The following is a 1,153,433-nucleotide window of genomic DNA, read 5'->3' as shown; positions in this document are numbered from 1 at the left end:
GTTGCAAATTAAAAATAATTTTTATCTGCATCTAGCTCTGAAAAAATATTTGGCCTTCTAGCAGTGTGTGGGACTTTCTCTATTAGTCCATCTATACTGACCTCCATCAGGTTGCAAATTAAAAATAATTTTTTGTCTGCATCTAGCTCTGAAAAAATATTTGGCCTTCTAGCAGTGTGTGGGACTTTCTCTATTAGTCCATCTATACTGACCTCCATCAGGTTGCAAATTCAAAATAATTTTTTGTCTGCATCTAGCTCTGAAAAAATATTTGGCCTTCTAGCAGTGTGTGGGACTTTCTCTATTAGTCCATCTATACTGACCTCCATCATGCTGCAAATTAAAAATAATTTTTATCTGCATCTACCTCTGAAAAAATATTTGGCCTTCTAGCTGTGTGTGGGACTTGTTCTATTAGTCCAACTATACTGACCTCCATCAGGTTGCAAACTGATTATAATTTTTTTCTGCATCTAGCTCTGAAAAAATATTTGGCCTTCTAGCAGTGTGTGGGACTTTCTCTATTAGTCCATCTATACTGACCTCCATCAGGTTGCAAATTAAAAATAATTTATATCTGCATCTAGCTCTGAAAAAATATTTGGCCTTCTAGCAGTGTGTGGGACTTTCTCTATTAGTCCATCTATACTGACCTCCATCAGGTTGCAAATTAAAAATAATTTTTTGTCTGCATCTAGCTCTGAAAAAATATTTGGCCTTCTAGCAGTGTATGGGACTTTTTCTATTAGTCCATCTATACTGACCTCCATCAGGTTGCAAACTAAATATATTTTTTTTCTGCATCTACCTCTGAAAAAATATTGGGCTTCTAGCTGTGTGTGGGACTTTCTCTATTAGTCCATCTATACTGACCTCCATCAGGCTGCAAATTAAAAATAATTTTTATCTGCATCTACCTCTGAAAAAATATTTGGCCTTCTAGCTGTGTGTGGGACTTGTTCTATTAGTCCATCTATGCTGACCTCCATCAGGTTGCAAACTGAATATAATTTTTTTCTGCATCTAGCTCTGAAAAAATATTTGGCCTTCTAGCAGTGTGTGGGACTTTCTCTATTAGTCCATCTATACTGACCTCCATCAGGTTGCAAATTAAAAATAATTTATATCTGCATCTAGCTCTGAAAAAAATATTTGGCCTTCTAGCAGTGTGTGGGACTTTCTCTATTAGTCCATCTATACTGACCTCCATCAGGTTGCAAATTAAAAATAATTTATATCTGCATCTAGCTCTGAAAAAATATTTGGCCTTCTAGCAGTGTGTGGGACTTTCTCTATTAGTCCATCTATACTGACCTCCATCAGGTTGCAAATTAAAAATAATTTTTTGTCTGCATCTAGCTCTGAAAAAATATTTGGCCTTCTAGCAGTGTATGGCACTTTTTCTATTAGTCCATCTATACTGACCTCCATCAGGTTGCAAACTAAATATATTTTTTTTCTGCATCTACCTCTGAAAAAATATTGGGCTTCTAGCTGTGTGTGGGACTTTCTCTATTAGTCCATCTATACTGACCTCCATCAGGCTGCAAATTAAAAATAATTTTTATCTGCATCTACCTCTGAAAAAATATTTGGCCTTCTAGCTGTGTGTGGGACTTGTTCTATTAGTCCATCTATACTGACCTCCATCAGGTTGCAAACTGAATATAATTTTTTTCTGCATCTAGCTCTGAAAAAATATTTGGCCTTCTAGCAGTGTGTGGGACTTTCTCTATTAGTCCATCTATACTGACCTCCATCAGGTTGCAAATTAAAAATAATTTATATCTGCATCTAGCTCTGAAAAAAATATTTGGCCTTCTAGCAGTGTGTGGGACTTTCTCTATTAGTCCATCTATACTGACCTCCATCAGGTTGCAAATTAAAAATAATTTATATCTGCATCTAGCTCTGAAAAAATATTTGGCCTTCTAGCAGTGTGTGGGACTTTCTCTATTAGTCCATCTATACTGACCTCCATCAGGTTGCAAATTAAAAATAATTTTTTGTCTGCATCTAGCTCTGAAAAAATATTTGGCCTTCTAGCAATGTGTGGGACTTTCTCTATTAGTCCATCTATACTGACCTCCATCAGGTTGCAAACTAAATATATTTTTTTTCTGCATCTACCTCTGAAAAAATATTGGGCTTCTAGCTGTGTGTGGGACTTTCTCTATTAGTCCATCTATACTGACCTCCATCAGGCTGCAAATTAAAAATAATTTTTATCTGCATCTACCTCTGAAAAAATATTTGGCCTTCTAGCTGTGTGTGGGACTTGTTCTATTAGTCCATCTATACTGACCTCCATCAGGTTGCAAACTGAATATAATTTTTTTCTGCATCTAGCTCTGAAAAAATATTTGGCCTTCTAGCAGTGTGTGGGACTTTCTCTATTAGTCCATCTATACTGACCTCCATCAGGTTGCAAATTAAAAATAATTTATATCTGCATCTAGCTCTGAAAAAAATATTTGGCCTTCTAGCAGTGTGTGGGACTTTCTCTATTAGTCCATCTATACTGACCTCCATCAGGTTGCAAATTAAAAATAATTTATATCTGCATCTAGCTCTGAAAAAATATTTGGCCTTCTAGCAGTGTGTGGGACTTTCTCTATTAGTCCATCTATACTGACCTCCATCAGGTTGCAAATTAAAAATAATTTTTTGTCTGCATCTAGCTCTGAAAAAATATTTGGCCTTCTAGCAATGTGTGGGACTTTCTCTATTAGTCCATCTATACTGACCTCCATCAGGTTGCAAACTAAATATATTTTTTTTCTGCATCTACCTCTGAAAAAATATTGGGCTTCTAGCTGTGTGTGGGACTTTCTCTATTAGTCCATCTATACTGACCTCCATCAGGCTGCAAATTAAAAATAATTTTTATCTGCATCTACCTCTGAAAAAATATTTGTGCTTCTAGCTTTGTGTGGGACTTGTTCTATTAGTCCATCTATACTGACCTCCATCAGGTTGCAAACTGAATATAATTTTTTTCTGCATATAGCTCTGAAAAAATATTTGGCCTTCTAGCAGTGTGTGGGACTTTCTCTATTAGTCCATCTATACTGACCTCCATCAGGTTGCAAATTAAAAATAATTTATATCTGCATCTAGCTCTGAAAAAAATATTTGGCCTTCTAGCAGTGTGTGGGACTTTCTCTATTAGTCCATCTATACTGACCTCCATCAGGTTGCAAATTAAAAATAATTTATATCTGCATCTAGCTCTGAAAAAATATTTGGCCTTCTAGCAGTGTGTGGGACTTTCTCTATTAGTCCATCTATACTGACCTCCATCAGGTTGCAAATTAAAAATAATTTTTTGTCTGCATCTAGCTCTGAAAAAATATTTGGCCTTCTAGCAGTGTATGGGACTTTTTCTATTAGTCCATCTATACTGACCTCCATCAGGTTGCAAACTAAATATATTTTTTTTCTGCATCTACCTCTGAAAAAATATTGGGCTTCTAGCTGTGTGTGGGACTTTCTCTATTAGTCCATCTATACTGACCTCCATCAGGCTGCAAATTAAAAATAATTTTTATCTGCATCTACCTCTGAAAAAATATTTGGCCTTCTAGCTGTGTGTGGGACTTGTTCTATTAGTCCATCTATACTGACCTCCATCAGGTTGCAAACTGAATATAATTTTTTTCTGCATCTAGCTCTGAAAAAATATTTGGCCTTCTAGCAGTGTGTGGGACTTTCTCTATTAGTCCATCTATACTGACCTCCATCAGGTTGCAAATTAAAAATAATTTATATCTGCATCTAGCTCTGAAAAAAATATTTGGCCTTCTAGCAGTGTGTGGGACTTTCTCTATTAGTCCATCTATACTGACCTCCATCAGGTTGCAAATTAAAAATAATTTATATCTGCATCTAGCTCTGAAAAAATATTTGGCCTTCTAGCAGTGTGTGGGACTTTCTCTATTAGTCCATCTATACTGACCTCCATCAGGTTGCAAATTAAAAATAATTTTTTGTCTGCATCTAGCTCTGAAAAAATATTTGGCCTTCTAGCAATGTGTGGGACTTTCTCTATTAGTCCATCTATACTGACCTCCATCAGGTTGCAAACTAAATATATTTTTTTTCTGCATCTACCTCTGAAAAAATATTGGGCTTCTAGCTGTGTGTGGGACTTTCTCTATTAGTCCATCTATACTGACCTCCATCAGGCTGCAAATTAAAAATAATTTTTATCTGCATCTACCTCTGAAAAAATATTTGTGCTTCTAGCTTTGTGTGGGACTTGTTCTATTAGTCCATCTATACTGACCTCCATCAGGTTGCAAACTGAATATAATTTTTTTCTGCATATAGCTCTGAAAAAATATTTGGCCTTCTAGCAGTGTGTGGGACTTTCTCTATTAGTCCATCTATACTGACCTCCATCAGGTTGCAAACTGAATATATTTTTTTTCTGCATCTACCTCTGAAAAAATATTGGGCTTCTAGCTGTGTGTGGGACTTGTTCTATTAATCCATCTATACAGACCTCCATCAGGTTGCAAACTGAATATAATTTTTTTCTGCATCTAGCTCTGAAAAAATATTTGGCCTTCTAGCAGTGTGTGGGACTTTCTCTATTAGTCCATCTATACTGACCTCCATCAGGTTGCAAATTAAAAATAATTTTTTGTCTGCATCTAGCTCTGAAATAATATTTGGCCTTCTAGCAGTGTGTGGGACTTTCTCTATTAGTCCATCTATACTGACCTCCATCAAGTTACAAACTGAATATATTTTTTTTCTGCATCTACCTCTGAAAAAATATTTGGGCTTCTAACTGTGTGTAGGACTTGTTCTATTAGTCCATCTATACTGACCTCCATCAGGTTGCAAACTGAATACAATTTTTTTCTGCATCTACCTCTGAAAAAATATTTGGGCTTCTAGCTGTGTGTGGGACTTGTTCTATTAGTCCATCTATACTGACCTCCATCAGGTTGCAAATTGAATATAATTTTTTTCTGCATCTAACCCAGCCAATAGTTTTGGCCTAATACCACAGTTTGGCCACTCAGCTCTGCTCGGTTCCCATCCATTGTTTTTTTGTGCAAACAACTCCAGAGTCGTGAATTAGTTAACCACCAAAATGAGTGGAAAAAGGCCTGCTGCTGGTGGAAAGGGGAATAGGCGTGTTGGGAAGGGGAAAAAAGGTTGTGTCCGTGGGGTAGGTGTTAAAGCAACAGTAACATCTGCAGAAGAAAGACCATCTTCCAGCCAAACTAAAATGTCTACTTCTTTTAGCGGACAATGTGATAAGATTCCTTTCTTACGGCCATGCCAATCGCTACAAATTCCAGATGAGGCACAAAAACAGCAGGTGCTTCAACGGATATCAAGTGCTCCTTTAAGTGGGCTCTCCTCCACATCAACTTCAACATCACAAATACTCCAGTCCTCAAAGGTGTCACCCCAATCGCACTTGCTTCCTCACAGCTCCCAAATCTCCAGCTGCCCGTCTGAGTATGAGGTAGAACAGATGGTTGAGTCTGCAGAGCTGTTTACTCATACTATAGCCTGGGAATCAGAGGTCGACTCCAGCGCTTCTGTGAATCCAGACGGGGAAATGATCTGCACTGATGCCCAGAATCTTTATGAGTCGGATCCAGGACCAGACGCAGAAGGTTCTGACCATAATGTAGACCCTCATTCCCAAACTGTAACTCCTGTTGGTGGAGACAATGAGGAAGACGATGATGAGACTCAAATACCTGATTGGAGCGACAACTTTAGTTTTTTGTCAGGGCAGGAACAGGTTGGCTCTGAGGACGACGGGTGTGATAACGCACAGGGTGATGATGATGAGGTTGGAGATCCCACTTACTGTCAACCCACAGTCAGCCAAGAGATGAGGTCAGCAGAGGAGGTGGAGGAAGATGCTAGTGACGACGAGGTCAGGTTGCGCCTTCCTGGACAGAGACGTAGTACTGGAAGCACGTCAACAACAACATCCTCAAACACAACTCTGCCTCTCACCACAAGTCGTGGTGGCTCTTCAGGTCGCATGGGTGCTAAGCCTTGCATAGCCTGGGCATTTTTTCAGATCGATAAAGATGACCCAACTCGTGTTATCTGTAACATTTGTCAGCAAAAGCTAAGTAGAGGCCAAAAAATACATAGTTTGAGTACTTCATGCATGAACCGGCACATGGACATGAAGCATAAGTTGCAGTGGGAAGCTCAGTGTGCTACAATGCGGCCTAGCCGGCCGGGCCAACCACCGTCTGCCATATCTTGTGCATCCGCGGCCTCTTCATCCTCTGTGACTGGGGGGACAGCAGTCACACCTGTTTTGGGGCGCAGACCTGCCACCTCTTTACCCGCAACAGCCAGCGTGATTGGCAGGTCATCATTTTCTTTGGAGGTGGTAACACCAGCTGGTGTTGAGCGCTGTCCGACATCGATAGCACCACCTTTGGATCAAGGCAACCTAACATGTCCGCCTGCATCTTCCTCACAGACCGGCAGTTTGCCGGGGACACCCTTATCAACCCTGTCTAAGCACAATAGCCAGCCCTCGGTCCCTCAGATGTGGACAAGTAAAAGACCATTTCCTCCTAGCCATGAGAAAGCTAAGAGGTTGAATTTCACCATCTGCAAGCTCTTGGCTACAGAAATGCTGCCTTTCCGCCTGATGGACACAGAGGATTTTCGAGACCTTATGTCCGTCGCAGTGCCCCAGTACCAGGTGCCCAGTCGGCACTACTTCTCAAATAAAGGTGTGCCTGCGCTCCACCAGCATGTCGCACACAACATCACCGCTTCTTTGAGAAACTCTGTGTGTGACAGGATGCATTTCACCACAGACACTTGGACGAGTAGGCATGGACAGGGGCGTTACATGTCGCTGACTGGGCACTGGGTAACTATGGTGACAGCAGGACAAGGGGCTGCTGTCCAAGTCTTGCCGTCCCCACGAGTTGTGCGTCAATCCTCTTTATGTCAAAGTTCCTCCAATGCTTCTGCCTCCTCAACCTCCTCTCGGTCTTCCACCTGCACCCAAAGCCTGTCTGGTCATGCCACAAGCTTTCTAACTGCGCAGAAGGGATCCTGCACACCTCCTTACTATGCTGGCAGTAGGGCTCAACGTCATCAGGCGGTTTTTACTTTGAAATGTCTGGGAAATGTGAGCCACACAGCTGAGGAGTTGTGGTCAGCTCTGGAGAACCAATTTCATGAATGGTTGTCTCCACTGGACCTGAAACCAGGGAAGGCCGTGTGCGACAATGCTGCAAAACTGGGTGCGGCCCTTTGCCGGGGCAATGTCACACACGTGCCTTGTATGGCTCACGTGTTGAACCTGGTTGTCCAGCAATTTTTAGCCCACTATCCCAGACTAGATGGCCTTCTGCAGAGGGCACGGTCGCTGTGTGCTCACTTCCGCCGTTCGCATCCCGCAGCTCAGCGACTTACATCTCTACAGAAGTCGTTGGGCCTGCCACTTCACCGGCTAAAATGCGATGTGCCTACCCGGTGGAATTCAACTCTGCACATGTTGCAGCGACTGTGGCAGCACCGACAAGCCCTGGTGCAATACGTTCTGACGTAAAGCCTGGGCCAACGAGATCCAGAGTTGGGGCAAATCACGCTGGAGGAGTGGTCTCAGATCAGGGACCTATGCACCCTTCTGCACAGTTTTGAAATGGCGACGAAGATGTTTAGTGCTGACGATGCCATTATCAGCATGACTATTCCGGTGATTTACATGCTGGAGCACATGTTAAACAGAATTCGGAGTCAGGTGGTGGCACAAGAGGAGGTGGAGGAAGTAGAGGAGGAGGAGTTGTATGCGGAAGGGCTAACATCTGCAAGGTCCAGACGGTCGGCAGCACCAAGGCGGCAGGCATGTGAGGGTGGGGGAGATGGTTTTACCAGGGCGCATGGTAGCAGCCAAACTAGTGAGGAAGGTGCAGGAGCCCAGGAAGAAGTGGAGGACGAACTGATGGAAGACTCATCAGATGAGGGAGACCTTGATCACATTTCTGTTGTGCGAGGTTGGGGGGAGAGGACAGAGGAAGGAAGCATGATTGTTACCTCGCCACCAACACAACAGGGACTTGGTGCTCCTGGATGCACAACACACATGAGTGCCTTCTTGCTGCACTACCTGCAACATGACCCTCGAATTGTGAGAATTAGAAATAATCCTGACTACTGGGTTGCCACACTGTTAGATCCCCGGTACAAAAGTAAATTTGCAGAAATTATTCCTGCCATAGAAAGGGATGCACGCATGCAGGAGTATCAGCAGAGACTGTTGCAGAATCTTACATGTGCTTTTCCACAAAACACCAGCGGTGCACGTAGTGAATCTCACAGTTCCAACTTGCCAACCGTGGGACCGTCAAGTGTTCAGCACTCAAACCATAACAGAACCACAGTATCTGCTGGTAACATCAATTTTGCGGAATCATTTCACCACTTTTTTAGCCCATCCTTTGCAAGGCCACAGGAGCCAAGTAGTCTGACACATAGTCAACGCCTAGAGACGATGGTACAGGAGTATCTCCAAGTAAACATTGAAGCCATGACTGTGTCACTGGACCCTTGCTCTTTTTGGGCTTCCAATCTGGATAAATGGCCGGAGCTAGCCACTTACGCCTTGAAGATCTTGTCATGCCCCGCAGCCAGCATTCTGTCTGAACGTGTGTTCAGCGCTGCTGGTGGTGTGCTGACAGATAAGCGCACGCGGCTCTCCACTGATAATGTAGACAGACTCACGTTCATAAAGATGAACAAATCATGGATCCGAAACGACTTTTCTACCCCTGTGTCATCCTGGGGAGAGTAAAAGCTTGATGATTGGTTAAAATCACCCTACCAACCGTTTTAAGCTTTCAAATTACTAATCATGTTTATCTGTATCTTGGCTGGAAAAAAATTTGGGCTTTGTAGCAGTGTGCAGCACTGATTCTATTAGGCCATCTATAATAAGCTCGACCAGATTTAAAATTACTAATCATGTTTATCTGTATCTTGACTGGAAAATAATTTGGGCTTTGTAGCAGTGTGCAGCACTGATCCTATTAGGCCATCTATACTAAGCTCCACCAGATTTAAAATTAATAATAATTTTTAGCTGCATCTAGCCCGGAAAATAATTTTGGGGCTCCGAGAAGCGCAAGACACATAAGTGCCTTCTTGCTGCACTACCTGCAACATGAGCCTCATATTGTCAGAATTCGAAGTAATCATGACTACTGGGTTGCCACACTCTTAGATCCCCCAAACTTTTCGATCAACCTTTTCATTTTAATGAAGACCAAAAACATGGTCATTTTTGAAATTATAAGCATTAGCAGGTTATTAGAAACTGAAATCAAACAGTTTTCAACTCAAAACTTTATTCTTGGTGATGTTACATTTTCACATAGGACCCCTTGTTCGAAAGGAGCTTCTGAACTCTCTCGTCCATTGAATTTGTCAGGTTTTGGATGGTTTCTGCTTCAATTGTTTTGCATGAGGACAGAATACCCTCCCAGAGCTGTTGCTTAGATGTGAACTGCCTCCCGCCATCATAGACACTCCTTTTGATGATGCTCCAGAGGTTCTGAATGGGGTAGAGGTCAGGGGAGCATGGGGGTCACACAATAAGTTTGTCCCCTTTTATGCCCATATCAGCCAGAGATGCAGATGTTTTATGTGCAGCATGAGATGGTGCATTATCATGCAAAAAAATGATCTTGCTGTGAAATACACGGTTCTTCTTCTTGAACTATGGCAGGAAGTGCTGTTTGAGAAAATCCACATACATTATGGAGTTCATCTTTAGCGCCTTCAGGGATCCTAAAGGGGCTGACAATCTCTCTCCCCATGATTCCAGCCCAAAACATTACTCCACCTCCTCCTTGTTGGCGCTGTAGCCGTGTTTGCGTGGGGTGTCCATCAACCAGCCATCCTCCACTCCATCCATCTGGACCATCGAGCGCTGCACGGCACTCATCCGTGAACAAAACAGTTTTGAAATCAGTCTTCATGTAATGTTTGGCCCACTGGAGCCGTTTCTGCTTGGGGGAAGTGGATAGAGGAGGTCGACAGGATGGCGTATGCACAGCTGCAAACCTCTGAAGGACCCTGCATCTTGTTGTTCGGGGGACGTTGGAGGCACCAGCAGCTTCAAAAACTTGTCTGCTGCAATGACAAGGCTTTTTTGCCGCTGCTCTTTTAACCTGACGTAATTGCCTGTAGGAAAGAGTCCTCAATTTGCCCTTATCAGCACGCACACGTGTGTACTGTGAATCAGCTACATACTTCTTGATTGCCAAGACACTTCATCCTGATCATCGCACAATGTTGATTGTAGTCATGCCTTGACCTAAACACTCCACAATTTGTTGCTTCTCAGCAGCCGACACATCCTTTTTCTTTCCCATTTTGGCAGAAAATGTAGGCTGCTTAATAATGTGAGACAGCCTTCTTAAGTAGTCTTGCCTTTCATTGGACACACCTGCCAAACTAATTAGCACAGGTGTCTGCAATTGCTTACAGTGATATAACCCTGACACACATCACCATCAATGAGTTTAACTGACAAACAAACAAATTCTTCCCTTATCACTCCTAAACACTTTTTGCATAATAATTTGGAACACAGGGTACATGTGCTTTTCCACAAAACACCAGGGGTTCACGTAGTGAATCTTACAGTTCTAACTTGCCAACCGTGGTCTGTATGGAGTTGTTCAATAAAGGGCCCAAAATTAAGATAACATAGATGGGAGAGGTCTCTATGAATAGGAATTCCGAAGTATTTGATACCCTGTGAGGGCCAGGCAAAGGGAAAGTTGGACTGGATGGAATCCTATATGGATTTGGGGAGGGAGACATCGAGGGCCTCAGACTTCGCTGCATTGATTTTAAAATTTGACCATGTAACAAAGTGATCTATTTCAGCCATAACAGCATGGATGGATATATGGAATTGAGTGATATATACTAGGACATCATCAGCAAATAGAGAGCACTTGTACTCGGTGCCTCCCACCTCAATCCACCTAATATTGGGGTTATGGCGAATTGATGAGAGCAGATGCTCCGTCACTAGGATGTATAAGAGAGGGGACAGAGGACATCCCTGCCTTGTCCCATTGGTGATTGTGAAAGGTGATGAAAATGTTCTGATGCACCCCCTGGGCCTTGGTACACCCGGAGCCGGACCCTTTTTGGTGGATGCTGGTGGTTGTAGTCTTCGTGGCGGCATCCCGGTTCCGTGGCTCAGGGTGGTCAAACCAGTGGCGGAACTATTTATGTGGTTTTGATGTTTAAATGTCCGACTACGCCACCCGTGGATTGCGGTCAGAGTGAAGCGCCGCTGCAGGGCGGACCGCTGAGGCCGGTGTTGTGGGTGCAGCAGAGCGTAGCATAACTCCCCACGGGAGTAGTATAGCCTCAGGGCAGTGTATGCGGAGGATGGGGGTGATGGTGCAGGGTGGCAGCAGTAACAACACGGAGTCAGTGATGCAGTCCAGGGCCTTTACTCACAGTTCTTATTATCCATACCACGTCTGCAGGTAACGGCTGCCCACGTCGTACTGTGCTCACCAGGTGAGGGGCTCAGACAACTCCCAGATAACTTTGGAGCGCTTCACAGAACCCCCTTTGTGTGTCCTTTGTCTGGCCTTTCTTACCAACCCTTCTGTCCGGCTGCCTCGGGCCTCCTCTTGGTAAACTTGGCGCCAGTTTCCCTGACCCTATGTGGTGCCTTCCTAGCGGGTGTAGCGAGGGGCTGCGCCACATAAAATGTCACAGCCTGCGGTTTCTAGCTGAGGGTCGTTTCCTGCCTCCACTAGTTTCGGGGACCGGTCTCCCCCTTTGGCCTGACCCCTCCACGCAGGTGGATTCGGGCGTGCGGTGGCGACTCGCCCGTCCGCACCCCTGGGATCCCTTCATTCCTCGTTCCTGGAGCCTTCTCCGCTCCTCTTCCTTCCTTCTCCCTCTTCCAGGCCGGGGCCTCTGTTACTAGGCCCGCCTCCGGAGCAGAGCTCATGCAGAGCCCCTGCTCCCTGCCACTTCTGCTCAGACTTCTCTGCACTGAACTAAGATGGTGCCCACCTTTTATTCTCCCTTCTCAATGCACCCAGGAACTGCTTCCTCCCTGCTCCTGCACTACAGGGTTCCCCTTCCTCAGTGTTCCCTCCCCCCACTCCAGCCAGGGACAGGGACTGTCGTGCCCATCTCAGAGGCTTATTGGTCGCCCTGCCCCACGGCAATGTGGTGTACTGCATGCAGGTGTCGGGTCCTGATCCACACTCCATCCTTACCTGAGAGTGAGATATCACACCTCTGGGTGAGGTGCAATACCTCTGTAGCAACCGAGCCCTCAGGGTGCTACAGTTCCATTTATCTTCAGCCTAGGTGACGTATTGTGATACAGGGCCGTGATTTTGGCTATAAAATTGTCCCCTAGACCCCTACCCCAAGCTTTTTAAGAGAATCATATATGGCGTGCCAGGAGACTCTATGGAATGCTTTCTCAGCATCCAACGAGAGTATCTAATTATAAATTTTTAACTGCATCTAGCCCAGGAAATACTTTGTGCCTAGTAGCAGTGTCTGCTAGTCAGCGGATTATCCCGGCTGTTAAGCAAGCTACACCACCTGTAGTTTGGACACTTAATTTTTTCAAAGGAAATGCTTCGGGACCACGGGATACTCAGTGAAGAGCATCAGGAGGCACCCCAAGGCATAGGGCCTGGGACTGGCAGTAGGATGCCTTGCGGTGGACAGCCGAGCTCGATCCTTATAAAAGCTTTTTAACTGCAGCAGCTTTAGTGGACGCTACTGGAGCTGGAATTACGCGGCTGCTGGCATGAGACTTGCCCTCCAATAGATCCTTGTAAATGGATTTAAAGTGTATTCATTCAAATTAGAGAGACAATTTAAATTAAAAAGCTTAGAGCTGCCTCCACCACAGGGGGGCTCGCTCGACCCACCAGCGGACAGGCACCAGTATTGAGAGAGGGGGGCTGGCCCTCAGGGTTCACCGTGGCTCTGGCACAAACCCGGCGACACGGAGGTGGCACGGGCAGGAGCGGACTGAACGTGTCGGCTTCTCACTTTTTGGATTTTAGAAGGGCATGACATGCCTATATCTGTGTCTCCCCCTCCTTTTACTCCTCCACCTCTTTTCTTTTCGCATGACTATATGTACTTGTCACTTTTCCATGTGTTAGTTGTGTCTTCTGAGCAGTTTGTCAGCTTTTGGACACCTTTGAAGGTGTTTTCTATGTGTTTCTATGTGTTTTTGTTGGCCTGCCATTGGTTTTAACGGTGTTCGAAGGTGTTCGACGAACAGTTGGACGAACAGTTCGGCGAACACACGGGTGTTCGACGAACCGAACTCGAACACTACGGGGGTGGCTCAACACTAATAGAGACCTCTCCCGTCTATTTTATCTTAATTTTGGGCCCTTTATTGAACAACTCTGTAACGGGTCTGGGAGGCGGAACCTCTGAGCTACTATACAAGGGGGCGGTCCTTGTAAGGGAGCGGGTGGCGACCAGGCAGGCAGTCACAGCAGATGACCGGGACAGTCTCTGGAAGAACGGGCAGGAGGTCACGGCAAGTGACCGGGGCAGTCTCTGGATGAACGGGCAGATGGTCACGGCAAGTGACCGGGGCAGTCTCTGGATGAATGGGCAGATGGTCACGGCAAGTGACCGGGGCAGTCTCTGGGTAAAGGGTTGGTACGACCTGTGGCGGCTGATGGTAGACGTGAGCTCCCAGGTGAGCAGGCGAGAGTCTCTGGATAAACGGGTGGTCACGGCATGTGACGGCGGAGCCTCCAGGAAGACCAACAGACAGGCGGCAGATGAGCGCTCCCAGGTGAGCGGGCAGAAGTCTCTGGACAGGCGGGTGGTCACAGCACGTGACGGCAGAGCCTCCAGGTAGGCTAGGAGACAGGCAGCAGATGAGCGCTCCCAGGTGAGCGGGCAGGAGTCACTGGACAGGCAGGTGGTCACAGCACGTGACGGCGGAGCCTCCAGGTAGGCTAGCAGGCAGGTAGCAGATGTGCGCTCCCAGGTGAGCGGGCAAGCTGGTCCATAGACAGACTGACAGGAGTTGGAAGGCAGACCGTCGGACCTAAGGCAAGCAGGCAGGTAGCTGATGTGCGCTCCCAGGTGAGCGGGCAAGCTGGTCCTTAGACAGACTGACAGAAGTTGTAAGGCAGACCGTCGGACCTCAGGCTAGCAGGCAGGTAGCAGAATATCAGGCAGGAATAAGACAGCAAGCTGACAGGAATCTGGCAGGTATCTGGCAGGTAACTGGCAACGGGACCTGAGGGCTGAAGCAGAGTAGTGAACAGTGCAACAACATTGCTCGGGCACCTCCATTTTGGAGGAGGTGCCTTATATATGGTGAAGTCCTCCGGCCATTGGCCGGGGACTCCTTAGGATGGCGCGCGCGGCCCCTTTAAGAGGGAGGGAGAGCGCGCGCGCGCCCTAAGCACAGTGGCCGGGAAGGAGCGCGCGCTGCCAGCAGAGCGGGAGGAGGACTCCGGGCACGGAGCAGAGAGGTGAGGGGAACAGCGTCCCTGCCTAGCAGAGGGCAGGGACGCCGGCGCTACAGTACCCCCCCCTTTAGGCCCCACCTTTTTTAGGCCAGACAGAAATTTAGCAAGGATAAGAGGGGCATGGATGTTCTCCCGGGGCTCCCACGTTCTCTCCTCAGGACCAAACCCCTTCCAATCTACTAGAAAAAAGGTCTTTCCTCTTACCCTTTTGGTGGCAAGAATGTTCTCTACCTCAAACTCGTCCTCAGCAGAAACCGGAGCAGGAGGCGTACCTGTAGACTTGGAAAAAGAGTTAAGTACCACAGGTTTGAGGAGAGATACATGGAAGGAGTTAGGGATCCGTAAGTTGGCCGGGAGTTTCAATTTATAGGCCACCGGGTTGATCTGACTGATGAACTCCAGAGGACCGATGAACCGAGGCCCTAACTTGTAAGAAGGTATCTTGAGTCGGACATATTTAGATGAGAGCCAGACTTTATCTCCAGGACGAAATTGTGGAGGATCCAGGCGTTTTTTGTCAGCGTGTCTTTTCATCCGTTCGGACGACTGAAGGAGTGCGGATCGGGTACTCTCCCAAATGGAGGAAAATTTGCTAACGAGAGATTCCGCAGCCGGGTTGTCCACAGAGGTGGAGACAGGAAAAGGAATCCGAGGATGCTGACCGAAGACTACAAAAAACGGGGATTTGGAGGAGGATTCGCTCTCGTGATTGTTATAAGAGAACTCGGCCCATGGTAGGAGATCCACCCAGTCTGAATGATGGGCATTAACGAAGTGCCGGAGGTAACTGGTCAGGTTCTGATTGATCCGCTCCACTTGACCATTGGACTGTGGGTGGTAAGCGGAAGAGAAGTCCAGGGTGACGTCTAGCAGTTTACAAGTGGCTCTCCAGAAGCTTTGAGGTGAACTGTACCCCACGATCCGACACGATGTGGAGGGGCAGGCCATGAAGACGAAAGATGTGACGAATAAAGTCTTTAGCTAGCTTTGGTGCAGACGGGAGGCCTGGCAGGGGAACGAAATGAGCCATCTTGGAGAAGCGGTCAGCGACCACCCAAATGACCGTACAACCGGCAGAGACTGGGAGGTCAGTTATAAAGTCCATTGCTATATGCTGCCAGGGGGCAGCAGGTACAGAAAGCGGAAGGAGGCGACCGGCTGGCAGATGTCTCGGAACCTTGTTGCAGGCGCAGGACACACAGGCAGAAACAAAGTCTATTACGTCCTTGTGCAGGGTAGGCCACCAGTAGTGCCGGGTAATAAGCTGGAGGGTCTTTTTCTGACCGGCATGGCCAGCCAGTTTAGACGAGTGACCCCAGTGAAGGATCTTCTCCCGATCAGGTACTGATACGAACGTCTTTCCGGGAGGGAGACGATTTAGACTCACGGGAGCCACCTGCATTACTCTGGCGGGATCGAAGATGTGTTTCGGATCTTCCTCGAGATCAGACACCAGAAAGGATCGAGACAAGGCGTCCGCCTTGACGTTTTTGTCAGCCGGGCGAAAATGAAGAACAAAATCAAAGTGAGCAAAAAACAAGGACCACCGGGCTTGGCGCGGGTTAAGTCTCTGGGCATGCTGGAGGTAAGCCAAGTTCTTGTGGTCAGTGTAAATTATTACCGGGTGAAGAGCCCCCTCGAGCAGGTAACGCCACTCCTCCAATGCCAGTTTGATGGCCAATAACTCTCGGTCTCCTATGGAATAATTGCGCTCTGAGGAGGAGAAGAGTTTAGAGAAGAAGCCGCAAGTTACCATCCTCCCGGAAGATGATTTTTGAGTAAGTACCGCTCCGGCTCCAGAGGAGGAGGCGTCAACTTCCAGGAAGAACTGCTTGTTGCCGTCCGGGCGATGCAGCACCGGGGCGGAAGAGAAGGCCTGTTTTAAGGAGAGAAAGGCCTCCTCTGCTTCGGGCGGCCACTCTTTGGGATTAGTACCCTTACGGGTGAGCGCGGAAATTGGGGCAGTCCGGGAAGAGAAGTGTGGTATGAAAAGGCGGTAGTAGTTGGCGAAGCCCAGGAACCGCTGAATGGCCTTCAACCCCTCCGGTCGAGGCCATTTCTCGATGGCAGACAGTTTCTCTGGATCCATTCGTAGGCCGGTCTGAGAAATAATGTAGCCCAAAAACGGAAGCGAGGTCTGCTCAAAGAGGCACTTCTCGTATTTAGCGAAGAGGTGATTCTGCCTGAGCCTGAGCAGGACCTGACGAACGTCCCTCCGGTGAGTCTGGAGATCCGGAGAGAAGACCAAGATGTCGTCCAGGTACACCACTACGCAGGAGTAGAGAAGGTCCCGGAAGATGTCATTGACCAACTCTTGAAAGACGGCAGGAGCATTACAGAGACCAAAGGGCATTACCAGATGTTCATAGTGGCCGTCCCGGGTGTTGAATGCCGTCTTCCATTCATCCCCCTGACGGATACGGACCAGGTTGTACGCCCCACGGAGGTCCAGTTTGGTGAAGATTCTAGCCCCCCTCAGATGATCAAATAACTCCGGAATGAGCGGAAGGGATACTTATTCTTCACCGTGATCTGGTTAAGGCCTCTATAGTCTATACAGGGACGGAGAGAACCGTCCTTCTTTTTGACGAAAAAGAAGCCTGCTCCCGCCGGGGAGGTAGATTTCCGGATGAATCCCCTGGCCAGATTCTCCTCAATATATTCGGACATCGACCGGGTCTCAGCAGCGGATAATGGATAAATACGCCCACGGGGAGGAGTAGTAGCGGGTAACAGGTCGATAGGGCAGTCGTATGGTCTATGAGGGGGTAGTGTCTCTGCCTCCTTTTTATTAAAGACATCAGCATAAGACCAATAAGGAATCGGAAGTCCAGGTAGATTAGCTGGGGTAGGAGAAGGACGGACGGGATGGACGGGAACCAGACAGGTCTTATGGCAGTCCTGTCCCCAGCGAAGGACCTCTCCGGTCTGCCAGTCAAGCATGGGTGCATGTCTCTGGAGCCAAGGTAGACCTAGCAAGAGGGCGTGAGAGAGTCCAGGCAGAACATGAAAGGAGATACTCTCAGAATGCAGCATTCCCACCTGCAGAGTAATGGATTCGGTGATGAGTTGGATGGGGCGTGGTAAGAGACCCCCATCCACGGCAGCAACAGACAAGGGTACAGCCAGAGGTTTGGTGGGGATGCGGTATTTCTCTACCAGGGACTGTGAAATAAGATTCCCGGCTGCTCCAGAGTCAAGTTGGGCTAGTTCGAAATAACGGTTCTCCCCGCAGACGATTGAGACTGACAGCAGCAGAGATGGAGAGGATTTATTCTTGTCTAGGTCGACCTCTCTGAGCGAACCTAGACACAGGCGTTTCCCGACCTCTCCGGGCAGGCACAGATCCGGTGCTCCTTACTGCCACAGTAGAAGCAGCTCCCCTCGGTACGGCGTAAGTCCTGACGGGTTTTGACCATCTTGGTCTGGTCGACCTGCATAGGCTCAGGAGAGTGTACCTGGGGAGATACGGAGGGAGTGACGGGTTTCTGAAAAGTAGGAGCTAGACGTGGAAACCTCCTCTCACGGGTGACCTCTTTGGCACGCTCCTGGAACCGTAGGTCAATCCGGGTGGCAAGAGTTATTAGGTCATCGAGAGTGGTAGGAATGTCCCGACCGGCAAGTTCATCTTTAATACGGCCTGACAGACCCTCCCAGAAGACGGATACCAGAGCGTCGTTATCCCAGGCCAGCTCCGAGGCAAGGGTACGGAACCGTATGGCATATTGGCCCACGGTGAGACCTCCCTGATGGAGGCGTAGCAGTGATGATGCGGATGAGGTCTTCCGTCCGGGTTCGTCGAAGACTTTCCGGAAAGCCGTGAGAAAGGCAGGCAAGTCGGACACCAGGGGGTCTCCTCTCTCCCATAGAGGATTTAGCCAGGCCAGGGCCTCCCCGGTGAGATGGGACATGATGAAGGCAATTTTGGCCCGGTCGGAGTTAAACTGGTGGGACAATAGTTCAAAGTGCAGGGTGCACTGATTTATGAAGCCCCGAGCCTGGGCGGAGTCGCCTCCGAAGCGAGGAGGTGCAGAAAGCCGGGGTCCGGGGTAGGATACCATGGTATTAGTGGGCAGCGGAGCTGCCGGATTGCGAGTCATGGCACTGGCGGAGGTTGCTGGCGGAGCAGTCAGAGTGTCCAGGCGAGAATTGACATTCCGCAGGTGACCCAGGATGGACTCCTGTTGGGACCTCTGACGGGACAGTTCATGACACAGGTCCGAGAGCGAGGGAGCTTGGGTGCCACCGGGTTCCATGGCCCGAGCAAACTGTAACGGGTCTGGGAGGCGGAACCTCTGAGCTACTATACAAGGGGGCGGTCCTTGTAAGGGAGCGGGTGGCGACCAGGCAGGCAGTCACAGCAGATGACCGGGACAGTCTCTGGAAGAATGGGCAGGAGGTCACGGCAAGTGACAGGGGCAGTCTCTGGATGAACGGGCAGATGGTCACGGCAAGTGACCGGGGCAGTCTCTGGATGAACGGGCAGATGGTCACGGCAAGTGACCGGGGCAGTCTCTGGATGAACGGGCAGATGGTCACGGCAAGTGACCGGGGCAGTCTCTGGGTAAAGGGTTGGTACGACCTGTGGCGGCTGATGGTAGACGTGAGCTCCCAGGTGAGCAGGCGAGAGTCTCTGGATAAACGGGTGGTCACGGCATGTGACGGCGGAGCCTCCAGGAAGACCAACAGACAGGCGGCAGATGAGCGCTCCCAGGTGAGCAGGCAGAAGTCTCTGGACAGGCGGGTGGTCACAGCACGTGACGGCAGAGCCTCCAGGTAGGCTAGGAGACAGGCAGCAGATGAGCGCTCCCAGGTGAGCGGGCAGGAGTCACTGGACAGGCAGGTGGTCACAGCACGTGACGGCGGAGCCTCCAGGTAGGCTAGCAGGCAGGTAGCAGATGTGCGCTCCCAGGTGAGCGGGCAAGCTGGTCCATAGACAGACTGACAGGAGTTGGAAGGCAGACCGTCGGACCTCAGGCAAGCAGGCAGGTAGCTGATGTGCGCTCCCAGGTGAGCGGGCAAGCTGGTCCTTAGACAGACTGACAGGAGTTGTAAGGCAGACCGTCGGACCTCAGGCTAGCAGGCAGGTAGCAGAATATCAGGCAGGAATAAGACAGCAAGCTGACAGGAATCTGGCAGGTATCTGGCAGGTAACTGGCAACGGGACCTGAGGGCTGAAGCAGAGTAGTGAACAGTGCAACAACATTGCTCGGGCACCTCCATTTTGGAGGAGGTGCCTTATATATGGTGAAGTCCTCCGGCCATTGGCCGGGGACTCCTTAGGACGGCGCGCACGTCCCCTTTAAGAGGGAGGGAGAGCGCGCGCGCGCGCCCTAAGCACAGTGGCCGGAAAGGAGCGCGCGCTGCCAGCAGAGCGGGAGGAGGACGCCGGGCACGGAGCAGAGAGGTGAGGGGAACAGCGTCCCTGCCTAGCAGAGGGCAGGGACGCCGGCGCTACAAACTCCATAGGGATCTTACTTCTTGGATGGTGAAGGATTTTTCCTGGTTCGGCAGAATAAATATACTAAAAATGAACGTCCTACCTAAACTCTTATACCTCTTCCAAACCATTCCCGTGGTAATTCCCTCAAATTTTTGGAAAAGACTACGCAGTAGCTTTTGCAGATTTATCTGGGCAAGTGGGCGTTTACGCATTCGGGGGGACGTTCTGATCAGACACAAACAAAAGGGGGGCCTTAGCCTTCTGGATTGTAGAAGGTATTACATGGCAGCAGTACACGCTAGAATCCTGGACTTCTTCCATCATTCAGAGGGGAAATTGTGGGTCAAAATAGCTCAATCCATTTGTCCTAAAGCTCTTACCACTCTCCCATGGTGCGCCCATTTAATTGTCCCCTCTCTTGGCCTCATGTCATATAGTACTTATGCCACTGCTTTGGGTTTGAGATCCCCAAAAAAAGCTTATCCTCAATCGACCCCCAGGGCCCCTTGCTCCCGATTTCAGATAATCCAGATTTCCCACCAGGACTATCTGCAAATAGATTTCTCGGTTCAAATAAATCCCATCCGATATTATTTTCTCATGTCATCTCCAATACTTCGCTGCTCCCCCTCAATGACTTTTTACAGGGAAGATCCACTTCCCCGAAGGCTAATTTTGAATATAGCCAGTTACAACACTTCTATTCAACTGTGAAGAAGCACACACATCTTCATAGAGATCTCACAAACTTTGAAAAATTGAGCCTATCATTGTCATCCCCTACACACTCCATCTCCCTACTGTATAATCTCCTCATTGCCCAGGTAACTGACAATAGGCCAGGATTCTGCGGTGCATGGGAAAGGGAACTGAGGAAGTCCTTCTCTGACTCACAATGGGATAAATGTTTCTTCCTAACACATAAAACCTCAATAGGGTCCAAAGCTCAGGAAACCTCCTTCAAAATTATCTCTAGATTGTACCGGGTACCAGCAGTCCTTCATAGATGGTATCCAGTGGTCTCAGATAAATGTTGGAGATGTGGGGAGGGGGAAGGGACAATGTCACACATATGGTGGGCATGCCCTATAATAAATGCATTTTGGGCAAAGGTGGTTCCCATGATTGAGAAAATAACTGGTTTCACTATCCCTAATACGCCAGAAGCCCTCCTTTTATCAATGTTACCAATAAGTAAACGTAGTTATAAAAGGTCATGAATAGGCTACCTAATACAGGCGGCTAAGAATGTCATTCCACGACACTGGAAAAGCAGAGACCCACCCACTGTGGAGAAATGGTTTGCGGAGATCTCCCTCCTTAATAGGATGGAGCATCTGATTGCCATCTCATCGGCTGATGTTGATAGATACTGTGTGATTGGAGGGATTGGATTGATTTGCAAAACTCTGATGCCTGCCATCTAGCCCCCAAATAAAGTTATCCGTGATGTTGGCACAACAATGATCATAATCGCACTCTATTGATTGGTGGTCTGCCATGGTCCGCTCCCTCTCTCTCTATCTTTCATATGGAAAAATACATGCTTGATCTGGATTTTGATGGAAAACCCTCCCTGTACCCCCCAATGTACTGTCGTTATGCATAGATTTATAGTTATACTACCACTTTTACTATGTATATTGTATTTTCTTGTACTTTTTCAACACAAAAATAAGAAAAAACTTGAATTTGAAAAAAAAATTGTAATTAGATCTACAGGCGGTGGCTACTCCACTGACTAGCAGACACTGAAGCTTTGGAGCAGACCTCTGATTCCCAGGCTATAGTATGAGTACACAGCTCTTCAGACTTAACCATCTGTGTTACTCCAAGCCATAGTGTATGTAGTTTCTTACGGTTAAAAGGGGGGGAGACCCGACCCACCTGGAATTGACGATGGCAACGTCATGTAAAACACAGCAAGGGGACTCCAAAAAGAGTCTCCATTTTTTCCCAAAATAGTGGCACAGACACCACTTAAGTGGCATCAATTGTCCCAGAGTTGCTTAAAATGGTTGGTGAGGTGATTTTCCAAAATCCTCAAGCTTTTAGTCTCCCCAGAATGACACAGGTGGGGCAGACGGTGGTTGTCCCGGCCCGCTAGGCCACATTGTAGCACAGTGAGCTTCGCACTGCAACTTATGCTTCATATCCATGTGACGGTTCATGCATGAAGTACTCAAACTATGAATTTTTTGGCCTCTACTTAGCTTTTGGTGACAAATGTTACAGATAACACGACTTGGGTCATCCTTATCGATCTGAAAAAATGCACAGGCTATGCAAGGTTTAGAGCCCATGCGACTCTGCTACTAGCAATACTATCAAATGATTGGCTGGGTTAGATGCAGAGGGTCTGGGTTTGGTTGGGGGTCCCCACAGTCTGACTAGGCTAGATGCAGTTAAAAATTATTATTAGATACACAGGCGGTGCAGCTTGCTTCGCAGCTGGGTTACTACGCTGACTAGCAGACACTGAAGCTTTGGAGCAGACCTCTGAGTAAACAGCTCTTCAGACTCAACGATCTGTGTTACCCCAAGCCATAGTGTATGTAGTTTCTTATAGTTAAAAGGGGGGGGGGCGACCCAACCCACCTGTAATTGATGATGCCAGCGTCACGTAAAACACAGCAAGGGGACTCCAAAAAGAGTCTCCATTTTTTCCAAAAATTGTGGCACAGACACCACTTAAGTGGCATCAATTGCCCCAGAGTTGCTTAAAACGGTTGGTGAGGTGATTTTACCAAATCCTCAAGCTTTTAGTCTCCCCAGGATAACACAGGTGTAGAAAAGTCACTTACTGTTGCAGCTGCGTGTTAGACGGCACCGCTGCTGCTGTGTGCGCTTTACTTTGAGTGTTAATTTCAAGCCAATTTTCGCACAAATCTACAGATAGCTTGGGAGTAGGGAATAGTTGTGATTGCAGTCCTTTTGAGGACTAGGTTACATCATTTCCTACGACTTTTATCAGGCTGGTCTGTGTTTTTAAATAGATAGGTTGGGAGTAAAGACTAATTGTAATTGCAGTCCTTTTGAGAGCTAGGTTACATCAGTTCCTATCACTTTTTGCCAGGCAGGTCTGTGCCAGAGCTGTGCAAGTTTTTTTCACAGCATATGGCTAAATCTAGCTAAGCAAATCCTTTTTGGCCTCTTGCAGTGTGTATTAGTCAGTGGAGTAGCCTATCTGTGTTGAAAGCCACACCACCTGTGTATAGAATACAATTTTTTTACTGCACCTAGCCAAGTAAAACCTTTTGGGCATAGCATCATTCTATTAGTCCATCTATACTAACCTCCACCAGGTTGCAAATTAAAAATAATTTTTTTCTGCATCTAGCTCTGAAAAAATATTTGGGCTTGTAGCAGTCTGTGGGACTTGTTCTATTAGTCCATCTATACTAACCTCCACCAGGTTGCAAATTAAAAATAATTTTTATCTGCATCTAGCTCTGAAAAAATATGTGGGCTTGTAGCAGTGTGTGGGACTTGTTCTATTAGTCCATCTATACTTACCTCCACCAGGTTGCAAATTAAAAATAATTTTTATCTGCATCTAGCTCTGAAAAAATATTTGGGCTTGTAGCAGTGTGTGGGACATGGTCTATTAGTCCATCTATACTAACCTCCACCAGGTTGCAAATTAAAAATAATTTTTATCTGCATCTAGCTCTGAAAAAATATTTGGGCTATTAGCAGTGTGTGGGACTTGTTTTATTAGTCCATCTATACTAACCTCCACCAGGTTGCAAATTAAAAATAATTTTTATCTGCATTCTAGCTCTGAAAAAATATTTGGGCTTGTAGCAGTGTGTGGGACTTGTTCTATTAGTCCATCTATACTAACCTCCACCAGGTTGCAAATTAAAAATTATTTTTATCTGTATCTAGCTCTGAAAAAATATTTGGGCTTGTAGCAGTGTGTGGGACTTGTTCTATTAGTCCATCTATCCTAACCTCCACCAGGTTGCAAATTAAAAATAATTTTTATCTGCATCTAGCTCTGAAAAAATATTTGGGCTTCTAGCAGTGTGTGGGACTTGTTCTATTAGTCTATCTATACTAACCTCCACCAGGTTGCAAATTAAAAACAATTTTTATCTGCATCTAGCTCTGAAAAAATATTTGGGCTTGTAGCAGTGTGTGGGACATGTTCTATTAGTTCATCTATACTAACCTCCACCAGATTGTAAACTAAAAATAATTTTTATCTGCATCTAGCTCTGAAAAAAAATTTGGGCTTGTAGCAGTGTGTGGGACTTGTTTTATTAGTCCATCTATACTAACCTACGCCAGGTTGCAAATTAAAAATAATTTTTATCTGCATCTAGCTCTGAAATAAAATTTGGGCTTGTAGCAGTGTGTGGGACTTGTTCTATTAGGCCATCTATACTAACCTCCACCAGGTTGCAAATTAAAAATAATTTTTATCTGCATCTAGCTCTGAAAAAATATTTGGGCTTGTAGCAGTGTGTGGGACATGTTCTATTAGTTCATCTATACTAACCTCCACCAGATTGCAAATTAAAAATAATATTTATCTGCATCTAGCTCTGAAATTTTTTTTTGGCTTGTAGCAGTGTGTGGGACTTGTTCTATTAGTCCATCTATACCAAGCTCCACCAGCTTTGAAATTAACAATAATTTTTAGCTGCATCTTTCCCGGAAAATAATTTTTCTTCCCAGTAGTGGTAGCAATAGAAATATGGGGCGCGCGCCTGGCTAACAAAAATATACGCTTCATAACAAAAAACACCAGCCTAGCGCACTGCATTAATAAGATGGCATCATCGTCTCTCCCAGTGCTAGTCCTACTACGCCGGCTAGCATTCCTGGGCCTAAAGCACAGTGTATGGGTCCGCGCTAGCCACGATGCTGAGGGGTCTAGAGCTGCTGCTAATGCTTTATCACAATTCAATTGGCAGATTTTCACAGAGCTCCTCCCCAACGCCCACCCATCGGGCAACAGTTGCCCACCCTCCCTATGGGATCTAGTGGCGAATAGTTGATGCCATTAATCACAGCGTCAGTTGCCCCATCGACGTGGCAAGCATACGGTAAGGCATGGGAAGAGTGGACACGACTAGTAGCAGGCAGACGGGTTGACCAATGTGAACAAGCCAGATCACAAGTCACCATAGAATTTCTCCACCAGCTAATGATGAGGGGCATATCAGGGGCGTCAGCGCAGCGGTGTCTGATCGGAGTAGCATTTCACTTCCAACTACTGAATTGGGGAGATGTGACAAAGAGATTCATCATCAGACAATCCATAAAAGGGTGGAAAAGGGGTCAGCCAAGTCAGGAGTGTAGACGTCCCATCCCGTGTCACTAAAACTGATTTCTCACATCATATCCCTAACACCATTAACATGACACTCACAATTTGAAGCAACACTACTGTCTACTGCATTTGCGATCGCCTTCTTTGGGGCGCTATGCATAAGCGAATTAGTCCCTCCATCCAAAATTACCACCAGTGGAGGCTTATTACACCAGGACGTAGTCATAGCCAATAATGCAATACGTCTACGCATACGCCAATCGAAAACGGTTCCAGCGGGCAGGGGCACTTGGGTACTTCTACAACCCACAAACGGTACACGGAGTCGGGTAACAATAGTAAAAACATATATAACCATCAGATCACAAAGTAATTTCTTCCTATCACACATTGATGGAATGCCATTATCAAGATACCAGTTCCAAGCTATATTTAATAAATGCATAACATCGGCAGGGAACCACCCCAAAGATTATGGGACACACTCATTCCGCATAGGCGCGGCCACGGAAGCAGCAAGAGCAGGACTGTCAGAAACGGAAGTTCAGAGGATATTGAGATGGCGATCCACGTGTTTGGCGAGATACATAAGACCGGACTTGTTATCCTAACGTGGTTTGTTTCTTTTACTGGTGACACTAAGCCAACAGTGTGGGTGATAGGCCACTCGTATATATATTGGGCAGAAAAAAGGGTGAAAGTCCGCCCAGGCGGGAGGAAATTATAGTTTCATAACACATATTTCAACTGGAGAGGTATTAGAGGCCTGCTATGGCCACAGGTACTAATGGAGGTAATCAAGGTAGGGAGCGAGGCAAGAGGTCCAGTCATCTCAGTTATATAGGCCGGCGAAAACGACATAGGTCATCACAAGAGCGCATAACTAATGGCAATAATGAAACTAGACACTGAGTGCTTCAGAGAATTTTTCACAAAACTAGCTATAGTATGGTCAGAGATTGTGCCGATAGCGGTATGGCAAGGTGCGCGAGACATCACGGCCATCGAATGGACAAGGCGGGTATTAAATATTCGGATGGCAAAATTTAGAAGAGACAGAGGCGGTGTAGTGATACAACACCGACAACTGGAAGGAGATAAAATAGGCCTCATACTGCCAGACGGTGTTCACTTAATGGATATTGGACTGGACATATTCCTGTCAGGACTCCAGGATGGAGTGGAACAAGCGTTAAGAGTGATGGATGGGGGTCAGAGTCCTGCATACGAGTACACAGGATCCTCCGTGGCCTGGAAATAGAAAGGAGATGTTGGAGAGTTACACTTGTTGGCCAACTTGCCTGTGTGGAGACCCAGGGCATGCTGCAACAAGCTGAATTATTTTAGAAATAAAATGCCTTTCTAATGGAATGAGTATAAAGAGTTAATAAAGCTGTGACCGATCCCCACCCATCCAGTTGTAAGAGTTACATTATTGTATTGTCAAGGAAAGGGGGACGGTAGGGGGGCTGAGCGTCTGGCTTTGGTTGGAGGTCCCCACAGTCTGCCTAGGCTAGATGCATTTAAAAATTCTTATTAGATACACAGGCGGTGCAGCTTGCTTCGCAGCTGGGCTACTATGCCCAAAGTATTGCCTAGGCTAGATGCAGTTAAAAATTCTTCGCTGACTAGCAGACACTGAAGCTTTGGAGCTGACCTCTGAGTAAACAGCTCTTCAGACTCAACCATCTGTGTTACCCCAAGCCATAGTGTATGTAGTTTCTTACAGTTAAAAGGGGGGGGGGGGCGACCCTACCGACCTGGAATTGACGATGCCAACGTCACGTAAAACACAGCAAGGGGACTCCAAAAAGAGTCTCCATTTTTTCCAAAAATTGTGGCACAGACACCACTTAAGTGGCATCAATTGCCCCAGAGTTGCTTAAAACGGTTGGTGAGGTGATTTTACCAAATCCTCAAGCTTTTAGTCTCCCCAGGATGACACAGGTGTAGAAAAGTCCTTGCGGATCCATGATTTGTTCATCTTTATGAATGTGAGTCTGTCTACATTCTCAGTGGACAGCCACGTGCGCTTATCTGTCACCACACCACCAGCAGCGCTGAACACACATTCAGAGGGAACGCTGGCTGCAGGGCATGACTAGATCTCCAAGGCGTGAGTGGCGAGCTCTGGACATTTTTCCAGATTGGAATCCCAAAATGAGCAAGGGTCCAGTGACACAGTCATGGCTTCGATGTTCACTTGGAGATACTCCTGAACCATCCTCTCTAGGCGTTGACTATGTGTCAGACTTCTTGTCTCCTGTGGCCTTGAAAAGGATGGTCTAAAAAAGTGGTGAAACGATTCCAAAAAATTGCTGTTACCAGCAGATACTGTGTTACTGTTACGGTTTGAGTGATGAAGACTCGACAGTCCCACGGTTTGCAAGTTAGAACTGTGAGATTCACTACGTGCACCACTGGTGTTTTGTGGAAATGCACATGTAAGATTCTGCAACAGCCTCTGCTGATACTCCTGCATGCGAGAATCCCTTTCTATGGCAGGAATTATTTCGGCAAATTTACCTTTCTAACGGGATCTAAGAGTGTGGCAACCCAGTAGTCGGGATTACTTCGAATTCAGACAATCCAAGGGTCATGTTGCAGGTAGTGCAGCAAGAAGGCACTCATGTGTCTTGCGCATCTAGGAGGACCAAGTCGTTGTTGTGTTAGTAGCAAGGTAAGAATCATGCTTCCTTCCTCTGCCCTCTCCCCCCAACCTCACACAACAGAAATGTGATCAAGGTCTCCCTCATCTGAAGAGTCTTACATGCCCATTGCCAGATCGTCCTTCACTTCTTCCTCGGCTCCTGCACCTTCCTCAACAGTTTGGCTGCTACCATGTGCCCTGGTTAATCCCTGTCCCCCACCCTCCCATGCATGCCGCCTTGGTGCTGCCGACCGTCTGGACCTTGGAGATGTTATCCCTTCTGCATACGCCTTCTCCTCTACTTCCTCCACCTCCTCTTGTCCCACCACCTGACTCTGAATTCTGTTTAATGTGTGCTCCAGCATGTAAATCACTGGAATAGTCATGCTGATAATGGCATCGTCAGCACTAAACATCTTCGTCGCCATTTCAAAACTGTGCAGAAGGGTGTGTGGCGCCGATGAGGGTTCATTCGCCACAGAGGTTCTGCATCTCACCCAGAGATGTGGTATCTCACCCTCAGGTAAGGAAGGATTATGGCTCGGGACCCTAACACCTGCATCCAGCACATACCCGCAGTGGGGGTAGGGCGAGATTGCTCCTAAGGGAGAGCACAGGCCCAGGTCCCTAGCTGGCGGGAGTGTCCTATGTAGTGGGTGTGGGTGGAGAAAGAAGCTTAGGGGAGCACATGACAGGGAGAGTATGAATAGGAAGCCATCTTAGAAAGAGCAAGCCAGTCAGAGGAGGAGAAGTGACACTAGCAGAGGCTCTGCATGAGCTCTGCTCTGGAGGCTGGCCTAGCCTGGGAGGCCCAGGACTGAAGGAGAGAAGAGAGGAGTGGGAGCAGGAAGGCTCCAGGAACCGAAGGGACCCTAGGGGTAAGGGCAGTGCAGAAGGCCACCCGTACGCCCGCTGCTACCAGGAGGTAGAGGGGTCAGGCCAGATAAGGGGAACCGGTCCCTCAACTAGCGGAGAAACAGCAAGGCTCAACTAGAAACCGGAGGCTGCAGCATTTCATGTACTGCAGGCCAAAGTCCACACCAGTCTCACTAAGAAGGTAGCCACATAGGACCCAGGGGACGGAACACACGTCGCCCGCCAAGGCCCGAGGATACCGGATAGAAGTGTCACTGGGTGTGAGGTGCAGGGAGAAGGCCAGAGAAAGGACACACAGAAGGGGATCATGCTAAGTACTCCGGAGCTATCTGGGGGTGGACTGAGCCCCTCACTGAGTATGCACAGCACGACGGGGGAGATTGCTCTGGTACCTGTAATCTGGACTGCAACAACTGTGAGTAAAGATCTTGGGACTGCTTCACACGGACTCTGTGTTCATTACTGATTCCCTGCACTACAAACACCATCATCCACCCACACTGCCCTGAAGCTACACTCTTCCTGTGGGGAGTAATAATACCATTGCTGCAAAACCACCAGCTTCAGATGACTGTTCCGCAGCGGCGGCCCCTTTGGCCGCACTCCACAGGAGGCGTAGTTGGACATTATAAAACCCATATAAACAAATTACCCTTGGATTGACCGCCCTGGGTCACGGACCGGGTCACCGCCACAGTGACAACAACCCCCAGTGTCTACCGTCCCGGCTCCGGGTACCCCACGGCCCAGGGGGCACGTCAACTTCATAGGTTACTGATCTGAGACCACTCCTGCAGCGTGATTTGCCCCACCTCTGGATCTCGTTGGCCCAGGCTATACGTCAGAACGTATTGCACCAGGGCTTGTCAGTGCTGCGACAGTCGCTGCAACATGTGCAGAGTTGAATTACACAGTGTCAGCACATCGCATTTCAGCCGGTGAACTGGCAGGCCCAAACACTTCTATAGAGATGTAAGTCGTTGAGCTGCGGGATGCGAACGGCGGAAGTGAGCACACAGCGACCGTGCCCTCTGCAGAAGGCCATCTAGTCCGGGATAGTGGGCTAAAAATTGCTGGACAACCAGGTTCAACATGTGAGCCATACAAGGCACGTGTGTGACATTGCCCCGGCGAAGGGCCGCACCCAGGTTTGCAGCATTGTCGCACACAGCCTTCCCTGGTTTCAGGTCCAGTGGAGACAATCATTCATGAAACTGGTTCTCCAGAGCTGACCATAACTCCTCAGCTGTGTGACTCACATTTCCCAGACATTTCAAAGTAAAAACCGCCTGATGACGTTGAGCCCTGCTGCCAGCATAGTAAGGAGGTGTGACATTACCAAGCAGGCTTTGGGTGCAGGTGGAGGACCGAGAGGAGGTTGAGGAGGCAGAAGCAATGGAGGAACTTCTAGATAAAGAGGATTGATGTACAACTCGTGGGGACGGGAAGACTTGGACAGCAGCCCCTTGTCCTGCTGTCACCATAGTTACCCAGTGCCCAGTCAGCGACATGTAACGCCCCTGTCCATGCCTACTCGCCCAAGTGTCTGTAGTGAAATGCACCCTGTCACACACAGAGTTTCTCAAAGAAGCGGTGATGTTGTGTGCAACTTGCTGGTGGAGCGCAGGCACACCTTTCTTTGAGAAGTAGTGCCGACTGGGCATCTGGTACTGGGGCACTGCGACGGACATAAGGTCTCGAAAATCCTCTGTGTCCACCAGGCGGAAAGGCAGCATTTCTGTAGCCTACAGCTTGCAGATGGTAAAATTCAACCTCTTAGCTTTGCCATGGCTAGTAGAGATGAGCGCTGTTCGACTCGAACTGTTCGCCAATCTCAAATTCGAGCTGTTTTGGGCGGTGTTCGAGCCGTTCAGCGAACACGAACAATTTGAAAAAAATTCGGCTGTTCGAGGTTATGTTCGATAACTGTTCGTGCACCAAAATCATAACTGGATTTTTTCTCAGTAATGCTGAAAAATAATGTTAATACTCAGTTTGAGTGTACAGTGGGGTGGGGGGAGGGGCAGGGTATGGATCTCTGCATAAATAATGAAGATCTCCATTTTTTTTTCTCTTTCCCGCATTTCCAGTGGGGAGGTGCAATCTGTCAGCCTACCAGCAGCGCACACACGGAGCGAACTGCTGTTTTTTCACACAAGCAAGGGCATGTGTCATTGGCAGTGTATGTCACATGTCCTTGCCCTATAAGACCCAGCCATTTTCCACATAGCCACTATTTTCTCACTGCTGCAGCAGTGTGTTAGATGGCACCGCTGTTGCTGTGTGCGCTATACTTTGATTGTTAATTTCAAGCCAATTTTTGCACAAATCTACAGATAGCTTGGGAGTAGGGAATAGTTGTGATTGCAGTCCTCTTGAAGACTAGGTTACATCATTTCCTACGACTTTTATCAGGCAGGTCTGTGCTTTTAAATAGATAGGTTGGGAGTAAAGACTAATGGTAATTGCAGTACTTTTGAGGGATAGGTTACATCAGTTCCTATCACTTTTATCAGGCAGGTCTGTGCTCTTAAATAGATAGGTTGGGAGTAAAGACTAATTGTATTTGCAGTCTTTTTGAGGGCTAGGTTACATCAGTTCCTATCACTTTAATCAAGCAGGTCTGTGCTCTTAAAAAGATAGGTTGGGAGTAAAGACTAATTGTAATTGCAGTCCTTTTGAGGGCTAGGTTACATCAGTTCCTATCACTTTTTGCCAGGCAGATCTGTGCCAGTGCTGTGCAAGTTTTTTTCACAGCATTTGGCTAAATCTAGCTAAGCAAATTCTTTTTGGCCTCTTTCAGTGTGTGTTAGTCAGTGGAGTAGCCTATCTGTGTTGCAAGCTACACCACCTGTGTATAGAATACAAATTTTTTTACTGCACCTAGCCAAGTAAAATCTTTTGGGCATAGCATCATTCTATTAGTCCATCTACACTAATCTCCACCAATTTTCAAATTCAAAATAATTTTTATCTGCATCTAGCTCTGAAAAAATATTTGGGCTTGTAGCAGTGTGTGGGACTTGTTCTATTAGTCCATCTATACTAACCTCCACCGGGTTGCAAATTCAAAATAATTTTTATCTGCATCTAGCTCTGAAAAAATATTTGGGCTTGGGCTTGTAGCAGTGTGTGGGACTTGTTCTATTAGTCCATCTATACTAACCTCCACCAGGTTGCAAATTCAAAATAATTTTTATCTGCATCTAGCTCTGAAAAAATATTTGGGCTTGTAGCACTGTATGGGACTTGTACTATTAGTCCATCTATACTAACCTCCACCACCTGTGTATGTCATAAAATTGTTTTACTGCATCTAACCCAGCCAATACTTTTGGGCTAATACCACAGTTTGGCCACTCAGCTCTGCTCGGTTCCCATCCATTGTTTTTTGTGCAAACAACTCCAGAGTTGTCAATTAGTTAACCACCAAAATGAGTGGAAAAGGGCCTGCTGCTGGTGGAAAGGGGAATAGGCGTGTTGGGAAGGGAAAAAAAGGTTGTGTCCGTGGGGTAGGTGTTAAAGCAACAGCAACATCTGCAGAAGAAAGACCATCTTCCAGCCAAACTAAGATGTCTACTTCTTTTAGCGGACAATGTGATAAGATCCCTTTCTTACGGCCACGCCAATCGCTAAAAATTCCAGATGAGGCACAAAAACAGCAGGTGCTTCAACGGATATCAAGTGCTCCTTTAATTGGGCTCTCCTCCACCTCAACTTCAACATCACAAATACTCCAGTCCTCAGAGGTGGCACCCCATTCGCACTTGCTTCCTCACAGCTCCCAAGTCTCCAGCTGCCCGTCTGAGTATGGGGTAGAACAGATGGTTGAGTCTGCAGAGGTGTTTACTCATACTATAGCCTGGGAATCAGAGGTTGGCTCCAGAGCTTCTGTGAATCTAGACGAGGAAATGATCTGCACTGATGCCCAGAATCTTTATGAGTCGGATCCAGGACCAGACGATGAAGGTTCTGACTATAATGTAGACCCTTGTTCCCAAACTGTAACTCCTGTTGGTGGAGACAGTGAGGAAGACAATGATGAGACTCAAATACCTGATTTGGAGCGACAACTTGAGTTTTTTGTTAGGGCAGGAAGAGGTTGGCTCTGAAGACGACGGGTGTGATAGCACACAGGGTGATGATGACGAGGTTGGAGATCCCACTTACTGTCAACCCAAAGTCAGCCAGTCGATGAGGTCAGCAGAGGAGGTGGAGGAGGATGCTAGTGACGACGAGGTCAGGTTGCTCCTTCCTGGACAGAGACGTAGTACTGGAAGCACGTCAACAACAACATCCTCAAACACAACTCTGCCTCTGACCACAAGTCGTGGTGGGTCTTCAGGTCTCATGGGTGCTAAGCCTTGCATAGCCTGGGCATTTTTTCAGATCGATAAGGATGACCCAACTCGTGTTATCTGTAACATTTGTCAGCAAAAGCTAAGTAGAGGCCAAAAAATACATAGTTTGAGTACTTCATGCATGAACCGGCACATGGATATGAAGCAAAAGTTGCAGTGGGAAGCTCACTGTGCTACAATGCGGCCTAGCCGGCCGGGCCAACCACCGTCTGCCGCATCTTGTGCATCCGCGGTCTCTTAATCCTCTGTGACTGGGGGGACAGCAGTCACATCTGTTTTAGGACGCAGACCTGACACTTCTTTAACCGTAACAGCTAGCGTGATTGGCAGGTCATCATTTTCTTTGGAGGTGGAAACACCAGCAGGTGTTCAGCGCTGTCCGACATCAATAGCACCACCTTTGGATCAAGGCAACCTAACGTGTCCGCCTGCATCTTCCTCACAGACCGGCAATTTTCCGGGTACACCCTTCTCAACCCCGTCTAAGCACAACAGCCAGCCCTCGGTCCCTCAGATGTGGACAAGTAAAAGACCATTTCCTCCTAGCCATGAGAAAGCTAAGAGTTTGAATTTCACCATCTGCAAGCTCTTGGCTAGAGAAATGCTGCCTTTCCGCCTGGTAGACACAGAGGATTTTCGAGACCTTACGTCCGTCGCAGTGCCCCTGTACCAGATGCCCAGTCGGCACTACTTCTCAAAGAAAGGTGTGCCTGCGCTCCACCAGCATGTCGCACACAACATCACCGCTTCTTTGAGAAACTCTGTGTGTGACAGGGTGCATTTCACCACAGACACTTGGACGAGTAGGCATGGACAGGGGCATTACATGTCGCTGACTGGGCACTGGGTAACTATGGTGACAGCAGGACAAGGGGCTGCTGTCCAAGGCTTGCCGTCCCCACGAGTTGTGCGTCAATCCTCTTTATCTCGAAGTTCCTCCACTGCTTCTGCCTCCTCAACCTCCTCTCGGTCCTTCACCTGCACCCAAAGCCAGTCTGGTCAAGCTACAAGCTTTCAAACTGCGCAGAAGGGATCCTGCACACCTCCTTACTATGCTGGCAGCAGGGCTCAACGTCATCAGGCGGTTTTTACTTTGAAATGTCTGGGAAATGTGAGTCACACAGCTGAGGAGTTATGGTCAGCTCTGGAGAACCAGTTTCATGAATGGTTGTCTCCACTGGACCTGAAACCAGGGAAGGCCGTGTGCGACAATGCTGCAAACCTGGGTGCGGCCCTTCGCAGGGGCAATGTCACACACGTGCCTTGTATGGCTCACGTGTTGAACCTGGTTGTCCAGCAATTTTTAGCCCACTATCCCGGACTAGATGGCCTTCTGGAGAGGGCATGGTCGCTGTGTGCTCACTTCCACCGTTCGCATCCCGCAGCTCAGCGACTTTCATCTCTACAGAAGACGTTGGGCCTGCCACTTCACTGGCTAAAATGTGATGTGTCTACCCTGTTGAATTCAACTCTGCACATCATGTTGCAGCGACAGTGGCAGCACCGACAAGCCCTGGTGCAATACATTCTGACATATAGCCTGGGCCAACGAGATCCAGAGGTGGGGCAAATCACGCTGGAGGAGTGGTCTCAGATCAGGGACCTATGCACCCTTCTGCACAGTTTTGAAATGGCGACGAAGATGTTTAGTGCTGACGATGCCATTATCAGCATGACTATTCCGGTGATTTACATGCTGGAGCACATGTTAAACAGAATTCGGAGTCAGGTGGTGGCACAAGAGGAGGTGGAGGAAGTAGAGGAGGAGGAGTTGTATGCGGAAGGGCTAACATCTGCAAGGTCCAGACGGTCGGCAGCACCAAGGCGGCAGGCATGTGAGGGTGGGGGAGATGGTTTTACCAGGGCGCATGGTAGCAGCCAAACTAGTGAGGAAGGTGCAGGAGCCCAGGAAGAAGTGGAGGACGAACTGATGGAAGACTCATCAGACGAGGGAGACCTTCATCACATTTCTGTTGTGCGAGGTTGGGGGGAGAGGGCATAGGAAGGAAGCATGATTGTTACCTCGCCACCAACACAACAGGGACTTGGTGCTCCTGGATGTGCAAGACACATGAGTGTCTTCTTGCTGCACTACCTGCAACATGACCCTATAATTGTGAGAATTAGAAATAATCCTGACTACTGGGTTGCCACACTGTTAGATCCCCGGTACAAAAGTAAATTTGCAGAAATTATTCCTGCCATAGAAAGAGATGCATGCATGCAGGAGTATCAGCAGAGACTGTTGCAGAATCTTACATGTGCTTTTCCACAAACCACTAGTGGTGCACGTAGTGAATCTCACAGTTCCAACTTGCCAACCGTGGGACCGTCGAGTGATCAGCACTCAAAACGTAACAGAAACACAGTATCTGCTGGTAACATCAATTTTGCGGAATCATTTCACCACTTTTTTAGCCCATCCTTTGCAAGGCCACAGGAGACAAGAAGTCTGACACATAGTCAACGCCTAGAAACGATTTTACAGGAGTATCTCCAAGTAAACATTGAAGCCATGACTGTGTCACTGGACCCTTGCTCTTTTTGGGCTTCCAATCTGGATAAATGTCCGGAGCTCGCCACTTACGCCTTGGCGATGTTGTCATGCCCCGCAGCCAGTGTTCTGTCTGAACGTGTGTTCAGCGCTGCTGGTGGTGTGCTGACAGATAAGCGCACGCAGCTCTCCACTGATAATGTAGACAGACTCACGTTCATAAACAAATCATGGATCCGAAACGACTTTTCTACCCCTGTGTCATCCTGGTTAGAGTAAAAGCTTGATGATTTGTTAAAGTCACCTCACCAACCGTTTTAAGCTTTCAAATTACTAATCATGTTTATCTGTATCTTGGCTGGAAAATAATTTGGGCCTTGTAGCAGTGTGCAGTACTGATTCTATTAGGCCATCTATACTAAACTCCACCAGATTTAAAATTACTAATTATGTTTATCTGTATCTTGGCTGGAAAATAATTTGGGCCTTGTAGCAGTTTGCAGTACTGATTGTATTAGGCCATCTATACTAAGCTCCACCAGCTTTCAAATTAATAATAATTTTTAGCTGCATCTAGCCCGGAAAACAATTTTGGGGCTCCTAGATGCACAAGACACATGAGTGCCTTCTTGTTGCACTACCTGCAACATGACCCTCAGATTGTCAGAATTCGAAATAATGCTGACTACTGGGTTGCCACACTCTTAGATCCCCCACACTCTACGATCAACCTTTTCATTTTAATAAAGAACAAAAAAATGGTCATTTTTGAAATTATAAGCATTAGCAGGTTATTAGAAACTGAAATCAAACAGTTTTCAACTCAAAACTTTATTCTAGGTGATGTTACATTTGCACATAGGACCCCTTGTTCGAAAGGAGCTTCTGAACTCTCTCGTCCATTGAATTTGTCAGGTTTTAGATGGTTTCTGCATCAATTGTTTTGCATGAGGACAGAATACCCTCCCAGAGCTTTTGCTTAGATGTGAACTGCCTCCCGCCATCATAGACACTCCTTTTGATGATGCTCCAGAGGTTCGCAATGGGGTTGAGGTCAGGGGAGCATGGGGGTCACACCATAAGTTTGTCCCCTTTTATGCCCATATCAGCCAGAGATGCAGATGTGTTATGTGCAGCGTGAGACGGTGCATTATCATGCATGAAAATGATCTTGCTGCGGAATACACGGTTCTTCTTCTTGAACCATGGCAGGAACTGCTGTTTGAGAAACTCCACATACATTATGGAGTTCATCTTTACCCCTTCAGGGATCCTAAAGGGGCCGACAATCTCTCTCCCCATGATTCCAGCCCAAAACATTACTCCACTTCCTCCTTGTTGGCGCCGTAGCCGTGTTTGCTTGGGGTGTCCATCAACCAGCCATCCTCCACTCCATCCATCTGGACCATCGAGCGTTGCATGGCACTCATCGGTGAACAAAACAATTTTGAAGTCAGTCTTCATGTATTGTTTGGCCCACGGGAGCCGTTTCTGCTTGTGTACAGTGGATAGAGGAGGTCGACAGGATAGCTTACGCACAGCTGCAAACCTCTGAAGGACCCTGCATCTTGTTGTTCGGGGGATATTGGAGGCACCAGCAGCTTCAAAAACTTGTCTGCTGCTATGACAAGGCTTTTTTGCCGCTGCTCTTTTAACCTGACGTAATTGCCTGTAGGAAAGAGTCCTCAATTTTCCCTTATCAGCACGCACACGTGTGTACTGTGAATCAGCTACATACAGTACTTCTTGATTGTGCGATGATCAGGATGAAGTGTCTTGGCAATGTTGATTGTAGTCATGCCTTGACCTAAACACTCCACAATTTGTTGCTTCTCAGCAGCCGACACATCCTTTTTCTTTCCCATTTTGGCAGAAAATGTAGGCTGCTTAATTATGTGGGACAGCCTTCTTAAGTAGTCTTGCCTTTCATTGGACACACCTGCCAAACTAATTAGCACAGGTGTCTGCAATTGCTTACAGTGATATAAAGAGCCCTGACACACATCACCATCATTGAGTTTAACTGACAAACAAAAAAATTCTTACCTTATCACTCCTAAACACTTTTTGCATAATAATTTCGAACATAGTGTACATGTGCTTTTCCACAAAACACCAGTGGTTCACGTAGTCAATCTTACAGTTCTAACTTGCCAACCGTGGTCTGTATGGAGTTGTTCAATAAAGGGCCCAAAATTAAGATAACATAGATGGGGAGGGCTCTATGAATACGAATTCCTAAGTATTTGATACCCTGTGAGGGCCAGGCAAAGGGAAAGTTGGACTGGATGGAATCCTGTATGGATTTGGGGAGGGACACATCGAGGGCATCAGACTTCGCTGCATTGATTTTAAAATTTGACCATGTAACAAAGTGATCTATTTCAGCCATAACAGCATGGATGGATATATGTGATTGAGTGATATATACTAGGACATCATCAGCAAATGCAGAGCACTTGTACTCGGTGCCACCCACCTCAATCCACCTAATATTGGGGTTATGGCGAATTGATGAGAGCAGGTGCTCCGTCACTAGGATGTATAAGAGAGGGGACAAAGGACATCCCTGCCTTGTCCCATTGGTGATTATGAAAGGTGATGAAAATGTTCCATTTATCTTCAGCCTAGGTGACGTATTGCGATAAAGGGCCTTGATTTTGCCTATAAAAGGGTCCCCTAGACCCCTACCCCGAGCTTTTTAAGAGAATAATATATGGCGTGCCAGGAGACTCTATGGAATGCTTTCTCAGCATCCAACGAGAGTATCTAATTACAAATTTTTAACTGCATCTAGCCCAGGAAATACTTTGTGCCTAGTAGCAGTGTCTGCTAGTCAGCGGATTATCCCAGCTGTTAAGCAAGCTACACCACCTGTAGTTTGGACACTTAATTTTTTCAAAGGAAATGGTTCGGGCCCCCGGGACACTCAGTGAAGAGCATCGGGGAGGCACCCCAAGGCACAGGGGCTGGGACTGGCGGTAGGACGCCTTGCGGTGGACCGCCAAGCTCGATCCTTCTAAAAGCTTTTTAACTGCAGCAGCTTTAGTGGACTCTACTGGAGCTGGAATTACCGCGGCTGCTGGCATGAGACTTGCCCTCCAATATATCCTTGTAAAAGGATTTAAAGTGAACTCATTAAAATTAGAGAGACAATTTAAATTAAAAAGATTAGACCTGCCTCCCCCGCAGGAGGGCTCGCTCGACCCACCAGCGGACAGGCACCAGTATTGGGGGAGGGGGGCTGGCCTTCAGGGTCCACCACGGCTCTGGCACAAACCCGGCGACACGGAGGTCGCACGGGCAGGAACGGACTGGCCGTGTCGGCTTCGCACTTTTTTGGTTTTAGAAGGGCATGACATGCCTATATCTGTGTCTCCCCCTCCTTTTACTCCTCCACCTCTTTTCTTTTCGCATGACTATATGTACTTGTCACTTTTCCATGTGTTAGTTGTGTCTTCTGAGCAGTTTGTCAGCTTTTGGACACCTTTGAAGTGTTTTCTATGTGTTTCTATGTGTTTTTGTTTGCCTGCCATTGGTTTTAACGGTGTTCGAAGGTGTTCGACGAACAGTTCGACGAACAGTTCGACGAACATACAGGTGTTCGACGAGCCGAACCGAATTCGAACACTACGGGGGTGGCTCAACACTAATGGCTAGGAGGAAATGGTCTTTTACTTGTCCACATCTGAGGGACCGAGGGCTGGCTGTTGTACTTAGACAGGGTTGAGTAGGGTGTCCCCGGCAAACTTGCCGGTCTGTGAGGAAGATGCAGGCGGACATGTTAGGTTGCCTTGATCCAAAGTTGGTGCTCTCCATGTCGGAGAGCGCTCAACACCAGCTGGTGTTTCCACTTCCAAATGAAATGATGACCTGCCAATCACACTGGCTGTTGCAGGTAAAGACGGTGGCAGGTCTGCGTCCAAAAACATGTGTGACTGCTGTCCCCCCAGTCACAGAGGATGAAGAGGCCACGGATGCACAAGATGGGGCAGACGGTGGTTGGCGTGGCCCGCTAGGCCGCATTGTAGCACAGTGAGCTTCCCACTGTATCTTATGCTTCATATCCATGTGACGGTTCATGCATGAAGTACTCAAACTATGGATTTTTTGGCCTCTACTTAGCCTTTGGCGACATATATTACAGATAACACGAGTTGGGTCATCCTTATCGATCTGAAAAAATGCCCAGGCTATGCAAGGCTTAGAGCCCATGCGACCTGAAGAGCCACTACGACTTGTGGTCAGAGGCAGAGTTGTGGTTGAGGATGCAGTTGTTGACTTGGTTCCAGTACTCCATCTCTGGCCAGGAAGGCGCAACCTAACCTCGTCGTCAATAGCATCTGTGACGCCCAGCTGCGCTTGGTATCACAGATCCTAGAAGAGTGCATTGATGGAATCCTCCACAAGAGGCCCCCATAAACATTCACACATCTCCACCTTCCACATCAGACCAGCAGAGGGAGCCCGTTAGGGATATAAATAGGGAAGGTGGAGCTAGGCAGTTCAGTTCTTCTGAAGAGTTCCTGCAGTAGAGAAGCCTAAGAGAGGTCAGTCTGCAGTGGAGCTCAGTCTAGTCTAGAGAACTCAGTTAATAGTTCAGCAGTGGAGCACGAGGCTCCTGTTAGCTAGATTCAGGGAGCCCAGTTAGAGCTTAAGGTGTGCCGGCGCCATAAGATCGGTGAAGCGCGGCAAGCTGCCATTAGTGTGTTTTGCCTAGTGAGGGCCCGAATAGGCTGAAGGCGAGTGGAGAGTTAGTACATAGGGGGCAGAGGAGCTTAACCAGCTCACCCCGAAGCATTTACCGGACACCGGATCCGAGCTTACCGAGATCTCTATGACCCAGTAAGGCATAACCGGAATCCCTGGAGAACTACAAGTCCCAGGATCACTAAGGTGCTGATACGTAACAGAGCCAGGAGACGCTTAGGCCCCGCATACTGGGAGCGTGAACTCCAAGACAAGGCCCTACCACAAGGTCAGCCAGCGCAGGACAGAGACAAACTTAGGCCTAGCTGCAGGCAGGTCAGAAACTTACTACACAGAGGCAAGAAACAGGAGGCCCTAAACCCGCTCATTGGGGAGGATCCTGATATGCACCCTTCACCCTACAGTGCTCTGGGATGTGCCTGAATTTCCACCAGTAAATGGTACTGAAGTGACTACCGTGTCCATTCCCGTTCTTGCTCTGACCCAGCTGGGTCTCGCCTGTCCTGCATTCCCCCTGCATACGCTTTTCTGAGGCCTAGCTCCACCTGTGGGGAGCTATACCATCGAGCTGCCTTATCACCGGCCTCAGTGGACTGCTGCAGCACTGGTGCTTCTCACCAGATACCACAGTGGCGTCACGAACTCTTATAAAATTAACAATTATTGACCCTTTTAAAAAGTGACCCCAGGGTACGGGCCCAGGAGCCGACCACCGCGACATCCCCATGGCCAGGCAAAGGCCCGGGTACCGAGTCATCCTCATCACCTGGGCTAGTCACATCCTCCTCCACCTCCTCTGCTGACCTCATCGACTGGCTGACTGTGGGTTAATAGTAAGTGGGATCTCCAACCTCGTCATCATCACCCTGTGTGTTCTGACACCCGTCGTCCTCAGAGCCAACCTCTTCCTGCCCTGACTGAAAAGTCAAGTTGTCGCTCCAATCAGGTATTTGAGTCTCATCATCGTCTTCATCATTGTCTCCACCAACAGGAGTTACAGTTTGGGAACGAGGGTCTATATTATGCTCAGAACCTTCTTCATCTGGTCCTGGATCCGACTCATAAAGATTCTGGGCATCAGTGCAGATCATTTCCTCGTCTGGATTAACAGAAGCTCTGGAGCAGACCTCCATTTCCCAGGCTATAGTATGAGTAAACAGCTGTGCAGACTCAACCATCTGTGTTACCCCATACTCAGACAGGCAGCTGGAGACTGGGGAGCTGTGAGGAAGCAAGCGCGATTGGGGTGACACCACTGAGGACTGGAGTATTTTTGATGTTGAAGTTGAGGCGGAGGAGAGCCCACTTGAAGGAGCACTTGATATACGTTGAAGCACCTGATGTTTTTGTGCCTCATCTGGAATTTATAGCGATAGGCGTGTCCATAAGAAAGGGATCGTATCACATTGTCCACGAAAAGAAGTAGACATCTTAGTTTGGCTGGAAGATGGTCTTTCTTCTGCAGATGTTACCCCACCCCCACCGCGGGGGGGCTCGACCCACCAGCGGACAGGCATCAGTATTGGGAGAGGGGGGCTGGCCGTCAGGGTCCACCGCGGCTTTGTCACAAACCTGGCGACACGGAGGTCGCACGGGCTTGAACGGACTGGCCGTGTCGGCTTCGCACTCCATCGTAGTCCCTCTGCCCGCTCTCTCCCGTAACCTCAAAGGGATGTGCAAGCGGCTTTTCTTCCTAGGGCTGTTCCCCGCCCAGCAGGAACGTGGGGGGAGCTCAGGTTGGCCTTCCACTGTACTCCCTTACCTCCCTTGCACTCTTTCCTTCTTCCGTTCTCCATCTAACCCCTCTGCTCTGTGGTGTCCGCTCTCCCTCCAGCTCTCTCCTTCTCACAGGTGGACTACCGCGTGTATTCACACTGTGGCGAATCTTTTGGGCCCAGGCATAAGAAGTTGTCGAGGTAATGGATAATATGTGCCCCCTTAGAAGCGTCCATTACAACCCATTCGAGGAAGCAACTAAACGCCTCAAATAGTGAGCAGGATCTGGAGCACCCCATGGGCAAACAGCGATCTATATAGTATGCTCCTTCCCAGAAGCAGCCCAATAGGTGGGCACTATTCGGAGGCATAGGTAGTAAGTAACCGGAACGCCACATCAATGTCTGTTTTGGCCATTAGGGTGACCCTTCCCAACTTCTTTTTCCGCCTGATTGCCATGTCAAAGGATGTACAGTACATACTACTGTACTTGGTTCCGCGTCGATGTTGTCGTTTACTGACCTGCCCCTTGGATATGACAAATGGTGGATTAGTCCGAATGTATTGGGTTCCGTTTTTGGCACAACTCACAACGGGGATACCACTACGTCTTGTAAGGAAAGTATTCTGAGTGGAACCGCCATTCTACCTAAAGATATTTCTTTTTTTAATTTTCTTGTCACGACGTCTGGGTGTTGGTAGGCTGATTTTAGATTTTTACTCCAGGCTTTCTGGATTTTAGAAGGGCATGACATGCCTATATCTGTGTCTCCCCCTCCTTTTACTCCTTTACCTCTTTTCTTTTCGCATGACTATATGTACTTGTCACTTTTCCATGTGTTAGTTGTGTCTTCTGAGCAGTTTGTCAGCTTTTGGACACCTTTGAAGTGTTTTCTGTGTGTTTTCTATGTGTTTCTATGTGTTTTTGTTTGCCTGCCATTGGTTTTAACGGTGTTCGAAGGTATTCGACGAACAGTTCGACGAACAGTTCGGCGAACATACGGGTGTTCGACGAACCGAACCGAACTCGAACACTATGGGGGTGGCTCAACACTACTTTTTTCACTGTGAGGAAGCAAGTGCGATTGGGGTGACACCTCTGAGGACTGGAGTATTTGTGATGTTGAAGTTGAGGTGGAGGAGAGCCCGCTTAAAGGAGCACTTGATATCCGTTGAAGCACCTGCTGTTTTTGTGCCTCATCTGGAATTTGTAGCAATGGGTGTGGCCGTAAGAAAGGAATCGTATCACATTGTCCACTAAAAGAAGTAGACATGTTAGTTTGGCTGGAAGATGGCCTTTCTTCTGCAGATGTTACTGTTGCTTTAACACCTACCCCACAGACACAACCTTTTTTTCCCTTCCCAACACGCCTATTCCCTTTTCCACCAGCAGCAGGCCTTTTGCCACTCATTTTGGTGGTTAACTAATTGACAACTCTGGAGTTGTTTGCACAAAAAACGATGGATGGAAATCGAGCAGAGCTGAGTGGCCAAATTGTGGTAATAGCCCAAAAGGATTGGCTGGGTTAGAAGCAATAAAACAATTTTATTAGATACACAGGTGGTGGAGCTTGGTATATATGGCCTAATAGAATGAGTACCAAACACTGCTACAGGCCCAAAATTATTTTCCAGGCAAGATGCAGCTAAAAATTATTAGTAATTTAAAAGCTGGTGGAGCTTAGTATAGATGGCCTAATATAATGAGTACCACACACTGCTACAGGCCCCAAATTATTTTCCAGGCAAGATGCAGCTAAAAATTATTAGTAATTTGAAAGCTAGTGGAGCTTAGTATAGATGGCCTAATAGAATGAGTACCACACACTGCTACTATGGCCAAAATTATTTTCCAGGCAGGATGCAGCTAAAAATTATGAGTAATTTGAAAGCTGGTGGAGCTTAGTATAGATGGCCTAATAGAATGAGTACCACATACTGCTACTATGCCCCAAATTATTTTCCAGGCAAGATGCAGCTAAAGATTATTAGTAATTTGAAAGCTGGTGGAGCTTAGTATAGATGGCCTAATAGAATGAGTACCACACACTGCTAATATGCCCAAAAGGTTTTACTTGGCTAGATGCAGTAAAAAAATTGGATTGCATACACAGGTGGTGTAGCTTGCCACACAGATAGGCTACTCCACTGACTAACACACACTTGAAGAGGCCCAAAAGGATTTGCTTAGCTAGATTTAACCAAATGCTGTGAAAAACACTTGCACAGCACTAAAACAGACCTGCCTGGCAAAAAGTGATAGGAACTGATGTAACCTAGCCCTCAAAAGGGCTGGAATTACAACTAGTCACAACTCCCAACCTATCTGTCTATTTAAGAGCACAGACCTGCCTGCTAAAAGTGCTAGGAACTGCTGTAACCTAGCCCTCAAAAGGGCTGCAATTACAAACTAGTCCCTACTCCCTAAACCTTTCTGTCTATTTAAGAGAAAATTTGCTTGCAATTCACAGTTACACAATATAGCGCTAACAGCAGCAGCAGTGCCGTCTAACACTCAGCTGCAGCAGTGAGAAAAAGGTGGCGACGGGGAAAATGGCTGGGTCTTATAGGGCAAGGACATGTGACATACACAGCCAATGACACATGCCCTTGCTTGTGTGAAAAAAAGCACTTCGCTCCATGTGTGCGCTGCTGATAGGCTGACAGACTGCACCTCCCCACTGTAAATGCGGGAAAGAGAAAAAAAAATTGAGATCTTCATTATTTCTGCAGAGATCCATCCCATGCCCATCCCCTCGCCCCGCTGTACACTCAAACTGTGTGTTAACATTGATTATCAGCATTACTGTGAAAAAATCCAGTTACGATTTTGGTGCACGAACAGTTATCGAACATAACCTCGAACAGCCGGATTTTTTTCAAATCGTTCGGGTTCGTCGAACGGCTCGAACACCGCCCAAAACAGCTCGAATTTGATACTGGCGAACAGTTTGATTCGAACACCGCTCATCTCTACTCTTTAGATGTCACAATGTTCGGGCTTCCAAAAATTAGCAAATTATGGTATATTTTAGAGATATTGGTATGAGTAAAACTCAGCACTCAAATCCACACGTGATGATAAACCTGAGATTTTTAATTCCATTTCAAGGCAGTTCATTAATCAACTATGAGTGATGTTTCAGTCCAAGTCGGACTTTCATCAGATAAATGCTGAATGAGAAAGATAATTGTATAAGTGCAATAATAACATGCGGTTAATGAAAATAAATAAAAATTGCAGTTGATGTATAAAGAAGGTTTTCAAACATCTGATGAAAATAATAGAGTGGTGATGTGGTACACCTGTGTTGACACAATATTGTTTTGTAAACTGTAAAGAAGGTAGAGAGTATTGGTCACCATCATATACCAGAACCAACTATTTACGAATAAGAAATAAAAAGGAGAAAGAGCAGGAAAAAGTAAAGAGCCAAAAAAAGAGAAGGAAGTAAAGGTAGAAAATGAAAGAAAAGAATGTGTAAGGCTAAGGAACAATGTGAAGAGATATATAGGAAAAAAGGAAACACAATAGTCAAAATGATGATAAAACTAACACAGTGCCAGTGGAATGAAGGAAAAGTGCAAGAAATATAGAAGAAAAGAAAATGAACAAGAAGCTGGAAGTATGAATGGATAAGATCAGCCTGTGGTTATATAGAGTAGCCTGGTTAGTATCATAGTCTAAAGGTAGCAGCCCACTTAATGTAGATGTCTCAGCACAGGATAGAACCAATGAATAACAGACCAGGATGAGAGAAAAGGGAGCCGTAATGTGGAGCAACAGGAAGAGGCAACTTACATGGCTGTGTCTATAGAAAGGATTATAGTAGTCAAAACGCTAGTGTAGAGTGACTTTGTCACAATCTGGAATGACGCTAAGCTTCCTGGACATGTAGAATGGTTTTATACTGGGAAAAAGACTTTGTTTATGGCAGTGGTCAGTGTGGAAGAGTCAAGGGCTCCACCACTATGTGTACGATAGGCTGTAAGTATATGAGGAGATGTTGTTATGCGCCACGCAGAGAGACCCAGCAAAACTGGCACCAAACCAGCAAATGCACAGCCACAGACACACTTGGTGCAAGCTGCCCAGCTAGGCAAGCCCTTGAGGGCCAGGAATACTCTTCACTAGTGATGGGCGAGCATTAAAATGCTCAGGTGCTCAGTGCTCGGGTCGAGCAAATTGGAATGCTCGAGTGCTCGGTCCGAGTAATGAGCACAATGTAAGTCTATGGGAAACATTTTTCCAGCAGCTCCCCCGGCGGTCTGCAGAAGGCCTAAAAATTGCCCAAATCGATGGGAACAATGCTCAAATGACATGGAAACAGAATAGAGAAGACCCCTGGAAACATTTCTGACTCCTAGGTCACTGCTGTCAACAACATTGTCAAAGGTATTATGCCACTTTTACGGACTCACAATAAAACATGCAAAAACTAAATCAAAATGGATTTTCCAGGGAAATATGTTAAAGAACATCCTTTCCAGAGTAATGACTTGTATATAAGGCAAAATAAATAACCAAAAACAAAAATGCTCCTCCACACCTTGGGCTATGTTCACACGTAGCGTTTTTGATGCGTTTTTGCACTTTTGCATTGCTTTCAACTAAGACAAATGCATTCACCGGGAAATGTCATTTTAACATTTTACAATCTTATCTGGCCATGTGGTGTGTGAAACATGATCACACATCCTGTTTCATTTATGAAGGAGGGATTGTGAAAGTCCCAAACACTATTTTTACAGCCTTACTATTCTTAAAGGGCCAGCAGTTGGCCCTCGCTATTGTTAGAGAGCCATCAGCTGGCTATGCTTTGTTGTTCCCATTATTAAGTAGTGGGTCTTCTATACTGTTATTGCATATGCAGTGACTGCAAGGGCGGCCAAAAATTTGGAGGCACTCCAATGCTCTTGGAAGAGACGTAGAAGTCAGAGAGCCTCCTGAAAACAATGTTCCCATTATTAAGAAGTGGGTCTCCCATAGCATTTGCCTATGCAGTGAAGCAAGGGCTGCCAAAGATTTGGAGGAACTCTAATGCCCCTTGCAAGAGATGTAGATATGTTGATATGGTACATATGGTGGTGATATGTTGGTGGAGGATAAGGATGCAGTGAAGGAGGAGGACAAGCGCAAATAGACAATATCAGGAAGCGTATACCCATGTCTGGGTGTGAAGACAGAGGTGCATGGGAATAGAGTTAGACCTCCCCAAAAAAAGACACTGTATTTGAGTTTATGTTACTCGGCTATCATTCAGTGGTGTTGAGAAGTCTGGCCCAATCCAGCCCTTGTTCATTTTTATAAGAGTCAGCCTGTCAGCATTTTCAGTTGACAGGCAAATGTGCCTATCGGTTATAATTTCACCGACGGCACTAAAAACCCGCTCTGACAAAAAGCTAGCGGCAGGGCAGCCCAGGACCTCCAAGGCGTAGAGAGCCATTTCATGCCACATGTCCAGCTTGGATACCCAATAATTATAAGGCACAGAGGAATCACGGAGGACGTTGGTACGGTCGGCAAAGTACTCCCTCACCAGCTTCCGAAACTTTGAACTCCTTGTGAGATTACCCCCCCGCCTCAGGGCCTGTGCGATGGGAGGGTCTGAGAAAACTGTCCCAGAACTTTGACAGTGTTCCCCTGCCTCTGCTGAATTGCATTTGTGGCTGTCTTGCCTGTACTCCTTGGTTATCCAACAAACTGTGACCTCTGCCGGCAGCGTTTTCAGATGGGAATTTTTTCACTAATTTCGCAACAAGGGCCTTCTCGTACTGCCCCATTTTTTTAGACCTGTCCTGCAAAGGAATAAGAGACATAAAGTTCTCCCTGTAGTGTGGGTCTAGAAGAGTCATCAACCAGTAATTGTAAATTTAGACAAGGCGAGGGTCACGGGAAAGGCAGCGTAGTATAAACTCAGCAATGTGTGCCAGACTGCAAAGTGGCATGACTTCCGTGTCCTCATCAAGAGGATGACTGACCATGCTCTCCTCTTCATCCTCCTCCTCCTCCTCCCTGTCCTCAGGCCATTCAAGCTGGACAGATGGTATGGCAGTTTTGCAGGTAGTACCATCTATAGCGCAGTAAACAAGCTCCTGTTCTTCCTCCTCCTCCTCTTCCTCATTGTCACCCAATCCACATTGGGATGAGATGAGGCTGGGCTGTGTGTAATCACCCTGTATGGTTCCTTGCTCCATCTCATCTTGCTCCGCCTGCAATGCTGCTTCTTTACTTGAGAGCAGAGAGTGTTTCAGAAGACTGAGAAGTGGGATGGTGATGCAAATTATGGCATCATCGCCGCTCACCATCTTGGTGGAGTCCTCAAAATTTTAGGGGATGGTACAGATGTCTGACATCCAAGTCCACTCCTGAGGTTTTATGTGTAGAGTCTGACTTTAATACCGACGGCCTTGTTGATGCCCTCTTCTGCTCACAAATCCTTCCCAACATCTGCAATGTAGATTTCCAACAGGTGGGGACATCACACACAAGTCAGTGAGCTGGAAGCTGCAAACGCTTCTGAAACACAGCAAGAGTGGCAGAAGCTATAGCTGACTTTCTAAAATGGGCACAGAGGCAGCGTACTTTGTCGAGGTTAAGCACATGGGCCAGGCATGATATGTGTGTGAGGAGGTGCAGGAGCTGTAGAATGTGGGGGCAACCCTGATTGACAGAAATCCTTGGCGTCGGGAGGACATGTTCCATCCCAAGGTCTGACTGGGTCCCGGCTTCCACTATGTTAACCCAATGTGCCGTCAGCGAGATGTACCATCCCTGCCTACAAGCACTTGTCCACGTGTCTGTGGTTAGGTGGACTTTCCTAGTAACTGCGTTGTTGAGGGCACGGCTAATGTTGCGGGACCACGTGCTCGTGTAATGCAGGGACGGCACACTTGGAGAAATAGTGGAGGCTGGGGATCGAGTACCGAGAGATGGCCGCCGCCATGAGGTTGCAGAAAGATTCCGTCTCCACGATCCTAAGAGCCAACATTTCGAGTGCAAGCCTTCGCAAAATGTGTGAATTTAGTAGTGTGGCCTGTGGGGCGTTAACAGCGTATTTGCGCTTGCGTTCCAAGGACTGGGGTAGGGACAATTGAGCGCTGCGCTGGGCAAAGAACGTGGACGTGCTAGCTGATGGTGCTAGTTGAGAGTGTTCAATGACAGGTGCAGGGCAGGAGGCATCTTGGTATGCGCCATGGACAGGGGATTGGCGTGCACGAACAACAGAGGAACAAGCAGTGATGTCACCCGCAATCACTATTGCTGGACCCTGTGGTTTGGCCCACTTAGTCGGGTGCTTTGCTTCCATGTGCCTGATCATGCTGCTGGTGGTCAAGCTGCTAGTTTTGCTACCCCTGCTGATGTTGGCCTGGCAGGTGCTACAAATGGCCTTTTTGGGGTTATTGGAAGAGTCTTTAAAAAACAACTAGACACGGGAACACCTAACAGTTATACTGGCAACATCCGTCATACTGATGTTACGGGGAATGGTTGCCCCCTTCTGTCTGCGGCCACCACACTTCATGTTCTTGCCTGTTGTGGTGCTATGCCTCCCTCCCCCTGTGTGCTGCTCTGCATGTCACCTTGCCAAGTTGGGTCAGTGACTTCATCGTCCATCACCTCATCTTGCACTTCTGCACCCTGGTCCTCCTCCTGACTTTCTGGCAATTGTGTCTCATCATTATCCACCTCTTGTGACAGTTTCCCAACGTCGATTCGTGTGACTGTGGCAGCTCAAATATTTGGGCATCACTACATGCGATCTCCTCTTGCCCGGCTTCAAGTGGACCAGGCGAGAGGCCCGAATCTGAAAATGCAAAAGTGAACAGCTCTTCGGAGTGTCCAAGTGTGGGATCAGTTGTCTCCGGGACCTTTGCCTGGTGGGAGGAAAGAGGATCAGGGTGAGGCACATGTGGTCCAGAATCACGGCTACTGAGACTTGCCCATGTGGAAGACAGGGTGATGGTGGCTAAGTGACTGGAAGCATTATCTGCTATCCAACCAATAACCTTTTCACACTGCTCTGTGTTCAATAGTGGTGTTATGTGGTCCCCTATTAATTGGGACAGGAAGGTCGAGCGAGAAGATGTGGATGTTGTGGCACAATTTCAGCTTGCCCACGGCCTTTGCCTCGTCTTCTGCATGCAACATCATCACCCTCGCGTCCACTTCCTCGCCCCTTGCCATGCGCCTTGCCCATTTTAAATGGAGGACAATATTTTCCACGTTCACTACAAATAGCTGGATTTGAACCACAGTGATATGTGATACGTGTGATGAAAAAACACAGTTTTAAATAGCTGGCATGTAAGTAACTATTTTTCACAGCAACCTGGTGTCAATAACTTCACTGACACACTGCAACAAAATTTAAATGAAGGCCAGAAATGGCTGAATTTGGAGCGAACTTATATGTGATCCGTGTGACGGAAAACCACAGTTTAAAATTGCTGGCCTGTAGGTTACTATTTTTTACCGTGACCTGGTGTCAATAACTTCACTGACACATTGCAACAAAATTTCAATGGAGGCCAGAAATGGCAGAATTTTGAGCGCACTTATATGTGATCCGTGTGACGGACGAACCACATTTTAAATTGTTGGCCTGTAGGTAACTATTTTTAACAGCGAACTGGTGTCAATAACTTTGCTAACACATTGCAATAAAATTTAAATGGAGGCCGAAAATGGCAAAGTTTTGAGCGCACTTATATGTGATCCGTGTGACAAACCACAGTTTTAAATAGATGGATTTATAGCGCTGTAATATGGAAAGGATCTGGCTGTATTCTGCAGTGCCAACAAGCAAATGGAGCAGAAAAAGGTGTTCTCTGGGTTGCTTTTTAAGCAAATAATCAGGATTAAGATCCAAAAAAAATTATTCCTGGCCCCTGATACATGGGGCTATTTCTACAAATATCTGTAAAAGCACCAGCAGCAGACAGAATTGGAATGGACCGTCTTGTTATATGCACTGCAGTCTGGCACATACACTGCCTGCCTGCCTATCACTGATATCTATGCAGCTGGATTAGTCCTCAGAAGGACTGTTAGTTGAGATAGATATGTGTATAATATATTGTGGTATACCTACACTAACTAGAAACAATTAAATCTCTCCCTAGCTCAGCAGCACCTCTCCCTACACTGCCTGATTCCAGAGTAGACTGTGATGAGCATGGCGGCGCCAGGTCTGATATAGACCTGATGATGCTGTGCTGCCAGACAGTCACTATAATGCCATAACCAACATGGCTGCGGAATTACAGTGTGTGGCAGACAATCCCTGCATGTTCATTGGCTCTCTAAAAAATTGTGTCAAATTGAGTAATTCGGAGGTGGAGCATTGTCAATGACGCAGAAGGCAAGTCCTATGTGGGCAGTACCAAAGGACTGTGGAAGTAATGGCTAGAGTGTCATGGAATTTTCACCACCGTGTTAGTGGTTGAATACCGCATGTGTCACACAGCCCCTATGATGTAAATAGGGGCTAGGTAGATAATGTATGTATATGCTGATTAAGGAACCTCAGTGAAAGAGTATGATGGCATAGGAAAAGCAATGTTGTGGAGATCTCTGTGTGGCAGTGAACTGGGCATAGTGGAGGGGTGAAAAGAGAAAAGCACAGTGAGAAAAGAAGAGGCGATAATAAAGAATGAAAGAAAATAATTAGCGTACTACCAATGAAAATGTCGTGCTCCAATGTGAGAGTGTGTTCTAAAGGTTCTGTTGAGAGGAAAAAGAATAAATAAATCAGTCAAAATACAATGTTAAGAAATGACATAAAGAATATGTATAAAAATATAATTACAATTGGTTCTAACATGACAAACTTAAAAAGTACACTATATAAAGTATAACGTATGGCACAATAAATGTAATAAAAGGAGCAAACAAATTAAGAAAAACAGGGACCCATTGTGTCCTTATTTTAGAGATATGTTGCCAGTTGCTAGAGCTACAATACCACACTAATTAGTATTTTACCAATTTCTCAAGCCTAATTATAACAACAGGGTAGAATAGATCTATTAAACCATATGGTTTACAAACTACACTGAATATGATTCAGAGAAAATGTTGTTAAAAAAAATGTGTTTTTACAGTCGAATGGTCTCTGTGAGATTTTAAAACACCTTTCTAAATGTGACAAATCACTGAAACCTTATTAGATATTAATTTTTAAGGTACCCTCTAGTGATGTGCGAACATCCTTTGATAAGAGCACGCTTGGGTGCTACCAGAGTAGCTTCGGGTTGCTTGAAAAATACGTTCGATCTGCCGCTGTTGCATGTCTTGTGTCTGTAAGACAGCCACAACATATGCCGGGATTGCCTATCAAATAGGTGATCCCTGCATGTGTTGTGGGTGTTTAACAGCCATGAGACATGCAGCCCCGCGATGACTCGAACATAGTTTTCGAGCACGTCAAAGCTACTCGATTAGCACCCGAGCATGCACAGATAACCCCTTATCCGAGCACGTTCGTGCATCACTTGTAGCCTCTTTACTACACTTAATGGAATCATCTCCATTTTGACCACTGTCAATTTCAATATTTTCTAAATCAGCTAATCTTTCCTTTCAGAACTAATTTGTCCCTATTCTGATTCAATAACTAGTCTGCGAGTGTCAGGCTTTTGAGACACCGATTCAATAGATAACTGTATGGGCCCACTACCATCAAAGTGATTTCACCAGCTAGTTTAACTCAACTACAGGAGGAACATATATAAATTCCAGAAGAGGGTTTATTTTCAAGCTGAATTCTTGTATTTATGCATAATTACAGTTGGTAAAAAGATAATTCTGAACCAGAGCTGTATAGATATGATGCTGGGAATATCGATGAAAAACACTAATTGGGGAAGAAGGAAGAAGCGAGGGGTTATTGACATTAGAGCTGGGGGGGTCAGATAGAGAGAGAGACAGGACAAACCTTCTACAGCCACTTTATATGTTAATGACCGACCCTCATTTTTCAAATCTGACATGCGTCATTTTATGTGGTAATAGCTCTGGAATGCTTCAACATATCCTAATTATTCTGAGATTATTTTTTCGTGACATGTTTTACTTTATGTTACTTGTAAATTTAGGTCTATATGATTTGCATTTATTTATGAAAATATCAAAAATTTTACAAAAAATTGTAAAATTTCACAATTTTCAAACTTTGAAGCTTTATGCCCCTAAATCAGATAGGCATACTATAAAAATCACAAATAAATAACCTTTCCCATATGTCTACTTTACATCTCCAGCCCCTGATGTGCCGAAAAAGTGAAAACCCCCAACAACTTAACCCATTTTGTAAACTGCATCAATCAAGGAATTTATATAGAACAACATGAACCCACAAGTGCTTCAGAGAATTTTATAATGTTCAGCTGTTAAAATGAAAAAATACATTTTTTTCCCAAAAAATATTGCTTTAGCCCCACATTTTTAATTTTCACAAGGGTAACAGGAGAAAATGGACCATCCAATTTCTTGTGCAATTTCTCTTGAGTACACCAATACCCCATATGTGGTGGAAACCTATTGTTTTCAAAGTAAAAATTATGTTTTTCCCAAACATTTAGTTGTCCAAAACATTTTCCTAAACATTGTTGTTTTAGCCCAAAAAGTTTTATTTTCACAAGGGTGTCAGGAGAAAATGAACCACATAATTTTTTTTGTTTCTTCTGAGTACAGGATACCCCATATGTGGTCAGAAACTTTTGTTGTGCACACTGCAGGGCTCTGAAGAGAAAGATCGCTCTTTGATTTTTAGAGTACAAAACAGCAACACTGACATCCATTGACAATATGGAAAGGAGTCTGCTGCTCACTGAGCAGCTTCTCACTGGGGTAGATGTGGGGGAGGGTGGTAGTAGGGAGCTGCAAGACAGTGGGGCTACTAGTTGGGTGACAGTTAGAAGGGGGGGTAGAGGGAAGAGTGCCAGGGAGGCAAGTCCTGATCTGGCACACCCCAATAAGTTTGCAAAGTTGGCAGATGAGGGGAGTGATGGTACAGGGGTAGCACTGCTGCAGCAAGGCATGTTCCCTGAAAGCCGGAGGAGTGTCAGCTCCAGTAAAGAGGGAAATGGGAGAGTAGGGCTGGCCAGGCAGGTGTTGGTAGTGGGGGACTCAATTATTAGGGGAACAGATAGGGCAATCTGTCACAAAGACAGGGATCATCGAACAGTGTGCTGCCTACCTGGCGCTCGAGTCCGGCACATCGCTGATCGGGTTGACAGATTACTGGGAGGGGCTGGTGAGGACCCAGCGGTCATGGTGCACATTGGCACAAATGACAAAGTTTGAGGTAGGTGGAATGTCCTTAAAGATGATTTCAGGGAATTAGGCTGCAAGCTGAAAGCAAGGACCTCCAAGGTGGTATTCTATGAAATACTACCGGTACCACGTGCCACGCCAGAGAGGCAACAGGAGATTAGGGAGATAAATAAGTGGCTCAAGAACTGGTGTAGGAAGGAGGGATTTTGGTTCCTGGAGAACTGGGCCGACTTCTCAGTTGGCTACAGACTCTACGCTAGGGACCGACTGCACATCAATGGGGAGGGTGCAGCTGTGCTGGGGGAGAAAATGGCTAGAAGGTTGGAGGAGTGTTTAAACTAGGGATTGGGGGGAGGGTATTCATTTTATAGGTGGGGAAGATAGTGAAGATAGTGACCTGGGCACAATTAAAGAAATTGGGGGTGGGGTTAGAACAGTCAATAAAGTAAGAAGGAATAGAGGTACAGAGAGATACATAAAATGCATGTACACTAATGCCAGAAGCCTCACCAACAAAATGGAGGAGTTAGAATTAATTTTGTTGGAAAATAATTATGACATGGTAGGGATATCTGAGACGTGGCTGGACGAGAGCCATGACTGGGCAGTTAATTTACAGGGCTATAGTCTGGTCAGAAATGACCGTACAAACAAGCGAGGGGGGGTGTGTGTTTATATGTAAAATCATCCTTAAAACCCGTCTTGCGGGAGGATATATGTGAATATAATGAAAATGTAGAGTCCCTGTGGGTGGAGATAAGGGGAGGAGGAAAAAATAATAAATTACTGATAGGGGTTTGTTATAAGTCTCCAAAAATAATGGAAGTAGCGGAGAATATCCTCGTAAAGCAAATAGATGAAGCGGCGACTCAAGGAGAAGTCATTATTATGGGAGACTTCAACTACCCTGAAATACATTGGGGGACAGAAACCTGTAGTTCAAGCAAAGGTAATAGGTTTTTGACAACTATGAGAGACAATTACCTTTCACAACTGGTTCAGGACCCAACAAGAAGGGGGGCACTGCTAGACCTAATATTAACCAATAGGCCATAAACTTCAGGAAGGCAAATTTCCAACGGTTGAGAGATGATCTTAGTGCAATAAACTGGGACGATATCCTGAGACATAAAGCTACACAAAGCAAATGGGAGACATTTATTAGCATCCTGAATATGACCTGTGCACAATGTACTGTATACCCTTTGGGAATAAACATGCTAGAAATAGGAGGAAACCACAATGGCTAAATAGAGCTGTAAGGGGTGCAATAAGTGACAAAAAGAAAGAATTTAGAGAACTAAAGCAAGTAGGTAGTGATGAGGCATTAAATAAATATAGAAAATTAAATAAATTCTGTAAAAAACAAATCAAGGCACCAAAGATTGAGGCAGAGAGAATCATTGCCAGAGAAAGTAAAAATAACCCCAAAATATTCTTTAACTACATAAATAGTAAAAAACTAAAAAATGATAGTGTTGGCCCCCTTAAAAATAGTCTGGGTGAAATGGTGAATGAGGATGAGGAAAAAGCCAATATGCTAAATGATTTTTTTTCAACCGTATTTACACAAGAAAATCGCATGACAGAAAACATGATCAGTGATAACAAAAATTCTCCATTAAATGTCACTTGCTTAACCCAGCAGGAAGTACGGCGGCGTCTAAAAACCACTAAAGTTGACAAATCCTCGGGCCCGGATGGGATACACCCGCGAGTACTCCAGGAATTAAGTAACGTCATAGATAGACCATTATTTTTAATCTTTAAAGAAGCAATAATAACAGGGTCTGTACCACACGACTGGCGTATAGCAAATGTGGTGCCAATATTCAAAAAGGGGACAAAAACTTAACTTGGCAATTATAGACCAGTAAGCTTAACCTCTACTGTGGGTAAAATCCTGGAGGGTTTCCTAAGAGATGCTATACTAGAGTATCTGAAGAAGAATAACCTCATGACCCAATATCAACATGGGTTTACGAGGGACCGTTCCTGTCAAACTAATCTGATCAGTTTTTATGAGGAGGCAAGTTCTGGACTGGACCAAGGAAATGCAGTGGATGTTGTGTATATGGACTTTTCAAAAGCTTTTGATACGGTTCCACACAAAAGGTTGATACATAAAATGAGAACAATGGGGATAGGGGAAAATATATGTATGTGGGTTAAGAATTGGCTCAGTGATAGGAAGCAAAGGGTGGTTATTAATGGAAAGCACTCAGACTGGGTCTCAGTTAACAGTGGGGTACCACAGGGGTCAGTATTGGGCCCCCTTCTTTTTAACATATTTATTAATGACCTTGTAGGGGGCATACAGAGTAATATTTCAATATTTGCAGATGACACTAAACTCTGTAGGGTAATCAATACAGAGGAGGACAATTTTATATTACAGGAGGATCTACGTAAACTAGAAGTTTGGGCTGATAAATGGCAAATGAGCTTTAATGGGGATAAATGTAAGGTAATGCACTTGGGCAGAGGAAATAAAATGTATAATTATATGCTTAATTGTAAAACACTGGGCAAAACTGTAACTGAAAAAGACCTGGGTGTATTGGTGGACGACAAGCTCACGTTTAGTGGCCAGTGTCAGGCAGCTGCTGCAAAGGCAAATAAAATAATGGGATGCATTAAAAGAGGCATAGATGCTCATGAGGAGAACATAATTTTACCTCTATACAAGTCATTAGTGCGACCACACTTAGAATACTGTGTGCAGTTTTGGTCTCCGGTGTATAAGAAAGACATAGCTGAACTAGAGCGGGTGCAATGAAGAGCGACCAAGGTTATTAGAGGACTGGGGGGCCTGCAATACCAAGACAGGTTATTACACTTCGGGTTATTTACTGTGGAAAAAAGAAGGCTTAGGGGTGATCTTATTACTATGTACAAGTATATGAGGGGACAGTACAAAGACCTGTCTACTGATCTTTTTACTCTGAGGCCAGAGACGGGGACGGGGGCATCTTCTACGTCTGGAGGAAAGAAGGTTTAATCATAATCACAGACGGGATTATTTTCTGTAAGAGCAGTGAGACTATGGAACTCTCTGCCGCATGATGTTGTAATGAGTGATTCACTATTAAAATTTAAAAAGGGCATGGATGCCTTTCTTGAAAAGTATAATATTACAGATTATACAGTACCTACAAGTAGTATTCAACCCCCTGCAGATTTAGCTGGTTGACACATGCGGAATTAACTTGGCATTGTGACATTTGTACTGTAGATCAGCCTGGAAGTGGGAAATGCACTGCCGTAACTATTGTTTTTTTTTAAAAACGTTAAAAGTTAATTCAGAGTGTCATTTATTATTCAACCCCTCAAACCACAAGAATTCTGTTTGGTCCCCCTAAAGTATTAAGAAGTAGTTCAGGCACCAAGAATAATGAGCTTCACATGTGTGGATTAAAGATCTCTTTTTCCAGCCTTTTCTGACTATTTAAGACCCTCCCCAAACTTGTGAACAGCACTCAGACATGGTCAACATGGGAAAGACAAAAGAGCATTCCAAGGCCATCAGAGACAAGATTGTGGAGGGTCACAAGGCTGGCAAGGGGTACAAAACCCTTTCCAAGGAGTTGGGCCTACCTGTCTCCACTGTTGGGAGCATCATCCGTTAGTGGAAGGCTTATGGAACTACTGTTAGCCTTCCACGGCCAGGACAGCCTTTGAAAGTGTCCTCCCGTGCCGAGGCCAGGCTTGTCCGAAGAGTCAAGGCTAACCCAAGGACAACAAGGAAGGTACTCCGGGAAGATCTCATGGCAGTGGGGACATTGGTTTCAGTCAATACCATAAGTAATGTACTCCACCGCAATGGTCTCCGTTCCAGACGAGCCCGTAAGGTACCTTTACTTTCAAAGCGTCATGTCAAGGCTCGTCTACAGTTTGCTCATGATCACTTGGAGGACTCTGAGACAGACTGGTTCAAGGTTCTATGGTCTGATGAGACCAAGATCTAGATCTTTGGTGCCAACCACACACGTGACGTTTGGAGACTGGATGGCACTGCATACGACCCCAAGAATACCATCCCTACAGTCAAGCATGGTGGTGGCAGCATCATGCTGTGGGGCTGTTTCTCTGCCAAGGGGCCTGGCCATCTGGTCCGCATCCATGGGAAGATGGATAGCACGGCCTACCTGGAGATTTTGGCCAAGAAACTCCACTCCTACATCAAGGATCTTAAGATGGGTCGTAATTTCATCTTCCAACAAGACAACGACCCAAAGCACACAGCCAAGAAAACCAAGGCCTGGTTCAAGAGGGAAAAAGTCAAGGTGTTGGAGTGGCCTAGTCAGTCTCCTGACCTTAACCCAATTGAAAACTTGTGGAAGAAGCTCAAGAATAAAGTCCACATGAGACACCCAAAGAACCTAGATAACTTGGAGAAGATCTGCATGGAGGAGTGGGCCAAGATAACTCCACAGACCTGTGCCGACCTGATCAGGTCTTATAAAAGACGATTATTAGCTGTAATTGCAAACAAGGGTTATTCCACAAAATATTAAACATAGGGGTTGAATAATAATTGACCCACACTTTTATGTTTAAAATTTAATAAAATTCAACTGAGCAACATAACTTTTTGGTTTGTAAGATTTATGCTTCCGTTCATAAAACCTACTCTCGTTTGCAGTTTGAAGGCTCTAACTTATTTGCATCTTATCAAACCAGCTAAATCTGCAGGGGGTTGAATACTACTTGTAGGCACTGTATATACTAGATTCCTTGATAGGGCGTTGATAGGGAACTAGTCTGATTGTCGTATGGAGTCGGGAAGGAATTTTTTTCCCCAATGTGGAGCTTAGTGTTTGCCACATGGTTTTTTTTGCCCTCCTCTGGATCAACATGTTAGGCTATGGGTTGAACTAGATGGACTTAGTCTTCCTTCAACCTTAAAAACTATGTTACTATGTAAATTGTCTAGGATAGATTATGGATGCCATGTCGAATTTGGAGAGCCCCTTAGATGCCAAAATATATGAAACTTCCACAAGTGACCCCATTTAGGAATCTACACCTCTCAAAGAATTCTTCTAGGGGTTTAATGAGCCTTTTAAATCCATAGGTATTTCACAGAATTGTATAACATTGGGCTGTGAATATGAAAAATTATATATTTTCCAATAAAATGTTGTTAGCTCAAAGTGAGCATAATGACACCACATGTGTTTCACAAAATTTTATACTATTGGGTGGCGAAGAAAGAATATATTTTTTCTCCTAAAAAGTTGTTTTACGCCAAGATTTTACATTTTCATAAGGTGAAAAAGATAAAAATTATCACATATCTTATTACATCATTTTTCATGAACGTGACAATACCCCATATGTGGCTGTACTTTGCAGTTTGGCCACACGGCGAGACTCGTCAGATAAAGAGCGCTATTTGACTTTTAGAGTACAGATTTTCCTAAAATAGTTTACAGACTGCATTTGAAGAGCTCTAAAATGCCAGAAGAGCAGAAACCTCCCTTAATTAACCCCAATTTGAAAATTACACTACTCTGGGAATTAATTTACGGGTGTAATGATGATTTTGACTCCATAGGTGTTTTCCAGAAATAATCAGCAAATGATGTTGTGAAAATATTGAAATATGCCATTGTAATGGCCAGTATTTAGTAAAATTCGGTATAGTGTAGCGCCCATATATTGTGCCCAGCTTTTGCTTCTGGAGATACGCACCCCATAAATCATGTGGGCTTTGCTCGCTACAATAATGCCAAATATGTGAATACTGCAGTTTAGGCACATTGTGGGGCTCACAAGGGAGGGGGGAAATTGGATTTTGATGCTCAAATTTCACTGGATTTCTTTTGGTGGGAGCCATACCACTTTTCCAGAGCCTTTGTGCTACCAGTAACATGGACACCCTCTATATTTCTGTGACGGACATGAGTGAGGACTTGTTTTTGTGTGTTGAGTAGAAGCTTTTATTGGTGGCATTTTGGGGTACAGAACATTTTGGATTAGTTCACATTTATCCTAGGCCCTTCACTGATCATTTACATTGGGGTTTCCATCTAAATCTATAAAATATGGGATTCAGATGAAACCCTTGAGGGATCCATTCAGTAATAAAACAGCAGAGATACTCTGCACTTGTGTGACTTCCGTTTGGCAATATCTCACTTTTAAGAGGTGTACAAAACTGTGGTTAACTGTGCTTTTATGCATGCTTTAAAAAATGGGCAAGACCACATTATAGGCCAGAGAGAATCCAAAAGTTACTCCATCTGCCTCATTAAAGGGACTCTTCAGTTGCGGGTTCCGCCTGAATCACGTAGTTCAGAGATTTACACAGAAACCCCGATGTAAGTAGAGAGCGTTGAGCACTGGAGAAATGTGAGCCGAGCCTTACTGCGATCTTTGGGAGGCACGATAAACAAATCAACAGCAGGCCAAGAATTGGTTTTATCTATTTTTCACGCAGTTTCTTGTGCGGTATATGTGATTAGACAGCTTTATTTTTTGGGTCAGTGCGATTACAGTGATACCAGATTTATATCCGTTTTTTATGTTTGACTAGTATCATACACTAAAAAACCTTTAAAAAAAAAAAAAAGTATAAAAATCAGTAATTTGAGAGCTTAATTTTTGCGGGATGAGTTGAAGTTTTTATTTGTCCCATTTTTGGATATATTTCATTTTTTTATCGCTTTCTGTATCTATTTTTGGGAGGCAGAATGAACAAAAACAGCAATTTAGAAAAATTTTTTTGGGGGGGCTGTTTTTTTATTGCTGTTCACCATGTGGTAACATTAAGAGCTTTATTATTTAAGTTAGTACAATTACAGCAATACCACATTTTTTTTTTTTTTATATTTTGCACAATAAAAACAATTTTATAGAAAAGATGTTGTTTTTACAATGTTGTATTCTGAGGGCAATAGCTTTTTTATTTTTTCCACTGATGAAGCTATATGGGAGTTTTTTTTTTGCAGGACAAGATGACATTTTCAGCTATATCATTTTTATTTACATTTGTCATTTTGATCACGTTTTTTTTCGGTGGTATGATGAAAAAGCATAGTTTTTGCCTTGTTTTTTTATTTATTTATTTTTACAATGTTCACTGCAGTGGTTAAATAGTAAAAAAAAAAACCTGGGAGTAGAGATGAGCGGTGTTCGACTCGAACTGTTCGCCAATCTCAAATTCGAGCTGTTTTGGGCGGTGTTCGAGCCGTTCGGCGAACACGAACGATTTGAAAAAAATTCGGCTGTTCGAGGTTATGTTCGATAACTGTTCATGCACCAAAATCATAACTGGATTTTTTCTCAGTAATGCTGAAAATTAATGTTAATACGCAGTTTGAGTGTACAGCGGGGCGGGGGGAGGGGCAGGGGATGGATCTCTGCAGGAATAATGAAGATCTCCATTTTTTTTTCTCTTTCCCGCATTTACAGTGGGGAGGTGCAATCTGTCAGCCTATCAGCAGCGCACACACAGAGCGAAGTGCTTTTTTTCACACAAGCAAGGGCATGTGTCATTGTCAGTGTATGTCACATGTCCTTGCCCTATAAGACCCAGCCATTTTCCCCGTCGCCACCATTTTCTCACTGCTGCAGCTGCGTGTTAGACGGCACCGCTGTTGCTGTGTGCGCTATACCTTGTTAATTTCAAGCCTATTTTCGCACAAATCTACAGATAGCTTGGGAGTAGGGAAGAGTTGTGTGTAACATACCTGGCGGAGTCCTTGCATAGTGGTCCATCTCCCACTGTGCAAGAGCGCGCACTTGATCTCCAGTCCAGAATGTCTCTCTGGCTTCCCTCCATGCTGTCTGTTTGCCTCTGTGTCTGCTGCTTAAGGGCGGCGCCCGATCACTTCCTGCTTTTTGTACCTGCTGCAGGCACACCCCTTGTGCGTCCTCAGCCTATTGCTGTCTGTCACCTGGTATTTAAAACAGCTGCTCCAATTAACCCATGCCTGAGCATCTTGCTCTGTCAGTTGGCTTTTGTCTCTGACATGCCAGGTCCTGTCTATGTTACCTGTCTTGCAGTATCTGTTCCCATGTCTGTACTGTGTCCTATCTGTGTACCTTAACCTGCGGTCTGTACTCGTTCCTTGCCTGTTCGTTCCGCCTTCCTGGAGGCTGTATTTCCAGGCCAGTCTGAACACGCTCCTTGCCTGTTCGTCCCGCCTCTCTGGAGGCCGTATTCCCAGACCCGCTCCTGTATCCCGCTGCAGTGTCGGTCTCCTCCGTACACTCAGTTCCAGTCTGAACTCTCTCCTATCTTTTACCTGTTTTTTCTCTATGTCCGTTCTTTCCTTTTTCTGCAGAGTCTGAACTCGTACCTACTCCTGCTCGTTGTCACTGTACTTCTGTTTGTGAGTTTGTGGTCCACTCGCTACTTCTCTGCAAGTACCCTGTGGGTATCTGGTTCTGCCTTTCCCTTCTAGTCTGTTCCGTGTGAACAGAGCCCTGTTCCCTCCGCGTCTGCGGTTTTCGCTTTGCTCAGCTCTGTCCGCCGCGTCTGCGGTTTTAGCTTTGCTCAGCTCTGTCCACCGCGTCTGCGGTTTTCGCTTTGCTCAGCTCTGTCCACCGCGTCTGCGGTTTTCGCTTTGCTCAGCTCTGTCCACCGCATCTGCGGTTTTCGCTTTGCTCAGCTCTGTCCACCACGTCTGCGGTTTTCGCTTTGCTCAGCTCTGTCCACTGCGTCTGCGGTTTTCGCTTTGCTCAGCTCTGTCCACCGCGTCTGCGGTTTTTGCTTTGCTCAGCTCTGTCCACCGCGTCTGTGGTTTTCGCTTTTCTCAGCTCTGTCCACCGCGTCTGCGGTTTTCGCTTTGCTCAGCTCTGTCCACCGCGTCTGCGGTTTTCGCTTTGCTCAGCTCTGTCTACCGCGTCTGCGGTTTCAAATTTGTCTCCCAGTCTGTACTGGACCCTACCCAGCCTGTGCTCTAGTCTGCCTGTTCCTGTATTCCCCGGTGTGGGTCAACAGCCGTGTCCGGAGTCTGACCTGGAGTAGACCCTGGTTCCTCTGCTCGGTTCCTCCCTGGTGCACTGGCGTCGTATGCCGTTGTGCGACCTTGGATCGGGCAGACACTTAGTTACGCCCCTCCAGGCACTCTCCGGTTCATGGCACAGTGGAATCACTACATAAACACGCATACGCCAGTCAGTCCGGGCGTGTGCATTACATTGTGATTGCAGTCCTTTTAAGGGCTAGGCTACAGCATTTCCTACGACTTTTATCAGGCAGGTCTGTGCTCTTAAATAGATAGGTTGGGAGTAAAGACTAATTGTAATTGCAGTCCTTTTCAGGACTAAGTAACATCAGTTCCTATCAGTTTTTGCCAGGCAGGTCTGTGCCAGTGCTGTGCAAGTTTTTTTCACAGCATTTGGCTAAATCTAGCAAAGCAAATCCTTTTTGGACTATTGCAGATTGTGTTAGTCAGTGGAGTAGCCTATCTGTGTTGCAAGCTACACCACCTGTGTATAGAATACCAATTTTTTTACTGCACCTAGTGAAGTAAAACCTTTTGGGCATAGCATCATTCTATTAGTCCATCTATACTAACCTCCACCAGGTTGCATATTAAAAATAATTTCTATCTGCATCTAGCTCTGAAAAAATATTTGGTCTTCTAGCAGTGTTTGGGACTTGGTCTATTAGTCCATCTATACTGACCTCCATCAGGTTGCAAATTGAATATAATTTTTTTCTGCATCTAGCTCTGAAAAAATATTTGGGCTTCTAGCAGTGTGTGGGACTTGGTCTATTAGTCCATCTATACTGACCTCCATCAGGTTGCAAATTCAATATATTTTTTTTCTGCATCTAGCTCTGAAAACATATTTGGGCTTCTAGCAGTGTGTGGGACTTGGTCTATTAGTCCATCTATATTGACTTCCATCAGGTTGCAAATTCAATATAACTTTTTTCTGCATCAAGCTCTGAAAAAATATTTGGTCTTCTAGCAGTGTGTGGGACTTGGTCTATTAGTCCATCTATACTGACCTCCATCAGGTTGCAAATTCAATATAATTTTTTTCTGCATCTAGCTCTGAAAAAATATTTGGGCTTCTAGCAGTGTGTGGGACTTGGTCTATTAGTCCATCTATACTGACCTCCATCAGGTTGCAAATACAATATAATTTTTTTCGGCATCTAGCGCTGAAAAAATATTTGGGCTTATAGCAGTGTGTGGGACTTGGTCTATTACTCCATCTATACTGACCTCCATCAGGTTGCAAATTGAATATAATTTTTTTCTGCATCTAGCTCTGAAAAAATATTTGGGCTTCTAGCAGTGTGTGGGACTTGGTCTATTAGTCCATCTATACTGACCTCCATCAGGTTGCAAATTCAATATAATTTTTTTCTGCATCTAGCTCTGAAAAAATATTTGGGCTTCTAGCAGTGTGTGGGACTTTGTCTATTAGTCCATCTATACGGACCTCCATCAGGTTGCAAATTCAATATAATTTTTTTCTGCATCTAGCTCTGAAAAAATATTTGGGCTTCTAGCAGGGTGTGGGACTAGGTCTATTAGTCCATCTATACTATCCTCCACCAGGTTGCAAATTAAAAATAATTTTTATCTGCATCTAGCTCTGAAAAAATATTTGGGCTTCTAGCAGTGTGTGGGACTTGGTCTATTAGTCCATCTATACTGACCTCCATCAGGTTGCAAATTGAATATAATTTTTTTCTGCATCTAGCTCTGAAAAAATATTTGGGCTTCTAGCAGTGTGTGGGACTTGGTCTATTAGTCCATCTATACTGACCTCCATCAGGTTGCAAATTCAATATAACTTTTTTCTGCATCTAGCTCTCAAAAAATATTTAGGCTTCTAGCAGTGTGTGGGACTTGGTCTATTAGTCCATCTATACTGACCTCCATCAGGTTGCAAATTCAATATAACTTTTTTCTGCATCTAGCTCTCAAAAAATATTTGGGCTTCTAGCAGTGTGTGGGACTTGGTCTATTAGTCCATCTATACTGACCTCCATCAGGTTGCAAATTGAATATAATCTCTTTCTGCATCTAGCTCTGAAAAAATATTTGGGCTTCTAGCAGTATCTGGGACTTGGTCTATTAGTCCATCTATACTGACCTCCATCGGGTTGCAAATTCAATATAATTTTTTTCTACATCTAGCTCTGAAAAAGTATTTGGGCTTCTAGCAGTGTGTGGGACTTGGTCTATTAGTCCATCTATGCTAACCTCCACCAGGTGGCAAATTTAAAATAATTTTTATCTGCATCTAGCTCTGAAAAAATATTTGGGCTTCTAGCAGTGTGTGGGACTTGGTCTATTAGTCCATCTATACTAACCTCCACCAGGTTGCAAATTAAAAATAATTTTTATCTGCATCTAGCTCTGAAAAAATATTTCGGCTTCTAGCAGTGTGTGGGACTTGGTCTATTAGTCCATCTATACTAACCTCCACCAGGTTGCAAATTAAAAATCATTTTTATCTGCATCTAGCTCTGAAAAAATATTTGGGCTTATAGCATTGTGTGGGACTTGTTCTATTAGTCCATCTATGCTGACCTCCATCAGGTTGCAAATTCAATATAATTTTTTTCTGCATTTAGCTCTGAAAAAATATTTGGGCTTCTAGCAGTGTGTGGGACTTGGTCTATTAGTCCATCTCTACTAACCTCCATCAGGTTGCAAATTCAATATAATTTTTTTCTGCATCTAGCTCTGAAAAAATATTTCGGCTTCTAGCCGTCTGTGGGACTTGGTCTATTAGTCCATCTATACTAACCTCCACCAGGTTGCAAATTAAAAATAATTTTTATCTGCATCTAGCTCTGAAAAAATATTTCGGCTTCTAGCAGTGTGTGGGACTTGGTCTATTAGTCCATCTATACTAACCTCCACCAGGTTGCAAATTAAAAATAATTTTTATCTGCATCTAGCTCTGAAAAAATATTTCGGCTTCTAGCAGTGTGTGGGACTTGGTCTATTAGTCCATCTATACTAACCTCCACTAGGTTGCAAATTAAAAATAATTTTTATCTGCATCTAGCTCTGAAAAAATATTTGGGCTTCTAGCAGTGTGTGGGACTTGTTCTATTAGTCCATCTATACTGACCGCCATCAGGTTGCAAATTCAATATCATTTTTATCTGCATCTAACCCAGCCAATACTTTTGGCCTAATACCACAGTTTGGCCACTCAGCTCTGCTTAGTTCCCATCCATTGTTTTTTTGTGCAAACAACTCCAGAGTTGTGAATTAGTTAACCACCAAAATGAGTGGAAAAAGGCCTGCTGCTGGTGGAAAGGGGAATAGGCGTGTTGGGAAGGGTAAAAAAGGTTGTGTCCGTGGGGTAGGTGTTAAAGAAACAGTAACATCTGCAGAAGAAAGACCATCTTCCAGCCAAACTAAAATGTCTACTTCTTTTAGCGGACAATGTGATAAGATCCCTATCTTACGGCCACGCCAATCGCTACAAATTCCAGATGAGGCACAAAAACAGCAGGTGCTTCAACGGATATCAAGTGCTCCTTTAAGTGGGCTCTCCTCCACCGCAACTTCAATATCACAAATACTCCAGTTCTCAGACGTGTCACCCCAATCACACTTGCTTCCTCACAGCTCCCAAATCTCCAGCTGCCCGTCTGAGTATGGGGTAGAACAGATGGTTGAGTCTGCAGAGCTGTTTACTCATACTATAGCCTGGGAATCAGAGGTCGGCTCCAGAGCTCCTGTGAATCCAGACAAGGAAATGATCTGCACTGATGCCCAGAATCTTTATGAGTCGGATCCAGGACCAGACCATAGACACTTGGATGAGCAGGCATGGACAGGGGCGTTACATGTCGCTGACTGGGCACTGGGTAACTATGGTGACAGCAGGACATGGGGCTGCTGTCCAAGTCTTGTCATCCCCACGAGTTGTGCGTCAATCCTATTTATCTCAAAGTTCCTCCACTGCTTCTGCCTCCTCAACCCCCTTTCGGTCCTCCACCTGCACCCAAAGCCTGTCTGGTCATGCCACAAGCTTTCTAACTGTGCAGAAGGGATCCTGCACACCTCCTTACTATGCTGGCAGTAGGGCTCAACGTCATCAGGCGGTTTTTACTTTGAAATGTCTGGGAAATGTGAGTCACACAGCTGAGGAGTTGTGGTCTGCTCTGGAGAACCAATTTCATGAATGGTTGTCTCCACTGGACCTGAAACCAGGGAAGGCCGTGTGCGACAATGCTGCAAAACGGGGTGCGGCCCCTCGCCGGGGCAATGTCACACACGTGCCTTGTATGGCTCACGTGTTGAACCTGGTTGTCCAGCAATTTTTATCCCACTATCCCGGACTAGATGGCCTTCTGCAGAGGGCACGGTCGCTGTGAGCTCACTTCCGCCGTTCGCATCCCGCGGCTCAGCGACTTACATCTCTACAGAAGTCGTTGGGCCTGCCACTTCACCGGCTAAAATGCGATGTACCTACCCGGTGGAATTCAACTCTGCACATGTTGCAGCGATTGTGGCAGCCCGACAATCCCTGGTGCAATACCTTCTGATGTATAGCCTGGGCCAACGAGATCCAGAGGTGGGGCAAATCACGCTGGAGGAGTGGTCTCAGATCAGGGACCTATGCACCCTTCTGCACAGTTTTGAAATGGCGACGAAGATGTTTAGTGCTGATGATGCCATTATCAGCATGACTATTCCGGTGATTTACATGCTGGAGCACATGTTAAACAGAATTCGGAGTCAGGTGGTGGCACAAGAGGAGGTGGAGGAAGTAGAGGAGGAGGAGTTGTATGCGGAAGGGCTAACATCTGCAAGGTCCAGACGGTCGGCAGCACCAAGGCGGCAGGCATGTGAGGGTGGGGGAGATGGTTTTACCAGGGCGCATGGTAGCAGCCAAACTAGTGAGGAAGGTGCAGGAGCCCAGGAAGCAGTGGAGGACGAACTGATGGAAGATTCATCAGATGATGGAGACCTTGATCACATTTCTGTTGTGCGAGGTTGACGGGAGAGGACAGAAGAAGGAAGCATGATTGTTACCTCGCCACCAACACAACAGGGACTTGGTGCTCCTGGATGCGCAACACACATGAGTGCCTTCTTGCTGCACTACCTGCAACATGACCCTCGAATTGTGAGAATTAGAAATAATCCTGACTACTGGGTTGCCACACTGATAGATCCCCGGTACAAAAGTAAATTTGCAGAAATTATTCCTGCCATAGAAAGGGATGCACGCATGCAGGAGTATCAGCAGAGACTGTTGCAGAATCTTACATGTGCTTTTCCACAAAACACCAGTGGTGCACGTAGTGAATCTCACAGTTCCAACTTGCCAAACGTGGGACCGTCGAGTGTTCAGCACTCAAACCGTAACAGAAACACAGTATCTGCTGGTAACATCAATTTTGCGGAATCATTTCACCACTTTTTTAGCCCACAGGAGAGGCCACAGGAGACAAGAAGTCTGACACATAGCCAACGCCTAGAGACGATGGTACAGAAGTATCTACAAGTAAACATTGAAGCCATGACTGTGTCACTGGACCCTTGCTCTTTTTGGGCTTCCAATCTGGATAAATGGCCGGAGCTCGCCACTTACACCTTGGAGATCTTCTCATGCCCCGCAGCCAGCGTTCTGTCTGAACGTGTGTTCAGCGCTGCTGGTGGTGTGCTGACAGATAAGCGCACGCGGCTCTCCTCTGGTAATGTAGACAGACTCACGTTCATAAAGATGAACAAATCATGGATCCGAAACGATTTTCTACCAATGTGTCATCCTGGGGAGAGTAAAAGCTAGATGATTGGTTAAAATCACCTCACTAACCGTTTTAAGCTTTCAAATTACTAATCATGTTTATCTGTATCTTGGCTGGAAAATTATTTGGGCTTTGTAGCAGTGTGCAGTACTGATTCTATTAGACCATCCATACTAAGCTCCACCAGATTTAAAATTACTAATCATGTTTATATTTATCTTGTCTGGAAAATAATTTGGGCTTTGTAGCAGTGTGCAGTACTGATTCTATTAGGCCATCTATACTAAGCTCCACCAGATTTAAAATTACTAATCATGTTTATCTGTATCTTGGCTGGAAAATAATTTGGGCTCTGTAGCAGTGTGCAGTACTGATTCTATTAGGCCATCAATACTAAGCTCCACCAGATTTAAAATTACTAATCATGTTTATCTGTATCTTGGCTGGAAAATTATTTGGGCTTTGTAGCAGTGTGCAGTACTGATTCTATTAGGCCATCTATACTAAGCTCCTTTTAGGTGGATGCTGGTGGTTGTAGTCTCCGTGGCGGCGACCCGGTTCTGTGGCTCAGGGCGGTCAGACCAGTGGCGGAACTATTTATGTGGTTTTGATGTTTAAATGTCCGACTACGCCACCCGTGGCTTGCGGTCAGAGTGAACCGCCGCTGCAGGGCAGACCGCTGAGGCTGGTGTTGTGGGTGCAGCAGAGCGTAGTATAACTCCCCACGGGATGAGTATAGCCTCAGGGCAGTGTATGCGGAGGATGGGGGTGATGGTGCATGGCAGCAGCAGTAACGACACAGAGTCAGTGATGCAGTCCAGGGACTTTACTCACAGTTCTTATTATCCAGACCACTTCTGCAGGTAACGGCTGCCCACGTCGTACTGTGCTCACCAGGTGAGGGGCTCAGACAGCTCCCAGATAACTTTGGAGCGCTTCACAGGACCCCCTTTGTGTGTCCTTTGTCTGGCCTTTCTTACCAACGCTTCTGTCCGGCTGCATCGGGCCTCCTCTTGGTAAACTTGGCGCCAGTTTCCCTGACCCTATGTGGTGCCTTCCTAGCAGGTGTAGCGAGGGGCTGCGCCACATAAAATGTCACAGCCTCCGGTTTCCAGCTGAGGGTCATTTCCCGCCTCCACTAGCTTCGGGGACAGGTCTCCCCCTTTGGCCTGACCCCTCCACGCAGGTGGATTCGGGTGTGCGGTGGCGACTCGCCCGTCCGCACCCCTGGGATCCCTTCACTCCTCGTTCCTGGAGCCTTCTCCGCTTCTCTTCCTTCCTTCTCGCTCTTCCAGGCCTGGGCCTCTGTTACTAGGCCCGCCTCCGGAGTAGTGCTCATGCAGAGCCCCTGCTCCCTGTCACTTCTGCTCAGACTTCTCTGCACTGAACTAAGATGGTGCCCACCTTTTATACTCCCTTCTCAGTGCACCCATGAACTGCTTCCTCCCTGCTCCTGCACTACAGGGTTCCCCTTCCTCAGTGTTCCCTCCCCCCACTCCAGCCTGGGACAGGGACTGTCGTGCCCATCTCAGGGGCATATTGGTTGCCCTGCCCCACGGCAATGTGGTGTAATGCATGCAGGTGTCGGGGTCCTGATCCACACTCCATCCTTACCTGAGAATGAGATATCACACCTCAGGGTGAGGTGCAATACCTCTGTAGCAACCGAGCCCTCGGGGTGCTACAGTTCCATTTATCTTCAGCCTAGGTGACGTATTGCGATACAGGGCCGTGATTTTGGCTATAAAAGGGTCCCCTAGACCCCTACCCCAAGCTTTTTAAGAGAATAATATATGGCGTGCCAGGAAACTCTATGGAATGCTTTCTCAGCATCCAGCGAGAGTATCTAATTACAAATTTTTAACTGCATCTAGCCCAGGAAATACTTTGTGCCTAGTAGCAGTGTCTGCTAGTCAGCGGATTATCCCGGCTGTTAAGCAAGCTACACCACCTGTAGTTTGGACACTTAATTTTTACAAAGGAAATGCTTCGGGAACCCGGGATACTCAGTGTAGAGCATCAGGAGGCACCCCAAGGCATAGGGGCTGGGACTGGCGGTAGGACGCCTTGCGGTGGACCGCCGAGCTCGATCCTTATAAAAACTTTTTAACTGCAGCAGCTTTAGTGGACGCTACTGGAGCTGGAATTACGCGGCTGCTGGCATGAGACTTGCCCTCCAATAGATCCTTGTAAAAGGATTTAAAGTGTATTCATTCAAATTAGAGAGACAATTTAAATTAAAAAGCTTAGAGCTGCCTCCACCACAGGGGGGCTCGCTCGACCCACCAGCGGACAGGCACCAGTATTGGGAGAGGGGGGCTGGCTGGCTCTGGCACAATCCCGGCGACACGGAGGTGGCACGGGCAGGAACGGACTGGCCGTGTCGGCTTCTCACTTTTTGGATTTTTGAAGGGCATGACTTGCCTATATCTGTGTCTCCCCCTCCTTTTACTCCTCCACCTCTTTTCTTTTCGCATGACTATATGTACTTGTCACTTTTCCATGTGTTAGTTATGTCTTCTGAGCAGTTTGTCAGCTTTTGGACACCTTCGAAGGTGTTTTCTATGTGTTTCTATGTGTTTTTGTTTGCCTGCCATTGGTTTTAACGGGAGTCTGAACTGAAACTGTAAATGCATGTTCACATAAGGCCACTAGACAGAGAAAAACCAAAGACAAGCAAAATACCCAAATACCTGGAAGTAAATGGATAAATCACACAGTGCATAAAAATAATGATAAATAATAAAGGGTATTTAGTTAACATAAATTTTGATCAAAATAACGTAAAAGCCATCCCACCACATGACGGCTACCCTTATGGGACAGTACTAACTCTAATATTAAAACCTTACCATTTGTCAAGTGACATACATATGGGTAAGGACAGAGAGACTGAACCCCTAGTAGAAGCATGGACCTGAGAGGCAGAATGAACCTTTCAGCTCAGACAAACGGCAGCCACACCCTTATATGCACTGAAGCGCACTAAACTACAAAGAAAAACCTGGGAGTCTGAACTAAATATATATTTATATTTTATTATATTTTGCACAATAAAAACAATTTTATAGAAAAAATATTGTTTTTACAATGTTGTATTCTGAGGGCTATAGCTTTTTTTTATTTTTCCACTGATGAAGCTATATGGGAGGTTGTTTTTTGCAGGACAACATGGAATTTTCAGCTATATCATTTTTATTTACATTTGTCTTTTTGATCACATTTTTCTCCGTGGTATGATGAAAAAGCATAGTTTTTGCCATGTTTTTTATTTATTTATTTTTACAATGTTCACTGCAGTGGTTAAATAGTGTGACAGTTTTATAGATCGGAGTATTCTGGATGCGGCGATACCAAATATGTGTACTTTGTTAGTTTATTTTTAGTTTTACATAAATATGGGTATTTATTGGTGTAATATTTTTTTGCTATTTACTTTGTGTTTTTTTTAGTTTTTTTTAAATATTTTTTGCAATTTTATCTCATAACTTTTAAAACTTTGTCCCTCTATGGCACTTTAACTTTTATTTGTCTGATCACTGGTGTCATGCAATGCAATACAGATATACTGCAATGCATGAGACCTGCAACCCCTATATGTGGTAGTACTGTGCTAGTACTGTGCTAAAAGCCACTGTGTGTACTATGAAAACCCATCTGAGAGAGTACTGTGCTTAAAGCCGCTGTGTATACTTTGCACCCCCCTGTCTGTTGGAGTACTGTCCTTTAAGCCGCTGTGTGTACTCTCTACTCCCCCTGCCTGTGGGAGTACTGTCCTTTAAGCCGCTTTGTGTACTGTGCACCCCCCCAGCCTGTAGGAGTACCATCTTTTAAGCCACTATGTGTACTGTGCACCGCCCACCTGCAGGAGTACTGTCCTTCAAGCCGCTGTTTGTACTCCACACTACCCCGCCTGTGGGAGTACTGTCCTTCAAGCTGCTGTGTGTACTCTGCACCCCCACGCCTGTGGGAGTATTGTACTTCAAGAAGCTGTGTGTACTCTGCAACCCCACCTGTGGGAGTACTGTCAAGGGAGTACTGTCCTTTAAGCTGCTGTGTGTACTCTTCAATCCCCCTGCCTGTGGGAGTACTGTTCTTTAAGCCGCTGTGTGTACTCTGCACCCCCCCTGCCTATAGGAATACTGTCTTTTAAGCTGCTGTGTGTACTGTGCACCCTCCGCCTGTGGGAGCACTGTCCTTCAAGCTGCTGTGTGTACTCTGCACCCCCATGCCTGTGGGAGTACTGTATTTTAAGCCGCTGTGTGTACTCTTCACTCCCGCTGCCTGTGGGAGTACTGTTCTTTAAGCCGCTGTGTGTACTCTGCACTCCCCCCACCTGTGGGGGTACTGTCCTTAAAGCCGCTGTGTGTACTCTGCACTAGTGTTGAGCCACCCCCGTAGTGTTCGAGTTCGGTTCGGTTCGTCGAACACCCGTGTGTTCGCCGAACTGTTCGTCGAACTGTTCGTCGAACACCTTCGAACACCGTTAAAACCAATGGCAGGCAAACAAAAACACATAGAAACACATAGAAAACACCTTCAAAGGTGTCCAAAAGCTGACAAACTGCTCAGAAGACACAACTAACACATGGAAAAGTGACAAGTACATATAGTCATGCGAAAAGAAAAGAGGTGGAGGAGTAAAAGGAGGGGGAGACACAAATATAGGCATGTCATGCCCTTATAAAATCCAAAAAGTGATAAGCCGACACGTTCAGTCCGCTCCTGCCCGTGCCACCTCTGTGTCGCCGGGTTTGTGCCAGAGCCGCGGTGTAAGCCTGACGGCCAGCCCCCCTCTCCCAATACTGGTGCCTGTCCGCTGGTGGGTCGAGCGAGCCCCCCTGTGGTGGAGGCAGCTCTAAGCTTTTTAATTTAAATTGTCTCTCTAATTTGAATGAATACACTTTAAATCCATTTACAAAGATCTATTGGAGGGCAAGTCTCATGCCAGCAGCCGCGTAATTCCAGCTCCAGTAGTGTCCACTAAAGCTGCTGCAGTTAAAAAGCTTTTATAAGGATCGAGCTCGGCTGTCCACCGCAAGGCATCCTACTGCCAGTCCCAGCCCCTATGCCTTGGGGTGCCTCCTGATGCTCTTCACTGAGTATCCCGTGGTCCCGAAGCATTTCCTTTGAAAAAATTAAGTGTCCAAACTACAGGTGGTGTAGCTTGCTTAACAGCCGGGATAATCCGCTGACTAGCAGACACTGCTACTAGGCACAAAGTATTTCCTGGGCTAGATGCAGTTAAAAATTTGTAATTAGATACTCTCGTTGGATGCTGAGAAAGCATTCCATAGAGTCTCCTGGCACGCCATATATGATTCTCTTAAAAAGCTTGGGGTAGGGGTCTAGGGGACCCTTTTATAGCCAAAATCACGGCCCTGTATCACAATACGTCACCTAGGCTGAAGATAAATGGAACTGTAGCACCCTGAGGGCTCGGTTGCTACAGAGGTATTGCACCTCACCCAGAGGTGTGATATCTCACTCTCAGGTAAAGATGGAGTGTGGATCAGGACTAGAGATGAGCGTTGTTCTACTCGAACTGTTCGCCAATCTCAAATTCGAGCTGTTTTGGGCGGTGTTCGAGCCGTTCGGCGAACACGAACAATTTGAGCAAAATTCGGCTGTTCGAGGTTATGTTCGATAACTGTTCGTGCACCAAAATCATAACTGGATTTTTTCTCAGTAATGATGAAAATTAATGTTAATACGCAGTTTGAGTGTACAGCGGGGTGGGGGGAGGGGCAGGGGATGGATCTTTGCAGGAACAATGAAGATCTCCATTTTTTTTTTCTCTTTCCCGCATTTACAGTGGGGAGGTGCAATCTGTCAGCCTATCAGCAGCGCACACACGGAGCGAAGTGCTTTTTTTCACACAAGCAAGGGCATGTGTCATTGTCAGTGTATGTCACATGTCCTTGCCCTATAAGACCAAGCCATTTTCCCCGTCGCCACCATTTTCTCACTGCTGCAGCTGCGTGTTAGACGGCACCGCTGTTGCTGTGTGCGCTATACCTTGTTAATTTCAAGCCAATTTTCGCACAAATCTACAGATAGCTTGGGAGTAGGGAATAGTTGTGATTGCAGTCCTTTTAAGGACTAGGTTACAGCATTTCCTACGACTTTTATCAGGCAGGTCTGTGCTCTTAAATTGATAGATTGTGGGAGTAAAGACTAATTGTAATTGGAGTCCTTTTCAGGACTAGGTTACATCAGTTCCTATCAGTTTTTGCTAGGCAGGTCTGTGCCAGTGCTGTGCAAGTTTTTTTCACAGCATTTGGCTGAATCTAGCAAAGCTAATCCTTTTTGGCCTATTGCAGAGTGTGTTAGTCAGTGGAGTAGCCTATCTGTGTTGCAAGATATACCACCTGTGTATAGAATACCAATTTTTTTACTGCACCTAGTGAAGTAAAATCTTTTGGGCATAGCATCATTCTATTAGTCCATCTATACTGACCTCCATCAGGTTGCAAATTGAATATAATTTTTTTCTGCATCTAGCTCTGAAAAAATATTGGGCTTCTAGCTGTGTGTGGGACTTGTTGTATTAGTCCATCTATACTGACCTCCATCAGGTTGCAAACTGCATATATTTTTTTCTTCATCTACCTCTGAAAAAATATTGGGCTTCTAGCTATGTGTGGGACTTGTTCTATTAATCCATCTATACAGACCTCCATCAGGTTGCAAACTGAATATATTTTTTTCTGCATCTACCTCTGAAAAAATATTGGGCTTCTAGCTGTGTGTGGGACTTGTTGTATTAGTCCATCTATACTGACCTCCATCAGGTTGCAAACTGAATATATTTTTTTCTGCATCTACCGCTGAAAAAATATTGGGCTTCTAGCTGTGTGTGGGACTTGTTCTATTAATCCATCTATACAGACTTCCATCAGGTTGCAAACTGAATATATTTTTTTCTGCATCTACCTCTGAAAAAATATTGGGCTTCTAGCTGTGTGTGGGACTTGTTGTATTAGTCCATCTATACTGACCTCCATCAGGTTGCAAACTGAATATATTTTTTTCTGCATCTACCTCTGAAAAAATATTGGGCTTCTAGCTGTGTGTGGGACTTGTTCTATTAATCCATCTATACAGACCTCCATCAGGTTGCAAACTGAATATATTTTTTTCTGCATCTACCTCTGAAAAAATATTGGGCTTCTAGCTGTGTGTGGGACTTGTTGTATTAGTCCATCTATACTGACCTCCATCAGGTTGCAAACTGAATATATTTTTTTCTGCATCTACCTCTGAAAAAATATTGGGATTCTAGCTGTGTGTGGGACTTGTTCTATTAATCCAGCTATACAGACCTCCATCAGGTTGCAAACTGAATATATTTTTTTCTGCATCTACCTCTGAAAAAATATTGGGCTTCTAGCTGTGTGTGGGACTTGTTGTATTAGTCCATCTATACTGACCTCCATCAGGTTGCAAACTGAATATATTTTTTTCTGCATCTACCTCTGAAAAAATATTGGGCTTCTAGCTGTGTGTGGGACTTGTTCTATTAATCCATCTATACAGACCTCCATCAGGTTGCAAACTGAATATATTTTTTTCTGCATCTACCTCTGAAAAAATATTGGGCTTCTAGCTGTGTGTGGGACTTGTTGTATTAGTCCATCTATACTGACCTCCATCAGGTTGCAAACTGAATATATTTTTTTCTGCATCTACCTCTGAAAAAATATTGGGCTTCTAGCTGTGTGTGGGACTTGTTCTATTAATCCATCTATACAGACCTCCATCAGATTGCAAACTGAATATATTTTTTTCTGCATCTACCTTTGAAAAAATATTGGGCTTCTAGCTGTGTGTGGGACTTGTTGTATTAGTCCATCTATACTGATCTCCATCAGGTTGCAAACTGAATATATTTTTTTCTGCATCTACCTCTGAAAAAATATTGGGCTTCTAGCTGTGTGTGGGACTTGTTCTATTAATCCATCTATACAGACCTCCATCAGGTTGCAAACTGAATATATTTTTTTCTGCATCTACCTCTGAAAAAATATTGGGCTTCTAGCTGTGTGTGGGACTTGTTGTATTAGTCCATCTATACTGACCTCCATCAGGTTCCAAACTGAATATATTTTTTTCTGCATCTACCGCTGAAAAAATATTGGGCTTCTAGCTGTGTGTGGGACTTGTTCTATTAATCCATCTATACAGACTTCCATCAGGTTGCAAACTGAATATATTTTTTTCTGCATCTACCTCTGAAAAAATATTGGGCTTCTAGCTGTGTGTGGGACTTGTTGTATTAGTCCATCTATACTGACCTCCATCAGGTTGCAAACTGAATATATTTTTTTCTGCATCTACCTCTGAAAAAATATTGGGCTTCTAGCTGTGTGTGGGACTTGTTGTATTAGTCCATCTATACTGACCTCCATCAGGTTGCAAACTGAATATATTTTTTTCTGCATCTACCTCTGAAAAAATATTGGGCTTCTAGCTGTGTGTGGGACTTGTTGTATTAGTCCATCTATACTGACCTCCATCAGGTTGCAAACTGAATATATTTTTTTCTGCATCTACCTCTGAAAAAATATTGGGCTTCTAGCTGTGTGTGGGACTTGTTCTATTAATCCATCTATACAGACCTCCATCAGATTGCAAACTGAATATATTTTTTTCTGCATCTACCTCTGAAAAAATATTGGGCTTCTAGCTGTGTGTGGGACTTGTTGTATTAGTCCATCTATACTGATCTCCATCAGGTTGCAAACTGAATATATTTTTTTCTGCATGTAGCTCTGAAAAAATATTGGGCTTCTAGCTGTGTGTGGGACTTGTTCTATTAATCCATCTATACAGACCTCCATCAGGTTGCAAACTGAATATATTTTTTTCTGCATCTACCTCTGAAAAAATATTGGGCTTCTAGCTGTGTGTGGGACTTGTTGTATTATTCCATCTATACTGACCTCCATCAGGTTGCAAACTGAATATATTTTTTTCTGCATCTACCTCTGAAAAAATATTTGGCCTCCTAGCAGTGTGTGGGACTTTCTCTATTAGTCCATCTATACTGACCTCCATCAGGTTGCAAATTAAAAATAATTTTTATCTGCATCTAGCTCTGAAAAAATATTTGGCCTTCTAGCAGTGTGTGGGACTTTCTCTATTAGTCCATCTATACTGACCTCCATCAGGTTGCAAATTGAATATAATTTTTTTCTGCATCTAAGCCAGCCAATAGTTTTGGCCTAATACCACAGTTTGGCCACTCAGCTCTGCTCGGTTCCCATCCATTGTTTTTTTGTGCAAACAACTCCAGAGTTGTTAATTAGTTAACCACCAAAATGAGTGGAAAAAGGCCTGCTGCTGGTGGAAAGGGGAATAGGCGTGTTGGGAAGGGGAAAAAAGGTTGTGTCCGTGGGGTAGGTGTTAAAGCAACAGTAACATCTGCAGAAGAAAGACCATCTTCCAGCCAAACTAAAATGTCTACTTCTTTTAGCGGACAATGTGATAAGATCCCTTTCTTACGGCCACGCCAATCGCTACAAATTCCAGATGAGGCACAAAAACATCAGGTGCTTCAACGGATATCAAGTGCTCCTTTAAGTGGGCTCTCCTCCACATCAACTTCAACATCACAAATACTCCAGTCCTCAAAGGTGTCACCCCAATCGCACTTGCTTCCTCACAGCTCCCAAATCTCCAGCTGCCCGTCTGAGTATGAGGTAGAACAGATGGTTGAGTCTGCAGAGCTGTTTACTAATACTATAGCCTGGGAATCAGAGGTCGACTCCAGCGCTTCTGTGAATCCAGACGAGGAAATGATCTGCACTGATGCCCAGAATCTTTATGAGTCGGATCCAGGACCAGACGCAGAAGGTTCTGACCATAATGTAGACCCTCATTCCCAAACTGTAACTCCTGTTGGTGGAGACAATGAGGAAGACGATGATAAGACTCAAATACCTGATTGGAGCGACAACTTTAGTTTTTTGTCAGGGCAGGAACAGGTTGGCTCTGAGGACGACGGGTGTGATAACGCACAGGGTGATGATGATGAGGTTGGAGATCCCACTTACTGTCAACCCACAGTCAGCCAAGAGATGAGGTCAGCAGAGGAGGTGGAGGAAGATGCTAGTGACGACGAGGTCAGGTTGCGCCTTCCTGGACAGAGACGTAGTACTGGAAGCACGTCAACAACTGCATCCTCAAACACAACTCTGCCTCTCACCACAAGTCGTGGTGGCTCTTCAGCTCGCATGGGTGCTAAGCCTTGCATAGCCTGGGCATTTTTTCAGATCGATAAAGATGACCCAACTCGTGTTATCTGTAACATTTGTCAGCAAAAGCTAAGTAGAGGCCAAAAAATACATAGTTTGAGTACTTCATGCATGAACCGGCACATGGACATGAAGCATAAGTTGCAGTGGGAAGCTCAGTGTGCTACAATGCGGCCTAGCCGGCCGGGCCAACCACCGTCTGCCATATCTTGTGCATCCGCGGCCTCTTCATCCTCTGTGACTGGGGGGACAGCAGTCACACCTGTTTTGGGGCGCAGACCTGCCACCTCTTTACCCGCAACAGCCAGCGTGATTGGCAGGTCATCATTTTCTTTGGAGGTGGTAACACCAGCTGGTGTTGAGCGCTGTCCGACATCGATAGCACCACCTTTGGATCAAGGCAACCTAACATGTCCGCCTGCATCTTCCTCACAGACCGGCAGTTTGCCGGGGACACCCTTATCAACCCCGTCTAAGCACAATAGCCAGCCCTCGGTCCCTCAGATGTGGACAAGTAAAAGACCATTTCCTCCTAGCCATGAGAAAGCTAAGAGGTTGAATTTCACCATCTGCAAGTTCTTGGCTACAGAAATGCTGCCTTTCCGCCTGGTGGACACAGAGGATTTTCGAGACCTTATGTCCATCGCAGTGCCCCAGTACCAGATGCCCAGTCGGCACTACTTCTCAAAGAAAGGTGTGCCTGCGCTCCACCAGCATGTCGCACACAACATCACCGCTTCTTTGAGAAACTCTGTGTGTGACAGGGTGCATTTCACCACAGACACTTGGACGAGTAGGCATGGACAGGGGCGTTACATGTCGCTGACTGGGCACTGGGTAACTATGGTGACAGCAGGACAAGGGGCTGCTGTCCAAGTCTTGCCGTCCCCACGAGTTGTGCGTCAATCCTCTTTATGTCAAAGTTCCTCCACTGCTTCTGCCTCCTCAACCTCCTCTCGGTCTTCCACCTGCACCCAAAGCCTGTCTGGTCATGCCACAAGCTTTCTAACTGCGCAGAAGGGATCCTGCACACCTCCTTACTATGCTGGCAGTAGGGCTCAACGTCATCAGGCGGTTTTTACATTGAAATGTCTGGGAAATGTGAGTCACACAGCTGAGGAGTTGTGGTCAGCTCTGGAGAACCAATTTCATGAATGGTTGTCTCCACTGGACCTGAAACCAGGGAAGGCCGTGTGCGACAATGCTGCAAACCTGGGTGCGGCCGTTCGCCGGGGCAATGTCACACACGTGCCTTGTATGGCTCTCGTGCTGAACCTGGTTGTCCAGCAATTTTTAGCCCACTATCCCAGACTAGATGGCCTTCTGCAGAGGGCACGGTCGCTGTGTGCTCACTTTCGCCGTTCGCATCCCACAGCTCAGCGACTTACATCTCTACAGAAGTCGTTGGGCCTGCCACTTCACCGGCTAAAATGCGATGTGCCTACCCGGTGGAATTCAACTCTGCACATGTTGCAGCGACTGTGGCAGCACCGACAAGCCCTGGTGCAATACGTTCTGACGTATAGCCTGGGCCAACGAGATCCAGAGGTGGGGCAAATCACGCTGGAGGAGTGGTCTCAGATCAGGGACCTATGTACCCTTCTGCACAGTTTTGAAATGGCGACGAAGATGTTTAGTGCTGACGATGCCATTATCAGCATGACTATTCCGGTGATTTACATGCTGGAGCACATGTTAAACAGAATTCGGAGTCAGGTGGTGGCACAAGAGGAGGTGGAGGAAGTAGAGGAGGAGGAGTTGTATGCGGAAGGGCTAACATCTGCAAGGTCCAGACGGTCGGCAGCACCAAGGCGGCAGGCATGTGAGGGTGGGGGAGATGGTTTTACCAGGGCGCATGGTAGCAGCCAAACTAGTGAGGAAGGTGCAGGAGCCCAGGAAGAAGTGGAGGACGAACTGATGGAAGACTCATCAGATGAGGGAGACCTTGATCACATTTCTGTTGTGCGAGGTTGGGGGGAGAGGACAGAGGAAGGAAGCATGATTGTTACCTCGCCACCAACACAACAGGGACTTGGTGCTCCTGGATGCGCAACACTCATGAGTGCCTTCTTGCTGCACTACCTGCAACATGACCCTCGAATTGTGAGAATTAGAAATAATCCTGACTACTGGGTTGCCACACTGATAGATCCCCGGTACAAAAGTAAATTTGCAGAAATTATTCCTGCCATAGAAAGGGATGCACGCATGCAGGAGTATCAGCAGAGACTGTTGCAGAATCTTACATGTGCTTTTCCACAAAATACCAGTGGTGCACGTAGTGAATCTCACAGTTCCAACTTGCCAACCGTGGGACCGTCAAGTGTTCAGCACTCAAACCGTAACAGAACCACAGTATCTGCTGGTAACATCAATTTTGCAGAATCATTTCACCACTTTTTTAGCCCATCCTTTGCAAGGCCACAGGAGACAAGAAGTCTGACACATAGTCAACGCCTTGAGACGATGGTACAGGAGTATCTCCAAGTAAACATTGAAGCCACGACTGTGTCACTGGACCCTTGCTCTTTTTGGGCTTCCAATCTGGATAAATGGCTGGAGCTAGCCACTTACGCCTTGGAGATCTTGTCCTGTCTGAACGTGTGTTCAGCGCTGCTGGTGGTGTGCTGACAGATAAGCGCACGCGGCTCTCCACTGATAATGTAGACAGACTCACGTTCATAAAGATGAACAAATCATGGATCCGAAACGACTTTTCTACCCCTGTGTCATCCTGGGGAGAGTAAAAGCTTGATGATTGGTTAAAATCACCCTACCAACCGTTTTAAGCTTTCAAATTACTAATCATGTTTATCTGTATCTTGGCTGGAAAATAATTTGGGCTTTGTAGCAGTGTGCAGCACTGATTCTATTAGGCCATCTATAATAAGCTCCACCAGATTTAAAATTACTAATCATGTTTATCTGTATCTTGACTGGAAAATAATTTGGGCTTTGTAGCAGTGTGCAGCACTGATCCTATTAGGCCATCTATACTAAAGCTTCACCAGATTTAAAATTAATAATAATTTTTAGCTGCATCTAGCCCGGAAAATAATTTTGGGGCTCCGAGATGCGCAAGACACATAAGTGCCTTCTTGCTGCACTACCTGCAGCATGACCCTCATATTGTCAGAATTCGAAGTAATCACTACTGGGTTGCCACACTCTTAGATCCCCCAAACTTTTCGATCAACCTTTTCATTTTAATAAAGACCAAAAAAATGGTCATTTTTGAAATTATAAGCATTAGCAGGTTGTTAGAAACTGAAATTAAAGAGTTTTCAACTCAAAACTTTATTCTAGGTGATGCTACATTTTCACATAGGACCCCTTGTTCGAAAGTAGCTTCTGAACTCTCTCGTCCATTGAATTTGTCAGGTTTTGAATGGTTTCTGCTTCAATTGTTTTGCATGAGGACAGAATACCCTCCCAGAGCTGTTGCTTAGATGTGAACTGCCTCCCGCCATCATAGACACTCCTTTTAATGATGCTCCAAAGGTTCTGAATGGGGTAGAGGTCAGGGGAGCATGGGGGTCACACCATAAGTTTGTCCCCTTTTATGCCCATATCAGCCAGAGATGCAGATGTTTTATGTGCAGCATGAGATGGTGCATTATCATGCAGAAAAATTATCTTGCTGTGAAATACACGGTTCTTCTTCTTGAACCATGGCAGGAAGTGCTGTTTGAGAAAATCCACATACATTATGGAGTTCATCTTTAGCGCCTTCAGGGATCCTAAAGGGGCCGACAATCTCTCTCCCCATGATTCCAGCCCAAAACATTACTCCACCTCCTCCTTGTTGGCGCTGTAGCCGTGTTTGCGTGGGGTGTCCATCAACCAGCCATCCTCCACTCCATCCATCTGGACCATCGAGCGCTGCACGGCACTCATCCGTGAACAAAACAGTTTTGAAATCAGTCTTCATGTAATGTTTGGCCCACTGGAGCCGTTTCTGCTTGTGTGAAGTGGATAGAGGAGGTCGACAGGATGGCGTATGCACAGCTGCAAACCTCTGAAGGACCCTGCATCTTGTTGTTCGGGGGACGTTGGAGGCACCAGCAGCTTCAAAAACTTGTCTGCTGCTATGACAAGGCTTTTTTGCCGCTGCTCTTTCAACCTGACGTAATTGCCTGTAGGAAAGAGTCCTCAATTTCCCCTTATCAGCACGCACACGTGTGTACTGTGAATCAGCTACATACTTCTTGATTGCCAAGACACTTCATCCTGATCATCGTACAATGTTGATTGTAGTCATGCCTTGACCTAAACACTCCACAATTTGTTGCTTCTCAGCAGCCGACACATCCTTTTTCTTTCCCATTTTGGCAGAAAATGTAGGCTGCTTAATAATGTGAGACAGCCTTCTTAAGTAGTCTTGCCTTTCATTGGACACACCTGCCAAACTAATTAGCACAGGTGTCTGCAATTGCTTACAGTGATATAAAGAGCCCTGACACACATCACCATCAATGAGTTTAACTGACAAACAAACAAATTCTTCTCTTATCACTCCTAAACACTTTTTGCATAATTATTTGGAACACAGTGTACATGTGCTTTTCCACAAAACACCAGTGGTTCACGTAGTGAATCTTACAGTTCTAACTTGCCAACCGTGGTCTGTATGGAGTTGTTCAATAAAGGGCCCAAAATTAAGATAACATAGATGGGAGAGGTCTCTATGAATAGGAATTCCTAAGTATTTGATACCCTGTGAGGGCCAGGCAAAGGGAAAGTTGGACTGGATGGAATCCTATATGGATTTGGGGAGGGAGACATCGAGGGCCTCAGACTTCGCTGCATTGATTTTAAAATTTGACCATGTAACAAAGTGATCTATTTCAGCCATAACAGCATGGATGGATATATGTGATTGAGTGATATATGCTAGGACATCATCAGCAAATAGAGAGCACTTGTACTCGGTGCCTCCCACCTCAATCCACCTAATATTGGGGTTATGGCGAATTGATGAGAGCAGGTGCTCCGTCACTAGGATGTATAAGAGAGGGGACAGAGAACATCCCTGCCTTGTCCCATTGGTGATTGTGAAAGGTGATGAAAATGTTCTGATGTGCCCCCTGGGCCTTGGGACACCCGGAGCCGGACCCTTTTTGGTGGATGCTGGTGGTTGTAGTCTCCGTGGCGGCAACCCGGTTCCGTGGCTCAGGGCGGTCAAACCAGTGGCGGAACTATTTATGTGGTTTTGATGTTTAAATGTCCGACTACGCCACCCGTGGATTGCGGTCAGAGTGAACCGCCGCTCCAGGGCAGACCGCTGAGGCTGGTGTTGTGGGTGCAGCAGAGCGTACCATAACTCCCCACGGGAGGAGTATAGCCTCAGGTCAGTGTATGCGGAGGATGGGGGTGATGGTGCAGGGCAGCAGCAGTAATGACACGGAGTCAGTGATGCAGTCCAGGGCCTTTACTCACAGTTCTTATTATCCAGACCATGTCTGCACGTAACGGCTGCCCACGTCGTACTGTGCTCACCAGGTGAGGGGCTCAGACAACTCCCAGATAACTTTGGAGTGCTTCACAGGACCCCCTTTGTGTGTCCTTTGTCTGCCCTTTCTTACCAACCCTTTTGTCCGGCTGCCTCGGGCCTCCTCTTGGTAAACTTGGTGCCAGTTTCCCTGACCCTATGTGGTGCCTTCCTAGCGGGTGTAGCGAGGGGCTGCGCCACATAAAATGTCACAGCCTCCTGTTTCTAGCTGAGGGTCGTTTCCTGCCTCCACTAGTTTCGGGGACCGGTCTCCCCCTTTGGCCTGACCCCTCCACGCAGGTGGATTCGGGCGTGCGGTGGCGACTCGCCCGTCCGCACCCCTGAGATCCCTTCGTTCCTCGTTCCTGGAGCCTTCTCCGCTCCTCTTCCTTCCTTCTCCCTCTTCCAGGCCTGGGCCTCTGTTACTAGGCCCGCCTCCGGAGCAGAGCTCATGCAGAGCCCCTGCTCCCTGCCACTTCTGCTCAGACTTCTCTGCACTGAACTAAGATGCTGCCCACCTTTTATACTCCCTTCTCAATGCACCCAGGAACTGCTTCCTCCCTGCTCCTGCACTACAGGGTTCCCCTTCCTCAGTGTTCCCTCCCCCCACTCCAGCCAGGGACAGGGACTGTCGTGCCCATCTCAGGGGCATATTGGTCGCCCTGCCCCACGGCAATGTGGTGTAATGCATGCAGGTGTCGGGTCCTGATCCACACTCCATCCTTACCTGAGAGTGAGATATCACACCTCTGGGTGAGGTGCAATACCTCTGTAGCAACCGAGCCCTCAGGGTGCTACAGTTCCATTTATCTTCAGCCTAGGTGACGTATTGCGATACAGGGCCGTGATTTTGGCTATAAAAGGGTCCCCTAGACCCCTACCCCAAGCTTTTTAAGAGAATCATATATGGCGTGCCAGGAGACTCTATGGAATGCTTTCTCAGCATCCAACGAGAGTATCTAATTACAAATTTTTAACTGCATCTAGCCCAGGAAATACTTTGTGCCTAGTAGCAGGGTCTGCTAGTCAGCGGATTATCCCGGCTGTTAAGCAAGCTACACCACCTGTGGTTTGGACACTTCATTTTTTCAAAGGAAATGCTTCGGGACCACGGGATACTCAGTGAAGAGCATCAGGAGGCACCCCAAGGCATAGGGGCTCGGACTGGCAGTAGGATGCCTTGCGGTGGACAGCCGAGCTCGATCCTTATAAAAGCTTTTTAACTGCAGCAGCTTTAGTGGACGCTACTGGAGCTGGAATTACGCGGCTGCTGGCATGAGACTTGCCCTCCAATAGATCCTTGTAAATGGATTTAAAGTGTATTTATTCAAATTAGAGAGACAATTTAAATTAAAAAGCTTAGAGCTGCCTCCACCACAGGGGGGCTCGCTCGACCCACCAGCGGACAGGCACCAGTATTGGGAGAGGGGGGCTGGCCGTCAGGGTTCACCGCGGCTCTGGCACAAACCCGGCGACACGGAGGTGGCATTGGCAGGAGCGGACTGAACGTGTCGGCTTCTCACTTTTTGGATTTTAGAAGGGCATGACATGCCTATATCTGTGTCTCCCCCTCCTTTTACTCCTCCACCTCTTTTCTTTTCGCATGACTATATGTACTTGTCACTTTTCCATGTGTTAGTTGTGTCTTCTGAGCAGTTTGTCAGCTTTTGGACACCTTTGAAGGTGTTTTCTATGTGTTTCTATGTGTTTTTGTTTGCCTGCCATTGGTTTTAACGGTGTTCGAAGGTGTTCGACGAACAGTTCGGCGAACACACGGGTGTTCGACGAACCGAACCGAACTCGAACACTACGGGGGTGGCTCAACACTAATCAGGACCCGACACCTGCATGCATTACACCACATTGCCGTGGGGCAGGGTGACCAATATGCCTCTGAGATGGGCACGACAGTCCCTGTCCCTGACTGGAGTGGGGGGAGGGAACATTGAGGAAGGGGAACCCTGTAGTGCAGGAGCAGGGAGGAAGCAGTTCCTGGGTGCATTGAGAAGGGAGTATAAAAGGTGGGCACCATCTTAGTTCAGTGCAGTGAAGTCTGAGCAGAAGTGGCAGGGAGCAGGGGCTCTGCAAGAGCTCTGCTCCGGAGGCGGGCCTAGTAACAGAGGCCCAGGCCTGGAAGAGGGAGAAGGAAGGAAGAGGAGCGGAGAAGGCTCCAGGAACGAGGAATGAAGGGATCCCAGGGGTGCGGACGGGCGAGTCACCACCGCACGCCCGAATCCACCTGCGTGGAGGGGTCAGGCCAAAAGGGGAGACCGGTCCCCGAAACTAGTGGAGGCAGGAAACGACCCTCAGCTAGAAACCGGAGGCTCTGACATTTTATGTGGCGCAGCCCCTCGCTACACCCGCTAGGAAGGCACCACATAGGGTCAGGGAAACTGGCGGCAAGTTTACCAAGAGGAGGCCCGAGGCAGCCGGACAGAAGGGTTGGTAAGAAAGGCCAGACAAAGGACACACAAAGGGGGTCCTGTGAAGCGCTCCAAAGTTATCTGGGAGTTGTCTGAGCCCCTCACCTGGTGAGCACAGTACGACGTGGGCAGCTGTTACCTGCAGACGTGGTCTGGATAATAAGAACTGTGAGTAAAGGCCCTGGACTGCATCACTGACTCCTTGTCGTTACTGCTGCTGCCCTGCACCATCACCCCCATCCTCCGCATACACTGCCCTGAGGCTATACTCCTCCCGTGGGAAGTTATGCTATGCTCTGCTGCACCCACAACACCAGCCTCAGCGGTCTGCCCTGCAGCGGCGGTTCACTCTGACCGCAATCCACGGGTGGCGTAGTCGGACATTTAAACATCAAAACCACATAAATAGTTCCGCCACTGGTTTGAACACCCTGAGCCACGGAACAGGGTCGCCGCCACGAAGACTACAACCACCAGCATCCACCAAAAAGGGTCCGGCTCCGGGTGTCCCAAAGCCCAGGGGGTGCATCAGAACATTTTCATCACCTTTCACAATCACCAATGGGACAAGGCAGGGATGTCCTCTGTCCCCTCTCTTATACATCCTAGTGACGGAGCACCTGCTCTCATCAATTCGCCATAACCCCAATATTAGGTGGATTGAGGTGGGAGGCACCGAGTACAAGTGCTCTCTATTTGCTGATGATGTCCTAGTATATATCACTCAATCACATATATCCATCCATGCTGTTATGGCTGAAATAGATCACTTTGTTACATGGTCAAATTTTAAAATCAATGCAGCGAAGTCTGAGGCCCTCGATGTCTCTCTCCCCAAATCCATATAGGATTCCATCCAGTCCAACTTTCCCTTTGCCTGGCCCTCACAGGGTATCAAATACTTAGGAATTCCTATTCATAGAGACCTCTCCCATCTATGTTATCTTAATTTTGGGCCCTTTATTGAACAACTCCATACAGACCACGGTTGGCAAGTTAGAACTGTAAGATTCACTACGTGAACCACTGGTGTTTTGTGGAAAAGCACATGTACACTGTGTTCCAAATTATTATGCAAAAAGTGTTTAGGAGTGATAAGGGAAGAATTTGTTTGTTTGTCAGTTAAACTCATTGATGGTGATGTGTGTCAGGGCTCTTTATATCACTGTAAGCAATTGCAGACACCTGTGCTAATTAGTTTGGCAGGTGTGTCCAATGAAAGGCAAGACTACTTAAGAAGGCTGTCTCACATTATTAAGCAGCCTACATTTTCTGCCAAAATGGGAAAGAAAAAGGATGTGTCGGCTGCTGAGAAGCAACAAATTGTGGAGTGTTTAGGTCAAGGCATGACTACAATCAACATTGTGCGATGATCAGGATGAAGTGTCTTGGCAATCAAGAAGTATGTAGCTGATTCACAGTACACACGTGTGCGTGCTGATAAGGGCAAATTGAGGACTCTTTCCTACAGGCAATTACGTCAGGTTAAAAGAGCAGCGGCAAAAAGCCTTGTCATAGCAGCAGACAAGTTTTTGAAGCTGCTGGTGCCTCCAACGTCCCCCGAACAACAAGATGCAGGGTCCTTCAGAGGTTTGCAGCTTTGCATACGCCATCCTGTCGACCTCCTCTATCCACTTCACACAAGCAGAAACGGCTCCAGTGGGCTAAACATTACATGAAGACTGATTTCAAAACTGTTTTGTTCACGGATGAGTGCCGTGCAGCGCTCGATGGTCCAGATGGATGGAGTGGAGGATGGCTGGTTGATGGACACCCCACGCAAACACGGCTACAGCGCCAACAAGGAGGAGGTGGAGTAATGTTTTGGGCTGGAATCATGGGGAGAGAGATTGTCGGCCCCTTTAGGATCCCTGAAGGCGCTAAAGATGAACTCCATAATGTATGTGGATTTTCTCAAACAGCACTTCCTGCCATGGTTCAAGAAGAAGAACCGTGTATTTCACAGCAAGAACATTTTTTTGCATGATAATGCACCATCTCATGCTGCACATAAAACATCTGCATCTCTGGCTGATATGGGCATAAAAGGGGACAAACTTATGGTGTGACCCCGATGCTCCCCTGACCTCTACCCCATTCAGAACCTCTGGAGCATCATCAAAAGGAGTGTCTATGATGGCGGGAGGCAGTTCACATCTAAGCAACACCTCTGGGAGGGTATTCTGTCCTCATGCAAAACAATTGAAGCAGAAACCATCCAAAACCTGACAAATTCAATGGACGAGAGAGTTCAGAAGCTCCTTTCGAACAAGGGGTCCTATGTGAAAATGTAACATCACCTAGAATAAAGTTTTGAGTTGAAAACTGTTTGATTTCAGTTTCTAATAACCTGCTACTGCTTATAATTTCAAAAATGACCATTTTTTTGGTCTTTACTAAAATGAAAAGGTTGATCGAAAAGTTTGGGGGATCTAAGAGTGTGGCAACCCAGTAGTCATGATTACTTCGAATTCTGACAATATGAGGGTCATGTTGCAGGTAGTGCAGCAAGAAGGCACTTATGTGTCTTGCGCATCTCGGAGCCCCAAAATTATTTTCCGGGCTAGATGCAGCTAAAAATTATTATTAATTTTAAATCTGGTGGAGCTTAGTATAGATGGCCTAATAGGATCAGTGCTGCACACTGCTACAAATCCCAAATTATTTTCCAGCCAAGATACAGATAAACATGATTAGTAATTTTAAATCTGGTGGAGGTTATTATAGATGGCCTAATAGAATCAGTGCTGCACACTGCTACAAAGCCCAAATTATTTTCCAGCCAAGATACAGATAAACATGATTAGTAATTTGAAAGCTTAAAATGGTTGGTAGGGTGATTTTAACCAATCATCAAGCTTTTACTCTCCCCAGGATGACACAGGGGTAGAAAAGTCGTTTCGGATCCATGATTTGTTCATCTTTATGAACGTGAGTCTGTCTACATTATCAGTGGAGAGCCGTGTGCGCTTATGTGTCAGCACACCACCAGCAGCGCTGAACACACGTTCAGACAGAACGCTGGCTGCGGGGCATGACAAGATCTCCAAGGCGTAAGTGGCTAGCTCCGGCCATTTATCCAGATTGGAAGCCCAAAAAGAGCAAGGGTCCAGTGACACAGTCATGGCTTCAATGTTTACTTGGAGATACTCCTGTACCATCGTCTCTAGGCATTGACTATGTGTCAGACTTCTTGTCTCCTGTGGCCTTGCAAAGGATGGGCTAAAAATGTGGTGAAATGATTCCGCAAAATTGATGTTACCAGCAGATACTTTGATTCTGTTACGGTTTGAGTGCTGAACACTTGACGGTCCCACGGTTGGCAAGTTGGAACTGTGAGATTCACTACGTGCACCACTGGTGTTTTGTGGAAAAGCACATGTAAGATTCTGCAACAGTCTCTGCTGATACTCCTGCATGCGTGCATCCCTTTCTATGGCAGGAATAATTTCGGCAAATTTATTTTTGCACCGGGGATCTAACAGTGTGGCAACCCAGTAGTCAGGATTATTTCTAATTCTCACAATTCGAGGGTCATGTTGCAGGTAGTGCAGCAAGAAGGCACTCATGTGTGTTGCGCATCCAGGAGCACCAAGTCCCTGTTGTGTTGGTGGCGAGGTAACAATCATGCTTCCTTCCTCTGTCCTCTCCCCCCAACCTCGCACAACAGAAATGTGATCAAGGTCTCCCTCATCTGATGAGTCTTCCATCAGTTCGTCCTCCACTTCTTCCTGGGCTCCTGCACCTTCCTCACTAGTTTGGCTGCTACCATGCGCCCTGGTAAAACCATCTCCCCCACCCTCACATGCCTGCCGCCTTGGTGCTGCCGACCGTCTGGACCTTGCAGATGTTAGCCCTTCCGCATACAACTCCTCCTCCTCTACTTCCTCCACTTCCTCTTGTGCCACCACCTGACTCCGAATTCTATTTAACATGTGCTCCAGCATGTAAATCACCGGAATAGTCATGCTGATAATGGCATCGTCAGCACTAAACATCTTCGTCGCCATTTCAAAACTGTGCAGAAGGGTGCATAGGTCCCTGATCTGAGACCACTCCTCCAGCGTGATTTGCCCCACCTCTGGATCTCGTTGGCCCAGACTATACGTCAGAACGTATTGCACCAGGGCTTGTCGGTGCTGCCACAGTCGCTGCAACATGTGCAGAGTTGAATTCCACCGGGTAGGCACATCGCATTTTAGCCGGTGAAGTGGCAGGCCCAACGACTTCTGTAGAGATGTAAGTCGCTGAGCTGCGGGATGCAAACGGCGGAAGTGAGCACACAGCGACCGTGCCCTCTGCAGAAGGCCATCTAGTCTGGGATAGTGGGCTAAAAATTGCTGGACAACCAGGTTCAACACGTGAGCCATACAAGGCACGTGTGTGACATTGCCTCGGAGAAGGGCCGCACCCAGGTTTGTAGCATTGTCGCACACGGCCTTCCCTGGTTTCAGGTCCAGTGGAGACAACCATTCATGAAATTGGTTCTCCAGAGCTGACCACAACTCCTCAGCTGTGTGACTCACATTTCCCAGACATTTCAAAGTAAAAACCGCCTGATGACGTTGAGCCCTACTGCCAGCATAGTAAGGAGGTGTGCAGGATCCCTTCTGCGCAGTTAGAAAGCTTGTGGCATGACCAGACAGGCTTTGGGTGCAGGTGGAAGACCGAGAGGAGGTTGAGGAGGCAGAAGCAGTGGAGGAACTTTGACATAAAGAGGATTGACGCACAACTCGTGGGGACGGCAAGACTTGGACAGGAGCCCCTTGTCCTGCTGTCACCATAGTTACCCAGTGCCCAGTCAGCGACATGTAACGCCCCTGTCCATGCCTACTCGTCCAAGTGTCTGTGGTGAAATGCACCCTGTCACACACAGAGTTTCTCAAAGAAGCGGTGATGTTGTGTGCGACATGCTGGTGGAGCGCAGGCACACCTTTCTTTGAGAAGTAGTGCCGACTGTGCATCTGGTACTGGGGCACTGCGACGGACATAAGGTCTCGAAAATCCTCTGTGTCCACCAGGCGGAAAGGCAGCATTTCTGTAGCCAAGAGCTTGCAGATGGTGAAATTCAACCTCTTAGCTTTCTCATGGCTAGGAGGAAATGGTCTTTTACTTGTCCACATCTGAGGGACCGAGGGCTGGCTATTGTGCTTAGACGGGGTTGATAAGGGTGTCCCCGGCAAACTGCCGGTCTGTGAGGAAGATGCAGGCGGACATGTTAGGTTGCCTTGATCCAAAGGTGGTGCTATCGATGTCGGACAGCGCTCAACACCAGCTGGTGTTACCACCTCCAAAGAAAATGATGACCTGCCAATCACGCTGGCTGTTGCGGGTAAAGAGGTGGCAGGTTTGCGCCCCAAAACAGGTGTGACTGCTGTCCCCCCAGTCACAGAGGATGAAGAGGCCGCGGATGCACAAGATATGGCAGACAGTGGTTGGCCCGGCCGGCTAGGCCGCATTGTAGCACACTGAGCTTCCCACTGCAACTTATGCTTCATGTCCATGTGCCGGTTCATGCATGAAGTACTCAAACTATGTATTTTTTGGCCTCTACTTAGCTTTTGCTGACAAATGTTACAGATAACACGAGTTGGGTCATCTTTATCGATCTGAAAAAATGCCCAGGCTCTGAAAGGCTTAGCACCCATGCGACCTGAAGAGCCACCACGACTTGTGGTGAGAGGCAGAGTTGTGTTTGAGGATGCAGTTGTTGACGTGCTTCCAGTACTACGTCTCTGTCCAGGAAGGCGCAACCTGACCTCGTCGTCACTAGCATCTTCCTCCACCTCCTCTGCTGACCTCATCTCTTGGCTGACTGTGGGTTGACAGTAAGTGGGATCTCCAACCTCATCATCATCACCCTGTGCATTATCACACCCGTCGTCCTCAGAGCCAACCTGTTCCTGCCCTGACAAAAAACTAAAGTTGTCGCTCTAATCAGGTATTTGAGTCTCATCATCGTCTTCCTCATTGTCTCCACCAACAGGAGTTACAGTTTGGGAATGAGGGTCTACATTATGGTCAGAACCTTCTGCGTCTGGTCCTGGATCCGACTCATAAAGATTCTGGGCATCAGTGCAGATCATTTCCTCGTCTGGATTCACAGAAGCGCTGGAGTCGGCCTCTGATTCCCAGGCTATAGTATGAGTAAACAGCTCTGCAGACTCAACCATCTGTTCTACCTCATACTCAGACGGGCAGCTGGAGATTTGGGAGCTGTGAGGAAGCAAGTGCGATTGGGGTGACACCTTTGAGGACTGGAGTATTTGTGATGTTGAAGTTGATGTGGAGGAGAGCCCACTTAAAGGATCACTTGATATCCGTTGAAGCACCTGCTGTTTTTGTGCCTCATCTGGAATTTGTAGCGATTGGCGTGGCCGTAAGAAAGGGATCTTATCACATTGTCCGCTAAAAGAAGTAGACATTTTAGTTTGGCTGGAAGATGGTCTTTCTTCTGCAGATGTTACTGTTGCTTTAAAACCTACCCCACGGACACAACCTTTTTTCCCCTTCCCAACACGCCTATTCCCCTTTCCACCAGCAGCAGGCCTTTTTCCACTCATTTTGGTGGTTAACTAATTCACAACTCTGGAGTTGTTTGCACAAAAAAACAATGGATGGGAACCGAGGAGAGCTGAGTGGCCAAACTGTGGTATTAGGCCAAAACTATTGGCTGGGTTAGATGGAGAAAAAAATTATATTCGATTTGCAACCTGATGGAGGTCAGTATAGGTGGACTAATAGAACAAGTCCCACACACTGCTAGAAGGCCAATTATTTTTTCAGAGCTAGATGCAGAAAAAAATTATATTCAATTTGCAACCTGATGGAGGTCAGTATAGATGGACTAATAGAACAAGTCCCACACACAGCTAGAAGCCCAAATATTTTTTCAGAGGTAGATGCAGAAAAAAATTATATTCAGTTTGCAACCTGATGGAGGTCTGTATAGATGGATTAATAGAACAAGTCCCACACACAGCTAGAAGCCCAATATTTTTTCAGAGGTAGATGCAGAAAAAAAATTATTTTTAATTTGCAACCTGATGGAGGTCAGTATAGATGGACTAATAGAGAAAGTCCCACACACTGCTAGAAGGCCAAATATTTTTTCAGAGATAGATGCAGAAAAAAATTATATTCAGTTTGCAACCTGATGGAGGTCAGTATAGATGGACTAATAGAAAAAGTCCCACACACAGCTAGAAGCCCAAATATTTTTTCAGAGGTAGATGCAGATAAAAATTATTTTTAATTTGCAACCTGATGGAGGTCAGTATAGATGGACTAATAGAAAAAGTCCCACACACTGCTAGAAGGCCAAATATTTTTTCAGAGCTAGATGCAGATAAAAATTATTTTTAATTTGCAACCTGATGGAGGTCAGTATAGATGGACTAATAGAGAAAGTCCCACACACTACTAGAAGTCCAAATATTTTTTCAGAGCTAGATGCAGAAAAAATTATATTCAGTTTGCAACCTGATGGAGGTCAGTATAGATGGACTAATAGACCTAGTCCCACACACAGCTAGAAGCCCAAATATTTTTTCAGAGGTAGATGCAGATAAAAATTATTTTCAATTTGCAACCTGATGGAGGTCAGTATAGATGGACTAATAGAGAAAGTCCCACACACTGCTAGAAGGCCAAATATTTTTTCAGAGCTAGATGCAGATAAAAATTATTTTTAATTTGCAACCTGATGGAGGTCAGTATAGATGGACTAATAGAGAAAGTCCCACACACTGCTAGAAGGCCAAATATTTTTTCAGAGCTAGATGCAGAAAAAAATTATATTCAGTTTGCAACCTGATGGAGGTCAGTATAGATGGACTAATAGAACAAGTCCCACACACAGCTAGAAGCCCAAATATTTTTTCAGAGGTAGATGCAGATAAAAATTATTTTCAATTTGCAACCTGATGGAGGTCAGTATAGATGGACTAATAGAGGAAGTCCCACACACTGCTAGAAGGCCAAATATCTTTTCAGAGCTAGATGCAGAAAAAAATTATATTCAGTTTGCAACCTGATGGAGGTCAGTATAGATGGACTAATAGAACAAGTCACACACACTGCTAGAAGCCCAAATATTTTTTCAGAGCTAGATGCAGAAAAAAATTATATTCAATTTGCAACCTGATGGAGGTCAGTATAGATGGACTAATAGAATGATGCTATGCCCAAAAGATTTTACTTCACTAGGTGCAGTAAAAAAATTGGTATTCTATACACAGGTGGTATATCTTGCAACACAGATAGGCTACTCCACTGACTAACACACTCTGCAATAGGCCAAAAAGGATTAGCTTTGCTAAATTCAGCCAAATGCTGTGAAAAAAACTTGCACAGCACTGGCACAGACCTGCCTGGCAAAAACTGATAGGAACTGATGTAACCTAGTCCTGAAAAGGACTCCAATTACAATTAGTCTTTACTCCCACAATCTATCTATTTAAGAGCACAGACCTGCCTGATAAAAGTCGTAGGAAATGCTGTAACCTAGTCCTTAAAAGGACTGCAATCACAACTATTCCCTACTCCCAAGCTATCTGTAGATTTGTGCGAAAATTGGCTTGAAATTAACAAGGTATAGTGCACAGAGCAACAGCGGTGCCGTCTAACACGCAGCTGCAGCAGTGAGAAAATGGTGGCGACGGGGAAAATGGCTTGGTCTTATAGGGCAAGGACATGTGACATACACTGCCAATGACACATGCCCTTGCTTTTGTGAAAAACAGCAGTACGCTCCGTGTGTGCGCTGCTGATAGGCTGACAGACTGCACCTTCCCACTGCAAATGCGGGAAAGAGAAAAAAAAATGGAGATCTTCATTATTCCTGCAGAGATCCATCCCCTGCCCCTCCCCCCACCCCGCTGTACACTCAAACTGCGTATTAACATTAATTTTCATCATTACTGAGAAAAAATCCAGTTATGATTTTGGTGCACGAACAGTTATCGAACATAACCTCGAACAGCCGAATTTTTCTCAAATCGTTCGTGTTCGCCGAACGGCTCGAACACCGCCCAAAACAGCTCGAATTTGAGATTGGCGAACAGTTCGAGTAGAACAACGCTCATCTCTACTCTGCACTCCCCCACCTGTGGGAGTTCTGTCCTTTAAGCCGCTGTTTGTACTCTGCATCCCCCACCTGTGGGAGTACTATCCTTTAAGCTGTTGTGTGTTTTCTAGTAGTCTGATAGATAAATAATTGGAATCAGCTGTCTCATTAGAAGGACAAAGAAAAAAAATTCAGGACCACTGGGTGTTTTCTAGAAATTTTGCAAATGAATATATCGCAACAGCCATCTCGTTGCCATTTCTAGGCCCCAAAAATAATTTTTCTGAACTAGTGTGTGTTTTTTAATAGTCTGGGAAATAAATAATTGGCATCAGTCATCTAGTTGCCATTTCTAAGCTAAGGAAATAAGTTTTCAGGATTGTTGTGTTTTCTAGTACTGTCGCAAATAAATAAATCTACTCTTCCACTATCTCTTTGCGAGAAGTGTTTAGAAAAAACAGTTCCAAAAATGAGAAGAGCATCCAATAGGAAATGTGGAAGTGGTCAAGGTGGTGAAGGTGTAGCTGATGATGGTGGTGGTGGTGTAGCTGATGCAGGGAGAGGACGTGGTCATTCTGTACCTGCTTCGTGCACAAATACAATGCCTTCCTCTGGTGTACCCAGGTGACAGAAAGTTATGCATCCTTTTGCAGGCCAGAATATTGAGGCCACAAGATGCTGAAAAGGTGTTAGATTTGACAACTGAAAGTGGCTCCAGTTTCTTCGCATTTTCTTCAACCTGTTCCAGTCCACTGCAGAAAGTGCACAGATTTCACCTGAGGACCATAGTCATCTGTCTCCCACCTCACCCCTTTGCAAATCAGCCAAGCAGTTTGAGCCCCAAGTCATGTAGCAGTGTCTTCTGCTTTTCGATGCCTCGCTGACTATGGTTCAGTGGCCCATCCACCTAGCCCTGCCCCAGAAGTGGAAGAGACTGAGTGCACTGCTGCCCAAGCACTTATTATGATGGAGGATGAGTACGTGGGAGGGCTAGTGCACACAGTCAGTGGACCACTGCAGGACATGTCAGATGATGATGAAACTCAGTCACCAACTGCAGCGTCTTTCTTCAGTGTGCAGACCGGCAAGGAGGGCAGGGTTGAGGTGTTGGTGGAAGTTGTTGGGGATGGATGAGGTGGTAGACCCCACATGGACCAGAGGCCATCCTAGTTATGTGTGCAGTTCTGAGGAAGCAGAGGTGGCCACACCACCACAGCAGCACAGAAAAAGAGGGAGCAGGGTGAAAAAGCACAGCGGGTGGCCCATGGCCAGTACGTCATCTGCTACTGCCCACCGCATCGATAAAATAAGCACACCAAAGACAGCTCAAAAGAGCTACTACTCTATGCACACCTCTAAGGTGAGCAGATTACCATCCACTTGATTTTTTTTTTTTATCTCTGCCTAATCTAATTTTTCACAGAAAAAGGGAGTTGTGGATACTTTGTGCTTGATGTTTTTTTGTCCTGAAAAAATTTATATACTACGAAACGCGTAAACAAAATAAAAATACGCAAACCTATTTATTTGTGCTTGGATCAACTATTCTACTTACCAGCAGCGTGGAATATCCACAACTCCCCTTTTCTATGCAAAATTTCTGGTCTGGGTTCCCGTGCACCTGCAGCAGCTGGGATTCTATGCCTTAATATCATTGTGTGAACACAACCTTACCTGATTAGCATAACTTTTTTTATATTTTTAATTGTCAACCAGATAAGACTCTATTGCGCTTTACTCTGCTCCCTAGTTTTCTATGATCTTGTTTTGAACAGTTTGCACCGTAAGGCTGTGTGCTCACGATGCATTTTTTAAGCGTTTCCGCAGTCGCAAAAACGCTGCAGAAACGCTTAAAAAACGCATGGTAGAAGGCCTGCCATGTTCCCCAATGATAATCCGCATGTGCTGTGCACATGCTGCGGAAATTTCTGCTGCGGATTATCATTGCGGAAAAAAACGCAGCACTACCAATTATTTTGCAGAACCACTGCGTTTTCGCCGCCATTGACTTGCATTGGAACGCATGGATTACTCATCACTGTATATGTAGATGTGCATTCCATGCTTTTGAATGTGCGGATGGTACCTGGGCGTGGAGGACAGGAGACTCTCCTCCGGACCCGGGTACCAAAGAACCTGTGAAAAAAAGAATAAAAGAAAAAATTAATGTTATATTTACCTTCTGATGGTCCCTGCTGCGCTCGTCCTCCCATGTCGGCAGATCTCGGTGGACTGAAGGACCTGCACTGACACCATAGTCATGTGACGGCAGGTCCATCAGTGTAGTGTACCGCGAGCTGCCGGCATGCCAGGACGGAGCGAAGCAAGACTGCGGGGGCCATCAGAAGGTAAGTATAGATTTATTTTTTTATTTTTAACCATTCTTTGGGGTCACACTATATAAATCCATGCCAATTGCATGGATTTATATAGTGTAACGAAGTTGACAAGCACTTTCCAAGTGATGCTAAAATTTGAAAGCGCTTGTCAACCCACTTGCAGAAATGCATGTGAAGAACACTTCATATCCGCATGTCCCTGGCAGGAAAAATGCATGTACAATCCACATGCGTTTTTTCTGCCAGGGAGATGCAGAAACGCTCAGGAAAAATCCGGAGCATTTCTGCATCGTGGGCACATAGCCTAAGGCAGCCATGTATTTTATCTTTCTGTATGTAGGTAAGCATCACATTTTGGACAGCAGAAATCAAGATTCATCAGATCAGGTGGCATTTATCTAATCTCTCACTGTTCCATTTTGGGACACTGTACATCTTGAATGTTCAGTCTGGTATTTTTAGCTATAAAGCAATGTAACAAAGTATGTTCTTCTAGAGCTGTGGCCATTTTTAATTTGTGTTAAATAGAGATAAGACAAAATTCAATTTGCGGAGAAGTTAATGTCCGCAAATTTAGTGTCCCTTATTATGATCTGAGGTCTCTGTAGACCCCAGAGCATAACAAACATAATATGTATAAAAATAAAAAAAAATGTTATACTCATTTCACTGCTGACCTTTCTGGCCCCTCCACTACTCAATGCCGCCTGTTCAGCCTTCACCGCATCTTCAGACCCTCAATGGTACATGTGCAGAACACTCCCGGGAGCCATTGCACCCAGAAATCCGAGGCCATTAGGGGATGTATGCAGTTTCTATATCAATAGGTGGGGGGTCTAAAGATGTGAAGAGGCTGACAATGAGTAGCGGAGAGGCCAGAGAGATCAACGGTGATGGTGAGAATAATGATTCTTCTTATGTTTTAAACCTTTGTATTGTGCATTATAGTTCAGAAACCAGCGGTCACCATTTTGCTGAATTCTCGAGGAATTGAATTACAAAAAAATCCCTATTTTGGCGAATGTGGATTTTTGTAAAATTCGAGAAAAATTAAATTCCAAGCATTTCTAGTGTAAACTGCTCACGTGCACACTGCGGTTGCTGCAAAGTTTTCTCTACATAAGATTACATTCAGATAGACATACTTTACAGGCAGTTTGACTTCCATATTTGCAACAGACAGCACACAGACAGCTTGCTGACTTATGTTAGGTAATGTGCAATGGTATCAATTGCTGCACTAATCTAGCTCATTTTCCAGAACAGTGCATGTAATACTGTAGCAGACAACTCCTTACACCTGTCCACATGTCCACAATTTGGATGAGCCCAGGAAGCTGAACAGAACCACAGAACTCACATCCTCAATTTGCAGAAATTATGCCAAATGGCCCTCAAAATTTCTATGGCCAACTAAGCTCAGCCTTACTTTGAGCTAATCTTTACACATAAAAGTTGGTTACCTAATTAAAGCTTGACAATCGGCTCCTTAAGAAGTGCTAACTTTTTACAGTAGAAGTTACTCAGTTCCAGCCCGTTAAAAACAGCACGTCCGCGGGCTGGAACTAAGTAAAACAAGAATTTTAAGACAGACAAAATTTTAAAATGCTTTCACAGGTAAAAATGGTAAATAGTTAACTTTTTCTTCCCTTTATGGGAGGCACTTTTTCTTAAACGTTTCATATAACTACCAGTATATAAATCAATATAAGATCACTTTAAATAACATTCTTTCAGATATAAAACATTTTATCACTTTTTCAAGTAAGTTCAGCAGACTGTAGTGAGTTCCTTATCAGGGTGTCCATCTCACTGGTGTAAGTGCAATATGAGGGACTCGTCCTAAAACCCCCAACGTAGGCCCTTGGTGTGGCTGCAGGGCATAGCTGATCCACTCGTTGGACCAGGTGTTTGGCCACGCCAAACGGGTTTTTGTTCAATGGTCTATAAAACCAACAGGCAGCACCTTAAGAAGTGCTAACTTTTTAAAGTAAAAGTTCTGGCTGTTCACTGTCCACAACCTATAATGTCCTGTTCTTATCCGGGTACTATAAAACTTTCTGACACACAAGAATTATGCTAATACCCTTCCGGGTAACTATATACATTTTTTTCTCCGATTTTTAGCTCAGTTCAGTGGTGGTGCTCCCTCCGGGGAAACGTTTGGTCACCACTGGATGGCCCTGCCGGGTCATCAACCTCTGATGGCAGAGGTACGTCCTCCTCCACTCTACGCACATGTAGAGCGTACCACCCATGTTCTCCACGGTGACGGGTGTAGGTGACTCTGTCTCCGGGGTACAGATCCTTTCCCGGGTGTCCCTGCTGTAGGTGGGACTCCACATCACGCCGGTTGATGAATAGGTCCGTGGCTACCTGAGGCTCCCCGATAAAGCCCCAACCTTTGTCTGGTTGAACTTTACTATGGTGCCCAGCATTCTCACTTGTGTTGTATTCACAGAGCTTCAGCAGATGGGATGGATGGATGGGATCACATAGCACAGGGCTGCAGCAGCTGGATGGATGGGATCACACAGCACAGAGCTGCAGCAGCTGGAATGGATGGATGGATGGGATCACACAGCCCTCTGCACGGGGAGGCGACAATCCCCCCCTCCAGTCTGATGCAAAGGGGAAGGCTGGCACCTTTAAGCCTGAGTGACAGACAACTCTGGTACAGTCTATGCAAGTGGGAGGGGCCTCCTTTGGCACCGTTTCCGAGGCTCCTCCCACGATGTGACACCCCATATATCATTAACTCCGCATGTGCTACAGTAATGGCTGCAGTTTATACAGTTGTAAACAGTCTTTGTGGCACACAGGACCTAGTTAACGGGTCAGTAGATCCTGTTCGTGAAGTCAAAGTTGACACGCCCCCTGGGCCCATGGGGTACTCGGGAGATAGGCCAGTCGGTTCTATTTGCGGTAGTCATGGCGGCAGTGATCCGGTCCGTGGCCCAGGTCGGTCAATAAGTGAAAAGTCAATTGGGGAAATAAAGTGTTTGGGGATAAAGTTTGTGACGCCACCCGTGGTATGCGGCTATATGGGGCCGCCGCTGGGGTGCAGATCCACTGGGGCTGATGGTGACGCAGCAGAGATAGTGCAGCTCTACACGGGCAGAGCTAAGCTCCAGGGCAGTATATTGTTAGAACCTACCTGTCTGTTTTTTCCATCTTGTGTTTAGCGGTCACATGACCATCTGCCTTTTTATTCCAGCTTCGCCCTTTTGGCTGTGCTGGACTTCAGTGTTTGACTGTTTCTCTAGCCAGGTGCTTCGGTGCCTTTCTCTGTCAGTTTGCTTGGTCCTTCTGGGACCTCTAGTACCTTTTTGTCAGTTTGTCTTTTTGTGTTCTGCAACAACTTCTCTGTTTAGGAGGTGTCCCATTTTTGTGCCAGTCCTTAGTTCTTTTAGGGACCCCTCCCCTTATGCTATAGGTCTTCTTTCAGACTAGCCGAGGACTAAGGCGGGTCTTTTCGCTAGGAACAGTCAGCCCGCTACATCGTAGGGATTCAGCTTAGTCTTACTGTAGGGACAACTTTCCCCTATCTTTCCTTAGTACTTGTTGCAGATCATAACAGTAAGTCCAGTCCAAAAACTGAAAGGAAAGAAATTCGGGGATCAGTATGGTTTCCATCCAGGATTTCACTCAACGCTTGCAGGGATTGTCTCTAGAGATGGCCGAGCTACAGCAACACGTGAGAAGCTGTTCTGGAGCTCATTTTGGGGAACCCAAGGTAGGACTGCCTGATGTTTTTTATGGTAAACAGCAAGATTTTTTTTCCTTTAAAAATGCTTGTTTGTTATATTTTCGTTTGAGACCAAGGTCCTCTGGGAATGAATCACAGTGCATTGGTTTTATTATGTCACTTATGCGCAATGAACCACAGGGGAGGGCCTTTTCTCTCCAACCTAATGATCGGTGTTTAAGGTCTGTAGAAGAATTTTTTTCTGCTATGGGGCTATTATATGACGATCCTGATAGAATCTCATCTGCTGAGGCAGAACTCAGGCATTTGAATCAGGGGTCAGGTGATGTTGAAAATTATTGCACAAACTTCAGGAGATGGGCTTCAGAAGTCAAATGGAATGATCCTGCGCTGAAATGTTTATTTCTTGCTGGTCTGAGTGAAAGGGTTAAGGATCTGCTAATTGCATTCCCCGTACCTGAGACTCTGGAGGATGCCATGCAGTTAGCTTTTCGTGTGGACAGGAGACTGAGGTCCAGGGTAAATGAGGTAAAGACTCCTGTAATGTCAGGTCCTAGTCCCCAGAAAATCTGCTCTGACGGCGGAGAACCGATGGAGGTTGGGGCGATGTCACTCCGCTCTCAGGAAAGAGACCAGAAGTTCGCCAAGGGATTGTGTCTTTATTGTGGTAAAGCTTACTATTTGATTAAGTATTGTGAGCTTCGTTTAAGTAAAGAAAAAAAGAATTAAGTTACGCCTGTATAGCTTGTTTACGCTCTGCAGGAGTATTTATTTCTGGGAGTACTAATTTGCAGGAAAATTTGATTGAATTTCAGGTATTTGTGGACTGTGGTTTAACACTTAATGTGATTGATAAAGGGTTTTTGGAAAACCTTAAATTGAAATCCAAACCTTTGTCATCACCTATTTCTGTGATTGCAATTGATAACACTCCCTTGAAATGTATTACTCACAAGGTTGCTGCATTTCCCCTCACTAACAATGGAGTTCACCAAGAAATTTTGGACTTGGTTGTATTAGATAATTTATGTTATGATCTGCAACAAGAACTAAGGAAAGATAGGGGAAAGCTGTCCCTACAGTAAGACTAAGCTGAATCCCTACGATGTAGCTGGCTGACTGTTCCTAGCGAACAGACCCGCCTTCGTCCTCGGCTAGTCTGAACGAAGACCTATAGCATAAGGAGAGGGGTCCCGAAAAGAACTAAGGACTGGGACAAAAATGGGACACTCCTAAACAGAGAAGTTGTTGCAGAACACAAAAAGACAAACTGACAAAAAGGTACTAGAGGTCCCAGAAGGACCAAGCGTACTGATAGAGAAAGGCACTGAAGCACCTGGCTAGAGAAACAGTCAAACACTGAAGTCCAGCACAGCCAAAAGGGCGGAGCTGGAATATAAAGGCAGATGGTCACGTGACCACAAAACACAAGATGGAAAAAAGAAACACGAGGGTTCTAACAGTACCCCCTTTTTTGTGAGGATCCTCTGGATCCTCCAGGCTCAGGCCTATCCGGAAACCTCTAGTGGAAAGCTTTAACAAGCCTAGGAGCAGAGATATCATCCGTCCTTACCCAGGAGTTGTCTTCGGGACCGAAACCCTTCCAGGAAACAAGATACTGTAATCTCCCGCTATGCCATCAAGAATTCAAGATACGAGAAATTTCATATTCGCCGTCTTCCACCACAGGAGGAACTGTGACAGTGGCGTCCCTATCTGATACATCAGCCTTTTTCAACAAGGAAACATGAAACACAGGATTAATCTTCAAGAGAATGCCAAGAGTGTGCAAAGCAGTCATCAAAGCAAAAGGTGGCTACTTTGAAGAACCTAGAATATAAGACATATTTTCAGTTGTTTCACACTTTTTTGTTAAGTAAATAATTCCACATGTGTTAATTCATAGTTTTGATACCTTCAGTGTGAATGTACAATTTTCATAGTCATGAAAATACAGAAAAATGTTAAAATGAGAAGGTGTGTCCAAACTTTTGGTCTGTACTGTACATTATGATGCCACTTATCTGTACATGCACAGTATAATGCCCCCATAGCTCCTCCATGCCCAGAATGAAGTCCCCCAGCTTTCTTTACACATTGTGATGTCCCCACAGCCTTCTATTCACCCTAATATGCTCCCAGAGCTCTCTCAAAACAAAATTATGACCTCAACTTCTCCCAATATACAGTATGATGGTCCCAAAAGCCCCTTATACACAGCATGATGGCCTCTATGGCACTCTATTTTCAGTGTGATGGCTTCCACAGCTCCCTATATATAGTATGATGGCCCCTTAGCTACCTATATACAGTATGATGGCCTCTACAGCTCTCTATATAAACCATTATGGCCCCACAGCTCCCTATATATACAATTATTGTCCCATAGCTTCCTATTTACAATATGAACTTCTTATACTCAATACAAAAGCCCCATAGCCCCTTACACACATTATTTTGTTGCCAACACTTACAGTGGGAACAATATGATGGCCCCATCACTTCCTATATACAATATAATGGCTCTCACAGCTCCATGTTTATAGTATTATGGTCAGCACATCTCGTAATATACAGTATGATGCCACCCCACAGCTCCGTATAGTATGAGGCACCCACAGCACCCAATATACAGAATGCCGAACCCACAGCTCAATTTAAACATTACGAAGCTCCCACAGCTCCCTATATACAGAATCTGATGACATTACAGTCCTCACCCCTGACTTCTGGACCGCATCACATAATAAAAAAAAAACAAGACATATATTATTCAATTATTCACCTAATCTTGTTTCCAGTCCTCTGCAGCCTCTGTTTCCTCTTTTGGCTTGTCTCGCAGCGGGCAAAGACGGAGTGATGCAGTGATGTCATGGCGAGAGCCTCCAAGAAGTTGCAGGCTGGAAGTAGCCCGTGGCCTGCTGAAGTAAGTGGCAGAGCTAGAAGCTCTTTGCTCCACCACAACTGTTACGATCTTGCTCCCAGGGAAGGAGAGAAGGGTGCAAAATAGCACCACATGAGAGACACCTCAGACAGAAGCCTGAGGTAAAGTGCCTGGGTATCACTCCAGTGATAGCATAGTAATGAGATTTTGCCTTTTGTGTCAATGTATGCATTATATATAAAATAGGCTTATGATTTGGAAACATATTTAATGATGAACTGGGAAAATGTGTATATTTGAGTGAGGATATAATAATGACTTGGAAACAATAGTGGCCTTGAAACTATAAACATTTTAACATAAATATAATATAAATATATATGATAATGTCATGTTTTTCAAGAAAATGGGACTGAGCTATAATACCATATACAGCCCATGAATAACAGTGGCAATGTTTCTGGAAAAATCTTGGATAACCTATAAGTTGTTTTATCAATTAAATGTAAATTATAGTCCAATATTGTTCATAATATAATATTTTACTAAACTACTATTAAAAGTAATGTCCTCAGACAGTTCTCTTCTCCTCTTTCTCCTGTTCTCCATGCTTAGTGTGGCACACAGACACATAATGCAAAGCTTGAGTAAACTTCTCAGCTTTTTATCTTGTTTCAGGTGTGATTTTCATATTGCCCACAGCTGTTACTTGCCATTGGTGAGTTTTAACAAGAATCTCATGCTTGAAACAAAGTTATTTACCCACAATTTTGGAGAGGTGCCAACAATTTTGCCCTGCCCATTCTTGGAGTTCTGTGTGAAATTATGTCCAATTTGCTTTTTTTTCTCAGTTTTTGTGTTGCTCTAATACACACAAAGGAAATAAGCATGCGTATAACAAAAAAAGGATAATTGCAATAATTTGCTGAGAGAAATTTCAAGGGTGACAACACTTTTGGCCATGACTGTATATAACCCAAAATGGTATAAATATAAATGTTATCTCTGCATGCAAAACCAACCCCTAGCACATCACTATCAACAGAAAGATACAAAATGTTACGGATCTTGGAAAATGATGCCACCATTTTCTTTTTCATACTTTGATTGTTTTCCAACATTAAAGAAAACAAATAAATACAAGTTTAGCATTACCGTAATCATACTGACTTGAAGACTACATGGGAGGATCTGGTCAATGACCTGAAGAGAGATGGGACCCCAGTATCAAACATTACCGTTAGTAACATACTACACTGTCATGGATTAAAATCCTGCAGGGCACGCAAGGTCCCACTGTTCATGCCAGAACATGTCCAGGCCAGTTTGAAGTTTGGAAATGACCATCTGGATGATCCAGAGAAGTAATGGGAGAAGGTCATGTGGTCAGATGAGACAAAATAGAACTTTTTTGTATTTACTCCACTCACCATGTTTGGAGGAAGAAGAAGGATGAGTACAACCCCAAGAACAACGTCACAACCGTGAAGCATGGTGGGGGAAACATCATACTTTGAGGGTGCTTTTCTGCAAAGGGGATAGGACGTCTGCACCGTATTGAACTGAAGATGGGTGGGTTCATGTATCGAAAGATTTTGGCCAACAGCCTCCTTCCCTCAGTAAAAGCTTTGAAGATGGGTCATGGCTGGGTCTTCCAGTATGCCAATAACCCGAAATTCACAGCCAAGGCAACTAAGGAGTGGCTCTGTAAGAAGCATTTGAAGGTCTTGGAGTAACCTAGCCAGTCTCCAGACGTGAAGCCAATAGAAAATCTATGGAGGGAGCTGAAACTCAATGTTGCCCAGCAACAGCCCCGAAACCCGAAAGATCTGGAGAAGATCAGTATGGAGGAGTGGGCCAAAATCCATGCTGCAGTATGTGGCAAGAACTACAGGAAATGTCTGACTAATGTAATTGCAAGCAAAGGTTTCTGCAAAAAATATTAAATTCGCTTTTTCTATTGTATCAAATATATATTTCATGCAACAATATGCAAATTAATTATGTAAAAATCACACTGTGATTTTCTCGATTTTTTTTTTTAGATTCTGTCTCTCACAGTTGAAGTGTACCTACGATAAAAATTACAGACTTCTCCATTCTTTGTAGGTGGGAAAACTTGCAAAATCGGCAGTGTATCAAATACTTATTATCCGCACTGTATATGTATATATATACAATACAGACCAAAAGTTTGGACACACCTTCTCATTTAAATATTTTTCTGTATTTTCATGACTATGAAAATTGTACATTCACACTGAAGGCATCAAAACTATGAATTAACACGTGGAATTATATACTTAGCAAAAAAGTGTGAAACAACTGAAAATATGTCTTATATTCTAGGTTCTTCAAGGTAGCCACCTTTTGCTTTGATGACTGCTTTGCACACTCTTGGCATTCTCTTGATGAGTTTCAAGAGGTAGTCACCGGAAATGGTTTTCACTTCACAGGTGTGCCCTGTCAGGCTTAATAAGTGGGATTTCTTGCCTTATAAATGGGGTTGGGACCATCAGTTGTGTTGTGCAGAAGTCAGGTGGTGTATAGAGGCCCATTTCCAACAACCTCCACTGCAGTGTTTTTATGGTACATTGTGTTTGCTAACTGTGTAAGAAGGCTAATGGATGTTTAGAAAACCCTAGAAAACCCTTTCACAAGTATGTTAGCCCAGCTGAAAATGGTTTGGCTGATTTGAGAAGCTATAAAATTGACCTTCCTTTGAGCTAGTTGAGAATCTGGAGCATTACATTTGTTTGTTCTATGAAACTCTCAAAATGGCCAGAAAAAGAGAACTTTCTTGTGAAACTCGACAGTATTCTTGTTCTTAGAAATGAAGGCTATTCCATGCGAGAAATTGCCAAGAAACGGAAGATTTCCTACAACAATGTGTACTACTCCCTTCAGAGGAGAGCACAAACAGGCTCTAACCAGAGTAGAAAGAGAAGTGGGAGGCCCCGCTGCACAAGTGAGCAACAAGACAACTACATTAGAGTCTCTAGTTTGAGAAATCGACGCCTCACAGCTCCTCAACTGGCAGCTTCATGAAATAGTATACGCAAAACGCCAGTGTCAATGTCTACAGTGAAGAGGCAACCCCGGGATGCTGGCCTTCAGGGCAAAGTAGCAAAGAAAAAGCCATATCTGAGACTGGCTAATAAAAGGAAAAGGTTAATATGGGCAAAAGAACACAGACATTGGACAGAGGAAGATTGGAAAAAGTTTTATGGACAGCCGAATAAAAGTTTGAGGTGTTGGGATCACACAGAAGAACATTTGTGAGACGCAAATGTAAAGATCGGAGGTCCGAGAGAGATCCAGTGAGTCACCTGGGACACTGTCTCTGCTAACTACACACAATCAGCAAAAGCTGAAATCAATGTGCCAATCTCAAGGTTTCAAGGTTTATGTGAATTATACTAAAGATCTGGAACAATTTTACCTAAACACTGTGTCAATCTAGTGTGGGGGTTCTATAGGGACCCCTGAGATGGCACAGTGAGTACAATCCTGCCACTATTAACAATAGCAATGCATGAAACTATACCATTTGCTCTTATACCCCTAGTATAGGGATACCTGGGTATCTTACAGTTACGGTACCGTTAACCTCAGATGTGATCTATCACTGGCCTGTGAATTGCGGTGGCTGCAGCTAGTCCCGGAAAACTTTGGCGCCAAATATGTAACACAGGTACTTTAGATGCAGCGACACAGAAACAGAGCAGCCAATACGGGGTTAATAAACAGGGGAAGTTTATAATAACAGGGTAAATCTCCACGCAGGGAGTATCAAGGGAAAATATGGGGGAAAAACAAGGGAAAAGCAGGTCAAAGTCTATCACTGACAGTTCACAGTTTAACTGGATGTAGCACAGTCAAACCGGTTATAATCAGTAGTTTTTTTCACTTAGCTGACTCTCGCTCCTCACAAGGCAGATGCACGCTGATGCCGGTGTTGATTTTTCAGGCGTCCCCACCCAAACAATGCTCTGTCTTCTGGCGGCAGCGGGCGGTCTCCGGTTTAACCCGCTGAGCCCCTAGTCCATAACACGGCACCTCATCTCTTCTATAGTCGGCCTGACTCCTCCGGTCCACTGCACTCGGATCTTGCTCCTAGTCCTGGAGCCAGGAGCCTGGACCCTCTCACGCTGCTCTGCTCAGCCGGATCCAGCTCCGCTTTCCCGCGCAAAGCGTACTCGTCTCTTCCTCTCTCCAGTCACACCAGGAGTTTCCCTGTCACCTGACCTCCCAGCTCTCTCTCTCGACACACCCCCTGCTTCCCTGTCACATGACTCCTCTGCTTGCAGTCTGTCTTCCCCCTGAAACAAGAGGTACGGCCCCGGAAGTTCCGGATCCCTTGCTCTGAAAGCACTCACACCCCGGTCTTCCCCCTTACACTCCCGCTCTCCTTTAACTCGCCATTCCACGGGCGAGAGTTCCTTCATCAAACGTTCACATTCTTGTACTTCCTGGACGATACAGTACCATATGAATTGATCTTGTTCGTAACGGTGAGGAGGCACTCCTGCTGTTGTCCGTTCTGACAGCCGTAACTCAGTTTGACCGATGGGGGGTGCAGGGTCACTCTGATTTCCAATCTCCGCCTGCCTGGTGGCTTCAACTGATGTTGTTCCCTCTCCGCCTGCACTGGCGACTGCAGGTAATCGAGTGCTGGGGCTCGGAGGTAGAATCAACAACTCTTCTTCGTCCACATCGTGGCTTGGGGCAACTGTGACAGGTCCCTCTCTAGAAGCAGGTGATTATTTTCCACCCTCGTCATCTTTAGACAGACAGGGTCGCAGCATACTATGATGAACCACTCTGGTAGGGGCTCCTTCAGCCCCCTCGGGTTGAACTTCATACACAGGTCCTTCAGCGCCAATCCTTCGCTTCTCTCGGTGCGGGGTCCATTCCCACCGCCTACTCAATTTGCCCCGGGGCCGCCTGTCCCGAACCAACACCCGCTACCCGGGCCTCAGAGCTGTCCCTCGAAGAGGCAATGTCTCATGATGTTTTAGCTCCTGAAACTTTTGTTGTACTAACCATTGGAGGGTCTGCAGTCAATACCGATGTTCTCGGACCCAGGAAGACACCCCCGTCTGTGGGTAGTCCTCCTCGGGGTCCAACTCTAACTTGGTGATCTCTCGCCCCTTTTGTCCGAACAGCAAGGTATAAGGCGTGAACCTCGTCGTACTATTCACTCGGTTGTTGTAGACCCACACCAGCTCGGCCACAAACTCAGGCCATCGTACCTTCCGATTTTCCTCCAACTTGCGGAGCATTTGGATCAGTGTCCGATTAAAGCGTTCAGAGGCCCCATTTCCTTGAGGGTGGTAAGGAGTAGTCCATGACTTCTCAATCTTGTACAACCGGTGCAGCTCTTCCATCACCCGGCCTTGGAAGCAGGCGCCTTGATCGGAATGAATCCTCTTTGGGCAGCCATACACCCGAATGAAGTCTCGGCAGATGGCCTGCGCAGCTGACTTGGCGGTCTGGTCTCTGGTCGGGGTCACTGCCGCAAACTTGGTGAAGTGGTCTGTCATTACCAGGCAATGTTCATACCCAAGATGCGCCGGTCCAGCAGTCAAATAGTCAATCATCAGCACCTCCTAGGGGGCAGAAGTCACAATAGTTTGTATGGGGACCCGCTGCTCCGGGGGCTTTACCAGCTCACAGCTCCGACATCTTCGACAAGTGTCTTCTATTGTTGCTTGCAGTCGGGGATGATACACCAGCCTCTGCAACCACTGAAATGTCTTCTCTGGTCCGAAGAGAGCCCCTCGTTCATGAGCCTCCTTAGCCACTACTCCGACCAATTTCTCTGGGATCACCACTTGCCAGGTGGTCCCGAAATCTCGCAGTAGCTGCACCCGTCGATACAGCAGCCCGTCTCGCAAACACAGTCTCTCTCATTGTCCCAGCATTTTCAGTGCTCCCGAGGACAGGGTACTCCTCTCTTCTCGACTGGGGACTTGCCACAAAGCCACCCATTGACGTAATTGAGCAACTTCTCTGTCAGTCTGTTGAAGTCGGATCCAGTCATCTCTTGGCCGTCCTAGCACATGTTCTTGCGACGTCTCTCCGATCTGTCCCTGCGCCGCAGCCAGCGGTCCCACGAAACTTCGGAAGCTAGGGGTCTCATCCGCCTCCATATCTTCATCGCGGTCACGATCAGGCCGTTCATATGTCACTCTGGAGAGGGCGTCGGCATGAGTATTCTCTGCCTTAGGCCGGTAGACGATCTTATACCGGTACCTGGCCATGCGGGCCACCCACCGCTGCTCCAGGGCCCCAAATTTCGCATTCTCCAGGTGGGCCAGCAGGTTGTTATCTGTTCTCACCAGTACTTCGGACTCGGACAAATACTCCGCAAACTTCTCGGTCATTGCCCAAACCAGAGCCAGCAAATCTAATTTGAAAGAGCTATAGTTATCTGGGTTCCTCTCGGAGTCGTGAAGGGAGCGGTTGACGTACAAAATCATGCGCTCTTTCCCCTCCTGTACTTGGGATAACACGGCTCCCAGACCATGTAGGCTCCCATCAGTGTGGAGTAGGAAGGGTTGGGAGAAATCCGAATAGGCAAGTATTGGGGCCTCGGTCAGGGCCATTTTTAGGGCACGGAAGGCCTCTTCCTGGCTGCTTCCCCATCGAATCGCCAGATTCTTGGAGCCCCCCCCGGCACTCCCTTAAGTAGTTCTAGCAATGGGTTGGCTATGCGGATGAAGTTCTTCACGAATCTTCGGTAGTACCCGGCAAGTCCCAGGAAGGCCCGAAAGTCCTTCACTGTCTTCAGGGTAGGCCACTCCTGTACGGCGGCCACCTTTTCCTGGATGGGTCTGACTCCTTCACCGGACACAGTATGACTGAGATATTCGATCTGTTTGCGGAACAGGTGGCACTTCTGGGGCTTCACCTTTAGGCCATGACTCTGTAGGCGACTCAGTACTTGCTCCAGTCGCTGGAGGTGCTCCTCGAAGGTGGCAGCATAGACAATTATGTCGTCAAGGTAAATCAGTGTCGCCTCTAAGTTCAAATTGCTCAGGCACCTCTCCATCAGACGCTGGAACGTCCCGGGTGCATTAGTCAGGCCGAAGGGCATCCGATTGAACTCGAACAGTCCCATGGGTAATATGAACGCCGTCTTCGCACGGTCGTGTTCGGCCAAGGGCACCTGCCAGTACCCACTGGCCTGATCCAAGGAGGAGAAGTATCTTGCCTTCCCTAAGGCCGACAGGGACTCTTCGATTCGGGGTTGTGGGTAAGAGTCCCATACTGTACAGGCATTCAGTCGTCTATAGTCCACACAGAGCCGCAGGGTCCCATCTTTCTTCCGGACCAGGACAATCGGGGCTGCCCATGGACTCTGACTCCCGTATCGCTCCATTCAGTAACATAGGGGCTAGCATCTCCTTAACCTCTTTATATATCTGGTGAGGTATCTGCAGGTATCTCTCCCGCACTGGGGCAGCGCTCCCAGTAGGAATCTCGTGGGTAATGGCTTCGGTGCAACCAAAATCATCCTCATGGCGAGCAAAGACTTCCTGGTACCGCTCCAGAACATCCTCAACCTGCTGCACCTGTTGAGGTGTAAGTCCCGTCTATTCAGCCCGCATTCATTCTAGGATTCTTCGTCCCCCCTTCGCACTAGCCCGTTGAGGTTCCGGCGTCACGGTGACCACCAGAGTCCAGGGGTCTCCTCGTACAGCGGACAGCTGTAACACATCAGGTCGCACCAACTTCTCTGGCATTCCCAGAATCTGGGCTATTTCTGCCCTGGGAAGGAGTGTGAGATCATCTTTGCCCAGATTAACACACCGCACTATAACATTGCCACCCTGGACGGTAGCCAGTGTCCGAGCCACCAAGAGTCCAGGGGGTACTTTGTCCATCGATGTTGGTTCTATCTGAACATCGACCCCCTCAAGAGGTGTGCAGGCCCGTGCGGGTAATGTGAGTACAGTTTGTCTGGGCGGTAAGGTGAGCGCCATAGCTGCTAGCACTATTATTTTCCCCAGGATCTTCCCTTCACTCGACGTCTCCTGAGACTGGGCAGCTCGGATTAGTTGTTGAAAGACCCTCCTTTGGGGAGTTTGCGGGTCCCACTGGTCTAGAGGAATCTCCTTCGGCTCACTAAGCAGGATTTGCCCGATCTCTTTCAGCTCATTCATTCCGAGGGTCACCGGGGGTCCACTTCCGGTTCCCCCTGCGACCAGGACGACCCTTTTTTTCCCACATCTTTTCCACACACTCGTATCTTCATCCACACCACCCCTGCGACCGGGATGGGTAATTGATTAGCTGCCGTGAGTCTAATTACTGGTCCCCATTCAGGCTGCGCTATCTCTGGGAATCGCTGTTGAAAGTAGGCTTCTGTCATCGTAGTCACCTGGGATCCCTTGTCAACCAGGCAGTGAACAGCCCGACCATTTATTTCGGCCGAGACAGTCGGGCTGCTTGAAACTAGGTCCTTGGGACTTCCTCTTTTTCTTTCCCCTTCCTCAGGCTCCGTTCTGTGTCCCCCGAACACGGAGCCCGCTAGTTTAATGGCTGTCACGACAGGGGCCGCCCTCGGCTAGCACAGCCCCTGGCGTAATGTCCTGCGCCTCCACAATTCCAGCAGGTCGTGTCTCTGTCTGTGTAGGGCTGCCTCCCTCCTCTATGGAACTCTCCTGCAGGGGGGTCCTGAATTCAGTGCTTTCCATAACTGGGGCAATCGATCTGGGTATCTCTGGTGTCGGGGCAGGGGTCTTCTTGAGACTGGACCATTCATCCCGCATCTCCTGTATCTCCTTCCGCATCTCTCGAGCCCATTCCGGTTCAGCTGCAGGCGGGGTCGGTACCTCATTACTCCGGACCATCCCTGCCAGGGCCGTCACCCCCATCTCCTGCTCTCTCTCACGTGCCTCCGACCCCACTTCTAGAAAAGTCATACGTGGGTTGGCGCGCAGGCACTCCCGCAAGGTCTGCTTCAGCTGCACATCCCTGAGGCCTGCCGCAAACTGGTCCCTTAAGATCACGTCAGGGGGGCCCATTCCCAAATTCCCTATGTCGCTTTTCTAATGATTTAGGCATGCACCCTCTGTAAGGCATTAACATATTGCGTCACAGTCTCCCCCTCCTGCTGCACTTGGTGAAACAGTCGTATCCTCAGCTCTACTACATTGGTGGGATCCCCATGCATCTCCTCCAGTATCCGCACCACTTTTTCTACAGTATCCCGGTTATGGGGAGGGTGGTACATTACAGACTGTCGGGCCTCGCCGTCCAGGGCCAGTAAGGCTATTTCGGCTTGCATAGCTGGGGTCATCGGGTGCATACTTAACATACTCCTAACTCTCTCAGTCCAGTCCCACAGCATCATATTGTCCCCGGTGAACTTTGGGAGATTGCTGAGCATGGCCCCCAGCGGCAAGCTAGATCTAGGGGCTGCCAGGATGGACTGCTCTGCAGTGTCTGTGTCTAACGACTGCATCCTGCTGACTACGCCAAATGTAACACAGGTACTTTAGATGCAGCGACACAGAAACACAGAGCAGCCAATACAGGGTTAATAAACAGGGGAAGTTTATAATAACAGGGTAAATCTCCACGCAGGGAGTATCAAGGGAAAATATGGGGGAAAAACAAGGGAAAAGCAGGTTAAAGTCTATCACTGACAGTTCACAGTTTAACTGGATGTAGCAGAGTCAAATCGGTTATAATCAATAGTTTTTTTCACTTAGCTGACTCTCGCTTCTCACAAGGCAGATGCACGCTGATGCCGGTGTTGATTTTTCAGGCGTCCCCACCCAAACAATGCTCTATCTTCTGGCGGCAGGGGGCGGTCTCCGGTTTTACCCGCTGAGCCCCTAGTCCATAACACGGCACCTCACGTGCCCGGCTCCACCGACCCTGCATCTCTTCTATAGTCGGCCTGACTCCTCCGGTCCACTGCACTCGGCTCTTGCTCCCAGTCCTGGAGCCAGGAGCCTGGACCCTCTCACGCTGCTCTGCTGAGCCGGATCCAGCTCCGCTTTCCCGCGCAAAACGTACTCGTCTCTTCCTCTCTCCAGTCACACCAGGAGTTTCCCTGTCACCTGACCTCCCAGCTCTCTCTCTCGACACACCCCCTGCTTCCCTGTCACATGACTCCTCTGCTTGCAGTCTGTCTTCCCCCTGCAACAAGAGGTACGGCCCCGGCAGTTCCGGATCCCTTGCTCTGAAAGCACTCACACCCGGTCTTCCCCCTTACACCAAATAAAAAGCAATGTTTACAAAAATAGCAAAGGTTCCTTGTCTTGTCGGCCGATGCAGAGCCCACACGCCGGAGACTTTAGTCCTGTAGCCTCAGGTTAAGGATATATTGAGAATATATTAAGAGGATCAAATTTTAATTGGAGTTCTTATTTAAAGACTATGGACATAGATTTTAATTCATGTTAGTAAAAAAATTGGAATTTCAGTCTGCAATCTTTGTTCATTCATTAGTTTTCAGACCCCTTGATATGCAGTTTGCAGCCTTATTCAAATTTCAGATTATACATTTGTGAAAGTTATTCTCCCAGTAATATAGGCTGGACGTGAGGTCTGTGTGTATTTGGGGTACTGCTTTTTTCTTTGTCTGTAGCTTGTACACTCTGTCCTCATAGAGACTGTATATGCTTTCTTCCCTGACCATGCTGTGGAGATCTGTGTAGCACCTTCCGGTGCTATTTCTAACAATGAGAGAAAGGAGGCAGGAGAGAGCAAAGAATGTCAAATTTGTAGCACACAGCTAGCTAAAGGACTTACAGACACATTGGCATAGTAAGATTATTTAAAAAGTTGCTTAATGTTGCAATGAAAAAGCAAAGGATTGAAATTAACTTTTAAAATAAATTCTGTGTGAGTGTGTACATAGCCTTTAAAGACAAACAATGGAACAATCATAAAATGTCCCCATCTGGGGTAGTAGGTTATCAGTGTAATGTTGGAGAGGACAGTTCTTCCAGAGCAAACAACTCTCCTTGTAGCTGCTATTTCACTCAGCTGTACACATACCCAAGTGAGTCGACCAGTATGCACCAACTTTGGATATGTGTAAAACAGACCTGGGATCAGATTTTGTCCGAGACATGTTTGACTCTGAACGAGAGCAGAACTACAAAATACTAACAAAATAATAAAAATTTAAATTTAGATTTTTAGGAGCAAAACAGTATCAATGCAGTGACATGACAATAATCTGCATAACTAATTATATGCTAAATAGCTGCAAGTCAAATTTCTGTATGATATAGCCAAGATGATTGTCTATAAAATGATGGTAGTCTCACGTTCGAAAAAGTAGTGGATGGTGAGATATGGAGCCTGAAAGTCAAAGGTTCAAAACATTGTTACCCTTTTGCTCATCACTCTATGTGTGGAGAAAAGGGGTCACAGAATTGTAGGAAAAGAACATCTCGCCAACCATTAAGCATGGGGGTGGATCAATCATGATTTGGGTTTGTTTTGCTGCCAATGGCACGGGAAACACTTAACAGGTAGAGGAAAGAATGGATTCAATGAAATTTAAACAAATTATTGATGCAAGCATAACATCATCTGTAAAAAAGCTGAAGTAGAAAAGAGGATGGCTTCAACAAATGGATAATGATCCTAAACACACATCAAAATCCAAAATAGACTACCTCAAAAGGTGCAAGCTGAAGGATTTACAATGGCCCTCACAGTCCCCTGATCTGAACATCATTGAAAATATGTGGCTAGACCTCAAAATAGCAGTGCATGCAAGATGATCCAGGAATCTCACAGAACTGGAAGAATTTTCCAAGGAAGAATGGATGAAAATCCCTCTAGCCAGGAAGAATGGATTATTCCTCAAACAAGAATTGACAGACTTTTGGCCGGCTACAAAAAGATTTTACAAGCTGTGATACTTGCAAAAAGGGGTGCTAACCATGCAGGGTGCCCAAACATTAGCTTCGACCCATTTTTTTTTGTAATTTTTAAAATTTAAAATATTACAATATATATATTATATACAGGGTGGTCCAAAAGTAGGTGGACAGAAAGTGTAATAAGGTTACGAAGGGGGAGATTTATCAAACATGGTGTAAAGTGTAACTGGCTCAGTTGCCCTTAGCAACCAATCAGATTCCACTTTTCATTCCTCAGAGACTCTTTGGAAAATGAAAGGTGGAATCTGATTGGTTGCTAAGGGCAACTGAGCCAGTTTCACAGATCTAGTTTTAACAGATAGATCTCACCCAAATCTGTTTTCTTCTCAGATAATTCAGATAACACATAATGGCAAATAACTTAAATACAGATCAAAGAAAATGGATTTTAACAGAGTATTGGAAATCTCAAAATGCTGAAACCGTTAGAGCAAATTGGGTTGAAACATTTGGTACTCAAGTCCCAAAGAGACAAACCATTTACTGCATTGGTGACAAATTCAATGCCACTGGCTCCATCCTTAATACTCCAAAAACTGGTCGACCCAAAACAGTCTGTACACAAGATAATAAACAACTTGTTGCTGAAACATTTGTTCAGAGTCCAAAAAAGTCCACCAGATCCTCTTTGGAATTGGGAATTTCACGAGCTTCTATCATGCGAATCCTGAAATCTATTAGGTGGAAATCTTATCGTCCACATCTAATTCATGGTTTATTGGAGGATGATGCAGACAGGCGGCTGCAATTTAGTGTTTGATAAATCTCCCCCTTCATAACATTATTACACTTTCTGTCCACCTACTTTTGGACCACCCTGCATATATACAGTACAGACCAAAAGTTTGGACACACCTAATTTAAAGATTTTTCTGTATTTTCATGACTTTGAAAATTCTACATTCATGCTGAAAGCATCAAAACTATGAATTAACACATGTGGAATTATATACTTAACAAAAAAGTGTGAAATAACTGAAAATATGTCTTATATTCTAGGTTCTTCAAAGTAGCCACCTTTTGCTTTGATGACTGCTTTGCACACTCTTGGCATTCTCTTGATGAGCTTCAAGAGGTAGTCACCGGAAATGGTTTTCACTTCACAGGTATGCCCTGTCAGGTTTAATAAGTGGGATTTCTTGCCTTATAAATGGGGTTGGGACCATCAGTTGTGTTGTGCAGAAGTCAGGTGGATACACAGCTGATAGTTCTACTGAATAGACTGTTAGAATTTGTATTATGGCAAGAAAAAAGCAGCAAAGTAAAGAAAAACGAGTGGCCATCATTACTTTAAGAAATGAAGCTCAGTCAGTCCGAAAAATTGGGCAGATTTTGAAAGTGTCCCCAAGTGCAGTTGCAAAAACCATCAAGTGCTACAAAGAAACTGGCTCACATGAGGACCGCCCCAGGAAAGGAAGACCAAGAGTCATCTCTGCTTCTGAAGATAAGTTTATCCGAGTCACCAGCCTCAGAAATCGCAGGTTAACAGCAGCTCAGATTAGAGACCAGGTCAATGCCACACAGAGTTCTAGCAGCAGACACATCTCTTCAACAACTGTTAAGGGGAGACTTTGTGCAGCAGGCCTTCATGGTAAAATAGCTGCTAGGAAACCACTGCTAAGGACAGGCAACAAGCAGAAGAGACATGTTTGGGCTAAAGAACACAAGGAATGGACATTAGACCAGTGGAAATCTGTGCTTTGGTCTGATGAGTCCAAATTTGAGATCTTTGGTTCCAACCACCGTGTCTTTGTGCGACGCACAAAAAGTGAACGGATGGACTCTACATGCTTGGTTCCCACTGTGAAGCATGGAGGAGGAGGTGTGATAGTGTGGGGGTGCTTTGCTGGTGACACTGTTGGGGATTTATTCAAAATTGAAGGCATAGTGAACCAGCATGGCTACCACAGCATTTTGCAGCGGCATGCTATTCCATCCGGTTTGCGTTTAGTTGGACCATTATTTATTTTTCAACAGGACAATGACCCCAAACACACCTTCAGGCTGTGTAAGAGCTATTTGACCAAGAAGGAGAGTGATGGGGTGCTACGCCAGATGACCTGGCCTCCACAGTCACCAGACCTGAACCCAATTGAGATGGTTTGGGGTGAGCTGGACCGCAGAGTGAAGGCAAAAGGGCCAACAAGTGCTAAGCATCTCTGGGAACTCCTTCCAGATTGTTGGAAGACCATTTCCGGTGACTACCTCTTGAAGCTCATCAAGAGAATGCCAAGAGAGTGCAAAGCAGTCTTCAAAGCAAAAGTTGGCTACTTTGAAGAACCTAGAATATAAGACATATTTTCAGTTGTTTCACACTTTTTTGTTAAGTATATAATTTCACATGTGTTAATTCATAGTTTTGATGCCTTCAGTGTGAATGTACAATCTTCATACTCATGAAAATACAGAAAAATCTTAAATGAGAAGGTGTGTCCAAACTTTAGGTCTGTACTGTATATATATATACATATATATATAAATGCATATCTATATATATCTATCTATATATATATATATATATATATATATATATATTTATACATATGTATATATATAAACACATACTACCGTTCAAAATTTTGGGGTCATTAAGAAATTTCATTATTTTTTAAAGAAAAGCACATTTTTTTTCAATGAAGCTAACATTAAATCAATCAGAAATACACTCTATACATTGTTAATGTGGTAAATGACTATTCTAGCTGCAAACGTCTTGTTTTTATTGTAATATCTACATAGGTGTATAGAGGCCCATTTCCAACAACCACCACTCCAGTGTTTTAATGGTATATTGTGTTTGCTAACTGTGTAAGAAGGCTAATGGATGTTTAGAAAACCCTAGAAAACCCTTGCACAAGTATGTTAGCCCAGCTGAAAATGGTTTGGCTGATTTAACAAGTTATAAAATTGACCTTCCTTTGAGCTAGTTGAGAATCTGTAGCATTACATTTGTTTGTTCTATGAAACTCTCAAAATGGCCAGAAAAAGAGAACTTTCATGTGAAACTCGACAGTCTATTCTTGTTCTTAGAAATGAAGGCTATTCCTGTCGAGAAATTTGCAAGAAACTGAAGATTTCCTACAACGGTGTGTACTACTCCCTTCAGAGGAGAGAACAAAGAGAAGTGGGAGGCCCCGCTGCACAACTGAGCAACAAGACAAGTACATTAGAGTCTTTAGTTTGAGAAATCAATGCCTCACAGCTCCTCAACTGGCAAATTCATTAAATAGTACACGCAAAACGCCAGTGTCAACGTCTACAGTGAAGAGTCGACTCCGGGATGCTGGCCTTCAGGGCAAAGTGGCAAAGAAAAAGCCGTATCTGAGACTGGCTAATAAAAGGAAAAGATTACTATGGGCAAAAGAACACAGACATTGGACAGAGGAAGATTGGAAAAAAGTTTTATGGACAGACGAATCAAAGTTTGAGGTGTTTGGATCACACAGAAGAACATTTGTGACACGCAGAACAACTGAAAAGAAGCTGGAAGAGTGCCTGATGCCATCTGTCAACCATGGTGGAGGTATTGTGATGGCCTGTGGTTGCTTTGGTGCTGGCAAAGTGGGAGATTTGCACAGGGTGAATGGGATTTTGAATAAGAAAGGCTATCACTCCATTTTGCAACGCCATGCCATACCCTGTGCACAGCGCTTGATTGGAGCCAATTTCATCCTACAACAGGACAATGGCCCAAAGCACACCTCCAAATTATGCATGAACTATTTAGGGAAGAAGCAGGCAGCTGGTATTCAATCTGTAATGGAGTGGCCAGCGCAGTCACCAGATCTCAACCCCATTGAGCTGTTGTGGGAGCAGCTTGACCGTATGGTACGCAAAAAGTGCCCATCAAGCCAATCCAACTTGTGGAGGGGCTTCAGGAAGCATGGGGTGAAACTTCTCAAGATTACCTCAGCAAATTAACAGCTAGAATGCCAAAGGTCCGTAATGCTGTCATTGCTGCAAAGGGAGCATTCTTTGACGAAAGCAAAGTTTGAAGGAGAAAATTATTCTTTCAACTAAAAATCATTTTTTCTTCCTTGTCAATGTCTGGACTATATTTTCTAATCATTTTGCAACTCATTTGATAAATAAAAGTATGAGTTTTCATGGAAAACACAAAATTGTCTGGGTGACCCCAAACTTTTGAACGGTAGTGTGCTGTATATATATGTGTGTTAGATTCTACAGTATGCTTATAATGAGCATGTTATTCGCAATATAACTTTTTTGCATGAGCTCTATAAAAAGATGCATGACTAAGAAAGTGAAGGTAAGGGATGATTCTGCATTCTCTTTAAATGTTTTCAGTGTACTTGCAATTCATGCAATCACAACGTCCTCTGAGACACTGTGTCCCAGCGGTTAGCAGATTACTCAGATGGACTGTGATATGAAGGTGCTGCTGAAGCCAGACGCTTTGTCAAGTTTAGCTTCCAGCTTGGCAGCATCTTTGACAGTTTCATCAGCCTTTTGGAGGAGAAATCCTTGGCCAAGTTTATCACACTCATTCTCTCACGTCTACATCCATCAGCTAAGTTGGCTAACAGAAGCCATGTTGACTAACTATAACAATGTGTACATTTTTTTTCTGTATTTTTGTGAGCTTAGTTGCTATCTGTCTTGTTGCTATGCTTTCTGTACAAACCACAAGAATAAGCTACTAAGTTTATTTAAAGTATAGTAAAATGTGAGAGGCAGAACTATAGAAATATAACTAACATTTATGTTCAAATTCTTTTGTATGTTTTTTCATTTTGGGAATGTTTTGAAGAGTTTTTACTTAAATAAACGATAATCCTGTAATTCGAATTGTGGAAAGTTTCTTTTTATCCATATTATCTTTTCTAATATCGATGTTTATGGGACTGAAGTACAGTAAAGTGCTGGAGTAACTTACTGGATAAAATAACCAGGTCCAATTACATTACAGTCAATAAATCAGAGTTACTTAGGTAAATTGACTTTGTCCCAAGCATAATAAGATATTTAGTGCTGGACTGTTCCCAGGAGCTGGAAATTTAACATGAATGCTTGATGGATTGCGCATTTTCGAATGGAGAGTGTTAATTGAAGTCTGGCAAATTTTATTTTTGCCATTGTTTCCAAATATTTTAAATTCATTTGGTGTTAAAAATATTAAGGTTTGGCTTTTGTAAATATTACTTAAATATATAACTAATACAAATAATAATAATTATTATTGACAAAATGCACATACAGTACTGGTACTGTGCAAAGGTTTTAGAAAGGTGTGGAAAAAGTGATGCATGGTAAGAATTTTTTTAAAAATAGAAGTGTTAATAGTTTGTTTTCATTAATTAACAAAATGCAAAGTGAATGAACAAAAATGAATCTTCATTAATTAGAGAGACCACGCTTTCCCTTCAAAACAGCATCAAACCATCAATTCTCCTATGTATGTTTACACACAGTTTTTGAAAGAACTCAGCAGAGAGGTTGTTTCAAACATCTTGGAGAACTAACCACAGATCTTCTATAGACCGAGGCTTGTGCAAATATTTCTCTCTCATCATCTAATTCCAGGCAGACTCAATAATGCTGAGATCAGGGCTCTGTGGGGGCCATATCATAATTTTCAAGATTTCTTTTTTCTTGTTCTTTATACTGAAGACAGTTTTTAAAGACATTGGTTGTACGTTTGGGGTAGTTGCCCTGCTGCAGAAATTTATTTGGAGTCAAATAAATGTTTTTCTGATGGTATTACATGATAAATAAGTATTTTGTTATAAATAAACTATTAACACTGCTGATTTTTAAGCATTCTTACTTTACAGCATTTTCTCCACACCTGTCTAAAACGTTTGTACAGCACTGTAGTTCTACACCTTCATTGTTATTATATTTTGAACAGTCAAGCACAGTGGATTCTGTCATAAATGGAAGGGCAAATCCATAATCCAATCCATTAGTATGCAATTAGTAACATTCTTGATAATTAAAGGTAATCTGTTTTACTGTGTAGTGTGACAGCAGCAAGATGAAGGGGCTGAGATCCTGATTCCAGCAATGTATCACTGTTTTCTCTGCTACAGATCTAGCACTGCTCAGAATACTCTCTCAGATTACATAGCAGAAACCTGCTGACATATTCCCTTTAATTATATGTGCACCACATTGGGGTTTGTTCACTGCTTGTAAAACACATACTGCTACAAGAGGTACATTCTATTGTCCCTCTTGTGTCTTTGCTTCAGCTTGAGGCTGCATGTATGGCTTACCTGCATCCTGTTTACAATCTGAGACAATCTAAATACCAGCACTTTTAAAAACATGATCCGGTCAAACTTTGCTGAGTAACACGTGGGCAAGCAATTATGACATGTAGTTACCAAAGCTACTGTCTGCCTACTGTCACTATCACAATTAAGAAGCTGGATTATTCTCCTTTAATCCCTCACCAACATAAGACATACAGTTATGACATATGCTGGCTCCATGATTTTGATGTGGGTTCACAAGCCAAACCTACATCTTTCCTGGCAGATGATGGCTGTGATATTCTAAATTTTTCCCGACAGATGATGGCTGTGATATTCTACATATTTCCCAGCAGATGATGGCTGTGATATTCTAAATTTTTCCCGACAGATGGCACTCCACCTGTGGCTGTTAGCCTATTAAATGCTACTGTCAAACTCTGCAGCATTACATTGACAAAGGGGAATGTCATTCCATGCTCCCATTGGTATCCCCTTGGCAAGATAGTTGGATGTTGATGAGTTTCCAAGATGGCTGGGGTCTGCTAAACACCCCGATGCCTGTCGTGACGGTACTCGTGTGAATGCTAGCTTCTAACTAGTATTCATAGGTGACAGTGATTTTTGCTGTATATAGCATATTCGATCAAATGATTGCAGACTCAAGTCCATAAAGGCACTAAAAAATGCAATTAAAAGTGAAATAAAAATGTTTTAGGCTAAGTGCCCACGATGCAGGAATGCTGCAGATTTTTTCTGCATCTCCCTGGCAAGAAAAACACATGCGGATTTTACATGTGTTTTTTCTGCCAGGTAGAAGCGTTTGTCAAGCGTTTTTGCATGCATTTCTGCTTGCGGGTTATCGAGCGCTTTTCCAAGCGATTTTAGCATCACTTGGAAAAATGCTTGACAACTTGGTCACACTATATAAATCCATGCAACCGGCATGGATTTATATAGTGTGACCAAGTTAATAGTTAGAAAAAGAATAAAAATGGTAAAAATGTAAAAAAAACATTATGCTCACCTTTTGATGGCCCGCGGTCTTCTCTCTGGTGCGTCTGGTCTCTTGTACAGCTCGCGGCAGTGTAAAAGGACCTTCCATGACGTCATTTAGTCATGTGACAGGTCACGCGACCGCCGACGTCAGCGGTCGAGTGACCTGTCACATGACTAAATGATGTCATGGAAGGTCCTTTTACACCATTGCGAGCCGCCGGGGAGCCAGGATGCACCATACAGGAGACTGGGGGCCATCAAAAGGTGAGTATAATGTATATTTTTTATTTTAAATTCTTTTTTTTAACAGGTACTATGGTACCCAAGTCTGGAGGAGAGTCTCCTCTTCTCCAGACCTGGGTACCATCCGCACATTGAACCATGTGATGTCCGCTTGTGCAGATGCAGTGATGCGGAGGTCACGCGGTCCAATGCAAGTCAATGGCGGCAATTACGCCGCATGTCTGCAAAAATAATGGACATGCTGCGGATTTTCCCGCAATGATAACTTGCAGCGGAAATTTCCGCAGCATGTGCACAGCACATGCGGATTAATATTGGGGACCATGGGGCACATATTACCACGGCAAAAATGCTTGAAAAACGCATAGTGGGCACGCAGCCTTAAAAAACATGAAAAAGTTAAATACAAAAGTTCAAATTACCATCCTTTTTCCTTATTAAAAATTAAGAAATAAAAAAATACATAAATGTGGTATTGTTACATCTATAAAAGTCTGAGCTGTCAAAATGTAAAATTAACTACCCGATGGGTAAATAGCATAATGAGAGAAGAAATCTAAATGCCAGAATTACATTTCTTCTACCACCAGAACAAAAAAAATACAATGAGAGGCAATCAAAACATCATATCTACCGAAAAATGATGTTAATAAAAACTTAGGCTCAGGGCACAAAGAATAAGCCTTCACAAAGACCCATTGACCAAAAATGTAAAACATTATGAGTCTTGGAATATGGTGACTAGTGTTGAGCCACCCCCGTAGTGTTCGAGTTCGGTTCGGTTCGTCGAACACCCGTATGTTCGCCGAACTGTTCGTCGAACTGTTCGTCGAACTGTTCGTCGAACACCTTCGAACACCGTTAAAACCAATGGCAGGCAAACAAAAACTGATAGAAACACATAGAAAACACCTTCAAAGGTGTCCAAAAGCTGACAAACTGCTCAGAAGACACAACTAACACATGGAAAAGTGACAAGTACATATAGTCATGGGAAAAAAAAAGAGGTGAAGGAGTAAAAGGAGCAGGAGACACAGATATAGTCATGTCATGCCCTTCTAAAACCAAAAAAGTGCGAAGCCGACACGGCCAGTCCGTTCCTGCCCGTGCGACCTCCGTGTCGCCGGCTTTGTGCCAGAGCCGCGGTGGACCCTGACGGCCAGCCCCCCTCTCCCAATACTGGTGCCTGTCCGCTGGTGGGTCGAGCGAGCCCCCCTGTGGTGGAGGCAGGTCTAATCTTTTTAATTTAAATTGTCTCTCTAATTTGAATGAGTACACTTTAAATCCTTTTAAAAGGATCTATTCGAGGGCAAGTCTCATGCCAGCAGCCGCGTACTTCCAGCTCCAGTAGCGTCCACTAAAGCTGCTGCAGTTAAAAAGTTTTATAAGGATTGAGCTCGGCGGTCCACCGCAAGGCGTCCTACCGATGCTCTTCACTGAGTGTCCCAGGGGCCCGAACCATTTCCTTTGAAAAAATTAAGTGTCCAAACTACAGGTGGTGTAGCTTGCTTAACAGCTGGGATAATCCGCTGACTAGCAGACACTGCTACTAGGCACAAAGTATTTCCTAGGCTAGATGCAGTTAAAAATTTGTAATTAGATACTCTTGTTGGATGCTGAGAAAGCATTCCATAGAGTCTCCTGGCACGCCATATATTATTCTCTTAAAAAGCTTGGGGTAGGGGTCTAGGGGACCCTTTTATAGCCAAAATCACGGCCCTGTGTCGCAATACGTCACCTAGGCTGGAGATAAATGGAACTGTAGCACCCCGAGGGCTCGGTTGCTACAGAGGTATTGCACCTCACCCAGTGGTGTGATATCTCACTCTCAGGTAAGGATGGAGTGTGGATCAGGACCCCGACACCTGCATGCATTACACCACATTTCCGTGGGGCAGGGCGATCAATATGCCCCTGAGATGGGCACGACAGTCCCTGTCCCTGGCTGGAGTGGGGGGAGGGAACACCGAGGACGGGGAACCCTGTAGTGCAGGAGCAGGGAGGAAGCAGTTCCTGGGTGCATTGAGAAGGGAGTATAAAAGGTGGGCACCATCTTAGTTCAGTGCAGAGAAGTCTAAGCAGAAGTGACAGAGAGCAGGGGCTCTGCATGAGCTCTGCTCCGGAGGCGGGCCTAGTAACAGAGGCCCAGGCCTGGAAGAGGGAGAAGGAAGGAAGAGGAGCGGAGAAGGCTCCAGGAACGAGGAATGAAGGGATCCTAGGGGTGCGGACGGGTGAGTCGCCACCGCACGCCCGAATCCACCTGCGTGGAGGGGTCAGGCCAAAGGGGGAGACCCGGTCCCCGAAACTAGTGGAGGCGGGAAATAGCCCACAGCTAGAAACCGGTGGCTGTGAGATTTTATGTGGCGCAGCCCCTCGCTACACCCGCTAGGAAGGCACCACATAGGGTCAGGGAAACTGGCGCCAAGTTTACCAAGAGGAGGCCCGAGGCAGCCGGACAGAAGCGTTGGTAAGAAAGGCCAGACAAAGGACACACAAAGGGGGTCCTGTGAAGCGCCCCAAGTTATCTGGGAGTTGTCTGAGCCCTTCACCTGGTGAGCACAGTACGACGTGGGCAGTCGTTACCTGCAGAAGTGGTCTGGATAATAAGAACTGTGAGTAAAGGCCCTGGACTGCATCACTGACTCCGTGTCGTTACTGCTGCTGCCCTGCACCATCACCCCCATCCTCCGCATACACTGCCCTGAGGCTATACTCCTCCCGTGGGGAGTTATACTACGCTCTGCTGCACCCACAACACCAGCCTCAGCGGTCTGCCCTGCAGCGGCGGTTCACTCTGACCGCAATCCACGGGTGGATTAGTGGGACATTTAAACATCAAAACCACATAAATAGTTCCGCCACTGGTTTGACCGCCCTGAGCCACGGAACCGGGTCGCCGCCACGGAGACTACAACCACCAGTATCCACCAAAAAGGGTCCGGCTCCGGGTGTCCCAAGGCCCAGGGGGCGCGTCAGAACAATTTCATCACCTTTCATAATCACCAATGGGACAAGGCAGGGATGTCCTCTGTCCCCTCAATTGTGCATCCTAGTGACGGAGCACCTGCTCTTATCAATTCGCCATAACCCCAATATTAGGTGGATTGAGGTGGGAGGCACCGAGTACAAGTGCTCTGCATTTGCTGATGATGTCTTAGTATATATCACTCAATCACTTATATCCATCCATGCTGTTATGGCTGAAATAGATCACTTTGCTACATGGTCAAATTTTAAAATCAATGCAGCGATGTCTGAGGCCCTCAATGTCTCTCTCCCCAACTCCATACAGAATTCCATCCAGATCCAACTTTCCCTTTGCTTGGCCCTCATAGTGTATCAAATACTTAGGAATTCCTATTCATAGAGACCTCTCCCGTCTATGTTATCCTAATTTTGGGCCCTTTATTGAACAACTCTATACAGACCACGGTTGGCAAGTTAAAACTGTAAGATTCACTACGTGAACCACTGGTGTTTTGTGGAAAAGCACATGTACACTGTGTTCCAAATTATTATGCAAAAAGTGTTTAGGAGTGATAAGGGAAGAATTTGTTTGTTTGTCAGTTAAACTCATTGATGGTGATGTGTGTCAGGGCTCTTTATATCACTGTAAGCAATTGCAGACACCTGTGCTAATTAGTTTGGCAGGTGTGTCCAATGAAAGGCAAGACTACTTAAGAAGGCTGTCCCACATTATTAAGCAGCCTACATTTTCTGACAAAATGGGAAAGAAAAAGGATGTGTCGGCTGCTGAGAAGCAACAAATTGTGGAGTGTTTAGGTCAAGGCATGACTACAATCAACATTGCCAAGACACTTCATCCTGATCATCGCACAATCAAGAAGTATGTATCTGATTCACAGTACACACGTGTGCGTGCTGATAAGGTAAAATTGAGGACTTTTTCCTACAGGCAATTACGTCAGGTTAAAAGAGCAGCGGCAAAAAGCCTTGTCATAGCAGCAGACAAGTTTTTGAAGCTGCTGGTGCCTCCAGCGTCCCCCGAACAACAAGATGCAGAGTCCTTCAGAGGTTTGCAGCTGTGAGTAAGCCATCCTGTCGACCTCCTCTATCCACTGCACACAAGCAGAAACGGCTCCAGTGGGCCAAACAATACATGATGACTGACTTCAAAACTGTTTTGTTCACCGATGAGTGCTGTGCAACGCTCGATGGTCCAGATGGATGGAGTGGAGGATGGCTGGTTGATGGACACCACATGCAAACACGGCTACAGCGCCAACAAGGAGGAGGTGGAGTAATGTTTTGGGCTGGAATCATGGGGAGAGAGATTGTGGGCCCCTTTAGGATCCCTGAAGGGGTAAAGATGAACTCCATAATGTATGTGGAGTTTCTCAAACAGCACTTCCTGCCATGGTTCAAGAAGAAGAACCGTGTATTCCACAGCAAGATAATTTTCATGCATGATAATGCACCGTCTCATGCTGCACATAACACATCTGCATCTCTGGCTGATATGGGCATAAAAGGGGACAAACTTATGGTGTGACCCCCATGCTCCCCTGACCTCAACCCAATTCACAACCTCTGGAGCATCATCAAAAGGAGTGTCTATGATGGCGGGAGGCAGTTCACATCTAAGCAACAGCTCTGGGAGGGTATTCTGTCCTCATGCAAAACAATTGAAGCAGAAACCATCCAAAACCTGACAAATTCAATGGACGAGACAGTTCAGAAGCTCCTTTCGAACAAGGGGTCCTATGTGCAAATGTAACATCACCTAGAATAAAGTTTTGAGTTGAAAACTGATTGATTTCAGTTTCTAATAACCTGCTAATGCTTATAATTTCATAAATGACCATTATTTTGTTCTTTATTAAAATTAAAAGGTTGATCAAAGAGTGTGGGGGATCTAAGAGTGTGGCAACCCAGTAGTCAGGATTACTTTGAATTCTGACAATCTGAGGGTCATGTTGCAGTTAGTACAGCAAGAAGGCACTCATGTGTCTTGCGAATCTAGGAGACCCAAAATTATTTTCCAGGCTAGATGCAGCTAAAAATTATTTTTAATTTGAAAGCTGGTGGAGCTTAGTATAGATGGCCTAATAGAATCAGTACTGCACACTCCTACAAAGCCCAAATAATTTTCCAGCCAAGATACAGATAAACATGATTAGTAATTTTAAATCTGGTGACGCTTAGTATAGATGGCCTAATAGAATCAGTACTGCACACTGCTACAAAGCCAAAATTGTTTTCCAGCCAAGATACAGATAAACATGATTAGTGATTTTAAAGCTTAAAACGGTTGGTGAGGTAATTTTAACAAATCAACAAGCTTTTACTCTCCCCAGGATGACACAGGGGTAGAAAAGTCATTTTGGATCCATGATTTGTTCATCTTTATGAACGTTAGTCTGTCTACATTATCAGTGGAGAGCCGCGTGCGCTTATTTGTCAGCACACCACCAGCAGCGCTGAACACACGTTCAGACAGAACGCTGGCTGTGGGGCATGACAAGATCTCCAAGGAGTAAGTGGCGAGCTCCGGCCATTTATCCAGATTGGAAGCCGAAAAAGAGCAAGGGTCTAGTGACACAGTCATGGCTTCAATGTTTACTTTGAGATACTCCTGTACCATCGTCTCTAGGCGTTGACTATGTGTCAGACTTCTTGTCTCCTGTGGCCTTGCAAAGGATGAGCTAAAAAAGTGGTGAAATGATTCCGCAAAATTGATGTTACCAGCAGATACTGTTTTTCTGTTACGGTTTGAGTGCTGAACACTCGACGGTCCCATGGTTGGCAAGTTGGAACTTTGAGATTCACTATGTGCACCACTGGTGTTTTGTGGAAAAGCACATGTAAGATTCTGCAACAGTCTCTGCTGATACTCCTGCATGCGTGCATCCCTTTCTATGGCAGGAATAATTTCTGCAAATTTATTTTTGTACCGGGGATCTAACAGTGTGGCAACCCAGTAGTCAGGATTATTTCTAATTCTCACAATTTGAGGGTCATATTGCAGGTAGTGCAGCAAGAAGGCACTCATGTGTCTTGCGCATCCAGGAGCACCAAGTCCCTGTTGTGTTGGTGGCGAGGTAACAATCATGCTTCCTTCCTCTGTCCTCTCCCCCCCAACCTCACACAACAGAAATGTGATCAAGGTCTCCCTCATCTGATGAGTCTTCCATCAGTTCGTCCTCCACTTCTTCCCGGGCTCCTGCACCTTCCTCACTAGCTTGGCTGCTACCATGCGCCCTGGTAAAACCATCTCCCCCACCCTCACATGCCTGCCGCCTTGGTGCTGCCGACCGTCTGGACCTTGCAGATGTTAGCCCTTCCCCATACAACTCCTCCTCCTCTACTTCCTCCACCTCCTCTTGTGCCACCACCTGACTCCGAATTCTGTTTAACATGTGCTCCAGCATGTAAATCACAGGAATAGTCATGCTGATAATGGCATCGTCAGCACTAAACATCTTTGTCGCCATTTCAAAACTGTGCAGAAAGGTGCATAGGTCCCTGATCTGAGACCACTCCTCCAGCGTGATTTGCCCCACCTCTCAAGCTCATTGGCCCAGGCTATACGTCAGAACGTATTGCACCATGGTTTGTTGGTGCTGCCACAGTCGCTGCAACATGTGCAGAGTTGAATTCCACCGGGTAGGCACATCGCATTTTAGCCGGTGAAGTGGCAGGCCCAACGACTTCTGCAGAGATGTAAGTCGCTGAGCTGCGGGATGCGAACGGTGGAAGTGAGCACACAGCGACCGTACCCTCTGCAGAAGGCCATCTAGTGCGGGATAGTGGGCTAAAAATTGCTGGACAACCAGGTTCAACACGTGAGGCATACAAGGCACGTGTGTGACATTGCCCCGGCGAAGGGCCGCACCCAGGTTTGCAGCATTGTCGCACACGGCCTTCCCTGGTTTCAGATCCAGTGGAGACAACCATTCATGAAACTGGTTCTCCAGAGCTGACCAAAACTCCTCAGCTTTGTGAGTCACATTTCCTAGACATTTCAAAGTAAAAACCGCCTGATGACATTGAGCCCTGCAGCCAGCATAGTAAGGAGGTGTGCTGGATCCCTTCTGCGCAGTTAGAAAGCTTGTGGCATGACCAGACAGGCTTTGGGTGCAGGTGGAGGACAGAGAGGAGGTTGAGGAGGCAGAAGCAGTGGAGGAACTTTGAGATAAAGAGGATTGACGCACAACTCGTGGGGACGGCAAGACTTGGACAGCAGCCCCTTGTCCTGCTGTCACCATAGTTACCCAGTGCCCAGTCAGCGACATGTAACGCCCCTGTCCATGCCTACTCGTCCAAGTGTCTGTGGTGAAATGCACCCTGTCACACACAGAGTTTCTCAAAGAAGCGGTGATGTTGTGTGCGACACGCTGGTGGAGCGCAAGCACACCTTTCTTTGAGAAGTAGTGCCGACTGGGCATCTGGTACTGGGGCACTGCGACGGACATAAGGTCTTGAAAATCCTCTGTGTCCACCAGGCGGAAAGGCAGCATTTCTGTAGCCAAGAGCTTGCAGATGGTGAAATTCAAACTCTTAGCTTTCTCATGGCTAGGAGGAAATGGTCTTTTACTTGTCCACATCTGAGGGACCGAGGGCTGGCTGTTGTGCTTAGACGGGGTTGAGAAGGGTGTCCCTGGCAAATTGCCAGTCTGTGAGGAAGATGCAGGCGAACATGTTTGGTTGCCTTGATCCAAAAGTGGTGCTATCGATGTCGGACAGCGCTGAACACCAGCTGGTGTTTCCACCTCCAAAGAAAATGATGACCTGCCAATCACGCTGGCTGTTGCGGGTAAAGAGGTGGCAGGTCTGCGTCCCAAAACAGGTGTGACTGCGGTCCCCCCAGTCAAAGAGGATGAAGAGGCTGCGGATGCACAAGATGTGGCAGACGGTGGTTGGCCCGGCCGGCTAGGCCGCATTGTAGCACAGTTAGCTTCCCACTGCAACTTATGCTTCATGTCCATGTGCCGGTTCATGCATGAAGTACTCAAACTATGTATTTTTTGGCCTCTACTTAGCTTTTGCCGACAAATGTTACAGATAACACCAGTTGGGTCATCTTTATCGATCTGAAAAAATGCCCAGGCTATGCAAGGCTTAGCACCCATGCGACCTGAAGAGCCACCACAACTTGTGGTCAGAGGCAGAGTTGTGTTTGAGGATGCAGTTGTTGACGTGCTTCCAGTACTACGTCTCTGTCCAGGAAGGCGCAACCTGACCTCGTCGTCACTAGCATCCTCCTCTACCTCCTCTGCTGACCTCATCTCTTGGCTGACTGTGGGTTGACAGTAAGTGGGATCTCCAACCTCATCATCATCACCCTGTGTGTTATCACACCCGTCGTCCTCAGAGCCAACCTGTTCCTGCGCTGACAAAAAACTAAAGTTGTCGCTCCAATCAGGTATTTGAGTCTCATCATCGTCTTCCTCATTGTCTCCACCAACAGGAGTTACAGTTTGGGAACGAGGGTCTACATTATGGTCAGAACCTTCTGCGTCTGGTCCCGGATCCGACTCATAAAGATTCTGGGCATCAGTGCAGATCATTTCCTCATCTGGATTCACAGAAGCTCTGGAGCCGACCTCTGATTCCCAGGCTATAGTATGAGTAAACAGCTCTGCAGACTCAGCCATCTGTTCTACCCTATACTCAGATGGGCAGCTGGAGACTTGGGAGCTGTGAGGAAGCAAGTGTGTTTGGGGTGACACCTCTGAGGACTGGAGTATTTGTGATGTTGAAGTTGAGGTGGAGAGCCCACTTAAAGGAGCACTTGATATCCGTTGAAGCACCTGCTGTTTTTGTGCCTCATCTGGAATTTGTAGTGATTGGCGTGGCCGTAAGAAAGGGATCTTATCACATTGTCCGCTAAAAGAAGTAGACATTTTAGCTCGGCTGGAAGATGGTCTTTCTTCAGCAGATGTTACTGTTGCTTTAACACCTACCCCACGGACACAACATTTTTTCCCCTTCCCAACACGCCTATTCCCCTTTCCACCAGCAGCAGGCCTTTTTCCACTAATTTTGGTGGTTAACTAATTCACAACTCTGGAGTTGTTTGCACAAAAAAACAATGGATGGGAACCGAGCAGAGCTGAGTGGCCAAACTGTGGTATTAGGCCAAAAGTATTGGCTGGGTTAGATGCAGATAAAAATGATACTGAATTTGCAACCTGTTGGAGGTCAGTATAGATGGACTAATAGAACAAGTCCCACACACTGCTAGAAGCCGAAATATTTTTTCAGAGCTAGATGCAGAAAAAAATTATATTGAATTTGCAACCTGATGGAGGTCAGTATAGATGGACTAATAGAACAAGTCCCACACACTGCTACAAGCTGAAATATTTTTTCAGAGCTAGATGCAGAAAAAAATTATATTGAATTTGCAACCTGATAGAGGTTAGTATAGATGGACTAATAGAACAAGTCCCACACACTGCTACAAGCTGAAATATTTTTTCAGAGCTAGATGCAGAAAAAAATTATATTGAATTTGCAACCTGATGGAGGTTAGTATAGATGGACTAATAGAACAAGTCCCACACACTGCTAGAAGCCTAAATATTTTTTCAGAGATCGATGCAGAAAAAAATTATATTGAATTTGCAACCTGGTGGAGGTAATTATAGATTGACTAATAGAATGATGCTATGCCCAAAAGGTTTTACTTCACTAGGTGCAGTAAAAAAAATTTGTATTCTATACACAGGTGGTGTAGCTTGCAACACAGATAGGCTACTCCACTGACTAACACACTCTGCAATAGGCCAAAAAGGATTTGCTTTGCTAGATCTAGCCAAATGCTGTGAAAAAAATCTTGAACAGCACTGGCACAGACCTGCCTGGCAAAAAGTGATAGGAACTGATGTAACCTAGCCCTGAAAAGGACTGCAATTACAATTAGTCTTTACTCCCAACCTATCTATTTAAGAGCACAGACCTGCCTGATAAAAGTCTTATGAAATGATGTAACCTAGTCCTTAAAAGGACTGCAATCACAACTCTTCCCTACTCCCAAGCTATCTGTAGATTTGTGCGAAAATTGGCTTGAAATTAACAAAGTATAGTGCACACAGCAACATCGGTGCCGTCTAACATGCAGCTGCAGCAGTGAGAAAATGGTGGCGATGGCGAAAATGGCTGGATCTTATAGGGCAAGGACATGTGACATACACTGTCAATGACACATGCCCTTGCTTGTGTGAAAAAAAGCAGTTCGCTCCGTGTGTGCGCTGCTGATAGGCTGACAGACTGCACCTCCCCACTGTAAATGCGGGAAAGACAAAAAAAATGGAGATCTTCATTATTCCTGCAGTGATCCATCCCCTGCCCCTCCCCCCGCCCCGCTGTACACTCATACTGCGTATTAACATTAATTTTCAGCATTACTGAGAAAAAATCCAGTTACGATTTTGGTACACGAACAGTTATCGAACATAACCTCGAACAGCCGAATTTTTTTCAAATAGTTCGTGTTCGCCGAACGGCTCGAACACCGGCCAAAACAGCTCAAATTTGAGATTGGCGAACAGTTCGAGTCGAACACCGCTCATCTCTAATGGCGACACAAGCATAATTTTTTCTTTTACATATTTCAAGAAATGTTTATTTTCGCTACATAAATTTAAATAAAAACAAGAATGTTTATTATCTCCATAATTATTATCTCCATAATTGTACTGACCTGGAGAATCATATTGCCAGATCATTTTTACAGTATAGTGTACATGATAAATAAAAAATTAACAAAATAATTGGGAAATTCCTCTTATTCACACTTTTGCCACAGTTGGAATTTTTTTTCCTGCTTTCCAGCACTTGACATTATAACATAAATGGTGTCATTCAAAAGTACAACTTGTATCACAAAAACCAAGCCCTGATATGGCTATGTTGATAGAAAAAGAAAAAAGTTATGGCTCTTGGAAGAAGAAAAGGAATAAACGAAAGTGCAACAAGGCAAAATAGCCATGTTGAGAAGGGGCTGAAAAAGAATTTTAGAATTGCCATGTGCAGAAATAGAAAACTACTGATATAATGAGTGGTCAGTTAGGGAGGGGTGGGAATTTGTTTGATTGTCTGCTAGAGCTTCTCTTTATTCCCCTATTTCAATTTTAGCTTGTTGTTGTAAATTTTCCATTCAAAAATTACGGACACATTCTATAGTGAAACAATGAAATAGTTACCAACATTGCTATTAGTAATTTAAGAATGTTTAAATGCTTTGCTCCGCCATGATGCCCCGAGCACCTGTACTTTGCTTGAACAATCATTCTGTGCTTGCAGACTCACTTTAATATCTCCATTATGACAATCATCTTAATGAACTTAATAACTTCAAATGTGTTTTATTTCAAGATAGTTCAATAATTTTGACCCATCCTTGTCCATCATATTCTAGATGCTCTAATTTGTTTAAGATATTTTATTTACCTATCAATTTTCTTGAAATGTGTACAGACTGTTGAATTTAGCACATATCAAGATGTACTGCCTAGGCCACAGCCAACTTTACTCACAACCCTGTAAATGAAATATGAGACACGAGTAGTTTGAGAAATTGGCGACAAAGTTTGCACATCTTTGTCTGCCAAAGTGTATAATTGGGTCAGATGGCTAATTCTAAAATGTCAGTCAGCCTCCAACATTTGTTTGTCAGAGCTATATACATTCCTGATGACAATACCAGCTAGCTGTTGGGTGCTTCTGAATTATGCAATATTGCACAGCTTTATATTATTCACACATTCCAGGCTTTATTTTGCAGTTCCCTTCCATTGTCAAAGATGTAAATCTACTCTAGGTGAGATAAATGAGGCATGTACATTGTGATTGAATTATTGCATAATTTTTTTTCATTTTTTCTGTATAGTTTAAGCAGTTTTACCTGTACAGACAATTTTTTTTTGCCCATACTGGAAACTGAAAGCCAAGAGTACAATAATACTGTCCACACTGAATTATGTAAGTAACAAAGTAAGTAATCATTTTTTAATTTACAAGTTGTGAAACAAAACATGTGTTAAAAAAATTGGTAACCCCAGTTAAATCAACTCTGTGTGACGCTGAGTCACTTTTCAAGGCCAGGGCGTGAGATGGAATAGTCAAAAAGTCCGAAGGCAAAGCCAGGAGGGTACATCATAAACAGAGGGAAGAGGCAAAGGCGTAGTCAGGTTACTTACCGCTGGTCAGAATTCAAGGAGGACCTCAGATCAGAGCAGAAGGGGTTAAACAGACGGATGGTCAGAACAAGGTCAAATGTCAGGCAGCAGAAGATCAATAAACAGAACAAGGCACAGAGAACAAACCACACACACTATCTGAATGTACTTCTGGCAGAGATCTGGGACAAACAGCTCAGTTAAGTAGCCAGGCATTCACCTGGGATAATGAACACCTGAAGATAGCCAGTGCTTCCCAGGCTCAGATTGGACAGCCGATCTATCAATCACCACACTGAGCTATTGCACGCCCCTGTACCAGATTGGACGGTCGGGCTGTCAATCACAGTACTGACAGCTCCAGCACGCCCCTGTACAAGATTGGACAGCTGAGCTGTCAGCAACTGCGTCCCAGACACAGTGAGGGGTGGAACCGTGACAGTATCCCCTCTTCTAAGGGGGGCCACAGGACCCCCAGGCTTCCCAGGAAACTTTAGATGGAAGGCCCTAACTAACCGATCGGCCTTCACATCTTGAGCAGGGACCCATGATCTCTCCTCTGGTCTGTATCCCCTCCAGTGGATGAGGTACTGGAGGGAATTATGGACCTTATGAGAATCCACCACTCTCTGAACCTCATACTCCAAGTCACCATCGACTGACACTGGAGGAGACGGGGATGATGGAGACAATACCGAAGGGACAAATTCCTTTAATAGGGATTTATGGAAGACGTTAGGGATGTGAAGGGATGGAGGAAGCTTTAATCTGAATGCCACTGGATTGACCACCTCAAGGATCTCATAAGGACCAATAAACTTTGGACCCAACTTTGCAAACGGCACTTTAAATTTAATGTTCCTGGATGACAACCAAACCTTATCCCGAATCTTAAAAACAACTGCGTCCCAGACACAGTGAAGGGTGGAACCGTGACACTCTGTTCAAGTTTTTGAAGTTGATGACTACCAATATTAAATTGTGGGGAACCCTGTTGATCTTAATAGGAAAAAACTGCAATACCTAGCACTATAAAATGTATGACCTTGTGCAATACAGAACGTTGTAAACAATAAAGAGGTCACAGCGCTCAATCAGAAAACAGCTGATTGGCATTGGCGTCAAAAGAATAATGACCATTCATAAGGATTTGTCACCATATTTCATAAAATAATTGTATATATTGTTAAATAGCTCTTAGACCTGATAATTTAGGTGTATTTATTTTGATAAACCATGTCAGTATGGTTATAATCCTGATATTGCTTTGAGCATTTTTGTTAAATCTAAATACACTATAGAATAAGATAAGATAAGATAAGATAAGATATACTTTATTTATCCCGGAGGAAATTGCGGTATCACAGCAGCAGAACACACATCTCGAACATGACACATATAATAACATAACATTTGGAATGCTTTAGACATTGCTTTTCAGACATTTGTTAAACACCCCCATAGCTGTTGGAACAAACGATCTCCTGTATTTTTCCTTTTTACACCTTAGTTGTATTAGGCGATTGCTGAATGTGCTCCTCTGTTTCGCAAACAGTTCATAAAGCGGGTATGTGTTGTTGCCCATTATAGCTCTGCACTTCTTCTTAATCCTATCCTCTACCACCTCTTCAAAAGTCCCAAGCTGTTGGCCCACCGTCGCGCTAGCCTTCTTTATAAGTTTGTTGAGCTTGTTGGCGTCAGCAACACGCACACTGTTACCCCAGCAAATTATTGCCGCAAAGGTGACACTAGCCACAATGGATTGGTAGAACACCTCAAGCATTTTGCCACACACATTAAAAGACCTTAACTTCCTTAGGAAGTACAATCTACTCATCCCCTTCTTGTAGACCTTCTCCATGTGGCACTTCCAGTCTAGCTTGCTATCCAGGTAAACCCCCAAATATTTGAAACTGTCCACCATCTCCACATCCTGACCGTCAATGGTAACAGGTAGGCATACCTTCTTGCACCTTCCATAGCTCATCACCAACTCCCTGGTTTTCTTAACATTTAGTTCTAGATGGTTAGCCTGGCACCATACTACAAAGTCCGCAACCACCCTTCTATATTCCTCTTCATCCTGGTCCTTCCCAATACCGCCAACTATCACAGAGTCATCCGAGTACTTCTGGAGGTGACAATGGTCTGATTTATACTGAAAGTCAGCTGTGTACAATGTAAAGAGGAATGGCGACAGCACTGTTCCCTGCGGGGCTCCGACACTGCTCAGTACACTATCTGATGTAGCCGTCCCCCACCTAACAAACTGTGGCCTATCCGACAGGTAGTCAATTATCCAATTCACAAGTCCCTCATCCACCGCCATTTTAATCAACTTTCCACGCAGTAAGAGTGGCTGTAATGTGTTGAACGCACTAGAGAAATCAAAGAACAAAGCACGCACTGTGGTTCCATCATTGTCCAAAAAGGAATGTACTGTTTGTAGCAGATACGCTACAGCATCGTCCACCCCCAGTCCCTGCCGGTACGCAAACTGAAGAGCATCAGTATGCGCCATCACCCTCGGACACAAGTGAGCAAGTACTATTCTCTCCAAGGACTTCATCGCATGCGATGTTAAGGCCACCGGTCTATAGTCCCCCGGGGAAGCCGGGAAGGTAGTCTTGGGAACCGGCACCAGGCAGGAAGTCTTCCATAGCACTGGTACTCTCTTTGATTGTAAGCTCTGGTTAAAGAGATGCTGGAAGACAGTACACAACTCATTTGCACACACTCTGAGGACACGTGGACTGAGACCGTCAGGCCCTGCTGCTTTGCCAATGGCCAGCTTACTAAACTGGTCCCTCACGTCATTTTTGGAGACCGAGAAATGATCTATTTCACCCCTTGTTAATTTAGCTAGTTGTTCCCCGGCCTCCTCCCCCTTCCCTGCTGCTACCGCACCTTTATTGCTGAATCTATTGAAGAACTCATTCATTTCATTAGCCATTCTAAGTCCACCAACCCCCTGCTCCGACCTTGCCTTAAACCCAGTCACTAGCTTCATTCCAGCCCACACCTCTCTGGAGCTTTTTTGTGCAAATTGATTTTCTAATTTAACTCTGAATGCCTCACGGGCAATCTTAATTTTCCCCTTTAGGTCTCGCTGTATAATTTTCAATGCCTCCTTGTCCTTCCTTTTAAAAGCCAGTTTTTTCATGTTTAGTAAATGTTTCAACTCTTTTGTAATCCATGGCTTATTGTTTGCATAACACCGAATCTCTTGAACAGGTACTACAATGTCCATACAGAAGTTGATGTAATCAGTAACTCTGCCAGTAATCTCATTAACATCGCAATTCTCTTTCATGGTACACAACACCTCCCAGTCTGTACAGTCAAAGCAGTCTTGTAACGCCTCCTCTGCTGCTGGACACCACTTCCTTATCTTTTTAATTGTCACTGGTTGTTTGCGGACGTCTGGTTGGTAAGCAGGAGACAATAGTATGAGGTTGTGGTCAGATTTCCCCAGGGGGGGTAATGCAGCCGATGAATAAGCATTCTTAACATTAGCAAAGAGGAGATCCAGTGTGTTGTTGTCCCGTGTAGGACATTTGACATATTGATAGAACTTTGGTATTGCAGATGAGATCTTTACTCGATTGAAATCCCCAGAAATTACAGTTAGAGAGTTTGGGTGTTTAGTCTGAAGCCGGGCCATCACCCCTGACAACACATCCCCAGCAGCCTCTGGGTTCGCACATGGTGGTATATACATCACAACTACAATAACAAGAGTGAATTCTCTAGGCAGATAGTAAGGCCTGAGGCTCACTGCTAACAGTTCAATATTTGGACAGCAATGTTTCTCCTTAACAGTTACATGCCCCTGATTGCACCATCTGTTGTTAATGTAGAGTATCACTCCTCCACCTTTTTTCTTGCCGCATCTAACTCTCTCTCTATCAGCCCGAACCATTTGAAATCCTGGTACCGAGACACATGAATCTGGGACCTCCTCATGCAGCCAGGTTTCTGTAAAGCACATGAGACTGCATTCCCTAAACTCCTTCTGGGTCTTACTCAGAGCCAGCAGTTCATCCGACTTATTTCCCAGCGATCGTACGTTACCCATGATAATGGATGGGACCACTGGTTTAAACCTTCTCCTCCAGGACTTGATCTTCTTGCCTGCTCTGCAGCCTCTGAAACGTCTCCTTATTTCCCGTGGAACATTCCGTATTGCCACTGCTGGAGAAGACTTTATCCTGCGCAGTTCCAGAAGACGATCCCTAGAATACACTGCTCGTTTAGCAACAGACCTAGGGTCCACCATCCCGTCATTGTTTCCACCCGTCACACCAGTCCTCTCCATGGCAAATCGTATGCAGTGACCTCCACCGCTCACATATGGCTGTATCCCTGTCACAGGCTGTGGGTAGCAGCATGCATCCTTCAGTAGCATTAGCTGAGATGGTCCGTATTGCGTGCCCCAGAGTGTCTGTACCTGCAGGAGACTTGTAAGTGGTGGAAGAAGATCCAGGTGCAGATCTCGTGCTGTGTGCCCAGCAGCAGTTGATAGTGTGGGAAGTGTTGTATCTTCCATCCCCAATAGACGAGTATACAGGAACGTTGCAATCCAAAGAAGGTAATAAAATAATAAAATAAAATAACTGTAACAAAACTGTAACTGAAATAAAGTAGAAGCTTCTGCTGCTGCAATGGGCTGCCAGTAGTCCGGCGCCGTATTGTCTCCACAATCTAGCAGAGAGGCAGACAGGCATGTCCACACCCGAGTGTGGACCCCATGAGTCCATTTGTATTCAATCTCTGCCAACCACGACATGGGATTATTAGTGTTGAGCGAGCATCTCACTACTCGGGATGTTTGACGAGCACCGAGCATTTTTGGGTTACTCGGGCGGGTGCTCTTGTCTCCGCCCTGCATGTTTGGCGCTCTTTACAGAGCCAATGAACATGCAGGGATTGCCAGCCAGTCACTGTAATGCTGCAGCCATGTTGGTTGTGGGCATTACAGTGATTGGCTGGCTGCACAGTGTCACCTCGAGTATTTGAAATAGGGCACCGCCATCTTGGACACAATCGCTCCGGATCAGACAGTGTAGGGTAAGTGCTGCTGAGCTAGGGAGAGATTTATACTGCAAAATAGGTAGTGTAGGGTCTCTAAAGCCTGCAAAATGAAACAAACAGTCCTTCTGAGGACTAATATCCATGCCAGATATCAGGCAGGCAGGCTGCATAGAAGACGCAGTGGTTATACCAACAAACACTGCATTATAGTCCTGTGTGCTGCTTCTCAAATTGCTAGACTTAGTCCCAGGTCTCGGGGGTCAGGAAAAATCCTTTTTTTTTCATCTAAATCCTCTTTTTTTTTTTTCCTCAGTCAGACTGTACAAATACCCGTCTTATTAACTTTTGGTATTCCCCCCCCCCCCAAAAAAAAAAATTGAGTGTGTCTGTGAGTGTTCAGACACAAATATATCTGTTTAAAAGAGTCTGGTTTCGGCCAGATAACTAGAACTGTGGTTTTGCAGTTCCACGGTTCAAATCTCTGTATTATCCACTTTTTTGCCTTTTTTCCATGAAAAAAAACAGTTTGAGTGACTCGCTGACTGTTCAGACACAAATATATCTGTTTAAAAGATTCTGGTGTAGGCCAGAGAAATAGAACTGTGGTTTTCCTCTTCCGCGGTTCAAATCTGGGTGTAATCCACCTTTTTGCCTTTTTTACATAAAAAAAAACAGTTTGAGTGTCTCGCTGACTGTTCAGACACAAATATATCTGTTTAAAAGATTCTGGTGTAGGCCAGAGAACTAGAACTGTGGTTTTCCTCTTCCACAGTTCAAATCTGGGTGTAATCCACCTTTTTGCTTTTTTTACATAAAAAAAAACAGTTTGAGTGTCTCGCTAACTGTTCAGACACAAATATATCTGTGTAAAAGATTCTGGTGTAGGCCAGAGAAATAGAACTGTGGTTTTCCTCTTCCATGGTTCAAATCTGGGTGTAATCCACCTTTTTGCCTTTTTTTACTTAAAAAAAACAGTTTGAGTGTCTCGCTGACTGTTCAGACACAAATATATCTGTGTAAAAGATTCTGGTGTAGGCCAGAGAACTAGAACTGTGGTTTCACTCTTCCATGGTTCAAATCTGGGTGTAATCCACCTTTTTGCCTTTTTTTACATAAAAAAAACAGTTTGAGTGTCTCGCTGACTGTTCAGACACAAATATATCTGTTTAAAAGATTCTGGTGTAGGCCAGAGAACTAGAACTGTGGTTTTCCTCTTCCATGGTTCAAATCTGGGTGTAATCCACCTTTTTGCCTTTTTTACATAAAAAAAAACAGTTTGAGTGTCTCGCTTACTGTTCAGACACAAATATATCTGTTTAAAAGATTCTGGTGTAGGCCAGAGGACTAGAACTGTGGTATCACTCTTCCACGGTTCAAATCTGGGTGTAATCCACCTTTTTGCCTTTTTTTACATAAAAAAAACAGTTTGAGTGTCTTGCTGACTGTTCAGACACAAATATATTTGTTTAAAAGATTTTTGTGTAGGCCAGAGAAATGAAACTGTGGTTTTCTTCTTCCACAGTTCTAATCTCCTTTTTTATTACCCTTTTGCCATTGATAGTGCGAGTGTAAGCTATTTTACTTCATTTACAATGGGCAAGGCGCGTTGCAAGGGACATGGAACTGGACGTTCTGGTGATGGTGAGTGCAGAGGACGGGGCCGTGGCCAAGGTGAAAATGTGCCACAACCAACAGCCACATCTTCTCGCTTCCAGTTCTTGACCGAATTACTAGGGAAGCACACAACAACACCACTATTGCCAACTGATCAGTGTGAACAGGTTATTAATTGGGTAGCAGATAATACTTCCAGTCACCTGGGCACCACCACCTCCGGTCTGTCTTCCACACGGTCAAGTCTTAGTAGCCATGAGTCTCGACCGCATACTCCTCCTCACCCTGATGCTCCTTCCTCCCACCATGCCGAATGTTGTCAGACAGCAACTGATCCCACAGTTGGACACTCTGAAAAGCTCTTCACTGGTCCATTTCCATATTTGGGCCCCTCGCCTGCTCCGCTTGAAGTGGTGGAAGAGGAGATCCCATGTAGCGATGGCCAAATATTTGAACAGCCACCGCCACAGGAAGGCGACGCTGGCAATTTGTCACAAGAGGTGGATGATGATGAGACACAATTGCCACGAAGTGAGGAGGAGGACCGTGGTGCGGAAGTGGAAGAGGAGGAGGTGGTGGATGATCTAGTAACTGACCCAACATGGCAGGAGGACACGCAGAGCGAGGCCAGCAGCACACAGGGGGGGGGAGGCAGAGTACCCCAACAGGCAGGAAGAAGCAGTGTGGTGGCCGCAGACAGAAGGCGGGCAACCATTCCCCGTAACAGCAACACGAGGGACGTTGCCAGTACAACCGGTAGGTCTTCCAGAGTCTGGAATTTTTTTAAAGACTCTGCTGATAACCCCAAAAAGGCCATTTGTATAGAGATGAGCGTTGTTCTACTCGAACTGTTCGCCAATCTCAAATTCGAGCTGTTTTGGGCGGTGTTCGAGCCGTTCGGCGAACACGAACAATTTGAGAAAAATTCGGCTGTTCGAGGTTATGTTCGATAACTGTTCGTGCACCAAAATCATAACTGGATTTTTTCTCAGTAATGATGAAAATTAATGTTAATACGCAGTTTGAGTGTACAGCGGGGTGGGGGGAGGGGCAGGGGATGGATCTCTGCAGGAACAATGAAGATCTCCATTTTTTTTTTCTCTTTCCCGCATTTACAGTGGGGAGGTGCAATCTGTCAGCCTATCAGCAGCGCACACACGGAGCGAAATGCTTTTTTTCACACAAGCAAGGGCATGTGTCATTGGCAGTGTATGTCACATGTCCTTGCCCTATAAGACCAAGCCATTTTCCCCGTCGCCACCATTTTCTCACTGCTGCAGCTGCGTGTTAGACGGCACCGCTGTTGCTGTGTGCGCTATACCTTGTTAATTTCAAGCCAATTTTCGCACAAATCTACAGATAGCTTGGGAGTAGGGAATAGTTGTGATTGCAGTCCTTTTAAGGACTAGGTTACAGCATTTCCTACGACTTTTATCAGGCAGGTCTGTGCTCTTAAATAGATAGATTGTGGGAGTAAAGACTAATTGTAATTGGAGTCCTTTTCAGGACTAGGTTACATCAGTTCCTATCAGTTTTTGCCAGGCAGGTCTGTGCCAGTGCTGTGCAAGTTTTTTTCACAGCATTTGTCTGAATCTAGCAAAGCTAATCCTTTTTGGCCTATTGCAGAGTGTGTTAGTCAGTGGAGTAGCCTATCTGTGTTGCAAGATATACCACCTGTGTATAGAATACCAATTTTTTTACTGCACCTAGTGAAGTAAAATCTTTTGGGCATAGCATCATTCTATTAGTCCATCTATACTGACCTCCATCAGGTAGCAAATTGAATATAATTTTTTTCTGCATCTAGCTCTGAAAAAATATTGGGCTTCTAGCTGTGTGTGGGACTTGTTGTATTAGTCCATCTATACTGACCTCCATCAGGTTGCAAACTGAATATATTTTTTTCTGCATCTACCTCTGAAAAAATATTGGGCTTCTAGCTGTGTGTGGGACTTGTTCTATTAATCAATCTATACAGACCTCCATCAGGTTGCAAACTGAATATATTTTTTTCTGCATATACCTCTGAAAAAATATTGGGCTTCTAGCTGTGTGTGGGACTTGTTGTATTAGTCCATCTATACTGACCTCCATCAGGTTGCAAACTGAATATATTTTTTTCTGCATCTACCTCTGAAAAAATATTGGGCTTGTAGCTGTGTGTGGGACTTGTTCTATTAATCCATCTATACAGACCTCCATCAGGTTGCAAACTGAATATATTTTTTTCTGCATCTACCTCTGAAAAAATATTGGGCTTCTAGCTGTGTGTGGGACTTGTTGTATTAGTCCATCTATACTGACCTCCATCAGGTTGCAAACTGAATATATTTTTTTCTGCATCTACCTCTGAAAAAATATTGGGCTTCTAGCTGTGTGTGGGACTTATTCTATTAATCCATCTATACAGACCTCCATCAGGTTGCAAACTGAATATAATTTTTTTCTGCATCTAGCTCTGAAAAAATATTTGGCCTTCTAGCAGTGTGTGGGACTTGTTCTATTAGTCCACCTATACTGACCTCCATCAGGTTGCAAATTCAAAATAATTTTTTGTCTGCATCTAGCTCTGAAAAAATATTTGGCCTTCTAGCAGTGTGTGGGACTTTCTCTATTAGTCCATCTATACTGACCTCCATCAGGTTGCAAACTGAATATATTTTTTTTCTGCATCTACCTCTGAAAAAATATTGGGCTTGTAGCTGTGTGTGGGACTTGTTCTATTAATCCATCTATACAGACCTCCATCAGGTTGCAAACTGAATATATTTTTTTCTGCATCTACCTCTGAAAAAATATTGGGCTTCTAGCTGTGTGTGGGACTTGTTGTATTAGTCCATCTATACTGACCTCCATCAGGTTGCAAACTGAATATATTTTTTTCTGCATCTACCTCTGAAAAAATATTGGGCTTCTAGCTGTGTGTGGGACTTGTTCTATTAATCCATCTATACAGACCTCCATCAGGTTGCAAACTGAATATATTTTTTTCTGCATCTACCTCTGAAAAAATATTGGGCTTCTAGCTGTGTGTGGGACTTGTTGTATTAGTCCATCTATCCTGACCTCCATCAGGTTGCAAACTGAATATATTTTTTTCTGCATCTACCTCTGAAAAAATATTGGGCTTCTAGCTGTGTGTGGGACTTGTTCTATTAATCCATCTATACAGACCTCCATCAGGTTGCAAACTGAATATAATTTTTTTCTGCATCTAGCTCTGAAAAAATATTTGGCCTTCTAGCAGTGTGTGGGACTTGTTCTATTAGTCCACCTATACTGACCTCCATCAGGTTGCAAATTCAAAATAATTTTTTGTCTGCATCTAGCTCTGAAAAAATATTTGGCCTTCTAGCAGTGTGTGGGACTTTCTCTATTAGTCCATCTATACTGACCTCCATCAGGTTGCAAACTGAATATATTTTTTTTCTGCATCTACCTCTGAAAATATATTGGGCTTGTAGCTGTGTGTGGGACTTGTTCTATTAATCCATCTATACAGACCTCCATCAGGTTGCAAACTGAATAAAAAAATTTTCTGCATCTACCTCTGAAAAAATATTTGGGCTTCTAGCTGTGTGTGGGACTTGTTCTATTAGTCCATCTATACTGACCTCCATCAGGTTGCAAATTGAATATAATTTTTTTCTGCATCTAACCCAGCCAATAGTTTTGGCCTAATACCACAGTTTGGCCACTCAGCTCTGCTCGGTTCCCATCCATTGTTTTTTTGTGCAAACAACTCCAGAGTTGTGAATTAGTTAACCACTAAAATGAGTGGAAAAAGGCCTGCTGCTGGTGGAAAGAGGAATAGGCGTGTTGGGAAGGGGAAAAAAGGTTGTGTCCGTGGGGTAGGTGTTAAAGCAACAGTAACATCTGCAGAAGAAAGACCATCTTCCAGCCAAACTAAAATGTCTACTTCTTTTAGCGGACAATGTGATAAGATCCCTTTCTTACGGCCACGCCAATCGCTACAAATTCCAGATGAGGCACAAAAACAGCAGGTGCTTCAACGGATATCAAGTGCTCCTTTAAGTGGGCTCTCCTCCACATCAACTTCAACATCACAAATACTCCAGTCCTCAAATGTGTCACCCCAATCGCACTTGCTTCCTCACAGCTCCCAAATCTCCAGCTGCCCGTCTGAGTATGAGGTAGAACAGATGGTTGAGTCTGCAGAGCTGTTTACTCATACTATAGCCTGGGAATCAGAGGTCGACTCCAGCGCTTCTGTGAATCCAGACGAGGAAATGATCTGCACTGATGCCCAGAATCTTTATGAGTCGGATCCAGGACCAGACGCAGAAGGTTCTGACCATAATGTAGACCCTCATTCCCAAACTGTAACTCCTGTTGGTGGAGACAATGAGGAAGACGATGATAAGACTCAAATACCTGATTGGAGCGACAACTTTAGTTTTTTGTCAGGGCAGGAACAGGTTGGCTCTGAGGACGACGGGTGTGATAACGCACAGGGTGATGATGATGAGGTTGGAGATCCCACATACTGTCAACCCACAGTCAGCCAAGAGATGAGGTCAGCAGAGGAGGTGGAGGAAAATGCTAGTGACGACGAGGTCAGGTTGTGCCTTCCTGGACAGAGACGTAGTACTGGAAGCACGTCAACAACTGCATCCTCAAACACAACTCTGCCTCTCACCACAAGTCGTGGTGGCTCTTCAGGTCGCATGGGTGCTAAGCCTTGCATAGCCTGGGCATTTTTTCAGATCGATAAAGATGACCCAACTCGTGTTATCTGTAACATTTGTCAGCAAAAGCTAAGTAGAGGCCAAAAAATACATAGTTTGAGTACTTCATGCATGAACCGGCACATGGACATGAAGCATAAGTTGCAGTGGGAAGCTCAGTGTGCTACAATGCGGCCTAGCCGGCCGGGCCAACCACCGTCTGCCATATCTTGTGCATCCGCGGCCTCTTCATCCTCTGTGACTGGGGGGACAGCAGTCACACCGGTTTTGGGGCGCAGACCTGACACCTCTTTACCGGCAACAGCCAGCATGATTGGCAAGTCATCATTTTCTTTGGAGGTGGTAACACCAGCTGGTGTTGAGCGCTGTCCGACATCGATAGCACCACCTTTGGATCAAGGCAACCTAACATGTCCGCCTGCATCTTCCTCACAGACCGGCAGTTTGCCGGGGACACCCTTATCAACCCCGTCTAAGCACAATAGCCAGCCCTCGGTCCCTCAGATGTGGACAAGTAAAAGACCATTTCCTCCTAGCCATGAGAAAGCTAAGAGGTTGAATTTCACCATCTGCAAGTTCTTGGCTACAGAAATGCTGCCTTTCCGCCTGGTGGACACAGAGGATTTTCGAGACCTTATGTCCGTCGCAGTGCCCCAGTACCAGATTCCCAGTCGGCACTACTTCTTAAAGAAAGGTGTGCCTGCGCTCCACCAGCATGTCGCACACAACATCACCGCTTCTTTGAGAAACTCTGTGTGTGACAGGGTGCATTTCACCACAGACACTTGGACGAGTTGGCATGGACAGGGGCGTTACATGTCGCTGACTGGGCACTGGGTAACTATGGTGACAGCAGGACAAGGGGCTGCTGTCCAAGTCTTGCCGTCCCCACGAGTTGTGCGTCAATCCTCTTTATGTCAAAGTTCCTCCACTGCTTCTGCCTCCTCAACCTCCTCTCGGTCTTCCACCTGCACCCAAAGCCTGTCTGGTCATGCCACAAGCTTTCTAACTGCGCAGAAGGGATCCTGCACACCTCCTTACTATGCTGGCAGTAGGGCTCAACGTCATCAGGCGGTTTTTACATTGAAATGTCTGGGAAATGTGAGTCACACAGCTGAGGAGTTGTGGTCAGCTCTGGAGAACCAATTTCATGAATGGTTGTCTCCACTGGACCTGAAACCAGGGAAGGCCGTGTGCGACAATGCTGCAAACCTGGGTGCGGCCCTTCGCCGGGGCAATGTCACACACGTGCCTTGTATGGCTCACGTGTTGAACCTGGTTGTCCAGCAATTTTTAGCCCACTATCCCAGACTAGATGGCCTTCTGCAGAGGGCACGGTCGCTGTGTGCTCACTTCCGCCGTTCGCATCCCGCAGCTCAGCGACTTACATCTCTACAGAAGTCGTTGGGCCTGCCACTTCACCGGCTAAAATCCGATGTGCCTACCCGGTGGAATTCAACTCTGCACATGTTGCAGCGACTGTGGCAGCACCGACAAGCCCTGGTGCAATACGTTCTGACGTATAGACTGGGCCAACGAGATCCAGAGGTGGGGCAAATCACGCTGGAGGAGTGGTCTCAGATCAGGGACCTATGCACCCTTCTGCACAGTTTTGAAATGGCGACGAAGATGTTTAGTGCTGACGATGCCATTATCAGCATGACTATTCCGGTGATTTACATGCTGGAGCACATGTTAAACAGAATTCGGAGTCAGGTGGTGGCACAAGAGGAGGTGGAGGAAGTAGAGGAGGAGGAGTTGTATGCGGAAGGGCTAACATCTGCAAGGTCCAGACGGTCGGCAGCACCAAGGCGGCAGGCATGTGAGGGTGGGGGAGATGGTTTTACCAGGGCGCATGGTAGCAGCCAAACTAGTGAGGAAGGTGCAGGAGCCCAGGAAGAAGTGGAGGACGAACTGATGGAAGACTCATCAGATGAGGGAGACCTTGATCACATTTCTGTTGTGCGAGGTTGGGGGGAGAGGACAGAGGAAGGAAGCATGATTGTTACCTCGCCACCAACACAACAGGGACTTGGTGCTCCTGGATGCGCAACACACATGAGTGCCTTCTTGCTGCACTACCTACAACATGACCCTCGAATTGTGAGAATTAGAAATAATCCTGACTACTGGGTTGCCACACTGTTAGATCCCCGGTACAAAAGTAAATTTGCAGAAATTATTCCTGCCATAGAAAGGGATGTACGCATGCAGGAGTATCAGCAGAGACTGTTGCAGAATCTTACATGTGCTTTTCCACAAAATACCAGTGGTGCACGTAGTGAATCTCACAGTTCCAACTTGCCAACCGTGGGACCGTCAAGTGTTCAGCACTCAAACCGTAACAGAACCACAGTATCTGCTGGTAACATCAATTTTGCGGAATCATTTCACCACTTTTTTAGCCCATCCTTTGCAAGGCCACAGGAGACAAGAAGTCTGACACATAGTCAACGCCTAGAGACGATGGTACAGGAGTATCTCCAAGTAAACATTGAAGCCATGACTGTGTCACTGGACCCTTGCTCTTTTTGGGCTTCCAATCTGGATAAATGGCCGGAGCTAGCCACTTACGCCTTGGAGATCTTGTCATGCCCCGCAGCCAGCGTTCTTTCTGAACGTGTGTTCAGCGCTGCTGGTGGTGTGCTGACAGATAAGCGCACGCGGCTCTCCACTGATAATGTAGACAGACTCACGTTCATAAAGATGAACAAATCATGGATCCGAAACGACTTTTCTACCCCTGTGTCATCCTGGGGAGAGTAAAAGCTTGATGATTGGTTAAAATCACCCAACCAACCGTTTTAAGCTTTCAAATTACTAATCATGTTTATCTGTATCTTGGCTGGAAAATAATTTGGGCTTTGTAGCAGTGTGCAGCACTGATTCTATTAGGCCATCTATAATAAGCTCCACCAGATTTAAAATTACTAATCATGTTTATCTGTATCTTGACTGGAAAATAATTTGGGCTTTGTAGCAGTGTGCAGCACTGATCCTATTAGGCCATCTATACTAAAGCTTCACCAGATTTATAATTAATAATAATTTTTAGCTGCATCTAGCCCGGAAAATAATTTTGGGGCTTCGAGATGCGCAAGACACATAAGTGCCTTCTTGCTGCACTACCTGCAGCATGACCCTCATATTGTCAGAATTCGAAGTAATCATGACTACTGGGTTGCCACACTCTTAGATCCCCCAAACTTTTCGATCAACCTTTTCATTTTAATAAAGACCAAAAAAATGGTCATTTTTGAAATTATAAGCATTAGCAGGTTGTTAGAAACTGAAATCAAACAGTTTTCAACTCAAAACTTTATTCTAGGTGATGTTACATTTTCACATAGGACCCCTTGTTCGAAAGGAGCTTCTGAACTCTCTCGTCCATTGAATTTGTCAGGTTTTGGATGGTTTCTGCTTCAATTGTTTTGCATGAGGACAGAATACCCTCCCAGAGCTGTTGCTTAGATGTGAACTGCCTCCCGCCATCATAGACACTCCTTTTAATAATGCTCCAAAGGTTCTGAATGGGGTAGAGGTCAGGGGAGCATGGGGGTCACACCATAAGTTTGTCCCCTTTTATGCCCATATCAGCCAGAGATGCAGATGTTTTATGTGCAGCATGAGATGGTGCATTATCATGCAAAAAAATGATCTTGCTGTGAAATACACGGTTCTTCTTCTTGAACCAAGGCAGGAAGTGCTGTTTGAGAAAATCCACATACATTATGGAGTTCATCTTTAGCGCCTTCAGGGATCCTAAAGGGGCCGACAATCTCTCTCTCCATGATTCCAGCCCAAAACATTACTCCACCTCCTCCTTGTTGGCGCTGTAGCCGTGTTTGCGTGGGGTGTCCATCAACCAGCCATCCTCCACTCCATCCATCTGGACCATCGAGCGCTGCACGGCACTCATCCGTGAACAAAACAGTTTTGAAATCAGTCTTCATGTAATGTTTGGCCCACTGGAGCCGTTTCTGCTTGTGTGAAGTGGATAGAGGAGGTCGACAGGATAGCGTATGCACAGCTGCAAACCTCTGAAGGACCCTGCATCTTGTTGTTCGGGGGACGTTGGAGGCACCAGCAGCTTCAAAAACTTGTCTGCTGCTATGACAAGGCTTTTTGCCGCTGCTCTTTCAACCTGACGTAATTGCCTGTAGGAAAGAGTCCTCAATTTGCCCTTATCAGCACGCACACGTGTGTACTGTGAATCAGCTACATACTTCTTGATTGCCAAGACACTTCATCCTGATCATCGCACAATGTTGATTGTAGTCATGCCTTGACCTAAACACTCCACAATTTGTTGCTTCTCAGCAGCCGACACATCCTTTTTCTTTCCCATTTTGGCAGAAAATGTAGGCTGCTTAATAATGTGAGACAGCCTTCTTAAGTAGTCTTGCCTTTCATTGGACACACCTGCCAAACTAATTAGCACAGGTGTCTGCAATTGCTTACAGTGATATAAAGAGCCCTGACACACATCACCATCAATGAGTTTAACTGACAAACAAACAAATTCTTCCCTTATCAATCCTAAACACTTTTTGCATAATAATTTGGAACACAGTGTACATGTGCTTTTCCACAAAACACCAGTGGTTCACGTAGTGAATCTTACAGTTCTAACTTGCCAACCGTGGTCTGTATGGAGTTGTTCAATAAAGGGCCCAAAATTAAGATAACATAGGTGGGAGAGGTCTCTATGAATAGGAATTCCTAAGTATTTGATACCCTGTGAGGGCCAGGCAAAGGGAAAGTTGGACTGGATGGAATCCTATATGGATTTGGGGAGGGAGACATCGAGGGCCTCAGACTTCGCTGCATTGATTTTAAAATTTGACCATGTAACAAAGTGATCTATTTCAGCCATAACAGCATGGATGGATATATGTGATTGAGTGATATATACTAGGACATCATCAGCAAATAGAGAGCACTTGTATTCGGTGCCTCCCACCTCAATCCACCTAATATTGGGGTTATGGCGAATTGATGAGAGCAGGTGCTCCGTCACTAGGATGTATAAGAGAGGGGACAGAGAACATCCCTGCCTTGTCCCATTGGTGATTGTGAAAGGTGATGAAAATGTTCTGACGCGCCCCCTGGGCCTTGGGACACGCGGAGCCGGACCCTTTTTGGTGGATGCTGGTGGTTGTAGTCTCCGTGGCGGCGACCCGGTTCCGTGGCTCAGGGCGGTCAAACCAGTGGCGGAACTATTTATGTGGTTTTGATGTTTAAATGTCCGACTACGCCACCCGTGGATTGCGGTCAGAGTGAACCGCCGCTCCAGGGCAGACCGCTGAGGCTGGTGTTGTGGGTGCAGCAGAGCGTAGCATAACTCCCCACGGGAGGAGTATAGCCTCAGGGCAGTGTATGCGGAGGATGGGGGTGATGGTGCAGGGTAGCAGCAGTAACGACACGGAGTCAGTGATGCAGTCCAGGGCCTTTACTCACAGTTCTTATTATCCAGACCACGTCTGCAGGTAACGGCTGCCCACGTCGTACTGTGCTCACCAGGTGAGGGGCTCAGACAACTCCCAGATAACTTTGGAGCGCTTCACAGGACCCCCTTTGTGTGTCCTTTGTCTGGCCTTTCTTACCAACCCTTCTGTCCGGCTGCCTCGGGCCTCCTCTTGGTAAACTTGGCGCCAGTTTCCCTGACCCTATGTGGTGCCTTCCTAGCGGGTGTAGTGAGGGGCTGCGCCACATAAAATGTCACAGCCTCCTGTTTCTAGCTGAGGGTCGTTTCTTGCCTCCACTAGTTTCGGGGACCGGTCTCCCCCTTCGGCCTGACCCCTCCACGCAGGTGGATTCGGGCGTGCGGTGGCGACTCGCCCGTCCGCACCCCTGGGATCCCTTCGTTCCTCGTTCCTGGAGCCTTCTCCGCTCCTCTTCCTTCCTTCTCCCTCTTCCAGGCCTGGGCCTCTGTTACTAGGCCCGCCTCCGGAGCAGAGCTCATGCAGAGCCCCTGCTCCCTGCCACTTCTGCTCAGACTTCTCTGCACTGAACTAAGATGGTGCCCACCTTTTATACTCCCTTCTCAATGCACCCAGGAACTGCTTCCTCCCTGCTCCTGCACTAGAGGGTTCCCCTTCCTCAGTGTTCCCTCCCCCAACTCCAGCCAGGGACAGGGACTGTCGTGCCCATCTCAGGGGCATATTGGTCGCCCTGCCCCACGGCAATGTGGTGTAATGCATGCAGGTGTCGGGTCCTGATCCACACTACATCCTTACCTGAGAGTGAGATATCACACCTCTGGGTGAGGTGCAATACCTCTGTAGCAACCGAGCCCTCAGGGTGCTACAGTTCCATTTATATTCAGCCTAGGTGACGTATTGCGATACAGGGCCGTGATTTTGGCTATAAAAGGGTCCCCTAGACCCCTACCCCAAGCTTTTTAAGAGAATCATATATGGGGTGCCAGGAGACTCTATGGAATGCTTTCTCAGCATCCAACGAGAGTATCTAATTACAAATTTTTAACTGCATCTAGCCCAGGAAATACTTTGTGCCTAGTAGCAGTGTCTGCTAGTCAGCGGATTATCCCAGCTGTTAAGCAAGCTACACCACCTGTAGTTTGGACACTTAATTTTTTCAAAGGAAATGCTTCGGGACCACGGGATACTCAGTGAAGAGCATCAGGAGGCACCCCAAGGCATAGGGGCTGGGACTGGCAGTAGGATGCCTTGCGGTGGACAGCCGAGCTCGATCCTTATAAAAGCTTTTTAACTGCAGCAGCTTTAGTGGACGCTACTGGAGCTGGAATTACGCGGCTGCTGGCATGAGACTTGCCCTCCAATAGATCCTTGTAAATGGATTTAAAGTGTATTCATTCAAATTAGAGAGACAATTTAAATTAAAAAGCTTAGAGCTGCCTCCACCACAGGGGGGCTCGCTCGACCCACCAGTGGACAGGCACCAGTATTGGGAGAGGGGGGCTGGCCGTCAGGGTTCACCGCGGCTCTGGCACAAACCCGGCGACGCGGAGGTGGCACGGGCAGGAGCGGACTGAACGTGTCGGCTTCTCACTTTTTGGATTTTAGAAGGGCATGACATGCCTATATCTGTGTCTCCCCCTCCTTTTACTCCTCCACCTCTTTTCTTTTCGCATGACTATATGTACTTGTCACTTTTCTATGTGTTAGTTGTGTCTTCTGAGCAGTTTGTCAGCTTTTGGACACCTTTGAAGGTGTTTTCTATGTGTTTCTATGTGTTTTTGTTTGCCTGCCATTGGTTTTAACGGTGTTCGAAGATGTACGACGAACAGTTGGACGAACAGTTCGGCGAACACACGGGTGTTCGACGAACCGAACCGAACCGAACTCGAACACTATGGGGGTGGCTCAACACTACATTTGTACCACCTGCCAGGCCAGCATAAGCAGGGGTGCCAAAACTACCAGCCTGACCACCACCAGCATGATCAGGCACATGTCAGCAAAGCACCCGACTTTGTGGGGTGAACCCCAGGGTCCATGACCAGTGTCAGCGGGTGTAACCACTGCTTCTTCCGCTGTTGTGCATATAAGAGAACCCCCTGTTGTGCATGCAAGGCAATCCCCTGTCCATACTGCATGCAAAGATGCCCCCTCCTCTCAGTCTTCACTTGTTATGGCAGTTTCTCAAGAAACAGCATCAACGTCCACGTCCCACCGCAGCGTTCAATTGTCCATATCCCAGACCTTTGAACGAAAGCGCAAATTCGCAGCCAACGCCCCACAGGCCACAGTCCTAAATTCGTACATTTCACGACTGCTTGCATTGGAAATGCTGCCTTTTATGCTGGTGGAGACGGAATCCTTCTGCAAACTTATGGCGGTGCCCGTCCCTTGGTACTCGATCCCCAGCCGACACTATTTTGCCCGGTGTGCCATCCCGGCACTACACAAGCAAGTGTCCCAAAACATCTGCCGTGCCCTCAACAACGCAGTTACTGGGAGAGTCCACCTGACAACGGACACGTGGACAAGTGCTTGTGGCCCGGGACGGTACATCGCCCTGACAGCACACTGGGTAAACATAGTGGAAGCCGGGACCCAGTCGGACCTTGGGACGGAACACATCCTCTCCACACCGAGCATTGCGGGCCTTATGTCAGTCAGAGTTGCCCCCACAGTGTACAGCTCCTGCACTTCATCCTCCTCCTCATGTTCAGCCTCCATCTCAGATATCACCACATCAGTAACAAGCTGGAAGCACTGTAGTACTGCCTCAGCCAAGTGGCAACAGGCTGTGCTGAAACTCATAAGCTTAGGTGATAAACCTCACACTGCTTGTGAGTTGTGGACAGCTGTGAAAGAGCAGGGAGATCTGTGTCTGAGACCGCTGAACCTACATCCAGGCATGGTCATGTGTGACAATGGCCGTAACCTGGTGGCTGCTCTGAGGCCTGGCTCATGTGCTTAACCTCGTGGTTCAGCGGTTTCTTAAATCGTACCCCGAGTTGCCAGATCTGCTCGTCAAAGTACACTGCCTGTCATTTTCGGAAGTCGGCTACAGCTTCCGCCGCCCTTGCTGTGTTGCAGCAGCGTTTGCAGCTTCCGGCACACCGACTGGCGTGTGATGTCCTCACACATTGGAACTCTACCCTCCACATGTTGCAAAGGATTTGTGGGCAGAAGAGATCAGTTGTGGAGTACCAGCTGCAATAAGGCCATCGATATTCAGGTCAGACTCCACACATAAGACCTCAGGAGTGGACCTGGATGTCTGACATATGTACCATCCTGACAAACTTTGAGGAGTCCACCAAGATGGTGAATGGCGATGACGCCATCATTAGCATCAGCATCCCACTTGTCTGTCTTTTGCAACGCTCTCTGCAGAGAATTAAAGAGGAGGCATTGCAGCCAGAGTATGATGACATGGATCAAGAAGCCGTAGCGGGCGATAACACACAGCCAAGCCTCATCTCATCCCAATGTGCATTGGGGGACAATGAGGGAGAGGAGGAGGAGGAGGAGGAGAAGGAGGAAGAACAGGAGCTGGTATCATGCGCTGTAGACGGTAGTACCTGTACAACTGTCATACCGTCGGTTCAGCGTGGGTGGCCTGAGAACAGGGGGGAGGAGGAGGAGGAGGAGAGAATGGTCAGTCGTCATCTTGGTGAGGACACGGAAGTCTTGCCGGTTACCAGTCTGGCACGCATGGCTTACTTTACGTTACGCTGCCTTAACCGTGACCCACGCGTTGTCAAAATGTTGGGTGACAGTCATTACTGGTTGGTGACACTTTTAGACCCCTGCTACAAGGAGAGCTTTCACTCTCTTATTCCTGAGGTGGAGAGGTCTACAAAAATGGGGCAGTACCAGAAGGCCTTTGCTGCAGAACTGTTAAAAAAATTCCCATCTGAACACGCTAGCGGCAGAGGTCACAGTTCATTGCCCAACCAAGGCGTACAGGCGAGAGAGATGCAACTCCAATCCAGCAGAGGCAGGGGAACTCTGTCAACGTTCTTGGACAGTTTTCTGAGACCCGCCCAGCTTACAGGCCCTGAGGCACGGGGTACTCTCACAAGGAGTGGAAAGTTTCAAAAGATGGTTAGGGAGTACCTTGCCGACTGTACCAGCGCCCGCCATGATTCCTCTGTGCCTTTTAATTATTGGGTATCCAAGCTGGACACTTGGAATGAACTGGCTCTGTACGCCTTGGAGGTCCTTGCCTGCCCTGCCGCTAGCGTGTTATCGGAGCGTGTTTTTAGTGCCGCTGGGGGAATTATAACTGATAAGCGCACTCGCCTGTCAACTGACAATGCTGACAAGTAAAATGCTGACAAGCTGACCCTTATCAAAATGAACAAGGGCTGGATTGGGCCAGACTTCTCATCACCACCAAGTGACAGCAGAGTAACATAAAGTCACTGTGTTATTTCAAGAGGTGTATTCCCATGCACCGCTTCACACCCACACATGGATATATGCTTCCCAATTTCGGCTGTTTTTTGCTCTTATCCTTATCCTCAGCCTCCACCACCAATATACCACCAGGGTGACCATCGTCCGTGTTGCCAGTATTGCAAGTTCCTCCGTCCTAATTTTTGGCAGCTCTTGCTTGGAAGGCATAGGCAAAGACTATGGGAGACCCACTCCCCAATAATGGGAATAATGTTTTTAATATGCTGTACTGCATGGCTCTTGTAAGAGGCATTGCAAGTTCCTCCGTCCTAATTTTTGGCAGCTTTTGCTTGGAAGGCATAGGCAAAGACTATGGGAGACCCACTCCCCAATAATTTGAATAATGTTTTTAATATGCTGTACTGCATGGCTCTTGTAAGGGGAATTGCAAGTTCCTCTGTCCTAATTTTTGGCAGCTTTTGCTTGGAAGGCATATGCAAAGACTATGGGAGACCCACTCCCCAATAATGGGAATAATGTTTGTAATATGCTGTATTGCATGGCTCTTGTAAGGGGCATTGCAAGTTCCTCCGTCCTAATTTTTGGCAGCTTTTGCTTGGAAGGCATAGGCAAAGACTATGGGAGACCCACTCCCCAATAATGGGAATAATGTTTTTAATATGCTGTACTGCATGGCTCTTGTAAGGGGCATTAAAATCGTCTTTTTAAGCTGCTGTGACCACCACGTCTCTTCCAAGGGTCATTGATATTGTCTTTTTATTCCACAGGGACTTCCACCACTCTGCCAAGGGGCAGTGATATTGTCATTTTACTCCACTGCGACCTCCACCACTCTTCCAAGGGGCATTGATATTGTCTTTTTATTCCACTGCGACCTCCACCACTCTTCCAAGGGGCATTGATATTGTCTTTTTATTCCACTCTAACCTCCACCACTCTTCCAAGGGGCATTGATATTGTCTTTTTATTCCACTGGGACCTCCACCACTCTTCCAAGGGGCATTGATATTGTCTTTTTATTCCACTGGGACCTCCACGTCTCTTCCAAGAGGCATCAAAACCGTCTTGTTAAACCACTCTGAACTCCACAGCTCTTTCAAGGGGCATTGAAATGTTGTTTTTAATTACCTCTAACCTCCACGACTCTTCCAACGGGCATTGCATTTCCTCCTAATTTTAGTCAGCTTTTGCTTTTCAATGCATAGGTGAACACTAAGGGAGACCCACTCCCCAATAATGGGTAGAAGGTTTTTGGTATGCTGTAATCCCCATCTGTTTCGAGGGGCATTGCAGTTCCTCATAATTTTTGGAAAGCCTTCCATTTACTGCTTAGGTCAACAGTGTACAGGAGACCCAGTTGCTATAAATGGAAAAAACGGTTTAGTTAAGGCCCTATGACTTCCATGTCACTTCCAAGGGGCATTGGAGTGCCTCAAAATTTTTGGTAGGCATTGCACTCACTGTATGCCCTATAACTGTGTAGCGGAACCGCTCCTTTTGGTACAGAAACATATCCAACAAGACATGTGTGGTTGACTGGCCTGTTATTGATGTGAATGGTCCCTGTTCCTCCTGCTCTTTCTCCTTTGCCACCACCTCATCAATCATTTATCACCTGAAGCTTTGTTTTAAAGGGAGTCATAGAACTGGGATAGTAGCAGGAAAACATCCAGCAATCCTCGGAGGATATGCTCCAAAACGCTGACCACCTCAGGCCTAGCCGCTAGCTACTACATACATGCGCTTGCATTCCAAGGACCAGAAAGCTAAGGATATGGATGGCCTCATGATCATGAATAATTTACTCGTTGTGTAGGAGGCCGACCACTGCTGCTGTCTACCTTCTGAACTTTGTGTTGAAGCCTGATTGACCCAGGACCCGCAATCCTCTATGTCTGGAGGACGTGTTGCATCCCAGTGTCCAACTGTGTCCCGGCTTCCACAATATTAACCCAGTGTGAAGGCGTCAGTGAGATGGACCATCCCTGGCCACATTCACTTGTCTACGAGTTTATGGTTAGGCTGTCCATCCCACTAAATGCACTGGGGAGGGCACAGGTAATGTTTTGGTATGCCCGCTTGTGTATAAGGTGCACCGGGACAAATAGGGGCAGCTGGGGACCGAGTATGGACACCTGGCCGCCCCCTGGAGGCTGGGGACCGAGTGTAGACTCCCGTCCCTCGGGCGGCTGGAGACTGAGTATAGATACCAGGCCGCCAACGCAGCCATGACATGGTGGCCAGCGTCTGCCTCCACAAGCCTAAAAGGCCTCATTTCAAGTGCAAGCAAGCTAGCAGTATGGTATTGCAGCCTGGGTGTGGGTGGATGGCAGGCTGCACACTTAAGCTTGCATTGCAAGAAAACAAAGCAGATGCTAACTTCTATCATCATGATCATGCTCCTCACCTTGGCACTCTCAACTCCCCTGATGGAGAAGCCAGGGCCCACTGGAGGAGTCTGGTTGTCTAGTGGGCTCGTCCAATGCTGCCCTAAAGCAGGCCAGGCTAAGAAAAGTGTGGGGAAGGTTACCGGGACAAATAGTGGCAGCTAGGGACTGAGTATGGAGACCTCGCTGCCAAAGCAGCCATGAGGTAGTGGCCAGCTTCGGCCTCCTCCAAAATAAAAGGCCGCATTTCAAGTGCAAGCTAGCAGTATGGTATTGCAGCCTGGGGGTGGGTGGGTGGCAGGCTGCACACTTACGCTTGCATTCCAAGAAAACAAAGCAGATGCTAACTTCTATCATCATCATCATGCTCCTCACCTTAGCACTCTCAACTCCCCTGATGGAGAAGCCAGGGCCCACTGGAGGAGTCTCTGGTTGTCTGGTGGGCTCGTCCAATGCTGCCCTAAAGCATGCCAGGCTAAGAAAAGTGTGGGGAAGGTTCACAGGACAAACAGTGGCAGCTGGGGACTGAGTATGGAGACCTCGCCGCTGACGCAGCCATGAGGTAGTGGCCAGCTTCGGCCTCCCCCAAACTAAAAGGCCCCATTTCAAGTGGAAGCTAGCAGTATAGTATTGCAGCCTGCTGGCTGCATCTTTGCGCTTGCATTGCAAGAAATGGGGGAGGTGCAATTGAACACTGCCCTGGGACAAGGACTTTCACGGGGATAGTTGCAGGGGTCTTCCCCATGCTGTTCCCATGTCTTTTCAGAACTGTATGCATGTGTCACACAGCACATGGCCAGATAAGGTTGTAAAATGTTAAAATGACATTTCCCGGTGAATGCATTTGTCACAGTTGAAAGCAATACAAAAACGCATAAAAAATGCTACTTGTGAATGTGGCGCCCCTGAGGGTTCAGTCGCCACAGAGGTACTGCACCTCACCCAGAGGTGTGGCATCTCCTTCTCTCAGGTAAGGATGGAGTACTGCCAGGACTCTAACACCTGAACTCAACACTACACTACTCCAGGCCGGCTGAAAGGGCATTATGCACGGTATTCTGCTGCCCCATCCCTGGCTGGAGTGGGGGGAACCAAGGTGAGGGGGAACCATGTAGTGGGTGTGAGTGGAGGACGCAGTATAGGGTAGAACTTGAAGATATATATATATATATATATATAGGGAAGCCATCTTTTTAGGGAGTTGAAGAGTGAGTCAGAGGAGGAGAAGTGAAAGGAGCAGGGGCTCGTCAGGAGCTCTGCTCGGGAGGCAGGCTCGGCCTGTCATGCCCAGACTGAGAGAGGAGTGGGAGCAAGGGAGGAAGGCTCCAGTAACAGAAGGGATCCCAGGGGGGTACGGTGAGTGCAGGACCGCACCCGTACGCCCAAATCTGCCAGGCAGTAGAGGGATCAGGCCACAAGAAGGGAATTGGTCCCTGGACTAGCCGAGTTACTTTAAGTCTCAGCTAGAAAACCGGAGGCTTCTGGACTTTCAAGATGCAGTTGCCACATCCGCACCTAAGCCGCCGAGAAGGGCACCAAGCAAGGTCTGGGAACTTCAAGTTGCCCAGAGGGATGTCAAGGTATCCGATCGTGACTTTGTGTGGCGAGGCGCAGGGCAGGAGGGAGAGACCCAGCGCGGGAAGTCGGCTAAGAAAGGACCATACAGAAAGGGGTCCCGTTAAGTACTCTTGAGATACTTGAGGGAGTGCTGAACCCCTGCCTGGTGAACGCAGCGTGACGTGGGAGACTGACAGCTGAATAGCGCTACCTGAGGAACCTGAATAACTGTGAGTAAACTCGGATGACTGAACCCCAATGTTTCTGTCAGTTATTTCTACCACGCTATCGCTCCTGCACTACAACGCCCAGCATCACCATCTGCACCTACACTGCCCTGGAGCTGTGCTCTGCCTGTGGAGAGCCGCACCAACTCAGCTGCCCTAACATCTGCCCCAGAGGTCTGCAGCAGCGCCGGTACCCATTACCGGGAACCACAGGTGGCGTCACGAGACAAAACTGTTATTCATCCCATCAAGTAACAAACCCCTTTTAAAGAGTGACCCCAGGGTACGGGCCCAGGAGCCGACCGCCGTGACATCCCACAGAAGGTCAAGGCCCGGGTACCGAGTTTCCCCCATATCCCCCTGGGCGAGTCATGAACATAGCCCAAGGTGTGGAGGAGTATTTTTGTTTTTGGTTATTTATTTTACCTTATACACAAGTCTTTACCCTGGAAAGGATGTTCCTCAACATATTTCACAGGAAAACAGTTTAAGTTTTGTTTTTGAATGTTTTATTGTGAGCCCGTAAAAGTGGCCTAATACCTCTACCACGTTGTTGACAGCAGTGACCTGGGGGTCAGAAATTCTTCCTGGGGTGATCCCCATGCTGCCTCCATGTCATTTGAGCACTGTCACTATCGTTTTGGGCACTGTTTAGGCTTTCTACAGACTGCCGGGGGTGCCGCCGCAAAAATGCACGGGTCTCCCATAGACTAACATTGGGCTTGTTGCTCGGGTCGAGCATCCGAGTATCACGGTGAGCTCGGCCCGAGCTTCGAGCACCCGAGCATTTTAGTGCTTGATCAACACTAGTGATTATGTCACAGTATATTGTAAATTATGGCCCTATAGTTTTAAAAAGTACAGCAAAAAGGAGTAGTAGGAGAACGGTAGCTTAAAGTGATGGTTCTGATAGGTGAGGTTTCCCCCATTGTACTGTTAAACATGGCTGCAACAGCCACATTAATGCTACATTCACACGACTATATAGATTCCCTATAATGAGGCAGATGGAGGCACTCTGGACGCTGTCTGGCCTATGATCTGTCGGCGTCCGTCTTTTTATAAGGCATTCATAAAAGTGCCGTCGCCAACAGTTTTGTGCACTTCTGAAAAGGACAACAATGAACAGAGGCCAGATGGAATCCAGAGGTACTCTTCTGCCTCGTTATAGTGAATGGATCCCTCGGGGATTCATCTGAATCACGTCACTCGGAGATTTAGATTTGTAAAATGTTCCCCACAAAAGCTTCAATTGAATCCACAAAAAAAGCAAGTCCCCACTCAGGTCCATCATCTGTTATCGGAAAATATAGGGGCTTCCACATTACTGGAAGAACAAAGGCTCTGGAAAAACGCCATGGCTCATCGTCCCCAAAAGAAATTGAGCAAATTCTGCACTCCCAAATCCAAATGCCCCCCTCCCTTCAGAGCTCCAGTGTGTGCCTAAACCACAGTTAGCATCCACATGTTTGGCATTTCTGTAGTGATGAGAACCTGCCAAATGTACAGTTGCGTTTCTCCAGAAGCATGAGCTGGGCACAACGTACTGGGCACTACAACTTACTGGTCACTACAAAGGCAGTTTGCAATTTTCACTCAGCAACAACTGCTGCTGCTTGTTTCTGGAAAAGACCTATGGAGTCAAAATCGTCACTACACCTGTATATAAATTCCCAACGGGGTATAATTTCCAAAATGGGTTCAGTTTAGGGGGGATTCTGCTATTCTAGCACTTAGGGAACTGTATATAAAGTCTGCCTGCTATTCTAGAAAAATCTGCACTCCAGGAGGCAAATAGCGCTCCGTCCCTCCAATGTCTCGCCGTATGGCTAAGCAGTACTGTACAGCCACATATGGAGTATTTCTACATTCAGCAGAAATTGTGGGACCAATTTTTGTGAAATTTTTACCCATTTCCCTGTATGAAAATGTAAAATCTGGGGCTAAAACAAAATTTTGGTGGCAAAAATGTAATTATTTTTTTCCTCACTTCCTAATGGTATAAAATTCTGTGATCCACCTGTGGTGTCAGTATGCACTGCTAGATTAATTCATTGAGAGGTGTAGTTTGTAAAATGGGTTCTCTTATGGGGGACTGCTGTTCTGGTACCTTGGGGGCTCTGTCAATGTGACATGGCACCCTCAAACCAGTCCAGCAAAATCTGAACTCCAATATGGTGCTTCTTCCCTTCTGAGCTTTGCACTGTGCATGAAAAGTAGTTTTCAACCACATATGGGGTATCAATGTACATAATATTGCACAACAAATTTTGGGGACCATTTTCTCCTGCTATCCTTGTGAAAATGAAAAAGATTGGAGATAAAACAGCTAGTGTTGGGCGAACCCAAACAGTAAAGTTTGGTGTCCATACCGAACATCTACTGTTCGGTTCCGAAGTCCATGTTACTGTTAGGGCTCGGGTTTGAGTGTTTCCCACACTATCACTTGTGTGGCAGTGCAGGAAACACAGCCTCTGATCGGCAATAATTGCATTACCGGGGTCAGAGCACTGTGGTATCATGCTGACACTCGTTATTTGGACTGTGGAAAGGTAAGGATGAGATTGGTTTATTATTTTATTTTTTATTACAGGGGACGTTGGCTTCAGCTGGAATGGGCGTGACGGTAAGTATGGTTTAATTTAGAGTATTAAAGCTTTTTACCGCGGGTCACAGTGCTCTGATCGTGGTAATGCAATTGCCGCCGATCAGAGCTTGTGTTTCCTGCGCTGTCACTCAAATTACAGCACGTGAAACCAGGTGAATTCTGGTCCCCCATTCAAATGAATGGGGTCCGTGTTCAGGTTCGGGTACTGTTCTGGAACCCAAACTTTTAAAAAACTGTTCGGTGTTCGGCTATATTAGCCAAGCCCAAACAGTGACGGATTTGCCCATCACTAAATACAACATTTTTGTGGGCAAAATATATTTTTTTCATTCTTACAGATCCATGTTGTAAAATTCTGTGAATCACTTGTGGGTTCCAGGTGCTCACCACAAATCTAAATATATTCCTAGAGGGGCCCAGTTTTCAAAATGGGGTCACTTCTGTGAGTTTTCCACTGTTTACTCACATCAGAGGCTCTCCAAATGCGAATTGACACCGGCAGACCATTTCATCAAAGTCGGCATTACAAAATGTCACTCCTTTCTTTCTGCGCCCTGTGGGTCCCCTAAACAATAGTTTTCCCCCACATATGGGTATCTGCATGCTCAGGAGAAATTACACAACAATTTTGGGGTCCATTTTCTCCTGTTACCCCTTTGAAAATAAAAAAAAAAATTGGGGCTAAAAAACATTTTTGTGGGAGAAATAGGATTTTTTTAGTCAAATGGCGCTCCTCCCATTTTGAGACCTGCTGTGAGCCCAAACAGTGATTTATCCCACATATGGACTATCGGCTTACTCACGAGAAATTGCACAGCAAATGGTATGGTGCAATTTCTACTGTCACCCTTCTGAAAATGCAAAATTGGGGGCTGAAAAAGATTTTTGTGGGAAAAATGTAAAATTTTATTTTTACGGCTCAATGTTATAAACTTCTGTGAAGCACCTGGGGGTTCAAGGTGCTCACCTCACATCTATGTACAGTGGAAACCAGAAGTTTACATAAACTTTATAAAAATACACATATACATATTTTTCTCAATATCTGAAATGAAATCAGATTAAACCTTTCCCATTTTAGGTCAATTAGGATTACCATAATGTTTAATATTTGCCAAATTCCAGAATAATGAGCGAGAGAGAATGTTTTAAGGCATTTTTATTACTTACTGCAAAGTCAAAAGTTTACATACACTAAGATTACTATGCCTTTAAACAATTCTGGACTGCCCATATGATGATGTCATGTGTTTTGAAGCTTCTGAGTTTTTTTGGCAACATCTGAGTTAATTACAGAGAGACACACCTGTGGATGTATTGCACACCTGAAACACACTACTTCTTTGTGTAGCATCATGGGAAAAGAAAAAAATCAGCTAAGATACAAACAAGATGGTTATATAGTGTATGTAAACCTCTGGTTTCAATGGTAAGTTCCTGAGGGGGTTTAGTTTCCAAAATGGTGTCAATTGTGGGGGTTTCCACTGTTTAGGCACATCAGGGGCTCTCCAAATGTGACATGGCGTCCGCTAATTATTCAAACATATTTTACATTCAAAAATTCAAATGGCGCTCATTCCCTTCCGAGCCATGCCATGCGCCCAAAAAGTGTTTTTCCCCCACATATGGGCTATCGGCGTGCTCAGGAGAAATTGCACAACAAATTTTGGGGTCCATTTTTTAACCTTGCGAAAGTTTAAAATTTGGGTCTAAATTGAAATTTTTGTGAAAAAAAGTTAAATGTTCATTGTTTTCTTCCACATTCCAAAAATTCCTGTGAAGCACCTGAAGGGTTAGTAAACTTCTTGAATATGGTTTTGAGCACCTTTAGGGATGCAGTTTTTAGAATGGTGTCACTTTGGGGTATTTTATGTCATAAAGGCCCCTCAAAGTCACTTCAAATGTGATGTGATTCCTAAAAAAATGGTTTTGTAATTTTTGTTGGAAAAATTAGAAGTCGCTGGTCAAATTTTAACCCTTATCACTTCTTAACAAAAAACAAATTTAGTTGGAAAATTGTGCTTATGTAAAGTAGACATGTGGTAAATGTTATTTATTAACTATTTTGTGTGATTTGTCTGCTTCAAGGGCATGAAAATGAAAAATTAGAAAATTGCAAATTTTTCGCCAAATTTCTGAATTTTTACAAATAAATGCCAGTCACATCAAATAAATTTTACCAATATCATGAAGTAAAACATGTCACAAAAAATAGTCTCAGAATCAGTGGGATCTGTTAAAGCGTTCCAGAGTTATTATCTCATAAAGTGACACTAGTCAGAATTGTAAAAATTTGCCTGGTCATTAATATGCAAACAGCCTTCGGGCGTAAAGGGGTTAAAGAAGAACCAAAGAGTGAATTTATTTTCCAAAGGTATCATTGTAATCAGTTGTACAGCAAAATAAATTAAATTGGACACAGCAGCCTTTAGTAAACAAACAAATTAAATAACAAAAACAACCATATTGAGATAAATAGACGGTAGTCCTCGAAGCTCCTGACTTATGATGGGTGTAATATATCCACATTTGCTCTGGTCTTATTTTACCTCTAGCCGTTCTGGCACCAGTTCAGAGGCACCTTCTAGCCAAACTGGAAATGAAACATAATCTCACTACCCACTGGCGCTTCCAGCCCTTAAGTCGGAAGTTCTACTGTCACCTCTTAATTAAGTCCACTTGGGGGGTTTAGAACATTGTGGGCTCTTCCCCACTGATCCACTATTAACCACATCCACCAACTTTGTGGATCTCTTTCCTGCCTTGCTGCTATGACAGAAAGATTAAAATTACCCCACCTGACCAAGAAACAAACAAATTTGACTGTTCTAAAAAACAAACCACCTGCTGAAAAGAACCCAATTAACAAACAAGGGAGAGTAAGTGGTAGACTGCTTCCCTAAGGGCTATTTCTAAAATGTCTGCAGTCTCACCAACAGTCCCCAACTTTTAAACCCCCTCCTCCCTTCAGTGACTTTCCTACTCTGATGTCACTCCTTTTCCTTCCTCTTTCCATTAACCCTTTTTGTCCCTAAACCTTCTTTTTACTCTTTTCCTGCCTCAAACCTTGTCATGTTGGCCTCCTTTTAAAGCAAGGGGCCCAGTACAGCTTCTATTGTCTATAAATTCATATCCCATCTGCAAATTAAAGGAGACCTTTTTATTCATTATCTGGAGCTATGAATCAGTGCCTTTAGATAGTATGTGCTCTTATTAGAGGAATTTTCCCGTGAACAAAAGTTCATTTTAAAAACTGTCTGTGTCTGACCGTGTACACTACAAAGAGAGAAAGAGCGCAAAGCCCAATAGGGTTACACCTGTGGACATAGGGAATAATAGTAAAAAGGTGGTTCTCACCTAGTTAGGTTGTGTGAGGACACAACTACCATAACATATAAAAGGCAGCTGCAGCGGATCTCCAATAGGTGTCCCACAGGACCAGAATAAATCCAAAGGCGGTGAAGGTAGAGATATACGTCCGCGCCGCTGAATAATCCTCAAATCAGGACCATATAATAAAATCCTTGTTTATTGGTAAATGCCTACTCGTTTCTGGGTTTTCCACACCCCTTCATCAGGGCACCAACAGATATATCAATGTATGCACTAAAACACTCCATTTATATACAGACATAAAGTGAAAAAAAAAAAAAAGGGTGTTCAAAAAGGAAGAGCAGAAAAAAAACAAAAAACAACATAACCTTTGCACCTGAGGCCGTGTGCAAAAACCTTCAACAAAACTTTATCAATGAGTGTCACCAATATAAAGAGTATAAAAAACATGTATTAAGACACGTATTACAAATAATGCAGTGTAGAGATGTATAAATAATCAATATACAGAATAGTCAAATGTATCAGTCAAATGGAGTAAATACATGAAAGGAATATTACTTACTAATAAGTAAGCGTTCACATTAGCTAAGAACTATATAAATAAATATATAACATTAAAATCTCTAATGAGAATTCACCCATCAGCTGTCGTTCCATAAAGGGAGATAAAAATAAAAAGTACCCCCATGTAGAAAATAGCCCGTAATAACCTCTATCAACGGAGGAATGGTACAAGGAACAGGTTATCTGACATATATCATGTAGTGACATAGAGACTTAATGTGTAGTAATAGAACTCAAAGAAAACGCTGTGGCACAGATAAAGGAGATACACAAACAGGTAGTGAATCACCTGATGTGCGGTGGCGTAAAAGGAAAGAGGTGTGTGATTGTAGCAACCAGCAGAGCGCTACGATGTGGGTTCGAGTTGTACTGGTCCAAAAAGGAAACCATAAAAGAGGAAATATTTATAATGGCGTGCAGGATTATAGAGGAACACAATATGTGTGTCAGTAAAAACTATGATGAATGTAAAAACACAGATTTATGTGTGTATATATAAAAAACAATATTAACTATAAAAAAACTTCAGAGACATCATTCAGACCAACGGGCTTAAGAGTATTCAGTCTGTAAATCCAATAAATTTCCTTTCTGTTTAGTTCTTGGAGTCTATTAGGATAATTCTCGGGAATTGATCAATGGGGCTGATCTTCAGACTTGAAAAATCTTTATTATGCACCATTGTGCAATGTCTAGAAAGACCTTGTTTAAGAAACCCTTTAAGAACATTGTGCCTATGAGAGTTGAGGCGTAGGTGGAGAGGCTGTATCGTTCTCCCCACATATTGTTTATTACAACTGCATTCTATTAGATAGTTAACAAAAGTAGAATTGCAGGTGAGATATTTATTGATCTCAAAAATCTCCATATTAGTCTTTGATTGAAAGTGAGTAAGACCATGTGTAATACTTTTACAACATAGACAATTTTTGTTGCCACATTTAAAGACCCCTTTACAGGATGTTTTAGGAGTCATACAGTTGTTCTTTGTCGTATTCCTTATCCTACTCGGAGCTATGATATTTCTTAGTGTGGGGGCATGCCTAAAAGTAATACCCGGTTTTTTAGGCAAGATCTTTTTCAGTATGGAATCATCTAGAAGAATTTCCAATTATCTTCTAGTATTTTTCGTATTTGTCCATGAGATTTGTTGTAGGAAGTAATGAAATTCAAGGAATAATTACTCTCCTTGGTATTTTTAGTTTTTTCTTTAACTATCAATAGACTATCCCTATTTTCCATATTTAAAGCCTCCAGATATGCTTTTTTAATAAGATTTCTGAGGTATCCCTGGTTTTTAAACCTGTTAGCAAGAGTGCTAGATTGTACTATAAAGTCATCTTTGTGAGTAAAATTCTTTCTAATCCTATAGAATTGGTTTCTAGGAATATTTTTTAGCCATTTAGAGTAATGGCCGCATTTAAAATTAATGTAGCTATTTGTGTCAACATCTTTAAAGTGTGTTTTTGTGCAGATATTCTCTCCTATTAAAAATAATGTGAGATCCAAAAAAATTGATAGTATCAGGATTAACAAAGGGTGTAAAAGAGAGACCCCAAACGTTTCCATTCAAATGATTTAAAAACTCAGCCGGACCAACGAGTTCAGCATCCCAAATAATAATCAAGTCATCAATGTACCGTTTATAAAATATGATGTTCTCAAAAAAAGGGGAGTTATAGATATATATTTTTTCGAAGAGACCCATAAAAAGATTAGCGTATGTAGGTGCTATTTTTGACCCCATCCCTGTACCTGATACCTGATGATACATTTTATCTCTAAAGGTGAAATAATTATTGTTCAATATAAACGACAACCCTTCAGATAAAAAATCCCTTTGTGTACCCGTAAGCCTATTATCTAAATCTAAGAAGTGCCTAAAAGCCGCCAGACCAATTGTGTGTTCTATATTGGAATATAAAGCTGCTACATCTAAAGTGATGAAAGTATAAGTATTTTTCCATTTGATCTCTTTTATTAAATTAATCAAATGTGCGGAGTCCCTAAGGAAACTATTCAAATGCAATACATGTATTTTCATAATTTTATCAATGTATTCGGACAATTTACTCGTTAGCGAGTCAATACTTGAAATAATGGGTCTACCAGGGGGATTTTTTTGATTTTTATGTAATTTGGGTAGATGGTAAAAAAAAGGGGGTATTGGGACTCCTAATAGTCAGGAATTTTTTCTCTGTTTCATTAATGCTCTTGTTATCAAAGGCCTGGTTGATTCTTGTAGTATATTCCTTAATTAAATCAAAGGAGGGATCAATATAAATATTTTTATAGTATTTAGTATCTGACAAAATATTGTGGGCTTCTTTGACATAATCATCGTAATCCTGTATAACAATACCCCCCCCCCTTTGTCTGCTGAATGAATAATGATGTCCTTATTCTCCCTGAGAGATTTAATAGCCATTTTTTCTTTTTTTGATATGTTTACTTTATCGCTTTTTAGAACAAAAGGTTTATCATTAATCCTTTTGAACTGACTAATCAAAAGATCACTAAAGGTACTTAGATGGTGTGTTTTACTCTCTAGAGGATAAAAATGTGATTTTCCTCTCAAATCTAGATGTAAGCCTTCTTCAATTTCACTTTCCTTTTTTAAAAACATATTTTTATCAGAAGCTATTGCAGTTTTTATCACAAAGTGTCTTTTAAGGGTTAATTTCCTTTTAAAGACTTGAGTGTCTAAAAATAAATCAAAGTCTTTGGGAGTATTAGTGGGACAGAATGAAAGACCTTTACTTAAAATGAGTTTTTCATCATGCGTGAGTGAATATGAGGACAAATTAAAAATGTTTCCAAAGTCCATGGTCTTATCTATCACCTTGGATCTATTTTTTCTTTCTTTTTTCCTTTTTCCTCCTCTACACACTCTACGGATTTTTTTCTTTTTATGGTCTGTTTTGGAAAAAAATGATCTATCCTTCCTTTTATGGGCAGTGCTGAGGGTAAAAAAGGCACTGAGCAAGCTGCCCCTGTGTTAGAATTATCGACAATATGCTCCCTGGTAGAGGGTCCCGTGATCTCGGTCTCAGAAGGGGTATTGCTGAGGTCAATATTGCAGGTGAAAGGGATAGAGAAGTATCAGATGCCGCATACACGGGGAGTGTAAAAGAAGAGGATTTCCTCCTTTCCTCAGTAATTAAGTTAATTTGGGCAATGACCTGTTCTATATTGATATCAGGACCCTTGTTATGGGAAGTGGTTTCATCAGGGACATTAGCCGTTGCCGGCACTATAACAATATTGTTCGGCTCAAAAGACGGACCTTTAATACTGTCAAAAACAATATTAGTAGACATAGGTGTTGTTACCATGGTGTTTAATTTAGAATCAGAGGTTCTATTACCATTGTGCGCCAATGGGATAGTGTCATCCTCTTTATCCCTTTGAGCTCTTTTATCACTCATTTTGTTGGAGGTTAAATTTGAGTGATGTCTGTTGCTATTTGAAAATGTGCGGAACCTATTTGTATTATTTCTAATATTGGAAACCAAGGGTTTATTTGGCACCAATTTTGGAGACAAATTAATGTCCTTTTTGGTGGCAGAACAATTAGATAGCTCATTTGAGTGGTAATCATCACGATCCCTAATTAGTTTCTTTGATTTTTTTAGAATCATGTCATGTTCAAGGATATCTGTGTTAATACTAGAATTAATTTTCATAAACAAAGGGTGATTTTTATATTTTTCCAGTTCTTTGAATGATGTCTCTGAAGTTTTTTTATAGTTAATATTGTTTTTTTATATATACACACATAAATCTGTGTTTTTACATTCATCATAGTTTTTACTGACACACATATTGTGTTCCTTTATAATCCTGCACGCCATTATAAATATTCCCTCTTTTATGGTTTCCTTTTTGGAGCAGTACAACTCGAACCCACATCGTAGCGCTCTGCTGGTTGCAACAATCACACACCTCTTTCCTTCTACGCCACCGCACATCAGGTGATTCACTACCTGTTTCTGTATCTCCTTTATCTGTGCCACAGCCTTTGCACTACATCGCGGTGTTTTCTTTGAGTTCTATTACTACACATTAAGTCTCTATGTCACTACATGATATATGTCAGATAACCTGTTCCTTGTACCATTCCTCCGTTGATAGAGGTTATTACGGGCTATTTTCTACATGGGGGTACTTTTTATTTTTATTTTGTTCCTTCATTTTCCATCTCCCTTTATGGAACGACAGCTGATGGGTGAATTCTCATTAGAGATTTTAATGTTATATATATATTTATATTGTTCTTACCTAATGTGAACGCTTACTTATTAGTAAGTAATATTACTTTTATGTATTTACTCCATTTGACTGATACATTTGACTATTCTGTATATTGATTATTTCTAGATCTCTACACTACATTATTTGTAATACGTGTCTTAATACATGTTTTTATACTCTTTATATTGGTGACACTCATTGATAAAGTTTTGTTGAAGGTTTTTGCACACGGCCTCAGGTGCAAAGGTTATGTTGTTTTTGTTTTTTTTCTGCTCTTCCATTTTGAACACCCTTTTTTTTTTTTTTTTTCACTTTATGTCTGTATATAAATGGAGTGTTTCAATGCATACATTGATATATCTGTTGGTGCCCTGATGAAGGGTGTGGAAAACCCAGAAACGAGTAGGCATTTACCAATAAACCAGGATTTTATTATATGTTCCTAACATGAGGATTATTCAGCGGCGCGGACGTATATCTCTACTAGAGATGAGCGGTGTTCGACTAGAACTGTTCGCCAATCTCAAATTCGAGCTGTTTTGGGCGGTGTTCGAGTTGTTCGACGAACCCGAACGATTTGCAAAAAATTCGGCTGTTCGAGGTTATGTTCGATAACTGTTCGTGCACCAAAAGCTTGTCCTGCATGTCTGGCGCTATTTAGAGCACCAATCATGCAGGGATTGTCTGTCACTCACTGTAATGCCACAGCCATGGTGGTTGTGGCATTACAGTGATTGCCCAAATGGATGGGAACAGTGTCAACAGTGAAACATGAAAAGCCGGCAATTCAGCAGCGGCATACACCGGTACCCGACAATTTAGAACCGAAAGAATAGAGCTTCACACATAGATTAGATAGATATAAACATGTCAGCCACATATATACGAAGTACAGTGAAAGTGCTGCTTACTGTACTTGTCATTTAGCGTAAAGGATTTATTAAAAAAAATAATAGTGTTTTCATGCACCGTCTCTTTAAAAAAGCCGGCCGGCAATTCAGCAGCGGTACCCGACAATTTATAACAGACAGAATAGAGCATCACACATAGATTAGATAGATAGAAACATGTCAGTCACATATATATGAAGTACAGTGATAGTGTTGGTTACTGTACTTGTCATTTAGTATTAAAATAAAGGATTTATTATTAAAAAAAATGGCGTGGGGTTCCCCTTAATTTTAGGCTCTAGCGGAGGTTAAGCAGACGGCTGGGGCAGATGTTTGAAGCCTGGGAAGGGGGTAATACCCACGGAGCTTCCCAGGCTACTAATATCAGCCCCCAGCTGAATACATAGCCTTTACTAGCTATTAAAATGGGGGACCCCCCAAAAAAAATGACGTGGGGTCCCCCCTAATTTAATAGCTAGCAAAGGCTAGGCAGACAGCTGGGGGCTGATATTAATAGCCCAGGAAGGGAGCCATGAATATTGGCCCCCTCCCAGGCTAGAAACACCAGCCGTCAGCCGCCCCAGAAATGGCGCATTCATAGGATGCGCCAATTCTGGCACTTAGCCTCGCTCTTCCACGCTGCCCTGGTGCGGTGGCAGGGGGTAATAGGGTTGGGGTTGATGTCAGCTTATAATGCCAGCTGACATCAAGCCCAGGTTAGTAATGGAGAGGCGTCTATAAGACACCCCCATTACTAACCCCATAGTCAAAGTTAAAAAAAACACAAACACCCAGAATAAAGTCCTTTAATTGAAATAAAGACACAATCCTTTATTGTTCTAAATTAAACCATACTTACCGTCACGCCCATTCCAGCTGAAGCCAACGATCTCCTGCAATAAAAGAAAAATAATAAAGCAACCTCATCCTTACCTTTCCATGGTTCCCACGACAGCTTCAGCTCTGCTACATCGAGATGACAGGCTGGACCGCAGCAGAACGCTGCCATCCAGCCTCTCATCCCGCAGACACTGAGAAGCGCAGGCTTACTTGCGCTGCTCAGCGTCTCTCTGTGACGACATCCAGATGAGCCGAGTTCATGTCCAATGAACTCAGCTCACCTCCTGCACGTCACTGACAGCGTGGGAGAATTCTCCTGCACTCAGTGCTTCAGCGTGAGAATTCTCCCGCTGAAGCATTGAGTGCAGGAGAATTTTCCCACGCTGTCAGTGACGTGCATAAGGTGAGCTCATGTCCAATGAACTCAGCTCACCTCCTGCACGTCACTGACAGCGTGGGAGAATTCTCCTGCACTCAGCGCTTCAGTGTGAGAATTCTCCCACGCTGAAGCGGTGAGTGCAGGAGAATTTTCCCACGCTGTCAGTGACGTGCATGAGGTGAGCCGAGTTCATTGGACATTAACTCGGCTCATCTGGATGCCCTCACAGAGAGACACTGTGGAGCGCAAGCAAGCCTGCGCTTCTCAGTGTCTGCGGGATGACAGACTGGATGGCAGCGTTCTGCTGCGGTCCAGCCTGTCATCTCGATGTAGCAGAGCTGAAGCTGTCATGGGAACCATGGAAAGGTAAGGATGATGTTGCTTTATTATTTTTCTTTTATTTCAGGAGATCGTTGGCTTCAGCTGGAATGGGCGTGATGGTAAGTATGGTTTAATTTAGAACAATAAAGAATTGTGTGTTTATTTCAATTAAAGGACTTTTTTCTGGGTGTTGTGTTTTTTTTAAATACTTTACTAGAAATTCATGGTGGTCATGTCTAATATTGGCGTGACCCCATGAATTTCGGGCTTAGGGCCAGCTGATAATGCCAAGCTGGCCCTAACCCCTTTATTACCCAGTGAGCCACCGCATCAGGGCCCTGGATGAGTTGGGTACAGCGCCAGAAGATGGCGCTTCTATGAACGCGCCATTTTCCGGGGTGGCTGCGGACTGCAATTTGCAGCGGGGGTGGCCCAGAAAGCTTGGGCCTCCCTGCGCTGCGGATTCCAGCCCCCAGCTGCCTAGTTGTACCTGGCTGGACACAAAAACAGGGCGAAGCCCCACGTCAATTTTCTTTAAATTATTTCATGAAATAATTAAGAAAAAAAGGGCTTCCCTATATTGTTGTGTCCGGCCAGGTACAAATAGGCAGCTGGTGGTTGGGGGCAGCCCGTTCCTGCCTGCTGTACCTGACTGGACACAAATATAGTGCGAAGCCCCACGTCAATTTTTTTTAAATTATTTCATGAAATAATTAAGAAAAAAGGGCTTCCCTATATTGTTGTGTCCGGCCAGGTACAAATAGGCAGCTGGTGGATGGGGGCAGCCCGTTCCTGCCTGCTGTACCTGGCTGGACACAAATATAGTGCGAAGCCCCACGTCAATTTTTTTTAAATTATTTCATGAATTTCCTGAAATAATTTAAAAAAATTGAAGTGGGGCTTCGCACTATATTTGTGTCCAGCCAGGTACAGCAGGCAGGAACGGGCTGCCCCCATCCACCAGCTGCCTATTTGTACCTGGCCGGACACAACAATATAGGGAAGCCCTTTTTTTCTTAATTATTTCATGAATTTCATGAAATAATTAAAAAAAATTGAAGTGGGGCTTCGCACTATATTTGTGTCCAGCCAGGTACAGCAGGCAGGAACGGGCTGCCCCCATCCACCAGCTGCCTATTTGCACCTGGCCGGACACAACAATATAGGGAAGCCCTTTTTTTCTTAATTATTTCATGAATTTCATGAAATAATTAAAAAAAATTGAAGTGGGGCTTCGCACTATATTTGTGTCCAGCCAGGTACAGCAGGCAGGAACGGGCTGCCCCCAACCACCAGCTGCCTATTTGTACCTGGCCGGACACAACAATATAGGGAAGGCCTTTTTTTCTTAATTATTTCATGAATTTCATGAAATAATTAAAAAAAAAGTACGTGGGGCTTCGCCCTATTTTTGTGTCCAGCCAGGTACAACTAGGCAGCTGGGGGCTGGAATCTGCAGCGCAGGGAGGCCCAAGCTTTCTGGGCCCCCCCCCCGCTACAAATTGCAGTCCGCAGCCACCCCGGAAAATGGCGCGTTCATAGAAGCGCCATCTTCTGGCGCTGTACCCAACTCATCCAGGGCCCTGGTGCGGTGGCTCACTGGGTAATAAAGGGGTTAGGGCCAGCTTGGTATTATCAGCTGGCCCCAAGCCCAAAATTCATGGGGTCACGCCAGTATTAGACATGACCGCCATGAATTTCTAGTAAAGTATTTAAAAAAAAACACAACACCCAGAATAAAGTCCTTTAATTGAAATAAAGACACAATTCTTTATTGTTCTAAATTAAACCATACTTACCATCACACCCATTCCAGCTGAAGCCAACGATCTCCTGCAATAAAAGAAAAATAATAAACCAACCTCATCCTTACCTTTCCATGGTTCCCACGACAGCTTCAGCTCTGCTACATCGAGATGACTGGCTGGACCGCAGCAGAACGCTGCCATCCAGTCTGTCATCCCGCAGACACTGAGAAGCGCAGGCATGCTTGCGCTCCTCACTGTCTCGCTGTGACGGCATCCAGATGAGCCGAGGTCATGTCCAATGAACTCGGCTCACCTCATGCACGTCACTGACAGCGTGGGAAAATTCTCACGCTGAAGTGCTGAGTGCAGGAGAATACTCCCACGCTGTCAGTGATGTGCATGAGGTGAGCTCATGTCCAATGAACTCAGCTCACCTCCTGCACGTCACTGACAGCGTGGGAAAATTCTCCTGCAATCAGCGCTTCAGCGTGAGAATTTTCCCACGCTGTCAGTGACGTGCATGAGGTGAGCCGAGTTCATTGGACATGAACTCGGCTCATCTGGATGTCGTCACAGAGAGACGCTGAGCAGCGCAAGCAAGCCTGCGCTTCTCAGTGTCTGCGGGATGACAGGCTGGATGGCAGCGTTCTGCTGCGGTCCAGCCTGTCATCTCGATGTAGCAGAGCTGAAGCTGTCGTGGGAACCATGGAAAGGTAAGGATGAGGTTGCTTTATTATTTTTCTTTTATTGCAGGAGATCGTTGGCTTCAGCTGGAATGGGCGTGATGGTAAGTATGGTTTAATTTAGAACAATAAAGGATTGTGTCTTTATTTCAATTAAAGGACTTTATTCTGGGTGTTTGTGTTTTTTTTAACTTTGACTATGGGGTTAGTAATGGGGGTGTCTTATAGACGCCTCTCCATTACTAACCTGGGCTTGATGTCAGCTGGCATTATAAGCTGACATCAACCCCAACCCTATTACCCCCTGCCACCGCACCAGGGCAGCGTGGAAGAGCGAGGCTAAGTGCCAGAATTGGCGCATCCTATGAATGCGCCATTTCTGGGGCGGCTGACGGCTGGTGTTTCTAGCCTGGGAGGGGGCCAATATTCATGGCTCCCTTCCTGGGCTATTAATATCAGCCCCCAGCTGTCTGCCTAGCCTTTGCTAGCTATTAAATTAGGGGGGACCCCACGTCATTTTTTTTGGGGGGTCCCCCATTTTAATAGCTAGTAAAGGCTATGTATTCAGCTGGAGGCTGATATTAGTAGCCTGGGAAGCTCCGTGGGTATTACCCCCTTCCCAGGCTTCAAACATCTGCCCCAGCCGTCTGCTTAACCTCCGCTAGAGCCTAAAATTAAGGGGAACCCCACGCCAATTTTTTTAATAATAAATCCTTTATTTTAATACTAAATGACAAGTACATTAACCAACACTATCACTGTACTTCATATATATGTGACTGACATGTTTCTATCTATCTAATCTATGTGTGATGCTCTATCTTTCTGTTCTAAATTGTCGGGTACCGCTGCTGAATTGCCGGCCGGCTTTTTTAAAGAGACAGTGCATGAAAACACTATTATTTTTTTAAATAAATCCTTTACACTAAATGACAAGTACAGTAAGCAACACTATCACTGTACTTATTATATATGTGACTGACATGTTTCTATCTATCTAATCTATGTGTGAAGCTCTATTCTTTCTGTTCTAAATTGTCGGGTACAGATGCTGAATTGCCGGCCGGCTTTTTTAAAGAGACGGTGCACGAAAACACTAATATTTTTTTTAATAAATCCTTTACACTAAATGACAAGTGCAGTAACCAACACTGTCACTGTGCTTCTTATATGTGTGACTGACATGTTTCTATCTATCTAATCTATGTGTGATGCTCTATTCCTTCTTGTCTAAATTGTCGGGTACCGGTGTATGCCGCTGCTGAATTTGCCGGCCGGCTTTTTTAAAGAGAGTGTCTTCTGAGCAGTTTGTCAGCTTTTGGACACCTTTGCAGGTGTTTTCTATGTGTTTCTATGTGTTTTTGTTTGCCTGCCATTGGTTTTAACGGTGTTCGACGGTGTTCTAAGGTGTTCGACGAACAGTTCGACGAACAGTTCCTCGAACATCCCGGTGTTCGACGAACCGAACCGAACCCGAACACTACGGGGGTGGCTCAACACTAATCTCTACCTTCACCGCCTTTGGATTTTGACCGTGTACACAACATACCACATCTCCTGGGCAGGGAAGCAAGCAAACGACAATACAGACATTACAGCAGGAGATCACAGAGGATTCATTTTGTGAGGTAAAATATTTCACTGCCTGTTTTTAAACAATATTTTACCTCACAAAATGAATCCTCTGTGATCTCCTGCTGTAATGTCTGTATTGTCATTTGCATCCTCCCCTGCCCAGGAGCTGTGGTATGTTGCGTATACGGTCAGACACAGACAATTTTTAAAATGAACTTTTGTGTGTCTGAAAACTCCTTTAAAACCTCAGTTTGACATCCATGGTTTTCCACTTATGAAAAAAATGGACCCAGTGTCTTAGCAGTTTATAATCAAAAGTTCATCAATGTTTGGCCAGTGTGTCAGTTTTTACCATCAGTGTTTCATAAATATTTTTCATGTATAGAAAAATCATAGAATCACAGAATGTTAGCGTTGGAAGGGACCTCCTGGGTCATCTGGTCCAACCCCCTGCTCAATGCAGGATTCACTAAATCATCTCAGACTGATGTCTGTCCACCCTCTGTTTAAAGACTTCCATTGAAGGAGAACTCACCACCTCTCATGGAAGCCTGTTCCACTCATTCATCACACTAGCAAAAAGTTTTTTCTAATATCTAATCTGTGTCTTCTCCCTTTGAGTTTCTTCCATTGCTTCTCTTGTTTCCATGTGCAAATGAGGATAAGTATGATCTCTCTACACTGTGACATCCCTTCAGATATTTGCAGACAGCCATTAAGTCTCCTCTTAGCCTTATTTTTTGCAAGCTAAACATTCTCAGATCCTTTACCCATTCCTCGTAGGACATGCTTTGCAGTTTGCTCACCATCCTGGTAGCTCTTCTCTGAACTTGCTCCAGTTTTTCAATCTCTTTTTTAAAATGTTGTGCCCAGAACTGGACACAGTATTCCAGATGGGGCCTGACTAAGGAGGAGTAGAGGAGGATAATTACTTCACGTGATCTAGACTGTATGCTTCTCTTAATACATCCCAGAATTGTGTTTGCCCTTTTTGCTGCTGCATCACACTGCTGACTCATGTTCAGTCGGTGATTTATTAGTATACCCAAGTCTTTTTCACACATGCTGTTGCTTAGGTCTATTAATTGCAAATAAATAATTGCAAATTTTATACTATTCATATTAATCACAGACAGGCCCAAAAGGTATGTGTTATGTTGATCCGTGAATGACTGATTACAAATGAACATGTCTGCATGATTGGTGGACACACGATCTGCAAAAAACCCTGACATGCAAATGGAATCACAGTGTTTAATGGGCACGTTTTCTGTCCTTGAAAAAAACTTTTAAACCACATTCATGAAAAACGGACGTCTGAATGAGGCCTGAGGTAGTTGCACAAAGAATTTGCCTAATGAAAGGAAATATGTCTGAAGAATTTAACAGGATAAATGTTGAGTATACTATTCTCCAGGAAATAATTCTTTATGATCATATTAATAAATATGCAGGCAACCTAGTTAAATGCCGCAGCACTTCTTATATAGACGGACACTGTATTCATTAAAGTAAATGGATGCAAATATAAGCTAAGCAACATGTAACACAACCATTATAAATATTTTTCCAGTGTGAAATGAACGCTTTGCTTCTGTCCTCATTCCTGAATTTGCTTATTATTCAGTTTTCATTAGCTGTAAATATAATTTTGCGCTAAACATGCAAAAATGCAAAAATGCGCCACAGGAGAAACACTTCACCGTACATTTCATTAAAAAAGAAATGGTGATAGTTGCTCTTAGCAACGCCTATGACTCATTATAAAGAGGTTTAATACACCACAGAAAACAACAATCAGTATATTACTGCAAATATATGGTTGTCTAATAGCCTCTGCAAGGCCAAGGGTCTTTTATAATAGTTATATCACTATCACTTTAATACTGCTTTAATGAGATGTTGATCACAGCAAGCGTTATCCTAACATGTCCACTAAACATATATTATGTGCAACCCCTGTAAATCCTAAGAAGGTGTTTAGAATATGCTGAGATACACAAGAAATGTTTAATCCCAGTATCATTCAATCATTAAAAATTGTTCATTATTTTCTGGATATGAAAGCAAGTCTTTATGAAAAGAAAACTGCATGGCTTTATATATTACTGAATCTCTTCTAGGAGTGTGTATGAGGCAATTTTATACTGACTCCATGAATCTTCATGATCACTTATAGCTTTATATAGCCAGACATGTTTGTGTATGTAATTTTGTAATATACTTTAATGAAATTCATTGTCCTTTGTCATTAGCTATGTTTAGTTCACAAATGCTTAAGGCAATGGTCGTCATGTACGGAGCTAAGGAGAATCTATTCCAAAGACAAATGACTAGGTCGGAATTCCTGAGCCACATGAATTGCTAAAACATAGCAATAATTGAGGAGTTTCAATGAAAAAAAAATGTATTTTATGATCATTTACCTCATTATGATGCAAACACCAAACAACACATTTTAATGACATATTGAGAGAGCTTAGCCTGTGACATATCATGACGATCTGGGGCTATATTGCAAAATTGCGTTCCAGGCCTAAAACCTTCCATCTACCATTTATAATATTGATGTCTTCTCAAAGAGAATCAGTCATCAGGTTTTTGCTATGTAATCTGAGAACATCTATGCTATGTAATCTGAGGTAGGGGCTAAGACACTGATTTCAGTGATGTGTCTCTTACTAGGCTGTGTACTGTATTTTCAATACTATCAATATTTTATCAGCAGGAGATTATCACTGCCGGACTAGCTGTCCATGTGCCTCCTGGTCAAACCACAAAACCAGTGCTGATTAGCAGCCTATTGTCAGCATACAATGTACACAGAAAGCTGCTAATTGGTGTGAGGACTGGGTTACCTTTGTGTGCACTGCTAGACCTACAGCAGAGGAAACTCTGATTGTGTCACAACTACTGCACCCAGTAAACTAAGTGATACATCACAGGAATCAGGATATCTTTCCCTACATTATGCTGTTCTCAGTCTCTGATGATAGATTGCTATTCAGTATCAAATTCCATATTTTTTAGTGGTCATTGAGGCATCTTCACTTGGCTGATCCCACAGTAGAATAGTCAACTTCTCAAAAACTCTAGTGAGAAGAGTAAGGTAAGGACAACTATAGGTAGCAGCTGTATGAAAAAATAGCAGTGATGCCTAACCATTATGTGTACCATACTGTTGTTGTCATAAGCTGGATTTTTCTGGTCTCTACAGAGATTTGTGACAACAGCGATTTCTGCTTCACAGGTCCTATAATAATGAGACAACCAATAAATCATAACCTACGGTATATCAATTTAAAAAAGTATGTGAAATGGGTATTGTCGGCTTTTGGTATTGACGATTAGAGATGAGCAAATACATTTGAGTAGAACTGAATTATACTCAAATTTTACAAAAATCTGCGTTCGTCAAAAGTCAGATTTTTTGCAATTTGTTGGCCACCATTTTTCTGAACCATAAAACCCAATCCAAATATTAACAAGTAAAAAAATCCTCATAGTCACCTTTCTGGCTTCTTCACTCCTCACCACCACTTCGTGGCATCTTCGGATCAGCGTTGGCATTGGTGAAATCCCGTGGCCACCATTACTAGGCATATGATGTGACCGCATGTGCATCATGACCTTTGCAGACACATCTGCAGAACCCTCCCAGGACTAGAAAATCCAAAAGCCTTGGCCTAGAACCTAAGGGCCGGAGATTTCACCCCTGCCAATGCCGATTCGAAGATATGACGAGGACCAGTCAGATGACAGGGAGAATCGGGGGGGGGGGGCGAACAGGGAGCTGAGTAAAAGGATTTTTATTATTTCTTACATATTACGTTTATTATGCTCTGGAGTCTAGAGAAACCCAGGGCATCATAAGAGACATTAAATTCATGGAGAACAAAATTTTCTGGGCAAATAGAATTTACATTGAAAAAATGCCCAAACAGATGATTTTGAATTTTGCCTTATCCGCTTATCTCTACTGACAAAATTTCTTTAGGATCGATGATAAATATCAGATTGTGGGGGTTTTGACATTCAGCATCCCTAATGATCAGCTGTTTTTTGATGCAGCACTGAATGGAACCAGTACAGCACAGCTCTATTAGTGGCCATTGATGAGAACTTTGTTCGATAGGAGCATAGATGTTGATCTTATCATCAGCCACTATACTGTAAATGGAGCTATGTTGTTTTGGTTCCATTCACAGTTCACATCCAGCCGGCCGCTAGTGGAGCTTAACTGAATTGATCGGTGAGTGTATGGGGTGTCGAATACCCATTGACCTGATATTGATGACTTATCTTAAAGAGCTGAGTTGCAGCACACAGCATTGGTCACTACACAATGAACAGAGACGTGCTATTCAGCTCCATGCAGAGTTTACAGCTGGCCATCCATGGTGCTGAAAACAACTGATCAGAGGGGAAGCTGGGTGTAGAGTCCCCATTGATTTGATATTGATTACCTATCCTAAGGATAAGTCATCAACATAATGAACCTGGACAATCCCTTTAATCAAGTAAACATTTAAACTAATAGGGCTCTACTTATACAACGTCTAGCACATACCAAACGGTATGCAATTTTATGCCATTGATTCCTACAAGTTGAAACCAAAAAAACTACACATTGTTTTCAGGATTTCAATATTTTAGTATAGTAAAAGTAAAAGTATGCTGACACATATTGCCAGAATTATTTGTAAAAGGTCGTCAATGGCATTACTAACTATAACATGACAGCAAAATAGGCATCCGCCATAATCTCTGCACTTGATCTATTCTTCATGTTGGTCTTTCATAACATGGTAGGTTTAGCTTGAACTCAGGGTTGCCAACTATCCAGAAATTCCTGGTCAGTCCGTAAAAATAGGGCATTTTTTATCCCTGTCCATAAAAAAAATGTTGATGTGTCTGTGATATTTTTGAAGCTGTAGAGACATGTACAGATTTTTATTACTGTATTTATCACCCTTTTACGGTTCACTGTGAATGCAGCTAATATCTTCATGGAGGATTTATGGGCTGCAGATATGTATCACTTATAATATTAATAACTTATTATGGTCATCTTCTGTGTTCATAAAGGAAAATTGGCTGTCCGTGATATTTTGAAAAGCTGTCCAGAGAAAATAAACTTGGCAGCCCTGGTTGAACTTGATGAACTTATTTGTACCTTCAACCGTAAAAACTGTGAAACTTTGAATATGCAGCACTGCTTGATAATACACAGTCAGCACTTTCCTAGCACAGATAACAAGTTATATCAAAGCACCACTCAAGCGTTTTGGTTTTTTTTCAGCGTTGGAATGGTGCATCTAATGTAAAGCCCCTTTTGTTAATCTTATACTTACTCGCCGCCGTCTTCACCTTTTTTCGGCGCTGCTCTGTTCCCGCGGAAGTAACAGTCAGAAGCTTTCATTGCAAGTCTATAAGAGCCAGAAAAAGGTTCTCAGACTTGTATTGAGTTGTGACCTCCGGCTCAACCAGCAAACACTGGAGCAATCCGGTAGGTCACAAACTGCTGGCGACCGACCAGAGTGGCGCTGATAAAAGGTGAAAATGGCGGCTGGAATGAGAATAGTTTCAGGTATCTTAGAAGCACCACTCCAGTGCTGCAATAAAAAAAAACACAGGAGTGGTGGTTTAATCTAGAAGTAGAGAAAACTAATAATTGAAGTGGTTCTTGTGTGTCCTATTATATCTAAGATACGACAAACTAGCAGAAAGAACTGCAAATGCAAAGACAGAGCAATATAAGTTCTGCTAAAATTCTCCAACTCTTTTTAGTAAAGTTATTTAGCCCCGGTCTATATATTAGATACAGTAATATGAAAAAGTTTGGGCACCCCTATTAATCTTAAGCTTAATGTTTTATAAAAATTGGTGTTTTTGCAACAGCTATTTCAGTTTGATATATGTAATAACTGTTGGACACAGTAATGTTTCTGCCTTGAAATGAGGTTTATTGTACTAACAGAAAATGTGCAATCTGCATTCAAACAAAATTTGACAGGTGCATAAGTATGGGCACCTCACCAGAAAAGTGACATTAATATTTAGTAGATCCTCCTTTTGCAAAAATAACAGCCTCTAGTCGCTTCCTGTAGCTTTTAAAGAGTTCCTGGATCCTGGATGAAGGTATTTTTGACCATTCCTCTTTCCAAATATTTCCAGTTCAGTTAAGTTTGATGGTCGCCGAGCATGGACAGCCCTCTTCAAATGATCCCACAGATGTTCAATGATATTCAGGTCTGGGGACTGGGATGGCCATTCCAGAACATTGAAATTGTTCCTCTGCATGAATGCCTGAGTAGATTTGAAGCGGTGTTTTGGATCATTGTCTTGCTGAAAGATCCATCTCCTGCATAACTTCAACTTTATCACTGATTCTTGAACATTATTGTCAAGAATCTACTGATACTAAGTGGAATCCATGCGTCCCTCAACTTTAACAAGATTCCCGGTGCCGGCATTGGCCACACAGCCCCAAAGCATGATGGAACCTCCACCAAATTTTACTGTGGGTAGCAAGTGTTTTTCTTGGAATGCTGTGTTTTTTTGCCGCCATGCATAACGCCTTTTTGTATGACCAAACAACTCAATCTTGGTTTCATCAGTCCACAGGACCTTCTTCCAAAAAGAAATTGGCTTCTCCAAATGTGCTTTTGCATACCTCAGCCGACTCTGTTTGTGGCGTGCTTGCAGAAATGGCTTCTTTCGCATCACTCTCCCATACAGCTTCTCCTTGTGCAAAGTGCGTTGTATAGTTGACCGATGCACAGTGACACCATCTGCAGCAAGTTGATGCTGCAGCTCTCTGAAGGTGGTCTGAGGATTGTCCTTGACTGATCTCACCATTCTTCTTCTCTGCCTTTCTGATGTTTTTCTTGGCCTGCCACTTCTGGCCTTAACAAGAACTGTCCCTGTGTTCTTCCATTTCCTTACTATGTTCCTCACAGTGGAAATTGACAGATTAAATCTCTGAGACAGCTTTTTGTATCCTTCCCCTGAACAACTATGTTGAATAATCTTTGTTTTCAGATCATTTGACAGTTGTTTTGAGGAGCCCATGATGCCACTCTTCAGAGGAGATTCAAACAGGAGAACAACTTGCAAGTGGCCACTTTAAGTAGCTTTTCTCATGATTGCATACACCTGACTATGAAGTTCAAAGCTCAATGAGGTTACAAAACCAAAAAAAGTGCTTTAGTAAGTCAGTAAAAAGTAGGTAGGAGTATTTAAAACAAGAAAATGATAAGGGTACCCATACTTATGCACCTGTCAAATTTTGTTTGAATGCAGATTGCATATTTTCTGTTAGCACAATAAACCTCATTTCAAGGCAGAAACATTACTGTGTCCAACAGTTATTACATATATCAAGCTGAAATAGCTGTTGCAAAAACACCAATTTTAAGAAAACATTAAGCTTAAGATTAATAAGGGTGCCCAAACTTTTTCATATAACTGTATGATCACACAGAGCACTGTAGGCTGTAGGTATCGCTTTTAGGGTATGTGCCCACGTAGCGTTTTACAAGCGTATTTGATGCGGAATTTCCGCAGCGGAAACGCTTGTAAAACGCTTGGTAATCCGCACCCCATAGTCCCCAATGAGAATCCGCAAGTTCTATGCCCATGCTGCTGATTTTTCCGCAGCGTTTTTGATGCGCACAAAAATCCGCAGCATGTCAATTAATTTTGCGCTTCCGCATGCAGAATTGCCTTTTCAATGCAATAAAAAACGCAAGGCAATTCCGCATGTCGAAAACGCACAAAAAACGCGCGATAAACGCTTGCGAAATTCCGCATGCGTTTTTCCGGGAAAGGACATGCGGAAATGAAGCCCAAATTTTCCGCTTCATTTCCGCAACGTGGGCACATAGCCTTAGAGGCAACAATTGTAGAGCCAATTGCTAATCTGCATGAATTATTATGCCATTAGCAATAGATGTTAAACTATTGATGATCCACTTTGTAACTTTTAAAGGAAGACCCTTGGTAGGTGAAATATTGCACGTTTATATGAATAAATGTACCTGCGCTTGTAATTTGGAACTCTACAATGTAATCGTTTTGTGCTTCATAGGTAGCAGGTATGGTAAGCAAGCTGGTAAGCTTATGGGAACTCAGATCTTTTCCCCAGATTTCTATACAGTACTGTGTAAAGGTTTTAGGCATGTATGAAAAAAATGCTGTAAAGAAAGAGTGTTTTCTTTTTTCTTTTTTTTAATCTTTTTAAAGTGTTAGTTTATTTTTGATCATTTAACAAAATGTAAAGTGAATGAGCTAAAGAGAAATCAATCACAATTGCCAGTGCCATCAACAGATCATGAAGTTAGTGAGAACAATATTGTATTATAGGTAAGGCCTCATGAACACGGGATTTTAATGGAGCGTGTGCAACTACTTTAACAGTATTATATACGATGGGGCTGCAGATACTTAGTTTTCCACAATATGGTACAATACAATTTTCTTACAGTTGTAATGCTCCTAAAACCTCAGTATGGCCACATGCACACATGGAGTATTTGGTACGTTTTTTACATCAGTATTTGTAAGCTAAAACCAGGAGTGGGTGATAATTACAGAAGTGGTGACGTGTTTCTATTATACTTTTCCTCTGATTGTTCCACTCCTGATATTGGCTTATAAATACTGATGTGAAATACTGACCAAATATTGAACGTATGAACATGGCCTAAGACACACATTTTTACAAAACCCTTGAATTTTATTTGTACAGGGGCTCTATCCTGTGAAAAGGCCAATAGGGAAAATACACACCAGTCAAATCTCCCAAAATGCTATTTTTTAAAAAAAAATGATAAAGCCGGTAAATCATGGATATAATGACATATTTTTTAAACTGTGACAAAACAAACAGCGCCAGTAGCACAGCAATGAAATACCTAAAAATGTTATATTTTCTTGCTCACTGTAGTCCAAAGGAGGTCCCATTAAGGAGTTAATGACATTCTTAAAACAATTTGAAAAATCAGCAGTAGAACCATGCACTGCGGCTTGAGAAAATGCAATGGGAAGAAGCATGGGACCCTTAAAGAGCCAGAGAGGCAGGATAATTTTAAAAGTTGCTATTTTTTACCATTCCATCTAAATTTCTTGTGATTGTTTTTTCAATATAATTAAGAGGGAAATAACGTTGATGATGGCATAATTGTCCTTACTAACAAACTTTATAGTTTCTTCAAAGGACTTTAGTACGTGATTATGCTATGCTTATATTATGTATTGCTTATATCCTTCATCACCTGGAAATGAGAGCGTTCCTCTGATGCATGATATAATCAGTCACCTCTCTGCTTTAGGCTGTTTCAGAGGCAGGTCTAGGTTTTCCAGCCCCCAGTGCAAGAATTCAGTTTGGCGCCCTCTCCAATACATAGCTCAAGCAGTTTGAGTAATTGTCATGTGACTGCTTATATGTGCTTATAGTCATGTGTCAACTAGCTTCTCTTCATAACTCTCTTATGAGTTTATTAGAAACCAACAGCCTCTGCATCACTAAGAGAAGCAGGAAGAAAAGCTAATGGTCAAGTGAAAATAAGCATAGAAATTGCATAGGAGAATTCATGTGATGACTGCTAGAACTGCAAACTTGCAAACAGAGACGAATCCTGACAATGGGAATATTACACACTATTAGGATTGAGCATGCTACAGTGCTTAATGTTATAAATAAAAGTGTTGTCCAGTTTGTGATGAAAGTTTGTGACTGCAGACTTTGGATTAATCACAGAGCATGCGCTAGACACTGTGAGGATTTTTCAGTGCCGGTAGCAAAAGCAGGTGGTCATATGACTGCAAGTGTGCGATCTGCATACTTCCAGCCCCATTCCAACTAAACATACTGAACCTCGGATAATACAAGTGAATTAAGTGAGGCAGTACACATCTAGTCGACACGTGACTAGTAGTGATGAGCGAGTATGTTTTGATAACCCTTTCGCCGAGTATGCTCTGCCAAGCACCGAGTAGTTATAGCTGCTCGGTGATATGTTTGCATCACTCCCGTGTGCATGATTTGTGACTTTTTGACAGTTTTAATACATGTGAGGAATGTCTGCTTCTTACACATTCCTCACATGTAATAAAGCTGTCAAACAGTGGCAAATCATGCACACGGGAGTGATTCAAACATATCACCAAGCGCGCTATAAATACTCGGTGCTTGCCCGAGTATACTCGGTGAAAGGGTTAACAAAACATTCTCGCTCATCACTAGTACGTGTATGCAAATCACACAGTTGTGGTTACATGAGTCATGTGACATGACCTCCAACACCAGAGAATGACAGCTTGCAGTATACACACAGTGAGGATTCAGAAGTCAGTAGTTACATAAAGTGACTGCAGGCTTTCATCACAAACCCGGACAAACCATTTAATGCTCCTAACATACTGTAAATGCCAATGTAGTAACCCTTAACGTGTCAGACGCACAACACTTTATTAATGTGGCCATATACCAAGTAATCTTACAAGTTATGAATTGTAACTTGTGTACAGGATCAGAACCAATAACAGCACTGGAATACCAACAATACAGAAATACATCACTAGAACTCTGTTCAGTACAAGAATACATTACCAGAACCTCTAGCAGTACAAAAACACATCACCAGAACCACCATGTTGAATAAAAAAATATATAACTGAAATTCAGCTGCCCAGCAGCAGCATAACCACTCAGATAAATCATTGCTAGATTTCCTCATCACTCATTCCCTATATGTTGAAACTCTGCATTATTCTCCTTTTTTCACACATTAATCTTCTTTATTGTAGTGCTGTTACACACACTATCTCTATATGCTGTTTATGGCTTTCTCCCCTATGCAGGGCCGGTTTTAGACAAAGTGGAGCCCGGGGCAAAAGTTTAAAGTGGGGCCCCAAATTAAAACATATTGCACCATCACACAGAAACATTTTGGTTGTATTTACATGCATTGAGTTCAGGCCGCTAAACGAGCATGATCAACAATATTGAAGGTGCTGGACGCTTGTTTTCTGGCTTCTTTACACCGGCTGAGGAAGAATGATGGGACAGAACAATCACTAATAGATCAATCTGTCCACATACAGTATCAGCATATCTACAGTTTTCACCGGGCAATGTGCTACTGAGAACAATTATTTTTGTTCCGGCATAAACAGTCAAATCACTTGATGAATAGGCAGCATTTTGCTTGTTTAGTATAATAAACCCCATAGTCCTCCATATAGTATAATGCACCCCCATAGTCCTCCATATAGTATAATGTGCACCACAGTCCTCCATATAGTATAATGTGCACCACAGTCCTCCATATAGTATAATGTGCCCAATAGTCCTCCATATAGTATAATATTCCCCACAGTTTTCCATATAGTATAATGTGCCCCATAGTCCTCCATATAGTATAACACACTCCCCATAGTCCACCATAAAGTATAATACACACCCATAGTCCTTTGTGTAGTATAATACACTACCCATAGTCCTCTATATAGTATATTGCACACACCATAGTATTCCATACAGTATAATACACCCTATAGTACATGATAGAGTATAATGCAGCTCCCATATAGTATAAATGCAGCCCTCATATAGTACATATAGAATAATGCACCCCATAGTCCTCAAAAGAGTACAATGCAGCCCACCCATATAGTATAATGCAGCCCCCTATAGAATATAAAACAGCCCCCCATAGAGTAAAATGCAGTCCCTCATGGAGTATAATGCAGCCGACCATAGAGCATAATGCAGCCCCCAGAGTATAATGCAGTCACTCCATAGATTATAATGCAGCCACCCCATAGAGTATAATGCACCCATCCCATAGAAGCAGATACTCAGCAGATACCTCATTATTTATCATGTATATTATTACTCAAATTAAAGGTACAAATGAACTTTACATATAGGGACATAATCACTGAAAAGACTTCAGAAACAACAGAAAAAAATGAACAATCAAAACATCCCAACTAATGTAGAGTGTCTGTTTAATACAAAGATTTTTATTGAAACAATATTAAAAATGTACAGGTAAGTGAAACATGATGGCAGGGAAGAAACATGCACGTGACAAAAGGGAAGTGCGTGCCACGCAGGATAATATCAAAGTATCCTATACACGACACACAATTGTGGACACTATAATATGTTTGCCTGGTACACTAATCATATCATATTGCAACACCACATATGGCCTGTGACTATAAATATTTTACTATAAGGCATAGCCCATTTACTGGTGCCTAAAATGAACTGATGGCAAAATGTAAAGTAAGTAATAGTACCATATAACTGATGGGTTGTGACCACAGGGGCAATAGGTATCCTGGGTGGGCGGACGTGCGCCCTGCCATCACGTTTCACTTACCTGTAAATTTTTAATATCGTTTCAATAAAAATCTTTGTATTAAATAAACACTCTACATTAGTTGGGATGTTTTGATTGTTCTTCTTTTTGCCGTTGTTTCTGAAGCCAACCTATAGATTATAAGGCAGCCTCTACTAGATTATAATGCAGCCCCCCACTGAGTATAACGCAGCCCCCCATAGAGTTTAATCCATCCCCCTAGTAGAGTATAATGCGTATAATGCAGCCACTCCATAGATTATAATGCAGCCACCCCATAGAGTATAATGCAGCCCCGACCAGATTATAATTCAGCCTCCTAGGGTATAATGCAGCCCTCCATAGAGTATAATGCAACCACCCCATAGAGTATAATTCAGTCCCCTCAAGTATAATGCAGCCCCCCCAGAGTATAATGCAGCCACTCCTTAGATTATAATGCAGCCCACCATAGAGTATAATGTAGCCCCCCATAGAGTATAATACTGCTACCCCATAGAGTATAATGCAGTCCCCCTCATCCTCATAGCGTATAATGCAGCCCCCCTCATAGGGTATAATGATACCCCCCATAGAGTGTAATGCATCCCCCTCATAGGGTATAATGCAGCCACCCCATAGAGTATAATACAGCCACCCCATAGATTATAATACAGCCCCCATAGAGTATAATGAACCCCCCATAGAGTATAAAGCAACCCCCTCATAGAGTATAATGCAGCCACCCCATAGAGTATAATTCATCCCCCCAATAAAGTATAATGCAGCCACCCCATAGAGTATAATGCAGCCACCCCACAGAGTATAATGCAGCCTCCATAGAGTATTATGCAACCCGATAAAGTATAAAGCAACCACCCCATAGATTATAATGCAGCCACCCCATACAGTATAATGTAGCCCCGACCAGAGTACAATACAGCCCCCCATAGAGTATAATGTAGTCCCCTATATAGTTTAATGCAGCCCCCAGAGTATAATGCAGCCCCCCAGAGTATAATGCAGCCACCCCATAGAATATAATACAGCCACCCCATAGGGTATAATGCAGCCTCCCATAGAGTATAATGAACCCCCCCAGAGAGTATAAAGCAGTCCCCTCATTGTGTATAATGCAGCCACCCTATAGAGTATAATGCAGCCCTCATAGAGTATAATGCAGTCACCCCATAGATTATTATGCAGCCCCTATAGAGTATAATGCAGCCTCATAGAGTATAATGCAGCCACCCCATAGGGTATAATGCAGCCCCCTCATAGTGTATAATGTAGCCCCATAGTCCTCCAGTATTATGGCCTCCACGTACCCACTGATTTAAAAAAAAAAATACAATACTCACTTCTCCTCGTTTTCCCCGCTGCTCCAGTCTCTGCAGCATGTCTACGGACAGAAAAAAAAACCAAGACAAGGGCAAAATGCACAAACACCTGAAAGTATATGAATAAATTGCACAGTGCATAAAAATAATAATAAATAATAAAGGGTATTTAGTTAACATAAATTTTGATCAAAATAATGTAAAAGCCATCCCGCCATGTCACGGCATTTGTCAAGTAACATCCATATGGATAAGGGCAGAGAGACTGAAACCCTAGTAGAAGCATAGGCCTGAGGCAGAATGAACCTTTCAGCTCAAACAGAGGGCGGCCACACCCTTGTATGCACTAAAACACATTGAACTACAAAGAAAAAACCTGGGAGTCTGAACTGAAACATAAATTTATGTTAACTATATTCCCTTTATTATGCATTTACACTTCGCATGCACATCAATTTACGTTTCAGTTCAGACTCCCAGGTTTTTTCTTAGCATGTCCAGGGAGCAGCTCCACTGCTTGGCACAGTGTAGTGCGCAATTAAGCAACATCATCTTGTCTGCTGCATCAGAGGGGTAATGACGGGAGAGGGAGCATCACCTGACTGTGGAGCCCCCCCTCACTTACAGGCCCCATAGTGGTCACGTCGTGTGCTGCTATTAGTGGCACAGCACTTGGTGGGGGCCCCTTGGGGTACTGGAGGCCCTAGGCAAATGTCTTGTCTGTCTGCCCCTAACACCGTCCCTGCCCCTTTCTCTGTGGCTAAGCTGTGAACTGTGACATCCTTTTACTATCCAGATTCATCACAATATAGCTTCCGCACTATCTGGTTCTGCATTTACACATGCCATAATAGTCATTTTTGATAGGCTGTGCTATACCTTGTGATATATTATCTTCATGGGAAGCCCGCCCAGGCACATCCAAGTTTATGTGAACTCTGACTGATGCAATCTTCTTCAATGTGTGAAGTGGTAGCAATTCCTAAAAATTCAATACAAATTTGAATGGAAATAAGTTGCTCATCTCTAGTGGACACCTCTTCCACATTAACTCTGCCACCTGCCCTGTAAAATGCAGATGTTATTAATGGAGAGAAGAAAATAAGTGGCTACCGGACACTTCTGTAGCACCCTGAGGACTCGGCTGCTACAGGGGTATTGCACTTCAAACCAGAGGTGTGGTATTCCACTCCCGGGTAAGGATGGAGTGTGGAACTGAGCTCAGAAGGCTGCATGCACTACATACATCCCATTTCCGGGGGACAGAACTACGGTACTCCCACCAGTATATGTGCAGGTACGACAGCGTCTGTCCCTGGCTGGAGTGGGAGGGGGGTGGAACATCCCAGTAGTGTAGGGGCAGATAGGGGGAGTAGTCTGGGTAAATGTAGGAGCTCATTGGGTGCTGGTCACCTGAGCTCACACATAGAGGGAGTATATAAGTTGGGCACCATCTTAGGACAGGGTCAGTCAGTCAGTCAGTGAGTCAGCAGTAACTCCAGGAGAGGAGAAGGAAGAGAGACCCAGAGGCGCAGGACGAGAGGGGACCCCAAGATCCCAGAATAAGGACAAAAGGGTGAAGGGTCGGCAAAAGGGTACCGGATCCCAAGCTGGCGGAGGCCAAAGCAAACCTTAGCCAGGAACCGAAGGTCGTGGGCAGGATCTGCCACGACCCTCACCAAATCCACTAGAAAGGCACACCGAGCATAGGGTCAGGGAGCCCAGAGGAGGCTTGACCACCAAGAGACCCGAGGGAGCCGGCCAAAAGTGGATCCCTGGTGGGAACGGCCAGAGGAAGGGAGAGTCAGAAAGGAGCTCAGGACCACGCTCCAGAATTGCCTGGGGGTTGACCGAGTCCCGCACCTGGTGGACGCAGCACGGCTTGGGTGGTCACTGCTGTACAGAGTGACCCGAGCAACACCAGTGAGTAAAAACCCTGAAACTGCATTTCATGCCTCTGAGTCTCCTTGCTGCACCTTCATAACCACCATCCTCCACGTCTGACCCCCTGAGGCTATACCCCTCCCGTTGGGGGTTATACTACCACAGCTGCACACACACCACCAGCCTCAGCGGACCATCCTGCAGCGGCGGCCTTTTGACCGCAAATCAACGGGTGGCGTAGTCGACACTAAGAACATCTGCAAGGACTGCCGCACACAGAGTTTGACACCCTGGGCACGGACCGGGTCACAGCCACTCGGAGACTACAACCCCCATCTGATCCGGCTCCGGGTATCCCTAACAACATGGCCCAGGGGGCGCGTCAACTTTGGCGTAGTCGGCAGGATAACGTGCCCGCAACCACAGGGTACTGCGTGCCTGAAGAAAAGTTCGCATTTACCTCAAAAAGAAGTCTCCTGCCGGTTCCGGAGGGTCCCCGCCATCGGACGCCATCTCGGATCAGTTCCCGCCATTTGCCCGTCATCTGCAGTCTTTTCCCGCCATCTGCAGTGTTTCCCGCCACTGGGAAGCGATTCCCGCCATCTAAGAAGATTTCCCGCCCTGGCAGAGCGGACGCCATTATGGGCGTGCCAGAGGATGGCAAGAGGCCACCTCCCATCGTGGGCCAGGATCGGAAATGGCGCCAAAAGTGGAAACCGCCCCCACCAGCAGAGACTGTGATGATTGATATGTCCATCAGCGTGAGGGAACTGCCCCTGGAACTGGCAATCACAAAGTTGCCCCAGGACGACCCCCAATGTGGGCGGATACAGAACAAAAGGAAGAAGATGGGAGCAGCTTGGAGGAGTCTGGAGAGGAGTCTGGAGAGGAGTCCAGAGAGAACACACCCGGAGATGGAGGGAGAGTCAGGCAGCACCGACCCTGTGGTCAGGAGCCTGTTGCAGGCCGCCACTCCAGAAGGCCTGGTGGAGATCCTGGCACAGCTCCCCCGAGACCGGGAGCGTGCACAGACCGCACTGGAGGGCCTCGCACGAAGGATGGCCCGGGTGCAGCAGGAAACACTGGCGGAGTGGACCCGAGAGATGGCCCTGCAGGCTGGAGCCTGCCAGCGAAGCATGCCACCCGCAGCGAGGAGCAAGTCCACCTCTGAGGACGGCGAAGGAGGGACGACGGCCGGAGACGACGCCGCGGAGGGAGCCGAAGAGATGAAGGCAGGTAATGGGGATGACAATATCCCGTGCCCGGAAGCCGTAAACCTGCCCCAGCTCCCCGTCGCAGAGCCCGAAGCCCCACTCACCGTTCCCGTAGCCGCTGCGTCATCGCTCCAAGCTAGGCCTCAAGCGGCCGGAGCCGCGGCCACGCCCCCTGTGACGTCACGCGCCTCGATCCAGAGCACGGCCAAGCAGGAGACGCCACCGGCCTGGTCGCAAGGCCGAGTGCCCCCGGGCGCCGCAGTGCCAACAGCGCCCTCTACCTCCACTGAGCCACCGGCCTGGTCACTGGGCCAAGTAACCCCGGGCGCCGCCGTCTTCACGGTGCCCTTTACATTCAGGGTGCCCCAGGCCTGGTCGCAAGGCCTGGTGAACCAGGGCGCCGCCACAATAACAGCGCCCTCAACGTCCACAGCGCCACACCTGGGTGAAGACCTATTTGCCCAGCACACATGCCCGGATGGGCAGCCCTTTGTGTGGCCACCGGAGTTCCACCATCCCCGACTCCGGAAGGAAAGACCCCTGGATGAGCCCCTGATCCCGGCTCCGGCGCCCGCCAAGATCACCCCACTCTCGTTGGAGGAAGCGCAGTTTGCGTGGGACCCCACCGGAGAAGACCTCATCGGGTTCACCGAGGAGACCCGGGCAGCCGCAGCCCAGCGTGCGGAGTGCTGCCAGCAACAATTGGAGGTTTTTGCTAGAGAGCGACGAGAGAGGCGGGTCCGCGAGGAGCGGCTCCAAGTGAAGAGCGCCGAGCAGAAGAGCCGAGCCCGCAGAAACCCACGTGCTGCCCACGGTCCCCGTGCCAGCGGGACTGTAATAAAATTCCAGTTGGAGCACGGGTGGGGTTTCATCCGGGACCACAAGACCCCCGGCGACGTCTTTGTCACCCGCAGAGACGTTGAAAGTCATCTGCCGGAGGGACACAGAGGTCGTGACCTATACCTGGGTGATGAGGTCACCTTCACCCGGCATCAGTGCGCCAAGGGCCCGTATGCCCTGCACGTGCATAGACTTACTGAGAAGGAGCTACGGGGTGAGGAGGATCAAGAGGACCCGGACGGGTCTAAAGATTACCCTCAGCCAAGAGCACACCGCCACTGATGAACTGTAAATAGAATATGTAAATAGTTACCCGTGTGGGTACAAAAACTGTTGCTACCAAAGTGTAGTCCCCGTCGGGACCAGCAAGTGAATACCCATGTGTCCCTATCCCTTAACAGGCTGAGGACTGTGAACAGCCATTCCTTTTCCCCACTGGCCGAGGACTGAGAGCGGCCATATTCCCCTTTGTACATAGTTGCGCTTCTTAAAGTGCCCCCTACCGGTTTTATAGGAAACTGTTGTTTTTACTACAAGAGACTGTTGCACTTTACCAGGTCACAAGTTGCATCGTGGCCGGAGGAACAAGAATGTTTATATGAAAAAGTTTTATGCTGATATATATATAGTGTTTTATATGTTATGATGTTTTTGAAAAAATTTGTATGTTTTTGGATGTTTTTATTCTTTTACAGCCCGAGGACGTGCTGTGATTTACCAGGGGGGAATGTAGCACCCTGAGGACTCGGCTGCCACAGGGGTATTGCACCTCAAACCAGAGGTGTGGTATTCCACTCCCGGGTAAGGATGGAGTGTGGAACTGAGCTCAGAAGGCTGCATGCACTACATACATCCCATTTCCGGGGGACAGAACTACGGTACTCCCACCAGTATATGTGCAGGTACGACAGCGTCTGTCCCTGGCTGGAGTGGGAGGGGGGTGGAACATCCCAGTAGTGTAGGGGCAGATAGGGGGAGTAGTCTGGGTAAATGTAGGAGCTCATTGGGTGCTGGTCACCTGAGCTCACACATAGAGGGAGTATATAAGGTGGGCACCATCTTAGGACAGGGTCAGTCAGTCAGTCAGTGAGTCAGCAGTAACTCCAGGAGAGGAGAAGGAAGAGAGACCCAGAGGCGCAGGACGAGAGGGGACCCCAAGATCCCAGAATAAGGACAAAAGGGTGAAGGGTCGGCAAAAGGGTACCGGATCCCAAGCTGGCGGAGGCCAAAGCAAACCTTAGCCAGGAACCGGAGGTCGTGGGCAGGATCTGCCACGACCCTCACCAAATCCACTAGAAAGGCACACCGAGCATAGGGTCAGGGAGCCCAGAGGAGGCTTGACCACCAAGAGACCCGAGGGAGCCGGCCAAAAGTGGATCCCTGGTGGGAACGGCCAGAGGAAGGGAGAGTCAGAAAGGAGCTCAGGACCACGCTCCAGAATTGCCTGGGGGTTGACCGAGTCCCGCACCTGGTGGACGCAGCACGGCTTGGGTGGTCACTGCTGTACAGAGTGACCCGAGCAACACCAGTGAGTAAAAACCCTGAAACTGCATTTCATGCCTCTGAGTCTCCTTGCTGCACCTTCATAACCACCATCCTCCACGTCTGACCCCCTGAGGCTATACCCCTCCCGTTGGGGGTTATACTACCACAGCTGCACACACACCACCAGCCTCAGCGGACCATCCTGCAGCGGCGGCCTTTTGACCGCAAATCAACGGGTGGCGTAGTCGACACTAAGAACATCTGCAAGGACTGCCGCACACAGAGTTTGACACCCTGGGCACGGACCGGGTCACAGCCACTCGGAGACTACAACCCCCATCTGATCCGGCTCCGGGTATCCCTAACAACATGGCCCAGGGGGCGCGTCAACTTTGGCGTAGTCGGCAGGATAACGTGCCCGCAACCACAGGGTACTGCGTGCCTGAAGAAAAGTTCGCATTTACCTCAAAAAGAAGTCTCCTGCCGGTTCCGGAGGGTCCCCGCCATCGGACGCCATCTCGGATCAGTTCCCGCCATTTGCCCGTCATCTGCAGTCTTTTCCCGCCATCTGCAGTGTTTCCCGCCACTGGGAAGCGATTCCCGCCATCTAAGAAGATTTCCCGCCCTGGCAGAGCGGACGCCATTATGGGCGTGCCAGAGGATGGCAAGAGGCCACCTCCCATCGTGGGCCAGGATCGGAAATGGCGCCAAAAGTGGAAACCGCCCCCACCAGCAGAGACTGTGATGATTGATATGTCCATCAGCGTGAGGGAACTGCCCCTGGAACTGGCAATCACAAAGTTGCCCCAGGACGACCCCCAATGTGGGCGGATACAGAACAAAAGGAAGAAGATGGGAGCAGCTTGGAGGAGTCTGGAGAGGAGTCTGGAGAGGAGTCCAGAGAGAACACACCCGGAGATGGAGGGAGAGTCAGGCAGCACCGACCCTGTGGTCAGGAGCCTGTTGCAGGCCGCCACTCCAGAAGGCCTGGTGGAGATCCTGGCACAGCTCCCCCGAGACCGGGAGCGTGCACAGACCGCACTGGAGGGCCTCGCACGAAGGATGGCCCGGGTGCAGCAGGAAACACTGGCGGAGTGGACCCGAGAGATGGCCCTGCAGGCTGGAGCCTGCCAGCGAAGCATGCCACCCGCAGCGAGGAGCAAGTCCACCTCTGAGGACGGCGAAGGAGGGACGACGGCCGGAGACGACGCCGCGGAGGGAGCCGAAGAGATGAAGGCAGGTAATGGGGATGACAATATCCCGTGCCCGGAAGCCGTAAACCTGCCCCAGCTCCCCGTCGCAGAGCCCGAAGCCCCACTCACCGTTCCCGTAGCCGCTGCGTCATCGCTCCAAGCTAGGCCTCAAGCGGCCGGAGCCGCGGCCACGCCCCCTGTGACGTCACGCGCCTCGATCCAGAGCACGGCCAAGCAGGAGACGCCACCGGCCTGGTCGCAAGGCCGAGTGCCCCCGGGCGCCGCAGTGCCAACAGCGCCCTCTACCTCCACTGAGCCACCGGCCTGGTCACTGGGCCAAGTAACCCCGGGCGCCGCCGTCTTCACGGTGCCCTTTACATTCAGGGTGCCCCAGGCCTGGTCGCAAGGCCTGGTGAACCAGGGCGCCGCCACAATAACAGCGCCCTCAACGTCCACAGCGCCACACCTGGGTGAAGACCTATTTGCCCAGCACACATGCCCGGATGGGCAGCCCTTTGTGTGGCCACCGGAGTTCCACCATCCCCGACTCCGGAAGGAAAGACCCCTGGATGAGCCCCTGATCCCGGCTCCGGCGCCCGCCAAGATCACCCCACTCTCGTTGGAGGAAGCGCAGTTTGCGTGGGACCCCACCGGAGAAGACCTCATCGGGTTCACCGAGGAGACCCGGGCAGCCGCAGCCCAGCGTGCGGAGTGCTGCCAGCAACAATTGGAGGTTTTTGCTAGAGAGCGACGAGAGAGGCGGGTCCGCGAGGAGCGGCTCCAAGTGAAGAGCGCCGAGCAGAAGAGCCGAGCCCGCAGAAACCCACGTGCTGCCCACGGTCCCCGTGCCAGCGGGACTGTAATAAAATTCCAGTTGGAGCACGGGTGGGGTTTCATCCGGGACCACAAGACCCCCGGCGACGTCTTTGTCACCCGCAGAGACGTTGAAAGTCATCTGCCGGAGGGACACAGAGGTCGTGACCTATACCTGGGTGATGAGGTCACCTTCACCCGGCATCAGTGCGCCAAGGGCCCGTATGCCCTGCACGTGCATAGACTTACTGAGAAGGAGCTACGGGGTGAGGAGGATCAAGAGGACCCGGACGGGTCTAAAGATTACCCTCAGCCAAGAGCACACCGCCACTGATGAACTGTAAATAGAATATGTAAATAGTTACCCGTGTGGGTACAAAAACTGTTGCTACCAAAGTGTAGTCCCCGTCGGGACCAGCAAGTGAATACCCATGTGTCCCTATCCCTTAACAGGCTGAGGACTGTGAACAGCCATTCCTTTTCCCCACTGGCCGAGGACTGAGAGCGGCCATATTCCCCTTTGTACATAGTTGCGCTTCTTAAAGTGCCCCCTACCGGTTTTATAGGAAACTGTTGTTTTTACTACAAGAGACTGTTGCACTTTACCAGGTCACAAGTTGCATCGTGGCCGGAGGAACAAGAATGTTTATATGAAAAAGTTTTATGCTGATATATATATAGTGTTTTATATGTTATGATGTTTTTGAAAAAATTTGTATGTTTTTGGATGTTTTTATTCTTTTACAGCCCGAGGACGTGCTGTGATTTACCAGGGGGGAATGTAGCACCCTGAGGACTCGGCTGCCACAGGGGTATTGCACCTCAAACCAGAGGTGTGGTATTCCACTCCCGGGTAAGGATGGAGTGTGGAACTGAGCTCAGAAGGCTGCATGCACTACATACATCCCATTTCCGGGGGACAGAACTACGGTACTCCCACCAGTATATGTGCAGGTACGACAGCGTCTGTCCCTGGCTGGAGTGGGAGGGGGGTGGAACATCCCAGTAGTGTAGGGGCAGATAGGGGGAGTAGTCTGGGTAAATGTAGGAGCTCATTGGGTGCTGGTCACCTGAGCTCACACATAGAGGGAGTATATAAGGTGGGCACCATCTTAGGACAGGGTCAGTCAGTCAGTCAGTGAGTCAGCAGTAACTCCAGGAGAGGAGAAGGAAGAGAGACCCAGAGGCGCAGGACGAGAGGGGACCCCAAGATCCCAGAATAAGGACAAAAGGGTGAAGGGTCGGCAAAAGGGTACCGGATCCCAAGCTGGCGGAGGCCAAAGCAAACCTTAGCCAGGAACCGGAGGTCGTGGGCAGGATCTGCCACGACCCTCACCAAATCCACTAGAAAGGCACACCGAGCATAGGGTCAGGGAGCCCAGAGGAGGCTTGACCACCAAGAGACCCGAGGGAGCCGGCCAAAAGTGGATCCCTGGTGGGAACGGCCAGAGGAAGGGAGAGTCAGAAAGGAGCTCAGGACCACGCTCCAGAATTGCCTGGGGGTTGACCGAGTCCCGCACCTGGTGGACGCAGCACGGCTTGGGTGGTCACTGCTGTACAGAGTGACCCGAGCAACACCAGTGAGTAAAAACCCTGAAACTGCATTTCATGCCTCTGAGTCTCCTTGCTGCACCTTCATAACCACCATCCTCCACGTCTGACCCCCTGAGGCTATACCCCTCCCGTTGGGGGTTATACTACCACAGCTGCACACACACCACCAGCCTCAGCGGACCATCCTGCAGCGGCGGCCTTTTGACCGCAAATCAACGGGTGGCGTAGTCGACACTAAGAACATCTGCAAGGACTGCCGCACACAGAGTTTGACACCCTGGGCACGGACCGGGTCACAGCCACTCGGAGACTACAACCCCCATCTGATCCGGCTCCGGGTATCCCTAACAACATGGCCCAGGGGGCGCGTCACTTCTAGCTGCATCTTATCTCCCAAAAGATAAGATGATCAGTCACCCTAAAATCAGTTTGATCAATATTCAGTTAATGTGTAATTGCTTCTATTTTTAGGTTCTATTAACTAAAAGCATTTTCTATTTTTTTTTGTAGAGATAAGACTAACACAAAAGTCTGATCTGTAATATAACTTCAAATGTATCCATAGATTTCACTCTGACAGTGTTATATGGAGAAAATAGTTATGTAAACAGTCATTTTAAATATAGAGATTTTCCCAAATACAGTAGCTGAAGTTGGTCTATATATTGTAGACTGCAATGCTATGGCTCTGTAACTGCTTATATGTACTGACTAGAAAAGCAGTTTTTCCCTCAGGGTCAAATGTAATTATAAGCTAGTGCATATCTAGCATTGCATTAAAATGAGAAGTGATGAGATTACAGCTAAAAGCGGGGATTGAGTCTTAAATAATAGCTCATTGCTCCTCTTGACAATGCACTCAGCCATCTGCCAAAAGATTGTATGTATGTCTTAAGTCTTATTGATTCTGACACCTCTGTCTGATACTAATAGAAAGTTATTTTGAGGATCACCAAACTTCCAGAAATGTTGTATTCCCTTTCAAGGTTTTAAAATTGTAAAAATCTGGGCAGACTTCTTATGAATGTGTTAATAGTCCAGTAGGAGCTATTGGTAACACTGAGCACTAGTGATGGGCGAGCACTAAAATGCTCAGGTACTCATTGCTCGGGTCGAGCAAATTGGAATACTCGGGTGCTCGACCCGAGCAACGAGCCCAATGTAAGTCTATGGGAAACTCGAGCATTTTTCAGGCGGCTCCCCCTGGCGGTCTGCAGAGGGCCTAAAAATAGCCCAAATCGATGAGAACAGTGCTCAAATGACATGGGAACAGCATGGGGAAGACCCCTGGAAGCATTTCTGACTCCCAGGTCACTGCTGTCAACAATGTTGTCAGAGTATTATGCCACTTTTACGGACTCACAATAAAACATACAAAAACAAAACCAAAATGGATTTTCCTGGAAAATATGTTAAGGAACATCGTTTCCAGGGTAATGGCTTGTATATAAGGCAAAATAAATAACCCCCCAAAAAATACTCCTCCACACCATAGGCTATGTTCACACGTAGCGTTTTTGATGCGTTTTTGCACTTTTGTGTTGCTTTCAACCGTGACAAATACATTCACCGGGAAATGTCATTTTAACATTTTACAATCTTAACTGGTCATGTGGTGTGTGAGACATGATCAGACACATCCTGTTTCATTTATGAAGGAGGGACACTGAACGTTAGAAAGCCTATTTTTATAGGGCCATCAGGCGGCCTTTACTGTTCTTAAAGGGCCAGCAGTCGGCCCTTAATATTCTTAGAGAGCCATCAGCCAGATATGCTTTGTTGTTCCCATTTCTAAAGAGTCGGTTTCCTATACTCTTATTGTGTATGCAGTGAGTGGCAGGGCTGCCCAAAATTTGGACGCACCCCAATACCCCTTTGAAAATTTGGATGCACCCCAATACCTCTTTGAAGAGACTTAGAGGATGGCCTCCTGAAAACAATGTTCCCATTATTAGGAAGTGGCTCTCCCATATTGTTTGCCTATGCAGTGAATGAAAAGGCTGCCAAAAATTTGGAGGCACTCCAATGCCCCTTGGAAGAAACGTGGAGGTCAGAGGGCCTCCTAAAAACAATGTTCCCATTTTTAGGAAGTGGGTCTCCCATTGTGTTTGCCTATGCAGTGAATGAAAGGATTCGCAAAAATTTGGAGGCACTCTAATGCCCCTTGAAAGAGACGTGGAGGTCAGAGGGCCTCATGAAAAAATGTTCCCATTATTAGAAAGTGCATCTCCCACAGTGTTGGCCTATGCAGTGAATGCAAGGGCTGGCAAAAATTGTGAGGCACTCCAATGCTCCTTGGAAGAGAAGTAGAGGGGATCACGAAAAAATGTTCCCATTATTAGAAAGTGGGTCTCCCATAGTGTTGGCCTATGCAGTGAATGCAAGGGCTGTCAAAAATTGGGAGGCACTCCAATGCCCTTTGGAAAAGACGTAGAGGGCCTCAAGGAAAAATGTTCCCATTATTAGGAAGTGGGTCTCCCATAGTGTTGGCCTATGCAGTGAATGCAAGGGCTGCCAAAAATTGGGAGGTATTCCAATGCCCCTTGGAAGATACGTAGAGGTCCTCATGAAAAAATGTTCCCATTATAAAGGAGAGGGTCTCCTATACTTGTAATGCCCATGCACTAAGTGTATGGGCTGACAAACATTTACCCCTGGGGGGTATACAACATGAACATACTGAATAAAAAAAATTTTTATGGGCATCATAAACACCCTTTAAAAAAATTATGTGGGTGTTGCATCATGGACCACAGTCACCCTGGTGATATGGTAGTTGAGGATGAGGAGAAGGCGGAGGACAAGAGCAAATAGCCAAAATCAGGAAGCGTATACCCATGTGTGGGTGTGAAGAGGTGCATGGGAATACACCTCCCAAAAAAAGACACTAGATTTGAGTTTATGTTTCACTGCTATCATTCGGTGGTGTTGAGAAGTCTTGCCCAATCTAGCCCTTGTTCATTTTTATAAGAGTCAGCCTGTCAGCATTTTCAATTGACAGGCGGATGCACTTATCAGTTATAATTTCACCAGCGGCACTAAAAATCCGCTCTCATAAAATGCTAGCAGCAGGGCAGCCCAGGATCTCCAAGGCATAGAGAGCCAGTTCATTCCACGTATCTAGCTTGGATACCCAATAATTAAAAGGCACAGAGGAATCACGGAGGACATTGGTAGGGTCGGCAAGGTACTCTCTCAGCATCTTCCCAAACTTTGCACTCCTTGTGAGAATACCCTGCACCTCAGGGCCTGTGCGATAAGAGGATCTGAGAAAACTCTCCCAGAACTTTGAAAGTGTTCCCCTGCCTCTGCTGGATTGCATTTGTGTCTCTCTCGCCTGTACTCCTTGGTGGTCCAATGAACTGTGACCTCTGCCACCAGCGTTTTCTCATGGGAATTTTTTTAATAGTTCCGCAACAAGGACCTTCTGGTACTGCTCCATTTTTGTAGACCTGTCTGCCTCAGGAATAAGAGATATAAAGTTCTCCTTGTAGCGTGGGTCTAGAAGTGTCACCAACCAGTAAAGACTGTCACCCAAAATTTTGAGAATGCGAGGGCCATGGGAAAGGCAGCTTAACATAAACGTAGCCATGTGTGCCAGACTGCTATCAGGCAAGACTTCCGTGTCCTCACCATGAGGATGACTGACCATGCTCTCCTCCTCTTCCTCCTCCTCTCTGTCATCTGGCCATCCACGCTGAACAGACGGTATGACAGTTGTGCAGGTAGTACCTTCTATAGCGCATGAAACTAGATCCTGTTCTTCCTCCTCCTCCTCCTCTTCCTCATTGTCACCCAATCCACATTGGAATGAGATGAGGCTGGGCTGTGTGTAATCACCCTGTATGGTTCCTTGCTCCATCTCATCGTGCTCCGCTTGCAATGCATCCTCTTTGATTGTGAGCAGAGAGATTTTCAGAAGACAGATAAGCGGGATGGTGATGCTAATTATGGCGTCATCGCCGCTCACCATCTTGGTGAAGTCCTCAAAGTTTTGGAGGATGGTACATATGTCTGACTTCCATGTCCACTCCTGAGGTCTTATGTGTGGAGTCTGAACTGAATACCGACTGCCTTGTTGATGTTGATAGTCAACAACTGCCCTCTTCTGCTCACAAATCCTTCCCAACATCTGCAGTGTAGAGTTCCAATGCGTGGGCACATCACACATAAGTCGGTGAGCCAGAAGCTGCAAACGCTGCTGAACCACGGCAAGGGCGATAGAAGCTGTAGGTGACTTTCTAAAATAGGCACTCAGGCGGCGTACTTTGACAAGCAGATCCAGCAGCTCCGGGTAGGTTTTGAGAAACCGCTGAACCACGAGGTTAAGCAAATGGGCCAGGCATGGTACATGTGTGAGCTCGCCTCGCTTCAGAGCCACCACCAGGTTCGGGCCATTGTCACATACGACTATGCCTGGCTGTAGGTTCAGCGGTGTCAGCCACAGATCTGTCTGCTCTTTCAGAGCTGTCCACAACTCTTCAGCATTGTGCGGTTTGTTATCTAAGCATATTAGCTTCCACACAGCCTGTTGCTGCTTGGCTGAGGCATTGCTGCAGTGCTTCCTGCATGTGACTGATGTGGTCATTTTGGAGATGGAGGCTGAAGAGGAGGAGGAGGCTGAGGAGGATGAGGTGCAGGAGCTGTAGACTGTGGGGGCAACCTTGATTGACTTAGTGCCCGCAATCCTTGGTGTCGGGAGAATGTGTTCTGTTCCAAGGTCCAACTGGGTCCCAGCTTCCACTATGTTACCCCAGTGTGCCGTTAGCGAGATGCACAGTCCCTTCCCACAAGCAATTGTCCACGTGTCCATGGTTAGGTGGACTTTCCCAGTAACTGCATTGTTGAGGGCACGGCTAATGTTGTGGGACACGTGCTTGTGTAATGCGGGGACGGCACACCGGTAGAAATAGTGGCGGCTGGGGACAGAGTACCGAGGGACGGCCGCCGCCATCAGGTTGTGGAAAGCTTCAGTCTCCACGAGCCTGAAAGGCAACATTTCGAATGCAAGCAGTCGCGAAGTGTGGGAATTTGGTAGTGTGGCCTGTGGGGCGTTGGCTGCGTATTTGCACTTCTGTTCCAAGGACTGGGGTATGGACAACTAAATGCTGCGCTAGGACAAGGACATGCTTGCTGATGGTGCTAGTTGAGAGTGTGCAACGACAGGTGCAGGGCAGGAGGCATCTTTGCATGCACCATGGACAGGGAATTGGCTTGCACGCACAACAGCGGAAGAAGCTGTGGTGTCACCTGCAGACACTGTTCCTGGACCCTGGGGTTCAGCCCACAAAGTCGGGTGCTTTGCTGCCATGTGCCTGATCATGCTGGTGGTGGTCAGGCTGGTAGTTTTGCTACCCCTACTGATGCTTGCCTGGCAGGTGGTGCAAATGGCCTTTTTGAGGTTATCATCAGAGTCTTTAAAAAACAACCAAACTCAGGAAGACCTAAAAGTTGTACTGGCAACTTCCGTCTTGTTGTTGTTACGGGAAACGGTTGCCCGCCTTCTGTCTTTTGCCACCACACTGCTTCTTCCTGCCTTTTAGGGTGCTCTGCCTCCCTCCCCCTGTGTGCTGCTCTCCTCACTCTGCATGTCCTCCTACCAGGTTGGGTCAGTGACTATATCATCCACCACCTCGTCTTCCACTTCCGCACTCTGGTCCTCCTCCTGACTTTCTGGCAATTGTGTCTCATCATCGTCCACCTCTTGTGACACTTTCCCACTGTTGCCTTCATATGACAGTGGCTACTCAAATATATATTGGGCATCACTACATGCAATCTCCTCTTGCCGCGCTTCAAGAGGACCAGGCGAGAAGCCCGAATCTATAAATGGAAAAGTGAACAGCTCTTCAGAGTGTCCAATTGTGGGATCTGTTGTCTCCGGGCACTCAGCATTGTGGGAGGAAGGAGGATCAGGGTGAGGAGTATGCGGTCCAGACTCACGGCTACTGAGACTTGACCGTGTGGAAGACAGGGTGGTGGTGGTGGTAGTGGCAAAGTGACTGTAAGCATTATCCGCTATCCAACCAACAACCTTTTGACACTGCTATGTGTTTATGTGTTCAATAGTGGTTGTGTTGTGGTCCCCCAGTAATTGGGACAGGAAGGTCGGGCGAGAAGATGTGGATGTTTGGTGTGGCACAATTTCAGCTTGCCCACGGCCTCGGCCTCTGCATGCATCATCACCATCATGTCCAGTTCCCCGTCCCTTGCCATGTGCCTTGCCCATTTTAAATGGAGGACAATATCTTCCACGCTCACTACAAATGGCAGAATTTAGAGCTAACTTATATGTGATCTGTGTGAGGGACAAACCACAGTTTTAAATAGCTGGCCTGTAGGTAACTATTTTTATCAGCGACTTCGTGTCAATAACCTCGCTGACACACTGCAACAAAATTTAAATGGAGGTTAGAAATGGCAGAATTTTAAGTGCAATTATATGTGATTCATGTGACGGACAAACCACAGTTTTAAATAGCTGGCCTGTAGGTAACTATTTTGAATAGCGAACTGGTGTCAATAACTTCACTGACATACTACAACAAAATTCAATGGAGGCCAGAAATGGCAGAATTTTCAGCACAATTATATGTGATCCGTGTGACGGACAAACCACAGTTTTAAATTGCTGGAATTTTAGCGCTGTAATATGGAAGGACCTGGCTGTATTCTGCAGTGCCAACAAGCAAATGGCGTCAAAAAACGGTGTTCTCTGGATTGCTTTTTAAGCAAATAATAAGATTAAGATTAACAAAAAAAAATTATAAAAAAAAATATATTCCTGGCCCCGGATACCTGAGGCTATTTCTACAAATATCTCTAAAAGCACCAGCAGACTGAACTGAAATGGAACCTCTTGCTATATGCACTGCAGTCTGCTATATACTGTAATGCCACAACCAACATTGCTACGGCATTACAGTGACTGTCAGGCAATCCCTGCACGGTAATTGTCTGCCTAATATGTGCCAATCATGCAGGGTGGGGAGCTCTTCTGTGATGCTTGGTAGAGATGAGCGTTGTTCTACTCGAACTGTTCGCCAATCTCAAATTCGAGCTGTTTTGGGCGGTGTTCAAGCCGTTCGGCGAACACGAACAATTTGAGAAAAATTCGGCTGTTCGAGGTTATGTTCGATAACTGTTCGTGCACCAAAATCATAACTGGATTTTTTCTCAGTAATGATGAAAATTAATGTTAATACACAGTTTGAGTGTACAGCGGGGTGGGGGGAGGGGCAGGGGATGGATCTCTGCAGGAACAATGAAGATCTCCATTTTTTTTTTTCTTTCCCGCATTTACAGTGGGGAGGTGCAATCTGTCAGCCTATCAGCAGCGCACACACGGAGCGAAGTGCTTTTTTTCACACAAGCAAGGGCATGTGTCATTGGCAGTGTATGTCACATGTCCTTGCCCTATAAGACCAAGCCATTTTCCCCGTCGCCACCATTTTCTCACTGCTGCAGCTGCGTGTTAGACGGCACCGCTGTTGCTGTGTGCGCTATACCTTGTTAATTTCAAGCCAATTTTCGCACAAATCTACAGATAGCTTGGGAGTAGGGAATAGTTGTGATTGCAGTCCTTTTAAGGACTAGGTTACAGCATTTCCTACGACTTTTATCAGGCAGGTCTGTGCTCTTAAATAGAAAGATTGTGGGAGTAAAGACTAATTGTAATTGGAGTCCTTTTCAGGACTAGGTTACATCAGTTCCTATCAGTTTTTGCCAGGCAGGTCTGTGCCAGTGCTGTGCAAGTTTTTTTCACAGCATTTGGCTGAATCTAGCAAAGCTAATCCTTTTTGGCCTATTGCAGAGTGTGTTAGTCAGTGGAGTAGCCTATCTGTGTTGCAAGATATACCACCTGTGTATAGAATACCAATTTTTTTACTGCACCTAGTAAAGTAAAATCTTTTGGGCATAGCATCATTCTATTAGTCCATCTATACTGACCTCCATCAGGTAGCAAATTGAATATAATTTTTTTCTGCATCTAGCTCTGAAAAAATATTGGGCTTCTAGCTGTGTGTGGGACTTGTTCTATTAATCCATCTATACAGACCTCCATCAGGTTGCAAACTGAATATATTTTTTTCTGCATCTACCTCTGAAAAAATATTGGGCTTCTAGCTTTGTGTGGGACTTGTTGTATTAGTCCATCTATACTGACCTCCATCAGGTTGCAAACTGAATATATTTTTTTCTGCCTCTACCTCTGAAAAAATATTGGGCTTCTAGCTGTGTGTGGGACTTGTTCTATTAATCCATCTATACAGACCTCCATCAGGTTGCAAACTGAATATATTTTTTTCTGCATCTACCTCTGAAAAAATATTGGGCTTCTAGCTGTGTGTGGGACTTGTTCTATTAATCCATCTATACAGACCTCCATCAGGTTGCAAACTGAATATATTTTTTTCTGCATCTACCTCTGAAAAAATATGTGGCCTTCTAGCAGTGTGTGGGACTTTCTCTATTAGTCCATCTATACTGACCTCCATCAGGTTGCAAACTGAATATAATTTTTTTCTGCATCTAGCTCTGAAAAAATATTTGGCCTTCTAGCAGTGTGTGGGACTTTCTCTATTAGTCCATCTATACTGACCTCCATCAGGTTGCAAATTAAAAATAATTTTTATCTGCATCTACAGTACCTCTGAAAAAATATTTGGGCTTCTAGCTGTGTGTGGGACTTGTTCTATTAGTCCATCTATACTGACCTCCATCAGGTTGCAAATTGAATATAATTTTTATCTGCATCTAGCTCTGAAAAAATATTTGGCCTTCTAGCAGTGTGTGGGACTTTCTCTATTAGTCCATCTATACTGACCTCCATCAGGTTGCAAATTAAAAATAATTTTTATCTGCATCTACAGTACCTCTGAAAAAATATTTGGGCTTCTAGCTGTGTGTGGGACTTGTTCTATTAGTCCATCTATACTGACCTCCATCAGGTTGCAAATTGAATATAATTTTTATCTGCATCTAGCTCTGAAAAAATATTTGGCCTTCTAGCAGTGTGTGGGACTTTCTCTATTAGTCCATCTATACTGACCTCCATCAGGTTGCAAATTAAAAATAATTTTTATCTGCATCTAGCTCTGAAAAAATATTTGGCCTTCTAGCAGTGTGTGGGACTTTCTCTATTAGTCCATCTATACTGACCTCCATCAGGTTGCAAATTAAAAATAATTTTTATCTGCATCTACAGTACCTCTGAAAAAATATTTGGGCTTCTAGCTATGTGTGGGACTTGTTCTATTAGTCCATCTATACTGACCTCCATCAGGTTGCAAATTAAAAATAATTTTTATCTGCATCTACCTCTGAAAAAATATTTGGGCTTCTAGCTGTGTGTGGGACTTGTTCTATTAATCCATCTATACAGACCTCCATCAGGTTGCAAACTGAATATAATTTTTTTCTGCATCCAGCTCTGAAAAAATATTTGGCCTTCTAGCAGTGTGTGGGACTTTCTCTATTAGTCCATCTATACTGACCTCCATCAGGTTGCAAATTAAAAATAATTTTTATCTGCATCTACAGTACCTCTGAAAAAATATTTGGGCTTCTAGCTGTGTGTGGGACTTGTTCTATTAGTCCATCTATACTGACCTCCATCAGGTTGCAAATTGAATATAATTTTTGTCTTCATCTAGCTCTGAAAAAATATTTGGCCTTCTAGCAGTGTGTGGGACTTTCTCTATTAGTCCATCTATACTGACCTCCATCAGGTTGCAAACTGAATATATTTTTTTTCTGCATCTACCTCTGAAAAAATATTGGGCTTGTAGCTGTGTGTGGGACTTGTTCTATTAATCCATCTATACAGACCTCCATCAGGTTGCAAACTTAATAAAAAAAATTTCTGCATCTACCTCTGAAAAAATATTTGGGCTTCTAGCTGTGTGTGGGACTTGTTCTATTAGTCCATCTATACTGACCTCCATCAGGTTGCAAATTGAATATTATTTTTTTCTGCATCTAACCCAGCCAATAGTTTTGGCCTAATACCACAGTTTGGCCACTCAGCTCTGCTCGGTTCCCATCCATTGTTTTTTTGTGCAAACAACTCCAGAGTTGTGAATTAGTTAACCACCAAAATGAGTGGCAAAAGGCCTGCTGCTGGTGGAAAAGGGAATAGGCGTGTTGGGAAGGGGAAAAAAGGTTGTGTCCGTGGGGTGGGTGTTAAAGCAACAGTAACATCTGCAGAAGAAAGACCATCTTCCAGCCAAACTAAAATGTCTACTTCTTTTAGCGGACAATGTGATAAGATCCCTTTCTTACGGCCACGCCAATCGCTACAAATTCCAGATGAGGCACAAAAATAGCAGGTGCTTCAACGGATATCAAGTGCTCCTTTAAGTGGGCTCTCCTCCACATCAACTTCAACATCACAAATACTCCAGTCCTCAAAGGTGTCATCCCAATTGCACTTGCTTCCTCACAGCTCCCAAATCTCCAGCTGCCCGTCTGAGTATGAGGTAGAACAGATGGTTGAGTCTGCAGAGCTGTTCACTCATACTATAGCCTGGGAATCAGAGGTCGACTCCAGCGCTTCTGTGAATCCAGACGAGGAAATGATCTGCACTGATGCCCAGAATCTTTATGAGTCGGATCCAGGACCAGACGCAGAAAGTTCTGACCATAATGTAGACCCTCATTCCCAAACTGTAACTCCTGTTGGTGGAGACAATGAGGAAGACGATGATGAGACTCAAATACCTGATTGGAGCGACAACTTTAGTTTTTTGTCAGGGCAGGAACAGGTTGGCTCTGAGGACGACGGGTGTGATAACGCACAGGGTGATGATTATGAGGTTGAAGATCCCACTTACTGTCAACCCACAGTCAGCCAAGAGATGAGGTCAGCAGAGGAGGTGGAGGAAGATGCTAGTGACGACGAGGTCAGGTTGCGCCTTCCTGGACAGAGACGTAGTACTGGAAGCACGTCAACAACTGCATCCTCAAACACAACTCTGCCTCTCACCACAAGTCGTGGTGGCTCTTCAGGTCGCATGGGTGCTAAGCCTTGCATAGCCTGGGCATTTTTTCAGATCGATAAAGATGACCCAACTCGTGTTATCTGTAACATTTGTCAGCAAAAGCTAAGTAGAGGCCAAAAAATACATAGTTTGAGTACTTCATGCATGAACCGGCACATGGACATGAAGCATAAGTTGCAGTGGGAAGCTCAGTGTGCTACAATGCGGCCTAGCCGGCCGGGCCAACCACCGTCTGCCATATCTTTTGCATCCGCGGCCTCTTCATCCTCTGTGACTGGGGGGACAGCAGTCACACCTGTTTTGGGGCGCAGACCTGCCACCTCTTTACCCGCAACAGCCAGCGTGATTGGCAGGTCATCATTTTCTTTGGAGGTGGTAACACCAGCTGGTGTTGAGCGCTGTCCGACATCGATAGCACCACCTTTGGATCAAGGCAACCTAACATGTCCGCCTGCATCTTCCTCACAGACCGGCAGTTTGCCGGGGACACCCTTATCAACCCCGTCTAAGCACAATAGCCAGCCCTCGGTCCCTTAGATGTGGACAAGTAAAAGACCATTTCCTCCTAGCCATGAGAAAGCTAAGAGGTTGAATTTCACCATCTGCAAGCTCTTGGCTACAGAAATGCTGCCTTTCCGCCTGGTGGACACAGAGGATTTTCGAGACCTTATGTCCGTCGCAGTGCCCCAGTACCAGATGCCCAGTCGGCACTACTTCTCAAAGAAAGGTGTGCCTGCGCTCCACCAGCATGTCGCACACAACATCACCGCTTCTTTGAGAAACTCTGTGTGTGACAGGGTGCATTTCACCACAGACACTTGGACGAGTAGGCATGGACAGGGGCGTTACATGTCGCTGACTGGGCACTGGGTAACTATGGTGACAGCAGGACAAGGGGCTGCTGTCCAAGTCTTGCCGTCCCCACGAGTTGTGCGTCAATCCTCTTTATGTCAAAGTTCCTCCACTGCTTCTGCCTCCTCAACCTCCTCTCGGTCTTCCACCTGCACCCAAAGCCTGTCTGATCATGCCACAAGCTTTCTAACTGCGCAGAAGGGATCCTGCACACCTCCTTACTATGCTGGCAGTAGGGCTCAACGTAATCAGGCGGTTTTTACATTGAAATGTCTGGGAAATGTGAGTCACACAGCTGAGGAGTTGTGGTCAGCTCTGGAGAACCAATTTCATGAATGGTTGTCTCCACTGGACCTGAAACCAGGGAAGGCCGTGTGCGAAAATGCTGCAAACCTGGGTGCGGCCCTTCGCCGGGGCAATGTCACACACGTGCCTTGTATGGCTCACGTGTTGAACCTGGTTGTCCAGCAATTTTTAGCCCACTATCCCAGACTAGATGGCCTTCTGCAGAGGGCACGGTCGCTGTGTGCTCACTTCCGCCGTTCGCATCCCGCAGCTCAGCGACTTACATCTCTACAGAAGTTGTATGCGGAAGGGCTAACATCTGCAAGGTCCAGACGGTCGGCAGCACCAAGGCGGCAGGCATGTGAGGGTGGGGGAGATGGTTTTACCAGGGCGCATGGTTGCAGCCAAACTAGTGAGGAAGGTGCAGGAGCCCAGGAAGAAGTGGAGGACGAACTGATGGAAGACTCATCAGATGAGGGAGACCTTGATCACATTTCTGTTGTGCGAGGTTGGGGGGAGAGGACAGAGGAAGGAAGCATGATTGTTACCTCGCCACCAACACAACAGGGACTTGGTGCTCCTGGATGCGCAACACACATGAGTGCCTTCTTGCTGCACTACCTGCAACATGACCCTCGAATTGTGAGAATTAGAAATAATCCTGACTACTGGGTTGCCACACTGTTAGATCCCCGGTACAAAAGTAAATTTGCAGAAATTATTCCTGCCATAGAAAGGGATGCACGCATGCAGGAGTATCAGCAGAGACTGTTGCAGAATCTTACATGTGCTTTTCCACAAAACACCAGTGGTGCACGTAGTGAATCTCACAGTTCCAACTTGCCAACCGTGGGACCGTCAAGTGTTCAGCACTCAAACCGTAACAGAACCACAGTATCTGCTGGTAACATCAATTTTGCGGAATCATTTCACCACTTTTTTAGCCCATCCTTTGCAAGGCCACAGGAGACAAGAAGTCTGACACATAGTCAACGCCTAGAGACGATGGTACAGGAGTATCTCCAAGTAAACATTGAAGCCATGACTGTGTCACTGGACCCTTGCTCTTTTTGGGCTTCCATTCTGGATAAATGGCCGGAGCTAGCCACTTACGCCTTGGAGATCTTGTCATGCCCCGCAGCCAGCGTTCTGTCTGAACGTGTGTTCAGCGCTGCTGGTGGTGTGCTGACAGATAAGCGCACGCGGCTCTCCACTGATAATGTAGACAGACTCACGTTCATAAAGATGAACAAATCATGGATCCGAAACGACTTTTCTACCCCTGTGTCATCCTGGGGAGAGTAAAAGCTTGATCATTGGTTAAAATCACCCTACCAACCGTTTTAAGCTTTCAAATTACTAATCATGTTTATCTGTATCTTGGCTGGAAAATAATTTGGGCTTTGTAGCAGTGTGCAGCACTGATTCTATTAGGCCATCTATAATAAGCTCCACCAGATTTAAAATTACTAATCATGTTTATCTGTATCTTGACTGGAAAATAATTTGGGCTTTGTAGTAGTGTGCAGCACTGATCCTATTAGGCCATCTATACTAAAGCTTCACCAGATTTAAAATTAATAATAATTTTTAGCTGCATCTAGCCCGGAAAATAATTTTGGGGCTCCGAGATGCGCAAGACACATAAGTGCCTTCTTGCTGCACTACCTGCAGCATGACCCTTATATTGTCAGAATTCGAAGTAATCATGACTACTGGGTTGCCACACTCTTAGATCCCCCAAACTTTTCGATCAACCTTTTCATTTTAATAAAGACCAAAAAAATGGTCATTTTTGAAATTATAAGCATTAGCAGGTTGTTAGAAACTGAAATCAAACAGTTTTCAACTCAAAACTTTATTCTAGGTGATGTTACATTTTCACATAGGACCCCTTGTTCGAAAGGAGCTTCTGAACTCTCTCGTCCATTGAATTTGTCAGGTTTTGGATGGTTTCTGCTTCAATTGTTTTGCATGAGGACAGAATACCCTCCCAGAGCTGTTGCTTAGATGTGAACTGCCTCCCGCCATCATAGACACTCCTTTTAATGATGCTCCAAAGGTTCTGAATGGGGTAGAGGTCAGGGGAGCATGGGGGTCACACCATAAGTTTGTCCCCTTTTATGCCCATATCAGCCAGAGATGCAGATGTTTTATGTGCAGCATGAGATGGTGCATTATCATGCAAAAAAATGATCTTGCTGTGAAATACACGGTTCTTCTTCTTGAACCATGGCAGGAAGTGCTGTTTGAGAAAATCCACATACATTATGGAGTTCATCTTTTAGCGCCTTCAGGGATCCTAAAGGGGCCGACAATCTCTCTCCCCATGATTCCAGCCTAAAACATTACTCCACCTCCTCCTTGTTGGCACTGTAGCCGTGTTTGCGTGGGGTGTCCATCAACCAGCCATCCTCCACTCCATCCATCTGGACCATCGAGCGCTGCACGGCACTCATCCGTGAACAAAACAGTTTTGAAATCAGTCTTCATGTAATGTTTGGCCCACTGGAGCTGTTTCTGCTTGTGTGAAGTGGATAGAGGAGGTCGACAGGATGGCGTATGCACAGCTGCAAACCTCTGAAGGACCCTGCATCTTGTTGTTCGGGGGACGTTGGAGGCACCAGCAGCTTCAAAAACTTGTCTGCTGCTATGACAAGGCTTTTTTGCCGCTGCTCTTTTAACCTGACGTAATTGCCTGTAGGAAAGAGTCCTCAATTTGCCCTTATCAGCACGCACACGTGTGTACTGTGAATCAGCTACATACTTCTTGATTGCCAAGACACTTCATCCTGATCATCGCACAATGTTGATTGTAGTCATGCCTTGACCTAAACACTCCACAATTTGTTGCTTCTCAGCAGCCGACACATCCTTTTTCTTTCCCATTTTGGCAGAAAATGTAGGCTGCTTAATAATGTGAGACAGCCTTCTTAAGTAGTCTTGCCTTTCATTGGACACACCTGCCAAACTAATTAGCACAGGTGTCTGCAATTGCTTACAGTGATATAAACAGCCCTGACACACATCACCATCAATGAGTTTAACTGACAAACAAACAAATTCTTCCCTTATCACTCCTAAACACTTTTTGCATAATAATTTGGAACACAGTGTACATGTGCTTTTCCACAAAACACCAGTGGTTCACGTAGTGAATCTTACAGTTCTAACTTGCCAACCGTGGTCTGTATGGAGTTGTTCAATAAAGGGCCCAAAATTAAGATAACATAGATGGGAGAGGTCTCTATGAATAGGAATACCTAAGTATTTGATACCCTGTGAGGGCCAGGCAAAGGGAAAGTTGGACTGGATGGAATCCTATATGGATTTGGGGAGGGAGACATCGAGGGCCTCAGACTTCGCTGCATTGATTTTAAAATTTGACCATGTAACAAAGTGATCTATTTCAGCCATAACAGCATGGATGGATATATGTGATTGAGTGATATATACTAGGACATCATCAGCAAATAGATAGCACTTGTACTCGGTGCCTCCCACCTCAATCCACCTAATATTGGGGTTATGGCGAATTGATGAGAGCAGGTGCTCCGTCACTAGGATGTATAAGAGAGGGGACAGAGAACATCCCTGCCTTGTCCCATTGGTGATTGTGAAAGGTGATGAAAATGTTCTGACGCACCCCTTGGGCCTTGGGACACCCGGAGCCGGACCCTTTTTGGTGGATGCTGGTGGTTGTAGTCTCCGTGGCGGCGACCTGGTTCCGTGGCTCAGGGCGGTCAAACCAGTGGCGGAACTATTTATGTGGTTTTGATGTTTAAATGTCCGACTACGCCACCCGTGGATTGCGGTCAGAGTGAACCGCCGCTCCAGGGCAGACCGCTGAGGCTGGTGTTGTGGGTGCAGCAGAGCGTAGCATAACTCCCCACGGGAGGAGTATAGCCTCAGGGCAGTGTATGCGGAGGATGGGGGTGATGGTGCAGGGCAGCAGCAGTAACGACACGGAGTCAGTGATGCAGTCCAGGGCCTTTACTCACAGTTCTTATTATCCAGACCACGTCTGCAGGTAACGGCTGTCCACGTCGTACTGTGCTCACCAGGTGAGGGGCTCAGACAACTCCCAGATAACTTTGGAGCGCTTCACAGGACCCCCTTTGTGTGTCCTTTATCTGGCCTTTCTTACCAACCCTTCTGTCCGGCTGCCTCGGGCCTCCTCTTGGTAAACTTGGCGCCAGTTTCCCTGAACCTATGTGGTGCCTTCCTAGCGGGTGTAGCGAGGGGCTGCGCCACATAAAATGTCACAGCCTCCTGTTTCTAGCTGAGGGTCGGTTCCTGCCTCCACTAGTTTCGGGGACCTTTCTCCCCCTTTGGCCTGACCCCTCCACGCAGGTGGATTCGGGCGTGCGGTGGCGACTCGCCCGTCCGCACCCCTGGGATCCCTTCGTTCCTCGTTCCTGGAGCCTTCTCCGCTCCTCTTCCTTCCTTCTCCCTCTTCCAGGCCTGGGCCTCTGTTACTAGGCCCGCCTCCGTAGCAGAGCTCATGCAGAGCCCCTGCTCCCTGCCACTTCTGCTCAGACTTCTCTGCACTGAACTAAGATGGTGCCCACCTTTTATACTCCCTTCTCAATGCACCCAGGAACTGCTTCCTTCCTGCTCCTGCACTACAGGGTTCCCCTTCCTCAGTGTTCCCTCCCCCCACTCCAGCCGGGGACAGGGACTGTCGTGCCCATCTCAGGGGCATATTGGTCGCCCTGCCCCACGGCAATGTGGTGTAATGAATGCAGGTGTCGGGTCCTGATCCACACTACATCCTTACCTGAGAGTGAGATATCACACCTCTGGGTGAGGTGCAATACCTCTGTAGCAACCGAGCCCTCAGGGTGCTACAGTTCCATTTATCTTCAGTGACGTATTGCGATACAGGGCCGTGATTTTGGCTATAAAAGGGTCCCCTAGACCCCTACCCCAAGCTTTTTAAGAGAATCATATATGGCGTGCCAGGAGACTCTATGGAATGCTTTCTCAGCATCCAACGAGAGTATCTAATTACAAATTTTTAACTGCATCTAGCCCAGGAAATACTTTGTGCCTAGTAGCAGTGTCTGCTAGTCAGCGGATTATCCCGGCTGTTAAGCAAGCTACACCACCTGTAGTTTGGACACTTAATTTTTTCAAAGGAAATGCTTCGGGACCACGGGATACTCAGTGAAGAGCATCAGGAGGCACCCCAAGGCATAGGGGCTGGGACTGGCAGTAGGATGCCTTGCGGTGGACAGCCGAGCTCGATCCTTATAAAAGCTTTTTAACTGCAGCAGCTTTAGTGGACGCTACTGGAGCTGGAATTACGCGGCTGCTGGCATGAGACTTGCCCTCCAATAGATCCTTGTAAATGGATTTAAAGTGTATTCATTCAAATTAGAGAGACAATTTAAATTAAAAAGCTTAGAGCTGCCTCCACCACAGGGGGGCTCGCTCGACCCACCAGCGGACAGGCACCAGTATTGGGAGAGGGGGGCTGGCCGTCAGGGTTCACCGCGGCTCTGGCACAAACCCGGCGACGCGGAGGTGGCACGGGCAGGAGCGGACTGAACGTGTCGGCTTCTCACTTTTTGGATTTTAGAAGGGCATGACATGCCTATATCTGTGTCTCCCCCTCCTTTTACTCCTCCACCTCTTTTCTTTTCGCATGACTATATGTACTTGTCACTTTTCCATGTGTTAGTTGTGTCTTCTGAGCAGTTTGTCAGCTTTTGGACACATTTGAAGGTGTTTTCTATGTGTTTCTATGTGTTTTTGTTTGCCTGCCATTGGTTTTAACGGTGTTCGAAGGTGTTCAACGAACAGTTCGACGAACAGTTCGGCGAACACACGGGTTCGCCACACAGTTCGCCAATCTCAAATTCGAGCTGTTTTGGGCGGTGTTCAAGCCGTTCGGCGAACACGAACAATTTGAGAAAAATTCGGCTGTTCGAGGTTATGTTCGATAACTGTTCGTGCACCAAAATCATAACTGGATTTTTTCTCAGTAATGATGAAAATTAATGTTAATACACAGTTTGAGTGTACAGCGGGGTGGGGGGAGGGGCAGGGGATGGATCTCTGCAGGAACAATGAAGATCTCCATTTTTTTTTTTCTTTCCCGCATTTACAGTGGGGAGGTGCAATCTGTCAGCCTATCAGCAGCGCACACACGGAGCGAAGTGCTTTTTTTCACACAAGCAAGGGCATGTGTCATTGGCAGTGTATGTCACATGTCCTTGCCCTATAAGACCAAGCCATTTTCCCCGTCGCCACCATTTTCTCACTGCTGCAGCTGCGTGTTAGACGGCACCGCTGTTGCTGTGTGCGCTATACCTTGTTAATTTCAAGCCAATTTTCGCACAAATCTACAGATAGCTTGGGAGTAGGGAATAGTTGTGATTGCAGTCCTTTTAAGGACTAGGTTACAGCATTTCCTACGACTTTTATCAGGCAGGTCTGTGCTCTTAAATAGAAAGATTGTGGGAGTAAAGACTAATTGTAATTGGAGTCCTTTTCAGGACTAGGTTACATCAGTTCCTATCAGTTTTTGCCAGGCAGGTCTGTGCCAGTGCTGTGCAAGTTTTTTTCACAGCATTTGGCTGAATCTAGCAAAGCTAATCCTTTTTGGCCTATTGCAGAGTGTGTTAGTCAGTGGAGTAGCCTATCTGTGTTGCAAGATATACCACCTGTGTATAGAATACCAATTTTTTTACTGCACCTAGTAAAGTAAAATCTTTTGGGCATAGCATCATTCTATTAGTCCATCTATACTGACCTCCATCAGGTAGCAAATTGAATATAATTTTTTTCTGCATCTAGCTCTGAAAAAATATTGGGCTTCTAGCTGTGTGTGGGACTTGTTCTATTAATCCATCTATACAGACCTCCATCAGGTTGCAAACTGAATATATTTTTTTCTGCATCTACCTCTGAAAAAATATTGGGCTTCTAGCTGTGTGTGGGACTTGTTGTATTAGTCCATCTATACTGACCTCCATCAGGTTGCAAACTGAATATATTTTTTTCTGCCTCTACCTCTGAAAAAATATTGGGCTTCTAGCTGTGTGTGGGACTTGTTCTATTAATCCATCTATACAGACCTCCATCAGGTTGCAAACTGAATATATTTTTTTCTGCATCTACCTCTGAAAAAATATTGGGCTTCTAGCTGTGTGTGGGACTTGTTCTATTAATCCATCTATACAGACCTCCATCAGGTTGCAAACTGAATATATTTTTTTCTGCATCTACCTCTGAAAAAATATGTGGCCTTCTAGCAGTGTGTGGGACTTTCTCTATTAGTCCATCTATACTGACCTCCATCAGGTTGCAAACTGAATATAATTTTTTTCTGCATCTAGCTCTGAAAAAATATTTGGCCTTCTAGCAGTGTGTGGGACTTTCTCTATTAGTCCATCTATACTGACCTCCATCAGGTTGCAAATTAAAAATAATTTTTATCTGCATCTACAGTACCTCTGAAAAAATATTTGGGCTTCTAGCTGTGTGTGGGACTTGTTCTATTAGTCCATCTATACTGACCTCCATCAGGTTGCAAATTGAATATAATTTTTATCTGCATCTAGCTCTGAAAAAATATTTGGCCTTCTAGCAGTGTGTGGGACTTTCTCTATTAGTCCATCTATACTGACCTCCATCAGGTTGCAAATTAAAAATAATTTTTATCTGCATCTACAGTACCTCTGAAAAAATATTTGGGCTTCTAGCTGTGTGTGGGACTTGTTCTATAAGTCCATCTATACTGACCTCCATCAGGTTGCAAATTGAATATAATTTTTATCTGCATCTAGCTCTGAAAAAATATTTGGCCTTCTAGCAGTGTGTGGGACTTTCTCTATTAGTCCATCTATACTGACCTCCATCAGGTTGCAAATTAAAAATAATTTTTATCTGCATCTAGCTCTGAAAAAATATTTGGCCTTCTAGCAGTGTGTGGGACTTTCTCTATTAGTCCATCTATACTGACCTCCATCAGGTTGCAAATTAAAAATAATTTTTATCTGCATCTACAGTACCTCTGAAAAAATATTTGGGCTTCTAGCTATGTGTGGGACTTGTTCTATTAGTCCATCTATACTGACCTCCATCAGGTTGCAAATTGAATATAATTTTTATCTGCATCTATCTCTGAAAAAATATTTGGCCTTCTAGCAGTGTGTGGGACTTTCTCTATTAGTCCATCTATACTGACCTCCATCAGGTTGCAAATTAAAAATAATTTTTATCTGCATCTACCTCTGAAAAAATATTTGGGCTTCTAGCTGTGTGTGGGACTTGTTCTATTAATCCATCTATACAGACCTCCATCAGGTTGCAAACTGAATATAATTTTTTTCTGCATCCAGCTCTGAAAAAATATTTGGCCTTCTAGCAGTGTGTGGGACTTTCTCTATTAGTCCATCTATACTGACCTCCATCAGGTTGCAAATTAAAAATAATTTTTATCTGCATCTACAGTACCTCTGAAAAAATATTTGGGCTTCTAGCTGTGTGTGGGACTTGTTCTATTAGTCCATCTATACTGACCTCCATCAGGTTGCAAATTGAATATAATTTTTGTCTTCATCTAGCTCTGAAAAAATATTTGGCCTTCTAGCAGTGTGTGGGACTTTCTCTATTAGTCCATCTATACTGACCTCCATCAGGTTGCAAACTGAATATATTTTTTTTCTGCATCTACCTCTGAAAAAATATTGGGCTTGTAGCTGTGTGTGGGACTTGTTCTATTAATCCATCTATACAGACCTCCATCAGGTTGCAAACTTAATAAAAAAAATTTCTGCATCTACCTCTGAAAAAATATTTGGGCTTCTAGCTGTGTGTGGGACTTGTTCTATTAGTCCATCTATACTGACCTCCATCAGGTTGCAAATTGAATATTATTTTTTTCTGCATCTAACCCAGCCAATAGTTTTGGCCTAATACCACAGTTTGGCCACTCAGCTCTGCTCGGTTCCCATCCATTGTTTTTTTGTGCAAACAACTCCAGAGTTGTGAATTAGTTAACCACCAAAATGAGTGGCAAAAGGCCTGCTGCTGGTGGAAAAGGGAATAGGCGTGTTGGGAAGGGGAAAAAAGGTTGTGTCCGTGGGGTGGGTGTTAAAGCAACAGTAACATCTGCAGAAGAAAGACCATCTTCCAGCCAAACTAAAATGTCTACTTCTTTTAGCGGACAATGTGATAAGATCCCTTTCTTACGGCCACGCCAATCGCTACAAATTCCAGATGAGGCACAAAAATAGCAGGTGCTTCAACGGATATCAAGTGCTCCTTTAAGTGGGCTCTCCTCCACATCAACTTCAACATCACAAATACTCCAGTCCTCAAAGGTGTCATCCCAATTGCACTTGCTTCCTCACAGCTCCCAAATCTCCAGCTGCCCATCTGAGTATGAGGTAGAACAGATGGTTGAGTCTGCAGAGCTGTTCACTCATACTATAGCCTGGGAATCAGAGGTCGACTCCAGCGCTTCTGTGAATCCAGACGAGGAAATGATCTGCACTGATGCCCAGAATCTTTATGAGTCGGATCCAGGACCAGACGCAGAAAGTTCTGACCATAATTTAGACCCTCATTCCCAAACTGTAACTCCTGTTGGTGGAGACAATGAGGAAGACGATGATGAGACTCAAATACCTGATTGGAGCGACAACTTTAGTTTTTTGTCAGGGCAGGAACAGGTTGGCTCTGAGGACGACGGGTGTGATAACGCACAGGGTGATGATTATGAGGTTGAAGATCCCACTTACTGTCAACCCACAGTCAGCCAAGAGATGAGGTCAGCAGAGGAGGTGGAGGAAGATGCTAGTGACGACGAGGTCAGGTTGCGCCTTCCTGGACAGAGACGTAGTACTGGAAGCACGTCAACAACTGCATCCTCAAACACAACTCTGCCTCTCACCACAAGTCGTGGTGGCTCTTCAGGTCGCATGGGTGCTAAGCCTTGCATAGCCTGGGCATTTTTTCAGATCGATAAAGATGACCCAACTCGTGTTATCTGTAACATTTGTCAGCAAAAGCTAAGTAGAGGCCAAAAAATACATAGTTTGAGTACTTCATGCATGAACCGGCACATGGACATGAAGCATAAGTTGCAGTGGGAAGCTCAGTGTGCTACAATGCGGCCTAGCCGGCCGGGCCAACCACCGTCTGCCATATCTTTTGCATCCGCGGCCTCTTCATCCTCTGTGACTGGGGGGACAGCAGTCACACCTGTTTTGGGGCGCAGACCTGCCACCTCTTTACCCGCAACAGTCAGCGTGATTGGCAGGTCATCATTTTCTTTGGAGGTGGTAACACCAGCTGGTGTTGAGCGCTGTCCGACATCGATAGCACCACCTTTGGATCAAGGCAACCTAACATGTCCGCCTGCATCTTCCTCACAGACCGGCAGTTTGCCGGGGACACCCTTATCAACCCCGTCTAAGCACAATAGCCAGCCCTCGGTCCCTCAGATGTGGACAAGTAAAAGACCATTTCCTCCTAGCCATGAGAAAGCTAAGAGGTTGAATTTCACCATCTGCAAGCTCTTGGCTACAGAAATGCTGCCTTTCCGCCTGGTGGACACAGAGGATTTTCGAGACCTTATGTCCGTCGCAGTGCCCCAGTACCAGATGCCCAGTCGGCACTACTTCTCAAAGAAAGGTGTGCCTGCGCTCCACCAGCATGTCGCACACAACATCACCGCTTCTTTGAGAAACTCTGTGTGTGACAGGGTGCATTTCACCACAGACACTTGGACGAGTAGGCATGGACAGGGGCGTTACATGTCGCTGACTGGGCACTGGGTAACTATGGTGACAGCAGGACAAGGGGCTGCTGTCCAAGTCTTGCCGTCCCCACGAGTTGTGCGTCAATCCTCTTTATGTCAAAGTTCCTCCACTGCTTCTGCCTCCTCAACCTCCTCTCGGTCTTCCACCTGCACCCAAAGCCTGTCTGGTCATGCCACAAGCTTTCTAACTGCGCAGAAGGGATCCTGCACACCTCCTTACTATGCTGGCAGTAGGGCTCAACGTAATCAGGCGGTTTTTACATTGAAATGTCTGGGAAATGTGAGTCACACAGCTGAGGAGTTGTGGTCAGCTCTGGAGAACCAATTTCATGAATGGTTGTCTCCACTGGACCTGAAACCAGGGAAGGCCGTGTGCGAAAATGCTGCAAACCTGGGTGCGGCCCTTCGCCGGGGCAATGTCACACACGTGCCTTGTATGGCTCACGTGTTGAACCTGGTTGTCCAGCAATTTTTAGCCCACTATCCCAGACTAGATGGCCTTCTGCAGAGGGCACGGTCGCTGTGTGCTCACTTCCGCCGTTCGCATCCCGCAGCTCAGCGACTTACATCTCTACAGAAGTTGTATGCGGAAGGGCTAACATCTGCAAGGTCCAGACGGTCAGCAGCACCAAGGCGGCAGGCATGTGAGGGTGGGGGAGATGGTTTTACCAGGGCGCATGGTTGCAGCCAAACTAGTGAGGAAGGTGCAGGAGCCCAGGAAGAAGTGGAGGACGAACTGATGGAAGACTCATCAGATGAGGGAGACCTTGATCACATTTCTGTTGTGCGAGGTTGGGGGGAGAGGACAGAGGAAGGAAGCATGATTGTTACCTCGCCACCAACACAACAGGGACTTGGTGCTCCTGGATGCGCAACACACATGAGTGCCTTCTTGCTGCACTACCTGCAACATGACCCTCGAATTGTGAGAATTAGAAATAATCCTGACTACTGGGTTGCCACACTGTTAGATCCCCGGTACAAAAGTAAATTTGCAGAAATTATTCCTGCCATAGAAAGGGATGCACGCATGCAGGAGTATCAGCAGAGACTGTTGCAGAATCTTACATGTGCTTTTCCACAAAACACCAGTGGTGCACGTAGTGAATCTCACAGTTCCAACTTGCCAACCGTGGGACCGTCAAGTGTTCAGCACTCAAACCGTAACAGAACCACAGTATCTGCTGGTAACATCAATTTTGCGGAATCATTTCACCACTTTTTTAGCCCATCCTTTGCAAGGCCACAGGAGACAAGAAGTCTGACACATAGTCAACGCCTAGAGACGATGGTACAGGAGTATCTCCAAGTAAACATTGAAGCCATGACTGTGTCACTGGACCCTTGCTCTTTTTGGGCTTCCATTCTGGATAAATGGCCGGAGCTAGCCACTTACGCCTTGGAGATCTTGTCATGCCCCGCAGCCAGCGTTCTGTCTGAACGTGTGTTCAGCGCTGCTGGTGGTGTGCTGACAGATAAGCGCACGCGGCTCTCCACTGATAATGTAGACAGACTCACGTTCATAAAGATGAACAAATCATGGATCCGAAACGACTTTTCTACCCCTGTGTCATCCTGGGGAGAGTAAAAGCTTGATCATTGGTTAAAATCACCCTACCAACCGTTTTAAGCTTTCAAATTACTAATCATGTTTATCTGTATCTTGGCTGGAAAATAATTTGGGCTTTGTAGCAGTGTGCAGCACTGATTCTATTAGGCCATCTATAATAAGCTCCACCAGATTTAAAATTACTAATCATGTTTATCTGTATCTTGACTGGAAAATAATTTGGGCTTTGTAGCAGTGTGCAGCACTGATCCTATTAGGCCATCTATACTAAAGCTTCACCAGATTTAAAATTAATAATAATTTTTAGCTGCATCTAGCCCGGAAAATAATTTTGGGGCTCCGAGATGCGCAAGACACATAAGTGCCTTCTTGCTGCACTACCTGCAGCATGACCCTTATATTGTCAGAATTCGAAGTAATCATGACTACTGGGTTGCCACACTCTTAGATCCCCCAAACTTTTCGATCAACCTTTTCATTTTAATAAAGACCAAAAAAATGGTCATTTTTGAAATTATAAGCATTAGCAGGTTGTTAGAAACTGAAATCAAACAGTTTTCAACTCAAAACTTTATTCTAGGTGATGTTACATTTTCACATAGGACCCCTTGTTCGAAAGGAGCTTCTGAACTCTCTCGTCCATTGAATTTGTCAGGTTTTGGATGGTTTCTGCTTCAATTGTTTTGCATGAGGACAGAATACCCTCCCAGAGCTGTTGCTTAGATGTGAACTGCCTCCCGCCATCATAGACACTCCTTTTAATGATGCTCCAAAGGTTCTGAATGGGGTAGAGGTCAGGGGAGCATGGGGGTCACACCATAAGTTTGTCCCCTTTTATGCCCATATCAGCCAGAGATGCAGATGTTTTATGTGCAGCATGAGATGGTGCATTATCATGCAAAAAAATGATCTTGCTGTGAAATACACGGTTCTTCTTCTTGAACCATGGCAGGAAGTGCTGTTTGAGAAAATCCACATACATTATGGAGTTCATCTTTTAGCGCCTTCAGGGATCCTAAAGGGGCCGACAATCTCTCTCCCCATGATTCCAGCCTAAAACATTACTCCACCTCCTCCTTGTTGGCGCTGTAGCCGTGTTTGCGTGGGGTGTCCATCAACCAGCCATCCTCCACTCCATCCATCTGGACCATCGAGCGCTGCACGGCACTCATCCGTGAACAAAACAGTTTTGAAATCAGTCTTCATGTAATGTTTGGCCCACTGGAGCCGTTTCTGCTTGTGTGAAGTGGATAGAGGAGGTCGACAGGATGGCGTATGCACAGCTGCAAACCTCTGAAGGACCCTGCATCTTGTTGTTCGGGGGACGTTGGAGGCACCAGCAGCTTCAAAAACTTGTCTGCTGCTATGACAAGGCTTTTTTGCCGCTGCTCTTTTAACCTGACGTAATTGCCTGTAGGAAAGAGTCCTCAATTTGCCCTTATCAGCACGCACACGTGTGTACTGTGAATCAGCTACATACTTCTTGATTGCCAAGACACTTCATCCTGATCATCGCACAATGTTGATTGTAGTCATGCCTTGACCTAAACACTCCACAATTTGTTGCTTCTCAGCAGCCGACACATCCTTTTTCTTTCCCATTTTGGCAGAAAATGTAGGCTGCTTAATAATGTGAGACAGCCTTCTTAAGTAGTCTTGCCTTTCATTGGACACACCTGCCAAACTAATTAGCACAGGTGTCTGCAATTGCTTACAGTGATATAAACAGCCCTGACACACATCACCATCAATGAGTTTAACTGACAAACAAACAAATTCTTCCCTTATCACTCCTAAACACTTTTTGCATAATAATTTGGAACACAGTGTACATGTGCTTTTCCACAAAACACCAGTGGTTCACGTAGTGAATCTTACAGTTCTAACTTGCCAACCGTGGTCTGTATGGAGTTGTTCAATAAAGGGCCCAAAATTAAGATAACATAGATGGGAGAGGTCTCTATGAATAGGAATACCTAAGTATTTGATACCCTGTGAGGGCCAGGCAAAGGGAAAGTTGGACTGGATGGAATCCTATATGGATTTGGGGAGGGAGACATCGAGGGCCTCAGACTTCGCTGCATTGATTTTAAAATTTGACCATGTAACAAAGTGATCTATTTCAGCCATAACAGCATGGATGGATATATGTGATTGAGTGATATATACTAGGACATCATCAGCAAATAGAGAGCACTTGTACTCGGTGCCTCCCACCTCAATCCACCTAATATTGGGGTTATGGCGAATTGATGAGAGCAGGTGCTCCGTCACTAGGATGTATAAGAGAGGGGACAGAGAACATCCCTGCCTTGTCCCATTGGTGATTGTGAAAGGTGATGAAAATGTTCTGACGCACCCCCTGGGCCTTGGGACACCCGGAGCCGGACCCTTTTTGGTGGATGCTGGTGGTTGTAGTCTCCGTGGCGGCGACCTGGTTCCGTGGCTCAGGGCGGTCAAACCAGTGGCGGAACTATTTATGTGGTTTTGATGTTTAAATGTCCGACTACGCCACCCGTGGATTGCGGTCAGAGTGAACCGCCGCTCCAGGGCAGACCGCTGAGGCTGGTGTTGTGGGTGCAGCAGAGCGTAGCATAACTCCCCACGGGAGGAGTATAGCCTCAGGGCAGTGTATGCGGAGGATGGGGGTGATGGTGCAGGGCAGCAGCAGTAACGACACGGAGTCAGTGATGCAGTCCAGGGCCTTTACTCACAGTTCTTATTATCCAGACCACGTCTGCAGGTAACGGCTGTCCACGTCGTACTGTGCTCACCAGGTGAGGGGCTCAGACAACTCCCAGATAACTTTGGAGCGCTTCACAGGACCCCCTTTGTGTGTCCTTTATCTGGCCTTTCTTACCAACCCTTCTGTCCGGCTGCCTCGGGCCTCCTCTTGGTAAACTTGGCGCCAGTTTCCCTGACCCTATGTGGTGCCTTCCTAGCGGGTGTAGCGAGGGGCTGCGCCACATAAAATGTCACAGCCTCCTGTTTCTAGCTGAGGGTCGGTTCCTGCCTCCACTAGTTTCGGGGACCTTTCTCCCCCTTTGGCCTGACCCCTCCACGCAGGTGGATTCGGGCGTGCGGTGGCGACTCGCCCGTCCGCACCCCTGGGATCCCTTCGTTCCTCGTTCCTGGAGCCTTCTCCGCTCCTCTTCCTTCCTTCTCCCTCTTCCAGGCCTGGGCCTCTGTTACTAGGCCCGCCTCCGTAGCAGAGCTCATGCAGAGCCCCTGCTCCCTGCCACTTCTGCTCAGACTTCTCTGCACTGAACTAAGATGGTGCCCACCTTTTATACTCCCTTCTCAATGCACCCAGGAACTGCTTCCTTCCTGCTCCTGCACTACAGGGTTCCCCTTCCTCAGTGTTCCCTCCCCCCACTCCAGCCGGGGACAGGGACTGTCGTGCCCATCTCAGGGGCATATTGGTCGCCCTGCCCCACGGCAATGTGGTGTAATGAATGCAGGTGTCGGGTCCTGATCCACACTACATCCTTACCTGAGAGTGAGATATCACACCTCTGGGTGAGGTGCAATACCTCTGTAGCAACCGAGCCCTCAGGGTGCTACAGTTCCATTTATCTTCAGTGACGTATTGCGATACAGGGCCGTGATTTTGGCTATAAAAGGGTCCCCTAGACCCCTACCCCAAGCTTTTTAAGAGAATCATATATGGCGTGCCAGGAGACTCTATGGAATGCTTTCTCAGCATCCAACGAGAGTATCTAATTACAAATTTTTAACTGCATCTAGCCCAGGAAATACTTTGTGCCTAGTAGCAGTGTCTGCTAGTCAGCGGATTATCCCGGCTGTTAAGCAAGCTACACCACCTGTAGTTTGGACACTTAATTTTTTCAAAGGAAATGCTTCGGGACCACGGGATACTCAGTGAAGAGCATCAGGAGGCACCCCAAGGCATAGGGGCTGGGACTGGCAGTAGGATGCCTTGCGGTGGACAGACGAGCTCGATCCTTATAAAAGCTTTTTAACTGCAGCAGCTTTAGTGGACGCTACTGGAGCTGGAATTACGCGGCTGCTGGCATGAGACTTGCCCTCCAATAGATCCTTGTAAATGGATTTAAAGTGTATTCATTCAAATTAGAGAGACAATTTAAATTAAAAAGCTTAGAGCTGCCTCCACCACAGGGGGGCTCGCTCGACCCACCAGCGGACAGGCACCAGTATTGGGAGAGGGGGGCTGGCCGTCAGGGTTCACCGCGGCTCTGGCACAAACCCGGCGACGCGGAGGTGGCACGGGCAGGAGCGGACTGAACGTGTCGGCTTCTCACTTTTTGGATTTTAGAAGGGCATGACATGCCTATATCTGTGTCTCCCCCTCCTTTTACTCCTCCACCTCTTTTCTTTTCGCATGACTATATGTACTTGTCACTTTTCCATGTGTTAGTTGTGTCTTCTGAGCAGTTTGTCAGCTTTTGGACACATTTGAAGGTGTTTTCTATGTGTTTCTATGTGTTTTTGTTTGCCTGCCATTGGTTTTAACGGTGTTCGAAGGTGTTCAACGAACAGTTCGACGAACAGTTCGGCGAACACACGGGTGTTCGACGAACCGAACCGAACTCGAACACTACGGGGGTGGCTCAACACTAATGCTTGGGCAAGTAACGAATAGTGGCGAGCATGCTCGCTCATCACTAGTAACAACCCATCCCAAAGCTTAAACATAGAAACAGAAAAAACTGTGCTGCTTTGTTTTTTATTTAGGTAGCTGCTCCTAGTAAGCACCTGTTCACACCTATTTCTTGTTTTGGAAATGCCGTCAGTTTTTCCTGTTCCTATGTTTAAGCTTTGACTGAGCACTCCACCTCTATGCCACAGGTGGTTTTAATTGCAATAGGATCTTACTTTCCCACACTTAAGCAGACGGATGTCACTTAGAGAGGTATTCACATTGGTAGGGTCCTAGTATTTTGAGAGACGTCTTAATGTGGCTACCAGGTACACATGGATTGGTCAATTTATGGGCTAAGATTTCTCATTTATTTCTATTTTCTACAGCAGTAATGCTATTCAAATTTCATATATTTCATGTTTGCATACTTAGCGTTACAATATGCTGCTTTGTTTGTTATTTATATACATAAAAATAACTAGAACATCCTGACTGAGAGAGTGAACATCAATAGTTGTAGGTATGAAAGAGGCCAAATGGATACAGATATGACTACCTGTATTGTGTGATGTTACCTGCTCAAAGGGACTCCCAGGCTCACCGACTGCCGAGATTTTGTCCTATGCAAGAGTTGATATTAGCTCCAATGGCAGAGTTTGGTCACCATGACCCTAGAGGTCCCTTCCAACTCTAACATTCTATGAATGTGGATTAATCTGTATAAGAATGCTTGCTGTAGACAGATGCAGCTGGGAACTCAGCTGATGAGCAGAAAGACGTCGAATCTCTGGTGATTTACGAGCAGGAGTGTTGGAAGCCACCATGTCTGAGGTCAAAGACATCAGAGCTACAGTGGGTTATGAGTAAATAAAGTGACCAATGTCGAATTTTAGAGGGATCTTCAATTGGCTGCTTGAATTCTTTCCTTTAGACATCGCATGAGTAAGTTGTTTGAATTGAGGATTAGCTGAGAGCACGCAAAGGTCCTCCTCTTCCGGGGACCAATTCTCTGACACACTACCAGTTACTCTCTTCAACTGAACTGCTCTGACTCTCTGCTCTACCAATAGTTACAGTGAATACGCCTTTCTCCATCCAATCATTGTTTTGTGGTGTTTCTTCAGTTTTTAATACAGTAATGGCGGTAAGATTTTCACTTTCAAGATAGTCTTCACTCAGTACGTCAACAGCTTTAGTTTCATTAAAGTTAAGTTCTTACTTTTTCTTATCTTATTCTATTTCTCTATTTCTTATTCTATTTCTCATTGTCTCATGTCAGTATCATCTGATGGAAAAGAGTGTTCTTTCTGGTCACAAAAATCTCTTCCACAGTTCACAACATTATAGCTTTTTCCAATTAATTCATTGACAAATTATGTCTCTTTGTACAACCTTTTTAAAATTCTAACCAAATTTATTCTGAGGCCATCCTCTATGTGTATTCCAGGGTGTATTGCAGTTCCTCCGTAAAATTTTTGCTAGGCCTTGCACTGTGTGCATTTGTTTTACCAGTGTAAGAGTCCCACTCTTTTTAAAATTCTAAAAAAAATTATTCTGAGGCCTTCCTCTACATGTCTTCCAGGGTGTTTTGAAGTCCTTCCTTAAAATTTTGCTAGACCTTGCTTTAACAGTCTATGCGTCCCACTGCTTAATCATGGGGAAAAAAGGTTTTCTGAGGCCCTCCTCTATGTGTCTTCCAATGAGTATTGGCAGCCCTTGCACTTAGTTCATAGGCTTTATGAGTTTTTTAACAAAATGTGTATGAGGCCCTCCTTTATGTCTAATACATTTGTGTATCGAAGTCCCTTTTCCTTCTAATTTTTTACAGTTCTTGCATTGTCCACATAGGCTTTGAGAGTTGCAGAGTCACTCCTTCATAAATTTAACATAATGTGCCTGATCATGTCACACACAGCACATGCCCTGATAAGGAGGCAAAATATTAAAATTACTTTTACCAGTGAATGTTTTTTTTTTCTCTTTTTAATTTTGCTTTATGTACAAGTCATTATATATGAAAGAATGTTTCCTAACATTTTTCCTGTAAAATCCATTTTATCTTCAGTTTTGGATGTTTTATTGTCACTCCATAAAAGTGGCGTAATACTTAGACAACATTATTCCCAGCAGCAACCTGGGTTTCAGAGATGCGTCCAGTGGTCTTCCCCATGCTGTTCCCATGTCATTTGAGTGCTGTTTCCATCCATTTTCCTGCCCCCCCTCCAGGCCTCGTGGGAGGGTTTGCCGGAGAAATGCCCATTGACTTCCATTATAGTTGTTGCTTGAGTCGAGCCCGTCCAAGCATCTGATCTGCTTGATTCGAATAATGAACACTTGAGCATTTTAGTGCTCGCTCATCCCTAGTAATCATAGGCCACTATACCAAATTTCTACTCATGTGCTCCGTTATAGAAGAAGTATACATTTTAGACCTATATATTTTCTAGCTCCGTTTTTCTGTATAAAATGTGTGTTTGTATAAAAATTATGTCCCAATGAGAATATTGGGCACAAATTACATTGTTTAAAGGGAAGTACTAATCACTAAGTTCTGATAATAGGAATGGAGTTCTTTTACACAGACATTTTACAACATCACAATTAAAAGATTCTTCCTTTCTCTTACAGGAAATGGAGTCAGGAAATGTCTCATCACTCATAGTTGTTGGTGATATATCCTTGTGTACAGCTGTCTTTATCTAACTTCCACACAAAACACCTCTACCTCACTGAGATACAGGAAAACTTCAGTGACATTGATCTGCCCCTGACTCTATGACAATATCAACTAATACTCTTTTTCTTGTACTCATTGTTTTCCCTAGATTAGATTCCATTTTGTGAAACACAGATACAATACAGTAGGTACAAAAACAAGGTTGTACCAATCAGGAATGGATGGCAATCAACATAAATTAGTGTGATAATTAAGAGAATGTCATAATAGAGCCTAGTACTCCCCTCCTACATCAAATGTGTTATTAAGAGCGCTGTCCAGGACTTTAACATTGATGGTCAAGCCTTAGGATAGGTTATTTATGTCTGATTGGTGGGGATGTGACACTCGGGACCACCTCTGATCAGCTGTTCCCAATGTTGACTCAGTTACAGAGCTGCACAACACAGCCCTGTCGATTGAATAATGGCAGTCGGGAACTGCACATCCACCCTCTATTGATGTGAATAGGGAGCAGATGTCCAGTACCCAGCCATGGCTACTATTCAGTCGACGGCGCTGTGCAGCACTGCAACAGAGCAGTTCCGGTCACCGCCCCCACCGAGCAGACATTGATGACCTATCCTATTCGGGTCGATGAAGCTGTGTCAGGATTTGTTTTTTTTGCAGACAGAGACAATGTTTTTATTTATACCATTTTGAGATAGATGGGACATTATGATCACTTTTTAAAGCATTTTTCACTGTATTGCAGAGATTAAAGAAAACTCAATTTTGGCATTTTTTATTTTTTCTATTTGCAGTGTTTACTGACTGGGTTAATTATTTTTATATTTTGACAGATCAGATGTGGATAGCATATACAAGTATATGTATTTTTTATTATTATTAGGGAACGCTCAAACTAGCATACGCTAAAAAAAAATCACCAAATACTCAACATGTTCACTTGACCTTATTTTTGTCAAATCTACCCTACAACAAACTGCCGAGTAAGGCCACATTGAATATTTGGTGAGGTTTTTTTTTACCTCAGTATTTGTAAGCCAAAACCAGGATTCTCTACATCATACTGCTGGAAAATTGGAAAAAATATGGTGAAAGATTACCTTTATTTCTCTAATAATATCCAGCACGTGTACGGTACCCAGGGTGGTAGCCTTGGGCAAGCTGCTGCTTCTCCACACCTTGGCACCCCACTGTGAAGGAAATATAGAATTGTAAGGGAAACTATAAAATAGTTAATGCTGCATCCACATGCTGCCTTTACACACACAGGAGATGGCATCTGCCTGCTCTTATTGTAGCAATATTGGAGAATACTAGAGGTGTCAAACATGGCAGCTTGGCTCCAGGAGTTTTAACTTCAAAGAGGTAGCAGAAGAGTTGTAACTAAGAAAGAATATTTCCTATTGTCTGTATAAGAGAAGGGGGTGGGCAGGTATTTGAAATGCCTTTCACAGACAGCAACTTTTGAATAGGCCAATCTGGGTCATCTTGGAAACATGAGCCTATGCTCAGGACTATAAAAATCTGGGTGATACAAAATAAGTGGTTCACATGTGAGGGCTGCGTATACTGATGGGATCCATAATTTACTTCTCCTTCCCTCAAGGAAACAGAAATTAACTGTAGACAGAAAAGTTTAGGCATTTCTGTTATTTCTCCTTTTTTAGTGTATAGCTTTTTTAGCTTTGCATATTTGTGTGTAATTTTATTTTTATCTTTTTATATTTTTTATTGTAAGCACTGTATATTTTATATCAAAGCTTAAAATCTTTAATAAGTTTGACTCTTGTATGCTCTAAAGAACCTATAGCCTTTAAGAGAGCGTGTGACATTTTGATTGTCAGACAGTAACACATATCAATGACATCACTTCGCGTGATTGATGAGTGGTGGCAGCTTAAGAAATTGTGGTGTGTGGGCTGTGTCGGTGTGTGATTTATGCTCACTTCATAGCCAAATAGAGGTTGAAAGATGGATTAAGAGAGAAGAGATAAATTAACCTCTGCAGGCACTGAGAAGTGCGTACATGACACCCACAAACACACAGTGTCCCAGTCGATCAATATTGTGCTGTGTACAATGCAATGTACCCACTTTAAGGCCAGAGGCCTCTGCTGCATCTACATTCTTTTGTCCAGGATCAGCCGCACACACAGGAGATACCCAATATGTTATTACAAGTAGCCCCATAGCACTACAGTGATCCGTTATGTTTCCCTAATGCGTTTCCCCATCTGGCTTCCTCTGTACTGAAAGGAATAAGGCACACTTCCCAGTGCCTAGTTTTTGCTATAGGTCCTGGACGTTACAGGCATGTCCTCAGGAAATTCCGTATGACCTCATGCTGCCACAACGCTATGTGCTCCATGTGCCTCCAGCCCCTGCCACCTTAACTCAAACCTCTACAATAACACTGTCTGATTAAAACCAGGAAATGATTCCTGCTTTTGCTTGACCTTGTCCTCTCCTATGCTGGGCTGATCACAAACATTAAACTGTATCCTGTTCTGTTCCTATACTGTATACTAATAAAGCCCACCATTGCCTATCTACCCTAATGTTCCTATCTATCACTAGCTAAACACCAAACTATGTTCTATACTGTCCCTACCCCTGAGCTGAGTGTACCAGGTTACCTTAGACATTAACAATACAGTACCCACACAGCAGCATTAGTATTTATAACACTCTAAGCATGTTTACATTTTACATAAAAACACATTGCAACCGCATATCAGTATTTACACTTCAATGGTTGTCTTCAGAGGAGGGTACTGTATATGTCAGTCCCTGTCACACACCTACACATGTATTGTCACTATTAACTGCTTTATCATCATAGATAATAATTAACAATAAAATCATGCCGTAATGATGTGCATAGTGGTATTATTTAGAAACAGTATTGCAGTATTATAGTATTGTGCAAAGGTGTAAGACAGGTGTGGAAAAATGCTGCAAACTATCAATTAACAAAATGTAAAGTGAATGAACAAAAGAAAAAATCTAAATCAAATCAATATTTTGTGTAACCACCCTTTGGCTTCAAAATAGCATAAAAGCATCAATTCTTCTAGATACACTTGCATCCAGTTTTTGAAGGAGCTAAAAATGATCCAAACATTTTGAAGAACTAATCACAAATCTTCTGTCAATGCAGGCTTGTGCAAATCCTTCATGTAATTCCAGATAGACCAATGATGGTCAGATCAGGACTCTGTTGGGGCCATATCATCACTTCCAGGATGTAACGGGTCTGGGAGGCGGAACTTATACAAGGGGGCGGTCCTTGTAAGGAAGCAGGTGGCGACCAGGGAAGACAGGCAGGTAGTCACAGCAGGTGACCGGGACAGTCTCTGGGTAAACGGGCAGGAGGTCACAGCAAGTGACCGGGGCAGTCTCTGGGTGAACGGGCAGGAGGTCACGGCAAGTGACCGGGACAGTCTCTGGGTGAACGGGCAGGAGGTCACGGCAAGTGACCGGGACAGTCTCTGGGTAAAGGGTAGGTACGACCTGTGACGGCTGAGCCTCCAGGTAGGCTAGCAGGCAGATGGCAGATGTGTGCTCCCAGGTGAGCAGGCGAGAGTCTCTGGATAAGCAGGTGGTCACAGCATGTGACGGCGGAGCCTCCAGGTAGGCTAACAGGCAGGTAGCAGATGAGCGCTCCCAGGTGAGCGGGCAAGAGTCTCTGGACTGGCAGGTGGTCACAGCACGTAACGGCGGAGCCTCCAGGTAGGCTAGCAGACAGGTAGCAGATGAGCGCTCCCAGGTGAGCGGGCAAGAGTCTCTGGACTGGCAGGTGGTCACAGCACGTGACGGCGGAGCCTCCAGGTAGGCTAGCAGACAGGTAGCAGGTGAGCGCTCCCCGGTGAGCGGGCAAGAGTCTCTGGACTGGCAGGTGGTCACAGCACGTGACGGCGGAACCTCCAGGTAGGCTAGCAGGCGGGTAGCAGGTGGGCGCTCCCAGGTGAGCGGGCAAGCTGGTCCATAGACAGACTGACAGGTGTCGGAAGGCAGACCGTCGGACCTCAGGCTAGCAAGCAGGTAAGCGGATAACAGGCAGGAATCAGACAGCAATCTGGCAGGAAACTGGCAGGTAACTGGCAGGTAACTGGAAACGGGACCTGAGGGCTGAAGCAGAGTAGTGAACAGTGCAACAACATTGCTCGGGCACCTCCATTTTGGAGGAGGTGCCTTATATATGGTGAAGTCCTCCTTAGGACGGCGCGCGCGGCCCCCTTAAGAGGGGGGGAGCGCGCGCGCGCGCCCTAAGCACCGTGGCCGGGAAGGAGCGTGCGCTGCCAGCAGAGCGGGAGGAGGACGCCGGGCTCGGAGTGGAGAGGTGAGCGGAACAGCGTCCCTGCCTAGCAGAGGGCAGGGACGCCGACGCTACAATACCCCCCCCTTTAGGCCCCCCCTTTTTTAGGCCAGACAGAAATTTAGCAAGGATGAGAGGGGCATGGATGTTCTCCCGGGGCTCCCACGTTCTCTCTTCAGGACCAAACCCCTTCCAATCTACTAGAAAAAAGGTCTTTCCTCTTACCCTTTTTGTGGCCAGAATGTTCTCTACCTCAAACTCATTTTCAGTGGAAACCGGAGCAGGAGGCGTACCTGTAGACTTGGAAAAAGAGTTAAGTACCACGGGTTTGAGGAGAGATACATGGAAGGAGTTAGGGATCCGCAAGTTGGCCGGGAGTTTCAATTTATAGGCCACCGGGTTGATCTGACTGATGACCTCCAGAGGACCGATGAACCGAGGCCCTAACTTATAGGAAGGAATCTTGAGCCGGACATACTTGGACGAGAGCCAGACCTTATCCCCTGGACGGAATTGAGGAGAATCCAGACGTTTTTTGTCAGCATGTCTTTTCATACGCTCGGACGACTGAAGGAGTGCGGACCGGGTACTCTCCCACAAGGAGGAAAATTTGTTAACAAGAGATTCCGCAGCCGGATTATCCACCGAGGTGGAGACGGGAAATGGGATCCGAGGAAGCTGACCGAAGACTACAAAAAACGGGGATTTGGAGGAAGATTCGCTCTCGTGATTGTTGTAAGAGAATTCGGCCCATGGCAGGAGATCCACCCAGTCAGAATGGTGGGCATTAACGAAGTGCCGGAGGTAACTGGTCAGGATCTGATTGATCCGCTCCACTTGACCATTAGACTGTGGGTGGTAAGCGGAGGAGAAGTCCAGGGTGACGTCTAGCAATTTACAAGTGGCTCTCCAGAAACGTGAGGTGAACTGTACCCTACGATCCGACACGATGTGGAGGGGTAGGCCATGAAGACGGAAGATGTGGCGGATAAAGTCTTTAGCCAGCTCGGGTGCAGACGGGAGGCCTGGCAGGGGAATAAAGTGAGCCATCTTGGAAAAGCGGTCAGCGACCACCCAAATGACCGTACAACCGGCAGAGACGGGGAGATCAGTTATGAAGTCCATAGCAATATGCTGCCAGGGGGCAGCAGGCACAGGAAGCGGAAGGAGGCGACCGGCTGGCAGGTGTCTCGGGACTTTGTTGCGGGAGCAGGACACACAGGCAGAAACAAAGTCTATTACGTCCTTGTGCAGGGTAGGCCACCAGTAGTGCCGGGTAATAAGCTGGAGGGTCTTTTTCTGACCGGCGTGGCCAGCTAGTTTAGACGAATGGCCCCAGTGTAGGATCTTCTCCCGATCCGGTACTGAAACGAACGTCTTACCGGGAGGGAGACGATTTAGACTCACGGGAGCAACTTGCATTACTCTGGCGGGATCGATGATATGTTTGGGTTCTTCCTCGAGATCGGACACCAGAAAGGATCGGGACAAGGCGTCTGCTTTGATGTTTTTGTCAGCTGGGCGAAAATGAAGAACAAAATCAAAGCGAGCAAAAAACAAGGACCACCGGGCTTGGCGTGGGTTAAGTCTCTGGGCATGCTGGAGGTAAGCCAAGTTCTTGTGGTCAGTGTAGATTATTACCGGGTGAAGAGCCCCCTCGAGTAGGTAACGCCACTCCTCCAATGCCAGCTTGATGGCCAATAACTCTCGGTCTCCTATGGAATAGTTGCGCTCAGAAGAGGAGAAGAGTTTGGAGAAGAAGCCACAAGTTACCATTCTCTCGGAAGACGATTTTTGGGTAAGTACCGCTCCGGCTCCAGAGGAGGAGGCGTCAACTTCCAGGAAGAACTGCTTTTTGCCGTCCGGGTGATGCAGCACCGGGGCGGAAGAGAAGGCCTGTTTTAAGGAAAGAAAGGCCTCCTCTGCTTCGGGCGGCCACTCTCTGGGATTAGTGCCCTTACGGGTGAGCGCGGAAATTGGGGCAGTGCGGGAAGAGAAGTGCGGTATGAAGAGGCGGTAGTAGTTGGCGAAGCCCAGGAACCGCTGAATAGCCTTCAACCCCTCCGGTCGAGGCCATTTCTCGATGGCAGACAGTTTCTCTGGATCCATTCGGAGGCCGGTCTGAGAAATAATGTAGCCCAAAAATGGAAGCGAGGTCTGCTCAAAGAGGCACTTCTCATATTTAGCGAAGAGGTGATTCTGCCTGAGCCTGAGCAGGACCTGACGAACATCCCTCCGGTGAGTCTGGAGATCCGGAGAGAAGACCAAGATGTCATCCAGGTACACCACTACGCAGGAGTAGAGAAAGTCCCGGAAGATGTCATTGACCAACTCTTGAAAGACGGCAGGAGCATTACAGAGACCAAAGGGCATTACCAGATATTCATAGTGGCCGTCCCGGGTGTTGAATGCAGTCTTCCATTCATCCCCCTGACGGATACGGACCAGCTTGTACGCCCCACGGAGGTCCAGTTTGGTGAAGATTCTAGCCCCCCTCAGACGATCAAATAACTCCGGAATGAGCGGAAGGGGGTACTTATTCTTCACCGTGATCTGGTTAAGGCCTCTATAGTCTATACAGGGACGGAGAGAGCCGTCCTTCTTTTTAACGAAAAAGAAGCCTGCTCCCGCCGGGGAGGTAGATTTCCGGATGAATCCCCGGGCCAGATTCTCCTCAATATATTCGGACATCGACCCGGTCTCAGCAGCGGACAATGGGTAAATACGCCCACGGGGAGGCATAGTACCGGGTAACAGGTCGATAGGACAGTCGTATGGTCTATGAGGGGGTAATGTCTCTGCCTCCTTTTTATTAAAGACATCAGCAAATGACCAATAAGGAATTGGAAGTCCAGGTAGATTAGTTGGGGTAGGAGAAGGACAGACGGGATGAACGGGAACAAAACAAGTCTTATGGCAGTCCTGTCCCCAACGAAGGACTTCTCCGGTCTTCCAGTCAAGCACGGGTGCATGTCTCTGGTGCCAAGGTAGGCCTAGTAAGAGGGCGTGAGAGAGTCCAGGCAGAACATGAAAAGAGATGCTCTCAGAATGCAGCATTCCCACCTGCAGAGTAATGGATTCGGTGATGAGTTGGATGGGACGTGGTAAGAGGCCCCCATCCACGGCAGCGACAGATAAGGGTACAGCCAGAGGTTTGGTGGGAATGCGGTGTTTTTCTACCAGGGACTGTGAAATAAGATTCCCGGCTGCTCCAGAGTCAAGTTGGGCTAGTTCGAAAAAACGGTTCTCCCCGCAGATAATTGAGACTGACAGCAGCAGAGATGGAGAGGATTTATTCTTGTCTAGGTCGACCTCTCTGAGCGAACCTAGACACAGGCGTTTCCCGACCTCTCCGGGCAGGTACGGATCCGGTGCTCCTTGCTGCCACAGTAGAAGCAGCTCCCCTCGGCACGGCGTAAGTCCTGACGGGTTTTGACCATCTTGGTCTGGTCGACCTGCATAGGCTCAGGAGAGTGTACCTGGGGAGAAACGGAGGGAGTGACGGGTTTCTGGAAGGTAGGAGCTAGACGTGGAAACCTCCTCTGACGGGTGACCTCTTTGGCACGCTCCTGGAACCGTAGGTCAATCCGGGTGGCAAGAGTTATTAAGTCATCGAGAGTGGTAGGAATGTCCCGACCGGCGAGTTCATCTTTAATACGGCCGGACAGACCCTCCCAGAAGACAGACACCAGAGCGTCGTTATCCCAGGCCAGCTCCGAGGCAAGGGTACGGAACCGTATGGCATATTGGCCCACGGTGAGACTTCCCTGACGGAGGCGTAGCAGAGACGATGCGGATGAGGTCTTCCGTCCGGGTTCGTCGAAGACTTTCCGGAAAGCCGTGAGAAAGGCAGGCAAGTCGGACACCAGGGGGTCTCCTCTCTCCCATAGAGGATTTAGCCAAGCCAGTGCCTCCCCCGTGAGATGGGACATGATGAAGGCTACTTTGGCCCGGTCGGAGTTAAACTGGTGGGACAGGAGTTCAAAGTGCAGGGTGCACTGGTTTATGAAGCCCCGAGCCAGAGCGGAGTCGCCTCCGAAGCGAGGAGGTGCAGAAAGCCGGGGTCCGGAGCAGGATACCATGGTATTGGTGGGCAGCGGAGCTGCCGGGTTGCGAGTCAAGACACTAGCGGTGGTTGCTGGTGGAGCAGTCAGAGTGTCCAGGCGAGAATTGACATTCCGCAGGTGACTCAGGATTTACTCCTGTTGGGACCTCTGACGGGACAGTTCATGACAAAGGTCCGAGAGCGAGGGAGCTTGGGTGCCACCGGGTTCCCTGGCCCGAGCAAACTGTAACGGGTCTGGGAGGTGGAACCTCTGAGCAACTTATACAAGGGGGCGGTCCTTGTAAGGAAGCGGGTGGCGACCAGGGAAGACAAGCAGGTAGTCACAGCAGGTGACCGGGACAGTCTCTGGGTAAACGGGCAAGAGGTCACAGCAAGTGACCGGGGCAGTCTCTGGGTGAACGGGCAGGAGGTCATGGCAAGTGACCGGGACAGTCTCTGAGTGAACGGGCAGGAGGTCACGGCAAGTGACCGGGACAGTCTCTGGGTAAAGGGTAGGTACGACCTGTGACGGCTGAGCCTCCAGGTAGGCTAGCAGGCAGATGGCAGATGTGTGCTCCCAGGTGAGCAGGCGAGAGTCTCTGGATAAGCAGGTGGTCACAGCATGTGACGGCGGAGCCTCCAGGTAGGCTAACAGGCAGGTAGCAGATGAGCGCTCCCAGGTGAGCGGGCAAGAGTCTCTGGACTGGCAGGTGGTCACAGCACGTGACGGCGGAGCCTCCAGGTAGGCTAGCAGACAGGTAGCAGATGAGCGCTCCCAGGTGAGCGGGCAAGAGTCTCTAGACTGGCAGGTGGTCACAGCACGTGACGGCGGAGCCTCCAGGTAGGCTAGCAGACAGGTAGCAGATGAGCACTCCCCGGTGAGTGGGCAAGAGTCTCTGGACTGGCAGGTGGTCACAGCACGTGACGGCGGAACCTCCAGGTAGGCTAGCAGGTGGGTAGCAGGTGGGCGCTCCCAGGTGAGCGGGCAAGCTGGTCCATAGACAGACTGACAGGTGTCGGAAGGCAGACCGTCGGACCTCAGGCTAGCAAGCAGGTAAGCGGATAACAGGCAGGAATCAGACAGCAATCTGGCAGGAAACTGGCAGGTAACTGGCAGGTAACTGGAAACGGGACCTGAGGGCTGAAGCAGAGTAGTGAACAGTGCAACAACATTGCTCGGGCACCTCCATTTTGGAGGAGGTGCCTTATATATGGTGAAGTCCTCCGGCCATTGGTCGGGGACTCCTTAGGACGGCTCGCACGGCCCCTTTAAGAGGGGGGGAGCGCGCGACCGCGCGCCCTAAGCACCGTGGCCGGGAAGGAGCGCGCGCTGCCAGCAGAGCGGGAGGAGGATGCCGGGCTCGGAGCGGAGAGGTGAGGGGAACAGCGTCCCTGCCTAGCAGAGGTCAGGGACGCCGACGCTACACAGGACTCCTTGTTCTTTATGCTCAACGTGATGAAGCTTTGTTTATGCTCAACGTGATGAAGCTTGCGGAGTGGAAATGGTCTCTGCCTTCTTGTTTTCTCCTTACAATGCACATTGACAGCGTGCTCTCTTGCTAGCTTGTCATTTCTGATCAGACCCAGCGAGAGAGTGCACTGTCATTGTGCAAATTGCACAATAACAAGAATCTACTGCGCATATGTCAGAATTGACAACCAACGCATGCTCAGTAGATCATAGACTAGCCTAGTCCCTGAAATGGACGTAACTGATGACGCATTGTTTCAGGGTGGAGGCAGAGGCTGCGGCAGTGATCCCAGCCTCTTCCCCATGATGAGTATCCCAGCATGCATTGGGATTCTCAAACAAAGTGTCATTAGACAGGCAGTAGTAAAAATAAATTAATAAATAAAGCAGTTAGAGTAGTGAGGAAATGATAGGGACTTTTTAATTAAGGAATATTATAAAATAGATTAGATTGTAACATTAAATAGAAAGACATGTAGAATTAAAACACCTTTTAGTTTCAGACCACTCTTTGAATAATATTGACTGTATGATTGTGTTCATTGTGCTTCTGAGGAATAAATTTGAAGCCAATCCGATGTGTGACATGCAGAAGTAGCGCTGTCGCTTTAAAAGCATCCAGCAACTAGAGGGGTTAACACAGTCACTGGAGATAGGGAGGGTTTTAGCAGAGCCCCAGGGGGATTGTGGAGAAGTTGTTTACAGTCTGGCTGGAGCCGAAGAGAAAGGTGGAGTGTGTGTTCTGTATCTCACAGAAGCGCCACTGCAAATGAAAAGGATTCAAGTCAGGAGTGAAGCAAAGCACAGGTCATGTAGAGTTCCTGAACTAGCAGTGCAGAGTATTGTTGGGCAGAAAGATAAGGACTGGAAGAAATGGTGTCACAGGGATCATCTCCCTCAGAAAACCCTCCCCCCTCCTCCATCTCACTGTGCTGTAAAGAATGCTGTGTTCATTAATGTACATTTGCATTAGAACTGTGCTGTCCTGTACTTCTGGAAAGACTGTGAACTGCTGTGCTGCTAAGGAAACTGTACTGTTTGTCACTGGAGCCTGTTGCGCATAAGACTTAACTTGCACTGGCTGTGCAGCTTCTTATTAAATTCTACTCTTCTACCTTTTATAAGGACTCTTGTCTAGTGTGTTCGGTCAGCAAGTGAAACAACCTACGTGTCTGTGCCTGAGGGTCAATACCCCTGTGTGCCTGAGAGAAGCTGCAGCTCATGGTCTATGGTCACCCTGAGTAACGGTTCCCCTAGGATTCCAAAGAATTCATGAAACCTGTCTTGCTCCTATCTGAACCTAGTGGCGTGCATCATACGGGGAGTCCTGAGCGGGAATTAGCATGTAGAGGGAGAGGAGGAAAAGTGTCTGGAAAAAACACAGCAGCACAGCACCTCAGCTCAACTCTGCTACACCAGTTAAAGGGGACCAGCCCTAAAGAAAACTCACTAGCAGCAATGGATGTGGAAATACAAATGGACAGAATTAGTGAGCTGCTTCTTCAGTTAACCTGTGCAGAATTGAGAACAGTAGCAGAACATATAAAGATGTCAGAAGAACAGATTTCTAAAGCACACAACCGCAGGCAACTGTTAGCTGCCATTAATGCAAAAATGGATGAGCTCGGGGAGAAAGAAGCTTAAGATGTCATGGGAACATTCCTCCAGGAACTAATATAGTTTCTAACCAGGTTGAAGTTGGAGGATGGAGGGGTGGCACCAATTACCAAAAGCGGAAATCAGGCAGACAGTCCTCTTTAACACCACAAATCACCATAAGGAAAGAATTCAAGATGCTGGGACAGATTGGAGAGTGTGAACAGAAAGAGAGACTGTCTTATAGGAACTTGTCGATACAGGCTTACAGAAAGGCTACCAGCCAGATGAGATCGTTGAGGGGGTGGTGAAAGTGGTCAGCCCAGGACTGAACCTCCATAGTGTGCTAGAAATGAAGAGTCAATTGACCTTGCAACAGCTGAAGAAGATTTTAAAAGGGCACTATAAAGAAGAGAGTACTTCAGAATTGTTCCACCGATTCATTAACCTCTCACAGAACAATAATGAATCACCCCAAAGTTTCTTGTTCAGTGCAATTGAACTGAAAGATAGACTGTTGTTTGCATCCAGAGATGTAGAAGCGGAAGAGAAGTTTGATGCTGGACTAGTCCAGAAGAAGTTCTTGAGATCATTGGGAAGGGGATTAATCAGCAAAGATATCAAGTTACAGCTGAAACATCCCCTAGAAGATCCTGGCATTCTGGACAAAGTCCTAATTGAAAAAATGAATGAGGCAACTAGTTTGGAGTCAGAGAGCGAACAGAAGTTAAAGAAAGGCTCTGCTCCTAAAATCACCAAAATGAGTCAGCTGAAGTTGGAGACCCCCAGTGGCCAGTCCAAAGATCATCATAGAGACCCTCCAGTGCCACCTACGAGAGGGAACGTTAAATCACCAAAAAAGAGAAGACCACCAGCTCTGACTGGAAGGAGGTAATAGGAGAACTGCGAGCCGAGTTGATTGAGGTGAAAAAATTGATTCGTTCCAGGCCAGGACCGGTATCCCTCAGACCAAGGAGTGGGTTCCAAAACTGAAGATACCCGGCTTGTGAAGCGTGCCGCTCATCAAATCAGAGTACGGTGTGTGTCCAATGTCTAAGATGTAGTGAGGAAGGACATTATGCCAAGGAATGCCAATGGTCACGGTTGTTTGGGTTAAAAGACAGGAGGTTACCAGTGCTGGTAACTGCGACATGGTGGAGGCCCCAGAAGCAAATCCAAATCTCACCAAACCCCAGAACAGCACATGAGGTAAAATGGCTGCATCAGTACTATCCCCAAGTGTGTTTCCGTCTACACCAGCTGCAAGGGAGACAAGGGCATCAGTTACTTAATGCCCAGTGCAGAGGTCAAACGATGTACTCCTGGGAGGAGGATTCCTCGGTCAGTAAAGATAGCTTCATCAGCCTAATCCATGAAAGGTGCTTTATTCAGTGCCAGCTTGATGGACTCCTAGTAAAAGCACTGTGGGACACAGGAGCCAAAGCGAGCCTTTTAAATGAAGAATGGAGAAGGTGCTACGTGCCACACACTTGCCTTCGGTCACTAAAAGAACTCTTGGGACCAGTGGAAGTCCACGGCAAAGCCATCAACCAGACCGAAGTTCCTTTCATAGGCAGGGTGGAAGTGACTTTCCAACTCGCCATGAAGAACAGCAACATCATCAAGTTTTTGGTACCTTTTCTTATGACCAGTGATCAGAACGTGGCAGAGGATCCTATCCTTGGTTATAATGTAATCAGTGAGGTCATCGCGAAACACAAGTCAGGGGCGCTGGGGGTGGATGCAATCACCACATCGCTCGCCATACCCAACGCCATGGCGGAAAATGGGATTCATAGATTAAAGAAAGCACAGAATACAATGGACCTAAAAGAAGTCAAGCTAGGCTGGTGCCCAACCATCATCCCTGCAAACCAAATGGTGGGGGTGAGGTGTGGAGTCCAGGTAGAACCAGGAACAAAAGTCCAGAAATGTCTGTTCTTGCCAAAAGACTTCTCAGAACTTCCATAAGGCCTAGTTCAAGGTGAGACTGTGCTTACAATTCCTACTGGTGGGTTTGCTCAAGTGACAGTACCGATGATGTATACTACGAGACACGAAATTAGACTGGATCCAAAGACTGAGTTAGGTCACATCGAAACCGTTAAAATGGTATATCCAGCCAGTGTGAGACCCGCCCAGGGGTCTACAGAGAATTCAGTCCCCCCACCAAGGAGCAGGAGTTGCCCAGGGAAGAAATTGCATGACCCACCTCGGTGTCCTGGTATCCTGAAAGTACCCCTGGAACACTTGTGTGCTGAAGATCGAGCGGTAGCAAAACAGATGCTGAGAGAAGAGTGTCATGCATTCTCCAAAGATGACTCTGATATAGGCTGTATCCCATTGTTGCAGTTGAAAATCAATTTGAAAGACACAACCCCAGTAACCAGAAGTTACATGTCTGTGCTGAAACCATTTCACCGTGAAGTGAAAGAGTATTTACAAGACCTAATAAACAGATGTTGGGTCCAAAAGTCGAAGTCGTCTTATTCCTCTCCTATTGTTTGTGTTAAGAAGAAGGACGGTACGTTGAGACTCTGCTGTGATTACTGGGAACTAAACCGAAAGTCATTACCTGATTGGCACCTGATACCGAAGATTCAAGATATGCTGGATAGCCTATCAGGAAGTACCTGGTTCTCTGTCCTTGATCAGGGCAAAGCATACCATCAAGGGTTTGTTGATGAGCCCAGTAGACCTTTGACAGCATTCATCACAGGGTGGGGATTATATCAGTGGATCCGCATACCTTTTGGGCTCAGTTCAGCTCCAGCAGAATTCCAGTGGAGCATGGAGACATGTTTAGGAGGATTGAGGGACGATATCTGCCAGCTGTACTTGGATGACAATGTGGTACACAGCAACACCTTCCGGGAACATGTTGAACACGTGAGGACTGTATTACAAATGTATCAACAACACAGAGTTAAGTTGACCCCAAAGAAGTGTGAACTGTTCAAAAGACAAGTCCGATTTCTAGGGAAAATTGTGTCTGGAGAAGGATATACCATGGACCCAGCAGAAATCGCTCCGGTACTGACCTTAAAAGACAAGTGGCCCTCTACCGTTAGAGAGTTGAGGCAGATATTTGGATTTCTCTCCTACTATCGTACTTACGTTCGGAACTTCTACAGGATTGCCGCCCCACTATACCTCCTCTTGAGGGGGACAGCAGAGTAAACAACACCCACAGAGAAAAAGAAGAACGCCAGTAGGACCGGGCTTAAAAGAAACAAAGCAGTTATGTCCCAACAGCCCATTCTCTGGACAGCAGACCACCAGGAGTTATTGGAAGAACTAGTAGACTACCTGGTAAAACCACCCATCTTGGGATATCCTGATTTCAATTCACCATTTGTTCTTCATTGTGACGCTTCTCGAGTTGGACTGGGAGCTGCCTTGTATCAGCATCAAGATGGAAAATTGAGGGTCATCGGTTATGGTTCTAGAATGTTGACAGACGCCGAGAAGAATTATCATCTATGTTATGCACACGCCCGGGCTAAGCGGCGTGTGCGTGTGATTGGTAGTGATTCCACTGGACCGTGCCGGAGAGTGAATGCCTGGAGGGGCGTGACTAAGTATTCACCCGATCCGACCAGGGTCGCACGACGGCATACGACGCCAGTGCACCAAGGAGGAACCGAGCAGAGGGACCAGGTGCTACTCCAGGACAGACCCCGGACACGGCTGTTGACCCACACAGGGGAATACAGGAACAGGCTGGTAGGCTGGCACACAGACTGGTGGGTATAGGCAGGCACGACTGGTATGCGGGCAGGCGGGTATGCAGGCAGGGGGGTAAAGGCAAGCACAGCTAGAGTGCAGACAGGGAGGCACTAGCAGGTAGGAACACAGGCGGGATAGGACCCAGTACACACCAGGACTCAGGAACAATACAGGCAGAGGGTTACAGGCAAGCACAGCTAGAGTGCAGACAAGGCTGAGCAGGGAGGACAGGGCTCTGTTCACACGGAACAGACAGGAAGGGAAAGACAGAGCCAGATACTCACACAGTACTTGCAGAGACAACAAGCAGGAGTTAGGTACGAGTTCAGACTCTGCAGAAAAAGGAAGGGAACGGACATAGAGGCAAAGCAGGTAAAGGACAGGAGAGAGTCCAGACTGGAACTGAGTGTACGGAGGAGACCGACACTGCAGAGGGATACAGGAGCGGGTCTGGGAATACGGCCCCCAGAGAGGCGGAACGAACAGGCAAGGAGCGTGTTCAGACAGGACAGACCAGACACAGGAGCGGGTCTAGGAAATCGGCCACTAGAAGGAGAGAGGAACAGGCTAGGAGCGAGTTCAGACAGGTCAGACAAGATACAGGAACGGGTCTAGGTAATCGGCCCCTAGAAGGCAGGAGGAACAGGCTAGGAGCGTGTTCAGACAGGACAGACAAGAGAACACAGAAAGGACTCAGTTCAGACACGGGAGCTGATACCGCAAGGCAGGAGACATACAGGACTCAGTTCAGACACGGGAACTGATACAAAAAGCAGGAGACAAGAGACGGGACCTGGCACCTTCAGAGTGCAAGCACACACTGAAGGAAACACTATGCTCAGGCAGGGATAGAAGGGAGCTGCTGAGCTATATACCAAGTGACAGACAGCAATAGGCTGAGGACGCACAAGGGGTGTGACCCACAGCAGGTACAAAAGGCAGGAAGTGATCGGGCGCCGCCCTTAAGCAGCAGAAACAGACACAAACAGACAGCATGGAGGGAAGCCAGAGAGACATTCTGGACAGGAGATCAAGTGCGCCCTCTTGCACAGTGGGAGATGGACCACCATGCAAGGACGCCGCCAGGTATGTTACAGTACCTCCCCCCTTACGCCCCCTCTTCTTCAGGCCTGCCAGAATCTTCCGCAGGGAATTCGAGGACCAGTCGTTCACTGGGTTGGAGGGGGACAGAGACTTAAGGGTAATCTCTGCTTCGAGGTACATCTTGTCAAGCTCACAGGAAGAAATAGACGGGTTATCAGGTACATAATGAGGAAAAGTCACTGTCTCTTTGTTATCTGGTGGTATCCCGGAGGATTCAGGAAACAACTGGAGGTCCTCCGCCGGGTCAGAAGAGTGCAGAGGCTCAGAGAAAACAACTGCTTCAGAGTACACTAGGTCGGACTCACTGGAGGAAGCAGGCGAGGTATCGGGTACCGAGTATAGGAAAGTCTCTGTCCATTCACCACCAGGTGGCACCCCGAAGGGTTCTGGAGACAGCTGGCGGTCCTCCGCCTGGTCAGAGGGGTGTAGAGACTCACGGGTAACCTCTGCTTCAGAGTACACTAGGTCGGACTCACTGGACGAAGCAAGCGAGGTATCAGATCCAGGATATAGGAAAGTCTCTGTCCATTCACCACCAGGTGGCACCCCGAAGGATTCTGAACACAACTGGAGGTCCTCCGCCTGGTCGGAGGGGTGTAGAGACTCAGGAGTAACCTCTGCTTCGGAGTACACTAGGTTGGACTCACTGGACGAAGCGAGCGAGGTATCAGGTACAGAGTATAGGAGGGTCTCTGTCCTTTCGCTACCAGGTAGCACCCCGAAGGGTTCAGGAGACAACTGGAGATCCTCCGCCTGGTCGGAGGGGTGTAGAGACTCGGAGGTAACTACCACTTTGGGGTACCCATTGTCAGGCTCACAGGACGAAGCGGACAAAGTATTGAGTACCGGGTGTAGAGAAGTCTCTCTCCATTTGTCATCGAGTGGTATCCCGGAGGGTTCAGGAGGCAACAGGGGATCCTCCGCCAGGTAGTAGAGGTGCACAGACTCTGAGGTAACCACAGCTTTGGAGCATCCTTGGACATGCACACCGGTTAAAGAGAAAGAAGCATCTGATGCCGGGTGCAGGAAGTTCTCCTGTGTGGAGTCTGGATGGGCAGAAGTCTCTTCGGCCAGGAGAACTGGTGCACTACCCACGCACATTACCCATTGGGGTTTCTCCGGGATACAGGGAGATGAAGCTTCAGTAGGGACTTCAAGGTTGGGGTCAGGAGGTCTCAGGGAGGACAGACCCTGGCGTGACGGCTTGCCTCTAAGTCTAGCACGTCTGGACTGCCTCTTGAGGTTGAGAGAAGTATTCCGGAAAGCGTAGTCACCCTGTGAGGATTCTGGGTGGGCAGTAGTCTCATTGGGCTGGAGGACTATTGCGCTACCCACACACATTACCCGTCGGGGCTGCCCCGGGATATTGGGAAGTGAAGCTTCAGCAGGGGCTTCAGAGTTAGGGTCCTCGAAGACCATATGAAAGGCCACCAGGAAGGCCTGCAGGTCAAGGATGACAGGATCCCATGCTTCCCATAGGGGGGTGACCCATTTCAAGGCATCACCCGCTAGGTAGTCAATCATAAAGGCCACTTTAGCCCAATCGGAAGGAAAATAGAGAGGGTAGGCCTTAAAGTGTAGCATGCATTGCTCCACAAATGCACGACACTGTCTTGGATCCCCATAGTAACGTGGCGGATCCGCAGGAACGAGGGCTGATAGATCCATCTGGACGGGTGCGTAACTCGCCTGGAACTCAGCTAAAGGGGGGAAAAAATTTATTTATTTATTTTAATGCATGTATTCGCTGGAAAAACTTCTCAAAGAGCGAAGGCCGTGGGGCTCAACGGGAACCATGGCCTGAGCATGCTGTTATGCACACGCCCGGGCTAAGCGGCGTGTGCGTGTGATTGGTAGTGATTCCACTGGACCGTGCCGGAGAGTGAATGCCTGGAGGGGCGTGACTAAGTATTCACCCGATCCGACCAGGGTCGCACGACGGCATACGACGCCAGTGCACCAAGGAGGAACCGAGCAGAGGGACCAGGTGCTACTCCAGGACAGACCCCGGACACGGCTGTTGACCCACACAGGGGAATACAGGAACAGGCTGGTAGGCTGGCACACAGACTGGTGGGTATAGGCAGGCACGACTGGTATGCGGGCAGGCGGGTATGCAGGCAGGGGGGTAAAGGCAAGCACAGCTAGAGTGCAGACAGGGAGGCACTAGCAGGTAGGAACACAGGCGGGATAGGACCCAGTACACACCGGGACTCAGGAACAATACAGGCAGAGGGTTACAGGCAAGCACAGCTAGAGTGCAGACAAGGCTGAGCAGGGAGGACAGGGCTCTGTTCACACGGAACAGACAGGAAGGGAAAGACAGAGCCAGATACTCACACAGTACTTGCAGAGACAACAAGCAGGAGTTAGGTACGAGTTCAGACTCTGCAGAAAAAGGAAGGGAACGGACATAGAGGCAAAACAGGTAAAGGACAGGAGAGAGTCCAGACTGGAACTGAGTGTACGGAGGAGACCGACACTGCAGAGGGATACAGGAGCGGGTCTGGGAATACGGCCCCCAGAGAGGCGGAACAAACAGGCAAGGAGCGTGTTCAGACAGGACAGACCAGACACAGGAGCGGGTCTAGGAAATCGGCCACTAGAAGGCGAGAGGAACAGGCTAGGAGCGAGTTCAGACAGGTCAGACAAGATACAGGAACGGGTCTAGGTAATTGGCCCCTAGAAGGCAGGAGGAACAGGCTAGGAGCGTGTTCAGACAGGACAGACAAGAGAACACAGAAAGGACTCAGTTCAGACACGGGAGCTGATACCGCAAGGCAGGAGACATACAGGACTCAGTTCAGACACGGGAACTGATACAAAAAGCAGGAGACAAGAGACGGGACCTGGCACCTTCAGAGTGCAAGCACACACTGAAGGAAACACTATGCTCAGGCAGGGATAGAAGGGAGCTGCTGAGCTATATACCAAGTGACAGACAGCAATAGGCTGAGGACGCACAAGGGGTGTGACCCACAGCAGGTACAAAAGGCAGGAAGTGATCGGGCGCCGCCCTTAAGCAGCAGAAACAGACACAAACAGACAGCATGGAGGGAAGCCAGAGAGACATTCTGGACAGGAGATCAAGTGCGCCCTCTTGCACAGTGGGAGATGGACCACCATGCAAGGACGCCGCCAGGTATGTTACAATCTACATTCCGGAAAATTGGAGTTCTTGGCATTGAAATGGGCTATAAAGTTTGAGGCATACACTGACAACAACCTTTTGACCTATGTCCTTACTACAGCCAAACTGAATGCAACGGGTCAGAGATGGGTCTCTGAACTAGCTGACTTCAATTTCAGCATCAAGTACAGGCCAGGAAAATGCTATGCGGATGCTGATGGATTGTCAAGAATGCCACTAGAGCCTGAGGAGTTCATGCAAGAATGCTCGGAGGAAGTCAGTCTGGAAGCAATTGAGAGAAGTACAAGCTTATGAGGAGGAAGATACACCATTGTGGTGTCGGTTGATGGTGGAAACCACCATAAAAGCGAGAGAACAAGATAACCCCTGGTCTATTCCACAACTACCAAAAGGGAAAATCCGTAGAGCACAACAGGAAGATCAGATAATTGGTAGAATGCTACTTTATGTGGACCAAAATCAGTTTCCAAGTAAACGAGAGAGACAATGAGTCACCAGCAGTATCTGTTTTAATTTAAGAATGGACGAAGCTCTACCTCAGTGAAGACGGTATCCTGTATTGTAAAGGAGGACAAAACCGGCAGTTAGTGCTACCCAGAGTATTCCGTAGGTTGGTCTTCAAAGAACTCCATGAAAACATGGGACACCTGGGAGTGGAAAGGACAACCAACTTGATCCGTGAATGTTTCTTCTGGCCGTACATGCAGAGAGATATTGAGAGGTATGTGACCAGGGAGTGTGGGTGTCTGAAAGATAAACGTCCCAACACATTAACCTGGGCACCTACTGTATGGGCAACATCCAAACTATGTATCCGTTTGAGACGGTCTCAATAGACTTTCTACATCTCAAGACGTGCAAGGGTGGTTACGAATACATCTTGGTGATGGACCATTTCACTCAATTTGCTCAAGCATATGCCACCAACAATAAATCAGGTCGAACAGCGGCAGAGAAGATCTTCCATGATTTTACTTTGAGGTTTGGGTTCCCTACGAGGTTACACCTCGACCAAGGCAGAGAATTCGAGAACCAGCTCTTTGCCAAGCTAGGAAAGTACTGTAGAATTCAGAGACCCCACACAACGCCCTATCACCCAGAGGGTAATGGACAAGTGAAATGTTTTAACCAGACATTATTGTTGATGTTGCGCACTTTAGCAGCTGTTGAGAAGAAAGACTGGAAGAGTTCCCTGTCAAAAGTGGTACATGCCTAAAACTGTACAAAGAGCGATGCAACGGTTACTCACCCTTTTTACTATTGTATGGACAATCGCCAAGACTGCCAATTGACATCATGTTCAATATTCCGGTGTCAAACACTTACAGAACGTATGTGGAGTACGTTCGGAAATTGAAGTAACGGATAGCAGAGGCATACAACATACCCTCCTAAGTGGTTACGCAAGGACAGGTCAAGAGAAAGGAGTACTATGATCGCATATGTTATGGAGCAGAATTGGCACCAGGAAGCTGGGTGCTAGTTGTAACGGGTCTGGGAGGCGGAACCTCTGGGCTACTATACAAGGGAGCGGTCCTTGTAAGGGAGCGGGTGGCGACCAGGCAGGCAGTCACAGCAGGTGACCGGGACAGTCTCTGGGTGTACGGGCAGGAGATCACGGCAAGTGATCAGGGCAGTCTCTGGAAGAACGGGCTGGAGGTCACGGCAAGTGACCGGGGCAGTCTCTGGAAGAACGGGCTGGAGGTCACGGCAAGTGACCGGGGCAGTCTCTAGGTAAAGGGTAGGTACGACCTGTGATGGCTGAACCTCCAGGTAGGCTAGCAAGGCAGATGGAGGATGTGTGCTCCCAGGTGAGCAAGCGAGAGTCTCTGGAATAGCAGGTGGTCACAGCACGTGACGGCGGAGCCTCCAGGTAGGCAAGCAGGCAGGTAGCGGAGAAGTGCTCCCAGGTGAGCGGGCAAGAGTCTCTGGAATAGCTGGTGGTCACAGCATGTGACAGCGGAGCCTCCGGGCAGGCAAGCAGGCAGGTAGCGGAGAAGCGCTCCCAGGTGAGCGGGCAAGAGTCTGGAATAGCTGGTGGTCACAGCACGTGACAGCGGAGCCTCCGGGCAGGCAAGCAGGCAGGTAGCGGAGAAGCGCTCCCAGGTGAGCGGGCAAGCTGGTCCATAGACAGACTGACCGGAGTTGTAAGGCAGACCGTCGGACCTCAGGCAAGCAGGCAGGTAGCTGATGTGCGCTCCCAGGTGAGCGGGCAAGTTGGTCCTTAGACAGACTGACCGGAGTTGTAAGGCAGACCGTCGGACCTCAGGCAGGCAGGCAGGTAACAGGAAATCAGGCAGGATTAGGACAGCAAGCTGGCAGGAATCTGGCAGGTAACTGGCAGGTAACTGGCAACGGGACCTGAGGGCTGAAGCAGAGTAGAACGGTGCAACAACATTGCTCGGGCACCTCCATTTTGGAGGAGGTGCCTTATATATGGTAAAGTCCTCCGGCCATTGGCCGGGGACTCCTTAGGACGGCGCGCGCGGCCCCTTTAAGAGGGAGGGAGGGCGTGCGCGCGCGCCCTAAGCACAGTGGCCGGGAAGGAGCGCGCGCTGCCAGCAGAGCGGGAGAGGGACGCCGGGCACGGAGCAGAGCGGTGAGGGGAACAGCGTCCCTGCCTAGCAGAGGGCAGGGACGCCGGCACTACACTAGTCAAGAACATACGTGAGAAAGGCGGTCCAGGAAAACTTCATTCGTACTGGGAAGACAAGGTGTATGTGGTCATAAGGAGGAAAGCTGATGACAGGCCAGTGTATGAAATCCGATTGGAAACAGGAGACAAGAAAATCAGAATAGTCCATCAGAATTTACTACTACCCTGTGATTATCTCCCACCACAAAAGACTTCCCATAAGTAGACCGACATCATCCGAGATCGACTAAGGGACCACCACTGACTGAAGCTCCGGAAGTGGATAGTGACCTTGATAGTTCCGATGGAGAAGAACACACCGTTGTATTTCTCGGCAAGAAGAGGGATGTACCATCCTCAGGAGAATGAACTAAACCCTGAGGCTCCAGAGTTCGTATCAAGGAGTACAGATGAATTCCACTTCAGACCTGATGATCGAACACCGGCCACTGAAGAGACCGATCGACACTCAGGAGCAGCGGAATTACCAGACCGTGTGGAAACAAGCAACTCAGGAGAAGTACAGGAACTTACAGAGGCAGCTCCAAGAGCATCTGAGGAAGCACAGGAAATGAGTGCAGCGGAAGAAACTTCTGTGACCGAAGAACCCGTGCTCTCTGAGGAACAACCCACGAGGAGGATTTCGACTCGAGAAGTGAGGAGGCCCGTGAAGCTGACGTACGAGACACTTGGTGAACCAAGTCAAGTGCCCAGGACTGGAAACAGGTATCTCTGCTTGCGGACCAGGTATGCCCACTTGAGTGGCATTCACTACCGAGAGGCAGTATGGAAGATGATGCCTGGTGGAAAGACTTGTTTTCATGCTTTGATTTTCCTTAAAAGACTTTGTAGAAACAAAGAACTGTTAAAGCCTAGAGAGAGAGAGCTGGTTAAAGACGTACAAAAGCTCCAGCTTAAGAGATGCTGATTGTTTTAATTGTGTTAATTGTTTATATCTTACAGGCGTCCTACAAGAAAAGGGTCGTAAGAATAGGTTGTTATCAATGTTTATAAATTTTATACCAATTTGACAATGTCCAATTGTATATAAAGTTACTCAACTTTCACCAGTCTCAGAATTGGTCAGATTGACCAATTAAGGCAAATTTCGAGGATGACATTCAAATAGGAGGTGAGAGTGTGACATGCAGAAGTAGTGCTGTTGCTTCAAAAGCATCCAGCAACTAGAGGGGTTAACACAGTCTTAGGAGACAGGGAGGGTTTTAGCAGAGCCCCAAGGGGATTGTGGGGAAGTTGTTCACAGTTGTTTACAGTCTGGCTGGAGCCGAAGAGAAAGGTGGAGTGTGTGTTCTGTATCTCACAGAAGCACCCCTGCAAGTGAAAAGGATTCAAGTCAGGAGTGAAGCTAAGTACAGGTCAGGCAGAGTTCCTGAACTAGCAGTGCAGAGTATTGTCAGGCAGAAAGATAAGGACTGGAAGAAATGGTGTCACAGGGATCATCTCTCTCAGCAAACCCTCCCCCCCACCTCCATCTTACTGTGCTATAAAGAATGCTGTGTTCATTAATGTGCCTTTGCATTAGAACTGTGCTGTCCTTTACTACTGGGAAGACTGTGAACTCCTGTGCTGCTAAGGAAACTGTACTGTTTGTCACTGGAGCCTGTTGCTCATAAGAGTTAACTTGCACTGGCTGTGTGGCTTCTTATTAAATGCTACTCTTCTACCATTTATAAGGACTCTTGTCAAGTGTGTTCGGTCAGCAAGTGAAACAACCTACGTGTCTGTGCCTGAGGGTCTTACCATATCATTTACTGAAAAACAGGAAAAATTCCAAGTGTGGTGAAATTGCAAAAAAAAAGTGCAATTCCACAGTTGTTGTTTTTTTTTTTTACTACATTCACTGAACGTTAAGACTGATCTGCCATTAATATTTTCCAGGCAATTATGAGTAGTTCATAGACAGCAAACATGTATAGGTTCTTTTTTATGTAAGTGGTGAAAAAAATCCAAAATTTGCTAAAAAAAAAAAAAATAATAAAATGGTGCCATTTTACGAGACCCGTAGCGTCTCCATTTTTCGGGATCTGGGGCCGGGTGAGCGCTTATTTTTTGCGCGCCGAACTAGCGGGTTTTTGTATACCATTTTGGGGTAGATCTGATGTTTTGATCGCGCGTTTTGCATTTTATTGCAATGTTGCGGCGACCAAAAGTAAGCAATTCTGGCATTTAGAATTTTTTTCTTGTTTACCGATCGGATTAATTATTTTTTTATATTGATATATCGGGCGATTCTGAACGCGGCAATACTAAATATGTGTATGTGTATTTTTCTTTTTATAGTTTTATTTTGAATGGGGCGAAAGGGGGGTGATTTAAACTTTTATATTTTTTTTATTTTTTTCATATTTTTAAAAACATTTTTTTTTTACTTTCTGCTTGCTTCAATAGTTTCCATGGGAGGCTAGAAGCAGCACTTGCCTGATCGGCTCTGCTACACAGGCGATGATCAGATCGCCTGTATGTAGCAGATTTTCTCACTTGTTATGAGTGCCGACCATTGGGCGGCGCTCACAGCAATCTGGCCTTGACTACCACAGGGGTCTGCTGGAGACCGCGGGCTGTCTTGCCAACCCATTGGTGACCCGCGATCATGTGACGGGGTCACTGATGGGCGGGGTAAGTGACTCAGTGCTGTTAAAAGTCACTGTCAATACTTTTTTGGGGATCTGGGGCCAGGTGAGGGCTTATTTTTTGCGCGGTGAGCTGATGTTTTTATTGATATAATTTTGGGGTAGATCGGATGTTTTGATTGCCCGTTATTGCATTTTATTGCAATGTTGCGGTGACCAAAAAAAACAAAGTTTTGGTGTTTTTATTTTTTTTCTCATTACGCCCTTTATATATCGGATTAATTATTTTTTTATATTGCTAGACTGAGTGATTCTGAATGCGGCGATGCCAAATATGTGTGTTGAATGGGGCGAAAGGGGGGTGATTTTAACTTTTATATATATTTTTTTTATATTTTTAAAAACATTTTTTTTTACACTTTTTGCATGCTTCAATGGTCTCTATGGGAGATGACTAGAAGCAGCACTTGCCTGATCACCTGTACTATACACAGGCGATGATCAGATTGTGTGTAGCAGATTTGCTCACTTGCCATGAGCACCGACCGCTGGGCGGCGCTCATAGCAATCTGGCAGTGACAATAACAGGGGTCTCCTGCAGATCCTGGGTTGTCATGCCAACCCATTGGCGACCCGCAATCATGTGATGGGGTTGCCGATTGTCGGGGTCAATGATGCTGTTTCCGGAAATGCGAGTTAATAGCCGCTGGTGTATCGCAATTCCACCCACGGCTGTAGCAGGCAAATGTCAGCTGTATAGATCAGCTGTCATGTGCCCAGAAAGGTGCGGGCTCAGCGCCGATGCCCGCTCCAAACAGGGGGATCTAACGTGTGTCGCACTATTACGTTCCACTTCAGAAAGGGGTTAATTAGGGGAGCCTTTATTGCTGCACATGCTGTATATTCAGTTTTTTTCTTTGAAATTGCAACATGGAAGTTGGAAAAAATGAAGGATAGATACAGCACTGTATTTATCTTTATGTGGGAGACATGATAATTTATGCCATAGTTTGCAGCACATTAACCCGTTTATGGCCAAGGGCGTACTAATACGTATCTGTGCCCTGGGCCTTATGGGCCTGATACGTATTAGTACCCCTTGACAATTTCGCCTGCACACAGCTGACACCTGGTGCTATGTGCAGGGAGCGGTCATGTGTAGTGTGTGACCAAAGTAACTTCTCCCTGTGCAGCGCTGACAGGCTGCATAGCACAGGAATGGTTCTGCATTCCTGCGCTATACAGCCAATCAGGCTGCAAAAAGTGAAAGTCTCATAGTGGGATAAAGTGTAAAAGTAATAAAAATGTCAGAAAGTGAAAAAAAAAAATTGTAAAAATATAAAAAAAAATGAAAAAAATAAATATATATATATATTGTACCCATAAATAAATAATCCTATGAAAAAAAACAGAACAATAAAAGTACACATATTTGGTATTGCCGCGTCCGGAACGACCTGACTTATAAAAGTGTCCCATTAGTTAACCCCTTTAGTGAACACGGTAAAAAAATAAATAAAAAACGAAACATAAAACGATGTTTTATCATCATACCGCTAAACAAAAAATGGAATAAAACGCGATCAAAAAGACAAATGTAAATAAAAATGGCACCGCTGAAAACGTCATCTTGTCCCACAAAAAACAAGCTGCCGTACAGCTCCAACGGCCAAAAAATAAAAAAGTTATAGCTCTCAGAATAAAGCGATGCAAAAACAATAATTTTTTCTATAAAATAGTTTTTATTGTTTAAACGCGCCAAAACATAAAAAAATATATAAATGTGGTACCGCTGTAAACGTATTGACCCAAAGAATAAAGCTGCCTTATCAATTTTACCACATGCAGAATGACAAAAGAAAAAAAAAAAAAACAATTCCTGAATTGTTGGTGTTTGTTTATTCTGCTTTCCAAAAATCGGAATAGGAAGTGATCAAAAAAATGTCACTTGCCCGAATATGGTACCAATAAAAACGTCAACTTGTCCCGCAAAAAACATCACATGACTCTGTCAGCCGAAATATGGAAAAATTTCCAGCTCTCAAAATATGGCGATGCAAAAACTAGTCTTTGCAAAAAAAATGTGTTTTTTAGTGTGGAACAGCTGTCAATCATAAAAACCCAATATGAATCTGGCATCGCTGTAATTGCACTGACCCGAAGAATAAAGTAATCTAATCACTTATACCGCACGAGAAACGGCGTAAAAAATAAACTTTAGGGTTAGGGTTGTGCTAGGGTTAGGGTTGAGCTAGGGTTAGGGTTGGGCTAGGGTTAGGGTTGGGCTAGGGTTGGTCTAGGGGTAGGGTTGGGCTAGGTGTAGGATTGGGCTATGGGTAGAGTTGGGCTAGGGTTAGGGTTGTGCTGAGGTTAGGTTTATGCTAGGGTTAGGGTTAGGCTAGGGTTAGGTTAAGGTTAGGGTTAGGTTAGGGTTAGGCTAGGGTTAGGGTTGGGCTAAGGTTAGGCTTGGGTTGTATTAGGGTTGGGGTTGGGATTTTTTCAGAAGTAAAGAAAAAAAATGATGACGATATGGCGACTAATGTTGAGCGCAAGTGCTCGCTACTTGAGTTTGCATCGGATGCTCGGGTATGCACCGAGTATAGCGGGTGCTCCAGTGACATGCTCGAGTCTCCGCCCCAAATGTTTTGCAGCTGTTATGGGTGTCTAATAACCGTGAAACATGTGGGGCGGGGACTCGAGCATGTCACTTAAGCACCCACGATACTTGGTGCATACCCGAGTACCCAATGCAAACTCAAATAGCGAGCACTTTACTCAAGACTAATGACAACTTATGCAATATGATGACCCAATGTTTTCAAATTCTATGTCGTACCTCTGGGTTCAAAATGTTCACTATAACCCCTTGATAAAATCTTAGTGGGGTGTAGTTTCCAAAATGGAGTCACTGGGGGGGGGGTTTCCACTATTTAGGCACATCAGTAGGCACATCAGGGACTCCCCAAATTCAGCATGGCGTCCGCTAATTATTCAAGCAAATTTTAGATTCAAAAAGTCAAATGCCGCTCTTCCGAACCCTGCCATGCGCCCAAACAGTGGTTTTCCCCCACATATGGGGTATCTGCTTACTCAGGAGAAATTGCACAACAAACTGCATGGTGCAATTTCTCCTGTTACCCTTATGAAAATGTAAAATTGGGGACTGAAAAACATTTTTGTTGGAAAAATGTGAAAATTTTATTTTTATGGCTCAATGTTATAAACTTCTGTGAAGCACCTGGGGGTTCAGGGTGCTCACTATACATCTAGATAAGTTCCCTGGGGGGGTCTAGTTTCCAAAATGGTGTCACTTGTGGGAGGTTTCCACTGTTTAGGCATATCAGGGGCTCCCCAAACGCAACATGGGGTCCGCTAATTATTCAAGCAAATTTTACATTCAAAAAGTCAAATGGCGCTCCTTCCCTTCTGAACCTTGCCGTGCACCCAACCAGTGGTATTTCCTCACATATGGGGTATCTGCGTGCTATGAGGAAATTTCACAACAAATTTTGGGTCCACTTTTTCCTGTTACCCCTGCGAAAATAAAAAAAATTGGGTCTAAAGTAACATTTTTGTGAAAAAAGTTAAATGTTCATTTTTTTCTTCCACATTCCAAAAATTCCTGTGAAGCACCTGAAGGGTTAATAAACTTCTTGAATGTGGTTTTGAGCACCTTGAGGGGTGCAGTTTTTAGAATGGTGTCACTTTTGAATATTTTCTGTCATAAAGGCCCCTCAAAGTCAAGTCAAATGTGATGTGGTCTCTAAAATAATGATTTTCTAAATTTTGTTGTAAAAATGAGAAATCGCTGGTCAATTTTAACCCTTATAGCCCCCTAATATAAAAAAATTTTGGTTCCAAAATTGTGCTGATGTAAAGTAGACATGTGGGAAATGTTATTTATTAATTATTTTGTGTGACATATCTCTCTGATTTAAGGGCATAAAAATTCTAATTTTTAAAATTGCGAAGTTTTCAAAATTTTTGCCAAATTTCTGATTTTTCCACAAATAAACGCAAGTGATATTAAAGAAATTTTACCACTATCATGAAGTACAATATGTCACAAAAAAACAATCTCAGAATCAGCGGGATCCGTTGAAACATTCCAGAGTAATTACCCCATAAAGTGACAGGTGTCAGAATTGTAAAAATTGGCCCGGTCATTAACATGAAAACCACACTCGGGGGTAAAGGGGTTAAATACAGTATAGCACTCTTTTGTGCTTTCCTGTCTCTTCTTTTTATACTTTTTGTTTCTAACCTCTTGCAACTTCTTGGATATCTGTATTTAGTGTTATCATTTTTATTATTAATTAAATGAATTTTCTGTGAATTTCAAATTTATGTATTAAGTATTTTTTTTCCTACATATCTATTTTTGACATAGAGGAATTTGTTTATGAGGAAAAATTAAAATAAAAGAATTATAAAAGAATTACATTTATTTAGTTTTGAGAAGAGATGTTTAAGGAGGGACATGGTTAACTTGTACATATATGGCTCATACAAAAAATATGGTCAAAAACTGTTTCATGTAAAACTCACTTGAAGGACCTGGAGCACATTTCCACCATCTGGAAAAAGAAAGGTTCAATCTGTAGAGGAGGCAGATCTTCTTTACCATAAGAACTGTTAATTTATTGAATAGTCTACATTAAGAGCTGTTCCGATACTTCTATTCAACTTGATGGACAATTTTCTTTTTTAAATGTAATAACTATGTAACTACCGTATATCACTATGAAACCTTGTCATTCACATTCAGGGCCGTATTTGGTGTTCATGCTGCCCTAAGCAGCCCCCTACTGATAAATCAGACTAAAAGTGCCCATATCCTTTAGATAGTAGTTAAAGTCCCCCATGCACACCAGACTAATATCGACCAAACTCGCCGGTATCACTGGATTCAGTTGACAGTCATAGTCTGCATGCGGACGAGTATATGAGAAATCACCTGAGTTTCATCCAGAAAACTCGGACGATTATTTTCTAATTTTCATCCTTTTAATCCATGTGTCATCCTTGTGTCTGTTTTTTATGTCCGTGTGCGATCTGTTTTTATACAACTACTTTAAAACATCCCCATATGCACCACTACAAATAGCCTGCACCCCAACATATAGTTTATTTATTTATTATGGTTTGCTTATACACCGCCATCATTTTCCTCAGCACTTTACAAACATTATCATCCCTGTCCCCAAAGGGGCTCACAAACTAGAGCCCCTATCAGTATTTCTTTGGAGTGTGGGAGGAAACCAGAGAACCTGGAGGAAACCCACGAAAGACGGGGAGGGACATACAAACTCCTTACAGATGTTGTCCTTAGTGGGATTTGAATCGAATAGTCCCAGCTCTGCAAAGCAACAGCGCTAACCACTGAGCCACGTGCTACCCGTATACCCTGCACCCCTTTATATTTCCTGCACCCCCATATGTACCCCCACATATAGCCTGCATCCTCATATATATCCTGCCCCCTCGTATATACCCCCACATATAGCCTGCACCCCCATATGCACCACCACAAATAGCCTGCACAAATAGCCTCATATGTAGCCCCACATATCTCCAGCACTTCCTATATGTACCCCTACATATAGCTTGCATCACCATATGTACCCTTACATACCTTCAGCACCTCCTATATGCACCCCCACATATAGCCTGCACCCCCATATGCACCCCCACATATTGCCTGCACCACTATATGTACCCCTACACACAGTCTGCGATTGCATGTACCCCTGTTCCCTAATTACCTTTCACCAGTGCCTCTTCTGCTGCTTCCTGCCAGGAAAAACATTTCACTTGTAATCTGTAGCATGGCTCCGCCCATAAGAGTCACATGGGCATGACTTTATCATAGGTTCTTCACCTCTATCATTTATATTTCTCCTTTGGGGCAGGGAGCTCATCAGTGCTCCTCTGCCCATGCACCCCCTCCCCAATGAAAATGGCTGCTTTCATACGCCATTCCAGCAGAAGTAGGAAGAAGGGGGAAATTGAAAAAAAAATTTTTCTTAAATCTTCCTTCATGGTGGTTCTGCCCCCCCCTTACAACTTGCTGCCCTAGGCACCCACCCTCGGGTGTCTAGTGGCAAATACAGCCCAGTTCACATTAGTAGATATTTACTTATGCCTTGGATTTGAGCAATACTCAAATATCTTCAGAGGTAAATGTCTTGTACATCTCCATTCTGGAAAAAATGTATGACTGCAAGGGATTATATACATATTAGAGTTTGTGGTTTATTTAATTCAATATCCATTAAGGCTCATATACAGTACGTAAGAGAAACAACCCGAAGTATCAGCACAAATCTATCATTCTCTATTATTCTTTATCATTTTATAGTTAACAACTACTAGATTCTAAAGCTACAATTTCAAATACTTGAACAAGCTCCAAATAGGTAGGCAATCATATTATAAATCTTAAAAAAAATGAGAATTCTTCTGGATATTGTAATGCAGCGGCTTGCGGCATTACGGTAATGGTCCAAGATGTGTTTTGGCTGACCATGTACCTCCCCCTCAGGTGACTGGTCACATGACTGTGACATAGCACAGGTCCTGTGCACACAGAATGTCTGATCACATGACTGTGACATCTGCACAGGTCCTGTGTGCGTTGGAAGATATATAAACCCTGGTAGTTTTGAGACAGGGTGTGAAAGGCGTGAGGCCTGTTCCCATGTGGGACACCGCTAGAGTGTGAGGCCTAGTGAGGCCTATTGAAGCCTGGTAAAGCCTGAAAGGCGGAGGCTGGATCCTTAGGTGTGAGCGATCCCAGTAGCCTTAGAGGGCCAAGAGTCCTGGAAGGCAAAGGCTGGATGTGAGGTGAGACCACATACCAGTAGCCTTTGAAGGAATGAGGGCTGGAAACCCCATCTGGGAAGTCGTAAAGCCACAGTGGTGGCAGAACATGTCTGAAGCAGCTAAAACCCGGCAAAGGTAAAACACTGCTTGATGTGGACATTTCTACAAGTGACTTTGCTGGGGGCTGTAACTGGAGTCAAGTGGGCCTGTCTGCCACTTGAAAGGCTCCTGGACATTATATGTAATATGTCGGCGAGCCACTGAGGTGGACTCGGTTATAGCAGTTATGATGTTTAATAAACTGCTGGATTGTGAAAACTGGAAAAACGTGGCTGGTGTGCTTTAATTGACCCGGTGCAGCGAGTATCCCCCAGTATGATGACTAGCGCTGCCTTACATGTGGTGGAGAATGCGGGCAACTGCAGCCCGGTTGCTAGGGGCAACTACAGCCCGGTTGCTAGGGGAAACGGCAACCCGGTTGCTAGGGGCAACGGCACAGGCTGACGAGTGTGGATACAAGCATCTTGCTGTGGCTCGGCGGGGTCACGAAGATTAAAGCATCTTGCTGTAACTCGGCGGGGTTACGAAAATTGTCTTCGCACTCAAACCTGGTTTGCTGTGGTTCGGCGGGGTCACGAAAATTAAAGCATCTGGCTGTAACTTGGCGGGGTTACGAAAAATGTCCTCGCACTCAAACCTGGTTTGCTGTGCCTCGGCGGGGCCACGAAAATTTTTCCGGGGAAAGCGGTGAAGTGTCTAGTGTGAATAGTATACCGCGATGGCTGTGAACGGAGCAGCAAAATAAAATAAAGCTATTGAGCGATTAAAGTGCCGGTTAAAACAGCAGCAGGTATTTGAGAAATGACTAGAGGACATGGTGCAGGAACGGATGGAGCTGTGGGCACCGTATAGAATGGCGGTAGTGGACCATTCAGTGAACTCTCCGGGGGCGCCAGTATTGTCCCAGAGTGCCCAGGGAGGTGATAAGAGATGTTGTGAACTGAGTCCTAAAACTATTGTTGAATTTTTTTGTAAAATTCCCCCTAAAGATGTGGGTGTCCAAAAGGGGGTGGAGTCTCAAAAAGGGGCGGATTTTCACAAGAGCGTGGAGTATAGAAAACCAAAATTTGTTACTGGTGGTGGGTTGGTACCGCCTAAAAATGACAATTTGACCGTTGATAATGGGGTAGCTCCAGTAGAAGGGGTTGACGTCAAAGTGGGAGGTGACCAGTTAGTCCACAAAACCATGGGGAGTGAAACAGACCCAGTATCTGACGGTGACACTATGAAAGTAGAAAGAGATGTCAGTCAGGAGAGGCTAGACGAGGGGAGAGAGTCCCCCTCTCGTCGTCGACGGCGCAAGGGCCACAAAAAGGTTGCTCCTGTAGTCTTTGCTGAAAGTGAAATTAAAGAAAATGTAGTACTGTGTGCCTTTGTTTCAAGTGTGGATTCTCCTTTAGAGGCAGAAGAGGAGGTGACGTTGCCAGTAGCAACTTCCGGTACAGTACTGAGACAGAAGGATCAGGATCTGAAAGAGGAGGTGGCCAGTCATGACCAAGAGCTGGAGCCTATCAGGCAGCAGTGTCAGAGTGACTTGCAGCAACTATGGGAAAACCTGGAGAACGTGTCCTCAGACCAGCGGAGCCTGGAGTCTGAACGGCAGAAAATATACCAGGTTGTGAGGAACTTACAGCGAGACCTGGAGGGAAGCAACGAGGAAATTAACCAATGGAAGGAAATGTTCCAGGAAATTAAGGAGGACCGCTGCAAAACCAAGGAGGAGGTTTTGCAGTTGAAGCTTGAGAAGGAGGCGCTGCAGGATGAAGTTTCTGGGCGTGAACAAAACCTAGAACGAATGCGCGAACAGTTCAACCGGGAGCTGTGTGAATCCAAGAAGGAATATGGTGAACGCAGTGGGAAAATGCAACAAATTAAGAGAGACTATGAGGATCTCCTCAGGGTTAAAGAAAAACTAGAAGATGATAAGGCGGATGCAGAGCACATGCGCCAAGTGTTTGAGACCACTCTGCAGGACACCCGTGATGAAAATGGTGATCTCCGCAGAAAGACCCTAGGTCTGGAAGCTCAGGTGAAGGAGCTGCAGACGTTCTGTGATAATCTCCAGAGGGCAGAGATGTGCCTTAAGGAAAGAATCAGCAAGATGGAAGCTGAGTGGAAAAAGATGGAGGAGTCTATCGGAGAAGCCACAGACCAGGGCCAGGAGTTGGCCACTGGAGATGGGAGGTATGAAACAAATACCTACTCGAATAATGCGAGCTCGGATGATTCGGTGGATGTAGGAGCCGAGATCAAGGAGCTCAAGGAGTTCCTACAAGCCCATTTGAAGCAAGAGAAGCTTGAGAGACTGGCTGTTGAGAGCCGAGTGGGCGCATTGGAGACAGAGAGGTCTGAGAGAACTCTACTGTTAAAGGAGCAGTTGAAGCAGGAAGAGCTTCAGAGATGGGCTGCTGAGAGGCGAGTAGCGGAGCTAGAGGAAGAAGTTTTCGGGCTCAAAAGTCGCCTGGCAAAGTATCACTCAGTGAACGAGGCCTCCTTGGAGAAGGAAAAGGAAAAAAAAGTTGCACTTACTCCTTTATACCATGAGAAGGTGGACCTGAGGAGAGCTAAGAGAGTGTTAACAGAAGATAAATATGAAATGGAAGTGGTCAAGATGAAAATTTGTGAATTTGTAGCTGTGAGTCAGCTCAGGGGAAGCATACAAGGTGAAGAAGCTGAAAGTCAGTTGCCCCTGAAACCTGAGCTGGATGATTTTTTGGAGACCACTGGTGAGACAGAAACCTCTCGGTACAAGAGCCTCATAGATGTACCCAAGGATTTAAGAGAAGAATGCACCAGTGAGTCCATGCATGAAGAGTTTAAGAAGGCATTGGGAGCCTGTAAGGTGTACTCGACCTCAGAAGCTAAACAGCTGGCGGTCTTGTCCATGACCGAAGTCACAGTGAAAAGGGTGGCGATCCTAAGTGACATGCACTGGCGATGTATTCGCACGAAGCGGTTTCTCCGGTTGAAGACGGAACAAGTGTAATGCACACGCCCGGGCTGAGTGGCATGTGCGTGTGTATGTAGTGATTCCACTGTGCCATGAACCGGAGAGTGCCTGGAGGGGCGTAACTAAGTATCTGCCCGATCTGACCAAGGTCGCACGACGGCATACGGCACCAGTGCACCAGGGAGGAACCTGGCAGAGGGACCAGGTGCTACTCCAGGTCAGACCCCGGACACGGTTGTTGACCCACACAGGGGAATACTGGAACAGGCAGGTTAGGCTGGCACACAGACTGGTGAGTATAGGCAGACATGGCTGGAATACAGACGGGTGGATGCTGGTAAGCATGACTGCTATGCAGGCAGGGAGGTACTGGCAGGTACGACAGGTTGGAGCACCGAGTGGATAGGACCCAGTACAGACTGGGACTCAGGAACAGAACCGCAGACACGGTGGACAAACAGCAGAGTGAGGCCGCCCAGAGCAGCGAGCAAGAGCAGAACAAGACGAGACCGTCTGGAGCGGTGAGCGAGAGAAGAGCAGGACAAGGCCGCTTGGAGCGGTGAGTGAGAGAGGAGCAGGACGAGACTGCCGAAGCAGCGAGCAAAAGGTCGGAGCAGAGCGAGACTGCCGGAGCAGTGAGCAAAGGGTCAGAGCAGAGCGAGACTGCCGGAGCAGCGAGCAAAGGGTCAGAGCAGAGCGAGACTGCCGGAGCAGCGAGCAAAGGGTCAGAGCAGAGCGAGACTGCCGGAGCAGCGAGCAAAGGGTCAGAGCAGAGTGAGACTGCCGGAGCAGCGAGCAAAGGGTCAGAGCAGAGCGAGACTGCCGGAGCAGCGAGCAAAGGGTCAGAGCGGAGCGAGACTGCCAGAGCAGCGAGCAAAGGGTCAGAGCGGAGCGAGACTGCCGGAGCAGTGAGCAAAGGGTCAGAGCGGAGCAGGACTGCTGGAGCAGTGAGCAAGGCAGAGCAGGCTAGAACCGCCGAAGCGGTGAGCAAGGCAGAGCAGGCAAGAACTGCCGGAGCGGTGAGCAAGGCAGAGAAGGGGGGACAGGGCTCTGTTCACACGGAACAGACAGGAAGGGAAAGGCAGAACCAGATACCCACAGGGTACTTGCAGTGAAGTAGCGAGTGGACCACAAACTCACAAACGTAAGTACAGTGACAACGAGCAGGAGTTAGGTACGAGTTCAGACTCTGCAGAAAAAGGGAAGGTACGGACATAGAGAAAAACAGGAAACAGGCTAGGAGAGTATTCAGACAAGAACAGACACAGCAGCAAGATACAGGAGCGGGTCTAGGTATGCAGCCCCTAGAAGGCGGAACGAACAGGCTAGGAGCGTGTTCAGACAGGAACAGGCAAGATATAGGAACGGGTCTAGGTATGCGGCCCCTAGAAGGCGGAAAGAACAGGCTAGGAGCGTGTTCACACAGGCCTGGAAATGCAGCCTCCAGGATAGGCAGAAGACAACAGGCTAGAAGATAATACAGACAGGACACAGTTCAGACACGGGAACTGATACCGAAGGCAGGAAACATAAACGGGACCTGGCATATCAGTGACCAGAAGCCAACTGACAGAACACAATGCTCAGGCAGGGTTTCCTGGGAGGAGCTGGGTTAAATACCAGGTGACAGACAGCAATAGGCTGAGGACGCACAAGGGGTGTGCCCGCAGCAGGTACAAGAAACAGGAAGTGATCGGGCACCGCCCTTAAGCAGCAGAAACAGAGGCAAGCAAACAGCATGGAGGGAAGCCAGGCTAGCAGACTGGACTGGAGATCAAGTGCGCACTCTTGCACAGTGGGAGATGGACCACTATGCAAGGACGCCGCCAGGTATGTTACAATAAGCCGTTAGACAACTGGAGCTTATGAGAAAAGCTCACAGTCTGCGGGAAGAGGTCATCCGGGTGCCTCATGTTCTGGTGAGAAAGCTCATTGGGAGAAATGGCCGAGCCATGCAGATGATGGTAAAGAAGTCTGGTGTGATGAGAGTAAGCAGTCCACGTGATCGACAGGACTGGATTCCAGATGAAGACGTCATGGTGTCATTCTCCGCTGTAGGAACGGAAGAAAGTCTTGCATATATACGCATGCTGATGGAGTACCGAGTGACCTACCTGCGAGATGTAGAACAGTTGAATCTCGCTAGACTGCGAGTGGAAAGACGGAATCGCCTGAGCAGTAGAAAGTGGCACCCGTCTAGAAATTGTGAGACCAGACAGAGAAAGGGCCCCCTAAATAACAGAACAGCTACAGCTGAAGTTAGGGACCTTTCAAGATGTCCTGAGAGTAGTGGGCGTGGGTTTAGAGGTAGTGAGACCTCCAGAAACTCAGGTTTGAGTGGCCCATACAAACGACCCAACAGAGGACGGGACAGTACGGAGTCGAAACGGACCTTAGATACCAGGGCATGTGAGTCACACTGCTGTATTGACCGCTGGGAGCGGGAGAGGTCTGACAAGATTACGACTGACCGCTGGGAGCGAGAGAGGTCTGACAAGGTTACGACTGACCGCTGGGAGCGGGGGAGGTCTGACAAGGTTACGACCCGGAAATGTGACTTGACGAAGTCAGTGACAATGACAGATGGTAGGTCCCTAAGGAATGGGTTAATGTCGATGACTAATGTTCCAGGGGCTGAGTAGCGCAATTGTCAAGTACATGGCCTCTGTGTGAACTGGGGGTTATAATGTGATTGTGTATATTATGTGTTCAACCCCACAAGTTTGGACATAGGGGGGGGATATGTAATGCAGCGGCTTGCGGCATTACTGTAATGGTCCAGGATGTGTTTTGGCTGACCATGTACCTCCCCCTCAGGTGACTGGTCACATGACTGTGACATAGCACAGGTCCTGTGCACACAGAATGTCTGATCACATGACTGTGACATCTGCACAGGTCCTGTGTGCGTTGGAAGATATATAAACCCTGGTAGTTTTGAGACAGAGTGTGTAAGTCGTGAGGCCTGTTCCGTGTGGGACACCACTAGAGTGTGAGGCCTAGTGAGGCCTATTGAAGCCTGGTGAAGCCTGAAAGGCGGAGGCTGGGTCCTTAGGTGTAAGCGATCCCAGTAGCCTTGGAGGGCCAGAGGCTTGGAAGGCAAGAGTCCTGGAAGGCAAAGGCTGGATGTGAGGTGAGACCACATACCAGTAGCCTTTGAAGAAACAAGGGCTGGAGACCCCCATCTGGGAAGCTGTAAAGCCACAGTGGTGGCAGAACAAGTGTGAAGCAGCGAAAACCCGGCAAAGGTAAAACACTGCTTGATGTGGACATTTCTATAAGTGACTTTGCTGGGGGCTGTAACTGGAGCCAAGTGGGCCTGTCTGCCACTTGAAAGGCTCCTGGACATTATATGTAATATGTCGGCGAGCCACTGAGTTGGACTCAGTTATAGCAGTTATGATGTATAATAAACTGCTGCAGTGTGAAAACTTGAAAAACGTGGCTGGTGTGCTTTAATTGACCCGGTGCAGCGAGTATCCCCCAGTATGATGACTAGCGCTGCCTTACAATATTTAAACTTTAAACACTATCCCCTAGGGGCCTCAATCATGAATTTTCATTTTGAGGAGTATTATCTTAACTAATCGTATATCTTTGTTCAGTTTCATTATAGAAAAGTTGAACACTTATAGGTAGTATTTACACTATCACAAAAATGGTCTCACTATTTCCTGATATCCCCTAGTTTCCCCTAATGTTAATCTTTATGTCCTTTTACATTTTATTTCTAGGTCTTTAGAGTTTAGTATAAAAATGTATTCAACACAATGTTTTTATGCAATGGAGTCCTATGGCTGATGGATGTCATCACAGGTTGCTGTACCATTAAATGCATATGTCCTGGTGAATTTTTTCAATAAAAAGAAAATACGTAGTGTGAAAAGAGACTACTACTTATGTTTATATATACTGGATTCCCATGTAAGGAAAAGCATATGTACATATTTAATCAAATGAAAACATACTTTTTTTGCCATGAAATTACAAGCTGACATACGCCACAGTCCTAACAGTCCCGCAGTGTGCACAACAATTATACCCGAAGAAGCTAGATGAAATGTGCAACAGGGTGTAGGGACACAGTGCCTGGCATATTCCCATCAGTGGTGACTTCATTACCAAGAGGTATCTATACCCATATACTGTAATAATTAATTTATGTGTAAATCGCATTGGGCACTATTTTACTATTCAGAGCAGACTAATTTTGTTTACATTAAGAGTACATTTTCTATACTTTTCACTGGCACTTTTACTAACTTTCCCTCCTACATAGTTACAGGCTATGATATTTGTTCCTGACTACTATTATTTCTTATCCAGGTTCACACCGTGTCCCTATCAATGAGGCACCTTCTGCTTTAATTTATCTTTTTAAAAATAGTTATTCAATATAGTTGGCTCAGTGGTTAGCACTGTAGATTTGCAGTGCTGGAGTCCTTGGTTCAAATCCCACCAAGAACAACATCTGCAAGGAGTTTGTGTAACGATTCCACCCCTCAGTGCTGAGCTGTCTGTGAAGTGATTGACAGCTCAGTGATCCAGTCTGGTACAGGGGTGTGCTGAGCTGTCTAGGTTTTGATTGACAGCTTGCCTGTTAAATCTGAGACTTGGAGTTGCTGAGCTCTTGTCAGGGGCTTTGAGTTTCCATAATTGCTCAGTTATTTAACTGAGCTGGCAGTCACAGGTAGCTGTCAGCCGTATCTTCAGCTAAATATGGTTTGTTACTCTGTGCCTTGTATTTTACTCATTGCTCTATCGCTGCCTGACCTTGAACCTTTTTCTGACCATCCGTTTGTTTAATCCCTTTGATCTGATCTGCTATTGTGGCACCCCTGAGGGTTCGGTCGCCACAGAGGTATTGCATCTCATCCAGAGGTGTGGTATCTCACTCTCAGGTAAGGAAGGAGTATGGCTCAGGACCCTAACACCTGCATTCACTACACCACATTTCCGGGGGACAGGGCGAGATTGCTCCTACGGGAGAGCACAGTCCCTGATCCCTGGCTGGAGTGGGGAGGAACCACTTAGAGAGGGGGAATTATGTAGTGGATGGGGTGGAGGATGTAGATCCTGGGAGCACTGGAGTAGGAGATATAAAAGGAAGGATCCATCTTAGATCAGTGTTCAGTGGAGTTGGTTCAGACAGTCAGAGGAGGAAGGTGACAGGAGCAGGTGCTCTGCTCCACAGGCGGGCCTAGTTAGGAGGCCTGAGCCTGAAGGGAGAGAGAAGGGGAGCAGGAGAGGCTCCAGGACGAGAAGAGAGGGGACCCTAGGTGTACGGGCCGTGCAGCAAGCCACTCGTACGCCCGCCGCTGCCAGGAGGTAGGGGGTCAGGCCAGAAGAAGGGAACCGGTCCCTTAACTAGCCAAGAGCTACAAAGCCTAACTAGAGAACCGGAGGCTGCAGCATTTCAAATACCGCAGACCATAAGTCCATACCAGTGTACTAGGAAAGTGGCCGCATAGGACCCAGGGGACGGAACACACGTCGCTCATAAAGGCCCGAGGACACCGGACAGGAGTGCTACTAGGTGTGAGGTGCAGGGAGCAGGCCAGAGAGGACACACAGAAGGGGGTCCTGATAAATACTCTGGAGATATCTGAGGGTCGTCCGAGCCCCTCACTGCTTGAACACAGGACGCCGTAGGCTCTTACACTGGCCCTGTAACTGGAACTGCTTTAACCGTGAGTAAAGGATCTGGGACTGCATCGGTTGGACTCTGTGATTGTTCTTGCACCACGACACCTTGCACCATCACCACCATCATCCATACACTCTTCCTGTGGGGAGTTACATCACCTTGCTGCACATACCACCAGCTTCAGCGGACTGCTCCGCAGTGGCGGTTCCCAATAACCGCATTCCACAGGTGGCCCAGGGGGCGCGTCAACTTTGGCGTAGTCGGCAGGTTACGTAACCCACCCGTTACCATCGGGTATTGTGTGCCTAAAAGACTGTGTTTTCTACTGAATGTGGCGCCCACCCCTGAAGAACGGGCGCCATTATGTGCCAGCCAAACAACAACCAAAGGTCACCTCCCATCGTGGGCCAGGTCCCAGAACGGCGCCAAAAGCGGGGCCCGCCCCAAACAGCAGTGATGTATGTGGATGTGTCCATCAACGGTGGGGGGCTGCCCTTGGAAGTGACCGACAGCAAACTGCCCTGGAACCGCCCCCGAAAGGGGAGAGGAGGCAGGAAAACTGAGAGACAGGGTGTGGTCTGGACCAGTCCAGGCAGGCCGCACCCGGGAAAGAACATGAACCGCAGCAGCGCCGGAGACCCTGCCAGCGGCATGCTGCAGGCCGAAGAGCCTTATAACCTGGAAGAGCTGGTGGCCAAGCTCCCCCGGGAGGATACCGAATTCCTCCACGCCAGTATGGAAGATCTGGGCCGGAGGATGGCAAGGGCCCAGCGGGAAGCAATCGGAGAATGGAAGAGAGAGATGGAGCAAAGGATGGTGGCACGACAGCCAGCAGCGCTGCCCGGCACCGGCAGCACCCCAGCCTCCGAGGACCAAGAGCAGAGTCGGGAGGTCGCGAGTGACGCAGGAGCAACCGCGGGAGCAGGTATGGGAAGTCTCCCTGTCCCGGGCACTGCAAGCGTCGACCTGTTCCTGGGTCCCCTGGTGGAGCCGCTAGTCCTGGGCATTGCTGAAACCACCCCGCTCCCAATGCCCGAGCCTGGCCCTTTAACGTTGGGTGACACCGCTGAATGCTCGCTGCCCTCTTACCAAAGTGCGCCCGTCCTAAGAGCTCTCCAGGCCCCGGAACCACCTTCGGACGCCAGCGGCGCCGGCCCGCTACTGGACCCTCTCCAAGAGCTGCCCCCTCCGAAACCCGCATGGATGTACGGGCGTCACCAGTGGGACTGGTCCGCGGAGGTAGAGGACCAGCAGCCTTCGCTCCTACCTGCTTCGCAGCCCACCGCCACCGTCTCCCAGTTACCGGAAGACGAGGCCCAATTCGAGTGGGATTGCTCTGGGGAGGACCTGATGGGGTTCTCCCAGGAGACAAGGGCAGCTGCAGCCCGCCGCAAAAAGTTCTGCCACCAGCAGCTTATCCAATTTGAGAGGGAGTGCAGCTTACGGCGTGTGCGGTGGGAGCAGCTCGAGGCCCAGAATATGGAGGAGAAAGCCAGGACCAGCAGAAGTCAGCAGACCACCAGCGGTCCCCGAATCACCGGGACCATAGTAAAATTGAACCTTAACAAAGGATGGGGGTTCATCCAGGACCCGCTGCCAGGCATGGATCTGTTTGTAAACAGAAGGGACGTGGAGTCCCACCTGTCAGAGCGACACCCAGATCGGGATCTGTATCCCGGGGACACGTTTCCTACACCCGTCACCGAGAAGTAAGGGGCTGGAATGCCCTCAATGTCCACCGGGTGGAGCCAACACTCTACCATGCTGAAGACCCAGCTGGGTCAGCCTGCGGTGGACCAGAGCTTCCCCGGAGGGAGCACCCTTACTAAGTATAGTAGGTGGAGCAAAACTTTGGAAACTGTATATAAGTTACCCATCAGGGAATGCAGAGACACTGCGCATTCATGTTTACCCAGTTGCCTAGAAGGGTTCAATCAAAAGTTAAAAAGTTTCCCTTGTGTGCACTTAAGTTACCCGGAACGGGTCTAAAAGACTGACCGGCTGAGGACTGGGAGCAGCCACCTTTTGTAAATAGTTGCACCTCTTGAGGTGCCCCTTATTGGTTTTATAAGAACTACAACGAGTGACCTCAGAACAAAAACCCGTTGGAGGTGGCCGAAGACGAGGTCCAGCTTCAGAATCGTCTAAGCCCTGCAGCCATCCCAGGGCCTCCGTTGAGGGTTTGGGACGGGTCCCTCATATTCCTGTTCGCAAGTTGCACCTTATTAAAGAAAAAAAAATGGACGCCTGGTTGCAGACATTACTGTGACTGGTTGATAAAAGTTTACTTGAAGATTTTATGTGAAAATTGTTTTTGATATGACAAAATGCCAAAGAGTGAAGAATGTTTATATAAGAAAATGTTTTATATGCAGAAGAAATGTTTTTTATATGAGAAAAGAGTTTTATAATGTTTTTGGTAAAAAAAAAAAAAAAAAAAACGTAACCAGCAATGTTAAAAGAAGTATGCCTCCCATAAAGGGAAGAAGTGTTGTTTATGATCTTGTAAGCGGACGTGTCCTAAAATTTTGCATGTCTTTGAATTGAATTGTCTTTTACTCTGTTCTAGCCCGTGGACGTGCTGTGTTTTACCAGGGGGGGTGTGGCGCCCCTGAGTGTTCGGTCACCACAGAGGTATTGCATCTCATCCAGAGGTGTGGTATCTCACTCTCAGGTAAGGAAGGAGTATGGCTCAGGACCCTTACACCTGTATTCACTACACCACATTTCCGGGGGACAGGGCGAGATTGCTCCTACGGGAGAGCACAGTCCCTGATCCCCGGCTGGAGTGGGGAGGAACCACTTAGAGAGGGGGAACTATGTAGTGGATGGGGTGGAGGACGTAGATCCTGGGAGCACTGGAGTAGGAGATATAAAAGGAAGGATCCATCTTAGATCCGTGTTCAGTGGAGTTGGTTCAGACAGTCAGAGGAGGAAGGTGACAGGAGCAGGGGCTCTGCTGAGCTCTGCTCCACAGGCGGGCCTAGTTAGGAGGCCTGAGCCTGAAGGGAGAGAGAAGGGGAGCAGGAGAGGCTCCAGGACGAGAAGAGAGGGGGCCCTAGGGGTACGGGCCGTGCAGCAAGCCACTCATACGCCCGCCGCTGCCAGGAGGTAGGGGGGTCAGGCAAGAAGAAGGGAATCGGTCCCTTAACTAGCCAAGAGCTACAAAGCCTAACTAGAGAACCGGAGGCTGCAGCATTTGAAATACCACAGACCATAAGTCCATACCAGTGTGCTAGGAAAGTGACCGCATAGGACCCAGGGGACGGAACACACATCGCCCCTCAAGGCCCGAGGACACCGGACAGGAGTGCTACTAGGTGTGAGGTGCAGGGAGCAGGCCAAAGAGGACACACAGAAGGGGATCCTGATAAATACTCTGGAGATATCTGAGGGTCGTCCGAGCCCCTCACTGCTTGAACACAGGACACCATGGGCTCTTACACTGGCCCTGTAACTGGAACTGCTTTAACAGTGAGTAAAGGATCTGGGACTGCATCTGTTGCACTCTGTGATTATTCTTGTTATGTTCTGCTACCAGAGCTAAGGAAAGAGAGGAGATCTGTCCCTACGATAGAACTCAGCTTAATCCCTACGATGTAACAGGGGACCTGATCCTGCGATCAGACCTGCTAAAGTCCTAAGCTAGTCTGTACGGAGACCTATAGATGTGGGGAAGGAATCCCTACAAGTACTAAGGACTGGGAGGGAAATGGGACACCTCCTAACAGAAATAGTAGCAGACAGACGAACAAATAAAATATATAGAACATAGAGGTCCGTAGACCAAGCAAACTAACAGAGTTAGATACAGAGCACAGGCTAGCTAGAAAGTAGTTATACAATGAAGTCCAGCAAAGCCAGAAGGGTGGAGCAGGATTAAATAGGCCAACAAGGTCATGTGACCAGCAAAGGAAAAAACCTAAGAGCAAGGTTCTAACAGTACCCCCCCTTCTAAGAGGATCCTCCGGATCCCCTAGGACCAGGCTTATCAGGAAATCTCCTGTGAAATGCTCTGATAAGTCTGGACGCGGAAACATCATCCGACCTCACCCAAGAGTTATCCTCGGGTCCGAAACCTTTCCAGGCCACAAGATACTGCAAACTACCTCTATACCGTCTAGAGTTAAGGATGCGAGAAATTTCATATTCCCCGTCCTCCACCACCGGAGGAACAGAGGCAGAGGCGTCACAATCCGATACAACCGCTTTTTTCAACAGAGAGACATGAAATACCGGATTAATTCTCCAGGAGGTAGGAACCTCCAACCTAACAGCAGATTGGTTGACAACCTGAAGCACCTTAAAGGGCCCTACAAACTTGGGACCCAATTTCTTAGAAGGAATCCTCAACCGCAGATTCCTAGAGGACAACCAAACCATGTCACCAACAGCGAACAAAACCTCCTGTCGTTTCCTATCAAAGTAGTCTTTAGATTTTCTGTTGGCCTCCTGAAGATTACCACGCACATCCGTCCAATCTCTCTCCAAATCACCGGAAAAATTCTCCTCCTCAGGCACGGCAGATCCCAACTTGGAGAACGACCCAAACGACGGATGTCTCCCAGAACAACAAAAAAAAGGCGAACAACCAGCAGAAGAAGATGTATGGTTGTTAAGAGCAAATTCAGCAAGTGGCAGAAACTCAGACCACCCCTCTTGATTGTCTGCCACAAAACAACGCAAGAACTGCTCAACATCCTGGTTTTTCCTTTCTGTCTGGCCATTAGATTCAGGATGATATCCGGACGAGAACGACAAATGAACTCCCAACCTGTCACAAAAGGCACGCCAAAAACGAGCCACGAACTGAGGACCCCTATCAGAAACAATGTCAGTAGGAACGCCATGAAATCTGACAATTTCCTTGACAAAGACCTTAGCGAGAGTTTTAGCGCAGGGCAGTTTGACAAAGGGAACCAAGTGACACATCTTGCTAAAACGGTCCACGACCACCCAGATGACAGTAAAACCCTCAGAGGGGGGAAGGTCAGTTATAAAGTCCATAGCCAAATGTGTCCAAGGAGCACTGGGAACCTCCAAAGGACAAAGCAACCCCGCAGCAGGAGTATGTGAGGACTTAGATCTAGCACATATAGTACATTGACGCACCCACTTAATGACTTCCTTCTGCCATCCAGGCCACCAAAAACTGCGACCCACCAGTCTCTTGGTCTCAGAGATTCCGGGATGACCTGCCAACCGAGATTCGTGACACTCAACAAACAAATCTCTCCTAAAGGTCCCAGGCACAAACAACCTCCCATGAGGAGTGTTAGATGGGGCATTCTCCTGTGCTTTAAGAATCTCATCTTCCAAAACGGAGTCCAAAGCAGCTATCACAACACCTTCTTGTAAAATGTTCTCCTCTTTCTCAGCACCGACTATGGGAGAAAAACTGCGAGACAAGGCATCCGCCTTAACATTCTTAGTACCAGGGATGTAAGTAACGGAGAAATTAAACCGTGAGAAAAACAGTGCCCACCTAGCCTGACGGGCATTCAGGCGCTTGGCAGCATCAAGATATATCAGATTTTTATGATCCGTAAGAACCTGAACGGGAAATTCCGCACCTTCCAAGAAGTGGCGCCAGTGTTCAAATGCGAGTTTAATAGCCAATAATTCCCGATTACCAATATCGTAATTCAGTTCAGTCTCTGAAAATTTTTTTGAAAAAAAGGCACAGGGATGTAATCCATCCCCGTTATCCTGAGGCAATACTGCGCCAACCCCCACAGAGGAAGCATCAACCTCAACCAAAAACGGCTTAGTCACATCAGGCTGCATAAGGATGGGAGCAGAGGTGAACCTCTCCTTGAGATACACAAAAGCTTCAATGGCCTCAGAAGACCACTGAACCACATCAGCACCTTTCCTGGTGAGATCGGTCAGAGGTTTGACAATACTAGAAATTTTTTTTATGAATTTTCTGTAATAATTGGCAAAACCTAAAAACCTCTGTATCGATTTCAAACCAATAGGCCTAGGCCATTCCTGTACAGCTTGAACTTTAACCGGGTCCATCTCAAAACCTTCGCTGGAGATAATGTAACCCAAAAAACTAATTCTCTGTACAGCGAACTCACATTTCTCCAGCTTAGCAAAAAGCGAATTGTCCATTAATAGCTGTAATACCTCACGTACGCTCCGCCAATGAGACTCCATATCCGGCGAATAAATCAAAATGTCATCCAAATACACAACCACATTTTTGCCGATCAAAGGTCTAAGGATGTCATTAATAAGATTCTGAAAAAATGCAGGAGCATTAGTAAGACCAAAAGGCATAACCAGATTCTCAAAATGACCCACAGGAGTGTTAAAAGCAGTCTTCCATTCGTCACCCTCCTTCATGCGCAACAGATTGTATGCCCCCTTAAGGTCAATTTTAGAGAACCACTTGGCCCCCATTAACTGGTTAAACAGATCAGGAATCAATGGCAGTGGGTAAGGATTGCGTACAGTAATTTTGTTAATCTCACGAAAATCCAGACAAGGACGTAAACCGCCGTCCTTTTTTTTTACAAAAAAAAATCCAACCGCCACAGGAGACTTAGAGGGCCTAATGTGACCGGCGGCCAAACTTGTCTGTATGTATTCCTCCAAAGTCTTTCTCTCAGGAATAGTAATATTAAATAAACGACTTTTAGGAAGAGTCACTCCAGAGACAAATTCAATAGAACAATCATAGTCTCTATTGGGAGGCAAAACCTGCGATTCCTTCTCAGAAAAAACTCTCCAAAAATCCTGAATAGGAACAGGTAATTCTCCCCTATCCAAAGCTGCAATACGCCCGTTATAACACTTGTCATAACATTTATGGCTCCAGGATTTAATTTCACTGGTAGACCAATCCAGTACAGGATTGTGAAATTTTAACCAGGGCAATCCCAATATTACTGGAGAAGGCAAGTTATTCAAAACTACCAAATCCAATTTCTCATGGTGAACACCATTAATAGTGAGAGGAAATTCACAGACCTTGAGAGTAATATTCTTCAAAGGGGAACCATCCACAGAAACCACAGCAATGGGGGATGATAAAGGTTCGGGTTTTAAATTGAGTCTTTCCAAGAATCCCCCATCAATTACATTCAGAGTAGACCCACAATCAACAAACACCCGAAATTCCATTAATTTTTCCTGAGCAATCGTGGAAGCAGCTAAAAATACACCCTTGGAATTTAAACAGGCAATACGGGCATGACTGACCATTTTTTTTTCTTTCTTCATACGAAGCTCACAGCCTTTAATCAAATGACCAGATTTTCCGCAATAGAAACACAAGCCTTCAGAAAATCTACGGTCTTTTTCTTGAGAGCGAGGTGCCACCGATCCAATCTCCATCGGTTCACCACTGTTAGTAAACACATTCTCATAACCAGAAACTGACATAGCAGAGGATTTGCTCTCATTAACCCTTGCACGCAGTCTCCTATCCACCCGTATAGCTAATTGCATAGCCTGTTGCAAATCTTCAGGTGTAGGATAAGCAATTAGCAGGTCTTTAACCCTTTCATTGAGCCCAGCAAGAAATAGACTTTTCAGAGCAGAATCGTTCCACCCTGTTTGAGTAGACCAACGACGGAAATGAGTACAATATTTTTCCACATTACCTGATCCCTGTCTCAAACGTCTTAACTCAGTCTCAGCTGATGCGACACGGTCAGGATCATCATATAATAGTCCGAAAGCAGAAAAAAAACTATCCACTGATCTGAAGCATGTATCACTAGGTTGCAAAGAAAAGGCCCACTCCTGAGGCTCTTTGCGCAAAAGTGACATTATGAACCCTATGCGCTGGGATTCATCCCCAGAGGACTTGGGTCTCAAACAAAAATACAATAAGCAAGCATTTTTAAATGAAAAAAATTCTCGGTGTTCACCAAAAAATAAATCCGGCAAACATACCTTAGGCTCCAAGAAATGTGCTCCAGGACAGTTACTCATGTGCTGACGGAGCTCGGCCACCTCCAGAGAGAGTCCCTGCAGGTGTTTAGCCAAATCCTGAACCGACACCATGATGGAACACAAAAATCTTTCCTTAGAGAATTTGCAGGCTGGACTTACTGTTATGTTCTGCTACCAGAGCTAAGGAAAGAGAGGAGATCTGTCCCTACGATAGAACTCAGCTTAATCCCTACGATGTAACAGGGGACCTGATCCTGCGATCAGACCTGCTAAAGTCCTAAGCTAGTCTGTACGGAGACCTATAGATGTGGGGAAGGAATCCCTACAAGTACTAAGGACTGGGAGGAAAATGGGACACCTCCTAACAGAAATAGTAGCAGACAGATGAACAAACAAAATATATAGAACATAGAGGTCCGTAGACCAAGCAAACTAACAGAGTTAGATACAGAGCACAGGTTAGCTAGAAAGTAGTTATACAATGAAGTCCAGCAAAGCCAGAAGGGCGGAGCAGGATTAAATAGGCCAACAAGGTCATGTGACCAGCAAAGGAAAAAACCTAAGTGCAAGGTTCTAACAATTCTTGCACCACGACACCTTGCAACATCACCACCATCATCCATACACGCTGCCCTGAAGCTACACTCTTCCTGTGGGGAGTTACATCACCTTGCTGCACATACCACCAGCTTCAGCGGACTGCTCCCAATAACCGCATTCCACAGGTGGCGTAGTCGGACTATATATAACAGACACACATAGACTACCCTGGTTTGACCGCCCTGGGTCACGGACCGGGTCGCCGCCACGGTGACTACAACCCCCAGCATCTACAAGGCCCGGCTCTGGGTGCCCCACGGCCCAGGGGGCGCGTCACTATCCTCCTGGTATTTTCACCTCAGACCAGGACCTGATTATGCTTTTGTCTCTTCCCTCTGTTTATGATGTACTCTCCTGGCTTTTGACCTCAGACTCCTCGACTATCCCGACTCACGGCATGTCAATGATAAGTGACTGTCACAGGTGTGTCAGGTGTGACAGACAGTCGCTCTGGATCCAGCTGTAGAAAGTCACTGTTCTTGGAATTGAAGACTCCTTCTTGATCCTCTCATCTCTGTAGTATAAGTATATCCTTCTTCCTCTAGGACCCAGCAGTGACCTCCACCTTCTGCTGCTGATGAAACACCCTTGCTTGGTAGTTAAAAACTCTCAGTTTCTCCAGAGAGTCGACGGTGATAGTTCTATGTACCTGTGCGCGGGCTTGGAGTACTGGCGGAAGGTTAGTCTCATCTTTGGTGCCCTTGGAGAACAATTGGCGTTACATCTCAGGTGTCTATTCAAGCTAAGTGTATCCCCTTTGTTTGTTTACCTTGTTGTCTTTAGTTTGTAGTGGGGCCTGACTAGTGCTCACTCCGTCCCCTTCCTATCTAGGGTCTAGCTCTGGGGACATTCAGGGTTTAGGTTCCTGCTCGGCGATAGGTGCAGAACCTATATAGGGGAGATAGGATAGGCAGGGTGATATTAGATCTGCCTAGGGGTCTCCACTCCCCCTTTCCCTAATTGTTGGGCTCCCGTCCCCCTCTTCCCGTCATTGTGCACTTTTTCCTTCCCTCGCCTTGCATGATAGTGACTCAGCGTCAGTTTGATTGTTCTTCCCATGTTTGCGCATATTTGCGTGGGTTTCCTCAGGGTTCTCTAGTTTCCTCCCACATGCCAAAGACATACTGATAGGGAATTCGATTCTGAGTCCTAATGGGGACAGTGATGATGGTGTCTGTAAAATGTGTGGAATATGATGGTGCTTTATAAAAAATGCATAATAAATAAATTTGGATCTGTTTTTCATTACTCCATAGTTTAATTCTTTCTTTGAGATTTCACTTACATCTGATGATGTTTTTTCATGTTATCACATAGGAGAGTGATTTCCCTTTGGACATTATTAATGATTGACCATCACAACAATGGACCTATTTTTCCTAAAAGATGGCAGATATTTGCCCTGATTCCTTGTAATTTCTTCAAAAAACCCTCTATGATCTTGGCAAAATCACAGCAATCTGTTATCAGGACATGTTGAGAGTTGTAGTTTCTTAACTTTTGGTGTGCCGTCGGTTGCTGATCCCTGCCGTATACTGATGCTTTTAGACTTGGTAACTTCTCTGTATGAGAATGAAATATTATAAAAAAGAATGAATAAATAAAATTAGAAACCAGCGTTAAACAATTTTACATTCCAATCTTTCATTTAAACAGCAATATTGATACATGAATAATAAAACATGACACATTTCCATTAGGTCTGTATATGCCCAGCACACAGAGAACAGAGCTTCTACTCCAGTATATTTACCAGTGCGCAGATAAGCTGCTATATACGGTAGATGAGGCAGCCTATCAGACAAGCTCTAGGGGTATATAAGAAAGCTTTTCGTTCAGTCAGTCGGCAGCATATCACACTCAGCTCATCACACTGTCTGCAACTTTGGTAAGGAATGTCCTTTCTTACTGTGTATTCTTCTACTATACAAAGGGTTACGTATGTTATTCATCAACGACATTACTCTGCCTTATCCCTGTTTTCCACCTATTATTCATTTATCTTCTATACTTTTTACCCAGGCTCTGCTAGCATGGATTTAACCATGTGTTTGGAGGAGTATGTACCCTGCACACGCATTGTCTTCATTAATAATATGCATTTAACCCTTGTTGCCTTTTCCGCCGTAACAAGCAATGTTTTTTTAAGACTTGCTTGAGCTTGAGATATTATTCTGCAGCATCATAAATTACATTGCTAACACGTTCTTTAGAATATTCCTCCATATATATATATGGTTTGGACCAGAATGCTCATGTTTCTGTATCATTATTTAAATTAACATATATGTTCTTTCTATTTATTTGACATATTCTATATGTATTGTAACCAAATCTTTTTATTTTCTTCCTAAGGACATTACCAAGGATTGGGACAGGACCGAAGTGTTGGTCGTTGAAAGTGTACATTATTTCTAAAAAGCTGGTGATATAATCAAATAAGTAGCATCACATTTGGAGTGCTGTGATTTCCTTCTATAATCTACAAGTGACTCCAATACAATGAGTGTCACTGCGCCTGTAACATCAGCAGGTGTGGAGTAGGATGGCATCCTAAGTCTGAGGGATATTACTGAAGCCAGTGGCAGCAGGTTATTGGCGGAGTACTCAGGAAAAACCTGGCCACTTCAGGACCAGCAAGTGGAGCTCTATTACATGGATAATGGGAGTGTTGCCTGGATGGAGTCACTGGGATTATAGTTCTTTCTTTTGAGCATGACCTTTTTCCCTGACCACCTAGTTTGAAGCCAGTGGGAGTAAAAGTTTATGGGATCTTTGAAGGTTCCCGATCCAGTCTTTTAAAGGAATATATGCATTCTTCTTGTACAAATGCCATAACCCTTCGTTCCTCACAGTCAGATATTTCATAAACACTATTCCAGAGGCACGGAGTGGCTTAACGTGGTTTTGGGAAGGTGACTTCTTTCTGGTTACCTTGGATGATGTACCTAAACTAGCAAGAACCACTAGTACCACATCTCCTTGTGCATTTACGCAGGGAAAAGACAGTCACACCTTTGTCATGCCCCTGAGGAGCATGTAGGGGAGTGGTGTGATTACACAAAGTGCACTATGCATTGATAAGGTAGGATCTTTCTTGTTTTTATTAAAGAAAAGGCCAGGACTTATGCTGTGCACTAAATGAGAGGCAATGCCATGTGAAGCTGGTGGCTGCTGATGTCTCTTAATGAACAATGAGCAGATAAAATTAGCAAATATAAAAAGAAAGAAGCAGCTAGTTACAACAAGAGAGCTTGCCAGTGGAGCTGGACACTGCTTTTGTGGCTCCCTAGACCAAGGTGCCAGATCTTCACTATGACTGCCAGGAGAAGATGCCCAGGGCTGTTGTGGAGCTTTACACAATACCAGAGCCACTATAACAACTCTTTCATCTACTGCTGCCTTCTGATTCTCATCACTGCCAAGGGTGAGTGACATCTAGCAGTAACAGTATTTACAAGCATATGCATGGCATGGAACTGTAACCAAAGGGTAGGAAAATCAGATGTTTCTAGAAGATAAAATATTGTAGACATCTTCAATGTCAATGCAGAAAGTTCTTCAGTTATTATTGCACATGTTGCCTATGCTTGCCTTGCTGCCCTGGTTATGTACAAGTGTAATGATCATATGGTAAAATGTATTGCATGGTATAATTCAAATAGGAACTGTCTTTTCTGCATCCCTTGGCACTGAGTATCTGCTGTCACACTAATCTGTCTTGTTCCTGGTTTTTGGTCAATGTTTTAGAGAAGCTGATGGTCCTCAATGTTGTGTGCTAAGACATAAGCTGCTAAAACATAAGCAAATAACACATGTTCTCTTAATCTTGTGATTCTGGTAAGGCGGGGGGGCTAACATATTATGGCAAAGGAACTGAAGTTATGAGATGCCACCTACATGACATTCCTCTTGTTGTGCTCGATAAACTCTTCCATGTCTTAAAACTAATAGATTACCTAAAGCATTGCAACATCATGGGGCATCATGTGAAAGATGTAAATGTGCATTACAGATTCAGTAGATGGGTTTCAATGTAGAGATTGGTGCACTATTGAGCTTTGTCTGTTCCCATCCCCACTGCCTGCTAATGTTGTTTAAGGGAGCGGAGCATGTGTAGCAATGCATACTAATGGAATAGTAAAGAGTTAATGTGATTACAAGGTCCATTTGTTGCATGATTGAAATGCAAAATGCCATACAGCTGGAAGGGTAGGTCAAACAGTTGGAGGGATGCAGAAATATAAAATGTATCCATTTTTACAGATAAAGATCCATTTGTACTTAAGTCCCTAAAGGAATTATAACCTTGTTCAGAATTTGGCTAGAGAAAGGCAAGTGGGCACGGCATTGTCTGCAGACAATAACTAGTCCTATTAAAGACTATGGGTAGGTTGATCTAAGTGCCTGGTTCTGAACAAATACAGTATCAATACTGTTTCTGTGCCACATTTCTAGATATTTCTTTACTTCTTCATTATTACATGTGGATGTATGTCATTCTGATGCAATGAGAATGTTTCTAGTGTCTAGACAGATCCAGTACTGATGTATGTATATCATCAAGCTGCTTAGAAAATGTAATTGATTTCTGAAAATGGTAATGGTAGTCCTTGCTCGACACAAAAATCAGAGACTTGCATGTGGAGGTAGAATATTGACTCCCTAGGGAAAGGCGTCTCTACTGTATGGAATAAGAAGCACAGACATGATCACTTGTCATTTTTTCGCTGATAAAACAAAAAGTGCAATGAAAGGCCAACAAGTCTGCAAGATTTGTCCTCTGGGTTTTTAGAATAAGTGTGCTTTTACCATTGCTGGAATGAGCAGCTGCATTCCCACAGTTTGCTTCAATTGTTCATCTGTGTTATGCAGGGATCAGCATCCCAGTGCTGTATTCCCATCAATACTGCATTTCTTTACACACTCTTCATTCCATGTTGAACCATTGGTTGTGCATGGAGAATATATCTGTTTAGTATGCACCATATTACAAGAACATTACCGGCAGATCTATTATTGAAGGTATAAGTAGTGTTGTGTAATGTCACATATCCATGCAAGTGATGCTAGACTTGTCATTTACGGTTGCACAGTGATATGTTGTCTATAAGTGTCATATGTCACACTATAGAATATGACTAATTGTCTGACAATGAAAACGGGAGTTTCAAACTATTTTCTGATTTGTAAAATCAACATAAGTACTAATACTCTAAATTGAGTGACTATAGCTGGAATATTGTATGAAGCAACAACTCATTAATTTCATAAAGACAGCATATCTGGCATGATGACTGTAATACTAGAATGTTGCAAATATCCTTATGTGCTTCCGATAAAAAGGAGCAGGTTCCAGCTCTGTGTTAGGAACCATATTCCTTGCTGAGATAATTAAACCTTGTAGGTCTATCTGTATTGGAGAATCATTGGATATACATGTGGTTAGCTTAAAGACAATTAATGCTAGAATTTGCATTACTACTCTATGAAGATGGAGAAGTCAGACATCTACAGTATCATGCCGTACGTGCTCTTTGTTAGAGCTTGCTGGTGACATTTAGAGAAATATTCTGTTTTCTAGTATTTACTCAATAGATGTGTTTTTATATTTTCAGTATTATGTAATGCCTCTTGCGACAAAAGCCAAGAGTTCTGAACTCGTTCTAACCTATTCACTAAAGGATCAGCTTTTCCTCCTCTGCAATAATATCCTTTGTCAATAGGGAGCATGCAGGAACTGTTTCCTTACTCAGATCCTTTGCTTACATATAAAATATTACATTGTATATGATTCTATTCATATTTTCTTGTATACATTTCTATCCACATTTTTGTTATATGAGATAAAAATAAATAGAGTTGCAACATATCTAATAGTTTCCCTAGTTACAAAGACATGAAAAGTAGAAACACAAGACAGATAAATAGAGTATTAGCACAGTGCTTGGCTATTTCCAGCAGTCCCATAGACAATGAAGGGAGCAGAGGTTGAGCATGCGCACTCACTTGTGCTCCGTTCAAGAAAGAGCGTAAGTTCCATAGATCTGTTGTTAGGATCTTGAGAATCCTTACTGGATCCAATGGACGGGGGCCAACTTAAAATGTTAGAAATAATTATTTAAGTATCTTTGAAAACTCTAACATGGTATATAGTCAATTTTGGAAATATAGGCCGCAACTGAATTCACAAAATACAACCTAGTGATTATGGTGGCCATGTTTCTACAACATCTTGAGAACATGAGAGAGCCATGCTAAAGGAATCTATATTGCCGCACAAGTAGCCCTTATAGTTCCTAGCTACTGCTGAGCAGTAGGTATGTGCCCCCATATGGCACTGCATTATATGAATGTGCCTCTATTAAAATTAGTCATACAGAAGTACATTAAGTCCCCAAAAACTTCTGAGTTCCAAATTACTCAATACAACTATGCAACTTGCCTCTTCAGAGAGGAGGAGAACTATAACTCTATAGTGCCACCTGTTGGAAGCAGCGATCCTACAAGTCGCTGTTTCAACAGGTGGCGCTGTAGAGTTATAGTACTCTTCCTCTCTGAAGAAGTAATTTCCCAGAGACGCATTGCACGGCAAATAACCCTTCTTACACTGGCATGCCAAAGCCGGTAAGCCACTCTGCAAAAGGAGAAACCTTACCCCTTAGACCTCACTACAACTAAATATTTAGACAAAATATTAATACTGCCATGTGTAGGAGATTTAGTTCTTATGCATATATAGCTTTAATTCATGAGCTTTCAGAATAATGGACTATAATGGTTAATAATTGACTCCACTTTACAGTGGTTGTCTGACCAAAGAACATACAGTTGTCATGGAGGCTTGGGAAATAATAAAATCAGATCTACTCACCAGCACCCAGAGATGTCTACCAATAGGAGCCCTTCACATGGTAGTAATTGAGTAGATATTTGTGGTTAAAAAAAAATGGGAAAGGCCCTTTTAGAGGGGTTGTGACTTGTATAACAAGGCATGGCTAACCAACATCGGGCCATCAGAGGCTCTGTGCAGTAGAACAAGGTCAATGGCTGAATGCATTTGTACGTGTCCTGAAGCGCTGAGATGAAAGATTTTTTTTTATATATATGTATATATATATATATATATATATATATATATATATATATATATATATATATATATATATATATATATATATATATATATTTATTTAATTTTTAGCAGACTCCACTGTTGCAGAAGTTGGTGCTACCTGTCCACCATTAATTAACGCAAAGATATTCAACACATTCATACCTCTTGTAAAGTCTGTAACACCTGCATTTTTACTTAAGGTGGTATCTTAAGCAAAGTATTGAGTATTATATTATTAAGCTGCAGAAAACCTCTAAAAGGAGGACTAAATGGTCAAATGGTGGTGGTACCATGGTAAGAAAGTTCTATAGAAGCAATGTTTGACTGTTTCTGCACAATAGGTTTAGAAGCACCTATGTATAATCATTTCCCCCATGTAATCGACAAGTTATGACATCAAAATTCAGTGTTTATACAAATACTTATTATAAACTTGTCATGGACATTTCCATTGATATTAGACTGAAGTCAGTCGTCTTTGTTTCACAACCCGAATACGGATCATAAGGCCCAGCCTGCACGTGAGTTTTCAGACCTGAACTAACAGTGCTATATATATATATTAGGACAGAAAGTGTAATAAGGTTATGAAGGGGGAGATTTATCAAACAAAATCCAGTAATTTTAGATAACATTATGTGGAGTGATGAAGCTTCTTTCAAATTATCCGGCCATATTAACAGACATAATTGTATTTACTGGTATAATGAGAACATGCATTTTTAACATGAGAGCAACAACTAAATGAGCCTGGTGTCAATGTTTGGGGTGGTATTTCAAGTTTTGGTGTTTTAGGACCAATATTTTTTGATGGAACAGTCACAGGAGATAAGTATCTCGAAATTCTAATAAATCAAGTTGTTCCCCAGTTACAGCAACAGCCTATTTCAAATTACCTTTATTTCCAACAAGATGGGGCCCCTCCACATTATTCAAGAGTGGTCCGCGAGTATCTTCATGAAACATTTCCTAATAAATGGACTGGCCGAAGAGGCCCACTTGATTGGCCGGCACGTTCACCAGACTTGACCCCCAATGGATTTTTTCTTTTGGGGAGTACTCAAGGACAAAGTTCATAGTCGAAAACCAAAGTGTCAGTGATTAGAAAAATTACATAAGAGATGCATTTCAAGAAATTAATACCCAAAGAGACGTGTGCAAAAAAGTTTGTCAAAGCTTAAGAGGCGACTTCAAAGCTGTGCAAATTGTAATGGAAAACAGTTTGAGCACCTGCGTTGATAAAATTTAAGGGCTTTTGTATTATTGTTCATTGTCAATGTTACGCTTGTGTTAGTAAATATAATTTTATATATAAATCAAAATAAATGTTGTTATTTTCTGGCCACCTACTTTTGGACCACTATATATATATATATATATATATATATATATATATATATATATATATATATATATATATATATATATATATATATATATATATATATATATATATATATATATAAACGCACCCCTGGGCCTGTGTCGCGCAGCGTTGCGCACGCGGGAGCTTACCCGGAGCCGGATCTGTTGAGGGTAGTAGTCTCGTGGCGGTGACCCGGTCCGTGCCCAGGGAGTCAGACTAAGTGGCGCTGAGTATTAGCAGTAGATGTTGGACGACTACGCCACCCGTTGAATGCAGCTATGGAGCTGCCGCTGCAGGGCAGACCGCTGAGGCTGGTGGTACGATTGTGCAGCGTAGATGGTATAACCCCCAACGGGAGGGGTATGGCCTCAGGGCAGCCGACGTGGATGATGGGGGTAGCAGGAACCACTCAGAGACGATGCGGTGTAGTTCAGGGTCTTTACTGGTGATAAAGATAGACCCTCCCGGAGTACTGGCTAGCGATCGGGGCCTGGTCAGTCTTTGAGCAGATGGGATTTCACCTGGCCAGGCGGAGTTGTAGGCCTCCCCAACTAATTGTACTCTTCTGGCTACCTTGCTAGAGGCGGGTAAAAGTAGCCCACGTCCCTGAGTGTACCGTGTGGTGCTCACCCGTATGGCCGGTGACTCGGGGCCTTCTAGTGGCTTCCGCTCCACGATGGCGGTGCTGGTCCCACGCGTGTGACCGTGCCTTCGGGTTTCTTGGCCAGAGGACTTGAAATCCCCTGCCGGTCGGTTTCTGCTGCTGGGTAAGGATTAGTCCCCACAGCCTCGGACTCCGGGTCCGGTAGTAACTCTTCAATCAGGGCGAGCTCTTCAGCTGCCAGCCCCTGACTCCTTGTAACACTGCTCCCACAGAGCTCCTGTTGTTCTTTTCTCATAGCTGCTTCTCTTCTCTGTCTCTACTTCTGGCATGGCCCAGGAGCTGGGCCCAGCCGGAGCCACAGCTCCCTGTCAGCCCTCCTGGCTGAACTCTCCCTCTGAACTCTCTAACCCTGCCTCAGCCCCAGGTTTATATAGGGGAAGTCCTTCCCCTCCCAGGACTGGGCAGGAGGTGTGGCATGCATAGGATTCCTGACCAAGAGACCTCCCACCTGCTCTCAGACATAACATTGCCGTTACTGTGGAAACCAGACCCCTGGGGTGCCACATTCCCCCCTAGTGAAATTTAGTACTCCGGGACTAAACATATTTTTAGAAAAACATAACAAGGTATAAACAATAATAATACAATAAGAAAAACACATAAAGATGGTCACGGCGTGTCTGCAACCGGGTGCAGTTTTTGAAGAAAAGCAAGGTGTCCATTTCACCAAAACAGGGAGACGTAACCAGGTAGGGGTCTGTCCTGCCCCGAGTCCTTAACAGTCTTTAGTCCATTCCTGGGTTACGCTCCAACCATGTACAAAGGATTCCCGGTAAATCCACCAAAGACTCCCATAAATTACTAGAAACACATAATTATTTACAGGATATGGCCGCTCTCAGTCCTCGGCCAGTGGGGATAAGGAATGGCTGCTCACAGTCCTCAGCCTGGTTTAAGATAGGGGCACATGGGGAACAATTCACTAATCCCAACGGGGACCATATTTTAATTAGCAGCAGTCCTTGTACCCTTACGGGTAACTATTTACAGCTCTTTATTCACGCTACTTCCCTTCAGTAGCTATGTCCTCTTTGTGCTCCCTCCTGAGGGTAGTCCTCAGACCCGTCCGGGTCCTCTTGGCTTTCCTCGTATTGGTAGTACTGCAGCTCCTCCTCCCAGGTGGCCAGGACTTTACCTCCCTTTGGGCTGCCCCGGTTAATTGGGCCACCAGGATGCTCACTTTTTGCTCCTCTGTGAGGGGATACACCTGGAAGAGGCTATCCAGCTTTTCTCTAAAGTCATGCAGGGTATGTGACTCCCCTGAGTACTGGGGTAGCCAGGCTGCCCCCGGGATATAGGGCATGGTGAAAGGCATGACCGCAACGGCGGTGGCGCTGGCGGGGGTTGAAGCGGTGAAGCTCTTCTCCGTATCCGACATCCTTCTCCCCCCTAGTGGACCGTGGCCTACCTTGCGATGATCCTCTTCCGTAGGCCGCGGCTCCACAGTGGATCGTCAGGGTTGAGGACCTTCCGTCGCGCTCCTGTGACGTCGGCGTCTGCTGGGCTCCTTCCAGGACCTTACGCAACGTCCGGACGTGAGGCGGGGCTTCAGTTCTCGCGCGCTTTCGGAGTCCACGCCCTTCTTCTTCCCGCGCGGCGTCCTCAAGATGGCGTCCAATGGCGGGAAAACTCCACGTATGGCGGGAAGAAGGCTGAAGATGGCGCCGGATGGCGGGAAAACTCCACCGATGGCGGGAAGGAAGCGGAAGATGGCGTCGGATGGCGGGAATCTTCACCACAGGTAAGTTTGAACAGTCTTTTTCAGGCACGCAGTACCCGGTGGTTGCGGGCACGAAATCCTGCCGACTACGCCAAAAGTTGACGCACCCCTGGGCCTGTGTCGCGCAGCGTTGCGCACGCGGGAGCTTACCCGGAGCCGGATCTGTTGAGGGTAGTAGTCTCGTGGCGGTGACCCGGTCCGTGCCCAGGGAGTCAGACTAAGTGGCGCTGAGTATTAGCAGTAGATGTTGGACGACTACGCCACCCGTTGAATGCAGCTATGGAGCTGCCGCTGCAGGGCAGACCGCTGAGGCTGGTGGTACGATTGTGCAGCGTAGATGGTATAACCCCCAACGGGAGGGGTATGGCCTCAGGGCAGCCGACGTGGATGATGGGGGTAGCAGGAACCACTCAGAGACGATGCGGTATAGTTCAGGGTCTTTACTGGTGATAAAGATAGACCCTCCCGAAGTACTGGCTAGCGATCGGGGCCTGGTCAGTCTTTGAGCAGATGGGATTTCCCCTGGCCAGGCGGAGTTGTAGGCCTCCCCAACTAATTGTACTCTTCTGGCTACCTTGCTAGAGGCAGGTAAAAGTAGCCCACGTCCCTGAGTGTACCGTGTGGTGCTCACCCGTATGGCCGGTGACTCGGGGCCTTCTAGTGGCTTCCGCTCCACGATGGCGGTGCTGGTCCCACGCGTGTGACCGTGCCTTCGGGTTTCTTGGCCAGAGGACCTGAAATCCCCTGCCGGTCGGTTTCTGCTGCTGGGTAAGGATTAGTCCCCACAGCCTCGGACTCCGGGTCCGGTAGTAACTCTTCAATCAGGGCGAGCTCTTCAGCTGCCAGCCCCTGACTCCTTGTAACACTGCTCCCACAGAGCTCCTGTTGTTCTTTTCCCATAGCTGCTTCTCTTCTCTGTCTCTACTTCTGGCATGGCCCAGGAGCTGGGCCCAGCCGGAGCCACAGCTCCCTGTCAGCCCTCCTGGCTGAACTCTCCCTCTGAACTCTCTAACCCTGCCTCAGCCCCAGGTTTATATAGGGGAAGTCCTTCCCCTCCCAGGACTGGGCAGGAGGTGTGGCATGCATAAGATTCCTGACCAAGAGACCTCCCACCTGCTCTCAGACATAACATTGCCGTTACTGTGGAAACCAGACCCCTGGGGTGCCACATATATATATATAAAAATAGTTCTGGTCGGGAAATTGCAGTCCACATATACAGTACAGACCAAAGTTTGGACACACCTCTTTTAAAGATTTTTTTGTATTTTCATGACTTTGACAATTGTGCATTCACACTGAAGGCATCAAAACTATGAATTAACACAAGTGGAATTATATACTTAACAAAAAAGTGTGAAACAACTGAAAATATGGCTTATATTTTAGGTTCTTCAAAGTAGCCACCTCTTGCTTTGATGACTGTTTTGCACACTCTTGGCATTCTCTTGATGAGCTTCAAGAGGTAGTCACCGGAAATGGTTTTCACTTCACAGGTGTGCCCTGTCAGGTTGAATAAGTGTGATTTCTTGCCTTAAAAAAAGGGTTGGGACCATCAGTTGTGTTGTGCAGAAGTCTGGTGGATACACAGCTGATAGTCCTACTGAATAGACTGTTAGCTGCTTTTTTCTTGCCATAATACAAATTCTAAGTAAAGAAAAACTAGTGGCCATCATTGCTTTAAGAAATGAAGGTCAGTCAGTGCAAAAAATTGGGAAAACTTTGAAAGTGTCCCCAAGTGTAGTTGCAAAAACCATCAAGCGCTTACAAAGAAACTGGCTCACACGAGGACCGCCCCAGGAAAGGAAGACCAAGAGTCACCTCTGCTTCTGAGGATAAGTTTATCCGAGTCACCATCCTAAAAAATCGCAGGTTAACAGCAGCTCAGATTAGAGACCAGGTCAATGCCACACAGAGTTCTAGCAGCAGACACATCCCCACAACAACTGATAAGAGGAGACTTTGTGCAGCAGGCCTTCATGGTAAAATAGCTGCTAGGAAACCACTGCTAAGCACAGGCAACAAGCAGAAGAGACTTGTTTGGACTAAAGAACACAAGGAATGGACATTAGACCAGTGGAAATCTGTGCTTTGGTCTGATGAGTCCAAATTTGAGATCTTTGGTTGCAACCACCGTGTCTTTGTGCAACGCAGAAAAGGAGAACGGATGGACTCAACATGCCTGGTTCCCATCGTGAAGCATGGAGGAGGAGGTGTGATGGTGTGGGGGTGCTTTGCTTGTGACACTGTTGGGGATTTATTCAAAATTGAAGGCATACTGAACCAGCATGGCTACCACAGCATCTTGCAGCTGCATGCTATTCCATCTGGTTTGCGTTTAGTTGGACCATCATTTATTTTTCAACAGGACATTGACCTCAAACACAACTCCAGGCTGCGTAAGGGCTATTTGACCAAGAAGGAGAGTGATGGGGTGCTACGCCAGATGTCCTGGCCTCCACAGTCACCAGGCCTGAACCCAATCGAGATGGTTTGGGGTGAGCTGGACCGCAGAGTGAAGGCAAAAGGGCCAACAAGTGCTAAGCATCTCTGGGAACACCTTCAAGATTGTTGGAAGACCATTTCCGGTGACTACCTCTTGAAACTCATCAAGAGAATGCCAAGAGTGTGCAAAGCAGTCATCAAAGCAAAAGGTGGCTACTTTGAAGATCCTAGAATATAAGACATATTTTCAGTTGTTTCACACTTTTTTGTTAAGTATATAATTCCACGTGTGTTAATTCATAGTTTTGATGCCTTCAGTGTGAATGTACAATTTTCATAGTCATGAAAATACAGAAAAATCTTTAAATGAGAAGGTGTGTCCAAACTTTTGGTCTGTACTGTATATCGTGAAAAATTCAGCCGGTTAACTTTTTTTTTATTTTCCTTTTATTATACTCCCCATGAGTTCTTAATATTATGTAGTCTTTCATCAAAATAAGCCAATATTTACAACACTTGGCATAGCATTGACGTTGCATAACCAGTTGGAGAGCAATATTTTCATCAGTGGTTCATTTCAGTTCCCATTTATTATATTATTTTATTAGAGCGCACACTTATTCATTTGCTTATAAATGCATGCACTGTATTAAGGGGCATCATTCATTCATTGAATTATATTGTATCCCTTACAGTATATAAGTACAGATCTAATGCTCTTTTAAATTATCTGTTCACTGTTGAAATTTGTTAAAGGAATCTCATAATAACAAAGCGTAATTTTATTTAAAAAATTCCACAGGTTTCTAATATACATGTGGGCCACACATGCTAAGGCTGTCTAACAACCTAAACGTAGCCTCGGCAGACTGAAGATGTGCCAGCTCGATCACACACTGTGTAATAGATTTGACTCCTCATCCGAGCAGTTAGACATTTTCAATTTGGTGCAAAATTGTTAAAACCATCTTCATCAGTGTATATTCCATAAAAAAGATTAGGCAAAAGGTCTATAAGTCATGGGTGTTATTACGCGTTTTGAGACTTTAAACTCCCTAGTTCTATTGCTAGTTATAACTAAGAACCAGGTAGCTTAAAGGTTTGAAACATGTAATAATCCCATGTTTTATAAGCCTAATCCTTTTATGGAATATATACTGATGAAGATGTTTTTAACAATTTTTGAATAATCATTGATTTTATCTAATCACGTGTGCTGGATCCCCTACCGCCTTGGAACCTTCTGTGTGGGATCGACTCTCCCAAGTGCTCCATGTTTCATGTGATTGCTGACCAATAGGAAAGTGAGCTGAATAATGTTCTTCTCTTTTTTTGCGTTGATTTTTAATTTGGTGGTATCTTGCCAGGTTTTTTTTTTTTTTTGAGCAAGTACAATCTGCTTAGCCCTGCTCCCATTTCTACAGACTTTTCAGAAGTGTCTAGCGTGGTCTTAAAACTTTAATAAACGTGGAGAATGGCATGTGCTGTAGTATACTGGCTCAACTTTCATGAAGAAGTATGCCACATTGTGTTCTTCTTTATATCCTTATTAGGCTAATCCTGTATTTGACTATGAAATAAAAAAAATTCAGTTGTGTTTAAGATTGGAAACGCACACCTATAACATGCAGGATATAGATTAAAAAATAGTGTAAGATGGGCCACGAAAAAAGAACCTTGTTTTCTTCTGTAGTTTACACAAGATAACAGAAGAATGTCTTACTTACCCGATGGAGGAGATGCTGAATGTCCAAATGGCCATTCAGTAGGAAACTGTGATACGCAACACTCTTCAGTTTATTCCCATTCTTTTAAGTCTTGCGCAACTAACACTAGGCATGGCTTTGGGTAAAGTGTGTTGTAATTGTTCTGTTGTGTTCCTGCTGAGGATCATTTTTTGTTAATTTCCTTGGGCTTTTCGAAATTTATTCCTGGATGCCTACAGCATTGATAGGTGTCTGATCATGAAGTTGTCAATATATAATTTTTTTTTTATAACCTCGACCAAGATATTACTGTTTATTGCTGGAAAGGTCCAGTAATTTTCCTGTTTCTTTGAATGTGTCTGTGTACATACACCTCCACTATCACAATTCTTTAACTCCATGTTGGACACATACAACACTACTGCCCTCTGCTGTGAGTATCACCAGCCTGGCAGGAAAGGATATGATGGACCTCATTTTATTTTTTAAATTGCTAAAATGAAACCTGAGCTCTAGCTGTGGCCAATAAAGACAGTTTTGCTGTTAGACACTTTTGGTAAATGAGTTAAAGTACAAATCGCGCAAAGGAAACTGGGTTCTGATTTTTTTTTTTACCCATCCTGCAGATACAGTATGACTGCAATTATTAGATTTAGTCATTAATCTGCTTTTACACCAATATGCTTGTTTTGACCTGCGCAAACAACTTTTTTTTTTTTTTTCAGACACAGAAGAGTTAACTATTTATTAACAAAAAATCCCCCAACAATAAATATCCCTTAGCACCATGGTGCTGAACATGAGATGGTTACAAGCATAGACGTTACAGTATACCCACCGGTGCTGTTACCCTCCGATATTGTACAAGAATTATTTAGAGTTTGCCAAAGTCTACGGAAAACCAATGTTCTTTTTTTTTGTCTCATTTGTAACCTCGCCTTGCATAGCGTATCTCATTGGAAAATGAGATTATGCTGTGTAAGGCTCTGCCTCGTTTATAAACAATTTTTCAATGTCGAAGCTCAATTTCATGCCCCAAGCCCCTTTTTTTTCCTTTTTTTTTTTTTTTTTTTTTTTTTTTTTTTTTCTTATTTGCTGTCCATAAACAGAAAATGTGTAGTACGGAAGAAATATGTGCTCAAGTTAAAATATTAACTGCTGTTTTCTAGAAAGAAGAAACACAAACCAAAAATAAAGTAATTGATAACTTGTTATCACTATAGGCAGCATAATGCAATTCAATGTGGTTGTTTGTACAATTGTGTGATCCTTTCAGTGTTCACTTCTTCACCTGGCAATAAGCAGGTCACTTGAAATCAAGGTACTGTATAAGAAGGATACATTTTAACAACCTCGTGGCCTTTATCCATCACCCGAGGGTTGTATACACAGAGCTTGCCTTGACACAGTGACTTGAACTTGAACAATATATATATATATATATATATATATATATATATATATATATATATATATATATATATATATATATATATATATATATATATATATATATATAATATATATATACATATATATACGAGGGGCGATCCAAAAGTAATGATAATCAATGCTAAACACAATGAATATAGTAAAAAAAAATTTTTATTTTTCTACATAGTCTCCTAACAAGTCTATACATTTAGTCCACCTCTTTCCTAAACTTAGAATTCCCTTCGAAAAAAATTCTTGATCTTGACCCTCAAAAAAATCCCCAACAGCGGTTATCATGTCGCTATTGTCATCAAATTTCTTGCCCCGGAGGTGTTCCTTGAGCCGAGGAAAGAGAAAGAAGTCATTGGGGGCTAGATCTGGCGAATAGGGGGGGTGTTCCACCAGTTCAAAGCCCGCTTCTTGAATGGTAGCCATGGCAAATGCAGCTTTGTGAGCAGGCGTGTTATCTTGGTGAAACAGCACTCCAGCCCGCAGTTTGCCGCGCCTTTTCTCCTTGATAGCCTCCCGCAATCTTCTTATTTGTTCCGTGTAGTAGGAGCCCGTAATAGTGGCTCACTTCTCCAAATAGTCCACCATAATAATTCCTTCAGCGTCCCAAAAAACGGATGCCATAACCTTCCCTGCTGAGCTTGACATTTCTTCGGCGTCGGTTCGTTGGCTCATTTCTATGTCATTGATTGTTGTTTCGTTTCGGGATCAAAGTGGTGGATCCAGGTCTCGTCCATGGTCAAAAAACGTGACAAAAAATTCTCCTTGTCTGCTTGGAACTTTTTGAGATTTGCTATTGAAATGTCAACTCGTTTCTTCTTTTTTGGTACCCAACGCGCCGAGACCTTTCTCATATGCAATTCTTTTGCAAGGATTCTTTGAATACTGCCATATGAGATCCCTGTGACCTCAGCTACATGCCTGATAGTCACTCTTCGATCGGCCAATACAATTCTTCAACTTTATTCACGTTTTCTTCATTGAGGGACGTGGATGGGCGTCCTTCACGATGTTCATCTTCCGTCGATGTTCTTCCCAGCTTAAATTCCTTGGCCCAGCGTGCAACTGTGGAATATGGAGGTGAAGAGTCCCCCAATGTTTCCACCAAGTCGCTGTGTATGTCTTTGGTAGTCATTTTTTTCAAGCAGAGGTATTTGATGACAGCTCTGAGCTCGTTTTTTTCCATTTTGATTTTCACTCCTCGGCAGTTCCTATTCAAATGAATGTAGCTCCCGGGAATCGTGGCCTATTTAAGTGATTTTTTTTTTTCCTGGACTAGTGGGCACCTAAGAGAGAAGAAAACATTTTATTTTAATTTCTGTGTGCAATAGAAATAACCAATTATCATTACTTTTGGATCGCCCCTCGTGTGTGTGTATATATATATATATATATATATATATATATATATATATATATATATATATATATATATATATATATATAATATATTTATATTGCTTTTTTTTTTTTTTTTTTTCTGCAGATACTCTTAGGCTATGTGCCGACGATGCAGAAATGCTCCGGATTTTTCCTGAGCGTTTCTGCATCTCCCCTGGCAGAAAAAAACGCATGCGGATTGTACATGCATTTTTCCTGCCAGGGACATGCGGATGTGAAGCGTTCTTCACATGCATTTCCGCATGCGGGTTGACAAGCGCTTTCCAAGCGATTTTAGCATCACTTGGAAAGTGCTTATCAACTTGGTCACACTATATAAATCCATGCAACCGGCATGGATTTATATAGTGTGACCATAAAAGAATGTCAAAAAATAAATCCATACTTACCTTCCGATGGCCTCCGGAGTCTTGCTTCGCTCCGTCCTGGCTGCCGGCAGATCGCGGTAAACTGAAGGATCTGCCGACGTCAGCATCGCGTGGCCCATCACATGACTATGACATCAGCGCAGGTCCTTCAGTCCACCATGATCTGCCGGCATGGGAGGACGAGCGCAGCGGGGGCCATCAGAAGGTAAATATAACATTTTATTTATTTTCTTTTTTTTTTCACAGGTTCTATGGTTCCCGGGTGCGGAGGAGAGTCTCCTCTCCTCCAGACCCGGGTACCATCCGCACATTGGAACGCATGGAATGCGCATCTATATATGCAGTGATGCGTAATCCATGCGTTCCAATGCAAGTCAATGGCGGCGAAAACGCAGCACTTCCGCAAAATAATTGGTAGTGCTGCGCATTTTTCCGCAATGATAATCCGCAGTGGAAATTTCCGCAGCATGTGCAAAGCATGCGGATTATCATTGGGGAACATGGCAGGCCTTCTACCAAGTGTTTTTTAAGCGTTTCTGCAGCGTTTTTGCCTCTGCGGAAACGCTTAAAAAATGCATCGTGGGCACACAGCCTAAAAGAGCTTTTGAAGATTGACACTTTGCAGTCTATCCATTTACAATCTCAAGATAACCATTTTACGGGGAGCCTGTCAACACAGAATGGCTGTTCAAATCAAGTACAGGCGCTCAGTGGTGCCAAACAGTTCAGTGCACCCTACCACGCACATGTTTTCCATCTCTCTCCGCTCACTAATCTGACTTGATTTCCAGCTCTGGCTTTACATGAACAAGAGGTTGGAGATAGATGTACTTTAGGTGGGAAGGTGCATTGAATTGTTTGGCCATGCTAACAGTGTACCAAGCAACAGTGGTTTATCTGAACAGTCATTTTGTGCCCGTTAAAGCATTTCCAGCCTTTACAATATTTCTGCGCATGCATGACAACTTTTTTTTTAACATATACTGTAGTTATATCATGGGCTATAACGGAAGATGGATATCACCAATAGTGTAATTTTGAGAAAAGGTGTTTGATGTGTTTCAAAGTCAGATTAATTGAGCAAAATAATAAGTTGCATTTCTGTTCTAATTCAAGATTCTGGTAGCTCCCCTTCAATGTTGGTCTCCCTTCTGTGTCTGGACCTTTTGACCAGTGCTGTATTTGAGAGGTGCTGGCTGAATGGCTTAGCTATTTAAATAAGGCAGTCTCATTCTGTTTTTGAATCATATCATACTGTATATCATCTATGAGGTACAATGTACATGGCAGTCTAACCCAGTTTTGTAGCTGAACCAGCCCCTTCTTTGTCACTGAATCAACTTTTTTACGTGAATTCTATTTTAAAGCCTATTCCCATTGTTGCTCTCCCATCTCTACCACTCAGTATTTAGTTTGTAACCTTAAAGGGAATCTGCCAGTATGATCAACCCTGCTAAGCCTTCTACACGGGCACAATGGTTATAAGAAGCTGAATAAAATGATACCTTGATATCTGTGATCTGATGTCTTATTCCAGAGAAATGTATTTTATTTATTAATTTTACTCACTTATATAGCACCATTAATTCCATAGCGCTTTACAGACATTATTGGCACTGTCCCTATTGGGCTCACAATCTACAGTCCCTATCAGTATGTCTTTGGGTTTCCTCTGGGTTCTCTAGTTTCCTTCCACACTCCAATCAAATGCAGAGAACATACAAACTCCTTGCAGATGTTGTCCTTGGTGGGGTTTAAACCCAGGACCCCAGTGTTTCAAGGCTGCAGTGCTAATCACTGAGCGACCATGCAGCCCAGAACTCCACATTTTTCTTATATGTAAAAGAGCTGTTCAGGACTATGGGCTGGATATAGATCTCCCTGAGAATCTGCCTACAGAAATTATTTAATATGGAAGGAGAAGTTACCAGTGTGATATGTAACAGGCACCGGAGCGTAGGGCTGAGACCCTCCAGTATGCTGGGCATGGGTCGGATCCTCTCTGCTGTCCCCTGGTCGCATGGTCGGTGGTGTGCATGCCTGACGCCTGGTCACATTTAAAAGGGACACACGGCTGTGGGTAAGTGGGGGTTAAACGCCGCTGTACTGCTCCCTCTGGGCTGTGAGATGGTAGTTGACGTTCCCCATGATGTTAGCGGCAGGTTAACGTTGAGCAGTTTAACTTTACTTCACACACAGCCTTGATGGTAACAGCCATAGATGGTACAACATGTGCAGATGGTAAAACAGTTCCATTATCACAGGCAGCATTTGGCAAACAGAGGCAGAGTGATGAAACAAATGATGAGCTTATAAATATGTCCCTCCAGGTGTCTAAAGTCTGGTGTCCGCTACTAGCGCTACAGAGATTCCTTTGCTGAGTCCATCTAGATTAGGCCTCACTGCCCCATCCTCACTAAACATCATATGTTTCATGAAGTGCAAGTACAGCTCGATGATATCCCCACGGTCTGGCCATGAGTAACCACCAAAGGCCAAATGTAGCTCCTGCATCCTGGGCACACCTGCACTTGGCAGTAGACAATTGTGTACCCGTGAGGATCAGGCAATCACTCACCCCATTGGCAGACGTCTTGCTCCCTCATGTTAAGTTCTCAATACCGTCCAGTAGAAACAGGGGAATGAATTCCCTCACATGCTGGCTGGGTGCTGTGGTGCTTCTCTGTGTGATGTCACTTCATCTCTTCCTCAATGTAATCTAACTAAAACTGTACTTAGCATAACTTTCTGTTGCAACTAGCTCCACCCACCAAAGTATTCCCTAGCAACTTGCTCTGGTGAGGAGATTTAACTATTTACTTACTGAACTAGTGCAATAAGTGCTGAATCATAGTGGCATAAAACATAACATCAAAGGCAAATACACAATATTCATCATTTTTATAAAACAGTAGTGTAATCCCCAGCTTTGGGGCATTACAGATATGTAATGGCCGCTCTCCGCTCTCACTGCAGAGCTGTGTGTGATTATACCTGACACATCTGCAGGTTCCTCTCAGCTTCAGCTTCCAGCTCACAGGCAGACAGGGTTGTTATGTTGTTGCTATACTGCAGAGCAGCAGCTGCTAACGTGTTTGTCATGAGACAAATTTCAGTTCTATTGTCCTGTGTTAGTTACATGTCTCACACTGGTAACTTCCTCTTTTATTTAAAATAAACTCTGAAGGGAAATCCCTATGCAGATCACTGTCTGGCCCATTGCCTTGAAAAGCTCATTTTCATATAAGAAATATGTGGATTTCTCTGAAATAAGACATCAGATCACAGATATCAATGTATCATTTTATTTAGCTTCCTATGACCTAAATGCCATATAGAAAGCTTAGGAGGAGTGATCCTACTGACAGATTCCCTTTAAAGGGAGCATGTCACCAGAAATAACTCTCTTAACCTGCACATATGGGGTTATGCTGCCCGGCGCCTTCACGCAGCCGAATGCAGTGGGGAGAAAATAAACATTATTCTGTATGGTGTGCTTACAGTTCTGCAGAATGGAAATTTAAGGAACCTCTTTTGCCACTGTAAAGGAGAGAGAAGATGGCTGACATCCCCTGAAGCTGTTGCTGTTGAAATTTCATCACTGTAATATTCCATACTAATGTATTTCTATATGTGATGCTTGATTCAATTGGTTAATGTAATATTATTCTTTGAAAATGTAATGTCATTGGGGAAAAGTAAAATTAATATTGCAAGTAAAGGGTAAACAAAGAGTTAACAGTTAGCCATTAGTGATGAGCGAGCGTGTTCTGTTAACTCTTTCGGCAAGCATGCTCGGGTGCTCGCCGAGTATTTGCGGCGTGCTCGAATGTTATGTTTGAGTCACTGTGTGTTCATGATTTGCGACTGTTTGACAGCTTTAACACATGTGAGGAATGCCTCACAAACAGGCATTCCTCACATGTATTAAAGCTGTCAAACAGTCGCAAATCATGCACGTAGAGTGACTCAAACATAACACCCGAGCACGCCGAAGATACTCGGAAAACACCCGAGCATGCTCGTAAATCTCGAGTAACAAGCATGCTCGCTCATCACTATTAGCCATTTAGCCATCCCTGCAGTGGAGAGGAGCTTTTGAAAGTAAGAAGAGGGTTACTTCATGGTTAAAGGGAGTCATCAGTTACTGTAAGAACAAAAAGGAAGACAGACCTGTAGCTGCAGTAAGGAGTATGTGCAGGGAAGAAGCAAAACAGAGATAGCAAGATTCTGAAATTGGATTCAGTGGTAGAGTAGTACAGCCGAAGCACCCTGAACTCTGTGGTGAAGTAGATTAGAGACAGAAAGAGAGGTCAGTTACAGTGGATACAGCCAGGAGCCCCAAAGGAGGTGTAGTTGTGGGTTAGTGGGTAAACCTGAGACAGGTGAGATGGGGCTGAAGAAAAGGCAACCTCCAGTCCAGGCAAGAGATCACAGTTGAAGGCTGTGGTCTGTGAAGGACAGATAAAAGTAATGGAGTATTCAAGTCAGGCAAGCCGTGTTACTGAAATGTATTTTACAAAGGAAGTGCCACCACGTGTCACCGATACGTCTGTGTAAGACAGATGAAAATGTGAACACTAAGTTTTGTGCCTGCTGTTATTTTGTACATACATTATACTAGTTTCATCAGCAAAGACTATTTTATTTTTATAGCATGGACTGTTTTCTTCCTTGTAGTTATAATACCGCTCAGGGTTCCTTCACCATCCGAGGGTATGCTGCCTGAATGGAGAACAACTGAATGCAATACTCAAATACTCATAGGAACCTGTTTCACTGGTGACTGGGGTTGCAGTGCTACACCTTGACCCTTGCAACACCATAAACCCTCTACGCACACCTAAACATTTAGAGTGTTGATGGGCCACCCCCAAATGTAAAATAAAAATAATTTACAAATGTAACAATTTTTCTAAACTTTACAGATCACTGATTTCACTCTGTCACATGGCCTTGAAATTCAGATCATTTCCAGCGAGCTGCAACACAGCCTTAGGTGACAAGGCGTCTTCTTCCCAACTTTGTGCGTTGGTGATATGTATCAAGGGCAGGCTGCTTTGCTGATGTTTTTTAGCTAAACTAATCCCCTTCCTGGTCAGGATCTGGGGTGTTAAAAAAAATTGAGTGTGTTATTTAGTTTTATATTTTCACATCACAGAACATGAGTTTTTTTGTGTGGGTCAGTTCCTTTTTAAAGGGGTTGTACAGAATTAAAAAAAGGGCCACTCTTGTCAACATATGGTGTTGTATGGCATCTAATCTCTATTCACCTAAATAAATCCTAGATGCAATAGCACGCAGCGAACGGACAGGTATAAAACTATTTCTAAAAGATAATAGCAATGTATTCCTGATCCTGTGCACCCACAACAACTGGGCCACTTTTTGGAGTCAGTGGACTTTGTTTCTATTCCAAAATATTCTGCCATAAAATGGCAATTTACATCTACAAAATGTTGGAAAAAGAATTATAAGAGGTAAAAATTAAAGGAAAATGTTGAGCCTTTTTTGCTTAATTAAAGCGTACCATGCTAGATTTGTCCAGAGTTTGTAGCCGCTGCTTCTAACGATGAGATGCAAGAAGCTGATTATGCTACATGCTGGGTATAGGAAGTAGTAGAGTTTTTGTCTGATTCTTTTACGTTATTCAGTTAATGCAGTTGCCAGCAGGGAACGACCTGACTGCACGCACAGCAGCGCTGCCTCCAGTCACCAAATGCTTTTCACTTGTGTCATGTTTTCATATCACCTTTGACAGTTTATTGCTTACTTAGTAAATATAAGTAAAATATAGTCAAATGCATCTGTGAGCTGGGTATAATTTTGTTTGCATCTTTTTTTTTTCTTTTATATCTCTCCACTTTGCTTGGTTTAAAGTTGATCTTTTTATTTGATATCGCCCCAGGGTTTAGATGTCACACACAACCATGACACGAGCATATTGGGAATGTTATTTATTAGCATTTTAGAATTTATTTAGCTACAAGGCTGACATTGTTCACAAAGCTGTTTTGAATTTACATAGTAAAGGCAATAAATTGCTGGGATAGATGAATAACTCTAGTCAGGTGGGCATACTAGATGAATAAGAGAGCTTACAGTGGAGGAATAGTTTACAGCCTATGTAAATGGACACACTTGATGCCATTGTGGGCAAATCCATCCCTAGTGATAGAACCGCATCTTATTGTAACTTTAACTATAATAGCAGAAACATTAATTACAGCAGTCAAGTCTTGAACAGCTCGGTTAATAAAATGTCATGCTTTGTTTTTTCATTCTGTTTAGTTTCCATTGGGACTGTTGTTTAAGCATTCAATTCTGCAGTGAAATCCATATAAGGGAAACTAGCATCCAAGAAATGTCTTATGTTACAAATGGCTGCTGCATTCCATGCCTCTGCTTTTATGCAGGCTATGATAACAATGTTTTGGTTGTGCTATACTATGTGATGTGATTTCCGCAAGGCATTGAGGGGACACCTGCCCAACCAAGCAGGAGGGCATATGACCTTTCTCTGGCTTGTGTAAAAATAACAGCGTGCATGTATTTTGGTTAATAGCAAAGTGTTCAAAGTCTCTGCATCCAGTGAATTTCCTAAAACTTGATATGAATTTGATTTGCACTGAATCTATTTGCTTATCTCTAATTGCTATTCCTAACAAATTGCCCATACAACAAACAGCACGGTGGCTCAGTGGATAGCACTGCAGCCTTGCAGTGCTGGGGTCCTGGGTTCAAATCCCACCAAGGACAACATCTGTAAGGAGTTTGTATGTTCTCCCCGTGTTTGTGTGGGTTTCTTCTGGCTTTCCTCCCACACCCCAAAGACATACTGATAGGGAATGTAGATTGTGAGCTCCAATGGGGACAGTGCCAATAATGTCTGTAAATTGTCTGAATTGTAAAACGCTGCAGAATATGTTGGCACTATATAAATCAAAAGATTATTATTATTATTATACAAAGGCACACTAAGTTTGGCCAAGTGTGGGGAGATGGAAGTAAACAGCTAGTTCTGGTGGTGGTTTATCTCTAATGAGAAAAGAGGGCAATGCATGATCACCCTGTACAATTCATTTTTTTCTGACACAGGTCAAATGAATGTAGGCCAAACATGTCATGGCTTTGGATGGTTGGCACCGTCAAACTTGATGTGTTGGCAAAGATTATTGTTATGTGTATGGCCACCTTTACTGATATTGCATCTTTTAGTTTCCTTGACTTCTTTTTGCCTAAGTTTAGCATCTGCTTTTTTTAGTAACTTTGGTGCACCTTACTTAAAGGGTATCTCCAGCCAACACTAAAAACTTGACTGTGTTACTGAAGTGTAGTAACTGAATTTTTTCCGGAAACCGACAATGTTGTTGGTTATTCTGTCAATTGAATTTTGCCTTATGAAGTTAATATTTATCTCTTAATGAGAGGTTTTTGAGTGTAGGTATAATGCCTGGATTTTTTTAAAGGTACAGTACAGACCAAAAGTTTGGACACACCTTCTCATTTAAAGATTTTTCTGTATTTTCATGACTATGAAAATTGTACATTCACACTGAAGGCATCAAAACTATGAATTAACACATGTGGAATTATATACTTAACAAAAAAGTTTGAAACAGCTGAAAATGTCTTTTATTCTAGGTTCTTCAAAGTAGCCACCTTTTGCTTTGATGACTGCTTTGCACACTCTTGGCATTCTCTTGATGAGCTTCAAGATTTAGTCACCGGAAATGGTGTTCACTTCACAGGTGTGCCCTGTCAGGTTTAATAAGTGGGATGTCTTGCCTTATAAATGTGGTTGGGACCATCAGTGGTGTTGTGCAGAAGTCAAGTGGATACGCAGCTGATAGTCCTACTGAATAGACTGTTAGCTGTTTTTTTTCTTGCCATAATACAAATTCTAAGTAAAGAAAAATGAGTGGCCATCATTACTTTAAGAAATGAAGGTCAGTTAGTGCGAAAAATTGGGAAAACTTTGAAAGTGTCCCCAAGTGCAGTTGCAAAAACCATCAAGCGGTACAAAGAAACTGGCTCACATGATGACTGCCCCAGGAAAGGAAGACCAAGAGTCACCTCTGCTTCTGAGGATAAGTTTATCCGAGTCACCAGCCTCAGAAATCGCAGGTTAACAGCAGCTCAGATTAGAGACAAGGTCAATGCCACACAGAGTTCTAGCAGCAGACACATCTCTTCAACAACTGTTAAGAGGAGACTTTGTGCAGCAGGCCTTCATGGTAAAGCAGCTGCTAGGAAACCACTGCTAAGGACAAACAACAAGCAGAAGAGACTTGTTTGGGCTAAAGAACACAAGGAATGGACATTAGACCAGTGGAAATCTGTGCTTTGGTCTGATGAGTCCAAATTTCAGATCTTTGGTTCCAACCACCGTGTCTTTGTGCGATGCAGAAAAGGTGAACGGATGAACTCTACATGCCTGGTTCCCACCGTGAAGCATGGAGGAGGAGGTGTGATGGTGTGGGGGTGCTTTGCTGGTGATACTGTTGGGGATTTATTCAAAATTGAAGGCATACTGAACCAGCATGGCTACCACAGCATCTTGCAGCGGCAAGCTATTCCATCTGGTTTGCGTTTAGTTGGACCATCATTTATTTTTTTTAACAGGACAATGACCCCAAACACACCTCCAGGCTGTGTAAGGGCTATTTGACCAAGAAGGAGAGTGATGGGGTGCTACGCCAGATGACCTGACCTCCACAGTCACCAGACCTGAACCCAATCCAGATGGTTTGGGGTGAGCTGGACCGCAGAGTGAAGGCAAAAGGGCGAACAAGTGCTAAGCATCTCTGGGAACTCCTTCAAGATTGTTGGAAGACCATTTCCGGGGATTACCTCTTGAAGCTCATTAAGAGAATGCCAAGAGTGTGTAAAGCAGTCATCAAAGCAAAAGGTGGCTACTTTGAAGAACCTAGAATATAAGACATATTTTCAGTTGTTTCACACTTTTTTGTTAAGTATATAATTCCACATGTGTTAATGCATTGTTTTGTTGCCTTCAGTGTGAATGTGTACAATTTTCATAGTCATGAAAATACAGAAAAATCTTTAAATGAGAAGGTGTGTCTAAACTTTTGGTCTGTACTGTATATTAGCGTGCAAGTTAATTTTTTTCTGGATCACTTAAAATGTAGTGTCATGGTGCAGTCTGTAAAATCGACTTGTAGACATACTGTGTGATGCTGCATGATAGCTCAACACTTTATTCTCTATAAGTAATTGTTTTTAACTGGAAAACTTCTCAACCAAAAATGTGCATGTATTGTGGTTGTACAGTATGAACATATAGATTTTATGGACAGTGAAAGTATGACATAAATCTCGAGTGCAGTTGTCTGCATAAGGCTACAGTCCTACAGTTTCTCTTGTTAAAAATATAGCTTTACCCTAAAACTATGTTAAATCGTTGCGTTCCCAATGCTTTTTTTGTCACAATTTCACAAAAACACGATAAGAGTGTTTTGTTTTCCCAGAGAAATGATGGAGCTTCTGCCTCACAAATCAAAGCAGTAAACTGATTTACATGTCTAAGCAAGTCTTTGTGATATGCAAATACATCGTCCTCAAAATGTTTTAGTAGAGTAGCAAAAAAGCATATGCTTTTTTTTTTCTAAATGTGTGATTGACAGTGACCGAAAAGTTAGAACAAACCACTTGTATTTCCGTATTGTTTGCTCTTTATTATTTTTTCACATTTGTTTTTTAAAAGAAATTCTTATGTTGTGATGTGAATGTTTTATTTTTCCACGTGAAATAAAATCTGTAAACAGGATTTCACGCCTCAAACTACTTATAAGTGCAGACAATCTATAAGTCCTGCAATATCTTTATATGGCCAGTCCGTTCCTCCATTCCTGAGAAATTGACAATGGAAATAAGCAAATGAGGCTTTAGATCTGAAGCCTCTGTCACTCCAACTCTATTCCCCACCTATGACTGCCTCCTCCTGCTTGACTTATGGCTCCTTTCCCAAAAGTCACACAGCAAAGAGGCTGAGGAGCAGTCAGTCAAGTAGAAGGAGGTGGCGCTGGTTTGGGAATAGAGCTGGAGTGGCATAGATTTCAGTTATAAATCCTCATTTGCATTTTAATTCAAACTCTGATTTATCATTAATGGAGGAACGGACAGGCCATGCAAAGGTATTTCTGGAGTTGTCTTTAAAAGAGCTACATGTAAATATAAATAGTTTGGGGGTGAAATTCTGCTGACAGATTCCCTTTAAATGTATGTTGATGTGTGATTTTACTTTCATAAGCTTCTTTCACCTGTAATGATCCTAGTATTGGAGACCTGCTTATTTTTCACTTCCATCAGATGTATATATTAGCAGTATACCTCCTGAGCAACACTGTATAGTAAAGCCATCTTATGCATCGACTCCTATTTGCAATATATATATATATATAATAGAAGTCGATGCATAAGATGGTTTTACTATACAATGTTGCTCAGAATATATATATATATATATATATATATATATATATATATATATATATATATATATATATATATATATATATATATATATATATATATATATATATATATATATATACAGTTATATGAAAGTTTGGGCACCCCTATTAATCTTAAGCCTAATGTTTTATAAAAATTGGTGTTTTTGCAACAGCTATTTCAGTTTGATATATGTAATAACTGTTGGACACAGTAATGTTTCTGCCTTGAAATGAGGTTTATTGTATTAGCACAAAATGTGCAATCTGCATTCAAACAAAATTTGACAGGTGCATAAGTATGGGCACCTCACCAGAAAAGTGACATTAATATTTAGTAGATCCTCCTTTTGCAAAAATAACAGCCTCTAGTCACTTCCTGTAGCTTTTAATGATTTCCTGGATCCTGGATGAAGGTATTTTTGACCATTCCTCTTTACAAAACAATTCCAGTTCAGTTAAGTTTGATGGTCGCCGAGCATGGACAGCCCTCTTCAAATGATCCCACAGATGTTCAATGATATTCAGGTCTGGGGACTGGGATGGCCATTAATAGGGGTGCCCAAACTTTTTCATATAACTGTATATATATATATATATATATATATATATATATATATATTCTGAACAACACTGTATAGTAAAACCATCTTATGCATCGACTCCTAATATATATATATATATATATATATATATATATATATATATATATATATATATATATTATACAGTACAGACCAAAAGTTTGGACACACCTTCTCATTTAAAGATTTTTCTGTATTTTCATGACTTTGAAAATTGTACATTCACACTGAAGGCATCAAAACTATGAATTAACACATGTGGAATTATATACTTAACAAAAAAGCGTGAAACAACTGAAAATATGTCTTATATTCTAGGTTCTTCAAAGTAGACACCTTTTGCTTTGATGACTGCTTTCCACACTCTTGGCATTCTCTTGATGAGCTTCAAGAGGTAGTCATCGGAAATGGTTTTCACTTCACAGGTGTGCCCTGTCAGGTTTAATAAGTGGGATTTCTTGCCTTATAAATGGGGTTGGGACCATCAGTTGTGTTGTGCAGAAGTCAGGTGGACACACAGCTGATAGTCCTACTGAATAGACTGTTAGAATTTGTATTATGGCAAGAAAAAAGCAGCTAAGTAAAGAAAAACGAGTGGCCATCATTACTTTAAGAAATGAAGGTCAGTCAATGCAAAAAATTAACAAAACTTTGAAAGTGTCCCCAAGTGCAGTTGCAAAAACCATCAAGCGCTACAAAGAAACTGGCTCACATGAGGACCGCCCAAGGAAAGGAAGACCAAGAGTCACCTCTGCTTCTGAGGATAAGTTTATCCGAGTCATCAGCCTCAGAAATCGCAGGTTAACAGCAGTTCAGATTAGAGACCAGGTCAATGCCACACAGAGTTCTAGCAGCAGACACATCTCTACAACAACTGTTAAGAGGAGACATTATGCAGCAGGCCTCCATGGTAAAATAGCTGCTAGGAAACCACTGATAAGTACAGGCAACAAGCAGAAGAGACTTCTTTGGACTAAAGAACACAAGGAATGAACATTAGACTGGTGGAAATCTGTGCTTTTTGGTCTGATGAGTCCAAATTTGAGATCTTTGGTTCCAACCTCCGTGTCTTTGTGGGACGCAGAAAAGGTGAACGGATGGACTCTACATGCCTGTTTCCCACCGTAAAGCATGGAGGAGGAGGTGTGATGGTGTGGGGGTGCTTTGCTGGTGACACTGTTGGATTTATTCAAAATTGAAGGCATACTGAACCAGCATGACTACCACAGCATCTTGCAGCGGCATGCTATTCCATCCGGTTTGCGTTTAGTTGAGCCATCATTCATTTTTCAACAGGACAATGACCCCAAACACAACTCCAGGCTGTGTAAGGGCTATTTGACCAAGAAGGAGAGTGATGGGGTGCTACGCCAGATGACCTGGTCTCCACTGTCACCAGACCTGAACCCAATCGAGATGGTTTGGGGTGAGCTGGACCGCAGAGTGAAGGCAAAAGGACCAACAAGTGCTAAGCATCTCTGGGAACTCCTTCAAGATTGTTGGACGACCATTTCCGGTGACTACCTCTTGAAGCTCATCAAGAGAATGCCAAGAGTGTGCAAAGCAGTCATCCAAGCAAAATGTGGCTACTTTGAAGAACCAAGAATATAAGACATATTTTCAGTTGTTTCACACGTTTTTTTTAAATATATTATTGCACATGTGTTAATTCATAGTTTTGATGCCTTCAGTGTGAGTGCACAATTTTCAAAGTCATGAAAATACAGAAAAATCTTTAAATGAGAAGGTGTGTCCAAACTTTTGGTCTGTACTGTGTATATATATATATATATATATATATATATATATATATATATATATATATATATATATATATATATATATATATATATATATATATATATATATATATATATATATATAATATATTAGGAGTCGATGCATAAGATGGTTTTACTATACAGTGTTGCTCAGAATATATATATATATATATATATATATATATATATATATATATATATATATATATATATATATATATATATATATTATATAATATTATATTACTGTATTTATATGGATAAGAAAGCACAGCAGACTGTGCTTTTCTATGCTGTGCTGATGTATACCACTACAGTGGACATTCATTTGGCATGAGCTGGTTGTATGGGGCTCAATAGATGTTTGGCCTGAAAGAAACTTTTCTCTAGATTTAAAAAAAAAAAATTACTAAAAAATATTTCACAATATTTTTCCTTTGTTTCTGTGTGTTGTAATTAGACATTTCTGTATTATCTTATCCTTCTGCACACCTAACAGATGCTGTTTGACAACAATTAATAACCTCCATTACAGTGCCTGTAGGGGTTATAACCCAGCTATCCACATAGATGAGAAATTTAACCCTTCAAATCAATAGCTACCACTTTGCCTACGGTATGTTCTGGTCTTCTACTAATGAATCGGCAACATCAGGATAATTAATGATCTAAATCCTACTCCATAAAGTAGAGTGTTTGAAACTGTATTGTATGGAATTGTATGAGGGCAAAGAACTCCGAATTGAAATGTTTAAGTGATGTTGGATAAAGTCTTATCTTGACAACCCCCTTTTTTATGGGGGGAAGGGAACTGAACTCTCAGGCTCTGCTTTCCAAAACCCCCAATATCCCCTTCAATGACCGCAAAGAAAATATAGTGTTGAAATGATGTCCATCAATGTAATACAAGGACAGGCTAAGTCCAGCACAGTGGGAGATGATGATAATTAGTGTCTCTCTGCTCTCCCTTACCAAGGGACTGCTAAGCAATGAAACCAATCTATGATGTATAATAATAGATTAAACATACAATAAATTATCAATAAGTCTACCATAAATGTGCCACCTTGGGGTACTTATAACAAAAGTATAAACATATTCTATGATTTAATAGAAATATGCTTTTCTATATTTTTGTTTACTTTTTATTATAGCAAAAATTGAATAACTGTGTTCACATTTCTAATCATGAATGTACTGTACAGTACTTACATAAATATGACCCCCCCCCCCCGCATCCTTCCATAATTTGCATCTCCAAGTAACAATCAAGATAAATGGTTTGAAATGTATGCAGAAATATATCTTATTCAGTGGACTATAATAGTGTCACAGTGAGTCCTACGTTCCTTTCTTCTCCAGTACTTTTCTCTGCCTGATATTCGTACTATTTTTCCTAATAACGCTGACTTTATCTATTCAAGGCTCAGGAAAAAGATATTTGAAATATTCAATTCGGAATACATTATCAGCATGTTAGCTACAGCCAAAACACTCAATTATACATTTCCTGTTATCTCTCATATTTGGATATCTCTAGTAGAGATTTATTTTTAAATTCAGTCTAATTGAATGAATTTCAATGAACTTTCTTAGTTACGGTGCTTGCTAGCATATTTAATAAGTTGTGTCTTATGGAAATATGTGTCTGCAATCTCAAGGAGATATGTGCAAATAGTACTTGCAAATGATTTTATTTACATTAAGAATATATTACTGCATCTCCTTTTGGCTAGACTATTTTACAATACCAGCTCAACGTTCTACTGGCTATTTACTCGGGTGCAGCTTAAAGCTTTTGTAACAATTTCTCTTTCAGCTGTATTAGGGCCCATACAGACGTCCATGCAAATCTGTCTGTGATTGAACCACAATGCATGGACTGGCCGCGGCTCTCGTCACCCGAGCATGACAGCTTTATAGAAATAAATGTAGGTGTCACGCTCATGTCAGGAGAGCCGAAGCCAGTCCATGCATTAATGGCCCATACTCGGACTGATTTTCCAAGGACATCTGAATGAGCCCTTATTTAGAGAGCTGCAGTTTCAAAATATGACTACATGACCTTTTGCAAGAAGAGAAGCAATAGGTGGGTCATCTGCGCTGCTAATGGAGAATCGAAAGAATGGTCCAGGATACAAAGTAGACTTGATGTGGTTTTACTATCAACACATTTCGAAGTCTTCAGCCTTCTTCTTAATGATTTTTACTTCCTGAATTCAAATTCTGACAATGAAAAATAGCTGCCTCTTGTTTCTATGATGTCAACGAGTTTTCCTTTTCCTGCTACATATAATTAATGCATCAACGTTTCAGTACTTTGAAACATTATTATTTTTGCAAATCTAAAGATGCAAAATATGTTGTTATGCCAATTTTCTGATATTTAATCAGAGGAAACTTGGCAACAATTAAAATAACTAAAACATGACTTAACACTAATGCAAATTATAAACAGTTACTGAGATTGTACTACAAAATTTGGTCCTCATTCAGTGACCACCTTTTTTTGCTTGTCTCTTGTACTCCTGCATCAGATCATCTCTTACATTTGTCCAACAGTAATCTGCAAGCAATAATGGATTCCATTTTCCTTAATATCTTTTCGTCATAGCCGCAATACCTTGGTGAAATCGTCATGACGAATAAGGGGCTGTGTCCTCGAAACGCGTCCAGTTGTTCCCCTCCTAGGGACATGTTGTGACTTTTAATTTTGGAATAAAAGGATTTATCGCATGTGTCACCAGATTTTACCTTTCTTATATATCCTTGCAAGTGTATGCTGGACACTAATCCCTGAGCCTGGGATTCCTGTGAGTATCAGGTGATGTGAGCTAATTATCTTTTTTCAGTCAACAAAATGTTATGTGGGTCAACAACTGCTGGATGCAGGAGATTTTTACTCCCTAGCTGAAGTGAATGTCGGAGAGGCCAGTCTCTTTTATTATAGTGATATTCTCTTGCACGACTATCATACTAACACTGAAAGCAGCAGTATTTTGTGTATCCATCCTGGAGACCAAGTAAGATGGCAACCACCTTTAAGTCACCACAGAGGGGCAACAAATGTTGGTCATAGTTCAGGTACCTTAACAGCTGTTTCATGTTATCATAGATTTCTTTCATGTGGGCTTCATAGCCAACTGGAGTTGAATGTATTGCATTGCCATTATGCAGCAAGACTGTTTTCAGGCTTGTTTTTGATGAAAAAGTGAGGAAGAAGAGGGCGCTTGGTGTCATGAAGCATCTTTTTCTCACAACACAGACTTTCTGTCAGCAACCTCAACTGAACCACACCTTATAACACAAAGTGAACTGAGTGATCTTGTTAGAGATTTGGATATGTTCAAAAGTAAGGCCGAGCTCTTAGGTTCCAGGCTACAGCAGTGAAATCTCCTAGTGGGCGATGTTCTGATTTTTTTGTTCTGACTGTGATAATGATCTTGTGCAAAACTTCTTCATGGAGGGTGATCTTGTTGCATCCAACAGCATCAACAATTTAAGTTCTGATATGTCATAATCCAGAGGAATGGAGGCTCTTCATCGATTCGACCAAAACAAGCCTAAAAGCAACAAGCACGGTGAATGATTTCAAAGATATTGTGGCTATGGAGAAAAGATATCAATGAAAATGGAATCCATCATTGCTTGCAGATTACTGTTGGACAATTGTAGGAGATGTTCTGATGCAGGAGTACAAGAGACCAGCAAAAATGAGTTGTCACTGAATGAGGACCACAATTGGTAGTGCAATTTCTGTAACTGTTTATAATTCGCAATAGTGTTGACATGTTTTAGTTATTTAAATTGTTCCCAAGTTTCCTCTAAATATAACAAAATTGGATAAACAAAATATTCTGCATCTTTATATTTACAAAAATAATAATGTTTCAAAGTACTGAAACTTTTATCCATTAATTATATGTAGCAGTAGTAGCAAAAGGAAAACTCTTTGATATTGTAGAAACAAGAGCCAAATAAAAATTTTCATTGTCAGATTTTAAGTCAGGAGGGTAAAATCATTAAGAAATGGCTCATTTCATAACTGAACCTGACAGTGTTTATAGGTACTACTGCAACTTTTTTTTTTTCAAAAAATTGCCATAACGCCATACTTGTCAATCTTTAAAGATCTTCTGGTAGAATAATGTACAAAAAATGTTTTGCACATGGTCATGACCCTTTTCAGAATATACACCTCTACATTCTAGTATACCCCTTCCACATAATAAACCTTGAAGGAGTGCTGTTTCTGAGAAGTTTCAGTAAGATTCAGTTCTCCCCTTTTGGAAGAGCCTCCATATGTTCTGGGAGAGTTGGCAAGTATGTATAACACAACAAAGTGCATAAAGCATTATAGGGAATATGTCAGCAATTTTCTGCTATGTAATTTGACAACAGAATGAGATGAGGACAGAGACCATCATTCCAACTATGTAGTTTATTGGGTGCAGCAGTTATGATAGAATTACAGTTTTCTAGGTTGGAGTTTATAATGTTGAGCTGTGTATAACTCCACTCACCACTAATTAGCAGTAGCTGTCAATGCACATTGTATATTGACAGAAAGCTGTTAATCAGTGGTGTTGGCATGGGTGGATCAGGAGGCACGAGACCAGTTCTCCTCTAGTAATAATCTCCTTCTGATAAAACACTAATTGTATTAAAAAAGCAAAAGACAGCCCAGTAATTGAAATGTCTCTGTAATCAGGGTCTCTGCTTATACACTGTGCTGCTCTCGGAATACATAACAAAATCCTGCTGACAAATTCCCTTTATGGAATATATAGACCTTTTTGAGTGTACAAGATAACTAGAGATGAGCGTTGTTCTACTCGAACTGTTTGCCAATCTCAAATTCGAGCTGTTTTGGGCGGTGTTCGAGCCGTTCGGCGAACACGAACGATTTGAGAAAAATTCGGCTGTTCGAGGTTATGTTCGATAACTGTTCGTGCACCAAAATCATAACTGGATTTTTTCTCAGTAATGATGAAAATTAATGTTAATACGCAGTTTGAGTGTACAGCGGGGTGGGGGGAGGGGCAGGGGATGGATCTCTGCAGGAATAATGAAGATCTCCATTTTTTTTTCTCTTTCCCGCATTTGCAGTGGGGAGGTGCAGTCTATCAGCAGCGCACACACGGAGCGAACTGCTGTTTTTCACACAAGCAAGGGCATGTGTCATTGGCAGTGTATGTCACATGTCCTTGCCCTATAAGACCAAGCCATTTTCCCCGTCGCCACCATTTTCTCACTGCTGCAGCTGCGTGTTAGACGGCACCGCTGTTGCTGTGTGCGCTATACCTTGTTAATTTCAAGCCAATTTTCGCACAAATCTACAGATAGCTTGGGAGTAGGGAATAGTTGTGATTGCAGTCCTTTTAAGGACTAGGTTACAGCATTTCCTACGACTTTTATCAGGCAGGTCTGTGCTCTTAAATAGATAGATTGTGGGAGTAAAGACTAATTGTAATTGGAGTCCTTTTCAGGACTAGGTTACATCAGTTCCTATCAGTTTTTGCCAGGCAGGTCTGTGCCAGTGCTGTGCAAGTTTTTTTCACAGCATTTGGCTGAATCTAGCAAAGCTAATCCTTTTTGGCCTATTGCAGAGTGTGTTAGTCAGTGGAGTAGCCTATCTGTGTTGCAAGATATACCACCTGTGTATAGAATACCAATTTTTTTACTGCACCTAGTGAAGTAAAATCTTTTGGGCATAGCATCATTCTATTAGTCGATCTATACTGACCTCCATCAGGTTGCAAATTGAATATAATTTTTTTCTGCATCTAGCTCTGAAAAAATATTTGGGCTTCTAGCAGTGTGTGGGTCTTGTTCTATTAGTCCATCTATACTGACCTCCATCAGGTTGCAAACTGAATATAATTTTTTTCTGCATCTAGCTCTGAAAAAATATTTGGCCTTCTAGCAGTGTGTGGGACTTTCTCTATTAGTCCATCTATACTGACCTCCATCAGGTTGCAAATTAAAAATAATTTTTATCTGCATCTAGATCTGAAAAAATATTTGGCCTTCTAGCAGTGTGTGGGACTTTCTCTATTAGTCCATCTATACTGACCTCCATCAGGTTGCAAATTAAAAATAATTTTTATCTGCATCTACCTCTGAAAAAATATTTGGGCTTCTAGCTGTGTGTGGGACTTGTTCTATTAGTCCATCTATACTGACCTCCATCAGGTTGCAAACTGAATATAATTTTTTTCTGCATCTAGCTCTGAAAAAATATTTGGCCTTCTAGCAGTGTGTGGGACTTTCTCTATTAGTCCATCTATACTGACCTCCATCAGGTTGCAAACTGAATATATTTTTTTTCTGCATCTACCTCTGAAAAAATATTGGGCTTCTAGCTGTGTGTGGGACTTGTTCTATTAATCCATCTATACAGACCTCCATCAGGTTGCAAACTGAATATATTTTTTTTCTGCATCTACCTCTGAAAAAATATTGGGCTTCTAGCTGTGTGTGGGACTTGTTCTATTAATCCATCTATACAGACCTCCATCAGGTTGCAAACTGAATATAATTTTTTTCTGCATCTAGCTCTGAAAAAATAGTTGGCCTTCTAGCAGTGTGTGGGACTTTCTCTATTAGTCCATCTATACTGACCTCCATCAGGTTGCAAATTAAAAATAATTTTTATCTGCATCTAGCTCTGAAAAAATATTTGGGCTTCTAGCTGTGTGTGGGACTTGTTCTATTAGTCCATCTATACTGACCTCCATCAGGTTGCAAACTGAATATAATTTTTTTCTGCATCTACCTCTGAAAAAATATTTGGGCTTCTAGCTGTGTGTGGGACTTGTTCTATTAGTCCATCTATACTGACCTCCATCAGGTTGCAAACTGAATATAATTTTTTTCTGCATCTAGCTCTGAAAAAATATTTGGCCTTCTAGCAGTGTGTGGGACTTGTTCTATTAGTCCACCTATACTGACCTCCATCAGGTTGCAAATCGAATATAATTTTTTTCTCCATCTAACCCAGCGAATAGTTTTGGCCTAATACCACAGTTTGGCTACTCAGCTCTGCTCGGTTCCCATCCATTGTTTTTTTGTGCAAACAACTCCAGAGTTGTGAATTAGTTAACCACCAAAATGAGTGGAAAAAGGCCTGCTGCTGGTGGAAAGGGGAATAGGCGTGTTGGGAAGGGGAAAAAAGGTTGTGTCCGTGGGGTAGGTGTTAAAGCAACAGTAACATCTGCAGAAGAAAGACCATCTTCCAGCCAAACTAAAATGTCTACTTCTTTTAGCAGACAATGTGATAAGATCCCTTTCTTACGGCCACGCCAATCGCTACAAATTCCAGATGAGGCACAAAAACAGCAGGTGCTTCAACGGATATCAAGTGCTCCTTTAAGTGGGCTCTCCTCCACATCAACTTCAACATCACAAATACTCCAGTCCTCAAAGGTGTCACCCCAATCGCACTTGCTTCCTCACAGCTCCCAAATCTCCAGCTGCCCGTCTGAGTATGAGGTAGAACAGATGGTTGAGTCTGCAGAGCTGTTTACTCATACTATAGCCTGGGAATCAGAGGTCGACTCCAGCGCTTCTGTGAATCCAGACGAGGAAATGATCTGCACTGATGCCCAGAATCTTTGAGTCGGATCCAGGACCAGACGCAGAAGGTTCTGACCATAATGTAGACCCTCATTCCCAAACTGTAACTCCTGTTGGTGGAGACAATGAGGAAGAAGATGATGAGACTCAAATACCTGATTGGAGCGACAACTTTAGTTTTTTGTCAGGGCAGGAACAGGTTGGCTCTGAGGACGACGGGTGTGATAACGCACAGGGTGATGATGATGAGGTTGGAGATCCCACTTACTGTCAACCCACAGTCAGCCAAGAGATGAGGTCAGCAGAGGAGGTGGAGGAAGATGCTAGTGACGACGAGGTCAGGTTGCGCCTTCCTGGACAGAGACGTAGTACTGGAAGCACGTCAACAACTGCATCCTCAAACACAACTCTGCCTCTCACCACAAGTCGTGGTGGCTCTTCAGGTCGCATGGGTGCTAAGCCTTGCATAGCCTGGGCATTTTTTCAGATCGATAAAGATGACCCAACTCGTGTTATCTGTAACATTTGTCAGCAAAAGCTAAGTAGAGGCCAAAAAATACATAGTTTGAGTACTTCATGCATGAATCGGCACATGGACATGAAGCATAAGTTGCAGTGGGAAGCTCAGTGTGCTACAATGCGGCCTAGCCGGCCGGGCCAACCACCGTCTGCCATATCTTGTGCATCCGCGGCCTCTTCATCCTCTGTGACTGGGGGGACAGCAGTCACACCTGTTTTGGGGCGCAGACCTGCCACCTCTTTACCCGCAACAGCCAGCGTGATTGGCAGGTCATCATTTTCTTTGGAGGTGGTAACGCCAGCTGGTGTTGAGCGCTGTCCGACATCGATAGCACCACCTTTGGATCAAGGCAACCTAACATGTCCGCCTGCATCTTCCTCACAGACCGGCAGTTTGCCGGGGACACCCTTATCAACCCCGTCTAAGCACAATAGCCAGCCCTCGGTCCCTCAGATGTGGACAAGTAAAAGACCATTTCCTCCTAGCCATGAGAAAGCTAAGAGGTTGAATTTCACCATCTGCAAGCTCTTGGCTACAGAAATGCTGCCTTTCCGCCTGGTGGACACAGAGGATTTTCGAGACCTTATGTCCGTCGCAGTGCCCCAGTACCAGATGCCCAGTCGGCACTACTTCTCAAAGAAAGGTGTGCCTGCGCTCCACCAGCATGTCGCACACAACATCACCGCTTCTTTGAGAAACTCTGTGTGTGACGGTGTGCATTTCACCACAGACACTTGGACGAGTAGGCATGGACAGGGGCGTTACATGTCGCTGACTGGGCACTGGGTAACTATGGTGACAGCAGGACAAGGGGCTGCTGTCCAAGTCTTGCCGTCACCACGAGTTGTGCGTCAATCCTCTTTATGTCAAAGTTCCTCCACTGCTTCTGCCTCCTCAACCTCCTCTCGGTCTTCCACCTGCACCCAAAGCCTGTCTGGTCATGCCACAAGCTTTCTAACTGCGCAGAAGGGATCCTGCACACCTCCTTACTATGCTGGCAGTAGGGCTCAACGTCATCAGGCGGTTTTTACTTTGAAATGTCTGGGAAATGTGAGTCACACAGCTGAGGAGTTGTGGTCTGCTCTGGAGAACCAATTTCATGAATGGTTGTCTCCACTGGACCTGAAACCAGGGAAGGCCGTGTGCGACAATGCTGCAAACCTGGGTGCGGCCCTTCGCCGGGGCAATGTCAAACACGTGCCTTGTATGGCTCACGTCTTGAACCTGGTTGTCCAGCAATTTTTAGCCCACTATCCCAGACTAGATGGCCTTCTGCAGAGGGCACGGTCGCTGTGTGCTCACTTCCGCCGTTCGCATCCCGCAGCTCAGCGACTTACATCTCTACAGAAGTCGTTGGGCCTGCCACTTCACCGGCTAAAATGCGATGTGCCTACCCGGTGGAATTCAACTCTGCACATGTTGCAGCGACTGTGGCAGCACCGACAAGCCCTGGTGCAATACGTTCTGACGTATAGCCTGGGCCAACGAGATCCAGAGGTGGGACAAATCACGCTGGAGGAGTGGTCTCAGATCAGGGACCTATGCACCCTTCTGCACAGTTTTGAAATGGCGACGAAGATGTTTAGTGCTGACGATGCCATTATCAGCATGACTATTCCGGTGATTTACATGCTGGAGCACATGTTAAACAGAATTCGGAGTCAGGTGGTGGCACAAGAGGAGGTGGAGGAAGTAGAGGAGGAGGAGTTGTATGCGGAAGGGCTAACATCTGCAAGGTCCAGACGGTCGGCAGCACCAAGGCGGCAGGCATGTGAGGGTGGGGGAGATGGTTTTACCAGGGCGCATGGTAGCAGCCAAACTAGTGAGGAAGGTGCAGGAGCCCAGGAAGAAGTGGAGGACGAACTGATGGAAGACTCATCAGATGAGGGAGACCTTGATCACATTTCTGTTGTGCGAGGTTGGGGGGAGAGGACAGAGGAAGGAAGCATGATTGTTACCTCGTCACCAACACAACAGGGACTTGGTGCTCCTGGATGCGCAACACACATGAGTGCCTTCTTGCTGCACTACTTGCAACATGACCCTCGAATTATGAGAATTAGAAATAATCCTGACTACTGGGTTGCCACACTGTTAGATCCCCGGTACAAAAGTAAATTTGCCGAAATTATTCCTGCCATAGAAAGGGATGCACGCATGCAGGAGTATCAGCAGAGACTGTTGCAGAATCTTACATGTGCTTTTCCACAAAACACCAGTGGTGCACGTAGTGAATCTCACAGTTCCAACTTGCCAACCGTGGGACCGTCAAGTGTTCAGCACTCAAACCGTAACAGAACCACAGTATCTGCTGGTAACATCAATTTTGCGGAATCATTTCACCACTTTTTTAGCCCATCCTTTGCAAGGCCACAGGAGACAAGAAGTCTGACACATAGTCAATGCCTAGAGACGATGGTACAGGAGTATCTCCAAGTAAACATTGAAGCCATGACTGTGTCACTGGACCCTTGCTCTTTTTGGGCTTCCAATCTGGATAAATGGCCGGAGCTAGCCACTTACGCCTTGGAGATCTTGTCATGCCCAGCAGCCAGCGTTCTGTCTGAACGTGTGTTCAGCGCTGCTGGTGGTGTGCTGACAGATAAGCGCACGCGGCTCTCCACTGATAATGTAGACAGACTCACGTTCATAAAGATGAACAAATCATGGATCCGAAACGACTTTTCTACCCCTGTGTCATCCTGGGGAGAGTAAAAGCTTGATGATTGGTTAAAATCACCCTATCAACCGTTTTAAGCTTTCAAATTACTAATCATGTTTATCTGTATCTTGGCTGGAAAATAATTTTGGCTTTGTAGCAGTGTGCAGCACTGATCCTATTAGGCCATCTATACTAAGCTCCACCAGATTTAAAATTAATAATAATTTTTAGCTGCATCTAGCCCAGAAAATAATTTTGGGGCTCCGAGATGCGCAAGACACATAAGTGCCTTCTTGCTTCACTACCTGCAGCATGACCCTCATATTGTCAGAATTCGAAGTAATCATGACTACTGGGTTGCCACACTCTTAGATCCCCCAAACTTTTCGATCAACCTTTTCATTTTAATAAAGACCAAAAAAATGGTCATTTCTGAAATTATAAGCATTAGCAGGTTATTAGAAACTGAAATCAAACAGTTTTCAATTCAAAACTTTATTCTAGGTGATGTTACATTTTCACATAGGACCCCTTGTTCGAAAGGAGCTTCTGAACTCTCTCGTCCATTGAATTTGTCAGGTTTTGGATGGTTTCTGCTTCAATTGTTTTGCATGAGGACAGAATACCCTCCCAGAGGTGTTGCTTAGATGTGAATTGCCTCCCGCCATCATAGACACTCCTTTTGATGATGCTCCAGAGGTTCTGAATGGGGTAGAGGTCAGGGGAGCATGGGGGTCACACCATAAGTTTGTCCCCTTTTATGCCCATATCAGCCAGAGATGCAGATGTTTTATGTGCAGCATGAGATGGTGCATTATCATGCAAAAAAATGATCTTGCTGTGAAATACACGGTTCTTCTTCTTGAACCATGGCAGGAAGTGCTGTTTGAGAAAATCCACATACATTATGGAGTTCATCTTTAGCGCCTTCAGGGATCCTAAAGGGGCCGACAATCTCTCTCCCCATGATTCCAGCCCAAAACATTACTCCACCTCCTCCTTGTTGGCGCTGTACCCGTGTTTGAGTGGGGTGTCCATCAACCAGCCATCCTCCACTCCATCGATCTGGACCATCGAGCGCTGCACGGCACTCATCCGTGAACAAAACAGTTTTGAAATCAGTCTTCATGTAATGTTTAGCCCACTGGAGCCGTTTCTGTTTGTGTGAAGTGGATAGAGGAGGTCGACAGGATGGCGTATGCACAGCTGCAAACCTCTGAAGGACCTTGCATCTTGTTGTTCGGGGGACGTTGGAGGCACCAGCAGCTTCAAAAACTTGTCTGCTGCTATGACAAGGCTTTTTTGCCGCTGCTCTTTTAACCTGACGTAATTGCCTGTAGGAAAGAGTCCTCAATTTGCCCTTATCAGCACGCACACGTGTGTACTGTGAATCAGCTACATACTTCTTGATTGCCAAGACACTTCATCCTGATCATCGCACAATGTTGATTGTAGTCATGCCTTGACCTAAACACTCCACAATTTGTTGCTTCTCAGCAGCCGACACATCCTTTTTCTTTCCCATTTTGGCAGAAAATGTAGGCTGCTTAATAATGTGAGACAGCCTTCTTAAGTAGTCTTGCCTTTCATTGGACACACCTGCCAAACTAATTAGCACAGGTGTCTGCAATTGCTTACAGTGATATAAAGAGCCCTGACACACATCACCATCAATGAGTTTAACTGACAAACAAACAAATTCTTCCCTTATCACTCCTAAACACTTTTTGCATAATAATTTGGAACACAGTGTACATGTGCTTTTCCACAAAACACCAGTGGTTCACGTAGTGAATCTTACAGTTCTAACTTGCCAACCGTGGTCTGTATGGAGTTGTTCAATAAGGGGCCCAAAATTAAGATAACATAGATGGGAGAGGTCTCTATGAATAGGAATTCCTAAGTATTTGATACCCTGTGAGGGCCAGGCAAAGGGAAAGTTGGACTGGATGGAATCCTATATGGATTTGGGGAGGGAGACATCGAGGGCCTCAGACTTCGCTGCATTGATTTTAAAATTTGACCATGTAACAAAGTGATCTATTTCAGCCATAACAGCATGGATGGATATATGTGATTGAGTGATATATACTAGGACATCATCAGCAAATAGAGAGCACTTGTACTCGGTGCCTCCCACCTCAATCCACCTAATATTGGGGTTATGGCGAATTGATGAGAGCAGGTGCTCCATCACTAGGATGTATAAGAGAGGGGACAGAGGACATCCCTGCCTTGTCCCATTGGTGATTGTGAAAGGTGATGAAAATGTTCTGATGCACCCCCTGGGCCTTGGGACACCTGGAGCCGGACCCTTTTTGGTGGATGCTGGTGGTTGTAGTCTTCGTGGCGGCGACCCGGTTCCGTGGCTCAGGGTGGTCAAACCAGTGGCGGAACTATTTATGTGGTTTTGATGTTTAAATGTCCGACTACGCCACCCGTGGATTGCGGTCAGAGTGAACCGACGCTGCAGGGCAGACCGCTGAGGCTGGTGTTGTGGGTGCAGCAGAGCGTAGTATAACTCCCCACGGGAGGAGTATAGCCTCAGGGCAGTGTATGCGGAGGATGGGGGTGATGGTGCAGGGCAGCAGCAGTAACGACACGGAGTCAGTGATACAGTCCAGGGCCTTTACTCACAGTTCTTATTATCCAGACCACGTCTGCAGGTAACGGCTGCCCACGTCGTACTGTGCTCACCAGGTGAGGGGCTCAGACAACTCCCAGATAACTTTGGAGCGCTTCACAGGACCCCCTTTGTGTGTCCTTTGTCTGAACTTTCTTACCAACCCTTCTGTCCGGCTGCCTCGGGCCTCCTCTTGGTAAACTTGGCGCCAGTTTCCCTGACCCTATGTGGTGCCTTCCTAGCAGGTGTAGCGAGGGGCTGCGCCACATAAAATGTCAGAGCCTCCGGTTTCTAGCTGAGGGTCGTTTCCTGCCTCCACTAGTTTCGGGGACCGGTCTCCCCCTTTGGCCTGACCCCTCCACGCAGGTGGATTCGGGGGTGCGGTGGCGATTCGCCCATCCGTACCCCTGGGATCCCTTCATTCCTCGTTCCTGGAGCCTTCTCCGCTCCTCTTCCTTCCTTCTCCCTCTTCCAGGCCTGGGCCTCTGTTACTAGGCCCGCCTCCGGAGCAGAGCTCATGCAGAGCCCCTGCTCCCTGCTACTTCTGCTCAGACTTCTCTGCACTGAACTAAGATGGTGCCCACCTTTTATACTCCCTTCTCAATGCACCCAGGAACTGCTTCCTCCCTGCTCCTGCACTACAGGGTTCCCCTTCCTCAGTGTTCCCTCCCCCCACTCCAGCCAGGGACATGGACTGTCGTGCCCATCTCAGAGGCTTATTGGTCGCCCTGCCCCACGGCAATGTGGTGTAATGCATGCAGGTGTCGGGTCCTGATCCACACTCCATCCTTACCTGAGAGTGAGGTATCACACCTCTGGGTGAGGTGCAATACCTCTGTAGCAACCGAGCCCTCAGGGTGCTACAGTTCCATTTATCTTCAGCCTAGGTGACGTATTGTGATACAGGGCCGTGATTTTGGCTATAAAAGGGTCCCCTAGACCCCTACCCCAAGCTTTTTAAGAGAATCATATATGGCGTGCCAGGAGACTCTATGGAATGCTTTCTCAGCATCCAACGAGAGTATCTAATTACAAATTTTTAACTGCATCTAGCCCAGGAAATACTTTGTGCCTAGTAGCAGTGTCTGCTAGTCAGCGGATTATCCCGGCTGTTAAGCAAGCTACACCACCTGTAGTTTGGACACTTAATTTTTTCAAAGGAAATGCTTCGGGACCACGGGATACTCAGTGAAGAGCATCAGGAGGCACCCCAAGGCATAGGGGCTGGGACTGGCAGTAGGATGCCTTGCGGTGGACAGCCGAGCTCGATCCTTATAAAAGCATTTTAACTGCAGCAGCTTTAGTGGACGCTACTGGAGCTGGAATTACGCGGCTGCTGGCATGAGACTTGCCCTCCAATAGATCCTTGTAAATGGATTTAAAGTGTATTCATTCAAATTAGAGAGACAATTTAAATTAAAAAGCTTAGAGCTGCCTCCACCACAGGGGGGCTCGCTCGACCCACCAGCGGACAGGCACCAGTATTGGGAGAGGGGGGCTGGCCGTCAGGGTTCACCGCGGCTCTGGCACAAACCCGGCGACACGGAGGTGGCATGGGCAGGAGCGGACTGAACGTGTCGGCTTCTCACTTTTTGGATTTTAGTAGGGCATGACATGCCTATATTTGTGTCTCCCCCTCCTTTTACTCCTCCACCTCTTTTCTTTTCGCATGACTATATGTACTTGTCACTTTTCCATGTGTTAGTTGTGTCTTCTGAGCAGTTTGTCAGCTTTTGGACACCTTTTGAAGGTGTTTTCTATGTGTTTCTATGTGTTTTTGTTTGCCTGCCATTGGTTTTAACGGTGTTCGAAGGTGTTCGACGAACAGTTCGACGAACAGTTCGGCGAACACACGGGTGTTCGACGAACCGAACTCGAACACTACGGGGGTGGCTCAACACTAAAGATAACTTCTTGAACATAGTCAAGCATATCTCTGGCTAATAGTGTCAGGACTAAAAGAGTTCTCACACCCATTCTCTCAATTTTGTTATTTTAAGGCATCTCATTAGGGGTTGTGTAAAACAGACAAGTCCCAATCACAAAATAAATTAATCTTATAAAACATTTTTTCTTAATTCTTTCTCTTACGAACTAAAGTCCCAAGTGCCAAATGTGATTTTTAGTGTTTTACCCCACTGGTATGCAACTGGTTTGTTGTGAGATATTTCACAAACCACTCTGTTATGCATGACATGAGCTAGTGATCTGAAATGCTCAGCCAAGTGTACTTTTTATAGTCCTTCTGGTGTTGCTAATTAATGGCTAAAGCAATGATAGTGAAGACTAGAGAATGCAGACAAGCAATTAATCTACCTTGAAAATTTCCTCGCAAATTCTGGTCTTTTTTTTTTTAATGCAGAATCTTATTTCCTTAAAACATCAGCCGACTGTTTTATTGACTCTGTGCATTGCTATGGGATAATGCCATATTTTTTTTCTGTTGCTGCCTTTCAATTAGAACCTTGATTTTTACTTTGAAATATTGTTTGACACTTTTATGCTTTTATTCTGCTAGTTACAGTCTATTGAGGGTATTAACCGTATTATTAAAATTTACATATAATATGCTAATGCAATTACTACTTGTTTTTAATGGAGGAGTTGTTTGGGTAAACTGTTTAATGAGGATGCAAAATTACTGATGTGTTTTATTCTCTTTGCTGTTGGCCCCAATATATCCCACGATATGTAGCACAAGATGACTAGCTTAAAAAAATGATATAAAACTCTATATTAATATGTATATGCTCTGTGTGGCCACCCAGTTTCTGTGATGTGAGTTGCAGGCTGTCAACAGTTTTGCTAGCATGTTCCAATATTGTATTGAATTTGCTTTGTGAGAAATTAGAATCCTTAAAAAAAAAAATCCGTCACAGATTTTTGCTGTCCCATTTAAGAGCAGCATAACATAGGGACAGAGATTCTGATGCCAAAATTGGGTCTCTTCATGCTGTAGTTTGGATAGCATCACTGTTTTTGCTGGTTCAGCTTTACTAGTTGTCTTAATAATCAGCTCTGTATGATCCTACCTGCACCACTAGTTGAATGCGTAAGAAGGCTTTTAATGGCTGGAACTCATGGAAATTGACAACTACATAGCAGGGCTATCTTACTGAGAGAACTAGCAGAGCTGCAAGAGATAAAATAGGAATGTTATCAAAACTACAGCATGAAGCCTAGTAAGTGACACACCATAGGAATCAGGATCTATGTTCCATGTTATGCTATTCTCTGATGGGGCAGAAAAAACCTGGTGGCAGATTATCTTTAACCTAATTCAGGAGTGAGGAACCTTTTTTTTTGTGCCAAGGGCTACTTGGATATTTGCACCATCATTCGCAGGCCTACAAAATTATATTTGGTTGAAAATTTAATTCAATTCACTCCTAATGTGATGACTGGAACTGCTTCTCTTTGGTGAGACATGTGATGTTAGGTGTGGTGATTGATTATATTACTGCTCGAATCTGCTTTTCCAGGTTTGTTTTAGACTGGAGCTCACTCGACTCTTTGAGATGATAAGTTTTGAAAAGAATCACTCGCAGCAGTAAGTTGTTCCCAACACAGATGTATATTACACTGCAGGTCTCCTCAAAGTGGGGAATTCACAACTGCTTACATAATGTTTATAGAACTCAAGCAGTGGGAGATCTCCAGTATACATAACATAGGAGATACCAAGACTGCTGCTTATACATAATATAGGATGCACTGAGAGTGCTGTATATTCTTCACATAGGATACACTGAGACTTCTGTGTGCATCCCATAGGAGACAGCAAGCCTGCTGTATATACATCACATAGGAGACAGACTTATATATACAGTGGTGTGAAAAAGTGTTTTTCTTCCTGATTTCTTATTCTTTTGCATGTTTGTCACACTTAAATGTGTCAGATCACAAAAAAAATTTAAATATTAGACCAAGATAACATGAATAAACAAATAATGCAATTTTTAAATGAAGGTCTTTATTATTAAGGGAAAAAGAAATCCAAACCTATAGGGCCCTGTGTGAAATTTGAATTCTGATTTGGCTTTTATCCTAAGTCATACTGCAAGACTCGTTAAAGGGTCAATAGTGACTTATAGGATCGCTGTTTCCAACAGGTGGCGCTATAGAGTTCTAGTATTCTTCCTCTCTGAAGAGGCAATTTGCATATTTAATTTCCTAGAGGAGCATTGCAGGGCAAATAAGCCTCCTTACACTGGCATGCCAGAGCTGCTATGTCACTCTCCACAAGGAGAAATGTTACCCCTCAGGCCTGAGGTTTTGTGCAAAAATTTACTGAATTACATAAAATCTCTATTGAGGAGACTGGATGATATTTGAAAAAAAAATAAAAAATTTGCGAGTTTTTAAAAACTTAAAATTTATGAATCAGTTGAAAGCATCTGGAAACCCCCATTCTCCAATGACAAACATGAAGAAAAATGGGAAAACACATACAATAGTAGGTGTTACAAAGTAGTGGATAATCCCTTAAACCACTTTTTAAGTCAACTGGTCCAGCTGTGATGCCGGATTTTTCCTACTCTACTATGGATTTTCCTTGCTTGTTATTGACATGAAGCCTTGATCCAATCACCGCCCATAATTGGAAGTCCACTTTTTTCCATAATTTTACTGTTTGGGTGAGCTGAAATACTTTTTTTCCTGATCCATTACCAAAGTCTGCACATGCTCAGATTGCTGAGCAGCCTTAGGATAATTGCATTAACTTTGTAAATGTGTAACTTTAAACTTCTGAAAAGTTTGGCTTCATTTACAAGTCTGGTAGATGGGCCTAGGCATAATATAGTGCATATTAGAAGTTGGTTGATTAAATTAGGTTACAAATGGTACTTTCAAGTGTAATGGTGAAGAGGGATGAATAATGAAACGGTTTCTCGAATATGTTAATTTTTCCGTCTCCTCATATATTTACCTCTTGGCCTGAATTGTAAAGTATCTGTTTCATCAGTTTACTGATTTATACTTAATGGTCAGCTTTAAAACACTGACTTCTTAACGCTTTTGCTCTTTCAACTAATGCTAAACGCAATTAGTTCTAATAACATAGTCGAGTGCAATTACTGGAGTCTTGTGTTATTGGTTTTTTGTTGTAGCTTTTCATGTGGAAAGCTATGTAAATTCTTTTTACTTTTATTATTTATGATACTTTATTACCAAATTAAAACTGCAGTTATGATGCCTGCTGCCACACTCCAGATCACAGAAGACAGCGAACCAACACCGGCCTGCGAAGCCAAATAAAAATAGATTGAAGAGGGAATTTCTGAATCATTGGTAAATTAATAATTATGTTTTGTGACCTGCTTTGTGAATTCGTTTATGACTCAGTGATAACTTTATTACAATGCTGCAGGATCTGATGTACAATATGATTCCTTTCTCGATCTTATGATTCAGGCAAAACTACATAGAAAAAGGAATTATTCAAACATTGCATGTATGTATGTACGTATGTATCTGTGTGTGTGTATATGTATGTATATGTATGTATATATATATATATATATATATATATATATATATATATATATATATATATATATATATATATATATATATATATATATAAATATAACTGAAACAATTTTTTACATATAGGTTAATAGCTTATTGTGCACTCTAATAAAAGACTGAGCGTCAAACTGTTAATCACTTTAGGTTAAGAGTTAGAGCAATTCTTTTTAAAGAAAACCTAACTGCAGTGATAAACATATAAAATGACTGCAGAGATAAATAAATCAATTTTCCGGTATTTCTAATGTCTATCAAAACTGAACTGCTGTTTTTTTTTTTTTTTTTTTTTATATTTTATTTTCCTGGAGAAAAGTGAGTTATTCAGAGATAACAGCAGTTACCTTTGCATTCCTATATCATTTGCCTGTCGTAGCTGTATAGACCCCTCCGGAAAGTAGTGTTGTTAGACTCATCGCTATGTTCACATCACATGGTATCAATATATGCAACTCGCAATCATCCTTCTGCACAAACAGGTGACCAACAGACTAGAGGACATACACTCAATGTTGGAGGAGGAACGAGGAGAAATGGCACCATGCAAAACTTAGGTAGGACCTTCAGACGCAGTTGTCCAACACATGTAGCAGGAAGTGTTGACAGGATGACGATGATTTTATATGGATGGAGTCACAGTGGAGTTTAAAAACTTTGGCCCTAAGTTTTATAACTCACTTTTCTATTTTGTCTTGTGGTATGTGTTGCTGTGTTTTCCACCAAATTCTTCAAAATGGCGCATGCGATTCATGAATTTTGGGCAAAGACAAAAATTGTCTTTATTTTTGTGTTTAAAGGGTAACAACAGTTTTTTAATTTTTATTTAATTAATTAATAGTACACTTGAAAATAAGAAATTTTGCAGTTTGTCAAAGAAATCTGCTTTTCTCTCAGTCAGGAATAATCATTTATATTCAGAATTCTCAATTCAGGAGTTTAATCTGTATTAATTCTAGAATATTTTTTACATTACTGAGATAAGTGGTGCAAGTTGCTGCTAATAGGATTCTACGTAGAGGCGAGGGGAGGTTTGAGGAGGCGCTAGAGGCAAAACCCACCCCCTCCCTCTATATAGAATCTCATTGGTAGCAACTGTTTCCTCCTATTTCAGTAATGTATAAATCTGTCTTCCCTCAATACAGATTTTAACCCTGATCTGGGATTTTGAAAAGTGAAAGATCAGCCCTTGTGGAGAAAGAAGCAGATTTCTCTGATAAGATAGATTACAAAGTTGCTTATTTTCATGTGTACTATTGATTTGTGATATAGAAATTATAACAGTTATTGTTTAACCTTTTTTGAGGAAATAGTTGCACATTTCCCAAAAATGGCACAAAACATTTCTGCCGTACATGAACTGACTCTGGTGGGGAAGGGTAGGGCAACTGGAGTACAGCCGTAAATGAGCATGCAGAAACATCTGAAAAGTCTTAGCCCAACCCACAATGGCAAACTTAAAAAAAACATTGGATGAACACATGAAGTGACATTAAAAAAGGCGCAAATGAACAAATGAATATGGTATAAATAAAAACATGGGGAAAACGCACAACTAGACAAGAAATGCACAAAAGCAATGATGGATTGGCCCAAAAGGGCCAATTTCTAGGTAAAATGTAGATAGACCAGTTGTCTTATTAAGTTACGTCTTAAGGAGCATCAGCCAACTGAGTTTTTACATAAAAGGGTAACATATATTAATGCAATTAGAAAAGAAATCGGTAACTATTGCAAAGTTGGTATAAAAGTAATCTAATTATGACAGACATGAAGGTAGCTGAATTGTAGCGTACGAATAAATCATTCAATATATATTTTTTTTAAAGTTTATATCTATCCCTCTGTATTATTATGAATTGTTTTTCAATTACTGCATTTTCAATTAGCCATTTTATCCATCTTTTAAAAAAACATTTATGAAGTAAATGTCTCAAAATTGTATTTTGATAATGCTTGCATTAGTCTCTTGTCTGGCTTGTAAATCATTTTTCAATTATTGCTAAATTAACAAATTATAGCCTTAGCTTTTTCTTATATCCGACATGAATACAGAAACTCTGGAGGGCAGCGGAAGGAAAGAATTTTTAGATATTTTGTAATGTATATTGTAATTTTTCATAGTCCAATTATGACAATTAATAAATTAGTGCTAAATTAGTAAGTTTATAAAAAGTGTTGGGACAAGTCAAATTGAATGTAAGAAACGTTATATGATGTCTATTTTTCCTAATTTTGTGAAATCCCCTTTTATTTTCACAATAAGGGATCATTTAAGGAAATAGTGCATCTTTAAGTTGTTAAAAAGCCAAATGAAGCTAAATATTGTAAGACTTTTAACGGGTAGTCTTTTTCCATCTTAAAAAGTAACACTGACTGATGTGGCTCCAGCCTCCGGAACCATCTGTAGGACAGATCTAATCATCCCAAGTCTCAAAAACTTCAATTGTTTGATTCTTTGAAGTATTACTAGGAGAAAATTCAGTGCTTTACTCTTTATATTTGAGACTTGTCAGTGCCATTTTCAAATGTTGTTGTTTTCTAAAATGCAAAAAAATAAGTTTAATGTTTTTGTGATAACAGAAATGATGTCGGAAAAATTTCTAAAAAATTGTGTATCCATTTCTGAGATGCAATGTGGAAAAAGACCTTTATTAGCAACTTCGATGAGGGTGGAAAAAAAATGAAAGGTATGCTGACTGGCAAAGGTACAATTCTGTTAATGTTCTCTAGAATAGCAGCAGTTATAAAGGTGACATTCGTAAAACTAATGGGCAATAAGTTTGGTCCTTCTGATGTCAGCCTCCATTTGCATGATGTGACGTAAATATATCCCAAAACATGAGGAATAACAAAGACCTATTTTAGTAGGAGCAGAAAAGTGTTCTCATTGTGTAGACCAATATATCTGTGTCTGCTTTGCATAGAAAATTGTATAGAAAAAGAAATGCAGTACAAGAAAAAAACAATATGGTGGTTTCACTTGTGTAATGTCATTTTCAAAAGGAATTATCATAAAAAAATATAACTGAAAATTAAAGCGCAGGAATCTACAGTACAATATTTCATTAAAACTATTTTTTTTTTTACTGAAAATAGCTTGAAAGAGAGAATGTCACTAATTATAAGACTCATGGCCTCTCCAATAAACACAATATTGGCAATTAAACTAATTGCAGTGAATGACCCTACCACTTCTTCATTGAGAAATAGTGCCTTCTGGGTATGGATGTATCAGAATGCATTTATACTGAATAAAATTAATCAGAGAATATTAACAAGGAGAGGAAATAATGAAGTAATAAAGAGTGGTAAGTATTATTCTCATTATACTTGTCACTAGACGGTTGTTTAGTTTTGATGAATTCTTAAGGCATTATACATTACATTTTTCAGTCACTAATGTACTGGAAACAATTGTATTGTGTTTGTACGTTGCAACTTACTGTATCCAATAGAGATGAATAAAGCTTATGAAATTCAAATTTGCAAGTTTCATCAAATTGTTCCCCAAAAATTTCATTTGCAGCGAATCGACTCACCCGTGAATCATAATACTGTGAAGCCTCCAATTGCCCAGCATAGATGTGCAACACTCTGAGGTCACCTAGGACTGTATTGAACCCCATTTAAAGCTTTACAAACACAATCTCTGTAATGTCAAAGTGGCCTCACTTTATAAAAGGGTTGTATACTGATGACAATAATAACACATTGCACTCACAGACTTTTCCTGCTATTTAAAATTAAAAAAGGTGTAAAATTATCCCCTCATAGTCTTGTGATCCTTGAGGAAGCCACATGTGGCATGGTAAAATGCATGAAGGTATACAGACCCACCTAAATTCCCTAGGGTCTCTGATATTAGGTGCCATTTATTTATTTTTTTTGCACTAACGCACTTTTTATTGCTTGATGTTGCGTTTTGTGTTTAATCCTGGTTTAGTTTAATCAGCTGTAATATATACATATACTTTGTCACATTGCATAATTGCACTTTATGCTGTTATATATTTTCTTGCATTAGTCAATGACCTCTGTTTACGGAAGAAAAGAAAACACCATAATTTTGCAAAGGCAGTACAGTCCAAGTGCTGCAGCATTGATTGTGGTAAACTGTTAAGTTTCTACTCAAAGACTGGACATACGTTTCTTGGGCACACATAACTATAGAGAAAAAAGATGAAAACAGATGATGACTATGACAACGTGACTACAACAACCGGGCAGTAATTGAGGTTGTAGTCTGACTACCAAAAATATGATCAAGAGAGAAAGGAGGACAAATTGTGCCTTACAATCATTTTTATTCAGTTTGCTTTTCCTAAAAAATCAAGTGATGCCGCCTAATCTATATATATAATCGTCTTATCCCGTCTGTCTGTCTGTCCAGGAAATCCTGCGTCGCTGACTGGTCCGGCCGCGGCCAATCAGCGACGCGGGATTTGAGAAAAAGATGGCGTCCGTTAGCGGCTCATCTGCAGGACGGAGGTAAGCGGCGATGCAGCAGGGAGATGACCGGTGCGAGGCGCTCATCTCCCGGCCGCTAGCAGCAGAAGGACCCCGACTGGCTGCGCTGCTGACCTCCATGCGGCTAGGGTGTGAACGGAGGACAGGGGAGCGGCGCTGCCGGTCGGGATACTTCTGCTGCGAGCAGCCGCTCATCTCCCGGCTTCTCGTAGCGGAAGTAGCCGCACAGGCAGCGCCGCTCCCCGGTTCTCACCGATACGATTCCGCTCCTCGGTCCTCACCAATACGATTCGCTGATTGGTCGCGGCCTCCTGCCGCGACCAATCAGTGATCTTGGCGCAAAATTTAAACACCGCTGTGCTGATTGGTCGCGGCCGCTGCCCGCGACCAATCAGCGATTTTGGTGCCACATTTAAACACTGCTGTGCTGATTGGTCGCGGCCGCTGCCCGCGACCAATCAGCGATCTTGGTGCCACATTTAAACACTGCTGTGCTGATTGGTTGCGGCCGCTGCCCGCGACCAATCAGCGATTTTACCGACCGGACGCTCTGCTGATTGGTCGTGGCCGCCGGCGCCAAATTTTGGCGCCAAATTTAAACACCGCTCTGCTGATTGGTTGCGGCCGGCGACTGCGACCAATCAGCATTACTGGCGCTAAAATTTAAACCCTGCTCTGCTGATTGGTCGCGACCACCGTCCGGTCGGTAAAATCGCTGATTGGTCGCGGCCGATCAGCGAGATTGGCGCCAAATTTAAACAACACTCTGCTGATTTGTTGCGGCTGCCGGCCGACCGCGACCAATCAGCGAGACTGGCGCCAAATTTAAACAACGCTCTGCTGATTGGCGCCAAGTTTAAACACCGCTCTGCTGATTGCTCGCGGCTGCCGGAAGCGACCAATCAGCGATTTTGGTGCCAAATTTAAACATTGCTCTGCTGATTGGTCGCGTCCGCCGGCCGCGACCAATCACCGATATTGCCACCAAATTTAAACACCGCTTTGCTGATTGGTCGCGGCCGCGACTAATCAGCGATTTTAGGGCAAAATTTAAACAAGCTCTCCGGTCCTCACTAACACAGTTCGCTGATTGGTCGCGGCCGCCACCCGCAACCAATCACCGATATTGCCGTCAAATTTAAACACCTTTTTGCTGATTGATCGCGGCCGGCAACCGCAACCAATCAGCGATTTTGGCGCCAAATTTAAACAACGCTCTGCTGATTGCGCCCGGTCGGCCGCATACATATTCTAGAATTACCGATGCGTTAGAATCGGGCCACGATCTAGTATGCTGATAAAGAGCAAAACTTTCTAGTTGATTTGTGCTAGGACATCCAGAGGCAAAGGCGGTCAATTATGGCCTGTGTTTGGTATTTTATTACTGACCAGAAGATTGTATGTTTTACTGTGTTTAGTGTTGAGCCACCCCCGTAGTGTTCGAGTTCGGTTCGGTTCCTCGAACACCCGTGTGTTCGCCGAACTGTTCGTCGAACTGTTCGTCGAACACCTTCGAACACCGTTAAAACCAATGGCAGGCAAACAAAAACACATAGAAACACATAGAAAACACCTTCAAAGGTGTCCAAAAGCTGACAAACTGCTCAGAAGACACAACTAACACATGGAAAAGTGACAAGTACATATAGTCATGCGAAAAGAAAAGAGGTGGAGGAGTAAAAGGAGGGGGAGACACAGATATAGGCATGTCATGCCCTTCTAAAATCCAAAAAGTGAGAAGCCGACACGTTCAGTCCGCTCCTGCCCGTGCCACCTCCGTGTCGCAGGGTTTGTGCCAGAGCCGCGGTGAACCCTGACGGCCAGCCCCCCTCTCCCAATACTGGTGCCTGTCTGCTGGTGGGTCGAGCGAGCCCCCCTGTGGTGGAGGCAGCTCTAAGCTTTTTAATTTAAATTGTCTCTCTAATTTGAATAAATACACTTTAAATCCATTTACAAGGATCTATTGGAGGGCAAGTCTCATGCCAGCAGCCGCGTAATTCCAGCTCCAGTAGCGTCCACTAAAGCTGCTGCAGTTAAAAAGCTTTTATAAGGATCGAGCTCGGCTGTCCACCGCAAGGCATCCTACTGCCAGTCCGAGCCCCTATGCCTTGGGGTGCCTCCTGATGCTCTTCACTGAGTATCCCGTGGTCCCGAAGCATTTCCTTTGAAAAAATGAAGTGTCCAAACTACAGGTGGTGTAGCTTGCTTAACAGCCGGGATAATCCGCTGACTAGCAGACCCTGCTACTAGGCACAAAGTATTTCCTGGGCTAGATGCAGTTAAAAATTTGTAATTAGATACTCTCGTTGGATGCTGAGAAAGCATTCCATAGAGTCTCCTGGCACGCCATATATGATTCTCTTAAAAAGCTTGGGGTAGGGGTCTAGGGGACCCTTTTATAGCCAAAATCACGGCCCTGTATCGCAATACGTCACCTAGGCTGAAGATAAATGGAACTGTAGCACCCTGAGGGCTCGGTTGCTACAGAGGTATTGCACCTCACCCAGAGGTGTGATATCTCACTCTCAGGTAAGGATGTAGTGTGGATCAGGACCCGACACCTGCATGCATTACACCACATTGCCGTGGGGCAGGGCGACCAATATGCCCCTGAGATGGGCACGACAGTCCCTGTCCCTGGCTGGAGTGGGGGGATGGAACACTGAGGAAGGGGAACCCTGTAGTGCAGGAGCAGGGAGGAAGCAGTTCCTGGGTGCATTGAGAAGGGAGTATAAAAGGTGGGCACCATCTTAGTTCAGTGCAGAGAAGTCTGAGCAGAAGTGGCAGGGAGCAGGGGCTCTGCATGAGCTCTGCTCCGGAGGCGGGCCTAGTAACAGAGGCCCAGGCCTGGAAGAGGGAGAAGGAAGGAAGAGGAGCGGAGAATGCTCCAGGAACGAGGAACGAAGGGATTTCAGGGGTGCGGACGGGCGAGTCGCCACCGCACGCCCGAATCCACCTGCGTGGAGGGGTCAGGCCAAAGGGGGAGAACGGTCCCCGAAACTAGCGGAGGCAAGAAACGACCCTCAGCTAGAAACAGGAGGCTGTGACATTTTATGTGGCGCAGCCCCTCGCTACACCCGCTAGGAAGGCACCACATAGGGTCAGGGAAACTGGCGCCAAGTTTACCAAGAGGAGGCCCGAGGCAGCCGGACAGAAGGGTTGGTAAGAAAGGCCAGACAAAGGACACACAAAGGGGGTCCTGTGAAGCACTCCAAAGTTATCTGGGAGTTGTCTGAGCCCCTCACCTGGTGAGCACAGTACGACGTGGGCAGCCGTTACCTGCAGACATGGTCTAGATAATAAGAACTGTGAGTAAAGGCCCTGGACTGCATCACTGACTCCGTGTCATTACTGCTGCTGCCCTGCACCATCACCCCCATCCTCCGCATACACTGCCCTGAGGCTATACTCCTCCCGTGGGGAGTTATGCTACGCTCTGCTGCACCCACAACACCAGCCTCAGCGGTCTGCCCTGGAGCGGTGGTTCACACTGACCGCAATCCACGGGTGGCGTAGTCGGACATTTAAACATCAAAACCACATAAATAGTTCCGCCACTGGTTTGACCGCCCTGAGCCACGGAACCGGGTCGCCGCCACGGAGACTACAACCACCAGCATCCACCAAAAAGGGTCCGGCTCCGGGTGTCCCAAGGCCCAGGGGGCACGTCAGAAAATTTTCATCACCTTTCACAATCACCAATGGGACAAGGCAGGGATGTTCTCTGTCCCCTCTCTTATACATCCTAGTGACGGAGCACCTGCTCTCATCAATTCGCCATAACCCCAATATTAGGTGGATTGAGGTGGGAGGCACCGAGTACAAGTGCTCTCTATTTGCTGATGATGTCCTAGTATATATCACTCAATCACATATATCCATCCATGCTGTTATGGCTGAAATAGATCACTTTGTTACATGGTCAAATTTTAAAATCAATGCAGCGAAGTCTGAGGCCCTCGATGTCTCCCTCCCCAAATCCATATAGGATTCCATCCAGTCCAACTTTCCCTTTGCCTGGCCCTCACAGGGTATCAAATACTTAGGAATTCCTATTCATAGAGACCTCTCCCATCTATGTTATCTTAATTTTGGGCCCTTTATTGAACAACTCCATACAGACCACGGTTGGCAAGTTAGAACTGTAAGATTCACTACGTGAACCACTGGTGTTTTGTGGAAAAGCACATGTACACTGTGTTCCAAATTATTATGCAAAAAGTGTTTAGGAGTGATAAGGGAAGAATTTGTTTGTTTGTCAGTTAAACTCATTGATGGTGATGTGTGTCAGGGCTCTTTATATCACTGTAAGCAATTGCAGACACCTGTGCTAATTAGTTTGGCAGGTGTGTCCAATGAAAGGCAAGACTACTTAAGAAAGTTGTCTCACATTATTAAGCAGCCTACATTTTCTGCCAAAATGGGAAAGAAAAAGGATGTGTCGGCTGCTGAGAAGCAACAAATTGTGGAGTGTTTAGGTCAAGGCATGACTACAATCAACATTGTGCGATGATCAGGATGAAGTGTCTTGGCAATCAAGAAGTATGTAGCTGATTCACAGTACACACGTGTGCGTGCTGATAAGGGCAAATTGAGGACTCTTTCCTACAGGCAATTACGTCAGGTTGAAAGAGCAGCGGCAAAAAAGCCTTGTCATAGCAGCAGACAAGTTTTTGAAGCTGCTTGTGCCTACAACGTCCCCCGAACAACAAGATGCAGGGTCCTTCAGAGGTTTGCAGCTGTGCATACGCCATCCTGTCGACCTCCTCTATCCACTTCACACAAGCAGAAACGGCTCCAGTGGGCCAAACATTACATGAAGACTGATTTCAAAACTGTTTTGTTCACGGATGAGTGCCGTGCAGCGCTCGATGGTCCAGATGGATGGAGTGGAGGATGGCTGGTTGATGGACACCCCACGCAAACACGGCTACAGCGCCAACAAGGAGGAGGTGGAGTAATGTTTTGGGCTGGAATCATGGGGAGAGAGATTGTCGGCCCCTTTAGGATCCCTGAAGGCGCTAAAGATGAACTCCATAATGTATGTGGATTTTCTCAAACAGCACTTCCTGCCATGGTTCAAGAAGAAGAACCGTGTATTTCACAGCAAGATCATTTTTCTGCATGATAATGCACCATCTCATGCTGCACATAAAACATCTGCATCTCTGGCTGATATGGGCATAAAAGGGGACAAACTTATGGTGTGACCCCCATGCTCCCCTGACCTCTACCCCATTCAGAACCTCTGGAGCATCATCAAAAGGAGTGTCTATGATGGCGGGAGGCAGTTCACATCTAAGCAACAGCTCTGGGAGGGTATTCTGTCCTCATGCAAAACAATTGAAGCAGAAACCATCCAAAACCTGACAAATTCAATGGACGAGAGAGCTCAGAAGCTCCTTTCGAACAAGGGGTCCTATGTGAAAATGTAACATCACCTAGAATAAAGTTTTGAGTTGAAAACTGTTTGATTTCAGTTTCTAACAACCTGCTAATGCTTATAATTTCAAAAATGACAATTTTTTTGGTCTTTATTAAAATGAAAAGGTTGATCGAAAAGTTTGGGGGATCTAAGAGTGTGGCAACCCAGTAGTCATGATTACTTCGAATTCTGACAATATGAGGGTCATGCTGCAGGTAGTGCAGCAAGAAGGCACTTATGTGTCTTGCGCATCTCGGAGCCCCAAAATTATTTTCCGGGCTAGATGCAGCTAAAAATTATTATTAATACTAAATCTGGTGAAGCTTTAGTATAGATGGCCTAATAGGATCAGTGCTGCACACTGCTACAAAGCCCAAATTATTTTCCAGTCAAGATACAGATAAACATGATTAGTAATTTTAAATCTGGTGGAGCTTATTATAGATGGCCTAATAGAATCAGTGCTGCACACTGCTACAAAGCCCAAATTATTTTCCAGCCAAGATACAGATAAACATGATTAGTAATTTGAAAGCTTAAAACGGTTGGTAGGGTGATTTTAACCAATCATCAAGCTTTTACTCTCCCCAGGATGACACAGGGGTAGAAAAGTCGTTTCGGATCCATGATTTGTTCATCTTTATGAACGTGAGTCTGTCTACATTATCAGTGGAGAGCCGCGTGCGCTTATCTGTCAGCACACCACCAGCAGCGCTGAACACACGTTCAGACAGAACGCTGGCTGCTGGGCATGACAAGATCTCCAAGGCGTAAGTGGCTAGCTCCGGCCATTTATCCAGATTGGAAGCCCAAAAAGAGCAAGGGTCCAGTGACACAGTCATGGCTTCAATGTTTACTTGGAGATACTCCTGTACCATCGTCTCTAGGCGTTGACTATGTGTCAGACTTCTTGTCTCCTGTGGCCTTGCAAAGGATGGGCTAAAAAAGTGGTGAAATGATTCCGCAAAATTGATGTTACCAGCAGATACTGTGGTTCTGTTACGGTTTGAGTGCTGAACACTTGACGGTCCCACGGTTGGCAAGTTGGAACTGTGAGATTCACTACGTGCACCACTGGTGTTTTGTGGAAAAGCACATGTAAGATTCTGCAACAGTCTCTGCTGATACTCCTGCATGCGTGCATCCCTTTCTATGGCAGGAATAATTTCTGCAAATTTACTTTTGTACCGGGGATCTAACAGTGTGGCAACCCAGTAGTCAGGATTATTTCTAATTCTCACAATTCGAGGGTCATGTTGCAGGTAGTGCAGCAAGAAGGCACTCATGTGTGTTGCGCATCCAGGAGCACCAAGTCCCTGTTGTGTTGGTGGCGAGGTAACAATCATGCTTCCTTCCTCTGTTCTCTCCCCCCAACCTCGCACAACAGAAATGTGATCAAGGTCTCCCTCATCTGATGATTCTTCCATCAGTTCGTCCTCCACTTCTTCCTGGGCTCCTGCACCTTCCTCACTAGTTTCGCTGCTACCATGCGCCCTGGTAAAACCATCTCCCCCACCCTCACATGCCTGCCGCCTTGGTGCTGCCGACCGTCTGGACCTTGCAGATGTTAGCCCTTCCGCATACAACTCCTCCTCCTCTACTTCCTCCACCTCCTCTTGTGCCACCACCTGACTCCGAATTCTGTTTAACATGTGCTCCAGCATGTAAATCACCGGAATAGTCATGCTGATAATGGCATAGTCAGCACTAAACATCTTCGTCGCCATTTCAAAACTGTGCAGAAGGGTGCATAGGTCCCTGATCTGAGACCACTCCTCCAGCGTGATTTGCCCCACCTCTGGATCTCGTTGGCCCAGGCTATACGTCAGAACGTATTGCACCAGGGCTTGTCGGTGCTGCCACAGTCGCTGCAACATGTGCAGAGTTGAATTCCACCGGGTAGGCACATCGCATTTTAGCCGGTCAAGTGGCAAGCCCAACGACTTATGTAGAGATGTAAGTCGCTGAGCTGCGGGATGCGAACGGCGGAAGTGAGCACATAGCGACCGTGCCCTCTGCAGAAGGCCATCTAGTCTGGGATAGTGGGCTAAAAATTGCTGGACAACCAGGTTCAACACGTGAGCCATACAAGGCACGTGTGTGACATTGCCCCGGCGAAGGGCCGCACCCAGGTTTGCAGCATTGTCGCACACGGCCTTCCCTGGTTTCAGGTCCAGTGGAGACAACCATTCATGAAATTGGTTCTCCAGAGCTGACCACAACTCCTCAGCTGTGTGACTCACATTTCCCAGACATTTCAATGTAAAAACCGCTTGATGACGTTGAGCCCTACTGCCAGCATAGTAAGGAGGTGTGCAGGATCCCTTCTGCGCAGTTAGAAAGCTTGTGGCATGACCAGACAGGCTTTGGGTGCAGGTGGAAGACCGAGAGGAGGTTGAGGAGGCAGAAGCAGTGGAGGAACTTTGACATAAAGAGGATTGACGCACAACTCGTGGGGACGGCAAGACTTGGACAGCAGCCCCTTGTCCTGCTGTCACCATAGTTTCCCAGTGCCCAGTCAGTGACATGTAACGCCCCTGTCCATGCCTACTCGTCCAAGTGTCTGTGGTGAAATGCACCCTGTCACACACAGAGTTTCTCAAAGAAGTGGTGGTGTTGTGTGCGACATGCTGGTGGAGCGCAGGCACACCTTTCTTTGAGAAGTAGTGCCGACTGGGCATCTGGTACTGGGGCACTGCGACGGACATAAGGTCTCGAAAATCCTCTGTGTCCACCAGGCGGAAAGGCAGCATTTCTGTAGCCAAGAACTTGCAGATGGTGAAATTCAACCTCTTAGCTTTCTCATGGCTAGGAGGAAATGGTCTTTTACTTGTCCACATCTGAGGGACCGAGGGCTGGCTATTGTGCTTAGACGGGGTTGATAAGGGTGTCCCCGGCAAACTGCCGGTCTGTGAGGAAGATGCAGGCGGACATGTTAGGTTGCCTTGATCCAAAGGTGGTGCTATCTATGTCGGACAGCGCTCAACACCAGCTGGTGTTACCACCTCCAAAGAAAATGATGACCTGCCAATCACGCTGGCTGTTGCGGGTAAAGAGGTGGCAGGTCTGCGCCCCAAAACAGGTGTGACTGCTGTCCCCCCAGTCACAGAGGATGAAGAGGCCGCGGATGCACAAGATATGGCAGACGGTGGTTGGCCCGGCCGGCTAGGCCGCATTGTAGCACACTGAGCTTCCCACTGCAACTTATGCTTCATGTCCATGTGCCGGTTCATGCATGAAGTACTCAAACTATGTATTTTTTGGCCTCTACTTAGCTTTTGCTGACAAATGTTACAGATAACACGAGTTGGGTCATCTTTATCGATCTGAAAAAATGCCCAGGCTATGCAAGGCTTAGCACCCATGCGACCTGAAGAGCCACCACGACTTGTGGTGAGAGGCAGAGTTGTGTTTGAGGATGCAGTTGTTGACGTGCTTCCAGTACTACGTCTCTGTCCAGGAAGGCGCAACCTGACCTCGTCGTCACTAGCATCTTCCTCCACCTCCTCTGCTGACCTCATCTCTTGGCTGACTGTGGGTTGACAGTAAGTGGGATCTCCAACCTCATCATCATCACCCTGTGCGTTATCACACCCGTCGTCCTCAGAGCCAACCTGTTCCTGCCCTGACAAAAAACTAAAGTTGTCGCTCCAATCAGGTATTTGAGTCTCATCATCGTCTTCCTCATTGTCTCCACCAACAGGAGTTACAGTTTGGGAATGAGGGTCTACATTATGGTCAGAACCTTCTGCGTCTGGTCCTGGATCCGACTCATAAAGATTCTGGGCATCAGTGCAGATCATTTCCTCGTCTGGATTCACAGAAGCGCTGGAGTCGACCTCTGATTCCCAGGCTATAGTATGAGTAAACAGCTCTGCAGACTCAACCATCTGTTCTACCTCATACTCAGACGGGCAGCTGGAGATTTGGGAGCTGTGAGGAAGCAAGTGCGATTGGGGTGACACCTTTGAGGACTGGAGTATTTGTGATGTTGAAGTTGATGTGGAGGAGAGCCCACTTAAAGGAGCACTTGATATCCGTTGAAGCACCTGCTGTTTTTGTGCCTCATCTGGAATTTGTAGCGATTGGCGTGGCCGTAAGAAAGGGATCTTATCACATTGTCCGCTAAAAGAAGTAGACATTTTAGTTTGGCTGGAAGATGGTCTTTCTTCTGCAGATGTTACTGTTGCTTTAACACCTACCCCACGGACACAACCTTTTTTCCCCTTCCCAACACGCCTATTCCCCTTTCCACCAGCAGCAGGCCTTTTTCCACTCATTTTGGTGGTTAACTAATTCACAACTCTGGAGTTGTTTGCACAAAAAAACAATGAATGGGAACCGAGCAGAGCTGAGTGGCCAAACTGTGGTGTTAGGCCAAAACTATTGGCTGGGTTAGATGCAGAAAAAAATTATATTCAATTTGCAACCTGATGGAGGTCAGTATAGATGGACTAATACAACAAGTCCCACACACAGCTGGAAGCCCAATATTTTTTCTGAGGTAGATGCAGAAAAAAATATATTCAGTTTGCAACCTGATGGAGGTCAGTATAGATGGACTAATACAACAAGTCCCACACACAGCTAGAAGCCCAATATTTTTTCAGAGGTAGATGCAGAAAAAAATATATTCAGTTTGCAACCTGATGGAGGTCTGTATAAATGGATTAATAGAACAAGTCCCACACACAGCTAGAAGCCCAATATTTTTTCAGAGGTAGATGAAGAAAAAAATATATTCAGTTTGCAACCTGATGGAGGTCAGTATAGATGGACTAATACAACAAGTCCCACACACAGCTAGAAGCCCAATATTTTTTCAGAGCTAGATGCAGAAAAAAATTATATTCAATTTGCAACCTGATGGAGGTCAGTATAGATGGACTAATAGAATGATGCTATGCCCAAAAGATTTTACTTCACTAGGTGCAGTAAAAAAATTGGTATTCTATACACAGGTGGTATATCTTGCAACACAGATAGGCTACTCCACTGACTAACACACTCTGCAATAGGCCAAAAAGGATTAGCTTTGCTAGATTCAGCCAAATGCTGTGAAAAAAACTTGCACAGAACTGGCACAGACCTGCCTGGCAAAAACTGATAGGAACTGATGTAACCTAGTCCTGAAAAGGACTCCAATTACAATTAGTCTTTACTCCCACAATCTATCTATTTAAGAGCACAGACCTGCCTGATAAAAGTCGTAGGAAATGCTGTAACCTAGTCCTTAAAAGGACTGCAATCACAACAATTCCCTACTCCCAAGCTATCTGTAGATTTGTGCGAAAATTGGCTTGAAATTAACAAGGTATAGCACACACAGCAACAGCGGTGCCGTCTAACACGCAGCTGCAGCAGTGAGAAAATGGTGGCGACGGGGAAAATGGCTTGGTCTTATAGGGCAAGGACATGTGACATACACTGCCAATGACACATGCCCTTGCTTGTGTGAAAAAAAGCACTTCGCTCCGTGTGTGCACTGCTGATAGGCTGACAGATTGCACCTCCCCACTGTAAATGCGGGAAAGAGAAAAAAAAAATGGAGATCTTCATTGTTCCTGCAGAGATCCATCCCCTGCCCCTCCCCCCACCCCGCTGTACACTCAAACTGCGTATTAACATTAATTTTCATCATTACTGAGAAAAAATCCAGTTATGATTTTGGTGCACGAACAGTTATCGAACATAACCTCGAACAGCCGAATTTTTCTCAAATCGTTCGTGTTCGCCGAACGGCTCGAACACCGCCCAAAACAGCTCGAATTTGAGATTGGCGAACAGTTCGAGTAGAACAACGCTCATCTCTAACTGTGTTTTTACCATATACAGGTGCTTCTCACAAAATTACAGTATCATCAAAAAGTTAATTTATTTCAGTTCTTCAAGACAAAAAGTGATAAACTCATATATTATATAGTCACTACAGAGTGATCTATTTCAAGTGTTTATTTCTGTTAATGTTGATGATTATGGCTTACAGCCAATGAAAACACAAAAGGCATTATCTCAGTAAATTAGAATACTTTATAACAGCTTGAAAAATGTTTTAAAATCCAAAATGTTGGCCTACTGAATTGCATGTTCAGTAAATGCGCTCAATACTTGGTTGGGGCTCCTTTTGCATCAATTGCTGCATCAATACAGCGTGGCATGGAGGCGATTAGCCTGTGGCACTGCTGAGGTGTTATGGAAACCCAGGTTTCTTTGATAGCAGCCTTCAGCTCGTCTGCATTGTTGGGTCTAGTGTCTCTCATCTTTCTCTTGACAATACCCCATAGATTCTCTATGGGATTAAGGTCAGGCAAGTTTGCTGGCCAACCAAGCACAGTGATACTGTTGTTTTTAAACCAGGTATTGGTACTTTTAGCAATGTGGACAGGTGCCAAGTCCGGCTGGAGAATGAAATTTCCGTCTCCAAAAAGCTTGTCGGCAGAGGGAAGCATGAAGTGCTCTAAAATTTCCTGGTAGACGGCTGCGCTGACTTTGGTCTTGATAAAACACAAGGAACCTACACCAGCAGATGACATGGCTCCCCAAACCATCACTGATTGTGGAAACTTCACACTAGACCTCAAGCATCTTAGATTGTGTGCCTCTCCACTCTTCCTCCAGACTCTGGGACCTTGATTTCCAAATGAAATGCAAAATTTGCTTTCATCTGAAAACAACACCTTCGACCACTGAGCAACAGTCCAGGTCTTTTTCTCTTTGGCCAAGGTAAGATGCTTCTGGCATTGTCTATTGGTCATGAGTGGCTTGATACAAGGAATGCGACACTTGTAGCCCATGTCCTGGATGCGTCGGTGTGTGGTGGCTCTTGAAGAAATGACTCCAGCTGCAGTCTACTCATTGTGAATCTCCCCCAAATTTTTGAATGGCCTTTTCTAAACAATCCTTTCAATACTGTGGTTATCCCGGTTTTTTGTGTGCCTTTTTCTACCACACTTTTTCCTTCCACTCAACTTTCCATTAATATGCTTGGATACAGCACTCCTTGTGGAGTGTATCAATGACTGCCTTCTGGACATCTGTCAAGTCAGCAGTCTTCCCCATGACTGTGGAGCCTACTGAAACAGACTAAGGGACCTTTTTAAACACGCAGGAAGGCTTTGCAGGTGTTGTTTGGTAGTTATTCTAATTTACTGAGATAATGACTTTTGTGTTTTCATTGGTTGCAAGCCATAATCATCAGCATTAACAGAAATAAACACTTGAAATAGATCACTTTGTTTGTAATGGCTATATAATATGAGTTTCACTTTTTGTATTGAAGAACTGAAATAAATTAACTTTTTGATGATATTCTAATTTTGTGAGAAGCACCTGTATTTTCATATTTTCAACCCCAATTTTTTAACGCTTGCCAAAAAGGACGCAACAAGAATTTCTAGGCAAAATGCAGCAGCCTGTGTATTTGTCAAACTGGACAAGTCAAAAGGGTGTGCAAAAAGAGACATGCGCAGTTAAATGTCTAAGTTGTTTTTTTGTTTTTTTTTCAAAATTCATCACCACCACCCTTCCTAAGAAAAGGACATAGCAAGAAATGCTAGACAGAATCTCCTCCAATGCACCGTAGTAGTGTGTATTGATGTAAAAAAAAGTGTGCAAAAAAATTGTACTAATCAGTCAGTTAAATGTCAAAATTTGGGGATTCTTTTTTGTGCGTTGTTGACAAACAATTATGCCTCTTTACAAAAATGATTGCACAAGAAATATAAAAACTCAACACAGTTTCTTGTGACAAGCAAGCACACCTTTTCTGACAGTGGTATTATATTTTTTTATATACAAAGTATTGTGCTGCCTTGCTGCTGCTTTATGGTACATTAAGAATGAAGTAATAATTCTGTAATCCGTATTCAGCAGGACAAATGCCAGCTACACTATATCACTTATCAATCAAACTGAGTCTACCACTGTTGATGGCATCCCTCCTATCTTCCTCTCCCCCTATCAATTGAATCTCTGTATTTCCAGACTGCTACACCCATACAATTGAGTGCTGCAATTGTACAACCCATTAATGTTTGGAATATTTGACTAATGCTTTAGTACTTTCTGTTCATATCTCTATTGCTAACCTATGAGCTCTGATATCCACTCTACATCTTGAATCACCCTATAATAGCTGCTGCTTTCCCTGCTTTTGCTTTTACACGGGCTCTGTTGTTACCTCCTGATTGCTGAGTTATACCGTGTGATGATATGGCTACAAGGCATGATGGATAAGGCCATGACTGAGATCATGTGAGTCTTCGGTGGTTGATCATCTGTAGTGTGTAAAATGGTGGTGGGCATGTTTTGTTTTTCTGTTACAATTCAGTGAAATCACAAATTGTTCAAATTCACCAGGATCTGTGCATTTCATAAAATTTGACACTAACTTGATTTGCATTCAATAGATTTGCTCATTCTTGTGTCCAATGCCCCCAAAAATGTGAAGGTACAAAATGTAGCAAATGGTTATGTGGTTTTCTGGAAAGACAGCATTGTGGTCATATACAGTAGAGAAATCCTGACATGGAACTATCAAAACAAGCTTTTCCCTCAAAGACTAAAGGGAAACTCAATCATGACATCTGATATTTGTATACCTTTTATATTTTTTGCAGTGTTATGCATTGCCCTATTGAGATGCATGGTGGATGTCCGATCACTATATATCAGTTCCGCAATCAAGAATAGGTAACAAAATTGTAATTCTGTTCCCAATTTAAGCATGTTTACTTGCTGGGACCTAAATATTATGGGTCAGCATTTTTTATTTTATTTATTTTATTTAGATTTAGAAACTTGTTAAAATATGTTCAACATATATCTATCATTATACACAGAAGGGCCTTCATTTTTTATATGATCGTGGCAAAACGCCAACTAAAAGATACATGGCTTATAATTACCACAAGCCTACTCAACATTAGATATAATAACAGGAGAAGCAGAGTACATATAGGCATAAAATCAATATAGCTTTATTAGATACCAAATATAAAAGCAGCCACAAAAAGTGGCGACATAGAATAGATAATAGGTTACAAAGTGCAGCACATAGTAATGTGTATACAGAGTATATATACCAGAAAAAATTCCCTCAAAGAGAAGGAAGAAGGAGAGGCAAGCACAAAGAGTACAAATGGCATACACCATACATATGCACAAGTCCGCACAGGTGTACAGGTGAGTATACAATGTCAATACAAATACAAATATCGCTTACCAATCACAAATATAGATGAAGGTAATAGATAGGCCAAGGGCTAGGAGAACTAAAGGTACCAGGTGGCCCAAATAGAGCCTCGACGCGCGTTTCGCCCCTTAGCTGAGGGCTTTCTCAAGAGGCATGAGTATGTAGGAGACCAGGACCTTTTTAAAGTCTAATACGTGGTCACATGACCGCATCATAGGTCACGTGACCGGAAATAAGGAAGTGATCAGTGCAGAGCGGCGCATGCGCCGGACGCCGAGTACTGTCGGCGCGGGCAGCGTCCGTCACCCGGCAACGCGCATAGCGGAAGCACATGATGTGTGCCCCGGAAGTGCGTGGCTAGGAAAAAGACGGCCGTGCCCGGGCCGAGAACAGCGTACCTCCGGCACATGCGCACCGCAAACCGATCACCAGAACAAAGAATTGCCGCTAACAAAAGGCAAACAACCCACGGGAGATAGACAAGGATCAGAATGAAGGGAACATCGTACATCTCAGATATAATATGGCAAAATACAACATGGAATAATCAGTGATATATAAAAATTGTAAACAAGCAGACAGTACTGTCAAACATATAGCAAATATCAATGTGTCCGGTATATAACACCAGTCCCATAGGATCCAGTTTAGTCATCGCGTGGGTCAAGATGTATTTTCCTTTATATGTTGTATCTTGGCTACACAAGAAGAAAGGACCAAAGAGTAAAAGAAACAAAAAAATTAAGTAAATAAGGTGAAAAAACACAGAGTAGTGTTAAAAGCAACATACAAGGGTTAAAAACAAAAAACAAAAAGAAAAATTTTTAGGGCCACAGAAATAAAACATAATAGCATAGCATCTAAGGCGGAGAACGATCCGTGGAGGAAAGATCATGTCACAGAAAAGGAGCGAAGCTAAGTGTCTCATTAAGGCCTAGGGGAGACATGGTTTTCAAACGTATGATCCATTTTGTTTCTTTTTGGCCAAGGATCTTAGTCCAGTCACCACCACGGGAGCCAAAATGTAAAACATCAATTCCACGCACCTTCAAAGATTTTGGGTCACAATTGTGTTTTCGTTGAAAGTGACGTGGAATGGTTTTTAGCTCCCGTGGATCGGCCACCGCCCTGGCCGCGCCAATGTCGCGCACGTGCTCCCGTATCCTCACCCGTAGCTCTCTCGTGGTAAGTCCAATATAGATTAAATTACAAGCACAAGTTGCGTAATAGATTACATTGGTTGAGGCGCAAGATATAAAGTGGCGGATTTGATAGTCCCGGGAGCCATCGGATGAGGAAAAGGAAACGGAGCGCGCGGCATTGGCGCAGGCCAGACAGTGGCCGCAAGGAAAGAACCCGAGTCTTGGTCCACGGGACCCGAACGGGTTGGTTGGTGGGGGAATGTAGTGACTCCGTGTCAACATGTCACCGAGGTTATTAGCTTTCCTGGGTGTCATGAGTGGATAATCCCCCACAAATTCGCGTAGGGAGGGCTCCGCACCAAGAACGCTCCAATGTTTGGAGAGGATCCGCCGCATCTCCCCCCACTCATGGTTGAAGGTGGAGATGTAGCGGATCCTCCCCATATCTCTCTTCCCACCAAAAGTAGTTGAATATAATAATTGATTACGAGGAGTAGCCCTCGCCCTCCTATAGCCACGGCGGATGCATCTATTACTGTATCCTCGGTCCTGGAATCGTCGAGTAAGGTCAGCTGACTGAATTTCAAATTGAGAGTCAGATGAGCATATGCGCCTCATCCTCAGGAATTGTCCCACCGGGACGGCACCAATGGTAGAAGTGGAGTGAGCAGACGAAGCATTCCTTCTCTTTGAGGGAATTTTTTCTGGTATATATACTCTGTATAGACATTACTATGTGCTGCACTTTGTAACCTATTATCTATTCTATGTCGCCACTTTTTGTGGCTGCTTTTATATTTGGTATCTAATAAAGCTATATTGATTTTATGCCTATATGTACTCTGCTTCTCCTGTTATTATATATATATCTATCATGTACATTTTTTTTAAATAACTACTTTGGCCAACTCACATGAAGTTAATTTTATACTGTACAACATCCAAAAATTCCCAATTGGTGCCAGGCATGTCTGCAGAAATATTAGGTTTTGAACAATGATTATTATTTATCCATACGGTGATTGAATATTATAGTTCTTTTCAGTTATTAAAGTATCTTAGAGCAGTCAGGGAGAACATTGGAGAACAGCGGGGAAGACTTCTTAATCCAAACGCACCAGAATTTTCAAGCAATTTGACACAAAAAAGTCTTTCATGAATTGTACCATATTATGTGTTTTTACTTATTTTCTTCACCTTGATGACAAGGGGACATTTGTCTCACTGATAAGGGGAGGGCCTCATTAAAAAGATGACATGTTCTAACATGAGACACTGTGCAAAAAAAATTATGGCCAAAATTATGGTGCACATTTCTGGCACAAAGAAAACCATCTAGTGGCATCAATTTAGACCAGACAATGTAACAGGACAGATTTAGCAAACAGAATGACCCCTATTATAAATCTGGTGCATTTTAGGGAATATCTAATCTAACTTTGTTCTGTCTAAGTATTAGACAGTTTTGCTAAATCTGCCCAAATGACTTAAGATTGAGAGTCAAGTAAGACAATGAAGTTTAGTTGGAGTCCATATCTCCAATGCTGGCTTCTGTTATGAATACTGCTAAAGCCCCTCATTCACCAGGCAGTGTAAATTGATCTGATACATTATACATTAAACCCGGGATAGAATTTCCCTTACCAGTAAGATACTGCTGCATATATAATAGACTAATGAGGACCCACTATTAGAATATAAAAAAAATAGTTTAACATAGAAAAAAAAATTAACATTTTATCAAATGCACACATGACATTTATGTCACCTTCATCATCTCCACTTTCAGTTTGCTAAATTGATATGAAGATGTCAATGTATTGTGGACAGCTACTATACATTAAAGGGAATCTGTCAGCAGGTTTTTGCAATGTAATCTGAGGACAGCATGAGGTAGGGGTTAAAATGCAGAATTCAAATATGTGGCACATGTCAAGCTGTGTACTGTTTAATTACAGTGAAGGTTTTATCACCTGGTGATTATCATAACTCTCTCTATCTGTCAGGCACTTGCAAGTCCGACTCTGCCCCCTCCTGTGATAAGAATCTCACTCTATATAGCCAATATACACAGAGATCCTGCTATGGGTCAAGTTAGCCCATTTTAGATAAGTCCATCCAAATCTGTGAATTTTGGCAGTATCAGTCTATCTAACGCTAGGTGCAGATGTCCGTGTAATCTGTTCGTTTATTAAATTTGCACTCTGATCAGAGTAAGAGCATAGTGTGATCCGAATCTCTCGGATGAGGAGAAGATGGAGAAAAAATTTCTTCATCTTCTCCATTCTGTCAGTTCTTGGAAACCGGACTGCACTCAGATGGTTTCCACAGACTCATTGACTTGCATAGCCTAGAGCGATCCGAATATTGAATCAAACTTGGGCAGGCAGCAATTTTTTTTCCTTAGATCGCCTCCGTCCGAGAAAAAAAATTGGACATGTCAACGAACCCATAGAATAACTGGATTTTCAATTGTTGACTCTATTGTTATGTGGAGGGGAATAAGCCGCTGCCAGATTATTCTGGTAGCAGCTCTATCATAGAGAATAATAGAACACTTGTCGAGATTTTCTGTGCATTGACGAGAGAGCTGACAGACTAATGAACATTCAGTTTAGAGCTATTTAATATGTGACCAGCTTTAGGATATGTTTTTCAAACTAGTTCTATATTATTGCTTAGAAGATCATTTATTTTGGTTGACTACTGAAATAGTTGAATCTTGTAGCTAGTTCAGTGAAGCGTACAAAACTCAACACACTAATTAACCTCAAGTACAGCACTTTCTGTCTGTCTCATTGCTCATGCTTTGTGACCAGGCTTCTGCTTCTGTTAATTTGATGCATCAAATAGATATTGCAGCTATTTGTTGACCCCTATGAATTAGCCTTAAATTTGATCAGTGTGCCAAGACATTGCAATGGTTTATATGTATTCAGTGTTATGACTACTTAGTGCTAACAGTTTTAAAAAATCCAGATCTAGACATGTGAAATAAGTCAGCCATATAAGAGATAAAGTAACGAAGAAAACAGAAATCAGTTGAATAGAATATACCACTTATTGTTCTATTAAATTGGATGGGATCTTTGAATGTATCTTTTGTTTTTGCCTAGTATTTGGGCACTAAACACTTATTTTTAGTTTTGCTCTTTTTTTTTTTTTTTAAATTGATGAGGGCTCATTGTTGTTGGAACAAACTGTGTTCCCTGCACATGCTGTTGAACAAGACTGGATTGGAAAAGGTTATCACACATTCCTTAAATGGAGAAACAAACTTTAAAAATGGCAGAGCAGGTATTACATGGCTCAGTGCTTTTACTTTATTGTTTCTGTAAATAGAATTGATGCTTTTAAAGGTCGCAGTGTGATTGCACGCTTGTACTTCTCATCACCGCCGCTTTCCCAACTTTCTGTTTCTGCTTGCTGAAAAATTTACAGTGAGTGTGAAATGAATGCTTTTGGATAATTTTTCTTAATAAAAAACAATGACTTTGATCAAAGAATCCTTCCTGACAACTTGTTAACGGGTAATGTAAAAATCATGTGATTGCCTTTACATCATATGGATGGAAAATCTGTAAAACCTGGCTTTTTTTTTGTTGTTCACCTAGGAGACCTATTGCATAATCTATACGGTGACACAGAACTGACCCAAAGTAGAGCCTGCCTTTTAGAAACGGGAGATCATAACCCATATTACAATTATACTGCCTCCTTACGACACTATTCTTCAATTGTACATAGCATCAAAGCATGTCTTAAGTCTTTGTGTTATTTTATTTGTTAAAAATAAATATAACCTTGTTGGTATAGTGTAAATTTCTGTGTTACATCATAGCTAGATCTATAAATATTAGATACTGTTTGTGGAGAGGTATAGTGAGCATGAAAGGGGTTTTAGCCACTACTTGGACAACCCCTACTCAATCACTAGATTTCTCTTGTGTAAGATAATACCAACCTATATTCACCTCTGGTGTGGACTATGTTTTAGCGATGTCTGCACCTGCTCTCCCCAGGCTCACATGACACTGTTTTTTGTCACATAAGTCCTGCAGCCAATAAGCAGTTTCTTCACTTTCACGTCTTTTGGATGAAATTGATACCCTGAAGAATTGAGAGCATGTTACTGCTCTCTGACTTCCTCTGAATGTCAGATATGTTCGAAGAAGGTGAGAGTGAAGGGGCCGCTTATTGGCTTCAGGGTTTGCGTGACATTAAACTGCAAGAGACCAAGTGCCAACACCACTGGAACAAAACCCGCACCGGAAGTGAGTATAGGCTGTTATTATTTTACATGGGGGAAATATAGTGATTGAGAAGGGGTTGTCTGAGTTGTGGATAACACCTTTTTAAAGGCCTTTTTGTATACATTTTGTTCTTGTTAACTAGTACAATCAATGAGTATCTTGTTGTTGTTCTCTGTAGCATGATTGGTAAATGTTAATGCAACTCTGAGCTGCTTTTACATACCCCGCCTCCTACTTACTGGCATATTCAGCTCCTCATTTGATTAACTAGCTTGGCATGATGTCACGTGTCGACTAGCTGCTTTTCTTTCTTCTAGCAATGAACCATAGTTTGCTCCAGATTTTTTTTACTTCTTTCAATGAATATTGAGAGAAAAAAGATGGTGGTTGTTCTTTAATCAGCATTTGAAGTTTTAGTGTAATAAGTTTTAGGTGCACAGAAGCGGTACTGTGGTTAGGGTCTTCAGCTCCTGCCCAGCCCCTCCGTCTGCTTCTGGTGTCTGGTCATTGATTTGTGGGTGAAAGTTTGCTCTAGCGCATGTGAAGATTGAGATTGTCTCAATGAAGTCCTTTAGAGATTTAATTGAACCAAGAACTCAATCTGTGCATGTGGCAAACTACCACCATTTTACTGAAGACAGCCGGAGGTGAATCAGTGCATGCGCTGCCACCAGCACCATTTTCGTAAGACTGGCAGGAGATCAACAGGTGGTACCAGCAGGAGTTTTCAAACAGGAGGCCGGTCACGCACAAAGCAGTGACCTGTCATACAGACACCAGAGACAGGCGTAGGGACCAGTGCAGGAGCCAAAGACCCTACCCACAGTTCTGCCCCTTTGCACTGAAGCCTATTACACCAAAACTTAAAATGCTGATTGAAGAACAACCACCATGAGGATTTCTTCACTAAAGGTACCTATTTAATTTGCATAACAGCACCATTATGGCCATTCCTTTAGATTGAGTGAGAAGGATTGATTGTGTTGTATATTAGGTCAGGGTCCCACAAGCATAGATTTCTCTCATTCTAGATAATTGGATCGATTATGTTAATGACCCTTGGATAATATTCTGATCAGAGTTTGAGCCAAGTATCATGTTGGTGTAATCTGATTCTCTTGGATGAGAGAATTGTAGCACAGGTGAAGAGAAGGAGTGCAGTCTTAAGTTTCCCAGGAGCTCATAGACTTGGATGGGTGAGTGCGATCTGATTTGTGCATTATGCTGTGATTTTTATTTTTTTTTTCTCATGCCGAATCAGCATAATAAAAAAATAAAAAAACTCGATTTGGCCTAAGGAAAAAAAACGACGTTGATCAGCTCCGCCCCATAGTATAACATTGGTCCGAATGCTATCCAATAAAATATCAGGTAGCACTCGTCCGATGTAAACACTCTTGTAAGTGAGCCCTTAGCCCACAATAAGGGCAAAATAAAAGGTCTTATGTAGGTAGCTGACTTCTGTTTTTTTTAGATTTTCAACTAGAACAGCTCACAGTATTTTCGGATGTTTCAGATGCATCGACTCAAATGTTCAATGATCTAAATTTCCTTTCCCAATTTTCATCTACTTTCTCCCTTGCCTGTTTCCAGTAAATTTTGCATTATCTCCGGTATTCACTACTTTCTACATTGTTGTTGTTATTATGATTATTATAGCACAATCAAAACTTTACATGGTGCCTTTTTATAACAGCTTTTATGGAAACAAGACCATATCTTGAGTGACACTTAGAACCTTGCCTGATAGACATCTGAAATCATATACAATATAGTGTAAAATGACAGATGCTACTCTTTTTAAACATTGCGCTAAAGGACTGTTTATTGCTTATACATTGCTTTAAGTTCTCATTTTTGAGTTTCTATAAGGCTTACACTACGAGGGAAGGTCATAATGAATGAGTTCTCAATGATGAGTTGTGCTCTTTTCAAACATTATGCCAACTAAAAAGCTAATACTGTTTTTAGATATTAGTTGCACTTTTGAATTTTAGAAATTGGTTTTGCATTGTTTTATGCTTTAAGGGTTTTTTGAAAGTATACAGTGGAAGAGAAGGTCATATGGAATGTAAAAATACTATTTTGGCTTTATTCATTCCATATTTTTGAAAATAAAGACTTTTTTTGTATAGTAACTATTGAAATTGATTTGTCTTAACATTATTCCGTGGAAAGGAAAGGAAGGTTGTATCATTCACACAAATTGCTACCTAATAGCCGAGTGTTATGCCTGTGCTTTATTGAATGGAATTAATGGTATATATTGAACATACCAATAAAAAGAAGAGTATTGTGTACCTGTGAGACAAGTATTTTTCTCATCATTTTCCCCAGCTGCAACCTTGTATTACATTCTTACTTCCATGCTGTAATTGTGTGATGACCTTGGCTACCCGCACTTTATCTCTATTAGATGGAAGGTTTCAACTTTTCCAAAACACGAGTTTCCTTTATCTCTGTAATTTTAGAATCTTGTTTTCCTTGCCATCTTCTTAGAAATTACACTGCCACTCTTTGTGTTGATTTTTCCCACTGTACTTTAAATGTATATTAAAAGCAGGAATGGACCACAACACAATCTAATAACTATAGCTCTGCTACATAACATTTAAGCTTTCATGTTACTGTTTTTTTCCACCAAGCCGCTCTTCATTCCTTTTAAATACTCAAAAAAAAAAACTGCAGAACGAGGATAAAAGCTTCTTCAGCTAAATGTTCCATTCAATGTCATAGAATAGGAAGAGCCGAGAGCAAGAGCTTTAAGCGAAGATTGTACTACTCTTAGACCTGGCAGGAAAGAACTGGCTGCTCTCCATAAACCATCTATTACCTTTAGCAATACAGGGACATAACACAAAGGTGACTCCACGGGAGACACTCTGCAAGACAGTCCAGGGGGTATGTGTAATCCGTGGAATTGAAATAACATTTCTGAAGTTATATTAAATATGTTACAATTCTTTGTTATTGCATCTTTTTTCTGAATCTCGAAGAAATAACTACACAGATAAGTGGTAGATAATTATGAAATATACATGTGATGATTGTAACACAATTGCCCCACATTCACTCACCAGTTATACACAGTTTTACAATGATGGGATGATTTAAACTATTATATGATGAATCGTTGGGCAGTATAGAAAGAGAGGTGTTACAATCCTATAACTTTATAGAAATTGTGGCTTTTAAGGTAAAAGCATTTGGTGAAAACCATGACTATTGTCATACAGCTGTGATGAGTAGAGAATTAAAGGGGGGAAAAATGTAGTTCCAATAAGCATATCTGGTACATGATGCATGGAGGTAGGAAGTAATACAAAAGGACATAGTCTAAATGAAAGTGTAGTGTAATAGTTCTATACCCATATCAATTATCAGAGCAATTTTCACACAAGGATGATGATTGTTAAGGGAACCTAACAGCAGGATTAAACTCCCAACTGTAAGCTGACTTCTTTTGAGGATGATGGAAGGTTTATAAAGATGCTCTTATAGTTTCAGTATAATGGAGAAAATTTTAATTTGAAAGCTGTATTCAGATTGCAGTAAGAAGTCATGTGGGTGGAGCCTCTCTTCTAACAGTCAAGTTCACTGATCGTCCTCTTGGCGTGATGGATGTCCTCCAATAGCATATGCTACATGCTTAGTGATGACAGGTGCATACTTCATCTGTACACTGTTCATGTCCCAAATGCTACAGGAGTTGGTTTGTGATGACTAGTGTTGAGCCACCCCCGTAGTGTTCGAGTTCGGTTCGTCGAACACCCGTGTGTTCGCCGAACTGTTCGTCGAACACCTTCGAACACCGTTAAAACCAATGGCAGGCAAACAAAAACACATAGAAACACATAGAAAACACCTTCAAAGGTGTCCAAAAGCTGACAAACTGCTCAGAAGACATAACTAACACATGGAAAAGTGACAAGTACATATAGTCATGCGAAAATAAAAGAGGTGGAGGAGTAAAAGGAGGGGGAGACACAGATATAGGCATGTCATGCCCTTCTAAAATCCAAAAAGTGAGAAGCCGACACGGCCAGTCCGCTCCTGCCCGTGCCACCTCCGTGTCGCCGGGTTTGTGCCAGAGCCGCGGTGAACCCTGACGGCCAGCCCCCCTCTCCCAATACTGGTGCCTGTCCGCTGGTGGGTCGAGCGAGCCCCCCTGTGGTGGAGGCAGCTCTAAGCTTTTTAATTTAAATTGTCTCTCTAATTTGAATGAATACACTTTAAATCCATTTACAAGGATCTATTGGAGGGCAAGTCTCATGCCAGCAGCCGCGGTAATTCCAGCTCCAGTAGCGTCCACTAAAGCTGCTGCAGTTAAAAAGCTTTTATAAGGATCGAGCTCGGCTGTCCACCGCAAGGCATCCTACTGCCAGTCCCAGCCCCTATGCCTTGGGGTGCCTCCTGATGCTCTTCACTAAGTATCCCATGGTCCCGAAGCATTTCCTTTGAAAAAATTAAGTGTCTAAACTACAGGTGGTGTAGCTTGCTTAACAGCCGGGATAATCCGCTGACTAGCAGACACTGCTACTAGGCACAAAGTATTTCCTGGGCTAGATGCAGTTAAAAATTTGTAATTAGATACTCTCGTTGGATGCTGAGAAAGCATTCCATAGAGTCTCCTGGCACGCCATATATGATTCTCTTAAAAAGCTTGGGGTAGGGGTCTAGGGGACCCTTTTATAGCCAAAATCACGGCCCTGTATCGCAATACGTCACCTAGGCTGAAGATAAATGGAACTGTAGCACCCTGAGGGCTCGGTTGCTACAGACGTATTGCACCTCACCCAGAGGTGTGATATCTCACTCTCAGGTAAGGATGGAGTGTGGATCAGGACCCGACACCTGCATGCATTACACCACATTGCCGTGGGGCAGGGCGACCAATATGCCCCTGAGATGGGCACGACAGTCCCTGTCCCTGGCTGGAGTGGGGGGATGGAACACTGAGGAAGGGGAACCCTGTAGTGCAGGAGCAGGGAGGAAGCAGTTCCTGGGTGCATTGAGAAGGGAGTATAAAAGGTGGGCACCATCTTAGTTCAGTGCAGAGAAGTCTGAGCAGAAGTGGCAGGGAGCAGGGGCTCTTCATGAGCTCTGCTCCGGAGGCGGGCCTAGTAACAGAGGCCCAGGCCTGGAAGAGGGAGAAGGAAGGAAGAGGAGCGGAGAAGGCTCCAGGAACGAGGAATGAAGGGATCCCAGGGGTGCGGACGGGCGAGTCGCCACCGCACGCCCGAATCCACCTGCGTGGAGGGGTCAGGCCAAAGGGGGAGACCGGTCCCCGAACTAGTGGAGGCAGGAAATGACCCTCAGCTTGAAACCGGAGGCTCTGACATTTTATGTGGCGCAGCCCCTCGCTACACCCGCTAGGAAGGCACCACATAGGGTCAGGGAAACTGGCGCCAAGTTTACCAAGAGGAGGCCCGAGGCAGCCGGACAGAAGTGTTGGTAAGAAAGGCCAGACAAAGGACACACAAAGGGGGTCCTGTGAAGTGCTCCAAAGTTATCTGGGAGTTGTCTGAGCCCCTCACCTGGCTGACAAATGTTACAGATAACACGAATTGGGTCATCTTTATCGATCTGAAAAAATGCCCAGGCTATGCAAGGCTTAGCACCCATGCGACCTGAAGAGCCACCACGACTTGTGGTGAGAGGCAGAGTTGTGTTTGAGGATGCAGTTGTTGACGTGCTTCCAGTACTACGTCTCTGTCCAGGAAGGCGCAACCTGACCTCGTCGTCACTAGCATCTTCCTCCACCTCCTCTGCTGACCTCATCTCTTGGCTGACTGTGGGTTGACAGTAAGTGGGATCTCCAACCTCATCATCATCACCCTGTGTGTTATCACACCCGTCGTCCTCAGAGCCAACCTGTTCCTGCCCTGACAAAAAACTAAAGTTGTCGCTCCAATCAGGTATTTGAGTCTTATCATCGTCTTCCTCATTGTCTCCACCAACAGGAGTTACAGTTTGGGAATGAGGGTCTACATTATGGTCAGAACCTTCTGCGTCTGGTCCTGGATCCGACTCATAAAGATTCTGGGCATCAGTGCAGATCATTTCCTCGTCTGGATTCACAGAAGCGCTGGAGTCGACCTCTGATTCCCAGTCTATAGTATGAGTAAACAGCTCTGCAGACTCAACCATCTGTTCTACCTCATACTCAGACGGGCAGCTGGAGATTTGGGAGCTGTGAGGAAGCAAGTGCGATTTGGGTGACACCTTTGAGGACTGGAGTATTTGTGATGTTGAAGTTGATGTGGAGGAGAGCCCACTTAAAGGAGCACTTGATATCCGTTGAAGCACCTGCTGTTTTTGTGCCTCATCTGGAATTTGTAGCGATTGGCGTGGCCGTAAGAAAGGGATCTTATCACATTGTCCGCTAAAAGAAGTAGACATTTTAGTTTGGCTGGAAGATGGTCTTTCTTCTGCAGATGTTACTGTTGCTTTAACACCTACCCCACGGACACAACCTTTTATCCCCTTCCCAACACGCCTATTACCCTTTCCACCAGCAGCAGGCCTTTTTCCACTCATTTTGGTGGTTAACTAATTCACAATTCTGGAGTTGTTTGCACAAAAAAACAATGGATGGTAACCGAGCAGAGCTGAGTGGCCAAACTGTGGTATTAGGCCAAAACTATTGGCTGGGTTAGATGCAGAAAAAAATTATATTCAATTTGCAACCTGATGGAGGTCAGTATAGATGGACTAATACAACAAGTCCCACACACAGCTAGAAGCCCAATATTTTTTCAGAGGTAGATGCAGAAAAAAATATATTCAGTTTGCAACCTGATGGAGGTCTGTATAGATGGATTAATAGAACAAGTCCCACACACAGCTAGAAGCCCAATATTTTTTCAGAGGTAGATGCAGAAAAAAATATATTCAGTTTGCAACCTGATGGAGGTCTGTATAGATGGATTAATAGAACAAGTCCCACACACAGCTAGAAGCCCAATATTTTTTCAGAGGTAGATGCAGAAAAAAATATATTCAGTTTGCCACCTGATGGAGGTCTGTATAGATGGATTAATAGAACAAGTCCCACACACAGCTAGAAGCCCAATATTTTTTCAGAGGTAGATGCAGAAAAAAATATATTCAGTTTGCAACCTGATGGAGGTCAGTATAGATGGACTAATACAACAAGTCCCACACACAGCTAGAAGCCCAATATTTTTTCAGAGGTAGATGCAGAAAAAAATTATATTCAGTTTGCAACCTGATGGAGGTCTGTATAGATGGATTAATAGAACAAGACCCACACACAGCTAGAAGCCCAATATTTTTTCAGAGGTAGATGCAGAAAAAAATATATTCAGTTTGCAACCTGATGGAGGTCAGTATAGATGGACTAATACAACAAGTCCCACACACAGCTAGAAGCCCAAATATTTTTTCAGAGGTACTATAGATGCAGATAAAAATTATTTTTAATTTGCAACCTGATGGAGGTCAGTATAGATGGACTAATAGAGAAAGTCCGACACACTACTAGAAGGCCAAATATTTTTTCAGAGCTAGATGCAGAAAAAAATTATATTCAGTTTGCAACCTGATGGAGGTCTGTATAGATGGATTAATAGAACAAGACCCACACACAGCTAGAAGCCCAATATTTTTTCAGAGGTAGATGCAGAAAAAAATATATTCAGTTTGCAACCTGTTGGAGGTCAGTATAGATGGACTAACAGAGAAAGTCCCACACACTACTAGAAGGCCAAATATTTTTTCAGAGCTAGATGCAGAAAAAAATTATATTCAGTTTGCAACCTGATGGAGGTCTGTATAGATGGATTAATAGAACAAGACCCACACACAGCTAGAAGCCCAATATTTTTTCAGAGGTAGATGCAGAAAAAAATATATTCAGTTTGCAACCTGATGGAGGTCAGTATAGGTGGACTAATAGAACAAGTCCCACACACTGCTAGAAGGCCAAATATTTTTTCAGAGCTAGATGCAGAAAAAAATTAGATTCAGTTTGCAACCTGATGGAGGTCAGTATAGATGGACTAATAGAATGATGCTATGCCCAAAAGATTTTACTTCACTAGGTGCAGTAAAAAAATTGGTATTCTATACACAGGTGGTATATCTTGCAACACAGATAGGCTACTCCACTGACTAACACACTCTGCAATAGGCCAAAAAGGATTAGCTTTGCTAGATTCAGCCAAATGCTGTGAAAAAAACTTGCACAGCACTGGCACAGACCTGCCTGGCAAAAACTGATAGGAACTGATGTAACCTAGTCCTGAAAAGGACTCCAATTACAATTAGTCTTTACTCCCACAATCTATCTATTTAAGAGCACAGACCTGCCTGATAAAAGTCGTAGGAAATGCTGTAACCTAGTCCTTAAAAGGACTGCAATCACAACTATTCCCTACTCCCAAGCTATCTGTATATTTGTGCGAAAATTGGCTTGAAATTAACAAGGTATAGCGCACACAGCAACAGCGGTGCCGTCTAACACGCAGCTGCAGCAGTGAGAAAATGGTGGCGACGGGGAAAATGGCTTGGTCTTATAGGGCAAGGACATGTGACATACACTGCCAATGACACATGCCCTTGCTTGTGTGAAAAAAAGCACTTCGCTCCGTGTGTGCGCTGCTGATAGGCTGACAGATTGCACCTCCCCACTGTAAATGCGGGAAAGAGAAAAAACAATGGAGATCTTCATTGTTCCTGCAGAGATCCATCCCCTGCCCCTCCCCCCACCCCGCTGTACACTCAAACTGCGTATTAACATTAATTTTCATCATTACTGAGAAAAAATCCAGTTATGATTTTGGTGCACGAACAGTTATCGAACATAACCTCGAACAGCCGAATTTTTCTCAAATTGTTCGTGCTCGCCGAACGGCTCGAACACCGCCCAAAACAGCTCGAATTTGAGATTGGCGAACAGTTCGAGTAGAACAACGCTCATCTCTAGTGATGACTTTCACAGTCTATGGAATATCAATTGAGCAAGGAGAGGAACCCTCAGCTTCAATGTAGTGGCTTCATTCCTATTAATTCTTAATGCAATTTGAATGCAGCGTTCAAAGTTGTTATTCTATGTTCTCCTGAATCTGCCTGAACATAGAAGATCATCTTTGTAAGTTTTGAATTTCACTGTTCTGGATAACTGTTGGCGGGTGGATTTCATGCACACAATATATGCAAACTCTATGGAAGAAACTGAAACAGCCAATTAGCGTAATGGTGCCTCCAACAACCTAACAATTACCATTTTGCCTGAGGATAAGTTGAAATCTGTTTTTAGTGTGAAAACTGTTTTATTGATCCAAATTAAAGAGTATACTTTATAATTTTAAATAGCAATGTTAATTATTATTATTATTGATTATTTAGCCTTTTGAAATTTATGATTCTTTCTAATATACTTCACTACCTTATTTTGCTTACTTGTATGTTTGACACCATGCTAAAAGTGCTGGCTTTACTGTCTCGCTCATTCTGTATTCGTGCCTGATTGTAACTAGAGGTCTAGTAAAGAGATCTGTACTATTGTGTGAACTTCTCCTATCCCCTTTCCCATATCTGAGTGCAAACACTCCCCATCTGAGCAGGGAGAGGGGAACAAAGAAGCTCACATGGGAGTAAAGACCCTTGTTAGACCTTTGCAGTTTAAATCAGCTACTATGATAGCACGGACTAGGCAGATAAGCCAGCACTTTTAGCATGGTGTTATTAAGGTAAAAGGAAGCAAAATAAGTTAATGGACTGTAATATGAAAACTTACAAAACTTTACACTGGCTTATTAATAATTAAAATAACTTTAGTTGCCCTTTAATGACCCTGCCATGTGTGCAATCATAACTACCACATTGCTAAATAGATGCTTAAATGGAAGAGAAATAGTACATTTTAATACAGTACACTTTTAAGGAAGGTATAAAATAGGAAGATTGTTATTTTTTTTTATATAGAAATGGCCAAATTTATTTGAGTGGAATTGAATTCCTCTTGATTGAAAAAAAAAATGTTATTTTTCAGAATACATTATTTCTTTTAATTCTCCCTCCACGCGAATTTAACAAAGTGGTGTCCAGCTGCTGCCATGACTTTAGTGAACCATAGAGGGCCAGACAAACTATCAAAAACAAAATCTCACCTCACTGCTCACCTGTTCCTGCACCACCATCATCCATGTTCTCCATGTGTGAGTTCTTTTCTATTTCGATTCCGTCAGATGAATGCTCTAAATCCTCTTCATTACAAGCCATATCATCTGGCACGATTTGGTCTCTGACATCCATGTGCACAATGACGCTAGAGGCCTAATCAAGCTGGATGTTTTTAGCTTTGAGTAGTGAGGCTGAAGCGTGTCCATGCAGCGAGGAAGGGGGAAAATAAGAGGCGCTGAGGACCAGATTATGAACAGCAGGAGAGGTGAGTGGTTAGGAGAATATTAATTCTATTATTCTATATTTTTTTTGCACCCTACATTTATGATTTGAGGCTTGGAGAAACCCTGAGCATAATAAGAAACATTAAAGTCACTGCAAATCAATTTCCTTGTAAATTCTACATGATTTGCTGAATTCCAATTTCGGCAGATAATACTCAAAATTACTGCAAGATATAGATTCTAGCAATAAGGATATATTGAAATTAAACAATTTTAAAGTGATATTCCTGGAATTGAAACTTTCCCTTTATTTACAGGATAAGGAATAACTTACAGATTATACATGCCTCTTGATGCTGATAACAGGGCTCAGCAGAACTCAAACTCAACCTTGAATGGAGCAGAGTTGCACATTCTCGTTATCTTCATCATTCATTTTTTTATGTAACTGCTAGAGAAATATAAGTCTAAAAGAGCAGAGGTTCAGCATGCTTACCTTTTGCTTTATTACCACTTAAATTAAGATGGGAGGAGCTGTATCCTCGAAATCTTGTTTATCTCTGGGGTCCCATAGGTCAGTCACCAAGTGATCATTAAGGTATCTCTCATCCCATTTATGGAGTACTAGCTTTTACCCGCGGCTTCGCTCGCGTGGAATTTGGTCTGCCACATTAAGTTTCGTGACAGATCATTTTAATAGTAAAAAAAAATAATCTTAATAGTAAAAAAAAATAATCTTAATAGTAAAAAAAAATAATCTTATTTAGTTACTCGTACATCCAAAATTTCAGATGTCTAACTTCAAAACTGACGGATTCCATACAATCTTTGAACCCCTATAATATGAAGAGGGAAACTCTTGAGGGTGGAATTATCAAAATTCCTTTCTTAGTGCTCATTTAAGCTATAATAGAACCTATCTGCAAATTTCAAGATGCTAAGTTCAGTGGTTTCGGCTGTGCATTGACCGCTAGGTGTGTCAGTCAATCAGGTTTACAGTTTTATATAATCTTCGCCTGTATGGTGTGTTTATAAAAAGTAGCCCTATGTCCTTCCCCAGGCTTGAAATTATCCATATCAAATTTCATCACAAACGGATTACTAAACACTGATTAATAAACAGGACGGACTGAAGTTACTTGCGTTTAATATTGTTCGTGTTAGTAAAGAATTAGTATGTAATTGGAATAATGGACATCTGCAGGTAATTTATCTATGCGTTTTTACTGCAATATACTCCTGTAAACTATGTTATTAGATTTCTTTCGTTCAGCGAAAATATGTAGATTTTGCGATTTAGAAACACGTGAGCAAGCTACGTATAGCTGACCGTGGGAAAAACAGGGCGTGCCTAAATGTATCCCCGCTACCTTCAAAGTTTGCCCTTGCGATTTATTGATGGTTATTGAAAATGCAACTTTAAGTGGGAACTGCAAACGTTTGAAATTAAAGGGTAAGTTATTGGGTATTATTGGGATGCGTGGTATAAGAATATTTTCACCCTTAGCTTCTCCAGTTAAAATTGTGGCCTTTACAATGTGCCTGCCTAGTTCAGTGACTTGCAATCTAGTGCCATTACATAATCTCGGGGCGTCCAAGTTGCGCATTAACAAAACGGGTATACCGACCTTTAATTCGAGCTTATGAGATGGGACCCCGGATAGCTCCAAAGAGTTAAGAAACTCCACGGGGTAGCTCGTACAGACTTCAGATGACATGACTGTGTCGATGGAGTTGTAGGTTGTTGCATCGCTGGTTACTTGGTCCAAGATAATTTTATTGATTTTCGCAACTGTTTCATTTCTTGGTGCTAGTATAGTTCTTTCACATAGCCAATTTTCATCATGGATGTTTTGTTGCAAATTTGGAAAAACTTGAGCAATAAGTGCGTCTTCCGAATCCACAACATGACAAAATTGGTTAGTGAATAGAACCATACCTTCTTCGTCAGTTTCGATTCGACCTTCACCGATCTCGAGCAGTTTCTCAGCGTACGCGCCCGACTCTAGATCACTGAATAACTGGACACGCATGTTGGTGGTGAGGTGCAGCTTTTCAACTTTGGTCCATAAATATGAGGATTTCAGACATGCGTTAATTTCGTCTGCTGCAGTGCCTCGCTCGATGACAGGCAAAGTTTGCCTAAAGTCCCCAGCCAATAAAACAACCACACCACCCATTATTGTTTGTTTACTGCGTAAGTCTTGTAGACAATGATCAAGAGCTTTGATGGCGCGTTTGTGTGACATTGTGCACTCGTCCCACACGATTAGTTTGCCGGGCGCTGCTCTTGCTGATATTACACGATGGGGTTTCTTCGTTCACCAGATTAAGAGGTAATTTAAAGACTGAATGTGCCGTCCATCCACCGCTTAGCAATGTTGCAGCAATTCCAGAGGAAGCCACAGCTAATGCAACGTTATGACCGCTACAAATTTTTTCTAAAAGTAAATTAAGCAAGAAAGTTTTTCCTGTACCACCCGGGGCATCAAGGAAAAAAAGTCTGCCTTCACCATTCTCAACTCGTCCTACTATTTTGTGATAAATCTCTTTGATCAGGTAGCAAACGTGGCTCAGTTTCGCAAACGTGAGCGTCTAACTGTTTGGTATCATAGCTTAGCTCTTTTATCAACTCGTTCGACAGCTCTCCTCTACGCCGCGGTGAGGGTAGACCAAAATCGGACAATTTCTTTCCAGAAATTATTAATATTTTGTCCTCGATAAGCCCCAACGCCTCATTGAAACAGAGATCATCGTTAGCGTGATTCATTCTTTCAAATCTGTGCATGATATCCTCTGATAATGCAGTTTTATACTTGTGCCAGAGTTGTAGAGGATTGGATAAACCGCAAGTGCATATCAATATGGCAAACAGCTCTCTTATTTGCGCCAGGGAGCAACATAGCACGGCCTCTTCTAAGGTGGTATCCCAGTGGTTATCATCTTCCAACAACCCCATCTTCTCACACACCTGCCGAAAAGTTGCAAGTTCTTGACCTTCAAATGTTTTTAAATCCGAGAAGTTGGTTGGACCCCTTATTACATTCAGCAGCATACGCAAGCAATAACATTCAAAATTGCTAACGTGCACCATGTAAATGCGACCTAGAGCATCTCCTGCCTTCACACCTGGCCTGCCATCGACAGGTGTTCCTTGTAAACAACGTTTCCATTGCTTCCATGCCACATTCCAAGTATAGTAGCGAGGCACGTTAGTGTAGTTTTAGGTGGTGCTTCTAATCTCTCTCTAAAATTATTTTCCATAAAGTAAACCCTCTCGCCATTGGATAAATGAATCGCGAGATGAGTGACGGTTGGGTGTCTCTCGTGCAGAGGCAGACCTAAGATCCGCCACGCTGCTTCGTTACTACTAACATATCGGCCAGTTCTAAAGGTCTGCACCTCATCTCTTAGGTCAATGTTAACATTCCCTTGCTGGATGTTAAAAATAGCCTGGTCGCTACCCTTATTAATATATTTACTATTATATTTTATCGCCTGTACCGTATTACAGAACTCTACATTTAAATGAGAAATAAAATTTTTTGATAAGAGTGGAGAATATGGGACCACCCAGCTATTGTCCACCAATATTTCCTGTGTTCCTCTACGTGTTTTTATAATCGTCGTGCGTCCGCCATTCTCTGGTGCTCTGCGCCTGTACAAAGGATAACCTTTGTCATTGGTTTGAGTATCTTTTAAAAGCTTCCTCGGATATTTTTTGGTACATTTTCCTTCCTTCATGCATGGCGATGAAGAATTGAATGTACCACATGGCCCGTGAATCATATTCTTTGTCACTGTATCATAGAGCTTTTGATCGGTTTCTGGGTTTAGTATCTCAGCACATATGATTTCGTCAATTTGGTTCGGATGCAATTTTTCCTTTAACCACAGCAGTAAGTGCACATGAGGCAAACCTCGCTTTTGCCACTCGATCGAGTACATGAAGCATTGCATATCACCAAATATGTTACCTTTTGTAAGTAGAGCTACCAACTTCTGTACTTTTATTCTAAATACTCGAGCTGTTAAGTCATGTCTGTCCGTTGAATTTTGACCAGCCATAAGCTCTTTGGTGATTTCTGGCCAAGCGGGGTTGCAAGTCATTGTAATAAATAATTCAGGCCTCCCATAATTACGTACGTATGTGAACGCATCTTGTGTGTATTCGTGTAGGTATCTCGGGCTATTTACAAATGATGACGGGAGAATCACCATCTGACCTAAGTTATTTGGATCCAAATCCGCATCATTTCTTATTGCATCTTTCTAGTGAATATAATTTTCTGCGCGCAGTTTTTTTTGATTTAAAGAAATGAACCTTAAGCGCTCACTTTCCATCTTTACATACATGTCGACCAGAAACTGATGAAGTAGGAGCCTACACTTAAGCATCAAATTAAAATCGCTGCGACGGACCATCAAGTGAAAGGCTGTGTTCACACGATGCGTATTTCATGCGTTTCCGCGGCGTTTTTGCAGTTGCGTAAACGCCGCGGAAACGCATGAAAAACGCATGGTAGAAGGGCAGCAATGTTCCCCAATGGAAATCCGCATGTGCTGTGCCCATGATGCGGATTTTTCCGCAGCGTTAACGCTGCGGTCAAAAATCCGCAGCATGTCAATTAATTTTGCGGAAACGCGGCGATTTCGCCGCCATTGACTTGCATTAGAACGCGCCAATTCCGCAAGACAGCATTTGTACTTGCGTAATTGGTGCGTTCTAATGTGCGGATGGTACCCGGGTGTGGAGGAGAGGAGAGTCTCATCCACACCCAGGTACCATTAAAAAAGCTGTAAAACAAGAATAAAATAAAAAATATATATATACTTACCATCTGTCGGCCCGCGCAGCGCTCCCGCTTGGTTCCCGGCACTTGCAGTGAGTTGTAGGACCTGCGGTGACGTCAGAGTCATGTGACGGGTCACGTGACGCTGACGTCGGCAGGTCTTTCAATTCAAAGTTGCCGGCAGCCGGGAGAACGGAGTGAGCAGGACAGCGCGGGCCATCAGAGGTAAGTATATACACTCTCTCGGGTCACACTGTATAAATCCATGCTGTTTGCATGGATTTATATAGTGTGACCTAGTTATCAAGCACTTTCCAGGTGATGCTAAAATCGCCTGGAAAGCGCTTGTCAATCTGCATGCGGAAACGCATGTGAATCTGCATGTGGATCCGCATGTATTCTGCAGGAAAAACGCATGCACAATCTGCATGCGTTTTTTCTGCCAGGGAGATGCAGAAATGATGCAGAAATTTTCTGCTTCATTTCTGCATCGTGTGCACATACCCAAAGGCATAAAAATCTTTGCAGGACACCTTTTTGCTTGGCATTACTTGTTTGGTAATTGGATTTATCTGAGGAATATCAATGCTGTACCCCTCTTGTCCTTTCCAAAAAATTATTGGGTACTCGAGAGCGTCATAGAATCTATGTGTATCAGGAACCCTAGTGAGCATGCCATCGCGCGGCTGCACAACGATGTCCCGAGTCATAGTTTGTTCGCTACTAACTATTACAGCAGCTATTTCATTTGTAGTAGGGGCATTGAATCATCTCTCATGTTGACCACGTGGTACACGGTCAGGGTGAATCACTACTTTGAAATGATCGTCATTGACCATTCTGTCTCTAGCCGTTTTAAATTCATGCACCAAAATGTTGTGGTCGTGAAGTACTCGTTGTAATTTTTTAACTATGTTTCTATCTACGCTTTGCACGCACTCAGTACGCCTGTTGATTTGTTCTTCTTCGTCACCTCTGAAATAAACTTGTAAAACTTGTGGTTGCGAAATGGACGTAGGAATTAAAGAACCGATACGGTGGTATACTTGTCCTTGTATTGTAAAGGTCGGGCAAAACCCTGGCATTGAGACAATTTGATCTGCTCCAAAAGACGTCATATGAAAGCACATGTTGTATTTTCTTATATTATTTAGAAAAAGGCGAGATTCATCAGTTTCATTAGAGAAAAGCTCTTTTAAAGGTTGAACTGGCTCGTCTATATAAGGAAGAGCTACTTTCCCGCCCAAACACATACCTGCTGCTTCCTCTTTCCACTTAAGAGCTCCGCAATATTTGCAATCTATTGTCATTGCTTCTATTTTTATAAGCTTGTGAGTTTCATAATCAAGAGTCTCGTCATACTCAAATGCAGCTTTATTAAACAATATCCATGTATTTCTTGTAAATGTTTGACGTCGCTGTGCTGTCCTTTCAGCAACAGTGCATCTGCGAGATTCGGCCATTTCATAAGTTTCAGTGGCTCTTTGGGACTCCATGTAAGTCGTTTGCTGCTGATGTCGAGCTTGGGACTGTTCTGGAGTTTCAGCAGCCCGTTGAGACGCCAGATACTCCACATGCTGTTCACGTCAGGCTTGGGACTGTTCTTGAGTTTCAGCAGCCCGTTGAGATGCCAAAAACTCCGCATTCCGTTCACGTCGGGCTTGGGATTGTTCTGTAGTCTCTGCAGCTCTATGTGCCGCACAATGCACCGCCTGCTCAAGCCTTCGTTGCTCGGCTTGTTGAGACGTCTCATCACGTCTAATTATTTTCATAGCTCGGGCTTTATTAGAGCTTTGCGAAATGGTAGACTTACGCTTTCGCGGCATTTTTATAAGTACTAATTCCAAAATAGGTACTTAGTAAAGTTCAAACAAAATACTAAAACAATCTAATTAGTTATATTACGATTGCTGTACAGACGATATCAGTTGTATATGACTGGTCTATGAGGAGCAGCTGTGGCACGGTTACCCATAGCAACCATTCCCAGTGCTCTGTGGGAGCTGAGAGCAGCCTGCTGGTGCTGTGGGTGACATGCTGCGCTGCACACACACAGGGCTGTGCTGCACACAGGAGGGGAGGATGCCATTTGTGTAGCGCTGCTGCCGGTGCTGTCAGGCTGCAGTGTGTGCATCCTCCATGGAGCCGCGCTCAGGTTACTGCCCCTCCCTCTGTGTGTCACTTCCCCTCCTCCCAGGTGAGGCGCTCGGAACTTTCCCGGCTGCAGCAGCTGGCGCAGGTGAGCGCATGTTTTATTATACGGTGTTATGTGGAGGGACAATGGCGGCGGGGACCCCCTGTGTGAGGACAATGATGGCCCGGTGCCCCCGGGCAACCTGCAGGAGGAAGCCTCACACTCCCCCCGGGCTGTGGGCGCGGGCAGGCCGTGCTTGGACGTGTAGTTCCCTAGTAACCTGTTCCTGACATATGGGCTGTTTTCTGTGTTTTTTTTTTTTGTTTTTTTTAAGTCTGAGAAAATGTCATAAATTATCCTTCTCCCTTCAGCTGTTTCCAGAGTGTAATGTATCAGGGTGAGCTCATGACTGACAGCTGCCAAAGTTTCTAGAAAATGTCAGTCCCTGGGGGTCGTGTGTGAACCCCCTGTGCCACACTTGTACCTGGCCACGGTATATGATCACCCCTGTATTCTGACTGTGGACAGGCGGCAACTGTGACCTCACTATACAATGATCCACTATGGGCAAATTATTGTATTATCAGTCTCTTCTGACTGCTGTAAATCAGCCATTTAAATATCACCTGTGTATGTGTGTATATAAGAGAGCTCTCAGAGGCCAGATTTTTTTCCGACTTAATTGACATGTATCGTTATATTACGACCAAAATTACCTAAAATCATTACAAATTGTAGCCTATATGTTATTCCGATGTATAATCTATTACTGTAAAGTTTCATGTAAATCCGTCCAGTAGTTTTTTCGTGAAAGAGTAACAAACATACATACTCACAAACTTTTGCATTTATAATATTAGTAGGATAACCTTAAATTCTAGAAATAACCATTTTAATGTCATTGTAACAAAAAATAATTGGCTCTTGATTCCTAGTCACCCAGACAACAGTCTGATACCTGCTCCAGCAATAGCAGATGTTTTCATGAAGCAAGACAATGTATACTAAGTGTAAGATGAAATGCAATATGAAACCGGTCTGATGTGGTCAGGTCAGTTACAATAAGGTACATATTGTATTGTGCATTACCGGATGTAAATGAGTGTGGCTAGCCATAAAGTAGAACTACCATGAATATGAAACTGACAGTAAATCTTAATTTCTCCCTGATTACAGGACAGGTTTTCTAATTCCAGATATCCTCAGTACTTTGCTTTTAACTCATTTGTTTTGCTTTCTAATATGTGAATGAATAAATTGAAAAATAGGCGATCTACAGAGGGACATAAACCTGAGCTGCCGTGTTAGTATTGAATTAATGTGGACAATGTCAGAGCAGTTCTAGCAGTGTGGTCTCATAAGATCACACTATCTCCACATTTAACTGTGCACATCTTTCCTTCCTCTTGTAAACTTGTCATTGCCCAATACCACTTTCACCCGACCATAGCCAGCCCTATGATGCTCATCCCAAACAATTGATCCTTTCATTTGGCACCACTGAAGACAGTCCTCTGGTTCCAAGGAAAAGGTACCAAGGAAAATAGGTCAATACTGGATAAACTTGGACACTTTTAGGATAAAAAAAATGATCTGGAATAATGGGTCTGGAAGGAATAAGTCAGAAAGGATTTTGGGTATGCTGGTAGTTTTAAGTTGTACTAGGTCCTGAATCAGTTTAGTCAATTGCACATATCATACATCAGTCTGTATATTTTGCATTCTGAGAAAGGATTGGTCACATTGATAACAAATATGTTTTTATTCATAAACTGACAAGTAGGCAATGAGCCATGCATTTAGTATTTTATGTCTGCCGTTCCTTGAAATGTATTTGTAACTATCTGTGAATCTAATCAAAAAAAATTTAAAAGTTATTAATCATCTAAAACGTCGACTTCATTCGGAGCAAATGGAAGTGACCTTTAATTTTAAAAATAAAAGCTTTCAAAAGAAACATTTCTTTTCCTTGCCGTTTCTTCCAGTAAAACAGTGCAGATTGCTGGAGTATATGCAAAGGGTGAGAACAGCATTATTTCATTCAGTGAAGGCTTACAGCGGAGTTCAGAGAGACAGAAGAGCTCAAGAGGAGAAAACATGATGCCGCCCAATTTGTCAAGCAGTAAGGCAGAGAATCATCAATATCCTGAATGTTCTGTGATGAAATTCTTCCTCTGCCTTAGGAACCAATGCTTCCATCATTACTTATTTTTTCAATTACATGGTTTAACCTTTCTCAATCTCTATCATGAATGAACCCCATATTATAATGAAAACACACAAATTCTATATAAATTGGCTACACAGCTATATTCATTTTCCAGATAAGCTGACATGTACAGAATGTGACTTGTTTTAAAGGGTGTGTCCCAAGATGTGACGTTATACATTATCCAGGGAATAAGTTCCTGATCGTTGGATGGTCCATCAGCTGGGTTCTCCAGTGGTCCTGAGAACAGAGATAGACAAGAGCAGCGCTATCCCATGGATAGGAGATACCTTCAGATCTTGTTTAAAGTCCTTTAAGCTTACTAGGTATGGTACATTCAAAATTTCAGACATTCTCACCTTAGATTTTTCTGCTTACAATGTTCCCCTAAAAATGTTCCTGGCATTTTATAGGTGGCAAACATAGCTGCTACATATCAATTTATTGGTTAGGATAAATGAAAGGTGTTGGACCATAAACATTTATCATCTATTCACAAGATAGGACATAAATGTTTGATCACTCAGAACCCCAACAGTAGGACTCCCACTAATCATGAATGAGAATAGAAGACCTTTGTCACCCCGTTGAATGAACACTCATTATCATTCTATTCAAAGTCTATTAGCTAAGCACACACAAAACAAGCTGCAGCACGATATGATCATATGGGATTAGAAGGCAGGTAATTTTTGTGTCTTATACATGTAGAAGAAAATGCAAAATGACCATCCAAAGAATAGAGGATGTGGTTAAGGGTCCTTTATTGGTAAGAAATTCAGGCTACGAATTGATATCTATTGGTATCAATAACAAATTGATATTTTCATCAGGCCAAATACAGTAAAAGTGCACATGCTTGTGGTATAAATAGTAAAAAAGGAGTAATAAGTGGAGTAGAAATCAACAGAAACAGATCAATCATACTTAAAAATGTACATAAATGTATATAATTATCATTTGGTATGTAAATAATGAAAAGCAAAAAGAATAAATGATCTAAAACCATATGGGGTGGAGAGGAGTAGAGTATAGGAGGAAGTGGGCATTGTTTCAATGGGAAGTAGTCATGTCTGGGACTGGAGCATGATGTGACAGTAGAGAAGTGGGACTGCAAAAGGCGGAGAAAAGACACGTCTGTATAAAACATGTACATGGAAAACACTGATGACAGCATTACCAGTTTTTCATCAGTGTGTCAACAGCGTGTGGTCTGTGTGTCCGATTTTGCCATCAGTGTGGTCATCAGTGTTGTTCTGGTATGGATAATGAAAGAAATAAATTACAATACTTCTCCTGTACTGTTCAGTGTTAAACACGGCAGAAAAACATGGACATGTCTCCGTGTGTTTTACATGGATACATGTTCATGTAAAAACATGGACATGTGCACAGCACCATAGGTTATAATGGGTACGTAAGGTATTCGTGAAAAAAACGGATACCACACATACTGGAAACACAGACGTGTGAAGGAGGCCTAATGGGAAGGCAGGCATACATAGAAATGTGGAGTTGTGTGAGAGCCAAATAGGATAGACCTATTTAAAGAAGTGCTATGGAAAGATGGGTGGAGAAAGGAAAAAAGGAGCTACGGAAAGATGGGTATAGAGAGGAAAAAGGATATTGATAGATAGGTGTAGAGTGGGAATAGGGAGTTATTCCCTTAAACCACATTTTATTCCCCTTTCTCTAACTATTTATCCCCAGCTCCTTTTTGCTCTCTATGCCCATCTTTCCCTGGATCCGTTTTTTCCTTTCTCCACCCATCTTTCCTCATCCATATTTCTCTGGCTCCTCTTTCCTCTCTACACCCCTCTTTCCCTAGCTCATTTTTCCCTTACTTAACATATACTGTACCTACTTGCTATTTTTTTTTCCGTTTCTCCACCAATCTTTACATAACTCCCTTTTTCCCTTTCTTCAATGATCTTTCAATAACTCCTATGTCCTCTCAACACTCATGGATTTTTAAGTGATATCAAATAAAATTCCTATTTTTACTAATGATCACAGTCCTGGATTTCTAAGTCTCTGGTTCAAAAATTGCACAGCTAAGAATGAATGAACCGTTAGCAGAAGCAGCACCATCACGGCTGGCACCAGCTGTCCAGGCTGTAGTACTACCAAATGCAGGTGACAGTTGTCCTTCTTTGCCATCATTGGGGAGGAAGCGGTGGGCATTATGGATTATATGGCAAATTATCCTTCTCAGTTACACTTAGATGATTTTACCTCTAACAGCAGCACCATCAGTTAGATTCAGTGTTCTTCACAAAATGGTCTGCCAGATCAGAACTGACTAAGGGATAATTTTTGGACCATTCTTAATAAAAAAAAAAGCATGAAAGTCTTTCAGCGCATTGTGTCAGTAAATGGACTGTTACTACCGTGTTATTCTGTTTCTATAGTGAGTTACTTTCACATTACTAATGCTGTGCTTTTTCTGTGACAGAGCATAAAAGGGATCTGGAAATCTCAGAGTGTGACACATCATTTCAGAGCAATTTGTGTACTTGTGACTTGAAAAATAAATGCTGAATCTACTGAATTCAAAATTTGAAAAATGTGATCCTCTCTAATAAACATAAATTGTACATTTTTGGTACTATATTCGTCGCTGGTAATGTTGAAGCCCTCACCACTCCAGCACCCCCGCTTTGATGCTCCTCACTGATCATGGCTGTAGTCCGATCTACAACAGGACAAACTCTGCTGCCAATCATCTCAGTCATCTTGAGCCATGTGCTGTAACATTAACACTGATTTCAGAGATGTAGGAATGACCACGGCACTCCTTAGTTGATGTGAATAAAGTTCTGGTGGACACAAGCATCGGCCATTTTGAAAGGTAATTTAACCAGAATGTAGACTGACAGATTAATAAATTAAAGTTTTTTTCACTGCACCTTGGCTTGGTCTTTCCTATATAATTGTTGGGATATCCATCCTTCCAGTCGGGATATCCACCCTACCCATAGTGTCAACTAAAACTTTTCTAATGAGCCTAGGGAGTGGCTTCATGTTGTAGATGTCTTATTAGCGCTTCAACCCATTGAATAAAGACTGGTGGAGAGTACCGGTGAGGCATTGTAGAAGTGGCAGAAATTTCAAAAGGTACTACCTAATTTGCTATTTCAGCACATCGTAAGTTACAATTTTGTATGAAAATGGACAACTCATTTAATCAAATTATCAGAATATTTTATTTAATTTGATAAAATTATGAGATTCTTCATAACCATAACTAAACTGCAACGATAAAAATAAATTCATGAAGAAAAAACACTAAATTGTAACCTTTCTAAATTTTCCAGATTATTTTTTCTATACTACACTATAAACAAACTAAAAATTAATTGAAAACTGCAACAGAATGTTTGATAATATAATGCAGACATTTACAATTTTTCATAAGCTGTCAACGTAGCCAATGTAAGACAAATGTCGGGTTCCTCAATAAGATGGATGAAACATTTTTAAGATACACATTATAGTAAATCAGTCTTTGGTAAGCTCACAATTATTTCAAACAGAAGATAAATCAGCCTCATTGTTTTTGTACAAAAACATTTCACCTCTATGGCTAACAGGCAGCGAACCCCCTCAGCTATAACAGTTTATTCAAAGATAGGTTGATAAATTCAATCCCATAACAAAGCAGTGGCTCGTTCTACTGGTGTGAAGTCTTTATTGATGCTCAATATTACAGTATAGATTTTGCGTCAGTAGAAAATTAACTTTTAAATTACAAAGAAATAAGCACATTACCCTTTTCCTTCTTACGCCATTTAGCCTGTTTTCATGGTTTTCATTAATCATTTTTACTTATAACCCAATGAATGAAAATAGTAATATTGAATGTGACCTATTTTTTAATCACTTATCCTATGTACAGTACAGACCAAAAGTTTGGACACACCTTCTCATTTAAAGATTTTTCTGTATTTTCATGAATTTTGAAAATTGTACATTCACACTGAAGGCATCAAAACTATGAATTAACACATGTGGAATTATATACTTAATAAAAAAGTGTGAAACTACTGAAAATATGTCTTATATTCTAGGTTCTTCAAAGTAGCCACCGTTTGCTTTGATGACTGCTATGCACACTCTTGGCATTCTCTTGATGAGCTTCAAGAGGTAGTCACCGGAAATGGTCTTCCAACAATCTTGAAGGAATTCCCAGAGATGCTTAGCAGTTGTTGGCCCTTTTGCCTTCATTCTCCGGTCCAGCTCACCCCAAACCATCTGTGGAGGTCAGGTCATCTGGCGTAGCACCCCATCACTCTCCTTCTTCGTCAAATAGCCCTTACACAGCCTGGAGGTGTGTTTGGGGTCATTGTCCTGTTGAAAAATAAATGATGGTCCAACTAAACGCAAACCGGATGGAATAGCATGCCGCTGCAAGATGCTGTGGTAGCCATGCTGGTTCAGTATGCCTTAAATTTTTAATAAATCCCCAACAGTGTCACCAGCAAAGCTCCCCCACACCATCACACCTCCTCCTCCATGCTTCACGGTGGGAACCAGGCATGTAGAGTCCATCTGTTCACCTTTACTGCGTCGCAGAAAGACACGGTGGTTGGAACCAAAGATCTCAAATTTGGACTCAACAGACCAAAGCACAGATTTCCACTGGTCTAATGTCCATTCCTTGTGTTCTTTAGCCCAAATAAGTCTCTTCTGCTTGTTGCCTGTCCTTAGCAGTGGTTTCCTAGCAGCTATTTTACCATGAAGGCCTGCTGCACAAAGTTTCCTCTTAACAGTTGTTGTAGAGATGTGTCTGCTGCTAGAACTCTGTGTGGCATTGACCTGGTCTCTAATCTGAGCTGCTGTTAACCTGCGATTTCTGAGGCTGGTGACTCAGATAAACTTATCCTCAGAAGCAGGAGTGACTCTTGATCTTCCTTTCCTGGGGCGGTCCTCATGTGAGTCAGTTTCTTTGTAGCGCTTGATCGTTTTTGCAACTACACTTGGGGACACTTTCAAAGTTTGCCCAATTTTTCAAACTGACTGACCTTCATTTCTTAAAGTAATGATGGCCACTCGTTTTTCTTTACTTAGCTGCTTTTTTCGTGCCATAATACAAATTCTAACAATCTATTCAGTAGGACTATCAGCTGTGATATCCACCAGACTTCTGCACAGCACAACTGATGGTCCCAACCCCATTTATAATGCAAGAAATCCCACTTATTAAACCTGACAGGGCACACCTGTGAAGTGAAAACCATTTCCAGTGACTACCTCTTGAAGCTCATCAAGAGAATGCCAAGAGTGTGCAAAGCAGTCATCAAAGCAAAAGGTGGCTACTTTGAAGAACCTAGAATATAAGACATATTTTCAGTTGTTTCAGTTGCTTTTTTGTTAAGTATATAATTCCACATGTGTTAATTCATAGTTTTGATGCCTTCAGTGTGAATGTACAATTTTCAAAGTCATGAAAATACAGAAAAATCTTTAAATGAGAAGGTGTGTCCAAACTTTTGGTCTGTACTGTATGTAAAAATATATTTTTTTAAAAAAAATTTTCTTTGGCGGGATCTAGCAAATTGATTACAGCATTTAACATGGATCCAATATCAAATATCACTATATACTCTATATGCATTATAAAGTAGATCTCTCAGGCTTCATAAGATTAGTGTCCTTACTTTGTAAAGAATGATTTTTATCCTGATGGTAAAAGCAGCATGTATCCGTGACTCTGATATATAATTTGCAGGGATTTTTTGTCACTTTTTTTCCTTTTTGCGAAAATCATGAACCTGTGTGCCACGTACTGCATTTGACGAATTTGACGCAAAATCAAAAATTGTCTTATTTCTTTGTCTTGAACTGTCTTTCAGTGCAAACAATCATGATTCACAAAATGTGACAAGGAATGCACCTAAATACTGGTGTACTGAAAAATACACCAGGATAGAACTAGAGTGACATTGTGTCAAATTTTGCGACTTTGTAAAAAGTTGCAATTGATGGCTCATATAAAATAGACTTTTTAAAAAGGGTGAAAATAGAGTAATGAAACAAACTAAAAAAGTGCAAAATATACACAAAGGCAATAATGAATACGGGCATACAAACTCCTTGCAGATATTGCTCTTGGTGGCATTTGAACCCAACCCAGGTCCCCTGCACTGCAAGGCAACAGTGTTGTTCATTTTAAAAGTATATGAAGTTTGTATTGTGAAATTTGGAGACTAGTTCACTTTAATTTCAGGACAATTCCTTAAAGATCAAATGCCCTTTGTGGAAAAGATGGGCTTAGACAAAGCGTAGCTGTCAATTAGGTAACCATTGTTTCTCTCTAATAACTGCATAATAAAGATGAGTGAATAAATCGGAGTGGAATTGAATTCTATTTGAATTTTACAAATATCCTCAATCGCCAAAATGCAGATTTTTTTTTTTGTAATCCATTTTTGCGCATATTTAGCAAAATGACGGCCACTGGTCAACATTTCTTGAACCATAAAAAGTAATCAAATTGTTAGAAAATAAAAAAATACTCACTTATACTCACTACTCTGGCCCCACCTTTCCAGTTTCCATCGCATTTTTGGATCAGCATCGACAGTGCTGAAATCCCCCAAGGCTTTCGGGTTTGCTGGGCCCATGAGAGTTCTATTCATGCTTCCACAAAGGTTGCAGCTAATGACGTCTCAGTTTGTGCCATAAACTTTGCGGGCACATGCACAGAGCCCTCCTGGGCCTAGCAAACCTGGAAGAATTGTCCTAGAAACCGAGGCCATGGGGATTTCAGAGCCACTGATGCCGATTCGAAGATGATATGAGGACCCTACAAGTGGCGGTGAGGAGCAGAGGGGCTGGAGAGGTGAGCAGTGACGTGAGTATAAAGATTTTTAAATATTATGGTTAATATATTATGGGATCTGGAGAGACCCAGAGCATAATAAGGAGCATTAAACTTGTGAAGAATAACTTTTCAGCGAATTGAATTTCCCAAGAGAAAACGTGCGAACAGGAAAATTAGAATTTTGCCCAATCCTCTCATCTCTACTCTGTAACAAGCTTAGCTCAGCAGAAAATGCCCTCATGTCAGATCAGTGTTTCCCAAACTCCAGTCCTCATGGCCCCTAACAGATCATGATTTCAAAGGTGATGCAATTATTATCAAGGCATTAGAAATTGCCACATGTTCTCTCACCTGTGCAATACTACGGAAATCCTGAAAACATGATCTGTTGGGGGTGAGCACTAGAGTTTGGAAAACACTGTGTCAGATGCTTGCTGCCACTGACAGCAACATTCAGTATCAGCTCTGTAGATATTGCCGTGTCATCACACCCTATTTAAAGGGCAACATTTGGTAGCAAAAAAATAATATATTTGTCTGGTTAGCTAGTGTCCTCTTAATCTGACATTGAGATCTGTTATTTGAAATTACCTTTTTCTTAATGGTGTCTTCATGTTTCTTCGTGTTTATATTGAAACCTACTTAAAATGCAACACTAAACAGATAAACTCTAGATACACAATATGAATAAACATTGATTGTCATATGATACAATGATTAGAGAAATAAATGTAGGAGGAAATAACAGGTCTCTCTGTCAATTGAGAGGTCATGAAATGCTCAGTACAGATGATGATGTGGCTTCGCCAAGCCAGAAATGATTGCATTGTTATTAGCACTTTTATAGAAGGCTCCATTTGTTATACAGACTATCTATTATACCGGCTTCTAGGCGGCATTGAATGCCTGATGTATTAATATGGCTGTTTGCAAATTTCTTCCTTATGTGATGAATCAATGCATTATGCATATGAATGCTTAACAAGGTTGGAGGGGTCAAGGTTACCTTAACAACACATGCTCTGTATGATTAAACACAGAAAATCTAACAGAAATGTATTATTAATAAATACGTTCATAAGATTGAATTCTATTGTGGCATATAAAATGTGTAAAATATATATAAATTCCAAATAGGGAACATGAAAAGAGTAACCAGGGGAAAATTACTGTAGATGTATCAAAGAAATGGCCTTGCAATCATGTATTTTATGTAGACCTAACAAATATCACAGCTAGTTCTACAACCGAAAGGGTGATCTCCAAATAAAAGTCAACTCACATTTTTCATACTCATTCAATGAAATCCATTAAGGTTTAAAGGGGTTGTCCACTACTTGGAATACCCCTTCTTAATCTAAATGTTTGCCCCCGATAGAATAAAAAAGCCTATACTCACCTCCCATGGTGGTGCCATTCCAGCAATGTCAGCACTTGCTACCCTGGGGCTCTTGTGTGGTTGTTGTGACACATGACCCCGACGGACAATCGTCACTGTCCCTTCCATCAGACAAATCGAACATAAAGAGGAAGTCCAGGCTGCAGCTTCTCTCTCATTTCCTCTTTAAGTTCAATTCGACAGGAGGCAGGGACAGTAACGCCAGTGTTGATTGGGTGCTGGTGTCACGTGTCACAACAGCACGGGAGCCCTGGGGAGAGCGAGTGCCAATACCGTGGGAACGGCACCAGTGCTGGATGTGAGTATAAGCTTTTTTATTTTATTGGGGCCAAGTGTGGGATATGACAAGTAGTTGTCCAAGTTTTGGACAATTTCTTTAATGTAAAACAGATTTTACTGATGTTCCTACACTGGCTGAGTATCGTTTGGTGGATGATGGTTGGGAGCTGTCTTTCACTTCCTAAAGGAGGGAATGGTTCAAAACTGGCCAGTTCACCAGTGTTCCTAAAGTTATCCTAAAAGTCCGTCAGAGAGATTGGTTATGGTTATGGCATTGATTACTGGTTAAGGGCTCATTCAGACTTCTGTTTTTATCATGTACAAGAAAAACAGTCCTAGTTTCATCAGTGGTTTTGTTCAGAGTTTCAGTTGAGTGTCATCAGAGTTTGGTCCAAGTTTCATCTGTTTTTTCTTTGAGTTTCTCCTAATAAACAGATCATGAAAAACAGACAGCACACGTATGACATCTGAATCTGAGTGCTGTCTGATTTTTTGCTGACCCATAAACTTGCATTGGCAATTTTGATCTGACACGGTGATCAATATCGGACATGTCTCCATGCTTTTGTGCGGAATATTTGATCTGAGTAAAAAAATTAGACATGTGAGTAACCCCATAGACTAGGTACAAATGCTATCCATGAAAAACAGGGATAGAACTTGTACATGAAAACTGAAGTATGAATGAGCCCTAAATGATGTATTTTGTATATGAAAAGTAAATAAAAAATTATATATATTATCCATTTTACTACTTTACTTTTTTTTGTTTTTCCATAATCCCCAGACTTGCAACACTTTCCACATTTGTGATAAAATTTCAGCTGTTCTCTTATCTGCTAAAATGCTACAACTGTGTGAATGAAGCATTACTGTGACCTCTTTATTACGAATAGTTAATTGAGCTGTGGTCGCACATGCTCAGTAATGCTTCATTCACACAAGGGGACCCCAGATATCATGATCAGTGGGATCAGTGGTAGTCCCAGCAGTTAAACCTTCAGTGATCATACATTTATTACTGATCCTGGGAACAGATTAGTTATGTTGTTTTTGGGACAAGGACTAATGTATGACAGGCTCTATGGGAACTGTATTCAACATCCGGTACAAAAATTTAATTCAGAAATGGCTGTACTTTTTATAATAATGGGCAGCTACCAAAATGACAACGTTGTAGAGGTTTCTTTATTTTAAGGGCAATTTTCTTTAAATAAATGCACAATAGGGCAATTATCACTTATCTGGTAGAGTGTTACATTTTTGTCTTGCTTCTGTAAAATATCAGTGTGCGTACATGCATCATAGGCTGAGATCTTGGCAATATTCGGAAAGAAAATGAATTGTTAAGCCTAACAGATGGAGATATGCTATAAAATAGCTTTTTATATATATTGTACTATTATCAGTCTCGGCAGGTAATCTTTAGCAGCTGAAAGCTTAATGCCAGTCACAGTAGAGATGGGAACACTTACTATGTGCCCGCTGGTTTGATGATCCAGAGTACTCAAGAAATATCATTGAGTCTTGTCCTTTGTAGTTCAAGTCTAGAAATGTATGGCTGTAAAAATCTGATGCATTTCAATTATCATGGGATGGAACAGGGTAATGCTTAATTTTGTTAGCTTTTTAAATACTTTTATTAGAATAAGAGCCAAACACTGTGCAGACATAATTCATATTTTATCATTATTTTCATGTCTATTTCAGTTTTATGCTGATTTTTACTGGAGGAATAAGCAGATATAGCATCTTTCTGTTTCAATAAAGCAACATAAAATTATCCCAACTGCTGATTTGAGAAGTCCTGGTCTTCATATTTCATATTTTGGCTACTCGGCGACAGGTATTGAACAGCATTGACAAAGTGGTGTTGCCTTGAGACGTATGAAACACTGCAACCATGACAGAGAGTTGCAAATGTTTTGAAATGTGTCCAATCTTCTGTCGCTATTCTCAAGTTGCGTGCGACTTACTTTCCAAAGACTTCAATGCAAGTTGCATGTTACTGAAATTTGCATGAGACTTATCTGGCTGTTGAGACTCGAAAATAGTAGCGCAACAAAAAGGTCCCCATGATGTTTTGGTCATGTGACTTGTCTGAGTATTACCGTGTAGCCCCAGCTTAAATGACAAGTTTATTACAATGTAATATAAAAGCATAATATGATGTCATTATGGACTAATATTGTATAACCTCTCATGATGTCCAAAAGGGCTAGTCCCAACTTTATAACTCCTCTGTCTACGATGGGTGAATAAAGATGCACTGTAACTCGCAAGGTAGAGTAAAAAAACGTTCGCTAAAAGTCAGAGCCAATTTGATTTTTTACGACTTCCTTGTCACCATCACAGTACCTTGAGAGTCACAAGGTGACCCCATTCACCTGCATTGCACTGTGTTGCAGCTAAAATTGCCCCAAAAAAACAGCCTATTAGAAAACACCTAAAAGGTGATTTATGGCTCTCAACTGCGCATACAACAACTATAGCTGTCATTATATATTCAAACACTAGATTTTAGGGCATTTGCACATAAAAATGAAAAATGCCAGATCCTAGTCCACAAGAATTCTTGTCTGCGAATAATGATTCAATAATACAGACTACCTCCTTACTGCACATATGTGAAAGCTCCAGTTTCTTTTATCCGATGCAAAAGCATTTCATGATTTAAACTGGTGGTTGCATTTATCTTGTGCATTGATTTTCTTCTAGGCAATAAGGTTGTTAGGCATTCACATACCTGTAGGCATTGCTATCCCAAGCGTCCATATGGTGCTTTGACGAAAATTACCTCATTTTGCCAGAAACAGCTGTCATTGTGTAGTAGAACTTGAGTTGGCTCATGTAATAAGGAAATTGTGGAATGAAAGCACACACTGCTTGTTTTTTCCTTTATCTTGTTGCTGGTGACTTGGACTAGATATGCGGTAGCACGCTGAATTAAACAAAGGGATATGCAATGGCAAAATAGAAATCATGTTTTTCTTTCTGTTGTTTTCGACTGTATTGCGGATATTGGATCATTAGTTACCTGATTGCTTCTTACATAAAATGAATACAATAAATATTAATGCAGTTTATTGGGGCAGAGGGACACACAGCCGACCAGCTACTGTCGCAACCACTGTAAGGTTTCTCTTCTATTGTCATGTTTGATAGCAATCGCGTTTTTCTCTAACCTCCTTCATTGTCTTTATACCTATGCACAGTTATATATTTATTCTACTGAGCCTCAGCTCTTCTAATTAAGGGTTAATTGACCAGTAACCTGCTATGTCTTCATGCTGAGATAGGCACATTGTGTGTCCCAGTGTTGTGCATCTTGTACAAGTCTATAGACTTTGTATATGTTTATCTTATTTCTAACTTAATTCATATATGTAATTCTTTAAAGGCAGTCCTTAACCCCCAAAATGTATTTTAAATGGGCTATACAGTGTTGTAGGGGACTAAGCCCCTATAACAACCATGCTAGCACTATACCTGTTACTGGTACGGTGCCTGAGAAAATAACTTTTCATTTGTATACAAATGAGGAGACTTCAGTGCGCCCTTGGTGTTGCCAAGAGTTTGGTGCCTCCTCATTTACATATTTGTGCCCTTCCCCCACTTCTGATTGACAGTGCTCATATCCCAGAACGAGCAGTATCTGGATGCTGCCGATGCGTGTGTGGCTGTGCGCCACCACCATGCCTGCATGCATTTTCTTCCTTTTCTCCTTTTCTCCTTTCGAAAAATATTTAAAAAACACCTCCAGAGTGTTTTTAAAATATTGATGGGGTCTCAAAACCCAGGCTCCTAGCCATGTACTTGCAATTAACAGAACAACATACGAAAAATAATAGTAAACATTAAGGCCCGATTCATCAAAGCTTTTACGCTAAAAAAGTGGCTTAAAAGCTTTGAAAAGTTGCAAAGTTTTGGTGAAACTCAGAGTTGTGCCAAAAATGTTGCGACTTTTGTCATTTTCTCACAGTTTCTCCTAGCTCCACTAAAATGGGCAGAGATGGGGGAGTACAGAGGCACGGCAGAGGCATGACACCACAGCTTATCTAATTCATGATGAACTGTAGTGTTCCCAACACCGAAATCCCCAAAAAATAGATTCTGGTACAAATCCTTTTATTCTGTAACTTGCTTTTGTTATCATCACAGGTAATGAAAGTGTTGTCCAGTTCTTGTTAGTATTTTCACCTAACTTGTGGGGAAAAAAAAAAAAAAAAGAAACCATACCATACTGTCAAAATTTCCTTTTGACGATCTAAATTTCCTTTCGCTAGCATGCTCCAACATGATAAAAAGTGTCAGAAGATGTGTCCACAGTGAGGTCATGTAACATGACTGCGCTGGCCTATCATTATAAGCCATTGTAAAATTTCTTCCATTTAAGAAATGAGGCCAGGTCACCTAACTGAAAATAGGACTTTGAAATTACAAATTCAGTTTTCCAGAATATTTTAATTAATAATAGTTTAAAAGCATTTAAAGAGAATCCGTCAGGCGATTTCTGTGTAGCATACTAATAGTATCCTGAAATACGGCTTGGGCAGCCCTTTCAGGATATGTAACTTTTTAATTTCTGTACGTGGCCCCATTGTGTTGATATAAGCCCTGAACAAATTTATAGTCAAGTTAAGCATATGTAAATGACAACCCTTCCCCTACCCATAATACCACCCATCCCTCTGCATCGGCATCACTAATTCAGTCAGAATGCCGTATGACTGAGAATCACATCACAATCCTCGGACTGGCCGTCTGCTCTCCTGACCTGAGAGTGACAGATGCATAGAAATACATGCAGTCAAGCTCATGTCAGGAGAGCAGACGATGAGCCCGAGTATTGCGATGCGATACTTTGGTGAATAACACAGCAGTCTGATCACACCCAATCAATTAAGCCAGCAGGGAAGGGTTTGCCGGGATTATCGGAGGGAGTGAACATTCATTTCACATTTACATGTGCACTGGTATTCAAGCGTATATAAATGTGAAATGAATATTCACTCCTTCCCCGCCCATAATCCCACCCACCTCTTTCAGCCTGCATCACTGATTGGGTGTAGTCAGTCTACTTTACTACTCGCCCAAGGATCGCATCACAATTCTCAGACTGACCGTCTGCTCTCCTGACCTGAGCGTTGCAGCATATATTTCTATGCAGCTGTCACACACAGGTCAGGAGAGCAGACACCCAGTCTGAGCATTACGATGTGATCCTCGGGCATACGACATTCTTACAGAATCAGTAACGCCAGTGCAGAGGGTTGGGCAGGATTATGGGTGGGATAAGGGTTGAATATTCATTTACAGTTTACTTATGCTTGACTTACCGGCATGCAACAATAAATTTGTCTGGGGCTTACAGCAACAGAATGGGGCACTTACACAGATAAAAGTTACATATCCTGAAAGGACTGCCCAAGCTCTATTTCAGGATACTATTAGTATACTACATAAAAATCACTTGACAGATTCCCATTAAGACTCAAACATTTCAGATATTCTTACCACATCCACACAATGTGCCTTAGCAGATTATCATTGGATGGCCTGTAGGTACATTCAGGTATTGTTAGCATTGAAATGATCCAAAATGAAATCTATTATAAAGTTATTATGCAGGGTACAAAGAGTGAAGATTGTTCTGGGAATGATTGCAGATGGATGGATGATGAATATCATGATTTTTAAAGCCTTTCAGTATTCATTTCAGAAAGTTGTTTCAGCAGCACGGTGCTCATGGTCTCTTGAGCCGTTCTTCATGTCCCTCTCAGCAGTTTCCCAGCCATATAAAAAAAGTATGATGTCACAATGAATTGAATTTTCCTTTTCATATTCAATCACTCTGAGATTGTGCTTGTCCTCATGTCTTGATGATGAATTGGAACTGTATTGCAGCATGATGTGATTGCCAATCAGAATATGATTATCCTTTTATTTTTGACTCCCCTCTTATCCAGTACTTAAAGCCACATGTGGCACATTCAGAATCCCTTGTTGAGATGGGTAATATTGTTTTTGTTTATACGGTTTGTAATGATTTTCATACTAAAACACAATTTTCTAAATGTAAATAGTGGGTAAATGTTTTCTTGTAAGCTGCTTATGCTACGTCGTAATATTAGAAGGGGTTTCCCAACCAGGCATATTTTCTGCAGTCTGCAAGCTGCAGTCATATTGACTGCAGAAAAAAATATCCAGCCCAGAAAATCACTTAAGTTTTACTGAAATCCATCTAAACCAGCCTGTTAGTCCGCCTAGCAGTCCATAAATGCAAGAAGAAACACTTATGAGTTATTTGCCAGACATCTTCAAGGGATTAAGGAGAAAAATCCTTTTCAATCTCTTAAATGACAAATATAGAATAGTTCTGTATCAAATCTCTAATCAACTGCAGATAACTTGGAATCCTTTTGTCTTTCATGGTACCCTAACACACTTAAAGGGTTCTCTGGGCATTTTGATGAACTTCCCTCAAGATAGGTCATCAATATCAGATCATGGGGGTCCGAAACTCATCATTCACACTGATCACTGCAAGCGGCTCTGCCAGGCAGATGTAAATATTGTACAGAGCTACACTGAACAGCTCCTTTTAATGTGCACCACCCGCTGATGAAAACTGCACATCAATGTTGGTAAAGTGTGCATCAGATTTCGGTGGGTGATCCCTGAACCTAATACAGACAATCATAAATGCAACATAAATTTAGCAAATACTTTTGTGGAATAATGCATAAAGATAATTAATATTATTCAGGAATTTGAGCTTTTATGAACATTTGGGAGCTTTCTCTAATATTCATATGTCCATTTTTTTCTGTGTTCTATTCCTGTTTTCATGGATAGAACACATACCCATTATTGACTAAGGTGCTGTACATGTGTCCATCTTTCTTTAAAAAAAATAGAGACAAGTTGATTCTATCAAAATTGCCCATTCAAGTGAAGAAGTCTGTGTGAAAAGGGCAGTACATGGATACTATCTGGGTATCATCCTTTTGCTGTCCATTATTTTTATGTTTAACTGGTAGGCAAAATTCTAAACTTTTTTTTTCTTTGTATTCGAGAACAACTAATGGCACACTAATGGTAGAGTTGGCACTTTGACCAAACACACATAAAAATGCGGTCCAGTAAACTGATGAAAAATGGTCTATTTTTGTTCATACGCAAAAAATAAATGAACATGTGAATCAGACTTTGCTCTTCCTCCTACTATATAATTTTTGTATTAGCTCATAGTCTTTTAATATGTTAAAAAGGAAAAATGGCTTATATACCAACATGAAATGGGATTTTTTTTTTAGGTTTGGCTAATTTTTCCCCAAAATTTGATGTGCGGCGAATACATTTGCTGCTAATTGCAGGTAATCTAATTGCCCTGAAGAGATGTGTATAATATACTTAAGTCTCCTAGGACTGTATCCAAGCCCTCTCAATCTCTTTAATGCAAAAACAGCCTTAGTAATATCAAAGTAACTCACCATCCCAGTTAGTAACACAGCACACTGACAGGCTTTTCATGTTTTTTTTTTTACTAAAAAAAACGGTCAAAAAATAATCCATCTTAATAATTTGTGATCAGGCAGACCATTCCGTGTAAAATGATAACACAAAAAGATTGCACAAAAAAATGCAAAAACTTTTATAGTTGCATGTGACAAGCAAGCACACCATCTGACATTGATCTCAGATTTTATTTTGTTGTAAAAACTATTGTGGTGTCTTGTTTTTGCTTTTTAGTGCATTAACAATGAAGAAAAAATGTGTAATTGTAATTCAAAATCCACAAGATAGATCTGCATCATACTACTGGTCAATCACAATGGCAAAGATGTTGGCACCTCCCCCCTCTCTCCCCATATTAATCAAATCTCTATATTATTCCCAAACTACTACTCTCATCTTCTTATTGTTGCAGGATTTTCTCTCTTTACCTCTATTGCTGAGCTGTGCACTCTGACATTCTCCCATTAACCTAAAACGACTCTAATCAGGAAGCTGCATTCCCTGCTTTGGCTTTTATACAGGGCATGATACTCTCTCCTGATTAGCTGCGATATACCATGTGATATAGTAGCTTCAATGCATTTCACGGCCATCCCTGAGGTCATGTCAGCCTTTCGCGACTGATGCAATCTTTTGCAATGTGTAAAAATGCAATAGGCATTTTTGTTTTTGATGATTTGTGCAAAATGAGTAATGAATTGTTTAAATTTGCCAGGACCTGCAAATTTTATAAAATTAAACTCAAATTCGATTTGCATTAATTAGATTTGATCATCTCTATATGCAAACAATGAAAAATTCAGTTTAATATTTTATTGCAGCATTTTTCTCTCCTAATTATAAAAACTTAAGTACGTCATATCATAAGAGGGGGTGGTACTATTTGTAATGGTTATATAAATCATATTTACAATCTTCAATACTTCTGAACTTTTATGTATCTGATAGTGCCAACTGAAATAAATGCCCTCATTGCATTCTTCTTTAATTGACTGTTATCCTTACTCTTTTTGACACCGTATATCAGATTTTCAGTGTTGGTGCAAATAAACCAACTGATGCCTAAATATGGCAGTGGGATTTCATCCTTTATCTCAGTGTAGAAAATCTCATCTGTCTAAGAGTTCAGATTACTTTAGATTATTTAAGTCTCTCTGCCACACACTTCTGCAAACCCAATACAATTTAATAGTCATGCATATATCACATTAAATTTTCCATTGCTTTGTGCTGGGCAAAATTCATTTCACCCTGATAAATACACTGTTTGTCTTTACTTAGCACTAAAGCCCTAGTGGGAGGAAGATAGAATAATAAAAAAGGTGAAAATTGCATGGTTCTTTTCTTTACAAGGTAAAGTACTATTTTTGCGGCATCGTGCTCTGCAAGAATCTCCATTAATTTTAGCCCAGTTAGTTTCGTATTCTGCATTGACTTTCATTATTGATTTCTTTTTAATCTTAACTGTATCTTGCAAATGTTTCAGATTGCATAGAAAATATATAACATGAAAACAAATTATGTGAATTCTCACACATCATGCAAATGCAGAATAGTTGGAATTTGTATCACAATATCCTGACTATATCTCGATTTTTGCATGCTGGCACACAAAATGATTTTATTTTGTTGAATTCTGCAGAAATCCATAAAAAATAAAGGGACATGTCAAATTACCAACATATATTTCCCTAGAATGAGTAAATGTGGTGCTTTATGAAGGCACCATACAACACGCTACAAGAATTGCCATGTTTACTAGGCCAAGGGTACAAAACTTAACTTTGAAGACTGGGTCCATGCCTATGTGACATGTTTGTCCTGACAAAATAATAAAAAATTGACGTTACTGATGGCAACATTATCAACAGTTAAACTTTTTCTTCCATTTGTCATGCGAGTAGTTTTGATAAATGTAAAGATTGATAATATCATCTATTGACTTCTGGCTGTCGTCAAGAGTAAGATTAATAATTGGAAGAAACAGTGAATAGCAAGAGACTGTCCGGTAATAAGAGAATATGTAAAAAAAGAATGGTTATTTCAGGTATAGGTGGATAAGAAAAGGTTCACCTTCTTAGTGATGTGCAAAAATAGGCAAAATACTACTGTAAAGCTCATCGGGAGCAACTGGTGTCACAACCATCCAGAATCCAGCGAAAATCATTGATAGATGAAGTGCATAACCTTTATTCAAACAGTCTCAAAATTCAATGTCTTTCAAGGCTCAACAACTCCTTATCAAGTATTAGAGACTAATATGGGATCAAGGGCATCCTGTGCTTTAGTTAGGAAAAGGTTACCAGCAATGTTTTCTTGTTCATTGCAATTTACATCAATTTTTGCACAAAATTGAAGTTTCTTAATGTCTTTAGAAAAAATAAAAATAATGGAAATAAATAGGAAACAAATATAGATTTTAATGACTTAAGATCATTCCAACAAAAAAAAAACTGATACTCTACAAGTTCCATAAGCATATATGATTACTTCTAGAAAATGGTCACGGTCATCAATAAGAATCGTAGTATTAACCCATTCTTTTTGAGATTTGTAGATTTGGTTCTGCCTGCCAGTGGTTCATATTGTAATATCCCTAGGCAGCTAGGTGTTGTATGAGTTTTACCTGTTAGATAAGTATGTCCTAAAAGATTGAATCAAACAGCAAAAAATCAACAAAGATATTGAGGTTAGCTTGTAATAATTTCTGTTTAAAGATTATAATTTGTGTATTCAGAAGCAGTAGTTGTAGGGAATGTAATAAGTGTTCATATGGATTTAGTAGTATATATATTTTCTTCTAATAATAATATTTCAAATATTGCTATATATCCAAGCAGATCCGTGTCTGCAGCTTACAGCACTTTGCTAATAATGACTACAGGTAAAAGCATGATCTCATTCAATGTCATACAAGTCAAGATTACAGCCTCATGCAAAATGACTTTGGCAACTTGACAGCTCCAGTTAAGCAATTTTATCATATTACAGCATTCTCTGTCAATTAGATTTTTTTTCCTTCTGTTTGTTGCTGGGAAGCGGCTGCTAGGTGCCTTGTACCTGTATTAAAACTCAGTATGTCTGTATTGAAGTATTGATCAATGTCGAGATGCGCAACATCAAAATACGCTGCTCATATGCTATGTCTTCTAAATTTATAAAATGAGAAATTAATATATGTAAGATCTCTTAGAGAAATATTTAGGAAACATGCCTGGCACATTATGTTTGGCCTTGTGCAGAACCTTAGTTGGCTTGTACAGTCAACCTAATGTCCGGCATCTACTGTATAATACAACACAATATATCAGTTTTACTTGGTAGTGTTCTTTTACATTAATGTTGAGCATCTGAACAATTTTGGAAAAAACATTTACAAAGCTTTAAAATAATATGTTGCATATTACCTTACTGATTCCCTCCTGCTCCTGTCCCATTGCTCAGGTCCTGCCCACACACCCACCCCAAACTCTTCACTTCCTGCTTGGTCTGGACAGGTATGTAACCTGTGGAGACATTGATTGGCAAGGGTCACGTTTCCATCCAGATGGAACAGAATGTACAGAGACCACCACCCCTGTGCTTCTTGTTTTGCTCAAGACTCGCATATGATCATTACAGCCAATCAGTGTTCACAGTTCACAAAGTCTATGGCTCTGATTTATCAAGGCTTGTATTTTGCACTCCAGTCTTAATGAAAGGTATGCCAAAGTAAAATGTTCTAAATAGTTTTTTGACTGCGAGTTGTGAAAGTATTTTTCCACATTTCAATCCCTTACATGTAAACTGTTTAATGAATCGTGACCTATATGTATTGATTTCACCCACATGTAAAAAAAATTCTAACTACATTCACAAAGTTGTGGCTAGCTAAACTATTTTAACATCAAATTTAAAATGTATCTTCGGGGAAAAAACAATGTAATTGTTTAGCTCACCCTCATTGGATTATCGATTTAATAGCCTAACAAAACTGAAGACTGGATGTCCTGCTATAAGTACCATATGTAGCATTACTACATGGATTCTCTGATATATTGCACTATTTTCTGCAAGGACATACTGTCCTACTGATTTTGCTATGGGCACGGTGTATATTAGTTACACCTCTGATGAATTGACGTTTATTGTTGTTAAAGTCTAGCTGTCATTTCAGGTATCTTTTCAAAATAAAATGTGTGTACATGAGAATTAACAGTTTATGGCCATCGTATGACTTGTACGTTACATTTTTCATCAGTTTTCCCCTCTGCAGGTTCTTTTGGTAATTATCAATTCTCTCTGAGCTAGTGAATTGAGACTAACTGCTATTTTGTCTCCCGTATAAAGTACACATCCACAGAGATATTCCTGCTCTGCATTCTCTATAGCACATGATAGAAGCAGCAGCGGCATGGAATGCATTACATAGCAATACTAGTCTATGTGGCTGTGAATCCAGCAGAATGAGAGAAACCAGTTATCTGCCCATCTCCTCCTTACTTCCCTGTCCATAGAGTAAAATAGGAGGTGTAACTTGATACCTCGCATTGCTGATAGTCCCTCTTGCTATCATCATGAGGTTTTTCACTTGTTTTGATGATGGGTAGATGATTAGTTTAAGGCCACGGCCCCACTATCAGTATTTGGTCAGTATTCGGTCAGTATTTTTTCTCAGGAGTGGAAGCCAAAACCAGGTGAGGAACCGGCAAAAAGGTATAATAGAAACACGTCACCAATTCTGTATTTATCACCCACTCCTGGTTTTGGCTCCCACTGCTGAGAAAAAATACTGACCGAATACTGACCAAATACTGACAGTGGGGCGGTGGCCTAAGAGTTAGTGAAGAAGTGGCTAATAAGTAGAGAAAAATGTATATTTCTGTGATAATATTTATTACAAAGATTCTTACATTTTCCTTTACTATTAATTTATGCAAGGTTTGCTGAAACTACAGCAACCTAATAAATATTTTCTTTAAAAAAATTGACACTACCTAGACCTAACTAATATAAAAACTGTCGGACCGCTACAATTCAACTCTGACAGCCATCAATACTAAAATTCTGAAAAGCCCTTTGATTGTGAATAATACAGTTCACCAAATGAACACATTATAAAATCTCATGAAATTCATATATTTATTTATTTGAAGAAAAATAATGGCACATTTTGGCTGTAATAGTAGACGATCACTATTGCTAAATTCACTGTAAAGTTCGCCCATCAAATCATTGTCTTTACACTATCCTTTTAGCTGTGACTTTGTAGACTACAAAAGAAATGCTTTCCTTGTATGCAGAAATAGAAAGTTGATTGTTTCCCTTTTCAAAATGTATATGGCTTTTTCAATAGTATGTTTTCCTGATCTGAAATTATTTCAATCATACATTCTTTTGTCAAGAAATCACTGTTTGACATGCACTTAGTGATTTGATGTGCTCTTTTTACACCTCTTGTATAGCACTAGGTGTGCTCCATTTATAGCTAATAATGCCAGAATGATACAATGTGAGACACAGATGATATTATTATGTGTCTAGTCCTGCTCTCCAGAATAGTTATCAAAAATAGTAAACTCTGGGAGAATTTATTGTATATTTTGCCGTCCCTTTTATTTAACATCATTCAGAATTTTAAACCCCCCCATACACAATAGGTAGCTGTCAACCAAACAATTGTCCCCTATGCACAGAAATACTTGGCTCAGCCAAGCGTACCCATGTTCTCTATGAGAGAGATGCTACCAGACAGCTCTGGCGGTGACATCCTCTGGAGAACAAATGGATCGGCTGTTGGAAATTAAACAAGCCAGATCCTTCTCTCACCCATGCACATTAAATTTAATCATTTCATGTGCAGGATCTTAGGCAGGTTATGAAAAGCAATGTTCTGGATCTGAATGCCTTGGTGCCAGAGGACATCAGTGAATATCCAAATTGGCAAGACCTACACAGAAGAGACTTTGAGTCTAGGGTTCTTCAACCCTGGTAATAACTTTATTGCCCGAAAAGTCACTTTGAAGGGGTAGGTCAGGTTTTCTTGTTAGTGCAACTTTCCCCACAAACTGCACAGCACTTCTATCCAAATATTGAATGATGATGGATGCTCACATACCCAGACCAGTACATCAGTCTCCCCAATAGTAAAGCAGCTTTCGTATGTGAGGTGTTTAACAACTGGAGGATGCTGAGGGACTGGACTGATCGATCAGGTCACATATTCCTTCACCAACAGCCAATTTATGGACAGAAATGCTGTGGAGTTGATAAGAAAAGCTGCCCTAACTAGAGAAAGTGGCCAATCGCTTTCAGATCTTTTACATAATTTGAAGCAAAATCTATTAAATTTAGTAATTATGCTACATGATGTGTTTATAATGTTTATAAAATAGCAGTTAAAGAGGACCTGTCACAAAGTCAAAAGTGGCCAGTTTTAGCTTTTTTTCCACTGTTCCCCTGAGTATTTTGCTTTTTTTTCTCTTTTAAATCCACGATACGTTTCCAGAGATATGGACGTTTTTGTTTAGTGCAAATTTGTATGGTCTTTACAAGGTGTCATGGCTCAGAGGATTCTCTAAAAGCATTTCTTTTGGCTGCTCTATATAATTCTGTACACACTAGTTTGGATGTACTGGTCAGTTTTTCTGTCTATATAATTAGCCTGTGGGCAATGCCCCCTTGGTAAAACCATACAAATTTGCACTAAATAAAAAGTCCCATAACTCGGGAACCTTATGGCAAATTTAATAGAGACAAAAAAACAGAACACTTAGGGGGTCAGTTGGAATAAAATTAGAGAAATAACTGGCCATTTTTGACTTTTTGACAGTTCCTCTTTAAAAGAGGAAGGGCACATCAGGTCTCCGTTTTGGGTTTCAGCATTGACATTTCAATTGTTCTGTTCTATGAGCAAAACAAGTAAAATAATGACTGTGTTGAATATCTTATATGCTGCCCAAAAGTGGCATCCAATGGACCTAATTGACCATAATAGATGCCAGATTGTTTTCATCATGGTCATTCGGGCATTTTGCTAGCATTTTGTCCTGAATGTTTGACTGCTAGTTATGTTACTATGGAATAAATGATATTAAATTCTCCATTTGTACCTCTGATGATTACTAGAGTGACATTTTGGGCCCTGTTTTTTCTCACATGATTTCTGATCCTTTATTCTTTTAGACGTTTTCCTAGTTCTAGGTTCCTCCATTTAAATCACTGCAGTAGTCATCTCAAGTGAGCTAAGTGAAACTATAAACCATTTAAAGCATTCTTTCTTTAGTAATGTGTTAGAAGGATCAATATGCTGGTACTTCTGTGCACAGAAACCATGATTATATTCTTCTCACACCTGTGTGTTTCATTGCTTCATTGTACTTTACCTCCTCTAGGGTGGTGAGACCTCTAACTGTAAATTTCTGGCCATTTTCCAACCTTGCAGTTACATTTATATAATGATAATAATAAATGTGTCAATAACATGTATAAAATGGCTAGATCATGTGTATTTGTCACCAGAAATAAGGGAATGGTTTATACATAACAGTATTTTGCAGTAAATGCCTTTGCCAATTATTCTGAGCAGAAACACGGGGGGAGATTTGATAATTTTAGCTTAAATTTAGGCCAGTTTCACATGACCCACATTCACAGTCCAAAAGAAATGAGCGGATCATTTCAAATTTGAATTTTCCAGCTTCACCGAATTTTCCTCAAAAATGTGATTTGTGCCGAATAAATTCACAGCTAATTTCAATACTGCAAAGCCTCTGATTTCCTGGAATAGATATGTGTAACACTCTTAGGTTTCATAGGAGTTTGTTGAACTCCATTTAAGCTCTTTAATGCAAACACAGCCTTCCTAATGTCCAAGTAACCTCAACCTATCTGTATGAAAACAAACGCTAATTGGTGGTAACCAATAGTGATTTTCAGGTGGTATATACCGATATTTCATTGGACTATTACAAGTAAATGTGCAAAATAAGTTTTTCTTGCAACAATCACATTGTGTGAGATAGCCAATCTTGTCTATATATACAGGTGCATCTCACTAAATTAGAATATCATCAAAAAGTTAATTTATTTCAGTTCTTCAATACAAAAAGTGAAACTAATATATTATATAGAGTCATTACAGAGTAATCTATTTCAAGTGTATATTTCTGTTAATGCTGATGATTATGGCTTACAGCCAACAAAAACACAAAAGTCATTATCTCAATAAATTAAAATAATTAACAAAAAAACACATGCAAAGGCTTCCTAAGCATTTAAAAAAGGTCCCTTAGTCTGTTTCAGTGGGCTCCACAATCATGGGGAAGACTGCTGACTTGACAGATGTCCAGAAGGCAGTCATTGACATAATCCACAAGGTCCCAGAGTTCCAATTTTCATTTGGAAATCAAGGTCCCAGAGTCTGGAGGAAGAGTGGAGAGGCACACAATCCAAGCTGCTTGAGGTCTAGTGTGACGTTTCCACAATCAGTGATGGTTTAGGGAGCCATGTCATCTGCTGGTGTAGGTTCATTGTGTTTTATCAAGACCAAAGTCAGCGCAGCCGTCTACTAGGAAATTTTAGAACACTTCATGCTTCCCTCTGTCGACAAGCTTTTTGGAGATGGAAATTTCATTCTCCAGCAGGACAGGCACCTGTCCACACTGTCAAAAGTACCAATGCCTGGATTAAAAACAACAGTATCACTGTGCTTAATTGGCCAGCAAACTTGTCTGACCTTAGCCCCATAGAGAATCTATGGAGTATTGTCAAGAGGAAGATGAAAGACACCAGACCCAACAATGCAGACGAGCTGAAGGCTGCTATCAAAGCAACCTGGGCTTCCATAACACCTCAGCAGTGCCACAGGCTGATCGCCTCCATGCAACGCCACGTTGATGCAGTAATTGATGCAAAAGGAGCCCCGACCAAGTATTGAATGCATTTACTGAACATACATTTCAGTAGGCCAACATTTCGGATTTTAAAAATTTTTTCAAGCTGTTGTTATAAAGTATTCTAATTTACTGAGATAATGACTTTTGTGCTTTCATTGGCTGTAAGCCATGATCATCAGCATTAATAGAAATAAACACTTGAAATAGATCACTCTGTTTGTAATGTTCCTTTTTTGCAATGTGTAATTTTATGAGCCCACTCTGTCTGCTGAAATCTTCAAAGGTGTATAAAATGGATTTTTTTTTCTATACTCGCAAATTGTTCAAATTAGTAGGGACCTTTGAATTTTTTAGGTAATTCAACTCAAAGTCGATCTGTTTCAGATCAATTTGCTCATCTCTTTGGTCCAAGTACAGACGAAAATGGCTGTATTTGGATGGTGAATGTTGGACATATGGCCTTAGACAGTGTAAAATTACAGCTGATAGGCAGAAGATGCAACACAATTTTTATTGTTGCATGCTGATTGGAGCATGTTGGCATATGAGACACTTTTCCTTCCACCATCTCTTGGTTTAAACCAATATTTTTGTACTAAAAACTTACATATGCCATGAAAAAAATCTGGTGCTTTTTACAACTGCACTTAGTCAAGCTCACTTTTTTAGGCACTTTACAAATGTCTAGTGAGATGTAAAAAGTGGTACAAGACATGTGGACCATTTTTTAGCACATTTTGAGCCAACATTTTGGTGCAGTTAAATCTAGTTAATTTGTCTTAATCTTTGCCTCACATCTGTATACCCTATGAACAATCCATGCTCAATTGACCTGCTTTCTCAAAAAGTTTTCCTCCACAACCTTTATCACCCATTTTCCTCATTGTAAATTCAAACACAACAATTTACAGTTTTTTTTCCCTCTGTGTTTAGGTAAAAAAAATGCTGAAGCCAGACATTACGTTTGTCTAAAGAAAATTATTGGAAATTCTATCTAACAGATGTAGCAAGTGCCAAAATACATTTTTCTAACATTTATACTTATGGTGTTTTTTGAAAAATCACCAATTTTGTAAATGGCCTTTTTTGTGGCATTTTTTCGTCTGTAGTGCATGGCACTGCATCAAGGTCAAGTAGAAATAGTAAGGAGGGATTGTGTAATTTACCATTTCATATTTGCATATACTGTAGCTTCCTCTTAGCAGAAATGTCAGAACAGCGTCATGGCTGGGAGTAGAGTATAGAAATTTTCACCACACTCTCAGGAGATTCAATGCAAAAGTTTTAATGATATTTAGAAAAATGTGCAAGTGGCGGACAAAATACAGTTCTTTTGCTTAGAGGCGACCTTTACGTTTCGTCCCGCTCCGGGGCCTTGCTCACATAGTCGCTCTAAGGGAATGGGGAACAGAAACAGAATGTTAAAGCACATAGACAATATTTACAACATAATATTTACAATGTGTACAATATATACAATGTATGCCAAAATGACAAAAACTTGAGCAAAAGAGTCCATTATAAATCACGAGATCATAGTTCATATCGCATTGTTGAGGAGAGCCACAGTGTGAATGGTAATACGGTATGTGTCTTAATAAATGGCGTAACTTTACTCATTATGTGTAATTATATACATATATAAACACATGTAAATCGCATACGTTCCCGAGCACAGGTTTTTGTCTAAAGACAGAAATAGTATATCACGAATATAGGCAAAATTTGTGGTGAATAAATAAACAAAATTAATTAACAGACATAGTAAAGGAAGGGGACCCCGGGAGAGGTGTCATGTACCTGGGGAAGACACTGATGTCCAAACCGTATGAGAGAAATCCCTGTGAGGATGCATATAGAGTTGAGTCCTGGGGGGGTAAATGGAGGGAGCATAAAAATCAGGGGAATATATAGTACAGACCAAAAGTTTGGACACACCTTCTCATTTAAAGATTTTTCTGTATTTTCATGACTTTGAAAATTGTACATTCACACTGAAGGCATCAAAACTATGAATTAACACATGTGGAATTATATACTTAACAAAAAAGTGTGAAACAGCTGAAAATATGTCTTATATTCTAGGTTCTTCAAAGTAGCCACCTTTTGCTTTGATGACTGCTTTGCACACTCTTGGCATTCTCTTGATAAGCTTCAAGAGGTAGTCACCGGAAATGGTTTTCACTTCACAGGTGTGCCCTGTCAGGTTTAATAAGTGGGATTTCTTGTCTTATATATGGGGCTGGGACCATCAGTTGTGTTGTGCAGAAGTCTGGTGGATACACAGCTGATAGTCCTACAGAATAGACTGTTAGAATTTGTATTATGGCAAGAAAAAATTAGCTAAGTAAAGAAAAACGAGTGGCCATCATTCTTTAAGAAATGAAGGTCAGTCAGTCAGAAAAATTGGGAAAACTTTGAAAGTGTCCCCAAGTGCAGTTGCAAAAACCATCAAGCGCTACAAAGAAACTGGCTCACATGAGGACCACCCCAGGAAAGTAAGACCTAGAGTCACGTCTGCTTCTGAGAATAAGTTTATCCGAGTCACCAGCCTCAGAAATCGCTGGTTAACAGCAGCTCAGATTAGAGACCAGGTCAATGTGACACAGAGTTCTAGCAGCAGACACATCTCTTCAACAACTGTTAAGAAGAGACTTTGTGCGGCAGGCCTTCATGGTAAAATAGATGCTAGGAAACCACTGCTAAGGACAGGCAACAAGCAGAAGAGACTTGTTTGGGCTAAAGAACACAAGGAATGGACATTAGACCAGTGGAAATCTGTGCTTTGGTCTGATGAGTTCAAATTTGAGATCTTTGGTTCCAACCACCGTGTCTTTGTGCGACGCAGAAAAGGTGAACGGATGGACTCTATATGCCTGGTTCCCACTGTGAAGCATGCAGGAGGAGGTGTGATGGTGTAGGGGTGCTTTGCTGGTGACACTGTTGGGGATTTTTTCAAAATTGAAGGGATACTGAACCAGCATGGCTACCACAGCTTCTTGCAGCGGCATGCTATTCCATCCGGTTTGCGTTTAGTTGGACCATCATTTATTTTTCAACAGGACAATGACCCCAAACACACCTCCTGGCTGTGTAAGGGCTATTTGACCAAGAAGGGGAGTGATGGGGTGCTACGCCAGATGACCTGGCCTCCACAGTCACCAGACCTGAACCCAATCAAGATGGTTTGGGGTGAGCTGGACCACAGAGTGAAGACAAAAGGGCCAACAAGTGCTAAGCATCTCACTGGGATCTCCTTCAAGATTGTTGGAAGACCATTTCCGGTGACTACCTCTTGAAGCTCATCAAGAGAATGCCAAGAGTGTGCAAAGCAGTCATCAAAGCCAAAGGTGGCTACTTTGAAGAACCTAGAATATAAGACATATTTTCAGTTGTTTCACACTTTTTTGTTAAGTATATAATTCCACATGGGTTAATTCATAGTTTTGATGCCTTCAGTGTGAATGTACAATTTTCATAGTCAGGAAAATACAGAAAAATCTTTAAATAAGAAGGTGTGTCCAAACTTTTGGTCTGTACTGTATGTGTGGAGTCAGAATAAGGTCCTGGAAGTCAACATACCTTATGGGTAATGGCAGTAAGGGTGCTCCTTCACCTCCTGTGTGAAGACCTTGTGGCTATAGGGGCAGCACATAGGGATTATTTACCTGGTGGACAGGAAGTGCGGGGTCAGGTGGTGAGCTGGAGCAGGTGGCAGTTGCTTCCCATTCAGTATAATGGAGGGGACAGAGTTACAGAGCACTATTGGGCGCACAGGACCTGGCAAAATGAAGTCATGTGGTGGTGTGTCATGCATCTCCTGACCGGAAGTGGAAGTTCCTGTGTGGGGAGATGCTGTGTGCAGTGCGGTACACATCATGGTGCGTCATGCACCACGTGACCTGTAACCATGAAGATCAAGAACGCAGTGCAGGGCAGTGTGGTGTAAAATATTTGTTACATAGGTTGTGACAGCGGGGCACAGCGGTCATGGAAGTAGCTCATGTATGAAAGTGGTGGTATTAGCAGTTGTAAGTAATCCCAAGATGACAGGAAGGGGATGAGGGAAGAATTGAGGAGAATTAGGAGGAGGGAAAAGGCTGAGCGACACAAGGGTTTGGGAACACATCATATACAGTGAGGTGGGGGAAAGGGGAGATGAGACATATGGATAACACAGGACATGAAGAGGGAGGGGAGAAGGGGGTTGGGGAACTTACCATAGGTTATTCACCAATGGTGGGACAAAGGAAAGGGAAGAGGGTGGGGGTTACTCGTTCCTGTCTGTACAAGCGATTCTGCAAAGGAAAAGTTTAGTAAATGCAATAAAACATAAGTCTGTTGGAAAAATTTCGAAGAGCGTCTGCTGAATAATAGAGCTGTAGTGCGACTACTCCACTAAAAAACATCACACTTTGGATTGTCACAGTTTTATTGCATGCTGTAAAAAATAATTTCTAAATCTAGCCAAATCTTTTTTTTTGCAAAGATGCATCAAAAAATCATATGGCACATTTACTCCAACTAATTTTTCACATTTGCCACCACTTTTTATTTAAATCTCCAGAACATTCAGTGCAAATCACCAAAGATTTTATTCTTGACGTTCATTTTCAAGCCCATGCAATAAAGTATTTTATCCAGCTGTAGTTTCCATTTATGTAATTTGTCTGGCGATTTTTGCTGGGGATAAGAACACTTACCTTGTCTCTGTCACTAGATCAGCTGCATAGTGCATATTGCCGTCATACACTGGCCACTCCCTGCTGCCAGCAAATGAAGTAGATTAATAGAACAATCTCTGCAAGGGCAGTCAGTTCCCGCAGAGATGCTTCGATTACTTTGTTTTGTTGGCAGCACAATACAGATAGGCTACATCTTCAGTACAATGTTAATAAGCAGCACTATTGTTTTCCTGAGTAAGATGGACAAAGTCAACAGGGCATCAATCGCTAGCCAAGTACCAGTCTCCGCAGCTCTAGGCATACTTGAATTGTGCCCAAGCTTTAATTTTTTTATCCTCTGCATTATAGTAGCTCACAGAGACCGGAGGAATTTTGAAAAGGGATAGATGTGGATTGTAAGATTTCATATACGTAGAGGAGGATTTGAAGTGAAGTGTTTTTGATATGTCTTTGAGTTTGGAGGAGATGTGCCAATTTCTGTCCCACTGAGATCTCGCAATCTATGGAACAGTGACTGAGGGTGGAGGCAAAAATGCTGACTGTGAGGCTGTAATGTGTTTGTGCCAGCCGAGTGCGTGGAGGTGAATGAGAAATGACGGTGTCTCTATCTAAGGATCAGACTTGCTGCTCACCCCCTCTAGCTCCAAAACAGAAGACAAACAGCGGTACACTGCTGAGAATCGAGCAACGAGGACCGGGCAATGAGTGTCTCATATCTTGCATCTAGATGGACTGATATGGGAGAATGTGCTGTGACAATGAGATATAATAGGCGCTCTAACAGCAATGTGCTAGGGCAGTGTGTTTGCCAGGCAGATTGATAAGGGAGAGGTGAGACCACTAAATGCATACCTTAACATTACATTGTCAGTGTGGAACAAGAGCTTTCATGCGTTAAAGCTGGTAAAAATCTACCGCTACATCTAAATGCACTTTACTATGTCAGCATGTCATACTGTATTTAAAAAAGCATTTTATAGACACTTCCTGTGAATGAAAACATTTTGCTCTTAATGGTTCATGAGTGTTATCCGCCTACAAAATATCTCCTGCGTAGTTTAAATAAAATATAAAAGCCTCGACCTGTCATGAAAACACAATGATGCTCACCGGTGGGTATTCAGAGGTTTTTAAACCATATTCCAAACCTTTTTCCTTATTACTGACTTTCGTAGCCAACAAACCAAATTTAGCAGCCTACTAAAAGGCTTCAATTTAGGAACAAGTCAATCAATCCAAAGAGTGTCACACACTGTCAACAAAGGTAAAGGTAATGCCCAGTTGTCAATTTATACATAGTTTTCCAGAAGGAGTAACAAATGCAAAATTCTGGGTTTTAGAAAAAGATGCTCCATAATTGATACTGTATGGGAACTATAAGTGTTTTCTGAAACAATATGTCAGGAAAGATCACAGATCCTCTTTGAAATATATACCCTCTTTAAAAGCATTAGCACAAAATGATCTTCAGGATATGAATGTCCTGATGGGGTATAGCTTGAAGAATCAAGACAAAGATGTGCTTCGTTTTAATGGCTAGCTATGGTCCAAGCAGGTTAAATTTTAGGGAGCTGGAACTTTTAGGGAGCAGGAACAGGCTAGCTGTTTTTCAAGTGAAGAAGCAATGGATTGGTTGTCTGAAAGCCTTTAAAAAATTAGCGACTCATATTGTGAGCTTTTTCAAGTTTTTGGACCCTCAAGCAAATACATTTTGCATCAGCAGTACAGCCCATCACTATAAAACAGTGTGCCACCAGGAGATGTGTGGCTGGCATGGCTGTGCATTAGCAGTGACTGGCAGAATACACCTTGCCTGTTCATCTAGTACTCCACTGTGTGATGCTGCATGAAGGTTGAAAGTGTAGGGCCAGTAATGGCAGAACTGGCAAGTTTGGCTCTATATAATACAGTGGGCACGCAGCCAAAAGATGTGATGGGCGTGGCTGTGCAATGACAGTGGCAGAAGCCACATGGTAGGGCATTTAGACAGGGCAGACAAGGACATGTCTGGCAGTGTATGGCTAGCATTGGCCGCCCCAGCAGCAGCAGTAGTACAGTACAGACAATATGATAGACAGGGAGTAAATGCTCTGCATTACTAGGGTCATCCACACTGGTGGCAGCAGAAGCGTGTAGATGATAGACCACAGACAGTAAGGTAGGCAGATGGTATGGCAGCCAATTTAACCATTGACTATCAGCTGTAGATGAATGAAAGTCAGCACCAATCCCTGCCTAATTCATTTGGACAAATGTAAGTGAGACAAAGACACCAGCAGTGCTAAATACCCTCTTTGACATTACTTTGGAGACTGGACATGACAGTATGCCAAAAGTAAACTGGGCCAGTACTTGCCACTGGTCCAATCTGCTGACCCAGAATTCCATGGAATCAAGGCTCAATGTGTTCACAGGACACAGTCTAGGTACTACTGAACCTGACCGTTTAGCCAGTGCGTCTGTGTTTGCTGAAGTGCATCAGGTTTTTGCAATTGCACGTAAATATCTAGTTCATCATATTAAAAATACTGTAGTTATTAATGCTGCTGCCTCAGATGCTTTTTGTAGACCTTATGCTTGGTCTGCAGGGATTGACAGGCATCCACTCAGTTAAATCTTTGCAGAGCAGGAAGCACAGCTTCTCCTAATAATGTCAGTTTAGACTCCCATGAGTGAAGAGAACAGCCTACATTCTACTACACATGAGAGCAGAGAGCAGGTACCCCTTTCTTCTAGAAATAATGGTGGCTAGATATCTTCCCACAAGTCTGAGAGCACGCTATCACACTTTTTTGAAAGCCAGCTGACTCCACAGGCTGGTATGGCAAGTATTGCACCACCAGCAATATCACCAGGTGAGAGGTTGGATATTTGGCGGTGCGATGAGAAGGAAGAGGACACGTAGTTTGAGTACAACAGGCAGTAGTGGTGAATAACAATGATGATTGTGATGATGACACTGACCAGGAATAGCCTGGATGGCACAAAGATGACTGTAATGAGAAGGGAAGGGGGACAACTGGTGACTTGCTCCGATATCTAGCCACTTTGTTTTTCCCAAATGAGCAAGTAATGTTTCTCCATGTGCTGATGGAGAGTAAGGCTATGTGCCCACGATGCAGAAATGCTCCGGATTTTTTCCTGAGCGTTTCTGCATCTCCCTGGAAGAAAAAACGCATGCGGATTGTACATGCGTTTTTCCTGCCATGGACAAGTGGATGTGAAGTGTTCTACACATGCATTTCTGCATGCGAGTTGTCAAGCGCTTTCCAAGCGATTTTAGCATCACTTGGAAAGTGCTTGTCAACTTGGTCACACTATATAAATCCATGCAACCGGCATGGATTTATATAGTGTGTCCAAAAGAATGTTAAAAAATAAATATCATACTTACCTTCTCATGGCCCCCGGAGTCTTTATTCGATGTCTCTCGGCTTGCCGGCAGCTCGCGGTACACTGAAGTACCTGCCGTCACATGACTGAATGACGTCAGCGCAGGTCCTTGAGTCCATCGCGATCTGCCGGCAAGCCAAGACAAGCACACCGGGGCCATCAGAAGGTAAGTATAATATTTATTTTTTATTTTAGTCTTTTTTTTTACAGGTTCTATGGTACCCGAGTCCGGAGGAGAGTCTCCTCTTCTCCAGACCCGGGTACCATCCGCACATTGAAACGCATGGAATGTGCATGTACAGATCTAGTGATGCGGATTCCATGCGTTCCAATGCAAGTCAATGGCGGCGAAAACGCAGCGCTTCCGCAAAATAATTGGTAGTGCTGCGTTTTTTTCCGCAATGATAATCCGCAGCAGAAATTTCTGCAACATGTGCACAGCACATGCGGATTATCAATGGGGAACATGGCAGACCTTCTACCAAACGTTTTTTAAGCATTTCTGCAGCGGAATTGCCGCTGAGGAAACGCTTAAAAAAACACATCGTGTGCACACAGCCTTATAGTTCCTAGTTTATGTGACACAGGATGTGCACAGCTTGCTTTCCTTTTGCAAAGCTTTAAGAATGCCAACAATCGTCTTTTATCAACATGCAAGAGAACTCCCAAACATGAGATGCCCCATGTACGACTTGCAAACCGCTGCCAACAGTCCTTTAGGAATTATTTAGCCTCCTCCACATACAGTACAAACGACATCACTTGCTTCAGACTTGAACGCAGGGCAAGCCCCTTTTGCCCCAGAGGATCTCTCAGCTGTGTGTCACCTGCGCTGTGCTTCACTGTGGCCAAAACCCTGCTCCTCTGATGAGATCAACACCTCAGTACCATTGTCTGGTTCCCATGTCTTGTCCACCACAGAATCATCACCATAATCATCATTCTGTTGACAGTTGACTCTGTGGGGGAAATAGAATGAGTTCCTTGCCCCCCTTCTTTGCCTGATTCTCACCTCGATATTCTGCTTGTCTCAGATTTCAAATACCACTTCCAGTGCCCCAGCCATCATGACTCGCATAACTAGTAACACAGCTTGGCATTAGAATTGAGTCCTCCATCTCCTTCAGCCCCTTTGCTTCCAAATGCAAAGACTGACTGTTCATCTCTTCCAATAAATCATCTGGAAGAAGTTGTTCTTCTGCAATTTCTTCCTCAGCCCTGGGGTGATGTGTGTTAGAGTTCTAAGGGACAGAGCAAAAACTGGTATCATTAATGGAATGGAACTTCCACTCTGTACAACAATAAGTGTTATGGTGGCAGAGGAGATGGACTTTGCAGAACACTGACTAGAGCTGATGGTGTTGCTGCCAAAGGCTACATCATCCTGCTGTGACTGAGGCGAGCAATGTGACATATATTCCATTTCATCCTCTGCTTTCTCTCCACTGATACACTTGCTAGTGGCAAAGCAGACAAATTGTGATCTGCGTTTCATACAACTGCTGAAACAGTTACTGCCAGAAGTGCCAGTTGTGCTGCTGTTGGTGGTTACTAAATTTATTGCCATGATATCTGTTTTCTTCACTCATGGTACCACATCCAGTATTATGTTTTGATTACATACAATTAAGTTGCAAGCCTAACGTTTAAGGCCTTTACCAAAGTTTGTGGAAAACGCAGGCTGGTTGGTACTCAGTATGGTTCTTGTGGTGCACGTGGAGGAAATGCAGATTAAACCAAGTAGGATCCTGGCACTCACGCGTGAAATAATTAGAAGTTTATTGTTGTCTCAACATACAAGTCATCAGACGTTTCAGATTATAGAAAATAGTCCAGGAGGGGGTGAAACGTCTGATGACTCGTATGTTGAGACAACAATAAACGGCTAATTATTTCACATGTGAGTGCTGGGCTCCTACTTGGTTTGATTTACCAAAGTTTGTTACCATACCTAACTAACCCTGGAAGACTATGAAAGCAACCATGAATGCAAGCTAGGTTCAGCCTAAAACGATAAAGCAGCACGAGCCTGCCCATAATATTAGTGTGGCGTATCTGTGTCTCCAATTTGACAATTTAAGCAGATGTGCCAAAACAGACCTGCACTGTTAAATGTCTCTCTTTGTTTTAACAATTTGTATTCAAATTATAGGGCAGCACAGTGGCTCAGTTGTTAGCACTGTAGCCTTGCAGCGCTGGGGTCCTGGGCTCAAATACCCCCAATGACAATATCTGCAAGGAGTTTGTATGTTCTCCCCGTGTTTGTGTGGGTTTCCTCTGGGTTCTCTGGTCTCCTCCCACACTCCAAAGCCATACTGATAAAGAATCTAGATTGTGAGCCCCAATAGGGACAGTGACAATAATGTTTGTAAAGCGCTGTGGAATTAATATCTCTATATAAGTGAGTAAAATAAATAAAAAATAAATAAATAAAGCAGATTAATTCCCCCTGCCCAAAATGGAACACATAACAACAGATGGAAGGAGGTAGGAACACAGCCTCAAAATCCAACAACAACCACAGTATAGTTAAGGAGAGTGTGGTTGCCAAATTAGAATATTCAAACTGGTATGCAAAAAGTAAATTCTGGAACCCATTTTCCTCCAGTGTTGTCATATTCCAGAACTTCAACCTCCCTGAAGTGCCCAGAAGTACAAGGTGTTCACTGCTCAGAGACATGACCAACATAAGCAAGTCTGAAACCTGACCACCACTGAACAAGACAAAGAAACTGAAATGTCAAGACTGGGCCAAGAAATATCTGAACACAGATTAATATTATTAAAGTTGAAGCTAGTTAAACCTTTCCGGATTGAAGATTGACTCAAAATCAACTTCCAAACCTACTGCCAGTTTTTAGAATTCACTTTCTTCAAGCAGTAGTAAAGGAAAAAGTCTGCATCTTTCAAGAAAACCATGATTTTTATACAAGACAAAGCTCCATTGCATGCATCGACATACTCCACTGCTTGGCTAGCCATTAAAGGCCTTAAAGATGAAAGAATAATGACATGGCCTTTTCCTCACTTGACCAAAACCCTGTTGAGAACTTGTGGACCATTCCTAAATGGGAGATTTACGGTGAAGTAAACAGTACACCTCTCTGAAGAGTATCTGGGAGGCTTTGGTTGGAGTTGCCTAAAAAGTTAATTTCTTAATCTGTTGATGATCGACAGACCCCCTGTATGGAAGACTAATGACTGTTATGGGAAAGAAGATTGGCTATACTGGTGACTGATATTTCTTTTTAAATGTCAAAAATTATTTTTTGTACTTTTTGAGTTGTTTGGTTATTCTCACTTTAACAGATCAACATAAACAATTGAGGTGAGAAAATGTATGGTTTTTTTTACTTATTTGCATATTAATTCTTCACCATAATAGTTGCCCAATTATTACCATAATAGTTGCCCAATTATTATGCACACATAGATATTACCATAGGAAAGACAACATCTCACTTTTCTCTTAAATATTCATGTTTCAGGTTTATTAACCTTTTGTATTGATCAACAGCATCGTAGCTGTTAAATCAAATTAATCATTAAAAATACAAATTGTTTAATAATAGTGCTTACATTGTACACTATATAACACAGGAAACTAATGTTAGTACTTTCCCTAATATTTTTCTATTTTCTGTTGTGAATTCGTAGTCATCATCTCCTAATGGCAAACCTGTTCAGTGCAGCATCTACAGTAATTTACCAGTTTATCTTGTTTAATAAAGGCATTTAGGAGCCCAACTGCTTGAACTCAACAAGTATTACTAGTGAGGTGGGTGTGCTTTCCTTAAAGAAAGTGTCATTTGCAGATCATAAAACTTTATAAGCAGACACAATGGGCATACTACTCTGTGTCAGGGTGGTTTTATAGCATGTTCTCTAAACTGAACAGCAAGTACTTCATATTCTGTTTCATTTTTAGAGTTTAGCTCCCCGCACAGATGTTTGCTAATGTGTCTTCTTGAAGGTCCTCATTTCCGTTAAGGAGTCAGCCTCAGCTCTTTCCAGACTTCTTTGCTAATATTTTAGTATTAAGATGCATCTTCCATCCGTTCTCTAATCTTAATATTTTTGGATGAGTCATCCTTTTTTTCCTATAGCTAATCTGCTTATATTTCCAAACAATATCCTTTTTGCTACTATGCATCTTTTAAAATTGTAAAACATTATGCTAATGGGGCATAATATCAGCCACCTGGAATTCATTTTACTCATTTATATTCAGCTTTCGTTTATTGCTCCACCTTAAAATGTAAATGATCTTTTATTTCTTTTTACAATGGCATGATGTATACTTACCTTCCATCAGCTGCGCAATGACCGGGAATAGAGTAGTCTCTGTTAACATGGTCTGCAGGTTTTAAAGTAAAGTGGCCATAAACATGTCAATGAATGTTATAAACCTGGTTTTAGACAAGACGATGATCGTATAGATTTTAACAGTTACGGCCCATCATGCCCGATAATTGTGTAGCCTAAATCGTTAGAACGACCCAACAATATAGCATAAAATCCTCATTCATCCTATGAAAAATTTCTAGCTGGCCAAAAAATAATCGTTGCTTGGTAATAGATAGGTCAATGTAAATAAAAGTCAATCATTCAATTTAGTATATTCAATACTAAAGACATGCATGTGCAAATTCATTTCAACCATGTAGCTTCTGATTGGTTGATTGGGTGTGGTGCCCAAAGCATTCAAATAAAAAGCTAGATTGATGGGCAAGGGATTGATTAAGGGTGTCATGTAGAACCCAGACATTAGCATTTACCTCTTCATACCCACACTATTAATTACCTTCTGTTACTCACAATATCTGTCTGAACGCCACACCTTTATTTGATTATGTGACTATGTATATTAACACATTTTCAAACAATTGTCGTTACATGTAAGTGCTTGTCTGCCATCGTGGCGAGGTCACTTATGATGATCGTATGCTCTATCACGATTATCTATTCTTCTTCACCCTAAGAATAGGAGACATATTTGTTAGGTGTATATTACAACAGTGACTATTTTCAACTTATGGAAATTTGTTTCATGAGTTCAAGTAATTTCTGCTAACATTTTGCCCAATTCTGAAATAAATTATGGTGAATCTGCTGAGCCTTAAAGAGCTACACCTCTTCTGATAATTTCAATTTCACTTTTTATAACAAAACAAAAAAAACAAATGACATTTTGGAGGAGCTACAGATTGTGTAAAATTTTTTGACATTTATACCCCAGAAAAATGGCATAAATTTCCTTCCATGTGTCCCTACGTTAACCAGTGTAATAATTCTTATTATGTTAACGATTGCAATAAAAGACTAAACGTGACAAAATATTTACACTACACTTGTTTTTGCTATAAAAATTAATTAGCACTGCAGCACAGGAATTTTCAGGCAAAATCTGTAACTTCACAGACACATTTAGAAATGAGTTATCTCTATACCATAACAGCATAATACTATTATACCATGAATTTCATGACCTGGCTGAACAATATGCCATTCTCTTACACTGAATAAAAAAAACTTGCTTAAATACCAAAATTATCACCATACAGTAAGTGAATATTACCACCATACTGAAAATGAATTAAGAAATCTTTGTAATAGTGGTCAGAGGCCAAACAGGTGGTCTGCAGTGTATAATCTCAATGCAGAGTTTGGAAAAAAAACTAAAATAAATACTGTTATGATAGGCTACAAGGACTAAGGAAAGACAGGAGATCTGTCCCTACAATAGAACTAAGCTAGATCCCTACGATGTAACCAGGAACCTGATCCTGCGATCAGACCCGCTAAAGTCCTCGGCTAGTCTGTACGAAGACCTATAGATGTGAGGGAGGGATCCCTACAAGAACTAGGGACTGGGAGAAAGATGGACACCTCCTAGCAGAAATTGTAGCAGTAAAAATACAAACACACAACAGAGAACATAAAGGTCAAAAGACCTAGCTAAACTGACTGAGAAAGCTTACAAAGCACCTGGCTAGCTTAAGAGTAGAAATTACAATGAAGTCCAGCATGGTCAGAAGGGCGGAGCAGGATTAAATAGGCAAAAAGGTCAAGTGACCAGCAAAATAGAAAAAAACTAACAGGAGAGTTCTAACAAATACATATTAAATGCAGTTAAAAGTAGAATTATTACTGTCTGTCATTTACAGATGAAGTCTTCTCTAATTGGACCAGATGAAGAAAATGGGAAAATTATTTGACTCCAATCTGCCATGATCCAGAAAAATAGCAAGTGTAGGGCAGCACCTCACCACAAATAAATTGATATGCAGGTAGTGGTTGCAAGTATGCCAAAAAGAGGATGATCCCAATCCTCCATAAGATCAAAAGGAGAAGAGTGTGACAGCAGCAGCCATGGTATCAAAAGGTATCTCCTCCTTTATTAATATATCACATAATACAGGGAGACAACAAGGTTTCAACCTTACAAGATTGGTTGGTCTTTATCAAGCCATGACATAATGTTAAAGGCCCATTTATCTTGTAAGGTTGAAACGTTGCTGTCTCCCTGTATATTACTAAAGAAGGAGATACTTTTTGCTACCATGCATGCTGCTGTCGCTCTCTCTACCTCAGGCTGCCATGATGACTCTTTCTAGGTCCGATTATCTATGCAGAGTTTGCCACGCTGACATCTTTAGCTTCATATTTTTCCAGCACATGCCCACCCTCTTGACAAACCCCCATCCTACAGTCATTTATAATAATGCCATCTTGCTTTAACCCTCTAATAATATGCATACTGAGCAGCTCAGTGCCACCACATATTTTACTAAAGTAAAAGAGGGTGTATGTGCCTATACCACATCATTTAAAAAATGCTGATTTTAATATTTTAATATTAAATAATCTGGTTGGATAGTTGTATAAAAAAATGTTATTTTTTTACTTCCAGTAGGGGCCATTCTACCTCCACCCACTAATGTACTGCCGTAGGCACTTCAAAGTGCTACATATGGCATCGCCCTTAAGGGTATGTGCCCACGTAGCGTTTTACAAGCGTATTTGATGCGGAATTTCCGCAGCGGAAACGCTTGTAAAACGCTTGGTAATCCGCACCCCATGGACCCCAATGAGAATCCGCAAGTTCTATGCCCATGCTGCGGGTTTTTCCGCAGCGTTGTTGATGCGCACAAAAATCCGCAGCATGTCAATTAATTTTGCGTTTCCGCATGCGGAATTGCCTTTTCAATGCAATAAAAAACGTAAGGCAATTCCGCATGTTGAAAATGCGATAAACGCTTGCGAAATTCCGCGTGCGTTTTTCCGGGAAAGGACATGCGGATATGAAGCGCAAATTTTCCGCTTCATTTCCGCAACGTGGGCACATAGCATAACTCAATCAAAAGTTGCAGAATTTCTTCATCCATCTCTTTACCCAGAGCATGCATTACTTTGATTCCACATTGTGTCTGTTCTTTTTTTCACATTAGTGAATTAATAAGATTTACCTACTCAATTTGTAGGGAAAGACCCACTATAGGCAAAAAATAAAACCACTGTGCCAATTTATCAGCCCTGTCCACTTGAATTGCTCAGAAAAATCTTTTCCAATAGCAGAAACCACTGACTGGAACGGGAAATTGCTGATATTTGTTTTCATTATAAAAGAGAAAATTTAAGAAAAGAGGAAAATGTATTTGTGCAGTGATCAGATACTGTACATGGAAAATTTCTGGTTTTCTAAAAAGTTTCATAAAGAAGCACCAAAAATATAACAGAAAAAAGTTGTATAAGGCTATGTGCCCACGATGCAGAAATGCTCAGGATTTTTTCCTGAGCGTTTCTACATCTCCCTGTCAGAAAAAACGCATGTGGATTGTACATGCGGATTGTACATGCGTTTTTCCTGCCAGGGACATGCGGATGTGAAGCGTTCTTCACTTGCATTTCCGCATGCGGGTTGTCAAGCGCTTTCCAAGAGATTATAGCATTGCTTGGAAAGTGCTTGATAACTCGGTCACACTATAAAAATCCATGCAAACAGCATGGATTTACATAGTGTGACCTGAGAGAATGTCAAAAAATAAAAAATAAACCTATACTTGCCTTCAGATGGCCCCCCGCAGTCTTGCTGCACTCCTGTGCTTGCTGCCGGCAGATCGCGGTAAGCTGTACTGAAGGACCTGCCGTCACCGCAGGTCCCTCAGTCCTGCGCGATCTGTAGGCAAGCACAGGGAAGGAGACAGGGGGCCGTCGGAAGGTGAATGTAATATTTATTTTTTATTGTATTCTTTTTTTACAGCTTTTAGGGTACCTGGGTGTGAAGGAGAGTCTCCTGTCCTCCACACCCGGGTACCATCCGCACATTAGAACGCGCCAATTACGCAAGTACAGACGCAGTCTTGCGGAATTGGCGTGTTCTAATGTGAGTCAATGGCGGCGAAAACGCTACGCTTCCGCAAAATAATTGGTAGTGCTGCGTTTTTTTCCGCAATGGTAACCCGCAGCGGAAATTTCCGCAGCATGTGCACAGCACATGCGGATTATCATTGGGGAACATGGCAGGCCTTCTATCATGCGTTTTTTAAGCGTTTCTGCAGTGTTTTTGCCGCTGGAGAAACGCTTAAAAAACGCATTGTGGGCACACAGCCTTACTGTTCTGTTCATCAGAGGGTTAATTGATGAATAAACTTATCTGGAAAGGTCATCTATGAACATTCTTGCTTACTTTCAGTGTATTTGTAAAGGTGAGAGAAGAACAAACCTACACAATGGACACATGCTGAGAAGCAATTTGATAGCAGTGTTGGAAGAAAATCAATGGCTCCAAATGACAGCAACAGTGAAATAATAAACTATGGCAGAAATGACTTATCATCATTGCTGCATCATCAGTTTTATGCACAGCAGGAATTTACAGTTTGTTTAACAGGCTCTGGCAAATTATGCAACTTGTGAGACCAGTTCACAGAAATAGTTTTCTTCCTCTCACAACTTACACGCAGGCTCAAGTCAGTATGACACTGTGCTATAATCAAAAAAAATAGCTGTCTAATCGAGTTGGGCAAAAAGATTCACAGGTCCCTGGTCCGGCTTCCACATAGGTTCCCTGTGCCAGCTGCACCATGGCAGTGTGAAGTTCCTTAGGCACTCAAATGCCAGCTCACTGACAAATGATAATTTGGGTTTCATGGTATTATTAAGCAACCGCTAATTCATGACATCACATGAGGCCTAGTCAGGAGGCCTCAAGCATCGTGATGATGTGCAATGTCATTACATTATGGCCTAGTAATCACAATAGGCACCCAGACAACTGAGGAGCTTCACGCTGCTCTGGTAAAGATGTCATGGAGTACCAACATGGACGCCAAACTAGGGTCCTGAAAACTTATTTGTTAACTCTATTGTCTCACAATATTGCTTGTTATTCTCACTTGTTATAGATTCTGTATTTAGTGAAGCAATCAGGATTTGTTACTGTGAAGGATGGGGTATGTCATGGCAGCTTACAATTCTCCTTCAGTATGTGCAGCTGTAACAAGACACCTGGCCACTTTCAAACAAGATGGAACCATTTTATCTTCATTGCACCACAGCCTGTCCAGGAGTTGGCAGATGCTTTAGTCCAGGTCTAGGAGGAGATCCCACAGGAGACCATCCACAACCTCATCAGGAGCATGCCCAGGCATTGTAGGGAGGTCATACAGGCACGTGGAGGCCACACACAATTCTGAGCCTCATTTCCTTGTCTTGTGGTATTTTTTTGAGTATCATTTCAAATCCAGACCTCCATGGGATATTAATTTTGATTTACATTGATCATTTTTATGTTTTATTGTTCTCAATGCATTTCACTATGTAAAAAATAATGATTTGCAACCGGAATATTTAATTCAGTGATATCTAGGATGTAATATTTTAATGTTCCCTTTAATTTTTTGAGCAGTGTGTATATATATTTATATTTTATATAATATATATATATATATATATATATATATATATATATACACAGTGTATATATATATATATATAATTTATGTGCAGCTATGTGACTGTAGAGTGGTGCTTTCTAGAGATCTCATTGGAATGAAAATTATTTATTTTCACACCAATGAGATCTCTAGAAAACACCACTTTACGGTCACATAGCTAGCATAGCAGCAGGCCATGCAACTGATGTTGGTGCAGGGCTGTACTGTGTATCCCCAAAAATGGCAAATCCAATTTCTCAAACAAAAACTGCAGGAAGGGTGATGTTAAACTTGTTAAAGGGTAAAGGCCCCGTCACACTAAGCGAGATCGCTAGCGAGATCGCTGCTGAGTCACAAGTTTTGTGATGCAACAGCGACCTCAGTAGCGATCTCGCTATGTTTGACACTTAGCAGCGACCAGGCCCCTGCTGTGAGATCGCTGGTCGCGTCGGAATGGTCTGGACATTTCTTTGATCGTTGAGGCCCCGCTGGGTAGCATGCATCGGTGTGTTTGACACCTTACCAACGACCTTGTTGATGACTCAAACACAGAAACACATAGGTGTGCATCGTTATACAGATCGTTACGGGTCGCCGCATCGTTGCTGCGTCGTTGGGAAGATCTGACTGTTTGACATCTCACCAGCGACCACATAGCGACGCAGCAGCGATCCCTGACAGGTCATATCGTTGTCGGGATCGCTGTAGCGTCGCTTAGTGTGACGGGGCCTTAAATAGTGATGGTATGCATTTAAGACCTAAGTTTGCATGTAATAAGTGGAAAAAGGCCACATTTAATGTAGGGCTGTCACTATACAATGTACACCCATGGGAATATCTAAGGCACACATTATAGCTATATAAATGACATATTATAGAAGCTATAGAAAGGAATTTTGACAAAAAAAAAAGAAAATCCTTCAGGAGATTATCCTATAATCTGCATGATAAGCCACGGTGCACATTTCTAGTAAAATTTGTTTCAATGCTGCCTGTAGTCTATTCATCCATTGATTCAGTGAAGAGTAGGTGTCTGCATAGATTCAGTGAGACCCAATCAGTGAAACATGACAGGCTTTCTTAGCGGAGAAGTCTTCTTCCCTAACACATGAGATAGCTGCGGCACTTGTAAATGGCTGTGAGTGCAATCACACATGAAATAACGTGCCAATAATGGAGTGGATGTCTGGGGGTAGCGGCTAGAGAAATAGCCTATCTCTTTAATAAGTGTCTTCAAGTATATAAATTCTGGCTGGGGTATATAAATTCAGACATCTCTCATACAAAGATATAAATAGAGATATATCTTACTAGAACTCAGTGCATCTCATTTTTCTGAAGCCACTGGATTTTTATCCGACCTAAATCACCAACAAGAACATATTTCCATGAAGCGCACAGGCTCCTCCATAATATATGAGGTGACATACTGCAGTATTACGAAGGCTTTGCTGGGATTCATATTGTACTCAGGAGGTTACGTGGTCATAGGACTTCTGGAAAATGTAAATTCAGACAGTCGTCACTTTAAACTGACTGTTTTTCGTGCTAATTGCAACTTACCATTTATTTCTGAATTTCACATATGGGAATGAAGTAGCTATTAAGTAGCTGTATATTGTTTCCTGACGGCATTCCGGCTGCTTGGTAATTTATCAGTGACAGGGGAAAGTGTATACAAATATGAATATAATATTTTTGTCGGAGAAACAATAATCATACATCTGTTATATTTGCTCGTTGTTCCAGTAAAAATGTGCTTCCAGAAATTTCTTTGCATTTCTCTACATTCCCTGGCTTTCGACCAAGTGCTGTATATTTCTTTGTTCTGTAAGGCCTCCTAGCAGAAAGCAAGTGTAGAGCCGGTCTGCTCGAATGATATATGTACAATGGCAAAAGGTGGTTGGAATTCTAATTGCAGCTCCAGGATTTGAGAAGAGTTTTCAAGAAAATGCATTTTAGGACAGCAGCATATGACAATATGTATTGTTAACATTGCTGGTGGAGAAAAATTGCATTAATACCCAGACAACAAATAAGTCATCTTTTTTTATTATCTGTTAAGTAGTAGGCTCTAAACGAAAAAAGGTATTGTTGCTGAAATAAAGTAAATTTTTATAGAAAATGTGGATGGTGCCCTGAGCAGCCTGTGCACCAATGTATATAGTATATTGTTTTTAATTTGCAGCCCGCATATTTTAAAACTGCCAAATGATACCAATATAATATTGCTATATAGTGCCCAAACAATATTTAGTATCAATATAAAACTTTCTTAAAGGGAACCTGTCATGTGAAAAAACGCTATTGACCTGCAGATATGGGGTTAATCTGCAGGTTAATAGCATTGGGAACCCTACTAGCGCCTGCACTTAGAGCTACACTACAGGTAGGAAATTAACTTTATTCCTCCCAGTAGTGTTTGGGTTTCAGTCATGGGGGTGGCATCGGAGCAGCTTCTGTCACTGACAGCTCGCTCATCGTTAGGGTCGTCTGTAAGAGCCAGGATCACGGTTACAGTCGCCACTCTCTAAACACAAAGCGGTGACTGAAGGTGCTACGGCGACACCCATATGACTGAAACCCAAACACTGCCAGGGGAATAAAGTTAATTTCTATGTGCAGGCAGCTTCAGAACACTATTAACCTGCAGATTAGCCCCATATTTGCAGGTTAATATAATTTTTTTCATGTGACAAGTTCTTTTTAATGAGTCCAAATAATAGTGCCATAAAGTTCCGATATACCAATTTAACAAGATGCACCAGACCATAAGATGCAGCAATATTTAAAACGCAAACATTAAAAAAAAAACATTTTTACTGTAGAACTCCATTGGATGATATTCAGTTTGGCACAAACATAGTAATATATTAAGGGCAATAGCTTATTACTTTGCCAGCCAGCCTGCGTGCCCCATTAAATTACCAACCACAATGCCTCCCCTATGCCAATGATTAAACTAGCCACGGTGCCTCATCACATTACCAAACATATTGGCCCTATGTAAGCCACATTGTCCCCTGACTATGCCAGCCACACTGTCCCCTGACTATGCCAGCCACATTCTCCCCTGACTATGCCAGCCACACTGTCTCCTGACTATGCCAGCGACACTGTCCCCTGACTAAGCCAGCCAAGAAGCATTTTTTGATACTTCCTGGTAACCCTGCAAAAAATCAAAATATCATTGTTGCTTTTAGCAAGAACTTGTCAATTCAATCAAAGTAACTAATCTAATAAGTGTGTATGAAAAAAATCAGATTACTGTCACTGACGTATGATGAGGTCCCTTTCCTCTTAGCTTACTAGTTATTGGTTAATATTATCCTGTCCCTTCTCTCATTAAGGTGTTTTTGAACAGTCCTTTCCAACCATAAGATTAGCAATGACTGACTTAAATACAAAATCAATTGTGGTATTAGGGCATTTCAATAGAAAATGTCAGATGACAAACACATTTAACAATTAGTCAATATCATTTAGAATGGCTAGTTTTTATCAATGATAAACATGATGGTAGATTATTTCTTCAATCATAATTATGGGACTTAGTAATTATCCTTACGATAACTTAGATTTGTTGTGTTAAAAAGCCATTATACCACGCAACAATGGGGTCATGTATCAATAGTGTAAGTACACCACACATTACAATAATATTGCACTAAGAATATTAATATAAACCTATACAGAAATGAGTTCAAAAGCATACAGGTAAGAAAATATGTGTTTTATTATATAAACAACATGATTGAAAATACAAAAATCGGGAAACTTAAAAACAGAACCACAATGGGCAAAAGGATGATGTGAGAGGGGTGATTTCACAGGTGTATCAGAGGTGACAGACAGTCGGAAAAGGGGGAAGTGGAGACCTCCTAGACTGGTCTAATGTCACCCTGTCTCAACTACCATCTCTATATTGCCTCTTCAGCAATCACTGTACACATTACTCCTCTGTCTTTCCCTGGAGTATGGCTAAGGCTAGGGATGGGAGGAGATGAGCACTAGTCGATCTCCACTAAACTCTACAACAAGGGTAGACAAAAAGGGGGAGAATGCTTAGCTTAAAATTATTCCAGACAAATGCGAACTTGGCCTCAAGCTCCAGAGAGGACGAAGTACTGCTCTTGCTAAGCCTTCACAAGTAGAAATGAATATAGCCGACACCTCCCTCTCAGACACACCAGGTATATATTCACCCAGGCCAGGGAGCTAATTACCAGAGGGAGGTAGCCGCTAGGTCCTAGAGACTCTCATCTAAGAAGATGTCTGTAATGCCAAACGTAGAGATCTCCTGCAACCACCTGCAGGGCAACTGTCTGTCACCTCCGATACACCCGTGACAAATGATGAATACAGGCTATATAATAAAACAGAATATGTAGTGCCAATGTTTTACAGGAATGGAACATAAATGCATATGATATAAATACATGCATATTTATGATACACCAAATGGTATGGTAGATAAAGAAATATTAATGTCATGTGTATCATACACTACTTAAATAGTACCATGTGGATCAAGGCATAAGAAGCACAGTGCATGGCTCTAATGTCCTGGCAGGTCCGTTAAATATGCCTTTTATGATGTAAAACATATGTGCATAAATATCCCTTTTTTTAACTTAAACTATTAGTAATAGAAGCAGAAATGGAGCAATTTGTGAATAAACTAGATGAAGCCAGCATTTCTGTTAATGACTTAGTTATAGGGCTGCAGAGGTAACATCCATACATGTAGACAGTGGTGTTATGAATGGTGTATGGTAGATGGAATACCCTATTATAGATATTTCATTCAGCTACCCAGGAGCTTAAAGTTGCATGCCTGGTTTGGGAACCTACTTCAGTATGGGGAAATGTAAACGTTTTGTAGTTTGGTACTAAAAATCTGCATCCAGCTTGGGTCTAATGTGTAGTAAAACTTTGAAAGTCACTTATCCAAAGATCTACAAGTCTAACTTAGGCTCTGTTTACATTGTGTTCAAGCTGTCCATCAGGCTTGCATGTTGGGGGTATTTCCTGACTTATACCACTTTAGGCATATGTCACCTAAAGGACCCTGCTGCAAAAATAAAATATACCAAGAAGTATACTTTCTTTACTGTATGCCTCTGCATGAAAAACAACAGTAGATTAGGCTCTTACTAGCAGTGAAAAAAAAAGGCATTCTGAAGTATAAGTAAGGCTATGTTCACACGTTCAGTATTTGGTCAGTATTTACATCAGTATTTCTCAGCCAAAACCAGGAATGGGTGACAAATACAGAAGTGGTGACGTGTTTCTATTATACATTTCCTCTGTTCCACTCCTGGTTTTGGCTTACAAATGCTGATGTTAAAGTTTCAAACATGAGAGAACACACCATAAGATTCATATTTTTTCCTCAATGTCACCCTAATTTTTTACTATTTAACTGACTGCCATTTTTTTAGTTGATTCATGAGCCCCATAAAGTCACAGGCTGTTCAGCTAGCCTTTAACATTTAAATACTTAGAAATTTTGTCTTGAGATTAATTCTTCCAATCCACTTATTAACAAGCATGTTGGCTCAGTTAAATGTGCATATTTATTCCTATGGAGGCCGGCTTGGCAGACATGGTGTGGAAAAAAAATCATTAAGGGAAATCAAAATGATTCATTTTTGAGGGAAGACAACTTAGTGCCATTTAATATGTATGGATTTAAATACTTTTTGCCCTGCTGTTGAATTAATGTGTTATAGTAGCGTTTGCTTTTTGGCTTCTCGTCCAGATTACCTTTATAGAGGATCATATAAGTATACAAACAAAGCTTTCATGTAACGCCACATAGCTGCTTTTCAAATAAGTTCTAATGGAAACCTTATTAGCTATGCCATCTTGAAATATCTGTTAGTAAATACAATGAAATCTATCTAAAGGACCACCTCTTTGAGACAATGACCCTTCCTCCGCCTTAGCCATACCACTTTTCTTGTGATAGCTTTTCTGTGATTTGCAGCTTCACTATATAGTATTACGTCGTTGGCCATCTTCTCTAGAAAGGGCTCAATGAGATTTCACTGTATTTGCATTTCCTATATAACAACAATTCTGAAGCATCTTTTCTTAGAGCTCTGCATTGTGCCATTCCTCATACCTTATGAACATGTATGAAAAAAATTATCTGCATATGCCTACGATCTCTGACTGAATAGAGAGACAACCTATTGTGAGCATTGGTTAACTCTCAGTACTCTATTCATACATTTTCAATAGAAATATATGGGGAATATCACAATATGTGTCTGTTTAAAGTGTTTATGTTGCTTACAACCATATTGAATCAAAACCAACTAGAATGTTCACCATCACCTTCATTGATATGGTACTAAAGCTGCAAGACATTTTTTGTGTCCACAACATATCTTTTCACTCTTCAAAGAGGACCTGTTACTTGTTGAACCATTTTTTTGTTAAAAACCTTGTAAAAATCCCTTAGCTCCCATGATTCTGCCTCTCTTTTCAGTTTAGGGATATTCACATTTGTTTCATCTGAGGCGCACTATGTGAAATCTCTGCATTACAGTCCAACCGGGCATTTCTGTAAAGTCTTCTCTGGTGGTGGAGGGGGGGCAATTTAGTCCCTCCATCCCACTCTCCCAAATGCTGATAATCACAGGTCACTAGCTGATCTAGCAGTCTATCAGTCTCAGACACTGCCAAGCTATGATTGACAGTGTCTGGAAGGAGGAGTAAAAGCATATGCCTCCATAGAAGACTGCAAAGCAGAAATCTCACATACAGCGCTTCAGAAGAAACAAATGTGAATATCTCTACAAAAGAGTGACACAGTAAAAAATGGAAAAGACAGTATAATCAGGGGAGCAAAGGGAATTTTACAAGGTATTTAACTTTTTTAGAGCAAGAGACATGTCTGATTTTTATTGTTTTTCATCTATTAAAGGGGTTGTCTGATCTGAAATGAAAAGTCTGCAGTCACTTTGTGTAACTGCAGACTTGTGAATCCTTCCAGTGCATGCACTGTGGGCTGCAAGGATTCACAAGTCTGCAGTCACATAGACATGGTCAGTATTCGGTCAGTATTTTTTCTCAGGAGTGGGAGCCAAAACCAGGTGAGGAACAATCAGAGAAAATATATAATAAAACCAGGAGTGGGTGATAAATGCAGAATTGGTGACTTGTTTCTGTCTCCCACTCCTGAGAAAAAATACTGACCGAATGCTGAATAAATACTGATAGTGGGGCCCTGGCCTTAGACAGGACAACCCTTTAATCTTATACGTATTTACAGTGCAATTATAAAGTATATCAAAAGTCATTATGCATTATTTTGGTAAAACAAAAAATAGCATCTTCATTTGCATGTAGATACTTTTGGTGGTTTTGTCCCTCATCACTGCATGGTAAGAAGCTTTTGACAAGTGGTCTAAGGGGAGAGCACCAAGCCAGCATAGGAACATTTAGGCTAAGTTCCAATGATGAGCTTTTGGTGAGTTTTTGATGTTGCATATTTTCTACACTATTACATTCTTTCAAAAGATACGCAGTGTAAAAAACTCATTGAAAACTCATCGTTGGAACGTAGCCTTATATTCAATGCAATGTTTCCTTGGAAAGTAAATATGAAAATAGCCTACTCAGGGAAAAATAGAACAGGGTCTCTTGTGTGACTTGAGTTGATGAGAATCAATTTTGAATTGAATTTCATGAAATATGCAGTTACAATATGCTATTTGCTTAGCAATGAATCATCTACCGTTTACACACTGCCAAAGATTACATCAGCCAATAAGGGACCATATAAAATCAGACACGACCACATGGGCTTTCCCCATAATGCCCTGCTACTATCCCATTACATGCTATAGTGCAAACAATCAGGAGGGATTATTAGAGCCACTAGAAAAGCTGAGGCAGAGAAAAAAGCAGATGTTTTATGGTTTTACAGCCCTGGAAACGTTAGCATTAGACATGGGGAGAAAAGGGCTAAAACATTGGATAAGTACTGCAGACAGTTTGTTGTTCTACTGCAGTGCTGAAGATAGAAAATGGAAGACCGTAAATAATACATATATTCAATTGGTAGGGGAAGAGAGAGAAAGGAGACGTGAATTGATTGATCCATGATATAATCAAGAAGAGCATCGTTTCCTGCTGCCTGTAAATTAGAATTTTTTTTCATTTTTCAAGCACTACAAACCAGGAAAACAGTTCAATACCCCTCGTATTTTTCTATTGAAAAAAGAAAAAAAATATCCAGATATAGTGTACCTTCTGGCTTGTGAAACTGACAAGTGATTAGCAACATACTTTTTGCATTTCTTCTCCATTCCTTTTTGTGAAGGGGTCAATTTATTTTTAACAAAGACAAAAGAAAATTCCCAGCATTCCAGGCATTTAAATGCAGACCCTCAAAGTGTGCATGTTAAAAAAATGAAATTATTTTTTGCACATTTGTTTTACTGGTCCACTTTTACACTCATTCTTGCCCTGTTGCAGATGCTGGCTTTAAGAACATCTTCCTTCCTAGAATTTTAAGTTACATAGTTTTTGGGAAAGGTTGGTCGAGTTTTGTAAAAATGTAAATGAAAAATTTCAAAAAAAAATATATATATATATTTAACTTTTTGCATACCAGTTTTACCAGTCCAATTTAACAACAGTGTCATAATAATACTATGGGCAGTTGCAGCATTTTTCTTTTATAATATGTACCTACCTGGACTTTTTTGTTACATCATGTTTGGTAAGGGGGATTTAATTATGTTAACAAAATAGAAAGTTTTTTAAAAAAATCACGACGCAAATCTTTTTTTGCAGACCTGTTTAAGAAGTCACATTTGACACTTGTACACTCTGCATTAATACTATAGACTTTTGGTGCATTAGGCTTTTTGGGTTTCACATGTAAATATCTAACATTTCTTGTTCACTTCTTTACATCAAGGGTTAAATAACTGGATGAAAATTTGGGGAAATGTCAATTATACTTGTGCACAAAATGTAAGGTCAAAGAAAAAGTTTAAATTGCAATGGAATAGTAGTATGAAAGAGGAAAATTGCCATACCATTGCAAAGCACCTGGGAGCCACTACCAGCAGCAGCATCACTGTCACCCCTGGAACCAGCTGACCGGGCAGTAGTACTATAAAATGCAGGTTACTATTGCCCTTCTATGACTTCAGCAAGCATATTTATGGGGGAGAAAGCAAAGGGTGATAATGATATATATGGCACATCACTTGTCTCAGTCACAATGTATGATGTTACCTCTGACAGTGACATTATCAGTTTGATTCTGTTTTTTGCACAGTCCACCTCTTTTGCTGCCATAACGCTTAAAAGGAATCTATCACTAGTTTCAAGCTGTCTAAACCACAAACATTATGAATCATATTCGCTGTGTGATTGAAGCTAGGTATGTCTTTGAAGAGCCAGACAGGGACTATAATGAGAGATGTGACTAGTCCAGCACAACCCCCTACAGGTCTCTTCCTGTATACACATATTGGAGACACCGGTCAGTCATATCGATCAGGGATGGGAAATATCAACCAGGGTGCCATCAGAGGAGAAGGTTGATGGTGTCATCCATAAAGAGCTGAGCCAACGTTTAGCCAAAAGTTCTTTCGTGGGAAGGTCTGCTTCTTCTCCAGTCAGCTTGGGAGCAGTTAATGCTACGACTGCTGTTGTTGTGTTAGTGGTATCTGTGATGTGGGTTCATCTCTGGTGTGGAAAATTGCCACATTTTTAGAGGACCAATGAATTGCGGTGCTTAGACTCTGCAATAGGAAAATAAGCTGTGGACATCCTGGCACAAATCGACGAGAAAGTACAGCTAACCAACAGTACATGAAGTGGAATCACCTGCTGTTGTGGAAAAAGCAAATCTACCAGCAATGTGAGCAAGACTCAAGCTGTCCTTTTTCTCTTGATTGTCCTTCTGGTAGCCAGGCTGCATCCTCAATCAGCGCCTTGTCATAGTCATCATCATCATTACCATCACCATTACCATCACCATCACCATCCTCCTCCTCCTCCTCTACTACTTTTCATCCTGTTCCTCCTCCTCCTCCTCTACTACTTTTCATCCCGTTCCTCCTCCTCCTCCTCTACTACTTTTCATCCTGTTCCTCCTCCTCCTCATCTACTACTTTTCATCCTGTTCCTCCTCCTCCTCCTCCTCATCTACTACTTTTCATCCTGTTCCTCCTCCTCCTCCTCCTCCTCATCTACTACTTTTCATCCTGTTCCTCCTCCTCCTCCTCATCTACTACTTTTAATCCTGCTCCTCCTCCTACTCCTCATCTACTAATTTTCATCCTGTTCCTCCTCATCTACTACTTTTCATCCTGTTCCTCCTATCCCACCATTTCTCCATCAGTTAGCCATATGTGTGCCCAGGAAAAAAATTATGTCCTCTTGTGTGGAAACTCAACTCCCACATTCCAAGTTCACTTAATCAGTGCTGTGTCATTCAGATTGTTCTTCCTTTTGCAAATTACTGGCATGCACTCAGCCTCAATGGATGATATCTGGCCATTATTTCTGGAAGAAAGCAGTCTTGGCTTTTCATTATTTGTTTGTGAAATTCAGTTTTTGGATATCAACTAGGGTGAATTTCCCCCAATATGAACTTGCACAGGATTGGGCTCCTGCTCAAAACTGCTGAAATAAAAAGTTGTGGTTTTGTTTCTTTCCTTACACTCCTTGTACTCATTATAAAACACATATCAGATAACTTAGGAGATGAATCTTGTTTAAATCTGTCAGATTCATTTTCAAGATATGGGGGGTATTAAACAATTTCAAAGATTTTTGGTTCAACAAAATTTACATTACCAAAGGCAAATTATTATGATTCTGGAGGATCTTTGCCAGTTCTTTAGCTATAATATAATTCTCCCATACTGTTTTTTCATCCAGTGGTGACATTTTTTGTTACTAACGCACAAAGTTAGAGAGGGTGATCACACAATAAATCAAGCCCTGAGTCTGTTTCCTGTGGTCTGGACATCTTGTTACTCACAGAAAGCACCATCCAACGTTGGTAGGACACACAGACACCCTGTCATTGTCTAAAGAATAGACAATCATCATCAAATCCAGGACCTTGCATGCATACATCACAAAATGCATGGTTAACCAGGTTTGACATGAACCACAAACCTAAGGTTAATTTTTAGTTGACTTCATGGAGGACATTTCATTCGTTCTTGTGGACTTACAGGTAGTGACTGAATGATGTGCCTGATCAAAAAAAGACTGTAAGAAATAATTTTTGGATTGATTTTTAATTATAAAAAGCATGAAGAATCTGTCTGTGTGACTGTAATTAAACTGGCTGTTGGTTACCACCTGATACTATCCATTTACAGTCATGGCCAAAAGTGTTGACACCCTTGAAATTTTTCCAGAAAATGAAGTATTTCTCCCAGAAAATTATTGCAATAACACGTTTTTTTATACACATGTTTATTTCCTTTGTGTGCATTGGAACAACACAGAAAACAGAGGAAGAAAAGGCAAATTGGACATATTTCGCACAAAACCCCCAAAAATGGGCCAAGCAATATTGTTGGCACCCTCAACTTAATATTTGGTTGCACACCCATTGGAATAAATAACTGCAATGAATTTTTTCCTATAACCATCAAGAGGCTTCTTACACCTCTCACCTGCTCCAGGTCTCTCATATTTGAAGAGTGCCTTCTCCCAACATTAATTTTAAGATCGCAAGTGTTCAATGGGATTTAGATCCGGACTCATTGGTGGCCACTTCAGAACTATCCAGCGCTTTGTTTCCATCCATTTCTGGGTGCTTTTTGAAGTTTATGACAAAATATGTGTTTTTGCAATAATTGTCTGGGAGAAATACTTAATTTTCTGGAACAATTTCAAGGGTGCCAACACTTTCGGCCATGACTGTATATGATGAGGACACTTTTACATTGCATTAAAGAGCTTGAAACAGTTTCAATACAGTCCTAGGTGACCTCAGAATGTTAAAAAAAAATTCTGGGCAATTAAAGGCTTAGCTGTACTTGTGATTCATGGCAAATTGATTCACTGGAAATCAAATTTTTTTTGGAACATTTTGACAAAGCTGGTGAATTTGAATTAATAGCTGCCGGTGTAAAAAAAAAAGAGGATTGCATATGGATTGTACACGAATGACAAGTGAGAAAAAATATCGCCCCACTTTTCTGAATGAAACTCTGAGCAATGTTTGTAATTGGCTTGCATATACCTACACTTAGGGTGTTCACACGAATGTTTAAAAAAACGCATTTCATTTCATGCAGAAAAGTGAAACAATTTTTTTCTCACTTGTCATCCATGTGCATTTTTTTTTTTTTACAGCAGCAATTAATCATTTACAAGTCCATTTACAGTTTCCTATGTTACAGAATTGAAATATATCTGTAGAAAAGTTATCCTATACTGCAGTTCCATAAGGCATCTGATTTTTTTTTTTTATGCACCTATAGTCTTGAATGGGAAAATCTCATCCGATTTAAGGAAGAAACTAATGCATGCTGCAACTTTTTTCTGATTTTATCAGTATAAAAAATAGCTAATCTGCACTGCCCCTATTGAATAGCATTGGTTTGAGTGCTTTCCTTTTACTTCCTTACTATAGTGCTTATTTGAGCCTGAGATACCAATAAATGTAAAACTAAAAAAAAAAATAATAAATCTTTCTCCAATTCCACATTCAGCCAATAATAATTCTATTATAAAAAGTCAAGTCAATGTTCCTCATATCCATTAAGAGCTTACTTTGCCATCAGTTAATGAGAACTATCATCGTATACTTCCATGGGTTAAAGATGTGTTCTGGTCATGTAATGATCCTACACATGCACGGCTTGTTACATTATAGTCATCCGATCTACAGTTGAGGACCTGTGTGTTCATTACACTCATGTAGTGGCTATATACTGTACAATGGATGAGCACAAGCGAAGGTTGGAAATGCAAGATGCAGAAGTATAGAGATTTTCCAGGGCAAAAGTTAGGGTCCCCATTGATTTTTATGGGGTTCAGGTCTAAAAGTTGGACTAAAAGTTCGATCGAACCCAGTGAACCCGAACTTCCATGGGTTCGCTCATCCCTAGTCGCAACAATTAATTAGGTGCAAGTTTGCATCCACTTTGTGGTGATTATTGTATCATTCTCTTCTGGGTTTTTTTTGCCATTAATGGTCTATACATTATTATAGTGTATATCTTGTGCGGCAGATATGTTATTCCTGTAGTTCTTTTTCTACTTGTGTGTAGACAAGTCCACTAGTGATGAGCAAGTATGTTCTGTCAACCCTTTCGGCGAGCATGCTCGGGTGCTTGCTGAGTATCTTCAGCGTGCTCGGGGGTTTCAGTCACTCCGTGCTCATGATTTGCGACTGTTTGACAGCTTTAATACATTTGAAGAATGCCTAAGAAATAGGCATTCCTCACACGTATTTAAGCTGTCAAACAGTCGCAAATCATGAGCATGGAGTGACTGAAACAAAACACCTGAGCACGCTGAAGATACTCAGAAAACACGCGAGCATGCTCGTAAATCTCGAGTAACGAGCATGCTCGCTCATCACTAATGCCCACGCTACTCCTATAACTTGTGTTTCATTGTTTCAGAATACTGCTGCTCACAGGAGGTAGAATGGTTTCTCGTGTCACTTCTAATCATGCTACAATTCGGCTATGATTCTCCCAAAGGTTTTACTCTGACAGAAGATCTGGCCTAATACAAGAGCAATTTATTTTCCGCTAGCAGGGAAATAGACTGCACCAACCTGTCAGCTACCATGACTTTAAGAGATGGCCTAGGTAATGTATGCAGCACAAGAGGAGGGAAGGAAAGAGATATCTAATATATAGACATGTTTTATATGATTAGGAGCCCCAGTTTATCCCCACACGTGTTGGCATGCTCATCTGGCCAACCAAGAAAATCTAGTATCATTTGTCTCAGTTTGTAAAGTGCTTGTCTTGTTCGTTACGAACATGTTGAGTAATGATATCAAGAATTTAAAAATAAGTAGTTTAAGAATCGGACAGTAAAATAGCCACCATTGCTCCAGTAATATTACTAAAGTATTCCCATTGTGGCAGATGTCATATTGTAAATTTGTCTCATTTTATCGCAAACTATCATAGTTTTACACCTATTTACTATGTGTTTTAATTACATATAACTAAGATGAGTACAATCCAATAAAAAAATGACAGATCTGCGTTTTTTTTCTCAGGTGTATTCGGCATGCTGCGATTTCACTAGGAAGTCTGATGGGTGCGAGAAAAAAATCGGATGCCATATGGGCATCCAATTTTTACGGATACTTTGCAATTCTGTAAAATGATAAACTGTAAATGGTTCTGAGAGCACAGAAATGACAAGTGAGAAAAAATGGTCCCACTTTTCTGGATGAAAATTGGATCGATTTTTTACACGCTTGTGTGACCCCAGCCTAAAACAGCACTTGTGCCTCAAAGTAAAAAGGGTATGGCTTTTTGAAGTGGGGTGGCTTAGTTAGAAAGATGCATCAATATGCTACTAAATTTTTGGCACAAAAAATGAGTATAAAAGTAAGCCATTCAAGAAGTGGTGTAAAGTTAAGCTAGACAAAATTGTCTAAAGATGTGAATACTTTTCATCCAGCATGAGCCAATGTGATAAATTCAGTTAATTTTCAGACTATTTTAAGTTTACACTGTCTATACAAGGCTAAGGACACAAGACCGTTTTCTCAACATCCGAGAATAAAGGTCCAATTATTCTGACCAGACATTGATAAGTGTCATCAATTTTTATTGGACGTGGAGAGAAAAAAAAATTAAGTTTCTCTACCTTCCCCATTCTGTCATTCCTTGAAAATCAGACCGCACTTGGATGTCTTCCGAGTGCTGTCCGATTTTTTTCACGGACCCAGAGACTTGCATTAGAAATTTTGATCCGACACTCAGATAAAAATCAGACATGTCTCCGATGACAACTCGGTCCGAGGAAAATATCGGACATGTGCACAGCCCCATAGAATATCACAGGTACAAGTGCTCTCCGTGAAAATCGGATAACACTCGTCCGAGAAAATCAATAAGTAAATCTACCCCAGTGTATGTGTGATGTAGGATTCTATACAATGACCGAGACTATTGGGGCAGTTTTACCTTATAAAATCAAGTAAGTGTTTGCAGAGTTTGACAGTCCTCTACTTTATCTTCCAAGAAAATTCATTGAGAGGAAAAAGAAAAAAAAATCAATACTTCAAATTCTCCTATCTGAAGCACAGTGGCAGCTTGACACTTTAGGTTTTAAGGTGCTTCTGGCATATCAACATGTACTACTAGCCTTTTTGCTACTAATCGCCCACATACAAAGGTTGCAATAGATAGAGGCCATGGTTTGCAAAATGTCACATTGAAAATTGAAATAGAAAGTACAGTTAAAAATATATTGACATATATATATGTATGTGTGTGTGCATATACAGGTGTATGTATATATATATATATATCACTGTGATTCTATCTCATGTCTTAGCTGCTATTAGAGTGTCTACCAACTAATAAGTAGGGGCTAGAGGAGAGGAGAGTCCAGCTAAATGTATTTAGTTATTTTACTCACTTATATAGCTCCATTAATTGCACAGCGCTTTACAGACATTATTGGCACAGTCCTCATAGGGAATCTAGATTGTGAGCCCCTATCAGTATGTCTTTGGAGTGTGGGAAGAAACCAGAGTACCTGGAGGAAATCCACACAAACATGAGGAGAACATACAAACTCCTTGCAAATGTTGTCCTTGGTGGGATTTGAACCCAGGACTCCAGCGCTGCAAGGCTGCAGTGCTAACCACTGCACCACCGTACTGCCCATAATCATACACTGTGTGCAGAATTATTAGGCAAGTTGTATTTTAGAGGATTATTGTTATTATTGATCAACAACTATGTTCTCAATCAACGCAAAAGACTCATAAATATCCAAGCTTAATATTTTTGGAAGTTGGAGTGTTTTTTTTTTAGATTTGGCTATCTTAGGAGGATATCTGTTTGTGCAGGTAACTATTACTGTGCAGAATTATTAGGCAACTTAATTAAAACCAAATATAATCCCTTCTCACTTGTTTATTTTCACCAGGTAAACCAATATCAGTGTACAAAATTTAGAGATAAATATTTCTGACATGCAAAAACAAAAACCAAAAAAATTAGTGATCAATATAGCCACCTTTCTTTATGATGACACTCAACAGCCTTCCATCCATAGATTCTGTCAGTTGCTTGATCTGTTTTCGATCCACATTGCTTGCAGCAGCCACCACAGCCTCCCAGACACTGTTCCGAGAGGTGTACTGTTTTCCCTCCCTGTAGATGTCACTTTTTATGATGGACCACAGGTTCTCTATGGGGTTCAGATCAGGTGAACAAGGGGGCCATGTCATTATTTTTTCTTCTTTTAGACCTTTACTGGCCAGCCACGCTGTGGAGTAGTTGGATGCATGTGATGGAGCATTGTCCTGCATGAAAATCATGTTTTTCTTGAACGATACCGACTTCTTCCTGTAACACTGCTTAAAGAAGTTGTCTTCCAGAAACTGGCAGTAGGTCTGGGAGTTGAGCTTCACTCCATCCTCAACCCGAAAAGGTCCCACAAGTTAATCTTTGATGATACCAGCCCATACCAGTACCCCACCTCCACCTTGCTGGCGTCTGAGTCGGAGTGGAGCTCTCTACCCTTTACTGATCCAGCCTCTGGCCCATCTATCTGGCCCATCAAGAGTCACTCTCATTTCATCAGTCCATAAAACCTTAGAAAAATCAGCCTTAAGATATTTCTTGGCCCATGCTTGACGTTTTATCTTGTGTTTCTTGTTCAAAGGTGGTCATTTTTCAGCTTTCCTTACCTTGGCCATGTCCCTGAGTATCGCACACCTTGTGCTTTTTGATATTCCAGTAATGTTGCAGCTCTGAAATATATGGCAAGACTGGTGGCAAATGGCATCTTGGCAGCTTCAAGCTTGATTTTCCTCAATTCATGGGCAGTTATTTTGCGCCTTTTTTGGCCAACATGCTTCTTGTGACCCTGTTTGCTATTTGCCCTGAAACGCTTGATTGTTCGGTGATCACGCTTCAAAAGTTTGGAAATTTCAAGACTGCTGCATCCCTCTGTAAGACATCTCACAATTTTGGACTTTTCAGAGCCCGTCAAATCTCTCTTCTGACCCATTTTGCCAAAGGAAAGGAAGTTGCCTAATAATTAGGCACACCTTATATAGGGTGTTGATGTCATTAGTCAACACCCCTCCTCATTACAGAGATGCACATCACCAGATTTACTTAATTGGTAGTTGGCTCTCAAGCCTATGCAGCTTGGAGTAGGACAACATGTATGAAAAGTATCATGTCATCAAAATACTCATTTGCCTAATAATTCTGCACACAGTGTAGTTATGCGTCTACCGCATTATCTACACTGCTATTATCCATATGCACAATATTTCTTGCTCTGTTTGATCTAATGGCACAGCTAAATAGTTCAGAATATTTTAGTTCCAAATCTTCTTTAAATTTATATATATAACAGTAAACCAATTTTTCAAAATATCTCAGTCCTACACTGTTATAGGAAAAAAAATATAATTTTCATACAAAAATAGTCCCACATCAATTTAAGCCAGGAATCAACTGTATTCCAAAAGTCCTGTAAGGTTCTTAATATATGTATTTATAACAATTTGCTTTGTTTCTAGAATTAAAAAAAAACATGCTTCCTTGTGTCTTCCTTGGTGCTGCTGCTAATCTGTGTTTTTGAACAGAATCAGTCTCCTCCCCCTTCTTGCAGCTGACAATACAGTCTTTTCTTTCAAGTCCTGAAAGAAAAGACTTCTCCTTCTCTGACAAGCAGGTAAAAAGCTATTTCTATTAACTGCAGCACAGTGAATAGAGGATTACTATGCAAAGAACTGCCTGTAATGCCACGTTCAAACGTTCAATATTTGTTCCACTCCTGGTTTTGGCTTACAAATACTGATGTAAAATACTAACCAAATAATGAATGTGTGAACGTGGCCAGAGCAGAGTGACTGAGCTTAAGTGCCCACTAGCACTCTGCTCATTAGATGGAAGTGCATATTAATGTAGACATTGAACAAGTGACATCACAGTATTCAAGTAAATGCTACAACTGTTCAGAATATTGATGCAAAATACGGACCAAATCTGCAATATGTGAATAAATTCTTATTGATTTCTCAAACAGTTAAGGAGTAGTATTAAATAGCACAATTTTAAATCCTTGAATGTCTGACCACTAACTATACATACCAGGAGTTTATTAAAGACCAATAACTTATCTGTCCATTTTATCCCCTTAGGGATCAGCCTATTTATCTTTTTTGCACTATAGTTTTTCACTTGCCTTTTTCTAAGAGCCATAACTTTTTTATTTTTTCATCAATATAGCCCATATGAGGACTAGATTTTTTTCAGGACGAGCTTTAGTTCTGTATGACAAGCATTAATTTTACTATATCATGTACTGAAAAACAGGAAAAAAAATTCAAGTAGGGTGAAATTGTGAAAAAAAACTGCAATTCCACCATGGTTTTTCAAATTCTGCTTTTACGCCATTTAATTAAACTCTCAACGTAATTGCCAACAAAATTTGTTTATATTTTAGTAGTGAAACAGAATTGAACTGAAATTGGTGAAAACAACGTTGTGTAACCATTTTCTGAGACCCATAACTTATTTAAAAACTAGGAAAATGGAGTGATTTAGGCTTTAATATTTGTTAAACTTTTCTTTATTTTATAGTCCCCTTAGGGGACTTAAACCAGAGGTCCATTGATGACTTATACTACAAACTCATACTATAAACTACAATACCAGAGTATTGCAGTTTATAGTATTAATTGTAGTGTTCTTTAAAACTTAAAGGGGTTGTCCCACAAACAAAGTACATTTTAATTAATAGATCTTGAAATTAAAGCAAGTTCCCCAATTAGATGTGTTAAAAAAAATGTTCCTGTGCCTAGATAATGTTATAAATGTGCCCCTGCTGTGTACTGTGTAATGGCTGTGTCTGGCCGTGCAGAAATAGGGTCTGATCATACCACAACTCCTGGGCAGGGGAGGACACAATAGAGAGAATACAGACAGGACAGCATAGGATCACAGCTGATTCTTTTTGTGAAGCAAAACATTTCACTGCCTGTGTTTAAGCAATGTTTACCTCACAGAAAGCAGCAGCTGTGATCCCCTGCTGTAATGTCTGTATACTTTTCTGGGTCCTCCCCTGCTCAGGAGATGTGGTATGATCAGACCGTGTTCCTGTACAGTCAGACACAACCATTACACAGTACACAGCAGGGGCACATCTATAAGATTATCTCAGCACAGGAACATTTTATTTAATCACATCGAATTGTGGAACGTATTATTATTCAAAGATTAAGCTATAGCTGTTCTTCAGAGGAGTACCAAGATGGAAGCGATGGGTCTTTCAGCAGGCATTCAGATGTCATGATAACTCTTTCCATGATAACCCGTTTAAGTTTATATAGTTAAAAAGCAGTGATCATGGATAGCACCTTAAATATAAGATTTAGGGAACATTGCAGATCAATAGTCACAGGTAAAGGCTCTATTAGGCTCATTGAGCACATGAAAAAAAGCACACAATTCTGATCCCAAAGCCTTGTGCTTTGCAGGATTAGAACAGGTGGAGCTACCAAGTAGAGGTGAAAATTTGAATAATTTGCTACTAAGAAGAGAGACTAGGTGGATTTTCCAATTAAAAGCCAAAGGTGTTAGTGGTCTAAATGATAAGGTAGAAATGACCATGTTTTTATATTTTTTATAATGGCTAATGTTTTTTAATTTTAGTTGTATTGTGGATGTGACATGGGGAATAGAGGTGTGTTTTCTATTCAAGAACCTTCCCCCCATGTGTAGTTTGTATTTGGACCTGTTGAAGTACCAGCTTGGTCGTCCTGAAGGACCCCCGCTTCCCCGGCTCCATGTTTTAAAATTGTGTGTAAAGAATAAAGGATCTTCATATTTAGTCGCTTGCTGGAGTGCCGCCTTCTATCTACTAACAGGATATCAATGGATAGCACCAATTGCTGCTGTTATAGGTGTTAGAACCCCCCTGTTTGTTTTTTCCATCTTGTGTTTTGCGGTCACGTGACCATCTGCCTTTATATTCCAGCTCTGCCCTTTTGGTTGTGCTGGACTTCAGTGTTTGACTGTTTCTCTAGCCAGGTGCTTCGGTGCCTTTCTCTGTCAGTTCGCTTGGTCCTTCTGGGACCTCTAGTACCTTTTTGTCAGTTTGTCTTTTTGTGTTCTGCAACTACTTCTCTGTTTAGGAGGTGTCTCATTTTTTGTCCCAGTCCTTAGTTCTTTTAGGGACCCCTCCCTTAATGGTATAGGTCTTCATTCAGACTAGCCGAGGACTAAGGCGGGTCTGTTCGCTAGGAACAGGCAGCCCGCTACATCATAGGGATTCAGCTTAGTCTTACTGTAAGGACAGCTTTGCCCTATCTTTCCTTAGCTCATGTTGCAGATCATAATAGGCAGATGCCAGCTATGTAATACAGGCTGCTTCTGGCTTATATGGAGCGGGCTCAGCTCCTGAGCCCGCTACATACATGCGCACCCTGATCAAGACATACATGTACAGCAGGGTGCGTAAAAGGGTTAATGAAGCCCCACTGGTATATGCTGTGCCTTGTAATAAATTAGTCAAATCTCTGTGTGCCAGAAAATTATATGGCTTTTGTAGAATTGCCTTATAATTTTCACCAATTTCTGAAGAAAATTATAATAAATTTGCAGACGTAAGGGGGCATATGCCCCTTTTTCAGTAAGCTCAAATGAGTGTATGCAAAACCATCTGTTTTTCATCCAGAAAGAACAAACTATTTGTCATCCTTATTGTCTTGTGTATGCAATCCATATGCTCTTTTTGTACATCTGTATGACATCTGTTTTTTATATCTGTATGACATCTGTTTTTTACATGAACAATTTAATAAAAAATAAAAGGCCAAATACAGTTTCCTATGTTAATTATTGTAATGGATGTATGAAAACAGCATGACAGACAATAGTATCTGTTTTTTGCTCACCTATTGACTTAAAATTTGCAACTTTGATCCAAAACACGAATCAAAGTAGTGATTTCTGCTACTTTTCTTTACATGTTGACCATCGGGACATGTGAACAAGTGTACTATATTGACATGGTCTCTCTACAGCCTGTAAGATATCAGATTTATATATGGACAGCACACAGACATTTTATATTTGTGTCTAATCAAGCCCTAAGTTCTAACCACTTTTATCTTGAAAAATTGTGCAAGTGTAGGAAAAATTATTGTACAAATATGCAGTGCACCAAAATTTGAGACTATGTACCCCAGAAAATTGTCATGGAGGAAATAGTAGTTTTGTTCCAGGATCAATAAGCCATCAGCCATCAGCATTAACATGCTTTGGTGACACAGCGGCTATTAATTCGAAATTGACTGTAGTCACAAAGCAGTTTGGCTGTTGACAGAGAATTACTCTGGCATTTAGACTACATTCACACATCTGTGTGACGTGTTCTAGTAGTGTTGCCCGTTTTTTTTTTCGGACAGCCCAATGACCAATAAATTTCAGTGAGCCATATACACACATTAATTTTAAAATTGGATCTGTGTGTTTGGTCCATAAGAGGCCTTAAGAGATAAGACAGGTTATCATGGAGAGAGTTATCATGGCATCTGAATGCCTGCTGAAGGACCCATCGCTTCCATCTTGGTACTCCTCTGAAGATCAGCTATAGTTTAATCTTCTCTTCCATAAGAGAAGATGTCTTATTCTCATCTGTTTTGCAGATCAAACTTGGCCATTAAAGTCTATAGAAATCTGTGTAGAACAGATGACGCACTAAAAACATACTTCATACTTTTTGCTTCAGTGTTCCATCCAACATTTATCCGTTTCCTAAGCGTCAATGAGTAAGAAAAGTTCAGACAACCTGCTTTAGTGAACAAAAAACAGGTGAGAAAAAATCAGAAGCAACAAGGATGACATTTGAGAAAATATATTGGTCCATTTCTCTTGGATGTTAATATTTACATGGATGTGTGAATGTAGCCTTAAAGTGGTATTCCCATCTCCAATATCCTATCCCAGTATGTAGTAGGTGTAATAATAATAATAGCAAATATCTCAAAAGAAATGTACTATAGTTCTTCTGGTTCGTTATGTCGCTTACCCCATGTCCAGGGCATTGCAGTAGCTTAGGTATCCATGGTTGTGGCAACTCTTATAATGACAGATAGTTAATTAGTAAGTTGTTAGCGGTCGTAACCATGGATACCTCAGCTACTACAATTTACTGCACATAGGGTAAGCAACATAGCTTATCAGGAAAACTATACTACATTTCTAATAAGAGTTATTTGCTAATATTATTAATATTACATCTACTACATATTGGGATAGAATCTTACAGATGGGGATACTCCTTTAATTCTCAAGCAGCTATCAACTGCAATCCTCTGCAAACTGGGCCAATCTGCATGTCCATACCCACTTGTTCTAAGCTTAGTATGCACGGTGTTATACATATTTCTTGTGCAATTTTAATGTATGCCACCACCTTTTGTAAAATTTATTGCAAAAAATGCCTCAAACGTATTAATAAACCCGCCAGAATTTCATTTCTATAAAGATCTTTGTTAGGAACCTAGGTGAAATGTAAACACCTTCCATCCCATGGCCTTGTCACTATATGTATAAATATATATTTTAGTAGCCGCGGTAACTGTTTTTGCAGTTGTTTTTTTTAGTTATTTGTCTGAGCTTGTATCTGAAAAAATACAGTGCTTTGAATGAAATTGCACAGGTATTTCGCTTTGATTTGACCATGATTACAGATTTCTAAGCTCCAAATATCACCTGTCCACACTTTATAAGTAGCAGGGCTATTTCAGGCTTGCATTCATTGTGGTACTTATCTCCTCAGTCTGATAGGCGCTGCTTCTAAGGAGAACATTATCCTTCTCCACTGCAATCCATCATTTAACTTATACAGACAGGTCTAATGCATGGCATTTTAGGCACCAGAGACACTAAATTAAATACAGTGGATATTTTATTTTGCCTTTTTTAGCGCTTTGGATTTATCTTTCACGGTTTGTTAAGAGCCATTTTTCCTCCCTTTTTTTTTCTTGCTTTGAAATTCTTTAAGAAGCCAGCGAAAACATAGTTATTTCATGTTCAAATCTGAGCGTAAAATCTAGCTGTCACCGCCACGAAACACACATTGAAACCGGCCAAGGGAATAAAGAATTACTTTAAAAAGTTAATGGCTGGGCTCATGTTCTACCTCCGCTACAAGCTCAACGCTTGTTCAGCCTGTTATCTGTTCTGTTGATATCGCAAGAAACTCCCCCAGGAAGAACGAGAAGGTTACTAAATAGATGCTTCCATTGGGGGTTAAATAAGTACAAGAGAAAAAAAGAATCTTTAGCGTCCTGAAGGGAGAAACACGAGTGTTCTTTAGAGCTGGTGTTTGAGCTAAAGTAAATAAAAAGATGTTATTTTTGATTGCTGCCTCTGACTGCTCCATCTTATGTTCCTATCTATATGTTTCTTCGTTCAGTATCCGCTCTAAAGCAATTGTTTAAAATGACCGAGGCCTTATTAAATAGAGATGAAAGATTTTCTGTGGTATCTGACAGTTCTGTTATATAATATATAAATAAATCTCAAATTGAGAACTAAAGAACTAACAATCCCCATCCTCCAACCCCCCGAGTCTTTTTTTATTAAAGATCCCTTGACTTCAAGATTCGAGCCACAATCTACTTACTTAGCCCTGTATGATAAGTGATGCAGTATTTCAATAGGTCATGCTCAACAACCAACTTAGTGCACAAGAATGGCTTCTGAAAACCTTGGAGTGGCAAAAGTCATGCAGTGGCAAGTTAGTGGCTGACCAATCACGTAATACAATATGCATGAGTCCGAAGTGATCAGAAGGATACAGCTCTTCCCTTTGACTTACAGAATAAATTCTCGCTTCTACAAAGCGTTGAAGGGACTCTGTCACCATAGAATGACAATTCAAACCAAGTACAGATGTCTCCACCATTTTCTAGCTCTATGAAGTCAGAGCTGCAAATCAAAGAAGAGGGAAAAGGTTGGAGATAGATGAAAAACAAGTAGGTGGGAAGGTGCATTTATATGTTTGGCCACACCAAGGGTGCACCAAGTGCCTGTACTTGGTTTGAACAGTCATTCTGTGCTGATATACTCTTTCTAACACCTTAATACAACATAGTAGGCAGGGGTTCCAATACTGGTACCAATGATTTATATGTAGTGATGAGCGAGCACTAAAATGCTCGGGTACTCGTTGCTCAGGTCGAGCAAATTGGAATACTCGGGTGCTCGACCCAAGCAACGAGCCCAATGTAAGTCTATGGGAAACTCAAGCATTTTTCAGGCGGCTCCCCCCAGCGGTCTGCAGAGGGCCTAAAAATTGCCCAAATCGATGGGAACAGTGCTCAAATGACATGGGAACAGCATGGGGAAGACCCCTGGAAGCATTTCTGACTCCCAGGTCACTGCTGTCAACAACGTTGTCAGAGTATTACGCCACTTTTACGAACTCACAATAAAACATACAAAAACAAAACCAAAATGGATGTTCCTGGGAAATATATTAAGGAACATCCTTTCCAGGGTAATGACATGTATATGAGGCGAAATAAAAAACCAAAACCAAAAATACTCCTCCAGACCTTGGGCTATGTTCACACGTAGCGTTTTTGATGCGTTTTTGCATTTGTGCATTGTTTCAACAAAGACAAATGCATTCACTGGGAAATGTCATTTTAACATTTTACAACCTTATCTGGCCATGTGGTGTGTGACACATCATCAGACACATGCATACAGTGCTTACAGTGCTGAAAAGACATGGGAACAGCATGGGGAAGACCTCTGGAAGCATTTCTGACTCCCAGGTCACTGCCTAAAAGTGTGCCCATCATAAGTGATCCTTGGCGCATGCGAAGATGCCTCACGCCATGCACCTGTCGTTGCAGACTTGCAACAATCACCGTCCACGTCCTTGTCCCAGTGCAGCGTTCAGTTGTCCCTACCCCATTCCTTGAAATGCAAGCGCAAGTGTAGCGCCCCGAGGGTTCGGCCGCTACAGGGGTATTGCACCTCAGACCAGAGGTGTGATATTCCACTCCCAGGTAATGATGGAGTATGGACCAGGGCTCAGTTAGCTGCATACAGCACACACACCCCATTTCCGAGGGACAGCTCAACGGTGCTCCCACTAGACAGAAGTGCAGGCACGACCGACTATGTCCCTGTCTGGAGTGGGGAGGGGGGTAGAACACCCAGTGCTGTAGGGGCAGATAGGGGTTGGTTCCTGAGCATAGGAAGGAGCCCATTGGTTGCTGGTCACCTGGGCTCATGGTCAGAGGGAGGTATAAAAGGTGGGCACCATCTTAGATCTAGGGTCTGTCCAGAGAGGAGAAGACAGGGAGTAGAGGCTCCGTAGGAGCTCTACTCCAGGAGGGCCTAGTGAGAGGCCGAGGAGGAGATGAAGGGGAGCTGTGGTGCCACCTGAGCCCAGCTCCACGAGAAGGGAGGATAAGAAGGAACAGGAAAGACGGAGGAGAGACAGAAAAACAGAAGGGCTCAGGAACAAGAAGGTGGAAGGGACCCTAAGAACCCACGAGAATCCAGGGTGAAGGGTCAGGCAGATTAAGGGTACCGGATCCCAAGTTGGTGGAGGAGAAACTACCCTCAGCCAAAGACCGGACGTCGTGATCATTTATTGGTGCGACACCTCATCAAACCTGCTAGGAAGGCACCATATAGGACAGCGGAGGACGGGGCCCACGTTTAACCGCACAAGTCCGCGGCAGCTGGACAAAAGTGGGTCACTGGTGAGGCAGGCCAGAGAAAGGACAAAAGGGGGTCCTAAGCCATACTCCTGAACTGCCTGGGAGTTGACCGAGCCCCACACCTGGTGGACGCAGCACGGCTCAGGCGGTCACTACGTGTACAGAAGTGACCCGGAGTACCTGAACTGTGAGTAAAAGACATTGGACTGCAGTACGTTGTCTGTGTACTCTTTCGCTCCTCCAGCACTAACGGTACTGGGACTCTCACCACCATCACTCCCACCATTCACCACACTGCCCTGGGGCCGCACTTTTCCTGTGGGGAGTCACACCATCCCAGCTGCTCACATCATCGGCCCCAGCGGTCTGTCCTGCAGCGGCGGTTCCTAATAACCGCAATCCACGGGTGGCGTAGTCGGACATCTCTTAAAACATCTAAAAGACTGCCACTGGTCTGACCACCCTGAGCCACGGGACCGGGTCGCCACTACTACCCCCACCGTCTCCCTGTCGCCCGGTTCCGAGTGCCCCAAGGCCCAGGTGGCGAGTCACAAGTATGCAGGCAGCCAGCCACCCACCCACCCACAGTGAATAAGCTTTTAACTGCCATTTACCATATTCACACATGATTGGCTTCGGCGAACAGAAAAGTTTTCAATGGGCAGAGGGGTGTAAACTAGAACTAAACATCTCTAGTGGCATTGTATTCAACATACCTAATTATACCTTCCATACATGCCTTCGCCCTGACATCAGTTAAGCCCCCGTCTCACATAGCGAGATCGCTAGCGAGATCGCTGCTGTGTCACGGTTTTGGTGACGCAACAGCGACCTCACCAGCGATGTCGCTATGTGTGACACTTTGCAACGATCAGGCCCCTGCTGTGAGGTCGCTGATTGCTGCAAAGTGTCCTGGACCATTTTTTGGTCGTTGCCCTCCCGCTGATCAGCACACATCGCTGTGTGTGACCAGCGGGAGCAGCGATCAGGCTGGTAACCATGATAAACATCGGGTTACTAGGGGCACACGCGCACCTAGTAACCCGTTGTTTATCATGGTTACGAGCCTGCTAAAGTGAGCGGTAACCTCCCGCTCACTGTAGCAGAGTGGTAACCATTATAAACAACGGGTTACTAGGAGCGCGTGTGCCCCTAGTAACCCGATGTTTACCATACTTACCAGCCTGCTCCTGCTTCAGCAGGCTCGTAACCAGGAGCAGGACATCGTGGAAAGATTCTTTCCATGATGTCGCTGCACCCCTGATCGTTGGTGAGCCTGCCTGTTTAACAGCTCACCAGCGACCACATAGCGACGCAGCAACGATCCCTGACAGGTCGGGATCGTTGCAGCGTCGCTAAGTGTGACGGGGCCTTTAGTGTGTTCATCTGACATTAATCTAATAGATATGATGCCTTTGGTTATTGTGTCATTATACAACTACCTGAGTTGCCAGATTACAGTAGCAATAAACAATAGTGTTCATGTTTAGGACAGCATATACAGTATAATGGCTCTGATATACTTAGACGTCATCCTTGATTTGAGAGTTCATGCTTTAGGAGAGATTTATCAAAGAAAAGTCTTTTAGAGTACAAAAACTTTCACCTTCCATTCAGTACATTTGGCTAGCTTTACTGCGTAAATCCTACACATACATTTTATTTAAAAAATCTTGCTGGACTATGTAGCGCAGACTAGACATGCAGGATCATCAGAAGTTGCTGTCATGTAGCCTCTGGCTTCCATTTTTGACCTGGAAGTATTTTATACTTCTGGATGACCAGACCTGAAGGTTGCACAGAGAATACATAATCTTGTCAAGCAGACTAAAATGCCTCAACTATCTCATCATAAAGACAATTTCATTAACTGAGGAAACTGTCTGTAAAATGTTTGACTCGCACTCTGCATTGTTTGGGATCGGTGTTTTCTTAAACAAATACAGAATTTTAATAAGAGATTAATGATCCCAGTGGAAAATTTAATTTACTCTCAGCAAATTTATTTATTTATATGAGAGCATTTTTTTCTTTTCTGTCTGTGAAAGCAAAGGAGAAAAACATCAACACAGCTTGTATCTAAGTGATTGAAGAAAATGCTCCCCGCGTGTGGAATCATTGAAACAGCCACAACTGAAATGTGATTCCCTGGACTGGAAAGACACATTAAGAATGGAGGTATGGAGGATGATAGCATCGAGTGCGCCATTACATTAACCTGTTCTCAGCTGGGTGTGATGAGTTCTCGGTAGATTACATATCTTATCCTACTGAGAGATGAAGAAAGAAACATTGCCTAATCTGATAATAGTTTTGATCGTTTACTAGTGTTTGTTCTATACTTTGCATACTAATGTGTTTTGATTCCCTCAGAAGTGCTAATGATTTTTATGAAATGTATATGCTCTTTTTTGTACATAAGAGAATTTTATTACCAGTTCTTTAAAATATCTAATTACAAATGATCAAAATATATTTAAAATATGTGAAACATATAGTAATATAATTGTTTTATTGTCGTCTCTGATACATATCTTCCTAATTTGCCAAATTTGATCTGAGATATAAGGAATAAGCTATTTGATAAGATATCCAATAGCTTATTCCTTATATCTCAGATCAAATTTGGCAAATTCTGGATAAAGTAAAAGTACTGAAGGACAAAAAGCACCAAATTCAGCAGGAATGGCGATTTTCTTACCAATCTTGATGATAGGGAGTAGTGGAGTCAGGCGCTCCTGATTCATGAAGAGTTGCACTCCTATTCATGAATCGGGAGTGTCTGATGATTAGCATGCGCTTCGGTGTGCCTTGCCACAAATATCACACCAGTCCCAGACTGTAGCAAGATTTCTAGCCCCAGATCTGCACATTGTGGCAAAACTTGGAGAAATTGGTGTGAAAACGCTAAAAGTCGCAAAATTTTGATGTACAACTTCAAGTTGCACCAAAATTTTGCGACTTTTCAAAGCAATTTGCTCCAGTATTCAGGGAAAATGGCTTTGTTAAATCAGGGGGCCCAAACAGATGGTTAGACTACAGGGTAAAGTAGGCTTAAGTTCCCGATATATCAAGAGAAGAAGTCTGGGTGTGCTGCGCTGCTGGTGAAGAATTCACAGTATTCAGATGAATAGAAGTAGATTGCAGTTTCGTGCCAACACGTTTCTAGGTGAAATGGACCTCTTCCTCAGGGAAACCACCATGGGGATAAACTGCAATCTACTTCTATTCATCTGAATCCTATGAATTCTTCACCAGCAGCGCAGCACACCTGCACTTCCTCTCTTTGAAAGATATCAACGTTGGATTCATCCAACCAGTGGAGCAGCAGTAGCTGTGGTATTTTTATTGAAGGCTTTTGAAGTTCTGTAGTCTCACAGCAGCACAAGATGAGGGCATAAAAACGCATTAAAACAGATGCTATTTGTTTAATGCCCTATGAGCACTTTTGTCAATCTCTAGTTTTTTAAAGGCCACTATAAATATTTTTCTAAAGTCAGCGAAAGCCAGTAAAATCAATGGAACTGGCTACCTATTTATTACGTACAGGAGCCTTCTGACATTTCCCTAACAAATTATATTGAACAGATGAAGGATTGGGCATGTTTAAGTTAAATGCCTGATCCTTACATTTTCCATAGTTATGTCACCACCAGAGAAGTTTTGCAGCGGCATATACTCTTTTGCTCTCCATACAGAGCACATGTAATGTGGCTATGCTGAGCATGCATGTGTATGGGAAGGTGGAGGAATTAGATGTCGGTCCAACAAACATTCAAGTTTTATGAAATACATACTAAAATCAATATGCTGTTCATGCAAAACATGGATGAGCCAGGTCCCCCAGCGAGAGTGCACCCCTCTTTCTACATATTTATACTTTATAGCTACGTTCCCATGATGAGTTTTTGGCAAGTTTTTTATGCTACATGTTTTCAAAAAAATACAAGAAACCTATTTTACTTAATGGGTACTGAAATGGTGCACAAAATATGTATTATCAAAAACTCACCCAAAGCTTATTGTGGGAACATAGCCTAATAAAGTTTATGGAAAAGCTTTATCTAAAGAGAGCAGCCCCTTTTTAAAAGATGAAGAATGAACATGAAATTGGAGAATTATATTAAAGGGGTTGTCCGGTACTTTAAAAGAAAAATGCCAGTGTGTTTTAATGATACATACAAGTTTCTTTCTAATTTCCTTGCACTGCTGATACTACCTGTGAGTGGCGCTATCACTGGCCGCTTACAGGCATCACGTGACCCTGGCTGCAGCCGGCGCTGACGTCACAAGTTGTGGCTGCAGCCGGGGGTCTCTCTTCCGCGTTCCACCGGTGTCTGATGGGTTGTGGGTGGGGTTATTCCCCTGCGTCACACCCAACATCCATTGCGCGCTCTCCCTGTCCTCATTTACTGGGAAAGTGCGAAGCCACCGTGGGGACCCCAGCGCTGAGTCACGCCTCACTTGTCGTGACGTCAGTGCGGGGTCACGTGCTGCCTGTGAGCGGCCACCGATAGCGCCGCTCACAGGCAGTATCTGCAATGCAAGGTAATTAGAAAGAAGCTTGTATGTATCATTAAAACACACTGGCATTTTTTTTTAAGTAACAGATATCCCCTTTAATGTATTTTATTCAAACATTGTAAAAGGAGCATAGAAGTAAAGGAATCATGTATTATATGGACACCTTATTGTTTTTTTGATAAAGCATTTAACTTGTGTATACACACAAACCCATAACCCTAATGGTCAACTGCCATTCTCCCCGGATAGATTATTGTTCATTACTCACACTTTATTCCATATATTGTTTCCCTGTTTTCTAATGAACATGAATCATTTTGTAAGTTTATTGTAAGTTTATTACATTGTGAAAAGTTAGGTGGGAGCCCATAGTTTAGCAACCGCAAGTATTTCACTTCTGTATAACTGTCCGACACACCTAAACTGTGTCATGACTTTTTGGAAACATTTTTGGTAATTTATATTGTAGGAGAATATCTGTTAAGACATTGCTAGCTTCCAAAACTTCATGCCATGCAATAATTAAAAGTTACCAAACATGTTGTGTAAGTATATTATTGTGATAATGTTTAGAATATTCTCATTGCATTCAGCAGGCACAAAAATGGAATCAAGCCCCCACAAAATGTTATGCACAGATCACAATTAAGGTATTTATAGTAATAGCCGTGTCTCTATGCTGCTACTAAAGAACATGCTAACCATACGGAACATATATATGTATCTCTATATACTGTATATACATATACAAATATATATATATATATATATGTATGTATAGAGATAGATAGATATAGATATATAAATAGTGTTCTTACTTTAGAGAGGAAAATAGATCTGGATAGGAGATCAGTGAGCAAACATTCATGTCAGTTGACTGATCACCAACCGTCATCATCTGAAATTAAGTTGGTCTTGTTTACATTTTTTCAAGCCAAAAGTGAGATGAAAGATCTTTTATTGAAAGTATATTCCCATCATGATTGTACATTTGTCAGCCAGCATCATTGATGGCTAGGATAAATGAAAGTAAATGCCAATATGGACTAAAGTGTGTAATTGCTTCACGATAACAATCTTTTATTACATAATCATTCATTCAATCATTCAACCATCAAACTACTTTTAACCAGTGCACATGACCATCTTAAGAGGAAGTTTCAGAAAGGACCTATTGTTTAAATCAGGGTTTTGTATTAACTGTACTTTTTAAAAATATATATATACTGTATATATTCCGATATCACAATCTTTATTAAAAAATAAAAAAAATAGAAATCTTGCATTTTCGTGCTTTTTTGGACTCTAATTACCTATTGTTTTATTAAATCTACATTTATATTAGCCACAATGAACAGGCTCTAACCATAACTTTTGTATTGAAGTATCTAATGATCATGTGCAGAGGTCATTGGGAAGAGAGAGAAGGTCAGCTGTGAATTTGTCTATTGTGAATGCTGGATCATCTGCTATCAGCCTTGTTATAGAGGTGTTACCTGTGATTTTTAATATGGCCTCTGCTGATAATGAATATCCTGTAAACTTTTCCTGAATGGACAGAAGGTTAATCTAAAATATCCCTGGCAAGTGTGAAAATTGCAAGATTACTAATTTTAGTTTTTAAACCCTTCATGTCACCCGCCGTACATACACGGCGCTGCGGGAGGTGTGTCACCATTATATGAGAGCTGACACCCTGCGGCAACCCCAACGATTGGTGTTAGCCCCAATTACGGGTGTTTAAACCCTCTGATGCCGCTGTCAACAGAGACAGTGACATTGATCGGGTTACAGAGAGAAGGAGCTCCTTTTCTGCTCCAATCAGCATAATGTGATTGCGAAACACATTGAGCCAATGGTCTCCATGGGGAACCCAGGCTGAAAGATGGCAGCGGGGTCAACCAGGTACGTTGACCTGTAAGCTCATGCTCAGAGCAGGAGCTGACGTGCCTCCTCCATGTCTGTGATGCACTGAGCTAATGCCCTGCAATGCAAAAGCAATGCAAAGTATTAGATCTGCAATCAGGGCAGGGAGAGTTGATGTTCCATGGAGGGACTAGGTAAAAAAGTTGTAAAAAAGTTTTAAAAAATCACAAAATAAAGAACAAAAAAATGAAAAAATATGAATCCAATAAATGCATATCTGTAAAAACAAAAATAAAAAAATAAATTACACATATTTGGTATCACACCTGAAATTACTCAACCTCTAAAAGTATCACACTAGTTAACCCCTTCAGTGAACACTGAAAAAATAAATAAATAAAAACATGTCAAAAAGCTATGCTTTTTCATCATACGGCCAAACAAAAAGCGGAATAAAACACAATTAAAAGTTAAAATGTAAATATAAATTGTACCTTTGAATCAGTCGTCTTGTCCCGCAAAGAAAAAGTCGCCATACAACTCAATCGGCATAAAAATAAGAAAGTTCTAGTTCTCTGAATATAGCGATACAAAAACTATTATAAAATTGTTTTTAATGTGTAAAAGCACAAAAATATATAATGTGTAAAAACATAAAAAATTATATAGATATGCTAATGTTATAATCGTACTGACCCGAAGAATAAAGTTGTCTTATAACTATTGCTGAGCATTCCGATACTGAAATATCGGGTATCGGCCGATATTCGCGGTATCGGAATTCCGATACTTAATTCCGATACTTTTACAATATCGAATACCGGAATCGGAAGTTCCCATAATGCCTGCACTCTGCAGTGTCTCTGAAGGATGACAAGCTGGATGGCAGTGCTCAGCTGCGATCCAGCCTGTCATCAGAATGCCATCCCAGCGTGAGAGAATTCTCCTGATTGTTTAGAAGCCAGCGGGCGGTAAAAAGCCGCCGGCTTTTAAACAATCACACAGCCCCATATTGCTTCCCCGCAGCCTCCCACCCCGATCCTCCGCTCCCCCCATCCTGATCGTAAGTTAGGACTGGGCGGGGAGCGCAGCACCAAGGAGGGGGAGCGAAGGACCCGGGCGGGGAAGCCGGCAGTGAAAAGACTTCACCACCGGCTTTCCCGTTCTGTGCTGCGCTTTCCCACCGGTTATTTCAAATGAACAAATGAGGTATCAGGTGATGCCGATCAGCTGTTCATTTGAAGTAGCCGCGGTGCCCTCAGAGGGTTCATGTGAGTTCATGCTTGACTGCATTGCATGAACTCACATGAACTTTCACACGGCCGCACAGGTCAGCCTCACCTCGCAGACCATGAGCCCGTCATGATTAGTGTGTGCGTGGTGTCTGTGCGATGTCTGCGAGTGTGTGCGGTGTCTGTGCGATGTCTGCGAGTGTGTGCGGGTGTGCGCGGTGTCTGTGCGATGTCTGCGAGTGTGTGCGGTGTCTGCGCGATGTCTGCGGATGTGTGCATGCAGGCAGACATAGGCCGATGTGACACTACTACTCCCATCGGCCTATGTCTGTCCCCCGTCCACTCGTGCCAGCAGGATCAGCTCGATGGGAGCAGTAGTTCCCATCCGCCTGATCCTGCTATTTAAATTGCCCTACTGTGTCCCCAATAAATTTTAAATACATGTCATTGGTGGCCAGTAGTTACCTACAATAAATTAGTTTATACATTACCTGTCCCCGCCGATCGCCACCTAAAATAAAGTAAAAAATAAAAAACCACACCTAGACACCTAATTCCCCGAAGCCATCGATCTCCTGTAATAAAATATAAAATAATAAACCACAACCTTATCCTTACCCCTCCGTAGTAGTCCACGAGTGTCCCACGATGATCTCCAGTTTAGAGCAGCCACATAGAATGTGACCGCTCTGAACCGCTGCCACCGCTAGAATGAAGGGGGCGTAAAGCAACCCCGTCATTGCATAAGCGGGTTCGCCGGAGTTCAGGCAGCGCTGCTCCGGTTAGCTGCTTTACGGCCCCGCTGTATCGTGAGGAATTCCCATGGTACAGCAGTGCGGTAAAGGACGTCTCCGGAGCTGCGCTGACTGAATGCACTCCGGTGACCTCAGTCAGGGGCTTACGCTGCCGGGAGTGGACGTGTTCCCGGCAGCGTGAGCTTACAGCAGCCATGCACAGCTGTCACCATCTCCAGATGTGACAGCTGTGCATGGGAGATCAGCGCAGGAACGTGGTCAGGTAACTATTTTTTTTTAGTAAACTAAGAATTAAATAAAATGGTGTGTTTTATTTCAAATAAATTATTTTTTTCTGGGTGTAGTGTGTGTTTTCTTTGTAACACTTTGTAGGTTAGTAATGGGGGTCTTATAGACGCCCATCATTACTAACCTGGGCTTCATGGCAGCTGGCGCTGACATGAACCCCACCACTATTACCCCCTGCCACCGCACCAGGGCAGCGTGGAAGAGCGAGGCTAAGTGCCAGAATTGGCGCATCCTATGAATGCGCCATTTCTGGGGCGGCTGACGGCTGGTGTTTCTAGCCTGGGAGGGGGCCAATATTCATGGCACCCTTCCTGGGCTATTAATATCAGCCCCCAGCTGTCTGCCTAGCCTTTGCTAGCTATTAAAATAGGGGGGACCCCACGTCATTTTTTTGGGGGGTCCCCCATTTTAATAGCTAGTAAAGGCTAGGTATTCAGCTGGGGGCTGATATTAGTAGTCTGGGAAGCTCCGTGGGTATTACCCCCTTCCCAGGCTTCAAACATCTGCCCCAGCCGTCTGCTTAACCTCCGCTAGAGACTAAAATTATGGGGGATCCCACGCCAATTTTTTTTAAAATAAATCCTTTATTTTAACACTAAATGACATTTGAGGAGTTAATAAAGATGCAGTCCCTAAATTATTATTTATTTTTTAATTAATTTTTCCCAAAAATTTTGACGTGGGCTTTGCCATATTTTTGTATGCCAGCCAGGTACATCATCCAGCTTCTATGAACGCGCCATTTTCCGGGGTGGCTGCGGACTGCAATTTGCAGCGGGGGGGGGGCCTCAGAAAGCTTGGGCCTCCCTGCGCTGCGGATTGCATCCCCCAGCTGCCTAGTTGTACCTGGCTGGACACAAAAATAGGGAGAAGCCCCACGTATTTTTTTTTTAATTATTTCATGAAATTCATGAAATAATAAAGAAAAAGAGGGCTTCCCTATATTGTTGTGTCCAACCAGGTACAAATAGGCAGCTGGTGGTTGGGGGCAGCCCGTTCCTGCCTGCTGTACCTGGCTGGACACAAATATAGTGCGAAGCCCCACGTCAATTTTTTTTCAATTATTTCAGGAAATTCATGAAATAATTAAAAAAAAATTGATGTGGGGCTTCGCCCTACATTTGTGTCCAGCTAGGTACAGCAGGCAGGAACGGGCTGCCCCCAACCACCAGCTGCCTATTTGTACCTGGTTGGAAACAACAATATAGGGAAGCCCATCTTTTTTAAAATTGTTTCATGGAATCCGCAGCGCAGGGAGGCCTAAGCTTTCTGGGCCCCACCCGCTGCAAATTGCAGTCCGCAGCCACCCCGGAAAATGGCGCGTTCATAGAAGCCCCATCTTCTGGCGCTGTACCCAACTCATCCAGGGCCCTGGTGCGGTGGCTCACTGGGTAATAAAGGGGTTAGGGCCAGCTTGGCATTATCAGCTGGCCCTAAGCCCAAAATTCATGGGGTCACGCCAATATTAGACATGACCGCCATGAATTTCTAGTAAAGTATTTAAAAAAAAACACCCAGAATAAAGTCCTTTAATTGAAATAAACACACAATTCTTTATTGTTCAAAATTAAACCATACTTACCGTCACACCCATTCCAGCTGAAGCCAACGATCTCCTGCAATAAATGAAAAATAATAAACCAACCTCATCCTTACCTTCCCATGGTTCCCAGGACAGCTTCAGCTCTGCTACATCGAGATGACAGGCTGGACCGCAGCAGAAAGCTGCCATCCAGCCTGTCATCCCGCGGACACTGAGAAGCGCAGGCATGCTTGCGCTCCTCAGTGTCAGGCTGTGACAGCATCCTGATGAGCCGAGTCTCTCACGCTCACCGCATGCGCAGGAGAATTCTCCCACGCTGTCAGTGACATGCATGAGGTGAGCTGAGTTCATTGTCGGCTCATCTGGATGCCGTCACAGCCAGACAGTGAGGAGTGCAAGCAAGCCTGCGCTTCTCAGTGTGTGCGGCATGGCAAGCTGGATGGCAGCGTTCTGCTGCGATCCAGCCTGTCATCTCAATGTAGGAGAGCTGAAGCTGTCGTGGGAACCATGGGAAGGTAAGAATAAGGTTGCTTTATTATTTTATTTTTATTGCAGGAGATCGTTGGCTTCAGGTGGAATGGGCGTGACGGTAAGTATGGTTTAATTTAGAACAATAAAGAATTGTGTGTTTATTTCAATTAAAGGATTTTATTCTGGGTGTTTGTGTTTTTTTTAACATTGCCTATGGGGTTAGTAATGGGGGTGTCTTATAGACGCCTCTCCATTACTAACCTGGGCTTGATGTCAGCTGGCATTATAAGCTGACATCAACCCCAGCCCTATTACCCCACTGCCACCGCTACAAGGCAGTGGGAAGAGCGAGGCTAAGTGCCAGAATTGGCGCATCCTATGGATGCGCCATTTCTGGGGCGGCTGATGGCTGGTGTTTCTAGCCTGGGAGGGGGCCAATATTCATGGCACCCTTCCTGGGCTATTAATATCAGCCCCCAGCTGTCTGCCTAGCCTTTGCTAGCTATTAAAATAGGGGGGACAGCACGTCATTTTTTGGGGGGTCCCCCATTTTAATAGCTAGTAAAGGCTAGGTATTCAGCTGGGGGCTGATATTAGTAGCCTGGGAAGCTCCGTGGGTATTACCCCTTTCCCAGGCTTCAAACATCTGCCTCAGCCGTCTGCTTATCCTCCGCTAGAGACTAAAATTAGGGGGAACCCCACGCCAATTTTTTTTTTAATAAATCCTTTATTTTAACACTAAATGACAAGTACAGTAATCAACACTGTCACTGTACTTCTTATATATGTGACTGACATGTTTCTATCTATCTAATCTGTGTGATGCTCTATTCTTTCTATTCTAAATTGTCGGGTACAGATGCTGAATTGCCGGCCGGCTTTTTTGAAGAGACGGTGCATGAAAACACTAATATTTTTTTAAATAAATCCTTTACACTAAATGACAAGTACAGTATGCAATACTGTCACTGTACTTCATATATATGTGACTGACATGTTTCTATCTATCTAATCTATGTGTGATTCTCTATTCTTTCTATTCTAAATTGTCGGATACAGACGCTGAATTGCCGGCCGGCTTTTTTAAAGAGACGGTGCATGAAAACATTAATATTTTTTTAAATAAATCCTTTACACTAAATGACAAGTACACTAAGCAACACTGTCACTGTACTTCATATATATGTGACTGACATGTTTCTATCTAATCTATGTGTGAAGCTCTATTCTTTCTGTTAGAAATTGTCGGGTACCGGTGTATGCCGCTGCTGAATTGCCGGCTTTTCATGTTTCACTGTGAGCACTGTTCCCATCGATTTGGGCAACCACCTCCCCCAATACATTCTACATTATTGTTAGTTGTTTTCCTTCATGTAGAATTAACCTACAAGGAAAGAAAGGGTTTATTTTCATTCCGATATTTGTGTCCCATTGACTTACATTGGTTTCCGGTATCGGAATCGGCGATATCCTATACTTTTTGGGTATCGGCCCGATCCAATCCGATCCGATATTTCCTGATATCGGAAGGTATCGCTCAACACTACTTATAACTTTTTCCACAAGTAAACGGCGTACAATTTCCACCAAGAAAACAAGTCTTGAATTCCTGTTTTTTGTTAATTTTGCCTCCCAAAAATCAGCATAGAAAGCAATAAAAAAATATTATGTGACCGAAAATGATACCAATAAAATCTTCAACTCATCCCGCAAAACACAAGCCCTCACATGACTCGGTTGGCAAAAATATAGAAAATTATAGCTCTCAAACAATGGCAATGCAAAAACTTAGTTTTGCAAAAAAATGTGTTTTTTTGTGATATTAGTAAAATCTAAAAAAAGAAATAAACCTGTTATCGCTGTAATCGCACCGATCCAAAGAATAAAATCATCTTATCACTTATATCACATGGTGAACTATGTAAAAAATAAATAAAACCAATTTTTTACTTACTGTTGATTTGTTCATTCTGCCTCACAAAGATCGCAGCTCGGCTCACATTTTTTCTGCGATCTACGTCGAGCGCTTACACCCGAGTTTCCTTGTAAATCTCTGAAATACATAAATCAGACGGAACCCCCTGTGGAAGATTCCCTATAATAAGGAGATTGTAGAAACTTTGGACCAATGTTTTGTGCACTTCTGAAAGGAAAGAGACTGCTGAACAGAGGCCAGACGGAGTCCAGAGTAACGCTGCTGAATCATTATAGTGATTGGATCTGTTGGGAGTTTCATCTTAATCACGTCATTTGAAGATTTAGATAGAAACCCGATCTCAGCGTAGAGCACAGGATAAATGTGATTTAAAATTTTATGTAAAATGTTCCCAATAAAAGTTTCAACTCAATTTACAAAAAAAGCAAGTCCCCAATCAGAACCATCATACGTCAGTGGAAATAAAGAGGACATCCAAGTTACTGATAGCACAAGGGCTCTGGAAAAGCGCCATGGTTCATCGTCTCCCAAAAGAAAACTAGTGAATTCTACACTCCCAAATCCAAATGTCCCCCTCACTTCTGAGCACCACAATCGCCTAAACCACATGTAGCTTCCACTTGATTGGCATCTCTGTTGTGAGGAAAGCCCACTTAATTTAAGGGTTCCATAATGTATGGGAACTGCAATGTATGGGCCCTACAATGTAAGACTACTGCAATGGCAGAATTGCAATTTTCACTCAGCAACAATTAGTGCTTGTTTCTGGCAGACACCCATCGAGTCAAAATTGTCACTACACATAGATAGATAAATTCCCAGAGGGGTGTAATTTCCAAAATGGGGTCGGCTTTTTGGGCACTTAAGGGCTCTGTATATGGAGTTTGCAAACTATTCTATGATACCTTATTCTCCATTAATCAATTAGTGCTCCTTCCATTTTGATTCTGGCCGTGTGGCTCAGCAGTACTGTACAGCCACATATGAGGTATTGCCATGTTCAGCAGAAATTGTTCAGGCACCTCAGGAACTCTGCCAATGTTATATGGCACCCTCAAACTATTCCAGCAAAATTTGCACTACAATATGGTGCTATTTCCCTTTTGAGCTTTGAAATGTGCTTTAAAAGTAGTTTTCAACCACATATGGTTTATTGGCACACTCAGGAGAAATTGCGTAAAAAAATGTACCGTTCATTTTCTCCTATTATCCCTTTTGAAAACTGAAAACTTGGGGCCAAAGCAACATTTTAGTGGAAGAAGTGGTAATCTTCTATTTACTCAGCTCAATGTTTTACAATTCTGTGAATCGCCTTATGGTTAGAAATGCTCAATACACCCCTAGATGAATTCATCAAGAGGTGGAGCATACAAAAAGGGGTCACTTGTGGGGGTTTCTGCTGCTTTGGCATGTTAGGGACTCTTCAAATGTGACATGGCATTGGCAATCTATTCCAGCCAAAATTGGGCTCCAGAGTTCAATTGCCACTCCTTCCTTTCCGAACCCTGCCGTGTGCCCAAACAGTAGTTTTCTACAACATATGAGTAGGGATGAGCGAGTAGTGAAATAATCGGACTCGCTATAATCGTAACGAGTAGGTCCCAATACTCGGGTACTCGTTACGAGTAGCAAGTCCAAGTTAAGACAATAGGAAAAGCGAGTAAGCCGACTAATTGTCTGCTGGAGCCTATAAAGCGGTCTGGAGGCTGAGGAAAAGGCTGAAATGAGTGCATGATTGTTTAAAAGCCGGCGGTAAAAAGCCGCCGACTTTTAAACAATCACTCAGCCCCATACTCGCTTCCCCGCAGCCTCCCATCCCGATCCTCAGCTCCCCCGCCGCCTCCCATCCTGATCCTAAGTTAGGACCGGGCGGGGAGCGCAGCACCAGGGAGCGGGGAGCGAAGGAGCCGTGCGGGGAAGCCGGCAGTGAAAAAACTTCACCGCCGGCTTTCCCGTTCAGTGCTGCGCTCCCCGCTCCCTGATGTATGCTGCCCGCTCTCAGGGAGCGGGGAGCGCAGCACCGAACGGGAAAGCCGGCGGTGAAGTCTTTTCACTGCCGGCTTTCCCACCGTTTATTTCAAATGAACAGCTGAGGTATCAGCTGATGCTGATCAGCTGTTCATTTGAAGTAGCCGCGGTGCCCTCACAGGATTCATGTCAGTTCATGCTTGACTGCATGAACTCACATCAACTTTCCCACGGCCGCACAGCTCAGCTACATCTCTGGTAGAGAATCTCTACCACAGATGTAGCTGAGTAGGGATGAGCGAGCACTAAAATGCTCGGGTGCTCGAAGCTCGGGTCGAGCACATTGGAATACTCGGGTGCTCGACCCGAGCAACGAGCCCAATGTAAGTCTATGGAAAACGCGAGAATTTTTCTGGCAGTCCCCCCTGGTGGTCTGCAGAAGGTCAAAAATTGCCCAAATCAATGGGAACAGTGCTCAATTAAACGTCAGACAGGCAGAATATATAGGCAGACAGGCAGGCAGGGTATATAGGAGGGTGCATGAAAAACATAGCAGGGCACTTTGAACACACTAGTGCCCTCCGATTTTCATGCACCCGTCTCTTTAAAAAAGCCGGCTGGCAATTCATCAGCAGCATACACCGGTACCCGACAATTTAGAAGAGAAAGAATAGAGCATCACACATAGATTAGATAGATAGAAACATGTCAGTCAGATATATAATAAGTACAGTGACAGTGTTGGTTACTGTATTTGTCATTTAGTGTTAAAATAAAGGATTTATTAAAAAAAAAAATTGGCGTGGGATCCCCCATAATTTTAGTGTCTAGTGGAGGTTAAGCAGACGGCTGGGGCAGATGTTTGAAGCCTGGGAAGGGGGTAATACCCACGGAGCTTCCCAGGCTACTAATATCAGCCCCCAGCTGAATACCTAGCCTTTACTAGCTATTAAAATGGGGGACCCAAAAAAACAAAGACTTGGGGTCCCCCTATTTTAATAGCTAGCAAAGGCTAGGCAGACAGCTGGGGGCTGATATTAATAGCCCAGGAAGGGTGCCAAGAATATTGGCCCCCTCCCAGGCTAGAAACTCCAGCCCTCAGCTGCCCCAGAAATGGCGCATCCATAGGGTGTGCCAATTCGGGCACTTAGCCTCTCTCTTCCCACTGCCCTGTAGCGGTGGCAGTGGGGTAATAGGGCTGGGGTTGATGTCAGCTTATAATGCCAGCTGACATCAAACCCAGGTTAGTAATGGAGAGGCGTGTATAAGACACCCCCATTATTAACCCCATAGTGAAAGTTAAAAAAAACACCAACACCCAGAATAAAATCCTTTAATTGAAATAAACACACATTCCTTTAATGTTCTAAATTAAACTCTACTTACCGTATCGCCCATTCCAGCTGAAGCCAATGTCTTCTGCAATAAAAGTAAAATAATAAACCAACCTCATCCTTACCTTTCCATGGTTCCCAGGACGGCTTCAGCTCTGATACATTGACATGACAGAACGCTGCCATCCAGCTTGCCATGCCACAGAAACTGAGAAGCTCCTCAGTGTCTCGCTGTGACGGCATCCAGATGAGCCAAGTTCATGTCCAAAGAACTGAGCTCACCTCATGCACGTCACTGACAGCGTGGGAGAATTCTCCTGCGCATGCGGTGCCGGCAAATGACATCACAGCTTGAGCAGGAGAATTCTCCCACGCTGGGATGGCATTGAGATGGCAGGCTGGATGGTAGCAGAATGCTGCCATCCAGCTTGTTATCTTTCAGAGACACTGCGGAGCACAGGTATTGCAACACTGTCACTGTACTTATTATATATGTGACTGACATGTTTCTATCTATCTAATCTATGTGTGATGCTCTATTCTTTCTGTTCTAAATTGTCGGGTACCGGTGTATGCCGCTGATGAATTGCCGGCCGGCTTTTTTAAAGAGACGGGTGCATGAAAATCGGAGAGTACTAGTGTGTTCCAAGTGCCCTGCTATGTTTTTCATGCACTCTCCTATATACCCTGCCTGCCTGTCTGCCTATATATTCTGCCTGCCTGACGTTTAATTGAGCACTGTTCCCATCGATTTGGGCAATTTTTGACCTTCTGCAGACCACCAGGGGGGACTGCCAGAAAAATGCTCAAGTTTCCCATAGACTTACATTGGGCTCGTTGCTCGGGTCGAGCACCCGAGTATTCCAATGTGCTCAACCTGAGCTTCGAGCACCTGAGCATTTTAGTGCTCGCTCATCACTACTCAGCTATATCTCTGGTAGAGATTCTCTACCAGAGATGTAGCTGAGCTGTGCGGCCCTCTGAGGGCACCGCGGCTACTTCAAATGAACAGCTGATCAGCATCAGCTGATACCTCAGCTGTTCATTTGAAATAACCGACAGGAAAGCCGGCAGTGAAAAGACTCCCCCGCCGCCGCCCATCCCCATCCTAAGTTAGGACCGCGCGGGGAACAAGGGAGCAGGGAGCATACATCAGGGAGCGGGGAACGCAGCACCGAACGGGAAAGCCGGCGGTAAAGTCTATTCACTGCCGGCTTCCCTGTCCGGTTCCTTCGCTCCTGCTCACTGGTGCTGCGCTCCCTGCTCCCTGGTGCTTCACTCCCCGCCCGGTCCTAACTTAGGATCGTGATGGGAGGCGGTGGGGGGAGCGGGGGATCGGGATGGGAGGCGGCGGGGAAGCGAGTATGGGGCTGAGTGACTGTTTAAAAGCTGGCTTCTTTTTACCACCGGCTTTTAAACAATCATGCACCCATTTCAGCCTTTCCCTCAGCCCCCAGACCGCTTTATAGGCTCCAGCAGACACTTACTCAGCTTACTCACATTTCCCATTGACTTACATTGTACTCGTTACTCCTAGCGAGTAATCACAAGGAAACTCGGGGAGTAACGAGTAGCCCGAGTACTGTACTATTCGGCAAGTACCGAATAGTAACGAGTATACTCGCTCATCCCTACATATGGGGTATCAGGGAAATTACACAACAAATTGAGCAGTCCATTTTCTCCTGTTACCCTTGATAAAATGAAAAAATTGGGGCTAGAACAACCTTTTTTGTGAGAAAAATGTATTTTTTAATTTTCATGGCTCAACATTATAAAATTCTGTGATGCACTTGTGGGTTCAAGGTGCTCACCACACCTATGGATAAATTCCTTGAAGGGTGTAGTTTCCAAAATGGGGTAATTTGTGGGGGGGTTCCACTGTTTAGGCACATCAGGGGCTCTGCAAACATGATATTGTGTTTGCTATCTATTCCAGTCAATTTTGAGCTCCCCAAGTCAAATGGTGCTCCTTCCCTTCTGAGCCCTGCTGTGCACCCAAACAGTCATTTTCTCCCACATATGGGGTATCGGTGTACTCAGGAGAAATTGCACAACAAATTTTATGGCTCATTACCTCCTGTTACCATTGTAAAAATGCAAGTTAAAATATTCACTTTTTTTCTTCCACATTGCCTTAATTCCTGTGAAGCACTTAAAGGGTTAATAAATATCTTGAATGTGGTTTTTGGCACTTGGAGGGGTGCAGTTTTTAAAATGGTGTCATTTTGGATGTTTTTTTCACAAAGGTCCCTCAAAGTCACTTCCAATGTGATGTCCCTAAAAAATGGTTTTGTAAATTTTGTTGGAAAAATGAAAAATTGTTGATAAACTTTTAACTCTAACTTCCTAGCAAAAAAAATGTTTCAAAAATGATGGTGATGTAAAGTAGACATATGGGAAATATTTTTATAATTTATTTTGTACATCATATCTAACTAGTTTAAGGATATAAACTTTAAAAGTGTGAAAATTGCGAATTTTTCCACATTTTTGACAAAAATTCCAATATTTTCACAAATAAACATAAAAAAATTTCAGCCTAAATTTACCACTAACATAAAGTACAATGGGTCACAAAAAAATCAGTCTCAGAATCATTGGGATTCATTGAAGCCTTCCAGAAATTTTACCACAAAAAATTCACACTGGTCAGAATTCTAAAATTTGGCCTGGTCAGTAAGGTGAAAACAGGCTTGGGGTGAAGGGGTTAATAAAACTTGTGATATGAAAAAGAAAACATGTCCTTTTTTTAATATATGTAGTACAAAAATTTGTTTAAACAATAAATCATTTCCTGATTATTGTGTCTGAATATGTGGTTTCAATATAACAGCACAGTTTTCATCTTGATTTGTAAAAATAAATGGACAGGCTGCTAAAACAACCATATATGCATATATGTAACTGTTTTTTAGTTGCAGAAGTTTCAGAAACAAATCTGACGCATAAATATATACTGTACTTGAGTTGCATGTTGTAAGTACAGGCATAGTACATAACATACTGTAGCATTATTTCTAATAATTCAGTTAGTGATTTCCCCAGCTGCTCATAACTGCTAAGTGAAATCTGCATATTTCACATTTTCCTAGGGATTTGTTATTTTGATTGCTTCTCTTGACAGCCAATATTATAACACAAAACTGAATATATGCAAATAAATGTATTTGGTGATTTTTTAGACACTAATGCATGTGCAGTAGTAAATCACTTATTGAAACTTATGAGTCATTCTTTATTAAATTTAGGATGTCTTTTACATTCGCAGTCATTTTAAGTAATCTTAGGACTTTTGTCATGCATGTGGTATGTCACAGGAAAATAGGCTTTAAAATTCTTTTAGGGAATTTAAGTGTATTATTTTAGCATTTTTAGGCTAACAGTCTTAGATATAATTTATAATAAAGATGTAAATATAATATTAAGGTGTTTTCCGGGCACGAGACATTTCTGCAGTCACTCTGACTGCAGATTGCTAAATCATCATAGTGTGCAATATATATATATACAATATACAGGATTCCTCTCTATTTTCCGCATAAAGGGGTGGTTATCATAGATACCACAGCATCTTGCAGCGGCATGCTATTCCATCCGGTTTGCGTTTAGTTGGACCATCATTTATTTTTCAACAGGACAATGACCCCAAACACACCTCCAGGCTGTGTAAGGGCTATTTGACCAAGAAGGAGAGTTATGGGGTGCTACGCCAGATGACCTGGCCTCCACAATCACCAGACCTGAACCCAATCGAGATTTTTTGGGGTGAGCTGGACTGCAGAGTGAAGGCAAAAGGGCCAACAAGTGCTAAGCATCTCTGGGAGCTCTTTCAAGATTGTTGGAAGACCATTTCCGGTTACTACCTCTTGAAGCTCATCAAGAGAATGCCAAGAGTGTGCAAAGCAGTCATCAAAGCAAAAGGTGGCTACTTTGAGGAACCCAGAATATAAGACATATTTTCAGTTGTTTCACACTTTTTTGTTAAGTATATAATTCCACATGTGTTAATTCATAGTTTTGATACCTTCAGTGTGAATGTACAATTTTCATAGTCATGAAAACACAGAAAAATCTTTAAATGAGAAGGTGTGTGCAAACTTTTGGTCTGTACTGTGTGTATATATATATATATATATATATATATATATATATATATATATATATATATATATATATATATATATATATATATACACACAGCCTTGGCAAAAATTAAGAGACCACTGCATAGTTTTCTAAAAATCACCATCTCTACATGTCTGACGGCCATTCCATTCCAGTGTCAGTTGAGTTCCAACCAAAGTCCACTTCATTCTACTTAATGTGCTTCTGATTAGGTGATCACCTGAACCAAATCTTATGTAACGAGGGAAAGTATAAAAACCACTGCTGTGGTCTTCACAATCCTCTTGAAATAGGATAAGCTGGATGGCAAAACAAGTGCTAGAAATAGCCCAAAAGTAATTTGAATGAAAAAATAACTTTTAACCATACCATGCCCAAGGAGTTGAAAAGAAAAGTCTTGAGTGAGGAAAAGAAGGGCTCAATTCTGGCTTTACTAGCAAAGGGATACAGTGAGCGTCAAGTTGCCTTCATCCTTAAAATTTCGAAGGCGGCAGTCCATTACAACAAGGTCAAGCAGCAGACATTGAGGACAACAAAGCTACAGACCGGCAGAGGGCGAAAGCATCTCTTCACTGACCGGGATGACCATCATCTTATTGAAATGTCACTCAGCAACCGCAGGATGACATGAAGTGACCTACAAAAGGAATAGCAAATGGCAGCTGGGAAGATGTGCACGGCAAGAACTGTTCGTAACAGACTCCTAGAGGCAGGCCTCAAGTCATATAAGGCTAGAAAAAAGCCTTTCATCAATGAGAAGCAAAGGAGAGCCAGGCTGAAGTTTGCCAAAGACCATAAGGATTGGACCATAGAGGACTGGAGAAAGGGAATCTTCTCTGATGAGTCTAGTTTTCAGCTTTGCCCAACACCTGGTCGTCTAATGGTTAGATGGAGACCTGGAGAGGCATACAAGCCACAGTGTCTTGCACCCACTGTGAAATTTGGTGGAGGATTGGTGATGATCTGGGGATGCTTCAGCAAGGCTGGAACTGGGCAGGTTAATCTTTGTGAAGGATGTATGAATCAAGCTGCATACAAGGATATCCTTGAAAAATGCTTGCTTCCTTCTGCTCAGGCAATGTTCCCCAACTCTGAGGACTGGTTTTTCCAGCAGGACAATGCCCCATGCCACACAGCTAGGTCAATCAATGTGTGGATGAAGGAGCACCACATCAAGACCCTGTCATGGCCAGCCCAATCTCCAGACCTGAACCCCATTGAAAACCTATGGAATGTAATCAAGAGGAAGATGGATAGTCACAAGCCATCAAGCAAAGAAGAACTGCTTAAATTTTTGTGCCAGGAGTGGCATGAGGTCACCCAAAAGAAGTGTGAAAGACTGGTGGAAAGCATGCCAAGATGCATGAAAGCTATGATTAAAAATCATGATTATTCCACCAAATATTGATTTCTGAACTCTTCCTGAGTTAAAACATGAGTATTGTTGTTTCTAAATGAATAAGAATTTTGTTTTCTTTGCATTATTTGAGGTCTGAAAGCACTTTTTCTTTTTTATTATTTTGACGATTTCTCATTTGCTGCAAATAAATACAAAATTTTTAACTTTGAATTTCGGAGACATGTTGTCAGTAGTTTATAGAATAAAACAACAATGTACATTTTACTCAAAAATATACCTATAAAGAGAAAAATCAGAGAAAATCAAAATTTTGCAGTGGTCTCTTAATTTTTTCCAGAGCTGTATATACACTGCTCAAAAAAATAAAGGGAACACTCAAATAACACATCCTGAGTGAATGAAATATTCTGATTGAATACTTTGTTCTGTACAAAGTTGAATGTGCTGACAACAAAATCACACAAAAATCATCAATGGAAATCAAATTTATTAACCAATGGAGGCCTGGATTTGGAGTCACCCCCAAAATTAAAGTGGAAAAACACACTACAGGCTGATCCAACTTTGATGTAATGTTCTTAAAACAAGTCAAAATGAGGCTCAGTATTGTGTGTGGCCTCCACGTGCCTGTATGACCTCCCTATAACGCCTGGGCATGCTCCTGATGAGGTCGCGAATGGTCTCCTGTGGGATCTCCTCCCAGACCTCGACTAAAGCATCCACCAACTCCTGGACAGTATGTGGTGCAACATGACGTTGGTGGATGGAGCGAGGCATGATGTCCCAGATGTGCTCAATCGGATTCAGGTCTGGGGAACGGGCGGGCCAGTCCATAGCTTCAATGCCTTCATCTTGCAGGAACTGCTGACGCACTCCAGCCACATGAGGTCTGGCATTGTCCTGCATTAAGAGGAACCCAGGGCCAACCGCACCAGCATATGGTCTCACAAGGGGTCTGAGAATCTCATCTCGGTACCTAATGGTAGTCAGGCTACCTGTGGCAAGCACATGGAGGGCTGTGCGGCCCTCCAAAGAAATGCCACCCCACACCATTACTGACCCACTGCCAAACCGGTCATGCTGAAGGATGTTGCAGGCAGCAGATCACTCTCCACGGCAACTCCAGACTCTGTCACGTCTGTCACATGTGCTCAGTGTGAACCTGCTTTCATCTGTGAAGAGCACAGGGCACCAGTGGCGACTTTGCCAATCCTGGTGTTCTGTGGAAAATGCTGGGTTGTTGCCCTGCTACGGCCCCCTCCACGTCTCCTGGTATACTGGCCTGTCTCCTGGTAGCGCCTCCAGCCTCTGGACACTACGCTGACAGACACAGCAAACCTTCTTGCCACAGCTCGCATTGATGTGCCATCCTGGATGAGCTGCACTACTTGAGCAACTTCTGTGGGTTGTAGAGTCCGTCTTATGCTACCACAAGTGTGAAAGCACAACCAACATTCAAAAGTGACCAAAACATCAGCCAGAAAGCATTGGTACTGAGATGTGGTCTGAGGTCCCCACCTACAGAACCACTCCTTTATTGAGTGTGTCTTGGTAATTGCCAATAATTTCCATCTATTGTCTATTCCATTTGCACAACAGCATGTGAAATTGATTGTCAATCTGTGTTGCTTCCTAAGTGGACAGTTTGACTTCACAGAAGTTTTATATACTTGGAGTTACATTCTGTTGTTTAAGTGTTCCCTTTATTTTTTTGAGCAGTATGTGTGTGTGTATATATATATATATATATATATATATATATATATATATATATATATATATATATATATATATATATATATATATATATATATATATAATGTGTGTGTGATTTTGTTTCTACTCTTTTATGTACATTTGAAGTAGATGCAATATATATTTTGATCATTATTCTTTTCTGTAAGAATATTTTTTATGAATCAGAATTAAAAAAAGGTAATGTAACAAACAGTTGTGAATATTGGAGATATTTGTTAAAAAGATGAAAAACAAAAGAAGAAGAAAACCTGTACCTTCTATACCTCAGCTAAGTCATCTCATTTGTCACATAAATCACAATTTGACCATTGGAAAGCCAATCTATTGTATGCATATTGATATTGCTGCATCATGCTTGTCTAAACAAAGTGATCTCTTTCATTATTCTAATTGGTTTTAGATCATAAACTTTTAACAAAGAAAATAATTGCACTAAAAATAAAGCTTGTTTAGCATTAAATCATTGATTATTATGTACATAAAATTGACATATTGTATATGTTACATGTGTACATAATACGCTAAATAATTCCAGATGGGCATTCAGGTTATGGGTCCAACAGATTTTAATGTTCAACAATGCATTTGCCACTGCTGAAATTCAGTTGAACATTCGACAGGCAGTATCATTGGAGTAAACGGGGAAATTAGTTGGCAAGAAGGATTAGGAAAGCTTGAAATTATCTGACATAAGCATGGCAAAGACCTAGATGGGGGGCAGAAACAGTAATATATATTACTACAATGAATACAAGCTGTAGACTGTGTGCCCACGATGCGTTTTTCAAGCGTTTACGCTGAGGAATTTCCGCAGCGTAAACGCTTGGGAAACGCTTGGTAAACCTTCCCCCATGGTCTCCAATGCAATTCCGCGCTGTCAATGCCCATGCTGCGTATTTTTCCACAGCGTTTATGCTGCGCTCAAAAATTCGCAGCATGTCCATTAATTTTGCGGACACGCAGCGTAATCGCCGCTATTGACTTGCATTAGAATGCGCCAATTCCGCAGGACTGCATCTGTATTTGCGTAATTGGCGTGTTCTAATGTGCGGATGATACCCAAGTCTGGAGTAGAGGAGACTCTCCTCCAGACCCAGGTACCATAGAATCTGTAACAAAAAAGAATTTAAAATAAAAAATAAAGTTTATACTCACCTTCCGGTGTCTTCCCGGTGTTTTGTCCTCTCCGTCCGGTCTCTTGCAATGCTCGCGCTGTTGTGAAGGACCAGCCATGACGTCACTGAGTCATGTGACCCATCACATGACTCAATGACGTCGCCGCAGGTCCTTCACACCACCGCGAGCATTGCAAGAGACCGTACGCAGCAGAGATGACACCGGGAAGACACCGGAAGGTGAGTATAATCTTTTTTTTTTATTTTTTACCATTCTTATTCTTTTCTTTAACTATTACTTGGTCACACTATATAAATCCATGCCGATTGCATGGATTTATATAGTGTGACCAACTTGTCAAGCACTTTTCCAAGTGATGCTCAAAATCGCTTGGAAAACTGCTTGAAAAAACGCATGCGAAAACGCATGTAAAAAACGCTGAAAAAACGCTACTCTGGCAGAAAAAACGCATGTAAATCTGCATGCGTTTTTTTCTGCCAGAGAGAGGCAAAAATGCTCTGCATCAAATCTGCTACATGGGCACTGCCGTATAGTGAAATCCGTAATTTGATTGGCTAAATAGATGTCAATTAGAGATGAGCTGATCACGTCGCACAACCTTGATCCATAGTCTAGGTCATTAGTCTTCAGCTGTGGTCAGGAGCTTTGAGAATTTCCTGAGTTTCCCAGTACATCATATGGTTCACCAATCTGCTGTGATGTCATTTGTGTATCAAGAGGCACACAGGTGACGTCTCACAAACCCGGCTAATTATAAGCCAAGCCTGGAATCCCAGAGAGTAATGAAATTTGTGGCACTTTTGTTCACATGCAGAAGGCACTGACCTGAACCAAGGACCAGGGTTGCACAAACAAACCACTAATCACTACCATCAACTATACATGCAAAAGTCAGAGATGTGATGAGATTGAGGATATGTTGTTGTTTACTGCATATGAAGTGGTTTCCCAAAGTACTAATGTATGTAGACGTTTCATAAAGCAGTTTCTTGAGGGCAATATTAATAACTTCAATCTATTTTTTCAAACTATTCCTAGTATTTTATTACATTCTAATTTAAGAAAACCCTTTACATATGTGATTCATTTTGGTAAATATAGCCACCTTCTAATGTGGGGCAGTATCTTTTTTTTTATTACCCTATTGGAATAAATAAACTTTACATTTTAGCTAATAGAATGGTTCTCCAACAAAAACACAATTGTTGCATTTAGTTATTGCCCTGTTTACCGAATTATTCTACAGCTCTGTACTGAGATTGTCATGTACACATTTTGGATGAAACTTTAAACCCCAACAGAAACCTGATCTGACTAAAGGAGAGCATGTTGTAGACCACACACAAATGTTGGCCTTGGGAGCCCAGAAGTGCAAGTCAACAGTGGTAACCACTGATCTACCATGCATCCAATCCATTTAACATATTCAAATATCATTGAGAGTTCATGTATCAATTTGTATTTCAAACACTTTGGGTTTGATCTATCTTTATAACCTAAATGTCTAGAATATAAAAATGCAATATACAAATGACATATACTTTAGCTCTTCATATATATCAGACAGTCTTTTTTGCAATTACTTCCTTACAAAACATGTGACATTTGCTTTTGATTCTTTTTGGTATTTTAGGACACTTCAACCAGCTGACTTAAACATCAAAATCTTGATGAAACTTTTGTCATACTGTAGAACTAGTTTTGCACAATATTAAACATTTCTCCATGGGTGTAATATACATTCCTCTACATATTAACAGTGGAACACACACACGATTCTTTGTCTTCCAGCCGCTGCGGACATAAACTATTAATTGTAGCAGCTGTGATAAAATTATTATTTCAGCAATTAGATAATAGATCAAACACACTTTCACTCTTTTACTTTTTCCATGCCTAGGGCTTTGCTAAAAATATGAATCTTGGATTGCTTATCTTTTCTTAAACTAACTCCTGGATCTTTTACAAAGGTGAATATTTGATTTACCCGTACAAATCTTTGATTTAAAAATGTTAGCAGTCTCCATGACAAATGGAAGCAACTAGGTTTTATATTTAGAGCTCTACTGAGAATTACACTGCAATTTTACAAAGAAGCTACAGCAAGCAGAAAGTTAATAAAGGGTGTTGGAGGTATTTTTAGATGTCTGGTTTGCTCTTTGAACTATTTCTACTGAAGGCCATATTGTGAGCATGCATCTATGGGGTTTGGAGACATCGCCAACAGAGTTTGGAAACATATTTTCAAGATTAGTGTACATTTATACATTCAGGTAAATATCCTAGTGCTCCCGAGTTTCAACAAGCAGTAACTTTGGGAAGTATTTTCAAACAAATCACGATCTTTTTCTGTGCAATCTTCTCTGGTCTCTTACATGAATGTCACTGTCTTATTGAGGATAATGATAGAGGGCCTGCTGGATTTATGATTACCAGGGTGGGATGTTGATACCTGTCTCTTCTCCCTTCCTCCCTCAATGCCACTGTAGAACTAATAAACTGTTTAACAGTGTGTGAAAGGTACTCGGGGAAGATGTAATAGTAAAATTTATCCTATTCAACTGGATAGACATCGAATTAGATATGCAATATTTGTTCACAATGGAAAACATTGGTTGATTTTATATGCTTGACTGGCACTCCATACAGATTTATAGTTGTTCCCGCCGCTATTTCTTTCTTTCCCATATTTGTGCACGAGTGATTCCAACCTTACTCTCCTTAAACACTTTAGATAGCTGTTGAGACACCTATACCAGTTAGACTTACATGCTTGGTTTGGCCAAATGTGCAGGTTTTTTAAATAGGGGGAGGGGAGACACCTCTGGCAGTGGCTCATCCACCTTAAGAACAAATGGTAAATGATTGATAATTACATTTTAATCCTTCTTTCCCCTGAAATTAACAATTGGCAAAAAATCAAGAAATCTCCAAAATAATTGGGTTTATCTAACATTCACCTTTTGTGCATGGCCACCTTTTACAATGCCTACAGAAATGGATGGACTTTAGGCAGCTTTAGGTCAGTAGAAATCTTTTTCATTAGAAGAATCCTCAATGATTACCTGAGGTGAAGAAAACTTTAACTCTAGTGAAATCTATTAAAAGTAGCAATCCAAAAAAGTAAATATTGACGCTTTATCGAGCATTGCCACATGACTTAGGATAAAAGCCAAATTAGACACTCTATTTACAGACACATGTTTCGGGATGTTTGTCCCTCATCAATGCAAAGCAAGAGGTTTAATTTGGCTGAATGAGAGATCTCTGATGGGTATTCAAGGGGTAACGTCTCACCCTGTGGAGATTGACATGCCTGGGTTTGGAGTCTTATATGCTATTTTATCTTCTGGGAATTTAAATATGCAAGTTGCCTCTTTGTAAACCCAACTATGCTGGCTATTAGATAAGTGTGCTAAATTATGGCAGTCCTTTTCAGAAAAAAAATAGATTTAATCTAGATTTTGCATCAAGCAAAATTAGCAGATTTATTATATGTATCCTTTGTTTAACACATTAGGTTTAATAGAATAAATGCTTACAACACTATTCTTCATAACAAAAAATAGAAAATACAACAAAAAGAAGCGGGCAGCATGGTGGCTGAGTCTTTAGCTCTGCAGCACAGGGATCTTGGGTTCATATCTTACCAAGAACAACATCTGCAAGGAGTTTGTATGTTCTCCCCGTGTTTGCGGGGGTTTCCTCTGGGTTCTCTGGTTTCCTCCCAGACTCCAAAGACCTACTGATAGGGAATGTAGATTGTGAGACTCAATGGGGACAGTGCCCATAATGTAAAGTGCATTGGAATTAATGGCGCTATATAAGTGAGTAAAATAAATAAGTAAATAAATAAAAACTCAGTGAACGACATTGCAAGTCAGTGGAGTTTGCTTAATGACTTTGGTTCTGTTGATTAAGAACCAGCATTCTGTGCAAATTTCCATTATTAAGACTGGGGAAAAAAAAGTTTACTTTCCTTTTTGTGTCATAAATGCCCTATAAAAAAAATATTAATAGTAAGGAAATAGTAAAGCTATACAAAAGGATTGAAGCTGGTTGATGCCACTAAATGCAATCAAGATGTTTCTAGCATTACATTTAGTGTATACCTTTACCAAAAATGATCTATAATACCACACTTTTACATTCTTTAAATACAGATTATAAAGTTCTGAAATATGTATGACCGCTGTATATAAAACATTTATATATCATGCATATTCAACTTATTGCACAAGGGAGCATTTCCATATCTTGGGTGTTCTTCCATTTTCTTGTTGACTTTTCAGCTATTTCATTACAAATATGTTACATTTCAAAGACCAGTGAGACCTCACAGCCGGTGACACAGTTGCACTTGTACTTACATTTATTAGTAAGATCCCTGTTGAGAACACTAAACTGGTAACAAAAACAGACACATGCACTGAGAATAGAAATCACATTGCTGACACAGTTACTTGGATACCTAAGGTCCTGCAATGCCTGCACATGAGAAAAGAGACATAGCAAATCAGAAGAACTATACTACATTTCTAATTGGAGGTATTTTGTAATATTATTATTATTATTACACCTACTACATATTGGGATCTTGGATCTTGGAGATCCAAGATCCCAATTACCCCTTTAAGGAATTAATGCACATAACTGGATATGGAGGATATGTGACTGGTCACTGCCGTTTCCACAAACTTTGCAAAAGTCAATATCACAAATGAATATAAGAAACTTGGCTAATATTTAATATCAGAGAAATATCCCTGCTGTCTCCTAAACTTAACCCGGGTAAGACGGGGGGTCTTACAAAAAAAAGTCTAAAATCCATTATGGTCAAAAGCAAAACAGACTGCCCTCTTGCTGAGGGATCACTTTTCAGCTGTCGATTGTATTGAAGTTTATAGGGAGGTGAATGGGATGGAAAAAGTAGAACGAAAATAGAGGCACAGACACACACAGCGTGGTGCTGCTGCTTTCTAATAAGTGTTTTATGTCATTCCCATGCTAGATTCACAGCTACATTGCTCAGTCATGGTATATAATGTCTCTTATTTGGTTGCATCTGAATATTTGCTACATAGAAATAGAAGAATAGGAATCTCTTGTGTCTGCGTGTGCTGTGTATGGGAGATATTGTAGAAGTTATTTTCCACCTACTAGCTCAGAGATAACTGAAAATTAGATATAAGAGTCATATAATGGTCAGAAATAGTGTTAGAGAGTGCTAGAGAGAATGATGAGTTTTAAGATTGCTTTAAAATCATTTCACCTGATTTACGAGCATGCTTCTCGTTCATCAGGTGATCAACAACCTGTTTACACCACAAGATTATAATTAAGTGAGCATTCCTAGAAACCCTCTTTCATGATAATTTTTCAATGTAAATGTGCTATTAGTCCTCATGTATATGTATATGACATTTTATTCTGAACAGTAATCTGAAAGTACATGTGCGCTTTAAAGAATTAGATTTTCCATTGCAGATAGTTCACTGCAAAGGCTTTAAATCCGAAAGCATTTTCAGAACAAACATATTTAACAGGTGTATTAACTCTGTTGCTCACTATATAATCTCCTCTTTCAAATAACTAGAATACTGCAGCAGGGCCTGTGGTTTGGCAAGCCGATTTGTTGGCAATACTAATTCCTTTAGACTTTGGATAAATAGAACAGTAGGACAACATTTTTTTTACTTTGTTTTCTATGAATGATGTTTAAAGTAGAAACCTTATAAAAAAGAAACTTTAAGTTAGTCGGCGCTAAAAAAAGATCTTACAAGTGGTTCTTGTGTAGATCTCTTGTTATTATTGTTGTAGCATAATTCTCAGCTACTCTAAACTGTGGGATCACCCATAGCGCTCACTGCTTCTAATATACACCGGACATGTGTTAGGGCAGATGTTTTATTGGATTCTGTTGCAGCATCTACATTATGACAACTGCAATAAAGGATATGTCTGTAAGCCCTTTCCGTTTCCTTCAGCCACCATTTCCTATTGGTATTTCTATAATATAATAATGAATGGGGATGTGTAGCAGTTTCCGGCAAAATAACCTAATCATTTGCAGAATGATGTAATATAAAATTAAAGCTATGGCCTAATATTACCTTCAAAATTGAAACCTGCCTAGTAATTTTCCAAAACTTGGCACCTCTGTTAGAAAAAAGGAAGATGATGGCTTTTTTTGTTCATGGAATAGACATTACCAAATAGAAATAATATTTCTCTAAAACACATTTCATTTGAAACCATATGCAAGAGGAGGAAAAATATAGAGATGTTTGAGAATTGGCATTTTTACATGTATATGTGTATGCACGCAATAGAATATAAAGTAATAAAGGCGCTAAGGATTTATTCATGTATGTTGAACATCACATATGTTGAAGGGCACAAGAATACATGTGATAAGAATACTGTTTCCTTTAGGTAACTTAAAAACAGAGAAAATTGGGATTGAATTATGTGTTCGGACCCATGCACATTGCAATGTTGTACTGATGGGGCAAGTGCTCAACAATCGTCTGTTGTACTACATTTATTAAAATAGCAGTCCAAGTGCTATTTCTTCTCTCTATGCTATTTTCCTATGTAGTGAGTGCTATGCAATGCCTTTTAAGTAGATGTTTGATTAATCTTCTTTATGTGTGTGTGTATATCTACCTATCTATCTATGTACAGCACTCAGCATTAATGAGAACACCCCTTTGAAATGTCAAAATTTAGGTAAGATTTTAATCAATATCTAACGAAACACAAGATCAATTTCCAAAATTTTGACAAGACTGAGTTTCATAGAACATTTTGAACCCATAACATGAAATTAAGATTAATCATTTAACTTTCATTACAAATCTTCAGTTTTTCTTCAAATTAGTTGATGAAAAAATTAATACACCCCATATCAAAAATTACTACATTTAGTATTTTGTATGACCTCCATGATTGTTAATTAAGCACCAAGTCTTCTAGACATGGAATGACCAAGTTGGTGACATATTGCAACATCTATCTTTTTCCATTCTTCAAGACCACCCTCTTTTAGAACCTGGATACTGGATCGAGAGTGATGCTCAACTTGCCTCTTCATAACTCCATAGGTTTTCGGTTGGGTCCAGATGATGAGACATACTTGGCCACTGAATCACTTTCACCCTGTTCTTCTTCAGAAATGCAACATATGTGTGTTTTGGATCATTGTCATGTTGGAAAAGTGCACATCTACCAAGGGCATGGAATGATGGTAGCCTCTTCTCTTTTAATATAGAGCAGTACATCTGTGAAGTCATGATAACTTGAATGAAATGTAGCTCCCCTACACCAGCAGCACTCATGCAGCCCACATAAGGACACTGCCACCACCATGTTTCCCTGTAGGCACCTTACATTTTCTTTGTACTCCTCATCTTTGTGAACCCACTCAGTTTTGAATCCATCAGTTTCAAAACCATTTTGTTAGTCTCATCACTCCTGATTATAGAGTACCAGTAATCTTCATATTTTTAACCATGGGCCCTGATAAATTTTAGGCAGTCTTTTTGTTCATGGGCTTAGGAGTGGATTCCTTTGTGGACAACGCCTCTATATGCCGTTCCTCCTCAGTGTACTCTGTATTGTGCCATGGGAAACACTCACCTTGGTTTGGCTTCACTTTGCATTTTGTTAATTGATAGAAATAAACTATTAAAACTTTTTTTGGAAGCATTCTTACTTTTGCAGCGTTTTTCCACATGTGCCCAAAACGTTTGCACAGTACTAGCTAATTGTGTTAAAAAAAAGTCATTAAAGGTCTGTATTACAGTTTTTTGTGACAACATGTGGTGGCACTCTAAGACACCATATTCTTACTAAAATTGTTGCTTGTTGGGCAGAGTTAAGTCATAATACAGCATGCGATCAACCGTGCCATGATTTTTCAAAGATTCTTACAATGCTGAGCTATGTCTGAAATACCTTTCAAACACTTGAAAATAAACACTCTGAATCCATTGACAGCTATTTACCTTTTTCCAGAATAACAGGATCATTCATGTAATTTTGGATATGAACAGGCATTAGTGATGCTTTTTTAACCATATCAGTCAGTGAGTGACAAATTATATACTAAGTGCTATCTTCTGGAGTAAGAATTATGGTTATTACTCTGGTCAGCTGTACATTTCATGATACTATTCTAATGGATGCATTCTTCATATGGCATAAGACTTCTTGAAGGACATAACTTTTTGTTTCCATGTGACTAAAGTAGTTTTCTGTTTCTGTTATAATGACAGAAAGTTAGGTATACCAAAAAAAAATTACATTTTTGGATTTTGGGGCACTATGGCTGTACATTTTCATGGTTCATAATTTAGAATCAAGGTGTTACTGGAAATCAAAGCAATCTAGGCTTCAAAATATATACCGTATTTTTCAGACGATAAGATGCACCTTTTTTCCCCAAAATTTTTGGGGAAAAGGCGTGCGTCTTATGGTCCGAATGTACCGTTTTTGTGATGTGGGGGGTGGCTGGGGCTGCGGAGGCGGCGGAGGCTGTGGCTGTGGCAGCGGTGGGGGCTGTGGCAGCTGGGGTGGCGATGGAGCAGTGTTACCCAGTGGGCGCTGCCATGAATTCACTATGGCTGCGCTAGACATTAGGAGGTGGGCGGTCTCCCGTCCAGATCGCGCGCTGTAGTGACGTTACTAAAAGGCAGGGCCGGGGCAACACAGAAAAGCACAGCGCACAGTCATCCCGCCGCAACCACAGCCCCCTCCACTGCCACAACCCCCTCCGCTGCCCCAGCCCCCTATACAGCCCCAGCCGCCTCCACTGCCGTAGCCCCCAGCCAGTGTGACTCCGCTCCCTGCCTATCCAGAATGAGGCTAGCATTATGAGGTAGAAGTAAAGTATAAAATGAAAAAGCACATGTCATTAAAGACTGTACCACTCCTGTGGTGAACTATAACTCCCAGCATGACATAAAAGCTGAAGGACATGCTGGAAGTTATTGTTTTCAGAGCAACTACATGACAAATGTGTGGTGAACTATAACTACCAGCATGCCATAGGAGCTTTTTTTCCCCCCTATTTTCCACCTCTAAAACCTGTGTGCGTCTTATGGTCCGGTGCATCTTAGGCTATGTGCCCACGATGCAGAAATGCTGAAGATTTTTTCCGCATCTCCCTGGCAGGAAAAACGCATTCGGATTTTACATGCATTTTCCCTGCCAGGTAGAAGCGTTTGTCAAGCATTTTTGCATGCATTTATGCATGCAGGTTATCAAGAGCTTTTCCAAGTGATTTTAGCATCACTTGGAAAAGTGCTTGACAACTTGGTCAATCCATATAAATCCATGCAACCGGCATGGATTTATATAGTGTGACCAAGTAAATAGTTAAAAAAAAGAATAAAAATGTTAAAAAATAAAAAAATATTATACTCACCTTCTGATGGCCCGCGGTCTTTTCTCCGGTGCGTCCGGTCTCTTGTACAGCTCGTGGTGGTGTAAAAGGACCTTTCATGATGTCATTTAGGCATGTGACAGGTCACGCAACCACCGACTTCAGCTGTCGCGTGACCTGTCACATGACTACATGACGTCATGGAAGGTCCTTTTAAACCATCGCGAGCCGCCAGGACGCATGATACAGTAGACCGGGGGCCATCAGAAGGTGAGTACAATGTTTATTTTTTATTTTTAATTCTTTTTTTTTACAGGTTCTTTGGTACACAGGTGTGGAGGAGAGTCTCCTCTTCTCCAGACCCGGGTACCATCCGCACATTGAATCGCTTAATATCCGCATGTGCACATGTAGTCATGCAGATAGTAAGCGATTCAATGCAAGTCAATGGCGGCAATTATGCTGCATGTCCGCAAAATTAATGGACATGCTGCATATTTTTCCGCAATGATAATCCGCAGAGGAAATTTCCGCAGCATGTGCACTGCACATAAGGATTATCATTGGGGACCATGGGGCACGTATTACCAAACGTTTTTTAAGCGTTTTAGCTGCGGAAATTTGGCGGCAAAAATGCTTGAAAAACGCATAGTGGGCACGCCGCCTTATAGTCCGAAAAATACGGTAGGTTATGTATGATATAAGCAACATAATTGTAGATATGTACATTGTGTAATATTGGACATCGCACCTAAAATAAGACATGAGTGATTTAGTGAGAGTTCAATTGTAAGAAATAAAAAAAAATCACATATTTTATGTAATTAAAATATGTGGCTTGCTAAGCTTTAAAAAAGGATACCTTATAAATGATTCAATTAATATGGATCAATATATGCAAGATCAGTATAAAGATTTGTCAATGGAACTTTCCATACCAAAGACTGTAAAAAAGACAATGGTGTACTTACAGAATAAAGGCAATTTTATTATTACTACAGGAGAGGAATCTATACAGGAGCCAAATGCTTGTGAAGTAAATCTCAAGAGGTAGTAGAGAGATCAATAAAAAGGATTGAACAACAACTATAGTGTTTATTGACATGACCCCCCTGTATGAAGAAGGCTATTTTTCTGTCCCCAGTGTAGGTATAAAGCTATTTATCTAACTCCTTGTAGGCTCTTGATCAATGTAATGTCTAAAAAGAGGATAAGCAATTCAAAATCAAATAATTGACAAGAAATTTAAATAAATTGTGAAGACTTGTAATACATTTACATTAAAGCATTCATATTGCGTTCATAGTGTATGTGTAGTGTATGAACCAGGAAACCCATTGGACCATATTCATCTGATGGAAGCGTGTATATATATTTTTTGTTGCATAGAATATGCAAAGTCAACTTTACTAAGCTTATACATAGCTATCAAATTAAAAAATGTCTAATTTTTTTACATCATGGGAGCTTATAGGCTCTCATGCCTAATATAATGCCCATATAGTGGCATATTTTGGCATTCCTGGTTGTATATAGGAAAATCCTCATAGTATACCTCCATCGTACATTTAAAAGCAGTGTAAATACACCTGCACTCTTGAGTTTGCGACTCCTGGGCCACAGTGCAAAATCTGTATTACTCCTACCATATCTGATATGATGCCTTAGGTCCTGGTTTGGTTGTGACTGTGAAGTGTGTACCACCTTATCCCTGGGGATTGTAGCCCATCTAATGTGAAATTGTAATTGTGAAATTATTGTTCTCACTGATTAAATTGATGACATTTTAAGTTTTCTGCAATTTTGTTTGTACTCAGATGAATAGTGCATATATAAATGAAATGCTTTATGGAGACAGATCCGAAGACTGTTCTGGATCAGCACTAATTACTGGAAATTTATTTTATCAAGAGATTATCATCGTACATTTCACTACATTAAGCAGAAACAATGTAACTATAGAATTGCTGTATTCTTCAGTATATTAGCAGAGCTCTCAGAAATCCAAAAGCCTTTCATCTATTTTTTTCTCCTTTTTCTCTGTATAGTCATTTACTCGCCACATTTAAAAATTGGCACAATTCTGTGTATGAAATGTGAGAGCATTAAAATCCTGCACCCATTGAGAAACGATGGCTAATTAAACAAAGGAGGCAATTAAGTTATGATTCATATTAGATAAAGCATATCTTTTTTGGGTATTCAGCATTACAGCTATAAAAGGCAAGGTGCAGAGTCACTTGCTGACAGTTTATGGTATTTCTCTGTATCTCGTGTTTAATGACCTCATTCCATATTTCCTAGAAATGATCAAATCTTTTGAAATTCAAATTCGCCAGGTTCAACATTCTTTTTTTCTATCTGATTTGCAGGGAATTGATTCCCCTCAAACTTCAATGCTGCAAAGCATCCAATTGCCCTGCAAAGACATACGTAACGCTCAGAAGACTCCTGGGACTCTATCTAACCACTTTCACCTCTACACACAGCCTTTGTAATATCAAAGTGACTTCACATAGAAACGTATAGTAACCAGTAGCAACCAACAGACCATTTAACAACACAATGCACTGAAAGACTTTTCATGTTTTTTTTAAAATTCAAAACAAAACTGGTCCAAAAATTATCCCTCTTATTAACCAGTAATCAGGCAGATGATTCTGTGCAGAACGCTGATTCAAACTGAGAGTGTCGTTGAGACGAGTGATGTGCCATATATTCTATAATGCCCTCTTCTTCCTACCCACTGATACGATGGAAGCAAAGGAGTCCAATTGTGGCCTGTGTTTGATAGCACTACTGCCTGCACGGCTGGTACCAGTGGTGGTGGTGGTGCTTCTGCTTGCGGCTCCCACATTCTTAGCTGTGGTATTTATTCTCACTACATTTTCAACAACACTATATTATTACCTATTGACAATCTTTTCACCTCAGTTGTTCAATCCCAGAAGGATGTTGCAAGAAATGCTACAAAGGTACATGTACAGATTTTAATTGTGGCAGCAAGCCACATTATAAGTGAGGGATGTTTTTTGTCAAATTGGACCAGAAAAACAGATGTGTAAAAATATACATACACAGTTAATTGTCTAAACTTTTTACTATTTTTGCAACAAGTGTTAAAAACTTTCTCAAAAGTGACATAAAGGAAATACTAGATAGGTATACATTGAAAAAGCCAGCATTAGAAACAAGGCACTGCATTAGTTTGGCATTTACATATGTAAAATTTGACTAGTTAAACAGATGTGGGTAAAAAATTGTTGGCGACACACACTTTATAAGATAGGCAGTCACAGTTAACAGTCTGGATTTTGAGGAATTTGCTTTTATATTTTTAAAAGAAAATTATTCCATCCTTCAAAAAAATTAGTGCACAATAAATGCAAAAACGAGTACAGTCGCATGTTACCAGCAAGAGGCTCTCATCCTATCTCCATTGCTGATTATAAAATGGCTGCTGCATTCCCTGCCTAATCTTTTATACAGGCTATGATAGTCCCTTTCCTTGGCTGCACTATGTAATGTGGTGTGGAATTTTTTTGGATGATTTGTGCAAATAGAATTGCAATTTATTTGAATTTACCGGAACCCGCCAACTTCATGAAATATGACTTGATTCGCTCATATTTAATATTTCCCTGAAATTAACAAGATAACTAATCAATGGAGAGAACATGCTGTATACCTGTCATCATTAATCATTTTATGTTTCCATTCACTTCCTGCAAGCAGAAATTTTGAAAAAGGGTGCAAAATCAATACATCTATAGTGAAAAAATAATTGCAGAACTTTTCATCACACTATACATATCCTTTATTTCAGCAATGAAATACCCATTTAAATAACATATTCGAATTATTCAAGTTTAGTATTGCTTGGTCAGGAAGTTGCCTAGTCAATAAAAAAGTTTTTGGAAGGGTTAGAATGGTCATACTTACTTTATTTATCCCCCATGAGTACTGTTCCCCACGTTTCCCAGTCTGCCGCCAGTCTCTTTACTTCTTGCTGTACATCTTGCTCTAGTAATGATGTTACAAGTACAACAAGGACTTGTAAATGTTACAGCCAATCGTGGGATCAGGAAGTGTTGGAATGGGAGTGGCAGGGGGTCGATTATGTGAGCATGCCTTCTAAATTTATTTTCTATCTTCTTTTAACTGTTCTCATCTATTTTCCCACCTGAGTAATCCCATTAAGACTTTGAAGCACATACCCTAATTTTCGTAACGTTCTTGTAGAACTCTATAATGAGGACTTTCGAATGTGCATATAGAAGATACTAAACACATTGGTACCATATGTATGTGTATATAGATAGATAGATATATAGATATATCTGAATTTGACTACTGATACATGTAAGCAGTGGCAATACAGCACTTCTGCAATATATGAAAAAATATGATGCATTTGTCAATATATATCCAATAGCAAGACTTCAGTTCATCCTGAAAATAGGCTTCGAGAAGGACTAAAATTATCCACATAGACATAGGCATACACGTTTATATGTGTGTGTGCATATATATGTGTAGCACCCTGAGGATTCGGCTGCTACAGGGGTATTACACCTCAAGCCAGAGGTGTGGTATTCCACTCCCGGGTAAGGATGGAGTGTGGAACTGAGCTAGTAGGCTGCATGCACTACATACATCCCATTTCCGGGGGACAGAACAACGGTACTCCCACCAGTATATGTGCAGGTACGACAGCGTCTGTCCCTGGCTGGAGTGGGAGGGGGGTGGAACATCCCAGTAGTGTAGGGGCAGATAGGGGGAGCAGTTTGGGTAAGGCTAGGAGCTCATTGGGTGCTGGTCACCTGGGCTCACACATAGAGGGAGTATATAAGGTGGGCACCATCTTAGATCAGGGTCAGTCTTCTGTAGAGGGTCAGTCAGTCCTGAGAGAGGTCCAGGAGCGCCTGCAGAGAGAAGAGAGAGAAGAGAAGAGAAGGACCCAGAGGGGGAGAAGAAGGAACCCCAAGAACCCAGTATACAACCAGAAGGGTGAAGGGTTGGCACGCAAGGGAACCGGATCCCAAATTAGTGGAGGAGAGAAACAACCCTCACTAAGAACCGGAGGCTGCGACATTACATGTGGAGCAGCCCCTCACCAAGTCCACTAAGAAGGCACACCGAGCATAGGGTCAGGGAAGCCAAAGAAGGTTCACCCAATAGGAGACCCGAGGGAGCCGGACATAAGTGGACCCCTGGTGGGAACGGCCAGTAGAGAGGACAGTCAGAAAGGGAGCTCAGGACCACGCTCCAGAATTGCTTGGGGGTTGGCCGAGTCCAGGACATGGTGGACGCAGCACGGCTCGGGCGGTCACTCAAGGCCAGAGTGACCAACAGAACAGCAGTAAGTAAAAACCCTGAACTGCACAGCCCGACTCTGAGTCTTCTTACCATCCACACTGCACCACCACTACCACCATCCTCTACACCTGACCCCCTGAGGCTATACCCCTCCCGTTGGGGGTTATACTACCACAGCTGCACGTATACCACCAGCCTCAGCGGACCCTGCTGCAGCGGCGGCCTTTTGACCGCAAATCAACGGGTGGCGTAGTCGACACTAAGAACAATCAAGTTAACATCTACTGCCTTAGACTGCCACTTAGTTTGACACCCTGGGCACGGACCGGGTCGCCGCCACTCGGAGACTACAACCCCCATCAGATCCGGCTCCGGGTAATCCCCAAACAGCACTGGCCCAGGGGGCGCATCAACTTTGGCGTAGTCGGCAGGATCACGTGCCCGCAACCACCGGGTACTGCGTGCCTGAAGAAAAGTTCGCATTTACCTCAAAAAGAAGTCTCCCGCCAATTCCGGAGGGTCCCCGCCATCGGACGCCATCTCAGATCGTTTCCCGCCGTTTGCCCGCCATCTGCAGTTTTTTCCCGCCATCCACAGAGTTTCCCGCCATTGGGAAGCGGTTCCCGCCATCTGAGAAGATTTCCCGCCTTGGCAGAGCGGACGCCATTATGGGCGTGCCAGAGGGTGGCAAGAGGCCACCTCCCATCGTGGGCCAGGTCAAGGAATGGCGCCAAAAGCGGAGACCGCCCCACCAGTAGAAACTGTGATGCTTGAGATGTCCATCAGCGTGGGGGGTCTGCCCCTGGAACTGACAATCACTAAGTTGCCCCGGGACCGCCCTCAAGGGGGGCGGAGTGAGAACAAAAGAGAGAAGATGGGAGCAGCTTGGGGGAGTCCGGAGAAGCCGTACCCGGAGATGGAGGGAGAGTCAGGCAGCACCGACCCTGTGGTCAGGAGCCTGTTGCAAGCTACCACTCCACAAGACCTGGTGGAGATCCTGGCACAGCTCCCCCGAGACCGGGAGCGTGCACAGACCGCGCTGGAGGGCCTCGCACGGAGGATGGCCCAGGTGCAGCGAGAAACGCTGACGGAGTGGAGCAGGGAGATGGCCCTGCAGGCTGGAACCCGCCAACGGAGCACGCCACCCGAGACGAGGAGTCAGACCGCCTCTGAGGATGGTGCAGGAGGAATCAAGGCCGGAGACGACGCCGAGGAAGGAGCTAAAGAAACGGAGGCAGGTAAAGGGGACGTCACTACCCCGAGCCGAGAAACCGCGTGCCTGCCCCAGCTCCCCGTCGCAGAGCCCGAAATTCCCCCTGCCGTGCCCGTCGCTGCATCGTCACCGCTCCAGACAAGGCCTCAAGCAGAAGCCGCGGCCGCGACCCCTGTGACGTCACGCGCCTCAACCCTGAGCGCGGCAAAGCAGGAAACACCACCGGCCTGGTCGCAAGGTCTAGTACCCCCGGGCGCCGCAGTACCAACAGCGCCCTCTACCTCCACTGAGCCACCGGCCTGGTCGCTGGGCCAAGTAACCCCGGGCGCCGCCGTCTTCACAGTGCCCTTTACGTTCAGGGTACCCCAGGCCTGGTCGCAAGGCCTGGCGAATCCGGGCGCCGCTTCCACCACCGCGCCCTCAACATCTAGAGTGCCGCACCTGGGTGAAGACTTGTTTGCCCAGCACACTTGCCCGGATGGGCAGCCCTTTATATGGCCACCGGAGTATTACCAACTTGAGCTCCAAAAGGAAAGGCCCCTGTGCGAGCCCCTGATTCCGGCTCCGAAGCCCGTTAAGAGGACCCCGCTCCCGCTGGAAGAAGCGCAGTTCGAGTGGGACCCCACCGGAGGAGACCTCATGGGGTTCACTCAGGAAACTCGGGCAGCCGCAGCGGAGCGTGTGGAGTGCTGCCGCCAGCAGTTGGCAGTCTTCGAGCAAGAACGGAGACAGAGGCGGGTCCGTGAGCAGCGGCTGCAGGAACAGAGCGCAGGGCAGAAGAGCAGGACCAGGAGGAACCCCTGTGCAGCCCACGGTCCCCGTGCCACCGGGACTGTAATTAAATTCCAACTGCAGCACGGTTGGGGTTTCATCAGGGATCATCACACCCCCGGCGACGTCTTTGTCACCCGCAGAGACGTAGAAAGCCATCTGCCGGAGGGACACAGAGGTCGTGACCTGTATGTAGGGGACGAGGTCACATTCACCCGGCACAAGTGTGCCAAAGGACCCTACGCCCTCCATGTACACCGGCTGACGGAGGAGGAGCTACGGTGTGAAGAGGAGCAAGAGGACCCGGACGGGTCTGAGGGAGGAGCAGGAGTACGCCGTCATTAAAGTACGGTAAAGAGACTGTACATAGTTACCCGTCAGGGTATAAGAACTGTTACTGCTGCTAGTTAAAATATAGTCCCCGTTGGGACCAGCAAATTGAACTGAAACCCGTGTGTCCCTATTCCCACTGACCGAGGATTGAGAGCGGTCATTCCTTTCCTAATACCTGGCCAAGGACTGAGAGCGGCCATATTTCCCCTTGTATATAGTTGCGCTTTTTAAGGCGCCCCCTACTGGTTTTATAGGAAAGCTGTGTTATTCTACAAGAGACTGTCGCACTTTACCCGGTCACAAGTTGCACCGTGGCCGGAGGAACAAGAATGTTTACTATGAAAAGTTTTATGCAGAAATATATATATAATGTTTTATATGTTTATGTTGTTATGAAAAAAATTGTATGTTTAGGACGTTTTATTCTCTTACAGCCCGAGGACGTGCTGTGATTTACCAGGGGGGAATGTAGCACCCTGAGGATTCGGCTGCTACAGGGGTATTACACCTCAAGCCAGAGGTGTGGTATTCCACTCCCGGGTAAGGATGGAGTGTGGAACTGAGCTAGTAGGCTGCATGCACTACATACATCCCATTTCGAGGGGGACAGAACAACGGTAATCCCACCAGTATATGTGCAGGTACGACAGCGTCTGTCCCTGGCTGGAGTGGGAGGGGGGTGGAACATCCCAGTAGTGTAGGGGCAGATAGGGGGAGCAGTTTGGGTAAGGCTAGGAGCTCATTGGGTGCTGGTCACCTGGGCTCACACATAGAGGGAGTATATAAGGTGGGCACCATCTTAGATCAGGGTCAGTCTTCTGTAGAGGGTCAGTCAGTCCTGAGAGAGGTCCAGGAGCGCCTGCAGAGAGAAGAGAGAGAGGAGAAGAGAAGGACCCAGAGGGGGAGAAGAAGGAACCCCAAGAACCCAGTATACAACCAGAAGGGTGAAGGGTTGGCACGCAAGGGAACCGGATCCCAAATTAGTGGAGGAGAGAAACAACCCTCACTAAGAACCGGAGGCTGCGACATTACATGTGGAGCAGCCCCTCACCAAGTCCACTAAGAAGGCACACCGAGCATAGGGTCAGGGAAGCCAAAGAAGGTTCACCCAATAGGAGACCCGAGGGAGCCGGACATAAGTGGACCCCTGGTGGGAACGGCCAGTAGAGAGGACAGTCAGAAAGGGAGCTCAGGACCACGCTCCAGAATTGCTTGGGGGTTGGCCGAGTCCAGGACATGGTGGACGCAGCACGGCTCGGGCGGTCACTCAAGGCCAGAGTGACCAACAGAACAGCAGTAAGTAAAAACCCTGAACTGCACAGCCCGACTCTGAGTCTTCTTACCATCCACACTGCACCACCACTACCACCATCCTCTACACCTGACCCCCTGAGGCTATACCCCTCCCGTTGGGGGTTATACTACCACAGCTGCACGTATACCACCAGCCTCAGCGGACCCTGCTGCAGCGGCGGCCTTTTGACCGCAAATCAACGGGTGGCGTAGTCGACACTAAGAACAATCAAGTTAACATCTACTGCCTTAGAATGCCACTTAGTTTGACACCCTGGGCACGGACCGGGTCGCCGCCACTCGGAGACTACAACCCCCATCAGATCCGGCTCCGGGTAATCCCCAAACAGCACTGGCCCAGGGGGCGCGTCATATGCAAATTGCCTCTTCAGAAAAAAAGAGGACTTGTACTCTATAGCGCCACTTATTGGAAGCAGCAATCCTACAAGTCACAATCAACCCTTTAACGAGTCGTGCAATATGACTTAGGATAAAAGCCAAATCAGAATCTCAATTTGCAGACACAGTGTTTCGGGCTGTTGGTCCTCGTCAGTGCAAAGTATGAGAACTGATTTGGCTAGGTGAGAGGCTCTGGACTGAGGTCTAAGGGGTAGCGTTTCTCCTTATGGAGAGTGATACATCAGCTCCGGCACGTCAAGGTAAGGAGGCTTATTCGCCGTGCAATGCTCCTCTGGGAAATTTAATATGCAAATTGCCTCTTCAGAGAAAAAGAGGACTTGTACTCTATATACACACATGGTCAAAATTGTTGGTACCTCTCGTTTAATGAAAGAAAAACCCACAATGGTCATAGAAATAAAAAAATTCTGTGGAAGCAGGGTTGAAAAGCAATGACTGACCTTCACTTGTTCATTTCCATAGATTTTTAATTTATTATTACTTTTGTCAGATTCAAGTTATTTCTGTGACCATTGTGCCTTTTTCTTTCATTAAACGAGGGGTACCAACAATTTTGACTGTGTGTGTGTATATATATATGTATATATATATATATATATATATATATATATATATATATATATATATATATATATATATATATATATATATATATATATAGTGTGTTTATTTATATATATATATACATATATACATATATTTACTGTGTATATATATATAAATATATATACACATATATATATATACACACATACAGTACATACACACACATGTATATACACATACATACATGCATATGCACACGCATACACACACCGCCACTGATAACATGTATCATTAGTCAAGTTCTGAGTGTATTAGTTTCACCTTTAATGAATATGAATGTAAAAATCTGAATAAATTTATCATGTTCAGGAGGTATAATTTGCAAGGTCCATGAGCCCTGGATGTCAACTCAGCAGGAACTCTCACCATCATTGCTGAAAGGCAAATTAAAGTCCTAACAATCAATTCATCTCAGCTGAATATCAAAAATATGCTATGTTTTTCAACCAGATTTTGAGAAGGATTTTCCCGTTGATTCGTTATGTCCATATGCCCACTAACATTTCACATGGTTGCATTTGCAATGCAAATTTAGCATTCATCAAGCATCAGCAACCTACGCATATATTTATAAATCTGTGATTATTCTTTAAAGTGGTATCTAGAGAAAATGCTTATAATCATGTGAAATACCAGACATGTTTTCTCTTCTCACTAGTGAGAAAAGCATTGGAGGAAGAGAAATAATGCCTGCAAGCAAATCTCAAATGGAGTTATTCATATTCAAATGACTAGCAAGGATATTGTACCTACATTGTATGCCGATTAATTTCACAATACTGTATACATTTATAACAGCCTAAACTCCATTTTTCTATTAGAAAGTTTTATTATGTAGTCACTAATTGGTATAAGGCTATGTGCCCACGATGCAGAAATGCTCCGGATTTTTCCTGAGCGTTCTTCACATGCATTTCCGCATGCGCTTTTTAGCCTCACTTGGAAAGTGCTTGTCAACTTGGTCACACTATATAAATCCATGCAAACAGCATGAATTTATATAGTGTGACCTGAGAGAATGTAAAAAATAAAAAAATAAATCTATACTTACCTTCCGATGGCCCCCGCAGTCTTGCTTCACCGTCCCGGCTGCCGGCAGTAGTAGAGTGAAAGACCTGCCGTTGTCAGCGTCGCGTGACCCATCACATGACTATGACGTCAGCGCAGGTCCTTCAGTCCATCGCGAACTGCCGGCTTGTGAGGAGGAGCTCATCGGGGGTCGCCAGAAGGTAAGTATATATTTATTTTTTATTTTATTTATTTTTTTTTTACAGTTTTCAATGGTACCCAGGTCCGGAGGAGAGTCTCCTCTTCTCTAGACCTGGGTACCATCCGCACATTAGAACGCATGGAATGCGCATCTACATATACAGTGATGCGTAATCCATGCGATCTAATGCAAGTCAATGGCGACGAAAACTCAGCACTTACGCAAAATAATTGGTAGTGCTGCGTTTTTTTCCACAATGATAATCCGCAGTGGAAATTTCCGCAGCATGTGCAAAGCACATGCGGATTATCATTGGGGAACATGGCAGGCCCTCTACCAAGCGTTTTTTAAGCATTTCTGCAGCGTTTTTGCCACTGCGGAAATGCTTAAAAAACGAATTGTGGGCACACAGCCTAAATGATACAATGCTGATTGCCTGTATCCATAACTAGAGGGAGCTAAATAGTTTCAGGTATTATGTTGCGCCAAAATGTTGAAACTTTTCAAAGCTTTTATGTCACTTTTTGGGTGTAAAAGCTTTGAATAATCGGGATCTATGTTGTCATAACAACTGGACTACTGATCTCAGATGAATATTCAGTTGAAACCTAGACTAATACCGTGTTGGCTACATTGATGGCTAGATTGGTAGTATCATCTCAAACTGTGGCATTAATCAGATAACAAGCTCATGTGTTTGAGGTTTCCTATTGGTGAGTTAAGGGGATTAATACTTTAAAGGACGTTTCCAGGACTTAAAAAATTTGCCAAATACATCACTTATATGATTGTTGCAGCTAATGTTTGGCAGTACATGCAATGATGTATGTGATGTCATTGCTGCAGGACCTTGCAGGGATCACCATACCTGAGGAGCTGGAGAGACAGGGAGATAAGGAAGCAATTAGGCCTAGTTTTTATATTCTCAAGGGTATGTGCACACCTTCAGTATTTGCAGCAGAAAAATCTGCTGCAAATAATGGAGTGTTGGCAGGAAAAACATTGCGTAAAATACACACATTTTTGCCGCATCAATTAAATGGGTGAAAAATGCTAGAAAAACCTAGAAAAACTCCGACATAATTGACAAGCTACAGATTTGAAACTACTTTGCAGCATGTAAACATACCCTTAGACAAGTTTTTAAAAACTGAAAGACCTTTAATGTCACTAATTAATTTTGTGACCACTTAGTTCAATGAATAGAAGAAAGGCGCGTGCACACGTTCAGTATTTGGTCAGTATTTCACATCAGTATTTGTAAGGAAAAACCATGAATGGGTGAAAAAGACAGAAGTGGTGCTTGTTTCTATTAGGCCATGTTCACACCTTCAGTATTTGGTTAGTATTTTACCTCAGTATTTATAAGTAAAAATCAGGAATGGAACAATCAGTGGAAAAGTATAATAGAAACACGTCACCACTTCTGTATTTATCACCCACTCCTGGTTTTGGCTTACAAATACTGAGGTAGAAAACTCACCAAATACTGAACATGTGAACATGGCCTTAACGTAACTAATAAACTTTAACTTATGAGCTTATTTGGTTCTAAAACTCTCTCCTTGTATCTGCAATAGTTTCTCTACAGCCTCCCTCACTCTATTCAGTATGGAACATAGGATTTAGACAAATTAAAAAAGCACAATGATTTTTCTGCAGTTGATTTTGAGATAATAATGAAGGTGTCATTAACCTGTTCTGCTCAGTAATATAATTTCTGGATATAGCTTCTTTTTGTGTTACCTCTGCCGCTCGCTGTCATGGTAGAAGCAAATGATATGAACATGCCGCAGGCACTTTGCTGATGATGTCACAGGGGAGAGGGATAATGATCTGGGCTGCTTTTAGATTTTTTAGTAATTAATTTGGTTTAATGAAAAGATTTACAGTTATCAAACTGCTGTTGGTAGGAACAAAAGATCACACAAAGAGTATTTCTGGGGCAAACTGATAAAACCAAAACTCTAGTCACACTTCATTATCAAAGTTAACTTTACTAAAAATATTATTTAATGATGATCAGCTCAGGAATAAATATTTCTCATACATATCAAAACTTTCCGCAGCTCTGCTTTGATGTCAGTTATGCTACGTAGAGGGGGTGCCATGTAGACTGATATATGGTGACTTCATCTACATCCCTTCATGTTTTACCTCTGGTTTTTGGTGGTGTTATTGAATATGGTGGACAATGGGCTGATTTTGAAAGCGTATAAAAATCATCCAATTTTGATCCAGAATTTTTTTTACAATTTTTTATTTGCATTGCTATCTGTATGCAGTCCATATGGCATAATTTTTTTTTAAAATAAATCAGCTGTTATTAAAATTTACAAGACCAAATACAGTTTCCTGTCAATAGTGACAATGTAATCGTAAAAATTGGATGCTATACAGTTGATGTGTATAGGATCCGATTATTTTTGCGCACCCATAGACTTGAATAGGTGAGTAAATGGGTGAAGAAAATAATGCATGCTGTGATTTTTTTCATGGGTAGAGTCAATTCATGAAGAAAAACTACATCTGAATAATACTAACACTATTAAATAAGATTGCTCTGAGTGCCATTAGTTTTTTTCCACTGACAGCTCTTGTGAATGTAGCCAAAGAGTAATTATCACTTGTATGGTAGGATAAGCATGGAACCACAATTTGGTAACGTAGCTCCAAAATCAGGTATTATTCTTAGGGCGGAGACAGACTGCCGTATAAATCGTGCGATGATTGCATCGCACTGAATGGACTGGCCAGCACCTCTCCTGACCTGAGCATGACAGCGTTACGTATTTCTATGCAGATGTCAAGCTCTGGTTAGGAGAGCCAACAGCCGGTACGTGGTTTACGATGCAATCCTCGCAGGAGATATACAGCAGTCTGTCTCTGCCCTTATTAAGGGTGTCATCTAGTTTCTTCTTTCTTTATCTTCTAGATAATCCTAAAAGCAAAGTTCAGTGAACATTAACAGTTAATTAAAAATTGATATTGTGAAAAAGAAACACTTTGATATCCCGATATTCTTAGCACTAGGACATTACCAAGTACTCCTTCAGTGTCATTCCCATCTCTCTTTGTTTGTGTGATGCTACATAACTTGACACAGACACCATATCCTTTTCATAAAAATAACAAAAACTGACCAACAGAATGAAGCAAATGTGAACAGGTCCAAGCTGCTAATACAGCAGTAAATAAAAATCAAAAAGTGCAGGAGCACACTGTGTGCACCAAGATATAGGCAAACACTGAATATATGAATTCGGAAAACCATTACGGTCATATAACGTTCAGGTAAGTGCAGGCGCCGGGCGTGTTAATGCAGATTAACCCCATATCTGCAGGTTTATAGTTTTTTCTGGTGACAGGTTCTTTTTAAAGCAGCTAAGTACCTCAATTTTATAAGTATATTCACTATGGCAGTAATCACTAATCCAGATCATATATTCAGTGTTTGCATATAGTTTATCTGTGCGTACACAGAGGGCTGCTGCACTTTATGATCTACATTTACTGCAATCATAGCAGTTTACACCTGTTCACACCTCCTTTATTCTATTAGGAGGTGTTGGTCAGTTTTTGTTTCTTTGTAGCACACAATGGCCCTCACTGTCTTGGAGTAGATTCCTCAGATTTTTTAGTAAGTCATAAAGTCCATTGTTTACAGCAGACCCTCAGATATAATTATATCTGCTCCAACCCAACAGAGGGGGGTGAACACTTTACACAAAACAGACATTTTTAAACCAAGGCTACCACTTCACCTCCATTGGTGAACAGATCAATTGAACCACAAGGATACCTGAGGAATCTGCTCCAGAGACAGTGAGGGCATCAGGTCTGGGACAATAAAACTTTCACACCACTTCTCTAAGCTAATGAAGGTTCCATTCTTTGAGCTCAGTTTTTTTTTTTAAATATCAATTTATTATGTCATGTCACTGCTCTTTTTGTGTATATAATTATGTTTCTTCAGACACTTTGTTATACCATGCCTGATGAAGAGACCTAAGCTGTCTTGAAAGCTTGCTTTGTAACATCCCGTATTTTTGCTAGCCATTAAAAGGTATCATAACTACAAGATTATTATTTTGTTTCTCCCACTGAAAACAATCAATCTTTTTTCAACTTTCTAACACTGCACCAAAACCTTTTTTTTAAATAGAAATATCGAGCAATATCCAACATGTCACCCATGTTCTCCATTTACTTTACTCTCAATATGGCTTATACACTCTATACCATGACTTTATTGAAGAGGCTTTTCATGCTCTAGTGTTGGATTTAGGCAATATGACCTGTGATAATCTGTTAGAAAATGAAATAATGTTTCAGCCCAACCAGTGGCTCATAGACTACATTGTTCCTTTGATCTCCATTCTTCTTTATGCTGTATTTAAAAGTCCAATTTACTTACTTAGTTATTGATGGTCACTTTTTATGTCCTCTCGTTACAGATAACGTGGCCATTTTGGCTAAATGTAATGTATTTTCTAATGTTCTGACTCTGGTAAGAGTCATAAAATGTGACAAGAAAGGTATATTATACCAACTGTCATTCACTTATGATCCTTATCTAGTGTATTCCTGTGGTCGTTATGTTTGCTCATACGTGTCCTTTTTGCTGTCATTTTGGATCACTTTGTGTAATGTGCAGCTAAAGTCACACAATGGTAATTATTTTGTTCCATAGTTCATTTTTAACCAGCTTGTAGTGGGTGTGTTTATACATTTGGCAAGCCATATAGCTACCGGTGAATTGACTAATTATTGTAAATACAGTATGCGCTTATAAAGAAATAACGGACAGCTTAGACGTCTATTTAAAACATGTATAATATTTTAATAATCTCTCTTTAACTGCAGGATATTGAACCAAACATTCTGCTTGTTGGCAAAAAATCTAAATGGTGTTCTATTTGGGTAGAATAGATTTATAGAAGTCTGAAAATGACAGTTGAAAGTTGAAAGTTGTTACGAACAAACAACTGGACAACCAATTGTAGGGTCCGGTATCAAAAAGGTTCTTTCTAATATCTATTTTTACAGCGTAATCAGTTTGTAATTAATTATTTTCTAATGACATGCACTACACTTCTCCCTATCTAGCTAATCTCTAAATGTTTTTTTTTACTTGATTTACTGTGATGTTTTGTTTGAAAAGAGTCTTAAACAGAACATCATAGGAGGCTGGGGCTGCATTCATATCGCTACAACATCTATCCTCGAACAGGATGTCACCAGGGGGTAGCGTTGTAGTTACTTACTAGTTTCTTGCATCACCACCCTCTGAAAATGTCCTGGATCCATAGTGATATAAGGTGTGATAGCGGTGAGTGCAGCGCCAGCAATCTGCTTCTATTTCCACTGCTGCATCTTCTAACTGTAAAGCAAGAAGTCATCAGAGAGTGGAGATAGAAGCAGTGAGAGATACCAACACCGCTCCACAGCATCTAGCAAAGCCCTTAAGTGAATTGTCAAGGGGCGGTGACAGAAGCTGTGTGAGTGACACAAGCACTGCCTCTGATGAGGATTAATTTGATAGCGGTGCTAGAACTGTGAGGAGGCGCTGGTGGTCAATCACAATTAGCAGCTGCAGCATGGACAGAAGCAAAGTGCCTGCATTGTACTCACCTCTCTCACAGCATTTATCACCATGGAGCCAGAATATCTTCAGAGAGTGGTGATGCAGGAAAATAGTGTGAAACAGAAGCGTCACCCCCTGGTGATGGCCTCTTCCAGGCAGGAGGGGTGATAGATACTGCAGATAAATGAGTGCAGCCCCAGCCTCCTGTGATGTCTTGTTTGAGACTTCTCATAAATGAAATGTTACAGGAAGCAAAATAATAATAAAAAAAACATGGAGGGATTAGCTGGGTAGGGGGAAATGTAGAGTATTTTACAATAAAGTTAATTACAAAAGTGAATAGGGTATAAAAATAGATATTTACAAAAGACATTTTAGGTACTGAACCACCCCTTTAAAGAAATGCTAATAAACTGTGCTATATCTGTTTAAGGCTATGTTTTGTTGCACTTTTTATGTTTCAGAATTTTTTCAGCATTTCTGCACCTATTAGCTAAATTAGGCTAATTGCATCTTGTTCATTGCATTTTTGTTGTGTTTTTGCATGCATTTTTAAGGCTTTTTTTACTCCTTTTTGTATGTTCTGTGTTAAATTAAGTTGCTTTGTTTTTGATACTTCCTGGTATTTGGCTTTGAGCAAAATTTATTGATACAGTCATGTGCGGATTACATGTATTTTTTTACCTGTGTACTTTCCGCAATGCAATTCCATGAGGAAAATCTGCACATAAAACTCAGCATGTGTGTAAGAGAAATTGACTTGTGGATTTCAAAAACACACTGTAGGTCAGTTTACACTGCAGAAGAAAAAGAACGGTGGGCAAGAGATACCTATAAATCCCGACTTCTTTGCTGGAGCTGAAGGGTGTTTCGTTTTTGAGCATCTAAAAAACGCAGCATCAAAAACTCCTTGTGAGAACTTGACGTTAGAGTCTGAGAGTTGAGATAGGGATTAGGGTACATTGCACAAAGATTCTTTAAAGCAACCCCATGATCCTTGCTGTAGACATAACTCTTGACTTTACATTCACTGCTTCTTTATACTCTTAGTACAGATTATACATATTTCTGTAAAATCACAATGTAATGCATTTTCATAAAAGCTTTTTAAAACTTCTTGACCGAAGATTACATTTTGAACGTATTCTTGTATTTGTATTAATGTGAAATATTACTATTGTGGAAATATTTTGATTAAGTTTTGCTCACTGTGAAAAAAAACATCAATGTCAATGCAAAAGATGTATTCTGTCAATTTGTATTAGTGTGAAAAGTCCATTTCAGCAAGAATTACTCAGAGAAATGATGTCTCCATAGACAGATGTAAACCATTACATGCAGTGGAGCTATTATGGATCTTGCTTGTGTAGTATTTTATGGCAGAAAAAAAATGAGTGCCAATGAGTACCATTTGCTTCTGTTATACACATGAACTGATTATAATAGGGATTTTCTGTAATAATTAAGAAAATGACATGAGTCATGTAAGGGCAGTTTTGGTGCAATGTGAAATTGTTTTTTCCAGACTAGAGCGAACAATTCCTATATACTTTTGTTTGACACTTATTTCCATTTTTTTTTCTAGAAAAAAATGTACACAGAACCACTATCACTGTGTGAATTAGGCCTTAAAGAGAAATTATGCATCTATTAATTTATTCTCATCAATCAGACGTACTTACAAAAGTAATACATTTTGTAATATATCTTCAAATCTGTCTTCAGTTCTGTACTAACTGAGGTATCAAATCACATCTGCGACCTATATAAGTCAACGGAGAAGGGAAAAAAAAGGTGCTGAGGGAGACACAACCACAGGCGTAAAGAGATGTTGCTGTAGCTTCTAGTTACTAGAGCATGCACAAGGAAAAACTGCAAGAAATGAGGGGATACAAGTATTATGTAAATGTACAGGCTTAAAAATCATCTGAAAGAGTAGTTACTCTTCATGAAGTTTTCTGCATTATCTTAAAAACACCTATTTAACACTGCGCATTATTTCATTTAATTTGTGGTATAGTGTGCCCAAGTTTGATAGATTGCAGGCGGTAAGGTATATAGCTATCTAAGGTGCCTGTTATATACCCTTTTTAAAGGGGTTGTTCAGGATTACAATATTGATGACTTATAGGTCATCAATATCAGTTTAGAGGGAGTGTGGCACCTGCAGTCCTATCACTTTTACTGGGTCCCATGGGAGCCATAACATCACAGCTCTGTATATTGTGTCCATTGTTGGGTACTGCAGTTCAGCTCTTTTTGAAGGAAATGGGAGTATCTAAGAATGGGTCCTGCACAGGGTATGGCGCTGTTACATTTTGGCTCCCATACACTCTGCACTTCCTATTGATAGGTCATCAATATTGTAGTCCTGGTCAACCCCATTAAAACCTTATGCACACATGCCTTTTGGAACCAGTGTGTGTGTTCCTGATTGTCCTGCCTACAATATCCTAGGGTCTTCTTCTGAATCTCTGATTCTGTATACTCCAAAATGTTCTAAAATGTTGTAAAAGCATTGAATTAAGTGAAGAATACTGAGTCTTATGTGAAACCACAGGGAGGCGCAGTCTAGACTATGAGCTCATACTACAGACCCATACTGCTGTTTATATGCCTCCATGCATTGTGTGAACACATACTATTTTCCCTACTGAATTCTTGAATAATATAGGGTCCTCAATCATATGTATTATTTCCAGTTTATACTAATACGTCCTCACAATAATTGCCATATTACATTAGAATAAATGAGTTCTTTTTGTTATCCAGTGAAAAGTGTCTCCTAATATTAGGTATACAAATTTCATGAACGGCAGCAAAGAAGTAATTTGGATCTAATTGCTCATTTGCGTGCTTATTGGCTGCACCAATTTAAGTTACCACTGGCATCCAGCTAAAGGTAAAAAAAAAGCATCTGCTTTATCACTGGCAAAAGATCAATAATGAAATCAGCATTAAGCACTGATAACTTCATTTTTTTAATTTAGAGAATCAATAAAGCTTCCTCTGTTCGGAGCTCACAGCAGCAGTAATATTGTTAATATAAACCGCAGTGAGTATTGTGCTTTTTCTGCTTTAATCTTCTATTATAAATTAATTTGTGATTTACAATTATTTTGCTGTATGCTGCCAAACACCAGAACAAACACTAAAAGTAGAAACTGTGTTTTTGAATAAAATTAAGAGAATCCAAATTACTATTCCAAAAGGAGTTATTTAATTTAATGCCAGACGTATTTTCAGGCATTTCCCTCTTCCAAATGCTATCTACTTAGGGGCTAAACTTGGGAGCTGCCAAGCCAGAAAATACTGTTTTCCTTTGATTAGAGCTCATAAGTGCTAAAAAGCATGTATGAAACTGCCTGGATTGGTTCAAGAATGATTAGGATTCATGTATGCATTTTAATCCTTAGGAGCTTATGCATGGACATCGATTCAGCAATGTAAGGGACTATACACATAACTCCACATTTTGAAACAACATTATCACAAATTGTAGCTTTTATATCTTTAAGAAGATAACCAGTCCAAACCTATTGTTCACACCCTGGCATTCATCAGACAAGTTGAGGTATATTGCATATTTAGAAAAAAAGAGATGATCACTAACACAAAAAAGAACAGATCTTTCAACTTCAACCAAAGCTACACAAATTCTACTTGTTTCTTCCTATAACTATAGTTCATCCTACCACATGGCAGAGCAGTCATAGATACATCACTTGATTAAAGATCACAGCCGCCATTAGGGTCCAACGTCTATAGATTTAATGCTGTTATTCAAGATGGTTGGAAGGCAAACTTAGATGGATGAAATTTAGGCTCCTACCGTATGCTTACAACTGTGAAAAATCACCAATGCACAATGTAAAGTCCCCTTTATGCAGACCAATAATTGGCTAAATGAGTGTTCATAAAAATACCTGTTCTTATCATTGGACCCCGTTAACATACCTCTGATCAGCTGAAGAACGAGCAAAAGGCTCTTTTAGAAAAACAAATGTAATTGTTTGGGTCATCGCTGTTGAAAGAAAATCTCATTGAGTTAGGGTGTTTTCACTTTGTGTTCTTGCCCATGTTCAGTCAGGACTTGCGTCTGAATCCCCAGCAAAATGGGATTCAGTGCATGCGCCGATGGGGCCAAGGACTATAATGGTCAACGTGTGCTCCGTCGTGCATCATTTTCGGGTGCATATGCCTACTAGAGGCAGACACCCAGACGTAGACAGAAAAAATAAGTGTGTCCTTATAATATGTAGACTATATGGGAACTGAACAATTGTATTAACAGTTTACATTGGCCTGTAGAGAAGAGTTTTAAAGAATTCTGACTATGTATACACAGCTTATGAGAAAATAGGTTACCCAAAAGGCAGACATGTTTGTATGTACAATGGTCCAGCCAAGCCAGTACAAATAAATCTCCCATAGTCTAACAGCAATTATCTTTGTACAGCATGAATGGATATGAAGTGCATTAGAGTGCAAAAAGTATGGAGGATAGTATTAAGTTAAAGATCATTTACACTTGTCGAACTTTGGCCGAAAAATACTGCCAGTTGGCTACATGTATGCTGATACTGTGTATGATCATTTAATAGCCTGTTTAGATAGTCAGGCTGTACTTATGATGTGAAAAGAACAATCATTAATACATTGTTCTCTATGTTTAGGCTGTGATTGTTCAGGGCAGCATATGTCCTGTTTACTCAAGAATGATGTTTATTAACCCATTAAAGGGGTAGTCCTAAGTTGTCTCTTGAACAGCTCAGCTACACAGTCTACATACAGTTTTCTTACTTCTTTGTTTCCTTCTTAAGTGATTGTTCTGGTGAATAATAGACCTGTGGTGTTAGTTAAATTATAAAGCTCAGCACAAGTTCTACTGTAACACATTATGCTATCATTGGAGTGTTATGAATTTTACATTGTTATTGCAATATTTACATATAAAGATAAGGGCATTTGAACAAGCACAAAGTTTAGGAAAGTGAGAGCCGGGGCAGTACAGCAGAGCTGAAAGTGCTATTAAATTAGGAGAGCTGATACAATGGTTTGTAATATGACACAGTCAAACTCAGCTGTACTGCCACACACTGACACATTCAGGAGGTAAGACCCGGAGATCAGAGTTGTAGCATTACATCTCACACGCTGAGAATTCTGCTTCCAGCTATGGTGGGAGCATGTTCTCCTTTCCTTTGAGTGATGCAGCCTGCTTAAGATTGAGCAACGTTATACAGGAAGAAGAATTACATGTCCCCAGTGAAAACTATCTGATAACACCCACTTGCACTTACCGAAAATGAACTCATTAGATACCAAATACTTTTATTGCTAATAGCCCCACAAAATTGATTGAAAAAAAAATAAAAACTAAATATAAAAATAAACAAGCACACAAAAAAAATGTATTCCACTCTGCAGCCAGTATTATATCCTGTGTCCAGTTCAACATGAAACATTTGTTAAAAGGTCCTATTTAAAGGTGGATGGCAGGTATGTAACATAGATGGCTTCTGTCCATCCAACTTACAAAACATTTCACCAGATGAACAAGCATTTTGCTCATTTGTCAGGTGATTGGCAGCCGGTTTACATTCTTCCTAAGAATGCCTTGCCAGATAATCATGTAGTATAAATGTACCTTTACAGTAAGGGATCAGGCTCTGAGGAATCCTGTAGAAAAGGGGAGGAGGGAGAAGAATTACATTAAGGTATGTGAAAAGCCCATCTAAAAAAAATAGTTTATAGGTGACACCTAAAATTGGATGTGACGCGCCCCTAGGCCTGCTGTGTCGTGCGGCATCGCGCGCACGGGGGCTTACCCGGAGCCGGATCAGATGGGGGTAGTAGTCTCGTGGCGGTGACCCGGTCCGTGCCCAGGGAGTCAAACTGAGCGGCAGAGTTTAGCAGTAGATGTTAGAATGTTCGACTACGCCACCCGTTGAATGCGGTCATGAGACCGCCGCTGCAGGGCAGACCGCTGAGGCCGGTGATACGGTTGTGCAGTGGGGATGGTATAACCCCCAACGGGAGGGGTATGGCCTCAGGGCAGCAGATGTGGATGATAGTGGTAGTGATGGTGCAGCAAGGAAGCTCAGAGACGTGTGGTGCAGTTTCAAGGCTTTTACTCACAGGTGTTGCTCCGGTCACTTTGGCCAGCAGTGACCACCCGAGCCGTGCTGCGTCCACCAGGTGCGGGACTCGGCCAACCCCTAGGCAGTTCCAGAGCGTGGTCCCGAGCTCCCCTCTATTCCTTCCTACGGGCCGTCCTCACCAGGGACCCACCTTTGTCCGGCTCCCTCGGGTCTTTTGGTGGCGAAACCTTTCCCGGCTTCCCTGACCCTATGCGTGGTTTGCCTTCCTGGTGGATATGGTGAGGGGTTGCGCCAAAACTTGTCCACGACCTCCGGTTCCTGGCTAAGGATGTTTTGCCTCTACCAGTTTGGGATCCGGTACCCTCTTCTGCCAACCCTTCACCCGTCTTAGTTCACTTGTGGGATCTCAGGGTTCCCTCTGCTTGTGTCTCTGGGCCTTTCACTGGGTTTTTCCTCTTCTTCCTCTTTCTCTGCGCTTCAGGCCTGGCCCTGGAGCTGGGCCCAGCCGGAGCCACAGCTCCCTGTCAGCCCTCTCTGGCTGAACTCTCCCTCAGAACAGACCCTGTCTTAAGATGGTGCCCACCTCTTATACTCCCTCTGACACCCGAGCCCAGGTGACTAGCACCCAATGGGCTCCTTCCTATGCCCAGAGTCCCTCCCCTGTCTGCTCCTACACTACTGGGATGTTCCTCCCCCCCTCCCACTCCAGCCAGGGACAGACGCTGTCGTACCTGCACATCTACCTAGTGGGAGTACCGTTGTTCTGTCCCCCGGAAATGGGATGAGTGTAGTGCATGCAGCTACTGAGCTCGGTCCCACATTCCATCCTTACCCGGGAGTGGAATACCACACCTCTGGTTTGAGGTGCAATACCCCTGTAGCAGCCGAGTCCTCGGGGTGCTACATTCCCCCCTGGTAAACCACAGCACGTCCTCGGGCTGGAAAAGAGTAAAGACATTTAGACATACAAAATTTTTAAAGTACACACTAACATATAAAACATTATAAAAAACATTATCAGAAAATATAACGTTACGGGTAACTTCTTATATTATATAAAACTCTTTTATATAAAATGTTCTTGTTCTTCCGGCCACGGTGCAACTTGTGACCGGGTAAAGTGCAACTGTCACTAATAGAAAAAACAGTTCCTTATAAAACCAGAAGGGGGCGCTTTAGGAAGCGCAACTATTTACAGGGTATGGCCGCTCTCAGTCCTCGGCCAGTGGGGAATAGGGGAATGGCTGTTCACAGTCCTCAGCCTGGTAAGGGATTAGGGGCACACAGGAAACAGTCTCTTCAAACAGTTCCACACTAGTCCCAACGGGGACCACACTCTGATTAGCAGCATGTCAAGTACCCTTACGGGTAACTATTTACAGTACTTTATTTGGGCTACTTCCCTTCAGTAGCGGTGTCTTCTCCTTGGCTCCTCCTGAGGATAGTCTTCAGACCCGTCCGGGTCCTCTTGATCTTCCCCATACTGCAACTCCTCCTCTGTCAACCGGTGCACGTGAAGGGCGTATGGTCCTTTGGCACACTGGTGCCGGGTGAAGGTGACCTCATCACCCGGGTAAAGGTCACGTCCTCGGTGTCCCTCCGGCAGGTGGCTCTCAACATCCCTGCGGGTAACAAAGACATCGCCGGGGGTTCTGTGATCCCGGATAAAGCCCCAGCCGTGCTCCATTTGAAACTTTATTACAGTCCCGGTGGCGCGGGGACCGTGGGCCGCACGGCGGTTTCGTCGGGTCCGGCTTTTCTGCTCCGCGCTTTGGACCTGCAGCCGCTCCTCGCGGACCCGCCTCTCTCGCCGTTCCCTCTGAAAGACTTCCAGTTGTTGTCGGCAACACTCCTCACGTTGGGCTGCGGCCGCCCGGGTCTCTTGAGTGAACCCCATGAGGTCTTCGCCGGTGGGGTCCCATGCATATTGGGCCTCTTCCAATGGGAGCGGGACAATGTTGGCGGGCGCCGGAGCCGGGATCAGAGTCTCACACTGGGGCCACTCCTTCCGGAGTCGGGGGTTGACGTACTCCGGTGGCCACATGAAGGACTGCCCATCTGGGCAAGTGTGCTGCGTGAATAGGTCTTCACCCAGGGGCAGCACTGTGGAGGTTGAGGGCGCGGTGGGGGCAGCGGCGCCCGGATTCACCAGGCCTTGCGACCAGGACGGTGGCGCTGTGGAGGTAGAGGGCGCTGTGGAGACTGCGGCGCCCGGGGGTACTCGGCCCTGCGACCAGGACGGTGGCGCTGTGGAGGTAGAGGGCACTGTGGAGACTGCGGCGCCCGGGGGTACTCGGCCCTGCGACCAGGCCGGGGGCACTTCCTCTTTTGCCGCGCTCAGGGTCAAGGGGCGTGGCGTAATGGAGGGCACGACCATGGCTCCTGCCGCTTGAGGCCTAGTTGGAAGCAGTGGCGGTGCGGCAACGGGTGCGGTAAGTGGAACTTTGGGCTCTGCAACGGGGAGCTGGGGCAGGCTTGCGGCTACTGGGCACGGGGTGATGACGTCCCCATTACCTGCTTCCATCTCTGCGGCTCCCTCTGCGGCGTCGTCTCCTGCCTCCGTTCCTCCTGCACCATCCTCAGGGGCAGACATGCTCCACGTTGCGGGTGGCGTCTTCTGCTGGCGGGTTCCAGCCTGCTGGACCATCTCTCTCCTCCACTCGGCCAGCGCTTCTTGCTGTACCCGGGCCATCTTCCGGGCCAAGGCCTCCAGCGCGGTCTGTGCACGCTCCCGATTTCTGGGGAGCTGTGCCAGGATCTCCACCAGGCCTTCCGGGGTGGCAGCCTGCAACATGTTCCGGACCACAGGGTCGGTGCTGATCGACTCTCCCTCCATCTCCGGGTGCGATCTGTCCAGACTCCTCCAGGCCGCACCCATCTTCTTGGTTTTGTTCTGTATCCGCCCCCATTGAGGGTGGTCCCGGGGCAACTTAGTGATTGTCAGTTCCAGGGGCAGCCCTCTCACACTGATGGACATTTCTATCATTGCAGTCTCTGCTGGTGGGGGCGGTTTCCGCTTTTGGCGCCATTCCTGGACCTGGCCCACGATGGGAGGTGGCCTCTTGCCACCCTCTGGCACGCCCACAATGGCGTCCGCTCTGCCAGGGCGGGAAATCGTCTCAGATGGCGGGAATCGTCTCTTTATGGCGGGAAACTCCGTGGATGGCGGGAAAAGGCTGCAGATGGCGGGCAACCGGCGGGAAACGATCCGAGATGGCGTCCGATGGTGGGGACCCTCCGGAATTGGCGGGAGACTCCTTTTTACGGTAAATGTGAACTTTTCTTCAGGCACGCAGTACCCGTCGGTTGCGGGCACGTGATCCTGCCGACTACGCCAAAGTTGACGCGCCCCTGGGCCTGCTGTGTCGTGCGGCATCGCGCGCACGGGGGCTTACCCGGAGCCGGATCAGATGGGGGTAGTAGTCTCGTGGCGGTGACCCGGTCCGTGCCCAGGGAGTCAAACTGAGCGGCAGAGTTTAGCAGTAGATGTTAGAATGTTCGACTATGCCACCCGTTGAATGCGGTCATGAGACCGCCGCTGCAGGGCAGACCGCTGAGGCCGGTGATACGGTTGTGCAGCGGGGATGGTATAACCCCCAACGGGAGGGGTATGGCCTCAGGGCAGCAGATGTGGATGATAGTGGTAGTGATGGTGCAGCAAGGAAGCTCAGAGACGTGTGGTGCAGTTTCAAGGCTTTTACTCACAGGTGTTGCTCCGGTCACTTTGGCCAGCAGTGACCACCCGAGCCGTGCTGCGTCCACCAGGTGCGGGACTCGGCCAACCCCCAGGCAGTTCCAGAGCATGGTCCCGAGCTCCCCTCTATTCCTTCCTACGGGCCGTCCTCACCAGGGACCCACCTTTGTCCGGCTCCCTCGGGTCTTTTGGTGGCGAAACCTTTCCCGGCTTCCCTGACCCTATGCGTGGTTTGCCTTCCTGGTGGATATGGTGAGGGGTCGCGCCAAAACTTGTCCACGACCTCCGGTTCCTGGCTAAGGATGTTTTGCCTCTACCAGTTTGGGATCCGGTACCCTCTTCTGCCAACCCTTCACCCGTCTTAGTTCACTTGTGGGATCTCAGGGTTCCCTCTGCTTGTGTCTCTGGGCCTTTCACTGGGTTTTTCCTCTTCTTCCTCTTTCTCTGCGCTTCAGGCCTGGCCCTGGAGCTGGGCCCAGCCGGAGCCACAGCTCCCTGTCAGCCCTCTCTGGCTGAACTCTCCCTCAGAACAGACCCTGTCTTAAGATGGTGCCCACCTCTTATACTCCCTCTGACACCCGAGCCCAGGTGACTAGCACCCAATGGGCTCCTTCCTATACCCAGAGTCCCTCCCCTGTCTGCTCCTACACTACTGGGATGTTCCTCCCCCCCTCCCACTCCAGCCAGGGACAGACGCTGTCGTACCTGCACATCTACCTAGTGGGAGTACCGTTGTTCTGTCCCCCGGAAATGGGATGAGTGTAGTGCATGCAGCTACTGAGCTCGGTCCCACATTCCATCCTTACCTGGGAGTGAAATACCACACCTCTGGTTTGAGGTGCAATACCCCTGTAGCAGCCGAGTCCTCGGGGTGCTACAGATGTTTAGAATGAATCTGTGATATTAGTCTTACATCTTAATCTTCATATAGATTAATAATAAAATATATATTTATCAGGTAATCCACTCCTCTACATCACTGCTCCAATGATATCCCAAGAAAACATACATGGTACAAGCTATTAGTGATTTGGGATATTCTGTTACATTGACATGTACACCTGTCCACTATCCCTAAAAAGGATGGTAGGTCCATCAGTTATTGCAGAGGGGTCCAGATTTAATAAAAGATGGATGTGTGGTCAAACAGCATAATGAGTTCCAGCACTGAGAGTGCCCTGGTCCATAATGTCTCTCAAAAACCAATGTTTGTGCTGCCTAAGTGATGTCAGAGAGGTCAGGAAAGAGCAAAAAATGTCCTACGTGTTTCCAAAACAATCGTTTTCCTTCTTTAGGGATATCACAGGTTTCTAGAGTGTCTCCTTTGATATTAGTATTAAGCAAGAGTTTCTATATGTGATCTGATACATTGTGTAGAACTTGTGTAGAACTTGGGTAACAAATTGAGTCAGAGTAAACTTTTTTTGACATTGATAATACTTTTTGAATGATCTGATGCTCTATTTTTGGCCGCTACTATCTGGGAGCAAGTGGATTCATATCATATACTCATATTCCGCATTTCTTTTGCTACTGGAAGAGCTGGTGTTTTTTATTTAATGAAGATATATTTAATAGTATAACATCATAAATAATAATATTAGACTTAAAGTGGTTGTCCCACGAAAGTTGATTTTAATCAATAGATCTTGGAATAATAATAACTTCCACAATTGGATGTGTTTAAGTAAAATGTTCCTGTGCTGAGATAATCTTATAAATGTGCCCCTGCTGTGTGCTGTGTAATGGCTGTGTCTGACCGTACAGGGACATGGTCTGATCATACCACATCTCCTGGGCAGGGGATGAAGCAATAGAGTATACAGCCATTATGGCATGGGATCACAACTGATTCTTTCTGTGAGGTAAAACATTTCCTTGATGGTTTTTAAACAATGTTTTACTTCAAAGAAAGAATCAGCTGTGATCCCCTGCTGTAATGTCTATACATTCTCTTTTGCTTCCTCCCCTGCCCAGGAGATGTGGTATGATCAGACCATGTCCCTGCACGGTCAGACACAGCCATTACACAGTACACAGCAGGGGCATATTTATAAGATTATCTCAGCACAGGAACATTTCATTTAATCACATCCAATTGTGGAAATTATTATTATTCCAAGATCTATTGATTAAAATCAATTTTTGTTCATGGGAAAACCCCTTTAATCTTAAATATTACAGCTTATAGAATATAGAGCACACAAAGTGTGGTAGACAGATATTAGGGGCAAAATATATGCCAATGCTGCACTGTGGAAAGCTTTGTGGATGAGTGATAATTTACTTGTACCCTCAGTGATGTTTATATATAATTTATGGAAGTAATATTGAAATGGAGCAATTCCAGCAACTATTGTGGATAGTGAGCCATCTACCTTTCTTTGACCCAAGCCCTTCAAAAACCTTATAAAAATGGCATCAAGGGTATCTGATCTGTTTCTTTATATAAAACACTAACATCAGAGATGACCTGCATAATACATTATATACTGAGTGTTTGAATTCTTTCTTACATATCTGATACTTTTCTTACATTCTTCAAAATGTATTCCTGAACAAACAGTGCAGGCACCTAGAGACTTCCACAGAATTCTTGTCACTTGTGTCAGAGTAACACAGTTATATTGTAACTAAAAATGAACAGAAAATATCAATTTATCAAGCTCATCACTTAAATGAAAAATCATATTGTACTCATTTATTTTTAGTTTTGTGCCCTATCATGAATATAAATCAGGTAAAGTAATCAGTATATCTTCTTATTAGAATTTATTACCATGAGCTTACATACAATTCATATTCTACCCTAATCAGCCTGTGTAGATAGAGAACTATTATCAAAAAGAGAGCAGTAAACATAAAACTGCAAACTGTTATTAAAGGAAGAAGAAATTTGTGAAATTCTCAGTATCATATTAGCTTTATAGAATAAATCATCTGATTTCTAAGGGTACTTCTTGAAGCATTTGCAAGTCATCAGGTTCAGTGCTTTCATCTACGCTAGGTGAGATACTTTGTCCATTCATTTCTTTGTGGGTAGATGGAGGAGGAGGAATGTAGGCCTTATTTTGTGGTTATCACTTTTACAGCCCTCGAGCCATTACTTGTGGTGCTGTTAAAGGGTTATCCAGTGCTTTAACATTGATTGTTTAGTCTGTGGACAGACCTTCAATGTTTGGCCACTGGCCCCCAACCTCTGAGTTGATAATCATAAAAAAGGGTCTTTACTGTTTCCATAGCCAGTTTCTTGTCCCTACCATGCCTTCTTCCACAGCTATTTCACTTGAGTAGGAATTAATGTGATGGAGTAGTAGTATTACACATCTGCCTTTAAGGGCAAACCTGTGTGCCTGTGTGAACATTATGCTGACCACTAATGGTCTTTGAGGTCAGATTCCCACCAAACATGGATGGCCTATCCTAAAAATGGACCATGAGTGTTTAAGTCCTAGAGGACTCATTTAAGAAAATACAAAAATATTATTAAAGCTGATCGGATCCATCCATGGAGGATCAAGTTTAAATCAAATTTCCTGAAACTTGTGGTTCCACACAAATGAGAACATTCTGAGATCCGATTCACAAGGGCTAATCTTGTTTTGAATGGCCACTCTGGCTTCCTCGTAATGCCCTGCAGCTGTGATACGCCTGTACATTGGTGTACCTTGTACCATACTATCGCACCTTGTACATTGATTTCCAGTATCTGGGTCATCAGAGATCAGCAGTTCCCAGTGGAACACAGTTCGGCACAGGACTGGCAGTTTTAAGGTAGATTTGATCTCCATCTCCTTTTCACTGGGCAAGTGGAACATACATATCATATTAAAATCTTTCTCACCGCAAATTGAATTTTTGGGGAAAATTCATTTAAATAAAATTTCAAAAGATGTGCTTATCTCTAATTATTTTTTTACTATTCATATATAGTTTCAACAGTACAGAGTATGTTTATATTTCTAGTGCTCTTACAGGGGTTTGCTTATATACTTAAAAATGTAAATGGGTATTCCAGTTTCCACTAATAGGTGCTAATTGTTAAATCAGTGTGGGAAAAAATTTGGCGCCAATTCAGAAGCAATTCAAATGAGCAGAATCCATTGACAGACCTGCTGCAATCAATTACTGTCGGTAGAGTGGCTTATTTGTATCCAGATACTGACACTGATTGACCCTCTAGTGGTGTAAACAGATGGCCATCATTTTTACAGTGGAATATGAGAACACGCAGAGGTATCATTTATGCTGCTGATTTTCCATTGATACTAAGAAGTATATTTTTACATGTATATTTCAGTTATGTTATGTCGATGCCCCTCAGCAAGAATATTTTTGGAAATTTTTCTCCATTTTATCGGGCTTTAATTACCTTTCACCAGTTTGCAACACCTCCGTGATTTTACAAATGCTCTATAAGCTATGCCACATACTTTTGTGATTCCAAATCACAGCAGAGATCTCCCATCTGTAATTCAGAAAATAGCTACTGGATTGTATGCATTGTAATTGCATCCACAGTAAAATATTTAGTGAACATGCAGTCATGTCATCGATGTATCCTGTCTATTGTGATCTTGTTTTGTCTGATGCTCATTTTCGTCCCTCTCCTTTCCGCTTATGGTTTCATCTCGCAATCCTCTCTCGCACTTTCATCAGTTTGTCTCTCCAATGTTTTATTGATGTGCTTCTAAGATGCCATAAGCTCCAAAAGCAACTGTATAATAATAAAAAAAGCCTTTCCTACCGAAAGATCAAAATAGCTGTTTATAATAAGACAGAAAGAAGCATACAGCTACTCTATCTTTTGCCAAGAGTCTGGGAGCAAGCTCATTTGTCCGGAATGAAAAAAAAAAAAAAATCAACAGAATCCCATTTCAAACACAGGGGAGCGCAAACAATAAGCGGTAGGAAATTGGCAGTTTGGCAGCCATGAAAACAAGTAGAGAAAGCAGATATTAATTGCCGGCCCTCTGAGAAGTATCACTACGAGACTCTGCTGCATTTGCCGTTTACTGTTTTCAAACTGGAGCATCAGAAAACATGATTCACTTGTGCGCAGCGGATGAGGAATATATGGAGTTAAATATTCTTAGACCCTTTCACAATCTACTTTCCCAATTTCATAAAAAAAAATCCTTATTTCTATACATGATGAAAAGTACATGAAGGCAAAAGCCCAAGCGCCCCGATATAACAGTAGGCACTTCAGTTAGGCATTTTTATATATAAAAATAAGCCATTATCAGGGCCAGAAGGATCCAGTGACTGATTTAATGAGCCACTCGCAGTTTCATTGTACCGTCAGTGTGTACTTACACGTGAATGGCTTAATCTTTGAGACATGTATATGCTACTGGCAAAATCAACCCGGTAGAGACCCATTGATCAGGTAAGAAAATATATTAAAAAAGAATGAACACATTTTAATACGCTTTCATTGTATATAATTTTGTACTGATTGTTGCAGCCCACAAATGGTAACTTAATTGGAAGCCATTTTGAAGCACAGACATTTTAGTTTATTCATGAATTTCTGCTTCTACTATAAAATTTATTCATACTCATAATATAGTTTAAGGTCTTAAATGCTGCAAAAGTTTTTCTTCCATATACTCTAACTTTACTTTAATATTTATCACTAGAACTACTGATGGAGTCATTTTGACTCCTTTCGTTTTTTATTTCTCTTCTGTGACTACATTTTTCAGAATTCCGGCTTGAAACTCGGTGACTTTTCCTCAAATATGATGTGAAAAAAGATTTTGTGAGAATAAATAATTTTGGTGAAAAATTTGCGCGTTTTTTTCAAAATTTACCAAGAACTACTGAAGGGAGTCATTTTGACTCCCTACTATATTTTGAGGTCCTTTTGTCACTAAATGTTGCTATAAAGTTTTGTGCATAATTTTTTCACTCTGTCTTATTTACCCTGATGTTCATATAGATGTAGTTCAATTTACATGTCAACTTTTCACATTTTCATTGTGTTTTACCTGCTTGTATTACTGTGTAATGCTGAACAAAATAGCTTGTTTACTCTAGGCTCTTATCTTATGCTAATGAAGGGTGGTGTTTTTCTAAGGTCCTAGCAGGAGACAGTATTCTGGATAGTAACTTTACTTTCAGTTCAGCTGAAGAGACAAAGAGAACAGACGCAGACATACGAGCTCTGAAGACTCATACAGGTATGAATTGTTATGAAATAGTTTAGCTGTCTGTCAACTGATTCAGCCCACCTACTTTTGAAGGTGGCAGAACAGTTATTATTTCTTTTAGTTTTCATTTCATTTCTATTTTTCAGCAGGGAACTATATAGAATTATGGAATTTGTGAGGAATATGGAGAGAAGACGTTTGATAAAGCCGAAGGATATTCTGGCTACTTTGCAATCCATACCGGAGGATGAATCGGAATCCAAATTGCAGGAACATGTATTTGATTCTGACAGTGATGAAGATTTCATTCCTCAGAACATATCAAGTGAATCTGAAGACTCAGAAGGAACAAATCCAGAAGGTAAGTAGTTATGTGTATTTATTTGTTCTTCCACACACTGAGTTAGGGCCTGTGCACACTAGCAGAATTCTGGCTGAATAGCCATCTGGATATTCTTGCCGCAATACAGGCCGTACCTGCCCGCTCATGCCTGAAGCTCCGCTCCGAACCCCGGGCTGGAGCCGCTGTCAGGGACAGAGCAGCGCTTGCTTACGCGCGAGCACGGCTCCGTCCCAGACAGCGGCTCCAGCCCGGGGTTCGGAGTGGAGCTTCAGGTATGAAACTCCGCTCTGTACCTGAGCGGGCAGGTACGGGCCGGATTGTGGTGAGAATATCCGGTCGGATATTCCACCGCTAATCCAGCCAGTGTGCACGGACCCTTACAAAACAAAAATTCTAAATATTCATCAACTTTTTTACAGATATTCCAAGCACATCAACTGGGGATCGGGCTCATGCAGTTATGTTGCCTCGTGACCATCCTCCTGGTCGTGGACAGAAAAAATCAGCAAAACGTCCCAGAAATGAAAGAACAACAGATAACGATGGCGGCGAAGGTAATGCAACAATAAACACCAGAGAAGGCGAATCTGAAGGAATACTAGTTTCAGCGGATGGTATTCAATGGAAACCTGTTGAAATTGGAGAACACTTGCCTGGTAGGCGTGACAGCCAAAATATTCTTCGAGAAGCACCTGGCCCTACAGGATACGCCAGAAGAAATATCATTATCGATAGTCCTTTGAGCGCATGGCGTTTATTTTTTGATTCATATATATTGACACATATAAAGAACTGTACGCTTGCAGAAGCATGCAGGAACAATAATTTACAGTTTACTCTATCTGATGAGGAGCTAGATGCATTCATTGCGATATTCTATGCTCGTGGAATATCTGGCACGAACCGTCGCTCGATTAGCAGTATTTGGTGTAATGACTGGGGAATACCGTTTTGCAAAGCGACAATGTCTAGGGACCGCTTTGTTGAAATTATGAGGTTTCTCAGATTTGATGAGAAATCTACTCGATCGGAGAGACTGCAAACGGACAAGTTTGCTCTATTTTCTACTGTGTGGGACAGGTTTATTGAAAATTGTATTGCGTGTTACAAACCTGGCACATACATAACGGTGGATGAGCAACTTTTCCCAAGCAAAACTAGGTGTCCATTCACGCAGTACATGCCTTCCAAACCAGATAAATATGGCCACAAATATTGGCTAGCTGTTGATAAGAGGAGCAAATATCTGGCAAATGGCTTCCCTTATCTAGGCAAAGATGACACACGCCGTGCTGAGGACCGTTTAGCTGACCATGTGGTAATGAAGTTATTGGACCCGTTTTTGAAAAAAGGTCGCAATGTTACAACCGCTAATTATTTTACTTCAGTAAAATTAGCTAAACAGCTAAAAAGCAAAGGAACAACCATCGTGGGAACACTGAACAAGATAAGGCGAGAAGTGCCTAAAGAAATAAAATCCATGAAAGAGGAATTGTACAACACTAAAGTGTTTAGAAATGAAGACAATTTTACACTTACAGTATATCAAGGAAAGCCCAACAAAAATGTTGTCATTTTGAGTTCCGTCCATCCAGATGTTGTTGTTGCGTCTGATTCCGCTAAAAAAACTCCAGAAAAGGTAAAGTTTTACAATGAAACAAAATATGGAGTAGATGTAGTGGATCAGATGGCACGAAAATATACCACACGAACATGCACAAGGAGATGGCCTGTTCATGCATTTGAAAATGCCTTAGACTTTGCGGGTATAAATGCATGGATAATATTCAAGGAGATTACCCACCAAAAAGTGTCACGCAAGGCATTTTTGCAAACGCTTGTGAGAGAGTTGAGTGGTCCTTATGTCACAGATAGGGAAAAGGGTTCCACGTCCCAAGTTTCTACATGCTCAGAAGTAATGGTTCAAACAAAATTTTGCCAGATCAAAGAAAAGTGCAAGAAAAATAGATCTGTCGGAAATTGTAAGACTTGTGGTAAGTCTTTGTGTGGGCAATGTACTGCCATAAATCAAAGGCAATGCCTAAAATGCGAAACACCAAATGTTTAGAAGGTGAATTCTGCGCCATATTTTCATTTTTATGCTCCTCCACCTACATTTTCTCTGCTTTTTGTTCTTCAGTTGTTGTTTATATGTGTGCACTTGAATAAAAAAAAATGTTTGAAAAACGTCTATTATAATTATTGTTATTTTCTGTAGAAAAATAAGAAAAGCAGAAAAAAAACAATCAAAAGCATTACTGTTGGATCTCACAATAATAATACATTACAAAAAATATAATTATTAATAAATAACCACAAATGAAACTCTAAAAATAAACGAAAACAAGCAAGGAGTCAAAATGACTCCTTTCAGTAGTTCTAGGCGGGGTCACGAGTCCAGTAGTCCTAGTGTTAAATTCATCAAGTTTTGGCAGTGCCGCCTATGTAGATGGTGTCAGGAATAGAGATGAGCGTTGTTCTACTCGAACTGTTCGCCAATCTCAAATTCGAGCTGTTTTGGGCGGTGTTCGAGCCGGTCGGCGAACACGAACAATTTGAGAAAAATTCGGCTGTTCGAGGTTATGTTCGATAACTGTTCGTGCACCAAAATCATAACTGGATTTTTTCTCAGTAATGATGAAAATTAATGTTAATACGCAGTTTGAGTGTACAGCGGGGCGGGGGGAGGGGCAGGGGATGGATCTCTGCAGGAACAATGAAGATCTCCATTTTTTTTTCTCTTTCCCGCATTTGCAGTGGGGAGGTGCAATCTGTCAGCCTATCAGCAGCGCACACACGGAGCGAAGTGCTTTTTTTCACACAAGCAAGGGCATGTGTGATTGGCAGTGTATGTCACATGTCCTTGCCCTATAAGACCAAGCCATTTTCCCCGTCGCCACCATTTTCTCACTGCTGCAGCTGCGTGTTAGACGGCACCGCTGTTGCTGTGTGCGCTATACCTTGTTAATTTCAAGCCAATTTTCGCACAAATATACAGATAGCTTGGGAGTAGGGAATAGTTGTGATTGCAGTCCTTTTAAGGACTAGGTTACAGCATTTCCTACGACTTTTATCAGGCAGGTCTGTGCTCTTAAATAGATTGTGGGAGTAAAGACTAATTGTAATTGGAGTCCTTTTCAGGACTAGGTTACATCAGTTCCTATCAGTTTTTGCCAGGCAGGTCTGTGCCAGTGCTGTGCAAGTTTTTTTCACAGCATTTGGCTGAATCTAGCAAAGCTAATCCTTTTTGGCCTATTGCAGAGTGTGTTAGTCAGTGGAGTAGCCTATCTGTGTTGCAAGATATACCACCTGTGTATAGAATACCAATTTTTTTACTGCACCTAGTGAAGTAAAATCTTTTGGGCATAGCATCATTTTATTAGTCCATCTATACTGACCTCCATCAGGTTGCAAACTGAATATAATTTTTTTCTGCATCTAGCTCTGAAAAAATATTTGGCCTTCTAGCATTGTGTGGGACTTTCTCTATTAGTCCATCTATACTGACCTCCATCAGGTTGCAAATTAAAAATAATTTTTTTCTTCATTTAGCTCTGAAAAAATATTTGGGCTTCTAGCAGTGTGTGGGACTTGTTCTATTAGTCCTTCTATACTGACCTCCAGCAGGTTGCAAATTGAATATAATTTTTTTCTGCATCTAGCTCTGAAAAAATATTTGGGCTTCTAGCGGTGTGTGGGACTTGGTCTATTAGTCCATCTATACTGACCTCCATCAGGTTGCAAATTAAAAATAATTTTTTTCTGCATCTAGCTCTGAAAAAATATTTGGGCTTCTAGCAGTGTGTGGGACTTGGTCTATTAGTCCATCTATACTGACCTCCATCAGGTTGCAAATTAAAAATAATTTTTTTCTTCATTTATCTCTGAAAAAATATTTGGGCTTCTAGCAGCGTGTGGGACTTGTTCTATTAGTCCACCTATACTGACCTCCATCAGGTTGCAAATTAAAAATAATTTTTTTCTGCATCTAGCTCTGAAAAAATATTTGGGCTTCTAGCAGTGTGTGGGACTTGGTCTATTAGTCCATCTATACTGACCTCCATCAGGTTGCAAATTAAAAATAATTTTTTTCTGCATCTAGCTCTGAAAAAATATTTGGACTTCTAGCAGTGTGTGGGACTTGGTCTATTAGTCCATCTATACTGACCTCCATCAGGTTGCAAATTGAATAAAAACATTTTCTGCATCTAGCTCTGAAAAAATATTTAGGCTTCTAGCGGTGTGTGGGACTTGGTCTATTAGTCCATCTATACTGACCTCCATCAGGTTGCAAATTAAAAATAATTTTTTTCTGCATCTAGCTCTGAAAAAATATTTGGGCTTCTAGCAGTGTGTGGGACTTGGTCTATTAGTCCATCTATACTGACCTCCATCAGGTTGCAAATTAAAAATATTTTTTTTCTTCATTTAGCTCTGAAAAAATATTTGGGCTTCTAGCAGTGTGTGGGACTTGGTCTATTAGTCCATCTATACTGACCTCCATCAGGTTGCAAATTAAAAATAATTTTTTTCTGCATCTAGCTCTGAAAAAATATTTGGGCTTCTAGCAGTGTGTGGGACTTGGTCTATTAGTCCATCTATACTGACCTCCATCAGGTTGCAAATTAAAAATAATTTTTTTCTGCATCTAGCTCTGAAAAAATATTTGGGCTTCTAGCGGTGTGTGGGACTTGGTCTATTAGTCCATCTATACTGACCTCCATCAGGTTGCAAATTAAAAATATTTTTTTTCTGCATCTAGCTCTGAAAAAATATTTGGGCTTCTAGCAGTGTGTGGGACTTGGTCTATTAGTCCATCTATACTGACCTCCATCAGGTTGCAAATTAAAAATAATTTTTTTCTTCATTTATCTCTGAAAAAATATTTGGGCTTCTAGCAGCGTGTGGGACTTGTTCTATTAGTCCATCTATACTGACCTCCATCAGGTTGCAAATTAAAAATAATTTTTTTCTGCATCTAGCTCTGAAAAAATATTTGGGCTTCTAGCAGTGTGTGGGACTTGGTCTGTTAGTCCATCTATACTGACCTCCATCAGGTTGCAAATTAAAAATAATTTTTTTCTGCATCTAGCTCTGAAAAAATATTTGGGCTTCTAGCAGTGTGTGGGACTTGGTCTATTAGTCCATCTATACTGACCTCCATCAGGTTGCAAATTGAATAAAAAAAATTTCTGCATCTAGCTCTGAAAAAATATTTGGGCTTCTAGCGGTGTGTGGGACTTGGTCTATTAGTCCATCTATACTGACCTCCATCAGGTTGCAAATTAAAAATAATTTTTTTCTGCATCTAGCTCTGAAAAAATATTTGGGCTTCTAGCAGTGTGTGGGACTTGGTCTATTAGTCCACCTATACTGACCTCCATCAGGTTGCAAATTAAAAATATTTTTTTTCTTCATTTAGCTCTGAAAAAATATTTGGGCTTCTAGCAGTGTGTGGGACTTGGTCTATTAGTCCATCTATACTGACCTCCATCAGGTTGCAAATTAAAAATAATTTTTTTCTGCATCTAGCTCTGAAAAAATATTTGGGCTTCTAGCAGTGTGTGGGACTTGGTCTATTAGTCCATCTATACTGACCTCCATCAGGTTGCAAATTAAAAATAATTTTTTTCTTCATTTAGCTCTGAAAAAATATTTGGGCTTCTAGCAGTGTGTGGGACTTGTTCTATTAGTCTTTCTATACTGACGTCCAGCAGGTTGCAAATTGAATATAATTTTTTTCTGCATCTAGCTCTGAAAAAATATTTGGGCTTCTAGCGGTGTGTGGGACTTGGTCTATTAGTCCATCTATACTGACCTCCATCAGGTTGCAAATTAAAAATAATTTTTTTCTGCATCTAACCCAGCCAATAGTTTTGGCCTAATACCACAGTTTGGCCACTCAGCTCTGCTCGGTTACCATCCATTGTTTTTTTGTGCAAACAACTCCAGAGTTGTGAATTAGTTAACCACCAAAATGAGTGGAAAAAGGCCTGCTGCTGGTGGAAAGGGGAATAGGCGTGTTGGGAAGGGGAAAAAAGGTTGTGTCCGTGGGGTAGGTGCAGAAGAAAGACCATCTTCCAGCCAAACTAAAATGTCTACTTCTTTTAGCGGACAATGTGATAAGATCCCTTTCTTACGGCCACGCCAATTGCTACAAATTCCAGATGAGGCACAAAAACAGCAGGTGCTTCAACGGATATCAAGTGCTCCTTTAAGTGGGCTCTCCTCCACATCAACTTCAACATCACAAATACTCCAGTCCTCAAAGGTGTCACCCAAATCGCACTTGCTTCCTCACAGCTCCCAAATCTCCAGCTGCCCGTCTGAGTATGAGGTAGAACAGATGGTTGAGTCTGCAGAGCTGTTTACTCATACTATAGCCTGGGAATCAGAGGTCGACTCCAGCGCTTCTGTGAATCCAGACGAGGAAATGATCTGCACTGATGACCAGAATCTTTATGAGTCGGATCCAGGACCAGACGCAGAAGGTTCTGACCATACTGTAGACCCTCATTCCCAAACTGTAACTCCTGTTGGTGGAGACAATGAGGAAGACGATGATAAGACTCAAATACCTGATTGGAGCGACAACTTTAGTTTTTTGTCAGGGCAGGAACAGGTTGGCTCTGAGGACGACGGGTGTGATAACGCACAGGGTGATGATGATGAGGTCGGAGATCCCACTTACTGTCAACCCACAGTCAGCCAAGAGATGAGGTCAGCAGAGGAGGTGGAGGAAGATGCTAGTGACGACGAGGTCAGGTTGCGCCTTCCTGGACAGAGACGTAGTACTGGAAGCACGTCAACAACTGCATCCTCAAACACAACTCTGCCTCTCACCACAAGTCGTGGTGGCTCTTCAGGTCGCATGGGTGCTAAGCCTTGCATAGCCTGGGCATTTTTTCAGATCAATAAAGATGACCCAACTCGTGTTATCTGTAACATATGTCAGCAAAAGCTAAGTAGAGGCCAAAAAATACATAGTTTGAGTACTTCATGCATGAACCGGCACATGGACATGAAGCATAAGTTGCAGTGGGAAGCTCAGTGTGCTACAATGCGGCCTAGCCGGCCGGGCCAACCACCGTCTGCCATATCTTGTGCATCCGCGGCCTCTTCATCCTCTGTGACTGGGGGGACAGCAGTCACACCTGTTTTGGGGCGCAGACCTGCCACCTCTTTACCCGCAACAGCCAGCGTGATTGGCAGGTCATCATTTTCTTTGGAGTTGGTAACACCAGCTGGTCTTGAGCGCTGTCCGACATCGATAGCACCACCTTTGGATCAAGGCAACCTAACATGTCCGCCTGCATCTTCCTCACAGACCGGCAGTTTGCCGGGGACACCCTTATCAACCCCGTCTAAGCACAATAGCCAGCCCTCGGTCCCTCAGATGTGGACAAGTAAAAGACCATTTCCTCCTAGCCATGAGAAAGCTAAGAGGTTGAATTTCACCATCTGCAAGCTCTTGGCTACAGAAATGCTGCCTTTCCGCCTGGTGGACACAGAGGATTTTCGAGACCTTATGTCCGTCGCAGTGCCCCAGTACCAGATGCCCAGTCGGCACTACTTCTCAAAGAAAGGTGTGCCTGCGCTCCACCAGCATGTCGCACACAACATCACCGCTTCTTTGAGAAACTCTGTGTGTGACAGGGTGCATTTCACCACAGACACTTGGACGAGTAGGCATGGACAGGGGCGTTACATGTCGCTGACTGGGCACTGGGTAACTATGGTGACAGCAGGACAAGGGGCTGCTGTCCAAGTCTTGCCGTCCCCACGAGTTGTGCGTCAATCCTCTTTATGTCATTTTTCCTCCACTGCTTCTGCCTCCTCAACCTCCTCTCGGTCTTCCACCTGCACCCAAAGCCTGTCTGGTCATGCCACAAGCTTTCTAACTGCGCAGAAGGGATCCTGCACACCTCCTTACTATGCTGGCAGTAGGGCTCAACGTCATCAGGCGGTTTTTACATTGAAATGTCTGGGAAATGTGAGTCACACAGCTGAGGAGTTGTGGTCAGCTCTGGAGAACCAATTTCATGAATGGTTGTCTCCACTGGACCTGAAACCAGGGAAGGCCGTGTGCGACAATGCTGCAAACCTGGGTGCGGCCCTTCGCCGGGGCAATGTCACACACGTGCCTTGTATGGCTCACGTGTTGAACCTGGTTGTCCAGCAATTTTTAGCCCACTATCCCAGACTAGATGGCCTTCTGCAGAGGGCACGGTCGCTGTGTGCTTACTTCCGCCGTTCGCATCCCGCAGCTCAGCGACTTACATCTCTACAGAAGTCGTTGGGCCTGCCACTTCACCGGCTAAAATGCGATGTGCCTACCCGGTGGAATTCAACTCTGCACATGTTGCAGCGACTGTGGCAGCACCGACAAGCCCTGGTGCAATACGTTCTGACGTATAGCCTGGGCCAATGAGATTCAGAGGTGGGGCAAATCACGCTGGAGGAGTGGTCTCAGATCAGGGACCTATGCACCCTTCTGCACAGTTTTGAAATGGCGACGAAGATGTTTAGTGCTGACGATGCCATTATCAGCATGACTATTCCGGTGATTTACATGCTGGAGCACATGTTAAACAGAATTCGGAGTCAGGTGGTGGCACAAGAGGAGGTGGAGGAAGTAGAGGAGGAGGAGTTGTATGCGGAAGGGCTAACATCTGCAAGGTCCAGACGGTCGGCAGCACCAGTGCGGCAGGCATGTGAGGGTGGGGGAGATGATTTTACCAGGGCGCATGGTAGCAGCCAAACTAGTGAGGAAGGTGCAGGAGCCCAGGAAGAAGTGGAGGACGAACTGATGGAAGACTCATCAGATGAGGGAGACCTTGATCACATTTCTGTTGTGCGAGGTTGGGGGGAGAGGACAGAGGAAGGAAGCATGATTGTTACCTCGCCACCAACACAACAGGGACTTGGTGCTCCTGGATGCGCAACACATTTGAGTGCCTTCTTGCTGCACTACCTGCAACATGACCCTCGAATTGTGAGAATTAGAAATAATCCTGACTACTGGGTTGCCACACTGTTAGATCCCCGGTACAAAAGTAAATTTGCAGAAATTATTCCTGCCATAGAAAGGGATGCACGCATGCAGGAGTATCAGCAGAGACTGTTGCAGAATCTTACATGTGCTTTTCCACAAAACACCAGTGGTTCACGTAGTGAATCTTACAGTTCTAACTTGCCAACCGTGGTCTGTATGGAATTGTTCAATAAAGGGCCCAAAATTAAGATAACATAGATGGGAGAGGTCTCTATGAATAGGAATTCCTAAGTATTTGATACCCTGTGAGGGCCAGGCAAAGGGAAAGTTGGACTGGATGGAGTCCTATATGGATTTAGGGAGGGAGACATCGAGGGCCTCAGACTTCGCTGCATTGATTTTAAAATTTTACCATGTAACAAAGTGATCTATTTCAGCCATAACAGCAGGGATGGATATATGTGATTGAGTGATATATACTAGGACATCATCAGCAAATAGAGAGCACTTGTACTCGGTGCCTCCCACCTCAATCCACCTAATATTGGGGTTATGGCGAATTGATGAGAGCAGGTGCTCCGTCACTAGGATGTATAAGAGAGGGGACAGAGGACATCCCTGCCTTGTCCCATTGGTGATTGTGAAAGGTGATGAAAATGTTCTGATGCACCCCCTGGGCCTTGGGACACCCGGAGCCGGACCCTTTTTGGTGGATGCTGGTGGTTGTAGTCTTCGTGGCGGCGATCCGGTTCCATGGCTCAGGGCGGTCAAACCAGTGGCGGAACTATTTATGTGGTTTTGATGTTTAAATGTCCGACTACGCCACCCGTGGATTGCGGTCAGAGTGAACCGCCGCTACAGGGCAGACCGCTAAGGCTGGTGTTGTGGGTGCAGCAGAGCGTAGCATAACTCCCCACGGGAGGAGTATAGCCTCAGGGCAGTGTATGCGGAGGATGGGGGTGATGGTGCAGGGCAGCAGCAGTAACGACACGGAGTCAGTGATGCAGTTCAGGGCCTTTACTCACAGTTCTTATTATCCAGACCACGTCTGCAGGTAACGGCTGCCCACGTCGTACTGTGCTCACCAGGTGAGGGGCTCAGACAACTCCCAGATAACTTTGGAGCGCTTCACAGGACCCCCTTTGTGTGTCCTTTGTCTGGCCTTTCTTACCAACACTTCTGTCCGGCTGCCTCGGGCCTCCTCTTGGTAAACTTGGCGCCAGTTTCCCTGACCCTATGTGGTGCCTTCCTAGCGGGTGGAGCAAGGGACTGCGCCACATAAAATGTCAGAGCCTCCGGTTTCTAGCTGAGGGTCGTTTCCTGCCTCCACTAGTTCGGGGACCGGTCTCCCCCTTTGGCCTGACCCCTCCACGCAGGTGGATTAGGGCGTGCGGTGGCGACTCGCCCGTCCGCACCCCTGGGATCCCTTCATTCCTCGTTCCTGGAGCCTTCTCCGCTCCTCTTCCTTCCTTCTCCCTCTTGCAGGCCTGGGCCTCTGTTACTAGGCCCGCCTCCGGAGCAGAGCTCATGCAGAGCCCCTGCTCCCTGCCACTTCTGCTCAGACTTCTCTGCACTGAACTAAGATGGTGCCCACCTTTTATACTCCCTTCTCAATGCACCCAGGAACTGCTTCCTCCCTGCTCCTGCACTGCAGGGTTCCCCTTCCTCAGTGTTCCCTCCCCCCACTCCAGCCAGGGACAGGGACTGTCGTGCCCATCTCAGGGGCATATTGGTCGCCCTGCCCCACGGCAATGTGGTGTAATGCATGCAGGTGTCGGGTCCTGATCCACACTCCATCCTTATCTGAGAGTGAGATATCACACCTCTGGGTGAGGTGCAATACGTCTGTAGCAACCGAGCCCTCGGTGCTACAGTTCCATTTATCTTCAGCCTAGGTGACGTATTGTGATACAGGGCCGTGATTTTGGCTATAAAAGGGTCCCCTAGACCCCTACCCCAAGCTTTTTAAGAGAATCATATATGGCGTGCCAGGAGACTCTATGGAATGCTTTCTCAGCATCCAACGAGAGTATCTACTTACAAATTTTTAACTGCATCTAGCCCAGGAAATACTTTGTGCCTAGTAGCAGTGTCTGCTAGTCAGCGGATTATCCCGGCTGTTAAGCAAGCTACACCACCTGTAGTTTGGACACTTAATTTTTTCAAAGGAAATGCTTCGGGACCACGGGATACTTAGTGAAGAGCATCAGGAGGCACCCCAAGGCATAGGGGCTGGGACTGGCACTAGGATGCCTTGCGGTGGACAGCCGAGCTCGATCCTTATAAAAGCTTTTTAACTGCAGCAGCTTTAGTGGACGCTACTGGAGCTGGAATTACGCGGCTGCTGGCATGAGACTTGCCCTCCAATAGATCCTTGTAAATGGATTTAAAGTGTATTCATTCAAATTAGAGGGACAATTTAAATTAAAAAGCTTAGAGCTGCCTCCACCACAGGGGGGCTCTATCGACCCACCAGCGGACAGGCACCAGTATTGGGAGAGGGGGGCTGGCCGTCAGGGTTCACCGCGGCTCTGGCACAAACCCGGCGACACGGAGGTGGCACGGGCAGGAGCGGACTGGCCGTCTCGGCTTCTCACTTTTTGGATTTTAGAAGGGCATGACATGCCTATATCTGTGTCTCCCCCTCCTTTTACTCCTCCACCTCTTTTCTTTTCGCATGACTATATGTACTTGTCACTTTTCCATGTGTTAGTTGTGTCTTCTGAGCAGTTTGTCAGCTTTTTGAAGGTGTTTTCTATGTGTTTCTATGTGTTTTTGTTTGCCTGCCATTGGTTTTAACGGTGTTCGAAGGTGTTCGACGAACAGTTCGACGAACAGTTCGGCGAACACACGGGTGTTCGACGAACCGAACCGAACTCGAACACTACGGGGGTGGCTCAACACTAGTCAGGAAGCAATTCTATGTACCTGCTTAAAGTTTAAAAGGTTGACTTTGACCATTTCGGCCAATGAACATTTGGAAACTATAGGACATCATCAAACAATATTTTACAGAATTCTGGTATGAAACTGTTTGCACAACTATGAGCTGCACAAAAATTTTGTGACATTTCAAACATTTTCCAACACTTCACATTTTTATACCAGTCTCGGCCAGCTGCACCAACTATTTCAAAATAGGGTGTGGTTGAGTGTGGCCAACTAATTCATCATAATTAATTTAACAAAAGTGGCTTCAATTATGACAGAAATATACATTTCTGGAGTACAGTTTTACACTGGAGCTTGGCAGCTGAAGGGGGCACAAAATTCATTTAGAGGCACACTCTTCGTCAAGGCTGCAGTCTTGATGAATCACGGCCTCAGTGCAAACAATTATTCACAATGGCTGAAAGCAAACTACATTCAGCCAAAATTGTGATCTTTTAGGGTACATTTTTCTTGACCATTGTTTTCTGAAACTACAAGTGTATGGAGATCGGCAGCTGAAGAGTTCACAAAATTCATTTAGAAGCGCACTTTCCATCAAGGCTGCTGTACAAAATAACAGTCTTGATGAATTGCAGCTTCTCTGCAAACAATTATTCACAATGGGTGAAAGCAGATTACAGTCTGCCAAAAAATGTGATCTTTTAGGTTATATTTTTCTTGAGTATTGTCTTCTGAAACTACAAGTGTATGATCAGCTGAATGCAAATGACGATTTTACACTTAAAAAAAAAAAAGTCAATTCGGTTGGCTCAACTACCCCCCTAATCTACAAGTTTAGTCTGATATCTTGATTGTCAAATCATTTGTACAAACTATCCAGGATATGAAAGATCATCCGTGTTCCAGCTGATACTCTATTTATTTATTTATATATATCCATATATCTATATCTATATATATATATATATATATATATATATATATATATATATATATATATATGGCCAGCATTAATCCACACAAAGTACAATATGCTATCTGTAGCACTATCTCTATCTATAGCAGTAGCTGACCTAATTTGCTGTTGTAGAAATGACTATCTTGAACCCCATGAACTCAATAACTTTCATCACACAATGAGAGGTCCTTTAATCCAACACAAATTCCAAAGCTCAATTTGACAAGCATGAGCAATAGTCATGGCACATCCTGCAGCGTTAACCACTTGAGGGCTCATCTAAAGCTTAGTTCTCACTGCCCAGGAATCTATAATTTGAAGGGCAAACCTGCAAAAACAGATGGTAAAGTGCCAGGTTGATACTTCAGTGTTATTTGGTTGCCATGAAGGGTGTGAAATGTAATTAGAATTGTACTTTGGGAACAATGTTATTGAAAGGGTGATTTAAACACGTGCATTTTCTTTCACCCTTTTGCATTATTTTAATTCATGATTATTTAATATAAACGTGGCAAACATTAACCTAAAAGCACATTTAGAGTATGTGGAGGCGAAACTGCTTCAAGAAAATGGCAGCGGTCACTTTTCTGTGGTGACTTCACTGGCAGTTTTGCCAATGTTCTTGTTGTGGCTCCGAAGACAGAGGCTTTAACTCTATGCTCTAGAGTATAGAGAGCGGTCGGGTTCCGCTAGAAGGCTATGTACACATGACGTTTTTTTCAGGTGGTTTCCACCACAATTCTATAAAAAAAATTAACATGAGGAATTCAATGTAAAATTGACTTGCTGTGCACTTGATCAAGCTTTTGAACGTCTTTTAACTACTTCAGGTTTACAAAAACTCCAAGCTGTTAAGAGAAGTTACATATCCATTCTTCTTGCGTTTTCCTCTTCGGAAACGAACGAAAAAATGCACAAAAGACCCAGCATCTTACAGTTCCAGCAAAGTGGATAGGATTTACAGAAACTTCATGCCCACTGTCCTTTTTAATGCAACGTAAACTGACCTGCGGTGCGTGTTTCAAATCCACAACATGTCAATTTCTTGCCGGTATGATTAGTTTTCTGTGCAGAATCTCCCGGTAGACATGCATTAGATGCGGAAAATCTGCGGCTAAAAAACGCACGTGTTTTAAGTGCGTCTCCAAGGCAGAAACGCATCAAAAATGCATGTAATCCGCACCTAAGTATGTCAATAAAGTTTTGTCAAAGCCAAACACCAGGAGGTGTCAAAAACAAAGCAGCTTTATTTAAAGCATGACACACTATTAAGGCTATGTGCACAGGTTCAGTATTGGGTCAGTATTTTACCTCAGTATTTGTAAGCCAAAACCAGGAGTGGGTGATAAATACAGAAGTGGTGATGTGTTTCTATTATACTTTTCCTCTAATTGTTCCACTCCTGTTTTGGCATACACATACTGAGGTAAAAAACTCTAACAAATACCCAACGTGAGAACGAAGCCCAAGAGATAAAAAATGCACGATCAAAAACGTGATAAAAAACACACACAAAAACACAATGAAAAAAATTAATTTAAATAATAGGTGCAGAAATGATGCAGAAATTTTGCAACATCAAAAATCTAACAAAAGCTAATTGTGGAAATGTAGCCTTAAGGTAAAAAACTGCTAGAGTTTTCCGAAGTGTTTTCTGCTTGAATATCTAGTCAGTTCACCTGTTGTATACACATAGCCAGTTCTGTTAACCGCTCCAGGGTTTACGAACCCTGAAGCAGTTGAAATATGTGGAATAAGCTGTAGCATGAACAAAACAATGTCGTTTTGAAATTGCTTTTTTAATTATATCCATTTTTGTGGCAGTTTTGCGGTGCTTTTTCAGGCTATGTGCACACAAGGTGTTTTAAACCCTGGAGTATTTTTTCCTGAAGCGTTTTGTATCGCTTTTTCGATCAATTCCAGAGTATTTTTTGGACAGTTTTAGCTAACAGCAGTTTTTTGGAGGGTTTTCCCATAGTATTTGTGAATTTTTTTTACTATCATTTTCCAGTTGTTTTATCCCTCAATGAATAATGAAGAAACTGCTAGCGTGTTTTTCAAAGCAAAAAATATGGCACAACACTCCAAAAAGCATCCAGTAATCTTACGGGCATCTTTTGAGCTTTACCATTCACTAATATTGTAAAGTGCGGAGCGACTTCCCAGCGGAAAATGCCAGACGAATCGACATGTCACGGGCACGCTGAGTTTTATGTGCAGATTTTCCCCATAGACTTGTATTAGATGTGGAAGCGCACTAAAGACGCATGTAATCTTTACATGACTGTATCAATAAAGTTTTGTCAAAGCCAAATACTAGTAAGCATTAAAAACAATGCAGCTTTATTTAAAACATGACATACTGAAAAGAGATTTAAAAAAAAACGTATGTGTGAAGATCTGAGGTTGTGGGTTGTAGATATTCACTGTCTCCCAACTTTTGTTTGGCCCACAACTTTTGCATCTCCCGCCGGTATAGTCTGCAGTCACAGCCCATGCTCCACCAGATGACTGATATCACGACTGCTTCATGTGTTTCCCACTCCAGCAAGCAATAACAGTCCTTATGATAGTTCCTCAAATCCAGACGACAGATCCCATGACAAAGCATGTGTAACCAGCTCCAGCCGGCAACCGATCTCCCATCTCCATAGTCCATCCATACATGGGCACCAGGACCTCAGCAAAAGATCCTCTTCCTTCTATATCACAGCACCAACTCCCCCACTAAACATGTGGCTCATTATTAAACTCCCTCTCCTGGGATCAGGCCCCTGAATGGGCAAAAGTGCTCAAACCTTCCCCCTTAAACAATTGCTGAAGAATGTTCCAGAAGCCTAGTCTCCAGCCTTTCTGCAGGGTTGTGTAAGCCCCCTGCAAAGAGGAACAAAGACACACATGGCCACACCAGATGCAAGACAGAAATGCTAATGTAGGCTTTATGTAAACATGAGATCCAGCAGACAAGTCTTCCTCTGCTTACTGTCACTGAATGGAAACATTGATTTGTGAGGCTGAATGCTTTCCAGGAGAGATTTGTGCACCTTAAACTGCCAAGCAAGCAAATCTCGGGTAAAACACAACAATAAAATTGAAAAAAAGTCTGTATCCCTTAGAGCCGTAGGCTCCGCTATATGTCCATTGGTCCAATAGTCTTTAGTCCGTGGCCAGCTCCTCACAACATGTAAAGAACACATTGAAAAAAACACAAGTAACAAAATTTACATAATATTTGCAGAAATGCCGCTGATAATTTGTATTATCAATAACTCATAAAATATTTATCATGGGAACATAGCCTTAGAGTCATGAAGATTTTTAATTTGATTGAAAACAATGGGTTTTTGAAGTGACTTCTGGAAACTGCTTATTTGGCCACGTTCACATGTTCAGTATTTGGTCAGTATTTTACATCAGTATTTGTAAGTCAAAACCAGGAGTGGATGAATAATGCAGAAGTAGTGACGTGTTTCTATTGTACATTCCCTCTGATTGTTCCACTCCTCGTTTTGGCTTGCAAATACCGATGTAACATACTGACCAAATACTGAACGTGTTAATGTGTTCTTTGGGCTATGTGCACTCCGAGTTTTTGGGGGCGTTTTCAATTTCCTGAAGTGGCTTCAAGAGTTTTTGAAGCATTTTGGAAGAGTTTTTTTTTCTGAAGCGGTTTTTGCAGCCTTTTGATTGGACATTTTTCTTTAGTTTAGAGCAGATTCAATCAGGATCTGCTTCAAAGAACTAACATGCAGTTTATTCTGCTCCATCAGGCATTTTTCAAAACCTGAAGCAGAAAAACAAATCACTCAAGAGAAAATATATGAACAGGAAGATGGTTTTTACAATAGGAACAAATAGGAAGTGTCTATGAAGGGATTTGTTTAGTGATTTTCCAAGCTTTTTTTTAAGACGGGGAGTGAACCTTCTCTAAGACCGTGTTCACACGTTGAGTATTTGGTAAGTTTTTTTTACATTAGTATTTGTAAGTCAAAATCAGGAGTGAGTGATAAATACAGAAGTGGTGACATGTTTCTATTAGGCTAAGTGCCCACGATGCAGAAATGCTGCGGAGCGTTTCTGCATCTCCCTGGCAGAAAAAACGCATGCGGATTTTACATGCGTTTTTTCTGCCAGGTAGAAGTGTTTGTGAAGCGTTTTGAGCTTGCGATTTCGCATGCGGGTTGTCAAGCGCTTTTCCAAGCAATTTTAGCATCACTTGGAAAAGTGCTTGACAACTTGGTCACACTATATAAATCCATGCAACTAGCATGGATTTATGTTGTGTGACCAAGTTACGATGCTGCAAATGCAGCATCAATAGTAAAAAAAAGAATAAAATGTTGATAAATGAAAAAAAAATTATACTCCCCTTCCGATGGCCCCTGGTCTCCTTCTCCGGTGCGTCCGGTGTCTTCGGCAGCTCGCAGTGCTCTAAAAAGGACCTTCCATGACTTCATTTAGTCATGTTCCAGGTCATGCAACCGCCGACGTCAGCGGTTTCGTGACCTGTCACATGACTAAATGATGTCATGGAAGGTCCTTTTACACCACCACGAGCAGCCAAAGAGCCATCAGCGCCGCCAGGAGCAGACAGGGGGCCATCAGAAGGTAAGCATATGTTTTGCTTGTTTTTTAATTTTAATTCTGTTTTAACTAAAGGTACTATGGTACCCGGGTCTGGAGGAGAGTCTCCTCTTCTCCAGACCCAGGTCCAATCTGCGCATTGAATCGCATAATATCCGCATGTGTATGTGTAGTCATGCGGATGTTATGCGGTCCAATGCAAGTCAATGGTGGCAATTTTGCCGCGATTCCGCAAAATTAATGGTTGTGCTGCTGATTTTTCCGCAATGATAATCCGCAGCGGAAATTTCCACAGCATGTGCACAGCACATGCGGATTATCACTGGGACAACTTAACAAGCATTTTTAATGCGTTTTTATGGCGGAAATGGCACCCCGGAAATGCATTAAATCCGCATCGTGGGCACGCAGCCTTATACTTTTCCTCTGATTGTCCCACTGCTGGTTTTGGCTTACAAATATTGACGTAAAAATCTCACCAAATACTCATGTGTACATGGCCTAAAAACCTTCTCAAACAGGCAGAGTTCTACACATACTCAGCAGTGATCGACAATATAGCAAGTTGTTTGTCACTCAATTATTTGCTCATTGCTGATCACTGCCTTGTGTGAATGGGCCAATGATCCGCCTGCTCTCTCTGCTGAACAACTTTGGTTGCCTTTAGTAACACAATATCTCTAATATCTCTATTATACATTGTATTTTTCTAAACTGATAACCCCACAGGAATTTTGACTGAAGGTGGATCATTGTCAAATAACTGAAAAAAGCAAGGTATTTCTGTTAAACTTGCTCATACAGGCTCACTTAAAAACATGGAATGGTTGGTAATGTGAATGTTGATAACCTAACTGTGAGTGACAACCACCATTTGTTCTCTTTTAAAAAATCTTAATACATATATTTCTGTTTTAGGATTAATTGTTGATGTGTGTCAGGAATATGTCAGGATGTCAGTATTGTATTTTTTGACTCCGCATTGTTTAATCACAGGAAGAGATTCATGGGAGTCGATAATTGACAACAATTAGGGCAGTTTTTCCAAGTGGGTAGGTTACGATAATATCGGTTAACATTGTGAAGGCATATGTTTAAATGGATTATATGCAAAAATGTACAAACAGGTGCTCCATTTCCTTGGTTACTTCCCAGCTATAAATAGTCCTGTCACTATGGAATTATTTCGACGTTTTGCCTGTTCAGCTCTAGTTAACTGATTTGAAAAACTAGGTAATTTTGGAATTCCTAAATGTTTCTGTGGACACTAATCTTTTTTCATTACCATGCTTTATTATAGTTGGATTGTTAATTAGGAAGGGTACTGATTACACAATTTGATTTCCTTGTCATAACTCTATTATATTCATACATTATTCAGGGCCAGATTGTCATAGGTAACATGGGGATTCTTAATTATTTAACTCTTTTTTGATGGGCAGCTCATGTTTAGTAAGTGCTATGTTTTGCACCATGGCTATTTTGTTGGTCAAATTTTTGATCTAACCTTCTCAGTGAATGATCAAGATGTAGAAAAAGATACACCAGTGAGGCAAGATTCAGCCTTAGACCACGACCCCACTATCAGTATTTGGCCAGTATTTTTTCTCAGGAGTGGGAGCCAAAACCATGTGAGGAACAATCAGAGAAAAGGTATAATAGAAACAAGTCACCAATTCTGCATTTATCACCCACTCCTGGTTTTGGCTCCCACTCCTGAGAAAAAATACTAACCAAATACTGATAGTGTGGAAAACCCCACAAGTTTTTCATGACATGCACTTGTTTCAAATTTATTTTTACAACAGAGATAAAAGCTAATTGTTTCTATTTAAAAAAAATCTATCAGTAAAAATTGACATACCGTTATTTTTTTTTATTTCAAATCAATGCACAAAATGATTTGTTTCCAGATGCTAATGGTAAATATTAGACATAAAATATATTGCTTCGATGTAACTGATAGGAGATTGCTAAAGCCACTCTGAATCTCACCTTCTGGATGACATGTAAGGTTCATTCAGCAGAATTACTTGTGTTTAGTGCCGTATTGATTTGTGCGCAATTAGCTGTGATCACAGGTGTAATGGCTTTTGATGTGTGAAAGCCAATGCCAGAGCTTGTTCTGTGGTTCTAATACTCTGAACGTCACCAAAACACTTACTGATAATGGCAAAATATTTTCATTCTATACACTGGAACAAAAAGGTCATTATCTGAAGGACACTTAAAGAAAATCAGTTGATAAGATCAACCCATCCAAACTATATATATGGGGACGCAGGTCTTTGAAATGTAAATCTGTGAACATCTTTACATCTTCTATCTGTCCCTGTGTTACTGGATAATGAGCATTTTCATTAATATGTAAATCAAAGCTTTAAGTGCTCTGGAAGAAACAGAGCACTTATGGAGCTTCTGCCTCACAGGTCTGTTTCCCCGCCAAGCACCAGCTTCTTTAGCATGATTGATGGCTCACTATCTAATTTCCTTGCTTGGTGTCTGACTTTAAAGGGAACCTGATAGGTGATACATACTTCCCAAACCATGGGCAGCACTTATCAGCCACTGGCTGTATGATCACAGCCATGTATGTGTATCTCTGAAATATTGCGGTGTTTCAGATAAAAGCATACTTTTAATAGTTGCCGGGGACCGAGTCCCGTGGGTGAGTAGTCGTACAGACGGGTCCCCAACGGCTTCTGCCTGCCCACTGACGGTGACTGGCAAGCTAATGATTGCATGCACATATAGGCAAAGGCTTGCCAGACACTGTCAATATGCGGAGAAAAGCTGCTGTAGACCTGCCTGTAGGACTAGTGCACAGAGCGGATCGGTACCCGGCAGATATCAAAAGTATGGTTTTCTCTGAAACATCACAGCTTTTCAGAGACAAACATACATGGCTATGATCATATAGCCAGTGCTTGATACATTCTGGCCACGGTTTGAGGGGGGGATATCACCTGTCAGGTTCTCTTTAAAAGGATAATGAGCTATTAGTCATGCTTAAAAGGCTGGTGCTGACTAAGGAAACAACTTGGAGAGGCAGTGGCTGCTTAAGTGCTCAGTCTTCCTAGAGCACATAACACCATATTTGCATATGCATAAAATTACTGGGAATGCAGCAACAGATAGAAGATATAAAGAAGTCGATGGATTTACATTTCCAAAACCTGCATGCACATATATGTAGTTTGGAGGTGGTTGACCTTACTAAAAGATTTCCTTTTAAATGTTTCAAGAACAAATAGAATAGCAGCCAGTCACAGAAGTAAAAATGTAATAATGCAATAGTTTGTTGACATTGCTGTCATAGTGCATTTAAGTGCCATTAGAGGGCTTTAATGGAACAGCCGCTAAGGATACTACAGTTAGGGATCAGAGTGTCGGTTTGGACTGTACTCCAGATCAATGTTCACTTGACCCAAAGACAGGGAAGAATCAATGGTGGCCCAAATTTAAAACACTGCCAAGAAGAGTTTGCATGATTGAAAATGAAGATATGGCCAAGCAAAGGAGAGCAGGTCAAACAATCCAATATAAATCTGAGGATTATTGCTCGCACTGTAAAAGAAGAGCAATATTTGCTTAAGACTCAGGTTAAAGATACAGGATCAGATGTCAGCAAATAAAGATTGTTCATACTGGATGTCAATATTGCTTTAGTGTGTGCACACACTATTGGGTTATAGAATTGTTTTCTTATAGCTTGTATGTCCCAAATGAATGTATGAACTGCTGACACTGGTATTGGAGAAGATGTTATTACAGCAAGGGTCAAATTCCTGCTGCTAGATCCAGACAAATAATTCTACATGTACAGATGGAAAATGAGCAGAGAGGATGCCCATACCTGTCCTGGCTTCAGTGATTTGACCAGTTTTAGACATTGTTAACAACATAATAATAATAATAATTTAATACATCTATGACCATTATATGACCGTCAAAATAGTGCTTAAGAAAATAGTACCAAGATTGTCCAAGGGCTGTGATTCTGCTTTACGCACAGGGGGAAAAACTGTGCCCTGTCTGGAGCAGGGTTGTCAACTTGACTTTTTTTTTTTCACAAAATCACGGACAGACAATATTGGAAAACCATAATAAATCATCATGATTACATGAAGTACAGCCCATAATTCTGACATGAAGACATCAGCTCCATTCACTGTAAACTCTAAAATGATAATTACAGTCAAAATAATCTATAGAATTTTCTTCAGCTTCAAAAAAATAATTGATGCCTTAAATTTTTTTACAGACAGGGCAAAAAAGTACCCTATTTTTACTGACGGTCCTGGAATTTCTGGATAGTTGGTAACCCAGGTATGGAGGCACCTTACAGTGGTACACACAGTGCCTTGGGTCTGTAATATGAGTCTGTTAAATGTGTGCTACAGGATAGGCTATGCTCAAAAACCCTCGCAAGAGTGCAGATGGGAAAAGCTTGGCCAAAGTAAAATCGGTTCAAAGAAAGGAAGTGGGGCTTGTTGAAGGATGTCAACAGGCAGGTGTGAATTTTACGATACATAAATGTACATGCAATCATAAAGTAGAATATAAAAGGGGTTGCTGTAAGGGACATAGTCAATCAAGTTTTCAGATGATTAAACACTTAATATCCATATGGTAGTATTTGTTTTTAGTGTAACATGCATGGAAATGCCTATAATTATGGACAGGCCAATTTAACCCATAACTAAACCATTTACCGTTTTCTTGACAGTGGTTGTCTTTTCTTGGTGCTGAACCTTTACATTCCATATCCACCGACCAAGAGTGCCTTTCAGCTGTTTCTATTTCTTTGCACTTACAGTCTTGAAGTCTGAATAAATGGATGCGTGTTACACATTTTCAATTTGGTGGTCCATGAATATCACCAAGGATGGAGGCGTGGAAGGTTAAAAATAGCTTCTCTGCAGCCTATCTTCACCTCCCTGTTAATAACCCAGCGGGAAGAGTTTGTTATCAAGGAGAAATGTTCAAGACATAATGCATTGTTAAGCAAGAGTTGGCGTTGTTCTGCTCCCGGACTACCAGTTACTACTGTATGGAATCTTTAAAGAACTTTTTAAGGTCTTAAGCATCAAAGGGCTTATGTTAAGGCCCTTCATGTTTATGCTGTCAGAGTTGAAGCAGTTAAGTACTTAATGATGTTAGACATGTCCATGGAATCTTTGGACAGATACTACATGCAACTGAAAGCCCTTACTGAAATGCAAATGCTTTTTCAGCACGAGGCAGAAATCAAAAGCACTAGTAGATAAAAGCCATTGCTTGTTAGCTGTGTCCTTGTATTTGTCCTGGAAGTGGGCTCACAACCTTTCTCGTGTCTTGTTGGGAAGCAGTAGGATGTGACTTTCATAATATTTTGCATATTTACCAAGTAGAAATGAGAATCAGATACATAATTTGTGCGAAACCCAAGATAAACAATAGATGTTTAATTACGGCTTGTATTTATCTGCACCGACTATTAGGCACCAAGCTGCCGTCTTTACTGCTTTAGTAAAGGCGGCTTTCAAATAACAATGCTTTCACTTTGCATTACACAAAAAGACAATTTAGCAATGTAAGCAAACATTCATCAACTAAATGAGACCAACAGTATCCAACACTTACAGCCATTTACACAGAAAACTTAAATGCGGCCATAATAAGCTGCAAAGAAATATTATCCACTTAGAAGTAGCTATGGTACAAGTAGTAGCGCAAATGGTAATTTATAAAACATGAAAAGCATTAAAAAGGATCATAACGGCTGTCGTTGTTGGAGTCAATTGCCATTTTGCAGTGCCATCATCTGGGCACTACATGTGGTACTAAATTAGTCAAAACAGGACCCCACACTGTCCTGTTATCGACCACCTACATAGTTACATAGTTACGTAGGTTGAATAAAGACCTAAGTCCATCAAGTTCAACCTTCCTCCCCCAATTGTGCCTATCTTCACTTTTTCCTGTTGTAAAAATTGAGTATGGTAGATGAAGGAAGAAGTCCAAGGGTACTTAACTATTTAAAGTGGTTGTCTCATGTTCATTAATGGTTAAAATTGAAAAGTGCTTGTAAAACAAGCAAATTTGCAATTTACCTATTAAAAATGATTTGCGCTCTCAAAAACAGTGGGATTTTTCATTCTCTAGCTTACTGCTCATTGCATAGGTTACCAGCAACCTCAGAGTTTTGTTTTATAACTTAAAAGGCCACTCTAAAGCTGGTTGGATCACTGGAGCCAGACAGCTTTACGGTCCCAGCACTAATGCCATGCTGCAGTTGCCAAAATGCCAAAGCTAGAAGCATGGGAGAGCTCGCAAACCATGCCGCTGATCTAAACTGTCGATTGCGTGAGAGACGCTGAGGTCACTTCTCCTTCAACACTACTGAAGCATGACATCATTAGGGATGGTGGTGATAGACACTGTGGTAAGTGACAGCAGCATTGCCCCCCACTGATGCTTCAAATCGGGGTGGGAAAGTAAACAGTGGAAGTAACAGCAGCCCCAGCCCTCAGAGGATGATTCATTTGAGAATCCCCAGTGAATGATGAGCGACTCAAACAAATCATCATCGGAAGCAAGAGAAAAAAAACAGCACCCTCTGCAACCATGATCTTTGTATCCCTGCTCTATAACAAATAGTAATCAAAACTTGTCATATGCAGCCTTTGTAGGACCCAACTTACCAACAGGAGTTGGATCCAAACTTCTGAGTTAAGGAATCCCAGCTTGCTCTCTGGCATCTCACAACTCTCCAAAGCAACATTTAGTGTCATCATGCAAGATTTTGTGGGTTTGACCAAAGAAGAACTGCCTGCATCACTAAAACAGCTGTGACTGGTTGGTATTGTTTTTATTTGAATTATTCATATTTAGCAAATTGTTTAATGTAGGGCTAGATTTTGTTTTCATAAATATGAAGGGCAGTCACAGTGCTAGGTATTCTGTAAGGTGCCCAAATACAATAAACAAATCTCAAATCTAAATAATAAAATGTTAGTTGGAGATAGTAGAATGGGGTCGCAAGACTCTGGTCCATCGGCCAGGTCTATAATCTGTGACCGCAGGACGGGAGGCCTGATATTCACCTTACCTCCCGGCATTCCTAGCTCTTCTTTTGATTGGCTGCCCTGGTGTGATATCATCATTGTGGCATGACACACACGACGTTACGTCAGGCCAGATAATCAAAGAAGCAGGGTACCCCAACTCCAGTCCTCAAGGCCCACCAACATGTCATGTTTTCAGGATTTCCTTAGTATTGCCCGGGTGATAATTCCATCATCTGCACAGACAATAAGGCTGCGTGCCCATGATGCGTTTTTCATGCGTTTCCGCTGCGGAATTTCCGCAGTGGAAACGCATCAAAAACGCGTGGTAATCCGCACCCCATGGTTCCCAATGGCATTCCGCAATGTCAATGCACATGCTGCGGATGTTCATTAATTTTGCGGAAACGCAGCGGAAGCGCCGCCATTGACTTGCATTGAGACGCATAGAATCCGTGTCTGTACATTTGTACAAGCGGATTATATGCGTCTCTGTGCGGATGGTACCCATTTCTGGAGGAGAGAAGACTCTCATCCAGACCTGGGTACCATTGTACCTGTGAAAAAAAGAATAAAATAATAAATAAAGTTTATATTCACCTGTCCGGCGGCCCCTGCAGCTCTTACCTTCCAGGACCTGAGATGACGTCGCGGTCATGCGACCGCAGGCTGTCTCGCGAGATGCCGGCAACCCGGAAGAAGCCAGGACGAGCGCGACAGCACACGCGGTGGAGGATCGGGGGTAAGTATAGCTTTATTTTTTTATTTTTACAGTCACACTACATAAATCCATGCCTTTTGCATGGATTTATAGTGTGACCTAGTTGTCAAGCACTTTCCAAGTGATGCTATCGCCTGGAAAGCGCTTGTCAATCTGCTTGCGGAAACGCATGTGAATCCGCATGTATTCCGCATGTATTCTGCAGGAAAAACGCATGCACAATCTGCATGCGTTTTTTCTGCCAGGGAGATGCAGAAATGCTGCAGAAATTTTCTGCTTCATTTCTGCATCGTGGGCACATAGCCTAATTCCATCACCTGTGTAATAGTAAGGAAATCCTGAAAACATCATATGTTGGCGGGCCTTGAGGACTGGAGTTGGAAAACACTGAAAGAAGGAATGTCAGAAAGAAAGGAGATTAGCAGGACTCTCATCCAACGGACTGTAGCCCTGTGAACTTTGTCTCCCATTTTAATATTTTAAAAATGTATTAAGTAGATTGTTCTCCCCTTTAGGCGGCGTTCACATGAAAACCTTTATCTTGCAGGGAAACAGCTGTTTCACCTTTAAAACCGTGGGGTAATTTTATCAGTCACATGGTCTCCCAGGTGAAACACCTACAAGATTAGATTTTTGTGCAAAGGAAAGAGTGGAATAACAGCTGCACATAGATGTTGGGGTTTTCAGATGGACCGATGCGTGTGAACACATCCTTAAAGTCTGCCAAACAAACCAATTTTATCAAAACTGCCCTACTAATTGTAATGCATGGTGGCCTGTGGATGAAAAGGGAAAGATAGATCAGGCTTCCCTTATTTTCTCTTCTGAGATATTATGGTGAAATAGCTGTCAGATGGACAAGTGTTCAGTTAAAGCATGTGGATAGCCAGTAGGAGCGGACACAGACAGAAAATGGCGGCTGTGCAAGAAAAATATATATAGGGCTTTTACAGTCCAATAGCTCATCATAATGCTCTGGAAGTGGAAGTGGTCCCCTTACCCTGTGCAGTTACACAGGTTGCACCAATAGTATGTCCGCCCCTGGATGCATCCGTAACCCTATGGATAAAAGATTATAGGACACAGTCAGTCCCACTTCTCCATCTATATTCTCTTTTTGTCACCAGAACCTGACATAATAAATTATATGGAAAGCTAAGCACTGCAGACTATAATATTCATATCTAAATAATGGATATTAGTAAATTAGCATATGTCCTTACAATTATTCTCATTTGATATTCAGTTCTTTCACAGTGGAGACAATGTGATAACATACACTTTGGAACAACTTCTACAAAAGGGATTTCTACAGATTAATAGACTTGTTCGGAATTTTTTTTACTGTTTATTATCAGCTGTGCTAGGTTGTTCACTGCTTCCTGTAGTGTCCTTGACTAGGACTAACAGCGGGAAGTCTTTCATGCTAAGAAAAGCCACAATCATAATTATAACCCTATTTAAAATATTGTTTGTTTCGTCAATCTCCCACATTTTTGAATTGGCAATTTATTCTTTAGATTAAATGTCTACAATTGGTTATGATTATTTTTTTCCAGATTTTTTTTTTTTTTAAATCCTGCCATATTTGAGAGATTAAAGCTCTTGTAGCAATTTGAAATCTTCTCAGTAAATAATTTGGGTAGTCGGCCCTTAATAATTGGTTCATATTTTTACATGGTTGTAGTTTATTTAATCAGCTGCTCTTGTCCTGACCTGCGTGTGACTGGTTAATACAGAATACGCAACAGCGTGTTCCGTCTGATCCCCGAGGTGATGTAAATCCGCGGTCTGCTGTAGTCAGCCGGGGCAAGGGGGAAGGAGGAGTGAATGAATGTTGTTACCTTCAGCTCGCTGACTTATGTCTTTTGTTCGGTCTGCATGGAGGGGGTTATGTGAAGGAAGCAATCAAAGCAGCAACCTCTGGCCAGCAGAGTGAATGAAATGAGGCTGGATGAGGGCCAGAAATCCAAGTTGCTTTATAATTACCTGGAGTGAGCAGGCAGTCCAACAAAATCTCTCTGGACTTCAATTGGATTCTAGTGCTCAGTAGCCTGGTCACACAATATCGTCAAGCTCAACACTCAGCTTCACAAAGTTATGCGTAGCCTTTCTCAACTTCGGCTACTTTCTTATATTAGTAGACATATAGTAGAAAATAAGTCAAAATGTGTTACATGAAAATGAGTGGTTAAACGATGCATCATTATAAATAATGAGGATGCTAAAGTGTCTCTTTCCATATGCTCTCCAGTCTTCAGACTGCAAAACAAGAATTATTGCAATGCTTGCCAATTGGATAAAAGTCAGCTCCTCACAGCATGTCCTAGGGATTAGCTATGAATTTCCAAACATGCATTTAAAGCACCTATGGGCGCAGGGATACACTTCCAAATGTTTGTTTCAAGGTGGAAATTTACCAGCCTTTCTTTCTTACTTAAAGCTAATCTATCACCAGGTTTTTGCCACCTAATCTGAGAGAATAATAACATAAGGGCAGAGACCCTGATTCCATCACAAAATCAATGTTTTATAAGCAGTAGATTATCACTAGAAAACTAGTAAATGTGCTGTCATGTACTCTTCCATATTCATATCACCCGCCTCCACCACTGATTGATAGCTTTTTGCCTATGCACTGCGTGCACAAAAGTTGCCAATCAGTGATGTGGGCGGGGTTATACAGAGCTCAGGATTCAGAGAGCTGCTAAATCTGCAGCAGATAAAACAGGGATTTTATCATAACTGCAGAAATGAGCCCAGTTAGGGATATATGACTGAAATCAGGGTCTCTGCCTCTAAATCATGTTGCTCTCAGATGGAAGCGACTTCATGTTTCTTTCAGCAAAAACCTTGTGATAGATTCCCTTTATTACCTGCATAGAGCTTGATCTGATGCCATATTATAACTGGAGATCATAAAAAGCTCTGTTCACAACAAGGTCAGTGTCTTCCTTCTGAGATATTGTACATACAGGAGGATATTCCAATGTAGATTGTGCTTGGAAGTCCTGCCATGTATTACAGACACACAGTGAGATAGATCACCATAGGCTCCAATTGGAAAAAAATAAATTTACAGCAAATTACATTTTTTTCTACCATATACCTTTGCTTGGAATAACATAGTCTATTTCACTACTCTATAACTGCAGAAAAGAAGTAAATATTTTAATTATATTATAGCAGGTTTTTTATAATATATTCATATATAAATATATATATATATAGTGTGTGTGTGTGTGTGTGTGTATATATATATATATATATATATATATATATATATATATATATATATATATATACAGTATATATATATCACAATATACATGTGTGTGTATGTGTGTGTATATATATATATATAAAATACATATCTATATATTATATATATATATATACACATGTGTGTGTGTGTGTGTGTATATATACATATATATATATATATATATATATATATATATATATATATACATGTATGACAGGAGAAACAGAGTCTTAAATGGCATAAAACAGATTTCTTTATTCAATGTAGTTAAAATATAGTCCACAAAGGTGGTATCACAGTATAAGTTATTTAACACAGTACATGGTGAAATACAATCTATATAAAAGTGACATAACCCCAGCTGACTAACACAGAGTGTGAGCCCTGATAAATATATGGCACTTGTGGCAAGCCATCACAAAATACTATCCGCATATGTGTGCAGATGAAGTGAAATAGAGTTCACTTCAGGGTTCCGCTTACCGGCCAATTGCACAGGGAAGCCAGGAGGGAAGAACAGGCAGACTAAGGAAAGAGTAAAATCAAATCGCCATCTGGCCAAGAAGAGACCTCGACGCGCGTTTTGCCGCTGTTGATGTAGGCTTTCTCAAGAGGCATGATGTCGGGTGAGTAGAGGACCTTTTTAAATGCCTCCCCTCATGATCACGTGATCGCAATATCGGTCACGTGACCAGAAGTTCCCATGCGACCGATGTTCTATGGCGCATGCGGTATCTTTCTTTATTATGATTCTGATTTCTCTCTTTTTCCCTATTATTCCCTTTATTTAGTTTGGAAGTGGGACTACATCTTATCCTTTGCGGCAACTTACACCATTGAATACATGGAACAGATTACGTGCATTTTATAACTGTTTTATGCATACTTATTATATTATATTTCTGTTACACACTAGTGCTCAATACAAGTATATTATGCTGCAATGTGGAATGCTTCACTTCCTTTCTTTTCCTTCCTTCTCCCTCCTTTATGTGTTTACCTTGTGATTTTTGCTATGCGCATGCGCACCGGGTGCTTGGCCCTTGGTCCGGGCACGGCTGCCTTCACCCTGGCCGCACACTTCTGGTTCACGGTACACGTGTTTCCGGGGATGCGCTGCGAGGTGACGGCCGTTGCCCGCACTGACAGGCCTCAGGACCCGGCGCATGCGCCATAGAACATCGGTCGCATGGGAATTGACTTTTGTGCATTTTTACAATAGACTCTACACGGCAAGTTGGAGTCGTGGAGCGAATGTCTTTGACTGGATTCCATTTCTTGTGGTGGCACACAGCAACCTTGACGCATTGGGGCCAGAGATCTTTGTAGTATACTTTAGCCAAAATATTTGTTTATCTGTGATCGTCTTATCGCAGATGTTTTCTTTCTGCTAGAAACTGCACTGCTATTGTCCATGGGGTGTATATGGTACTACCCTTATCAATCCCATTCAATTGAATAGTGCCAAACTGCAAAACCAGGGCCAGCCCATATTCAGGGGTGGCATTGTTCCTGGTTAAAATATTATTTTCCAGACCCATACAAGCCTTTTAAAACTGCACTTTTATACACATGGAAATGTTCTGGCTTTGGCACATCATTTATCAGTAGTGTTGTAAAAATTTAGAAATGATTGTGTGGCAATTTGATTTTTTTCTCTAAAGACTTGGACCACAAGCAGCCTCAGAAGTGTAGAATGCAGAATGGACATGTTAGTACTCTTTATGAGCCACTCTTTATGCAAATAAAACTAATCCCCGGCCTCGCAGGAACAGACTGGCATGAATTGCCAACTAAAAAGGAAACTCATTGTTACGCCCTTTGCTTGTAGTAAACAAAATTCTCTATGTAAAAATATTGTAATTCCATTTACAGAATTTTTAGTGACAAAAGATAAACAAGCTGTTTATTATTTCTGTATTTAGATAAAAAAAATTCTAATTATGCAAAGGAGAAAGATATACAGTACAAAAAAAGCAGATCCTTTCTTTTCACTGTTATTAAGTGCATTGACCTCTTCATGACAAAAATATGTCATAGTGTACACCATGATGTACATTTCTGTAATTGGTTAAATAAATAAAATTTAGTGTAAAAAGGAGGGAAAGGAAACCTATTGTTGCTGTGTGTATACTTCATTCAATTGGCAAATAACTGTGGGTATTCACACTTCTTGAGACTAAGGCCAAGGTCACACTAGTGACACTAATGGGAGAGAATTGGGTCGATTATTCTAATGACACTTGGATCATACTCTGATCAGACTTTGAGCCGAGTGTCAGCTTAGTGTGATCCGACTTTCTCAAATGAGAGAATCAGAGCACAGGTGCGGAGAAGCTGAAGAACAAGATTTCTTCATCTTCTCCATTGTGTCAGGCGGCAGAAATCGGAATGCACTCAGACGTTATCTGAGTGCAGTCCGATGTTTTCCACACACTCATTTACTTGACTGGGTGAGGGCGATCCAAGTTCTGGAGCTACTCACAACATGCTGCAAATTTTTTTTCATGTCAAATCGGCATGAGAAAAAAAACGCTGATCAGATCTGCTCCATAATATAAAATTGGTCCGAGCTTGTAGTTTACAAAAGAAATATCAAATGGATTGTCCAGTCTAAAATGACAAGTCTGCAGTCACTGTGAGGATTCTCCGGTGTCAGCGCGGGGAATGGCGGTCTCATGACCACAAGTATATGAAATGCATACTCTCAGCCACAATCTGACTAGACCGTTTCCAGCGTGCTCAATGCAAGTGTATTGCGCGAGGCCAGAAACAGTCTATTTGGATTCTGGCCATGAGAATGCATATTATATACTTGCTGTTACATGACCACCGTTCCCGGAGCTGACACCGGAGAATGCTCACACAACGTGCAATATGAGGATTCACAAGTCTGCAGTCATACAGAGTGACCGCAGACTTGTCATGTTAGATTGGAAAACCTTTTCAAATATTTTTGCTTCATTGCCATATTTGAGAAAATCTTCATTCACTGTGTTCACACTACCACTGTAGCATCCCTGTAAAAAATTTTAGTGAATGTACATTACAGAGTTGTGCGTTTTTTATAGGATCTGTCCTTGTGCAAAAAAATATATTGAAGTGGATGGCCCCTTTAATATTTTAGGAGTGGGGAGAAGTGAAGCACATCTGAAGCCAAGTAAACTTTAAGCAGCAATAATAACAATTTCATGTGTGGCATTTATCAATTGGTTCCACATCAGTAAGTGTATGATATCTGCTTTGTTTGCTTAGCTGCAAGACTACAAATAAAGTATTCTCCCTAAGACCCTGAATTATTGACACATACTAGAGAATCAATAAAATCCTGTTGCCTGTGGTCCTTATAGTGGACGCAGCTGATGTCTTCATATCAGAATTATGAGCTGCAGACATGTATCACTTATAATCATAATGATTTATTATGTGTCCGAAAAATATATTGTCTATTTGTGATTTTTTGATAAGCTATCCAGTAAAAATAAAAAATCAAGTTGACAACCCTGCCTTAGATGCGCACTGAACGATCTGTAATAATGTTCAGTGCACATAGACTGCCATTGTTTTCGGCAGCATGAATCCTGTTTTCACAAGATGGTGCATTGCCAAGAACGATGATCTTTTGTGCAAGCCGAAAGATAACTTCAGCCCAAGAATAAACTTTCCGATCGTTCGTTGAGTGATTGGCAGCCCTATGAATGCTCATTCACAATAATCATGGAGTGTTGTTTTATTTTTTCCTTCATTGATGGAGCCAAGTGTTTTTTATGTGGCAAGCTGATATTAACAATATCTTTGGGGGGGGGGGGCAGATATGATGTTTTCATCTTGATTATTGCCATTTTTTAAGTAGATACGGTGCTCAAAAAAATGTTATTTGGCGTTTAGATTTTTTTATCACAAAGCTGTTTACTGTTCGATTAATTCATTTTATATTATGATAGATTGGACTTTTATGCATGTGGCGAAACGAAATATGCTTTTTTATTATTAATTCATTATTAATGGGGGAAAATGAGGTGATTCATTAATAATATATTTATATTTATTTTTTATTTATTTTTATTTTTAACCTACTGTTTATTCCCGTTAGGGTACTTGAACCTGTGTTCGTCTGATCGCTTATGCTTTATACTGCAATACAACTACATTGCTGCCTATAGCTAAAATATTATCCTATGAAGTCCAGCCACAGGCTGGGCTTCACAGCAGAGCAAAAGCGACAGGCATGGAGGTCTTCAGCAGGCCTCTGGCTGCCATGACAACCCAACAGCCTCCCCCGTGTGCATCGGAGATCACCTCTTTTCAATGCTGCTGTCAATGATTGATAATTGCATTTATATGTTAAACTGCAGCATGAGCTCCAGTCACTGCAGTTACCAGCAGATGCTGTCTGTATACCACAAGTAGCAATTAGTGCAGTTTCAGCTCCTGAGTCCCCTTCATACTTCCCCTGTGACCAAACACTGGAAATTTATGTGTTGTGTTCACAAAGTGGTTAATATTTAATAATATGGTGTTTCTCAAATAATTTACTAAACCTTGGCTCTTCCTTTCATTTCTTACTACCTTCCAATATATTTACGCATTTAACTTGGTAGATGCACAAACCATCTCTCTCAGTGATGTGAAGCAATTGATGCAGCATTTCTTACATCTTTATTTTGTATCCTTGGATACAAAGCTGTGAATTGCTATTCATTTAACAAACGTTTGAAGCAAAGAAACAGATTGTGGTGGGCAGAAAGGTGATTGTCTATATTGTATGGCTTAAGGATAAAGAATAACTATTATCATAGGTAGATGTGGGTTTTTTTTTTTCATAATTTTCAGTCAACTCCAAATAAACAGAGATGACAACAAATTCAACACAAGAATCCATTTGCATGATGTTACCTCCACCTTTAACATATCCGTGGGGGCTTATTTATTACAGTGATCTTTAATAGCAAATTATTTATGTCAGGAAATAGGAAAACATTCTTCACATCTTTGAAACTGTAGATTTTATGTATTTCACCAAGACTTATTAAGTTGTCTAAAAGATGTGTCTTCTAGAGATAAGTGGATTAATCTTTGGCGGATCGAGTTCAAGTCAAATTTTCAGAAACTAGCGGTTCCAAGCAAATTCAAAGACTTAGAGATTCAGTTTGCGTTTTGCTACAAATTCCCCCACAAAAACCTTGCATGGCTCCATTTCCTACACTAGTGAAGCATCAGAGAGTGGGCTAATGTCATTTTGCACAGGTTACCTGGCTTCACCATGATGCCCAGCAATCATGTTATCACATCCCAAGTTTATCCAGTTTATCCAGCAGAGACTCATACCTTGACAGTACTGGGTCATTGGGAGATCAGCAGTTCCCAATGGAGCACAGATGGGTGCAGGACTGGTAGTATGTACGACAGAGATGGCACAGAATGATAACATCTCCAGATTCACCAGGTAAGTGAATTAAACAGTTCATATTGAAACAAAATGAATTATTTTTGTGGTCTCTCTCTAAGTCAGCAAAATTGATTTTCAAACAATCCGCTTATCTCCAAGGACTTCCCATTGGTGATGAGCGAGCACTAAAATGCTCGGGTGCTCGAAGCTCGGGTCCAGCACATTGGAATACTCGGGTGCTCGACCCGAGCAACGAGCCCAATGTAAGTCTATGGGAAACTCGAGCATTTTTCTGGCGGTCCCCCCCCCCGGCGGTCTGCAGAAGGTCAAAAATTGCCCAAATCAATGGGAACAGTTAAACATCAATTAAACATCAGGCAGGCAGAATATATAGGCAGGCAGGCAGGGTATATAGGAGGGTGCATGAAAAACATAGCAGGGCACTTGGAACACACTAGTGCCCTCCGATTTTCATGCACCCGTCTCTTTAAAAAAGCCGGCAATTCATCAGCGGCATACATCGGTACCCGACAATTTAGAACAGAAAGAATAGAGCATCACACATAGATTAGATAGATAGAAACATGTCAGTCACATATACTGTATAATAAGTACACTGACAGTGTTGGTTTCTGTACTTGTCATTTAGTGTTAAAATAAAGAATTTGTTAAAAAAAAATTGGCGTGGGGTTCCCCGTAATTTTAGGCTCTAGCGGAGGTTAAGCAGACGGCTGGGGCAGATGTTTGAAGCCTGGGAAGGGGGTAATACCCATGGAGCTTTCCAGGCAACTAATATCAGCCCCCAGCTGAATACCTAGACTTTACTAGCTATTAAAATGGGGGACCCAAAAAAAAAATGACGTGAGGTCCCCCTATTTTAATAGCTAGCAAAGGCTAGGCAAACAGCTGGGGGCTGATATTAATAGCCCAGGAAGGGTGCCATGAATATTGGCCCCCTCCCAGGCTAGAAACACCAGCCCTCAGCCGCCCCTGAAATGGCGCATCCATAGAATGTGCCAATTCTGGCACTTAGCCTTGCTATTCCCACTGCCCTGTAGCGGTGGCAGTGGGGTAATAGGGCTGGGGTTGATGTCAGCTTATAATGCCAGCTGACATCATGCACAGTTTAGTAATGGAGAGGCGTCTATAAGACACCCCCATTACTAACCCCATAGTGAAAGTTAAAAAAAACACCTACACCCAGAATAAAATCCTTTAATTGAAATAAACACAAATTACTTTAATGTTCTAAATTAAACTCTACTTACCATATCGCCCATTCCAGCTGAAGCCAATGTCTTCTGCAATAAAAGTAAAATAATAAACCAACGTCATCCTTACCTTTCTGTGGTTCCCAGGACGGCTTCAGCTCTGCTACATTGAGATGACAGGCTGGATAGCAGCAGAATGCTGACATCCAGCTTGCCATGCCGCAGAGACACTGAGAAGCTCCTCAGTGTCTCGCTGTGACGGCATCCAGTTGAGCCGAGTTCATATCCAATGAACTCAGCTAACCTCATGCATGTCACTGACAGCGTGGGAGAATTCTCCTGCGCATGCGGTGCCGGCAAATGACGCCACCACTTGAGCAGGAGAATTCTCCCACGCTGGGATGTCATTGTGATAACTGGCTGGATGTTAGCAGAACGCTGCCATCCACCTTGTCATCCTTCAGAGACACTGCGGAGTGCAGGCATGCTTGTGCTCTTCAGTGTGATGTGGGGTCCCCCATTTTAATAGCTAGTAAAGGCTAGGTATTCAGCTGGGGGCTGATATTAGTAGCCTGGGAAGCTCCGTGGGTATTACCCTCTTCCCAGGATTCAATCATCTGCCCCAGCCGTCTGCTTAACCTCCGCTAGAGACTAAAATTATGGGGAACCCCACACCCATTTTTTTTTAAATAAATCCTTTATTTTAAAACTAAATGACAAGTACAGTAATGAACACTGTCACTGTACTCATTATATATGTGACTGACATGTTTCTCTCTATCTAATCTATGTGTGATGCTCTATTCTTTCTGTTCTAAATTGTCGGGTACCGCTGTATGATGCTGATGAATTGCCGGCTTTTCATGTTTCACTGTGAGCACTGTTCCCATCGATTTGGGCAATCACTGTAATGCCACAACTACCATGGCTGTGGCATTACAGTGAGTGGCAATCAATCCCTGCATGATTGGTGCTCTAAATAGCGCCAAACATGCAGGACGGCGGGGATCCGGGCATCCGCCCGAGCATCGCGCAAGTACTCGGCGAGCTCCAAGCATCTCGAGTACTGAGATGCTCGGGTGAGTACTGAGCAGTGGCGAGCATGCTCGCTCATCACTACTTCCCATTGGACTTTTTAATTTCATTATATAAAACGTCTGAGTGATAAAATATATCACTATTGTATGTGACTATATTAATATGACAATTTTCTTGGTAATGTTTGAGTATGCTGATTATTGATTTCAAAAGGAAACTGGTAAAATCATTCTTTTCCTACTTGAATGTTCAGTTGTAATCAGGATAACTGGGCGTGGAGAGAGGTTGAATATTCATGCCCTATAACATCGGGCACAGGAGATAGCTGGCAGCAGCAGCAGAGCGGCTACACTGTATACCGCTATTAAGGAGCATGAATATTCAGTGCTCCCCACGCCTCATGGGCGTGGGGAGCAGTGAATATTCATTTTCTTTAGCAGCGGGGACAGTGTAGGCTGCAGCGGGCGGCTGCTGCCTCCTGTGCCCCACTCCTCCACCGATACCGCTCCCCCCACACCCCACATAAATATACACCCCCCCAACATTCGGACTATAAGACGCACCCCCCATTTTCCTCCAAAATTTTGGAGGAAAAAAGTGTGTCTTATGGTCCGAAAAATACGGTAAGTTTAGATTCTAATTTTCACAATAACCAAGGGGGGCATTGACAGATTTATCTCTGGGGGCATTTACTTTTAATACTGCATGACATTGCCCTATCATAACCAGGAGGCATCCTGCAGAGGAAAAAAATAACATGCCCATAGAGATAGACAGAACTAGGTTTCTCTTTGAGATATAGGCAAACACAGCTCTGTTCTACTCACTGATCTGACTTCTGGCATATAGTGCAGGGTTGGGGAGTAGAACAGAGCTACAAACACTTCTGCATCTGCAGCACTGATCCCACGGCAATGTCAGCTCTGTTCTACCCTACTCCACTTAACCCTCTCAGTCATTCATGGAATGAAAGCTGCAAATGCATAGATGTTTGAATTGACACACAGCTATACTCTATTTCCCTCCCATGCTTGTAATAACAGTAGGTGCTAGTTGTGAAATCAGAGAGGAGAGCAGGGATGTGTGTCATTACATGTCTCAGACAGAGAATGCGGTGTCTAGGGGCATGTTATTTTTTTGTACTGCATGACATCACATGGTTGTGATTGGTCAACATCATGCAGGATAAAAAGTTACTAACTAACGCAGTCTACTACATTTGAGTGTCCGCCTCCAGCAGGCATATACGCTCGAAATTGATTCACGACAGAGCACACATTTGCTCTGCTGGCACTATTATAGTCTATGACCCCATCAGTGCATACGTCTGAATCCCTTTTGTGGGGGGGGGGGTTAAAACACAAGCCCGGACAGGATCCATGAATGTGCAGAAAAGCATAATGTGAAAGCACCCTTACACAGACGGCCTCTCCAGCTGCACTTTCGTACGGTGGATTCCATCTTTATCACACAACCCCACTCCAATGGCAAGCATGGTGGAGGAGTAGGTTTTCTCCTGTCAGATAACTGCTCCTTCACCCATATCCCACTACCACCCTCCGTTGCTCTCCCCTCTTTTGAGGTGCATGCTCTGTGCATCTATTTCCCCTTCAACCTCCAACTGGCCATCATTTACAGCCCCCCAGGACCAGCCACCACTTCCTTCGACCACTTCACCACCTGGCTGCTTCTTTCCTTTCCGCTGACATCCCCACTATCATCATGGGTGACTTCAGCATCCCCATTGACACGTCCCACTCATCTGTCTCTAAGCTTCTATTCCTCACTTCCTCCTTCGGCCTTGCTCAATAGTCTTCTGCCCCCATTCACAAAGATGGCCATGCACTGGACCTCATCTTCACCCGCCTCTGTTCCCTATCTAACTTCTCTAACTCTCCTCTCCCCCTGTCTGACCACAACTAGCTTACATTCTCTTCCCTCTCCTCTCCAGGTGCACAATCCCCACTCCACAAACTTGCACACCCTCGCAGAAATCTCAAACACCTTGACCTACACTCACTTTCTGAATCCCTCCTCCCTCTTACAGACATAAGTTCCTTACACGATGCAGATCCTGCTGCCACTTTATATAACGCCACAACAGCTGCAGCTCTCAATTCGTTTGCCCCCCCCTCACACATACCACAGCTCGCACACTCAACAGGCATCCTGGCACACCAACCTGACTAAAGAACTGCAAAGGGCCTTCAGGGTTGCTGAGCGGAGATGGAAAAGGTCCTACTCCAACGAGCACTTCATCGCATTCAAACAGTCCCTCACTTCTTTCAAATCCACACTTACTGCAGCAAAACAAACTTACTTCTCATCTCTCATATCCTCCCTGTCTGACAACTATAAACAGCTATTCAACACTTTCAATTCTCTCCTCCGTCCCCCAGCGCCTCCTCCCTCTCCTCTCATCTCAGTCGAAGACTTTGCCTCATTCTTCAAGCAGTAGATTGACACCATCAGACAGAGCTTTTGCCTAAAGTCCCCACAGCCCCTCCTCATATCTACTCAACTCTCCTCCTCCAAAACCAGCTTCTCCACCATTACGGACAATCAAGTTTCCTATTAACTCTACAAATCACACTTCACCACCTGTGAACTTGACCTAATTCCATTCCACCTCATCCCTAACCTCACCACAGTCTTCATCCTAACCCTAACCCACCTCTTCAACCTGTCACTAGCAACCGGTGCCTTCCCCTCATGCTTCAAATATGCCTCAATCCCACGCATCCTCAAAAAGTCCTCCCTTTACTCAACCTCTCTGACTAGCTATCGCCCCATATCACTTCTCCCCTATGCCTCAAAACTACTGGAACAACACGTCCATTCTGAACAGTCCTCCCACCTCTCCTTCTGCTCCCTCTTTGACTGCTTGCAATCTGGCTTCCCACCGCATCACTCCACTGAAACTGCCCTGACTAAAGTAAACAACGACATACTAACCTCCAAATCTAAGCAACACTACTCTGTCCTCCTCCTCCTGGACCTGTCATCTGCCTTTGAAACAGTGGACCATTCCCTTTTACTACAGACGCTCTCATTTCTCAGCATCACAGACTTGGCCCTATCTTGGATCTCTTCATACCTAACAGACCGGACATTCAGTGTCTCCCACTCACATACCACCTCCTCATCTCGCCCCCTATCTGTCGGTGTTCCCCAAGGTCCAGTCCTAGGCCCCCTACTCTTCTCCATCTACACCTTCAGCCTGAGACAGCTCATAGAGTCCCATGGCTTTCAATATCACTTCTATTCTGATGACACACATATCTACCTCTCTGGACCTGATATCACCTCCTTACTAACCAGAATCCCACAATGTCTGTCTGCTATTTCATCCTTCTTCTCGGACAGATTTCTAAAACTTAACATGGATAAAACTGAATTCATCATCTTTCCACCGTCTCACTCAACCTCTCCATCTGACCTATCCATCATAGTCAATGGCTGCTCACTTTCCTCAGTCCTGCAAGCTCACTGCCTCGGGGTAACCCTAGACTATGATCTCTCCTTCAAACCACATATCCAAGCCCTTTCCACTTCCTGCCGACTCCAACTCAAAAATATCTCCCGGATCTGCACATTCCTCAACCACGAATTTGCAAAAACACTAGTGCACACCCTCATCATCTCCCACCTTGGCTACTGCAACCTCCTGCTCTGTGGTCTCCCTCCCAACACTCTTGCACCCCTCCAATCTATCCTAAACGCTGCTGCCCAACTAATCCAACTGTCCCCCAGCTCTTCCCCAGCCTCTCCTCTCTGTCAATCCCTTCACTGGCTCCCCATTACCAAAAGACTCCAGTTGAAAACCCTAACCAAGGCATACAAAACCAGCCACAACCTGTCTCCTCCACATCTGCAACCCAGTCTTCAAGTACATACCTGCACGCAACCTCCGATCCTCACAAGATCTCCTTCTCTACTCCCCTTTTATCTCCTCTTCCCACAATCGCATACAAGATTTCTCCCATGCATCCTCCCCTACTCTGGGAGTCTCTACCCCAACATATCAGACTCTCGCCTACTGTGTAAACCTTCAAAAGGAACCAGAAGACCCACCTCTTCCGACAAGCCTACAACCTGCAGTAACCACCGCTCCACCATACCGCTGCACGGCCAGCTCTACCCTCACCTACTGTATCCTCACCCTTCCCTTGTAGATTGTGAGCCCTCATGGGCAGGGTCCTCTCTCCTCCTGTACCAGTCGCTGACTTGTATTATTTAAAATTATTGTAATTGGTTGTGCTATGTATACCCCTTTCACATGTAAAGCGCCATGAAATAAATGGCTATATAATAATAATAATACATAATTAACAGTATGTATAGAGAAAATGTTGGTGTTTTCTCAAGTGGCATGGTTAAATCATATCATATGCTAAAGAATACAATTATCCTTTAAATCAAATAGAGTATAGGCACATGAAGACATCCCTGGTATTACTGACTACATAGATGATGCCACTGTAATTAAACAAGTACCAAATATGTAAAAAACAGCAATTCTGCTCTTAATATTATCCTCTATTTTTATCTTATTCTTTTTTCAATATGTAAAGAGTTTTTCTATATCTGTCCCAGGAGAGCATACCTATTCTTCCTACTTTTTTTCACAAACCTAAGGTGAGTCCTATGTCTTGTTGGAAAGCAATTGCCTTCAGCAGGAGCCCTCACCCAGTGTTCTGTATGAAATAGGAGACCAGGCAGGTTAAACTGGTAAAATCCACCCTCTCAGCCATCAGTAAGATAAAAATGGATCTGGATAAAATGTACACCTGATTTCTACAAGGCTGTTTCAGGAGAATGCAAAAATTCTGTAGACTGATATTGTGGACTACTTATTTATTGGTTTACTTTTTTTTAGTTTTCTGTACTTTAAATTAATAGCTGCTTGGTTCTGGAATTTTAATGGATAAAATTAGTACAGCATACTAGTTTTAGTTTTTTTATTTTTCACGTTCAAATGCTAGATGCTTCTGATATTTCGACATTGGGCTCATTAGTGGATAGGAGGTAAAAATTATAAATTACCTTTCTACGGTGAAATGATCACTACCATAATATATATGAAACTGTATAGTTAACATTGATGTTTACTTGGTCTTTAATGGGTTCTCATGGACAATAATATTAACTGATCCTTCAGGTAGGGCATTAATGTGGAAGTCCTAACAACCAGGACTCCACTGGTGAGCAAAATGTGGCTTGTGGATATCAATGGTTGGTCCTGTTAGGGCAGCGTTGTAGCTCCCCATTGTGCTGACCTGCCGGAGTCCTGGAGGTCTGACCTCCACTGATTAAATATAAGGATGGGCTATCAATAAAATATTTCAGGAGATCCACTTTAAATGCAGAAACCGGCTTGATTGTTTGTTTCTCTGAGACATGGAAATGGGATACAGGGAATACAGGAACAAATGTGAGTGACAGCGTTCGGTGTTCAGTATTATGATATATATGTTGGTGCTATCTCACGAACAGCCAATAATGTGAAATAAATAAGTTCGATAAAAAATGTTCTTTCTCTATATATGAGATGCCAAAGAGCTGGTAGACAGTGAGCTGTCCCTCAAGTGCTTGTTAGTGTGTAAATGGGGAGAGCAGATGCACGCTGACAACGAGAGAAATCTGTTGATAATTTTAAGATGTCCTTATTGCAGAGGAGATGAATAATTGCATAAAGATGAGCATTAGGTAACATGTAGAAATGTGTACCATGAATGCAGTGTTAATGGAGTTTGAAGCATAAAGATGCGTATGAATTAAAGACTTTATATATGATTCATCATTATACATTACTGCAAACTCCTTTTTTCACTGTTCAGTTTAGTTACTTCTATCAGCCCTCCAACGCAAACATCTGCAGAGATTACCACAGAGTTGGCAATGACTAAAGTGATGATGACAGGATAACATGCTTTATCATAGTATAGCATTCCTATGATTGGGATATTACTTATTTTGTCCATTTTTCTGTTTATTATTGTTTTCTTGTTTGTTTTTCTATTACTTGTATCTTCCAGGATTCTTGTAGAAGATGCAAATCTTTAGTCTGGGACTACTTTGTGAATTTGGTGACGACACTAGTCACACTATCAAAGTTCACTAGGTGACGCTGCTACATCGCAAGTGAATGTGGTCACATTGAGACCCCAAGGGTACTGCCTAGTGACGAGTGGAAATATTGATATATGAATTGCCGACTTTGGCAAATTTTCCCCAAAAATTCAATTTTAATAAATTGCCATTAATCTGAATACTGGAAAGCTTGTAATTGCTTGTAAAATACACACGGGGGAAAGGAAAGAGACAGAGAACCTTGCTGACCTTAAGAGTTTACACTTTACAGGTGAGAGAGGAACCCGCTGACCATAAGAGCTTACACTCTACAGAACAGAGAGTGAGGATCAGCTGACCATAAGAGCTTACACTCTACAGAAGAGAGAGAGAGGACCTCGCTGACCATAAGAGCTTATATTCTACAGGAGAGACAGGAACCTGCTGAGCTGACCACAAGAGCTTACATTCTACAGAAGAAAGAGAGAGAGGACCCCGCTGACCATAAGAGCTTACACTTTACAGGCAAGAGCGAGAGAGAGGATCCCCCTGACTATAAGGGCTTACACTCTACAGAAGAGAGAGGATCTTGCTGACCATAATAGATTACATTCTCTAGGAGAATGAGAGAACCCCGCTGATCATAACAGCATTCACGTTACAGCCACGAGAGAGAGAGAAAATTATTTTTTACAGCTCATAAGTTCGGATCCTCATTGCTTTGAATGGGGTTCGGGTTCTGTTTCAAGTTTGGGTGCAGTTCTGGTTCCCGAACCGAACTTTGCACTAGAGTTGGGGTCGTGTACCAGAACCCGATTTTTCACAGGTCTACTCATCTCTAGTCATAGCTTCAGGGCATTATGGGGAAGTCCACGTGACAATGAAAAATGATGTTTGCCTCCTCTCTGATGCTTCAGTAGAGTGGGAAATGGTGCTGGGCAAATTTTTTTTGTTTATTTTGGGAACTGAAAATCGAATCTCAAAATGTTCAAATCTGTATGAAACCACTGATTTCAGGAAACTAGATCTACCTTGGATTGACCCACTAATCTCTAGTACTGCTTCAAACAAAAAATCTGATGCTATTGTACTGCTTGCGACAGGCCGGCCCTGTCTATCTGTCTTGCTGTCTCTATGATGAGTTACATACTTGTGTATTGGGGCGTGCCTGAGGGCAGGTCTTATCTTGCTGATCTGGCCTAGAGCACCAAGGAAACACCCTGCCTACAGTCCCGCCCCGGAGCACGAGCATCTCATTAACTCAAAACTGCAAACACTGATTACACAAGAACCATATCATATTAATCAGTGCATCAACCCCAACATGACACTGCCTGTAGTTTACTTAGCAAAATCCTGCTGACTGGTTTGCTTCAAGGGATAAAGAGAGAATTGATGAATTTAGAAAAGTTGATCAGGATTAGAAAAACATATCTGCTTCTTTTAGAAACAATGACACTTCTGTATATGGGTTGTTTCTGATACTTCTGCTCAGTCCATCAAGACTCTGACATTTCTAATCACAGGATAGATTACTGCAGCTTTCTACTCAGTTCTGGCAAGCAAAGTAGGTGTCACCATAGAAAGATGAACAGAAAATACGGTTTTCTCTGAATTTAACATTTAAACTCAATTTTATTTCCGCAAAAATTATTCTAAATGGTAAAAAGGCATCTGCAGCCCTAAACATATTTTGTTTTAATGTGTTTTATACAGTAATTTATAGTTTATAGTGTAATGTAAAGTGTTTGGATATCTTTAAAATGCAGGAATCATGCTCCACTTTGGCCACATTCACACATTCAGTATTTGGTCGGTATTTTACCTCAGTATTTGTAAGCCAAAACCAAGAGATAACCATAGATATATAAGAGATAGATTAGATAGATAGATAGATATGAGATAGATAGCGGAAAAGTATAATAGAAACACGTCATCACTTATGTATTTATCACCTACTCCTGGTTTTGGCTTACATATACTGATGTAAAAAACTGATAAAATACTGAACATGTGAATGTAGCCTTAAAAAGAGAATTGGTACATGCGACTTTAGACAAATGTCAGTTTGTAGTCAGACTCCATCCTCCAGCCTTAACGGAAATGTTCTCTGTTCTCTTCATTCCTTACAAGTTTTGTGTCAATCTATGAGAAGGCAGCAGTGATCCTTCAGCAATGCTCATGCTTATAAACTGTTTGATTTTTAGACAGGCATAAAAATCTTTGATTATCCCTCGTGTAAACAGGAAATATTCTGCTAAAAATATGAAGACTGTATGCACATTCATGATGACTGCAGCATGCAGAACGAGTGCTGATCAACTTGCTATACAGAAGCTTGTTTGAGCAGGTTATCTTCCTTTGCAAAAGGACTTTTAATGACAGACGCTGTCATATGGTAGGTTAACAAGGCTAGCCTTATGCTTTAGATTGGTATGAGTCGTACATTTATTCAGCTATAGCTATTCTTCCTGACTAGTGGTGATTGAGTATGCCTCATTAACCCTTTCGGTGAGCACCAAATATTTGGCGTACTTTGCGTTTCACTCATTGTCGCCGTGCCTGCAAGTGTCACGGCTGTTAGACAGCTATGACACATGCAGAGATAGCCTGTCGAACAGTTGTGACACTTGCAGGCGCTGCGACAATGAATGATACGCCGAGCACGCCAAAATACTCGGCGAGCACCCAAGCGTGCTCGCCGAAAGGGTTAATGCAGCATGCTCGATAATCACTATTCCTGACCCTCAAACACATACATGCTCAGCTCATCCGAGCATACAAGTGTTCAGCTATTTTTCAACTGCATTAAATCGTAATCTATCAAGGAACACAGAAGCAAATGTTTAGTTTTCCTGCAACAGGAGAAATCAACCATCACATTTTGCCTGTTGAAATTAACGAGTAATCTGTGCAAGGCACCATTCAGACATCTGTGTTGCATGTACGTGTCCATTTTCTTCACGGACAGAACACGTACCCATTATAATCTATGGTGCTATTCACATGTCTGTTGTTTTTTAAAGAGATCGTGTGTCCATGCAAAACTTACAGAGACATGACACACTAAGTTGGAATCACACCAGTGTATGACATCGGATGCGATCTGCTAATGACACTCAGCTCCTGCTCTGCTGCGAGCGTGATCCGAGTGTCAGTTCACTGTGCTCAGATCTTCTCGCATGAGAGAATCACAGCACAGGTGTGAAGCAGACGGAAAAAGTAATTTCTCCATCTTCTCCATGGCCTGACTCTGCGTATATCGGATTGCACTGTGATGACATCTGAGTGTAGTCCGATGTTTCACACCCATAGACTTGTTTGGTGCGAGTGAGCCGAGTCTCGTTGCCAATCACAGCATGCTGCGATTGTTCTCTCATACCGAATTGGATCTTTCACCCAGACTTTTCATGTTGAACTGGACACACAATGTGATAATGGCTGCAGAGCTGAATTTAATTTTTTTTTCTTATTTCATCTCTTTCATATTAGCAATCAAAGTATTTGGCACCTAACTGGTTAACTTTAGTTAAGTCCAAGTGAGTGTTTTCAGTGGTGGCTTGCACTTCTTCTCCCTGTACTACCTGCTATCTGATAACACCCACTTGGACTTAACAACAGTTAAATCATTATGTGCCAAATATTAGATTGTCAATATCTCCACAACGGAAAAAAATCATGTTTTATTCCGCACCGCAGATAGTATCATATTCTGTTCACCATGAAATATTTGTGAAAGGTTCTCTTTAACACAGAATATTACATTACAATACATGAATATAGGATTTCTAATCTAGACATTTCTTTTAATGTTTAGGTTTAAGTAAATTCCACAGCCAACAGCTACAGAAAATGTTAGGTCATTTTGCAACCTTGTCCTGATTTTAAGGTTACTTGCTTTGTAGTGCGCTGATGTCCTGATGTCTAAAACTAATCTGTGATGAGTGTTACACAGAGCCAAGCTAAGGTCAAATTGCTGTTTATTTCCAACTCTAAATGGTTCAAAGGCAGTTACAAAGTGTTTCAAGAGGATTTTGATGAATGAAACTCATAGGAAAAACTTTTACTCCAATTGATTGCTTTGTCACAGGCCACTATTTCCATGAGATAGATTAGATATATGAAGCACATTATAAACAGGATACCACAAACTCACCATAACTATATAAAGTATGTGATGGTACTGCTAAAGCCATACACTTGTTAATGTTTTAATTAGGGACACTATTAATAATTGTTCCTGAGTTATCAGTATTTTACAATGAAATGGTATCCTTTTTCCATATTTTAGTTGATTTGCAATACTAAACTACATATGAAGTAGCCTGTTATCTGCATACTAGAGAAAGAAACAATTTAGTTTAAAAAAATGCATTTTTTGCTATTAACATTGTAGTATAGTGATGTTATTTTGTCACTAAATTCTAAAAAACAGCAACTAAGTTTGTACATCAAGTAATTTTCTATAATATCTCAACAGGACTTGTTCAACTGTTTAAAATGTTTTCAGGGTTTTTTTTTTTGTTGATTTTTAATTTTGCCTCTCCATTGTGAAAATATTAGAAATAAAAGTAATCAGCACCATTTCATATCGGTTGAGGGGTAGTAAAACTGAGCCGGCATTACTATGAGAAGAGAGTTGATAGAAGGGTTTATAAAGTGACCATGCAACTAAACTCTGCTGTATTTCCACCCCACCCCCCCACAGACTGCCTGGAGATGAAAGCACAAAGGTGTCAATAATGACACTTAGGTCTGCTGTGCTCACTCCCTCTTCAATGAGATTAGACTGTATATCATTATATGTCTCACACAGAAGAAAGCCTGCTCTAAGCTATGGTGGGGGCGTGTTCTGCTTTTTCCTGAATTATACTGCCTGCCTATGATTGGCCAATCTAATACAGGGTGAAGAAGTACACGCCCCCAGTGCAAACTCTCTGATAATACCTTCTCGGTCTTAATGAAAATTAACTTATCAGGCTCCAAATACTTTGATTTCTCTGCAGCTGTTATTACATAATATGTCCAGTTCAATGTGAAAAATTTGATGAAAGGTCCCTACATACACAGGGTTGTATTCCCCTTACATATATCATGACAATAACTCCAGCATAGCGCTTCACACCTCACACCAGCCTCTTTTAGTAAACAGGTTTGTAATTGGTAAGTCCAAGTTAATACACTTGCATTATTTGTATGAATTATTGACTAATACTCTTCATGTAGCTGTTGTAGTATATATTATTTATGAACTGTAATTATATACACTGCTTTCTTATTAAAATCTTAATAATAAATAAATATAAAGCTTCATTCAGATGTCCAAGTTTGGACCAGCATTATGATCTGGCCATGGGTCTCTTGACCCGATCTTGACAGCCTCATAGGCATATAGGTTTGGATACTCACGGTTAGTACATGGACCCTGATACATTGATGTTTGAATTCGGCTTAAAGGAAAAATAGAAAAGGAACATGTAATGTTCTAAGGAATATAAAAAGGGTCAAGTTAACAAATAGATCTGGAGAGTGGTGCTCTCTATAACTACACTTAAAGGGGTTTTCCCAATAACAAAAGTTCATTTTAATCATACCACAGCTCCTGGACAGGGGAGGAAGCAAAAGAGTATACAGACATTACAGCAGGGGATCTCAGCTGATTCTTTCTTTGAAGTAAAACATTGTTTAAAAACAGGCAGGGAAATGTTTTACCTCACAAGATGAATCAGCTGGATCCCTTGCTGTCCTGTCTGTATACTCTTTGCTCCTTCCCCTGCCCAGGAGCTGTGGTATGATCAGACCATGTTCCTGCACAGTCAGACACAGCCATTGATTAAAATGAACTTTTGTTTGTGGGAAAACCCCTTTAAATGTAAAGCCTCAGCAACAGTGGATGATTCTTGTTTGAATTGGGAAGAAGTTTATCTATTTTTCTATAAATTATCTCCAGTCTGTTTTTTGAGTTACTTTCTTCAGTATCTTTGTTTAGGAGTTTCTTTATAATAATGTTTTTACAGTGGTGAGCTAATAGTTTTTGGTAAGGGATATAAGCGTTCATAGTAGGCAGAAAGACCGTCAGAACTCAATTATAAAGCAGGGCCCAGAAGCAAGGATGAAGCACCTGCCTAAGCCCTTGATGTCATAAAATGAGACAGTAAGCTGATTTGTAACTATACTATGGACCGAGCAAAACTGAAGAGACTGGTCAAATAAAATAAAGCAAAAAAGGCATCAAATGGTTATAAAATGACTGTAGGCAAAACAAGTCACATATAATAATATGATAATGATCTTTATGTCTATTTATCATTCATTTAATTGTACGTGTATATATTTACTATATGTATATACATATATACTATATATTCATACATGTTAATACAAATTAATGATAGATAGTCATAAAGGTCATTATTATAAGGCAGGATCTTTATTTTATATTCTGTTGTAATAGATAAAAGATCTCTATAAAATTTAGCAAGTAAAATTCCATAGAGATCTTACATTGTTATAGTATTATTGTGCTATGAAGAATTGGTAGGAAGTTTTATATGTTACTTAACTTTATTTTCTTATATATTCTGTACTAGAATGTTAGATAGATTTCAGGCATTTATCCATTCCCAGTCTCCTAGTTATGAGCACCTTGAGCTTGTTCACAAGTTGAAGAACATTTTCATTTTTCATACATTTTTATTATTTTAAACAATAAAGACATTACAGTAATGTTTTCCGCCACTATGTCAAGGCTCTTTAACAAGTTCTCTCCTAACCGATTATGCCAAGCTTTATGGACTCGTTAAATTATACTGTTTGTAAACACATAAACATAGAGAGTACTTTCTTGGGATAGGATAATGTTGACATGTGGTTAGAAAATCAGGCAATAGAAACTTCTTATATGAAAGTTATTTGTAAGATCAGAGAATCAGAAATGATAAAATGACATTTCCATGCTCTTTTTACAGGTGATGTTTTAAATCATATCTTGTTGTCTTCCGTGTGACAAGTGTCATGTAACGAATTCCACCCGCGATGTGTCAGAAAACCTTCCTCCACAAAACATACCATATCTCAGTGCAAAGTCAATGTATCTCCTTCCTTCCTTGATGCAGTTACCATGACCAAGATAATTACATAGAGTTATTGAGTGTTATTGAGTGATGTATATTTGTTGATTAAATCTGAAATTAAAGCTTTGCTTTCTTCCAAGGCTGTGCGCACTAAAACTGTCTTTGGCCAGGACAGAAGTGATAAATGAAGGCTGGTTCCTTACTGTTTGGCCAAAACTAGAATTTGTCACATGTTGAAACTAGAGTTACAACCTGGGGCTTATATATTTGTTATGTGCGGCTGTCTGTAAAGACAACTGCTGCTAAGAGGAAGAGTAAAATAGCTTTGTAAGACAAGATCTATGAAACAAATACAACTTTGCTACCATTCAGTAAATAATTTATCACTCTGTAATTATTATTTTTAGAAGGTGTTGGATATTGTTGCTGCCTCCTGAAGGGATGTGAAATAGTGTGAAGGGATAATGTAACTTTTATATACAGTCTATACACCGCTCAAAAAAGCTAAGGGAACGCTTACAGTAAATTACACCTCAGATCTTGATGAACAAAAGATTCAGGTTGAAAATCTTTTCTAACATAAAATGTGTAATTTGTTGAAAATAAAATAATGTATGGAAGTCAATAGAAAACAAAATACTCCACCAATTGAGGGCTTGACTCCAAACCACCCAGGAAATAAATGTAAGATATTGAATCACATACAGATCCAATTTGCAAGAATTTCATCACAACAGCTCATAATGTGACTCAGTAGGGAGTATGGCTCTCACCTGCCTATATGTACTCTTGACAATATCTGGGCTTGCTCCTGATCAAACAATAGATGGATATCCTCACAGACTTGGATCAAAGCATAATTAAGCTCCTGGGCTCCTGGGTCTGTGGTGCTGCTTGGCCCCATCGGATGCACTGATATTTCATTAAATTTTCCCTTTTTTTCCTCATATACTGATATTTAATGTCCGAACTTCTCAATTGGATTCAGGTTTGGATGAGTCTGTGAATGGCATCAATGCATTCGCTAACCAGGATGTGCCTTCAAACTCTGGCCATGAGAATAAGAACGCTGTCCTGCATCAGAAGGAACTAGGGGCTCACTGCACTAACGTAAGACTGACTCTGAGGATTTTATCCCAGTTATTAAAAGCAGTCAATGTAGCATTGTGAAGGTTTTTGTGATCCTTCAATAATAATAATAATCTTTATTTATATAGCGCCAACATATTCTGCAGCGTTTTACAATTCAGAGGTTCATACACAACAGTCATAAGTAACAGTTAAAGACAATACAAAAATTAAAGTGAATATAATGACGACCCAGGTCGTAAGAGCCTACAATCTACAATGATGAGGGGGTGACACAAGGTACAGGTGCTTATTTACAATGATGGTCCAGCCATCTTGAGGGAATGGGGGATAGATAAAGGCTTTATGAGCTCATCAAGAGCCAGTATTTGTAATGCTTTTGGGTGCAGTGGAGTTTGGTGGAGAATTATGTTTGGAGAAATAGTGAATGGGTTATAAATATATAAAAGGACGTTGATTTGGGAACGTGATAGGCCACCCTAAACAAATGTATTTTTAGGGAGCGCCTAAAACTGTGTAAGTTGTGATTAGTCCTAATTTGTTGGGAAAGAGCATTCCAAAGAATAGGTGCAGCTCGGGAGAAGTCTAGGATGCCTCCTCAGACATTACTGACCATCAAACCGGTCAAGCTGTGTGATGTTGCAGTCAGTGTAACATTCACAACAACGTCTCCAGACTCTTTAATGTCTATTACATGTGGTAGGTATGAACTTGTTCTCATCTGTAAAGAGAATGTGATGCCTAGAGTAGATCTGCAAATTCTGGTCTTCTCTGGCAAATGCCAATCAAGCTGCATGGCTCTGGGTTGTTAGCGCGAATCATATTACAGGAAGTCATGCTTTCATGCCACCTTCATCAAGTCTGATTCAGACAGTTTGGTCAGATATATGTACATTAATAGCCCACAGGAGGTCATTTTGTAGGGTCTAGCAGTGCTTCTCCTGTTTCTAGTTGCACAAAGGAGCATATACCGATCCTACAGCTTGGTTGATGCCCTTTATTGCCCTTTCTAGATCTTCTTGTGTAACGGTCCATGTATAGTATCTGCTCTTTGCCCTTGAGGCTTCTGTTAGGCGTCGAGCGTTTGCTGGATCTGAAATGGGTTCAGAATCATCAGTGGATTCTGTGGTCTCCCTTCCAGTAGTCCAGTCGGGGCAGATGCTGCTCGCCGTCGGTCCCAACACCTAGCTGGTGCACGAGATGTACAGGTTGTCTCTCGGGTCTTTGTTCCTAGCAACGTGAAGCATAGGTTGCAGAGGGAAACAGGGCTATTACAGCCTAAGTCCAGGATACCCTGCACTGAGCATGCCCGTGACATGGCGGACCGTGATTAGTGGTTTGTGAGTCAGCTGATCCGGTGACCTAGCACCACCTGATTGGCCTTGAAAGAAGACACATAAGGTCAATGTCATGGCCTGCAAACAGTCCGGATCTCAATCCAATTGAAAATCTTTGGTAGAAGTTGAAGAAAATGGTCCATGACAAGGCTCCAACCTGGAAAACTGATCTGGCAACAGCAATCAGAGAAAGTTGGAGCCAGATTGATGAAGAGTACTGTTTGTCACTCATTAAGTCCACGCCTCAGAGACTGCAAGCGGTTATTAAAGCCAGAGGTGGTGCAACAAAATATTAGTGATGTATTGGAGTGTTCTTTTGTGTTTGTTTTTCACGATTCCATAATTTTTTCCTGGGAATTGAGGGATTCCATAATTTTTTCCCTATGCTTCGTCTGAAAAAAATTACCCTTACTGAGTACCACATTTTTAATCTTGATTTCTTTTAGTGTTTCTTAAAGCCCTAAAGTTGCCATTTGAAATGACTTTAGTTTTGTGCCATGTCTGTGATCTGATTTTTTTCAACAACATTAAACAACTGAATGAACATCCTCCGAGCCCGGTGATTCCATAATTTTTGCCAGGGGTTGTATACATAATGTGATGTCATTTCAAAAAAATAGCTGTTTTTGAGAAATGTTGTTCCATCTTTTCATTTTTACAATCAGAATGTATAAAATATAGCATTTTAGTGAAGGCACTAAATATATAATTACGCAAAGCAATCAAGATTTCTAGAGCCCATAGGATAACCTTCTAAAGACATCTGATTCTGATCACATTTGTGAATATATTTAGATAGAGTATATTTAATTGCCGTAAATTACAAAATATTAATTCAGCTAAATTGAAATTGTCATTTGTGAATATCTGCATTTACATAAGATTCAATAACTGCACCTCTAGTTAAGAATCAGATATCATCTAAAATACAACTGCAACTTGAAAAATAAATTGAAAAGTAGTTTTGATAAACTTAAGTTGATCCTGGGTCAATAAACATAAATTTCACATTTGACCTTGTCACTATTCTATTAAAAAGGGTCAGCACACAGTAGCATTAGATTATTACTATGACCAAGGACTTTGCTGTAGAGCTGCATTCATTTAAATTATTTTGCATGCTTAAATAAATCAACACTATGCTTACTTCAAGTGGCCATAATATGTGTTATTTGTCAATAGTCAGATATACTGGAATATTTTGATAACTTCTCAAAAATAGTTTTTTCTAAGCTTGTGATATACTGTATTTTCTTAATTTTAATGGGAAACCTGCATTTTTTGGTGATGTAGCCACATCGTAAGAAAGGGAGTCTTGTCAATTGTTGCAACAACCTCCTCTACCACCATCCTTTCCTTTTAGTGACATAATGGAGGTATAATATTTATGTCTACTTCTGACAATATTCTTTGCTCTTCCATGTTGTGATGCCTCATTATAAATTTAGGAGGATGTACCATGTGGGTTCATAATAACAATGAGAATAGTCAATGCAACTAATCTATGCTGGGTTTCCCCACTTTGGTCAAAGTAGACATAACAAGCTTCAAATACTATTTATTATCCCTATACTCTCATACCACTTAATGAAAAGTGAGGCTAATTTTCTGCACCAGTCTTACTGGATAATGTGAGCATACACTAAACTTGGACACACATCTTGGTTTACATTTTGATATTCCCCCAATACACATGCACTCTTGGCCAACTTTTCTGGTTCTCTGAATGGCAAGACATGTTCAGTGTTGGTTCAGTTTCTGTAAGAAGTAAAGGATCCACCACAAAGTATGGCACACCCCATATACATAACATTAGCCAGGCCAGCTGATATTGGAGGACTAAGCCAACATAGATTAATTTAATGTATATGGCAAGCTTCAGTTAAGACCTTTCCTATTTCTGTAGACCTTTCCTAGTGAACAGATTACAAATGGTGCACATGAAAGTAAAATGTTCTGCAAACATGATATTTTCCAGATAGGTACAATGTGTGACTATTATTGCCATTATTACATTTCTGCATAAATAATTGAATCACTTATCGTATCCTGAATATATAATGTTACAACAAAAAATGTCTTCATGCCAAATAACTATACTGTCCTCATTGCAGATGATACATAGGAGCATTAAAAGAAGTCATTCCTATAAATTTACTCCAACACTGTTCTAGAATGACTTTGCTTAAATCTTCTTTTGGCAACATTCTTGGGTCCATCCTCATGTAGAATATGAAGATCTAGCTTTATAATATCAGTCAGACAGCAACGAGTCTATATTGTGCTCCTCTGTGTGCTAGAAGCTCTGAGCCAAATTATCCTCTTTTGTAAGCATGCTTCCTGGACGTATGCTGAACAATTTGCCTCTCTGCAAGGCATCCCGCCAGTCTAGTGTCTACTCCCAAGTCTCCTCTGTTGAGCTGTGATAAAGAGCTTGCCGGCTGCAGATTATCTGTAATTATCTCAGTGTGCTTAATGTGTTTATCAAACAAGTGCCTCTGTGAAATCATCCCCCAGTGTCTCGCTATTGTGCGCAGATACAAGAATGACCTGTAACACCTCCAACAAACTTTCAAGTTTTCAACCTTTTCTGATGGCCATTTCTGTTCTAATTTTCCACCTCATTCACACTGGAGGATGAGAGGACTTGGCCCTGTGACATCACTGGTGATGGAGATCTAGCCGATGCTCATTATATAATGACATAAGCTTCACTTACTGCCATCACTGCCAATAAAGGATTTAGCTTTAGTAATCTGTGTTATCATTCTCATTGTCATTTTCATTGCCAAACATTAAAAAATCAAGCACGACTGAAGTTTAAAGAAAACTGTAATGTCAATAAAACATTAGGGGAGGCTAATTAAAATCTGACTATGCCGTTTTATCTATTTTAATTTAAACAATTTTTCTCTCTTTGATCACATTCTATTACAAGCAAGATTCTACTCTTCAGAGTCCAAAGTATGGCCACCTAGAACCTGTCGGTGTGCTACTTTACAGCAAAAGTGGAATGGGTGACAAGGCAGAAAATTGGAACAGGTGTCTTTTTCCAAAGTACTGTCACCTATGATGTGATGTGTTCAATTTTTCATTTGTCATTCAGAGAGCGTAAAGAATGAGTATTATGCACATACAAAGTGCGCTCTGAAAACTGAACGCCACCAGGGTACATTTTTGTTTTGACTAAAGAAAACATTCTCTGTATAACGGAAACGAGGACCTGTAGCTGTGCCTTCTACCTTTGTTCTAAACTAGGTGTCACCAACCTGTGGTTTGGGAGTCACATGTGGCTCATGGCTGTCTCCCAGTTTGGTGCATTAGAACCAGGCCTGGCAAATAGCTATAAAGAGCTGATCATCAGATGGTGACTATTGGGAGCACATAACAGCAGATCTGTATGCGCCTATACTAACAAGGGGGAAAAATATGGCAAGCTGGAGGTATGACGATACCACCAGATAGAGGGGTGATTGAAGCTGGATGTAATAGTGTCAAGAATGTGCTTGATGTCGCTGGGTGTAAGAATGTAGCCTATGTGGGATGGGGATACAATGTCTTGATGTGATTTCTGTGGGTAAGCTTGGTCTGCCATTATACTAGTAATGAAGGGGGTACTGGCTGTGGCTCGCAACCATCAATCAGAGCTGAATGTGGCTCTCAAGGTAAGAAAGGTTGGGGACAACAATGGGATCTTGGCTGTTGATGTACAACCAAACCCTTTGGATTAGTATTGTCCCTTTTGGATATGACACAGCTTGAATCACTTTTGTCCATCAGTGTAAAGGGGCCTTTATACTACAAGATAATCATGAATGAGCATTGTTAAAAACGCTAATTTCACGATCATCTTGCTGTGTAAACAGACTGCCGATAACCTGATGAATGGCCAAATTGCCTGTTTATTGGGTGAAATGATCTATGCAGCATAAAAGATCATCATTCTCAGTGGTGAAACGCCCTGTGTAAACAGGACTCGCACTGCCAAGAACAATAGCCGCCTTTGCGCACTGAGCAATCTAGCATAGTCACTCAATGTGCATCATACTCTGTGTAAATTGGCATTCAAATGACTACCAATGACAACCAATAGTTAAAAGTTTACCTATCGGTGGTTATATTGTGCCACTGGTCGGTCTGTGGAAAGGAACACTTAGTTAACACCACTTCTTGAAGCACGTAAGACCTGGATTTGAATCCAACCTAGACATCTGCATATAGTTTGTATAGTCTCATTGTACTAGCAAAGAGCTGTCTACTCCAATTTCCTCTGCCACTTGAAAAGCATATGACGCGCCCCCTGGGCCAGTGCTGTAGTGCGGCGCGCGTGCGCGCGGGGAATACCCGGAGCCGGATCCGATGGGGGTAGTAGTCTTCGTGTGTCGGTGACCCGGTCCGTGCCCAGGGTGGTCAAACTAAGTGGCAGTTACTGGTATGATGGTATTAGTGTCCGACTATGCCACCCGTTGAATGCGGCTATGAAGCCGCCGCTGCAGGGCAGTCCGCTGAGGCCGGTGGTACGGATGTGCAGCGTGGATGGTATAACCCCCAACGGGAGGGGTATGGCCTCAGGGCAGAGGATGAGGTTGATGTTGGGAGTGATGGTGTGGATGTCCCAGCACTAATGGTGCGACAAGGAAGCACGGAGACGCGAGGGTACAGTTCAGGGTCTTTACTGATGGTACAAGGCAAATTCCCCCGGGAGTACTGGCTAGTAGTTGGGGCCTGGTTAGTCTGCGAGTAAGCCGGAGTTCCCCTGGCCAGGTGGAGTTGTAGGCCTTCCCGTTAGTCTGTACCCTTCCTGGCTACCCTGCTTTCGGCGGTTACAAGTAGCCCACGTCCCTGGGTATACCGTGTGGTGCTCACCCGTATGGCTGGTGACCTGGGGCCTCCTGTTAGCCTCCGCTCCGGGATGACGGTGCTGGTCCCTTCGTTGTGACTGAGCCTCCGGGCTTTTATGGCCAGAGGACCTGGAATCCCCTGCCGGATGGATTCTGCTGCTGGGTATATCTTAGTCCCCACAGCCTCGGACTCCTGTGTCCGGTTTTAGTACCTTCTCCCAGGGCGAGCTCTGCACAGCTCCAGCCCCTGGCGCTTCTCCTTGGCTCCTACAGAGCTCCTGATGTCTATCTGTCCCTGTTTCTGCGTGTCCAGACCAGACTCCGTCTCTGTCTGGAACTCCTCTCTCTAACCCTGCCTCAGCCCCAGTTTATATAGGGGAAGTTCGTCCCCTCCCAGGACTGGGCAGGAGGTGTGGCATGCTTAGGATTCCTGCCCAGGAGACCTCCCACCTGCTCACAGACGTAATACTGCTATTACTGTGGAAACCAGACCCCTGGGGTGCCACATTCCCCCCTATTGAAATTTAGTACTCCCGGACTAAACATATTTTTGAAAACATAACAGGGTATAAACAATAACAATTAAATACATGAGATGGTCACGGCGTGTCCGTAACCGGGAAGCAATAAGGGTGTCCATTTCACCAAAGAACAGGGAGCCGTAACCAGGTAGGGGTCTGTCCTGCCCCGAGTATTTAACAGTCTGTAGTCCATTCCTGGGTTACGCTCCAAACATATTTACAACAGAGTTCCGGTTACTCACTGTCCATAACCTGTCAGTCCATATAAAGAAACCTGTAACTGAAAAACATAATTAGCAACGGCTACAACAAAACAGGTAAACATAAAATAGTTAAAGCAATTAGCCAACTTAGATTCTCCAACGTACGGGCATCTGGCCTCTGGTAACCCTAGTGGACCTACGGAGCTCACTAACTGGTCCTGCACTACAGGGTGTAGGAGGTGTTATGGGCAGGCTGGGCAGCTTTCTGCGCACTCTTTGGCTCACTAGGGGCACGGCAGGCTCACTACTAGCAGAGGGTTGATCTTCCTGTACTGCTGGTGTGGACTCTTCTGCCTCTTGGGCCGGCTGCTCTTCCAGCTCTACTGGTTCTTCTGTAGGCACTTGCGGGACTGGCTGGAGAAAGGTGAGGATGGGTACCACGACAGCACCGTTTACTTGTGTCCAAGACCGGGGGAAGTCTCCGAGTACAGTCCTGATCATTTCTTCCCTTTCCTCTGCGGGTCGAGGGTTTTCTTGATCTTCTTCTTCAGGGTTTTGCAGCTGCTCGGGACACTTCTTCAGGTGGTCTCTGGAGACAACGGCTGTGGTTTCTCCTCCATCCTTACTGATCACGCAAATCTTTGGGTTCTCATGGCTTGATGGCAGTACGGTGTACGGGTCCTTCTCCCACTGGTCGTCCAACTTGTGGAGCCGTCTTTTCCTCTTCAAGACCTGCTCTCCAGGTACCAGGGGAACAGCGGGAGCATACTGATTATAAGCCCTCTCTTGCCTTTCTCTAGCTTGAGACAGACTTCGCTCGACGCTCTCCTGTACTTTCCGATACTGCTGCTGCCGTTCTGTATCCCAGTCTGCCTCTGGCGAGGTGTCCTCGGGCGTCAGGACTCCCATATCCAGGTCGATAGGCAGCTTACCAGGTCTCGCTCTCATTAGGTAAGCCGGGGTACAGTTGGTAGAACCTACAGGGATGTGGTTGTATAGGTCCACCAGATCAGGCAGCTTCTCAGGCCACATACTGCGTTCTTTCAGGGGCAATGCTTTCAGGAGGTCTATCACCACCTGGTTCATCTTCTCGCAGAGTCCATTGGTTTGAGGGTGATAGGGCGTTGTTCTTATCTTCGTGCAGCCATACAGGTTGCAGAACTCCTGGAAGACTTCCGCTTCGAAGGCTGGCCCTTGGTCTGTCAGCACTTGGTCCGGGTACCCGTGTGGACGGCAGAAGTGCTGCTGGAAGGCTCTAGCTGCTGTTTGAGCCGTTAAGTCCTTGACCGGGACCACCACCAGGAACCGGGAGTAATGACCTACGATTGTGAGGGCGTAGACATACCCAGATCTGCTTGGAGCCAGTTTCACATGGTCCAGGGCTACCAGTTCCAGTGGCTGTCGGGTGATGATGGGCTGCAAGGGAGTCTTCTGGCTGGCACGGTCCTTCCTTCTTAGGTGGCACGGTCCACAGTCTCTGCACCACCTCTCGATGGCTCCTCTCATGCCTACCCAGTAGAACCGTTCACGCAACAAGAACTCCAGCTTCTTCCACCCGAAATGTCCTGCTCCGTTGTGGTACGCCTCCAGAATCATAGCCGCGTCTCGTCTGGGGACCACTACCTGCCAGGTCAACTCATGTGTTCGAGAGTTAACCATTCTCTGGCACAACTTCTCCCTGTAGAGGAACAGCCTACTTTTCTCCTTCCACAGTTGCTTAGTCTCCTCTGGGGCGTCTGGGTCCAGACTGGCATCGGCTTGGGTCAGCATTTCCTTCACCAGACGGACTGCGGGATCACTGTCTTGCGTCTCCGCCCAGTTGTAGTGGGGCAAGGGATTGAACGTCGCGGAGCGCCTGCCCTTCACACGGTGGGAATACAGGGTAATCCCATGACGGTGGAACGCAGGGAGCTCAACTTCTTCCAGATCTTCTGGATCTTCCCCTACGTCCGGTAAGTTCGGCATTCTAGACAGGGCATCCGCGTTGGCATTGGAGCGTCCTGCCCGGTATTTGATGGTGAATTCAAAGTTGGACAGGCGAGCCATCCATCTCTGTTCCAGAGCACCGAGCCTTGCAGTGTCCAGGTGTGTCAACGGGTTGTTATCCGTGTACACGATGAATTTGGAGGAGGCAAGGTAATGCTTGAAACGTTCGGTCACTGCCCACACTACTGCCAGGAACTCCAGCTTGAATGAGCTATAATTCTCAGGGTTCCTCTCGGTGGGTCGTAGCTTTCGGCTGGCGTAAGCGATTACCCGTTCTTTTCCTTGCTGGATCTGGGACAGCACGGCTCCTAGCCCGATGTTGCTTGCGTCCATGTGGAGGATAAAGGGCTGGCTGTAGTCTGGATATGCCAGGATTTCATCCCCCGTGAGGGCCATCTTCAGCTGGCAAAAGGACTCCTCTTCCAGCTTTTCCCACCTGAAGGGCGGCTTCTGGTTTTTGGCTTTTCGAGATTGAGGTCCTGCATAGGGGCTGCCATTTTGGTGAAACTGGGAATGAATCTTCGGTAGTAGCCTACCAACCCGAGGAACTGCCGCACTTCCTTTATGCTGGAGGGTCTTGGCCAGTCCTTAATTACGGTGATCTTATCAGGGTCAGGAGCCACTCCGTCAGCACTCACCACGTGTCCCAGGTATTGCACCTTTGGTTTCAGGAGGTGACACTTGGAGGGTTTCACCTTTTAGGCCGTAGTTTGCCAGAGCTTCGAACACTTCTGCCAGGTGTTTCAGGTGGTCCTCGTAGGTCTTGGAATAGACGATGATATCGTCCAGGTATAACAGGACCGTCTCGAAGTTCCGGTGTCCCAGACAGCATTCCATCAACCGTTGGAAGGTTCCTGGTGCGCTGCAGAGCCCGAACGGCATACAGTTAAATTCGCTGAGACCCATCGGGGTGGTGAATGCGGTCTTCTCCCGGTCTGTCTCTGCTACAGGAACCTGCCAGTACCCGCTAGTGAGATCCAAAGTAGAGAAGAAGTTAGCAGATTTTAATGCAGCTAAGGACTCTTCTATCCTTGGTAACGGGTACGCATCTTTGTGTGTGATACGGTTGACCTTCCTGTAGTCTACACACATTCTCATAGTGTTGTCCTTCTTTTTCACTAAGACTAGTGGAGCTGCCCAGGGGCTACAGCTGTCCCTGATTACCCCAGCCTCCTTCATGTCTCTAAGCATCCCCTTGGCGTGTTGGTAGTGTGCAGGGGGTACGGGTCGGTATCTCTCCTTTATGGGAGGATGGTCTCCCGTAGGGATGTGGTGTTCTACCCCCTTTACTCGCCCGAAGTCTAACGGGTGTTTACTAAACACTCTCTCGTACTCTTGAACCACCCGATAGACTCCTTGTTTCTGGTGTGAGGGAGTGGAGTCGGTACCCAGATGTAGTTGCTGACACCAGTCCCCCACTGGTTTCTTAGAGCCGTTACCTTCCTCTGGTTGAGATGGAGGCAAGGGTTCCACGGCCTGTACAGAATTCTGGTTTATGGTGAACAATTTAGCTAGCGTGGCATACCGGGGCAGGTGTACTTCTCTCTCACCGATATTTATGATGCGAACGGGCACCCTCCCATGGCGTACATCGACCACCCCCCGTGCTGTCAAAATGGTGGGCCTACTGTCTGAGTAGACGGGTTCTACCATTGCTTGGTAGTCTCTACCTCTTAGACCAATAGCTGCCCGGCACCAAATCATCATCTCACTTTTTGGGGGCATGGCAATAGGGAACGGGTCACACATTCTCACGCTACCTATCTCACCACCAGATAGTTCCACCTGTTGCCGCTTCATCAGTGCCCGGATCTCTTTTTGGAGCACACGCTGCTGGCCGGAACTGGCGTTCTTGGCAACCTGCTGTAAAATGAGAATCACCTCTGCAAGACAATTTTCAATTACATTGGTTCCCAGGGTGATTCTAGGGTGACTCTCATGACGGTCTATGTCCACTATAATCAGTCCTTGTGCCGCCAGTTCGACTTTACCGATTTTAATGGTCACCTCCTTGAATCCCACCTGCGGCACGGGCTGACCATTGCTGGCGATGATACTCAGGTCGTCGTCTGGGTAGCGGGTTATGTCCGAATCATTCCAGTACTGCTTGAAGAGCACGTACGGGATGGTGGTGACCTGTGACCCAGTGTCTAGTAGGGCACTCATAGGAATGCCATCCAGTACCACAGGCAAGATTGGACGTCCCCCTACGTATTTATCACGCCAGTTTGATGGGCCTGATGGTCTTATGCCTGGGGGTTGGCCCTCTACCCCAGGTTGTGCCCGTTTAAATGACAGTACCTTGCCACATGTCCGGGTTGATTGCAGGGGCGGCAAATAGGTCGTCCGTCCTCGTTGTATCGATCGCTGGGTCTTCCTCTGGCCGGTGGGGTCCTCCTTGGTCGGTGCCACGGGATGTCCTCCGGTCCGGATGCCAGCTCGATCTTCCCTGCAGTAGAAACCTGTAAAGACTGCACAGTTCGGGTTAGCGCGGCAACGCTTTTAGTTAGCTCTTGGACCTGATGGTGCAGGTCTGTAGCCGGGTCACTGTTTAAAGCCTGCGCATCAGCTCCCACAGGCCCTGCAGACAAGGGCGCCGTCTCCTGGTGATAAGTGATAGCAGGGCGCCTGTGGGTCACAGCGCCACCTGGTGCCGGTTCTCGGAGCACCCGGATGGCTCTGTCCTTGAACTGTGCAAAGTCCAGGTCAGGGTCGTGTAAGGCCATTGCCCGCAACTGGGTTCGGTGGGCATTGCACAGTAGACCCTCAATGAATTGTTCAGTCAACAGCTTATCTTCATTTCCCACACTGTCAGGGTCTGCCTGCTTAATGGCTCTCAGGGCCTCTTGTAGGTTTAGAGCATAGTCCCTTATACTCTCATGTGCCCGTTGTTTGCACCCATAAAATCTTAGTTTTATTTCGGCTGAGGTGCGGGTGTCAAATGTGTCTTTCAGCCGGGTTAGTATGTCTCTGACAGTCCTCTTCCTCCCAGGGGGCCAGGACTTTACCTCCCTTTGCGCTGCCCCGATTAATTGGGCCACCAGGATGCTCACTTTTTGCGCCTCCGTGAGGGGATACACCTGGAAGAGGCTATCCAGCCTTTCTCTGAAGTCATTTAGGGTATGTGACTCCCCTGAGTACTGGGGTAGCCAGGCTGCCCCCGGGATATAGGGCATGGTGAAAGGCATGACCGCAGCAGCGGTGGCGCTGGCGGCGGCTGTGGCGGTGAAGCTCTCCTCCATATCCGACATCCTCCTCCCCCCTAGTGGACCGTGGCCTACCTTGCGATGATCCTCTTCCGTAGGCCGCGGCTCCGCAGTGGATCGTCAGGGTTGAGGACCTTCCGTCGCGCTCCTGTGACGTCGGCGTCTGCTGGGCTCCTTCAAGGACCTTACGCAACGTCCGGACGTGAGGCGGGGCTTCAGTTCTCGCGGGCTTTCGGAGTCCACGCCCCTCTTCTTCCCGTGCGGCGTCCCGAAGATGGTGTCCGAAGGCGGGAAGCAGCTGCGGATGGCGGGAAGAAGGCAGAAGACGGCGGGAAACGGTCCAAGATGGCGTCTGATGGCGGGAATCGGCTCCAGATGGCGGGAAACGACTCCGGACGGCGGGAAACTTCACCACAGGTAAGTATAAAAGTCTCTTTTTCAGGCACGCAGTACCCGGTGGTTGCGGGCACGTAATCCTGCCGGCTACGCCAAAGTTGACGCGCCCCCTGGGCCAGTGCTGTAGTGCGGCGCGCGTGCGCGCGGGGAATACCCGGAGCCGGATCCGATGGGGGTAGTAGTCTTCGTGTGGCGGTGACCCGGTCCGTGCCCAGGGTGGTCAAATTAAGTGGCAGTTACTGGTATGATGGTATTAGTGTCCGACTACGCCACCCGTTGAATGCGGCTATGAAGCCGCCGCTGCAGGGCAGTCCGCTGAGGCCGGTGGTACGGATGTGCAGCGTGGATGGTATAACCCCCAACGGGAGGGGTATGACCTCAGGGCAGAGGATGAGGTTGATGTTGGGAGTGATGGTGTGGATGTCCCAGCACTAATGGTGCGACAAGGAAGCACGGAGACGCGAGGGTACAGTTCAGGGTCTTTACTGATGGTACAAGGCAAATTCCCCCAGGAGTACTGGCTAGTAGTTGGGGCCTGGTTAGTCTGCGAGTAAGCCGGAGTTCCCCTGGCCAGGTGGAGTTGTAGGCCTTCCCGTTAGTCTGTACCCTTCCTGGCTACCCTGCTTTCGGCGGTTACAAGTAGCCCACGTCCCTGGGTATACCGTGTGGTGCTCACCCGTATGGCTGGTGACCTGGGGCCTCCTGTTAGCCTCCGCTCCGGGATGGCGGTGCTGGTCCCTTCGTTGTGACTGAGCCTCCGGGCTTTTATGGCCAGAGGACCTGGAATCCCCTGCCGGATGGATTCTGCTGCTGGGTATATCTTAGTCCCCACAGCTTCGGACTCCTGTGTCCGGTTTTAGTACCTTCTCCCAGGGCGAGCTCTGCACAGCTCCAGCCCCTGGCGCTTCTCCTTGGCTCCTACAGAGCTCCTGATGTCTATCTGTCCCTGTTTCTGCGTGTCCAGACCAGACTCCGTCTCTGTCTGGAACTCCTCTCTCTAACCCTGCCTCAGCCCCAGTTTATATAGGGGAAGTTCTTCCCCTCCCAGGACTGGGCAGGAGGTGTGGCATGCTTAGGATTCCTGCCCAGGAGACCTCCCACCTGCTCACAGACGTAATACTGCTATTACTGTGGAAACCAGACCCCTGGGGTGCCACACATACCGATCGGGCAATAGGTATCTTATACCGTTTGCTTTAGTGTGTATCTCAGAAAACAATATTAAACTGTGAGTCCTGCTGCGGATATGAACTGTTGTGAGTGATTGTAATCTGTGTAGCACTTCAAAATGTAATCGTAAAAAGAGTGTCCCACTGCTTAGTCATTATTAGGAGCTTCCACGCTGCTATCTTCTGGCTTTTGTGTAGACAAGTGTGCAGGTAGACTTTATGTGAATGTCCATGGGGTTCATTGTGTGAGTTTTAGACTTTTACATCCCATATTGGGAAATAGAAAAGCTTTTCCTTACCTCCACATGATGGGATCTGATCCTGTTGGGAATATATGGTCATCTAACAAAATGCCATACAGGTGAGATGTGTGCCATCACTGAGGACAAATGGGAATTACATGCTTACAAATGAAAGCCTATTTAATTTTTTTATGTTTTACTTTATCATTATTTTTCCTTTTTCAATAGGCAGATCCAAAACAGCTTTTGATGTCATATACTAATTTACTATAAGACTCTAGTTTTTATGCAACGCAGCATCTTTTTAACTCACTTCAATTGTCGTCATGTTTAGCGTGATTGCTATCATGGTAAATTCATTATCGGTACCAATTATTCACCTAGCTGAATTCCAATTATATGGGAGCAAATCTGAAGGCTGTGTACATGCATGGGAGATGATTCTCACTCGCTTCTGTATTCTGCTTTCCCATTTCTCTCCGTACGAGAATATTGCTCAACTTCACACACATGCTGTGTTACAAAATGCCTCTTATAATGGATCGAACAGGTGCAGAACACAGGACTGCAACATTAACTTCTGCACTCCGCTATCTGTATTTTTGTAATATTATGGCAGTGCAATGATAATGCAAGCTTATACAACCATAACATTTGCCTGATGGGAAAAAATATGTTTTGTGGGGTTTTTTTTTATGTTTTTTGGAACAGTGATTAAAAACATGGAGTTACACATAGGATATTACATAAGAGCATTTTATAAATAAAATGCACTGTGCTCCATAGTCCTCATTATTTCTGTTTGGATTCGGTACATTACATTTCGAGAGCGATTCTAAGCAGTTCAGAGAGAAGGTAATGGAAATGTTCTTGCTCTTACCATTGAACTGGCTGTTTATTAAAGATGTTACTCAAACCAAAGTACAAATTTTAAAGAGGACGTGTGGCTCGGAAATATCCGATGTTACTGTGAAATAACAGTGGAATGAAACATAAAACGAGCTATGTAATTACAGTGTATGGCGGCTGATCCTACAGAACAATTTACAAGGGTTTGGGTAAAAACATCCTCCTTCATGAGAAGTTTTGGATTTTACCCTTACAAACCCATTTAATCCAGGGCTTAAATTATAAGACAGGTTTAATGTATCTTTATTGATATTTTTTATTGGACATTTTTTTTTCATGTTTATCATTTATAGCTTTCATTACGATTTGTCTTATGTAGATACAATATGATATTTTTTTTACATAAAAAGCAAAATAAATGTGTCTGTATTGTATATTTATTTTACATGATTCAGGTTACACATTGATTATGTGTCTGCAATGAAACATAACCACATTCTGTGTATGATACTGGAATATGCTATTATATTCCATCATGGCTTAAATTGGTATTTATATATTACATTTAATCTCTGGTCTCATACTGTTTGTGTGGTTTCTAGATCCTACTAAATGTTTTTTTTCCAACAATAGAGTTCAAAATGTATAACTTCTCAGTATGTTCTGATACTCTATCCATCTCATCATGGTATTGAGTAACAACATAGCAGAAGTGATAAAACTAAATTTCTTATTGCTATAACAGTATTTCATAATATACAAGACATATTCCCTTTCTAATGTATCTAATTATGTGTGGGAGTTATACCAGTAGCTATTATAGCAGCTACACCAGTCTTCATGCTCTCAGTTTGGGAGCTGTTTTCAAGGCAAGAATATGCTAAAGTGTTTACTTAGTGTACATCTGCACATGTTATGGAGGAGTATAGCTCTTGAACAATTGTATTATTAATAGTCCTTACTTAATACTTTGATTTATTCATATTTTTAAAAGTGTTATGTGAATACGTTAAGATTTTGCCATTAATACTAAACCGTTTTGGCCGTATGTGTACTGCTACCTCTTATATTTACTGAGGCTGCAGGTTTATTTCAATAAAGCATATCGCTTAAGGTCCTCATACAAATTAGAAGGCTGTCGGTTGAGCAATGCTTTAGCCGATTTTTCAACTCTGCCATGCATAGGAACACTCATTCGGTCAAGCACTCCTACGTTCTATATGAGAAAGGCGCTGACAGACATGCTGGCGGCTTATCTCCGGAAGAACAGAGCGATTGGAAGTCTGAAATTGGACCTGCCCAATTGACATGTCCCCCAACAATCAGTCCCCCCCCCCCATACACATTAGAGTTTTCTATCGATATCGGTGGGTGCGACTAACTTGAGCATATGGGGTTTAAGTGATGTGAAGTTGTGTAACTCATTAATTGGAAAGTTGTTGTTTTTTTAATAATGTGGTGTCCAGTTTCTATTGAGCCATGACTAATGGAATGCCATGGCATGATCCGTGCTGCTGATCTTAATGAATTCATAATAAAGAAATTAGAGTTTTAATTTGTTGATGATGGATCTCAGAGATACTCCTACCCCCAAAAAACTTGTATTCAGAGTGTCCTGTCACTGTGACTCACATTGATGTGAAAAATGAGGGGGAATTCTACAGTAAATATTCAATTCCCCTGTAGTTCTATCATAGGAGATATGAAGTATTACAAGATGTCTACTGAAGTGAATGAGCTGTTGGTGTATTGTACCTATGTGTCAGGTCCTCCAGATCTCTTTTTGGTCCAAAACCCTTCATGTCTAGCTCTGACGCACAAAACCTCTTTAAGGTACACTTGATCTACCCACCCCCCATTTCCCCAATTAATAGCAGCATCAACTGTTAAAGTGGATCTAAAGCACTTTCTTCCAGGAATACGTTCTATAGGTTATAGTAGTTAACTGTAAATAGACAGAAATAAAGAGGAACAGGAACAGGGCCTTCAGAATGTGACCTCCACCCTCAGTAGTTAAGCATGATAGCTATTGAATAAATATCATTCATTTGATTAAATAAAAAGGGTAACAATTATTAGAAATTAACACATAATGAAACTTTTTTTACATAACCTATTGGATCATAATGAAAAGCATATTTTTTAAAATCTATAAATTGGATTACATTTACTCCTACTCCAATTCTGCCTGCCATTTGTCCCATCCACGAAAACAGAGTTACCGTATCTCAAACTGTCTTCCTTTAATTCTGTGTATATAAAGAACTTTTAATTTTAAATAAAAGTCGAAGGCCATCTATTGAATATTGAATATGCATGTATACATGATTCTTGAACATAAAGTGTATATATATATATATATATATATATATATATATATATATACAGACCAAAAGTTTGGACACACCTTTTCATTTAAAGATTTTTCTGTATTTTCATGACTATGAAAATTGTACATTCACACTGAAGGCATCAAAACTATGAATTAACACATGTGGAATTATATACTTAACAAAAAAGTGTGAAACAACTGAAAATATGTCTTATATTCTAGGTTCTTCAAAGTAGCCACCTTTTGCTTTGATGACTGCTTTGCACACTCTTGGCATTCTCTTGATGAGCTTTAAGAGGTAGTCAATGGAAATGGTCTTCCAACAATCTTGAAGGAGTTCCCAGAGATGCTTAGCACTTGTTGGCCCTTTTGCCTTCACTCTGCGGTCCAGCTCACCCCAAATCATCTCGATTGGGTTCAGGTCTGGTGACTGTGGAGGCCAGGTCATCTGGCGTAGCACCCCATCATTCTCCTTCTTGGTCAAATAGCCCTTACACAGCCTGGAGGTGTGTTTGGGGTCATTGTCCTGTTGAAAAATAAATGATGGTCCAACTAAACGCAAACCGGATGGAATAGCATGCCGCTGCAAGATGCTGTTGTAGCCATGCTGGTTCAGTATGCCTTCAATTTTGAATAAATCCCCAACAGTGTCACTAGCAAAGCAACCCCACACCATCACACCTCCTCCTCCATGCTTCTCGGTGGGAACCAGGCATGTAGAGTCCATCCGTTCACTTTTTCTGCATCGCACAAAGACACGGTGGTTGGAACCAAAGATCTCAAATTTAGACTCATCAGACCAAAGCACAGATATCCACTGGTCTAATGTCCATTCCTTGTGTTCTTTAGCCCAAATAAGTCTCTTCTGCTTGTTGCCTGTCCTTAGTAGTGGTTTCCTAGCAGCTATTTTACCATGAAGGCCTGCTGCACAAAGTCTCCTCTTAACAGTTGTTGAAGAGATGTGTCTGCTGCTAGAACTCTGTGTGGCATTGACCTGGTCTCTAATCTGAGCTGCTGTTAACCTGCGATTTCTGAGGCTGGTGACTCGGATAAACTTATCCTCAGAAGCAGAGGTGACTCTTGGTCTTCCTTTCCTGGGGCAGTCCTCATGTGAGCCAGTTTCTTGCAGCGCTTGATGGTTTTTGCATCTGCACTTGGGGACACTTTCAAAGTTTTACCAATTTTTTGCATTGACTGACCTTCATTTCTTAAAGTAAGAAATGAAGGCCACTCGTTTTTCTTTACTTAGCTGCTTTTTTCTTGCCATAATACAAATTCTAACAGTCTATTTAGTAGGACTATCAGCTGTGTATCCACCAGACTTCTGCACAACACAACTGATGATCCGAACCCCATTTATAAGGCAAGAAATCCCACTTATTAAACCTGACAGGGCACACCTGTGAAGTGAAAAACATTTCCGGTGACTACCTCTAGAAGCTCATCAAGAGAATGCCAAGAGTGTGCAAAGCAGTCATCCAAGCAAAAGGTGGCTACTTTGAAGAACCTAGAATATAAGACATATTTTCAGTTGTTTCACACTTTTTTTGTTAAGTATATAATTCCACATGTGTTAATTGATAGTTTTGATGCCTTCAGTGTGAATGTACAATTTTCATAGTCATGAAAATACAGAAAAATCTTTAAATGAGAAGGTGTGTCCAAACTTTTGGTCTGTACTGTATATATATATATATATATACTTTATTATTCACGGTTACCATATTTTATCAGACTCAGAACTTGAGATGTGGATATTGTATATTGTATTCAGACAGAAATTCTTATCACACTTTGGCTAGTACAAGATGATTGCAGATAGATTGAAGAATAATGATGAAATTGAGGGGAATCTGGAATAAACAGGTAGCAGGTAAGTGGCACCATTAGGACCTGACATTAGTGACAGGGCTACATTTTCAGTAATATTAGATTTTCCTGTCATATACAACTCTCTGCAGTATGTGACAAGGGCCACTTTTAGACAGTCCAAACTTTTTAGATTATTTCAAACATGAAATGTCCTTGTACTAATATGACAAGAGGTCATTCTGATGATATTATAAATCATTGTGGCCTTATTGTAGTACAAATAATACAATAAGTGATTATGCAATCTAAAGCTGGCCATACAAATTACATGGCTGTTGGCCCGACTATGCTTTGTCCAATCTTTTGGCGAACAGACATCTCAGAAAAATAGTGGCCAACAGCGACCACATTGCTGAATTCGCACAGAAGCGAATCACAGAAATCCGCATTTTGACGAATACAGATTTTTGGAAAATTTGAGTAGAATTCAATTTCACTTGAATTTATTTGCTAATTTCTAGTAAACAATGTGTTAATCCAGAACATCACAGCTCTCTACACTTGGTAACAGCAGCTATCGAGCACTGAAGCCTGGCTCCCATTCACTTCAATAGCTGCCACTACACAGTGTATGGAGCTATCATGTTATGGTTCCATACACTATCTACCGTACTTCTGGCCACGTGAAGTTGCCAAACTGCTAAAAGCTGATTGTGGGGGGATCGGGTGAGCAACTTCTTATCAATATCAAAGTCCATAGCAACTACCTTTACTATTATCAGTGAATGAGTTATGAGGCTTAAATGGGTTGTTCTCTTTCATTAAAAGATAATCCTCAGTTTAGTTTTGGGGTATTAAAAACAAAGCTGGTGAGCTCACTGATTGATGTCTGCATTCTCAGTGTGATGTAAGCTCTGCAGCCAAATCCAGGCACGGGGAGTAGCAGCAAGGCTCACCGGTGGACCAGGGATGGTGAGTACAGAGCGGATTGTTACTTTATAAAAGTCTGCAGTCGGGTATTAACTTTTAATAAAAGGGAACAACCCTTTAAGTAAACCAATAGCTTTCCACTGAATGTTTTCTGCATATATGCCCAGAAGATTCCACATCACTCCCACGACCACTACGCAGGACTATATCTAGCCAATGCAGGCTTATTATCTAATCAGCAAAGCTAGAAGTGCAAGTTATAGCTTAGCTCTTTGAAGGTCCAACAAATCGATATGCAGTTATAGGCGCAATGTACAAAAGTGTTCCTTTACTTTGAATAGGGACCTGGCACATTTCTTTGCCTAAGTCCCTTTAGCTAATGGTTAAGGTTAAATTAAAAATCTCTCCTGTTTTTATTTGATCCTTCTCATGGGCCTTGGGCTACAAAGCCTGATATGAGCAGAAGATTCCTCTACAGCAAAGTGTTGTCATTGATATGATGACTACTAGTGTTGAGCGAGCACTAAAATGCTCGGGTGCTCGAAGCTCGAGCCGAGCTCGCCGTGATACTCTGGTGCTCGACCCGAGCAACGAGCCCAATGTTAGTCTATGGGAGACCCGAGCATTTTTGCGGCAGCACCCCCGGCAGTCTTTTAAAAGCCTAACAAGTGCCCAAAACGATAGGGACAGTGCTCAAATGACATGGGGACAGCATGGGGATCGCCCCAGGAAGCATTTCTGACCCCCAGGTCACTGCTGTCAACAACGTGGTCAGAGGTATTAATCCACTTTTAAGGGCTCACAATAAAACGTTCAAAAACGAAACTGAAACTGCTTCCTGTGAAATATGTTAAGGAAGTTCCTTTCCAGGTTAAAGACTTGCATATAAGGTAAAATAAATACCCCCCCCCCAAAAAAATACTCCTCCACACCTTGGGCTATGTTCACAAGTAGCATTTTTTATGCGTTTTTGCACTTTTGTATTGCTTTCAACCGTGACAAATGCATTCACTGGGAAATGTTATTTTAACATTTTACAACCTTATCTGGCCATGTGCTGTGTGACACATGCATACAGTGCTGAAAAGACATGAGAACAGCATGGGGAAGACCCCTGGAAGCATCTCTGATACCCAGGTCACTGCCTAAAAGTGTGCCCATCAGAAGTGTTCCTTGCCGCATCAGAAGATGCAGACTTGCAACTATCCCCGTGCAAGTCCTTGTCCCAGGGCAGTGTTCAATTGTACCTCCCCCTTTCCTTGCAATGCAAGCACAAATATGTAGCCACCCACCCACCTGCAGGCTGCAATACTATACTGCTAGCTTGCACTTGAAATGGGGCCTTTTAGTTTGGAGGAGGCTGAAGCTGGCCACTACCTCATGGCTGCTTCGGCAGCGAGGTATCCATACTCAGTCCCCAGCTGCCCGGCGGCCGGGTGTCCACGCTTGGTCCCCAGCTGCCCCGCGGCCAGGTGTCCACACACGGTCCCCAGCCGCCCCTATTTCTCCTGTCACCTTCCCACACACTTTTCTTAGCCTGGCCTGCTTTAGGGCAACATTGGACGAGCCCACCAGAGAACCAGACTCCTCCGGTGGGCCCTGGCTTTTCCATCAGGGAAGTTGAGAGTGCCAAGGTGAGGAGCATGATGATGATGATAGAAGTTAGCATCTGCTTTGTTTTCTTGGAATGCAAGCGCATGTATGTAGTAGCAGCTAGGCCTAAGGTGGTCAGCGTTTTGGCACATATCCTACCTCCTCCGAGGATTGCTGGATGTTTTCCTGCTACTATTCCAGTTCTATGACTCCCGTGGTGGTGGCAAAGGAGAAAGAGCAGGAGGAACAGGGACCATTCACATCAATTTCAGGCCAGTCAACCACATATGTCTTGTAGGATATGTTTCTGTAACAAAAGGAGCTACACAGTTATAGGGCATACAGTGAGTGCAATGCCTACCAAAAATTTTGAGGCACTCCAATGCCCCTTGGAAATGACATGGAGGTCAGAGGGCCTTAACTAAACCTTTTTTTCAATTTATAGCAACTGGGTCTCCTGTACACTGTTGGCCTAAGCAGTGAATGGAAGGCTTTCCAAAAATTATGAGGAACTGCAATGCCCCTTGAAACAGACGTGGATTACAGCATACTAAAAACCTTCTACCGATTATTGGGGAGTGGGTCTCCCTTAGTTTTCGCCTTGGCATTGAAAAGCAAAAGCTGAGTAAAATTAGGAGGAAATGTAATGCCCGTTGGAAGAGTCGTGGAGGTTAGAGATAATTAAAAACAAAATATCAATGCCCCTTGGAAGAGCTGTGGAGTTCAGAGTGGTTTAAGAAGACGCTTTTAATGCCCCTTTGAAGAGACGTGGAGGTCACAGTAGCTTAACAAGACGGTTTTAATGCCCCTCGGTAGAGACGTGGAGGTCACAGTAGCTTAAAAAGACGGTTTTAATGCCCCTCGGAAGAGACATTGAGGTCCCAGTAAGTTAACAAGACGGTTTTAATGCCCCTCGGAAGAGACGTGGAAGTCACAGTAGCTTAACAAGACGGTTTTAATGCCCCTTGGAAAAGTGGTGGAGGTCACAGTAGCTTAACAAGATGGTTTGAATGCCCCTTGGAAGAGACGTGGAGGTCCCAGTAGCTTAACAAGACGGTTTTAATCCCCATTACAAGAGCCATACAGTACAGCATCTTAAAAACATTATTCCCATTATTGGGGAGTGGGTCTCCCATAGTCTTTGCTTATGCCTTCCAAGCAAAAGCTGCCAAAAATTAGTATGGAGGAACTTGCAATGCCCCTTATAAAAGCCATGCAGTACAGCATATTACAAAAATGATTCCCATTATTGGGGAGTGGGTCTCCCATAGTCTTTGCTTATGCCTTCCAAGCAAAAGGTGCCAAAAATTAGGAGGAAATGCAATGCCCGCTCGAAGAGTCGTGGAGGTTAGAGTTAATTAAAAACAACATTTCAATGCCTCTTGGAAGAGCTGTGGAGTTCAGAGTAGTTTAACAAGACGCTTTTAATGCCCCTCGGAAGAGACGTGGAGGTCCCAGTAGCTTAACAAGATGGTTTTAATGCCCCTCAGAAGAGACGTGGAGGTCACAGTAGCTTAACAAGACGGTTTTAATGCCCCTCGGAAGAGACGTGGAGGTCCCAGTAGCTTAACAAGACGGTTTTAATACCCCTCGGAAGAGACGTGGAGGTCACAGTAGCTTAACAAGACGGTTTTAATGCCCCTCGGAAGAGACGTGGGGGTCCCAGTAGCTAAACAAGACGGTTTTAATGCCCCTCAGAAGAGACGTGGAGGTCACAGTAGCTTAACAAGACGGTTTTAATGCCCCTCGGAAGAGACGTGGAGGTCCCAGTAGCTTAACAAGATGGTTTTAATGCCCCTTACAAGAGCCATACAGTACAACGTCTTAAAAATATTATTCCCATTATTGGGGAGTGGGTCTCCCACAGTCTTTGTGTGTCACCCTACCTGGATGCCACAAGTGTAATAAAGCTGTGTCTGAGAGCAGGGGGGAGGTTCTCTGGTCAGGGGAACATTAGCATGCAATGCCTCCTGTCTCAGGCCAGTAGGGGGAGCAGGCTGCCCCTATAAAAGCTGGTACTGGGGACAGGGTTAGAGAGAACTGGATTGCCTGTCTCAGCTCTGAGACGTGTCCCAGAGTGGAGCAGGGACAGAAAGTTGATTGCACCTAAGAGGAAGTGTGGCAGTAGGAGAGCCACAAGCCAGAGACAAGAGGCGAAGAGAGCCTGTCTTGGCAGAGAAAAGACTTACTTTACCAGACTTTGGTGTCTGAGGCTGGAAGGATTCCACATCCACCAGCAGAGAACCAGTTTGCAAGGGACTGTACTTTCCTTGGCCTAAGAAGCCTGGAGGCCCTGCCACAACCGAAGGGACCAGTAAAGCCGTACAAGGCTGGGAGCAGAAAGGAACCCACGTCGCAGGCCATACAGGCGAGAATACACGGAAAGCTCGGAAACGTGGGCTGTTATCCTATCAGGAGGAGATAGTCAGAAGGAGCGCAGAAAGCACGGTAGGCCTACACCCTCACCCTGACCAGGGCCAATTTCCCTGTTGCTCTCAGACATTCAGGTCCCCTCCTAGCTGGGACTGTTTGTGGGTCAGTTTACCTGTTCAAGTAAAGACCCTGGACTGCAACCTGTTGTCTGTGTGCTCCTTGCTCCTCCAGCACTATCATCACTGGGACTCTCACTACCATCACTCCCACCATCCACTATACTGCCCTGGGGCCGCACTCTTCCCGTGGGGAGTCACACTACCATAGCTGCACACCTCATCAGCCCCAGCGGTCTGCATGCAGCGGCGGTTCCTAATAACTGCAATCCACGGGTGGCGTAGTCGGACATAATCAATATAACGGACTACCACTGGCCTGACCACCCTGAGCCACGGAACCGGGTTGCCACTACTACTCCCATCGTTCCCTATTGCCCGGATCCGAGTGCCCCACGGCCCAGGGGGCGAGTCATTTGCTTATGCCTTCCAAGTAAAATCTGACAAAAATAAGGACGGAGGAACTTTCAATAATGGCAACACGGACCACGATCACCCTGGTGGGATAGTGGTGGTGAAGGCTGAGGATAAGGAGAAGAACATAAAACAGCCGAATAGAGGAAGCATATACCCATGTGTGGGTGTGAAGCGGTGCATGTGAATACACCTCCCGAAATAACACAGTGGATTTGACTTTATGTTACTCTGCTGTCATTTGGTGGTGATGAGAAGTCTGGCCCAATCCAGCCCTTGTTCATTTTGATAAGGGTCAGCTTGTCAGCATTGTTAGTTGACAGGCGAGTGCGCTTATCAGTTATAATTCCCACAGCGGCACTAAAAACACGCTCCGATAACACGCTAGCGGCAGGGCAGGCCAGGACCTCCAAGGCATACAGAGCGAGTTCATTCCAAGTGTCCAGCTTGGATACCCAATAATTAAAAGGCACAGAGGAATCACGGATGACTCCGGTACGGTTGGCAAGGTACTCCCTCACCATCTTTTGAAACTTTCCACTCCTTGTGAAAGTACCCCGCGCAGGGTCTGTCCAAAGGGAGGATCTGAGAAAACTGTCCCAGAACGTTGACAGTGTTCCCCTGCCTCTGCTGGATTGGAGTGGCGTCTCTCTCGCATGAATGCCTTGGTTGGGCAATGAACTGTGACCTCTGCCGCTAGCGTGTTCAGATGGGAATTTTTTTTAACAGTTCTGCAGCAAGGGCCTTCTGGTACTGCCCCATTTTTGTAGACCTCTCCACCTCAGGAATAAGAGAGTGAAAGTTCTCCTTGTACCGTGGGTCTAAAAGTGTCACCAACCAGTAATGACTGACACCCAACATTTTGACAACGCGAGGGTCACGGTTAAGGCAGCGTAACATAAAGTCAGCCATGCGTGCCAGACTGGTAACGGGCAAGACTTCCGTGTCCTCACCAAGATGAAGACTGACCATGCTCTCCTCCTCCTCCTCCTCCTCCTCCCCCCTGTCCTCAGGCCACCCACACTGATCCGACGGTATGACAGTTGTACAGGTACTACCGTCTACAGCGCATGATACAAGCTCCTGTTCTTCCTCCTCCTCCTCCTCTCCCTCATTGTCCCCCAATGCACCTTGGGATGAGATGAGGCTGGACTGTGTGTAATCGACCGCTACGGCTTCTTGATCCATCTCATCATACTCTGGCTGCAATGCCTCCTCTTTAATTCTCTGCAGAGAGCGTTGCAAAAGACAGACAAGTGGAATGCTGACGCCAATGATGGCGTCATCGCCACTCCCCATCTTGGTGGACTCCTCAAAGTTTGTCAAGATGGTACATATGTCAGACATCCAGGTCCACTCCAGAGGTCTTGTGTGGAGTCTGACCTGAATATCGACGACCTTTTTGCAACTTGTACTCCACAACTGCTCTCTTCTGCTCACAAATCCTTTGCAACATGTGGAGGGTAGAGTTCCAATGTGTGAGGACATCACACACCAGTCGGTGTGACTGAAGCTGCAAACGCTGCTGCAACACAGATAGGGCGGCGGAAGCTGTAGCCGACTTGCGAAAATGAGCTGACAGGCGGCGTACTTTGACTAGCAGATCTGACAACTCGGGGTACGATTTAAGAAACCGCTGAACCACGAGGTTAAGCACATGAGCCAGGCATGGTACGTGTGTGATCTCGCCTCGCCTCAGAGCCGCCACCAGGTTACTGCCATTGTCACACACGACCATGCCTGGATGTAGGTTCAGCAGTCTCAGCCACAGATCTGCCTTCTCTTTCACAGCTGTCCACAACTCACAAGCAGTGTGAGGTTTCTCACCTAAGCTTATGAGTTTCAGCACAGCCTGTTGCCGCTTGGCGGAGGCAGTACTGCAGTGCTTCCAGCTTGTAACTGATGTGGTGATATCTGAGATGGAGGCTGAACATGAGGAGGAGGAGGAGGAGGATGATGCAAAGGAGCTGTACACTGTGGGGGCAACTCTGACTGACATAGGGCCCGCAATCCTCGGTGTGGGGAGGATGTGTTCCGTCCCAAGGTCCGACTGGGTCCCAGCTTCCACTATGTTTACCCAGTGTGCCGTCAGGGAGATGTGCCGTCCCTGGCCACAAGCACTTGTCCACTTGTCCGTTGTCAGGTGGACTCTCCCAGTAACTGCGTTGTGGAGGGCACGACAGATGTTTTGGGACACATGCTTGTGTAGTGCGAGATGGCACACCGGGCAAAATAGTGTCGGCTGGGGACCGAGTACCGAGGGACGGCCACCGCCATATGGTTGCGGAAAGATTCCGTCTCCACAAGCCTAAAAGGCAGAATTTCCAAAGCAAGCAGTAGTGAAATGTGCGAACTTTGGACTGTGGCCTGTGGGGCGTTAGCTTAGAATTTCTGCTTTCGTTCAAAGGTCTGGGATATGGACAATTGAACGCTGCGGGTGGACGTGGACGTTGATGCTGTTTCTTGAGAAACTGCCATAACAAGTGAAGACTGAGAGGAGGGGGCATCTTTGCATGCAGTATGGACATGGGATTGCCTTGCACACACAACAGTGGGTTCTATTGCACGCACAACAGCGGAAGAAGCAGTGGTGACACCCGCTGACACTGGTTGTAGACCCTGGGGTTCGCCCCACAAAGTCGGGTGCTTTGCTGTCATGTGCCTGATCATGCTGCTGGTGGTCAGGCTGGAAGTTTTGTCACCACTGCTGATGCTGACATGGCAGGTGGTACAAATGGCCTTTTTGGGGTTATCAGCAGGTTTTAAAAAAATTCCAGACTCTGGAAGACCTACAGGTTGTACTGGCAATGTCCCTCGTGTTGGTGTTACGGGGAACTGTTGCCTGCCTTCTGTGTGCGGCCACCACACTGCTTCTTCCTGCCTGTTGGGATACTCTGCCTCCCTCACCCTGTGTGCTGCTGGCCTCACTCTGCATGTCCTCCTGCCACGTTGGGTCAGTTACTAGATCATCCACCACCTCCTCCTCTTCCACTTGCGCACCACGATCCTCCTCCTCACTTCCTGGCAATTGTATCGTCATCGTCAACCTCTTGTGACAAATTGCCAGCGTCGACTTGCTGTGGCCGTGGCTGTTCAAATATTTGGACATCACTACATGGGATCTCTTCTTCCACCACTTCAAGCAGAGCAGGCGAGGGGCACAAATCTGGAAATGGACCAGTGAACAGCTCTTCAGAGTGTCCAAGTGTGGGATCAGTTGCTGTCTGACGACACTCGGCATGGTGGGAGGAAGGAGCATCAGGGTGAGGAGGAGTATGCGGTCGAAACACGGCTACTAAGATTTGACCGTGTGAAAGACAGACCGGAGGTGGTGGTGCCCAGGTAACTGGAAGTATTATCTGCTATCCAATTAATAACCTGTTCACACTGATCAGTTCGCAATACTGGTGTTGTTCTGTGCTTCCCTAATAATTTGGTCGAGAAGTGGGAGGGAGAAGATGTGGCTGTTGGTTGTGGCACATTTTCACCTCGGCCACGGCCCCGTCCTCTGCACGCACCATCACCAGAACGTCCAGTTCCACGTCCCTTGCCATGCGCCTTGCCCATTCTAAAGGAAGTAAAATAGTTTACACTCGCACTATCAATGGAAAAAGGGTAATAAAAAGTAGATTACAACCGTGGAAGAGGAAAACTACAGTTCTATTTCTCTGGCCTACACCCGACTCTTTTAAACAATCTGAACAATCAGGGAGAAACTATTACTGTTTTCCCTTACGGAAAAATAACAAAAGCTGGATAATAGAGATTTTTTTTATGTGGAACGGCAAAACCACAGTTATAATTTACTGCTGTATACCAGACTTTTTAAATATATATATTTGCGGCTGAACAGTGAGCAACACACTCAAACTGTTTTTTTTAGATACAAATGGCCCAAAAGTGGATAATATAGAGGTTTGAACCGTGGAACTGCAAAACCACACTTCTGTTTCTCTGGCCTACACCAGACTATTTTCAACAGATATATTTGTGTCTGAACTGTCACAGACACACTTTTTTTTTTTTTGGGGGGGTGACACCAAAAGGTTAATAAGACGAGTATTTGTACAGTGTGAAGGAGGAAAAAAAAGAGTATTTAGATGAAAAAAAAGGATTTTTCGGGCCCCCGAGACCTGAAGCTAAGTCCAGCAATTTCAGCAACAGGAGCACACAGGACTGTAATGCAGCGTTTTTTTTTGTTTGATCTGGTAGCCTTTACAGACCCTTCACTAACTATTTCGCAGTATATATCGCTCCCTAAATCAGCAGCGCTGTCCCTAAACTGTCTGATCCCAGCCGTCTGTGTCCAAGATGGCGGCGCCCGGTTTTAAATACTCGAGGTGACGCTGTGCGGCAAGCCAATCAATGTAATGCCCACAACCAACATGGCTGCGGCATTACAGTGACTGGCTGGCAATCCCTGCATGTTCATTGGCTCTTTCAACAGCGCCAAACATGCAGGGCGGAGACCCGAGCTCCCGCCCGAGTAACCCTTAAATGCTTGGTGCTCGCCGAAGATCCCGAGTAGCGTGATGCTCGGGCGAGTGCCGAGCAGTGTCGGGCATGTTCGCTCAACACTAATGACTACCTATAAGTATTGTATGCGAAGTGACCACAAGAAGGACCTCTTTTATCTTCTGGTTGGAAATTACATTTTCTTTTCACACCACAGTCGAATATCTGCAGACATGTAACTGATAGCTTATTTAGCTTTTATTTCTTGCATTCACCTCAGAAGATTATTTTTCATATTTGCAAGGCATTCGTTTTTTAGATTAGAAACCTGTTAGCCTTTGTGTAACCCCTAATTGTAGAAAAGATACAATTTTAGAGGTTAGAAATTACTTCTACAACAAGTCTCACAAGGCTTCTCTGTGACAAGGTAGTGCAATGCGTCTCATCATGGCCTTGGTACTTGACTTTCATAGCTGGGAAGCTGAGTGAGACTTCAAACTGACAGTACTACTTAATGCAGTGCTATGAACATGTGATACTTAAATTACTCTATAACTAGTACTGAGGAGCAAACGTGACAGTTCAGAAAATAAGGATAATTGCGCCTGAAGAAAGGACTGTTTATGTTATTCATTTGAACTGGAGAAAAGCGGTTTTCATTTGGAGCTGAAAAATTTATGATGGACAATAAAACGTTATGCTGTTAGGATATAAAAACCATGTGCATATCCAAGTGACTACCACAGTGTTGAAATCCTACAATATATATAATATATATATATGCATGTGTATATATATGTATATATATATATATATATATATATATATATATATATATATATATGTATGTATGTATGTATGTGTATATATATATATATATATATATATATATATATATATATATATATATACCTAAAAATGGTGTGAGAATGCCAAAAGTTGAATAATTTTAGCCCAGCCTTCAGCTGCATCAAAATTATGCAACTTTTTAAAGCTTTTTAAGCTAAAATACACTGTGTTCCAAATTATTATGCAAATAATATTTTCTCAGATTTTCCCAAATTACCTATATGAATTGCAGTCATTGTAATTTTCCAGTCAAATAACTATTAGAGTACAATTGAAAGGTTTTTGTACAAACTGCCTATGATAACAGTATATTTTAAAAAAAATAAAAAACTCAAACTGCACTCAAAATGCATGTTCCAAATTATTATGCACAGCAGAGTTTTCAACCTTTGCATTTTAATAAAGAACAAAAAAATGGTCATTTTTGAAATTATAAGCATTAGCAGATTATTACAAACTGAAATCAAACAGTTTTCAACTCAAAACTTTATTCTAGGTGATGTTACATTTGCACATAGGACCCCTTGTTCAAAAGGAGCTTCTGAACTCTCTCGTCCATTGAATTTGTCAGGTTTTGGATGATTTCTGCTTTAATTGTTTTGCATGAGGACAGAATACCCTCCCAGAGCTGTTGCTTAGATGTGAACTGCCTACCGCCATCATAGACACTCCTTTTGATGATGCTCCAGAGGTTCTCAATGGGGTTGAGGTCAGGGGAGCATGGGGGCCACACCATAAGTTTGTCCCCTTTTATACACATAGCAGCCAGAGATGCAGATGTGTTATGTGCAGCATGAGACGGGGCATTATCATGCATGAAAATGATCTTGCTGCGGAATGCACGGTTCTTCTTCTTGAACCATGGAAGGAAGTGCTGTTTGAGAAACTCAACATACATTATGGAGTTCATCTTTACCCCTTCAGGGATCCTAAAAGGGCCGACAATCTCTCTCCCCATGATTCCAGCCCAAAACATTACTCCACCTCCTCCTTGTTAGCGCCGTAGCCGTGTTTGCATGGGGTGTCCATCAACCAGCCATCCTCCACTCCATCCATCTGGACCATCGAGATCATTTCATGCATGATAATGCCCCATCTCATGCTGCACATAACACATCTGCATCTCTGGCTGCTATAGGCATAAAAGGGGACAAACTTGTGGTGTGGCACCCATGCTCCCCTGACCTCAACCCCATTGAGAACCTCTGGAGCATCATCAAAAGGAGTGTCTATGATGGCGGGAGGCAGTTCACATCTAAGCAACAGCTCTGGGAGGGTATTCTGTCCTCATGCAAAACAATTAAAGCAGAAACCATCCAAAACCTGACAAATTCAATGGAAGAGAGAGTTCAGAAGCTCCTTTCGAACAAGGGGTCCTATGTGCAAATGTAACATCACCTAGAATAAAGTTTTGAGTTGAAAACTGTTTGACTTCAGTTTGTAATAACCTGCTAATGCTTATAATTTCAAAAATGACCATTTTTTTGTTCTTTATTAAAATGCAAAGGTTGAAAACTCTGCTGTGCATAATAATTTGGAACATGCATTTTGAGTGCAGTTTGAGTTTTTTATTTTTTTAAAAATATACTGTTATCATAGGCAGTTTGTACAAAAACCTTTCAATTGTACTCTAATAGTTATTTGACTGGAAAATTACAATGACTGCAATTCATATAGGTAATTTGGGAAAATCTGAGAAAATATTATTTGCATAATAATTTGGAACACAGTGTATACTTACCATCTGATGGCCCCCGGTGTCTTTATCCGATGCGTCCTGGCTTGCCGGCAGCTCGCGATGGTCTGAAAAGGACCTGCCATGACGTCATTTAGTCATGTGATGGGTCACGTGACCGCTGACGTCGGTAGATCCTTTAGTGTACCGCGAACTGCCGGCAAGCCAGGAGGCATTGGATAAAGACACCGGGGGCCATCAGAAGGTAAGTATATATTTATTTTTTGCCATTCTTTTACGGTCAAACTATATAAATCCATGCCGGTTGCATGGATTTATATAGTGTGACCAAGTTGTCAAGCACTTTTCCAAGTGATGCTAAAATCGCTTGGAAAGCGCTTGACAACCCGCATGCGGAAATGCATGAGAAGAACGCTTCACTTCCGCTTGTCCCTGGCAGGAAAAATGCATGTACAATCCACATGTACAATCCACATGCGTTTTTTCTGGCAGGGAGATGCAGAAACGCTCAGGAAAAAATCCGGAGCATTTCTGCATCTAGGGCACATAGCCTTGACTATACAGTTCATTATGTATTTGATTTAGTTTGCACAGCTATAGCAGACTCCTGCAGTTAGGAGGGTGAATTATCACTATACATAGTAGCTATAGAGGCTCAGTATGTGTACAACACATTGTGCATAATTCTACTTACTTTTTGTAAGACTTTACTGCAGCTTCTCCTTTTATTGCAGAAGAGACAAGTTATGTAGATTTTTTTTAATGTTTTTCCTGCAGTAACTAAGCCTCCTGCTAAGAGCAATCATATCTGCATTGTGAAGCGCAGCGACCCCTGTAACGCTCACATTGCTAGAGTTAAGCAAACTTGATTAAAAGTAAAATGTCTGAGGTGTAATCAGAGTTTCATTCTAGTTAAATCGGAAAATGGTGCTAAGACACCCAAACATTTTAAAAAGATGACAAAATCTGCGTTCCAGAAAGAAAATGAGCATCTACACTTTATTAAATGGTATAATATTGTATGTTTTATCTACATGATAAAAAAAGATAACTGGTTTATACAAAAACATCATTTATTTACAAGCTATCATCAGTACTATGGTCTACAGGTTAGAAAGTTCCAACATGGTAAATGGCCTATAAACCCATATTGACAAATGTCACACAAATCGGCTTTTATATTATCAATTGGGAGGAGCAAAGTGGACAATATCAACGAACTATTTTTTTTTTATATATCACGCACCTCAGGAATTTATTTTTTTGTGTTGCTCCATTCATAGAGCTATTTTTTTCAGTTGCTGTTGATATGTGATTAATTGCATTTTTGTGGGATGAACTGTATTTCTAATGGTTCCATTTGAGGTATGATTATAGTATTGATTCATTTTATTAAGTTTTTACTGGAGAAAATGGAAAACAAATGCAAATGCCACAACTGCATTTTTGTGTTGTTCACCATGCAGTGTAAATACCGTGTTACCTTTTATAGAGGACCTGCCAGAGCTTCTTTCTACAACATGCAAAGAAGCAAGGGATGGTTTTATTTTGCAATGAATATGATATTTAAAGGGGTTCTCCAAGCATACGATATTGATTACCTATCTCTATTAGTGATGAGCAAGTGTGTTCTGTTAACCCTTTCGGCGAGCATACTTGGGTGCTCGCCGAGTATCTTCAGCGTGCTTGGGCGTTATGTTTGAGTCACTCCATGTGCATGATTTGCAACTGTTTGTCAGCTTTAATACATGTGAAGAATGCCTAAGAAACAGGTATTCCTCACATGTATTAAAGCTGTCAAATGGTTGCAAATCATGCACATGGAGTGACTCAAACATAACACCTGAGCATGCTGAAGATACTCGGGAAACACCCGAGCATGCTCGTAAATCTCGAGTAACGAGAATGCTCGTTCATCACTAATCTCTATCAGATCGGTGGAGGTCCGGCACCTATTACCATCCCACCTCTCCCAGATCAGCAGTTATTAGATCTGGCGGTGGCCGGCTGTAAACATTTGTAATGAAGCTGCACTGCACAGCTCTACTCAATTTGTAGCAGCCTCTGCTGGGTACTGCATTACAGTGCCTATTCTTTTGAAGCAATGGGAAGGCTGGTGGTCGGACACTCACTGATTTGATATTGATGACCTATCCTAAAGATAAAGGAGAATTTACAATGCAAGATAATAAAAAATGAGCACTGGTAAAAACACTCATTTTATGATTATCTTGCAGTGTAGACAGGCTTTAGATCACCCAATGAATAAAAAAAAACACTATTTCATTGGGTGAAATTCTCTTTTGTGCAACACAAGTAATCATCATCCTTGGCGGTGCCTCATCCTGTGTAAACAGGACTCACGCAGCAGAGAACCATTGCAGTCTATTCTCACTGAGCGATCTGGTATAGATCAGTGTTCATCATCTACTTGTCTGCCTGTGTAAACAGGACTCACGCGGCAGAGAACCATTGCAGTCTATTCTCACTGAGTGATCTGGTATAGATCAGTGTGCATCATTTACTTGTCTGCCTGTGTAAACAGGCATTTATCGGCGGTTGCATCCTGGGTCTATATAAACGGACCCTAAAGGTATAATATTTTTTATGCCCAGAGAACCCTTTTAATGATATAGGTAAGAGGAAATTACTCATACCCAACAAGCATTTCTATTTGACATTAACTTTTATGTTTTTTTTTAAACAGCTGAAGATATTGAGTATAATAACCTGCAGCCAGATCCATTATCTAAAAGCAAGAAGCGGGAGGCTGAGTGTATTTGTTTTGTAGGTTTACAGTGACCTATTCCATGTAGTCAAGGGCTGCGTATGATGAATTCAATGTTGTGATGTGAATAGGGGAATAGAAGCAAGGAAGGGTCAAATATTAAACACCCACCAGGACTGAATAGCTACATGTACTTACATTGCAAGATGTGAAGTGAATCTGTAAAATTTGGCCTATATGTCATTGTTTGGTACCAGTCCTTACTTCTATCGGAGTATGCCACCATGTAATTGGAATGTATACAAAGAGAAATCTATTTCATTCAATAGTCAAGCTGCTGCTAGAATTGTGTTAATATGGCTTCTTGTACTGCACATTTTCTTTCTTCAGTAAAGACAGAAAAGAAGGTTGAAAGAAATTTGAATATGAAGAAGAAAAATTTGTACTGCTAAAAAAAAAGGTGTAATTTAAACTCCGCTGCCCATGCTTGTGTGAAAACCTGTAGGATATAATCTGAAAGCTATACCAAAATGACTCTATTATTATGCAGATCTGGCTGCAGTTTATCCTATATAATGTTAAGTAACTTTAACCACTCTGCTAATAGCTTCGAGCGTCTTCTCTGCTTCCCAGCACCTTTGAATTTTAATTGAGAAATTATAGAGCTATGGTAGTTTTAACACGTGCTTTATTTCCCATTTGCTATCTGTGGAGCATCTCACTTCTTTCAATATCTCTCCTTTTTTTGCTTTTAATGCCTTTTTTCTGTCTTTTTTTTCCCTTGCATGCGTTTCTTCTCTCATAGTATAACTGCTTTCTTGTATCCATCTGCTTCCCCCTAATCTTATACAGTCCATTTCTTGAATTTAATGAATCCCACTGAAAATCCTCTTTCTGCCTCTTCAAAGAGAGCAATTAAAAATTACAAGCTCATGTTCGAATTGGTTAGAAAACTGCTGGGCGTTCACTTGTTTGTTTGTCAGCGAGAACATTTCGGGAGCTTAAATGTTTAATGGAATATTTTAGAATTTCTTTCTAAAATCATAAATATTTTAATCCGCAACATTGTCCCATTGCTTCCATGTTTGTAGTTTACGATACTCACCTTAAGGTGAATGTATTTCAAAATGAACTGAAAGGGGTATTCCCATCTCTAAGATCATATTACAATATGGAGTAGGTGTAATAATAATATTAGCAAAAACCTCCAATTAGAAATGTAGTATAATTCTTCTGATTTACTATGTCCTTACCCCATGTGCAGGGAATTGCAGTAGCTTAGGTATCCATGATTACAACCACTCCGCTAGTGACAGTTAGATAGTTAGTTGTTAGTGGTCATAACCATGGATACCTAAGCTCCTGCAATGTCCTTCACATGGGGTAAGTGACAAACAAATCAGAAGAGCTATACTACATATCTAATTAAACGCATTTGCTAATATTACTATTATTACACATTACTACATAATGGGATAGGATCTAGGAGATGGGAATACACCTTTAGCTGAAGATGGGAATACCCCTTTTACTGAATTCAAAAGTTCAAGTTGAAATACAGGTAAGGTCAATGTGTAAGCCATTACCTTAAGTGCACATGTACAGAATTATCCACGAACTCATCAGAACTGGAAGTCCTTGGCTACTAAGAAGAGGCCCTGGATTCCAGCACTCACGGACACAGTAAGAAGATGCAACGAGATCTGCAAAGGGGACAGTGGGGAGCGGAGGGACTGGAAAGATGAGCGGTAAAGTGAGTATAAGTAAATGTTTTGTTTTTTATTTCTAACCTTTTGATGGCCCTTTATGGTCCAGCAACATGGTGGCCTGCAGCCGTCATTCACATCCACATGCAAGCAAATTACAAAAAAATCTGTATTTTGGTGAATTTGTGTTAAGTTTGAGTAGAATTAAAATTTTCCACCACCAGGCTTCCTTACTATTTCAAGTTTGCTGTATAGTATTCACACTTACTGAGCATTGGTTTAACCTACCATAGTGGCACTTTAAATATTTTTAGCCATTAGCCAAAATATTTTTTACATACCTGATGCAATTTCCATTGTGCTACAGTATTTCAGCAATGAGGAATATTAAATCTGATACATTATACCATGATCAACATTTTAATGATATTTTTGTGTGTGCACTCTGTTGCTACCATTAGCTGAAATGTTTTTTCCTGAGTACAGTAGGGGTTGTCCAATCATCATCAAGCGCTCTTGTTTATTTTTATGAGCCAGATGCTTTATTACTGGCACTTGTGCAATATTTTCAATGGTTTTCACTATCTATCTGTCTACTGATTAATCATACTAGGAAATGAAATGACTCATGACATTTGGAAAACTGACTATATCTGTTTGCATTTCATCTTGTTTTATTTTATTCCACAGTAAATTTAAATATTGAGAAAAGATGTTTGTTTTTTTTACAGATTTTTTTAGTGTAGTGGTTCTTGAAGAGTAATCGTCGTTTTAATTTCTCTGATAAGTTATATTATAAAGTTTCATATGTTCATGCATTCTATTGATTTATTAAATAAAAATGATATGCACTGTTACTTCTAAAATCCCAATTACTCAACTTGTTCTGCTTTACTCATTCAAACTATTGCTATAGCTGAAATTAAGGAGGTTAGTCTGAATTATAAAACAGAGCTGCCAGGGACATTGTTGTGGGTGCAAATGTTGTAGTTGGCACCCAGGCCCTGAAGGCTAAGAAGTCCAAGAAGGTCCATTTGGACCATATCCGAAAACCAATACAGATAAAGAGCTATGATGTTGGAAGCAGTGTTGTAGAATTGCATTAAAGCCCAAAAGCTTCCAGTTATGCAATTGACGCGCCCCCTGGGCCTGCGTTGTGCAGGGGAACCCGGAACCGGGCCTGTTGTAGAATGCTGGGGGTTGTAGTCTCCGTGTGGTGGTGACCCGGTCCGTGCCCAGGGTGGTCAAACCAGTGGCAGTCTTAATGTATAGCAAATGTCCGACTACGCCACCCGTGGATTGCGGTCAGTGGGGACCGCCGCTGCGCTGCCGACCGCTGAGGCTGATGTTGTTTGCGCAGCCGAGTATGTGATAACTCCCCACGGGAGAAGTATTGCCTCAGGGCAGCTAATGTGAGAGATGATGGGAGTGATGGTGTGAGGGTCCCAGTGCTAATGGTGCTGGTGCGGCAAGGAATCACAGAGACGTGAGGTGCAGTTCAGGGTCTTTACTGATGGTACAAGGCAGACCCTCCCGGGAGTACTGGCTAGTATAAGGGGCCTGGTCAGTCTGCGAGCAAGCAGGAGTTCCCCTGGCCAGGTGGATTTGTAGGCCTCCCCGTTTATCTGCACTCTTCCTGGCTACCTTGCTGTCAGCGGTTACAAGTAGCCCACGTCCCTGAGTATACCGTGTGGTGCTCACCCGTATGGCTGGTGACTTGGGGCCTTCTGTTAGCCTCCGCTCCTGGATGGCGGCGCTGGTCCCTTCTTTGTGACTGAGCCTCCGGGCTTCTATGGCCAGAGGACCTGGAATCCCCTGCCGGCTGGTTTCTGCTGCTGGGTATATATCAGTCCCCACAGCCTCGGACTCCTGTGTCCGGTTTTAGTAACTTCAGCCAGGGCGAGCTATATCTCTGCTCACAGCCCCTGGCCTTCTGCCTCTGCTCCTACAGAGCTCCTGATGTATCTTTTCCTGTGTCTGCAGCTTCACTCTAGGCTCTGACTCCTCTGCTTGTTCTGCAGGCTCTGTCTCTGTCTTAATCCCGCCCCAGACCCAGTTTATAAGGGCAGATTCCTCCCCTCCCAGGTCTGGGTGGGCCGTGTTGCATGCTTAGGGCTCCTGACCAGAGAAACCTCCCACTTGCTCTCAGACATAATATCTCTATTACTGTGGCAACCAGACCCCTGGGGTGTCACATTCCCCCCTAGTAAATTTTAGTACTCCGGGACTAAACACATTTTTAAAACATAACAACAGGGTATAAACAATAATACGATAACATTTTTACAAGAAGCTTTAGTTCTTTAAAGGTCACGGCGTGTCCGCAACCGGGTGTCCATATCACCCAAGGTGAAGTTTTTGAAACAAGAGGGTGTCCATGTCACCCAAAGTGAAACTTTAAGCGAAGTAGGGGACCTGTCCAAAGCAAACCCCTTGCATTGTCCTTGGGCGTGGCTGCAAGGGTAGACTAACTACTTTGGGCCGCAAGGAGGCCACGCCAGACAGGTTTTCTCTTCCGCGGCCGTCTTCGCAAGAGGCACCAAGGTGCAACTATCTACAAAACTGTTCCGGTTATCCAGCGTCCATAACCTGTTAGTCCATAAAAATCTGCAGGGTAACTGAGAAACATAATTAATAACAGGCAACAAACATAAACCATAAACAGTTAACAGATAAATTCACAGTGCATTAGTTTAGATTCTCCAGCGAGCGGGCATCTGACCTCTAGTGACTCTAGTGGACCTACGGAGCTCACTAACTGGTTCTGCACTACAGGGTGTAGGAGGTGTTATGGGTAAGCTGGGCAGCTGTCTGCGCACTCTTAGGCTCACTAGGGGCACGGCAGGCTCACTACTAGCAGAGGGTTGATCCTCCTGTACTGCTGGTGTGGACTCTTCTGCCTCTTGGGCCGGCTGCTCTTCCAGCTCTACCGGTTCCTCTGTAGGCACTAGCGGGGCTGGCTGGAGAAAGGTGAGGACGGGTACCACGACAGCGCCGTTTACTTGTGTTCAAGACCGGGGGAAGTCTCAGAGTACGGTACTGATCATTTCTTCCCTTTCCTCTGCTGGTTGAGGGTTTCCTTGATCTTCTTCAGGGCTTTGCAGCTGCTCGGGACACTTCTTCAAGTGGTCTCTGGAGACAATGGCTGTGGTTTCTCCTCCATCCTTACTGATTACGCAGATTTTTGGGTTCTCATGGCTTGATGGCAGTACGGTGTACGGGTCCTTCTCCCACTGGTCGTCCAACTTGTGGAGCCGCCTCTTCCTCTTCAAGACCTGCTCTCCAGGTACCAGGGGAACAGCGGGAGCATACTGGTTATAAGCCTTCTCTTGCATTTCTCTAGCTTGAGACAGACTTCGCTCGACGCTCTCCTGTACTTTCCGATACTGCTGCTGCCGTTCTGTATCCCAGTCTGCCTCTGGCGAGGTGTCCTCAGGCGTCAGGACTCCCATATCCAGGTCAATAGGCAGCTTACCAGGTCTTGCTCTCATTAGGTAAGCCGGGGTACAGTTGGTGGAACCTACAGGGATGTGGTTATACAGGTCCACCAGATCGGGCAGTTTCTCAGGCCACAGACTGCGTTCTTCCAGGGGCAATGTCTTTAGCAGATCTATCACCACCTGGTTCATCTTCTCGCAGAGTCCATTGGTTTGAGGGTGATGGGGCGTTGTTCTTATCTTCTTGCAGCCATACAGGTTGCAGAACTCCTGGAAGACCTCCGCTTCGAAGGCTGGTCCTTGGTCTGTCAACACTTGGTCCGGGTACCCGTGTGGACGGCAGAAGTGCTGCTGGAAGGCTCTAGCTGCTGTTTGAGCCGTTAAGTCCTTGACCGGGACCACCACCAGGAACCGGGAGTAATGATCTACGATTGTGAGGGCGTAGACATACCCAGATCTGCTTGGAGCCAGTTTCACATGGTCCAGGGCTACCAGTTCCAGTGGCTGTCTGGTGATGATGGCCTGCGGGGGAGTCTTCTGGCTGGCTCGGTCTTTTCTTCTCAGGTGGCACGGGCCACAGTCTCTGCACCACCTCTCGATGGCTCCTCTCATGCCTACCCAGTAGAACCGTTCACGAAACAAGAACTCCAGCTTCTTCCATCCGAAATGCCCTGCTTCGTTGTGGTATGCCTCCAGAACCATAGCCGCGTCTCTTCTTGGGACCACTACCTGCCAGGTCAACTCATGTGTTCGAGAGTTAACCATTCTCCGGCACAGCTTCTCCCTGTAGAGGAACAGCTTACTTTTCTCCTTCCACAGTTGCTTGGTCTCCTCCGGAGCATCTGGGTCAAGACGGGCATCGGCCTGGGTCAGCATTTCCTTCACCAAATGGACTGCAGGATCACTGTCTTGCGTCTCCGCCCAGTTGTAGTGGGGCAAGGGATTGAACGCCACGGAGCGCCTGTCCTTCACACGGTGGGAATACAGGGTAATCCCATGACGGTCGAATGCAGGGAGCTCAACTTCTTCCAGATCTTCTGGATCTTCCCCTACATCCGGTAAGTTCGGCATTCTAGACAGGGCATCCGCGTTGGCATTTGAGCGTCCTGCCTGGTATTTGATGGTGAATTCAAAGTTGGACAGGCGGGCCATCCATCTCTGTTCCAGGGCACCGAGCCTTGCAGTGTCTAGGTGTGTCAACGGGTTGTTATCCGTGTACACGGTGAATTTGGAGGAGGCAAGGTGTTGCTTGAAACATTCGGTCACTGCCCACACTACTGCCAGGAACTCCAGCTTAAATGAGCTAAAATTCTCAGGGTTCCTCTCCGTGGGCCGTAGCTTTCGGCTGGCGTAAGCGATTACCCGTTCTTTCCCTTGCTGGATCTGGGACAGTACGGCTCCTAGCCCGATGTTGCTTGCGTCCGTGTGGAGGATAAAGGGCTGGCTGTAGTCTGGATATGCCAGGATTTCATCCCCCGTGAGGGCCATCTTCAGCTGGCAGAAGGACTCCTCTTCCAGCTTTTCCCACCTAAAGGGCGGCTTCTGGTTTTTGGCTTTCCGAGATTGACCTATCAGGAGGTCCTGCATAGGGGCTGCCATTTTGGTGAAACCGGGAATGAATCTTCGGTAGTAGCCTACCAACCCGAGGAGCTGCCGCACTTCCTTTATGCTGGAGGGTCTTGGCCAGTCCTTAATCACGGTGATCTTATCAGGGTCAGGAGCCACTCCGTCAGCACTCACCACGTGTCCCAGGTATTGCACCTTTGGTTTCAGGAGGTGACATTTGGAGGGTTTCACCTTTAGGCCGTAGTTTGCCAGAGCTTCGAACACTTCTGCCAGGTGTTTCAGGTGGTCCTCGTAGGTCTTGGAATAGACGATGACATCGTCCAGGTATAACAGGACCGTCTCGAAGTTGCGGTGTCCCAGACAGCATTCCATCAACCGATGGAAGGTTCCTGGTGCGTTGCAGAGCCCGAACAGGCATACAGTTAAATTCGCTGAGACCCATCGGGGTGGTGAATGCGGTCTTCTCCCGGTCCGCCTCTGCTACAGGAACCTGCTAGTACCCGCTAGTGAGATCCAAAGTAGAGAAGAAGTTAGCAGATTTTAATGCAGCTAAGGACTCTTCTATCCTTGGTAACGGGTACACATCTTTGTGTGTGATATGGTTGACCTTTCTGTAGTCTACACACATTCTCATGGTGTTGTCTTTCTTTTTCACTAAGACTAGTGGAGCTGCCCAGGGGCTACAGCTGTCCCTGATTACCCCAGCCTCCTTCATGTCTCTAAGCATCCCCTTGGCGTGTTGGTAGTGTACCGGGGGTAAGGGTCGGTATCTCTCCTTTATGGGAGGATGGTCTCCTGTGGGGATGTGGTGTTCTACCCCCTTTACTCGCCCGAAGTCTAGCGGGTGTTTACTAAACACTCTCTCGTACTCTCGAACCACCCGATAGACTCCCTGTTTCTGGTGTGAGGGAGTGGAGTCAGTACCCAAATGCAGTTGCTGACACCAGTCCTCCATTGGTTTCTTAGAGCCGTTACCTTCCTCTGGTTGAGATGGAGGCAAGGGTTCCACGGCCTGTACAGAGTTCTGGTTGATGGTGAACAATTTGGCTAGCGTGGCATACCGAGGCAGGTGTACTTCTCTCTCACCGATATTTATGATGCGAACGGGCACCCTCCCATGGCGTACATCGACCACCCCCCGTGTTGTCAAAATGGTGGGCCTACTGTCTGAGTAGACGGGTTCTACAATTGCTTGGTAGTCTCTACCTCTTAGACCAATAGCTGCCCGGCACCAAATCATCATCTCACTTTTTGGGGGCATGGCAATAGGGAACGGGTCACACATTCTCACGCTACCTATCTCACCACCAGATAGTTCCACCTGTTGCCGCTTCATCAGTGCCCGGATCTCTTTTTGGAGCACACGCTGCTGGCCGGAACTGGCGTTCTTGGCAACCTGCTGTAAAATGAGAATCACCTCCGCAAGACAATTTTCAATCACATTAGTTCCCAAGGTTATTCTAGGGTGACTCTCATGACGGTCTATGTCCACTATAATCAGTCCTTGTGCCGCCAGTTCGACTTTACCGATCTTAATGGTCACCTCTTTGAATCCCACCTGCGGCACGGGCTGACCATTGCTGGCGATGATACTCAGGTCGTCATCTGGGTAGCGGGTTATGTCCGAGTCATTCCAGTACTGTTTAAAGAGCACGTACGGGATGGTGGTCACCTGTGACCCAGTGTCTAGTAGGGCACTCATAGGAATGCCATCCAGTACCACAGGCAAGATTGGACGTCCCCCTACGTATTTATCACGCCAGTTTGATGGGCCTGATGGTCTTATGCCTGAGGGTTGGCCCTCTACCCCAGGTTGTGCCCGTTTAAATGACAGTACCTTGCCACATGTCCGGGTTGATTGCAGCGGCGGCAGATGGGTCATCTGTCCTCGTTGTATCTGTCGCTGGGTCTTCCTCTGGCCGGTGGGGTCCTCCTCAGTCGGCGCCACGGGACGTCCTCCGGTCCGGATGCCAGCTGGATCTTTCCTGGAGAAGAGACCTGTAAAGACTGCACAGTTCTGGTTAGCGCGGCAACGCTCTTAGTCAGCTCTTGGACCTGATGGTGCAGGTCTGTAGCCGGGTCACTGTTTAAAGCCTGCGCATCAGCTCCCACAGGCCCTGCAGACAAGGGCGCCGTCTCCTGGTGATAAGTGATAGCAGGGCGCCTGTGGGTCACAGCGCCACCTGGTGCCGGTTCTCTGAGCACCCGGATGGCTCTGTCCTTGAACTGTGCAAAGTCCAGGTCAGGGTCCTGTAAGGCCATTGCCCGCAACTGGGTTCAGTGGGCATTGCACAGTAGACCCTCAATAAATTGTTCAGTCAACAGCTTATCTTCATTTCCCACACTGTCAGGGTCTGCCTGCTTAATGGCTCTCAGGGCCTCTTGTAGGTTTAGAGCATAGTCTCTTATACTTTCATGTGCCCGCTGTTTACACCCGTAAAATCTGAGCTTTATTTCGGCTGAGGTGCGGGTATCAAATGTGTCTTTCAGCCGGGCTGGTATTTCTCTGACAGTCCTCTTCCTCCCAGGTGGCCAGGACTTTACCTCACTTTGGGCTGCCCCGATTAATTGGGCCACCAGGATGCTCACTTTTTGCTCTTCTGTGAGGGGGTACACCTGGAAGAGGCTATCCAGTCTTTCTCTAAAGTCATTTAGAGTATGTGACTCCCCTGAGTACTGGGGTAGCCAGGTTGCCCCCGGGATATAGGGCATGGTGAATGGCATGACTGCTGCAGCGGTTGCGCTGGAGGTGGCTGTGGCAGTGGAGCTCCCCTCGGTATCCGGCATCCTCCTCGCCCCTAGTGGACCGTGGCCTACCTTGCGATGCTCTTCTTCCGTAGGCCGCGGCTCCGCAGTCAATCGTCGGGGTTGAGGACCTGGCGTCGCGCTCCGATGACGTCAGCGTCGCTCTTCCTCCCTTCCAGGACCTTGCGCAGCGTCAGAGAGTGAGGCAGAGCGTGGGGCGGAGCTTCGGATCTCGCGCGCTTTCGGCGTCCACGCCCCTCTTCTTCCCGTGCGGCGTCCCGAAGATGGCGTCCGAAGGCGGGAAGCAGCTGCGGATGGCGGGAAGAAGGCAGAAGACGGCGGGAAACGGTCCAAGATGGCGTCTGATGGCGGGAATCGGCTCCGGATGGCGGGAAACAACTCCGAACGGTGGGAAACTTCACCACAGGTAAGTATAAAAGTCTCTTTTTCAGGCACGCAGTACCCGGTGGTTGCGGGCACGAAATCCTGCCGACTACGCCAAAGTTGACCCAGGGGAACCCGGAACCGGGCCTGTTGTAGAATGCTGGAGGTTATAGTCTCCGTGTGGCGGTGACCCAGTCCGTGCCCAGGGTGGTCAAACCAGTGGCAGTCTTAATGTATAGCAAATGTCCGACTACGCCACCCGTGGATTGCGGTCAGTGGGGACCGCCGCTGCGCTGCCGACCGCTGAGGCTGATGTTGTTTGCGCAGCCGAGTATGTGATAACTCCCCACGGGAGAAGTATTGCCTCAGGGCAGCTAATGTGAGAGATGATGGGAGTGATGGTGTGAGGGTCCCAGTGCTAATGGTGCTGGTGCGGCAAGGAATCACAGAGACGTGAGGTGCAGTTCAGGGTCTTTACTGATGGTACAAGGCAGACCCTCCCGGGAGTACTGGCTAGTATAAGGGGCCTGGTCAGTCTGCGAGCAAGCAGGAGTTCCCCTGGCCAGGTGGAGTTGTAGGCCTCCCCGTTTATCTGCACTCTTCCTGGCTACCTTGCTGTCAGCGGTTACAAGTAGCCCACGTCCCTGAGTATACCGTGTGGTGCTCACCCGTATGGCTGGTGACTTGGGGCCTTCTGTTAGCCTCCGCTCCTGGATGGCGGCGCTGGTCCCTTCTTTGTGACTGAGCCTCCGGGCTTCTATGGCCAGAGGACCTGGAATCCCCTGCCGGCTGGTTTCTGCTGCTGGGTATATATCAGTCCCCACAGCCTCGGACTCCTGTGTCCGGTTTTAGTAACTTCAGCCAGGGCGAGCTATATCTCTGCTCACAGCCCCTGGCCTTCTGCCTCTGCTCCTACAGAGCTCCTGATGTATCTTTTCCTGTGTCTGCAGCTTCACTCTAGGCTCTGACTCCTCTGCTTGTTCTGCAGGCTCTGTCTCTGTCTTAATCCCGCCCCAGACCCAGTTTATAAGGGCAGATTCCTCCCCTCCCAGGTCTGGGTGGGCCGTGTTGCATGCTTAGGGCTCCTGACCAGAGAAACCTCCCACTTGCTCTCAGACATAATATCTCTATTACTGTGGCAACCAGACCCCTGGGGTGTCACACAATTGATGGCTGCTTTTTTTCTAGAAATCCCACCACATTGATCTGTAGAATATACACTATGTGGACAAATGTATTTGGACATCTACAGTTTACACCTACACTAGTTTTTATGACATCCCATTCTAAAATCACAGATATATATATATATATATTTATTTATTTTTTTAAATTTCAGACCATGCACCGAATCCTTTAAAAGGTATGTAAACACATTGAATGGAGCTGCAAAGTACAGTTTCATTCAATGTGTAGCTGCCACTGCCGAGTACTGCAGAACAGCTCCAAGTTAAAACAGAAGCTGTTCGGTGGTACTTGTCAGCAGCTGCTACTCTTTTTGCTTGTACTTGTCAGCAGCTGCTACTCTTTTCAATGGAGCTGTGCTTTGCAGTTGCACTCAGAGTTTGCATCCTCCTCCAATGTAGCAAATAACACTTGATTAGTAGGAATGATGTGTGGCAGATCCCCACTGATCTGATATTGATGATCTATAGTGTGGAAGGGTTTTTGATGCAGTGAGTGGACAGCTACTTTAACATACTTTATAGTATATGTCTATTATTTTGAGAAAGGGACTGGTGACAGGAATAGTGCCAGGTCTGATTTCCTCAGCAATACTCACATGAGAACAAAACTGCTGTGTCTGAGACTATATGCCCCTGCATGTCTCCCTAAAATTTTTCCTCTCTGCCCAGTCAACATAAGAACAACTGTGAGCAGCAAGAAGCTGCAGAATGATAAGAAGAGGGAAGCGGAAGGACATGTTCATGTCAGGAAGCAGGGCCCATACGTATTGAAAAATGAATATATAATCATGGCATTTGTTAATGTGACCAATTCTGGTGTTCTTAAAGAGGTTGTCCACTACTATACATAATGCCCCATCGATTTAAAGAGTGGAAAGAAGTGTTTTTGTAATTTTTGTGTTGTCATTCTTGCCTGTGAGCGGCGCTATCGCTGACCGCTCACCAGGCATCACGTGACCCTGGCTTCAACCTGCTCAGACATCCACTGATGTCACGTCAAGTTCCTACTGAAGCCAGGCGTGACCCAGTGAAGCGCTCCCCCCAGATTGATGGGCTGTGGGCACAGTTTCATCACACATCACAGCCCAGCATCCACTGCGTGCTTCCCCCCTCTCCTCTGCATTCGTTGGGAAAGCGCGTGGTGGATGCTGCACTGTGATGTGCGGTGAAACCCGGCCCACAGCCCATCAATCAGGGGGGGAGAGCATTACTGGGTCATGCCTGGCTGCAGATGGAACTTGACGTGACATCAGCGGATGTCAGAGCAGGCTGAAGCCGGGGTCACGTGATGCCTGGTGAGCGGTCAGCGAAGAGCGGGGCAAAGAAGGCAGCAGCCGCCTGCTGCGGCCTATACTGTGACAGCTGCTAAAGAAAATTAATATTCACTGCTCCCCACGCCCATTGTGTGGGGAGCAGTAAATATTCATTCTCCTTAATAGCCGGCACACAGTGTAGCCGCAGCGCGGCTCCTACTGCGGCTGGGCGATTGCGTGTGCCCGCTATTAAAGGACATGGATATTCACCTCTCTCCACGCCCATACGGATGACAACCTAGGTGTGTCTTATGGTCTGGTGCATCTTACAGTCTGAAAAATATGGTAATTAATCATTAAAGTAAGGATGTCCACCTTTGTGCCCCCAACCTCTTCACACACAGCATAAATGTTCCAATCTGTACCCCCTATACCATAGTAATGCCTTTGATTAAATTCACCCACAGTACAGGTGAACACACTGTGACGTCCCAATACAGGCATAATGAATAGTTATGTCATAGAGTAGGGATAATAAACACAGTGATGCCACAGCACATGGGTAATGACCACAGTGATATCACAGAAATGAGGGTTTGCATTGTTGCAGTGATCGGTGAAGATCCTCCACCCTGATAACTACTGTAACTGATGAACACAGCCCCTGCATGTTTTGGAAGGTGGGACCCACTGGGGAATTCATCGGTTCCCCATGGGACCAAACGATACAGCTGGCACAATGCAGTCAGGCATGTAATATTTTCCAGGCATTCACTAAAGTCAGACTTATCCATCAGACTGACAGTATAACTCTTCATTCCATAGAACACATTTCCACTGCTCCAGAGTCCAGTAGTGGTGTGATTTCCACCACTCCAGCAGATTCTTCGCATTGTGCTTAGTGATATGAGGCTTCCATGAAATTGCTTAGCCATGAAATCCCATGCCATAAAGCTCCCAGCAATTTTTGTGCTGATGTTAATGCTAGAGGATGTTTAAAACTCTGCAGTTATTGAATCAGCAGGATGTTGGCAGGATTTATAGACTATACACCTGAGTACTTGGCGACCCCATTGCGCATGCGCTGCTTCTGGTGCCATTTTATTGAAGACCAGAGGAGCAGTTGAGAAATCAAATTGTGCACGCGCTGCCCACACCCATGATGGTAGCGGCACAAAATTTCAAACAGGAGACAGGTCACTGAAGAGTCAGTATCAAGAGAATATAGTCGGCACTCCGTACAGCAGGGGTGGTGAACATGGAAAACAATGTTTCTAGGAAAAGCAAATCCCAGCACTCACGTGTTGGTGGTTAATTAATTTATTCCACAACTCAAAAGATGTTTCAGCATGTCCAAGGCTTTTTTCAATTGTCTGAAAAATCAGTGACCTGTCATTGAAACACAGGAAGCAGATGCAGAGACCGGAGCAGGAGAAGACCCTACTCCCAATCCCACCCTTGTGCACGGAAATATCACTAGATGAAAACTTCAAATCCTGATTAAATGAAAACCACAGATTAGATTGAGTCACCAAAAGTATCAATTTAATCATTATAACAGCGCCACTATGACCATGCCTTTACTTTATATTGTTAAATCCTGCTGGCAGGTTCTCCTTAAGGAAAACCTGTCAACAGGATTTATCCCTATAAACTAAAGGCATGGCCATAATGGTGGTGTGATGCTGATTGATCTGATACCTGATGTGAAGGGATCCACTCAGTGGCTGCTTAATTCCTACCTTATAAAGTTTTCAGTAAATGACGTCTTCTGTGCTTCAGTATGCTTTGGGGCGGGACGTGGGGGCAGGGTCTTCTTCTTCTTCTCCCCCCTCCCCCCCAGCCTCCTCTATTTCTTGTGCAGGTCACTGATTATTCGGTGACCTGCCTCCTTTTTTTAAATTCCACGCCACTGCGATCATTGTGTGGGCAGTGCAAACGCAGTGGTAGCCAATGTCCAGTGTGCAGGACTTCAATAAAATGGCGCTGGATGCGGCGCATGCGCAGATCGAGATTTCGACTCTGAAATAAGCCAAAATCTTGATCTGCACATGCGTTGCCTCCGGCACCATTTTATTGGAGTACTGCACACAGGACACCAGCTTCTATTCCACACTCACCGCCCACATAATGATGGTGGCGGCGCATCATTTTAAAAAGGAGACCGGTCACTGAATAATCAGTGACCTGTACAAGTAGCAGAGGAGGCTGGTGAGGGGGGGGGCGGAAAATGAGAAGAAGACCCTGCCCCCACGTCCCGCCCTGAAGCACACTGGAGCACAGAAGACATCATTTTCTGAAAACTTCATAAGGTAAGAATTCAGCAGCCACTGAGCGGATCCCTTCATATCAGGTATCAGATTAATCAACATCACAGCGCCATTATAGCCATGCCATTAGTTTATAGGGATAAACCCTGCTGACAGGTTCACTTTAAATGCAGTTCTATACACAGGTATAGACCACACATGGGAATATCTGCTGCTGTGAGCGAAGGTGCTCAGCCATTTACGATAGTTACCGAAATTCCAAAAAAAGAGAACAAGGATGGAAATGACGGCACTCATAACATAATAAAATCATCTTTGTTGATTCATTACAAGCAAATAACCTCAAGTAGTTAATATTTTCGTCTCCCTATCTGTGCCTACACTTTTGCTCTCTCTTGAGCTAGACTATTTGGTGTGGTACACACGGCGGGGCTATACAGTTACAATGGCAACAATAACACGTCCAGAGAGTATCATGCACTGTTTCTATTAATTAGAATTCGATCCATGTGCAATGCTCTCTGGACATGATACAGTTTCCACTCCGCTTGCACTGCCTAGCATGCAGGAGCATCTTAGATGGGCAGGTATAGTGGCTTGAATTAGACGAGCTGCAATATGAGGCACAGTGTCCTGTACAGATGAGCAGCAGTGTCTGCGGCCCCTACGTAATCGGCAGGGGACCCAGAGATCAGAAACACCCTAATCAAGAATGACGGAGTACAACTTCCTTTCCTTATATACACTAGGAACAGCTCTGATACACAAACTGTAGCCATGAGGTCTAGTTCTCACCATTTTGGGCTGTATGTTAAATATACAGTTTACGTCAGAAAATTCTCACATGCCTGGTAGCCAAAGGATTGGTAAAAGAAGAAAAATCATTATACGGTTCATACATACAATGAACTGTATACTTTATTTAATAGGATTAAACAGCAAATGTTTCCATCTGTACAGAAGAATACAGGAATATAATTAAAAGGAAAAGGATTTACACTCCCTATCCGTTTTAATGCAGATTATAGTAACAATGGAGCCTAATTTTATTTTATACATTGTAACAGTGGTGTTTTATTCTGTCATATCCCAATCTTGTCACATTTGTCCTTTTAGCAAATGGATTTAACTTTTATCATTGAAGGGAAAAAAAATCAATAGCCATGTGTAACCATGATGAGCTCATTTCGAGATCTCTTTTCCACTATGGGCAGTGTCCTATTTGTCGCTGGTTGAGCTTTGTGTAGGAAAGAGTCACTTAGGTCAGTCCCATGGGCTTTCAAATCATATCCCCTCTGACTGCTTAATAGCTTTAAAGATGATGCACTAAAGAATAGGACAGATGCTAAGATGGGGTAAACGGCCATGACAGCTGGTGGGGTGAGTGTCAGATAGCACTTCTGCAGCATAATTCATTTATGTAGGCAGGACGGCTTCTGTGGCCGTATTTCTCCTACTAATGCACTATATTTCTCCACTGTGGTGTACTCACTTTACAAAGCTACGCATTGCAATCTGACTGTAGTGTTTTTCTGTAAGGTGGGGGGCATATTATAGTATTTAATTTTGTGAGGTCGTTTCTGCTTTTATTAGACAAATCAGAGTTGCTGGTAAAATATATTATCTATCTGCCATATCCACCCTTCCATCTATACTACTTTAGATTGTAATGGATTCTGACCTTTCCAAACTTAGTATCACAGCTGCTTAATTTCAGTGCAGCATGGCTATATAATAATTTACTTCCGTCTGATACTGCTTCAAGCATATATCCGAGGAAGACAACAGCTTGCTGCTCTTTAGTCCCCGAGGACAAAGGAAAAATCTGAATATGTTCATCTAATAACAGGTTCTGTTACTAAGTGTTAAGTGTCGGGGTTTCTACAGGTCTCTTGCGCTTGCAGGTCTATATTGTGACGGCTATACAATTATTTATATACTGTAGAATGGCATAAACATATAAAGTAAGACACTGTACAATACCCTAATTCTTCTCTGCGGTTGAATGGATATAGCATAGTCGTAATTAGTGGTCATCCAGCTCACACCGATGGAAAGGCAGGGGACAGTTCAGACTTTCCACAGCACTTCCTATACAGAAGCCATTATGAAAAAGAGGAGATTGGGCTGCCGATCAGACAGATAGGCTGACATAGTTCTCAACAGCCCGACTCCTGATTAAACGATGACTTTTTGCGCTGTGCAAAAGATCATGTCACCCAATGAATGAGTGTTTTGCTCGTTCATCGAGTGATCGGCAACCTGTTTACATGGCAAGATAATCGTTTAATGAGCGTTCTAACTATGCACGTTCACGATTATCATGCAGTATAAATGCAGCTAACTGATGACCATGTAAATATCAACAGTATTAAAGAAGATGTACATTACTTTTTATTATCCCCCCAATGTATTCCCCCAGGACCCATAAGGGTTTTTGTCATTACCTTGTGTTGCAGATACTGCCTGTGAGCGGCGCTATCGCTGGCCGCTCACAGGCATCACGTGACCCGCCACTGATGTCATGTCAAGTGAGGCGTGATATCAGTGATGCGGTACCCACGGTGGATGCTGGGCTGTGGGCAGGGTTACCCCACGCATCACACCCAGCATCCACCGCGCGCTTTCCCAGTGAATAAGGAGAGGGAGAGCGTGCGATGGATGCTGGGTGTGACGCGCGGGGTAACCCCGCCCACAGCCCATCACTCACCGTGGAACGCAGAAGTCAGTAACCCCCGGTTGACGTGACATCAGGGGATGTCAGAGCCGGCTGCAGCCGGGGGTCACGTGATGCCTGTGAGAGGCCAGTGATAGCACCGCTCACAGGCGGTAACTGCAACCCAAGCTATTTACAAAAACCCTTATGGGCCCCGGGGGAATACATTAGGGGGATAATAAAAAGTAGTGGAGAGCCCCTTTAATGCACGTTAAAGAAGCGCTCCCATCAACATTTTTATCTTCTTAATATATTGAAGTCACCATATTATATAGCACTGTGTACTTACTATTGCTCATTTTGCCTTTCTACCCAGAAAATTCTTCTGTTTTCCATTAGATCTATGATATCACGTGATTAAAAACTGACTAGCTGAATCCTTCTAAGCTCTATGTAGTAACAGGAGGTACATTTTTTCTGCATGACTCAAAAGTTACAGCAAAAGTCAATGACAGGGAGAAGAGGAAGCAGCTGGTCAGGAGTTGAAGAGAGGAATGATTTCTGCACGTACAAGAGATTTCCTGTTTCTACATAGAGCAGAGAAAGGAGAAGAATTTGTTGGGTAGAAAGGCAAAATGAGCAATTGTAAGTACACAGTGCTATATAATATGATCACAGCAATATATTAAGAGGATAAAAACTTTGATAGGAGCGCTTCTTTAAATGTCAAAGATGGTTGCAACATTAGGCTTCTTTTTAGATACGAATGTGATAACAATATTGAACAGGATTCAATACCTCTTCATCTTTCCTATCTACCACCTTATCCGCTGTTTAGCTGGTAAAATGTATTAGCAGCGAGCTATATATCATTAGGATTTTTCAGAGACCGCTATACAGACAAGTTCTTGAACGTGTCAGTCTGATGCATAATACATTGAAGACCCGAATGCCAGACATTTCAATAACTGTCAGTCCAAAGTGCCTGACTCGTATAGATAGTCCATATGAAATTACAGGAGAGTAAAGGATGTCTGGCTAGTAATGTGACTGATAGAGTCCAGGAGATTTTAAAAAGAAACCACAAGTCACTCAGGTCTTAATGGACGATTATTATTTTCAGAAACTTCATTTAAATGTTTATAAACCTAATGTGTTTCTAAGCAATATAACAGTAATTGAAAACAAAACATTGGTTGCTGTTTGAATAAAGAAAGAATTAGTAACTTTTTCACAGAAATAGTGCAGATGTTAGAACTTTATGTCCTAAGTAAATGCATTTATAATATAAAAATGTGTAAGTGGTCACGCACACAGGTACAAAGCCACACAGCCATAGTCAGAACCTTTGCATTTACATCGATACAGACATAGTCCCTTCAATGGTTTAAGTTGCCTAATATATTTTCTTTGACAAAGAAATATTAAATGGGAGTCAATGGGAAGGGGTAAATACTTTTAACTTATCGCTATATGAAGACATTACATCCTGCAAATGTAATAATAATTATTTTATCCACTTCCAATCATTCTTTCAGATACTTAAAGGCAATTTGTCGCCAAGTTTTTGACATATAATCTGAGAGCAGCATAATGTAGGAGCAGAGACTTTGATTCCAGTGATGTGTCACTTATTGGGCTGTTTGCTATCATTTCAATATAATCACAGTTTTATCACTAGTGGACTAGGAAACCTCCTGCAATGTCATCCACCATACTTATGAGCTTTGCATATCCACACTACTAATGGGCAGCTTTCTGCCTATGCACTGTGTACACAGGAAGTTGTCAATCAGTGTCATGCATGGGGTTATACAGAGCTTAGCATTCAGGGAAGTCATATATCCCTGGAATCAGGGTCACTGTCCCTACAGCATGCTGCTTTCAGATGGGTAGCAAAAAAACGGTGACAGATTCCTTTTAAAATAAAGATTAAGAATAAAACCGCATTATTACATAATTTTTTTCCTAAATGCTTTTTTCTTTCTTTTTTACTTGATATCATGCAGTCACAAGACTTAGGTTCAAGAACATTTTAAAAGCAAGGTAGGCCCTTACCTAAGTGACTAACATATCCACCTCCATTTTTCCTTTCTTATTGTTTTTCTCACCACATGATCCATTGAGTGCCACTAATTGTTGACATTTTTCTCTTCTTTGAAAATATCCATTTAGCACATTTTGACAGAGTCTGATTCATTCTGCTAGATGCGAAATATAGGAGCATACAAGTGTTATTACAATCAGTAATTGAAGAAAGAACTCGTAAATACATTGTAATCGCTTCATAGCAGTATTATAATGATTGCATAGATAGAAGCATTACACAAAGTATACATTCTGGAAGTATTTTTTTGAATAGTTTGGAAAATTCAAACAAATTTGGATTCTTTTTATTTTTGATGGAGTCAAATTTTCAATACTATTCCTTAGGATATGAATAATTGTATTTATAAAGCACTGGCATAATCGTCGATAGTGGTGTGTTAGAGAATACCTGTTTTCCCTAGGAATTAATTTCACTACCAACACTTCACAAAGGTCATGGTTTCTCAGCATGATGCCATTTAGAAGGGCCAGTAAAGCTAAAGTATGCATTTTATAAATGTAGATCTTATTAAAAGATATGTTAATGTCTTGCACATTTGTAAACAAAATGTTCCTTGAGCTTATAATCAGAGATATTTGTGCTAAAGTAGGTAATAGGAGACATGTATTTTTTATTGAATTGTAAAGGAAAAGTTTCAGAGCTACTCATATGCAAGTAGACTCTTTAGAAAGCAACAGACAGGATCTCTAGGGCTTGCTATTAGAGATGAGCGTTGTTCGACTCGAACTGTTCGCCAATCTCAAATTCGAGCTGTTTTGGGCGGTGTTCGAGCCGGTCGGCGAACACGAACAATTTGAGAAAAATTCGGCTGTTCGAGGTTATGTTCGATAACTGTTCGTGCACCAAAATCATAACTGGATTTTTTCTCAGTAATGATGAAAATTAATGTTAATACGCAGTTTGAGTGTACAGCGGGGCGGGGGGAGGGGCAGGGGATGGAGCTCTGCAGGAACAATGAAGATCTCCATTTTTTTTTCTCTTTCCCGCATTTGCAGTGGGGAGGTGCAATCTGTCAGCTTATCAGCAGCGCACACACGGAGCGAAGTGCTTTTTTTCACACAAGCAAGGGCATGTGTGATTGGCAGTGTATGTCACATGTCCTTGCCCTATAAGACGAAGCCATTTTCCCCGTCGCCACCATTTTCTCACTGCTGCAGCTGCGTGTTAGATGGCACCGCTGTTGCTGTGTGCGCTATACCTTGTTAATTTCAAGCCAATTTTCGCACAAATATACAGATAGCTTGGGAGTAGGGAATAGTTGTGATTGCAGTCCTTTTAAGGACTAGGTTACAGCATTTCCTACGACTTTTATCAGGCAGGTCTGTGCTCTTAAATAGATAGATTGTGGGAGTAAAGACTAATTGTAATTGGAGTCCTTTTCAGGACTAGGTTACATCAGTTCCTATCAGTTTTTGCCAGGCAGGTCTGTGCCAGTGCTGTGCAAGTTTTTTTCACAGCATTTGGCTGAATCTAGCAAAGCTAATCCTTTTTGGCCTATTGCAGAGTGTGTTAGTCAGTGGAGTAGCCTATCTGTGTTGCAAGATATACCACCTGTGTATAGAATACCAATTTTTTTACTGCACCTAGTGAAGTAAAATCTTTTGGGCATAGCATCATTCTATTAGTCCATCTATACTGACCTCCATCAGGTTGCAAACTGAATATATTTTTTTTCTGCATCTAGCTCTGAAAAAATATTTGGGCTTCTAGCAGTGTGTGGGACTTGGTCTATTAGTCCATCTATACTGACCTCCATCAGGTTGCAAATTAAAAATAATTTTTTTCTTCATTTAGCTCTGAAAAAATATTTGGGCTTCTAGCAGTGTGTGGGACTTGTTCTATTAGTCCTTCTATACTGACCTCCAGCAGGTTGCAAATTGAATATAATTTTTTTCTGCATCTAGCTCTGAAAAAATATTTGGGCTTCTAGCGGTGTGTGGGACTTGGTCTATTAGTCCATCTATACTGACCTCCATCAGGTTGCAAATTAAAAATAATTTTTTTCTGCATCTAGCTCTGAAAAAATATTTGGGCTTCTAGCAGTGTGTGGGACTTGGTCTATTAGTCCATCTATACTGACCTCCATCAGGTTGCAAATTAAAAATAATTTTTTTCTTCATTTATCTCTGAAAAAATATTTGGGCTTCTAGCAGCGTGTGGGACTTGTTCTATTAGTCCATCTATACTGACCTCCATCAGGTTGCAAATTAAAAATAATTTTTTTCTGCATCTAGCTCTGAAAAAATATTTGGGCTTCTAGCAGTGTGTGGGACTTGGTCTATTAGTCCATCTATACTGACCTCCATCAGGTTGCAAATTAAAAATAATTTTTTTCTTCATTTAGCTCTGAAAAAATATTTGGGCTTCTAGCAGTGTGTGGGACTTGTTCTATTAGTCCTTCTATACTGAGCTCCAGCAGGTTGCAAATTGAATATAATTTTTTTCTGCATCTAGCTCTGAAAAAATATTTGGGCTTCTAGCGGTGTGTGGGACTTGGTCTATTAGTCCATCTATACTGACCTCCATCAGGTTGCAAATTAAAAATAATTTTTTTCTGCATCTAGCTCTGAAAAAATATTTGGGCTTCTAGCAGTGTGTGGGACTTGGTCTATTAGTCCATCTATACTGACCTCCATCAGGTTGCAAATTAAAAATAATTTTTTTCTTCATTTATCTCTGAAAAAATATTTGGGCTTCTAGCAGCGTGTGGGACTTGTTCTATTAGTCCATCTATACTGACCTCCATCAGGTTGCAAATTAAAAATAATTTTTTTCTGCATCTAGCTCTGAAAAAATATTTGGGCTTCTAGCAGTGTGTGGGACTTGGTCTATTAGTCCATCTATACTGACCTCCATCAGGTTGCAAATTAAAAATAATTTTTTTCTTCATTTAGCTCTGAAAAAATATTTGGGCTTCTAGCAGTGTGTGGGACTTGTTCTATTAGTCCTTCTATACTGACCTCCAGCAGGTTGCAAATTGAATATAATTTTTTTCTGCATCTAGCTCTGAAAAAATATTTGGGCTTCTAGCGGTGTGTGGGACTTGGTCTATTAGTCCATCTATACTGACCTCCATCAGGTTGCAAATTAAAAATAATTTTTTTCTGCATCTAGCTCTGAAAAAATATTTGGGCTTCTAGCAGTGTGTGGGACTTGGTCTATTAGTCCATCTATACTGACCTCCATCAGGTTGCAAATTAAAAATAATTTTTTTCTTCATTTATCTCTGAAAAAATATTTGGGCTTCTAGCAGCGTGTGGGACTTGTTCTATTAGTCCATCTATACTGACCTCCATCAGGTTGCAAATTAAAAATAATTTTTTTCTGCATCTAGCTCTGAAAAAATATTTGGGCTTCTAGCAGTGTGTGGGACTTGGTCTATTAGTCCATCTATACTGACCTCCATCAGGTTGCAAATTGAATAAAAAAATTTTCTGCATCTAGCTCTGAAAAAATATTTGGGCTTCTAGCGGTGTGTGGGACTTGGTCTATTAGTCCATCTATACTGACCTCCATCAGGTTGCAAATTAAAAATAATTTTTTTCTGCATCTAGCTCTGAAATAATATTTGGGCTTCTAGCAGTGTGTGGGACTTGGTCTATTAGTCCATCTATACTGACCTCCATCAGGTTGCAAATTAAAAATAATTTTTTTCTTCATTTAGCTCTGAAAAAATATTTGGGCTTCTAGCAGTGTGTGGGACTTGTTCTATTAGTCCTTCTATACTGATGTCCAGCAGGTTGCAAATTGAATATAATTTTTTTCTGCATCTAGCTCTGAAAAAATATTTGGGCTTCTAGCGGTGTGTGGGACTTGGTCTATTAGTCCATCTATACTGACCTCCATCAGGTTGCAAATTAAAAATAATTTTTTTCTGCATCTAGCTCTGAAAAAATATTTGGGCTTCTAGCAGTGTGTGGGACTTGGTCTATTAGTCCATCTATACTGAGCTCCATCAGGTTGCAAATTAAAAATAATTTTTTTCTGCATCTAGCTCTGAAAAAATATTTGGGCTTCTAGCAGTGTGTGGGACTTGGTCTATTAGTCTATCTATACTGACCTCCATCAGGTTGCAAATTAAAAATAATTTTTTTCTTCATTTAGCTCTGAAAAAATATTTGGGCTTCTAGCAGTGTGTGGGACTTGTTCTATTAGTCCTTCTATACTGACCTCCAGCAGGTTGCAAATTGAATATAATTTTTTTCTGCATCTAGCTCTGAAAAAATATTTGGGCTTCTAGCGGTGTGTGGGACTTGGTCTATTAGTCCATCTATACTGACCTCCATCAGCTTGCAAATTAAAAATAATTTTTTTCTGCATCTAGCTCTGAAAAAATATTTGGGCTTCTAGCGGTGTGTGGGACTTGGTCTATTAGTCCATCTATACTGACCTCCATCAGGTTGCAAATTAAAAATATTTTTTTTCTGCATCTAGCTCTGAAAAAATATTTGGGCTTCTAGCAGTGTGTGGGACTTGGTCTATTAGTCCATCTATACTGACCTCCATCAGGTTGCAAATTGAATAAAAAAATTTTCTGCATCTAGCTCTGAAAAAATAATTGGGCTTCTAGCGGTGTGTGGGACTTGGTCTATTAGTCCAACTATACTGACCTCCATCAGGTTGCAAATTAAAAATAATTTTTTTCTGCATCTAACCCAGCCAATAGTTTTGGCCTAATACCACAGTTTGGCCACTCAGCTCTGCTCGGTTACCATCCATTGTTTTTTTGTGCAAACAACTCCAGAGTTGTGAATTAGTTAACCACCAAAATGAGTGGAAAAAGGCCTGCTGCTGGTGGAAAGGGGAATAGGCGTGTTGGGAAGGGGAAAAAAGGTTGTGTCCGTGGGGTAGGTGCAGAAGAAAGACCATCTTCCAGCCAAACTAAAATGTCTACTTCTTTTAGCGGACAATGTGATAAGATCCCTTTCTTACGGCCACGCCAATCGCTACAAATTCCAGATGAGGCACAAAAACAGCAGGTGCTTCAACGGATATCAAGTGCTCCTTTAAGTGGGCTCTCCTCCACATCAACTTCAACATCACAAATACTCCAGTCCTCAAAGGTGTCACCCAAATCGCACTTGCTTCCTCACAGCTCCCAAATCTCCAGCTGCCCGTCTGAGTATGAGGTAGAACAGATGGTTGAGTCTGCAGAGCTGTTTACTCATACTATAGCCTGGGAATCAGAGGTCGACTCCAGCGCTTCTGTGAATCCAGACGAAGAAATGATCTGCACTGATGCCCAGAATCTTTATGAGTCGGATCCAGGACCAGACGCAGAAGGTTCTGACCATAATGTAGACCCTCATTCCCAAACTGTAACTCCTGTTGGTGGAGACAATGAGGAAGACGATGATAAGACTCAAATACCTGATTGGAGCGACAACTTTAGTTTTTTGTCAGGGCAGGAACAGGTTGGCTCTGAGGACGACGGGTGTGATAACGCACAGGGTGATGATGATGAGGTCGGAGATCCCACTTACTGTCAACCCACAGTCAGCCAAGAGATGAGGTCAGCAGAGGAGGTGGAGGAAGATGCTAGTGACGACGAGGTCAGGTTGCGCCTTCCTGGACAGAGACGTAGTACTGGAAGCACGTCAACAACTGCATCCTCAAACACAACTCTGCCTCTCACCACAAGTCGTGGTGGCTCTTCAGGTCGCATGGGTGCTAAGCCTTGCATAGCCTGGGCATTTTTTCAGATCGATAAAGATGACCCAACTCGTGTTATCTGTAACATTTGTCAGCAAAAGCTAAGTAGAGGCCAAAAAATACATAGTTTGAGTACTTCATGCATGAACCGGCACATGGACATGAAGCATAAGTTGCAGTGGGAAGCTCAGTGTGCTACAATGCGGTCTAGCCGGCCGGGCCAACCACCGTCTGCCATATCTTGTGCATCCGCGGCCTCTTCATCCTCTGTGACTGGGGGGACAGCAGTCACACCTGTTTTGGGGCGCAGACCTGCCACCTCTTTACCCGCAACAGCCAGCGTGATTGGCAGGTCATCATTTTCTTTGGAGGTGGTAACACCAGCTGGTTTTGAGCGCTGTCCGACATCGATAGCACCACCTTTGGATCAAGGCAACCTAACATGTCCGCCTGCATCTTCCTCACAGACCGGCAGTTTGCCGGGGACACCCTTATCAACCCCGTCTAAGCACAATAGCCAGCCCTCGGTCCCTCAGATGTGGACAAGTAAAAGACCATTTCCTCCTAGCCATGAGAAAGCTAAGAGGTTGAATTTCACCATCTGCAAGCTCTTGGCTACAGAAATGCTGCCTTTCCGCCTGGTGGACACAGAGGATTTTCGAGACCTTATGTCCGTCGCAGTGCCCCAGTACCAGATGCCCAGTCGGCACTACTTCTCAAAGAAAGGTGTGCCTGCGCTCCACCAGCATGTCGCACACAACATCACCGCTTCTTTGAGAAACTCTGTGTGTGACAGGGTGCATTTCACCACAGACACTTGGACGAGTAGGCATGGACAGGGGCGTTACATGTCGCTGACTGGGCACTGGGTAACTATGGTGACAGCAGGACAAGGGGCTGCTGTCCAAGTCTTGCCGTCCCCACAAGTTGTGCGTCAATCCTCTTTATGTCATTTTTCCTCCACTGCTTCTGCCTCCTCAACCTCCTCTCGGTCTTCCACCTGCACCCAAAGCCTGTCTGGTCATGCCACAAGCTTTCTAACTGCGCAGAAGGGATCCTGCACACCTCCTTACTATGCTGGCAGTAGGGCTCAACGTCATCAGGCGGTTTTTACATTGAAATGTCTGGGAAATGTGAGTCACACAGCTGAGGAGTTGTGGTCAGCTCTGGAGAACCAATTTCATGAATGGTTGTCTCCACTGGACCTGAAACCAGGGAAGGCCGTGTGCGACAATGCTGCAAACCTGGGTGCGGCCCTTCGCCGGGGCAATGTCACACACGTGCCTTGTATGGCTCACGTGTTGAACCTGGTTGTCCAGCAATTTTTAGCCCACTATCCCAGACTAGATGGCCTTCTGCAGAGGGCACGGTCGCTGTGTGCTCACTTCCGCCGTTCGCATCCCGCAGCTCAGCGACTTACATCTCTACAGAAGTCGTTGGGCCTGCCACTTCACCGGCTAAAATGCGATGTGCCTACCCGGTGGAATTCAACTCTGCACATGTTGCAGCGACTGTGGCAGCACCGACAAGCCCTGGTGCAATACGTTCTGACGTATAGCCTGGGCCAACGAGATTCAGAGGTGGGGCAAATCATGCTGGAGGAGTGGTCTCAGATCAGGGACCTATGCACCCTTCTGCACAGTTTTGAAATGGCGACGAAGATGATTAGTGCTGACGATGCCATTATCAGCATGACTATTCCGGTGATTTACATGCTGGAGCACATGTTAAACAGAATTCGGAGTCAGGTGGTGGCACAAGAGGAGGTGGAGGAAGTAGAGGAGGAGGAGTTGTATGCGGAAGGGCTAACATCTGCAAGGTCCAGACGGTCGGCAGCACCAGGGCGGCAGGCATGTGAGGGTGGGGGAGATGATTTTACCAGGGCGCATGGTAGCAGCCAAACTAGTGAGGAAGGTGCAGGAGCCCAGGAAGAAGTGGAGGACGAACTGATGGAAGACTCATCAGATGAGGGAGACCTTGATCACATTTCTGTTGTGCGAGGTTAGGGGGAGAGGACAGAGGAAGGAAGCATGATTGTTACCTCGCCACCAACACAACAGGGACTTGGTGCTCCTGGATGCGCAACACACATGAGTGCCTTCTTGCTGCACTACCTGCAACATGACCCTCGAATTGTGAGAATTAGAAATAATCCTGACTACTGGGTTGCCACACTGTTAGATCCCCGGTACAAAAGTAAATTTGCAGAAATTATTCCTGCCATAGAAAGGGATGCACGCATGCAGGAGTATCAGCAGAGACTGTTGCAGAATCTTACATGTGCTTTTCCACAAAATACCAGTGGTGCACGTAGTGAATCTCACAGTTCCAACTTGCCAACCGTGGGACCGTCAAGTGTTCAGCACTCAAACCGTAACAGAACCACAGTATCTGCTGGTAACATCAATTTTGCGGAATCATTTCACCACTTTTTTAGCCCATCCTTTGCAAGGCCACAGGAGACAAGAAGTCTGACACATAGTCAACGCCTAGAGACGATGGTACAGGAGTATCTCCAAGTAAACATTGAAGCCACGACTGTGTCACTGGACCCTTGCTCTTTTTGGGCTTCCAATCTGGATAAATGGCCGGAGCTAGCCACTTACGCCTTGGAGATCTTGTCATGCCCCGCAGCCAGCGTTCTGTCTGAACGTGTGTTCAGCGCTGCTGGTGGTGTGCTGACAGATAAGCGCACGCGGCTCTCCACTGATAATGTAGACAGACTCACGTTCATAAAGATGAACAAATCATGGATCCGAAACGACTTTTCTACCCCTGTGTCATCCTGGGGAGAGTAAAATCTTGATGATTGGTTAAAATCCCCCTACCAACCGTTTTAAGCTTTCAAATTACTAATCATGTTTATCTGTATCTTGACTGGAAAATAATTTGGGCTTTGTAGCAGTGTGCAGCACTGATCCTATTAGGCCATCTATAATAAGCTTCACCAGATTTAAAATTAAAAATAATTTTTAGCTGCATCTAGCCCGGAAAATAATTTTGGGGCTCCGAGATGCGCAAGACACATAAGTGCCTTCTTGCTGCACTACCTGCAGCATGACCCTCATATTGTCAGAATTCGAAGTAATCATGACTACTGGGTTGCCACACTCTTAGATCCCCCAAACTTTTCGATCAACCTTTTCATTTTAATAAAGACCAAAAAAATGGTCATTTTTGAAATTATAAGCATTAGCAGGTTGTTAGAAACTGAAATCAAACAGTTTTCAACTCAAAACTTTATTCTAGGTGATGTTACATTTTCACATAGGACCCCTTGTTCGAAAGGAGCTTCTGAACTCTCTCGTCCATTGAATTTGTCAGGTTTTGGATGGTTTCTGCTTCAATTGTTTTGCATGAGGACAGAATACCCTCCCAGAGCTGTTGCTTAGATGTGAACTGCCTCCCGCCATCATAGACACTCCTTTTAATGATGCTCCAAAGGTTCTGAATGGGGTAGAGGTCAGGGGAGCATGGGGGTCACACCATAAGTTTGTCCCCTTTTATGCCCATATCAGCCAGAGATGCAGATGTTTTATGTGCAGCATGAGATGGTGCATTATCATGCAGAAAAATGATCTTGCTGTGAAATACACGGTTCTTCTTCTTGAACCATGGCAGGAAGTGCTGTTTGAGAAAATCCACATACATTATGGAGTTCATCTTTAGCGCCTTCAGGGATCCTAAAGGGCCCGACAATCTCTCTCCCCATGATTCCAGCCCAAAACATTACTCCACCTCCTCCTTGTTGGCGCTGTAGCCGTGTTTGCGTGGGGTGTCCATCAACCAGCCATCCTGCACTCCATTCATCTGGACCATCGAGCGCTGCACGGCACTCATCCGTGAACAAAACAGTTTTGAAATCAGTCTTCATGTAATGTTTGGCCCACTGGAGCCGTTTCTGCTTGTGTGAAGTGGATAGAGGAGGTCGACAGGATGGCGTATGCACAGCTGCAAACCTCTGAAGGACCCTGCATCTTGTTGTTCGGGGGACGTTGGAGGCACAAGCAGCTTCAAAAACTTGTCTGCTGCTATGACAAGGCTTTTTTGCCGCTGCTCTTTCAACCTGACGTAATTGCCTGTAGGAAAGAGTCCTCAATTTGCCCTTATCAGCACGCACACGTGTGTACTGTGAATCAGCTACATACTTCTTGATTGCCAAGACACTTCATCCTGATCATCGCACAATGTTGATTGTAGTCATGCCTTGACCTAAACACTCCACAATTTGTTGCTTCTCAGCAGCCGACACATCCTTTTTCTTTCCCATTTTGGCAGAAAATGTAGGCTGCTTAATAATGTGAGAGAGCCTTCTTAAGTAGTCTTGCCTTTCATTGGACACACCTGCCAAACTAATTAGCACAGGTGTCTGCAATTGCTTACAGTGATATAAAGAGCCCTGACACACATCACCATCAATGAGTTTAACTGACAAACAAACAAATTCTTCCCTTATCACTCCTAAACACTTTTTGCATAATAATTTGGAACGCGGTGTACATGTGCTTTTCCACAAAACACCAGTGGTTCACGTAGTGAATCTTACAGTTCTAACTTGCCAACCGTGGTCTGTATGGAATTGTTCAATAAAGGGCCCAAAATTAAGATAACATAGATGGGAGAGGTCTCTATGAATAGGAATTCCTAAGTATTTGATACCCTGTGAGGGCCAGGCAAAGGGAAAGTTGGACTGGATGGAATCCTATATGGATTTAGGGAGGGAGACATCGAGGGCCTCAGACTTCGCTGCATTGATTTTAAAATTTTACCATGTAACAAAGTGATCTATTTCAGCCATAACAGCAGGGATGGATATATGTGATTGAGTGATATATACTAGGACATCATCAGCAAATAGAGAGCACTTGTACTCGGTGCCTCCCACCTCAATCCACCTAATATTGGGGTTATGGCGAATTGATGAGAGCAGGTGCTCCGTCACTAGGATGTATAAGAGAGGAGACAGAGGACATCCCTGCCTTGTCCCATTGGTGATTGTGAAAGGTGATGAAAATGTTCTGACGCACCCCCTGGGCCTTGGGACACCCGGAGCCGGACCCTTTTTGGTGGATGCTGGTGGTTGTAGTCTTCGTGGCGGCGATCCGGTTCCGTGGCTCAGGGCGGTCAAACCAGTGGCGGAACTATTTATGTGGTTTTGATGTTTAAATGTCCGACTACGCCACCCGTGGATTGCGGTCAGAGTGAACCGCCGCTACAGGGCAGACCGCTAAGGCTGGTGTTGTGGGTGCAGCAGAGCGTAGCATAACTCCCCACGGGAGGAGTATAGCCTCAGGGCAGTGTATGCGGAGGATGGGGGTGATGGTGCAGGGCAGCAGCAGTAACGACACGGAGTCAGTGATGCAGTTCAGGGCCTTTACTCACAGTTCTTATTATCCAGACCACGTCTGCAGGTAACGGCTGCCCACGTCGTACTGTGCTCACCAGGTGAGGGGCTCAGACAACTCCCAGATAACTTTGGAGCGCTTCACAGGACCCCCTTTGTGTGTCCTTTGTCTGGCCTTTCTTACCAACACTTCTGTCCGGCTGCCTCGGGCCTCCTCTTGGTAAACTTGGCGCCAGTTTCCCTGACCCTATGTGGTGCCTTCCTAGCGGGTGGAGCAAGGGGCTGCGCCACATAAAATGTCAGAGCCTCCGGTTTCTAGCTGAGGGTCGTTTCCTGCCTCCACTAGTTCGGGGACCGGTCTCCCCCTTTGGCCTGACCCCTCCACGCAGGTGGATTCGGGCGTGCGGTGGCGACTCGCCCGTCCGCACCCCTGGGATCCCTTCATTCCTCGTTCCTGGAGCCTTCTCCGCTCCTCTTCCTTCCTTCTCCCTCTTGCAGGCCTGGGCCTCTGTTACTAGGCCCGCCTCCGGAGCAGAGCTCATGCAGAGCCCCTGCTCCCTGCCACTTCTGCTCAGACTTCTCTGCACTGAACTAAGATGGTGCCCACCTTTTATACTCCCTTCTCAATGCACCCAGGAACTGCTTCCTCCCTGCTCCTGCACTGCAGGTTCCCCTTCCTCAGTGTTCCCTCCCCCCACTCCAGCCAGGGACAGGGACTGTCATGCCCATCTCAGGGGCATATTGGTCGCCCTGCCCCACGGCAATGTGGTGTAATGCATGCAGGTGTCGGGTCCTGATCCACACTCCATCCTTATCTGAGAGTGAGATATCACACCTCTGGGTGAGGTGCAATACGTCTGTAGCAACCGAGCCCTCGGTGCTACAGTTCCATTTATCTTCAGCCTAGGTGACGTATTGTGATACAGGGCCGTGATTTTGGCTATAAAAGGGTCCCCTAGACCCCTACCCTAAGCTTTTTAAGAGAATCATATATGGCGTGCCAGGAGACTCTATGGAATGCTTTCTCAGCATCCAACGAGAGTATCTACTTACAAATTTTTAACTGCATCTAGCCCAGGAAATACTTTGTGCCTAGTAGCAGTGTCTGCTAGTCAGCGGATTATCCCGGCTGTTAAGCAAGCTACACCACCTGTAGTTTGGACACTTAATTTTTTCAAAGGAAATGCTTCGGGACCACGGGATACTTAGTGAAGAGCATCAGGAGGCACCCCAAGGCATAGGGGCTGGGACTGGCACTAGGATGCCTTGCGGTGGACAGCCGAGCTCGATCCTTATAAAAGCTTTTTAACTGCAGCAGCTTTAGTGGACGCTACTGGAGCTGGAATTACGCGGCTGCTGGCATGAGACTTGCCCTCCAATAGATCCTTGTAAATGGATTTAAAGTGTATTCATTCAAATTAGAGGGACAATTTAAATTAAAAAGCTTAGAGCTGCCTCCACCACAGGGGGGCTCTCTCGACCCACCAGCAGACAGGCACCAGTATTGGGAGAGGGGGGCTGGCCGTCAGGGTTCACCGCGGCTCTGGCACAAACCCGGCGACACAGAGGTGGCACGGGCAGGAGCGGACTGGCCGTCTCGGCTTCTCACTTTTTGGATTTTAGAAGGGCATGACATGCCTATATTTGTGTCTCCCCCTCCTTTTACTCCTCCACCTCTTTTCTTTTCGCATGACTATATATCCTTGTCACTTTTCCATGTGTTAGTTGTGTCTTCTGAGCAGTTTGTCAGCTTTTGGACACCTTTGAAGGTGTTTTCTATGTGTTTCTATGTGTTTTTGTTTGCCTGCCATTGGTTTTAACGGTGTTCGAAGGTGTTCGACGAACAGTTCGACGAACAGTTCGGCGAACACACGGGTGTTCGACGAACCGAACCGAACTCGAACACTACGGGGGTGGCTCAACACTACTTGCTATCTGAGGTAGCGATCATAAAAGTCAATATCAACCCTTTAAAGAGCCTTGTCACATGACTTGGGATAAGAAGCCAAACCAGAAACTCAATTGCAGACACTTGTTGTGGAGTATTTGCCCCTCATCAGTGAAAAGCAGGAGTACCAGTTTGGTTAGGTGAGAGGACTGTGACAGGAAGTCTAAGGGGTAAAGTTCCTCCTTTTGGAAACTGAAAAGTTGTCATAAGGAGACTTATAGGCTATGCAGTGCTCCTCAGGGAATTTACAATATGGAAATGGGCTTATCTAAGAGGAAGAGAACAGTAACCCTATTATGACATATTGGAGGTGGCAATACTAAAAGTCAATATTAACCATTGAAAGGACTTTGCCACATGATATAGGATAAGAAGCCAAACCACAACTCAGACACATGTTTTGGGGTGTTTGCCCCTCATCAGTGCAAAGCAGGAGTTATTTGTATGAATAATTACCAAATTTGATACATCCATTAATTCACTAATGTACGTAGCACCAAAAAATAAAAGCTACATTGTAAATTTAGTATAGGCAATATGAACATTTTCTATTGTTGCTATTTTTTATCACTTAAGAGCCTCTAGAGTTACATATCAAAGCGTTGCTTTTTTGACAATTTTTTATCATGTATAAAATTTGATGTGCCTATTTGATCTTAAGGGTGTCGTATTGTGGTTTTGTACAACACAATCTGTCATAAAAAACTGTGCATGAGCAAAAAGGGCACAGAGCCAGCAGTTCCATGACTCTGGTAAAAAGCTGTTGTACAGACTCTATCAGATGCAATACATATAGAAATATTTTGTGATTCTAGGGGAGAATGTTTCTGCTTACGTGAAGTCTGAATGTTGAATTAACAAAATATCTGAAAATAAATCAGTATATACTTATGTATAATATATGATAATGTACAAACACATATTAGGAACCTATATTCTTATATGGGCTCCATATCATTTCAATGTGCCCAAGCCCAGAGAATGGTATATGGATCGCAACACATACTTACTACGCTTTCTTTGAGGAATAAGAGTAAAGAATTGCTGCTTGCTTTGCTTATCAATCAGTTGTCTTGATATAAACTATTTTTGGTTGATAAAGACAGCTGCACAGTTTGTGGCGCTATAGGCCAATTTGTCATTTCTTTTCTTTTTTTTAAGTCGAACGTGCTCTAGGCAAGGATTTTCTCTATAGGCTTCTCTATACTACTTCAAAAACTCAATTAAAAACACTGAGGGAGATTTAGAAAGCTAAATGCGCCAAAATTATGGCATAATTTGTACCAAAACTGTTTTTGATGGCCTGCTCTACGGTTATGATGTGTTTTAGATGCTTTCAGTGCTTTGTACATATAGGTGGCATGGTCTAACATGCAACATCATGCACCAAAAATGTGCCAAAAATTGTAGCGCACATTTCTCACAAAATGTAAGCCAATTACTAGATTATTTTAAATGGGTTGTCCACTTTCTGGAAAATGGACCCCAAATACTGTAAAATGCCTAAAATAACAAACATAACAGGTCCATCACTGGCTCCCTGCTGATTTCAGTGATTTGACTGTAGCGGTATCATCGCATCGACAGCGCGTATCACCACTATAGCCAATCACTGAGCTCAGCACCTTGTGCTCTCTACCTGAGCCAAGCAGCTGAACTCAGTGATGCGCACTGTCAATTTGACTTCACTGCTAAGATGAGCAGAATTTTTGAAATTCAAAATATACAAACATAACGAAGTTTACCATAAAATTTGATTCACAACGAATACATTTGCATGAATCTCAATACTGGAAAGCTTGTAATTGCTCGGAAAATACACCTAGGGAAGAGGAAAGAGAGGGAGTGAGCCACGCCGACCATAAGAACTTACACTCTACAGGAGAGAGCGTGAACCTCGCTGACTATAAGAGCTTACACTTTACAATAGAGAGGGAGAGTACATGTTGACCATAAGAGCTTACACACTACAAGAAAGAGAGTGAACCCCGGTGATCATAAGAGCTTTTACTTTATAGGAAAGAATGAGAGAGGACCCCACACACTCTACATGAGAGAGAGAGGATCCCGCTTAACATAAGAGCTTACACCTTATAGGAGAGAGAGAGGACCCCTCTGTTAATAAGAGTTTACACTCTATTGGAGAGAGAGAGGATCCCACTTAACATAAGAGCTTACACTCTGTAGGAGAGAGAGGACCCCGCTGTTCTTAAGAGTTTACACTCTGCAAGAGAAAAAGGACCCTCTACAAGAGAGAGAGATTTACTCATTGGCTCTCGAGATCGAAAATGACTGGGAACCACTGATTTCTGATGGCCCAGGTACTGACCACCACTGTACAAAGTATGATAATCCATAAGATGTCATGACTTAAGGGTATTTTGAGAATGCGTGTGCGGCAATACAATACAAGTCAACACTAGCCCACTCTCTGATGCCTTAGCAGTGTGGGAAATGTTGCTGGGCATTTTTCTTTTTTTGTTGGGGAACCACAAATCGAAACTCAGAATGTTCCAATTCATATGAAACCATGAAGTTCAAGAAATTTGACCTGAACTCAATCCTGTGTGGGTGAATACGCTCATCGCTAGTCACCACTGCAGCCAAAATAACAGACCAGAGCAGCAGCAAGGAGGCGGTGAGGGTGAGAACCTGCTGTATTTGGGCCCCAAACTCCGTAAAAAAAAAACACCTAAATTAACTGTTTCCTGAATTTGGACAATCCCTTTAAAATTAGACAGATTTGTTAAACAACTTGAAACACTTTGAAAAAAACTGGCATATTTCAAGACTGTCCAGTCTAAGTTTGCACTTTCTAAAAAATAGGCAGAATTAATAAATAGGCCCAATTGTGCAACATGCATTTTAACTATCAAAGGTGTATCTAATTAATATTTTTTTTAAAAAAATTAAAGTATTTTTATTGTTAATAATAATAATAATAATAGAAGAAGAAGCCAAAAAAAAGAAGACAAAGAAAATTGTGCCTATTTATTAATAAATGATACATACTCTGTGGCTGTATTTGTAGAGGTATGAGAGATTCCACCTAATCTCTGATACTATTGCCTTTATCTGCTCTTTAATCCTCTTAGGCAAATGACAACATGGAGTAGCAGAATGTGCATTGTAAGTAATTTAATCATGAGCCCAGCACAGCTGGCCTTTATTACCAGTCAGGTGGTCACCTTTGGCCTGTGCCTTTTGCCCTGATGGCTAAAAGCATGTACTCTATGTGGTCACCGCACTAATGGATGCAGCAATCAGTGTCTAATTCCCAGTGGGCAGGTGTCCCCTCCACAAGTCTCATCTAGTCACTTTATATCACATGGTTCTTGCCCCTAAAGACCTCGAGCAGCTTATGGGAAATGAGATCAGCGTGCTGTCTCCTCATCTACAATGTACATTATGTCAGTATTTAGTTACACACTATAGTACATAGAAAAGGGCAAGCAGTGCAATCTGAATGCAGTAAGGAAACAATACTGTATAATTACCCTCTACTAAGTCTTCTGAAATCGCATAATTAGTATTTACTTTTTCTACACAATTTAATAGTATTTGTCCTCGCCATATATAGTAAATTCTGGTTCTATTGTTTGCTTATTTAATTGCCCATTAAAAGCTTTTCCTAATACATTATTCTTAAAATCCATTCTTTCTTTCTTTCATTCCTACATTTATACATTCATTTATAATTCATATATGTAATAATTTTACATAGCTGTGATATAAATTAGATTGCAACTTTTTAATATTTATATGGTGCTAACATATAATTACAATGGATGATAGCAACATGCGATGCTTAATCTTAATTTTAATAAAAACCTTCCTTCAATATTCTTAATGATTTACAGTAGAGGAGTTTATTCTTAAAAATGTCAGTTACAGCAGTACTATTTGTAGATGCAGTGTGAGTGTGTATACGTGAGGTATGTGTATAAAAGGGAGCTCTGCCATGGCTCCCAGTAAAGAGCTAATTGCATACCAGCTTGCTGCAGCAAAACACAGGTGGATAGGAGAGGGACAACTAGTCTTAGCAACCTTAAAGGGGTATTCCCATCTCCAAGATCCTATCCCAATATGTAGGAGGTGTAATAATAATAATATTAGCAAATATCTCCAATTAGAAAAGTAGTACAGTTTTTTTGATTCGCTATGTCTCTTTCCTCATGTGCAGGGCATTGCAGGACCTTAGGTATCCATGGTTACGTCCACTGATAAAGTGACAGTTAGTTAGCTAGTTGCTTGTGGTCGTAACCATGGATACCTAAGGTCCTGCAATGCCTGCACATGAGGAAAGAGACATAGTGAATCAAAAAAACTGTACTACATTTCTAATTGGAGATATTTGCTAATATTATTATTATTACACCTCCTACATATTGGGATAGGATCTTGGAGATGGGAATACCCCTTTAAAGCTAAACTGCCACATGATGCCGGTGTCCAGTAGTAACCATGGTATTAGTGCAGGCCCGCCTAGCGACCCAGGCAGGGGTTACAGCAGTATGTTCAGATGCATGGGTTCTATACAGTACATAAGCTTACTGACAGCCGGTCCTAATGCAGAGCCAGTGTCAGTTAGGGCCGGGGGGCAGTTACAGCCACCACTCTATATACTCAGAGCGGTGATTGAATCTGCGCCGGTGCCGTCCCCCATGACTGAAACCGGAACACTGCCGGGGGGACTAAAGTTCATTTTCTCCCCACAGCATCCGGCTAAGTGCGGTCACCAGGCAGGTTAGTAATGCTGTTAACCTGCAGATTAACCCCTTATCTGCATGTTAATAGCGTTTTTTCTGATGACAGGTTCCCTTTAAAGGGGTATAGCCCATCTCCAAGATCCTATCCCAATATGTAGTAGGTGTAATAATAATAATATTACCAAATACCTCAAATTAGAAATGTAGTATAGTTTTTCTAATTCGCTATGTCCTTAAGTTTCCATGGTTACATCCACTAGGAGCTATCTAATTAACTGTCACTATATCAGTGGTCGTAACCATGGATACCTAAGATCCTGCAATGTCCTGCACATGGGGTAAGCGATGTAGCAAATCAGAAAAACTATACTACACTTCTAATTGGAGGTATTTGCTAATAATATTATTATTACATCTACTACATATTGGGATAGGATTTTGGAGATGGGAATACCCCTTTAAGCACTTATGACATATCCTAAGGATATGGGTGAGATTGGCTCCTATCACACATGCACAGAGGAGTTGAGGCACCTTCTAAAGTCCCTCGTGCACATTATATAGCTGTTGGTCGAACAATTGTTCATCATACAGCTATCGCTTCCAATGCCTCAATGTGTTTTTAAATGATGGAACTAAGAAAGCCGCTGCCAGACAGCAACAGCTCTGATAGCAGCTTATCTTCTGCATACAAAAGGGTTGGGCATTAAAATTCAAACTGTCTGAACATTGTCCCTCTCGACATTATGTTGGCTGATCCCCTCTAACGACAGGCGTTACAGGGGCGTTAGAGGCGTTAGATCCCCTTGAGCGTGTTGAGGTCTGCTTGCAAACACGAATAGGGCTCTTTCACACGTCAGTATCTCTGGTACAAGTGGTGACAGTTTCCACATGTACCGGTGTCCTGTCACTCACTGAGCGCAGCTCCGGAGCGATTCATTCTCCCCTGCTTCTCTGCAGCAGCCGTCACATGGATGACAGCGGGGGACACCTAGGAGAGGAGAGTATAAGGATTTTATTATTTTATTCTTAATTTTACAGGTGGAGACAATGAGAGTACACTACTACTACCCTCATCATGGTCACTGCTGGTGCTGATCACAGTGCTGGCAGGGAACCATGATGAGGGCAGCGTTAAGCACCGGTGCCCGGGAACAGTGCTACCTGTAGCGCTGATTCCCAGGCACCTGTCCGTGTGATATAGATGCGGCACACGTGCCGCACACGGAGGCCACACGTAAAACACACAATGACACACGGGGCATGGATATCTCAGATACCGTTTTTTCCGGTACCGGAAATATCCGGACTAGTGTTGAGCCACCCCCGTAGTGTTCGAGTTCGGTTCGGTTCGTCGAACACCCGTGTGTTCGCCGAACTGTTCGTCGAACTGTTCGTCGAACACCTTCGAACACCGTTAAAACCAATGGCAGGCAAACAAAAACACATAGAAACACATAGAAAACACCTTCAAAGGTGTCCAAAAGCTGACAAACTGCTCAGAAGACACAACTAACACATGGAAAAGTGACAAGTACATATAGTCATGCGAAAAGAAAAGAGGTGGAGGAGTAAAAGGAGGGGGAGACACAGATATAGGCATGTCATGCCTTTCTAAAATCCAAAAAGTGAGAAGCCGACACGTTCAGTCCGCTCCTGCCCGTGCCACCTCCGTGTCGCCGGGTTTGTGCCAGAGCCGCGGTGAACCCTGACGGCCAGCCCCCCTCTCCCAATACTGGTGCCTGTCCGCTGGTGGGTCGAGCGAGCCCCCCTGTGGTGGAGGCAGCTCTAAGCTTTTTAATTTAAATTGTCTCTCTAATTTGAATGAATACACTTTAAATCCATTTACAAGGATCTATTGGAGGGCAAGTCTCATGCCAGCAGCCGCGTAATTCCAGCTCCAGTAGCGTCCACTAATGCTGCTGCAGTTAAAAAGCTTTTATAAGGATCGAGCTCGGCTGTCCACCGCAAGGCATCCTACTGCCAGTCCCAGCCCCTATGCCTTGGGGTGCCTCCTGATGCTCTTCACTGAGTATCCCGTGGTCCCGAAGCATTTCCTTTGAAAAAATTAAGTGTCCAAACTACAGGTGGCGTAGCTTGCTTAACAGCCGGGATAATCCGCTGACTAGCAGACACTGCTACTAGGCACAAAGTATTTCCTGGGCTAGATGCAGTTTAAAATTTGTAATTCGATACTCTCGTTGGATGCTGAGAAAGCATTCCATAGAGTCTCCTGGCACGCCATATATGATTCTCTTAAAAAGCTTGGGGTAGGGGTCTAGGGGACCGTTTTATAGCCAAAATCACGGCCCTGTATCACAATACGTCACCTAGGCTGAAGATAAATGGAACTGTAGCACCCTGAGGGCTCGGTTGCTACAGAGGTATTGCACCTCACCCAGAGGTGTGATATCTCACTCTCAGGTAAGGATGGAGTGTGGATCAGGACCCGACACCTGCATGCATTACACCACATTGCCGAGGGGCAGGGCGACCAATATGCCTCTGAGATGGGCACGACAGTCCCTGTCCCTGGCTGGAGTGGGGGGAGGGAACACTGAGGAAGGGGAACCCTGTAGTGCAGGAGCAGGGAGGAAGCAGTTCCTGGGTGCATTGAGAAGGGAGTATAAAAGGTGGGCACCATCTTAGTTCAGTGCAGAGAAGTCTGAGCAGAAGTGGCAGGGAGCAGGGGCTCTGCAAGAGCTCTGCTCCGGAGGCGGGCCTAGTAACAGAGGCCCAGGCCTGGAAGAGGGAGAAGGAAGGAAGAGGAGCGGAGAAGGCTCCAGGAACGAGGAATGAAGGGATCCCAGGGGTGCGGACGGGCGAGTCGCCACCGCACGCCCGAATCCACCTGCGTGGAGGGGTCAGGCCAAAGGGGGAGACCGGTCCCTGAAACTAGTGGAGGCAGGAAACGACCCTCAGCTAGAAACCGGAGGCTCTGACATTTTATGTGGCGCAGCCCCTCGCTACACCCGCTAGGAAGGCACCACATAGGGTCAGGGAAACTGGCGCCAAGTTTACCAAGAGGAGGCCCGAGGCAGCCGGACAGAAGGGTTGGTAAGAAAGGCCAGACAAAGGACACACAAAGGGGGTCCTGTGAAGCGCTCCAAAGTTATCTGGGAGTTGTCTGAGCCCCTCACCTGGTGAGCACAGTACGACGTGGGCAGCTGTTACCTGCAGACGTGGTCTGGAAAATAAGAACTGTGAGTAAAGGCCCTGGACTGCATCACTGACTCCGTGTCGTTACTGCTGCTGCCCAGCACCATCACCCCCATCCACCGCATACACTGCCCTGAGGTTATACTCCTCCCGTGGGAAGTTATGCTACGCTCTGCTGCACCCACAACACCAGCCTCAGTGATCTGCCCTGCAGCGGCGGTTCACTCTGACCGCAATCCACGGGTGGCGTAGTCGGACATTTAAACATCAAAACCACATAAATAGTTCCGCCACTGGTTTGACCACCCTGAGCCACGGAACAGGGTCGCCGCCACGAAGACTACAACCACCAGCATCCACCAAAAAGGGTCCGGCTCCGGGTGTCCCAAGGCCCAGGGAGTGCATCAGAACATTTTCATCACCTTTCACAATCACCAATGGGACAAGGCAGGGATGTCCTCTGTCCCCTCTCTTATACATCCTAGTGACGGAGCACCTGCTCTCATCAATTCGCCATAACCCCAATATTAGGTGGATTGAGGTGGGAGGCACCGAGTACAAGTGCTCTCTATTTGCTGATGATGTCCTAGTATATATCACTCAATCACATATATCCATCCATGCTGTTATGGCTGAAATAGATCACTTTGTTACATGGTCAAATTTTAAAATCAATGCAGCGAAGTCTGAGGCCCTCGATGTCTCCCTCCCCAAATCCATATAGGATTCCATCCAGTCCAACTTTCCATTTGCCTGGCCCTCACAGAGTATCAAATACTTAGGAATTCCTATTCATAGAGACCTCTCCCATCTATGTTATCTTAATTTTGGGCCCTTTATTGAACAACTCCATACAGACCACGGTTGGCAAGTTAGAACTGTAAGATTCACTACGTGAACCACTGGTGTTTTGTGGAAAAGCACATGTACACTGTGTTCCAAATTATTATGCAAAAAGTGTTTAGGAGTGATAAGGGAAGAATTTGTTTGTTTGTCAGTTAAACTCATTGATGGTGATGTGTGTCAGGGCTCTTTATATCACTGTAAGCAATTGCAGACACCTGTGCTAATTAGTTTGGCAGGTGTGTCCAATGAAAGGCAAGACTACTTAAGAAGGCTGTCTCACATTATTAAGCAGCCTACATTTTCTGCCAAAATGGGAAAGAAAAAGGATGTGTCGGCTGGTGAGAAGCAACAAATTGTGGAGTGTTTAGGTCAAGGCATGACTACAATCAACATTGTGCGATGATCAGGATGAAGTGTCTTGGCAATCAAGAAGTATGTAGCTGATTCACAGTACACACGTGTGTGTGCTGATAAGGGCAAATTGAGGACTCTTTCCTACAGGCAATTACGTCAGGTTAAAAGAGCAGCGGCAAAAAAGCCTTGTCATAGCAGCAGACAAGTTTTTGAAGCTGCTTGTGCCTCCAACGTCCCCCGAACAACAAGATGCAGGGTCCTTCAGAGGTTTGCAGCTGTGCATATGCCATCCTGTCGACCTCCTCTATCCACTTCACACAAGCAGAAACGGCTCCAGTGGGCTAAACATTACATGAAGACTGATTTCAAAACTGTTTTGTTCACGGATGAGTGCCGTGCAGCGCTCGATGGTCCAGATGGATGGAGTGGAGGATGGCTGGTTGATGGACACCCCACTCAAACACGGCTACAGCGCCAACAAGAGGAGGTGGAGTAATGTTTTGGGCTGTAATCATGGGGAGAGAGATTGTCGGCCCCTTTAGGATCCCTGAAGGCGCTAAAGATGAACTCCATAATGTATGTGGATTTTCTCAAACAGCACTTCCTGCCATGGTTCAAGAAGAAGAACCGTGTATTTCACAGCAAGATCATTTTTTTGCATGATAATGCACCATCTCATGCTGCACATAAAACATCTGCATCTCTGGCTGATATGGGCATAAAAGGGGACAAACTTATGGTGTGACCCCCATGCTCCCCTGACCTCTACCCCATTGAGAACCTCTGGAGCATCATCAAAAGGAGTGTCTATGATGGCGGGAGGCAGTTCACATCTAAGCAACACCTCTGGGAGGGTATTCTGTCCTCATGCAAAACAATTGAAGCAGAAACCATCCAAAACCTGACAAATTCAATGGACGAGAGAGTTCAGAAGCTCCTTTCGAACAAGGGGTCCTATGTGAAAATGTAACAGCACCTAGAATAAAGTTTTGAGTTGAAAACTGATTTCAGTTTCTAATAACCTGCTAATGCTTATAATTTCAAAAATGACCATTTTTTTGGTCTTTATTATAATGAAAAGGTTGATCGAAAAGTTTGGGGGATCTAAGAGTGTGGCAACCCAGTAGTCATGATTACTTCGAATTCTGACAATATGAGGGTCATGTTGCAGGTAGTGCAGCAAGAAGGCACTTATGTGTCTTGCGCATCTCGGAGCCCCAAAATTATTTTCCGGGCTAGATGCAGCTAAAAATTATTATTAATTTTAAATCTGGTGGAGCTTAGTATAGATGGCCTAATAGGATCAGTGCTGCACACTGCTACAAAGCCCAAATTATTTTCCAGCCAAGATACAGATAAACATGATTAGTAATTTTAAATCTGGTGGAGCTTATTATAGATGGCCTAATAGAATCAGTGTGCACACTGCTACAAAGCCCAAATTATTTTCCAGCCAAGATACAGATAAACATGATTAGTAATTTGAAAGCTTAAAACGGTTGGTAGGGTGATTTTAACCAATCATCAAGCTTTTACTCTCCCCAGGATGACACAGGGGTAGAAAAGTCGTTTCGGATCCATGATTTGTTCATCTTTATGAACGTGAGTCTGTCTACATTATCAGTGGAGAGCCGCGTGCGCTTATCTGTCAGCACACCACCAGCAGCGCTGAACACACGTTCAGACAGAACGCTGGCTGCGGGGCATGACAAGATCTCCAAGGCGTAAGTGGCTAGCTCCGGCCATTTATCCAGATTGGAAGCCCAAAAAGAGCAAGGGTCCAGTGACACAGTCATGGCTTCAATGTTTACTTGGAGATACTCCTGTACCATCGTCTCTAGGCGTTGACTATGTGTCAGACTTCTTGTCTCCTGTGGCCTTGCAAAGGATGGGCTAAAAAAGTGGTGAAATGATTCCGCAAAATTGATGTTACCAGCAGATACTGTGGTTCTGTTACGGTTTGAGTGCTGAACACTTGACGGTCCCACGGTTGGCAAGTTGGAACTGTGAGATTCACTACGTGCACCACTGGTGTTTTGTGGAAAAGCACATGTAAGATTCTGCAACAGTCTCTGCTGATAATCCTGCATGCGTGCATCCCTTTCTATGGCAGGAATAATTTCGGCAAATTTACTTTTGTACCGGGGATCTAACAGTGTGGCAACCCAGTAGTCAGGATTATTTCTAATTCTCACAATTCGAGGGTCATGTTGCAGGTAGTGCAGCAAGAAGGCACTCATGTGTGTTGCGCATCCAGGAGCACCAAGTCCCTGTTGTGTTGGTGGCGAGGTAACAATCATGCTTCCTTCCTCTGTCCTCTCCCCCCAACCTCGCACAACAGAAATGTGATCAAGGTCTCCCTCATCTGATGAGTCTTCCATCAGTTCGTCCTCCACTTCTTCCTGGGCTCCTGCACCTTCCTCACTAGTTTGGCTGCTACCATGCGCCCTGGTAAAACCATCTCCCCCACCCTCACATGCCTGCCGCCTTGGTGCTGCCGACCGTCTGGACCTTGCAGATGTTAGCCCTTCCGCATACAACTCCTCCTCCTCTACTTCCTCCACCTCCTCTTGTGCCACCACCTGACTCCGAATTCTGTTTAACATGTGCTCCAGCATGTAAATCACCGGAATAGTCATGCTGATAATGGCATCGTCAGCACTAAACATCTTCGTCGCCATTTCAAAACTGTGCAGAAGGGTGCATAGGTCCCTGATCTGAGACCACTCCTCCAGCGTGATTTGCCCCACCTCTGGATCTCGTTGGCCCAGGCTATACGTCAGAACGTATTGCACCAGGGCTTGTCGGTGCTGCCACAGTCGCTGCAACATGTGCAGAGTTGAATTCCACCAGGTAGGCACATCGCATTTTAGCCGGTGAAGTGGCAGGCCCAACGACTTCTGTAGAGATGTAAGTCGCTGAGCTGCGGGATGCGAACGGCGGAAGTGAGCACACAGCGACCGTGCCCTCTGCAGAAGGCCATCTAGTCTGGGATAGTGGGCTAAAAATTGCTGGACAACCAGGTTCAACACGTGAGCCATACAAGGCACGTGTGTGACATTGCCCCGGCGAAGGGCCGCACCCAGGTTTGCAGCATTGTCGCACACGGCCTTCCCTGGTTTCAGGTCCAGTGGAGACAACCATTCATGAAATTGGTTCTCCAGAGCTGACCACAACTCCTCAGCTGTGTGACTCACATTTCCCAGACATTTCAAAGTAAAAACCGCCTGATGACGTTGAGCCCTACTGCCAGCATAGTAAGGAGGTGTGCAGGATCCCTTCTGCGCAGTTAGAAAGCTTGTGGCATGACCAGACAGGCTTTGGGTGCAGGTGGAAGACCGAGAGGAGGTTGAGGAGGCAGAAGCAGTGGAGGAACTTTGACATAAAGAGGATTGACGCACAACTCGTGGGGACGGCAAGATTTGGACAGCAGCCCCTTGTCCTGCTGTCACCATAGTTACCCAGTGCCCAGTCAGCGACATGTAACGCCCCTGTCCATGCCTACTCGTCCAAGTGTCTGTGGTGAAATGCACCCTGTCACACACAGAGTTTCTCAAAGAAGCGGTGATGTTGTGTGCGACATGCTGGTGGAGCGCAGGCACACCTTTCTTTGAGAAGTAGTGCCGACTGGGCATCTGGTACTGGGGTACTGCGACGGACATAAGGTCTCGAAAATCCTCTGTGTCCACCAGGCGGAAAGGCAGCATTTCTGTAGCCAAGAGCTTGCAGATGGTGAAATTCAACCTCTTAGCTTTCTCATGGCTAGGAGGAAATGGTCTTTTACTTGTCCACATCTGAGGGACCGAGGGCTGGCTATTGTGCTTAGACGGGGTTGATAAGGGTGTCCCCGGCAAACTGCCGGTCTGTGAGGAAGATGCAGGCGGACATGTTAGGTTGCCTTGATCCAAAGGTGGTGCTATCGATGTCGGACAGCGCTCAACACCAGCTGGTGTTACCACCTCCAAAGAAAATGATGACCTGCCAATCACGCTGGCTGTTGCGGGTAAAGAGGTGGCAGGTCTGCGCCCCAAAACAGGTGTGACTGCTGTCCCCCCAGTCACAGAGGATGAAGAGGCCGCGGATGCACAAGATATGGCAGACGGTGGTTGGCCTGGCCGGCTAGGCCGCATTGTAGCACACTGAGCTTCCCACTGCAACTTATGCTTCATGTCCATGTGCCGGTTCATGCATGAAGTACTCAAACTATGTATTTTTTGGCCTCTACTTAGCTTTTGCTGACAAATGTTACAGATAACACGAGTTGGGTCATCTTTATCGATCTGAAAAAATGCCCAGGCTATGAAAGGCTTAGCACCCATGCGACCTGAAGAGCCACCACGACTTGTGGTGAGAGGCAGAGTTGTGTTTGAGGATGCAGTTGTTGACGTGCTTCCAGTACTACGTCTCTGTCCAGGAAGGCGCAACCTAACCTCGTCGTCACTAGCATCTTCCTCCACCTCCTCTGCTGACCTCATCTCTTGGCTGACTGTGGGTTAACAGTAAGTGGGATCTCCAACCTCATCATCATCACCCTGTGCATTATCACACCCGTCGTCCTCAGAGCCAACCTGTTCCTGCCCTGACAAAAAACTAAAGTTGTCGCTCCAATCAGGTATTTGAGTCTTATCATCGTCTTCCTCATTGTCTCCACCAACAGGAGTTACAGTTTGGGAATGAGGGTCTACATTATGGTCAGAACCTTCTGCGTCTGGTCCTGGATCCGACTCATAAAGATTCTGGGCATCAGTGCAGATCATTTCCTCGTCTGGATTCACAGAAGCGCTGGAGTCGACCTCTGATTCCCAGGCTATAGTATGAGTAAACAGCTCTGCAGACTCAACCATCTGTTCTACCTCATACTCAGACGGGCAGCTGGAGATTTGGGAGCTGTGAGGAAGCATGTGCGATTGGGGTGACACCTTTGAGGACTGGAGTATTTGTGATGTTGAAGTTGATGTTAAGGAGAGCCCACTTAAAGGAGCACTTGATATCCGTTGAAGCACCTGCTGTTTTTGTGCCTCATCTGGAATTTGTAGCGATTGGCGTGGCCGTAAGAAAGGGATCTTATCACATTGTCCGCTAAAAGAAGTAGACATTTTAGTTTGGCTGGAAGATGGTCTTTCTTCTGCAGATGTTACTGTTGCTTTAACACCTACCCCACGGACACAACCTTTTTTCCCCTTCCCAACACGCCTATTCCCCTTTCCACCAGCAGCAGGCCTTTTTCCACTTATTTTGGTGGTTAACTAATTCACAACTCTGGAGTTGTTTGCACAAAAAAACAATGGATGGGAACCGAGCAGAGCTGAGTGGCCAAACTGTGGTATTAGGCCAAAACTATTGGCTGGGTTAGATGGAGAAAAAAATTATATTCGATTTGCAACCTGATGGAGGTCAGTATAGATGGACTAATAGAACAAGTCCGACACACAGCTAGAAGCCCAAATATTTTTTCAGAGGTAGATGCAGAAAAAAAATATATTCAGTTTGCAACCTGATGGAGGTCAGTATAGATGGACTAATAGAGAAAGTCCCACACACTGCTAGAAGGCCAAATATTTTTTCAGAGCTAGATGCAGACAAAAAATTATTTTGAATTTGCAACCTGATGGAGGTCAGTATAGGTGGACTAATAGAACAAGTCCCACACACTGCTAGAAGGCCAAATATTTTTTCAGAGCTAGATGCAGAAAAAAATTATATTCAGTTTGCAACCTGATGGAGGTCAGTATAGATGGACTAATACAACAAGTCCCACACACAGCTAGAAGCCCAAATATTTTTTCAGAGGTAGATGCAGAAAAAAATTATATTCAGTTTGCAACCTGATGGAGGTCTGTATAGATGGATTAATAGAACAAGTCCGACACACAGCTAGAAGCCCAATATTTTTTCAGAGGTAGATGCAGAAAAAAAATTATTTTTAATTTGCAACCTGATGGAGGTCAGTATAGATGGACTAATAGAGAAAGTCCCACACACTGCTAGAAGGCCAAATATTTTTTCAGAGATAGATGCAGAAAAAAATTATATTCAGTTTGCAACCTGATGGAGGTCAGTATAGATGGACTAATAGAAAAAGTCCCACACACAGCTAGAAGCCCAAATATTTTTTCAGAGGTAGATGCAGATAAAAATTATTTTTAATTTGCAACCTGATGGAGGTCAGTATAGATGGACTAATAGAGAAAGTCCCACACACTACTAGAAGGCCAAATATTTTTTCAGAGCTAGATGCAGATAAAAATTATTTTTAATTTTCAACCTGATGGAGGTCAGTATAGATGGACTAATAGAACAAGTCACACACACTGCTAGAAGCCCAAATATTTTTTCAGAGCTAGATGCAGAAAAAAATTATATTCAATTTGCAACCTGATGGAGGTCAGTATAGATGGACTAATAGAATGATGCTATGCCCAAAAGATTTTACTTCACTAGGTGCAGTAAAAAAATTGGTATTCTATACACAGGTGGTATATCTTGCAACACAGATAGGCTACTCCACTGACTAACACACTCTGCAATAGGCCAAAAAGGATTTGCTTTGCTAGATTCAGCCAAATGCTGTGAAAAAAACTTGCACAGCACTGGCACAGACCTGCCTGGCAAAAACTGATAGGAACTGATGTAACCTAGTCCTGAAAAGGACTGCAATTACAATTAGTCTTTACTCCCACAATCTATCTATTTAAGAGCACAGACCTGCCTGATAAAAGTCGTAGGAAATGCTGTAACCTAGTCCTTAAAAGGACTGCAATCACAACTATTCCCTACTCCCAAGTTATCTGTAGATTTGTGCGAAAATTGGCTTGAAATTAACAAGGTATAGTGCACACAGCAACAGCGGTGCCGTCTAACACGCAGCTGCAGCAGTGAGAAAATGGTGGCGACGGGGAAAATGGCTTGGTCTTATAGGGCAAGGACATGTGACATACACTGCCAATGACACATGCCCTTGCTTGTGTGAAAAAAAGCACTTCGCTCCGTGTGTGCGCTGCTGATAGGCTGACAGACTGCACCTCCCCACTGCAAATGCGGGAAAGAGAAAAAAAAATGGAGATCTTCATTATTCCTGCAGAGATCCATCCCATGCCCCTCCCCCCGCCCCGCTGTACACTCAAACTGCGTATTAACATTAATTTTCATCATTACTGAGAAAAAATCCAGTTATGATTTTGGTGCACGAACAGTTATCGAACATAACCTCGAACAGCCGAATTTTTCTCAAATCGTTCGTGTTCGCCGAACGGCTCGAACACCGCCCAAAACAGCTCGAATTTGAGATTGGCGAACAGTTCGAGTAGAACAACGCTCATCTCTAATCCGGACGTGTGAAACAGGCCTTATATGGAGAGTATGATTTCTTACTACATGCACTTTCAGTAGTAAGGCAGCACTGTACATTTATGGTTAGGATGGAGTTTTGAGCAGCACTTAAGAGGAATTTACACTGCAAGATAATCATGAACAGATGTTGTTAAAAGCACTTGTTTAACGATTATCTTGCTCTGTAGACAGGCTGCCGATCACCCAATGAACGAACAAAACGTTTGTTCATTGGGTGAAATGATCTTCTATGTAGCATAAAAGATCATTGTTCCTGGTGGCGCATCGTCCTATGTAAACAGGACTCGCACTGCCGAGAATTATGGCAGCCTGTGCACACTGAGCGATGTAGCATAGATCGGCCCTCAGAGCGCATCATTTACTTTGATCTGCCTGTGTAAGGCATTCAAACAACCACCGATCAGTAACAGTTTACTGATGGGCGTTTGCATCGTGCCTCTGGTGTAAACAGATTAGGATTATGGATTAGGATATGTTAAAAAAGCAATGTTAAAAAAGTAGGTTTTGCTGAATTTTTGTAGCATTTTTTGCGGCGGTTTAGTCGGTTTTCATTTGTCTCTTGTGCATGCTGATAAAGTTTAGTGCAGAAAAAAATAACCTAATTCAACTTCAGCAGGTTTTGGCATCAAAAACGGAGCAAAACCTGATACTTATGTTTTTTGGCTTTTTTTTTGCAACGTTTTTTCATTCCTTTTTTGTTTCTATGGGTGAAAAATGCTAAAAAAAACAAAGAAGTGACTTGCTGCATTTTGCAAAAATGCCGCTCTTTGACAAAACATTCAGAAAAAAAACAAAACAATGTGTGTGCATGAGATTTCCGAAATCTCATAGACTGGTACTGTAAAACGCAGCTTAAAATATGCATAAAAAAAACACTGTAAAAATTCAACGTGTGAACATAGCCTTAGACTGTACTTACATTAATAAGCATGTGCAGTTTAGGATTATATTTATTAATATTAACATGTTATGACTATAGACCTCTGAGTTGCATTGCATTGATGGTCCCTGTATGTATTTATTTCTTTTTGGGAACTTTTTTTTTTAATCTTGGTATTATAAATAAAGCATATATTGATTTGTTGGATCTGTTTGTTTTGCGGAGTAATGTGTGTGAGGTTCTTTACTCTTGGTGATCAGCAGTTATTCCAGGAAGAAGCGGAATTTGCCCATATACTTTATCTGAAAAGCCACTACAGGGAAAAGGTAGCATTACATGACAGTGATTCCCCTCAGAACCCCCCTTTATGTAGCATAAGGACAGAGGTTTTCCTTTGCAAACTAGGTTCATATTCTCTTTGCATAGTAAGTTCCTTTTGCAGACAACCAAGGACAACTCCCCGATACTTCATTCCTGTGTAAGAGTTTTACCAGGCAGGTTTTCTTAAAGGGGTTTTCCCATGAACGAAAGTTCATTTTAAAAATTGGCTCTGTCTGACACGGAACATACCACATCTCCTGGAGAGGGGAGGAAGCAAAAGACTATACAGATATTACAGCAGGGGATCGCAGAGGATTTATTTTGTGAGATAAAATATTTCACTGCCTGTTTTTAAACAATATTCTACCTCACAAAATGTATCCTCTGTGATCCACTGCTGTAATGTCTGTATTGTCTTTTGCTTCCTCCCCTGCCCAGGAGCTGTGGTATGTTCCGTATACAGTCAGACAATTTATAAAATGAACTTTTGTTCGTGGGAAAACCCCTTTAACCCCTTACTGGCCTGGGGCGTATTAGTACGCCCCAGGCCATCATCCCCGGTTCAGTGAGAGCTCCGGCGCTGAGCCCGCACTGAACCGGGCACATGTCAGCTGATTCTTACAGCTGACATGTGCCCGCAGCAGCCGCGGGTGGAATCGCGATCCACCAGCAGCTGTTAATCAGTTAAATGCCGCTGTCAATCTCTGACAGCGGCATTTAACAGCGCCGCGCCGGGAGCACGTCACTTACCCCGCCCATCGATGACCCCGTCACGTGATCGAGGGTCACCGATGCGTGGGCATGACAACCCTGGGTCTGCAGCAGACCTCAGTGGTTGTCATTAGAGATGAGCGGTGTTCGACTAGAACTGTTTGCCAATCTCAAATTCGAGCTGTTTTGGGCGGTGTTCGAGTTGTTCGACGAACCCGAACAATTTGCAAAAAATTCGGCTGTTCGAGGTTATGTTCGATAACTGTTCGTGCACCAAAAGCGTGTCCTGCATGTCTGGCGCTATTTAGAGCACCAATCATGCAGGGATTGTCTGCCACACACTGTAATGCCACAGCCATGGAGGTTGTGGCATTACAGTGATTGCCCAAATCGATGGGAACAGTGCCAACAGTGAAACATGAAAAGCCGGCAATTCAGCAGCGGCATACACCGGTACCCGACAATTTAGAACCGAAAGAATAGAGCTTCACACATAGATTAGATAGATATAAACATGTCAGCCACATATATACGAAGTACAGTGAAAGTGCTGCTTACTGTACTTGTCATTTAGCGTAAAGGATTTATCAAAAAAAATAATAGTGTTTTCATGCACCGTCTCTTTAAAAAAGCCGGCCGGCAATTCAGCAGTGGTACCCGACAATTTAGAATAGAAGGAATAGAGAATCACACATAGATTAGATAGATAGAAACATGTCAGTCACATATATATGAAGTACAGTGACAGTGTTGCTTACTGTACTTGTCATTAAGTGTAAAGGATTTATTAAAAAAAATAATAGTGTTTTCATGCACCGTCTCTTTAAGAAAGCCGGCCGGCAATTCAGCATCTGTACCCGACAATTTATAACAGACAGAATAGAGCTTCACACATAGATTAGATAGATAGAAACATGTCAGTCACATATATATGAAGTACAGTGATAGTGTTGGTTACTGTACTTGTCATTTAGTATTAAAATAAAGGATTTATTATTAAAAAAATTGGCGTGGGGTTCCCCTTAATTTTAGTCTCTAGCGGAGGTTAAGCAGACAGCTGGGGCAGATGTTTGAAGCCTGGGAAGGGGGTAATACCCACGGAGCTTCCCAGGCTACTAATATCAGCCCCCAGCTGAATACTTAGCCTTTACTAGCTATTAAAATGGGGGACCCCCCCAAAAAAATGACGTGGGGTCCCCCCTAATTTAATAGCTAGCAAAGGCTAGGCAGACAGCTGGGGGCTGATATTAATAGCCCAGGAAGGGAGCCATGAATATTGGCCCCCTCCCAGGCTAGAAACACCAGCCGTCAGCCGCCTCAGAAATGGCGCATTCATAGGATGCGCCAATTCTGGCACTTAGCCTCGCTCTTCCACGCTGCCCTGTAGCGGTGGCAGGGGGTAATAGGGCTGGGGTTGATGTCAGCTTATAATGCCAGCTGACATCAAGCCCAGGTTAGTAATGGAGAGGCGTCTATAAGACACCCCCATTACTAACCCCATAGTCAAAGTTAAAAAAAACACAAAACACCCAGAATAAAGTCCTTTAATTGAAATAAGCACACAATTCTTTATTGTTCTAAATTAAACCATACTTACCATCACGCCCATTCCAGCTGAAGCCAACGATCTCCTGAAATGAAAGAAAAATAATAAAGCAACATCATCCTTACCTTTCCATGGTTCCCATGACAGCTTCAGCTCTGCTACATCGAGATGACAGGCTGGACCGCAGCAGAACGCTGCCATCCAGCCTGTCATCCCGCAGACACTGAGAAGCGCAGGCTTGCTTGCGCTCCACAGTGTCTCTCTGTGAGGGCATCCAGATGAGCCGAGTTAATGTCCAATAAACTCGGCTCACCTCATGCACGTCACTGACAGCGTGGGAAAATTCTCCTGCACTCAGCGCTTCAGCGTGGGAGAATTCTCACACTGAAGCGCTGAGTGCAGGAGAATTCTCCCACGCTGTCAGTGACGTGCAGGAGGTGAGCTGAGTTCATTGGACATGAGCTCACCTTATGCACGTCACTGACAGCGTGGGAAAATTCTCCTGCACTCAGCGCTTCAGCGTGGGAGAATTCTCACGCTGAAGCGCTGAGTGCAGGAGAATTCTCCCACGCTGTCAGTGACGTGCAGGAGGTGAGCTGAGTTCATTGGACATGAGCTCACCTTATGCACGTCACTGACAGCGTGGGAGAATTCTCCTGCACTCAGCGCTTCAGCGTGAGAATTTTCCCACGCTGTCAGTGACGTGCATGAGGTGCGCCGAGTTCATTGGACATGAACTCGTCTCATCTTTATGCCGTCACAGCCAGACACTGCAGAGCGCAAGCATGCCTGCACTTCTCAGTGTCTGCGGGATGACAGGCTGGATGGCAGCGTTCTGCTGCGGTCCAGCCTGTCATCTCGATGTAGCAGAGCTGAAGCTGTCGTGGGAACCATGGAAAGGTAAGGATGATGTTGCTTTATTATTTTTCTTTTATTGCAGGAGATCGTTGGCTTCAGCTGGAATGGGCGTGATGGTAAGTATGGTTTAATTTAGAACAATAAAGGATTGTGTCTTTATTTCAATTAAAGGACTTTATTCTGGGTGTTTGTGTTTTCTTTTAACTTTGACTATGGGGTTAGTAATGGGGGTGTCTTATAGACGCCTCTCCATTACTAACCTGGGCTTGATGTCAGCTGGCATTATAAGCTGACATCAACCCCAGCCCTATTACCCCCTGCCACCGCTACAGGGCAGCGTGGAAGAGCGAGGCTAAGTGCCAGAATTGGCGCATCCTATGAATGCGCCATTTCTGGGGCGGCTGACGGCTGGTGTTTCTAGCCTGGGAGGGGGCCAATATTCATGGCTCCCTTCCTGGGCTATTAATATCAGCCCCCAGCTGTCTGCCTAGCCTTTGCTAGCTATTAAATTAGGGGGGACCCCACGTCATTTTTTTGGGGGGGGTCCCCCATTTTAATAGCTAGTAAAGGCTAAGTATTCAGCTGGGGGCTGATATTAGTAGCCTGGGAAGTTCCGTGGGTATTACCCCCTTCCCAGGCTTCAAACATCTGCCCCAGCTGTCTGCTTAACCTCCGCTAGAGACTAAAATTAAGGGGAACCCCACGCCAATTTTTTTTAATAATAAATCCTTTATTTTAATACTAAATGACAAGTACAGTAACCAACACTATCACTGTACTTCATATATATGTGACTGACATGTTTCTTTCTATCTAATCTATGTGTGAAGCTCTATTCTGTCTGTTATAAATTGTCGGGTACAGATGCTGAATTGCCGGCCGGCTTTTTTAAAGAGACAGTGCATGAAAACACTATTATATTTTTTAATAAATCCTTTACACTAAATGACAAGTACAGTAAGCAACACTGTCACTGTACTTCATATATATGTGACTGACATGTTTCTATCTATCTAATCTATGTGTGAGGCTCTATTCCTTCTTGTCTAAATTGTCGGGTACCGGTGTATGCCGCTGCTGAATTGCCGGCCGGCTTTTTTAAAGAAAGCGTCTTCTGAGCAGTTTGTCAGCTTTTGGACACCTTTGAAGGTGTTTTCTATGTGTTTCTATGTGTTTTTGTTTGCCTGCCATTGGTTTTAACGGTGTTCGACGGTGTTCTAAGGTGTTCGACGAACAGTTCGACGAACAGTTCCTCGAACATCCCGGTGTTCGACGAACCGAACCGAACCCGAACACTACGGGGGTGGCTCAACACTAGTTGTCATGTAAAGATCGCTCTGAGCGCCACCTAGTGGTCAGTGCTCATAATGCAGGAGCATTTCTGCTACATAGAGGTGCTCTGCTCATCACCTACTGTATATGTAGCCGAGGCGATCAGACTGTTGCTGCTTCTAGACTCCTATGGAGACTATAGAAGCATGCAAAAAGTGTAAAAAAAATATGTTTTTAAAAATATAAAAAATATTGAAAAAATATAAAAGTTTAAATCACCCCCCTTTTGCCCCATTCAAAATAACATAATAAAAAATAAACCCCACATACACATATTTGGTATCGCCGCGTTCAGAATCGCCCGATCTATCAATATAAAAAAAGAATTAATCCGATCGGTAAACGACGTAACCAGAAAAAAATTACAAACGCCAAAATTACGTTTTTTTGGTCACCGCAACATTGCAATAAAATGCAATAACGGGCGATCAAAACATCCTATCTACCCCAATATGGTATCAATAAAAACGTCAGCCCGGCGCACAAAAAATAAGCCCTCACCTGGCCCCAGATCCAGAAAAATGAAGACGCTATGGGTCTCGGAAAATGGCGCCATTTTTTTTTCCTTTTTAGCAAATTTTGGATTTTTTTTCACCACTTATATAATGAACCCTAATTAAAGAACCATATTCATGTTTGGTGTTTACGAACTCGTAATGACCTGGAGAATAATGATGGCAGGTCAGTTTTAGCATCCAATGAACTTGAAAAGAAAAAAAAATAACAACAACACGGCCATATTGCCCAAAAAATAAAAGCGCTATGGTTCTGGGAACAAGGGGAGCAAAAAACGAAAATGCAAAATCGGAAAATCCCAAGGCCGTAAAGGGGTTAAGGACTGTGCGGACATTGACAGGCTCACATTGTGGGAACTATAAGAGCGACCATATTGGTCACATTCTTCATGTGGATGTGTACTCTTACCATTTTTTTTTAAATAAAATGTTGAAAACTGAAATAACATAAATACGTCCTATCAGTCAGGCACATGAATGCTGTGTCTTTCGCTACTTTTTCCAAATTTTAACATTTTGTTTTTCTTCACCTTTTATTTTCTTTGCTTTTCTCCAGCCAGGTGAAGCGTGTGGAATGTGAAATAAACACATGAGTCATAATCTGCAGTACACATTGCAGCCATTTCACATAAAAACAAAACAAAAAAGGTGACAAAAATGGTTTCTTAATATTATAGACACATGTGATTGACAAAATTTCTATTTAATTTATATACTTTGGATCTCTAATTTTTATAAACTCTTTTACCATTATGAGTACAGATGAGCGAACCCGAACGTAAAAGTTTGTGGTTCTTACCGGACAGTTAGTGTCCAGTGCAAAACACTGAACATGGACTTCTCTTGGAAGTCTGTTGCAATGTTAGGAATTCCCAGGGAAGAGGGAATGTGAGGAACAATCAGAGAAAAGGGAAGAGGGAATGTGAGGAACAATCAGAGAAAAGGTATAATAGAAACAAGTAATCAATTCTGCATTTATCACCCACTCCTGGTTTTGGCGTCCACTCCTGATAAAAATTGCTGACCGAATACGGACCAAATACTGATAATCGGACCAAGGCCAGCGAGAGAGAGAATTTTTCCAGCTCAAAAGTTCGGTCCTTTATGCTTTTGAATGGGGCTTAGTTTCTGGTTCAAGTTCGTGTACAGTTCTGCCACCCGAACCGAACTTTGAAATAAAGTTTGGATTGGATATCAGAACCCGAACTTCCAAGGGGCTGCTCATCTCTAAATAAAAGTCATCATCAAGTCCATAAGTTGGCAGAAAAAATTAGTTGAGCTAAAGTGGGGCTCAAAGCATCAACCTGTAATATGCACTTTTATAACTTGTTTTATTAGCACTTCTGTGTATCTGTATTTATCCAGAGCCTATATATACAGTGGCAGACATACCATTGGTGCAACCTGGGCAGCTTCACTGGGACTTAACAGGTGAGGAGACCACTTCTAACTCCAAAGCAGTTGGAATTGTCCAATATGATGAGCAATTAGACTGCAAAGGGGCAGTATATTGTTCTTGCACAGGGGCCCTCATCTGTCTGTGTCCGCTTCTGTGTACATAGGAACACTGCTTCTTACTTACAGTTTGATACTACCGAGCCACTTGCGTTGGTCAGTACCTGGGCCATCACAGATCAGCGGTTCCCAGGGGAGCAGTTTGTACAGCAGAATCGTTTTCGATCTCCACAGTCACAGGGTCTCCCTCTCCTGTAGAGTGTAAACTCTTATAATGACCGGGCTCCTTTCTTTCTCACTTCTGTATGGTGTATGCTCATATGGTCAATGTTGGTCAGCAGGTCCTCTCTCTCTCCTGTAAAGTGTAAACTGTTATGGCCAATGGGGTCCTCTCTGTCCTGCAGAGGGAAAGCTCTGGATCAGCATGGTCCTCTTTTTCTCTCTCTCTTGGTCAGCTGGGTCAGAATTTGGTCAATGGGATCCTCATTTCTTTGTCTTTTGTAAGTGTAAGCTCTTATGGACAGCGGGGTCCTCTATTTCTCATCTGTAAAGTGTAAACTCTTATAGTCAGTGAGATTCTTTCTCACTCTCCTCTCTCCCATGTTTTTTTAAGAACAGTAACAAACTTTCCAGTGTTGCAATTCACACAATTTTGGGGAGAAAATTTCAACAAAGTTGGTGTATTCGAATTTCAAAAGATTCATTCATCTTCACTCCTCCACTCCATCTCCACTCCTCATGCTTCTGCATGAAAATGGTCTCATTAATGTACATCTCTAAGGCCACCAATTACAGATTGTTTTAGCTCTGAGCTTATAAAAAGCTGTAATAGGACTATGTGCATATGGCAGAAATCCTGAAATTCACCAAAGCTAGAGAGACAATGCTACAGTATGACGCTTCTTCTTTAGGCATGTGTTTTTGGATCATTATAAACTACTTTTCTTGTGTATTTTAGAATTGTTATTAGATTTATTATAACTACAGAATATAAACTTGTCTTGGAAAACGCCTATAATCTTGAACAGAATACACACTTTCTTAATCATGTTTGACAACTGGAAAATGCAGAAATTAGCCGCCTTTCCTTCCTCTTGTGATAGTGAAATGCTTACTGGAAAGTTGTATGCTAAAATACAATGTTCTATATGGGAACGTGCTTCTAAATTGTAGAACGACAACCTAACATTTCTGTCTTTTACTGTTCTTTTTGTATCATTTGTGATTTTCTGCATTACCAGTTACATCCCTGTTATTCTTCATGTTATTAAAACACTTCCATGTCCATATCAATAGTTGCCATGAAAATTATTCAACCCCAATTGCAATTTAGGTTTATTAATAAAATTTACAAACTTTCTGCTATTTGCACTAAACTAATCAGACAACAACAACTTAATTATCTCAACACAACTAAAATAATACCTCAGATTTAGACTTATTCAACCCCTTCATGACAATTGTCCTTAGTACTTAACAAAGCACCCATTGGTTGTTATGACACTGTAAAATTGATGCATAGCCTGACACAAGTTTCTAGCACAGTTCCTGAGGAATCTTAGCCTATTCATCATGAAAGGGCCTTCAGTTCACTAATATTCTTGGATTTGAATGCTGCAACTACCTTTTTCATATCCGAACAAAGACTTTCTGTAAAATTGTAGTCAGTTGACAGTAGGGCTTTGAGATGTGGTTGGAATCATTATCATATTGGAAGGTCCAATGAAACCAAGCTTCAACTTCCTTACAGAAGGCATGATGCTTTGTAGTGGGATTTCCTGATACTTGATTGAGGCTGCCCCAGAGTATCACCAGAATACCACCATGCTTTATTGTAGGCTGGATGTTCATTTTAGCATAGACTTCATTGTTCCTACTCTGGGCATAATGCTGTTCTGTAAGCCAGAAAACTTTTTAAATAGTTTTATTTAATTGTTGCATAGAACAGAGTCCTAAAACTTCTGTGGCTTATTTATGGTTATGTTTTTGAGCATCTAGCAGCTGGCTTCTCTTGTGCTTTTGGGTCAGTGGAGGTGTACATCTTGAAATTCAGTCACATAGAGCTTAAATGATTAGTATGCATCATTTTGTGCAAACTGAAACTTTAGTGCCTGCTACCACCAAATCCTGATGCAGATCTATAGCAGTTATTCAAGGGTTTTTGACCACCTCCCTCTTCCAAAATCTGATGGCATTCGGTCATACCTCTTTCTGCAATATCCAGGTAGTGCAGCCAATGATCTCTTTTCTTAACTCTTTGGACCACTGTCTTGATAACCTATGAAAATTAGAACTGAACACCATTGCCTATGAAGAATGGGCTAAGATTCTGTAGGACCACACTCAAAAGGTGGTATCTACTGTAGCTACGCATCATGAGTGCAGCAGATGATAACAGCGAAAAGATGCTCTACTAAGTACTAAAGATTTTGTCACAAAGGGGTTGAGTAATTATGAGACTGCATTATTCATTACAAGTGGCATTTTGTGTTAAATTTAGAGAAAACACTTGTTAGATTAGCTGTCATAAACTGATTAAATTGTTCTTGTTTAATTAGTTTATTCTGAACAACAGAAAGTTTGTAAATATTGCTAATAAATCTAACTTGCAACGGGGGCTGAATAATTTTGAATAATTTTGATTGCAACTGAACGACTATAAATATGAGAAACTCTGCATATGCATTAGCAAGATCAACTCAGTTATAGTGTATCTGTACTTCAGATTTATTTCTGAATTATCGCCTCCCCCTGGACAGACTAGAGGGATAAAGTGATAACTTTCATAAGTACAATTGAGACCTAATTACAGCTCCAGGGCGAATCATATAAGAAACATTTAGGGGCATATAAATTAATATTAATTACCTTTAATACAGCATTTATACAGTAGTGTAGACTGAATCCTTGTACAAATTATTTTAAAGTCTTATATCTTAATATCTCACCATATGTTGTATACATCGCTTCTGATCTATGTATTTCCATGATTACAGAATGCTAACAAACACCATTGGGCCGATTCATCAAAGGGTTATTCCTATTTCCAAGATCCTATCCCAATATGTAGTAAGTGTAATAATAATAATATTGGCAAATACCTCCAATTAGAAATGTAGTATAGTTCTCCTGATTAGCTATGTCGCTTACCTCATGTGCAGGGCATTGCAGTAGCTTAAGTATACATGGCTACTAGCAACTAAATAACTGGCACTATATGAGTGGTCATAGCCATGGATACCTAAGCAACTGCAATGCCCTGCACATAGGCTAAGCGGCATAGCTAATCAGAAGAATTATACTACATTTCTAATTGGAAATATTTGTTAAAATAATTATTATTACACCTACTACATATTGGGATAGGATCTTGGAGATGGAAATACCCCTTTAAGTCTGGCATTTCATATTCCAGTTTTAATGAAAAGCTTGCTGGATTATGATGCACCAAATTCATTAAGAGGCACGCAACACTTAAAGAATTTGTCGCATCTTCTCAGTGGTGTGCACCTCCGTTGCAACTCAACAGAAATGCTACTCTGGTCAGTGATTGGAGTAGCATTTCTGGCTTAAAAGCTCCACCCTAGCTTCACTCCAGCCCCGCCCATTTTATTAAAGCTTCTTTAAACTGGTATGAAAACATCAAAAGTCTCAACATTTTTGCACAAATTTGCATTGTGCAAACATTTTTGTGACTTTTCAAAACATTGTACAGCAGTTTTCTGGCATAAAAGCATTGATGATCTGGCCTCTAAGTGTTCTCTAATACTGTAGTTCAATGCCCTCCACCCCTTTTGTATTTTTGATAGATTACAATAGTAGGGAATAGATTTAAGGGAGTAATTTGTGACTGAAGAATCAGACTGCATAGAAACAAAGATATGTTTGATTTTTTTAGGATTTATTTAAACAGTAGTATTTGAAAGGTTACTTTGTATTATTTTGAATAAAATGAGTATTTACAAGTATACGTATAATTTACATGGGCTGGCTACTTTCTAAACACATAACTTTATGTCTAAATATTAAAAGTTACATACCTTACCCATAAGCCATATGTCTATATCAATACTTTCTCCCCCTCCCAATCTAACTTGTGCTGTTGGACATGGGGACAGGTAAATAATTGCATTGATGAACTTGATGGTCATGTGATCATATTATTGGTTCATATCCTTTGCCTGTGTAGGCATATACCAATTAATTTATTTTATACGGACTGTGTCTGTTAAAGGGGACCTGTCAGCAGGAATTCACAACTCAAACTGTTTATATTCACATGCAGCTCTTTCAAACACAAGTCCAGTAATACATTTACATGGCCAGTCCATTCCTCCGTTACTGAGAAATCAGCGTTTGAACTGATATGCAAATAAGGCTGCAGATCTGATCTCTGTCACTCCAACTCTATTCCCCACCCAGCACTGTCTCCTCCTACTTGACTGATGGCTCCTTTGCCTGATGTCACACACCATAGAGGTTGTCAGTCAGCAGGAAGAGGTGGAACTGGGTGAGGAATAGAGCTGGAGTGACAGAGGCATCAAATCTACAAAGAGCTCCTTAGCCTCATTTTCACATCAATTCAATGCTGATTTCTCAGGAATAGTGGAATGGATTAGCCATGTAATAGTGTTGCTAGACCTGCCCTTAAAAGAGCTATATGCACATATAAATAGTTTTATTGGGGCGGTTAAATCCTGCTGACAGATTCACATTAATCTTTAGATTCTTAGTCAGGCATTATTTACATCTGAATTGGAGGTTCTGTTTCAAATTTAATCTAATTAAAGGGATATTCCCATCTCCAAGATCCTATCCCAATATATAGTAGGTGTAATAATAATATTAGCAAATCCCTACAATTAGAAATGTAGTATAGTTTTCCTGATTCGCTATGTCTTTTTCCTCATGTGCAGGCATTGCAGGACCTTAGGTATCCATGGTTACGACCACTAGCAACTAGCTAACTGTCACTATATCAGTGGTCATAAATCATGGATACCTAAGGTCCTGCAATGCCTGCACATGAAAGACATAGCAAATCAGAAAAACGATACCACATTTCTAATTGGAGGTATTTGCTAATATTATTATTATTACATCTACTACATATTGGGATAGGATCTTGAAGATGGGAATAACCCTTTAACGGAAAATTTATTTTTTCTAGCAAAACAATGGGTTCTATGAATGAACTTGATAGATCCTATATAAGTCAGTGCGGTTCTTTGGGCACCAGTAATGTTCGTTATGCTCTTTATTAAGTATAGAAATATGCTCTAAATGGATGTTCAAAATGGAAAAATCTCTATTCAAGATAAATGCATTGATAGTTGTTAGAATTTTTAATCTTTTAAGAGCATTTTTAAAACTTTTCTTGTCTACGACTGAGCTCATTATAATATGTGCTGATCTGCATAAAAAAAAGAAACCTAAAAATAGTTAATTTGATGTCTGTGTGTGTGAGATGAGCCATAAATAAAAAATGAATTGAACAATTGTTCAGATTAGATATTTTCTTCTACTTTGTGTAAATTTGTCTTATAGGTTTTCATCTAGATAACATATTGCAATTCCAAGAGAACAGAAGAAAAGATAATTTTGTGTCACTATCTCCTTAGTATTCATTTGTATTTTTTGATCTTGCAATTTCCATTAGATTTAATGACAGACTAAAATTTAGTGCAAAGTGAATTAATATCATGATACTTATCAGAACTGTTACAGACATCTGCCAAATTCAGTTTGGCATGAGCTGTCATTTGGCAGACATGGTATGAGGAATGTATCAGTAAGATCATATATTTGTGCGGTAGTTATATTTAATGTTAAACACAGACTGTGTGGGTAATGGAGCATCTCTGAATCTATAAGTACAATAAAAATAAAGACCTAATAAAAAGCACAGTGCCTGTTTAATAAATATATGTAATATAAACATTATCACTTACCAAAATGTATATGAATTTAGCTATCAAAAGATACTTATGATCTAGTCAGGATATTTAAGATTTATGGACGTAAGACACTACTATGGCCAGGCTAGATCATAAGATCTATGATTATAGTTAGACCAAATAGGCAACTGCTATGACTTAAACAGCCGGTCTGGTTTATGGAACCCATTTTCATATATCTTTTAGGGCTCTAATAGAGTGAATCACTGATTTATGACCTCAGTCCATTAAAATGGAGAGTGTCTACACAGAGCATCTGTCATGCCTCAGGATTCGATCCAGTGGTCCTGTGCTCTTCTGTCAGCATCTCTGTCCACTGAGCCACAGCTGGTTCTGTCGCTGTCCGAGTGCTGATTACCTTTTGCCTTTGTTATTTAGCCTGTCCTATCACACTGCAGGTGCTACTATTTAAACCTCCCCCCTGCTGGTTTTCTCTGCTGGGGATAGTCCTTTGTGGATTTGTAGCACCCTGAGGATTCGGCTGCTACAGGGGTATTGCACCTCAACCCAGAGGTGTGGTATTCCACTCCCGGGTAAGGAAAGAGTGTGGAACTGAGCTCAGATAGACTGCATGCACTACATACATCCCATTTCAGAGGAGCAGGCCGACGGTACTCCCACTTAGAAATGTGCAGGTACAACCGAGCCTGTTCCTGGCTGGAGTGGGAGGGGGGTGGTACATCCCATGTAGTGTAGGGGCAGATAGGGGGAGCAGTCTGGGTAGTGATAGGAGCTCATTGGGTGCTGGTCACCTGAGCTCACACATAGAGGGATATATAAGGTGGGCACCAACTAGAATCAGGGTCAGTCAGCTGCAGAGGACAAGTCCAGACGCAGAAAGTGAGTTGGAGAGGAGAGAGAAGGAAACAGCAGCCCTGGAGAGAGAGAGAGTGGAGCAGAGAAAGACCCAGAGGGGGAAGACTGAAGGGACCCAAGAACCCAAATTAGAGCACCGGGTGAGGAGTCAGCAACAGGGTACCGGAACCCAAGCTGGTGGGGGTAAAGACATTCCCCAGCCAGAGACCGGAGACCGTGGGCAGTGTCTGTCACGGTCACCCACCACATTCACCCCGAAGGCACACCACATGAAGGGTCAGGGAACCCAGGGCCAAGGGTGTCCCAAAAGAAGGCCCGAGGGAGCTGGACCTAGGTGAATCTCTGGTGGGGACGGCTGAAGAAAGGACAGAGGGAGAGCTCAGGGCCACGCTCTGGACTTGTTTGGGGGTTGGCTGGATCCAGGACCTGGTGGACGCAGCACGGCTCGGGTGGTCACTAGCAGCTGGAGTGACCAGTACAACATCTGCAGTAAGTAAACACCCTTAACTGCACAACCCGAGTCTGTCTTCATTGCCGGCTGCACCGCACCACCACAACCCCCATCCTCTGCGCCTGTCCCCTCTGAGGCTATACCCCTCCCGTTGGGGGTTATCCCACCAAGCTGCGCATCCACCATCAGCCTCAGCGGACCCTGCTGCAGCGGCGGCCACAGTGACCGCATCCCAACGGGTGGCGTAGTCGACACAAAAGAACTTTAGTAACATCTGTAAAGCTGCCACATAACACTGAGCTTGACGCCCTGGGCACGGGGCCGGGTCACAGCCGCTCGGAGACTACAACCCCCCATCTGATCCGGTGCCGGGTATTCCCCTCAAAAAGGAATATGTCCCAGGGGGCGCGTCAACTTTGGCGTAGTCGGCAGGATTACGTGCCCGCAACACCCGGGTACTGCGTGCCTGAAGAAAAGTGCAAGTTTACCTCAGAAAGAAGTCTCCCGCCGGTTCCGGAGGGTCCACGCCATCGGACTCCATCACCAGTCGTTTCCCGCCGATTGTCCGCCATTTCCAGCTTGTTCCCGCCATCTGCAGAGTTTCCCGCCACTGGGCGACGCTTCCCGCCAAAACCGCAGATTTCCCGCCTTGGAAGAGCAGCGGACGCCATTATGGGCGTGCCAAAGGAGGGCAGGAGGCCGCCTCCCATCGTGGGCCAGGACAGAAAATGGCGCCAAAAGTGGAAACCGCCCCCACCAACAGAGACTGTGATGCTGGAGGTGTCTGTCAGCGTGAAAGAACTACCCCTGGAGCTGACAGTCACCGAGTTGCCCCGGGACCGCCCTCGAAGTGGGAGGAGACGAAAGAGAAGAGAAAAGATGGGTGTCGCCTGGAGCAGCAGTCTAGAGCGAGCGCACCCGGAGGCAAGAGGTCTAATAAGGAGTAGCGGAGGAGCTTACCCGGAGATGGAGAGAAAGCAGAACAGCACCGGCCCGCTGGCCAGGAGTCTGCTAGAGACCGAGGAAGGAGGGCAGAGCAGCACCGGCCCGCTGGCCAGGAGCCTGCCAGAAGAAGAGCAGAGCAGCACCGACCCGATGGTCAGGAGCCTGCTAGAGTCCACAACCCCGCTAGGTCTAGCGGAGATCTTAGCGCAGCTCCCCCGAGACCGGGAGTGTGCACAAACTGCCCTGGAGGGCCTCGCAAGGAGGATGGCCCGGGTACAGCGTGAGATACTGGCGGAGTGGAGCCGGGAGATGGCCCAGCAAGCAGAGACCAGCCAACGGAGCACGCTACCCTGGAAGAGGAAGCAGACCGCCTCTGAGGATGGCGCGGGAGGACCCAAGGCCGGAGACGGCGCCGAGGAGGGAGCCGAACGCATGGAGGCAGGTAAAGGGGACGCCTATACCCCAAGCCGTGACACCGCTTACCTGCCCCAGCTCCCCGTCGCAGAGCCCGAAAGTCCCCCTGCTGTGCCCGTAGCCGCCAGGTCACCGCCATGGACTAGGCCCCGACCGGAAGCCGCCGCCGCGACCCCTGTGACGTCACACGCACCGACCCGGAGCGTGACCAAGCAGGAATTACCACCAGCCTGGTCGCAAGGCCTAGTACCCCCGGGCGCCGCGCCACCAACAGCGCCCCCTACCTCCGCGGAGCCTCCGGCCTGGCCGCAAGGCCAGGTAGCCCAGGGCGCCGCCGTCCTAACGGTGCCCTTCACCTTCCAGGTGCCCCAGGCCTGGCCGCAAGGCCTGGGCAACCCGGGCGCCACCACCACCGCGCCCGCGCCCGCAATACCAAGGGTGCCACACCTGGGGGAGGACCTCTTCAGCCAGCTCACATGGCCGGACGGGCGACCCTTCATCTGGCCCGAAGGATACCATGAGCTGGAGCGGCAACAAAGACTAGGGCCCTTGTGTGAGCCCCTGATCCCGGCTCCGAAGCCCGTGACTCGGGTCTCGCCTCCTTTGGAAGACGCACAGTTTGAGTGGGACCCCACGGGAGAAGATTTGATGGGGTTCACCGGAGAAACTCGGGCAGTCGCCGCTGAGCGTACTGAGTGTTGTCGTCAGCAGCTAGCAGAGTTTAAGAGAGAACGGGAGGAGAGGCGGGTCAGAGAACAACAGGCCCAAATCCGGAGCGTGGAGCAGAAGAGCCGGACTAGGAGGAACCCCCGTGCAGCGCACTGTCCCCGCACCATCGGGACGGTGATAAAGTTCAACCCGCAGCATGGGTGGGGCTTTATTCGGGACCGTAACAACCGCGGTGACGTTTTTGTGACCCGCAGAGACGTCGAGTCCCACCTGCCGGAAGGTCACAAAGGCCGTGACCTCTACGTCGGAGACGAGGTCACTTTCACCCGGCACAAGTGTGCCAAAGGACCTTACGCCCTCCACGTACACCGCTTGACGGAGGAGGAGTTGCGGTACGGGGAGGAGGAGCCAGAGGACCCGGACGGGTCTGAAGCAACACCGTATCACCAAGAAAGAGCAGGAGGGAGCCGTCGTTGAGGACGGGAGTAGAGACTGTATATAGTTGCCTGTCGGAGCACAGTGAACCGTTGCTGCTAAAATAGTCCCCGTTGGGACCAGTGAACTGTTTACCCGTTAACCCCTTCATCCTAGAGGCTGAGGACTGTGAGCAGCCATTCCCTTCCCTCTACCTGGCCGAGGACTGAGAGCGGCCATATCCCTGTATATAGTTGCGCTTCCTAAAGCGCCCCCTACCGGTTTTATAGGAAAACCAGTTTTTCTAAGAGACTGTCGCACTTTTCCCGGACACACGTTGCACAGTGTCCGGAGGAGGAACCTGAAACAAGAGACGACGAGAATGTTTATATGAAAAGTTCTATATATATAATGTTTTATATGTTTTATTATGTTTATATGAAAATTTGGTATGTTTTTGGTGTTTTATGTCTTACAGCCCGAGGACGTGCTGTGATTTACCAGGGGGGAATGTAGCACCCTGAGGATTCGGCTGCTACAGGGGTATTGCACCTCAACCCAGAGGTGTGGTATTCCACTCCCGGGTAAGGAAAGAGTGTGGAACTGAGCTCAGATAGACTGCATGCACTACATACATCCCATTTCAGAGGAGCAGGCCGACGGTACTCCCACTTAGAAATGTGCAGGTACAACCGAGCCTGTTCCTGGCTGGAGTGGGAGGGGGGTGGTACATCCCATGTAGTGTAGGGGCAGATAGGGGGAGCAGTCTGGGTAGTGATAGGAGCTCATTGGGTGCTGGTCACCTGAGCTCACACATAGAGGGATATATAAGGTGGGCACCAACTAGAATCAGGGTCAGTCAGCTGCAGAGGACAAGTCCAGACGCAGAAAGTGAGTTGGAGAGGAGAGAGAAGGAAACAGCAGCCCTGGAGAGAGAGAGAGTGGAGCAGAGAAAGACCCAGAGGGGGAAGACTGAAGGGACCCAAGAACCCAAATTAGAGCACCGGGTGAGGAGTCAGCAACAGGGTACCGGAACCCAAGCTGGTGGGGGTAAAGACATTCCCCAGCCAGAGACCGGAGACCGTGGGCACTGTCTGTCACGGTCACCCACCACATTCACCCCGAAGGCACACCACATGAAGGGTCAGGGAACCCAGGGCCAAGGGTGTCCCAAAAGAAGGCCCGAGGGAGCTGGACCTAGGTGAATCTCTGGTGGGGACGGCTGAAGAAAGGACAGAGGGAGAGCTCAGGGCCACGCTCTGGACTTGTTTGGGGGTTGGCTGGATCCAGGACCTGGTGGACGCAGCACGGCTCGGGTGGTCACTAGCAGCTGGAGTGACCAGTACAACATCTGCAGTAAGTAAACACCCTTAACTGCACAACCCGAGTCTGTCTTCATTGCCGGCTGCACCGCACCACCACAACCCCCATCCTCTGCGCCTGTCCCCTCTGAGGCTATACCCCTCCCGTTGGGGGTTATCCCACCAAGCTGCGCATCCACCATCAGCCTCAGCGGACCCTGCTGCAGCGGCGGCCACAGTGACCGCATCCCAACGGGTGGCGTAGTCGACACAAAAGAACTTTAGTAACATCTGTAAAGCTGCCACATAACACTGAGCTTGACGCCCTGGGCACGGGGCCGGGTCACAGCCGCTCGGAGACTACAACCCCCCATCTGATCCGGTGCCGGGTATTCCCCTCAAAAAGGAATATGTCCCAGGGGGCGCGTCAGATTCTGCTTGGAGTAGTACTTCTGAGTATCTAGGCCAGTCAGATAAGTTTGCTGCTGGGGGTTTCTTTCTTATGCTGCACTCTCCCTCGATTCCATAGGAGGTACGAGATACACTCGATTGCCTTTTAGGGAGCCAGGTCCCAGTTGTTTTCTCTAATTTTACCTTAAGGGTTTATCCAGGTCATGCTGAAGCTGCTAGGACCTGCGTTACTGGATACTATGGTCTGTACAGAAACCGCGTGGGGTTTGTGCAGTTTTTTCTTAGTTAGATCCTTTATCCCCATGTTTACTACCACGTGTGCAAAACCTCAGCATATCCAACAATTGGCTGGTCAGATTCTTGTTTTTAATGGGAACCATGTCATGCTCCATTTCTCCTGTGGTGGTGCTGTGGGGAGATTGAACACTTGTTACCAGATTCCACCACATATTATAGCTGATCAATAGGCTTTCTAGTAATATAGCAAAATCGAAGAAATGAGCTCGGGCATAAGTTGGTATATATGTGCAATGTGTAGGATCACGATCTAACTGTGGTCATTTCACAGACAAAACCCTAAAAAAAAAAATTGAGCATATACTCTGTAAGTAAATAAATAAAGAGTAATCGGACATGTAGACACTATTTTGATGAAAAAAATTAAACACTATGCCACCAAGACAAGGTGTATCCAAATGGGACAGTCCTATCTCTAGTATCAAAACCTCACTTTGTGTCCCCGTTGCATAACCTTTTGAAGTAAGTAAACCTTGGGTAAACGTTGTCTTGGTGGGATTGTCTTTACATTTTTTGATCAAAATAGTGATAGCTAAGTACCCTATGTTATTTACACGTGCTATTACTATTTATTTACTTAGTACAGGGTATATGCTCATTTTTGTTTTTTTTCCTTTGGTTTCTTTTAGACATATAGCTATTTATTTATGTGGGAGGCTTAAAAAATTGATTAGTTCAAAGTCAACTCACAAAAGAACATAAATTCAAAAAACATCTTAGAAAAAGAAACAGCCTTACCAATATTGGTGAGATTACCAATGTACTACCAGGATGCAGTACACCCCAATGATAAAGGCGAGGGCAAAAGAGGTGCAAAATACTGATGGAGCAATCACTCACAAACCTATCAATTCATGGATGAGGTGGTTGCCTAGTATTAAAACTGCACACAGATGAGGCTTGCATAGGGCACCAGTAACACAGGTAAGTGTGATGCACAGTGTCAGGCTTACCGACTATTGGTGACGCCCATACTATTAGATCAGGAGGGCTGCCAAGCACTATATACTGTAAGTGCACCCCACAAGGACAGACACCACAATTCACCAACCAACACTAAAGGGCCTGGGTGCATCCTGCATAAAAATGGAAAAATGTACAATAAAAATATGAATTATGTTTAAAATACATGAAGTATTGGTCAGTATTTTGGCCAAAATATGCACTCTGTAAGCCAGACACTGTGCAACACCCATACCTGTGTGACTGGCGCTCTATGCAAGCATCATCTGAGTGCATTTTTAATACTGGCACCTACCCCCTCCATGAATTGGTAGGCTTGTGAGTGGTTGCTCCATCAGTATTTTGCACCTGTGCTGCCCCTGGATTTATTATGGGGGTCTTCTGCATCCTGCTAGAGCATTAGTAATCTCACCTGATGTTGGTAAGTCTTTTTCTATGATGTTTTTTTTGTTAGTTCAAAGTCAATGACCCGTTTAACCTTGTTTACATAAATTGTTACGCTAAGAAAACTACAACTAGGTCTAATGGATAGAAAAAATTGCGTTAGTGTTTTTCCTAAGAATCAATAAAACCACATATTTAAATTTGTAGCCTAAAAAAATGAAATCTGGAATCTAAAGGGATAACATAGTTGACAATAATCCTGTTTTGTCCTTGCTAGGTTTTAGGCACAAAGTGTAAGATCATGGACTCTGGTCAATCAGTGTATTCATGGGTTGTAAGACATTGTAGATTAATAATACGACTATGAAATGGAATGCCTAAACTGTAGTTGCAAATCATACGCTTTAATGATGTCAGAACATAACTATGTTAACCCCATTACTCACAATTCAGTGGTTTTCTCATTTGCCTGAATGCCTACTAAAAGTCCCACTTTATAGTTGCTGCAGAGGTGTAGCTAGGTTCAGCACAAAGTGGAGTGGAATGGGGATGGGAGAGCAAAACACATCTAACCTAGGTAACCATGTTTACAACTGCAGAGGTGTAACCATAGTGGCTAAAGGAGAAACTCAGGAGATGACCAGGCTCTTGCTGACAATAAATCATTATACAAAGCCGAAGACCAATATTACCACCATATGGTGGTAGATATTAATATACTGCAAAATACACTGAGATTACAGTACAATTATAGATGGTGACTTACAGCTGATCTTCTTTCTAAATTCTGAGTCTTTCACTTTCCCCGTCTTTTCTATCAGGCCAACATGACAACTTCTCTGAGCCAAAACTCATTTGCAGAGTTTAAAACAAATATACGTTTGAGTTCTCACATTTCCACCACCGTCCCCATCTATTCCCAGCCTGCACAAGCTCCTCATCCTACAGTCCCTCCAATACTGAGCTGCAGTTGCCATATTTTTCCCTATCACTGCAGCTGCCGTGTGGCACAAAAGCAGTGCTCCTCTTAGTGGCCCAAATTATTATGTATATTATCTATTATTGTGACCCTATAGGACTAATACACCCTTTGATCCTCTAATTGATAACATTTCCACATAGAAATTATTAATGCTCTCTGTGCTTGCCTTTGAAAGTAATAATGCCCACATTTTGCCCCCTCAAAAGTTATAATGCCTCCTATGCACAGTTGATGGTTACAATACCCTGAGTGCCCCTATAATGTAATAATGTCACCTGATGCCCCTACACCCATCCTACACAGTATGATGGCCCTCAACATCCCTACTGCACAGTATGATGCCCCCACACACAGTATGATGGCTCCCACAGCCTCTACACACTGTAATATGGCCATCCCCATAACCCCCCTTCAGAGTATGATGATGATGGCCCCACCACACAGTATAATGGCACCAACAGTCTCCACACAAAAGATGATGCCCCCACAGCCCCCCACATAAAGTATGATTCCCCACAGGCTCCCAACATAGCATAATGCACCAAGTGTACATTCCCCCACACACTATGATGCCTTCACGGTCCTCAAAACACAGTATGATTCCTCAACAGCCCCCACACAGTATGAATGTCCAAACTTCATGATGTTCCACAGCCCCTTACATATAGCATAATGCCCCAACACTACAGCCCCCACACAGTGTGATGACTTCACAGTCCCACCAATACAATATGATGTCACCACAGCCCCTCACACAATATGCTTTTCAACACAGTAGCATGCCCCCACAACCCTCCACACTGTGTGATCACCACACAACCTCACACACAGTATAATGCCCCCACATTCCTCCACTAATGGTATAATGTACAGTTCCCCCACACAGTAGTAAACCTTCAGAGCCCCCACACACATGATGCCACAACATCTCCACATACAATATAATCCCCCCACTTCCCCCACAAGTATTGACTGATAAAAACACTATGTGCACACCTAACCTCATATCCTGGAGAGTCTGCCAGCACTGTCAGCATTCTGGCTTGGGTTGAGTGACAAAGTGATGTCAGTCATCTGCGCCAGGACTCTGGCATCCTGTGCATGCTTCTAAGGTTCTGTAGTATACCAGCCTAAAACAACATATCGACTACATAATTTAGTGCACGAGACCCGTAGAAGCGTCAGGTCCACTCCCTCTCCTCTGCTTATACTACCATTTATTTATCTGCATGCCGCATGTTTTCCTAAGATTGTCCACACATGATGGAATAAAGGACTTTTAAACCAAGAAGATCTTGGTTCCAATTATGAAACGTATTTTTATTCCAAGATCTATTGATTAAAGTTTACTTTGTTTGTGGAACAAACCTTGTAAGAGTGGCAGTCACCCCGGTGGATCCCATTGTATAACCACCCCACTGTCCCCGTGGTACTGAATTGCACTATATAATGTCCATGCTATATTGATGTTTAAGTTTTGTATCATTGATGTATCCATCCTGACTTTTTTGCAAATTTTTTTGGAAACTCTAATTTTTCAGTTTACAAATATGATATGTTATATCAACATGCCAGCAACAACTTCAACAGGCTGGAGTTCACTTTCGAACAACTGGGTGGAAACATATGGACACATATAGCACAAGCATCTTCCAACATAGTATTTTCAAAGTTTTTAATGTCGGTCTACTCCTCGTTCTGCTGATTGTTTAGACGGCAGCCATCTTGGCAATCTCTCCCATACACAAGGGCTCAGTCGGCCGAGTGCTCCTGGGACATGCTGGATCCTTAGCTCCTTAGACAATCAATTGTTTGGGACTTCTCCACACATTAGACAGCTGACCAAACTCTGTGTTATTGACGGATTCAGCCAATTTTAGTTTACTATATATGAGGTGGACATATTTTTAATGTGATAGTCAAGGGGGGCTGCCCTCACTGCTTGGTTATGATCAAAGAGAACATTCCAAAACATAATTTGTGCGGTATGGCTCACACATATTTTTAATAAAGTCCTGAGAATCAACATCTATCAATCTTGGTAGATAACAATCACCCCAAAATCCACCACATGGTTGTTTCCTATAAGTTAACTAATATGTCATGTCATTTAGGTAAGTCATTTTACTTCTGCAGCAGACATTAGCCTACCCACCCATTAATGTCACATAAATATCATTTTATTTTCCTAGCACTGCAGCAGTAGCAGCAGTGCCCAGGGATTGCCTGTCCATACAGCGATGGATGGACGACTTGCCCCTCATGCAGAATCCTTAATTAGGTCTAATTATAAAAGCTGCACTTATTAATCTTTGCAGTATGTTCCCCCCTCTGGAAGTTAATTAATGCCGCAGTTCTATTTACATCACCTTGCTCATTTCCATGAGAATAATAAGGCAGTGAGGGACATTTTGACACGTCTGCCTGCTTAAATCTGAATAAGAGCCTAAAATGTATTACCCACACACTGAAAGTCCCCCAAGCAGCAGCAGATTTAATGTTTCTAAATAACAGGCCGGCACATAAGCAGATATCTTAACAGTTAAACACGCGGACACACATAGGGTCCTATTATCAGCAATGGAGGCAGTAATCACAGTTTCCTCCCACGTCCCCATGCCATAGCGGAGCTCTGTGACAGATTCTGGTGAACCAGTAATTTTAAAATAACATTCAGTGCTTGCCAGTCACAATACATTATGCAGCCCAGCCTTTTAATTATTCTAATTGACCTTTACAATGTATTCACCATTAATACTTGAAGGTTTTGTTTTATCCAGACACAGTTTACTGTTGTAAATATTCCGCTTTCTTTCAGTGTTTTGTGTAGTTTTGTGGGCAATTAACACCCTTCTTGCTGAATACAAGAGCTTTTTATCTAGTATCAGTCTATCTATAAATCTAATATCTATCTATCTATCTATCTATCTATCTATCTATCTATCTATCTATCTATCTATCTATTGTCAGTCTACCACTCCAGCGTTTTTTTTTTATTGCACTGCTGGAGTGGTGCTTTAAATCTAAGTCCCTTGTCATATACTCATCTTCCGCCACCTTCATCGGTTTCCCCGCCACTCCGGTCAGTCTTCTGTGAAAAGTGACCTGCCGGCGTGCTCCAGTGTCTGCTGGAGCATGTTGGAGGTCATTTTTCATTAAAAGTCTATGAGAGCCTCGTTCTGGCCTTGTTCTGGCTCTCATAGACTTGTATTGAGAGCTTGTGAGCGGAGCTTCTGACTTCCGGCTGTCAGAAGCTGCACTCACAAGATGACGCCGCAGAACCGGAGCGGTGCTGAAAACCGGGGAAGACGCCGGAAGGTGAGTATATGACCAGGGCTGGGGGCTTACACTTAAAGTGCAACTCCAGCACTGAAAAAAAAAACACTGGAGTGGTGCTTTAAATGTTTTATAAGGATAAAGAGGAAGGAAAGCATTACTTAGAGCAATAACTGTACTGATGCAAAGAAATCTGGAAGTCCCAGTAAAATACTTGACACACAAGTACAATGATTCCACAATAGTAGTGTGCTATGGTTAGTAAATTCTTTTTTTCCCTGTAATCCACCATCTCAGCCTTTCTTGATGAATTTATAGAGGATTTTTATCATTATGTCAGCACCAGCGATAGCTTTAGAGGGATTTTAACAGCTCATTCAGTGCAGCCTCAGCATTTTAACAGAAGGTTGTGAAAGATTCAATAATACAAGTCAAGATGATCTGAGATATGTGTGAAAAAATTGTTATATTTAAGTATAAAGATACATAACAAGATGCCAGGCCCGTGCAGGGCACTTTCTGTGCTTTAACGTTTCTTAATTTGTTACCCCCAGGAGTAACTTTGTAATAGAAATGTTATCACTTGTCTTGTCATGGTGTTACAGAAATGAACAGCATTATTGTTCCAAGCTTCCTATCAGTGCCATGTTGATATCACAGTTGCAAGGCTGATTTCAAGCCAATAGTGTTTGACAGAGCCGAGGCAAAGAGAATAATTATAGTGCCAGTTGCATGGCACCCCTGCCAATGATTACTGATACTCACTGATACCACTGCTTCTTGGACACAGACGGACATTAATCAGTGCCGAGGCTACATATGTAGACTGCATCTCAGTACAAGTTTGAGTATATTATTTCTGATGTGTAATACCCATAATACACTGTATGCAAACTTGATTTAAAGGAAACCTGTCATAAGGATTTTATACCCCAAACTAATGGCATGTATGTAAAGGCCTTTTTAAGGTGATTTAATTCTTAACTTGCTTGTGGAAATATGTTTTGCTGTTTTAGAAAAATCCATCATTGAAACTGTATGCTAATGAGCTGCAAGTGCAGTGGGTTGGACATTGCACTTGCAACTCTCCTGCCCTCTCTTTCTTTATTCCTCGCCCACCACTTGCCTCCTGTCTATGACTGCCAAATCTCGGACAATCAAGACAGGTCAGTAAAACATAAGTGACCTATCAGTAAGAGACAAGGTGGTGAATAGGAAGAGAGACTGTAAAGTTACAAGTTTTAAGTCCAACCCTGCTGCAGTTACAACTCATTAGCATAGAATTTCAATGATGCATTTCTCTAAAATGGCAAAATGAATTTCTGCAAGCAAGGTAACGACTTAATCAGCATTATAGCATCTTTACATAGATGCCATTAGTTTGCGGTATAAAATCCTGATGACAGGTTCCCTTTAAATAGTGATGCAAGCATATTAAAGCAAAGTATTCCCATATTAATGCCATCCTTTCTCATACAGGTAAGGAAGTAAGGGCAAGAAGGACACAGAATTTAGGCTTAAAAAGCTTATATATAATTTTCTTCTTCTTAAACAAGGAAAATTGCCTTATTCTACTTATAAACCACTCAGGTTGTTGCTTCACATCAGTTTTTGTTTTACTTCAAATTCTGCAAATACTGAAAATTCTCAACTATCACTCCATATACCTGCTCCTCCTCACTTTGGTCATGCTGATATAAAGGATCTTAGGCTCAGGAACCTCATAATGGTTATGAGTGGGGGGTCTCAACAGTGGTGGTGCCCTGAGAAATTTAAAATGTATTACCACGTCGTAAATATTTATTAAGTGAAAGCCTCATTAAAGGCGTTGTCCAATATCAGAATAAGTTCATGATTGTTTTCCAAAAGTACATTTTTTTCACAGCGGTATGGCTGGTCTTATTTCAGTTCTTAAATGCCTAATCCTGAAAGTAGAGCTTCTCCTGTAAGGTCTAACATTTCACAGCTTCTTCAAGCCTCCCTATGTATCTTTGATATGCAAACGGGTTTGGATATGAGGTTCAGTTTGCTAGCTCAGCCGTTTTCTGACTCTGCATCACCTGTGATTGAGAGAAGGGGACTGGTTATGCCATGGAACTGGAAGCCACATTCAGTATGTTACCGACACCGTGAAGGGAAGGAGACTGTCAACCTGTGTTGGAATGCTGCAGCGTACTGAAGGTCCACCATGGGTCCATTCAAGCAGTTTAAAGAATTAGACTAAAAATGTTTCTTTATTTTACATTTGGAAAACAATATAGGACCCATTTAATCCAGAAAGTGAAATTTGTTCTAATATTTAGAATATCAACCTCAACCTCTGTATCTCACATTACTCTATGTATCCAATTATTGGTATAAGCTATGCTTAGCTGAAATAAGGTCGCGACGGAGCCATGCTGATTTACGTCCTTCAGTTCTATTTAATATGAGTAGTTAATTATTGCTATGTGGCTCCCACTGCAGTGGTATTTTGCTGAGTGCCATCTTCTTAGTTTAATCAGTAGCCCATGAACTCCCACCTCTTAGCACAACATTAATTAAGCAGAGATGGAGGACTGACCAGGGCTTTGCTCTATGGATTATAATGTTGGTATGTCTCTAGTGAAATGTGCAGAACTCAGCAGAAAGTACAACCACACGACTCACATGGCTAATTCCCCAGGAGCTTGCCCTTTCCCGCCTGTGACTGTCTGAGTCCATTCTAACAGGAAAGCTTTGAAGCGTCTCCTCCTTGCCATCTCATGTGTTCTGCCATGCAATGCAGACTTGCTCAGGAAGCGTGTATAACAAGATTAGTCTAGTCATGCCTCTTGCACTTATATCAGCACTCTTACTTCTGAGTGATTGTTGCAGTTTTGATGGGGAAATGATGTTTGCAATTATACCCCATTCCTCGCAGCCTCTGCTGCACCCTCCTATACACACTCCATTCTTCCTAGTCTTGAATCATTTATGCCCTGCTGCTTCAGTTACATCTGCCACAGCACAGCATGGACGTGACAGCGCAGAAATCCCTATGGCTGTCCCTTGGCACCATAAAGCAGTATCTGTGATATTTATGAAACTGGTCTGAGTGGGAAGAAAAAGGACTCGTGCTACAAATGAAGCTCCTGCGGAGGGATAGTGTCATAGGGTAAAATACCATCGCTCAGTTGGTGAGGTGTGTGCAACATTTGTAAGGCAGTGTTTAGCCTCACACCCACGGGAGGCAGTATTGAAGAAGACGTAAAATGTAATTAGTGGCTACCACAGCCGCCTGTTGAGAGCTGTGTGGCTTTGATTTGTCACACGCAGCAGGCAGATCACTGATTTACAGCTCAATCTTCTGTAGTTTTGTCTAAGCAACCATGGTTTTTCCAACCATTTACCTGATAATAGACATGACAGCTAATTATTTCCCGCTCAATGCTCGGATTAAAAAGAACTTTTTTTTTCATTTAATAAATATACTTTGATCCGTTTACATGCCTAAGTAGCGCCCTGCAGGGTAGACTTGTCACATGGCTCTAAAGACAGAATCCTTCATATCCGTGGCTTCTACATAAGCTTTAGTTTCGGCGTATTGTTTGTGTTGACAACTACAGATTGGCAGAGCACTGTGTGCGAAAAGCTCCAGGTTTGAACATACTATGATACTAAGATGTGTTGTTAGGTGTTTTACTTAGGACTAGTGTTGAGCGATACCTTCCGATATCAGGAAATATCGTATCGGATTGGATCGGGCCGATACCCAAAAAGTATCGGATATCGCCGATTCCGATACCGGAAACCAATGCAAGTCAATGGGACACAAATATCGGAATGAAAATAAACCCTTTCTTTCCTTGTAGGTTAATTCTACATGAAGTAAAACAACTAAGAATAATGTAGAATGTATTACATGAAAAGCCGGCAATTCATAAGCGGCATACACCGGTACCTGACAATTTACAACAGAAAGAATAGAGTATCACACATAGATTAGATAGATAGAACCATGTCAGTCACATATATATGAAGTACAGTGACAGTATTGCTTACTGTACTTGTCATTTAGTGTAAAGGATTTATTTAAAAAAATATTAGTGTTTTCGTGCACCGTCTCTTTAAAAAAGCCGGCTGGCAATTCAGCATCTGTACCCGACAATTTAGAACAGAAAGAATAGAGCTTCACACATAGATTAGATAGATAGAAACATGTCAGTCACATATCTATGAAGTACAGTGACAGTGTTGATTACTGTACTTGTCATTTAGTGTTAAAATAAAGGATTTATTTAAAAAAATATTAGTGTTTTCGTGCACCGTCTCTTTAAGAAAGCCGACCGGTAATTCAGCATCTGTACCCGACAATTTAGAATAGAAGGAATAGAGAATCACACATAGATTAGATAGATAGAAACATGTCAGTCACATATATATGAAGTACAGTGATAGTGTTGATTACTGTACTTGTCATTTAGTGTTAAAATAAAGGATTTATTTAAAAAAAAATTGGCGTGGGGTTCCCCTTAATTTTAGGCTCTAGCGGAGGTTAAGCAGACGGCTGGGGCAGATGTTTGAAGCCTGGGAAGGGGGTAATACCCACGGAGCTTCCCAGGCTACTAATATCAGCCCCCAGCTGAATACCTAGCCTTTACTAGCTATTAAAATGGGGGAACCCCCCCAAAAAAATAACGTGGGGTCCCCCCTAATTTAATAGCTAGCAAAGGCTAGGCAGACAGCTGGGGGCTGATTTTAATAGCCCAGGAAGGGTGCCATGAATATTGGCCCCCTCCCAGGCTAGAAACACCAGCCGTCAGCCGCCCCAGAAATGGCGCATCCATAGGATGCGCCAATTCTGGCACTTAGCCTCGCTCTTCTCACTGCCCTGTAGCGGTGGCAGTGGGGTAATAGGGCTGGGGTTGATGTCAGCTTATAATGCCAGCTGACATTAAGCCCAGATTAGTAATGGAGAGGCGTCTATAAGACACCCCCATTACTAACCCCATAGTCAAAGTTAAAGAAAAACACAAACACCCAGAATAAAGTCCTTTAATTGAAATAAACACACAATTCTTTATTGTTCTAAATTAAACCATACTTACAGTCACGCCCATTCCAGCTGAAGCCAACGATCTCCTGCAATAAAAGAAAAATAATAAAGCAACCTCATCCTTACCTTTCCATGGTTCCCACGACAGCTTCAGCTCTGCTACATCGAGATGACAGGCTGGACCGCAGCAGAACGCTGCCATCCGGCCTGTCATCCCGCAGACACTGAGAAGCGCAGGCATGCTTGCGCTCCTCAGCGTCTCTCTGTGACGGCATCCAGATGAGCCGAGGTCATGTCCAATGAACTCAGCTCACTTCATGTACGTCACTGACAGCGTGGGAGAATTCTCCTGCACTCATCGCTTCAGCGTGAGAATTTTCCCACGCTGTCAGTGACGTGCATGAGGTGAGCTGAGTTCATTGGACATGACCTCGGCTCATCTTTATGCCGTCACAGCCAGACACTGAGGAGTGCAAGCAAGCCTGCGCTTCTCAGTGTCTGCGGGATGACAGGCTGGATGGCAGCGTTCTGCTGCGGTCCAGCCTGTCATCTCGATGTAGCAGAGCTGAAGCTGTCGTGGGAGCCATGGAAAGGTAAGGATGAGGTTGCTTTATTATTTTACTTTTATTGCAGGAGATCGTTGGCTTCAGCTGGACTGGGCGTGACTGTAAGTATGGTTTAATTTAGAACAATAAAGAATTGTGTGTTTATTTCCATTAAACGACTTTATTCTGGGTGTTGTGTTTTTTTAAATACTTTACTAGAAATTCATGGTGGTCATGTCTAATATTGGCGTGACCCCATGAATTTCGGGCTTAGGGCCAGCTGATAATGCCAAGCTGGCCTTAACCCCTTTATTACCCAGTGAGCCACCGCACCAGGGCCCTGGATGAGTTGGGTACAGCGCCAGAAGATGGCGCTTCTATGAACGAGCCATTTTCTGGGGCGGCTGCGGACTGCAATTTGCAGCGGGGGTGGCCCAGAAAGCTTGGGTCTCCCTGCGCTGCGGATTCCAGCCCCCAGTTGCCTAGTTGTACCTGGCTGGGCACAAAAATAGGGCGAAGCCCCACGCATTTTTTTTTTAAATTATTTCATGAAATTCATGGAATAATTAAGAAAAAAAGGGCTTCCCTATATTGTTGTGTCCAACCAGGTACAAATAGGCAGCTGGTGGTTGGGGGCAGCCCGTTCCTGCCTGCTGTACCTGGCTGGACACAAATATAGGGCGAAGCCCCACGTCAATTTTTTTTTAAATAAATCCTTTATTATAACACTAAATGACATTTGAGGAGTTAATAAAGATGCAGTCCCTAAATTATTATTTATTTTTTAATTAATTTTTCCCAAAACTTTTAACTTGGGCTTCGCCATATTTTTGTATGCCAGCCAGGTACAGCATCCAGCTTCTATGAACGCGTCATTTTCCGGGGTGGCTGCGGACTGCAATTTTCAGCGGGGGGGGGGGGGGGGGGGCAGAAAGCTTGGGCCTCCCTGCGCTGCGGATTCCAGCCCCCAGCTGCCTAGTTGTACCTGGCTGGACACAAAAATAGGGAGAAGCTTCACGTATTTTTTTTTTTTAATTATTTCATGAAATTCATGAAATAATTAAGGAAAAAAGGGCTTCCCTATATTGTTGTGTCCAACCAGGTACAAATAGGCAGCTGGTGGTTGGGGGCAGCCCGTTCCTGCCTGCTGTACCTGACTGGACACAAATATAGGGCGAAGCCCCCCTAAATTTTTTTTAATTATTTCATGAATTTCCTGAAATAATTAAAAAAAAATTGACGTGGGGCTTTGCACTATATTTGTGTCCAGCCAGGTACAGCAGGCAGGAACGGGCTGCCCCCAACCACCAGCTGCCTATTTGTACCTGGTTGGACACAACAATATAGGGAAGCCCTTTTTTTCTTAATTATTCCATGAATTTCATGAAATAATTTAAAAAAAAAAAACGTGGAGCTTCTCCCTATTTTTGTGTCCAGCCAGGTACAACTAGGCAGCTGGGGGATGGAATCTGCAGCGCAGGGAGGCCCAAGCTTTCTGCCCCCCCCCCCTCCCCCCGCTGAAAATTGCAGTCCGCAGCCGCCCCGGAAAATGGCGCGTTCATAGAAGCTGGATGCTGTACCTGGCTGGCATACAAAAATATGGCGAAGCCCACGTCAAAAGTTTTGGGAAAAATTAATTAAAAAATAAATAATAATTTAGGGACTGCATCTTTATTAACTCCTCAAATGTCATTTAGTGTTAAAATAAAGGATTTATTTAAAAAAAAAATGGCGTGGGATCCCCCATAATTTTAGTCTCTAGCGGAGGTTAAGCAGACGGCTGGGGCAGATGTTTGAAGCCTGGGAAGGGGGTAAAACCCACGGAGCTTCCCAGGCTACTAATATCAGCCCCCAGCTGAATACCTAGCCTTTACTAGCTATTAAAATGGGGGACCCCCCCCAAAAAAATGACGTGGGGTTCCCCCTATTTTAATAGCTAGCAAAGGCTAGGCAGACAGCTGGGGGCTGATATTAATAGCCCAGGAAGGGTGCCATGAATATTGGCCCCCTCCCAGGCTAGAAACACCAGCCGTCAGCCGCCCCAGAAATGGCGCATCCATATGATGAGCCAATTCTGGCACTTAGCCTCGCTCTTCCACGCTGCCCTGGTGCGGTGGCAGGGGGTAATAGTGGTGGGGTTCATGTCAGCGCCAGCTGCCATGAAGCCCAGGTTAGTAATGATGGGCGTCTATAAGACACCCCCATTACTAACCTACAAAGTGTTAAAAAGAAAACACACACTACACCCAGAAAAAAATAATTTATTTGAAATAAAACAGACCATTTTATTTAATTCTTAGTTTACTAAAAATAATAGTTACCTGTCCACGTTCCTGCGCTGATCTCCCATGCACAGCTGTCACATCTGGAGATGGTGACAGCTGTGCATGGCTGCTGTAAGCTCACGCTGCCGGGAACACGTCCGCTCCCGGCAGCGGGAGCCCCTGACTGAGGTCACCGGAGTGCATTCAGTCAGCGCTGCTCCGGAGACCTCCTTTACGGCAGTGCTGTACCGTGGGAATTTCTCACGATACAGCAGGGCCGTAAAGGAGCTAACCGGAGCAGCGCTGCCTGAACTCTGGTGAACCCTTACGGCCCCGTCATTCTAGCGGCGGCGGTTCAGAGCGGTCACATTCTATGTGGCTGCTCTAAACTGGAGATCTTCGTGGGACACTCGTGGACTACTACGGAGGAGTAAGGATAAGGTTGTGGTTTATTATTTTATATTTTATTACAGGAGATCGATGGCTTCGGGGAATTAGGTGTCTAGGTGAGTATAGGTGTAGTTTTTTATTTTTTACTTTATTTTAGGTGGCGATCGGCGGGGACAGGTAATGAATGAACTAATTTATTGTAGGTAACCACTGGCCACCAATGACATGTATTTAAAATTTATTGGGGACACAGTAGGGCAATTTAAATAGCAGGATCAGGCTGATGGGAACTACTGCTCCCATCGAGCTGATCCTGCTAGCACGAGTGGACCGGGGACAGACATAGGCCGATGGGAGTAGTAGTGTCACATCGGCCTATGTCTGCCTGCACGCACAGACACCGCGCACACCCGCACAAACATCGCACAGACACCCCGCACACACACGCAGACATCGCACACACACCCCGCACACACACGCACAGACACCCGCACACACACTAATCATGACCGGTCTGATGGTCTGGGAGGTGAGGCTGACCTGTGCGGCCGTGGGAAAGTTCATGTGAGTTCATGCAATGCAGTCAAGCATGAACTCACATGAACCCTCTGAGGGCACCGCGGCGACTTCAAATGAACAGCTGATCAGGATCACCTGATACCTCAGCTGTTCATTTGAAATAACCGGCGGGAAAGCGCAGCACAGAACGGGAAAGCCGGCGGTGAAGTCTTTTCACTGCCGGCTTCCCCGCCCGGGTCCTTCGCTCCTTGGTGCTGCGCTCCCCGCCCGGTCCTAATTTACGATTGGGATTGGAGGTGGCGAGGGGAGCGGAGGATCGGGGTGGGAGGCTGCGGGGAAGCAGTATGGGGCTGTGTGATTGTTTAAAAGCCGGCGGCTTTTTACCGCGCGCCAGCTTTTAAACAATCAGGAGAATTCTCCCCCGCTGGGATGGCATTCTGATGACAGGCTGGATCGCGCTGCCATCCAACTTGTCATCCTTCACAGACACTGCAGAGCTCAGGCATTATGGGAACTTCCGATTCCGGTATTCGATATTGTAAAAGTATCGGAATTAAGTATCGGAATTCCGATACCGCGAATATCGGCCGATACCCGATATTTCAGTATCGGAATGCTCAACACTACTTAGGACTGGATCTATACTTACAACATTATCTTAACAAGTGGAGCTATCAAGATATGGCAGCAACAAAGCCCTTAAGAGGTGACCATACAGTAAAAGACATTCTCCATGAATAAAAGAAAAAAAATGTCATAAATAAATTCCTAATGAACTCTAATTAGCAAAACATACTTGTGAAGTTTCTGTGCTGTGACCTAAAGATAACTTGAACCACATACCATCAAGCTATTTTCAGGTCACAGTGTATAATCAGCATACAGAAAAACAAGGTGGCAGCAGAATGAGCAGCCTATTCTTACCTCAGCACTCCTTGTATCTCCAGTATTAGATCAGTAAGAAAGGGTGGACAGCAATGTGAGCAGCCTATTCTTACCTGAGCACTCCTGGTATCTCCAGTATTAGATCAGTAAGAAAGGGTGGACAGCAGTGTGAGCAACCTCTTCTTATCTCAGCACCACTGGTATCTTCAGTATTAGATCAGTAAGAAAGGGTGGACAGCAGTGTAAGCAACCTCTTATCTCAGCACCACTGGTATCTTAAGTATTAGATCAGTAAGAAAGGGTGGACAGCAGTGTGAGCAGCCTCTTCTTACCTCAGCACTCCTCGCTTCTCCCTCCTGTATTAGATCAGAAAGACAGGGTGGACAGCAGTGTCAGCTGCTTCATCTTACCTCAGCACCCCTGGTATTTTCATTATTAGATCAGAAAGGCAAAGTGGACAGCAATGTGAGCAGCCTCTTCTTACGTCACCACCCCTGGTATCTCTAGTATTAGATCAAAAAGACTGGGAAGGCAGTTGTGTGAGCAACCTCTTCTTACCTCAGCTTCCCTGGTATCAATAATATTAGATCAGAAAGACCGGGTGGACAGCAACGTGAGCAGCCTCTCCTTACCTCAGCACCACTGGTATCTCCAGCATTATATCAGAAAGGCAGGGTGGACAGCCTCTTCCTATCTCTGCACTTCTGCATTTCCAATATTAGATCAGAAAGACAGGGACAGTAGTGTGAACAGCTTCTTCTTACCTCAGCACCCCTGTTATCTCCATTATTTTATCAGAAAGACAGGGTGGCCGCAGAGTGAGTAGCCTCTTATCTCAGCACCCATGATATCTCCAATATTAGATCAGAATAAACACTAGGATCACATCTTACTTTGAAGGAAATGGATGGAGCTTCTACTGCACGTGCTCAGAGGCACCTATCCGATAAATATTCAAAGACAGGTTTCTGTCAGTGTAACAAGATGACATCAATTTAAATGTATTAAAATGATTACCTCCCAAGATAAAACAAGTATGTTTTGCTAATTAAAGGTATTTAAACATTTTTAATTATATTTTTTTATTTATTTCTGTTTTATTTCCAGAGAACCCCTTTAAATTATCTGTCAGCTGAATTTCCTTTTTGCTAACAGTTATTCCTTCCAACTCCTGCATATGCAGTACATTAGATAGGACATAGGGATAAGCTACTACCAGACCCCTTCCGTATTTTTTTGCCATCTTCCCTCAATGAACATTATACAGTGGCATGTAAAAGTTTTGGCACTTGTGGTCAAAATTACTGTTATTGTGAACAGCTAAGCAAGTTGAAGATTAAATTATTCTCAAAGGGCTAAAGTTAAAGATTACACATTTCATTTGTATTTTAGGCAAACATATATATATATGCATTGTCTTTTTTCACATTTTAAAAGTTATAAAAAGGAAAATGGTCCGATGCAAAAGTTTGGGCACCCTTGGAGATCTGTGTGCTCGGATAACTTTGAACATGGTTTCAGACCTTAATTAGCCTGTTAGGCTTATGGCTTGTTCACTATTGTTAGGAAAGGCCAGGTGATGCAAATTTTCCAGATTTATAAAAACCCAGCCTCTTCTAACCTTGTGCCAAAAAACAGCAGCCATGGATTCTTCTAAGCAGCTGCCTAGCACTCTGAAAATAAAAATGGTGGAGGCTCACAAAGCAGGAGAAGGCAATAAGAAGATAGCAAAGTGTTTTCAAGTTGCGCTATCCTCGGTTTGAAACGTAATTAAGAAATGGCAGTTAACAGGAACAGTGGAGGTCAAGATAAGGTCTGGAAGACCGAGCAAAATTTCAGCTGCTTGTAGGATTACTAGAGAGGCAAATCAGAACCCTGTTTGACTGCAAAAGGCCTTCAGAAAGATTTAGCAGACTCTGGAGTTGTGGTACATTGTTCTACTGTCCAGAGGCACCTGCACAAATATGGCCTTCATGGAAGAGTCATCAGAACAAAACCTCTCCTGCGTCCTCACCAGAAAACTCAGCATCAGAAGTATTCAAAAGAACATCTAAACAAGCCTTATGCATTTTGAAAACAGGTTCTGTGGATTTATGAGGTTAAAACAGAACTCTTTTGCCACAATGATCAAAGGCATGTGTGGAGAGAAAAGGTCACAAAATGTCAGGAAAATAACATCTTGCCAACCACTTAGCATGGGGGAGGATCAATAATGCTTTGGGGTTGTTTTGCAACCAATGGCATGGGGAACATTTCATGCTTAGAATAAATAATAGATTCAGTGAAATTTCAACAAATTCAAATAAATGCAAACATAACATCATATGTAAATGTTTTTATCAGTTTTTCTTTTTTAATAAATTTGCAAAAATTTCTACCTTTCTTATTTTTTCAGTCAAGATGGGGTGCAGAGTGTACTTTAATGAGAAAAAAATGAACTTTTTAGAATTTACCAAATGGCTGCAATGAAACAAAGAGTGAAAAATTTAAAGGGGTCTGAATACTTTCCGTTTCTGGTTTCAACTGTACAGGGTGGGCCATTTATATGGATGCACGTAAATTAAATAGGAATGGTTGGTGATATCAACTTCCTGTTTGTGGCACATTAGTATATGGGAGGGGGGAAACTTTTCCAGATGGGTGGTGACCATGGTGGCCATTTTGAAGTTGGCCATTTTGGATCCAACTTTATTTTTTTCAATGGGAAGTGGGTCATGTGACACATCAAACTTGTTGAGAATTTCATAAGAAAAACAATGGTGTGCTTGGTTTTAACGTAACTTTATTCTTTCATAGTTTTTTTACAAGTTTATGACCACTTATAAAATGTGTTCAAAGTGTTCACAATAACAGTAATTTTGACCAGGGGTGCCCAATCTTTTACATACCACTGTATATTAAATAGCTGACCAATCATTCCAAGCCATCTTTCTAGGCTAACAAATTTCTAATATCTATGTCCACTTTACTGAGTTCAATAACCAATTTATGCCATCTACATTTTCATGTACACCTTTAGGGAATTCTGAATTCTAGATTATAAGGGAAACCTTCTGCTTAGGATTCTCATTTCTTGAATAGAGTTGAAGTGATTACAAAGAGCGTCTCTCACTAGAGGACATGTCCTGTCCATCCTCACAGAAAAAGTACATGGATTTGAATGGTCAATATGTAAAGCTTAATTTCTCTTGGTGTGGTGGTATTGCAGGGAATTTGTATACTTTGTCAGGTTCCGCTTATGATAACAGCTCAATTGCTTTTATCTGCGTTAGAATGAAGTGGTAGTGCGCATGCTCGGCTGCTGTGCATGCGGTGCATAGAGAGTGACTGGAGTGGCAGTCGGGAATCCAACCTGCTGTGCCATTTTGTAATGGTAATAAAAGTTCCCTGTCAGGGATAAAAAATTCCGCAATCTTCTGATGAATGTGGGTCCCAGCGGTGAGACACCTACTGATCAGCAAGCGATCATCTATCTTATGGTTTTAACTGGAAACTCCTATAGGAGTGTTTGATTTATTTAGCACAAATCTAGTTAAATCTAGTTATCTTATGACAAGCTGGTCCTTCTTTAAGTACTGTAGGAACATGATGGTTTTCTTCATATTATCTCTCACAGTTCTGCATGTAACTGCAGTAACATCTCATCTATCAGCGATACAGTAATACATTGCAGACTTATATGTAATTCTATCTACTTCATGTTTTCTCGAATTCTCATCTTATGTCATGTGCCAGATTCTTGAGAACAATTGCTTGCTCCCATCACGTCTTCTTGATTTTCATGACAGATGACAAAGCCCTTATTTTACTTTTTGGAGTCGTCTCTAATTTCACATATCTAGTGTTGTAACCAAATCAGCAGTTGCAGCAATCCAGTAATGGCCCCATGCTAGTCTTAGCAGACAGGCATATGGCAGGAAGCGGGCTGTAACAAGTTGCTTGCTGGATGCCTCGTTCCTTCCCTGAGCCCTTTAACGTCTCAAATCAGCCAAACACTTGTCATGACAGAAATATCAATGAAGCAATCCACACCGTTCATGTCACCAAAATTACTGTTTATGGTACACTTTTAGTACATTGCAGAACAATAGTAGGAGATCCGACAAAACCGTCAAACAGAAAATTGACATTGTTACCCATAGAAACCAATCACTGTTGTGATGGTTGGAAGGAATATGACTGCATGTAGTGCTATTCATGCAGTCTCATTAATGGAAACCTTTGAGGTCCATCTGTGAATCTGTAAGGTGTTAGTTATGGCCCAGCTTAAGTACAAAGAGAAGCAACCATGCCAATGTGATCATAAGTTCAGCCAAACATGAAAATGGCCAACTGTTTAGGACCCAATTCATCATTTGCAATTTATTGAACTTAATTTTTTTGTTTTGTGGTACTTGCTGATGCTCTTTATTTTTGTCTTTAACCAGTTTTTGCAATTTTTCAGCACCAAAAGTTCCAAATCTTTTAAAAAGTTGCACCTTTGCCTAAAAATGCATCAACTGTGCCAGAAACTTTACTCAAAGCAGGAACTGGAGTGGGCTGCATCCCCCAAAATTGTGTTATTTGGCAAAAGTTGAATTTCATGAATCTTTCTAAAACATCTGAATAACCAAAGCTGTCAAAGAAAAAGAAAATAAGACTTAGAAAAGAAAGACAACTTAAAAATGGGGCAAAATGTGTAGAGCATAACGTGTAAATATTAAAGTCACTAAAAGGAGTAAGCTACTCCAGAAAACTGTGATGAATAGTGGCCTTAATGTGTATGGTAGCATCCCAACTCTTCCCTGACAGATGATGTTTTGTGAAAGAACGAAAAGGCAGATTGAATTCAAAAGCCCGCTCCTTTTGTTCTCCAGGAAGTCAAGCGCTCCCAGAGGAGTTTGCCATCAGTTTTCTTCTCTTTCCCCATTGAAAACACATAAATGACTCATGTATAGATATGAGCGTGTACCCCAACCTTACAACACACAGTGACCCTCAATGCCTGTTCTTAACTAGAAGTCTCTCCCTATATTGAAGAACAGGCCAATGGGGTGGCTGAAAGAAGAGGCCCTGAGGACCAGACTGGGGGCAGTGAGCAGCAGGGTGACCTGAGTGGTGAGGTGAGTATTAGGTTTTTTGTTTTTTACTCCTTATATTTATTACAATCTGGGGTCTGAAGAGTAACCAGAGCATAATAAGGAACATTCAATTTGCGGCGAATAACTTTACTGTGAATCGAATTTTCTAGGAAAATTTTCACGAACTGGTGAATTTGAATTTCAAACAATTCGGTCATTACTATTCATGTATATGGATGTGTTCAGAGATACGGATAGATACCTGTCAGACAAATGTTAAAGGGGTCAGACACAGCCAATTTTTAAAATGAACTTTTGTTCATGGGAAAACTCCATAAAGGGCATCTTAAGCTCGACCTCTTTGTTCTTTAGAAATGTCCCAATGCACCATTTCATGCATCCACAAAGATTTCTAAATGACAGACTAAAAATGTTTTTTAAGACAATCATTAGATCATACTGCATTATAAACCTTAATAATATACAGAATATTCTACCCTACCCGAATAGAAAAACCCAAGGCTGTATATAGCTTTTGCTAGCCAGGATCAGATCACATATCCCTATGAGAAATGTGATTACTGGCTGCAGAAAGTGAAGTTTTCTGCTGTCAAATGGTGAACAGAAGCTATTCTTCTGAAAAAAAAAGTTAGAAAAGTTAGAAGCTGCATGAGGGAAATAAAAATTCAGATAGGAGATAGGTGTTATACCTGGAGAATCATTTTTTAGTGCAAGTCATGTATTTAGTAAAGAGTTCATATAGTACGTAGCTGCTGTGGATGTAGCTTATCTATATGTATGATTTAGAACAGCTGTCTCAAATATGCAGCCAGGGTCCTAAGGCTATCATCTGTGGTTCGTGGGTATCTAGAGTTCCCAAGACATCCTCGGTTGAAGGAGGAGCGCTCGGACACACCTTAACACCATCACGCCAGAGCACAATGTGTCAAAGTGGAGTGGAGATTTCTCTTTCCCTCCCTGGTGGATCACTGGTAGGTAAATATAGAGTGGAGGATTTTTTTAACCACTTTCTGACACCGTATCCACCAGGAGGTGACTTCCTGTAAACCGCTGTGCAGAATGATGGCGCTGGCTCACAAGCAGAGCCGGCACCATTATCAGCAAGTGTCAGCTGTATATCATAGCTGAAACTCTGCTTCAACCATCACGATCGGTATTAGCAGTAGATACAGTTGTCAATAGTGATAGCAGTATTTACATGGTTATTTGTGGGAGGTGGCTCCCTCTTTAACACTATTGGCATCCCGCATTTGTAGGGTGCCGGCAGTTGCCATAACAACTCGAGGCTAAGTAATGCCCTTCGGGCCAGTCACCCAGGGGATCTGTTGTGCCCTGCAATAATGGGGTCTAACAGGCAAAGTTTCAGTGTAAAACTAACAGATCCAATTGTAGCGCCCCGAGGGTTCAGCCGCTACAGGGGTATTGCACCTCAACCAGAGGTGTGATATTCCACTCCTGGGTAAGGATGGAGTATAGACCAGGGCTCAGTTAGCTGCATACACCACACACACCCCATTTCCAGGGGACAGCTCGACGGTGCTCCCATTTATATATATATGTGGGCACAACTGACTATGTCCCTGGCTGGAGTGGGGAGGGGGGAGGAAAACCCAGTGGTGTAGGAGCAGATAGGGGTTGGGTTCTGAGCATAGGTAGGAGCTCATTGGGTGTTGGTCACCTGAGCTCACACACAGAGGAGGAGGTATATAAGGCGGGCACCATCTTAGTTCAGGGTTGAGAACAAGAAGGAGAAGTTGAGAGGAGAGCTGACAGGGAGCTGTGGCTCAGCCTGAGCTCAGCTCCAAGAGGCAGGCCTAGAGAAGAGGCCGGGGCCAGAGTGGAGAAGAGGAGAAGGAACGGAACAGAAAGAGAAAGGAACAGAACAGAAAGAGAAGGAACCAAGGAGTTGAAAGGCTCAGAGACACGAAGGCAGAAGTGACCCTAAGGACCAGCGTGATATTGGGTGACGGGTCAGGCAAGAGAAGGGTACCGGATCCCAAATTGGTGGAGGTAAATCATCCCTCAGCCAAGAACCGAAGGTCGTGATCATCTATTGGTGCAACCCCCCGCTAAACCTACTAGGAAGGCACCACATAGGGTCAGGGAGGCTGGCGCCAAGTTCTCCCAGAGAAGGCCCGAGGCAGCTGGACAGAAGTTTGGTCACTGGTGGGGCACGGCCAGAGAAAGGATAGAAGGGAGTTCTGGGCTATTCTCCTGAATTGTCTGGGGGTTGACCGAGCCCCACACCTGGTGGACGCAGCATGGCTTGGGCAGTCATTGCCGGCAGAAGTGACTCAGATAACAACTGTGAGTAAAAGACACTGGACTGCAACACGTTGACTCTGTGTTTCTTACTGCGCCAGCACTAACGGTACTGGGACGCCCTGCACCACAACCCCCACCATCTACATTCACTGCCCTGAGGCTACACTCCTCCCGTGGGGAGTTATACTATTCTCTGCTGCACCCACAACACCAGCCTCAGTGGTCTGCCCCGCAGCGGCGATTCACCCTGACCGCAATCCACGGGTGGCGTAGTCGGACATTCATAACTATACAAATAGACTGCCACAGCATTTGATCTGACCACCCTGAGCCCCGGGATCGGGTCACCACTACTACTCCCCATCCACATCCAGAGGCCCGGCCCTGAGTACCCCACGGCCCAGGGGGCGAGTCACAATATCCTGCAGTACAGAACTATTGCAGGATATTAGATCAGTGAATTGTAAAACTGTAAAAATGAAAAAAAAAAATAAAGTATGAAAAAATAAAGAAAATAGTTTGCCACTAAAATTGCTGTTTTATACAAAAACAAAAGTAAACAACAAAAAGTACATGCTTAGAATCGCTGCATGCAGAATAACCCAAGATATTGAACTGTATCATAACCCATACGATGAACACCGTAAAGGAAAAAGAAATGAATGTAGCTTTTTCAGTATACTGACACACAAAAAATTGAATAAAAGTGATCAAATGTCGTATAAAAAAAATGGTATCACTGAAAACGTCATCTTGCCGCCTCACAGGGAATGTGGCCAGTCAACTTATAATTTTTTCTATGTTCGACCCATTTACTCAGCTGAGTTTGAGACCCCTGCTATAGAATATATGATGCAACCATCACTACAAATCCAGAACATTGTCTATTTTATGCCATGGATCATTTTGCCATAACCTTTGTAGTCAATTGCATATTACCTGACGAAAAACACCACTGACCAACTTCAGTAGTCTGAGGCCACAGATATATGATCATTACTACTTAATTATACGGTATACGCCATATCTTTTGTATTATGAAGAACCCCATGTTATGGCAGATTGGAGTTCCTGTTCTAATTCTCTCTTGAAATGTGTGTTGTCATCTCATACTAGTCACATAGTCTCATTGAGTTGACAATCCTAACAATGTCTTTCTTTCTTTTCAAGAGATGTCATTCCTCTCTATAAGCAAGATCAATGCTAGTACAAGATGAAGACATTTGAGTTAGGAGCTCATATATAGCTAATTTTCTGTAGGACCGATTCCAATAATGAAGACCTACAAATGCTTTATGAAGCGAGCAGAACTTCGATGGAGATGAAATAAAGCCCTGCATAAGACGTTAAATAGCCTATAGAAAGATTATTGACCAACGCCGGGTAAAAATAGTAAATGCCTTCAATAGCTTTTTTTGTTGTTTTTCTTCTAAAGACAAGAAAGCTAATTAAAAGCTGAATCCTGGCAATGAGAGACTGTGTAGAGCAGAGCTTAGCGAGCCCGAGGCCCTGCAAGGCTGTAACTGACAGGTGGAAGGAAGTCTGCTATCGAACACCTTTAGGACTCGAGAATAGGAACTAATTGTAAAGTATTTTAAGTGAAGTCTTTATTTATTATCTCTGGCTTTGTTGATTCCAGCGTCAGAAAAATATGACACACGGTTTATTGCTATATTTTCAAAATTTCTGTTGAAAAGAAGAATAACAATGGTGCAGGGTGGAAATTAGATGTTTACGGTGGTTGTCAGATAATGTCTTTTCTTTTCCGGAGTAATTTGATCCACTATGTTGACAATCACATCAAGTGAATTTAGTTCCAGTATCACAATTGTAATACAAATGAGATTATAGAATTGTTTCCTATTATGTTGGCAATTGTTTATTGTCTAATTTCTTATCTGCATTAGATCTGATTTCAGCTATTGTATTCCTCTTATGTGATTTTTAGCTGCAGATCATGTTCCTTTCACTGTTACTGTTGTATCCACTGAAGTCTGAAAACCCCCAGCTGTGCAAACCCAAGGGTAGCAGCAGGGAAATCTCTCCTCCATTCAGCGACCTATTCATTTCCCGCTTCATGACTAAGCTAAAGTGTTGAGGGAATCCTTCAACATAGAACAGTGGCAAATCCTTTATTTCTGCAGCACAATGACCTAGAAATAAGGTGACAACTAAGTGGTGATCCTCAGATTCTCCTGTGTTTCTTATGCTACAATGAGCTGTCTGCACATAAATTAATTGCACGGGCAACATGGGTGTCTTTCTTCAACCCAAATAAAAGCCAGAAGAGAATTAATAGGAATTAGACTTGCTTGAAAATTAAACATGCTGCAGCCCTTTCTTCTAGGTGCTGCTTAACACTATAATCCCTTATTGCCTGGAGGCTAGCAATAGTTTGCAGTACATTTATTAATATGGCTTACATTTATTCATTATCCAAAACAGGAAAATTATAAACATTCATATTAGTAGCTTAGAGTTATAGTGAAATGGTCTCTCACTTTCTATCCATTAATGCTGGTGGTAAATGTCACATTTCAAGTCTGTACAGATTTTGGTAAATAAAGGATGAAGGAACTTTTATATTAAGTCAATACGGCAGGTAAGGACTGGCTCACATGAGCGTATAACACAGTCGAGTGCTGTCCGATGTTTTATCAGATAGTACTTGGCCCAATCTAATTCTATGATACTGCTGATTCGGCATCAGAAAAGAATCGTAGCATGCCGTTGGTGTCTCCGAATCAGATCACACACTCCTAAGTCTATGGGTGCGAGTGAAACATCGGACTGCACTCAGATGTACACGCACAGAGACCATTGAGAAGATGGAGAAATTAAGTTCTTCATCTTCTCCACACCCGTGATACGATTTTCTCATGCGACACACTAAGATTACACTCAACTCAAACAGAGTTTGATCCAAGAGACAATAGCATAATCAGTCTGATTCTCTCATATAAGAGAATCGATGGCAATGTGACCCCGGCCTTAATAACATACACCGTTTATCATCTACTACAGCCCAAAGAGGGAGTAGGTGGATCGGATGCAAGTGTTAGGAACTATTGAAAAAATAAGTAGTCTAGAAACTTTATGATACACCCTTGTGAAATGTTATATTCCAGTCAATGGTTAACATTGCAGTTTTCAACTTTCAGCAGAGCAGAATCATCAGCACTCAGACATTTTGGGAGAATTAAAAAATAAAAACCTATGTTACTGCTCATTATGTCAATAATATTTATTTTCTAAAAAAAAAAGGGTAAGCATCCCCTTCATCAGATATAGAGACAAAGTACACTTGTTTTTTTATCCGACCCAAAACTAATTATTGTTAGACAATAAATATTATTATTGACCTTTAGGGCAGTAAGATAGTTTTATTACTTTTGTTTATCCACCTCGACATAGACTTCTGCTGCTGGTCCCTTCATATACTTTATAAAACTTTAGAACCTCCTTATTATATAGCTAACATTGTGGTTACTCTAATACTCCATGTGACGCTCTGCATTTTTTCAGCTGTACGGTACACCCATTGTGGGAAAACTTTATTTGGAACATACAGCTATTATTTTTATCACCCAAAATAGAAAAATACATGAAAAAAAAACAAAGCAAATAAGTCACACAATACCACATTAGTCTGCAGCTGTTGCCATTACTCCAACACTCAAGGGATTGGAGCATGACAAGGGAGTTCTCTTTGGTGCTGTTTGAAAACCTGTGACATGCTCCAGACCCTATGTACTGTCCAAGGTACAGTATAAAACTTGTTAAATATGTAACTTAAAGGGAACCGGTCACATTTATAATGAAGTCCAATCTGCATGAAGCATGGTATAGAGGAGGAGCTCAGCAGATTGATATGTGGTTTTGTGGGTAAAATATTCAGTAAAATCTGTGTTTTGTTCATTTAAATCTATGCTTATTCTAAACTTTTCAATTTAGTAGATGGTACTAATCAGTGATTGACAACAATCCTTGAATAAGTATGCATACAGAGGTACAATGGCATGCAAATGTTTGTGCACCCCTGGTCAAAATTACTGTTATTGTGAACAGTTAAGCAAGTTGAAGATTAAATGATCTCTAAAAGGCCTAAAGTTAAAGATTACACATTTCCTTTGTATTTTAGACAAAAGAAAAAAATAAAATATATATACACTATCGTTCAAAAGTTTGGGGTCACCCAGACAATTTTGTGTTTTCCATGAAAACTCATACTTTTATTTATCAAATGAGTTGAAAAATGAATAGAAAATATAGTCCAGACATTGACAATGTTAGAAATAATGATTTTTATTTGAAAGAATAATTTTCTCCTTCAAACTTTGCTTTCGTCAAAGAATGCTCCCTTTGCAGCAATTACAGCATTGCAGACCTTTGGCATTCTAGCTGTTAATTTGCGGAGGTAATCTTGAGAAGTTTCACCCCATGCTTCCTGAAGCCCCTTGCACAAGTTGGATTGGCTTGATGGACACTTTTTGCGTTCCACACGGTCAAGCTGCTCCCACAACAGCTCAATGGGTTGAGATCTGGTGACTGCGCTGGCCACTCCATTACACATAGAATACCAGCTGCCGGCTTCTTCACTAAATAGTTCATGCATAATTTGGAGGTGTGCTTTGGGCCATTGTCCTGTTGTAGGATGAAATTGGCTCCAATCAAGCGCTGTCCATAGGGTATGTCATGGCGTTGCAAAATGGAGTGATAGCCTTTCTTATTCAAAATCCCATTTACCTTGTACAAATCTCCCACCTTACCAGCACCAAAGCAACCCCAGGCCTTCACATTACCTCCACCATGGTTGACAGATGGCATCAGGCACTCTTCCAGCATCTTTTCTGTTGTTCTGCGTGTCACAAATGTTCTTCTGTGTGATCCAAACACCTCAAACTTTGATTCGTCTGTCCATAAAACTTTTTTCCAATCTTCCTCTGTCCAATGTCTGTGTTCTTTTGCCCATAGCAATATTTTCCTTTTATTAGCCAGTCTCAGATATGGCTTTTTCTTTGCCACTTTGCCCTGAAGGCCAGCATCCCGGAGTCGCCTCTTCACTGTAGACGTTGACATTGGCGTTTTGCGTGTACTATTTAATGAAGCTGCCAGTTGAGGAGCTGTGAGGCGTCGATTTCTCAAACTAGAGACTATAATGTACATGTCTTGTTGCTCAGTTGTGCAGCGGGGCCTCCCACTTCTCTTTCTACTCTGGTTAGAGCCTGTTTGTGCTCTCCTCTGAAGGGATTAGTACACACCATTGTAGGAAATCTTCAGTTTCTTGCAAATTTCTCGCATGGAATAGCCTTCATTTCTAAGAACAAGAATAGACTGTCGAGTTTCACATGAAAGTTCTATTTTTCTGGCCATTTTGAGAGTTTCATAGAACAAGCAAATGTAATGCTCCATATTCTCAACTAGCTCAAAGGAAGGTCAATTTTATAGCTTCTCAAATCAGCCAAACCGTTTTCAGCTGGGCTAACATACTTGTGCAAGGGTTTTCTAGGGTTTTCTAAACATCCATTAGCCTTCTTACACAGTTTGCAAACACAATATACCATTAAAACACTGGAGTGGAGGTTGTTGGAAATGGGCCTATATACACCTATGTAGATATTACAATAAAAACAAGCCGTTTGCAGCTAGAATAGTCATTTACCACATTAACAATGTATAGAGTGTATTTCTGATTCATTTAATGTTAGCTTCATTGGAAAAAATGTGCTTTTCTTTAAAAAATAATGAAATTTCTAAATGACCCCAAAATTTTGAACGGTAGTGTGCGTGTGTGTGTGTATATATATATATATATATATATATATATATATAGTAATATTTTACATTTTAAAAATTACAAAAAAAAAAATGGGTCGATGCTAATGTTTAGGCACCCTGCATGTTCAGCACCCCTTTTTGCAAGTATCACAGCTTGTAAAAGCTTTTTGTAGCCAGCCAAAAGTCTGTCAATTCTTGTTTGAGGAATAATCCATTCTTCCTGGCTAGAGGGATTTTCACCCATTCTAGCTTGGAAAATTCTTACAGTTCTGTGAGATTCCTGGATCATCTTGCATGCACTGCTATTTTGAGGTCTAGCCACATATTTTCAATGATGTTCAGATCAGGGGACTGTGAGGGCCATTGTAAATCCTTCAGCTTGCACCTTTTGAGGTAGTCTATTTTGGATTTTGATGTGTGTTTTGGATCATTATCCATTTGTAGAAGCCATCCTCTTTTCAACTTCAGCTTTTTTACAGATAGTGTTATGTTTGCATCAAGAATTTGTTTAAATTTAATTGAATCCATTCTTTCCTCTACCTGTCAAGTGTTTCCCTTGCCATTGGCAGCAACACAAACCCAAATCATGATTGATCCACCCCCATGCTTAATGGTTGGCGAGATGTTCTTTTCCTACAATTCTGTGACCCTTTTTCTCCACACATAGAGTGATGAGCAAAAGGGTAACAATGTTTTGAACCTTTGACTTTCAGGCTCCATATCTCACCATCCACTACTTTTTCGAACGTGAGACTATCATCATTTTATAGACAATCATCTTGGCTATATCATACAGAAATTTGACTTGCAGCTATTTAGCTTATAATTAGTTATGCAGATTATTGTCATGTCACTGCATTGTTACTGTTTTGCTCCTAAAAATCTAAATTTAAATTTTTATTATTTTGTTAGTATTTTTTAGTTCTGCTCTCGTTCAGAGTCAAACATGTCTTGGACGAAATCTGATCCCAGGTCTGTTTTACACATTCCCAAAGTTGGTGCATACTGGTCGACTCACTTGGGTATGTGTACAGCTGAGCGAAATAGCAGCTACAAGGAGAGTTGTTTGCTCTGGAGGAACTGTCCTCTCCAATATTACGCTGATAACCTACTACCCCAGATGGGGACATTTTATGTTTGTTCCATTGTTTGTCTTTCAAGGCTATGTACACACTCACACAGAATTTATTTAAAAAGTTAATTTAAATCATTTGCTTTTTCAGTGCAACATTAAGCAACTTTTTAAATAATCTTACTACGCCAATGTGTCTGTAAGTCCTTTAGCTAGCTGTGTGCTACAAATTTGACTTTCTTTGCTCTCTCCTGCCTCCTTTCTCTCATTGTTAGAAATAGCACCGGAAGGTTGTTCACAGATCTTCACAGCATGGTCAGGGAAGAAAGCATATACAGTCTCTATGAGGACAGAGTATACAAGCTACAGACAAAGAAAAAAGCAGTACCCGAAATACATATAGACCCCACGTCCAGCCTATATTACTGGGAGAATAATTTTCACAAATGTATAATCTGAAATTTGAATAAGGCTGCAAACTGCATATCAAGGGGTCTGAAAACTAATGAATGAACAAAGATTGCACACAGAAATTCCAATTTTTTTACTAACATGAATTAAAATCTATGTCCATAGTCTTTAAATAAGCACTCCAATTAAAATTTGATCCTCTTAAAATATTGCATTCATCATATCATGAAGCACTGTGTACTTACAATTGCTCATTTTGCCTTTCTACCCAGTTAATTCTTCTCTTTTCCATTAGGTCTATGAAATCACTTGATTAAAAACAGACTAGTAGAAACAGGAAGTCACCCCCCTCTTCAACTTCTGACCCAGCTCCTCTGCTCCTCCTCCTGCCAGGGACATTGCACTGACAGAATTGTTGTTCTAATGCTGACTCATGTAGGGAAAACAGACTTCCTGTTTCTACGTAGAGCTTATAACGATCAAGCTAGTCAGTTTTTAATCACGTGAGGTGGAGGGGGAAGAGGAGATGCTCGGCCTGTAGCTGCTCCCTCCTCCTGTCTACATAGAATTGTATCCGTAGCACCTGCACTCTTTTATCTCAGTAATGGGAAAGTCTTTCTTCACTGAATACAGATTTTAGCTCAGAGTTGAGAATTTTGATAATGAATGATCAATTCTGAAAGAAGCAGATTTCTCTGATAAGATATAGTACAAAGTTGCTTATTTGCATGTGTACTATTGATTTATCAAATAAAAATTAAAATAATGGTTACACTTTAAGCTTTAAATTAAAATTGTACTGTATATTATAAACTTTTGTGCATGGAATATATGAGAAACCTTAATAGGGTAACATTTACTTATTCAAATCTTGATAAATGATTACATCGTTGCTGCGTGATTCGAAGTCTCAATCCATCAGTGAGATAAACACCACAGAGCTAAAAGAAATGTTGGCCTTGTTCTAGAATAGATTGTATCATTGCTTACATGCAAAGAACCTGCCTTTGTATTTATCCTTTGACCAGAAAAGTGTTAATAAAATAGCCAAAGGATATCTGTCAAAAGGACACCAAGCCATGTGCAATTCTAAGACCTCTTATTGCTTCTAAATAAAAAGGTCTTTAGAATATTGATGGATTTCATAATAGATTAGTCACTCTTGCTAGGAAAACTGGAACCTTTAGTTCTTTGCCCTTGACTTTGTACACTTTAATTACTGACTGTAGACAAATGACTCTACTTTCGCGGGACTTATATGAAAACAAAACTAATTATATTGATTTGGCGTTCGGATTTTACACATTAAAAATCATTCTTTAGCTATTCGATAACATTTGTGCTTCTATCAAATTACTGTAGGCACTTGAGTTGTATTCTTAGGCACTGTTCACATTAGCCATATGGTTTCTGTTCTTTATGAGTCCGCAGCAGTTTTCATCCAATTTGGGCATGGTATTCTCTTCTGATGGAGGTAACTTTTTGCAGTGCAAACCTCTGATGGAAAGATACAGTTTATCATAGGATATAGTCAATAGTAGGATACATTGCCCGCAGACGCTTCGTCCCCTCGACATGTTTATTAATATTCGTACTGCACTCAAATAAAGTACAGCCTTCACCTCTCTCCATCTGAATTTGTATTGTGTCTACTGGGGAGTCAACTGATGAATCTGAGCATGTTGAATATCACGAGGAAGAAATTGATAGGTCCCAATCAGCATCATTCTGCAACCAATGCTCAGAGACAGCGTACAGAGAGATGTTCAGCCAATGCATTAGACTGTCAGGAACATAGCACATCCAGAAATTCAGACTGCAGAGATGAGACACATTATGTGGTTCAGGTCACATCATATCCCATAGCACATGCCACTGACTTCCTTGGATAGTTGGGAGAGAGGCTTCTATGGAAGCTCCAATGTCATAACTGTTTCTATACAGACAATGTTACTGGAACTTCAGAATAATACATTTAAAGGACTCCGTCAGCAGGTTTTTGCTATCTCATCTGACTGCAGCATGAGGTAGAGAAAGAGACCCTGAATCAAATGATGTATCACTAAGTTAACTGGGTGCAGTGGTTCTGACACAATCAGAGTTTTTTGATTTAGCAATGCAGCAGAGCTGAGAAAGTTAACCCTGCCCACACTACAGCTAATCCCGCCTACACCATATTCAATATATACATCGTGTATAGACAGTGAGCTGCTTATCACAGGAGGGAGCAGAATTGGACAAGAGGATGTGTACCAGATAGTCACAGCAATGGTAATCAATGATAATTGATAAAACCTTCAGTCTAAGTAAACAAAAGCACACAGCCTAATAAGTGATACATCATTGAATTCAGTGTTTTAACCCCTACCTCATTCTGTCCTCAGATTACATAGCAAAATCTTGCTGACAGATTCCCTTTAACAAAAGCCTGTAATGCCATATTGTCACAAATTTTGGTTAAGATTTGCCATACATTTCACCCTACATTGCAGAGAAATGAAATGCTGCAGATTTGAAAATCCACACCGGTTGTCCCATTACATTTGGATACTATCCTGAACATGTAGATGAGATTTATAAGATCTTATCTACATTGGTGGTACTACATTATTTTGCATATTTGCTACTGGGATATCAACATGGCAAGTTTGTCGCAAATTTGTAATGTTTGTATGGAGCCTCATAGTTTTCCACAAGAACAAAATATAACCTTAATCATATGCCCCATTTCTTTATTTGTATTATGTATAATATTGTCTTTTGCAGTCAGGCGTCATAAAAATATTATTGTGTACTATAAACCATAATGCTGTCTTAATATAACCATGAAAGGAAATTTCGTTTTGTAGCACAAAATAACAATTAATATTTGGGTGGCTTTTTTGATCTATAGAAGATGCACAATAATAATGGATCTTCTAACTTCATGAGCATAGATTTTCCTTTTTAGCTTTCCACTTTTTCTAATTGATCTCTCCTTTAATCAAGCTCTGAATCAAATATTGGCGATAAAATAAAAAAGAAATGAAGTAATATGCAGGATTATTTTCAATGGTCAGTGTTTTATTGCATAGAATGTAGCAAGGGTATATTACACTGTCCTCAGTACAGTATACAGCATAAACAATTCAAGCTTCTGCTGATCTTAAAAAAACATGGTGTATTTTATTGGTCCCATAACTTTCTGCTCCATACAATTCCCATGACTGATTTTCCAATGAAATCCCATGTCTGTTCTACTTGCTCAACTCCTTTGAAGTCTTTGCACATTCTCCCTTGTCATCTCTCTGTACTTTCCTCCTCTATATGCCCCACTCCTATGTGACACTTCATATTTTGATCTTATTATGCCACCTTCTTTTCAAAAATGCTTTTTCATCTTTCATATTGAGTTCTTATTCTACTTCTGTCATCTTCTCCTTTTTATAGCCAGTTAGATAAGTTATCTGAATCTTTGTACACCGACCAGCCTGTAGTTCTGAAGAAGGCCTTTGTTGCACGTGTTGCCTGATGATATTTTAACATTAATTTCTATGAGTGATTATGTAGTTCATTCTGTTAGACAAGACATTTGTGTTAAAATGTAAAAACTAACAACCCCTTTAATATGGTTTGACTAGTTTAATACCCCAAAACTTTGCTCTCCTTAAAGTTAACAAAAGCATCGCTACTTAACCCCTGACACTCTCTGCTGCTCACAGCCATTGATTGCACTATCACAAGCTATGGGTGTGGCATTACCACTGCAGCCATGTCAACAAAGTCCTTCCTACCGCAGAGAGGCAGTGGGGGCTCGAGTGTTCAGAGGGTCAGTAATTATGCTTTTAGTACTTTTTAGAGCAAAAGCCCTTGTAGTACTAAAATTAAAAAATGCACAGCTCTATTAATAATAGATCTATAATATAACGGAAGATGCGTGTCTCTGTCTGAAGCCTCTATAGACTGCGCATGCGCGACGCGCAGTCTGGCTCCAGACAGAAGAATACATTCAGCAGTTACAGGTAAGAGGAGTGTATGGCGCCGGAGATCACGGTATGCGTAGACACTGAATGCATACCGCGATCTCCGCCGCCATACTTACATACTTACCTGACCAGGAGGAGCGTTGCCGCGGCGCCTCTCTTCGCCGGAGACCGGGGCAGGAGTGAGGCGTCGGATCGGCGCATGCGCATAGCGCTATCCCGCGCCATTTTACTGAAGACACATTTTCAGTGTGTCTTCAGCAAAATGGCGCTGGATAGCACGGTATGGGCACATGCGTACTCCGGCACCACACTCCTCCCCCAGCCTCCATCAGAACAGGACGCAGCAGTACTGGAGCACAGGGAAGAAAGGTGATTATAAGTGTTTATTTTTTTGTATGTGTGTACAGCGTGAAAAGGGTGAGGGGGCCACACATACCAGGCTTGGAGGGTGAGGGGGCCACACATACCAGGATTGGGGGGTGAGGGGGCCACACATACCAGGATTGGGGGGTGAGGGGGCCACACATACCAGGATTGTGGGATGAGGGGTACCACACATACCAGGATTGTGGGGTGAGGGGATCATGCATACCAGGATTGGGGGGGAGGGGACAATGCGTACCAGGATTGGGGAGTGAGGGGACCATGCATACCAGGATTGCGGGGTGAGGGGACCATGCATACCAGAATGAGGGGTACCACACATACCATTATTGGGGGATGAGGGTTACCACACATTCCATTATTGGGGGATGAGGGGACCATGCATTTCAGGATTGGGGGGGTGAGGGGACCATGCATACCAGGATTGGGGGGTGAGGGGACCATGCATAACTGGATTGGGGGGTGAGGGGTACCATACATACCAGGATGAGGGATGGGGTGCCATGCATACCAGGATTGGGGATGAGGGGTGCCATGCATACTAGAATGAGGGCTTGGGTACCATGCATACCAGGTTTCTGGGATGAGGAGGCCATATATACCAGAATTGGGATGAGGGGTGCCATGCATACCAGAATGAGGAGTACCATACATACCAGAATAGAGATGAGTGGTGCAATGCATACCAGGATGAGGGGTACCATATATACCAGGATAGGGATGAGGGGTACCATGTATACCAGGATTAAGGATGAGGGGCCCATGCATACCAGGATAGGGATAAGGAGTGCCATGCATACCAGGATTGGGGATGAGGGGTGCCATGCATACCAGGATTGAGGATGAGTGAGCCATGCATACCAGGATTGGGGATGAGGGATGCCATGCATACCAGTATTGGGGATGAGGGGTGGCATGTATACCAGGATTGGGGATGAGGGAGTCATGCATACCAGGATTGGGGATGAGGGGTGCCATGCATACCAGGATTGGGGATGAGGGGTGCCATGCATACCAGGATTGGAGATGAGGGGTACCATGAATACCAGGATTGTGGATGAGGGAGCCATGCATACCAGGATTGGGGATGAGGGGTGCCATGCATATAAGGATTAGGAATAAGAGGTGCCATGCATACCAGGATTGGGGATGAGGGGTGCCATGCATTCCAGTATTGGGGATGAGGGAGCCATGCATACCAGGATTGGGGATGAGGAACCCATGCATTCCAGGATTGGGGATGAGGGAGCCATGCATACCAGTATTGGGGATGAGGAAGCCATTCATACCAGTATTGGGGATGAGGGAGCCATGTATACCAGGATTGGGATGAGGAGAACCACACATACCAGGATTGGGGAGGGGGGTGCCACGCATACCAGGATTGGGGGTGAGGGGTGCCATGCATACCAGGATTGGGGGTGAGGGGTGCCATGCATACCAGGATAGGGATGAGGGGTGCCATGCATACCAGGATAGGGATGAGGGGTGCTATGCATACCAGAAGAGGATGGTGGGGACAGGATGGGGGCAGCACATACCAGCATGGGAGACCATATACCAATAAAAATGCTCGCCACCGGGGCGTAGAACGGGTTCAATAGCTAGTATATGCATGTGTATATATATACATATATACTGTATATATACAGTATATATATATGTATGTGTATGTACAGGTGCATCTCACTAAATTAGAATATCATCAAAAAGTTAATTTATTTCAGTTCTTCAATACAAAAGGTGAAACTCATATATTATATAGAGTCATTACAAACAGAGTGATCTATTTCCAGTGTTTTTTTTCTGTTAATGTTTATGATTATGGCTTACAGCCAATGAAAACACAAAAGTCATTATCTCAGTAAATTAAAATAATTAACAAAAAACGCCTGCAAAGGCTTCCTAGGTGTTTAAAAAGGTTCCTTAGACTGTTTCAGTAGGCTCCACTATCATGGGGAAGACTGCTGACTTGACAGATGTCCAGAAGGCAGTCATTGACACACTCCGCATGGTCCCAGAGTTCCAATTTTCATTTGGAAATCAAGGTCCCAGAGTCTGGAGGAAGAGTAGAGAGGCACACAATCCAAGTTGCTTGAGATCTGGTGTGAAGTTTCCACAATCAGTGATGGTTTGGGACGCCATGTCATCTGCTGGTGTAGGTCCACTCTGTTTTATCAAGAGCAAAGTCAGCGCAGCCACCTACCAGGAACTTTTAGAGCACTTCATGCTTCCCTCTGCCGACAAGCTTTCTGGAGATGAAAATTTCATTCTCCAGTAGGACTTGGCACCTGTCCACACTGCCAAAAGTACCAATACCTGGTTTACAAACAACAGTATCACTGTGCTTGATTGGCCAGAAAACTCGCCTGACCTTAACCCCATAGAGATTCTATGGGGTATTGTCAAGAGGAAGATGAGAAACACCAGACCCAACAATGCAGACGAGCTGAAGGCTGCTATCAAAGCAACCTGGGCTTCCATAACACCTCAGCAGTGCCACAGGCTGATTGCCTCCATGCCACGCCGCATTGATGCAGTAATTGATGCAAAAGGAGCCCCGACCAAGTATTGAGTGCATTTACTGGACATACATTTCAGTAGGCCAACATTTCGGATTTTAAAAACAAATTTCAAACTGTTGTTATAAAGTATTCTAGTTTATTGAGATAATGACTTTTGTGTTTTCATTGGCTGTAAGTCATAATCATCAACATTAACAGAAATAAACATTTGAAATAGATCACTCTGTTTGTAATGACTCTATATAATATGAGTTTAACTTTTTGTATTGAAGAATTGAAATAAATTAACTGTTTGATGAAATTCTAATTTAGTGAGATGCACCTGTATATATGTATTCCTCAGCACTTTACAATTTATATGTGAATACAAAATCATGTGCAGCACATAAGTCAAAGTTATTTATATTTTGACTGCAAGAAAATACCAAATGTCTACTAGAGCGGTACCGCCGGTAGACAGCTCATGAACCGTTAATACTACAAATCCCTCAATTCCAGTTCAGCACGCTCCCTGGTTACTACAAGACTCCCTGCAGTAATGCGCTCCCCAGCTATGAAGGACTTCCTGACCGGAATTTTCCTGAGCCGGATGTTCCCTCCTCCATACATCACGGTTCACTCCCCTTGTGCTCTCTCATACATTTCAACGCACATAGTGCCTACTACCCTATATCTCCTCCACAAGCTGGGCTCAGGTTTGCTATTCAGCCAGTGTGTTCATATCATGATTTATTTGACTTCTCTATTTTGTCGTGTATTCTCCAATTTGTTTTTTTTTTGGACATTGTTATCCTTTCTCTATGTATCAAGATCTTACCTTTTTATTCTCTCCCTACCATCTTGACTCTATGAATATTATTGTGTCAGTGCTGTTTATGGATTTCTGATGTTCTCTACTTTCCTATATTTCCTTCTATTTCAGAGTCATCACACCCTTTGCATTCTCCTGTATAATGCTATCTACCTTCCCCACTACCGTAACTTCACCTTTTTCAACAAAGGTTGGCCAGCGACTTTTTCCAAGTTTTTAATTTTGGAGTACTGTTTATTTGAGTTTGACATTCTTGGTCTACATTATTAATAGGATAGTGGATAAAATACTGACTTCTGAGGGCCCAACTGCTGTGGCTGCCAGTGATCCAGAAAATGGGGCTCTGCAGAGCACCATCTGAATGGAGTGTAGGTTGAACATGTGCACCATGGCTCAATTCATTTTCTAGGAGACTGCCAAATATAGCAAATTACTTCATTTGGCTATCTCCGGCAGTCCCAGAGAGAATGAATGAAGCAGAAGTGCACATTCTCGACCTCTGCTAGTTATCATCCAATATCTATTAATGCCCAGATATGAGTTGCATTATGGTGCAAGGAGTGAGGAAAACTCTGTTTAACAAAGGGATCAGGTTCAGAGGAATGCTGTTGATGAGAGGGAGTAAAAATAACTGAGTTAGATTAAGGAATGTAGGAGGCCTACTTATAAAATGAGGTATCTCATTCCAAAAACCTGGCGCAGCACAGGAAAAGTTTTAGAAATAACAATGAGTTCAGATAATGCAAGAGTTTTCTGTAAACCCTAAAACTGATAGATTATCTACATGCAAATTATTATCAAAAGCACATCATGCTTTTTTTTCAAAAACAACAATGAAGTCCTGATACTGTACATCTCACAATTCCAGTTGTCTTCTTATTTCTCCTTACATTTGCTCTATTTCGTGATTTGTTGCAAATATAGTCTAAAGAAAATATATTAACGTGTAGGAAAACAATTATATTAGACCAATACAAATAAATTTACATGGAACATAACATGAACGATAGAGCTCTTGCAGTGTTTGACTACTGCTTTGAGCCCAATAATAACATTTAAATGGTCAATAGTATGCTTTAGGGAGTTTAGTTATATTAACATATTAACATCAGAGCTGCATTGCAATGGAAATAGTCCCTCCGGTGTAAACGCACTGACATTCAGTGACACTTATTGAAATTACTTCAGAGCATTCTTGGTGATATTTTAAGATATTTTCATGTATGATTTTATAAAACTGAACATCTAATTTACGCCTTTGTATAACTATTTTAGGAGATCCTGTTTTGACAGTTTTTCCCTTCTTCTGCTGCATTTAGTGATTAACTATAATATTGCTGTTTCCTGTATCTTTTCTAGAACATAAATGGGACCAAAATAGTCATGTGGAGTCACATGCAAAAAGTTATTTACTTAGGAAGTAGATGTTATACAAAGTAGAATAACAATAAAATGCATATTTTTTTATTTCTTACATGACTCTGTAAGTTTGGTTACTTTGTATTAATTATCCATTAATGCTTTCATTTATAGAGATCATAGAATGTCTATATATGGTAACATTTAGGCTCTGTTCACATGTCTGTTTATTCTTTCCATTTGCCTATTCTGCTAAGAAAACATAAATAGAATAGAGTACTGGAAATAGCATTCTGTGCAATTCTGTTTAAAATGTAAGCAGAGGGGCCTCATTTATTAATATGGGGTCTGTCTGGTTTCTATTAGTTATTTTTTGAATCAAAGAAAATGTTTTGCATGCAAATGAAAAATATAATAGAACATGTGAACAATGCTTAAAAGGCAACTGGGAAGATTTTTTTTAACTACTTCTGGACTGCCCATAGACTTTAAATATTTGGGCAGTCCACTCTTATCCTTGCACTGACATTCTACAATGTCAATGTAGTCTAAGCATCTTTCACTATATTGTGAAACTCTGGGGCAGATGAGCTGACTATCACACACACAGAGACTTCCCAGAGTGAAGATAATCATGGTTTATTATGTTTACTTGCTGTATCTCTACATACAGTACAGACCAAAAGTTTGGACACACCTTCTCATTTAAAGATTTTTCTGTATTTTCATGACTATGAAAATTGTACATTCACACTGAAGGCATCAAAACTATGAATTAACACATGTGGAATTATATACTTAACTAAATAGTGTGAAACCACTGAAAATATGTCTTATATTCTAGGTTCTTCAAAGTAGCCACCTTTTGCTTTGATGACCGCTTTGCACACTCTTGGCATTCTCTTGATGAGCTTCAAGAGGTAGTCACTGGAAATGGTTTTCACTTCACAGGTGTGCCCTGTCAGGTTTCATAAGTGGGATTTCTTGCCTTATAAATGGGGTTGGGACCATCAGTTGTGTTATGCAGAAGTCAGTTGGATACACAGCTGATAGTCCTACTGAATAGACTGTTAGAATTTGTAATATGGCAAGAAAAAAGCAGCTAAGTAAAGAAAAACGAGTGTCCATCATTACTTTAAGAAATGAAGGTCAGTTAGTCTGAAAAATTGGGAAAACTTTGAAAGTGTCCCCAAGTGCAGTTGCAAAAACCATCAAGCGCTACAAAGAAACTGGCTCACATGAGGACCGCCCCAGGAAAGGAAGACCAAGAGTCACCTCTGCTTCTGAGGATAAGTTTATCCGAGTCACCAGCCTCAGAAATCGCAGGTTAACAGCAGCTCAGATTAGAGACCAGGTCAATGCCACACAGAGTTCTAGCAGCAGACACACCTCTACAACAACTGTTAAGAGGAGACTTTGTGCAGCAGGCCTTCATGGTAAAATAGCTGCAAGGAAACCACTGCTAAGGACAGGCAACAAGCAGAAGAGACTTGTTTGGGCTAAAGAACACAAGGAATGGACATTAGACCAGTGGAAATCTGTGCTTCGGTCTGATGAGTCCAAATTTGAGATCTTTGGTTCCAACCACCGTGTCTTTGTGTGACGCAGAAAAGGTGAACGGATGAACTCTATATGCCTGGTTCCCACCGTGAAGCATGGAGGAGGAGGTGTGATGGTGTGGGGGTGCTTTGCTGGTGACACTGTTGGAGATTTATTCCAAATTGAAGGCATACTGAACCAGCATGGCTACCACAGCATCTTGCAGCAGCATGCTATTCCATCCTGCTTGCGTTTAGTTCGACCATCATTTATTTTTCAATAGGACAATGACCCCAAACACACCTCCAGGCTGTGTAAGGGTTATCTGACCTAGAAGGACAGTGATGGGGTGCTACGCCAGATGACCTGGCCTCCACAGTCACCAGACCTGAACCCAATCGAGATGGTTTGGGGTGAGCTGGACCGCAGAGTGAAGGCAAAAGGGCCAACAAGTGCTAAGCATCTCTGGGAACTCCTTCAAGATTGTTGGAAGACCATTTCCGGTGACTACCTCTTGAAGCTCATCAAGAGAATGCCAAGAGTGTGCAAAGCAGTCATCAAAGCAAAAGGTGGCTACTTTGAAGAACCTAGAATATAAGACATATTTTCAGTTGTTTCACAATTTTGTTACGTATATAATTCCACATGTGTTAATTCATAGTTTTGATGCCTTCAGTGTGAATGTACAATTTTCATAGTCATGAAAATACAGAAAAATCTTTAAATGAGAAGGTGTGTCCAAACTTTTGGTCTGTACTGTATGTACAATAAAACTAGAAAAAGTCAGTGGTCAGGAAATGGGGTAAATGGCCCAGTTATGAATCGATTAAACACAATGTACATCCCATTAAACAGGTATTTGTCAATAAAAATGCTTTATCAGTTTGGTTCGAAGACTACAAATGAGCTAATTTGACCATTGTTGTCAGATTACAGAGGGACCATTTAACCATATCTTGCCAAAGGGCAAGTTATGGGAGTAGCCATTATGCAGCAACAAAGCAGTAAGAAACCTCTCCTACAGCACCACAGCTGCCGAAAAGAAGCATTACATCACATCTATTATTGCCAATTTTGTCCTTATGGCACTAACACATAAACAGTTGTAGTCTCTCCACCTATTTAGGTCTCACAACTGCAATACTTTATATTTACTATGTGGACTGGTATAGTTTGTATGAAGGTCACTTAATACAAGTATTACCTGTAGATTTCTTTTTGCACATATGAGTGTTTGAAGAACCACTCCAGAGGTTTTCTTTATTTCAGACCTGGAGTGGCGCTACTAATCTAAATTTCCTGTCCCTAGTATCATACTTACCAGCCACCACCTTCATCTTTTATCCATCCAGCTCTGGTTGGTCTTATACAGGTTTTGATCTGCCACATCGCTGCAATGTTTGCTGGGCGATCCGGAAGAAACAACTCAATGTACGAGGCTCTCATAGACTTAGCTTGAGAGCTTGTGACCATTACCTTTGATTTACGGTTATTTAGAAACAGCGGGTCACAAGATGGCAGCACAGGACCAGAGCCCCACTGAGAAATGCAGAAGATGGTTTGTAATCCCAGATAAGATCGGATGTCCAACACAGCATTGGGGACATAGAAACCTTTACAAAATATGTGCCAGGACTAAGGTTCAAAGCAATAGTAGGTTTAAAATAATTTTTAAACTTTATTAAGTTAAAAAAAGGTTAAAAAACATAGATAAAAGACTACCTCATGCAAACACATAGATAAATTGGTGCTAATAGATTCCAGTAGTAAATAGTGTATATATTATATAAAAAGTATATATATGTCATATAGATAATTAATGATCAGCCTTAAATACATCAATGACAGTGGTAATACATGAACTAGTAATAAAAATTAGAGGCACAGATGGCATCAATCCCACAGAGGAAACTTAGAAATAGCAGAGTGTAAGTACATAATAAAATAGGTAATAGGGAGCTCACCCATCAATCACCCGATGCGCGTTTCACAAATGCTTCATCAGGCTTTCTTGATAATTATAATACTAGGGTCAGGAAACTTAGATTAGTAGCACTACTCCAGCGCTGAAATAAAAATGAAAAAAAACTGGAGTGGGGTTTCAAACTAAAAGAATGTAAAAAATCATAAAAATGTCCACCCACTTTAAGTTGCAGTAGTTTATGTAGTTGGTTTTTGTCTCTTTGAGCCTTTAAAAAATGCATAGCAGGTATATCATAATTGAAATTTAACAATTAATAATAACACTATCACAAATGCTTCCACAAAACTCCAATGTTGGCAACATGGCTGACATTTCAATGTGTAGATGAGCTATTCTGCCAAATTAGTCTTCTGCTGATGTGTATTTTTTACAACACGGGAGAGGCGCAGAAACCCATTTCAATTTGTAAGACAACAAGGGAGGATTATAACTATCTCATATAATAGCCATTTTCATTCAGATGTGGAATGTGGCATATCACAGTGTGAGTCTGAAGCCAGAAGCTTTGTATTCATTTTCTATTATTCATTTTTAAGAGGAGCAGAGGATGTATAAAAGCTTAAACCGCTGTCTAACAGACACATAAAAATCTTCTCTTTGTTGTACACCAAGAATATAATGCTACTCTGCAGATTGGGTCTTTGTGTTTCTGTCTCACAAGGTCATTTTGGAGCACAATTCTATAATCACATGTCCGTCTCTTTGATAGTTGAGATATACTGTATATGTAAACCAAGGAGCAAAGTCAAAAGATAATCAGCGGTTATGGTCAATTTCCCAGGGCTCCTGGCTTTGACTCTCACCAAGGATCTCATCCGCATGGAGTTTGTATGTTCTCTTTACATTTGTGTAGGTTTTCTCTTTGTCATCTGGTTTCCTCCCACACTCCAAAATAAGTGAACTGTCTTCCTTTGAAAAATGTCCTACTGTGTATGTTTACGATATGGTAAAGACCTATAGAATTCTGTGTGCACCATATTATGGGTCCTAACCATGCATTTCTATAATGCAGTGAATATTGAGCATAAACAATAGCATTTTTTTAAAAAAAACAACAACTATAGAATTTACTTTTATTGGCAATCTGTGTTATATTTTATTGGTAAATCGCTCTACAAATATACTTTTATTATTCTCTTTAGACTTTTATTTGGGGTATAGAAGAAATAAAGAATCTACCGGTATATAGAAGAAATAAAGAATCTACCGATATATAATTATATTTTTTCATGCAATTGGGTATTTGGCTTTGCCGCAGTTCTCAATGGCGATAATTTGCCCACAATATTATTTTATTTGGGATATGTCACACAAACCCAACTATGCAGGGAAAATGTTCACATCATATGTTTGTAATATATATGTTGTTACAGGACACTTCCTGCCATTCTTAGAAAAAAAAGGACCTGTACAGAGAAAAAATGCAAAAGGATTTCATCCTTGGTCCTGACACTATCTGTCATTTTAATGATAAGTAGATATCCTAGCTCTGGAATCCATGAAATGAATAAGTGGCTATTTATAACAATGATTTAAAGCTGTTGCATGGGTTTGTAGGCAATCATGTTTTAAGACTCATATGTATTGACTGACTGCTCTCAGCACAGTTTATTATAATTATGGCACATTTCCTGAGTCACCGTCCTTCTCTAAGTACCGCTCTCAGAGATGTATATAGCTTTTAGTACAACTTGTTCTGTTTTTTTTTATTTATAGTCAGTTTTTGCTATCAATTGTGATGTTCATTTATTCCACCACAAGGCATATTTGCCCCACATTTTTGCAACATTTTGCCTTTTTGCTCTAGCCTGGCAAATAAGGAAATGGTCATGACAATTTACTATAATCAAAACTTACAGCACCCAAGATAAAAACAAAATGAGCAAATACCATATAATACATAAGTTAATAGTAATAGTAAATGTAAATAAAATAGTTAACACTCATTTGATCAAAAAAGGGTAAAAACCATCGCACTGTGACAAGGTGTACCCAATCGGGACAGTACCTAACTCTTGTAGTTCACCTCACTATGTGTCAGCAGACATCCAAATAAATCATCAAAACTGGTCTAAAGTATATTAGAATTCTGCATCTGCTAATAACTGGTGTAGATTTAATTTTCTGGTGCAGGGGCAGGCACCCGACTCTTGATAAATTTAGCAGATATCATTCTAGTCTCCATTTTTTTCAATATGAAAATTGAAACTCAAGCCTCGAGAAATTCTTCCCATTGAGCTTCCCATTTGGTAACGAACGTAATACCAAAGTTTATCACAACTCAGGTAACAGTAAACTCTAACTTGCACCAAAATGTTTTATTAGTCTGGAGCAATAATAACAGATGGGCACAATCTGCATTGGATTAAAGAATGTGTACAAAATTAAAAATAAAAATGTGTGTTTTCCAAAAACAGCACACTGTTGTCCATGGGCTCTCTCTGGTATTTCAACTTGGCCCCATTAATTTAGCTGGGATGAGCTATAATACCAGACACAGCCCATAGACAAAAAATGCAAAGTTATTTTCAATAAAAACGCACAACTATTTTTTATTGTACACAATCCTTTAAAGGAAATCTGTCAGTAGGATTAACCACCCTATGCCATCTACATTAACATGCAAGTCATAGAAAGTTGAATAAAATGATACTGTGATCTGCGATTCGATGTTTTATTCCAGAGTAACCAGCTGTTAGAATCTGTTGTTTTACTATCGGCCATCTTGTTGTGGTTTGCTGGCTTCTAGTCTTTTCCTCTGGTGCTGGGTTTGTTGGTCACGTGATCTCTGCACTCTTTATTACTGGCTCCCATTCTCCGCTGGACATCAGTGTTGTAACGCTCATGGTCTGGCTAAGTAGCCTTGTTTAGTTCTTCTTGCTTTGGACTATTGTTATCCTGGGATGACTTGTTCCACCAGTTTTGTTTCCTTTAATTTTCGTTTCTGCAACTAACTTTTCTGTTAGGAGGTCTCCTGCTTTTTCTCCCAGTCCTTAGATCTTTTAGGGACCCCTTTCCCTTTCCTACAGGTCTTCGTTTGAGTTCAGTGCAGGAGTTTCAGTGGGGCTAATCATAAGGAATAGGGTACAGCTGAGTCTCAGTGCAGGGACAGCTTTTCCCTCCTATTCCTTAGTTTAAGTTGCAGAACATAACACCAGCCTTCAGAGCTGATTTTAAATAAAAGGAAGAGTTACCAAGATGAGACATGTAGATCAGGAGAACCGATTGTCAGTCATTACTTGTCTCCCCTTTCATTTAAAATAGGCTATATAGACCCATACTCAGGGAGATCTATGGATGCCTCAAAGATCTTACAGCTTATTTGCATATAAGAAAAACATGGTTTTTGTCACTTACTGACCTACTGGTAACTCAACTGTTTTTTTGTTATTTTATTATGAATGGGGTCTTCTCTAAAATATCTACAGTATGTTCACCCTTCACATTTAATTTTACATAATTTCTGTATAAGGACAAAAATCAGCAACAATTCACAATAATTGGCAAATATATTTAGGAGGGCAGATACTTTTCCACAGAAGTGCTATGGGTGTTGGATAGTTTCATTATTTGTACCAATAAAATAAAAACTGTATGAATCATGTTCCTGGTATCTCTATATTATATTTTCTGATGAGTGTTACTAAGTTTTTATAATATACTGATCCAAATATAACTTACAGTTTATATATATATATATATATATATATATATATATATATATATATATATATAAAAGAACTAGCTAATCTAAAGTTTACATTATCATTGGTGTTCATATTCAGCCTATACGTGCTGATTTAGGGGATGGCAAATAAGGACTAAGGGATTAGTCATTTGATTTTGTCACATCCATATAGGCTTGTCATGGGCACAGTACATACACTCAGAATAATGTATTGATTCTGTACATTGAGTGCTTTTATGAACATAACAGGAAAAAATAATCAGTTGTTTTCAGTTTCTTTGCCCAAGGTCAATACATTTTAAAGTTTGAGTGCTTCATGAGTTACATGTATATTGATGTTTCGAAGCCCTTTGAAAAAGTTCTAAAAGTTGTAATGGTATGATAATTGATAGAGAGAATTTTTCTGCGTGAGTTCTCTATGTATTGGCAAGTATCAATCATGTTTCTTATTTCTGGAAAATCACTTGTTGTGTTCGCTAAAATAAAACATTGCCCATTTATTTATTTCTGTGTTTCTTTAGATAGAGTTTTAATATTTCTCAAAGTGATGGCATATTTCTAGGATATGCCACCACTTTATGATTGATGAAGGTCCAAACTCCAGTACCCATAGGTTATGTGCACATGATGTCTTTTATGCGTGTGAGAACCTGGCACGCTTTTCAGGATGAAGACTGTTAGAACCTTGCTGTTAGGTTTTTTTTCCTTTGCTGGTCACATGACCTTGTTGGCCTATTTAGTCCTGCTCCGCCCTTCTGGCTTTGCTGGACTTCATTGTATATCTACTTTCTAGCTAGCCTGTGCTCTATATCTAACTCTGTTAGTTTGCTTGGTCTACGGACCTCTATGTTCTATCTATTTTGTTTGTTCGTCTGTCTGCTACTATTTCTGTTAGGAGGTGTCCCATATTCCTCCCAGTCCTTAGTACTTGTAGGGATTCCCTCCCCACATCTATAGGTCTTCGTACAGACTAGATTAGGACTTTAGCAGGTCTGATCGCAGGATCAGGTTCCCTGTTACATCGTAGGGATTCAGCTGAGTCTTATAGTAGGGACAGATCTCCTCTCTTTCCTTAGCTTTGGTAGCAGAACATAACAGTAAGTACAGCCAGCAAATTCTCTAAGGAAAGATTTTTCTGTTCCATCATGGTGTCGGTTCAGGATTTGGCTCATCGCCTGCAGGGACTCTCTCTGGAGGTGGCCGAGCTCCGTCAGCACGTGAGTAACTGTCCTGGAGCACATTTCTTGGAGCCTAAGGTATGTTTGCCGGATTTGTTTTTTGGTGAACACCGAGAATTTTTTTCATTTAAAAATGCTTGCTTATTGTATTTTCGTTTGAGACCTAAGTCCTCTGGGGATGAATCCCAGCGCGTAGGGTTCATAATGTCACTTTTGCGCAAAGAGCCTCAGGAGTGGGCCTTTTCTTTGCAACCTAGTGATTCATGCTTCAGATCAGTGGATAGTTTTTTTTCTGCTTTGGGACTATTATATGATGATCCTGACCGTGTCGCATCAGCTGAGACTGAGTTGAGACGTCTAAAACAAGGATCGGGTAATGTGGAAAAATATTGTACACATTTTCGTCGTTGGTCCACTCAAACAGGGTGGAACGATTCTGCTCTGAAAAGTCTATTTCTTGCTGGGCTCAGTGAAAGGGTTAAAGACCTGCTAATTGCTTATCCTACACCTGAAGATTTGCAACAGGCTATGCAATTAGCTATACGGGTGGATAGAAGACTGCGTGCTAGGGTTAATGAGAGCAAATCCTCTGCTATGTCAGTTTCTGGTTATGATAATGTGTGTACTAACAGTGGTGAACCGATGGAGATTGGATCGGTGGCACCTCGCTCTCAAGAAAAAGACCGTCGTTTTTCGCAGGGCTTGTGTTTCTATTGCGGAAAATCTGGTCATTTGATTAAAGGCTGTGAGCTTCGTATGAAGAAAGAAAAAAAAATGGTCAGTCACGCCCGTATTGCCTGTTTAAATTCCAAGGGTATATTTTTAGCTGCTTCCACGATTGCTCAGGGAAAATTAATGGAATTTCGGGTGTTTGTTGATTGCGGGTCTACACTGAATGTAATTGATGGGGGATTCGTGGAAAAACTCAATTTAAAACCTGAACCTTTGTCATCCCCCATTGCTGTGGTTTCTGTGGATGGCTCCCCTTTGAAGAATATTACTCTCAAGGTCAGTGAATTTCCTCTCACTATTAATGGTGTTCACCATGAGAAATTGGATTTGGTAGTGTTGAATAACTTGCCTTCTCCAGTAATATTGGGTTTGCCCTGGTTAAAATTTCACAATCCTGTACTGGATTGGTCTACCAGTGAAATTAAATCCTGGAGCCATAAATGTTATGACAAGTGTTGTAACGGGCGTATTGCAGCTTTGGATAGGGGAGAATTGCCTGTTCCTATTCAGGATTTTTGGAGAGTTTTTTCTGAGAAGGAATCGCAGGTTTTGCCTCCCCATAGAGACTATAATTGTTCTATTGAATTTGCCTCTGTTCCTCCGGTGGTGGAGGACGGGGAATATGAAATTTCTCGCATCCTTGACTCTAGACGGTATAGAGGTAGTTTGCAGTATCTTGTGGCCTGGAAAGGTTTCGGACCCGAGGATAACTCTTGGGTGAGGTCAGATGATGTTTCCGCGTCCAGACTTATCAGAGCGTTTCACAGGAGATTTCCTGATAAGCCTGGTCCTAGGGGATCCGGAGGATCCTCTTAGAAGGGGGGGTACTGTTAGAACCTTGCTGTTAGGTTTTTTTTCCTTTGCTGGTCACATGACCTTGTTGGCCTATTTAGTCCTGCTCCGCCCTTCTGGCTTTGCTGGACTTCATTGTATATCTACTTTCTAGCTAGCCTGTGCTCTGTATCTAACTCTGTTAGTTTGCTTGGTCTACGGACCTCTATGTTCTATCTATTTTGTTTGTTCGTCTGTCTGCTACTATTTCTGTTAGGAGGTGTCCCATATTCCTCCCAGTCCTTAGTACTTGTAGGGATTCCCTCCCCACATCTATAGGTCTTCGTACAGACTAGATTAGGACATTAGCAGGTCTGATCGCAGGATCAGGTTCCCTGTTACATCGTAGGGATTCAGCTGAGTCTTATAGTAGGGACAGATCTCCTCTCTTTCCTTAGCTTTGGTAGCAGAACATAACAAAGACGCTTCTGGACATGCCAGCAGTTTTTTTTCCTGAACCATCTTTTTGGGCATCTTTTCAGACATTTTCTACAATGTTTTTGGCTCCCTGTTTTTTTTTTAACTTGCATTGTACTAATTAGTGAGTAGCTTCCAATCAGAAACCACCTAAAGAATGGTCAGATCGCTTCTTTTCAACTTGTTGCATCTCTGGAAAGAAGTGAAAATATGAAGAGCAAACCATTTTTATATAGCAGCTCACATGTTTGTTCTTTTTAGCGTTAATTTAGCACTTTTTCAGGTGGGTTTCGGAGCATACTTGCCTAAAAAAAGATGCCATGTGCATGCAACCCTTACTTGTCCTGTGAATGAAGATGATGCAGTGCAGTGCAGATTCAGTGCTGCTATTTGGCTTTTAAACTGACTTTAGCAGGGCTGCGCTGCAGTTTCCTGTACAGAAAATAGGGTGCACCTGTGCAGGGTACTGCAGTGCAGCGCTATTCAAATCATTAAGTACAAGTGAAGTTTCCTGCACAGCATGTGACCAGAAATGCTGCTGTGCAGGCGAAAAGTTTGTAGGAAATGCAGTGTTAAGCCAGAGGTGTGCCACCTTCATTCATAAGGTAGCCTAATATGTTTGATGGTTGAACACCTGCTGAACAAATAATTATCTGAACAAATCCATACACGTTGGAGACCACATTGGTTATTGCAGTCATTCAAATTGGCCATGGATGTCTAATGAAATAGATTGAAGTATAAATTATATTATTAGTAATATTCTTTAAAAAAAATTATTCATGGGCAAAGCTTATTTCTTACAACTATATATATTTTGTCTAATTATTGGTGAAAATTTCAAACAAGGTTCACATAGTTTCAGAAAATGATGGTACGTCTTTGGTCTGCTATAATAATTGTTTGTTTTTAAACTTCATCTGACAAACAAATGGTATCATTGAAATCATCAATTTTCAATAAATTGTTCAGAAGTCTATTTCTCATATACGTGTTATAGCTTTGTTTTTTTCACAAATATAGCAGTTAATAATCAAAATTTCTACGTCACAGATCACATTTTTTTTCTAATGCAACAAATTCACTAATGAAATACAGAGTGTGAAAACTGAAACAATGACCAAATGCTGCTGAAAATATGAATCAAAGTTTGTAAAGTGCAAATTTTTCAAAATTTTTGTAAATTTAGAACCTTTTTCATCAATAAATGCAAATCATAACGGCTTAAATTTACCACTAACATAAAGTACAATGTGTCACGAAAAACAGTCTTAGAATCGGAAGCATTACAGAGTTATTACCTCATAAAATGACAAATGTCAGATTTGAAAAATTTGGCTTGCCTCAGGAAGGTGACAACTGGCTTAAGTGTGAAGGCGTTAAAGGGGTCTTATAATATGATCTTATGATATTGATGACCATCATTATGATAAGTCATCAAAATCAAATTGGTGTGTTCCAACTCCTAATTCCACCACCAATCAACGGTTTTCAGCTCAGGAATTGGCTGAATGTAAATCTTGAACAGAGCGGGAACAGCATTCCTGTGTCGACTGTGTAGCGGCCATTGCCAAAAACTGCAGCTCAGCTCTTAATCAATTGAATAAGACTTTTTTCAGTGCTTTCCGGTTCCACTTGCTGTTAACATCTAGCTACTGTCAGAGATGAAAGCAGCTGATTAATGGGGGTACCAGGTGTCGGACCACACCATTTATGATAGGCCATCAATCTCAAAGTTCGGTCAACCCATAAATAAAACATACATGCTAATAAATCAGGGAAAATCGTGTTTCAAATCTTTCTGTGCTTCCAATTGGGGGCACATAAACTAAGAAAATAAAGATAAACATGAATGAGTTGAGTTTGATTAAATAATATTAATGTATTATTCTTCTTCTTATTATTATTATGTTCACTGCTCCTAAAAGAATAAAACTCTCAACAAAATTGTGCCATTTGTAGCAAGGAAGTAATTGTGAGGTTTTGTGACCTGTATCCTGCAGATTCTGACTTCTGCTGTGCGGCAAAATAGTTCATGTTTTTTTACCCACACTAGTTCATTAACCGACCCATGAGATCGAAAATGAGAGTAATTTGTGTGGATATTACTGTGCTACGATAGACAGTAGGCTTGATTCCCGGGTTTATATTCATGTGGGAGTCTATTCTGAAATGACTTCTCTACAGTGAAGAATTAGTATTTATTTTATATGGCGCATGTAGGAGACCATGTAAGAGCCATTCCTTTCTGCTTTACCAGTTATATTTATATGTTTACTCTTGTTAATGTCAGCCTTAATTTACAGCTCTGTAGGTAATTATAACGTAATTGAGTGAACTGGAGATCCAACAGAAAAATTTGTGAAAACGCACAAAAACTTAAAATGTAAAGTTATTTGAGATGATTAAAAAATTAGCATTTTTTAAATTTAGTATTCTGTGCAAATGTAGCATTGATTCTATGATTTATAAGTTATTACAAAAATCACATTTTATTTGTGCCACCATAACTCACTTTTAAATATGCCCCATTTTCCACATATCAGCCCCAAACGTTGGCTCTCCAGGCTCTATTTGCCTTCAATTGACACCGGAACTGTCTTCCTGTAGTTTCAGTGCTCCTGGTTCATTATGCAGTCTCTCAGCTGGTTTCTGCCAGCATAGCTCTGCTCTGGGTTTTGTCTACAATAGAGCTGCTCCTGTTAGGGATAATGTCATGGGAAGGGGCAGTACTTCCTTCATCACAGTGCAGAAATCAGATGAGAAGCAGCAGTGTGCCTATATGTTGGTAACTGAGAGCAGTGTACTGCGTGATGGGGCTGTACATAAAGGGACTGAGAACATGAGAAGTGTTACATACTGCAGGATGTGGCTGTATGTACAGGAACTAAAAGGAGTGTCATACTGCAGTATGTAACTGTATATAGAGGTCTGAGAGGAGTGATATACTGCAGGATGGGGCTATAATAGATGATCTGAGAAGAGCTGCAGAATTGGTCTGTATATCGGGACTGAAAAGCGTGATATATTGCAGGATGGCGCTGTATATAGAGGGTGGCTAAGAGAAGCATTGTACTGCAAGATGAGACTGAGAGGAGTGATATACTCCAGGATGGGGTGGTAAATAGAGGGCCTGAGAGGAGTTGAGCTATGTTTAATGCCTTCTGCTGAGAGATCAGAAAAACTCCAAATGCTGCTTTGTTGGTGCATATGCCAGAAGATAATCTTCAGCCATAAGCATCAACAGAGCAGCATTTTCAGTTTCACATCACTGATCTCTCAGCAGCAGGCAACAAATTCAGCTCTGCACTACCTAGTTATTTAAGCTCCATTGTAGAGAAGTGCAGGAGAGTTTATCTCTAAGAGAAATCAACTGGAAATTATGTAAAGCCACACAGGCAGTTATATTGATTTAGATGGCAGAAGATGAAATTGGTCAGAAAGAGTACTATACAGGGGTAGAGTACACAGAAGCATAAGGGAAAATTTACACCTAGATCAGCTAGATATTAACTCAGGTTAGGCTTGTCAGAAGCACACAGGAGAGAGAGGGAGGTGTCTACAGCACTGAGGAGAAGAAAGGTACTGCCTGCTCAGAAATGTAGTTTGAGGAGTGTAAGAATAACTATGTGAAGGGGGAAGACAGAGGTGTAGACAGAGGCAGACAGAGATGAATAAAGGTACAAGAACGATATTTTATGTTGGGCTTAGTCTGTATATTAACAATGAGTATGTATTTGCTGTGCTTTGTGAAAAATAATGTGATTGTGGGAATATCCCTTTAATCACAAATATGGCTTTAGTAATGGCATAAACATTTTCATATATAGATAAAATATATATATCCTTAACCAAGGCTGCCCAACTAGTGCCCTGCGAACCTCCTTCTACCTGCTGGCATCCCCAAAGCCTCTTCTTATAAGGAAGTCTGGCGTGATGACATTCCTTTTTTCCAACAATGATGTTGAGCTCGGCTCTTAATACGAAGACTCATCAGGAAAGCCGCAGATGGGAGGGGGTACCCAAGGTTCTGGTTTCGCGGCCACAGACTACTGAAGTGACCTCTGGACTAAGGTCCTGCAAATCTGTTTGCTCAACTGTAATAAAGATACAGATAAATATACAGTATGTGTGTATATATACTGTATGATATACTGTATATCATAATATTAAATCTTGTAACTTACTTACTATTGACCTTTTCTGTCTTTGCAAGGTAGGCATTTGGTATCGGTGTAATTGCCTGTTCCTTTGAAGATGCTTCTGTCTGCACTGATATTTGCTGGGGCATGCTTTCCAATATTTTATATTACATGGTTACTCTGAGAAAATCAAGGGTAATTCTTTGTTTTATGATGCAATATATTGCAATGACACAATGGCCAGTGCCACAAATCAGTTCTACATATTCATGGGTCATTTAAGGTACTCATAAATTAGATTGTGCTCTAGTACTACATCAGTATTTATATTGAATTTGCATTCAGACATTTTCAAATATATTAGACTCATAAAAATGCTCTGGTCATTAATGCTGCTTTCATTTGCTAAAGTTGCATATGTTTTGCATTTATAAGGACTATACAGCAGTTAAAGAACTGTCATAGTAAAATATGAACTGTACATTCTGTTTGCATAATGCAAAGGACAGTTAAATATAACATGCCGTTAGAGGATTTACCCACCAAATGTAAAATTACCCAGATATGAAAATATCTGAATGTTGAACTTTCTGTTACAAAGGCCTAACATTTGAATCCCCTTTTTGTGGGACATCTTAGACCCTATGCATTATTCTCAATGTTGGCCAACTGAACCTACTAAAAATGTCCAATTTCAAACTGTATTGCTTAATTGTACCATTTTAGCTTTTTGGAAAAAATCTTGTGAAAACAGGATTACAATAATAAAATATGTTCATTTAAAGCAAATAAATAGTATTTATCTCTGAGGCTTCAGGTAAGTATACAACCAGCATGGGTATAAATAGTATATATTTGATGTGGACATCAATATACTGTATGTATGCTGGAAACATGACTAAACCAAAAGGTTGTGGACAGGTAAGCTTAACTACCATGAACAGGAACTAGCCTAAGCAATAGTTAATGGTTAAATTATTATAAAATATGTGAGAAGCAGGATATATGATAAAAGTATCCTTATCCTCAGAGTCCTGTAATATTCTCTTAACAGAATGAAATAGCTGGTAATTTAAATAACATTAGATATAAAGTTATTAGATGGTGTCAAGCAGAATAATTCACAGTCAGGTCACTGTTAATTAAAATAAAACCCTAGTCTTTTGGGATTATGCACACCATTGTATTATTTGTCCATTTTGTAAAGAGCCATGATAGCATCTTTATAGTAACTCTACATGCTTCTTTTCAAAATAAAACATACAAAGCGATCCAACTAGAAATAAACAAGGTATGTTCCATCGGGTCTTTATGTAGAATGTATCTTTGTACATGTGTACAGTGGTGTACTGTGGGTTGCCAGTGCCTAGTGTGAGCCAATCATTGTGCACCCTAACCCAGTAATAATGCCCACTGACTTTCCCATTTAGAAAGTATTAGTAGCCTTAAGTAATAATGTCACCTTTGTGCCACCTACCACAAAAAAATGGCAAGGATGCTGATGTCTTATAGGTCATAGGCAGCAATCTACAGAATCGAAAATGGTGGGGCAGGAAGCCTATGGCCCCCTTCTTTACCACTGAATCCAGCTATATCGGCTTCATGTTAAGGTCGATACAGTTCAACAAAGTCTGGGCACCTGGCCAGAAGTACGGGGCATGTTTACTGCCCCAGATCTTTTGTGCTAGCAATGCCACTGCAAACTCCTCTTTTTGTTTCAAATTTTTGGGCTGCTGAGAATTTTTCACTTGGGACAAATGCCCCTGGGAGCCCTTTCATCACATTATGCCAATGCTGTGTGCAGCACTTCATGGAGCATCTTTGTACACATTTGCAGGAGGATAAATAGATAGACAGATAGATAGATAGATAGATAGATAGATAGATAGATAGATAGATAGATAGATAGATAGATAGATTTTTTTTATATATATCTTTAACTATATACAATCATGGCTGAAAGTGTTGGTTCCCTTGAAATTGTTCCCAGAAAATTATTGCAATTACACATGTTTTGTTATAAACATGTTTATTACCTTTATGTATATTGGAACAACACAAAAAACTGTGAAAAAAAGGAAAAGTGGACATAATTTCACACAAAACCCCAAAAGAGGGCTGGACAAAATTGTTGGCACCTTTCCAAAAATGTAGGTAAACAACTTTGCTTAAAGCATGTGTTGCTCATTCAAACTCACCTGTAGCAAGTAACAGTTGCGGGCAAAATGAAAATCATACATAAAAGCAGATAAAAAGGGGAGAAGTTGACACAATCTTTGCATTGTGTCTGTGTGTGCCACATTAAACATGGAGAACAGAAAGAGGATAAGAGAACTGTCTGAGTACTTGAGATCCAAAATTGTTACAAAACATAAACAATCTCATGGTTACAAGTCCATCTTCAGAGATCTTGATGTTCCTTTATCCACGGTGTGCAACATAATCAAGAAGTTTACAACCCATGGCAATGTAGCTAATCTCCCTGGATGTGGACGGCAGAGAAAAGTTGATAAAAGGTTGCAACGCAGGATAGTCCGGATGGTAGATAAGCAGATCCAATCAAATTCCATAGAAATTCAAGCTGTCCTGCAGGCTCATGGTCCATCAGTGTTAGCTCAAACTATCCGTCCATTTGAATGAAATGAAATGCTATGACAGGAAACCCAGGAGGACCCCACTGCTGACACATAGACATTAAAAAGCTAGACTGCAGTTTGCCAAAATGTACGTGAGTAGGTCAAAATCCTTCTGGGAAAGTGTCTTGTGGATAGATGAAACCAAGATAGAGCTTTTTGGTAAAGCACATCATTCTACTGTTTACCAAAATCGAAGGGAGGCCTACAAAGAGAAGAACACAGTACCTAAAGTCAAATATTGTGGAGGTTCAAAGATGTTTGGGGTTGTTTTTCCGCCTCTGGCACTGGGTGCCTTGACTGTGTGCAACAGAAAAACAGAAAAAACTGACCGGCACTTCCAAAACAAGAAATAGGTGTGCAGAGGTGCTTACTAGGAGCAGCTACCTCCATATATAACTAACAAACAAAGTAGCACACTGCAACGCTAAGTATGCGAACATGAAATATATGAAATTTGAATAGCATTACTGCTCTAGAAAATAGAAATAAATGAGAAATCTTAGTGCATAAATTGGCCAATTTTTGTGTACCTGGCAGCCACGTTAAGGAGATTTTCTTCATACGAGAAACCTGCCTGTGTGAACTCCTCTCTAAGAGACATAAGCCTGCTTGTGCATGGGAAAGCAAGATCCTTCTGCAATTAAAACCACCCGTGTGCAAGGCATCATGAAATCTGAAAATTACCAATGGATTTTGGATCGCAATGTAGTGCTCAGTGTCAGAATGCTGGGTTTCTGTCCTATGTTATGGATTTTGCAGCAGGACAGTGACCCCAAACATACTTCAAGAAACACCCAGAAATGGATGAAAACAAAGCGCTGAAGAGTTCTGAAGTGGCCACCAATGAATATATATCTAAATCCCATTGAACACCTGTGGAGAGATCTTAAAATTGCTTTTAGGAGCAGGCACCCTTCAAATATGAGAGACTTGGACCAGTTTTTAAAAGAAGAGTGGTCCAAAATTCTAGTTAAGAGATGTAAGAAGCTTGTTGATGGTTATAGGAAGCGATTGATTGCAGTTATTTATTCCAAGGGGTGTGCAACCAAATATTAAGTTGAAGGTGCCAACAATTTTGTCAGGCCCATTTTTGGGGTTTTGTGTGAAATTATGTCCAATTTGCCTTTTTTTTTCCAGTTTTTGTGTTGTTCCAATACACACATAAAGGAAATAAACATGTGTATAACAAAACGCGTAATTGCAATAATGGAGAAATATTTCATTTTCTGGAACAATTTCAAGGGTGCCAACACCTTAGCCCATGGCTGTATATATATAGTTGGATAGAAGGATAGATAGATAGATAGATAGATAGATAGATAGATAGATAGATAGATAGATAGATAGATAGATAGATAGATAGATAGATAGATAATTTCAATTTTCAGTATGTGTGTAGTGTAGCACTTATATCAACCAGGTTGGTTTGTACTGTTCTTACATTGGTCCTCCAACATTGAACCCTCAATGTATAGAATGTGGTACTCAATTTCTTTTGAAAAGTGGAAACTATGTAAAGAACTTTCCAGGAGATTTATGAAAGCTGGTGAAAAAGAAAATTTACAGCACTTCATCCCTGTTTAACATCTTGATTTTTTAGCAGACCTCTGCTATGTTCTCCTTCTTTTGGTACCGGTTGGACAACCATTGCCAAATGTATTTGTTATTATAATAACTGTTGACATTTTTACTGATTCCACAATCATATAAGGAAGATTTTTCATATACTGGTTTTACACTTTCATTCGACACGCTGAGCTTTTTTAGCCAGGTACAGATAACAAACATTCAGCGACCTAATGAAAAAGAATGAGTCTGGTGCCATGATTAAGGGTAACTGTTATAACTACAGGCAGGTTGTTGCCCTTGGGAGGAACTTGCTTAGGTGCTATGATTTATGTGACCTCATCTTTAAATGATGATCTATCATCTTCACAGCAATTCACACCACAGCCCTGTGCTAAGCCAGCACTGATGTCAACCTATTATTACTCTGAACTGTATTCACAAAACAGTACTTCATTCTCATTATGAGTCCATCTTGGAGAACTTCCACTACAGTTATATTTATTACATACATTTTGAGAACAATTAGAAGAATATTCTGGCAATATAGAAATGCATTAGCTGGTGAACATATAATTCATGTTTATATTATATACCACACAGTACCGTGATACATGTTGATAGAATATGCAAAAGCTGACATCCAAGAGCATAGGGCTTTGCACAACATGATAAACATGTCAACTGGCAGCTAATAATGGGTGACATAGAGACCATGGAGCCTCATGGTTGCTGAATGATACCATGCTGTGAGGTCAAATCTCCATCTGTATAGGTCACCTGCCTGTATGTTATATCTACCTATGTGCTACCTACATTTTATTTTTATTGTTTCCCTGCCTGCCTCAAAATGTTTCCATACCCTCACAGAATAACAAAGATTTGTAGTTTTCAACTGTTCGTTATTCCCACAATAATTAATTAGTGATTTCAGATAATAGATTTACCTGAACTGTTTTTAGAAAGGCATTGATAACACATCAAGATTGGCTAAATCTCATTAAATTAAGACCACCATTTGACATGTTTAGACACCAAACTGTCAAATGGTCAGGATGGCCTCTTACATCTACCATTATACAATTATCTACATTTGTTGGGCACAAGAAGGACAATTTAAAGAGGACCTTTCCTTTGCTCAAAAAAAATTTAGTTAAATGCCTTGTAAAAATCCATAAACTCTCCGGATTCTGCTGCTTTGTATCCATTTTGCACTGTGTTGCTCTATTGCAGACATATCCACATGTGTTGCTTTTCAAGTGCAGCATGTGAAATTTCTGCTTGTAGCTCAACTAAGCATTGCTTCAGAATCTTCTCTAAGAACATGCGCTTTCACCCCTCCCTCTCAAATGCTGCCAATCACAACTTGGCAGCGTCTGAAACTACTAGATCAGATGCCAATCTGTGATAGTCAGCATATTGGAGGGAGGGATGAAAGTGCACATCCCAAAGAGTCTGAAGAAATGCCCAGTTGCACTACAAGGAGAGATTTTAAATATTGAGCTCCAAAAGTAATAAATGTGAGCATCTTTGCAATGGAGCAAGGCAGAACAAATGGAAAATAGCAACAGAATTAAAGGAGATCAAGGATTTTTGCAAGGTATTTCACTCAATTTTTTAGCACGTGACAGGTCTTCTTTAGAAAATGGGAACATTTGTTATGTTGACTGAACTGTACCCAAACTTGAACCTGAACCCAAACCATATATAAATCAATGGTGACCCGAACTTGGTCCTGGAAAATGTTCGCTCATCTCTACTTGTCAGCACTGTTTTGTAATGTAAAGTAAAGACATACAAGTTAATTAGCTTTATATAATGATAAACTGGATTTTTGCAGACAGAGAGAATCCTGTTTTTTATTTCTTTATTTTTAATGGCGGAAAGTGTTTTGAATATTTATATATTTTTTTTTACATATTTTATTTTTTTTTTACTTTTTACTTTATTTTTCCTGCCCCTTAGGGGACTTGCACTGCCATTGTCCAATCACTTATACTATATACTAGAAAACCACAGTATTGCAGTGTATAGTATCAGTCATGTTCTCCTTTGATGCTCAGCCTGTAGCTGACATTCAGAGGCAGGGTCAGACTGGGGTGTCTGGGGCCCACAGGGAGAACTGACTCTAGGAGCCCACCTACTGCCATGTGCAAATATCTGTTATCCGCTATCTCTGTTATAGTGGAGCATTGACTGGCGGCTCCTGCACATCTACTGTGCGACTCTAACTGGGATGTACAGTTACGGTAGTTTGCATTAAATGGGTTCTTTGGTTAAAACAAGTTATCACTAGTGTTGAGCATTCCGATACTGAAATATCGGGTATCGACCGATATTCGCGGTATCGGAGTTCCGATACTGTGTTCCGATACTTTTACAATATCGAATACCGGAATCGGAAGTACCCATAATGCCTGCGCTCTGCAGTGTCTCTGAAGGATGACAAGCTGGATGGCAGCGCTCAGCTGCGATCCAGCCTGTCATCAGAATGCCATCCCAGCATGGGAGAATTCTTCTGCTCAAGCGCTGACATTACATTATCTCCCTTACATTACAATTAAATGGAATAGCAGGAATTAATATTTTTTTAAGACGTTAATGCCACAGATATGGTGGTTGTGGCAGTACAGTGGCTGCCCAAATCGATGGGAACAGTGCTCACAGTGAAACATGAAGAGCAGGCAATTCATCAGCGGCATATACCGGTACCTGACAATTTAGAACAGAAAGAATAGAGCTTCACACATAGATTAGATAGATAGAAACATGTCAGTCACATATATAAGAAGTACAGTGACAGTATTGGTTACTGTACTTGTCATTTAGTGTTAAAGGATTTATTTAAAAAAATAATAGTGTTTTCATGCACCGTCTCTTTAAAAAAGCCGGCCGGCAATTCAGCATCGGTACCCGACAATTTAGAACAGAAATATAGAGCATCACACATAGATTAGATAGATAGAAACATGTCAGTCACATATATAAGAAGTACAGTGACAGTGAGGGTTACTGTACTTGTCATTTAGTGTTAAAATAAAGAATTTATTAAAAAACAAATTGGCGTGGGGTTCCCCGTAATTTTAGTCTCTAGCGGAGGTTAAGCAGACGGCTGGGGCAGATGTTTGAAGCCTGGGAAGGGGGTAATACCCACGAAATTTCCCAGGCTACTAATATCAGCCCCCAGCTGAATACCTAGCCATTACTAGCTATTAAAATGGGGGACCCCCAAAAAAATGACGTGGGGTCCCCCCTATTTTAATAGCTAGCAAAGGCTAGGCAGACAGCTGGGGGCTGATATTAATAGCCCAGGAAGGGTGCCATGAATATTGGCCCCCTCCCAGGCTAGAAACACCAGCCATTAGCCGCCCCACAAAAGGAGCATCCATAGGATGCGCCAATTCTGGCACTTAGCCTCGCTCTTCCCACTGCCCTGTGGCAGTGGGGTAATAGGGCTGGGGTTGATGTCAGCTTATAATGCCAGCAGACATCAAGCCCAGGTTAGTAATGGAGAGACATCTACAAGACACCCACATTACTAACCCCATAGTCAAAGTTAAAAAAACCGCAAACACCCAGAATAAAGTCCTTTAATTGAAATAAACACACAATTCTTTATTGTCCTAAATTAAACCATACTTACCGTCACGCCCATTCCAGTTGAAGCCAATGATCTCCTGCAATAAAAGTAAAATATTAAAGCAACATCATCCTTACCTTTCCATGGTTCCCAGGACGGCTTCAGTTCTGCTACATTCACATGACAGGCTGGATCGCAGCAGAAAGCTGTCATCCAGCCTGTCATGCTGCAGACACTGAGAAGCGCAGGCATGCTTGCGCTCCTCAGTGTCTGGCTGTGACGGCATCCAGATGAGCCACAATGAACTCAGCTCACCTCATGCACGTCACTGACAGAGTAGGAGAATTCTCCTGAGCATGCGGTGAGCGTGAGAGACTCGGCTCATCTGGATGCCGTCACAGCCTGACACTGAGGAGCGCAAGCATGCCTGCGCTTCTCAGTGTCTGCGGGATGACAGGCTGGATGGCAGCTTTCTGCTGCGATCCAGCCTGTCATCTCGATGTAGCAGAGCTGGAGCTGTCCTGGGAACCATCGAAAGGTAAGGATAATGTTGGTTTATTATTTTTCTTTTATTGCAGGAGATTGCTGGCTTCAGCTGGAATGGGCGTGATGGTAGGTATGGTTTAATTTATAACAATAAAGAATTGTGTGTTTATTTCAATTAAAGGACTTTATTCTGGGTGTTGTGTTTTCTTAAATACTTTACTAGAAATTCATGGCGGTCATGTCTAATATTGGCGTGGCCCCATGAATTTCGGGCTTAGGGCCAGCTGATAATGCCAAGCTGGCCCTAACCCCTTTATTATCCAGTGAGCCACCGCACCAGGGCCCTGGATGAGTTGAGTACAGTGCCAGAAGATGGCACTTCTATGAACGCGCCATTTTCCGGGGTGGCTGCGGACTGCAATTTGCAGCGGGGGGGGGCAGAAAGCTTGGGCCTCCCTGCGCTGCGGATTCCAGCCCCCAGCTGCCTAGTTGTACCTGGCTGGACACAAAAATAGGGCGAAGCCCCACATATTTATTTTTTTAATTATTTCATGAAATTCATGAAATAATTAAGAAAAAAAGGGCTTCCCTATATTGTTGTGTCCGGCCAGGTACAAATAGGCATCTGATGGTTGGGGGCAGCCCGTTGCTGCCTGTTGTACCTGGCTGGACGCAAATATAGTGCTAAGCCCCACATCAATTTTTTTTAAATTATTTCAGGAAATTCATGAAATAGTTAAAAAAAAATTGACGTGGGGCTTCGCACTATATTTGTGTCCAGCCAGGAACAGCAGGCAGGAACGGGCTGCCCCCAACCACCAGCTGCCTATTTGTACCTGGCCAGACACAACAATATTGGGAAGCCCCTTTTTTCTTAATTATTTCATTTAGTTCATGAAATAATTAAAAAAACAAAACAAAACGTGGGGCTTCGCCCTATTTTTGTGTCCAGCCAGGTACATCTAGGCAGCTGGAGGCTGGAATCTGCAGCGCAGGGAGGCCCAAGCTTTCTGCCCCCCCCCCCCCCGCTGGAAATTGCAGTCCGCAGCCACCCCAGAAAATGGCGCGTTCATAGAAGCGCCATCTCCTGGCGCTGTACCCAACTCATCCAGGGCCCTGGTGCGGTGGCTCACTGGGTAATAAAGGGGTTAGGGCCAGCTTGGTATTATCAGCTGGCCCTAAGCCCGAAATTCATGGGGTCACGCCACTATTAGACATGACCGCCATGAATTTCTAGTAAAGTATTTAAAAAAACCACAACACCCAGAAAAAAGTCCTTTAATTGAAATAAAGACACAATTCTTTATTGTTCTAAATTAAACCATACCTACCATCACGCCCATTCCAGCTGAAGCCAACAATCTCCTGCAATAAAAGAAAAATAATAAACCAACATCATCCTTACCTTTCGATGGTTCCCAGGACAGCTCCAGCTCTGCTACATCGAGATGACAGGCTGGATTTCAGCAGAAAGCTGCCATCCAGCCTGTCATACCTCAGGCAGCCACTGAGAAGCGCAGGCATGTTTGCGCTCCTCAGTGTCAGGCTGTGACGGCATCCAGATGAGCCGAGTCTCTCACGCTCACCGCATGCGCAGGAGAATTCTCCCACGCTGTCAGTGACGTGCATGAGGTGAGCTGAGTTCATTGTCGGCTCATCTGGATGCCGTCACAGCCAGACACTGAGGAGCGCAAGCATGCCTGCGCTTCTCAGTGTCTGTCTGCGGCATGACAGGCTGGATGGCAGCTTTCTGCTGTGTAGCAGAACTGGAGCCGTCCTGGGAACCATGGGAAGGTAAGGATGATGTTGCTTTATTATTTTACTTTTATTGCAGGAGATCGTTGGCTTCAGCTGGAATGGGCGTGATGGTAAGTATGGTTAAATTTAGAACAATAAAGAATTGTGTCTTTATTTCAATCAAAGGACTTTATTCTGGGTGTTTGTGGGTTTTTTATAACTTTGACTATGGGGTTAGTAATGGGGGTGTCTTATAGACGCCTCTCCATTACTAACCTGGCTTGATGTCAGCTGGCATTATAATCTGACATCAACCCCAGCCCTATTACCCCACTGCCACCGCTACAGGGCAGTGGGAAGAGCGAGGCTAAGTGCCAGAATTGGTGCATCCTATGGATGCGCCATTTCTGGGGCGGCTGACGGCTGGTGTTTCTAGCCTGGGAGGGGGCCAATATTCATGGCACCCTTCCTGGGCTATTAATATCAGCCCCCAGCTGTCTGCCTAGCCTTTGCTAGCTATTAAAATAGGGGGGACCCCACGTCATTTTTTGGGGGGGGGTCCCCCAATTTAATAGCTAGTAAAGGCTAGGTATTCACCCGGGGGCTGATATAAGTAGTCTGGGAAGCTCCGTGGGTATTACCCCCTTCCCAGGCTTCAAACATCTGCCCCAGCCGTCTGCTTAACCTCAGCTAGAGACTAAAATTACGGGGAACCCCACGCCAATTTTTTTTAAGAAATCCTTTATTTTAACACTAAATGACAAATACAGTAATCAACACTATCACTGTACTTCTTATATATGTGACTGACATGTTTCTATCTATCTAATCTATGTGTGAAGCTCTATTCTTTCTGTTCTAAATTGTCGGGTACCGGTGTATGCCGCTGATGAATTGCCGGCTTTTCATGTTTCACTGTGAGCACTGTTCCCATCGATTTGGGCATCCACCTCCCCCAATACATTCTACATTATTCTTAGTTGTTTTCCTTCATGTAGAATTAACCCACAAGGAAAGAAAGGGTTTATTTTCATTCCGATATTTGTGTCCCATTGACTTGCATTGGTTTCCGGTATCGGAATCGGCGATATCCGATACTTTTTGAGTATCGGCCCGATCCAATCCGATCCGATATTTCCTGATATCGGAAGGTATCGCTCAACACTAGTTATCACCAATCCATGGGATCCACAGGATCGGTGATCACTTAATGATCGTTTGGGTCAGAACATTGGAAACTGCACCGATCGGAAAAATGGGGAACGCTTATCCCTGACAGGACACTTATCCCCATTTTAAAATGCAGCGACAGGTGGGACATCTGACTGCAACCTCATTCATTCTCTTGGGGGCTTCCAAAAAAGAGCAGCGCTCACAGTCACTGAGGGAATGAATGGATCAGTGGTCGCATCTCACATGCCGCTCCAGTCTAATGGGGTGAAAAGCTTCACATTCTGCCGATTGTGTCCCAGCAGTCAGACCCCCACCAATCAATATTATCACTGATCCTGTAGAGAGGTGATTACTTCTTTTCACCAGAGAACCCCTGTAAGTGCATCTCTGCCGCTCTGGTCCAAGTATTTAATCTCTAAGGTCACGGCCCCACTATCAGTATTTGGTCAGTATTCGGTCAGTATTTGTTCTCAGGAGTGAGAGCCAAAACCAGGTGAGGAACAATCAGAGAAAAGGTAGAATAGAAACAAGTCACCAATTCTGCATTTATCTCCCAATCCTTGTTTTGGCAGCGACTCCTGAGAAAAAATACTAACCAAATACTAATGGTGGGGCTGTGGCCTAATGGAAAAAAATATTTTCCTAGTTAATATCAGCAAGAACAAAATGACCGCCATACACAACACAGTTCACTATATCAACACCAATAATACCACATACAAAAGGGACAAATATCGCCACACCATGACTAGATCACATGTTACCACCACATAGTGTCCGAATAATACCACATACAAGGAACAAATACGGCCACACCATGACCAGACCACATATTACCACCCCAAAGTGACCAAATACTACAATACTGATCATGAAAACAAACCACAATACTAACAACACTGTTATTACCACCAGCGACATTATACAAAGGAGCTCTGTATATAGTGTACAGTGTACAGGTAATACAGGGATCACCAGTGACATTATACACTGGAGCTCTGCATATAGTGTCAGTGTACAGGTAATACAGGGATCACCAGTGACATTATACACAGGTGCTCTGTATATAGTGTCAGTGTACAGGTAATACAGTGATCACCTGTGACATTATACACTGGAGCTCTGTATATAGTGTACAGGTAATACAGTGGTCACCAGTGACATTATACACAGGAGCTCTGTATACAGTGTATAGTGTACAGGTAATACAGTGATCACCAGTGACATTATACAACGGAAGCTCTGTATATAGTGTACAGGTAATACACTGGTCACCAGTGACATTATACACAGGAGCTCTGTATATAGTGTACAGGTAATACAGTGGTCACCAGTGGCATTATACACAGGAGCTCTGTATATAGTGTATAGTGTACAGGTAATAGTGATCACCAGTGGCATTATACACAGGAGCTCTGTATATAGTGTCAGTGTACAGGTAATACAGCGAACACCAGTGACATTATACACAGGAGCTCTGTATATAGTGTCAGTGTACAGGTAATACAGTGATCACCAGTGACATTATACACTGGAGCTCTGTATATAGTGTACAGGTAATACAGTGGTCACCAGTGACATTATACACAGAAGCTCTGTATATAGTGTATACGTAATACAGTGATCACCAGTGACATACACAGGAGCTCTGTATATACTATATACACATGTGGTCAGAATTGTTGGTACCCCTTGTTTAATGAAAGAAAAAGCCACAATGGTCACAGAAATAACTTGAATCTGACAAAAGTAATAATAAATTAAAAATCTATGTAAATGAACAAATGAAAGTCAGACATTGATTTTCTGCTTCCACTGAATTTTTTAAAAAATAAACTCATGAAATCGGCCTGGACAGAAATGATGGTACCCCTGAAAATAATGTGACAAAAGGGACATGTTAAATCAAGTTGTGTCCACTAATTAGCATCCCAGGTTTCTACAATCTTGTAATCAGTCAGTGGGCTTGTATATAGGGCTACAGATACTCACTGTGTTGTTTGGTGACATGGTGTGTACCACACTCAACATGGACCAGAGGAAGCAAAGGAAAGCGTTGTTTCAGGAGATTAGAAAGAAAATTATAGAAAAGCATGTTAAAGGTAAAGGTTATAAGACCATCTCCAAGCAGCTTGATGTTCCTGTGACTACAGGTGCACATATTATTCAGAAATTTAAGATCCATGGGACTGTAGCCAACCCCCCTGGACATGGCTGCAGGAGGAAAATTGATGACAAATCAAAGAGACGGATAATATGAATGGTAACGAAGGAGTCCAGGAAAACTTCTAAAGAGATTAAAGGTGAACTTCAAGCTCAAGGAACACCAGTGTCAGATCGCACCATCCGTCGTTGTTTGATCGAAAGTGGACTTCATGGGAGACGACCAGGGAGAACACCATTGTTGAAAAAAAAAAATTATAAAAAAGCCAGACAGGAATTTGCCAAACTACATGTTGACAAGCCACAAAGCTTCTGGGAGAATGTACTATGGACAGATGAGACAAAAATGGAAGTTTTTGGCAAGGCACACCAGCTCTATGTTCATAGATGGAAAAATGAAGCATATCAAGAAAAGAACACTGTCCCTACTGTGAAACATGGGGGAGGCTGTTATGTTCTGGGGCTGCTTTGCTGCATCTGGCACAAGGTGTATTGAATCTGTGCAGGGTACAATGAAATCTCAAGACTATCAAGGGATTCTAGAGAGAAATGTGCTGCCCAGTGTCAGAAAGCTTGGTCTCAGTCGCAGGTCATGGTCTTGGACCAGGATAATGACCCAAAACACACAGCTAAAAACACCCAAGAATGGCGAAGAGGAAAACCTTGGACTATTCTGAAGTGGCTTCTATGAGCCCTGACCTAAATCCTATTGAACATCTTTGGAAAGAGCTGAAACATGTTTCTGGAAAAGGCAACCTTCACACACGAGACAACTGGAGCAGTTTGCTCATGAGGAGTGGGCCAAAATTGCTGTCGTGAGGTGCAGAAGTCTCATTGACAGTTCCAGGAATCGTTTGATTGCAGTGATTGCCTCAAAAGGTTCAACAAAATATTAAGTTAAGAAGAACCATCATTTCTGTCCAGGCCGATTTCATGAGTTTAATTTTTTTATTAATTCTGTGGAAGCAGAAAAGCAATGTCTGACTTTCATTTGTTCATTTTCAAAAATGTATCAGATTCAAGTTATTTCTGTGACCATTGTGGGTTTTTCTTTCATTAAACGAGGGGTACCAACAATTTTGACCACGTGTCTAGTGTAAGTGTACATGTAATACACTGACTCACCAGTGACGTCTCTAGGTGAAGTCCTTCATCTTCGCTTTTCTTCTTCATCTGGCACAGACATCCATCACTTCTTCCAGCCAGGAATCATCTCTGCAGAAAATAACACACAGTTATCAATAATTGATCTCTTCTAGAGAATATTCCCATTACCCCTCCCCCCCAACTTCTACACTACACCAGTTGAAGAAAAAAAGCAACATAGTGCCGTCCGGCACAGTAACAGGAGCCCTCTTTTGTCCCATCCCATGGAAAACAATTTCCTAAAAAGTAAATTATATTACAGAAGTAATAATGTAATAATAATAATTGGAATCTAAAGTAATAATGTTCCCCACTGGCCACCATAAACTAATAAAGTATGTTCCTCAATCTGGCCCCCAAACAGTAACTAAGTCCATTGTCTAGCCAGGCACCCCCATATGTCCCTTCTGGCCCCCATTTGTCCAGTGTGACCCCTCCATATATTTATCCTAGCACACGTGTATCGAGCCTGCCCCCTCCCATATACCCATCCTAGCCTCCCCCATGTGGCCAGTCGGCCCCCCCCACATATCCATCCTTGCCTCCATGTTTCCAGCCTGCCCCCCCATATATCCCTCCCTATATCCCCCCATATATCCTCCAAGTGTCCAGCCTGCCCCCTACATATCCATCCTGGCCCCCATGTGTCCAGCCTCCCCCCATATATCCATCCTGCCCTTCCCTCCTGCATATATCCATCCTGACACCCCCCCCATATATCCATCCTGGACTCCATGTGTCCAGCCTGCCCCTCTGCATATCCATCCTGGCCTCCATTTGTCCAGCCTGCCCCACCCATATATCCATCCTGGCCTCCATGTGTCCAGCCTGCTCCCCCTACATATCCATCCTGGCCTCCATGTGTCCAGCCTCCGCCCTCATATATCCATACTGCCCTTACCCCCTGCATGTATCCATCCTGACACCCCCCATATATCCAGCATGCCCCTCCATATATTTATGCTAGCCCACGTGTATCGAGCCCGCCCCCCCACATATCCATCCTAGCCCCCCATGTGTCCAGCCTGTCATCCCCCCATATAAACATTCTGGCCTCCATGTGTTCAGCCTCCCCCCCATTGATCCATCCTGGCCTCCATGTGTCCAGCCTGCCCCCTCCCATAGATCCATCCTGGCCTCCATGAGTCCAGCCTGCCCCCCCATATATCCATCCTGGTCTCCATGAGTCCAGCCTGCCCCCCCATATATCCATCCTGGCCTCCATGTGTCCAGCCTCCCCCATATATCCATCCTGCCCTTCCCTCCTGCATATATCCATCCTGACACTCCCCCATATATCCATCCTGGACTCCATGTGTCCAGCCTGCCCCTCTACATATCCATCCTGGCCTCCATTTGTCCAGCCTGCCCCACCCATATATCCATCCTGGCCTCCATGTGTCCAGCCTGCTCCCCCTACATATCCATCCTGGCCTCCATGTGTCCAGCCTCCGCCCTCATATATCCATACTGCCCTTACCCCCTGCATATATCCAGCGTGCCCCTCCATATATTTATGCTAGCCCACGTGTATCGAGCCCGCCCCCCCACATATCCATCCTAGCCCCCCATGTGTCCAGCCTGTCATCCGCCCATATAAACATCCTGGCCTCCATGTGTTCAGCCTCCCCCCATAGATCCATCCTGGCCTCCATGTGTCCAGCCTGCCCCCTCCCATTGATCCATCCTGGCCTCCATGAGTCCAGCCTGCCCCCCCATATATCCATCCTGGTCTCCATGAGTCCAGCCTGCCCCCCCATATATCCATCCTGGCCTCCATGTGTCCAGCCTGCCCCCCTATATATCCATCCTGGCCTCCATGTGTCCAGCCTGCCCCCCATATATCCATCCTGTCCTCCATGTGTCCACCCAGCCCCCCATATATCCATCCTGGCCTCCAAGTGTCCAGCCTGGCCTCCATGTGTCCAGCCTGCCCCCCCATATACCCATCCCCCTTTGCCTGGGTCCAGCCAGGGTTCCCCCCTTGTGTGTCCATCCAGGGATCCCCCCTTGTGTGTCCATCCAGGGTTCCCCCTTGTGTGTCCAGCCAGGGTTTCCCCCCTTGTGTGTCCAGCCAGGGTTCCCCCCCTGTGTGTCCAGCCAGGATCCCCCCTTGTGTGTCCAGCCAGGCTTCCCCCTTGTGTGTATGTCCAGCTGGGCCCCCCCTTGTGTGTCTGTCCAGCTGGGCCCCCCCTTATGTGTCTGTCCAGCTGCCCCCCCCCTTGTGTGTCCAGCTGGGCCCCCCCTTGTGTCCAGCTGGGCCCCCCCTTGTGTGTTCAGCTGGGCCCCCCATGTGTCCAGCTGTTCCCCCCCTTGTGTGTCCAGCTGGGCCCCCCCTTGTGTGTTCAGCTGGGCCCCCCCTTGTGTGTCCAGACCATTACACACACGCGCGCGCACGCACACACGCGCACACACACACACACACAACTCTTACCTTCCTGCGCTCCCATGCGGTGTCCTCCTACTCCTGAGTTGCACGCCTCCTTCACAGCAGGCGCATGACGATGACGTCATACGCCGGCCGGCGAAGGGAGACACGCAGCTTCAGCTGCTTTACTGGGACGTGCGCCGCGGTGTTTCAGGTAATGAACGCTGCGTGTGCGCGTCCCTGCATACACTGTGCCTGCGCTTTTAAAGGGCCCGTGCCCCTTAAAACCGCAGGATATTTTTTTGTTCTCTTCTCCCCCTCTCCTCTGCAGCAGGGGGCGGGGCCCACCGGGAAAATTCCCGGTATCCCGCCAGCCCAGACCGACCCTGTTCAGAGGACTACCTAGATGGCAACGTTTTCCAAGGTAATACATCAAAATGCAGCTGTTAGTAATTGACATCTGTATGTAGATGGTTAACAGCCATGGTCGGAGCTGAGTCTCTTAGACACAGATACCGGCTATGTAATATATTCAACATTTGCTGTATGTTGCGGAAGCTCAGCTTCTGATTTCCCTCCACACCGGAGCACTCCAGCTCAGAACAAACAGTTGCATCCATAGGCACAATGGGGTTTAAAGGGTTATACCAGAATCATTTTTTTTTCTCAAACTCAATATTATCCGATTATCTCTGTAAAGTAACCAAACTATTCCTTCCGATTCTCACTGGCAAATTTCTTAGGTCTTTTTCTGGCTCCTTCTTTATCCATAATTGTGTCACTCAGCTAAGTGTCATGTACTGTAGATGGCCATTGCTGCCCATGTGACTACATTTCCCATAACCACCTGCTTCTTCTCCAAGCTCCCTGCTCTCTCCCCGCAGAGATCCAATTAGTTACTCCTCCAAATGCTCTGTGATCTGCTAGTGACCAAAGAGGAGGAGACAGGGCATTGTGCATAATTTCTAATATATCAATAAATATAATTTTTGTCTGTCCCAACCACTCCGTAATGGTTTCTAATTCTCCATCCACCAGTTCTGTATGGGTTCTAGATATATTCACCCCTATGTGTTCTCTACTAGATATAAAACCTATCTTCGTTGCCCACAGAAACCATTCAAATAGAAGCTTTTATTTTACCAGAACTATTTAAAAAATGATTGGTTACTGGGGACAATAAAGACAGTTTCTCTTCCAGATAGTATAAATAAAGGCCTTGTTTTATTTATATTGTATTTATAGGTACAACAACAATGGACAGAAATATTCATACTTTTAATGGGAAGAAATATTGTTGGTTTACTTGGCCCCATCGAACACAGTTGCACAGTAGGAGAGGAGAATATCTATTCCTTCATTGACAGGAGCAGGCGCAGAAGGCCCATACTAGCATTGTGTACTGAGAATGGTCCAACTGTACATTTGCCATCTCCCTGCAATGAAAGAAGAGGATAACTATAGAGAATAGTAAAGACTATAGGTATCTACTGAGCATGGGCGACACTGGTGGACATAGAAAAAAAAGGACCTCTGTGCAAGAACAATATATGGGCCCTTTGCAGCTCAAGAGCTCCTAAAATATGCAAAATTAAACCTGTTTTGCAGGTATAAATGGGCCCCCTTACCTTTTGGACCCTGTGCGGGCACACGGGTTGCACCAATGATACGTCTGCCCCTGATGTGCGACCTATCTTTATAGAACTACAGAATATATTCATGGGTGACTAAGTAGGCAAAAGCGTCTGACATTTAGTTTTCAGGGGGTGAGATCTGGACAGGTTGCCAACTGATCAAAAATTCCAAGACAGCCCGTAAAAAAATAGGGCACTTTTTTGTCCTGTCCTTACAAAAAAAATGCCAGGCGTCCTTGATTTTTTTGAAGCGAAGAATACTGATTACGTTGATTGTAATTATCGGCATTTTATAGCTTACAGTGAATGCAGCTCATGTAGTCAAATCAGAATTATGGGCTGTAAACGTGGATCACTTATAATCATAATGATTTATTATGGTTTTTCAATGTGTCTGTAAGAAATATTGTCTGTCCATGAATTTTTGGTGAGTTGTCCAGAAAAAAATTAAAAGGTTAAGTTGGAAACCCTAGGCCTGGAACACTGAGCACTTTTGGAAATTGATGGTATTTGGCAACTTAATTTTATTTTAGGATTTGAGGTCACTGAGCTGTGATTAATACTATGGGAATAATCCTTTATGGTTGCAATATTTCTCTTGGGCATGTGAAATTACTGTGACATGGGTCTTTATATTGCTACCTGTGAAATGGGACACCATGCAGTACATGCTGTGCATTAAAGGACAGTCCTTAGTTTCAATTTCTATTTCTGAACAGAATATCCATTTCCAATGTCCATCAACTTTAGTACAGAATGTCCAGGCCTTAGAGCTCATTCTTTCCTATAGATATCTGTGCCGTGATTATCGGCAACTTCCTTTACCACCTTTAACATTAAGATTATTTCCTGTCGATAATTCTTCATATTTTGGCATTGTCATCATGTTTTGAGCAAAGACTTTTTAAGCTTGCATGCTGCCCTGTATGTGTAAGACTAACATTATCATGAGCATACTAGACCTGCGATTGTGCACTGCATCTATTTTTTCAGGTTTTTCATGGTGTACTTTTAGTTTTCCAAAAAAAGATGTTTTATTAATAAACTCTGGGGCTAATTCCGAATCAGCTTTAGACAAATCGGCAAGTTAGAAATTCTGCTTAGTGACTTGAAGCTTGAGCACCTCTGGCCTGTCCAAAATCTTCTTAGAAGTTTTATGTGAGAAGACATGTTTCCATGACAATAAAGCTTTTCGGCCCTTTTTCTCATATTGTGCTGTCCACAGGGACACAAAAGTTTTGTTGCTCTCTTTTCTGCAGGAGCGTTGCTCTGGAGATGGCCTTCAACTTGAAGAGCTTTCTGTATTTCCAATTCTGTATGAAATAAACCCTTTCACCGCTAGAGACAGTCTTCTGAATCAGACCCTTGTGAAATTCCCTTGGATTCAAGTCCTTAAAGGAGTGATTCTACTAACTTCCAGGTGCAGTGTTATAGTAATAATATTAGAGAGAAAAAAAGACAATTATTATTTTAGATCATAATTGTGCTCAAAAGGATATGTCACGTAACTTGGGACAATCTGGTCAAAATACAAAGTGCATTCTCAAATCCTGTATTTGCGCTAATTTCATGTGATTTGAATCAGTTTTAAATGAATCACAAGGAGTAATACTTTTATTGACTAAACAGTTTACAAATTATTAACCGAGATGACAACATTTAAAAGAAGTTACACAAAAAAACTTGTATATACAGTAGATAATGCACACAGTGATGTCATGGTACAGAGATAACACAGTGATGTCATGGTACAGAGATATTACAGTGATATCATGGTATAGAGAGATTACACACAGTGATGTCACAATGCAATAGAGTGATGTCATAGCACATCACAGATTAAAGGGAACCTCTTGGCTTTGTTGGGTGTCCTACGTGGAGTGACAGACATGCTAATTTCAGGAGTCTGTTACTTATGTGAACTCTTATAGGAAAGCATCCAATGCATTTTTTTTTATAAAAGATCTCCTGTCCTTTAGCCGCTGATTAACAGATTTCATCCATGCACAGTAATATTCAGAAAGCTTCTAACCAGAAGGCAAGAAAGATCCTGCATATGATGAATACATAAGACTCCATGCTGGCAGCACTGGCCACGTACTGCAGAAATTCTATTAACTGGGACTCGGAGATCAGTTGGGAGGTCAAAATTTACCTTAAAAAATAGTTGTGGATTTTACAACAGAAAAGAAAGCAAAATCTGTAACTCAGAAAAAAAGTTTGTTTCTTTTAATTGTAAAGGAGATCTGTCAGTAGGATCAACTTGCCTAAGCCGTCTATATGTGCATGTTGGTCATAGAAAATGAATAGAATAAAATGATCTCTTGATATCTGCGATCCGATGTCTTCTTCCAAAGAATCCATATTTTTCTTAATATGTAAATGAGATGTTAGGATCTATGGACCAGACATAGATCTCCCTGAGAATCTGCCTCCAGAGCTTATTTTAAATAAAAGAGGGAGTTACCAGTGTGAGACATGTAGATCAGGAGAGATGACTGTCAGTCATCACATGTCTCAAACTGATAATGTCTCTTTTCATTTATAAAAAAGCTCTGGAGACAGATTCTCATGCAGATTAGTGTCTGGCCCAATGTTCTGATCAGCTCATTTCCATATTAAGAAAAACAGATTTATCTGGAATAAGACATCAGAACGCAGATATCAAGTTAACACTTTAGTCAGCTTCATATGACCTACATGCCTATATAGACGGCTTAGGAGGGATGATCCTACTCACAGATTCCCTTTAAAATTTAAAAGAACAAAGCAAAACACTTTTTACAGCTGCTCTGACATTCCCAAGACATTGATCCTGTGGTTCCCTAGGGCTCTCTGTCCACCCTGCTTTCTGCACTTGTAACTGCTATAGCCAATTACTGGCTGCATTGGTGACATGGGGCTAAATGTAATTTCAAGAGATTGGTTGCACAGAGGCTGAGATATATCTTTTAGTTTTCTTAAGGTAGAATCAGCAAGCAAATCTGCAGCAAATCTGCACCATAATCTGCAGAATTTTCTTGAGGATTCGTGCAAAATTGCTGTGAACATTTTGTACACGTACCCTAAAAAAGTTTTAAAGCTGCTATACTTAAAAATAACAGACACATAAAAGTAGCATATCTCTAACTAATTTCTTCTGCAGGAAGCAATAGCTGGCAGGTTCCCTTTAATTACTTTACAGTGAGATACTGCACACAGTAGTGGCACAGCTTACCCAGCGATCAAAGCACAGAAAATACACAATGCCAGGGAAAGTTTAATTAAAGATGTCACAGCACACAAATATTAGAAATATATTACTGTCTTTGCCAGAAATAACTTATCTAAGGAAAAGGCTATGAAATTCAGTTTCCCTTCAATGACATTACTAATACCATACTGAATGTGGTTTTCTATGATTGCAATGTTTTATTTGTATTGCGTATGTGACATATTTACAGATACGTGTATTTGTACCCTTTAGGCTGGGGCTACACGCCAATTTAGGGCTCAGGAAGATGTCCATGAATCTCAGATGACAGCTTCATATATTTCTATGAGACTATCACGCTCAGGTCGGGAGACCCGTGGCCAGTCCATCCATGATCAGACCGAGATCCATGGATGTCTTCATGAGCCCTTAGGAAGATTGCTCTATGCCACTGCTGCGTCGCAAAGTAATGCAGGTGAATGCGGTTACATTGGGACCTGCAAAGTATTGCAACAAGAAAGTCCCAAAAGAACCAACTGGTTCTGACTTTTTGCTGCTGCTTGTTCCTTGCGAGTCGTAATGTGACCTCAATAACTTGCATCATGCCGCAAAATATCAGAGGCATAGAACAATTTTTGGCTACAGAACCTTTGTTGTGGCCAAAGCCTCCTTGTAGCCCCATCCATATAGAAGACCACAAGGTGGCCATCCATTTTTAATGAAACACCTCTACTTTGCTATGATTAGCTCAAAGAAGTGCGATCATTTTGGGTTGAGCTCTACAGTTAAGTAGCTGAGCCAGGGGAACATTTATTAGAAGTTAGCTCCTTTGTCTGTCTTCAGTAAATGTTGGTTCTGGTCTTTTTCGCTCATCAGGGCGTCTTTGTAATGAGCGCCTGTGCTGTAATGAATCACATACTGATCTAAATTGAATATGCTGGAATTAATTTAATTGACCACAGTAAGAAGAACATTAATGTATTTTTTACCTTTATTGGAATTATTATATGGACTGATATTTATCTGCCTTTGAGAAGACCCTTGAAGTGATCTATTGAATTTTACAATGACCACAGCGGGGATTTTCTTCCCCCTCAATTCCTGCTTTTGTATTGCATTGCATGTGTATTGGCTTATTCAGGTTTCCCCCCCATTCTCAAATTTCAACTCGGATGTATTTTTCTTCAGTTCTTCAGATAAATGAGCAGCTTCATATTTGCTAGAGGGAATGAGAAGAAATCCTTTCATTAACATTATTTTCTTCTACCCATGTACCCCCATGCTGGCTCTGACTTTTTATTCCTTGTTAGAAAAAGCTAATTAGCGCTGAACAGCTCAGACATGCGCAGCTAGAGGGCGAGAGGTTAGCGAGGCCAAGGAGCTCATTTTGAGAAGTTTGTGCAGGATAAACCTTTCATCCCTTCTGTGATATGCTTAACACATGGGACTGCATTCAGATTTTGTAAGCTTCTAAGAAGTAATATGTAGGACTGCTAGTGTAAAGTGGAAAACTAAGATGAATGAATGTTCCTGCCAGGCAAGACATTCCGGGGAAGAGATATCCTCTTCTCTTTAATAAATTAAAAAGTTTGTCTTCCGAATCTCTACAACCATTTCCTATTCTTGCTAAAGGAATTGCAATGTCAACAATAGTTCTGAATGCTGCAGAATTAAAGTGACATACCACCTTATCTGCGAATTTAAAGATTATGTTAGATAATGCATAAGTATATAATGGCATTATCAAGAAAGCCCATCTTAGCCAGGCGAGTGTTCTGATAATAACCTGAGATTACAATGCTCATATGTCCGGAAGCTACAGAGATGTAATAATATGTTTGGAAATTGCTGCTTATGCTAGTCTCAAGTTTAAAGGGAATCTGTTACCAGTTTTTTGCTATTTATTCTGAGAACAGTATGATGTGGGGCCAGAGATCCTAATTCCAGCAATGTGTCACTTACTAGTCTGCATGCTGTTATTTTCATAAAATCTCCTTTCTTCTGCTGCAGATTTAGCAGTGCTCAGAGTTCTAAACCCTGTATAACTCCACCCATACCACTGATTGGCTGATTTCTGTGTACACTGTGCATAGGCAGAAAGTTGTTAATCAGTTGTGGATGTGGGGTTATTTAGTGCAGTTGAATTAGAGGCAGGAAACACCAAGTCATGTAGTGGTAATCTTCTACTGCTAAAACACTGACTTAATTGAGAGAGCAACACAAAACCTAGTAAGTGACCCCTCCCTGGAATCAGGTTCTCAGCCTCTACATCATACTGCTCTCAGATTACACAATAAAATCCTGCTATATATATATATATATATATATATATATATATATATATATATATATATATATATATATATATATATATATATGTATATATATATATATGTATAGCGCTGGAGTAATACATTAGGATAGACTCCTTTTATCAACTAAATACAACTATTTTTGCTAAAACACCTGCTTGGGCCTCCAGAGCTACAGCTTCTCTCACCTTATCTAATTAAATGGGGCACCCATCCAATAAATTCATAATGCACTAATAGGATAAATTGGAATGAGTTGCCACATTAAGTTAAGTTCATATGACAACTTTTTGAGGTGTAAAAAATCTGTCAATTTTTTCAAGAAGATTTCACTTGAAGACTCCTTTTTTTTGGAGTTTTTTCCCCATACTGTCATTTGTAGACTTTTGACATAACAGTGTCAAGTTTGGAACAGAATCTAAACTTCTTTGGAAAAAAAACATGAAAAACTAGCTGAATGAAGAGCAGATTGAATTTTCCATTTAAATGAATGGGAAGAGTTTTCTAAGATTATTTGAAGTGAATTTTGAGGCGTATTTTGGAGTCCACTTCAAAATCCTTAACAAAAAAATTCTTGTAAACTTAGTCTAAGATAAGCCTAAATTTTCCATTTGTTCTATCACAGTGTTTTTCAACCAGGAATTTGATACTTAGCTGCTAGATCCGTGCCAGAGTTTTCCACCTCACACAGAGTTTTTTGGGGGTAGAAAAACCCAGCTAAGGTGTTCATTTAAAAAAAAAAAACACTTTATTTTGTTTATTTTTGGAGGTGTTTTTTTTCAAACTGTATTTTATAGCCTCAGAGTATTTTTTAACCAGGAATTTGATACTTAGTTACTATGTAGTAGATCTATACCATGCTCAATATCTTAGTTAGGCTATGTGCCCACAATGCAGAAATGCTCCGGATTTTTTCCTGAGCATTTCTGCATCTCCCTGGCAGAAAAAACGCATGCGGATTGTACATGCGGATTGTACATGCATTTTTCCTGCCAGGGACATGCGGATGTGAATTGTTCTTCACATGCATTTCCACATGCGGGTTGTCAAGCGCTTTCCAAGAGATTTTAGCATCACTTGGAAAGTGCTTGACAACTTGGTCACAATATATAAATCCATGCAAACAGCATGGATTTATATAGTGTGACCGAAAGAATGGTAAAAAATAAAAAATATATACTTACCTTCTGATCACCCCCGGTGTCTTTATCCAATGCGTACTGGCTTGCCGCCAGCTCGCGGTAGACTAAAGGACCTGCCGACGTCAGCGGTCGCGTGCCCCTTCACATGACTAAATGACGTCATGGCAGGTCCTTTTCAGACCATCGTGAGCTGCCGGCAAGCCGAGACAAGGAGACCGGGACCATCAGAAGGTGAATATAATGTATATTTTTTATTTTATTCTTTATTTAACAGGTACTATGGTACCCGGGTCCGGAGGAGAGTCTCCTCTCCTCTAGACCTGGGTACCATCCGCACATTGAAACGCATGGAATCCGCATGTACAGATGCAGTGATGCGGATGTCATGCGTTCTAATGCAAGTCAATGGTGGCGAAAACGCAGGCGCTTCCGCAAAATAATTGGTAGCGCTGCGTTTTTTTCCGCAATGATAATCCGCAGCGGAAATTTCCGCAGCATGTGCACAACACATGCGGATTATCATTGGGGAACATGGCAGGCCTTCTACCAAGCGTTTTTTAAGCGTTTCTGAAGCGGAATTGCCGCTGCGGAAATGCTTAAAAAACGCATTGTGGGCACACAGCCTAAAAAATAAATCTGGACTGGACATGTTGTCCAGGGTGTTTATCACGCAGTATCACACGATGGAGACTTTCGTTCCTTGGCAATGTGCGTCTTTTATTTTTTAAGACTTTATCTATGACTGAAGCAGAACCATTTACTTAACGGTTACCCTCTTTAATGCATTCATGCTGCTGATATAGAAAAGCAAGGCAGGGTGCATTCTGCAAGCTGTTGTCAGATTAGGCAATTACGCCTTGTTGTCTTACCTTAGTAAGCAAATACTTTTATCATGTTATCTTGCTTAGTGGTGTGCAGAGGGGAATCTCTAATAGTTCCATTAGAATCATCAGAGGAGGCTTGTGTAATTTGGCAGAGCTCCTATCTCACCGGGGTTCCTTAAAGAATCTTGTGGTAGACATCTGTGTGATTTCCTGGACCCTAGCCATAGCAAACAGTGTTCATAAGTAATCTCAAGCTCATCTACCATTGAGATTGAAGAGGAGTGGCTTGTATGCAGATCGATCTTCCGATAAGGTCTAAAGACACTTCCACTACTTGTGTTGACTATGTCTTGACTGCTTGAAATGCGCATTACATGGACTTTATGGTTTCTCCAATTACCCAACAGCACAGAACAAAAGCCGTAGTAACTTTGTTCTCATCAATCTGCAATAAAAAATAATGTTTCCTGTTTTTTTTCTCACAAACTTTGAAAGTGGAAATTAATTTACTCCAGTGAAACAAGTTGTTAATTTGTTCACTCCAAGTTAAGATCTGCTCCATTAATTTATTGCATTTGCTTTCTTTGCATAATCTTTTATTGCACAATTAAAAATAAAGCACAGAATGCATTTTTTATTGTATATAGTTGACATCAAGAGACAATAAATGATTACTGACAATTACCTGAGTATGTGCCGTGATGGCATCACCTCCAGAGATATTAACGCTCTGTCATAAATTCAAAGTCAGCTTATTTTATTGGATAGAGAATAAAGTTTTATTTGTGGTATAGCACATAGCATATAGGAAACGTATGGCTTCTTGCTGATAGGATCTTCAGAGAATAATTAGTTTCTGAATTGTAATACAACTACTTAAAGCTGAGAACATCAGACGTTTCCAACTTCTACTTACTATGTATGTTCATATATTTACGATGTATTTTTGACCAACAAGTCTTTGACACTTGTCGTATACTAGGGATTCTAAAATGGCAGAGCTAGATCATTGTCTTCCCCCATGGGTGCTTTTATTATTAAATGGAAAGTTTTTGATTTTTTTTGTGTTTTTCTCTGGTGCTATATAACATTTCTTCATGCCATCATTTGAAGCCAAGATTAGGCAACAAATCACCAGTTGGACATATAATTTTTTACAATTTGTCATTATGATTAATGGCATTGTAGGCCAAGACAGCAATCTTCATAGGCCAATTGCTATCAATTAGTTGTTCAGAAAAAATACTGAAATCCCAAATGTGAGGGCTGCTTTAGCTGAGCTCCTAAAGTTTGATCAGCTGCTATCCTAGCAGCCTATGTGACTCACTAACACCCCCTTCAGAGTGCCTAACACTATATAATCTGCCCTCTCTGAAGACTTGGATGCTTTGCTTCTTTTTGAAATACTGATCAGCCATGTACATCCCTGTTCCCAGCCTTGTTGTTTTATCTAGCATTGAGAGGAGGAAGGAGTAGAGTATAAGAAGGATATAGCTGAACTAGAGAGGGTGCAGAGAAGAGCAAGCAAGGTTGTTAAGGGAATGAGTGGACTGCAATACCAAGATAGGTTATTCAGTTTGGAAACAATGTACAAATATATGAGGGGACAGTAAAGAGAGTTTCTAATGATCTTTTTACACTTAAGCCTGGGTAAAGAGGGCATCCGCTATGTTTAGAAGAAAGAAGTTTTAATCATAATCTCTGATGAAAGTCAAGAAGGGTCTGGATTAGTGATGAGCGAGTGTGCTCGTTTAACCCTTTAAATGAGCACGCTCGATACTCCCCAAGTAGTTTCGGGATGCTCGGCATTTCAGTAACAGCCGCTGTGGCTGCATGTGTCAGCTGTGACACAAGCAGGGATTGCCTGTCAAACAGCCTGACATTGTGACATTAACAGAAACGCCGAAGACGCCAAAATACTCGGCGAGCACCCGAGCGTGCTCGCTGAAAGGGTTAATGGAACACTAGTCTGGATGCCTTTCTTGGAAAGTATAATGTTACAGATTGTGGGCACTAGATTCTGTGATGGGACATTAATCCAGTGAACTAGTCTGATTGCCGTATGAGTTGGGAAGGAATTTTTCCCTAATATGAAGCCAGTGTCGGACTGGGGTGCTAAGAGCCCACCAGTAACATTGACTTTGGGGAGGGCCCACTTTTCACCTGCATGCAAAGATTTCACTACCCTCATTCACAAATTAACCTATATAATAATAAACTTGGTAGTTTGGTTAACGAATGATGAGATGCTGTTTTTTCTGTACAGAGTGAATAAAGTGAATTATGCCAAGTACTGTCCATACAGGGAGGCTGGGAGCCAATATCTGCACTGGGGCCCACCAGGGAATTCCCCTGTTCGCCTACGGGCCAGTCCGAGCCTGTATGGAGCTATTAATGTCTGCCCAATGGGGTTTTTGCCTTCCTCTGGATCAACATGTTAGGCTATAGGTTGAATTTGATGGACTTAAGTCTACTTTCAACCTTAAAACTATGAAAATACGTAGTAAAATAACAACATTTACATAAATATACATAAATCTCATAAATTGGCTACCATCTTTTGCTGTTCTCTGGTATATGCCAGTAGAATTGATGTACTATGGTGGCATGTGACAAACTGTTTTTTCTCACTTTTGGACAATCACTTTCTACTAATTTGACAGACTCTTTACATGTATCAGTTGAGGGACTCAATTCCCCCCACCAGTAAAAATGCCTGCTGCAAGAATATACTGCAGACTTATATGGTTTCTCCCCTTCCTGCATGGATAATAAGTAGCAAAAGCATAAGAAAAAGAAAAATCTGTTTGGATCAATTGTGAGATCAGTATCTGGAGGCCCATTCATATAGGTTGTCTAAGTTCAAAGAAACTATTGCATTATATATCAGTAGTATATGCACGGTTATTTTAGGTAATAGAAAAGGGTATCATTTATAAAGCAAGTATTCTATAAATGGAGTATTTAGAGGACTTTTTACAATGTGTTCACTTTTCACATAGAGTTTACAAACTGTCATGAACAGTCTATTGTATTGTTATACTGATGCATTTTTTTTACTACTCAAATTGCTCCCACGACTAGATGTAATTCCAGAAATAAGTTTATAATAGAAAATGGCTTAATATGGGTTTTTATTGTATGATCAAAGTGATTCAATGTTAAACTAAAATTTATCTAAACTCAGCTAATTTACTCAAAATAGGGTGTTTGTAGAAATTTTTTTTAAAAAGAAATGACAGTAATTTTGAACAATAAATCTGCTGAATATAGACACTCAAACATATTTTAGTAATGTTCCTGTCAATTTCCTGTTAATTACTTGTGTATGGAAATTGTAAGGGGCTTATTAGTTCCTGCAATATGGCTGAGCGTGAATGAAAAATCCAAAAAGCAGTATATACTAATATAGATTGCCCCTGTGATTGCCGAAAAGAAGTATCAAAATCACATCGGTGTAGATTTGTGCCTTCTATACACGCCTCAGGGAGAAAGTAGTATTATCTGTCAGTGAAAGCATTTTAAATCTCTTAAATCCATGAATTGTTTCCTACCTAATTTACAAGTCTGGTGTGCGACTAGGAGATATGCCCACAGGCAAATCTGCATTAGTATTGAAAACACTGAGAATCCCGATGCCGCCGTACAACCCTCCACATTAGCTGTGTCACTGCCGAACACCGTGAGCAGAACAGCCAGCGATGGAAAGATCTCCTAGTTTAAGAAGATCTTTTCTTCAGGCAAAATCGTGGTTAGACAAGATAGAGGAAAGATAAAACATTTAGGAATTCGCTGCTCCTAAAATGAGTAGGTGAAACCACCGGCGTTATTTTATTTTACATGCATTATACGAAGGATGAAATGCCTTACATCAATGTGCTTCTGGTTTACAATGACAAATTGCAGGGATTACTATTAGTGATGAGCGAGCGTGCTTGTTTAACCCTTTAAACGAGCACGCTAGGGTACTCGCCGAGTAGTTTCGGCATGCCAGGCAACTAGGTTTCATTCCGCCGCGGCTGCATGTGTCGCGGCTGTTAGACAGCTGTGGCACATGCAGGGATTGCCTGACAAACAGGCAATCCCTGCATGTGTCACAGCTGTCTAACAGCCGCGACACATGCAGCACTAATCACTAATCACTAGTTATTATATAAAAATAAATAACCAGTACAGAGAGATAACGTCAATTTACATAGGTCAATAGATAGTGAAAGATTGTTCCAAAGAGCTCCTGTTCCTAATTATCTGCTCATATTAACATTCCTCTAATCAGTCAATGAACAAGTAAATAAGCCCTGATCGTCTTGTATGAAATCAATTGGAGCTCATTTATGAACTAAAATTGGCCAGTGAAAATGGACCTTCACTCCACACATTTTCAGAGGTGAAGTTAAAGGGGGTGATGTAGCGGTTGTACCCTGAGGTGTCTCAAGAAGCACATGATGGTTGTGAACCCTGGTACAGCTTTTGCAATGACAAACAGGTGTGATAAATTAAAGGGAATCTTTCGCTAGGTGTTTGCTACCCCATCAAAGATCAGCATGATGTAGGGTCAGAGACCCAGATTCCAGCGATATGTCACTTACTGGACGACTTGCTGTAGTTTTTTAAAAAATCATTGTTTTATCAGCAGGAGATAATCACTACTGTCAGTTAGTCCAACCACACCCTCATCTGATTGGAAGCTTTCTTCTTATATACAATCAGATGAGGGTGTGGTTGGACTAACTGGCAGTAGTGATTATCTCCTGCTGATAAAACAATGATTTTTTTTTAAAAACTACAGCAAGTCGCCTAGTAAGTGACATATCGCTGGACTCTGGGTCACTGTCTCTACACTATACTGCTCTCAGATTAGGTAGCAAAAATTTTGTGATGAATTCCCTTTATAGAATATTCCTACTTCAGATATGTATAGCATCTCACCTCTAGGACCGGCACGTATCTCAAGAATGGGGCACTGTCCTGCACCACTTTAAATGGAGAGGTTCCAAAACTAGCCATGCAAGTGTACTCTATTTTCCATAAAAGTGAATCAAGAAGGCAGGACATAAATTGCCAAGTCTCAATTTGCCATAGTGAAAACCGGTGCTATTATCGTGAGATAGTTGTGGGTCTTAGAGGGGCAATATTACATTAATGTAGGTATAGCAGAGCTTAGTTATATATTAATATGAATGGCAAATCAACGTACATAGACCTGGAGCTGTACCTGAAATGTTCCTGTGGGCATCTGGTATTACTTTACCTGATACTTTTAAAAAATTTTGCTATATTTTTGATTGTACAATAAAGCATTTAAATTAGTACTGAATCTACAATGGGGACAACACAGGGTGTTGCAATCTATGTTTGCAGTCCAATTATTACAAATGTCTCATATTGTGATGTCTATATAAGATCTAAAATATTTTATGGACCAGAAAATGACATTGACATCTACAATGGCCTTCAGGTCTAGGCTTGGATCACCCAGTTGAGTAGTGGAAACATCTACAGTACATGGTGCAGTAATGCAGCTTTCCAATGTGACTCTAGCAGAAAAGTCCAGCTATCTACTCCTACCATTGTCACTGCATGGTATATATTTTCTTTGGTTCCATTGCTATTGGCATGTCAGTTGATGAAGAGTCACAGCGAGCAGCGCGTTGAAAGGTTACATGCCTAATAAATTTGACGGAGAGCTGCCTGCACCGCTGGAAGGACAAGTGCAGTGATAAGAGAGCAATGGGATACTGATGGCTAACTGTTTAATTGCTGTTTTAAGCAGGATGGCATGAGTTACCTTTTGCCAGTAACACTTTGCTTTACAGTCACTTCTGATTTAGTTCATTGTTTCAGGAAATTGTTTACAGCCATTCTGACAACTACCAAGTAAAAAAATGGATTAGTGCTGTTTTTATGAGTTTGATCATTTGTTCTTATTGCTTTGGTGTAAATCTGAACATTTATAAGTTACAATAATTGTTTTTATTGGTGGAAAAATATAAATTTATGTTGGGGCTTCTTTAAGCTTTTATGCAGCAAGCTGGAGGAGATTTTAGCAAAAAATTCACAAAGGTACATCAACATAGCAAAAGCCCTTAATTCGCACAGCCGGTCAAATTCCATATGGAAAAAAATTGCAGTATTTAGATGAATTGGATTTTTTTTCAGATTTTATCCACTTTCATGCATTTAGATGTATTGGATTTTTCATGAAGATTTTCAAGAGCTGCTGCTCACACTTTAACACATTTGAAAATATTGAGAGTTGCATTTCGGCCTACATAGAAATGTGTTGCTGTTACTCAAAATGATCAAAACATGTGAGAACCAGCTCACCCTGGATGAGGCTTCCAGTGGTACCCGGCATGGAAACGCCATTCCTTCCCGATGTGGTAAAACGAAGATCAAAGACTGAAGATTTTCCAGCCAGTTTTCAAATTGAAAATATTTGTAAGATTTATTCCAAAGCAGGGGCGGAACTACCGCCCGTGCAGCCGGTTCATTGAATGGGGGCCCCGAGGGAGAGGGGGCCCCTCCAGCAGGGCCGCCATCAGGGCATGACTTGCCCTGACTCCAGTATGGGGCCCAGCCAGTAGGGGCCCCCTTGGGGGCCCCCCTCTTGTGCGTCTCTCTCCTCATGGGGCCCCCGGCCCCATGCTAAGAGCCGGGTCCGGGACATCTCAGCGCTGCGCTGCTGCGGCAGCGCTTTCATGATTCCCCTGACTTCCGGTCATGTGACGGCGCCGTCACATGACCGGAAGTCAGGAGAACCTGGTGTCAGCGATTTGGACGAGCGCCTAGATTCTGCAGGGATCGCATGGGGGTAAGTATAACAAGTTTTTTTTTTTTTTAAATACAATTTACTAGGAGTGGGGGGAATGGGAGATGCACATGTGGTGGAGGGGGATGAGAGAGGTGCACATGTGGGGGAGGGGGATGAGAGAGGTGCACATGTGGGGGAGGGGAATGAGAGAGGTGCACATGTGGGGGAGGGGGATGAGAGAGGTGCACATGTGGGGGAGGGGGATGAGAGAGGTGCACATGTGGGGGAGGGGAATGAGAGAGGTGCACATGTGGGGGATGAGAGAGGTGCACATGTGGGGGAGGGGGATGAGAGATGTGCACATGTGGGGGAGGGGGATGAGAGATGTGGACATGTGGGGGAGGGGGATGAGAGATGTGCACATGGGGGGGATGAGAGAGGGGCACATGTGGGGGAGGGGGATGAGAGATGTGCACATGGAGGGGTGAGAGCTGCACATGGGGGAGATGAGAGCTGCACATGGGGGAATTGGGAGAAAATGAGCTGCACATGGGGGAATTGGGAGTAGGGGGATAATGAGCTGCACATAATGAATGTGGGGTGGGGGACAGTAAATGATAAATGATGATGGGGTGGGGAGAGCACGGACATGATATAATGAATTGGGGCAGGGGGTGCATGTAAATAATGAATGCGGGGAGCAGGAAGTAAAGAGTAGGGGGCGTTGTGGATGCAGGAGTGTAACTGGTAACAAATTGGCGGAAAGAGTAGAGGTTCTAATTAAATTATATATTAAGTGCCTATTTACAGTTAATGGGGGCACCGTGGTGGATTACAATTTATATTTGGAATGGTAGGTTGCATAATAACTAACCATATATTGATGGTGGATGCACGTCTGTATTCAGCTGCGTAATGTAGAAGTTGGGGAATGTGCTCTAGATAACTGTGTTATTTTATGCAGAGACGAGTCCTGGCTGGAAGACGTGATGGCGGTCTGTGCTGGATGAAGGAGAAAAGCGTAGCTGAAGGACTTCACCTAGAGACGTCACCAGTGAGTCAGTGCATTACATGAACACTTACACTATATACTATGTACCGGACTCCTGTGTATAATGTCACTGGTGATCACTGTATTACCTGTACACTGACACTATATACAGAGCTCCTGTGTATAATGTCACTGGTGATCACTAGATTACCTGGACACTTACATTATACATACCATGTATAGAGCTCCCGTGTATAATGACACTTATGGTAATATTAGTAATGTGGTGGTAATATTAGTAATGTGGTGGTAATATGTGGTCTGGTCATGGTGTGGCAGTTTTTCCCCCTTCTGTGTGGTATTATTCGGTCACTATGTTGTGGTAATATGTGGTCTGGTCATGGTGTGGCGGTATTCCCTGTATGTGGTATTATTGGTCATTTAAAAAAAAAATGTATATGACACATTCCCTTAGAGAAAACTAAATAAAAATATATCTAAAAAGAGTATTGGATATTTTAAGAAAATTTTAATAGGTTAGAGTAGGGCCCGGCCAGAAGAGTCTACCTTATCGTGGTGGCGGCTTTAAAAATCTTTTGGCCAAAACAAAAGCTGATGGCTATGCATGTGGCACCGTCACATGGCCGAACGTCAGGGATCGCATGGGGGTAAGTATAACAAGTTTTATTTGTTTTAAATACAATTAATTAACTAGGAGTGGGGTGGATGAGAGATGCACATGGGGGGGTGAGAGATGCACATGGGGGGGTGAGAGATGCACATGGGGGGGATGAGAGATGCACATGGGGGGGATGAGAGATGCACATGGGGGATGAGAGATGCACGGGGGGGATGGGAGATGCACGGGGGGGTGAGCTGCACATGGGGGGGATGAGAGCTGCACATGGGGGGGCGAGAGATGCACATGAGGGGGGTTATGTTTACATAACTTTGTTGCCTTATGAAGCGCAGGGGGGGGCCCCCAAAAATTTCTTGCACAGGGGCCCACTGCAGTCTGTGTCCGCCCCTGTTCCAAAGGTAAAAAAAAATGCTAAATTCGGTGCATCCAAGAATATGAAAATTTTACTTTGTGTTTCAGACTAAAATTAAGTAACTGAATAAGGACTTTGTTTGAGTCTGAAACAAGTAGAAAAATGTATAAATTCTTTGGATGTACTGGGTTTGTCATTTTTATTATCTTTGGAATAAAACTTCCGGTTTTCAATTTAAAAACCGTCTGGAAAATCTTCTATCTTTCATTACTTAAAAATTATTAAATAGTGCTGATGACTGATAACATTCTTAAAGTGACCCTTCAGTCCAGGGCCAATATTTGATATGTGGTCAGATACAGGTGCTTCTCACAAAATTAGAATATCATCAAAAAGTTAATTAATTTCAGTTCTTCAATCAAAAAAAAGTGAAACTCATAAAGGCTATGTGCCCACAATGCAGAAATGCTCCGGATTTTTTCCTGAGCGTTTCTGCATCTCCCTGGCAGAAAAACCGCATGCGGAATGTACATGTGGATTGTACATTCTGATTGTACATTCGGATTGTTCATGCGGATTGTACATTCGGATTGTACATGCGGACTTTACATGTGTTTTTCTGCCAGGGACAAGTGGATGTCTCACGTTTTTCACATGCAATTTCGTATGCAGGTTGTCGAGCGCTTTTCCAAGCGATTTTAGCATCACTTGGAAAGTGCTTGACAACTTGGTCACAATATATAAATCCATGCAACCGGATTTTATTGTCTCAAAATACAATGAAAACACAACTGCTTAAAATAATTTCCCACTAGTATGTAGTAAAGATCAAAGGTTTGGAAGGACTAAGTTTATACCCAAGGCCTGATGAATATAGAACAGCTATATAATAAGGCAAAATTAATTCAATGTCTTTTCATCTCTTCATTGTAGAATGTAGCTGGTTTCACCTATGAGCATGACGTACTCTTCCCCAACACCTTTTCAAGGGCTAATGGCAAATCTACTGTATATTCAGATAAATTGTGTTCACTAATGATGACCTGGAGTCAAGAAATCTCAGCCTGTTTCCACTGCGTTACCTTATTTTGTGTTACAATTATAATAAAGACAAAAAAAAATGCATTTTAGGCATTCACATAATCTGTTTTTATCCATAATTCTAAAATAAACAGGGTGAAATGAAACCGCTAGGGAGACGAGGTTACTCTCTGTTTGCTCCATGTGTAGCTGGTGTTTATTTTGTATTCATATATCTTTGCCATACCTCGAAATGAAGCAACTTGGAAATGTTCCTAGAATCGTTTTATGAAAAACATGCATTGCGATACTAGATGTAAAAGCAGAATATGTTGTTGTTATGTGCAGATTACCGAGGGCGCACTTTCTCCAGTAATTATTTGATGCTCGTATATCTGTGTCTGCATGCATGGAAGCAAGGGCAGCCCTGTTTTTATTAAACATGAAAGCAAATAAAGCCAGAAATTTACAAGATTAAATGGTTGCTTATTATAAATTGTCTTTTATCAGCTGTCTAGTTCTTCTAAGGCTATTCCCAGTATGCTTCACTTTTCCTAACTACAAGGTATATTTATTCGGCCATTTCCCCACACGTTTTACTTTTTATATAATGTCCTTTTTAAACCTAAGAACATTGGGGAGGATATCAAATGATATATTTTTAACTTCTTAAATGAGCCATTCAAGTAAAAGCAAACATTGCCTCATTCTGTGCCATATCCAAACTGATATTTTACATTTCTACAAAATAAAGGTTTACAGTAATGCTAAAGAGACAGCTTTAAAAAAATATAAGAAAAGCATTAGCTTAGAAAAATATATTGTGTAAAACACTATTAACCACTTTAACAAAAAAACAGGGATAATCATATGTGTTGCATTGTACTTTCCTAGTTTTCCTAGTATTTTATAGTACACGGTAATGTATAGTACATATCTTCATAGTATTCATAATAACAAACTGATTGCAGAAGACCTAAGTAACAAGAACCTCAATATTTAGGATATTTTTGGAGATCTAGTTGATGAAAAGCTTTGTGATAAAAAGTAAAAAAGGAGCATTCATCCTTTGTTTACTCGTTGCCAATGACGCTCTGCTATTTTTTATGAAAAAAACATACACAGACATTTTTAGAGCATTGGCGTTTTGGATATACATATATATATATATATATATATATATATATATATATATATATATATATTTATATATATATTATATTTATGACTACACAGTGCTCAGCATAAATGAGTACAACAGATTTATCAGAAAACGTATACTGCAAAATACTCCCACAAATGTAGGTCATTGATAGAAAACGAGATTTGTTATTTTGCTCTCCCAAAAGATTAATTTTCCTAACAAATTCATTCAAGACCATGTTCCAAAATTGAGTACACCCCAATGAGAGTCTTAAGAGCAAAGCTAAAGTTTAGACTGCAAAATTCTAATTAGCAAGAATTCAACCACAGGTAAATCTAATTACTCATTAATCAGGTACCCAGCAGACAGCCGACTATAAAATGACATTATATAACAAAGAAAACCTCTTCCCATTTTATGCTGTCAGCAATGGCACCACATAGAAGAGAAATGTCACAAGACCCAAGGAACAAAATAATTTCTTTACACAAGAAAGGTGAAGGCTACAAGAAAATGAGCAAAGATTTACTGATCAGTCAGAACCCTGCAGCAAAAGTGATTTAATAAAGATGGAACTGCAACCATCTCACAGAGATGTCCAGGCGGAAGTTAACACATAAACAGGTAGAAAAACTGTAGGGGAACAAAAGCACACAAGACAATCAGGCGACACTTTTTGGATGCAAGAAAAGTAAAAGGAAGGCACTCGCCTGAGCAGGTTGTGTGTAGGCACATCTCATATGAACACCTGAAAATGATCTCCTCCAGTATAGTTGACTAATTTGGATGATAACACAATATCAGGCTGCACTGTTGTAATGAAGAATCCTTAGGACCCAGATGAGTTGAATGTTTTTTGTTTCTGCAATGTGTTTCAATGCTGGACTAGCGTCTTTTTCAAGTGAAAAAAATAAAAAACCAAGGTGAGGAGTTCAAAGAAAAATGCAGTGCCTACAGTGAAAAGTGGTGGTGGCGGTGTCCTTATGTGGCCTACATGAGTGCTGCTCGTGTGGGGGAGCTACATTTCATTGATGGTATCTTGAATTCACAGATGTACTGCTCTATATTGAAAAGGAAGATGCTACCATCACTCCATTTCTTTGATAGATGTGCACTTTTCCAACATGACAATGATCCAAAACACACATCTCAGGCTTCTATTGCATTCCTGAAGAACAGCATGAAAGTGATGCAGTAGCCAAGTATATCTCCTGATCTGGACCCAACTATACACATATGGCGAGTTCTGAAGAGAGAAAATGAGCATCACTCTCAAATCAGCATCCTAGCTCTAAAACAGGCTGTTCTCAAAGAATGGAAAAAGAAAAATGTTGCAAGGTGTCGCCAACTTGTTCGTTCCATGCCTAGAAGACTTAGTGTTGTCCTTAAAAATCATGAAAGTCATAAAAAATACTAGTTGTAGTTTTCATATGAGGTCTATTCATTTTTGCATCAACTAATTTGAGAAATACTGAAGATTTTGTAATGAAAAATCACGTCACCAATGAAATGAACACGTCACCAATTTTCTAAGTAAATACATTTCTACAGGTGCTATTGACATGAAATTCTCATCAGATGTCTGTGACAACCCATTCCATCCGCAGACAAAGAATTCAAACCATAGATGTCCATAAATTAAGTTATGTACAATAATGAGAAATGACACAGGGAAAAAGTATTGAACACGCTTACTGAAATGTATTTAATAATTCGTTCAAAAGCCTTTGTTGGTGATAAGAGCTTCAAGATGCTTCCTGTATAGAGAACCTAATTGCACAGGTGTGATTTGGCCTATTTTTCCACACAAACACTCTTCAAATCCTGATGGTTCCGTAGGCTTCTTTTATCAACTCGTCCTTAGTTCCTTCCATACATTCTGTATTGGAATCAGGTCAGGTTATTGGCTGGGCCATTGTAGCAGCTTTATTTTCTTTCTCTAAAACCAACTAAGAGTTTTTTTGGCTGTGTGTTTGGGATCATTGTCTTGCTGAAATGTCCACCCTCGTTTTATCTTCATCATCCTGGTAGAAAACACCAGATTTTTTATCAAGAATATCTCGGTACATTTGTTCATTCATCCTTCCTTCAAGATGAAGTTTGCCAGAGCCGTATGCTGAAAAACAGCCCCGCACCATAATGTACCCACCGCCAAACTTCACTGTTGGTATGGTGTTTGTGCGATGATATGCAGTGCTTTTTGGCCTTCAAACATGGGGTGTTTTATGGCATCCAAAGAGTTACATTTTAGTCTCATCTGATCAGACTGTATTCTCCCAGTATTTCTCAGGCTTGTCTCAATGCTGTTGAGCAAACGTTGAACGCGTGTCAACATGCTTTTTGTTCAGCAATGACTTGTGTGGTGAGCGTGCATACAAGCCATAGATATTGAATGCATTACTTATAGTTTTCTTTGAAACAATGGTACCTGCTGATTCCACGTTTCTGTAGCTCTCCACAGTTGGTCCATGGCTTTTGGACAACTCTTAGGATAATTATTTTCACTTTCCTGTCTGAAATTTTGTAGGCAGTACCTGGTCATGGCTGTTTTTTTGTTAAAAGATGTTCTTTCCACTTACAGATTATGGCCTGAACAGTGCTCACTGGAACCTTCAATAGTTTATAAATTCTTCTGTAATGTAATGTAATGTCATCAATATGTTTTGCAACAATAAAGTTGCAAAGGTCATGAGACAGCTCACTGGTTTTAACCTCATGAGACTTTTTTTGAGTAATGATACACCTTTTTATAGGCCATCAGTTGAACCAGCTGATATTATTTTTCAATATCAATGTCGCCCTGTTTTGCAATTTTGTAACACACTTTACAATCCTGGGAGAATTGACCAACTAAGAAGAATGTTCTTCTTTTCTTTGCTTTTTTTCTTGATGATCTTGGTGATGTAATGTGCGGATGCAAAGGGCACAGCTAAAAATGAATAGGATTGTAGTTTTATTTCCTGGATAAACACCACACTGACACAGACTTCATCACTCCTGCACATGATGTAACAGATCTAAGCTATATTATCATTATTAATAATGAATTAATCATTATTAACAATTATTATTATTATTATTCTATGATATTACTAAATTAAGCTACCTATAGTTCAAAAATTTATAAAAATTACATAGTAATAGCAAAATAGTGTAGGTTAATAAGTTGTAAATGCACCATATTGCGTGCGTGTATATATTTCGGTTATGTATGTTTACTTGGTATGATATTCCTCTGTGTAATGTACTTTTGTCTGTATGAATTAAAAAACTAATGAGTTATTATACTTCATCTTCTATTAGCAGCACCCTGAAGTATATAAGCAAGAACTCCTATTAGCCCTAATATCACCTCATTGCCTGTTTCTAAATTCACGGCCAAAGGTTTGTTACTCTCATTGGCCCTTGTGACTTCACTTCGTTCTAACAGTGAGCGGGATAATAGGGCAGCCCTTGCCAAGATATCTGTATTGATCTTCCTCATATTAGCCTTGTGCAGCAAACAGAGACATGGATAGAGGTTAATTAGGCGGATAAAAGGGAAATGGCCTTGATAAGAAGATACAGGACGCCTGATTTTTGCCAGTACTGTGCTTGGCTCTGCTGCTATATTAGGCTTCAGTGGCATAATGTCTGAGGATTTTAGTCAATCTTAAATCATTTTCGCTGTACTTGTTCAACTCAATTCATCATATGTTGTTGCATTATTAATCAAAAGCATAACAATGTGTATAGATCACTTCAGGAGTCATCTATGCCTGTAATCTTTTCTCTCACTACCGTGAGTTCCTTAGATGATTATTTATAATGGGACTTAGACTACTGACCTACTGGAAAATCACTGATCAGGGGATAATGAAGTAATTTCGTGTGCAAATCAGGCCATACTGTGTAAATGTATAAAACTATAAATACCCATGTGAGTAGCCACTTGTGGACATGATCGCAGATTTATAGGGTATAGGAAAGCAGACCATTATACGCAGTGTTCAGGACCAGGTCAGTCTCTTACTGTGCGCCATTGAAGTAAAGCCACATTCCATATGTTAAACAGATGGAAAAGCTAATCAAACACACCATGGTTTGCAAAATATTACTTCATATTCCCATTTATATTAATGAGGCAGTTACAATTATGGTACCTTGTGATGCTCGCTGATAAATAGCAGTCATGCTTGTGTTATTTAACCCAAATAAACACTTTAAAGGCAATCTATCAGGAGGTATTTGCTATGCAATCTGAAAGCAGCATGGTATAGGGGCTGAGAGCTTGATTCCAGCGATGTGTCACTTGTTAGGCTGTTTGTTGCAGTTTCAATTAAATTTGTTTTTTTTTTCCAGCTGGAAATTAGGACTAGGTGCCTCGTGCCTCCTAGTCAACCACCAATGTTTAGCAGCTTTCTGTCAATGCACAGTGTACACAGAAAGCTTCCAATCAGTGGTGTGGGTGGTGTTATACAGGGCTCAGCATTCTGACCACTGCTAGATCTACAGCAGAAAAAACAGGAAATGTATCAAAATGACAGCATGCAGACCAGCAAGTGACACATCACTGGGATTAAAGCCTCAGTCCCTACATCATGTTCCTCTCAGAATAAATAGCAAAAAAGTGCTGACAGATTTCCTTTAATGCTGTATTCCCGATACAACAATATATTTACCACTGTGATATTTTTCTTCAACAGCCAGATATTATGATGATAAAAGTAACAATCCTTTTTGGCAATGCGGTAAAGAACTGCACAATTTTTGAGACACGTGGTTTGTCCTAATACAACATGCCATATTAAGATAATTTTTTTCTGTTTTTCCTAAAGTAAATTCAATTACAAAAATCTCACAGCAAGGAACACTCATGAAGACAATCTGAATGCTGTGTCTGTCTTGTCTAACCTCAGATGTTCAGCTGTTTGTGCCATTGTCTGCCAGTGTCTTATACACTGCTCAAAAAAATAAAGGGAACACTCAAATAACACATCCTAGATCTGAATGAATGAAATATTCTCATTGAATACTTTGTTCTGTACAAAGGCGAATGTTCTGAGAAAAAAATCACACAAAAATCATCAATGGAAATCAAATTTATTAACCAATGAAGGCCTGGATTTGGAGTCACCCCCAAAATTAAAGTGGAAAAACACACTACAGGCTGGTCCAACTTTGATGTAATGTCCTTAAAACAAGTCAAAATGAGGCTCAGTATTGTGTGTGGCCTCCACGGTCCAGTATGACCTCCCTACAATGCCTGGGCATGCTCTTGATCAGGTTGTGGATGGTCTCCTGTGGGATCTCCTCCCAGACCAGGACTAAAGCATCCACCAACTCCTGGACAGTCTGTGGTGAACGTGACGTTGGTGGATGGGGCGAGACATGATGTCCCAGATGTGCTCAATCGGATTAAGGTCTGGGGAATGGGCGGGCCAGTCCATAGCTTCAATGCCTTCATCTTGCAGGAACTGCTGACACACTCCAGCCACATGAGGTCTGGCATTGTCCTGCATTAGGAGGAACCCAGGGCCAACCGCACCGGCATATGGTCTCACATGGGGTCTGAGGATCTCATCTCAGTACCTAATGGCAGTCAGGCTACCTCTGTCGAGCAAATGGAGGGCTGTGCGGCCCTCCAAAGAAATGCCACCCCACACCATTACTGACCCACTGCCAAACCGGTCATGCTGAAGGATGTTGCAGGCAGCAGATCACTCTCCACGGTGTCTCCAGACTCTGTCACGTCTGTCACATGTGCTCAGTGTGAACCTGCTTTCATGTGTGAAGAGCACACAGCGCCAGTGGCGACTTTGCCAATCCTGGTGTTCTGTGGCAAATGCCAAGAGTCCTGCACGGTGTTTGGCTGTGAGCACAAGTCCCATCTGTGGACGTCGGGCCCTCATACCACCCTCATAGAGTCTGTTTCTAATCGTTTGTGCAGACACATGCACATTTGTGGCCTGCTGGAGGTCATTTTGCAGGGCTCTGGCAGTGCTCCTCCTGTTCCTCCTTGCACAAAGGCGGAGGTAGCGGTCATGCTGCTGGGTTGTTGCCCTCCTACAGCCCCCTCCACATCTCCAGGTGTACTGGCCTGTCTTCTGGTAGTGCCTCCAGCCTCTGGACACTACGCTGACAGACACAGCAAACCTTCTTGCCACAGCTTGCATTGAGGTGCCATCCTGGATGAGCTGTACTACCTGAACAACTTCTGTGGGTTGTAGAGTCCGTCTCATGCTACCACGAGTGTGAAAGCATAACCAACATTCAAAAGTGACCAAAACATCAGCCAGAAAGCATTGGTACTGAGATGTGGTCTGTGTTCCCCACCTGTAGAACCACTCCTTTATTGAGTGTGTCTTGATAATTGCCAATAATTTCCATCTATTGTCTATTCCATTTGCACAACAGCATGTGAAATTGATTGTCAATCAGTGTTGCTTCCTAAGTGGACAGTTTGATTTCACAGAAGTTTGATTTACTTGGAGTTATATTCTGTTGTTTAAGTGTTCCCTTTATTTTTTTGAGCAGTGTATGTAATATATGGATGAACGTGAACCACCAGAGCAGGAGTTGCCCTGACTGTTCTGGGTTCAAATACGATGAAAAACATTATCTGTAAGGAATTTGTAAATTTTGCCATGTTTACACGGCTTTCCTCCAGTACTCGTTTTTCCTCCTGTACTCCAGGAAGGAGTGATAGAAAATATTCATTGCAAGTCCCAAAGGGGACAGTGAGTGATTATAATTTCTCTAAATCACTGCTGCTAAATATGTCAGCACTATACAAGCAAACATAGTAATAATAAAGAAAAATGAATAGTCTAGCCCGTAGACTGGCTACAACATGCCCCCTTTAGGATGCCTATGTGTCATACTTACCAAATGTTTTAATTGCTTTGCGGAAGCCAGTGGAGTGCAGCCACTTTTTTTTTCAGTAAAACTTTTTAGGCTAAGTTACCACAATGAATCTTAATTAATGGGTGCAGAAATTCTGCAGAAAATCTGTAGCATCAAAAACTCATCGTGGTAACGTAGCCTTAAAAGACATTTCCACTTCCACACCCACATTTTCTGATCCCTGTACATACATCTCTCTGATGATGAAGCATCCCAACACCATACACAGAAATCCTTCAGAAAACAAAAACTGCTCATTAGAGGTTCTGGGAGACTTTTTTACAGCTATTCTAGGTTCCTGGAGTTCTCCCTTTTTGGGGAGTTGCCTGGATATTTCTGGAGAGTTGGCAAGTATATCATGTGGCTTTATGACGTAGAAGACGTAAAAATTCTTCTAAAAAAAGTAAAAGTAAAACTTAGCACAGGGATTTTTTTCCTATTTAGATATTAAGGGAGTGAGACGCATTAGAAGCACTAAGGTCTTAGTTTATGAAGATGTTCAAAGATATCCAGCAAGTGAAGCTTGAAGGGTCTGCAGAGGGTTATATGGTTGGTCAAAAAAAATTCTGCTGAGAGATTGTCATCACTTGAGCAAATTCCACCCTGTGTATATTAGTTATACCACAGCTTCTCAAAAGCTGCAAACGAGGGAGGAATGGATGTTGATCGGCTTAAAAAAGGTTGCACAAGTTTAGTCTAATAATGGCTGTTTTTTTTCCCTATGGATGCTGTATTAACCTATGAGAGTACGTTTATCCCTCTAGCTTCCATACTTTCCATAAAGCCCATACTCTATGTTGCAGATCTGGCTGTACATTCTTGTTTGTACTTGCGTATAATTGTTTATACAGATGAATGAGGCACCTTCAGGTATCTTGAAATTGTACCCAAGGATGAGCCACAATTTTCTTCCTGGTATCTTGGCTGATTTCTTTAGACTTTCCCATGATGCTACACAAAGAAGCAGTGTGTTTCAGGTGTGCATTAAAATACATCCACAGCTGTGTCTCTAACACAGATGTTACCAAAAAACTATTAGAAGCTTCCAAACACATGACATCATCATTTGGGCAGTCCAGAATTATTTAAAGGCATAGTAATCTTAGTGTATGTAAACTTTTGACTTTGCAGTAATCAATATAAATGCCTTAAAACTTTCTGTCTCTCATTATTCTGGCATTTGGCAAAAATTAAAAATGATGGGAATCTTAATTGATCTAAAACTTGAAAGGTTCATTCTGATTTCATGTCAGATATTGGGAAAAACATGCATATGTGTCTTTTTATACAGTGTATGTAAACTTTTGGTTTCAACGGTATATCCAATATGGAAATTTGATTGATAATTATCCCCCACTCATACTACAGTTTTATTATAGGGGTTAACCAAGAATTATGATACTTGGGTAGTGATATTTTTACTATGATACTCAGCAGTAGCAATTACTAATATGACGCACATATCAAGATGCATAAAGATATATTGGTAAAGAAAAGAGTAAGGTTATGTGCCCACAATGCGGAAATGCTGCGGATTTTTCCTGAGCGTTTCTGCATCTCTCTGGCAGAAAAAACGCATGCGGATTGTACATGTGATGCGCCCCCTGGGCCGCGCGTGTGTGGGGATACCCGGAACCGGACCCGTTGTGGATGCTGGGGGTTGTAGTCCCTGCGTGGCGGGGACCCGGTCCCGTGGCTCAGGGTGGTCAACCCAAATGGCAGTCTATTTATAGGGTTTTGTGATTAAATGTTCGACTACGCCACCCGTGGATTGCGGTCAGAGTGAACCACCGCGGCAGGGCAGACCGCTGAGGCTGGTGTTGTGGGTGCCGCAGAGGGTAGTATAACTCCCCACGGGAGGAGTATAGCCTCAGGGCAGTAAATAGGGATGTTGGTGGTGATGGTGCGCGGGAGCAGCAGTAACCACATGGAGTCTGTCATGCAATTCAGGGTCTTTACTGTTGGCGGTATTAAGGGACCCGTCCGGAATACAGGTTAACAATGGAGGCCTGGTCAGTCTGAGAGCAACTGGGAAATCCCGCTGGTCAGGGGGAGTTTGTAGGCCTACCGTGCTGACTGTAGTGTGGTGGTAGCCCACGTCCCTGAGTGTACCGTGTTGTTCTCACCCGTATGACTGGCGACTCGGGCCTTCCGTACTTCTCACCCCTCCGGGGCAGTAGTGGTCCCTCTCGTGTGGCTGAGCCTCCGGGCTTCCTTGGGCCAGAGGACCTGAAGTCCCCTGCATGGTGGTTTTCAGCTGCTGGGCTTATAACCCTCACAGCCTCGGACTCCAGTGTCCGGCTTTGTACGTCTCTAGCCAGGACGAGCTCTGCTGGCTCCCCTCCTGGCCTCGTATTCCTCCTCTGCCTACAGGGACTCCTCAGCCTGCTGCTGACCTGTCTGATCTTGTCTCTAACTCGACTCTCACTGGACTCTCTAACCCCGCCCCAGATCCAGTTTATAAAGGGCAGATTTCTCCCCTCCCTGGACTGAGGCAGGAGGTGCTGCATGCTAATTGTCCCCAACCAGGGAACCTCCCACCTGCTCTCAGACATGACATTGCTGCCACTGTGGCGACCAGACCTGGGGTGCCACACATGCGTTTTTTTCAGCCAGGTAGAAGCGTAAGTGAAGCATTTTGAACTTGCGATTTCGCATGCGAGTTGTCAAGCCCTTTTCCAAGCGATTTTAGCATCACTTGGAAAAGTGCTTGACAACTTGGTCACACTATGTAAATCCATGCAACCGGCATGGATTTATATAGTGTGACCAAGTTACGATGCTGCAAATGCATCAATAGTAAAAAAGAATAAAAAGGGTGAAAAATAAAAAAAAACATTATACTCACCTTCAGATGGCCCCCGTTCTCCTCAGCGATGCATCTGGTATCTTCGGCGGCTCCCGGTGCTATAAAAAGGACCTTCCATGACGTAATTTAGTCATGTGATGGTCACGCGACCATTACCTGACCGCTGACGTCAGCGGTCGCGTGACTGTCACATGACTAAATGATATCATGGAAGGTCCTTGCAGACCACCGCCGGAAGCCAAGGAGACAGCAGCGCCACTCAGAGGAGACGGGGGGCACCGGAAAGGTGAGTATAAGTTTCCTCTTCTCCAGACCCAGGTACCATCCGCTCATTGAACAGCATAATATCCGCATGTGCACGTGTAGTCATGTGGATGTTATGTGGTCCAATGCAAGTCAACGGCGGCAAAAACGCCGCGATTCCGTAAAATTAATGGTAGTCCTGCGGATTTTTCCGCAATGATAATCCGCAGTGGAAATTTCCGCAGCATGTGCACAGCACATGCGGATTACCATTGGGGAACATTGCAGACCTTGTACCAAGCGTTTTTTAAGCGTTTCCGTGGCGGAATTGCCGCTGCCGAAACGCTTAAAAAATGCATAGTGGGCGCGCAGCCTAATGGTATGTGCACACATTAAGTATTTGGTGCAGACATTTCTGTATCTCATTGTAAGCAAAATGCAGTGGCAAAAACATGTTTTTACTTGAATTTTTTGATGCAGATTTTTTCCCACTTGTCTATGGGTATGTATGGGTGCATCAAAAAAACTTAAAGAATTGACATGCTGCAGATTTAAATCAGCACCAAATCTGCAAGTAACAATAAAGCAACGTGTGTATCAGACTTCAGGATCCTCATTCACTTAGCTGGCATCAGAAAACCCTTCAGATTCAAATCTGCACTGAAAAAGTGCAGCAAGAACGCAACTAGGGCAGACAACCTATATCCTCCACATCCAGCTTGACATCTATGGCTTGTGCTGTGTTAAGAATTCAGGTAATAGTCGTCATCTTTTTTCTGCATAGAGGTGTAGTTAAAGGGAACATGTCGCCAGAAAAAACAGTATTAACCTGCAGATATGGGGTTAATCTGCTGGTTAATAACGTTATTAACCTGCCTGGTGCCTGCACATAGTCGAATACTGCAGGGAGAAAATGAACTTTATTTTCCCCTGGCAGCATTCGGTTTTAGTCACGGGGGCTGCACCAGCATGGGTTCAGTAATCGCTCTGAGAATACAGAGTGTCTGCTGTAACCGTGCCCCCGGCCCTGACTGCATCGGGGTCGACTGTCAGTCAGGGTCGGTGGTGCAGTTACAGTGGTCGCTCTGTATTCTTATAGTAGTGACTGAACCCATGCCGGAGTCGCCCCATGACTGAAACCAGAATGCTGTCAAGGAGAATTAAGTTCATTTTCTCACCACAGCGTTTGGCTACATGCAGGCGCCAGGCAGGTTAACAACACTTTTAATTTGCAGATTAACCCCATATCTACAGGTTAACAGCATTTTTCTGGTGACAGGTTGCTCTTAACTATATTATTATATTGGTGTGTTAGGTTAAGAAATACTACATCTGTGTAGACAGGTTTTCCTATTATGCTCAGCCAGTGGTTACTAGACAAATAAAGAACATTCCTGTATATGTAATTTCAGTGTGTTATTCAGCTGGATGATTAGCAGAATATATTTGCTTTCTGAAGATATTGAGCACAAATATTTGCAGACTAAAATGTTCTAGGCTATGCTAATTTAACAAAGTGTTCCAGTTTACTGACTCGCATCCAAAGATTTTGTCTCATTTCCCCAGTCAGAAATCCTCTGACTACCTTTAGGTTGAATTTTATTTATGATTTGCTCAGAATGATTGTGTTTGTAGTTCTTCAAGAAGAACATTTTTGTTTCGAGATTTGTAGCTCGCACTACAAGATTTGGTCTCTTAATCATGTTTTCTCCACATCAAATAGTGCTGTTCATTAGTGATGGGCGAGCACTAAAATTCTCGGGTGCTCGATGCTCGGGTTGGGCACATTGGAATACTCGGGTGCTCGACCCAAACAATGAGCCCAAAGTAAGTCTATGGGAAACTCGAGCATTTTTCAGGCGGCTCTCCCCCGGCGGTCTGCAGAGGGCCTAAAAATTGCCCAAATCGATGGGAACAGTTCTCAAATGACATGGGAACAGCATGGGGAAGACCCCTGGAAGCATTTCTGACTCCCAGGTCACTGCTGTCAACAATGTTGTTAGAGGTATTATGCCACTTTTACGCACTCACAATAAAACATTCAAATACGAAACCAAAATGGATTTTCCTGGGAAATATGTTAAGGAACATCTTTTCCAGAGTAATGACGTGTATAGAAAGCAAAATAAATAACCAAAAACAAAAATGATCCTTCACACCTTGGGCTATGTTCACACGTAGCGTTTTTGATGCGTTTTTGCACTTTTGCATTGCTTTCAACCATGACAAATGTATTCACCAGGAAATGTAATTTTAACATTTTACAACCTTATCTGGCCATGTGGTGTGCTCGATGCTCGGGTTGAACACATTGGAATACTCGGGTGCTCGAACCGAGCAATGAGCCCAAAGTAAGTCTATGGGAAACTCGAGCATTTTTCAGGTGGCTCTCCCCCGGCGGTCTGCAGAGGGCCTAAAAATTGCCCAAATCGATGGGAACAGTGCTCAAATGACATGGGAACAGCATGGTGAAGAACCCTGGAAGAATTTCTCACTCCCAGGTCACTGCTGTCAACAATGTTGTCAGAGGTTTTACGCCACTTTTACGCACTCACAATAAAACATACAAATACGAAACCAAAATGTATTTCCCTGGGAAATATGTTAAGGAACATCCTTTCCAGGGTAATGACTTGTATAGAAAGCAAAATAAATAACCAAAAACAAAAATGCTCCTTCACACCTTGGGCTATGTTCACATGTAGTGTTTTTGATGCATTTTTGCACTTTTGCATTGCTTTCAACCATGACAAATGTATTCACCAGGAAATGTAATTTTAACATTTTACAACCTTATCTGGCCATGTGGTGTGTGAGATATCACCGGACACATCGTGTTTCATTTATGAAGGAGGGACTCTGAAAGTCACAAAGCCTATTTTTATAGGGCCATCCGGCGGCCTTTACCATTCTTAAAGGGCCAGCATTCGTCCCTCACTATTCTTAGAGAGCCATCAGCCGGCTATGTTTTATTGTTCCCATTACTAAAGAGAGGGTCTCCTATACTGTTATCGCATATGCAGTGAGTGGCAGGGCTGCCCAAAATTTGGTCGCACCCCAATACCACTTTGACAATTTGGACAACCTCCCAAAAAAAGACACTGGATTTGAGTTTATGTTACGCTGCTATCATTCGGTGGTGTTGAGAAGTCTGGCCCAATCCAGCCCTTGTTCATTTTTATAAGAGTCAGCCTGTCAGCATTTTCAGTTGACAGGCAGATGCACTTATCCGTTTTAATTCCACCAGTGGCACTAAAAACCCGCTCTGATAAAACGCTGGCGGCAGGGCAGGCCAGGACCTCCGAGGCATAGAGAGGCAGTTTATTCCACGTATCCAGCTTGGATACCCAATAATTATAAGGCACAGAGGAATCACGAAGGATGTTGGTACGGTTGGCAAGGTACTCCCTCAGCATCTTCCTAAACTTTGCACTCCATGTGAGAGTACTCCACGCCTCAGGGCTTGTGCGATGGGAGGGGCTGAGAAAATTCTCCCAGAACTTTGACAGTGTTCCCCTGCCTCTGCTGGATTGCATTTGTGTCTCTCTCGCCTGTACTCCTTGTTGTCCAATGAACTATGACCTCTGCCACCAGCGTTTTCAGATGGGAATTTTTTTAATAGTTCTGCAACAAGGGCCTTCTGGTACTGCCCCATTTTTGTAGACCTGTCCTCCTCAGGAATAAGAGATATAAAGTTCTCCTTGTAGTGTGGGTCTAGAAGTGTTACCAACCAGTAATGACTGTCACCCAAAATTTTGAGAATGCGAGGGTCACGGGAAAGGCAGCATAACATAAACTCAGCCATGCATGCCAGACTGCTAACAGGCAAGACTTCCGTGTCCTCACAAAGAGGACGAGTGACCATGCTCTCCTACTCCTCCTCCTCCTCTGTGTCCTCAGGCCATCCATGCTGAACAGACAGTATGACAGTTGTGCAGGTAGTACCATCTATAGTGCATGAAACTAGCTCCTGTTCTTCCTCCTCCTCCTCTTCCTCATTGTCACCCAATCCATGTGGGGATGAGATGAGGCTGGGCTGTGTGTAATCACCCAGTATGGTTCCTTGCTCCATCTCATCGTGCTGCGCCTGCAATTCATCCTCTTTGATCATAAACAGAGAGCATTTCAGTAGACAGAGAAGTGGGATGGTGACGCTAATTATGGCATCATCGCCATTCACCATCTTGGTGGAGACCTCAAAGTTTTGGAGGACAGTACATATGTCTGACATCCATGTCCACTCCTCAGGTCTTATGTGTGGAGTCTGAACTGAATACAGACAGCCTTGTTGATGCTGGTACTCAACCACTGCCCTCTTCTGCTCACAAATACTTCCCAACATCTGCAGTGTAGCATTCCAACACGTGGGGACATCACACACCAGTCTGTGAGCCGGAAGCTGCAAACGCTGCTGAAACACGGCAAGGGCGGCGGAAGCTGTAGCTGACTTTCTAAAATGGGCACATAGGCGGCGTACTTTAACAAGAAAATCCGTCAGCCCCGGGTAGGATTTGAGAAACCGCTGAACCACAGGTTAAGCACATGGGCCAGGCATGTGGCCTCACCACAGAGCCACCACCAGGTTACGGCCATTGTCACACACGACCATGCCTGACTGTAGGTTCAGCGGTGTGAGCCACAGATCTGCCTGCTCTTTCAGAGCTATCCACAACTCTTCAGCATTGTGCGGTTTGTCACCTAAGCATATTAGCTTCAGAACAGCCTGTTCCCGCTTGGCCGAGGCAGTGCTGCAGTGCTTCCAGCTTGTGACTGATGTGGTCATTTCGGAGATGGAGGATGAAGAGGAGGAGGAGGCTGAGGAGGATGAGGTGCAGGAGCTGTAGACTGTGGGGGCAACCCTGATTGACCTAGGGCCCGCAATCCTTGGCTTCGGGAGGATGTGTTTCGTCCCAAGGTCCGATTGGGTCCCAGCCTCCACTATGTTAACCCAGTGTGCGGTCAGCGAGATGTACCGTCCCTGCCCACAAGCACTTGTCCATGTGTCCTTGGTTAGGTGGACTTTTCCAGTAACTGCATTGTTGAGGGCATTGCTAATGTTTTGGGACACGTGCTTGTGTAATGCGGGGACAGGACACCCAGAGAAATAGTGGAGGCTGGGGACCGAGTACCGAGGGACGGCCACCACCATCAGGTTGTGGAATGCTTCCGTCTCCACGAGCCTAAAAGGCAACATTTCGAGTGCAAGCAGTCGTGAAATGTTGGAATTTGGTAGTGTGGCCTGTGGGGCGTTGGCTGCGTATTTATGCTTGCGTACCAAGGACTGGGGTATGTACAACTGAACGCTGCGATGGGACAAGGACGTGGATGTGCTTCCTGATGCTGTTACTTGAGAGTGTGCAACGACAGGTCCAGGGCAGGAGGCATCTTCACATGCACCATGGACAGGGGATTGGCTTGCATGCACAACAGCGGAAGAAGCAGTGGTGCCACCTGCAGACACTGTTCCTGGACCCTGGGGTTCGGCCCACAAAGTCGGGTGCTTTGCTGCCATTTGCCTGATCATGCTGGTGGTGGTCAGGCTGGTCGTTTTGCCACCCCTGCTGATGCTGGCCTGGCACGTGGTACGAATGGCCTTTTTGGGGTTATCGGCAGAGTCTTTAAAAACAACCAGACTCGGGAAGACCTAACAGTTGTACTGGCAACTTCCTTTGTGTTGGTGTTACGGGAAATGGTTGCCTGCCTTCTGTCTGCAGCCACCACACTGCTTCTTCCTGCCTGTTGGGGTGCTCTGCCTCCCTACCCCTGTGTGCTGCTGTCCTCGCTCTGCAGGTCCTCCTGCCAGGTTGGTTCAGTTATTATTTCATCCACCACCTCGTCTTCCACTTCCACACCCTGGTCCTCTTCCTGACTTTCTGGCAAGTGTGTCTCATCATCGTCCACCTTTTGTGACACTTTCTCACCGTCGCTTTTGTGTGACCGTGGCTGCTCAAATATTTGAGCATCGCTACATGCAATCTCCTCTTGCCCCACCTCAAGTGGAGCGTGCGAGAGGCCAGAATCTATAAATCGAAAATAGAACAGCTCTTCGGAGTGTCCAAGAGTGGGATCAGTTGTCTCCAGGCACTCGGCAAGGTGGAAGGAAGGAGGATTAGGGTGAGGAATATGCAGTCCAGACTGACAGATACTGAGACTTGACCGTGTGGAAGACAGGTTGGTGGTGGTGGTGGCAAAGTGGCTGGAAGAATTATCCGCTATCCAACCAACAACCTTTTGACACTGCTCTGGGTTCAATAGTGGTGTGCTGCGGAATTGGGACAGGAGGGTCGGGCGAGAAGATGTGGGTGTTTGATGTGGTACAATTTCAGCTTGTCCCCGTACTCGGCCTCTGCATGCACCATCACCATCACGTCCAGTTCCCCGTCCCTTGCCACGCACCTTGCCCATTTTAAATGGGGGCAATATCTTCCACACTCACTACAAATGACTGAATTTGGAGCGAAGTTATATGTTTTCCGTGTGACGGAGAAACCACAGTTTTAAATACCTGGCCTGTAGGTAACTATTTTGAACAGCAAACCTGTGTCAAAAACTTTGCTGACACACTGAAAAAAAAATATAATGGAGACCAGAAATGGCAGTATTTTCTGAAAACGTATATGTGATCCGTGTGACGGAGAAAACATAGTTTCAGATAGCTGGTCTGTAGGTAACTTATTTTGAACAGCAAACTGGTGTCAATTGCTTCACTGACACACTGAAAGAAATTTTTAATGGAGGCCATAAATTACAGCATTTTCAGCGCAATTATATGTGATTCGTGTGATGGACAAACCACAGTTTTAAATAGCTGGATTTTTACCGCTGTAATATGGAAAGGACCTGGCTCTATTCTGAAGTGCCAACAAGCAAATGGCCCAGAACAACGGTGTTCTCTGGATTGCTTTTTAATCAAATAATGAGGATTAAGATCCCAAAAAAAATTATTCCTGGCTCCTGAGACCTGGGCCTATTTCTAGAAATATCTAACAGCAGCAGCAGACAAAACTGGAATGGAGCCTCTTGTGCTATATGCACTGCAGTCTGCTATATACCCTGCCTGCCTATATACACTGCCTGCCTGATATCTCGGCAGATGGATTAGTCCTCAGAAGGACTGTTTGTTGAGATGGATATGTGTCTCTAATATAGTTTGGTACACCTACACTAACTGAAACAAGCAAATCTCTCGCTAGCTCAGCAGCACCTCTCCCTACACTGTCTGATTCCGGAGTGACTGTGACGAGCATGGCTGCGCCAGGTCTGATATAGACCTGATAACGCTGTGCGGCCAGCCAATCACTGTAATGCCACAACCAACATGGCTACGGCATTACAGTGAGTGGCAGGGAATCCCTGCATGTTCATTGGCTCTGTAAAGAGCACCAAACATGTAGGGAAGAGACCCGAGATCTCGCCGAGCAACCCAGGAAATACTCGGCGAAAGCCGAGCATCTCGAGCAGTGAGATGCTCGGGTGAGCACCGAGCAGTAGCGAGCACGCTCGCTCATCGCTACTGTTAATTAAGATCTAAGTATATGTGCATAAATAAAGACAGAATTACCTATAGGATCACTACTGTAGAAGTTGTTAGAATAACAATGCCTTACCATACAGGACTAAACGAAGTTTACTTCATGGGTGATGCCAAAGGCACCAAAAATTCTTGCTCTCTATCTCTCCTCTCGCTCACTCTATTTCTCTTACTCTCACTTTACATTTACCTCTCCCCCTCCATCTTTCTCCGATGTCCATTCCCTCTCCATCTCTGATGTTTTCTCCCTCTCTCCCTTCATCTCTGATGTCCTCTCCCTCTTCATCTCTGATGTTTTCTCCCTCTCACCGTCTATCTCTGATTTCCTCTCCCTCTCCCCGTCCATCCCTGATGTCCTCTCCCTCTCCCCATCCATCCGTGATGTCCTCTCCCCGTCCATCTCGGATGTCCTCTCCCTCTCACCATCCATCTCTGATGTCCTCACCCTCCATCCCTGATGTCCTTTCGCCATCCATCTCTGATGTCCTTTCGCCATCCATCTCTGATGTCCTCTCCCTTTCCCCGTCCATCTCTGATGTCCTCTCCCTCTTAACCTCCATCTCTGATGTCCTCTCCCTCTTACCATCCATCTCTTATGTCTTCACCCTCCATCCCTGATGTCCTCTCCCCATCCATCTCTGATGTCCTCTCCCTTTCCCCGTTCACCTCTGATGTCCTCTCCCTCTTACCCTCCATCTCTGATGTCCTCTCCCTCTCCCCATCCATCTATGATGTCCTCTCTCTCTCACCCTTCATCTCTCACGTCCTCTCCCTCTCACCCTCCATCTCTGACTTCCTCTCACCCTCCATCTCTGATGTTCTCTCCCTCCCCCCTGTCCATCTCTGATTCCTTTCCCTCTCACCCTCCATCTTGAATTTCCTCTCCCTCTCCCTTTCCATCTCTGACGTCCCTCACTCTCCCACTTCTTCTCCCTCACTCTTTCCCTCTCCCTGTACCCCTCTCTTTCCCTCGCCCTTGATAAATTCCATTTTTTTAGTGGGTGATTGGGACATCTATTTTACATTTTTAATGAAGGAAATATTACAGGCACTTTAACTTGATTTCCTTTTTCATTATGTCATAAAATGCATATTTAGGTTATAATCTTGTTGGAGAATTATTAGCATTGTTCTGTATCTTGATCTTTGCAAAGAGTAATACTCACTTGAGGAATGGTCTTATAATGTGTATTTTAAACATTCCAGTGTTATATGTTTTCTTGGGGGTTTTATCAATAGTATATTCTCTTTATATCATAATTTACAAACAGAAGAACAAGATTCTCTCTCGGTTATCTACTGTATGCCAATAAATCCTATTTTTACTGATATATCAAATCAGGGAGACATATTAGGCAGAATAAGAACTTTATGTTGTTTTAAGATTAATTCATTGCTTAAGAGTAAAAAACGTAAGTAACCCAAAAAATCTTTGAAAAAAGGATTTGAATGAGATCCAAAACATATTACTTTCAGAAACCCTGCAGATGCCGTTTCTATCCTGCAGCTACGTACCATAGTGCTCTTTAAAAGAGTTAGGCAACAGGAAAATGATTATCCCCTATGCTGCCAAGAAGAGCTTTTTCAGCTTTGCTTCATTAATCTTTTAACCCATTGAGATATAAAAAGATCAGACACATGATACAAAGTTGTTCCAGACTCAACTGGCAAAAGAGTATGCAATGTACAGGGTGGTTGGAGGGTGAGGCCAACAAGGATCTTGGCTACTAAGAGCAACTAAGTGCAGTAAAAAAGTTATCAGCTGCTGGCACTACGCCAGTCTTAGAGAAGTCACAGATGCATCAGAACACTTTGGATTGGTGTACGCATCAACACATCATACTTTCTCACACTCTTATTCTCTGCCTAAGTCTTCCATAATTTTGAGTTGGAATCTGTGCACATTTTAATGCACCGTAAGTGACTAATATTTTTCAACTCCTGATAAAAATTCTTTAGAGGGGTTTTCCAATTTAAACCAATAAAGTATGTTTACTGTATATAATATGTGATCATAAATTTGCATGGCCTCTTACAGTTTAGATATCCGTTTAATCTTCTGTGAGATCTCCCAATATTAGCAACGAAGAGAAGAAGGGGAATACTTACTGAGCAGGAAAAGGAAAGTAACAAAATTCCTAACACAAAACATGGCACTTACAAGGTTTTTGGCTGCCAATCTGACTGATCAAGTTAAAGAACTCCTCAATGAGAGCATGTGTAGCCATGAAGAAGGATGTGATCAGCCATTATCAGTAGGAAGCCAGGAGCTAACAATTTTCTTTGCTTTTAGTCCTTTTAATTACTATTACCAGGACATATCAGCAAACAGTAAAGCATTGTGTAATGCTTAAAGGGGTTCAAGAAAAGTAAAGTTGATTGGCACATTCAAAAAATGGATAAAATCTTCACATTTTATTCCATAAGAATCAGACCATTAAAATACATATGCTGTTGATAGAAAAAACACTCTGATGCGTTTCTGGCGCTGTGTGCACCTTTAGTCATAGACCATGACAATTTATTCACTCCTTTTTTTTAAGCATTTTGTTTAAAAAGGTTGTCCACTACTCAAACAACCCCTTCTCAATCCTCATGTTCCTTCTTGTAAAATAATACTTATACTCCCCTACGGTGCCATCGCCATTGCAGCGGTATTGGCACTAGCTCTCTCAGGGCTTGAGTGACATTGTTATGTCATACTATCACTTTGGCCAATCAGCACTGGCTTTACTCTTCCCGCCTTCAGGCAAATCACATACATCCAAATTAGAGAGTAGCAGCTCTGACTTCATCCCGATGTATGTGATTTGTCCGAAGGCAAGGAGAGTGAAGCCAGCGCTGATTGGACACAGGGATCATCTGACATAACAATGTTACACAATACCCAGGAGAACCAGTATTGACACTGCTGGAATGGCGCTGGCCCCGGCAGGTGAGTATAAGTATTGTTATTTTACAAGGGGGAAACATGAGGATTGAGAAGAGGTTGTCTGAGTAGTGGACACTCTTTTTAACATGTTTTTGAGGTGTTATGCACACAGTAGAATTGTGCGAGACATGACTCAGTTCCACCATAGCTTGCTAGAGGCTCCATTAGGAGCAATCATTTTTAAGCGGAGGAATTCAGCATATCACATTTTTCTCCTAATTCATTTAAAATCAGAAGGGAAAACCATATGTACATGTCTCTTTATGTAATCAGAGCCATGACATGCACATCTTGAGTGCTTTATTATACAGTGTTGTGTTATAGAAAGCCTTTAAGAGATATTTCAGTCCCCATAAATTATCACCTATCCACTAGATAGGTGATAACTGTTAGATTTCTGTTGGCCCCACCGGTGTGAGGCCCCCTATCATTCACCAGAACAAGGGATTTAGGTCTACATTCTCCACTACTACTCTCCTGGCTGCTAGACAGCAACCAGGAGCGACTAAATGGGCCGCCTTGTCACATGTGTACCCTGCCATTTAATTCTAAGTTAATTGCATGAAAGATATGAAGACAGCTGAGGCCCCCATTGCACTTAACCTCTTTTTCAGTGCCATACAGAGGATTATAGATGGAGGTCCCAGCAGGGAAACACATCAATCTAAGCTTTATCAAGTATCCACTGAGTAGGTGATAATTTATAGAGATTGGAATACCCCTTCAACGCAAACTTGGGCAAAAAAAAAAAATGGGTTTGCAGCTTCATATCACTGCTTTTGGGCTAGAAACTATTTATTTCTATATTTTGTCTAACATATAGATGTGGATCAAAATATATTAACCTTTTGTTACCTAAGATATGGGAATCTCACCATGATGAGGACATAACATCCAAATTCATAACCCTTAGCAATGGCTTATTCCAGGCACATACAATATCTGCCAGCAGTGTGAGGTCATTACACTGAGTTCTAGAAGAAATCTTCCGAACATACTGCTTCATTCAGTGCTCGTCCAGACAACTATTTTGAGATTTGGAGTTTAAATTGAATCTCTCTCCTTGTACAGGTGAGGTTTTGCATTTTAATGCACTTTTGCAGCTTTATTTCCCGGTCAGATCATGCGTACATACATCCCTCTGCGGATGACTTTTTTTTTTTCTTTGTATTTTATAGCTTTAAAAAACCATAACAAGTGAATGATTACTGGATTTTCCAGATAACGTGGCTAGCCTCACTAAGCACGTATCACTTTATTGCTTTTAATGGGACACTTGATTCAAGAATTGTAGAAAGCAAATAGATTATTGATCTTCAGGGCTCTCACACAGACCTGGTAAGAAAACCTGCTCCCTTTTTATATTCTCAGCTGGGCTACATAAAAGGTGAATATTGCTGCACGGCTCTTTCTAATAAATGACCCAATATTGTTGGCCTAATCTCAGTCATAAAAGATTCAGTATGTTCTATCGAGGGTTATAATTCTACCATTAGACTTTTGTAGTTCAGTATATCTTTAGTTTTCAAGTATATTTAATATTTTCTACTTGGATACTGTGTGTCAGCATAAAGAAATAGTTCTTTACTGACTGAAGGTGGAGACAGAATTTAGGAAAAGGATTTAGAGCTATAACTAAATATAGATGTTATTGGAAAAATTTGGCAAAAATAAGAAAAATTAAAGTTCTGTAATTCACAACTTTCTAATTATACTTTTTGTTTCACTATTTTATCATTTTCAAGATATGCTTGTGACGCGCCCCCTGGGCCATGTTGTTAGGGATACCCGGAGCCGGATCAGATGGGGGTTGTAGTCTCCGAGTGGCTGTGACCCGGTCCGTGCCCAGGGTGTCAAACTCAGTGTGCGGCAGTCCTTGCAGATGTTCTTAGTGTCGACTACGCCACCCGTTGATTTGCGGTCAAAAGGCCGCCGCTGCAGGATGGTCCGCTGAGGCTGGTGGTGTGTGTGCAGCTGTGGTAGTATAACCCCCAACGGGAGGGGTATAGCCTCAGGGGGTCAGACGTGGAGGATGGTGGTTATGAAGGTGCAGCAAGGAGACTCAGAGGCATGAAATGCAGTTTCAGGGTTTTTACTCACTGGTGTTGCTCGGGTCACTCTGTACAGCAGTGACCACCCAAGCCGTGCTGCGTCCACCAGGTGCGGGACTCGGTCAACTCCCGGGCAATTCTGGAGCGTGGTCCTGAGCTCCTTTCTGACTCTCCCCTCCTCTGGCCGTTCCCACCAGGGATCCACTTATGTCCGGCTCCCTCGGGTCTCTTGTTGGTCAAGCCTCCTCTGGGCTCCCTGACCCTATGCTCGGTGTGCCTTTCTAGTGGATTTGGTGAGGGTCGTGGCAGATCCTGCCCACAACCTCCGGTTCCTGGCTAAGGTTTGCTTTGGCCTCTGCCAGCTTGGGATCCGGTACCCTTTTGCCGACCCTTCACCCTTTTGTCCTTATTCTGGGATCTTGGGGTCCCCTCTCGTCCTGCGCCTCTGGGTCCCTCTTCCTTCTCCTCTCCTGGAGTTACTGCTGACTCACAGACTGACTGACTGACTGACTGACCCTGTCCTAAGATGGTGCCCACCTTATATACTCCCTCTATGTGTGAGCTCAGGTGACCAGCACCCAATGAGCTCCTACATTTACCCAGACTACTCCCCCTATCTGCCCCTACACTACTGGGATGTTCCACCCCCCTCCCACTCCAGCCAGGGACAGACGCTGTCGTACCTGCACATATACTGGTGGGAGTACTGTAGTTCTGTCCCCCGGAAATGGGATGTATGTAGTGCATGCAGCCTACTAGCTCAGTTCCACATTCCATCCTTACCCGGGAGTGGAATACCACACCTCTGGCTTGAGGTGTAATACCCCTGTAGCAGCCGAATCCTCAGGGTGCTACACTTGCTTAAGAGGTTAATGAATTTATTTTTCAACATCCAGTTATAGCCATAATATTTCTTACAGCTAATTCAAAATTGCTATTAATAAATACAATCTTCTTTTCTCTTTTTTTTTTTTTTTTTTCATTTTTATATAGCGCTAACATATTCCGCAGCGCTTTACATACATTATCGTTGCTGTCCCCATCGGGGCTCACAATCTAGATTCCCTATCAGTATGTCTTTGGAGTGTGGGAGGAAACCGGAGAACCCGGAGGAAACCCACGCAAACACGGGGAGAACATACAAACTCCATGCAGATGTTGTCCATGGTGGGATTGGACCCCAGCGCTGCAAGACTGCAGTGCTAACCACTGCGCCACCATGCCACCCATTCAACTGAAACTATGAGCTAAATATCTTAATATTGGCATTAAATCTCTCTCTTTGGGGTGCACAGAGGTCTAGAAGAGTGGGTATGTCATGGGTTGCATTTTCTTGTAATGGGTAGTGGTAGACTCGAAGCCAAGCATACTGACTGCAGTTTTGGGCACATGGTTAGGAATGAGTGACACCAGTAATACTGTTACCCCTATGATGTACCCCATGATGACAAATAAAGAGAAGAGAGTAGTAGTAGAAACAGGAACCCATCTTTCTTTACTGATGGTCACAGATTTTGGTACACAAATTAAAGGTTTCGCATCTTATCAGAGAGGCAGATATTTTAAACTTCACTTGACAGCAGCAACAGTCTGGATTAATGAGATTCAGTGCAATGTTCCTTTTCGTAGGAGGCCTTAAAGGGGATTTCAGTGCACAAAAAAGTGATCTGACTGTCCATCTAATGAGTTCCCAAAACTGTCCTTGTTTTGTTATTGTTTATATCCTGAATTTCCTGCCACCTCACCATCTGTGCCTCTAGACTACATTTCCCAAAAAGAAGAGCTGTATCTGTCTCACAGCTCACACACTACCACCTTCAATGCCTGCCTACTCTACTTAAAAGCACCATCTAGAGACTCCCATACAGTCTCAAGTTGGATAAATCACTGCACACTTAGAATCTCCTTCCTTTTATTCCTCCCACTCCATGTAGTATGTTCTATCCTAAAACTCTCCTGCAGTTAATAATATGCTAAAATAGGCTGGCTCAGTGTACAGTAAAATAGCAATGTATTATATAATGTAGTCATTTATTCTAATGTAATCTAACACTCAATCCCATATGACTGAAGTCACAAGCTGATAAGCTTACTTGTTCTGCGTGGAGCCTGCAGTGTGCTATCCCACCCTGTACATATCACCTGTTACTGTAAAATTGCCGAGGATCACAGGCCATGATGCCCCCTGACATCACTGTTCAAACAATACTGCAAAGCTTCAAATCACAGTCAGTAAATCTGTGTGCTCTGAGCTTTGAACAGACTATAACCAGGAAGTGAAGAAACTGAAGGCCACATCTGGGTCGCCGACAGGTGGCCTCTATTAGCAACCAACTGCTTGTTAGTTTTTAGGCCCATAGTCAATCAAATAAAATAGTCCTGGACAACCATTTAGACTCTGTCACTATCTTCCACTTTAGTGGGCCTCATACTCCACTACATGTAATGAAGATTTACCAGGTAACTGGTCTTCTTTTGAATCTTGCACAACTGGGTGCAGCTGATGAATACGGGCAAATTATCCTCTTCCTTGAGGAGTAAGTTGACAATGCTGGCCTAGACGTCCTCAGATCTGCTGTCTCATCCATCTTTTCTGCTCCAAGCTGCTCAACTATTCTGAGCTGACTCACAACTATACAGTTCTTCTCTGCTGTGAGATACTAGAAACTACTCTGAGCTGTATGGAGAGTGACACACCAGCTCTGGCACGTCAAGGTAAGGAGGCTTTTTCACCATGGAATGCTGAGTATAAGTCCTCTTTTTCTCTGAAGAGGCAATTTGCATATTAAATTTCCCAGAGGAGCATTGCATGGCGAATAAGCCTCCTTACCTTGACGTGCCAGAGCTGGTGTGTCACTCTCCATAAGGAATAACTTTACGCCTTAGACCTCAGTCCAGAGCCTCTCACCTAGCCAAATCAGTTCTCATACTTTGCACTGACGAGGGCCAACAGCCCGAAACACCGTGTCTGCAGATTGAGATTCTGATTTGGCTTTTATCCTAAGTCATATAGCACGACTCGTTAAAGGGTTGATTGTGACTTGTAGGATTGCTGCTTCCAATAGGTGGCGCTGTAGAGTATAAGTCCTCTTTTTCTCTGAAGAGGCAATTTGCATACTCTGAGCTGTACACCTTGGCTGGAACTTTAAATAAACTTTACTCCACCCATCCTTTCAGATCTTTCTGCATAGCCAATCTGTAGCGTTAGCCCTCCAATAGTGTAAGACAAGCATAAAATAATATAAAACTGTGTGCAAAACAATTAAATAGCTTAAGTCAAGGGAACTATGTAGCAGCACATATCAAATATTAATGTAATCCCAATTTTGGGGTATTACATCACTGTTCCTGATAGTTTATATTGCTGAGAAATGCTATACAGACTAGGTTATTCTCTTTAGCAAATTATTAGGTATTGTTCCCACAGGGTAGATTTGCTGTTAATTTTCCATGCATATACCAAACCAAAAATGTGTAGTAAACTACAATTTGGTGCAAGTGAATGGGGGGTATGAACACTTTTTCATACTGTGGAAACAAGAGCTTGAATTTTGTGGCAAAATAACGATTTTCAAATCCATTCTTCAGAAATGTCACCCTATGCTTTCTCAAAGGTGAAATCTGTGATCAAATCCAAATCATAACAATAATTGTGATTTGTATGAATGATGTGAAAGTTTTGAAGAACTCCTGTTGCTTTCCTGCAGTGCTGGCCTTAATTTACTGACTGATCTGTAATAAATAAAGCCCTTCCAGTCACTAGTAAACTAAAAACATAACCGAGGTAGATGAAACTAAATAATATGAGCCTGTGTGATGTTATTAGGAGATTGATGGATTGTTATTTCTATATAAAAACGTCATTATTTGGTGGTAGGTAGACTTCAAACAACATGACTCCATCTAAATGTCGTAATCATTATTGGACGTAGGATGCTTAAAGCTTGTTATCATGATAAATGCTGTTCTTTCTATCTCGAAGAAACGGACTATGTGAGGATGAAGAGCAATTTACATAACACTCCTTTCTGTTTCAGCAGAGAAGGAGGTAATTGACATATTCACTACACCGAGATCAAAGAAGCCAATACGTACTATTATAGGTCAACAATTACTATTATCTATACTATCATCTATATCCCAATTGTTTATATGTCACCAACGTATTCTGCAGTGCTGTACGTAGATTGCAATCGATCGATGTTGAAGGATCCACATAAGCAAAGGAAGAACACATACATGCCTTTTTTCTTACTTTTTAGGAGGTGGACATGGCACAGTGTTTTGCTACACTGATACCGCTGGATGTGAGTGTACACTTATACATGTTTGAAATAAGTATTGATAAGTATTATCAATTTTCTAAGTAACTATATTTCTAAAGGTGTTATTGACATGAAAATTCTCACCAGATGTCGGTAACAACCGATCCAATACACACAGGCAAGTCAAACCATAGATGTCCATAAATTATGTGTAATAATGAGAAATGACACAGGGAAAAAGTATTGAACACATGAAGAAAAAGCGGAGCAAAAAGCCAAGGAAAGTCATGACACCAGCTAAAATATATCAGTAATTAGAAAGCAATTCGGCCACTTAGTGAAAAATAATATTAACTGGTTCAACCAATGGACTATTAAAAGGTGTCTCATTACCAAGGTGCCACACAAGAAATATCTCATGATGGGTAAAACCAATGAACTGTCTCAAGACCTCCGCAACCTTATTCATGCAAAACATACGGATGGCATTGGTAGCAGAAACATTTCTAAACTACTAAAGGTTCCAGTACGCATTATTGGGACAATAATCTAAAAGTGAAAACAACATCATTTCACCATAAACTGGCCACAACCAGCCAATCACCTGACCTGAATCCAATAGAACATTTATGGAAGGAACTAAAGCTCAGAGTTCATAGAAGGAGCCCAAAATTTGAAGAGTGTTTGTGTGGAAGAATGGGCCAAAATTATACTTGAGCAATGCATGAGGCTAGTTTCTCAGTATAGGAGGTGTCTTGAAGCTGTCATCACCAATAAAGTCTTTTTTACAAAGTATTAAATTTCAGTAAACATGTTCAATACTTTTCCCCTATGTCTTTTCTCATTATTACACATAACTTAATTTATGGACATCTATGGTTTGATGCTTTGCCTGTGTGGATTGGATAGGTTGTTACCGACATCTGGTTAGAGTTTCATGTCAATATCACCTTTAGGAATATATTTACTTAGAATATTGGTGAGGTGTTCAATACTTTTTTCACCCACTGTATATCTCCCATAGATTGCATCCTATCTATCGAGACACGCCTTATTTATTACTGTATTTTATTATAATCCATCAATTTGTAAACTTGATCCATTCAGATTAAACACTGGTAACTGTTTGCCTGTTAGATAGTTAAAACAGTTCATCCCACAGCATAACTTCTAGACACAATGACATTTCCATTGAACTATTCACACAAAATCATGGCTCCATCTCAGGTGTTCTTAGACAAGTACTTCAAAAGTCCTTGGTAGAAACCTTAGCAATTCTTAGTATCTTCCAACTTCAAAGGTGCTTCAAAACCACTTCAAATGCTTTTGAAGTGATTTTCTTAAAATGGCATAAATGTGTATGGGTCCCCCCACATAGCAACAGATAAGCCTGGAATGGCACTAGCTAGGCTACATTTAGGCAGTGTACTTGTGTGTTATAATGATCAATAGTCCGTTTTCATTGGCACTTTTGCACCTTCAATGAACAGAAACCCAACTACAAGGTCTTGCTCTTAGTCCATGTGTACCCTTTGTCATTAGGTACCAGTTCTGGAGAACTTTGTTTTACATTTTAGAGCTTATGTACCTATAATAGATTAACTATTTTGTGAAGTCATAGTAAAGATCTGTATGCCTCATTTGTCATACAAAAACATATGAAGTTCTCTCAGAGAGAATAATGCTGTAATACAGTGTCTGATAGAGCATGGTATACTTTTTTGCTGTCTGATTTGTACTGAATCCAATGATGCATCTAATATTGTGATCTTATAATGCAATTGCAAAAGATGTAACACTGCTGTGCATTCTCTTATTTGTACCACATGGAAAACTTACTAAAAAACTTGGAATTAAAACATTAATAAAATAAATGGAGGTATGCTGCATCGGACACTGTAATACAGGGTGGGCCATTTATATGGATACACCTAAATTAAATGGGAATAGTTGGTGATATCAACTTCCTGTTTGTGGCACATTAGTATATGGGAGGGGGGAAAACTTTTCCAGATGGGTGGTGACCATGGCGGCCATTTTGAAGTCGGTCATTTTGGATCCAACTTTATTTTTTTCAATGGGAAGAGGGTCATGTGACACATCAAACCTATTGAGAATTTCATAAGAAAAACAATGGTATGCTTGGTTTTAACGTAACTTTATTCTTTCATGAGTTTTTTACAAGTTTATGACCACTTATAAAATGTGTTCAAAGTGCTGCCCATTGTGATGGATTGTCAATGCAACCCTCTTCTCCCACTCTTGACACACTGATAGCAATACCGCAGAAGAAATGCTAGCACAGGCTTCCAGTATCCGTTGTTTCAGATGCTGCACATCTCGTATCTTGATGGTATGATGTGGTATATGGGGTACAAAGATAGTGTGGCCATTCTTCAACAATGGAAACCTCAATGCCACTGGATATCTGAAATTGCTACATGATGATGTGTTGCCCTCTTTATGCACTGAAGATGGCACGTTCCCTGAGTTTTTCCAACAAGATGATGCACCACCACATTGTGGGTGTCAAATCCGAGCATTCCTACATGAACAGTTTCCTGGAAAGTGGATTGGTCATTGTGGGCCAGTTGAATGGCCACCAAGGTCTCCCGATCTGACCCCTTAGACTTTTATCTTTGGGGTCATCTGAAGGCAATTGTCTCTGCTGTGAAGATACGAGATGTGCAGCATCTGAAACAACAATAAGTTTGATGTGTCACATGACCCTCTTCCCATTGAAAAAAATAAAGTTGGATCCAAAATGACCGACTTCAAAATGGCCGCCATGGTCACACCCATCTGGAAAAGTTTTCACCCTCCCGTATACTAATGTGCCACAATCAGGAAGTTGATATCACCAATCATTCCCATTTAAGTTAGGTGTATCCATATAAATGGCCCACCCTGTACTATTCTCCCCTTAAGCATTGCTTATATCTGAGGATATCTCTGCAATTTTGTACATGTAGATGCACCAAACCAGGGGTGTGCAGAAACAGCAAGAGTTGCTTGTGTAAGAATAGTATATGGGCTCCTTGTTTTGATTACACCCCACTCATCTCTATAATCATATTATAAGAGCTGCGCTGGATGGTTTAGTGTGTCCTTTTAAATAGTATGGATATTGTGGTCCTCTTTGAGCAGAGTGGTTTTCCCACTTAGGTAACGGCAAAACTAATACAGATGGACAACGACAGTAATTGAAATGGATTTTACTTATGGGGAGGCAACAAAATTGATGTTTATGACGTGCCCCTGGGCCTGTGTCGCGCTGCGTTGCGCACGCGGGAGCTTACCCGGAGCCGGATCTCTTGAGGGTTGTAGTCTCGTGGCGGTGACCCGGTCCGTGCCCAGGGAGTCAAACTGAGCGGCGATGTATCAGCGGTAGATGTTGTACGACTACGCCACCCGTTGAATGCAGCTATGGAGCTGCCGCTGCAGGACAGTCCGCTGAGGCCGGTGGATGGATGATGCAGCGTAGATGGTATAACCCCCAACGGGAGGGGTATGGCCTCAGGGCAGCAGATATGGATGATGGGGGTGGCAGGAACCACTCGGAGACGGTACGGTGTAGTTCAGGGTCTTTACTGGTGACAACGATAGACCCTTCCGGAGTACTGGCTAGTGATTGGGGCCTGGTCAGTCCTTGAGCAGATGGGATCTCCCCTGGCCAGGCGGAGTTGTAGGCCTCCCAAACTGACTGTACTCTTCTGGCTACCTTGCTAGAAGCGGGTATAAGCAGCCCACGTCCCTGAGTGTACCGTGTGGTGCTCACCCGTATGGCCGGTGACTCGGGGCCTTCTAATGGCTTCCGCTCCACGATGGCGGTGCTGGTCCCACGCGTGTGACCGTGCCTTCGGGCTTCTTGGCCAGAGGACCTGAAATCCCCTGCCTGACGGATTCTGCTGCTGGGTAGGAGTTAGTCCCCACAGCCTCGGACTCCGGGTCCGGTAAGAAATCTTCTCAGTCAGGGCGAGCTCTGCAGCTGCCAGCCCCTGACTCGTAGTAGTATTGCTCCCACTGAGCTTCTGCTGTTTCTTCCTATGCTGCTTCTCTGTCTCTACTCTCCTTGACTGACTAACCCTGCTTCAGCCCCGGGTTTATATAGGGGAAGTCCTTCCCCTCCCAAGACTGGGCAGGAGGTGTGGCATGCACAGGATCCCTGACCAAAGGACCTCCCACCTGCTCTCAGACATAACATTACATTACTGTGGAAACCAGACCCCTGGGGTGCCACATTTACACAGTCACTTAAGAAGTAAAAAGCTTGAACAGCATTATATGATTTGTATACTACAATATGTTAACACTAGCTACACTTTGCGCATACTTGTGACCATCTTCAGACTGATGGCAGACACCTCAGCAACACTTTCTTCATAGTCATACAATGTCTCTGTCTCCTTAATAGAGCAGCACGCCCTTCTCAGAACCTGTCTTGGCAGCAGTGCCCTGCAGTAATGTGAGTACGGCATGCTCACTCTGTTAACTTGTCACAATTCCTCACACACAGTAATTAGTTTCCTGCTTTCTCTGATGGTGGTATTCTCTTTATACCAAGGGCTCATGCCGATCATTAAGACAGTTTTCCAAGCTTAGAGGTGTTGTCCACTACTAGGACAACCCCTTCTTGATCAAAATGTTTGGCCTTGATAAAATAAAAATAACTATACTCACCTCCGTTGCTGGTGCCATTCCTGCAGTGTCAGCACTCACTCTCCCTGGGTTCTCGTGCTGTTGTTGTGACATGTGACGCCGGCGCCCAATCAGCACTGGCATCACTGTCTCCACCTTTGGACAAATCGAGCATGAAGAGGAAGTCCGGGCTGCGGCTGATGTCAGATTTCCTCTTCATGTTCAATTCGACGGGAGGCGGGGAAAGTGACCCCAGCACTGTTTGGGCGCTGACGTCACGTGTCACAACAACAGCATGGGAGCCCCGGGGAGAGTGAGTGCCGACACCACGGGAGTGACCCCAGCACGGGAGGTGAGTATAAGCTTTATTATTTTATGTGGGCCAAGCATGGGGTATGAACAGAGATTGTCCAAGTAGTGGAAAACTTCTTTAAGATATTTGTGACCTTTCCTTGTTTTCAGCTTTGGCAACTGAAAGCCTGTAAGACCCTTTTAATAAATCTGACCCCCTCTTCCCCAAAGGGTCTATGGCAGTATAGTATTGAGCTGCATAGACAATTTGTGTCATTACTGTCCAGTTTTGGAAATAATAGTTTAAGTCTTTCCTAACACCTTTAAAAGTCCCTGTATAAGCCTGATCTTAAAATATAGACTGACACTGTGTAATGGACCCTAAAATAAGATAAAAACAGATAACTTGAAATCTCAAGGCTGTCTAAAAATCCAAGTTTTAAATTTTTAATATTGGTATGTGTTTTGTGCTTTTGAACAATATATATTCATCTGCTTGAAACAGTATAAAGGTTCTGCTTATGGTAAATTCATGGATCAATACATTCAGCATCTGTAGGGTCAGAATCATATCACATCTTAATTACGAACATAAACATGCAATTGTGATATTTCAGAAATAACCTGTTTTATTAAAAGTTAATACAAAGCCGATGGAAAGACAATAAATATGCTTTAAATAATATGTATTTTGCAATACATTAGCCTTTGATGCTTTAGCAGCCACTAAATCAAGTTTCACTTCAATAATAGTTAGGTAATGAATGATATTTTATATCCTCATAATGTTAGGGTAATACCAATGAAATCTCATTGTTGAAACATTTTTTCCTGTGTGGGGAAATGTAAAAATTAGGATTGAGTTTAAGAATTTGACCTTATAACATTAGTATATATATAAATAAATATATAAATATATTTTGGCCAACGGTCTTTTGATATCACATTTGAAGTTATCTCTTTTAAGAAATTTTCCATTTGAATCTATTTTCACCCAAATTGGATTAATATTGCAATGTAACATGGAGAATGGTTTGACTTCTGCCAAGCAATATTTTCCCCTTCTGCACAGTGCCAATCTACTGTACAGTCTGAATTATGTCGGAAAGGCTCTTTTCCTAGGATATGCTGTCAAACAACTATGTTTTTGTATAAAATTGTTAGGCAGCTAAACCTCAATGAGGAATCTTGTGTTGGCCTACACAGGTCCCCAATTCAAGGCTGAACTGGGACTGAGTTTAGGGTAGAAAAGGTGCAATGATAATTGTTAGGTCTATTTATCAAATAAATATTTTTTATTAAGACAATTTGAACTATTACCCTTCCATTTTGACTAAAAAAGGTCTACACTAATAATTTCTATGGCTCATAATTTCTTCTAGAATGACATGGGTTAGGTTTTCATTCACTTTCTTTCAATTGAAGGCAAATGGCCCATATACTTCCTAGGTGTTCTACTGTGTATATAAAGTTTTCGCAGTGGCATTGACAATATTTACTCATTTGGATTCATGGAAATTTGCTACTGACAAAATATATTATAGGAAAACCTATGGTAAAAATTTAGTATGTATCCCTTGTAACAAAGGTTACCGTAATCTCTGATGAGGATTAAATCCTTAAAGTCCTCTTCAGTATATAGTAGCTATCAGTATGCTGCCTCTAATCCCTATATCTAAAGTTCCAGGAACCTTTTATGCAAAATTACCAGTGTATTATGCATGTATGTTGACATAAGGATCAATGTTTCTGATACCATCTTCTTTGCATAGGAGCTCTGATGTGGTCAGTAACATGGAATTAATTAAAAAGACAAGTTTCAAAGTACATGAAGGTTCCCCAGACACCCTTATTTCCATAATGCTATGCATATTTATATAATATACTACGTGCACAAGCGTCTTACTTGTGTAGTTGGAACAAACACAAGGTTCTTGTTTGGTGATTCTTGAAATATTTTACCCAGTGGAACAAGAAACCCATAGAGCATAGAAAAAAGTTTCATTATAGGCTTTTGAGATACTGCATTGATAGGATTAGTCAAACATGTCTGGGTTGGGTGTCATAGCCATGCCTCCTATATCTCTGTTCAGTAAGTTACTAGAAAAAAGAGGATCAGGCAAAATTCAAATTCTGATTTGTTCGCATGTTTTTTTACGGGGAACTTGATTAGCGGAGAAGTTATTCTCATTGAATTTAATGACCCTAATTATGCTCTGTGGTCTCTTCAGACCCCAGATCATAATAACCATAATATGTAAAAAATAATAAAATTCTTTATACTCACCTCATTGCTCACTTCATACGCTCCTCCACTCCTCACTGCCACTTGTGTAGTCCTCAGCACATCTTTGGATTGGCGTCAGTGGTGCTGAAATCTCTGAGGCCTCGGTCACTAGGCCAAGGCTTCTGAGTTTGTTAGGCTTGGGGGATTCTGTGCATGTGACATTGTGGGGAAGCATGCGCAGAACTCTCTTGGGCCTAGCAATCCAAGAAGCCTCAGGGGATTTTTCTATTTTTTAACATTTTGATGGCCTTTTAATGGTACAGAAAATGGTGGCCAGTGGATGTCAGTTATCTGAATCCACACAGAAGCAAATTACATTTTGGTGAATTTTTGTAAAATTCTAGCAGAATTAAATTGCACTCTAATTTATATACTCATCTCTGTATGTTACACAATACTCATCTTGTAACCCTCTGTGCCTTTTATGAAGCTGTAATCAGGACTAAAGGAGATACAGTCATGGCTTCTTGTTTGGAGGCGGAGGTGCAAAAGTCCATTGACAAGCCAAAATTGTTTAGCCCAAACAAGCAGTGGATACAAAAACTTACAGTAGTAGGGGTTACATTTTGGGGTGATGGAAGTCTTTCCGTACCTCCTTATCCATGTTATCATTCGACCTAGTACTATTATATTGTTCCCAGGCCTAGATGTTAGGGCAATTTATTACATTAAACCACGAACTAAAGCCAAAAAGATTACAAATTCTACGTATTGTAGACTGTAATATTGTATATTTGTATCTATTATGTAATGCTGAGTTTGTTAATTACTGCTGAGAATTAAAGTTGGATATAAATCATGTTTCAGTGTCCATTTCACTCTCCAATGTGAGCAACTGCCAACAGCGTCTTTATTGAACGCCATAACCTACTTTATTTTTTTCATTAAAAATTCATGCTTTGTGAGCTCTATTGTATTTATTTCAACAATATAAGATTGCACTAAGTCAGTACTTAATATTCTCACTAGTTTCATTCAAACCCATCTCAAAATAGCAATAAGTTTGAATAGGACTGATAAATGAAGTATGTTCCTTTTGGATTTATATAGCCTTTATTACTATTCACTGAAGTATGAAAGCATTTGGTGTTTACTCATATATTAATGCCCCAGAGGCAGATATTTTTTTCTCTTAATAATTAAATTTTAAATTCTAAGCACATTAGGAATTTGCTAAACTGAGAGAGGATGGATTTATATTAAAGGTTAGGTCTAGTAGTCAAAGTAATGAGAAAAAATAAATTATAATTAGTAATAAAAACAATTGAGCCAATGTACAGACTGTATTGCACGTGCAAACAAATTACACCCATGGAGATCCACAAAATGCTGCCTACAGCCTGCATTGGGTTTACACTGTACCTCTATGTACTGTATGATATCACATGAAATACATGAGAAAAGATCTCGGCAAATTACTGATCCAGATGAGAGGGGATATGCAGTACAGGTTAATTTTGTGATATTTTTGGCTCTATAATGAGGTGTGAGCATTGCAGCTTGTTATAGTCACAGAGTCTGGGTCTACATGTGATGTGCATATGAAAAAAGTATGGTGGCAAGAAACATTTATGGGGGAATTTACTAAAACTGACGTTAAATATAACAGTTCTAAACAACAATATGCTGAGAACAAATACACTAAATTCCATGAGAGGCTCACACCCCTTAATCAATTGGGTTCATCTATGCCTGTCCATGTGTCAATTAATTAAATCTATTTAAAGTTGTAAGTGGCGCTGGTAGGTAGGTCTAATGAGTCCTGCAGCAAGTAAGACAGTAACCACAGTCTGTCGGGAATAGGTATAGTCATGAGAGATAAATCGTAACTTGAGCTGGATTAAGGCCAGAAAAGATTTCTAATTTACCTACGGAGCTGCCTCTTATAGTGGCTATTCAGATAAAATTATTTAAAGTTGTAAGTGGCGCTGGTAGGTAGGATTAATGCATCCTGCAGCAAGTAAAACAGTAACTACAGTCTGTCAGGAGATATAAATCGTAACTTGCTCTGGATTAAGGCCAATAAGTGAAATCTACACCAGCTGTTAGATAGCATAGATTTTCACTATAAATTATAGTAGTAACTGATGTAAATACCCTAATTCACAAATTTCATATAAATTTCATATAAAGCCATGGAAAGACTTTCTGACAGCAATGAACATCATATTTCTAAGAGTCGAAGGCACCAGAGAGAGATCTGGTTAAAAGGCCAAAATAGTAGAAAAAAACAATGTAGCAATGTTTTGGTCACAATTATCAATATAAATCAGAATGGAGAGGTATGTATGCAAGGATATACGATTAATATATATATAAACTTAGCATTTAATAAGACAATATATTAAAACGAGCTATGCCTGATTTAGAGGAATAACCAATGGACTGTGACCAGACAACATTAATGCACAATGGTTGTATATAGATTAAAGTGCTCAAAAGTACCAGTACAGGAATAAAAAAGGCTTGATCTCACCCGTCAATCCTGACCACACACCTGTCCATGCTGATGTATATTGTTTAATTCGGAGAGTATTATAGACCTATATTTTACCAGGGGGTCTCTTTGCTGGTATTCCTTAATTATCAAGCAAGGCAAGAATATAAATCAATAGATTCTTTTCAAAGCTGATAAGGGCCATAAGGCTGAAAGGCTGCGTCATTTTTTTTGCTACTATTTTTGTCTTTTAATTTGATGGAATAAATAAGAAATGAAGTGTTAATTCAGCTCTGGTGCTTTGGACTCTTGGACATTGCTTGTTTCTTCAGCTGGGTAGAAGCCAAGTGTGTACAGAGCTCTCATCATGGTGCATGGGACATTTCTTGATCTACACAGGAAAGAAATCCTAGCGTGCAACACTGGGTTACATATGTATGGAGGTATTTCTTCTAGGGAAATATATATTCATGGATCCTGTACAGTGGTGCACAAAGGTTTCGTACTGAAGAAGTCACACAGGCTCCTGCCGTAAAGGCTTCATGACGATGTGCATGAGTTCTATATGTGGCGCCCCTGCTGCGCATGAGTGCCACAGATCCTAGAGGGGTGCATGAACGGATTCCTCCACAAGAGGCCCTCACAGCATACACACACCTCCACCTTCCACCTCAGACCACCAGAGGGAGCCCGTTAGGGATATAAAAAGGGAAGGTGGAGCTAGGCAGTTAGTTCCTCTGGAGAGTTTAGCAAGTACAGATCTGAATACGGAGTCGAACTCAGTCTAAGTCTGGAGTTCCTCTGAAGACGTCCTGCAGCAGAGAAGCCTGAGAGAGGTCAGCCTGCAGTGGAGCTCAGTCCAGAGAGAGCTCAGGTTAGTGAGCTCAAGGCGTGCCGATGCCATAAGAGCGGTGAAGCGCGGCAAGCTGCCGCTAGTGTGTATAGCCTAGTGAGGGCCTCGAGAGAGGTCGAAGGCTAGAGGAGTGAGTAGCATCGGGGGCAGAGGAGCTGTACAAGCTCACCCCAGAAAACAAATACCGGACACCGGGTCCGCATCTACAGGGCCATATACCCCCCTGCAGAGACAACTGGAGACTAGAGATGAGCGTTGTTCTACTCGAACTGTTCGCCAATCTCAAATTCGAGCTGTTTTGGGCGGTGTTCGAGCCGTTCGGCGAACACGAACAATTTGAGAAAAATTCGGCTGTTCGAGGTTATGTTCGATAACTGTTCGTGCACCAAAATCATAACTGGATTTTTTCTCAGTAATGATGAAAATTAATGTTAATACACAGTTTGAGTGTACAGCGGGGTGGGGGGAGGGGCAGGGGATGGATCTCTGCAGGAACAATGAAGATCTCCATTTTTTTTTCTCTTTCCCGCATTTGCAGTGGGGAGGTGCAATCTGTCAGCCTATCAGCAGCGCACACACGGAGCGAAGTGCTTTTTTTCACACAAGCAAGGGCATGTGTCATTGGCAGTGTATGTCACATGTCCTTGCCCTATAAGACCAAGCCATTTTCCCCGTCGCCACCATTTTCTCACTGCTGCAGCTGCGTGTTAGACGGCACCGCTGTTGCTGTGTGCACTATACCTTGTTAATTTCAAGCCAATTTTCGCACAAATCTACAGATAGCTTGGGAGTAGGGAATAGTTGTGATTGCAGTCCTTTTAAGGACTAGGTTACAGCATTTCCTACGACTTTTATCTGGCAGGTCTGTGCTCTTAAATAGAATGTGGGAGTAAAGACTAATTGTAATTGGAGTCCTTTTCAGGACTAGGTTACATCAGTTCCTATCAGTTTTTGCCAGGCAGGTCTGTGCCAGTGCTGTGCAAGTTTTTTTCACAGCATTTGGCTGAATCTAGCAAATCTAATCCTTTTTGGCCTATTGCAGAGTGTGTTTGTCAGTGGAGTAGCCTATCTGTGTTGCAAGATATACCACCTGTGTATAGAATACCAATTTTTTTACTGCACCTAGTGAAGTAAAATCTTTTGGGCATAGCATCATTCTATTAGTCCATCTATACTGACCTCCATCAGGTTGCAAATTGAATATAATTTTTTTCTGCATCTAGCTCTGAAAAAATATTGGGCTTCTAGCTGTGTGTGGGACTTGTTCTATTAATCCATCTATACAGACCTCCATCAGGTTGCAAACTGAATATATTTTTTTCTGCATCTACCTCTGAAAAAATATTGGGCTTCTAGCTGTGTGTGGGACTTGTTCTATTAATCCATCTATACAGACCTCCATCAGGTTGCAAACTGAATATATTTTTTTCTGCATCTACCTCTGAAAAAATATTGGGCTTCTAGCTGTGTGTGGGACTTGTTCTATTAATCCATCTATACAGACCTCCATCAGGTTGCAAACTGAATATATTTTTTTCTGCATCTACCTCTGAAAAAATATTGGGCTTCTAGCTGTGTGTGGGACTTGTTCTATTAATCCATCTATACAGACCTCCATCAGGTTGCAAACTGAATATATTTTTTTCTGCATCTACCTCTGAAAAAATATTGGGCTTCTAGCTGTGTGTGGGACTTGTTGTATTAGTCCATCTATACTGACCTCCATCAGGTTGCAAACTGAATATATTTTTTTCTGCATCTACCTCTGAAAAAATATTGGGCTTCTAGCTGTGTGTGGGACTTGTTCTATTAATCCATCTATACAGACCTCCATCAGGTTGCAAACTGAATATATTTTTTTCTGCATCTAGCTCTGAAAAAATATTGGGCTTCTAGCTGTGTGTGGGACTTGTTCTATTAATCCATCTATACAGACCTCCATCAGGTTGCAAACTGAATATATTTTTTTCTGCATCTACCTCTGAAAAAATATTGGGCTTCTAGCTGTGTGTGGGACTTGTTCTATTAATCCATCTATACAGACCTCCATCAGGTTGCAAACTGAATATATTTTTTTCTGCATCTAGCTCTGAAAAAATATTGGGCTTCTAGCTGTGTGTGGGACTTGTTGTATTAGTCCATCTATACTGACCTCCATCAGGTTGCAAACTGAATATATTTTTTTCTGCATCTACCTCTGAAAAAATATTGGGCTTCTAGCTGTGTGTGGGACTTGTTCTATTAATCCATCTATACAGACCTCCATCAGGTTGTAAACTGAATAGTTTTGGCCTAATACCACAGTTTGGCCACTCAGCTCTGCTCGGTTCCCATCCATTGTTTTTTTGTGCAAACAACTCCAGAGTTGTGAATTAGTTAACCACCAAAATGAGTGGAAAAAGGCCTGCTGCTGGTGGAAAGGGGAATAGGCGTGTTGGGAAGGGGAAAAAAGGTTGTGTCCGTGGGGTAGGTGTTAAAGCAACAGTAACATCTGCAGAAGAAAGACCATCTTCCAGCCAAACTAAAATGTCTACTTCTTTTAGCGGACAATGTGATAAGATCCCTTTCTTACGGCCACACCAATCGCTACAAATTCCAGATGAGGCACAAAAACAGCAGGTGCTTCAACGGATATCAAGTGCTCCTTTAAGTGGGCTCTCCTCCACATCAACTTCAACATCACAAATACTCCAGTCCTCAAAGGTGTCACCCCAATCGCACTTGCTTCCTCACAGCTCCCAAATCTCCAGCTGCCCATCTGAGTATGAGGTAGAACAGATGGTTGAGTCTGCAGAGCTGTTTACTCATACTATAGCCTGGGAATCAGAGGTCGACTCCAGCGCTTCTGTGAATCCAGACGAGGAAATGATCTGCACTGATGCCCAGAATCTTTATGAGTCGGATCCAGGACCAGACGCAGAAGGTTCTGACCATAATGTAGACCCTCATTCCCAAACTGTAACTCCTGTTGGTGGAGACAATGAGGAAGACGATGATGAGACTCAAATACCTGATTGGAGCGACAACTTTAGTTTTTTGTCAGGGCAGGAACAGGTTGGCTCTGAGGACGACGGGTGTGATAACGCACAGGGTGATGATGATGAGGTTGGAGATCCCACTTACTGTCAACCCACAGTCAGCCAAGAGATGAGGTCAGTAGAGGAGGTGGAGGAAGATGCTAGTGACGACGAGGTCAGGTTGCGCCTTCCTGGACAGAGACGTAGTACTGGAAGCACGTCAACAACTGCATCCTCAAACACAACTCTGCCTCTCACCACAAGTCGTGGTGGCTCTTCAGGTCGCATGGGTGCTAAGCCTTGCATAGCCTGGGCACTTTTTCAGATCGATAAAGATGACCCAACTCGTGTTATCTGTAACATTTGTCAGCAAAAGCTAAGTAGAAGCCAAAAAATACATAGTTTGAGTACTTCATGCATGAACCGACACATGGACATGAAGCATAAGTTGCAGTGGGAAGCTCAGTGTGCTACAATGCGGCCTAGCCGGCCGGGCCAAGCACCGTCTGCCATATCTTATGCATCCGCGGCCTCTTCATCCTCTGGAACTGGGGGGACAGCAGTCACACCTGTTTTGGGGCGCAGACCTGCCACCTCTTTACCCGCAACAGCCAGCGTGATTGGCAGGTCATCATTTTCTTTGGAGGTGGTAACACCAGCTGGTGTTGAGCGCTGTCCGACATCGATAGCACCACCTTTGGATCAAGGCAACCTAACATGTCCGCCTGCATCTTCCTCACAGACCGGCAGTTTGCCGGGGACACCCTTATCAACCCCGTCTAAGCACAATAGCCAGCCCTCGGTCCCTCAGATGTGGACAAGTAAAAGACCATTTCCTCCTAGCCATGAGAAAGCTAAGAGGTTGAATTTCACCATCTGCAAGCTCTTGGCTACAGAAATGCTGCCTTTCCGCCTGGTGGACACAGAGGATTTTCGAGACCTTATGTCCGTCGCAGTGCCCCAGTACCAGATGCCCAGTCGGCACTACTTCTCAAAGAAAGGTGTGCCTGCGCTCCACCAGCATGTCGCACACAACATCACTGCTTCTTTGAGAAACTCTGTGTGTGACAGGGTGCATTTCACCACAGACACTTGGATGAGTAGGCATGGACAGGGGCGTTACATGTCGCTGACTGGGCACTGGGTAACTATGGTGACAGCAGGACAAGGGGCTGCTGTCCAAGTCTTGCCGTCCCCACGAGTTGTGCGTCAATCCTCTTTATGTCAAAGTTCCTCCACTGCTTCTGCCTCCTCAACCTCCTCTCGGTCTTCCACCTGCACCCAAAGCCTGTCTGGTCATGCCACAAGCTTTCTAACTGCGCAGAAGGGATCCTGCACACCTCCTTACTATGCTGGCAGTAGGGCTCAACGTCATCAGGCGGTTTTTACATTGAAATGTCTGGGAAATGTGAGTCACACAGCTGAGGAGTTGTGGTCAGCTCTGGAGAACCAATTTCATGAATGGTTGTCTCCACTGGACCTGAAACCAGGGAAGGCCGTGTGCGACAATGCTGCAAACCTGGGTGCGGCCCTTCGCCGGGGCAATGTCACACACGTGCCTTGTATGGCTCACGTGTTGAACCTGGTTGTCCAGCAATTTTTAGCCCACTATCCCAGACTAGATGGCCTTCTACAGAGGGCACGGTCGCTGTGTGCTCACTTCCGCCGTTTGCATCCCGCAGCTCAGCGACTTACATCTCTACAGAAGTCGTTGGGCCTGCCACTTCACCTGCTAAAATGCGATGTGCCTACCCGGTGGAATTCAACTCTGCAAATGTTGCAGCGACTGTGGCAGCACCGACAAGCCCTGGTGCAATACGTTCTGACGTATAGCCTGGGCCAACGAGATTCAGAGGTGGGGCAAATCATGCTGGAGGAGTGGTCTCAGATCAGGGACCTATGCACCCTTCTGCACAGTTTTGAAATGGCGACGAAGATGTTTAGTGCTGACAATGCCATTATCAGCATGACTATTCCGGTGATTTACATGCTGGAGCACATGCTAAACAGAATTCAGAGTCAGGTGGTGGCACAAGAGGAGGTGGAGGAAGTAGAGGAGGAGGAGTTGTATGCGGAAGGGCTAACATCTGCAAGGTCCAGACGGTCGGCAGCACCAAGGCGGCAGGCATGTGAGGGTGGGGGAGATGGTTTTACCAGGGCGCATGGTAGCAGCCAAACTAGTGAGGAAGGTGCAGGAGCCCAGGAAGAAGTGGAGGACGAACTGATGGAAGACTCATCAGATGAGGGAGACCTTGATCACATTTCTGTTGTGCGAGGTTGGGGGGAGAGGACAGAGGAAGGAAGCATGATTGTTACCTCGCCACCAACACAACAGGGACTTGGTGCTCCTGGATGCGCAACACACATGAGTGCCTTCTTGCTGCACTACCTGCAACATGACCCTCGAATTGTGAGAATTAGAAATAATCCTGACTACTGGGTTGCCACACTGTTAGATCCCCGGTACAAAAGTAAATTTGCAGAAATTATTCCTGCCATAGAAAGGGATGCACGCATGCAGGAGTATCAGCAGAGACTGTTGCAGAATCTTACATGTGCTTTTCCACAAAATACCAGTGGTGCACATAGTGAATCTCACAGTTCCAACTTGCCAACCGTGGGACCGTCAAGTGTTCAGCACTCAAACCGTAACAGAACCACAGTATCTGCTGGTAACATCAATTTTGCGGAATCATTTCACCACTTTTTTAGCCCATCCTTTGCAAGGCCACAGGAGACAAGAAGTCTGACACATAGTCAACGCCTAGAGACGATGGTACAGGAGTATCTCCAAGTAAACATTGAAGCCACGACTGTGTCACTGGACCCTTGCTCTTTTTGGGCTTCCAATCTGGATAAATGGCCGGAGCTAGCCACTTACGCCTTGGAGATCTTGTCATGCCCCGCAGCCAGCGTTCTGTCTGAACGTGTGTTCAGCGCTGCTGGTGGTGTGCTGACAGATAAGCGCACGCGGCTCTCCACTGATAATGTAGACAGACTCACGTTCATAAAGATGAACAAATCATGGATCCGAAACGACTTTTCTACCCCTGTGTCATCCTGGGGAGAGTAAAAGCTTGATGATTGGTTAAAATCACCCTACCAACCGTTTTAAGCTTTCAAATTACTAATCATGTTTATCTGTATCTTGGCTGGAAAATAATTTGGGCTTTGTAGCAGTGTGCAGCACTGATTCTATTAGGCCATCTATAATAAGCTCCACCAGATTTAAAATTACTAATCATGTTTATCTGTATCTTGACTGGAAAATAATTTGGGCTTTGTAGCAGTGTGCAGCACTGATCCTATTAGGCCATCTATACTAAAGCTTCACCAGATTTAAAATTAATAATAATTTTTAGCTGCATCTAGCCCGGAAAATAATTTTGGGGCTCCGAGATGCGCAAGACAAATAAGTGCCTTCTTGCTGCACTACCTGCAGCATGACCCTCATATTGTCAGAATTCGAAGTAATCATGACTACTGGGTTGCCACACTCTTAGATCCCCCAAACTTTTCGATCAACCTTTTCATTTTAATAAAGACCAAAAAAATGGTCATTTTTGAAATTATAAGCATTAGCAGGTTGTTAGTAACTCAAATCAAACAGTTTTCAACTCAAAACTTTATTCTAGGTGATGTTACATTTTCACATAGGACCCCTTGTTCGAAAGGAGCTTCTGAACTCTCTCGTCCATTGAATTTGTCAGGTTTTGGATGGTTTCTGCTTCAATTGTTTTGCATGAGGACAGAATACCCTCCCAGAGCTGTTGCTTAGATGTGAACTGCCTCCCGCCATCATAGACACTCCTTTTAATGATGCTCCAAAGGTTCTGAATGGGGTACAGGTCAGGGGAGCATGGGGTTCACACCATAAGTTTGTCCCCTTTTATGCCCATATCAGCCAGAGATGCAGATGTTTTATGTGCAGCATGAGATGGTGCATTATCATGCAGAAAAATGATCTTGCTGTGAAATACACGGTTCTTCTTCTTGAACCATGGCAGGAAGTGATGTTTGAGAAAATCCACATACATTATGGAGTTCATCTTTAGCGCCTTCAGGGATCCTAAAGGGGCCGACAATCTCTCTCCCCATGATTCCAGCCCAAAACATTACTCCACCTCCTCCTTGTTGGCGCTGTAGCCGTGTTTGTGTGGGGTGTCCATCAACCAGCCATCCTCCACTCCATCCATCTGGACCATCGAGCGCTGCACGGCACTCATCCGTGAACAAAACCGTTTTGAAATCAGTCTTCATGTAATGTTTGGCCCACTGGAGCCGTTTCTGCTTGTGTGAAGTGGATAGAGGAGGTCGACAGGATGGCGTATGTGTAGCACCCTGAGGATTCGGCTGCTGCAGGGGTATTACACCTCAAGACCTCAAGCCAGAGGTGTGGTATTCCACTCCCGGGTAAGGATGGAGTGTGGAACTGAGCTCAGTTAGCTGCATACACTACATACATCCCATTTCCGGGGGACAGATCGACGGTACTCCCACCAGTTTATGTGCAGGTACGATAGTGTCTGTCCCTGGCTGGAGTGGGAGGGGGGTGGAACATCCCAGTAGTGTAGGGGCAGATAGGGGGAGCAGTCTGGGTAAGGCTAGGAGCTCATTGGGTGCTGGTCACCTGAGCTCACACATAGAGGGAGTATATAAGGTGGGCACCATCTTAGGACAGGGTCAGTCTGTCAGAGTTTAGCCTGAGGAGCAGAGCAGAGAAGCTCAGCCAGGAGGGCTGACAGGGAGCTGTGGCTCCGGCTGGGCCCAGCTCCAAGGCCATGTCTGCAGAGAGAGAGGAGAAAGGAAGGCCCAGAGAGGAAAGAAGAAGGAACCCCAAGATCCCAGAATAAGGACAAAAGGGTGAAGGGTTGGCGCACAAGGGTACCGGATCCCAAGCTGGCAGAGGCTAAAGCACACCTTAGCCAGGAACCGGAGGTCGTGGACAGGATCTGCCCCGACCCTCACCAAATCCACTAGAAAGGCACACCAAGCATAGGGTCAGGGGACCCAAAAGGGGTCCAACCAACAAGAGACCCGAGGGAGCCGGACATAAGTGGATCCCTGGTGGGAACGGCCAGAGAAAAGGGAAAGTCAGAAAGGAGCTCAGGGCCACGCTCCAGAATTGCTTGGGGGTTGGCCGAGTCCAGGACCTGGTGGACGCAGCACGGCTCGGGTGGTCACTCAAGGCCAGAGTGACCACAAGAACATCAGTAAGTAAAAACCCCTGAACTGCACAGCCCGACTCTGAGTCTTCTTACTTAACTCTCCTGCACCTTCACAACCACCATCCTCTGCACCTGACCCCCTGAGGCTATACCCCTCCCGTTGGGGGTTATACTACCACAGCTGCACACATACCATCAGCCTCAGCGGACCCTTCTGCAGCGGCGGCCCTTTTGACCGCAAATCAACGGGTGGCGTAGTCGACACTAAGAACATCTAACAACATCTACAAAAGACTGCCGCACACAGAGTTTGACACCCTGGGCACGGACCGGGTCGCCGCCACTCGGAGACTACAACCCCCATCTGATCCGGTTCCGGGTATCCCCAAACAGCACTGGCCCAGGGGGCGCGTCAACTTTTGGCGTAGTCGGCAGGATTTCGTGCCCGCAACCACCGGGTACTGCGTGCCTGAAGAAAAGTTCACATTTACCTCAAAAAGAAGTCTCCCGCCAATTCCAGAGGGTCCCCGCCATCGGACGCCATCACAGATCGTTTCCCGCCGGCTGCCCGCCATCTGCAGCTTTTTCCCGCCATCCACGGAGTTTCCCGCCACTGGGAGACGATTCCCGCCATTTCCAGAAGATTTCCCGCCTTGGAAGAGCAGACGCCATTATGGGCGTGCCGGAGGGTGGCAAGAGGCCACCTCCCATCGTGGGCCAGGTCAAGGAATGGCGCCAAAAGCGGAAACTGCCCCCACCAACAGAGACTGTGATGATAGAAGTGTCCATCAGCGTGAGGGAACTGCCCCTGGAACTGACAATCACTAAGTTGCCCCGGGACCACCCTCAATGTGGGCGGAGACAGAACAAAAGAGAGAAGATGGGTGCAGCCTGGAGGAGTCTGGAGAGAGCGCACCCGGAGATGAGAAGTCTGGAGAGGAGTCCAGAGAAGTTGCACCCGGAGATGGAAGGAGAGTCAGGCAGCACCGACCCTGTGGTCAGGAGCCTGCTGCAAGCGACAACCCCACTAGGCCTGGTGGAGATCCTGGCACAGCTCCCCCGAGACCGGGAGTGTGCACAGACCGCGCTAGAGGGCCTCGCACGGAGGATGGCCCAGGTGCAGCGAGAGACGCTGGCGGAGAGGAGCAGAGAGATGGTCCAGCAGGCTGGAACCCGCCAGCGAAGCACGCCACCCGAGACGAGGAGACAGACCGCCTCTGAGGATGGTGCAGGAGGAGTGAAGGACGGAGACGGCGCCGAGGAGGGAGCTGAACAGACGGAGGCAGGTAAAGGGGACGTCACTACCCCGAGCCGAGAAGCCGTGAGCCTGCCCCAGCTCCCCGTCGCAGAGCCCGAAATTCCCCCTGCCGTGCCCGTCGTTGCACCGTCACCGCTCCAGACTAGGCCTCAAGCAGAAGCCGCGGCCGCGACCCCTGTGACGTCACGCGCCTCAACCCTGAGCGCGGCCAAGCAGGAAGAACCACCGGCCTGGTCGCAAGGTCGAGTGCCCCCGGGCGCCGCAGTGCCAACAGCGCCCTCTACCTCCACTGAGCCACCGGCCTGGTCGCAGGGCCGAGTAACCCCGGGCGCCGCCGTCTTCACGGTGCCCTTTACATTCAGGGTGCCCCAAGCCTGGTCTCAAAGCCTGGTGAACCCGGGCGCCGCCACCACCACCGCACCCTCAACATCTCGAGTGTCGCACCTGGGTGAAGACTTGTTCGCCCAGCACACTTGCCCGGATGGGCAGCCCTTTATATGGCCACCGGAGTATTACCAACTTGAGCTCCAAAAGGAAAGGCCCCTGTGCGAGCCCCTGATTCTGGCTCCGAAGCCCGTCAAGAGGACCCCGCTCTCGCTGGAGGAGGCGCAGTTCGAGTGGGACCCCACCGGAGGAGACCTCATGGGGTTCACCCAAGAAACTCGGGCGGCCGCAGCTGAACGTGCGGAGTGCTGCCGGCAGCAGTTAGAGGTCTTCGACCGGGAGAGAAGAGAGAGGCGGGTCCGAGAGCAGCGGCTGCAGATACAGAGCGCAGAGCAGAAGAGCCGGACCCGGAGGAACCCCCGTGCAGCTCATGGTCCCCGTGCCACCGGGACTGTGATTAAATTCCAACTGCAGCACGGTTGGGGTTTCATCAGGGATCACCACACCCCCGGCGACGTCTTCGTGACCAGGAGAGACGTCGAGTCCCACCTACCGGAGGGACACAGAGGTCGTGACCTATACGTAGGGGATGAGGTCACATTCACCCGGCACAAGTGTGCCAAAGGACCCTACGCCCTCCATGTACACCGGCTGACGGAGGAGGAGCTGCGGTGTGAGGAGGAGCAAGAGGACCCGGAGGGGTCTGAAGCCTACTTACAAGAAGGAGCAGGAGGACGCCGTCATTAAAGTACGGTATCGTGAAACTGTATATAGTTACCCGTCAGGGTACCAGAACTGCTGCTGGTTTAAATATGTTCCCCGTTGGGACAAGTGTAAACTGTTACCCGTATGTCCCTATTCCCACTGACCGAGGACTGAGAGCGGTCATTCCTTCCTAATACCTGGCCGAGGACTGAGAGCGGCCATACTTCCCCTTGTATATAGTTGCGCTTTCTAAGGCGCCCCCTACTGGTTTTATAGGAAAGCTGTGTTTTTCTTTCCAGAAGAGACTGTTGCACTTTACCCGGTCACAAGTTGCACCGTGGCCGGAGGAACAAGAATATTTATTATGCTGCTGATAATGTTTATATGTTTTCTATGTTTATGTTTTATGAAAAAAATTGTATGTTTGTGGATGTTTATTCTTTTACAGCCCGAGGACGTGCTGTGGTTTACCAGGGGGGAATGTAGCACCCTGAGGATTCGGCTGCTGCAGGGGTATTACACCTCAAGCCAGAGGTGTGGTATTCCACTCCCGGGTAAGGATGGAGTGTGGAACTGAGCTCAGTTAGCTGCATACACTACATACATCCCATTTCCGGGGGACAGATCGACGGTACTCCCACCAGTTTATGTGCAGGTACGATAGTGTCTGTCCCTGGCTGGAGTGGGAGGGGGGTGGAACATCCCAGTAGTGTAGGGGCAGATAGGGGGAGCAGTCTGGGTAAGGCTAGGAGCTCATTGGGTGCTGGTCACCTGAGCTCACACATAGAGGGAGTATATAAGGTGGGCACCATCTTAGGACAGGGTCAGTCTGTCAGAGTTTAGCCTGAGGAGCAGAGCAGAGAAGCTCAGCCAGGAGGGCTGACAGGGAGCTGTGGCTCCGGCTGGGCCCAGCTCCAAGGCCATGTCTGCAGAGAGAGAGGAGAAAGGAAGGCCCAGAGAGGAAAGAAGAAGGAACCCCAAGATCCCAGAATAAGGACAAAAGGGTGAAGGGTTGGCGCACAAGGGTACCGGATCCCAAGCTGGCAGAGGCTAAAACACACCTTAGCCAGGAACCGGAGGTCGTGGACAGGATCTGCCCCGACCCTCACCAAATCCACTAGAAAGGCACACCAAGCATAGGGTCAGGGGACCCAGAAGGGGTCCAACCAACAAGAGACCCGAGGGAGCCGGACATAAGTGGATCCCTGGTGGGAACGGCCAGAGAAAAGGGAAAGTCAGAAAGGAGCTCAGGGCCACGCTCCAGAATTGCTTGGGGGTTGGCCGAGTCCAGGACCTGGTGGACGCAGCACGGCTCGGGTGGTCACTCAAGGCCAGAGTGACCACAAGAACATCAGTAAGTAAAAACCCCTGAACTGCACAGCCCGACTCTGAGTCTTCTTACTTAACTCTCCTGCACCTTCACAACCACCATCCTCTGCACCTGACCCCCTGAGGCTATACCCCTCCCGTTGGGGGTTATACTACCACAGCTGCACACATACCACCAGCCTCAGCGGACCCTTCTGCAGCGGCGGCCCTTTTGACCGCAAATCAACGGGTGGCGTAGTCGACACTAAGAACATCTAACAACATCTACAAAAGACTGCCGCACACAGAGTTTGACACCCTGGGCACGGACCGGGTCGCCGCCACTCGGAGACTACAACCCCCATCTGATCCGGTTCCGGGTATCCCCAAACAGCACTGGCCCAGGGGGCGCGTCATATGCACAGCTGCAAACCTCTGAAGGACCCTCCATCTTGTTGTTCGGGGGACGTTGGAGGCACAAGCAGCTTCAAAAACTTGTCTGCTGCTATGACAAGGCTTTTTTACCGCTGCTCTTTCAACCTGACGTAATTGCCTGTAGGAAAGAGTCCTCAATTTGCCCTTATCAGCACGCACACGTGTGTACTGTGAATCAGCTGCATACTTCTTGATTGCCAAGACACTTCATCCTGATCATCGCACAATGTTGATTGTAGTCATGCCTTGACCTAAACACTCCACAATTTGTTGCTTCTCAGCAGCCGACACATCCTTTTTCTTTCCCATTTTGGCAGAAAATGTAGGCTGCTTAATAATGTGAGACAACCTTCTTAAGTAGTCTTGACTTTCATTGGACACACCTGCCAAACTAATTAGCACAGGTGTCTGCAATTGCTTACAGTGATATAAAGAGCCCTGACACACATCACCATCAATGAGTTTAACTGACAAACAAACAAATTCTTCCCTTATCACTCCTAAACACTTTTTGCATAATAATTTGGAACGCAGTGTACATGTGCTTTTCCACAAAACACCAGTGGTTCACGTAGTGAATCTTAAAGTTCTAACTTGCCAACCGTGGTCTGTATGGAGTTGTTCAATAAAGGGCCCAAAATTAAGATAACATAGATGGGAGAGGTCTCTATGAATAGGAATTCCTAAGTATTTGATACCTTGTGAGGGCCAGGCAAAGGGAAAGTTGGACTGGATGGAATCCTATATGGATTTGGGGAGGGAGACATCAAGGGCCTCAGACTTCGCTGCCTTGATTTTAAAATTTGACCATGTAACAAAGTGATCTATTTCAGCCATAACAGCATGGATGGATATATGTGATTGAGTGATATATACTAGGACATCATCAGCAAATAGAGAGCACTTGTACTCGGTGCCTCCCACCTCAATCCACCTAATATTGGGGTTATGGCGAATTGATGAGAGCAGGTGCTCCGTCACTAGGATGTATAAGAGAGGGGACAGAGGACATCCCTGCCTTGTCCCATTGGTGATTGTGAAAGGTGATGAAAATGTTCTGATGCACCCCATGGACCTTGGGACACCCGGAGCCGGACCCTTTTTGGTGGATGCTGGTGGTTGTAGTCTTCGTGGCGGCGACCCGGTTCCGTGGCTCAGGGTGGTCAAACCAGTGGCGGAACTATTTATGTGGTTTTGATGTTTAAATGTCCGACTATGCCACCCGTGGATTGCGCTCAGAGTGAACCGCCGCTGCAGGGCAGACCGCTGAGGCTGGTGTTGTGGGTGCAGCAGAGCGTAGCATAACTCCCCACGGGAGGAGTATAGCCTCAGGGCAGTGTATGCGGAGGATGGGGGTGATGGTGCAGGGCAGCAGCAGTAACGACACGGAGTCAGTGATGCAGTCCAGGGCCTTTACTCACAGTTCTTATTATCCAGACCACGTCTGCAGGTAACGGCTGCCCACGTCATACTGTGCTCACCAGGTGAGGGACTCAGACAACTCCCAGATAACTTTGGAGCGCTTCACAGGACCCCCTTTGTGTGTCCTTTGTCTGGCCTTTCTTACCAACCCTTCTGTCCGGCTGCCTCGGGCCTCCTCTTGGTAAACTTGGCGCCAGTTTCCCTGACCCTATGTGGTGCCTTCCTAGCGGGTGTAGCGAGGGGCTGCGCCACATAAAATGTCACAGCCTCCGGTTTCTAGCTGAGGGTCGTTTCCTGCCTCCACTAGTTTCGGGGACCGGTCTCCCCCTTTGGCCTGACCCCTCCACGCAGGTGGATTCGGGCGTGCGGTGGCGACTCGCCCGTCCGCACCCCTGGGATCCCTTCATTCCTCGTTCCTGGAGCCTTCTCCGCTCCTCTTCCTTCCTTCTCCCTCTTCCAGGCCTGGGCCTCTGTTACTAGGCCCGCCTCCGGAGCAGAGCTCATGCAGAGCCCCTGCTCCCTGCCACTTCTGCTCAGACTTCTCTGCACTGAACTAAGATGGTGCCCACCTTTTATACTCCCTTCTCAATGCACCCAGGAACTGCTTCCTCCCTGTTCCTGCACTACAGGGTTCCCCTTCCTCAGTGTTCCCTCCCCCCACTCCAGCCAGGGACAGGGACTGTCGTGCCCATCTCAGAGGCATATTGGTCGCCCTGCCCCACGGCAATGTGGTGTAATGCATGCAGGTGTCGGGTCCTGATCCACACTCCATCCTTACCTGAGAGTGAGATATCACACCTCTGGGTGAGGTGCAATACCTCTGTAGCAACCGAGCCCTCAGGGTGCTACAGTTCCATTTATCTTCAGCCTAGGTGACGTATTGTGATACAGGGCCGTGATTTTGGCTATAAAAGGGTCCCCTAGACCCCTACCCCAAGCTTTTTAAGAGAATCATATATGGCGTGCCAGGAGACTCTATGGAATGCTTTCTCAGCATCCAACGAGAGTATCTAATTACAAATTTTTAACTGCATCTAGCCCAGGAAATACTTTGTGCCTAGTAGCAGTGTCTGCTAGTCAGCGGATTATCCCGGCTGTTAAGCAAGCTACACCACCTGTAGTTTAGACACTTAATTTTTTCAAAGGAAATGCTTCGGGACCATGGGATACTCAGTGAAGAGCATCAGGAGGCACCCCAAGGCATAGGGGCTGGGACTGGCAGTAGGATGCCTTGCGGTGGACAGCCGAGCTCGATCCTTATAAAAGCTTTTTAACTGCAGCAGCTTTAGTGGACGCTACTGGAGCTGGAATTACGCGGCTGCTGGCATGAGACTTGCCCTCCAATAGATCCTTGTAAATGGATTTAAAGTGTATTTATTCAAATTAGAGAGACAATTTAAATTAAAAAGCTTAGAGCTGCCTCCACCACAGGGGGGCTCGCTCGACCCACCAGCGGACAGGCACCAGTATTGGGAGAGGGGGGCTGGCCATCAGGGTTCACCGCGGCTCTGGCACAAACCCGGCGACACGGAGGTGGCACGGGCAGGAGCGGACTGGCCGTGTCGGCTTCTCACTTTTTGGATTTTAGAAGGGCATGACATGCCTATATCTGTGTCTCCCCCTCCTTTTACTCCTCCACCTCTTTTATTTTCGCATGACTATATGTACTTGTCACTTTTCCATGTGTTAGTTATGTCTTCTGAGCAGTTTGTCAGCTTTTGGACACCTTTGAAGGTGTTTTCTATGTGTTTCTATGTGTTTTTGTTTGCCTGCCATTGGTTTTAACGGTGTTCGAAGGTGTTCGACGAACAGTTCGACGAACAGTTCGGCGAACACATGGGTGTTCGACGAATCGAACCGAACTCGAACACTACGGGGGTGGCTCAACCCTACTGGAGACCCCTGGAAGACTTCAAGTCCCAGTATCACCCAAGAGCTGATACGTAACAGAGCCAGGAGTCACGGAGGCCCCGCGAGCTGGGAGTGTGTACTCCAAGAGAAGGCCCTACCACAAAGTCAGCCGGTGCAGAACAGAGACAAAGTTAAGCCTAGCTCCAGGCAGGTCAGAAACTTACTACACAAAGGCAAGAAACAGGGGGCTGAGGCCAAAGGCTAGAGGAGTGAGTAGCATCGGGGGCAGAGGAGCTGTACAAGCTCACCCCAGAAAACATATACCGGACAACGGGTCCGCGTCTATAGGGCCGTATACCCCCCTGTAGAGACAACTGGAGACCCCTGGAAGACTTCAAGTCCCAGGATCACCCAAGAGCTGATACGTAACAGAGCCAGGAGTCATGGAGGCCCCGCGAGCTGGAAGTGTGTACTCCAAGAGAAGGCCCTACCACAAAGTCAGCCGGTGCAGGACAGAGACAAAGTTAGGCCTAGCTCCAGGCAAGTCAGAAACTTATTACACAAATTCAAGAAACAGGAGGCCCTACACCTGCTCACTGGGGAGGATCCTGATATGCACCCTTCACCCTACAGTGCTCCTGATTGTGCCTTGAATACCATCAGTAAAAGGTACTGAAGTGACTATCGTGTCTGTCCCTGTTCTTGCTCTGACCCAGCTGGGTCCCATCTGTCCTACATCCTTACGTTCCCGCTGCCCTGAGGCCTAGCTCCACCTCTGGGGAGCTATACCATGCAAGCTGCCTTAATACCGGCCTCCGCGGGCTGCCGCAGCGCTGGTGACCCTCACCAGACACCACAGGTGGCGTCACAAAGTTGTATATAATTTTCCACCTTTTTAAAGAGAGGCCCAGGGTACAGCCCCGGGAGCCGGCCACCGCGGCATCCCCCAAAACCAACAACAATGCCCGGCGCCAAGCCGTCCCCATCCCCTGAGCGCGTCATACATGTGTATCCATATTTAAAGCCTGCAGCATCCAAACAGTACTGGATTTTATATGTAAACTATCAATCATTTATCCTGTCAAATCTTAATCATAAGAGCTGAAGAGAAAAGTACCAGCCTTTAAAAATGTATGAATATGAAGGGAAATGAATTGCAAACACATTTCACTTAAGTCAAAATTTCGTCTCATTCATTTAGTTTTCTTTTGTTTTGTTTTTGTGAAAATTGGATCAGAAGCTTTAAGTGAAAAAGAAATCTTCAAGTAGCATCTTCCTGCCATCTGGAAATGTAGCCGGGATAGCAAAGAGCTATTTTTATTGTCTATAAAGTTTTCATGTGACATGACTATTAAGCTCACAAGAGCAGCGAGTTCAAATCAGCATTACTTGAAAACAATAAAAGTAAATGTTAAAAATTAATTGCCATGTCCTTCCACATAAAAGTACTGTAACATTCATTCTTCATGAAATTACTAGGAGTTGCTTTGTATGTTACAATGGATGATAAATTGGTGCAGTCATATTTGCTGGTGTTAGGATTGCCTCAAAAAGGGATCACTGTTTATTTGATCCGTCAACGAGTCAAAAACAGATATGGTCCAACATTTCGACCAGAAACCACGGCCCACAGCTTACACCCTGCTTGCTGCTTTTCCTGATTCCCGGCTCCTGCTCCACAAAGATGTCCTTGACAAAGACTGCTTCTAGTCGAAACGTTAGACCATATCTGTTTTTGACTCCTTGCTGGATCAAAATAAACTATCACTGCAGCAAGTCTGGACCACAAGTCCCTTCCTCAACCATACAATTTTTTAATAGGACAGTGTGCCGGTCTTTCTCCTTCTAATTCACAAGGGATCACACTCAGTTTCACTGCTTTTTAATCTTGTTGTATGGAAGTTTGAATGCAGATACATTTAAAGCACGCCTCCAGCACTTTTTTTTTCACAGCTGGAGTGGTAACACTAATCTATGTTCCCTGCCCCTAGTAATACACTTACCAGCCTCCTTCTTCTGCTGCTCCCAGTGCCGCTCTGGTCTAGCTCCTCTATCTTGTGACCACAGCCCGACCAGAGCGACACTGATAACAGAAAAAGAGAGCGGCTGGTAATTATTAACAGAAGCATACAGTCTAGATCACGTGAAGTCATTATCGGTCTTTACTCCTCTTTGGTCAGACCTCATCTGGAATACTGTGTACAGTTTTGGGCACCACATTTTAAAAAAGACATAGACAAACTGGAGCAAGTTCAGAGAAGAGCGACCAGAATGGTGACTGGTCTGCAAACCATGTCCTATGAGGAACGGTTGCAGGATTTGGGAATGTTTAGCTTGCAAAAAAGAAGACTGAGAGGAGACTTAATAGCTGTCTACAAATATGTCAAGGGCTGTCACATTGTAGAAGGATCATCTTTATTCTCATTTGCACAAGGAAAGACTAGAAGCAATGGGATGAAACTAAATGGGAGGAGACACAGATTAGATATTAGAAAAAACTTTTTGACAGTTAGGGTGATTAATGAGTGGAACAGGCTGCCACGAGAGGTGGTGAGTTCCCCTTCAATGGACGTCTTCAAACAGAGGCTGGACAGACATCTGTCTGAGATGATCTAGTGAATCCTGCTTTGAGCAGGGGGTTGGACCAGATGACCCAGGAGGTCCCTTCCAACTCTACCATTCTATGATTCTATGATTCTATGATTCTATATTACTAGGGTTAAGGAACTTACATTAGTGACACAACTCCAGCGGTAAAATGAAAATTAAAATGGAGTGGCGCTCTAACAAAATATCATGGATTCAAATTTTGGGAACATGACAATTTAGGAACCATGGCTACATTTCCTTTTATGCAAGAATGTTGGCTAGACACATAAATATTTATAAAGTGGACATGTGATGTTTTGGCCAGTAAGCAATAACTTTGGCTTCTATTAAAACATTTACTATATGGCCATCATGTGTCCATAACCAGCAATGGTTCTCTGTTGATTTTCCCAAATATTGATTGTAGTTCCAATTTGTTGAACCTTGCTTGCCTGTACTTTACCCAGTCCCATAAGAGAAAAAGAATGACATAGTTGTGAATTGTAAAGAGTTTTCTCATTATACAAAACAACATACCTTTTAAGATATATAGATGTTATAAGACCGAATTGATACATGCTTGTAACACAATACAAAATATGATGCATGGACTAGCCACAGGTGTCCTGACCCTAACTGGGCATCCCCATTAGCCTGTTAAGTTCAGGGCAGAAGATCTGCTGCCAGTCCATGCATCACGATTTGTAGACGGACTGTGCTACACAGACGTCTGAATGACATTTAAGGTTCATGATGTCTACATTTGGCAGTAAAATACATTTACACTGGGTAGTAAATTGTTGAACAACCATTTGTTTCTGATTATCACACAATGTACACTGTGTTCCAAATTATTATGCAAATAATATTTTCTCAGATTTTCCCAAATTACCTATATGAATTGCAGTCATTGTAATTTTCCAGTCAAATAACTATTAGAGTACAATTGAAAGGTTTTTGTACAAACTGCCTATGATAACAGTATATTTTTAAAAAAATAAAAAACTCAAACTGCACTCAAAATGCATGTTCCAAATTATTATGCACAGCAGAGTTTTCAACCTTTTCTTTTTAATAAAGAACAAAAAATGGTCATTTTTGAAATTATAAGCATTAGCAGGTTATTAGAAACTGAAATCAAACAGTTTTCAACTCAGAACTTTATTCTAGGTGATGTTACATTTGCACATAGGACCCCTTGTTTGAAAGGAGCTTCTGAACTCTCTCGTCCATTGAATTTGTCAGGTTTTGGATGGTTTCTGCTTTAATTGTTTTGCATGAGGACAGAATACCCTCCCAGAGCTGTTGCTTAGATGTGAACTGCCTCCCGCCATCATAGACACTCCTTTTGATGATGCTCCAGAGGTTCTCAATGGGGTTGAGGTCAGGGGAGCATGGCTGCCACACCATAAGTTTGTCCCCTTTTATGCCCATAGCAGCCAGAGATGCAGATGTGCTTTTTCCGCTCCCTTGGCTGAAGATAAATAACGATGATAAGTTTTTTTGCAAGGGATTTAGGCTGTACATGTCATTTTTATTTTCTGATTAAAAAAAACAAGTTAAGCAAAAATTAGAGTCAGCACACAATTAACAGTATGTAGTTGACGCGCCCCCTGGGCCAGTGCTGTAGGGGGATACCCGGAGCCGGATCTCGATGGGGGTAGTAGTCCTTGTGGCGGTGACCCGGTCCGTGCCCAGGGTGTCAAACTAAGTGGCAGTCTATGGCAGTAGATGTTAACTTGATTGTCGACTACGCCACCCGTTGAGTGCGGCTTTGAAGCCGCCGCTGCAGAGCAGTCCGCTGAGGCCGGTGGTGTATGTGCAGCAGTGTTGGTATAACCCCCAACGGGAGGGGTATGGCCTCAGGGCAGCAGGTGTGGATGATGGGAGTTGTTGTGGTGTAGAAAGGAGACTCCGAGACGGGAGGTGCAGTTCAGGGTTTTTACTTACTGATGTTCTTTTGGTCACTCTGGCCTTGAGTGACCACCCGAGCCGTGCTGCGTCCACCAGGTCCTGGACTCGGCCAACCCCCAAGCAATTCTGAAGCGTGGCCCTGAGCTCCTTTCTGACTTTCTCTTTTCTCTGGCCGTTCCCACCAGGGATCCACTTTTGGCCGGCTCCCTCGGGTCTCTTGGTGGGTGAGCCTTCTCTGGCTTCCCTGACCCTATGCTTGGTGTGCTTTTCTAGTGGATTTGGTGAGGGTCGTGGCAGACTCTGACCACGACCTCCGGTTCCTGGCTAAGGTATGTTCTGACCCTTCACCCTTCTGTCCTTATTCTGGAATCTTGGGGTTCCTTCTTCTTTCCTCTCTGGGTCCTTCTGACTCCTCTCTCTCTGCAGACTTGGCCTTGGAGCTGGGCCCAGCCGGAGCCACAGCTCCCTGTCAGCCCTCCTGGCTGAGCTTCTCTGCTCTGCTCCTCTGACTCTACAAAGACCCTGTTCTAAGATGGTGCCCACCTTATATACTCCCTCTATGTGTGAGCTCAGGTGACCAGCACCCAATGAGCTCCTATCTTTACCCAGACTACTCCCCCTATCTGCCCCTACACTACTGGGATGTTCCACCCCCCTCCCACTCCAGCCAGGGACAGACGCTGTCGTACCTGCACATAAACTGGTGGGAGTACCGTCGTTCTGTCCCCCGGAAATGGGATGTATGTAGTGCATGCAGCCTACTAGCTCAGTTCCACACTCCATCCTTACCCGGGAGTGGAATACCACACCTCTGGCTTGAGGTGTAATACCCCTGTAGCAGCCGAGTCCTCAGGGTGCTACATTCCCCCCTGGTAAATCACAGCACGTCCTCGGGCTGTAAAAGAATAAACATCCAAAACATACAATTTTTTTCCAAAACATCATAAAACATATAAAACACTATATATATATCAACAGCGGCATAAAACTTTTCATATAATACTTTTCATAGAAAACATTCTTGTTCCTCCGGCCACGGTGCAACTTGTGACCGGGTAAAGTGCGACAGTCTCTTTTAGAAAAAACACAGTTCCTTATAAAACCAGTAGGGGGCGCTTTAGAAAGCGCAACTATGTACAAGGGGTATGTGGCCGCTCTCAGTCCTCGGCCAGGTATTAGGAAAGGATGACCGCTCTCAGTCCTCGGTCAGTGGGAAGAGGGACACACGGGTTTCAGTTCACACTTGTCCCAACGGGAACATATTTTAACTATTAACAGTTCTCTGTACCGTACTTCTAGTAACGGTGTCCTCTTGCTCCTGCCTGAGGGTAATCTTCAGACCCATCCGGGTCCTCTTGCTCCTCCTCACAGCGCAGCTCCTCCTCTGTCAAACGGTGTACATGAAGGGCGTAGGGTCCTTTGGCACATTGGTGCCGGGTAAAGGTGACCTCATCACCCAGGTACAGGTCACGACCTCTGTGTCCCTCCGGTAGGTGGGACTCGACATCTCTCCTGGTCACGAAGACGTCGCCGGGGGTGTGATGATCCCTGATGAAACCCCAACCGTGCTGCAGTTGGAATTTAATCACAGTCCCGGTGGCACGGGGACCATGAGCTGCACGGGGGTTCCTTCGGGTCCGACTCTTCTGTTCCGCGCTCTGTATCTGCATCTGCTGCTCACGGACCCGCCTCTCTCTCCGCTCTCGCTCAAAGACTTCCAACTGCTGGCGGCAGCACTCCGCACGGTCAGCTGCGGCCGCCCGAGTTTCTTGGGTGAACCCCATGAGGTCTCCTCCAGTGGGGTCCCACTCTAACTGCGCCTCCTCCAACGAGAGCGGGGTCCTCTTGACGGGCTTCGGAGTCGGAATCAGGGGTTCGCACAGGGGCCTTTCCTTTTGGAGTTGAAGTTGGTGATACTCCGGTGGCCATACAAAAGGCTGCCCATCCGGGCAAGTGTGTTGGGTAAATAGGTCTTCACCCAGGTGTGGCGCTGTGGAAGTTGAGGGCGCGGTGGTCGTGGCGGCGCCCGGGTTCACCAGGCCTTGCGACCAGGCCTGGGGCACCCTGAACGTAAAGGGCACCGTAAAGACGGCGGCGCCCGGGGTTACTTGGCCCAGCGACCAGGCCGGTGGCTCAGTGGAGGTAGAGGGTGCTGTTGGTACTGCGGCGCCCGGGGGCACTCGGCCTTGCGACCAGGCCGGTGACGTCTCCTGCTTGGCCACGCTCAGGGTTGAGGCGCGTGACGTCACAGGGGGCGTGGCCGCAGCTTCTGTTTGAGGCCTAGTCGGGAGCGGTGACGGTGCAACGACGGGCACGGCAGGGGAAATTTCGGGCTCTGCGACGGGGAGCTGGGGCAGGCTCACGGCTTCTCGGCTCGGGGTAGTGACGTCCCCTTTACCTGCCTCCGTTTCTTTAGCTCCTTCCTCGGCGTCGTCTCCGGCCTTGATTCCTCCTGCACCATCCTCAGAGGCGGTCTGACTCCTCGTCTCGGGTGGCGTGCTCCGCTGGCGGGTTCCTGCCTGCAGGGCCATCTCTCTGCTCCACTCCGTCAGCGTCTCTCGCTGCACCTGGGCCATCCTCCGTGCGAGGCGCTCCAGCTCGGTCTGCGCACACTCCCGGTCTCGGGGGAGCTGTGCCAGAATCTCCACCAGGCCTAGTGGGGTTGTTGCTTGCAGCAGGCTCCTGACCACAGGGTCGGTGCTGCCTGCCTCTTCCTCCATCTCCGGGTACGGCTTCTCTGGACTCCTCTCCAGACTTCTCATCTCCGGGTGCGCTCTCTCCAGACTCCTCCAGGCTGCACCCATCTTCACTGTTTTGTTCTGTCCACGCCCATACTGAGGGCGGTCCTGGGGTAACTTGGTGATTGTCAGTTCCAGGGGCAGACCCCTCACTCTGATGGACATCTCTAGCATCACAGTCTCCGCTGGTGGGGGCGGTTTCCGCTTTTGGCGCCATTCTTGGTCCTGGCCCACGATGGGAGGTGGCCTCTTGCCACCCTCTGGCACGCCCATAATGGCGTCCACTCTGCCAGGGCGGGAAATCTTCTGAAATGGCGGGAATCGTCTCCCAGTGGCGGGAAACTCCGTGGATGGCGGGAATCTTCACCGATGGCGGGAAGAAGGCTGAAGATGGCGCCGGATGGCGGGAATCTTCACCGATGGCGGGAAAACTTCACGGATGGTAAGTTTTAAAAGTCTCTTTTTCAGGCACGCAGTACCCGGTGGTTGCGGGCACGTTATCCTGCCGACTACGCCAAAGTTGACGCGCCCCCTGGGCCAGTGCTGTAGGGGGATACCCGGAGCCGGATCTCAATGGGGGTAGTAGTCCTTGTGGCGGTGACCCGGTCCGTGCCCAGGGTGTCAAACTAAGTGGCAGTCTATGGCAGTAGATGTTAACTTGATTGTCGACTACGCCACCCGTTGAGTGCGGCTTTGAAGCCGCCGCTGCAGAGCAGTCCGCTGAGGCCGGTGGTGTATGTGCAGCAGTGTTGGTATAACCCCCAACGGGAGGGGTATGACCTCAGAGCAGCAGGTGTGGATGATGGGAGTTGTTGTGGTGTAGAAAGGAGACTCCGAGACGGGAGGTGCAGTTCAGGGTTTTTACTTACTGATGTTCTTTTGGTCACTCTGGCCTTGAGTGACCACCCGAGCCGTGCTGCGTCCACCAGGTCCTGGACTCGGCCAACCCCCAAGCAATTCTGAAGCGTGGCCCTGAGCTCCTTTCTGACTTTCCCTTTTCTCTGGCCGTTCCCACCAGGGATCCACTTTTGGCCGGCTCCCTCGGGTCTCTTGGTGGGTGAGCCTTCTCTGGCTTCCCTGACCCTATGCTTGGTGTGCTTTTCTAGTGGATTTGGTGAGGGTCGTGGCAGACTCTGACCACGACCTCCGGTTCCTGGCTAAGGTATGTTCTGGCCTCTGCCAGCTTGGGATCCGGTACCCTTATGCGCCAACCCTTCACCCTTCTGTCCTTATTCTGGAATCTTGGGGTTCCTTCTTCTTTCCTCTCTGGGTCCTTCTGACTCCTCTCTCTCTGCAGACTTGGCCTTGGAGCTGGGCCCAGCCGGAGCCACAGCTCCCTGTCAGCCCTCCTGGCTGAGCTTCTCTGCTCTGCTCCTCTGACTCTACAAAGACCCTGTTCTAAGATGGTGCCCACCTTATATACTCCCTCTATGTGTGAGCTCAGGTGACCAGCACCCAATGAGCTCCTATCTTTACCCAGACTACTCCCCCTATCTGCCCCTACACTACTGGGATGTTCCACCCCCCTCCCACTCCAGCCAGGGACAGACGCTGTCGTACCTGCACATAAACTGGTGGGAGTACCGTCGTTCTGTCCCCCGGAAATGGGATGTATGTAGTGCATGCAGCCTACTAGCTCAGTTCCACACTCCATCCTTACCCGGGAGTGGAATACCACACCTCTGGCTTGAGGTGTAATACCCCTGTAGCAGCCGAGTCCTCAGGGTGCTACATAGTAACCAATGTAATGTATACTTTCTATGCACGAGTGAAATACCAGTGTATGCAAATGTATCCATCTATTTTCACTGAAATAGTTTAGACTAATAAATAAAGCCATATATAGACAGTATATATATATATACACACTGTATGTATATAAATATATATGTATGTATATATAAGAGAGAGAGAAACAGTGTGTGTGTGTATATGTAAGTATACATATATATATCCTGCAAATGCAGTTGTACAATGTATAAATATATATATAAATATATTAATTTTTGGTGTGTGTAAGGTGCACTGCTAAGTATGAATGCTTTCACAAATCAAAGTGTTAATAGTTTGTTTGTATCAATTTACAAAATGAAAAATGAGTGAACAAAAGGGAAATCAAAGTGAAATTGATATTTGGTGTGATCACCCTTCGCCTTCAAACCATCAACAATTCTTCTAGGTACTCTTGCACACAGTTTTTGAAGGATCTCGGAAAGGAGGTTGATCAAAATATCTTGGAGAACTAACCACAGATCTTTTGTGGATGTAGGCTTGCGCAGATCTATCTCTTCATGTAATCCAAGACAGACTCAATGATGCATACAGCCAATACCATTAAGAACTATCTTCAGCATAAAGAAGACCAATGTAATGAAGTAATCACAGACTTGAAGTAATGTTGATATATCCCATACAACCCAACATAGTAGGTCTGTCTTAGATTACATAATGAGACAAAAGGTTTGGTCACACCAAATATTGAGTTGATTACAATTGTTTATTTTATTCATTCACTTTGCATTTTTATTAATTGATAAAAATAAACTATTAACACTACTATCTTAGTTTGCAGCATTTTCTCCATACCTGTCTAAAGTTAGGTCAGATAGCACTAATTAAAAACAGCCTTAGGTTATGTTCACACGTTTCATTTTTGCTGCATTTTTACTGCAGCCAAAACCTGATCTCTTGACAGTATAAAAGCTGCAGCCAAACCACAGGTTTTGCTGTCTTTTTCTGTCGCTTTTTTTGCAACATTTTTGCTGCGTTATTCAGGATCCCAAAGTTCAGCTTTGCTTCCACCTTGCAAGCATAAACAATACAAGGTGTTGGGCCACCAATGCAAAACGTATGTGAAACCATAAAACATTTTGGGAAAAAGGGCAATTTGATCAAATTATTTCAGGGAAATGTTTCTATTCTAAACAGAAAAGCTAGATTCATGCATGGAGCACAGACGTGAACTAAGGTTATATGAGTTATAGGAGTTCATGAAAAAAACATAATTGCAAATGTAAAAACTGCAGCAGGGAAGTTGAATTAGTTGGCCTCATGTACAAAAGGTGGTGCTTTGGATGGTGGCCTTATTTTATCTCCATTTGCCACAGAGATTTGTTTCTCATAAATTGCAGTATGCTTATTAGTGGCGAATAAAGTACTGAATATAGGCACCACAAAGTTATATAACAGTCTGTATGCCATGCTTAATGGAACCTGTCACCAGTAAAAATGCTATTAACCTGCAGATATGGGGTTAATCTGCAAATTAATAGCATTACTAGCCTGCCCGGTGCCTACACATAGCCGAAGCTGCAGGGAGAAAATTAACTTTATTTCCCCCAGCAGCATCCCGGTTTCAGTAACAGGGGCAGCGCCAGTGCTGGTTCAGGCACCGCTCAGAGTATACAAAGTGCATCTGTAGCAGCGCCCCCGGTCCTGACTGACAGCCGGTCCTAATGCAGAGCCAGTGTCAGTCAGGTGCGGGGGCGGCAGTTACAGCCACCACTCTATATACTCAGAGCGGTGAGTGAACCAGCACCGACGCTGCCCCCGTGACTGTAACAGGGATGCTGCCGGGGAGAATAAAGTTAATTTTCTCCCTGCAGGCACTGGGCAGGTTAATAATGCTATTAACCTGCAGATTAACCCCATATGTGCAGGTTAATAGCGTTTTTTTCTGGTGACAGGTGATCTTTAAATCCATGCATATAGAATATCTACATGCATTGTTTGACTGCACCTAAAACAGGATATTTCAGCTATTTAAGTTAGGGTATGTGCACTTTTAGACCCCGGCATACCTGAAGAATGGTCAGATCACTTCTTCTAGCCACTTCATGACTATCGAAGCCTGAAACCATTAAAAGACGTGAAAAAAGACAGAGCATGTAGACAGTAAATCGTTTTGACATTGCACCTCATATGTTTATTCTTTTCATAATTTTTTTTAGCACTTTCTCAGGTGAGTTCCAGGCATGATCCGTCTATAAAAGACGTTGTGCGCACATACCCTAATGCTGTCCTGTGGATTTTATTCCCCAACTAAGAAGCCAATAACTTTTTTTTGGTCCTTTGCAGAGTACTATTTTGTCTCTATAAGCATTTTGTTTGGTGAATCCATCAACTTCCAATATCTCAGCTTCCTAGACCTCCATGAGTTTGACATGGGGGGTGAGAACACAGCTCTACTGCAGTCGTTGGGATCCAGACCATATAATATAGTCACGTTAGGCAATCTGCGTATTCTGCATTTAACTGTGACGTTACTAGTCATGACAAAAGCAGCTGTCTCTGAAATTTTGTTATGTAAGCTGAATCAGGGTGACTGAGCTTTGTTTTTAATCCCATAGTATAAGAACATCTGCGTAGAAATTTCATTAATGACCAAACATGTAGATATGAGTTTGGTCTGCTTGTTTCCTAAGTGGGTTAAGGAATCAACTCTGTCCTCCATACGTCTGGCAAACACCCATCTCCTTGATGAGCTCCGGCCAAGTTCTGGATGCGTAGTGAGCCTGCATTCAGCAAAGAGTATGGGTGTGAATACTAAGTAGCACAATATTCCTCTCTAACCCCTATTAGGTGCGCAGGCACAGTGCTCCTCCCTTGGCCACTCTGCATGCTGTAGACATCTCCCCTTGCTAGAATTCAGGACCTAACTGTTAAAGAAGCCATCAGTGCACTGAGCACCGAGTGATCGCATCTCTGAACATTTCTAGCTATTTGTAAAGATGCTTCAATGATTTTCTCAGCTTGCCTTATTTTTTTTAGTTTTTCTTCGTCGCTACAATTCAGTGCAATCACAAAATAAACAGCTGCCTTCTGTGCTTAATATTACATATACCAACACAATCTGTCTATCTGTTTGTCGCTCTGTATGTCTCTTTAAGAATTTAAAAGAGTTGTCTGGTTAAAACAAGTAATCATCTATCTGACAGGATAGGTGATAACTTGTTAATTGGTAGGAGTACAGCCGTTGGGACTAGCATCAATTGGCAGAATGGGTAACTTTTATCCTCTTTATATTGGAGAGACAGGGAAAATGCTTGACCACTATTCCATTCTTTCCTAGGGGGCTGCCAAGCACTGCAATCGGCTTTTTCCAACAGCACCATAGAGAATGAATGAAGCAACAATTAGGTGTCCGACCGGTTGCACCATCTTGTAATGGTGATCAGTGCAGGTTCCAGCAGTCGGACCTCCACCTTTCAGCAAGTTATCACCTCTCTTCTGATTAGGTCACAACTTGTTTTAACTGGACAACTCCTTTAAAGTAAAAAAGCTACAACATATGTATATGTCTCTGCATTGAAAACTGTAACCTCAACCTACTCCGGTACATGGCTACATTGTATAGAAGCAAAAATCATATTGCTATCTTGTTTACAGTTATTCTATATTTAGTTCACAATAAATTGAAAATTCAAGTAATGTTATTACTTATGCTGAATTTCCAGAATACAGATCCATGCCATGTAATGACTTTTTTCAAGTATCTTTAGGCCGTTTCCTAATTGTTAATTTTTCTTTTTCAGCATCCTGTAAAGTCCTCCCTACGATCCATCCTACTGCCCTCCCGCCTCCTCCATCTGCCATACTACCAGTGATTTACCGCCTGTCCAATACCCGCCTTGCCTTCTTTTTACGAGAAGAAGGGCCACTTCCCACATGGAATTCAAGTATGCCTCTGTTGCAACGGTCAGAGCCCTTTGTGGTTTTTCAAACAAAGGAATTACCAGTATTGAATGTCACATTAGGACCTTTTGCTTCTGGACAGGTTTTGCCAAAAGAACTGCTTCAACCTTCAAGTATACTAGAAGTTCCTGATCGATTGACTGTAAACTGGAAAATAAGAGCTTACATTATTCGTACAAAGGTTCCTTCTACCCAGCCATTTGTACAGGTGCTCTTTTATGTAGCTGGACGAGACTGGGATGATTTTGGAGTAACAGAACGTCTTCCCTGTGTTCGGCTTCATGTTTTTCAGGAGATGCGAGAGCGCAAGACTTCATGTCGACTTCGGGGAAGCCTTGCCACATGTCTTGCTCAAGCTGAACTGCCTCAGAGTTGGTTTGGATGGACAGCCGCACCTATAGGGAGACGGAAATCATCCCCTGATGGAGCAGACCTCAGTGGAGAAAGCCAAAAAATAGAACTTTTCTACACTTTACATACACCAGACTCTACTGGAAGCTGCCAAAATGATATAAATACACGCAGAGGGGCTGAAGGCCCAACTCAACATCCACTTTTAAGGATTGGTAGTGTAAGCCTATACCAACCCGTACAGGTGGAGCTGACACAAGAGCAGCATTTGGATACAAATATCTTTATCAGACTTCCAGATCGACCACTACGTCCTGGAGAGATCCTTAGTATCATGCTTTATCTACAACCAAATTCAACAGTGGAACACTTCACAGTAAGGTAATATGAGAGCAGATGACAGCAAGTTAAAATTTGATCTTTATGGTAAAATAAGGACCTTTATTTTAATGATTTGGGATAATAAATGATGATTATTTGAATAGGTGCTGATATGCAGTACCTGGCAGCAGCCAAAAAACAATGTGATGAAGGGTTGGTGTTCTCCTCTGTACACCATTTACATTTGGCAGCCATAGGTGATGAAAGTTGATCATTGAGGTTGTAAGATATCAGACTCTCTCTGATCAGATTTTGATGATATAACTTGAGGGAAAAGATCATCAATATCAATGTGGTTTAAATGCCATGTTACTAATACAGATGGCTATAAAAGGCCTTTCACTTTTAATTCTGCTTCTCTAAAGAAAGCTGTCTGACTAGAGATTATTGCAGGAAACCTGAAAATGAGCTTTAACATAGGGGAAATACTGTACCTATCTAAATTTACTGAGCTGTAACTGGTGAAATACTGTACCTATATATAGCTACTGAGCTGTAACTGGGGGAAATGCTGTACCTGTCTATAATTACTGAGCTCTGACAGGGGGAAATGCTGTACCTGTCTATAATTACTGAGCTCTGACTATGGGAAATGCTGTACCTGTCTATAATTACTGAGCTTTGACAGGGGGAAATGCTGTACCTGTCTATAATTACTGAGCTTTGACAGGGGGAAATGCTGTACCTGTCTATATTTACTGAGCTCTGACAGGGGGAAATGCTGTAACTGTCTATAATTACTGAGCTTTGACAGGGGGAAATGCTGTACCTGTCTATAATTACTGAGCTCTGACAGGGGGAAATGCTGTACCTGTCTATAATTACTGAGCTCTGACAGGGGGAAATGCTGTACCTGTCTATAATTACTGAGCTTTGACAAGGGGAAATGCTGTAACTGTCTATAATTACTGAGCTCTGACAGGGGGAAATGCTGTACCTGTCTATAATTACTGAGCTCTGACAGGGGGAAATGCTGTACCTGTCTATAATTACTGAGCTCTGACAGGGGGAAATGCTGTACCTGTCTATAATTACTGAGCTCTGACAGGGTGAAATGCTGTACCTGTCTATAATTACTGAGCTCTGACAGGGTGAAATGCTGTACCTGTCTATAATTACTGAGCTCTGACAGGGGGAAATGCTGTACCTGTCTATAATTACTGAGCTTTGACAGGGGGAAATGCTGTACCTGTCTATAATTACTGAGCTCTGACAGGGGGAAATGCTGTAACTGTCTATAATTACTGAGCTCTGACAGGGGGAAATGCTGTACCTGTCTATAATTACTGAGCTCTGACAGGGGGAAATGCTGTACCTGTCTATAATTACTGAGCTCTGACTATGGGAAATGCTGTACCTGTCAATAATTACTGAGCTCTGACTGGGGGAAATGCTGTACCTGTCTATAATTACTGAGCTCTGACAGGGGGAAATGCTGTAACTGTCTATAATTACTGAGCTCTGACAGGGGGAAATGCTGTACCTGTCTATAATTACTGAGCTCTGACTATGAGAAATGCTGTACCTGTCTATAATTACTGAGCTTTGACAGGGGGAAATGCTGTACCTGTCTATAATTACTGAGCTCTGACAGGGGGAAATGCTGTACCTGTCTATAATTACTGAGCTTTGACAAGGGGAAATGCTGTACCTGTCTATAATTACTGAGCTCTGACTATGAGAAATGCTGTACCTGTCTATAATTACTGAGCTCTGACAGGGGGAAATGCTGTACCTGTCTATAATTACTGAGCTCTGACTATGAGAAATGCTGTACCTGTCTATAATTACTGAGCTCTGACAGGGGGAAATGCTGTACCTGTCTATAATTACTGAGCTCTGACAGGGGGAAATGCTGTACCTGTCTATAATTACTGAGCTTTGACAAGGGGAAATGCTGTACCTGTCAATAATTACTGAGCTTTGACAAGGGGAAATGCTGTACCTGTCTATAATTACTGAGCTCTGACAGGGGGAAATGCTGTACCTGTCTATAATTACTGAGCTCTGACAGGGGGAAATGCTGTAACTGTCTATAATTACTGAGCTCTGACTATGAGAAATGCTGTACCTGTCTATAATTACTGAGCTCTAACAGGGGGAAATGCTGTACCTGTCTATAATTACTGAGCTTTGACAAGGGGAAATGCTGTACCTGTCTATAATTACTGAGCTTTGACAAGGGGAAATGCTGTACCTGTCAATAATTACTGAGCTCTGACAGGGGGAAATGCTGTACCTGTCTATAATTACTGAGCTCTGACTATGAGAAATGCTGTACCTGTCTATAATTACTGAGCTTTGACAAGGGGAAATGTTGTACCTGTCTATAATTACTGAGCTCTGACTATGGGAAATGCTGTACCTGCCTATAATTACTGAGCTTTGACAGGGGGAAATGCTGTACCTGTCTATAATTACTGAGCTTTGACAAGGGGAAATGCTGTACCTGTCTATAATTACTGAGCTCTGACTATGGGAAATGCTGTACCTGTCTATAATTACTGAGCTTTGACAAGGGGAAATGCTGTACCTGCCTATAATTACTGAGCTTTGACTATGGGAAATGCTGTACCTGTCTATAATTACTGAGCTCTGACAGGGGGAAATGCTGTACCTGTCTATAATTACTGAGCTCTGACTATGGGAAATGCTGTACCTGCCTATAATTACTGAGCTCTGACAGGGGGGAATGCTGTACCTGTCTATAATTACTGAGCTCTGACTATGGGAAATGCTGTACCTGTCAATAATTACTGAGCTCTGACAGGGGGAAATGCTGTACCTGTCTATAATTACTGAGCTTTGACAAGGGGAAATGCTGTAACTGTCTATAATTACTGAGCTCTGACAGGGGGAAATGCTGTACCTGTCTATAATTACTGAGCTCTGACAGGGGGAAATGCTGTAACTGTCTATAATTACTGAGCTCTGACAATGAGAAATGCTGTACCTGTCTATAATTACTGAGCTTTGACAGGGGGAAATGCTGTACCTGTCTATAATTACTGAGCTTTGACAGGGTGAAATGCTGTACCTGTCTATAATTACTGAGCTCTGACAGGGGGAAATGCTGTACCTGTCTATAATTACTGAGCTCTGACAGGGTGAAATGCTGTACCTGTCTATAATTACTGAGCTCTGACAGGGTGAAATGCTGTACCTGTCTATAATTACTGAGCTCTGACAGGGGGAAATGCTGTACCTGTCTATAATTACTGAGCTCTGACTATGGGAAATGCTGTACCTGCCTATAATTACTGAGCTCTGACAGGGGGGAATGCTGTACCTGTCTATAATTACTGAGCTCTGACAGGGGGAAATGCTGTACCTGTCTATAATTACTGAGCTCTGACAGGGGGAAATGTTGTACCTGTCTATAATTACTGAGCTTTGACAGGGGGAAATGCTGTACCTGTCTATAATTACTGAGCTCTGACAGGGGGAAATGCTGTACCTGTCTATAATTACTGAGCTTTGACAAGGGGAAATGCTGTACCTGTCTATAATTACTGAGCTCTGACTATGAGAAATGCTGTACCTGTCTATAATTACTGAGATCTGACAGGGGGAAATGCTGTACCTGTCTATAATTACTGAGCTCTGACTATGAGAAATGCTGTACCTGTCTATAATTACTGAGCTCTGACAGGGGGAAATGCTGTACCTGTCTATAATTACTGAGCTCTGACAGGGGGAAATGCTGTACCTGTCTATAATTACTGAGCTTTGACAAGGGGAAATGCTGTACCTGTCAATAATTACTGAGCTTTGACAAGGGGAAATGCTGTACCTGTCTATAATTACTGAGCTCTGACAGGGGGAAATGCTGTACCTGTCTATAATTACTGAGCTCTGACAGGGGGAAATGCTGTAACTGTCTATAATTACTGAGCTCTGACTATGAGAAATGCTGTACCTGTCTATAATTACTGAGCTCTAACAGGGGGAAATGCTGTACCTGTCTATAATTACTGAGCTTTGACAAGGGGAAATGCTGTACCTGTCTATAATTACTGAGCTTTGACAAGGGGAAATGCTGTACCTGTCAATAATTACTGAGCTCTGACAGGGGGAAATGCTGTACCTGTCTATAATTACTGAGCTCTGACTATGAGAAATGCTGTACCTGTCTATAATTACTGAGCTTTGACAAGGGGAAATGTTGTACCTGTCTATAATTACTGAGCTCTGACTATGGGAAATGCTGTACCTGCCTATAATTACTGAGCTTTGACAGGGGGAAATGCTGTACCTGTCTATAATTACTGAGCTTTGACAAGGGGAAATGCTGTACCTGTCTATAATTACTGAGCTCTGACTATGGGAAATGCTGTACCTGTCTATAATTACTGAGCTTTGACAAGGGGAAATGCTGTACCTGCCTATAATTACTGAGCTTTGACTATGGGAAATGCTGTACCTGTCTATAATTACTGAGCTCTGACAGGGGGAAATGCTGTACCTGTCTATAATTACTGAGCTCTGACTATGGGAAATGCTGTACCTGCCTATAATTACTGAGCTCTGAAAGGGGGAATGCTGTACCTGTCTATAATTACTGAGCTCTGACAGGGGGAAATGCTGTACCTGTCTATAATTACTGAGCTCTGACTATGGGAAATGCTGTACCTGCCTATAATTACTGAGCTCTGACAGGGGGGAATGCTGTACCTGTCTATAATTACTGAGCTCTGACTATGGGAAATGCTGTACCTGTCAATAATTACTGAGCTCTGACAGGGGGAAATGCTGTACCTGTCTATAATTACTGAGCTTTGACAAGGGGAAATGCTGTAACTGTCTATAATTACTGAGCTCTGACAGGGGGAAATGCTGTACCTGTCTATAATTACTGAGCTCTGACAGGGGGAAATGCTGTAACTGTCTATAATTACTGAGCTCTGACAATGAGAAATGCTGTACCTGTCTATAATTACTGAGCTTTGACAGGGGGAAATGCTGTACCTGTCTATAATTACTGAGCTTTGACAGGGTGAAATGCTGTACCTGTCTATAATTACTGAGCTCTGACAGGGGGAAATGCTGTACCTGTCTATAATTACTGAGCTCTGACAGGGTGAAATGCTGTACCTGTCTATAATTACTGAGCTCTGACAGGGTGAAATGCTGTACCTGTCTATAATTACTGAGCTCTGACAGGGGGAAATGCTGTACCTGTCTATAATTACTGAGCTTTGACAGGGGGAAATGCTGTACCTGTCTATAATTACTGAGCTCTGACAGGGGGAAATGCTGTACCTATCTATAATTACTGAGCTCTGACTATGGGAAATGCTGTACCTGTCAATAATTACTGAGCTCTGACTGGGGGAAATGCTGTACCTGTCTATAATTACTGAGCTCTGACAGGGGGAAATGCTGTAACTGTCTATAATTACTGAGCTCTGACAGGGGGAAATGCTGTACCTGTCTATAATTACTGAGCTCTGACAGGGGGAAATGCTGTACCTGTCTATAATTACTGAGCTTTGACAGGGGGAAATGCTGTACCTGTCTATAATTACTGAGCTCTGACAGGGGGAAATGCTGTACCTATCTATAATTACTGAGCTCTGACTATGGGAAATGCTGTACCTGTCAATAATTACTGAGCTCTGACTGGGGGAAATGCTGTACCTGTCTATAATTACTGAGCTCTGACAGGGGGAAATGCTGTAACTGTCTATAATTACTGAGCTCTGACAGGGGGAAATGCTGTACCTGTCTATAATTACTGAGCTTTGACAAGGGGAAATGCTGTACCTGTCTATAATTACTGAGCTCTGACTATGAGAAATGCTGTACCTGTCTATAATTACTGAGCTCTGACAGGGGGAAATGCTGTACCTGTCTATAATTACTGAGCTCTGACTATGAGAAATGCTGTACCTGTCTATAATTACTGAGCTCTGACAGGGGGAAATGCTGTACCTGTCTATAATTACTGAGCTCTGACAGGGGGAAATGCTGTACCTGTCTATAATTACTGAGCTTTGACAAGGGGAAATGCTGTACCTGTCAATAATTACTGAGCTTTGACAAGGGGAAATGCTGTACCTGTCTATAATTACTGAGCTCTGACAGGGGGAAATGCTGTACCTGTCTATAATTACTGAGCTCTGACAGGGGGAAATGCTGTATCTGTCTATAATTACTGAGCTCTGACTATGAGAAATGCTGTACCTGTCTATAATTACTGAGCTCTAACAGGGGGAAATGCTGTACCTGTCTATAATTACTGAGCTTTGACAAGGGGAAATGCTGTACCTGTCTATAATTACTGAGCTTTGACAAGGGGAAATGCTGTACCTGTCAATAATTACTGAGCTCTGACAGGGGGAAATGCTGTACCTGTCTATAATTACTGAGCTCTGACTATGAGAAATGCTGTACCTGTCTATAATTACTGAGCTTTGACAAGGGGAAATGTTTTACCTGTCTATAATTACTGAGCTCTGACTATGGGAAATGCTGTACCTGCCTATAATTACTGAGCTTTGACAGGGGGAAATGCTGTACCTGTCTATAATGACTGAGCTTTGACAAGGGGAAATGCTGTACCTGTCTATAATTACTGAGCTCTGACTATGGGAAATGCTGTACCTGTCTATAATTACTGAGCTTTGACAAGGGGAAATGCTGTACCTGCCTATAATTACTGAGCTTTGACTATGGGAAATGCTGTACCTGTCTATAATTACTGAGCTCTGACAGGGGGAAATGCTGTACCTGTCTATAATTACTGAGCTCTGACAGGGGGAAATGCTGTACCTGTCTATAATTACTGAGCTCTGACTATGGGAAATGCTGTACCTGCCTATAATTACTGAGCTCTGACAGGGGGGAATGCTGTACCTGTCTATAATTACTGAGCTCTGACAGGGGGAAATGCTGTACCTGTCTATAATTACTGAGCTCTGACTATGGGAAATGCTGTACCTGCCTATAATTACTGAGCTCTGACAGGGGGGAATGCTGTACCTGTCTATAATTACTGAGCTCTGACTATGGGAAATGCTGTACCTGTCAATAATTACTGAGCTCTGACAGGGGGAAATGCTGTACCTGTCTATAATTACTGAGCTTTGACAAGGGGAAATGCTGTAACTGTCTATAATTACTGAGCTCTGACAGGGGGAAATGCTGTACCTGTCTATAATTACTGAGCTCTGACAGGGGGAAATGCTGTACCTGTCTATAATTACTGAGCTCTGACTATGAGAAATGCTGTACCTGTCTATAATTACTGAGCTTTGACAGGGGGAAATGCTGTACCTGTCTATAATTACTGAGCTCTGACAGGGGGAAATGCTGTACCTGTCTATAATTACTGAGCTTTGACAAGGGGAAATGCTGTACCTGTCTATAATTACTGAGCTCTGACTATGAGAAATGCTGTACCTGTCTATAATTACTGAGCTCTGACAGGGGGAAATGCTGTACCTGTCTATAATTACTGAGCTCTGACAGGGGGAAATGCTGTAACTGTCTATAATTACTGAGCTCTGACTATGAGAAATGCTGTACCTGTCTATAATTACTGAGCTCTAACAGGGGGAAATGCTGTACCTGTCTATAATTACTGAGCTTTGACAAGGGGAAATGCTGTACCTATCAATAATTGCTGAGCTTTGACAAGGGGAAAAGCTGTACCTGTCTATAATTACTGAGCTCTGACAGGGGGAAATGCTGTACCTGTCTATAATTACTGAGCTCTGACAGGGGGAAATGCTGTAACTGTCTATAATTACTGAGCTCTGACTATGAGAAATGCTGTACCTGTCTATAATTACTGAGCTCTAACAGGGGGAAATGCTGTACCTGTCTATAATTACTGAGCTCTGACAGGGGGAAATGCTGTACCTGTCTATAGTTACTGAGCTCTGACTATGAGAAATGCTGTACCTGTCTATAATTACTGAGCTTTGACAAGGGGAAATGTTGTACCTGTCTATAATTACTGAGCTTTGACAAGGGGAAAAGCTGTACCTGTCTATAATTACTGAGCTCTGACAGGGGGAAATGCTGTACCTGTCTATAATTACTGAGCTCTGACAGGGGGAAATGCTGTACCTGTCTATAATTACTGAGCTCTGACTATGGGAAATGCTGTACCTGCCTATAATTACTGAGCTTTGACAGGGGGAAATGCTGTACCTGTCTATAATTACTGAGCTTTGACAAGGGGAAATGCTGTACCTGTCTATAATTACTGAGCTCTGACAGGGGGAAATGCTGTACCTGTCTATAATTACTGAGCTCTGACTATGGGAAATGCTGTACCTGTCTATAATTACTGAGCTCTGACAGGGGGAAATGCTGTACCTGTCTATAATTACTGAGCTCTGACTATGGGAAATGCTGTACCTGCCTATAATTACTGAGCTTTGACAGGGGGAAATGCTGTACCTGTCTATAATTACTGAGCTTTGACAAGGGGAAATGCTATACCTGTCTATAATTACTGAGCTCTGACAGGGGGAAATGCTGTACCTGTCTATAATTACTGAGCTCTGACTATGGGAAATGCTGTACCTGCCTATAATTACTGAGCTCTGACAGGGGGGAATGCTGTACCTGTCTATAATTACTGAGCTCTGACTATGGGAAATGCTGTACCTGTCAATAATTACTGAGCTCTGACAGGGGGAAATGCTGTACCTATCTATAATTACTGAGCTCTGACTGGGGGAAATTCAGTACCTGTCTATAATTACTGAGCTCTGACAGGGGGAAATGCTGTACCTGTCTATAATTACTGAGCTCTGACTATGGGAAATGCTGTACCTGCCTATAATTACTGAGCTTTGACTAGGGGAAATGTTGTACCTGTCTATAATTACTGAGCTCTGACTATGGGAAATGCTGTACCTGTCTATAATTACTGAGCTTTGACAAGGGGAAATGCTGTACGTGTCTATAATTACTGAGCTCTGACAGGGGGAAATGCTGTACCTGTCTATAATTACTGAGCTCTGACTATGGGAAATGCTGTACCTGTCTATAATTACTGAGCTATGACAGGGGGAAATGCTGTACCTGTCTATAATTACTAAGCTCTGACAGGGGGAAATGCTGTACCTGTCTATAATTACTGAGCTCTGACTGGGGGAAATGCTGTACCTGTCTATAATTACTAAGCTCTGACAGGGGGAAATGCTGTACCTGTCCATAATTACTGAGCTCTGACAGGGAGAAATGCTGTACCTGTCTATAATTACTGAGCTCTGACAGGGGGAAATGCTGTACCTGTCTATAATTACTAAGCTCTGACAGGGGGAAATGCTGTACCTGTCTATAATTACTAAGCTCTGACAGGGGGAAATGCTGTACCTGTCTATAATTACTGAGCTCTGACTGGGGGAAATGCTGTACCTGTCTATAATTACTAAGCTCTGACAGGGGGAAATGCTGTACCTGTCCATAATTACTGAGCTCTGACAGGGAGAAATGCTGTACCTGTCTATAATTACTGAGCTCTGACAGGGGGAAATGCTGTACCTGTCTATAATTACTAAGCTCTGACAGGGGGAAATGCTGTACCTGTCTATAATTACTAAGCTCTGACATGGGGAATTGCTGTACCTGTCTATAATTACTGAGCTCTGACTGGCGGAAATGCTGTACCTGCCTATAATTACTGAGCTCTGACTATGGGAAATGCTGTACCTGTCTATAATTACTGAGCTCTGACAGGGGGAAATGCTGTACCTGTCTATAATTACTGAGCTCTGACTGGGGGAAATGCTGTACCTGTCTATAATTACTAAGCTCTGACAGGGGGAAATGCTGTACCTGTCTATAATTACTGAGCTCTGAATGGGGGAAATGCTGTACCTGTCTATAATTACTGAGCTCTGACCGGGGGAAATGCTGTACCTGTCTATAATTACTGAGATCTGACAGGGGGAAATGCTGTACCTGTCTATAATTACTGAGCTCTGACTGGGGGAAATGCTGTACCTGTCTATAATTACTAAGCTCTGACAGGGGGAAATGCTGTACCTGTCTATAATTACTGAGCTCTGACAGGGGGAAATGCTGTACCTGTCTATAATTACTGAGCTCTGACAGGGGGAAATGCTGTACCTGTCTATAATTACTGAGCTCTGACAGGGGGAAATGCTGTACCTGTCTATAATTACTGAGCTCTGACAGGGGGAAATGCTGTACCTGTCTATAATTACTGAGCTCTGACAGGGGGAAATGCTGTACCTGTCTATAATTACTGAGCTCTGACAGGGGGAAATGCTGTACCTGTCTATAATTACTGAGCTCTGACAGGGGGAAATGCTGTACCTGTCTATAATTACTAAGCTCTGACAGGGGGAAATGCTGTACCTGTCTATATTTACTAAGCTCTGACAGGGGGAAATGCTGTACCTGTCTATAATTACTGAGCTTTGACAAGGGGAAATGCTGTACCTGTCTATAATTACTGAGCTTTGACAAGGGGAAATGCTGTACCTGTCTATAATTACTGAGCTTTGACAAGGGGAAATGCTGTACCTGTCTATAATTACTGAGCTCTGACTATGAGAAATGCTGTACCTGTCTATAATTACTGAGCTCTGACAGGGGGAAATGCTGTACCTGTCTATAATTACTCAGCTCTGACAGGGGGAAATGCTGTACCTGTCTATAATTACTGAGCTCTTACTATGGGAAATGCTGTACCTGTCTATAATTACTGAGCTTTGACAGGGGGAAATGCTGTACCTGTCTATAATTACTGAGCTCTGACAGGGGGAAATGCTGTACCTGTCTATAATTACTAAGCTCTGACAGGGGGAAATGCTGTACCTGTCTATAATTACTGAGCTTTGACAGGGGGAAATGCTGTACCTGTCTATAATTACTGAGCTCTGACAGGGGGAAATGCTGTACCTGTCTATAATTACTGAGCTCTGACAGGGGGAAATGCTGTACCTGTCTATAATTACTGAGCTCTGACTATGAGAAATGCTGTACCTGTCTATAATTACTGAGCTCTGACAGGGGGAAATGCTGTACCTGTCTATAATTACTGAGCTCTGACAGGGGGAAATGCTGTACCTGTCTATAATTACTGAGCTCTTACTATGGGAAATGCTGTACCTGTCTATAATTACTGAGCTTTGACAGGGGGAAATGCTGTACCTGTCTATAATTACTGAGCTCTGACAGGGGGAAATGCTGTACCTGTCTATAATTACTAAGCTCTGACAGGGGGAAATGCTGTACCTGTCTATAATTACTGAGCTTTGACAGGGGGAAATGCTGTACCTGTCTATAATTACTGAGCTCTGACAGGGGGAAATGCTGTACCTGTCTATAATTACTGAGCTCTGACAGGGGGAAATGCTGTACCTGTCTATAATTACTGAGCTCTGACTATGGGAAATGTTGTACCTGTCTATAATTACTGAGCTCTGACAGGGGGAAATGCTGTACCTGTCTATAATTACTGAGCTCTGACTGGGGGAAATGCTGTACCTGTCTATAATTACTGAGCTCTAACAGGGGGAAATGCTGTACCTGTCTATAATTACTGAGCTTTGACAAGGGGAAATGCTGTACCTGCCTATAATTACTGAGCTCTGACAGGGGGAAATGCTGTACCTGTCTATAATTACTGAGCTCTAACAGGGGGAAATGCTGTACCTGTCTATAATTACTGAGCTCTGACAGGGGGAAATGCTGTACCTGTCTATAATTACTGAGCTTTGACAAGGGGAAATGCTGTACCTGTCTATAATTACTGAGCTCTGACTGGGGGAAATGCTGTACCTGTCTATAATTACTGAGCTCTGACAGGGGGAAATGCTGTACCTGTCTATAATTACTGAGCTCTGACAGGGGGAAATGCTGTACCTGTCTATAATTACTGAGCTCTGACAGGGGGAAATGCTGTACCTGTCTATAATTACTGAGCTCTGACTATGGGAAATGCTGTACCTGTTTATAATTACTGAGCTCTGACAAGGGGAAATGCTGTACCTGTCTATAATTACTGAGCTCTGACAAGGGGAAATGTTGTACCTGTCTATAATTACTGAGCTCTGACTATGGGAAATGCTGTACCTGTCTATAATTACTGAGCTCTGACAGGGGGAAATGCTGTACCTGTCTATAATTACTGAGCTCTGACAGGGGGAAATGCTGTACCTGTCTATAATTACTGAGCTCTGACTGGGGGAAATGCTGTACCTGTCTATAATTACTGAGCTCTGAATGGGGGAAATGCTGTACCTGTCTATAATTACTGAGCTCTGACAGGGGGAAATGCTGAACCTGTCTATCATTACTAAGCTCTGACAGGGGGAAATGCTGTACCTGTCTATAATTACTGAGCTCTGACAGGGGGAAATGCTGTACCTGTCTATAATTACTAAGCTTTGACAGGGGGAAATGCTGTACCTGTCTATAATTACTGAGCTTTGACAGGGGGAAATGCTGTACCTGTCTATAATTACTGAGCTCTGACAGGGGGGAAATGCTGTACCTGTCTATAATTACTGAGCTCTGACAGGGGGAAATGCTGTACCTGTCTATAATTACTGAGCTCTTACTATGGGAAATGCTGTACCTGTCTATAATTACTGAGCTTTGACAGGGGGAAATGCTGTACCTGTCTATAGTTACTGAGCTCTGACAGGGGGAAATGCTGTACCTGTCTATAATTACTAAGCTCTGACAGGGGGAAATGCTGTACCTGTCTATAATTACTAAGCTCTGACAGGGGGAAATGCTGTACCTGTCTATAATTACTGAGCTCTGACAGGGGGAAATGCTGTACCTGTCTATAATTACTAAGCTCTGACAGGGGGAAATGCTGTACCTGTCTATAATTACTGAGCTTTGACAGGGGGAAATGCTGTACCTGTCTATAATTACTGAGCTCTGACAGGGGGAAATGCTGTACCTGTCTATAGTTTCTGAGCTCTGATGATGGGGAGATGATGTAACAGTCTAAGATTACTGAGCTCTGACTGTGGAAATGCTGTACCTGTCTATAGTTACTGAATTCTGACTTGGTGGGAAATGTTGTACCTCTCTATAGATTTTGAGATCTGATGAAGGAAAAAAGATGCACCTGTCTGTAGTTATAAAACTATTTCTGAAGGAATTCTTGTTACTGTCCAGAGTTATTGAGCTGTAAACCAGGAAAATGCTGGACCTGTGTATTTACTTTCACCATTGATTGAGAGGAAATACTGTACCTGTCTGTAGTTATTGAGTTGTTACTGGGGGAAATGTTGTACCTGTCTGTAGTTACTGAGCTCTGACTGGGGGAAGTCTGTACCTGTCTATAATTACTGAGCTCTGGCTAGGGGAAATCTGTACCTGTCTTTTTTTACTGAGATCTGACTAAAGGGAGATGCTGTACACATCTATAGTTACTGAGCTCTGATGAAGGTGAGATTATGTACCTGTATACAGTTACTGAGCTGCAGGGGCATACATAGAAATCATGGGGCCCCATAGCATAAATTCTGTTTGCCACCCTCCCAAAAAAGCCCTTAATATTCGGTGGAGTCACAGAAGAGCACATCTCACAACTTTTCAGCCCTTACAAAGTAATTTTCCTCCTATATAGTCCTCCATACAGTATTATAGACAGCACGCAGTCCTCCATACCATATTATAGGTACTACATAGTCCTGCATATAGTATTATGGTCACCAGTCCTCCATACAGTATTATGGGCATCAGTCCTCCATACAGTATTATGGGCACCAAATAGTTTTCCGTACAGTATTATGGGCACCACATAGTCCTCCATACAGTATTATAGGCACCACTTAGTCCTCCATACAGTATTATGGGCACCACATAGTTCTCCATATAGTATTGTAAAGTGCTGCGGAATATGTTAGAGCTAATAAATAAAATTATTAGTATTTATTATGATGGGTGCCATATATTGCTCCATACAGTATGATGGGCCCCCTATACTGCCCCATTCAGTATGATGGTCCCCCTATAGTGCCCTATACAGTATGATGGGCGCCCTATATTGCCCCATACAGTATGATGAGCCCCCTATATTGCCACACAACAGTATGATGGGCCCCCTATATTGCCCTGTACAGTATGATGGACCCCTATAATGCCCCATACAGTATAATGGGTCCCTTATATTGCTCCATACAGTATGATGGGCTTCTATATCAATCCACACAGTATGATGGGCCCCTTATATTGTCCCATACAGTATGATGGGCCCCCTAAATTGCCCCATACAGTATGATGAGCCCCCTATATTGCTCCATACAGAAAAAAATAATCAAATACTCACCTCTCCCCATTCCCCTGCTGCTTTGGTCCGCTCAGCATCTTCTGGCCCTCTCCACTGCTCAGCACAAAGGTCTCAATGTAGTGACATCATCATACCTTCTGCATTGAGATGTCACAGAGCTCAAATGCAGAGGGGGGGAATGATAGGAGAGTGTCAGGGGATGCTTCCTCTCCCATCATCGTTTTGAACTGTATCAGCATCCAGGATGCCAAGACAGTTGAAAGTGCTATGCAAGGAGGGGGCTCGGTGCTGGGGCTGGCACTGGGCCACCCAGTGGCCACATCGTCTGCCGCCATTGGCAGTATGCCACTTCTGAGCTGTGACTTAAAGAAATGTACTGATATGTGACGGGGGGAAAGGCTGTACTTAATTACTGAGCTGTGACAATTGAAAATGCTGTACTGGTCTATGCTTATTGAGCTGTAATAGAGGGAAATGTTGTACTTGTCTATGGATATTGAGTTCTGATCAAGGGGAAATGCTGTACCTGCCATAATTATTGTTTTTTTATGGGGTGGGATGCTGTACCTGTCTATAGTTAGTGAGCTGTCACTGAACGAAATGTTAAATCAGTCTATGTTAACTTAGTTGTGACTGGGGGAAATGCTGTATATATCTATAGTTATTGAGCTGTGAGTGGGGAAAACGTAATACCTGTCTATAGATACTGAGCTTTAACTGGGTAAATTTCTGTAACTGTCTATAGTTATTGAGCTCTAATGGAAGGAAATGCTATACTTGTCTATGGTTTTTGAGCTCTGATGAAGGGGAAATGATGTACCTGTCTATAGTTATGGAGCTTTGATGGAGGGGAAATGCTGAACTTGTCTATGGTTATTGAGCTCTGATGAAAGGAAAATTATGTACCTGGCTATACAGTAGTTATTGTTTTGATAGAGGCAAAATGCTGTACCTGTCTGTAGTTACTGAGCTGTGATTGAAATAAATGTTTTACTTCTCTATAGTTATTGAGCTGTGATTTGGGAAAATGCTGTACCTGTCTATATATACTGAGCCTTGATGGGGGTGGGGGGATTATGTACATATGTATAGTTACTGAATGCTCAACCTGTTGTCAAACAGTGTAAGATTTATTATATTTCATAAACTTCCACCATGCTCAAATGATTAGAAACAACAACCTTTTTCCAGCATAAACGAATAACAAAACAGTCTTTTCACTGGGTAGTCAAAATAATTTAAAACAATCTCACCCATTTACTTTTAAATCTGACTCTTAGACTTTGGCAGAGACTGTCCACCATTCACGGTCTTTTCCCTCTCCAAATAACATAGACACTGCTGAGCTTGCTCAGCTGCCTGTTTTAGATGGTCAAACCCCAGGCTGAAGTGTATGGGAGCGACCTTTCCCACCCAGGCTCTTTTAGTCGCTCCTAAAGACCCAAAATCCACTCCACTAAAAACTCTTGTCAGTAACCAGTTGTTACTGGTGTACTTAGATCACCGAAGCCAGCTACCTCGGTGACACATATCTGCCACAAGGACTTTACCTCCTCCTTCCCTACAATGTCTATAGTTGTTGAGCTCCGCTGTTCCTGTCTATATTCACTGAGCTGTGATGGAGGAAATACCATACTTGTCAACTGTTACTGAGCCTTGGGGGGGAAATACTGTAGCTGTCTATAGATACTGAACTCCAAAAAAGGGGAGATGCTGTACCTGTGTATAAATACTGAGCTCCTGTACATCCTGTACCCATCTATAGTTACTGAGATGTGTTTCAAAGGAAGTTTTGTACCTGTTTGTCGTTACTTAGCTCTTACATAGGAGAAATGCTGTACCTTTAACCTGTTTATAACTATAGAACAGATATGTATGTAGGAAAAATCAAACAGTTGTATGAAACTCACTGTCAGATGAGAGATGAAGAATATACCTTGCAGGTTAAATTATGGCATTTTGACTGCCGTTGCAATAGTAACACTTTGGCTGTCATGAGTGAAGGACATTGCCACTGTTATGTCTATTACACAATGCTGTTTCTCCAGCCAGGGAATGGCATTCATTTCTGGTGCAATTTACACCACTTTTGTGGTGAAAATTATGAAGAATTTGATAGGCGGACTTTGCCATGTGCCCCCTCAAGCTTTGCCCACTATTGCAGACCTAATTGAAATTGGCATAAAAATATCAAAAGTTGCAAAATTCTTGCATAACTTCATGTTGCACAAAAAAATGTGACATTTCAAGAGGTTTAATGCCAAAAAACTGGCAAACTCCTTGTTCAATCAGGGCCTTCAACTTTTAACATTGAATCATTTACCAAGAATTATGATGGTTCTGGTAGTCATAGTATTTGAGAGTGATGTTTATGTATGAAAATGTATGAAAGATGTGCTGTATTATGTATAGCCCAACCATTTCTATTTCCTCTTTGATTCCTAAAAGTAGTAAATGTGGTCATATAAAGCAACTGGATACAATAAGTAATATTGACACATAAAATAAACAGCTTAGACTCTGTTCACATTACATTTTTTCCTAGAATAGATTGAGCTATTCTATGCAAAGACATCCACTTTTTATTTGCTACATTGATACTGTGTGCCACACCAATGAAAGAGTTAAAACTACGGTTTATATTGTGGTTGCAAAAGGTTTAATATTTGGTTTAGTGTTAGTTTTGAGGGGTTTTTTTTATATAGAAATGATCATTGAAAATTACAGAATGTGATGGAATAATCAATCTACATTAATACCCCACGTCGTGTTCCTACTGAGCCCACATCTTTGCCCATGCATAATAGCTGATTTAATCAGCCACCATGTGCCTTTAATAGCCGCGGGTGGAGCGGAGCTCTGCCCACAGCGGTTAATCAGTTAAATTCAGCTGTCAATTACTGAAAGCGGGATTTAACACACGCCGGCCAGAAGCATGTCATTCATCCCGCCCATCGGCGTGCCCATCGCATGATCGCGGGGAGCTGATGGGTTGTCATGACAGCTGGGGGTCTGCTGATGACTTATGCGCCTGTCATTACAATCGTTCTGTGAATGCAAGAGGATGTTCGTATAGCACAAGTGATCAGATTATCACAGCTTGAAGTCCACTAAGAGGACTATTCAATACAGTAAAAAGTGAGAAAAAAGCTTTTAAAAATATGAAAAAATAAAAGAGCACAAAACTTCAAATCACCCCCCTTTTTCCCCATTACAAATAAAACAATGAAAAATACACATATTTGGTCATGCTGCATTCATAAAAGTTCAATGTATCAAAGTATAAAATAAATTAATCCGATCGGTAAACAATGTAACGAGAAAAAAATCAGAATGCCAGAATTGCAGAATTGCGCTTTCACCCAAATCCCACTGCCACCCTCCGTTACACTCCCCTCTTTTGAAGTGCACTGTGTGCGCATCTATTCCCCCTCCAACCTCCAACTGGCCATCGTTTACCGACCCCCAGAGCAAGCCACCACCTTCTTAGAACACTTCACCACCTGGCTGCTTCACTTCCTCTCCACTGACATCCCCACTATCATAATGGGTGACTTCAATATCCCCATTAACACTTCCCACTCGTCTGTCTCTTAGTTCCTATCTCTCACTTCCTCCTTCGGACTCACTCAATGGTCTTCCACACCCACCCACAAAGATGGTCACACACTGGACCTCATTTTCACCCGTCTCTGTTCCCTATCTAACCTCTCTAACTCACCACTCCCTCTCTCTGACCATAACCTCTTCATATTCTCTACCCTCTCCTCTCCAGGTGCACAATCCTCACTCCACAAACTTACACACCCTCGCAGAAATCTCAAACACCTTGACCTACACTCACTCTCTGAATCCCTCCTCCCTCTTACAGACATAAATTCCTTACATGATGCAGACGTTGCTGCTGCTTCATATAACACCTCAATAGCTGCAGCTCTAGACTTGATCACCCCTCTCACACACACCACATCTCGACACATTCAACAGGCAACCCAGGCACACTAAACTTACTAAAGAACTGCGCCGGGCCTCCAGGGTTGCGGAGCGGAGATGGAAAAGGTCTCACTCCATCGAGCACTTCATCGCATTCAAGCAATCCTTCACTAATTTCAAGTCCGCACTCACTTCAGCAAAACAAACCTATTTCTCATCTCTCATATCCTCCCTATCTCACAACCCTAAACAGCTGTTTAACACTTTCAACTCTCTCCTTCATCCCCCAGCACCTCCTCCCTCTTCTCTCATCTCAGCCGACGACTTTGCCTCATTCTTCAAACAGAAGATTGACACCATCAGACAAAACTTTTGCCTAAAGTCCACACAACCCCTCCTCATATCTACTCAACCCTCCTCCTCCAAACCCCACTTCTCCACCATTACAGAAGGTCAAGTCTCCTCTTTACTCTCCAAATCACACCTCACCACCTGCGAACTTGACCCAATCCCATCCCACCTCATCACTAACCTTACCACAGTCTTCATCCCAACCCTAACTCACCTCTTCAATCTGTCACTAACAACCGGTGTCTTCCCCTCATGTTTCAAACATGCGCAATCACACCCATCCTCAAAAAGCCCTCCCTTGACCCTTCCTCTCTGACTAGCTACCGCCCCATATCACTCCTCCCCTTTGCCTCAAAACTACTAGAACAACATGTCCACCTTGAACAGTCCTCCCACCTCTCCTCCTGCTCCCTCTTCGACCGCCTGCAATCTGGCTTCTGACCGCATCACTCGACTGAAACTGCCCTGACCAAAGTCACCAACGACCTACTAAATGCCAAATCCAAGCGACACTACTCCATCCTCCTCCTTCTGGACCTGTCATCTGCCTTTGACACAGTGGACCATTCCCTCTTACTCCAGATTCTCTCATCTCTTGGCATCACGGACTTGGCTCTATCTTGGATCTCCTCATACTTAACAGACAGGACATTCAGCGTCTCCCACTCACGCACCACCTCCTCATCTCGCCCCCTATCTGTCGGTGTCCCCCAAGGCTCAGTTCTAGGACCTCTGCTTTTCTCCATCTACACCTTTGGCCTGGGACAGCTCATAGAGTCTCACGGTTTTCAGTATCACCTCTATGCTGACGACACACAGATTTACCTCTCTGGACCCGATATCTCCTCCCTACTAACCAAAATCCCACAATGTCTGACCGCCATCTCATCCTTCTTCTCTGACAGATTCCTAAAACTTAACATGGATAAAACAGAGTTCATCATCTTTCCACCCTCTCATTCACATCCCCCATCTGACCTAGCCATCAACATCAATGGCTGTTCACTCTCCCCAGTCCCACAAGCTCGCTGCCTTGGAGTAACCCTGGACTCTGATCTCTCCTTCAAGCCACATATCCAAGCCCTTTCCACTTCCTGCCGACTCCAACTCAAAAACATCTCCCGGATCCGTGCATTCCTCAGCAAAGACTCTGCAAAAACACTACTGCATGCCGTCATCATATCCCGCCTCGACTACTGCAACCTCCTGCTCCGTGGCCTCCCTTCCAACACTCTTGCGCCTCTCCAATCTATCCTAAACTCTGCTGCTCGACTAATCCACCTGTCCCCCTGCTATTCCCCGGCCTCTCCTCTCTGTCAATCTCTTCACTGGCTCCCAATTGCCCAGAGAATTCAGTTCAAAACTCTAACCATGGCATACAAAGCCATCCACAACCTGTCTCCCCCATACATCTGTGACCTAGTCTCCAGGTACTTACCTGCACGCAACCTCCGATCCTCACAAGATCTCCTTCTCTACTCCCCTCTTTTCTCCTCCTCACACGTATACAAGATTTCTCCCGTGCATCCCCCCTACTCTGGAACTCTCTACCCCAACACATCAGACTCTCGCCGACCGTGGAAACCTTCAAAAGAAACCTGAAGACCTACCTCTTCCGACAAGCCTACAACCTGCAGTAACCACCGCTACACGACCAGCTCTACCCTCACCTAATGTATTCTCACCCATCCCTTCTAGAATGTGAGCCCTCGCGGGCAGGGTCCTCGCTCCTCCTGTACCAGCCGCTGACTCGTTTTGTTAAGATTATGTAAATGCTTTTGTTATGTATATCCCTATCACATGTAAAGCGCCATGGAATAAATGGCGCCATAATAATAAATAATAATAATAATAATAATAATTGCGTTTTTTTGGTCGCTGCAATATTGCAAAAAAATGCAATAAGAGGCAATCAAAACATCGTATCTACCCCAAAATGATATCAATGAAAATGTCAGCTCAGGGTGCAAAAAGTAAGTCCACATACAGCCTCATATCCAGAAAAATGAAAACGTTACCCATCTCGAAAAATGGCGACATAAACAAAATATATTTTTCTTGCAAATATCCACATTTTTTTTCACCGTTTAAATAAAAAAAACTATACATGTTTGGTTTCTGCGTACTCGTACTGACCTGGAGTATCATATTGCCAGTTCAATTTTAATATAATGAACAAAGTAAATAAAAAATCCAAAAAACAATTGTGGCATTGCACTTTTTCTGCAATTTCACTGCACTTGAAATTTTTTTCCCGTTTTCCAGTTCATTATATGGTAAAATCAATGGTGTCATTCAAAAATACAACTCGTCCTACAAAACACAAGCCCTCCTACTGCTATAGGGACAGAAATATAAAAATGTTATGGCTTTTGGAATAAGGAGAGGAAAAATGAAATCGTAAAAACTGAAAATTGCAAGGTTATGAAGAGGCTAAATATTAAGACTGTTTGAATTTTGATTAACTGGATTTGATTAAATTTTGATTAATTTCCCGGGCATGCGCAAAGCGCCGCTCTCATAGAGCACACATAGCGCGCTCTTTGCTTCATCCCGGCTCCGTCTCTTCATGCACTGTGCCGCAGAGTTCTATTGCGCAGGCGCCGGGGAGTCACTGTCACTTCCCGGCGCTTGCACAATAGAATCCTGCGGCGCAGTGCACGGAGAGACGGGCTGAGAGGAAGCAAAGCGCGCTCTATGTGAGCTCTATGTGAGCGGCGCTTTGCACATACCCGGGAAGTGAGGGAGACCAGTGCATGTCACAGGGCCCTGTGACGTGCAGGGGAGGGGGAGAAATATGGTAACTAAGCACATAGGTGGTGATTTCGAGCAATTATAAACAGATAGGCGGGGATTTCTTGGCGCCAAACCTGTGGAAAATGGAGCTTACAGTTATATGAAAAAGTTTGGGCACCCCTATTAATCTTAAGCTTAATGTTTTATAAAAATTGGTGTTTTTGCAACAGCTATTTCAGTTTGATATATGTAATAACTGTTGGACACAGTAATGTTTCTGCCTTGAAATGAGGTTTATTGTACTAACAGAAAATGTGCAATCTGCATTCAAACAAAATTTGACAGGTGCATAAGTATGGGCACCTCACCAGAAAAGTGACTTTAATATTTAGTAGATCCTCCTTTTGCAAAAATAACAGCCTCTAGTCGCTTCCTGTAGCTTTTAATGATTTCCTGGATCCTGGATGAAGGTATTTTTGACCATTCCTCTTTACAAAACAATTCCAGTTCAGTTAAGTTTGATGGTCGCCGAGCATGGACAGCCCTCTTCAAATGATCCCACAGATGTTCAATGATATTCAGGTCTGGAGACTGGGATGGCCATTCCAGAACATTGTAATTGTTCCTCTGCATGAATGCCTGAGTAGATTTGGAGCGGTGTTTTGGATCATTGTCTTGCTGAAAGATCCATCCCCTGCGCAACTTCAACTTTGTCACTGATTCTTGAACATTATTGTCAAGAATCTGCTGATACTGAGTGGAATCCATGCGTCCCTCAACTTTAACAAGATTCCCGGTGCCGGCATTGGCCACACAGCCCCAAAGCATGATGGAACCTCCACCAAATTTTACTGTGGGTAGCAAGTGTTTTTCTTGGAATGCTGTGTTTTTTTGCCGCCATGCATAATGCCTTTTTGTGTGACCAAACAACTCAATCTTGGTTTCATCAGTCCACAGGACTTTCTTCCAAAAAGAAATTGGCTTCTCCAAATGTGCTTTTGCATACTTCAGCCGACTCTGTTTGTGGCGTGCTTGCAGAAACGGCTTCTTCCGCATCACTCTCCCATACAGCTTCTCCTTGTGCAAAGTGCGTTGTATAGTTGACCGATGCACAGTGACACCATCTGCAGCAAGTTGATGCTGCAGCTCTCTGGAGGTGGCCTGAGGATTGTCCTTGACTGATCTCACCATTCTTCTTCTCTGCCTTTCTGATGTTTTTCTTGGCCTGCCACTTCTGGCCTTAACAAGAACTGTCCCTGTGTTCTTCCATTTCCTTACTATGTTCCTCACAGTGGAAACTGACAGGTTAAATCTCGGAGACAGCTTTTTGTATCCTTCCCCTGAACAACTATGTTGAATAATCTTTGTTTTCAGATCATTTGACAGTTGTTTTGAGGAGCCCATGATGCCACTCTTCAGAGGAGTTCAAACAGGAGAACAACTTGCAAGTGGCCACTTTAAGTAGCTTTTCTCATGATTGCATACACCTGGCTATGAAGTTCAAAGCTCAATGAGGTTACAAAACCAAAGAAAGTGCTTTATTAAGTCAGTAAAAAGTAGGTAGGAGTATTTAAAATAAGAAAATGATAAGGTTGCCCATACTTATGCACCTGTCAAATTTTGTTTGAATGCAGATTGCACATTTTCTGTTAGTACAATAAACCTCATTTCAAGACAGAAACATACTGTGTCCAACAGTTATTGCATATATCAAACTGAAATAGCTGTTGCAAAAACACCAATTTTTATAAAACATTAAGCTTAAGATTAATAGGGGTGCCCAAACTTTTTCATATAACTGTATATAAACACATTTCTATGCAATCAGACCTCTGTTATGGGCCATACAGGTATGTATACATTTACTTTTCTATACGCTGTATGCCCATAGTAGAGATCTGATATCTCCCAGGGGGTGATAGATTCCCTTTAAGTCCTTTTTATCTTTTTTTTTCTGGTGCACATTTTGTATCCTTTTGGTTTGTCATGTTTTAAATAAAGCTGCTAGATTTTGGGTTCTTTCTGTTACTTAGAGTTGATAAAATCTTATTGCTAAAGTCATGTACTATATGTATTACAAGTGTTATCAGAGAATTTCCGCTGCAGAAATGCATTAAAAACAGATGTGCATTTTTAACTGGGGATCTTTTTCATTTCATTCAAGTCTATGCGGAAAATCTGCAAATGAAATGTATATTACAGATTTAAAAAACACAGTGTAGGTCAGGTAGTGCTTCACATGAAAAAGCACAGTGGGCATGAAATCTATGAATCGCATTCACTTTGCTGGAACTGTGGTCCACAAGCTCTCCCTATGGGGAGAACCATAATAGCAATCTAGAACCTTGTAATTATTTCCAATATTTAGCAGAATAGAAGCAGCAGGAAATATGTTATAGGGTCAGGGGTTCTATGATTGAAGAAACATTGTTTGAGTGAAGTTATAGGTCAGTACACGTATGTATGTCTTTTTTACCGGCAATAGGAGAGAAATAGATAATTTATCACCAAAGATTTTATTGTTTCTGAATATAACCACCTTTATCTTAGGCAGCTGGGTAATAATGCATGTTCCAGCAGTGTTAATAACTTTTCCTTTTAATATATGGCAGATATAGAAGCTATTATTTTATATTTTACATTTCAATGGAAATAACAGCGTCATTCTCTAAAAAAAATACTTGCTTCACAAAAGTCATTCTTGTAATTCCAGGAAATGGATAGGTGATGGAGTCAGAACTAACGTTCCTTTTAACATTACCAGCAAAACAATTATAGTGAAAGACATGGGGAAGTGATGACCAATTAAGCCCATCGTTCTCATGTCTATTCTGGGAGTCACTTAAGCAATAAGCTAAGATATGTGTGTCATTAAGCTGTCTGTCCTGCAGCTCAGACTTTACAGGAAAGAGAATCATACAAGCTAACAAGGACACCAGCAGAGACTCTGCCTCTGAGGAGCCCTCCTTTAACATCACATGCTGAGACTTTAAGCCCTATAAGTTCCATTATATCTCTAATAGTGTCCTGAAAACTCCTTGGATGAAGTGAGTGCATTCACAGATACTGTAACATTAATATATTTTTTGATAGCCGATGATGCCTCCAAATTTCCTGCAAGCAACCTACAAATACACAATTGTGCACAATTGAACTACCTTATTTGTATATATTATTTTCTGCCAAAGTTTCTTCTTTTCAGTGATTGATATACTGTATGTGGCACAAACAATGGAAACAGGGGTGGACATTTCGCTGGTGCAGCTGCACCGGGGCCCGGAGGTTGAGGGGGGCCTGCTGCCACCAAAGACTACTTTAGCTGAATATCTGTCTGAGGACGCACATTTAGCTGAAATGTATTTTGGCACAGGGTACCCACTAGTTCTCTGCTCTGAAATACATGTCATCGGCCAATTAAGGGTCAGCAGCTGCTGACGTCATGCCCGTGACTGGGGGCACATGGCAGTGACATCATGCACCGTGAAAGGGACACTGAAGTCAGCTGCCGGCTGTAGAAGAGGATCCTGCGTGGCGTGGGAGCGTGGAGGGAAGGTGAGTATTATCATTTGTTTTCAATGTATTACAAAACAGGGAACATTGTAGCAGGATGTGGGACATATAGTCGAGAATGGGGCACATTATACTAGGATGGGGGGCACATAGACGAGAATGGGCACATTATACAAGGATGGGGCACAATAAAGCAGGATGGGGCACATTATAGCAGGATGTGGCGCATGTATACCTGGATAGTCACAATAAAACAGGATGGAGAACATAAATACCAGCATGGTGCATATATATACCAGTATGGGGCACATATATACCAGTATGGGGCACATATATACCTGTAGAGGACACATATATACCAGGATAGGGAACATTATACGAGGATGGGCACATGTATACGAGGATGCGAGACTGGTATACCAGAATGGGGGACATATATACCTGGATGGGAGGCATTATACCAGATTGTAGCACATTATACCAGGATGTGTCACATTATACCTGTAAGGGGACCAGGATGGGGGACATTATACCAGGAAGAGAGCTAAGATGGGGGACATTGTAACAAGAAGCAGACAAGGTTGTGAGACATTATCTCAACAAGGGGCTCAGTATGGAGGATGTGAAGATGTGTGGTTGTGGGTTGTAATAATCACCTAAGCAGGTTAACGTTGCAATTAGTGTTTTTCCTTCCTCCACAGTAATACAGCAATTCCAGGTAAATGGCCAAAATACAATTCTCTGAGTACTCAAGTTCCCAATCCAGGAACGGTAGTTCTACTGCCCACTTACCATGTGATACCCACTGTCTCCCAACTTTTGGTTGGCCCACAGCTTTTGGTGTCTCCCGCCAGTATAGTCGGCAGTCACAGCCAATGTGCCTTCAGTCAACGGATATCACGACCGCAGCACGTGAATTCCACTCCAGACAACCCCCCCATTTCCTCGTCAGTGTCCTAAACACCGCAAACTGCCCCCCGGAATAGAGTTCAACCTTCTGGAAGCACCCCCCCACAACTAACTGCATTGGTGGGGGTATCCCACTCTGGCCGAGTCCCATCACCTGGGACTGCATGTGAGACACCCTGTGGTGATGGCTCTGGTGGGTCTACTATCCCCATCCACACAATGGGACTAGTGGCTGGCAGAACAATGGCTTAAGGCCCCTGATACATTCTCAAGAGTAATGGAATGATTGTGTTTCATTTACCTTTAGCAATCTCTTGTCTGGCGTTATGTATACACAAGAGCCAACCAGCATGTTTTCCTCTGCTTACTGTTACTGAATGGAAGCATTGATTCCTGAGGCTGAACTGATGAGCAAACAAATCTCTAATAAAACACAATAATAAGATCAACAGAACCGGTGCTCCGTGCTGGAAAAAATCTGCATCTCTTAGAGCAGCAGACTCCGCTCTACGTGCATTGGTCCAATAGTCTTTAGTAAGTGGCCAGTTCCTCACAAGAAACATTATTATTGGAAGGGGTGTCCCCTATCATCCCCTTTAGCTATGTATGGGGAGGTCCCTTATTATGTAGCTTCCTCTGTTGTTATCTACAGTGCTGTCCCATTATTACATAGTATCATGCCTGGTTATATATAGCACCGTCCCAAACATAGCATTATTTTTGGTATTCACATCGCCCTCTCTTTATTACATAGAGTCTTCTCTTATTAGATATAAAATAAAACTACTGCTGATAGAGCAGCATCTGACCAGAACCAATCAATCAGCCTCCTCCATCAGAAAAGAAGCTTTATCATGCTCCATAAGCAGTCATGTCAGTTTATATCTAACAAGAGAGGATGGTATGGTATGTGATAAAGAACAGGTCACTATAAATAACAAAAATAAGGAGAATCCGATATGTAAGGGACAGTGCTGTACATAACAAGAGAGGGCACTATGTAATAAGGGATGGCAATATACATAATGAGAGGAGATTATGTAATAGATATTTATAGCTAGGTAGCCATAAAAGGTGGGAGGCCCAAGCACATTTCTTGCACAGGGGCCCCAAGCTGTCAGTGTCCACACCCGAATGGAATAATGCTCATTCTGCCAATTATAAGAAATATAAGTTTTTATAAAAATAGTCTCTCTGTGAAAATGGGAGGTCAGGAAATAGCATATTCGAAGTGTGCAACAGAAGGACGACTGATTGGTTACCAATGATGCCAAAAATTCTACAGGGAATCAGAGTAGAAAATTAAATTAGCTCTTTTTGAAAATTACCATTTCAATACCGCATAATATAGAGCTAGCATCTGGAGAAGGTGTTATCCCCATCTTCATCCTATATCTGATAATATGTATGCTGGGCCCCCAATAACCATTATTTCAAGTCTATGGCCATTTATAATATATATACTGTGTGTACACAGCTGATGAAGCTGGTACTCCAGAACATTTTTGTTGAAGAGCACATTTATATACTATACTTATCAATTTCTAAATAAGTAACAAGAAAAACATATAAATGAGGGTATGTGAAATAAAGAACTTTCACAGGCATGGTGCATGTGAAAATTCCTGTGCCACATTTTGAGACTGATCAAGAGCTAAATGACAATTCTTAGTCTTATGTCAATACCAATGTCATATGGTTCTGACAAAGATGGCAAATTTTTATAGATGCCAAGACTTGTTCCAATTATACAATAACTACTGCTTTGGTGCCAAGTACAAAGTTAGCTGCTGGATGGCCACCGTCTGACACATAGGCTATGATAGGCACTTGGTGTTGGTGGTGCTGTAGCATGTGACATAATATCAGCCAAGCATTATGGGGAAGCCTGAATAGTCTGTGATTCAATCAACCTTCTGCAATGTGTAAAATGTTGACGTCCTTTTTTTGGTCATTTGCACAAATGGAATTCCTCATTGTTCAAATTTGCCGGGACCTGTGGATTTCAGGAAATTCGACTATAATTCAATTTGCACCATATTATTCAATCATCTCCACTGCCTATTACCAATAGAAAATGATGCTAATAATGAGAATATAAGGCTGATTTGGAGCATACATTGTATGCACAATTATTAGACAAGTAACTATTTGGACCATATCATCATTTTTATCCAGATTTACTAATGCTAAGTTGTACAAAATTGAATTCTTATTGGATGAAGTAAATCAGGTAATGTGTATTTGTGTAATGAGGGAGGATGTGGTCTAAGGATATCATCACCCTTTATCAAGGTGTGCAGAATTACTTGGCAGCTTGTTTTCCTCAGGCAAAATAGGCCAAAAATGAGATTTAACGAACTCTGAAAAGCCAAAAATTTAAAAAAGTCTTACAAAAGGATGCAGCACTGTTGAAATTGCTAAGATATTGAGGCATAATCACAGAAACATTAAAAGTTTTGTAGCAGATACTCAACAGGGTAAAAAAAAGTGTTGAGAAAAAAATAAACATATTAACTGCCAAAGATTTGAGAAGAATCAAACATGAAATTACCAGTTAACTATCTTTCAGTGCTGTCATATTTCAAAACTGCAACCTCCCTGGATTTCCGAGAAGTACAAGGTGCTCAGTGCTCAGAGACATGGCCAAGGTAAGAAAGGCTAAAATCCGACCACCACTGAGCCAAGAAATATCTTAAGACAGATTTTATGAACTGAAGGTTCTATGAACTGATGAGATGAGAGTGAGTCTTGCTTGACCAGATGGATGGGCCCATGGCCGTATCAGCAGCAAGCACAGACCTCCACTTGGACTTACATGCTAACAAGGTGGAGGTGGGGTACGTCTGTGGGCTGGAATTATTAAAGATGAGTTAGTTGGACCTTTTCAGGTTGAAAAGGGACTTACCATCAACTCCCAAACCTACTGCCTGTTTTTAGAAGACATTTTATTCAAGCAGTGGTACAGGAAAAAGTTTGCACCTTTCAAGAAAATCATCATTTTTATACAGGACAATGATCCATAGCATGCATTGAACTAGTCCACTGCTTGACTAGCCAGTAAAGGCCTTAAAGATGAAAGAATAATGACTTTTCCCTCTTCCTCAGCTGTCGTAAACTCAGTTGAAAAATTGTGGGATTAAATGTGAGACTTATGTTGAGAGAAATCAGTACACCTCTCTGAACATGTCTGGGAGGCTGTGTAGTTGGTGCTGCCCAAAAAGTTGATCATCAACAGATTATGAAACTGACAGACTCCTTGGACCCTTCATCTCCGGACTGATGGTCCTATGTTCAGCAATTGCAAACTAAGCAAGATTTGAAGTTGTTTACATCTGAAGTTAGACGTTTGTTGTACAGAGAATGAAGCCATTCGGCTAGATATTATCTCTATTACACAAAGGATAAAGCTGGACATGCACATTAGATGGTAGTTGGCCAAGCGATGCTTTGTTCTATCGTTTGGCTGACAGCCATATGGGCCACTTATTCTACACAGGAGCGCTCACTTGGCCAAGTGCTCCTATGTTCTCTACTAGAAAGGCGTCAGCAGACATCTTTGCCAGTGACTTATCTCTGGGAGAACAATTGACTGGCAGTCCAAAATAGATCTACATCTTCCCCAATGATCAATTTGCTTACCCCCATGCACATTAGAGTGACGGCTGAACCCATCTAAATCAGACAGTTTAGCCAACTGTAGTTTAATGTGTATGGGGGCCTTAAACCAGCTTGAAGATGATCCTAACACAAGATCCCTGGTATGCCAACTGGAAACTTAAGCTCACTACAAACAACTACTATCAAAGATTTTCAAAGCCACATTGAAGAATAAAGCCTTACGCTCGAAAACCATGGGTAGTAATTCATGAAATATTATTTGCCATTACACAAACTTCCTCTTGAAAGAAGTAATTACGACCAAAGCCCTATTACCCTGATGATTTAAATTCAAAGGCTCACGAATTTAACAATGTCAAAGCTTATCACGGTTCACTCTCCAGCATTGCTTCATCTTCTTGATCTACTGTGTGGAAAGGATATAACTTACAGATGGGGATTTGACTTTATCCTGACAGATACTGTAGGAAAACTGCTAAGACCACAAGGCTGAAATACCCAAAAGACCTGGAGAGCTTTTGTGGAGTTTTCAGTATTGCCCCTCCTAAACTACTGGATTGGGATGTATCTTTGCAGCCTTCTCTATTATCACCTACATGGCAATAAGCTAAATCATGTTCATGAGGAACTAGAGAAGGCAGTTCTCCTACGACATGAGAAAATAAGTTAAAGGACTTACTATTTTATTCAACTATAAATAAATGTAAAGTGACCATTTCCCTTATAAATTTGGAATGGGATTTTTCCCCTTTTGGCTGTTAAGTGTTGGCTGTCATGTCTACCCCCTGAGCACCTGCTGCGTGCTACTCACACTTAGGTTGTTAGTGCAGTTCTTTATTTTTGTTAGCTCAACACTCTTAAATGTGACTCCTCAATAAGGCCTACCCTGTGTTTGCCCTCTATCTTCTCTCAGATGCATATTGAGATTTATCTGATTGTAAATGTTTGTTGTTTATGTGTTCTCTTTTACTTAATTTCTGTATCTCACAGTTTTTCACAATTGAAAGAACATTGGAATGTCAAAGAGAGTTACATTCTGGCACTTTCTAGAAGTTGATACCTGGGACACAAAATAAATCTGGCATTGCCTAGTAGTAAATGGTTCACCCAGTCATAAGCATTCTATACAAATGTTACACAAAGATTAAATTATTACTTCTTAATGTGAAAGGTCTGAACAGATGTCAAGAGTTGTCTAGACCCCCAAGAGATGCAGCAATAGTTTTTCTGAAAGAAATGCATTTTTCAGATTCTAGTTCCTTTAATTTTGCAAAGAGCTGGTTCACTCAGTCTTGCTTAGCTAATGCTCCATCCAAAAAAACAGGAGTTGCCATTTTGGCATCTTGATAATGCATAATGCAGATCTTCAAGGGGAATGTGGATCCCCTGTAAAGGTTGTTTATTCTCAATGGTACTTTTAGGGGAGCAACGGTTCTGTTCTGTAATTTTAATGTCCCTAATTTACAGGAGTTAAAATTTGTAGTATGGGTGTTTTTTTTGCCTTTCTCCTTCATGTGATGCTGCGCATATTATTGATGGTGACTTTAATATGTCACATATCAGAGATCAGCATACCTTATTACCTGCCTCTACCGGGCAGACTGTTTCTCATTTATCAACAAAGTTTTGTAAACTTATTTGTTCCCATATGCTATATAATCAAATGGAGAGTAGATTGAACTATATTTCCCTAGAGTATACATTTTATCCCTATTTTCATTAAACTTACAGTTGCATGTATTACTTTTTTGGAAATATCCCTGCATTGTGATCATTATGAAATGCACAGATAGGTTCTATATAGTGCACTGACCATGCTCCAATTATTTTAGAGCTGAAGATTAGAGATGAGCGGTGTTCTACTCGAACTGTTCGCCAATCTCAAATTCGAGCTGTTTTGGGCGGTGTTCGAGCCGTTCGGCGAACACGAACAATTTGAGAAAAATTCGGCTGTTCGAGGTTATGTTCGATAACTGTTCGTGCACCAAAATCATAACTGGATTTTTTCTCAGTAATGATGAAAATTAATGTTAATACGCAGTTTGAGTGTACAGCGGGGCGGGGGGAGGGGCAGGGGATGGATCTCTGCAGGAACAATGAAGATCTCCATTTTTTTTTCTCTTTCCCGCATTTGCAGTGGGGAGGTGCAATCTGTCAGCCTATCAGCAGCGCACACACGGAGCGAAGTGCTTTTTTTCACACAAGCAAGGGCATGTGTCATTGGCAGTGTATGTCACATGTCCTTGCCCTATAAGACCAAGCCATTTTCCCTGTCGCCACCATTTTCTCACTGCTGCAGCTGCGTGTTAGACGGCACCGCTGTTGCTGTGTGCGCTATACCTTGTTAATTTCAAGCCAATTTTCGCACAAATCTACAGATAGCTTGGGAGTAGGGAATAGTTGTGATTGCAGTCCTTTTAAGGACTAGGTTACAGCATTTCCTACGACTTTTATCAGGCAGGTCTGTGCTCTTAAATAGATAGATTGTGGGAGAAAAGACTAATTGTAATTGGAGTCCTTTTCAGGACTAGGTTACATCAGTTCCTATCAGTTTTTGCCAGGCAGGTCTGTGCCAGTGCTGTGCAAGTTTTTTTCACAGCATTTGGCTGAATCTAGCAAAGCTAATCCTTTTTGGCCTATTGCAGAGTGTGTTAGTCAGTGGAGTAGCCTATCTGTGTTGCAAGATATACCACCTGTGTATAGAATACCAATTTTTTTACTGCACCTAGTGAAGTAAAATCTTTTGGGCATAGCATCATTCTATTAGTCCATCTATACTGACCTCCATCAGGTTGCAAATTGAATATAATTTTTTTCTGCATCTAGCTCTGAAAAAATATTGGGCTTCTAGCTGTGTGTGGGACTTGTTCTATTAATCCATCTATACAGACCTCCATCAGGTTGCAAACTGAATATATTTTTTTCTGCATCTACCTCTGAAAAAATATTGGGCTTCTAGCTGTGTGTGGGACTTGTTGTATTAGTCCATCTATACTGACCTCCATCAGGTTGCAAACTGAATATATTTTTTTCTGCATCTACCTCTGAAAAAATATTGGGCTTCTAGCTGTGTGTGGGACTTGTTCTATTAATCCATCTATACAGACCTCCATCAGGTTGCAAACTGAATATATTTTTTTCTGCATCTACCTCTGAAAAAATATTGGGCTTCTAGCTGTGTGTGGGACTTGTTGTATTAGTCCATCTATACTGACCTCCATCAGGTTGCAAACTGAATATATTTTTTTCTGCATCTACCTCTGAAAAAATATTGGGCTTCTAGCTGTGTGTGGGACTTGTTCTATTAATCCATCTATACAGACCTCCATCAGGTTGCAAACTGAATATATTTTTTTCTGCATCTACCTCTGAAAAAATATTGGGCTTGTAGCTGTGTGTGGGACTTGTTCTATTAATCCATCTATACAGACCTCCATCAGGTTGCAAACTGAATATATTTTTTTCTGCATCTACCTCTGAAAAAATATTGGGTTTCTAGCTGTGTGTGGGACTTGTTCTATTAATTCATCTATACAGACCTCCATCAGGTTGCAAACTGAATATATTTTTTTCTGCATCTACCTCTGAAAAAATATTGGGCTTCTAGCTGTGTGTGGGACTTGTTCTATTAATCCATCTATACAGACCTCCATCAGGTTGCAAACTGAATATATTTTTTTCTGCATCTACCTCTGAAAAAATATTGGGCTTCTAGCTGTGTGTGGGACTTGTTCTATTAATCCATCTATACAGACCTCCATCAGGTTGCAAACTGAATATATTTTTTTCTGCATCTACCTCTGAAAAAATATTGGGCTTCTAGCTGTGTGTGGGACTTGTTCTATGAATCCATCTATACAGACCTCCATCAGGTTGCAAACTGAATATATTTTTTTCTGCATCTACCTCTGAAAAAATATTGGGCTTCTAGCTGTGTGTGGGACTTGTTCTATTAATCCATCTATACAGACCTCCATCAGGTTGCAAACTGAATATATTTTTTTCTGCATCTACCTCTGAAAAAATATTGGGCTTCTAGCTGTGTGTGGGACTTGTTCTATTAATCCATCTATACAGACCTCCATCAGGTTGCAAACTGAATATATTTTTTTCTGCATCTAGCTCTGAAAAAATATTGGGCTTCTAGCTGTGTGTGGGACTTGTTCTATTAATCCATCTATACAGACCTCCATCAGGTTGCAAACTGAATATATTTTTTTTCTGCATCTACCTCTGAAAAAATATTGGGCTTCTAGCTGTGTGTGGGACTTGTTGTATTAGTCCATCTATACTGACCTCCATCAGGTTGCAAACTGAATATATTTTTTTCTGCATCTACCTCTGAAAAAATATTGGGCTTCTAGCTGTGTGTGGGACTTGTTCTATTAATCCATCTATACAGACCTCCATCAGGTTGCAAATTGAATATAATTTTTTTCTGCATCTAACCCAGCCAATAGTTTTGGCCTAATACCACAGTTTGGCCACTCAGCTCTGCTCGGTTCCCATCCATTGTTTTTTTGTGCAAACAACTCCAGAGTTGTGAATTAGTTAACCACCAAAATGAGTGGAAAAAGGCCTGCTGCTGGTGGAAAGGGGAATAGGCGTGTTGGGAAGGGGAAAAAAGGTTGTGTCCGTGGGGTAGGTGTTAAAGCAACAGTAACATCTGCAGAAGAAAGACCATCTTCCAGCCAAACTAAAATGTCTACTTCTTTTAGCGGACAATGTGATAAGATCCCTTTCTTACGGCCACGCCAATCGCTACAAATTCCAGATGAGGCACAAAAACAGCAGGTGCTTCAACGGATATCAAGTGCTCCTTTAAGTGGGCTCTCCTCCACATCAACTTCAACATCACAAATACTCCAGTCCTCAAAGATGTCACCCCAATCGCACTTGCTTCCTCACAGCTCCCAAATCTCCAGCTGCCCGTCTGAGTATGAGGTAGAACAGATGGTTGAGTCTGCAGAGCTGTTTACTCATACTATAGCCTGGGAATCAGAGGTCGACTCCAGCGCTTCTGTGAATCCAGACGAGGAAATGATCTGCACTGATGCCCAGAATCTTTATGAGTCGGATCCAGGACCAGACGCAGAAGGTTCTGACCATAATGTAGACCCTCATTCCCAAACTGTAACTCCTGTTGGTGGAGACAATGAGGAAGACGATGATAAGACTCAAATACCTGATTGGAGCGACAACTTTAGTTTTTTGTTAGGGCAGGAACAGGTTGGCTCTGAGGACGACGGGTGTGATAACGCACAGGGTGATGATGATGAGGTTGGAGATCCCACTTACTGTCAACCCACAGTCAGCCAAGAGATGAGGTCAGCAGAGGAGGTGGAGGAAGATGCTAGTGACGATGAGGTCAGGTTGCGCCTTCCTGGACAGAGACGTAGTACTGGAAGCACGTCAACAACTGCATCCTCAAACACAACTCTGCCTCTCACCACAAGTCGTGGTGGCTCTTCAGGTCGCATGGGTGCTAAGCCTTGCATAGCCTGGGCATTTTTTCAGATCGATAAAGATGACCCAACTCGTGTTATCTGTAACATTTGTCAGCAAAAGCTAAGTAGAGGCCAAAAAATACATAGTTTGAGTACTTCATGCATGAACCGGCACATGGACATGAAGCATAAGTTGCAGTGGGAAGCTCAGTGTGCTACAATGCGGCCTAGCCGGCCGGGCCAACCACCGTCTGCCATATCTTGTGCATCCGCGGCCTCTTCATCCTCTGTGACTGGGGGGACAGCAGTCACACCTGTTTTGGGGCGCAGACCTGCCACCTCTTTACCCGCAACAGCCAGCGTGATTGGCAGGTCATCATTTTCTTTGGAGGTGGTAACACCAGCTGGTGTTGAGCGCTGTCCGACATCGATAGCACCACCTTTGGATCAAGGCAACCTAACATGTCCGCCTGCATCTTCCTCACAGACCGGCAGTTTGCCGGGGACACCCTTATCAACCCCGTCTAAGCACAATAGCCAGCCCTCGGTCCCTCAGATGTGGACAAGTAAAAGACCATTTCCTCCTAGCCATGAGAAAGCTAAGAGGTTGAATTTCACCATCTGCAAGCTCTTGGCTACAGAAATGCTGCCTTTCCGCCTGGTGGACACAGAGGATTTTCGAGACCTTATGTCCGTCGCAGTGCCCCAGTACCAGATGCCCAGTCGGCACTACTTCTCAAAGAAAGGTGTGCCTGCGCTCCACCAGCATGTCGCACACAACATCACCGCTTCTTTGACAAACTCTGTGTGACAGGGTGCATTTCACCACAGACACTTGGACGAGTAGGCATGGACAGGGGCGTTACATGTCGCTGACTGGGCACTGGGTAACTATGGTGACAGCAGGACAAGGGGCTGCTGTCCAAGTCTTGCCGTCCCCACGAGTTGTGCGTCAATCCTCTTTATGTCAAAGTTCCTCCACTGCTTCTGCCTCCTCAACCTCCTCTCGGTCTTCCACCTGCACCCAAAGCCTGTCTGGTCATGCCACAAGCTTTCTAACTGCGTAGAAGGGATCCTGCACACCTCCTTACTATGCTGGCAGTAGGGCTCAACGTCATCTGGCGGTTTTTACATTGAAATGTCTGGGAAATGTGAGTCACACAGCTGAGGAGTTGTGGTCAGCTCTGGAGAACCAATTTCATGAATGGTTGTCTCCACTGGACCTGAAACCAGGGAAGGCCGTGTGCGACAATGCTGCAAACATGGGTGCGGCCCTTCGCCGGGGCAATGTCACACACGTGCCTTGTATGGCTCACGTGTTGAACCTGGTTGTCCAGCAATTTTTAGCCCACTATCCCAGACTAGATGGCCTTCTGCAGAGGGCACGGTCGCTGTGTGCTCACTTCCGCCGTTCGCATCCCGCAGCTCAGCGACTTACATCTCTACAGAAGTCGTTGGGCCTGCCACTTCACCGGCTAAAATGCGATGTGCCTACCCGGTGGAATTCAACTCTGCACATGTTGCAGCGACTGTGGCAGCACCGACAAGCCCTGGTGCAATACGTTCTGACGTATAGCCTGGGCCAACGAGATTCAGAGGTGGGGCAAATCACGCTGGAGGAGTGGTCTCAGATCAGGGACCTATGCACCCTTCTGCACAGTTTTGAAATGGCGACGAAGATGTTTAGTGCTGACGATGCCATTATCAGCATGACTATTCCGGTGATTTACATGCTGGAGCACATGTTAAACAGAATTCGGAGTCAGGTGGTGGCACAAGAGGAGGTGGAGGAAGTAGAGGAGGAGGAGTTGTATGCGGAAGGGCTAACATCTGCAAGGTCCAGACGGTCGGCAGCACCAAGGCGGCAGGCATGTGAGGGTGGGGGAGATGGTTTTACCAGGGCGCATGGTAGCAGCCAAACTAGTGAGGAAGGTGCAGGAGCCCAGGAAGAAGTGGAGGACGAACTGATGGAAGACTCATCAGATGAGGGAGACCTTGATCACATTTCTGTTGTGCGAGGTTAGGGGGAGAGGACAGAGGAAGGAAGCATGATTGTTACCTCGCCACCAACACAACAGGGACTTGGTGCTCCTGGATGCGCAACACACATGAGTGCCTTCTTGCTGCACTACCTGCAACATGACCCTCGAATTGTGAGAATTAGAAATAATCCTGACTACTGGGTTGCCACACTGTTAGATCCCCGGTACAAAAGTAAATTTGCAGAAATTATTCCTGCCATAGAAAGGGATGCACACATGCAGGAGTATCAGCAGAGACTGTTGCAGAATCTTACATGTGCTTTTCCACAAAATACCAGTGGTGCACGTAGTGAATCTCACAGTTCCAACTTGCCAACCGTGGGACCGTCAAGTGTTCAGCACTCAAACCGTAACAGAACCACAGTATCTGCTGGTAACATCAATTTTGCGGAATCATTTTACCACTTTTTAGCCCATCCTTTGCAAGGCCACAGGAGACAAGAAGTCTGACACATAGTCAACGCCTAGAGACGATGGTACAGGAGTATCTCCAAGTAAACATTGAAGCCACGACTGTGTCACTGGACCCTTGCTCTTTTTGGGCTTCCAATCTGGATAAATGGCCGGAGCTAGCCACTTACGCCTTGGAGATCTTGTCATGCCCCGCAGCCAGCATTCTGTCTGAACGTGTGTTCAGCGCTGCTGGTGGTGTGCTGATAGATAAGCGCACGCGGCTCTCCACTGATAATGTAGACAGACTCACGTTCATAAAGATGAACAAATCATGGATCCGAAACGACTTTTCTACCCCTGTGTCATCCTGGGGAGAGTAAAAGCTTGATGATTGGTTAAAATCACCCTACCAACCGTTTTAAGCTTTCAAATTACTAATCATGTTTATCTGTATCTTGGCTGGAAAATAATTTGGGCTTTGTAGCAGTGTGCAGCACTGATTATATTAGGCCATCTATAATAAGCTCCACCAGATTTAAAATTACTAATCATGTTTATCTGTATCTTGACTGGAAAATAATTTGGGCTTTGTAGCAGTGTGCAGCACTGATCCTATTAGGCCATCTATACTAAAGCTTCACCAGATTTAAAATTAATAATAATTTTTAGCTGCATCTAGCCCGGAAAATAATTTTGGGGCTCCGAGATGCGCAAGACACATGAGTGCCTTCTTGCTGCACTACCTGCAGCATGACCCTCATATTGTCAGAATTCGAAGTAATCATGACTACTGGGTTGCCACACTCTTAGATCCCCCAAACTTTTCGATCAACCTTTTCATTTTAATAAAGACCAAAAAAATTGTCATTTTTGAAATTATAAGCATTAGCAGGTTATTAGAAACTGAAATCAAACAGTTTTCAACTCAAAACTTTATTCTAGGTGATGTTACATTTTCACATAGGACCCCTTGTTCGAAAGGAGCTTCTGAACTCTCTCGTCCATTGAATTTGTCAGGTTTTGGATGGTTTCTGCTTCAATTGTTTTGCATGAGGACAGAATACCCTCCCAGAGCTGTTGCTTAGATGTGAACTGCCTCCCGCCATCATAGACACTCCTTTTGATGATGCTCCAGAGGTTCTGAATGGGGTAGAGGTCAGGGGAGCATGGGGGTCACACCATAAGTTTGTCCCCTTTTATGCCCATATCAGCCAGAGATGCAGATGTTTTATGTGCAGCATGAGATGGTGCATTATCATGCAGAAAAATGATCTTGCTGTGAAATACACGATTCTTCTTCTTGAACCATGGCAGGAAGTGCTGTTTGAGAAAATCCACATACATTATGGAGTTCATCTTTAGCGCCTTCAGGGATCCTAAAGGGGCCGACAATCTCTCTCCCCATGATTCCAGCCCAAAACATTACTCCACCTCCTCCTTGTTGGCGCTGTAGCCGTGTTTGCGTGGGGTGTCCATCAACCAGCCATCCTCCACTCCATCCATCTGGACCATCGAGCGCTGCACGGCACTCATCCGTGAACAAAACAGTTTTGAAATCAGTCTTCATGTAATGTTTGGCCCACTGGAGCCGTTTCTGCTTGTGTGAAGTGGATAGAGGAGGTCGACAGGATGGCGTATGCACAGCTGCAAACCTCTGAAGGACCCTGCATCTTGTTGTTCGGGGGACGTTGGAGGCACAAGCAGCTTCAAAAACTTGTCTGCTGCTATGACAAGGCTTTTTTGCCGCTGCTCTTTCAACCTGAAGTAATTGCCTGTAGGAAAGAGTCCTCAATTTGCCCTTATCAGCACGCACACGTGTGTACTGTGAATCAGCTACATACTTCTTGATTGCCAAGACACTTCATCCTGATCATCGCACAATGTTGATTGTAGTCATGCCTTGACCTAAACACTCCACAATTTGTTGCTTCTCAGCAGCCGACACATCCTTTTTCTTTCCCATTTTGGCAGAAAATGTAGGCTGCTTAATAATGTGAGACAACCTTCTTAAGTAGTCTTGCCTTTCATTGGACACACCTGCCAAACTAATTAGCACAGGTGTCTGCAATTGCTTACAGTGATATAAAGAGCCCTGACACACATCACCATCAATGAGTTTAACTGACAAACAAACAAATTCTTCCCTTATCACTCCTAAACACTTTTTGCATAATAATTTGGAACGCAGTGTACATGTGCTTTTCCACAAAACACCAGTGGTTCACGTAGTGAATCTTACAGTTCTAACTTGCCAACCGTGGTCTGTATGTAGTTGTTCAATAAAGGGCCCAAAATTAAGATAACATAGATGGGAGAGGTCTCTATGAATAGGAATTCCTAAGTATTTGATAACCTGTGAGGGCCAGGCAAAGGGAAAGTTGGACTGGATGGAATCCTATATGGATTTGGGGAGGGAGACATCAAGGGCCTCAGACTTTGCTGCATTGATTTTAAAATTTGACCATGTAACAAAGTGATCTATTTCAGCCATAACAGCATGGATGGATATATGTGATTGAGTGATATATACTAGGACATCATCAGCAAATAGAGAGCACTTGTACTCAGTGCCTCCCACATCAATCCACCTAATATTGGGGTTATGGCGAATTGATGAGAGCAGGTGCTCCGTCACTAGGATGTATAAGAGAGGGGACAGAGGACATCCCTGCCTTGTCCCATTGGTGATTGTGAAAGGTGATGAAAATGTTCTGATTCACCCCCTGGGCCTTGGGACACCCGGAGCCGGACCCTTTTTGGTGGATGCTGGCGGTTGTAGTCTTCGTGGCGGCGACCCGGTTCCATGGCTCAGGGTGGTCAAACCAGTGGCGGAACTATTTATGTGGTTTTGATGTTTAAATGTCCGACTACGCCACCCGTGGATTGCGGTCAGAGTGAACCGCTGCTGCAGGGCAGACCGCTGAGGCTGGTGTTGTGGGTGCAGCAGAGCGTAGCATAACTCCCCACGGGAGGAGTATAGCCTCAGGGCAGTATATGCGGAGGATGGGGGTGATGGTGCAGGGCAGCAGCAGTAACGACACGGAGTCAGTGATGCAGTCCAGGGCCTTTACTCACAGTTCTTATTATCCAGACCACGTCTGCAGGTAACGGCTGCCCACGTCGTACTGTGCTCACCAGGTGAGGGGCTCAGACAACTCCCATATAACTTTGGAGCGCTTCACAGGACCCCCTTTGTGTGTCCTTTGTCTGGCCTTTCTTACCAACCCTTCTGTCCGGCTGCCTCGGGCCTCCTCTTGGTAAACTTGGCGCCAGTTTCCCTGACCCTATGTGGTGCCTTCCTAGCGGGTGTAGCGAGGGGCTGCGCCACATAAAATGTCACAGCCTCCAGTTTCTAGCTGAGGGTCGTTTCCTGCCTCCACTAGTTTCGGGGACCGGTCTCCCCCTTTGGCCTGACCCCTCCACGCAGGTGGATTCGGGCGTGCGGTGGCGACTCGCCCGTCCGCACCCCTGGGATCCCTTCACTCCTCGTTCCTGGAGCCTTCTCCGCTCCTCCTCCTTCCTTCTCCCTCTTCCAGGCCTGGGCCTCTGTTACTAGGCCCGCCTCCGGAGCAGAGCTCATGCAGAGCCCCTGCTCCCTGCCACTTCTGCTCAGACTTCTCTGCACTGAACTAAGATGGTGCCCACCTTTTATACTCCCTTCTCAATGCACCCAGGAACTGCTTCCTCCCTGCTCCTGCACTACAGGGTTCCCCTTCCTCAGTGTTCCCTCCCCCCACTTCAGCCAGGGACAGGGACTGTCGTGCCCATCTCAGAGGCATATTGGTCGCCCTGCCCCACGGCAATGTGGTGTAATGCATGCAGGTGTCGGGTCCTGATCCACACTCCATCCTTACCTGAGAGTGAGATATCACACCTCTGGGTGAGGTGCAATACCTCTGTAGCAACCGAGCCCTCAGGGTGCTACAGTTCCATTTATCTTCAGCCTAGGTGACGTATTGTGATACAGGGCCGTGATTTTGGCTATAAAAGGGTCCCCTAGACCCCTACCCCAAGCTTTTTAAGAGAATCATATATGGCGTGCCAGGAGACTCTATGGAATGCTTTCTCAGCATCCAACGAGAGTATCTAATTACAAATTTTTAACTGCATCTAGCCCAGGAAATACTTTGTGCCTAGTAGCAGTGTCTGCTAGTCAGCGGATTATCCCGGCTGTTAAGCAAGCTACACCACCTGTAGTTTAGACACTTAATTTTTTCAAAGGAAATGCTTCGGGACCATGGGATACTCAGTGAAGAGCATCAGGAGGCACCCCAAGGCATAGGGGCTGGGACTGGCAGTAGGATGCCTTGCGGTGGACAGCCGAGCTCGATCCTTATAAAAGCTTTTTAACTGCAGCAGCTTTAGTGGACGCTACTGGAGCTGGAATTACGCGGCTGCTGGCATGAGACTTGCCCTCCAATAGATCCTTGTAAATGGATTTAAAGTGTATTCATTCAAATTAGAGAGACAATTTAAATTAAAAAGCTTAGAGCTGCCTCCACCACAGGGGGGCTCGCTCGACCCACCAGCGGACAGGCACCAGTATTGGGAGAGGGGGGCTGGCCATCAGGGTTCACCGCGGCTCTGGCACAAACCCGGCGACACGGAGGTGGCACGGGCAGGAGCGAACTGGCCGTGTCGGCTTCTCACTTTTTGGATTTTAGAAGGGCATGACATGCCTATATCTGTGTCTCCCCCTCCTTTTACTCCTCCACCTCTTTTATTTTCGCATGACTATATGTACTTGTCACTTTTCCATGTGTTAGTTATGTCTTCTGAGCAGTTTGTCAGCTTTTGGACACCTTTGAAGGTGTTTTCTATGTGTTTCTATGTGTTTTTGTTTGCCTGCCATTGGTTTTAACGGTGTTCGAAGGTGTTCGACGAACAGTTCGACGAACAGTTCGGCGAACACACGGGTGTTCGACGAACCGAACCGAACTCGAACACTACGGGGGTGGCTCAACACTACTGAAGATGTATCCTATTCAACCTTGCCTGACTCAGTAGTAGCTAAAGATTCCTTCTATCCAGTTCTCTTACACAAGACGAGTTCTGGAAAGCCTCCTTAACCTATTTCTCAGAAAATACTTTAACAGTTTCATCAGTCTCCACCCTAGAGGAAGCCCACAATACCATATTTAGAGATTAGTACATTTCACTCTCTTTCAGAGTGATATAGATACTAAAGTGAGATACCTTCTGTGTGAGAGGGAGCTGAGATTGGTGGATTTACTGTAAAATAGCCATCCCACTAAATTCCTTCTTAAACTAATCATGGATCTAAGAGACCAACTAAAGTCCCTCTATCTTACAAAAGTTGAAAAGTTTCTTAAAAACAAAAAATAGGGTCCACACACCATTAGTACAATTCTGTACAGATGCAGAAATATGCTATGTGGCCAATATACAAACATATACAGTGGGGGAAATAAATATTTGATCCCTTGCTGTTTTTGTAAGTTTGCCCACTGACAAAGACATGAACAGTCTATAATTTTAAGAGTAGGTTAATTTTAACATTTAGAGACAGAATATCCAAAACAAATCAAGAAAATCACTTTGTATAAATTAGATAGATTTATTTGCATTTTGCAGTGAGAAATAAGTATTTGATCCCCTACAAACCATTATGAATTCTGGCTCCTACAGACCAGTTAGACGCTCCTAATCAACTCGTTACCTGCATTAAAGACAGCTGTCTTACTTAGTCACCTGTATAAAAGACTCCTGTCTACAGACTCAATTAATCAGTCAGACTCTAACCTCTACAACATGGGCAAGACCAAAGAGCTTTCTAAGGATGTCAGGACAAGATCATAGACCTGCACAAAGCTGGAATGGGCTAAAAACCATAAGTTAGACGCTGGGTGAGAAAGAGACAACTGTTGGAGCAACAGTAAGAAAATGGAAGAAATATAAAATGACTGCCAATCGACATCGATCTGGGGCACCAAGCAAAATCTCACCTTGTGGGTTATCCTTGATCATAAGGAAAGTGAGAGATCAGCCTTAAACTACATGAGGGAACTTGTTAATGATCTCAAGACAGCTGGGACCACAGTCACCAAGAAAACCATTGGTAACACATTACGCCTTGAAGGTTTAAAATCCTGCAGTGCCCGCAAGTTCCCCCTGCTCAAGAAGGCACATGTGCAGGCCCGTCTGAAGTTTGCCAATGAACACCTGGATGATTCTGTGAGTTATTGGGAGAAGGTGCTGTGGTCAGATGAGACAAAAATTGAGCTCTTTGACATTAACTCAACTCACCGTGTTTGGAGGAAGAAGACGGATGAGTACAACCCTAAGAACATCATCCCCACCGTGAAGCATGGTCTGTGAAACATTATACTTTGGGAGTGCTTTTCTGCAAAGGGGACATGACGACTGCACCGTACTGAAGGGAAGATGGATGGGGTCATGTATTGAGAGATTTTGGCCAACAACCTCCTTCCCTCAGTAAGAGCATTGAAGATGGGTCGTGGCTGGGTTTTCCAGCAAGACAATGACCCAAAACATACAGCCAAGGCAACAAAGGAGTGGCTCAAAAAGAAGCACAGTAAGGAGTGGCCTAGTCAGTCTCCAGACCTTAATCCCATAGAAAACTTATGGAGGGAGTTGAAGCTCCGAGTTGCCAAGCGACAGCCTCAAAATCTTAATGATTTAGAGATGATCTGCAAAGAGCAGTGGACCAAAATTCCTCCTGACATGTGCGCCAACCTCATCATCAACTACAAAAAACATCTGACTGCTGTGCTTGCCAACAGGGTTTTGCCACCAATTATTAAATGTTGTTTGCCAGAAGGATCAAATACTTAGTTCGCACTGCAAAATGCAAAAAAAATGTATCTAATTTATACAATGTGATTTTCTTGATTTTTTTTTTGGATATTCTATCTCTCAATGTTAAAATTAACTTACCCTTACAATTACAAACTGTTCACGTCTTTGTCAGTGGACAAACTTACAAAAACAGCAAGGGATCAAATACTTATTTCCCCCACTGTACATACAAGGTTCATCTGTACACTGCGATTATTGTATGCATGAACTCCACTAATGCTATACATGTTAAAAATGTGAGATACTTTTGGCATTCAAAAAATACAAAAGCCATACAGCCATGTCAAGGTGTACCTTGTATTCATTAGACGCATTGTGCTGACACATTGTGTATGTAGAGTGGGGAAAAAAAGTATTTAGTCAGCCACCAATTATGCAATTTCTCACACTTAAAAAGATGAGAGAGGCCTGTAATTGACATCATAGGTAGACCTCAACTATGAGAGACAAAATGAGAAAACAAATCCTGAAAATCACATTGTCTGATTTGGAAAGAATTTTTTTTCTAATTTTGGTGGAAAATAAGTATTTGGTCAATTACAAAAGTTCATCTCAATACTTTGTTATATATCCTTTGTTGGCAATGACAGAGGTCAAACGTTTTCTGTAAGTCTTCACAAGGTTGGCACACACTGTTGCTGGGATGTTGGCCCATTCCTCCATGCAGATCTCCTCTAGAGCAGTGATGTTTTGAGGCTGTCACTGGGCAACACGGACTTTCAACTCCCTCCAAAGGTTTTCTATAGGATTTAGATCTGGAGGCTGGCTAGGCCACTCCAGGACCTTGAAATGCTTCTTATGAAGCCACTCCTTCATTGCCCTGGCGGTGTGCTTGGGATCATTGTCATGCTGAAAGACCCAGCAATGTTTCATCTTCAATGCCTTTGCTGATGGAAGGAGATTTGCACTCAAAATCTCACGATACATGGCCCCATTCATTCTTTCATGTACACGGATCAGTCGTCCTGGTCCCTTGACAGAGAAACAGCCCCAAAGCATGATGTTGCCACCCCCATGCTTTATTGTAGGTATGGTGTTATTTGGCTGCAACTCAGCATTCTTTCTCCTCCAAACACGACGAGTTGTGTTTCTACCAAACAGCTCTACTTTGGTTTCATCTTACCATATGACATTCTCCCAATACTCTTCTGGATCATCCAAATGCTCTCTAGCAAACTTCAGACTTAATGGCTTAAGCAGGGGGACATGTCTGGCACTGCAGGATCTGAGTCCCTGGCAGCGTAGTGTGTTACTGATGGTAGCCTGTGTAACATTGGTCACAGCTCTCTGCAGGTCATTCACTAGGTCCCCCCGTGTGGTTCTGGGACTTTTGCTCACTGTCCTTGAGATCATTTTGACCCCACGGGGTGAGATCTTGTGAGACCTTGTGTGGAGCCCCAGATCAAGGGAGATTATCAGTGGTCTTGTATGTCTTCCATTTTATAATTATTGCCCCCACCGTTGATTTCTTCACACCAAGCTGCTTGCCTATTGCAGATTGAGTCTTTCCAACCTGGTTTAGGGCTACAATTTTGTTTCTGGTGTCCTTCGACAGCTCTTTGGTCTTCACCATAGTGGAGTTTTGAGTGTGACTGTTTGAGGTTGTGGACAGGTGTCTTTAATACTGCTAACAAGTCCAAACAGGTGCCAGTACTACAGGTAATGAGTGGAGGACAGAGAAGCCTCTTAAAGAAGAAGTTACAGGTCTGTGAGAGCCAGAAATCTTTCTTGTTTGTAATTGACCAAATACTGATCATCCACCAAAATTTGTAAAAAATATTCTTTCCAAATCAGACAATGTGATTTTCAGGATTTGTTTTCTGATTTTGTCTCTCATAGTTGAGGTCTACTTATGATGTCAATTGCAGGCCTCTCTCATCTTTTTAAGGGGGAGAATTTGCACAATTGGGGGCTGACTAAATACTTTTATCCCCCACTGTATCTCTTTGTATGTAGCTCACATAGTGAATTTGTACATTAATTTAATACTAAAGGTGTGGAGACACAATTTTTGCTTTTTTGTAGTATACATTGGGGGTGCCCCCTCCAGGGCTCAGCACCCTTATCTATTTATTTATTTTTTAATTGCTTATACAGTGCTATTAATTCAAACGTGCTATACAGACATTATCCACCCACCTTACCCAGCAAGATTTTATTTATGAGCTATGCCCGGTTTCCTTCCGCTTTCCCAATTCAGATGAGGCCTGGTTTGGCACATGGAGAGGTGAGATATTAGTGACAGGGACCATCCATACTTAGCTACAACATGACGTGATTGGATGGCTATTGAACTTTTACATTAAAAATGTTAATGAAGTGTTCATTAGTCGAGGTGTGCTGATACATAGTGTATTTTATGAATAATTACTTAGTTATTCCCAGTAACATTAGTATGAATATAGTAATAAAACCCATTCAACAATGGCTATTCAGTTGAGAGTTGAGGGATCAAACAGTCAATCCATATGGGATTAAAGATTTGGCAGGGACTTTGCAGTATGTCCCTAAAAGGATAGCTATGGATTTTCCATGACAATTACTCTGCTCTAAACTCACTCCCATTCAATTCACCTATGACTGACTTGGAGAGAAATGAATTATTAGATAATTAATTCTCTGTCTTCTTGTTGTCTGCATAAGTTGTCTCAAGAGGCTTCGAACTATCTAAAGTGGGCTGCCACTGTGGATGAGCCAAGATGGATAATTAAATTACTAACAGGACATAAGTCATCAGGTCTGGATGGACTGCCTTATACATATATTATAAAATGTATATGGATTTGCTTTTCTTGTATATGGTTCAATTGTTTAATTAATTTATAAATGGCAAATGCGTTATAGATACAATGCTGCACTCCTTTATTACAATAGTACAGTAGTATCTGCGTGTGTAAGCTATTTCCCAATAAGCCTCTTAGCGTACGTTCTCACGTTCAGGACCCGCTGCGGCCCCGACACTGCAGAACTTCCGTACCACATCTGCACTATTTTATGCAAATTAGTGGACTTTTTTTTACACATGCAGATTTTCTCCATCTAAGCAGGTCTATGGGGAAAATCCACACGCATACCCACAAGAGAAATTGACAAAAAAAGACGCGCCGCATGTCAGTTTCCGCAGGTACACATAGACGCACAGTGGACTTGGGATTTCTAAAAATCCCATCCACTATGCTGTAACATCTGGCCACTGCAGTTTTGACACTGCATAAATCTGCAGCGTCAAAACTGCAGCTTATCCTGAATATGGGAATGCACCCTTAAACTCAGATATTAACATCTTTACTAAATTATTAGATGATGCCTTAAATAGTTAGCTTTCCCAGTTGGTCCACAAGGACCAGGTTGCAATTATCTGGTTTTCACAGGCAATAGACAATGGCAGAAGACTAGTTAACCTGACAGATGTGGCTATTAGGCATGTCATCGAGGCTCTCCTTTTGGGTGTAGATGCATAAATGGCCTTTGATCTCCTTGATTGATCCTTTATGTTTCGCATATTATATCCTTTTGGTTTCTCAGGACCTTTCATTATAGTTTTGAAGGAAATCTACTTATGTACGTCTACGTCATGCTCATTCTCCAAGTCATTCTGTGAACTATGGTACCTGTCAGGGGTATCCACTGTCCCCCCTTTTATATGTACTGAGCATAGAACCTTTGGCTGCTCAGATCAGGACTAATACGGAAATAAAAACAATCCAGGTCCAAAATAAACCTTTCAAAAAATTTTCAAAATAGCAGATGAAGTAAATCCCTTTATCTCTCTACCTAACAAGCACCTATTTCTTGATCAATGCAGTAGATTGTCTGGAAATCCAATTAATACTAGAAAAATTGAGGCATTGTCTATTAGTATCACAGAGTATAAGCTTCAATCTTATGGATGTCCTATAACTATATGTGGAGTGACAAGTTGTTGAAATATCTAGGAGTTAACATAACATCTATTTATACTTTACTTTTTCATGCAAATTTCCCATCGTTGATACATGGAGTTAATATACTTTTGGATTGCTGGTCGTCCTTTCACATCTCACTCTTGGGAAGGATAACAGCTGTTAAGATTTCTGTGCTTCCCAAGTGTCTCTATTTATTCAAAATCCTGCCAATTAAAATACCATTGACAGCCCTTTAAAAGAGTCCAAGTCTCTTTTACTAAGTTTATTTAGCATCCAGGAAGGCATCACATTCCTAATTCTGTTTTGTGTGTGGCTAAGTCATGAGGTATATTGGCCTTTCCTAATAATATCCTATATTATTATGCAACACATATGAGTTACCTAGCTTTTTGCTTGACTCTATATGTATTTAATAAAATAACAGAGATAGAAAAATTGTTGGTTGCTCGAAACCATTACAGTTCTTTGATCTAGGGAAAACCAATTGATATTACTCCCCACGCTTTGTTGGGCCCCATGGCTTTTTCCAAAGAGATTTCGGAGCAGATGCAGAAAAAAGACTCAACTGGCCACCCATGCTTCACTTTTGACCTCTTTCTTATTTACTCCCGATCTCATGGAGAGCCCTACAGCTTTTATGACTAAGTGTTGGATGAAGGCTGAACTTCCTAAACAAAAATGCTTCCCCAAATAAAAATTAAGAATTAAAAAAAATAAATAAAATACACATATTTTGTATTACCATGTCCATATAAATGCAATCTATGAAGATATAAATTTATTGAAACCAACATTAATTACCAAAAAGAAGAAAAAATTTAAAAGCCACTGCTTTTTGGTAGTCGCTCTTCCCCAAAAATACAATAAAAAGAGATAATAATGTCATATGTTCCCCAAAATTGTTTCAATAAAAACATCAGCTCAGTGTTCAAACAAACAAGTCTTACCTAGCTTTATAGACTATAGACATAAAAAAAGTTATATCTCAGAAGATGGCACACAATTATTTATTTATTTTTTTTACAAATTTCAGAATATTTTTCCCCATCAAAGTAACCAAAAAGAAACTAAACAAGCTTGGTATTGCAATAATTGTACTGACCTGGAAAATCATGTTGCCAGGTTATGTTTACCACACAATGAACTCTGTAAAAACTGAACCCTAAAAACAATGCCGACATTGCATTTTTTTCCCCCCAATTTCACCGAACCTTCACTGATTTTTTTTCCCATTTTCAGCACATTCTATAATAAAATGAATGTTGTCATTCAAAACTACAATTCATCATGGAAAAATCAAGCCCTTATGATATGGATTTGATGATGTAAAAGTTCTGGCTTTTGAAACAAGTGGGTGGAGTAGAATGAAAGAACAAAAATTAATTATTTGTGTCATTAAAGGGTTAAATAAATAGTGAATTGTACCCTGCCAAAATAAATGATAAATTGCATCAACAGAGTATATTGTGCCAAATATTACTTATGTTGAGCAGTGTGGGGTGGGGCCTCCTGAAGCACAGGGGCCTACCCGGGGTTTCACCTGTTCTACTGTGGGCCTGTCCAAGCCTGGCATGCAGCACAGTCTATTACTGATATTATTGCTGTCAGCAACATACAGTATATGCACACTACTCAAGTTATACTCATTAGTACCAATTTCTAAATTAGTATGACAAATAAGTTAACTAGCAGGAGGCAGCTTTTTATATTGGTATACTTAATTTCCATGTGTACCATGCATGCAAAGGGGCCTACCCAAGGTTTTACCTGTTCTCCTGTGGACCAGTGCAAGCCTGGCATGCAGCACATTTTACAGTTGTCAACTACTGATTACTGTGTATTACTGATATTATTGATGTCAGTAACATACTGTATATGCATACTTTAAATATGTAATTTAGAGATTGATACTACTTACTTTTTGAGAACTGTCACATCACATAGTACACAATAAGCAGAACGATGGCAGCACATGTAAGACATGACCAAGTTTGCAACCTCAGTCCTTAGTCATTTCATGTACAAACAAATGCGCGATCACAAACTGCATAATTACACAGGCTGTCTAAGCAAAATCACTGATGCTTTCCAAGCAAGGAAAATTCTCCTGGCAGGCGGGTGTAAAGGAAGAGAAGAGTGAGAGGGACAAAACTATTAGACAGCGAGAGAGAGAAATGAGTCCCCAAGGAGAAACATTTACAATTGTACCATTTGTTCTGCAGTAATTGCTCGGGTTATTAGCATAACCGAGACTAACCATATGCTGCGCCATGTATCCTTTTATTAGGCCCAACGTGCTCGCTGCCCCTAATCAGAGTACTGCCTGCGCCTGCGTGCACACCATCCCTGGGGACAAGTGACTGAAGGCATGAAGCCTTTGTGGAAAGCCACAGAGCTCAGAGGTAGACCTCTCATAACTGTTCTCATCTCTTTTACCCTGTCAGATGTTTTTACCTTTTTAAAAAGATGTCTGTTTGTGTAATGAGCCATTGTATACCTGGAAAGATCAAGCTAAGATGGGCCTTGTAAGTTGTCGGTTGCTGCATGAATCATCATCTCGCTCATTAGGTAGAAGACATTTGAATAAAAATATACAATACTCTGAAATAGGTTTAATGAAAATGACCTGCCATCCTTTTTGTGAGCAGTGTCAACGGAAGGATAATTCATTCACTTTTTATTGAATGCTGTGTTTTGCCTTCAATTGGAAATTCACACTAGTTTGTGTATCTGGAATGTGGCATTTCTTACTACAATTACCATTAGTAGATCATAAATCACCATAACGCACATTTCACTTACACATTATTCACATTTTAAATAATGCGGGTAATAAAATCCAAAACAAGCTTCAGCTAAAATGCAGACAATGCAGCCGAATGCATCAAAGGCCACCCAGAGAGGTACATGGGCCAAATACAGTACATTAGGTTGAAATTAGCAGGACACCCCAATTTCCAATGTATGTCGGACACTCATCTTAAGCACAATGAATTTAAAGAAGTATTCCAATCTCATACATTTATGGCATACCCCTAGAACATGCCAAGAAAGAATAACAGATGCAGATCCTACTAATGGAACCTGCATCTACCTGAAGAGTAGGGCACCATCATGTGTTGCTGTCAGTGGTGTGAGGGGATCAGGGTGGTAGTTGTGGCAAGGGACTGCTGTGTTCCCACACCCTGGCTCCCTGACAAAGACAAATGTTCCAAGTTTCCTGTGCTGTGTGTGTGGTGTGTAACACTCACATTTCGGTCGAAGATCTCTGCTGTCTTCTTCCATCTCAGGAACCACCGAACACATATTAGGGGACTTCCACTCCATTTTATAAAAAAGAACTTTACTTGAATGTTTGAATTCAACTTCATACAGCATGCACCATTGATCACATACTTTTCCAGGGTTACCGTTCATTGCACCGCACTTAGTGATGTTCACTGTCCGTTTGTCCTGAGCTGTCCCTTCAATAGTCGACCTTTTTGCCCTATGAGACACTCGCAGTTCTAAAAGTCCCGTGCTGTCTTCTCTGTACTATTCCCCATCTGACTTCCCCTTTCTGGGAAGATTTTGAGACAAGCTTCCTTGCTGGCTCCTGTGGACCATAGTGTTATGATCTGCTACAAGCACTAAGGAAAGACAGGAGATCTGTCCCTACAATAGAACTAAACTGGATCCCTACGATGTAACGGGGAACCTGATCCTGCGATCAGACCCGCTAAAGTCCTCAGCTAGTCTGTACGAAGACCTATAGATGCAAGGGAGGGATCCCTACAAGATCTAGGGACTGGGATAAAGTTAGACACCTCCTAGCAGAAATTGTAGCAGTAAAAGACAAACACACAACATAGAACATAGAGGTCAGAAGACCTAGCAAAACTAACAGAGAAAGGTAACAGAGCACCAAGCTAGCTCAAGAGTAGTAATACAATGAAGTCCAGCATGGCCAGGAGGGCGGAGCCGGATTAAATAGGCAAAAAAGGTCATGTGACCAGCAAACTAGAAAAAAACCAACAGGAGAGTTCTAACACATAGGCCCCAAACGTTAGGGGAAAGTCGGTTTCAAAGTTCCTGGCAGACGTTTCTCTGTTGCTGGACAAACCTTGCTCCAACTACTGCTCTGTCACATCTCTCCTTCTCACTCTAACACCAACTCCCACTAGAACTGCCTGCAATCAGGAAGTTCCTTGGTTGTACACTGAACCCGCTCCTCCCACACTGGAGCAGCTCCTAAACCCCTTAACTGTTTCCTAACTTATAACTACATGCTCTCTAAGCTATAGTGCCCACTTCTACACTACCCTTCTACTAATCTAATAGTCTACCTACACTTAACCTATACTGACCCTGTAACTAATACACCAGACATCAAATCATATACATACTCAGATATAAACACAGAGTATAACATTATGTGCACAAAGAGGGAAGAGGCGCATGACCGTTCCGGTCACCCTCTTACAGTGGGAGGTGGCCAAAATCCTCAAAAAGCAGTGCGTGTTTTTACTGTACCTCTGTATATATCTGATATCATACAGAGACTGAGGATTTTTCTAGTCATTCTGCATGAATACATCAGTTAAACAAAAATGTAGGTCTGCTATGCGACGTGCCCCCTGGGGCCATGGGGTACTCGGTAGCCGGGCCGGTCCTTTCCTTTGGGGTAGTCACGGTGGCAGTGACCCGGTCCATGGCCCAGGGCGGTCAATAAATAAAGAAAAGAGGGGAATCAAGTTTTTGGGGATAAAGTTTCGTAACTTCAAGTGTTTACTCACAGTTTTTATGGTGTTCCAGATTACAACTACCAGCAGGTTATCACAGCCCACCGAGTCCTGAGTCCTCTGGTGAAGTGATCCAGCCAACTCTCAGATAACTTGGGTGCACTTGATCGGGACTCCCTTCTTATGTACCTTCTTCTGCGCTGGCTCTCGCCCTCCTGCCCTGCGCCTCACACACAGTGTTCCTAGCCAGTGGCCGCGGGCCTTGTCGGGCGACGTCCTCTCTGTCCCCTTGGTCCTATATGGCCACCTATTCAGTGAATGTGTGTGTTTTTTGGCTATGGCACATAGAGATACCGCAACCTCCAGTTTCCTAGCTGAGTCTTGTAGTCCTCCAATAGTCTGGGGCCGGTCCCCTACTGCGACCTGATCCCTTCACGGTCGGCGTGAACTCTGGCGCATGGGTGGACTCCGCACTTCCCGTTCCCCTAAGATCCTTTCTCTCTCTGGAGCCCTTCTCACTGCTCCAGTCCTCTCTCCTAACTCTCCTACTGGGCCCCTCTGACTGGGCCCTCACTCCTAAACGGTCCTCACTTACTGGCTCTGGACCCAGGACTGTAATTGGAACTCTCTAGATCTTGCTACCCTTGCTTTTATACTCTCTGTCATGTGACCCACGTCACTCTATGTGGTCCCCTCTACCTTCAGTCCTTCCTTTAGTGCTCCCCTAAACTACTTCCTCCACCCACCTCCTCTACTTAGTTCCATCCTCTAGACAGGGACCGGGTCTGTGCTCTCCCTTTGGAGCAATCTTGCCCTTCCCTGAAGGAGTGGTGTAGTGTTGGATGTGGGTGTATGGGTCCCGAGTAGTGCTCCCTCCTTACCTGAGAGTGGGGTACCACACCTCTGGCTGAGATGCAGGGGCGCCACATATGCTCCATAAGTACTGAGGTATTCTCACCTGGAAGCATTACTTCTATAAAGGAAAAGTCCAAACGAGCGTGCATAAAAGTGCACAGAGGCAAGGAAATCAGTAAGTTATGTCAAAAGTCTGTTACATATAAACCAGTCCCAAAATGTTTCTTGTTTGACCTTGGGCAATCTTGGTGAGGTCAAGATTTCTTCTCCAGAGACAATTGTTGGACTGGGTATACTTGATTTCCAATGCTTTTGACCAAAACAGATATTGGTAGCACAACTCCGAGTATGTCCTGCTTTCCAGGCCATAGATTTGCTTTCTTAGGGCTCGTTGACATGACCGTATAGCATGATTTTTTATCAGATAGCACTCGGCCCAATGTTATACTGTGGGCCAGTGCAGATCTGTGATTTTTTTCTCATCCTGATTTGGCATGAGAAAACAATCACAGCATACAAGTCTATGGGTGCGTGTGAAACATCAGACTGCACTCAAATGTTATCCGAATGCAGTCCGACATCAGCGGACACAGACAATGGAGGAGATGGATAAATTAAATTCTCTGTCTTCTCCATAACTGTGATACGATTCTCTCATGCAAGAGAATCGGATTACACTAAGGTGACACTCAGATCAAACTCTGACAGAGGTTGAGCCGAGTGTCACTTGCATAAACGGCCCAATTCGAATCGACAGCCGTGTGACCCTGGCATTAGCTAAAGAGAAGCAGCACAGGATAACGCATATGCCTGTTATCAGTAACCCTGAACATTTCTTGAAAACCCCTTTATTGCGTGAATATTATTTTAATGACCCTGGTCCAAATAAAATGTATTTGAAAATAATTTATTCTATTTTACATTATAGAAGAACACAAATCATTTGCCATTGCAGATCACCTAAAATAATACAAAAAAAACTCACCTCATGAGAGGCTACTATGTAGTGGCAGGGACAGACAGAAAAGGGCCCCTGTGCAGCAACAGTATATGGGCCCTTTGCAGTATAATAAGTTTTGTTTATGAGAGACGTTCCTTGCTGCTTTGAAAGTCAAACTGGAGCCCCTTAGAACTTGAGCCCCCATGTGGCTGCACAGGCTAAACCAATGATAAGTCTGCTCCTAATTCCATAGGAATGGTAGCCTGGTCCTACATGATTTCTATACACTTGTCTTTCTGTGGTGATGATATAACATTTGTGACAATTGCAGCCATTGTATCTCAATCTGAAAACAGCAAAGCTAAAATTACTTAATTCTCCTTGTACTGAATTCTCTGATATGGGCATCAGTTGGGGAGCTGACTGTATATACAAATCTCTAGTGGAACTGACTAAATCTGCACACCTGCTGGGGAGCTAACTTTATATGCAAATCTGCGGGGAAGCTGAATATGTACATCTGCTGTGGAGCTAAATGTATATGAATATCTGCAAAAGAGCTGGCGTTATTTTCACATCTGCTGTGGAGCTGGCTGCATATTCACATCTGCTGTGGAGCTATATGTATATGAATATCTGCAAAAGAGCTGATGTATGCACATCTGCTGGGGAGCTGAATATGCACATCTGCTGGGGAGCTGAATATGCACATCTGCTTGGGAGCTGAATATGCACATCTGCTGGGGAGCTGAATATGCACATCTGCTGGGGAGCTGAATATGCACATCTGCTGGGGAGCTGAATATGCACATCTGCTGGGGAGCTGAATATGCACATCTGCTGGGGAGCTGACTGTATATGCACATCTGCTGGGGAGGTGACTAAGGGCATAACGACTAGTGTTGAGCCACCCCCGTAGTGTTCGAGTTCGGTTCAGTTCGTCGAACACCCTTGTGTTCGCCGAACTGTTCGTCGAACTGTTCGTCGAACACCTTCGAACACCGTTAAAACCAATGGCAGGCAAACAAAAACACATAGAAACACATAGAAAACACCTTCAAAGGTGTCCAAAAGCTGACAAACTGCTCAGAAGACATAACTAACACATGGAAAAGTGACAAGTACATATAGTCATGCGAAAAGAAAAGAGGTGGAGGAGTAAAAGGAGGGGGAGACACAGATGTCATGCCCTTCTAAAATCCAAAAAGTGAGAAGCCGACACGGCCAGTCCGTTCCTGCCCGTGCCACCTCCGTTTGTACCAGAGCCGCGGTGGACCCTGACGGCCAGCCCCCCTCTCCCAATACTGGTGCCTGTCCGCTGGTGGGTCGAGCGAGCCCCCCTGTGGTGGAGGCTGCTCTAAGCTTTTTAATTTAAATTGTCTCTCTAATTTGAATGAATACACTTTAAATCCTTTTACAAGGATCTATTGAAGGGCAAGTCTCATGCCAGCAGCCGCATAATTCCAGCTACAGTAGCGTCCACTAAAGCTGCTGCAGTTAAAAAGCTTTTATAAGGATCGAGCTCGGCTGTCCACCGCAAGGCGTCCTACCGCCAGTCCCAGCCCCTATGCCTTGGGGTGCCTCCTGATGCTCTTCACTGAGTATCCCGTGGTTCCGAAGCATTTCCTTTGAAAAAATTAAGTGTCCAAACTACAGGTCGTGTAGCTTGCTTAACAGCCGGGATAATCCGCTGACTAGCAAACACTGCTACTAGGCACAAAGTATTTCCTGGGCTAGATGCAGTTAAAAATTTGTAGTTAGATACTCTCGTTGGATGCTGAGAAAGCATTCCATAGAGTCTCCTGGCACGCCATATATTATTCTCTTAAAAAGCTTGGGGTAGGGGTCTAGGGGACCCTTTTATAGCAAAAATCACGGCCCTGTATCGCAGTGCGTCACCTAGGCTGAAGATAAATGGAACTGTAGCACCCCGAGGGCTCGGTTACTGCAGAGGTATTGCACCTCACCCAGAGGTGTGATATCTCACTCTCAGGTAAGGATGGAGTGTGGATCAGGACCCCGACACCTGCATGCATTACACCACATTGCCATGGGGCAGGGCGACCAATATGCCCCTGAGATGGGCACGACAGTCCCTGTCCCTGGCTGGAGTGGGGGGAGGGAACACTGAGGAAGGGGAACCCTGTAGTGCAGGAGCAGGGAGGAAGCAGTTCCTGGGTACATTGAGAAGGGAGTATAAAAGGTGGGCACCATCTTAGTTCAGTGCAGAGAAGTCTGAGCAGAAGTGACAGGGAGCAGGGGCTCGGCATGAGCTCTGCTCCAGAGGCGGGCCTAGTAACAGAGGCCCAGGCCTGGAAGAGGGAGAAGGAAGGAAGAGGAGTGGAGAAGGCTCCAGGAACGAGGAACGAAGGGATCCCAGGGGTGTGGATGGGCGAGTCGCCACCGCACGCCCGAATCCACCTGCGTGGAGGGGTCAGGCCAAAGGGGGAGACCGGTCCCTGAAACTAGTGGAGGCGGGAAACGACCCTCAGCTAGAAACCGGAGGCTCTGACATTTTATGTGGTGCAGCCCCTCGCTACACCTGCTAGGAGGGCAGCACATAGGGTCAGGGAAACTGGCGCCAAGTTTACCAAGAGGAGGCCCAAGGCAGCCGGACAGAAGGGTTGGTAAGAAAGGCCAGACAAAGGAAACACAAAGGGGGTCCTGTGAAGCGCTCCAAAGTTATCTGGGAGTTGTCTGAGCCCCTCACCTGGTGAGCACAGTACGACGTGGGCAGCCGTTACCTGCAGAAGTGGTCTGGATAATAAGAACTGTGAGTAAAGGCCCTGGACTGCATCACTGACTCTGTGTCGTTACTGCTGCTGCCCTGCACCATCACCCCCATCCTCCGCATACACAGCCCTGAGGCTATACTCCTCCCGTGGGGAGTTATGCTACGCTCTACTGCACCCACAACACCAGCCTCAGCGGTCTGCCCTGCAGCGGTCGGTTCACTCTGACCGCAATCCACGGGTGGCGTAGTCGGACATTTAAACATCAAAACCACATAAATAGTTCCGCCACTGGTTTGACCGCCCTGAGCCACGGAACCGGGTTGCCGCCACGGAGACTACAACCACCAGCATCCACCAAAAAGGGTCCGGCTCCGGATGTCCCAAGGCCCAGGGGGCGCGTCCGAACATTTTCATCACCTTTCATAATCACCAATGGGACAAGGCAGGGATGTCCTCTGTCCCCTCTCTTATACATCCTAGTGACGGAGCACCTGCTCTCATCAATTTGCCATAACCCCAATATTAGGTGGATTGAGGTGGGAGGCACCGAGTACAAGTGCTCTGCATTTGCTGATGATGTCAATCACATATATCCATCAGCAGGCTGTTATGGCTGAAATAGATCACTTTGTTGCATGGTCAAATTTTAAAATCAATACAGCGAAGTCTGAGGCCCTCGATGTCTCCCTCCCCAAATCCATACAGGATTCCATCCAGTCCAACTTTCCCTTTGCCTGGCCCTCACAGAGTATCAAATTCTTAGGAATTCCTATTCATAGAGACCTCTCCCGTCTATGTTATCTTAATTTTGGGCCCTTTATTGAACAACTCCATACAGACCACGGTTGGCAAGTTAGAACTGTAAGATTCATTAAGTGAACCACTGGTGTTTTGTGGAAAAGCACATGTACACTGTGTTCCAAATTAATATGCAAAAAGTGTTTAGGAGTGATAAGGGAAGAATTTGTTTGTTTGTCAGTTAAACTCATTGATGGTGATGTGTGTCAGGGCTCTTTATATCACTGTAAGCAATTGCGGACACCTGTGCTAATTAGTTTGGCAGGTGTGTCCAATGAACGGCAAGACTACTTAAGAAGGCTGTCCCACATTATTAAGCAGCCTACATTTTCTGCCAAAATGGGAAAGAAAAAGGATGTGTACGCTGCTGAGAAGCAACAAATTGTGGAGTGTTTAGGTCAAGGCATGACTACAATCAACATTGTGCGATGATCAGGATGAAGTGTCTTGGCAATCAAGAAGTATGTAGCTGATTCACAGTACATACGTGTGCATGCTGATAAGGTCAAATTGAGGACTCTTTCCTACAGGCAATTACGTCAGGTTAAAAGAGCAGCGGCAAAAAAGCCTTGTCATAGCAGCAGACAAGTTTTTGAAGCTGCTGGTGCCTCCAACGTCCCCCGAACAACAAGATGCAGGGTCCTTCAGAGGTTTGCAGCTGTGCTTATGCCATCCTGTCGACCTCCTCAATCCACTGCACACAAGCAGAAACGGCTCCAGTGGGCCAAACATTACATGAAGACTGATTTCAAAACTGTTTTGTTCACGGATGAGTGCCGTGCAACGCTCGATGGTCCAGATGGATGGAGTGGAGGATGGCTGGTTGATGGACACCCCACGCAAACACGGCTACAGCGCCAACAAGGAGGAGGTGGAGTAATGTTTTGGGCTGGAATCATGGGGAGAGAGATTGTCAGCCCCTTTAGGATCCCTGAAGGGGAAAAGATGAACTCCATAATGTATGTGGAGTTTCTCAAACAGCACTTCCTGCCATGGTTCAAGAAGAAGAACCGTGTATTACACAGCAAGATCATATTCATGCATGATAATGCACCGTCTCATGCTGCACATAACACATCTGCTTCTCTGGCTGATATGAGCATAAAAGGGGACAAACTTATGGTGTGACCCCCATGCTCCCCTGACCTCTACCCCATTCAGTACCTCTGGAGCATCATCTAAAGGAGTGTCTATGATGGCGGGAGGCAGTTCACATCTAAGCAACAGCTCTGGGAGGGTATTCTGTCCTCATGCAAAACAATTGAAGCAGAAACCATCCAAAACTTGACAAATTCAATGGACGAGAGAGTTCAGAAGCTCCTTTCGAACAAGGGGTCCTATGTGCAAATGTAACATCACCTAGAATAAAGTTTTGAGTTGAAAACTGTTTGATTTCAGTTTCTAATAACCTGCTAATGCTTATCATTTCAAAAATGACCATTTTTTTGGACTTTATTAAAATGAAAAGGTTGATCGAAGAGTGTGGGGGATCTAAGAGTGTGGCAACCCAGTAGTCAGGATTACTTCGAATTCTGACAATCTGAGGGTCATGTTGCAGGTAGTGCAGCAAGAAGGCACTTATGTGTCTTGCGCATCTCGGAGCCCCAAAATTATTTTCCGGGCTAGATGCAGCTAAAAATTATTATTAATTTTAAATCTGGTGGAGCTTAGTATAGATGGCCTAATAGAATCAGTACTGCACACTGCTACAAAGCCCAAATTATTTTCCAGCCAAGATACAGATAAACATGATTAGTAATTTTAAATCTGGTGGAGCTTAGTATAGATGGCCTAATAGAATCATTACTGCACACTGCTACAAAGCCCAAATAATTTTCCAGCCGAGATACAGATAAACATGATTAGTAATTTTAAATCTGGTGGAGCTTAGTATAGATGGCCTAATAGAATCATTACTGCACACTGCTACAAAGCCCAAATAATTTTCCAGCCAAGATACAGATAAACATGATTAGTAATTTGAAAGCTTAAAACGGTTGGTGAGGTGATTTTAACCAATCATCAAGCTTTTACTCTCCCCAGGATAACACAGGGGTAGAAAAGTCGTTTCGGATCCATGATTTGTTCATCTTTATGAACGTGAGTCTGTCTACATTATCAGTGGAGAGCCGCGTGCGCTTATCTGTCAGCACACCACCAGCAGCGCTTAACACACGTTCAGACAGAACGCTGGCTGCGGGGCATGACAAGATCTCCAAGGCGTAAGTGGTGAGCTCCGGCCATTTATCCAGATTGGAAGCCCAAAAAGAGCAAGGGTACAGTGACACAGTCATGACTTCAGTGTTTACTTGGAGATACTCCTGTACCATCGTCTCTAGGCGTTGACTATGTGTCAGACTTCTTGTCTCCTGTGGCCTTGCAAAGGATGAGCTAAAAAAGTGGTGAAATGATTCCGCAAAATTGATGTTACCAGCAGATACTGTGTTTCTGTTATGGTTTGAGTGCTGAACACTCGACGGTTCCACGGTTGGCAAGTTGGAACTGTGAGATTCACTACGTGCACCACTGGTGTTTTGTGGAAAAGCACATGTAAGATTCTGCAACAGTCTCTGCTGATACTCCTGCATGCGTGCATCCCTTTCTATGGCAGGAATTATTTCTGCAAATTTACTTTTGTACCCGGGATCTAACAGTGTGGCAACCCAGTAGTCAGGATTATTTCTAATTCTCCCAATTCGAGGGTCATGTTGCAGGTAGTGCAGCAAGAAGGCACTCATGTGTCTTGCACATCCAGGAGCACCAAGTCCCTGTTGTGTTGGTGGCGAGGTAACAATCATGCTTCCTTCCTCTGTCCTCTCCCCCCAACCTCGCACAACAGAAATGTGATCAAGGTCTCCCTCATCTGATGAGTCTTCCATCAGTTCGTCCTCCACTTTTTCCTGGGCTCCAGCACCTTCCTCACTAGTTTGGCTGCTACCATGCGCCCTGGTAAAACCATCTCCCCCACCCTCACATGCCTGCCGCCTTGGTGCTGCCGACCGTCTGGACCTTGCAGATGTTAGCCCTTCCGCATACAACTCCTCCTCCTCTACTTCCTCCACCTCCTATTGTGCCACCACCTGACTCTGAATTCTGTTTAACATGTGCTCCAGCATGTAAATCACCGGAATAGTCATGCTGATAATGGCATCGTCAGCACTAAACATCTTCGTCGCCATTTCAAAACTGTGCAGAAGGGTGCATAGGTCCCTGATCTGAGACCACTCCTCCAGCGTAATTTGCCCCTCCGCTGGATCCCTTTGGCCCAGGCTATACATCAGAACGTATTGAACCAGAGCTTGTCGGTGCTGCCACAGTCGCTGCAACATGTGCAGAGTTGAATTCCACCGGGTAGGCACATCGCATTTTAGCCGGTGAAGTGGCAGGCCCAACGACTTCTGTAGAGATGTAAGTCGCTGAGCTGCGGGATGCTAATGGCGGAAGTGAGCACACAGCGACCGAGCCCTCTGCAGAAGGCCATCTAGTCCTGGATAGTGGGCTAAAAATTGGTTCAACACGTGAGCCATACAAGGCACGTGTGTGACATTGCCCCGGCGAAGGGCCGCACCCAGGTTTGCAGCATTGTCGCACACGGCCTTCCCTGGTTTCAGGTCCAGTGGAGACAACCATTCATGAAATTGGTTCTCCAGAGCTGACCACAACTCCTCAGCTGTGTGACTCACATTTCCCAGACATTTCAAATTAAAACCGCCTGATGACGTTGAGCCCTACTGCCAGCATAGTAAGGAGGTGTGCAGGATCCCTTCTGCGCAGTTAGAAAGCTTGTGGCGTGACCAGACAGGCTTTGGGTGCAGGTGGAGGACCGAGAGGAGGTTGAGGAGGCAGAAGCAGTGGAGGAACTTTGACATAAAGAGGATTGACGCACAACTCGTGGGGACGGCAAGACTTGGACAGCAGCCCCTTGTCCTGCTGTCACCATAGTTACCCAGTGCCCAGTCAGCGACATGTAACGCCCCTGTCCATGCCTACTCGTCCATGTGTCTGTGGTGAAATGCACCCTGTAACACACAGAGTTTCTCAAAGAAGCGGTGATGTTGTGTGCGACATGCTGGTGGAGCGCAGGCACACCTTTCTTTGAGAAGTAGTGCCGACTGGGCATCTGGTACTGGGGCACTGCGACGGACATAAGGTCTTGAAAATCCTCTGTGTCCACCAGGCGGAAAGGCAGCATTTCTGTAGCCAAGAGCTTGCAGATGGTGAAATTCAACCTCTTAGCTTTCTCATGGCTAGGAAGAAATGGTCTTTTACTTGTCCACATCTGAGGGACTGAGGGCTGGCTGTTGTGCTTAGACAGGGTTGATAAGGGTGTCCCCGGCAAACTGCCGGTCTGTGAGGAAGATGCAGGCGGACATGTTAGGTTGCCTTGATCCAAAGGTGGTGCTATCGATGTCGGACAGCGCTCAACACCAGCTGGTGTTACCACCTCCAAAGAAAATGATGACCTGCCAATCACGCTGGCTGTTGCGGGTAAAGGGGTGGCAGGTCTGCGTCCCAAAACAGGTGTGACTGCTGTCCCCCCAGTCACAGAGGATGAAGAGGCCGCAGATGCACAAGATGGGGCAGACGGTGGGTGGTCCGGCCGGCTAGGCCGCATTGTAGCACAGTGAGCTTCCCAATGCAACTTATGCTTCATGTCCATGTGCCGGTTCATGCATGAAGTACTCAAACTATGTATTTTTTGGCCTCTACTTAGCTTTTGTTGACAAATGTTACAGATAACACGAGTTGGGTAATCTTTATCGATCTGAAAAAATGCCCAGGCTATGCAAGGCTTAGCACCCATGCGACCTGAAGAGACACCACGACTTGTGGTCAGAGGCAGAGTTGTGTTTGAGGATGCAGTTGTTGACGTGCTTCCAGTACTACGTCTCTGTCCAGGAAGACGCAACCTGACCTCTTCGTCACTAGCATCCTCCTCCACCTCCTCTGCTGACCTCATCTCTTGGCTGACTGTGGGTTGACAGTAAGTGGGATCTCCAACCTCATCATCATCACCCTGTGTGTTATCACATCCGTCGTCCTCAGAGCCAGCCTGTTCCTGCCCTGACAAAAAACTAAAGTTGTCGCTCCAATCAGGTATTTGAGTCTCATCATCGTCTTCCTCATTGTCTCCACCAACAGGAGTTACAGTTTGGGAATGAGGGTCTACATTATGGTCAGAACCTTCTGCGTCTGGTCCTGGATCTGACTCATAAAGATTCTGGGCATCAGTGTATATCATTTCCTCGTCTGGATTCACAGAAGCGCTGGAGCCGACCTCTGATTCTCAGGCTATAGTATGAGTAAACAGCTCTGCAGACTCAACCATCTGTTCTACCCCATACTCAAACGGGCAGCTGGAGACTTGGGAGCTGTGAGGAAGCAAGTTCGATTGGGGTGACACCTCTGAGGACTGGAATATTTGTGATGTTGAAGTTGAGGTGGAGGAGAGCCCACTTAAAGGAGCACTTGATATCCGTTGAAGCACCTGCTGTTTTTGTGCCTCATCTGGAATTTGTAGCGATTGGCGTGGCCGTAAGAAAGGGATCTTATCACATTGTCCGCTAAAAGAAGTAGACATTTTAGTTTTGCTGGAAGATGGTCTTTCTTCTGCAGATGTTACTGTTGCTTTAACACCTACTCCACGGACACAACATTTTTTCCCCTTCCCAAAACGCCTATTCCCCTTTCCACCAGCAGCAGGCCTTTTTCCACTCATTTTGGTGGTTAACTAATTCACAACTCTGGAGTTGTTTGCACAAAAAAACAATGGATGGGAACCGAGCAGAGCTGAGTGGCCAAACTGTGGTATTAGGCCAAAACTATTGTCTGGGTTAGATGCAAAAAAAAATTATATTCAGTTTGCAAGCTGATGGAGGTCAGTATAGATGGACTAATAGAACAAGTCCCACACACAGCTAGAAGCCCAAATATTTTTTCAGAGGTAGATGCAGAAAAAAATTGTATTCAGTTTGCAACCTGATGGAGGTCAGTATAGATGGACTAATAGAACAAGTCCCACACACTGCTAGAAGGCCAAATATTTTTTCAGAGCTAGATGCAGAAAAAAATTATATTCAATTTGCAACCTGATGGAGGTCAGTATAGATGGACTAATAGAACAAGTCCCACACACTGCTAGAAGGCCAAATATTTTTTCAGAGCTAGATGCAGAAAAAAATTATATTCAATTTGCAACCTGATGGAGGTCAGTATAGATGGACTAATAGAACAAGTCCCACACACTGCTAGAAGGCCAAATATTTTTTCAGAGCTAGATGCAGAAAAAAATTATATTAAATTTGCAACCTGATGGAGGTCAGTATAGATGGACTTATAGAACAAGTCCCACACACTGCTAGAAGCCCAAATATTTTTTCAGAGGTAGATGCAGAAAAAAATTATGTTCAGTTTGCAACCTGATGGAGGTCAGTATAGATGGGCTAATAGAACAAGTTCCACACACTGCTAGAAGCCCAAATATTTTTTCAGAGGTAGATGCAGAAAAAAATTCTATTCAGTTTGCAACCTGATGGAGGTCAGTATAGATGGACTAATAGAACAAGTCCCACACACTGCTAGAAGGCCAAATATTTTTTCAGAGCTAGATGCAGAAAAATATTATATTCAATTTGCAACGTGATGGAGGTCAGTATAGATGGACTAATAGAACAAGTCCCACACACTGCTAGAAGGCCAAATATTTTTTCAGAGCTAGATGCAGAAAAAAATTATATTCAATTTGCAACCTGATGGAGGTCAGCATAGATGGACTAATAGAACAAGTCCCACACACTGCTAGAAGCCCAAATATTTTTTCAGAGGTAGATGCAGAAAAAAATTATATTCAGTTTGCAACCTGATGGAGGTCAGTATAGATGGACTAATAGAACAAGTCCCACACACTGCTAGAAGGACAAATATTTTTTCAGAGCTAGATGCAGAAAAATATTATATTCAATTTGCAACCTGATGGAGGTCAGTATAGATGGACTAATAGAACAAGTCCCACACACAGCTAGAAGCCCAAATATTTTTTCAGAGGTAGATGCAGAAAAAAATTATATTTAGTTTGCAACCTGATGGAGGTCAGTATAGATGGACTAATAGAACAAGTCCCACACACAGCTAGAAGCCCAGCTATTTTTTCAGAGCTAGATGGAGAAAAAAATTATATTCAGTTTGCAACCTGATGGAGGTCAGTATGGATGGACTAATAGAACAAGTCCCACACACTGCTAGAAGGCCAAATATTTTTTCAGAGGTAGATGCAGAAAAATATTATATTCAATTTGCAACCTGATGGAGGTCAGTATAGATGGACTAATAGAACAAGTCCCACACACAGCTAGAAGCCCAAATATTTTTTCAGAGGTAGATGCAGAAAAAAATTATATTCAGTTTGCAACCTGATGGAGGTCAGTATAGATGGACTAATAGAACAAGTCCCACACACTGCTAGAAGCCCAAATATTTTTTCAGAGGTAGATACAGAAAAAAATTATATTCAGTTTGCAATCTGATGGAGGTCAGTATAGATGGACTAATAGAACAAGTCCCACACACTGCTAGAAGCCCAAATATTTTTTCAGAGCTAGATGCAGAAAAAAATTATATTCAATTTGCAACCTGATGGAGGTCAGTATAGATGGACTAATAGAACAAGTCCCACACACTGCTAGAAGCCCAAATATTTTTTCAGAGCTAGATGCAGAAAAAAAATATATTCAATTTGCAACGTGATGGAGGTCAGTATAGATGGACTAATAGAACAAGTCCCACACACTGCTAGTAGGCCAAATATTTTTTCAGAGCTAGATGCAGATAAAAATTATTTTGAATTTGCAACCTGATGGAGGTCAGTATAGATGGACTAATAGAACAAGTCCCACACACTGCTAGAAGGCCAAATATTTTTTCAGAGCTAGATGCAGAAAAAAATTATATTCAATTTGCAACGTGATGGAGGTCAGTATAGATGGACTAATAGAACAAGTCCCACACACTGCTAGAAGCCCAAATATTTTTTCAGAGGTAGAGGCAGAAAAAAATTATATTCAGTTTGCAACCTGATGGAGGTCAATATAGATGGAGTAATAGAACAAGTCCCACACACAGCTAGAAGGCCAAATATTTTTTCAGAGCTAGATGCAGAAAAAAATTATATTCAGTTTGCAACCTTATGGAGGTCAGTATAGATGGACTAATAGAATGATGCTATGCCCAAAAGGTTTTAGTTCTCTAGGTGCAGTAAAAAAATTGGTATTCTATACACAGGTGGTGTAGCTTGCAACACAGATTGGCTACTCCACTGACTAACACACTCTGCAATAGGCCAAAAAGGATTAGCTTTGCTAGATTTAGCCAAATGCTGTGAAAAAAACTTGCACAGCACTGGCACAGACCTGCCTGGCAAAAACTGATAGGAACTGATGTAACTTAGTCCTGAAAAGGACTGCAATTACAATTAGTCTTTACTCCCACAACCTATCTATTTAAGAGCACAGACCTGCCTGATAAAAGTCGTAGGAAATGCTGTAACCTAGTCCTTTAAAAGGACTGCAATCACAACTATTCCCTACTCCCAAGCTATCTGTAGATTTGTGCGAAAATTGGCTTGAAATTAACAAGGTATAGCGCACATGTAGCAACCCGAGGGCTCGGCTGCTTCAGGGGTATTGCACCTCAGACCAGAGGTGTGATATTCCACTCCCGGGTAAGGATGGAGTGTGGACCAGGACTCGGTAGGCTGCATGCACCACACACACCCCATTTCCGAGGGACAGCTCAACGGTGCTCCCACGAGACAAGAGTGCAGGCACGACAGCATCTGTTCCTGGCTGGAGTGGGGAGGGGGGAGGAAAACCCAGTGATGTAGGAGCAGATAGGTGTGGGTCTCTGGGCATAGGCTGGAGCCCATTGGTTGCAAGTCACCTGGGCTCGGGTGTCAGAAGGAGGTATAAAAGGTGGGCACCATCTTAGATCAGGGTTCAGTTCAGTGGAGACAGTCTGAGGAGAAGACAGGAAGCAGAGGCCCTGCATGGGCTCTGCTCTGCAGGCAGGCCTTGTCAGGAGGCTGGAGCCTGAGAGAGAGAGAGAGAAGAAGGAACAGAAAGGAAAGTAGGAAAGGAACTGGAACAGAGGAGAAAGGAAGCAAGGAACACAGAGAAAGGCCCAGAGACACGAGGACAGAAGGAACCCCATATGCCCAGAGGAGATACAGGGTGAAGGGTTGGCAGAACAGGGTACCGGAACCCAAACACAGGAACCCAAGGGTACCAGGGTACCGGAACCCAAACACAGCACAATCGTTAACAGTCCCGAAAAGTAGGAAGAATGGGAAGCATTTAAGGAAACCAGGATGGATGAACACAGAACTTAAACACATGCTAAAAAGAAAGAAAGAAATGTTTATTAAATGGAAAGAGGGAGGCATATCTAAAGAAGATTATAATGCAGTCTGCAGATCCTGCAGGGCATGTATCAGGTTAGCTAAAGTTGACAATGAATTAAGGCTTGCAAGAGATGTCAAAAGCAATAAAAAAGGATTTTGGGGGTATGTCAGAAGTAAAAGAAAAGTCAAAGATGCTATAGGATTTTTACAGGATGAAAATGGAGAAATGGTAAGAGAGGATGTTGAGAAGGCCAAACTTTTTAATTCCTATTTTGCATCTGTTTTCTCTCAGAAAGAAAATGTAACATCCACTGATCTTCACTGTCCTTTTAAAGGAATAGAAGAATCCAAGTTATCTGTAAACAGAAAGATTGTGAGGGAATATTTAGCTAACATAAATGAGTTCAAGTCTCCAGGTCCAGATGAATTACACCCCAGAGTACTGAAGGAGATCGTAGAAGAAATTTTAGAACCACTCTCCATAATCTTTGAAAATTCTTGGAGAACAGGAGAAGTCCCAGAAGACTGGAGAAGAGCAAATGTTGTTCCTATCTTCAAAAAGGGGAAGAAGGTGGACCCAGGGAACTATAGGCCGGTGAGTCTAACTTCTATACCAGGAAAGATCTTTGAACAAATTATTAAACAACATGTATGTAAGTACCTGGATAAGAATGAAGTGATTAACCAGAGTCAGCATGGGTTTGTAATTAACAAGTCATGTCAGACTAACTTAATTTCCTTCTATGACAGAATCACTGACTGGGTGGATCAGGGAAATGCTGTAGATATAGTATATCTTGACTTCAGCAAAGCATTTGACAAAGTATCTCACACCATCCTTATTGAAAAAATGACCAAGTATGCAATGGACCAGGCAACTGTTAGGTGGATTCATAACTGGCTTAGTGATCGGACTCAAAGGGTGGTTGTAAATGGCTTCACATCCAGTTGGATGAATGTCTCAAGTGGGGTACCACAGGGCTCCGTCCTGGGACCTGTATTGTTCAACATCTTTATCAATGATTTAGATGAAGGAATTGAGGGTAAACTGATTAAATTTGCTGATGACACAAAGCTAGGAGGGATAGCTAATACTAGAGAAGAGAGAGAGAGGATTCAAAAAGACCTAAATAAACTGGAGCAGTGGGCAGCAACCAACAGAATGGTTTTTAACAGGGAAAAATGCAAAGTACTACATCTGGGCAATAAAAATGAAAAAAGCATATACAGAATGGGAGGAATAGAGCTAAGCAACAGTACATGTGAAAAAGACTTAGGTATACTAATAGATCATAGACTGAACATGAGTCAACAGTGTGATGCAGCAGCAAAAAAGGCAAATACAATTCTGGGATGTATTAACAGAAGCATACAGTCTAGATCATGTGAAGTCATTATCGGTCTTTACTCCTCTTTGGTCAGACCTCATCTGGAATACTGTGTACAGTTTTGGGCACCACATTTTAAAAAAGACATAGACAAACTGGAGCAAGTTCAGAGAAGAGCGACCAGAATGGTGACCGGTCTGCAAACCATGTCCTATGAGGAACGGTTGCAGGATTTGGGAATGTTTAGCTTGCAAAAAAGAAGACTGAGAGGAGACTTAATAGCTGTCTACAAATATGTCAAGGGCTGTCACATTGTAGAAGGATCATCTTTATTCTCATTTGCACAAGGAAAGACTAGAAGCAATGGGATGAAACTAAATGGGAGGAGACACAGATTAGATATTAGAAAAAACTTTTTGACAGTTAGGGTGATTAATGAGTGGAACAGGCTGCCACGAGAGGTGGTGAGTTCCCCTTCAATGGACGTCTTCAAACAGAGGCTGGACAGACATCTGTCTGAGATGATTTAGTGAATCTTACTTTGAGCAGGGGGTTGGACCAGATGACCCAGGAGGTCCCTTCCAACTCTACCATTCTATGATTCTATGATTCTATGATTCTATGAAATTGGTGGAGGCAACAGATTCCTCAGCCAAAGACCGGAGGTTGTTACCACATCTTGGTGCGACCCCTCACTACATCCACCAGAAAGGCATACCGTATAGGGTCAGGGAAACCGGAGAGAGGTTTCGCCAACAGAAGGCCCGAGGAAGCTGGACAAAGGTGGGTCACTGGTGGGGACGGCCAGAGAAAGGAAAGAGAAGGGAGCTCTGAACCACACTCCGGAATTGCCTGGGAGTTGACCGAGTCCCTCACCTGGTGGACGCAGCATGACTTGGGCGGTCCTAACTGCGCACAAGTGACCTGATAAAGAACTGTGAGTAAAGCATTGAAAACTGCAACTGCACGTCTCTGTGGTTCCTCGCCGCACCAGCACCATCAGTACTGGGACACTCACACCATCACCACCATCATCCACATTAGCTGCCCTGAGGCAATACTTCTCCCGTGGGGAGTCATCCCATACTCAGCTGCGCAAACAACATCAGCCTCAGCGGTCTGCAACGCAGCGGCGGTCCCCACTGACCGCAAACCACGGGTGGCGTAGTCGGGCACTTATTACAATACAAATAGACTGCCACTGGTTTGACCACCCTGGGCACGGACCGGGTCACCGAAACACGGAGACTACAACCCCCAGCATCCTACAACAGGCCCGGTTCCGGGTTCCCCTGCACAGCACAGGCCCAGGGGGCGAGTCACACACAGCAACAGCGGTGCCGTCTAACACGCAGCTGCAGCAGTGAGAAAATGGTGGCGACGGGGAAAATGGCTGGGTCTTATAGGGCAAGGACATGTGACATACACTGCCAATGACACATGCCCTTGCTTGTGTGAAAAAAAGCACTTCGCTCCGTGTGTGCGCTGCTGATAGGCTGACAGATTGCACCTCCCCACTGTAAATGCGGGAAAGAGAAAAAAAAAATGGAGAGCTTCATTATTCCTGCAGAGATCCATCCCCTGCCCCTCCCCCCACCCCGCTGTACACTCAAACTGCGTATTAACATTAATTTTCATCATTACTGAGAAAAAATCCAGTTATGATTTTGGTGCACGAACAGTTATCGAACATAACCTCGAACAGCCGAATTTTTTTCAAATCGTTCGTGTTCGCCGAACGGCTCGAACACCGCCTAAAACAGCTCGAATTTGAGATTGGTGAACAGTTCGAGTCGAACAACGCTCATCTCTAGTAACTAGTGTTGATCCACCCCCGTAGTGTTCGAGTTCGGTTCGGTTCGTCGAACACCCGTGTGTTCGCCGAACTGTTCGTCGAACTGTTCGTCGAACACCTTCGAACACCGTTAAAACCAATGGCAGGCAAACAAAAACACATAGAAACACATAGAAAACACCTTCAAAGGTGTCCAAAAGCTGACAAACTGCTCAGAAGACATAACTAACACATGGAAAAGTGACAAGTACATATAGTCATGCGAAAATAAAAGAGGTGGAGGAGTAAAAGGAGGGGGAGACACAGATATAGGCATGTCATGCCCTTCTAAAATCCAAAAAGTGAGAAGCCGACACGGCCAGTCCGCTCCTGCCCGTGCCACCTCCGTGTCGCCGGGTTTGTGCCAGAGCCGCGGTGAACCCTGACGGCCAGCCCCCCTCTCCCAATACTGGTGCCTGTCCGCTGGTGGGTCGAGCGAGCCCCCCTGTGGTGGAGGCAGCTCTAAGCTTTTTAATTTAAATTGTCTCTCTAATTTGAATGAATACACTTTAAATCCATTTACAAGGATCTATTGGAGGGCAAGTCTCATGCCAGCAGCCGCGGTAATTCCAGCTCCAGTAGCGTCCACTAAAGCTGCTGCAGTTAAAAAGCTTTTATAAGGATCGAGCTCGGCTGTCCACCGCAAGGCATCCTACTGCCAGTCCCAGCCCCTATGCCTTGGGGTGCCTCCTGATGCTCTTCACTAAGTATCCCATGGTCCCGAAGCATTTCCTTTGAAAAAATTAAGTGTCTAAACTAGAGGTGGTGCAGCTTGCTTAACAGCCGGGATAATCCGCTCACTAGCAGACACTGCTACTAGGCACAAAGTATTTCCTGGGCTAGATGCAGTTAAAAATTTGTAATTAGATACTCTCGTTGGATGCTGAGAAAGCATTCCATAGAGTCTCCTGGCACGCCATATATGATTCTCTTAAAAAGCTTGGGGTATGGGTCTAGGGGACCCTTTTATAGCCAAAATCACGGCCCTGTATCGCAATACGTCACCTAGGCTGAAGATAAATGGAACTGTAGCACCCTGAGGGCTCGGTTGCTACAGACGTATTGCACCTCACCCAGAGGTGTGATATCTCACTCTCAGGTAAGGATGAAGTGTGGATCAGGACCCAACACCTGCATGCATTACACCACATTGCCGTGGGGCAGGGCGACCAATATGCCCCTGAGATGGGCACGACAGTCCCTGTCCCTGGCTGGAGTGGGGGGAGGGAACACTGAGGAAGGGGAACCCTGTAGTGCAGGAGCAGGGAGGAAGCAGTTCCTGGGTGCATTGAGAAGGGAGTATAAAAGGTGGGCACCATCTTAGTTCAGTGCAGAGAAGTCTGAGCAGAAGTGGCAGGGAGCAGGGGCTCTGCATGAGCTCTGCTCCGGAGGCGGGCCTAGTAACAGAGGCCCAGGCCTGGAAGAGGGAGAAGGAAGGAAGAAGAGTGGAGAAGGCTCCAGGAACGAGGAATGAAGGGATCCCAGGGGTGCGGACGGGCGAGTCGCCACCGCACGCCCGAATCCACCTGCGTGGAGGGGTCAGGCCAAAGGGGGAGACCGGTCCCCGAACTAGTGGAGGCAGGAAACGACCCTCAGCTAGAAACCGGAGGCTCTGACATTTTATGTGGCGCAGCCCCTCGCTACACCCGCTAGGAAGGCACCACATAGGGTCAGGGAAACTGGCGCCAAGTTTACCAAGAGGAGGCCCGAGGCAGCCGGACAGAAGTGTTGGTAAGAAAGGCCAGACAAAGGACACACAAAGGGGGTCCTGTGAAGTGCTCCAAAGTTATCTGGGAGTTGTCTGAGCCCCTCACCTGGTGAGCACAGTACGACGTGGGCAGCCGTTACCTGCAGACGTGGTCTGGATAATAAGAACTGTGAGTAAAGGCCCTGAACTGCATCACTGACTCCGTGTCGTTACTGCTGCTGCCCTGCACCATCACCCCCATCCTCCGCATACACTGCCCTGAGGCTATACTCCTCCCGTGGGGAGTTATGCTACGCTCTGCTGCACCCACAACACCAGCCTCAGTGGTCTGCCCTGTAGCGGCGGTTCACTCTGACCGCAATCCACGGGTGGCGTAGTCGGACATTTAAACATGAAAACCACATAAATAGTTCCGCCACTGGTTTGACCGCCCTGAGCCACGGAACTGGGTCGCCGCCACGAAGGCTACAACCACCAGCATCCACCAAAAAGGGTCCGGCTCCGGGTGTCCCAAGGCCCAGGGGGTGCGTCAGAACATTTTCATCACCTTTCACAATCACCAATGGGACAAGGCAGTGATGTCCTCTGTCCCCTCTCTTATACATCCTAGTGACGGAGCACCTGCTCTCATCAATTCGCCATAACCCCAATATTAGGTGGATTGAGGTGGGAGGCACCGAGTACAAGTGCTCTCTATTTGCTGATGATGTCCTAGTATATATCACTCAATCACATATATCCATCCATGCTGTTATGGCTGAAATAGATCACTTTGTTACATGGTAAAATTTTAAAATCAATGCAGCGAAGTCTGAGGCCCTCGATGTCTCCCTCCCCAAATCCATATAGGATTCCATCCAGTCCAACTTTCCCTTTGCCTGGCCCTCACAGGGTATCAAATACTTAGGAATTCCTATTCATAGAGACCTCTCCCATCTATGTTATCTTAATTTCGGGCCCTTTATTGAACAACTCCATACAGACCACGGTTGGCAAGTTAGAACTGTAAGATTCACTACGTGAACCACTGGTGTTTTGTGGAAAAGCACATGTACACTGCGTTCCAAATGATTATACAAAAAGTGTTTAGGAGTGATAAGGGAAGAATTTGTTTGTTTGTCAGTTAAACTCATTGATGGTGATGTGTGTCAGGGCTCTTTATATCACTGTAAGCAATTGCAGACACCTGTGCTAATTAGTTTGGCAGGTGTGTCCAATGAAAGGCAAGACTACTTAAGAAGGCTCTCTCACATTATTAAGCAGCCTACATTTTCTGCCAAAATGGGAAAGAAAAAGGATGTGTCGGCTGCTGAGAAGCAACAAATTGTGGAGTGTTTAGGTCAAGGCATGACTACAATCAACATTGTGCGATGATCAGGATGAAGTGTCTTGGCAATCAAGAAGTATGTAGCTGATTCACAGTACACACGTGTGCGTGCTGATAAGGGCAAATTGAGGACTCTTTCCTACAGGCAATTACGTCAGGTTGAAAGAGCAGCGGCAAAAAAGCCTTGTCATAGCAGCAGACAAGTTTTTGAAGCTGCTTGTGCCTCCAACGTCCCCCGAACAACAAGATGCAGGGTCCTTCAGAGGTTTGCAGCTGTGCATGCGCCATCCTGTCGACCTCCTCTATCCACTTCACACAAGCAGAAACGGCTCCAGTGGGCCAAACATTACATGAAGACTGATTTCAAAACTGTTTTGTTCACGGATGAGTGCCGTGCAGCGCTCGATGGTCCAGATGGATGGAGTGGAGGATGGCTGGTTGATGGACACCCCACGCAAACACGGCTACAGCGCCAACAAGGAGGAGGTGGAGTAATGTTTTGGGCTGGAATCATGGGGAGAGAGATTGTCGGCCCCTTTAGGATCCCTGAAGGCGCTAAAGATGAACTCCATAATGTATGTGGATTTTCTCAAACAGCACTTCCTGCCATGGTTCAAGAAGAAGAACCGTGTATTTCACAGCAAGATCATTTTTCTGCATGATAATGCACCATCTCATGCTGCACATAAAACATCTGCATCTCTGGCTGATATGGGCATAAAAGGGGACAAACTTATGGTGTGACCCCCATGCTCCCCTGACCTCTACCCCATTCAGAACCTTTGGAGCATCATTAAAAGGAGTGTCTATGATGGCGGGAGGCAGTTCACATCTAAGCAACAGCTCTGGGAGGGTATTCTGTCCTCATGCAAAACAATTGAAGCAGAAACCATCCAAAACCTGACAAATTCAATGGACGAGAGAGTTCAGAAGCTCCTTTCGAACAAGGGGTCCTATGTGAAAATGTAACATCACCTAGAATAAAGTTTTGAGTTGAAAACTGTTTGATTTCAGTTTCTAACAACCTGCTAATGCTTATAATTTCAAAAATGACCATTTTTTTGGTCTTTATTAAAATGAAAAGGTTGATCGAAAAGTTTGGGGGATCTAAGAGTGTGGCAACCCAGTAGTCATGATTACTTCGAATTCTGACAATATGAGGGTCATGCTGCAGGTAGTGCAGCAAGAAGGCACTTATGTGCCTTGCGCATCTCGGAGCCCCAAAATTATTTTCCGGGCTAGATGCAGCTAAAAATTATTTTTAATTTTAAATCTGGTGAAGCTTTAGTATAGATGGCCTAATAGGATCAGTGCTGCACACTGCTACAAAGCCCAAATTATTTTCCAGTCAAGATACAGATAAACATGATTAGTAATTTGAAAGCTTAAAACGGTTGGTAGGGTGATTTTAACCAATCATCAAGCTTTTACTCTCCCCAGGATGACACAGGGGTAGAAAAGTCGTTTCGGATCCATGATTTGTTCATCTTTATGAACGTGAGTCTGTCTACATTATCAGTGGAGAGCCGCGTGCGCTTATCTGTCAGCACACCACCAGCAGCGCTGAACACACGTTCAGACAGAACGCTGGCTGCGGGGCATGACAAGATCTCCAAGGCGTAAGTGGCTAGCTCCGGCCATTTATCCAGATTGGAAGCCCAAAAAGAGCAAGGGTCCAGTGACACAGTCGTGGCTTCAATGTTTACTTGGAGATACTCCTGTACCATCGTCTCTAGGCGTTGACTATGTGTCAGACTTCTTGTCTCCTGTGGCCTTGCAAAGGATGGGCTAAAAAAGTGGTGAAATGATTCCGCAAAATTGATGTTACCAGCAGATACTGTGGTTCTGTTACGGTTTGAGTGCTGAACACTTGACGGTCCCACGGTTGGCAAGTTGGAACTGTGAGATTCACTACGTGCACCACTGGTATTTTGTGGAAAAGCACATGTAAGATTCTGCAACAGTCTCTGCTGATACTCCTGCATGCGTGCATCCCTTTCTATGGCAGGAATAATTTCTGCAAATTTACTTTTGTACCGGGGATCTAACAGTGTGGCAACCCAGTAGTCAGGATTATTTCTAATTCTCACAATTCGAGGGTCATGTTGCAGGTAGTGCAGCAAGAAGGCACTCATGTGTGTTGCGCATCCAGGAGCACCAAGTCCCTGTTGTGTTGGTGGCGAGGTAACAATCATGCTTCCTTCCTCTGTCCTCTCCCCCCAACCTCGCACAACAGAAATGTGATCAAGGTCTCCCTCATCTGATGAGTCTTCCATCAGTTCGTCCTCCACTTCTTCCTAGGCTCCTGCACCTTCCTCACTAGTTTGGCTGCTACCATGCGCCCTGGTAAAACCATCTCCCCCACCCTCACATGCCTGCCGCCTTGGTGCTGCCGACCGTCTGGACCTTGCAGATGTTAGCCCTTCCGCATACAACTCCTCCTCCTCTACTTCCTCCACCTCCTCTTGTGCCACCACCTGACTCCGAATTCTGTTTAACATGTGCTCCAGCATGTAAATCACCGGAATAGTCATGCTGATAATGGCATCGTCAGCACTAAACATCTTCGTCGCCATTTCAAAACTGTGCAGAAGGGTGCATAGGTCCCTGATCTGAGACCACTCCTCCAGCGTGATTTGCCCCACCTCTGAATCTCGTTGGCCCAGGCTATACGTCAGAACGTATTGCACCAGGGCTTGTCGGTGATGCCACAGTCGCTGCAACATGTGCAGAGTTGAATTCCACCGGGTAGGCACATCGCATTTTAGCCGGTGAAGTGGCAGGCCCAACGACTTCTGTAGAGATGTAAGTCGCTGAGCTGCGGGATGCGAACGGCGGAAGTGAGCACACAGCGACCGTGCCCTCTGCAGAAGGCCATCTAGTCTGGGATAGTGGGCTAAAAATTGCTGGACAACCAGGTTCAACACGTGAGCCATACAAGGCACGTGTGTGACATTGCCCCGGCGAAGGGCCGCACCCAGGTTTGCAGCATTGTCGCACACGGCCTTCCCTGGTTTCAGGTCCAGTGGAGACAACCATTCATGAAATTGGTTCTCCAGAGCTGACCACAACTCCTCAGCTGTGTGACTCACATTTCCCAGACATTTCAATGTAAAAACCGCCTGATGACGTTGAGCCCTACTGCCAGCATAGTAAGGAGGTGTGCAGGATCCCTTCTGCGCAGTTAGAAAGCTTGTGGCATGACCAGACAGGCTTTGGGTGCAGGTGGAAGACCGAGAGGAGGTTGAGGAGGCAGAAGCAGTGGAGGAACTTTGACATAAAGAGGATTGACGCACAACTCGTGGGGACGGCAAGACTTGGACAGCAGCCCCTTGTCCTGCTGTCACCATAGTTACCCAGTGCCCAGTCAGCGACATGTAACGCCCCTGTCCATGCCTACTCGTCCAAGTGTCTGTGGTGAAATGCACCCTGTCACACACAGAGTTTCTCAAAGAAGCGGTGATGTTGTGTGAGACATGCTGGTGGAGCGCAGGCACACCTTTCTTTGAGAAGTAGTGCCGACTGGGCATCTGGTACTGGGGCACTGCGACGGACATAAGGTCTCGAAAATCCTCTGTGTCCACCAGGCGGAAAGGCAGCATTTCTGTAGCCAAGAGCTTGCAGATGGTGAAATTCAACCTCTTAGCTTTCTCATGGCTAGGAGGAAATGGTCTTTTACTTGTCCACATCTGAGGGACCGAGGGCTGTCTATTGTGCTTAGACGGGGTTGATAAGGGTGTCCCCGGCAAACTGCCGGTCTGTGACGAAGATGCAGGCGGACATGTTAGGTTGCCTTGATCCAAAGGTGGTGCTATCGATGTCGGACAGCGCTCAACACCAGCTGGTGTTACCACCTCCAAAGAAAATGATGACCTGCCAATCACGCTGGCTGTTGCGGGTAAAGAGGTGGCAGGTCTGCGCCCCAAAACAGGTGTGACTGCTGTCCCCCCAGTCACAGAGGATGAAGAGGCCGCGGATGCACAAGATATGGCAGACGGTGATTGGCCCGGCCGGCTAGGCCGCATTGTAGCACACTGAGCTTCCCACTGCAACTTATGCTTCATGTCCATGTGCCGGTTCATGCATGAAGTACTCAAACTATGTATTTTTTGGCCTCTACTTAGCTTTTGCTGACAAATGTTACAGATAACACGAGTTGGGTCATCTTTATCGATCTGAAAAAATGCCCAGGCTATGCAAGGCTTAGCACCCATGCGACCTGAAGAGGCACCACGACTTGTGGTGAGAGGCAGAGTTGTGTTTGCGGATGCAGTTGTTGACGTGCTTCCAGTACTACGTCTCTGTCCAGGAAGGCGCAACCTGACCTCGTCGTCACTAGCATCTTCCTCCACCTCCTCTGCTGACCTCATCTCTTGGCTGACTGTGGGTTGAGAGTAAGTGGGATCTCCGACCTCATCATCATCACCCTGTGCGTTATCACACCCGTCGTCCTCAGAGCCAACCTGTTCCTGCCCTGACAAAAAACTAAAGTTGTCGCTCCAATCAGGTATTTGAGTCTTATCATCGTCTTCCTCATTGTCTCCACCAACAGGAGTTACAGTTTGGGAATGAGGGTCTACATTATGGTCAGAACCTTCTGCGTCTGGTCCTGGATCCGACTCATGAAGAGTCTGGGCATCAGTGCAGATCATTTCCTCGTCTGGATTCACAGAAGCGCTGGAGTCGACCTCTGATTCCCAGGCTATAGTATGAGTAAACAGCTCTGCAGACTCAACCATCTGTTCTACCTCATACTCAGACGGGCAGCTGGAGATTTGGGAGCTGTGAGGAAGCAAGTGCGATTTGGGTGACACCTTTGAGGACTGGAGTATTTGTGATGTTGAAGTTGATGTGGAGGAGAGCCCACTTAAAGGAGCACTTGATATCCGTTGAAGCACCTGCTGTTTTTGTGCCTCATCTGGAATTTGTAGCGATTGGCGTGGCCGTAAGAAAGGGATCTTATCACATTGTCCGCTAAAAGAAGTAGACATTTTAGTTTGGCTGGAAGATGGTCTTTCTTCTGCAGATGTTACTGTTGCTTTAACACCTACCCCACGGACACAACCTTTTTTCCCCTTCCCAACACGCCTATTCCCCTTTCCACCAGCAGCAGGCCTTTTTCCACTCATTTTGGTGGTTAACTAATTCACAACTCTGGAGTTGTTTGCACAAAAAAACAATGGATGGTAACCGAGCAGAGCTGAGTGGCCAAACTGTGGTATTAGGCCAAAACTATTGGCTGGGTTAGATGCAGAAAAAAATTATTTTGAATTTGCAACCTGATGGAGGTCAGTATAGATGGACTAATACAAATAGTCCCACACACTGCTAGAAGCCCAAATATTTTTTCAGAGGTACTGTAGATGCAGATAAAAATTATTTTTAATTTGCAACCTGATGGAGGTCAGTATAGATGGACTAATAGACCAAGTCCCACACACTGCTAGAAGCCCAAATATTTTTTCAGAGCTAGATGCAGAAAAAAATTATTTTTAATTTGCAACCTGATGGAGGTCAGTATAGATGGACTAATAGACCAAGTCCCACACACCGCTAGAAGCCCAACTATTTTTTCAGAGCTAGATGCAGAAAAAAATTATATTCAATTTGCAACCTGCTGGAGGTCAGTATAGAAGGACTAATAGAACAAGTCCCACACACTGCTAGAAGCCCAAATATTTTTTCAGAGCTAAATGAAGAAAAAAATTATTTTTAATTTGCAACCTGATGGAGGTCAGTATAGATGGACTAATAGACCAAGTCCCACACACTGCTAGAAGCCCAAATATTTTTTCAGAGCTAGATGCAGAAAAAAATTATTTTTAATTTGCAACCTGATGGAGGTCAGTATAGATGGACTAATAGACCAAGTCCCACACACTGCTAGAAGCCCAAATATTTTTTCAGAGCTAGATGCAGAAAAAAATTATTTTTAATTTGCAACCTGATGGAGGTCAGTATAGATGGACTAATAGACCAAGTCCCACACACCGCTAGAAGCCCAAATATTTTTTCAGAGCTAGATGCAGAAAAAAATTATTTTTAATTTGCAACCTGATGGAGGTCAGTATAGATGGACTAATAGACGAAGTCCCACACACTGCTAGAAGCCCAAATATTTTTTCAGAGCTAGATGCAGAAAAAAATTATTTTTAATTTGCAACCTGATGGAGGTCAGTATAGATGGACTAATAGACCAAGTCCCACACACCGCTAGAAGCCCAACTATTTTTTCAGAGCTAGATGCATAAAAAAATTATATTCAATTTGCAACCTGCTGGAGGTCAGTATAGAAGGACTAATAGAACAAGTCCCACACACTGCTAGAAGCCCAAATATTTTTTCAGAGCTAAATGAAGAAAAAAATTATTTTTAATTTGCAACCTGATGGAGGTCAGTATAGATGGACTAATAGACCAAGTCCCACACACTGCTAGAAGCCCAAATATTTTTTCAGAGCTAGATGCAGAAAAAAATTATATTCAGTTTGCAACCTGATGGAGGTCAGTATAGATGGACTAATAGAATGATGCTATGCCCAAAAGATTTTACTTCACTAGGTGCAGTAAAAAAATTGGTATTCTATACACAGTTGTTATATCTTGCAACACAGATAGGCTACTCCACTGACTAACACACTCTGCAATAGGCCAAAAAGGATTAGCTTTGCTAGATTCAGCCAAATGCTGTGAAAAAAACTTGCACAGCACTGGCACAGACCTGCCTGGCAAAAACTGATAGGAACTCATGTAACCTAGTCCTGAAAAGGACTCCAATTACAATTAGTCTTTACTCCCACAACCTATCTATTTAAGAGCACAGACCTCCCTGATAAAAGTCGTAGGAAATGCTGTAACCTAGTCCTTAAAAGGACTGCAATCACAACTATTCCCTACTCCCAAGCTATCTGTATATTTGTGCGAAAATTGGCTTGAAATTAACAAGGTATAGCGCACACAGCAACAGCGGTGCCGTCTAACACGCAGCTGCAGCAGTGAGAAAATGGTGGCGACGGGGAAAATGGCTTGGTCTTATAGGGCAAGGACATGTGACATACACTGCCAATGACACATGCCCTTGCTTGTGTGAAAAAAAGCACTTCGCTCCGTGTGTGCGCTGCTGATAGGCTGACAGATTGCACCTCCCCACTGCAAATGCGGGAAAGAGAAAAAAAAATGGAGATCTTCATTGTTCCTGCAGAGATCCATCCCCTGCCCCTCCCCCCACCCCGCTGTACACTCAAACTGCGTATTAACATTAATTTTCATCATTACTGAGAAAAAATCCAGTTATGATTTTGGTGCACGAACAGTTATCGAACATAACCTCGAACAGCCGAATTTTTCTCAAATTGTTCGTGTTCGCCGAACGGCTCGAACACCGCCCAAAACAGCTTGAATTTGAGATTGGCGAACAGTTCGAGTAGAACAACGCTCATCTCTACTAGTAACGACCACGGTTGCAGAGGTCATGAATGCGACTGTGCCTGGAGAGTGAGGACTAGAGATGAGCGAACATGCTCGCCACTGCTTGGTACTCGCCCGAGCATCACTGTGCTCGACAAACTTGATGCTCGGCGAGTAATTCCGGGTTGCTCGGGCGGGAACTCGGGTCCACTCCCTGCATGTTTGGCGCTCTTTAGAGAGCCAATGAACACGCAGTGCCATGCACTGTAATGCCGTAGCCATGTTGGTTGTGGGCATTACAGTGATTGGCTGGCTGCACAGTATCATCAGGTCTATATCAGACTTGGCGCCACTATGCTCGTCAGAGTCTACCCGGAATCAGGCAAAGTAGGGAGAGCTGCTGCTGTGTCAGGGAGAGATTTGCTTGTTTATAGCTAGTATAGGTATTCCACAACATATATATAAATATATATATATATATATCCAACTGAACTAACAGTCCTTCTGAGGACTAATGCAGCTGCATATATTCAGTGGTGATAGCAGGAGTTAGGCAGGCAGCGTATGTGGCAGACTGCAGTGCATAATAAAGAACAAGAGCGTCCATTGAACGTCCTGTTAGTAAAGGTATTCCACAATATATATATATATATATATACAGTGCATTGTGAAAGTATTTGGCCCCCTTGAACTTCTCCAGCTTTTGCCACATTTCTGGCTTCAAACATAAAGTTATAAAATTTAAATTTTTGGGGGACAATCACCAACAAGTGGGACTCAATCATGAAGTGGAACTTAATTTATTGGACATTTTAAACTTTTTTAACAAATTAAAAACTGAAAAGTGGGGCATGCAATATTATTTGGCCCCTTTACTTTCAGTGCAGCAAACTCACTCCAGAAGTTCAGTGAGGATCTCTGAGTGATCCAATGTTGTCCTAAATAACTGGTAATGATAAATAGAATCCACCTGTGTGTAATCAAGTCTCCGTATAAATCACCTGCTCTGTGATAGTCTCAGGGTTCTGTTTCAAGTGCAGAGAGCATCATGAAGACCAAGGAACACACCAGGCAGGTCCGAGATACTGTTGTGGCAAAGTTTAAAGCCGGATTTGGATACAAATAGATTTCCCAAGTTTTAAACATCTCAAGGAGCACTGTGCAAGCGATCATATTGAAATGGAAGGAGTATCAGACCACTGCAAATCTACCAAGACCCGGCCGTCCCTCTAAACTTTCATCTCGAACAAGGAGAAGACTGATCAGAGATGCAGAAAAAAGGCCCATGATCACTCTGGATGAACTGCAGAGATCTACAGCGGAGGTGGGAGAGTCTGTCCATAGGACAACAATCAGTAGTACACTGCAAAAATCTGGCCTTTATGGAAGAGTGGCAAGAAGAAAGCCATTTCTCAAAGATATCCATAAAAAGTCTCGTTTGAAGTTTGCCACAAGCCACCTGGGAGACACACCAAACATGTGGAATAAGGTGCTCTGGTCAGATGAAACCAAAATCAAACTTTTTGGCCACAATGCAAAATGATATGTTTGGCGTAAAAGCAAAACAGCTCATCACCCTCAAAACACCATCCCCACTGTCAAACATGGTGGTGGCAACATCATGGTTTGGGCCTGCTTTTCTACAGCAGGGACAGGGAAGATGGTTAAAATTGATGGGAAGATGGACAGAGCCAAATACAGGACCATTCTGGAAGAAAACCTATTGGAGTCTGCAAAAGACCTGAGACTGGGACGGAAATTTATCTTCCAACAAGACAATGATCCCAAACATAAACCAAAATCTACAATGGAATGGTTCAAAAATAAACGTATCCAGGTGTTAGAATGGCCAAGTCAAAGTCCAGACCTGAATCCAATTGAGAATCTGTGGGAAGAGCTGAAAACTGCTGTTCACAAACGCCCTCCATCCAACCTCAATGAGCCTGAGCTGTTTTGCAAGGAAGAATGGGCAAGAATTTCAGCCTCTCGATGTGCAAAACTGATAGAGACATACCCCAAGCGACTTGCAGCTGTAATCGCAACAAAAGGTGGCGCTACAAAGTATTAACTCAAGGGGGCCGAATAATATTGCACGCCCCACTTTTCAGTTTTTAATTTGTTAAAAAAGTTTAAAATATCCAATAAATTTCATTCCACTTCACGATTGTGTCCCACTTGTGGTTGATTCTTCCCAAAATAATTAGAATTTTATATCTTTATGTTTCAAGCCAGAAATGTGGCAAAAGGTAGAAAAGTTCAAGGGGGCCAAATACTTTCACAATGCACTGTATATTCATCTAAACTAACAGTCCTTCTGAGGAATAATCCAGCTGCATATAATCCGTGCTAGGCAGCCAGGCAGTGTATGTTGCAGACTGCAGTGCATGATACAGCACAAGAGGGTCCATTGAACGTCCTGTTACTATAGGTATTCCACAACATATATCTATATCCATCTGAACTAACAGTCCTTCTGAGGAATAATTCAGCTACACATAATCAGTGCTAGGCAGGAGGCAGGCAGGCATTGTATGTGGCAGACTGCAGTGTATATAGCGCAAGAGGGTCCATTGAACGTCCTGTCTGCTGCTGCTGTAATAATTCCAGATATTTGTAGCAATGTGGCAAAAGGTAGAAAAGTTCAAGGGGGCCAAATACTTTCACAATGCACTGTATATTCATCTAAACTAACAGTCCTTCTGAGGAATAATCCAGCTGCATATAATCCGTGCTAGGCAGCCAGGCAGTGTATGTTGCAGACTGCAGTGCATGATACAGCACAAGAGGGTCCATTGAACGTCCTGTTACTATAGGTATTCCACAACATATATCTATATCCATCTGAACTAACAGTCCTTCTGAGGAATAATTCAGCTACACATAATCAGTGCTAGGCAGGAGGCAGGCAGGCATTGTATGTGGCAGACTGCAGTGTATATAGCGCAAGAGGGTCCATTGAACGTCCTGTCTGCTGCTGCTGTAATAATTCCAGATATTTGTAGACATAGCCCCAGATATCGGGGCCAGGGAGAATTTTTTTTTTATCTTAATTCTGGTTATTTGCTTAAAAAGCAATCCAGAGTACGTGATTTTTCGGCTCCATTTGCTTGTTAGCACTGCAGAATAAAGCCAGATCTGTTCCATATTTCAGAGATAAAAATCCAGAAATTTGAACTGAACGTGGAAAATATTGGCCTCCTTTTCCATTCTGTTGCAGTGTGTCGGTCAAGCTATTCACAATAGGTGCCTATGAAGAATTGTATTAGTAAATTACAGGCCTGCTATTTAAAACCATGGTTCTCTGTCAGACATATCACCTATAAGACTGTTCCGAAATCAGACATTTCTTCCATTTCAATTCTGTTGCTGTGTGTCAGTCAAGTTATTCACACTAGGTGTCTGTGAAGAATAATATTAGTAAATTACAGGCCTGCTATTTAAAATTGTGGTTCTCTGTCAGACGTATTACATATAACTGCGTTCCAAAATCAGCCATTTCTCGTGAACGTGGAAAATATTGTCCTCCATTAAAAATGGGCATGGTGCGTGGCAAGGAATGGGGAAGTGGACGTGATGGTGATGGTGCATGCAAAGGCGGAGAACGTGGCCGTGGGCAGGCTGAAATTGTACCACAACAGACACCCACATCTTATCGTTCGACTTTCCTGTCCCAATTACTAGGGGACCGCAGAACACCACTATTGAACCCAGAACAATGTTAAAAGGTTGCTGGTTGGATAGCAGATAATGCTTCCAGTCACCTTGCCACCATCACCACCACACTGTCTTCCACACAGTCAAGTCTCAGTAGCCGTGAGTCTGGACCGCATATTCTTCACCCTGATCCTCCTTCCTGCCGAGTGCCAAGAGACAACTGATCCCACACTTGGACACTCAGAAGAGCTTTTCACTTTTCTATTTGTAGATTCAGGCCTCTCGCCCGGCCAGCTTCAAGCGAGTCAAGAGGAGAACGCGTGTAGCGATACCCAAATATTGGAGCAGCCATGGTCACACGAAGGCGATGGTGGGAAAGTGCAATTACTGTCACAAGAGGTGGATGATGATGATGATGAGACACAATTGCCAGAAAGTCAGGAGGAGGACCAGGTTGTGGAAGTGGAAGATGAGGTGGTGGATGATATAGTAACTGACCCAACCTGGCAGGGGGACATACAGAGCGAGGACAGCAGCACACAGGGGGAGGGAGGTGTAGCACCACAAAAGGCAGGAAGAAGCAATGTGGTGGCCACAGACACAAGTCGGGAAAGCATTCCTCGTAATGCCAACTCGATGGAAGTTGCCAGTACAACTGTTAGGTCTTCCCCAGTCTGGTTATTTTTTAAAGACTCTGCAGATAACCCCCAAAAGGCCATTTGCACCACCTGCTTGACCATCATCAGCAGGGGTAGCAAAACTAGCAGCCTGACTACCATGAGCATGATCAGGCACATGGCAGCAAAGCACCCGACTAAGTGGTCCAGGGTCCAGCAACAGTGTCGGCAGGTGACACCACAGCTTGATCCTCTGTTGTGTGCGCACACCAATCCCCTGTCCATGGCACATGCTAAGATACCTCCCGCCCTGCACCTGTCGTTGAACACTCTCAACTAGCAACATCAGCGAACACATCCATGTTCATGTCCCAGCGCAGCGTTCAGTTGTCCCTACCCTAGTCCTCAGAACATAAGTGCAAATACGCAGCCAACGCCCCACAGTCCACACTACTAATTTCACACATTTTGCGAATTCTTGCTCTCGAAATGTTGCTTTTTAGGCTCGTGAGACGGAAGCTTTCTGCAACCTTATGGCGACAGCCGCCCCTCGGTACTCGGACCCAAGCCGCCACTATTTCTCATGGTGTGCCATCCCCGCATTACACGACCACATGTCCCACAACATTAGACGTGCCCTCAACAACGCAGTTACCGGGAAAGTCCACCTAACCACGGACATGTGGACAAGTGCTTGTGGGCAGCGAAGGTGCATCTCTCTGACGGCACACTGGGTTAAAATAATGGAAGCTGGGACCCACTCGGACCTTGGAACGGAACACATCCTCGCGACGCCGAGAATTGCGGACCCTGGGTCCATCAGGGTTGCCCCCACATTCTACAGTTCCTGCACCTCCTCCTCTTCAGCCTCCATCTCCAAAATGACCACATCAGTCGCAAGCTGGAACCCCTGCAGCACTTCCTCGGCCAAGCGGCAACAATCTGAGATGAAGCTAATATGCTTAGGTGACAAACAACACAACGCTGAAGAGTTGTGGACAGCTCTGAAAGAGCAGGTTGATCTGTGGCTGACACCGCTGACCCTACTGCCAGGCATGGTCATGTGTGACAATGACCGGAACCTGGTGGCGGCTCTGAGGCGAGGTGAGCTCACACACGTAGCATGCCTGGCCCATGTGCTTAACCTCGTGGTTCAGCGGTTTCTCAAAACCTACCCGGATCTGCTAGATATGCTTGTCAAAATACGCTGCCTGTGTGCCCATTTTAGAAAGTCAGCTACAGCTTCCGCCGCCCTTGCCATGCTTCAGCAGCGTTTGCAGCTTCCAGCTCACCGACTGATCTGCGATGTCCCCACAGTATGGGAGACACACTTCCTAATAACGGGAACATTGTTTTCAGGAGGCCCTCTAACCTCTACGTCTCTTGCAAAGAGCATTGGCGTTCCTCCAAATTTTTGGCAGCTGTTGCTTCACTGCATAGGCAAACAGTATGGGAGACACACTTCCTAATAATGGTAACATTGTTTTCAGGAGGCCCTCTGACCTCTATGTCTCTTGCAAGGAGCATTGGAGTTCCTCCAAATTTTTGGCAGCCGTTGCATCACTGTATAGGCAAACAGTATGTGAGACACACTTCCTAATAACGGGAACATTGTTTTCCGGAGGCCCTCCGACCTCTATGTCTCTTGCAAGGGGCATTGGAGTTCTTCCAAATTTTTGGCAGCTGTTGCTTCACTGTATAGGCAAACAGTATGGGAGACACACTTCCTAATAATGGGAACATTGTTTTACGGAGGCTCTTTGAACTCTACGTCTCTTGCAAGTGGCATTGGAGTTCCTCCAAATTTTTGGCAGCCATTGCTTCACTGCATAGGCAAACAGTATGGGAGATACACTTCCTAATAATGGGAACATTGTTTTCAGGAGGCCCTCTGAACTCTACGTCTCTTGCAAGGGGCATTGGCGTTCCTCCAAATTTTTGGCAGCCGTTGCTTCACTGCATAGGCAAACAGTATGGGAGACACACTTCCTAATAATGGGAACATTGTTTTCCGGAGGCCCTCCAACCTCTATGTCTCTTGCAAGGGGCATTGGAGTTCCTCCAAATTTTTGGCACCCGTTTCTTCACTGCATAGGCAAACAGTATGGGAGACACACTTCCTAATAATGGGAACGTTGTTTTTAGGAGGCGCTCTGACCTCTACATCTCTTGCAAGGGGCATTGGAGTTCCTTCAATTTTTTGGCAGCCTTTGCTTCACTGTATAGGCAAACAGTATGGGAGACACACTTCCTAATAATGGGAATATGTCATTACTGAGGCCCACCTCTATGTGTTTTTAAATTGTTATTACAGTTTCTCCTAAATTTTGGCAGCCGTTGGACTCACTGCATACCCTATAACTGTATAGCAGACCCTCTCCTTTCTAATGGGAATACGTTGTTACTGTGGCACAGCTCTATGTGTCTTTAAATTGTTAGTGGGGTTTTTCCAAAATTTTTGGCAGTCCTTGCAGTCACTGCATATGCAATAACAATATAGGAGACCCACTCATTAATAATGGGAACAACAAAACATAGCCGGCTAATGGCTCTCTAACAATAGCGAGGGCCGACTGCTGGCCCTTTAAGAATAGTAAGGGCCGCCTAATAGCCCTATAAAAATAGGTTTTGTGACTTTCAGAGTCCCTCCATCATAAATGAAACAGGATGTGTCTGATGATGTGTCACACACCACATGGCCAGATAAGGTTGTAAAATGTTAAAATGACATTTCCCGATGAATGCATTTGTCACGGTTGAAAGCAAAGCAAAAGTGCAAAAACGCAATGTGTGAACATAGCCCAAGGTGTGGAGGAGCATTTTTGTTTTTGTATATTTATTTTGCCTTATATACAAGTCATTACCCTGGAAAGGATGTTCCTTAACATATTTCCCAGGAAAATCCATTTTGGTTTCGTTTTTGTTTGCTTTATTGTGAGTCCGTAAAAGTGGCGTAATACCTCTGACAACGTTGTTGACAGCATTGACCTGGGAGTTAGAAATGCTTCCAGGGGTCTTCCTCATGCTGTTCCCATGTCATTTGAGCACTGTTCCCATCAATTTTTAGACCCTCTGCAGACTGCCGGGGGGAGCCGCCAGAAAAATGCCTGAGTTTCCCATAGACTTACATTGGGCTCATTACTCGGACCGAGCACTCGAGCATTCCAATTTGCTCGACTTGAACAACGAGTACCCGAGCATTTTAGTGCTCGCTCATCACTAGTGAGGATGCACATTCAATTGAAGTTTATTGCGGTGCACAGACCGGTCGGGACCATTCGCAGGAATACACGCTGCCAGCCAATAAGAGGCCAGCAGCTGACATCGGCATTCGCGTGAAGGACTGCATGGCAGTGACGTCATGCGCTCCCTTCACTTGCACACTGAAGTCAGTGGGGGAGTGAATGTTAGGCGAGTACAATGGTTTATGTTTTTCTATGCATTAAAGAACAGTGGCAGAATGGGGGATATATACCACAATGGGGGACATATTACCAGGTTGGACCTGTCTGTATATGCCTATCAGCTGGTGAGCTCACTGTATATGGATATTCGCTGGAGAGCTGAATATACAGTATATGCAAGACTGCAAGAAAGCTGACTATGTACATCTACTGTGGAGCTACTGTATATGTATATGCATATCTGCAGAAGAGCTGACTGTATATGCACATCTGCTGGTGAGCTGACTATATCTGCATGCGCTGGAGAGCTGACTGTATATGCACATCTACTGGAGAGCTGCTTGAATATGCACATCTGCTGGGAAACTGACTATATAAACACAAGTGCTGGGGAGCTGACTGTGTAAGCACATATGCTGCTGACTGTATATGCACATATGATGGTGAGTTGATTGTATATAGTCATCTGCTAGGAAGCTGAATGGATATGCAAATGTGTTGGTGAGCTGACTATATGCATATCTGCTGGGGAACTCACTGCACATGCAAATGTAATGGGGAGCTGACTGTATATTCACATCTACTGGGGAGCTGACTGTATATTCACATCTACTTGGGAGCTGACTGTATATTCACATCTACTTGGGAGCTGACTGTATATGCATATCTTCTGGAAAACTGACTGTATATGAACATCTGATGGAGAGCTGACTATATGAAGGACTATGGGCGCTGCATTATATAAAAGACTATGGGGTGCATTATACTATATGGAGAACTATGGGATGCATTATACTACATGAAGGACTATGGGGTACATTATACTATATGGAGGACTATGGGTGCGCATTATACTATACGGAGGACTCTGTGGTGTGCATTATACTATATGAAAGACTACGGGGGTGCATTATACTGTATGGAGGTTTATGGGGGGGTGCATTAAACTGTATGAAGGACTATTGGGGTGCATTATACTCTATGCAGTACTATGGGGGGTGCATTATACTATAGGGAGGACTATGGGCAGCTCATTATACTATATAGAGGACTTCTGTGTACTTCCCTGATGAGTATAATGGTTTATTTTATTCTATACATTAAAAAACAGCAGCAGAACAGAGGGCACATACCAGGATGGGGGATATATATACTAGGATTGGGCCAAGGATAAAAGACATATACCAGGATGGATATAATATATATGTATATATATATATATATATATATATCAAGATGGGGCCTAGGATAAGGGACATATGCCAGGATGGGGGGTATATATACCAGAATGGGGCCAGGATGAGAGACATATAGACCAGGATAAGGGACATAAATACCATGATGGAGGACATATACAGTTGTGCTAAAAAATGTACATACCCCGGCAGAATTGTTTCAGAGAATATGAATGATAACAAAAAACTTTTTCTCCACTCAAGGTTATTGGTTGGGTGAAGCCATTTATTGTCAAACTACTGTGTTTTCTCTTTTTAAATCTTAATGACAGCCAAAAACATCCAAATGACCCTGATCAAAAGTTCACATACAGTGGGGAAACAAAGTATTTAGTCAGCCACCAATTGTGCAAGTTCTCTCACTTAAAAAGATGAGAGGGGCCTGTAATTGACATCATAGGTAGATTTCAACTATGATAGAAAAAATGAGAAAACAAATCCTGAAAATCACATTGTCTCATTTGAAAATATTTTTTTTAAATTTTGGTGGAAAATAAGTATTTGGTCAATTACAAACAAGCAAGATTTCTGGCTCTCACAGACCTGTAAATTCTCCTTTAAGAGGCTCCTCTGTCCTCCACTCATTACCTGTAGTACTGGCACCTGTTTGAACTTGTTAACAGTATAAAAGACACCAGTCCTCCGCCTCGCAAACAGTGCCCCAAGCTGGTAACCTCAGATCTTGGCGGGCAACGTGGAGTTCCCTGGATCCTGTGTGGCTACCTTTTTGGCGATTAATTGTGGCTGTGGCAACTACACCCTGAAAATGTAGAAGCCTCCGGTTTCAAGCTGAATATTGCAATTCCCACTAGTTAGGGGCCGGTCCCCTCTGCGGCTTGATCCCTCCACGTCATGGTAGTTTCGGGCGTACGGGTGGCCTCCAGCACTTCCCGTACCCCTAGGATCCCCTCTTTCCTTCTGGAGCCCTCCTTCCTGCTCCTCTCCTCTCTTCAGTCTGACCTTCTGGGCCTCTCTCACTCAGGCCCGCTCCTCCTGAGCAGAGCTCCCGCTCATCTCACTGTCCTCCTCTGACTGAACCCTTACTAGATGGTTCCACCCCTTTTTTATACTACTCCTGAAGTGCTCCCCTAAACTCCTTCCTCCACCCACACCCAGTACATGGTTCCACCCTCCAGCTAGGGACCAGGGACTGTGCTCTCCCTTAGGAGCAATCTCACCCTGCCCTCTGAAGTGGAGTGTAATGAATGAAAATGGTTGGGTCCCGGGCAGTACTCCATCCTTACCTGAGAGAGAGAAACCACACCACTGGGTGAGATGCAGTACCTCAGTGGCGACTGAACCCGCAGGGGTGCCACATATATGCATATCTGCTGGGGGGCTGACTGTATATGCACAGCTGCTGGGGAGCTGACTGTAAATGCACATCTGTTAGAGCACTGCCTGTATATGTACATCTGCTGAAGCACTGACTGTATATGTACATATACTGGGGGGCTGAATGTATATGTACATATGCTGGGGGGCTTACTGTATATGTACATATGCTGGGGGGCTGACTGTATATGCACATCTGTTGGGGAGCTGACTGTATATGTACATATGCCGGGGGCTTACAGTATATGTACATATGCCGGGGGCTTACTGTATATGTACATATGCCGGCGGCTTACTGTATATGTACATAAGCCGGGGCTGACTATATATGCACATATGCTGGGGGGCTGACTATATATGCACATCTGTTGGGGGCTGACTGTATATGCACATCTGATGGGGGGTTGACTGTATATGTACATCTGCCGAGGGCTGACTGTATATGTAAAGATGCTAAGGGGTTGACTGTATATGTACATCTACCGGGGGCTGACTGTATATGTACATATGCCGGGGGGCTGACTGTATATGTACATATGCCGGCGGCTTACTGTATATGTACATATGCCGGCGGCTTACTGTATATGTACATATGCCGGGGGCTTACTGTATATGTACATATGCTGGGGGCTGACTGTATATGTACATATGCCGGTGGCTGACTGTATATGTACATATGCCGGGGGCTGACTGTATATGCACAGCTGCTGGTGGGCTGACTGTATATGTACATATGCTGGGGGCTTACTGTATATGTACATATGCCGGTGGCTAACTGTATATGTACATATGCCGGGGGCTGACTGTGTATGCACAGCTGCTGGTGGGCTGACTGTATATGTACATATGCTGGGGGCTGACTGTATATGTACATATGCCGGTGGCTAACTGTATATGTACATATGCCGGGGGCTGACTGTGTATGCACAGCTGCTGGTGGGCTGACTGTATATGTACATATGCCGGGGGCTTACTGTATATGTACATATGCTGGGGGCTGACTGTATATGTACATGTGCCGGTGGCTGACTGTATATGTACATATGCCGGGGGCTGACTGTATATGCACAGCTGCTGGTGGGCTGACTGTATATGTACATATGCTGGGGGCTTACTGTATATGTACATATGCCGGCGGCTTACTGTATATGTACATATGCCGGGGGCTTACTATATATGTACATATGCTGGGGGCTGACTGTATATGTACATATGCCGGTGGCTGACTGTATATGTACATATGCCGGGGGCTGACTGTATATACACAGCTGCTGGTGGGCTGACTGTATATGTACATATGCTGGGGGCTTACTGTATATGTACATATGCCGGTGGCTAACTGTATATGTACATATGCCGGGGGCTGACTGTGTATGCACAGCTGCTGGTGGGCTGACTGTATATGTACATATGCTGGGGGGTTGACTGTATATGTACATATGCCGGGGGCTGACTGTATATGTACATATGCCGGTGGCTGACTGTATATGTACATGTGCTGGGGGTTGACTGTGTATGCACAGTTGCTGGTGGACTGACTGTATATGTACATATGCTGGGGGGTTGACTGTATATGTACATATGCCGGGGGCTGACTGTATATGTACATATGCCGGGGGTTGACTGTATATGCACAGCTGCTGGTGAACTGACTGTATATGTACATATGCTGGGGGGTTGACTGTATATGTACATATGCCGGGGGCTGACTGTATATGTACATATGCCGGGGGCTGAATGTATATGTACATATGCCGGGGGCTTACTGTATATGTACATATGCCGGGGCTGAATGTATATGTACATATGCCGGGGGCTTACTGTATATGTACATATGCCGGGTGCTGACTGTATATGCACAGCTGCTGGTGGGCTGACTGTATATGTACATATGCCGGGGGCTTACTGTATATGTACATATGCCGGTGGCTGACTATTCATGTACATATGCCGGGTGCTGACTGTATATGCACAGCGGCTGGTGGGCTGACTGTATATGTACATATGCTGGGGTTGTTGACTGTATATGTACATATGTCGGGGGCTGACTGTATATGTACATATGCCGTGGGCTGACTGTATATGTACATATCCCGGGGGCTGACTGTATATGTACATATGCCGGGGGCTGACTGTATATGCACAGCTGCTGGTGGGCTGACTGTATACGTACATATGCCGGTGGCTGACTGTATATGTACATGTGCTGGGGGTTGACTGTATATGTACATATGCCGGGGGGTTGACTGAATATGTACTTATGCCGGTGGCTGACTGTATATGTACATATGCCGGGGGCTGACTGTATATGCACAGCTGCTGGTGGACTGACTGTCTATGTACATATGCTGGGGGGTTGACTGTATATGTACATATGCCGGGGGCTGACTGTATATGTACATATGCCGGGGGCTTATTGTCCATGTACATATGTCGGAGCTGACTGTATATGTACATATGCCGGGGGCTTACTGTATATGTACATATGCCGGGGGGCTGACTGTATATGCACAGCTGCTGGTGGGCTGATGGTATATGTACATATGCCGGGGGCTGACTGTATATGCACAGCTGCTGGTGGGCTGACTGTATATGTACATATGCCGGGGGCTTACTGTATATGTACATATGCCGGGGGCTGACTGTATATGCATAGCTGCTGGTGGGCTGACTATATATGTACATGTGCTGGGGGTTGACTGTATATGCACAGCTGCTGGTGGACTGACTGTATATGTACATATGCTGGGGGGTTGACTGTATATGTACATATGCTGGGGGCTGACTGTATATTTACATATGCCGGGGGCTGAATGTATATGTACATATGCCGGGGGCTTACTGTATACGTACATATGCCGTGGCTGAATGCATATGTACATATGTCGGGGGCTGACTGTATATGTGCATATGCCGGGGGCTGACTGTATATGTACATATCCCGGGGGTTGACTGTATATGTACATATGCCGGGGCTGACTGTATATGTACATATGCCGGGGGCTGACTGTATATGTACATATGCTGGGGGGCTGACTGTATATGTACATATGCCGGTGGCTGACTGTATATGTACATATGCCGGGGGCTGACTGTATATGCACAGCTGCTGGTGGGCTGACAGTATATGTACATATGCTGGGGGGTTGACTGTATATGTACATATGCCGGGGGCTGACTGTATATGCACAGCTGCTGGTGGGCTGACTGTATATGTACACATGCTGGGGGCTTACTGTATATGTACATATGCTGGGGGGTTGACTGTATATGTACACATGCTGGGGGCTTACTGTATATGTACATATGCCGGTGGCTGACTGTATATGTACATATGCCGGGGGTTGACTGTATATGCACAGCTGCTGGTGGGCTGACTGTATATGTACACATGCTGGGGGCTTACTGTATATGTACATATGCCGGTGGCTGACTGTATATGTACATATGCCGGGGGTTGACTGTATATGTACATATGCCGGTGGCTGACTGTATATGTACATATGCTGGGGGCTGACTGTATATGTACATATGCTGGGGGGTTGACTGCATATGTATATATGCTGGAGGCTGAATGTATATGTACATATGTCGGGGGCTGACTGTATATGCACAGCTGCTGCTGGGCTGACTGTATATATACATATGCCGGGGGCTAACTGTATATGTACATATGCCGTGGGCTGAATGTATATGTACATATGCCGGGGGGGGCTGACTGTATATGTACATATGCCGGGGGGGGGGCTGACTGTATATGTACATATGCTGGGGGGTTGACTGTATATGTACATATGTCGGGGACTGACTGTATATGTACATATGCCGGAGGCTGACTGTATATGTACATATTCCGGGGACTAAATGAATATGTAAATATGCTGGGGGGCTGACTGTATATGTACATATGCCGGTGGCTGACTGTATATGCACAGCTGCTGGTGGGCTGACTGTATATGTACATATGCCGGGGGCTGACTCTATATGTACATATGCTGGGGGCTGACTGTATATGTACATATGCTGGGGGGTTGACTGTATATGTACATATGCAGGGGGCTGACTGTATATGTACATATGCCGGGGGCTTACTGTATATGTACATATGCCGGGGGGCTGACTGTATATGTACATATGCCGGGGGGCTGACTGTATGTGTACATATGCCGGGGAGCTGACTGTATATGTACATATGCCGGAGGGCTGACTGTATATTTACATATGCTGGGGGCTGACTGTATATGTACATATGCCGGGGGCTTACTGTACATGTACATACCATACTGAACAAAAGTTTGGACACACCTTCTCATTTAAAGATTTTCCTGTATTTTCATGACTTTGAAAATTGTACATTCACACTGAAGGCATCAAAACTATGAATTAACACATGTGGAATTATATATTTAACAAAAAAGTGTGAAACAACTGAAAATATGTCTTATATTCTAGGTTCTTCAAAGTAGCCACCTTTTGCTTTGATGACTGCTTTTCACACTCTTGGCATTCTCTTGATGAGCTTCAAGAGGTAGTCACCGGAAATGGTTTTCACTTCACAGGTGTGCCCTGTCAGGTTTAATAACTGGGATTTCTTGCCTTATAAATGGGGTTGGGACCATCAGTTGTGTTGTGCAGAAGTCAGGTGGATACACAGCTGATAGTCCTACTGAATAGACTGTTAGAATTTGTATTATGGCAAGAAAAAAGCAGCTAAGTTAAAAAAATTGAGTGGCCATCATTACTTTAAGAAATTAAGGTCAGTCAGTCCGAAAAATTGGGCAAACTTTGAATGTGTCCCCAAGTGCAGTTGTAAAAACCATCAAGCGCTACAAAGAAACTGTCTCACATGAGGACCGCCCCAGGAAAGGAAGACCAAGAGTCACCTCTGCTTCTGAGGATAAGTTTATCCGAGTCACCAGCCTCAGAAATCGCAGGTTAACAGCAGCTCAGATTAGAGACCAGGTCCATGCCACACAGAGTTCAAGCAGCAGACACATCTCTACAACAACTGTTAAGAGGAGACTTTGTGCAGCAGGCCTTCATAGTAAAATAGCTGCTAGGAAACCACAGCTAAGGACAGGCAACAAGAAGAAGAGACTTGTTTGGGCTAAAGAACACAAGGAATTCACATTAGACCAGTGGAAATCAGTGCTTTGGTCTGATGAGCCCAAATTTGAGATCTTTGGTTCCAACCACCGTGTGTTTGTGCGACGCAGAAAAGGTGAACGGATGGACTCTACATGCCTGGTTCCAACCGTAAAGCATGTAGGAGGAGGTGTGATGGTGTGGGGGTGCTTTGCTAGTGACACTGTTGGGGATTTATTCAAACTTGAAGGCATACAGAACTACCACAGCATCTTGCAGCGGCATGCTATTCCATCCGGTTTGCGTTTAGTTGGACCATCATTTATTTTTCAACAGGACAATGACCCCAAACACACCTCCAGACTGTGTAACGGCTATCTGACCAAGAAGGAGAGTGATGGGGTGCTACGCCAGATGACCTGACCTCCACAGTCACCAGACCTGAACCCAATCCAGATGGTTTGGGGTAAGCTGGACCGCAGAGTGAAGGTAAAAGGGCCAACAAGTGCTAAGCATCTCTGGAACTCCTTCAAGATTGTTGGAAGACCATTTCCGGTGACTACCTCTTGAAGCTCATCAAGAGAATGCCAAGAGTGTGCAAAGCAGTCATCAAAGCAAAAGGTGGCTACTTTGAAGAACCTAGAATATAAGACATATTTTCAGTTGTTTCACACTTTTTTGTTAAGTATATAATTCCACATGTGTTAATTCATAGTTTTGATGCCTTTAGTGTGAATGTACAAATTTCATAGTCAGGAAAATGCAGAAAAATCTTTAAATGAGAAGTTGTGTCCAAACTTTTGGTCTGTACTGTATGCCGGGGCTGACTGTATATTTACATATGCCGGGGCTGACTGTATATGTACATATGCCGGGGGCTGACTGTATATGTACATATGCCGGGGGCTTACTGTACATGTACACATGCCGGGGCTGACTGTATATGTACATATGCTGGGGGCTGACTGTATATGCACATATGCCGGTGGCTGACTGTATATGCACATATGCCGGGGGTTTACTGTATATGTACATATGCCGGGGGCTTACTGTATATGTACATATGCTGGGGGCTGACTGTATATGTACATATGCCGGGGGCTTACTGTATATGTACATATGCCGGGGGCTTACTATATATGTACATATGCCGTGTCTGACTGTATATGTACATATGCTGGGGGCTGACTGTATATGCACATATGCCGTTGGCTGACTGTATATGTACATATGCCGGGGGCTTACTGTATATGTACATATGCCGGGGGCTTACTGTATATGTACATATGCCGGGAACTGATTGTATATGTACATATGCCAGGGGCTGACTGTATATGCACAGCTGCTGGTGGACTGACTGTATATGTACATATGCCAGGGGCTGACTGTATATGCACAGCTGCTGGTGGACTGACTGTATATGTACATATGTAGGGGGCTGATTGTACATGTACATGTGCTGGGGGTTGACTGTGTATGCACAGCTGCTGGTGGACTGACTGTATATGTACATATCCCGGGGGTTTACTGTATATGTACATATGCCGGGGGTTGACTGTATATGTACATATGCCGGGGGCTGACTGTATATGCACAGCTGCTGGTGGGCTGACTGTATACGTACATATGCCGGGGGCTTACTGTATATGTACATATGCCGGTGGCTGACTGTATATGTACATGTGCTGGGGGTTGACTGTATATGTACATATGCCGGGGGGTTGACTGAATATGTACTTATGCCGGTGGCTGACTGTGTATGTACATATGCCGGGGGCTGACTGTATATGCACAGCTGCTGGTGGACTGACTGTCTATGTACATATGCTGGGGGGTTGACTGTATATGTACATATGCCGGGGGCTGACTGTATATGTACATATGCCGGGGGCTTATTGTCCATGTACATATGTCGGAGCTGACTGTATATGTACATATGCCGGGGGCTTACTGTATATGTACATATGCCGGTGGCTGACTGTATATGTACATATGCCGGGGGGCTGACTGTATATGCACAGCTGCTGGTGGGCTGATGGTATATGTACATATGCCGGGGGCTGACTGTATATGCACAGCTGCTGGTGGGCTGACTGTATATGTACATATGCCGGGGGCTTACTGTATATGTACATATGCCGGGGGCTGACTGTATATGCATAGCTGCTGGTGGGCTGACTGTATATGTACATGTGCTGGGGGTTGACTGTATATGCACAGCTGCTGGTGGACTGACTGTATATGTACATATGCTGGGGGGTTGACTGTATATGTACATATGCTGGGGGCTGAATGTATATTTACATATGCCGGGGGCTGAATGTATATGTACATATGCCGGGGGCTTACTGTATACGTACATATGCCGTGGCTGAATGCATATGTACATATGCCGGGGGTTGACTGTATATGTACATATGTCGGGGGCTGACTGTATATGTGCATATGCCGGGGGCTGACTGTATATGTACATATCCCGGGGGTTGACTGTATATGTACATATGCCGGGGGCTGACTGTATATGTACATATGCTGGGGGGCTGACTGTATATGTACATATGCCGGTGGCTGACTGTATATGTACATATGCCGGGGGCTGACTGTATATGCACAGCTGCTGGTGGGCTGACAGTATATGTACATATGCTGGGGGGTTGACTGTATATGTACATATGCCGGGGGCTGACGGTATATGCACAGCTGCTGGTGGGCTGACTGTATATGTACACATGCTGGGGGCTTACTGTATATGTACATATGCTGGGGGGTTGACTGTATATGTACACATGCTGGGGGCTTACTGTATATGTACATATGCCGGTGGCTGACTGTATATGTACATATGCCGGGGGTTGACTGTATATGCACAGCTGCTGGTGGGCTGACTGTATATGTACACATGCTGGGGGCTTACTGTATATGTACATATGCCGGTGGCTGACTGTATATGTACATATGCCGGGGGTTGACTGTATATGTACATATGCCGGTGGCTGACTGTATATGTACATATGCTGGGGGCTGACTGTATATGTACATATGCTGGGGGCTGACTGTATATGTACATATGCTGGGGGGTTGACTGCATATGTATATATGCTGGAGGCTGAATGTATATGTACATATGTCGGGGGCTGACTGTATATGCACAGCTGCTGCTGGGCTGACTGTATATATACATATGCCGGGGGCTAACTGTATATGTACATATGCCGTGGGCTGAATGTATATGTACATATGCCGGGGGGGGCTGACTGTATATGTACATATGCCGGGGGGGGGCTGACTGTATATGTACATATGCTGGGGGGTTGACTGTATATGTACATATGTGGGGGGCTGACTGTATATGTACATATGCCGGAGGCTGACTGTATATGTACATATTCCGGGGACTAAATGAATATGTAAATATGCTGGGGGGCTGACTGTATATGTACCTATGCCGGTGGCTGACTGTATATGCACAGCTGCTGGTGGGCTGACTGTATATGTACATATGCCGGGGGCTGACTCTATATGTACATATGCTGGGGGCTGACTGTATATGTACATATGCCGTGGGCTTACTGTATATGTACATATGCCGGGGGGCTGACTGTATATGTACATATGCCGGGGAGCTGACTGTATATGTACATATGCCGGAGGGCTGACTTTATATTTACATATGCTGGGGGCTGACTGTATATGTACATATGCCGGGGGCTTACTGTACATGTACATACCATACTGACCAAAAGTTTGGACACACCTTCTCATTTAAAGATTTTCCTGTATTTTCATGACTTTGAAAATTGTACATTCACACTGAAGGCATCAAAACTATGAATTAACACATGTGGAATTATATATTTAACAAAAAAGTGTGAAACAACTGAAAATATGTCTTATATTCTAGGTTCTTCAAAGTAGCCACCTTTTGCTTTGATGACTGCTTTTCACACTCTTGGCATTCTCTTGATGAGCTTCAAGAGGTAGTCACCGGAAATGGTTTTCACTTCACAGGTGTGCCCTGTCAGGTTTAATAACTGGGATTTCTTGCCTTATAAATGGGGTTGGGACCATCAGTTGTGTTGTGCAGAAGTCAGGTGGATACACAGCTGATAGTCCTACTGAATAGACTGTTAGAATTTGTATTATGGCAAGAAAAAAGCAGCTAAGTTAAAAAAATTGAGTGGCCATCATTACTTTAAGAAATTAAGGTCAGTCAGTCCGAAAAATTGGGCAAACTTTGAATGTGTCCCCAAGTGCAGTTGTAAAAACCATCAAGCGCTACAAAGAAACTGTCTCACATGAGGACCGCCCCAGGAAAGGAAGACCAAGAGTCACCTCTGCTTCTGAGGATAAGTTTATCCGAGTCACCAGCCTCAGAAATCGCAGGTTAACAGCAGCTCAGATTAGAGACCAGGTCCATGCCACACAGAGTTCAAGCAGCAGACACATCTCTACAACAACTGTTAAGAGGAGACTTTGTGCAGCAGGCCTTCATAGTAAAATAGCTGCTAGGAAACCACAGCTAAGGACAGGCAACAAGAAGAAGAGACTTGTTTGGGCTAAAGAACACAAGGAATTCACATTAGACCAGTGGAAATCAGTGCTTTGGTCTGATGAGCCCAAATTTGAGATCTTTGGTTCCAACCACCGTGTGTTTGTGCGACGCAGAAAAGGTGAACGGATGGACTCTACATGCCTGGTTCCAACCGTAAAGCATGTAGGAGGAGGTGTGATGGTGTGGGGGTGCTTTGCTAGTGACACTGTTGGGGATTTATTCAAACTTGAAGGCATACAGAACTACCACAGCATCTTGCAGCGGCATGCTATTCCATCCGGTTTGCGTTTAGTTGGACCATCATTTATTTTTCAACAGGACAATGACCCCAAACACACCTCCAGACTGTGTAACGGCTATCTGACCAAGAAGGAGAGTGATGGGGTGCTACGCCAGATGACCTGACCTCCACAGTCACCAGACCTGAACCCAATCCAGATGGTTTGGGGTAAGCTGGACCGCAGAGTGAAGGTAAAAGGGCCAACAAGTGCTAAGCATCTCTGGAACTCCTGCAAGATTGTTGGAAGACCATTTCCGGTGACTACCTCTTGAAGCTCATCAAGAGAATGCCAAGAGTGTGCAAAGCAGTCATCAAAGCAAAAGGTGGCTACTTTGAAGAACCTAGAATATAAGACATATTTTCAGTTGTTTCACACTTTTTTGTTAAGTATATAATTCCACATGTGTTAATTCATAGTTTTGATGCCTTTAGTGTGAATGTACAATTTTCATAGTCAGGAAAATGCAGAAAAATCTTTAAATGAGAAGTTGTGTCCAAACTTTTGGTCTGTACTGTATGCCGGGGCTGACTGTATATGTACATATGCCGGGGCTGACTGTATATGTACATATGCCGGGGGCTTACTGTATATGTACATATGCCGGGGGCTTACTGTACATGTACACATGCCGGGGCTGACTGTATATGTACATATGCTGGGGGCTGACTGTATATGCACATATGCCGGTGGCTGACTGTATATGCACATATGCCGGGGGTTTACTGTATATGTACATATGCCGGGGGCTTACTGTATATGTACATATGCTGGGGGCTGACTGTATATGTACATATGCCGGGGGCTGACTGTATATGTACATATGTCGGGGGCTGATTGTACATGTACATGTGCTGGGGGTTGACTGTGTATGCACAGCTGCTGGTGGACTGACTGTATATGTACATATCCCGGGGGTTGACTGTATATGTACATATACCGGGGGCTGACTGTATATGTACATATGCCGGGGGGCTGACTGTATATGTACATATGCCGGGCTGACTGTATATGTACATATGCCGGGGGCTTACTGTATATGCACATATGCTGGGGGGTTGACTGTATATGTACATATGCCGGGGGCTGACTGTATATGTACATATGCCGGGGGCTGACTGTATATGTACATATGCCGGGGGGCTGACTGTATATGTACACATGCCGGGCTGACTGTATATGTACATATGCCGGGGGCTTACTGTATATGCACATATGCTGGGGGGTTGACTGTATATGCACATATGCCGGGGGCTGACTGTATATGTACATATACCGGGGGCTTACTGTATATGTACATATGCCGGGGGCTTACTGTATATGCACATATGCTGGGGGGTTGACTGTATATGCACATATGCCGGGGGCTGACTGTATATGTACATATGCCGGGGGCTGACTGTATATGTACATATGCCGGGGGCTTACTGTATATGCACATATGCTGGGGGGCTGACTGTATATGTACATATGTCGGGGGCTGACTGTATATGCACATATGCCGGGGGCTGACTGTATATGTACATATGCCGGGCTGACTGTATATGTACATATGCCGGGGGCTGACTGTATATGCACATATGCCGGGGGCTGACTGTATATGTACATATGCCGGGGGCTGACTGTATATGTACATATGCCGGGCTGACTGTATATGTACATATGCCGGGCTGACTGTATATGCACATATGCCGGGGGCTGACTCTATATGTATCCTCAGAAAACCCTCATCATTATCATCCCTTCCTCAGTTGTCCTCAATTTTCTAAGAAATCACTTAATACTTTGTAAAAATGGTGCAAATCCATATAGCTCTGTGTACCACCTCCCACCTGTCGGCATTCCCAGTTCTTCTTTTGATTAGCCGGCCTGGCACAACATGATTGTGACATTGCACTAGGCTGGTTAATCAGAAGAAGAGCCATGGATGCTGGTAGGTAGGAAAACTTCTCTCCCATCTGACTGTCACGCATTACTGACATGGCCGCTGGGCCGCAATATGAATCAATCTGCACCATCTGTAATAACTTGTTTTTAAAACATATCCTTGTGAAGCCGCCATAAAGTTCATACTGTATTTGCAGTTTTGCTGGTAAAGTAGCTGTTGAGATATTTGCATATATAAGTGTGGTAGTGTTTTCCACAAGGCTCCAGAGGCATAGACATACTGTAGGCTACAACTATGCACCACTAGACAATTTATTGTCTTTGACTATTTTTCCAGTCTGCAGAGGATTGAACATTTGTGAATGATAACAGAGCCCTCTGCAGGACACCGTGCACCCTGCGGCCACGTGCTGTGGAGGCTGCAGTGATTAGCAGCACAGGTAGCTGCTGTCACTATCTTTAGATCCTAATTGTGTAATCAGGGCGCACAGCGGAGGGAGGGGCCGCTCTCTAATCTGTTATTCCAGCTTCTCAATAATCATACTCCCCATTCTGCAGAGCTACCTCCCACCCTGTCAGCCTCTCTGATTGGGGGGTGGTGGGGTGGAAAGTGCTTTACATTGTACCTTTCAATTAGCCCCTTTATCTAGAAAGCGATGAATGATTAGTCAACCATGCCGGATGAGTATGTGTTGTATTAATGTCTCTGTAAAGAAGCCGCAGCGTCTCATGTTAGCAAGCCAGAACATCTATTATTTGATCTGTGCTGTATTAATAGGCTTAGGAAGCATTACGTTATTGTATGTGTCTGCGGTGAATCACATACAGGGCAGCTTCATATACTCACATCCACTAGTAAAAGCTTTATTCCCCATTTTTATTCTTCGCAGCTCTACCCAGCATTCGTTTCTTTGTATTATGTCACTTCTGTTGGTCTCCATCATTTTCACTTGTCTAGCAGGTACCCCTCCTAAAACTTTGTACTTCAGTAGCATACAGATAATAGGGTAGAGTTTCCGAGACTCATTCATGATGAAATGCTGCCTGGCACAAAGCCAATTCACCCGCTTCTTCTGCCTTTTATCTCCGCTCCTCCCCGCCCTTATTTTGTCTGCATTGATGTCTACAACATACAGTCACATTAACACTGGGGGGAAAAAAAGCCAAGGATGCACACTATCACATCAAACGTATCCCACTCTACTGAGCATTTTCTACTCCTTCCCCGAGGCACAAGGAGCCTTTTATCGAACTTTTTAGGTACAGCTGTTGCTGCCTTAGGTGGGGAGATTTATTAAGGGGGCCAACTGTGTACCTTCTTTGAACAAATAAAATAGTATCTCTTCAGTGTTTCAGGTTTCCAAAACATCTCAGCCTTTTAGGTCCCCCGCGCAGAACATCTGTGGAGAAGAACCAATTTTCTTAGGTTCCGTGAATATAAAAATGATATCATGAGCTAACAGACCATAGAATGGAAGTGCCAAGGAATCAATAGCCCGACAGTCGGAACAATACTTTGCTTCATAAATGTTCTTTTTCATTTCCTCTACAGGGTGAAAGCTAAGAAAGGGATAAATTTGCAGAGTACCAAATCTCGGGATCTTCAATGGGTTGTCAACTCCGAGCTTCTAACGGGTGGCAAACATTCCACTGCAACGGTGGATGTGACGAAGATTCAGGGGCTCCCTCCCAGGTATAGTACTCTTTTATATACGCATATCACTTTTTGGAAATGCCGGCAACTCAGTAACAATCCGCTTATCATAGTTTTATAAAGTAATATTGCAGCAATGATATCATACGGAGATGAGGAGAGAGCTGGGTGCTGTATACAGTGTAGAATGTTGCAGATCGGATTATGATATGTAAATTCAGTTATATAAATGCACATAAAAAACACATCAATCACCAGTATTGACAATAAAGGGAATCTGTCACAAGGTCCTTGCTACCCTATTTGATAGTAACATAATGTAGGGGCAGAGACCCTGATTCCAGTGATGTGTCACTTACTCAGCGGCTTGATGTCGTTTTGATAAAATCCCTGTTTTATCTGCTGCAGATCTAACAGTTCTCTGAATGCTGAGCTCTGTATAATCCCGCCCCCACTACTGATTGACAGCTTTCTGCCCATGTGCAGTGTACACAGAAAGCTACCAATCAGTGGTGGGGGCAGGGTTATACAGAGCTCATCAATATGTCTGACTACCTGGCAGCAGGTTTTCTAGTCCTCTACTGATAATCGCCTGCTGATAAAAGAGTGATTTTATCAAGAGTAAACTAAGCAGCCAAGAAAGCAATACATTGCTGGAATCAGGGTCTCTGCCCCTGCATTATGCTGCTCTCAGATTAGGTGGCAAACATTTGTTGAAAGATTCCCTTTAATGGTAATCAGTCAGCAGTTATGACCAAACTAGAAACATTGCTACTTATAATACTGATGAGGAAAACAAAAACAAACATCCCCATGTTATCAGTCATTCAGCTGGTATAATACAGAAGATCTTAGTTTTACAGGAGTAGTTTTAAATGTATACATAAGAAAAACATCAGTTCGGAAGCAGTGGGGGGTTCACAGGGGTGAGTATCACGATTTATATATTTTTTCAACAGTCTAAAGCATTTAAAATAATTTATCCCTTTTATAAGTCACATTCTAATGAGAAGTCAAATGTCTGTTGTGCATTCTTTAAATGAAACTTGTCAGCTCTTTAAATACACCTAGTCCTTTATTAAATGAAAAGTAGTTTATGTGTCTTAGAAATGTGTCTAACTTTTCAAAAACAACTTTTAAAGGGAATCTGTCAGCAGGTTTTTAGGAATCTAAGTGCAGCACAATAAAAGTGCCAGGAAATTCTTTTTACTTCTTCGGTTCCATGATGTAGGGGCAGAGAGCTTGATTCCAACCATGTATCACTTACTGGATTAATTGGTGTAGTTTTGGTAAAACACTTGTTTTCTCTACTGAAGATGTAGCAGAGACCAGAATGCTGAGCTGTGTATACCCCGTCCCCAACACTGATTGGCAGCTTCTTGTGCACATTGCACATTCTCAGCAAGCTGCAAATAAGTGGTGGGGGCAGGGTCATATACAGTACACTGAAGAAGTATTCATATCCCATGAACTTTTCCACATTTTTTTCAAGTTACACCCACAAACCTAAATGTATTTTATTGGGATTTTATGCTGTATACCAACACAAAGTAGCAAGTATTTGTAAAGTATAAAGGAAATGATACATAGTTTTCTGAATATTTAAAAAATATAAATCTGAAAATTGTGAAGTGCATTTGTATTTAGCCCCCCTTAGTTAATACTAAGACCACCTTTTTCTGCAATTACTGCTGCAAATCTTTTGGCGCATGTCTCTATTAGCTTTGCACATCTAAAGACTAGAGATGAGCGGTGTTCGACTAGAGCTGTTCGCCAATCTCAAATTCGAGCTGTTTTGGGCGATGTTCGAGTCGTTCGACGAACGCGAACGATTTGCAAAAAATTTCCCCACTGCCACCACTACAGGGCAGTGGGAAGAGCGAGGCTAAGTGCCATTTCTTGGGCGGCTGACGGCTGGTGTTTCTAGCCTGGGAGGGGGCCAATATTCATGGTACCCTTCCTGGGCTATTAATATCAGCCCCCAGCTGTCTGCCTAGCCTTTGCTAGCTATTAAAATAGGGGGAACCCCACGTCATTGTTTTTTGGGTCCCCCGTTTTAATAGCTAGTAAAGGCTAGGTATTCAGCTGGGGGCTGATATTAGTAGCCTGGGAAGCTCCGTGGGTATTACCCCTTCCCAGGCTTCAAACATCTGCCCCAGCCGTCTGCTTAACCTCCGCTAGAGACTAAAATTACGGGGAACCCCACGCCAATTTTTTTTTTAATAAATCCTTTATTTTAACACTATATGACAAGTACAGTAATCAACACTATCACTGTACTTATTATATATGCGACTGACATGTTTCTATCTATCTAATCTATGTGTGATGCTCTATTCTTTCTGTTCTAAATTGTCGGGTACTGATGCTGAATTGCCAGCCGGCTTTTTTAAAGAGACGGTGCACGAAAACACTATTATTTTTTTTAATAAATCCTTTAACACTAAATGACAAGTACAGTAATCAACACTGTCACTGTACTTCTTATATATGTGACTGACATGTTTCTATCTATCTAATCTATGTGTGATGCTCTATTCTTTCTGTTCTAAATTGTCGGTTACCAATGATGAATTGCCGGCCGGCTTTTTTAAAGAGAGTGTCTTCTGAGCAGTTTGTCAGCTTTTGGACACCTTTGAAGGTGTTTTCTATGTGTTTTTGTTTGCCTGCCATTGGTTTTAACGGTGTTCAACGGTGTTCGACAATGTTCTAAGGTGTTCGACGAACAGTTCCACGAACATCCCGGTGTTTGACGAACCGAACCGAACCCGAACACTATGGGGGTGGCTCAACACTACTAAAGACTGACATTTTTGCCCATTCTTTGCAAACTAGCTTTAGCTCAGTGAGATACTAGTTTTGAGTGATTCAATGAGATCAATATGACAATCAATATTTAAAAAAGCTACATTTTTCTATGTCACATAAAAGACTTTGTTGTAATATGGGGCCAGGCTTCTTTATTTAAATAACCACTGTTGTTTCAACAAACTTTACATAAGTCTATGGTAGAAGAGAACATTCAAGAGAGCCTGTCAGCACAATTTTGTAATGTAAAGACATGGCAGTAATGATGCTGTAATACTGATTACATTGATACCTTTGGAGAAGAAATCCACTTTGTGGTTCTTCTTTAATCACTATTTGAAGTTTTCTGCTTGTTATATTTTGGTGCACAGTGCACTGGATCTTCACCTCCCTGTCTGTGATTCTCAGCCCCTCTGCCTGCCTCTGATCTCTGGATGACCTGCCTCCTCTGATATCTCAGCAGTGACCTGTCATTTAAAGACCGGAAGCAGCAGAGGGGCTGGGGAATCACTGACAATGAGGAGAAAACCTAATTAGTAGAAAACTTCAAATGCTGATTACTGAAGAACAACAAAGCGGATTTCTTCACCAAATATCAATGTAATCAGTATTACAGTGCCATTACAGATATGTCTTTACTTTACATTACAAAATTGTGCTGACAAGTTCTCTTAAAGCCACGTTTTTAATCTCCCCCAGACCTCCTGAATAGAGATGGGAGAATCAATTTGCGGTACTCTGATCCATTGGCCAAATTAGTAATCTGTGACCACTGAATGGGAGACCTGTAAATCTCCTTACCTTTCGGCATTCCTGACTCTTCTTTTGATTAGTTGGGCTGGCGCAGTGCTATCATTCAGGCGTGATGCACATATGATGATGTTGCACCAATCCGACTAATCAAAAGAAGAGCTGGGAATGCCAGGAGGTAAGGATAATTTTGCAGGCCTCCCGTCCAGCAGTCACAGAATGCTGACGTGGCCTATGGAATGGAGTCCTACAAATCAATTTCATCATCTCTACTCCAAAACTTACCATCCACTCTGAAAAACAGCTCAAATGTGTCTTCATCCAATCAAGATGGACTGCCAGTACTGTGAGGAGTCAGCTCCTATTATACAATGTGTGCACTCAGCACAGTGAGAGACCAGACAAATCCAGCTGCATCTTTCAATGCTGAATTCACGGGTACACACGGGTATACTACTGTATATGCATCTGCTGCTTGCTTCTATATAACTGCTACATAAGGTAAACGTTTCCACTATGTCAGAACTATAGAAATCATCAAACACTCTATCGTACCCTGATCTTTCTTTGTTGCTGCCTTGTCACAGAGGTTGGCACCCTAAATTAAACGGCAAATGGTCCCCCCACTCACCAATGGTAGTCCTATTGTGCCCTTCAAAGATATTGTTAACATCTCCACATTTATATAGCAGAAACATGTTCCCATACTGAGTCAGGCTATCACAAATCACAGTAGGCATATATTCAGATTAGTACACTCCTCTCAGTTCAGCAACTGAGACTATTAAAGGGCCAGTTAAAATGTAAAAGCAAAGTACCCCAAATCACAGTATACACTGTAGGAAAGCATGAGGTAAGGACCTGGATGGTAGATATGTGTCGGTTGTCATGATTCCTCCACTCAGTGTGGTGAGTGGCACCTCAGCCGCCAATCTGGGGCAGAGGCGTGCTGAGGTGTCTGTTTTGTGATTGTCAGCTCGGCTGTCCAATCTGAGATTCGGGAGTGCTGAGCTGCTTATATTGTGAGTAACAGTCCAGTCGCCCAATCAGGGCCTGAACATGCTGTGTTTCCTACAGGTGTCTCCTGTTCTTAGTGATTCCCTGGCTAATTAATGCCAGTTTAGCCTTAGGTCAGTGGTGCATGTTTGCCTTGTTCCTCAATGTTCTGTCTCTGATCTATTCATGCGTGACCTTGGACTTTTCCTCTGACCATCCATTTGCCTAGCCCCTTTGTCAGGATCCACTACCTTCCTGGAATTCTGACCTCAGACTGTGACCTGACTACGCCTTTGTCTTATTTCTTTATTTATGATGTGTCCTCTTGGTATCGGACCCCAGACCTCTTGACTACCCAGACTCATGGGATAACATCAGTAATGTAAGCTGTACCAGTAACACTAAGTTAGGGTTTAATGTGACTGGATTTTGGGTTCACTTTTTTTGAGTAAGCAAAAGAACCTGCTGAGAAAAGTTAATCCTATGATCCAGTTTGGGGTTTATAGGCTACTAACAGCAGCTAGGTTAGCTCAGCAGTGTGGTGGAGTGTGTAGAGACTGGAGAAAGGCAGAGCTGCTGGTTAGTTTACTCTGTTTGCTGGAGCCAAGCAGACTGGTGTTTGTTTGGTGAACACATTTAATACGAGTATGAGCTGCAGCTGGGAATAATAATAATTATGTTATTTATTGATACTGAAGGAAGGCAGTTCATTTTGGAGCTGTAAAATTTATGATGGACAATCAACTACGTGCTGTTTTGATATAAAACCCTGTGCCATGTGTATTCTAATGGCTACCCGAGAGCGTGAACCCCGACAACATAAATGCAACACATATTCAGATTAGTATACTCATTTCAACATGTTTCCTTTCCATTGGTAAAAAATTCTTCAGGAGAATAAATGGGGCCCCCAAGCAATCCAAAAAGCTCAACAATCAGCTGCTTCCAGCAGGTGCACACATGGTCCAGCAGAATCAATGGGGTCCATGTGGATTTTTACATCACTGCACACTTTACACAGTGTCTCAACTTTTTTTGAACCAGCGTTGTATCATAAATTGTTGTTGATCTCCAGTGCAAAGTTATCTCAATACACTTTAAAAATTGTCAGAAAAGTTTTAGGAGAGGAAGAACTCTCTCTTGTGATTTTTTTTGTAAAGTGACTTTACAGGTGAACTTGCAGCAGTCTCTCTAGCTCCTCCCTTCTCCTCCTTTTTCCTCCCCTCTCCATAGAATCTTATGAACAGCAACTGTCGTCTCCTATCAGTAATACAAATATCTGTCTTAACTGTATTGAGATCAATTCAGAAGTCCAGAAAGAGAAAGAAGATTTCTCTGAAAAGATATATTACAAAGTTTTTTATTTTCATGTGTACTATAACTTTATAAAATAAAAATTTAAATAATGGATATTCTTGAAATACAGAAATATTAGTGTATTTTACCACCCATTGGATGATCATACATTCAAGTTCCCTAGTGTATTTCTTTTTGTGCCCATACAGAATAAGACAGCATTTTCTTGTCCTCTTAAGAAATCTAAAAGCGTATTTTAAATACACGTCCGAGGTAGAAGAATAGCATAATTACATTGAAGTGTAAACCCCCCGCAGGGAAGTGGTCTAAAGCAGCTCTCTCCTACTATTCCATTAATATTTCATCAGGTTGTTTTCCTAAAAGGTGATTGTGATCACTTTAAATTCATCGTCTGTCTCTAACCTTTTGAAGGCCGATTTTCAATCTGCATTGGAAATGGCACACAAGAGCCTCGGTTTTTATACGGCTGTGCTTGTTTCCAGAAGATGGCAATATATAATATATATAAACACATACCACTCATTGTTATGAAAATCTGCAATGTCATTCCAAAAAGAAATGGAAGAAATTACTTTTATTGTGCCAAAGGTTTACTGCTATGAATAACATACCTGCTTTAGGGGACAGAGAATGTAGTCTAGAAATAATTACTGCCATAATGAAAGGTCAACTTTCTTCCTTGAAGACAATATACCTAATATTTCTGTAACATATACTGTAGTTTTATGACGTTCTTAGACTAGTGAGTTAAAATTTAGCAACTCACTGAACAGAAGACTGAAGAACTTGGGTCTTAGAGTCACTAAAAGGAGGGATGCTAATGTCTGTACAGAGCTGCGGAACAGGTTGGAGCTATCTAAGCAAATGAAATGAGTTACTAAATAAGGTGCTACTTTATGTAATAGTGCATATTGTACTGAAGAGTCAGGGAAAACATTGAAAACTGTTTTTAAAATTTGTTAGTGGTTAACTTATTTTAATAAAATATGCAATAAGTTTCAGGCTGCCATTGTCATTCCTATATTCATTTTTCAGATTCTATAAGAAGCAATTTTCAACATTCTTCTAGTTTCAGACTTTTCTCATATGTATATGTATATATCCTTCCCAGTGATACATGCTGGATGAGTGTTCTATCCATTCTGGATGAAGCTGCCTTCACTGCAGTAGCTAATGTATTAGCACAGCTTTGTTTCTGTACTGATTTCTTCTACAGCCCTTAAATGGAATCTGTCAGCAGGTTTTTGCTACCTCATCCGAGAGCAGCATCATGTAGCAAGAGACCCTGATTCGAGTAATGTATCACTTAGTTTACTGGGTGCCACAGTTGTGATACAATCAGAGTTTTTAGATGTAGCTTGTAGCAGAGCTGAAAAGCTAACCCTCCACACACCCCTGATTATCAGCTTTCTATGTACATTGTATAGTGATAATAAGCTATTAATCATTGTTGGGGGCAGGGTTGGACCAGGATGCACAAGAGCTTGTAGTCCTGTAGTGATAATCTCCTGCTGATAAAACATTCATTTTATTGAAAGAATAGCACACAGTCTAATAAGTGATACATCATTGAAATCAGTGTCTAAGACCCTACATCAGGCTGTTCTTGGATTACATAAAAACCTGCTGACAGATTTCCCTTAAAGGATCAACAGACAATGATGCTGATAAATGTCAGATTTCATCTTTCCCCTGCATTTGGTGCTCTCCTTTCTCTCTACATACTATATGTACATGGTCTGTATGATCTTTCCCTTTTCCCTTTCTAACTACCTTCCTGTCTACGCAGTGATACAGTACAGCCTGTATAAGTTGCACTCTCTAAAGATCTGAATTCTACCCCTCCCTTTCCACATTCTGATTTGCTGCTTACAACATCCTCCCATAACTTTTGCAATCTTTATCATTTAGAGAAAATAGGGGGAGACCAGGCATAGCCATTCGCAGTTTGCTGTAATAGGGGTTTCCCTCAAAATGTTCTGTGCTTTATAGGTTTATGGCAATTAAAAATAACAAAAAGATCTTAACTCATCATTCACTGCTCCATTGATACCACTCTGCCGCTGTCCACGGTCTCCATTGACAGGCTGCAGTGGTGATGTCATGGTTATAGCACAGATGACTACTTCAATGACTGTATCATATACAAACAAGAGATTACAGCAGCGCTAAGATGTATGCAACATGGAATATGTGAAATTTGGATTGTATTACTGCTATATACAATGTACTTATAAAAATGAAAGTACTTAGCTAATAAGTCGCTTACACATGACTACTTCAGCCAATCACTGGGCTCAGTGGCCTTGCCCAGACTTCATCTGCATGACCACTGAGCCCAGTGATTGGCTGCAGCAGTCATATTCAGTGATATTATGCTGATGTCATCAATACAGCGTGTCAATAGTGACTGAGGCTGTGAAGGTGAGACATCGCTGGAACAGCGAAGGGTGAGTGAAGCTAATTTTGTTACTTCTAGCTTCCGCAGCCCTATGGAGTACAGAAACTTTATAACAAAAAAACTTGTTTAAATTTATGTCTAAAGTTATAGCACAGCGAGCTTTGTAAAGGAAACGAAAGAAAATAAATGCAAAGGTATCCATACAAACCCTTAAAGGGAACCTATCAGGTCCCCCATGATCCCCAATCCAGCAGAATTCACCTATGTATAAGTAAATTCCCTGCCTAACCAGCCCTGTATAACATAATTCAAGTAAATAAATGCTTTTAAAAAAGCACTTATATTGTCCCTGTTTTCTATTCTAATGAGGGCTTTGACTAGTTGATGAGGCGTTAGTTTCCCCAGACTAGTCAGCCCTCTTTCCATGTTATCACGCCCCTGTGGGTGTGATAACATAATTTGCATGAGCGGTGTCATTGCCACTCATGCAGATCTTGGGCATGCGCGCCTCTCATTCCGGCAGCGTTACTACGTCTCTGAAGGCAGGTGTGCGCTTCCCGGCATTTAGTTTAGAAGATAGCTTCTGGTCATGCACAGTGCGCAACTCTGCAGCTATGAAGTGTACACCTGGCTTCAGAGACGCAGTGACACTGCTGTAATGCTCATTGCACATGCGCGGGGTTTGCATGAGCAGTGATGATGCCGCTCATGCAAATTATGTTATCACGCCCACAGGGGGGGCGTGATAACATGGAAAGAGGGCTGACTAGTCTGGGGCAACTAACCCCCCATCGACTAGTCAAAGTCCTCATTAGCCTAACAGATGGGGACATTATAATGCTTTTTTATACCTTGTTTTCACTCAATAATGTTATACAGGCTGGTTAGGCAGGGAATTTGCTGATACATAGGTTAATGCTGTTGGGTTGAAGGACATGGGGGACCTGACAGGTTCCCTTTCACTTGTTACATAGTTTCCTCTATGGAGAAGGCTATAAAGAGCCTAAAATGGAACCCCAGTCCAGAAAACTATTGAATCACTTTAATGTGCATAAGAATGTCTCCACTTATTTCTGACCCTCTCCAAACTTTTTAAAACCACATTATTTAGAAATGCCAGTTGATAAAAGGTTAAGCTAGAATAGAGTTTATATATTTGATCTGTTATAATTTCATTTCATTTTTTTAACTACATCTGAGATTTATTGACTTTAGGTCTATTCTGTATGCCAGACAAGCTCTGACTAGAGGTACATAGTTATGAACAAGTCTTAGGCTTTAGAACAATTTGAGAAACATACTGTACATTGAATGTCATTATGTAAAATATTAAATTATTCCAAAATCTTCAGCCTAAATTGAATGGAGTAGAGCAAAAAAAAACATTACAGTAGTGAGGCCTGAAGCAATCCAATTCACAGCAGTGCAAAGACATTAGACCTACACTTTACACTGTTATAACTCATTAAAATAAATTCTACTTTGCCTCTTAAAGAGTGTCAGAGCAATATAGGCATAATAATATTGCACCTCACATGTCAAAATAGATATTTCTACAAAAGCATCCAATGAAGTGGCCATAGCACTTTTAGAACTAAAATAAACAATGTTTTTAAAGGGTCTGTCTCTTTTAAAATGTTATTGTACAAAAGGGTTACAGAGATATAAAATAACAACAGCAGAGCTGTTAGTCATCCTCCTCTGGTCCAGCATTGCCTCACCATCGCTGGTCCAGTCTTTAGTGATTGGCTGCAGAAGTGATGTCAAGTCTACAGCATTTGTAACCACTGCAGTTCTGCTGATGTAGATGACACAAGCTGCAGTGCAGACATCATGAAGTCAGTAGTGATGGGAGAGCACTAAAATGCATGGGTGCTTGATGCTCGGGTCAAGCAAATTGGAATGCTCAGGTGCTCGACCCGAGCAACGAGCCCATTGTAAGTCTATGGGAAACTCGAGCATTTTTCCGTCGGCTCCTCCAGCGGTCTGCAGAGGGAATAGAAATTGTGGAAATCGATGGGAACAGTGCTCAAATTACATGTGGACAGCATGGGGATCGCCCCAGGAAGCATTTCTGACTCCCAGGTCACTGCTGTCAACAATGTTGTCAGAGTATTATGCCACTTTTACTGACTCACAATAAAACATTCAAAAATGAAAACAAAATGGATTTTCCTGGAAAATATGTTAAAGAACATCCTGACCAGGGTAATGACTTGTACATAAGGCAAAATAAATAACCAAAAACAAAAATACTCCTCCACACCTTGGGCTATGTTCACACGTAGCGTTTTTGATGCGTTTTTGCAGTTTTGCATTGCTTTCAACAAAGACAAATGCATTCAAACAAGTGGACAGGTGAATGTGGCGGCCAAACACGGTACGGAGCCAGTCCACAGCATTTTTTTTGCTGAGTTTTATTTCACCACAGCCATATTCTTTAGCTTGGTGAAAGGACGTGGGAAACTATCTACCAGCTGTAATTTCTCCCAAGAAGTCCTCTAAAGCTGCTTGCACTTTAAGGCTGTGTGTCCACGATGCGTTTTTTAAGCGTTTCCGCAGCGGCAAAAACGCTGCAGAAACGCTTAAAAAACGCATGGTAGAAGGCCTGCCATGTTCCCCAATGATAATCCGCATGTGCTGTGCACATGCTACGGAAATTTCCGCTGCGGGTTATCATTGCGGAAAAAAACGCAGCACTACCAATTATTTTGTGGAAGCGCTGCGTTTTCGCCACCATTGACTTGCATTGGAACGCATGGATTAAGCATCACTGCATCTGTACATGTGGAATCCAAGCGTTTCAATGTGCGGATGGTACCTAGGTCTGAAGAACAGGAGACTCTCCTCCGGACCCGGGTACCATAAAACCTGTAAAAAAAATAATAAAATAAAAAATAAATATTATACTTACCTTCTGATGGCCTCCGGTGTCCTTGTCTTCCCTTGCCGGCAGATCGCGGTGGACTGAAGGACGTCATAGTCATGTGACGGCAGGTCCTTCAGTGTAGTGTACTGAGAGCTGCCGGCAAGCCAGGACGGAGTGAAGCAAGACTACGGGGGCCATCGGAAGGTAAGTATATATTTATTTTTTTATTTTTTACCATTCTTTAAGGTCACAGTATATAAATCCATGCCGTTTTCATTGATTTATATAGAGTGACCAAGTTGTCAAGCACTTTCCAAGTGATGCTAAAATCGCTTGGAAAGCGCTTGACAACCCGCATGCGGAAATGCATGTGAAGAACGCTTCACATCCGCATGTTCCTGGCAGGAAAAATACATGTACAATCCGCATGCGTTTTTTCTGCCAGGGAGATGCAGAAATGCTAAGGAAAAATTCTGGAGCATTTCTGCATCGTGGGCACATAGCCTAAATGTGGCCTTTTAGGCTCGTGGAGGCGGAAACTGTCCACAACCTCATGCCGGCAGCAGCCGGGTGTCCATACTCGGTCCCCAGCCGCCACTATTTCTCCCGGTATCGTCTCCGCCTTCCACAAGCGCGGGTCCCTGAACATTACTGCTGGTACTTTTCTGTGGGAATCTGCTTGCCTCCTACCAGCCTGGAATATTTCCAGTAAACTATGGAACAACGCCATGGTATTAGCACTGCCCCCAGTACCAGTAGCGAAGCCATCCTCAATTTCCTTCTCAGGAATTTTATTTGTTAGACTGAATGACTGCCCAAATACATTAGTTTCTCACAAAGGAGCTGAAGATACTGAGTGGCAGTAGGTGCAAGTTTCTCCAGCCTGTCAGATGTCAGAGGGTGAGCGGCAGCACATTGGCTCAGTGGTAAGCACTGAAGCCTTGCAGCGCTGGGATCCTGGGTTCAAAGCCCAGCAAGAACAACATCTGCAAGGATTTTGTATACTCTCCCCGTGTTTGCATGGGTTTCCACCTCAGTAAAAAAACAGCCATAGAGTATCCGGGAACCTTCCCACACACTTTTCTTAGCCAGGACTGCTTCTCGGCAAGGTTGGACGGTCCCACCAGAGAATCCTCGGGTGGGCCCTGGCTTCTCCATCAGGAGAGTTCATGATGATAGCGCAAACTTTGCAGCTGCTATGGGGATCTTGAGCCGGGGAGAAAGGTCGGCCCTCAGAATCAAATCTTCTGGTGGGCCCAATGTTTTTCAGTCTGAAACTGCTTCTCAGTGGAAGTTGTATTTCACCACAGCCATATTCTTTATCTTGGTGAAAGGACTGGCATAGAGTGAAACCGTATCTACTCTGGCTGTCATTTCTCCGTCACTAGGTTACACCCATTGTCGCACACGACCATGCCTGGCTGTATGTTCAGCGGTGAGAGCTACATATCAGGCTGCTGTGTTACAGCTTTCAACCACTCTGCAGCGATGGGCGGTTTGTCACCTAAGCAGCATTAAGCATGTTATCTTCAGCACAGCCTGTTGCCGCTTGGCCAAGACAGTGCTGCAGTGCTTTCAGCTTGTGACTGATGTGGATATTTTGGAGATGGAGGCCAAACTGGAGCAGGAGGGGGTGCAGGAACTGAACAATGTGATTACATTGAGATTACAATGGCGACTCTGGTTTTTCTACTAAAGAAAGATCCTACTGTGATTTTTTTTTTTTTACTTTATTTATGCATTCACCGGGAAATGTAATTTTAACATTTTACAACCTTATCTGGCCATGTGGTGTGTGACACATCATCAGACACATCCTGTTTCATTTATGATGGAGGGACTCTGAAAGTCACAAAACCTATTTTTATAGGGCCATCAGGTGGCCCTTACTATTCTTAAAAGGGCCAGCAGTTGGCCCTCGATACTGTTAGAGAGCCATCAGCCGGATATGCTGTGTTGTTCCCATTATTGAGTGGGTCTCCTATACTGTTATTGCGTATGCAGTGACAGCAAAGGCTGCCAAAAATTTGGATGCAACCCAATACCCCTTTGAAGAGACATAGAGGAGGGTCTCAGTAAAAAAAATGTTCCCATTATAAAGGAGCGGGTCTCCTATAGTGGTAATGCCCATGCTGTGACTGCAAGGGCTGTCAAAATTTGGGAAAAACCTCACTAACAATTTAAAGACATATAGAGCTGGGCCACAGTAACGACATGTTTCCAATAGAAATGAGCGGGTCTGCTATACAGTTATAGGGTATGCAGTGAGTCCAACAGCTGCCAAAATTTGGGAAAAACCCCACTAACAATTTAAAGACACATACAGCTGAGCCACAGTAATGACATGTTCCCATTAGAAAGGAGAGGGTCTGCTATAGAGTTATAGGGTATGCAGTGAGTCCAACAGCTGCCAAAATTTGGGAAAAACCCCACTAACAATTTAAAGACACATACAGCTGGGCCACAGTAATGACATGTTCCCATTAGAAAGGAGAGGGTCTGCTATACAGTTATAGGGTATGCAGTGAGTCCAACGGCTGCCAAAATTTTGGAAAAACCCCACTAACAATTTTAAGACACACAGAGCAGGGCCACAGTAGCGACATGTTCCCATTAGAAAGGACAGGGTCTTCTATACAGTTATAACAAGGTATGAAGTGAGTCCAATGGCTGCCAAAATTTAGGAAAAACCCCACAAACAATTTAAAGACACATACAGCAGGGCCATAATAACGACATGTTTCCATTAGAGAGGAGCGGGTCTGCTATATAGTTATAGGGTATGAAGTCCATCGGCTGCCAAAATTTAGGAAAAACCATAATAACAATTTAAAGACACATAGAGATGGGCCTCTGTAACGACATATTCCCATTAGAAAGGAGCGGGTCTCCCATACTGGTTGCCTATGCAGTGCCCCTTGGAAGAGATGTAGAGGTCGGAGGGCCTCTTGAAAACAATGTTCCCATTATTAGGAAGTAGGTCTCCCATACTGTTTGCCTATGCACTGAAGCAATGGCTGCCAAAAATTTGGAGGAACTTCAATGCCCCTTGCAAGAGATGCAGAGGTCGGAGGGCCTCTTGAAAACAATGTTCCCATTACTAGGAAGTAGGTCTCCCATACTGTTTGCCTATGCACTGAAGCAATGGCTGCCAAAAATTTGGGGGAACTCCAATGCCCCTTGCAAGAGAAGGAGGAAGACAACAGCAAATAGACAAAATCAGGAAGCGTATATCCATGTTTGGGTGTGAAGACAGAGGTGCATGGGAATAGAGTTAGACTTCCCCCAAAAATGACACTGTATTTGATTTTGTTGCGCTGCTATGATTCGGTGGTGTTCAGAAGTCTGGCCCAATCCAGCCCTTGTTCATTTTTATAAGAGTCAGCCTGTCAGCATTTTCAGTTGACAGGCAGATGCGTCTATCGGTTATAATTACACCGGCAGCACTAAAAACCCACTCTGACAAAACGCTAGCGGCAGGGAAGGCCAGGACCTCCTAAGGCGTAGAGAGCCAGTTCATGCCACGTGTCCAGCTTGGATACCCAATAATTATAAGGCACAGAGGAATCACGGAGGACGTTGGTACGGTCGGCAAGGTACTCCCTCACCATATTCCGAAACTTTGCACTCTTTGTGGGAGTACCCCGCGCCTCAGGGCCTGTGTGATGGGAGGGTCTGAGAAAACTGTCCCAGAACTTTGACAGTGTTCCCCTGCCTCTGCTGGATTGCATTTGTGTCTCTCTCGCCCGTACTCCTTGGTTGTCCAACGAACTGTGGCCTCTGCCATCAATGTTTTCAGATGGGAATTTTTTTAATAATTCTGTAACGAAAGCCTTCTGGTACTGCACCATTTTAGTAGACCTGTCCGCCTTGGGAATAAGAGAGAGAAAGTTCTCCCTGTAACATGGGTCTAGAAGTGTCACCAACCAGTAATGACTGTCACCCAAAATTTTGAGAACGCAAGGGTCATGGGAAAGGCAGCATAACATAAATTCTGCTAGATTGCTAACAGGCAAGACTTATGTGTCCTCACCAAGACTGACCATGCTCTCCTCCTCCTCCTCCCTGTCCTCAGGCCATCCATGCTGAACAGACGGTATGACAGTTGTTCAGGTAGTACCATCTATAGCGCATGAAAAAAGCTCCTGTTCTTCTTCCTCCTCCTCTTCCTCATTGTCACCCAATCCAGGCTGGGATGAGATGAGGCTGGGCTCTGTGTAATCACCCTGTATGGTTCCTTGCTCTATCTCATCGTGCTCTGCCTGCAATGCATCCTCTTTGATTGTGAGCAGAGAGCGTTTCGGAAGACAGAGAAGCGAGATGGTGATGCTAATTATGGCGTCATCGCCGATCACCATCTTGGTGGAGTCCTCAAAGTTTTGGAGGATGGTACATATTTCTGACATCCATGTTCACTCTTGAGGTTTTATGTGTGGAGTCTGACCTGAATACCATGAACTTTCACCTCTGCCGCCATCATTTTCAGATGGGAATTTTTTAAATAATTCTGCAACAAGGGCCTTCTCGTACTGCACCATTTTATTAGACCTGTCCTGCAAGGGAATAAGAGTCATAAAGTTCTCCCTGTAGCGTGGGTCTAGAAGCGTCACCAACCAGTAATGACTGTCATCCAAAATTTGGACAACGTGAGGGTCACAGGAAAGGCAGTGTAGCATAAACTCAGCCATGTGTGCCAGACTGCCAATAGGGAATACTTCTGTGTCCTCACCAAGAGGACAACTTACCTTGCTCTCCTCCTCATCCTCCTCATCCTCCTCCTCTTCCTCCTCCTCCCTGTCCTCAGGCCATCCACGCTGAACAGACGGTTTGACAGTTGTGCAGGTAGTACCGTCTATAGCGCAGGAAAATAGCTCCTGTTCTTCCTCCTCCTCCTCTTCTTCCTCATTGTCACCCAATCCACATTGGGATGAGATGAGGCTGGGCTGTGTGTAATCACCCTGTATGATTCCTTGCTCCATCTCATCGTGCTCCGCCTGCAATGCTTTCTCTTTAATTGAGAGCAGAGAGCATTTCAGAAGACAGAGAAGCGGAATGGTGATGATAATTATAGCATCATCGCCACTCACCATCTTGGTGGAGTCCTCAAAGTTTTGGAGGATGGTACAGATATCTGACATCCATGTCCACTCCTGAAGTTTTATGTGTGGAGTCTGACCTGAATACTGACGGCCTTGTTGATGCTGGTACTCAACAACATTCCCCTTCTGCTCACAAATCCTCCCCAACATCTGCAATGTAGAGTTCCAACACGTGGGGACATCACACACCAGTCGTTGAGCCGGAAGCTGCAAACGCTGCTGAAACACTTCAAGGGTGGCAGAAGCTGTAGCTGACTTTCTAAAATGGACACACAGGTGGTGTACTTTGATAAGCAGATCCATCAGATCTGGGTAGGTTTTGAGAAACTGCTGAACCACGAGGTTAAGCACATGGGCCAGGTATGGTACGTGTGTGAGCTCGCCTTTCCTCAGAGCTGCCACCAGATTCCGGCCATTGTCACACATGACCATGCCTCGCTGTAGGGTCAGCGGTGTCAGCCACAGACCTGACTGCTCTTTCAGAGCTGTCCACAACTCTGCAGCGTTGTGTGGTTTGTCATCTAAGCAGATTAGCTTCAGCACAGTCTGTTGCCGCTTGGCCGAGGAAGTACTGCAGCGCTTCCAGCTTGCGACTGATGTGGTCATTTTGGAGATGGATGCTGAAGAGAAGGAGGAGGAGGTGCAGGAGCTGTAGAATGTGGGAGCAACCCTGATTGACCTTTGGCCCACAATCCTTGGCGTCGGGAGGATGTGTTGCATCCCAAGGTCGGACTGGGTCCTGGCTTCCACTATATTAACCCAGTATGTCGTCAGTGAGATATTCCGTCCCTGCCACAAGCACTTGTCCACGTGTCCGTGGTTAAGTGGACTTTCCCAGTAACTGCGTTGTTGAGGGCACATCTAATATTGTGGGACATGTGCTTGTGTAATGCGGTGACGGCACACCGGGAGAAATAGTGGTGGCTGGGGACAGAGTATCGAGGGAAGGCCGCAGCCATCAGGTTGCGGAAAACTTCCATCTCTACGAGCCTAAAAGGCAGTATTTCGAGAACAAGCATTCGCAAAATTTGTGAATTTAGTAGTGTGGCCTGTGGGACGTTGGCTGCGTATTTGTGCTTGCGTTCCAAGGACTGGGGTAGGGACAACTGAAAGCTGCGCTGGGACCAGGACGTGGATATGCTTGCTGATTGTGCTAGTTGAGAGTGTGCAATGACAGATGCAGGACGGTAGGCATCTTTGCATGCGCCATGTACAGGGGATTGGCCTGCACGCACAACAGTGGAAGAAGCAGTGGTGTCACCCGCAGACACTGATACTGGACCGTGGGGTTCAGCCCACTTGTCGGGTGCTTTGCTGCCATGTGCCTGATCATGCTGGTGGTGGTCAGGCTGCTAGTTTTGCTACCCCAGCTGATGCTGACCTGGCAGGTGGTGCATATGGCCTTTTTGCGGTTATCGGCAGAGTCTTTACAAAACACCAGACTCGGAAAGACCTAACAGTTGTACTGGCAACTTCTGTCGTGCTGCTGTTACGGGGAACGGTTACCCGCCTTCTGTCTGCGGCCACCACACTGCTTGTTCTTACCTGTTGTGGTGCTACGCCTCCCTCCCCCTGTGTGCTGCTGTCCTCGCTCTGCATGTCACCTTGCCCGGTTATGTCAGTGACTTCATTGTCCACCACCTCATCTTCCACTTCCGCACCCTGGTCCTCCACCTGACTTTCTGGCAATTGTGTCTCATCATCATCCACCTCTTGTGACAGTTTCCCACCGTCGCCTTCATGTGACCGTGCCTGCTCAAATATTTGGGCAACACTACATGTGATCTCCTCTTACCCCGCTTCCAGTGGACCAGGCGAGAGGATCAAATCTATAAACGGAAAAGTGAATAGCTCTTTGGAGTGTCCAAGTATAGGATCAGTTTTCTCCGGGCACTCGGCATGGTGGGAGGAAGGAGAATCTGGGTGAGGAATATGCAGTCCAGACTCACGGCTACTGAGACTTGACCGTGTGGAAGACAGGGTGGTGGTGGTGGTGGCAAAGTGACTGGAAGCATTATCCGCTATCCAACCAACAACCTTTTGACACTGCTCTTGGTTCAATAGTGGCATGCGGCGGTCTCCTAGTAATTGGGACAGCAAGGTCAGGGGACAAGATGTGGGTGTTTATTGTGGCACAATTTCAGCTTGTCCACGGCCTCAGCCTCTGCATGCACTATCACCATCAAGTCCACTTCACTGTCCCTTGCCATGCGCCCTGCCCATTTTAAATGGAGGACAATATTTTCCACGTTCACTACAAATGGCTGAATTTGCAGCAAACTTATATGTGATACGTGTGACGGAAAACCACAGTTTTAATTAGCTGGCCTGTAGATTACAATTTTTCACAGCGACCTTGAGTCAATAACTTCACTGACACACTGCAACAAAATTTAAATGGAGGCCTGAAATGTCTGAATTTGGAGCAAACTTATATGTGATACGTGTGATGGAAAACCACAGTTTTAAATAGCTGGCCAGTAGGTTACTATTTTTCACAGCGACCTGGTGTCAATAACTTCACTAACACACTGCAACAAAATTTAAATGGAGGCCAATATTTTCCACGTTCACTACAAATTTCTGGATTTTTATCGCTGTAATATGGAAAGGATCTGGCTGTATTCTACAGTGGCAACAAGCAAATGGAGCAGAAAAACAGTGTTCTCTGGATAGCTTTTTAACCCCTTCAGGACCCAGCCTATTTTGACCCTAAAGACCTTGGCATTTTTGTCAATTCTGACCAGTGTCCCTTTACGAAGTAAAAACTCTGGAACACTTCAACGGATCCTAGCGATTCTGAGATTGTTTTTTCGTGACATATTGGGCTTCATGTTAGTATTAAATTTAGGTCGATAATATTTGTGTTTATTTGTGAAAAAATCAAAAATATGGGAAAAAATGTGAAAATTTTGCAATTTTCAAATTTTGAATTTTTATTCTACTAAACCAGAGAGTGATGTGACACAAAATAGTTAATAAATAACATTTCCCACATGTCTACTTTACATCAGCACAATTTTGGAAAAAAAAAAAAAAATTGGTAGGAAGTTTGAAGGGTTCAAAGTTCATCAGCAATTTATCTTTTTTCCAGCAAAATTTACAAAACCATTTTTTTAGTGACCACATCACATTTGAAGTCCCTTTGAGGGGTCTTTATGACAGAAAACACCCAAAAGGGACACCATTCCAAAAACTGCACCCCTCAAGCTACTCAAAACTACATTCAAGAAGATTATTAACCCTTCAGGTGCATCACAGGAACTAAAGCCACATGGAAGAAAAAAATGAACATTTTTATTTTTCTAACAAAAATTTTCTTTTAGCCTAAATTTTTTAATGTTCACATGGGTAACAGGATAAAATGCATCCTAAAATTTGTTTGTCAATTTCTCCTTAGTACACTGATACCTCATATGTGGTCATAAACCACTGTTTGGGCACACGGCAGGGCTCAGAAGGGAAGGAGCGCCATTTTACTTTTTGAATGGAAAATTAGCTCCAAAAGTCAAATGGCGCTCCTTCTCTTCTGAGCCCTGCCATGCGCCCAAACAGTGGTTTATGACCACATATGAGGTATCAGTGTACTCAGGAGAAATTGACCAATACATTTTAGGATGCATTTTATCCTGTTACCCATGTGAAAATTAAAAAATTTAGGCTGAAAGAAAATTTTTGTGAAAAAAAAAGTACTTTTTTGTTTTCACAGATCATTTTGTGAAGCACCTGGGGGTTCCAAGTGCTCACTATGCATCTAGATAGGTGCCTTGGGGGGGTCTAGTTTCCAAAATGGGGTCACTTGTGGGGGAGCTCCACTGTTTAGGCACATTAGGGGCTCTCCAAACGCAACATGGTGTCCGCTAACAATTTGAGCCGATTTTCCATTCAATTTGTTAGCGGACACCATGTCGCGTTTGGAGAGCCTTTGTGTGGCCAAACATTGGAGCTCCCCCACAAGTGACCCCATTTTGGAAACTAGACCCCCCAAGGCACCTATCTAGATGCATAGTGAGCACTTGGAACCCCCAGGTCCTTCACAAATTAATCCGTAAAAATAAAAAAGTGTTTTTTTTTCCACTTTTTCATTTTTATGAATCAATTTGTGAAGCACCTGGGGGTTCCAAGTGCTCACTATGCATCTAGATAGGTGCCTTGGGGGGTCTAGTTTCCAAAATGGGGTCACTTGTGGGGGAGTTCCAATGTTTGGGCGCATAGCGACTCTCCAAAAGCAACATGGTGTCCGCTTTCAAATTGTCGGCTCAAATTGTTAGAAGACACCATGTTGCGTTTGGAGAGCCGCTGTGTGCCCAAACATTGGAGCTCCCCCACAAGTGACCCCATTTTGGAAACTAGACCCCCCAAGGCACCTATCTAGATGCATAGTGAGCACTTGGAACCTCCAGGTCCTTCACAAATTAATCCGTAAAAATAAAAGTGTTTTTTTTTCCACTTTTTCATTTTTATGAATCAATTTGTGAAGCACCTGGGGGTTCCAAGTGCTCACTATGCATCTAGATAGGTGCCTTGGGGGGTCTAGTTTCCAAAATGGGGTCACTTGTGGGGGAGCTCCAATGTTTGGGCACACAGGGACTCTCCAAACGCAACATGATTCCAATTTGTTAGCGGACCCCATTGTGTAGTGTATGTCAGGTTGGTGTGCGGTGTGGTATATTGTAGTGTATACACCACACACACACACACACTACAACACACACACCAACCTGACATAGCCTCCTAAGCTTAGTACGCCCTAGACTGGGATGAGTGGGACGGGCGGGACATTTTGTGTGCTGTGTGCGTGTGTAAAAAAAAAAAAAAATCGAAACTTTATTATAGTGTGAGTGTACGTGTGTGTGTGTGTGTGTGTGTGTGTGCTTGGTGTAACCTTCTGCAGTCACGTGTGGGGGCTGTCAGGCGTAGGGGGCTGTCAGGCGTAGGGGGGGGCTGAAGAGATGGAGGAGCCAGCAGCTGCAGCAAGGGGGGTGATCACTGGGGCAGGAGCCGGCAGCAGCAAGGGGGGTGATCACTGGGGCAGGAGCCGGCAGCAGCAAGGGGGGTGATCACTGGGGCAGGAGCCGGCAGCAGCAAGAGGGGTAGGAGCCGGCAGCATCAGGGGGGTGATTACTGGGGCAGAAAGGGGAGCAGGAGCCAGCAGCAGGGGGGTGATCACTGGGTTTGCGGGGGGGGGGATGATCACTGGGATGGGGGGCTGCACACTGGGGATGGGGAGTGAACACTGGGGACAGGTGGGGGTGAACACTGGGGACAGGTGGGGGTGAACACTGGGGACAGGTGGGGGTGAACACTGGGGACAGGGAGGGTGAACACTGGGGACAGGGAGGGTGAACACTGGGGACAGGGGGGGTGAACACTGGGGACAGGGGGGGGTGAACACTGGGGGGGGTGAACACTGGGGACAGGGGGGGGTGAACACTGGGGGGAGAGGTGATTATTGGGAGGTGGGGGGTGATATCACTGGGACTGGGGGATGGTGGGTTTGATCACAGGAGCAGGGCATTTACACTGAGCCTGCTGCTGTGATCACAGTCCACCGGCTGTCAGAAGGAGAGCAGCAGCCGGTGGATGAAGACGTGGGAGAGGGAGCAGAGGGAGCGGAGGTCGGGGTGCAGGTATGAAAGTGCAGGGGGGGTCGGGGGTGGAGGGGGGGCAGGGTGGAGTGGAGGTGGGGTCGGGGGGGAGTGGGGGCAATACTACCTGATGCAGATCAGCGGCGGCAGCAGGCGATCAGCGGCAGCGGCAGCAGAGGGTCCACGGGGGGGCAGCAGCAGAGGGTCCACGGGGGGCAGCAGCAGAGGGTCCACAATGGCCGGCACACGATCCATGGACGGGTAGGAGCTGGGCAGTTGCGGCCATCATGAAAAACTCCTTCCACATCTGATTGGGGCTAGTATCCATGTGACGCTAGCCCCCCAATCAGATCTGGGGGGAGGGGGGACAGAGGTGACACTCCCCCCAGCCAATGGCTGATGCTGTAAGCATCAGGCCATGCCCAGATTTAAATATTACACCAATTTTCATTGGTGAAATATTTAATTCATACCGATTGGCAGTTTCACTAAAAGTGAAAATGAAACAGCCAATCGGAGGGGTCCCAGGCACGGGGGGGTTAATCCACCCCCCGGGGGGTCGACTTCAGGATGTCCAGTTGCAGTAGCAACTGTGAAACCTGAGCGACCCCGCTCGCAGGCGCTGCAGGGGCTCTTTCCCTCCATGTCACAGACGCTGTGACATGGGTCGGGAACGAACTGTTTTCCATGTCACAAACGGTGTGACACGGGTCGGGAAGGGGTTAAGCACATAATCAGGATTAAGATAAAAAAAAAATTATCCCTGGCCCCTGATACCTTGTGCTATTTCTAAAAATATCTGTAACAGCAGCAGCAGACAGAACTGGAATGGACCCTCTTGTTATATGCACTGCAGTCTGCCACATACACTTCCTGCCTGCCTAACTCCTGCTGTCACAACTGAATAGATGCAGCTGGATTAGTCCTCAGAAGGACTGTTAGTTCAGATGGATATATATAGATGTTGTGGTATACCTACAATAACAGGACGTTAAATGGACCCTCTTGTGCTGTATCATGCACTGCAGTCTGCAACACACACTGCCTGCCTGACGAACACGGATTATATGCAGCTGGATTAGTCCTCAAAAGGACTGCTAGTTCAGTTGTATATATATACAGTACAGACCAAAAGTTTGGACACACCTTTTCATTTAAAGAATTTTCTGTATTTTCATGACTATGAAAATTGTACATTCACACTGAAGGCATCAAAACTATGAATTAACACATGTGGAATTATATACTTAACAAAAAAGTATGAAACAACTGAAAATATGTCTTATATTCTAGGTTCTTCAAAGTAGCCACCTTTTGCTTTGATGACTGCTTTGCACACTCTTGGCATTCTCTTGATGAGCTTCAAGTGGTAGTCACCGGAAATGGTTTTCACTTCACAGGTGTGCCCTGTCAGGTTTAATAAGTGGGATTTCTTGCCTTATAAATGGGTTTGGGACCACCAGTTGTGTTGTGCAGAAGTCTGGTGGATACACAGCTGATAGTCCTACTGAATAGACTGTTAGAATTTGTATTATGGCAAGAAAAAAGCAGCTAAGTAAAGAAAAACGAGTGGCCATCATTACTTTAAGAAATGAAGGTCAGTCAGTCCGAAAAATTGGGAAAACTTTGAAAGTGTCCCCAAGTGCAGTTGCAAAAACGATCAAGTGCTACAAAGAAACAGGCTCATATGTGGACCGCCACAGGAAAGGAAGACTACGAGTCACCTCTGCTTCTGAGGATAAGTTTATCCGAGTCACCAGCCTCAGAAATCGCAGGTTAACAGCAGCTCAGATTAGAGACCAGGTCAATACCACACAGAGTTCTAGCAGCAGACACATCTCTTCAACAACTGTTAAGAGGAGACTTTGTGCAGCAGGCCTTCATGGTAAAATAGCTGCTAGGAAACCACTGCTAAGGACAGGCAACAAGCATAAGAGACTTGTTTGGGCTAAAGAACACAAGGAATGGACATTAGACCAGTGGAAATCTGTGCTTTGGTCTGATGAATCTAAATTTGAGATCTTTGGTTCCAACCACCGTGTCTTTGTGCGACGCAGAAAAGGTGAACGGATGGACTCTACATGCCTGGTTCCCACCGTGAAGCATGGAGGAGGAGGTGTGATGGTGTGGGGGTGCTTTGCTGGTGACACTGTTGGGCATTTATTCAAAACTGAAGGCATACTGAACCAGCATGGCTACCACAGCATCTTACAGCGGCATGCTATTCCATCCGGTTTGCGTTTAGTTGGACCATCATTTATTTTTCAACAGGACAATGACCCCAAACACACCTCCAGGCTGTGTAAGGGCAATTTGACCAAGAAGTAGAGTGATGGGGTGCTACACCAGATGACCTGGCCTCCACAGTCACCAGACCTGAACCCAATCGAGATGGTTTGGGGTGAGCTGGACCGCAGAGTGAAGGCAAAAGGGACAACAAGTGCTAAGCATCTCTGGGAACTCCTTCAAGATTGTTGGAAGACCATTTCCGATGACTACTTCTTGAAGCTCATCAAGAGAATGCCAAGAGTGTGCAAAGCAGTCATCAAAGCAAAAGGTGGCTACTTTGAAGAACCTAGAATATAAGACATATTTTCAGTTGTTTCACACTTTTTTGTTAAGTATATAATTCCACATGTGTTAACTCATAGTTTTGATGCATTCAGTGTGAATGTCATAGTCGTGAAAATACAGAAAAATCTTTAAATGAGAAGGTGTGTCCAAACTTTTGGTCTGTACTGTATATATATATAATATGTTGTGGAATATCTATACTAACTATGAAGAAGCAAATGTCACCATGATTCAGTTGCAGCTGTTAGAACTCTCCTGTTAGGTTTTTTCTATCTTGCTGGTCACATGACCTTTTTTGCCTATTTAATCCCGCTCCGCCCTCCTGGCCTTTCTGGACTTCATTGTAATTTCTACTCTTAAGTTAGCTTGGTGCTTAGTTACCTTTCTCAGTCAGTTTAGCTAGGTCTTCGGACCTTTATGTTCTATGTTGTGTGTTTTTCTTTTCCTGCTACAATTTCTGCTAGGAGGTGTCCAACTTTATCCCAGTCCTTAGTTCTTGTAGGGATCCCTTGCTTGCATCTATAGGTCTTCGTACAGACTAGCCGAGGACTTTAGCGGGTCTGATCGCAGGATCAGGTTCCCCGTTACATCGTAGGGTTCTAGCTTAGTTCTATTGTAGGGACAGATCTCCTTTCTTTCCTTAGTGCTTGTAGCAGATCATAACAGTAAGTCCAGCCTAAAAAAAAAATATCTCTAAGGAAAGACTTCCAGTTTCCATCATGGTGTCGGTTAAGGATTTGTCTCAACGCCTGCAGGGACTCTCTCTGGAGGTGGCCGAGCTCCAACAACACGTGAGTAGCTGTTCTGGAGCACATTTTGTGGAGCCAAAGGTACGTTTGCCTGATTTATTTTTTGGTGATCAACAAGAATTTTTTTCCTTTAAAAATGCTTGTTTGTTGTATTTTCGTGTGAGACCCAGATCCTCTGGTGATGAATCACAGCACATAGGGTTCATAATGTCACTTTTCAGTGGATAGTTTTTTTTCTGCTTTGGGTTTGTTGTATGATGATCCTGATCGTGTCTCATCAGCTGAGACTGAATTGAGACGTTTGAGGCAGGGATCAGGTAATGTGGAAAAATATTGTTCTCACTTCCATCGGTGGTCTGCCCAGGTGGGGTGGAACGATTCAGCTTTGAAAAGTTTGTTCATTGCGGGGCTAGGTGAAAGGGTTAAGGATTTGCTGATTGCTTATCCCACATCTGGAAACTTGCAGGAGGCAATGCAATTAGCTATATGGGTGGACAGGAGACTGCGTGCAAGGGTTAATGAGAGTAAATCCTCTGCCATGTCAGCTCCGAGTCTTGAGAGGGTCTGTACTGACATTGGAGAGCCGATGGAGATTGGGGCGAAGGCACCCCGCTCTCAGGAAAAAGACCGCAGATCTTCTGAAGGTTTGTGCTTTTATTGCGGGAAATCTGACCATTTTATTAAGAACTGTGTGCTTCGTATGAACAAAGAAAAAAAAAAAGGTCAGTTACGCCCGTATTGCCTGTTTAAATACTAAGGGGGTATTTCTTTCTGCTACTACTGCTGCTCAGGAAGAATTAATTGAATTTCGGATATTTGTGGATTGTGGTTCTACTCTGAATGTGATTGATGGGGGATTCTTGGAAAAACTTAAATTAAAACCCAAACCTTTGTCATCCCCTATTGCTGTGGTTTCTGTCAATGGCTCCCCCTTGAAGAGTGTTACTCACAAGGTCTGTGAATTTCCCCTCACTATTAATGGTATTCACCAAGAAAATTTGGATTTGGTGGTATTAAATAATTTGCCTTCTCCAGTAATTTTGGGGTTACCCTGGTTAAAATTACACAATCCTGTAATGGATTGGTCTACCAATGAAATTAAGTCCTGGAGCCCTAAGTGTTATGACAAGTGTTGTAACGGACGTATTGCTGCAGTGGAAAAAGGGGAATTATCTGTACCTATTCAGGATTTTTGAAGAGTTTTTTCTGAGGAGGAGTCACAAATTTTGCCTCCCATAGAGACTATGATTGTACCATTGAATTTGTCCCTGGAGCGACTCTTCCTAAAAGTCGTTTATTTAATCTTACTATTCCTGAGAGAAAGGCTTTAGAGGAATACATACAGACAAGCTTGGCCGCCGGTCACATTAGGCCTTCAAAGTCTCCTGTGGCTGTTGGATTTTTTTTTGTTAAAAAAAGGACGGCGGTTTACGTCCTTGTCTGGATTTTCGTGAGATTAATAAAATTACTGTACGCAATCCTTACCCACTGCCATTGATTCCTCATTTATTTAACCAGTTAGTGGGGGCCAAGTGGTTCTCTAAAATTGATCTCCGGGGGGCATACAATTTGTTGCGCATGAAGGAGGGTGATGAATGTAAAACTGCTTTTAACACTCCTGTGGGTCATTTTGATAACCTGGTTATGCCTTTTGGTCTTACCAATGCTCCAGCATTTTTTCAGAATCTTATTAATGACATCCTTAGACCTTTGATCGGCAAAAATGTGGTTGTGTATTTGGATGACATTTTGATTTATTCGCCGGATCTGGAGTCTCATTGGCGGAGCGTACGTGAGGTATTACAGTTATTAATGGACAATTCGCTTTTTGCTAAGCTGGAGAAATATGAGTTCGCTGTACAGAGAATTAGTTTTTTGGGCTACATTATCTCCAGCGAGGGCTTTGAGATGGACCCTGTGAAGGTTCAGGCGGTTCAGGAATGGCCTAGGCCTATTGGTTTGAAATCGATACAGAGGTTTTTGGGTTTCGCCAAATATTACAGAAAATTCATTAAAAATTTTTCTATTATTGTCAAACCACTGACCGATCTCACCAGGAAAGGTGCTAATGCGGTTCAGTGGACTACTGAGGCCATTGAAGCTTTTGTGCTTCTAAAGGAGAGGTTCAGCTCTGCTCCCATCCTTATGCAGCCTGATGTGACTAAGCCGTTTTTGGTTGAGGTTGATGCTTCTTCGGTGGGGGTCGGTGCGGTGTTGTCTCAGAAATACAAGGATGGAGTACATCCCTGTGCTTTTTTTTCAAAAAATTTTTCTGAGACTGAACTTAATTACGATATTGGTAATCGGGAATTGCTGGCTATTAAACTCGCATTTGAACACTGGCGTCATCTCTTGGAAGGTGCTGAATTTCCCATTCAGGTTTTCACTGATCATAAAAATCTGATCTATCTTGATGCTGCCAAGCGCTTGAATGCCCGTCAGGCTAGGTGGGCACTTTTTTTCTCGCGGTTTAATTTTTCCGTTACTTACATCCCGGGTACCAAGAATGTTAAAGCTGATGCTTTGTCTCGCAGCTTTTCTCCCATGGTCGGCGCTGAGGAGGAGGGGAGCATTTTACAAGAAGGTGTTGTGATTGCTGCATTGGACTCCTTTTTGGAAGATGAGATTCTTAAAGCACAGGAGAATGCCCCATCTAACACTCCCCATGGGAGGTTGTTTGTGCCTAGGACCTTTAGGAGAGATTTGTTTGTTGAGTGTCATGAGTCTCAGTTGGCAGGTGATCCAGGAATTTCTGAGACCAAGAGACTTGTGGGTCGCAGTTTTTTGTGGCCTGGATGGCAGAAGGAAGTCATTAAGTGGGTGCGTCAATGTACGGTGTGTGCTAGATCTAAGTCTTCACATACTCCTGCAGCGGGGTTGCTTTGCCCTCTGGAGGTTCCTAGTGCACCTTGGACACATCTGGCTATGGACTTTATTACTGACCTTCCCTCCTCTGAGGGTTTCATAGTCATCTTGGTGGTCTTGGACCGTTTTAGCAAGATGTGTCACTTGGTTCCTTTCATCAAACTGCCCTGCGCTAAGACACTCGCTAAGGCCTTTGTCACGGAAATTGTCAGACTATATGGCGTTCCTACTGACATTGTTTCGGATAGGGGACCTCAGTTCGTGGCTCGTTTTTGGCGTGCTTTTTGTGACAGGTTGGGAGTTCATTTGTCGTTTTCATCCGGATATCATCCTGAGTCTAATGGCCAGACAGAAAGAAAGAATCAGGATGTTGAGCAGTTCTTGCGTTGTTTTGTGGCAGACAATCAGGAGGGGTGGTCTGAGTTTCTGCCACTTGCTGAGTTTGCTCTTAACAACCATACTTCCTCTTCTGCTGGTTGTTCGCCTTTTTTTTGTTGTTTTGGGAGACATCCGTCTTTTGGGTCATTCTCCAAATTGGTATCGGCTGTGCCTGAGGAGGAGAGTTTTTCCGGTGATTTGGAGAGAGTTTGGATGGATGTGCGTGGTAATCTTCAGGAGGCTAACAAAAAATCTAAGAGGTACTTTGATAGGAAACGGCAAGAGGTTTTGTTTGCTATTGGTGACATGGTTTGGTTGTCCTCTAAGAATCTGCGGTTGAGTATTCCTTCGAAAAAATTGGGTCCCAAGTTTGTAGGGCCCATTTAGGTGCTTCAGGTAGTTAACCAATCTGCTGTTAGGTTGGAGGTTCCTACCTCCTGGAAGATTAATCCGGTGTTTCATGTTTCTCTGTTGAAAAGAGCTTATGTGTCGGATGGAGACGCCTCTGCCACTGTTCCTCCGGTGGTGGAGGACGAGGACTATGAAATTTCCCGCATCCTAAATTCTAGACAGTATAGAGGGAGTTTGCAGTATCTCGTCGCTTGGAAGGGTTTCGGACCCGAGGATAACTCATGGGTGAGGACGGATGATGTTTCTGCTTCCAGACTTGTCAGAGCGTTTCACAAGAGGTTTCCTGATAAGCCTGGGCCTAGGGGATCTGGAGGATCCTCATAGAAGAGGGGGTACTGTTAGAACTCTCCTGTTAGGTTTTTTCTATCTTGCTGGTCACATGACCTTTTTGCCTATTTAATCCCGCTCCGCCCTCCTGGCCTTGCTGGACTTCATTGTAATTTCTACTCTTAAGTTAACTTGGTGCTTAGTTACCTTTCTCAGTCAGTTTAGCTAGGTCTTCGGACCTTTATGTTCTATGTTGTGTGTTTGTCTTTTCCTGCTACAATTTCTGCTAGGAGGTGTCCAACTTTATCCCAGTCCTTAGTTCTTGTAGGGATCCCTTCCTTGCATCTATAGGTCTTCATACAGACTAGCCGAGGACTTTAGCGGGTCTGATCGCAGGATCAGGTTCCCCTTTACATCGTAGGGTTCTAGCTTAGTTCTATTGTAGGGACAGATCTCCTTTCTTTCCTTAGTGCTTGTAGCAGATCATAACAGCAGCTCTCCTTACTCTGCCTGATTCCTGGGTAGACTGTGACGAGCATGGCGGCGCCCGGTCTTATCACCTGTTGACGCTGTGTGGCCAGCCAATCACTGTAATGCCCACAACTAACATGGCTACGGCATTACAGTGCATGGCAGGCAATCCCTGCATGTTCATTGGCTCTCTAAAGAGCGCCAAACATGCAGGGAGGGGACCCGAGTTTCCACCCGAGCAACCCTGAAATACTCGTCGAGCGCTGAGCATGTCAAGCACAGTGATGGTCGGGCGAGTATCAAGCAGTGGCGAGCGCGTTTGGTCATCACTAGATGTCAGGTTATCCTAGGGGTCAAGTAATCACTAGAGGCATCTGGATGCCGGCATTGGAGTGCCCGCTGGGGAAGTTCACTGGACCATGGTCCAGCTGCCACAGAGTACTGTCCTGTCACTCTTTTTGCTCAACTCTTTCATACATTTAATTTGATTGGCTTTACTGTACATCTCATTATTCCCATTGTTAAGTATACACAAAGTTACATAATAAAGCTGCCATTGTTTTTTTTTGTAAACAGTAGTTTAGCTAAGGTGCAATGTTAAAGAAGCACTCATCCCATCAAAGTTTTCATCCTCTTAATATATTGCAATCATCTTATTATATAGCACTGTGTACTTACAATTGTTCATTTTACTCTTCTACCCAGCTAATTCTTCTCTTTTCCATCCGGTCTATGTCATCACGTGATTAAAAACTGAGTAGCTGAATCCTTCTAAGCTCTACATAGAAACAGAAATCAATTTTCCCTGCGTAAGTTATGAGTCACTGCAAAAGTCCCTGGAAGGGGGGAGGGGGAGCAGCTGGTCAGGAGTTTAAGAGGGGAATAATTTTTGCTGTAAAAAAAGTCTTCCTGTTTCTACATAGAGAAGACAAAAGAGAAGATTTAGCTGTGTAGAAGGGAAAAAAGAGCAATTGTAAGTAAACAGTGCTGTATAATATGATGATTGCAATAGATTGAGAGGGTAAAAACTTTGATGGGAGGAGTGCTTCTTTAAAAATAAAACTTTTTTTTTTTTCTTGTTGACGGAGTATCACAGCATAAATTGTACTGTACTTACTGCTATGGTGGCCTCCTTATCTACCGATAAGTCACTTACTAAAGAGGTTTCTCGTTCTGTGTTATATGGCATTTAGAGAACTAATGTTTTGGAGCTCCACAAAAATGATAGCTGTAAAGTTACAGTTAATATAAGGGATTTTTGACTAGGTGTGAGACCCAAACTGATAGTGTGAGTTGATTGGAGATACTGTGCTGGGATCACGACTTTCTGATCTTCTACCAATGTCATGCTGTAATATTGTTGAGTAGGCACAATCTCATGTAATTCCCCCTCAGCAGGCATCCAGCTTAAAACTCTCACCTGTTAGGTAGAATAAATTGAAGAGAAATGTTTTATTGACTCAGAGTTCTTTACTTCTGGCTTTCAAAATTTCATATTAAGTAACAAAGGTCAAGAAAATGTTCATTATTGTGAAAACCAAAGGTCTTATACACACGGTGTTGCCGTGGGCAAGGAACTTGTACAGCAAGAGGAGTCCTTATATGTTCTGTATGCTTGAGAAAAAACGTATATATTGTTGCATTAAAAGTGGTTTTCCTCTCTCAGCATTCTCCCTTTGTTTCCACCGGTGCTCCGGTGATTGTTTGCCGGCTGCAGCGATGATGTCTAGTGTTGAGCGAACATGCTCGACACTGCTCGGTACTCGCCCGAGCATCACGCTACTCGGGATGTTCGGCGAGCACCGAGCATTTCCGGGTTACTCGGGCGGGAGCTCCGGTCTCCGACCTGCATGTTTGGCGCTCTTTACAGAGCCAATGAACATGCAGGGATTGCCAGCCAGTCACTGTAATGCCGCAGCCATGTTGTTTGTGGGCATTACAGTGATTGGCTGGCCGCACAGCGTCACCTCGAGTATTTAAAACCGGGCGCCGCCATCTTGGACACAGTCGCTCCGGATCAGACAGTGTAGGGACAGCGCTGCTGATTTAGGGAGAGATATATCCTGCAAAATAGTTAGTGTAGGGTCTGTAAAGGCTGCCAGAACAAACAAACAGTCCTTCTCAGGACTAATATCCATCCCAGGTATATCAGGCAGGCAGGCAGGCTGTATAGGAGACGCAGTGGTTATACCAGAAAACGCTGCATTACAGACCTGTGTGCTGCTCCTGTTGCTGAAATTGCTGGACTTAGCTCCAGGTCCCGGGGGCCAGGAAAAATCCTTTTTTTTATCTAAATCCTCTTTTTTTTTTCCTCCTTCACAATGTACAAATACCCATCTTATTAACCTTTTGGTGTCCCCCCCCCCCCCCAAAAAAAAAAAGTGTGCCTCTGATTTTTCAGACACAAATATATCTGTTGAAAATAGTCTGGTGTAGGCCAGAGAAATAGAAGTGTGGTTTTGCAGTTCTATGGGCCATTTGTATCTAAATAAAACAGTTTGAGTGTGTCGCTCACTGTTCAGCCACAAATATATATATTTAAAATAGTCTGGTATACACCAGTAAATTATTACTGTGGTTTTGATGTTCCACGGTAAAACATCTGTATTATCCTGTTTTTGGCATTTTTTGCTGTATAAAAATAATAATAGTGTCTCCCTGATTTTTCAGACACAAATATATCTGTTGAAAGTAGTCTGGTGTAGGCCAGAGAGACAGAAGTGTGTTTTTGCTGTTCCACGGTAAAAAATCTCTATTATCCTGCTTTTTGCATTTTTTGCTGTAAAAAAAAAAAATAATAGTGTCTCCCTGATTTTTCAGACACAAATATATCTGGTGAAAATAGTCTGGTGTAGGCCCGATAAATACAAGTATGGTTTTGCAGTTCCACGGTTCAAACCTCTGTATTATCCACTTTTGGGCCATTTGTATCTAAAAAAAACAGTTTGAGTGTGTCGCTCACTGTTCAGCCGCAAATATATATATATTCAAAAAAGTCTGGTATACACCAGTAAATTATAACTGTGGTTTTGCTGTTCCACGGTAAAAAATCTCTATTATTAAGGTTTTGGTATATTTTCCATAAAGAAAAACAGTAGTGTCTCCTGACTTTTGTGACACAAAAATATATCTGTTGAAAATAGTCTTGTGTAGGCCCGACATCCCAGTGTGGTTTCGCAGTTCCACGGGTCAAATCGCTGTACTATCCAGTTTTGGGCCTTTGGTATCTAAAAAAAAAGCAGTTTGAGTGTGTCGCTCACTGTTCAGCCGCAAATATCTCTATTTAAAAAAGTGTGGTATACCCCAGTAAACAATAACTGTGGTTTTGCCATCCCACGGTAAAAAATCTCTATTATTCAGGTTTTGGTAGTTTTTTCCGTAAAGAAAAACAGTAGTGTCTCCTGACTGTTGTGACACAAAAATATATCTGTTGAAAATAGTCTTGTGTAGGCCCGACATCCCAGTGTGGTTTCGCAGTTCCACGGGTCAAATCGCTGTACCATCCAGTTTTGGGCCTTTGGTATCTAAAAAAAAGCAGTTTGAGTGTGTCGCTCACTGTTTAGCCGCAAATATCTCTATTTAAAAAAGTGTGGTATACCCCAGTAAACAATAACTGTGGTTTTCCTCTTCCACAGTTCTAATCTACTCTTTATTACCCTTTTTCCATTGATAGTGCAAGTGTAAGCTATTTTACTTCATTTACAATGGGCAAGGCGCGTGGCAAGGGACGTGGAAGTGGACGTTCTGGTGATGGTTCGTGCAGAGGACGGGGCCGTGGCCAAGGTGAAAATGTGCCACAACCAACAGCCACATCTTCTCGCTCCCACTTCTTGACCTAATTACTAGGGAAGCACAGAACAACACCAGTATTGAGAACTGATCAGTGTGAACAGGTTATTAATTGGATAGCAGACAATACTTCCAGTTACCTGGGCACCACCACCTCCGGTCTGTCTTCCACACGGTCAACTCTTAGTAGCCGTGAGTCTCGACCGCATACTCCTCCTCACCCTGATGCTCCTTCCTCCCACCATGCCGAGTGTCGTCAGACAGCAGGTGATCCCACACTTGGACACTCTGAAGAGCTGTTCACTGGTCCATTTCCATATTTGTGCCCCTCGCCTGATCCGCTTGAAGTGGTGGAAGAGGAGATCCCATGTTGCGATGCCCAAATATTTGAACAGCCACGGCCACAGGAAGTCGACGTTGACAATCTGTCACAAGAGGTGAACGATGACGAGACACAATTGCCAGGAAGTGAGGAGGATCGTGGTGCGCAAGTGGAAGAGGAGGAGGTGGTGGATGATCTAGTAACTGACCCAACGTGGAAGGAGGACATGCAGAGTGAGGCCAGCAGCACACAGGGGGAGGGAGGCAGAGTACCCCAACAGGCAGGAAGAAGCAGTGTGGTGGCCGCAGACAGAAGGCAGACAACCGTTCCCCGTAACACCAACACGAGGGACGTTGCCAGTACAAGCGGTAGGTCTTCCAGAGTCTGGAATTTTTTTAAAGACTCTGCTGAAAACCCCAAAAAGGCCATATGTTCCACCTGCCATGCCAGCATCAGCAGGGGTGACAAAACTACCAGCCTGACCACCACCAGCATGATCAGGCACATGGCAGCAAAGCACCCGACTTTGTGGGGCGAAACCCAGGGTCCACGACCAGTGTCAGAGGGTGTCACCACTGCTTCTTCCACTGTTGTGCGTGCAAAAGAACCCCCTGTTGTGTGTGCAAGGCAATCCCCTGTCCATACTGCATGTAAAGATGCCCCCTCCTCTCAGTCTTCACTTGTTATGGCAGTTTCTCAAGAAACAGCATCAACGTCCACGTCCACGTCCCACCGCAGCGTTCAATTGTCCTTATCCCAGACCTTTGAATGAAAGCGGAAATTCGCAGCTAACGCCCCACAGGCCACAGTCCTAAATTCGCACATTTCACGACTGCTTGCATTGGAAATGCTGCCTTTTAGGCTGGTGGAGACGGAATCCTTCCGCAATCTTATGGCGGTGGCCGTCCCTCGGTACTCGGTCCCCAGCCGACACTATTTTGCCCGGTGTGCCATCCCCGCACTACACAAGCACGTGTCCCAAAGCATCTGCCGTGCCCTCAACAACGCAGTTACTGGGAGAGTCCACCTGACAATGGACACGTGGACAAGTGCTTGTGACCAGTGACGGTACATCTCTCTGACGGCACACTGGGTAAACATAGTGGAAGCCGGGACCCAGTCGGACCTTGGGACGGAACACATCCTCCCCACACCGAGGATTGCGGGCCCTATGTCAGTCAGAGTTGCCCCACAGTGTACAGCTCCTGCGCATCCTCCTCCTCCTCCTCCTCCTCATGTTCAGCCTCCATCTCAGATATCACCACATCATTTACAAGCTGGAAGCATTGCAGTACTGCCTCCGCCAAGCGGCAACAGGCTGTGCTGAAGCTCATAAGCTTAGGTGATAAACCTCACACTGCTTGTGAGTTGTGGACAGCTGTGAAAGAGCAGGCAGATCTGTGGCTGAGACCGCTGAACCTACATCCCGGCATGGTCGTGTGTGACAATGGCCGTAACCTGGTGTCGGCTCTGAGGCGAGGTGAGATCACACACGTACCATGCCTGGCTCATGTACTTAACCTCGTGGTTCAGCGGTTTCTTAAATCGTACCCCGAGTTGCCAGATCTGCTCGTGAAAGTACGCCGCCTGTCAGCTCATTTTTGCAAGTCAGCTACAGCTTCCACCGCCCTTGCTGTGTTGCAGCAGCGTTTGTGATGTCCCCACACGTTGGAACTCTACCCTCCACATGTTGCAAAGGATTTGTGAGCAGAAGAGAGCAGTTGTGGAGTACCAGCTGCAACAAGGCCGTCGATATTCAGGTCAGACTCCACACATAAGACCTCAGGAGTGGACCTGGATGTCTGACATATGTACCATCCTGACAAACTTTGAGGAGGCCACCAAGATGGTGAGTGGCGATGACGCCATCATTAGTGTCAGCATCCCACTTGTCTGTCTTTTGCAACGCTCTCTGCAGAGAAATAAAGAGGAGGCATTGCAGCCAGAGTACGATGAGATGGATCAAGAAGCCGTAGCGGGCGATTACACACAGCCCAGCCTCATCTCATCCCAACGTGCATTGGGGGACAATGAGGGAGAGGAGGAGGAGGAGGAAGAACAGGAGCTGCTATCATGCGTTGTAGACGGTAGTACCTGTACAAGTGTCATACCGTCGGTTCAGCGTGGGTGGCCTGAGGACAGGGGGGAGGAGGAAGAGGAGGAGGAGGAGAGCATGGTCAGTCGTCATCTTGGTGAGGACACGGAAATCTTGCCCGTTACCAGTCTGGCTGACTTTATGTTACGCTGCCTTAACCGTGACCCTCGCGTTGTCAAAATGTTGGGTGACAGTCATTACTGGTTGGTGACACTTGTAGACCCCCGCTACAAGGAGAACTTTCACTCTCTTATTCCTGAGGTGGAGAGGTCTACAAGAATGGGGCAATACCAGAAGGCCCTTGCTGGAGAACTCTTAAAAAAATTCCCATCTGAACACGCTAACGGCAGAGGTCACAGTTCGTTGCCCAACCAAGGCGTACAGGCGAGAGAGATGCAACTCCAATCCAGCCGAGGCAGGGGAACGCTGTCAACATTCTGGGACAGTTTTCTGACACCCGCCCAGCTTACAGGCCCTGAGGCGCGGGGTACTCTCACAAGGAGTGGAAAGTTTCAAAAGATGGTGAGGGAGTACCTTGCCGATCGTACCAGTGTCCTCCGTGATTCCTCTGTGCCTTTTAATTATTGGGTATCCAAGCTGGACACTTGGAATGAACTCGCTCTGTACGCCTTGGAGGTCCTGGCCTGCCCTGCCGCTAGCGTGCTATCGGAGCGTGTTTTTAGTGCCGCTGGGGGAATTATAACTGATAAGCGCACTCGCCTGTCAACTGACAATGCTGACAAGCTGACCCTTATCAAAATGAACAAGGGCTGGATTGGGCCAGACTTCTCATCACCACCAAATGACAGCAGAGTAACATAAAGTCAAATCCACTGTGTTATTTCGGGAGGTGTATTCCCATGCATCGCTTCACACCCACACATGGGTATACGCTTCCTCATTTCGGCTGTTTTTTGCTCTTCTCCTTATCCTCAACCTCCATGACCACTATACCACCAGGGTGACCGTGGTCCATGTTGCCAGCATTGCAAGTTCCTCCGTCCTAATTTTTGGCTGCTTTTGCTGGTAAAGCATAAGCAAATACCATGGGACACCCACTCCCCAATAATGGGAATAATGTTTTTAATATGCTGTACTGCATGGCTCTTGTAAGGGACATTGCAAGTTCCCCCTTCCTAATTTTTGGCAGCTTTTGCTTGGAAGGCATAGGCAAAGACTATGGGAGACCGACTCCCCAATAATGGGAATAATGTTTTTAATATGCTGTACTGCATTTCTCTTGTAAAGGGCATTAAAATCGTCTTGTTAAGCTACTGTGACCTCCACGTCTCTTCCAAGGGTCGTTAATATTGTCTTTTTATTCCACTGCGACCTCCACCACTCTTCCAAGGGGCATTAAAAGCATCTTGTTAAGCTACTGTGACCTCCACGTCTCTTCCACAGGGCGTTGATATTGTCTTTTTTTTCCACTGTAACCTCCACCACTCTTCCAAGGGGCATTGATATTGTCTTTTTATTCCACTGCGACCTCCACCACTCTTCCAAGGGGCATTAAAACCGTCTTTGTTAAGCTACTGTGACCTCCACGTCTCTTCCACGGGGCATTGATATTGTCTTTTTATTCCACTGTAACCTCCACCACTCTTCCAAGGGGCATTAAAACTGTCTTGTTAAACCACTCTGAACTCCACGTCTCTTCCAAGGGGCATTAAAACCATCTTGTTAAGCTACTGTGACCTCCACATCTCTTTCAAGGGGCATTAAAACTGTCTTGTTAAACCACTCTTAACTCCACGTCTCTTCTAAGGGGCATTAAAACAGTCTTGTTAAACCACTCTGAACTCCACAGCTCTTCCAAGGGGCATTGACATGTTGTTTTTAATTACCTCTAACCTCCACGACTCTTGCAACGGGCATTGCATTTCCTCCTAATTTTTGTCAGCTTTTGCTTTTCAATGCATAGGCGAACACTAAGGGAGACCCACTCCCCAATAATGGGTAGAAGGTTTTTAATATGCTGTAATCCACGTCTGTTTCAAGGGGCATTGCATTGCCTAATAATTTTTGGAAAGCCTTCCATTCCTTGCTTAGGCCAACAGTGTACAGGAGACCCAGTTGCTATAAATGGAAAAAACGGTTTAGTTAAGGCCCTCTGACCTCCATGTCACTTCCAAGGGGCATTGGAGTGCCTTGAAATTTTTGGTAGGCATTGCATTCACTGTATGCCTTATAACTGTGTAGCTGAACCGCTCCTTTTGGTACAGAAACATATCCTACAAGACATGTGTGGTTGGCTGGCCTGATATTGATGTGAATGGTCCCTGTTCCTCCTGCTCTTTCTCCTTTGCCACCACCTCATCCATCATTCATCACCTGAAGCTTTGTTTTAACGGGAGTCATAGAACTGGGATAGTAGCAGGAAAACATCCAGCAATCCTCGAAGGAGGTAGAATATGCGCCAAAACACTGACCACCTCAGGCCTAGGTGCTACTACATACATGCGCTTGCATTCCAAGGAACAGAAAGCTAAGGAGGTGGATGGCTTCATGATCATGAATAATTTACTCATTGTGTAGGAGGCCGACCACTGCTGCTGTCTACCTTCTGAACTTTGTGTTGAAGCCTGATTGACCCAGGACCCGCAATCCTCTATGTCTGGAGGACGTGTTGCATCCCAGTGTCCAACTGTGTCCCGACTTCCACAATATTAACCCAGTGTGAAGACGTCAATGAGATGGACCATTCCTGGCCACATTCACTTGTCCACGTGTTTGTGGTTAGGCTGTCCTTCCCACTAAATGCACTGGGGAGGGCACAGGTAATGTTTTGGTATGCGCGCTTGTGTATAAGGCGCACCGGGACAAATAGGGGCGGCTGGGGACCATTTAAGGACACCCGGCCACCCCCACGCGGCTGGGGACTGTGTGTGGGCACCCGGCCGCGGGGCGGCTGGGGACTGAGTATGGACACCCGGCCGCCCCCTGGTGGCTGGGGACCAAGCGTGGACACCCGGCCGCCGGGTGGCAGGGGACTGAGTATGAATACCAGGCTACCGACGCAGCCATGACGTGGTGGCCAGATTCCACCTCCACATGCCTAAGAGGCCCAATTTCAAGTGCAAGCAAGCTAGCAGTATGGTATTGCAGCCTGGGGGTGGGTGGGTGGCAGGCTGCATACTTGCGCTTGTATTGCAAGTTATGGGGGAGGTACAATTGAACACTGCCCTGGGACAAGGACTTGCATGGGGATAGTTGCAAGTCTGCATCTTCTGATGCGGCAAGGATCACTTCTGATGGGCACACTTTTAGGCAGTGACCTGGGTGTCAGAGATGCTTCCAGGGGTCTTCCCCATGCTGTTCCCATGTCTTTTTAGCACTATATGCATGTGTCACACAGCACATGGCCAGATAAGGTTGTAAAATGTTAAAAAGACATTTCCCGGTGAATGCATTTGTCACGGTTGAAAGCAATACAAACGTGCAAAAACGCATAAAAAATGCTACTTGTGAACATAGCCCAAGGTGTGGAGGAGTATTTTTGTTTTTGGTTATTTATTTTACCTTATACACAAGTCTTTACCCTGGAAAGGATGTTCCTTAACCCCTTTCCGACCTGGTCAGTAATAGTACGCACCAGGTCGGGAAGGCCGGTTCAGCGGGGTTTCCGGCGGTGAGCCCGCACTGAAGCGAGCACATGTCAGCTGATTATTGGAATCGCAATCCACCCTCGGCTGTTAACATGTTAAATCTCTGACAGTGGCATTTAACTCGCGCTTCCGGGAGTCCTAAGCCCCGCCCATCAGTGACCCCGTCACGTGATCACGGGTCACCAATGGGTGGGCATGACAACTCAGGGTCTGCAGCAGACGCCTGTGGTTGTCATGTCTCAATTGCTATGAGCGCCACCTAGTGGTCAGCGCTCATAGCAAGTGAGCATTTCTCCTGCATACAAGCGATCTGCTCATCGCTTGTATGCAGTAGAAGCAATCAGACAACTGCTGCTTCTAGTCTCCTCTGGAGACTATAGAAGCAAGCAGAAAGTGTAAAAAAAAAGTTTAAAAAAAAATAAAAAATATAAAAAATATATAAAAGTTTAAGTCACCCCCCTTTCGCCCCATTCAAAATAAAATATATATATAAAAAAAAAAACACATACACATATTTGGTATCGCCGCGTTCAGAATCGCCCGATCTATCAATATAAAAGAAGAATTAATACAATCAGTAAACGGCGTAACGAGAAAAAAATTTTAAACGCCAGAATTAAGTTTTTTTGGTCGCTACAACTTTGCAATAAAATGCAATAACGGGCGATCAAAACATCGGATCTACCCCAAAATGGTATCAATAAAAATATCAGCCCGGCACGCAAAAAATAAGCCCTCACCTGGACCCAGATCCAGAAAAATGGAGAAGCTAAGGGTCTCGGAAAATGGCGTCATTTTTTTTTTTTTTTTTAGCAAGCTTTGGATTTTTTTTTCACCACTTAAATAAAAAAGAACCTATACATGTTTGGTGTCTATGAACTCGTAACGACCTGGAAAATAATGATGGCAGGTCAGTTTTAGCAATCTGTGAACGTGGTAAAAAAAGGACCCAAAAAACAACTGTGGAATTGCATTTTTTTTGCAGTTTCACTGCACTTGGAATTTTTTTCCCATTTTCCAGCACACGATATGGTAAAACCAGTAATGGTGTTTAAAAGTACAACTCATCCCGCAAAAAATAAGCCCTCACATGGCCATATTGAACGAAAATTAAAAAAGTTCTGGCTCTGGGAAGAAGGGGAGCAAAAAAGGAAAACACAAAAACAGAAAGACCCATGGTCGTTAAGGGGTTAACATATTTTACAGGAAAGCACTTTCACTTTAGTTTTTGAACGTTTTATTGTGAGCCTGTAAAAGTGGCTTAATACCTCTGACCACGTTGTTGACAGCAGTGACCTGGGGGTCAGAAATGCTTCCAGGGGCGATCCCCATGCTTTCCCCATGTCATTTGAGCACTGTCACTATCGTTTTGGGCACTTTTTAGGCTTTCTACAGACTGCCGGGGGAGCCGCCGCAAAAATGTTCGGGTCTCCCATAGACTAACATTGGGCTCGTTGCTCCGGTCGAGCACCCGAGTATCACAGTGAGCTCGGCCCGAGCTTCGAGCACCCGAGCATTTTAGTGCTCGCTCAACACTAATGATGTCATGTCAATAGCGCTGCAATCAACAATATCACTCTCAGACTTATTCACTTTAATCATGTTTTTTGTATTTTTTAACTTGCTCATTTGATTTCTTATGAAGTCTATTACAATCAGACTTAAAGAGACAGATAAGCAAGAGAGACAGTCTTTTAGTATTTCATTGGTTGTCCTACAAGTCTATTGTCACTCTATGTGACTGCAGACTTGTGAATCTTCTCAGCGCACACTTGCATTCTCCCGTCCACATTCTCGCTCCCGGCGCCGCCATCGGAGAATTCTCACAGCACGCAGTGTGTGTGATGTGAGGATTCACAAGTCTGCAGTCACGTAGAGTAGAGTGACTGCAGACTTGTGAATCTTCACAGCGCGCACACTTGCATACTTCCGACCACATTCTGGCCACATTCTCTCTCCTGGCGCCGCCATCGGAGAATTCTCACAGCACGCAGTGTGTGTGATGTGAGGATTCACAAGTCTGCAGTCACGTAGAGTAGAGTGACTGCAGACTTGTGAATCGTCACAGCGCGCACACTTGCATACTTCCGACCACATTTTGGCCACATTCTCTCTCCTGGCGCAGCCATCGGAGAATTCTCACAGCACGCAGTGTGTGTGATGTTAGGATTCACAAGTCTGCAGTCACGTAGAGTAGAGTGACTGCAGACTTGTGAATCTTCACAGCGCGCACACTTGCATACTTCCGACCACATTCCGGCCACATTCTCGCTACCGGCGCCGCCATCGGAGAATTCTCACAGCACGCAGTGTGTGTGATGTGAGGATTCACAAGTCTGCAGTCACGTAGAGTAGAGTGACTGCAGACTTGTGAATCTTCACAGCGCGCACACTTGCATACTTCCGACCACATTCCGGCCACATTCTCGCTACCGGCGCCGCCATCGGAGAATTCTCACAGCACGCAGTGTGTGTGATGTGAGGATTCACAAGTCTGCAGTCACGTAGAGTAGAGTGACTGCAGACTTGTAGCCCAAGGCCCCAAAACACGTTTAATATTTATTTGCCTATGCTTATGATTTTGTGATTATTTACAGTAGATGTACTAAACAACAAATTAATATAATTATCGAGTTTATTGTTTTCCTGTTAACATTTAGGACTGAAGAACCTATTAACCCTATAATGCAGCTGGACTTCGAGATGGAGAATTTCACAAGTCAGTCTGTTAAAAGGCGTATAATGTGGCATCTAGAATATCAAGGTCAAAAACCCCCATCTGACACGGAGAAAGCAGTGACAGAACTGACAGTAATCCAGAAGGATATTCGAGCTATAGTTCCTCTGGCTATGGTAAGACATCTTTTTTCATCCTTTGATTTTTATTAATAAAACTTTGCTTAAATTTTGTTTCTATGCATCTTAAAGCTGTAATATTGATGCTCGATTACGGAGCTATTTCTGTTTTCATTACCTGTTTTTGCACATATATTTTGCTAATATGTTATATATCTGGTGCATAGATATCCACATTTTTATAATTGCTAATCTTTTACTTTCAGGACACTGAGATAATTAACACAGCTATTCTAACAGGCCGGACAGTGGCTATCCCAGTGAAAGTTCTGGCTATTGAAGTGTCTGGAGTCATCACTGATATCACTTCTTTTACAGAGTGTAAATCCAGCAATGAGGACATCATCAAGGTAATGGAGGCAAAGGCATGAGGAGATAGTTGGTGGTAATCACTGCTGGTGTGGAGGTCAGTGAAAGCTGGAGTTGAGATCTGTTGGCTTGGCATTTTAATGGGAGCCAGTCAAAGGTGTGACAAGTAATCATAGGACCAGACAGAAAAACAAGAAAAACATGGAATGAGGTTCCACTGATGAAAAGCAGAAATTGTGATAATTATTAACCTTTATATAAGTCCTCCTCATACACACGTCCATATTTAAACACGAACATGACAAAATGGTATCGGTGTCACCAGTGTTTTGGATCAATGTGTCATACGTGGGTCTGGTTTTCCCATCAGTGTCATCAGTGCTTTTCATGGATGGATAAATAAGTAAATTGCAATGCTTCTCCTATCCTTTGCAATATTAAATATTAAAAAACAGACTCAGAGTTTTGAATGGACACATGGTCCGTTAAATAACATGAACACGTGAATAGCACTATAGATTTTAATGGCTGGGTGTTGTATCTATGAAAAAAACAGATAGAGCATGCATTATGTGCAACACGGATGTGTGAATGAGGTTTAATGGTGAGTTGTCTTTTGTGGAATCTTGTACCATTTTCTTCTTGAGTATGGTGTGTGCTCTTTAAAGTAGCATACACGACCCCTGTTCTTATCCTCTATAATCAGTATGTGTGTCATCTCCCAATAACATTTCACGGTTCTGTTACACATGAGATGGACATCTCTAGTTACTTCATAGCAGATGAGGAAGCTTTCCTAGCAGTTATCAGCTGGAGTAAAGCAGTTTTTCTTTTCCCGGTAATCAACAATGCAGGATAATTAGCTACAGTATGTCACTATGTATAGATACTGGAATACAATTAACATCTTTGTATATTATTAACATTTGAGTGTTATCTGGATTAACTAGAAGAAACTCTTTAAGCTTGAGCAGAACATTCACACTGTATGGATACTGCTCCTAGTCAGATAAAAGACTATAAGTGTCCGTTTACATGGACCCATTGGTGGCACAATACGACCAGTCTGTCGATTAATTGACTGTCTACACAGGAAGACCAAAGTAAATGATGCGCACTGAGCAATCTATACAGCATCCAGGACACAGGATCTATACTACAAAGGACGAGAGATGAGCGAATCAATCTGAGTAGGATCGCGTTCTTGTCATATTTCCCGAAAATGACAATTTAATGCAAATTCAAACATTTCGAGATTTGATTCAAAAACAAGTCGGGCACCAGTTCATACGCTGCTGAAGTATCAATCAGCGGGATAATGTCCTTTTGCGTTGCCTCACAAGCTTCCCCATAATTCACTGGAGCTGTAACATCTTACATATTTTCATACCTTGTACAGTGGTGGTCAGTACTTGGGGTCATCAGAGATTAGCACTTCCCAGCGGTGCACAGTTTATACAGCAGAGTTGTTTTCCATCTTAAGTCTCTGGATAAATCATTCTCTTCTGTAGAGTGTAAGCTCTTATGGCCAGTGGAGTCCTCTTTTTTTTCTCTAAAGTGAATTGTAAGCTCTTATGGTCAGCAGAGTCCTGTCTCTCTCCTATAGAGTGTAAGCTCTTATGGTCAGCAGGGTTCTTTCTCTCCTCTCCCCCATGTGTATTTTCGCAGCAATTACCAGCTTTCCAGCATTGAGATTTGCTCAAATTTTATTGGGAAAATTTGGCCAAGTCAGCAAATTCAAATTTCAAAAGATCTGCTCATCTCTACACAGGCCGACGCGTCCGAGGACAATCATTTTTTGTGCTGCACAAAAGATCATTTCATCCAATGAACGAGCATTTTGCTCTTTCATCGGGTCATCGGCAGCCTGTTTACACAGCAAGATAATCGTGAAACAAGCATTTTTAAAACAACGCTCAATCACTATTATTTTGCAGTGTAAATGCAGCTTTAGGCAACAGCACCAACTTTGACAGCTATCTACATAAAACCGTACTTCCTACTTTCTCCACCAAGAGTAGAGCCTTGAGTTTATACACAAGACATGGAAATGCTTTGATGTTACTACAACCCTTGCTCTTGAGCATCAAAAGAACCCAGAGGGGCTCTAGCCTTATGTATTGATTTAAATTATAATCTTGTTAACATCATTGGGAAATACGGAACATGTTACACTGTATCAGTATGCCACCAGACTAATGCAGACTTTAAGGCTATGTGCCCACGATGCAGAAATGCTCCGGATTTTTCCTGAGCGTTCCTGCATCTCCCTGGCAGAAAAAACGCATGCGGATTGTACATGTGGATTGTACATGTGGATTGTACATGTGTTTTTCCTGCCAGGGACATGCGGATGTGAAGCGTTCTTCACTTGCATTTCTGCATGCGGGTTGTCAAGCGCTTTCCAAGCGATTTTAGCATCACTTGGAAAGTGCTTGACAACTTGGTCACACTATATAAATCCATATGGATTTATACAGTGTGACCTAAAGAATGGTTAAAAATAAAAAATATTATACTTGCCTTCTGATAGCCCCCAGTGTCCTTGTCCTGGCTTGCCCGTCACATGACTAAATGACGTCATGGCAGGTCCTTTTAGTCCACCGCAAGCTGCCGGCAAGCCAGGACAAGGACACCGGGGCCATCAGAAGGTAAGTATAATGTATATTTTTTATTTTATTCTTTTTTTTACAGGTACTATGGTACCCAGGTCTGGAGGAGAGTCTTCTCTTCTCCAAACCCGGGTACCATCCGCACATTGAACCACATGATATCCGCATGTGCAGATGCAGTGATGCGGATGTCATGCGGTCCAATGCAAGTCAATGGCAGCAAAAATGCCGCGATTCCGCAAAATAATTAGTAGTGCTGCGGATTTTTCCGCAATGATAATCCGCAACAGAAATTTCCGCAGCATGTGCGCAGCACATGCGGATTATCATTGGGGAACATGGCAGGCCTTCTACCAGGTGTTTTTTAAGCGTTTCTGCAGCGGAATTGCCTTTGCGGAAACGCTTAAAAAACGCATAGTGGGCACACAGCTTAAAGCTAGGAGAAGATTATAAGACTAGAAAGGGTATAAAGAAAGAAAATGTAATGTTCAATTTTTTTCTATCAATTTGGCTGAAAACAATATATTAAAAACTGCACTATGTTAACCTGCTTTTAGTTAATGTGCCAAATTGTCTAATACCTGTTGCCCAATCTAATGCTCTTCAGGTCTGTCATAATTAAAAACTAAGGGCCCAATTCATTATAGCATTTGCATCTGTTTTCTGATGAAATTTTGGTGCCTCTTTTTTTGTTTGCAACAAATCCATTTTTCCATTTGTGCCTTTTTTTAAAAGGAACCTGACACATGAAAAAATTCTCTTAACCTGCAACTATTGAGATAATCTGCAGGTTAATAGTGTTCAGAACCAGTCTGGCGCCCGCACTTAGAGCTCTGCTGACGGGAGAAAATGAACTTTATTCCCCCAAATAGCGTTTGGGTTTCAGTCACTGGGATGGCGTCGTTGTTGTTTCAGTCACCACTTAGTGTGTAGAAAGTGATGGCTGTAACCACAAGCACTGACTGCAGCATCAGCTTTAGGGCCAGCTGTCAGTCAGTATCAGGGGGGGGCACGGTTATAGTCACCACTCTCTATACACTGAGCGGTGACTTAAACCAAGCTGGCACCACCCCTATGACAGAAAGCCGAATGCTGCTGTGAGGAATAAAGTTAATTTCCTCCCTGCAGTGAGGCTCTAAGTGCAGGCGCCGGGCAGGCTCAGAACGCTATTAACTTGCAGATTATCCCATATCTGCAGATTACTAGTGTTTTTTTATGTGACATGTTCCCTTTAAGTCTATTTTATATGTGTTCATCATTAGTTTATCATTTTAGCTTGCCACTGTGGGCATGGTTTAAGGTTTCCAGATGTTTTCACCTGATCCATCATTTGTTGCTTTTCATAAAAGTCACAACATTTTTTGCAAATGTATTCCAGTCCTCCATTGCAAAGATTCTATCTAAGACAGTAATTTTTGCGACATTTTGCAAGATGTGTGTCTTTTTGCACTAAAAAGTCACAAAAGCACATAAAGGTCAAAAAGAAAACCATTCTTTACTTTGTGCAAAATGTATGAACCACATCCGTTGTGTTGATGAATTTGTCATAAAAAAAAATGTCATCAAATAACAAAACATAAAAAACGAATAATAATGACTTTAAAACGCAACTGATGAATTGGGCCCTAAATCTTAAACAATCTGAATTTACCATGTTCCAGAACTGGGAATCAGCAGCTTTCATCCACATACTGTATAGTTCACAATAGTTTACCGAAACCAGTACACAATTGCCATCAAAGTGTTTTATTTTTTTTTTACATTTTACTTTTTGCATATATTTTGTGTGAAGAACATTCAATGATATTCTAAAAATAATTTTGCACAGTACGGCGTCCATGAACGTTATGCAGGAATGTTTGTTTAGCTTATTAAGCTTTTAACTTTGGAAGTTTCACTTTCTATCAACACATTTTATGCTTTTTTGGCTTGGGGCGGTCAGTGTATCCTTTTGGTGTTTTTTTTTTTTGCTATAAAGGCAACGCTTGGTAAATGCTCAAGCTTTCCTTCCAATTATGCTCTCAAGACTGTTAGCACATCACTGCTGGGCTAAGGGCACACTATAATTTCAGAGCCTCAACATTTTCTTTTCTGCAGTCCTAATCACACTGTCAAGTCTTTCTAATCTCTAGGTTGCTGACCTACATAGATTTCTTCTGGTAGGTTAGCTAGATAAGAGTCACCATGACTGTCATTGATCATCGCTCTTAAACTATGTCTAATACCCACCAATTTCTATAGCTCTCGATGGATAATAGAACAGCATTAATATGATTATGTGGACTATGTATAAAACATATCACTTGCTAACAGTGATTCTGGGAACTCCAGGGGTGATATAATACATAAAAAAACCCTGTGTGAATATTCCAGAGCCTACTGCTTCTGCCTGCAAATGAATCTGATCAGGGTCATCTGGCTTGTTAACTGTTCTTGCTGCTACAGGAATATTTATTGCTAGAGATTGCTGTATTTCACCGGCAGCAGCGTGATTAATAATAATGATTTGTAAGTTATTTCAATTTGGAAGTAGAATTTTTTTTTTAAAAAAAAGGTGGCAATATCAATTCAAGTGCGCTTGATTCATCAATAACAATAAAGTCTAGTGCGAAGGAATTGGTAACTGAATCATTGATTGCTCCGAAAACAGGCGATACACCTAGCGTCCTAAGTAGACTCAATTATGTCGCTTACTTTTCGTTGTTAAAAATCAGGTACCTATTTCCTAATAAACACAATTTTTTGGGAAGAAAATTAAAAAAAATGTTTATTCAACCTTTTTATTAGATTGTATAGACGAGTCGTATAATTGTGACGGAGATAATATCGCATGGTGTAGCTTAATGAATGATTACACATGAATACATTGGAAAAGCAATTAATTCTAAATAATTGCATTCATACAGATGGAGCAGAAATAAGTTTGCCATTTAGGGATTTAATAATGTGGGGTCTCGGTGGTGTTATATGTAGCTATAAATAAACCTGAGTGGTATTGTTTGTGATTAGATAGATTAGATGGGTCTGCTTTATATCTCCAGTAACAGGACTGCATTCCTTTAGGAATTGTATCTGTATTATAGCTCAGACCCATTAATTGTCTATTCTATGCACAGCGAATGGACAAAGTAGGCACTGTTTTTAGACAATGGTGGACAAAGTAAGCACTGTTTTCAGACAATGGTGGACAAAGTAGGCACTGTTTTTAGACAATGGTGGACAAAGTAGGCACTGTTTTTAGACAATAATGGACAAAGTAGGCACTGTTTTTAGACAATAGTGGACAAAGTAGGGACTGTTTTTAGACAATAATCAGACCCTTTTTTCTAACCCTCTTGGACAACCATGGTGTTCCTGGGTATTGAAGATGGATCTGCAACCCCTCTAAAAGGGAACCTGTCATGTCTGATAACACTATTAACCTGCTGATATAGGTTTAATCTGTAGGTTAATAGCTATGAAATTGCCCGGATGTTGCACTGAAAGTACTGGATCCGGCAGAAAATTAACTTTATTTTTCCTGGGAGCTACTGACTTTCAGTCATAAAGGCGTACTGGAGCGATGGCACTTTGACTGACAGCCAGATCTGCAGTGCATAAGTTTGCAGAGCCAGCGGTCAGTCAAAGTGGCAGGGCATGTCATTGTAGTTTTATGTCATGTAATGCTACGCCATACGATATTATGCTGCATACCGTCAGCAAAGCACGTATGCTAGGTAGCATTATGCCCTTGTAGCTAGATCTCTTTCAGCAACGCAGTGTTGTAGCCTGACTCAGGTCAAGTTCACATGGCTGTACTTTCAATCCAAGTGCTGTCCATGAAAAAACACACAGCACTGTTATATCAATGAGGCATTGCAGATGACTGATTAGTTTTACTGACTAAATCTGTGTGTGAAAAATATCACAGCATGCACTAGTATCTTCTGTGTGTCAAATGAGAGTCATCCATTCACATCCATAGGTGGGCAAAAAAAAAATTGAGTCACAGAGCCACAGTACAGCATCTGTTTTTTAATGGATATATGGCAATTTTGTAGAATAGGAAACTGTAAATGGTCTTGAATCATTTGAACCAGTGACACCAGACTTGAACCCCAAGCCTGGACAATCCCTTTAAGAGAAGTTGAGTTTGAAGTTATCACTTTGGATAGCGTAACCAGTAAAAATAGTTATTTTGCTTCTTATCTTCTAATACTATGTTATCAGAAGTGATAAAAGCAGAGTTTGTACTGTATTAATGGAGGGCCGCACCCTATTAATGCATCACATAATTAGCACCGTAGTCTGCAGACTTCATTACAATGCATGATGATGATCATTCATAACACCAGCCGTAGTTTCTCGTGTACGTCGCTCCTAAAAGATATGAGGTCACACAGAAGATTAGCTGCTGTGATCTGTAATTGGCACAATATCAGCTAAGTGTCTCATCTTCAGCCATTTGTACCTGACTGGCTTCTGCTCTGGAATTGCTTCCATTTGGCCACTATTAGAACATGTCCTTAATGATAATAGGTATCCATGGATACCTGCAACTTTCCTAATGCAGAGCTGTGATTGCTCAGTACGCAGGGTTAACTCACACGAGGTTGAACTTAAAATACTTTGCTTCCACTTGTTTAACTAAGCTGTCAATTCATCACTGAGATTAGCAAGGTCTCCTTTAAGGTCAAACTAATGCATCAGGCTTAGCTCACTGTGCGCATTTTAAATAGAAAGAACTGCGTACAAATGGCTGCTGGATAAAAGAAAAAAGCTGCACATTTCTTCTTTTCACCTCTAGTTATGGTTCAGATTTTTTGACATTTCTACAACTTCTCACGATGTCACTTTAGAAGTTTGTACTTTTTCGCTTGAGACCTATATAATGCAAATAATGAAAAACCAGCTGTTAAAAACTTCAATTTGTCCTTATTCATAAATCAGCACGCTAGAAATTAACCTCAGGATATATGCTGAATATTAAAGGGTATTACCGTGGTTTTGTCCAGATGCAGAGATTTGAAACTTCGAAACGCGTTGACCAATAAACCGCAGAAGTTGATGCCTGTCTCTTCATTATAATTTAACGGCAGCGCAGCTCAATCCATTTTGTTTACATTACTTTTGAACATTAAACCCTGGCATATTGACAATGAAATTTATTCTTCAAATTGACATATAACAGAATAGCAAACATTCATACCACAAATGTTTTCAGATGACAGTGTCTGCATGGCTCGCTCGTTCATCAGTTGGCTACAGATGCAGAGTTGACCAGTCACATCACTCAGCCTTCTCCATTAAAACACACCACACAAAAATGTTCATGGTGCAGGTGGAGATAGCAAGCACCGTGTTTTTTAATGGAGGATGCTTAGTGATGTGCCCTTCCATCTGCAGCCATCTTTTGGATGATGGTGCCACGCAGGCAAAAGGGAAGGATGCTCGAGAAAGAAGGCATGACGTTAATAAATAGATACAAGCCGTTAAAAAAAGGAATATATTAGTAAGTGGCTTGTATGCATTTATTTTTAAACTGTTATACAGCGTAAGTACATTTATACATATTGGTAATCACTAACAAGTTTAAAGCTGGATACACACTTAATATTTTCGACAGCCAAAAAGGCTAATTTAGTCCATTTTTGGCTTGACTGTAGCCAAGAGGGCTACCTATGAAGGCATATATTGATAATGAATTGATAATTTTAACATTGCATCTGGAATGGCAATGCAATTCTGAATAGATCAGTCTTTTCAGATCACTAATATATGGTCAGTTTTTTGCAAAAGGTGTTTTTTTCACACATATATAACTTTTTTTTAACTTTACACACTATTTGTGATATCAAGCATGTCACCATACAAATGTAAAGATAGTCTTGGTCAAGTAGACGTGCTGTTGTTGTGAAGCAGTAAGTACTAGAGGCAATAACAGCCTTGAGCCCTGAGCCTTGAAGTGCCTGGTCACCCTAGCTGTGACTTACAAATTAAACTAAAGTTACAAATCTGTTAGCATTAATAGGATCACACAGGCCTGAGATTAATGTGTAGAATGACCAGAGGTAGCTGGTCCTAAACTCCTGAGACTGCTGCAATTTATCTCATTTAAAGGGATGGGGATAACCCATATTCGGGTAATGTCATATTTCCCTACCTTGTGCATTCTTTTCATCCTCTTACACCCATTTTAATTTTGGAGATACACAGTTGCATTCACTTCTTCCCAAGTATCCAAAATTTTAGGATTACATTCACCAAACCCCTTACCCCCCAACTCTGAAATAAAGAGTACCAATGTATGGTGCAGCAAAGGTGTTGATATTCTCTTAGACTACACCCCATAGAATATCATCGGAATATACATTTTTGTTATTTGAGTCCTGCTTACAGTCTAGAGAGAGATGCTGTTGGGAGCTTAATTTCTCCTTTAATGTTCTACTTGGTTGTCAAAAGGAGTCACTTCATGACTGCTCGCTGTTTAAACCTCAATTTTGTGTTTCTTGAATTGAATAAATCTCTATCCAGCCAAGCAGTCAAGCCTCCCTTTTCCTCTGTCCAGCTCCACATCCTCTACCACATAATACAGTATACTGCACAGATAAAGGGACGCTCTTTGATTTCAATAATCTCTGTGGACAATGCCTTGTGCAGACTTCACATACACTGGTCTTATCAAAGCACATGCTGGGGCAGGGACAAAGGAGGATACATCCCTCAGTCCACGCTGTGCGCTCTGGTTTGATCATATAACTCTGTGCACTTTTCATAGAAATCTGCGATTTGTTAAAAAAAAAAAGTTTGTGCAAAAATGGAATGATAGGTGGATTGAATGATATTTTCCTAGGCAAGTTGAACTACTTCTATTGACTGCATTACATTAACAAGGTTGAAAATGTAATAACAGCACTTCAATGGTATGGATGTCAACTACCTTAAAGGAGTTGTCCAGTCCAAATCAACAAGTCTGCAGTCACTCTGTGTGACTGCAGACTTATGAATCCATCTAGTGCAGGCACTGTGCGCTGCGGAGATTCACCGGTTTCTGAGCCGGGTTGTATAGAGCGAGGCCATGCCCACTGGACAGTCTCAACACTAGATGGGGCACGGCCTTGCTCAATACAAGTGTATGGAGTGAGGCCACGCCCAATGGATGGGCTCTGGCCGGGAATATGTATAACACATACATACCCTCCGGTCCTGGCTCAGAAACTGGCGAATCCCCGCAACGCACGCACTGTGGATTCATAAGTCTGCAGTCACACAGTGACTACAGACTTATTGATTTGGACCAGACAGCCCCCTTTAATGTTATATACATTTATAGCAGTATAGTAGCTTAGTAACTCCGGGAATCATAAATTCAAATCCCACTGAGGACAACATCCACGAGGAGTCTGTGTTCTCCTTGTATTTGCATGGGTTTCCTCTGATAGGGAATCTAGACTATGAGGCCCAATGGTGACAGTATTGATAATGTCTATAAAGCGCTGAGCAATGATATGTCGCTACATACGTTAAATAAATGAACCCTTGTTTTACTTTTTTAATTTATTTTAAAAAAGTGTAGGAAATATACTAATAAAGCTAGAGCTTTCTTAAGGGCTCATGCACATGGCCGTATTTTCTGTCCGAGTGCGATCCGACAAAACATCAGATCGCATTTGGACCAATGTTATTCTATGGGGCAATGCACAAGTCAGATTTTTTTCCTCTGACCGGCTCCGTCCAAGCAAAATATTGCAGCATGCCTGAGTGTGATCCAATATTTGGATGTACTTGGTCATGCAAGTCAATGAGCCCATGAAAAACATCGGACTACACTCGGTTGACATCTGAGTGCATTCCGATTTCCATGGACTGACAGAATGGAGAAGATGGAGAATTTTTTTTCTCCATCTTCTCCTCATCCAGGTGAATCGGAGCACACTATGATCCTACTCTGATCAAATTCTGAGTGTGATTAGCATAATTGACCCTATTGTCTCGGATGAACGAAAATACGCTTGTGTGACCCTAGCCTCACACTGCATCCAGATTTGTGCATTGTGTGTCTATTGACATGTCTATAAGTATTGTTTTAATGTAATATTTTAAGAACATATGACATTTTTACATGACCTTCAGTAAGAGCTGAGCAAAAGTATTCGCAAGTCTTAGGTCTAGTGGCCACATCACTAACTGCTGGCATCCCCGGTGCCCCTTCTCATTAGTTGGCCTGCCTTAACGTTGCATTGAATCGGGTCTACTAATCACAAGATGCGCTGGGGATGAGAGGTTCACAGGGCTCTGGGTCAACAGCTACAACAGCTACTGACTGACATGTTCAATGCACCAAGGTCCCGTGAATCTTTTTGTACAAGTCTTCCTGCAGTATTTTTGTAATGTAATAAACATTTGGATGATGTTAGCATGATCCAGTTAATTAGATATGGACATATACAACATATGACAGAGGAAAGATGGACAAGACTGGCGGAACATGCAAAAGGTAAGTAATGGAAAAGACACTTTGAGTTTTAGCATGGCAGTCATTGGAGAGGCATTGTGAAGGCATTGTAGTTTTATCATTATCAGGAATTTTTAGTCAGTTTTGCTTGTGACTGTGTAGCCTTTATTTGCACCAAATGTATCAAAATGTCACATGATAATAATTAAATTGTACACATCTGTAAATACAGCACTTACGTCCAGAGCTCTTTCTCACCTTTTTATATATAAACCTGCCTTTTACCTAGCTAACCACATGTATGTTCTCATCCACTTTTTAAACTTGGTAGGAGTGGCATAAAATCACGAAAGGTCGTAAATGTTTGTGTATAGATCACATGTGACAAAATTTGCAGCTTTTTAACTAATAAATTACTCACCCCCCCCAAAAAAAAAATAATTATTTATGATTTATGTATGAATGTAATTATCAGTTTAGAAAACTAGCACTAAATATTCACCTTTAAACTAGAGAGGAGTTAATAGATTTGATATGTATCGATTTTGTGTTGAATTTGAGGAAATTTGCTGAGCGAGGTGAATAGGAACAGTTTGCGATTTTCTTGGTGTGAAATGCCCCCAAAAAATGCCCATTGCCATTTTTTCACATTTCAGAAGATTGCTTCAGCCAATGAAGTCTCACGACTTCATGCATGGTTGGACAGGCTTCTCCATATTGCCTTGTTGCTATCATATCACATGATATAGCATAATCAATTAGAAGGGACTATCATAGGCTGTATAAAAGCTTAGGCAGGGAATGCAGCAGAAATTTGTAACGTGAACATGAGACAATCATGTTCTACAATCTATGAGGAAATAGGGGGACATGAAAGGTGAAGGAAAGATCTGAATCAAATATGACACCAAGAAAACTGGCATTTTTCTGGGGAGTAATGGTGGAACCACACATGGAAATGGCAATATCGGGCATAGGTAGGTTAGTGGAGGGAGGAAACACAAGGAGTTCCATTTTTGACAGATTCAGTTTTAGATAGAGTGAGGACATAATGTTAGAAACAGCGGAAAGACAATCACTGGTATTTTGTAATAATGCAGGGTTGATGTCAGGAGACAATGTGTATAATTGGATGTCATCAGGATAGAGATGGTACTGAAATCCAAATCTACTGATTGTTTGTCCAATATGGGGTTGTGTACAAGGAGAAAAGGAGGGGGCCTAGGATGGTACCTTGAGGAACCCCAACAGTAAAGGGGAGGGGAGAGAAAAAGCAGCCAGCAAAAGATATAGTGAAGGAGCAGTCAGAGAGGTAGGAGGAGAACCAGGAGAGGATAGTGTCCTTGAGGCCGATAGAGCGGAGCATAGTGAGGAGGAATTGGTGTTCCACAGTGTCAAATGCTGCAGAGAGTTCCAGGAGAATCAGCAGGGAATAGTGACCATTAGATTTATCTGTTAGTAGATCATTAGAGACTTTAGTGAGGGCAGTTTAAGTAGAGTGTAAAGAGATGAAACCAGATTGTAAAGGATCCAGAAGAGAGTTATCTGAGAGATATCATATTAGACAGAAGTGGACCAAGATTTCTAGAAATTTACAGATGAAGGGGAGATTAGAGACAGGTCTGTAGTTAGCAGTGCAGTTCTGGTCCAGGGATGGATTTTTAAGTAATATATTTATGCTGGTGGAAAGGAAATAGGGTATTGTAGAAACCACTTGTAGTTCAGTAGAATACAGCAAGAAAGTGGTGAAAAAAGTTAAAATATAACTTTTATTAATGCAGCTAAAATAACTCAGAGACTTAATAAAAAGGTCACAGGGACCATGAGTACAAGAACTATTTGTCAACCTGTCATAGGACATACCCCTCACTAAGTGTTAGGAGTGTTGAATGGCACAGGTAAAACTTAATCAACAACTAACCCACCAAATTCACTAACAGATGGGTGATCAATGGAAATAAACCAGCTGAGAGAAGTAACAAACGGAGTATGACATATAATGGTTAATTAAGAGAGTCACTATAGCAATGGAACAGTCTCACCACTTTGATGTCAGTAACCTCCAGTGTTCTCATCAGCTCACAGACCAGGGCTCCTTAATATTCTCAGCCTCCAGAACCGGTGACAGACTTTGACACACCAACATTTAACTCCCCTGATGATCCACTTATGTGAGGAAACGCGTCGGGAATGTGTCTTTTGCACGGCTTAAATATTCAGGTTTCAGATTTATTAACCTTTTGGATTTACCGACAGCACTGTAGTTTTTCAATAATTAAATTATTCGTCAAAAATATAAATTGCCTAATAATTCTATACACCGTGTAGAGAAAGAGAGATAAAAAGCCATAAAACATTGAACAAATACTCCAGACAGTGTATATTGTAAAACTATAACAAAGAAGAAGATTAGTGTAGTAGTTTACGAATAATATAGATCCAATTGATGGGTTGAGAGAGAGAAAGGAAAGCTGGCAGCTACATGACCAGTGTGATTGATCACACAGTAATATGATATATCTAAGGCTATATTCTTACATCTGCGTGACATGTCTGTCTGCTGTCTGTTTTTTACTTGGACAGCACAGGGATCTATAAAGGTATATGGAACTATAACGGAGCTCTCTGGCCAAGATATAATATAGAGTCCCTAAATACTGGAAATTGTGGTCCGTGGGTGGGTGTGATGTCCATTCAGTTCAATGCAATTGCAGACTGCATACTGCCGAATGGTATGGCGGACCAGGACCTGACAACTTCATGATGAAGGAGGCAGACAGAGATGCCAAAATAAACTGTTGTTAACTGAATGTTGAAATAAAACATATATAAATTTAATAGCAGGAATGAAACTTGTGAAACACATCTTCTGCACAATACAGAGGCACATTCTTAGTGGTTGGCAGAACATAGCTTATGATACATGTTACAGAGAAACAGCAAACTTCAATGAGGGCCTTCCCTTGTGAGGGCCACACAGGTCAATGTGTGTCGCTGCGACTACTCACAAAAATGTGTCCCAGCCTGGTCGTCATTAACTAGACTGCCAGGACTGGTTAACATAAGCACTTTCCAATAGAGATTACTCCTACTATAGGCCCTACTTTAGGCCTGCTGTTGTTGGTACTACTGCCACTTCTTGACTTGATTGCTTTCAGGGCTTGATACCTAAGTATCCCAGAATTCCCTCTGTTCTACACACACAACCCAAATTCTGGTCTGACTGGATAATCCTTCTTGTTCAATATTTCACTGTCATCTGCTCTTCAATCAGGAACATCCAGGCTAGCCAAACTTCTATAGTCCACAGCTATTATGATAAAACAAAGTCTTCAGAAGGGGTGCCAATCATCTTCCACTCCTTTAGAGATCCATACATACATCTGTTGTAACAGCTGATCTATATGTCTTACCATGAGACTCAGAGCATGTCCTATTCTCATCTGCTTTGTGAACCAGACTCGGCCACTAAAGCCTATGGGGGTCAATATAAAACAGAAAATAAACTTTGTACTTTAGTATTCCATCCAAGTTTCATCTGTTTTTTTACTAATTAATTGTTAAGAGTCCTTTCATTTTTTAAACCAGATGAATAAAAAATGGATGTAATATGGATGTCAAATGAGAAAAAATGGTCCATTTCTCATGAATGGAAAAATTGATGTGGAAGGCTATGTTTACATTAAAGTGATTTAAAAGGGTTCCATACAGTTCTAGTAGATGTTAGAGTGTCACGCAAATTTTTTCAGGGCAGTCAGGGGGATTTTAGAATCTCAAATCAATTCACTGCAGATCACATTTTTTGGAAACATTTGCATTTCAAAAATTTGCTCACCTATTGAAAATTTTAAAAATAAGTGAAATTGGAAATATTGGCTCCATCGCCCTCTCTTCTCTATGCCAATGATGCAATTTGTTTAGTTGAGGTTTTCCTTTACAACACATCTTAATAATTATAGGAATATATTTTCAGAAAAGTGACATCTTGCATGCTGCAGTTCCCTCCATTTATTAAACCTGTGAATTTTATGTTTATAGAGCTATAACCTAGACACTCCAACCTTTTTAGAAACATCATTTTCAAAAGACACTTAAATATTGGATCAAAGAAAGCCCATATTGAAAGAGTTCTTCTAGTACATTTAACAACTTTTCATAATATGTAAGAAATTGATCAAATGAAATATGAAACCTTTTTTAGAATTCTCTTTCATATTTTGTTATGTCAAAGTTTATTGGTAAGTACAGTGCTTTGAAAAAGTATTCATACTCAGTGAACTTTTCCACATTTTTTTCGTGTTATACCCACAAACATACATTTTTTTTATTGTGATTTTATGGGATGTACCAACAAAAAGTATCAAATATTTGTGAAGTGCAGAGGAAATGCATGGTTTTCTAAATATTTTTAAAAATATATCTGAAAATTGTGACATACATTAGTATTCAGATCCTGAGTCAATACTTTGTAGGGCCACCTTTCGCTGTAATTGCTGCTGCAAGTCTTCTGGAGTATGTCTCTAACAGCTTTTCACATCTAGAGGCTGAAATGTATACCCATTCTTCTTTGCAAACTAGCTCTAGTTCAGTAAGATTGGATGGAGACCCTCTGTGAACTGCAATTTTCAAGTCTTGTCACAGATTCAAGGGGATTTAGGTCTGAACTGTGACTGGGCCATTCACACACTTGAATATACTTTGATATAAACCATTCCATTGTAGCTCTGGCAGAATGTTTAGGGTCGTTGCAACGCTTGAAGGTGAACCTGTCCTGTATTTAACTCTATCCATCTTCGCATCAACTCTGACCAGCTTCCCTGTCTGTGTTGAAGAAAAGCATCCCTACTGCATGATGTTGCCGACACCACCATGTTTGACGGTGGGATTGTGTTTTTCAGGTAATGTGCAGTGTTAGTTTTCCGCCACACATAGCGTTTTCCATCTTACACAAAAAGTTCTTCCTTGGTTTCATCTGACCAGAGCACCTTCTTCCACATGCTAGCTGTGTCCCCCTATATAGTTTTTTGCAAAATGCAAACAGGACTTCTTATGGCTTGCTTTCAAAAATTGCTTTCTTCTTGCTACTCTTTTATAAAGGTCAGATTTGTGGAGTATACTACTAATAGTTGTCCTGTGGACAGATGCTCCCACCTGAGTTGTAGATCTCTGCAGCTCCTCTAGAGTGACCATGGACCTCTTGGCTGCTTTTCTAATTAGTGCTCTCCTTGCTTGGGATGTCAGTTTAGGTGGATGGCCATGTATTGGTAGTTTTACAGTTTCAGTTCCTTCCATTTTTGGATGATGGTTTGAACAGTGCTTTTTGAGACCTTCAGAGTTTGAGCTATTTTTTTATATAAAAAGCAAAAATACTTTATTATGACTTCATTAAAATAGTAGCATGAGCATATAAAATATATATCTGACGCATTTCGAGCCTAGCTGATAGTATATAGCTATAGTAGCTATAGTTCAAAAAAGGACTTTTAAAAAAATCAGTTTCAAAAGTGTACTGTTAAAAACTGCAGCAATGAAACATTGGTTCTCTACTCCTCAGCTTAGTCATTCAGGCTGCAAGTCCTCTGCAGGGTGCAGAAGGCAAGAGGCAGTTACCAAACAGGGGACAACAGGCTGCACAATACCAACACAACATTGCGCCGACCCACAGACTGTAGTGTAGCCACAGAATGCGTCACTGCTCTGCTTGGGATAGGAGTGAGTATTAGTTTATTTTTATTTTTTTAAATCATCACATAGGAACTTTAATATTATTAAATATTGGTATGTTGGGGGTCATTATCAAAAGATGGGGGCACATGGGGGGGTCAAAAATGCAATTTCACTTGATTTTTTTTTTTTTTTTGGGGGGTGGGGGTGGCTGCATTTATTGTGCAGTAAAATTGGCCAGGTAACATAGTTTTTTAGTTCATTTTAATTATGCTGGTAGCAAATTTATATAGTTTCATTTATATTTTACTACTTTAAAAAAATTCAGAAATCTGTAAAAAAAATATATATATATTTTTGCCATTTTACTGAGATCCACACCTTTTTTACATTTTCATTAATAGAGGTTATTTGATGAGCTATAGTTTTTATCAATGCTATTTTGTGGTTCATGCCACTTTGAATTGCTTTTTACGCCATATTTTGAAAGATGAGATGACCAAAACATTTATCCGCTATTTATGTTTTGATTTTTTTCTTTATTCCGATTTCCATATGGTTTAAACAATTGTTTAGTTTGAAAGATCAGACTTCTGAAGACATGGCAGTATCCAATTTAGCTTATAGATTTTATTTTTTTAACTTCTTTATTTTCAGAGGGGAGAAGTGTGTGATTTGAACTTTTATATTATTTACATTTTTCATAATATTTTTTCAAACTTTACTTACTTTTTTCACAATTTTATTGCCTGCTTTGGGGAATTGACCCTGTGATACTTCAGTGTTGTAGCATATGTCAGTTTACCGATCTCCTATGAAGCTCAGCACGATGCTGGGCTTCACAGGAATATCAGGATGACAGCTACAGTGGTCTTCAGCAGGCCCTTTGCTGCCATCGTAAACCACTGATACCCCATAATCGCATTACGTGAGTAAGGTTCAATGGGAGAGAAAGTGAAGGCTTTTCCCCAGTTCCAATCACTTAGATGCCTACGTCATCACTGGTTAAAAAACAGCTGCAAAACTATATTCCCAAGATGAGCTTTTGGTGAGTTTTTGAAATTCGCAACATGTCAATTTCTCTTCTAGGTACACTGTGTTCTATGTGTGGATTTTCCCCATAGACTTACATAAGATGCAGAAAATCCACAAATAAAGAATGCATTGCATTTTTTAGCGCATTACCGCTGCAGAAACACACTAAAAGTTCATGTAAACCACACGGATGTGTCGATAACATTTTATCAAAGGTAAATACCAGGATGTATCAAATACGTTTGTTGAAAATATGACGTACAAACAAAGAGACAAACCCACAGCGTTAAGAAATGTGATAAAGCTGCAATAAAAAAAAAAACTTATTTGTCTAAAATAGTAGGCGCAGAGATGCAGCAAAAAACTCCAAAACTCACCAAATACTCATTGTGGGAACGTAGCCTAACACAGCTAGGACCCGCCATGTAACAGCCAGTCAACACCCACCGGGGTCAGCAACGGAGGGTGAGTATAGATGAGTTTGTTAAAATGTATGGAGGATACAAAACTGAAAATGACAGAGAAAAAAAGCGTTCACGCAATTTACCTCTTTTTATAAAAAAAAAATTGGATGCAAAGCAGATGCCACAGGGGAGAAAGAGTCCGTTCTCTACAGATGAATAAATGAAAACTGATGTGTGAATGTGCCCAAGTACTAAATAAAAAGAGACAAATCCCATCTATTCCAGAGTAATGAATCTCTGGTAATCTAACATCTCTTACTCTGTTACAGGTGTCAAGTAGCTGTGATTATGTGTTTGTGAGTGGAAAGGAGACAAGGGGATCAATGAACGCACAAGCCGTTTTTACCTATGAACATCTCAGTGCCCCATTAGAAATGACTGTATGGGTACCCAAACTCCCTTTATCCATTGAACTCTCTGACTCAAAACTAAGCCAAATAAAAGGCTGGAGAATTCCAATACTACCAGACCGCAGGTAAGCACGTACGTTATATATGAACATTGTACAGCTAAGTAGCTAGTACTAGCCAAGTCGTGAGAGAAAATAACTTTATTCCTAAATGACTTTTTATTGAATTGCATTTGTAGAGCTCAATTGATGTACAGGGACTTTAACAATAGTGAAATTACAAAATATGAAATATGGATGATAGACAGAAAGAAACAGCTCCTACAAATATGATAGCATCCAATGTCAGGGCAATAGATGTTTTAATTAAAAAAACACAGACATTGGATTTGTCTTTCCTGTTCTCATCCTAGCCATCGAACAATATAACTAGTCATAAACCTCAATGCTTTACCCTATAGAATACACTGCAAGTCTATATGTGAAGCGAGTATAATTCTTGTCGCTTTAGGACCCTCATCTATTTGCCAGAACAGGGAGCATTTAAATAGTGTGTTTTTCATTATGGAGGACCTGGCACATCTCTGCATGGGCAATTTTTAAAGGAACTGGGCAATGCCTAACTTGCCATGTGATGACACTGTACAAGAATTAATCTTTTGCTGCCAGGTTATCCAGTAATTCTCAGATGATTCGTGGGGACTCAAAGCAGCCAAACACCCATTAAAGGGAACTTTTTGTGCTGAAAATGATATCTATTCTGAAGGAAGAATGTTATACTGCAGGAGGAGCTGATCAGATTGATATACATTATTGTGGGAAAAGTCTTAGTAAAACTTGTATATTATTCATTGAAATCCCTTGCGTTTGCATGTTTGAGTCCAGTGGCCAATCCTACTCAGTGATGGAGTCTTCTCTATATGACTGTGCATTCAGAGATAACTGTCAATCAGCAGGTAGGACCGCCCACTGGACTGATGCCTACAAAAACCAAAGATTTCAATTAATAAAATACAAATTATACTGAATATTTTTCAAGAAACATATATATCATTCTGCTCATAAACTCTCTTTCTATAGCATGCTGTTTACAGATCAGACTGCATGTACAACATGACAAGCTCCCTTTAAGCAATTTATTATCAGAAAATGTGTCCACAATGAACAATCCCTTTAAATACACTAGCCATATCTGGTATTTAACATATGTGAGTGATACTTTAGTTTCCAAAAAAAAGGTTTGTAAACTTGACTTACAAACTAACTGCTTTCTTCATCCCATCACATTCAGTATGTTGAATTCACTTGTAAAGTCTGTGTTCAGAAAACAGGACTACACATCACTTTTTCATCCCTCCCTTAAACTTTTAATTGGAATGTTATCTCATTCTGCAGTCTATGTACTGTCATACATAGAGACTGTAGAAAAATATAATATGAAACCTGTCATAGAGAAAAATTAAAAATCCATAAGACATCTCTAGATAGGGGACCCTCACAGTGAACATATGGGACTAATTGTGGCTGAGAGAAACTAATTATAGCTGGGAAAAAGAGAAAATTAACTATAACTAGGGAGTGAGAGAGAGAGCTGACACGTCCATCTCCATTGAAGTATGGGTTTACTGCCGTGACCAAGTAATTACAGGAGAGAGATTTGCTGGGAAAAGACATCAAGACAGTGATTAATTTACTCAGAGCCAGGGAAGTATGCTTCCAAATCAAAGAGATTCCTCTGATCAAGGCACTGATCAAAGAATCTTCTTAGACCTTTTGGAGCCAGTAGTCAGTGATGAATATTGGGGTTTTGCATCAATCCGATGTTTAGGGAAGATATATTTTCAGTGTCATAGTGAAGGGACAAACACAATGCATCCACTCACATCACAGTAAGCCCATTCTAACCCCTCCAACGTAATAACAGTCTGATGGATGGTGCAATCCAGGCAATGTTTCATCTCTATAGACAGGTAAAGTTGTGATAAGAAACATGATGACAATATCTATCTCCTGGGACCTCCAGGGGCAAAGATATCCTGTAAGTTGGGGATCTCATGCAATTCTGAAGGACCTAGCACATCCCAGAACAAGACTGCATGTGAGCTCATTAAGGGGGAGTATGTTGGCATAGCATTGAGCTAATAAAAATGAAAGTTTGGGTCTCTTACTTTGTTGATTCTGGAAGACATAAGTTTGTTGTGAGAGTGTTCCATTTTCCCACTAGGAGTGATTTCCTCTTTTAAGCTCTGAGCCATTTCAGTGACATCAAGTTTTGTAATTTTCTTTTGTCATTCCTTTTTATTTCATGTAATTGTATATATCATATTAATTTGTTCCCATTTTGTATTATCTTTATATATTTTTATAAACACTGCCTACCTTTCTGGATTAAATATATAAAATGTAATCGGTCTGTTCCTCTTGCTCTATAAACCACATCCCTGAAGCCATATGCTGCCTGTAACGGGTGTCCAATTGTCTATATAAACGATTGGTGGTGGCAGCTAGGATAGGTTCCTTTTTTTTGATATTGTGGAGCTGGTAGTGACCTACTATGGTATATATACATATTCCATGCATTGGAATTGGAGGTGTATATACAGTGCAGACCAAAAGTTTGGACACACCTTCTCATTTAAAGATTTTTCTGTATTTTCATGACTTTGAAAATTGTACATTCACACTGAAGGCATCAAAACTATGAATTAACACATGTTGAATTATATACTTAACAAAAAAGTGTGAAACAACTGAAAATATGTCTTATATTCTAGGCTCTTCAAAGTAGGCACCTTTTGCTTTGATGACTGCTTTGCACACTCTTGGCATTCTCTTGATGAGCTTCAAGAGGTAGTCACCGGAAATGGTTTTCACTTTGCCCTGTCAGGTTTAATAAGTGGGATTTCTTGCCTTATAAATGGGGTTGGGACCATCAGTTGTGTTGTGCAGTAGCCAGGTGGATACACAGCTGATAGTCCTACTAAATAGACTGTTAGAATTTGTATTATGGCAAGAAAAAAGCAGCTAAGTAAAGAAAAATGAGTGGCCATCATTACTTTAAGAAATGAAAGTCAGTCAGTCCGAAAAATTGGGCAAACTTTGAAAGTGTCCCCAAGTGCAGTTGCAAAAACCATCAAGCTCTACAAAGAAATTGGCTCACATGAGGACCTCCCCAGGAAAGGAAGACCAAGAGTCACCTCTGCTTCTGAGGATAAGTTTATCCGAGTCACCAGCCTCAGAAATCACAGGTTAACAGCAGCTCAGATTAGAGACCAGGTCAATGCCACACAGAGTTCTAGCAGCAGACACATCTCTTCAACAACTGTTAAGAGGAGACTTTGTGCAGCAGGCCTTCATGGTAAAATAGCTGCTAGGAAACCACTGCTAAGGACAGGCAACAAGCAGAAGAGACATGTTTGGGCTAAAGAACACAAGGAATGGACACTAGACCAGTGGAAATCTGTGCTTTGGTCTGATGAGCCCAAATTTGAGATCTTTGGTTCCAACGACCGTGTCTTTGTGCGATGCAGAAAAGGTGAACGGATGGACTCTACATGCCTGGTTCCCACCGTGAAGGCATGCTATTCCATCCAGTTTGCGCTTAGTTGGACCTCATTTATTTTTCAACAGGGCAATGACCCCAAACACACCTCCAGGCTGTGTAAGGGCTATTTGACCAAGAAGGAGAGTGATGGGGTGCTACGCCAGATGACTTGGCCTCCACAGTCACCAGACCTGAACCCAATCGAGATGGTTTGGGGTGAGCTGGACCGCAGAGTGAAGGCAAAAGGGCCAACAAGTTCTAAGCATCTCCGGGAACTCCTTCAAGATTGTTGGAAGACCATTTCCGGTGACTATCTCTTGAAGCTCATCAAGAAAATGCCAAGAGTGTGCAAAGCAGTCATCAAAGCAAAAGGTGGCTACTTTGAAGAACCTAGAATATAAGACATATTTTCAGTTGTTTCACACTTTTTTTGTTAAGTATATAATTCCACATGTGTTAATTCATAGTTTTGATGCCTTCAGTGTGATTGTACAGTTTTCATAGTCATGAAAATACAGAAAAATCTTTAAATGAGAAGGTGTGTCCAAACTTTTGGTCTGTACTGTACCATGCTCTCACTGTGAGTTTCCCCAGTAACTGGCCTAGTAGTGGAAGCAGCCACGGTCCGCGTCCATCTCCCGTCAGTCAATTGTGTAATTGCCCTGACAATTGGAGGCAGCTCAGTTTCGTTCCCTTGTCAAACTGGTCACAGTGGGTGGGATCTGTGTGATCTCCCTGTTGTCATCTGTGATAAAGTGGTAACAGTGGTGGGATCTATGTGAGCCCCTGGCTGTTATCCTTGACAGCTGGTGGCAGCGGTGGGATCTGTGTGACCACCCCTGCTGTTATCCTATTGAAAAAAAATGCTTTTTTAGCCAAAGAAACACTCATTTACCAGAATAATTATTTAGGCTGTACAAGGATCAAGTTACGCCTTGGATTACATTGTGCTGCAAATGAGGCTTAAAAAAACACAGTCAAAGTGATAGTATTACCTGGCTGACTTAGTTTATTCAGAGTTTTAGTTTGACCAGCTTTTAAAAAAAACTATTTCTTCAATATTCTGTCTGGAAATGTTTATACTGTATGTGTCAAGTCATGTAATATGTAATATGTATTTGGATTCCTAAATGGGGTTTTCAAGGAGCAGAGAAAAGTAGCACAGCAGCAGAGCTTCCTAATGCACAAGGTAACGTGTGCCTAATGTGTACTCTCCTGCGCCTGTATTGCTGCGACATGCTTCTGCCAATCGATAACCACTTCCACTTTTCAAAGCATGCTTACCTTACAAATAAATATATAATAAAAAAATCAAATTACAACAAAACCTACCGAATGCCGAAAAAAGAAGTAGACGGTCTCTTTAAATAACAATATTTTAAATATTTTCCATTTCATTTATGCAACATATCTTTCACATTAAGTCATCTGCTTCATGACATTTCCTTTTTACATTTCATCACAAAATCAATGTAATATGCATGCATTGATCTTTTCAGCTGGTCCTTTAGTTCCAGGGTTCGCCTATTGTTTCCCACTGGCAAATCATAAAAATGACAAATAATTTATTATTTGCTTTATTAAATATTAAGCTATTGATACATAAAGGATAATTGCAATACGTGGACATTGCCATAGCCTTTGTTTAGTAGAATTACGCCCTTCAGGGTTCTTTCTACAATGTATCCCTGCCATTATAAATGACTGCAGGCTGTATAATAGGCTATTTAGATGCATTATTGGCATAACATACATGGGACCCAAACCCACATAGCATTAGCTTAATAAACAACTCCAGTGTTGTGCTGCAAGTTTCTTCTTTCTTTTTTTTCCTTAGCAATATTTTATGTTGCATGTTATATTGATATTGCACAAGGTTCAATAATGTGCTATCTTTTAACTTCCATGTTTTAAATGCAGTTTTTTTATTAATAAAATACTACGGATAAAATAGTTAATTTTTATGAAGATTAGCAATCTAGTATTTTGTATTCATATTTCACAGGTACTGAAAATGGAATCAGGTTTTTGCTATGTAATCTGAGAGCAGCATAATGTAGGGACTGAGACCCTGATTCCAGTGATGTGTCATTTACTAGTATGTGTGTTGCTGTTTCAATAAAATCAGTGTTTTATCAGCACTACAGGACTAGGTGTCCCGTGTCTCCTAGTCAACTGCTCTGTACAACCCCACAGCTTCCAATCAATGTACAATTAGTACAGAAAACTGCCTGTCAGTGGTGTATTTGGGTTTATAAAGGATTCAGCATTCAGAGATTGCTAGATTCGCAGCAGAGAAAATAATGATTGTATCAAAATGACAGCATGCAGACCAGCAAGTGACACATCACTGGAATCAGGGTTTCAGGCCCAACATCATGCTGCTCTCAGAATATATAGAAAAACCTGGTTACATATTCTCTGTAACAAATAGTAAAGCATTTCTCTTGATTCTAACAATTTCCTAATATTCCTTTGTTAGCTAAGGCCACGAGCATTATACGTTTTTAAAGTCAGTAATTGTAAAGAATGAAAAACATGACTGTCAAGTAAAAGGTTTCTCTCCAGAACAGCCCTTTCTAAAAGTCCAATTACGACGTATTGATAACATACAGTAGAAAATGATACCCAACTTGCCAGGCCAACCTATACATTGCAATTTATTTTAGAATATTGCTGGATTTTTATTGTTCATCTACAAGTATTTTTAAAGTGATTGTCTGGGAAAAATAAAATGTTTAAAATTGGCTTGGTAAATTAAAAATCAACAAACAAAGTTATATTTATCTACTGTCAATTACTGGGATCTATCACGGCCGCTCACCAGTCTGCGTTTTAACCAGCAGGAAGTTACCATTCAAATTTGCAGCAGGACCACTGTGACCTGTGACTGGCCGCTGTGGGTAGTGTGGCAAGACGATTCGCTCGGCTGCTACTGGAAGTAGACTCAGGAACCTGGGTTTTCTCTGCAGGCTTTATTAAATGGCATAAAGCTCTGCACCCCGGCAAAATAAACACAGCCTTACTGGCAAAATGACAAAACAAAATAATAAACGATAGCAGAGTCCATATGTGTATGGGATTCGCCCACACAGGTTGTAGTCCCAGCCTTCAGTTCTGTCCTAAGCTGAAGCTCTCCCAGTCTGGAGACCTTGCCTTTCCAAGCCACAACAGAGAAAAAAAAACAGGATTGAACATTTAAATGTTGCTCAGCCACACCCTGAGGTGGAGGTTTGGGGAATGACTTCCCTCCCATCTCTATGTCATTCCCATAAAACCACACCCTTTAAAAGAGTTAACCCCCAGCATATGACATGCTGGCAGAAAGTTTATTGGTTTCAGTTCACACAGGCTAGCAACCTGCGTGACACATACCTCCCCTCATATATCATACCAGTGACTCTGTCACAGTAGTTGTCTTCAGCAGCGTGTCATCGATGACATCAGCAGTGACATGCTTCTGAAGACACCTACCCAGAACAGCCAACATTAGCGACTTCCTGCCAGTAAAAACACAGACCACAGAGCTGCCTGCACTGGATAAAGGTAAATACCAGTAGATGAGTATAGCTTCCTTTAATGTTTTTTCATTTACCAAGCCAACAGTAAAATATTAATTTTGCACAGACGACCCCTTAAAGCAAATAAGTCAAAAACTTGCTGGACATCGAGTATGAATTTAGTTTCTAAGCTTCAAGTACCGGTATATATTTTAGTTGTTGCTCCAGTTAGCACCAAAGATTCTTATTACATTTCTCACTCTGATTTATGCCAATCCCTTCCTGTAAACCAAGATGTGAAAGTGTGGCGAGCGTAGAAGAACAATGCCAATACTTCATCCAGTAACTCATCTATAAATTCCATATTTGCTCAGATTTATTTAAAGAGATTATGTCAGTAGATTTCTCAAAATAAACTGTATACTTTATTACATAACTCACTTAGAACTGATTAGGCCGGTGTACTTACTGTCAGAATAGCTGTATAATCCTTTTTGAAAGTTGAACTAAATCTCTGTCCACCTAGCCTTATTGACAGCTCCTCAGTGCTCCTCCTCCCTGCTGCTGCTGAATCTCTGCTCATCTATCCTGATTGACATCTTCTCAGTGTCACTCCTGCTGCTCAGATCTCAAACTGCTTAGTACAAGCTGCACTTGTCAGTCAGGATGTGTGAGCGGAGACTGAATATACTTGGGCTCATGAGCTCCTTCACTCTTTATCTGGTCTCATAAAATGCTTATTTTAATATCTGCGGTAGATCATTTTTCTTTTTACACCATCTTATCTTTTTTAGCTCGGTGAATGTAAATGGTCAACGTTTATGGTCCAACTTACCGTGTTAATGCAAAGCCTGCACAATAAGTTGAACAAGTTTCGCTGTGATATCCTTTTTCTGTTAAACAGACAATATTTAAAATGGTAAATAGTTTCTTTGTTAGTAAGGGTGAAGATAAAGCCATTTCATGCACAATTCGACTGTAGCAGACGGAAAGATGAATATCCCACACATAATTAGGCTGGCAAGAGTTCCCCCTCAGTGATTCTGAAATGCCAGCTCCGTGCTCTCATTATGCTCTATGGTCCCAGGTACACACAGCCATAGGAACGCACTCTAATGTTCCCCATTCTGTCGTGTAGCTACACACTGGTACTTTAAACATAAGAAAATTCCAATTTCTCCTCTTCAATTTTCTGCACCGCTGCATTCTAGTGATTTCAGCCAAGGGGAAGATCAGTAACTTTGTTTTTTCGAAAAAGAAAATAGTAATAGCTTAATTTTTTTCTTTTAACACTTTCCTAACTTCAGAGCTTTTTGACAATTACAGTGTATCAAATCACCATGTCCATCACTTTGTAAAGTAACAGTAAATCTTCTGCATTTCATCTGTCGGCTGGGCTACAATCTGTGTCTGCTGACTTTTTTTTAACCATCCAAATTGACACATTTGGGAACATAACTTGTAGTGAGCACACAAGCTTCCACACAACCTCAAAGGAACTCAAGCTGTGTGAATGCAAAAGCCATCTGAAGCCTCAGTCTGCTGCTTACGGTTCTTGCTCCAGAGAGGCTTTTGTACCTGTAAATAAATTATACTAAAAGCAAGGCGAATGCGAGCCATCGTGAAGGCAGGCTCTCAGCTCTTGATGTAATGCTTTATCAAGACATTGAGTAAAAGGCTAGACAAGAAACAGTGGTGTAAAGACAGTGAAGGAGATTTTTTGTGCAAGATAGAATATGGGCGTCAAGTCAGGCATTTAAAGTACAAAGACAAATTGTATACTGACTAGAAAAGACAAAAGGGTTAATATATTAAAGCACCACTTCAGCGTTTTGTTTATTTTTCAGTGCCAGAGTGGCGCTTTAAATGTAAGTCCCCTGCACCCGGTCACATACTCACCCTCCAGCGTCATCATTTTTCGGCACCGCTTCGGTCCCCCTTGTCCCATCTTGTGACAGTAGCCTCTTACTGGCCAGAAGTCAGAAACTACATTACAAGCGCTCACTACATTTCTTTGAGAGCCAGAATGAGGCCAGAACGAGACTCTCATAGACTTGTATTGAAAAGTGACCTCCATGAAACACTGAAGCTGCAGACAGGTCACTTTTTGCCAGAGACCGGCAAAAACAGATGAAAACACTGGTGAGTATCAGACAGGGGGCAGGAGATTTACATTTAAAGTACCTCTCAAACGGTGCAATAAAAACAACAATGCTGGAGTGGTGTTTTAAAGAATGCCATTTTGTACACCAGTCTTAATGAAATACCCACTAAAGTAATATTTGCTTCATTTTTTAAGAGAACCCTTCTTAAATGAAATGCAGCTCTGTTTGCTCGTGCTCCACAAATCCAGATCTACACTAGCCATGGGCAGCCATAGATTTGTGCTCTAATTTTATTAAACTTCTGTTTAAACTACAGCACCCCAGGTGGGATAGTGCGCTAGTAGGGGCACTGCCATTGTATAATGTAAGTCCAAAGAACTAGGCACTCATAGATATGAGATAAAAATTTATTTGCCATTCAAAAGTTTTGGCCATTGACTCTGACCTTCATCAGATATACAGGTAGTTTATGCAGTGAGACATGGATAAAGCGTTATAGGAGAAACACAAAGAGCCTGTAGTGGGGAGAGCGCTTTCATCTCTGCAGGTATCCTGTGTTTCTCCTATAGCTCTTTATCCCAATTTTATCCATGTCTTAACGACCTGTGTATCTGATGAAGGTCAGAGTCAATGATCGAAACATTGTACACTCATTTTTGGATTGCAAACGAATGTCCTATCAGATACCTATAAGTGCTTAGTTCTTTGGATGTACTAATTTATTGAAGTCAATTTGTCTGGCCTCAGAAAGCCGTTCCCCATCTGTTAGTTTCTGGTAAGTTGTTTTGAGAAGTGGCGGAAAAAAGAAAACCATTACTAATTTGTGTGTAAATAATGGCACACCATAATTTGCACCATTTTTTTATACCAGAAAATTGCAATGGGGGGATGATAAATTGCTGGTAAAAAGAAATCGTGAAATTAAATTTGTATATTTTAATTAGTGGAGCTGTCAGCTTTTTATGTGAAGCATCAGATCTACATTTTCAGTTTTAACTAATTTAAACTATTAGATTTGCATTTGAGGAATTATCCTGAGTTGTAATCAATTAAACACCTGGTATATCGCATCTGAGAGAAGAACCCTATTGAGTTGGGGAGAATTACACCATTGAATTGTAGATAAAGAATTAAGAACATATGGGTGAATAGAAATAAATGCAGATGATGGAAAAGTAAGAATACTGTACTAATAAGAAAGGAAAAAGGAGAACAATGTTAACTCTTACATCTGCCCTTACAGCCGACATCCTCTTCTCATCCGTGCTTCCATTCATTTACACTCTTAGATGAATCTTTCACTTGATTAGGTAAAATCTTGTAAAAATTCCCCTTTTGCCACTAAAAGGGCTTCATTCTTGTCTACTGTAGTCCATCCTCTGCTATCTTGTTACCATATTCATTGTCTACTGTAGTCCATACTCTGCTATCTTCTGACCATATTCATACCATAGAGGGTAATGCCAAGTTAAAATGAGGGTCCATGGTGTAATGGGGTGTGGTCTGAAATGTGAAAATATTTGCCAAATTGTGAGTGTAATGTAAGCTTATTATTTGGTGGTGCAAAGCTAGACAAAACTATTAAAATGTGCACCAAGTTTATCATCCAGCATAATCTATTGTGATATGTCCTGGCCACATTTTAAGACTGCTGTATAGTCGACGTTTCCATTGGCTACAAATTGTAAATCTACTCCAGTCACTTGATGTGTACTATCAATACATAGTTTTACAATGAGGACACACATGGTTGGGAAAAGTCAGAAGAAAGATCCATGATGTTTGAGTAAGGCCAGTGGGTCAAGTTTGGAGATCCAAGGACATGTTAAAGTCTGGGGCCATCTTTAACATGCTATGTACTCATGTTCATTATGCAATGAGCAACACAATCTTACGATAAGAAAATTAATTTGACAAACATATATGGTGAGTAGCTATTATTGATTATCAGTGAAATTTCAAAGTTCTGTACCTATGGCACTTGTAACACTGTGGGTAAAAGCAAGTCTTCTAGGGAATACCTACTCTATGTTTACTGGGTTTTCTGGTACTTTATATTGAAGGCCTATCCTTTGGATAGATCATAATTATCAGTGGTGGAGTGGCAACACCTGGTGTCTCCGCCATTCTCCTGTTCTAGGTGCTGGCAATGACCGAATGTGCTCACATGTGGAGCACAGCTACAAAGCTTCACCAACTGTATAGTGGCCACAGCTGGGTGCTGCCGATCTAAGCCTATTCTTTTGAACACCAACCTGATATTGAAGACCTATCCTAAGGATCAACCATCATTAAAAGTACCAGGCGATCCTTGTCAACTGTATAGTGGCCGCCACTGGGTGCTGCCGATCTAAGCCTATTCATTTGAACATCAATCTGATATTGAAGACTTATCCTTGGGCATCAGCCATCAATATAAAGTACCGGTCAACCCTTCTAAGCTACATTTTACTTCTTTTTTTTTCATTTGTTTATTTACACAAAATCCTATAGATAAGTTTGATCACCTCCATTATAAATATGTGCCAGAAAAATGTGTTGAAATTGCAGCAATTTTCTTTACTACTGTCAGGATAGCTTTCCATATACATTTTATTAACTGTACTAATTATGATAATATCACAAATACGTGATTTTCTGAAGAGACAAAATGATCTGATCTTTCTTTGTTTTTCCTGAAGTACCGCTATGAAAAGATTGCAGACCACTGGAAGCTGCTAAATATGCTATTCTGCAAAGCATTTGGTTAATTTGTTTCAAGAGAAATCGAATCAGTTTAATGTAATCTCCTCTAATTGGTCCAGCAACACTAATGCACTAACGTCTGATTGTAAATAAAGGTAGAATATATAGAGTAGCTGCGAATGGCTTTGTTTGGGCTAGCAGATGTAAATTACCTTGCTTACTTGGACTATTTTATCTTTTTCCCTCTTGTATATACACGTACAGGACTTTCTATGCCTTTGTTGCTTCCATTATGTTTATCTGCATTCTTAGACTTTATTGTATTCCTCTTGTGCCTCTTGTTATTTCTATCCCCTTAGTTTACTAAAAACCCATTTTGGCATTTCAGCAACATATGCTAAAGCACTGGCTTTTGTTCAGAATCCTACAACATCTTTTTCATTTCTTTGTTTACTACACCAATTATAGGCCATTTTTATAGACATTTTGAAATTAAGAAAATGCAAAATGGCAAGAAAAGGAGCGAAGTAAAGCATCAGGAACCTCATGTATTATTAATTTTATGAAAAACACATAGATCTTCTCAGGGATACTGCCTGACATTAGTGTATCTGTTCTATTTGTTGGCAATTTCACTATAAAGTTTCACAAAAAGGAATAACTGTTTTTATAGTTGTGTATTAGACAGAATTGCCAGATTCTGCTAGAAAGAGTAACAAAGGAAAGTGTCTCGAACTATAAGCAGTAATTTTACTACCAGAAATTGGATACTGAATGCTAAGGGCCCATTTACATGAAACGACCAGCAGCACGATACATTCCCTGATCGGTAAGCTTTTATGGATCAGTAGTCCTTTAAAACATAAAGTAAACATTGCGCAATCTGCTAGAATGCCAAGCGCGCATAGACTGCCATAGTTCTCGGCAGTGCGAGTCCTGTTTACACAGTATGATGCACCACTGAGAAAAATGATCTTTTGTGCTGCACAAAATATCATTTTGACCAATGAACAAGAATTTTGCTCATTTATTGGGTGATCATCAGCCTGTTTACACTGTAAAATAATAATGAAACAAGTGTTTTTCACAATGCTCATTCAGGAATATCTTGCAGGGTAAATACCCCTTAAGTCACGTGTGTCAGACTCTGGCCCATGAGCCAAATCTGGCCTGCAGGATGGTTAGATTTGGCCCATGACACAAAACTGCCACCCCTATGTGGGGCCATTATACTGTATGGAGGACTCTGTGGGGCCCATTATACTGTATGGAGGACTCTGTGGGGTCCATTAGACTGTATGGAGGACTATGTAAGGCTCATTATACTGTATGGAGGACTATGTGGGGCTCATTAGACTGTATGGAGGACTATGTGGGGCCCATTATACTGTATACTGGTTGGCGCACAACTTTGTCCAAGTTTTTCATTTTGGCCCTCTGTGTGTTTGAGTTTGACATCCCTACCTTAAATCAATTATTTAGTTCAATCTATAACCTATCGCAGTAATCTCTAATATATAGTCTATCATAGTAATCCCCAATGTATAGGTTGAATGTAAAGTTTAGTGCAGCAATCTTCAATCTATAGTCTAGCGCATTAATTTCCAGTGCCAATATACACTATAGTCTAGTATATGGATCTTCAGTCTACAGTTTGGTGCAACGATCTATAATGTATACTCTAGTGTAGTAATCTACAATATGTAGTCAAGGGCAGTAATCTCCAATGTATTGTCCAGTATAGCAATCTTCAATGTATAGTCTAGAACAGTGATCCACAATGTATAGTTTAGTGCAGGAATTATCAATCTATAGTCTATTGCAGCTATCTACAATGTATTGCTTAATGCAGTGATCGCCAACCTATAGTCTAGCACCATAATCTCCAGTGTATAGTCTATCACAAGGATCTCCAGTTTGCAGTCTTGTGCACTTATCTTCAGTCATTAGGCTATTGCTGTATTTTTTTTTTATTATATTCAAAGTGCAGTGATCTCCAATGTATAGTCTAGTACAGTAATCTCCAATATATAGTCACCATTATTTACAATGTATAGCGTAGCACGGTGATCCCCATTGTGTATAGTCTAGAGAAGTGATCTTCATTGTATAGTCTAGCATATTGTTGTCCAATCTGTAGTCTAGCAATGATCTCTAATCTATAGTCTAGCTCAGTGACCTTCAATCCATAGTCTAATACAACAATCTCCAATCTGTAGTCTAGCACCATAATCTCCAATGTATAGTCTATAATGGGGACCTATATATGTATAGGGAACTATATATGTATAGTTTAGAACAGTGATCTTTAATATCAGTCTGTCTTGCTGTTGCAAAACTAGAACTTTTCAAAGGAAATTTTAGTTGTAAAACATTTGGAGAGGGGCTGTCACTGTGAATCTGACTTGACTAACTACTTGAGATGAGCAAATCTGATGAAATTCAATTAGCCAGATTTGCTCAAATTCAGCTGGGAAATTCAATATGTGTCAAATTTGATAGCTGAAAATCAAATTGCTGGTAAAAGCTGTTTATTATACACTGAGTTCTCTCCAGCCCCCAGAGCACAGAAACAGAGAAGTAAAAAAATAAAATAAAGCACTATACTCGCTTTGCCACCCACACCTCCCCCATGTCCTGACACTGCTGCTCCCTGTCCGGTGATCCATTGGCTCGTCTCATCCCTCCAGCTCGAATCTTCTCTTCATCTTCAGTCTTCTTTGTCTGACTGTGCCTCATATGGTATCATAATGAGTGTCGTCCCGAAATGTCATGACATCCCTTGAGTTCTAATCAGTGCCAGAGGTGCCAAAGAGTAAAAATGGAAGAAAAGACCTGGAGCTGGAGGGAGGAAGCAAACAAGAATGACCTGGATGGAGAGCAGCGACAGCAGCACATGTGAGGGGCAAGGTAGATATATATCATGTGTTTTTTAGGCCCTTACCCCTTCAGGATTAAGTAAAATGGAGACCATCAGGCCACCATTTTACTTGAGTCAAGTAAGTTGAATCACAAAAAATTCTAAACAAATTTGATTCACCTGCAGCAAATATTATGTACACTAGGTGGGTATATTCTCACCCTATGGCCAATTTGACGATATCAGACAATTCCTCTTAGTTGCACCACTTTATGCAGCTTCCTGAAATGTAATGCTATAGAAATTTGATTGGTCTAGAATCATTTAATACAGCTGAAAATTCAATACACAATATTTTATATATGTTTTCATTTAAAATATAAAATGTAGTAGAAAGGATGGGAATTTCTTCATCCACCGTATGTACTGGATTTTTTAACGTATCAATTCGAGTATTTTTAAAGCAAAATGTTAAATGTTTTTGTCTGAAATGTATATAATGCTATATTTGCTCTTTCTATGTCTGTTATAATTAAGATTTATGTTCTTATAATTGTCATTTGATGGCAGGTCAGTACGTGACAGTGATGATGATGATGATGAAGAAGATAAAAGGTTAAACCGGGGTTGCACTCTTCAGTATCAGCATGCCACGCTACAAGTCTTTACCCAGTTCCATACCACTTCTTCGGAAGGCACTGACCAGGTTATCACAATGTTGGGCCCAAATTGGCTAGTGGAAGTTACTGATCTGGTGAATGATTTCATGCAGGTGGAAGACCCAAAGATCGCAGAAATGGTTGATAGTAATACACTCGCTGGAAAGGAGCCCGGTACAACAATTTTCAAAGTGAGTGTTTACAAGTGAGATTTGTCTCGCTATAATACATTATATAAGAATTTTATACCCTGCTATTTTTATGTTACAGCTAGTAAGAATGGTTCAGTAATAGAATATATTTTTTATTATCTTTTCCCCTCACTCACTGGAAATAATGTGCATTGGGATATGACCTGTATCTTCCATTGCAATCTAAAATCTTTTATTTTCTTTGTTATAATATATGACTTTACATTTTCCTTTCATTCTTCTATGCTGTTCCGAATCAGGCATTTGAAAAGTAGAAAGCAATGTAAGGGTAGGCGTACACAACAATTTTTAGATGCTAGCATACCCACTTAGTTTTTCCAATAAAAGACACTTTAGGAAAACACTGTCGGTGTTTTTCCTGAAGCGTCTTTTCTTAAGTCTTTTCATATATTTTTTACGTCCGTCCATTGGTATTTGTTATTTATTTATTTTTTCAAATTGCATGTATTACAAGTGAGGGGCTTCTAAGCGGAAGCTGAAAGAAAAATGGACTGGTCACTTCTATTAGCCGCTTCGAGGGTTTGAAACATAAAACAGTTAGAAAAAGTTCAGGAGGGCTGAACATTTGTATAGTTACTTATTTTAAAATTGTTTTGTATGTGTTTATTCTTTTTACTGTTTTTTAGTGCTTTTTCAGGTGGGTTCTAGGTGGAGGCCATCTGAAAAAGACATCGTGTGCCCTTACCCTAAGGTATTGTACAGAATTAGAAAAACCCTGTCTGTTTGCTTTCATAACAGTGCCATACTTATTCACAGAGAGAATAGACTTATAATACTATACATAACCCAAGTGTAACAAAGTGTAACACAGGTAGGTAAGCCTTCCATACACTTTAGATAGTTATTGATGAACTGTTGGATTGGCCAATCATTAGGCCTGCAGCTACCTCACCGACTCTCCCATACACAGGAGTGTTAAGCTGGTTGAACATTCTTGTATTCTTCACGAGAGAGCTGCTGCGAGACTCCATCTCTGGCAGCTGTTTTCTTAAAAAAAAAGCAAAAGTATCGGCAATCCAAAACTTAACATGCTGGATCTTTAACTCTGAGAATCCTCAGTTGGGGGCCCCATACTGACCCCATTCTCCTTCAGGGTTTTTTGGTAGACAGCAGAATTTGTGGTTTTGTTTACCACAGCAAGTATTCCATGTCATGAAGCAGCAAAACAGCCTCAGACCATCACACTACCACCACCATATTTTACTATTGGTATGATGTTCCTTTTCTGAAATGCTGTGTTACTTCTATGCCAGATGTAATGGGACATACACTTTATAAAAAGTTCAGCTTTCTGTCCAGCTTGTTTTCTGGCAAAACTGAGACAAGCTTTTATGGTCTTTTTGCTCAACAGTGATTTTCATTTTGGAACTCTGGCATGCATGTCATTTTTGCCCAGTCTCTTTCTTATGGTAGAGTCATGAATGACCTTAATTGAGACAAGTGAGGCCTGCAGCTCTTTGTATGTTGTTGTGTGGTCTTTTGTGACCTCTTGGATGAGTCATTGCTGCGGTAATTGGGATAATTTTGGTTGGCTGACCCCTCCTGGGAAGGTTCATCACTATTCCATGTTTTCGCCATTTGTGGATAATGGCTCTCACTGTGGTTCGCTCAAGTCCCAAAGCTTTAGAAATGGCTTTAGAACCTTTTCCAGACTAATAGATCTCAATTACTCTGTTTCTCATTTGTTCCTGAATTTCTTTGGATCGCAGCATGATGTCTAGCTTTTATGGATCTTTTGGTCTACTTCACTTTGTCAGACAGGTCCTATTTAAGTGATTTCTTGATTGAGAACAGGTGTGGCAGTAATCAGGTCTGTGTGTGGATAGGGAAATCAAACTTAGTTTCCCAAAGATGTGATAAACCACAGTTAATTTATGTTTTGGTGGGGGGGGATGGCAACCACTTTTTCACACAGGGCCCTATAGGTTTGGATTTCATTTAAAAACTGCATTTTGTGTTTACCAGTGTTATCTTTGTCAAATATTTAAATTTGTCTTGTGATCTGAAACATTTAATTGTAACAAACATGCAAAAGAATAAGAAATCAGGAAGGGGGAAAACACTTTTTCACACCACTGCATATGCTTTTTTATTTGTTTTTAGACAGGAAACACATGGATTCAAGTATATGATTTTAATTATATTTTGAAAAACTTTTTTTTATTACTTTTTGCTTTTTAAGTCCTCTTAAGGAACTTGAGCCTTTGATCACTAAAGCTCAACCTGTGACTTGGCTTCACAGAAGTACTAAAATGGCAGGGAAAGGAGTCTTCAACAGACCCTAAGCTACCATGACAGCCCATCAGCACCCACGATCATGCTGCAGGGGGACAATGTACATTGATAAGGACGCCTCAATAGGATCATGCAGCTTAAATGCTACTGTTAAACATAGACAGTGGCACTTAAGTGGTTACACAGCTGCCATCGAAATTAACGCCGATGGCTGTTTTTAATGGCCGGAGATGGCTGTATAACACACTTCTTGACCATGTTACATACACCTGTAACCACTTAAAGACATACTATTACTTTCCTGGAAAGTAAAGCTGATAAACATGAAATTGGCCCCTTAAAGTATTATGCAATGTGTTCCAGGGTGGCCATTGTAAGTTAAAAACCATAACTTTATGTTAATCTGGTAATTGGTTCCAAAGCTCCAAAATACCAGCTTAAAATGAATGAAAAAATGAAGATTAATCTGATAATTTACATTGATAAGTACAGATAAAGCAAGTGTTCATACATAGTGGTGAAAAAGAGTTCCAATGGATGAACTGATATCGGTACTGGTAGAAAGGAGTATAGAGGATCCAATACTACATTTTACTGTATATTGGTGTAATTAATTGTATAAATAATTGTGATTAGAAATATTAGTAAATCAGTAAATGTCCTTTAGTAATATATGTGTTTTCCTAGTGAAATACTCATGAGGATTGATTGACATTTCTCCGATTAGCATTGTCTCATGTGTACAGTGACCCAGAAAAAAAAAACGGTAGAAGTTTAAATAAATGTTGAAAACAAGCATCTATTCGAATGTTTCAGTGTGGAAATTGACTGCACATTTTTTAGCACTAGAGATTTGAATAGATTTGATGCAAATCAAATTTGTGTCAAATTTTATGAAATTTGCAGTTCCTGGCAAATTTGAACAACTTGAGATTCTGTCTGCACAAATTGCCGAAAAAATGCCCGCAGCTATTTTACAGACACACAACCACCATCACTTACATAAGCCTCTTGGCAGTAGAACTAATGCAGGCCACATTTGCCCTCATTTGCCCTCTTTTGCCTCAGATAAGCACATTAGTCAGGAAGAAGTGAAGGATGTTATGGAATTTATTGCACATCACTCATCGGGATGATGATACCTCTGACAGCGACGTCATCAGTCAATATTCTGCACAGAAATGTTTCCTGATCAGAAATGACTACCAGAGATCATTTTTTAACCAGTTTTTAATTTTAAAAACATGAAAAGTCTGTTAGTGTGCTGTGTTACTAAATTAGCTGTTGGATACTGTGGGGTTACTATACATTTATATAGTGGGGTCATTTTTACATTATAAAGTCTGTGTTTGAGTTAAAGAGCTTAAAAGATGTTAGATACGGTCCTAAAAGGTTGCTGAGTTTTCTGTGAACTGTCAATTCTCTGTGAACTGAATTTTGGAAAAAAAATAGTTGAACTTGACAAATTTGAATTGTCAAAAGCTTCTATTATCTCTAGTGGCCACCTTTAAAGTCAGAAGATGTCTAAATGCTAATTATTCTGAAATGTTACAATATTATGAGAAATTTATTTTATTGTGTTTTTTTCTTAATTTGGATAGGTGGTGTCTCCACTAATGGAAGCAGTGCTTGGTGAAACTACAATTACGGTGACTGAGGAGAAGGTCAGCATCGTGGAGCTCCAAGCACAGGTGATATCAGGACTTACCCTCTCCTTACATGCCAGCCCAGGAAACAGCCACACTATAGTTGCAAAGACAACTGCCCAGTATCGGTTAAATTATCCGAAACAAGTAAGTAACTCCATGTGTAAGAACATACAAAAATGGGTGTACTGCCTAAATAACCACCACAGGGTGCGTGTATTAAAGAATATATGACACAAGGGAGAAAAAAGAAATACAATAATGATCCGCATACCTAAATATAAACAACTTTTATTGGTGTACAAGCATAAAAATAAATAAAATATCATTGAAACAACCTGATTCAATAATATTCATAATCAGGTGCGAAAATGGGCCAAGGTGACGTACCAAAAGGTAAACATAACAGCATAATAATGCACCATTTTTTATATAAATATTGCTAGCAATGGTACGTAGAATTAGTATAAGCCATGCATGATACATAAAGAGGGCATCATATAATACTCAAATAATCTTAAGGGATAAAGAAATGGTATGCTATATCCCACACCATTGACACCAAGGCATACTGGAGATACAGAAAGATTGAAATATACTATAAGGTGCAATATGTAAACCAATGTAATCTCAAATAGCTGTAGCCAAATTTATCCAGTTATCCAACAATAAATAGACACAGGAAAAGCCTATAGCAGGTATATAGAGATGCTTATAAGGTTATTACAGCCATATATAAAAAACGCTCATAGACTATTCCTAGCCAAAGATGTAATAGCTAAAGTGCCTAGTGCTAGATAAGGTGCCCGATGCTATCCAGAATATGCTAAGCAACAGAAAACATGTCACCCAGAGAGGCCCATCGCTCATCTAGCCCAGACACCCCATGTGTATCGCTGTAGGTTACAGCTTCATCAGGGAAAGCTGTAACCTACAACTATACGCATTGTTTTTATTTGTGCGCGCATCATTACTGTAATTTTTTTTTCCCTCGTGTCAAGTAAGTAACCCCATTCACAAGGAAAGTGAGTGCTTTTTATAGTATAATCCACAAAATAGTACTCTCAATGAACAATGTGAAAATAATCTGTTATTTCAATGACCAATTTTAATTTAGATGCAGGAGTGTTGTATAAATATGTGTTCTTGTCAAGATGTTATCACAACACACACTTACAATGTTAGAATGTGTTTTAAGCAGATAACTATAATCCCGAAAGTAATATATCAACATTAAAGCATTTGTGTAACCAGTTCTGGTCTTAGCTCTCTGAAGTGTAGCATTACTGTATACAAAAGGGAAAACATTTCCAAAGTGTATTTTCATCTTCATTTCAATTCAATATGGTGTAAGTGATATAAGTTTCATGGCATGATTCTCCTCATAAATGTTAAAATATTGTAAATGTTTGTGGCGTTTATAAAGAAATATCTATTCTTCTACGTAATGCTTTTATTTTTGATGCAAGACCCTCCGGAAATTTGTTTCGCTATGATAGCATTTGCTATGAATTTTATCTGCTAGGTATTAAATTAATTCCTCTGTCATTGTTATGTAGATTTCATTTTTTTGTATTTCTACATACCACTTTTTAATCCTTTATTTACATATTGAAAAGCAATAATATATGTGACAGCACATTAGACACTTGTGTCCTCACATTTTGAAGACATAATCGCTCAGACTCCTTTATTTGTTGATTTATTTCCAATCTACAAAGGCTCAGCATTTTTTTTATTATGTTCAGTAGTACTAACATGAAAATGGAATTCAAGCTGGGGACAGAAATGTCACATGATGGTCACCAACAGCTTCAACAGACCCCATTGGCCATAATTGGGTTCATTGTGTTTCCATCATGGTGTCCAAAAACATTGCAGCATGCTGCACCATTCTGGCATTTATGAATGAAGCTCTTAACAGAGCGTTAAGTGCCTATGTGAGAAGAGTCTATATCAGGGGTCTCAAACCAAAATGGCATCCAGGGCCACATAAAAAATCCCATTAGGATGTGAGCTGCATTGTTAAATTAAGGCTGGGGCTTAAAAACGGCTTTGGTCGTGACAGAGGTTGTGCTGCCAAAGCTTGCTTTGTGTAACTGTTATATCACAGTGTCAAACAAGTAAATGTAATTCCATTGCAATGGCTAAAGTACTGCAACCACGATAAACAAGCCTAAAAAAACGCCAGCCAGATTTGTAGTTTGATCACACTGTCCAGTTGGTTATTCAAAGAAATGTAAATGCAGAGCAATAGATTCCACCCTTGTCAATGATCCCCAAAGTGGGCAGATACCTTGCCTATTCTTGGTGTCCTAGGACAACAGGTAAACTCCATAATAATACAGATCTGGCCATATTCAAGCCTAAGATGTAGTACAATATGATATATAATGCCTCTGTTACAAGCCAAATAATGTTTGGAACAGTGTTTAAAACTTATGTATTTTTTTTTCTTTCAGGAAGCTCTACTGAATCTTTGGCTCACATTCAGTGATGGAACCTCTGCTCCATTGTCACTTTATGATCCCAAGGATTACACATTAGCAGTCACGAGTTTGGATGAAAAGGTGGTATCTGTAAGCCCAGAACGTGCATTTCCTCTTGTAATCGCTGGAGAAGAGCAGGGAACAGGGTCATTGCTTAGGGCTGAAATGATAATTAATGAAAGCTGCCAAAAAACTAAACGAAAAAGTGTACTCTTCACAGCAACAGCTCTTGCCCATGTTGTTTTTGGCTCTCTTGAACCAGGAGGAGAAGGTGAACATGGAAAATTAATAACTGAGGTTCCCTCACATTCGCCTGTGCAAGAAAACCGAGAAACATCAGGAACAACCTCTATGATAAGTCTATCTACACCAGTCGAAGAGCACAGTTCAGGTGTTCCTGGAGATTATTCTTTACCAATTCCTACAGTTTATCCTCAATTACCACGAGGATTAACAGACCTGGAAATTGGAATGTATGCTCTCCTTGGAGTTTTCTGCCTTGCCATACTGGTCTTCCTAATAAACTGTATTGTGTTTGTTTTAAAATACAGACACAAAAGGGTTCCACCAGAGGGCCAGGCTAATCCTGATCATTCTCACCATTGGGTTTTTCTTGGAAATGGTCAGCCTCTTAGAGCACGAGGAGAGTTATCTCCACAACCTGAAAGTCATGGAAATCCCTTAGAAGCAGGAACTCTGCCACCTCATCATTCTTCGTGCTGTAGAGGGGAAGCAAGAGGAAGTAGCAGTAACAGCAGTTCTCAGGCTAGTGTGCAAAGCCAATCTCATGGACGTGGAGATGGCTCCTCTGGTGGTGGTGGCTCCAGTAGGGAAGCAAGTGAGGACCCATTAAGTTCTTCTCCAACATCCAAGCGTAAGAGAGTGAAGTTTACTACCTTTACTAGTTTACCTAGCGAAGGTAGCGTTTATGATGCAGTACCAGGAGCAGAAGAATGTGATCTTGAGTGGGTTTGCCGAGATATGGGACTAAGAGACCAACATGAACTCAGAGACTATATCAGGAGGGTCAGAGATATGGCATAGCCTTAGGATTTTGTGGACCTGTTGTAATGGATGAGATGGGCAAACATGCACCCCTTAGGTCTGCTGTTTTCTGCAAAACACAGGAATGGGATAATGTGCCCTCTTATGTCTCAATATTAATGTATCCAAACCCACACACTGCCACTCACCTCTTTTCCTTGCTTCATACCAATAGTCACTTAAGACATTGAATTGTCTGTCTTTCTCTTCTTCGCTTTTATTCAGAACACATGCACATCTAGCCAAGAGAAGGGAGCATGTTGTCTACCTATGTCTCTTTTTTCTTAAAGATGGAGATGTGAGCATTACTTTGCCTCCTGCATACCAAACTGCTTCATATATTCCACCAGTAACGTATATTCCATTCTTAAGTTCCAGATGAATTGTTGAAGAGACACAGAACTGGCTCTTTGCTTGTGTGAATGAAATGAAAAATCATTGCATATTGTTTTTGCTAGACAAAAACATGCTGAAAGTGAACACAAATGATACATGACCATTAAACTGATGAACATGAATGCAACAGAATATTTTAGAGACATGAGGCACAATGCGTTTTTGCCGATCCAAATACAATTCACAGAACAGAACTGATATTGGAAATGACGAATACATGAATGATGATAACATAGTTATGTTCCTAACATTTATACAGTATTATAAAGTACATGAATGTGTTAAACAAAACAGCAACAGATTCAAAAAGCACCTCAAAAGTGACAAGATTTATTCTCAGGGGATTTAAGCAGTTAATAATATGGTTCATAAATTGCTAATATGGGTGATGTTGTGGCAAACCATATTGTGGGAGTGTAGCCATCTATGAATGGGTTGGTAACCAGGAGGCACAGTCCTATGGTATTGGCATAAATATATTACCAACTCCTAATTTTTGGCAATACAAGAGTTAAACGTGCAGCTAATATTTAACATGCTTGCTAACGCAGAATGTTAAGGGTTTATTTGGTCGTTTGGAAACACAGCATTTTATTTGTCATGTCACCATACAAATTGATTATATTTAATTGTTGCAAAAGAGAACTTTTTTTTTTCTTTAGGATATTTGGAGTCAGCTAATCCATTCAAAAAATGAATCCTTGATTCTATGAGTCAGTGTTGCAATCGAGTGACGTTCAGTCTGAAGAGTTCTTGTTGTAGGACTTCTTCAAACAAACCCTAAACCTTGTATATGTATCATTATTTTATTATATGCAAACATGCATTTATTTCCTAATTTGAGTTACCATGATGTGATTTATATATTTTCAAAGTAAGACATTAATACTCTGATGAATCCTTAACGCTATAGGACTACTGCCTTTTATAATTTGATTTATTTTGCTATTTTTCGGACAAATGCATTGAGTGTAATGGCAGAAGACCACTCACCTGTGTTAACGGATGCTACAGTTACCACCAGGTATGGAGGACAGTGCACATCTGCTGAAATCAGGGAACACATTTGTTGGAATGTACTGTTCCCAAGCAGGATGAATGGGTGCATAGAAAGTTCTCCTTATATAAGACATGTATGTCTTGAATTTAACCACCATTTTATGTCAAATGTTTCCCTCAACAAATATATGGGAAAATAAAGTTTGGCAGTGCACCAAAGTTTTATGTGTGTGTTTTTGTTGTTTTCTTCATACATCAAAGACATCTGCAGGGACGATTTGCATTTCTATTTTATAAGATATGCAATTCTGTATTGTGGCATATCAGAAAAGCACTATGGATGAGATTTATAAATGTTGGCAGCGCTCTTTACCAGTGCAGCCTTAGTGTAAATGACCCCTCTCTGGACCTGATCTTACTTTCAGACATTATTTATCATAGATTTCTTTTTTAAGCAGAAAAGTGTCAGAAAACTGTGATTTGTTAGGTGTTGTGAAAGTTTGAAGTTCTGCAGTGATACAGGCATTTTATAAAAATGCCATCCTATTTGGTTATTTTAGATGGCAGTAAGTGAGTAAATGTCATCTGAGCTCCAGTAATGCATTGCTTCTCCAGTAACAAGAATTCAGCAGAATTTAAAATTTACTTTTCTAACTGAACAGTGAGAAAACATCATGTGAGTTAGAATTGGTACCAGGTCAATAAGGCTGCTAATAATTTATAGCTACTCAATCTTTTATGTAGACTTATTTTCTCATGTTTTGGCATATCACTAGTGCATAATATAACATTATCATCTAGGGAGGAACCACCTCTGATGGCATATCACTAGTGCATGGTATAACATTATCATCTAGGGGGGAACCACCTCTGATGGCATATCACTAGGGCATGGTATAACGTTATCATCTAGGGAGGAACCGGCTCTGATGGCATATCACTAGTGCATGGTATAACATTATCATCTAGGGAGGAACCACCTCTGATGACTTGTCACTACTGCATGGTATAACGTTATCATCTAGGGAGGAACCATCTCTGATGGCATATCACTACTGCATGGTATAACATTATCATCTCGAGAGGAACCATCTCTGATGGCATATCACTAGTGCTTGGTATAATGTCATCATCAAGGGAGGAACCACCTCTGATGGCATATCACTAGTGCATGGTATAATGTTATCATCTAGGGAGGAACCACCTCTGATGGCATATCACTAGTGCATGGTATAACATTATCATCTAGGGAGGAATCACCTCTGATGGCATATCACTAGTGCATGGTATAACATTATCATCCAGGGAGGAACCACCTCTGATGGCATATCACTAGTGCATGGTATAACATTATCATCTAGGGAGGAATCACCTCTGATGGCATATCACTAGTGCATGGTATAACATTATCATCCAGGGAGGAACCACCTCTGATGGCATATCACTAGTGCATGGTATAATGTTATCATCTAGGGAGGAATCACCTCTGATGGCATATCATTAGTGCATGGTATAACGTTATCATCTAGAGAGGAATCACCTCTGATGGCATATCACTAGTGCATGGCATAACATTATCATCTAGGGCGGAACCACCTCTGAAACCCTGACAAAAAAACCCAGAAAAACCCAGATTCAAACCTATTTATTTAAGCCCGGGACAGGGAGACAGGATATAACCTGTATGGTGCTACAGAATATGGTGCCTCTTGACTTCTGGATATGGGACAGACCCAGGTTCCACCTTTAAACAACTATAACTACAGTAAACTTAGAAACTGGAATAAATACACAAAACACATTATTTTGGTTGCTGAATTGGCCACAGCTTTATTTAAATCACGGGGTTAAAACAATCACAGTTGGAGTCAGATGAAATGCTAGTACATTGAGGTTCACAAGTACTGTGATATATCCAGCTGTCTGACATACAGCACCAGGACAGAAAGCCATAAAGGGTGGGCACGCATTGGCTTGCCATTAAAACAGAGCCAGTAAATGTTCAGGGCACCAATGTCCCTATTATCCTCACTCCTGTGCTTAACCACTGTGCCCGTCCCTGATTGACGTTACCATTATGACATCTTTCAGGTTAGCCACCAAAGCCGAACCTGTTCACCACCATGAGGTTCTATATCCTCTATTAGTTAAAATGAGTCCACCTTAACTTGTCTACAACTTCCATCTGAATCTTAAACCGCAAAGCTGTGACAGGTGATAAATTCCAAGCCACATATGACACTTTATAGCCATTTTTAATTATTTATGTATTTAAATTAAACACCTATTTCAGTTCCCTAAATTTATAGTAGATGCCCCTGCAAAAGCATTAAGGGGATTAAACTTGGCAAACCTCCGACTCACAAACAGTCATAGTACAGTGCTCAGGAGAGGATAAAAACATTGTGGAGGAAACCCTTAGGGAACCATGGCTGAAGTATTGCCCTTCCCTTCGGTTTATAAGGTTAATGCTAACATTAACTCTTTATAGCATGATAAAATTGGACATGTTACAAGATATACAATGGGTAAGTCAACAAATACAATAAAACATTCATCATTATACAAGTAAAAGTTAAATAAAGCGTTGCAGGACACTGATTATAAGAGGATGGAAGGGCGAATTATGTTTTCTCCTGTTCTTCCGGTGAGACAAAGAAGGAGAGAAAGATAAGACAGAGTGTTAAATCTTCCATATAAGCCCCACCCTCCTCACAGTAAGACAGGAGCAGACATACTGTGCTCCTTCCTCTTAGAGCATAGTCACTCTTGCTTAAAGTCCACACAGATATACAAACAAAGCTGCAGGAGTTAAAGGTCCAACCATCCCAAAGTCATCGCCCCCTTTCCTTAGTGCTCCAGGGGTTTAAATCTAACAGACACACCAACTCACCCTGTTTTACAGGAAGTCACCTAGATTCAGCTTTCCTCCTCTTTCTACGGTTCCACAATTAAAAATGCTATATTATTATTATTGCATAACTGTATTATTATATAGAAATAATAATATTAATAATGGCAGTTAGTGCAGGGAGGATCCTTCATAGACTCAAAACTTTGTAGTTTGTTGGACATGAAGACAGGTAGAGCGTGACAGACCCCACAATACACATGGAGGACAGGTAGAGAGGGACAGACCCTGCACTACACATGGAGGGCAGGTAGAGAGTGACAGACCCTGCACTTTACATGGAGGTCAGGTAGAGAGTGACAAACCCCGCACTTCACATGGAGGACAGGTAGAGAGTGACAGACCCCGCACTTCACATGGAGGACAGGTAGAGAGTGACAGACCCCGCACTTCACATGAAGGGCAGGTAGAGAGTGACAGACCCCGCACTTCACATGAAGGGCCGATAGAGAGTTACAGACCTCACACTACACATGGAGGACAGATAGAGAGTGACAGACCCCACAATACACATGGAAGGCAGGTAGAGAGGGACAGACCCTGCACTACATGTGGAGGGCAGGTAGAGAGTGACAGACCCTGCACTACACATGGAGGACAGGTAGAGAGTGACAGATCCTGCACTTCACTTGGAGGACAGGTAGAGAGTGACAGACCCCGCACTTCACATGAAGGGCAGGTAGAGAGTGACAGACCCCACACTACACATGGAGGACAGGTAGAGAGTGACAGACCCCACAATACACATGGAAGGCAGGTAGAGAGGGACAGACCCTGCACTACATGTGAAGTGCAGGTAGAGAGTGACAGACCCTGCACTACACATGGAGGACAGGTAGAGAGTAGCAGACTCTGCACTACACATGGAGGTCAGGTAGAGAGTGACAGACCCTGCACTTCACATGGAGGACAGGTAGAGAGAGACAGACCCCGCACTTCACATGGAGGACAGGTAGAGAGTGACAGACTCTGCACTTAACATGGAGGTCAGGTAAAGAGTGACAGAACCTGCTCTTCACATGGAGGACAGGTAGAGAGTGACAGACCCCGCACTTCACATGGAGGACAGGTAGAGAGTGACAGATCCCGCACTTCACATGGAGGACAGGTAGAGAGTGACAGACCCCGCACTTCACATGAAGGGTAGGTAGAGAGTGACAGACCCCGCACTTCACATGAAGGGCCGATAGAGAGTTACAGACCACACACTACACATGGAGGACAGGTAGAGAGTGACAGACCCCACAATACACATGGAAGGCAGGTAGAGAGGGACAGACCCTGCACTACATGTGGAGGGCAGGTAGAGCGTGACAGACCCTGCACTACACATGGAGGACAGGTAGAGAGTGACAGATCCTGCACTTCACATGGAGGACAGGTAGAGAGTGACAGACCCCGCACTTCACATGAAGGGCAGGTAGAGAGTGACAGACCCCGCACTTCACATGAAGGGCAGGTAGAGAGTTACAGACCCCACACTTCACATGGAGGACAGGTAGAGAGTGACAGACCCCACAATACACATGGAAGGCAGGTAGAGAGGGACAGACCCTGCACTACATGTGGAGGGCAGGTAGAGAGTGACAGATAGAGATGAGCGGTGTTCGACTAGAACTGTTCGCCAATCTCAAATTCGAGCTGTTTTGGGCGGTGTTCGAGTTGTTCGACGAACCCGAACGATTTGCAAAAAATTCGGCTGTTCGAGGTTATGTTCGATAACTGTTCGTGCACCAAAAGCGTGTCCTGCATGTCTGGCGCTATTTAGAGCACCAATCATGCAGGGATTGTCTGCCACTCACTGTAATGCCACAGCCATGGTGGTTGTGGCATTACAGTGATTGCCCAAATCGATGGGAACAGTGCTCACAGTGAAACATGAAAAGCCGGCAATTCAGCAGCGGCATACACCGGTACCCGACAATATAGAACAGAAAGAATAGAGCATCACACATAGATTAGATAGATAGAAACATGTCAGCCACATATATACGAAGTACAGTGACAGTGTTGCTTACTGTACTTGTCATTTAGCGTAAAGGATTTATCAAAAAAAATAATAGTGTTTTCATGCACCGTCTCTTTAAAAAAGCCGGCCGGCAATTCAGCAGCGGTACCCGACAATTTATAACAGACAGAATAGAGCTTCACACATAGATTAGATAGATAGAAACATGTCAGTCACATATATATGAAGTACAGTGATAGTGTTGGTTACTGTACTTGTCATTTAGTATTAAAATAAAGGATTTATTATTAAAAAAATTGGCGTGGGGTTCCCCTTAATTTTAGGCTCTAGCGGAGGTTAAGCAGACGGCTGGGGCAGATGTTTGAAGCCTGGGAAGGGGGTAATACCCACGGAGCTTCCCAGGCTACTAATATCAGCCCCCAGCTGAATACATAGCCTTTACTAGCTATTAAAATGGGGGACCCCCCCAAAAAAATGACGTGGGGTCCCCCCTAATTTAATAGCTAGCAAAGGCTAGGCAGACAGCTGGGGGCTGATATTAATAGCCCAGGAAGGGAGCCATGAATATTGGCCCCCTCCCAGGCTAGAAACACCAGCCGTCAGCCGCCCCAGAAATGGCGCATCCATAGGATGCGCCAATTCTGGCACTTAGCCTCGCTCTTCCACGCTGCCCTGGTGCGGTGGCAGGGGGTAATAGGGTTGGGGTTGATGTCAGCTTATAATGCCAGCTGACATCAAGCCCAGGTTAGTAATGGAGAGGCGTCTATAAGACACCCCCATTACTAACCCCATAGTCAAAGTTAAAAAAAACACAAACACCCAGAATAAAGTCCTTTAATTGAAATAAAGACACAGTCCTTTATTGTTCTAAATTAAACCATACTTACCATCACGCCCATTCCAGCTGAAGCCAACGATCTCCTGCAATAAAAGAAAAATAATAAACCAACCTCATCCTTACCTTTCCATAGTTCCCACGACAGCTTCAGCTCTGCTACATCGAGATGACAGGCTGGACCGCAGCAGAACGCTGCCATCCAGCCTCTCATCCCGCAGACACTGAGAAGCGCAGGCTTGCTTGCGCTGCTCAGCGTCTCTCTGTGACGACATCCAGATGAGCCGAGTTCATGTCCAATGAACTCAGCTCACCTCCTGCACGTCACTGACAGCGTGGGAGAATTCTCCTGCACTCAGCGCTTCAGCGGGAGAATTCTCCCGCTGAAGCGCTGAGTGCAGGAGAATTTTCCCACGCTGTCAGTGACGTGCATAAGGTGAGCTCATGTCCAATGAACTCAACTCACCTCCTGCACGTCACTGACAGCGTGGGAGAATTCTCCTGCACTCAGCGCTTCAGTGTGAGAATTCTCCCACGCTGAAGCGCTGAGTGCAGGAGAATTTTCCCACGCTGTCAGTGACGTGCATGAGGTGAGCCGAGTTCATTGGACAATAACTCGGCTCATCTGGATGCCCTCACAGAGAGACACTGTGGAGCGCAAGCAAGCCTGCGCTTCTCAGTGTCTGCGGGATGACAGGCTGGATGGCAGCGTTCTGCTGCGGTCCAGCCTGTCATCTCGATGAAGCAGAGCTGAAGCTGTCATGGGAACCATGGAAAGGTAAGGATGATGTTGCTTTATTATTTTTCTTTTATTTCAGGAGATCGTTGACTTCAGCTGGAATGGGCGTGATGGTAAGTATGGTTTAATTTAGAACAATAAAGAATTGTGTGTTTATTTCAATTAAAGGACTTTTTTCTGGGTGTTGTGTTTTTTTTAAATATTTTACTAGAAATTCATGGCGGTCATGTCTAATACTGGCGTGACCCCATGAATTTCGGGCTTAGGGCCAGCTGATAATGCCAAGCTGGCCCTAACCCCTTTATTACCCAGTGAGCCACCGCATCAGGGCCCTGGATGAGTTGGGTACAGCGCCAGAAGATGGCGCTTCTATGAACGCGCCATTTTCCGGGGTGGCTGCGGACTGCAATTTGCAGCGGGGGTGGCCCAGAAAGCTTGGGCCTCCCTGCGCTGCGGATTCCAGCCCCCAGCTGCCTAGTTGTACCTGGCTGGACACAAAAACAGGGCGAAGCCCCACGTCAATTTTCTTTAAATTATTTCATGAAATAATTAAGAAAAAAAGGGCTTCCCTATATTGTTGTGTCCGGCCAGGTACAAATAGGCAGCTGGTGGTTGGGGGCAGCCCGTTCCTGCCTGCTGTACCTGGCTGGACACAAATATAGTGCGAAGCCCCACGTCAATTTTTTTTAAATTATTTCATGAATTTCCTGAAATAATTTAAAAAAATTGAAGTGGGGCTTCGCACTATATTAGTGTCCAGCCAGGTACAGCAGGCAGGAACGGGCTGCCCCATCCACCAGCTGCCTATTTGTACCTGGCCGGACACAACAATATAGGGAAGCCCTTTTTTTCTTAATTATTTTATGAATTTCATGAAATAATTAAAAAAAATTGAAGTGGGGCTTCGCACTATATTTGTGTCCAGCCAGGTACAGCAGGCAGGAACGGGCTGCCCCCAACCACCAGCTGCCTATTTGTACCTGGCCGGACACAACAATATAGGGAAGGCCTTTTTTTCTTAATTATTTCATGAATTTCATGAAATAATTAAAAAAAAAGTACGTGGGGCTTCGCCCTATTTTTGTGTCCAGCCAGGTACAACTAGGCAGCTGGGGGCTGGAATCTGCAGCGCAGGGAGGCCCAAGCTTTCTGGGCCCCCCCCGCTACAAATTGCAGTCCGCAGCCACCCCGGAAAATGGCGCGTTCATAGAAGCGCCATCTTCTGGCGCTGTACCCAACTCATCCAGGGCCCTGGTGCGGTGGCTCACTGGGTAATAAAGGGGTTAGGGCCAGCTTGGTATTATCAGCTGGCCCCAAGCCCAAAATTCATGGGGTCACGCCAGTATTAGACATGACCGCCATGAATTTCTAGTAAAGTATTTAAAAAAAACACAACACCCAGAATAAAGTCCTTTAATTGAAATAAAGACACAATTCTTTATTGTTCTAAATTAAACCATACTTACCATCACACCCATTCCAGCTGAAGCCAACGATCTCCTGCAATAAAAGAAAAATAATAAACCAACCTCATCCTTACCTTTCCATGGTTCCCACGACAGCTTCAGCTCTGCTACATCGAGATGACTGGCTGGACCGCAGCAGAACGCTGCCATCCAGCCTGTCATCCCGCAGACACTGAGAAGCGCAGGCTTGCTTGCGCTCCTCACTGTCTCGCTGTGACGGCATCCAGATGAGCCGAGGTCATGTCCAATGAACTCGGCTCACCTCATGCACGTCACTGACAGCGTGGGAAAATTCTCACGCTGAAGTGCTGAGTGCAGGAGAATTCTCCCACGCTGTCAGTGATGTGCATGAGGTGAGCTCATGTCCAATGAACTCAGCTCACCTCCTGCATGTCACTGACAGCGTGGGAAAATTCTCCTGCACTCAGCGCTTCAGCGTGGGAGAATTCTCACGCTGAAGCGCTGAGTGCAGGAGAATTCTCCCACGCTGTCAGTGACGTGCAGGAGGTGAGCTGAGTTCATTGGACATGAGCTCACCTTATGCACGTCACTGACAGCGTGGGAGAATTCTCCTGCACTCACCGCTTCAGCGTGAGAATTTTCCCACGCTGTCAGTGACGTGCATGAGGTGAGCCGAGTACATTGGACATGAACTCGGCTCATCTGGATGTCGTCACAGAGAGACGCTGAGCAGCGCAAGCAAGCCTGCGCTTCTCAGTGTCTGCGGGATGAGAGGCTGGATGGCAGCGTTCTGCTGCGGTCCAGCCAGTCATCTCGATGTAGCAGAGCTGAAGCTGTCGTGGGAACCATGGAAAGGTAAGGATGAGGTTGCTTTATTATTTTTCTTTTATTGCAGGAGATCGTTGGCTTCAGCTGGAATGGGCGTGACGGTAAGTATGGTTTAATTTAGAACAATAAAGGATTGTGTCTTTATTTCAATTAAAGGACTTTATTCTGGGTGTTTGTGTTTTTTTTAACTTTGACTATGGGGTTAGTAATGGGGGTGTCTTATAGACGCCTCTCCATTACTAACCTGGGCTTGATGTCAGCTGGCATTATAAGCTGACATCAACCCCAACCCTATTACCCCCTGCCACCGCACCAGGGCAGTGTGGAAGAGCGAGGCTAAGTGCCAGAATTGGCGCATCCTATGAATGCGCCATTTCTGGGGCGTCTGACGGCTGGTGTTTCTAGCCTGGGAGGGGGCCAATATTCATGGTTCCCTTCCTGGGCTATTAATATCAGCCCCCAGCTGTCTGCCTAGCCTTTGCTAGCTATTAAATTAGGGGGGACCCCACGTCATTTTTTTGGGGGGGTCCCCCATTTTAATAGCTAGTAAAGGCTATGTATTCAGCTGAGGGCTGATATTAGTAGCCTGGGAAGCTCCGTGGGTATTACCCCCTTCCCAGGCTTCAAACATCTGCCCCAGCCGTCTGCTTAACCTCCGCTAGAGCCTAAAATTAAGGGGAACCCCACGCCAATTTTTTTAATAATAAATCCTTTATTTTAATACTAAATGACAAGTACAGTAACCAACACTATCACTGTACTTCATATATATGTGACTGACATGTTTCTATCTATCTAATCTATGTGTGAAGCTCTATTCTGTCTGTTATAAATTGTCGGGTACCGCTGCTGAATTGCCGGCCGGCTTTTTTAAAGAGACAGTGCATGAAAACACTATTATTTTTTTAAATAAATCCTTTACACTAAATGACAAGTACAGTAAGCAACACTATCACTGTACTTATTATATATGTGACTGACATGTTTCTATCTATCTAATCTATGTGTGAAGCTCTATTCTTTCTGTTCTAAATTGTCGGGTACAGATGCTGAATTGCCGGCCGGCTTTTTTAAAGAGACGGTGCATGAAAACACTAATATTTTTTTTAATAAATCCTTTACACTAAATGACAAGTGCAGTAACCAACACTGTCACTGTGCTTCTTATATGTGTGACTGACATGTTTCTATCTATCTAATCTATGTGTGATGCTCTATTCCTTCTTGTCTAAATTGTCGGGTACCGGTGTATGCCGCTGCTGAATTTGCCGGCCGGCTTTTTTAAAGAGAGTGTCTTCTGAGCAGTTTGTCAGCTTTTGGACACCTTTGCAGGTGTTTTCTATGTGTTTCTATGTGTTTTTGTTTGCCTGCCATTGGTTTTAACGGTGTTCGACGGTGTTCTAAGGTGTTCGACGAACAGTTCGACGAACAGTTCCTCGAACATCCCGGTGTTCGACGAACCGAACCGAACCCGAACACTACGGGGGTGGCTCAACACTAGTGACAGACCCTGCACTACACATGGAGGACAGGTAGAGAGTGACAGACTCTGCACTACACATGGAGGACAGGTAGAGAGTGACAGACCCTGCACGTCACATGGAGGACAGGTAGAGAGTGACAGATCAAACACTACACGTTGAGGGCAGGTAGAGATTTATAGATACTGCATTACACATGGATGGCAGGTAGGGATTGCCAGACCCCAGACACTACATATGGAGTGCTAAGGTGATAATACATTGTAGTGGTACCAGTCAGTACAGGGTAGAAACTTGCTGCCACAGCACCTTGTTTGAAGATTTCTTTGCAAGATAGCACCACAGACATGAAGGGCTCTCTAATAGCAAAAGACTATAATGTGTGAGGAGTGCAAGTACAAGACATGGGTAAGATACTGTAGACCCAGAACAGGGAGTAAAAAGTGTCCACTTTAAGGACTTAACCTTTTCATTGAACCTTAGTGGTGGGTTTTATACTAGCCCCCCATGTTCCATAATATCCAATATAATTAGTATTATAATTTTGCTTTTACAAATAGAACTGAGGAGGACATCCAGTTTGTCTTTAGTTGCAGAAATACAATTCTTAGAATACCTCACAGGAAGTAAGCTGGACATTTTGTTGGAGGATAGAAGTCATAGTCTGCGCTGCTGATGTAATACAAGAAATCCAGAAGACGCTGTACAGGATTGAATTGATCATGTGGTTTAATCTCAACGTGTATCAAAATTGGACCAACATCTTCATCAAGAGAACCACAATACGGGCAGCACAGTGGCTCAGTGGTTAGCACTGCAGCCTTGCAGCGCTGGGGTCCTAAGTTAAACCTCAATCCTTTTTTCTTTCTTCTTTTATTCCCTTCTTCTTGCCCTTTTTCTGTTTTTTTCCTCCCTCCGGTCCCCTATTTCTCCTATGTATTTCAATTGAACCTGAATCACTATAGTGTCTCCTAGGGCTCCACAGCTTTGACCTAGATTACATCCAGCTACTACAGAGGCGTCTCCTCCACAAGACTCACCACAAGTGATTCCATTTCTACGCTCAGCGGAGTTCATATGAGTTTATCTCTTCTTTTTCCCACAGTATAGATTCAAATAAAAACTCTGTTCTTATCACACAATCACTAACACACAATTTTATTTAAATAGTTTTAATCATATAATGGTCATTATAATTAATTTTTTTTTTCTTTTTCTCTTTTCTATTTTTATTTCATTCTTATTTTTTTGTTCAGTACCATACATATTTATTTAATCACCTTATTAATGAAATATACAACTTCAATACTGCCCTTTTATACACAGCTTCCACATTTTTATTGTATCTTTATACACATGCAATAACTTACATTTCTTCAAAAAAAATCTTGTTATTCATAAGGCACTTTTTCTTTTAACCGGTTCCCGACCGCCCACTGTAGATAAACGTCGGTGCTTGCCGGGCTCTGTGCAGTGCCGACGTTTAAAAACGGTGGGTGGTCTCGCAGTGCTCAGGACCCCCAGGGTCCTGCAAGCACTGCGATTCCGGTGCAGAGCGTTAGCTCTGACAGGGTACATCATCGGGACCTGATTAGATCAGGTCCCAGTGATGTTAACCCTTTGCTGTCTTCTATATGCTGTGATCTATAGTGATCGCGGCATATAGGAGACAGCAGGAAGAGAGGGGGTCGTCTTACTTACCTCCGTAGACCTCCGTTTCGTTTGAGGACCTGGGGTTGCTATGGCAGCTGGAGGTCACATGACCGCCTCCAGCTCTGCCATATATGGTGTCCTTCCTGTCTGACTTCAGCCTGTATGTAGCTGAAGTCAGACAGGAGACTCTGACTGAAAGTCAGTGAAGATCTCATATAATGTAATATATGTGTATTACATTACATGAGATCAGTGATCAGAAAAATAAAAATTAATGTCCCATACAGGGACTAAGTAAAAATGTAAAAAAAAGTAAAAAAAAAGTTTTTCAACTATTAAAAAAAAAAATCACAAAATAAATAAAAATAAATAAATAAAATATTAAACCAATAAATCCGTAAATTATTACAAAACCAAAAAAGGTACACATATTTGGTATCTCCGCGTCCGAAACAACCCGAGCTATAAAACTGTCACACTAATTAACTCCTTCTGTGCACACCGTAATAAAAATAAATAAAAAACGGAGCAAAAAAATATGCTTTTTCATCATATCGCCAAACAAAAAGTGGAAAAAAATGCGATCAAAAAGCAGAATAGAAATAAAAATGGTACCGCTGAAAACGTCATCTTGTTCCGCAAAAAAAAGCCGCCATACAGCTCCATCAGCCAAAAAATAAAAAAGTTATAGCGCTCAGAATAAAGCAATGCAAAAAAAATATTTTTTTTTCTATAAAATTGTTTTATTGTGTAAAAGCGCCAAAACATAAAAAAATACAGTAAGTGTAGTATCGCTGTAAACGTACTGACCCGAAGAATAACGCTGCCTGATCACTTTTACCACACGCAGAACGGCATAAAAAAAAACTCAAAAAACAATTCCTGAAGTGTTTGTTTTTGTTAACTTTACCTCCCAAAAAACGGAATAGAAAGCGATCAAAAAATGTCACGTGCCCAAAAATGGTTCCAATAAAAATTTCAACTAGTCCCGCAAAAAACAAGCCATCACATGACTCTATCGGCCGAAATATGGAAAAATTATAGCTCTCAAAATATGGTGATGCAAAAACTAGATTTTGCAAAAAAAGCGTATTTTAGTGTGTGACAGCTGTCAGTCATAAAAACCCGATATAAATCTGGTATCTCTGTAATCGCACCGACCCGAAGAATAAAGTAATCTAATCAGTTATATCACACTAGGAACGGCATAAAAAATAAATAAAACAAATATTATTCACCTGCTACTGATTTGTTTATTATGTCTCCCAAAGATCCCAGTAAGGCTCTGCTCACATTTATCCTGTGCTCTGCGCTGAGCACTTACACCAGAGTTTCCGTGTAAATCTCTGAAATACGTGATTCAGCCAGAACCCATGATGGAAGATTCCCTGTAATGAGGCAGATATAGGCCACTGTGGATGCCGTCTAGCCTGGGATCCCACAGTGTCATTTGTTTTAGGCGTGCATAAAAGTGCGGTTGGCCACAGTTTTGTGCACTTCTGAAAAAAAGGACACCACTAAACAGAGGCCAGACGGAGTCCAGAGTAACTCTGCTGCCTCATTACAGTGAATGGATCCTGCAGGGGTTTCATCTGAATTACATCACTTGGAAAATTAGATGGAAACCCCGATGTAAGTGCTCAGCCTAGAGCGCCGGATAAATGTTACGTAAAATCTTCCCAATAAAAGCTTCAACTCAGTCCTCAAAAAAAGCTAGTCCCCACTCAGGTCCGTCATCTGTTAAAAATATAAGGGACTTCCAAGTTACTGGTAGCAGAAAGGCTCTGGAAAAGTGAAATGGTCCTTGCCCCCCAAAAGAAATTCAGAAAATTTTGTGCTCCCAAATCCAAATGCCTATTCTACAATAATTTGTTCTCCAATTGTCAAATAGCGCTCCTTCCCCCTCAAATCTCACCGTATGGCTAAGTGGTACGATACAGCCACATATGGGGTATTGACACTTTTAGAAGAAATTGTGTGACACATTTCGGCACCATTTTTACCCATTGCCCTGTGTGAAAATGTAAAATCTGAGGGTAAAACATTTTTTTGTGGTAAAAATATAATTATGCTTTTTTCACTGCCCAATGGTATAAATTTAAAAATTAAAAAATGCTCACTACTTCCCTAGATGAATTCCTTGAGAGGTGTAGTTTACAAAATGGGGTCACTTGTGGGGGTTTCTGCTGTTTTGGCATGTCAGCGACTCTTCAAATGTGACATGGTGTCTGCTGCCTATCCCAGCCAACATAGCGCTTCTTTCTCTTCCGAACCCTGCCGTACACCAAAGCAGTGGTTTTCCCCCACATATGGGGTATCGGCGTACTCAGGAGAAATTGTACAACAAATTTCATGGTGCAATTTATCCTGTTACCCTTATGATAATGCAAAATTAGGGAATGAAAAACATTTTTTATGGGAAAAATGTGAAAATTTTATTTTTACGGCTCAATATTATAAACTTCTGTGAAGCAGCTGGGGGTGCAAGGTGCTCACCACACATCTAGATAAGTTCCCTAAGGGGTATAGTTTCCAAAATGGTGGCACTTGTGGGGGGTTTCCACTGTTTAGGCACATTAGGGGCTCCCCAAATGTGACATGGCGTCCGCTAATTATTCAAACAAATTTTACATTCAAAAAGTCAAATGGCGCTCCTTCCCTTTCAAACCCTGCCATGTGCCCAAACAGTAATTTGCCTCCACATATGGGGTATCGGCGTGTTCAGGAGAAATTGCACAACAAATTTCATGGTGCAATTTATCCTGTTACCCTTATGATAATACAAAATTAGGGAATGAAAAACATTTTTTGAGGGAAAAATGTGAAAATTTTATTTTTACGGCTCAATATTATAAACTTCTGTGAAGCACCTTGGGGTTCAAGGTGCTCACCACACATCTAGATAAGTTCCCTAAGGGGTCTAGTTTCCAAAATGGTGTCACTTGTGGGGGGTTTCCACTGTTTAGGCACATCAGGAGCTCTCCAAACACAACATGGCGTCCGCTAATTATTCAGACAAATTTTACATTCAAAAAGTCTAATGGCGCTCCTTCCCTTCCGATCCCTGCCGTGCGCCCAAACAGTGGTTTTCCCTCACATATGGGGTATCAGTACGCTCAAGAGAAATTGCACAAAAAAATTTGGGGTCCATTTTTTCATGTTACCCCTGTGAAAATAAAAAAATTGGGTCTAAAGTAACATTTTTGTGAAAAAAGTTAAATGTTAATTTTTTTCTTCCACATTCCAAAAATTCCTGTGAAGCACCTGAAGGGTTAATAAAGTTCTTGAATGTGGTTTTGAGCACCTTGAGGGGTGCAGTTTTTAGAATGGTGTCACTTTTGGGTATTTTCTGTCATAAAGACCCCTCAAAGTGACTTCAAATATGATGTGGTCCCTAAAAAAATGTTTTTGTAAATTTTGTTGGAAAAATGAGAAATTGCTGGTCAACTTTTAACCCTTATAGCTCCCTAACAAAAAAAAATTTGGGTTCCAAAATTGTGCTGATGTAAAGTAGACATGTGGGAAATGTTATTTATTAACTATTTTGTGTGACATATCTCTCTGATTTAAGGGCATGAAAATTCAAAGTTTGAAAATTGCAAAATTTTCAAAATTTTCGCCAAATTTCCGATTTTTTCACAAATAAACGCAAGTGATATCGAAGAAATTTTACCACTATCATGAAGTACAATATGTCACGAAAAAACAATCTCAGAATCAGGGGAATACGTTGAAGCGTTCCAGGGTAATTACTTCATAAACTGGCAGTGGTCAGAATTGAAAAAATTGGCCTGGTCACGAAGGCAAAAACAGGCTCTGGCGCGAAGTGGTTAATCACATAGATTTTATTCTTTTTTTCTCCAACTTTATTGAAATCAAACAAATGTTTAGTTACATGTACCACTAGGGCGTTTTATACTTAAATTGGCGCCTTTTTTTAAATCAATTTACACTGACGAGCAAAAGGGTAACAATGTTTTCAACTTTTGACTTTCAGGCTCCATATCTCACCATCCGCTACTGCTTTGAATGTGAGACTACCATCATTTTATAGACAATTGTCTTGGCTATCTCATACATAAATTGTGCTTACAACTATTTTACATATGATTAGTTATGCAGATTCTGCTATGTCACTGCTCTGTTACTGTTTTTCTCCTGGTGGTGGAAAAATATTTTTCTTCCTGTATACTACACAATACCCTCACATTCCCTAATACCTCAGTGTGTTATTAGGTTGATTCCCAAGTGAAAGGTCACTGGTTCGAATCAAGGAGCAGCTATGGAGAAGATTTCCCAAGAAAAGAGAAACAGCATCATCTAGCTCATCAATAGTGGACCTCTCGGCCAAGAGAATTGTCAAACTGCATCATGTGAGTGCCATGACAGTTGGAAGAATATGATATGAAGTCTGTTTATCCTTCAAAAGCCAAGAGGTGGACGTCCAGGCAAAATATCAGAGTCAACAAGTGAGCTCATCACAAGGTCTATCAGTTCTGGTGCGACAAACAGTGCAGTGGAGGTGGCTCGTATGCTTCGTAATAGTGAGATCACAGACGTTTATGCAAGCACCATGTGATGCACATTACACAAGTCTAAATGGTGGCCAAAAAAAAAGTGAAGAAGCCTCAACTTCAATATTGTCATAAGAAGCTTCGGCTTGAGTTTGCAAAAAAGTATAAAAAGTGGACAGTAGAAGATTGGAAGTGCATTATTTGGAGCGATGAGATGAAAGGCTCTGATAGGCGGTACAAATGGGTCTGGGAGAAACAAGGAAAAAAGAGGCTAAGAATTTGTAGGAACTGTCAAATTTGATGGAGGAAGCCTGATGATATTGGGTTGTTTCACAGCCAAAGGTATTGGATACTTGACCAGGATTGATGGTGGTCTCAATGCTGAGCTATATGTGAGTATCCAACAAGACGAGTTACTTTATACACTCGAGTACTATGGGTATAAAAGTACAACATGGTGTTCCAGCTGGACAATTACCCAAAGCATACATCAAGATTGGCAAAGAAATGGTTCAATGGCAATGAAGTAGAGGTGCTGGAACTCTATTTCATGAAGTAGAGGTGCTGGATTGGCCCTCACAGTCCCAAGACCTCAACCCAATAGAACACTAGTGTGTAAAGTTGAAGAAAAAGCCGTATACATACCCAAGTGAGTCGAACAGTATGCACCAACTTTGGGATCATGTAGAAGAGACCTGGGATCAGATTTCAGTTGAAACATGCTGGAATCTGATCGAGCGCATGCCCAGAAGTATTCAGACAGTGTTGAAAGCCAAAGGTGGATTTACAAAATACTAACAAAATAATATAAATTTAAATTGAGATTTTTAGGAGCAAAACAGTAACAATGCAGTGACATGACAAGAATCTGCAAAACTAACCATATGCAAAATATTTGTAAGTCAAATTTATGTATGAGATAGCCAAAATGATTGCATATAAAATGATGGTAGTCTCACATTCGAAGCAATAGTCAAGGGTGAGATATGGAGCCTGAAAGTAAAAAGTTAAAAACATTGTTATCCTTTTGATCGTCAGTGTAAGTCTGTCTATGGTATTTTTAATTTAATATTTTAGCTTCATCTCAGTGATGCACTTTAAGGCCACGGCTCCACTATCAGTACTTGGTCAGTATTGGGTCAGTATTTTTCCTCAGGAGTGGGAGCCAAAACAAGGAGTGGGTGATAAATGCAGAATTGGTGACTTGTTTCTATTATACCTTTTCTCTGATTGTTCCTCACCTGGTTTTGGCTCCAACTACTAAGAAAAAATACTGACCGAATACTGACCAAATACTGATAGTGGGGCCGTGGCCTACTAGAGGAAAGTGTGATCACTGTTTTGGTTGTGAAGTCATGGATAACTAGGGGTATAATGGATGAAAGGAGAGTAGGGAACTTGGTGAGTAAGAATATGGACTGGGGTCTAAATTATGTTAAGGATATATTGCAGAGATCATTTCATAAAAATAAGGCAGTGACTTGCTGCTTAACCCCTTAACAACTGACATTATACCTTAAAACGACGGTTGTTAAGGATCCTTATTCCTGATTGCCATTTTAAAACAGTCAGGAATAAGTGAATAGTGCCCCACTGTGGGCACAGTTCCCATGGTCAGCTGTACATGATAGCTGACACTCTGGTATTGGTCCGGGACGGTTTTACAACCAATTAGGGCCAAACAAAAAACGTAAATATCGCTATCAATCACACCAGTGGTATCTAAGTGGTTAAAAGGGGATTAAAAGACCCTCTTTGACAGGATTGACCCCTCTTGATCATAATCACAGGTGACTATCATTGCCATGGTACCCTGAGTTCATCTGATGACCCCAGCGTTCAGTAGCCTGTTAAATCTCACTGACTCATAGTCTAACAGACTGAGTCAGTGAGACACTGACAGGTCTTTAACACTGCTGTACACGAGTACTTAAATGCATGAGACCATCTATCAAAGTATAAAATATATATGTCCACAATGGGACTACGTGAAATAGTAAAAAAAAAATTACAAAAATGTATAACAAAATGTAAAAAATAAAGAAAAAAAAGTGTACTCAATTCACAAAAATCTGCTTTGCGACTAAAAATGCAGCACATTATTTATTCTGCACGACGAACACTGAAAAAACAGAAAATAAACACCAAAATTGTTGTTTTTTCATCATACTGACACACAAAAAATTGAATAGCGATCAAAAAGACATATGTAAAAAAAAATGGTTTAAATGAAATGCCAAACAGTACCGGAAAAAACAAGACCTACTATGTCTCATTCGACAAACAAATAAAAAAAGTTACAGCTCTCACAAAATGAAGAAGCAAAATCAAATCAACTTTTGTAAAGTATAGTTTTTAGTGTGTAAAAATAGCAAAATATAAAAAACGATATAAATCTGGTATCGCTGTAGTCATACTAACCTGAATAATAAATTGATCTTATCACTTTTACCACACAAAAAAATAAACTGAAAACAATAATTGAATTGCTGATTTTTGTTCAACCTGCTCCTAAAATATCTAAATAAAAAGTGCTACAAAAAAGATATGTATGCCAAAATGGTACCAAAAAATCTCCAATGCCTCACAAAAAAAATTAGCCCTCATACAGCTCTGTGTGCCGAAAAATAAAAAAGTTACAGCTCTCAGAAAATGGCGACAAAAAAACCCTATTTATTTATAGAAAAACATTTTTACTGTGTGCTATTAGCAAAACATAAAGAAACTAAAATCTTTTATCACTAGAGTCGCACCGACCCAAAGAATAACACATATCACTTATACCACATGGTGAACCACAAAAAAATAAAAATAAGAACTATTCTTGTACTGCTGTCTATTTGTTCATGGTGCCTCCAAAAATTTAGAACAAGACTCAGGTTCCATTTATCCTGTGCTCTCTGAAAAAATGACATTCAAACGAAACCCCCTACAGAATTATTTACGACGCAGATGGAGTCACTTTTGAGTCCGTCTAGTCTCTGTTCCAGTAATGTCACATTATTTTAGGTGTCTTTTTAGCGCACAAGTGTGATCGACAACCGTTCTGTAAATGCCTAAAAAGATGGATACCGCTGGGAAAAGTCGGCAAATGGAGTCCAAAGCATCTCCATCTGCCTCATCATAGTGAGTGGTTCCATTGGGGGTTTTGTCTGAATCGCATTTTTGTGGGATTTTACACTGAAACCCTGACGTAAGTGCTCAGTGTAAAACACATTAATGTTATCCCAGCCTTATTCTGGAATTGAAGCTATCAAAAAATATTATGTACCCCAAAACAATTCCAATAAAAACCCTAATTTATCCCACACTAAGCCAACCCCCACTCAGGTCCATCATATGTCACTGGAAATATAGGGGTTCCCATGTTACTGGTAGAACAAAGGCTCTGGAAAAGTAAAAAGGCTCCAACACTCCCTTAAATAAAATCAAGTGAAATGTTCACTCCCAAATTCAAATGATCCCTCCTCCTGAACCCCACTGTGCCTAAACCATGGTAAGCGGCCAAATGTTTGGCATTATTGTAATGGGGAAAGCCCAATTAAAAATTTGCAAAGTGCAAGTCTCCAGAAGCACAAGCTGGGCACAATGTATGGGGGCACTATAATATATGGGGACATTACACTCTATGGGGGCACAAAGTATTGGCACTAAACTAGCATATTTGCAACTCTCCAGAAAAAAAGGCCTGACATGGATGTTAGAAAATAGTTGCAGCAGTCATAGATGAATTCATTGAGGTGTGCAGTTTCTACACTGGGGTCACTTTTGGGTCTTTCTGCTGCTCTGGCACCTTAGGGGCTCCACAAATGACAACATATGGGGCATCACCACGTTAGGGAGAAAATGTGCAATAAATTGAGGGGTCCAGTGTTATTAACCATTGTGTAAGTGACAAATTTTCAACAAATAAATACATTACATTTCAACCACTAAAACTGTATATTTCCTCGTCCCAATGTTATAAGATTGTGTGACTCATCTAAGGGTGTGTGAGTTCAACAAGCTCAGCACATCCCTAGATGTTTTTCCTGATGGGTCTAGTTTCCAAAATTGGGTCACTTGTGGCGGTTTCTGCTGTTTTGGTACCTTACGGATTCTCCAAATAAGACATGATATCTGCAATCTGTTAGAGCCACATTTGCATTCCAAATACCAAATGTCGCTTCCTCCCTTTCGAGCCCTGCCGTGCATCCAAACAGAACTTTTGACTACATGTGGGGTATCACCACACTCAGAAGAAAGTGGGTAACAAACTTTGTATTCCATTTCTTTACGCTACCTCTTGCAAAAGTGAAAAATTTGGGGTTAAACCAACATTTTTGTGAAAGAAATGAAAATTTTCAATATGACGATCTAATGTTATCAAATTCTGTGTGGTACCTGTGAGTACAAAATGCTCACCATATGAACTTAATTGGAATAGGGTCATTTGTGGGGATTTCCAGCGGTTTGGGTGCCTTAGGCACCGTGCAAATGCAACATGGCGCCCGCAATCTATTTCAGCCAAATTTGTGTTCCAAAATTCAAATGATGCTCCTTTCCTTCCCTCCTTCCCTGCTGTTTGTCCAAACAGAGGTTTCTGACCACATGTGGGGTATCAGTGCACTCAGTAAAAACTAGGTAACTAATTGTGGGGTCCATTTTCTTGTACTATTCCTTGTAAAAGGGAAATAATTTGGGCTAAAGCAACATTTTAGAGTAAAATAAAAATTTTTTTCATTAGACTCTGCATTAACTCTTGTGTAGCACCTGAAGGGAGAAAAAAATTCCTGACAGCAGTTTTGAAGTATTTGAGGGCTGCGGTTTTTAAAATGGTATCACTTTTGGGGAGTTGCCAATATATAGGCCCCACAAAGTACCTTTAAAGCTGAATAGGTCCCTAAAGCAACAGGTTTTGTAAATTTCTTGAAAAAATGAGAAGTTGCTACTAAACTTAAGTTTTCTAACATCCTAACAAAATAAAATGACATTTCAGAAATGATGCAAATATTAAATAGTCATATGGGAAATGTTATTTATTAATCATTTTGTACAGCATGACATTTAAGGATATAAAGATTGAAAGTTTGAAACCTGCGAATTTTTCTAAATTTTCACAAAAATCTGATATTTTCCCAAATAAACGCAAAACATATCAATTTAAATTTACTACTAACATAAAGCACAATGCATCGTTAAAAAAACAATCTCAGAAACATTGGGATACGTCAAAGCATTCCAGAGTTATTGCCACATAAAGTGACATTGGTTAAATTTCAAAAGTTTGGCCTGGTCATTAAAGTTAAAATTGTCACTAAGGCGTTAAGTATCACCTTATATCAGCTCTCCAATGCTGATATCGCTGAAATAAATAAAGTAAATAAACTACTACCACAGTTACTTTCTACTGGTTTTAATTATTGGATACATTTCAGTTGAGAATGTACTGTATCTGGTACGATTTGTTTATGTAGTCTGGCGATAGACACAGTTTCTTTGTTTTCTTTTGCTTCTTTTAATTAGAATTTGTTAAATATAATACAATCTGTGCATAATCAAGGAAACTCATAGCTACTAAAAGTAGAAAACCATCTTTGCTTGAAAGGTTAAGTTTATCAGAGATGAGCTATTTTGCATATCACTATGTTTTTCACAGAAGATAAGGCTTTAGCTCATGTCCCTTTCAAGCTTAGGTTATTTGTCTTTTTATTGCAAGAGAGATTTCTTCGTTTTACAATGATGGTGAGGGGGTCATTCTTATTTTCTTTCGTAGAAGATATGAAATAAGATTTTTACCCAATACTTTTCATCAAATTCGATTTTTTTTTTGTCCGAGCTGTCTGATTAGTAATTATTTTCATTGTCTTATCTATTACTTGTTTTTAACGTATGTGAAGGACTCATTCTCAAATATACAGTAAATATGTATCATAATATACACATGTTCTCCCAAAATAAAGCAGATAGTTTTTTTGCTATATTAAATGGTTAGGATTAATTACAATAAAAAAGGCTTTTGAGGGGACACTACTACCCTCATCATTGTCCCTGCTGGTGCTGATAGCAGCGCCGGCAGGGAACCATGATGAGGGCAGCTTTCAGAACCCAGAGCTTTGGAACAGCGCTAACTGCATTCAGGGAAGAGTGGAGAGTCTCCGCGAGTCTCAAGATCCTTGGGTATAGCTGGATTGAGCTGCTTGAAGGGAATCATCAAACTATGAATTGAGGCTCGATGGACATAATTTGTATATTCCTGGATAATTTGCATTCTGGGAAGAGTGGCGAGTCCGAAGATCTTTGGGTGTAGCTGGATTGAGCTTCTTGAAGGAATCGTCAAACCAGGAATTGAAGCTCGAGGGATATAATTTGCATATTCCTGGATAATTTGCATTCTGGGAAGAGTGGAGAGTTCCCATGAGTCTGAAGAGTTTTGGGTGTATCTGGATTGAGCTGCTTGAAGGGAATCGTCAAACTAAGAATTGAAGCTCAAGGGAGATAATTTGCATATTCCAGGAAAATTTGCATGATGGTGAGTTCTCCTTCAATGAAAGTCTTCAAACAGAGGCTGGACATACATCTCTCTGAGATGTTCTAGTGAATCCTGCATTAAGCAGGGGGTTGAACCAGATGACTCTGGAGGTCCCCTCAAACTCTAACTTTCTATGATTTTATGAGTATTGCTACATGTAGGATTTCTGTACGGAGTTATTTTGACTTTTGTAATTTGGATTAAATAAAACTGTTAAGATGATGTAATATTTTAAGTTGATACAGAAAAAAATATGTAATAGAGTACGTGATAGGAGGTACCCTAATGGGTCATTACAAAGAGCAAAATTCTTAATATTCGCAATTGATCAAAATGATTTACTACCAAACCAAAAATCCAAAAAATAAAAACAATTATTCAGTTACAATTTCAATATAGTCACCCATCTTAGGCGTTATGCTATTCCTGAATTTATTTAATAGAGGAAAAAAATAGATTGGAAAAACATGGATTTCTTTATTGGGTTTTTAAAAATGTGAACATGATCTATGTAAATCTTGTGAAAATGCACATAAATGTCAGAATTTTCATTCATTACAAAATGGTTACATTTTTCCAATACAGAACTCCATTAATTGTAACACCACACATGTTATGTCTTTAATAGAAAGGTTTAACAGTTTAAGGTTTTAGGAAGGTTTAGGTTTAAACAACTTTCTAGGTTTAGTATGTTGGTTAAACTACCGGTCCCTTAAAAGAGCATGTTAGGAGACATATCTTTCGGACACGCTTAATACCTTGACAACTAGTGCTTCAACTGTCTCCAAACACTTTTCACAAGTATATAAAAGGGATTTAACAGCTTTCAAGTTTATAGGGATACAAAGGGTGTAAAAACGAGGAGAGCACCATAAAATGAAACTTCTAAACAGGAAATCAAAATTGATATTTAACTTAGAGACCATAGTACCGCTTGTTTTACAGTACAGACCAAAAGTTTGGACACACCTTCTCATTTAAAGATTTTTCTGTATTTTCATGACTATGAAAATTGTACATTCACACTGAAGGCATCAAAATTATGAATTAACACATGTGGAATTATATACTTAACAAAAAAGTGTGAAACAACTGAAAATATGTCTTATATTCTAGGTTCTTCAAAGTAGCCACCTTTTGCTTTGATGACTGCTTTGCACACTCTTGGCATTCTCTTGCTGAGCTTCAAGAGGTAGTCCACGGAAATGGTTTTCACTTCACAGGTGCCCCCTGTCAGGTTTAATAAGTGGGATTTCTTGCCTTATAAATGGGGTTGGGACCATCAGTTGAGTTGTGCAGAAGTTTGGTGGATACACAGCTGATAGTCCTACTGAATAGACTGTTAGAATTTGTATTATGGCAAGAAAAAAGCAGCTAAGTAAAGAAAAACAATTGGCCATCATTACTTTAAGAAATGAAGGTCAGTCAGTCCGAAAAATTGGGAAAACTTTGAAAGTGTCCCCAAGTGCCATTGCAAAAACAATCAAGCGCTACAAAGAAACTGGCTCACATGAGGACCGCCCCAGGAAAGGAAGACCAAGAGTCACCTCTGCTTCTGAGGATAAGTTTATCCGAGTCACCAGCCTCAGAAATCGCAGGTTAACAGCAGCTCAGATTAGAGACCAGGTCAATGCCACACAGAGTTCTAGCAGCAGACACATCTCTTCAACAACTGATAAGAGGAGACTTTGTTGAGCAAGCCTTGATGGTAAAATAGCTGCCAGGAAACCACTGCCAAGGACAGGCAACAAGCAGAAGAGACTTATTTGGGCTGAAGAACACAAGAAATGGACATTAGACCAGTGGAAATCTGTGTTTTGGTCTGATGAGTCCAAATTTGAGATCTTTGGTTCCAACCACCATGTCTTTGTGCGACGCAGAAAAGGTGAACAGATGGACTCTACATGCCTGGTTCCCATCGTGAAGCATGGAGGTGGTGGTGTGATGGTGTGGGGGTGCTTTGCTGGTGACACTGTTCGGGATTTATTCAAAATTTAAGGCATACTCAACCAGCATGGCTACCACAGCATCTTGCAGCGGCATGCTATTCCATCCGGTTTGCGTTTAGTTGGACCATCATTTATTTTTCAACAGGCCAATGACTCCAAACACACCTCCAGGCTGTGTAAGGGCTATTTGACCAAGAACGAGAGTGATGGGGTGCTACGCCAGATGACCTGGCCTCCACAGTCACCAGACATGAACCCAATCGAGATGGTTTGAGGTGAGCTGGACCGCAGAGAGAAGGCAAAAGGGCCAACAAGTGCTAAGCATCTCTGGGAACTTCTTCAAGATTGTTGGAAGACCAATTCCGGTGACTACCTCTTGAAGCTCATCAAGAGAATGCCAAGAGTGTGCAAAGCAGTCATCAAAGCAAAAGGTGACTACTTTGAAGAACCTAGAATATAAGACATATTTTCAGTTGTTTCACACTTTTTTGTTAAGTATATAATTCCACATGTGTTAATTAGAGATGAGCGTTGTTCTACTCGAACTGTTCACCAATCTCAAATTCGAGCTGTTTTGGGCGGTGTTCGAGCCGTTCGGCGAACACGAACAATTTGAGAAAAATTCGGCTGTTCGAGGTTATGTTCGATAACTGTTCGTGCACCAAAATCATAACTGGATTTTTTCTCAGTAATGATGAAAATTAATGTTAATACGCAGTTTGAGTGTACAGCGGGGTGGGGGGAGGGGTAGGGGATGGATCTCTGCAGGAACAATGAAGATCTCCATTTTTTTTTTCTCTTTCCCGCATTTACAGTGGGGAGGTGCAATCTGTCAGCCTATCAGCAGCGCACACACGGAGCGAAGTGCTTTTTTTCACACAAGCAAGGGCATGTGTCATTGGCAGTGTATGTCACATGTCCTTGCCCTATAAGACCAAGCCATTTTCCCCGTCGCCACCATTTTCTCACTGCTGCAGCTGCATGTTAGACGGCACAGCTGTTGCTGTGTGCGCTATACCTTGTTAATTTCAAGCCAATTTTCGCACAAATCTACAGATAGCTTGGGAGTAGGGAATAGTTGTGATTGCAGTCCTTTTAAGGACTAGGTTACAGCATTTCCTATGACTTTTATCAGGCAGGTCTGTGCTCTTAAATAGATAGGTTGTGGGAGTAAAGACTAATTGTAATTGGAGTCCTTTTCAGGACTAGGTTACATCAGTTCCTATCAGTTTTTGCCAGGCAGGTCTGTGCCAGTGCTGTGCAAGTTTTTTTCACAGCATTTGGCTGAATCTAGCAAAGCTAATCCTTTTTGGCCTATTGCAGAGTGTGTTAGTCAGTGGAGTAGCCTATCTGTGTTGCAAGATATACCACCTGTGTATAGAATACCAATTTTTTTACTGCACCTAGTGAAGTAAAATCTTTTGGGCATAGCATCATTCTATTAGTTCATCTATACTGACCTCCATCAGGTTGCAAATTGAATATAATTTTTTTCTGCATCTAGCTCTGAAAAAATATTGGGCTTCTAGCTGTGTGTGGGACTTGTTGTATTAGTCCATCTATACTGACCTCCATCAGGTTGCAAACTGAATATATTTTTTTCTGCATTTACCTCTGAAAAAATATTGGGCTTCTAGCTGTGTGTGGGACTTGTTCTATTAATCCATCTATACAGACCTCCATCAGGTTGCAAACTGAATATATTTTTTTCTGCATCTACCTCTGAAAAAATATTGGGCTTCTAGCTGTGTGTGGGACTTGTTGTATTAGTCCATCTATACTGACCTCCATCAGGTTGCAAATTAAAAATAATTTTTATCTGCATCTACAGTACCTCTGAAAAAATATTTGGGCTTCTAGCTGTGTGTGGGACTTGTTCTATTAGTCCATCTATACTGACCTCCATCAGGTTGCAAATTGAATATAATTTTTATCTGCATCTAGCTCTGAAAAAATATTTGGCCTTCTAGCAGTGTGTGGGACTTTCTCTATTAGTCCATCTATACTGACCTCCATCAGGTTGCAAATTAAAAATAATTTTTATCTGCATCTACCTCTGAAAAAATATTTGGGCTTCTAGCTGTGTGTGGGACTTGTTCTATTAATCCATCTATACAGACCTCCATCAGGTTGCAAACTGAATATATTTTTTTCTGCATCTACCTCTGAAAAAATATTGGGCTTCTAGCTGTGTGTGGGACTTGTTGTATTAGTCCATCTATACTGACCTCCATCAGGTTGCAAACTGAATATATTTTTTTCTGCATCTACCTCTGAAAAAATATTGGGCTTCTAGCTGTGTGTGGGACTTGTTCTATTAATCCATCTATACAGACCTCCATCAGGTTGCAAACTGAATATATTTTTTTCTGCATGTACCTCTGAAAAAATATGTGGCCATCTAGCAGTGTGTGGGACTTTCTCTATTAGTCCATCTATACTGACCTCCATCAGGTTGCAAACTGAATATAATTTTTTTCTGCATCTAGCTCTGAAAAAATATTTGGCCTTCTAGCAGTGTGTGGGACTGGTTCTATTAGTCCATCTATACTGACATCCATCAGGTTGCAATTTCAAAATAATTTTTTGTCTGCATCTAGCTCTGAAAAAATATTGGGCTTCTAGCTGTGTGTGGGACTTGTTGTATTAGTCCATCTATACTGACCTCCATCAGGTTGCAAATTAAAAATAATTTTTATCTGCATCTACAGTACCTCTGAAAAAATATTTGGGCTTCTAGCTGTGTGTGGGACTTGTTCTATTAGTCTATCTATACTGACCTCCATCAGGTTGCAAATTGAATATAATTTTTATCTGCATCTAGCTCTGAAAAAATATTTGGCCTTCTAGCAGTGTGTGGGACTTTCTCTATTAGTCCATCTATACTGACCTCCATCAGGTTGCAAATTAAAAATGATTTTTATCTGCATCTACCTCTGAAAAAATATTTGGGCTTCTAGCTGTGTGTGGGACTTGTTCTATTAGTCCATCTATACTGACCTCCATCAGGTTGCAAATTGAATATAATTTTTATCTGCATCTAGCTCTGAAAAAATATTTGGTCTTCTAGCAGTGTGTGGGATTTTGTCTATTAGTCCATCTATACTGACCGCCATCAGGTTGCAAATTAAAAATAATTTTTATCTGCATCTACCTCTGAAAAAATATTTGGGCTTCTAGCTGTGTGTGGGACTTGTTCTATTAGTCCATCTATACTGACCTCCATCAGGTTGCAAATTGAATATAATTTTTATCTGCATCTAGCTCTGAAAAAATATTTGGTCTTCTAGCAGTGTGTGGGATTTTGTCTATTAGTCCATCTATACTGACCGCCATCAGGTTGCAAATTAAAAATAATTTTTATCTGCATCTACCTCTGAAAAAATATTTGGGCTTCTAGCTGTGTGTGGGACTTGTTCTATTAATCCATCTATACAGACCTCCATCAGGTTGCAAACTGAATATATTTTTTTCTGCATCTACCTCTGAAAAAATATTGGGCTTCTAGCTGTGTGTGGGACTTGTTGTATTAGTCCATCTATACTGACCTCCATCAGGTTGCAAACTGAATATATTTTTTTCTGCATCTACCTCTGAAAAAATATTGGGCTTCTAGCTGTGTGTGGGACTTGTTCTATTAATCCATCTATACAGACCTCCATCAGGTTGCAAACTGAATATATTTTTTTCTGCATCTACCTCTGAAAAAATATGTGGCCTTCTAGCAGTGTGTGGGACTTTCTCTATTAGTCCATCTATACTGACCTCCAGCAGGTTGCAAATGCAAAATAATTTTTTGTCTGCTTCTAGCTCTGAAAAATTATTGGGCTTCTAGCTGTGTGTGGGACTTGTATTAGTGCATCTATACTGACCTCCATCAGGTTGCAAACTGAATATATTTTTTTCTGCATCTACCTCTGAAAAAATATTGGGCTTCTAGCTGTGTGTGGGACTTGTTCTATTAATCCATCTATACAGACCTCCATCAGGTTGCAAACTGAATATATTTTTTTCTGCATCTACCTCTGAAAAATATTGGGCTTCTAGCTGTGTGTGGGACTTGTTCTATTAATCCATCTATACAGACCTCCATCAGGTTGCAAACTGAATATATTTTTTTCTGCATCTACCTCTGAAAAAATATTGGGCTTCTAGCTGTGTGTGGGACTTGTTGTATTAGTCCATCTATACTGACCTCCATCAGGTTGCAAATTAAAAATAATTTTTATCTGCATCTGCAGTACCTCTGAAAAAAATATTTGGGCTTCTAGCTGTGTGTGGGACTTGTTCTATTAGTCCATCTATACTGACCTCCATCAGGTTGCAAATTGAATATAATTTTTATCTGCATCTAGCTCTGAAAAAATATTTGGCCTTCTAGCAGTGTGTGGGACTTTCTCTATTAGTCCATCTATACTGACCTCCATCAGGTTGCAAATTGAATATAATTTTTATCTGCATCTAACTCTGAAAAAATATTTGGCCTTCTAGCAGTGTGTGGGACTTTCTCTATTAGTCCATCTATACTGACCTCCATCAGGTTGCAAATTAAAAATAATTTTTATCTGCATCTACCTCTGAAAAAATGTTTGGGCTTCTAGCAGTGTGTGGGACTCATTGTATTAGGCCATCTATACCAAGCTCCACCAGCTTTGAATTTAATAATAATTTTTAGCTGCATCTAGCCCTGAAAATAATTTTTCCCAATAGTGGTAGCAATAGAAATATGGGGCGCGCGCCTGGCTAACAAAAATATACGCTTCATAACACAAAACACCAGCCTAGCGCACTGCATTAATAAGATGGCATCATCGTCTCTCCCAGTGCTAGGCCTACTACGCAGGCTAGTATTCCTGTGCCTAAAACACAATGTATGGGTCCGCGCTAGCCACTATGCTGAGGGGTATAAAGCTGCTGCTAACGCTTTATAACAATTCAATTGGCAGATTTTCACAGAGCTCTTCCACAACGCCCACCCATCGGGCAACAGTTGCCCACCCTCCCTATGGGATCTAGTGGCGAATAGTTGATGCCATTAATCAGAGCGTCAGTTGCCCCGTCAACGTGGCAAGCATATGGTAAGGCATGGGAAGAGTGGACACGACTAGTAGCAGGCAGACGGGTTGACCAATGTGAACAAGCCAGATCACAAGTCACCATAGAATTTCTCCACCAGCTAATGATGAGGGGCATATCAGGGGCGTCAGCGCAGCGGTGTCTGACCGGAGTAGCATTTCACTTCCAACTACTGAATTGGGGAGATGTGACAAAGATTCATCATCAGACAATCCATAAAAGGGTGGAAAAGGGGTCAGCCAAGTCAGGAATGTAGACGTCCCGTCCCGTGTCACTAAAACTGATTTCTCACATCTTATCCCTAACACCATTAACATGACACTCACAATTTGAAGCAACACTAATGTCTACTGCATTTGTGATCGCCTTCTTCGGGGCGCTATGTATAAGCGAATTAGTCCCTCAATCCAAAATTACCACCAGTGGACGCTTATTACACCAGGAAGTAGTCATAGCCAATAATGCAATACGTGTACGCATACACCAATCGAAAACGGTTCCAGCGGGCAGGGGTACTTGGGTACTTCTACAACCCACAAACGGTACACTGAGTCGGGTAACAATAGTAAAAACATATCTAACCATCAGATCACAAAGTAATTTCTTCGTATCACACATTGATGGAACGCCATTATCAAGATACCTGTTCCAAGCTATATTTAATAAATGCATAACATCGGCAGGGAACCACCCCAAAGATTACGGGACACACTCATTCCGCATAGGTGCGGCCACGGAAGCAGCAAGAGCAGGACTGTCAGAAATGGAAGTTCAGAGGATAGGGAGATGGCGATCCACGTGTTTGGCGAGATACATAAGACCGGACTTGTTATCCTAATGTGGTTTGTTTCTTTTACAGGTGACGCTAAGCCAACAGTGTGAGTGATAGGCCACTCGTATATATATTGGGCACAAAAAAGGGCGAAAGTCCGCCCAGGCGGGAGGAAATTAGAGTTTCATAACACATATTTCAACTGGAGAGGTATTAGAGGCCTGCTATGGCCACAGGTACTAATGGAGGTAATCAAGGTAGGGAGAGAGGCAAGAGGTCCGGTCATCTTAGTTATACAGGCCGCGGGAAACAACCTAGGTCATCACAAGAGCGCATAACTAATGGCAATAATGAAACTAGACACTGAGCGCTTCAGAGAATTTTTCACAAAATTAGCTATAGTATGGTCAGAGATTGTGCCGATAGCGGTATGGCAAGGTGCGCGAGACATCACGGCCATCGAATGGACAAGGCGGGTAATAAATATTCGGATGGCAAAATTTAGAAGAGACAGAGGCGGTGTAGTGATACGACACCGACAACTGGAAGGAGATAAAGCAGGCCTCATACGGCCCGACGGTGTTCACTTAATAGATATTGGACTGGACATATTCCTGTCAGGACTCCAGGACGGAGTGGAACAAGCGTTAAGAGTGATGGGTGGGGGTCAGAGTCCTGCATACGAGTACGCTGGATCCTCCGTGGCCTGGAAATAGAAAGGACATGTTGGAGAGTTACACTTGTTGGCCAACTTGCCGGAGTGGGGACCCAGGGCATGCTGCAACAAGCTGAATTATTTTAGAAATAAAATGCCTTTCTAATGGAATGAGTATAAAGAGTTAATAAAGCTGTGACCGATCCTCACCCATCCAGTTGTAAGAGTTACATTATTGGGTTGTCCATGAAAGGGGGGCGGTAGGGGGGCTGAGCATCTGGGTTTGGTTGGGGGTCCCCACAGTCTGCCTAGGCTAGATTAATTTAAAAATTCTTATTAGATACACAGGCGGTGCAGCTTGCTTCGCAGCTGGGCTAGTACGCCCAAAGTATTGCCTAGGCTAGATGCAGTTAAAAATTCTACGCTGACTAGCAGACACTGAAGATTTGGAGCAGACCTCTGAGTAAACAGCTCTTCAGACTCAACCATCTGTGTTACCCCAAGCCATAGTGTATGTAGTTTCTTACAGTTAAAAGGGGGGGGTGCGACCCAACCCACCTGGAATTGACGATGCCAACGTCACGTAAGACACAGCAAGGGGACTCCCAAAATTGTGGCACAGACACCACTTAACCCTAGAACGCATACCTGTGGCCTTGCAGGCCCGCCCAGTTAATTGTTTTCTATTTTCTGCAAGATTGCTTTAGTTAGAATTTTGAAACTCTAGGTATTCTTCATGTATATAGTTGTTTGTCATTTGAGTTTGAGTTATTCCATGTTATTTGCACACGGGCCTAAAGGGCCCCAGGTATGTGAAAGTGTAGATTTTTATGGTCATGCGTTCTAGGGTTAAGTGGCATCAATTGCCCCACTGTTGCTTAAAACGGTTGGTGAGGTGATTTTACCAAATCCCCAAGCTTTTAGTCTCCCAAGGATGGCACAGGGGTAGAAATGTCCTTGCGAATCCATGATTTGATCATCTTTATGAACGTGAGTCTGTCTACATTCTCAGTGGACAGCCGCGTGCGCTTATCTGTCAGGACACCACCAGCAGCGCTGAGCAGCGTTCAGAGAGAACGCTGGCTGCATGGCATGACAAGATCTCCAAGGCGTGAGTGGCGAGCTCCGGCGATTTTTCAAGATTGGAATACCAAAATGAGCAAGGGTCCAGTGACACAGTCATGGCTTCGATGTTCACTTGGAGATTCTCCTGTACCATCCTCTCTAGGCATTGACTATGTGTCAGACTTCTTGTCTCCTGTGGCCTTGCAAAGGATGGTCTAAAAAAGTGGTGAAACGATTCCACAAAATTGCTGTTACCAGCAGATACTGTGTTACTGTTACTGTTTGAGTGATGAAGACTCGACAGTCCCACCGTTGGCAAGTTAGAACTGTGAGATTCACTACGTGCACCACTGGTGTTTTGTGGAAAAGCACATGTAAGATTCTGCAACAGATACTCCTGCATTCGTCAATACCTTTTTATGGCAGGAATTATTTCGGCAAATATACTTTTGTACCGGGGATCTAAGAGTGTGGCAACCCAGTAGTCGGGATTACTTCGAATTCTGACAATCCGGGGGTCATGTTGCAGGTAGTGGCATGTGTCTTGCGCATCCAGAAGGACCAAGTCCTTGTTGTGTTGGTAGCGAGGTAAGAATCATGCTTCCTTCCTCTGCCCTCTCCCTCCAACCTCGCACAACAGAAATGTGATCAAGGTCTCCCTCATCTGATGAGTCTTCCATGCCCATTGCCAGTTCGTCCTCCACTTCTTCCTCGGCTCCTGCACCTTCCTCAACAGTTTGGCTGCTACCATGCGCCCTGGTTAATCCCTCTCCCCCACCCTCACATGCCTGCCGCCTTGGTGCTGCCAACCGTCTGGACCTTGGAGATGTTATCCCTTCCGCATACGACTCCTCCTCTACTTCCTCCACCTCCTCTTGTCCCACCACCTGACTCCGAATTCTGTTTAACATGTGCTCCAGCATGTAAATCACCGTAATAGTCATGCTGATAATGGCATCGTCAGCACTAAACATCTTCGTCGCCATTTCAAGACTGTGCAGAAGGGTGCATAGGTCCCTGATCTGAGACCACTCCTCCAGCGTGATTTGCCCCACCTCTGGATCTCGTTGGCCCAGGCTATACGTCAGAACGTATTGCACCAGGGCTTGTCGGTGCTGCCACAGTCGCTGCAACATGTGCAGAGTTGAATTCCACCGTGTCGGCACATCGCATTTCAGCCGGTGAACTGGCAGGCCCAACGACTTCTGTAGAGATGTAAGTCATTGAACTGCGGGATGCGAACGGCGGAAGTGAGCACACAGCGACCGTGCACTCTGCAGAAGGCCATCTAGTCCGGGATAGTGGGCTAAAAATTGCTGGACAACCAGGTTCAACACGTGAGCCATACAAGGCACGTGTGTGACATTGCCCCGGCGAAGTGCCGCACCCAGGTTTGCAGCATTGTCGCACATGGCCTTCCCTGGTTGCAGGTCCAGTGGAGACAACCTTTCATGAAACTGGGTCTCCAGAGCTGACCAAAACTCCTCAGCTGTGTGACTCACATTTCCCAGACATTTCAAAGTAAACACTGATGCGTTGAGCCCTGCTGCCAGCATAGTAAGGAGGTGTGCAGGATTCCTTCTGCGCAGTTAGAAAGCAGGTGGCATTACCAGACAGGCTTTGGGTGCAGGTGGAGGACCGAGAGGAGGTTGAGGAGGCAGAAGCAGTGGAGGAAGTTCGAGATAAAGAGGATTAACACACAACTCGTGGGGACGGTAAGACTTGGACAGCAGCCCCTTGTCCTGCTGTCACCATAGTTACCCAGTGCCCAGTCAGCGACATGTAACGCCCCTGTCCATGCCTTCTTGTCCAAGTGTCTGTGGTGAAGTGCACCCTGTCACACACAGAGTTTCTCAAAGAAGCGGTGATGTTGTGTGCGACATGCTAGTGGAGCGCAGGCACACCTTTCTTTGAGAAGTAGTGCCGACTGTGCATCTGGTACTGGGGCACTGTGACGGACATAAGGTCTTGAAAATCCTCTGTGTCCTCCAGGTGGAAAGGCAGCATTTCTGTAGCCAACAGCTTGCAGATGGTGAAATTCAACCTCTTAGCTTTCTCATGGCTAGGAGGAAATGGTCTTTTACTTTTCCACATCTGAGGGACCGAGGGCTGGCTGTTGTGCTTAGACGGTGTTGAGTAGGGTGTCCCCAGCAACTGCCGGTCTGTGAGGAAGATGCAGGCGGACATGTTAGGTTGCCTTGATCCAAAGGTGGTGTTCTCGATGTCGGAGAGCGCTCAACACTAGCAGGTGTTTCCACTTCCCAATGAACTGACGACCTGCCAATCACACTGGCTGTTGCGGATAAAGAGGTGGCAGGTCTGCGTCCAAAAACATGTGTGACTGCTGTCCCCCCAGTCACAGAGGATGAAGAGGCTGCGGATGCACAAGATGGGGCAGATGGTGGTTGGCCCAGCCGGCTAGGCCGCATTGTAGCACAGTGAGCTTCCCACTGCAACTTATGCTTCATATCCATGTGACGGTACATGCATGAAGTACTCAAACTATGTATTTTTTGGCCTCTACTTAGCTTTTGCTGACAAATATTACAGATAACACGAGTTGGGTCATCCTTATCGATCTGAATAAATGCCCAGGCTATGCAAGGCTTAGAGCCCATGTGACCTGAAGAGCCACTACGACTTGTGGTCAGAGGCAGAGTTGTGGTTGAGGATGCAGTTGTTGACGTGCTTCCAGTACTCCGTCTCTGTTCAGGAAGGCGCAACCTAACCTCGTCGTCAATAGCATCTGTGATGCCCCGCTGCGCTTGGTATCACAGATCCTACAAGAGTGCATTGATGGAATCCTCCACAAGAGGCCCCCATAAACATTCACACATCTCCACCTTCCACCTCAGACCAGCAGAGGGAGCCCGTTAGGGATATAAATAGGGAAGGTGGAGCTAGGCAGTTCAGTTCCTCTGAAGAGTTCCTGCAGTAGAGAAGCCTAAGAGAGGTCAGTCTGCAGTGGAGCTCAGTCTAGTCTAGAGAACGCAGTTAATAGTTCAGCAGTGGAGCACGAGGCTCCTGCTTGCTAGATTCAGGGAGCCCAGATAGAGCTTAAGGTGTGCCGGTGCCGTAAGATCAGTGAAGCGCGGCAAGCTGCCGTTAGTGTGTATAGTCTAGTGAGGGCCCGAGTAGGCCGAAGGCGAGTGGCGAGTTAGAACATAAGGCACAGAGGAGCTTAACCAGCTCACCCCGAAGCATTTACCGGACACAGGATCCGAGCTTACCGGTATCTCTATGACCCAGTAAGGCATAACCGGAATCCCTGGAGAACTACAAGTCCCAGGAACGCTAAGGTGCTGATATGTAACAGAGCCAGGAGACGCTTAGGCCCCGCATACTGGGAGCGTGAACTCCAAGAGAAGGCCCTACCACAAGGTCAGCCAGCGCAGGACAGAGACAAAGTTAGGCCTAGCTCCAGGCAGGTCAGAAACTTACTACGCAGAGGCAAGAAACAGGAGGCCCTACACCTGCTCATTGGGGAGGATCCTGATATGCACCCTTCACCCTACAGTGCTCCGGAATGTGCCTGAATTTCCACCAGTAAAAGGTACTGAAGTGACTACCGTGTCCGTTCCCGTTCTTGCTCTGACCCAGCTGGGTCTCGCCTGTCCTGCATTCCCCCTGCATACGCTGCCCTGAGACCTAGCTCCACCTGTGGGGAGCTATACCATCGAGCTGCCTTATCACCGGCCTCAGTGGACTGCTGCAGCGCTGGTGCTTGTCACCAGATACCACAGGTGGCGTCATGAACTCTTATAAAATTAACAATTATCCACCCTTTTAAAGAGAGACCCCAGGGTACGGGCCAGGGAGCCGACCACCGCGACATCCCCAAGGCCAGGCAAATGCCCGTGTACCGAGTCATCCCCATCCCCAGGGCTAGTCACATCCTCCTCCACCTCCTCTGCTGACCTCATCGATTGTCTGACTGTGGGTTGAAAGTAAGTGGGATCTCCAACCTCGTCATCATCACCCTGTGTGTTATCACACCCGTCGCCCTCAGAGCCAACCTCTTCCTGCCCTGACCGAAAAGTCAAGTTGTCGCTCCAATCAGGTATTTGAGTCTCATCATCGTCTTCATCATTGTCTCCACCAACAGGAGTTACAGTTTGGGAACAAGGGTCTACATTATGCTCAGAACCTTCTTCATCTGGTCCTAGATCCAACTTATAAAGATTCTGGGCATCGGATCAGATCATTTCCTCATCTGGATTAACAGAAGCTCTGGAGCAGACCTCCGCTTCCCAGGCTATAGTATGAGTAAACAGCTGGGCAGACTCAGCCATCTGTGTTACCCCATACTCAGACGGGCAGCTGGAGACTTGGGAGCTGTGAGGAAGCAAGTGCGATTGGGGTGACACCTCTGTGGACTGGAGTATTTGTGATGTTGAAATTGAGGTGATGGAGAGCCCACTTGAAGGAGCACTTGATATCCGTTGAAGCACCTGCTGTTTTTGTGCCTCATCTAGAATTTGTAGCGATGGGCGTGTCCGTAAGAATGGGATCGTATCACATTGTCCACGAAAAGAAGTCGACATCTTAGTTTGGCTGGAAGATGGTCTTTCTTCTGCAGATGTTACTCCCCCCCCCCACCGTGGGGGGCCTCGACCCACCGGCGGACAGGCACCAGTATTGGGATAGGGGGGCTGGCCGTCAGGGTCCACCGCGGCTCTGGCACAAACCTGGCGACACAGAGGTGGCACAGGCAGGAACGGACTGGCCGTGTCGGCTTCTCACTTTTTGGATTTTAGAAGGGCATGACATGCCTATATCTGTGTCTCCCCCTCCTTTTACTCCTCCACCTCTTTTCTTTTCGCATGACTATATGTACTTGTCACTTTTCCATGTGTTAGTTGTGTCTTCTGAGCAGTTTGTCAGCTTTTGGACACCTTTGAAGGTGTTTTCTATGTGTTTCTATGTGTTTTTGTTTGCCTGCCATTGGTTTTAACGGTGTTCGAAGGTGTTCGACGAACAGTTCGACGAACAGTTCGGCGAACACACGGGTGTTCGACGAACCGAACCGAACTCGAACACTACGGGGGTGGCTCAACACTAGTGTTAATTCATAGTTTTGATGCCTTCAGTGTGAATGTACAATTTTCATAGTAAAGAAAATACAGAAAAATCTTTAAATGAGAAGGTGTGTCCAAACTTTTGGTCTGTACTGTAAATATCAGACAGGATTTTATATTAATTAAACACCTATGTCCATATATTAAGGTAGTGGAACTCCAAAATAAATTCAAACAACAATTTGCTCCAACTCAAGGTATGTAAGAAAGGGCAATGGAGAGATCCATCATATAAAATTACAAATTTTATTGAAGATTATTAAAATCACATTAAAAAATCAAAGTACTATATGGGGACATAGGAACAAAATTAGTAAAGTGTACACAATAAATATAGGGAAAAACAGGTAAGGAATGTGGGTACATTGACCCCCCCCCTAAATGTACAATAAATAACCAGGACTACGTCACCAAAATACCAAAAATGGAGCAGCAAATTGGAATAAAGTGTCATGTGCAGTTGGTATCCATCAGTCTCATAAGGGATTATAACTTGACACTCAGTCTCTCACAATAGCATGTACCAAAGTATCAGTGCAAGAAAGACCAAGACCAAAAAGTAAGTATCAAGTTGCTCAAATGTTCTGAAATATAATTAAACCCAAGGTAAAGTATATGGGCATATAGCCATCTTAATCAGATGGTGAGTATATATCAAAGTGCATACAATTAAGTAAGAGAAAGCTGTCAGATATCCCAATGTATAATGTGGAACAGTATTCTCCTAAAGCTATAATCCTAAATACGGTGAAGAGGCATTAATTACCTGAGAGGTGATGCGGGTGAGTGGAGAGTACAGTTGCCCCGTGATTGTGATCCTATGTCCCCTCACCCCGACGCGCGTTTCGCCGCCAGCTTTTTCCGGGGGCATGTAAGGGTGAGGGGCAGAGGCCATTATATGGGGTTTCTGATAGGTGCCGCTGAGCTATGAGGTACGCCTACCTGTAACGTTGATGGCACATGTCACCTCCGCCCGCCCCTCCGGTATGTCGGACTTCCTGGAGATGCTCTCTGACACGCAAGCGTGTTAAAGTTTGAGCATCATAGGGAATCCCAAGAGGCTGGAAGGCGACGCATGCGCTCTGTACAGGACCAAGCATACTATGTGTCTAATGTACGCAAGGATATGTGACTGAACTGAGACACAGAAATGTCGCACTACGTAGCAAAGAAGAATGAATGAAGGGTGAATGTGAATAAAGTTACGATATGTGCCATAGTAATATCAGGAGGGTAAAATAAGATTAAGAATAATAACAATACATGAATGAAACCTACAGTACAGACCAAAAGTTTGAACACACCTTCTCATTTAAAGATTTTTCTGTATTTTCTTTACTATGAAAATTGTACATTCACACTGAAGGCATCAAAACTATGAATTAACACATGTGGAATTATATACTTAACAAAAACGTGTGAAACAATTGAAAATATGTCTTATATTCTTGGTTCTTCAAAGTAGCCACCTTTTGCTTTGATGACTGCTTTGCACAATCTTGGCATTCTCTTGATGAGCTTCAAGAGGTAGTCACCGGAAATGGTCTTCCAACAATCTTGAAGGCGATCCCAGAGATGCTTAGCACTTGTTGGCCCTTTTGCCTTCACTCTGCGGTCCAGCTCACCCCAAACTATCTCGATTGAGTTCAGGTCTGGTGACTGTGGAGGCCAGGTCATCAGGCGTAGCAACCCATCACTCTCCTTCTTGGTCAAATAGCCCTTACACAGCTTGGAGGTGTGTTTGCGGTCATTGTCCTTTCGAAAAATAAATGATGGTCCAACTAAACGCAAACCGGATACAATAGCATGCCGCTGCAAGATGCTGTGGTACCCATGCTGGTTCAGTATGCCTTCAATTTTGAATAAATCCCCAACAGTGTCACCAGCAAAGCACCCCCGCACCATCACACTTCCTCCTCCATGCTTCCCGGTGGGAACCACCTTTTCTGCGTCGCACAAAGACACAGTGGTTGGAACCAAAGATCTCAAATTTGGACTCATCAGACCAAAGCACAGATTTCCACTGGTCTAATGTCCATTCCTTGTGTTCTTCAGCCCAAACAAGTCTCTTCTGCTTGTTGCCTGCCCTTAGCAGTGGTTTCCTGGCAGCTATTTTACCATGAAGGCCTGCTGCACAAAGTCTCCTCTTAACAGTTGTTGAAGAGATGTGTCTGCTGCTAGAACTCTGTGTGGCATTGACCTGGTCTCTAATCTGAGCTGCTGTTAACCTGCGATTTCTGAGGCTGGTGACTCGGATAAACTTATCCCCAGAAGCAGAGGTGACTCTTGGTCTTCCTTTCCTGGGGCAGTCCTCATGTGAGCCAGTTTCTTTGTAGCGCTTGATGGTTTTTGCAACTGCACTTGGGGACACTTTCAAAGTTTTCCCAATTTTTCGGAGTGACTGACCTTTATTTCTTAAAGAAATGATGGCCACTTGTTTTTCTTTACTTAGCTGCTTTTTTCTTGCCATAATACAAATTCTAACAGTCTATTCAGTAGGACTATCAGCTGTGTATCCACCAGACTTCTGCACAACACAACTGATGGTCCCAACCCCATTTATAAGGCAAGAAATCCCACTTATTAAACCTGACAGAGCACACCTCTGAAGTGAAAACTATTTCCGGTGACTACCTCTTGAAGCTCATCAAGAGAGTGCCAAAAGTGTGCAAAGCAGTCATCAAAGCAAAAGGTGGCTACTTTGAAGAACCTAGAATATAAGACATATTTTCAGTTGTTTCACACATGTGTTAATTCATAGTTTTGATGCCTTCAGTGTGAATGTACAATTTTCATAGTCATGAAAATACAGAAAAATCTTTAAATGAGAAGGTGTGTCCAAACTTTTGGTCTGTACTGTATGTGGCTATATGAACAATGATAATGAAGAAAGATATATATGAGAAAGAATGATATGTGAAAATATTTATATATATATATATATATATATATATATATATATATATATAAGTGCTAAAAAGGGGTATAATCTAATAAGTGTCTTAAAAGAGGCCATAACCATATACAACTCCGATTAACAAAAAAACATTTATCTAAATCAACATAAAACCTTTGATAAATAGGGTCAGGTAACCTGATTCATTGTAGTGAAAATCAAGCTAATACTGTTATGATCTGCAAGAAGAACTAAGGAAAGAAGGGGAAAGCTTTCCCTATAGTAAGACTAAGCTGAATCCCTACGATGTAGTGGGCTGCCTTTTCCTAGCTAACAGACCCGCCTTAGTCCTAGGCTAGTCTGAACGAAGACCTATGGAGTAAAGGGAAGGGATCCCTAAAAGACCTAAGGACTGGAACAAAGAGGGACACCTCCTGAACAGAGAAACTTGTTGCAGAAAACAAAAGACAAACTGACAAAAAGGTACTAGAGGTCCCAAAGGACCAAACGAACTGAGAGGCACCGACGCACCTGGCTAGCAAAACAGTCAAACAACACTGAAGTCCAGCACAGCCAAAAAGGCGGAGCTGGAATATAAAGCAGATGGTCACGTGACCGCAAAACACAAGATGGAAAAAACAAACAGGAGGGTTCTAACAAATACAATAAGTGATGAAGTGACATGTGCATAAAATCTAATAAAATATGAATAATTCTGATAGTGATACATTTGATAAAAAAATAAAATAAAAGAATAAATATGTTATATGCTAATAGCAGCCCAAATGCAGTAAACAAGTAATGTTTTCATAGTCCAAATAAATAATGCTGCTTGGCAGGCACAATAATACATATAGCTGGTCGCAAGGAGGGTTCCATCGTTCAGCATCCGAATATCAATATGCGAGCAGCCAGTTGGATTCCATCAACGAATACAATGCCACCCAGGAAGTGGGACTCTCCAAATGACCAATCTCTGGAGCAGGCTAAAGCACTGACGTAAACACCCTATATAGAAAGCCATAAAAAGGTACAATATAAAAACAGAAAATGTAAGTCAACCTATTAAAAAGGGGGCTATAGATGTCCCCCGAAAACTACCCCCCACTTAAAAAAGATACTTGTTCATAAAAATGCTGTGAAACCTAGATTTTCATTCAAGCCAAGGCTTAGAGTACCCAAGCGGTATATCCACCGACTTTCTAACTGTGCCCGAACCTTAACGAAATCCCCTTCTCGGGACCCCAATGTGACCTAGTCAATTCCTTGAAAACGTAGCTCTCTTCATTTGCATCCATGTGCTACCTGAAATGGCGCGGTAGCGTTTTTAAGAGGGTGTCATCCTCCACACTGCGGGCCTTGTTTATATCGCGGGCGTGCTCCCTAACCCTCACCTTCAATTTGCGAGTGGTCAATCCGACATAGATCTTTCTGCAGGGGCACTCCGCATGATAGACAACTCCCCGGGAAGAGCAATTCAAGTGTTTACACATGTTGTAGACTCTTGTGCCATCAGAGTTGCTAAATTTCGTAGATTTGAACAAATTTAAGCAGGCCTTACATAGGCCACGTGGAAAGAAATCATTAAGTAAGGGGTTCCTTTCTATCTCGTTTTTATGTGGTTCATAGTGGCTATGCACCAACATATCTTTCAGGTTGGCTGATCTTTTGGCCAAACATTGTGTGTGAGCGTTGGGGTGAGGGGACATAGGATCACACTCACGGGATGGCTGTATTCTCCACTCACCGGCATCAGCTCTCAGGTAATTAAAGCTTCTTCACCGCATTTAGGATTGTAACTTTAGGGGAATACTGTTCCACATTATACATTGGGATATCTGGCAGCTTTCTCTTACTTAATTGTATGCACTTTGACATCTGATTAGGATGATTATATGCCCATATACCTTACCTTGGGTTTAATTATATTGTTGAACATTTGAGCAACTTGATACTTACGTTTTGGTTTTGGCCTTTCTTGCACTGATACTTTAGTACATCCTATTGTGATAGACTGAGCGTCAAGATATAATCCCTTATGAGGCTAATATATACCAGCTGCACCTGACACTTTATTTCAATTTGCTGCTCCATTTTTGGTATTTTGGTGATGAAGTCCTGGTGATTTATTGTACATTTATGGGGGTCACTGTACCCACATTACTTACCTGTTTTTCCTTATATTTATTGTGTACACTTTACTAATTTTGGTTCCTATGTCCCCATATGGTACTTTGCTTTTTTAATATAATTTTAATAATCTTCAATAAAATTTTGTGATTTTATATGATGGATCTCTCCATTGCCCTTTCTTACATACCTTGAGTTGGAGCAAATTGTTGTTTGAGGATTTTACATTACAATATTGATATTTTACAATTGTTCCTTTTTTTATTTTCTCTTTTTATTTTTTCCTATCTTTGGTATTCAAGCAAGATTTTAAATATATTTGCGGTTATATTTTATTTACTTTTTACGTCTATGAGCGGTGTTGAACTCTGATTGGATGTTTTGAGTGCACAATAATTAACGTATGTCATTTAAACAGAGAGGTCACACATTAGCTTTATTCCATGATTAAGGTTATATGACATAACCTGTAGGTTCAATACCTTCTTCATGTGATGTTTCGTTTGAGAGGAGTCTCAAACAAGACGTCAGAGGAAGTTGGGGTGCACTAACTTCCCTGCAGCATCTATTGCCCCTTCTAGAATAGGGTGTCATCAAAGGGCAATGCTGCAGTTACTCACTACAGCCTCCAGCATTGCTGCCCTCTAACTAATCCCTAAGCGTGTTTTTGTTACTTCACTTTCTGTAACGCTTTGAGAGCATTGTCAAACATGATATCCCTGGAGGCTGGGGTGCACTTACTTTTCTGCAACATCTATCAACCCTTCTGGAAAAGGAAGTCATCAGGAGTCAGTAATATAAGTGTGGCACCCCAGGGGTCTGGTTTCCACAGTAATAGCAGTATTACGTCTGTGAGCAGGTGGGAGGTCTCCTGGGCAGGAATCCTAAGCATGCCACACCTCCTGCCCAGTCCTGGGAGGGGAAGAACTTCCCCTACATAAACTGGGGGCTGAGGCAGGGTTAGTGAGAAAGAGAAGAAGAGGAGTTCCAGACAGAGACGGAGTCTGGTCTGGACACGCAGAAACAGGGACAGATAGACATCAGGAGCTCTGTAGGAGCCAAGGAGAAGCGCCAGGGGCTGGAGCTGTGCAGAGCTCGCCCTGGGAGAATGTACTAAAACCGGACACAGGAGTCCGAGGCTGTGGGGACTAAGATATACCCAGCAGCAGAATCCATCCGGCAAGGGATTCCAGGTCCTCTGGCCATAAAAGCCCGGAGGCTCAGTCACAACGAAGGGACCAGCACCGCCATCCCGGAGCGGAGGCTAACAGGAGGCCCCAGGTCACCAGCCATACGGGTGAGCACCACACGGTATACCCAGGGACGTGGGCTACTTGTAACCGCCGAAAGCAGGGTAGCCAGGAAGGGTACAGACTAACGGGAAGGCCTACAACTCCAACTGGCCAGGGGAACTCCGGCTTACTCGCAGACTAACCAGGCCCCAACTACTAGCCAGTACTCCCGGGGGAATTTGCCTTGTACCATCAGTAAAGGCCCTGAACTGTACCCTCGCGTCTCCGTGCTTCCTTGTCGCACCGTTAGTGCTGGGACATCCACACCATCACTCCCAACATCACCCACATCCGCTGCCCTGAGGCCATACCTCTCCTGTTGGGGGTTATATCAACATTGCTGCACACCTATACCACCGGCCTCAGCGGTCTGCCCTGCAGCGGCGGTTTCATAACCGCATTCAACGGGTGGCGTAGTCGGACACTAATACCATCATACCAATAACTGCCACTTAGTTTGACCACCCTGGGCACGGACCGGGTCACCGCCACACGAAGACTACTACCCCCATCAGATCCGGCTCCGGGTATCCCCCGCGGGCACGCGCGCCGCACTACAGCACTGGCCCAGGGGGTGAGTCAACTTTGGCGTAGTCGGCAGGATTACGTGCCCGCAACCACCGGGTACTGCGTGCCTGAAAAAAGAGACTTTTATACTTACCTGTGGTGAAGTTTCCCGCCGTCCGGAGTCGTTTCCCGCCATCTGGAGCCGATTCCCGCCATCCGACGCCATCTTCTGCCTTCTTCCCGCCATCCTTGGAGTTTTCCCGCCATTGGACGCCATCCTGAGGGCGCCGCGCGGGAAGAAGAGGGGCGTGGACTCCGAAAGCCCGCGAGAACTGAAGCCCCGCCTCACGTCCGGACGTTGCGTAAGGTCCTGGAAGGAGCCCAGCAGACACCGACGTCACAGGAGCGCGACGGAAGGTCCTCAACCCTGACGATCCACTGCGGAGCCGCGGCCTACGGAAGAGGATCATCGCAAGGTAGGCCACGGTCCACTAGGGGGGAGGAGGATGTCGGATACGGAGGAGAGCTTCACCGCCACAGCCGCCGCCAGCGCCACCGCTGCTGCGGTCATGCCTTTCACCATGCCCTATATCCCGGGGGCAGCCTGGCTACCCCAGTACTCAGGGGAGTCACATACCCTAAATGACTTCAGAGAAAGGCTGGATAGCCTCTTCCAGGTGTATCCCCTCACGGAGGCGCAAAAAGTGAGCATCCTGGTGGCCCAATTAATCGGGGCAGCCCAAAGGGAGGTAAAGTCCTGGCCACCTGGGAGGAAGAGGACTGTCAGAGACATACTAGCCCGGCTGAAAGACACATTTGACACCCGCACCTCAGCCGAAATAAAACTAAGATTTTATGGGTGCAAACAACGGGCACATGAGAGTATAAGAGACTATGCTCTAAACCTACAAGAGGCCCTGAGAGCCATTAAGCAGGCAGACCCTGACAGCGTGGGAAATGAAGATAAGCTGTTGACTGAACAATTCATTGAGGGTCTACTGTGCAATGCCCACCGAACCCAGTTGCGGGTAATGGCCTTACAGGACCCTGACCTGGACTTTGCACAGTTCAAGGACAGAGCCATCCGGGTGCTCCGAGAACCGGCACCAGGTGGCGCTGTGACCCACAGGCGCCCTGCTATCACTTATCACCAGGAGACGGCGCCCTTGTCTGCAGGGCCTGTGGGAGCTGATGCGTAGGCTTTAAACAGTGACCCGGCTACAGACCTGCACCATCAGGTCCAAGAGCTAACTGAAAGCGTTGCCGCGCTAACCCGAACTGTGCAGTCTTTACAGGTTTCTACTGCAGGGAAGATCGAGCTGGCATCTGGACCGGAGGACATCCCGTGGCGCCGACCAAGGAGGACCCCACCGGCCAGAGGAAGACCCAGCGATCGATACAACGAGGACGGACGACCTATTTGCCGCCGCTGCAATCAACCCGGACATGTGGCAAGGTACTGTCATTTAAACGGGCACAACCTGGGGTAGAGGGCCAACCCCCAGGCATAAGACCATCAGGCCCATCAAACTGGCATGATAAATACGTAGGGGGACGTCCAATCTTGCCGGTGGTACTGGATGGCATTCCTATGAGTGCCCTACTAGACACTGGGTCACAGGTCACCACCATCCCGTACGTGCTCTTCAAGCAGTACTGGAATGATTCGGACATAACCCGCTACCCAGACGACGACCTGAGTATCATCGCCAGCAATGGTCAGCCCGTGCCGCAGGTGGGATTCAAGGAGGTGACCATTAAAATCGGTAAAGTCGAACTGGCGGCACAAGGACTGATTATAGTGGACATAGACCGTCATGAGAGTCACCCTAGAATCACCCTGGGAACCAATGTAATTGAAAATTGTCTTGCAGAGGTGATTCTCATTTTACAGCAGGTTGCCAAGAACGCCAGTTCCGGCCAGCAGCGTGTGCTCCAAAAAGAGATCCGGGCACTGATGAAGCGGCAACAGGTGGAACTATCTGGTGGTGAGATAGGTAGCGTGAGAATGTGTGACCCGTTCCCTATTGCCATGCCCCCAAAAAGTGAGATGATGATTTGGTGCCGGGCAGCTATTGGTCTAAGAGGTAGAGACTACCAAGCAATGGTAGAACCCGTCTACTCAGACAGTAGGCCCACCATTTTGACAGCACGGGGGGTGGTCGATGTACGCCATGGGAGGGTGCCCGTTCGCATCATAAATATCGGTGAGAGAGAAGTACACCTGCCCCGGTATGCTACGCTAGCTAAATTGTTCACCATAAACCAGAATTCTGTACAGGCCGTGGAACCCTTGCCTCCATCTCAACCAGAGGAAGGTAACGGCTCTAAGAAACCAGTGGAGGACTGGTGTCAGCAACTACATCTGGGTACTGACTCCACTCCCTCACACCAGAAACAAGGAGTCTATCGGGTGGTTCAAGAGTACGAGAGAGTGTTTAGTAAACACCCGTTAGACTTCGGGCGAGTAAAGGGGGTAGAACACCACATCCCCACGGGAGACCATCCTCCCATAAAGGAGAGATACCGACCCGTACCCCCTGCACACTACCAACATACCAACACGCCAAGGGGATGCTTAGAGACATGAAGGAGGCTGGGGTAATCAGGGACAGCTGTAGCCCCTGGGCAGCTCCACTAGTCTTAGTGAAAAAGAAGGACAACACTATGAGAATGTGTGTAGACTACAGGAAGGTCAACCGTATCACACACAAAGATGCGTACCCGTTACCAAGGTAGAAGAGTCCTTAGCTGCATTAAAATCTGCTAACTTCTTCTCTACTTTGGATCTCACTAGCGGGTACTGGCAGGTTCCTGTAGCAGAGGCAGACCGGGAGAAGACCGCATTCACCACCCCGATGGGTCTCAGCGAATTTAACTGTATGCCATTCGGGCTCTGCAACGCACCAGGAACCTTCCAACGGTTGATGGAATGCTGTCTGGGACACCGGAACTTCGAGACGGTCCTGTTATACCTGGACGATGTCATCGTCTATTCCAAGACCTACGAGGACCACCTGAAACACCTGGCAGAAGTGTTCGAAGCTCTGGCAAACTACGGCCTAAAGGTGAAACCCTCCAAGTGTCACCTCCTGAAACCAAAGGTGCAATACCTGGGACACGTGGTGAGTGCTGACGGAGTGGCTCCTGACCCTGATAAGATCACCGTGATTAAGGACAGGCCAAGACCCTCCAGCATAAAGGAAGTGCGGCAGTTCCTCGGGTTGGTAGGCTACTACCGAAGATTCATTCCCGGTTTCACCAAAATGGCAGCCCCTATGCAGGACCTCCTGATAGGTCAATCTCGAAAAGCCAAAAACCAGAAGCCGCCCTTCAGGTGGGAAAAGCTGGAAGAGGAGTCCTTTTGCCAGCTGAAGATGGCCCTCACGGGGGATGAAATCCTGGCATATCCAGACTACAGCCAGCCCTTTATCCTCCACACGGACGCAAGTAACATCGGGCTAGGAGCCGTGCTGTCCCAGATCCAGCAAGGAAAAGAACGAGTAATCGCTTACGCTAGCCGAAAGCTACGACCCACCGAGAGGAACCCTGAGAATTATAGCTCATTCAAGCTGGAGTTCCTGGCAGTAGTGTGGGCAGTGACCGAACGTTTCAAGCATTACCTTGCCTCCTCCAAATTCATCGTGTACACGGATAACAACCCGTTGACACACCTGGACACTGCAAGGCTCGGTGCTCTGGAACAGAGATGGATGGCTCGCCTGTCCAACTTTGAATTCACCATCAAATACCGGGCAGGACGCTCAAATGCCAACGCGGATGCCCTGTCTAGAATGCCGAACATACCGGACGTAGGGGAAGATCCAGAAGATCTGGAAGAAGTTGAGCTCCCTGCGTTCCACCGTCATGGGATTACCCTGTATTCCCACCGTGTGAAGGACAGGCGCTCCGCGACGTTCAATCCCTTGCCCCACTACAACTGGGCGGAGACGCAAGACAGTGATCCTGCAGTCCGTCTGGTGAAGGAAATGCTGACCCAAGCCGATGCCAGTCTGGACCCAGACGCCCCAGAGGAGACTAAGCAACTGTGGAAGGAGAAAAGTAGGCTGTTCCTCTACAGGGAGAAGTTGTGCCGGAGAATGGTTAACTCTCGAACACATGAGTTGACCTGGCAGGTAGTGGTCCCCAGACGAGACGCGGCTATGATTCTGGAGGCGTACCACAACGGAGCAGGACATTTCGGGTGGAAGAAGCTGGAGTTCTTATTGCGTGAACGGTTCTACTGGGTAGGCATGAGAGGAGCCATCGAGAGGTGGTGCAGAGACTGTGGACCGTGCCACCTAAGAAGGAAGGACCGTGCCAGCCAGAAGACTCCCTTGCAGCCCATCATCACCCGACAGCCACTGGAACTGGTAGCCCTGGACCATGTGAAACTGGCTCCAAGCAGATCTGGGTATGTCTACGCCCTCACAATCGTAGATCATTACTCCCGGTTCCTGGTGGTGGTCCCAGTCAAGGACTTAACGGCTCAAACAGCAGCTAGAGCCTTCCAGCAGCACTTCTGCTGTCCACACGGGTACCCGGACCAAGTGCTGACAGACCAAGGGCCAGCCTTCGAAGCGGAAGTCTTCCAGGAGTTCTGCAACCTGTATAGCTGCACGAAGATAAGAACAACGCCCTATCACCCACAAACTAATGGACTCTGCGAGAAGATGAACCAGGTGGTGATAGACCTCCTGAAAACATTGCCCCTGGAAGAACGCAGTCTGTGGCCTGAGAAGCTGCCTGATCTGGTGGACCTATACAACCACATCCCTGTAGGTTCTACCAACTGTACCCCGGCTTACCTAATGAGAGCGAGGCCTGGTAAGCTGCCTATCGACCTGGATATGGGAGTCCTGACGCCCGAGGACACCTCGCCAGAGGCAGACTGGGATACAGAACGGCAGCAGCAGTATCGGAAAGTGCAGGAGAGCGTGGAGCGAAGTCTGTCTCAAGCTAGAGAAAGGCAAGAGAGGGCTTATAATCAGCATGCTCCCGCTGTTCCCCTGGTACCTGGAGAGCAGGTCTTGAAGAGGAAAAGACGGCTCCACAAGTTGGACGACCAGTGGGAGAAGGACCCGTACACCGTACTGCCATCAAGCCATGAGAACCCAAAGATTTGCGTGGTCAGTAAGGATGGAGGAGAAACCACAGCCGTTGTCTCCAGAGACCACCTGAAGAAGTGTCCCGAGCAGCTGCAAAACCCTGAAGAAGAAGATCAAGAAAACCCTCGACCCGCAGAGGAAAGGGAAGAAATGATCAGGACTGTACTCGGAGACTTCCCCCGGTCTTGGACACAAGTAAACAGTGCTGTCGTGGTACCCGTCCTCACCTTTCTCCAGCCAGTCCCGCAAGTGCCTACAGAGGAACCAGTAGAGCTGGAAGAGCAGCCGGCCCAAGAGGCAGAAGAGTCCACGCCAGCAGTACAGGAGGATCAACCCTCTGCTAGTAGTGAGCCTGCCGTGCCCCTAGTGAGCCAAAGAGTGTGCAGAAAGCTGCCCAGCCTGCCCATAACACCTCCTACACCCTGTAGTGCAGGACCAGTTAGTGAGCTCCGTAGGTCCACTAGGGTTACCAGAGGCCAGATGCCCGTACGTTGGAGAATCTAAGTTGGCTAGTTGCTTTAACTATTTAATGTTTACCTGTTTTGTTGTAGCCGTTGCTAATTATGTTTTTCAGTTACAGATTTCTTTATATGGACTGACAGGTTATGGACAGTGAGTAACCGGAACTCTGTTGTAAATATGTTTGGAGCGTAACCCAGGAATGGACTAAAGACTGTTAAAGACTCGGGGCAGGACAGACCCCTACCTGGTTACGGCTCCCTGTTCTTTGGTGAAATGGACACCCTTATTGCTTCCCGGTTACGGACACGCCGTGACCATCTCATGTATTTAATTGTTATTGTTTATACCCTGTTATGTTTTGAAAAAAAAAATATATATATGTTTAGTCCGGGAGTACTAAATTTCACTAGGGGGGAATGTGGCACCCCAGGGGTCTGGTTTCCACAGTAATAGCAGTATTACGTCTGTGAGCAGGTGGGAGGTCTCCTGGGCAGGAATCCTAAGCATGCCACACCTCCTGCCCAGTCCTGGGAGGGGAAGAACTTCCCCTACATAAACTGGGGGCTGAGGCAGGGTTAGTGAGAAAGAGAAGAAGAGGAGTTCCAGACAGAGACGGAGTCTGGTCTGGACACGCAGAAACAGGGACAGATAGACATCAGGAGCTCTGTAGGAGCCAAGGAGAAGCGCCAGGGGCTGGAGCTGTGCAGAGCTCGCCCTGGGAGAATGTACTAAAACCGGACACAGGAGTCTGAGGCTGTGGGGACTAAGATATACCCAGCAGCAGAATCCATCCGGCAGGGGATTCCAGGTCCTCTGGCCATAAAAGCCCGGAGGCTCAGTCACAACGAAGGGACCAGCACCGCCATCCCGGAGCGGAGGCTAACAGGAGGCCCCAGGTCACCAGCCATACGGGTGAGCACCACACGGTATACCCAGGAACGTGACCTACTTGTAACCGCCGAAAGCAGGGTAGCCAGGAAGGGTACAGACTAACGGGAAGGCCTACAACTCCACCTGGCCAGGGGAACTCCGGCTTACTCGCAGACTAACCAGGCCCCAACTACTAGCCAGTACTCCCGGGGGAATTTGTCTTGTACCATCAGTAAAGGCCCTGAACTGTACCCTCGCGTCTCCGTGCTTCCTTGTCGCACCGTTAGTGCTGGGACATCCACACCATCACTCCCAACATCACCCACATCCGCTGCCCTGAGGCCATACCTCTCCCGTTGGGGGTTATATCAACATTGCTGCACACCTATACCACCGGCCTCAGCGGTCTGCCCTGCAGCGGCGGTTTCATAACTGCATTCAACGGGTGGCGTAGTCGGACACTAATACCATCTTACCAATAACTGCCACTTAGTTTGACCACCCTGGGCGCGGACCGGGTCACCGCCACACGAAGACTACTACCCCCATCGGATCCGGCTCCGGGTATCCCCCGCGCGCACGCGCGCCGCACTACAGCACTGGCCCAGGGGGTGAGTCATAAGCAGTGAGTGACACCAGTTCTGCCCTGCAGCTTATAGAAAATGAGTTGTCATCAGGGGAAGGTGATAGAAGCAATGAGTAACACCAGCCCCTCCCCTAAGGACGATTTGTTTGAGTACAGTGCTAGAATCTGTGGGGTGGCGCTGATGTTACTCACCACTTCTATCTCCGCCCTATGTTGACATCTTGTTTCACAGTGATGAGATGCGGAGGAGATAGAAGAGGAGTGCTGGCGCTGCATTCACCTCTCCCACAGCTTCTATTACCATAGATCCAGGACATCTTCAGAGGGCGACAATGCAAGAAACTGTAGTAAATAACTGCAGCATCGTCCTCTTATGGCCTTTCTGTTCCAGAAGGGATGATAGATGATGCAGGGAAGTGAGAGCAGCCCCAGCCTTCTGTGACGTCCTGTATGAGATTCCTCTCAAATTAAATGTCACAGGAAGTGCAGTAAAAAAAATCATTTATGGATTAGCTAGATAAGGAGAAGTATAGGGCATTTTATAATAAAGCTAATCACAAAAGTGGTTAGGGTGTAAAGACAGATCTTTAGAAAGGATATTTTTGGTACTATACCACCTCTTTAAACTGCTGGGGTTAAAGTTGTTGTCATCAACCTAAGCTGCTGTGGCAGGGATCTAGCTGTGTAATAAAGTACTGATCGTGCCTATGTGATCAAAGAGCCATAAACGTTCAGTGAAGGAAGACTTTTGGCTATGTCATACTATTAAAGTGTATTGTTATCAAGAGCTTAATAGTGGGACAACCCCTTTTGCACAAGATTTCTCACTTTTCTATTCAAATGTGGATTCACACTGATCCATGGAAAACTTGCTTACTGAATTTAATGCTGCACTTCAGGGTCATGTCTCTAATTATCAGACAGGGAAACTCCAATCATGAAAAGGCAGCAGTTGCTAATAAAGTGGCTATTAAATGTAATCCACACATACTGTAGAAAGAAAGTAGCCTTTAATCCACATTTCATTATTAGTCACATCATTGTGCTACTCAAGTAGGTCACAGGTAAGATAATTAAAACGGCTAAATTAAAAGAGACTTTGATCAAAGCTTACAGCATAACTACTTAATACTATTAAAGTTTCACACAATAGATACATGTTCTGCATTGCATAAATTATATTAAGTTCAATATACCCTAAGTACAAAATGTAGGCTCTATTCACACCACCATCACAGATCTGTTTCCTAAAGGCTCTGGAACTTTAATGGTTTCTAGTGGGGTTTGGGCATTCTTTACAGCAAGAATAGCCAGTAATACATATAAATAAATGTGCTAATTTGTAACATGACATGCATACCATTATGCAGCAAATTATCCTTAAATAGTTCAATTCAGCACCTACATGGACACTTTTAATGTCTTCTGCTTTGTTATGTGTCCTGCTACAGCTTACTGCAGCAAGATATTTTTCAGTGACCTGGTATAGTTAAAGGGTTATTCCCCAAATCACAATATCATACACATATATTAATTTGTGCCAATATGACTCATTTTTAAATCTTTACCATTTTGCACATATCACCCCCTAAAGGTTGCTCCTCCAGGCTCTATTTTCTTTCTAGTTGCCATTAGAACCATACTGTTGTAGCCTGGTAAGCTGCCTATCGACCTGGATATGGGAGTCCTGACGCCCGAGGACACCTCGCCAGAGGCAGACTGGGATACAGGACGGCAGCAGCAGTATCGGAAAGTGCAGGAGAGCGTGGAGCGAAGTCTGTCTCAAGCTAGAGAAAGGCAAGAGAGGGCTTATAATCAGTATGCTCCCGCTGTTCCCCTGGTACCTGGAGAGCAGGTCTTGAAGAGGAAAAGACGGCTCCACAAGTTGGACGACCAGTGGGAGAAGGACCCGTACACCGTACTGCCATCAAGCCATGAGAACCCAAAGATTTGCGTGGTCAGTAAGGATGGAGGAGAAACCACAGCCGTTGTCTCCAGAGACCACCTGAAGAAGTGTCCCGAGCAGCTGCAAAACCCTGAAGAAGAAGATCAAGAAAACCCTTGAACCGCAGAGGAAAGGGAAGAAATGATCAGGACTGTACTCGGAGACTTCCCCCGGTCTTGGACACAAGTAAACGGTGCTGTCGTGGTACCCGTCCTCACCTTTCTCCAGCCAGTCCCGCAAGTGCCTACAGAGGAACCAGTAGAGCTGGAAGAGCAGCCGGCCCAAGAGGCAGAAGAGTCCACGCCAGCAGTACAGGAGGATCAACCCTCTGCTAGTAGTGAGCCTGCCGTGCCCCTAGTGAGCCAAAGAGTGTGCAGAAAGCTGCCCAGCCTGCCCATAACACCTCCGGTAACTGTGGTAAAGATGACAACCCGTTGGGCCTTATCCTTTATAGCTGCCTGGCTGTAAATACTGCCTGTTACCAAGTAGAGTTTTGGTTATTTTTATGAACTATGTGTCCTCTGAATTGAGTGCTGCCCTGGTTCCAGAAGAGGAATTCCTGGAGTCAGAAGAGGCCAACTAGCCAGAAGTATGTGGGAAACACCCATACACAGCAGCGCACCAGAGCAAGGACACACTATGTCTGTAGGGTGCCAAAGCGAGCATGGTTTACAGTTCACCCATGACTACCACTCTTGGGCACCTCACATTATCAATAACCAAAGAGTCGAAACATTGAGGAGACATTAATAGTAGCATTAGGAGCAAGGTACTTTTGGAGCCACATGTTGACTAATAGCTAAATTTGGCAGGTAAATTCATGAGAAAATGAAAAATAAATGATGATGAGAGCCATGTTACATAATTATATTATAGCTACAAAAAGTTTGTGATACTATCGGTTTTACATCTTTGGGCACATCCAGTGTCTTTTTGTGAAAAAAAAAACGTAAATAAAGTTCACCAAACACTCCACTTTACAGTTGTGTAGACCACATTAGCTCATATTAAAGTCTAGTCCACACTTTATAAAATTAGTGTTTCTTATACCTGTTTGTAGCTGTTCAGGAATAAGCACACTAAGCCCTTAGTACTTTTCTGACTATCTTTATCAGTCTACCAAGATGAAGAAGGCAGGGAGTAAGGGATGTGGTCGTGGTCGTGGGCGTGTAGTTTCTGCAGGGAGAGGACGTGGGGATTCTGTGCCTGCAGGGAGAGGACGTGGGGATTCTGTCCCTGCTGCGGGCACCAGTGAATCAGCATCCCCTAGTTTTGCCAGGGAACAGTCCTTCATGCGCAGCTTTGTAGGAGCTCACCATACCCCACTGTTGCGGGAGGACCAAATTGAAGCCGTTGTCGGATGGATGTCAGCTAACGCATCGACTTCAATTACTTCCAGATCCTCTCAGGTCCTGAGCACTGAAGATCACCCATCTGTCTCTTCACCACCTGCCAAATTGCCCAGGCAGTCAGAGAGCCCTGGACAGGAGCCATCTCTACTTCTGTTCTCTGAATCTCTTGGCTTGGAAAGAGGGGGCTAGCCAAGCAGAATTCTAGAATTTGAAGAAGAGGTAGTATGCAGTGATGTCTCTCTGAATCTGAAGAGGCAGGTGGGCCAGTGCCTATGGTCAGCACACCTCAGTACGCATCTGATGATGAGACTCAGGTGCCACTTTCTGGTGCGTACTGTGCACTCGAGACTACCCAGGAGAAGCAGTTGTTTGAAGAGGGTGGTGTAGATGATGAGGTCCTTGACCCATCATGGCGTGAGGTACAAGAAGGTGCTGGGAGCAGCTCTGAGAAAGAGATTCCCCGAACGGCCTAAAAAGGAGGGAGAGGGAGGGGGCCGACTTGGTTGCCTGTAGCCTCCACTTAGGCACCCATTAGGAGCATGCCTCTTCCAAAACCCAAAACGGGCGCTCCCAAGACTTGCAGTGCCTGGTCCTTTTTTGACACAGTTGCAGATGACATTTGCTTTGTCAAATGCAAGCTGTGTAATTAGAAAGTTAAAAGAGGGAAAAGTGTCAGCAACCTCAATACCACAAATATGTGTAAACATGTGCGGACCAAGCACGTGGTGGAGTTACAAAGACACACTAAAGACCTAGGCCAACCTACAGCGCCATGTACCACCTCTTAAGCTCGTATTGTAGCCTCTTCCTCCAGCTCACACACAGCTGGTTCGGCTTCCTCACAGGATCACCATGGAAGAACCTCTGGCACTATTGTACAGAGACACAGTGTCATTCCACCCACAGCACCACGTTCCCTGTCATCCTCACACTCCCAGGCCAGTCTACAGCCATCGTTAGCACAGGCATGGGAGAAAAGGCGCCCATACTCGGCAAACCACCCCTGAGCACAGGCTCTGAATGCTGGCATTGCAAAACTACTGGCCCTTGAAATGTTATCATTCAGGCTGGTGGAGACTGAAATCTTCCGTAACTTGATGGCATTGGCAGTCCCACAATACAACATGTCCAGCCGCTTTTATTTCAGCCGGCAAGCCGTCCCTGCCCTGCAACAGCATGTGGAGGAAAAAATTAAACATGGGCTACAAAACGCCGTCAGTAGCAAGGTCCACCTGACCACTGATGCTTGGACCAGTAAGCATGGACAGGGACGATACCTTTCCCTCACTGCCCATTGGGTAAATGTTGTGGAGCCGAGTACAGATCTTGAGAGTGGCGCTGTACGTGTTCTGCCAACTCCAAGGATTGCAGGAATCCAGTCTGTACACATTGACTCCTCTTCATACTCCAGTTCCTCTGAATCAGAACTGCAGGAGCCGTCACGGTCTACCTCCACATCGAGCCGTGAACGGTTACCTGTTACGACCGATATGAGCACAGCCGTGGCCAAACGTCAACAGGCCGTATTGAAATTAATTTATTTGGGGAATCGAAGCCACACAGAGCAGGAGCTCTGGAATGCCATCAAGCAGCAGAGCGACGTATGGTTTGTGCCAGCGAATCTCCAGCCAGGCATGGTAGTGTGTGACAATGGCCGAAATCTGGTGGCAGCTCTGGGCCTAGGCAACCTCACTCACATCCCATGTCTGGCACATGTACTCAACTTGGTCGTGCAGAGTTTTTTGAGGGATTATCCGGATCTTGATGCACTGCTGCACAAGGTCCGCATAGAGTGCGCTCACTTGCGGCGTTCCAGCATCGCAAGATCACGCATTACAGCTCTGCAGCGCCGATTACGAATTCCGGAACATCGCATCATATGTGACCTACCCACCAGGTGGAATTCAACGTTACATATGTTGGAGAGGTTGTGTGAGCAGCAGGCAGCAGTAATGGAGTACCAGCTGCAGCAGGCGCAAACAAGTCGCACTGCGCACCGTTCACACTTCACCACCACTGAGTGGGCCTCTTTGAAGGACATCTGCCACCTTTTGCGTGCCTTCGATTATTCCACGTGGATGGTGAGTGCAGATGATGCACTAGTCAGCATGACTATCCCCCTTATCTGCCTGCTTGAAAAAACACTGCAAGCACTAAGGGAGGAGGTTTTGGAAGAGGTGGAGGATGAGGAGTCACAAATGCCATCTGCTTCTGTACAGTCTGCGCAATGTGGTTCCTCACAAAGGCCTAGGCAGGGGACACTTTGTGAGGAGCATGAGGAGGAGTCAATGGAGGAGGAAGACAACAGTCCAGAGGAGGGAGGTACACAATTGCGGCACCCCAGGGGTCTGGTTACCACAGTAATAGAAATATTAAGTCTGAGAGCAGGTGGGAGGTTTCCTGGTCAGGAGCCCTTAAACATGCAACACCTCCTGTCCCAGGCAAGATAGGGGAGGAACCTGCCCTATATAAACTGGATCTGGGGCGGGGTTAGTGAGACAGAGCCTGGAGTGAAGTTCCAGACAGAGGGCGAGAAACAGCTAGGAGCTCTGTAGGAGCAGGAGCTGAGTGCCAGGGACTGGAAGCAGATATTGCTCGTCCTGGCTGAAGAGACTACGACCGGACAATGGAGTCCGAGGCTATGGGAACCTCTAAGTCCAGCAGCAGAAGCCAGCCAGCAGGGGATTCCAGGTCCTCTGGCCATGGAAGCCCGGAGGCTCAGTCACAAGGAAGGGAAAAGCACCGCCATCAAGGAGCGGAGGCTATCAGAAGGCCCCAAGTCACCAGCCATACGGGTGAGCACCACACGGTATACTCAGGGACGTGGGCTACTTCCACTCGCTTACAGCAAGGTAGCCAGGAAGAGTGCAGAAAGACGGGGAGGCCTACAACTCCACCTGGCCAGGGGAACTCCTGCTTGCTCGCAGACTGACCAGGCCCCTTATGCTAGCCAGTACTCCCGGGAGGGTCTGCCTTAATATCATCAGTAAAGACCCTGAACTGCACTGCAAAGACTCTGAGTCGTTCCTGCTTTCTCACCGCATACAGCACTACTAGTACTGGGGCGCCCGCGCACCATCACTCCCATCTTCCACATTCCCTGCCCTGAGGCCATACTCTTCCCGTGGGGAGTTATCCCATCTTTAGCTGCGCACACCACACCAGCCTCAGCGGACTGCCTCGCAGCGGCGGTACACCCTGACCGCAATCCACGGGTGGCGTAGTCGGACATTAAACCACAAAAACCCTATAAAGACTGCCACTGGTTTGACCACCCTGAGCAATGGGACCGGGTCGCTGCCACGGAGACTACAACCCCCAGAGACCCGGCTCCGGGTAACCCACACGCGTGTACACACGGCCCAGGGGGTGCGTCACAATGCTCTAGTAGTCAATATCTAGAGCGAGGGTGGGGTGATGCAGAGCAGGCAGAGATCACGCCTCAAGCAGGGGACAGCGTTTCTTGGCCAGTTGGCAGTCTGCAGCACATGGTTGATTTCATGCTGCAGTGCCTGAGAAATGACCGCCGCATCACCCACATTCTCAACACGGCTGATTATTGGGTTTCCACCCTCCTAGATCCTCGCTACCGGGACAACTTACAAAGCCTCATAACACCGTTGAACCGGGAGCGTAAAATGCGGGAGTACCAAGACACACTGGTGCATTCCATCATGTTGTCCATTCCACCCGAGAGCAGTGCTGCTAGTGCTTTACAAAGCAGCTCAGTGCGTCAAGGCAGTGGAGGAAGCTCTGCACAAAGAGGGAGCAGAAGCAGCGCCTCAGCACAAGGCAAGACCAGTATGGCCCAAATGTGGCAAAGTTTTGTGTCCCCGCCACAAATGTCTACACCATCACAGACGGCTCCAGTCAGCAGGAGGCAACGCTTCCGTCAGATGGTGACAGACTACATGTCTTGCCCTGTTAGTGTACTCCCAGATGGCTCTTCCCCCTTCAAGTTTTGGGTCTCTAATCTGGATACATGGCCAGAGCTTAGCCAGTATGCATTGGAGGTGCTGGCTTGCCCTGCTGCTAGTGTATTATCGGAACGCGTCTTTAGTGCCGCAGGTAGTGTACTAAGAGACCGTCGCATCCGACTATCCTCCGATAACGTTGACCGGCTTACTTTTCTGAAAATGAACAAGGCCTGGATCTCGCATGAATTTGCCAGTCCTCTTCCAGATTAAATAATTGGTTGGCAACAGTATCCAGGTCTCCTGTTGTGTTCATGTTTCTGACGCGCCCCCTGGGGTTGTGTTGAGCAGGGGAACCCGGAACCGGGCCTGTTGTAGAATGCTGGGGGTTGTAGTCTCCGCGTTGGTGACCCGGTCCGTGCCCAGGGTGGTCAAACCAGTGGCAGTCTAAATGTTGTAATAAGTGTCCGACTACGCCACCCGTGGATTGCGGTCAGTGGGGACCGCCGCTGCGCTGCAGACCGCTGAGGCTGATGTTGTTTGCGCAGCCGAGTATGGGATGACTCCCCACGGGAGAAGTATTGCCTCAGGGCAGCTAATGTGGAAGATGATGGGAGTGATGGTCTGAGGGTCCCAGTGCTAATGGTGCAGGAGCGGCAAGGAATCACAGAGACGGGAGGTGCAGTTTAGGGTCTTTACTGATGGTACAAGGCAGACCCTCCCGGGAGTACTGGCTAGTATAAGGGGCCTGGTCAGTCTGTGAGCAAGCAGGAGTTCCCCTGGCCAGGTGGAGTTGTAGGCCTCCCCATTTATCTGCACTCTTCCTGGCTACCTTGCTGTCAGCGGTTACAAGTAGCCCACGTCCCTGAGTATACCGTGTGGTGCTCACCCGTATGGCTGGTGACTTGGGGCCTTCTGTTAGCCTCCGCTCCTGGATGGCGGCGCTGGTCCCTTCTCTGTGACTGAGCCTCCGGGCTTCTATGGCCAGAGGACCTGGAATCCCCTGCCGTCTGGTTTCTGCTGCTGGGTGTATATCAGTCCCCACAGCCTCGGACTCCTGTGTCCGGCTTTAGTATCTTCGTCCAGGGCGAACTCTGCTCAGCTCCAGCCCCTGGACTTCAGCTACTGCTCCTCCAGAGCTCCTGATCTTACTTTCCCTCTCCAGACTCTGACTGCTCTAATCCCGCCCCAGACCCAGTTTAAAAGGGCAGATTCCTCCCCTCCCAGGTCTGGGCGGACCGTGTTGCATGTTTAGGGATCCTGACCAGAGAAACCTCCCACTTGCTCTCAGACATAATATCTCTATTACTGTGGCAACCAGACCCCTGGGGTGTCACATTCCCCCCTAGTAAATTTTAGTACTCCGGGACTAAACACATTTTTTTTAAAGAAACATAAATACAAGTTATAACAATAACAAGACAACATATTTACAAGAAGCTTTAGTCTGTAGAGGTCACGGCGTTTCCGTGACCGGGTGTCCATATCACCCAAGGTGAAGTTTATGAAACAAAGGGGGTGTCCATGTCACCCAACAAGGCGAAGTCTTGGCACAGAATAGGGGACCTGTCCAAAGCAAACCCCTTGCGTTGTCCTTGGGCGTGGCTGCAAGGGTAGACTAACTACTTTGGGCCGCAAGGAGGCCACGCCAGACAGGTTTTCTCTTCCGCGGCCGTCTTCACAAGAGGCACCAAGGTGCAACTATCTACAAAACTGTTGCGGTTATCCAGTGTCCATAACCTGTTAGTCCAAATAAATCTGCAGGGTAACTGAGAAACATAATTAATAACAGGCAACAAACATAAACCATAAACATTTTTCAATAAACAGTCAACTTTACAGTGCATTGGTTTAGATTCTCCAGCGAGCGGGCATCTGACCTCTAGTGACTCTAGTGGACCTACGGAGCTCACTAACTGGTTTTGCACTACAGGGTGTAGGAGGTGTTATGGGCAAGCTGGGCAGCTTTCTGCGCACTCTTTGGCTCACTAGGGGCACAGCAGGCTCACTACTAGCAGAGGGTTGATCCTCCTGTACTGCTGGTGTGGACTCTTCTGCCTCTTGGGCCGGCTGCTCTTCCAGCTCTACCGGTTCCTCTGTAGGCACTTGCGGGGCTGGCTGGAGAAAGGTGAGGACGGGTACCACGACAGCGCCGTTTACTTATGTCCAAGACCGGGGGAAGTCTCCGAGTACGGTACTGATCATTTCTTCCCTTTCCTCTGCGGGTTGAGGGTTTTCTTGATCTTCTTCAGGGCTTTGCAGCTGCTCGGGACACTTCTTCAGATGGTCTCTGGAGACAATGGCTGTGGTTTCTCCTCCATCCTTACTGATTACGCAGATTTTTGGGTTCTCATGGCTTGATGGCAGTACGGTGTACGGGTCCTTCTCCCACTGGTCGTCCAACTTGTGGAGCCGCCTCTTCCTCTTCAAGATCTGCTCTCCAGGTACCAGGGGAACAGCGGGAGCATACTGGTTATAAGCCTTCTCTTGCCTTTCTCTAGCTTGAGACAGACTTCGCTCGACGCTCTCCTGTACTTTCCGATACTGCTGCTGCCGTTCTGTATCCCAGTCTGCCTCTGGCGAGGTGTCCTCAGGCGTCAGGACTCCCATATCCAGGTCAATAGGCAGCTTACCAGGTCTTGCTCTCATTAGGTAAGCCGGGGTACAGTTGGTGGAACCTACAGGGATGTGGTTATACAGGTCCACCAGATCGGGCAGTTTCTCAGGCCACAGACTGCGTTCTTCCAGGGGCAGTGTTTTTAGCAGATCTATCACCACCTGGTTCATCTTCTCGCAGAGTCCATTGGTTTGAGGGTGATAGGGCGTTGTTCTTATCTTCTTGCAGCCATACAGGTTGCAGAACTACTGGAAGACCTCCGCTTCGAAGGCTGGTCCTTGGTCTGTCAGCACTTGGTCCGGGTACCCGTGTGGACGGCAGAAGTGCTGCTGGAAGGCTCTAGCTGCTGTTTGAGCCATTAAGTCCTTGACCGGGACCACCACCAGGAACCGGGAGTAATGATCTACGATTGTGAGGGCGTAGACATACCCAGATCTGCTTGGAGCCAGTTTCACATGGTCCAGGGCTACCAGTTCCAGTGGCTGTCTGGTGATGATGGGCTGCAAGGGAGTCTTCTGGCTGGCACGGTCCTTTCTTCTCAGGTGGCACGGGCCACAGACTCTGCACCACCTCTCGATGGCTCCTCTCATGCCTACCCAGTAGAACCGTTCACGCAACAAGAACTCCAGCTTCTTCCATCCGAAATGCCCTGCTCCGTTGTGGTATGCCTCCAGAACCATAGCCGCGTCTCGTCTTGGGACCACTACCTGCCAGGTCAACTCATGCGTTCGAGAGTTAACCATTCTCCGGCACAGCTTCTCCCTGTAGAGGAACAGCTTACTTTTCTCCTTCCACAGTTGCTTGGTCTCCTCTGGAGCATCTGGGTCAAGACGGGCATCGGCCTGGGTCAGCATTTCCTTCACCAAATGGACTGCGGGATCACTGTCTTGCGTCTCCGCCCAGTTGTAGTGGGGCAAGGGATTGAACGTCACGGAGCGCCTGTCCTTCACACGGTGGGAATACAGGGTAATCCCATGACGGTGGAACGCAGGGAGCTCAACTTCTTCCAGATCTTCTGGATCTTCCCCTACGTCCGGTAAGTTCGGCATTCTAGACAGGGCATCCGCGTTGGCATTTGATCGTCCTGCCCGGTATTTGATGGTGAATTCAAAGTAGTACAGGCGGGCCATCCATCTCTGTTCCAGGGCACCGAGCCTTGCAGTGTCCAGTTGTGTCAACGGGTTGTTATCCGTGTACACGATGAATTTGGAGGAGGCAAGGTAATGCTTGAAACGTTCGGTCACTGCCCACACTACTGCCAGGAACTCCAGCTTGAATGAGCTATAATTCTCAGGGTTCCTCTCCGTGGGCCGTAGCTTTCGGCTGGCGTAAGCGATTACCCGTTCTTTCCCTTGCTGGATCTGGGACAGTACGGCTCCTAGCCCGATGTTGCTTGCGTCCGTGTGGAGGATAAAGGGCTGGCTGTAGTCTGGATATGCCAGGATTTCATCCCCCGTGAGGGCCATCTTCAGCTGGCAGAAGGACTCCTCTTCCAGCTTTTCCCACCTGAAGGGCGGCTTCTGGTTTTTGGCTTTCCGAGATTGACCTATCAGGAGGTCCTGCATAGGGGCTGCCATTTTGGTGAAACCGGGAATGAATCTTCGGTAGTAGCCTACCAACCCGAGGAACTGCCGCACTTCCTTTATGCTGGAGGGTCTTGGCCAGTCCTTAATCACAGTGATCTTATCAGGGTCGGGAGCCACTCCGTCAGCACTCACCACGTGTCCCAGGTACTGCACCTTTGGTTTCAGGAGGTGACACTTGGAGGGTTTCACCTTTAGGCCGTAATTCGCCAGAGCTTCGAACACTTCTGCCAGGTGTTTCAGGTGGTCCTCGTAGGTCTTGGAATAGACGATGACATCGTCCAGGTATAACAGGACCGTCTCGAAGTTCCGGTGTCCCAGACAGCATTCCATCAACCGTTGGAAGGTTCCTGGTGCGTTGCAGAGCCCGAACGGCATACAGTTAAATTCGCTGAGACCCATCGGGGTGGTGAATGCGGTCTTCTCCCGGTCCGCCTCTGCTACAGGAACCTGCCAGTACCCACTAGTGAGATCCAAAGTAGAGAAGAAGTTAGCAGATTTTAATGCAGCTAAGGACTCTTCTATCCTTGGTAACGGGTACGCATCTTTGTCTGTGATACGGTTGACCTTCCTGTAGTCTACACACATTCTTATGGTGTTGTCTTTCTTTTTCACTAAGACTAGTGGAGCTGCCCAGGGGCTACAGCTGTCCCTGATTACCCCAGCCTCCTTCATGTCTCTAAGCATCCCCTTGACGTGTTGGTAGTGTGCCGGGGGTACAGGTCGGTATCTCTCCTTTATGGGAGGATGGTCTCCCGTGGGGATGTGGTGTTCTACCCCCTTTACTCGCCCGAAGTCTAGCGGGTGTTTACTAAACACCCTCTCGTACTCTCGAAGAACCCGATAGACTCCCTGTTTCTGGTGTGAGGGAGTGGAGTCAGTACCCAAGTGCAGTTGCTGACACCAGTCCTCCATTGGTTTCTTAGAGCCGTTACCTTCCTCTGGTTGAGATGGAGGCAAGGGTTCCACGGCCTGTACAGAGTTCTGGTTTATGGTGAACAATTTGGCTAGCGTGGCATACCGGGGCAGGTGTACTTCTCTCTCCCCGATATTTATGATGCGAACGGGCACCCTCCCATAGCGTACATCGACCACCCCCCGTGCTGTCAAAATGGTGGGCCTACTGTCTGAGTAGACGGGTTCTACCATTGCTTGGTAGTCTCTACCTCTTAGACCAATAGCTGCCCGGCACCAAATCATCATCTCACTTTTTGGGGGCATGGCAATAGGGAACGGGTCACACATTCTCACGCTACCTATCTCACCACCAGATAGTTCCACCTGTTGCCGCTTCATCAGTGCCCGGATCTCTTTTTGGAGCACACGCTGCTGGCCGGAACTGGCGTTCTTGGCAACCTGCTGTAAAATGAGAATCACCTCTGCAAGACAATTTTCAATCACATTAGTTCCCAAGGTTATTCTAGGGTGACTCTCATGACGGTCTATGTCCACTATTATCAGTACTTGTGCCGCCAGTTCGACTTTACCGATCTTAATGGTCACCTCTTTGAATCCCACCTGCGGCACGGGCTGACCGTTGCTGGCGATGATACTCAGGTCTTCATCTGTGTAGCGGGTTATGTCCGAGTCATTCCAGTACTGTTTAAAGAGCACGTACGGGATGGTGGTCACCTGTGACCCAGTGTCTAGTAGGGCACTCATAGGAATGCCATCCAGTACCACAGGCAAGATTGGACGTCCCCCTACGTATTTATCACGCCAGTTTGATGGGCCTGATGATCTTATGCCTGGGGGTTGGCCCTCTACCCCAGGTTGTGCCCGTTTAAATGACAGTACCTTGCCACATGTCCGGGTTGATTGCAGCGGCGGCAGATGGGTCGTCCGTCCTCGTTGTATCTGTCGCTGGGTCTTCCTCTGGCCGGTGGGGTCCTCCTCAGTCGGCGCCACGGGGCGTCCTCCGGTCCGGATGCCAGCTGGATCTTTCCTGGAGAAGAGACCTGTAAAGACTGCACAGTTCTGGTTAGCGGTGCAACGCTCTTAGTCAGCTCTTGGACCTGATGGTGCAGGTCTGTAGCCGGGTCACTGTTTAAAGCCTGCGCATCAGCTCCCACAGGCCCTGCAGACAAGGGCGCCGTCTCCTGGTGGTAAGTGATAGCAGGGCGCCTGTGGGTCACAGCGCCACCTGGTGCCGGTTCTCGGAGCACCCGGATGGCTCTGTCCTTGAACTGTGCAAAGTCCAGGTCAGGGTCCTGTAAGGCCATTGCCCGCAACTGGGTTCGATGGGCATTGCACAGTAGACCCTCAATAAATTGTTCAGTCAACAGCTTATCTTCATTTCCCACGCTGTCAGGGTCTGCCTGCTTAATGGCTCTCAGGGCCTCTTGTAGGTTTAGCGCATAGTCTCTTATGCTCTCATGTGCTCGCTGTTTGCACCCGTAAAATCTGAGCTTTATTTCGGCTGAGGTGCGGGTGTCAAATGTGTCTTTCAGCCGGGTTAGTATGTCTCTGACAGTCCTCTTCCTCCCAGGTGGCCAGGACTTTACCTCCCTTTGGGCTGCCCCGATTAATTGGGCCACCAGGATGCTCACTTTTTGCTCTTCTGTGAGGGGGTACACCTGGAAGAGGCTATCCAGTCTTTCTCTAAAGTCATTTAGGGTATGTGACTCCCCTGAGTACTGGGGTAGCCAGGTTGCCCCCGGGATATAGGGCATGGTGAATGGCATGACTGCTGCAGCGGTTGCGCTGGCGGTGGCTGTGGCAGTGGAGCTCCCCTCGGTGTCCGACATCCTCCTTCCCCCCTAGTGGACCGTGGCCTACCTTGCAATGCTCTTCTTCCGTAGGCCGCGGCTCCGCAGTCGATCGTCGGGGTTGAGGACCTGGCGTCGCGCTCCGATGACGTCAGCATCGCTCTTCCTCCCTTCCAGGACCTTGCGCAGCGTCAGAGCGTGGGGCGGAGCTTCGGATCTCGCGCGCTTTCGGCGTCCACGCCCCTCTTCTTCCCGTGCGGCGTCCCGAAGATGGCGTCCGAAGGCGGGAAGCAGCTGCGGATGGCGGGAAGAAGGCAGAAGACGGCGGGAAACGGTCCAAGATGGCGTCTGATGGTGGGAATCGGCTCCGGATGGCGGGAAACGACTCCGGACGGCGGGAAACTTCACCACAGGTAAGTATAAAAGTCTCTTTTTCAGGCACGCAGTACCCGGTGGTTGCGGGCACGAAATCCTGCCGACTACGCCAAAGTTGACGCGCCCCCTGGGCCTGTGTTGCGCAGTGGAACCCGGAACCGGGCCTGTTGTAGAATGCTGGGGGTTGTAGTCTCCGTGTCGGTGACCCGGTCCGTGCCCAGGGTGGTCAAACCAGTGGCAGTCTAAATGTTGTAATAAGTGTCCGACTACGCCACCCGTGGATTGCGGTCAGTGGGGACCGCCGCTGCGCTGCAGACCGCTGAGGCTGATGTTGTTTGTGCAGCCGAGTATGGGATGACTCCCCACGGGAGAAGTATTGCCTCAGGGCAGCTAATGTGGAAGATGATGGGAGTGATGGTCTGAGGGTCCCAGTGCTAATGGTGCAGGAGCGGCAAGGAATCACAGAGACGGGAGGTGCAGTTTAGGGTCTTTACTGATGGCACAAGGCAGACCCTCCCGGGAGTACTGGCTAGTATAAGGGGCCTGGTCAGTCTGTGAGCAAGCAGGAGTTCCCCTGGCCAGGTGGAGTTGTAGGCCTCCCCGTTTATCTGCACTCTTCCTGGCTACCTTGCTGTCAGCGGTTACAAGTAGCCCACGTCCCTGAGTATACCGTGTGGTGCTCACCCGTATGGCTGGTGACTTGGGGCCTTCTGTTAGCCTCCGCTCCTGGATGGCGGCGCTGGTCCCTTCTCTGTGACTGAGCCTCCGGGCTTCTATGGCCAGAGGACCTGGAATCCCCTGCCGTCTGGTTTCTGCTGCTGGGTGTATATCAGTCCCCACAGCCTCGGACTCCTGTGTCCGGCTTTAATATCTTCGTCCAGGGCGAACTCTGCTCAGCTCCAGCCCCTGGACTTCAGCTACTGCTCCTCCAGAGCTCCTGATCTTACTTTCCCTCTCCAGACTCTGACTGCTCTAATCCCGCCCCAGACCCAGTTTAAAGGGGCAGATTCCTCCCCTCCCAGGTCTGGGCGGACCGTGTTGCATGTTTAGGGATCCTGACCAGAGAAACCTCCCACTTGCTCTCAGACATAATATCTCTATTACTGTGGCAACCAGACCCCTGGTTTGTCACATTTCTACCACCTGAACTGTAATACCTGGCTCCAACACCACCAGTTGCTGCTCAGAAGTGCCATCTTCACAGTCAACACTTGCCCCAGTGTTATTGGGGTTCAGTAACGTCAGCTGTTCCCCTGCTGTGTGCCTGGCAATTTCTCCTGCTCTGTCCACATTCACACTACTACTGATTTTAAACTTGCTCCAATTAGGCCTCTGGCTCCTCTCTGTTTTCAGTATTTACCCTGGGCTCCAACACCGGCAGTTGCTACTCAGAGGTGCCGTCTTCACAGTCAACACTTGCTCCAGTGTTATTGGGGTTCAGTAAAGTCAGCTGATCCCCTGCTGTGTGCGCGGCAATTTCTCCTGATCTGTCCACATTCACACTACTACTGATTTTAAATTTGCTCCAATTAGGCCTCTGGCTCCTCTCTGTTTTCAGTATTTACCCTGGGCTCCAACACCGCCAGTTGCTGCTCAGAACTGCCGTCTGCACAGTCAACACTTGCTCCAGTGTTATTTGGGTTCAGTAACGTCAGCTGATCCCCTGCTGTGTGCCCGGCAATTTCTCCTGCTCTGTCCACATTCACACTACTACTGATTTTAAACTTGCTCCAATTAGGCCGTTAGCTCCACTCTGTTTTTAGTATTTACCCTGAGTTCCAGCACCGCCAGCTGTTTCCCAGCAGTGTCTTTGGAACGGGTACTCCCTGCTGCCCAGCCTGGTTCCAGCACGCCAGCTGTTTCCGGGTAGTGTCAACGTCACTTTACCTCCAATATGTTGTCCTGTAGTGTTGCGGTCGGGTTAGCCGACTCTATGCTGCCTGCAGTTTAGGTGACTCCTATGTGGGCTGCGGGATCTGGCAATGAAGGCTGGTTCCATAGTGCCAATAGGACAAGCACCCCCTGTAGGACTGTGGGTTTCGGTAACTCCGGCCGGCTCACAGCTTTGCAACTTTTTTTTCCATGTGTACCTTCTGCTGCCTATCTGAGTTCCAGTACCATTAGCTGGTTCTTTGGAAGTCAATCTTGAATATGTCCCCCTGGGTTCCAGTAACATCAGCTGGTTCCAGGCAGTGCCTTTGGCTTAGGTGCCTCCTTCTCGTCATCTGAGTTCCACCAACGTCTGCTGGTCCTTGGTAGTGCTTTCTGGAACAGGTATGCTTAGTAACCGGATTCCAGTACCATCAGCTGGTCCTCGGTAGTTCCATTGGCTCTTGTACCTTCTGCTACCTATCCGGGTTCCAGTGCCGTCAGCTGGTTCTCGGCAGTGCCTTTGGCTTAGGTGCCTCCTTCTCGGTATCCGAGTTCCACCAACGTCTGCTGGTCCTTGGTAGTGCTTTCTGGCACAGGTACCTCATGCTTAATTACCGGGTTCCAGTACCATCAGCTGGTCCTCGGTAGTTCCATTGGCTCTTGCACCATCTGCTACCCATCCGGGTTCCAGTACCATCAGCTGGATCTCGGCAGTGCCTTTGGCTTAGGTGCCTACTTCTCTGTATCCGAGTTCCACCAACGTCTGCTGGTCCTTGGTAGTGCTTTCTGGCACAGGTGCCTCCTGCTTAGTAACCGGGTTCCAGTACCATCAGCTGGTCCTCGGTAGTTCCATTGGCTCTTGTACCTTCTGCTACCCATCCGGGTTCCAGTACCTTCAGCTGGTTCTCGGCAGTGTCTTTGGCACGGGTACTCCCTCCTGCCCAGCCTGGTTCCAGCACGCCAGCTGTTTCCGGGTAGTGTCAACGTCACTTTGCCTCCAATACGTTGTCCTGTTGTGTTGCGGTCGAGTTAGCTGACTCTATGATGCCTGCAGTTTAGGTGACTCCTATGTGGGCTGCGGGATCTGGCAATGAAGGCTGGTTCCATAGTGCCAATAGGACAAGCACCCGCTGTAGGACTGTGGGTTTCGGTAACTTCGGCCGGCTCGAGGCCTTGCAATTTTTTTTTCATGTGTACCTTCTGCTGCCTATCTGAGTTCCAGTACCATTAGCTGGTTCTTTGGAAGTCAATCTTGAATATGTCCCCGTGGGTTCCAGTAACATCAGCTGGTGCCAGGCAGTGCCTTTGGTTTAGGTGCCTCCTTCTCGGTATCCGAGTTCCACCAACGTCTGCTGGTCCTTGGTAGTGCTTTCTGGCTCAAGTACCTGCTGCTTAGTAACCGGGTTCCAGTACCATCAGCTGGTCCTCGGTAGTGCCTTTGGGTTAGGTGCCTCCTTCTCAGTATCTGAGTTCCACCAACATCTGCTGGTCCTTGGTAGTGCTTTCTGGCACAGGTACCTCCTGCTTAGTAACCGGGTTCCAGTACCATCAGCTGGTCCTCGGTAGTTCCATTGGCTCTTGTACCTTCTGCTACCCATCCGGGTTCCAGTACCGTCAGCTGGTTCCCGGCAGTTCCTCAGCCTTCTTGTACCTTCTGCTACATTTCCAAGTTCAAGCTTTTTGAAATGGTTTTTGGTAATCACTCTGGATCTCCCTGACGACGACCCTGAAGACGACAACCCTGAAGACCACCCCGAAGAAGACGAGGACCCCGAAGACGACGACCCTGAAGACGACGACCCTTAAGACCACCCCGAAGAAGACAACGACCCCGAAGACGACGACCCTGAAGACCACCCCGAAGAAGACGACGACCCTGAAGACAACGACCCTGAAGACGACGATCCTGAAGACTACCGCGAAGAAGACGAGGACCCTAAAGACGACGACCCTGAAGACGACAACCCTGAAGACCACCCCGAAGAAGACGAGGACCCAGAAGACGACGACCCTGAAGACGACGACCCTGAAGACAACCCCGAAGAAGACAAGGACCCCGAAGACCATGACCCTGAAGACGACGACCCTGAAGACCACCCCAAAGGAGACCAAGAAGATGACCCTGAAGAAGATGACCAAAAGGACAAAGAACAAGAAGACAACCACCAAGATACAGAAGAACAAGAGACAGAAAACCAAGAAGCAGAAGTACAAGAAGCTGCAGAACAAAAAGCAGAAGAACATTAAGCATAAGACTAAAAATCAGAGCAAAAGATATTATCTAAATTATAAGCAGAAGAAGACTAAGCAGTGTATGGGGGTGAGTCCGTTCCTCCTCGTGGTGCCCCTAGAAAATACCTGCTGCTGCAGGCCAAACTGAACGCGGACAAATCCTGTTGTAAATCTTTTGTGACGGGCAGAACGGAAGGTGTAATCTTCAAACTTTTATAGATAACAACTACAGGAATGCCTGTCACAAATAAGAATATGATGAAGAAGAAGAATATGAAGAATATGAAGTAGAATATGAAGAAGAATAATAGTTGAATAAGAAGAATATGAAGAATGTAAAAAAAAAGAATAATTAGAAGAAGGTGAAGAAGAAGAAGATGAATAAGGTGAAGAAGAAGTTGATGAAAAAGATGCTGCTGCTGAGGATGATGAAGGAGAAAGTGTGGGAGAAGTAAGAAAGAAGGTGAAGAGCATGGAAGTAGTGAAACATAAATATCTGACCAAATATAAAAAAGCTTAACATAGTCAATATCTTTGTAACTCCAAACGTCTTAAAAAATATATTAATTCCTGCTATTCCATTTGATTGGGCTAAACCTCTATGCCTTTATTGTCTCCCCCACCTCCCCCAATACATTCTACATTATTCTTAGTTGTTTTCCTTCATGTAGAATTAACCTACAAGGAAAGAAAGGGTTTATTTTCATTCCGATATTTGTGTCCCATTGACTTGCATTGGTTTCCGGCATCGGAATCGGCGATATCCTATATTTTTTGGGTATCAGTCCAACCCGATCCGATATATCCCGATATCGGAAGGTATCGCTCAACACTAGTTATGACTATTACTTTTTCAAATACAGAACTGGCTTGCTGACGTTATCTTACATTATTATCTTTTGAATTCCAGAGGTCTTTGCAGGTAGAATTATTTGACATTTTATAAGACCCATTTATTACAGGGGTTATCTGGGAAGAAAAATGTGAATAAACACAAGTACTTGGTTTTACAACAACAGAACACATCTTATTGTGTGTAAAATGTACAATACTGCTATTTACTAATTGTAAGGTGAATGATTACTTTCTTTCCACCAGCTAGTAAATTAAAATAAATACTTACAGCTCCTACCTATAAATTTGCAAAAAAAAATGCTATATTATCTGCACTAAAGAATTGATCATTTAAATGGCAGCATTATTTTATTTACAGGTATGGATGATAAAGACAGATATCACTGTGTTCGGCAAAGGACTATGAAAGCACTGTTGTACAAATATGCTGTAAAGTACTGCAGTGTCAACAGTACACCGCAGATTACAAAGTGGGAGCTGCTGCTGTAATAAAATGTATTACAATGCCCCGGAACATGTTTCACTTCAGTTGCAGTGTCCTCAGTGGCAGTGGGTAAAACCTTCTCTCATCAAGCGCTCTAATCGCTAATGGGTAGCACGATTGAAGTGCAAGATGAAATAGGTTGCTTGCAGTTTATATCAACATTCCTCATCATTGCCCAGAGAAAACAACATCTGCGATGAAACATATTGGGATGGGAAGGGGATGGAGGGGCATCTTAATGAATTTTAATACAGCAGTAGCTCCCAATATAATATACTGTGGTGTCCGATAGACGTCAATTACTTTACAGCACGCAATGCAATTGAATCAAAAGTGCTCTTTCATATTCCTCTGCAGAGTAAGGAGTCAGATCCATTTTCAAGACCTCTAAATAAAATAATGCTGACAATCAACTGATCAATTAGTTAGAATGCAGAAAACAGTATTTCAGTTTTCAAATTTGTAGGGAGGAGCTGGAAATATTTTTTATATAAGCTTTTGGGGTTGAACTGGTCAATTAATATTAACTTCTTCTTGCCACAGCCAATTATTGTTTTTGCAAATTAGTTTATTCATCTCCTTCTTCCAAGAGTCATTATTCTTTTTCTGTCCATATGTGAAGGCTTGTTTTTAGCCAGACCAGAGTGGTAAAATATTTTTTTTAAAAATCCAAGTGTTATGAAACTGTGAAATTAAAGCATATGTATCATTGTATTTTTGTTTTAATTGCTTTATATTGCATTTTTTTAGGTTGTAGTGCTGACCAAAAAAAAAATCAATTCTGTTGTTTACTGCAAGAGTCAATTAAATTTATATTTTGATAGATTGTACTTTTTCACATATTGGGAATGGCAAATAGAACGAACAATGTGATGGAGTATAACAATGGCTGGGTGTGGCTGGTATACTTCTCTAGTCAGTCAGATATGGACAAGTTCTGTGGGATCCACACATTGTTCATTTTAATAAATATGAGCGTGCCCATGTTGGCTGTGGACAGGCAGATGCACCTGTCCGGGATCACACTCCCTGCTGTACTAAACACACGTTCCGACAGTACACTTGCCACAGGGGGGGCAGGCCAGCACCTCCAAGTCATAAAGGGAAAGCTCAGTCCATGTGTCTAATTTGGACACCCAGAAGTTCATTGGAATAGACCCATCACTCAGTACGTGGAGAGGTGTTGACATGTACTCTTTTACCATGTTGTTGAAACTCTGCCTTCTGATGCTTTTTTCAAGCAGGCATACAAGTGGCATAGTAACGCTGATGATGGTATCATCAGCGCTGGCCTTATTGGTGGAGTACTCGAAGCAGCCAACACGGCACGCACATCCCACATGGAAGCTCACTCATTGATGGTGAAGTGGTATTGTTATGCAGAGCGATTCACCTGTGCATGCTGCAGCTGAAATTCCACTATTGCCTGCTGCTGCTCGCATAGTCTCTAAAAAAACCAAACAACTCTCTAAACCATATATATCAGACCAAAATACACAAAAAATAAAAAAATGGTAAAAAATGTTCACCAAGGGAAACAATCAAAAAATTAGTATAGCATAATATGTGTGGACTATATAACCCTAGAATTCTCTAATGAATTCTCTGCCTGTCAGTGGAGGTTGACACCCTAATTTATGTGATTTGGCGCCCCCGTACCTCGGCGGCTAGCCCTTGGGACCCTAATACACCCCTAACATAAAGTGTAGCACAGGTAGTGTCAGATGGACAGCCCTTGGTGTGTACAAAATTCATACATTGTAGTCAGGTTTGCATGTAATCATCAGAAAAATCAATTATCAATTCAATCCCCAATTTGTATACGATATTGTCAAGGGGATAAAGATGGGGCAATTTTTACAAAAAACAGCCAAAGCCAACCATAATGTTATCTATAATAGCCATTCCAATAAAGTGCAGCACAGGTAGTATAGGGTTATTCAATAAACCAGAAATAGGATATCTAGTAATATCAGCCCATATGTCAACAAAAATACAATTCATATAGATCCATGCAGATAACTGATCCTAATCAATAAATAGAAACAGCACCAGCAAAAGAGGCATCAAATATAATTATCCTAGATGTAAATCACTTAAATTCATTCAGATCAAATAAATACATGCAAAAGAACTGATCATAGTCTCTAAATAGAGATAACACCAGCCAGGGTTGGCATCAAATGTACTTATCTCATGAACTAATCCCATAGTCTCTCCAGCATATGCAAGATGTAGTACCACCTTATTGGTATGTCGCATATGAGGCGGTGAGCAGCAAGGAAGAAGTAACGCTGCCGCACAGACGGGCGAGCAGCAGCAGGGTGAAAGCGGCGAAAGCGCTCACATATGGCCCTCATTTTCAGCAGCCGCTCTGACATATCGGGTTATTTTTAAGGAAGCTCTACACCACCAAATTCAGCACATGCACCAGGCAAGGGATGTGCGTCAAACCGACTAGGCCCAGAGCTGCTACAAGATTTTGCCCGTTATCGCACACCACCATGCTGGGCTTGAGGTTCAGGACACCAACCACATGGACAAAGAAACATAAAATTACACCTAAAATTTACAGTTTATTGACAACCTTTAAAAATTGCCAATATTCAAGAAAAACCCTCAAAAAAGCAGAACAATGCCAATAAAAAAACAGGCCAGCACAAAAAATTCCAGCCAATTAGATATAGATAAATGGGGAAGGGGCAATGCCCTGAGCTGACCCTTGATCTGTTCTTGCCTGTCAGCAGAGGTTGGCACCCTCTTGAAATTTGGGCGTTTCATTTGGGTGCCTAGCAGGCACAGAACAACCACATCCTCTTCCTGCAGCAGCTACATCAATATCAGCAGCACCACTGGCACATCCACGTCCCTTATTTGATGTTCTCCTCATTTTTTGCACCCCAAAAAAGTGCACAGTAGAGATGAGAAAGTGGCCAACAGATTATTACACTCTTTGGGCACTCTTAGGGCTTCCAGATAATGACACTAACAGTGCTCACTGGAACCTTCAGTAGTTTATAAATTCTTCTGTAACCAATGCCATCAGTATGTTTTGCAACAATAAGGTTGCGAAGGTCTTGAGACAACTCACTGGTTTAACTCATCAAGAGATGTTTCTTATATGGCACCTTGGTAATGAGACACCTTTCTATAGGCCATCAGTTGAACCAGCTGATATTATTTTTCACTAAGTGGCACGATTGGTTTCTGGTGACTGATAGATTTCAGCTGGTGTCATGACTTTTCATGGCTTTTTGCACCTCTCTTTCTACATTTGCTCAATACTTTTTCCCTGTGTCATTTCTCACATGGTGTCATGACTTCCCATGGCTTTTTGCACCTCTCTTGCTTCATGTCTTCAATACTTTTTCCCTGTGTTATTTCCCACTATTACACGCAACTTAATTTATGGACATCTATGGTTTGATTTCTTTGCTAGTCCGAGTTGGATGGGTTGTTGTTACCAACATCTTGTGAGAATTTCATCTCAATAGTACCTTTAGAAATGCAGTATATTTACTTAGAAAATTGGTGACGTGTTCAATACTTATTTCTCCTGCTGTATCTATCTATCTATCTATCTGAAACTAAAATGCTCTTAAACAGTTTTTAAGCTATATAGTCTAACTAGGAGACTGCTACAGCCATCTTTTAAGATCAGAGGGGAAGGGCTGAGAGTATTGATGAGCGAGTATGTTCTGTTAACCCTTTCGGCGAGCATGCTCGGGTGCTCGCTGAGTATCGTCAGCGTGCTCGTCCATTATGTTTTAGTCACTTCGTGCGCATGATTTGCGATTGTTTGACAGCTTTAATACATGTGAGGAATGCCTAAGAAACAGGCATTCCTCACATGTATTAAAGCTGTCAGACAGTTGCAAATCATGCGCACGGCGTGACTCAAACATAACTCACGAGCACGCTGAAGATACTCGGAAAACACTCGAGCATGCTCGTAAATCTCGAGTAAAGCGCATGCTTGCTCATCACTACTTAAGAGCGTTAAGGGCAGAGAGCCCTGGATATATCTCAGTAATGGACCACCTATTGGCCACTCATTTTTATGACTCGTAATTAATTCAGTCATGCTATTAGCGCATAATTAGACTTCTTTAACCCTCACGTATCTTATGCTGTCAGCATTGTTTAGAAATAGTGATGAGCAAGTGTGCTCGCCTCTGCTCGTTACTCGCCTGAGCATCTCACTGATCGAGATACTCGGCGAGTATTTCTGGGATGTTCGGGCGGGAGCTCTCCGGTCCCCTCTCCGCATGTTTGGCACTATTTAGAGAGCCAATTAACATGCAGGGATTGCCTGCCACTCACTGTAATGCTGTAGCCATGTTGGTTGTGGCATTACAGTAATTGGCTGGCCGCATAGCATCATCAGGTCTATATAAGACCTGGTGACCCTATGCTTATCACAGTGTACCCTGGAAACTAGCAGAGTAAGGAGAGCTGTTGTTGAGTGAGGGACAGAATTGGTGGTTTTAGTCAGGTATTCCACAGCTATATACAGTATATTTATACATCTAAACTAACAGTCCTTCTGAGGATTAATCCAGCTACATATATTTCTGATGAGGGTGATAGCAAGAGTTAGGCAGGCAGGGTTTGTGGACAGTGTGTACAGCACAATAGGGTCCATTGCATATTCTGTCTGCTGCTGTTACAAATATCCATAGCCCTAGATATCAGGGCTATTTTTTTTGCTCTTAATCATGATTATTTACGTAAAAAACAATACAGTGCTACATTTTCTGCTCCATTTGCTTGTTAGCAGAATACAGCCACATGTTTTGGATTTTATTCACATTGCTGTATTGTGAAAGCAGAGAAACTTTTCCATCATCACATGTGATCCCATATTACTGCGGTAATAATTGTGACATTTTGTGGAGCGTGCCAAATATTCCACTCTATTTAAAGTCAGCCATCTGTGTTTTGTTGAACTTATTAACACTTGGTCGCTGACCAATACTATACTACAAAACCACAGCCTAAAACCGTGGTCGTCACACGTGATCGCATATTACTGCAGCACTAAAACAGACATTTTGTGGAGCGTGCCAAATATTCCACTCTATTTAAAGTCAGCCATCTGACCTAAGTGTGAACTTATTCATACTTGGTCGCTGACCAATACTATACTACAAGGCCACAGCCTAAAACCGTGGTTGTCACATGTGATCGCATATTACTGCAGTAATAATACAGACATTTTGTGGAGTGGCCAAAATATTACACTCAATTTAAAATTCATCTGTTATGGCCGCCGCTGAGCCGCGCATGCACAGTGCCGTCCTCCTTTGTCCGCGTCCCGTCGGGCTTCCGTACGTGGGGATTGTGGGTTGTGACGTTATCGCAGTACGTCGCTGCCCGCGGTCCCCCGGGAAACTGGCCGGACGTGACGCTGTGCGGGGGGACGCTGCCACTCCGCATGCGCTGCATCAATCAGCGATCCATTTAGGAGAATATTTAAAGGCGCCCACCCTATCCACAACCACAGCCCCCCGAGGAAGCCACGCGAAACGCGCGTCGGGGCTGCAGTACGGCGACGTGGTCAACTTAGTCCCCATGGGTGAGTCCCTGACTTTGAACTGTTCTTCTGTTCTGGTCATTTGTTCTCCCACTCTGAGCAGTGACCATCCTTTATATCTTACTGTATTCCTCCCATTTAGATTCTGAGCTTGCACATATGCCCTACAGCTGTGTACATTGTGTATATACCATTCTATTTGCTCCATGAACTACTAATCTATTGATGGGATTATTTTACCTTGTTCCCGGGGGACCCACTTATAAACTGCCGTATCTGCTGTTTGTGTATTTCCTACCCTGTACGACCTTTTCTATTATTGCTATACATATATATACTTTTTAATGTTTCTAACTAAATAAAAGTGTTTTTTTAAATACATCATTTTTGTCCTATATTTGACTTGTGGGGTGTCCCACTCCAATTTTTCTAGGCTCTATGGTAAAGGCATGTGGCAAGGTACAGGGAAGTGGACATGATGGTGATGGTGAACGCAGAGGCCAAGGCCATGGGCAAGATGAAGCTGTGGGCACTGAGGGAGCAAAACAAACACCCACATCATCTCGAACTACCTTCCTGTCATAATAAAAGTACCAGTCTGACCATCACCAGCATGCTCAGGCACATGACAGAAAAGTACCCGACTAGGTGGGCCAAACGCCAGGGTCCAGAAACAGTGTCTGCGGGTGAAACCACTGCCTTTTCCACTCTTGTGTGTGCACGCCAAATCCCTGTCCATGGCGCAGGCGAAGATGCTTCTTGCCTTGCACCTGTCATTGCACGCTTACAACCATCACCGTCCACGTCCTTGTCCCAGCACAGGGTTCAGTTGTGCCTACCCCATTTCTTGGAATGCAAGCGCAAATACGCAGCCAACGCTTCACAGTCCACACTACACAACTCACACATTTCTCGAATGCTTGCGCTTAAAATGTTGCCTTTCAGGCTCATGGAGACAGAATCTTTCCGCAACCTGATGGTGGCGGCCATCCCTCAGTACTCGGTCCCCAGCTGCCACTATTTCTCCCTGTGTGCGGTCCCCATGTTACACAAACACGTGTCCCAGAAAATTAGCCGTGCCCTCAATAACGCAGTTAATGGGAAGGTCCACCTAACCACGGATACATGGACAAGTGCTTGTTGCCAGGGAAGATACATCTCGCTGATGGCACACTGGGTTAATATAGTGGACTCAGGGACCCTATGGAACACGTCCTCCCGACACCGAGGATTGCGGGCCCTGGGTCAATCAGGGTTGCCCCCACATTCTACACCCCTGCACCTCCTCCCCCTCCTCAGCCTCTATCTCCGAAATGACCACATCAGTCAAAAGCTGAAAGTACCGCAGCACTGCCTTTGCCAAGTGGCAACAGGCACTGCTGAAGCTTATATGCTTAGGGGACAAACCACACACCTCTGACGAGTTGTTGACAGCTGTAAAAGAGCAGGCAGATCTATGGCTGTCACCGCTGAACCTACAGCCAGGCATGGTCGTGTGGTGTGTGACAATGGCTGGAACCTGGTGGCAGCTCTGAAGCTAGGCAACCTCACACATGTACCATACCTGGCCCATGTGCTCAACCTAGTTGTTTCTCAAAACCTACCCGGATCTGCCTTAGCTGCTTGTCAAAGTATGCCGCGTGTGTGCCCATTTATGAAAGTCACATACAGCTTCCACCATCCTCGCTGTACTTCAGCAGCATTGCTGCTTCCAGCTCACCGACTGGTGTGTGATGTCACCACACATTGGAACTCAACCTTGCAGATGTTGGGAAGGATTTGTGAGCAGCAGAGGGCAATTGTTGAGTACCAGCTACAACATGCCCTTAGACATTCAGGTCAGCCCCGCACATGAGAACTGAGGAGTAGGCATGGATGTAAGACATCTGTGTCATCCTCCAAAACATTGAGTACTCCACCAAGATGGTGAGCGGCGATGACGCCATAATTAGCGTCAACATCCTGCTTCTCTGTCTTCTGAAACGCTCGCTGCTGACAATTAAAGATGAGGCATTGCAGGCTCAACACGATGAAATGAAGCAAGGAACCATAAAGGGTGATGCCACACAGCCCAGCCTCATCTCATCCCAATGTGGATTGGATGCAAATGAGGCGGAGGAGGAAGAGGATGAGGAGGAACAGGAGTTAGTTTCCTGTGCTACAGACGGTACTACCCACATTCATACCGTATGTTCAACGTGGATGGCCAGAGGAAAAGGAGAATGAGGAGGAGGAGGCTGAAGAGGAGAGCATGGACAGTCGTCCTCTTGATCAGGACAGGGAAGATTTGGCTGGTGGCAGTATGGCACAGATGGCTGACTTTATGTTCCGCTGCCTTTCCTGTGACCCTTTAGTTGTACGCATTTTAGCCAACAGTAATTACTGGTTGGTCACACTTTTGGATCTATGCTACAAGGAGAACTCTCTATCTCTCCCTCTCGTGGCAGAGAGGTCTAGTAAAATGTTGAAGTACCATAAGGCCCTTGTTGCGGAATTATTAAAAAAATTCCTGTCTGAAAACGCTGATGGCAAAGGTCACAGTTCCTTTGGCAACGTAGGAATACAGGTGAGAGAGACACAAATACGATGCAGCAGAGGCAGGGGAACACTGTCAAAGGTGTGGGACAGTTTTCTCAGACCCTCCCAATGCCCAAGCCCTGATGCACGGGGTATTCTGACAAAGGAAGGAAAAATTTTGGAAGATGCTGAAAGAGTACCTTGCCATCCGTACCAAAGTCCTCCGTGATTCCTCTGTGCCTTATAATTATTGGGCATCCAAGCTGGACACATGGCAATAACTGGCTCTCTACGCCTTGGAGGTCCTGGTCTGCCCTGCTGCTAGCATTTTGTCAGAGCGGGTTTTTAGTGCCGCCGGGGGCATTATAACTGATAGGCGCATTCGCCTGTCAACTGAAAATGCTGAAAGGCTGACTCTTATAAAAATGAACAAGGGCTGGATTGGGCCAAACTTCTCAACACCACTGGATGATAGCAGCATAAAATAAAGTCAAATCCAGTGGCTTTTATTGGGGGAGGGTCTATTCCCATGCACCTCCCTGATTTTGTATATTTTCTGTTGTCCTCCTCCTTCTCCTCATACTCCACCACCATATCACCAGGGTTACCGTGATTCAACACCCACATAATTTTTTAGAGGCCTACCTCTAACATTATGTATGTTATACAGTATGTTCTGTTCATGTATACCCCCCAGGGGTAAATGTTTTTCACCCCATGCACTTAGTGCATGGGAATTACCAGTATAGGAGACCAATTCCTTAACAATGGTAACAAGAGCACCTACTCTATGTAACATCCCTGGCGGCGTGCTGGCATGGCTTACAATCTCCCACCATGCAAGAAAGCCAACTTACCTACCAGTCCAGGCTGTGCACTATACTCCTCTGCTGTGTATATGTCTCTTGTCTGCTGGCTTAGGGCGGCAGCGCTGGAGTTTCCTGATTCTTGAAGTTACAGTGTGCGCAGTCCTAATGCATCCCCAACCTATTGCTGTGAGTCACTGGATACTTAAAACCTCCTCCACCCAGTGGGAGGTGCCTGAGCAACAGTTTCTTACAGTGTGTTCTGTGCAACTGTGAGTTGCCAGGTCCTGTCTTGAATCTAGTCTGTTTCCGCCACCCTAGGGGCCGACTACCCAGGCTCGTTACCTGTATCTGTGACTTCTAGTCTATTTCCGCCACCCTGGGGGCTGGATGCCCAGGCTCGTTCCTGTATCTCGCTCCTAGCCCATTACCTGTTTGTCTCTATGTCCGATCCTTCCCTTTTCTTGCAGTGTCTGAACCAGTACCTAACTCCTACTCATTGTCTCTGTACTTCTGTTTGTGAGTTTTGTGTGCACTCGCTACTTCATAGCAAGTACCTTGTGTGCATCTGGTTCTGCTTGTCCCGTTTCCCTGCCTCCGTATCTACCTCCTGTGTTCTAGTTATCTTCCCGTGTTTCCCTGTCCCTTTCTGTTCCATGTGAACAGAGCCCTGTCCTGTCTGTCCGCACCTGCCACTCTGCTCTGCCCTGCTCCGCTTCCCCTCCGCACCTGTGGCTCTGCTCTGCTCTGCCCTGCTCTGCTCTGCCCTGCTCCACTTCCCCTCCGGATCTGTGGCTCTGCTCTGCCCTGCTCCGCTTCCCCTCCGCATCTGCGGCTCTGCTCTGCCCTGCTCCGCTTCCCCTCCGCATCTGCGGCTCTGCTCTGCCCTGCTCCGCTTCCCCTCTGCACCTGCGGCTCTGCTCTGCCCTGCTCCGCTTCCCCTCTGCACCTGCGGCTCTGCTCTGTCCTGCTCCGCTTCCCCTCCGCACCTTCAGCTCTGCTCTGCTCCGCTTCCCCTCCGCATCTGCGTCTCTGCTCTGCCCTGCTCCGCTTCCCCTCTGCACCTGCGGCTCTGCTCTGCTCTGCCCTGCTCCGCTTCCCCTCCGCACCTGCAGCTCTGTTCCTGTATCCCAGTCTATACTGATCCCTATCCAGCATGTTTACCTACCTGCCAGTACCCGCTTGTCTGTATACCAGCCGTGCCTGCCAGTACCCGCCTGTCTGCATACCAGCCATGCCTGCCAGTACCCGCCTGTCTACATACCAGTCAAATCTGCACATTCCTGCATTCTCCGGTGTGGGTCAACAGCTGTGTGACCGGGGTCTGACCTGGAGTAGCACCTGCGCCACCTCCCACGTTTCTCCTCAGACCACGGAGTAGATTAAGCCGCTGTGCATCCGTGGTCGGATCTGGTGATCCTAGTCACACCCCTCCAGGCACTCCTCGGTTCGTGGCCCAGTGGGACCACTAACCATTCTCATGCCAAACTGTCCGGGCGTGACCGTAACACTCTACGTCTATTCAAAGGGGTATTGAAGTGCGTCACTGCATGGTCATTACCAGTATAGGAGACCCATTCCTTAACAATGTTAGCAATTTTTTTAATGAGGACCTCCTCTATGTCTCTTCAAAGAGGTATTGGAGTGCATCCAAATTTTTTTGCAGCTCTTGCAGTCACTGCATACACAATAACAGTATAGGAGACCCACTCTTTTATAATGGGAACATTTCTTTACTGAGGACCTCCTCTACATCTCTTTAAAGGGGTATTGGAGTGTGTCTAAATTTTTGGCAGCCCTTGCAGTCACTGCATACACAATAACAGTATAGGAGACCCACTCCTTTATCATGGGAACATTTTTTTTTACTGAGGACCTCCTCTATGTCTAGTCAAAGGGGTATTGGAGTGCGTCCTAATTTTTGCCAGCCCTTGCAGTCACTGCATGAGCATTACCACTATAGGATCTCCTTAATAATTGGAATTTTTTTTTTTTAAATCAGGCCCTCTATGTCTCTTCAAAGGTGTATTGGGGTTTTTCCAAGTTTTGGCCATGCTTTACAGTTACTGCATAGGCTATAACACTATAGGAGACCCGCTCCTTAATAATGGGAATTTTTTTTTAAATCTTTAAATCAGGCCCACTATGTGTCTTCAAAGGTGTATTGGGTTTTTCCAAATTATGGCCATGCCTTACAGTTACTGCACGGGCTATAACACTATAGGAGACTCGCTCCTTAATAATGGGAACAACAAAGCATAGCCGGCTGATGGCCCTCTAACAATAGTGAGGGCCGACTGCTGGCCCTTTAAGAATAGCAAGGGCCGCCTGATGGCCCTATAAAAATAGGCTTTGCAACTTTCAGAGTCCCTCCTTCATAAATGAAACAGGATGTGTCTGATCATGTCTCACACACCACATGGCAAGATAACGTTGTTAAAGGTTAAAATGACACTTACTGGTAAATGTATTTTTCTCCATTAAAAGCAATGCAAAAGTGCAAAAATGCATCAAAAACGCTACGTGTGAACATAGGCCAAGGTGTGGAGAAGCATTTTTGGTTTTGGTAATTTATTTTGCCTTATATACAAGTCATTACCCTGGAAAGAATAGTCCTTAACATTTTTTCAGGAAAATCCATTTTGGCTTTGTTTTTGTATGTTTTATTGTGAGTCTGTAAAAGTGGCGTAATTCTCTGACAACATTGGTCACAGTAGTGACGTGGGATTCAGAAATGGTTCCAGGGGCCTTCCCCATGCTGTTCCATGTCATTTGAGCACTGTTCACTGTTCCCATCAATCAGGGCAATTTTTAGGCCCCCTCCACACCTCTGGGAGTGGGCCACCAGAAAAATGCTCAAGTTTCCCATAGGCTTACATTGGGCTCTTTGCTCGGGTCCAGCAATGAGCACACAAGCATTTTAGTGCTCGCTCATCGCTATTTAGAACTGCTTATAAGCTCCCTTTAAGTCAAATACAGGTGCACCTCACAAAATTAGAATATCTTCAAAAAGTTAATTTATTTCAGTTCTTCAATCCAAAAAGTGAAACTGATATATTATACAGAGTCATTACAAACAGATTGATCTATTTCAAGTGTTTATTTCTGTTAATGTTGATGATTATGACTTACAGCCAATCAAAACACAAAAGTCATTATCGCAGTAAATTAGAATACTTTATAACAACAGCTTGAAAAATGATTTTAAAATCCGAAATGTTGGCCTACTGAAATGTATGTTCAGTAAATGCACTCAATACTTGGTCGGGGCTCCTTTTGCATCAATTACTGCATCAATGCGGCGTGGCATGGAGGCGAATCAGCCTGTGACACTGCTGAGGTGTTATGGAAGCCCAGGTTGCTTTAATAGCAGCCTTCAGCTCCTCTGCATTGTTGGGTGTGGTGTCTCCCATCTTCCTCTTGACAATACCCCATAGATTCTCTATGGGGTTAAGGTCAGGCGAGTTTGCTGGCCAATCAGGCACAGTGATACTGTTGTTTTTAAACCAGGTACTGGTACTTTTGGCAGTGAGGACAGGTGCCAAGTCCTGCTGGAGAATGAAATTTCCATCTCTAAAAAATCTTGTTGGCAGAGGGAAGCATGAAGTGCTCTAAAATGTCCTGGTAGACGGCTGCACTGTCTTTGGTCTTGATATATGCAGTGGACCTACACCAACAGATGACATGGCTCCACAAACCATCACTGATTGTGGAAACTTCACACTAGACCTCAAGCAGTTTGGATTGTGTGCCTCTCCACTCTTCCTACAGACTCTGGGTCCTTGATTTCCAAATGAAAATTGGAACTCTGGGACCTTGTGGAGTGTGTCAATGACTGCCTTCTGGACATCTGTCAAGTCAGCAGTCTTCCCCATGATTGTGGAGCCTACTGAAACAGACTAAATGACCTTTTAAATGCTTAGGAAGCCTTTGCAGGTGTTTTTTGTTAATTATTTCAGTTTAATGAGATAATGACTTATGTGCTTTCATTGGCTCTGTAAGCCACATTAACCGAAATAAACACTTGAAACAGATCACTCTGTCAGTAATGACTCTATATAATATATTAGTTTCACTTTTTGGATTGAAGAACTGAAATAAATTAACTTTTTGATGATATTCTATTTTTGTGAGATGCACCTGTAAATGTTTATTTGCTTTGCTGGGATACAAAATACAGTATGTATTATCTCTAGATATAAATTTATTTTCCAACACTGACAGCACACTTAGAAAAGCATTCCAGAAACCAAATGAGAAAGCCGCATGTTGTCTAAGTATTCTATATTTGTAATTTCCAGCTACCTATTGATATGAAGCTACTATAAGAGTGAACTGAATACAAAACCAGCATCTCGCTCTGTGTTATAGATCCACATGTCTTGTTTACAGCTTAGATGTCTAGTTGCTCTCCAGCTGTTGTGGAACCATATAATGCTGTATATCTGCTGTTTCAGTTTTACTATTTCTTAAAGGTCTGTTGCATTCCTTCCTGACGTGCAAGTGAATCCTTTGTGCATCTCTGTGTGAAGCAGAGGTTTTTATTTATTTTTATTTTTTTTTATTTTTAATTTGGTTGTATAGTTTTCTTGATTGATTGTGGGGTTGAATTATTCAAATCGGCTGTCCCGTGTGGTCAGACGCCGACGTTTTATACTTTTATTACCTCTCTAATTGACAGGACCTAAAAGCAAGGACAAGTTGAGTTGAGGAAAATATTTTTAATATTTTATAGTGACAGTAATATTTATTAAGATCAACTACAATTTAGCATTTACATATGACATCAACAAATCATATCAACCAATATAGTAATTCACAACTGCACCCCAATAAACAGAGCGCAATGTTTATATAAGGCAACATAGGGGGCTATGCAGCCCTGATAGTTTCTCCAAACACAGCATATTGCACTTATGTGTGACTGGTACTGCCGCTCAGCCACATTCAGTTCCTGCACCGACATTCATTCTGATGAACAGCAGGGTTCTAAAAATCAAACTCCCATTAATTAGACATTGATGGTCTATTCTGAGGGGATCCTGTCACAGCGGATAATGATATTAACCTGCAGTTATGGTGTCAATCTTGAGATTAATAGTGTTAATAGTGTTATGTATATTGAAAGTGAAGCACTTGGGACTATGAACTTTATTCCTCCCAGGAGCCACTACCTTTCAGTCATACAGAGGTGTCGGCACGGCTAAAGTTACCACTCACTGCACTGTGAATGATGGCTGATACACTACACAGTGAGCTGTCAATCAAAGTGCTGGGGCGTGTTTACAGCTCTCAGTGCTCTAATTTGTGATCATAGCTGCATCGGCACTCCTGTATGTTTGAGAGTTGGCGACTCTTGGGAGGAATAAAGATAATTTTCTCCCACATACCGCACTTCCAGTATGGTGGCCGGGCTCCTTCCTAATGCTATTAACCTGCAGATTAACCCTACATCTGCAGGATAATAGAGTTCCCTTTAGCTTACCTATGACTAAGTACCTCCCTTTCCCCAGCTGACTTTATGCTGGCCCCATCTCTGTGCTCCTGCTAAACTCTGTCATATAGTGCCTTCACTAGGTTTCACCCCCTGCTCTGTTCTTCATCTTCTGTTTTTTCACTCTGATGCAATCAGATCAGCAGATGTCCAGAAGATGGGATCCCTATAAATATCCTGAATGAGTGGGTTCTGGTTGAATTAAAATACACAGTTTACATTACAAAAGTACATGAAAGATCCCTGCTGGACATTTACTATGACCATACACCTATCATGCCATAAGAGCTTTGCAGCTCGGTGAGTTGCTTTATTAGTTATTTTTTCCTTCAGCATACTGCTTATTTCAGTGTGATCTCTGACTTTATCTGCGGCAAATTCTAATTTTACCATTGTTACCTAGGGGATAGAAGTTCAGAGCTTTTCCAGATTTTCTTTTTTCTTATGAAGATCTTATTTGCTGTCAGCTGAGCCCCGAGGCCTTCTTGTTTGCCTATCCCAGGAGCTTCTGACAGCTGTCACCTTCTGTGTAGGAAGAAGAGAATTTACAGATTTATTCAGATCACAGGGGCAAACAGCAGCCTGATGAGTTTCCAAAAAGGAATAGTCAGGGAATAAATAGTGATAGGGTGATAAAAGGGAAAATGCCTGTAAGAGATTAGAGGGGATATAAGTCTGGGTGACACAGAAAAAAAAGAGACAACATTGTATATACAATGTCAAATAAGTAACAAAATATGACTTCAAGCGCATAACACAGCAAACCGTGAAAACCAAGCTAGGTGTTATGTTTAAAGATTGATGGCCAAGAAATCTTCTTTTTCTATACACAGTCTGTAGTACACTCTACACAAATTCCTACTACACAATATATGATCTAACAGAATCTCCGAAATGACAGGTACAAGTCAACAATGAAGAAAACATCCATGTAATACCTTTATTTCTCAGGTTTGTGAAGCACTTAGTATTCTTCTATATCATTGCATTTATTTCAAAAGTTCAGCAACAAATCTAGGATATGCATTATTTCCATACTTTGAAGACGTACTGAAGGGCTTCTGAGTATCTGGTGGGTTCCACTATCTCAGTATATAATAAAATGGCTTACAATTTTAAACGGATCTTAGAAATGAAAAATACATTTACAGATCACAGACATTGGAGGTAATTACTTTATAATCTCGACTCAAATTATTCCTCATGTGATTACTTTGCATATTAATCATAGCAGTTTACTTATAGGACACATTTTGTTTTGGATACATTTGCTATTATATTATGCTGGGACTATATGGCAATTTTTTCTGCGACATAGGTCACACAGTCAAAAATTATTTCATACCACTGCCACTGTATCACCAGCAAAAAGCAAGTGAATGGGGTCAAGTCGCAACCCTTAAAGTGCTGCAATCAAAACAAGGAAGTTGCAAGTAATCCAACTGTTTTCTACTTTTTGAACTTGCTTGTTGCAACTTGACCCCGTTCATTTGTATTACATCGTGGTGTAGCAATAGCATAAAGAAATTTTTGGTTCTGCAACCTGTCTTATGGCCAAAATCTTCATGTAGCCCCAGCCTTATTGTGATGCAAAGTCCATGGTGTCATTTTCCTGGAAACATTAATAAAGATGTTTTTACTCCTTACTTAGAAGTTAGATATAGATTCTATTTAGATATTTTCTCTTAATCTCTAAAATGATGCATAAGAGAAAAAGATAGAGCAGAAACATCCCTATGTTGCTCTTGCAGCCTTCTACATCACAAGTCAATCCACAAGAACAATAACTATAATTCTTCACCTCAGTTCCAAGAGAATAAAATTGTTGTCTTTACTTTATCAGTTGTGTTGGTGACATGATTTTGTGGCACTTATTGTTATATAGGTATGGCAGGTTCTCCTCCTGATCTTGTTACTACAGCTTTCCCACAGACTGCACAGCTCTCCTATTCTCAAAATGGCTGATGATGGAGAAACATGTGACCAGACCTGTCCATCAGCCTCCTCTAATTGAAAAATTTCACATGGGGAAACCTTTTGAATTTTTAGAGATGTAGCAAATATAAATACTTCATGTCTTTTTTTGCTTTAAGCAAATTGTTACATTTTTGTTAGTCCCCTTAAGGGACTTGAACTTGTGAATGTTTGATACTGCTGTACCGCAGAATATCATAAATTTAGCAATTATCTATGATGCTAAGGTTGATTACAAAGACAGCATATGCCATAAGAAATCATCCACATCTTGCATTCACATTACTGGGGGAGGAAATGAGGTAAACAAATATGTATCTTCACCTCCCACACCAGTAGCATCTAAAGCAGGGGTCCTCAAACTACGGCCCGCGGGCCACATGCGGCCCGCGGAAGACTTTTATCCAGCCCGCCGGGCTGTGGGCAGAGGAGAGCGGTGTCAGCGCCCGCCCTTCCCTCCGCTTTCTCAGGGCCCCGGCAGCCGGATACTTACCTCTCCCCGTGCCTCCGCAGATCCGCTGTCTTCCTGGTCTGCGCTCCCTGTGACGTCTCAGGTCAGAGGGCGCGGTGACGTCTTTACACCGCGCCCTCCCGAGTGCCTTCACAGGGAGCGCAGAGAGGGACAACGCCGGAGATGCTGGAGTCCGGACCTGAGCAGCGGCAGCAGGCAAGGAGGGAGGTGAGTATTGCATTTTTTTTTTTTTAATGTATGGAGGCATGGGACATAATATTAGGGGTGACATCCTGCATGTGGCACTATATGGGGGGGGGTGACATCCTGAATGGGGCATTATTTGGGGGGGTGACATCCTGAATGGGGCATTATATGGGGGGTGACATCCTGAATGGGGCATTATATGGGGGGGTGACATCCTGAATGGGGCATTATATGGGGGGGTGACATCCTGAATGGGGCATTATATGGGGGGGTGACATCCTGAATGGGGCATTATATGGAGGGGTGACATGCTGCATGGGGCATTATATGGGGGGTGACATCCAGCATGGGGCATTATATGGGTGGGTGACATCCAGCATGTGGCATTATATGGGGGGGTGACATGCTGCATGGGGCATTATATGGGGAGTGAGATCCAGCATGGGGCATTATATGGGGGGGGTGATGTGCTGCATGGGGCATTATAAAGACAGGGGAGTGATATCCTGCATGGGTCATTATATGGGGGGGGGTGACATCCTGAATGGGGCATTATATGGGGGGGTGACATCCTGAATGGGGCATTATATGGGGGGGTGACATGCTGCATTAGGCATTATATGGGGGGTGACATCCAGCATGGGGCATTATATGGGGGGGTGATATGCTGCATGGGGCATTATATGGGGGGTGACATCCAGCATGGGGCATTATATGGGGGGGTGACATCCTGAATGGGGCATTATATGGGGGGGTGACATGCTGAATGGGGCATTATATGGGGGGTGACATCCAGCATGGGGCACTATATGGGGGGGTGACATCCTGAATTGGGCATTATAAAGACAGGGGAGTGATATCCTGCATGCATCATTATATTGGGGGGTGACATCCAGCATGGGGCATTATATGGGGGGGTGACATGCTGAATGGGGCATTATATGGGGGGTGACATCCAGCATGGGGCATTATATGGGGGGGTGACATCCTGAATGGGGCATTATATGGGGGGTGACATGCTGAATGGGGCATTATATGGGGGGTGACATCCAGCATGGGGCATTATATGGGGGGTGACATCCTGAATTGGGCATTATAAAGACAGGGGAGTGATATCCTGCATGGGTCATTATATGGGGGGGTGACATCCTGAATGGGGCATTATATGGGGGGTGACATCCAGCATGGGGCATTATATGGGGGGGGTGACGTGCTGCATGGGGCATTATAAAGACAGGGGAGTGATATCCTGCATGTGTCATTATATGGGGGGTGACATCCTGAATGGGGCATTATATGGGGGGGTGACATCCTGAATGGGGCATTATAAAGACATGGGAGTGATATCCTGCATGTGTCATTATATGGGGGGGGGTGACATCCTGAATGGGGCATTATATGGGGGGGTGACATCCTGAATGGGGCATTATAAAGACAGGGGAGTGATATCTTGCATGGGGCATTATATGGTGGGAGAAAGGGAAATCCTGCATGGGGCATAATAAGGGGGGAACAGCCTGCATAGGACATTATAAGGGGGAAACAGCCTGCCTATTGAGGACCTATGCTGCCTATTGGGGACATTTACCTGCCTATTGGGGACATTTACTTGCCTATTGGGGATATTTACCTGCCTATTGGGGACCTATGCTGCCTATTTGGGACATTTACCTGCCTATTTGGGACATATGCTGCCTATTGGGAACATTTACCTGTCTATTGGGGACATTTACCTGCCTATTGGGGACCTATGCTGCCTATTTGGGACATTTACCTGCCTATTTGGGACATTTACCTGCCTATTGGGGACCTATGCTGCCTATTTGGGACATTTACCTGCCTATTTGGGACATTTACCTGCCTATTGGGGACCTATGCTGCCTATTGGGAACATTTACCTGCCTATTGGGGATATTTACCTGCCTATTGGGGACCTATGCTGCCTATTGGGTACATTTACCTGCCTATTGGAGACCTATGCTGCCTATTGGGGATATTTACCTGCCTATTGGGGACATTTACCTGCCTATTGGGGATATTTACCTGCCTATTGAGGACCTATGCTGCCTATTGGGGACATTTACCTGCCTATTGAGGACCAATGCTGCCTATTGGGTACAGTTACCTACCTATTGAAATACCGGTTGATTTAACTTTACTTGTTCTTCATTTTAAATATTGTATTTGTTCCTGTATTGTTTTTTTACTACAAAATAAGATATGTGCAGTGTGCATAGTAATTTGCTCATAGTTTTTTTTTAAAACTATATTCCGGCCCTCCAATGGTCTGAGGGACCATGAACTGGCCCCCTGTTTAAAAAGTTTGAGGACCCCTGATCTAAAGAGTTCGACTGATATTAGTTCCAATCAATGTAGTTACATGTAGGTGCTTCTGATCTTGTTCCATACACCGGCACGCCACATATGACGTATATAGAGGGTACATCACATGTCAGGTGTGGGTTAACTGAAGAATCCCCAAAGTATAAAAAGCGGGAAAATAAAAAAAACACACTGGTATAGAATCATTATTACTGTCCTATATATAGACAGCATAAAAATTAAAACTAGACAAGACAAGCTAAAGCTGTGTCAAATTTAACATGTGACAATTTTAGCTAGTGTACTCGGCCATTTTGCTAAGTAAATGTCACCCATTATTGTTGAGTATTATTTACTTTATGATTTCTATCTATTAGGCTTCATTTATAAGAACCGCTTTAAATTTGCATTTGGTATGGAACCCTGAAAAAGTTAGGTTATAAAAGTCTTTTCCACATAATCAATGTAAGTAATCTACAAACATTTCCTAAAAAATCTACTGTAAATAGTTCCTAGTCTAATTTAACCTCAATTAATCAGGAAGTAGCCAACAACATTGCCCTTTACCTTGATGTAATTTTACATATTTGCCTTGACTTGATTGATTGTGGCAGCTCTCGTCTATGGCTCAATGACTTTCTTCTCCATTCTCTTAATATACTTTATTTATGGTGTGATTCACATCCCAGACGACTACATTAGTCTATGAGACACCTTTCTTCCTTTATTTTATTACAACATTTTGTTACATAAATGGATAATTTGCTGCAGAGCCTTCTCAATCTATTGGTTTAATCAATAACTAAGTTCCTTCTCAGAAACCTTTGTTTCTGAAAGATAATTATTGCTTAAGCACATCTTACGTAACTAATACATTGTCTTTTACGTTAGGTATTATTAACTTTGAAGATGTAATTTCTTCAGTAAATGTTTAGTTTTTTTTCCATCTTTCTTTTGTCTATTACACATGTTGTTAAGTTACATAATGAAACAATCTTCATTTTTTATATGAGCACAGATATTTATCAGAATAAATTGGATCTATTGTTAAAAAAAATGTAATAGAATAAAACCCAAGAAAAACAAAACAAAATGAGCATATACCCTGTAGTATGTATATACAGTACTGATAGTATATGTAAATAACAAGGTGATGGTCATATCTTATCTGTAGTATCTTCTGCTAGCCGGAGCCAGCCTAAATGTAGACAATTGAACAGTCAAAAACATGAAACACAATATGTGACTGTTCTTCATAGTTGTAACTAAGAAAAACCAAAAACAAGCGAAATACCCAAATAACTGGAAGTAAATAGATAGATCGCACAGTGCAAAAATAATGATAAATAATAAAGGGTATTTAGTTAACATCATTTTGATCAAAATAATGTAAAAGCTATCCCGCCACTTCAAGGCAAACCATATGGGACAGTCCTAACTCTAATATTAAAAACCTTACCATTTGTCAAGTGACAAACATATGGATAAGGGCAGAGAGACTGAATCCCTAGTATAAGCATAGACCTGAGGCAGAATGAACCTTTCAGCTCAGACAGAGGGCGGCCATACCCTTTTATATGCACTGAAGCACACTGAACTACAAAGACAAAACCTGGAAGTCTGAACTGAAATGTAAATTGATGTGCATGCAAACTGTAAATGCATGTGCACACAAGGCCACTAAACAGAGAAAAACCAAAAACAAACAAAATACCCAAATAACTGGAAGTAAATGGAGAGATCGCACTGTGGAAAAATAATAATAAATAATAAAGGGTATTTAGTTAACATAATTTTGATCAAAATAATGTAAAAGCTATCCCGCCATTTCAAGACAACCCCTATGGGACAGTCCTAACTCTAATTAAAATAGTTGTAACTAAGCTGTCCTCCACCCTTCATTCCCAGCAATGGGCAATTGGCACCATCACTTCTACCCCACCTATGCCACTTGACACAGTGAATATAATCATTACCTAGTGAGTGTCAAAACCATAGATTTTAAGAAAGGATTCTCCAACAAGTCAATGGACATGGAAATTGGAAATATGTATCAATACAGATGGTGATTAAAGCTTACACTTTTTACATGGATAAACTTTGGGTACTCAGTCACCTAGAACAGCTTCTCCGGACATTTTGCAGAGTCCGGGACTATATAAAAAGCAAAGTGCTAATGAATTTTACATTTTACATTTTTATTAGGATATTGGGTCACATTTTTAGTAATTTTTCTATGAGCTATGCCTAAGGGTTTAAGTTACACTTGTCTGCTACTAGAAGTAACATTTTCCCCTTCCCAACACGGCCAATTTAAATTTTTGCATTTTTGTTTTATTCTCGCCTTATTCCAAGAGCCATACATTTTTTATTTTTCTGTCCACATAGCCATATGAGGGCTTTTTTTTTGAAGGACGAATTGTACGTTTGAGAGATGCTATTCATTTTACCACATACATTCTCGTGTAAAAGTTTAGGCACCCCTGGTCAAAATTACTGTTATTGTGAACATATAAGCAAGTTGAATATGAAATGATCTCTAAACGGACTAAAATTAAAGATCACACATTTCATTTGTATTTTAGGCAATATAATGATATATATACAGTATAGACCAAAAGTTTGGACACACCTTCTCATTTACAGATTTTTCTGTATTTTCATGACTATGAAAATTGTAAATTCACACTGAAGGCATCAAAACTATGAATTAACACATGTGGAATTATATACTTAACAAAAAAGTGTGAAACAACTGAAAATATGTCTTATATTCTAGGTTCTTCAAAGTAGCCACCTTTTGCTTTGATGACTGCTTTGCACACTCTTGGCATTCTCTTGATGAGCTTCAAGAGATAGTCACCAGAAATGGTCTTCCAACAATCTTGAAGGAGTTCCCAGAGATGCTTAGCACTTGTTGGCTCTTTTGCCTTCACTCTGCAGTCCAGCTCACCCTAAACCATCTCGATTGGGTTCAGGTCTGGTGGCTGTGGAGGCCAGGTCATCTGGCGTAGCACCCCATCACTTTCCTTCTTGGTCAAATAGCCGTTACACAGCCTGGAGGTGTGTTTGGGGTCATTGTCCTGTTGAAAAATGAATGATGGTCCAACTAAACGCAAACCGGATGGAATAGCATGCCGCTGCAAGATGCTGTGGTAGCCATGCTGGTTCAGTATGCTTTCAATTTTGAATAAATCCCCAACAATGTCACCAGCAAAGCCCCCCTACACCATCACACCTCCTCCTCCATGCTTCATGGTGGGAATCAGGCATGTAGAGTCCATCCGTTCACCTTTTCTGCGTCGCACAAAGACACGGTGGTTGGAACCAAAGATCTCAAATTTGGACTCATCAGACCAAAGCACAGATTTCCACTGGTCTAATGTCCATTCTTTGTGTTCTTTAGCCCAAACATGTCTCTTCTGCTTGTTGCCTATCCTTAGCAGTGGTTTCCTAGCAGCTATTTGATCATGAAGGCCTGCTGCACAAAGTCTGCTCTTAACAGTTGTTGAAGAGATGTGTCTGCTGCTAGAACTCTGTGTGGCATTGACCTGGTCTCTAATCAGAGCTGCTGTTAACCTGTGATTTCTGAGGCTGGTGACTCGGATAAACTTATCCTCAGAAGCAGAGGTGACTCTTGGTCTTCCTTTCCTGGGGCGGTCCTCATGTGAGCTAGTTTCTTTGTAGCGCTTGATGGTTTTTGCAACTGCACTTGGGGACATGGGATCTGAAAGGATTGGACAGAGGGGGAATGTAGTGGCTGGAGACCAGCAGATCCCCCAAGGTATCTGACAGCCGAGGTGTCATAAGAGGAAAATCACCTATGAATTCCCGGAGGGAGGGCTCCGTGCCCAAGACACTCCAGTGCCGGGAGATAATCCGCCACATCTCCCCCCACTCATGGTTGAATGTGGATATGTAGCGGATTCTCTCCGGCACCTCATGTTTATGTGTGGTAGAAGGGTAAATGAGATGATCCCGAGAAGTGTTCCGAGCCCTTGCATAGCCACGGCCGATGCATCGATTACTATAGCCACGTTGTCTTAAGCGTTCAGCCAGATCTGAGGCCCGTTTCTCAAAGTTGGAATTAGTCGAACAGATCCTCCTCATCCTGAGGAACTGTCCGATCGGGACGGCCCTGATAGTCGAGGGGTCATGTGCAGATGCTGCATGTATCAGGGAATTTACTGAGGTAGGCTTTCTAAAAACATCAGTCTGGATCCGAAAATCGGAGTCCACCTCTAGGGTGACATCCAGAAAATCGATCCGTTTAGGATGATGAATGTAAGTCAGCCTGATCGCACGTTTATTCGAGTTCAGCCGTGACCTGAAATCGTCGAGCTCCTCCACCGTCCCCTGACAGAAAAATAGAACATCATCTATATACCTCATCCATGACACGACCCGGTCCGCGCCCTGTACCCCCTCATCGCCAAAAATCTCCCTCTCCCATGCTCCCAGGAAAAATCCCCTGTCAATGGCGCATGCCAAGATGCCTCCCGCCCTGCATCTGTCGTTGAACACTCTCAACTAGCACCATCAGCAAGCACGTCCATTTCCTTTTCCCAGCAGAGCGTTCAGTTGTCCCTACCCTAGTCCTTGGAATGCAAGCGCAAATACGCAGCCAACGCCCCACAGGCCACCCTACTAAATTCACACATTTTGCGAATGCTTGCACTTGAAATGTTGCCTTTTAGACTCGTGGAGACAGAAGCTTTCCGCAACCTGATGATGGTGCACATCTCGCTGATGGCACACTGGCTTAATATAGTGGAAGCTGGGACCCAGTCGGACCTTGGGACAGAAAACTTCCTCCAGATGCCGATGATTGCGGGCCCTGGGTCAAGCATGGTTGCCCCCGCATTCTACAGCTCCTGCACCTCCTCCTCCTCCTCTTCAGCCTCCATCTCAAAAATAACCACATCAGTCCCAAGCTGGAAGCACTGCAGCACTGCCTCGGCCAAGCGGCAAGTGGCTGGGCTGAAGCTAATATGCTTAGGTGACAAACCGCACAACACTGATGAGTTGTGGACAGCTCTGAAAGAGCAGGCAGATCTGTGGCTGACACCGCTGAACCTACAGCCAGGCATGATCATGTGTGACAATGGCCGGAACCTGTTGGTGGCTCTGAGGCGAGGCAAGCTCACACACGTAACATGCCTGGCCCATGTGCTTAACCTCGTGGTTCAGCAGTTTTTAAAAACCTACCCGGAACTGCCAGATCTGCTTGTCAAAGTACGCCGCCTGTGTGCCCATTTTTGAAAGTCAGCTATAGCTTCTGCAGTGCTTGAGCAGTGTTTGCAGCTTCCAGCTCACCGACTGATCTGCGATGTCCCCACGCATTGGAACTCTACATTGCAGATGTTGGGAAGGATTTGTGAGCAGAAGAGGGCAGTTGTTGAGTACTAGCATCAACAAGGCCATTGGTATTCAGTTCAGATTCCACACATAAGACCTCGGGAGTGGACATGGATGTCAGACATATGTACCATCCTAGAAAACTTTGAGAACTCCACCAAGATGGTGAGCGGCGATGAAACCAAAATTAGCATCACCATCCCGCTTCTCTGTTTTTTGAAATGATCTATGCTTACAATTAAAGAGGATGCATTGCAGGCGGAGCACGATGAAATGGAGCAAGGAACCATACAGGGTGATTCCACACAGCCCAGCCTCATCTCATCCCAACGTGGATTGGGTGACAATGAGGAAGCGGAGGAGGAGGAGGAAGAACAGGAGCTAGTTTCCTGTGCTATAGAAAGTACTACCAACACAACTGTCATACCGTCTGTTCAGCATGGATGGCCTAAGGACAGGGAGGAGGAGGAAGAGGAGGAGGATGAGGAGGACAGCATGGTCAGTCATTATCTTGCTGAGGACACAGAAGTCTTGCCTCTTTGCTCTCTGGCACATATGGTTGAGTTTATGTTACATTGCCTTTCCCGTGACCCTCACGTTGTCCAAATTTTGGGTGACAGTCATTACTGGTTGGTGACACTACTAGACCCACGCTATAAGGAGAACTTTCTGTTTCTTGTTCCCACGCTGGACAGGCATAATATAATGGGGCAGTACCAGAATGCGCTTGTTGCGGAATTATTAAAAAAATTCCCATCTAAAAGTGTTGGCGGCAGAGGTCACAGTTCGTTGGACAACCAAGAAGTACAGGCGAGAGAGACACAAATGCAATCCAACAGAGGCAGGGGAACACTGTCAAAGTTCTGGGACAGTTTTCTCAGACCCTCCCATCACACAGGCCCTGAGGTGCGGTGTACTCTCCCAAGGAGGGAAATGCTTTGGAAGATGGCGAGGGAGTACCTATCCGACCGTACCAACGTCCTCCGTGATTCCTCTGTGCCTTATAATTATTGGGTATCCAAGCTGGACACATGGCATGAACTGGCTCTCTACGCCTTAGAGGTCCTGGCCTGCCCTGCCGCTAGCGTTTTGTCAGAGCGGGTTTTTTAGTGCCGCCGGTGGAATTATAACCGATAGGTGCACCCGCCTGTCAATTGAATATGCTGACAGGCTGACTCTTATAAAAATAAAAAAGGGCTGGATTGGGCCAGACTTCTCAACACCACCGACTGATAGCAGCGTAACTTGAACTCAAATACAGTGATTTTTTGGGAGGTCTAACTCTATTCCCATGCACTTCTTTCTTCACACCCAGACATGGGTTACGCTTCCTGATTTTGTCTATTTGCTCTTGCCCTCCTCCTTCTCCACATCCTCATCCTCCACCACCATATCACCACCATATATACCATATCAACATATCTACGTCTCTTGCAAGGGACATTGGAGTTCCTCCAAATTTTTGGCAGCCGTTGCTTCACTGCATAGGCAAACCGTATGGGTGACCCAATTCCTTATAATGGGAACATTGTTTTCCGGAGGCCCTCTGACCTCTTTGTCTCTTGCAAGGGGCATTGGTGTTCCTCCAAATTTTTGCCAGCCGTGGCTTCACTGCATAGGCAAACAGTATGGGAGACACAATTCCTAATAATGGGAACATTGTTTTCAGGAGGCCCTCCGACCTCTACGTCTCTTGCAAGGGGCATTGGGGTTCCTCCAAATTTATGGAATCCATTACTTCACTGCATAGGCAAACAGTATGGGAGCCCCACGTCCTAATAATGGGAACATTGTTTTCAGGAGGCCCTCTGACCTCTACGTGTTTTTCAAGGGGCATTGGAGTTCCTCCAAATTTTTGGCAGCCATTGCTTCACTGCATAGGCAAACAGTGTGGGAGACCCACTTCCTAATAATGGAAACATTGTTTTCAGGAGGCCCTCTGACCTCTACGTCTCTTGCAAGGGTCATTGGAGTACCTCCAAATTTTTGATAGCCATTGCAGTCACTGCATAGGCAAACAGTATGGGAGACCCTCTCCTTTCTAATGGGAATATGTCGTTACTGAGGCCCACCTCTATGTGTCTTTAAATTGTTAGTGGGGTTTTTCCTAAATTTTGGCAGCCGTTGGACTCACTGCATACTCTATAACTGAAAAGCAGGCCCTCTCCTTTCTAATGGGAACTTGTCGTTACTGAGGCCCACCTCTATGTGTCTTTAAATTGTTAGTAGGGTTTTTCCTAAATTTTGGCAGCCGTTGCACTCAATGCATACCCTATAACTGAATAGCAGACCCTCTCCTTTCTAATGGGAACATGTCGTTATTGTGGCCCAGCTCTATGTGTCTTTAAATTGTTAGTGGGGTTTTTCCCAAATTTTGGCAGCTCTTGCAGTCACAGCATGGGCATTTGTTATGTTCTGCTACCAAAGCTAAGGAAAGAGAGGAGATCTGTCCCTACTATGAGACTCAGCTGAATCCCTACGATGTAACAGGGAACCTGATCCTGCGATCAGACCTGCTAAAGTCCTAATCTAGTCTGTACGAAGACCTATAGATGTGGGGAGGGAATCCCTACAAGTACTAAGGACTGGGAGGAATATGGGACACCTCCTAACAGAAATAGTAGCAGACAGACGAACAAACAAAATAGATAGAACATAGAGGTCCGTAGACCAAGCAAACTAACAGAGTTAGATACAGAGCACAGGCTAGCTAGAAAGTAGATATACAATGAAGTCCAGCAAAGCCAGAAGGGCGGAGCAGGATTAAATAGGCAACAAGGTCATGTGACCAGCAAAGGAAAAAAAACCTAACAGCAAGGTTCTAACAGTACCCCCCCTTCTAAGAGGATCCTCCGGATCCCCTAGGACCAGGCTTATCAGGAAATCTCCTGTGAAACGCTCTGATAAGTCTGGACGCGGAAACATCATCTGACCTCACCCAAGAGTTATCCTCGGGTCCGAAACCTTTCCAGGCCACAAGATACTGCAAACTACCTCTATACCGTCTAGAGTCAAGGATGCGAGAAATTTCATATTCCCCGTCTTCCACCACCGGAGGAACAGAGGCAGAGGCGTCACCATCCGACACAACAGCTTTTTTTAACAGAGAGACATGAAAGACCGGATTAATTCTCCAGGAGGTAGGAACCTCCAACCTAACAGCAGATTGGTTGACAACCTGAAGCACCTTAAAGGGCCCTACAAACTTGGGACCCAATTTCTTAGAAGGAATCCTCAACCGCAGATTCCTAGAGGACAACCAAACCATGTCACCAACAGCGAACAAAACCTCCTGTCGTTTCCTATCAAAGTAGTCTTTAGATTTTCTGTTGGCCTCCTGAAGATTACCACGCACATCCGTCCAAACTCTTTCCAAATCACCGGAAAAATTCTCCTCCTCAGGCACGGCAGATCCCAACTTGGAGAACGACCCAAATGACGGATGTCTCCCAGAACAACAAAAAAAAGGCGAACAACCAGCAGAAGAAGATGTATGATTGTTCAGAGCAAATTCGGCAAGTGGCAGAAACTCAGACCACCCCTCTTGATTGTCTGCCACAAAACAACGCAAGAACTGCTCAACATCCTGGTTTTTCCTTTCTGTCTGGCCATTAGATTCAGGATGATATCCGGACGAAAACGACAAATGAATTCCCAACCTGTCACAAAAGGCACGCCAAAAACGAGCCACGAACTGAGGACCCCTATCAGAAACAATGTCAGTAGGAACGCCATGAAGTCTGACAATTTCCTTGACAAAGGCCTTAGCGAGAGTTTTAGCGCAGGGCAGTTTGACGAAGGGAACCAAGTGACACATTTTGCTAAAACGGTCCACGACCACCCAGATGACAGTAAAACCCTCAGAGGAGGGAAGGTCAGTTATAAAGTCCATAGCCAAATGTGTCCAAGGAGCACTGGGGACCTCCAAAGGACAAAGCAACCCCGCAGCAGGAGTATGTGAGGACTTAGATCTAGCACATATAGTACATTGGCGCACCCACTTAATGACTTCCTTCTGCCATCCAGGCCACCAAAAACTGCGACCCACCAGTCTCTTGGTCTCAGAGATTCCGGGATGACCTGCCAACCGAGATTCGTGACACTCAACAAACAAATCTCTCCTAAAGGTCTCAGGCACAAACAACCTCCCATGAGGAGTGTTAGATGGGGCATTCTCCTGAGCTTTAAGAATCTCATCTTCCAAAACGGAGTCTAAAGCAGCTATCACAACACCTTCTTGTAAAATGTTTTCCTCTTTCTCAGCACCGACTATGGGAGAAAAACTGCGAGACAAGGCATCCGCCTTAACATTCTTAGTACCAGGGATGTAAGTAACGGAGAAATTAAACCGCGAGAAAAACAGTGCCCACCTAGCCTGACGGGCATTCAGGCGCTTGGCAGCATCAAGATATATCAGATTTTTATGATCCGTAAGAACCTGAACGGGAAATTCCGCACCTTCCAAGAAGTGGCGCCAGTGTTCAAATGCGAGTTTAATAGCCAATAATTCCCGATTACCAATATCGTAATTCAATTCAGTCTCCGAAAATTTTTTTGAAAAAAAGGCACAGGGATGTAATCCATCCCCGTTATCCTGAGACAATACTGCGCCAACCCCCACAGAGGAAGCATCAACCTCAACCAAAAACGGCCTAGTAACAACAGGCTGCATAAGGATGGGAGCAGAGGTGAACCTCTCCTTGAGATACACAAAAGCTTCAATGGCCTCAGAAGACCACTGAACCGCATCAGCACCTTTCCTGGTGAGATCAGTCAGAGGTTTGACAATACTAGAAAAATTTTTTATGAACTTTCTATAGTAATTGGCGAAACCCAAAAACCTCTGTATCGATTTCAAACCAATAGGCCTAGGCCATTCCTGCACAGCCTGAACCTTAACCGGATCCATCTCAAAACCTTTGCTGGAGATAATGTAGCCCAAAAAACTAATTCTCTGTACAGCGAACTCACATTTCTCCAGCTTAGCAAAAAGCAAATTGTCCATTAATAACTGTAATACCTCACGCACGCTCCGCCAATGAGACTCCAGATCTGGCGAATAAATCAAAATGTCATCCAAATACACAACCACATTTTTACCGATCAAAGGTCTAAGGATGTCATTAATCAGATTCTGAAAAAATGCAGGAGCATTAGTGAGACCAAAAGGCATAACCAGATTCTCAAAATGACCCACAGGAGTGTTAAAAGCAGTCTTCCATTCATCACCCTCCTTCATGCGCAACAGATTGTATGCCCCCTTAAGGTCAATTTTAGAGAACCACTTGGCCCCCAATAACTGGTTAAACAGATCAGGAATCAATGGCAGTGGGTAAGGATTGCGTACCGTAATTTTGTTAATCTCACGAAAATCCAGACAAGGACGTAAACCGCCGTCCTTTTTTTTTACAAAAAAAAATCCAACCGCCACAGGAGACTTAGAGGGCCTAATGTGACCGGCGGCCAAGCTTGTCTGTATGTATTCCTCCAAAGCCTTCCTCTCAGGAATAGTAAGGTTAAATAAACGACTCTTAGGAAGAGTCGCTCCAGGGACAAATTCAATAGAACAATCATAGTCTCTATGGGGAGGCAAAACCTGCGATTCCTTCTCAGAAAAAACTCTCCAAAAATCCTGAATAGGAACAGGCAATTCTCCCCTATCCAAAGCTGCAATACGCCCGTTACAACACTTGTCATAACATTTATGGCTCCAGGATTTAATTTCACTGGTAGACCAATCCAGTACAGGATTGTGAAATTTTAACCAGGGCAAACCCAATATTACTGGAGAAGGCAAGTTATTCAACACTACCAAATCCAATTTCTCATGGTGAACACCATTAATAGTGAGAGGAAATTCACTGACCTTGAGAGTAATATTCTTCAAAGGGGAACCATCCACAGAAACCACAGCAATGGGGGATGACAAAGGTTCAGGTTTTAAATTGAGTTTTTCCACGAATCCCCCATCAATTACATTCAGTGTAGACCCGCAATCAACAAACACCCGAAATTCCATAAATTTTTCCTGAGCAATCGTGGAAGCAGCTAAAAATATACCCTTGGAATTTAAACAGGCAATACGGGCGTGACTGACCATTTTTTTTTCTTTCTTCATACGAAGCTCACAGCCTTTAATCAAATGACCAGATTTTCCGCAGTAGAAACACAAGCCTTGTGAAAAACGACGGTCTTTTTCTTGAGAGCGAGGTGCCACCGATCCAATCTCCATCGGTTCACCACTGTTAGTACACACATTATCATAACCAGAAACTGACATAGCAGAGGATTTGCTCTCATTAACCCTAGCACGCAGTCTTCTATCCACCCGTATAGCTAATTGCATAGCCTGTTGCAAATCTTCAGGTGTAGGATAAGCAATTAGCAGGTCTTTAACCCTTTCACTGAGCCCAGCAAGAAATAGACTTTTCAGAGCAGAATCGTTCCACCCTGTTTGAGTGGACCAACGACGAAAATGTGTACAATATTTTTCCACATTACCCGATCCTTGTTTTAGACGTCTCAACTCAGTCTCAGCTGATGCGACACGGTCAGGATCATCATATAATAGACCCAAAGCAGAAAAAAACTATCCACTGATCTGAAGCATGAATCACTAGGTTGCAAAGAAAAGGCCCACTCCTGAGGCTCTTTGCGCAAAAGTGACATTATGAACCCTACGCGCTGGGATTCATCCCCAGAGGACTTAGGTCTCAAACGAAAATACAATAAGCAAGCATTTTTAAATGAAAAAAATTCTCGGTGTTCACCAAAAAACAAATCCGGCAAACATACCTTAGGCTCCAAGAAATGTGCTCCAGGACAGTTACTCACGTGCTGACGGAGCTCGGCCACCTCCAGAGAGAGTCCCTGCAGGCGATGAGCCAAATCCTGAACCGACACCATGATGGAACAGAAAAATCTTTCCTTAGAGAATTTGCTGGCTGGACTTACTGTTATGTTCTGCTACCAAAGCTAAGGAAAGAGAGGAGATCTGTCCCTACTATGAGACTCAGCTGAATCCCTACGATGTAACAGGGAACCTGATCCTGCGATCAGACCTGCTAAAGTCCTAATCTAGTCTGTACGAAGACCTATAGATGTGGGGAGGGAATCCCTACAAGTACTAAGGACTGGGAGGAATATGGGACACCTCCTAACAGAAATAGTAGCAGACAGACGAACAAACAAAATAGATAGAACATAGAGGTCCGTAGACCAAGCAAACTAACAGAGTTAGATACAGAGCACAGGCTAGCTAGAAAGTAGATATACAATGAAGTCCAGCAAAGCCAGAAGGGCGGAGCAGGATTAAATAGGCCAACAAGGTCATGTGACCAGCAAAGGAAAAAAAACCTAACAGCAAGGTTCTAACAGCATTACCACTATAGGAGACCCGCTCCTTTATAATGGGAACATTTTTTTTAATGAGACCATTCGCTATGTCTCTTCAAGGGGGTATTGGGTTGCGTCCAAATTTTTGGCAGCCCTTGCAGTCACTGCAAATGCAATAAAAGTATAGGAGACCCACTCGTTAATAATGGGAAAAACAAAGCTGATGGCTCTCTAACAATAGCGAGGGCTGACTTCTGACCTTTTAAGAATAGTAAGGGCCGCCTGATGGCCCTATAAAAATATGCATTGTGACTTTCACAATCCCTCCTTCGTTAATGAAACAGAATGTGTCTGATGATGTGTCACACACCACATGGCCAGATAAGGCTGTAAAATGTTAAAATTATATTTCCCGGTGAATTCATTTGTCTTGGTTGAAAGCAATGCAAAAGTGCAAAAATGCATCAAAAACGCTATGTGTGAACATAGCCCAAGGAGTGGGGGAGTATTTTTGTTTTTGTGCATTTATTTTGCCTTATATACAAGTCATTACCCTGGAAAGGATGTTGCTTAACATGCACATGTGGTCAAAATTGCTGGTACCCCTCGTTTAATGAAAGAAAAACCCACAATGGTCACAGAAATAACTTGAATCTAACAAAAGTAATAATAAATTAAAAATCTATGAAAATGAACAAATGAAAGTTAGACATTGCTTTTCAACCCTGCTTCCACAGAATTTGTTTTTAAAATTAAACTCATGAAATAAACCTGGACAGAAAAGATGGTACTCTTAACTTAATATTTTGTTGAACAACCTTTTGAGGCAATCATTGCAATCAAATTAATCCTGTAACTGTCAATGAGACTTCTGCACCTCTCAACAGGTATTTTGGCCCACTCCTCATGAGCAAACTGCTCCAGTTGTCTCATGTTTAAAGGTTGTCTTTTCCAGACGGCATGTTTCAGCTCTTTCTAGAGATACTCAATAGGATTTAGGTCAGGGCTTATAGAAGACCACTTCAGAATAGTCTAATGTTTTCCTCTTAGCCATTCTTGGGTGTTTTTAGCTGTGTGTTTTGGGTCATTATCATGTTGCAAGACCGATGACCTGCAACTGAGACCAAGCTTTCTGACACTGGGCAGCACATTTCTCTCTAGAATCCCTTGATAGTCTTGAGATTTCATTGTACCCTGCACAGATTCAAGACTAGAGATGAGTGGTGTTCGACTCGAACTGTTCGCCAATCTCAAATTCGAGCTGTTTGGGGCGGTGTTCGAGTCGTTCGACGAACTCGAACGATTTGCAAAAAATTCGGCTGTTCGAGGTTATGTTCGATAACTGTTCGTGCACCAAAAGCGTAACTGGATTTTTTCACAGTAATACTGTTAATCAATATTAATAGACAGTTTCAGTGTAGAGTGGGCGGGGGGAGGGGCAAGGGATGGATCTCTGCAGAAATAATGCCGATCTCCATTTTTTTTTCTTTCCTGCATTTACAGTGGGGCGGTGCAGTCTGTCAGCCTATCAGCAGCGCACACATGCATCGAAGTGCTTTTTTTTCACACAAGCAAGGGCATGTGTCATTGGCTGTGTATGTCACATGTCCTTGCCCTATAAGACCCAGCCATTTTTCCCGTCGCCACCATTTTCTCACTGCTGCAGCTGAGTGTTAGACGGCACCGCTGCTGTGGGCGCTATACAGTATAACTGTGTGAATTGCGAGTGAATTTCCAGATAGAGAGATAGGTTTAAGGAGCAAGGACTAGTTCTAATTGCAGCCCTTTTGAGGGCTAGGTTACAGCAGTTCATAGCACTTTTTGCCAGGCAGGTCTGTGCCAGAGCTGTGCATGTGTTTTTCACAGCATTTGGCGAAATGTAGCTCAGCCAATCCTTTTGGGCCTCTAGCAGTGTCTGTTAGTCATTGGAGTAGCCTATCTGTGTTGCAAGCTACACCACCTGTGTATCTAATACCAATTTTTTACTGCATCTAAGCCAGCCAATCCTTTTGTGCCTGTAGCAGTGTCTTGTAGTCAGCGGAGTAGCCCATCTGAAGCAAGCTACACCGCCTTTGTATCTAATAACAATTTTTAACTGCATCTAGCCCAGGCAATACTTTGGGTCTAGTAGCAGTGTCTGCTAGTCAGCGGAGTAGCCCAGCTGTTAAGCAAGCTACACCGCCTGTAGATCTAATTACAAATTTTTAACTGCATGTAGCCCAGGCAATACTTTGGGCCTAGTAGCAGTGTCTGCTAGTCAGCGAAGTAGCCCAGCTGTTAAGCAAGCTACATCGCCTGTAGTTCTAATTACAAATTTTTAACTGCATCTAGCCCAGGCAATAATTTGGAACTAGTAGCAGTGTCTGCTAGTCAGCGGAGTAGCCCAGCTGTTAAGCAAGCTACACCACCTGTGCTTTGGATACTTAATATTTTCAAAGGAAACGCTTCGGGTCCCCGGGACACTCAGTCAAGAGCATCGGGGAGGCGCCCCAAGGCAAAGGGGCTGGGACTGGCGGTAGCACGCCTTGCAGCGGACCGCCAAGCTTGATCCTTATAAAAGCTTTTTAACTGCAGCAGTTTTAGTGGACACTACAGGAGCTGGAATTACCGCGGCTGCTGGCACCAGACTTGCCCTCCAATAGATCCTTGTAAAAGGATTTAAAGTGTACTCATTCAAATTACAGAGCCAATTTAAATTACAGAGCTTAGACCTGCCTCCAAAGCGGGGGGTCTCGACCCACCAGCGGACAGGCACCAGTATTGGGAGAGGGGGGCTGTCCTTCAGGGTCCACCGCGGCTCTGGCACAAACCCGGCGACACGGAGGTCACACGGGCAGGAACGGCCTGGCTATGTCGGCTTCGCACTCCAGCGTAGTCCCTCTGCCCGCTCGTGCCCGTAACCTCAAAGGGATGCGCAAGGGGCTTTTCTTCCCAGAGCTGTTCCCCGCCCAGCAGGAACGTGGGGGAGCTCAGGTCGGCCTTCCACCGTAATGGATAATATGTGCCCCCTTAGAAACGTCCTTGACGACCCATTCGAGGAAGCAACTAAACGCCTCAAATAGTGAGCAGGATATGGAGCACCCCATGGGCAAACAGCGGTCTATATAGTATGCTCCTTCCAAGAAGCAGCCCAATAGGCGGACACTATTCGGAGGCACAGGTAGTAAGTAACTGGAACGCCCCCTCAATATCCGTTTTGGCCATTATGGTGCCCCTTCCCAACTTCTTGACCCGCCTGATTGCCTTGTCAAAGGAGGTACAGTATATACTACTGTACTTGGTTCCGCGTCGATGTTGTCGTTACTTACCTGCCCCTTGGATATGACAAATGGTGGATTAGTCCGAATGCATTGGGTTCCGTTTTTGGCACGACTCCCAACGGGGGATACCACTACGTCTTGTAAGGAAAGTGTTCTGAATGGAACCGCCATTCTACCTAAAGATATTTCTTTTTTTAATTTTCTTGTCGCGACGTCTGAGTGTTGGTAGGCTGATTTTAGATTTTTACTCCAGCCTTTCTTGATTTTAGAAGGGCATGACATGCCTATATCTGTGTCTCCTCCTCCTTTTACTCCTCCACCTCTTTTCTTTTCTTATGACTATATGTACTTGTCACTTTTCCATGTGTTAGTTGTGTCTTCTGAGCAGTTTGTCAGCTTTTGGACACCTTTGAAGGTGTTTTCTATGTGTTTCTATGTGTTTTTGTTTGCCTGCCATTGGTTTTAACGGTGTTCAACGAATCGTTCGACGAACCGTTCGGCGAACATGCCGGTGTTCGACGAACCAAACCAAACCCGAACACTACGGGGGTGGCTCAACACTATTCAAGACACCTTGTGCCAGATGCAGCAAAGCAGCCCCAGAACATAACAGAGCCTCCTTCATGTTTCACAGTAGGGACAGTGTTCTTTTCTTGATATGCTTCATTTTTCCATCTGTAAACATAGAGTTGATGTGCCTTGCCAAAATCTTCCATTTTTGTCTCATCTGTCCATAGGACATTCTCCCAGAAGCTTTGTGGCTTGTCAACATGTAGTTTGGAAAATTCCAGTCTGGCTTTTTTATGATTTTTTTTTCAACAATGGTGTTCTTCTTTGTCTTCTCCCATGAAGTCCACTTTGGATCAAACAACGATAGATGGTGCGATTTGACATTGATTTTCCTTGAGCTTGAAGTTCACCTTTAATCTCTTTAGAAGTTATCCTGGGCTCTTTTCTTACTATTCATATTATCCGTCTCTTTGATTTGTCATCAATTTTCCTCCTGCGGCCACATCCAGGGAGGTTGGCTACTGTCCCAGGGATCTTAAATTTTTGAATAATATGTGCAACTGTAGTCACAGGAACATCAAGCTGCTTGGAGATGGTCTTATAACCTTTACCTTTAACATGCTTGTCTATAATTTTCTTTCTAATCTCCTGAGACAACTCTTTCCTTTGCTTCTGCTAGTCCATGTTGAGTGTGGTACACACCATGTCACCAAACAGCACAGTGAGTATCTGTAGCCCTATATACAGGCCCACTGACTGATGACAAGATTGTAGACACCTGTGATGCTAATTAGTGGACACAACTTGATTAAACATGTCCCTTTTGTCACATTATTTTCAGGGGTACCATCATTTCTGTCCTGGCCTATTTCATGAGTTTCATTTTTTTTAAATTCCGTGGAAGCAGGGTTGAAAAGCAATGACTGACTTTCATTTGTTCATTTTCAGAGATTTTTAATTTATTACTTTTGTCAGATTCAAGTTATTTCTATGACCATTGTGAGTTTTTTTTTCATTAAACGAGGGGTACCAACAATTTTGACCATGTGTGTATTTCCCAGGAAAATCCATTTTGGTTTTGTTTTTGTATGTTTTATTGTGAGTCCGTAAAAGTGGCGTAATACCTCTGACAACATTGTTGACAGCAATGACCTGGGAGTCAGAAATGCTTCCAGGGGTCTTCCCCATGCTGTCTCCATGTCATTTGAGGACTGTTCCCATCGATTTGGGCAATTTTTAGGCCCTCTGTAGACCGCCGGAAAAATGCTTGAGTTTCCCATAGACTTACAGTACAGACCAAAAGTTTGGACACACCTTCTCATTTAAAGATTTTTCTGTATTTTCATGACTATGAAAATTGTACATTCACACTGAAGGCATCAAAACTATGAATTAACACATGTGGAATTACATACTTAACAAAAAAGTGTGAAACAACTGAAAATATCTCTTATATTCTAGGTTCTGCAAAGTAGCCACCTTTTTCTTTGATGACTGCTTTGCACACTCTTGGCATTCTCATGATGAGCACAGTGTTAGGGAAGCTGCGCGCGCCGGCAGCAACAGGAGGGCCGGAAAATGCCAGACCCGGAGCGCGGCGGTAAGGGGAACGCCGTCTCTGCCTGTCAGGGGGCAGAGATGCCGATGCTACAATGGAGTGGCCTAGCCAGTCTCCAGACCTTAATCCCATAGAAAACTTATGGAGGGAGTTGAAGTTCCTAGTTGCTAAGCGACAGCCTCAAAATCTGAATGATTCAGAGATGATCTGCAAAGAGGAGTGGACCAAAATTCCTCCTGACATGTGCACAATCCTCATCATCAACTACAAAAAACATTTGATTGCTGTGCTTGCCAAAAAGGGTGTTGCCACCAAGTGTTAAGTGTTGTTTCCCAGAGGAATCAAATACTTATTTCTCACTGCAAAATGCAAATATATTTATCTAATTTATACAATGTTATTTTCTTCATTTTTTTTGGATATTCTGTCTCTCAATGTTAAAATTAACCTACCCTTAAAATTATAGACTGTTCATGTCTTTCTCAGTGGGCAAACTTACAAAAAGTTTTTATATATATATATATATATATATATATATATATATATATATATATATATATGCACACAGTGCATATATATAAGTATATATAATATGTGTATATATATATATATTTATATAGATACTTGTATATGTATATATACAGTATATATAACTATATCTATTTATATAGATACATAGATATTTCTACTATATACCTGTATATATATATATATATATATATATATATATATATATATATATATATACAGTACAAACCAAAAGTTTGGACACACCTTCTCATTTATAGATTTTTCTGTATTTTCATGACTATGAAAATTGTACATTCACACTGAAGGCATCAAAACTATGAATTAACACATGTGGAATTATATACTTAACAAAAAAGTGTGAAACAACTGAAAATATGTCTTATATTCTAGATTCTTCAAAGTAGCCACCTTTTGCTTTGATGACTGCTTTGCACACTCTTGGCATTCTCTTGATGAGCTTCAAGAGGTAGTCACCGGAAATGGTCTTCCAACAATCTTGAAGGAGTTCCCAGAGATGCTTAGCACTTGTTGGCCCTTTTGCCTTCACTCTGCGGTCCAGCTCACCCCAAACCATCTTGATTGGATTCAGGTCTGGTGACTGTGGAGGCGTAGCACCCCATCACTCTCCTTCTTGGTCAAATAGCCCTTACACAGCCTGGAGGTGTGTATGGGGTCATTGTCCTGTTGAAAAATAAATGATGGTCCAACTAAGCGCAAACCAGATGGAATAGCATGCCGCTGCAAGATGCTGTGGTAGCCATGCTGGTTCAGTATGCTTTCAATTTTGAATAAATCCCCAACAGTGTCAGCAGCAAAGCACCCCCACACCATCACACCTCCTCCTCCATGCTTCACGGTGGGAATCAGGCATGTAGAGTCCATCCATTCACCTTTTCTGCGTCGCACAAAGACATGGTGGTTGGAACCAAAGATCTCAAATTTGGACTCATCAGACCAAAGCACAGATTTCCACTGGTCTAATGTCCATTCCTTGTGTTCTTTAGCCCAAACAAGTCTCTTCTGCTTGTTGCCTGTCCTTAGCAGTGGTTTCCTATCAGCTATTTTACCATGAAGGCCTGCTGCACAAAGTCTCCTTTTAACAGTTGTTGTAGAAATGTGTCTGCTGCTAGAACTCTGTGTGGCATTGACCTGGTCTCTAATCTGAGCTGCTGTTAATCTGCGATTTCTGAGGCTGGTGACTAGGATAAACTTATCCTCAGAAGCAGAGGTGACTCTTGGTCTTCCTTTCCTGGGGCGGTCCTCATATGAGCCAGTTTCTTTGTAGCGCTTGATGGTTTTTGCAACTGCACTTGGGGACACTTTCAAAGTTTGCCCAATTTTTCGCACTGACAGATCTTCATTTCTTAAAGCAATGATGGCCACTCATTTTTCTTTACTTAGCTGCTTTTTTCTTGCCATAATGCAAATTCTAACAGTCTATTCAGTAGGACTATCATCTGTGTATCCACCTGACTTCTGCACAACACAACTGATGGTCCCAACCCCATTTATAAGGCAAGAAATCCCACTTATTAAACCTGACAGGACACACCTGTGAAGTGAAAATCATTTCCGGTGACTACCTCTTGAAGTTCATCAAGAGAATGCCAAGAATGTGCAAAGCAGTCACCAAAGCAAAAGGTGGCTACTTTGAAGAACCTAGAATATAAGACATATTTTCAGTTGTTTCACACTTTTTTGTTAAGTATATAATTCCACATGTGTTAATTCATAGTTTTGATGCCTTCAGTGTGAATGTACAATTTTCATAGTCATGAAAATACAGAAAAATCTTTAAATGAGAAGGTGTGTCAAAACTTTTGGTCTGTACTGTATATAAAAGTATATATATATCCCCACCAACTATATGTACATCCCCACCAACTTCAGCAATCACTATTCAATCACAATTTAAAACAACCGCATGCTGAACTGTGGACTTTACAGATTGCAACTACCAGGATCTGCACTTGTTTTATTGGTAAACATTGGATATTGCAGGAAATAAAGCTTTTAACTAACTAAATAATGTATTACCTTTTATTTTTCTGTTTAATTTATGCAATTATTCAAATGAAACTGTATCAGTTTGCAGGTAAACATGCTAAGCTTTTATGAATAATGCATACCAGTCTAAATAATGAACATTTCTTGGAGCAGCTGGTTAGAGACTTTAAAATGCTTCCCATTCTACAAGGATTTCTGTCAAGTAGAAGACCAGTAAGTGATTTTGTACCGGGGCTGAGAGCATGATTGCACCTTTAGCAATATTTTCAGCATCTGTCACCATTTTTCTACTGGGCAACAGTCACAGCTAAAAGCTCTGTCCGAGGTGCTGAAGCAAGCTATTAACCCCAGGCTGTTTGCATAGTTAATCAATAATGCACACCTCACAGTGATTATCAAGGCTGTACCACATTACCTCTCAAATACTCCTCAGTGGGTAGCAGAGCCATTAGCCGAGAAATGTTGTTTTTTACCAGAAATTGCTACTTGCAATACTTGTTTTTATCATAATTTTAAACAAAAAAAATGACTAAAAAAGGCAAAAAGTCAAATATGATTTCAAAATGTAGATATTACAGATTAAAATGAAGTTCAGAAAATGTCTACATCTAGAAAAGGCTAAAGTTCAAGCTAATGCTCTTCAATTTGATGGAACCAAAGAAAATCATTTTTTATTGTATTTTTTTTTCTGGCTGATGCACAAATGACACATTTACACAATTTCAATAAGATAACACATTACGTTTGTCTAAAAGAAAATATGATTTACTTTTTCTTCTGATCTTAATGTAGCTATAACTTTTTAAATTATCCCCTACACACCATGGCATTTTCTATTTATTCGTTTTCGTTTTTTCCTCCCCTTCTTTCCATCCCTCTTTTATCTTTCTGTCAATATACCCATATGAGGGTTTGTTTTTTGCAGGACAATTTGTATTTTTGAATGACATTATTCATTCTACCACATAGTGTACTGGAAAATGGGAAACAAATTCCAAGTGTGGTGAAATTGCAAAATAAGTTCAATTTCATAATTGTCTTTTGGGTTTTTTAATTACCGTGCTCAATATAAGGTAAAACTGACCTGGCAATATGATTCTCCAGATCAGTATGAATACGCCGATACCAAACATATATAGTTTTTTAAGAATAAAAAATGTAGCTTTTTATTGCCATTTTCCAAGACTAGCAGCCATTTCATTTTTCGGGATTTGTGGCTGTATGAGGGCTTATTTTTTGCTCTCTGAGCTGACGTTTTAACTGATACCATTTGGGGGAGATACAATGGTTTGATCGCCTCTTACTACAGTTACTTAATTCTGGCGTTTTGATTTTTTTTTCTTTATGCCGTTTACCAATTGGATTAATTGTTTCATTTTTAATGGGGCAAAAGGGGATGATTCAAAGTTTTGTTTTTTTATTTTTTTTTTCAGATTTTTAAAACTTTTTTCTAGATATAATAACTTGAATTTGTAGCTGGGATAAGCATGGAATGACGCGCACCCCTTTCGGCGTGTGTTAAATTCCGCTGTCACTGATTGACAGCAGGATTTAACAGGTTAACAGCCAGGACATAGCTCCACCCACCTGCAGCTGTAAGAAGAACATGATGACTGATTAAATCAGTTGTCATGTGCAGAAAAAGATGTGGGCTCAGCATGTGGGCCAGCATCAAAGACAGGTAGCCAGCATATGATGTAAATTTACGTCATATGACGTGAAGAGGTTAAAGTGTTGACGTCCTTTCAATTGTTTTTTTTTTCATAACTCAATAGGGAAGATAAGAAACCTTGTAATATATTTTATCAGAAAAATCAGCTTTTTTCTTCTCCTGGACTGATTTCATTCTCAACAATCTTAACACATGAGTTATATCTGTCTTCAGTGTATACAGACTTTTACATACTTTTCTAGGAGAGGGAAGGAGAGAGGAGCTTTAGGTTAAGTGCACACATCGCAAAAACGCATCAAAAATGGTCTGAAATGGTAATCCTGATGTTCTATGCACATGATGCAGAAATTTCCTCTCAGGATTACCATTGTGGAAAAAAACGCAGCATGTCCATCCAGCGTTTCCAGAGCGTTTCCTTCCCATTGACTCAATTGAAAAACGGCAAATTTGAGATTTGAGGCTTTTCAGTTAAAGTCAATGGGCGGTGAAACGCTGCAGAAACTCGCTGGGGTTGGTACCTGGGTCAGCATAGGAGGAGTACTACTCCTCTCATCTAACCGCTGCTCCCGTTGATAACAGCAAGAGCGGCACGACTGAGGGGAGCAGTAACCACTGGCAGTGAACAAAAAAGATTTAAAAAAAACAAAAAACAATATTCTTACCTATCCGGCAATGTCCCCCAGCGATGCTCTCCTCCCAGCAGCCAGCGGTACACTGCAGGGAGCGTGCTTAAGAATGTTCCCTCCAGTACTGGTGATGAGCTCACCGGGGCTGATCAGATGATTTTCAGCTGATGAACCATAGTGACCTCACTCCAGTAGCATATACAGTGACAGGAGTGATTTTACACAGCAGTGATTGCTGATGTCACTGCTGTAGAAGTGACCCAGATGGCCGAGGGACAATCGTTGGCGGTAATCCTGGACTGCGTCGTGATGGCGGACAGGTGAGGGATATGGTTGTTTGTTATTTAACTTTTTTTTTTGGAAGATCGAGGGATTCGGGGACTGAGAGAATAATAACATTTTTTTTAAAACCGTGTGTTTTTTATTTCATTAAAATACTTTATTCAGGACGTGTATTTATTGAAAAAGTGGCAACAACTTTACTATGCGGTTAGTAATGGGGGCATCTTATAGACGCCCTCCATTACTAACCTGAGCTTAAATTCAGCCACCAATGCAAGGCTGACATGAACCCCAGCCCATTACCCCACTCGCTACCGCTGCAGGGCAGTGGGAAGAGCGGAGGCAAAGAGCCAGATTTGGCGCATCTTTTGGATGCACCCTTTCTGAGAATGCTGAGGGGTGATATTATTAGCTGCAGAGGGGGCCAGGATTCATATTTTTTGCTGCGTTCAAAACGTTGCATTCTATTGAACGCAGGTAAATCCACAAAAGACGCGCCGCATGTCAGTGTCCATGGGTGATCCGCTGCCTCTGATGCATGCATAGTGGACATGGGATTTCTAGAGATCCCATCCACTATGCTGTAACATCTGGACCCTGCGGGTTTGACGCTGTATAAACACGCAGCGTCAAACCTGCAGCGGCTCCTGATTGTGGCAATTTCTGTTGTGGACAGATTTTGACCGATTCAAGTGTCATTATGGTGGATTCACATGTACCGACAACAAAAGTGCGGCATTAGAACACTGCGTTTTGGACGCAGCAAAAATACGCTGTGTCCAAAGCGCTGCTTGTTGCTGTTCGTGGGGACATAACAGCTAACGAAACAGCTGTGAGCTGTTAATAAAAGCCAGGGACCATGTTTCCCTAGTGGCACCTTCCTAATCTAAAAATAGCAGCTCACAGCTGCCCCAGAAATTACATGAATAGAAATGCTAATGAAGATTGGGTGAATGGGATTAGCTGACACCTAGCTCTTTTGTTTGGTGATGACAAAGTGACAATCAGACCCTTTCATCACCAAACCTAATTAAACTAAAGTAAAGAGTTAAATAAACACACAGAGAGTAAGCACTTTATTTGAAATACAACAGACACATTATTTAATCATTTAAATTAACCAATATACTCACCCAAGTTCTGACAGTAATCCAAGGGTTAAAGCAATGTCCCAACAAATAACTTTATTTAACTCCGAAAAACAACCATTGAAGTACAAAATGCTTTAAAAAACGCATCAAAAAACACATAAAAAAAAGCGTCAAAAAATGTGGCAAAACCACACTTTTTTTCTGCAGCATTTTTCCTGCCAAGGAGATGCAGAAACGCTCAGGAAATTTCTGCTTTAAATCCTGAACGTGCGCACAGAGCCTTAGGCAGATACTTGCATGCTGATGCAAGTTCTCCTTCTTACACATTAAGCAGGTTTGGTTAAATTGATAAATTGTTATTTAGGAATACATGGTGGAAAAGGAGAACAAAGGCACTAAATTCCTTCACACTGGCACCAGAGTTGAACAAGCACTCCAGCATTTTTTTAATGTTCATTGTCCTACACAACATTATTGAAAATGGAACTTGTGTAGTTTCTTAAATTCACTTTTTCTTTGGCCTGCTTACATCCTTATTGTGATGTAATAAATCCATCATGTGACGTCATCCTTGACCACCTGGCAGCTCCATAAGTCACTATACAAAGCAGAGTTCAGGATCTTTCAATAAGATTGACTTCAGGTTGACATCATGGCAATAGTATAGATGATTTAATCAATCCTTGTACCTGAAGTCCACCTTCTCCCACCAAAGCTTGCAACTGCATGAGTATGCAGAAAACAACATGTATTTCTATGGAGTTGAAGAGGTCATGGAAAAAAATCCAGGAAGGTGAGTTATGAGGAATGGGGCAGCCACCAATAAAACAATTAAATCACTATAAAGGTTATGCTGCTAATAATAATACATTAAAAATATTAATAATAACCCTACTTTTGAGCACTTAACTGAATATTTCCATTAAAACTACAGGTGTATATTTAAAGGGAATCTGTAAGCAGGTTTTTGCTTTTTAATTTGAGAGCAGTATAGTATAGGAGCAAGGAGCCCGATTCTAGGAAAGGGTCACTTATTAGGCTGTGTGTAGTGGTTTCAATACAATCAGTGTTTTATCAGCAGGAGGTTATCCCTGCCTGACTAGGTATCACATGCCAGGTCAGGCTAATCTATATCTCTGCAACCATACCCACATCACTGATTGGCAGCTTGCTGATAATGTACACTGTTCACAGGAAGCTACCCATCAGGTGTGTGGTCAGGGTTATACACAGCTCAGTATTCTGACCAATACTACATCCACATCAGATGAAACAGGGATCCTGCCAAAGCTATACCAAGCAGTCCTGTAAATGATATATCACTGGAATCAGGTTTTCTTGTCCTATGCTCTCAGGTCACATAGCAAAAACCAGATGACAGATCCCTTTAGTGTTGCCTTAGGTCTTTATTTACTGGATGAAAACTAAAATAGTGTTCTTTTGGTTCTACTAAGCAGCTGCCTAGCACTCTGAAAATGAAAATGGTGGTGGCCCATAAAGCAGGAGAAGGCTATAAACAGATAGCTTAGCATTTACAAATTGCCCTTTCCTCAGTTTAAAATGTAATTAAGAAATGGCAGTTAACAGGAACAGTGGAGGTCAAGATAAGGTCTGGAAGACCAAGCAAAATTTAGCTGAGAGCTGCTTGTAAGATTTCTATAAAGGCAGATCAGAACCCCGCTTGACTGCAAAAGACCTTCAAAAAAAAATAGCAGACTCTGGAGTTGTGGTACATTGTTCTACTGTTCAGAAACACTTGCACAAATATGACCATCATGGAAGAGTGATCAGAAAAAAATCCCTCCTGCATCTTCACCATAAAATTAATTGTCAGAAGTATGCAAAAGAACATCTAAATAAGTCTGATGAATTTTGAAAACAAGTCCTGTGAACCGATGAGGTTAAAATAGAACTCTTGGGCCACAATAATTAAAGGTATGTGTGGAGTAAAAAAAGGCTCAGCATTTCAGTAAAAGAACATCTCGCCAACCATTAAGCATGGGAGTGGATCAATTATGCTTAGGAGTTGTATAGCAGCTAATTGTACAAATTCTTGCTGTAAATATAACACAATCTGTAAAAAAGCTGAAGCTGAAAAGAGGATCGCTTCTACAAATGGATAATGATCCTAAACACATGTCAGATTTAACACAGATTTAATACATGTGAGGAATGCTGGAAAAACAGGCATTCCTCACATGTATTAAATTTGTCAAACAGTCGCAAATCATGTTCACGGAGCGACGAAAACTTAAAGTCCGAGCACGCTATAAATACTCGGTGCTCGGCCGAGCATATTCGGCGAAAGGGTTAACAAAACATGCTCGCTCATCACTAATAAATATCCATTTTCTGTGATAAATTCTGCTTGGTAGCAGAGAAGCAGAGATATGTTTGAACAATGAATTAGAATTAGTGATGAGCGAGCATGCTCGCTACTGCTCGGTGCTCGCCCGAGCATCTCACTGCTCGAGATGCTCGGTGCTCGATGCTCGCCGAGTATTTCCGGGTTGCTCGGGTGGGAACTCGGGTCCGCTCCCTGAATGTTTGGTGCTCTTTAGAGAGCCAATGAACATGCAGGGATTGCCTGCCATGCACTGTAATGCCGTAGCCATGTTGGTTGCGGGCATTACAGTGATTGACTGGCCGCACAGCGTCATCAGGTCTGTATCAGACCTGGCGCCGCCATGCTCATCACAGTCACTCCTGATCAGACAGTGTAGGGAGAGTTGCTGCTGCGTCAGGGAGAGATTTGATTGTGTATTAGGTAGTGTAGGGAGAAAAAACATACATTACACATATCCATCTTAACAAACAGTCCTTCTGAGGACTAATCCGTCTGCAGAGATATCAGGCAGGCAGGGTGTATAGGCAGGCAGTGTACAGTATATAGCAGACTGCAGTGCATATAGCACAAGAGGCTCCATTCCAGTTCTGCCTTCTGTTGCTGTTAGATATTTCTATACAAAGGCCCAGGTCTCGGGGGGCCAGGAATACCTTTCCTTGGATCTTAATCCTCATTATTTGCTTAAAAAGCAATCCAGAAGACACTGTTTTTTTCTGCGCCATTTGCTTGTTGGCACTGCAGAATACAGCCAGGTCCTTTCCATATTAGAGCGCTAGAAATGCAACTATTTAAAACTGTGTTTTCTCCATCAAACGGATCACATATATGTTGTCAGAAAATACTGCCATTTCTGGCCTCCATTAAAGATTTTCTTTAGTGTGTCAGTGAAGCAATTCACCGAAGTTTGCTGTTCAAACTACTTTCCTACAGGCCAGGTATTTAACCGCTTTCCGACCGCCCACTGTATATAAACGTCGGCGCTGCCTGTGCTCTGTGCAGCTCCGACGTTTATAAACGGTCGGTGGTCCCGCAGCGCTCAGGACCCCCAGGGTCCTGCAGGCGCTGCGGTTGCGGTTCAGATCAGTAGCAGTGACAGGGGACATCATCGGGACCTGATTGGATCAGGTCCCAATGATGTTAACCCTTTTCTATCCTCTAGATGCCATGATCTATAGCGATCGTAGTATTTAGAAGATAGTGAGAGGAGAAGGGGTCGTCCACTTACCTCTCCGACGGCCCCCTGATGTCTGAGAGGACCTGCCGTTGTTATATCAGCCGGAGGTCACATGATGGCCTCCGGGTCTGCCATGTACGGTGTCCTGCTAGACTCAGCCTGCAGCTGAAGTCTAGCAGTAGACACTGACTGTGAAACTGTCAGCATGTTATAACCCTCCTGTTTGTTTTTGTTTCTATCTTGTGTTTTGCGGTCACATGACCATCTTCCTATATATTCCAGCTCCGCCCTTCTGGCTTTGCTGGACTTCAGTGTTGCTTTAACTGTCTCTCTAGTCAGGTGCTTTTGTGCCTATCTATCTCTAGTTTGCTTGGTCCTCTGGGACCTCTAGTACTTTTGTCAGTTTATCTTTTGCTCTGCAACAACTTCTGTTAGGAGGTGTCCCATCTTTTGTCCCAGTCCTTAGCTCTTTTAGGGACCCCTCCCTTTCTCTATAAGACTCTGTTTAGACTAGCCGAGGACGAAGGCGGGTCTGTTCACAAGGATCAGGTTGCCCGCTACAACGTAGGGACTCATTTTAGTCTTACTGTAGGGACAGCTCTCCCCTTCTTTACCTAGTTTATGTTGCAGTTCATAACAGTAAGTCCAGCCAAAACAAAAAAAACGTTAAGGAAAGAAATCCAGGGATCAGTATGGTTTCTGTTCAAGATTTGGCTTAATGCCTGCAGGGATTGTCTCTGGAGGTGTCCGAGCTCCAGCAACACGTGAGTAGCTGTTCTGGAGCGCATTTTGTCGAACCCAAGGTAGGACTCCCTGATATTTTTTATGGTAAACAACAAGATTTTTTTTCCTTTAAAAATGCTTGTTTATTATATTTTCAATTGAGAACAAGGTCCTCTGGGAATGAGTCACAGCGCATTGGGTTTATCATGTCACTTTTGCGCAAGGAACCACAGGGGTTGGCCTTTTCTCTCCAACCTAATGATCCGTGTTTTAGGTCACTGGAGGATTTTTTTGCTGCTATGGGGCTATTGTATGACGATCCTGATCGAGTCTCATTTGCTGAGACAGAACTGAGGCATTTGAATCAGGGGTCAGGTGATGTTGAAAATTATTGTACACACTTCAGAAGGTGGTCCTCAGAAGTGAAATGGAATGATTCGGCGTTAAAATGTTTTTTTCTTGCTGGTCTAAGTGAAAGGGTTAAGGATCTGCTGATTGCATTTCCTGCACCTGAGACCTTGCAGGAAGCCATGCAATTAGCTATACGTGTGGACAGGAGACTGCGTGCCAGGGTTAATGATGAAAAAATTCCTGCAATGGCAGCTCCTAGTCCCCAGAGGGTCTGCTCGGACGGCGGAGAACCGATGGAGGTTGAGGCAATGTCACTCCGCTCTCAGGAAAGAGACCGCAGGTTTTCCAAGGGATTGTGTTTTTATTGTGGTAAACCTGACCATTTGATTAAAAACTGTGAGCTTCGTTTAAGTAAAGAAAAAAAAAAGGTCAGTTACGCCCGTATTACTTGTTTGCGCTCTAAGGGAGTATTTCTTTCAGGGAGTACCTCATTGCAGGAAGATTTGATTGAATTTCAGGTATTTGTGGATTGTGGTTCAACTCTTAATGTGATTGATAAGGGTTTTTTGGAAAAACATAAATTGAAATCCAAACCTTTGTCATCACCTATTTCTGTGATTGCAATTGATAACACTCCTTTGAAATGTATTACTCACAAGGTTACTGCATTTCCCCTCACTATCAATGACATTCACCAAGAAAATTTGGATTTGGTGGTATTTAATAATTTACCCTCTCCAGTCGTTTTAGCTTTGCCTTGGTTAAAACTGCACAATCCTTTACTGGACTGGTCTACTAATGAGATTAAGTCTTGGAGTCCTAAGTGCTATGATAAATGTTTTAATGGTCGCATTGCGGCTGTGGAAAAAGGGGAATTACCTGTACCTATTCAGGATTTTTGGAAGTTTTTTTCAGAGGAGGAGTCGCAAGTTTTACCTCCTCATAGGGACTATGATTGCACCATTGAGTTTGTTCCTGGAGCTACTCTTCCCAAGAGTCGCTTATTTAATCTGACAATCCCTGAAAGAAAGGCCTTGGAGGAATACATTCAGTCGAGCTTGGCTGCTGGTCACATTAGACCTTCTAAGTCGCCTGTGGCCGTTGGATTTTTCTTTGTTAAAAAAAAGGACGGCGGTTTACGTCCATGTCTGGACTTTCGTGAAATTAATAACATTACCGTATGCAATTCCAACCCATTGCCGTTAATTCCTGACTTGTTTAACCAGTTAGTGGGGGCCAAGTGGTTCTCTAAAATTGATCTCCGGGGGGCATACAATTTGTTACGAATGAATGAGGGTGATGAATGGAAAACTGCTTTTAACACTCCGGTAGGTCATTTTGAGACTCTGGTGATGCCTTTTGGTCTTACCAATGCACCCGCGTTTTTTCAGAACCTTATAATGACATCCTGAGACCTTTGATTGGTAAGAATGTGGTTGTGTATTTGGATGACATTCTGATTTATTCACCAGATCTGCCCATTGGCAGAGCGTACGTGAGGTGCTGCAGTTATTGAGTGATAATTCACTTTTTGCTAAGCTGGAGAAATGTGAGTTCGCTGTGCAGAGAATTAGTTTTTTGGGCTACATTATCTCCAGCGAGGGCTTTGAGATGGAACCGGTGAAGGTTCAGGCTGTGCTGGAATGGCCTAGGGCTATTGGTTTGAAATCGATACAGAGATTTTTGGGTTTCGCCAATTATTACAGGAAATTCATTAAGAATTTTTCTATAATTGTTAAGCCGCTGACCGATCTCACCAGGAAAGGTGCGAATACGGTCTAGTGGACTACTGAGGCCATTGAAGCTTTTGTGTATCTCAAGTTCAGTTCTGCCCCTATCCTTATGCAGCCTGATGAGACCAAGCCTTTTTTGGTCGAGGTTGATGCTTCTTCGGTGGGGGTCGGTGCAGTTTTGTCTCAGGAGAACAAGGATGGAGTACATCCCTGTGCTTATTTTTCGAAAAAATTTTCAGAAACCGAACTTAATTACGATGTTGGTAATCGGGAATTTCTGGCTATTAAACTCACGTTTGAACATTGGCGTCATTTCTTGGAAGGTGCTAAATTACCCATTCAGGTTTTCACAGATCATAAGAATTTGATCTATCTGGATGCTGCCAAACGCTTGAATGCCTGTCAAGCTAGGTGGGCACTTTTTTTTCTCGGTTTAATTTTTCTGTTACCTATATCCCTGGTACTAAGAATGTTAAAGCCGATGCTTTATCTCGCAGCTTTTCTCCCATGGTTGGTACCGAGGAGGAGGAGAGCATTTTACAGGAAGGAGTTGTGGTAGCAGCATTGGACTCCGTTTTGGAAGATGGGATTCTGAAAGCCCAAGAGGATGCCCCATCTAACACTTCTCATGGGAGGTTGTTTGTGCCTAGAACCTTTAGGGGAGATTTGTTTGTGGAGTATCATGAGTCCCGGTTGGCAGGTCATGCAGGAATTTCTGAGACTAAGAGACTTATCAGTCGCACTTTTTGGTGGCCTGGGTGGCAGAAGGAAGTCATCAAGTGGGTGCGTCAATATAAGGTGTGTGCTAGGTCAAAGGCTTCACATACCCCTGCTGCGGGGTTGCTTTGCCCTCTGGAGGTTCCTAGTGCGCCTTGGACGCATCTGGCAATGGATTTTATTACTGACCTTCCTGTATCCGAGGGTTTCACTGTCATCTGGGTGGTCGTGGACCGTTTTAGCAAGATGTGTCATTTGGTTCCATTCATTAAGCTACCCTGCGCTAATACACTCGCTAAGGCGTTTGTTAAGGATATTGTCAGGCTCCATGGCGTTCCCACCGACATTGTTTCTGATAGGGGACCTCAGTTTGTGGCTCGCTTTTGGCGTGCTTTTGGTAACAGGTTGGGAGTCCATTTGTCATTTTCGTCTGGTTATCATCCTGAGTCTAAAGGACAGACTGAAAGAAAGAACCAGGATGTTGAACAGTTTTTGCGTTGTTTTGTGGTAGACAATCAAGAGGGGTGGTCTGAGTTTCTGCCACTCGCAGAATTTGCTCTTAACAACCATACATCCTCCTCTGCAGAGTGTTCTCCTTTTTTTTGGTGCACTGGGAGACATCCGTCTTTTGGTTTGTTCTCCAAATTGGGGTCGGCGGTGCCGGAGGAGGAGAATTTTTCCGGTGATTTGGAGAGAGTTTGGACTAATGTACATTGTAACCTTCAAGAGACTAACAAAAAGTCCAAGAAGTATTTTAACAGGAAACGTAAAGAGGTTTTGTTTACTGTGGGTGACATAGTTTGGTTGTCCTCATAGAATCTGCGGTTGAGGATTCCCTCTAAAAAATTGGGTCCGAAGTTTGTGGGGCCATTTAAGGTACTTCAGGTGGTTAACCAGTCTGCTGTTAGGTTGGAGGTTCCCACCTCCTGGAAGATTAATCCGGTGTTTCATGTTTCCTTGTTGAAAAAGGCTGATGTATTGGATAGGGATGCCAATGTCACAGTTCCTCCGGTGGTGGAAGACGACGAATGTGAAATTTCTCGTATCCTGAATTCTAGATGGCATAGAGGGAGATTGCAGTATCTCATCGCATGGAAGGGGTTCGGTCCCGAGGATAACTCCTGGGTAAGGGCGGATGTTGTCTCTGCCCCTAGACTTGTCAGAGCTTTTCACAGGAGATTTCCGGTTAAACCCTCCTGTTTGTTTTTGTTTCTATCTTGTGTTTTGCGGTCACGTGACCATCTTCCTATATATTCCAGCTCCGCCCTTCTGGCTTTGCTGGACTTCAGTGTTGCTTTAACTGTCTCTCTAGCCAGGTGCCTTTGTGCCTATCTATCTCTAGTTTGCTTGGTCCTCTGGGACCTCTTTTACTTTTGTCAGTTTATCTTTTGCTCTGCAACAACTTCTGTTAGGTGGTGTCCCATTTTTTGTCCCAGTCCTTAGTTCTTTTAGGGACACCTCCCTTTCTCTATAGGTCTTCGTTCAGACTAGCCGAGGACGAAGGCGGGTCTGTTCACAAGGAACAGGTTGCCCGCTATAATGTAGGGACTCAACTTAGTCTTACTGTAGGGACAGCTCTCCCCTTCTTTCCCTAGTTTATGTTGCAGTTCATAACACAGCAAAGCTCTCATGCAATTCAATACATGTCTATTGCATTGCATGAGAACGGTGATTACAAAATAAAAATTAATGTCGCATACAGGGAATAAGTAAAAATGTAAAAAAAAGCCTAAAAAATGTTTTCAAGCTGTTTAAAAAAAAATAGCAAAATAAATAAAAATAAATAAATAAACTATTAAACCAATAAATCCGTATATTTATGCAAAAACAAAAAAAGTACACATATTTGGTATCGCCGCATGCGAAACAACCCGATCTATAAAACTGTAACACTAATTAACTCCTTCTGTTCTCCTTCCGTAATAAAAATAAATAAAAAATGGAGCAAAAAACTATGCTATTTCATCATATCGCCAAACAAAAAGTGGGAAAAAATGCGATCAAAAAGCAAAATGGAAATAAAAATGGTACCACTGAAAATGTCATCTTGTTCCGCAAAAAAAAAGCCGCCATACAGCTCCATCTGCCGAAAAATAAAAAAGTTATAGCTCTCAGAATAAAGCGATGCAAAAAAAATCTTTTTCTATAAAATAGTTTTATTGTGTAAAAGCACCAAAACATAAAAAAAAATACGGTAAGTGTAGTATCGCTGTAAACATACTGACCCAAAGAATAATGCTGCCTTATCACTTTTACCACACGCAGAACGGCATAAAAAAAACCCTCAAAAAACAATTCCTGAATTGTTGGTTTTTGTTAATTTTACCTCCCAAAAAACAGAATAGAAAGCGATCAAAAAATGTCACGTACCCAAAAATGGTACCAATAAAAATGTCAACTTGTCCCGCAAAAAACAAGTCATCACATGACTCTGTCGGCTGAAATATGGAAAAATTATAGCTCTCAAAAATATGGCGGTGCAAAAACTAGATTTTGCAAAAAAAAGCGTCTTTTAGTGTGTGACAGCTGTCAATCATAAAAACCCGATATAAATCTGGTATCTCTGTAATCGCACTGACCTGAAGAATAAAGTATCTCATCACTTATACCGCACGAGGAATGGCGTAAAAAATAAATAAAACCAATTCTTCAACTGCTACTGATTTGTTTATTATGTCTCCCAAAGATCGCAGTAAGGCTCTGCTTACATTTATCCTGCGCTCTGCACTGAGCACTTACACCAGAGTTTCCGTGTAAATCTCTGAAATACGTGATTCAGACAGAACCCATTATGGAAGATTCCCTGTAATGAGGCAGATATAGGCCACTGTGGATCTCGTCTGGCCTGTGATCCCACTGTGTCAGTTTTTTTAGGCGTGCATAAAAGTGTGGCTGGCCACAGTTTTATGCACTTCTGAAAAAAAGGACACCGCTAAACAGAGGCCAGACGGAGTCCAGAGTAACTCTGCTGCCTCATTACAGTGAATGGATCCTGCAGGGGTTTCATCTGAATTACATCACTTGGAAATTTAGATGGAAACCCCGATGTAAGTGCTCAGCATAGAGCGCCGGATAAACAATATGTAAAATGTTCCCAATAAAAGCTTCAACTCAGTCCTCTAAAAAAGCTAGTCCCCACTCGGGTCCGTCATCTGTTAAAAATATAAGGAACTTCCAAGTTACTGGTAGCAGAAAGGCTCTGGAAAAGCGAAATGGCCCTTGCCCCCAAAAGAAATTCAGAAAATTTTGTGCTCCCAAATCCAAAGGCCTATTCTACCATAATTTATTCTCCAATTGTCAAATAGCGTTCCGTCCCTCCCAGATCTCGCCGTATGGCTAAGCGGTACGATACAGCCACATATGGGGTATTGCCACGTTTAGAAGAAATTGTGTGACACATTTCGGCACCATTTTTACCCATTGCCCTGTGTGAAAATGTAAAATCTGAGAGTAAAACATTTTTTTGTGGTAAAAATATAATTATGTTTTCTTCACTGCCCAATGGTATAAATTTAAAAATTAAAAAATACTCACTACTTCCCTAGATGAATTCCTTGAGAGGTGTAGTTTACAAAATGGGGTCACTTGTGGGGGTTTCTACTGTTTCGACACGTCAGCAACTCTTCAAATGTGACATGGTGTCTGCATCCTATCTCAGCCAACATAGCGCTCCTTTCTCTTCCGAACCCTGCCGTACACCAAAGCAGTGATTTTCCCCAACATATGGGGTATTGGTGTACTCAGGAGAAATTGCACAACAAATTTCATGGTGCAATTTCTCCTGTTATCCTTATGATAATGCAAAATTAAGGGATGAAAAACGTTTTTGGTGGGAAAAATGTGAAAATTTTATTATTACGGCTCAACATTATAAACTTCTGTGAAGCACCTGGGGGTGCAGGGTGCTCACCACACATCTAGATAAGTTCCCTAAGGGGTCTAGTTTCCAAAATGGTGTCACTTGTGGGGGGTTTCCACTGTTTAGGCACATTAGGGGCTCCCCAAATGCGACATGGCGTCCGCTAATTATTCAAACAAATTTTACATTCAAAAAGTCAAATGGCGCTCCTTCCCTTCCGAAACTTGCAGTGTACCCAAATAGTGGTTTTCCCCCACATATGGGGTATCTGCATGCTCAGGGGAAATCGCACAACAAATTTCATGGTGCAATTTCTCCTATTACCCTTATGATAATGCAAAATTAGTGGATGAAAAACGTTTTTGTGGGAAAAATGTGAAAATTTTATTTTTACAGCTCAATGTTATAAACTTCTGTGAAGCACCTGTGGGTTCAAGGTGCTCACCACACATCTAGATAAGTTTCCAAAGGGGTCTAGTTTCCAAAATGGTGTCACTTGTGTTTTTTTTTTTACTGTTTAGGCACATTAGGAGCTCTCCGAATGCAACATGGCGTCCGCTAATTATTCAAAAAATTTTACAATCAAAAAGTCACATGGCGCTCCTTCCCTTCCAAACCCTGCCGTGTGCCCAAAAAGTGTTTTTCCCTCACATATGGGGTATCAGTGTGCTCATGAGAAATTGCACTACAAATTGTGTAGTCCATTTTTTCCTGTCAACCTTGTGAAAATAAAAAAATTGGGTCTAAAGTAACATTTTTGTGAACAAAAAGTTAAATGTTCATTGTTTTCTTCCACATTCCAAAAATTCCCGTGAGACACCTAAAGGGTTAATAAGCTTCTTGAATGTGTTTTTGAGCACCTTGAGGGGTGCAGTTTTTAGAATGGTGTGACTTTTGGGTATTTTCTGTCATAAAGGCCCCTCAAAGTTACTTCAAATAAGATGTGGTCCCTAAAAAAATGTTTTTGTAAATTTTGTTAGAAAAATGAGAAATCGCTGGTCAAATTTAACCCTTAGAACTTCCTAACAACAAAAAATTTTGGTTCCAAAATTGTGCTGATGTAAAGTAGACATGTGGGAAATGTTATTTATTAACTATTTTGTGTGACATATCTCTCCAAATTTCCGATTTTTTCACAAATAAACACAAGTGATATCGAAGAAATTTTACCACTATCATGAAGTACAATATGTCACGAAAAAACAAATCTAAGAATCAGGGGGATCCGTTGAAGCATTCCAGAGTAATTGCTTCATAAAGTGACAGTGGTCAGAATTGAAAAAATTGACCTGGCCACGAAGGCGAAAACAGGCTCTGGCAGGAAGAGGTTAAAGCTCTGTTTTCTCCGTCACACGAATCACATATACGTTGTCAGAAAATACTGCTATTTCTGGCCTCCATTAAAAATTTCCTTTAGTGTGTCAGTGAATCAATTCACCGCAGTTTGCTGTTCAAACTACTTACCTACAGGCCAGGTATTTAAAACTCTGTTTTCTCCATCACACGGATCACATATAAGTTCGCTCCAAACTCAGTCATTTGTAGTGAGTGTGGAAGATACTGTCCTCCATTTAAAATGGGCAAGGCACGTGGCAAGGGACGGGGAACTGGACGTGATGGTAATGGTGCATGCAGAGGCCGAGGACAAGGCCGTGGGCAAGCCGAAATTGTGCCTGACCTTCCTGTCTCAATTTCTAGGGGACCGCAGGACACCACTATTCAACACAGAGCAGTGTCGAAAGGTTGTTGGTTGGATAGCGGATAATGCTTCCAGTCACTTAGCCACCACCACCACCACCCTGTCTTCCACACGGTCAAGTCTCAGTAGCCGCGAGTCTGGACCGCATATTCCTCACCCTGATCCTCCTTCCTCCCACCATGCCGAGTACCCATAGACAACTGATCCCACACTTGGACACTGTTAAGAGCTGTTCACTTTTCCATTTGTAGATTCAACCTTTCGCCCAGTCCACTTGAAGAGGGGCAAGAGGAGAACGCGTGTAGAGATGCCTAAATATATGAGCAGCCACGGTAACACGAAGGCGACGGTGGGAGAGTGTCACAAGAGGTGGACGATGATGAGACACAATTGCCAGAAAGTCAGGAGGAGGACCAGGGTGTGGAAGTGGAAGACGAGGTGGTGGATGATATAGTAACTGACCCAACCTGGCAGGAGGACATGCAGAGCGAGGACAGCAGCACACAGGGGGAGGGAGGCAGAGCACCCCATCAGGTAGGAAGAAGCAGTGTAGTAGCTGCAGACAGAAGGCAGGCAACCGTTCCCCGTAACACCAACACAAAGGAAGTTGCCAGTACAACTGTTAGGTCTTCCCGAGTTTGGTTGTTTTTTAAAGACTCTGCCGATAACACCAAAAAGGCCATTTGCACCACCTGCCAGGCCAGCATCAGCAGGGGTGGCAAAACGACCAGGCTGACCACCACCAGCATGCTCAGGCACATGGCAGCAAAGCACCCGACTTTGTGGGCCGAAACCAAGGGTCCAGGAACAGTGTCTGTGGGTGGCACCATTGCTTCTTCCGCTGTTGTGCATGCAAGCCAATACCCTGTCCTTGGTGCAGTGACGCTTCATGAAATAATTAAAAAACAAACAAACGTGGGGCTTCTCCCTATTCTTGTGTCCAGCCAGGTACAACTAGGCAGCTGGGGGCTTGAATCTGCAATGCAGGGAGGCCCAAGCTTTCTGGGCCCCCCCCCTGCTGCAAATTGCAGTCCGCAGCCACCCCAGAAAATGGCGCGTTCATCGAAGCGCCATCTTCTGGCGCTGTACCCAACTCATCCAGGGCCCTGGTGCGGTGACTCACTGGGTAATAAAGGGGATAGGGCCAGCTTGGTATTATCAGCTAGCCCTAAGCCCGAAATTCATGGGGTCACGCCAATAATAGACATGACCGCCATGAATTTCTAGTAAAGTATTTAAAAAAAACACAACACCCAGAATAAAGTCCTTTAATTGAAATAATTTAGAACAATAAAGAATTGTGTGTTTATTTCAATTAAAGGACTTTATTCTGGGTGTTTGTGTCTTTTTTTAACTTTGACTATGGGGTTAGTAATGGGTGTGTCTTATAGACGCCTCTCCATTACTAACCTGGGCTGTATGTCAGCTTGCATTATAATCTGACATCAACCCCAGCCCTATTACCCACTGCCACCGCTACAGGGCAGTGGGAAGAGCGAGGCTAAGTGCCAGAATTGGCGCATCCTATGGATGCGCCATTTCTGGGGCGGCTGACGGCTGGTGTTTCTAGCCTGGGAGGGGGCCAATATTCATGGCACCCTTCCTGGGCTATTAATATCAGCCCCCAGCTGTCTGCCTAGCCTTTGCTAGCTATTAAAATAGGGGGGACCCCACGTCATTTTTTTGGCGGTTGCCCCATTTTAATAGCTAGTAAAGGCTAGGTATTCAGCTGGGGGCTGATATTAGTAGCCTGGGAAGCTCCGTGGATATTACCCCCTTCCCAGGCTTCAAACATCTTCCCCAGCTGTCTACTTAACCTCCGCTAGAGACTAAAACTACGGGGAACCCCACGCCAATTTTTTTTTTTTAATAAATCCTTTATTTTAACACTAAATGACAAGTACAGTAATCAACACTATCACTGTACTTATTATATATGTGATTGACATGTTTCTATCTATCTAATCTATGTGTGATGCTCTATTCTTTCTATTCTAAATTGTCGGTTACCGATGCTGAATTGCCGGCTGGCTTTTTTAAAGAGATGGTGCATGAAAACACTATTATTTTTTTTAATAAATCCTTTAACACTATATGACAAGTACAGTAACCAACACTGTCACTGTACTTCTTATATATGTGACTGACATGCTTCTATCTATCTAATCTATGTGTGATGCTCTATTCTTTCTGTTCTAAATTGTCGGGTACCGGTGTATGCGGCTGCTGAATTGCCGGCTTTTCATGTTTCACTGTGAGCACTGTTTCCATCGATTTGGGCAACCACTGTAATGCCACTACCACCATGGCTGTGGCATTACAGTGAGTGGCAGACAATCCCTGCATGATGTGAAAAAATCCAGTTACGCTTTTGGTGCACGAACTGTTATCGAACGTAACCTCGAACAGCTGAATTTTTTGCAAATAGTTTGCGTTCGTCGAACGATTCGAACACCGCCCAAAACAGCTCGAATTTGAGATTGGCGAACTGTTCGAGTCGAACACCGCTCATCTCTAGTTGAGAACAGCTCTGAAAGAGCAGGCAGATCTGTGGCTCACACCGCTGAACCTACAGCCAAGCATGGTCGTGTGTGACAATGGCCGGAAACAGGTGACGGCTCTGAGGCGAGCTCACACAGGTACCATGCCTGGCCCATGTGGTTCAGCGGTATCTTAAATCCTACCCGGAGCTGCCGGATCTGCTTGTTAAAGTACGCCGCCTGTGTGCCCATTTTAGAAAGTCAGCTACTGCTTCCGTCGCCCTTGCAGTGTTTCAGCAGCATTTGCAGCTTCCGGCTCAGACTGGTGTGTGATGTCCCCACGCATTGGAACTCTACACTGCAGATGTTGGGAAGGATTTGTGAGCAGAAGAGGGCAGTTGTTGAGTACCAGCATCAACAAGGCCGTCGGTATTCAGTTCAGACTCCACACATAAGACATCAGGAGCGGACATGGATGTCAGACATATGTACCATCCTCCAAAACTTTGAGGACTCCACCAAGATGGTGAGCAGCGATGATGCCATAATTAGCGTCACCATCCCGCGTCTCTGTCTTCTGAAACGCTCTCTGCTCACAATCAAAGAGGATGCGTTGCAGGCAGAGCACGATAAGATGGAGCAAGGAACCATACAGGGTGATTATACACAGCTAAGCCTCATCTCATCCCAATGTGAATTGGGTGACAATGAGGAAGAGGAGGAGGAGGAGGAAGGACAGGAGCTAGTTTCATGCACTATAGATGGTACTACCTGCACACTGTCACACCGTCTGTTCAGCGTGGATGGCCAGAGGACAGAGAAGAGGAAGAGGAGGAGAGCAAGGTCAGTCATCCTCTTGGTGAGGACACGGAAGTCTTGCCTGTTAGTAGTCTTGCACACATGGCTGAGTTTATGTTACGCTGCCTTTCCCATGACCTTCGCGTTCTCAAAATTTTGGGTGACAGTCATTACTGGTTGGTGACACTTCTAGACCCACGCTACAAGGAGAACTTTATATCTCTTATTCCTGAGGCGGACAGGTCTACAAAAATGGGGCTGTACCAGAAGGCCCTTGCTGCGGAACTATTAAAAAAATTCCCACCTGGCTGCAGAGGGCACGCTTCATTGGACAGTCAAGGAGTACAGGTGAGAGAGACACAACTTCAATCCAACAGAGGCAAGGGAACACTGTCAAAGTTCTGGGAGAGTTTTCTCAGACCCTCCCATTGCACAGGCCCTGAGGCTTGAGGTACTCTCACAAGGAGTGCAAAGTTTGGGAAGATGCTGAGGGAGTACTTTACCGACCGTACCAACATCCTCCGTGATTCCTCTGTGCCTTATAATTATTGGGTATCCAAGCTGGATACGTGGGATGAACTGGCTCTCTATGCCTTGGAGGTCCTGGCCTGCCTTGCCGCCAGCATTTTATCAGAGCGGGTTTTTAGTGCCGCTGGTGGAATTATAACTGATAAGCGCATCCGCCTGTTAACTGAAAATGCTGACTCTTATAAAAATGAATAAGGGCTGGATTGGGCCAGACTTCTCAACACCACCCAATGATAGCATAAACTCAAATCCAGTGTCTTTTCTTGGGAGGTGTATTCCCATGCACCTTTTCACACCCACACATGGGTTTACGCATCCTGATTTTGGCTATTTGCTCTTGCCCTCCTCCTTCTCCTCATCCTCCACCACCATATCACCAGTGTGACCGTGGTCTGTGATGCAACACCCACATCATTTTTTTAAAGGGTGTTTATGATGCCCGTAAAAAAAAAAATGTATACAGTATGTTCATGTATACCCCCCAGGAGTAAATGTTTGTCAGCCCATACACTTAGTGCATGGGCATTACAAGTATGGGAGGCCCGCTCTGTTCTAATGGGAACATTCTTTTTTGAGGCCCTCCTCCACGTCTCTTCCAAGGGTCATTGAAGTGCCTCCAAATTTTTGGCAGCCCTTGCATTCACTACATAGGCCAACACTATGGAAGATTCTCTCCTTTCTAATGGTAATTTGTCGTTATTGTGGCTCTGCTCTATGTGTCTTTAAATTCTTAGTGGGGTTTTTCCTAGAATTGGTCAGCCATTGGACTCACTGCATACCCTATAACTGTATAGCAGACCCTCTCCTTTCTAATGGGAACATGTCGTACCTTGTTACTGTGGCCCTGCTCCATGTGTCTTTAAATTCTTAGTGGGATTTTTCCTAAAATTGGTCAGCCATTGGACTCACTGCATACCCTATAACTGTATAGCAGACCCTCTCCTTTCTATTGGAAACATGTCGTACCTTGTTCCTGTTGCCCTGCTCTATGTGTCTTTAAATTCTTAGTAGGGTTTTTCCTAAAATTGGTCAGCCGTTGGACTCACTGCATATCCTATAACTGCATAGCAGACCCTCTCCTTTCTAATGGGAACATGTCGTACCTTGATACTGTGGCCCTGCTCTATGTGTGTTTAAATTCTTAGTGGGGTTTTTCCTAAATTTTGGCAGCCCTTGCAGTCACATCATGGGCATTACCACTATAGGAGAGCCGCTCCTTTATAATGGGAACATTTTTTTTACTGAGACCCTCCTCTATGTCTCTTCAAAGAGGTATTGGGTTGCGTCCAAAATTTTGGCAGCCCTTGCAGTCACTGGATACACAATAACAGTATAGGAGACCCACTTGTTAATAATGGGAACAACAAAGCATAGCCGACTGATGGCTCTCTAACAATAGCTAGGGCTGACTGCTGGCCTTTTAAGAATAGTAAGGGCCGTCTGATGTCCCTGTAAAAATAGGCTTTATGACTTTCAGAGTCCCTCCATCACAAATAAAACAGGATGTGTCTGATAATGTGTCACACACCACATTGCCAGATAAGGTTGTAAAATGTTAAAATGACATTTCCCGGTGAATGCATTTGTCTAAAAAATAGCGTAAAAAAAACAACACAATAGGATCTTTCTTTAGTATAAAAAACAGCATCACCAATTTAATCTCAATGTAATCACATTGTTCAGCTCATGCACCTCCTCCTCCATCTCCGAAATGACCACATCAGTCACAAGCTGACAGCACTGCAGCACTGCCTTGGCCAAGTGGCAACAGGCTGTGCTGAAGATAACATGCTTAATGCTTAATTGACACACCGCCCAGCGCTGCAGAGTTGTTGAAAGCTCTAACACAACAGCCTGATCTGTGGCTCTCACCGCTGAACATACAGCCAGGCATGGTCGTGTGTGACAATGGGCGGAACCTGGTGACAGAGAAATGACAGCGGGGGTAGAAACGGTTTCCCTCTATGCCAGTCCTTTCACCGAGCTAAAGAATATGGCTGTGGTGAAATACAACTCCCACTGAGAAGCTGTTTCAGATTGAAAAATATGGTGCCCACCAGAGGATTTGGTTCTGAGGGCTAACCTTTCTCACCCGCTCAAGAGCCCCATAGCAGCTGCAAAGTTAGCGCTATCATGAACTCTCCTGAGGTAGAAGCCAAGGCACACCAGAGGATTCTCTGGTGGGACCGTCCAACCCTGCCGAGAAGCAGTCCTGGCTAAGAAAAGTGTGTGGGAAGGTTCCAGGACACTCTATGGCTGCTTTTTTACTGAGGAGGAAACAAACGCAAACACGGGGAGAACATACAAAGTCCTTGCAGATGTTGTCCTTGCTGGGATTTGAACCCAGGATCCCAGCGCTGCAAGGCTTCAGTGCTAACCACTGATTCAATGTGCTGCCGTTCACCCTCTAATATCTAACAGGCTGGAGAAACTTGCACCTACTGCCACTCTATCTTCAGCTCCTTTGTGAGAAATTGAATTTGGGCAGCCACTCAGTCTACCAAATAAAATTCCTGAGAAGGAAATTGGGGATGGCTTCGCTACTGGAACTGGGGGCAGTGCTAAAACCATGGCTTTGTACCATAGTTTGCTGGAAATATTCCAGGCTGGTAGGAGGCAAGCAAATTCCCACAGAAAAGTACCAGCAGTAATGTTCAGGCCACATTTCAAGTGCAAGCAGCTTTAGAGGACTTCCTGTGAGAAATGACACGCAGGGTAAATACGGTTTCCCTCTACGCCAGTCCTTTCACCGAGCTAAATACAACTCTCAGCAAAAAAAGAAGTGGACTGGCTCCGTCCCATCCCTGGCCACATTCACCTGTCCACGTGCTTGTGGTTAGGCGGTCCTTCCCAGTAAGTGCACTGGGGAGGGCACAGGTAATGTTTTGGGACCCGTGCTTGTGGAAGGCGGAGACGATACCGGGAAAAATAATGGCGGCTGGGGACCGAGTATGGATACCCAGTCGCCGCCACCATAAGATTGTGGAAAGCTTCCGCCTCCACGAGCTTAAAAGGCCATATTTCAAGTGCAAGCAGCTGCAAAGAAATCTGGCAGTTTAGTATTGCGGCCTGTGGGTGGGTGGGTGGCTGGCTGCATACTTGCACTTGCATTCCAAGTAACAGAAAACGAAGCAGTTGGTGGCCTGTACCATCATCATGGCCTCACCTCGGCACTATGAACTCTCCTGAAGGAGAAGCCAGGGCCCGCCGGAGGAGTCTCCGGTTCTCTGGTGGGCCTGTCCAACCCTGCCGAAAAGCAGCGCTGGCTAAGAAAAGTGTGGGGGAAAGTTCCCGGACACTCTATGGCTGCTTTTTTAATGTGGATTGGCCATGCTTATGCATGTTATTTCTCAAAACGCATTACAGATCAGGCCATTGTCCAACTCTATATTCAAGAAATTAAATGCGCAAAGAAAGATGTGTGTGTGTCAAAACACCACCGACAAGTGCAAGTTAATGATGGATGGGCTGCCATTGCTTCTGCAATATGCTGCATTAGAGGACTTCCTGGGAGAAAAGATACCCAGGGTAGATACGATTTCCCTCTATGCCAGTCCTTTCACTGAGCTAAATACAACTCTCAGCAAAAAAGTTGTGGACTGGCTCCGTACCGTCCCTGGCCACATTCACCTGTCCACATGTTTGTGGTTAGGCGGTCCTTCTCAGTAAGTGCACTGGGGAGGGCACAGGTAATGTTGTGAGACCCGTGCTTGTGGAAGGAGGAGACGATACCGGGAAAAATAATGGTGGCTGGGGACCAAGTATGGATACCCGGTCGCCGCCAGCATGAGGTTGTGAAAAGCTTCTGCCTCCACGAGCTTAACCACTTCGCGCCAGAGCCTGTTTTTGCCTTCGTGACCAGGCCAATTTTTTCAATTCTGACCACTGTCATTTTATGAAGTAATTATTCTGGGACGCTTCAACGGATTCCCCTGATTTTTCATTACATATTGTACTTCATGATAGTGGTAAAATTTCTTCAATATTACTTGCGTTTATTTGTGAAAAAATTGGAAATTTGGCGAAAATTTTTAAAATTTTGCAATTTTCAAACTTTGAATTTTCATGCCCTTAAATCAGAGAGATATGTCGCACAAAATAGTTAATAAATAACATTTCCCACATGTCTACTTTACATCAGCACAATTTTGGAACCAAAATTTCTTTTTGTTAGGAAGATATAAGGGTTAAAAGTTGACCAGCGATTTCTAATTTTTCCAACAAAATTTACAAAAACATTTTTTTAGGGACCACATCTTATTTGAAGTGACTTTGAGGGGCCTTTATGACAGAAAATACCCAAAAGTGACACCATTCTAAAAACTGCACCCCTCAAGGTGCTCAAAACGACATTCAAGAAGTTTATTAACCCTTCAGGTGTTTCACGGGAATTTTTGGAATGTGGAAGAAAACAATGAACATTTCACAAAAATGTTACTTTAGACCCAATTTTTTTTATTTTCACAAGGGTAACAGGAAAAAATGGACTACACAATTTGTAGTGCAATTTCTCATTAGCGCGCTGATACCCCATATGTGAGGGAAAACCACTGTTTGGGGGCGCACGGCAGGGTTTGGAAGGGAAGGAGCGCCATTTGACTTTTTGAATGTAAAATTTGCTTGAATAATTAGCGGATGCCATGTTGCATTTGGGGAGCCCCTGATGTGCCTAAACAGTGGAAACCCCCCACAAATGACACCATTTTGTAAACTAGACCCCTTATGGAACTTATATAGATTTGTGGTGAGCACCTTGCACCCCCAGGTGCTTCACAGAAGTTTATAATATTGAGCCATAAAAATAAAATTTTCACATTTTTCCCACAAAAAATATTTTTCATCCCTTAATTTTGCATTATCATAAGGGTAATAGGATAAATTGCACCATGAAATTTGTTGTGCAATTTCTCCTTAACACGCCGATACCCCATATGTGGAGGAAAACCACTGTTTGGGCGCACGGCAGGGTTTGGAAGGGAATGAGCGCCATTTGACTTTTTAAATGTAAAATTTGCTTGAATAATTAGCTGACGCCATGTTGCAATTGGGGAGACCCTGATGTGCCTAAACAGTGGAAACCCCCAACAAGTGACACCATTTTGGAAACTAGACCCCTTAGTGAACTTATTTAGATGTGTGGTGAGCACCTTGCACCCCCAGGTGCTTCACAGAAGTTTATAATATTGAGCCGTAAAAATAAAATTTTCACATTTTTCCCACAAAAATGTTTTTCATCCCATAATTTTGCATTATCATAAGGATAACAGGAGAAATTGAAGCATGACATTTGTTGTGCAATTTCTCCTGAGTACGCCGATACCCCATATGTGGGGGAAAACCACTGCTTTGGTGTACGGCAGGGTTCGGAAGAGAAAGGAGCGCTATGTTGGCTGGGATAGGTTGCAGACACCATGTCACATTTGAAGAGTCGCTGACATGCCGAAACAGCAGAAACCCCCACAAATGACCCCATTTTGTAAACTACACCTCTCAAGGAATTCATCTAGGGAAGTAGTGAGTATTTTTTAATTTTTAAATTTATACCATTGGGCAGTGAAGAAAACATAATTGTATTTTTACCACAAAAAAATGTTTTACCCTCAGATTTTACATTTTCACACAGGGCAATGGGTAAAAATGGTGCCGAAATGTGTCACACAATTTCTTCTAAAAGTGGCAGTACCCCATATGTGACTGTATCGTACCGCTTAGCCATACGGCGAGATCTGGGAGGGACGGAGCGCCATTTGACATTTGGAGAACAAATTATTGTAGATTAGGCATTTGGAATTGGGAGCACAAAATTTTCTGAATTTCTTTTGGAAGGCAAGGGCCATTTCACTTTTCCAGAGCCTTTCTGCTACCAGTAACTTGGAAGTCCCTTATATTTTTAACAGATGACGGACCTGAGTGGGGACTAGCTTTTTTTGAGGACCGAGTTGAAGCTTTTATTGGGAACATTTTATGTAACATTTATCCGGCGCTCTAGGCTGAGCACTTACATCGGGGTTTCCATCTAAATTTCCAAGTGATGTAATTCAGATGAAACCCCTGCAGGATCCATTCACTATAATGAGGCAGCAGATTTTCTCTGGACTCCGTCTGGCCTCTGTTTAGCGGTGTCCTTTTTTTCAGAAATGCACAAAACTGTGGCCAACCGCACTTTTATGCACGCCTAAAAAAAATGACACCGTGGGATCACAGGCCAGATGGCATCCACAGTGGCCTATATCTGCCTCATTACAGGGAATCTTCCATCATGGGTTCCGTCTGAATCACGTATTTCAGAGATTTACACTGAAACTCTGGTGTAAGTGCTCAGCGCAAAGCACAGGATAAATGTGAGCAGAGCCTTACTGCGATCTTTGGGAGACATAATAAACAAATCAGTAGCAGGTGAAGAATTGGTTTTATTTACCTCGTGTGGTATAAATGATTAGATTACTTTATTCTTCGGGTCGGTGCGATTACAGAGAAACCAGATTTATATCGGGTTTTTATGACTGACAGCTGTCACACACTAAGAGACGCTTTTTTTTGCAAAATCTAGTTTTTGCATCGCCATATTTTGAGAGCTATAATTTTTCCATATTTTGGCCGACAGAGTCATGTGATGGCTTGTTTTTTGCGGGACGCGTTGACATTTTTATTGGTACCATTTTTGGGTACGTGACATTTTTTGATCGCTTTCTATTCCGTTTTTTGGGAGGTAAAATGAACAAAAAACAACAATTCAGGAATTGTTTTTTGAGGATTTTTTTATGCCGTTCTGCGTGTGGTAAAAGTGATAAGGCAGCATTATTCTTCGGGTCAGTACGTTTACAGTGATACAACACTTACCGTATATTTTTTTTATCTTTTGGCGCTTTTACACAATAAAACTATTTTATAGAAAAAATATTTTTTTTTGCATCGCTTTATTCTGAGAGCTATAACTTTTTTATTTTTCGGCTGATGGAGCTGTATGGTGGCTTTTTTTTGCGGAACAAGATGACGTTTTCAGCAGTACCATTTTTATTTCCATTTTGCTTTTTGATTGCATTTTTTTCCACTTTTTGTTTGGCGATATGATGAAAAATCATAGTTTTTTGCTCCGTTTTTTATTTATTTTTATTACAGTGTGCACAGAAGGAGTTAATTAGTGTGACAGTTTTTTAGTTCGGGTTGTTTCGGACGTGGAGATACCAAATATGTGTACTCATTTTGTTTTTGCATAAATATACGGATTTATTGGTTTAATATTTTATTTATTTATTTTTATTTATTTTGTGATTTTTTTTAAACAGTTTGAAAATATTTTTTAAACTTTTTTTTTACATTTTTACTTAGTCCCTGTATGGGACATTAATTTTTATTTTTCCAATCACTGTTCTCATACAATGTAATAGACATGTATTACATTGCGTGAGAAGTTTGATGACAGTATCACACTGTCGGTCTCCTGCTGGACTCAGGTGAAAGCCTGAGCTCAGCAGGACACCATATATGGCAGATCTGGAGGCGGTCATGTGACCTCCAGCTGCCATAACAACGGCAGGTCCTGAAAGGCATCAGGGGGCCGTCAGAGAGGTAAGGGGACGACCCCCTCTCCTCTCACTATCTTCTATATGCCGCTATCACTATAGATCGCGGCATACAGAAGATAGCAAAGGGTTAACATCATTGGGACCTGATCCAATCAGGTCCAGATAATGTCCCCTGTCAGAGCTGTCGCTCTGAACCGCAACCGCAGCACTTGCAGGACCCTGGTGGCCCTGAGGGCTGCGGGACCACCGACCGTTCATAAACATTGGCGCTGCACAGAGCCCAGGCAGCACCGACATTTATGTACAGTGGGCAGTCGGGAAGCGGCTAAAAGGCCATATTTCAAGTGCAAAGAGCTGCCCAGAAATCTGGCAGTTTAGTGTAGTGGCCTGTGGGTGGGTGGGTGGCTGGCTGCATACTTGCACTTGCATTCCAAGTAACAGTAAACTAAGTAGATGGTACCCTCTATCATCATCATGGCCTCACCTCGGCACTATGAACTCTCCTGAAGGAGAAGCCAGGGCCCGCCGGAGGAGTCTCCGGTTCTCTGGTGGGCCGTCCAACTCTGCCGAAAAGCAGCGCTGGCTAAGAAAAGTGTGGGAGAAGGTTCCCGGACCCCCTATGGCTGCTTTTTTAATAAGGATTGGCCATGCTTATGCATGTTATTTCTCAAAATGCATTACAGATCAGGCCATTGTCCAACTCTGTATTCAAGAAATTAAATGCGCAAAGAAAGACGTGTGTGTGTCAAAGCACCACCGACAAGTGCGAGTTGATGTTGGATGGCCTGCCATTGCTTCTGCAACAAGCTCAATTACAGGACTTCCTGGGAGAAATGACACGCAGGGTAGATACGGTTTCCCTCTATGCCAGTCCTTTCACCGAGCTAAATACAACTATTAGCAAAAAAAGTTGTGGACTGGCTCCGTACCGTCCCTGGCCACATTCACCGGTCCACGTGTTTATGGTTAGGCGGGCCTTCCCAGGAAGTGCACTGGGGAGGGCACGGGTAATGTTGTGGGACCCGTGCTAGTGGAAAGCGGATGCGATACTGGGAAATATAGTGGCGGGTGGGGACCGAGTATGGACACCCGGCCGCCGCCGCCAGCATGAGGTTATGAAAAGCTTCCGCCTCCACGAGCCTAAATGGCCAATTTCAAGTGCAAGCAGCTGTCAAAAATTTGGCAGTATAGTATTGCAGCCTGTGGGTGGGTGGGTGACTGCTGCATACTTGCGCTTGCATTCCAAGGAATGAGGTAGGGACAACTGAACGCTGCAGTGAGACAAGGACGTGGACGGTGATTGTTGCACGTCTGCAATGACAGGTGCATGGCGGGAGGCATCTTCGCATGCGCCAAGGGTCACTTATGATGGGCACACTTTTAGACAGTGACCTGGGAGTCAGAGATGCTTCCGGAGGTCTTCCCCATGCTGTTCATATGTCTTTTCAGCACTGTATGCATGTGTCTGATGATGTGTCACACACCACATGGCCAGATAAGGTTGTAAAATGTTAAAATGACATTTCCTGGTGCATGCATTTGTCTTGGTTGAAAGCAATGCAAAAGTGCAAAAACGCATCAAAAACGATACGTGTGAACATAGCCCAAGGTGTGGAGGAGTATTTTTGTTTTTGGTTATTTATTTTGCCTTATATACAAGTCATTACCCTGGAAAGGATGTTCCTTAACATATTTCCCAGGAAAATCCATTTTGGTCACGTTTTTGTATGTTTTATTGTGAGTCTGTAAAAGTGGCGTAATACTCTGACCACGTTGTTGACAGCAGTGATCTGGGAGTCAGAGATGCTTCCAGGGGTCTTCCCCATGCTGTTCCCATGTCATTTGAGCACTGTTTCCATCGATTTGGGCAATTTTTAGGCCCTCTGCAGACCGCCGGGGGGAGCCGCCTGAAAATGCTTGAGTTTCCCATAGACTTACATTGGGCTCGTTGCTCGGGTCGAGCACCCGAGTATTCCAATTTGCTCGTCCCGAGCAACGAGTACCCGAGCATTTTAGTGCTCGCTCATCACTAATTAGAATGACCAAAATATCCTGCGGAAGGTCTCTTTCACAGGTCAGTGTTTCGAGTATGTGTGGTGTCCGTTTCCTCACTTACTGGAGACACTGACACATGTAGACTCATTCAAATGAATGGGTCTGTGCACATGTCAGTGTGTTTTCACGGGCCGCTGCCCTCATCATTGTCTTCTGCTGTCACTGTGATCAGCGCGGGCAAGAGACAATGTTGAGAGTAGTATTCTGCTCCTGATGTGTCCTGGTGTAAAAATAAGAATAAAATAAAAAAATCCTTATACTCCCCTGTCCTAAGTGTCCACCTCTGTAATCCATCTGGCCGCTCACGCTGAGGAGCCAGGGAGAATGACTCGCTGAAGCGAGCAGGCCTCTGCTCTGCGCTGAGCTCAGTGTATGACAGGACAGCATAGTGAGTTGAGCACAGAGCAGGGGCCCACTCGCTGCAGCGAGTCCTTCTCCTCTGTTCCTCAGCGTGTGCGGTCAGATGGATTACAGTGGAGGACACTTAGGACAGGTGAGTATAAGGATTCTTTTTTCATTATTATTATTTTTACAGGTTTTGGACACAGCGGGAGCAGAATACTACTCTCAACATTGTCCCCTGCTGGCGCTGATCGCAGTGCCGGCAGAGGACAATGATGAGGGCAACATTCATCACCGGGCACTTGGGAACAGCGCTAACTGTACCTTTGATTTCAAGATGCCAGTACGTGTCATACTGGTGCGGCACACGGGCAGCACACGGTTGCCATACGTATCATACACACAGACACATGTACACATGAGCACGGAAATCTCCGGTACTGGTTTTTCCAGTACCTTAAATATATGGACAAGATAAAAGATATGTGAAAGAGGCCTAAGAGAAATAGTTTCTTTGTTGCCCAGTATGTGAAGTTTTCCAGAGATAAGTGCACCAAGAAAAAATATATTTTTTTCTAGTTGCCTAGCTAAAAGATAATTTGTATATCATATAGGAATGCTTAGGCCAACCTATGACTAATGACATTATACATTTTTGAAAAAAATCCTCCAAAAAAACAAACATAATCAGTCACTCAAAAAATAATTGCCAATCCAACAGAAATTAACTTCAGTGCAATGGACTCTAGAATAAGGGGAAAAGAATAAAGCATCATTTTTTTTGTAGGTTAAGTTGAATTTTGCCTTATTTTATACAATTAGGCTGAAAAATACTGTACATTAAACTGTAAAACTTCCCTTTAGTACTGTATATTCTTCTTGACTTATAAATACTGAGGTAAAAAACTAACCAAATACTCAACGTGTGCACGTGGCATAGCTGATGTTCGTTGCCCACAACAATGCAACTCTCGTTTGATTCCATATCATTGTTTCGTATGGTCTTTGCTTCAGGGCAGGAGCAGACAGCTGTAGATTCTCTCATGTGAGAGAATCAGGCCGAATATAGTAATCACACTGAGCAAACTCTGATCACAGTATGAGCATAATGTGATCCGATTCTCTCGGATGAGGAAAAGATGGAG

The 1,153,433-nt window shown here is 43.7% G+C and overlaps 1 protein-coding gene across 2 annotated transcripts; it reads left to right on the top strand.

Moving 5' to 3' along the window:
* The first annotated feature begins 284,260 nt into the window (after nt 1-284,260).
* On the top strand, nt 284,261-1,011,387 carry TMEM132E (transmembrane protein 132E). Of its 2 annotated transcripts, XM_073664968.1 has the most exons (10): nt 284,261-284,328; nt 284,796-285,867; nt 820,144-821,035; nt 925,613-925,753; nt 967,732-967,924; nt 968,134-968,277; nt 986,715-986,920; nt 1,002,059-1,002,338; nt 1,006,196-1,006,387; nt 1,008,703-1,011,387. In XM_073664968.1, the coding sequence occupies exons 2-10, from the start codon at nt 285,756-285,758 to the stop codon at nt 1,009,771-1,009,773; spliced, it is 3,231 nt and encodes a 1,076-aa protein (XP_073521069.1). In that variant the 5' UTR covers nt 284,261-284,328; nt 284,796-285,755; the 3' UTR covers nt 1,009,774-1,011,387. The 2 variants fall into 2 exon arrangements, with proteins under 2 accessions (XP_073521069.1, XP_073521070.1); XM_073664969.1 differs by lacking the exons at nt 284,261-284,328; nt 284,796-285,867; nt 820,144-821,035 and adding an exon at nt 925,305-925,320.
* Nucleotides 1,011,388-1,153,433: the final 142,046 nt, after the last annotated feature.

This window comes from Phyllobates terribilis, unplaced genomic scaffold (genome assembly GCF_046119375.1).
Source record: "Phyllobates terribilis strain yellow unplaced genomic scaffold, ASM4611937v1 Scaffold_2__4_contigs__length_985480577, whole genome shotgun sequence".
NCBI lineage: Eukaryota > Metazoa > Chordata > Amphibia > Anura > Dendrobatidae > Phyllobates > Phyllobates terribilis.
The sequence above is the reverse complement of the archived record's forward strand: the minus strand, read 5'-3'. Positions and strand labels throughout refer to the sequence as shown.

Excerpts from the sequence above, each read along its gene's own strand:
- TMEM132E (XM_073664968.1), top strand. The coding sequence starts at position 285,756 with ATGACTGCCAGGAGAAGATGCCCAGGGCTGTTGTGGAGCTTTACACAA. Across the intron at positions 285,868-820,143 it reads GATTCTCATCACTGCCAAGG|CATCCTGTAAAGTCCTCCCT; the intron begins GTGAGTGACATC and ends TTTCTTTTTCAG. Across the intron at positions 1,006,388-1,008,702 it reads GGTTAAATTATCCGAAACAA|GAAGCTCTACTGAATCTTTG; the intron begins GTAAGTAACTCC and ends TTTTTCTTTCAG.